This window comes from Tamandua tetradactyla, chromosome 4 (genome assembly GCF_023851605.1).
Source record: "Tamandua tetradactyla isolate mTamTet1 chromosome 4, mTamTet1.pri, whole genome shotgun sequence".
Taxonomy (NCBI): Eukaryota; Metazoa; Chordata; class Mammalia; order Pilosa; family Myrmecophagidae; genus Tamandua; species Tamandua tetradactyla.
Window position 1 is genome coordinate 184,454,089 of NC_135330.1, and position 1,153,433 is coordinate 185,607,521.

The following is a 1,153,433-nucleotide window of genomic DNA, read 5'->3' on the forward strand; positions in this document are numbered from 1 at the left end:
AGTCTCAGGCCCCATTCTAGCTGAACCAGAATCTCCACCTGCCGAGAGCCCCAGCTGGTTTGTGAGCACCGTCCAGGTGGACAGGTGCTGCTCTCAGCAAGGCCCCTGCTGCTTGCATGGAGTCGCCCTCACTGGCCATCTGGAGATGTTCATTTCTGCCCATGGTAACTGAAAGAAATACTAGCTGTATCAGGTTATAGGCTTCCGTTCTTCCTACTCTTCAAATTCTCTGTACTGGAGTCCAGTCTTAGTTGTGTTTTTGCCGTTTGTGTTGTAAATGAGTCTTCAAAGTAAGGTGCCTCAAAACTATCCACTGGGGTCTGGGAAGAAGACAGACTTCGAATTTACACTTATTTATAACATCTTAAACATTTTTTTTAATGAAGTATAAAATACTATTGGTATAATCATGTATCTGTATAATTTATAAATAAACTTCCACATTGATAGTGTTGGCTCAGAATTGTTTTTTATTGGTGGGTGGGGCTAAGCAATACAAAATGTTTTGGTACTATGTCTCATGTTAGCATAGTTGTCCAATAAATTAATTCAGTTAACCTTTCAAAAAATATATATTTTTTTGTCTTTCCTCAATACTTTGTTTTTAATTGTATTCCTCTTTTTTTATAGGCTTTTGTGCTGGGCTTCTACCACCTGCTTGGGTTATAGATTTTCCTAAGCCAGTCAGTGGTATGTAGCTTTGTATATACTTCTGTTTGCAGTAGCATTCAACTTGAGGCTTGCAGGAGATTTAGAAGAACATCCAAAACTCACGCAATTATTGTTTGGGCAGGAAGGCCATTGTTTGAGTAGGAAGTACGCTGTATTCAGTGAGAGCAAGTTTGTTTGCTTGGACAAATGTCCTCATTTCAGTTTTTTCTAAACTGAAGTAGAGTCACAGGCTCACCTTCTTGAAGATTGTAGAAGAGACTTGGGGTCTAATGCTTGAACTTGGCAAAAGGGAAAAACCAGTATTTAAAACTATATTTGATTTTTAACAGTCTACCAAATTGATGATATCCTTGATATCTTATGTCCTGGAACTATAGATGGCTGTACTGTCAGTACAAGTGAATGTTAATGACGGTCCTCATGCCTTTTTCTTTAGTCATTTCCCTGCCTTGTAACAGAAGCTTTTTAAAAACTGCTTTTTAAAAAAAGGAGGTATGTATTTTTAGTTTTTGCCCCATATATGGAAAGGCAGACTTTCGTGTAGAGTAAGAGTAACTTTAATGTTTTAGTTTTTACATTTTAGGAATTGCGTTCTTAAAAGCAAGAATTCAGAGTGTACATTTATCATAAGCCATATTTTATGTCTATACATTAATACCTTTTGTATTACTATGGGTAAGGGTTGATATCGAAGAATAGAAAAAAATACATATAGCAAGAAAAGTGACTTCTGTACAGAGATGGATCATTTAAGTGTTCTTTTAGTTGGAGAGTTGCTACCTTAGGTTATCATCTTAACCTAACATTATTTTTTTGCTACAATTCTATCTAAAAAAAAAAACCTAAAAACAATAAAGATTTAATCAACAGTCAATACTAACTATAGGCACTTTCCACCTAGATGCTTCTGTGGGGTTAGCAAGTGACTTCAATGTTGGCATTTTAAAATGTTTTAAGGAAAAACAAAAAAGTTTTTTAAAAAAAAGCAAAAACAAAAATGTTTTAAAGATAGCTTGGTAAAGAACTGGCAGGCAGATGAAACCCCACCAAAAAGGCAAGCTTTGTAAGTAAGCCTGCAGGTGTGAGCTGTGTTCTCGAGTCTGCCGGAATTCTACTATACGCATTCATGCTGTTTACTTCTGAATTTTAAGTTTGAACTCCACTTTTCCTTCATATGGGTCATGGGGATTGTTGAAGGTAACATATTCTGCAAGGATTTTGCACACGATGACAACTTCTGTATTCTTGGGGATATTGAGAAATTTTGCTGCAACCAAAGGGTTGCTATAGTGGGGCTGAAATGGAAGTACAAAAAGATTAGATGTTTTAAAAATCTCTTGATATAGAAGAAAAAAAAATAAAGGAAGGAATATCAGTATTTAGATAGGAGCAGAGAATCTGGCAAAGAGGCATTTGTATGTATGTTCTACCTCTGAGTAAGACCTATAATGATCACAAAACTTTCAGTTTGTCTTATTTAATGTAATAGATTGGCACTAGGTCTGATACATTCCCTAGAATCACTAGAGTGAAAATGTTTCTCCATTTAGAAACAGAATTGGTCTGGAGAGGACAATCACAATGACAAACTTCATATCGTATTGAAAATGAACTTAAAAGTAAAGAAAAAAAAAACAACACATGGGGAGGAAATAGTTTTAAATAGATACACAGTTGACCGCAGGGATTCAAGAGAATCTCAGAAAGTACAAGAATTGGATTTTATGTTTATTTACTTCAGAAGAGGGATGTTTTCAGGTAGGTAGGAGAATGTGGATTTGGGAAACACCCAGATCATTAAATGATGAGGCCTTACACTAACCTTTGTTTCATTTTTATAGATAAGGATGTTTGCCACTTTATTTTTGCTAAGCATTGCTAAATTTGCAATGATTAATTAGCTACTGTCAGGGGAAAGGAAAACAAACATACCTGAGCTTTGTTCCCATAGTAAGGGAAGTAGTGTAGACTGAAGGTGCCATTGGGTGGGTAGTATTCGACCTCCAGGGCTTGGACATCTCTGTGGTCCTTATCCTAAGGGAGAAGAAACCACGAATTAAAAGCTGGTGTGTGTATGTGCACTGTGTGGTTTATCATACAAAGGCTCCATTGTAAACTCGGTTTAATTTTTATCATCAGTACTGAGATCCCATTAGGAACACAGTTTTTTAGTGTTCAAAACATCTGGGTAACTTATCAGAATTTTTTAACATTTTGGAGCCTTAATGTAGGTTTATAAAGCTGAGGTTTTTTTTGCTTTTCCACATACACATGGAAATAAAAGCCAGTGACACTGGTATGTGCTTGTTTGCCAAAACTGGGTCATATGTGATTTTCTGGAAGTATAGACATGTTTCCATGAAATTTGTCTTTTTTCATTATTGAATTAGCAAGTTGTTCACTATAGCTTAAGCTTTAAAAAGAATAGATCAAGGATTCTTTTGTAAAGTCTCCTAAAGCCTCACGTCAGTTCACATATGTGTAGTCAAATAGCCAAAAAAAAAGAAAGAAAAGAGAAACAAAAACTCAAACCCCTGCAACCCACAGAGAAAATAGAGGGTTTAAAATGTCCTTAAAAACTGGTTTTGAAAAAAAAAAACGAATTAACCTGAGATTAGTGCCAACTCTTTGCTGTCCATGTGCCATATACTACTTCACACATGTATCTGCCAGTCACCAGAGCGTATTTTTTAAAATAAGCAAATAAGAAAACTTTGTAGAAGTATCTTGGTTTTTCCATATTGCCACCAAACATTTTGAAATGTCTTAGTAATATACTATTGCAGATACTTTTTGAAGCAAAACAATAACGAAACGCATTATTTTCTTCTTATAAGGTTTTTAATCCCTTGTGATAAAACTATTTTAAATGATGGTTCATGTTTTTTTCAACTGATTTACTAGAAAGCTATTCCCTTAAATTTTATAGCATAACTCTAAACTGTATCAACACTCCTCTTTTCCTGAAACGGCCCTCTTGTCCACGACAGGGCTAAATCTCCAACTCACAGACACAAGAACTGGGCAAGAAAAGATCATACTCGCCAGGAATGTGCAGTCCACCCTGGGAGCAGTACCGTTGCTGGGGAGAAATCTGACGATCTAGAAGGGAAAAGCATATATATTCAGAGACATGCTGAGACTGGACCACATCTTGCCATTGTGGAAATGTGTTCAGTTGTCCCTCCCCGTCTGTGTGAATAGAAAAGAAAGCTCCAGCTTCCCTCCCCAGTGGCCCCAAGAGCTCTGCTTTCCAATTAGGCCATGGGGGCATCACCGTTGGCCTGGTCAGTGGTTCTTTTCCTAAAAATCCCTCATAACTTGTCGTTTGGAACCAATCCAAGCCCTGCAGTGGTGCACTTTGCCCAGCATAACAAGGGCTCAGGTCCTTGCCCTGCTGGCTCAGTTAGTGGGTGGCTGAGCTAGAAGAGAAAGCCTGGGTCCCATCAGTCACAGCACAGTCCCACCCGCCACTGCACAGTTCTCTCTGCTGGGCTCTCTAGGCCCCTGAGATGTATCCAAGTCCAGCACAGCGCCTGGCCCGTACTGGGGCCCAGCACATGTCTTCCCTTTCTCTTCTCAGCTTAGCTCAAGCTTATAGGCAGCTCCTTATGCAAACATTTTCTTGCCAATCTGGCCAACTTACCCCCTTCCAAGCACGCCTTGTGCTTTTTCCAAACCCAAGCCTGAAATGCCAGCCTCTCATTTCTGCCTTTCAAAGGTGCTGACAGCCAGACCAGTTCAGTAACTGCGTCTCCCATAAATCTCCCCTGAATTTTTCCAGCCCCAGGCTTCCCCTCCTGTGAGGTTTTGGGGCTCTAATGAGGGCTCCGTGGGGCACACACACTCCTGCCAGGGAGTCCGCATTCAGTGCTGATGAAGCCCTAGCTCGAAGCAAGGCCACTTGACATCTGCCCGTGGACACAGGCATGGTTTCCTCTCAGCTTTTTAAAATGGAAATTACCTCGTGCTGGTACAGATCCTTGCAACTTGTTGGTAACATCCGCTCTCCCCAGTGCACACCTGCAGTCGGTTTTTGTGGAGCCTGCCCCGCAGCCTCGGCCTGGGCTGTTCCTGCCTTCCTGCAGGTGTTGGCTTAAATGCTAAAGGTGACAGGTATGTAACCTATGGCCAGGTTAGTGCTACCTTTTGGTCCTTCCTGTTATTTGGTCGATGCTAAATCTGTCTCCTGGCCCTGGGAGAAAGTCTGGCCTGGATGCTGCTAAGGCCCCAGCACCTCCTCCAGTGCCTCACTTGGCAGTGGAGAGATCGGTGTGCTTAGCATAAATGCCACCCTGTGCTAGCCGGCTCCCCCATCCTCTCCCGGCCTAATGCCACGATTGTATGTCCCACATGCCGCCCAGTCTTCTGTGTAGCTTTTGTGCACGTAGTTTCCCCGTTTAGACCTGAAGGATGGCATCCTACCCAACAAAAAACAGATGCCAGGTATTGCGTCCTGCCTAACAGAATACAGATGCCAGGTATTGCTAACTAAATAATTGTGTCTAAGTAAATGGCTTTAAATTTGCATATAAGAGACAATAAACTCATGAGCCAAATGAGAGGAATACCTGCTGAACCAGTGTACACGGAAGAAGTTAAGGGCACAGGCAGTCTCGGGTTCACATCCCAACTCTGCTATTTCGCAGGACCCCTGGACTGGGTAATGCTTGCTCCCTGCCCATGGGTTTTTACGTGAGACAATCAAGTTTCAGGACCCCATTGTTTGAATGACTGCTTCAAAAAGGAGAGTTTTCCACCTGCAATCTCTCATCTTGGAACACTGGATACTCACCCTATTCATTTTAATAATAAAGCATGGTTTTCCGTCTTCAAATCCAAAATTAGGATCTGGCAGTCCCGAGCAGTTTTGCAGCATATCCGCCGTGAACTTGCAGGAGAACTTGGTGTGGTTTGGAGCCTGAAAACTTTCCTGGAAGAAGTATTTCTCAGAAGTGCAGTTTATGTTGGCCTCTTGGGCTGCTGGAGAATAAGCTGCCCAGATGACAAACACACGGGTGAGTGAACTGGTAGGTCCACTCCTGCATTCCTGCCTGCTCTCTTTTGCTGCACTCACTGGCCAGTAGTGAGTTGGTCACCCAGAAAGTGGTTCGTAGAAAGTGCTGAATTGGCCTCTAGCCTCTGAGTGAAATTTTCTTTAGAAAATGCAGAACTTAAAACTAGGAAACCATTGTTTGTTTTTTTACACCTTACCCGTCAGGAACTCATGAAGGGTATGTGTCAGGTCTGTCCAGGTTCTGTTGTCCGAAACATTGTAGAAAATCTCCAGGCCCTTTTCCCCATAAACATCTGGTCTTAGGGTCACTCCTAGAAAAAGAGAATGTCATACTTTTTATTTAGTTTCTCCAAATGTTCCCTCCTGCCCATGAAGTTAGGGCTGGTTGAACATAGAACTAACTAACTGTCCCAACTTTACAGACCTTAGCTCAAGGTTTGGGATGGTTTGAGTGAAAGTTATATACGAATTGTAGGCTGAAGCTGGCACCCAAGCCTTCTAAAGCTCTGCAGGATTTGAGGAAGGAAGCCCCATGTGCAAGGAAACCTACAAGCCCAGCTTTCTCTCTTGGTTCATTTAGAGAATTGAGTTGAACCTGACAGCAGCAGGGTGAGAAAAGGTCATGTCCTGGTGAGGGGTTAAAGGCCCCTGAGGACTCACTGACTTGGACTAGAAGTCTGGGTGACTCTATGGGGATCCTGCCCCCTGGCCAGAGAGAGCTGGGGGTTTCTGCTGACCCTGGAGAAGAGTCGCTAACAGGAAGTCATGTTAGGAATTTTATTCACACGAGCATGGTGTGCTTGTTATCTCTGACCCGCTCATCCACAGGAGATGTCTAGATTCCACCTTGAACTTGCACAGCTCCCAGGTTAGCAATTCTGAAAATGTGCCTCACCACAAGCAGCCTTCTGCTGCAAGGCAAGACCTTCTGTGCTCTGCCTGAGTAAGCAGTCACTTCAGCCATGCTTGCACTTTTGGTTGCTGCTGTTAAAGGTGATGAGTAATCCAGAATCTGAAATCAAGTTTCTAAATGAAATTGCATTCTTTTAAATGCACATTAAAAAAAAATCTTCACTGGTTTTGTTAAGTACAAAGGCAACCTAAACAACACGTTAATTGTACAGTCGAAATGCAGAAGTATAGGAAGTTAAAAACTAAAGTCATCTCTCTTTCCCAGTCTCAATAGTTTAGTGTGCATCCTTCGAAACATTTTTTTGTCTCTAGGAATACAGAGACATAGAAATTGTGTATCCTCTATGTATAATTTTTTTTAACTTAAAAAGGACTGAACTTTCTATATCACAGTTTCCTTTTTTCATTTTCCAATGCCAGTTGTCATTTCATCTCAATTTATGCCATTCTTTCCGCTGGTTGCTGAGCATTTTGTTATGCAAATAGCCCACACTTTATTTAACCAATCCCATATTGATGAGAATGACTTTTAAAATGTTTAAGCCAGGGTTTTAACTTTTCTCTCACATTTGTTATGATTTCTTAGCTCTGTCCTGAAATGCCTCTTCCACTCCTAGCCTCCAGAGCACGAACTTGACTTAGGCCACGTCCTTCTACCAGGAATTCTGTTCATTATATTTTTATTTTGGCGTTCATGTTTTTAATTTCCAGGACCCTTCTTTTCTTTCACTGCTTCCTTTTCATAGCCTGTTCTTGTTTTATGGATGCAGCATCTTCTCCGATTCCTCTGAGGATGCTAATTAAAATGTGTTTAAATTCTCAAGTGTTCTCTGATTTATCTCTGCTTTATTCAGAGTCAGTTTTGCTCTTTCTTCTTGATTCTTCTCTTTCTTGCTACCCATTTTCCCCAGTTATCTGGGGATCCTTAGCCATGAGGCTATATTTCTGAACAAAGAATTTGATTGATGTGGAAGAGGTAGATAGCATGAGCGTCCCCTGTGGTTGTGTAGATTAGTTTCTCCAAAGGCTTCTCACTTGAATAGAAAGAAGGTCTCTTGTGGGCTCTGGGTAAGTGGAAAGAGGCTGGGCACTGCCACATTGGCCAAAATAAGAAAGGCTTTAATCTGAGGACAGAGTACCTTAGCATATTGTGTTTTTGCTCAGACTTTCCCTTTTTTTACCCTCTCAGTTTTAAAGTTTTCTCTGCCCATCCCCCCAGTCCTTTAGTTCTGGTGGAGGTCTGCAGCCCGTCCAAAATCCTATTTCTCTTGCAGGCCCCAACTGTCACTGGGCTGTTACCTGAACAGTGAAAGCTGTTTTGCATCCTTGGGGATGGGGATGTTGGCAGTGGCTTGCAGGTGGCCACAAGCCCCTCTGCACCTGTGAACCAAGCCTGGACCTTTTCTGAGCTCCCATGAGATGCTCAGCTTTTACCAGGGGTATTTTGGGTAGCAGTTTTCTCTGCCCTTGGTTTTCCTCTTTCTTTCTTTTGTTTTTCTCTGTTTCTACTTGCTGTTGTCTTCTAAACTTTTCTCAGCCTTTCTGTCCTGTATGGTATCATTATTAATTATTCCTGGTAGTTTCAGTGCTATCTTATGGGAGTAGTATGTGCTCAGTCACATCTTGAATCTTTGGTTCAATTTAACTTGCCTCTGGCTCCTTTGTCCTGTGTATGGCACTTAAAGAAAATGTAATATTCTGGCTTCAGTTTATTATTCGGAAAGTAATATACTACCACGGAAGCGAAACATTCAATACTGAAGGACATTAAATGGAAAGCAAAAGCTCTTTCTCTTCCTCCTCTAAATCCTCATTCCTAACCTCCCAGGCCTACTCTTTCTTGCATATCCTTCCAGAAATTTTCTATGTGCATATATCAGGATATAAAGTAAGTGAATATAAATCTTGTTTTTGTCTCTATAACAAAAACTTTAATAGTTAAAACTGAAGCCAAAGTCAGACCTTTTAATTTGGGGTCTGTTTCATCATTGAAAGAATGGAGCCACCATCTCAGCCCCGGGGATGCTTTTCAAAGCCACTGTCCGGGGTCTTGGCAGAGAGGAGCACAGAGGTCGCTTTTCCTGCAACTGTCCCCTTGACCAGCGCAAACCTGTGAGCCGGGCAAGGGCCCTCTGCTCTGGGCTCATTTCCTGGGAATGGATTTTATATTTTGAATGAGTATATTCAGAATGGTCTTGGGATTCTAGTTTCCAGGCATAATTTGTTTCCCTTGAGACTAGGCTAAACAGTTCAACTCTAGTGTTTACCTGGTGACTTTAATTGATCTTGATAGTCTGGTGTGTATGGGTCGATTGTCCACATAAGCGTGTAAATGCACAGGGCGAAGAGGCCTGTCATGACCACGTAGAAAGCCACATAGTAGAGGCTGATCCACACTGTGGAGAAAACACAGGATTAGAGGCAGCTCACTTTTTTTTTTTTTGTAAAATACACAAATATAAAATTCACCATATTAATCACTTTAAATTGTACAGTTCACTTGTATTTAGCAAACTCACAATGTTGTGCAACCATCACTATTATCTATTCCAGAAAATATTTATCACCCTAGGAAGAAACCCATATCCACTAAGCAATCACCCCTGTTGCCCTTCTTCCCCCAGGCCCTGGCAACCACTAATCCGCTTTCTGACTATGTGGATTTGCCTATTGCATTTCAGATAGATGGAATCATACAATATGTGGCTTTTTTTGTGTGTCTGGCTTCTTTCATTCTGGACAACATTTAATCCAGCACAACATGGTTGTATAACAACAACTAGTACTAATTGAGCACCTACTAAGAGTCAGACATATTCCATGCATGATCCCAATGTAATTAACCCTCTGAGGTAGGAGTTACTGTTATTCCCATTTTACAGAAAAAGCAACAGAGGTCAGAGAGGTTGGATTCCCTGCCTAAAGTCACAACTAGTAGGTGGCAGAGCTGGTCTATGAGCACAGAGCTCTTTTTAAAAGGCAGCTTCTTTGTGGAGCTTCCTTGTTTTCTTCTTTGCACCTTCCGACCTAAAAGAAAAATGACCCCACACATCGTGGGTGGTCCTAGAAATACCTCAAGGGTTCTATACCATAGACATCGATGGAGTATCATTGCTCCTGGCCAGTGGGCCAACTGCATCCTCTGTTTTCTAGGAGAGAAAAGGAATAACAGTGATGGGCCAATTTAAAAAATTGGATACAATGGGGAGGCTCCTAAACAGCCTTGGGACACATGGCCAACCTTGCTTCTAAGAAGAGAAATAGGGACCCTTAAAACTTAATGGTCTTCCCAGCATCATATGTTTTCCCCAGGTCTGCTGACTTTGCGGATACGTGTGAAGGCTCCATCTTGCTTGTTTCTAGGGCACTTTTCTCCCTTAATAATCAGGAGCTCATGGAAATAACTGTTTCCTTTTTGTAGTGAGTGATTCCTGGAGATAGCTGGATATTTCTCTTTACTTTTAAAAATTAACTTGTATTGATCAAAGCAGATGTTTTTGAGGAACAAAATACCAAGAAGAGCATGCTTTGGTGTGTGTTAAGCCTGTGGTCTTTCTGGAAAAGTTATTTTCTTTCTTCATGAGATGGTTGTAGATTCTTTTTAGTGACTCATTTTCCAGTGACCCCAAACATAATTAAAGGACATGAGCCAAATCCCTGAGTACAAAAGGAGGGCTGGGGGAGGCAGGCAGTGTGGCCTGAGGGAGTGACTAATGATCTGAAAAACCATGTTAATGGATGTTGTATTGTTTCTATTGACCTTCCCTAACTTGGAAAAGTTTAGCATGTCTCTGAACCTTGGTTTTCTTCTCTGTGAAGTCAGTGCCAAATGCTGACCCGTCTCAAAAGTTGTGAACTTAAATAATTTATTACGAGATGAATGTAAATCATCTTGCCGTAGAAATGCTGAGTGGCAACATCTCACATCCTCTGCCTTTCTTCCCATCATCTGGGAATCTGTGTTGTAGATATTTGTACTAGCTTGCTTTGTCCAGGCATGTGTTTATTTATAAGTAGAATATTATGTTCCTTTACAAAGTCATTTATGAACTCCCTTCAGTTTTGTGTTTCCAAGCTTGCAGGGATGAGAGGCCAGCAAGCAGAGGAATTCTGTTCTCAGGAACTTGACTGGCCAGGCACACTCCCACCCTAGGGCCTTTGCACTTGCTCCTTTGGCCTGGAATGCTCCTTCCCCAGGTATCAGCAGGTTCACTCCCTCGCCTCCTGCAGTCTCTGCTCAGTGGTCCCCAGTTGCAGCTGGGCCTTTCCAGCTTTAGTTTCCACCCCTTAGCACTTGTCACCATCTAGCATCCCTTTTATTTAAATTAACCTGTCTCTCTCCCCCAATTAGAATGCAACCTCTGTGAAGGCAGGGATTTTTGTGTTTTGTTCACAGCTTCATCCTTAATATCTAACAGTGCCTGGCACATAGGAGGTACTTGGTAGTTGTAGAAGGAAAGAATGAACTCAAGTGTTGTCTGCTCATGATAAAGCAGGGAGGGTGCAGAGCAGCTGTTCCCAAGGTTGTAAAAATAGTGACAGCCGAACTTTATCCATTGCTGCATGCTAGGTGCTTCATGTGGACCATCCCATTTGGTCCTCACAACCCTACGAGGTAGGCCCATCACCTCCATTTCACGGAGGAGGAAACCAGGGTTAAAAGGCTAAGGTTAAGACTTGCCCAAAGAGGAGCCACGGTTTCCACCCAGGCCATTTGACACCATGGCTCCCTGAGCACAGCACACTTCAGCTAACCGGGTTTCCTGCTGGTTTCCACATGCTGAGTGCCCACAGGGTATGCTGGGTGTGCTTTAGTTAGCATGTAAAAAGAAGTTGTGGGGGCGGGCCGCGGTGGCTCAGCGGGCAAGAGTGCTTGCCTGCCATGCCGGAGGACCCCGGTTCGATTCCCGGCCCCAGCCCATGTAAAAAACAAACAAACAAACAAAATATAATAAAATAAGAAAATGTTTAAAAGATGTTTCCCTTTCTTCCTCCCTTCCTTCCTTCCATCCTTCCTTCCTTCTCTGTCTTTCAAAAAAAAAAAAAAAGAAGTTGTGAAAAGAAGTGAGGATCAGTGTCAGTGTGGCAGCACTGCCTTCACCAGGAGGGCTTCTAAAGCAGAATGCCTGCGCTCTCCGTCCTGGCTTGGCAGCAGGTGTGACTTTAGCAAGTTACTTAACACCTTTGTGCCTCAGTTTCCCCATCTGAAAAACGGGGGTGATACTAGTTCCTAACTCATGGGCTTATTAGGAGGATTAAACGAGCTATCACAGGTAAAAGACTTTAGAACATGAGCTGGCACTTAGTAAGCACATGTGTGCATTAGCTGTTAGAATTATAACTATCAGTTCCAAAAAATCTCAAATCATATGAAAGTTTAGATGGCAAGATCCAAAATAGTAAGGACCTTAACAATAATTAACAGCGTGGTTTTCAGAGCACCACCACATTCCATTTAGTAAAAGCAAACAAACAAAAAAAGTCCCATTACTACCTTTTGAAGAAGAATAACTTCTCCTTTTGCTTTTATTATTTTATTTGAATGTTTTTCCCCCCTTGGCTCCTGAGTTCTCCTCCTCTCACCCTCAGACACTGAGGCCACATCTACAGGCTGGGCGGTGAAAGGGCTCCAGCGTGCCCTGAAGACAGATCTGCCCTTGTGGCGTTGCAGCCCATGGAGGCCAAACGTGGGGGTCTTAGAAGGTTGTGGCTGTGGCTCCTCAGCCAGAACTGCTCACAAGACCAGGCTCCTGAGGGAAGGGCAGGGGGCTGAGGGACCACCACTCAGATACCTTCTCCACTGTCTCTTACCAAGCTGACCCACCCAGCCCAGGAACCTGCTTGTCCTCTGGATTTCCCTTGGGCTCTCCTGCCCCAGTGTCTTTGCACAGGGGGCTCTCTTGGTCCAAGAATGTCCTCTTGTCCCCAGTCTCCTCCCTCTACCCATAGGAATGGAGTCTCTCCTTGGACCCCTGGGCTCGGTGCCCTTTACCCCAGCAAGTTTTACTGGTCATATTACCACTGACCCCTCACACGGGTCATTTCTCCATGAATTTTTCATTTCTCTTGCAGTATTATGATATTTTAAATTGCATTAGTTATCTAGGTGTATGCTTTATATCCATTACTCGATTATGTAGCCCTCAGAAATGGACCATATAAGCTCCATTATATCTCCTTTAGCACAAACATTTTTTGCTTTTCCCATAATAGATGTTCAATAAATTGTTCCTTTCTTGAAATCAGTTGAATACCTTGAATACCACAAGGTATTCTTCAAATGGCAGCAAACTCTGATATCAGCATCATTTTATGGAAGATCTGGCATCCTTCACAAAAGGATGCCTCTTTCCCTCCTTCCTGCCTCATTCCCTTCAAACTGGGCAGAGAGGGATGGAGACCAGGGGCAGCCCTGCTCCACCTGTACCATGCACACAACCCCTGAGCTCTTGTAAACGCCAAGTCTGCTTCTGAAGGGCTGAGTGGGCCTGAGAACCTGCATTTTGCAGGTTGCCCAGGAGATGCTGATGCTCTGGAACTACACTTTGAGCAGCAATGAAATGAGGCAATGAGAACCAAAGGTAGCTCTGTGCCAGGTAACCTGGCACTTCCCAGCTAAGAGTAGCAGAAATTACCTTCTTCCTACTTTTTCAGACTGGAGGATTTTGTCTTAGAAACACACTCCTAAAACCAATTGTGATAAATGTCAAATCTTATTGTTAGTCTTGGGACGGACATGTAAGAGGGATTGACTTTTGTTTGTGTGTGTGCAAAAGGGTTGAGGTGGAGACTCATGGGTACTTTCCATTCTTTGAAGATTTGCCTTGTAGGAGGGTTTCTTGAAATTTGTTGGTCAGCACCATAAATAAATAGATTTCCACCCATGCACAGTAGCATATTAAAAGCCATTCCTTTGACTGGATTCCCAATTGCTGTCCATTCTCACAGAATCTTCCATCAGACAGGTCTTCACATTTGCTTTTAACCAAGGAGAGAAGGGAACTGGATGACATCACATCTCTTTGTGCAATGATGAGGGAGTAGGGCAACTCCTGCCTGTCAGCACTAATTCCAGGAGATTTTTGGAGTATACCCTTGAAAGAAAGGGATCTCATAACCAAATAAGTTTGGAAATTTGCAGACAATGTCTTCCAGTACACAGTTGCATGATAAGCACTCAGAGAAGTCTAGTCTAACAGTCATGTTTAACAACTCCTTTAATGCATGAATCCACGTGTCCCAAATATATTCGACCAAAGAACCATGACTGCTCCTTTGAAATTTCTTTTTAAAATTGTTATTAGTTTTAGGGACATGAGTTTAGAAAAGGCTGAAAGTTGGGGGACAGAGGTTAATCCTCAGAAGATTCCCACTTGCAGATATCATAGAATCAGAGACTATTAGAGAAGACATTGACCTTTAGGACCATCTAATGAAGACCCTCATTTTTTCCATTAAGGGTCATGAAGTCCACGTGGGAAAGTGTCTTGCCTGAAGTCACACAGATAATAGGTGTCAGAGTCTTGGTGCTGGTGTGCACATGCCCAGTCTCCAAACTTAGTCCTCTCCCTCCTGCTCTCCTTTGGCACAGCCATCATGGGACTCAGTCTTACCCTTTGCTTCCCTTCTAACCATCACATTCCCCACTCACCCCTACCCTTGGCCTAGAGCTCACTTCAACCACATGGTGTCGTGGCCCTCACCAGCACAGCCGTCAGTACGTACCCCATCTAGACAGAGTCCGTCCCAGCATCTGCCCCGTGTCCGGGTTCCAGCAGTAGTGCTGGAATTCTTCCATCCTCTGGCTGCAGGTCTTTTTTTCTTGTAAAGCTGCCATTATCCCTAATTTTGAAAGCCTTTCCTCTTCTGAAGAATTGAAGAGTCTATATAGTCCTCAGATTGAGAAAATAAAATCCCTTTGTTTGGTTCTTATAGTCTCCTTCTTTAGAGGTCAAAGGAATTGTGGGTAATCAGATTCAAAGGAAAGTATCCAGAAGTGTTATCACCCAGACCTTGGCTATCACCCTTTCTACTCGTGAGTGATTGTGTGTGGCCTCCAGTGAGCACTGGAAGGTTCTTTTGCTATCGGGTGCCATTCCACTCTCTCTCCTGGGGCTGATCTGGGCTGGTGGCCACACATTTCTTACCACTCCCCTGCTTTTTGAGGTGCCCTTGGCTGGTAACTTTGTTCTCATAACGACTAAAGAGAAATACTTTCTTTGACTGACATGTACAGCCTCTCTCTAAGTTCTGCCCATTCTCTTTTCCTACAAGGGTAAAATACAAAGCACAGTTCAGGACTAGAATAACCCAAATTTGAATCCTTGCTGTACCACTTACTGGTGTTTGACTCTTGAGCTAGCTCTTCACCTGAGACTACTAACCTTAACCTCAGTCTTCACCTGTAACACCTACCACACAGAGTTGTTGATGGGATTAAATGAGAGAATGTTTATAATATAAATGGGTCTCATAGTTGTCATTCTTATTATTTTTCACTCACTGGAAAGAATAATTTCTGACTGCTGGTAGAGCTCAAATGCCGCTGATACAAAGTCAAAGTGTGAAGACAGGTGCAGGCACAAGTAAATATTTAAACTTTGTGTGAATGAGAACCAGATAATGTTATTCTAAAAGGAGAGAGTGCAGAGTGTTCTCAGAGGGTCTTTCTTCATCTCCTATCCCTCTCTTTTTTTAAAAATATTTTTATTAAGAAATCTTTGCACACATGCAGTCCATACATGGTGGGCAATCAGTGGCTCACAATATCATCACATAGTTGTGTATTTATCACTGTAATCATTTTTAGAATATTTGCACCACTCCAGAAAAAGAAATAAAAAGAAAAAGGAAAAAAACTCATATATCCCGTGCCCCTTACCCCTCCCTCTCATTGACCACTAGTATTTCCATCTATCCAATTTATTTTCTCCCTTTCCCCCCAAATTATTTATTATTTTTTATCCATATTTTTAAACTTATCTGTCCATACCCTGGATAAAAATCTCCTATCTCTCTGGATGTTCATTTTCACTGAGGAGAATAATGTCATTTTAGATTTGTTGTTGGGAGGAGAGAGAGTTGGGGGTCCTTTTAGGGCTTAATTATTTTTGAGGAGAATTTCACAGGCTTAAAATCTAGAGGTACTTCTCAAAATCTAACGTGCACACAAATCACCTGAGGATATTGTGAAAACAAAAACAAAATAACAACAGATTCTATTCAGTAGGAATGGGTAGGGTCTGCGACTGTTTCCAACAAGCTCCTGAGGCTAATTGTTGGAAGATTCCAAGGGTCTAGTCCAGGGTCTCTCCACCTTGGCAGCACACTGGAGTCACTTGGGAGCATTAAAAAATCCTGATGCTCAGCACAACCCCCACTCCCACCCCAGAGTTCTGATTTCCTTCATCTTCAGTTTGGCCTGGTCATCAGGACATTTAAACGCTCCCCCAGATGATTTTAATGTGCAGCCAAGTTTAAGAATGTGGCTATAGAAATTTTGTTTTGCCTCAGTGGCTTTTAGCTCTTTATGAATATGCAAATCAAAACCCGGTCTCAAAACATTGCTATTGTACACGAAGATTAAGAACTTTCATTTATTGTCACACATGGACGTTTCCTCTGAGGGACCCATTTAGCCAAATTCTTTTGAAGATTTCTATGGGAAGCAGATAAAAACGGAAAATCTTGTAGCCGTTGTTCTGCTTTATTTTCTTTAGGATAATTTGTTTTTTGGGGGGGTCAGTAAAATGAGCATCTTAAAATTTAAATGGAGTTGCATCATTTTAGCTTGGACTCTCATAATCTTTTTTTTTCCTTTTGGTGGATGGTCCAGGAATCAAACCTGGGTCTCCCGCATGGAAGGCGAGCATTCTACCACTGAGCCACCTGTGCACCCTCGTGATTTCTTAATAGAGGAATCCTACCCACTTTTCCTTGCCAGTTGTTCCATCTACAATTTCATGATTTTAACAATAATTCTCACACAGGGTGTGAGGCTAGATCACAGAATGCAAGCAGTCTGAAGATACATTTGTGTGGCAACCACTCTCTGAAGAATAGATGCATTACTTTGGTTCTTAAACTATAGAGATGCTGTCAAAATGAGCAAAATATGAATTCTCTCTGAATGTCTTTGAACTTAGTCTTTCCCAGTTAGTCTCTGAATTTGCAGGAGAATGCACGTATGTGTTGAACTGTACATCTGTAATCAAAATGACCTTTTATAGGCAGGTGCTTGTAGGGAGGAGAGATAGGGAGAGTGACATTGTTAGAGGACATTTCTCCCAAAGCGTGCTCAGAAAAAGTAAGACTAGATGCTTCATAAAAATGGGTTTCCAACAATGTGGGGAACCCGTACTTCTACCTCCACATGGCAGCGACAAGGCAGCTCTTTGCCTTCCCACCTACGTGGTGTCACAGGAAGCCTGGTGGGGACCCAGGACTTTCAGCATTGTCCAGCGGTAACAAGGCTCCCTCACAGTGGAGAACGTGGGGAGCCAGAACTCCCAGTCCTCCCCAGCAGCAGTGAGGAGCTCCCTGCCTTGTGCATCAAGGGTGTCAAATATGGAACCTGGACTTTTTCCTCTACCTGGCAGCAGCAGGGCAGTGCTCCCTATACCCCTGGCAGAGTGGTGTCAAGGAAAACCAACTAAACAGAAGGTTTAAATAAGATCTTGTGTCTCACATAATAACATGAAGATGCACAAGTGTCAGTAAAAAGTCACTCAAGAAACAAGATCTCAAACTGAACAACCACAAAAAAGACAATAAGTATGAACACAGAGAATGAGAGAGATGTTAAAATTATCTGGCAAAGATTTTAAAGCAGCCATGGCAAAAAGGCTTCAACAAGCAATTATGAAGATGCTTGAAAATAAACAAACCAGAAAGCCTCAGTAAAGAAATGAAAAGTCTCAGCAGAGAAATTGGAGATATGAAAAAGAACAAACTGGAAATGTTAGAGCTGAAAAATAAAATTATCAAAATTAAAAGCTTAATGAATGGACACAGCAGCAGAATGAAGAACTATCAAAACTCAGTAAAAAGCAAATGATCCAGTTAGGACATGAGCAAAAAAACATGAAGAGACATTTTACCAGAGAGAATATTCCAATGGCAAAGAAGCACATGAGAAGATGTTCATCTCATTAGGCATTTAATGCAAATGAAAACCATGAAATATAACTACACGCCTATCAGAATGGCTGAAATAAAAAATAGAATACCACGTGATGATATTGTGAGCCGTTGATTGTATGTTAGACAATCTCAAGGAGTCTACCAAAAAGCTCTTCCAGCTAAGTGTATTCAGCAAGGTCACAGGGAAGCACCTAAAAATCAATTGCATTTCTCTATATTTGTGTAAACATTTGTCAGTAAAAAAGTATTTAAAAAAATAGAACACCAAATGCTAGCGATGACGTGAAGAAACTGGATTACTCATACATTGTTGGTAGGAACATAAAATGCAACAACCCCTCTGGAAGTCAGTTTGACAGTTTCTTAAAAAACTAGACATGCAGCTGTCATATATGACCAGGAGTTGCACACCTGGGCGTTTATCCCAGAGAAATGAAGACTTATGTTCATATAAAAACCTGTACATGAATGCTCAAAGCAGCCTTATTTGTAATATCAAGAAGTAGAAAATGTTCTATAGGGTGCGTGGTTAAACAGACTGCCATACATCCACACGTTAGCACACTACTACAATAAAAATGCAACAACTTGGATAAAGCACCAGAGAATTACACTGAAGGGGAAAAAAGCCAATCCCAAAAGGTTACATGCTGTAGATTCATTGCATTTATTTTAACATTATGGATATGGAGAACAGATTTAGTGGTTGCCAGGAATTAAAGAGGGGAGGGGACCAGGGAGGGGGAAGTGGGCCTGGCTGTAAAAGAGCAGCAAAAGGGGCCCCTGAGGTCGTGGTCCATGTCAATGTCTTGGCAGTGACACTGTCCGACTGGTTTGCAAGATGTTCTCGTTGGAGTAGCGAGGTAGTGGGTACACGGACTCTCTCCCAACCATCTTACAATTGCATAAACCCACAATTATCTCAAAATAAAAAACTTAATGAAAAAAAAGGTGGGGGATTCCAGAGTCAAATAAGTTGGGAAACACTGCATACTTTACTTCTCTTAGAGAACCATGTTCATTCTCGAATCTCTGAATAAGTCCTGCAATAAAGAAACATGGTTAAATTTTCTTCAGTCTAATGTTTCCCACGCCATTTAAGCGAGGAACAGCCCCCTTCCCCAGGGTAAATCTTCATGTTAATCCAGGAATTTGGGTTCCTTAGATCCTTGCTACACACAGCACCATCCTGGGCCAGCTGCATCCATGTCACCCGTGAACTTGTTCGAAATACAGAATGTTGGTCCCTACCCCAGAGCCACTGAAGCAGGATCTTCATTTTAACAAGATCTCCAGGTGGATTCATCTGCATGTTCAAGTTTGAGAAATATTGACTTGGAACATATTTTGGGAATCACTGGTGTAGGGTGACATTTTCCAAAGCACCGGGAAAACCACCGTCCCGTTCCAAACCTAATGGGGCCGACAGGAAGTTTCCTAGGGAAAACTGAATCTCAGAGTGATTGGCCCAAGGTCACCTGCTCTCAGGTAGCAAGGCTGGGACAAGCATAGGTCTCCTGGGGGAATAATGTAACAATATCAGCTTCAAATATTTACTCACTCAATCCACCTGCCTTAAACCTCCTTTGTTAGGAGTGGGGTCATGACCTCTCAGCACAGCACGTTCTCGTTTACATTTTTCCAATTGTGATAGAGGATCCCACCTGTCTTCCCTTGCTCCCCCCCACCCTTAAGGAATCCCGTTGTCCTCCTGGTTCCTCCTTTCCTATGACTGATTTGAGGTGGGGCTGGGCTAGACGGCCTCCTGAGCCCTTCCAGCTCAGGCATCCTTTGTTTCTGAGACTCACCACTACCTCCTCTCTTTAAGCTGTATTAGATCCTCTATTCACTTCCTCATCATTCATCCACAAGCTACTGCGCACCCATTATGTACTAGGTGCTGCGGACACAGTGGCAACAGGACAGACGTGGTCTTGCCCTCGGGCCCCTGGCATTCTGTTCTGTGGCAGCGTCCCCAGCTTTGTCCCCAGCTCTTCATTCCTTCAGACACACCTGCTATCTCTGCACAGGGTCTCAGACCCTTGCTAGAGGCCCCCACGTCCCCTGCCTCTCCGACCAAATCTCATCTGAACATTTCTCCTGGCAATTCTGCCCCGCCAGCAATGAGAAGAGGAAAAATGCTGACATGAGAAGAAGAAAAACGAGGCTGAGCGGGATTCCTCAGCCAGTACCTGCGCCCACTACAGGACTTTTTAATCTGCAGATCAGTTCAAGGAAACACGTGGTCAACCACACTGCTCTCTTGGCTAATTTAAAATCAGGTGTCAGGTCGAGAGGAATCTCAGCCCTCCTACACTGGTAGGAAGTAGAACCTAGCTGGGTCGGCGCTTTCACCCCAGGACATAGGCAGCAGCTTTTCATCGTCCATTTTTTCTCTCTCATTAAATTCTTGCTATCAGGTTGTTTTCTTCTCATGCGCGTCCTTCTTTTTTTTGTTTTAAGGATAAGAATGAAGTACAGCCTGGGGGGAAAAAAAAAACAGCAGCCATCTTTAGCGACTTAAGCTTTGTCCCTGGGGCCTCCCTCCTCCCCTTCACATTTGGGCTGTGTCTTAGGGCCTCTCTGCAGACCTCAAGTTTCTGGAAAGACCTTGTAGCCCCGCGTCCTTCCAGCCAGGAGACAGGCAGAGGCGTCCCACCCCACCCCCGTTTGTTTCAGAGGGTCGAACCCAAGAGCAACTCAGAAGGAATGTGCGGCTCGGAATTCCTCAGCGCGGGGCGCGCAGGGAGCACGGGGCGCGCAGGGAGCACGGGCGTTGATTGCAGAGAAAAGACATGGGGCCGGAGGAAAGAGCGCGGAGTTGAATTATCGGTCTAATCCGTTTAGGAGGTGGCTTAGGGGGATTGTCTTTGTCCGGCGCTGGCCGGTCACCTCTAACTCGGCTCCCCGCCGTCACAGCCCGGGGGCCCGGGCTTAGCCAGCCGCGGCGTCGGGCCCTGGGGCTGCGGACACTCGCCAGCGGCTCCTCCAGGCTGCGCCGCGCCGCCGGGACGCCTGCCCTGTCCCCACGAGGGCAGCAAGGGCGCAGCAGGCCAAGGGCGGCGACGGGTCAGTCCCCACCTGAAGGCGCGCTCTAGGGCCCGGCGCCGGCCGGGGCTTCTCATGCCTGAGGCGGACGCGGGACGCCGCCAGGATGGATTTTGGGTCCTTGGAGACCGTGGTGGCCAATTCTGCCTTCATCGCGGCGCGCTGCAGTTTCGACGGGAGCAGCGCGCAGGCCCCCCGGGACAGGAAGTACCTGGCCAAGCTCAGGCTGCCCCCCCTCTCCAAGTGCGAGGCCCTCCGCGGGGGCCTCAGCCTCGAGTTTGAAAGTGTGTGCTGCGAGCAGCCCATCGGCAAGCGGCTCTTCCAGCAGTTCCTAAAGACGGAGGAGAGGCACGAGCCGGCCTTGGAGCTCTGGAAGGACATCGAGGACTACGACACGACAGATGATGACCTCCGGCTGCAGAAGGCCCAGGCCATCCTGGCCAAGTACTTGGACCCCCAGGCCAAACTGTTCTGCCGCTTTCTGGATGAGGCAATGACGGCCAAGGTCAAGGAGGGGCACGCGGCCGTGCAGGACGGGCTCTTCCAGCCCCTCCTCGACGCCACCCTGGCGCACCTGAGCCAAGCCCCTTTCCAGGGGTACCTGGGCAGTCTGTACTTCCAGCGGTTCCTCCAGTGGAAGTGGCTGGAGGCCCAGCCCCTGGGGGAGGACTGGTTTCTTGACTTCAGGATTCTGGGGAAAGGGGGATTTGGGGAGGTGTCAGTCTGCCAGATGAAGGCCACTGGCAAGTTGTATGCCTGTAAAAAACTGAATAAGAAGAGGCTGAAGAAAAGGAAGGGGTACCAAGTAAGCAGCCGTGGTAGTTCACAGCAAGTGCAAAGTAAATGGCTTTTAGATTCCCGGGGCAGGGCAGGGTGGGGCTGGGAAGTGTCAGCATTTAGATTAGAGCCTAGAGGACGAATCTGTGTCCCGTGTCTCCAAACAGGGCCCCCTTAGCTGGCTTTCATGCCCGAGGTAGAAGGCAACCTTGCCTTGGAAAGGATGGTAACCTTGCCCTTTGAACATCCAAACCCTCTTCAGTTGTGCAATCGTTGGCTAGACTTCTAGTCCATCAGTGTTTACTCATATACCACGTTTAAATATCACACATCAAAATTAGTCCCTTTAAACATTTTTTTTTTTTGGTGGCATTGCAGCCTGCTGTTTTCCAGCCACAATGTGGGGCAAGGAGGATGCAAAGTGTATGACCTCTAAATTCCCTCCCAGGTCTGTGATTCAACTTGCCCAGCTGCTTTTAATAACTAACCTTGGGCTTGGAACATGGACAGGGGATTTGCAGATTTCTCTGTTCAGAAACCGATCTTAGCATTTTTAAAATTTATTATGATGATGATTATTATGTTTTGGTGTGGCTGATGTTCTGCATTTGATCGTCTTTGTTTTTACCAACACCACTGAAATACAATAGCAAGTTTAGGAGAAACAGTGTCTTATAGGGAAAGGTTACTTAGGGGATTGGTGTTCCAGATGCTCTATCCTGGCTTTCTGAAAGACTCTCCCTAAAGCTCTAGCTTATAAGGTGATGGAGAATGCACAAGAAATTGTGGCAGGATTTGGGTCAATCAAATATCACTTTGATTGACATGTTTACAGAGGCAGAGCCCCTCCCTAACACAGGGGTGAGGATTTTTGCTTTTGTTTTTGTTTTTCCTGAATGCACAGGGAATGGGAGTATAGGGAAGGCACATTCAGGTTGTCCTAAGTTTTATCCTCTTTTCCTAACTGGCGTCAGAATGTCCATTTAGGGCAGGATCAGGGAAAGCTGATTAAAATGCCTTAGGTCGGCATCTCCTGAAGTAGCCTCCCCAGCTGCACTTTCTGCTCCATAAGCTTCTCTTTCCCTTTTGAGTTGCACGGCACAGACAGTGTTGAGGGCAGACAAGGTGTTTAGGGTTAAACAGCAGCCACCCCAAGCATCCGCCAGCTAGGGGTCGTCTTGACAGTAGGCTAGGCACACCTGTGATTTAGGCCCATTAGCTAAAGGTTAAAGGTCAGATGCCTGTGGCAACCAGTTGAATGAAGGTATCCAGACAAATCTACAGCGCTCTCACTGTGGGGCTTGGAGTGGAAGTAATTATCCCTCCTACTTATTTAACTGTAATTTTAATCCCCTGAGTTCAGTATCGTTGTTGAACACAAAGTACTTCCATTGAATTCTAGGTGGAAAGGAGCCTCCTTCAACATGAAGAATTCCTTCTGCAAAAAGGAATCTGCTTTCTTTTTCTAAACCCAGCTTTTAAGAACAGTGAAACAGGATGAGGTATCAAAATAGAGATAAAAAACTAAATGGAGATGTGAGGTGGTTTGGAAGGGCACTGTACAATTGTTCTCCAACTCCACAGATCCCTGAACAGGAGGAAAGGAGCAGAGATTGCAGCAAGACAAGGTGGTTAGACATAAGGAAGAACTGTAAGGGAAAGCAGATACATTTAGAGACATTTAGAGCTGCCAGGGGAGGAGGTGGGATCTTAATAGGATATTTTTAAAAACTGCTATATTTGAGCATTGCCTTGCCTGGAAACTGATTCAGAAGACCTGGGGAAGTCTTCTGCTCATTCATGAATTTCGCATGTCAGGTTTTCTGTCTGTGAAAAAGAAAGTGACACTGTTTATCAGTTATTTGCAAAGTATTTAAAAAAAAATCTCCAGCCATGTTTCTATTTTGTTGTGCTTGCTACTCAGTAGGCAGCACTGCAGAGCACATGGCCTAAAGGAGGCTTTCTTGTCTTGTGGAACTTGACCTTTTATGGGGATGGCAATTTTCCCCCTAAACCTGGATACTTACTCAACATCTTGCTTTTCAGGGTGCCATGGTAGAAAAGAAGATTCTAGCGAAACTCCATAGCAGGTTTATAGTCTCTCTGGCCTATGCGTTTGAAACCAAAACTGACCTGTGTCTGGTGATGACCCTCATGAATGGAGGCGACATAAGGTAAATGGAACCTTCCCCAGAAGGGGGAGGGTGTCCTGGCTGTCACCTGGGATGGAGTGAGCCCCACAGGCCAAGCTTGGTAAGAGGATCTCTGGGGCCCGGCCAGGCCTGCTGCCCACTCAGGCAGAGCTTGCGCCGTTCAGGATGTGCCATCGGAGGGGCCCCAGGCCTGAATAAAATCTCTTCTCTATGCCCTCTGGCCGATAGCTGAGTCAGGGTGTCCTCCGTCCCTTCTTAATTATAGGTACTTCTGGGGGAAGTAAGCCTAAAAAGTATTAAAAAGAACATCCCTGTGAATCAAGATGTCATTTGCTTTCCTAAGCGAGGGTTTGTTTTGATGCTGAGGGACGTGAGGATGAGCGGTTTCCACAACAGGAGTGGATGGCGCTCCATACGTGACCATGCTAACCCATGGCTAACCAGTGCGTGCCATTTGCACCGGTGAATAAGGCGGGTGGAGGTGGGAAGTCTCAAGAGCCGTTGAAGGCTTTCCATTGGGAGGAATGGTCAAGGAAGACTAACTGCATTGACTTCCCTATCTTGTGAAGACCCACTCTTAGGGGATGGTATCAGAGCCAGAACTATACTGTGGCCAACTGAGGGAACCACGGTTTCCCCATCACTGGCGGAGAGAATGCAGCTGTGTCCCAGCATTTTGCCCTGTAGCCCGGGAGGAGAAATCAGATCATTAGTGCTCAGAGACAGGAATAGGGGCTCTGGATTCTTTGGGAGATTTGAATCATGTTAAAACCCTAATTGGGTTTAAGCTCTACCACCTGAATCGTTAGTTTTGGGGAGAAGGGAAGGAAAACCCACCACTTACTAGCTGAGCAAGTTAACCTCTCTTTGCCTCAGTTTCCTGGCCTATAAAATGGGCATAAACAATAGTACCTAAATTCAAAGGTTGTTGTGAAGCTCAAAAGTTAACCCACGTTAAATACTTAGAGGAGCGCCTGGCACATATGAGTGCAACCGAAAATGAGCTGCTGCTCTCGTTGTTACTGTTTGGCACATCTGTTCTCTAGCTTTGGCCCATTTTACAGATAAGGAATCTGAGGTTTAGATTAAGTAACCCTTCCAAGGTCACATGGGTAAAGAGGAAGCGTGTTCTAGGAAGTACAAATAAAATGCCTTGAAGAGAGTTGATGATGATACTTTAAAGCCATTTATATTGTTATTCAAGCTGCCTTGTGTTTAGCCTGATTTGAAGGGTTACATTCTGGTTTCTTTGAGTCCTGTCTGCCTCTGCGCTCCCTGGTTGTTTATCTAGTCTAAAGTAAGTTATTTCATTTTATTTGTTGAGTTTTGTCTTTAGGTAAAATAGATGAGTGGTAGAAATGAGGTAAAATGCATTATAGGGGAGGAAAGAGACTGGGGTGGAAAATCCTCCACTACCCAACTTGATTTTTAAGGCTGGATGAAATGGCTGAGACGTTAAACAGACTTTATAGAAACTATTTATATTTTTGAAATAACTCAGGCTGCTTATGCAAACTTCTTTTGCCTTCTTCTGCCCCGTATTCATTCAGCCTGCAAGAGGGAAACTGTTTTTGTTCCTGTTTTCCAGCATCCGCAGGAAAGGAAAGCAAGGGGAGAGGAGATGAACTTTGAATCATCCCCTTTCTCTTCTTTAACAGTCTGTTTGTTTGTGAGGATGTTAGAAACACCAGCTAAGACGGGGATTTTGGTACTGCCTCCAGTTTCTTCTTTTGACACGATGCCGAGGCTAAAAGCCTCTGAATGACTAGACAACTAGACTAATTTCCCAGGCACCCGGACTCTCTCCTGAAACATAAATAGGCTTCTGAAGCCCTCACTCTGGTTTTCAGTGATTTTACTTTCTGTTACAACTGCGGACCCACTGCTGGCCGTTGTGCCCAGAAAAGTGCCCATCTCTCCCACAGTGATCTGCTCCCCCCACCCCTCCCCCAGGTATCACATCTACAACGTCAACGAGGAGAACCCCGGGTTCGAGGAGCCGCGTGCCGTCTTCTACACGGCCCAGCTCATCAGTGGGCTGGAGCATCTCCATCAGAAAAGGATTGTCTACCGGGACCTCAAGCCCGAGAATGCCCTCCTGGACAGTGAAGGTGAGGGGCGGCCTCCCTCGACTCAGGGGGCCCCCACCTGACCTTGCAGGAGAGTGTGGGGTTCTCTCAGTCAGTCCAGCCATGCTGCTGTCTCCCAGCCTGTCTCCCAGGCCTGCACAGTTACCTTCAAGAGAAGTGAAAAGATTTTGATAAATTTTTGCCATAGCTTAAAAAGGTACCGAGACCCATCCTAAATTTGATGTATTGTCCATTCGTCCAATCGGAAACAGAACAGGAACTGGCAGAACTTTTGGAAGGACATTCCAGTTTTGAAGGGGCTTTGGTGAAATCTGGTGCATCATTAGGCACCTGGGTTATAGCAAGTGACTCTAGAGATGTTTGTCCTTCAGAGAACTCTTGAAAAGAGTTCATCTCTTATGGCCAAAGCCTCGTGGTATCACTTTTTTTCTTTCTGACTTCTTTGTGAAGTCAAGTTGGAATTCTTATCAGAAAATAAATGGAGGGATTTAGAGATCTAAAACAGTTTTTTAAAAAAATTTTTTATTAATTAAAAAAAATTACAAGAAACAAACATTCCCAACACATACACTCAGCAATTCACAATATCATCACATAGTTACATATTCATCATCATGATCATTTCTCAGAACATTAGCATCAATTCAGAAAAAGAAATAAAAAGACAACAGAAAAATATAACAAACAGAAAAAAAAAAATTTTACAGACCATACCCCTTACTGATCCCTTTCATTGATCACTAGCATTTCAAACTAAATCTATTTTAACATTTGTTCCCCCATTATTTATTTTTATTCCATATGTTCCTCATCTGTTGAGAGGAACAGATAAAAGGAGCATCAAACACAAGGTTTTCACAATCACACAGTCACATTGTGAAAGCTATATCATTATACAGTCATCAAGAAACATGGCTACTGGAACACAGCTCTACATTTTCAGGCAGTTCCCTCCAGCCTCTCCATTACATCTTGGATAACAAGGTGATATCTACTTAATGCGTCAGAATAACCTCCAGGATAACCTCTCGACTCTGTTTGAAATCTCACAGCCATTGATACTTTGTCTCATTTCACTCTTCCCCCTTTTGGTCCAGAAGGTTTTCTCAATCCCTTGATGCTGGGTCTCAGCTCATTCTAGAGTTTTTCTCAATCTCTTGATGCTGAATCTCAGCTCATTCTGGGATTTCTGTCCCACACTGCCAGGAAGATCCACACCCCTGGTAGTCATGTCCCACATAGACAGGGGGAGGGTGGTGAGTCTGCGTGCTGTGTTGGCTGGAGAGAGAGGCCACATCTGAGCAACAAAAGAGGTTCTCTTGGGGGTGACTCTTAGGCTTAATTTTAAGTAGGCTTGACCTATCCCCTGTGGGGTTAAGTTTCATATGAACAAACCCCAAGACTGGGGGCTCAGCCTATAGCTTTGGTTGTCCACACTACTTGTGAGAATATCAAGAATTCAACTTGGGGAAGTTGATATTTCCCCCATTCTCACCATTCCCCAAAGGGGACTTTGCTAATACTTTTCCACTCACTGATCAAATCACTCTGGGATTCATCAGGGCATCACCTGGACAAACCAACAAAATCTCATGTCCTATACAAAGTTCAATGTAGTTAAGGTGTTCAATCAACTATCTACATAAGTTATATTAGGAGATGCACTAGTCAAAGTATAGATTTGTACCAAATAGTTTTTGCTTTAGTCTCACACATTAGTTGAAATTTTAAAATATTAAGTACCATCTATTTTCAGCACCCTGCAGTAATGACATTCTTTTGTTCTTCCTCATGCAAAAACATTTTTTAAATTTGTACATTTAGTCACTAGCATTATACACTATAGGCATTCCTAGATTACACCATCTCAATCTTTATCGTCTATCTTTCTTTGTGATTTCATTTATGCCCCAGCCCTCCTCCCTCTATCATTCTCATATGCAGCTTCATTCAGTGTTTTAACATAATTGTATTACAGTTAGGTAATATTGTGCTGTCCATTTCTGAGTTTTTATATTCAGTCCTGTTGCACAATCTGTATCCCTTCAGCTCCAATTACCCAAAATCTTACCCTATTTCTATCTCCTGATGGTCTCTGTTACCAAGGAAATATTCCAAGTTTATTCACTAATGTCAGTTCATATCAGTGAGACCATACAGTATTTGTCCTTTTGTTTCTGGCTAATCATACTCAGCATAATGTCCTTAAGGTCCATTCATGTTGTTACATACTTCATAACTTTATTCTGTCTTACAGCTGCATAATATTCCATCTTACGTAAATGTCACAGTTTGTTTAGCCAACTGTCTGTTGATTGGCATTTTGGCTGTTTCCATCTCTTGGTAATTGTTAATAATGCTGCTATAAACATTGGTGTGTAAATGTCCATTTGTGTCCTTGGCCTTGTGTCCTTTGAGTAGAGACAGCATATAGATGGGTCCTGTTTTTTAATCCATTCTGCCAGACTATGTCTTTTGATTGGAGAGTTTAATCCATTAACATTCAGTGTTATTACTGCATGGGTAGTACTTTCTTCTACTATTTTGCCTTCTGGATTTTATATGTCATGTCTAATTTTCCTTCTTTTTACCTTTACTCATAGTCTTCTTTTCTGCACTCTTCTCCACACCTCTCTCTTCTGTCTTCGTATCTGTCTCTAGTGTTCCCTTTAGTATTTCTTGCAGAGCTGGTCTCTTGGTCACAAATTCTCTCAGTGATTTTTTGTCTGAAAATGTTTTAATTTCTCCCTCATTTTTGAAGCACAATTTTGCTGGATATAGAATTCTTGGTTGGCAGTTTTTCTCTTTTAATAATTTAAATATATTATCCCACTGTCTTCTCGCCTCCATGGTTTCTGCTGAGAGATCTGTGCATAGCCTTATTGGGCTTCCCTTGTATGTGATGGATTGCTTTTCTCTTGCTGCTTTCAAGATTCTCTCTTTCTCTTTGACCTCTGACATTCTGATTATTAAATGTCTTAGAGTATGTCTATTTGGATCTATTCTCTTTGGGGTACGCTGCACTTCTTGGATCTGTAATTTTAAGTCTTTCATAAGAGTTGGGAAATTTTCAGTGATAATTTCCTCCATTAGTTTTTCTCCTCCTTTTCCCTTCTCTTCTCCTTTGGGGACACCCACAACACGTATATTCATGCGCTTCATATTGTCTTTCAATTCCCTGAGTCCCTGCTCATATTTTTCCATTTTTTTTCGTATAGTTTCTGTTTCTTGTCAGATTTCAGATGTTCCGTCCTCCAGTTCAGAAATCCTGTGTTCTCCCTCTTGAAATCTACCGTTGTGGGTTTCCATTGTTTTTTTCATCTCTTCTACTGTGTCTTTCATTCCCATAAGTTCTGTGATTTGTTTTTTCAGACTTTCAGTTTCTTCTTTTTGTTCTTTCCTTGCCTTCTTTATATCCTCCCTCAATTCATTGATTTGGTTTTTGATGAGGTTTTCCATGTCTGTTCGTATATTCTGAATTAATTGTTTCAGCTCCTGTATGTCATTTGAATTGTTGGTTTGTTCCTTTGACTGGGCCATATCTTCGATTTTCCTAGTGTGATTTGTTATTTTTTGCTGGCGTCTAGGCATTTAATTATCTTAATTAGTTTATTCTGGAGATTGCTTTCACTTCTTTTATCTAAGGTTTTCTTGCTGGATGAATTTGTTATCTATCTGTTCTTTGACATTCCGTTCAGCTTTATCTGGACCTTTAGCTTAAGTTTTGTTTAACAGAGGAGAATTTTTCAGTTCTTGTTTTCTTGTTTCTTGCCCTGCTTGTGTGGTGCCTTCCCCCCACACACACTTAGGAGGGTCTACTTAGATATTATAGACCCCAGCCAGATTTTCCAAGACCAAACTGGCCTCCTATCAGGAGAAAAGAGTCACCTGCATCGGTTTTCCCTGAGGGTGAGACCCAGCAGGTTGAAAGACTTTCCTGTGAAGTCTCTGGACTCTGTTTTTCTTATCCTGCCCAGTATGTGGCGCTTGTCTGACTGCAGGTCCCACTGCATAAGATGATGCGGTACCTTTAACTTTGGTAGACTCTCCCTGCTGGGGGCATGGTGGAGACAGAGGAGAGGTTGTAGGCTGGTTTTAATGGCTTCAAATTACCAAGCCCTGGTGTCTGAATTCCTTGATGGAGGAATTCCACCTGGGTGGGGCTTCACCCCTCCCCTGGGGAAGGCACAAGCTCCAGATAAGCCCCCAAAAGAGCTCACTTCTGCCTATGCCTGAGGCAGTTGCAGCCTGAAAAGTCCTGCCACTGTATCTAGAGGCAGTCAAGCCTTTGTAGATACACAGCCACAAAAACCTCTGTTTCCTTCTTTTTTTTTTCCCCCTTTTTCTGTCAGTCCTGCCCCCTTGGTGCCGGGGCAAAAATGAGCAACCTCCACTTTGATCAAGTTCACCTAAGCTGGGGGCCTATTTTCAGTAGTCAGAATTTGTTAATTAGTTCCACAATTGACGTTTGATTGTGCCCAGTCCCTGCTGCTGGTAAAGTCCTTTCCTTTCCCCTCTGGGAAGTGGCCTGTGGGGGAGGGGCACTGACCGCTGCAGCTTTGGGAACTCACAGTTCTGGGGGGTGCTCGGAGCCAGTCCAGCTGGTCCAGACTGGGGTACGCTGTGTGTCCGGTCACTATCGTGGCTCCGGGAGCTGTTCTGTACTGTTTCTGGTTATTTAGTAGTTGTTCTGGAGGATGAACTAAAATGTGCACGTTGTTAAGCTGCCATCTTGACCTGGAAGTCTCTAAAACAGTTTTTAATTCCACCACCCCTCATCCTTTATATCGCTATGTCAAATAAATACATGGGCATTCACAAAAGCTTTTGCTGCCTAGCTTGGGAAAGAGAAGGCAGATGTGGAAACTGGATTTTGGATTGATAAAGTCTTGAATTCCAGTTGCAGGTGCTGCTGGCAAGCGGCCCTCCACCCCCTCCACCCTCCCTGAGCCCCTCTGACATCTGGCGGGGGTGGGGCAGGTGGCAGGAGTGGTTTTCATCCAGCACCTGGGTTGGGATGACCTCGCTGTCCCTGTGGTCCCCACGTGTGTGCAGAGGGTGGCGCTGGGCACCTGCCAGGCTCTGCGCGCACCAGACTCTTTTGTCCTGCAGAGCCGTGTGTGAACTCAGCCAATATTTGCTTTTCAGGCAATATCCGAATTTCTGACCTTGGGCTGGCTGTGGAACTGAAGGACGAGCAGACCAAGACCAAGGGCTATGCAGGGACCCCAGGTAAGGACCTGGGGATAGGTGGGCAGAGGGTGAGGGGAGGTGCTTCTTTCGCTGCCCTGAGAAGACTCAGCAGGCCAACCTCGCTCCAGGAGAAGGGGCAGGAGGCAGGGACCCCTTGGGTTCTCCATGGCCTGGGAGTGGGGAAGGGAGCATGGTGAGGGCAGGTCAGGCAGCAGGGTCAGGCTGAGGGGGGTGCATGGATACGTGTTGTAGAGAAGTGAAAAAATACTGAAAAATCAGGGGGATTCACTAATTGGCTTCACATCTGTATATACTGCCAGCTGTCCCAAGAATTTGTCATTTTTTTGCAGAAAGTTTCCCCTCCCCCACCTTATTGTTGGTCTTGCCGCACAGTGGCCTCAATAAGAGCTTTTTCCTTTTGGTGTCTTGATGGGCCACACTCTCCCGGAGTGGCCACAAAATAGGACCCCGAGATGGGGCTCTCCCAGGGCATTAGCATCGTGAGTTTATCCGGAGCGCTGTGACCGTGGGGGGCCTGGGACTCTGTGGACCTCTCCAAATGGACTGTGTCCTAGAGCTGGAGCTGTTGTTAGGCACTTGTTCAAAGTCTTCACGCTTTACTCACTTTATTAAAACCTACCTGAGAGCCCAGTGTACGGTCAGACTATACCCAAGCCAGGATCAGCGCAGCCAAGGCCTTTGCTGTCTAAGAAAGGTCTGGGGCAGTGTGGTGCAGGCAAGGATGGAGGCCCGGAAGAGGCAGGGGTTGCTCGGATGCAGGCAGCAGAGGCCGAGTAGACCCGTGTGTGTGCACAGTGTCCCCTGCCGCTTCTGCCTGACCATCCCATCTTCTTCATCTTCTCTCATCCGACCTTTCAGGCAGGAAGGGAGCAGCCCAGTGTAGAGCAGACAGTAGCGAGTTAAAAGTCCGTAAAGCTGGATATATATTCCAGGCCCATCCCTTATTAGCTGTGTGACCTCGGCTGCTGTACTTTACCTCTCTGAGCCCTCAGTTCTTCAACTGCAAAATGGAGATAATATTTACCATACAAAGCTTCACTGTGAGAATTAAATCCTGTGGTGTTGTCAAAATCACCTGGCACATAGGAGGTACACGATAAATTTTCATTCTTCTTTTTTCTTTCTTCCACATTCTTGATAGTTCAATGTTTTCAGGCTTATTTCTGATAATGTTTCTAAGAAACACCTTTTTTCCCCCCTTGGTTTGTTTTGACCTTGGAGAGGAAGCAGTTACCTGAGACGAAAGTGCTTGAACAGAGTGGTGATTCACAGCTTGTTTCATATCATCGAATCCTCCAAATTTCCCTGCTTTAAATACTTTTTGTGTTGGTACCTGTCATCACAGCAGGTTCGTCCTCACCAGTGGCATTAATAAGGAGAAAGGTTTTACCTGGAAGAAGGACGAGAACTAGTCTTTCCATGAGGAAAGCAATTCTGGCAAGAGACTTTCTACGTTGCCGCATCTGTGACTGTGCAGTTTGTCTGGGAGCAGAATTCAGTAGGCATTTGATGGCCCTCGTCTCCTTTTAGGCATTCCCAGTTATGGTCTGAAAAGGTCTTGTTGGAAGGCAGTGTGTCTGGGAAATGGTTCTACAGCATAGCAAAGCCTGGGAACCAATGTTTCCTTTTCATGTAAGAACAGAAAGTGCCATTCTGTATCTGTGGCTAGAATGGACTGGTGACTCTATTCGCTGTCTTCTGCATTACTTGAGTTTTTATAACTCTCAACCAAAATCCGTGAGTTTCTACCCAGGGCATTTTTTTTCTCCCTCAAAGCTCTTTATTGTGAAAACACAACTCATATGTTTCAGCCTGATTCAGGTCATCCGGAGAAAACTACAAGGAACTGCTTGACCCCAAAATATGTCCAGATTTCCCACCTCAAGTCAGGTTTCGATGTAGTCATGCTTATTTAACTTCAAGTAGGTAAACTAACAAGCTGTCAAGAGCATTCATTGTTTGCACGTATTAGGGTCAATTGGCCACCAGGGGGCACCATTGTCATTGCTATGGACAGAGTCACTGTTTTCTCACTCATCACTAGAATGGACGTAAAACTTCCCCCCAGGACATTTCTCTGTTAGCAGGGATGTGTGGTACATGCAGGAATCACCCATTGTATTTGCTATTACGCTCAAGATAGGAACCTACAACAGTTAAATAATAGATGCAGGCATCAGAATGCATGTTAAAAGGCTGGGGTATCAAGCAAATTCAAAAGGGCTAAAAAAAAATTCAGGTGGATTCCCTTCTGGATGTAGTTCCCAGCCCTGTGCACATGATAGAAATGTGGTCAGGAACTCCACAAAGAGCTGTATCCTTCAGCCCTCACAGGTAGTTTCCTTGCCAATTAGTCGCTAGTGCAGGAATCAATTGGACAGATACACTTCTGCTAGTCCTGTGCTAGCCCAGTGGGGAATGAAAAAGAAGTATGCCACAGTCTCTACCCTCAGAGGCTTTTCAGCCAAGTGGGGGTGGGGGCAGAATTTAGATATATTCGTGGCTGTGTTTTCCAAGGTTCTACGGAATTTGATTTTCCTTTGGGGAAAAATGATTTCCATGGTCAAGTCAATTTGGCAAATTTTGCACAATGCATTTTTTTTCTTGCAACGTTATTGTGTACCTTAGCATATTAAAGGAACAGAAAGGACCTAAAACGAAGAGACAAAATTGCCTTTGCTTAACTTAGAAAGTCTAAACTTATCTGATCACAGAAGCCACCTTCTGTGCCCCACCCCATAACACCTATTTTTAGTCCCAGGGAATTAGGAGTCATTGACCATATTTAATAGTAAAATATAAACTGGGCCTTCTGTCTTTTCCATGCATTGGATTGAGGCCTTTACACTGGTGGCAATTAGGATCTGGGAAACCTGGAGGTTTATTCTTGGGAGCACAGCACATTGCCCCGACTCCAGATATTTGTTCTGGAACTGGCATAGGGGCAAGCTGGAGAAATGGTGGGCATCTGAACTTCTCTGAAAGTCTTACTCAGCTGGAAACAGGTATTTGACAGGGTCTTTACTTGATTTGCTGGAAATGCCCTCTTCTATCTGGAGGGTGGAGGCAATAAAGCCCAGTGGTTAAAAGTAGACTCTTATGAGGATGAAACTGATAAAATATTTGATGTATCAAAACATGATGGTGTATTAGAGAATTCAGGGGACTTGGGGTTGAACTGGTGATAGAAAGTACATAGAAAACGAAGAAAATGGGAAAAAAGACAATTGATATAATCTAGGAAAACCAATAATATGTAGAAAGGAAATAGTAATTGAGGTTTATTTTTCATTCAGCTGGAAGTATTGTTGAGTTGAATGCTGACCAACCAGAATGATGTCCTGGGAGAGTGGAAGAGGTCATTCAACAGATAAAGCCCCAAATGGAAACGTTCAAAAGTAGCAATATAAGGATGTTATTTAGATATAGACATAATTCCAAAATGATCAGCTGAAAGAATTTTGAAAAATGGGAATGAGGTGGAGGAGAAGGAGTCAGGGCATTGCTGTTTTTTAGATACAATCTTGTTAGAACTATCCAGTTCTTTATGTGCATGAATTACTTTGCCAATAGTAAAAACTAAGTGATTAAAAGACAATTAGGTGGATTAGCAAAGGGTTTAAATGTCATACCCAAAGGATAATGTAATGGTTGTAAACTCAGATACCGATGCTGTAATGTCTAGATTTGAATCCCTCTCTGAATCCCTATCTGTTACCTTGAACAATTTACTTAAGCTCACTAAGCCTCTATTTTCCTATCTGGAAATGGGAAGAATAATAGCACTTACTTTTCAGTGCTGTGAAAATTAAATAAGATAAAATTGTACCTCTACCTGGATAATAGGCACTGAGTACATGCCAACTATAATAAGTATTATATAAGGGTCTAACAAATGGACCTCTGTCAACCTAGAACAAGGTCTCAAGGTGAGTGCCTCAGTGTCCTGACCTCGGCAAGTGTTTGTAAAACTGCAGCCCCAAAGTGTGGCACCTGGGACATTTCCCTAACTCTTTGTATCTTTGGTATGTGTTGGCTTAAGTTTGTATTTCTATGGATATTTCAGGAGTAAAGGGGGTCAAGAATCAATTTGTAGGGTCTCTTTGGTCATAGACCAAACGTACCTACTATACCCCATAAGTCACATTGTCACTTGAGAGGCAAGGAAGGACAGGGCCTCTTCTGCTTGGTCATAGTGGGATGTTTCCATCATCTCTGAGTTTGAGGAACCAGAGAGGGGAAATGAGCATTTATACCAAATGTGTAAATCAGTGATTCTCAACAGTGGGAGATTTTGCCTCTGAGGGGACTTTTGGCAATGTCTGGAGACATATTGGTTGTCACCACTCAGGCTGTAGGAGAGGGTTGCTGCTGGCATCTGCTGCTGGGTAGAGGCCAGGGGTGCTGCTAAACCTCTTACAGTGCACAGGATGGCCTCCAGGACTAAGAATTGTCCAGCCTACAGTGCCAATAGTGCTGAGGCTAAGAAGCCCAGGTGCAGGGTACATCAGAGCATCACTTCTATGGTTACAAGCCTGGGATAAGTGCTCAGTGCAAGTGCAGCTGGGCTCTGAATTGAGGTTGTGCTTGTCTTTGTGCCTTGACAGGTTTCATGGCCCCTGAGCTATTGCGGAGTGAAGAGTATGACTTTTCAGTGGACTACTTTGCTTTGGGGGTCACGTTGTATGAGATGATTGCAGCCAGAGGACCCTTTCGAGCTCGAGGAGAAAAGGTAGGAGATGTTCCCCCCAGCAGAAATATTATAGCTGTTGTGGTGTTGACTCTTCTCTATGGGGGGCAAAGGTAGTGATAGGGGTCAATTACTGAGGCAGACCTGGATGTTAGGAGTTGTTTTGTGGGAGCATGCTAAGGGCACAGACTCAAATTCAGGGGTCTCACTTCACAGTGTTGTTCTCTCTCAATGGGATGATTTCCCGAGGTCCAGCTATGGCTAGTGCCCATGACTGCCAGGGAGCCTGTGAAAAGGGGCTGCAGGATGGTTCCAAAGACTGGCAAGGAGAATTGTTGAGGAGTTCAGCAGGCCTGCTGCAGGAGCAGAAGTGTTCCCATCTGAGAAGATACTACCACTCAACCTTGAGCTGTAGTCTTAGCATAGGCCCTTCCTGGGCATATGGAGAGTAGACCTGATGACCTCATCTCATTGTAGCTCCTGGACACTAAGGAGGATTTCACAGTCCAGGATTCCTCAATCATCTCAAACTCTCATCCATTAGCAAGGTGTCAGCTTCCTCTGGTGCCTAGGCCACTGCTGTCTGGGAGAACATGTGTGTGTTGGTTTGCCTCCTTTGGATGGATTTATTTTGATTCATTTTAGATGAACACGCTCTCTTTTCCCAAGATATTAAAAATCCTACTGTGGTAAAATATGCCACATCCCCAGGGACAGCACTTTTTCTGACAAAATTGTCAGATGCCTTTTTGAATGTTGAGAATTGAACATTTAATGTGGTGTGTCCCTCACCCTCTGGTTACACACCCTCTCCTTGTTTCTTTCGCTATTCAGTCTTCTCCTGAGCATCTTGTTGGGAGCACTTTCCTGTTCTCTATGCTAACAGATCCACAAGTAAAGATAGTATTTAGAGATGCTTAATCAACTATTCAAAATGAATAGTGCAAAGCTGGCTTCTACTTTGATCAAATGTTGACCTAGAGAGCTCAAGAGTATTACTGCTTATTGTTTGAATGAGGGAGTGACTGCCAACCAGAAGGAGCAGGCCACTGTCTCCTTCACTCCTCATCAGCCTGATGTAAAAGACACTCACACAATTGTCTTTAGATGCAGCCACAGTTCTTGCTTAAACCAACCACTTTCTCAACTTTGTTTGGATGTCTTACCAATCATTTTCTTCTCTCTGGATCTACAGTCTGTTTCCATCCCTTTCAAGCTTCTGCACTTGTCCTCCCCTAAAAAATTTTTGGAAAAAATTGAATTTCAACCTTCTGACAACCGAAGAGTCCAGATGATTCAAACATATCTATAGTCACTGTGTCTCCACAACTCTACCTTGAACTCTAATAGTCAATTCTCTTTCCCAACCTTGAAATAAACAATGCTTCAGCCACACCATCCCCTGATGCTTATGATATCAAGACTCTTTTGAACTATTCAACTTATTATACCCCAAACCATCAAGGGATATTGTCACTGTTGTCATCATAAGTAAACCCTTTCTCCAAGTTTTGCCTAGTTCCTGCTTTGTATGGGGAAGACTTCATGGCTGAGGGGAGATGCTCTGGGCTTTGATGGAAGGGTTGGAGCAGGGCAGGTGGAAAGAAGAGGGAGGAAAATCCTAAGGTGGGGTCGCTATCTCTGATCCTGGAACAGAGACCTTGACACTCTGTTGGATTGCTACCGAGGTTGATTCTCGTCCTTATGAGTCTCTTTCCTTTGTTGTCAGGGAAGGCAGTTCACAAAAAAACATGTACTTATTTGAGGTAACATTGGACCCAGTCTGTAGCCTTCTGCCCCAGGAATATTTGTTGAATCAGCATCTCAGGCCCAGTGACTGAAAGACTCTTATTTCCTCTACTGCCGGGTAGTGATGCCCAGGAGAGAGCCTGCCTCCAGAGCTGGATCTTTGTCTGTCCTTTTCCTCTTGGCATTTGGAAGCAGAGGTGGCAGCATCTCCTGTGGTGTTGTCCTTTACAACTGCCATCACCACTGCTCGGAGCAGTGAAACCTCAGTTTTGGAGAGGGACCTCCCAAGTTTGCACGCGTGATCTCTCCTGCTGTGCAGGGAATGCTCTACTGCAGTACTGGCAGGGGGTTAACCAGCTTGGTGTGATTCTAGCTGGGCCTCTTGTCCTCTGAAGGAGCCAGAAAAGAACTCAAATACCAAGACTTTAGGCAGGATTATTGCCAAAGCAGATCCTGGTCTTATCTTCCAGCAACTCAAGAACAAACAAACAACAACAAAACACAGCATGTAATCTTATAACAGAAGATTCCATCTCATGAGGCTGCCGGAGCTCATGTCAGTGTTGGCCCTGACTCCACAGCCCCAACCAAAATCCCAGGTTATCTGTCTATAAAGTGAAGAAGATGAACTTTTATGAGATGCCTTTCCAGGAACTCGATCAAAAAGTACCATAATAAACAAACTGTGCTACATCCACTCAGCAATAAAAAAAATGAACTATTAATATATACAATACCATGGGTAAATCTCAAACCCATTAGGCTGAATGAAAGAAGTCAGATATAAAAGAATAAGTGTCTGATTCTGTGTACATGAAATTTAGGAAAATCAAAGCTAATCTATAGTAACAGAAAATACATCAGTGCTTGCCTAAGGTAGGGCTGGGGTGGGGATATTGACTACAGAGGGCACAGGAGAACTTTTGGGGAGATGGAAATGTCTATAGTTTGACTGTGGTTACAGGCATGATATATCAATACTCTTCAAACTTTACATTTAAAATGGGTGTTTTTATGGTGTGCAAACTATACCTCAATAAAGTTGCTTAAAAATAAGGCAGTGTATTTTGTCAACCCTCAACCAAAACCATTCCTGTCAACCCTAAAGAACACCTAGGGCTCTGTCTGAGATTCTACAAAACTTTCATGCACTATGATTAGTTTTCAGAAACCTACAACCTTCAGATAGGTTCCTAGGCTGGATAAGTCCTGAAACCCAGAGGGGCTAGCCTCTCCAGAACATCAACTAGTTCCATTCCTGTATCCCATATTAATGACAGTCCTTTCCAACATGAAAAAGTTAGAATGGACATAGCCCCAAAACCCTAAAGATTGGGAGAAGACCCAAAGGAGGAGGAGCTGTAACAGAGAAGATAGGATATAACAAATGAGTATGACTGCTGAATTATTGTATTGATATTTCTCTTACACTCCAGTGTCTTGGAGCAGCTAAAAGAAAAAACCAAAATTGTGAAACTGAAACCCATACCAGACTTTGATATCTATTCTATAACTAGTTGTTACAATGTACTTTGAAATTTATTGCTTTTCTGTATACATTATATTTCACATTAAAAAATGTTTAATAATTAAAAAAATAAGGCACCCTGAAGTCACCCTTCAGTTTCTATCCAGTTCGACATGAATAAAGATGAGAAGAACTCTGCATTAGCTAGGGTCTCTAAAGTTAACTTTTTAATTTCTTCTCATACTTTTCTTCTGAAGTGGATTTGTAACAGTCATGTAAATGTACTGACAAGTCAACCAGAGTTCCTTAGAAATATACTTCACTTCAATTTTAGCACCTGAAAATTTCACCTTAAGAATTCCATCCGTTTGACATGAGTTGTTGAGCCCTTAAGAATGCTAGTATCCCATATGCTCCTATACTTGGGGGAACACACACCAAAGTATTATGTCACTTATACCCCAGTGTGAATGAATTTCAGACATTTTTCTGAGATGGGTTTTGTATGAGAAGAACTAACCAAGAGGAGTGTTTTAATTCCTTGGCTGCTCAAGCAAATACCATGCAATGGGGTTGCTTAAACAATGGAAATTGATTAGCCCGAGGTTTTAAGGCTAGAGAAAGCCCAGATCAAGGCCTCATGAAGGCAATGCTTTCTTCCCAAAGACTGGTGTTCTGGGGCTGGCTGCTGGCCTTGGTCTTTGGCTCCTCTGTCACATACCAATGCATGTGGCAACCTCTCCTGGCATCTCTGTTCTCTTCTGGGTTCTGTTGAACTCCGTGTTTCAAATGGCTTGCTCTCTCTCTGAATTTTATTATTCTTATCGAAGATTCCAGTAACGGGATTAAGTCCATCCTGATTTATTGGGCTGTGCTTTAACTGAAGTAACCTCATCAAAAGTTCCCTTACAATAGGTTCACACCCACAGGAATGAATTAAGTTCAAGAACATCTTTTTCTGTGGAATATAGCCCCAAACCACCACAAGGAGTCACTGATTGGTACTGGTATCATCTTGACTTGCTCTGCTGGTTTGAAAAGGTTATGTACCCCAAATGTACCCCAAGCCATGTTCTTTTTTTTTTTTTTAAACTCTATCAAATTTTAATGATGAAATAGTGCAAATTTTACATAAAGTCTCTCAGAAAATAGAAGAGGAAGGAACAAATTCCATTCTGTTAATGTATCCAGATTAACAGTGATAAAATATGATAGATACATTGCAAGAAAAAAAGGATTTACAGAAAATTATCCTTGTGTATATAGACACAAAGGTCCTTAACAAAATATTGGCATATAAATATAGGATATAAATAAATGAGTTGGTAGGATTTATTCCAGGAAGGTAAGATTGGTTTAACATTAAAATAATCAAGCATGTAAAAATTATATTCCTTTTATAGTAAAGGGAAATTATGTACGTAAGCATATCAATATGTGTTAAAAATGAATTTACATATTATAGCACTCATTGTGAAAAAAAATCTGTAAACTAGGAATAGAAAGGAAATTCCTCAGTCTGAAAAATGGTATCCTTGAAAATCTACAGTTAGCACTTCCTTAATGGTCAAATATTGAACATTTTCCCTCTAAGATGAAGACTAAGGCAGAGATGTCAATTCTCACCCCTCTATTCATTGTTTTACTAGAAGTCCTAACTAGTGCAATGAGAGGACAAAGAAATAAAAGCCATAAATGATTGGAAAGGTAGAAGTAAACTTTATTTTCAGATGATATAATGTTTTATTTTGAAGATCCTAAGAAATCTAACCCACAAATGCTAAAACAAGTAAGTGAATTTAGCAAGGTTGCATGGCACAAGATCAATATATAATAATCAATTATATTGCTGTATTTGAGTGGCAAACATCTGGAAAATAAAATTTAAAAATCATTTCCATTTATAATAGCATCAAAAGGCATAAAATAATTAGGAATAAATTTAACAGGGTATATCTATATCTTTTTTTTTATTTTATTAACAGAAAAAAAAAAAAAGAAATTAACCCAACTTTTAGAAATCATACCATTCTACATATGCAATCAGTAATTCTTAACATCATCACATAGATGCATGATCATCGTTTCTTAGTACATTTGCATCAGTTTAGAGGAACTAGCAACACAACAGAAAAAGATATAGAATGTTAATACAGAGAAAATAAATAAAAGTAGTAATAATAGTAAAAAAAAAACAAAAAAAACCCTATAGCTCAGATGCAGCTTCATTCAGTGTTTTAACATGATTACTTTACAATTAGGTATTATTGTGCTGTCCATTTTTGAGTTTTTGTATCTAGTCCTGTTGCACAGTCTGTATCCCTTCAGCTCCAATTACCCATTATCTTACCCTGTTTCTAACTCCTGCTGGACTCTGTTACCAATGACATATTCCAAGTTTATTCTCGAATGTCCGTTCACATCAGTGGGACCATACAGTATTTGTCCTTTAGTTTTTGGCTGGACTCACTCAGCATAATATTCTCTAGGTCCATCCATGTTATTACATGCTTCAAAAGTTTATCTTGTCTTAAAGCTGCATAATATTCCATCATATGTATATACCACAGTTTGTTTAGCCATTCTTCTGTTGATGGACACTTTGGCTGTTTCCATCTCTTTGCAATTGTAAATAACGCTGCTATAAACATTGGTGTGCCAAGCCATGCTCTTTTAATCCAATCTTGTGGGTGCAGACCTGTTGTTGGGTGAGGCCTTTTGATTAGGTTGTTTCTATGGAGATGTGACCTCACCCATTCAAGGTGGGTCTTAACCCACTTACTGGAGTCCTTTAAGAGAGAGACTCTTTGGAGAAGTCACAGATGCTTGGAGACAGAATATGCCCTGGGAGATGCTAAGGGATGAAATCTACAGTTCACCCCAGAGAAGCTAAGAAGGGGCCCACAGGTGCTTAGAGTGAGAGATGCCCTGGCGACAGTAAAAGAAGACCTGCAGGATACAGAGAGAAAGCCATGGAATCAGGAGCAGAACACAACGAATCAGGAGCAAGGACCAGTAGGTCCAACCATGTGCTTTCCCAGCTGACGAGGTGCTCCATATGCCCGCGGCCTTTCTCTGAGTCCAGGTCTCATCTTGTTCGTGCCATAATTCAGACATTTTCATGGCCTTAGAACTCTTTAGGAGCAGCTAGAAGGAAAAATCTGAAATGGTGGAATGGTAGCCCATGACATACTCTGGGATCTGTTCAGTAACTACTTGTTGTAGTGTGCTTTGAAAATTATTAATTTTTTTCTTTCTTTGCTTTGTATGTATGTTATATTTTACAATAAAGAAAAGTGTTTCTTAAGAAAACGAACTGTAAAGTTTGTAGCCTGATAAACCCCATTTGTAAAAGCCAATCCATATCTGGCAGTTTGCATTCCGACACCTTTAGCAAACTGAAACACTTGCTTTCTAAGTTTGCTTTTGACCAACTCTAATAATATTAGTAGGTTTGGCAAAGGTCTAACTGGATGTGGTACATCCCCTCGCGTGCAGGTAGAGAACAAGGAGCTCAAGCAGAGGGTCCTTTCAGAGGTGGTGAAGTACCCAGAGAAGTTCAGCAAGGCCAGCAAGGAGTTCTGTGAGGCGCTGCTTGAGAAAGACCCGGAGAAGCGTCTTGGATTCAGAAATGGCACTTGTGATGTGCTCCGCACCAACCCTCTCTTTAAGGACATTAATTGGAGACAGCTTGAGGCTGGTACTGTAACAGGGTTTTTGATTTGGGGCCAGGGCCGACAGGAGGGTATGTCTCATGCTTTAACTCATAGCTTGACCCATCCAGTCAGCTTCTTTCTAAAGTTTACAGTTGATGTTCTTTCCTAAAGCTATCCTTCTGCCCCCCAAATAATTCCTTCTACCCCTGACAATTCCCTGTCTACCCTCACCCCCAACCCCCAGAATATGCTCCATGATTGGGCATTGTCTAATTGATCGGACCTCCTGGGAAAATCTACAAGTGGCCTATAAAGGTTGACAAGTCTTCAGGTATGATGGAATATGTAGGATAAATGCTGGTTCATTTTGTAACCAGCATTTATGCGTACCTACTGTTTTACATTTACATACCCTTGATTTAAAGCACCCATAATCCAAAGTGAAAGCAGGATTTCTCAAATGGTTTGCTTGGAAGAAATTTATTCATTCCACCATTATTTGTCATCAAGTTTCATGTCCAAGAAACTTTGTGTGTGTATGTATCTTCATTGTGTGTGTATGTATCTGAGAGAGGGAAGTATAGGACGTAGCCACATCTTCTAGGAATTTACAGTCAAGTAGAAAAGTTAGGACATGTGTATCCTAACTTTATATGTATATCACTACAATAAATTATAAGGCAGGAGCTATGTAGTGACAAAGCAATGAAACTTAGATGCTCTTATAGGAGAATTTACTTTTATATGAAATGGTTATAGCAGAATTCTAACCAGAGGTAGATTCTCAGCCAATTTGAAGGTGGGGTTGGTTTTGCCAGGGAGACCTTCCTGCAGGAAGAGGTCCCAGCCTAGCAAAGTGGGGATGTGGGCAGCATGCTCAAGTGTGTGAATAGAGGGTTCACCAGAGTGGGAAAGCAGATAGTAGAGTGAGTTTAAGAAAGCCTTGGCTACCCAGAAAGAAGTTTGAACTACTGAAGAATTTTGAGTGGGAAAGTGTTAAGATCAAAGCGGTGTTTGAGAAAGAATAGTCTGGTGGCCACAGGAATATGGTTTTAAACAGGGAGAGGCTGGAGTCCAGGAAATTAGTCTTGAGGATGCTCCTCTAGGCTATCTGCACACTGATGCGGGGCTAAATTAGGACAGCATCAGTGTGGACTGATAGGAGGAGGCGAGTGTGCAAGAGGCATTGGAAGAATCAACACCAAATTGGTGACTGGTTGGATGTGGAGGGTCGGGGGTTGTAGGAAAGAGTCCTCAATGACTCACATTCTGTATCTGGTAACTAGAAGAATTGTGGTTGCTTAGCATATTAAAAAGAAAACCTGGCTTTGGAAAGAAAGGTGATAAGTTCAGTTTTGAGCATGTTGGGTTTGGGGTGTTAGACCTCCAGATGAAGTGCCCATCTGGAAGGCAGGCATGAGTGCTCTGGGTTTTGGGTAGACTGGCGTGAGGTTCTCATTTTCCAAGTGAAAGGAGTGTGAAGGGAAAGAGCAGTGGGACAAGCAGGAGGAGAGGGATAAGGATGTACTGTCCTTTCTGATGAGTCTTTGTGTGCAGAGACAAGTGCCAAAATTCTTTCAAAATCATCTTTCAAATTAGACTTGAAGAATCTCCAGATTAATTCAACCAGTATTTAAGCCCCTACTATGTGCTTTGTGGGGGTTACCAAGGAACCTCAGATTGAGTCCCTGCCCTCAAGGAGCCTGCAATGCTTTTAGGTACGCCTTGTTGTCTTTATTAGCCACCAGTTCCCTTCCCCAAATAAGAGTAGCAAGAAGATCTCTGAGCTACAGGGAAAAAGAATACTTTGGTTAAATGGCTGTTTCTTTTTACATTATACGTTGTCTCACCTCTTCTGTTTTCTCTCTTCTAACAGGGATGCTGATACCTCCCTTTATCCCGGACTCCAGAACTGTCTATGCAAAGAATATTCAGGACGTGGGTGCCTTTTCCACGGTCAAAGGTGTGGTCCTTGACAAAACAGATACAGAATTCTTTCAGGAATTTGCAACCGGCAACTGTCCCATCCCCTGGCAGGAAGAAATGATTGAGACAGGCGTTTTTGGGGAGCTGAATGTGTGGCGCTCTGATGGGCAGATGCCCGACGACATGAAGGGGGTCGCTGTGGCCGAGCCAACCTCCTCCTCCAAATCAGGGATGTGTCTCATTTCCTAGGGGAGGCTCCTGAGCTCTTCAGGCATTCTCTGAGGGAAGCCAACTGGGAGACGAGGAGAGAGTCGATGGAGAGGACAAAAGGAAATTACGGAGACTTCGGTGTGGGCCTGAGTTCATCAGTTGAAGGTCTAAAATGCCTTTGTGACTTCAGCCATTGATTCAGTCAGCTAATGAACACATAGTCTTCGCCTGTCCCAAGTCACCTCTGTGTGGCCAAGTTTCCTCACTAGCACAATGAAGAGAAATTAGGTGTGTGTGGAGAACAGCTAGATTCCCCTCCCACCAGGAGCCACGAGCTTCCAACATGTAAACAGTCTACTTCTCTCACACCCGTATCACTCCAAAGAGACATAAGAAGGGTTCTCCGGATGGAATAACCAAAGGACCCTTGCCAGTCAAGCAGTTTTAGTCAAAGAAGAATGGTTTAATCAGAAGAGGTTGATGCTCAGTTTGGATTTTCAAGCACCTCAGCTGTTCATTTCCTGGAGCCCGAATCCTTCGTGGGATTTGTTCGGAGGTTGGCAGACTCTGGCCTGCAGGCTCAGGGACACTTTGAGCACTGAGCCCGGTTGTCCCCTTTGCCCCCAGCTCCTGCCTCCCTGGCTGTCTGGCCGCTCCGGCGGGTCAGTGCTGGCCACCACCTACGTGGCGGGGACTTTGCTGTGGGGTGGTGCTGGGCACAGAGCTGAGGAATCTCAGACGGGGTCATCTTGCCTCCAGCTAGCTGCCCACGTTGAGATGCACGGACACCCCACATGGGGGCAGAGAGCAAAACCGAGGGCAACAGCTCCGCCCTGCCCTGCCCGCCCTCTCTGGTGGCCCCCCTCATCCACACCAGGCCTCCAGCTGCTGACAACTGGGTGCAAAGTGTGCCCATTATCCAGGAAGGCCCATCCTGGGCAAACCAGGCCGGGAGCGCCAGGAGTGTCCTGGCACAGAAAAAAGTTTGCCCACTTCTGGGGTGGCTGATCTCTGCCCCCCACCACCGAGCAGGCTGGTCTTACCTCACATATGTTTGCTGACTGATGGCCAGGAACGGTTTCTCACTGCAGTCCCCTATATACTCCCAGCAGCAGTAGTGCTAAAGATTTAAAACCCTAACCTAGGTGAGAACTCTGTCATCCTTAGTCTGTCTTACTTGATAAACCCCCGTGAGCCACCTTAATCCACATCTGGCATTTCCAATGACACTTCTAACCTCAAACGTCCCCCAAGTGCTTTATGCATTTTAACTTGAAGAGCTTTTTGTGCAACTGCCTCCAGAAAACATTCATTCCTAAATTGAGGTTTGGTGGCATTGGCTTGGGTTTCCTGGCTCAGCAAAGCAGCTCCAAACCCGAGGAGAGTGAAGGTAATTTAAGGAGGCTGGGACTCTTTTCCAGAAGAAGGTCTCAGACCTTTTCTTAGGGGAGAACTTTCTTTTGAGTTCTCAGCAACTTATATCCAAGTGGGGGAAGGAGCCTTGAGCAGTATCACATCCTGGTAAAGGGAGAGGAGAAGACAGGACATCCCAGGAGCTTCAGCGGGGTCCTGGCGTAGTAACAAGTCCTCTCTTCTTTTTGGTGAAAGGGACCATGACGATATCAACTGGCAGTGCAGTTGTCTGATTGATTGTTGCTGGCCACATGGGAGGCTCCCACCCCAGCACAGTCACCGCATCATCCACTCCCCCTTCACCCATGAGGAGAAAAGAAAATTCTAGCAATCAACAATTTTGAAGGATTTCTGACTCTGGCATAGATGGGGGATCAGCTCCCTACTGTTTGATCGTAAGGCTTCTGAAGGAGAGATTACCCATTCCCTTAAGAAGTTGTTGCTTGGTACAAGCAGTTATTAGGCATATCTGTTTTAATCTAAACCCAAAGTCAGCTAGTTTTTATGGAGACATTGAAATATTTTCCCTAGCGTTACCTTATGTACATGAAGACTTGACTAGGGAAAAAACCCTTGGGCTGCTGAAATAAACCTTACCAGAATTATCTTTCTATTTTGACTGTGTTTGTCTGATATTGTAGCTCATGGAATGCTAGTTCTGGAAGGGACTTGGGGAGGTGTCCAGTGGGTGGTGAGGTACCTGGAATGCTTACAGCAAATTCTGCTAAGAGAAGGTAATCTCAATTTAAATATTTTTTCATATCGAAATGTCTTTATTTTAGGCTCAAATATTTTCACAGATGTGGTCTTTGGGGCTTTTACAAGGCAAATTTCATTAAATAAGTTGCCTCCAAGATTCTTTTGAATGTTTCCCGTCATTACCTGTGATCAGAAGGACTTAGCTGTCCTTAGCGGCTGATACCTGAGAACACTTTGATTTATCTTCATGTTGTCATTGAAAGGAAAGTATTAGTAGTTTCATTGCGTCTTGAAAGGGTTAGAAGAGCCAGGTTATGGCTGGCTGTATTTCAGATTTAGTTGTGTGTTGGAGTGAGAATTCTATTCACTGCCCATACATCTCATACACTACTAGTTGAGACCACTCCTGGGACATGGTTATTGGAACACACACACACACACACACACACACACACACACACACACACACACACACACACACACAAAGAGGGGATAGAGAGAGATACAGAGAGAGAAGGAAAAAAATGTTTAATTTTTTTTGTTAGAGAACTTGTGGGTTTAGAGAACAATTATATGTAAATAACAGGGTTTCCATATACCTTTTTAACACCTTGCATTGGTGTGGGACATTTGTTAGGATTGATGAAAACACATTTTTGTAATTGTACTATTAGCTTTAGTCTGTGGTTTAGTGTAAGGTTTACTGTTTGTGTACTGCAGTCCGATGGATTAAAAAAAATTTAATACAACTTAACATTCTAAGGAAATACTTTAACCAGTACTGTAAAGAAAATACAAATAGCCCTCAGAAATGCTTGACTTCACTGTTAATGGATGATAAGAAATTAAAACTGCATTGCAATACCATCTTTCACTATTAGATTGACAGCAATCCAAAAGTTTGGTGATAACGTGGGGAAAACAGGGCTCTAATATTGCTGGTGGGAGTGTAAATCTGTACAGCCCTGTAGAGAATAATTTGACAGTATCTATAAATATTGCAAACGCACATATGCTTGGCTCAGGAATTACATTCTTGGAATCTATTTTGTAAATACATTTGCACGCTATGAAATGATGTATGTATAGGTTTATATACTTAAGCATTATTTCTAATAGCGACTGATAGGAAACAAATGAAATGTTTATCAATAAGGGACAATTAAAGAACATGATGCAGCTATATAATGGGACACTGCAGAGCTGTCAAAAATGACAAAGTTATTTCTTGATATGGTGGAAGATCTGTTGTGAAGAAGAGCGTAACAGTATGTATAGAATGCTTCCATTTGTGTAAAATGCAAAAGGAAAATACAGATGAGTGTTTGCTTATATACACCTGAAATATCTCTGGAAAGATATTCAAGAAACAAAAAAACAACTAGTTGTCTATGAGGAAGGAACCTGGGTGAATGGGGTGGGAGGGAGAGTTTTCCTTGTTTACATTTTCTTTTTTATTTGGAAATGTGCATGAATTATCTATCCAAAATATTGCATAAAGTGAAACAATAGCCCACAAAGTGGATATGTGGATGTGGAGAATATGGGATGGTTCAGGCTGAATTGACCTGAGGTGGGATATAAGGTGACGTTTCTCAGCTGGGAGAGAACCCACGGAGTGTGGGTGCAGGAGGTTTGGGTGGAGGTTATGGTTCAAATAAAAGCGCAGATGTACGTGAGTAAGCCTATCTGTGGAAGAGGCATGTATTAAAACAGAGGACACGCCTGGAAAACAATAGGCCAGTGGATTTATTGAATGCTTACATATGGCCAACATTGAGCCAAACATTTATATCCATTAGCTAGTTCTCATTTCCTCTTTTCATTGACTTTATGAGGTAGGGTCAACATTTGCTGCTCTTTATAAGTGAAGAAACATGCCTGTGGCCCAGAGCTAGGAAACAGCAGAGACTGGTCTGACTCCAGGTCTCTGTAACTATGACAGCATGGACAGTAGATCTGAGAAGGGCTTTGCTGGTTTAAACAATGAGATAAAACTCTGTCCTAGAGTCAGTAGAGAGACCCCCACAGGTTTGGGGGCTGGAGATCAACATGATCCATCTCTCCCGTTCATCTCAGCTGGGACAGACCTAAGACCAGCCCACGATGAGAGACCCTAGTGGCTGATGAGCACTACGCTGTCTGCAGGACACATTGCTGTGTCCCCTTCCTACCCTTCCCACTTTGTTTCCTAGAATGCTACACACTGAATATGTCATGATTACAAGTTTTACTTCACTGCATTCTGGTGCAGGAGCGCTCCGAGGCCTGATTTTTATCAATCCATTTCATTTGCTCTGGGTTCCTCCTGGCCCTGGGCAGGTGGGAAATCCAATCCCAGTCCCTAATGGGGGTAAAGAGTTAGGAAAAGGTGGACTTACACAGCCCACAGCTTATTGGTGGCAGTCTGGTGGCAGTCTGGCCCTTATCCACACTGGCCACCATGAACTCATACACTGCCCAGGGCCCCACAGTTGCTTAAAGTGGGTGCCCCCTGCTTTCCCATTGAGTTTCACCAACAAGAACCAGACACAATACAGATGCTTGATTAAATTTGAATTTCAGATAATAATACTTATTCATTGTTTATCTGAAATTCAAATTTAACTGGAGGTCTGTCTGTATTTTTATTTGCTAATTCTGGCAACCCTAATTTAGGGAGTTTGAAGATTATAAATTTAACTTATAAATGAGTAATTATTCCATTGAACAAGCAGATCTGTTAGGATATAACCACAAAAGCAACTTTATTTTTGTCTTCAACCTTCACTTTCAGTAGTCTTTACTTGTTCCTTGATCAAAGTCAAGCAGGTGCCATGATTTTTGTGCTCACACATAGGTAATCAAAAGTTGATACTCACTTTATTTTTTATATTTAAAAACTTTTAAAACAATGTACACATCACATAGAGAAAACAAGTCATGGATATATAGGGCAGTCAATTATCACGAAGTCACCACGTACATACCCAGAGGCAGCCATGCGTTTGTCTACACTTTAAGAAAAACCTAGTCTCAAATCAGTAACTTAAAATGTCCAGTCTCTGTAATAATCACACTCAAACCAGGAGTCACTTTAACTCCTCTCTCCTTTTCCATCCAGCTATGGGATACTTAATTCCTTTTTTTCTTTTTTTACTTTTTATTGTATATAACATATGATTTCCCATTTTAACCATTTCAATCCAGTGGCACTGAGATGCTGTGCCACCATTATGACCATCCATTACCAAAATCACTGCCATCCATAACCCCAAATGGAAATTCTGGTATCGCCAAGCACCCCATTCCTCTCTGTGATACTTAATTCTTTTCTCTTCATGCAAGAACTTATTTATATTTGTAGTGTTAACCGGTGGGATACATGAGTCTATACAACCCCTCTCAGTCTTGTTCACCTTCAATAGGGTAATATAACTTATAGACCCACTAGTGTATTGCCTTCAGTTCTATCTATTCCCTTATAATTAAGTTCAACCTCATTAGCTAATCATTCACCCATCCCTAGTTTCTATGTATCTCTAGCTCCCCTATATTCTGTATTATAAGCCTCTGGTTTTACCTTTATACTGGTCATAAAAGTGGAATCATACAGTATCTATCCTTTCGTGGCTGGCTTATTTCTCTCAACATTATGTCCTCAAGGCTCATCCATCTTGTCATGTGCTTCAGGATGTCATTTTGTCTTACTGCTGCATAATCTTCTATGTTATGTATATACCACAATTTGGGGATACTTAATTCTTATTGTCACTTTCCCCCATTACTTATTTTTATTCCGTATGTTTACTCTTCTGTTGATAAGGCAGATAAAAGGAGCATCAGACACAAGGTTTTCACAATCACACAGTCACATTGTGAAAGCTATATCATTATACAATCATCTTCAAGAAACATGGCTACTGGAACACAGCTCTACATTTTCAGGCAATTCCCTCCAGCCTCTCCATTACATCTTGACTAACAAGGTGATATCTATTTAATGCATAAGAATAACCTCCAGGATAATCTCTTGACTCTATTTGGAATCTCTCAGCTACTGACACTCTATTTTGTCTCATTTTGCTCTTCCTCCTTTTGGTCAAGAAGGTTTTTCTCAATCCCTTGATACTGAGTCTCACCTCATTCTAGGATTTCTGTCCCACATTGCCAGGTAGGTCCACACCCCTGGGAGTCATGTCCCACGTAGACAGGGGGAAGGAGGTGAGTTTGCTTGTTGTGTTGGCTGGAGAGAGGGGCCACATCTGAGCAGCAAAAGATGTTCTCTTGGGGGTGACTCTTAGGCCTAAATTTTAAGTAGGCTTGACCTATCCTTTGTGGGGTTAAGTTTCATGTGAACAAACCCCAAGATTGGGGACTCAGCCTTTTGCTTTGGTTATCCCCACTGCTTGTGAGAGTATCAAGAATTCTCCACTTGGGGGAGTTGAATTTTTCCCCTTCCTCACTATTCCCCAAAGGGGACTTTGCAAATACTTTTTTATTCACTGTTCAAATCACTCTGGGGTTTATTGGGGCATCACTCTGGACAAACCTACCAAATCTTATGCCCTACTTAAGATTCCATGTACTTATGGTGTTCAATTAAGTTGTCCATATAAGTTATATTAGGAACTGCACTAGTCAAATTATAAATTTTGTACCAAATAAACATTTTTTGCTTTAGTCTCACACATAAGTTGAAATTTTAAAATACTAATTACCATCTATTTTCAGCACCCTGCAGTAATGACATTCCTTTGTTCTTCCTCATGCAAAAACATTTTAAATATTTGTACATTTAGTCACTATCATTATACACTCTAGGTGTTCCTAGATTATACCATCTCAGTCTTTATCATCTATCTTTCTTTCTGATTTCGTTGGTGCCCCCAGCCCTCCTCCCTCTATCATTCTCGCATTCATCTTCATTCAGTGTGCTAACATAATTGTATTACAGTTAGGTAGTACTGTGCGGTCCATTTCTGAGTTGTTACAATCAGTTCTGTTGTACAATCTGTATCCCTTCAGCTCCAATTACCCAATATCTTACCCTATTTTTATCTACTGATGGTCTCTGTTACCAATGAAATTCTCCAAGGTTATTCACTAATGTCGGTTCATATGAGTGAGACCATACAGTATTTGTCCTTTTGTTTTAGGCTAATCTCACTCAACCTAATATCCTTAAGGTCCACCCATGTTATTACATACTTCATAACTCTATTCTGTCTTATAGCTGCATAATATTCCATTGTTTGTATATACCACAGCTTGTTTAGCCACTCGTCTGTTGATGGACATTTTGGCTGTTTCCATGTCTTCACAATTGTGAATAATGCTGCTATAAATAGTGGTGTGCAGATGTCTGTTTGTGTCCTTGCCCTCATGTCCTCTGAGTAGACACCTAGCAATGGTATTGCCGGGTCATATGGCAATTCTATACTTACCTTCCTGAGGAATCACCAAACTGCCTTTCACAGTGGTTGTACCATTTGACATTCCCACCAACAGTGGATAAGTGTTCCTCTTTCTCCACATACTCTCCAGCACTTGTCATTTTCTATTTTATTGATAATGGCCATTCTGGTGGGTGTGAGATGATATCTTATTGTGGTTTTGACTTGCATTTCTCTAACCGCCAGGGAAGTTGAGCATCTTTCATGTGGCTTTTGGCCATTTGTAGTTCCTCTTCCTAGAAGTGTCTGTTCAAGTCTTTTTTTGCCCATTTTGTAATTGAGTTGTCTGTCTTTTTGTGGTTGAGTTGAACAATCTGTTTACATATTCTGGATACTAGACCTTTATCTGATATCTCCTTTCCAAATATTGTCTCCCATTGTGTAGGTTGTCTTTTTACTTTCTTACTAAGTTTTCTGATGCACAAAAGTGTTTAATTTTGAGGAGTTTCCATTTATTTTTTTCTTTCTTCAATGCTTGTGCTTTGGGTGTAAGGTCTAGGAAAACGCCTCCTATTATAAGATTTATAAGATATTTCCCTACATTTTCTTCTAACAGTTTTATGCTCTTAGATCTAATGTTTAGGTCTTTGATGAATTTTGAGTTAAGTTTTGTATAGGGTGTGAGATATGGATCCTCTTTCATCCTTTTGCATATGGATATCCAGTTCTCTAGGCACCATTTATTGAAGAGACTGTTCTGTCCCAGGTGAGTTGGTTTGACTGCCTTATCAAATATCAATTGTCCATAGATGAGAGGGTCCATATCTGAACATGCTATTCAATTCCATTGGTCAGTATATCTATCTTTATGACAGTACCATGCTGTCTTGACCACTGTAGCTTCATAATATGCCTTAAAGTCAGGTAGCGTGGGATCTCCGACTTCATTTTTCTTTCTCAGGATACTTTTAGCTACTCAGGGCACCCTGCCCTTCCAGATAAATTTGGTTATTAGTTTTTCTATTTCTGAAAAGTAAGTTGTTGTGATTTTAATTGGTATTGCATTGAATCTGTAAGTCAATTTAGGTAGAATTGACATCTTAACTATATTTAGTCTTCCAATCCATGAGCATGGTATGCCCTTCCATTTATTTGGTCTTCTGTGATTTCTTTTAACAATTTCTTGTAGTTTTCTTTGCATAGGTCTTTTGTCTCTTTAGTTAAATTTATTCTTAAGTATTTCATTCTTTTGGTTGCAATTGTAAATGGATTTTTTCCCTTGATTTCCCCCTCAGATTGTTCATTACTAGTGTATAGAACCACTACAGATCTTTGAGTGTTGATCTTGTAACCTGCCACTTTGCTGTACTCATTTATTAGCTGTAGTAGTTTTGCTGTGGATTTTTCAGGGTTTTTGACATATAGTATCATATCATCTGCAAACAGTGAGAGTTTTACTTCTTCCTTTCTAATTTTGATGCCTTGTATTTCTTTTTCTTGTCTAATTGCTCTGGCTAGAACTTCCAATACAATGTTGAATAAAAGTGGTGATAGTGGACATCCTTGTCTTATTCCTGATCTTAGGGGGAAAGTTTTCAGTTTTTCCCCATTGAAGATGATATTAGCTGTTGTTTTTTCATATATTCCCTTTATCATTTTGAGGAAGTTCCCTTCTATTCCTATCCTTTGAATTGTTTTCAACAGGAAAGGATGTTGAATTTTGTCAAATGCCTTTTCTGCATCAATGAAGATGATCATGTGGTTTTTCTGCTTTCATTTGTTGATATAGTGTATTACATTAATTGATTTTCTTATGTTGAACCATCCTTGCATACCTGGGATGAATCTTACTTGGTCATGGTGTATCATTCTTTTAATGTGCTGCTGGATTCGATTTGCTAGAATTTGGTTGAGGATTTTTGCATATTCATTATAGAGATTGGTCTGTAGTTTTCTTTTTTGGTAATATCTTTGTCTGGCTTTGGTATGAACTTTTTGGTTTTTAATAACTGCAATTTTTAATCAAGGAGAAAAGTAAAAATAAAAGTTAAGATGGACAGGTGGACTCTCTGGATTGTGATATGAATTCCAAATTGCATTTTTCATTCAAAATTATGTATGTATATGTGTGTGCACACACACACACAAACACATAGAGCCACATAGTGGGTCCTCCCACATTGATTGGACAGAAGGAGCCAGGTCTCCCATCGCAGGGATGGGAGGAGGCCTGGAGAATGGCCCAGGCACCCAAATGGGTCCCAGTTTGCTAATCCAAGGGCCTGACCAAGGCTAGCCTGAGGGAAGAGGCTGGTGTGGCCATGGGATTGTTCACATAGGAGTTTTGGGGTCCAACCTGATGACTTAAATGTGGATTACCAGCACAGCACTTCTTATTTTATCAGGTTATTCATTATATTACCATAGCCAGCTGATGTTTCCGCTTTGTTTCTTGCCTGCAGTATTTTTAGATTTTCAAAATATCGGATTATCTTTAGATGAGCTTAACAAAAATGAATCTTAGAAAGGTGGTGCTTCATCTCTGGTGGTTGTCAACCCCATGTCACTTTATATTGGTAGAGGCCACCCTGCTGTGAACGTTTAAACATATAAGTGAGCCGCAATTGAAAATAAAGCATACAGATCACAGATGTTATGACTGAAGAACAGTTGTCAAAGGGAAACCCCAATTTGAAAACATGAAATTAAAAATAAATGCAGGAAAAAAAATTAATAAATGCGGGATACACCCTTAGGTACTGTCCAGAAAGTTTAAAATGAAGTAAGAAGCCTTGATTTGATTCTGTAAGAAATCAAACCTCAATTTCCTAATAACAATAAGAAAATATCTTTCCAAAGCCAATTTTTCTATTTCCAAGATAAAAGGACTGAGGAGATCTGTGTTAACAAAGGCCAGTGAGTGATGCTGGGCACAGAGTAAAATTGCCCGGTCAGCCTGTTTAGGGGTGGTGGTGACCTCATTGTCTTAAAACCTCGTCCCTGTCACTGTGGTTCCAGGGACGCACGGAAGGGCCAGCAGGTCAACTTTCCCTGGCACGTCAATATTTAATATGCTGAGCAGAATGGTCAAGCCAGATCTCGTTTCCTGTCTTTCTCTCCTTCCAACAAGGCAATATTAATTGGCCAGAGCAGGAGACATCTGACAAGGCTGGGGTTGCCAATTTAAAACAGTTTAAAACCAGGAGTGGTGTTCTTGATCTCGGGAGCGGCTGGCTTACAGAAGGCTTATTTTGGGTTTCACATTTGACAGTGTGATCAAAAAGAACCTTGAAATGTGAGATATCTGGGTCATAATGTACCCTCTGCCTGAGTTCACTGGAGAGCTCAGGAAGCTTATGGTTAGTTACACAGGCCTACTAACAAAGCTCTGAAAATGTTTTTAATTATTAAAAATGTGTGTATCGGTGCCTGCACACGCAAAAAAAAAAAAAAGCATATGTAGCTGAGGACATTTCCTGTCTCTTCCCCATTTCCTTATCTTCCCCACACCCACATACAAAGACAGGCAGAGTGACACCATCCATTTCCTTAATTGCCCTGTTTTACATTATTTATTCCCCTGTACTTCACTCACCTTCTTTACATTTCATGGGTTATTTGATTACAGGATAGGAGTCATGTTTTACTGGCTGCACTCCACTCGTCTTTGAGAGCTGATAGCCAGACTTTGTACAAATCCATACACATTTCACGATGATTCTGATGCCTGTGTAGATGACCAAGAAACCATGGGCCTATACTGAACAGGAGGAGCCAAACTGTGGATGTGGGTGACAGAAGTGGCTCCCTTCCCAATTTTTGTTGTTGTTTTAATCAGTATCTTTAAAGAGTTGGTAGAGCCCATATCTTTGTTTTCAGAACTTTGGTGAAAAATATCTGCTCAAACAAGTCAGGATTCCCATCATTTCAGACTGATGTGAAGGGTCATTCAACAAGTTTCATGCCAATGGGCAAAGTAAAAAAATGGAGCCTTAAAGGAACAGTAGGGACATGATACCTTGACCTGGCAAATAGTAGGTGCTAAATAAAAGTTTATTGAATTAAATTTATTAAGTAGCCCCTCAACAAACATTTCTTGACTGCCTACCAGGATCTATACTTCTTTCTGCAAAAGACAAAATTCCCTATCCTCAATTAATTTGTTTTAGCAAAAGAAGTGAATGTGTGTTGTGATGATCCCTGACTATTATTTCTTCACATCTTGTTTTTTTTTTTTTTTTTCCACATGGGCAGGCACCAGGATCGAACCTGGGTCCTCTGGCATCGCAGGCAAGCATTCCTGCCTGCTGAGCCACCGTGGCCCGCCCACACATCTTGGTTTTATCCCAAAAGGCAAATCTTTTAATTATTAGAATGCCCAAAGGATATCCGGAACATTGGTGAGGCAGGGAATATCTCCTTTCCCATCATTAGCTGCCTAGCCTGTATCACCCATGGCTGGATTCAGTCAGGAGAGGATTTCCCTCTTCAGTGGTAAAAAAAACAAGGGCTAAATGGGTGCCTGATCATATATTTCTTATACCAACCCAACCATAGTTTAAGGTACTAAATATAAAATTCTTCCCCTTCCTTTGTTCAGGTAGGTAGTCTGTGAAATTTGTGGCTTTGAAAAGAGGGGCCTGTAGCAGGGTTAGCAGGCAGAAATTTCTGGCGAGTCTTTCTATCTTTTGTTTCTCCAAAGCCTACACCCACAGGAGAACTGAGAAGTAGTAAAAGGAAGGAAGAATAGGATTCATAGGCATGGACAAAATGTTTCTAAAAACCATGTAGGGCTCTGCCAAAATCAGAGAGAGCTTCCCTTGGACTGGGGAGAAGAGAGAAAGAGGAAGAGAAAGAGAAAAAGAGACATCTGTCCGTGCCTGGACCAGAATGAACTGCAGCCCAACTTCCCAGCCATGCTGCTGCTGAAGCAACACCCAAGGAAGTCTGGCAAAGTGGGGCCCCTTGGTAGTGGACTGGAGGTAGTCACCCCAAAGGTTCCCACACTCAAGCTGTGGCAAGGAAAAAGCAGTGGGACACTGGTTACAAAAGACCACATGAGCTTGGGTGACGGACATCACATGGTAATCAGGGTGGACCAGTGACTGGTGATCAGATGTGTCCCCCTTGCCCCACCCCCACCCTCACCTGACACCAGGACATAGCATTGCCTGGACCCAGGGACTATGCAGCTGTGCTGGTTTGAATCTGTTATGTACCCCAGAAAAGCCTATTTTTTTAAAATAACTTTTTTGTTGTATGGTATAACATACATATAAAGAAAATAAATTTTAAAAAAATAGTTTTTTAAGCACTCTTCAACAAGTAGTTACAGGACAGATCCCAGAGTTTGTCTTGGGCTACTATACAATCCTCTCAGATTTTTCCTTCTAGCTGCTCCAGAACATAGGATGTTAGCCCTCATGTTCTTTTAATCCAATCATGTGGGGGCAGACCTGTTGTTGGGTGGGACCTTTTGATTAGGTTGTTTCCATAGATAAATGACCCCCTCCTCCCAATTCAAGGTGGGTCTTAATCTGCTTGCCAGAGTCCTTGAAGGGAGAGACATTTTGGAGGCAGTTCAGAGCTGAGAGAAGCTAAGAGAAAACGAAAAGGCCTACGGAGACATTTTGGGGAGCAGGACCAGCAGATATGCTCATGTGCCTTCCCATGTGACAGAGGAACCCCGGACGCCAGCAGCCTTTCCTCCAAGGAGGTATCCTCTTGTTGGTGCCTTAATTTGGACATTTTCATGGCCTCGGAATTATAAGTTGTAACTTAGTAAATCCCCTTTGTAAAAGCCAGTCTATTTCTGTTATATTGCATCCCGGCAACTTTAGCAAACCGAACCAGTAACAAACTCAGGTGTGTGTATATGTGTTATGTGTGGGAGGGAGGTATGAGTGTAACCCATAAGAATGACAGAGGTTTTCTGTTACCGACAGACTAGAAAATCAGTCAGAAAGTAGTGTGTTAAAAGTAATAAAGGTAACCATCAAGCACCCCTGAGCCAGTGACTGGGGCACTCCCCCTCCCGTTAGTGCTGCTGGGGTGTACAGGTCCAGCAGTTTTCCCAACAACTCTGGGAAAAATTGATTATGTTCTGTCTGGACCTCGTGATAGGAGTCATCTATGGCAGGGTGGCCAGGGTGGACACCGGGAGACTGTGGGGAGCTTATTATCATAGTCCAGACTCATGGGACTCGAGGGCCTCCTGCTTTCCCACCTCCATCCCTTAGTTCTGCTGAGGTGTCTCTATGAAATTCTTTCTCCACTCAGCTCTATCCTTCAAGGCTCAATACAAATACTATTTTCTCCGTGAACCCATGTCTGGCCCCCGGGCTAGAAGTAATTTATTCCTCTGCTTCTCTCCTTAGCTCCTTTTCTGTACTTCCCTTAAAATAGTGCTTCTCAATCTTGGTTGCTCATTGAACCAGTGAGGGAGCTTGAAAAATATGGGTCTACCTCCAGAGGTTCTGATATTAGTGCTCTGGGCTGGGGCCTGGGCATGGGGATGTTTGAAAGCTCCGCCTGCCCTACAGGTGATTCTAATGAAGGCAGCATTGAGAAACATGGGGTCCAAGGGCTGCTTGATCAGCTAGTGCCTGGTCTTGGCTAGGGCTGAGGCCATGTCTGTTGGGTTCACTGTTAATTCTCCAGGACCAGAACTGCCTATCATCACTGCTTGATTTATAATTGTATGGCTCTCTTATTCCTCTTTTAACTGTAAGATTCTTAAAGAGCAGGTCTCCATGTTTGATTCCTTTTGCAGCTTTCCTAGTATCTTACACATAGAGGAAATGCAATGACTATATGTTGATTTCATGATGGAAAGATTAACTTAGATATCTGTAGTCAGGTGCATTACATGCTTTCCCATTCAGAAGACATAGTTATGTTTTGAAATCAGACCGACTGGTCTATATCTTGTTTCTGCCATTGCCCAGCTATTTGACTTTGGAAAACTATTTAAATTCTCTATGCCTCAGTTTCTTCATCTGTAAAATGGGTATAACATTGCAAGAATTAAGTAAGGCAGTGTGTGAAAGTGGGTGTCACAGTGGAAGGCATATATAGGTACTCAGTTAATATTGGTCCAACCCCACCCCCTACCCATATGATACCATCTAAAGGCCTGAATCCAGCTTGACTCTGACACTGTCTGTTGTAAGGAACTTTTAGGATCAATGGAACACAACGGAGAGTTCAGAAACAAACCTTCATAACTATTGCCAATTGATTTTTCTTTTTGTGTGTGTGTATGGGCTGGGAATTGAACCCCTGCCACCCACATGGCAGGTAAACATTCTACCACTGAACCACCCAAGCACACGGCAAATTGATTTTTCACAAGTGTCAAGTCCACTCGATGAAGGAAAAAAAAACCTTTCCCAGTCTTTGCAGATTGACCTGTGCAATCTTATCTATAAAATGAGTTTAGAGAACAGCTTGAGGCCAAAGTACAGGGACCACAGCTGATATCTTCTGCATATGCATCTTGACTTGGCTTGGATCGGGATGTCCCCTCTTCCTTAGGAAACAGTTTCCTCCTGGTCTCTGCACTGTGTGTCCTACAGCCAGCAATCTTTGCCCCAAGCAGTTGCTTGACTGCTCTCCGCTGATTCTGTAGGAGAGCTCTGTGGACTGCCTTCTACATGCAGGGCAAGTTCTGGGACAGAGTATGTGACCAGTGTCCTGGTCACCACCAGACAGACTGGCCCAGGTGCCATGCCCCTGGTGTATGTATAAGGGTTACTCTGCACTGGGAACGTGGGTCAGCTCTGCACAGGTGAGGGGTTGGGGAACGGCCAGCCAGGGAGCCATAGCTTTTACTGCTTTTAAATAGCCTTTCTCTTGATTTCACCATCATCCTGTTTCTGAAGTCCTTTCACTATTTTCTGGCTTTGAGAAAAATGTTTTTGCCAGTTCTTGAGGGTTGTTCAAAGTTTCTGTGGGGGATGGAGCCCTGAAGCAGCTCACCCTACCATTTTGAAGAGCCTCTCCCCCACATATTGCATTTTGCTTATATGCCTAGAACAGTTCCCCTATCCTTCATACAGTTTATTTGTTGAAGTAATTATGTACATTGTCCTAGATAATGCATGTGTATGTCCTATACATTTGTTTTGAGGACATCTGAGGGGCCTTGATACATTTTCCGGGGGTCAACGAGGACAAAACTACTTTAGTAGTAATTCTCAGATGTTATTTTGCCCTTTTCACTGTGTTGACATTTGCACTGATGGTGAAAAAGAAATGATGGTTAACACAAATCCAAGCAGTGACACCAAACTCTAGTAGTTGTCATTGTGTTCTTCACTGCCAGCCCCTCACAGTGAAAAAAACCAAACAGCTAGCTTTACAGAAGGATGTCCTTGAAGCAGTAAAACTCCTTGACTTTATTAAACCTTAATCCTTGAGAACACATCTTGATAACATTCTTTAGGATGAAATGAGAGTTATGCATAAAGGACACTTCTATTTCATCTCCTGAAAGGGATGCCTTCAGCAGCTTTCTGTCCTTGACACCAATCATGTCCCAAGCAGGTTGTCAAGACAATCCACTGAGGCGCATGAAAAAAAATGTTGGAACTTCTCTTTAAATTTACATTCATCTTTGTTTGTATATTAAAATATACGTATTTGCATTAAAATAATGTAAAAATTATAAATAAGTATATAGAGAAGCAAAGCAGTTTGGAGACCACCAGCCTAGATGAAAACATTGCCATCTAAACCACGTAAGATAACTAGGGTTCCTAGTTAACTCCTAGTTACCTCTATATGAGGTTGGTGGCATAGGAAAATCGGAGCCTGGTACTCGGAGATGGTATTTGTTCTACTAGTACTAGCACAGCACTGGGGCTCAGTAAATCACATATGAAGGTAATAAAGGCTGTATGTATGAGTATTACACACTCAATAATTGTTTGTTGAATGTCAACACTGATATAGGAAAATTGTTCCATTTCCTTTTCTCTCCACTATAATAATTTAACCCATAATGCATGCAGTTTGCTGTTGTTTGGAAGCTTTAGAAGATTTGGAAGATGTAAACATCATATTTGCTTCCTCAAATATTAAAAGGATAAAATCGGATATTCTGAGTTTGGATCTTTTTATTTTAAAAGTAAATTCTGACTTGGGCGGGCCACGGTGGCTGAGCAGGCAGAGTTCCTGCCTGCCAAGCCAGAGACCTGGGTTCGATTCCCGATGCCTGCCTATGCAAAAAAAAAAAGTAAATTCTGACTTGTGTCAAGTCCTTTACCTGGAACGGTCAGGGAGGTAGAGTGTTAGTTTAGCGGTATTTTGATATCACTAAAAGCAACTCTTCCAGTGTTTTACGTCTGGCTCTGCCCAGGGATTCCCGGGTCATCTGTACTTAAGTGTAAGACTCTGAGATGTGGCCTTCAGGGACCCCCATTCATGGTTACTGTTACTTGTAGTACATCACTTACGTTTTGTTTATTTTTTTTCAAGCTAGACAAGTTTTCTTTAGCTGCTATTCAACCTTGGAGGTTTTGTTATTGAGGTCTGGTGCTGCTTATAATTGGGGTGACCACATAGTTTATCATTCAACTGGGAAGATTTTGAGAGTGAGGGGGCACGATTAATGAAACTTAGCTGGCATTTAGTCTGGGGCAAACTGGGATGCATGGTCAGGCTGGTTCCAATGCACTCTGTGTTTCCATTCAGTTAGTAAACGTTTTTTTAGAAATTTTATTGTAAGGCCAATGTCTGTATTTGACACTAGGGAAACAAAGGTGAATAAAACATGGTCCCTTTTCCAAAATTCTCTCTTGGTTTAGCGAAGGTCACAGGCAGGTTAAGCTTTGAAAACAGGCTGAGGAGCTGGGTCCCAAGTTTGGATTCCGGAAATGGGCTAATTGTTTTTTGTGTTTTTTTTGCAATACTTTTTATTTTTTTTCTCTCTCGTAGCCTTTTTTTTAAATTAAAAGTCTTCATTTATTCAGAAATACTAAAATAGTATTTTAGAGTTGATAAAAGAAACAGGTTTACTTTCAAGAAGCTTGTTTTTCCTTTTCAGTTCCTGCAGAAAATGACCTTTGCTTGAGATAAGAAGTTTAGAAAGGATTTAGTACATTTCTGAAGGCAGAGCCATACATCTTCAGGAAGCAAGAACACTGAACAGTAAATATAAAGTAAATGACAAGTACCTATGTTAACATTTTTATCATAATTTTTTAAATCTACTGTGTTTTATGGAAAGGTTTTATTTTTGTGTGTAAAGCCTGTTAGCAAGGTTAGCTTCCCCTTCTGTAGTACTATTTTTAATTTTGAATATAGTCACTATTGAATACTGCTTATCCGACAGATTACATTTAAAAATTTACACTTAGGGTTTTTTCCTATCACTAAGCCACTACTATTACACAAAGGAGTACGCTGCAGTGTAAAATTTAGCAGCACAAATTCTTAAAGGTCTTAGCTGTGCTGCCCAGTAAGATAGCTATTAGCTACAGGTACCTGCTGAGAGCTTGAAGCACGGCTAGTCTTAACTAAAATGTGTTTAAAAAAATACACACTTAGCATGAAAAGAAATATGTAAAATGTCTCATTAATTCCTCTGTTGATCACATGTTGAAATGATAATATTCTGAATATCTTGAATTAAGTATATTATTAAAATTAATTTCACCCACTTTAATTTTTTTTTTAATATGTAGGATTGCTAGATAAAATACAGGACACCCAGTTACATTTGAATTTCAGATGTCTCTGAACGGGGCATACTTAACCTCAAAATGTCTTGGTTGCTTATTGAAGTTCAAATGTAGCTGGGTGTCCTATATTTTTATTTGCTTAATCTGGCAACTCTATTTTTTTTTTTTTTACTTTTAAAAATATTTTTATTAATAAAACAACATGCAAACACATAAACATTCTTAACTTACAAACATTCCATACACGGTATACAATCAGTGGCTCACAATATCATCACATAGTTGTGTATTCATCACCATGATAAATTTGTTTAACATTTGCATCACTTCAGAAAGAGAAAGAAAAAAGAAAAAACTCATACATATCATACATCTTACCTCTCCCTCTCATTGACCACTAGTATTTCCATCAACCCAATTTATTTTAACCTTTCTTCCCCCTATTATTTGTTTACTTTTTATCCATGTTTTTACTCATCTGTCCATACTCTAGTTAAAAGGAGCATTAGACACAGGGTTTTCACAATCTCACAGTCACATCGCAAAAGCTATATCATTATACAATCATCTTCAAGAAACATGGCTACTGGAACACAGCTCTACAGTTCAGGTACTTCCCTCTAGCCTCTCCATTACACCATAAACTCAAAAGGGGATATCTATATATTGCATAAGAATAACCTCTAGGATAACCTCTCGACCCTGTTTGAACTCTTTCAACCTTGTTTGAAATCTCTCAACCACTGAAACTCCTCGTAGCCTTTTTGTGATATGGAATTCTCTCTGGAGACCACTTTCTAGGTATCCTTTCCCAAGTAACCTTTCACTGTCTAATGCCATCTCTCTAGGGCCGATGGCCAGAAAGAAGCATTTGACATTCTGGTCCTTCATGGGACCCTAGGGAGAGAGTGTTTGTGCCTAGAAAAGTAAAGAACATCTCTGTGTGGTTGTGTGTGTGTGTGTGTGTGTGTGTACCTCCTCCTCCCGGATGCAGAGGGAACCCGGCCTTCACGGATAAGCAGTGATTTGTAGCCTTTGTACCAGGGCCTCACCTCAGCCCCAAGATGGCAGATGAGAGAACTGCATGAGGTCTCTGGGTCTAGACGTGAAATTTCCTCGAGCAACGTTTCTACAGTTTGTGCTGGACTCATTCTGTGGAGATGGTCTTCTGTGTTCCACGGGGAGTGTTTTTTCTTCAGTGGGGAGCCCTCTGTCCCCAGCCTTCAAGGGGGAGGGTTTCGGGGAGTCGCATCCCGGGTGGAAGCGCAGGCAGCACCTTGTAGTTACACGCAGGGAGCCAGGCCCCGCTTGTAAATCCTGGCCGTGCAACTCCCACTCACTATTTCCATCTTTGTCAGAACACAGTGTAAAAAAGTTTTTATGTGGCCTAGCCTTTCTTTTGTTTTTTCTATTCTCTGGGAAGTCATTGCTTTTCAGCTGATTTACCAGCGTTTTCTGGTTCTGTTGGCTAGGAACCAGGTTCTCTTCAAGTGGTCTTTTCTCTAGTGAATTTTTTTAGCTTTATTGAGATATGACCCACGTACCTTACAAATCACCCATTTGAAGTGTTCTGCAGTGATTTAAGACTGCTATTGAGTCAAAGGACTCAGTAAAGGAATTTCTCATGCATGCTCCTGGTGAAAACAGCAAATATTTCACCCGAGTCTGAAAGCAAAGAATTCCTAAGACATAACAAGGATTTCAGTTACCCAGTTAGGATCAGTTAGCCGAAAACTGTTAGGGTTCTCTAGGGAAACAGAACCAAACAGGAGATACCTGTAAATAAGAGATTTTATAAAAGCATCTCGTGCAACTGCAGGGCTGCACAAGTCCAAATTCCGTGGGACAGGCTGTGAGCTGGCAACGCCAATGAAAGTTTTTGATGAATTCCCCAGGAGAGGCTGGCTGGCTGGCGTAGAGATGAAAGTTCTCTCTAGAACTGCTGAAGTCTTAACTTCTTTTAAAGCCTTCAGCTGATTGGATTAAGTGTCTCTCATTGCTGAAGACGTTCCTTAGTTGATTGTAGACGTAATCAGTCATAGATGCAATTAACTTACTGATGATTTAAGTCCATGAAATGTCCTTGCAGTAATGTTTAGGTCCGTGCTTGCCTGATCAGACAGCTGGGCAACATCACCTGGCCAAGCTGACACGTGAACCCAACCATCATATTTAGTGATAATGAACCATAGGATCTCTTCTTAGAGAGCTTATTTGGGGGACATTTTTATTCTGCTTTCTATGAAGTTAGTGTCAGTGGTGAAGTTACATGATCTGTCAATCTCAGATACTGAGTGAACTCAGCCACCCCTTCCTAAAGGACTGGCGTCACGTTTCCCAAACAGGTGAACTGATGCCTGAAAGTGGTGCTCACAGTGTGTTTTTGATCTTTGATCTTGTAGGAGCCTGATGGTGGCCAGTTTTGCCAGGCACCTGAGCAGCGCCATCCTGGGTGCCTCCCCACACATACGCATGTGGAGGGCAGGTGGGGCCCGAGACAGGCATCTTTGGCATTTCAGCTCGAAGTATTTTTTCAGTAGCTACAGCATACGCCTCCTGAGCATGCCAAGTGCCGAGGAGAGGCGGAGGGTGGGGCTTCAGAAGCTGATAAATAGCCACAGGTGTGTGACGGAAGCCTACATCTGGGGTTCCAAGAAACGTTGCCATGCTATGCGACGTTGTTTTCCTCTTTCTCTATTTCCAGTAAATATGTCATTAAAAAATGACCTTTTTTTCTTATTACAGATGAATATTCAAATGATTATCCCTCATAGAATATTTAGAAAATTCAAACAAAAATGTTATTTTTTTTCCTCTCTGAGGTTTTGGGATTTCATTGTTTTTTTTTGGCAGCCCTTTGATAGCAGCTCTTATTTTCTCTCTGGGTGCCTTTAAAGGAAGTATCTTGATTACATGATGATCTTTCTGGCTGGCTTGGGTCTCTTCTTTTCTACCTTATCCCTCATTAGCTACTGCTCAGGGAGGCTTTAACAGTTCCCATTCCAAGAAGTTATCCCAATCAGGGCAGTAGTGGTTTTCAGACTGTGGGTCTCGACTCATCAGTGGCTCCTGAGAGCAATGTATGGGTTCTCACTGGCATTAAACAGAGCTAAACAAGAATAGAACAGAAAATATCAAAGTTCAATGTGCATAGGGACGCTAAGCATTGATTTCTGAAACTTTGTCTCACTGGTGTGCGTGTTTGTGCGTGTGTGTGCGCGTGCACTTCCTCGTGCCCTAGCTCCTGATGTAAAATGTACTTATTGTGGGTTGCTGTCAAGTTTGAAGAATCACTGCAGTCCCTGTTTCTCGCCTCAGCACCTCCTCTTTCCCCATTCTGGATCTCATGCACCCCTTACCTACTCTTTCTGTCCTTGCCTCACCCTGTCTCCCATTCATCTGCTTTCCCTCACGCTAGCCAAACCTTGGCCAAGCATCCACATCTCATAACTGCTCTGTAAGTGGGCTTCTGGGAAGGCTCGCCTTACAAATGCTTGTATTTTAAGTTGACTGGAACTTTGGAATAAGATTACACATAAAAATAAGGTCGCATGCAGTTGGTTCTCGGTGGTTGGCTGCTCAGGAGAGGTGACCAAAATTTAAAGAAAATTCTTCATGTGCAGGTGAGTGCATTACGGCAATACTCATCAATCTCCACTGGACCTCTATGCTACCACGTTAACGGCACCAGAAGATTGCTAAGGGGGATCCAAATATCAGCTTTGGGGAACTGAGTCCCCTGAAACTAAATGTAAAATGCTGTGTGGGTACACGTGCATTTTCTGGAGGATGGGTCAAGCTTTTATCATATTCTCAGAGTGTCTGTCATCCCCCAAAGCTTCAGAGCCTCTGGCCTATATGATGAGTGTTTAGAAGAGGCTGAAATTCAGCGGCTTGCCCCTGGCAGCCCCAGGGACTGTCAAAGCATTGTTTTCTTAGGGTAACAGGCTCTGTGGCAGGAGGGGAGAAGGCTGCACGGGAAGCTTTCTGACCCTCCACTGGGCCATCAGCCTCCTGAGAGAGCTCAGAAAGTGAGGGGGACTGTAATACATCTTCTCTTATGGATTTGGGGGAGGGCCTCTCCACCCTTTAGATATGCCAGACAGGCTTTGCCAAATGAGTTAATGTGAGAGTGGTCCTGTGAACAACAAAGGACTTTCTTAAGCATTTTGTTTTTCTTTTATGCTTTCTGAATTTTGTTGCCATATCAGCCTTGTTTATGCAAAAAATTAATAATAATCCATTTGAACCTGGAAACATTCTTAGGTTGTAATATTAAGTGAAAAATGCAGGATAAAAATTGTGCATGCCTTATCATTTCATAATGAGGAGGAAGGGTTTAGGATTTACATCAGAAAGTGATAATGATAATTCTAAACATACATTCTAATTGTACTTTCCACCCTCTCCTCAGGCAAATTGAAACAGAAGACATGTCATTGTTTTTGCACCTTTCAATGTAATTTCCTGCTTTAGCACCCGCCTAGGTGCAGATGACCCAAATCTTGGGATGAGAAGCCAAAGAATCTAAAATGCTCTATTTGTTCTCATCTCTTCCAGCTGCTCTTACTGAGTTTCCCATGACTCCACAAGAAGGAAAATTATCCTAATTTGGAGGTTCTTGAGTCATCAGGAGTAGTTTAACCAAATATTAATGCCCAAACAGCTGTAAAATATCAGCAAACTGAGAAGAAAAGGGATAATATCTTTTATTATCACTTATTCAGCCTTCAACATTTCCCCTAGAAGAGGGTCCCTACTCAACAGAGTGAGCCTGGGGCAAATTATACTTTCCAACAATAATCACAGCACCTTTCTATTATTCATTAAGAGGAAACGTCTTTTTCCTCATCCCCTTGAATTTTATGGTGTAACTTCTGGGGCTGGAGTCCACCTGGCTCTCTCTCTCACCTGACACTCGCCCTGGCAACCCAACTGTCATGTTCTGAGGATGCCCAGGTCGCACTGAGAGGTAATGTAGGTGTCCCCACAATTGGCCCCTGCTGAGGTATCAGCCAACAGCCTCCAGCTGGGGAGCGATCATGCCTTCAGGTGGTTCAACCCTCGGTCTCTGAGTCATGCCATCTAAATGCTGAGTGGAGCTGAGATGGTATATCCAGGCCAGGCTTTGTCCAAATTCAAATTCACAAGCAGAAATAATTAAGCCACTCAATTAAGATAATTCATCACACAGTCATAGTAACTGGTACAATCCCTAAGGACCTGTCTACTGTAAAAATCTACAATTCCCTGTCTTCCTAACTCCTCCCAAGCCCAAATGTATTTCCTGGATGCCTCTGTAACAAGAGCCATGTGGGTCTTTCTTGGACACTACCCTACACTCTCCCCTATTAAATCACACTTGGCTTGGCTCCAGTTTCCTGGAGCTTTGCGTGGGGCTAGATGTAACAAACTCATCTGATCTTCCACCTGGGGCCAGAGGAAGCTCCTTGTCCTTCCAAACCCAGCTTAAGTGTCCCCTCCTTCATGGAGCCTTCTCAAATTTTGCAGGCAACAGTAGGCAGCCCCTCATCTTGTTCTCTCTGCCTTTGTTCATTGAGTCACCTTGAAACTTTTCTGTTTATGTGTCTGCTGTCCTCACCAGAGTCCGAGCTCCCCTAGGCTCCAAGGCAATGAGCACATCTTGTCAGCTTTGAAGCCCCAACAAGTACCTGTTCAGAGCATCATTAGTGCCGCAGATTGGGAGGGTGGAGCCTTCTCCATCCTACCCTCACCCTTGGAACCAGTCACTTTTGCTCCCCTATGTTTGCAGCACTCTCGTTTGACATTGCTGAAAGGATTTAGATATCTCAGAGCCAAGGAGAGTTAAGGCAAGGGAGAGGAAACCAGTAGGAGAGCACATATGGTATCTAGGAACGTGACCAGAGGGCGGGAGGCCAGGCCAGAGGGAAGACGTTTACGTGCTGCCTGGTGGTCATGGGTGATTGAGGGGTGCGTTATTGTGTGCTGGGGGTGGTGGTGCTGGTTCAACATGGGACAAGGTATTTAGCTGCTTCCCAGAGTTTCGGGTCTGGAGAAAGAGGGTGGGACGTGGGCTCAGTTAGTGAGTGTTTGCCTGATACTTAGCCGTAAGAAGTTCGGAATTAGCTGTAATTCCAATCAGACCTTTCAAATTTTCCCATGGGAGCTATTTCTCTCCTCTTTGAAAAAGGTACTTCCTGAGACTCTGTATCAGGGTTCTCTAGAGAAACCGGATACATATGTGTATGTGTATCTGTTTATTTATTTATAAAGAGAATTATTTAAGCAACTGGTTCATGTGATTGTGGGGGCTGGCATGCTCACAGACCAGGTCACAGGCTGGAAATTCCAGTTAGCGTGATGTTGACATCTTCAGTCTGAATTCCTCGGACTGGAAACCCAGGAAGGAGTGGAGGGTGGAGGCTGTGGCAGAACCCCTTCTGATCCCTGGAACCCTCGGTTCTCTCCCATAAGGCATTCAACTGACCGGATGAGGCCCACCCACACTGCTGAGGGTCACCCTTTCCTTACAGCCAGCTGGTTGTAGATGCCCATCTAGAAACACCTCCACATGACCACTAGGCCAGTCTTTGACCAAATGACTGGACACTCTGACCTGGCCAAGTTGACACATGAAAATGGCCATCATCAGCTGGTCATTTAGTTCCCCCAGAGGAGGCTGGGAGGGTACAGAGGTCAAAGGGTGGGCCACAGCTCCCAACATGTAGAGCCACAGGAGGGCCCTTTCCCCCTCTGTTTTTGGTCCCTTTTTCTCCTTTATTTAAAAAAATGTAACAACTTGTAAACAGTTGGTGAATCTGGGTAGAAATTATACAGGAGTTCCTCGCACTATTCTTGCAACTTTTGTTTAAGCTTGAAATTAGGTCAAAATAAAAATTACAAAAAATTTAATAAATTATTTTAAACATTCACAAAGTATAGAAAAGTAATATAGTATCCCTGTGCTCACCATCTTGTCTTAATAAAGCTTGACATTTCATCATATCTTCAAGTCTTTCACCTTTTTTTAGATCACATACTTTTATCTTTTGTCTCCTTTATTGCAATTTTAATGAGATAGACTCACACACCATGTGATCCATCCAAAGTGTACAATCAGTGGCTCACAGAATCATCACATAGTTGTGTGTTCATCACCACAATCTTTTTTTTGTGATGATATTATGTGTTTTTTCTTTTTTTAAACTTTTTTTATTAATTAAAAAAATTAACAAACAAAACATTTAGATATCATTCCATTCTACATATACAATCAGTAATTCTTAATATCATCACATAGTTGCATATTCATCATTTCTTAATACATTTGGATCGATTTACAAAAAGAAATAAAAAGAGAACAGAAAAAGAAATAAAATGATAATAGATAAAAAAAAAAGACTATACATACCATACCCCTTACCCCTCGCTTTCATTTACCACTAGCATTTCAAACTGAATTTATTTTAACATTTGTTCCCCTATTATTTATTTTTATTCCATATGTTCTACCCTTCTGTTGATATAGTAGCTAAAAGGAGCATCAGACGTAAGGTTTTCACATTCACAGAGTCTCATTGTGAAAGCTATATCATTGTTCAATCATCATCAAGAAACATGGCTACTGGAACACAGCACTACATTTTCAGGCAATTCCCTCCAGCCTCTCCACTACATCTTGAACAACAAGGTGATATCTACTTAATGCATAAGAATAACCTCCAGGATAACCTCTGGACTCTGTTTGGAATCTCACAGCCATTGACACTTTGTCTCATTTTACTCTTCCCCCTTTTGGTGGAGAAGTTTCTCTCAATCCCTTGATGTTAATTCTCAGCTCATTCTAGGGTTTTCCTCAGTCCCTTGACCACAATCCATTTTTGAACATTCTTTGAACTTTTTAAAGGAATAAGATTTTACAAATAGAGTTGAAGCCCTCGATATGTAATTCCCAAACCTATTTTTCATTGACCCCATCAGGAACCACTGTCTTGGCTTTGGTGCTTATTATCTTTGGCATGTTTTACATGATATTTATGTATCTATGCACAATATGATGTATGACTACATCTCACCATTTCCACTGTCCTGTCTCAGTCCAAACCACTGTCATCTCTCACCTCGATCATAGCAATGACCTCCTAATGGGTGTCTCAGCTTCTACCTGGATACCCTTCAACCTACTCTCTAATGATCCCTCTAAAACAGGACTCTCAATGCCTCCCAGTATCACTTACAGTAAAAGCCAGAGGCCTTACTATTGACGCATAAGACCCTACAACTAGTTCCCTTGAACCTTTCAGACCTCATCTTTGCTCTAGGTATGTTGGCCTCCTTGCCACTCTTCTAGGTTAGGTCTGCTCTGCCTCAGGACCTTTGCATAAATCCTTTATCTCCCAGACATCTGAATGGTTAACTATTTCACTGCCTTAAATTTTGGCTTAAATGTCACCTTCTTAATTAGGCCTACTTTGACTGCTTGTAATTGGAGCCCAATCCCTCTCCCACACTATACTCTCAATTTTATACTCACCTTTCTCTTTTTCACATAGCACATATCACCTATGAGATATGCAGTATAACATGCTATGTATTTCTTTTATTATATTTATTGTTTATTGTCTATCCTCCCCACTAGAATATTAGCTCCACATCTTTGCTTTGTTCATTGATGCATCCTAAATACATAGAACAATGTCTAGCATATTTGTTGAAAGGATGAATGAATTAATAATAATATTAACTGAATGCTTTAAAACTTTATACAAATAAACTTTATAAAGTTTTACAAAACTTTTATGTATCATGCTCGTTGTAGTGCTATGAGCTTGCATTTTTGCTCCACGTTGTTTCTGAGATTTATTGACATTGATCCACATAGCTCTCCTTCATTTCAACTGCCAGGTAGTATTCCACTGCATACACCAATTTATTCATCCCTTTCCCTGGTGTTGGGTATGTAGGATGCACCTGTTGTTATGCCATTTCATACAGTACTGACAAGGAGTTTTAAGCAATTAGCTCATACCCAGAGATTTTAATTCAATTTGCTTGGGGTGGGCTCAGGATAGCAGTTTTATTTTTTAAAGATCCCCAAGTAATTCTAAAGGGCAGTTAGGATTTAAAAGCACTGCTCTTGGGCATATACTTAAAGAGGGAATTGCTGGCTTATGGTTACACACCTTCAATTTCCCTAAATATTGCTCTCTAAAGTGTTTCACCATGTCTAATCCTACAGCAGTGAATGCAGGTTCCTGCTTCTCCACATCCCTATTCAATATCAGGCTCTGTCCTACTTGTAAAGTTTTGTCCATAGGATGGGGGTAAAATGGCATTTCCTTATTTCACTGCCTTCTCCTCATTACCAGGGAGGCTGGACATCTTTTTGTGTTTATTGGTCATTTAGGTGTCCTTGTTTGTAAAGTGTCTGTTGATGTTCTTAACTCAAAAAAAATTTTTTTTATTTGGATTATAACCTTTTTAAAAAACTTTCTTTTTCTGCTGCTATTCAAGGTGTACCTGTCAGGTAACCTGTTTCCTTCCGGTCCTTTCCCTCGGCAGGTTTTACTCAGAAAGACTTCAACGCTCTGAATGTGAAGGTGAGTGTGTGGGAAGCCTCAGAAGAGTGACAATAAGTCACATGGTGCTGCCGCGCCTGGGTTGCAGAGTGCATTCGTTCTCCGTTCGTTCATTCCTACATTCCTTCCTTCCACCATTCATTCACTCCACATAGTCCGAGTTTCAAAACTAGGGGCCATTCTCTGAAAACAGGAGGAGGCTTGTCACCCGCTGGCGAGAAGGCAAACCCACCACAACCACCTCGGCAGTACCGGGGTCTCGGCTGATGGCTCTGACCCGGGCGGTGGGTGCGCAACAGAAACCGAGAAGGACTTTCGGCAATTAACGCCTTGGGCCTCTCTTCCTCCTCTGGGAGTGCTCCTTCTTACGTTCCTTCCCTGGACACTCTAATTCCGAAGAACCAGGCGGGGAGCGGGGAGCGGGGGGCGGGGGGCGGGGAGCCAGGAGCCGGGGGCGGGGAGCCGGGAGCCGGGGGCGGGGGGCGGGGGTGGAGAGCCGGGCGGCGGGGAGGGGAGGGGAGGGGCGGGGCGGGGGTGGAGAGCCGGGTGGGGGTGGAGAGCCGGGCGGCGGGGCGGGGCGAGCCGGGCGGCGGGGCGGGGCGGGGCGAGCAGGGCGGCTCTGCGGGAAGCTGCTCCTCGGGACCGCTACTCGGCGCCCTGGGACGCGTGGGTGGCGGCGCGGGCCGGGTCTGTGCTCCGGACAACGCGGAGGATGCAGCCGCCTGCGCTGGGCGGCCCGGGGCCCCTGGCTCTGCTGGAGGCCGCAGGTAACGCGGACAGCCGCGCTCGGAGCGGCGCGGGGCAGGTGGGGGTACCACGGGGCCGCGAGGGCCGGAGAAGTTTTGCTGAGAACTTCTGGGGCTAAACGACCGCGTCCTTCCCGTCTCGTTTGAGCTTTGGCGTCGGGGCACTTGCACTGGTACCGATAGTCCGTTCACATCCCCATTTCTCTCTCTCGTCCTCTTCTCTCTGTACGTCTCTGACTTTGTGTCTGTCTCTCCCTGTGTCCCTTTCCCGACTATCTTTTATGACTAAGAATAGCCTTAAGAATTTGGCAACCCGACTGCCCCGCTTTTCCATCTCTTCTAACCCTATTTCCGTCCCAGAAAATGTATTAGGAAAAGTCAATTTCGACTAGTTAGGTAACTTCCTGCGCGAAAGACAAAAGCGCATTCTTCTCCCCATAAATTCACGGAATCTGTATTTAACTTCCCGAATCAAACCCGACGCAGCCAGCCGTGCGACGGGAAGGCAGGACACCTGCGCTCAGAAGTTCGGGCGCTGGGGTTTGGTCCAAGGTGGAGTTTTCAGGGCGGGATAATATCGGTCTGTTTTCCTGAAGGAGAGAGCAGGGGAGGTTTTCCCCACCCCTGTCTGTAATTAGAGAAGTTGTGGGTTTACGAGAAAACCATGCATAAAATATCGGGCTACCATATCAAAGGAGATTTTGAAGACAAAAAAAAGGTTCCACGGTAAGTGATGCTTTGCCAACTGGAATGAGAAATGGGATCATTTGGCTAGTGAGAGAGAGAGAGAGAAAGAGCTCTGTTGCTCGCTTGGAAAATGACCAGATCTAAAACTACTGGTTAAGCTCAGAACCTTGTCTGGAGTCGCTTTGGAATCTCTAAAAAGACAGATTGTGTAAAGTTGTCTTATTAAATAATGATCAAGATATCTGGCTTCTTCCTGAAAGAACCAGTACTCCACTCCTCATTATCTAAATCAAAATGCTGTGTGGCTAAATTTAATTTACATGTGCCTTCATACGCCAGGAAATGGATTATCTTATTAGCATCAGCTATGATGTTAGGATGCATTGGTGGTTTAAAAAAATAGTATTTTGATTTAGCTTTTTCTTCTGCAAGGATTTAAGCTAAAAAAAATACTAAAAATTATTACAAATACAAAACAATGTTGCTGGGAGTAGGGTTAGGGGTAGGTACTACTTGACACTTGTCTGTCTTCTCTACTTGGGCTTATGTTGCTTGTAGAATCAGAAAAAAATAGATACCCATGTGTGTTAGTTAGATTCAGTTGTCAACTTGGCCAGGTGATCATACCTAGTTCTGTTGCTGCTGACACAAGCCAATGGTAGGTGAACCTCATCTGTTGCTAATTACATCTGCAGTCGGCTAAGAGGCTATCTGCTGCAGTGAGTGATGTTTGACTTAATTGGTTGGTACTTAAATGAGAGAACGCAATATAGCACAGCCTAGCAGCTCAGCATTCCTCATCTCAGCACTAGCAGCTCAGCCCAGGCCTTTGGAGATGCAGAAAGAAGTCATCCGGGGGAAGGTTGTTGGAATCCAGGGCCTGGAGAGAAGACCAGCAGAGACCGTCCTGTGCCTTCCACGTAAGAAAGAACCTCAGTGGAAAGTTAGCTGCCTTTCCTCTGAAGAACCAACAAAATAAATCCCCTTTTATTAAAAGCCAATCCATCTCTAGTGTGTTGCATTCCGGCAGCTAGCAAACTAGAACACCATGGCTGAGGGGGCACACAGTTCTAACTCAGGATATTTTCCCTGGGACTCGTCTTGGTGACTGTTTTTGCACAGCTGATGATTAAATGAGCTCTGTCTGGGGTGCTACTAGGGGAGAGAGCCTGACTGGGAAGCCTTCCAAGCTGTGCCACCCCATAGATGTTATCTTTGTGAACATCTTCCCTTCCAGGCTCTGCTGAGCCCAGGGAGTGGCTCTAAGGGGATAGTGACAAAATCTGCTCTGTCCCTCCAATTCTTTCAGATATGATCAGATTTTCACAGGAGCTGTGGTTTAGCTTCTCCGGCCAAGGCTAGGGGTGGTGGGGGAGAGGGGAGGGAAAGGCAGAGAGGAGGCAGGAGGCAGGGGTAGGAGAACTGGAGGGGCTAACAAGGGAGTGAGTGACAAGGTGACAGTCTGAGCACAGGTAAGATGCACCTGGGGATAGATTAAAGGAGGAAGAATGGTGAGCAAGACAGCTGGAATGTAGCTTGTTCATTCAGCCTCTCACCTCAGAAGTCCTTCCCTCAACTCCCAGTTGGAGAACCACTAGTTAAGAATAGGTGCTATGCCATCTTAAAATTACCACTACCCATGAGACCTAATAGGCCTGTGGTTCATAAAAACATACGTAGAGCTTTCACATATACTCTATCACTGGATTCTCTGAATAGTCCCAATGGGTAAATAAAGCAGGTGGTTATTAGCCACTTAAAAGGTTGGGTAATTGAGGTTTATTCATTTATAGTCATTCAGTACCAGGATATATGGGGATCCAGCAGAGAACAAGACAGCCATAGCACTTGATCTCATAGACTTCTCCTGCTGGGCTCAGAGAGGTTAAATGAGTATCCCAAGATCACACAGCAGATTTGGGCAAATCATATGGTTTGGGTGCCGTCTATACAGCAGTTACCATAGTTCCATTTCTAGTGGTAGATGTGTAGCCAACAGTCTCGACAGGGTCTTAAGAAGGTTCAATTTAGTTATCAATCTCCAATGTGTAATCACCTTTCTCTCCAAAACTTGATTTAAAAATGCATATGCCTTATAGTAATTATGAAGATATCAACCTTTCTCTTGAGTTTATTTTTCTGCCGTATCCTATATTGATTAGAAAAACATTTAAGATTGAGATTCTTTTGTTATCTTTATTGTACCTGGAGTCAAAGTATAATTTGTGTCATTGGAATGGGATTAATCAGAACTATTTATATGGGATTCTCCAGCATTCCATATAAATTATGGTGGCTGTTTCTCTGAACTATAAGAAAATGCTGACAAAAAGGTAGCTCATAGTTTTTGCTCTTTATCATTTGGCAGTTTGGAAGGAAAAGAAACACTCAGGAAAGAAAGGTAAAATGGCAAAGTTATATTGAAAATGGCTCAAAGAAGGATTTGCATTATTCTAAAGGAAATGTCTCCTTAAATTTTTGTTCAGTGATTAAGAAGTTGGAATGTTATGACCTGGTTTGACGTGGACGGACAAATGCTGATAGCCTAGTGGTTTTTTGGTTTTTTTTTTTTTTTTGGTTGGGGGAAGCTTTTATAAAGGGAAATTATTTAATTACAAATTTACAATTCTTTGGAGGAAAGGCAGCTGACTTTCCTCTGGCTTTCTCTGTTGCATGGGAAGGCACATGGTGCCATCTGCTGGCCTTCCTTCCTGGCTTCTGGATTGAAATGGTTTTTCCTGGGGTGATTCCTTTCTCCATCTCCAAACATCTGGGTCTATGTTGGCTCTGAGCTCTGAGATGAGTTGTGCTGAGCCCTTTTCTGACCTCTCTCTTTTAAGCATCCATCTAATAAAATTAAACATTACTTATTGTGGAAGGCACTCCCCTTAGATGACCACAGATGTAAGCAGCCATAGATGAATTTGACGTGCTGATGATTTACGTGCACAGCAACAGAACAACTGGGCATCATCTCCTGACCAAGTTGACACCCGAACCTAACTATGACAGTATACACTGCTTGTCAACTTGGCAACTATACATATCACCTTAAACCATACTTAATCACTAAATAGAAAACAGTAACACATATATATATGTATTTGCCTAACAGTGCTCATCTTTCCTGCATACAATACACTAAACCATTCCAGATACAAAATACACTCATTTCATCACAATATTACAAAAACCTTAAACCATTTCATTAACAATACAAATGCAATATCAACTCGAAAACAGTACACAATCTCATCAAAGTCAGTTACAGGCATGGTCTCTCCCAAAGCAAAATTCTCCTCTGTCTCTGGATCTGTGAACTTAAAGCAAGTTATCTGTCTCTAATATATAAAGAAGGAATAGTCATAAGATAAATGATCCCATTGCCATAGGGAGAAATTGGAAGGAAAACAATTCCAAAAACCTGCAGGGCAAACTCCATTAGATTTCAAAGTCTGAGAGTCACTATCCTTGGGGCTTTAGAATGTGGCAGTCCCACACTTTCCAAACACTGGGATGAGGGTTGCAACATTGGGGAAACCACCTTTTTCACTGCCTCATTCTTTTCAGGCATCTGAGTGACACCAGATTCTCTGCTATTTCCAGGGCACATGCTCAACCCCTTCAGAACAATGGGGTGGCAGCCATAGCCTAGTAGTTTTGATCCCATGATGTACTGTCATTCACCATGCAAACTTTCCTAAAGGGCTAAACCAAAATGGAGCTGTGAGCTTTAAGAACCAGAATATAGTCAAAGTTGAAGGTTCTGCCATGCAGATGTGCACAAGAGGCTAAGACAAATCCCACAGGGGGTACTTAACTAGAATTAGTTAAATTGAATTTTAATGGGGTCCAGGTGGAGGTCAGGTGCAACACAATGGGAAACTGAGGCTGTAATGCATGGGAAAAAAATAGTTTGTTACTCATAGCTCCCAGAGTGAGAGAAAGAGGGATGCCAAGAGGGGTGGAAAGGAAGCTGATCACCTCTGGGGAGATGGGGGTGGGTCTCAATCAGTTCTGAGGAACACACAGCAGAGTGTCTGTTTGGGTTTGGGGCTCTATTTTCCTCTAGACACTTGTGATGGTTAGGCTCAATGTCAGCTTGGCCAGGTAATGGGGCCACTTGTTTGATCGAGCAAGAGGACAGCTCTTCCTGGGGAATTTGCCAAAACTCTTCATCAGTTTTCCCAACTTGCAGCCTGCCTATGCAATTTAGACCCGTGCATCTCCATAACTGCGTGAGACAATTTTTTTTATTAATTAAAAAAAAAAAATCAACAACAAAAAAACAATAAGATATCATTCCATTCTACATATATAATCAGTAATTCTTAATATCATCACATAGTTGCATATTCGTGATTTCTTAGAACATTTGCATCGATTTAGAAAAAGAAGTAAAAAGACAACAGAAAAAGAAATAAAACGATAACAGAGAAAAAAAAGTTATACATACCATACCCCTTACCCCTCGCTTTCATTTACCACTAGCATTTCAAACTAAATTTATTTTAACATTTATTCCCCCATTATCTATTTTTATTCCATATATTCTATTCTTTTGTTGATATGGTAGATAAAAGGAGCATCAGACACAAGGTTTTCACATTCACAGAGTCTCATTGTGAAAGCTTCATCATTGTTCAATCATCATCATCAAGAAACATGGCTACTGGAACACAGCTCTACATTTTCAGGCAGTTCCCTGCAGCCTCTCCACTACATCTTGAACAACAAGGTGATATCTACTTAACGCGTAAGAATAACCTCCAGGATAACCTGTCGACTCTGTTTGGAATCTCTCAGCCATTGACAGTCTGCCTGAGACAATTTTTAAAAATCTCATAATATTTACAGATCTCTGTCAGTTTGGTTTCCCTAGATAACCCTGACTTATATAGTACTGCTATAAATGGTTCACCTCCAACAATTCTTATGTATTTGTAATTAATGCTACTAGAGAACAACAATTAAAATAGCAATTTTAAAAAATCAGGTAAAGCTATATTTACTTATCTTGTATGTAGTAAAGAATTTGTGGTGATTCTGAGAAGTTTTTCCAAAGCTTATAAAGGACTCTGTAGGCTTATCTTCTCCTGTTTTGTAAGTTTAAATTTCACTTCAAAACTTTTTACTTTTTCTTTAAAAATATTTTTGTCTAGAAATCCCCTTTGTAGAAATTTATTCTAAAGAACTAGAGATGAGAGAAAGATTTATATACAAAGATATTCGTCATAATGTTCCTTTTTTGTGTATGCTGTGGGTCACATTTCATTCTATTTCCATGTGAGTATCCCCTTATTTGTTGAATTTTTCTTTTTTTTGGTTTGGTTTTTCATTTGTTTGTTTTTGCTTGTTTGTTTGGGAACTACATGGGCTGGGAATCGAACTCAGGTCTCCCACATGGCAGGCAAGAATTCTACCACTGAACTACCCTCGCACCCCCCATATTGCTTTTAATAATAATAAAACATTAGAAACAACCCAAATATATAACATTAGAGGTAGGTTAAATGGCACATCAATTTGGTGGAATATCCTATTGCCAATAAGAGCTATATTTAGAAAAATACTTAAGTTGGGCATTTCTTGTATTAAGTGAAAAGAAAAACAGATTATAAAATTTTGGTCCCAATTTAAAGAAAAAATACTTTAAAAAGGACACAAATGCAGAAAAAAGACCGTAAGATTTTATATCTACTTGTTGATTCTAGAGATGATTCCTAGGAATTTTGTGTAGTTTTGAAGTTCTCAAAAAACATCTAGTGCTTTTATGAGCAAAAAAAAAAACTATACATTTTTATTAAAACTTAGTCTTGGTTTTCCTTGTGAAATCATCATTCTCACTTTCATAATATTTTCCAGTCCCACTTAGGGCTGCTTTTTAGTTTATGGATATAATGAGAGATGCGGGGAAGGGGAAATTCCTGAGGTAACTGAAAAGGTTAGAAGTGGGAAAGTAGAAAGAAAGTGAGAGTGAGAGGAAAGAAATGAGAATATAAAGGTGGTGAAACAGTCAGTGTTGGAACTGGAAGGGCTGGTGGTAGGCTGCGTTATGCACCCCCACAGAAGGCATGCTCTTAATCTGCGTGCTGATTATTTGGAAATACAGCCTTTTGAAGCTGTTGTTACTTGACGTGTAGCCACCTGACTCGGGGAGGGGTGGTCCTAATCCATGTCACTGGACCCTTATAAAGAGAAGATACTGGAAGCCGGAAGTCAGAGAAAGCCGCAGAGGAGCCAGAAGTCGAAGGAAAGAAGAGCAGCCCCTGAAGAGAGCCATGGGACGGAGGCAGAGATGCGGGCTGAGGAACCCCAAGGATTGTGCCAAGCCGGCACCAAAATACCACAGACTTTGGGGAGGAAGTATGGCCTGGCTGGCACCTTGATTTGGTCTTCCAAACTTTCAACCAATAAATACTTGTTGTTTAAGCTGACCCATTGTAAGGTATTTGTCATAGCATTCTGGCAAACTAAGACAAGGCCTGAGTGTTGTCTGGTTTACAGTTGGCAGATACATAGCGTAGGTGCCTGAGCTCCTTACCCCCACACCCAGGATGGGGTCGTTATCATAAGGCAATCAGGGCACTTCTCAGATACCCTGGACACAACTCAACTTGAGTGAAACATCTTTGCCATAGACAAGACAGATGCCAGATATGTGAAGCGATTTGCCTTTGGTCACACAGTAAGTGGAGCCATCTTGCTGTCTTCTTAACAACAGCCATCCAGCAGCCTGGGCCCTGTCGGTTTAGTTTTGGACAGTGCACTGTGGACAGAGTGCCCAGGATGGATGTGGGTTGAGGGGGCAGCGGTGGCTCGTGTGTCACTGAGCATATAGATGTGGAGTGTTTCTCTGATAGTGTGCTGAGAATTGCAGAATTTGTACCTTTGCATGATACAGAAAATGGCCCAGCCATGGTTAGAGTAACCTTTTTGACCCTTTTTCCATCAGCTCGTCCACTGAGACCTCCATTTATTCATTCATTAATTTATTCATGTACTATTTATTTAGCATAACCTCTGTAGAGCTACTGTGGTAGAACTTGGAGCAGCCAAGGCAGCTGAGGCAATCTCCTTTCTCCCAGAGTGAGGTTTAAAGAAGATAATATGTTCCACCTGCCTGGCAATGGTGGGTGCTTAAGGAGGCTCTAAGCACGATTGATTTTTATTGTTTAAAGATGATTATTTCTAGGAAGCAAGGGCCATTGATGGGGTCAGGAAGCCTTTGCCTTAGACAGGTAATTTTGTTGCAGGTGTTTATTGTATCATCTGGCTGGGTCCTGGTTCGCCCAACTCCCGGTTGAGGGAAGGCCATGCCAGTTATCTGTTGCTTGCATGACTGAAGCTACAGGCCAGGTGCCCATCCTCCTAGGAATGAGACTTTCAGAAAAGTTTTTTTCCAAGCCGTTCTTGTAATTCTCTGGTTGACTGTCAACACAGCAGCCAGAGTGCTGCAGACATCAGAAAAAGAGGAAATCAGAGCATGCCACTGCTCTGCTCAAAATCCTGCAGTAGCTCCCATCTCACTCAGGGCAAAGCCAAGGTCCTTGCAGTGGCCCGACCTCATCAAACTCCCACTCAGTCTGCTGCTGTCACACGACCTCCCTGCTGATCCTCAAGCACACCAGTTCCACGGTCTGTACTCTCCACCCCCATTGTCTCCCTGACTGCTTATTTAACATTGCAGCTCCTTCCCTCTGTTTTCTCTATTCTCTGCCCCTGCTTTATTTTTCTCCATTGAAATTAGCACTTTCTAACATCCTATATGATTTACTTATCTCATTTGTCTGTCTCTTTGGACTAGAATGTGGGCTCCTTAAGGGCAGGATTCTTGTCTGCTTTGTTGACTGCAGTGTCTTTGGTATCTGGCACACCATCTGGTACATAGCATAAGCTCAATAACTATCTTTCAGTCAAAGAATGATGAATATAGAGAATTATTTTAGATAGTGTGGTCATAAAAGGTGACATTTAAGTGAAGACTTAATGATGAGGAGAAGCTAACCATGTGAAAAATGGGGGTGGGGTACAGGTAAGAGAATCAGGCAGAATAAAGTACATGTGCAAAGGCCCTGAGGTAGGAAATCAACCAGGCTTTGGAGGGAGACAGGCTAGGGGAGCAGAAAACAGAAGGAACTCTGGACTTGGATAACCTAGATTTAAATCCCAAATGCTCCACTTCTGAGGCTGGAGAGGTTGGGCCAGAACTTGCAGAGTCTGGTAGATAATTTCAGGTTTGGGGGGTCGGGGGGGTGGGCACCACCTGCAGAGGTGGGGGCCCTCCTCATGCCACTATCCCAAGGACATGGGAGCTGAAGGCAGCATCTGGGCCCAAGGTTGAAGGGAAAGCTTGCTTACCTTCAACTCGTTGGTTGGGAACTAATGGTTTATTATGTTATTGCATAAGTTGATCTAGTCTCCTCCAAGGTCAAGGGAATAAGGTAGTCTAGGATGAGATTTTCAGGAAAAAAAATGTCTTGGTGAGGGTTTGTAGAATGGTGCTGTGCTGAGGGGCTCTGATGAGAGTCTCAGAAGGGAGTTGGCAAAGGGAAAGCAGTGGGCCTCGTGGAGGTCTTCCATTTGGTCTCTGGAGTGAAATGTTCAGTCCAGAGAGATAACGCCTCGCTAGGTCAGCTGAATAAGACCTGAATGGTTCTTTCAGATTTATGAACTTATAGTTGTGCATAATTTATTAATTTATAATCTTGTGTAATTCATTTCTGAGTATTAAACAACCTTTTCCTTGATAACCTTGACTTGCCATTAAGCTTTGCTGACATTATTGCAAAAGTGTAAGTCTTCATATTGGACTCTTTTAGAGTGTGAAAAAAATGTCTGAATGCTTACAATTCAGTTAATGACCTAAACTAGGGGTTGTAATCAAATATGTAGGTTGCTTCCCCTATTAAACACATGCATACACATATACACAATATAGATTTTTAAAACTTTGTACTAGGAAAATGCAACCATTTTTTTCCCCCTCTGTTATTATTTTGGAGTCATACAGAAATCAAGAGGATTTAGCTACCAAACATCAAAACAAAGTAAAACAGCCTTAGTAGGTTCAGTGTTGAGTTTCTCTCTTCTTGTTCTCTCTCTTCCTTCTACTAACTGTCTCTGTCTCAGTTTGTGTGATTGTTGTTACAATCAGGTAGGAGTAGATATATCTGAGAGTAAATGATTACTTGTAAAATCACAAATAAAAGATGTCTCTGTCTTCCCCATGAGACACAAATGGGAAGGAAGATCAAAGAGAAATCCAGAAATAAGGCTTGAGGAAGGAATATGCAGGTGATGGAAAGGTTTGCATGTTTCCTTGTTTGCTTTCTTGAGTTCTAGAACAGTTAGAATTAGGTTTGGCTGCAAATACTAGAAAATCCAAAATTGTGGTTTATGTTCAAGGAATTTTATTCTGTCATGTAGTAAAAGTTTGGAGGTAGATGCCCCAAGATTGGTATGACACAGTATGAAGTGGTTGCAGATCCAGGTTCCTTTTGTTTTCTGTTCTGCCATTCTTAATATGTTTCTTCCATTCTCAAGCTTCCCTCATGGTCCAAAATGGTTGCTGAAGCTCCCGCCTTTATATTTACATTCCAGGTAGCAGGAAAGATGAAAGAGAGAAAGGCAAAAGAGACAGGCTCCTTTAGACATTTCCTGTAAGTCCCACCCCACATCCTTTACTTACATGGTATTTTCCCAGGGCTTAATCATGCAGCTACACACAGCTGCAAAAGAGGCTGGAAAATAGAATCTTTCAACTGGCAAATTTCCACATCCTATAAAATAGGGGATTTTTTAAGAAAAAGGAGAGGAAATTCAAGTAAGCAATGGCAGTCTGTGCCACACTTTTATTGCTTGCTTTCTAGCCTCCCATTCCATTCACTCATTCATTCATTGACTCATTCAGAGTTGAGTGTGGTACTGGAGATATGAAGATAAATAAGACTCTGTCCTGGCCCTCAGGTAGCAAATAGCTTGGTGTGGAAATAGGCACATAAACTGACAATGATGAAACAGCATGGCATCCTGTGATAGAGCTCTAATTGGGAAATCACTGGAGAAGAAGAAGTATGTATTTCTTGGGTGTTAGGAATCCCTAGCTCAGGCTAGTCCAGGTAACTGGTAAGCTGTCACTTGAGCGCAAAGCTCTTCCTTTTAGTCTGTAGTGTGAGGAAGGTTCCTGGGGTATGTGGATTTCCTAAGGACCCAGGCATGCTTGGCTGGGTCTGGGACGAAGAGATACCAGCTGGAAGGAACCCAGGAAGAACAGACGCTTAAAAAGAAGGAAAGCTGGGAGCTGTCTCTACCTTGTAACCATAACTGCTCCCTGGGAGGCACTTGTAGCCTCTTGTTTCCTCACTGAAGGTGAACAGATTTGGCTGTACCCAAGAACAGCTCAAGAACCAGTGAACCAGTATAGCTCAAGCAGTTGAGAAGGATCCTGAGTTCTGGTCAAAAGACAGAGCATCCCTTTGACGTCCTTGCATGGGCAGCACCTGAGCTGCTCCCCTACAGTGGAATTGAAACACCCTGATGTTTCACCAGACATTTGATTTTGCTTCAGCTGATTATGTGCTTGCCAAATGAATTTCAAATGATAAAATTATTTCCAAAACAAGATACTGGATTCTTGGCTGATATTGTGTAATTAAAAGAATTACAACTTTATGCTAATTCCAGTTCTAATGCCATCATTTAAAATTCTACTTAAAAGCTGAGACTGCTAATTCCATAATCTGGTTTATTGAGTGGGATACTGTACAATAGACTGGTAAGAAACTTGGGTTTTGGATGAGGCTGATACTGGACTTAATTCTTAACATTTCCTCTGCAAATGGGAATAATAACATCACTATAGGACTGGGAGGGGAGAGAGTTAAAGAGGCCATATATATGAAGTGCTCAGAGTAGAGTCTGGAAGATAGGTGCTCAATAAATAGTCAGTTGTACTTAGTGCCTTTGGGTTGTAAGAATGACAGCCTGGCTCACTGCCTTCAAGAAACTTTCAATCTGGGGGGAGGCAGAGGGAGGGTGATACACATCAATACACAAACAATTACTTGTATTATAGGTGAGTCATTCATCTCACAGGCATTAATTGAGGACCTACTATGCGCCAGACACCATGTTAGGCCTGAAGATACAGTGGGAAACAGGACAGATCCACTCTCTGCCCTCATGGAGCTTATGGTCTGGGGAGGACAAATATCCAGTAGGTAAATCCACTAGCATCTGAAGAGTGACAGAAGCCAGCGGCTGGACCTGGCACCCTTTCCCAATGACCTGGCACCCTTCCCCCACGAGAGCGAGTTCATGCTGAAACCTAATGGAAGAAAGGAAGGTTGGGACGAGCGGTTCCAGTAAAGGCATTAGCAAGGCCCTGTTGCTAGTAAAAGCCTGGGCCTCTCAGAGAACTGGCAGGCGGCTGGGAATGCAGAGCCAGAGCGTGGCGCCTGGCGAGCCCAGGAGTGGGCAGGGCTCACAGCATGAAGGGGATTGAAACTGGTTTTTGTTCTTTATCCTAAATACAATGGGAAACTCTCCATCACCAAAAACCCAACCAAGCAACCACAGCAACTGATTTTCTAGTTCGCATCAAAGGGAGCAGGACGCTCCACTTCTTGTAACTATCGATCCCTTTTTACAGGAGGAAACTAAATGGAACTAATCATTGTGACCAGGAAAATGCCATGAGCTGATTGGCTCAGGCGCAGGCTGCGTTTCATCCCTGAGCCAATCGCTGTAGAGAAGGGTTTGATGTTGAGTGACGGGTCTCCAGGACCCCTGGAGCTTGCATGGGCAAGGGACTGCTTCAGGGCTGATGGTCTACTGAGTATAAACTATTAAAATATGTCTGCACTAGTTGATGTTTAGCACCTTTCCCCACAACCCCATGCCCCGGGATCCCCCCCAAATGACCCTCCTCCCCATGATTCCACCACCAAAGGCTGGGCAGGGCACGCATGGCCCTGCGGCCGCCCTGTGGCATGTATCATGGTTTGGTGGCACCGCTGCTGTGCTGGTTGTTAAACATTGTGGATACGCTGCTTGGATCATCTCACACCGTCTGCGTGGGTACTACAGAGTGGGAGAGGGACGGCTCCTCAAAGGAAAATCTGGAGGCATTTAGGAAGAGGGAAGAGAGACTGGAAGTTGGAGGGGGAGACAACAAATGGCCCTGGTGGAAACCAGTGAAGGCCTTAGAAGCCCCTTCTGGTTACAGTGTGGAGGGGACTGGAGGGGGCGGGGTCAGGTGAAAGGAGGCAACAGGGTTTTTTTTTTAAATTTAAAAAATTTTTTTAAAAAAATATGAAAAAAACACAAACATTCTTAACATGTGATCGTATGTTCTACATATATAATCAGTAATTCACAGTATCATCATATAGTTACATATTCATCCTCATGATCACTTCTTAGAACATTTGCATCAATTCAGAAAAAGAAATAAAAAGACAACAGAAAAAGAAATAAACCAAAAACAAAAAAAAATTATACATAATACCCCTTACCACTCCCTTTCATTGATCACTAGCATTTCAATCTAAATTTACTTTACCATTTGTTCCCCTATTATTTATTTTTATTCCATATGTTTTACTCATCTGTTGACAAGGTAGATAAAAGCATCAGACACAAGGTTTTCACAATCACACAGTCACATTGTGAAAGCTGTATCATTATACAATCATCATCAAGAAACATGGCTACTGGAACACAGCTCTACATTTTCAGGCAGTTCCCTCCAGCCTCTCCATTACGCATTAAGTAGATATCACTAACAAGGTGATATCTACTTAATGTGTAAGAATAATCTCCAGGATAACCTCTCCACTCTGTTTGGAATCTCTCAGCTATTGACACTTTGTTTCATTTCACTCTTCCCCCTTTTGGTCGAGAAGGTTTTCTCAATCCCTTGATTCTGAGTCTCAGTTCTTTCTAGGATTTCTGTCTTACATTGCCAGGAAGGTCCACACCCTTGGGAGTTATGTCCCACGTAGAAAAGGGGGGGGGGTGAGTTTGCTTGTTGTGTTGGCTGGAGAGAGAGGCCACATCTGAGCAACAAAAGAGGTTCTCTTGGGGGTGACTCTTAGGCCTAAATTTTAAGTAGACTTGACCTATCCTTTGTGGGGTTAAGTTTCATATGAACAAACCCCAAGACTGGAGGCTCAGCCTATAGCTTTGATTGTCCACACTGCTTGTGAGAATATCAAGAATTCAACTTGGGGAGGTTGAATATTCCCCCATTCTCACCATTTCCTGAAGGGGACTTTGGAAATGCTTTTCCACTCACCGATCAGATCACTCTGGGATTCATCAGGGCATCACTCTGGACATACCAACAAAATCTCAATTCCTACCCAAGGTTCCATGTACTTATGGTGTTCGACCAAGCTATCTACATAAGTTATATTAGGAAATGCACTAATCAAAATATAAATTTTGTACCAAATAAACATTTTTTGCTTTAGTCTCACACATAAGTTGAAATTTTAAAATATTAATTACCATCTATTTTCAGCACCCTGCAGTAATGACGTTCCTTTGTTCTTCCTCATGCAAAAACATTTTTAGAATTTGTACATTAGTCACTATTATTATACACTCTAGGCATTCCTAGATTATACCATCTCAATCTTTATCATCTTTCTTTCTGATTTCATTTGTGCCTCCAGCCCTCCTCCCTCTGTCATTCTCACATGCAGCGTTATTTAGTGTTTTAACATAATTGTATTACAGTTAGGTAGTATTGTGCTGTCCATTTCTGAGTTTTTATATTCAGTCTTGTTGCACAATCTGTATCCCTTCAGCTCCAATTACCCAATATCTCACCCTATTTCTATCTCCTGATGGCCTCTGTTACCAAGAAAATATTCCAAGTTTATTCACTAATGTCAGTTCATATCAGTGAGACCATACAGTATTTGTCCTTTTGTTTTTGGCTAATCTCACTCAGCATAATGTCCTTAAGGTCCATCCATACTGTTACATACTTCATAACTTTATTCTGTCTTACAGCTGCATAAAATTCCATCATGTGTATATACAACAGTTTGTTTAGCCACTCGTCTGTTGATGGACATTTTCTGTTTCCATGTCTTCGCAATTGTAAATAACGCTGCTATAAACATTGGTGTGCAAATGTCCGTTTGTGTCCTTGCCCTCATGTCCTCTGAGTAGATACCTAGCAATGGTATTGCCGGGTCATATGGCAATTCTATACTTACCTTTCTGAGGAACCACCAAACTGCCTTCCACAGTGGTTGTACCATTTGACATTCCCACCAACAGTGGATAAGCATGCCTCTTTCTCCAGCACTTGTCGTTTTCTGTTTTATTGATAATGGCCATTCTGTTGGGTATGATATCTCATTGTGGTTTTGATTTGCATTTCTCTATAATGGCCAGGGAAGTTGAGCATCTCTTCATGTGCCTTTTGGCCATTTTTATTTCCTCTTCTGAAAAGTGTCTGTTCAAGTCTTTTGCCCATTTTGTAATTGGATTGGCTGTCTTTTTGTTGTTGAGTTGAACAATCTCTTTATAAATTCTGAATACTAGACCTTTATCTGATATGTCATTTTCAAATATTGTTTCCCGTTGTGTAGGCTGTCTTTTTACTTTCCTAATGAAGTTCTTTGATGTGCGAAACTGTTTAATTTTGAGGAGTTCCCATTTATTTATTTCTTTCTTCAGTGCTCTTGTTTTGGGTGTAAGGTCTATAAATCTGCCTCCAAGTATAAGATTTATAAGATATTTCCCTATATTTTCTTCTAAAAGTTTTATGGTTTTAGATCTAATGTTTAGGTCTTTGATCCATTTTGAGTTGTTTTGTATAGGGTGTGAGATATCGTCCTCTTTCATTCTTTTGCATATGGATATCCAGTTCTCTAGGCACCATTTATTGAAGAGACTGTTCTGTCCCAGGTGAGTTGGTTTGACTGCCTTATCAAAGATCAAATGTCCATAGATGAGAGGGTCTGTATCTGAACACTCTATTCGATTCCATTGTTCAGTATATCTATCTTTATGCCAGTACCATGCTGTTTTGATCACTGTAGCTTGTAGTACACCTTAAAGTTAGGTAGCGTGAGATCTCCGACTTCATTTTTCTTTCTCAGGATGCTTTTAGCTACTCGGGGTTCCCTGCCCTTCCAGATAAATTTGCTTATTAGTTTTTCTATTTCTGAAAAGTAAGTTGTTGCAATTTTAATTGGTATTGCATTGAATCTGTAAATCAATTTAGGTAGAATTGACATCTTAACTATATTTAGTCTTCCAATCCATGAACACGATATGCCCTTCTATCTATTTAGGTCTTCTATGATTTCTTTTAACAATTTCTTGTAGTTTTCTTTGCATAGGTCTTTTGTCTCTTTAGTTAAATTTATTCTTAAATATTTTATTCTTTTGGTTGCAATTGTAAATGGATTTTTTCCCTTGATTTCCCCCTCAGATTGTTCATTACTAGTGTATAGAAACACTACAGATTTTTGAGTGTTGATCTTGTAACCTGCCACTTTGCTGTACTCATTTATTAGCTGTAGTACTTTTGCTGTGGATTTTTCAGGGTTTTTGACATATAGTATCATATCGTCTGCAAACAGTGAGAGTTTTACTTCTTCCTTTGTAATTTTGATGCCTTGTATTTCTTTTTCTTGTCTAATTGCTCTGGCTAGAACTTCCAACACAATGTTGAATAACAGTGATGATAGTGGACATCCTTGTCTTGTTCCTGATCTTAGGGGGAAAGTTTTCAGTTTTTCCCCGTTGAGGATGATGTGAGTTGTGAGATTTTCATATATTCCCTTTATCATTTTGAGGAAGTTCCCTTCTATTCCTATCCTTTGAAGTGTTTTCAACAGGAAAGGATGTTGATTTTGTCAAATGCCTTTTCTGCATCAAGATGATCAATTTTTTTGAAGAGTTTGAGCAGGATTGGTACTAATTCTTTCTGGAATGTTTGGTAGAATTCACATGTGAAGCCATCTGGTCCTGGACTTTTCTTTGTAGGGAGCTTCTTAATGACTGATTCGATTTGTTTACTTGTGATTGGTTTGTTGAGGTCATCTATTCCTTCTCGAGTCAAAGTTGGTTGTTCATGCCTTTCTAGAAAGTTGTCCATTTCATCCACATTGTTGTATTTATTAACATAAAGTTGTTCATAGTATCCTGTCATTATTTCCTTTATTTCTGTGGGGTCATTGGTTATGGAGGTGACAGGTTTTGATCAGGGGAGTGGGACGTTGGCACTTGGCTGAGGGGTTGGCACTGCAGGTGGAGACAAACAGATAGACTTGAGTGTTGTTTAGGAGATAAAGTTTAAGAAGTTGGCAGTTAGTTTTATATAGCAGGGATAACTCCCCAGTTTCTGCTTTGAGAACCTCTGTGAATGAGTTGGTCTGGGAAGGTCTTTCAGAAGCTGTGACATTTAAGGTGAGGGTTTGAGGATAAGACAGTTTCTTCAGAGAAGAAGTATATCCCAGGCTCGTGAGAATCAAATGAGCAAAGGGAGAGAGGCATTCAAGCCCTTGCCATGTTTGGAAAGAAAAAAACATTAATATTAACTATGTATGTGACATTTGCTGAAACAGCCACCTCAGGGCCTGTGTTGTCTTTTTAATTGATTTCATGTTTGGTCTCCTCACAGAACAGTTTGCACAAAGAAAGAAGACTTCCCTTTGGTTTGCAGTCTCTCTGCTGGTGGTGTCCGTCTTCATACTGATCACAGGGCTCGCCGCAACGACCAGAACGGACAACGTGACCGTGGGAGGCTATTACCCGGGAATCATTGTGAGTGTGGCTGAACGGTTTAGGATCCATGGGGTCTGCTGTGGGGTGCTGGGGTGACATGTGCCACTCCACAGAGTTGGAGCTCTAAGGCATGGAAACTTGTATTGGCATTTGTGGTAGGCAGCATGGTGGCTCCCCAAAGACATCCGTATCCTAACCTGTGGAATCTGTGACCATGCTGTGCTACATGTCAAAGGGGAATTGAGGTTGCAGCTGTTCATCAGCGGACACAAAATAGGAAGATTATCCAGGTGGGCCCAGTGTAGTCCCAAAGGTCCTTAAAAGTGGAAGATGGAAGTAGAAGTCAAGTGATAGGTGAGAAGATATTAAGATGGAGGTAAAGAGCCATGAGCCACTGAAAATAAAGACATAGTTTCTCCCCGAGAGCCCACAGAAGGAAGGGGGCCCTGCCCATGGCTTGATTTTAGCCCCAAGGAACCTGTGTCAGACTTGTGAACTCCAGAAAGTTAAGATAATACATTTATGTTGTTTTAAGCCACTAAATTTATGGTAATTTGTCACAACAGTTAGAGAAAACTAATTCAATTTTTTTTGTTGTTTCTAAAAGTAGAGGAAACACTTTAAGCAATACTCCCATCTGAATTCTGGGGAAGGAGAGGCAGTGGGTACATGTTATACTTTATGTGGACTGATCAGGAAAGTGGATTTATCAACTGAGTTATTGTTGCTTTAACCAGACTAATCCTTAGAAAATCAACAAGCAAAAGTTTCCTCCCATGAAACCACAGATTAAAGGTTGTTCATAGTAGGATCACTTGGGAACAACTAGAAAGTGACAGAGTTGACATCGTTCTACTACCAAATATCAACTTTTGGACAACAGCACTATGTGGTAAAATTGATGACTGTCTAATCAGATGGGACAAGAAGTAGGTCCCCCTAATTAAGAATTATCAAGAATATTTTTTAAAGCAGGAATTCATATTCACCATTATTGTCAATAAAATTTGCCCCAAAGCATTGTGTTCAAGGGTCCTCTGTGGAAATGCTTTTCTGTTACTTTGTTGCTTTTGAAATGGACCAGAACTTTGAGTTGCTGTATCAGAGTGTTAAATCTAGATTTTTTTTAAAAACGAGGTTTATTTCATCACATCACTCTCACTAAAATTATTATCAGATCACTGATAATGTTGATAACATTTTTAGCAAGGAAGAAAAGGCTTTTAAAACTCTTAATATTTAAGAGTATTTGACAAATATTTTTCATTTTTATATTATCCTTTGTTTTTCTATTTTGTCTATGCTTTATAAATGTACATTATCTACCTGCATGAAACTGATGGATATACATATATAAATAGTGTCCTGTGCTGAAAAAAATTTTATCAGAAAAATTGCATGAACCTGATGAAATTTTGGAGACCCTGCCTTATAAAAGGAAGATTTCGGTCATATTTCCAGGGAGAATGGGAACTTCAGAGGGTTTGGAGTTTTCCCTAGCAATTTTGAGGATCCATCATCCCAAATTTCTCACAATACATCAAGATCGATACTGAATAGTAGTTTTTTTATTGGTTCCTTAAGTGTCAATTATTTAAGACTTTCCACCTTAAACTTACAATCAAAACATAAATGAGTATTGCAGAAGCTATGCTCTGTAAATAATACATTTCCCAGGCAGTGAATTAAAACTCTCTGACCAGAGTGAAATTAGCTTTAACCTAGATAGTTGTGAAAATAAGCCAAAAGTGGACAAATAAAATTAACTTAACAAAAATGTAGTTGAAAATAACTTCGTTGGAAGTTACCAGGGGCTGGGGTGGGGGTAGAGAATGGGGAGTTAATTCTTAATTGGTGCAGAGTTTCTGTTTGGGAAGATGGAAAAGTTTTGGTAATGTATACTGGAGATGGTAACACACTATGAATGCAATTAACGCCACTAAATTATATATCTGAATGTGGTTAAAAGGAGAAAATTTAGATGGTATATTTGTTGCTAGAACAAAGATTCAAAATAAAACATAAAAAACAACCATAGAATTGTACAATACAAACAATGAACTCTAATGTAAACCGTGGACTACAGTTAATAGTACAATTATAATAATTTTCCCTCATCAGTTGTAACAAAGGTGTCACATTAATGCAAAATGTTAAAAACGGTGGCAGGTATCTGGGAACTCTGTATTTTCTGCATGATCTTTCTGTAAATCTATGACTTCTCTAGAAAAAAGAAAAACACAACCTTTGTGGAAATCCTATATCCCACTGTTCTCGTTTGCTAGCTGCCAGAGTGCAATATACCAGAAACAGAATGGCTTTTAAAAAGTGGAGTTTAATAAGTTGCAAATTAACAGTTTTTAGGCCATGGAAATGTCCCAATTAAAGCAAATCTATAGAAATGTCCAATCTAAGGCATCCAGGGAAAGATACCTTGATTCAAGAAGGCTGATGAAGTTCAGGGTTTCTCTCTCAAGTGGGAAGGCATACGGCAAACACAGCCAGGGTTATTCTCTCAGCTGGAAAGGCACATGGCAAGCACGGTGTCATCTGCTAGCTTTCTCTCCTGGCTTCCTGTTTCATGAAGCTCCCCAGGAGGCATTTTCCTTCTTCATCTCCAGAGGTCGCTGGCTGGTGGGCTCTGCTTCTCGTGGCTGCATCATTCTGCTCTGTCAGAATCTCTAAATTTCTCCAAAGTGTTTCCTCTTTTATAAGATTCCAGTAAACTAATCAAGACCCACCCAAATGGGTGGAGACACATCTTCACCTAATGCAGCTTAACAACCACTTTTGATTGAGTCACATCTCCAGGGAGATGATCTAATTACAGATTCACACATAGAGTAGTGAATAGGGATTAGAAGAAACGGCTGCCTTTACGAAATGGGATCAGGATTAAAACATGGCTTTTCTAGGGTTCATACATCATTTCAAACCAGCACACCCACTTAGAGATTTATAGAAATGAATTTATTTTAGAAGGAAAGTGGGGCTAGGAAGTCAACAGGAAGCACCTCAGCATTTTAGAAAAATTCACCCAACTTAGGTTTTTAAAAATTTTGTTTTATTATTATTATTTTTTTGCATGGGCAGGCACTGGGAATCGAACCTGGGTCTCCAATATGACAGGTGAAAACTCTGCCTGCTGAGCCACCGTGGCCCACCCATTATTTTAATTTTTGTAACATATATATAACCTAAAATTTCCCTCTTTAACCACATTCAAATGTATATTTCAGGGTGTTAATTTACACTCACAGTATTGTGCAACTATCTCCTTCATCCATTATGACACCTTTTCCATCACCCTCAACAGAAAATCTGAACCTATTAAGCTCTAACTCCCCCCTTCCCAAGCCCTCCCCAGCCCCTGGTAACCTGTATTCAAGTTTCTGACTCTATGAAAAAATATACCCAATTTTAAATCCAAAAATCAAAACTTTATAATTCCATTTTAATATATTTATGTTGGAATTTTGGTATTTTTGAGCTATGGAGTTGAAGTGTGATATTTTTAAGTTCCATGTATGCAAACTTTCATGTTTTCTTCTTCCTTGAGAATTCTTAAATCATTGGAGAAAACCATGTATGCCTACTTGCATATCACTGTTGATATAATTAAGATAAAGACATAAGTATGGACATAAATATGCACACTTTAGTGCATTAAATTGGATGCTATGTCCTTAGAAACTTCAAAACTACCAAGTCAGGATGTCCCGGGCAGAGTGTCTATGTCTGGCACACAAGCCATTCCTTTATAAGTTTGGCAGTTACTTACCTGCCATGCAAGCATGACACACACTGTGGATTTTGTGGGTCTAACTCAAGAGGTTTCAGTTTAGTAGCTCTACACTGTCTGGGAGAAGGATCTCCTCTGGCTACCTGGAAAGGTGCTTTCAGTGGGGCCATTGCTGAAAAACGATGTTCTTAGGACTAAGGGGAAATAATTTTAAAAAATTCTTCTACCAAACAGGAGTGATAGAATTACACGTGCCTGAGCTAGCTGGGAAACAGGGTGGGGGAATTCTATGTTCAGGCCCTCAGACTCTTATTTTTAAGATAAGTACATCCACATGTATAGTTTCTTCAACGCACCAGCAGTCATTTTCTCCTTGCAGAGGCCAAGAGCCAAGGCTGGCACATGGAATAAGAGGATTCTTCAAAACAGCCTTCTCATTTGACTCTGTCCTCTCAGTCCAGGAATGTCCCACCTCTTTTTTCTTATCCTTTTTCCAGCTTTGCCTGGACTTTTATGCCCACATCAAACAGCTCCATACACTCCCAGAGCCTTCTGCCTTTCCTCTCCTTTGCTGAGATTTCCATTTCTGCTTGCTTACCTGGGTTCAAAGCAACAGTTAAGTATGTCTCTAATCAGGTGTTAACTGGTGTCAGTGATTATTGTGTAACTCTTTTGAAATCCACGTGCATTATGGTTTCCTACTCTCTTACCTAAAGGAATAATTCTGATGTTGGGGCTTCAGACGGGTCCAGTAGAAGACAATTTAAGTGCATCTGTCATCTCACAACCAGATGCAAAGAAGATGGGTGATATAAACTCTGAGTTACCCTGAAGCTGTTGTCCCCTGGGCCCATAATACTTGACTTTCTCTAAGAGTTGAACTGATCTATTTGTGAAAAATATTTGAATTCAGAAGGAAAGATGTATCATGCTTCAGCAGCTCCTTTGAACTCTCTCCACTTGCTCAACTTTAAATGAATACTAGAACCCCATCCAAAGATGGATGCACCTATCTGCCATTAGGTGGTTGAATTTTCATATGGTGGGAATGGCTGACTTTAGCCATTTGATCTAATGTTTTATAAAGGGTGACACAGTCGTGTGCATGATTTACTGTTGAATGTCAGTATTAAGTTACTAGACATGCTAACCTGGAGTATTTTCTCCTTTTTTGTTTTTTGTTTGGTCTTAGCTGGGCTTCGGATCTTTCTTGGGAATTATCGGCATCAACCTCGTGGAGAACAGAAGGCAAATGGTACGAAAATATACGGTCTCTTCCCAACGTGGATGAGTGGGGAGTGTAGCTCTTCGACAGAGGATGTTCCAGCTACAGCTGAATGCTTCTAGGAAAGGCCCCCCACACTCCAGCTGCTGACAGAACCAGTCCTTGTGGTTCCCCAGGCCATGCAGTAGAGCTCTGTGGGTGCCATTCACAACCGAGTTTAAGTGAAAATAACCCATGTAATTGTGTAGGGTACATCTGTACAACATCACAAATGCCACATGGTGATCCTAACAGCCAAGGATGAGGCATGGGAAAAAAAGAACAGGGAGTGGGATAGGTTTGGGGTGGGACTTGGCAGATTAAATGAAAGCTTGGTATATAAAGTTCAGGTAGAAAATGTGAATTAGCACATCCCTTTTTTTTTTTAAATAATTTTTTATTAATTAAAAAAAATTACAAGAAAGAAACACAAACATCCTTAATATGTGCTCATTCCGTTCTACATATATAATCAGTAATTCACAATATCATCACAGTTGCATATTCATCATCATGATAATTTCTTAGAACATTTGCATCAATTCAGAAAAAGAAATAGAAAGACAACATAAAAATAAAAGAAAAACAGAAAAAGAAAAAATGAATTTTACATATCATACCCCTTACCGCTCCCTTTCATTGATTACTAGCATTTCAAACTGAATTTATTTTAACATTTTCCCCAATTATTTATTTTTATTCCATATGTTCTACTCGTCGGTTGACAAGGTAGATAAAAGGAGCATCAGACACAAGGTTTTCACAATCACACAGTCACATTGTGAAAGCTTTATCATTATACAATCATCATCAAGAATCATGGCTACTGGAACACAGCTCTACATTTTCAGGCAGTTCCCTCCAGCCTCTCCATTACATCTTGGATAGCAAGGTGATATCTACTTAATGTGTCAGAATAACCTCCAGGATAACCTCTCGACTCTGTTTGGAATCTCTCAGCCATTGACACTTAGTCTCATTTCACTCTTCCCCCTTTTGGTCGAGAAGGTTTTCTCAATCCCTTGATGCTGGGTCTCAGCTCATTCTAGAGTTTTTCTCAATCCCTTGATGCTGAGTCTCAGCTTATTCTAGGATTTCTGCCCCACATTGCCAGGAAGGTCCACACCCCTGGGAGTCATGTCCCATGTAGACAGGGGAGAGTGGTGAGTTTGCTTGTTGTATTGGCTGAAGACAGAGGCTACATCTGAGCAACAAAAGAGGTTCTCTTGGGGGTGACTCTTAGGCCTAATTTTAAGTAGACTTGACCTATCCTTTGTGGGGTTAAGTTTCATGTGAACAAACCCCAATACTGGGGGCTCAGCCTATAGCTTTGGTTGTCCTCACTGCTTGTGAGAATATCAATAATTCAACTTGGGAAGGTTGAATTTTCCCCCATTCTCACCATTCCCTGAAGGGGACTTTGCAAATACTTTTCTGCTCACTGATGAAATCACTCTTGGATTCATTGGGGCATCTCTCTGGACAAACCAATAAAATCTAATGTCCTACCCAAGGCTCCATGTACTTGTGTTGTTCAACCTACTATCTACATAAGTTATATTAGGAAATGCACTAGTCAAATATAAATTTTGTACCAAATAGACATTTTTTGATTTAGTCTCACATGTAAGTTGAAATTTTAAAATATTAACTACCATCTATTTTCAGCACCCTGCAGTAATGACATTCCTTTGTTCTCCCTCATGCACAAACATTTTTAAAATTTGTACATTTAGTCATTATCATTATACACTCTAGGCATTCCTAGATTATACCATCTCAATCTTTATTGTCTATCTTTCTTTGTGATTTCATTTATGCACCCAGCCCTCCTCCCTCTATCATCTCACATTCAGCTTCATTCAGTGTTTTAACATAATTGTATTACAGTTAGGTAGTGTTGTGCTGTCCATTTCTGAGTTTTATTCAGTCCTGTTGCACAGTCTGTATCCCTTCAGCTCCAATTACCCAATATCTTACCCTATTTCTATGTCCTGATGGTCTCTTTTACCAACGAAATAGCCCAAGTTTATTCACTAATGTCAGTTCATATCAGTGAGACCATATAGTATTTGTCCTTTAGTTTTTGGCTAGTCTCACTCAGCATAATGTTCTCTAGGTCCATCCATGTTGTTACATACTTCATAACTTTATTCTGTTTTACAGCTGCATAGTATTCCATTGTATGTATATGCCACAGTTTGTATGGCCACCTGTCCATTGATGGTCATTTTGGCTGTTTTCATCTCTTGGTAATTGTAAATAATGCTGCTATAAACATTGGTGTGCAAATGTCCGTTTGTGTCCTTGCTCTCATGTCCTTTGAGTAGAGACAGCATATAGATGGGGCTTGTTTTTTAATCTGTTCTACCAGTCTATGTCTTTTGATTGGGGAGTTTAATCCATTAACATTTAGTGTTATTACTGCATGGGTAGTACTTTCTTCTACCATTTTGCCTTTTGGATTTTATCTGTCATATCTAGTTTTACTTCTTTTTACCTTTACTCATAGTCTTCCTTTCTATACTCTTCTCCACACCTCTCTCTTCTGTCTTTTCGTATCGGTCACTAGTGCTCCCTTTAGTATTTCTTGCAGATCTGGTGGTCTCTTGGTCATGAATTCTCTCAGTGATTTTTTGTCTGAAAATGTTTTAATTTCTCCCTCATTTTTTTTTTTATTAACGGAAAAAAAGAAATTAACCCAACATTTAGAAATCATACCATTCTACATATGCAATCAGTAATTCTTAACATCATCACATAGATGCATGATCATCGTTTCTTAGTACATTTGCATCGGTTTAGAAGAACTAGCAACACAACAGAAAAAGATATAGAATGTTAATATAGAGAAAAGAAATAAAAGTAATAATAATAGTAAAACAAAAAAAAACCTATAACTCTGATGCAGCTTCATTCAGTGTTTTAACATGATTACTTTACAATTAGGTATTATTGTGCTGTCCATTTTTGAGTTTTTGTATCTAGTCCTGTTGCACAGTCTGTATCCCTTCAGCTCCAATTACCCATTATCTTACCCTGTTTCTAACTCCTGCTGGTCTCTGTTACTAATGACATATTCCAAGTTTATTCTCGAATGTCGGTTCACATCAGTGGGACCATACAGTATTTGTCCTTTAGCTTTTGGCTGGATTCACTCAGCATAATGTTCTCTAGGTCCATCCATGTTACTACATGCTTCATAAGTTTATCCTGTCTTAAAGCTGCATAATATTCCATGGTATGTATATACCACAGTTTGTTTAGCCATTCTTCTGTTGATGGACATTTTGGCTGTTTCCGTCTCTTTGCAATTGTAAATAACGCTGCTATAAACATTGGTGTGCAAATGTCCGTTTGTGTCTTTGCCCTTAAGTCTTTTGAGTAGATACCCAGCAATGGTATTGCTGGGTGGTATGGCAATTCTATATTCAGCTTTTTGAGGAACCGCCAAACTGCCTTCCACAGTGGTTGCACCATTTGACATTCCCACCAACAGTGGATAAGTGTGCCTCTTTCACCGCATCCTCTCCACAACTTGTCATTTTCTGTTTTGTTGATAATGGCCATTCTGGTGGGTGTGAGATGATATCTCATTGTGGTTTTGATTTGCATTTCTCTAATGGCCAGGGACATTGAGCATCTCTTCATGTGCCTTTTGGCCATTTGTATTTCCTCTTCTGGTAGGTGTCTGTTCAAGTCTTTTTCCCATTTTGTAATTGGGTTGGCTGTCTTTTTGTTGTTGAGTTGAACAATCTCTTTATAAATTCTGGATACTAGACCTTTGTCTGATATGTCATTTCCAAATATTGTCTCCCATTGTGTAGGCTGTCTTTCTACTTTCTTGATGAAGTTCTTTGATGCACAAAAGTGTTTAATTTTGAGGAGCTCCCATTTATTTATTTCCTTCTTCAGTGTTCTTGCTTTAGGTTTAAGGTCCATGAAACCGCCTCCAATTGTAAGTTTCATAAGATATCTCCCTACATTTTCCTCTAACTGTTTTATGGTCTTAGACCTAATGTTTAGATCTTTGATCCATTTTGAGTTAACTTTTGTATAAGGTGTGAGATATGGGTCTTCTTTCATTCTTTTGCATATGAATATCCAGTTCTCTAGGCACCATTTATTGAAGAGACTGTTCTGTCCCAGGTGAGTTGGCTTGACTGCCTTATCAAAGATCAAATGTCCATAGATGAGAAGGTCTATATCTGAGCACTCTATTCTATTCCATTGGTCGATATATCTATCTTTATGCCAATACCATGCTGTTTTGACCACTGTGGCTTCATAATATGCCTTAAAGTCAGGCAGTGCAAGACCTCCAGCTTCGTTTTTTTTCCTCAAGATGTTTTTAGCAATTTGGGGCACCCTGCCCTTCCAGATAAATTTGCTTATTGATTTTTCTATTTCTGAAAAATAAGTTGTTGGGATTTTGATTGGTATTGCATTGAATCTGTAAATCAATTTAGGTAGGATTGACATCTTAACTATATTTAGTCTTCCAATCCATGAACACGGTATGCCCTTCCATCTATTTAGGTCTTCTGTGATTTCTTTTAGCAGTTTTTTTGTAGTTTTCTTTGTATAGGTTTTTGGTCTCTTTAGTTAAATTTATTCCTAGGTATTTTATTCTTTTAGTTGCAATTGTAAATGGGATTCGTTTCTTGATTTCCCCCTCAGCTTGTTCATTATTAGTGTATAGAAATGCTACAGATTTTTGAATGTTGATCTTGTAACCTGCTACCTTGCTGTACTCATTTATTAGCTCTAGTAATTTTGTTGTGGATTTTTCCGGGTTTTCGACATATAGTATCATATCATCTGCGAACAGTGATAGTTTTACTTCTTCCTTTCCAATTTTGATGCCTTGTATTTCTTTTTCTTGTCTAATTGCTCTGGCTAGAACCTCCAACACAATGTTGAATAATAGTGGTGATAGTGGACATCCTTGTCTTGTTCCTGATCTTAGGGGGAAAGTTTTCAATTTTTCTCCATTGAGGATGACACTAGCTGTGGGTTTTTCATATATTCCCTCTATCATTTTAAGGAAGTTCCCTTGTATTCCTATCTTTTGAAGTGTTTTCAAGAGGAAAGGATGTTGAATCTTGTCAAATGCCTTCTCTACATCAATTGAGATGATCATGTGATTTTTCTGCTTTGATTTGTTGATATGGTGTATTACATTAATTGATTTTCTTATGTTGAACCATCCTTGCATACCTGGGATGAATCCTACTTGGTCATGATGTATAATTCTTTTAATGTGTTGTTGGATACGATTTGCTAGAATTTTATTGAGGATTTTTGCATCTCTATTCATTAGAGAGATTGGTCTGTAGTTTTCTTTTTTTGTAATATCTTTGCCTGGTTTTGGTATGAGGGTGATGTTGGCTTCATAGAATGAATTAGGTAGTTTTCCCTCCACTTCAATTTTTTTGAAGAGTTTGAGGAGAGTTGGTACTAATTCTTTCTGGAATGTTTGATAGAATTCACATGTGAAGCCATCTGGTCCTGGACTTTTCTTTTTAGGAAACTTTTGAATGACTAATTCAATTTCTTTACTTGTGATTGGTTTGTTGAGGTCATCTATTTCTTCTTGAGTCAAAGTTGGTTGTTCATGTCTTTCCAGGAACCCGTCCATTTCATCTAAATTGTTGTATTTATCAGTGTAAAGTTGTTCATAGTATCCTGTTATTACCTCCTTTATTTCTGTGAGGTCAGTAGTTATTTCTCCTCTTCCATTTCTGATCTTATTTATTTGCATCCTCTCTCTTCTTCTTTTTGTCAATCTTGCTAAAGGCCCATACATCTTATTGATTTTCTCATAGAACCAACTTCTGGTCTTATTGATTTTCTCTATTGTTTTCATGTTTTCAATTTCATTTATTTCTGCTCTAATCTTTGTTATTTCTTTGCTTTTGCTTGCTTTGGGGTTAGTTTGCTGTTCTTTCTCCAGTTCTTCCACGTGGACAGTTAACTCCTGCATTTTTGCCTTTTCTTCTTTTCTGATATAGGTATTTAGGGCAATAAATTTCCTTCTTAGCACTGCCTTTGCTGCGTCCCATAAGTTTTGATATGTTGCGTTTTCATTTTCATTCGCCTCGAGGTATTTACTAATTTCTCTTCCAATTTCTTCTTTGACCCACTTGTTGTTTAAGAGTGTGTTGTTGAGCCTCCACATATTTGTGAATTTTCTGGCACTCGGCCTATTATTGATTTCCAACTTCATTCCTTTATGATCCGAGAAAGTGTTGTGTATGATTTCAATCTGTTTAAATTTGTTAAGAGTTGCTTTGTGACCCAGCATATGGTCTATCTTTGAGAATGATCCATGAGCACTTGAGAAAAAGGTGTATCCTGCTGTTGTGGGATTTAATGTCCTATAAATGTCTGTTAAGTCTAGTTCATTTATAGTAATATTCAGATTCTCTATTTCTTTATTGATCCTCTGTCTAGATGTTCTGTCCATTGATGAGAGTGGTGAATTGAAGTCTCCAACTATTATGGTATATGTGTCTATTTCCCTTTTCAGTGTTTGCAGTGTATTCCTCACGTATTTTGGGGCATTCTGGTTCAGTGCATAAATATTTATGATTGTTATGTCTTCTTGTTTAATTGTTCCTTTTATTAGTATATAGTGTCCTTCTTTGTCTCTTTTAACTGTTTTACATTTGAAGTCTAATTTGTTGGATATTAGTATAGCCACTCCTGTTCTTTTCTGGTTGTTATTTGCATGAAATATCTTTTCCCAACCTTTCACTTTCAACCTATGTTTATCTTTGGGTCTAAGATGTGTTTCCTGTGGACAGCATATAGAAGGATCCTGTTTTTTAATCCATTCTGCCAGTCTATGTCTTTTGATTGGGGAATACAGTCCATTAACATTTAGTGTTATTACTGTTTGGATAATATTTTCCTCTACCATTTTGCCTTTTGTATTATATATATCATATCTGACTATCTTTCTTTCTACACTCTTCTCCATACCTCTCTCTTCTGTCTTTTCGGTTCTGACTCTAGTGCTCCCTTTAGTATTTCTTGCAGAGCTGGTCTCTTGGTCACAAATTCTCTCAGTGACTTTTTGTCTGAGAATGTTTTAATTTCTCCCTCATTTTTGAAGGACAATTTTGCTGGATATAGGAGTCTTGGCTGGCAGTTTTTCTCTTTTAGTAATTTAAATATATCATCCCACTGTCTTCTAGCTTCCATGGTTTCTGCTGAGAAATCTACACATAGTCTTATTGGGTTTCCCTTGTATGTGATGGATTGTTTTTCTCTTGCTGCTTTCAAGATCCTCTCTTTCTCTTTGACCTCTGACATTCTAACTAGTAAGTGTCTTGGAGAACGCCTATTTGTGTCTAATCTCTTTGGGGTGCGCTGCACTTCTTGGATCTGTAATTTTAGGTCTTTCATAAGAGTTGGGAAATTTCCAGTGATAATTTCTTCCATTAGTTTTTCTCCTCCTTTTCCCTTCTCTTCTCCTTCTGGGACACCCACAACACGTATATTTGTGCGGTTCATATTGTCCTTGAGTTCCCTGATACCCTGTTCAAATTTTTCATTCTTTTCCCGATAGCTTCTCTTTCTTTTTGGAATTCAGATGTTCCATCCTCCAAATCACTAATTCTGTCTTCTGTCTCTTTAAATCTATCATTGTAGGTATCCATTGTTTTTTCTATCTTTTCTACTTTGTCCTTCACTTCTATAAGTTCTGTGATTTGTTTTTTCAGTTTTTCTATTTCTTCTTTTTGTTCAGCCCATGTCTTCTTCATGTCCTCCCTCAATTTATCGATTTCATTTTTGAAGAGGTTTCCCATTTCTGTTCATATATTCAGCATTAGTTGTTTCAGCTCCTGTATCTCATTTGAACTGTTGGTTTGTTCCTTTGACTGGGCCATATTTTCAATTTTCTGAGCATGATCCATTATCTTCTGCTGGCGTCTGGGCATTTAGTCAGATTTCCCTGGGTGTTGGACCCAACAGGTTGAAAGATTTTCTTTGAAATCTCTAGGTTCTGTTTTTCTTAACCTGCCCAGTAGGTGGGACTCATGGCACACGTTTGTCTGCGGGTTCCACCAGTAAAAGGTGCTGTGGGTCCTTTAACTTTGGATAACTCTCGCCATGGGGGAGGTTCGCCAGCCGAAGCGGCTTGGAATAGGGCCAGCTGGCCCGGGGGTCCGAACGCGGGGAGGGTCGCTGGCTGCCGCAGCCCGGGAGAGCGCCCGACCGAATTTCTTAGTCGGCCCGGGGCGCCAAGCATGGCGGGAGGGCGCTAGCCGCTGCAGCCCGGGAGAGTGCACCGTTCCCAGCCGGACCGGGGAGTCACGTGTTTGGAAGGGACCCCCCCCGGTCACCGTTTTCCGCGGCCTGGGGATTTCCGACCCAACTCTCAGTTGGTCCAGGGTGTCTCGCGTGGTCGGGGTGCCACCCACCGCGGCCCGAGGGCACTGCCTGCCCAATTCTACCAGCTGGCCTGGGAAGGAGGAAGGGAGGGACTCTGGCTGCTTGCCATCCCGCCTGGGAAAGCCCGCGCCCCCCGGTGATCTCACCGGAGCTGGTTCTCCCAGACAGTCAGCCGTTCCAGGATGGGGTATGCCATCCCTTTGATCTCCGTCGTGGCTCCGGGAGCTGCTCTGTATCGTCTCCACTCCCCCAGTAGCTGTTCTGGAGGAGGAAAGGTGAGGGTGGCAAGGCTGTCGAGGCCTGTGGCGGAGGAGCCGGTGAAGGCGGAAGAGGGCACGGAGGGCCGGAGCAGGAGGAGAAAGGGAAGGATAAGATGGCGGATGGAACGCCGCCGAAGCAGAAGGGGAAAGGGAAGGGCAAGGTGGCGGCAGGAGCGCCGCCGGAGCAGAAGGGGGAAGAGCAGGGCTGGATGGCAGCGGGAGCGCCACCGGAGCAGAAGGGGGAAGAGGAGGGCTGGATGGCGGCGGAAGTGCCGCCGGCGGAGAAAGAGCTCTCCCTCATTTTTGAAGGACAATTTTGCTGGATATAGAATTCTTGGTTGGCAGTTTTTCTCTTTTAATAATTTAAATATATCATCCCACTGTCTTCTTGCTGCCATAGTTTCTGCTGAGAAATCTGTGCATAGTCTTATCGGGTTCCCCTTGTATGTGATGAATTCCTTTTCTCTTGCTGCTTTCAAGAGTGTCTCTTTCTCTTTGACCTCTGACATTCTGATTAGTAAATGTCTTGGAGTACGTCTATTTGGGTCTGTTCTCTTTGGGGTATGCTGCATTTCTTGAATCTGTAATTTTAAGTCCTTCATAAGAGTTGGGAAATTTTCAGTGATAATTTCCTCCATTAGTTTTTCTCCTCCTTTTCTCTTCTCCTTCTTGGACACCCACAACACATATATTCGTGTGCTTCATATTGTCTTTCAGTTCCCTGAGTCCCTGCTCATATTTTTCCGTTTTTTCCCTGTTTTCTTTTTCTTGCTGGATTTCAGGTGTTCCATCCTCCAGTTCAGAAACCCTATGTTCTGCCTCTCAATATCTACCATTGTAGGTTTCCATTGTTTTTTTCATCTCTTTTACTGTGTCTTTCATTCCCATAAGTTCTGTGATTTCTTTTTTCAGACTTTTGATTTCTTCTTTTTGTTCATTCCTTGCCTTCTTTATATCCTCCCTCAATTCATTGATTTGGTTTTTCATGAGGTTTTCCATGTCTGTTCGTATATTCTGAATTAAATGTTTCAGCTCCTGTATGTCATTTGAATTGTTGGTTTGTTCCTTTGACTGGGCCATATCTTCAGTTTTCCTAGTGTGATTTGTTATTTTTTGCTGGCATCTAGGCATTTAATTACCTTAATTAGTTTATTCTGGAGATTGCTTTCACTTCTTTTACTTAGGGTTTTCTTGCTGGATGAATTTGTTGTCTATCTGTTCTTTGACATTCAATTCACCTTTTCCTGGACCTCTAGCTTAAGCTTTGTTTAACCTGAGGGAATTTTTCAGTTCTTGTTTTCTTGTTTCTTGCCCTTTTGTATGGTGCCTTTCCCCCCACACACACACACTTAGGAGGGTGTACGTAGGTATTATAGACCCCAGCCAGATTTTCCCAGACCAAACTGGCCTCCTATCAGGAGGAAAGAGTCACCTGCATCGGTTTTCCCTGAGGGTGAGACCCAGCAGATTGAAAGACTTTCCTGTGAAATCTCTGGACTCTGTTTTTCTTAACCTGCCCAGTATGTGATGCTTGTCTGCCTGCAGGTGCCACCAGCATAAGATGATGCGGTACCTTTAACTTTGGCTGGGGGTGTGGTGGAGACAGAGGAGAGGTTGTAGGCTGGTTTTAATGGCTTCAAATTACCAAGCCCTGGTGTCTGAATTCCTTGATGGAGGGATTCCACCTGGGTGGGGCTTCACCCCTCCCCTGGGGAAGGCACAGGTTCCAGACAAGCCGTCAGATGAGTTTGTTTCAGCCTATGCCTGGGGCAGTTGCAGCCTGAGAAGTCCTGCTGCTGTATCCAAAGGCAGTCAACCCTTTGTAGAAACACAGCCACAAAAACCTCCATTTACTTCTTCTTTTTCTTTCTTTTTCAGTCAGCCCTGCCCCCTTATCACTGAGGCAAAAACGAGCGACCTCTGCTTTGACCAGGTTCACCTAAGCTGGGGGCCTATTTTTAGTAGTCAGAATTTGTTAATTAATTCCACAATTGGCATTTGGTTGGGCTCAGCCCCTGCTGCTGGTAAAGTCTTTTTCCTTTCCCCTCTGGGAAGCAGCCTGTGGGGGAGGGGCGCCGGCCACCACAGCTTGGGGAACTCACGGTCCTGGGAGGGTTCACAGCCGGTCCACCTGGTCCAGAGTGGGTTACGCTGTGTGTCCGGTCACTGACATGGCCCCAGGAGCTGTTCTGTACTGTGTCTGGTTATTTAGCAGTTGTTCTGGAGGACGAACTAAAATGTGCACATTGTTAAGCCGCCATCTTGGCCCGGAACAGCATATCCCTTTTTTGATAAAAGTGACAACATAGGAGGGAGCTCATGATTTACATAGTCTGGAGGCAGCCTCTATGGAAGGGTAGGCTCTCTGTGAATATTTATTATAGGGATCAGTTTAAAACACCTGCTGTCTTTATTCATCGCTTCAACTTGGAATCTGTTTTATGAATGCACTGGTTTTGGTAATTAGAGCCTTTTAAACATTCTTATATGCCCTACTCACTTGTATGATATTTAAGCATCTTCAGTGGGAAAAAAAATCTCATTCTGTGTTTATACACATTAACATTTAACTCCCATGGAGAGATAATTAGGCGACTTAAAGTTTCACTAAGATTTGAAGGATTGAGAAAAAGATGGTCTTGGCTCTCTACTGCCTGGGGAGAAACTAGAAACCTGTTGTCGAGGGTATTTTAGCATTTAATCCCACTTAACTTTCCAACTACATCTCCTGCTCTGCCTCCACTCTTCTCCTGTGCTCCCCACCCACTTTTGCTTCCCACTTTCCTCCAGCATGTTGGCATCTGTGCCCATGTGCTGTCTTTGGCTGTGACCAGCCTGTCCCTTTCTCTGTTTGGCAAACTCCTGGAAGACAGAATTGAGATGCCACCGTTTTTAGGAAGACAGAATTTAGTTGCCTGTCATTGCCTGCCAGGCTCAGCAGTTGTGCCTCCCGGTGTGGCGTTTGGCCACACGTCAGCTGATGCTCTTGTCACACTGGGTGTTGTCACCACGCAGATCCCCCAGTGTGAGACGGAGCCCTGGCCCTCAGCTTCCACAGCTGAGGGGCTTTGATGCCTCGGTTCTGTGGGGGTGGAGGGGGTGGAGGGGTTGCTGGCTTCCTGGAAGAGCTGTGTGCAGCCCTGCGTACAGGGCCATTCTTGGCATCTTTTGGCCTATAGATTGAGCCTCTCCTGATCCACTTCCCACATGAAAAAGAAGCAGCAGTTGGGATGTGAAACTGGGTCAATGGCTGTGTGCTGGACTGGAGGGCAGCGAAGCAGATTTATGGGTGGTTTGGACCTAATTGGGTCCTTGGAGGCATTGGATAGGAAGGATGACAGTCTAGAAGCAACAGCAGATGTCAGAGCAGCATGGGGTCCAGCTCTCATGCCAGCATCCCTGGAGCCCCGATCAGGTGGGTCCACCTGGGTTCCTCAGACCACAGCTCTCTGACTGGGGTTGTTTGGGATGCCGAAACAGTCTCATTTCTGCTTTTTCAGGGAAAAGCATTCTTTCAGGCTAACTTGGCGTGATAAACATATATTTCACATGTAACATCTCATTGGATATTTATGGTAGCCCAAACTTGGATCCACCATTTAATAGTTTTATGATCTTGAACCTCGATTTCTTCATTTGGAGGCTCATTGGGAGGATTTGAGTTAATGCATTTGGAATATCTTGCTGGGCACATGAAAGGTGTTGGAAAATAGTAGCCGTTGTTATATACTGTATCTAAACACATAAATTTATCAGCACATACAAAGTGTTTCAAAAAGGAGACAGAGAGGGTGCAAGGGTAGTTCAGTGGTAGAATTCTTGCCTGCCATGCGGGAGACCCAGGTTCGATTCCTGGCCCATGCACTTCCCAAATAAACAAGCAAAAACCCAACCAAACAAACAAGAATTCAACAAATGGTGCTGGCAATAAAGGGATACTCACATGGAAAAGGAATGAAATGCAACCCCCACTGTGCAGCATACAAAAAAAAAGATACAATGCTGAGAAGTTGCCAGCTAAAAATGATTTTATTTCAAGTGCATCCAGATATACATGATGGTTTCTTTTTTATTGATTTGTTTTTCTTTTGATTTTTTTACTATGGAAAATTTTGAACTTTTGCAGAAGTAGAAGGAATAGTATGATGAACCCCTGTGTATTCATCACCCAACTTTATCAGTTATCAGCTCATGGGCAATCTTGTTTCATCTCTCATCCATTTCTTCCCTTCTTATATTATTATTATTAGAATTGTTACAGTAAATATAGTTGCTGTCTCTTTCATTAAATCAGTCCTGGGTGTAAAATATGTAGTATAAGACATTCAAATTATATACCCGCCACAAATTGATAGTAGTTAAATGTTTAACTACTGGGAAGAGAGGGGCTGTTATCCTGGAAAGAGCCCTAATCTGACTCAAGGGGCACAAACTCTAATCCTTCTTCCACCACTTTTTTCCCCCTGTGGTGCTGGCACTACATGCAGTGGGGGTGATTTAATGAAAATAAAACTGTAATGCATGAAAAAATTTATAGTATATGTTCAGATTTCAGGATCTCATCACTGGTTTCTCAGTGTATTCAGCATAACACAGCAACTTGTGTTACTGTGGCCTAGAGACCCTCATCTGACCCCAGCTGCTTTTCCCATCCTACCCACGGCTACTCTGCCTCATTGCCCTCTACTCACCCTTCCTAACTTATCTCTCATGGCACTCATGATTATTAGCTTATCTTTTTAAGTGCTACAATAGAAGTCCCTTGAAAAATTTTATCTGTTTTTGTCACTGCTAGAACAGTGTCTAATATATTCCAGATGTTTATTAACTGCATATATGCAAAGTAAACAGGTGAATTGATTAATGAATCTGTCATTTGTTCACTCAAAATAAAAAATAGTTCCTTGAAAACATTTTTATTATCCATCACTTATAGAATCCCAAAGCAGCAGATGTTGCTTATGAGATAAGCATGGGTGTTTGTACAGAAATTTAATGAGTTAATATTTGGCACTCTAAAAATGCATTTTGAGGATAAGCAACTGACATTAACTTTATTCTTACATAAGCCCTTTATTCAGTTTTTTTTTCCTTGACTTTTTTTTTAAAATTTTTTTTATTAATCAAAAAAAAGAAAAGAAATTAACACAACATTTAGAAATCATTCCATTCTACACATGCACTCAGTAATTCTTAGTATCATCACATAGATGTATGATCATCATTTCTTAGTACATTTGCATCGATTTAGGAAAAGAACTAGCACAACAGCAGAAAAAGATATAGAATGTTAATATAGAGAAGATAATTAAAATAATAATACTAATAAAAAAATATATATATAAAAAGGAAAAAAAACAAAAGCAAAAGATATAAACAAACAAACAAACAAAAAACTATATTTCAGGTGCAGCTTCATTCAGTGTTCCAACATAGTTACATTACACTTAGGTATTATTGTGCTGTCCATTTTTGAGTTTTTGTGCCTAGTCCTGTTGCACAGTCTGTATCCCTTCAGCTCCAATCACCCATTATCTTACCCTGTTTCTAACTCCTGCTGGACTCTGTTACCAATGACCTATTCCAAGTTTATTCTCAAATGTTGGTTCACATCATTGGGACCATACAGTATTTGTCCTTTAGTTTTTGGCTAGACTCACTGAGCATAATGTTCTCTAGGTCCATCCATGTTATTACATGCTTCATAAGTTTAGTCTGTCTTGAAGCTGCATAATATTCCATCGTAGGTATATGCCACAGTTTGTTTAGCCACTCGTCTGTTGATGGACATTTTGGCTGTTTCCATCTCTTTGCAATTGTAGATAATGCTGCTATAAACACTGGTGTGCAAATGTCCATCTGTGTCTTTGCCCTTAAGTCCTTTGAGTAGATACCTAGCAGTGGTATTGCTGGGTCGTAATCCATTCTGCTAGTCTATGTCTTTTGATTGGGAAATTCAGTCCATTAACTTTTAGTGTTATTACTATTTGGATAATATTTTCCTCTACCATTTTGGCTTTTGTATTATATATATCATATCTGATTTTCCTTCTTTCTACACTTTACTCCATACCTCTCTCTTCTGTCTTTTCGTATCTGACTCTAGTGCTCCCTTTAGTATTTCTTGCAGAGCTGGTCTCTTGGTCACAAATTCTCTCAGTGACTTTTTGTCTATAAATGTTTTAATTTCTCCTTCATTTTTGAAGGACAATTTTGCTGGATATAGAAGTCTTGGTTGGCAGTTTTTCTCTTTTAGTAATTTAAATATATCATCCCACTGTCTTCTAGCTTCCATGGTTTCTGCTGAGAAATCTACACATAGTCTTATTGGGTTTCCCTTGTATGTGACAGATTGTTTTTCTCTTGCTGCTTTCAAGATCCTCTCTTTCTCTTTGACCTCTGACATTCTAACTAGTAAGTGTCTTGGAGAACGCCTATTTGGGTCTATTCTCTTTGGGGTGCGCCACACTTCTTGGATCTGTAAATTTAGGTCTTTCATAAGAGCTGGGAAATTTTCAGTGATAATTTCTTCCATTAGTTTTTCTCCTCCTTTTCCCTTCTCTTCTCCTTCTGGGACACCCACAACACGTATATTTGTGCGCTTCATATTGTCATTCAGTACCCTGATCCCCTGCTCAAGTTTTTCCATTCTTTTCCCTATAGTTTCTGTTTCTTTTTGGAATTCAGATGTTCCATCCTCCATTTCACTAATTGTAGCTTCTGTCTCTTTAGATCTACCATTGTAGGTATCCATTGTTTTTTCCATTTTTTCTTCTTTGTCCTTCACTCCCATAAGTTCTGTGATTTGTTTTTTCAGATTTTCTATTTCTTCTTTTTGTTCAGCCCATGTCTTCTTCATGTCCTCCCTCAATTTATTGATTTGGTTTTTGAAGAGTTTTTCCATTTCTGTTCGTATATTCAGCATTAGTTGTCTCAGCTCCTGTATCTCATTTGAACTATTGGTTTGTTCCTTTGACTGGGCCATATCTTCAATTTTCCAAGTGTCATCCATTATTTTCTGCTGGTGTCTGGGCATTTGATCAGATTTCCCTGGGTGTGGGACCCAGCTTGTTGAAAGGTTTTTCTGTGAAATCTCTGGGCTCTGTTTTTCTTTTCCTGCCCAGTAGGTGGCACTCGTGGCGCTCATCTGTCTGCGGGTCCCACCAGTAAAAGATGCTGTGGCTCCTTTAAATTGCCAATCCGAATCTTGCAGTCGGCCCGGGGAAACCGCGCGTGGAGGGGGGGGTCGCCGGCCGCCGTGGCTTGGGGAAGTGCCAGTCCAAATTGCCCAGCTGGCCCGAGACGCCAAGCGTGGCGGGAGGGCCCCACTATCCAACTTTCCCGGTCAGACCGGGAGCCACGTGCATGGAGGGGACCCCAGTCGCCAGCCGCCCCAGCCGGGAAAACGCGCGCCCCTCGGGTATCTCACCGCAGCGGATTCTCCCTGCCCATTCAGCCGTTCCAGAATGGGGTACGCTGTCTTTTTGGTCTCTGTCGTGGCTCCGGGAGCTGTTTCGTATTGTTTCTGTTTCTTTAGTTGCTGTTCTGGAGGAGGAACTAAGACCCGCGCGTCTTACTAAGCCGCCATCTTCTCTCTTCCCTTTATTCAGTTTTGATTTTAGGGCTTCACATTATCTTCCAGACAGAAATAGGACATAGTGGATAGGACATGTGCATAGAATTCTCTATTCCTTAAGTTCCCAAGTGATCTGAAATACCTTTAAACAGATTTATATTGTGATTGGTTTTTGCTTTTTTGTATTTAGTATGAAGAATAGGGCCTGGAATGAAGTAGGTGATGCTTATGAGCTCATTTGAATGAAAATACATAATATATGTTTGTTCACTTTTATCAAATTCACAAATTGTTTAAGCAGAGTACCTGTTTTTTTTTTCCAGTGCCAAATCCAGTTGGTAAGTCCTGAAAAGTCAGAATCTAAATTTCACCCTCCCAGTAAAATTGACTAACACTGATGATATGCATTTCCCTAGCAACTAATGATGTTGAGCAACTTTTCATGTGTTCATTGGCTATTTGTATGTCTTTTTGTGAGAAATGTCTATTCAAGTTCTTTGCCCATTTTCCCATTGGGTTATTTATCTTGTCATTGCATTATTGTCATTGTATTATGAAATGCAGTGATATATGGTTTGCAATGATTTACTCCCATTCTGTAGTTTGTCTTCCACTTTCCTGATAATTTCCTTTGTACAGAAGTTTTTAACTTTGATGGAATCAAATTTATCTTTTGATTGCTTTAATTGTATGCACTTTTAGTGACTTATCTAAGAATCCATTGCTGAATCCCAGGTCATGAAGTTTTGCTCCTTTGTTATCATCTAGAAGTTTTATTTTCTCATAGTATTTTGAGGCAAATACTGGGTGTGTCCTTTTGTCTGGAAATATTTCACTGTTCATTGTAAGAGATAGAATATTAAAAGTGAATCTAATCATTGGAAGTGGTTTTTCCATTATCTCTGCCCTTTTATATTAGTCTTCACTGACATCCAAAGAATGCCTAACACTGAGTCAGCTTTGGACATTTTTTCCATTGATAAATGAGTTCTCACTTGATTTTACCCAAAGAGACATAAGAACCATTGATTTCACTAATAGCTCTATAATTTGGCATGGTCCCACAAGATCAGGGATGGAAAAGTTAAGGATTTAAAATATATTGTTTACTGATTTTTTTTTCCTTCAAAAGAAATCTTGTCCAGTCTAGCTGAAATTGAAGTTGGAGTAGGGGCCCTGAATCTACTTCCTTATATATACACACACACCCTACAGTGGAATCTTAGTGGAACATAGTTTAAAATCCACTGACCTAGAAGAACCAATAGGACCAATAAGAATCAATTTATAGGCTTCAAAAGATTTCCAAAGGAAATTAGGCTGTCAGGCCTTTGTCTAGCTGGTCTAAAGGTAACCTGTTTTTTGTTTTTCTGTTCCATTGAGGGTTCTGAGAAGGAGGGGTTTGGGTTGTCTTTCTCCCCACCCCTCCCCCTTAATTTCTGCTTATGGTCATCATGTCATGGGAATTTGATCAGTCTTCTTGGGGAAGTCCAGTCCTGAACTGACTGTCTTCTGCAGAGGCTAAGATGGTCTTTGCCGTCCCCAGGACTGAGTTGGATGGGGACCTGAAACAGAAGAGGAAGACTTTAGGTTCAGGACAGGGTAGAGATGGCATCTTATTCTGAGAGCGTAGGAGCAAAGGACCATTGAATCTAAAGGTCATCAGTAAGGAATCTTGCCAACTTCCAGGTTAAAAATCAGACTTGAAACATAAGGTGGACACAGCAAGGAGGCTGCGCAGGTGGGTGGCTAGACCTCATGGCCTGCTTTGTTTCCCAAGATTTGCTTTCCCTCCTAGGTCTTGCTAATTATTGAAGTCCTGGAGGGCAGGAGAGAGAGGGCAAAGGTCCTCTATTCACACACCAACTTCATCAAAGGCTAGGGAATGGCAAAAGGAACATGAACAGAGAGGAACATATAGACGTAGGTGATGCCACCCACATGGGACAGCCAGTTCATCATCAGGAAGTGGTCTCCTACTGGTCTCTCTTGCCCAGGCCTGGGTCTGTGTCTTCACGGCTGAGGCTTTGGTTTCCCTAAAGCCCAGCATGCCTTTAAGAACTTCGCTGTTCCTATATGTCTCAGCCAAAGAGTGAAGTCCAGAGGAAGACAGGTGGAGTTTGTGCTCCAACCAGCCCAAGGCCAGTCCTCTTTTGTGAAACACCACCTCTTCCTGCCTGATGGACACCACAAATGTGGTGTAGACCTGTGGGGACGGGTAAGGGTATTTCTGTGAGAGCAATCGCCCCCTCGTCCCTGGCCTCAACAGGACGATCAGACCAGAGTTTACAAGATGTGCACCAAAACATAGTAGCATCAGGAGGAGGCTGTTTCCAGGAGGCTGTAAAGGTTGAACCCTCTTTACAGCCTCTTTACCAGGGGGTCTTCTAGCCTCTGCAGGAATATCTCCAGTGACAGGTGAGGTGGGGACATATTGTGGAGTAAAGTAACTGATGCATTTTCCATGCTCTGTTTTTATTTCACCCTTCCATCATGCAAAGCATTCGGCCATGTTGGGGATGGGGTGGGGAGGCGGGAGCGTGCATCACAGTAGAAGCTGTGGAGGACAGATAATGCCAGATGCCCATTCTCCTTCCCCTCTTCCTGCACGTTGGCTCCAAGAAGCTACCTCTAAACCCTCCAGAAGTCAGTTTAAGAGAAGAGGGCAGGGGCAGCTGGGGGGAGTGGAAGGAGGGCAAATGAAGTGACTTAGGAAACCTAAAATTGCACACCTTTTCTGGGATCAGATAGACTGGGGCTTCGTGACAGAAATGAAGTTTAGTTATAGGAATATAAAGCTCCAGTTTCTAAAAGACCTCAGTTTGAGACCTATAAAAATTTGTACCTGTTACTTGGGAAATCGACTAAACAGCTCTGATAATTTAAAAAATCTTTATTCTGCTGGGTGAACCTGCATTTTATAGCTCTACCAAATGGCAGTGTGTCCGAGCCCCCAAAGGCTGAGTGTAATTTTCTAGAGGTACAACTATGGGCAGGTTAATTAACCCCGAGGTACTATTCTCCATTTCATGAGATTATGGTGGGGTTTAGGCTGGCTAGCAGGTCCCTCATGCAAACCTACACACTTCTCTATATGGACGCGCTGCTGCTGGGATTCCAATCCCAGCTTTCCTTCTACTCTTTGAGGCAATTCCCAACAGCAGATGGGCAGCCATTCCAGAGATGTAGGCCTGGGTTGTGAAAACAGAAAAAAGTATCAGTTGCACTAAACTGATGCTTCCCAACATAGCGTGCTACGCACCCATGTGCCAGAATATTGGTTTGCTTGACCCACTATAGATGTCATGGGATACAGATGTGCTGGCTCACGACAGACGTGCTGATACCAGCATGCCAGGATATTGATCTCCTCAGCCCAGCTGTGAACAGGCAACCTATCCTTACCCCTTCCCTCCTTTGACTGTGAACCTCTATGGTGGGATGCTTCTCGCAGGGCCTCTGACCCAATAATCTGGTGTTGACAGATTGGTGAGCATGAGAAAGTTCTTCCTCATGCTGAACCTGCCTGGCCATTCCCCCATCTGTAACTTTCACTTACTAGTCCTAGTTGTGCATTGATTAGATGGATTTTTGTCAATGTGGGGAGAATTTATATAGAACCACAAATACTTCTGGATTTCTGCTTCCTGCAGCTACTTGGCTACACATCTGTTCTGTCTGAAACAAATACCTGGAAGTTTTATTTTTGCTGCTCTGTAAGCCATGTCCCCATGATACCCATTTGGAAAATCTAATCTGTGGTCTAGATGGATCCAAATATGTTCATGTTTAGAAAGTACCTGGGGGTTTCCTGATGGAAAACTACAACCTGATTTGTTTTTGCTGCCACTGCACAGAGAATGATGTAACCAGAGCCTAACTGTCTAGTAAAAAAAGCAGGTTATCTTTCATAGAAAAATGAAATGATTGATTCCATCTCAATAACTGCCACCAACAATAACAAAGTCAGTCATCGCTATTGCTTAAATGGCACTTGGTTCCTCCTGAGCTTTTTTCCATGTCTGGGTTAATTATCATCCATCCATTTATTTTTTTCAATAACTATTTAACATGCTCATGCTATTTGCAAAGTACTGTTAGGCACTTGGAGGAGGGGTGGATACAGAAAAATCACATGGGAATTCTGATCACCCAGGTGGCTTCTGTTCTGGTACAGGAGTGTAGACATGTGCTTGAACAACCAGAAAACATGCTGGTCAGTGAGTCCTGCCCTGAGAGAGACGGGATAAAAGGGTGTCAGGAAGGACAAGGAGAGACCTCATGTCTGATGCTGTCAGGATGTGAAGGTGGAGAAGGGGCCCCAGGAGTCGATTCCAAGCTGGGATGAGAAGGTGGATGCTCCTGGTGAATAAATGAGAATGCGAGAACCAACAGAAACTGGGCCAATGGAAGGTTGGTGTGGAGTTTATTCACAGGCTTAATTTAGAGCCTTCTGTAGTTGCTGTAGTATCCAGGGTGGTTTCTATTTGCAATCGCTGTAAATATTGTCAGTCTTCACATATCATGGAAAATGATTTAGATTGTATCTTTTAGATAATTGATGGGTTCATGCTATATGTATTCCAATTAAATCAAACATTGTTCCTTGCAGCAGGCCCGCCACCTAGCCGAATGCAGATGTGATGAGCAGCAGATGAGGTTCACATGCCATTGGCTCATGTCCACAGCAACAGAACTAGGTGCCTTCACCTGGCCAAGTTGACAACTGAATCTGACTACCACAAGGATTATGACCCACCTTGAATGAAGTGGGTCACATCTCAAGTTAAGATCCTATTTACCAAAAGACCCTATTTACAATGGGTCCACACGCATGGGAATGGATTAGCTTTAAGAACATGCTTTTCTGGGGGTACAGATAGCTTAAACCACCATGACTGTGAAAAATACATCTTGAACAAGAGTTAATGCCTGAGGAAGAAAAGTAGGAAATGTGACATCAGGTCCAATGAGAGTACAGATGCCTTTCCTAAGAGATAGCTTTCACGACTGGTTCTGGTAATACGTTTCTGACTTGTCAAATTTTCCACTTCCAACCCAAATATATCCAAAGAAAGAATTGGAGGAGATAATTTCCAAGGTCTTTGCCAATACTGTCATTTGGACTTTTGGTGTTTTAGCACCTGAAAGATTCTCAGGCAATGTCATGTGTACAAATCAGAATAGCCCTGAATTTTACTCTTTTAGGGGTAGTGGAAAGAAGGACAGAAAGGTAGAGCCAGTTGACAGTTGATGGGGACAGTTCAAATGATGGGGACAGTTGGTCCAAAACAAAATTAAACCGTGTTTATAAAATCTAGTTGATTGAGTATAGTCCCTGCAGTTTTTAAGACCTCATGAATGTTGTATGCTTTTCTGTGAAGTTTTGAATGAAACCAGATGGAGGCTAAATATGAGTTTCAGCCATCTAGGATGGTTTGCAGGCCCACAGTTGGATTGGAGTTGGTCCCCTGGCCACAGGACATGGAGTATAAATTTCATTGAGGACTTCTGGAGTTATATTAAGGTGAACACACCGTGGGCCAGCAGGTCCCTAATGGAGGCTCTGGTTTACCCATGTGTGATGAGAGACATAACAGGGTTTCAGTGAGTTGTCACTTATCCCACTTCTGGAAGTAAATTCGGCATTTAGCAAGTGCTTGTGACTGCTTACCCTTGACCAGAAACTGAGCTGGACAGGTGAGCACACACCCATCCAGGTGCTCCGGCTCTTGGCCATGAGGATGATCTCTTAAGATTAGCCAAAGAAGCTATTCTTGGTCCTGGTGAACCAGGTGGCAAAACCCCTGAGTGGTTCAAATGGATTAGATGTCCCTGAGAACAGTGAGGGCTGCTGATATTTTAAAACTTTTTTCAAATGATAGTACTGTGATAGCTTCCTCAGCATGTCAGAAGTGGTCCCAGGGGGTGAGTTGGACTTGGCCAGGATGGGGGAAAGTGGATCTGGAAGAAGGAATGGCATGATCAAAGGGCCATTCATATTTGTGAGCAGGAGGAGCTATCTGCTGCTGAAAGAGATTAAGGATCCCCAGGTGTTTCTTTGCCTTTTCTTTCAGTTTATAATTAAAAAACAGACAAACCGAAGTATTTAAGTTAGTGCATCTTTGGACTCCCCAGAGCCTAGCACAGTGCCTGGAACATAGTAGGTGCCCAGGAAATATTTATTGGAGGAATAAGTTGTTCCTTCTAGTGCTTTTGTGTTTAGCAAGTCTTTCTCCCTCCCTGACATCATGTGGCTTTTGGCAAAGGCTTGGGTAGGAGAAAGAAGCTGCAATCTGAACTCCTGAAATTATAGCTGTGGCCTCTCTGCTTAAGACTGTTTCTCCCCTAAAACTGCCCAGTAATCCCTGAGCCTGCAAGCCTGAAGTCAGGAGTTCTGGGTCTGAAACCCACTTCCCCACTTATGGAACTTGGCTGGGAAAGTCAGTAACTAATCTCTGCTCAGGTCTCTCCTCTGTGAAATAGAGATAATAATAATTATGTCATAATTGTTAGGATTAAATGAGATGTTCAGCGTGAAAGGACTTTGGAAACGTTAAGATGGTTTTATTTTTCTTCAAGTCTTTTTCCTATTGGCCTCTTTGTCTGGGAATTCTGCCCCAAAGAAAATTCTGGATGCACTTAAGGAAATAGCTTGCAAGTTGTGTCCTAGGCAATGATCGGTCCTCCTCTGGACAGGGTTGGTTGAGGGACCCTATGTTAAATAAAAGAAGCATTTCAGCACGGACAATGGAGATGTAACTGGTGTTCTCTCGGCCTATGCTAAAATGAGGATGGTACATGACTGAAACATAAGAGAAGAATGAACCATGGGGCTTTGTTTATCATCTTTGAAGGATATGAACTCAGTGAGAGAAAAGAACATCCATCTACAAATTGCAGGAAGGTACAAAAGAAGGCTCCAGAGCTAGAACACGGACAGCTCAATTAGATGCAGAGTTTTTATTGCCTCTGGAAAAGTAGAGGTGCCTGGTACTCCTAATCTAAAAAATTGCCTTCTGAATTTTTAATATGTTTTAATCTATTTTTTAATAACAGCAATACAAAGGTAGAAAAGTTCCCCTATGTATAATTTCTACAAACTATTTTTGCTTTACTGTTTTCACAGTAATCATTTTACTACATACTAGTTTCATTGAGGGAAAGAAACCATACAGATTATCATTTCCCCTATTGAAATAAAGGAAATGTTTGTACCTTTGGCCGCCTGTCCATAGCACCAATGACTTTTAAAAAAATATGTATTTTTATTGAGAAATCTTCACACACCTACAGCCCATACATGGTGTACAGTCAATGATGGATACACATAGTTGTATATTCATCACCATGCTTATGTTTTTGAACATTTGCATCATTCCAGAAAAAGAAATTAAAAGAGTAAAGAAAAATTCATACATACCATACCCCTTACCCCTCCCTCTCATTGACCACTAGTATTTCCATCTATCTAATTTATTTTACCCTTTGTCTCTGCTATTATTTATTTGTTTATTTATCCATATTTTAGCCCTAATATCATTTAGCTATTCTAATGACAGCAGCAGCTTACCATCCTGCGAGTACATTATATGCATTTTCCTTCACATCTCCTTGCCTTTTCTCCTGCTATTCTCTGTTGGGAATGTCCTTTTTTTTCCAATTTCTACTTGGAGAAATTCTATGTAATTTTCTAGGACCAGCTCAATGCCTTCCTTCATTCTTAGACGAAAACAGTCCTTCCTTTTTTTGGACACCCAGAGCTCTTTAATTATCCTTTATAGCTGTCATCACCCTAGAAGGTGAGTTCTTCAAGGGTGGGGGCCTCATCTGAGGTGGCTTGTACCCCAGAATTCTGATGAGTATGAACTCTTATGAATGGCGCCTTTGGAAGAGGTTACTTCGGTTGAAGTTGTGGTCTAATTGAGGCAGGATGAACCTTCATTCCGTTATTGAAGGCCTTATAGGGAAGGCCACAGAGAGATAGAAAGCCAGAAGAACCAGCCAGAAGCTGAACGGGAACCCAGAGAGAAGGAAGAAGCCAGGAAAGGCTGCCACATGAGAGAAAAGCCAAGGACCCAGGATCGCTGGCACCCAGCCCCAGAATGCTGCCATCTTTTGTAAGAAAGCATTGCTTTGACAATGCCTGGATTTTGGACTTCTCCTGGCCTCAAAATTGTGTACCAATAAATTCCCATTGTTAAAGCCATCTGGAAGGACAGTATTTTGCTTCAGCAGCCAGGAAACTAAAGCCCCGTCTTATCTGACTTTATTCCCCACGCAGAAAACAGTACCTGCCATGTGTTGGAGGCTCAATAATTATTTGCTCCACAGATCCAGAGCAGTTATGCAGAGTAGTAGATTTCAAAACTACTATGGCATCATGTAAGTCTGATTTCAAATAATATTTTTGTTCAAATCAAAGCTTAAACAGAAGCATACATAGTTTGCTGCACAGCTCCTCTCTGGTAATTCCTCCAATTCTTATTTAGTCATTTCATCACAAAATGTCAGAAATGTCAGACCATGGGAAGGGGAAAGGGGCAGGGATATTTATGTGTTTTGTTCATATCTGTTTTACTAGCACCGAGAACCATTCATATATTATAGAAGTCACTCAAGAGACATTTATTAAATGAACAAATAAGGCACTTAGCTCAACACCTCCTTTACAGATGGGGAAATTAAGGACTAAAAAGGCTGTCACTGACCAGCACTTTCGGAGATTCCCCAAAGAAGGACTCAGGGTGACAGCTCTGATTTGCTATGCCCTGGATAGAGTTTGAAAGTGACAGTTGAGGGTTAGCATTTGGAGGTGGAGGAGGCTGCAAGGGACAGGGCTCCATTTTAAAGGTAAGCATGTGAGAGAATTTAACCCTGGTTCCCTCCACCCCTTTGAATAACCAATCTGACCACCAGTTAGTGTTTGGGGAGCATCTGTACTGATGTCTCCTTCTCTTGTCTTAGCTAGCCACTGGGAGTTTAGTGTCTAAACTGAAACTCAAATTCAACGGCATCAAATCAGTCAACATTTTATACTAACTCGCTATGCATTGTTCAGACCTGCCTCCTCTCACAAACCTAAAATATGCGTGTGTTTTAGAAGTATATGTATTTTGTGACTGAGATCTTATAAAATCTTCTCTGTTATGCTGTGACCCAAGAGTTGCTTTAGAAGAAATAAATAGGCCAAAATGTTAAAGAAGAGTGTTTTTGGCTTTTTTTCTGTAATTCAAGAAAGGACAGTGTCAATTTTAGGATTTGTAAATTCATAACCTGGTTGAAGAAGGTAAGACGGACATGGAAGAGAGTTTGAGAACAGGTCTGTGGGAAATAACATCCTGTAGTTGGTTTACCTCAAGGGACTTGATCTGCATACTTTAAACAGCAGGTCCCGCTGCATTATTCATTTGTATTTAATACAAGCATTCTAACTTTATCATTTGTTACTTGCCATGGGCACAATTAGGAAACCATTGATTTACAGATTTTCCTTTGCTGAAAGAGTTTTTTAAAGCCCATATTAATGGCGAGGATGTTAAGTAGTCTTTTCAGAGAAGTTTCCCTATTTTTTTTTTTTTGGAAAGGGCCTTTGCAATAGAAGTAGGTGAGAGTTCAGGGACAGTTTTTTTAATGCAATTTTTGTTGAGGTATAGTCACACATAATATAACCCATCCAAAGTTTAAATCAGTAGCTCACGGTATCATCACATAGTTGTGCATTCATCACCACTATCAATTTTAGAACATTCTCCTTTTGCCAAAAAATAAAAAATAGAAATATGAAAGAAAACCCGAAACATCCTATACCCTTTATGCCCCCTTATCAGTGTGGCACATTTTCTATTGTTGATTAAATAATATTAAGATATTGCTGTCAGCTATAGCCCATAATTTATAATAGGTACGTTTTTCTCTATATACCCCTCTATTATTAACTTCTTGTAAGAGTGTCATACATTTGTTCTAGTTCATGAAAGAACATTTGTACATTTGTGCTGTTAATAACTGTCATCATCCGCAACGATACAGTCTCATGTTTTGACCTCTAGCTTTCCTTCTGGTGACATACATGACCTAAACTTCCCCTTTCCACCACACTCACCCACAATTCGGTACTATTGATTATATTGACAATAATATGCTGCCATCACCTCTGTCCATTTCCAAACATTTAAGTTCACCCTAGTTAAACATTCTGCACATAATAAGCAATAGCTCCCCATTCTCTAGCTTCATTCCACATTTTACAGCTATGAGTTTATATGTTATAATTAGTTCATATTAGTGAGTATTTGTCCTTTTGTGTCTGGCTTGTTTCATGCAGCATAATGTCCTCAAGGTTCATCCATGTTGTTGCATGCTTCAGGACTTCATTCCTTCTTACTGCTGAATAATATTCCATAGTATATGTATACGACATTTTGTTTATCCATTCATCTGTTGATGGATACTCGAATGTTTCCATCTTTTGGCAATTGTGAATAATGCTGCTGTGAATACTGGTGTAAAAATGTCTGTTTGAGTCCCTGCTTTCAGATCTTCTGGGCATGTCCCTAGTAGCAGGATTGCCGGGTCATAAGGCACAACTCAATACCTAGCTTTCTGAGAAACCCCCTCAGAAAGCTGCCCTGCACAGTGGCTGTCCCATTTTACATTCCTGCCAGCGGTGAATAAGTGTTCCCATTTCTCCATAGCGTTTCCAACACTTGCAGTTTCCTGTTTGTTTAATAGGGGCTGTTCTAATTGGAGTGAGATGGTATCTCGTGGTTTTGATTTGCATTTGCCTAATGAAAATGAGCTACTGAAGCTGAGCATCTTCTCATGTGCTTTTAAGCCATTAGCATTTCCTCTTTGGAAAAATGTCTATTTCTGTCTTTTACCCATTTATTAATTGGATTGTTTGTCTTTTTATTGCTGAGGTGCAGGATATCTTTATATATATATATATACTAGATATCAAATCCTTATTAGAGATGTAGTTTCCAAATATTCTCTCCCATTGCATCAGCTCCCTTTTTACTCTTTTGACAAAGTCCTCTGAATCCCAGAAGTAATCAACTTTGAGAAGGTCCTATTTATCCTGTTGTTGTTTGTTGCTTGTGCTTTGACGGGTTTTGAGGAGACCCCTTGGCAAGTTTGTGACGTGAGGTTTGGAAGGGGGAGAAGGAAGGAACAGATGAATGTCACCTGCTCACGTCCCTGGTGGCTTGTTTCTCCTTTTCCTCCCATCACTGCGAGTGGGGCCTGCTGGAAACAGGCCTTGCCCTGAGAACCCAATTTGACACTTTTTGGAGTCTTCAGAAATGTACCAATTTGGCAGCTGCATAAATTGTAAATAATGGGTTAACATGCAGCTCAGCTGCAACCTTGGTGCAGGAAAAGTCAAGAGGAATATTTTTATCTTGTCGGTGAGAAGATGCCCTTAATATTCTAAAAGTAAAGGTGAGTGGTTGATAAATGTATATATATATTCACCTAATTGGTTCCTCTGATGAGCAAAATGTTCTTGATTTTTCTATTGTAAGTCATCAATAAGTTGACCATATGTGAAACAGGAAAGGGAGCTCAAGGTCAAGGTTCTTATAAACACTCTCCAGACTCAGATATGCAGTTTTGTAAGTCTCTGATGCTTGTAATTGGGTACTCTGGTTTGAGAAGGTTGGGATTTATTGGATTCAGGCTTTTTCCATGTCAGTGCTGTTCAGACAGGATATTGACTCTGCAGACCTCTTCCTCTGCTAGCAGAGAAGAAGTCTAATTGTCATGGGATTTTTAACTGAGCAGTAAACTAAAAATATAAAATCCATTGAGTTGGAAATCCAGCAGCTTACAAAATAGAAAAGTCACAGTTTTCAGGTGATGTTTCTGAGTGCCCATCCACTTTGTCCAGCATGGTGCTGATTGGAGGTTACAAAGGGAGAATGTGGTACTCCCATCCTGGAGAAGCCATGGGGGTGGAGACCTCTTAGGATATAGGGTAGAATCCAGCATTTTATTGGGATGGCTTGTTAATTTTTCATTCATTCATTTGAGTGAATGAACTAACTCAGGTACTTGTGATTTAACATAGTGTATGTTCAGCGCTTTCCCCCTCTAGCATGAGTAGATGCTCTAAACAGTAATTATCTCTATTGCTATTTCTCTGTATCTACTGTGTGCCAGACTCTGGTTATACAGAAATGAATACTATATGGCTCCAGGTCTGTCAGAAACCTACAGTTTAGTGGGAGGGACAATCCTGGAAGCAAATAAATGATTAGATCTATGTCTTTGTGGTTGTTATATTCTTAGGATTCTTAAGATCTTCATATGCTGTCTTACTAATGCCATGCCATTGGATCCCATTTTATAATGGTGCTGTCCTGCATTCAGCCACCTCTCTCAGGGGTTCCTAAAGTGGCTTTTGTCTGAATCACACTGAGTGTTCGCTGAAAATGCAGATGCCAGGGTCCACCAGAACCTCCAAGGGTGAGGCTCCAGATTTTGGGTTGGCGATTTTTATGCCACCTACCAATACTGTGTCTATGCACCATGGTTTTCTGAGACTCCTGTGGCAGGAGGAAGGCAACAAGAGCTTTCATGCCTTGAATCCCTCTGTGCCACTTTGAAAGTATTATGTACCCTAGAAAAACCCCATGTTTTAATCCTGATCCAATCTTGTGGGCAACTGTTTCTTTTAATCCTGATTCAATATTGTAAGTTGGGCACTTTTGATTAGATTATCTTCCTGAAGATGTGACGTGCCCAATAGTGGGTGTGAACTTTTGATTAGATGGAGATGTGACTCTACCTATTCAAGGTGGGTATTGATTAGTTTACTGGAGTCCTTTAAAAGAGGAAACATTTTGGAGAGATTCTGACAGAGCTGACAGAGAGCCAACAGAAACTTCAGAGCAGACAGAAAGAGCAAAGACACAGGTGTTTGGAGATGCTTAGCGCCCAGTAGACATTGCCACGTGCTTTCCCATGAGATGTTAAGCAACCCAGAACCTGGAGAGAGTCAAGGGAAGCCAAGAAATGAAAGCCAGTCCCAAAGAAGCAAAGTGGGGAATGCCCACATGGACAGAGACGGAAAGCAATGCCCAGGAGCAAAGGCCTAGCAAATGCCAGCCACAGAACTGCCCAGCTGACAGAGGTGTTCCTGACCCATTGGCCTTTCTTGAGTGAAGCTAACCTCTTATTGGTGCTTTAATTTGGATACTTTCACTTCCTTAGAACTGTAAACGTGTAACTTAATAAATTCACCTTTTAAAAAGCCATTCCATTTTTGGTATATCACAACCCTGCAGCTTGCAAACTAATATACCCTCCTTCTCCAAAGAATGTTCCAAAGGCTTTGGGGAAATGGAAAGGATATAAATCAACATATGTAAATCAATAGCCTTCACACACACAAACAAAAATGAGTTAAAGGACATGATGGTAGAGAAAGTCCAGTTTACCATTACAACAAAGATGATTAAATATTAGGGATAAGCTTTAGAATATGCAAACTATGAGGAAAACTTTAAAAATACCCTGAAAAACACAAAAGTAGACTTAGACAAATGGAAAGACATCCTTTACTCTTAGATAGTAGACTCAACCTCATAAAGATGGCTGTCCACTCCAAGTAAATTTGCATTTAACACAATCCCAATTACAAGGACACATTTTGTTTTACGAAGTTAGACAAGCTGATACTCAAATTCATATGGAAAAACATGCAAGAATAACCAGGAAAACACTTAGAAAATTGAAGGGATTAGCCCTACCACATATTAAAACACTATAAAAACTTCTAAAATTAAAAACTGTGGCACTAGAGCATAAATAGACAAATAAGCCATTAGAACAAGAACTTCAGAAATAGAACCCAAGAACATATGGAAATTTAATATGTAAGTATGGTGTCTTAGATCACAGGGGCAAAGATAAACTTTTCAATAAATGGTGTTGGGATAACTGGGTAGCCATTTGGAAAAAAGATAAAATTAGATCCATACCTTATGCCATAGACAAATGGATCAGAAAGTATGCAGCACATTCTGTGGGCACAGCTGTGAGAAAACAGGAACTCTCATGTATTGTTGGTGGGAATACCGACTTAGAGCAATTCTTTTCGAGATGAATTTTGTTATAACGAAACTAAATGTGTACTTATCACTTGACTCAGAACCCCAATTCTAGGCAGCTACCCTGAAAATACACATCCACCAGTTCAAAATGCCATAAATAGGCTTGGTCACTGCAGCATTTTTTGTAATAGCAAAATATGGAAAACAACCTAAGTGTCCATGCAATTAAGAATGGGTGAACAAACTGGCACATTCACACAATGAAGTACTATGTAATTGTATGAAATACACAATTAAGAAAAAAAAGAGCAAAATGAGAGAAAGAAAAGGAAACATAGGAAAGATAAATGAGAAGTTATTGAGATTGGTTATCTATAGGGAGTAGGAGGGAATGGGTGGAAAGGATGGGAGAATGGGATGGGGTAGAAGGGATGGGAAAAAAAATGCTTCTCTGGGTATTGACTCTTTTGAATAGTAAAGTACCCAACTTTTAGATCCATGTTTAAAAAATAAATAAAATGAACATGAAGGAAGGTGGCGGATAGGAGAGCTGAGCTAACTTCTCCACCATGGAGTACCTATAGAAAAGGCAGAAAATGACCAGGATGGCAGTTCCAGGGTACATGCGACCAGAGAGGGACTTCTACATTATATAGGGAAGACACGGATAAGAAAGTGGAGACATTATGAAAGGAGGGTGGGTTTATTTAATTGTCACTGTCTTTGTGGCTGGCTGCCATGCACTCAGCACTCACACAGTCCCATCTCTTCAACCAACTGGGGAGTCTTCTCTCAGCCCTGCAGCCAGGAGCCCCTATATGTGACTTTGGGAATCAACAGACTTATTCTAGCCACACACAAAGACCTTGCTGCGGGGTGCAGTGCCTACCCCCCAGCCCCGGGGCAGGCTGCTGTGCGTGCCTGGTTTGGGGGAATACTGAGAGGCCCTCCCTTCATGAGCAGAGGGGACACAGAGCAGAATGGAGCCGACCAGGCAGTTAGCAGGTAAGAGAGACACTCTATGTTCCGCTGCCTTTATCCTTTCTCCACGAAGCCTGCGGCACTCATGGCGTGCATGGGTGGAGAGTCGGGGACAAGGGAGAGAGCCACACGGAAGAACCAGGAGCCTTCCTGTCCACCCAGTGGCAGGGGGTACACAGCAGGCGGGGATTTTGTGGCCCACCAACGAGCAGACCACTGAGAGCTGGGAAGGTGAAATTCTCCACACCACAGCCTGAGGTTTTCTGCTCGGAAGCCTGGGAATCACCAGACCTATCTTGCCCACAAGTGGATCCTCTGCCTACATGCAGAGCACCCACCCCTGGCCCTGGGGCTGGGGGTCTCCAGCACTCTCGGAGACCTGCTCCATTGACTGGAATTTCACCTAGATTGGACCCTGCCCAGCTGGTTGCCACAGTAAGGGAAGAGAGGGCTTGAGGGAAGGGGGTGCCTGCGAGTGCCATCTGCTGGAAAATGAGGAAAGTGCACCCTGGCAAATTGCTGTTCTGCCAGATCTGCTACAGTTGTCCCAATTCTTGCATCTCCCACAGGAGGCCTTGGCCTTGCTCAGACTGGAAATTCCTGACAAACCAAGAGCCAAAGGAGACCTTTAACACAAACCCAAGCAACTATAAAATCGTAGGTGAGTGAGGGAAATAAACTTTCAAAAAAATTTTATCATGATAATCAAATGTGAAGAAATCAACAGAAAATCACAAGCACATGAAGATGCAAGAAGATATGGCCAAACCAAAGGACCAAATTAAAAAGCCAGAGGAGACACAGAATTTGGAACTAATCAAAGAAGTACATTCAAATCTCCAAAATAATTTCAATTTCAATGGATGGGCCAAAGACATAAAGGATGTCAAGAGACACTAGAAGAATATAAAAAAGAATTTGAAAAAGTAACTAGAAGAGCAGCAGATCTTATGGAAATGAAGGGTACTATAGATCAAATTTAAAATGTGCTAGAGACACACAAAGGCAGATTTGAAGAAGCAGAAGAAGGAACGGGAGGACAGGGCAATTGAATGCAAATGCATGAAAGGATAAATGGCAAAAAAGATGGAAAAATTTGAATTGGAGCTCAAATTGGATCTCAGGGAAATGATGGAAACACAAAGCAAACAAGTATAAGAATCACTGGTTTCACAAAAGAAGAGTAAAGGGGTAGGAAGGATACTTGAGATAATTGGGGAGGATGGACTTCCCAACCATTATAAAAGACATAAATAAGCAAATAAAAGAAGCCCAATAAACTCCAAATAGAATAAATCCAAATAGATCTACTCCAAGACATATATGCTGATGAGGAGGAGAAAGTACTGAAAGCAGCAAGAGAATAATGAATCACCACATGCGGGGGAAGCCACATAAGGCTAAGTACTGACTACTCAATGGGCACCATGGAGGTGAGAAGGCAGTGGTATGACGTATTTAAGATTCTGAAAGAGAAAAATTGTCAACCAAAATTCTTTATCCATGAAATAATTCTTTGTCCTTCAAAAGTGAGGGAGAGATTAAAATCTTCACAGACTAATGCTGAGAGAATATGTTGATGAGACCTTCCCAGTAAGAAATGCTAAAAGGAGTTCGGTCAGCTGAATTAAAAAAAAATGGGAGAAAGAGGCCTAGAGGAGGGTACAGAATTGAAGAGTATTAGTAGGGGTAATCTAAAGGATAAAAAGAAAGAGAGGGAAAATATAGCTCTGACAAACAAAAATGCAAGGATAGGATGGTTGGTTCAAGTACTGCCTTTACAGTAATAACTTTGAATATTAATGGGCTAAATTTACCAATTAAAAGATAAAGATGGGCAGAATGAATTAAAACGTATGATCCATCTATATGCTATTACAAAAGAGTCATCTTAAACACAAGTATACAAATGGATGGTGAAAGGATGGAAAACATATTCCATGCAAGCTGTAACTGAAAGTAAGCAGGAGTAACTATACTAATATTAGACAAAATAGACAAGGAAGGATTCTATATGTTAATAAAAGGAACAATTCACCAAGAAGAAATAACAATCATAAATGTTTATGCACCCAATCAACAGGAGCGCCAACGTTCATGAGGCAATATTGGCAAAACTGAAGGGACCAATAGACATTTCTACAATAATGGTTGGAGATGTCAATACACCACTCTCTTCTCTATATAGAACAAACAGACAGAAGGTCAACAAGAAAGTAGACATCCTAGACAATGTGCTAAATGAACCTAGCATATATATATATATATAGACATATATAGATCACTGCATCCCAAAACATCAAGATATACATTTTTCTCTAGTGCTCATGGAATGTTCTCCAGGATAGATCATATGCTGGGGCGCAAAACAGGTCTCAAGAAATTTAAAAAGATTGAAATTATTCAAATCAGTTTCTGTGACCATAATGGAATGAAGCAGAAATCAGTAACCACCAAAGAAATGGAAATTTCACAAATAAATGGAGGTTAAACAATCAGTGGATCAAAGAAGAAATTGCAAGAGAAATAGGTAAATATCTGGAGACAAATGAAACCAAAAATATAACATAGCAAAACCTAAGAGATGCAGCAAATGTGATGCTGAGAGGGAAATTGATAGCTTGAAATGCATATATTAAAAGGGAGAAAAGAGCTAAAACCAAAGATCTAACTGAACAACTGAAGAAGGTAGATAGAGAACAGCAAACTAACACTAAAGCAAATAGAAGAAAACAAAACAAAGATTAAAGCAGAGTTAAGTGAATTGGAGAACAACAACAACAACAACAACAAAAAACCCAGTAAACTCAATAAAAACAAAAGTTGCTTATTTGAGAAGATGAACAAGATTGACAAATTCTTAGCTAGACTGACAAGGTCAAAAAGGGAAGATGCAAATAAAAGAAATCATAAACAAGAAGGGGATCATTACTATGGATCCAAAAGAAATTTAAAAATCCTTAAGAGGATACCATGAACAACTGTATGCTAAGTAGACAACTTAGAGGAAATGGACAATTTCTAGAAACACATGAACATCCTACACTGACTTGAGAAGAAGACCTCACAAACCAATCACAAATAAAGAGATTCAGTCAGTCATAAAAGACCATCTACAAAGAGAAGACCAGGCCAGATAGCTTACAAGGGAATTTTACCAAATTCTGACTCAAACTCTCCAAATAATTGAGAAACACTACTTAACTCGTTTTATGATACTAGCATCACCCCAATATCAGAACCTGGTAAAGATCCTACAAGAAAGGAAAATTATAGGCCAATCTCCCTAATGAACTAGATGCAAAAAAATCTCAACAAAGTACTTGCAAATCAAATCCAAAGGCACAATGAAGAATTACGCCACAACCAAGGGGTTCATTCCAGGCATGCAAGAGTGGTTCAACATAGGAAAATCAAATTTAATACAACAGTAACAAATTGAAAGGGAAAAATCACATGATCATCTTGATTGATGCTCAAAAAGCATTTGACAAAATTCAGCATTCTTTTCTGATAAATACACATCAAAGTAGGAATAGATGGAAACTTCTCAATATGATAAAGGGCATATATGAAAAATACACAGCCAGCATCATATTCAACAGCGTGAGACTGAAAAACTTCTTCCCAAGATCAGAAATGAGACAAGGATGCCCACTGGCAACACTGTGTGCTAGATGTTCTAACTACAGCAATTAGGCAAGAAAAAAAAATTAAAGGCATCACATTGGAAATTAAGTAGTAAAACATCATTATTCATAGATGATATGATCCTATATTGGGAAAATCCTGAGAAATCCATGCAAAAGAATTGAGCTAAGAACCAATTCAGTAAAGTGGCAGGATAATATTAGTGAAAATCATTATGTTTCTGTACACTAGTATGACCTAACTGGGGGGCAATTAGGAAAAAATTCCATTCACAAAAGCTACTAAAAGAATCAAGTCTAGGAATAAATTTAATCAAGGATTTAAAGGACCTGTACCAGAAAACTAAAAACATTGCTAAAAGAAATTAAAGACCTAACTAGGTGGAAAGACAATATATTTATGAATAGGGTAATGATGTCAATTTACCAATTGATCTATAGATTCAATGCAATACCAATCAAAATTCAACCTATTTGACCTGGAAAAATGATTACAAATTTATGGGAAGGGAAAGAGGCCTCAAATTTGAAAAATCCTAAAAAGAACAATGAAGTGGAAATTACACTTTCTGACTTTAAAGCTTATATAAAGTCTAGGGGCCAAATTAACAAGGTATTGTCACAAAAACAGACAATTGATTAAAATAGAATCAAATTGAGAATTCAGAAATAGATCCCCAGATCTATCAATGATTTTGACAAGACCCCCAAATCTACTGAATTGGAACAATTGTCTTTTCATAAATGGGGTGTGAGAACGGGATATCCATAGCTAAAGGAATGAAAGGGACCCCAACTCACTATACAAAAATGAATCAGAGTTGTTTAAAAACCTAAATATAAGAGCCAGTACCATAAAACTCTCAGAGGAAAATATAGGGAAACATCTTTAAGACCAAGTCATGGAGATAACTTCTTAGACCTTACAACCAAAACAAGCAATGAAAGAAAAATAGGTAAATGGGAATTTCAAATTCAAATGCTTCTGTGCCCCAAAGGACCTTTTCAGAAGTGAAGAGGCAGCCAACTCAATGGGAGAATATTTGGAAACCATACATCTGATAAGGGCTTATATATATCTAGTATAATAAGGAGACCTAAACTATCAAAAAGGACAAACAACCTAATTATAAATGGGCAAATGATATGAATACATTTTTCAAAGAGGAAATGCAAATGACTAAACAGCACATGAAAGATGTTCTCTTCATTAACTATTAGGGAAATACAAAAAATACACAAGGATATTAATACCTGTAGGGATGATGCTATTAACAAACAGAAATATAAGTGGTGGAGAGGATGCGGAGAAATTGAAACATATCCACTGCTGGTGGGTATAAATGGTACAGCTGCTGTGGAAGACAGTTTGGTGATTTCTCAGAAAACTAAATATCAAGTTGCCCTATGACCTGGTAATTCTGCTACTCGGCATATACCTGAAGATGTGAAAGCGTCACACGAACACACATTTGCACACCAATGTTATAACATCACTGTTCATAATTGCTAAAAGGTGGTGAAAGGTTTAGGAGGCGAAAGGGTGAGAAAGAAGGAAGGTAGACCGGGAAATTTAAAGTGGGCGGGTTTATTTCTGCGCTCCCAGGCAGAGCTCACCCAACCCAAGATGGAGAGAGGTGAGTCCACGCGCAGGCTTTGGCAGGGGCAGCTTTTAAGGATGGAGATCAGGTGACATCTGGAAGGGGCGGTTCATCAGTTCTGGAAGTCATGTTGGGAGGGGCGAGACAGCCTCCGCAGCTCAAGTTGCAGTGCCCTTCCCTGTTCCCCCCACCTAACAGATGGAAAAAATCTCAGTGTCCATCAACAGATAAATGGATAAACAAAATGTGGCATAAACATATGATGAACTATTATGCAGCAGCAAGAAGGAATAAGGTCCTGAAGCATACAACAACGTGGATGAAACTTGAAGGCATAATTCTGAGTGAAATAATCCAGACACAAAAGGACAGGCGTTGTATAATTTCACTAATATGAACCACCTAGAAAATGTCAACTCAGAGCCTTAAAATGTAGAATATAGGCGACCCAGAGATAGTCAGAAGCTAGAGAAGGAGGAGCAGTTACCTAATACCTATGGACTAGTTAGTGAGGTTGAACTTAAATGTATGGGAATGGATAGTGATTTTGATAGTATAGTAGTGGGCTTATAGGTAATAGTACTGTATTGAAGGTGAATATGATTGAAAGGGGTTGTTCAAAGTCATGCATCCCACCAATTAGCACTACAAATATAAATAGCTTCTTACATGAACTACATCAAAGGTATGACACTTGTATCAAAAGTTAATGATGGAGGGAGTGGTATATGAGAAAAACTACCTGTTGCATGCTATGGACTATGTTTAACAAGAATACCTCACTAGCACCTTAATAATACTATGGGTAAATAATTTGGGGGCAGGGACAAGAGTTATGGGATGTTTGGGGTTTTCTCTTTGGTGTGGGTGTGTCTGTTACTTTTCTTTTTGGAGTGATGAAAATTGTCTAAAATTGAGAGTGATGATTGTACAACTAAGAGAGGATACTATGAGTCATTGTTTATTTTGGATAGATACATGCTATGTGAATGTATCTCTACAGAATCTGCAGATTCAAAATAAATAACTAAACAGAAAGATTCAAGTTCTCGAGAAAATGTGGAGAGAGAGGAAGATGGTTCAGAGTTGGTAGGGTAGCAGAATGGGGCAGCCCCTCCAGAGGGTAATGTCTCATCTACAGGAGGCTAAATAAATTGTCATATGATTAGGCAATCCCGTTCCTAGGAATATACTCAGAAGAAGCAGGGACTCAAATAGGTATTTTCACACTGATGTTTATGGCTGTGTTATTCAAGATACCCAATGGATGGAAGTGACCGAAGAGGACATTGACTGAGAAGCAGAAGGGTGAACTGTGGTGTAGACATACAATGGACTATTGTACAACCACAGAAAGAAATAAAGTCATGAGGCATGCAACAAGATGAGCAAAACTTGAGGACATTATGTTGAGCAAAATAAACCAGAAACAAAAGGACGAGTATTGTATGGTCTCTATTAGAAAATACTTATAAGACAATTAGAGCCTAGATTATAAGCTTTTACAGCAGTCACGTTTATTCCTGAGTTTTAAGTGTTATATCTAAATTCTGAGATGCTGTGCTCTATGTGCACAACCTGGCAATTCCCTGGAACTTTGGGTAACTGGGTGAAAGCTAAGACTCAGAGTTAGAGTTCTGCAACTCTAAAAGTCAGCATTATGCCATGTAGTAACTATTAAAGAACCTAGAAAAGACATCAGACTTCTAATTCAAGGTAAAAATGAAGCTGATCTGGTTGGACTAAGGCAATTCAGAATACAGGGTAAAGGATGATATTGTCTGTGTTTTAGAATGTCACCTTCTGTGTGAGACCAAACATCTCTGTGTCTAAAACCTAAATTTTCTGTGGCACACAGTTTAACTTATCTGGCCAGGCCAGTTCATCTAAACAACCTAAACACATGGAGCCTAGAAAAAGCAATGAGATTTTGTGATTCTGTATAAATTACTGTAATATCCTGATATATTCCAGAATATGTTGGGCAGATAAAGAGAAAGTATTGGCAAAGTCCTCTGAGGCAGTGGAGAAAAAGTATAGAACTATTAAACTTCCCCACCTAGGAACTTCCTGAAATTCTCTCAAGCATTAGGGACTCCAAAGTTAAATTCGCCAAACCCTCGATCTTGAAGCTTGTTCTTATGAAATTTATCTCGATAACGGGGAAGATAAGCCTATCTAAAATTATGCCTAAGAGTCACCTCCAGAGAACCTCTTTTGTTACTCAGATGTGGTCTTTCTCTTTCCAAGCCCAACTCTACCAGGAAAATCATTGCCCTCCCTACGGCGTTAGACTTAAATTACAGCAGTATGAGTCTCCTTGGCAATGTGGGACATGGCTCTCTTCCCAGGGATGAGCCTGGCCCTGTCATTGTGGGATCAAAAATACTTTCCTGAACAAAAGGGGAAAATAAATAACAAAATAAGGTATCAGTGGCTAACAGATTTCAAATAGAGTTGAAAGGCTCTTCTGGAGGTTACTCTTATGCAAGCTTCAGGTAGATATTGCAAATTACCACAGTATGCCAAGCTTCAACCAACAGTATTCCTGAAAATCCTAAAGAATATCCAGGGCTCTGTCTAAGACTGTATGAAAGTTTCACTCTCTAAGTTTATTTTTCAGAAACTTAAAGCATCCAAATTGTTCCTATGCAAGATAAGCCCTAAAATCCAGAGATATCAGTTTCTCCAAGAGCATCAACTGGTTGCCTTCCCCTGTCACATAATGTTGAAACCCTTTTACAACATGAAGTTGTCGTTGCCAAATATCCCCAAAGATTGGAAGAAGGATCAAATTAGAGGGAGAATTTGTAACAGAGAAGGTAGGATTTAATAAATGACTGGGACTACTGAATCAGTATACTGATAATTCTTATTAATCTCTAGTGTATTAGAGCAGCTAGAAGGAAATACCTGAAATTGTGGAAATATAACACTTACTATACTTAGAAATTTGCTTTACAACTACTTGTTAAACTGTACTTTGAAGTGTATCGGTTTTCTGCATTTATGTTATATTTCACAAGAAAAAAATTCTAAAAAAAGAACGAGGAGGGGACAATATGGAATATAGAAATCAGTGATCCTAACCACATTAGAAATGCATAACAACCACATTGAAAGAGTTGGGGAAAGAACAAACCTAAGTAACTTGGAAAACAGCGTTTTGACTATATATTCGAAGGCTAAAGACAGAGCTGCACACAAATATCGGACTCTGCTTAGCAGGGGTTTTAATTTTTTTTTTTCTCACAAGGTATGGGTTCCTGATTCCAAAATTACTTTATAAGTATTTTAACACCAAGTGAATAAATATATTGTGGATAATGAGTGCCAGGTTTCTTACTGTTGGAAAAAGGAATTTAAAATAAGGAATTCTTGGTATGGTTTTTGTAAGTTTATTTGGTCCGAAATTATTTTAAAAGAAAATTAAAAAAAAACAACAAAATGGCCAATAAATATAAGAAAAGATGCTCAACCTAAATAGTAATCAAGGAAATGAAAACTAAAATAACAATAAGACTTTTATTTTCTGCCCATCAGATTGACAAAATTTAAGATTAATAATATCAAATGTTCAGGATATAAGGAAATAGGTACTGTACTACTGTTTACTACTGTTTTACTACTGAGTAAAAACTGATAAAGCCTTAATATAAGGCAATGCAGCATTTGCTCTCACAGTTTTAAAGTGCAAAGAGCCTAAGTATGCCCTGTATAAAAATACTGGGTTCACGCACGCTCTAGTCTATCCTATAGACATGTTCCTGCATAAAGCCCAAATATTCTTATAAAAGGGACATCTCCAGGGTCTTTGTGGCAGAATTTTTAACAGCAGTAAATTGAAAAACAATTTAAATACCCATCGTAGGGGACTAGTTAAATAATTGATGATAAGCTATTCTGTGGTTAACTATTCTAGATGTCCTAAAATGGACTGAGCTAAGTTGAGCACCAAGTGAGAAAACAGGTTGTATACCAGTGTATAAAATATGGTCCCATTACTGAAAAAAATACTTGTAAGTAAGCACAGAATTGTGTGTGTTAAATGTATACAAATATAATTGTAAGCAAACCGCTATCAGTGGTTACTTTTGGGAAGGAAAGTGTGAGAAGGGGTGAGAGTGGGTTTAAAAATTACTGCTTTGTTGTTTGTCTCACATTCAGAATGTATTCATTTCTATCTTGTGAAATAAAAACAACAAAAATATTCTTTGTTGGCCTGTGGTTGGATCTGTCCTGGGCTTATAAGTCATTGAAGACAAAAGCTGGGGGCGAAGAAGTGAAAATGCTATAAAAGGAAACTCTAATATCAAATTGGGACTTTGGATTGGTTGGTATTTGCAAAAGGTTTTTGCTAAAAAAAAATGTAAGAACCTACAGCTGTCCTCTTGTCTTCTTTTAGCTGGTGGCAGCAGTCATAATCATCAGCTTTGGCATGGTGGCGGCACTCTGTTGTGCCATAGCGGATGGCCTGTTCACTGCTCAGCATATAGTGAGTACTGGCTTTTCATCCATTTTACCAGCTTAATTTTGTTCACGATTTCTTTCCTGGGTTTAAAAAAAAATACATTAAAAAAATGTCAATTTGTAGAACTCAGTTGAGAGATCTTCATGCTTCCTCTCTCTACTTGTGTTTGCCAACCATCATCTTTCCTTCTTCCACTATTCCCTGAACATACGCACACTCAGTACACACCCAGCACCATCACAGCCATCAGAATCAGGCCTCTTCAACTTCTTGGGCCCTTTGGAGAGATCCTTAATCCTTTCTCTTCTGGTCCAGAAATTCCACACACAATCGGATAACTGTCCTATGTTTTCTTTAAACCTGATGAAACAAAATGCTTGACTGACCTTGACTTTCCAAGTGTCTGTAGTTCGAAGGTGCCTCTCTTAGAAGACTATAATGTCATTTTCTAGTTTGATTTTGTATCCTGTAAAGGTACATTTACATTTATTTTATTTAGTGATGTTAAAACTAGAACACTGAAATAAAAGATTCTATCAATAGTTATTTAAATGAGCGCTAAACTGAAAGACACACAGTTTGAAAATCAGGGCCCTCACATAACTACAGTATAGAACACTATTTAAAAATGTTGTAGAAAAGAGGTTGGAAGTGAAAGAAACATTGCATCAGTCATAAAAATATTAAATGACATTAAAATCATTAGTCAAGACAACCAATAAAGGCAAAATTTTAAATTCATTGTCAAATTATGTGTGATTTTTTTCTATGTTTATAAAAGCTTTGTTATAATGTCAGGAAATGGTTCTTCCTGTTTCTACTTAAACTTTCAAACTAGGCAAATGAAAGAGTATTTGAGTATTTTATTAGTTGAACCTTCTTTAAACGCATTTCACATGATCAGAATGGCATACAGCGAAAGTATTATATGTATATTTATTCATGTGTATAAACACTTAAGTATCCTGGTTGGACTTCTCAGCTCGTTTTCTTTAGACATAGGATGGTCCTGATTACAGTGCACCCTTATTTTTGGTGTTGGTCTATCAAATGTTACCTTCAACCTTAAAACTCGGGGGCAGGGCGGGCAACAGTGGCTCAGTGGCAGAACTCTCGCCTGCCGTGCCAGAGACCTGAGTTCGATTCCTGGTGCCTGCCTATGCGAGAAAAAAAAAGTCAGAGGCAATGAACCAAATTAGACTTTGACATTGACTTTGTTTAAAAATTGGAGGCTACAGATATTACACATACCTCATCTGAAAACTATGCTTGCTGACGAGTATCTACTATAAGAGAATGTGACTCTCATTCATTGCTGAAGGTATTTTCTCAGTCTCCTGTTAGAACACACTGGGTTCAATGAATTTTTTATTATGTTTTCTAAGAATCACTAATCAACATTTTATAAAGAAATAATTATACAGCAACTCCAAGAAAGAGAAATAAAAAGAAAAACCTCATTTATCCCATACCCCTTACCCCTTCCTCTCATTGGCCACTAGCTAGTATCGCAATCTACCCAATTTTTTTACCCCTTATACCCCACTATTATTTATTTATTTATTGTCCTTATTTTTTTTTTAACTCATCTGTTCATACCCTGGATAAAGGGGATGTCAGCTACAAGGTTTTCGCAGTCACATGGTCACACTGTAAAAGCTATAAAATTATACAATCATCTTCAAAAATCAAGGCTACTGGAATACAGTTTAACAGTTTCAGGTATTTACTTCTAGCTATTCTAATACACTAAAAACTGAAAAGGGATATCTATATAGTGCATAAGAATAACCTCCAGAATGACCTCCCAAGTCTTAGAAATCTCTCAGTCACTGAAACTTTTTTTTGTTGTTTCATTTTTCTTACCCCTTTTGGTCAAGAAGTCTTTCTCCATCCCACAATACCAGGGCCAGGCTCATCCCTGGTGAGCATGTCCCACATTGCCAGGGAAATTTACACCCCTAAAAGTCATATTCCACATTGGGGTGAGGGCAGTGACACTTGCTCGGTTGGCTTTGAGAGGGAGGCCACATCTGAGCAACAAAAGAGGTTCTCTGGGGCATGATTCTTAGGCATAATTATCAGTAGGCTCAGCTTTTCCTTTGCAAGAATGTTGGTTGTTCCCAGTGTTGGCGAGAATATAAGGAATTCTCCAGGTGAGGAAGTTTAATCCTCCTTTCTCCCTTTGCAAAGGAGACTTTGCAAATACATTTTTATTCTCTTCCAAATTACTCTGGAATGAATTGGGACATCACACTTACCTATACAAACTGACAAGATCTCACTCCCTATTCAAGTTTCCATGTAATTATGGTGTTCAAATAAACCAATCATACAAGTTAAATTAGATAGGGTGCTACCAGAAATATAAATTATGCACCAAAAAAATCATCTCTTACTTTGGTTTCACACAGAAGTTGAAGTTTTAAAATATAGAACATTTCACCCTTTACCCTGTATTCCGACTTACCTTAGTCCTATCCATAGGACTAAGCTACCCATAGCTTTATTCATATCTCTAGTTGAAGTCTGATCACTTTTTCAACTTTTTAAACAGTTTCTATATGGGGTAATGCTAACTTTCATAGCTTCAGAGCTCTAACTCTGAATCTCAGGTGTCACACAAATACTCGAAGTTCCTGGGATTAACCAGGTTATACACAAATAACTCAGCATCTCAGAATTTAGAAATGAGACTTACAACTCGGAATAGATGTGACTGCTGTAAGAGCTTGCAATTTAGGAACCTTTACCTATCTGTGCTCTTGATTTCAATTTTCCAAGTTTGTATATTATAGTTAGTCCATATGAGTGTATGAGTGTGAGGCAAGATATTTGTCTTTTTATTTCTGACTTATTTCCTTCAACATACTGTCCTCAAAATTCATTCACCTTGTTGCATGTATCATGACTTTATTCCTTTTTGTAGCCACTCATTAGTCCATTGTATGTATACACCATAGTCCTCCCTTCCATTCCTCAGTTGATGTACCTTTAAGGCCATGCTCTTTTAATCCATTCTTTTGGCTGCAGACCTGCTGTGAGTGGACCTTTTGGTCAGGTTATTTCGATTTAGATGTGACTCACCCCATTCAAGGTGCATCTTAGTCCTTTTACTGGAGTCCTTTGTGAGAGGATAAAGGATAGAAAAGGCTGAGAGAGCTTAGAGAGAAGAAGACTCTAGAGTTGCTGAGAGAGAAAGCCACTGAAGCCAGAAGCTGAAATCAGTGGAACCCAGAGAGAAGGATCAGCAGACACCAGCCATGCACCTTCCCATGTGATAGCAGTGTTCCAGATGCTGGTGGCCATTCTTCAGAGAAGATATTGCCCTGTTGATGCTTTCATTAGGACATTTTCATGGGCTAAGAACTGTACATTTGTAAGCTACTAAATCCCCACTGGAAAAGCCAACCCACTTCTGATATATTGCATTCTGGTAGTTTTAGCAAACTGAAACAGATTTTGGTATCAAGAGTGGGGTGCTGCGGTTTGCAGATACCCCCCAAAAATGCTGGAATGGCTCTATAAATAGGTAAGGAGAAGATTTGGAAGAATTGTGAGGTGCTTGTTAGAAAAGGTCTAGATTATTTTGAAGAGACTGTTGGTAGAAATTTGGATGCCAAAGGTACTTCCAATGAAGCCTGAGACAAAAATGATGAATGTATTATTGCCAACTGGAAGAAAGGTGATTCTTATTTTAAAATGGCAGAGAATTTGGAAAAATCGAGTCCTGTTGTAGGATTGAAGGAAGAATTTAAAAGTAATGAGTTTGGATACTTAGCTGAAAAGATTTCCAAACCAAATGTGGAAAATGCAGCCTGGCTTTTCCTTGCTACTTATAGTAAAATGTGAGAGGAAAGGAATATGCTGAGAACTGAAGTCTTGAGTATACAGAAATCAGAAATTGATAGATAGCTTGGAAAATTCCGAGCTTTCAGAAAATGAGTCCTCAGAGATTACTGCCCCATGTGAGGACTTAAACCAAACCTGGAGCCAGTCACCCATTTAGTACAAGTCAGAATCGGAGAGGCAGCTATTCGGAAAGGATTTGTAGCAAGTCCTGTTGCCTGATAGCTGGGACCCTGTGTGCTACATGTGAAACGAGATTTTTTGTGAGATCTGTATGAACAGAATCACTACCAGCATGGATGAAAAGGGTCAGAGAGAAGGGAAAAATGACTTCAAAGGTAGAACCATGGAGCCTAGGGTCTGGGGTGAAGAAACCTTGGGTCGGGAAAGTGGACCCACCTATGCATGTGGAAAAGTGAGTTTGCCCTGGGAGGCCCCATTGTTCAGGAAGACTGTTACCATCTGAAGGCTCTCAGATGCCTGAGGGATTGAGATGGGCTTGACTGCCCCTTTGTTCAGGAAGAGGGCCCCCTCCCCAGGGTTCAGAGAAGGTGAGGCACATTCTCTGGGAATTGGGGAGACTCTGGCTGCCACTCCACTGTGCTGTGGGGTGAAGCCTGTGTCCTGGAGCTGGTAGAGTTCTGCTGCCACTCCAGTGCTTGAGGAGGGTGGGGCTGAGAACACGGCCATCTTCCTAATGTTTAGAGATCCTGGAGCCCTCAACCCCGTGTTTGGAGAGAACACAGCTCAGCACAAGCCCTTGGAAAGGGTGGACTGCTGCTCTATCAAACCCCGAGGATAAAGCATCATTCAATAGATGACTTTCAGACCTAGAAATCTAATGAAGTGTACCCTGCAGGTTTTCAGAACTGTTTGTTTCCATTTGGGTCTGATGACCCCTGTTTTCTTTCTAATTTCTCCCTATGGAAATGGGAATGTTTTTCCTATGATTGTCCCTCCTTTGTGTAGTAGAAGCAGATAACTTGTTTCTCAGAGATTAGTTTCACAGGTTCACAGCCAGAGGAGGATTCTGCCTTAGGGCAGACCATGCCTGTAACTGATTTTTAATAAGACTTTGTATTTAATATTGTTACTGAAATGGTTTAAGGCTTGTTAAATATTATGATGGAATGAATGTATTTTGTATATGGAAAGATGTCTTTTGGGGGTCCAGAGGGTGGAATGTGCTAGTTTGAAATTATTGTGTACCCCAGAAAAGGCCATGTTCTTTTAATACATTTTTTGGCTGCAGACCTGTTGTGGGTAGGACTTTTTGGTTAGGTTATTTCCATTTGAGACATGACCCACCCCATTCAAGGCGGGTTTTAGTCCTTTTACTGGAGTCCTTTATGAGAGGATAAAGGACAAAAAAGACTGGGAGAACTTGGAGAGAAAAAGCTTCTGGAGTTGCTGAGAGAGGAAGCCACTGAAAGCAATGGAACCCAGAGATAATCAGCAGACACTATTAATGTGCCTTCTTATGTGACAAAGGTGTCCCAGATGCCAGGAGCCTTTCTTCAGAGAAGATATTATCCTGTTGATGCCTTAATTTGAACATTTTCATGGTCTTAGAACTATATATTTGTAAGCTACTAAATATCCACTGTAAAAGCCAACTCATTTCTGGTATAGTGCATTCTGGCAGCTTTAGCAAACCGAAACACTGCCCTGAAGCATTATCTCTTTTAGCCACTTTTATCTTGGTTATGAAAACCAAGCAATGCAATCAGATGCACCCAGGTTTGTGGATGAATACAAAGAGGAGTAGCAGCAGTTTTGTGTTTTTTCCCCATCCTAAATTGTCTTGCATCCCTCCAGTTCATCCTATATCTACATTGCCACCAGAATGACTTTTTATAACACATCTAACCTGACGGCCACTCTGATTTTAAATTATTTGGCAACTTGCACTTGCTTTTAGGATAACAGCCAACTTCCTCTGTAGGCAACACGAGGTCTTTCATAACCTGGAATATTTTTCACTTGTCCCATTATCTCCACATTATCCTTTCTGTAGCCATTTTGACCTATCTACAGTTCCCAATAAATTTCTTACATATTCATTCTTCCTTGAATTCAAGTTGTTCTTTGTGTAGAATGCCAGATCACCCCTACACAGTAAGCCTCACTCTCTATCCCTCAGCCCCAACCAAATATCTTTTTTCCTCACATTCATTTGCTTGAATAAGGCCTACTTATCCAAACCTCAGACACAATTCCACTGCTCCTCTTAAAGCACTTTCTTCTTTCTTTTTTCTTTTTTTTTCAGTTTCACAAACACTTCCCCTTCTCCTCTTCTGTCCCCCATATCCCTGGTCAAATAGTCATTCTATGTTTAACTTTTTGAGGAACCACCAAACTGTTTTCCACAGAGTCTACACCATCTTGCATTTGTGCCAACAATGTAATTGAGTTCTTAATTCTTTAACACTTGTAATTTTCCATTTTTAAAACCACCTTTGTCAATGTGAAATAGTATGTCATTGTGGTTTTAATTTGCATTTCCCTAATGGCTAATGATGTTGAACATCTTTTCTTCTGTTAATTGGCCATTTCTATATCTTCTCTGGAGAAATATCTATTAAGTTTGTCATAGTTTGAAACCATATATACCCCAGAAAAACATGTTCTTAAATCTGTTCCATTCCTGTGGGTGTGAATTGTAGTAAGCCCTTTTGATGAGGTTATTTCAGTAAGGGTGTGACCTACTTCATCAGGATGGCTCTTAATCCTATTACTGAAGTCTTTTATAGATAGAATGAAATTGAGACAGAGAGAGAGAAAGCCATAGGAAGCAAGAAAATGAAATGGAACCTGGAAGAGAATGAAGAGACCAGGAGGTGCCAGCATGTGCATTGCCAGTTGACAGAATAATCAAGAATCACTGGCAATCAGACCCAGAATGCCACAGTCTTTGGGTCAAAAGCAACACCTTAATAATGCCTTGATTTGGACATTTTCCTGGCCTCAGAATGTGAGCAAATAAATTTCCATTGTTTAACTTGACCCACTACATGGTATTTGCTTCAGCAGCCTAAAAAATGGAAATGCATCCTTTGACCATTTTTTAAATTAGGTGTTTTCTTTTTGTTGTTTGTTGCATTGTAAAATTTCTTTATATATTCTGGATATTAACCCTTATTCAATATATGGTTTGCAACTATTTTCTCTCATTCTGTAGGTGGTGTTTTCACTTTCTTAATAGTTTCTTTCAATGTGCCAAAGTTTTAAATTTTGATGAAATCAAATTTATCTATTGTTTCTTTTGTTGCTCTTTCTTTTGGTGTCGTATCTAAGAACCAATTGCCAAATCCCAGGTCAGAAAGATTTCCTCCCTATATTATGTTCTAAGAGTTTTATGGTTTTGGCTCTTATATTTAGTTGCTTGGCTGATTCGAGTTTATTTTCATATATGGTATGAGATAGGAGTCTAACTTCATTCTTCTGCATGTAGATATCCTGTTTTCCTGGCACCACTGCATTTTCTTAGAATTCTTGTTAAAACTCAATTGGCCATTGATGTGTGGTCTATTTCTGGACTTTTCATTTTTGTTCCACAATCCATTTGTCTATGTTTGTGCCAGTACCACACTCTTTTGATTACTGTCACTTTGTAATATAGTTTGATTTGAGAGGTTTGGATGCTCCAACCCTGTTCTTTTTCAAGATTGTTTTGGCTCATCAGGGCCCCTTATAAATTTGAGGATTGGCTTTTCTATTTCTGCAAACAGTGCTGGAATTTTAATAGGGATTGCATTTAATTTTTATATTGCTTTAGATAATATTTACATATTAAAATTATTATCTCTTCCAACCCATAAACGTGGGATGTCTGGATATTTATTTAGGTTTTCTTTTTTATTTCTCTCAGCAATATTTTGTAGTTTTCAGTACATAAATCTTTGATAGGCTTTGTTAATTTTTTCCTACATATTTTATTCTTTTAGATGCTATTGTAAATTGAGTTTTCTTAATATCATCTTTGGATTGTTCATTGCTAGTGTGTAGGTACACAATTTTTTGTGTGTGTTGAGCTTTTACCCTGCCACCTTGCTGAATTCATTTATTAGTGCTAATGGTTCTCTTATGGATCCCTTTTTATATCCAGTGTAAGATCACATAATCTGGAAATAGATATGGCTTTAATTCTCCCTTTCCAATTTGGATGGCTTTTATTTCTTTTTCTCACCAAATTTCTCTGGCAAGAAATTCTATTACATTATTGAACAGCAGTGGTGAAATAAGGCATTCTTGTCTCATTTCTGATCTTAGGGGAAAGATTTAAGTATTTCATCACTGAATATTATTGTAGCTGTGTCTTTTTCATAAGTGACTTTTATGATGTTGAGAAAATCTCTTTTCTATTCCTGCTTTTGTAAAGTATCTTCAAGAACGGGTGTTGGATTTTGTCAAATTCCTTTCTACATCTATTGAGATAATCATGTAGTTATTCTCCTTCATTCTATTTATGTAGTGTATTACATTGACTTTTGTGTTGAGCCATCCTGGACTGAATCCCAGTTGGACATGGTATATAATCATTTTATTTGCCTTTGGATTTTGTTTACTAGAATATTGGTGAGAATTTTTTGCATATATATTCAGAAAGAAAATTGGCCTATAATTTTCATTTCTTGAGATGTCTTTATCACACTTTGGTATCTGATTAATTGTGGCCTCATAGAATGAATTAGAAGGTGTTCCTTCCTCTTAGAAGGGTTTGAGAAGGACTGTGATTAAGTCTTCCTTAAATGTTTGGTAGAAATCACTGATGAAGCCATCTGGTCATTGACTTTTCTTTGGTGGAAGTTTTTTTTTATTATTGTTTCAATCTCTGTATCTGTTATAGGTTTACTGATGTTTTCTATTTCTTCTTGAGTCAATTTCAGTAATTGATGTATTTCTAGGAATTTTTCCATGTCTAGATTATCTAGTGTGCTGGCATTCAATAGTTCATAATATATAATATTCTCATATATAGTCCACAATATTCTCATATTATCTATCTCTGTAAGATCAGTAGTGAAATTAACATTTTCCCTTATGATGTTATTTGCATTATTCTCTTTTTCTTCAACAGTCTAGCTAAAAGTTTGTCAATTTTATTTTTTCAAAGGGCCAACTTTTTTGTTTAATAGGTTGTCTCAATTGCTTTTCTAATCTCTAATTCATTTGTATCTGCTCTAATCTTATTTTTTTCTTCTACTAACTTTGGCTTTACTTTGTTCTTTTTTTTCCAGTTCCTCAAATGTACAGTTAGGTTACTAATTTGGGGGAAGAGGATTTTTATGTACTTTTCTGTCCCCAGTGAGTAGCCAAGGTCCAGAGACCATGGCAGTCTGTTAAGAGAGTGGAGGATGTGTGCTGGTAGCCCCCTGCCTGGTGAAAGCAATTTGCTGGTCAATACTGTAATTTATCAGTCTCTTACTCCCTCTCTTCCCTGGATGCTGTATTGTGCTCTTCTGGCCTCTAGAGTTTCAAAACTTGTTTCAGATAGTTCCTACCTGTTCAATAGTTGTTTTGGTGGAAGAACTGAGTCCTCGAGTTCCCTACTCTGCCATCTTCCCATAATTTCCTCATTCTTCATTTTTAATTTAGGCATTCATAGCTATATATTTCCCTCTGAGCACTGATTCTGCTGCATTCCATTAGTTTTGGTATGTTGTGTCCCTGTTTTCATTTGTCTCTAAGTCTCTTCTGACTTCCCTTATAATTTCTCCATTAGTCCATTTGTCATTTAAGAGTATGCTGTTTAATTTCCACATATTTGTAAAATTTCCAGTTTTTCTTTTTTCTTGATTTATGGCTTCATTCTGTTGTACCCAGAGAGGTTACCTTTTATGATTTCAATGTTTTAAAATTTATGATCTATCATAGAGAATGATCCACGTGTACTTGAAAAGAATGTGTATTCTGCTGTTATTGGGCGATGTGTTCTGTATGTGTGTTGGATGGTTTATAGTGCTCTTCTTGTTTTCTCTTTCCTTATTGGTCTTTTGTTTAGATGTTCTATCCAGTATTGGAAACGGTGAATTGAAATCTCCAACTATTATCATTGAACTGTCTATTTCTTTCTTCAATTCTGTCAATGTTTGCTTCATATATTTTGGGGCTGTGCTATTAGGTGCATATATGTTTATTCTTTATTTTTTTTGTATGTTGTATGGCAGGGTCACATTTCATTATCTTACCATGTGAGTATCCTATTATTGCCAGAGCATTTGTTGAATTTTGTTTGTTTGTTTTTGGGGAAGTGCATGTACTGGGAATCAAACCCAGGTCTCCTGCATGGCAGGCAAGAATTCTACCACTGGATGAACTAGCTTTGCATTCATCATATATGTTTATAATTGTTAAATCTTCTTGTTGAGTTGACTTTTTAATCAATATAAAAATCCTTCTTTTCTCTTGGAACAGTTTTTGACTTAACATCTATTTTGTCTGATATTAATATAGTTATTCCTTCTCTCTTTTTAGTACTATTTGCATGAAATATATTTTTCCATCCTTTTACTTTCAACCTATTTGTATATGTGGATCTAAGATGGGTTTCTTGAAAACAGCATATGGTTCAGTCTTTATCCATTCTACCAGTCTTCACCTTTTGATTGGAGAGTTTAATCCATTTACATTTAAGTTACCTTAACTGAAACAACTTTTTTCCCTCTTCTATTTTTTTGAGAAGTTTGAGCAGGATTGGTATTCATTCATTTTGGAATGATTGGTAGAATTCCCCTCCCCTGCATTCCACTGACCCTTGTAGGAGCCTATGTTACTTAAATCCTGGGCCCCTCCACCTTCCTCATTCTCCCTTCTCTGTCTCCAGGCCTTTGATCTAATAAAACTGTCCTTTCAAGCATTCTTGGCTGGCTGACTATTTGTGTTTATGCTTCATTATATGAAGAACTTCCACATAATATATATGCTTTGTTCTAGGCTTGTGTTATTTATTTTTGGAAAGATAATTAAACTATGTGTTCCTGACTTTACTTGTTCTGTTGTTAGAACAGAAAGCATATCCTTTAGTCCAAATCTGATTTCCCATCTCTTAAATTAATGAAATCAGTATGTTGCTTTGATATTGGACTGTCACAAACTGTCCTTGAATCAATTTCCTCAAAAATTTATCTATCAAATACTTATTGAGAGTCTCATATGTGCTAGGAGTGGGAGGTTCAAAGATGAATAAAATATGGTCCTTTACTTGCTTTCCAGTTCTCAAATCATGGCAGTTGGATGACTATTCAAAAGGTCTTTTAAAAAAGGAAGCTTCCATTTCTGCCTTCAGAACCCTGTTTTCTGAGTAACCACCCTAGAAACAGACATTTATTGTGGTATGGTATTAAGCACATTGAAGTTGAGGTCGGAAGGTAGGGATTTGAATCTCCTGCTGTGTGATCTTGATCAAGTTAGTTACTCCAATAAATCTCCATTTCCTTATATTAAAAAGTAGTTATGCTGCCCTCACAGAGCTACTGCAAGGAAAAACAAAGTAGCACACATGAAGTCCCCAGTGTAGGACTTGGCTCAGCATCTATAAGTGATAGTTCAGTAATAATGATAATGTAACTCTAAATGGCATGTCTGTGGCCACCAGACAAATCTATTTCTTTCTCTTTTAATGGAGATGGAGAACAGCTAGTGAATATAATTTTTATGAGAGTTGTTAAAATAGAATCGTTATTAATATTATCCCTTTCCCCACCAATTGAAAAGAGGCAGTTCCCAATACACAGGAAAACAATTTTGAAATAACTTAATTCCTCAGGTTTTTTCCTTTCCTTTGCAGCCATGGGAACAGTCATAGCAAAATAAGGGGGAAGGAGGAAGTATTGGAAAATCTGTGGGTTCAGAAATCTGTAGCTTAAGAAGCTGCATCTCAGGGGAAAACCCCTTTCTTTAACAACAAAAATTACTTCCTCCTAACATATCAGCTGCCTCAGCTCTTAAATAGCATAGGGAGTGGAGGTTAGGGAGGGTGTTTTTTTTTAACTTTTTTTATTGTATAGTATAACATATATTCAAAGCAAAGAAATAAAAAAGCAATAGTTTTCAAAATACTCTTCAACTAGTAGTTACAGGACAGATCCCAGAGTTTATCATGGGTTACCATATGATCCTTCTAGCTGCTCCAGAATATAGGAGGCTAGAGGGCTTAAATATTTTTTTTATCTTCACCATTGACTTTTTTTCCTTCTTTTTTTTTGTGAAAAATAACATACAAAAAAGCTATAAATTTCAAAGCACAGCATCGCAATTAGTTGTAGAACATATTTCAGAGTTTGACCTGGGTTACGGTTTCACAATTTTAGACTTTTACTTCTAGCTGCTCTAAAATATTGGAGACTAAAAGAGATATCAGTTTAATGATTCAGCATTCATATTTTTGATCTTTCCATTAATCTCTTTAGGGATGTTTGGGCTATGGCAATTCTAAATTTTTGATATTGGAAGCTTCTGTCACTAATATGAGGTAGGGAAATGGAACTATCTGATGTTCTGGAGAGGCTGGGCTAGGTTTCAAGACTTATCTGGACTAGGGATCCATCTGGAGGTTATAGGTTTCTGGAAAGTTACTCTAGTGCATGAAACCCTTGATTAGGCAGGTTTTTAAAAGTTCTTATTATTTGCGGGCGTAGTGGTTTTGAAGTGTGACACCTGGGGGTAGAGGATGGCGGTTCTGCTCAGGACCCACAGGTAATAGAACTGGGAGGGGGACATGGGAAAAGAGGAGGAAGGGAACCCCAAGGAATTTTCACCTGGTTTGAAAATCTCGCTTATGAAGCTTACATACTAACATTGAGATGTGCCAGAATAAACAATTTATGTCAAGTGGTGGTAAGTGATGAAAGAAAAAGTAGGATAGAGAGACAGAGTAAAGGAAAGAAGGCTTTTACCTGGGTGATCAGGGAAGCTTTCTGAGAAGGTAACACTGCGCAGAGACCCGCATGGAATGAGGACATAAGCCATTATGATCCCTGAAGCAAGGGTGGCCTGGCACAAAGAATGCTCAAGCTATATGGTGGTCACTGAGGAGGTAATAGGCAGACCTTTATTCCAGAAGAGAAGAGAATAAATCTGTTTCCATAGATCTTTGCTGAATGGTTGATTGCTTTTTGCCAATTAAACAAGACAACTTTCTCCTAGAGGATTTTAGAGTGTGTTTTATGGAGAAGTTCAGAGTCCTCCTAAATATGTACCTTTTCAAAAAAACATTTTCTTTTCCTTATGAAAATGCAACAATTAAAATATTGGAGAAGGAAATGTGATATGGCCTGCTACGCCATTAACAGGCCTTTCCCTGCTGATTTCTAATGGGGTTTCCCTTGAATTCTGAACACACGCACCCTACTAATCCAGCCAAAAGGATGATTGATTGGTTTTTAGAAGCAATCACCACATCTTGAGACCCAATGTGCTTAAATAATCAAGACCTGTCAGTCAACATCAAGCCATGATATACCTTTTCATGCAAGGCAAGTAAAAAATCAAATTTAATAAGCAATTGAGACTATAATTGTGGCAAGAAGTAAAGCAAATCATGGATCTGAATAAGAAAATAACTCAGTATCACTTCCCTACACAAAACTTCAAAATCATGCCTGTGTACAAGAATTTAGGTGTTTAAAGAAAATGGAAATTTGAGTGAATATTTCTGACATAGATAATACTATAATTAATAATGCCTTTTGTTGAATTATCTCCGTATGATAAAATTTTAGGTGTGAGAATCCATCATCCAAAATAAAAAAAACTTTACTCTTTATCACATTGCTCCTTTGCTTTCCTAAAGATTTATAATCTATTTACCAAGCCAAGTACTGCCATATAGTCCTCTCAAACCTTTTCATGATGCAGCAGACATTGAAAATGATAATATTTGACTTGGGGAGAATATAGAAAAGATGGTTGTGTCTAGAGGCACTGGTCCAGGGTAGTTTTAGCTATTATGTCTGGGACAATTACATATCTTTACTCTCCCAGCGGGCACAACTGTCAGAAAGTCCTGGTGAAATGGACTGAAAAGCACAGATATTTGAGTCAAAGAAACCTGGATTTAAATTCTGTGTTTGGGCCACTTGCTTAACCTCTTAACTCAATTTCCTTGGATAATCCTTACCTTGACTTGGGATTGAGGATTAAATAAAATAATGTATGTTTTAGGGTCTGTATATACCAGAGAAACCACTTTTAAGGGGATTTTAATAAGTTACAAGTTTACAGTTCTAGTGCTGAGAGAATGTCCAAACTAAGGTACCAACAAGGAGTTACCTTCACTCAAGATGCTGTCTGGAATACCTCTGTCGGCTGGGAAGGCATGTGGCTGGCGTCTGCTGGTTCCTTGCTCCTGGGCTCTGTTGCTTTAAGCCTCTGTTTCCTGTGGAGGACCCTCACTTGGCTTCTGTGGGCCTTCACTTAGCTCCTCCAGATACAACTTGAGTTCTGGCTTGCTTAGCCTCTAATGGGAAGGCACATGGCGACATCTGCTGGGGCCTGCATCTCCAAATGTCTGGGTCTCATGTTAGCTCTGCCAGCTCTGAAGCAACTGTTCTCTCCAAGTGTCTGCATCAGTTCTGATGATTCTTCAAAATATTTCCACTTTTAAAGGACTCCAGTAAACTAATCAGGACCCACCTCGAATGGGCAAAGTCACAAAAGGTCTAATCAAAAGGTCATATCCACAATTGAGTGTGTTACATCTCCTTGGAGAGAATCTAATAAAAAGTTTCTTCCTACAGTATTGAATCAGGATGTAAAGAAATAGCTGCCCTCACAATATTGGATCAGGATTAAAACACGGCTTTTCTGGGGTACATAATAGCTTCAAACCAACACAGAGTCCATCAAATCAAGCAATGCCTCTGCTTTCTGGGCTAGTCCACATTATATTCTTTTAATTGTAAAAAAAATGCGGACATTTCAGAAAAACGATAGATTCTAAGCAGAGTGATTTTAGCCATGTGTTTGATGGTGGGTGTCTTTGACCATGCCTAGTGACCTTGGAGGATGGCGGTGGGTGTGCCAACACTTTTTACGTCTCTCAAGTTGGTCAGACAAGGAGAAGGTGCTAAAGGGAAAAGGCTGGGGCAAGGTTTTGACCCCAGTGACATTCAGTTTCCTATTATGCCCCTGGTGAAATCCCAGTGCAACTTTCTGTGGCTACATCTGAGACACAAATGGTAGATTTCCCCAATGCCACAAAGAAAACCACCAGCTGCCCAAGAGGCCTAATGACTTTAAGGACCTGCAAGTGTCATCCATCTTCTCTGAGTGCAGATTCGCAGCCTATCTTAGAAGGAAAGGGCAGATCAGTCTCATCTCTGAGAGATGAGATTCCACATGACACGGCCAGGGGGTAACAGGCTTGATTAGGGCATTTTTTTCCCTGAAGATTCCCAACATGTATGATGTATAACACTTGCTAAGAGCTCAAAAAATGATAATTTGTTTGAACCAGTTCACCACTAACATCAAAGCATTGAGTGTTTTCATATTTCTTCTTTTTATTTTTATTTATTTATTTATTTTAACATGGGCAGGTACCGGGAATCAAATCCGGGTCTCTGGCACGGCAGGCTAGAATTCTGCCACTGAGCCCCCATCGCACTGCCCCATGATTTTTATTTTTATTCTTAAGCTTCTTAGGCCTTAAAAAATGTTGGTACCTATTGCTAACATCATGCTAATTTGGGTAAAGTGTATATGGATATGCTTATAGAATTCTTGTATCTTTTCTCTAAAGTTTGAAGTTATTTCCATACAGAAGGTTTAAAAAGTGCTATGGATTTTTACAAATTGCTTGTGGCCAAAAACAGTAAAGGGCCAAGGAGCTGTCAAATAGTCAATTTTTATTTTCCCAAGTCAGAAAATTTGAAATGACAGCTTGCAGCTGTTATGAGCTGCCCTCACCCACCTTGGTTAGGCAAAGACTAACATCCCACTAAGAAATGATTATCTATAGATTTCTAGCATTCAGGAGATAAAATCTAAGGCCTGTTTTTGGTGCACATGTATTTTTTCTCTTTCTTTATTGCTTAGAAAATCAGCTTTCAGCTCTCTTCCTGTGGCATGTGGTCATTGTCCCTAGGACTGGCTCCGCATATGGTAAGGAAGGGATGAAAGGAGATAGAGAAGCACTGACCGAGTTACAAGGTTGAAAACATGCAAACCTAACGGGCTCTCCAGGGAGTGGGCTACTGCTTAACAATCATAAACGTAATCAACTGAATGTCATCTTCTTCAAACTTGTAGCTGAGATCAGATACCTTTTCCGTTTCCGTAGAGATTTCACAAATATTAGCTCCTTGAGGACACCCTTTTTAGATATCCATTTCCTTTTTTTTCACCCAAGGAAACAGAGGGTCACGTTAAATCGCTTGCCCATGGTTACTGACTGGTAAAGGCATTCTTAGGAATGACTTTCAAGCACGGTCCCAGAGCTATGCTGCTTCAAATGAAGAAATAAACCAGGAAGGGTCTCTTTCCCAGGCAGTAAGGAATTGCAAACAAACAAAACATTTAATTAGTTATCTTCAATGACCTGCATCTGTTTCATTTGCTTTTATGCTCAGCTCAGTGAATCAACCCTCTTCTTAAATGTTGATAAGGAGGATTTTAGATGAATATTAATGGACTAATAGTTCTTTTAAAGCAAGTAACACTCAATCTTTCAAACAAATGCAAACAAAAGGTGCAGCTGGCAAAATAAATTAGTTCAGAGAGTGAGAGTGAACTAAATCTCATTCGTGACAAGATCTTTTGAAATTGTATTTACTTTTCATTTGAGAGTGGGGCTGTGGGAAACTGCTTATATGAATACCACTGATCTATTCAGAAGGAGTAAAGGAAAGTTCAGTTATCAGAGGTGATTGTGAAATCAAGTGAATATGAAAAATATATTGTATTTTAGTCTTCAGGGCATCCTGAAGACACAGTGACATTATACAGAACTTATTTCCTGCTTCCTATTGCCAAGATACATTTTTTTCGGAACTAAGAATGCCTGGATTTTCCTCTACAAGACACATGTACTCTGGTTAATTCACAGCAAAGGCTCTAGGAGTTCCTTGTTCTACAGTCCCGTCTCCTTCCTATTTGACCACTGTAATTATATGAACTTAGTAAATGAGTTCGGTTTTTAAACATTTCTTAAAAATAGAGACTATTTGTTATTAACTCTCTTAAATCAGCTCCCTTACAGTTTCTGCTTGTTTTCCTACATGCCAAACTAAAATGTAATAATTTTTAGGTGTTAGCTTCTTCTTCCCCCAAACTCTTCATTGTGTATACACAAGTGTACACACACACACACACACACACATGCACTTTTGTCAAAGACCTTAGTGAAAAGTTATTCACTTGGCTGCTTGGTGACTGGTTATCTGAAGACCTACAAACAACCAACTTCTGACTTAGCTACTTGGAGGCAAAGTGGTCACAGGGCTCAAACTGAAGAGCAGGTGAAATCTCCAGTTCATTAGGTTTGTAGTCCAGGGCACATCCCCAAGCTCCAAAACTCTGTCTCTAAGAGAAGATAACACTGTATGTTTGTGGGGGATTAAATGAGCCTGAAGGCAGAAAAGTGAGAATTTTGATTTGTACTTAAGCAGTCCTCAGTACACCATTAAGGTGACTACCCAAAGGTGACGTCTAGGTTGGCTACCTAGACAGTGTTTTATTGAGTCCAGATGGCACTGACTATGAGATGAATTGCAATTTTATGTACCGTTGAGGAAGGGAATAAAGATGAATTGTCTTTTTAAGATACGAACAATTGAGAGACAAAGTTCAGAGACATTAAAATGTGGGAGTAGTGTGTATTTTAGATGGAATATACTATACCAGAATACATTTCTCCTTAAAAACAATATACCTGGTGCAGATGTCCTCAGCACACCCCTATGTAGCTCAACATGAATGTCAACCCGAGGGCAGACTGGGAGACCCTCAGAGGTTGGGAGGGGGGGCTGACACATTCATCTTCATGTCCCTAGAACCCACTGTAGTGCTCAACCCACAGTTGGGGCCCAATAAATGTTTATGAAGACCTAATCCATTGATTCTCAAAGGACTGTGTGTGCACCTATGACCACCAGGAAATGTTCACTCTTATTCAGGTTAAATTAGCCACTAGGTTTCAATATTTATTTGAACTGCTTTCACCCTTTGTATCTTCTCTTCCTTCTCTATGTAACTAAGCTCTTTTATGCCTGAAAGTGGCGGCAGGGGTTGTGTTGGGCTCTGGGAGGCAGTTCTGTGAACCGTAACATGAGCTTTTGCCTGCTGACTCTTCAGTCCCAATTCCTTCTTCCTGGTCATACATCAAGGCCCTGTTCAGGGAAGCGTCATCACCTTTTCTGAGAACAAATGCCCTCCTTCCCCACTATCTTTTGCTTATTTGCTGCCTTGACGTTTTTGTCCATCTATATGTCTTTTCTCTCCTATTTGATTGGAAGTTTTTCAAGGCAGAGCCCATATTTTCTAATTTTTTTGTACTCTTTAGCCCAAGATATGTAGTAGGTTTCAAAGAGTGGAGGTTAGATTGAATTGTAATGCGTATCAGGTTGTCAGTTAGAAGATATGGGCACTGGAGCTCCACTCTACCGCTTACCATTTCTATGACTTCCAGAACTTACCTACTTTCTCTGAGCTTCAGTTTTCTCAGCTTGAAAATGAGAGACGGGACAGGATCCATGGTTGGTTTTCTGTTGTGCTTCCATATAGTCTGAGGGAAGACTTGGCTCTGAACTATGCAGAGAGGGTAGAACCTACAGGAAGGACAGAGTCCCTCCACTTCCCTCAGCAGCCAGAGTAGCTCTTCTTCCATTTAATTTTTATTTTGGGTTTCTGCCTAATATTTTATTTGAAGAAAAGATCCTGTGTTTAACAAAATTTGAAAACCATTAGACTAGATGATCTCGGAGGTCCCTTCCAGCTCAGGTAAGTTAACCTGCCTCCCAGAAGCAATTCTGGCAAGCTCCTGGTTTCTTAATATCTTGTTGCCCTAGAGTGCTGCTGGATGTTTCCAGAAAAGGCTGCTCTGGGTCTTTCCAAGTCAGTGGCTGTTTCAGGAATGCATCTGCTGATGCACTGGTTTGGGGTGGGCAGCCCAAGTCAGTCTTTGTAGGTATATTTATCAAATGTTTGCCCTTTTTTGAAAAAGCAATGTATTTTTAAATTTGTTTTTTATTGTGGTGATATATATGCACCATAAAATTTGACATTTTAATCATTTGTATATGTACAATTCAGTGGCATTGATTACATTTACAGTATTGTGCTACTATCACTGCCATCCATTAACAAATTTTTTCATCACCCCAAACAGAAACTCATACCCATTAAGTAATAATGTTCCATTTCCCCTCCCCACAGGAGTAATCTACTTTCTGCCTTTATGAATTTACTTATTCTAGATATTTCCTATATGTGGAATCATACAATATTTGTCCTTTTGTCTAACTGATTTCACTCAGCATAATATTTTTGAGGGTCATCCATGTTGTTGCATGTATCAGGACTTCCTCTTTATGGCTGAATAATTTTCACTGTATGCATATATTGCATTTTGTTCATCCATTCATCCATAGATGGACACTCAGGATGTTTACTCCTTTTGGCTACTATGAATAATGCTGCTGTGAACACTGATATACAAGTACGTGTTTGAGTCCCTGCTTTCGGTACTTTGGGGTATATACCTAGGAGTGAAACTGCTGGATCATTTGGTAATTCACATTTACCTCGAGGTCCCGCCAAACTGTTTTCCACAGCAGTAGCACCATTTTACGTTCTCACCGACAAAGCACAAGTGTTCCAGTTCTCCACATTTTTGCCACACTTATTTTCTGTTTGTTTTTTAATAATAGCCAAGTGGGTATGATTTTAAGCAATACTTCTATCAAAAGCAAAGTAAGTTATCTTTTAGAGTCTTGTCAACCATCTCAATATATTGATTGATGCCAAAGGAAGAAAGCTCTAATTGTGCAAGTTCAGACAAGGGCAAGCCATGTAGGGAAGCTGTGAATGTGTGTGTGAGAGAGAGAATGCAGGCAGGCAAGGAAGGAGGCAGCACCCCTGATAGCATACTCAAAGGTGTCTAGCTAAATACCTTTTTTTCTGGGTAGGGCAAAAAGAGCTGATGGTATACTGCAAAGGATGAAAACTGCGAAGGTTGTGTCTTCCTGAGAAAGGGAGTGTCTTCCTTGGGTTGATTCGTGGTAGGCAGTCAGAGGTTGAAGTCCCTACCCCACTGCAAGTCTAAATACCACTACTCCCAACTGGTCTGTGCAGTCACTTTTATCCAGTAATTATTTTCCTCTCAGCTCCAAGAAATTAACTTTAACACCAATTATGTTTTCCAAGTAGAAAAATATCTTCCATCTAGTACTCCAAGAGTAAAAATGATATGTTGTGTTTATCCCTCAGCTCATATCTTGTTCCATCGACCAACAGGATTTGTTGAAGCGAGTCATCCTTGGCAGGCACGGTAGAAATACCATTAGGTATAATTCCAGGTTCCCATGCTCCAAATATGCCAGATACCTTATGAGCTATAATGTCAGCTCCCAGGTAATCAAAATCATAACTGGCAAGGAGATTTACGAGCTGAATTAGCCCACCTGTCCATTTTCCACCCAGCTGGACATTCAGTCAGAGTTCCTGGCCACAATGCCCAGATTTATGGGGCTTACAGTTCATTGCAGGATAAATAGAAAATAATGAGACTGGTGCCACTTAGCCAAGCCTTCCGTTCTAAATTAGGGTGGACTCTCCTCTGGGGGGGCAGTTTTGTGGTCACCCAACAGAGTTTTTCATTTGATGGCTATTTTTAGAGTCTTTTCAATGGCTCAATACACTATAACCCTTTGTACAATGCTGACTTTCAGAGGGCAAGGTGTTCTCTTGCCTATTGGTATGTCGTTCATTCATTCATTCATTCATTCTTTCCACAATCACTTATTCAAGTCCTAGCTTTTGCCAAGCCCCTCCTAGTCCCTGGGGATATAATAGGCCAAGGGCAGCAAACTTTTTCTCTAAAGGGGCAGATAGTAAATATTTTAGGCTGTGCAGGTATTTTGGGCTCTGTCACAATACTCAATTCTGCACTGTAGTGCAAAAGCCACCATAGACCATATGTCAGTGAGTGAGCGTGGTTGTATTCCAATGAAACTTTATTTACAAAAGCAGGCAGCCCTAGTTTGCTGACTCCTGCAATAGACAAAGTTTCAGCTGTGCTTTACCTGGCCTTGTAGTATAATTGAATACGTTGATTGTCTTAGCGTTAATTTACAAGGTACTGTTAATAAACAGAAATCATTTTAAATATTCCTCTTGAGCATCGATATGGCTACTTCAAAAAGAAGTATTATTCTTTTCCTAGGCCCAAATGACATTGTCTGGGCTTGCTTAAGCCCCAGAGTAGATTAGGGCTCTATCCCCAGTGTAGGAAGGACAATTTCATCATAAATTTGAAAACTAAGTTTATGCAGTTTAGCTAAGACTGAATTGAGTTTCAGTTTTTATGTATTTCAAGCTAATTAGAATGATTTCATCCTGATTGGATAGTAAAGACTAGACAGGAAATGAAACTGAATCACCAGTGTTAGGGAAAAGATTCATTTAGGAATTCAGTTGGAATGCAGAAGCATTATTGGGGGAAAATTACCCGTGAAAGGAAAAGGGAAAGAGCATTATTGGGTATGTTTTAGCTTGTCAGTGCTGCCGGAATGCGATATACCAGAAATGGAATGGCTTTTTAAAAAAGGAATTTATTAAGTTGCAAGTGTACAGTTCTAAGGCTATAAAATATCCCAACAAAGGTATCTAGGAAAGATACCTTGATTCAAGAAAGGCTGATGGGTCCAGAATATCTCTGTCAACTGGGAAGGCATGTGGCTGCCAGCTGCTGGGGTCTTTGGCTTCTTGTTTAAACAGCTCCCCTGGGAGCATTTTACTTTTTCATCTCCAAAGGTCTCTGGCTGTGTGGGCTCTAAAGCTTTTTCCAAAATGGTTTCTCTTAAAGAACTCCAGTAAGCAACCCACCTTGAATGGGTAGTCACATCTCCATGAAAACCATCTAAACAACAGGTCCTACCCAAAATTGTATGAGTCACATCTCCATGGAAATGTGATCCCACCCAGAATAACCCCACCCAAAAAGATCCCACCCAGAAATACTGAATGAGGACCAACGACCATGGCTTTTCTGGGGTACACGACAGTTTCAAACCAGCACAGGTAGGGTAGGGAGATCTGTCAGAGCATAGTACAGACTTGACAAAGTCTCTGCCAGTTCAAAGCAAAGAGTTCTAGAGCAGAGTGGCCATTGGAACCCCTTATTGGGTGGAAATGGCCAGGCCCTTGACTGCAACCTTGTCCTGTCATTGGTTGGGGATGCCCAAGAGGGATGTCCCCTCCTACCCCTACCTTGGTCAATCATTGGCCAGGGACCACTCTGAGAAGAGCATGACCTTGACTTGTGAGCTGGGACAGACCTTGAAGAAGCTAAGAGCTACGGCCTTTCAGCTAACCATACCCTGCAGGAGGGCAACAAGTCCTTTCCTGGAGGGGGATCACAGTGGTAAATCTCTGTTTTTGTCAGTTCATCAGTTGTGGAATGCAAATCAATTTCTCCATATATGTTTGGAGTGTAGCTCCTCCAGGGATCTGGGAGACCTCTCTTCCTGAGTTTTATAAACTCTCTCAGGGTAAGAACTATGTCTTACCTTGATATCCTTGTATTTTAGCACTGTATCTACTCCATGAATATTTGGGATAGTGGATGGACATTTGGATTAGGTACATGGATGGATAGATGGTTGAGTGGTGGGATGAATGGATGCATAGATAAATGAATGGATGGTTGGGTGGTCAGAAGGATGACTGGTTGGATGGGCGAATGCTTTTTGCCACCTTTCTTATAGGAAAGAATGTTTTACTTTTAGGAAAGATGGCAAGGCATACGTGAAGTAGAATTATAGGAGCATTCCTCAAAAGATCAGGCAACCGTTTTCCTTCTCCCCCATGTTGACTGACAGGAAAGAGTGGTGTTAGCCCAGCCAGTGGGGGCAGGGTGACCACCCCCTTATATGTTCTATTTACCTGCCTTCCGGGCGGCACGAAACCAGATGCTCTGGAGTGAGCAGTGGTATTTCCTGCTTTGTATACTCAGACTGGCATTGGTCTAGTCTGCTTTTGGTGTGTAGTCTTCTGCCTGTAGGCAGACTTCTAATGTAAGCAGTTCTAAAATTGCCTCTAACCACTCTTAATTTGAAGATAAAATTATTTCTTTACATCTGTGTCTGTTTATCTCTAGGAACCAAGACCTCTCAGCACTGGAAGGTGCCAATTTTATTCAAGTGGGATAGGCTACCTAAATGATGTCTTCCAGACAGAGGTAAACAGAACCATTGTTCAATTTGCTTGGTTTTTACTCTGCTAATTTTGTGCATCTGACAAATTTTTGTATCACTAGTCAAAATCTCAATGTTTTAAATCGAATAGTTCTTCCTATCATCTCTTCGCTCTCTGCAAAGTTGAGAAATTTATAGCTCACACTTAATTTTTGAACTGGTGTTGACATTTTGATATATTGTATTTTCTTCTGGAGTTATAGTTGCTCACATCCCTTCTTTGATACATAACAGTCTCCTGCAATTCATTCGTTCAGTTCAGTGTGGCTTTTTCCATTTGCATTTTTTACTGATTGTGCTGGTTGAAAGTATGTACATACCCTAGAAAAGCCAAGTTTTAATCGTAATCCCATTTTGTAAAGGCAGCCATTTCTTCTAATCCCTGTTCATTATTGTATGTTTTAAATTGTAATTAAATCATCTCCCTGGAGATGTGATTTAATCAAGAGTGGTTGTTAAACTGGATTAGGTAGAGGTGTGTCTCCAACTCATTTGGGTGGGACTTGATTAGTTTCTGAAGTCCTATAAAAGAGGAAACATTTTGGAGAATGAGAGATTCAGAGAGAGCAGAGAATGCTGCAGCACCACAAAGAAAAGAGTCCATCAGCCAGCGCTTTGTGGATAAAGAAGGAAAACGCCTCCCAGGCAGCTTCATCAAACAGGAAGCCAGGAGAGAAAGTTAGCCGATAACGCCGTGTTCACCATGTGCCTTTCCAGATGAGAGAGAGAAATCCTAACTGTGTGACCGTGTGCCTTTTCACTTGAGAGAGAAACCCTGAACTTCACTGGCCTTCTTGAACCAAGGTGTCTTTCCCTGAATGACTTTGATTGGACATTTCTATAGACTTGATTTAATTGGGACATTTTCTTGGCCTTAGAACTGTAAACTAGCAATTTATTAAATTTCCCTTTTTAAAAGCCATTCCGTTTCTGTTATATTGCATTCTGGCAGCTAGCAAGCTAGAACACTGACAATTATTGAAATAAAAAGCTAAGGTGATACATTTACATTGGCTGAGAAATTCATGGACTTTTCCTGGGCCAAGGACATCTGCACAGTGGTTTTATTTTCTATTTCTAGCTACATGACAATGCCAGGGACAGTAAAGTGCACAGTGACAAACCAACCTCAGATGCTGCCTGGCTGTCACAATGCTAGCTTTGTGTAGATTTATCAGTTTAAATAAGCACAGGCTTTGCAAACACACCTTGAGTATAAATGGAAGAGAAGGATGAACGTTGCCCTAAGAATGCTTGCCATTCTTGTGTTCTCATTGGAACTTGTCCTTGGGTAGGGGGGAATTGGGGAAGCTTGACCTTGTGTCTTCATCAATAAACTTTCATTTACACAAAATAAAGTTTGTGGTATGTACTTGGTTCCCAAAAGAGGGAATGGTTAAAAAAAAGCTAAAAAGCAAATATACCATGAGAATGGAAAGCCAGATGCCCTGCATCAGTTTATTTTGATTTCTCCATGAACTGCAGGAAGGATTTCAAACTCTTTGGCACATTTTAGAGAAGAGATGTTCTGTATGCTGTATTTGAGAAATTATTAGAGTGGGGTAGTGAGTGTCCACTGCAGCCCCAGCCTCAGGGCCTCTTGGCCAGGCCTCTATTCCCACTGGCCTGGCAGACTTCCTGCTGTCCTGCTCCAAGGAAGATGGCAGATTGCTTCTCCACAGACAGGTCCCTTGGATTCTTGGCCTTTCACCTGTCCCTGTGTTGTCCTTCCCTTCAAGTTATCTCACTCAGTCAAGACTTCCAACAAGCCTGGCTGGAAGGAATCCTGGGGGACACAATGTATTCAGAAGAAGGAGTCACTAGTAAAGTCTCATGACACCCAGTCACCCAGACCAGGCTCTCCAGGTCCTTCCCTTGATTTGTCTCTAGCTCAGCTGTCATTGACCATCTAAACTCTGCATGTGTAGTGCTTTTATCCCCAACCTTTTGATGGCTCCATTCCCAGTGCATATATTCAATACTATTAAGCTCCTACGAGTTACCGAGAAATAAGTGATGGCTCCTTTTCCACATGGGCAGTGTCCAGCTTTCTGCCACTCATAGCTGTCTGTTCTTTCCCTCTCCTATTCCAACCCTTTCCACAGCTCTACCCATTTCTCTGTGCTTGTGGCATATTTCTCAGAATCCAGAGGTGAAGTTCCATTGACCTACAAGACATTTCCTTTTACACATTTCATAAAACCACCAATCCAATCTATACAAAACGGAATATATCTATACTTCCGGGCAGGTGCAAGAGCTACACTGTTTTCACACACCTCCCCTTCTGGTCATCCCACCCCCTATGGGATATGTTAGACGCACACATGCAAGCAATTATGTGCATGCTTGTATGTCTAAGAAGTTCACCACTTGCTTAACAGTTCAGACAGGTTACTCTTCTTTCCTTCAATTAAAAATATATTTGGGGGAACTTCCAGGAAGGTGGCAGAGTAGGATAGGCAGAGCCTACCTCTCTACTGTGGAGTAACTGGAGAAAAGACAGAAAATGACCTGGACAGTGGTTCTAGGGCATGAGTGACCAGGGAGGGACTTCTATATTATTCTAAGGAGAATCTGGATGAAAAAGCAGAGAAAATACCACTGAGAGGAGGGGGTGAGTTTATTCGGTCATGACCACACCCGAGGCAGGCTGCTACATGCTGGCCAGAGCAGGTGCTGAGGGAGCAGCGTGCTCCTGCACTCCCAACTCTGCAGCCAGCTGGGGAGGTTCTGCCTCTCAGCTCCACAGCTGGGAGCTCCACACAGGAAACCAGGAGCCAGCAGACTTGGTTTACCCACACACAGTGACCTTGCTATGGTGCTGAGTGCCTACCCCCACCCCTGAGGCAGGCTGCTGCAGGGCCCTGAATTTGAGGGAGAGGAAGGGTCTTCCCTCAGGAGGAGGAGCGACACAGAGTAGAGCTGACTTGACAGATGGCCAGCAAAATTGGGTCCCACTACCTCTGTCCTTTATTCACGGAGGCCTGTAGTGCTCACAGCGTGCATGGTTGGAGAGGTGAGGATGAGGGAGGGAGCCACACTGCAGTTCCAGGCACTCCCAGGCACTCCCAGGCTGGCTAGGAGTGGGGGCAGTTTAAACTCTTAGTCTCACAACCCAAGATCATTCCACATGGAACCTGGGGGGAATCACCAGACTCATCATGCCCACATGCAGATTCTCTGATGAGTTGCACACTGCCTGCACCCCACCCCTGGGGCTGATGGCTTTCAGTGCATGCCAAGACCTGTAGCCTTGACTGAATTTTCATCTAGTCTGGATCCTGTCCAGCTGGCTGCTGCAGTCAGGGAGAAGGGCACCTGAGGGAAAGAGGTGACCCAACAGCGCTGTCTGTAGGGAAGACAGGGAAAGTGCACTCTGGCAAACTGCCTTTCTGCTCAGCCTTTAACAGATCTTCCATTAGAGTTGCACCTCCCACATGAGGTCCCAGCCTTGATTTGGCTGGAAATTACAGACAAACCGACTGCCAAAGAAGATGTTCAATGCAAACCCAAGCAACTACAAAATCTTAGATGAGCAAGGGAAATCAACATTCAAAATAACCCTATAAAGATAATCAAATGCCTATAAATCAACAAAAAATCAGTAAGCATATGAATATGCAACAAAATATGCCAAGCCAATTGATCAAATGAGGAGACAAAGAATTTGGAACAAGTAATCAAAGATGTTCATACAAATATCCTAAGAAATTTGATGGATTGGCTAAAGACTTGAAGGATATCAAGAAGACGCTAGAAGAATTTGAAAGAATAAACAGAAAAATAACAGATCTTATGGAAATGAAAGATACTGTAAATCAAATTAAAAAACGTATGAGAGGGGGGTGCAAGTGTAGTTCAGTGGTAGAATTCTTGCCTGCCATTTGCAAGACCCAGGTTCGATTCCCAGTCCATGTACTTCCCAAACAAACAAGCAAGCAAGCAAACACAAAATCAAACAAACAAATTCAATAAATGGTGCTGCAATACGGGGATACTCACATGGAAAAAGAATGAAATGTGACCCCCACTATACAGCATACCAAAAAAAAAATGTATTAGAGAAACACAACAGAAGATTTGAAGAGGCAGAAGAAAGAATTATTGAACTAGAGGACAGGGCAACTGAATTTGAATGTACAAAAGAATAATTGGTGAAAAGATGGAGAATTTTGAATTGGATGTCAGAGAAATGATGGAAAACAGAGCACACAAATATAAGAATCATTGGTATAATAGAAGAAGAATAAAGGGCTAGGAAAATTATATGAGGAGACAATTGGGGAAAACTTCCCAAACATTATGAAATACATAAATATGAAAGTTAAAGAAGCCCAAAGAACTCCAAATACAATATATCCAAATAGACCCACTCCAAGACACTTACTAACAGACTGTCAAATGCTGAAAGAAGGAGAAAGTCCTGAAAGCAGGAAGAAAAAAGTGATTCAGCACATATAAGGGAAACTACATAAGACTAAGTTCTGATTACTCAGTGGGCACCATGGAGGTGAGAAGGTGGTGGTATGACATAGTTAAGATTCTGAAAGAAAAAATTGTCAGCCAAGAATTCTTGATCCAGTAAAGTTGTCCTTTAAAAATGAGGGAGAGATTAAAATTTTCATAGACAAACAAATGCTGAGATAATTTGTTAACTAGAGAACTGCCCTGCAAAAAATGCTAAAGGGAGTTCTGTCAGCTGAAAAAAGCAAAACAGGAGAAAGAGGTCTAGAGGAGGCCACAGAGTTGAAGAGTATTTCGTAAGGGAAACTTAAAGGATAAAAAGAGATAAAAAGAAAAAAATAGATCTGACAAATAAAAACCAAAGGATAAAATGGTAGACTCAAGAGCTGCCTTTACAGTAATAACTTTGAATGTTAACAGATTAAACTCCTCAATTAAAAGATACATATTGGCAGAATGGTAAAAAATAAATAAATGATCCATCTATATGCTGTTTACAAAAGACTCATATTAGACCCTATTGAAAGTGAAAGTATGGAAAAAAAAATTCCATGCAAGCTGTAACCAAAAGAAATCAGTAGTAACTATACTAATACTAGACAAAATCGACTTTAAATGCAAAGATATAAGAGACAAGAAAGGACACTACATATTAATAAAAGGGACAATTCACCAAGAAGAAATAACAATCATAAATGTTTATGTACCCAATCAAGGAGCCCCAAAGTACATGAGGCAAACTTTGCAAAACTGAATGGAGCAATAGATGCAGCTGCAATAATAGTGGGAGATTTCAATACTCCATCCTTTTCTATAGATAGAACAATCTATAGATAGGACCAATAAAGAAATAGAGAACCTAAACACTGTGATAAATTAATTCAACCAAACAGACATATATAGATCATTACACCCCCAAATCACCAGGATATGCATTCTTTTCTAGTACTTATGGAATATTCTCCAGGATAGATCATATGCTGGGGGCACAGAACAGGTCTTAATAAATTTAAAAAGATTAAAATTATTCAAAGTACTTTCTCTGACACAATGGAATGAAATTGGAAATCAATAACCACCAAAGAACCAGAACTTTCTCAAATAATCAGTGGGTCAAAAAGAAATTGCAAGAGAAACCAGTAAATATCTGGAAATGAATGAAAATGAGAATATAACGTCAAAATTTATTGCCCCAAATGTCTGTATTAAAAAAGAAGAAAGAGCAAAAACCAAGGACTTAACTGTTCATATGGAGGAACTAGAGAAAGAACAGTGAACTAACCCCAAAGCAAGTAGAAGAAGAAAAATAACAAAGATTAAAGCAAAAATAAATGAATTGGAGAACAAGAAAGCAATATAGCTAATCAATAAAATCAAAAGTTGGTTCTTTGAGAAAATCAATAAAATCAATGGACCCTTAACTAGGCTGATAAAGAAAAAGAGAGGATGAAAATAAAATCAGAAATGAGAGGGGGGTTCATTACCACGGACCCTGAAAAAATAGAAAAAAAATTAAAAAGTGTACACCAACAAAATAGACAACTTAGATGAAATGGGCAATTTCCTAGAAAAACATGACAACCTATATTGACTCGATAAGAAATAGAAGATCTCAACAAACCAACCTCAAGTAAAGATATTCAATCTGTCATCAAAAACCTTCCTTTAAAGAAAAGTCCAGGGCCAGATGGCTTCACAGGGGAATTTAACCAAACATACCGAAAAGAACTAACACCATTCCTGCTCAAACTCTTCCAAAAAATTGAAGAAAAAGAAACACTGCTTAACTCATTTTATGAAGCTAACATCACTCAAATACCAAAACTGGTTAAAGATGCTGCAAGAAAGGAAAACTCCAGATCAATCTATTATTATTATTGCTATACTAGTAATAATCTAACTGAGAAGATAATTAAGAAAAAAATTGAATTCACAATAACAAGTAAAAGAATCAAGTATCTAGTAATAAACTTAACCAATAATGTAAAGGATCTGTACACACAAAGCTATACAACATTGCTAAAAGAAATCAAAGAAGACCTAAATAAGTGGAAAGACATTCCATGTTCATGGATAGGAAAGCTAAATGTCATTATGATGTCAGTTCTACCCAAATTGATCTACAGATTCAATGCAATAACAATCAAAATTTCAACAACCTACTTTGCAGACTTGGAAAAGCTAGTTATCAAATATGTTTGGTTGGAACGGGGCCTCACACAGCAAAAACATTCCAAAAAGAAAGAATGAAATGGGAGGTTTAACACTTCCTGACTTGAAAGCTTATTATGAAGCCACAGTGGTCAAAATAGGATGGTACTGGCACAATGATAGACATATTGATTAATGGAATCCAAAGTGAGAATTCAGAAAGATTCTCAGATTCATGATCAATTGATTTTTGACAAGGCCTCCAAATCCATTGAATTTGGACAGAATAATCTCTTCAATGAATGGAACTGGGAGAACTGTATATCCATATCCAAAGGAATGAAAGAAGACCCCTACTTCATCCCCTAAAAAATTAACCCAAAGTGGATTAAAGACTTAGTATAAGAGCCAGTACCATAAAACTCCTAGGAGAAAATATAGGGAAACATCTTCGAGACCTAGTGATACGAAGTAGCTTCTGAGACCTTATGTCCAAAGCAGAAGCAATGAAATAAAAAATAGATACATGGAAACTCCTCACGGTTGAAGATTTCTGTGCTTCAAAGGATTTTGTCAAAAAAGTGAAGAGGCAGCCAACTCAGTGGAAGAAATTATTTGGAAACCATATGGGTTTGATATCCAGTATATATAAGGAAACCTAGCAACTCAATAACAGAAGGGCAATCAACCTAACTATAAAATGGGCAAATGATATGAGTAGACATTTTTTCAAAGAAGAAATATAAATGGCTTAAAAGCACATGAGAAGATGCTCATCTTCATTAGCTATTAGGGAAATGAAAATCAAAACACAATAAAATATCTCATATCTTTAAGAATGGCTGCTATTAAACAATAGCAGGAAACAATAGCAGTTAAACAAACAGGAAACTTCAAATGTTGGAGAGGATGTGGAGAAAATGGATACTTACTCACTCATGGTGGGAATGTAAAATGGTATAGCCACTATGGAAGACAGTTTGTTGATTCCTCAAATAACTAAATATTGAGTTGCCCTACGATCCTACAATTCCACTACTTGGTATAAACCCAGAAAATCTGAAAGCAGTGACATGAACAGACATTTGCACACCAATATTCATCACAGTATTATTGACAATTGGCAAAAGATGGAAACAATCCAAGTGTCCATCAACAGATGAATGGATTAACAAAATACACACAATGGAATATTATGCAGCAGTAAGAAGTAGTGTATTAGAACAGCCAGAAGGAAATACCTGAAATTATGGAACTGTAACCCATACTATACCTTGAAATTTTCTCTGTAGCTGCTTGTTAAACTATACTTTGAAACGTATCCATTTTTCTTTATATATGTTATATTTCACAATTAAAAAATGATTTTTTAAAAAACAAACAAAAAAGTATCACCTCATTATGCAACATAGTCCGAAGACTGGGGTTCCAGCTCTACAACTTTCTGTGAGACTTTAAGCAGGTCACCTGTAACAAAACTTTCTGTATGACTTTGAGCCTAGGGCTCAGCTTCCTTGTTTAGGAGATGAAGGGTTTGATCTGTTAACTTTTAGCTCTAACATTCTCTAGATCTGATCTTTTGACTTCTTGATTACTGGTTTTTTGATTGCTGGACTTAGAACTATGATGTTGCCTTCAATTCTTCTTTCTTTGTTATCCCATTATCTACCAGTGACCATATTCTGTCACTCCTACAATTCTTTGTCTGTGACATCTGTCCCATTCAATTCTTCCTTTCCAAGTTACTTTCACCCATGGACTGTTTTCATAGCTTCCCAACTGGTCTCTGTCTCTGGACTCCACCTCTTCCAGCCCACTTTGCTTACCGTTTCCAGATTAATCTTTCTGTCACACTTCCATTAGGTCACACACTTCAAAGGCTCAAACACTTCAAAGGCTCCCCATTGCCAATTGGGGTAGTTTTCAGACTTGAACTACAGAACCCTTGATAAAAGGCCACATGCAAAGCAGATAAAAGCAGAACGTCTTCAGCAGCCGCAGAGGAGCCAGAGACCTCCCAGAAACTGCCCCCCAGACCCAATGATGACCTCCGACGACGTCTCTGTGAATGTTCTAGAGTTCTGGGTGGCACTGCTCCTTAACCTGGAAACCAAAGTACTCTACCTATCAGTGGGACATTCTGAGATGTTCTCTGTGCTGAGAATTGGGAGACCTGGGTGCAAATCCCCACTCTTCACTCAGTACCCATGAAGCCCTGGGAAGCTCACTGTCCTCATTTCTAAAGTAGGGCTGATGATATCTGCCCTGCTTACTTCACACATAAAATGAAACAGCTGTCTGCTTGGTCAAATCAAAGTTGCCTGACAGCTGCCCCCTGTGTCTTGTCAGGACGGTTTTTGCCTGGGTAGCACAGTGTCCTGAATGCTGTCCCTCTTATTGTCCAATAACTGTTGCTGCTGGGCTCCCCTCTGCTTAGCTGAGCCTGGTTCTTTTGTGGCTGCATGAGCTCCTCCTGGAAGGGATGTGCTCTGAGTTTCCCATCTGCCCCACCCTGGAATCAGGAGAGAGAAAGGGCCAGGAAACAAAGATTCAGGAGAATGAGAGGTACCTGAGCCAAGGAATGTTCTCCAGTCCTGAGGAGAGCCTGGAATTTCTTACACCTGTGGCAGAGGCAGCCCTGCCCAACTCTGGGGATGAGGCACTGGGCACGCCGTGGGAAAGTGCCTTGGAGAGAACTGAAAAGGACCCTTATTTGCAGGTCACCTGTCACTCCTCAAATGGCAAGTGTCAGCTGAAGGTGACGAGCAATACCTGTTACTGCTGTGAGCTGTACAACTGTGACAAGTGAGCTGGGTGCTGTGTGAGTGGGAGGGGGTGTGAGACTGTCACTAATCAGGCCTGTGACCCCTCTACACTCAAAGACTGTACTTGCATTGGACAACTCTCCACCAAACTGTTCTTGAAAATTACTTCTTGTTCCATGTTATCGTTGAGTTGGACTGTCCCAATTTAGCCGATGGGGCAGTCACACTCCTCCATGTGCCAGGCAGGAAGATGGGGTGGGGTGAAGTAGGAAAGTCACTGACATTTATTAGGTGCATTCTATGCATCAGGCAGTCCTTCCCCTTCCCTGCCATATCTGCATCATCTCATTTAATCCTCCAATAGTTATGTGAGGAAAAACATTGATTCCATTTCATATATGAGAAAACTGAGACTCAGAACGATTGAGTAATCCACCTGAGATGACCTATCTAGTTTGTGTTTAAAGGCATGTACTCCTGGGTCCTTCCAACTTTGGCTCCCAGCTTTTTGTTGCTCTGTCACACTGCCTAGATAGAATTCCCAGGGTGGCAAGCCAGCATGCTCCCATCCATGTTCCACTTGCTCCATAGACACCTCCGCACCTCTGTCCTCACCCAGACTCTGCTGACTCTGCCAGGGTGACTGTGGCAAACCCCTGCATTAAATTGTGCCCCCCTCAGAGCTAGGATGCTGTAATATCTAAACTAGTAATTCCTGACCCTTTCCATCTCATGGCACGCATTGAAAATGACAGTATATGTAGTAGTTAGGTTCAGGTGTCAACTTGGCCAGGTGATGGTGCCCAATTGTTTTGTTGCTGTGGACTTAAATCATAGCATGTGAAATTCATCTGTGGCTGATTACATCTGTGGTGGGCTAAGGGGATTGCCTTCCACAATGAATGATATTAATTTAATTAGATCGAGGCTTAACAGAGAGAGGTCAGAAGAGAGCTCAGCAGCTCAGACCCAGACTTTTGGAGATGCAGAAAGGAATTCCCCTGGGGGAAGCTGTTTGAACCCAGAAGCCAGGACAGCAGATGTCCCCAGGTGCCTTCCCATGTGACAGAGAACCTCAGGTGAAAGGTGGCTGCCTTTCCTCTGAAGAACTGCAAATTCATAGCTAAATCAATCCCCTTTATAAAAGCCAGTCCATTTCTGGTGTATTGCATTCTGGCAGTATTATTAGCAAGCTAAAATAATATAGTATATGTGTTTGGCTTGATGGCATGAACGAATGTATTGGCAGAGTTACATTCCTGGCCTGCCGGATTTGCAGACTGGAATTCCTAATCTGCTTCAGGTGTTAGTGATGTGCTGCAGCCAGGAGGTGACATGGCCAGCCATTCACAGGCTCCAGCCTCTCCTCCTGGTCTGCTTCTTGTGACTGTATGATCCTATCGGGAAGGCAGACACCAGCCCCTCCTGGACATTTCACCAAGAGCAGAGAAAGGGACCACAGGTTATTCTTTGTACTGCCAAAGACCACATTGATTTTCATCAAACTTCTCTGGGGAGATCTCAGTGCTGTGCTGAATTCACTGCTGGGATTGAGCCATTTACCCACCAGAGATGCAGGGAGATGGTGCCACCTGGAGAGGCGCGTTGAATGTGCCTTGTGTGGGGGCTGTTGGAGCCCCCTTCTGTGATCTGACAGTGTTGTGACTGTAAGACTGGGGAGCTATTGATTTTCCAGTCGAAGCCATTAATTAGTACTGCAAAAGCCGTATGAAAAAAAGTGCAGTGGTTTTTGCCATCTTAGGAAGATGCAGGCACATTTCAAAAGACTGCTGCCTTACTGACGAGCTTCCTTCAATTTCTAAAGGGAGTTTAATTGTAAAGTTGTTGTGGAACTTGCCAAGAGTAAACTGCAAGTTCAGGCAAAGCCAACGTGTCAGGAAGTGGGAGTATCAGTTTAGGCCCACCTGCCTCCCTGTGGCTTCGGGAGCTTTGGAACTGTCATTCAGTTTAAATGGTGCATGTTTCCCATACTGGGTTCCTTGAACACTCACTTCTTCAGGTGTTTTATGAAGAAGCACGTTCATTTAACAAGACTGGGAAATGCTACTTACAAAAAAAAAAAGAAAATGTTTTTCCTTTTTGGAGATTTGCAAGACTCAGAAGCAGCACATTGAAGGCCAGAGGAGCTTGGTGGTAAAGAGACCCTCCAACCCCAGGCTTGCCTAACCTATTTGATCACGTAACTGCTTTTATTAACACCTGGTCTGAGGGCCCAGAATTGATGTTCCCTGGAACCTAACTTGGGAAACATTTATTTGGGGACCTGTTTTCAGAAAACCCTGGTTAAATTTCACATTACAGGGAGAAGAAGGGCACTGGGTCTCTTTAGGACACTCGAGCTGTTCGATCAGAATTCATTCAGAATTTTAGAGATGGATGGTGCCTTAGAAGCAGTCTAGTCCAACCCTCTCCCTGGACACGAAATTTCTTATAATTTCCCTGCTGCACAGTCTGCTTAAAACCCTCTGGAGCCAGAGAACTCCCTACCTCCTGAGCAGTCCCTTCCAACTTTGGATGGCATTGCTGGAAACTTCTTCCTTCACTGCTGAAGAATCCCTGAAACATCAGCCCCACATCACTCCTTCTGACACTTGAAGAAAGCAATCGCATCTTCCCACAACTTACCCATGCTTCCATTATCTTCTTTTCTCTTTTGGTCTTCATATAACCAAAAGGTTATAATTCCTTCACCCTTTTATTTGGTCTCCCATTAAATAGATCTCAGCTGGTCTTTATTCTCTTTACCTTATGGTAGTCAGAACGAAGCACAATATACTACAGTGGTCTAACCAGCAGAAAGAGAACCAGTCATCTTCTAGGCATATACCTCTACTAATGCAACATAAGACACAATTGACGTGTTTTGGAGGCTGCACCTCCTTGCAGACTCATAATACCTTTACTGTTCCCTAAGCTACCTGAGCTGTTTTTGGTCCTACCCCAGCAAGCTCCCTCCTCTCCCTTTCCAGGCTAATGCCATTGGCATTTTTTATATAAAAAATACCTTTATTCCTGATGGAGTCATTTTTTTCTAGAACAAACCATTGCTCCCACCTCATGATTGTTTCTTCTGCCAGCTTCCTCTGGATGTACAGAGCCACCCTTTCCAGAAGCCATCCTTCGTGCCCTGGGCCTTTGTCTGTTCTTAGCTAACTGCATTTTCTCTGAAAGTGGAAAGGACAGTTGTATGTTTCCAGGCTTCTGGCATCTCTCCTGCTTGTCCCAGCTTGTCACAGGCAGTGGGGAAACGTGTCACTTTATGATTTCTTGTTCCTGACGGCAGCTGGCTTTATCTGGGCATGGGTCCTGCCCCTGCTAAGGTGTTCGCATCCCCTCAACTCCCTCACTTTGCCCTTTTGAGCTTTCTCATCTGCAACTCTAGAAGTCAAATTTAATCCCCCAGCTTGCACTAACTGGTGGATGCAGTGTAGTACGCAGAGGAAAAGGCCAGGTGGCAAACTTTAGGTGCGAGAACAGCTCTAAAAGAAGGTGGCTTTCTTGAGTGATTGACCACAAACAATTCACAGCTCTCCTCCCTGCTTCCTCAGTACCACTGTTCATGTGGATTGCACCATTACACACATAGCTATGATTGGCGCCATCCAACAGTAGTCTATAAGCTTCAGGAAGGCAGAAGCTGTGCCATCACAGTCACCACTATGTACCCAGTGCCTGGCAGGTGGTAGGCACTCAGAAGGCATTTCACTGAGATGACTGGCTCTACAAATTCAAGATAAAAATGTCTTTTCAATTTTGTATTAATAGCTTGAACACCTACATATTAAATCAGCAGGAAACAGGATGTTTGCTTCTTAGGGACCCCTCCTCCTGAATTGTTGAAAACTCTGGGAGCTTTACTTTACCTCCACCCTCTACCCCCTGGACAGAGGTGTGTTCTATTCTATTTCCAAACCCAAACCAGAGGAGAAGTATGCGTGTGTATCACCAGCCACTGCTGCAGGCTGTCTTTCCCATCCTCCCCATGCAAGGTCCATTGCCATGATGCCTTGCTGGCCTAGGGTCTTGCTCAGCCCATCACGCCTTTTGAGGGAGGACAGTTCTCCTGAAAGGACTGGGGGTGGCCCACACTTGGGCTCCCTCTAGAGTTCACACTCTCAGGCCCAGCCATTGTTCCCTGCCAGGATGTCAGGGTTGAGATGAGCTTCAGACCTCAGCTTTCATACCCTGCTTGCTCCAAGGACTCAGCTCTGAAGTCACTTTCCTCAAGGTCATTTAATGTCAAGGACCTTATTGCCCTTTACTGTCATGGGACCTGCTGTGGGCCAGTTCCCCTGACTTACAGAAGGAGTAGGGATGGGTGTTGGGATGCAATTCCTTCCTTCTCAGAGGTCCTGGGCACTGACTTGCAAGAGATCACTTGCTGCCAGTGATCTCCGGGGTGCATCCACACCTTGCTCATCCATGCCCCAGATTTGCAGAACTAAGAGGGCCAGTTTGTAGGACAAACATCTGCAGATCTCTGGATCCAGAGAAACTGGTCCCTGCAACAAAATTTTGTGTCATTTCAACTCATCAGCCCCCTCTTGGTCACATGATATGGTTATCTAATCACAACTTAAAAAAAAACGAAAGGATTATGATATTGCCATATGCAGCACAGAGCTCTCTCCAAGCTACTATGAATTTGTTGGAGTGAGCAGCTGTCAGGATGTGATCCGCCTCTACCAGCTGCTGTGGTCCTCGACAGCATTCAACATCCTCGGCTTGTTCCTGGGCATCATCACAGCAGCTGTGCTGGGGACCTTCAAGGAGGACATGGTGAGTTTATACTTCTTCTGAGTACTAAGTCATCAGAACACTGTCATTTCTAGTATACGTGACAGTGGACAAGGGGCATTGAGGCTCACCTTCTCTGTAAGGTGGGCAAGGCAAGTCTTATTATCTCCATTTTATGAATGAGGAAATTGAGGCTTATAAGTACTATTAGGAATCTATTAGTATGATAGCTCGCATTTGCTGATTATCTACTATGGAAGCGGGAGAATTTTATAAGTATTAACTGAATGAGTCCTCTCATTTACCCTGAGTTAGGTACTGTATTATCACCATTTGAGATACTGAAGTCCAGTTATAAAGAGGGAGAACCAGTACTTAAGGCAGACCTTGACACCAAATCTACTGGTCTTTCATTTCCTCTGTTTCCTAACCTCGACTGTGTATTAAAATCACTTGTGGATATGGAATAAAAATAAATAATAGGGGTAACAAATGTTAAATTTAGTTTGAAATGCTAGTGATCAATGAAAGGGAGTGGTAAGGGGTATGGTATGTATAACCTTTTCTTCTGTTTTCATTTTATTTCTTTTTCTGAATAGATGCAAATGTTCCAAGAAATGATCATGATGATGAATATGCAACTATGTGATGATATTGTGAATTACTGATTATATAGTAGAACGGAATGATCAAAATAGGAATATTTGTGTTTGTTTGGTGTTTTTTGGCATATAAGAAATAAAATTTAAAAATTATTTTAAAAATGTTTATTCTTTAACTATATATACAATCTAACATTTGCCACCTCCACCCCCCCTTTTTTTAAGGTGCATGGTCTGGGAATTGAACCCAGTTCTCCTGCATGGAAGGCCAGCATTCTTCCACTGAACCATCTGACGTTTCCCCTTTTAACCACATTAGATATATATTTCAGTGCTGCTAACTCTGTTCATAATGTTTGGCTACCATCACCACCATCCATTACCAAAACATTTCCATCATTCCAAACAGGAATATATTTTAAGCCTTTAATATTTTTATTATTAACTCCATGTTAAATGATAATATTTTGGATATATTGGGTTAAATTAAATATATTATTAAGATTTAAAAAAGAAATCACTGTGGAGTTATACCAACCAACCAACAACCTGAAGTTTCCAACGTAGTAGATCTGCCCGTGAGCTCGGAACCTCTATCGGGGAGTGATTCTGATACACAGCCAGAGTCTACAGTCACGGGATTCATGCCTTTCTAAGAGCAAGTTTGACTTAAATATTTTTTCTTGAGTTAAAATAAGTGCAAGGAATAGATTTAAATGTATATCTTACTCAGTTTTTTGAAACTAAATAACAAATGTGGTTCAAAACGTTCTAACATTTTAACAGTATTTAGTTAAGTGAAGATAAGTACTTAGAAGGTAATGAAACATGAATTTCAGTTTTTGAAATTGTCACATATGATTTACAGCTTCTAAGAGAGTTTGGTTTAAAGTGTTTAGTGAGTGAAGATAAGTGCATAAAAGTGAGTGAAGCATACATTTCACTCAATTTTCCAAACTAAGGCCTGTGAGTCACATCTTTCTAAGAGAAAGTTTCATTGACACAGTGTTTAGTTAATAAAGATAAGTGATACAAGTGGGTGAACTATGCATTTCAATCTCATTTGGGAACTAAATATCATACATGATTTACAGCTTTCTAAGTAAAAAAAACTCATTAAAAGTCCCTTTAAAATGAAGATAACTGCAGGAATGTGATTGTCACTTTGTTTCTCTCAAATTTCAGACTATGTACATATGTTATTTACAAGTCTAAGAATGTTTCATTTAAATGTTTTATTGGTGAAAAAACCACATATAAATGCAATACACATGCATTTAACTCCGTTTTCAAAACTAACATTTATGATTTTCAGTTCTAGGAGAATGTTTCATTTAAACAGTGTTGTATAGGTGGGAAAATGTGCTTAGCAATGAGTGTATCATGCTTTTAATTCAGGTTTTAAAATTTATATATTTACATATTTAGAAATAATTTTCCCTTCAATAGAAATTCAGTAAGAAATATATTTTAGTAGAATAGTGCTTGCACAGAGAGAGAAATCTCAATGTGACACTGCTGTTGTAATTTAAGGGGGAAAACTAAGCTATGCTGAAAAGAAAGGACTTTAAACTTTTATTACAGGAGAGGGTTCTAGGCAAGGAAAGTTCTCCAAATCCAAAATACCATTTCCCTCAGTGCTATAAATATATCCATCATTTCTTACCACCCCATATGGTAATGACCTTGTAGGATAGATAGGGTGGAGAGAAACGCTTATTTCTTGGAAATGAGATGTTAGCTATGTGGTATAGCAGTATTTCCCTGTCACAGTTTTCTGGGAACTGGGAAATGTTAACACTGATAAAAATAATGGAAACAATAACTCTTGCCAAAAATATTACCTATTTACAGCTTCTGTAGGAGAGTGTCATTTGAATTGGGATGGTTGAAGTAAAGTTCATATAAGTAGTGAAAATATGCATTTAAAGTGTTTTTTAAAGCCAAGTAATATTTGTATAGCTTTCAATGAAAATTTTTCTTTAACCCTCTTCTATAGGGAAGAAAATGGCATATTAGTTTGTGAAAATTGTGTTTAATTCTGTTTTCAAAACTACCATATGTGATTTACAGAATTCTAGGGGAATGATTCATTTAAAACGTTTTGTATAAGTGAAGAAAAAGGCATAGAAATGAATAAAACATGTGTTTAACTCAGTTTCTCAAACCAAGGAACATATGTGATTTAAAGATTCCTAGGAGACACCTGATAAGCTATTATACTAAATTATATATATTATAACTAACATCATTGATCATGTTGGGTATTTACTAAGAATTTTAATGTTTTGCATTAAAAGATTGTGAAGACCATGATTGTATTATGATTGCTTCAGTTTCCACATCTCCTTATATACAATTCTCTCTCATCTGAACTATGTAATATTTTATCTATATCATTCATTTCAATTAAGGGATGCGTTGTAAGAACTCTTGAATTATTTGTTATATTGTTTTTTAATTTCACTCTATAGTTCCCATTAAATGTTTGTTGAATTAATGAAAAAAGAAAAGATTCCTAGATGAATCTTCACATGTTCATTTTAAAAGTGTAGCGTAGACAAAAAGAAAAAATAAAGTGTAGCATAGGTGATGAATAGTCTGTAAAAGCAAGCAAAACCTAGGCAGTGAACATGTTGCAGCCTCCATTTTCAAAACTTAGTGATATATGTGTTTTCTGCTTTCTAGGTGGAAATTCCACCCAACAGTCACGTGTAGGTGAAGATAAGTGAGTAAATGTGAGTGAAATGTTTAACACAATTTTCAAACTTAGTTATCTATGTGATTCACAGAATTCTAGAATGTTTCATTTAAATAGCATTGTATAGATGAAGAGATAAGTGAAGCAGATGTTTAACTCAGTTTTTGAAACCACATATGTGATATCAACTTTTTATACAGTTTTTTCTTTTTTCATTTAAACAGTGAGTGATGGAAGTAGAGAGAAGTCAAGGAAACATGCATTTCACTCAGTTTTCCAAAGTAACATTTATGATTTTCAGCTTTTAAGAGAAAGCTTAAATTAACAGACTTCTGTGAGTATTGAAAAGAGTAAAGAAGTGAGTGAAACATGCACTGAATTCAGATTTCAAAGTTAATTAATTTATGTGATTTCAAAACCTAGTAGCAAATGTGATTTACAGCTTTCTATTAGACTGTTTCATATGATTAGCCTTGTACAGGGAAGATAAACTCCTGGAAATCAAAAAGGAAACATAAAATGCTTTTCAAAGAGAATTTTCAGAAAAAATGTAAAATGAATATGTGTTAAAGAGTTTATCTTACATAAATGATATGAGGAAACTGGGTAGTTATTATAACAAGTTCAAAGAAAAATAAAAAGTTCATAAATTAATAGTGAGTAGGGGAATGTTGAGATGCACTGCAAATTAGTATAAACATTTTTTTCACGGGGGATTTTGGGAATTGAATCATACCCTCAAAAAAAGGCATGTTCAGGTCCCAACCCCTGATCCTGTGGATGTGGGCCTATCGTAAATAGAAAATTTATCTATTTATTTATTTCGTGGCTATGTCATTCTGCTCTGCTCTCTCTGAATCTCTTTCATTCTCCAAAATGTTTCCTCTTTTATAGGACTCCAGAAACTTATCAAGACCCACCCAAATGGGTGGAGACGTGTCATCACCTAATCCAAATCCAGTTTAACAACCACCCTTGATTAAATCACAACTCCAGGGAGATGAGCTGATTACAGTTTCAAACATACAGTTTTGAATAGGGATTATTCTGCCTTTATGAAATTGGATTTATATTAAAACATGGCTTTTCTAGGGTCCATGCAACCTTTCAAACCAGTGCATTCTGTTATTCCATTGTGGTTTGGAAAAGATATTAAATGTTTCATCCTGCTGCCTTTTTTTTTTTTATTAATTAAAAAAAATTAACTAACACAACATTTAGAAATCATTCCATTCTACATATGCAATCAGTAATTCTTAATATCATCACATAGGTGTATGGTCATCATTTCTTAGTACATATGCATCGATTTAGAGAAAGAAATAGCAAGACAACAGAAAAAGAAATAAAATGATAATATAGAGAGAAAATAAAAATAAAAATAAAAAGTACAAAAATATATAGGAAAAAAAAAAACTATAGCTCAGATGCAGCTTCATTCAGCGTTCCAACATAATTACATTACAATTAGGCAGTATTGTGCTGACCATTTTTTTTTAAGAAATCATACCATTCTACATATGCAATCAGTAATTCTTAACATCATCACATAGATGTATGATCATCGTTTCTTAGTACATTTGCATCGGTTTAGAAGAACTAGCAATATAACCGAAAAAGATATAGAGTGTTAATATAGAGAAAAAAATATAAAAGTAATAATAGTAAGAACAAAACAAAACAAAAGAAAAACCTATAGCTCGGATGCAGCTTCATTCAGTGTTTTAACATGATTACTTTACAATTAGGTATTATTGTGCTGTCCATTTTTGAGTTTTTGTATCTAGTCCTATTGCACAGTCTGTATCCCATCAGCTCCAATTACCCATTATCTTACCCTGTTTCTAACTCCTGCTGAACTCTGTTACCAATGACATATTCCAAGTTTATTCTCGAGTGTCGATTCACATCATTGGGACCATACAGTATTTGTCTTTTAGTTTTTGGCTAGACTCACTCAGCATAATGTTCTCTAGGTCCATCCATGTTATTACATGCTTCATAAGTTTATCCTGCCTTAAAGCTGCATAATATTCCATCGTATGTATATACCACAGTTTGTTTAGCCACTCGTCTGTTGATGGACATTTTGGCTGTTTCCATCTCTTTGCAATTGTAAATAACGCTGCTATAAACGTTGGTGTGCAAATGTCCGTTTGAGTTTTTGCCCTTAATTCCTTTGAGTCCTGCTGCCTTTTTACCTCAATGTTTTCTGATAAGAAATGGAAACTTAATCTTATTGGGAATTCCTTGTACAAAAACACATCACTTTACTCTTGCAACTTTCAGAAGTCTCTTCTTGTCCTTGACATTCCACAGTTTCACTAATTTACCCTGTTTTAGTTTCATTGGTCCTCTTGAATGTGCATATCCATGTCTTTCATTAAATTCAGGGAGTTTTCTGCCATTATTTCTTTGACTATTTCTTCCATGCCTTTCTTTCTCTGTTCTCCTCTGGGGCTCCCATAATGCATATATTGGTATGCTTGACGATGTCCCACAGGTCTCTTAGGTTCTTTTCATGTTTTCTTTCTGATCCTCAGCCTGAATCACTTCAGTCGTCTTTGAGTTTACCGTTTCTTTCTTCTTCTAGCTCCAATCTGCTGTTTAAACCCTCTAAGGAAATTTTTATTTCAGTTATTGTGCTCTTCAACTCCTGTATTTCTGTTTAGTTCCTTTTTAAAATTTCTGTCTTTTATTGAGATTCTCATGTTGTTCATTCATCATTTTCCTGATATGCCTTAGTTCTTTCCCTGTGTTTGCCCTTATCTCTTTGAGCATATTGAAGAACATTTTTTGAAAAATGTCTTTGTCTGGTATGTCCAAAGTCTGGTCTTCTTCACTAAGGATTTCTGAAATTTATGTTTTTCTTTAGATGTGCCATAATTTCATGTGTGTCTTGTTATCTTTTGTTGGGATTGTATATTTAAATATTTTAATGTGTTAACTCGGATTTAATCCCTGAGCTATGTGTTCCTTAAATTGATATGACAGAGATTTCTTTGAGTGCTGAGTACTAACAAAACCAACAAATATAAAAGACACCTTTCACATTCTTTGAAAATTACCTCTGCATTAACTGATGCCCTCCTTCAGAGTTTAGCCCTTTTGTCATGACCAGCTCAAGGCAAAAATACAGAGTCCTCTCCATCTTTTCTGAATCTGGGTTCTTTCCTTGGCTTGTGACCATGACCTTAAAAATTCTGTTTACAGGACTCTGAATGCTTCCTCTACTCCCTATGAAGTAAACTCTACCCACCCCACCCCAGGCTGCTTTAATTGTTTCTTGCACTGCTTTAGCTATCTGCAAGCTGCTTCTGCCTGCAGGGCAGGTTCTGGAAGGGTAAGCCGGAGATGAGTGTCCTGGTTCTGTCCTTCAGAATGCTACTTGATCAACCGCTACCAGTAAGCATGCACCCCAATATGTGCATAGGGGTTCCTCTACTCTCCACTGAACAGAGCCAGGGAGCCACATTGGCAGCACAGGCATGGTGTGAATGCAATACATTGTCTGGAGACACATTTTCAAAAACTGTGTTTAACATAGTTGAGATCTTATTACCAATACAGACAATCAACAGTAGTATAATTTCTGTCAAACAAAGTGTTTTGCTCTCCATGGTGCATGAAATACACTTTCCCCTGGCAAACACTGTAAAACTGGGTTTAACAGAGTTGGTTTATTGTACGTTCACTACAGTGACATGTCTGTCAACCATTGTATTCAGCACTATGTGCTACAAGAATATATTCTCTGGTGAGAATTTAGAAAACCTGCTTAACCAAGCTAAGTTAAGAAGTACTCACAACTGTTTTATTTCTATTAAACACTGTTAATCACTACGTTGTTCATGTAACACTCTCTCTAGTGACAAATATTGAACAAATGTGTTTAAGAGAGGTCACTGAGAATAAGTCACTGAAGTGTTCGCTTTCAAACACTGTTTAACGCTCTGAATGCATATACTATTCTCTCTAGTTACAAAATTTAACAACTGTGTTTTAAAAAGGTCATCATAGGAATGATGCATGATAGTGTAATCTCTGTCAAACAAGGTGTTTAGCATTCTGTAAAGCATGTAATTTACTCTCAACCTACAAAGGTTGAAGGAAAGGTTTTCACAGAGCTAGTTACAAAAATAATTCAAAATGTTATTATCTCCATCAAACACTGTTCAGCACCATGTGGTTCATGTAATATGCTCTCTAGAGGAAAATTTAGATCAACTGTTTATCAGAGGTATATGTGAGAATTAATCATTAGGTATTGTCTTAAATTCCTGGGCTGTTGTGACAATATTACACCGTGGGTTGGCTTAATCAACAGTAGTTTATTGGCTCATGGTTTCAGAGGCTAGAAGGCTTGTTGCTCTCAGGGTCTGCCATGTTCTGGCTGGCCAGCAATCCTTGAGTTCCTTGGCTTTCCCATCACATGGTGATGTCCTCCCCTTTTTCTTCCAGGGCCCAAGGACTTCTGGCCTCTGACTCCTCTCCATGGCCTCTCTCCTTCTGTGTCCAATTTCCTTTGCTTATGAGGACTCTAGTCGTATTGGATTAAGCCCCACCTCCACCCCTTGTTAAGTTTGAACACACCTTCACTAGTAACATCTTAAAAATTCCAATTTGCAAATGGGTTCACACCCACAGGACCAGGATTGAGACCTAAACATGCCTGTTGTAGGGGACATGATTCAATATGTTTAACAAATGTAGTTGCGAGAAAGACTCACCCCAGTATTACCTTAAACGCTGCAGTCAACAGTGCGTGTAATACACGCTCCAGAGAGGAATGTTGAAATGGTTTTGTTAACAGAAATATTACAGGTGTGATTTGCTATGATGCCTTCTCTGTCAAAGACGGCATTTAGCACCATGTAATACACTCTTTGGTGGCAAATGCCAAATGACAGGGGTTTTCCAGAACTATTGGCAAGAACGCCTCTCAATAGTATTGGCTCAGTGTGGCATTACATTCAGCCCTATGAGTGCAGGTAATACAGTGAGTTACAAATGTTGAACAATTCTGTTTAACAGAGGTTATTTCCAGTATGGCTTTCGCTAATGCTCTCTCTATTTCAAACATTGTTTGGAAATTAGCACTATGTGCATGGAATACACTCTTTAATGGCTAATGTTCAAAACTGTGTTTAACATACGTGGTTGGGACAATGATTCACAGTAGTGTAATCTCCATCAAGTCATTTTTTATCACTCTGGGGTACATGTTATATACTAGAAAGGGACAAAGTTTGAACAACTTTTTTTAACAAACTTAGATGCAAAAATGATTCGCAGAGTATTATATCATCCAAACACTGTATTATGTTTGCTGCATGTGATACCCTCTAGAGACAGCTTTTGGGAAGTTTTTTTTTTAACAGAGCAAGTTGCAAGTGTGAGTCACTATAACGTTCTCTTTCTCAAACACTGTGTTCAGCATTGTGTTGTTTGTATGACACATTCTTCAATGACGAAGTCTGAACTGTGTTAATAAAGTTGGCTACAAAAATAACTCACAGTAGCATTATCTAAGTCACACTGCCTTCAGCAATGTGGGGTGCATGTAAAACTCTCTCGTGACAATTGTTGAACTTTGTTTACTATAGGTAGTTGCTAGAATGGCTCATAATTGTGGAATAGCCTTTGAGCAGTGGGTTTAGCAATCTGGGGTGCACACCATGTACTCTCTACGCACAAATTTTGAAGGACAGTGTTTTACAGTGTAAGTTGTGAAAACTACTCAAAATAGTGTTTTCTCTGCTTACCACAGTGTTTCATGTTCTGTGGGGCATTTAACACACTCTCTGTTGACAAAATTTTAACTTTGTTTCTAGAAGCTAGTTGTGAGAATGACTAACTACCGTTTTATCTCAGTCCCAACTGTATTGAGCATTTGGCACTTAGGTAGTCATGTTCTCTGGTAAAAACTGGTGTTTATCTGTATTTAACAGAGCTGGGCTCTGAAATGATTCAGGAGACTGTTTTGTGGTTAATACTGGATGGTGCACTGTCTATTGAATTCTACTGGGGAAAAAATGGGTCTGAGAGGCCAAGATTCTGTTTGACCCATTTGTAGTGTTACATCTGACAAACATTGTGTTTTGTACTTTGTGATGCATGAAATACACTGTCCAGTGATGAATGAAGAAAAACTCTTCTGAGTTGTTTAATAATCATGGTTGTGTTATCTCTGCCAAACACTCCATTTAAACTGTGCATGTTATACACTCCATCGTGATAAATTTTGAGCAATTCTGTCTAACAGAACCAGTTACGAGTATGATCCACTGCAATGATATCAAAGCACAACACACTGTGCTTTGCACTGTGTGATGCACATAACATAGTCTCTAGTAGCAAATCTTGCACAACTGTTTAACAGAGCTACTTTCTAGTTTAAAACCCTATAAGGTTGTCTCTGCAAAGCACTGTGTATTCTGTGATTCAGGTAATATACTCTCAAGTGACAAATTCTGAACAATTGTGTTTAAGAGAAATAGGTGTGAGAATGACTCATTATAGTATTATATCAGTCATTGTTTTGTACTATGTGTTGCATGTAATAAACTCTTTAGTTACATATTTTGAAAAACTGTTGAACAGACATGGATGGAAGAATGACTCACTATAGTGTTAGCTCTGTGCCTAGCTCTGTATGCTGTTTGTGCAATATGTTCTATTATGACAAAGTGACCCAGCTGCATTTAACAGAGATGGTTTCTAGAATGTTTCACGATATTGTTTTCATGTATTCTGATGTGTGTACAATACATCCACTAGTGACAGTGTTCTAGTTTGCTAGCTGGCAGAATGCAAAATACCAGAAACAGAATAGCATTTAAAAAGGGGAATTTAATAAGTTATTAGTTTACAGTTCTAAGGCTGAGTAAATGTCCCAATTAAAACAAGTCTGTAGAAATGTCCAATCAAAGGCATCCAGGAAAAGATACCTTGGTTCAAGAAGGCTGATGAAGTCCAGGGTTTTTCTCTCAAGTGGAAGGGCACATGGTAAACACAGCCAGAGTTTCTCTCTCATCTGGAAAGGCACGTGGCGAACACAGCATCATCTGCTAGCTTCTTCTCCAGGCTTCCTGTTTCATGAAGCTCCTTGGGAGGCATTTTCCTTCTTCATCTCCAAAGGTCACCGACTGGTGGACTCTGCTTCATGTGGTTATGTCATGCTGTTCTGCTCTTTCTGAATCTCCCATTCTCCAAAACGTTTCCTCTTTTATAGGACTCCAATAAACCAATCAAGACCCACCCAAATGGGTGGAGACATGTCATCACCTAATCCAGTTTAACTACCACTCTTGACTAAATTACATCATCCAAGGAGATGATCTGATTGCAGTTTCAAACATACAGTATTGAATAGGGATTTTTTACTTTTATGAAATGGGATTTTGATTAAAACATGGCTTTTCTAGGGGGCATATATCCTTTCACACCAGCACAGACAGATATTGAAAAACTTCAACAGAGTTAATTTATAGTATGATTCACTACAGTGTTCCGCAAACATTGTTGTGGATTGAATCATGTCCCCCACAAAAGGCACCTTCAGGTCCCAACCCCTGGTCCTGTGGGTGTGAACCTATTTGTAAAGAAGTTATTAGTTAAGGTGTGCCCCAAAGGAATGACGGTTGGACTTCATCTATTATAGCCGAAATCATTATAAGCAAAAGAAATGGACACAGAAAGAAAAACCATAGGGAACAGCCAGAAGTCAGATGTCAACTGAATCCAGAAGAGAAAGGAGAAGACACCACCACATGCATTGCCACATGACAGAAAAGCAAAGGACCAAGGGTCTCCAGCAGCCATCCCTGAATGCCAGACTTCAGGAAGAAAGCATTACCTTGCTGACACCTCAATTTTGATTTCCCCTAGCCTCAAAATCATGAACCAATGAATTTCCATTGTTTGAGACAATGCATTGATGGTATTTTTAACAGCCAAGAAACTAAACAAGCATTGTGCTTAACATTCAATGCTACATATAATAAACACTCTGGTGACAAATATACACCTGTGTAAAACAGAGCTGTTTCTAGAATAATTCAAGATATTGTCACCAAGTCAAGGACTCTCTGCTGGTTTGAAATTATGTATGTACCCTAGAAAAGCCATGTTTCAATTCTAATCCCATTTTGTAAAGGCAGCTGTTTCTTCTAATCCCTATTCAGTACTGTATGTTTGAAACTGCAATTAGATCATCTCCTTGGAGATGTGATTTAATCAAGAGTGGCTGTTAAACTGGATTAAGTGGAGGTGTGTCTCCACCCATTTGGGTGGGTCTTGATTAATTTACTGGAATCCTATAAAAGAGGAAACATTTTGGAGAAAGAGAGATTGAGAGAGAGCAGAGAATCCTGCAGCACCACAAAGCAGAGAGTCTACCAGTCAGCACTTTGGAGATGAAGAAGGAAAACGCCGCCTGGGGAGCTTCATGAAACACAAAGCCAGGAGAGAAAGCTAGCAGATGACACTGTGTTCACCATGTGCCCTTCCAGCTGAGAGAGAAACTCTAACTGTGTTTGCCATGTGCCTTCTCACTTGAGAGAGAAACCCTGAACTTCATCGGTCTTCTTGAACCAAGGTATCCTTCCCTGGATGCTTTTGATTGGACATTTCTATAGATTTGTTTTAATAGGAACATTTTCTCAGCCTTAGAACTGTATATTAGCAATTTATTAAAGTCCCCTTTTTAAAAGCCATTCTGTTTCTGGTATATCGCATTCCAGCAGACACCAAACTAGAACAGACTCTGTTCAGTGCTGTGTGGTACATGGGACACACTCTCGAGTGACAAATGTTCAAAAACTGTGGTTAACGCATCTAGTTGGGAGAACAAACACAATGTTGTAATCTCTGCCATACAATTGGTTTAGCACCTCTTGGTGAATGTATTAAATTCTTTAGTAAAAAATATTGAAACTCTGGGTTTAACAGAACTAGTTTATATGATGACTCACTGTCATGTTATCTCTGTTAAAGTGTTTAGTAATCTAAAATACATGATATACACTCACTATTGGACATGTGGAAAAACTGTACTTAACCTACCTAGCTTCAGAAGGGTTCAGTATAGTGTTATCTCTGTCAACCACTAAGTTAGCGCTATGCAGTGCATGTAATACTTTTCAGTGACAGATTTGGAAAATGCTGTTTAACTGTGATAGTTCTGTGAACAATTAATAATGTTATCTGCGTCACACACTGCTCATTACTCTACAGTTCATGTTGTACACACCTCCGTGACAACAGATGAAAACCGTGTTTAACAGAGCATGTTTGATTCACTCTAGCGTTCTCTCTGTGACACACTATTGGGGTAGATTACATCATGTCCCCCACAAAGACATGTTCCTGTGCTAATCCCCAGTCCTATAGGTGTGAAGTCATTTGTAAATAGGGTCCTGTATGTGTAAGGGGAAGCAAAGGACATTTGGAAATGGAAGTGCAAGCCACAGGGGGAGAGCAAACTCACAGATCACCATGTGATGGAGGCAGAAATAGATTTCCCAGCCAGCCACCGCCAGCATGCTAAAGGTTTTGGAGAAATCATGGTCTTTTGATACCTTGATTTTGAATTTCTTGCCTCCAAAATTCTGAGATGATAAATACCTGTTGTTTAAGCTGAACAGTCTATGGTATTTGTCATAGAATTCCCAGCAAACAAAGACAGTTGTGTTCATCACTGTGCAGAGTGTTTAGACATTCTCTAGTTACAAATGTTGAAAAATTGGGTTTTATATAGCTGGATATTAGAACAATTAAAATCAACAAGTGGCTCGTACAGCGAGTCGTTTTCACAGCTAGCTCTGTTAAACCCAGGATTTCGGCGGCATAGAGCACTACACACACAGGTCACGTGAGTCGTATCTCATAACAACCTCTGTTAACAGTTGTTCACAATTTGTCACTAGAGATCATATTTCCTGAGTCACACGGTAATAAATATAGTGTGACACAGATAAAACTGTAGTGAGCCGTTCTCACAGCTCTCTATTCCGTATGTATCAAATGGAATATTTGACAGAAATAGCACAATAGTAAGTTTTTCTCACAAGCACTATAAAGGACAGCCTGTCGTTTAATAGAATGTTTATTACTTGCAGCCCATGCTGCTAGACGGTTTGTGACAGAGATAATACTAGAATGAGTCATTCTTGCAGCTCTCTGTTAAGTGCAGATGTTCAAAATTTGTCACTGTAGTATAAATTCCATGTGCCCCTGAGTGCTAGACAAGGTTTATCAGCAATAACAGCAGTGACTCATCTCACAATTATCACTGTTAAATACTGCTTTACAACATTTGTCACTAGAAATTCAATTACCCACAATACAATGGGAAACACATGTTTTGACAGAGAAAACCCTGTATTGAACCATACTGGAAACAGCTCTGTTAAGCACAGTTTTCAACATTCGTAACTGAGAGTGTATTACATGTACCACCTGGTGTTAAACTCTGTGTCTGATAGAGACAATGCTATAGAGTCTTTCTAGCAACTAGCTCTGATAAAAACACTCTTTCAACAAGTTATCACTAGAGAGTGTATGTATGCACCACAGTTTTAAACAGAGATAACACTATAGAAGGTCATTCTCAAAACCATCTCTGTTAAACTTTGCCACTTAATATTTGTCCCTAGAGGTATATTAAATATATATCCCCATGCTAAATACAATGTTTGGCTGAAGTAATCCTATATTAATTCATTCTAGAAACTAACTCAGTTAAAGTTAATCGAAATTTGTCACTACAGGGTTGGACCACACAATGCCATTACTGGAAACTGATAGGGCTAAAATCTAGGGAATCATTCTAATAAGCTAGGTCTGATAAATGGAATTTCATCTTTGTCACTTAGAGTGTCAAGTGTACCAGAGCATGCTAAACACAGTCTTTGACAGAGGTAACACTAAAAGGTCTCAAACTGGAAACTGGCATTGTAAAATAGTCTTCCTAATTTCTAACTAGAGAGTGCAGCAAATGTAGCACATAGGGCTAAGTAAGTAATTGACAGAGAGAACACTGTGTGAGTCACTCTCACAAATACTTCTGATAAGACCGCTCCTTCAACATTTGTCACTAGAGAGTTATTACATTGAACATAGTGAGTAATTCACAAAACTAGCTCTGCAGAATATAGTTAAAATTTTGTGACAGGAGTGTATATTAAATGTTCAACAAATTGCTACACAAACTGTTTGAGTTAACACTATAGTGTGTGAGTTTTCCAAATAACTCTGTAAAACACAGGGTTTAATCACTCGGTACAAGAAAATGTGTGCATGTACTGCAGACTGCTAAACAGTGCTTTACAGAGATTAAACTATAGTACATTATATTGGCTATGTGCTAGGATGAACACAGTTGCTTAAAATTTTTCAATAGAGAATGCATTACATGCACCACCCAAGGCTAAACATAGTGTTTGACAGTGATTACTCTATGATGAGTGATTTCAGAAGCCAACTCTGTTAAACACACATGTTCAACATTTGCATTAGATTATTACATGCACTGCAAAGTGGTTGACAGAGTTAACGATATATTGAGTAATTCTCAAAACCATCTCTGTTAAGTACTTTTTTCAAAATTTGTCACTAAAGAATTCATTTTATGTCCCACACACCACTAATCACATTCTTTGACGGAGATAATGACATAATGACTTTTTCTAGCAACTAGTTCTGTAAATCAATGCCTTTCAACTGTTGTCAGTACAGGTTATAGTCCCTGCACCATGTATTACTAAACACAATGTTTGACAGAGATTGCACTACAGTGAGTCATTCTAGAAACTAGTTCGTTTCAACAGAATTATTCAGAATTTGTCACTAGAGAGTATGTTACTGTGGAAACCAAAACCATAATTTGGTTTGGGTCCACAGAATCTCTGAACCCGCAGCTGCCTGTGTAACCAAAGGACCCAGTTAATCTTTAAGCTTGCCTCCCTCTGCAGGAAAGAATATACAAATGGTTCTTTGAACAAACACCAGAACCCTTGGTAGTTAGGTGTTATTTTTTACCCGCTATGCCTTTTTGGAAAAATATGTTGTTATCACACACTCCTTTGAATTTCCTCAGTTAACCTATAACCCCTTCTGTGCATAGAATGTGCAGTAAAAATGCCACCCCACATCTCATGAGACTCCTTCTAAGTGTATGATCTTATACGCAATGGCATGCCTTTGTCTTGGGCCCCTATATCTGGCCCTTATGATTTCCACCTAATTGCAGAGCACATCTGGCGATCCTCTGAGTGGCCACCCTTGGAGCTTCTGTCCCTAGCTTGACTAAGTTCTCAATAAACTTAATGACTTAGTCTGTACTTGGTGTTTTTGTTGGCCTCACAGCTTGAACCTCTGTACCTGTGCACCCAGGTCAGAACATCTGGTGAGCCAGCCAGGAAACTGAGGAAATTCCCTCCACTGTTATCATGAGTTGTGAGAAAAGGAGCCCACCAGGGTTGGGGTGGGGGATCCCAGGGTGGGCGGCATCATCTATGTGGGGAAACTTAGCAATATTTTTTGATGAATGGAAGCCACCACAAGAGTATGGGATGTCCTACCATTAACAGCAAGGGAGGTAAAGCAGCCGTGCTTCCATCCATTGACCCAACAGAACAACAGGTGCATATTACTACATGAGGTTTTTTTTTTTTTGTATGCTGTATGGCAAGGTCACATTTCATTATTTTTCCATGTGAATATCCCATTATTACAGCACCATTTGTTGAATTGTTTTGTTTGTTTGTTTGTTTTGCTTATTTGTTTTTTGGGAAGTGCATGGACCAGAAACTACATGAGATTTTACTACATCAAAACTGAGAGAGCTAGTTATTCAATACAGGCAAAAAACTAAGGAATTATTGACCAATTGTCTTCCCCACCTATAGGATGAAGGTGCCGAAGGCATTTTGCTTTCTAGGCATGAAATGAGTAAATTAGCCTTTTTGATTATCCATCCCTCTCTCTGACAATGGCTGTATGCTGTCTCTAACCAATCTGAGGTAAAAAAAAAAATCATTGTTAAATTGGATTATTGAACAGTGCAAGTGGCTTGGCCTAATAAAGGAGATTTACCCCCAAGTAAAGCCTCATTGGAGCTCTGTTGATGAATTACAAGCTTTATTAAGAGGGTTAGGTATGAAGCATGCTAGCTATATGGCTGAATTTAATGGGCCAGATAACACCACTTTTACCATGGGAATAAAGGATACCATGCTAAACAATGCTCCTAACCAACAATATGCCTAATTGGTACCTATTTTGAGTATATATATTTGACAACTCATGCCCCAAGGTGTCCTAGTCTTGGCTGACCTAGATGAATCAGAAGTAATGTGAAAGAGATCTGGAATAAAGACTGTAGAATGTGTTCCTAAGTATGATGGCCCAAATAGGGTATCTAGATGACAAATGTAGACTGATCTAGTTAGTGGCAGCCAGTACTAACATAGTACTGGCTAACATATCAGTAGCCAATCCAATTCAATCATAGTCCAATTATGGAGTAAGTTTCTACAGTGAAGCATTTTACCAAGCTGCCAGGTGTCCCATGATTCACAGAACAAAAAGAGCAGTAAATGAAAACTCAAGGATAGGCTGAGCCCTCCCTACCTCCCTTAGAAACTTGGGAAGCTCTTTCCCACTGCTATAGCATAAAGGCCAAGATCCCCTGAAAAACATGAGATCCATTTGGGATCTAGGGTTTAGAGGCCTCATGTAGAGCTAACAATTTTTTTGTCTGCTTCCAATCAGCATAGGGCATTAGCCTTAGTAGATATGGGAGCAGAATGTACTTTAATATATGGAAAAACTCCACAACAGAGCGAAGTTACGTTAACCATGTCTGGTTATGGAGGGCAAAGCATCAAAGCTAAACAGCAACCTCTACTGATGCAAATTGGAAGACTACCTCTAAATTATATACTGTATCTAACTAACTATCTATCTATCTCCTATTCCAGAGTACATCATAGGAACAGACAGCCTACAAAATATAACCTTACAAAAAAGAGTAGGAAAATTTAGACTAAGGTGTAGAGTGGTAAAAACAGTAATAAAGGGACATGCTAGATGTTCCCCTGTGAAAGTTACCTTCCCTCAAAGAATAGTCACACTAAACAATACCAGCTTTCTGGAAGGCATATGGAAATCTCTGGCATCATTGCAGAACTAGCCCAGGTTGGTATTATCATCCCTATGTATAGCCCATTTAACATCCCAGTATGGCCTGTAAAGAAACGACGGAACTTGAAGAATGACAGTAGACTATTGCAAACTAAACAGGGTAACACTCCTTGCCACCCCCACCCCAATATTCATAGCTGTTCCTAATATTGCAAGTTTATTAGAGGAAATGTGTTAAAATATGTCACTACCATTTTGTACTTGGTTTTGCTAACACTTTTTTCAGCATTCTTTTAGTCCTTTGAGCTAACCTACTTTTGCCTTCATGTGGGAAGGAAGACAACAGACATTCACCATCCTGCCTCAAGGATACGTTCATAGTTCTTACAATATGCTGTGGGCTAGTGGCCCAAGACCTGCAAACATGGAAGAAAGCAGATACTGTTGTCCTTTTTCACCGTATATATAATATTCTGTTAACTAGTAATTCTTTTGCTATTTTAGGACCAGCTGCTGAAGTTCTAGTCTCTCAAGTGGAAGAAAGGGGATGGACAGTCAATCAGGACAAAATAGAAGGGCCTGGCTGTTCTGTCAAATTCTTGGATGTTGTGTTGTCAGGTAAGAAAAAAATCATTCATACTGCCATTATTGATAAAGTACATAATTTTCCTTTTCCCCATACCTCTAAACAATTTTTAGGCTTCTTAGGGCTTCTAGGTTGCTGGTGGCCTTTTATTCCCCATTTGGCTCAAATCTTAAAACTGAAGGTTGACCCAGATGTGCCTTGTGAATTGGATGTGGCCAGCACTGACACCATATATGGGTGGGGTTTGTGGCAAAGGTTGTCAGCTAAAAGAGTTCCAATTTGATTTTGATTGCAGATATGGAAGGAGATGGAATTAAGATATAGCCCCTTAGAAAAGGAACTGTGTACAGCGTACAATGCTCTCCTTTAATATAAGGATTAACTTTGAAAAATCCAGTGATCTTACAACCAGCAATCCCTATTGAGGGGTGGGTCCATGACAATTAAGACCCCCTGGTCAGGGAGCATGCAATTAAATACTCTAATCATGTGGAAAGATTATCTGCAACAAAGGAGTACCTTCAACAATAGCCTACTCAGTAATGAATGCATAGCATTTTAGGTCCTATCTCCTACGTGGAACTAGAGTGACCTTCCATATAAGCTGATATTCTGGATAGCAACATAGCAGTTCCTGTTATAGAAGGACAAGGAGCCAACCCTTCAGATCCCCTGGTATATGGATGGATCTGCTTATGGACAACCGACAAGGTGGACTTCAGTTAGTTTCCAAAGTAGCACCAACACAGTATGGTGGGAAATGGGAGAAGGTCACAATAGCCTATGGGCAGAACTCAGGGCTGTGTAGATGGTAATTGTGCACGAGCCAGGTGATGATATTACCATATGCACTGATAGTTTGGCAGTATACCATAAGCTTACAGTATGGATGCACCATACAAGAACAATGGAATTTAATAGGCCACACATTGGGGAAGGGAGATGTGGGAGGAAATATGAGCTACATCCCAAAGGCACAGAGTGACTGCCTTCCATGTTGCTGTGCATTCTTCCCAAACTCCCCCAGGGAACACTGAAGTTTATCAACTAGCAAAAAATATATAACATGAGACCAGATGTCACTGAAGTAGCTACTTTGCTACATCAGAAAACAGTGCATCAGGGATACCACATGTTATGGCACTTAGCCCAGCAATTTCATTTGCCAGTCACCAGACAGCAGTTACAGGACACAGTCAAGCTGTGCCCCTCCTGCTCCCGACAGAGGCCAAGGGGTCTTCCCCATCAACTTGGGTGCGTAGGAAGAGCCCAAATACAAGTTACTTGTGGTGGTGGCGACTAAACTACACCTTTGCTGTCTGAAGGTGCAAAGTATGCCTTAACTGCAGTAGATACTGCAACTGGTCTGTTGGTAGCATTTCCAGTGGGAAAAGCTGGTCAACAAGCTACTATAAGAAGTTTGGAAAAACTGCCTTCTTTGCAGTGCCCTCTAGAAGAGAGGAATTCTATTACCCTTACATATAAATTTAAGATTGGCTTTTCCATTTCTGCAAAGAAGATTGTTGGAATTTTGATTGGCTTGCATTGAATCTATAAAATGCTTTGGGTAGAATTAGCATCTTAATAATATTTAGTCTTACAATCCATAAACACATAGTGTCCTTCCTTGTAGTTTTCTGTGTACAAAACATTGCTAAAAGAAATAAAAGAAGTCAAATAAATGGAAGGACACTCTGTGTCATGGATTGTGTATATAAGTCTTTTACATCCTTGGGTAGATATATTCCTAGATATTTGAGTCTTTTAGTTACTATTGTTTATGGAATTTTTCCTTTATTCCTTCTACCAATTATTCATTGCTTGTATGTAGAAACACTACTGATTTGGGGGTGTTGGTCTTGTACCCCACCATTTTGCTGAATTCATTAGCTCTAGGAGATTTCTTGGGAATTTTTCAGGATTTTATACACATATATGTATAAAAACTTTCACTATTATATATATATAATATATATATTATATAGGAGAACATCATCTGCAAATAGTGAAAGTTTTACTTCTTTTCTATTTTGGATGTCTTTTATTACTTTTTCTTGCCTAATTGCTTTGGCAAGACCTTTGGATACAATGTAGAATTAACAGTGATGACAGTGGGCATCCTCATCTTGTTCCTGATCTTAGAGGGAAAGCTTTCAGTCTTTCACCATTAAGTAGGATGTTAGCAGTGGGCTTTTCATATATGCCCATTATCATATTGAAGAAGTTTCCTTCTTTTCCTAGATTTCTAAGTGTTTTATCAAGAAGAGGTGCTAGATTTAGTCAAATGCCTTTCCTGCATCAGTTGAGATATCATGTGTTTTTTTTCTCTTCATTCTGTTAATGTGGTATATTACACTAATTGATTTCCTTTTGTTGAACAAACCATGCATACCAAGGATAATGCTACTTGATCATAGTGTATAATTCCTTTAATATGTTGTTGGATTTGGTTTGCTAGTATTTTGTTGAGGATGTTTGCATTTATGTTCATGAGATGTTGGTCTGTAGTTTTATTCCTTGGGGTATCTTTATCTGGTTTTGTTTGAGGGTGATGTTGTACTCATTGAGTGTTTCCTCCTCTTCAATTTTTTGTAAGAGCTTGAGCAAAATTGGAGTGAAGTCTTCTCAGATTGTTTCATAGAACTCCCCTGTGAATCCTTCTGGTCCTGAGATTTTCTTTGTTGGGAGGCTTTCTACTACTAATTCAATATCTACTAGTTATTAGTTCATTGAGATCTATTTTTTCTTGAGACATTGAAGGTAGTTAGTGTGTCTAATGGATTTTCCCTGCAGGTTTTAGAAACTGCTTGGGTCTGGTGACCCCTGTGTTCCTTCTAGTTTCTCCTTATGGAAATGGGGGTATTTATCCTATGACTGTCCATCCTTTGTATGTTGGCAGCAAATAACTTCCTCTGAGTTTTACAGGTCCAGAGCCAGAGAAGAGTTTTGCCTTCAGACAGACCATGCCTGTAGCTGACTGAGATTTTGTACTGTTTCTGACTTTGTATTGCATTTGTATTGTTACTGAAATGGTTTAAGGCTTTCTGACATTGTGATGGAATTAATGTATTTTGTATATGGGAAAACATGTCTTTTTTTTAGGGTCCAGAGGGTAGAATGTGCCAGTTTTGAAAAGATTTATGTACCCTAGAAAAGCCATGTTTTAATCCTGATCCAATCTTGTAGGAGCAACCATTTCTTTTAATCCATATTCAGTACTATAGGTTGGAAGCTTGATTAGATTATCTTCACAGAGCTGTGACTTGCCCAATTGTGGGTTGTGCTGCTTTGAAAGGATGTATGCCCCCTAGAAAAGCCATGTTTTAATCTAAATCTCATTTCATAAGGCAGAATAATCCCTATTCAATATTGTATGTTTGAAACTGTAATCAGATCAGATGTGATTTAATCAAGTGTGGTTGTTAAGCTGGATTAGGTGACTATATGTCTCCACCCATTTGGGTGGGTCTTGATAAGTTTCTGGAGTCCTATAAAACAGGAAACATTTGGGAGAATAGGAGATTCAGAGAGAGCATAGAATGCCGCAGCTTGATGAAGCAGAGTCCACGAGCCAGCAACCTTTGGAGATGAAGAAGGAAAATGCCTCCTGGGGAGCTTCAGGAAACCGGAAGCCAGGAGAAGACACTAGCAGATGATACCGTGTTTGCCATGTGCCCTTCTAGATGAGAGAGGAACCCTGACCATGTTCACCATATGCCTTTCCAGATGACAGTGGAATTGTGACTGTGTTCACCATGTGCCTTCTCACTTGAGAGACCCTGAACTTCATTGGCCTTCTTGAACCAAGCTATCTTTCCCTGGATGCCTTTGATGGGACATTTCTATAGATTTGCTTTAATTGGGACATTTTCTCAGCCTTAGAACTGTATACTAGCAACTCATTAAATTCCCCTTTTTAAAAGCCATTCTGTTTCTGGTATATTGCATTCCAGCAGCTAGCAAACTAGAACATGGGTATTAACCTTGGATTAGAGGGAGATGTGACCCCACTCATTCCAGGTGGGTCTTGATTAGTTTACTGAAATCCTTTAAAAGAGGAAGCATTTTGGAGAAAGCTTCAGAATGACAACAGCCACGAGGAGAGCCCACACAGCCAGAGACCTTTGGAGATGCAGGAGAAAAGTGCCCCTGGGGGAGCTTCATGAAACAAGAAACCTGGAGAGAAAACTCGCAGACATTGCCATGTTCTCCATGTGCCTTTCCAGTTGAGAGAGAAACCCTGAACTTCATCAGCCTTTCCTGAGTGAAGGTAATCTCTTATTGGTGCCTTAATTTGGACATTTAAAAAAATTTGTTTATTAATTAAAAAAATAAAGAAACAAAATAAAACAACATACATAATCAGTAATTCACAATATCATCACTTAGTTGCATATTCATCATTTCTTAGAACATATGCATCGATTTAGAAAAAGAAAAAGATAACAGAAAAAGAAATAAAATGATAACAGAGAAAAAAAAGTTATACATACCATACCCCTTACCCCTCGCTGTCATTGATCACTAGCATTTAAACTAAATTTATTTTAGCATTTGTTCCCCCTATTATTTATTTTTATTCCATATGTTCTACTCCTTTGTTGACAAGGCAGATAAAAGGAGCATCAGACACAAGGTTTTCACAATCACAGAGTCACATTATGACAGCTGTATCATCATTCAATCATCCTCAAGAAACATGGCTATTGGAACACAGCTCTACATTTTCAGGCAGTTCCCTCCAGCCTCTCCATTACATCTTTTTGTTTCATTGTTTTTTTTAACTTTTTTTATTAATTAAAAAAAATTAACAAACAAAACATTAAGATATCATTCCATTCTACATATACAATCAGTAATTCTTAATATCATCACATAGTTGCATATATTCCATTACATCTTAAATAACAAGATGATATCTACTTGATGCATAAGAGTAACCTCCAGGATAACCTCTCGACTCTGTTTGGAATCTCTCAGCCATTGACACTTTGTCTCATTTCCCTCTTCCCCCTTTTGGTTGAGAAGGTTTTCTCAATCCCTTGATGCTAAGTCTCAGCTCATTCTAGGGTTTTTCTCAATCCCTTGATGCTGAGTCTCAGCTCATTCCAAGATCTCTGTCCCATGTTGCCAGGAAGGTTCACACTCCTGGGAATCATGTCCCACGTAGAGAAGGGTAGGGTGGTGAGACTGCTCGTTGTGTTGGCTGGAGAGAGAGGCCACATCTGAGCAACAAAAGAGGCTCTCTTGGGGGTGACTCTTAGAACTAAATTTTAAGTAGACTTGACCTATCCTTTGTGGGGTTCAGTTTCATATGAACAAACCCCAAGACTGGGGGCTCAGCCTATAGCTTTGGTTGTCCACACTGCTTGTGAGAATACCAATAATTCAACTTGGGGAAGTTGAATTTTGCCCCATTCTCACCATTCCCTGAAGGGGGCTTTGCAGATACTTTTCCACTCACTGATCGAATCACTCTGGGATTCATCGGGGCATCACTCTGGACAAACCAACAAAATCTCATGTCCTACCTGAGATTCCAAGTACTTATGGCGTTCAATCAAACTATCTACATAAGTTATATTAGGAAATGCACTAGTCAAAATATAAATTTTGTAACAAACATTTTTTTGCTTTAGTCTCACACAGAAGGTGACATTTTTAAATATTAATTACCATCTATTTCAGTACCCTGCAATAATGACATTCCTTTGTTCTTCCTCATGCAAAAACATTTTTAAAAATGTACCTTGTACGTTTCACTATTATTATACACTCTAGGCATGCCTAGATTATACCATCTCAATTTTTAACATCTATCTTTCTTTCTGATTTCATTTATGTCCCCAGCCCTCCTCCCTCTATCATTCTCACATGCAGCTTCAGTCAGTGTTTTAACATAATTATATTACAGTTAGGTAGTATTGTGCTGTCCATTTCTGAGTTTTTGTATCCAGTCCTGTTGCACAGTCTGTATCCCTTCAGCTCCAATTACCCAATATCTTACCCTATTTCTATCTCCTGATGGTCTCTGTTACCAATGACATATTCCAAGTTTATTCACAAATGTCAGTTCATATCAGTGAGACCATACAGTATTTGTCCTTTGTTTTTGGCTAGTCTCACTCAGCATAATGTTCTCAAGGTCCATCCATGTTGTTACATACTTCATAAGTTTATTCTGTCTTAAAGTTGCATAATATTCAATCATATGTATATACCACAGTTTGTTTAGCCACTCGTCTGTTGATGGACATTTTGGCTATTTCCATCTCCTGCAGTTGTAAATACTGCTGCTATAAACATTGGTGTGCAAATGTCCGTTTGTGTCTTTGCCCTTATGTCCTCTGAGTAGATACCTAGCAATGGTATTGCTGGGTCATATGGCAATTCTATATTCAGCTTTTTGAGGAACTGCCAAACTGCCTTCCACAGTGGTTGCACCATTTGACGTTCCCACCACCAGTGAATAAGTGTGCCTCTTTCTCTACATCCTGTCCAGTACTTGTCATTTTCTGTTTTGTTGATAATGGCCATTCTGTTGGGTGTGAGATGATATCTCATTGTGGTTTTGATTTGCATTTCTCTAATGGCCAGGGATGTTGAACATCTCTTCATGTGCCTTTTGGCCATTTGTATTTCCTCTTCTGAGAAGTGTCTGTTCAAGTCTTTTTCCCATTTTGTAATTGGATTGGCTGTCTTTTTGTTGTTGAGTTGGACAATCTCTTTATAAATTCTGGATACTAGACCTTTATCTGATATGTCGTTTCCAAATATTGTCTCCCATTGTGTAGGCTGTCTTTTTGCTTTCTTGATGAAGTTCTTTGATGCACAAAAGTGTTTAATTTTGAGGAGTTCCCATTTATTTATTTATTTATTTCTTCAGTGCTCTTGCTTTAGGTGTAAGGTCTATAAAACCACTTCCAATGAGAAGATTTATAAGATATTTCCCTACATTTTCCTCTAACTTTTTTATGGTCTTAGACCTGATGTTTAGATCTTTGATCCATTTTGAGTTAACTTTTTTATAGGGTGTAAGATACAGGTCCTCTTTCATTCTTTTGCATATGGATATCCAGTTCTCAAGGCACCATTTATTGAAGAGACTGTTCTGTCTCAGGTGAGTTGGCTTGACTGCCTTATCAAAGATCAAATGTCCATAGATGAGAGGGTCTATATCTGAACACTCTATTCAGTTCCATTGGTCAATTTATCTATCTTGATGCCAGTACCATGCTGTTTTGACCACTGTGGCTTCATAATATGCCTTAAAGTCAGGGGTGTGAGACCTCCAGCTTCGTTTTTTTCCCTCAAGATACTTTTAGCAATTCAGGGCACCCTGCCTTTCCAGATAAATTTGCTTATTGGTTTTTCTGTTTCTGAAAAATAAGTTGTTGGAATTTTGATTGGAATTGCATTGAATCTGTAAATCAATTTAGGTAGAATTGGCATCTTAACTATATTTAGTCTTCCAATCCATGAACACGGTATGCCCTTCCATCTATTTAGGTCTTCTGTGATTTCTTTTAACGGTTTCTTGTAGTTTTCTTTGTATAGGTCTTTTGTCTCTTTAGTTAAATTTATTCCTAAGTATTTTATTCTTTTAGTTGCAATTGTAAATGGGATTCATTTCTTGATTTCCCCCTCAGATTGTTCATTACTAGTGTATAGAAATGCTACAGATTTTTGAATGTTGATCTTGTAACCTGCCACTTTGCTGTACTTGTTTATTAGCTCTAGTAGTTTTGCTGTGGATTCTTCAGGGTTTTCGACATATAGTATCATATCATCTGCAAACAGTGATAGTTTTACTTCTTCCTTTCCAATTTTGATGCCTTGTATTTCTTTTTCTTGTCTAATTGCTTTGGCTAGAACCTCCAACACAATGTTGAATAACAGTGATGATAGTGGACATCCTTGTCTTGTTCCTGATCTTAGGTAGAAAGTTTTCAGTTTTTCCCCATTGAGGACGATATTAGCTATGGGTTTTTCATATATTCCCTTTATCATTTTAAGGAAATTCCCTTGTATTCCTATCCTTTGAAGTGTTTTCAACAGGAAAGGATGTTGAATCTTGTCGAATGCCTTCTCTGCATCAATTGAGATGATCATGTGATTTTTCTGCTTTGATTTGTTGATATGGTGTATTACATTAATTGATTTTCTTATGTTGAACCATCCTTGCATACCTGGGATGAATCCTACTTGGTCATGATGTATAATTCTTTTAATGTGTTGTTGGGTTCGATTTGCTAGGATTTTGTTGAGGATTTTTGCATCTATATTCATTAGAGAGATTGGTCTGTAGTTTTCTTTTTTTTTGTAATATCTTTGCCTGGTTTTGGTATGAGGGTGATGTTGGCTTCATAGAATGAATTACGTAGCTTTCCCTCCACTTCAATTTTTTTGAAGAGTTTGAGCAGGACTGGTACTAATTCTTTCTGGAATGTTTGGTAGAATTCACATGTGAAGCCATCTGGTCCTGGACTTTTCTTTTTGGGAAGCTTTTGAATGACTGATTCAATTTCTTTACATGTGATTGGTTTGTTGAGGTCATCTATTTCATCTTGAGTCAAAGTTGGTTGTTCATGCCTTTCTAGGAACTTGTCCATTTCATCTACATTGTTGTATTTATTGGCATAAAGTTGTTCATAGTATCCTGTATTACCTCCTTTATTTCTGTGGGGTCAGTGGTTATGTCTCCTCTTCCATTTCTGATCTTATTTATTTGTGTCCTCTCTCTTCTTCTTTTTGTCAATTTTGCTAAGGGCCCATCAATCTTATTGATTTTCTCATAGAACCAACTTCTGGTTTTATTGATTTTCTCAATTGTTTTCATGTTCTCAATTTCATATTTCTGCTCTAATCTTTGTTATTTCTTTCTTTTTGCTTGCTTTGGGGTTAGTTTGCTGTTCTTTCTCCAGTTCTTCCAAGTGGACAGTTAATTCCTATATTTTTGCTCTTTCTTCTTTTTTGATATAGGCATTTAGGGCAATAAATTTTCCTCTTAGCACTGCCTTTGCTGCATCCCATTAAGTTTTGATATGTTGTGTTTTCATTTTCATTTGCCTCGAGATATTTACTGATTTCTCTTGTAATTTCTTCCTTGACCCACTGGTTGTCTAAGAGTGTGTTGTTGAGCCTCCACATATTTGTGAATTTTCTGGCACTCTGCCTATTATTGATTTCCAACTTCATTCCCTTATGATCTGAGAAAGTGTTTTGTATGATTTCTATCTTTTTAAATTTTTTGAGACTTGCTTTGTGACCCAGCATATGATCTATCTTTGCGAATGATCCATGAGCACTTGAGAAAAAGGTGTATCCTGCTGTTGTGGGGTGTAATGTCCTATAAATGTCTGTTAAGCCTAGCTCATTTATTGTGATATTCAGATTCTCTGTTTCTTTATTGATCCTCTGTCTAGATGTTCTGTCCATTGATGAGAGTGAGGAATTGAAATTTCCAACTATTATGGTAGATGTGTCTATTTCCCTTTTCAGTGTTTGCAGTGTTTGCCCATGTATTTTGGGGCATTCTGGTTTGGTGCATAAATATTTATGATTGTTATGTCTTCATGTTGAATTGTTCCTTTTATTAGTACATAGTATCCTTCTTTGTCTCTTTTAACTGTTTTACATTTGAAGTCTAATTTGTTGGATATTAGTATAGCTACTCCTGCTGTGGTTGTTATTTGCATGAAATATCTTTTCCCAACTGTGTTAGTTAGATTCAGTTGTCAACTTGGCCAGGTGAGCATACCTAGTTCTGTTGCTGCGGACACAAGCCAATGGTACGTGAACTTCATCTGTTGCTAGTTACATTTGCAGTCAGTTAGAAGGTATGTCTGCTGCAATGAGTGATGTTTGACTTAATTGGCTGGTGCTTAAATGAAAGAACGCAATGTAGCACAGCCTAAGCAGCTAGGCATTCCTCATCTCAGCACTTGCAGCTCAGTCCAGGTCTTTGGAGATGCAGAAAGAAATCACCCCAGGGGAAGTTGTTGGAACCCAGGGGCCTGGAGAGAAGACCAGCAGAGACCATCCTGTGCCTTACACATAAGAAAGAACCTCAGTGGAAAGTTAGCTGCCTTTCTTCTGAAGAACCAACAAAATAAATTCCCTTTTATTGAAAGCCAATCCGTCTCTGGTGTGTTGCATTCCAGCAGCTAGCAAACCAGAACACCAACCTTTCACTTTTAACCTATGTTTATCTTTGGGTCTAAGATGTGTTTCCTGTAGACAACATATAGAATGATCCTGTTTTTTAATCCATTCTGCCAGTCTATGTCTCTTGATTGGGGAATTCAGTCCATTAACATTTAGTGTTATTACTGTTTGGGTAGTACTTTCCTCTACCATTTTGTCTTTTGTATTTTATATGTCATATCTAATTTTCCTTCTTTCTGCACTGTTCTCCACACCTCTCTCTTCTGTCTTTTTGTATCTGTCTCTAGTGCTCCCTTTAGTATTTCTTGCAGAGCTGGTCTCTTGGTCACAAATTCTCTCAGTGATTTTTTGTCTGAAAATGTTTTAATTTCTCCCTCATTTTTGAAGGACAGTTTTGCTGGGTATAGAATTCTTGGTTGGCAGTTTTTCTCTTTTAGTAATTTAAATATATCATCCCACTGTCTTCTCACCTCAATGGTTTCTGCTGAGAAATCTACACATAGTCTTATTGGTTTTCCCTTGTATGTGATGGATTGCTTTTCTCTTGCTGCTTTCAAGATCCTCTCTTTCTCTTTGACCTCTGACATTCTGACTAGTAAGTGTCTTGGAGAACATCTATTTGGATCTGTTCTCTTTGGGGTACGCTGCACTTCTTGGATCTGTAATTTCAGGTCTTTCATAAGAGTTGGGAAATTTTCAGTGATAATTTCTTCCATTAGTTTTTTTTCCTCCTTTTCCCTTCTCTTCTCCTTCAGGGACACCCACAACACGTATATTTGTGCACTTCATATTATCATTCAGTTCCCTCAGTCCCTGCTCATATTTTTCCATTTTTTTCCCTATAGTTTCTGTATCTTGTCGGATTTCAGGTGTTCCATCCTCCAGTTCACTAATCCTAACCTCTGTCTCTTGAAATCTACCATTATAAGTTTCCACTGTTTTTTTTTCATCTCTTCTACTGTACCTTTCATTCCCATAAGTTCCGTGATTTGTTTTTTCAGACTTTCCATTTCTTCTTTTTGTTCATTCTTTGCCTTCTTCATATGCTCCCTCAATTCATTGATTTGTTTTTTTGATGAGGTTTTCCATGTGTGTTCGTACATTCTCAATTAGTTGTTTCAGCTCTTGTATCTCATTTGAACTATTGGTTTGTTCCTTTGACTGGGCCATATCTTCAATTTTCCTGGTGTGATTTGTTATTTTTTGCTGGGGTCTAGACATTTAATTACCTTGATTAGTTTATTCTGGAGATTGCTTTCACTTCTCTTACCTAGGATTTTCTTGCTGAATGAATTTGTTGTCTATCTGTTCTTTGACCTTCAGTTCAGCTTTTTCCAGACCTCTAGCTTAGGTTTTGTTTAACAGAGCATAATTTTTCAGTTCTTGTTTTCTTGTTTCTTGCCCTGCTTGTATGGTGCCTTTTCCCTCCCCACCCTTAGGAGGGTCTACGTAGGTATTATAGACTCCAGTCGGGTTTTCTCGGACTAAACTGGCCTCCTATCAGGGGGAAGGAGTCACCTGCATCAGTTTTCCCTGAGGGTGAGACCCAGAAAGTTAAAAGACTTTCCTGTGATGTCTCTGGGCTCTGTTTTTCTTATCCTGCCCAGTATGTGGCGTGTCTGCCTGTGGGTCACACCAGCAAAAGATGTTGCAGCACTTTTAACTTTGCAAGACTCTCCCTGCTGGGGGCGTGGCGGAGATGGAGGAGAGGTTGTAGGCTGGTTTTAATGGCTTCAAATTGCCAAGCCCTGGGGTCTGAATTCCTTGAGAGAGGGATTCCACCTGAGTTGGGCTTCACCCCTCCCCTGGGGAAGGCACAGATGGGAGACAGCCCTGAAAGCAGCCCGTTTCTGCCTATGCCTGGGGCAGTTGCAGCCTGAGAAGTCCCACCGCTGAATCCAGAAGCTGCCAAGTCTCTGTAGAAACACAGCCACTAAAACCTCTGTTTCCTCCCCCTTTCCTCTTTTTCCGTGAGCCCAATGAGCGAACTCCGCTTGACCAGGTTTAGAGTCTCTTTCCTTTCCCTCTGGGAAGCTGCCTGTGGGGGAGGGGTGCCAGGTGCCAGCCACCACAGCTTCGGGAACTCACGGTTTTGGGGAGGCTTACAGCCGGTCCAGCTGGTCCAGACTGGGGTACGCTGTGTGTCTGGTCACTGACGTGGCTCCAAGAGCTGTTCTGTACTGTTTCTGGTATTTAGTAGTTGTTCTGGAGGACGAACTAAAATGTGCACATTGCTAAGCCGCCATCTTGACTCCTTCCTATTCTGACATTTTTATAGATTTGCTTTAATTGGGACATTTTCATGGCCTTAGACCTGTAAAGTAACAAATTAATATATTCCCCCTTTTAAAAGTCATTCCATTTCAGGTATATTACATTCCAGCAGCTAGCAAACTAAAACAGTGTGTTTCTAAGAATTTGTCCATTTCATTTAGGTTGCCTAATTTCTTGTCATGTAGTTGTTCATGAGATCCTCTTATGATCTGTTTTATTTCATGGGGTCAGTGGTAATGTTCCCCTTTTCATTTCTGATTTTGGTTATTTTAATCCTTTTTTTTTTTCTTTGTCAGTCTAGCTAAAGATTTGTCAATTTGATTGATCTTTTAAGAATCGACTTTTGCTTTTGTTCATTATATATGTGTTGTTTTTTGTTTTCTATGTCATTTAGCTCGGTTCTAGTCTTTTGTTATTTCTTTCTTCTGCTCACTTTGGGTTAATTGTCTCTCCTTTCTCTAGTTCCTGCCCTGATGGGACTTACATTCTTGTGAGGGTAGGAGTAGACTTACAACAAAGAAATAAAAATGTCACGTAGTGGTAAGTGCTGTGAAGACTGATAAAATGGGGGGGGGGGGGGAAGTGGGGGGACAGATGACAACAACGATGACATGGATTGACAGGATGGGGAGAGTATTTTATTTTATAAAGGTGGTCCTGGAAGGCCTTGCAAGTGGGTGAGATCAGAAAGCAATTTACTGGTCTTTACCATAATTTATCTACCTCTTCCTCCTGTTCTTTCCTGGACACTATACAGTGTTCTCCTGGTTTCTGGAGCTTCAAAACAGTTGTCTCAAACAGTTCCTGCCTGTTCAATAGTTGTGTTTTGTTTTTTTTAATTATTATTATTTTTTAACATTTTTGTTGTGAAATATAATATATGTACAAAAAAGCAATAAATTTTAAAGTTCTTTGATACAAGTAGTTATAGAACAGATTTCAAAAATTGTTATGGGTTACAGTTCCACAATTTCAGGTTTTTCCTTCTAGCTACTCCAAAATACTGGAGACTAAAAGAAATAGCAGTATAATGATTCAGCAGTCATGCTCATTTGTTAAATCCTAACTTCTCTGTTATAAGTCTTACTTCTCCTTTGAGCCTTCTCCCAATGTTTAGTGGTACTTGGGCTATGCCCATTCTAACCTTTTCAGGTTGAAAATGGCTATTGACATTATGGGTAGGGGGATGGAACTAGATGATATTCTTGGACATGCTGGCCCCCCCGGGTTTCAGGACTTATCTGGCCTAGGAATCATCTGGAGGTTGACAGTTTTTGGAAAGTAATCTTAGTACATGAAACTTTTGTAGAATCTCAGATAGAGCCCTAGGCATCCTTTAGGCTTAATAGGAATGGTGTTGGTTGGGGTTTGGCAAACCATGGCAATTAGCAATATTTAGCTGAAGCTTGCATAAGAGTAGCCACCAGAATGATTTTTTAGCTCTGTTTATACCCTCTTAGCCACTGATACCTTGGTTTTATACATTCCTTTTCCCCCTTTTTGTCAGGAGGGCATTGTCAATCCCACGGTGCCAGGGCCAGGATGATCCCAGGGACTCATGTTCCATATTACCAAGGAGACCTTCACCACTGTATGTCATGTCCCATGTTTGCAGAGTTGGGCCGAGAGAGAGAGAGGTTGTATAAATGAGTTATCTATAAAAATTGAGTTAAATTATGTGCTTTACCCTACATTCTGATTTACCTTAGTCCTGACCAGATTGGCTTCATTCTTATCTCTAACTGAAGCCTGATCTCTTTTTTGGTGTCTTTAACAGTTGTTGTACGTATCAGTTCTGACTTTCTGAGCTGCAGAACTTGAACTCTGAATCTTAGGTGTCACACAGGTACTCAATGTTCCAGGGAAATACCAGGTTATACACATATAGCACAGCATCTCAAAATCTGGAAATAATATTTACAGGTCTGGACTAAATGTGACTGATATAAGAGCTTACAATCTAGATCCCAGTTTTCTTACAGGTATTTTCTAAAAGAGACCATGCAATATTTGTTCTCTTGTTTCTGGCTCATTTTGTACCATATAATGTCCCCCAAGGTTCATTCACCTCATTATATGCCTCAAAACTTCATTGGTTTCTGCTGTCACACAATATTCCATCATATGTACACCCCACAGTTCGCCATTCTACTTCTCGGTCAATGTTTCCATCAGCCATCTCCATCCATCGGACATCATGGATAATGTCCAAAGTAAACAATCCATGTCTCATATTATCCTCCCTTAGTTGTACAATCATAAACACTCAATTTTAGACCATTTTCATTGCTCCAAATAGAAAAATAATAGATAAACCCATCCTCACCAAATAGAAAATACAAAACTTCCCCTTAACTCTTGTCCCTCCCCAATTTATTTACCTCTGGTATTGCTATGGTACTGTTGATATCTTCCTGATAAATATAGGGCATAGCATGCAATAATAGTTTTTCCCCTATGCCACTCTGTTATTGACTCTTTGTACAAGATTCATACCTTTGAAGTAGTTCCTGCAAGAACTTATTTGTATTTGTAGTGTTGATTGGCAGGATACATGGCTCTATACAACCTCTTTCAATCACGTTTACCTTCAATATGACAATATTACTTATAAACCCATGAAAGAACTGCCTTCGTTTCTATCCATTCCCTTACATTTAAGTTCAACCTCATTAGTTAACCATTTACCCATCCTAGCTTCTGTGTATCTCTTGGTCCATATGCTGCTTTGAAAGGATTTATGTACCTTAGAAAAGCCATGTTTTAATCTTGATCCATCTTGTAGAGACAGCCGTTTCTTTAAATTCCTATTCAGTACTGTAGGTTGGAAACATGATTAGATTATCTTCACAGGGATGTCATATTCTCAACTATGGGTATTAGCTTTGATTAGAGGGAAATATGACTCCACTCATTCCAGGTGGGTCTTGATTAGTTTTGGAATCCTTTAAAAGAGGGAACCATTTTGGAAAAAGAGAGCTGCCGGAAAGCCACGAGAACTATCAGAGCCCATGCAGCCAGAGACCTTTGGAGATGAAGAAGGAAAACGTCCCAGGGGGAGCTTCATGAAACAAAAAGCCTGGAGAGAAAGCTGGTAGACTTTGCCATGTTTACCATATGGCTTTCCAATTGAGAGAGACCCTGAATGTCATCGGCCTTCTTGAACCGAGGTATCTTTCCCTGTATGCCTTAGCTTGGACATTTCTATAGCCTTGCTTTAATTGGGACATTTTCACAGCCTTAGAACTGTGAACTTGTAACTTTTAAAATTCCCCTTTTAAAATGTCATTCCATTTCTGGTGTATCGCATTCCAGTAGCTAGCAAACTAGAATAGTCCCCTATATTCTACATTATAAGCCTCTGATTTTACCTTTAGCAAAGTCATAATAGCAAAATCACACAGTATCTTGCCTTCTGTGCCTGGCTTTTTTCACTCAGCATTATGTCTTCAAGGTTCATGCATGTTGTCATGTGTTTCAGGACCTCATTTCATTTTACTACTGCATAATATTCCATCATATGCTTACACCACATTGTGTTTATCCGCTTCTCTGTTGATAGGCACTTGGATTGTTTCCATCTTTTGGCAACTGTGAATAATGCTGCAATAAACATCGATGTGCAAATGTGTGTTTGTGTCATTTTCGGCTCTTCTGGATATATACTAAATAGTTGTATCATCGAGTCATAGGGAAACTCAATATTTAGTTTTCTAAGGAATTGCCAAACTGTCTTCCAAAGTGGCTGCACCATTATACATTCTCATTAGCAGTGAATAAGTGTTCCAGTTTCTCCACATCCTCTCCAACATTTGAAGTTTACTGTTTGTTTAATACAGCCGTTCTTATAGATTTGAGGTGCTGTCTCTTTGTAGTCTTATTATCCATTTCCCTTATAGCTAATGAAGATGAGCTTCATGTGCTTTTTGGACATTTGTACTGGCTGTTTGGAAAAATGTCTGTTCATATCTTTAGGCCATTTTATAATTGGGTTGTTTGTTATTTTTTTGTTTTAGTATTATTTCTTAATGCATACAGGATATCAAATCTTTATCTGATTTGTAGTTTCCAAATATTTTCTCCCATTGAGTTCGTTGCCACTTCACCTTTTGACATAGTCAGAAAGCTTCTTGTTGCCCATGGTATCCCTGAGGTCCAATTCCACTTTTCCCCTCTTTTTGCCATTTGTTCTTTGTGCATTCATTCATTCAGGTCAATTGTCCTGTCCTTTATTTCACTTATTCTTTCTTCTGCCTTTTAAGATATGCTGCTGTGTGTCTCTAGTATATTTTTAATTTGGTAAACAGTAACTTTCACTTCCGTGAGATCTGCTATTTTATATTTATTCTTTCAAGTTCTTTATGCTCTTCTTATGTCTTCTTAATATCCATTATGTCACTAGCCAACCAATTTATTTAGGATATTTGTCTAAATACCCCTGTTAGTTGTTCCAGATTCTGTGTCTCCTCCAGTGTTCAACTTTGGTCATTTGACTGGGCCATATCTAGTCTCATCTTTGTATGCTTTGTGATTTATTTTTTTTTTGGCTTCAAGGCATTTAATCATCTTCTTAGGATTATTTTGAAAGTTGATTTCCTTTGCTTGTCTAAGGTTTTGTGTTTGCTTGAATTTGCATTGAAGGTCTCCTTTTACACTCTGTCAGTAATTCCCCAGTAAACCTAGGCCCAGACCTCATGCAGGGAATGTACCTCTTTAAAAGCTAGACAGAGTTTGCCATACTGCACTTTCTACTTCTTCGCAGCAGATGGAGCCCTTGGGCCACCTCTTCCTCTCAGGACTGCTCCTCCAAGACTGTGGTAGTTGGCTGAACTGAATAGAGACCCAGTGCAATTCCAGCCAGATCCGTTGGTCCCAGTGTGCACTGAAAGCCTCTTTTCTGTAGCTGGTCACATGGTTGTAATTCATATTTATCACTACCTTCTTTCACTTCCCATTCCATTTCCCTTTACCCTTAGCAAGCACCTCAGCTGGCCATGGTTCTTTGCCTGGTAGGGTGACCCACACCTTCATTTCTGAAGCTGGTAGTCCTGCCTGGATTGGGCTGTTGCCAGTTTCCATTGACTTTAATCACAGAGCATAGTAGTACTAAGAGACGCCCTAGGGGATCTCCTGTATTCCAGGAAAACTCTTCTTTATTTCTGTTGTGTAGTTGCAGTCCTGTTTCCCCTTAATAGTCATGGTCAGTCACCCCATCCAATAAAGTTATCCCCTTCTTTGCTTGTTGATCCAGGACCTGAGTAGCCCAAGTGGCCAGGTGGCAGTCTTAGCCTCTAGTTCAATGGAATCATTGTGTATCTCCTGGTGGAAGTGTTCCTCCTTCTGGAACAAAGACCTGTAGACCAGAAGAGTTCAAAGTTGCAGGGACAGGAAGCAGAAATATTCCTAGTGGATCACTAGGAGTAACAGTGTGTGGTGCCACTCCCATTTCTACCCCTTGATTCTTGGATTTGTGAATCCTGGTGTGCCAGTTTGAAACTGTCATGTACTCCAGAAAAGCCACATTCTTTAATCTTCATTCAGTATTTCTGGGTGGGATATTTTGTATTGCTTCCATGGAGATGTGTCTCCACCCATTCAAGGTGGGATTGTTTACTGAAACCCTTTAAGAAGGAGCCATTTTGGAAAAAGACAGAACCCACATAGTCATAGATCTTTGGAGATGCAGAAGGAAAATGCCTCTGGGGAAGCTTTATGAAATGAGAAGAGAACGCTAGCAGACGTTGCCATGTGCCTTCCCAGCTGAGAGAGGTGCTAGAAGCCAGAGACCCCCGCGGATGCCAGACACATGCCTTTCCAGCTGACAGAGGTATTCCAGATGGCATCAACCTTTCTTGAGTGAAGGTAACCTCTTGTTGGTGCCTTAATTTGGACATTTTCATGGACTTAGAACTGTAAACTTGCAACTTAATAAATTCCCTTTTTAAAAGCCATTCTGTTACTGGTACATTTTTGTGCTGGTTTGAAAGGATGTACATCCCCTAGAAAAGCCATGTTTTAATCTAAATCCCATTTCATAAAGGCAGAATAACCCCTAATCAATACTGTATGTTTGAAACTGTAATCAGATCATCTCCCTGGAGATGTGATTTAATCAAGAGTGGTTGTTAAACTGGATTAGGTGACGGACGACATGTCTCCATCCATTGGGGTGGGTCTTGATAAGTTTTTGGAGTCCTATAAAAGAGGAAACATTTTGGAGAATAAAAGATTCAGAGAGAGCAGAGAATGCTGCAGCACCACAAAGCAGAGAGTGCATGAGCCAGCGACCTTTGGAGATGAAGAAGGAAAGCGCCTCCTAGGGAGCTTCATGGAACCGGAAGCCAAGAGAGAAAGCTAGCAGATGATGCTGTGTTCGCCATGTGCCCTTCCAGCTGAGAGAGAAGCCCTGACTGTGTTCACCATGTGCCTTCTCACTTGAGAAACCCTGAACTTCATCGGCCTTCTTGAATCAAGGTATTTTCCTTTGCTGAGTTTACTCTCTGATGTGCATTCACATGGGACACAAATATCTTCATGTTTTTTGCCCACTCAGAAAGATCTATCCACATAGACCACACCTATGTCACCAATCTTCCAATCATGCTCCTTCCAAGTCCCTAACCATCCAGCCAACCATTAGCAACAGCCCATGAGTCAGTATACAAACGCACCTCCTGACAGTTCTCCTTCAAAGAAAAAGGAACAACCAGGTTACTGCTCTAAGTTATGCCCACCAGAAGGATTTCCCTTCACCACTGTCCTTCAGTGACATCCCAGAAAGAGGCTGCAGTGCTGTAGCTGTTCACTTTTGGGTAGTGCCTGCACATCATGCAGAACTATCTGTAAAACAGGTCCAAGTTTTCTCTTCCTCAGTCAACAGACTGTAAAGAACTCCTGAGAGGTCATAGCTCCTCTCTCTAAGCCAATTCAGCAACTGAACTCACTGCCCTCTACACACACACACACACACTCACTCACTCACACTCTCTCTCTCTCTCTCTCTCTCTCTCTCTCTCTCTCTCCCTCCCTCCCTCCCTCCCTCCCTCTCTCTCTCTCTCTCTCTCTCCCTCTCTCCCAGGGTTGTAAATCTCCCTGGAAATGTAGGGCAGGACTCCTGGGATGAGCTGGGATCCAGCATCATGGGATTGAGAAAACCTTCTTGACCAAAAGTGGGAAGAGAGAAATGAGACAAAATAAAGTTTCAGTGGCTGAGAAGTTTCAAACAGAGTTCAGAGGTTATCATTGAGGTTATTCTTATTCATTATATAGATATCCTTTTTTAGTTTATGGTATGTTGGAGTGGCTAGAGAGAAGTACCTGAAACTATTGAACTGTGGTCCAGTAGCCTTGATTCTTGAAGATGATGGTATAGCTATATAGCTTTTACAGTGTGACCATGTAATTGTGAAAACCTTATGGCTGATGCTCCCTTTATCCAGAGTATGGGCAGATGAATTAAAAAATAAGGATCTAAATAAATAAATAATAGGGGGATAAAGGATAAAAACTTGGGTAGATTGAAATACTAATGGTCAGTGAGAGGGAAGGGTAAGAGGTATGGGATGTATGAGTTTTTTCTTTTTCCCTTTCATTTCTTTTTCTGGAGTGATGCAAATATTCTAAAAATGATTATGGTGATGAATACACAACTGTGTGATGATATTGTGAGCCATTGATTGTATACTGTGGATGGACTGTATATTTGTGAAGATTTCTCAATAAAAAAAAATATATTTTTTTAAAGTGGCCTTAGCTCTGGGCTGGGAAAGAGAAGGTAACATGACAGGAGTGTGGGCCATGAGCATTTGGGCCACTTGCTCATGTAACTTACTTGTGCCTTCAGGACTTGCTCAAATCCTATCTCTAATATACCATTTTCGTCTTATGATGGAGTGCTGCTGTGCATACACGACTTTATGGCTTGGTAGGTCAGACAACAGCCAGCTCATAATGAGCAACTCGGGTCTCATAGCTTCGTGGCCCATAGTTAAGCATTCAGTTTCTACTAAGCCACAAAATAGGCCAAAAGTTGTTTCTCGAAAGGAGAGTGGTTATCTTCAGAGGACAGCAAGGCCTTACTCCAAAGTCCTAAGGGCCCGCATTGTAATTCTCCTATAGGAACCTGCCAAAGGCTCCAGACAGCATCTCTATTTGCCACTGACACTTCCAGCTTCATTAGATCTGCTGGAACCCAAGCGGTAGAGCAGGTTGTACAGCATCCTGGACCTGACACAGAGCCTCCTCTTGTTCATCCCCCACTCGTAACTAGCAGCTTTTCTGATCACTCAATAAATGGGCCAGAATAGCACACCCAAATGGAGAATATGTTGTCTCCAAATTCCAAAGAGACCAGCTAGGTGTTGTGCCTCTTTTTTTGTTTAAGGAGGGGCCAGATGTAACAGCTTATCTTTCACCTTAGAAGGGATATCTTCACATGCTCACCACTGGACACCGAGAAATTTCACTGAGGTTGAAGGTCCCTGTATTTTTATCTCTTATCCTCTGACATGCAAATATCTTACCAATAAGTCTATCATATTTCTACTTCGTGCTCACTAGGTTAAATCAATATGATATGAACAATATAATGAACCAGTGTGATGTCTTGGTTGAGAGAGAAATGATCAAGTTCCCTGTGGACAAGATTATGACATAGGGCTGGAGAGTTGATATACCTCTGAGGTAGGACAGTGAAGGTATATTGCTGGACTTGCCAGCTAACAGAGATGTTCTGGACCCAAGTCTTTCTTGAGTCAAGGTATCTGTGCCAGTTTGAATCTGTGGTAGACCCCAGAAAAGCCATGTCCTTTAATCCTCATTCAACATTGCTGGGTGGGAGCATTTTGATTGTTCCCATGGAGATGTAACCCACCCAATTGTGGGTGGAAACTTTTGATTAGATTATTTCCATGGAGATGTGTCTCTACTCATTGAAGGTGGAGTTGCTTACTGGAATCCTTTAAAAGAGGAAACATTTTGGAGTCCCTTTTTTTAGAGCCACAAGAACGCCGGCAGATGCTACCATGTTCGCCATGTACCCTTCCCGCTGAGAGAGAAACATTGAATGTCATCAGCTGTCTTGAACCAAGGTATCTTTCCCTGGATGCCTTAAATTGGACATTTCTATAGACGTGTTTTAATTGGGACATTTTCTCAGCCTTAGAACTTAGTACTTATAACTTATTAAATTACAAAAACTTAGTACTTGTAACTTATTAAATTCCCCTTTTGAAAAGCCATTCCATTTCTGGTATATTGCATTCTGGCAGCTAGCAAACTAGAACAGTATCTTTCTCTGGATGCCTTAGTGTGGATATTTTCATGGCCTTAGAACTTTAAACCTGTAACATAATAAATTCCCTTTTTAAAAGCCATTCCATTTCTAGTATATTGCATCAACAAACTGAAACACCTCATTTCAGTAATATTCAAAGTCTCTACTCCTATATATCTTGTATATTGTTTCAAATTACTTCCCTATGCATTGTATGCCCATTAACATAGATTTTAAGTATTTTTTTTTACACATTTACCTTCTAGATCATATGGGGACAGGGCAGTTACAAACCATTAGTATAATAATACAGGATTTTATATTTACCTATGTAGTTACCTTTACCATTTCTTTTAAGTTCGTTTTATAACTTTGAGTTACTATCTGATGTTGTTTTATTTCAGCCTGAAAGGACTCCCTTTAATTTTTCTTATAGGACAGATCTGCTGGTAACAAACTCTTTCAGGTTTGGTTATCTGTGAATGCCTTCATTTCCTTTTAATTTTTGAAAGCTATTTTTGCTGGACATAGAATTCCAGAATGATAGTTTTTTTCCTTTCAGAACTAAATATGTCATTTCTCTGTGTTCTGGCCTCCATGGTTTCTGATGAGAATCTCGCTGTTAATCTTATTGGGGATCCATTGTATGTGTTAGGTTGCTTCTCTTGCTGCTTTCAAAATCCCCTCTTTGTTTTGGATTTTGACAAGCTTTCTATAATGTGTCCCAGTGAAGTGCTTTTAGAGTCTATCCTGCATGGAGCTTGTTGAGCTTCCTGGATGTATATAATAATGTCTTTCACCAGATTTAAAAATTTTTCAGCCATTATTTTCAAATACTTTTTTTGCACCAACCCCCACCCCCATCCTCCCTGAACTCCAATGCTGTATGTTTTGGTGCACTTGAAGGTGTCCCACAGGTAATTCAGGCTCTGTTCATATTTCTTCATTACTTTTTCTTTCTTGTCCTCACACTGGATAAGTTCAATTGTCTTGTCCTCAAGTTCACTGATCTTTCTTCTGCCTGTTCTTATCTACTGTTGAATCCATCTAATGAGTTTTTTCACTTCAATTAATGTACTTTACAGCTCCAAAATTTCTGTTGGTTCCTTTTATAATTTCCATCTGTTCTAGTTTACTAGCTTCTGGAATGCAATATACCAGAAACAGAATGGCTTCTTAAAAGGGGAATTTAATAAGTTACTAGTTTACAGTTCTAAGGCCGAGAAAATGTCCCAATTACAGCAAGCCTATAGAAATTTCCAATCAAAGGCATCCAAAGAAAGAGACCTTGGTTCAAGAAGACTGATGAAGTTCAGGGTTTCCCTCTCAAGTGAGAAGGCACATGGTGAACAGTCACAGTTTCTCTCTCATCTGGAAGGGCACATGGCAGACATGGCATCATCTGCTAGGTTCTTCTCCTGGTTTCCTGTTTCATGAAGCTCCCTGGGAAACATTTTCCTTCTTCATCTCCAAAGGTTGCTGGCTGGCAGACTCTCTGCTTCTCGTGGCTATGTCATTCTCTGCTCTCTCTGAATCTCCTTCTTTCTCCAAATGTTTCCTCTTTTATAGGACTCCAGAAACTAATCAAGACCCACCCAAATAGGTGGAGACACACCCCTACCTAATCCAGTTTAACAACCACTCTTTATTAAATCACATCTCCAGGAAGATGATCTAATTACAGTTTCAAACATACAATACTGAATAGGGATTAGAAGAAATGGCTGCCTTTAGGAAATGGGATTTAGATTAAAATATGGCTTTTCTAGGGGATATGCATCCTTTTGAACTAGCACATCCCACCTTCTGGACCCTAAAAAAGACGTTTTCCCCATATACAAAAAACATTAATTCCATCACAATATCAGAAAACTTTGAAGCATTTCAGTAACAATCAAATGCAATACAAGGTTAAAACTAATACAGAGTCTCATCAGAGTTAGGTACAAGCATGGTCTGTGCTCAGGCAAATGCTCCTCTGTCTCTGGACCTTTGAAAACTCATAGAAAGTTATTTGTTGCCAACATACAGAGGAGGAACAGTCATGGGATACATATATGCATTTCCATAGGGAGGAAAGAGCAAAGGGGTCACTGGACCCATACATTTTCGAAAATTTTTGAAAAGGGCAAAGTCCATTAGATTTCAAAGTCTGAGAATCATTTATTTTGGGGCTTCTGAAAGCGACAGTTCCACCCTTTCCAAGGGCCTACACAGAGGCCTGCCTCTCTCTGAATGCAACCTTAGGAGACATTGGGCAGACCACCTTTATCTTGGCTCCACTCTCTCCAAGCATCAGGGCTGCACCCGGGCTCTGCCATCTCCAGGGCACATGCTCAACCCCACCATGTAGTGGCAGCCAGTGAAGCACATTCCCATGTAGTGGGAATGTGCTTCAATCTCTCCAAGGCCTGAGGTGACATGACTCTTCCACTGCAATAAGGTGGAAGGTCCATCCTCTGCCTTTGGGGCAAATTCACCCTCTCCATGGGCTTGGGTGGGTCCGCTCTCCTGACCTGAGGCTTCTTGACTTCAGACCTCAGCCTCCATGATTTTGCCTCTGAAGTTATTTTTCCTCCAATGTATCCCTTCTCTGAAACCCCCAGTCCAGACTGGCAGCAGTTGTGTTTATACAGGTCCCACAGCACTCTCGCTGGCTTTCTAGCCTTGGATCATGCCCATCAGACATAAGGAGTTTCCACAAATCCTTCCTGGATAACTCCATGTCCAATCCTGGCTTCCTCTGAAATGGTTGAGTAATTCCACATTTGGTCAAGTCCTCATGTGGAGCATTGTTCTCTGGGGTCTCCCTTCCCAGAAGCCCAGAATTCTTCAGAACATCAACTTCTGGTTTCTTTGTACCTAAGAGTTCAGTTCTTAGCGTATCTCTTTCCTGTTGCATTTCACTGTAAGCTGTGAGGAGAAACCAGGCTGCACGTTCCACATTTAATTTGGAGATCTCTTCTGCTAAATATCCAAGTTCATGGCTTTTAAGATCAGCCTTCCAGCCAAAGCCACTAGTCAATTTTGCCAGATTATCGTCTATTTTAAAACAAGGATCACCTTCCTTCCAGTCTGCAATAGCACATGCCTCATTTCTGTCTAAAGCCTGGTCAGAGGTATTTTTAGAGTCCACATTTCTACCAACTATCTCTTTAAAGGGTTCTAGGCCTTCTCTGTCAAGTTCCTCACAACTCCTCCAAAATCTTCCCCTTATCCATTTAAAAAGCCATTCCAACTTGTTTGGTATTTGCAAACTACAGCAGCACCCCACTCCTGATACCAAAGTCTGTTCTGGTTTGCTAGCTGCCGAACTGCAACACACCAGAGATGGATTGGCTTTTAATAAAAGGGGATTTGTTTCATTAATTCTGCAAAGGGAAAGCAGTTAACTTTCAACTGAGGTTCTTTCTTACGTGAGAAGGCAGAGGGTGATCTCTGCTGGCCTTCTCTCCAGGCCTCTGGGTTCCAACACCATCTATTTATTTTTGTTCATAAAATATTTCATTTTCTTTATGTTATTTGTATATGGATTACCTCAGCACATTGGATACATTTAAGACAATTTACAGTCTTTTACTAATTATTCCAATAGATGAGTTACCTCAGAAATGGTTTCTGGCAAATTCTATTTTCCCTATAAATGAGCCATACTTTCCTGTTTCTTTGTTGTGCTTTGTAGCTTTTTATTGAACACTGGACATTCTGAATATTACCTTATGTTAGCTGGAAATCTAGTTCTCCCACTCCTCTGGACAACATGTAGATTAAACATGTCTCACAGAATAGTGGAAAATATGGACCATACACTTCTAAACACAGCATTTCACAGATAAACCTCAGCTCCTGCAAAAATGCTCTTCATTCAATAAAGCAAAGACTTCAAACATTACTAACAGAATAAGTAGCATGAATCATGCAATTCTAAACCACGTATTTCACAGATATGGCTTTTTTAGTTCAGGCTCCCCCTGGACCCTCCTTCCAGTGAGTGCATCTGCACCAAAACACTCCATCCCTCATTTTGAATGTTGACTCTACTTTAGTCCTCCTACTCAGTTGAGTACAAACTCCACCTGGGCCATCCTCCCCATCCCAGGTGAGTACAGGCTCTCTCTGGTTCTCTTACTGGGAGTACAGGCTTCACCTGGAATCTCTTCCCTGTGAGTTCAGGCTCTACCTGGACCTTTTTCCCTTAAGCTTGGGTCTCTTCTCTCTGGTGAGTTCAGGATCCACTGGACTCTCTTTCTGCTTGAGTGGAGGCTCCACCTGGATATACCTCTCCCAGCTAAGTCAGTGAAGACTCAATCTTGCCCTTATCCCCATTTTCAGTGAGTACACCTCAGCTTGGACCCTCTCTCTCCCTAATGGAGAAGCTTCCACCTTGGACCTCATCCCTTTCCTGTGAGTGGCCATACTCCCCATTGCCAGTGAATGCAGGCACACTCTGGGCCTCTCTCCCAATGAGTGCAGACTACACTTGAGCCCTCATCCCTATGAGTATGTGTTCCACATGGGCCCTCTTTTCTATGAATGCAGTCTCCAACTGTGCCCTTCCCACTGTGACTTCTACCTGCATTTGAAGCTCCAGATGGACCTCCTCCCAATGTGTGTAAACTTTACCTGGGCCCACCTCCCCATTGAGTGAGACTTCTTTTCAATCAGTATAGTAGGCCTGCCCCGCTGTGAATACCAGCTGCATCTAGGGTCTATGCTCCTCACCATCAGGTTCAGACTCCACTTGATCACCCTTCCCTATTAGTGGGTTCTCCACTGGGAAAATCTATCCCTTCCAGGTGAGTACAGGCTCTGCTACCCTTTGTACCTGTGAGTGCAACCCCATATGGGCCCTCCTCCCCATCTATGCAGGCTCCATCTGGACCTGCCTTCCAGTAAATGCAGGCTCCCTTTGGTTCCTTCACTCAATGACTGCAAGCTCCTGTTGAGTACTCCACCCCAACCAGGTGAATGTGGCCTGATTTGGACCCCACTTCCAGTGATTGCAGGCTGACCTGGCCCCTCCTCCTTCTCCCTGCCAGTTGCTACCTCTCCCATCTCTGATAACTTCAACCTCCACCTGGTCCCCCTTCCCCATTAGTGGTAATCCCATATGGCCCATTTCCCCTTTTCATAAATGCAGGCTCCATTTGAGCTCTCCTAACTGTGAGTACAGGTCCACCTGGGCCCTCCTTTCCTGAGTGCAGTCTCCAATTGCACCTACTCCCTGGGAATGCAGATTCTACCTTGGTCCTCCTTCCCATGAATGCAGACTCCATTTTGACCCTCCTCACAGTGAGTTCAGGCTCCACCATGGCCCTCCTACCTGGATGAGTGCAGGCTCCACCGGGGCTCTTAGTCTGGTGAGTACAGGTTCCATTTGGGCCTCCTACTCCTGAATGAATGTTTCTTCCACCTTTACTCTCCTGCAAGTAAGTGAATGTTCAAACTGGGCTCTCTTCCCTATTCCTTGTTCAGGCTGTACCTGGGCCCCTCTCCCCATTCCTAGTGAGTTCAGGGAGTGCAGGTTCCACATGCTAACTCATCCCTAGGTGGGAAGGCACCACCTGGGCCATTCTCCCTGTTCACAACGGACCCCATCTCCCAGTGATTGCAGGCTCCTCCTAGACTCACTTCCACCTCCCAGGTGAGTGTAATCTCCAAACGGGCCCACTGCCCTTTACTTATAGGCCCTCTGGGCACTTTTCGCAATAAGTTCAAGGTTCAATCTAAGTTCCCTACCCTGTCAAAGCAGACTGCCTAAGCCCTTCTCCCAGGAGAGCTGTTTCACCTGGCTTTCCTCCCTCTGAGTGCAGTCTTCTCCTGGGCCTTTGATCCCTAGTGATCACAGGATCCACCTTGGCCTTTGTCCCATGTGTGCAAGCTTCCCCTGGGTGATCCTCCCATTGAGCACAGGCTCCACTAAAGCTTTCCCACTTATGAGTGCAGCCTCCACCTGGGCCCTTCCTCTTGTGCGAGTAGGCAGCACCTGGCCAATCTCCTCAGGGAGTGCTGCCTCCAACCATACCCTATTCTCCTGCCTATCATGATGTAAGTTCAAGATTTATGTGGCCATTTCCCCTCTGTGCTGATTCCACCTAAGCCTTACTTTTCAAGAGTGCAAATTCTACCAGGGCCATCCTTCCTATGTGTGAAGGCCTCGCTTGGACCCTCATCACCAGGTGACTAGGCTCTACCTGGGCCCTCCTCCCACCTGGGCGTCCAATTCCATCTGAACCCTTCACCCCATGTCAGGCTCCACCTGGGCCCTCTACCTCATGGGTGTTGGCTCCATCTGGGCCCTTCATCTCATGAGTGTTGGCTCCATCTGGGCCCTTCACCTCATGAGTGTTGGTTCCATCTGGGTGATCTCACACCACAGTGGATGCAGGGGGAGGAGAGAAAATGGGTGTGGCCAAGGTGGCACCCCATCTTGGACAACTTCCTTACCATCTGTGACCTGCACAACCCTGACTAGTATTTGGCTGTTTGGTGCAGTGTGTGTGCCTTGTCCATGTCCCAGGAACATCAGCCTGCAGAGGGCAGGAGCCCCGCAAGAACACAGCTCCACTTAATTTGGGTGTTTCATGGGGAGGGAGGTGAGGGCAACAGAGATGCTTCCAGCAGCAGATTTCCAGAAGTGAACTCAGTGTGTTGTGGAGGTAAGAACCTACAGGTCACCAAGGCTGCTTTGTCTGTGGGAACTGCCTTCCCCACCCAGACACAGCCAGGCTGATGTGCTCACTCCCAGCTTTCCTGGTGGGAAGAGGAGGTAACCTAAGGAGTGGCGTGTGGACTTGGTTTTTACGACGTGTTCTCATCAGTAACCCCTAAACTTCTGTCAAGCTGTGGACTTTTGCTTGTGCTGATTTCTACCTTGAATCCTTTGGGGTAAAGGAAAATAAATTTTAGGCAGGGTGAGAACATTAAAGTGTACTCCCATGGCTGTGTCTGCCTCATCAACTCTCCTGTTCAATGCACCAGCTGTCCCGGTCAGTGCCCACTGACAGGTTTCCTTGGGTCACCTGGTTACAGAAGAGAGAACTTAGCAGCTGCCACAGCACTGAGCTTCCCCGCCCCCATCTGTCATCACTCCTAATCCCAGGCAGTCACTATTGGGGAAACCCCAGAGGGCCATGACCCCTTCATGGTTCATACTGGACATGTAGACAACAGAGAGGCTGGGTGATCTCCACCAGAGCCCAGCCCCAAAACAGGGCCACCAACCCCAGAGCAAACACTGAGCAGCACCCCAGCCTGAGCTCCAGCACATGCCCCTCTCTCCCTCAGCCTAACCCTTGCTTGGGTACTTCTCTGCTCCTGGCAGGCCCTTCCTCCCTCCACCCCACCACTCCAGCACCCTGTGATCATATTCCTGATCACTTCCTCTTTGGATCCTCGTGGCATTTTGTCTCTACTGTTGGATTCTTCCTTTGGTCCTTATAGTGAAGTCATTGGCACCACATTTTATCTTCCCTTCTAGAATGTAGGTTCCTGAAAGGCAGAATGTGTCTCACCCATCTTGCGGTCTTACAAAGAGACACGTGCCATTCAGCACACTGCTTTACACACCCAGGGTATTAAGGGACCACAAATATTTCATGGATTTCATTGCCCATTGGTCCCAGTTGCTACAACCAGAGTTCATACAACTGTCAGGGAAGCTGCACCAGCACACGTGAAACTGAACAAAAGACAATACAGAATACCAATGTTCATCACACCATTATTCACAATTGCAAAAGGTGGAAGCAACCTAAGTGTCCATCAACAGAAAAATGGGTAAACAAAATGTGGTCTATATGATGGAATATTATTCAGCTAGAAAAAGGAATGATGTTCTGATACATACTACAAAACGGATGAGTCTTGAAGACATCGTGTTAAATGAAACAGCCAGTCACAAAAAAGACAAATATTGTATAAGTCCACCTATTTGATATATTTAGACTAAGCAAATTCATGCAGACAGGTAGTGGAAAACAGGTTACCAGAGGTAGGTGTGTGTGTGTGTGTGTGTGTGATTGTTTGATGGGTGTTGAGTTTCTGTTTAAGGAGATGAAAATGTTTTGATAATGGATGGTGGCAATGGTTGCACAAATTGGGAAATGTACTTGATACCACTGAAATGTACACCTGAAAGTGGTTAAAATGGGAAAATTTGTTGGGTTTATATTACTACAATACAAAGTTACAAAAAAAAAAAAAAGCAGTACGACATCAAATGCTACCTGGTGTCCAGACAAGAATGAAGACAAGAATGGACAAAGTTGCTTAGGGTGAGGGGTCTGCATGCTGGGGGCCGGATTCCTTAAGGAAACCAGAAGTGGGGCTGTGAGACCTGATCCAAGCCTTCAAGGGTGGGTAAAATTTAGATAGCTGGAAAGGGGCAGGGGGAAGGCAGAACACATCAGGCTAGTTAGGTGGCTGGAAAAAGAGAAAGGGGTGAGATAGAAAAAGGGAGAGCTAGAGAATGAGAGAGGACAAATACAAGGTATTGATCGGCAAAAAAGGAATTAGGGTGGAGCCAATTTAGGAAAAGAAAACCACAAAAGGAAAAAAGAGGTGGAAAGAGGGTCCTGATGCGTTAGGCACTCTGTCCCTCCCCCTCACCCCAGGTGGCACTTGAGCCCTGCCTTGTTGCACAGGTGAAACGCTTTGACCTGCTGCCAGGCCAGGCATTGCCAAGGCTACCAGCCCAAACAACAAAGCTGCGTCCAGCCTCTGCCAGTCACCAGTGTTGAGTCAGTGACTTGGCCTAGCTACAGGATCAAGCCACAACTGGACTGTCTTGTCCATTCAATTCAGTATTTGTAGGCCCCCCAGGGAACTGTGCTCCACATCAGGAACCCCCAGCATCTGAGGTGAATATTGATTCAGGCCTGGAGGAGCAGGCAGCTTTCCCTTCCCTGTTGCCAGTCAAGCCTGTCCTGGGACCTGTCCATGGTCTGCTCTTCCTAAAATACTCCAGGAGGGAACACTCTGGGCCCAAACTTCTCCTTGCCTGAGTCATCTGAGGATTCTACAGTTCAGAACTCCAGGCCACCGAGGGAGAGGTACGAGGTGCTACTAGGGGGCCAAGTGCCCAGACCAGGTCCCCTCTGGTGGATGTGTAGTGAGAGGAGGCGGCTTGTGGACCTCCAGCTGGTGTTTGCTTGTCTTGCTGATAGAACTTCTTGAAAATGTTCATCATTGTTCTTTACGGAGGTGAGTGACCCTGTCCCTCTTAGTAGCAACTAATTCCCGGGCCAATGTCAGAAGGAAGACCACTCCAGGTCAGAAAAAAATAAAAGCCACCTACAAGTCTGTCTACTCCTTGCCCCCTTTACCTCTAAACTGCTCTTCATTTATTCAAACTGTTTCTTAGTCTCCTCTGGATTGACACTGCTGATCCAGTAATGACCTAGAAATCCCATCCCCCGCACCGCCATCAATACTCCAGTAGCCCAGATTGCATGGCTGTGGCCATTGCGCTGGGTGATGCAGGATTCCAGGCAGACTCAGGCCCAGAAGTGAGCTGGGAGCAAGAGTGGCCTGACCCTGCCTGGATCCTCATCATGTTTCTGTGGGAAGAGTCCATCCCATGAGGTCTCAGAATTGGCCTAGAAAGAGCCCATATGCTAACCCACACACAGGAGGGAAAGCTGCTCTTGTCAGGGAGGGCCGTAAGCAAACCCATCAGAGCAGTCAGAAGCTTGGGAACTGTGACATCTAACCCTGTGTTTCATAGATGGGGACTCAGAATGGGGAGTGGTTTGTCCAGACTTCCATAACTGCTCCATGCTGGGTCCAGGCTAGACCCCAGCTCCTGGCTCATTACCCAGTGATGGAGACCAAAGGGGTCTGGCCCTGCTAGGCTGCCCTCTGGGTCCTCTGACCTTCTCTGGGTCAGCCAATTCCTCTGCTTTCTAGTAGGCCTTCCTGCCCACCTCACCTTCTGACTTTCTGTGCCCTTGAACCCTCCCTGATCTGTGCCCTCCAGCAGTTGGACCTTCTGAGGCTGGGGTTCCTGGACTCTTCTCCCCAGCCTAGCCCTGGCTTGGTCCAGGCAGAGGTCCCAATGCTGTCTATGGCTGCTCTCCTTGGCCTTTTGGAGTCAGAGGAGCTGATGTTGGAGAATCCCTGGACCAAGTCCCCCAGCTCTGAGTGGTTGGACAGTCAGGGTCCAGTGCTAAACCCTGAGCCTCTGTCTCAGTCTGCCAGGGCTGCTATAATAAATACCACAGATTAGTTGACTTATTCGACAGGAATTCATATTGTCTCACAGTTTTAAAGACTAGAAGTCCAAAAGTAAGGTGTTGGCAGGATTGAACTTTCTCTGGTTGTGGCTCACCAGTGAGCCATAATTCAGTCTCGGCCTCCATCACATGCCTGTCTGTCTCCCAGTCTTTCTTCTCAACTCATGTGTCCAAATTTCCTCTGCTTATATGAACTGTGGTAATACCGGATAAAGTCCACCCTGATTTGGTTTGGCCTTACTTAACATCGTTAAAGGTCCTATTTACAAATGGATTCACATCCACAGGACTGGGGGTTAAGACTTGAATATGTCTTTGAGGGGGACATGACAATCCGTGACAGCCTCTCCCTCCTGCAGTCCAGGAGAAGGCTCTCTTCAACCCTTACTGCAGAGTGGAGGCGCTACTGGAAAGTGTCAGGCGCCGCTGTGGCTGCAGGCCAGGAGGTAAGTGGGGTCTGCTCCCACAGGTTTGCCTTCCTATCCTCTATATCAAGGCCCCTGGACAGAGTAACCCCAGAGGAGTTGGGTGGACCAAGGCTGAGCAAGAAAATTTGGGCTCTGACTAAAGAGAAAGAGCCCAAGGTCCAGCTATGGAGAAGATGTAGTTTCCTTATCAACACCCTATCTCTTTATACCTACCAAGCATAAGCCAAGCCTGCCCAGCTCAAAGGAGGGCCTCTCTTCTAGAAGAATCTCAGAGTCTGGATGCATTTGGATAGGACCCAGCACTGGGTAACCCTGAAGATCTGCCAAAGTACCCCATGACGGCTGCTCAGTTATGTGGACATTCAAGTCCCAGGTCCCTCCAGGTTTGTTTTCCTTGTCCCTAACACTCTTCTTCTGTTGGCCACAGAGAAGATGGAGCTGGCTGACCAGAACGGCCTAGTACAGAGCCTGACCCAGCACCCTGGGATCTATGCCTCTGAGCTGCTGCACCCCAGAGAGACCTACATCCCCCTCATCATGCCCCGTAGGTGCCACCCCAGAATCATCCCTACCTAGCCAGGGGAATGGGTTTGGGGACGTATCCTGGGTCATCCTTAAATCCCCAGGGCCAGGACCAGAAACAGGGTCAGAGGAGATCTCTCCCATCCCCTTGCCCCTGGGAGGGCCCACACCCACTTGCTGAGACAGGTGAGCTGCTATCCCATCCTGGTCCATGTGGGAGAGAATGCCCACCCACCCTGGGATAAGGTAGCCTCAAAGGCTCATCGGTGTCTCTCAATCACTGAGCCACTGGCCCTGATTACACACATTTCTAAGACCCTAAACTCCCTGGGACAGTCCTCAGCTATAGTCCTGTCCTAGAAAATTGTTCATTAAGAATGAGCCAGAGGCTAAATGAGTGAATGATGGCCTTTGTCCCAACAGAACTTGAATGTCCCTCAAAGCAGATGTTCATGCCCCTAGTGAAGGCTGATGGAGCTATTGACCATAAATCCCTGGGTAAGTTAAAATCCTGAGCATTCCAGGTAGTTGGATAAACAAGTGAAAAGAAGCTGTGATTCCTCAACCTAGAGAAGAGATGGATATGTGGGTAGTTATGGCTATGCCCAGGCCTCAGATGTTAGCGGGAAGGTTTCATTTCTTCAGTAAGGGGGATTTCCTGATGGTGGTGGCTGTAAATCTTGGGGGAAGGGGTTGAAATGTTGAAGCCCTTCTAGATTACAGAGGACTCCTCATTTCCCTGGGATGGTGAGGGGCAGCCTGACCACAAATGCACAGAGCTTGTTGGGAAGCCTTTGTTTCCCTGCAAGTATGATATTAGGGGGGACTCTCCTGTCTCCTGGACAACTCCCCTGTCAATATCGTTCTGGAGATGATTAATCCTGGGTCTGTAAAAAATAATTCTCACACTATAACACTGGAGCACATTGTGACGCCTGTGAGGTAAGTTCAGGACCCCAAGTAGCCTTCCAGGGAGGCAGTCCCTCCCTATGGGATCTCCTCTCCTGTGGGATCCAGCTGTGTGCACACATGGCCTTGTGCAGAGGAAAGAGGGGGCAGAGGCCCGGGAGGAGGAGAAACTCCAGAGGATGGAGAGGCACATGAAGCAAGCGAGTAATTCAAGCTGCTGAGCAGGTTTGCTGTTGAGCTGTTGAGAAGTGGGAGCCTCAGAAGAGATGGACAAAATGACCTAGAAGAGTGACTGAGGGAAGTAACTGCAGGCCTCTCTAGGAGGGTCTATGAATGGGAAACTCATGGTGAAAGAGCACCAAGAACAAAGGCCCCAAGGCAGGAAACTTGGTGGTCCAAAGGAACTGCTCAAGGCAAGTGGACCTGAAACCCCTGAAGCCAAGAGTAGCATGACACCAGAGGAGGTCAGCAGAGCCAGGGGTCCCCAAGCTCAGTGTGCATGAGGACCACCCAGGGATCATGGTAAATGCAGATGGTGGTCCGATCAGGCTGAGCCTGAGCACCTGGCTGTCTCATAAGCAAACAGAGGATGCACGTGTTACTCTGGACCAAGGTGACCAGCCTGGGTAAGGAAATTGGATTTTTTATTAAGGACAGTAAGATGCTATTGAAGGTTTTATCCAGGAGAATAACATCCTCTGGCCATACAACACATTTGGAAGGGTCAGGGGGATCATGAACTCTATTTATAGCTGAATTTCAGCTACTTATTAGAAATTCAACCCCAATATTGCTCATATGGATCTGGGGCACAGGTGACAGCAGAGCTGGTGTGCGAGAACCTGGAAGGAGTCCTGCCCATCCTTGAATGCACCCAACCTGCAGCAGTGAGCTGTTTCCACTCCCTGCTAGGGAGAACTTTCTAAATGCCAAGGCCTGGGCCCAAAGCTCCAAGTACAGTATCTCACTGAATTCCCATGAGCCTCTTATCTGTCAGGCGGCACCATTTCCATTTCCAGGTGAGGGAACTGAGGGTAGAGCAGCAGTGAGCTGCTCAGTCTGCATCAGGCCCATAGTCAAAGCTGGGTCTTAACCACCAGGGTGCAGAGACACCCAAAAGGACCCTCTCGCAAATATGCCTTTAGAGGCAACGTGTGCTTTGTAATAAATACCTCAGCACCTGCCAAAGCACAGAAAATACCAAAATGCCAAGTGTTAATAATAAAATAAAATACTAAAATAAAACATCGATTTAAAAAAACAATTAAATTTCTAGTAAAGTACCACATAAAAGAGAGACCATGTTATTCGTGGTATCTTTGACCTGCCTGAGTCATCGGTTTCTACCTGTGTCCCTCAGAAACCCGGGGCTTACCCTGTGGCCAAGTCCCAAGGGTCTACAAGAAGCTGAGTTTGCACTCGCTTCTTAAGTATAAATTTTTTTGACTATTTCTAAAACTAAAAGCTAAGAAACACATTCAAAGATAGAATAGCCAACATAGTAATGCATTGGTGATCACCAGTTTTAACTGCAACTGCCAGGTTAGCGTGTTTTTAGGTAGACCCCAAAACAAATCTCCTGCCATCTGTGTTTAATTTCAGAAGTATGCTAAAACTGCAAAGTAAAATTTTTTTTTTAATTTTTGGAATTTATAACAATCTACATCGATCTAGTTTTTTTTTTTTAATAATGTGCTAAAAAATAAATAACTGGGATAATGGGGTGAATACGTGTCAGCAGACTTCATACGTCTCCCAATTAAGAATTTTTTGTCAAAGAGCCACATTCTTCTCGTTGACTACTTTATTTTAATGACTGTAAACCTGTAAAATAGATTTATACTATTAGAATATGACCTTTTTTCTATTTCACATATTGTGTTTTCTTATAAGATTTTGTTTGAAAATAAGATTCCTCCCTTGGAAAGAAGAGAAGAGAGAGACTCTGTGCCTCTGGCTTCTGGTGGCTAAGCAGAATCTGTCCAGGTCTAATGTACGAGGCTCTGGGCTCTGCTCTGTGGAATAAACCCTGTCCTTTTCCTTCCCACGGAAGCCCTGTGTTTCTGCCCAATTTGTGGAGGCAGCGTCCTGGGTAAGAGGCCCCAGCGTTTCCGTGTTCAGAGGCGCCCCAGCCACAACAGGAGGCCAAGTCAACACAACTCAGCAGGGCCCAGGCCCTGCCCAGGCCCCAGCCTGCATTCCTTCCTCCCAGGGGTGTTGACAGTAACGTGAGCAGTGAGGCCCCTGCATTGTCTCTGACCAGCCCAGGACAGCCAACGCCCAGGTCAGACCCCTGGACTAAGCCCCATGACTGCACTGGGAATTAATCGCAATTGCAATGTCTACTCAATAGTAAAGACTTGGTAAAAAGGAGCTTCTGTCATTCCATTTCCTCTTCTGAAAAATCGGAATGTCTCATAGTGTTGTTTTGAAGATTAAATGAATAAGGGTATACCAGGGCCTTGGGAGAGTTTTGACACCTGGTAAGTGCTTCACAGTGTTCGCTATTAAAACATTATTTTATTATTATAATTATGTAGTTCAGGTTGAGATGGGGTTGGCTGCTCAGAATATCAGCTTCCTGTTCACTTCTGTAGGACAGTTTGAAACATTTGATCCCCAGCTCACCTAAGAGAGCTCACCTTTAGATTAAGGGTCCAGGTGGCCCCACCTACCTCACCACTCCCGTGAAGATAAGAAAGTCACGTTTGGTCTTTATTAAATGTGTCAAGTATATTGCTGAGCCATGTTATGTATCCCTGACATGTTTCTAAGCATGAAGTGCTACAGGAAATCAGGCTTCCAGATTCCTTGCAGCCAGGGCTGGTAGCCACTCACTCTTTAAACCTAGGACTCTCAACTTTTCTCAGCCTAGTATCCAGGGCTTCAAATTGGGATGAAGTCAAAGGCCAGGCTTTCCAGAAGCAGACTTTGGGGGTTTGAAGTGAGACGTGAGGTGTTTAGTGGGGATCAGCAACCGTGCAAGGAAGGGAGAAACCAGGACTGGGCAGAGGGAGAAGTCAAGCGGCTATTCCAGCATAACGGGAGCCTGGGAGTGAATTTCACAGCAGAATGTCCCATACCCCTCCTGGCGCAGCTGCCCAGGGATGATGGGGGACTTGGACAGACCAGGCAGGCCCCACAGCTCAGCCCTGTAGGGGCTCCCCACAGCCGGGCAGCATCCTTCGTAGTGTGTCCACTGCAGACATGCACACCTCTGGTGGTGCATCTGTGGGTCCGCTGCAGACATGCACACCTCTGGTGGTGCATCTGTGGGTCCACTGTAGACATGCACGCCTCTGGGGGTGCATCTGTGGGTCCGCTGCAGACATGCACGCCTCTGGGGGTGCATCTGTGGGTCCGCTGCAGACATGCACGCCTCTGGTGGTGCATCTGTGGGTCCACTGTAGACATGCACGCCTCTGGGGGTGCATCTGTGGGTCCGCTGCAGACATGCACGCCTCTGGGGGTACGTCTGTGAGTCCACTGTAGACATACACACCTCTGGGCTCATGGAGACCCTTTTGGAGTAACCAGGCACAGAGAGTTCTTAGGGATCCAATACCCGGGGCATCCCCGCTTCCAGTAGTCTGTCCTGCACCAGACACACCTGAGGACACAGCTGCAGGCTGGTGTTCTGTAGGCTTGTCTTCCCCTCACCCCTTTCCCCCACTTTAGGGGAGAGGGGACACCCCTCACCATCCCTAAATATGTTCTATAATAATTTTAATGATGCAACAATCCAGAAGAAACTTTTTAACACTTATAGTCTTATAGTCACTGAAAAAAAAAATTTCAATTTGAATATATATATATTTTTTTCCTCAAAGAAATCAGATTGATTAGTAGAAAGACTTTCGGACATAAAAATGCATCTCATTAGGATAAAATTCTGCATGAAAAATAGAGAAGAAATATGATTTCAGGGAATAAAAGGAACCATGTAAAATTTCTGATTGTTAAAGAAAAACAAAAAAGGAGCTAGATAATGGCAAGCACCAGATCTCTATGCATTTTTTTTCTCTTTGATGGCTACATTTAAAAGAGAGAGACTCCAGCTTAATTTTAAAGTGTTGATTTTACAAGATACCTGCATTCATTTCCTAAGGCTGCCAGAACAAAGTACGATGGCCTGGGTAGTTTAGAGAGAACAGAAAGTTATTTTCTTACAGTTCTGGAAGCCAAAAGTACAAAATGAAGGAATCAGCAGGGTCATCTGCCCCAGAGGCTCTAAGGAAGAACCCGCCCTTGCCTTGTCCAACTTCTGTTGGCTCCAGACATTCCTTAGCTTGGAGAGGCATCACATGGCCTCAGTTTCCTCTGCGTCTCTCTGAGTTTCTAAATCTCCCTGTCCTTATAAGGACACTGATTATTGGATTTAGGACTCAGCCTAAATCCAGAATTATTTCATCCCAAGACCCTACTTCCTAGGTTGCCCACATTCACAGATGTCAGGAGTTAGGATTTGAACAGATCTTTTTGGGGATATAATTCGACCCAGTCCAATACCATAAGTTATATCCATTGCAACTATTTAAACCTAAAATTTACAAAGTTTAGAGGTCACTTAAATAGGTAACAGGGTGCATCATTAGGGGCTGCAGATTGACAAAGGCCTAGAAAAAGTACTTTAGATTAAGGGTCCAGGTGCTCTGCTCTACTCCCCAGTCCTGCTTCTCGGTCCTCAACAAGGCTGGCCCCAAGAGCTGGAACCCAAGAACCCAAACCAGAGTGGGCTCCATGAGCTGAAGCCTCGGCCAGCCAAAGGGACAGGATGCTTTTTGTCCAGAGGAAACATAGTGAAAGTGCCTGCAGCAAAGTGAATTGAATGGGGTCCCACTGAAAAAGGGAAAATTCTTCTAATCACACCTGGAGATTGCAAATATCTCAATTAGCTTGAGTCTATTGTCCATCCACAAACTGAACAAAATATCCCCTTGCCTTCCAACTTGTCCTGTGAATGGATTTTAATGTACATTTACTAGGGGGAATAAGAAGAATGCTGACTTTGTTTGCCTGAGCTCCGATCCCTCCTATAAGAGGGCAGGGGATTAAGGGTATTTGTACACTTATTTGCAGAAGCCCATTTTGTGAAGCTATAAACTCAAGAAGAGGGAAAAGATGTTTTTCTCTGAATAGAACATGGAAGCGTTTGGTTTCTTAGCCTTTCCTAACCCCAGCTCCCAACTTTCTTCTACAGTTAAATTGGTGATTCCCAGACACCCTCAGAGCCCAAGGACAAGGCAGAAATCTGGGAAGACCAAGAAAAAGCCTCAAGGACCAGAAGGTGCCTTAAGATTGGGATTCCTCCTGCAATATCCCTTCCTGTGTAGCTACCTCTTATTCACACTAAGCTGTCTTTGCTTCTGTGCAGATCACCTGAGTTCCTCCAGAGAGTGAAAGGACTAGAAGGAAGCCAGCTCCATGCTTAGGGGTGCCGATAACGAAAATGACACAGTTGTGCAAAAGCATTTTTTTCAGTTGACAGCAGTGCATTTACACAATATGAAAACACATGCAAATATATTCACAGTCCAAAACATGCATGAATACAATCAAACCTTCGTTATCTATCTGCAGATTGCCAACTTATTATAAAACATTTTTAACTTGGAAAAATTTACTCAAATTTTATTGTACATTATTCTCCACCTAAACTTCTTTACACAAAAAATTCCTTAATTTCAAAATGTTAATAATTTGTATCTTATTATAGTCTTCAGTTTCTTTTCAGTGTCCATGCATATATATTAAATATTGTCATCAATTTGTGCATATCTTGTGTTCTGGTTTTTTCCCTGTTATAACATTTTATCTGTAATAACCTTTCTCCAAATGAGATTAGTAGAATGTTAGTTTTCACTTTGATTTTTTTATTCTATGTAGTATTTGGTTTTCATGATGTGTGAGCACCACTCTCCTATCATTTTCTATTGGATTTTTCTAGAGTTTTATTTGTGGATAGTGCTACTAGAAATACCTTTAAAAAGATTAGATATTTCTTGTCTATTATTTCATTGTAATATATTTTTCCAAAGTGGCATTGTTAGGCCAAAAGGTTTGAGTTGTATTTTTGCTTTACCTACGTTATCAGGATGCTTTCCAAGATTATTGTGCCTGATAATGTCTGATCCTTGAACCTAGAGTGGACCCCACCCTAAGACAGAACATGATGCTCCGAACATGCCATTGTCCACAAACAGCCTCAGCCTGCTGGGCCCCTCCCCTCTGCAACTACCTCTAGACCCCTCTCCTGACCCTCAGAATGAGCTTGGCTTATTTGGATTTTAGGTGTGTGTGTATATATCTTCTAGACCTCGTTCTTTGATGCGATAAGGCAAATAAAATTGAGAAAGTGTCTATCACATGGTTCATACTCACAAACCCTACAAGGAATAATTCTTACCTTCATTTCTGATGGTGGAAACACTGAAACTTGTGGAGATGGTGACAACAACGACACTGACAAGAGGGAAGAGAAGTAGTGATGTCCTGGCATTGGAGGCGGTGTCTTTAACCACAGAGGCAGAGTGACACGTGTTTCCAAATTACAAGTTGCTGGTGCCCGCATTTACTTGCCGTGGCCCTTAAGTTTACGCCCTGCCAGCCAACTTGAGGCCTCAAGAAATCTAATAAATTAGTTTGCTAAAATTAGTACCCTCATGACTAAGTGACTTCATAAGCTGAATTCCACTGACAACATATTTCAAGTAACAAATATGAGCTATAGCACAAAGATGTGATTTGTTCTAAACTTTCTTCAAGCACATGTTGAAACATATTTTTGCTTAAATATATTATAGAATATGATTTATTTTTGAGTCCTTAGTTTCTCTTGATTTCTGGTATAAAGCAATGAGACTAATTCACTATATATCAAAACAAATCCTAATAGTATGCTAGTTTCAAATGTTCATGTGCTTTTTTAAAGCAAAGCCCATATGCTAAAGCATAGTTATAAAAGCATCGGTTGTCATATCATGCCATTGGTATTGCATTGCACAAAATAATTAATGTTGTGCTTACTTTATTCATTAAAGTGATAATGGTTATCTGGTTTGTACCTATTTCCAGTTGAATAATTTCCAGTCAACTGTATATTTTGTTGTAAGCATTACGTTGACTGATAAGATAGGATAACTGACCTGCCTTTTGTATGTGCTCTGACATAGTCACTGGAAATAATCGGCATTTTCTGAGGGTCAAAAACCATGTGTTTGCTTTGCATTTACCATTTTCCCTTTTACCTGCCAATTAAAGATATGTGTTGGATAAAATGCAAAAAAAAAAAAAAAGGGGGGGGGAAGTATGTGAAAGGTGATGTTCTGAGCTGCCCTCTGGAATCTCTCTGAAAGCAGGGGCTGACCTAAATTGTCTGTGAGTTTCTGAAAATGCTTTTGAAAAATTTTTTATTTTTAAGCTAGCTGAAAACATCATTATCAGGTACCTGTAAAAGAGTATATGAGTCTTTACTCTTCTATATTGACCTAAGTTTTAAAGCTAGAGTTCAGGGATGTTTACAGCATAAAGGCTACTAACGAAAGCAGCCACTGTGGCCGTCCCCTGAGCCCCCGTCGCCACGACCCTTTATGAAGGGCCACGGATGCTATGCTGCAGCCGCTCTGCAAGCTCTTCTTGAAAACCTTAACATATATGGAGAATCTGTGGAGGAAATAAAGACCTTCTGGAAAAAGCAAGCAGCTTCAGGGTGGCCAGGGGATGAAAATGCCCAGACAGAGGTGGCCTGCCTCGGAAAACTATCTCAGAAATGGTGACCTAAACAATTCTGAATCTTTTTTCATATTAACATCCAAACTCCTTATTTTAGAATAAGGCGAATATGGGATCTGCTGAGGGTTAGGAACCTGGAAGAGAAGACAGAGGTCTGGAGACGCAGGGTCCAGTGACGCCCCATCACAGGCCGGGCTTGCAGCAGCTCTAGAGGGCAGGACCTTCAACAACCGAAACAAAGACTGCTCTGTCCAGGGGCAGCCCACGGCACAGGCCACAAAGCACCAGTGTTTTAAAAGAAAAAAAAATCTTCCTCTTCATTCGGAGGAGTTGGACACAGCAGGAAGAGAATTCCCATCATCCCTGGAGCCCCCCAGAGGGTAAATGACGGAGGGGTTCACCCATCCACGACCACAGAGCTCTAGCCCTGCTTGAAGAGCTAATGGCTCCGTATGCCCGCAGGCACTGCCCCGGCCCTGCATTTCGCCGCTCTGTGGGCACTGCCCCGGCTTTGGACTTGGCCGCTCGGCGGGCACTGCCCCGGCTTTGGACTTGGCCACTCTGTGGGCACTGCCCTGGCTTTGGACTTGGCCGCTCGGCGGGCACTGCCCCGGCCCTGCATTTCGCCGCTCTGTGGGCACTGCCCTGGCTTTGGACTTGGCCGCTCGGCGGGCACTGCCCCGGCCCTGCGCTTCGCCGCTCTGTGGGCACTGCCCCGTCTTTGGACTTCGCCACTCTGCAGGCGCTGCCCGGCTCCGCACTTTACAGCTCCTTTATGGGGGAAGCTGAAGAAGTGAAACCCTGAGCATGTCTGACATCAAATGCCCAGATGGAGAGCATCAGTGGCAGGAGAGGGTGGGGATGCAGTGGCAAACAAGAGGAAGGAACAAACCAGGAACTCTGCTCGCTCTCTCCCTTTCAATCACATTCTCCCTCTGACAGCTCGAGAGAAGTTGGCATCTGTCTGCCAAGTTTGTTCTGGGCCAGGGACAAGTGTGAACTCATCTTTCAGAGCTGCTGCCCATTATAACCAAAGTCTAGCAAGGACATTGGCTTCTCCCCTATTTAGCCTCATTCTGGAGCCAAAGGCTTCTTTCTAGTTGAAAGGCAATATAACACGCCGCTTAGGGCAGGGCTTGGCCCAGTAGTACAGGCAGTGCAGGCAGCTGCTAAGAGCGCAGGCTCATTATAGGATAACCTGAGGGCGTTGGGTTGAGTGAAAGAAGTCAGACACAAAAGGACAGATATTGTATGATTCCACTTATATGAAATGTCTAAGCTAATTCATTCAGAGAGAAAGATTACAGGGTGCCAGGGGCCGGGTCGGGGCGAGGAGGGCAGGCGCAGAAGTAAGGGTGAAGTTATTGCTTAGGGTGATGAAATTTGATGACAAAAGCAACACAACTTTGTGAATTTAATTAATATCCCAGAATTGTATACTTGAAAATGGTTAAAATGGGAAATTTTATGCTGTACATAAAATCACAATAAAAGTAAATCTCAGGCTTTAGAGCCAGACTTCTGGAATGCAAGTCCCAGCTCTGCCCCTTGTTGGCTATGTGACCTTGGGCTAGTTACTTAACTTCCCCGGACTCCAGTTTTCTTGTCTATAAGACATGGAGAGTGACCGGAACTACCTCAGAGGCTTAGAGTCATCAGTGTAAAGACTTTAGAACAGAACTTGGCACATGGAAAGTGCTTGGCATGCTTATAATACAGAATGTAGGGGACTTAGAGATACAGAGAAACTAGAGATGGGTGAACTGTTAGCTAATGAGGTTGAACTCCAATGTAAGGGAATAGATAGGAGTGAAGGTGGTTCTCTATTGGGTCTAGAAATAATATTACCATATTGAAGATGAACAAGATTGAAAGGAGTAGTATAGACTACGTGTCCCACTGATTAACACTAGAAATATAAATTAGTTCTTGTGAGAACAACTTCAAAAGTATGATTCGTGTACAAAAAGTATTTAAGTCCGGGGTTCAGGGGAAAAACTGCTGTTGCATGCTTTGAGCTGTGTTCAAAAGGAAACCATCAGCACTACCACAGCAACAGCAGAGGTAAATAATGGGGGGAGAGACAAGTGTTAAGAAGAGGTTTAGATTTCCTATTTGGCAAGGGTGTGTTTGTTGGTTTTCTTCCCTTGGGAACAATGAAATTATCTAAAATTGAGGGTGTTGATGGACTGTAGACTATGGACTTGAGGCCTCTACATGATCCCTGATGAATGCAGGTGGCTGAAGGATGCACTGATGGAGAAGTAGATTGGCGAACGACAATGTATACTTATAAATGAATGTTGTGCTGCTACAAAAAAGGAACAAAGTCGTGAGGCAAGCAGCAATGTGAATGAACGTGGAGGACATTTGGTGAGGTAAAATAAGCCAGAAACAAAAGAACAACAATGGTATGGTCTCCTTTAGAAAATACTTACAAGAAAATAGGGGCCTAGATTGTAAGCTTTTATAGCAGACACATTTAGTCCAGAGTAGTAATTATTATTTCTGGATTTTGAGAGGTTATTTATCTATATATATATATGGTTATATATCTGTATTTAGAGATAAGAATGAAGCTGATCACGTTGGGGTTAAAGTAATCCAGAACACAGGGGTAAAGAAGACAATATCTATGTTTTAGAACCACAAATACTCTTTGAGACCAAAGGAAGAAAGGTTTATTTGGTCTGGAACCAAAATTTTCTGTAGCATATAATCTAACTCAACCTATCTGTAGAGCTCATTTAAACAATTGAAACACAGGGAGCCCAGAATAAGAAAGAGGTCCTTTACTCCTGTATAGCTTAATGTAATGCCTGAATACATCCTAGAGTATATTAACCAGATAATCAAAAAGTATTGGCAAAGTCCCTTGAGGGATGAGAGAAAAAATACGAAACTATTAAACTTCATCATCAGGAAATCCCCTGATACTGTGTCAACTTTAGGGACACCCACATCAATAGGCCATGCCCTTGATCTTCAGGCTTGTTCTTGTGAAGCTTACGTAGGCAGCAGAGAAGCTTAGCCTACCTATGGGTATGCCTAAGAGATACTTCTGGAGGACCTCTGTTGTTGCTCAGATGTGGCCTCAGTGTCTCTAAGCTCAATTCTGCAAGTGAAATCATTGCCCTCCCCCATATGTGGGGCATGACATCCAGGGGTGAAAGTCTCCCTGGCAACGTGGGATAGCACCCCCAGGGATGAATCTGGCCCTGGCACCATGGAATCAACTATTCCATCCTGACCAAAAGGGGGGAAAGAAGTACAACTAATAAAGTATCAGTGGCAGAGAGAGTTCAAATAAGAGTCGAGAGGCTACTTTGGAGGTTGCTCTTAACAAGCTTCAGTTAGACGTTGCTACCTATCATAACCTGCCAACCCCCAACCAGGACCATTCCAGCCAATCTTAAAGAATACCTAGGGCAATATATAAGATTCCACAAAGTTTCCATGCACTAGAGTAACTTTCCAGAAACCTACGACTTTCAGGTGGGTCCCTGGACCAGATAAGTCCTGAAACCTAGCCCAGCCTCTCCAGAACATCAGAACATCTCCCTACCCCATATTAGTTACAGACCCTTCCAATATAAAAAGTTAGAATGGCCATAGCCCAAACAATACCAAAGAGAGGTATGGAAAGATCAAAGGTGATGATGGAGTTATATAGAGAAGATAGGATTTAACAAATGAATATGAATGCTGAATCATTAAATTGATATCTCTTTTAGTCTCCAGTATCTTAGAGCAGCCAGAAGTAGAAACCTAAAACTGTGGAACTGTAACCCTATGTCAAACTCTGAAATATATTCTACAACTAATTGTGGTGCTGTGCTTTGAAACTCATTGCTTTTTTTTGTATATATGTTATTTTTTCACAAAAGAGAAAGAAAAAAGTCAATTGTGGTGATTAAAAAAAATATTTAAGCCTTCCAGCCTCCTATATTCTGGAGCACCTAGAAGGAAAAATCTGAGATGATAGTATGGTAGCCCATGTCAAACTCTGGGATCTATTCTTTAACTACTTTTTGAAGAGTCTTTGAAAACTATTGGGCGGGCCACGGTGGCTCAGCAGGCAAGAACGCTTGCCTGCCATGCCAGAGGACCCGGGTTCGTTTCCCGGTGCCTGCCCATGTTAAAAAAAAAAAAAAGAAAAGAAAACTATTGCCTTTCCTTTCTTTGCTTTATATATATGTTATACTATACAATACAAAAGTTAAAAAAAAAAAAAAGGAAAGAAAGTGCTTGGCAGATGTTAACTACTATTGTTTTGCTTGGCCTGTAATAACAACTGCATTTGATGGGCATTTTTGCTAGAACCCACCATGTAGAAGGTATTCTTCTAAACACTGTGCCTGTTGACCTTGAGGCAAACAGGAATGGAGTAACTACAGCAGTCAGCAGCTTCCAGCAAATGTTATTAAAGATGAAAAAATGTACAGATGATGGACTGTGGAAACAAGGGGAGGAAGAGTGCAAGAGGGGTCCAGAAAACCTCTGTAGATAAGGCAGATTTTAAGCCAGGTCTTGAAGTCGGGGTTCCAGCTATAGTGACAATAGGAGTTGGAAGCAAGGCAGGCAGAGGGGACAGCAAAAGCTGGGGGCCAGGAATGGGGAGGTGTTCAGGGAATAGCAGTGCTGAGATGAACCACAGAGCCAGTGTGCACAGAGGGAAGGAGGGATAGCAAGAGGATTAAGGCTCCGTGCATAGATGAGACTCACTAATGCACTTGAACTTCACCCTGCAAGCAATGAGAGCAAAGTCAGGGGATGGAGCAGACTAGGCAGACCTTCCAACAGACAGAAAAGTTCAGGCTCTTCAGTCTGAACCTCATGGACTATGACAGCAGACATGGAAAGAAGGAAAGTGATGGGACGTGCTTTAAATTACACTCAGCAGCACTTAGAACAGTTGGCTCCAAGAGGCAGTGGAAAGGGGAAGCAAAGATGATTCTGTGGTGTAAACCTGGGCCATCGGGCAGACAGTGATGTCAGCACCCTACCAGAGGCACCAGGGAGACAGTCGGGTTTGAAATAACAGTGCCAAGGTCACCATGGAATCTGTGAGCTGGTAACAGTGATGAGATAACCCCCAGCTGATCCTGTGGGACTAGAACTCAGGAAAGGGGGCAGGGACAGGTGTGGATTTGGAGGTCATTGCTTAGAGGCGATAGGGTGTGGGGAAGAAGCTGTGACCCTTGGGCAATCATTATTAATGTATTTCAAAGGGAGAGTCGAGCCAGTTTCTGCTGCAGTGCCTGGGGAAGTGGACGGGAGGTGCAGATGCAGAGATGAATGCAAAGATGCCTCTTTCCCTTGTTTGTTGGGGAGGATAGGCAAGACTGCAGGATGAAGGATATGTGGGCATATCTATCTGCTGAACTGAACATCTACAAAGAAAGTAAGAGTGAAGATTTGAAAGAGAAGGAGGGAAGGATGAATGAATGGAGTGAGATACTGGAGATAGGAATGAAAGGGGTCAATGCCAGGAAATATGACTTAGGGAAAGGGATGTCCTATAAGAGAAAAGGGCACAGGGCAGTTAGGGAAAATAAAAGAGAATTAGAGAAGAGCAAAGTTGGGAGGCCTCCTTGATCTTCTTAGTCGAGAGAGTTTCGAGGTGCCAAGGCAGGGTGAAGAGGTCAAAGGACCTTGTAGTCCCCTTCAACCTAGTCCTCAGCCCCTCTGGGAGCCTCCCCTCCCTCTCACGCCACCCTGGCTTCCTCTGCTTCTCTGGCAAAAAATAGCATGTCAATAACAACCAGGTTTCCAAAGTTTAAGGTAAAGAAGCCCAAGGCAAGACTGGACCTCCCTTTTTCAAATTCACAAGGAGAGGAATTCTGAATAAGCAGCTTCAGGTAGGTGCGCACAGTGAGACCATCAGCTGTCTGAGAAGAGGCACACAGGAAGACCAGCGCATTTGGAACCACTTCTGGAAGCACATGGATGTGAGAAAGGGGCAGTTCCCAGGAAAGAGAAAGTACTGGAAGAGAGTCCCACCAACAGTCACCAGCATCTCAGACCCTGAAGGTCAAGTAATCCTCCCCTGAGAGCTCACCTGACGAACTGCTCTCCAAGCTCCCTGCCAGTCTCATATGGCTGCTTCTATTCATTGATCAATTCATGCAACTCACACTGACCGGGCTCTTCTGGGGTCCAGGTATTAGGTTAGGTGTCAGATGAGTAAGATCAGAACCGGGTCCCGGACCCCAGAGCCCACAGCTATTGGGAGCACTGATTGTCAATCACACAGAGGAGAGGAAAACACTGCCTCTACTACGAAAGAAAGGTCCATGATGCGGGCGGCAGGCATGAGGAAGGAGGCAGACCTGAAAGGGTGGGGAAAGGGGGCCGGAAAAGCACCTGAGTCAGAATCCCAGGGCTCAACTGGAGTGTAGCCTGGGGTGGAGCCAGGCAGTCTGGTGGGGACTGAGGAGCGCTGTGGGGAAGGGAGCATGTTCAGGGACCTAGGAGAATGCCCCTATGCCTGGAGAACAGAATATGAGGCAGCACAGAATGCAGGCTGGAGCTGGCGAGGCGGAGGAGGCCAGCTGTACAGGGGCTCGTCAGCCACTTTGAGAATTTCCGACTTGATCCTCAGAGCAGTGGAAGCCAGTGCGGGGAGCTTTGGGATTTGCTGGGGCTTGCAGTGGGGAAGGGGAAAATGGCATGACCGGATTTCTGTTTCTGAAAAGATCACTCTGGCTTCACGGGAATAAATCATTTATGGTCTCTTGGTATCTCCCATTGTCCTTTCTTTCTTAAATTGATAAACATGCCTGAGAAAGAATAAAAAGCTTTGGATTATTTGGTTTCATAGCACTTATACCAACAGTCATACTCTGTAATTTATTGTTTATTTTATTTTCTGCCTTCTCCCATTAGAAAACAAGTTCCATGGTTTTTCTTTGTGAACTGTGTCATTCCCAACACTTTGGACATTGCCTGGAATTTAGTATTTGACAAATATGTGAAAGGAGGAGGAGGGGGGAGGGGGAAGAGGATGGGAAGGGAGGGGGAAGGGGGAGGGGCCATTTTTTGTACCTCTGGCAGCACAGCATGTAACACCTGACAGTGGGTGTTAGAAGCTCTAAACAGATTCGGTGGGATGCAGGAGATAGAGTAAAAAGACAGGACCTTGAGTCCAAGAAGTTGAATCTGAGATCAGTTTTGCTGCTCTGCTCCTGGGGTGAAACCTCTGGCAAATTATTTAATATCTGTCCCTCCTGGGTTTTTGCAAAGGCTGATGAGTGTTCAGAAGCACTGTGTAAACTAAGCATGATGCAAACGCTTTGTTGGCCCTCCATGAGTCAGAGGAAGGCAGGACCAGGTGGCTTCTAAAGAAATAGATCCTTAAGGAAGTCATCAACCATCCATTGCAACATCAGGGAGAGGAGGGAAACGGCCTGGACTACACGGGCAGTATTCCCTGCGGGTGCCTGCAACCCTCTCATCCCCCGGCCCTCACCTAAACCCTGGTAGGGTCCAGAAGGCAGATCTGTTGGTGTCAGACAATGTTTGTAATCTGAATTTTCAGGCTACTTTAGAGGGCTGGGTAGCAGCACATTTGAATGGGGAAACAGCAAAACCCTGGAAAGAAACTCAGAGCAAGGACTTTGCAGTCCAATGTGATTTCAAATTTGGTTTCTCCTTGTCCTTGGAATGTACCTATTTAAAACACACACACACACACACACACATAAAAATACTTCTGAGGGGCAAAGGCTTTCTTTCCCAGCTCCCTTGTGCTTTTGATTTGATGTGCACAGGTGAGAAGAGGGTAGGTGAGGGAGCAGTGGAAGGCTGAGGTCCGCAGGTCAAGTGGAACAAGTTAAATCAACTACACACTTGGGACTCAATCCTACATCTACCAAATAACTCCTTCCCCAACCCCTCAGCACCCCACTGCAAGGTTCCAGCACGGACGATCTAATGAAAGAATAGAGCATAGGATTTGAAGTCAGAATACTCGAATTCAGATTCCTGGTTCTTCCACTCCTCTGCCTGTCTTTGTAACCCCCTAACCTATACGAACCCTCAGTTTCTCCTTGGTGAAATGGAGATGAGAATACCCACCTCACTAGGCTGTTGAAAGTTTAACTATAAGAACAGCTGGCAGATCATGAGTACTAAATAAGCTTGGCAAGCAGCAGCTTTTAATTTTAAATAAACAGCCAGCAGGCTTTTATCAATTCCTAGGCAATGTCGTGATGTAGAAGAGGAGCAGTTCCCATATCTGGCTGAAGTGGATTCTTTTCCTTCAAAAAAGATACTAAAAGAAGAAAAAAATAGCCATCCCCAGACCCCTCCCAATTATTTTGCTGTAAGCCTGCAATTACTTCTCCCTACCACCAGATGGCACTCATATGTGACTAAAACCCTGAATATGGTTACAGGCGACTTATGGTGCAAAGCTGTAAAACACAGGTGGAGACAGCAAAGTACCAAGCAGTGAAGAGCAGCGGCCATCTGTATCGGTCTGATCTCTCTGCTTAGGGAGCTCATAGCCTAACTCAGGACACCAAAATAGGCATCAAACCATGGGGCGGGGGTGGGGGGGAGCGGGGGGAGGGGACGTGTTAAAGCTCCAGGACACTAACCAAATGAGAGTCCAAAGAAGGACAAGGGCGGTGAGAAGGCTTCCTTTTTCCGGTGGAGCTTGGATCAGACCTTCCAGAATGTGAAGTACAGAGGGAGGCAGAGAAAGATAGTAAATAAACATCTGCGATGGGCAGGAAGCAAAGGACGTGGGACACAAGTTGGGACAAGGGCTACAGAAGGGCTCTTGAACAAAAGTCAAAGGAGATCAGATGATATATCAGAAAGGGTTCCCACTGAATTCCTACTCAAGGAAGGAACAGAGGAAAACCACATTGTGAGAGAACTAGCCCCAGACCTGAACCAATAGCCTTTGGGCTCCCAGTCTGGTTTGTGGGAAAAGAGAGTGTGTTGATCTCCTTTCAGACAAACTTCTAGATGGAAATTTCCTGTCATGCAGATTCCGTGCAAGGGTTAAAAGGGTAGGCGTAAGGGGAGGTATGTCTAGGGGGAGAGTGTAAAAGATGAAGATGAGAGAAGGGAAAGCGGGTGCAGGGAATCAGTGATGAGGGCTGAGATGGAGGGAGGAAGGGAAACACACATCCTTACTCCCACCACCATGCATTTCGCTTGTACATAGAAGGTGGGTGGCAGAGATGGCTAGAGATCACCATCAAAGATTGGTGTTCTCCTAAGGCTGGGAAGCTTCTACTGCAGTAAGAATTGCATTTCCCAGTCCCCTTGCCCGGTGAGTGAGTTTTGACCACTGAGAGTGGGCAGATGGGATGGACACCACTTCCAGGGCCAGCCCATGACCCCCTTTTCGGGGAGCCTCCCTGCTCGCTCTTCCTCCTGTGCGGGCGGGATGTTGACATGCAGGGTGAGGCCACATAGCAGAGTCTCCCTCAGCCTGGTCCGGGAAAAACTGTGAGAGAGTCCCCACCTCCCATCCTTCGCCTCCCCCCACCAGACTTGATGTGATACACTTTTAGCATGTTCACCACTGAAACATTGGGGTTTATCCAGCACAGCAACTAGCTATACCTTCAGTAATGCAAGTTTTTGACAAATCTGTTGAATTGCTGTGAATTTAACTGTTATAAGTTTTTAGAAGGTAACTAGAAAGAGAGACTGAGGCATCAGTGCTTCTGAGAGCTCCTCAGCTTGCGTATTCCGATGAGGGGTGAACTGGAAAGCTCCAGGATCTTGCCTTTCCTAAGTCCCCACTACCACCACGGAGATTTCCAGGGCTGGACTTGGTCTCTTCAAACAATGTGGTGTTTCTTATAATTTTCTTGATGTCTGGTCTCCAAGACATTTTACAAGACCTGGATCAGAGAAATCGTGTGGGGCAGGACGTTCCATTGAAACCATTTACACGGCAAAGGCAATCACTTCTTAGATACTCCTTAACCTCTCGTTCTAACGAGAGAAGAAAAGCCATTCCAGGAATTCTGACCCAGAATTGAGCGTGAAAAGTGACTGTTCCAGAGGACACTCTCATCAACAAGAAGATTCCTGAAAAAAATAACAGAAAGATGCAGGGAACAACTTTGTACCCCTTTTCACACACACAAAAAAGGTCAAGGTTTCATAAGCCTGGAAGTTCCAAAAATGGTCCAGATTAGTGAGAAGTCAGAAAACCATCTCCGGCCTTTTAAAGAGAAAATTATCCAAGGTCCTTCTTTTAGCCCTTCCTAACCATGCCTCCTTCTGTGCAGTTATTCACCAAAAAACCCCAACAGTGTACAGCATTATTGTGGGCTGCCACCAAGAGTAAATACACGTTAAGTTCTCAGGGGGAAAGAAAAGCATTCTAGCTATGTAGAAGTAGAGAGATAATCAGGTGTGGAAATGATAAAGAGTTTATAAACACCAAGAAGCAGTCCAAAGGAAATTAGTAGCAGGCCCAGTGAAAATCAGGAAATTTGGCTAATGGCACCGAGCACAACTCTGGTACAAAACTAGCTCTTAGTGAATCTCAGTTCCCTACCTGTCACCTTTCTATCTTGTTTAGTTTCATGACAGTTTTCAGGTTTGGGTTTGTGAAGTGAAAGAAACAGAACATGATCCAGCAGAAATTTATTCTCCTAAAACTTGAGAAGAATCACAGAACACTAGAGCTTGAAGATACCTTAGAGCATATCTAATTAAGTCATTCATTTTAGAGTGAGAAGCCAAGCCCCAAGGGAGGAGGTGCCTTCCCGAGCTTATACAGTCCATTAGTGAGAGACAGGGAGAGCCTAAAAGTCAGCTGACTGGACATCCCATTGCAATGAGGGACAGGACATGGTGAATGCGAAGCCAAAGATACAGTGCACAGAAGTGAAACACTGCTAGATGTTCATTCTTCCTTCTCACTTAACTTCTCTGGCCCTCAGCTTCCCACCTATAAAAATGGGTGCGGGACTCTTCTCAACATGAAAAAGTCAGAACAGGCATTGTCTAAAGATCCCTATAGATTGGAAGACGATCAAGGAGAAGGAGAGAAACTAGGATTTCACAAATGGGTATGACCACTGAATTACTATATTAATATTCCTTCTAGCCCCCAGTGTTTGGGAACAGCTAGAATTAAAAATCTGAGATGGTGAAATGGTAGCGCATGACAAACTCTGAGCTCTGTTCTGTAACTATTTGTTGAAGTATGCTTTGAAAATTATTGCTTTTTTATTTCATTGCTTTGTATATGTAGGTTATATTTTACAATAAAAATGTTTTTAAAAAAATGGTTAACCAACTATTCCAAGAAAAAAATGGGTATGGGAAGCTGGGAAGATCAGTGAGATGAAGAATCCCTGGTCCAGGGTTGGCACTCGTTACATAGTGGCTGCTATGAAAAGGAGGAGAACATGAAAAGGAAGGAAGTGGGTGCAGGCATTACAAAGCTAGAGAAACTGAGCAATTAAATGGTATTGCAACCTGTTTATACAGCTCTAGAGCAATTCCCAAGTGATTTCGCCCCAGCTTTATGTGAATGGTTCCATCTACTGCCCAAGTGAAGCTACTGGGCCACTCGAGAGGGAAGAATGGCTTTGTCCATCATGATTGTTCTGTCTGTTTCCCTTCCTATTGAAATGGAAACGTAAAATTCAAGATTCTTTTGCAAAATACAAAGAGAAACAAGTCAGTTCTTTCAAGGTTTCCACACCTTTGTAAGCTTCTTTGGTAGGAGCAGGGCCCGTGCCTTTTCCATTATCAGCAGAGCATGACTCAACTGTCCTCTGGGCCTCTCCACCCACCACAGGGCCTGTCCTGAGTCATGTCTCCTGCATCCGTGATTGAGGTCCTTTGTACAGAGCCTGTTCTGTAAAATGAGGAAAGATTTAAAAGACAGAGACAATGTCCCCTTTCTCAGGAACACTGCTTAAAAACCACCCCTGCAAACACTCTGGCTTCTGGCTTCCTGGAGTCATTTCCTCTAGGCGTTGCCGCTGTTTCCTACTCTGCCGGACTCTTGTTTCATGTCTCCTTCCTTGTTTCATCAATCTAACAAGCATGTACGGCCCAGGTGTATGTTGAGCATGGAAGTGCATGGATGAATACCCAAGCCCGGCCCTGCAATGCTCACAGGCCTTTTGCTCTTAGATTCAGATTTTAGCAAAAATGTGTTGAGTGGCTATAATGGGGCAGTTTTTGTACTAGGCATTCCCCTTTGAGTCCTCAAAATCACCCCAACGTAAGGTGTTAGTATCCCCACTTTACAGCAAAGAAAACTGAGAGTTGGGCAGGCTGGCACCCCAGCATGGGATTTGGGCCCAAGGCTTATAAACTCAAAGCCCATGGCCTCCTCATGTTCTCACACTTACTCACCTGTGGTGAGAAATAAAACAGCAGAGTCAGAAAATTGGACTCTGAAAGTGAGGAGTTGGTGAGCTTAGAAATGCTTTTATCCCGGTTCCTTGTCTCAAGCGGAAGCGGATAATGGTAATAATAGCTACTGTTTATAGGTATTAGTGACTATGTGCCTGGCACTATACTAGCACTTTCTATGTGGAATCTCATTTAATCCTTACCATGGTCATGAGAGGCAAGTATCATTGCCTCAGTTTTTTTTTTTTCATTTTTTAAAAATTTATTTATTAATTAAAAAAATTTAACAAACGAAATAAAATATTAACATACATGATCAGTAATTCACAATATCATCACTTAGTTGCATATTCATCATTTCTTAGAACATTTGCATCAATTCAGAAAAAGAAATAAAAAGACAATAGAAAAAGAAATAAAACAAAAACAGAGAGGACTTCCAGAGAAGATGGCGGCTTAGTAAGACGCGCGGGTCTTAGTTCCTCCTCCAGAACAGCAACTAAAGAAACAGAAACAATACGAAACAGCTCCTGGAGCCACGACAGAGACCAAAAAGACAGCGTACCCCATTCTGGAACGGCTGAACGGGCAGGGAGAATCCGCTGCGGTGAGATACCCGAGGGGTGCGTGTTTTCCCGGCCGGGGCGGCTGGCGACTGGGGTCCCCTCCACGCATGTGGCTCCCCGGTCGGACTGGGAACGTTGGATAGCGGGGCCCTCCAGCCACACTTGGCGTCTCGGGCTACCTGGGCAATTTGGACCGGCACTACCCCAAGCCGCGGTGGCCGGTGACCCCCCTCCACGCGCGGTTTCCCGGGCTGACTGCGAGATTCGGATTGGCAAGTTAAAGGAGCCACAGCATCTTTTACTGGTGGGACCCGCAGACAGACAAGTGCCACGAGCGCCACCTACTGGGCAGGAAAAGAAAAACAGAGCCCAGAGATTTCACAGAAAAACCTTTCAACCAGCCGGGTCCCACACCCAGGGAAATCTGATCAAATGCCCAGACACCAGCAGAAAATAATGGATGACGCTCGGAAAATTGAAGATATGGCCCAGTCAAAGGAACAAACCAATAGTTCAAATGAGATACAGGAGCTGAGACAACTAATGCTGAATATACAAACAGAAATGGAAAACCTCTTCAAAAACCAAATCAATAAATTGAGGGAGGACATGAAGAAGACATGGGCTGAACAAAAAGAAGAAATAGAAAATCTGAAAAAACAAATCACAGAACTTATGGGAGTGAAGGACAAAGAAGAAAAAATGGAAAAAAACAATGGATACCTACAATGGTAGATCTAAAGAGACAGAAGCTACAATTACTGAAATGGAGGATGGAACATCTGAATTCCAAAAAGAAACAGAAACTATAGGGAAAAGAATGGAAAAACTTGAGCAGGGGATCAGGGAACTGAATGACAATATGAAGTGCACAAATATACGTGTTGTGGGTGTCCCAGAAGGAGAAGAGAAGGGAAAAGGAGGAGAAAAACTAATGGAAGAAATTATCACTGAAAATTTCCCAACTCTTATGAAAGACCTAAATTTACAGATCCAAGAAGTGCGGTGCACCCCAAAGAGAATAGACCCAAATAGGCATTCTCCAAGACACTTACTAGTTAGAATGTCAGAGGTCAAAGAGAAAGAGAGGATCTTGAAAGCAGCAAGAGAAAAACAATCTGTCACATACAAGGGAAACCCAATAAGACTATGTGTAGATTTCTCAGCAGAAACCATGGAAGCTAGAAGACAGTGGGATGATATATTTAAATTACTAAAAGAGAAAAACTGCCAACCAAGACTTCTATATCCAGCAAAATTGTCCTTCAAAAATGAAGGAGAAATTAAAACATTTATAGACAAAAAGTCACTGAGAGAATTTGTGACCAAGAGACCAGCTCTGCAAGAAATACTAAAGGGAGCACTAGAGTCAGATACGAAAAGACAGAAGAGAGAGGTATGGAGTAAAGTGTAGAAAGAAGGAAAATCAGATATGATATATATAATACAAAAGCCAAAATGGTAGAGGAAAATATTATCCAAACAGTAATAACACTAAAAGTTAATGGGCTGAATTTCCCAATCAAAAGACATAGACTGGCAGAATGGATTACAACCCAGCAATACCACTGCTAGGTATCTACTCAAAGGACTTAAGGGCAAAGACACAAACGGACATTTGCACACCAGTGTTTATAGCAGCATTATCTACAATTGCAAAGAGATGGAAACAGCCAAAATGTCCATCAACAGACGAGTGGCTAAACAAACTATGGTGTATACCTACGATGGAATATTATGCAGCTTTAAGACAGATTAAACTTATGAAGCATGTAATAACATGGATGGACCTAGAGAACATTATGCTGAGTGAGACTAGCCAAAAACTAAAGGACAAATACTGTATGGTCCCACTGATGTGAACCGACATTCGAGAATCAGCTTGGAATATATCATTGGTAACAGAGACCAGCAGGAGTTAGAAACAGGGTAAGATAATGGGTAATTGGAGCTGAAGGGATACAGACTGTGCAACAGGACTAGATACAAAAACTCAAAAATGGACAGCACAATAATACCTAAGTGTAATGCAACTATGTTGGAACACTGAATGAAGCTGCACCTGAAATATAGTTTTTTGTTTGTTTGTTTGTTTGTTTGTATCTTTTGTTTTTGTTTTTTTCTTTTTCCTTTTCTTATATATATATATATTTTTATTAGTATTATTATTTTAATTCTCTTCTCTATATTAACATTCTATATCTTTTTCTGCTGTTTTGCTAGTTCTTTTCCTAAATTGATGCAAATGTACTAAGAAATGATGATCATACATCTATGTGATGATACTAAGATTACTGAGTGCATGTGTAGAATGGAATGATTTCTAAATGTTGTGTTAATTTCTTTTCTTTTTTTTGATTAATAAAAAAAAAAAACAGAAAAAAAAAGATTAGGGCAGGCCATGCTTGCCTGCCATGCCAGAGGACCCAGGTTTGATTCCCGGTGCCTGCCAATGTTAAAAAAAAAAAAAAAAAAGATTATATCTACCATACCCCTTACCCCTCGCTTTCATTGATCACTAGCATTTCAAACTAAATTTATTTTAACATTTGTTCCCCCTATTATTTATTTTTATTCCATATGTTCTCCTTGTTTGTTGACAAGGTAGATAAAAGGAGTCAGACACAAGGTTTTCACAATCACACAGTCACATTGTGAAAGCCTTATCATTATTCAATCATCCTCAAGAAACATGGCTACTGGAACACAGCTCTACGTTTTCAGGCAGTTTCCTCCAGCCTTTCCATTACATCTTGAATAACAAGGTGATATCTACTTAATGTATAAGAGTAACCTCCAGGATAACCTCTCAACTCTGTTTGGAATCTCTCAGCCATTGACACTTTGTCTCATTTCCCTCTTCCCCCTTTTGGTCCAGAAGGTTTTCTCAATCCCTTGATGCTCAGTTTCAGCTCATTCTAGGGTTTTTCTCAATCCCTTGATGCTGAGTCTCAGCTCTTTCTAGGATTTCTGTCCCACATTGCCAGGAAGGTCCACACCCCTGGGAGTCCTGTCCCATGTAGACGGGGGGAGGGTGGTGAGACTGCTCGTTGTGTTGGCTGGAGAGAGAGGCCACATCTGAGCAACAAAAGAGGCTCTCTTGGGGATGACTTTATGACTAAATTTTAAGTAGACTTGACCTATCCTTTGTGGGGTTAAGTTTCATATGCACAAACCCCAAGACTGGAGGCTCAGCCTATAGCTTTGGTTGTCCACACTGCTTGTGAGAATATCAAGAATTCAACTTGGGGAAGTTGAATTTCTCCCCATTCTCACCATTCCCCGAAGGGGGCTTTGCAAATACTTTTCCACTCACTGAATCACTCTGGGATTCATCAGTCATTGCCCCAGTTTTATGTCTGGGAAGACTGAAGTTCAGGAAATAACTAGCTCAAGTTCTCAAAGGTAGATTAATGACAGAGCCAGGACTGAAATGTGCCTGTAGATGATGCTGACACGCTGAGCTACTACCATATACTGTTCCCTCTGCAGGAAAAGCAGCAGCCAAGTGGAGGTCATCCTCGGCCTTCCAAATAATTTCTGTGTCTGGGCATCCAGACATAACTATAACTAAATGGAAACATATATATGTTTAGTTCTCTCTCTTTCTCTCTCTGTCTCTCTCTCTCTCTCTATCTATCTATACATAATAAAGAGATCAAAACTACACAAGGGCCACTAGAAGCATGGAAACTAAAGTGAAAAAGTCTATCATACTGTCTAAAGTTATTTCTGAAAGAGAAAAAAGATAAGGAAAAATTCAAAGAGATCGTAGCTGAGAATTTTCAAAAATCTTCAGATTCAAGAAGCAAATTGTACATTTGCACAAGCGTATACCAAATCTTTATTACTGGGAGAATGGATTTCCTCTTTGCCACATTCACTGTGTTTCTATTAGGACTGGAAACACAGCTGCTGGGGATTTTTACGATGAGTACCCCACCCCCAATCTGTACTTTGGAGAAAGTGTAATTTTTCACTCAAGCTTTTGTTATAATGAAATTAAACCGAGTACAATTTCCTGCAGATTGTGCAGGTAGTCACAATTCTTTGTCATCATTATGCCATTTCTCCCAAAGGACAAGGGCAGTTCTCACATTCAAAATTCTTCATATTTGCACCTGTACCCCCCACCTCCACAGTTTTTTTTTTAACTATCCTCTGCCCCTTCCCCCCCACAAAAAACCTTGCCAATTTCAGAACAGCTATTTGGTTAAAAGTAATATATATTCATATTTCTGGGGTAAACTATTTGAAAGTTATACTCAAATTTACCATAGTTATTATCTCATAGGAACATGGATATTTGAAATTTGTAAATGATGTAGAGAGGATTTTTGTACAATCACTCAGCCAGTGCAGAAGATTCTTTTGAACTCTTTGAAAGATCCTAAACACAGGTCATCCAGCAGTAGAGGCTTTATTAGCCTCTCTAACATTTTCACATATCAAACATGCCCCTATTGTATGGCAGTGGAAAATATTGTATTTAAAATCAGAAGTTTAATGGAATGAATCAAAGAAATACGCTTCACCTACAGGGCTCTTATTTTATGTGTCCTGTTCCAGTATCATAACGTTTGCTCATTCAACATAAGAAACAAGCATACATGTGAATTTGTAATCTTCCTCTTCCTCAAAATAGCCTTTCTAGAGTTCTTAAATCATGTTTAAATTACTATGCATAAATGTTCTTCCTTTTACAATCCAAAGATCTCAGTAGGAAAGTATTTTTTTCTGAAATGAATTCACAAATTGATGAGTTCACTTTCATATGCGAAGTACTTGATAGCATTTTGGCACACAAATCTTTTGAGGTGCACATATTGTTAACAATCCCTCTTTTGCATCATTAATTAAGGCATGTTTAATAGAGGCTTCTGGTCTATAAAAGACTATCTAATGGCTCCCTCGCCTGAGTGTTCGGTGTCCACCAGGCACCGTCCCAAACACATTCCTGTGAAGTGAGTATTGTTTGGACCTATTTGATGGTGGAGGTGGGTAAGGTTGTGAAATTGTGGCCCGCACAGCTGGTAGGGCCAGAATTCCAGCCTGCGCTCTTAACTAATACTCCTCTGGTCTCTTAAATGAAATACAGCAGAGCAGGTGTAGTTACCTGGTCTACATCTGAATTATTTAAGGCTGGAAAGAACAGATAGAAGGGCATTCGAGAGCCTTTCCCATTCTGCTGTAAGCTAGTGGATTTGGTTGAAACGATACCATATGCATAAGATAGCTCGCGATTTCTGTCTAATAAAGAATGGAATCTCAGTCCTCACCAGAGTGGACTCTTGGGCACTTTCCCCACACACTCAAGTTATGCACAAGTCTAGAAGGTGGTGGAGCCTTGGGGGACTGTCTGCATTACAGCCTGCAGGAAGAAAATCCTGACAATAGGAGATCGCTATTGCCTAAGCAGAGCCTAAAGACAGGTAAGCCAGAAAGTCACTGCACGCCCCATGGGAAAATCCACCATGTTTCTTATTGTTGTTCACGCCACAAAGCTAATTACACAGTTATCAGACTTACTTAAAGGTTCAGCAGCCCAGTATTTCTACACAACCTCCTCCCCTGCAGGAGGCATTGCATAGCAATCTGAAACAACTCAGGTACCTGGACAGACCACACCATAAATTAGTTTTTTATTCACTATTCCTAGGTTTGATGTTATTTTTACAAAAAAAAAAAATTAAGACTAGAGCAATGCACAAAAGTGTAGTTTCTGCTGAGGAGCCAAGTGGGTGAAAACTAGGGTGGGAAAACAGTGTTGGTAAATGATTTTTCTGGAGTACCTATGCAAATGTTTCATCTCCTGAGACCTGAAGAGAGGTGGAACGGGGAAGTAATATGCAAATGTCACCTAGAGGTGAGGTGCAGAAAGAGCCCTGACAGTTGGAACAGGGAGGAGGGAGCTCGGAGAATGCCTCTGTGGTTAGTGCTTCCGTGTGTACCTGGAGGCCGTGATGGGAGTGCCCACGGAAGGCATATCTCTGTGGTTGGCATGGACGCTCCCTGTGCCTCAAAGAGTAATTATTATTAAAGCACCTTGTATTAAGTTTTGCAGTCACCACTTGGTAGTTTTGAACTAAATCGGCTTAGTAGAGCATGCTACTAAATGCAGAAAACTGTTCCATTGCAAACCCATAGATTACCTACCCACTCTCTTTGCAAATCAGGGAACTAGGCAGGGGCCTGTCAAAGGCTGGAGAACAGCGGGACTGAAGTTCAAGTGGGAACTCAGTGAGATGTCAACTGGCCCACAACCTTTACCTGAGTACAACCCCTCACCCCTACGGCACAGAGGACGCCCCAACAACTTAAAGTACATCAGTGTCATTCACCAGCTGAAGGAAGGCTCACCATTGGCTCTGACGTTCAATGAATGCCCCGTGCCCAAGTCTGAGGAGCTCTTCTTTCTTTTTTTGTCTCTCTGCAGCACATCTCTTATCTTGTGTGGCTCAGCCCTTATCTCCTCTAATCTGTGAGCTGCATGCCTGAGCAATATCTGCCGCACCAGTCTAACAATTATTATTCCTCCCAAGAAATCCATCAGGCCTTTGCACAACTCTAATCCCTAGACTTTACTTCAGCCTCTGTCCAGTTGCCCTCCCATTCTTAGAGTGAATAAACAGAGCTGACTTCCTCCTAGGACACTCCCTGTGTGCCTAAAACACCAACAACTGTTCCCACTTCACTCAAGGCCATCGTTACTCCCATTTCCCCATCTTTTCTCTGCCTACATATGTTCCTGGTCCTCCAGCTCAATCAAGGAGAGACAGTGGCTTATTCGGATACAACTTTCCACCAGTGCTTGTCCTTGTGCCCACTAGCTTGGTTTCTATTTACTCAAAACTAAAACACAAAGCATTTTAAAGTATTCTTTCATAATCTATTCCAGACTTACTCAGAGGATGAGTGTTTTCCAGAATCTAGCCTTTCCTCTCTTTTTTTATCCAATGGTTTTATTTTTTATGTTCAGGAAAAAAAAAGAATCAGATTTTCATAACTCTATGTAATAGGGCACAAAGAAGTACGTACTGATGTAATTGGTACTAAGTGACATAAATTTAATAAAATCACTAGTATATAATGTATTCAATTACCTTCATATAGTTTTCTGTTTTAATTTATCTTTATATGGTGGTAACATATATATACCATAAAATTTGCCAATTTAACCATTTTAAAAATATTCAATTCAGTGACATTAACAATGTTTATGATGTGATGCTACCTTCATCACCATCCATTACCAAAACGTTCTCATCACTGAAACGGATGTACCCTTTAGGTGGTCACTCCCTATTAGCCCCGCCTACCTGCTAATCTCTAATCTACTGTCTGAATAAATTTGTATAGTACTATGCCTACTTATTCCATAAAAAATGCACTGAGCCACCACAGGGTTTAAGATGCTCTGCTAAGAACTGAAGAAGGTACAATAAGCATTCTATCCCTCAAATAACTTGCAGATTAGTTCTTTTGGCCTTGAAGGAGACTGACTTACTGTTTTCAATAAATTCACGCTTAAAATGAATGGTTGTGTTCTAGTTTGCTAGCTGCCGGAATGCAATATACCAGAAATGGAACAACTTTTAACAAGGGGAACTTAATAAGTTGCTAGTTTACAGTTCTAAGGCTGAGAAAATGTCCCAATTACAACAAGTCTATAGAAATGTCCAATCAAAGGTAACCAGGTAAAGATACCTTGGTTCAAGAAGGCCGATGAAGTTCAGGGTTTCTCTCTCAAGTGAGAAGGTATATAGCGAACACAGTCAGGGCTTCTCTCTTGGCTGGAAGGGCACATGGCAAACATGGCATCATCTGCCAGCTTCCACTCCTGGCTTCCGGTTTCATGAAGCTCTCTGGGAGGCGTTTTCCCTCTTCATCTCCAAAGGTTGCTGGCTCGTGGACTCTGCATCTCATGGCTACATCGTTCTGCTCTCTCTGAATCTCTTATTCTTCAAAATATTTCCTGTTTTATAGGACTCCAATAAACCAATCAAGACTGACCCAAATGGGTGGAGACATGTCATCCCTTAATCCAGTTTACAACCACTCTTGTCTAAATCACATCATCCAGGGAGATGATCTGATTACAGTTTCAAACATACAGTATTGAATAGAGATTATTCTACCTTTATGAAATGGGGTTTATGTCAAAACATGGCTTTTCTTAGGGGGCATACTTCCTTTCAAACCAGCACAGGTTGAATGTGTTACCCACCCAGGGCCATTTGTTTTTTTTATAACTTTTTATTGAATAGTACAACATATACACAAAGCAAAGAAATAAAAAAGCAATAGTTTTCAAAAAACAACAACAACAACAACAACAAAGCAATAGTTTTTTTCAAAGCACTCTTCAATAAGCAGTTACAGGGCAGATCCCAGAGTTTGTCATGGGCTACCATATCATCCTCTCAGATTTTTCCTTCTAACTGCTCCAATATATAGGAGGCTAGAAGGCTTAAATACTTTTTTATCATCACAATTGACTTTTTTCCCTCCTTTTTTTGTGAAAAATAACATATATACAAAAAAGCTATAATTTTCAAAGCACAGCACCACAATTAGTTGTAGAACAGATTTCAGAGTTTGACATGGGTTACAATTCCACAAATTTAGGTTTTTACTTCTAGCTGCTCTAAGATGCTGGAGACTAAAAGAGATATGAATTTAACAATTCAGCATTCATATTCATTTGTTAAATCTTATCTTCTCTGCATAATTCCACCATCACCTTTGATCTTTCCATCCCTCTCTTTAGAGGTGTTTGGGCTATGGCCATTCTAAATTTTTCATATTGGAAGCTCTATCATTAATATGCAGTAGGAAGATGGAACCAACTGATGTTCTGGAGAGGCTGGGCTAGGCTTCAGGCCAGGCTAGGTTTCAGGACTTACCTGAACCAGGGACCCATCTGGAGAGTGTAGGTTTCTGGAAAGTTACTCTAGTGCATGGAACCCTTGTGGAATCTTATATATTGCCCTAGGTGTTCTTTAGGATTGGCTGGAATGTTCCTGGATGGGGGTTGTAGGTTATGATAGGTAGCAAGGTCTACCTGAAACTTGTGTAAGAGCAACCTCCAAAGTAGCCTCTCGACTCTATTTGAACTCTCACTGCCACTGATACTTTATTAGTTACACTTCTTTTCCCCCTTTTGGTCAGGATGAAATTGTTGATCCCATGGTGCCAGGTCTGGATTCATCACTGAGAGTCCTCTCCCACATTGCCAGGGAGACTTTCACCCCTGGATGTCATGTCCCACGTAGAGGAGAGGGCAGTGATTTCACTTGCAGAGTTGGGCTTAGAGAGAGTAAGGTCACATACCATTTGTTTTTTTAAAAAGACTTTTTAAGATATGATTGGCTTGAAATTATAGAGCTGTGTTCTAGAATCCTTGTTTCTTGAAGATGATTGTATAATAATATAGCTTCTACAGTGTGACTGTGTGATTATGAAAACCTTGTGTCTGATGCTCCTTTTAGCTAGGTATGGGCAGATGACTTAAAAAAATATGAATAAAAAATAAACAAATAATAGGGGGCACAAATGTTAAAATAAATTGGGTAGAATGAAATACTAGTGGTCAATGAGAGGAGGGATGAGGGGTGTGGTATGTATGAGTTTTTTCTTTTTTTCTTTTTATCTCTTTTTCTAGAGGGATGCAAATCTTCAAATAAATTATCATGGTGCTGAAAACACAACTATGTGAGCCATTGATTGTAAACCATGTATAGAATGTTGGTATGTTAAGAAAGTTTTTATGTTGTTTTACCAATAAATGTATTTTTAAAAAAAGATGTGATTGGCAAAGGGCTTTAAAAGTTTCCAACGAAAATCCTGGAAAATATGAATAAAACAAGCAGAAGCACCAACGGAAGGCAGTCAAGCTGGAAATTCTATAAAGTACCAGATCTTTATAAGTCATATTATGAAGTTTAAAAAAAGTGATCATTCTAATGAGATCAGCCAAGAAATCAGGGAAAAAAAGGTAAATTATACAGAAGACTATTTGAAATACGGCTTTAAAACAGTATCCTTAATGATGAATCGCACCCTAAATATTGCCTTAATAGATTAGCTAGTAAATACATGAAGATATCATCACTATTTCAAATTACAAGTTATTTTCTATTTATCTTTAACTTCTTTTTTTGTGTTAATAACATGCTTCATATTAGTACATACGCATAATTAATTAATTAACTGATGTACAGATATTGGGGTTCTGTGTATAAACATCATTTACTGATAATGTGAGATCAAAAGAAATTTGGAGACACGGGTTTAGTCCATAGGGTAAGCAAACTATCTGCGCTTTAAAATGGAAATGATAATCTCCCTTACATTTCCCTGTACCCCTGCACCATAAAGTTTCTGCCTGCATCAAAGTGAATAAAAACAGCTTTTCAAAGGAACCAGTTTTTTTTTTTTTTTTTTTAATTTTTTTTTTATTTTTTAAAGAGAGAGGGAGGAAGGGAAGGAAAGACAGAGAGAAGGAAGGAAGGAAGAAAGGGAAACATCTTTAAACATTTTTCTTGTTTTTTATTATATTTTGTTTGTTTGTTTGTTTTTTACATGGGCTGGGGCCGGGAATCGAACCGGGGTCCTCCGGCATGGCAGGCAAGCACTCTTGCCCGCTGAGCCACCGCGGCCCGCCCCAGGAACCAGTTTTAAACTGTGGAAAGCACAACTGCGTGCTAGCCTCTCTTTTGACTTATATTTAAATAACCTGATAGAGCCATTAGGTGTGTTGGTTCCATGCCTACTTAGCCCAGCCTCCTTTTCTGTGCAAACCAGAAACAGACTTAATAAGTCACTGAATCTACTGGCTAGTCATTAAAAAGAGCCTGACATTCAGTGAGCTAAAACAGAAAGCCAAGTGCTCAGCAGACCAGCTTCCAAGTTTAAATGGACAAAACTAAATAACTCCATTTCATGGGTCAACAACTTTAAATGACTTGTAGGTTCTTTACAGCTAAATTATCCATCAAGACACTAAACAAAATCAGATCTACCTCAGAGGCCAGGCTTTGATATGATGATGGTTGAGGGGTACGCTGGTAACCTTTGCCCTTAATTTCAAAATATCAAATGCTAAAATTTGCTTCTCTTTAGCGCACAACTCAAGGGTCAGGATCAAATACTTAACTACAAGCTTTGAGAGTGTCTGAGCCCTTCACAAGAAGAGCTGGCCCTCCCCACAGGTGCTCTGACTGGATTTACATATAAATCAGGCCCCTGATTTATAAAACAGAATGCCCAGTGGTGAGGCTTGCAATCTGGATTCCAAAGCGCATGAACATTACAACAGAAGATAACAGCATTTTAGACTCTTTGCACAAATGTTGAAAAATAAGAGGTGTAAATTGGTAGCCAAGGAATCCTTTCTACCATCCTTCTATAAGTCTTCTTAATATTGTGTAACAAGCAATAATACCAAGAGGACCAGAGTTCACAGAACATACTCTGGTGAACCTGACTCCCGACCAAATCGTTCCCGTCTTTGACCTGGACAATAAGGACCAGGTAATCTGATGAGTTTTCATTCTCTTGTGACTTCTACACGCTTCAAGATGTATGTATTTGCAATTCTCAAGCAATAATTCATCTGAAGCGCCTAGTGAATGTCTCTATTCTTCCAGATGTTTATTAAGGTGTTCCCTAGGTGCAAAACTAATGCATGCTTATTATAAAAACATTATAAGAAAATATAGGAGAAAATAGATGCACCATAATTTTACAACATTTTGCTCTATCTATTTTGAACCTTTTTTCTATGATAAGTGTGCATTTTGTTTGTTTAAAAATTAGGATTTTGTGCTGCAACAATGGGATACACACATGGAAAATTAATGAAATGTGACCCTCACCACACAGCATACAAAAAAAAAATTAGGAATTTGTATAAAACTTGTAGGCTTTTTTCTTATTCAACTGAACATTAACATTGAATAGTTTCCCATGACAACTAAATATATTTTCAAAACATGATTTTCACTGGCTGCATAATATTCTGAACTCTGGATGCAATGTCACTATTGTTAGACATTTAATTTGTTTTTTTATCTTAACTATTGTAAATTACAGTGTAAACAGGATAATTTTTTTTTAAGTCTGATTCACGTTACCAAATTACAGAAAATTTTGCCCATCTACTCAGACCAGCAGTGCATCAGAATACCTGTCTCATCAACACACTGAATAATACAGTGTTTGTCTTTACCAGTTTAATAGATCAAAAAATTAGGATCTCATTTTAGTTTGCATGAATTTGATTCCAAATTAAATTGTACATTTTTAAATGTTAATTTTCAATTTTTATTTCTTCCATGGATTATTCTTATGCTCTTTGCTTCTTCCTATAATGAAGTGATTATATTTATTTCTTTGATTTGAAACAGTTCTTTAGTAGTAACTTAATACTTTATTTTTCCATATTGTGCATATATTTTACTTTAATATACTATTTGATTTAGAAGTTTTGAAATTTTTACAGTCAAATCTAATGATTTTTTCTTTTGTCGTTTCTTCCATTGCTTATATATCTTTTCCTATCCCAAGACTAACTATATGTCTGTATTAGTTTGTTAAGTTGCAGGAATGCAACATATCAGAAATGGAACTGCTTTTAAAAAGGGAATTTAATAGTTAGAAGTTTACAATTCTAAGGCCATGGAAATGTGGACGTTAAGTCACCAATAAGAGGTTTTCTTCACTCAGAAAAGACTGATACCATCTGGAACACCTTTATCAGCTGGGAAGGCACATGTCTGGCATCTGCTGATCCTTGTTCCTGGTTCCATTGCTTCCAGCTTCTGATTCCAGTGGTTTCCTCTCTAAGTGCCTTCACAGTATAATTGGGACACAACTCTGGGTTCTGGCTGGCTTAGCATCTCATAAGAAGGCACATGATGATGTCTGCTGAGCTCTGTCTGTGTCTAGATATCTGCTTGCTCTGTCAGCACTCCAAGCATCTTCAAGCATCCCTGTCTCAGCTCTGAAGCAACTGTTCTCCAAGCATCTGCGTCTGAAATTTCTCCAAAATGTTTTCCCTTTTAAAGGATTCTAGTAAACTAATCAAAACCCACCTTGAATGAGTGGAATCACATCTCTATATAATCAGAAGGTCACACCCACAATTGGGTGTGTCCATCTCCATGGAGTTAATCTGATTAAAAGTTTCCACCCTACAATACTGAATCAAGATTAAACGAAATGGATGCCCCCACAAGATTGGATCAGTATTTAAACATGGCATTTCTTGGGTACATAAAAGTTTCAAACCCCCACAATGTCTCTTTTTTATTTTTCTATGTCTGTGTATGGCATGAAGTAGGAATCTAATTTCATTTTTTACATATAACATCATTGCTCCATTAATTTGTAATGCCTCCTCTATTTTCTAAACCCAGGTAAACATGAGTTTGTTTTCTGTTCCATGATTTTATCTTATCTATTCCATTTGTTTATCTAGAGTCAATACCACTGTGTTTTCGTTACTATAATGATAATTTTCTTTAGTTCAGTCCTTCCTCTTAATCTTCTTTCAGAAATATCTTGGCTGTTCTTGGATGTTTTACTTTTCCATGTGAATTTAGGAAAAAATTGTGAAGTTCTGTCAAAAGTTTTGCTGGAATTTTTACTAGAATTGCATTTCTTCTAGAATTTAGAGATCCATCTATAATTTCTTTCTATTTGGTATTAACCTCTAATCCATGAAACCAGGTCTGTTTATTTATGTGGACCTCTCATATCTTTTAATGATATTTTATAATTTATTCCATAAAGTTCTTATACATTTTTATTCATTTTAACTTGATGTATCCTATTGTTTGTTACCACTATCCTTTCCTGCTATATTTTCCACTTGGGAATTGCATAACTGTCATTACTTTTTTTTTGCATGGCCAGGCACCGGGAATTGAACCCGGGTCTCTGGCATGACAGACAAGAACTCTGCCTGCTGAGCCACCATGACTCGTCATTACTTTTTTTTTAATCAATTGTATTAAAGTATAATTTTAATCTAATAAAATGCCCACATTTAAAATGTACAGTTAGATAAGTTTTGACAAGTGTATATATCCACATAGCCAATGCCACAAAAGACAACTGAATATTTCTATCACCCCAAATGGTTTCCTTGTATCCCCTCCCAATTTCCATCCTTGAGTCCCAAGCACCACATTTCCAATGATATGCTTTATATCCCTAGAGATTAGACTTGTATTTCCTAGAATTTATACAAATGGAATCCAGCAGCATATACCTCTTTGTATCTAATTCCTTTGTTCAGCATAATATTTTGGGGATTCATCCAAATTCTTGCATGTTATCAGCAATTCATTCCTTTTTATATTGTATCCACTTCATGGATATACCATAAATTTTTTTATCCATTTGACTGATGAGGAACATTTGGGGTGTCTCTAGTTTGGGGATATTTTTAATAAATACGCCCTGCACATACAAGTCCTTGTGCGGATATACATTTTCATTTCTCTTGGCTAACCACCCAGGAGCAGAACTGCCAGGGCCTATGGTAAGAATATGTTTAACTATACAAAAACTGCCCAGATGTCTTCCAAAATGATTGTACTATTTTAAACTCCCACGTTTGGCAATTCGAATCTTTGGCAACTTGGTAATTTGAATTTTTCAGGGAATTCATTCACTGTGTTTAAAATTTCAAAATTAGTAGGATCAACTTGTTTGTGATACTCTCTTATTATCCTTTTAACATCTCCAGGATCCGAGGAACCCGTCAGGGGCTGGAAGACGGAGGAGCGCTGGCGTCGCAGGCCGAGGACAAAGCACCAGCGGCGTGGGGGGCGGAGCAGGCGGCCCTGAGGGACAGGGTGCCAAGGATGGTCCGGCACCGCGGTAACCCTGTTGGCCCGGATGGCCAGGATGGCCGCGGTGGCTCTGCTGGACAGGGCGGCCCCGGCCATGCCAGAATATCCCTGGCGACTCCGAAGGCCAGGTTGGCCCCAGCAGCCGTGTCAGCCCCTGTGGCGCGAGCGGTGGAGAGAGCAGTGGGCACTGCAGCCCGCGGTGCCCGGGCCAGGTGGAGACGCAGCCGCGGTGGCTGGGGAACCAGGAGGTCGGGGACCAGGAGGCTGACCTCTGACGTTCACCCTCATGGGACATTTCCAAAACCCAGTGGACACGGAGATGGCCCGCCGGTCCCTGATCTCCGATGTCCGATGCAAAGGCATGTGTTCCGCCAGGAGCGCACGGGGACTGGCAGCATCCTGGCTGTGAGATGCACTCCTGAAGACTTGGGAATCTCTGAATGTCCTTTGAATTCCTTCCTCATCCACCTCTCCCTGGTGGTACGGAGCAGTCGGTGCACTGGGGACCCTTTTCAGCGGAGCTTGGCCCGGGAGGAATGAGCTGAGGCTAATCTTGTGTCCCTCCCTAGGCAGTGCTCCCTTCCCTGGGAGGAGGGGGTGGTAACTGGAGTTAAGGGCGCTTTATTCTTGGGGCCTAATGTGCACTTGGGGCAGCTTGTTTAGTTTGAGACCTAAACATTTGTTACTGCAGAAAATAAAGATGAGGCGCCAAAAAAAAAAAATAAAATAAAATTTGTGGGATACATTTGTTAATGTTATTCTCTTATCCTTCTGACATCTCTCGGATCATTGTGAGGTCTTCTCTTTCATTCCTGATATTGGAAATCTGTGTTTTCTCTCTTTTTAAATCCATCTAGCTAAACGGTTATCCATTTTTATTTTTATTGATTTAAAAAAACCCAACTTTATATTTTGCTAATTTTCTGTATCATGTATCTGTTTTCTATTTCATTGATTTCTAATCCTACCTTTATTACTGCCTTCCTTCTACCCACATTGGATTTAATTTTCTTTCCTCTTCTAGCATTTTAAGTAGGAAGTGTAATTGATTTTAGACCCTATTCTCTTTTCTAATACAAACATTTAAAGCTATAAATTTCCCTCTATTACTTTCTATTGCATCCCACAAATGTCATTTTCATGTTTATTCTGTTCAAAATATTTTCTGATTTTCCTTGTGATTTCTTCTTTACTTAGTGGTGTATTGCTTAATTTCAAAATATTTGGGAATTTTCCAAATATCTGTCAATTACAGAATTTATAAGTGATCTACCAAACAACACCTATTAGTTGTTATAGTTTGTAATTAGATTCTCTTGGATTCTCCTTCTAGACAATGTTTTTCATTTGACAATACAAAATTGTATATTAGCTAGAACCTCTAATGTAATGCTAAATTCTACAAATGATAAGTATATCGTATCCCTGATATTGATGAAAATCTAAGATTTCACTATTCAGTATGATGTTTGCTATATATTGAGGCAATAATTGTTAATAGGTTAAAGAGTATTTTCCATTAGCAAAAATTGAATATTTGAGTGCATTTATTTTCTGCATCTACTGATACAACATTATGATTATTTTCTCTTATATTTTACTAATATGATGAATTACATTGAAGATTTTCTGACATTATATAATCCTTGCATTCCTGGAACAAATCCTTTTGCTGCCTTCTATTACCTTGCATTTAATCATTTAGATGGGCCAGAATGGAAAGGAAAGCAAGTCCATTCTGGCCCATCTAAATGATTACCAAGGTTGGAATCCAGATCGAGCTAGGCCTGGGGAGAAGGGCAGGTGACTGGCCAAGCTTCCTTCCCTTCAGCTACTCGCCAAGGACAAGGCTTTGACCCTTCAAAGCAGGCAGGGTCCTTGGCCCAATCATAACTTCTGTTATCAGTTTGTGAGTATCCTTCCAGAACCATGATGCATTTACCCACAAATTTGTGTGTTTATTCATATGTCTCTACAGGAATATATATTCCTGTAGAGACATAAGAATTGTTGGTAGAATTGTAGAGACAATAGTATTGTTGGTGTGTACCTGCTTTATATCACTGCTATTAGTCTTTGATGGTTTTACTAAGCAATGTCTTGGATCTCTTCCCATGTGAGTACAACGTAGATCCAATAAAACCTTAGTAACTGCTGCATGGTATGGTATTGCCATCATTTATTTTCCTTTCCCTTATTGATGGGCATTTAGGTTGCTGTCAATTTTTCACTATCACATTACAATAGAAATCTTTTAGCGTAAAGTTTAAAGATATTAAGTGGCAAATTGGGATTCTCTACAATGTGTCCTCCATCTGTCTCTGAAGTCGCAGTGACAAAACCTTCCCCAGATACTAAGTTCCAGCCAAACTGATCTAATGTGATTTTCTGGCTTCATGAACTTTTTCATGTCAATCCTTTTACTCTGAAGACCTTCTTCTCTCTCCATCTTTCTAAATGTGCCCTATCTCATATCCCCGGCGTTCTGTGAAGACTGCCCCTTCCACGATCTCCTAGCCTATAATGAACTCTCTTTCTCTAAATAGCTATCAGTGTCTGTACCGCTCGGTCTGTATTCGTACACCATCATGTATTACAATATTTCAGTAGATGATTCATCTTGATGTCTGCAAATAGAAGACAACTACTATAGAACTTAAGTCAGAGAAATTTTCTTGCCTTTAAACCGAACTCCTTAGCTCTATCTTCTTTCTTCTCCAGACATCCCTTCCTCCAAATCCAAATGACTGTGTCCCCATTTCTCCTCTGCTCACAGCCTTCTGAGGAAGAGGATGTCATCCTCAAGAGCCTCCTCCTGGGTGACATTACCAGCCTCCTTAGATTAAGTCATCGCAGTGATGAGAGTGACTGACAAGGTGATTCCTGATTTAAACGTACAAGACTCCTTCCCTTTTCCATTCCTACTAGAGCCCCTGTCCCCATCACCCATGAGTCTGTGTTGGTCAGGAAAAGCTGGGCCACATGGTAATCAGTGCTAAAGTCTTAGTGGCCCAACACAACCAAAGATTTTCTCACCCATACCACGCTTGGATGTGGGTTAGAATGGTCTGCTCAGTGGCAACTTCTCCTCCTCTCACACATTTGTCTTTCCTGAGCTCTTCACTTGGAACCACACAGATGAAAGGAGAGAGAGTGGGAGACTCATTCCTCTTCATGACTGCCTCCAACCAGAAGGGACCCAAAGCACACACATAGCCCAGTAGTCACCATTTGTCACATACGAAAAGTTTGACTAGGTCACTCTGTCTAAAATTCTACCAATGACCAAGGCATTTGGCTTAATGAATTCATGGTTGAAAATCGCAGATGCTCTGAGAAACCTACGTAGTGAATGTACGTCCTCTTTCTCTCGCCCTCTGTGAATTAATACAGCTGTTTTCCTCACAACCTCTCAGTGAGGTCAGTGAGAAAACCGACAATGTTGGGATAAAATAAGCAGATGCCTTGGGAGCATGGTCACTTTAGAAGTGGGCAAGCCTGGGCAAGGTGCCAACTACTGAGAGGGGTTCAGAGTGACAGAAAGAGAGAGGACACCCAAGAAGAGCAGTAAGATGGAAGCAGCAGGAAGCACCCATGTCCACACTGAACTTCAGGGAAAAACTAGGATCCCCCTCCTAGTTTTCTCTCCCTCCCACCTCTCCCCGCTGCTGCTGGAGCCCAGAGTTCAGGCCAACACCTGCAACTAAACATAACTCCCTTTCAGAGACATGGCAGAGCTAACGATATATATCAGCATTGTTTTAACTATTTTCTGATTATAGAGGATCATATATATAACAATGCAATGTAGCATAGCCTGGGAATCCAAAGACCAATTTGAACTGTTTCTTTGGAAAAAAAAAATTCCGAGTTTCAAACACCTGGCTTACATTTTATTAACTAAGATTTGTTGCCTTTTTTCCTATTTGACAAGCATAGGAAAACTTTCACTTAGCACACACTGCTAACTACTAACCAAATTCTCTGAGTTCATTTCCCAGCCTCCCTTGCTGTCAGATGTGGCCATGTGACCAAATCTGAGACGATGGAATGCGAATAAAAGTTATGAGTGCCACATAGAAACCTCCCACACATGCACCTCACTGTAACTTTCCTCTTCCAGCCGGCTGGAAAGAAGTCTTTAGAGACCAACCTCACATTCAAGATGGAAGCAGAGAGAGAGAGAGAGAGAGAGTGAGTGTGTATGAACAAATTTGTTAAAATTATGAAAAAGAGAAAAAGGATGGAAGCACCTGTGTCAGCCTGGGTCTTGCAATGGCTTTGTCACAGAAGCCCCGTGCCAATCTGTCCATCCACCCAGTAATGCTAAGTCAGAAAAGGTAATCTCCTGGACATTTGGAGTGTATGCCTTTCTAAAGTTAACCTACACTATTAATATAGCTAAGGAGTTCCTAGATTTCTCTAATAACCTGCAAACTGTCTGCAGCCGGACCTTGCATACCTGGTAGCCCCACAACAAACATTTGCTGTTTGATCAATGAATCGACTGACACGTGTTTACAATAAAATGATTCCAAGAGGATCCCTTCCTTTCTACTTACATAAATGCTTAGATATTAGAATGTGATTAGAGTCAAGACCTTGTCTTCAAGAGCCCCACTGCCAGCCTAGTTTTCAAGCATTTAGGGGACTATGTAACTTTCTATTTGTATATTTCTTTAGTTGTAAAACAAGACAAAAATCTCTCAAAGCACAGTAAGGAGTAACAGAGAAACAGTTTAATACATGTTTTACTGATAGGGAGTGTCAGAAGAATGTTATTTCATCACATCTCGATTCTAACCAGTAATTTTTGGCAGAAGTTTTGGTACATGAAGCACACACAGATGTACAGATCTATTAGATATGATTTCTCTGCAGGTCTCAAGTATGTAGTAAGGTGGCTTTTAAAACACATGCAATAAGCAAATGCCCACCACAAATAATGAAAAAGAAAAGATAAGGTGAAACTAGAAGAATGAGAAGGAAAAGTAAGAAAATATAAGGAAAACATAAAAATATAAAAAAGAAAATGCTTGAACTGTTTAAAAAAATAGAAATAAATATATATTAAAGAAACAGTGAAAATATGAGACCATAAAAATTGAAGTTAAAGATCCAGGTAAAACACACATGGTTTGTCCAGCATCCCCATTGCCACTAACTAGATGAGGCTGGATGGAGTCTGATTTAGATCAGCCAAGGGTTGGCCCTTCAGTGATTGCTGGGCCTAATGAGCTTCCTAAGACCTTTCACCCCATTTCTCCTCAATGAAATACCTCAGTGTGGAATTATGCTAACTATTCTGGAATTGCCTCTTCTAACCAGTTTGACAGCTTGCCGAGGTCAGAAGATGCAGTTAAATGGAACCAGGAGGTGATCCAAGGTCATTGCTCCTTGGATGGTGCACTTTGTGCATCTTCCAGGGGAGGGGGCCTTCTGGTCCTAGGCTCATTGGTGAAGCCATCCCTCCAAGCTGCTAGTTAAACCCTGACTTTGGCCATGTTGGACCGGGTGAGAGCCCCAACCACCATGTCACTGGTTGTCACTCACCATTCCACCCCAGCTTCCGCACACCAGGAGGGCGCGTGTCAGTGTCTACATCACCATTACCCTGGACTATCTCTGAAGAGATTTACCATCTGCCGTGAGAGAAAACCCTCTCCTTGACAACACAAGCTTCAGCATGGGCAGAGTCCACAGTCACCCAAATGATTTTTATAAATAGCTTCAACTTTTTCCTTTCTTCTCCCCTGGCCCCAGAGAGTTCCTGGAGTTATTCCAGTGTAGCAAAGGGAATAGATTTTCACTGCCTCTCCACTCTCTGCCCCTATCATAAAATGAACACTAGTAACCTAAAAGGAAGAAAAGGAGGAGAAATCAAGGACTGAACAATAGATACGCTGGGTAATCATTCCTGATGATCCAAATCCAGTATGTAAAGCTCTTCATGGAATGTAAAGCATTTCTTTTTTTAAAAAATATTTTTATTGATAGAACAACATACAAACACATGAACATTCTTAACATACAAACATTTCATACATGGTGTACAATCAGTGGTTCCCAATGTCATCACATAGTTGTGTATTCATCACCATGATCATTTTTTGAACATTTGCATCATTCCAGAAAAAAAAAAGAAAAAAGAAAAAACTCATACATACCATAGCCCCCTTCTTATTGACCACTAATATTTCCATCTACCCAATTTATTTTAACCTTTGTTCCATATTATTTATTTTTTATCCATAATTTTTACTCATCTGTCCATACTCTAGATAAAAGGAGCATCAGACACAATATTTTCATAATCACACAGTCACATTGTAAAAGCCATATCATTATATATCATGTTCAAGAAACAAGGCTACTGGAACACAACTCCACAGTTTCAGGTACTTCCCTCCAGCCACTCCAATACACCATAAGTCAAAAAGGGGATATTATATAACGCATAAGAATAACCTCCAGGATAACATTTCGACTCTGTTTGAAATCTCTCAGCCACTGACACTATTTTTTCTCATTTCTCTCTTCTCCCTTTTGGTCAAGAAGGTTTTCTCAATCCCATGATGCCAGGTCCTGGCTCATCCCGGGATTTCTTTCCCATGTAGCCAAGGAGATTTACACCCCTGGGAGTCATGTCCCATGAGTTCACTTGCCGTGTCAGCTAAAAGAGAGCGGCCACATCTGAGCAACAAAAGAGGTTCTCTGGGCCTAATTTTAAGTAGGCTTAGACTATTCTTTGCAGGTATAAGTTTCATAGGGGCAAACCCCAAGATTGAGGGCTCAGCCTATTGATTTGGTTGTTTGCTTGCTAGACTATCACAAGTTCTCCAAATGGGGACGTTGAACATTTCCCCTTTTCTCCCCTCCCCCCAAGGGGACTTTGCAAATACTTCTTTATTCACTGTCCCCGCAAAGCATTTCTTGTTGCGACCCTCACAACAATCTTACAAACTAGACAAAGTGGGTATTATTCTATAAGGAAACTGAGGTAGGTCCCATTGGTACTAACTGATAGAATAACCCTGATGTACTGGGTTGAATAGTACTCCCCTCTCCAAATTCAAATCAACCCAGAATTGCAGAATGTGACCTTATTTGGAAATAGTCTTGGCTGTAGTTAAGGAAAGGTCATTTTGGATTAGGGCATGGACCTTAACAACTATTGTCCTTATAAGAAGGGAGAAATTCAGTCACAGAGACACAGACATCCAGAGAGAATGCCATGTGAAGACAGAGGCAGAGATTGGAATGAAGCACCTCCAAGCCAAGGAATGCCAAGAATTGTCAAGAGTTGCTGCTCACCACCAGAAGCCAGAAGACAAGCATGGAAAAGATTCTTCCACAGAGCCCTGGAAGGGAAGAGAGCATGGTCCTACCAATACCTTGATTCAGACTTCTAGCCTCCAGAACCATAAGACGATACAGTTCTGTTGTTTTATGGCACCTAGTTGGGGTACTTTGTTATAGCAGCCCTAGGTCATGAAACCACCAGGTGTTTTGGTTTCTTAGCCAGTGTTCTTTTTGCTATATTAAACAACTTTTTAGGGAAATATGTCCAAATCCAGAAAACTGTTTTCTCAAATTGAATTGTATCAAGGTGCCTATTGACAGAGTGATTCCTAGGGTCTTAACCTCTGCCTAAAATCAAGCCATTTACACAAAGTCCAGGCCATAAGAAGTCCCCATTTTTATTTTTCCTTCTGTTTTCTCATTGCTTGTTGTCTGGGAGAGAGAGATCTCCATCAGACAGTTCTTGGGTATCTGGGGATTAGCTGAAATAGGATGAGGTGCAGTAGCAAAATGAAATGGTAGAAGTAAGTAGCCAAAATAAGTGTGTATTGGTTGCATAGACCTGCTATAACAAATCACCACAGACCGGATTACTTAAAACAACAGAAATTTATCCTCTCACAGTTCTGGAGGGTAGAAGTCTGAAATTAAGGCCATGCCTCCTCCTAAGACTCTGAGGAAGAACAATTACTTGCCTCTTCCAGTTTCTAATGGGTCCTGGAAATCCTTAACATTCTTCGGCTAGAGGCAGCAAAATTGCAAGCTCTGCCTCTGTCTTTACACAGCTCTCTTCCCTGCATTTCCATCTCTATGTCCAAGCTCCCTCTTCATTTCAGGATACTGGTCATATTGGATTAGGCCCCACCCTAATCTAGAATGACCTCATCTTCTCTTGACTACACCTGCAAAGACCCTTTTTCACAGGTTCAGGAACTTAAAAATCTTTTGAGAGACACGTTCAATCCACTACAGAGTGTAAATGGATTAAATACTCCTATGAAGAACTAAAACTATCAGTTTGTATGTGTGTTTTAATCCACCTATTACTTAAAAGAGGCAAACTTTAAAAGAAACTGAAATAGAAAGACAAAATAAATTTATGGAAAGAGATAAGTCAGACCAGTGCTAACCCAAAGAAAGTTTGTGTTACAACAGTAATATCAGAAACATAAAAGGCGAAAATTTTATATTTTTATCATTATATAGGAATACTGTACTGTCGCTGAAGATTGAAAATACACATGAACCAGGAAAAGGACAACAGAGAAAACTCAAAGAAAAAGGAAGAAAATTATATTGATTACAGCAAAAACTAGTGAAATAAAAAATATGAAAACAATAGAGACAATCAATCAAGCTAAAACTGTTTTTTCACAAAGGCTATTAAAATAGACAAGTTCCTCACATGATTAATAAGGCAAAAGAAAACGAGTTTAAAAAAAGAAAAGATTAGAATAAAAATGTTTACATATTCAGCAGAGTTTTTTAAATAAGAGAAAACAACTTTCATGAAATAAATTTGGAATCTTCAATAAAGTAGAAAAATTCCTTGTAAAATACAAAGTTTCAAAATTGACCAAAGAATGAATACAAAGAACAGAAAAGAATAGATTCAGCCCTCAAAAATATCCCACCTAACAGAGGAGTAAAACATATAGATTAAAAATAAGTAGATAATGGGGGAACAAATGTTAAAATTAAAAAATATATATATTGGGTAGATGGGAATACTAGCCATCAATGAGAGGGAGGGGTAAGGGGTATGGTACGTATGAGTTTTTTTCTTTTTTCTTTTTATTTCTTTTTCGGGAATGATGCAAATGTTCAAAAAAATGATCATGGGTGATGATATTATGAGCCATTGATTGTGTACACCATGTACAGAATGTTTGCATGTTAAGAACATACGTGCTTATCTAAAACTTAAATCCATATAAAGCAATAAAGTATAATGAAAAAGTTGGCTCCCTGGGGAAGCAACTTCTGAATCTTTGGAATTTCCTGTGTTAGGAGTATCTCTTGTTCTTCATGGCAGGCCCAGGCCCAAACCTGGTAGTTCATGTGCTAAGGAGAAGACTGGGAGTTGGCCAGCCACACCTGCAGTCTTGGGGTGGGAGCTAGTTCCATCAGAAAAAAAAACCATGTGATTAAATGATTGGGGCTTTGATCCTCTGGGAGAGGAAGGGAGCTGCAAATTGAGTTCAACCACATGGACAGTGATTCATCAATCATGTCTATGTAATGATACCCCATATAAGCTCAGGGCGTTCAAAGCTCAGAAGAGCTTCCATGACTGAGAAAATGCATTTTGACTCCACATGAAGAGGACACGAAGCTTGCATTTCATACTCTTCCAGATCTCACTCTTATGTATCTCTTAACTATAATTGTAAGTTCTATGAAGTCTTCTGAGTTCTGTGAATCCTTCTAGAGAATTATTGAAGCTGAGGGGGTTGTGGGAACCCCCAAGTTTGTAGCCAGTGAGTGAGAAGTGTGGGTGGCTTAGGCCTCCAAACTCAACATCTGGTGCCTGAGGATTGCCCTTAACCAGTGGGGTCTAATCTAAAGTCAGAATTGAATTGATTGAGTTACTGCAGTGTTTGCATTTGGGTTCGGGAGCTGTGGAAGGTAAGAGACTTTTTGATAACCTGCACAATTGATATTAGAGAGTTGGATTTGCTGGAATGACTCTGAATCACTGAAACATGGTTTGGGAAGAGAAATGATAAAAGGGCCAGGGATGAGGATCTATGATTTCTGAATGGCTATCTAGTCATCCATGGTATGAAGTGGCAGCCACATCACCAATTACTAAAAGTAAAAGTTGCCAGTGGAATTTAGAAATATCGGTAGATCAACTCCTGAGGACTTAGCTCACTGGATACATAAGAAAAAGCAAATTAAAAGCAAGCAGGTGGTGGGCCAGCTGATGGTAACCAGGCTGAGAGGTGATGTGCACAGAGGGCTGAAGATGAATGCCAGAGAACTTGGATCTCAGCTAAAAGATAGTATTCCAGTTACGGAATTTTCAGCAAGTGACCCTTTGAAAGCCAAGATCTTTTTCACGGAAGGATTTCCTTCCGTGAAAAATGAACTTTCATGCAGTCATCCTCTTGAATTATCAGAAAAGAATTTCCGGCTCAACCAGGATCAAATGAATTTTTCCACACTGAGAAATATCCAAGGTCTGTTTCCTCTACTAAAATTACAGATGGAATTCAAGGTAGTACAGCAGGCTCAGCAGCTTCCATTTCTTCAGAGCTCAAACTTTTCATTGGCTATTTTAAGGGTTAATGATAAGACTACTGGATTTGAAGATATTCTTAATGATCCATCACAAAATGAAGTAATGGGAGAACAACACTTGATGGTTGAATATAAACTTGTTTTACTGTAATACAATTGTGTGTTAGTGAAAATAGTGACTACACCTTGTTTATAGTTGTCTTTCTACCTTTACACAATATTAAAAGTACTGACACATGAGAATTTTTGCCTAAATATTATCAGTGATCATGTGAAATTATTTGCTTATTTGGTTTATGGCCATGTAATAACTGAAAACACTAAAAAGAGATGTCTTTAAAGCTAGTTTATATTAATGTAGTGGCCTTCTACATCTTTAAAAAAATCATTGCTGAATATTATAAATCTGCCTACAGGTTCTGATTAAATCCATGTTCTAGGTATTCCATAAATTTAATTTTGAATGATCATTACAATGTTTGAATGTGTAGCCTGAATTATAATAGCATCTTTCAGAATAAATATTTGTAATTGATTTCACTGGCAACTTCAAATTAAGAACAAAATAAAATGTTTATACTTTAACCTATTTCAGTATCAACCATTTATACTCATGAGAACATTTGCTCTATTGCTACTGTTTTAAATTACAACCATTTGATTCTTTCAAGTTGAAAATTATAAACCCACAGGTTTTAATTTTCATCTTCTCTTTAAAGTGACAAAAGTAAAGTTACCAACAGAAGTATATTAAACTCTGGTTCTTATAGATTTGATATTTATTGATATTTAATATGTAACCAAGTAATATTGTTTAAAAAAAAAGTAAATAGCATCTTTCCTTGTTCTTGTTTTACATATCACAAGATGCATAAGTTAAAAAATGTATGTTTAAAAATTTTTTAAATGTTAAAAATCCTTCAAAAGAAAAGAAAATATACAAAAAAAAGAATATACGTGCTTGTACGTTGTTAATACATTTTTTTAATTAAATTAAATTTTTAAAAATCCCACCTAAAAAATGACACCAGGGAATAAATAAATAGGGTGGGACAGACAAATCTACCACGCAGAAGAATTCCATATAGTTTATGTAAATACTTCATGCTCAGAGAGGAAGCATAAATTGCAACTCCATATGTGTTGACTGTGCATGGGGACTTTCTCTCAAAAAGTAGAAGCTGGATAGGTGGAGAAAAGAGGGACCTCATAGTGGGAAAACTTACAAACACTACCTCAGCCAAGTGATCAGGCTGCCATCAACAGTGATAAGTCATGTTGATAATATATACCCTTGATAGGATGTGATAATGACACTCTACCTCTGTGGTCTTCCTGCCCAAAATGCCTTACCCCAGTCTAGTCCTGAGAAAAACATCCCACAAAACACCTGATCAGTAATCCTTAAAACTACCGAGGTCATCAAAAACAACAAAAATCTGAAAACCATGTCACAACCAAGGGAAGCCTATAGAGACAGGACAATGAAATGTAATGTGGTCTCCTTAATGAGATACTGGAACAGAAATAGGGCTTCAGGGAAAAACTAAGGAAATTGGAATAAACCATGGACTTTAATTAATAATAATGCATCATTTGATTCATTAACTTAAGCAAATGTAACATATTAATGTAATATGTTAATGGGGAAACTGGTGGGGAGGGGTGCTATTTGGGAACACTGTAGTGTACTATCTTCTCAATTTCTCTGTAAATCTAAACTGTTCTAAAATACAGTCAATTAAAAAGAAAAAAAACACCAACACAATCGCCTCATATAGATGCAGACAAATAATTAAAATTCAAAAATTGTTCATTATTAGTTAGTAGGTCCTCAATAACTACTTATTGAATACATAAATAATTTTCAAAGTCCCTGTTAAATGTGGAATAAAAGAGAATTTCCTTAGCCTGATAAAGGGTATCTACCAAAAATATCAAACTTAATTGTGAAACATTAGAAGTATTTCATTTGAAGTAGGAGTGAGACAAGTATACAATATAGGTTCACTTTCACCTACATTGTACATTATACTGCAGGCTTACTCAATGCAACAAAGAAAAATTAGTAAAAGATATTAAGTGGAAAAAAATCATTACCTGCGAATGACAGAGTTTATCAGTCAAATCAAAGAGAATCCACAAACTGTTAGAATGAATATGAGCGTTCAGGAAGATTGCTGGATACAAGGTCAACGTGCAAAAATTAATAGGAATACAAAGGAGAATACAAGATAATTCCACTTTATAAAGTTTTGCTTCTTTGGAAAATATTGAAGCCCCTTTCAGAAATGCTAACATTTGTTCATTTTGCATGTCAGGTACAGAACTGTTATGTAATCCCTCCTGTTCTTTTCTAAAATTCTTAAGCTTAAAAACAATAAATTCAGTGTAGGCACTGCAACAACACAAGTCTTCCCTGCCTCGGCCAAAAATGCTGGCGGCTTGAAGACAATAGAAGGGGTGAGTAAGTGACTACAGTAACAGATGGATCCATCACTCCCCAAACCCCGTGCACAAACCCCTCTATACCACATAGCCCCAACACCGGGGATAGGCAGACTGAACCCCAATTTGCCGATATTGACTTACAATATTTCATTTGAAGTAGGAGTGAGACAAGTATACAATAAAGGTTCACTCTCACCTACATTGTACATTATACTGCAGGTTTACTCAATGCAACAAAGAAAAATTAGTAAAAGACATTAAGTGGAAAAAAATCATTACCTGCAAATGACAGAGTTTATCAGTCAAATCAAAGAGAATCCACAAACTATTAGAATGAATATGAGCGTTCAGGAAGATTGCTGGATACAAGGTCACCTGGAAAGATAGACTTTGAAATAGAAATTAAATGTGACGCTCAAAGACAAAAGTTCCATTTCTACAATCGAAGGTTTGTGGTCTGAGTCTTACCCCCCAGCGCCTGAATGTATAGGTGCCCAGCAGATTCTCATGGTCATGACCCTGAACCTGGGTCACAGATACCACAGCTTGGTTGATCTCCACTGCTGGAGAGTAAATATAGGAGCTGTGGCCTCTTGAAACAACCTTCCTCACCCAGCTGTTAGGGTGACTACTTCTAAGAATGAGGTAGAGGACTTTCAGTTTTACTTTATACAGTGCTGCATTATTTTTGTAATAAAATTGTTTTCAAATTCTACAAAAGATACTCTGTCCTTCGTGGTTCCTCGCCCCCCAAAGCTGGGGTTTATATGAGGAAATGGAAACTTGAACACAATTCATGTATTTTATGCATCTGGCCTTGAAGTTATAATTTTCCAACATATACTAGAATCCACATTGACAACAGACTTTGCAAGTATGCAGATGAGAAGTCTGTTTTAAGGATATGATGAGCTCATGAGGAATTTACAAAGTTTAACTCTAAGTGAATATATTTGAGGAGCTTTCTGTTCCACCTCACACCCAGGAGTTATCCAGTTTGAGAACAATTATACCTCTGACCTTGAGGAATGAACTTAGAATCTCATTACTTACAAACTCATTTTCCATGGAAGGAATTTTCCAAGACCTTCTAGACTATCTGTATGGCTCCAGAGTTGACTGACTGACTTTCACAGGTCTCCAAAAAAAAGAACGTTACCCCAGGCCTCTGTGGACATGCGCTGTGTTCCACTTTACCCTGTCTTCTTTTTGCCATCTTCCATCCTGTCAAGTACTGGGACTGAGAGTGCTGAAATTCCTGTGCCATTACTACATTAGATTGGAATTTGAGTTTACTCAGCTATATTTGCCAGTTTACCTAGCAACTATCTGGGAATCCCTTTTACCCATCTCTTCCTGGAACATGGCTCATCAAGTCTCACAATTTTGGCTTCCTGTTGTCTGCCCTCAGCTCCAGCTCACCCAATACCAGAGCTTTGTCCACAAGCAGCCATAAGATTGATTTTTAAAGAGCTTGTGCTGTTCTTTTAGTATGGAGAAGGGAGAGGGTTGGGTACATAATTCTCTAGCCATTTCAAAGGAAGGATTCTTGCTTCTCTCAGCTTCTTGTACAACTTTCTGTGTGACTTCAAGGAAAGTACAGCAAACTCTCCCTTCCCTTTTGCCCAGAGTCAGAAAAAGGAAATACAAACTACATAGCAGAAATGACTCCATGCTGGGGACCTGAGTCTGGTCCTTTCATTATCACTGGCTTTGCTCACTGCTATTGCTAAAACCACTTATTCCCTCTCTATTCCTACCCATCTTGTTAGCAATTGTATCAGTCAGAGTTCATCCAGAGAAACAGAATCAATAGGACAAATATAAAGGGAGATTTATTGAAAAGGATTGGCTAGGCAATTAGATGGAAATTTCTCCTTCAGTTCTCCCTTGAATCAGGCTACCCAGATTATTGAGGACAATCTCCCTTAAAGTCAGCTGATACGGCTTTAATGACATGTTCAAAATACTTCACAGCAACACCTACATGAGTGACTGAATCACTAGGGACTGCAGCCTAGCCAAGCGGATGCAAACTGATCATCACAGCAAAGTGTGTCCCTGCCAAGCTGCAGGTGTATGAAATGATTAGCCACAATCCCTTGCGACATACAACGCTCCCAACTTTACATACAACACTCCCACTTCACATACTTGGGAGGTATTAAACTTGTTTTCTTTTAGAAACTTGAGCAACTTGACAACCCAATGAGTGGTAAATTCTGAACTACTACCCTCATTCAAATTCTCTATTTGTTACTACGCATACATATAATTCCATATAGTTGTGATCAATGTACAAAACTTATTTTCTGCTGTTTTCACCTAACTTTCATTTTGGCATGTCCTTGTATCAATATTTTCTACATATTTGTTACTTTTTCAAATTAATTCATAGCATGCTCTTATGCGAAGATGTGGCAGTTATAACTCATGGCCCATTTTTGTTTGTTGGTTGGTTGGTTGGTTTTTACTTTTTGGCCATTTGAGAATTACCAAATGTTTGCCATTTAAAAAAGACTATTGTGAATATATTTGTGCACATAACTTTTTAAGCTTTTGAGTCACTTTCTTGAAGTATAATCAATCCTAAATGTGGGATTACTGGACCAAAAGGCATGAACAACTTCATTGCATTCCAGGGAACAATTCCATACACAACTGAATTGCTTTACAGAAGGATTGGGCCAATTCACAATATACCCCAAATATATATGAATACTTGTCATCCTAAAGCCCTCACATGATTGGGGAATGGCTCTTTTTGCAAACTTTATTTAATAAGCATATATTGATCTAATATAATTTATGTCTTCATAATTTATATCTTCACTTAAGTCTTCATAATTTATGACTTAGACTCTGCTTATGCTATATATTCATTGTTGTTAAATGCCATTTCTTAGTCTTCAGAAAGTATCTTTTCCCAAATAATGTATCATTTTTCCCTCCTATGTGAACCCAGCACCATTTAGTGCCTTCTTAACTATTCATACTATGTCTGCAGCTAGATCATAAGCCACTTAAATTAAAAAACATTCTTGTCATGTTAAAATTAAAAATATATATATCGGGTAGATGGAAATACTAATGGTCAGTGAGAGGGAGGGGTAAGGGGTGTGGTATGTAGAATTGATTTTTGTCTTCTTTTTTCTTTTTCTGGAGTGATGCAAATGTTCTAAGAAATGATCATGGTGATAAATATACAACTATGTGATGACATTGTGAGCCATTGATTGTACACCACGTATGGAATGTTTGTATGTTAAAAATGTATATGCTTGTACATTGTTTTATCAATAAAAATTTTTTAGAAAATGTAATGAGTGGGGGTGGGGTGCAAGGTAGTTCAGTGGTAGAATTCTCACCTGCCATGAGGGAGACCCAAGTTTGACTCCTGGTCCATGCACCTCCCAAAAAGCAAACAAACAAGCAAAAACAAACAAAAATTCAACAAAAATGGTGCTGCAATAACAGGCTAGTCACACGGAAAAATAATGAAATATGACCCTACCACACAGCATACAATAAAAATGTAAAAAAAGAAAAAACAAAAAACATTCTTGTCACTCCTTCATTTCCTCCAAAGTGTCAGGAACATTGTAGACATTGCATTTATACCTGCTTTGCTGAGTAAATGGGCAGATCTGAGATAAAGAATTTTGCCTCAGCTGCCCTCCTACATGTAGTAGCCAGATCTCTGGAAGAGTTACTGAAGCTTGGAGGATACTCTCTAGGTTACAGGAAGCAGATTGGGTCTGTGAATAAGTTTTCAGGCTTGGAGAAAAAGCAAGCATCTTCATAATTTATGACTTAGACTCTGCTTATGCTATATATTCATTGTTGTTAATCATACTTGATACTAATTCACCTCTTCCTTCAGATTTAACCTGACCTCATAAAAAGCCAAGCCTAATTCCCAAGTCAGAAAAGTCAGTGCTCTTCTAGAGCAGTTCTTCTGTTCCAGAAAATGCCAGCTCAGAGAGATGTTAGTAGGGTCCTAGAACTAACAGCATATTAATTCTCCAAGGAGCCGAAATATAAAACATCATCGAAATGCATTTGCCCTTGTGACCATGTTGCAGGACTAAGATTCCATAGCACACATTTTTGGCAATCACTAATACTATAAATAGAATCCCTTAGTCCCCCAAGGAATACCTTTCTGTGTTTCCTTCTTTTCATGCATTAATAAGCCTAGCTGAATAATCTGATTCCTTGGGGCTGAGACCCAAGAGGCAAATACCTGGGTCTTTCAGGTTCCCAGATTCCCAAATGTAGGTGATCCTGTGAGACACCAACTCAACATCTATGCTGGGAACTACCCTGCAATTCACAAGATAGAGTTTCTTTTATTTATTTTGTAGAAACTGTTTGTATCTTGCTTTTGGGAACAAAGTTGATAGCCAGTGTGAGTTCTACCAAAAATCAGTGGGACTCTGAGTTCCTGGGAAAACTAAGAACTTCAAATCACTTCATTGGAGAACTTCAAATCACTTCATTGGAGGCTTACAAATAATTAAAATTCAGGACCTTGTCTCAGTGCTTCTCTCACAGAGAGTTCAATGTTCTTGTGTTCCCCAGGCATCCCAAATGTGATAAAATTGCTTCAGAGCAAACCACAAGGAAATCTGGTTCTGAAAATCTTCTCCATATAAATCACAACCTAAAAGGCAATCAGCCTGACAGGTACCCTATAGGTTGCAGATGAATGAGGGAAAACTGACGTTTACATTTGACTTCTTTTCTTTGTACTAAAAGTTCTCTTTGGAACTTAGCTTAAGAAAGCTTATTTGGAATTTTTAAATATAATATAGATATTTCATTCTAAAAGAATTCATAAATAACCAAAGAAAAATCTTAACTTTTAAAAAATATTTCTTTGATCCTGGTATGCAAAAATATATTGAATTTTGTATTTTACCTTACTTCTGGCATCATCATAAACTTCAGTTATTAGTTCTAATAGTGTGAATTCTTTTGAATATTTTTGGGTTTTTTTGCAGATACTCTAGATGAGTTGGGACATTCCCTACATGCCTCGTTTTGTTAAGAGGTTTTTTTCTGGGTTTTTTTTTTTTTCCTTTTCATTTTCTGTCTTCTTTATCAAGCATGGATATTGACACTTTCCCTGCATCTATTAAGATAACATTTGAATTTTCTTAGGAAAGTGAACCATTACAAAGTTATATAGTGAATACATTCCTAAAATACACATTTTTCAATAAAGTTTATCTTACTGTACAGTATTTATTGTTATATGAATGTTGCTACACCAACTTTATCTGGATAGTATTTGCCATAAGTTTTTTTCCTCTCTTTACTTTCAGCCCTTGCCTACAATCATACTTTAGGTCTGTCAGTTAACATAGTGTATATATTTTTTGTATTTGCTTTTAAGCCAATTTATTGTCTTTGTTTTATAATTGGTGACAGCTTATTTACATGTGACAATATTATTTTCTTATATTTAAACACTGAGTCTAAATCTATTTCCCTTGTGGTTTTTGGATGGCAAAGCTTCTGGGCCTTGAATTCCTGAGAATGGTTTATTGAATGACAGTCTGTTTGGATAAAAATTCTATATTTACCATTTTCTTGTGATCATAATTAAATTTGTCCACTATTGATATATTTTGTCTTTATCATTTCCTAATAAGACAAACTTAAGCAAGCTCTCAGATGCAATGGTGACACATTGCCTAATATGTGGATACTTTTAATCCTTGCTTATTACAGACATTATTTTCTTAAGAACAATATTTGCAAAGATACTTAATTATTTTTAATTTCAGATACCTCTTGCCACATTATTTTCTTATAATTAAACACTGAGTCTAAACCTATTTTCTTTGTGGTTTTTGGATGGCAAAGCTCTGGGCCTTGAATTCCTGAGAATGGTTTACTGAGTGACTGTCTGTTTGGATAAAAATTCTATTTTCAAGAAAAAAAAAAAGAAGAAGAAGAATACATAATTAACCAAAGAGACATGCAGGGTGAGGTCTGGGAGGAGTTCAATGCAGGCTCTTCTGTCCTCTCCATGTGCAGACAGAACAAATTCACCCTCCCAGCAGGGCGATATAGCTTCTCAATCATAGAAACTCATCCGAGTATCAACTGTCCAGATTTTATATGAGGTTTCATCACGTAGGCATACTTTAAGAAACCATGTCATTGTGGATGAATCCATTCTCCATTCTCTGTTCTCTCCGTGGAAATCAGGGAGGTCTTGGCTCAAAGTCCCAACCCAATAATCCCATGATTGTCCATTCCGATGTGGCTTTCCCATGCCCTAAGAATCCTGATGTGGGCAGCTCCACCCTGTCATGGCCCCAGCATATGAACTATCAGGTGAAGTCTGTGGCCCCAATAAATGACAACAGACACTCCTATAAGGAAAATTCCAAGGATGTAGTGAATTTTGTAGCAGCTGAAAAGGTGCCTAAGGAGTAAAATGAAGTAATTTGAATGAAGACTAGCTTTTTCATTTCTGAAGGTCACACTTTTCATGACTTGCTCTCTGGCAGACCCCATTTCTTTAATCAGGCGAGGTTAAGTCCCTTGGAAAGATGGAAATTCCAGGACACAGCCCAGAGGGTGGTTCCTCTACTTTAACCCAACCGAAACTAGTCTGAATAATGACGTGCCTTCTCAGTTGTGTAGGGAGATAAAGAAGGTGAAGAAAGAAGCCTTTAAGTTGCCAGACAAGGGCTAATAATCTTTTGTTGGCATTTATGAGAAAAGGTGACTGTTGGTTAGAGACCTGAATAGCCTGTAATTGGCTATACTAATAGAATTTTCCTGTTACTTATGCACCACAGGATTAATGCCATTCTACCAGCAGAACTACCTCTTACAAAGATAGCACAAGACAAAATAATCAATCATAATGGAATGGAAACCAATTTAGAAACCTTGAATGTGTTGCACTGAGTTGGAAAAAGCGCGTAACTGAATCACAGGTGTTTTGATTCTATGCCAGGAGCTCAGAAAACTGGAAACTGGCAATATTGATGCAAGCTGTGTGTCAACCCTCAGTGGTTCTAGGGATGCCCAGGAGGTGTCTCGCAGGTGCTCAGAATCAAGTCCCACCTGCATCCAAGCAACACTAGCATGGCCTTTTCCTGACCTGGGTACCTCAAGCCCCATGGGAAACTACCTCCATGTCCACCAGACTCCAGGGTATGACTCCAGTTCCTGCAAGATCCTGCTGAACACATCCATCTTTCACAAGACCCAGAACCTGAGGGTCCCAGTGTGGACAGAATCTGTGACACAGACTTCTGAGTTTTACTTCAATCATCTCTTACTGGGGGCCGGAGATGAGTCCAGGAGCTGGGGCCACAAGACAAAGAATGACAACACCTGGACTTTCCTTCCTATAACTAAGATTTTGAACTAGACCAACCTTTTCAGACCTGGTACTTCAGAACCTCAACTCCCATTCACCTCATAGTGCAACTTTCCAGAAGAATTGGCAAGCAGTTGCCAACCCCACACCCCTCCAATATGCTCCCTAAAAGCACAATTGCTTATTTTTAAACTTATTTTTATTTCTTCGTTTTGTATACAAAATGCCTCAGGTCTCCTGTCTAGTTTTTAGCTCATCCGTGGGCTGTGCAGTCTGATCTTGGGCATCTTTCTGGATCAGAGTGATTAACCAGCCAGCAAGGCCACAGTATGAACTAGACCAAGGTTGCAAACTGTGTTCCTCCAAGGAGACTCCTCTATGCAACCTCCAAGCTAGGCTTCTTTTTCATCTAACTTACCCCCATCCCCCCCCCCCCCCCACACACACACACACACAGCTAACTAGAGGAGACCAAACATGTCTGAATCCTAGTGGCGGACACAACTTAGGCTCAAGCTGGAACTTCTGCCATGCTGGCAATGTGTTCCTCTGTCCTTATGTAAAACCCATGCTTCCAGTCCATTGCTTCTTTGTGTTGATTGTGTCAGAGTTTATCATTATTGTTTCTTTTCTTTTATTAGTGTCTTTTAATTTTTATTGGTTTGTTTGGGGGTTGGCTTTTAATCAACCTGTCCTTTGCTCAGTCAGAAATGAAGCACATGACCACGTAGGCTGTGGGTTTTCCATAAATTCTTGGTGTGTTCGAGGACGAGTGACAATACCAAGCACCAGAATATGCTCCCTCTGCTGGTCACCTCTAGGAATGGAAAACTAGTTTTGAGACCACGTTGAATTCCCACTGCCGTGTTCTCCAATCCAAGAAGGTGACCTCTGCAAGAATTTTCTAACTGAGAAGATATTTGATTAAAAAAGACTCTTACTGCCACACTTATTCAAATTGACCATCTTGGACAAATCCGACTCATGTGGGCTTCTGGGAGGGACGCACATCACCAAAGTTAAAATCCAAATTAGTTTCTATTTCAGTGTTTGGTCTAGGAATGAGCAAATTAGTGGAGCCTGTTTGGGTTCCCCACCTGTTCCCACATGAGCAGCAGGGGAGTAAGCCCCAAGGCACCTAGAGGAAGTAGGGTTATCAGGTTAGCAAATACAGGGCACCCAGGTACATTTGCATTTCAGGTAAACAATATATAATTTTTTAGTATAAGTATGTCCCATGCAATGCTCGAGGCATACGAAAAACTATTGCTTGTTTATCTGAAATGCAACTTTAAGTGGGTGCCCAGTGTTTAATCTGGCAACCCTAAGAGGGAAGAAAGGAGAGAACCAGGATGAGGAGAAAGGTCAATCACAGAGTCTAAGAAGCTTGGATGAAAGGAGCTAAAATATACCGGGATCTAGAAGCTGGAGGCCAGGGAGCCATTACTCCTGAGCAGGTAACCAGCCCCACCAGACTACAATAAGCTTTCCATGCTGGGTGCTAAGTGCAGAAGCTCAAGACAAGGAAGAATTTTGGGAGGATGTTTAAGCCACCCTCTGGAGTCTCCTGGGGCTGCTTTAAACCTCACCATATTGTCTTTTAATGCAGCCTCTTTTTCTCTTTTTAATTATGGTAACATATACATAACATAACATTTGCCCTTTTAACCCCTTTCAAGCATACAATTTAATAGTGTTAATTATAGTAACAATGTTGGACTGCCATCAACCCCATCCATTACCAAAATTTATTCCTGATCATAAACAGAAACTCTACCCATTAAGCAATAGCTACATTTCCCCCCACCCCCACCACAGACCCTGGCAAGCTCTACTCTACTCTCTGTCTCTCTGTTTTTGCTATTATAGATATTTCATATAAGTGGTATCATAAAATATTTGTCCTTTTTTGTCTAGCTTATTTTGCTCAACACGTCTTCAAGGTTCATCCATGTTGTTGCATGTACCAAAACTTCATTCCTTTTTATGGCTAAATTTTATTCCATTGTATGGATATACCACACTTTATCCATTCATCTGTGATGGACACTTGGGTTGCTTCCACCTTTCAGCTCTTGTGAATAAGGCTGCTATAACATTGGCGTACACATATCTGTTTGAGTCCCTGCTTTTCATTCTTTAGGATATAAACCTAAGATTGTTAGACAAATTCTTTTTAATGAAGACACTTTAAAGAACCCTAGAAAAATGCTTTAGTGTCTTATCATCTTAAAAGTCTTCAAGTTTAAATTGCGGCAGTAGGGAGCACCTCTATGCAATTTTAATTGTTCACTTTATATAGCTAGAGACAATCAGATCCCTGCCCTGTCACATCAGTAAACTAAATGCAGCTTCTTCTGCCTCTCTTCACCCCTCCTCTTTCCCAGCCTGTGAGCATGCTGGTTGCCTATTAACTAAAACGGTTCAGGTCTCAGTAGCCAGTGGCTTCTTTCTTACGGACACATAGGCAGCCTATGAATGTCTCCACTGCTTCCTTCGACCTGGACCACAGGGAAGCTTTCCTGTCACTAATCTGGGCCTTTACCATTTCCAGCATCCCCAGCCACTTAGATCCACTTTACAGAGCAGGTCTGGTATGCTGCCTCACCTGCGTGAATTGCAGGTGAAACTTCAGAACCTCAACTCCCCACCCACCTCATAGTGCCACTTCCCAGAAGAACTGGAAGTCAAACAGCTGCCAAGCAGACCCCCCTCCCAGATGCTACCTGAAAGCACAGTTGCTCATTTCTTTTACTTTTTATTTCTTCATTTTGTATGCAAAATGCCTCAGGTCTCTTGTCTAGTTTTTAGCTCATCCCTGGGCTGTGGCGGAGTCTGATTTTGTGCACCTTTCTGGATCAGAGTGATTAACCAGCCAGCAAGGCCACAGTATGAACGAGACCAGGGTTGCAGACTGAGCACCTCCTCTTTTTCTGAACCATCCAATTTGTTTATAGAGCGAATCTTCATTATTTTGAAGTGGAGCCGAGATGTTGGGTTATCAAAGGCAGCTATTTAAAGTACATCGAGAAAGGAAAAAAAAACCCACCAAGATAAGGAAGCAATTACGACCTATGCCTGGCTAATACGGGGCCTAATGAGACCTCTCATAAGGGACAGATCAGACACGAAAATCGGGGCGGGGTGGGGAACAGCTCTATTAACACTGGAAAAGGAGCCAAAATATCACTCTATTTTTTTCAAACTAATTTCCGTCATCATTTATGAGTGACCGCACACCATTGTAGCTATTACATTGAAGCCAAGCTTTATGGATGAGGCCACCCATAGCTGCCATTAAATTCTTTCAATTCACAGCTCTCTACTCCCTCACAGTTCATACAGCAGTTCAGTTCAGCCTGCAAATAGTGAATAAATATGCATTTATTGGGGGTATGGGGAGGCAAGCAATCAGCATAAACTTCTCTAACCTAGATACAGCGACTGTCACTGGACCTTTTACTGGTTTCACGTCAAAGACTCCTGATGGAACAAATACATGATGTCTGAAATAGCTGCTTGGAGACTAGCCATGCTCAGGGCAGCTGGGATTGCTAAAGCCCCTGTGGTGACAGCTGCAAGCCCCCTGATTGCAATGTGCTCACTATCAGTCACCCAGGAAAGGAATCAGCGGAGTCTCATGATGACAGCTGCAAACCAGCAATCTCAGAGACAGGAGGGCTCTCGGTTCTTGGCTACAGAACCTCTAGCCTCAAAACATTCCTTCCACCATGCTGCTCTCTTCTTAGCAGCTTCCCAAGGCATAAAAGATAAAGTACAAGCTCCCTACTCTTGAAGCCCTGCCCTGTCGCATCTTGTCTGGCAATCTTACCTGCCACTGCTCCCTGAGAAAAGGCATCTGGGCCAACTCTTCCCGAAATGCCCTATTCATGCCCACTCCCACCCTTGAGTCTGTGCAGGCACCATTCCCCTCCTCCCTCCTCTCTCCCCCTTCCTGCACGCAGCCCCCAGCACACACCTCCCTCCCCTTGTCTGGGTGTCTGTAGGCGATCTAACCTTGAGGATCTACCTAGACTTAACCTCTTCAAGAAACACCTTGCCCTGGCCACCACCACACTCTTTATTTCAGTCCACAGAGCTCATTCCTTCCTCTGCTCGCCAACCCTCACGAACCACTGGCTCAGCACTGGACCATCTACTGGCTTGCGACATCTCTGGGGGTGTTGTGTCTTACCTCCTCCCACGGGAAGAACTTGGCGTGGTACTACACACCTTTTTAAGAAGCCTCCAAAAATTATTCCATAATAAATATTGGAGTGTCTGCTTTTTGCCCCGTCACCCTGGAGAATGTAGCAGCTGGTGACAGAGGAACATCATCTCCCTCAGAAGTGGCAAATTTCTGCAGAGCATTATGTTTGTGAACAGTATCCTTTATGTCACCCACTTCCATTACAAAGATGGGCATGATTTTCATGGGGAAAATCTGCTTTCGCCTAAGATTAAGAAAAAAAAAAAAAAAAAACCTGCAGAATATACTAAATTTTTTTCAATCACCCATTAAGATGAAAACGGTAATTTTCTGAAAAAACATCTTATCAACCAAAATAAGTCACATGGAATAAACACTATAGAAATCTAAAGTATTCCAGCAATTGCAACATTTTATGGAGCTAGAGCCACAAAGAGAAGAAAACATGTCCTGTAGGTTGACCCCTAAGGCCTCTGTCTGATCCCCTGGAAGGCGCTGATTAACTTCTAGAAGCAACCATGGCTCTGCTCTTCTTTTATGGTCTTCAACAGCCCTAGGGAGACCCAGCATAGCAGAAGTACTAATTTCTGAAAAGGAGGTTTGCTTCCTGCAGGATGTTAATATGCCAATATTGGGATTTCCTATAAACAAAGAAATTAGGACACAGTACAGAATTGTACCTGGTTGCAGTTTGTTTTTGTTTTTGCTTTTTAATTCTAATTCCAACGAGGGGAGGCTTTTAGTCAGTAGAGAAACTTCTGGCCTAGTCATAGATGGTGAGAGGCAAGGACACAGGTGTGAGGGGAGGCCTCCTGGGCAGGGACTGTCAGGTGTGCACAGGAAGGGAATTCAGAAAGGAGGAGGAGGGCAGGCAGGAGAGGCCAGGCTGATCCACATGTGAAGCAGGAAGTAGCTCTTCCTCTTCCCATTATCACCTTGATTCTCTTCCCTGTACTTGGAAAAAAAATATTTTTGATTTATTTTTAGAGCAGTTGCAGGTTTACAGAAAAACTACACAGAGGTTACAGTTCCCAGATGCTCCCCACCTCCCCCCGCCAGTTCTCCCTGTTATTAGCATTTTGCATTAGTGTGGTACATTTGTTACAAGTGGCAAACTAATATAATTATAGTAATAGTATTAATTAAAGTCCATAGTTTACGTTAAGGTTCACTTTTTTGCATTGTAAAGTTCTATGATTTTGTTTTTTTAATTTTACATTTTTATTGCAGTAACATATATACAACATACAATATTCCACTTTGACCACTTTCAAATATACAATTCAGAGGTGTACATTGTACATTCACAATGTTGTGCTATCACACCATCCATTACCAACACCTTTCCATCACCCCAGACCGAAACTCTGTACCAGTTAAACATTAACCCTACATTCCTAAACCCCATTCTCGCCCCTGGTGACCTATAATCTACCTTCAGTCTGAATTTGCATATTCTGATATTTCATTTATGTTAGATCATATAATATTTGTCCTTTTGTGTCTGGTTTATTTCATTCACCGTGATGTCTTCAAGGTTCATCCATGTTGTAACATGTATCAGAACAGCATACTTTCTATGGCTGAATAATATTCCATTTCCATTGTACGTTTACATTGTACATTGTTTATCCATTCACCTTTGATGGACAGCTCGGTTGCTTCCTCCTTTGGGCTACTGTGAATAATGCTGCTATGAGACTGATGGGAAAATATCTGTTCAAGTCCCTGATTTCAATTCTTTTGGGTATATACCTAGAAGTGGAATTGCTCGGTCATATGGTAGTTCTAGAGTTTATTTTCTGAGGAACCACCAACTGTTTTCCGCAGTGGTCACACCACTTTATATTTCTACCAACAATGCATGAGGATTTCTGTTTCTCCATGTCCTTACCAATGTTTGTTATTTTCTGTTTCTTTAATAACAGCCATTCTAGGGAGTGATGAAGTCATATCTCATTGTGGTTTTTATTTGCACTTCCTTAATGGCTAATGATGTTGAGCATCTTTTCATGTGCTTATTGGCCATTTGTATATCTTTTTGGATAAATGTTTATTCAAGTCCTTTGCCCAGTTTTTAGTTAGGTTATTTGTCATTCTATCATAGGAATTCTTTATGTATTCTGGATGTTAAATCCTTATCAGAAATATGATAAATTTTTCCCATTCTGTAGGTTGTACATCCTCAAATTCACACCTCACAAATCAACTGACAGACATTCCTTTACCCTGGACCCCACTGTGTGGGGTTGGGGTAGGGGAACATTTCAAGGCACGCTGTGTAATCAACACACAAAAGGCTCTAACTCAACCATTTTTCTGCCTCTCTCCCCACCTCTCTTGGAGGGTGCCAACAAATAGAAAAAACATATAAATAACAAATTCTGAGTAACCCAAATCTTGCCATCACCCCCAAGAGACTCTCCCTCCTTTAAATTCTTAAAACACTTACAGCTTATACCATTTAGCACTAAATTATTTTCTCTCTGGTTGTTTACTATTAATTTTTTGCCCCTATTCATGTGTCACTTCCTATAGGGTAAAGCATGGCATAATTTTAGCACCACTTCTCACCATCACCCCATGTCTAATACTTTCCCAATACATTTAAAGTATCAATAAACTAAAACTAATCTAGAAATAACTACGAGTCATGTCAACCTGTTCCAAATATGTAATATTTGTCAATCAGATCTTGGAAGAGACCCTTGACATGAAGAGGCTTCTTCTGAAAGACAAGAAAATTCAACCTCCAGCAGAAATTGCTCTTAGAGTACATGGACAGAGGCCCAGGTTTTTGGGTCAACCCAAGAAAGGTCACTCGAACTGGGTGGAATTCAGGGCCCACTGCCCAAAACAGTGTGGGTGAAAGTCCCAGGGCCAAAAAGAGTTGAGTAGGTGGTTCGAGGGGAATCCATTGGATGGTTCAATGAAGTGAGTACTGCTCCAAGTGCCTGCATCCCAGATACCTGATGACCAGGGGGAGTCAGAGAGATTCCACTGTCCATTCCTCAGGCATAATGAGGTATCCAGTCACTAGGGCAGGATGCTCACAGCAGCAAAAGTGGGTCCCCTTGGCTGGATGTCAACATTCCTGGGACATCTAATGGCATCAGAGGCCACCTGATGGGCCACAGCAGGCCCAGGTTGAGATGAAGCCCTGGCAGAAGCCCAGAAAGGCCTTTAAGAACCTGACAATGCAAACTCTTCTGTCCAGTTTGGTAGTAACACTTTTCCTAACTTGATTCCAGCAGGAAAAAGTAGCTATCTTCTCCAAGGGGGCTTTATAACTTACTAATTTTTAAACTGCCATCAACTCTCCCTTAGCCCACTCTTCTCCCATCTCTCACTCTCCTATCCCTCCAACCAAGTCAATATGAATCCTTTTTCTGCTCTTAGGACAGTTTGGACTTGAGTTCAGGGACATCTCACTGGTCATCCTGCTTCTCTATCCCATATTTGCCCCAAAAATTGCAGCAGGGTCTTGAATGGGTGGTGGTGAACAGCAGACACCTGGGCATACAAAGCCCCTTCTCTTGGATCCCCAGCAGACACTGAAACATCACTTTCATAAAAATGTCACAATTCCTTACGCTTATCTATTAATCTTTCCTTTGAAGTACATTGCAGAAGGAGAAGAAGAGAGGAAGGGCACAACACAGATCTCTCCAGAAATCCACTCTTGCTTGATTTTAGACTAGAATCTCCCCTCCAGCTCTAAAGTATCTGGATGTGTGCATATAAACCAAATGGTTCCTCCTCCACAGTGGAAGGACAACAGAACTCAAATTCTGCCCTCTCTGGAAGGTATAGGAGAGTAGAAAGATCTGCGTGTGTAGCATTTGTGGGAGGCAGAGCCTCCAACCCAGGCCGGGGTTTGTAGTGGTGTCAACCCAGCTCAACCAACCGATTCATCTCTGCTCTCCTGGCTGCCTACGCTCCACCAGAAACCCGTGTGCCATAGCCTCCCATCTCTCCACCCCATTCCCTCCCTCCAAAATTATTTCAGAGCTCCAAATTCTCATCTGGATCCTGCACAGCAAATCCAGCTACTCTTCATTCTCTCAGCTACTCCCAATTCCCCTCTGGGGCCCAAGTTTGCCTACTGAAATCCACTCTACAACAACAAATTCGTCTTTTATTGCCAGGACCCCTTTTTAGAGGTCAATTGCTATTCGGAATTCCCCCCTCTGGCTATATGTTTTATAAATCCCTTTATTTGGTAAGCAGATTGATTTCTACAAAGAAAAGCAAGTGCAGATTTTCACATGATCTTGAGCAAGGGTGTGAGTCTGCGAAGAAGCCTTGATCAGACGCTGAGGCCAACCCCTGCGTCTCACACGGATGGTCCTGCAGTCTCCAGGAGGGATCCCAGGCGGGACACCAAAATGGGACCTAAAATGGGAGGCCTGAAGGGGGCCCCAGGAGAACCCTGCACAGGCCCCAGACTGGAAGGCCAGAAAGGACACCATTAGGAGACCCCCAGAGGACTCCAGGAGACCCCAAGCACCGGGGACACTCTACTCGGGCTCCACTCACCCGGCTCCTCGATCTGAGGGTCTCTGCGCACCAGCAGCAGCGTCTCGGCTCCCCCGACTACTGGGCTCCGAGATCCCCTGAGCAGGGCTGCGTGCGCGCAGGTTTTCCGGGCGGGGCCCGTCCACCTGCGCAGACAGGTGAGCGTGGGAGGGGCCGGCGCGTATAAAGGGCGCGAGAGCACAGCCTCCCGACAGCGGGTTGCAGGATGTCGTCCGCAGCGGGCTCACGCAGCACCTGACCTCCTGCCGCCGTGGTCGCCCGAGGATCCCAGCCGAGTCCCGCGCCAACCTCGCCAGCGGCATGGGCAAGGTGCGTGCGCCCCGCGGCCACTGGGCAGGAAGCTTGGGCTGGGGCGCCGGGACTGCGCGCGTCGGTCGGGCCCGGGTGGGAGCTGGGGAGAGGCCAGGAGAAATTCTCTTTGCAGTGGAGGGTTGGACGGCTGTCTGTTTGTCTGAGCGCCCTCTGAGCCTCATCACGGGTTATCTCCCTGGACACAGAGGCACCTATTGTTCAGACCCCTGAGTCTCTCGGGTAAAGAGTGAAATCCAGATGTCCAAGGAAGGGCTGTAGGGGCCCTAGACCCGCTCTGGGAAGCTTGGATTCCAGGACCGTGCTGGAGGTTAAGGAGGGGGGCTGGTGGGGTAAATGGATGGAATGTGGCCTGAGAAAAGTTAGTCCGTGGATGGAACGAGGCCTGAGAAAAGTCAGTCTGTAAGCTCACTTTGACCCCATCATTAATGAGGTTCATAAGCCCAGTGGGCATCCCCCAACCCAAGAAAGGGGGCACACACCTGGTGTGTCCTGTGAGGGGCAGGTTGTAGGGAAACCCTACAGCTCTTTGGCTGGATTCAGTCTAGCGTTGCCGCACCCCAGAAAGGGGCTGCCCTGAGAAGAGGACCAACCTCTCCTTTTAAATAGGAGATGAAATGGGAGAAAAGAAAGGAGCTGGAGGGTTGTTTGAAGGTGAGGAAAGAAACCCTCTGCTCCCCACTCTCCTCTCCACACCCAGGGAATGAAAAGGGGGATGGGTGGAGGGTGGGGTGGAGGGTTTAGGTCCCAGTCAGAGTGTGTCCCTACCCCGCAGACGCTTCACCCTTGCAGGAGGCTCAGCACACATCAGAGGCTCCATCCTGGGCCAGTATTGCACTTTGCTTCTCTTTCAGAAAACACCAAAAATCTATTCTGTGGAACTCAGTGGAACTAAAGACATAGAGAAGAAAGACCAGGGGGATGGCAAGGAGAAGTACAGGGGCCTAAAGAGCAATGGCTTGGAATGCAAAAAGAATCACCAGAAAGAGGAACTGAAGAAAGAAGTTGATCTGGTCAGTAGCCTTCCACCAAATAAGTCCCCCTCTTCCTGAGAACCTGTCTGCCCCAAATAATCTGCCTCTTGAAAAAGAAATTAGAAGTTCAAGGATTTGTTTCCTTGTTTTAAAAAAAAAAAAAGCGTGATAATATCTGCCCAGACCCTTTGTGGATCCCTGCATTCTGCAGGGAGACACTCCCAAGTAGGACTGGGAGGGGGGATGGAAGGGGGAAGGGGGGAGGTCTCTAGCTCCAGGTACCAAAGGCTTAGGTGGACCTCTCTCTCCCTCCTGGCTCCTTAAATGAGATATAAATAAGCACTTGCCAGTTTTTCATGGATGAAGTGAAACTGTTTGAGCCTGCCAAGGAGGAAAACCAAAGCCGCTAGACCTTGCCAGGTATTTGGGTATAGAAGGTCCCCTGAGAAGAATCGTTTCAGGGGTAATGATACCGCCCTGAGATTCAGACAGCTTTAGACATACCACAAGTCTGTACCTGGGAGCTTCACTGAAGCTCCACCATCTTCACGTAAAATGGGAAATAAGCAATTTGCAGGGGTATGCATGGAATAGGAGATAAGAGCGAAAGCATTTGGTATTTAAAATGCTTTCTGGGTGTATATAATATTGTTATTAAGAGCTGGCTGCCAAGGAAAGGAGCTGCCTGAGAGTGAACTGAAATGTAATCAATTTTATCTCAGGAATGGCAAGGGGGAAATTTCTATATGAGCTTGAGATTTTGTTAGATTGTCCCTATCGTCCATGAAGGTTTAAGGGCCTATGGGCCAGAGAGCCAATTGCTAAATGTTCAGGAATTCAGCAAGCTGACTGACATTGCATTATTAGCTTAAAATCTGGCTAAGGTGGGAAATCAGCAAATGCTACAAATTAGGTCTTTTCTTCTTTTTTTCTGAAGAGCTTGGTAAGCATTTATCAGTATACCGCTGGGCATTCATTGTTATATATTCTGACACAAGTCTGAAATTGAAGTGATCCGAATTCAAATCTGGGTTTGACTTAAATTTCAATTTCCCCTTTGTTAAAAAAAAGAATTCAAAACAGTACATACCTCTTAGGATTGTTAAGAGGTTAAAACAGGAAAAAGACTCAGCACAGTACCAGACACATAGTGGTTGCTTGATAAATAGTAATTATCATTCCCTATGTATCTCTAGCATTTAAGACTGAAGACCTAGCTGTTCTTCCTTGAATTTGCTACTTACAAATTAATATATATCCATTTTCTCAGTACAATTAGAATGTCCTTCTTTGAGCATTTCGTGAAGACATGTATTATAGAAAAACAAGTTCCATGCCCAGAAAGGAACAGCTTTCTTTCCATCTTTTTTCCTAGCCTCCTTGCATGAGTCCTTTAATTTGAGACAGGGTACATGGGTGCTTTGGTATCTGAGCTCTCCAGCCCTTAGAAATGTGATGATAACTAAAATATTCCTGGCTTCTGAATAAACATCGGCAGATTTGTAATGACCCGAACCTGAGTGTCAAGTGACTGCCCTGTGCAATTCCAGTGCTGGCCAGCAAAGTGTGCCCCAGGCACGTGTTCTCATCCCCGAAGCACAGGAGAAAGGAAGGAGAGAGACCCCATTCCACGATATTGACACCTTCCATAAAGTGTGAGGTCCTGCCACAACAGCTGCAGCTGTAAGCATCCGTTGTTCACATCTGCTCGGAAGTCGGCACACTGCTGTGCTTTGTGCAGGCTGTTTACCCATGGACTGAAGGGAGTAGGTAGGGCTGTGCCTACTACTGTTCCTTAATCCTCTGAATCCTCAGCAATGTCACCATCGATTGATACTAGCTGAATGAATGAATGAATGAATGAGCAAAGCACAATCGGCCTGAGGAAAGGGCTAAGGTAACAGTTGGATTTTGCTGGAAGGCTTAATGCAACATGAGACTTTTTTTATTCATATACTTAAGAAGAGATGGTGCTGGGACCAATCCCAGTATAAACCTTTCTTTCAGATAATCAGGGATTAAAGAATCATCCAAAAGGATAATTAAGAATAAACAAACTTTGTCTTTTCTGACTGCTGGCTTTTCTAGGTGGAGTGAGGAAGACTTAACCTCAGTTTTCTGCTATAGGAAGCAGCTTCTGGTCCTTTAGCCCAGTGGTTCTCAACAGGAAAGGGGTGTGTGTGATTTGTACACACACACAGGACATATGGCAATATTTAAAAACAGTTCAGTTGTTATAACTCAGGGAAGCCCTGTTGGCATCAAGGGGGTTGAAGCCAGGATGCTGTTTAACATTGTACAATACACAGGACAGACCCTCTCAACAAAGAATTATAAGGCCCAAAATGAAAATGGTACCGAAATTGAGAAACTTTGTTTTAGTCAAATGATTCCATGGTAGAATTAGCAAGTGTGGGTCACACTGATATTTATTTAGCAGATTTTTAGTTCTAACCATTGAACAACCTCATTTCTTGAATAGGGAAAGGCGTGTGTCCCTGTGCCAGGTATTCCCATCAGGGCTGCAAGGGTAAGGAGTTGTCCGAACATGCAATCGTAGTAATTGCTCAAAGCAAGTCATCAAGTAAAATGCAGTGGATTTGATTTGGTATTACCCATTACCCTCGACTAATCCCAGAATAGGTCTGAATCAAACATCCAGAGGGCCAGTACCTGCAAGACAGGCCTCTTAGGACTTGTGTGCAGTAGTGACCAACTATGAGATGAGAGGCACTGCTTTGTCAATAAAAGCTAACAACAGGTACTAGGCTGTAAACGGCAAACTAAGTCTGAACTCCTTGGGCATGGCCAGGAAACCACCTAGCCCAAGAGTTAGGAAAAGACTCTTGCAGCAGTGCCTCCATCCATGGCTGCCACAGTCAATTGCCACAATGGAATTTTCTCATTCCTTCCCGTTTTTCTCATCATCGGTGTCACTCCAAGTTTTTGTGTGTTGGTTAAATCTCAGGGTTGGAGTTTTCTAGAAGTATTTAATCCACTCTTTTCTTCCTTTCATATCTTTCAGGATGACCATAAACTCAACAATAAGGAATTGGAAAATAAATATGGTACAGATATTGTTACGGTAAGTCACCAGGGAACCAGGTGTCAGAAGAGAAGTTTTCTGACTATACACAGGGAAAGGTTGTGGGCCTGGGGGTTGGAACAGTAGATGTCACCTTTAGGATAAGTGACCTGTAGCAGCAACTTAGAGAACACTATACTTCCCATGCCTGGACCATGACAGAAGGGCTGGTTTGCCCACAGAGCTTGTATGTCTGAACCATGGCCCCATAAAACCCTTTTTCTGTGCTGTATGCTTGGCCATAAACAATTCTTTTGACTGGAATTGGATAATTGCCCTGGCAACTAGCTTCTGTATTTTAAATCTTCATTAGCAAAAATAGTCCTATCTCAGAATAATTCTCTAAGAAATTTAAATTCCTTAGCAGAGCATAGTATAGTGGTTAAGAACTTGGGCTCTGGAGTCAGGGTGCTGAGGCTGAATCCTGGGGCTACCATTTACTAGCTGGTGACTTTGGGCAGGTTATTTAACCTCATTGTGACTCAATTTCCACATCTGTAAAATGAGAATAATAGTACCTTCCTCAAAGAATTATTTTGCAGAATAAATGAGTGAATACATGGGGAGAATGTAAAAATGATGCCTGGCTGATATTAGGATTAAATAGTCTTTAAAAGCGGGGAGGGAATGGGTCAAGCATCCACTCCTCTCAGGACCGCCTTTAGACTGGCACCTTGAAGCCTAAGCACAGCTTGCAGAGATGTCAAGTCCAACCCCTGAGGGAAAAGGAATGTCTTACTCATATTTGGTTTTGTTTGGCTTTCTCAGGGCCTCTCCAGTGCCAGAGCTGCAGAGCTGCTGGCTCGGGATGGTGACAACTCGCTGAGCCCTCCCAAGGAAACACCCGAGATCATCAAGTTCCTCAAGCAGATGGTGGGGGGATTCTCCATCCTTCTGTGGATAGGAGCCGTCCTGTGCTGGATCGCATATGGGATTCAGTACTCCAACGATAAGTCCTCATCCCTAGACAATGTAAGGCCATGTTGTTGGTTTTACTATACTGTTTTGCTAAATTAGTAGTAGTGGAGAAGAGAAGCATAAAATAAGGCTGTAGTGGGCAGAGCCCTGAACTACAATCAGGTGGCTACCACTGATCACTTCATAGGTTTTAGAAAAAGTAATCAATTTTCCATCTGTAAAATAGACATCATATCCGGCTTTCTCATGTCTCAGAAGCAGTATAAGAATGAACTGCTTTTTTTTTCAAGTGAGAAAGCACTGTGCGTTCCTAAGGTGGGGGAAAAAAATCTAGATCCATATGAAGTGTTTTTGGATTTTTCTCCTCAAAGCTAACTCTCTCACCTTAACATGAAGAGCATCTATGCCTGCCAAGAACTAGGTGCAAAAACTGCACCAAATTGACCGATATTGTGCTAAGAGAAAGAACCCAGGTGCAAAAGACCATTCATATGATTCCATTTACATGAAATTCCAGAAAAGGCAAATTTATAGAGACAAAGTAGATGAGCTGGGGGCTGGGAAGGGGGTGTAGGGTGTCTGCAGACAGGGACAAGGGATCTTTTGGGGGGTGATGGAAATGTTGTAAAACGAGATTGTCATGATTATTGCATAAATCTATAAATTTACTATAAGTAATTCAATTGTACACTTAAAATGGGTACATTTAATATATAAATTATACCACGACACAATATGCATCTCACCATTCCCTGGAGAGTGATCTCACCCTAGCATCTGGCTCATTCCTAATATTTGTTTTACTGATTGGTTCCTCTCTTTATCACTCAGGTGTATCTGGGATCTGTGCTTGCCCTGGTTGTTATTTTAACTGGGTGCTTTGCTTATTACCAGGAGGCAAAAAGCACCAACATCATGGCTAGCTTCAGTAAAATGATTCCAAAGGTGAGTAGCCCCATCGTCCCTCTTCCTGTATCTGCAGTCCTCTTGTACAGAGTCTGTGCTCTAGCCCTGGCTCCATCATTTGCTGGCTGAGAAATCTTGGATAAACTACCTAATCTTTCTGAATCCTGGTGTCCTCACAGAGTCTTAAGATGATCAAAGTAAGACATAGAAAAATGTTTTGATGGCAGTAAAGAAGAAGAGAAACTTTAGTTGCTGCAAAACATCTGCTACTGCTCTTAAGCCTTTGTGAGCCATTCTGACTGCTTCATTAATCCAGATGATTTAGGGAGTAAACTGTAGCAGCTGAGGATTGTTCACTGGCAGCAAGGGGTCAACCTCTAATTTTTTGCTAATGACCCATTCTTTTGCCCCCATTCTTGGGTTTTAGTATATGGTGCCCCAAAATGATACCAGCATGGGAGACCCAGTGCTCTCATCATCATATAGAACTGTCTGCTGGGTATTCCTGTAAGGAGTTCCTGCACTACTGTCAACAGAGAGCAGAGAAAACATGTTGCCCCCCCAACCCCATAAAGTGCCAGTTGAAAGGAGAAATTGTGGATGGGAAAAGGATTATTTCTTCCATGCTAAGAAGATAGAGATCCACCTCATTAAAGTTTCACTTTTGCAAGGTTATTAAACCCTTTGGTTTAACCTTCAGTACTCTTCCTAGATATTATAAACAGATTTGGCAGAGGTATAGACAAAGAGGGGTATTAGGATTATTTCAGGAGTGAGGCATCCATCACAGTTTTCTTTCCTAGCAAGCTCTTGTCATCCGAGATGCAGAGAAGAAAATAATCCCTGCAGAGCAGCTGGTGGTGGGGGACATAGTAGAGATTAAAGGAGGAGACCAGATTCCTGCAGACATCAGACTGCTGTCTACTCAGGGATGTAGGGTGAGTATCATGGGGCACCCCTAAAGTTCATCCTTGTAACTTGGCATTCTTGATGTCCTGACTTTAGAGAACTGAGGCAGGAAGCAAAGCACCTAGTTTTTTTGTGTGTGTTTTTTTTTTTTTTTAAAGATATAGAACGTTAATATAGAGGAAAAAAATAAAAGTAATAATAATAGTAAAAAAAAAAAACAAAAAAAAACCCCTATAGTTCAGATGCAGCTTCATTCAGTGTTTTAACATGATTACTTTACAAAGCACCTAGTTTTGAACTTTTTTCAAAATACCTTCCAGGTAGACAATTCATCCCTCACTGGGGAATCTGAACCCCAGTCCCGCTCCTGTGACTTTACTCATGAAAATCCCCTGGAAACAAAGAATATTGCCTTCTATTCTACAACCTGTTTAGAAGGTAAGTCTAGCTGCCTCCTCCCCCCAGCTCCTGTCACTTTTTCTTCTTAAGCCTATGTTGCTGTCTCCTTATCTCTTCTTACAAAGCTCTTCCCAGGGGAAAAAAAAAGAAAAAAACAAACATGAAATTGAAGAGCCAGAGATCTGGTGTCTGGTCTTTGTTATGTCATATACTGGTTTAAGCCACCAAAGAGAAGGCTGTAAAGCAAGTTGTGTTCCTCCATAGCTACGGGCCCCTGGAATAAAATGTCTCCCTTCCCCATAGGCACAGCAACTGGCATGGTCATCAACACAGGGGACCGCACCATCATTGGACAGATTGCATCACTGGCTTCAGGAGTTGGAAATGAGAAGACTCCCATTGCCATTGAGATCGAGCACTTTGTTCATATTGTGGCAGGAGTGGCCGTCTCTATCGGCATCCTTTTCTTCATCATTGCAGTGTCCATGAAGTACCATGTACTGGACTCCATAATCTTCTTCATTGGCATCATTGTGGCCAATGTGCCTGAGGGCCTCTTGGCTACAGTCACTGTGAGTCCCTGCTGTTAGGTAACCAACAACTCTTCCTATCCCCTGACATTGTAATTCATAATATCTATGCTATTTAAGCCCCAACCAACAAACAATAATGCCACCTCTGTCTTTAAAAGGAAACTCCTTCCCCTTAAGGGACAAAAAATAGAACATTCTGGATAGATTGTTTCTTATAGGGACAAAAGAAACTGTGATATTTTAAATATTAGAATGCATTGTCCTTAAACATTTTATATTTTCATTTTCAGTTTTATCTGTAATTCCTGTATTCCCTTGTCCCTTAAGATCCAGTAGGATCAACTCAAACCATCATTGATTGATTATTTTCAGGCACTTACTGCCTTTTCTACCTTTCCTGGCAATTCCTACAATTTAGGCACTCATACATAGTCTTCACCTGTGCCTTATGTCACTTCCCTCTCTCAGGATCAAAACAACAAAATTCTTGCATTTTCTTCAAAGCAATCATCCCTTTCCTGACCTCACCCCCAAATTCAGTTTTGATAACAATCCACCTAGTTGAATCCTGCAACCAAAGCCAACCTTCTCCCCAGACTCTGCTGTGGAGGCCCTGTGGGTGGGGGCAGGAGAGTCATATTTCCAGGTCTATGTAGAGATGTCCTACATATTCACTGATCTAAGTAATGATCACAAAGACAGAGAGGAGAGTTTCTTTCTTGAACTCCAGTTCTCTTCTGACACCAGAAGACTGTTATCTAAAGAAATTGAAGCCAACAGAACTTTTGAGATCTGGAGCTTTAAAATATGGAGTTCTTAAAATGAAATACAAAGGTGCATGGGTGATTCAGTAGTAGAATTCTCACCTGCCATGCCGGAGACTCAGGTTCAATTTCCAGTCCATGCACACCACTGCCCCACCACCCCACACCGCAAAAAAAGAAATACAAATACTGCTTGATTCCTCAAAGCAATAAACAAGTCCTTTGGGATAATCTCCATGGCATATACCAGTTAAAATCTGTCTTATACATTTATCCTTAAGGATAACATAGGAGCTGTGTGGCCAAAGCTCTCCTCGTAATTATTCATAAGGACAGCCCATAGCAACCTTACCTCTTTTTGCTGCCTGTGGGTCCATCAGGATCATTTTCTTCAAGGGATGAAGGGATAAAAACGTGTTCCATGTTAAAATAAAATAAAACAAAAAGTATTGTGGCATATAAGGCTTATAAACCACTACATCTATAACTATACCTCTCTCCTAAAAGTAGTCCTGCTGCCTCCTAAAATTCAATCACAGCTACACCTAGATACTTACATGCTTTTCCCCTTCTCCTGTCCAGGTGGCTCTGTCCCTGACAGCAAAACGGATGGCCAAGAAGAACTGCCTGGTGAAGAACCTGGAGGCCGTAGAGACCCTTGGCTCCACCTCTATCATCTGCTCTGATAAAACCGGGACTCTGACTCAGAACAGGATGACCGTGGCTCACCTGTGGTTTGATAATCAGATCTTCATGGCGGACACAAGTGAAGAACATTCAAGTGAGTCTTCCGGAACTTCCTTACAATCCAAAGTGTTTGGACCAAGCATGGTAGTATTACTCAGAAGTCTTTGAGAATCACTGGACAGTGAACTACTTGATGGCATTCAGCGCCCACAGTGACTGCTCCCTTTTCTTTGTTTTCCAGACCAAATGTTTGACCAAAGCTCCGGAACCTGGGCCTCCTTATCCAGGATAATAACACTGTGTAACAGAGCTGAGTTCAAGCCAGGACAGGAAAATGTTCCCATCATGAAGGTAAAGCCTCTGCCTAACTTGAACTTAAATCACAGCCAGTATGAAGTCACTTTCTCTCTTCTGATTTGGTGCTTGATTTAATCTCTCCAACTAGCTTTGAGAAATCACATTTTTAAAAGTTCTCAGAATGTTTACTTTAGGTAATCTCAAAATCTATCTCATACCAGAAAATGAATGTGTCTTTAAGTTACTTGCCTTCCCTAATTTCTTTACCAGCTAAGTAGATACCATCAAAGTTGCTTTATTATATAAATGCCATTCACTGAAGTTTAAAATATAATTGAATGGACATAAAGGGATTAATATTAGGGCATAGTCCTCTTGACTCACATATGGTGAGTAGGGCACCAAAGGGTCTTGGTATATTGGACTAAATGATAAGCTTTTTCCCATCTCCCTGTCTTTCCCCATTCCACTCTTTCTCTCCCTCCCTTCTCCCTTCCTCTTTCCTCCTCACCTACCAACACCCCTTACCATGAGTCACTGACCCTCTGGTCTCAAACTTTTCTATTTGCAACTGTTTCCTTCGCTAGGTCTTCCTCTTTCTTATATTTTACATGTGTTTGTTTTTCTTTCTCTATCAGACAACTCATTAATTCTCATTTTGGCCAACCACTTCTCTGTTCATATTCTCAGATCTTTTTCTTCATTTCTAATTTCTCACGCAAAACCCAACCTGGACCTCCAACTAACTGTGAGTCCTGCTATGGTCATCAAGTTGTAAGTCCTGCTATGATCATTAACTCTTGACAAATTACCTTCCATCTGGGCCCAACCTGGTTCCAAACCAATAAATATCCCATTCCAACTGTTTTATTTCCAATGTATAACCATACTACTTTTTTTCATTCAGACCAAAACTTTTGGAAGTCATCTTTAACTGCTTCCTTTTCTTATGTCTAGTGACTCACCAAATCCTATCATTCTTACTTCAGAATATATCTAATTTTACATTTATATTATCATCAGTGCCTTCTATCTAAATAACTGTAACAGCTTCTTACTTGGCCCCCATGATTCCAGTTTATCCCTCCTCCAGTCCTTCACACAAGCCACAAAATTTCCTTAAATACTGCTTTTATCTTTGCCTACCTTTGCTCAGAAGTTTTCAGGGTTTTCCTGCTGCTTCTCATGCTTCTTGAGTCAAGACCTTGGCATACCCATCATGATCTTCCATAATCTTACCTATCCCCCATGTCCATCCTCTCTTCCAGCACTCCCTAGAGACTTCCATTCTTCCACCTTCACACAAGGCATTCTGATTCTGTAAGGCTTTCTTCTGGCTCCTCTATAACCCACCCATTTTTCCAAATCTAGTCCAATAGCTATTTCCTTCATGAAACCTTCCAGTCCTCACTGAGCTCCAATTGCTTTGAGCTTCTGCTTTGCTATGCCATCAGCAGGTGGCAGCATCTAGTTTGCACTCTAATGATTGTCTTGAATCATTTACAAATTGCCTTGTAATCATTTTGTCTCTCCAGCTAGATTGTAAGCTTAGTCAGAAGACATGTTGATTCATTGAAAACAATCACATAAGAACCTGAAATATTTGTTTATTTCTTTTGATTCCCAGAGAGTTGTAGTTGGAGATGCCTCAGAAACAGCTCTTTTGAAATTCTCAGAGGTCATTTTGGGAGATGTGATGGAAATTAGAAAAAGAAACCGCAAAGTAGCTGAAATACCTTTTAACTCTACCAACAAATTTCAGGTGCGTTTTTCTTCACACCTGGCCTTCTTTGTTATCACTAGAATATGTCTCTACCTGCAAATAGCCTTTGTATTTAAAAAATAATAATACTTGACATCAAAATAATTCTTGGGGCCTGAGCCTGTTAAACCCAGATGAAGTTTACCTCGCTGGCCTCCTTCTTTTCCCTGAAAAAGGGAACGGAAAAAAAGAGGTGAATATCTTGTCAGAGCCAACTGCTCCTATGAATGACCCACCTATATTACAAATATATATCCTTACCACCTCCACCAGCTTCTTATATTGGGAAAATATTGTGCTGGGTTTCCATTGCCTAATAAAATGCTGATGATGATCTTGACTTTAAAGTAACCTTTGCACAGGTTGAAGGCAAAGTCATATCTAGAAGGATAAATAAAAGCGAGGTGCTGTGGGGACAGGGAAAATGTATTTGCTTAGTGTCATGTATTTAAAATACATTATCTCATTTAATCCTCACAACAACAAGCCTATGAGATAGGACTAATTAATCCACATCTATAAAATGAGGAAACAGACTCTCAGAAAATACTGACTTGACCAGAATCCCACAGCAACTAAGTGACACAACCAAATTTCAAAATAAGTCTGTTTGCAAATTCCTTGCTTTTTCCATACCACAGAAATAGAACAATTTGGTTTCAGTCCATGCAGGTAAGCCTGGCCCTTTGTGAAAACAAGTCAGTCATCTCTCAGATGAGTAGTCACATAGCTTTCTACTCCATCCCATGTGCAGTTGATGGAAACCTCCTTTCTATCCATTTTTCAGGATTTAAGTGGCCATATAAATTGTCTAGTTGTCTCCGCTCATTCCAGGGATGGCTGACAATCAAACGTCTCTATCTTCCTCATGTTTTAGGAGAAAGGGCAATTATAGCATAAAGTATTGCTGTAGATAGGATTTCCCATATGGTGCAAAGCTGAGAGTAGGGGCTTTGCACAACTATAAAGCATATAAATGGAATAATCATGTTTATTTAGAATTTTTGGTGATTGCTTACCCATCTTTGAATGGAATTTAGGATTGAAATAGAACTGTTTGCTTTGTTCTTTGTGGATAATGAGCCAATAAAGAAGCATATTTAGCCAAATAGACAACTAACAAATCTATTACTGAAATATTAAAGTCAGGAAATAAGATTTCTTGTTCAAAACATAAAAAGTCAAAATAGAATTACCAGGGTGGGCCACGGTGGCTCAGCAGGCGGAGTTCTCACCTGCCATGCCGGAGAACCAGGTTCAATTCCTGGTGCCTGCCCATGATAAAAAATGAATAAATAAAAATAGAATGACCAGTCCTAAAATAATAAAAGTAATAATGGATGTTATGTGCTAAGCATTCTACATGTATTATATCATTCAATTCTCATAACAACTCTATGAGGTTGGTACTATTATTCTGCCCTTGTGGATGAGAAAGTAGAAGTAAGAGCATTATCACACAGCTAGTAAGGGGCAGAGCCAGGATTCAAATCCATGCACTCTGTGCTTTAAGGTCTATGTTAGATGATCTTCCAATCAGGAAAAAAATTCAGAATACTGCCAAGGCTTTATCTTACTACAGGAAAAATATTCCTGGTCATATGATAATGAAAAAACAAGTAGTTTCCATGAGGTCTCATGTATAAAAAGTTGGGGGAGAAAGTGGCTTCGCAGCATTGGGTCTAGAAAGAAGAAAAGATCCCCACAGGGACTCCTGCTAAAGAGGTCAAAGACACTTTTAGGAAACTATTTGGGCCACCTGAAGTCTCTGTAAATGAGCAAAGCTCAACCTAAAACAGAGTTCTAGATATCATGCGTTATAAATTATCTGAATTATAGTCAACTGATGGCAAGGTAGTGGAAAGTCCTTGTCTTATTCACTAAGAACAGTAATTCCACAAACTGAGATGGATCCAGGGATGGTGGTGGGAGGGGGGCAATGCGAAACTCAAATTGGAAATTAGGGTAATGTGATAAGCTTTATATAAAGATGAGTTCAATTAAAAATATTTCCTTTGTACCCAACATGCTTAAGGGCAATGACTCTGTAGCCTGAAAGCCTAGGTTCAAATCCCAACTCAGTTACCTACCTACTACTTGTCTTAAACAAGTCATTTAACCTCCCTGTGCCTCAGTTTCCTCACTTGTTAATGGGGACAATACTGCTTTAGAATTGCTTTGAGAATGAAGGGAGTTCATGTGCAAAGCACTTGGAACAATGCCTGGCACACAGAACATACTATCAAAGTGTTTACTGCTATTGATCATGCTTTTTTATTTAAAAATGCCCTGTCTTTTAAGAAATGGTGATAATAGATAGGAGGGTTTTTTTTTATATTGTTGGTTAGTTGGTTGGGTGTCTTTATTTGGTCATTTATTTCACTGGTAACTCTATGTTGTCCCTCTACCATGATTTTTTTAAATTTTACTCATCTTTGATATCCAAAACTCCAAGAATTATTGATTTAGAGTCAACTGACAGGTCCAAAATGGTAGAATTTTTCTTTGTAATTTACTCATTCCCTCCCAAAATACCCCAGCTTCCTCAAGTTCTTATTGAGTGCTTAGAAGAATACCTGGCATAAAATAAGGGCTATCTATGGATTGGCCATTTTATTGTTGTACAAAGAGTATTCATATAAAAATTGTCTAACTGTCCTCCAGGAAGATTGTACATGAGAGTATCCACTTCCCCACACCTCTATCAATTTCATCTCAAATAAGTACTGAGTTGAAAAGGTATAGGGAATTCCTTGCTGGCCCCATGCCCACCTGAGCTCAGGATAGCTTGGGCCTGAAAGACTACTTCTCACAAAAGGGAGGTAGAGAGAGGAGGTGAGACATGAAGGCACAGCCCCTACAATGCTCATGAGCACCCCAGGAAATCATGTTCAAGGCACAAGATTTTATGGCTGATAGAGATATCTGGCCATTGGTACCTTCTGTAAAGCAGCCAGTCTTTGTTTGAAAGGCAAGCTCCACTGACGTTGGATTCAAACTCAGGGGGCCTCTCTAGGCTGAGACCAAGTCTAAACCTCTGCATATTAGTTGGCCACAAAATACAATAACTACATAGAACTGCCTGGGCATGCCATGATGCCTCCCCCTTGACATGTCAAGGACAAGTAGCCCAACAAGAGTATGAGATGTTTTACACATTTCCATCATGTTAATAATTAAAGGATGTATATATTTACGGCCCTTAGTAGTAAGAATGATATCAGCATTAGAGAACTTGCTGGGTTTAACATGTTCAATGCATCCCCTCTTCCCAGCTCTCCATACACGAGACTGATGACGCCAGTGACAAGCGCTTCCTCCTGGTGATGAAGGGGGCCCCTGAGAGAGTCTTAGAGAAGTGCAGAACCATCATGATCAATGGCCAGGAGCAGCCTCTGGACAAGAACACAGCAGATGCCTTCCACACAGCATACATGGAGCTGGGAGGCCTCGGGGAGCGTGTTCTGGGTGAGCTCTGCAATAGCACTCTTGCCCACCTCCTGATAGAAACACCATATGACATGGGCATCTTTCAAAAGTTTATGTTGCATAGGGGTGCTGTGAATATCCACATGAATAACATAAAGGAGAATATGATCATCAGGATGATAAATATGAAAGACAATGCTCTATGGCAGCACAGAGAAAGGTGGGGTCACTTCCAAATAAGGAAAATAAGGAAAGATTATATGAAAGGAGTTATACTTTCAACTGGGGCTTGAATGACAGGTAATATTGTAAGGGAGGTAGAGGAAAGTATCCCAGATAGAGAGAGCAATATAAGCCAAAACACAAAGGTAAGAATGGATAGGGTTTCTGCAGGCACTGTTGAGTATGCCAGCCAGTGTTGAGAGCCATAAGGTATATCCGGTGGCATAGTCATGGGAAAGAGGGCTAGAGAGATAGATTGGGGTCATGATATGGAGTTCCTTTAATATGGGGTGAGAAATCAGAGTTTCACGTTAGAGTAGGGTGAGCTGATCAGAGCTCTGGTGGGTTGTTTGTTTGGGTTTTTTTTTTGGGGGGGGGGTAGGGGCAGGAAAAGAATTTAATGCTTGGCAGCAACATGTAAGATGAGCTAACACAGAAAAGGCATGGGTCCAAGTAGGTAGCTGTCCTCATTTAGGTGAAAGGGGATGGGAATTGATTGACAGCTATGAAATATGAAAGGGGGACTCCAAGAGTTTTCATAGAGACAGAATTAGTGAGACTTAGGAATTAATTAGAGGAGAAAAAAAAAAGGTAAAAGATTAAGTTTCCAATTTAGTAACTAGAAAAATAGTAATACCAGTAACAGGGACAGGGGAAATAAGAGTTTGAAGGAAACCACACTAGCAGGGGCCTATTGACAGTAATTTAAGGTGATAGGGATAATATGTTCCATTCTGAGAATCATGGGTGGACAAAATGGCACCAGTTTAGAACCACAGAGTAATGAATTCAAGGTAACAGAAGTTCATGCTTGATATTAAGGCTCATTAAGCCTCATGAAAGTTATTGCCAATAGAGATGTTAGAATTTATGGAATGTATGTTTCAAAAGGATATTAAAGTTAGTGAAGTGGACAAAATATATAAATGAGATTATAATGCTTTAAGAATGCCTTAAATAACTCACAAGACTGGGTAATCACCTTTCCACCACAGGATTGATACCCATCTGACTGTAGTAGCTCTAGGAACCTCATGATTGACCTCTCTTGACCTTTCAGTATTTTACTGAAATATATAAAGCCATGCTGAGAATAAATCTGATGTAAAAACTGATGAGACAGTTACAAGATCTTGGCAGTCTTACCAGACACAGCGATCCCTTATACTTCAACTTGTGAGAGGCTGATGACTTCTGTGAAATAAATGTTTCTACCCCATTTCTGATAGCTTTTATCTCCCACCTATCTTGATTAAAGACTGGACTTCATACCATTCCTTTGATACCCCCAAAGTCCTTTTTCAACTTTCTGCAGTAGCTTGTGCTGTTCTTTCTGCCTTTTCACCTCCAACCCTTCCTTTTTCCCCTAGAAAAAATATACTCTCTCAAGATTCAGCTGAAATGTTACCTCCTTGGAGAAGTCTTTCTGACCCTCGAAGGTAGATGAAGAGTAGATATTACTTTATCTTTCTGTTCCTCTACTAAACTAGGACATCTTCAGAAGTAGGGGCTGTCCACTCTTGGTCTTTATATGTTCAGAGCCTAACATAGAACCTAATGGGCACACAATAAATTATTTTTGGATGAAATGTCTTTTCTAAAAAAATGCATTATGAAATTGAAGGACTTAATTCCAATACACTCTAATATATTGGTAAAATAGTAAAGAACTGTGAGTACATTAAAATGTTCACCTTTTCTTTGATTATTTCTTATTCTAGTTTCATTGATTCTCAAATTCATGTCATTTCAGGTTTCTGTCATCTCTACCTGCCAGCAGATGAGTTTCCAGAAACCTACTCATTTGACATAGACACTATGAACTTTCCCACCTCCAACTTCTGCTTTGTGGGGCTCTTGTCAATGATTGATCCCCCTCGGTCCACTGTGCCTGATGCAGTTACCAAATGTCGGAGTGCTGGGATAAAGGTTGGCATCATTTTCCTGGCACAAGAAGTCCTCCATTTAAGTTATATCCCTCCCTAAACACTTATCATAGGAGATAGTCAGTTATTTAGGTCTCTCTAAGTAAATATCATAATCTCTTTCTTTTTTCTCTACTTTCATTCTAAGATTGCAGTGATTGTTTTATAAAATCAAGATTGTGTCTATGTATAATAAACCACAATAGAAACTGCAGTGAGAACACTTCCTGTGTTATGGAGTGGCTATATCATGACCTAGACCATGATAGACAATAAAAGGCTTCATTACTTATTCTAGAGGTCCAGTATCTATAATCCATTCATCTTTTGATATTTAAGCCAAAATATAAATTCCATTTCCATCTTACTATCAGGACTGTTGAAGCAATGAGGAATTACCCCATAATAGATCTCATAAAGGGCCTAATAATCAGTCCTTTCACAAATAAAGTAATATCAAGGGGAAAGGGCTTACTCTAACATCAGAGGAGGAAATGGAAGAAAGCAGCAAGTAGGTACAAGGGTAGATCCACTGGGATCACTGTGTCATTGAGTGAAACAGTTTGGCCTTAGATTACAAACCATCCATAGGGCAAACCACAATAATCACTAGCCATATTCTACCAGGTCATAGTAGAGTAGGCAATGTTGAATGTTCCTACTTTAGCTGGGCTGCTTCCTCGTTGTCCATATGTATTTTCTCATTGTCTGTGCTCTAGGTCATTATGATTACAGGTGATCATCCCATCACAGCCAAAGCTATTGCCAAGAGTGTCGGTATCATTTCAGCCAACAGTGAGACAGTGGAAGACATTGCAAAACGCCTCAACATTGCTCTGGAGCAAGTTAACAAATGGTAAGCACAGAACCAATGTAGCAGAAGCTGAAATCCTCCTGCACTGCCCTGTCAGCTTTCAAGAGCTGTACTATTTGGAGCAAATCGCCTTTTTTTTTTTTTTGCCTAATACCCTCTCAGGATAGTGCAAGTCTAGTTTGATCAATAGTTCACACTTTGATTCATTCACTCAAAACTTTTGAGTAATATATGCCAGGCACCATATTGACACTCAAGAAAAATGTCCCTTTATATATTCATTGTCTGAAATTTCAAAATTCACTGTGGTAGATCTGAATACTTATATGCCAGATTTAGTGAGACAAACTGAAACAAAGGGTTTATATGAAATTTACCTGCCACTGATCCAGTTGCATCATCAATAATAGATTTCTTACATTTCCTAGTGAGCATCTTGGGTTTATCTATTCAGAAGGAATAGCTACGTAAATGTCTTCTTCATAGCTTTTTTATTTGGTCCTGAATAGAATAGGAGCTACCTAAGGAAAGACTTGGTTTTTCCTTGATTCTCCTAATTCTTTACAGCTTGTATTTAGCACCATGAGGAAAAGGCAGGCCTAAAAAACTCAAAACTTATAAAATGTATAGAATGAGGCATGTAACATTTTGTAGTTTCTTCTTGTTATATGATACCAGGAAATGGCCTAACTTGGGGGACATTTATTTACTGTCTTGGAATGGAGACCAAATTGTTCCCAGTACTTAAAACTACTATTATCTCACAAAATCATCAGGAGACAAGGAAATTTAGTTCAAATGAAGTCAAATGATTTGAAATCCAAATGATTTCAACTCAGGTACTGCCGAGAACATTGTTTCAGCTTAAAATTTGTTCTTTGACCTCCTTGGTTTCTTCTGACCCTTCCAGGGATGCTAAAGCTGCTGTGGTAACTGGCATGGAGTTGAAGGACATGAGCCCAGAACAGCTGGATGAACTTATAGCCAATCACTCAGAAATTGTCTTTGCCCGGACATCTCCCCAGCAGAAGCTAATTATTGTGGAGAGTTGTCAGAGACAGGTGAGTGGATGTGGCCAAGGGGCTCAGGTCAGTGATAATCATGCAGAGAAATATCTGAACGTGGATCTGTATCTCAGACCAGGGCGTGGTATCTCGTAAAATCTCATTTAGAATAAGCAAATGATACTGACAGAAAGTATATTAGAAGTTACGGAGTAAACCAGAATACGGGGTAAAGCTATGATATGATCTACGTTTTAAAACTTCAACTTCTGTGTGAGACCATAGGGAGAGATGTTTATTTGGTACAAAATGTATATTTTTGGTATCACAATATCTAACTTGTATGGTCGGTTTATTCAAATGCCATAATAACATGGAATCTTGAACAGGGAGTAAGATCTTATTGGTTTGTACAGGTTAGTGTGATGCCCAGATACATCCCAGAGTAATTTGGACAGAGAATAAAAAAGTATTTACAAAATCCCCTCAGGGGACCAGGGAAAAAGGAGGAAATATTAAACTTCCCCATCTGGGGAATTCCTGATATTCTCTCAAGCATTGGGGACAACCAAGTTAATAGGCCAAGCCCTCAATCTTGGGGCTTACCCCTATGAAGCTTATTCCTGAAAAGGAGAAGCTAAGCCTACTGATAATTATGCCTAAGAGTCACCCCCAGAGAACCTCTCTTGTTGTTCATATGTGGACTCTCTCTCTAAGCCAATTCAGCAGGTGAACCTATTGCCTTCCCTCCTCTGCATGGGACGTGACTCCCAGGGGTGTAAATGTACCTGGCAACATGGCATGACTCCTGGGGATGAGCCAGGACCTGGAATCAAGGGATTGAGAAAGCCTTCTAGATCAAAAAGGGGAAGAGAGAGATAAGATAAAATAAAGCCTCAGTGGCTGAGAGATTTCAGTTGAGAGGTTATCCTGGAGGTCTTATGCATTACATAGATATCCCTTTTTAGTTTATGGTGTATTGGAATGGCTAGAGGGAAGTACCTGAAACTGTTGAATTGCATTCCACTAGCCTTGACTCTTGAATACGTTTGTATAACTATATAGCTTACAGTGTGACTGTGTGATTGTGAAAACCTTGTGGCTAACGCTTCCTTTATCCAGGCTATGGACAGATGAGTAAAAAATAAGGATAAATGGATGAATGAATAAATAAATAATAGGGAGGGCAATAAGGGGTAAAAAAAAAATGGGTAGATTGCAATACCAGTAGTCAATGAGAGGGAGGGGTAAGGAATGTGGGATGTATGGATTTTTCTTTTTCTCTTTATTTCTTTTTCTGGAGTGATACGTATGTTCTAAAAATTATCATGGTGATGATACACAACTATATGATGATATTATGAGCCATTGATTGTATACTTTGAATGGACTATGTATGGTGCGTGAAGATATCTCAATAAAAATATTTAAAAAATAGTTATCGGGGACTGGGAGAGTTATTGCTTAATACAGGATTTCTGTTTGGGTGATGAGAAAAGTTCTAGTGGTGGATGGAATGTGATTAATATGACTGAAGTGTACTTAAAAATGATTAAGATGGGAAATTTTGTGTTATGTTTATGTTAAAATAAAATTCTTTCTAAACTTGAAAAAAATAAACCTACAAAAATCCCCATTCACTTTTACTTATCACATGCATTAGTTTTTATTATTTGAACACATCTTATTTGGAGGTCATTATTCTGGCTTCTGTGATTTCTTGTCTTTATGATAAGTCTCCCCAAATGGGTCCTTCATTTCAGCTCAGTAGTCCTCCTCGCCTCCAGAAGACATTGAGACCATGTTGTTCTTGCAAATCCATAATCCCTAGACCTGCTCATTTACATCTTCTCATCTTGTTCCCCACAGGATGCAGTTGTTGCTGTGACAGGGGATGGTGTGAATGACTCCCCAGCCCTAAAGAAGGCAGACATTGGAATTGCCATGGGGATAGCAGGTTCTGATGCAGCCAAAAATGCTGCTGACATGGTCCTACTGGATGACAACTTTGCATCTATAGTCACAGGGGTAGAGGAAGGTAAACAAGGACTCAGGTGGCTTTACTGAGGGTGGTGGGCACCTCAGGGACTTGAGGCAAGTCCTATAAGGGGAAATATCTTTACCTAGGCCGTCTGATCTTTGACAACCTAAAGAAGACTATTGCTTACACTCTGACGAAGAACATTGCTGAGCTTTGCCCCTTTTTGATCTACATTACCGTTGGGCTCCCCCTGCCCATTGGCACCATTACCATCCTGTTCATTGACTTGGGCACAGACATAGTAAGTAGCATGAAAGGGCACAAGGGTCTGAGAAATACCCTAGTGATGTGGACGTCAGGGTTATCACCTTCAAGAGCCAGGACTGAACTAAATCCTTGTTTCTCAGACTTGGGTGCTACAGAGGAGCCTGAATCTCTGCATTTCTAATGAGCTCTAAGGTTGTGCCCCATTCCACTGGTCCCCTGACCACAAGTCTAAGTAAAGAATGAGAAAAATCTGTCAAAGTAAACCACTGCACCCCATGCTAAGATTTGACGACGCTGCTTCCCCTTATGGCATGGTGACCCAGTGGCATATCAAAGGAGGGGTGAAGGGTGATGAGAGAAATCCACTCCAGGAAGGAAAAAGTGGTTTATAACTAGCCATGTTCACAACTGTCAGCATGTGGCCATGAGAAAAGAAAGATTGATTTTTTTGAAATTCTATACAGACAATGCATACCCTTTTATTGTCTGTACAATGGATGGACCAGTCCCATATAACCCCAAACCCTTGCTGTGCCACTGCTGTTACCATCATTATTTTTTATTCCAAGGTTTTATCTTTTCTTTCTTTTTAACATTCCATTCCATGATTTGAAAAAAAATTTCAGCTAAGTGATAATCTCAAAATATTCCAGAGCTCTTGGCTCCCCACTACCATGATATTTTGAGTTCTTGAGTTCCCCCATCATCTAGAACATATACATTAAAAAAAAAAGTGAAGTTCAGAGTCTTGACTTATTTTACAGGATTATTTTTCTTTGTTCTGGAATTCAGAAGGATCGATAGAAATGCCATATTTTTGTTAATTGATTAATAAATTCTAGCTCTACAAACAGTTAAATAGTGAGGTCACATTCAAATATTACATGTGTAATCCTAGCATATGTAGAGCTTCAGAACGTCTAGGCTCTAAAATCAACCAATCTCTGACAAAAATTAAAAGGAGCAAGGTGGCATGGTAGCTGTGGCATTGAGTCTCCTCTTTCTGGACACATAATATTATACTTGCCTCTCACCTTTAAGTTACATATAGTCATGTGACTTTCTATGACCAGTAACAGTGTTACCATCATTATTGATAGAGCTTGGTATCTTGGAATTGAGATTCACAGTCTCTCTCCTCTCTCTAGATTCCCTCCATCGCCTTGGCTTATGAGAAAGCTGAAAGTGACATTATGAACAGGAAGCCTCGCCACAAGAAGAAGGACAGGCTGGTGAACAAGCCATTGGCCCTGTACTCTTACCTGCACATTGGTATGATAAGGGCATTTCTGGCTTGTCACATAAGAGAGGGTCCACCCAGAGAATGCATTTCAGTTGGAGTCACACTCAGAGGCTGTGTTATTTCTTGTGGGGCTGGGATTGGGAGGAGGAGAAACTGAAAGGAGAGTGAAGGTAAGGCAGTTCTCCAAAGTCATTACAGACCTCGATCCTGATCTCTTTATTCTTTTAGGCCTCATGCAATCCCTGGGAGCTTTTGTTGTTTATTTTGCCATTTATGCCCAAGAGGGGTTTACACCCAACAGTCTCATCAACCTCAGGGTAGAATGGGAGAAGGACAGCATAAATGACTTGGAAGACAACTATGGACAAGAATGGGTAAGGGAGGCTACCCTGACCATCCTATACCATTGGTTCTCTCCTCTCATCACTGTCCTGCCGCACTGATCTCTGAACTTATGAACAAAGAAGGTAAAATTTTTCTCAGTTAATAAGGATTAGTTACACTGATTGGCCTTTGCCAGAGCCCAGCCTTCTCTCTCAAATTAAATCCCAAGTGCTAAACTTTTTAATAATAGTTTGACAATTGGTCTGAAAGAGTGATCAAAACAATACCCTCACAATTGGGCCAAATAAATTAAATCAACATTCTTTCCCTACTCCCTGGTTGAAGGGGACACAAGGAGGTGATCTGCCATCAGTCTTGGTAAATTAGGGAAAGGGAAGAAAACTTTACAAAACCGGATTGAAATCTCCCAAAAGTTTTCTCTCCTTGGTCTTATGCTCTCCTTCTCTGCTCATTGACAGACAAGATACCAGAGGAAGTACCTAGAATGGACAGGTTACACAGCCTTCTTTACTGGCATTATGATCCAGCAACTAGCAGATCTGCTCATCAGGAAAACCCGGAGGAATTCCATCTTCCAGCAGGGTCTTTTCAGGTATTAATTGTGATCTCATGGTTTAGCCCCTGGGCCTGAAATGCCAGGGATTAAAAATGGAGGGAGGCTCACATATGAATTAACTATAATACACAAGTCAGAGAATTGAAGCCAAGAGCATGGGTTATCAGGTTGGGCCTATTGTAAATGTTCCTGGATTGTAAGCTCTTACAGCAGTCACATTTATTTAGGAGTTGTAACTGATATTTCCAAATTCTGAGATCCTGAGCTATTTGTGCATAACCTGGTCATTCCCTGAAACTTCAGGTATTTATGCAATACCTGAGACTCAGATTTAGAACACTGAAGCTAAGAAAGTTAGCATTATCCCATTCAGCAACTATTTAAAAAGCTAAAAAAGTGATCAGACTTCATCTAGAAATATGAATGAAGCTGATCAGGATAGGACTAAGGTAAATCAGAATACTGGTTAAAGGATGATATGGCCCATATTTTCAAACTTTGTATGAGACCAAAGGGAGAGATATTTATTTGGTGCAAAAGTTATATTTTGGGTAGCACATTATCTGATTTAACTGGTATGGTCAGTTTACTTGAACAACATAATTACATGGAATCTTGAATAGGGCATGGGATCTTGTTGATTTTTACAGGTTAGTGTGATGCCCCAAAATACCCCAGACTAATTTGGACAGAGAAAAAGTATTTGCAAAGTCTTATTGGGGGACTGGGGAGAAAGGAGGAAATATTCAACTTCCCTCTCTAGAGAATTTCTGAAATTCTCTCAAGCAGTGGGGACAATAAATTCAATAGACTGAGCCCTCAAACTTGGGGTGTGATCTTAGGAAGCGTATTCCCACAAAGGAGAAGCTAAGCCTACTGATAATTATGCCTAAGAGTTACTCCTAGAGAACCTCTTTTGTTGCTCAGATGTGGCCTTTCTCCCTAAGCCAATCTGGCAGGTGAACTCACTACCCTTCCCCCTACATGGGACATGACTCCCAGGGTGTTACCCTCCCAGGCAATGTGGGACCTGACTCCCGGGGATGAGCCAGGACCCAGAGTTATGAGAATGAAAAAGCCTTCTAGACCAAAAATTGATAGAAAAAAAATGAGACAAAATAAATTCTCAGTGGCTGAGAGATTTCAAACAGAGTCAAGTTATTCTTACACATTATATAGATATCCCTTTTTAGTTTATGGTGTATTACAGTGGCTGGAGGGAAGTACCTGAAACAGTTGAACTGTGTTCCAATAGCCTTAATTCATGAGGAAGACAGTGTGATTGTGTGGTTGTAAAAACTTTGTGTCTGATGCTCCTTTTATCCAGGGTATGGACAGATGAGTAAAAAAAAAAAGAATAATAAATAAATAAATAATAGGGGGAGATAAAGGGTAAAAATAGGCAGACTGAAATACTACCCAATGGATCAATGAGAGGGAAGGGTTAGGGATATGGAATGTATGAGTTCTTTTTTTTTTTAATTTATTTTTTGGAGTATGCAAATGTTCTAAAAATGATCATGGTGAAGAATATACAACTATGTTGTGGCATTGTGAGCCATTGATTGTATAATGTGGTTGGATTGTATGTGCTTGGATATTTCTCAATAAAAATATTTTTAAAAAAAAGTAGAGGGAGGGAGTGGCCTGTTGGTCAAAAGGCCTAAAACTATGGTCATACCTGTAATGTAGGCACTGACTCTGCTGGATGGTGTCCCTCTCATGGGTGGCATCCATACTACCATGTGAATTCAGAATGTTTACTTTTGTGTGTCTTGCAGAAATAAAGTCATCTGGGTAGGGCTTGTCTCACAGATTATCATAGCATTAATCCTCTCCTATGGCCTTGGAAGTGTCACAGCCCTGAATTTCACTATGCTTCGGTGAGTTCTTATAACAGTGGGTAGGAAAAAAAACAGTCCCCACTCTAAGCGATCATAACTGTAACGTTGGGATTTCATGGTTTCTTCCCACCCCTCCCCACCCACCGAGACTTTCTAAAGAGATAAAAATAAGTAAGTTCTATATGAGTTAGAGGATTTGACCTGCCAGTTTTCCCAAGAAGAAGTGGATTTTCCAAACTCCATTATCCCTTCTTTATTCTCATCCAGTAGGTCACTTCAAAGGTAAAGGTTGCTTCCAAGAGTCACACGCCAGGTTAAATAAAAAGCTTTTCAGTTTTACGTTGTGTGACCCAGTGAAGTGGTAGTTGTTTCCGGTAAGGCAGGGAAAACTACAAGCAGCTCTCTGCCTCATGGTTGGGGGGTTGGGCATTTCCTTCAGATGCATTGGGACTCACCTTCTTCCCTTCTACTTCCAGGCCTCAGTATTGGTTTGTGGCTGTGCCATATGCCATTCTGATTTGGGTGTATGATGAGATACGAAAACTTTTCATCAGACTCTACCCTGGAAGTAAGTAGTAACGTGACTTTCAAGGCTTTGTTTATCTACTTCAACAGACTCTCCATTTCTAATTGATTTTTCTAACTCTACAGGCTGGTGGGATAAGAACATGTATTATTAAGACTGTATTTTCCAAGTCTCCCAACTGCACGTTAAGAATATCTTCATGTTCTGGCCACTTGCTGGAAGATCTTTCATGCATCCGGAACATCAATGAAATTAATACATGAGAAAGAAAAAAACTGTATGAAAGATACTCAGTTGTTTTGTACTGTAAAGCTGAAATTCAGCTTTATATGTATATGGTTTTTATCTCTTTCCCCATCTTGTTTTAAGATATGTAAATTTCAAAGTAATGGAATAAGGAAGAAAGACATGTTTATATGTACATAAATTTCAAATTTCAGTGCCCTGAGTAACCAGATATCTACAGGGGTCTCCTTGTTCCTTAAGCTCTAGATACAATTGCTCAAACCTCTATTCTACACCTGCTGAAGGTCTAATGTCCTCCACAAAATTTCTGTGAAATCTAGAGGAACTTATATTTTAATGGTCACGTTGCTCAAAAAAGGCTAAACCAGCTGAAGGTTTGCAGGAGATGGAGGTGGTGGTAAGTTTACATCATAGTAACATGGACACCTATTCTGACTCCAAGAAATCCTTCTTAAAGGTCTTACCACCACCCCCCAACTCACCCCATCTCTTTCCATCTCACCAGTCCTTCTATGCTCTACCTCCTCCCCTCTAGCTTCCTCTCCTCCCTCTTAGACTTCCCTCTGCCCTTCCCACGAAACCTCCGATTTGGCTTTCTCTTACGCCACGCAAACTGAGCTTCTAGCCCATTTTGCATATCCTGGCTCAACTGATACAACCAGGATTCAACCTCAGTAGAAATCCATTGTAGTATTAAATAGTATTATTTATTTCTTGTAAAACAGTTGCAAAGCATTCTAATTTTAAATCAGTCATGTTAGGTTTATTCATGTGTGACATCCAGCCATATTGACAGGCTCAGAGAGGCCTCATTTTTAAAGTAAAATATGTTTTATAAAACCAGGTCTAATTGTGATTGTTTTAAATTGAGTTTTTCTAGAATGCAGACTGTTGGACAAACACACACACACAAAATGAAAACAGAGTTCAATGTTTTGACCTCATTCTGTCATTTTACTTATCTGTCACCAATATTCCTGCCTTACACCCTGTGCCTTCTGAAGCACCTACATCTGTAGTCAGGATTCCAATGGGAAGGATACATCCTCAAACACCATACTATCTGGAAAGTAATTTTCACAGCCTTTCCACCAATTGCATGCCCAATACAAATCTGCTCTGATAGAACCTTAAAATTATTTGAAACTTTTGATACAAACTAGTACATCACTCTGTCTCCATCATGGTCATTAAGATAAGGATAGGCTGCTCCTGCTGGCTCTAGATTGAGATCTCTGGGACAAGAAAGGGAGGTGTTGTACCATAATTCTCTCTCAGTTTTTCAGGAGTCAATTTAGGAACATGAAACAGGGAAGGGGCTACTATGTATAGCCATTCATAAATATAATGTGTGCACTTAAATGAAAATGTTGCTGTCCTCAGGGATTTTCAATGGCAATTATCACTGGTTTCTGCCTCCATCCCTAAATCTTATCTAAGACATGGGGATGGGTGGTTCTTTGCAATAAGCCATTTTCCAGAACACAGAAGTGGGAGGATTTCTTAATCTCTATTGTTTTTCCAAAAACATAGAACTTGGGTAAAATTTAACATTGTCAATAATAAGTAGGGGGTAGGAGCATGTCCGGAAAGTCTTTTTTGAGGAGGTGAGTGATAAGGACCTACCACTGTAAATACCAGAAAGAAGAGAATTTCAGGAAGAGGGTACAGCATGTGCAATAACTCTAAAAGAGGGAAGATTTGTCATGGCAGGAACATGGCTGGTTCATTGGGTAGCTGGAGAATTAGGCAAGAATTTGATCACATAGGGCTTCAAGGACCATGTTAAGGAGGCTGGATTGCATTATAAATATAATGTCAAGCTATTGAAGCTGATTAATGAAAACAGCCTGATCCCATTTACATTTTAAGATTACTTTGGCTTCTGTGTAGAGAATAGGAGGGCCAGGCAAGAATAGAAATAAGGCGGCCAACTAGTAGACAAGGACAGTTATGACTTAGACCAGGGTGGTGACAATGGGTTGGAGACCAACCTATGAAGTGCTAGTGTGCCGTCGGAGAGCTCCAGTCGGTCAGGCCGGCTGGCACACCGGGTGGGGTTGGGGAGCGAGCTCGCGGAAATTAACCTGGGTAAGCCGAAGCCGGCGTCTTTCCCCTGCCGGCGGTCGCGAAGAAGTCGTCACTCAGGCCAGATGCGGGTTTTAAGCCTTTATTGTTACACTCCGGGATGGGTCACCCGGGAACCCGAAGAGTGGGACCTCTGGGGTATGAAGACCCCGGGGCTCTATCGACGACCCGGGGCTGGGCGAGCAACAGGTTTAAGTATACTCGGAGGAGGGGTGGAACTAAGGGTCTACACGTCACACTGAGGCAGCCAATCATGCAAGGTAGTAGGCAGTTGCTAGGCAGAAGGGTATGTTTCGGGGATAGGGAAGTATAGAGAATAACAGGAAGGCCTGTTGTTTTGTGGTGGGCTATGGAAATGGGCGGTCTACGACAAGAGGGGGAAGGGGGGAACAGTGAGCTAGGTTACAGATATGGGGGGCAGAGAGTGAACCTAGAGAGGGAGAGAAACATTAAAAACTTTTAAGTTTGGCTAGGCTCCAGTCCCTGAGAAATATGCCACACTAGTGTCAGTGTGGATGTGCACACACCTTCAACTGGATAAGCATACTCCCATGGAGGAATTTTTTAAGGCTACTGATGGATGATTTATCAATAGGTTACCTATAGATGATCCAAGGCATATATATGTGCAAATCAATCAGTTCATTTAAAAAGGCCCGACTTAGTCAAATTATTATCATGATGGGGGGGAAAAGAAGATACTGAGGCAAATATCTTCTTGCAACTAGGCTTTTTTTTTTTTTGGATGTTGTATGGCAGGGTCCCATTTCATTATTTTTCCATGTGAGCATCCTGTTATTGCAGCAGCATTTGTTGAATTTTTGTTTGTTTTTTTCTTTCTTTTGTTTACTTGCATGTTTATTTTCAGGAAATGCATGGGCTGGATATTGAACTGGGGTCTCCCGCATAGCAGGCGAGAATTCTACCCCTTGTACCCCTTGCCACTAGACTTTTTTTTTTTTTTTTTTTTTGGATGGGCAGGCTCTGGGGATCGAACCCAGGTCTCCAGCTCAGTAGGCAAGAATTCTTGCCACAGAGCCACCATTGTACCACCCGCCACTAGGCTTTTAAAAGAGTGTAAGATAAATGTTCAAATTCACGTAAATTGCCCAGTTGCACAGATTGCATTCCCACCAGCTGTGTACGAGAAAATTCTCCTTGCCTGTCATGGTCTGAATATATTTGATAGATCCCTGGAAAGTTGCTTCTGACTCTGTATTTACAAGGAATCTAAGGTCCCCACATTCATTTATTCTGCTATCATCATTCCACAAATGGAACAATGCTCACAACAACCCCATGAATTGGTGGCATCAACCTTGCTTTACAAAGAAAGAAACGAGACTTACAAGTTTAAGAGATTTGCCTCGCACTGCTGATTTACTCTGCTATACTAAGAGGTTCAATTTAAGAATCTGTCAAGTGGTTGGGAAGAATTGGTGCTTCAATGGAAAAACCACCCATTGTCCAGTGCTCATTTTTCAGGTAGTTCAATGCTATTTTATAATTCTTTAAGTTAACTGATAGCAATGCAAAATATTTGTCTATAGGTATACAAATGAATTCTGTCCCCTGGAGGACAAAGCTCCATCTAGGAAAAGTCAATTTTGCATCCATTTGCACAATTATTCAACAATCCTTCATTCTATATAAATGTATTTCTTTGTCCTCTTTGAATTGGTTATGACATCTGCCTCTTTTCCTCATGATTTTTATAAAACCTAATGTCTGTTCATTTTACATCTGTATGAGATGTGGTTTACCTTTTTTAGAATATTATCCTCTAACAATAGAAAGAGAGGAAGAAAATCATCCTTCACTCTCTCCCGGGGTTCTATTAGTACTTATCAGGGGGAAGAATCCCATGGTTAGATTTCTACCCCTCACGTTGGCCTGTATGGAGCTGCTTTGCCAAATCCAGCCTGCTAAATGTCCAAAGCCAGCCCCTACTAGGGAACCCTGGGCCCCAGCTCCAGTGCCTGTCTTCCATTCTGTAATTGTGCTCTGTCCATGCTGTTATTTCTACTTCAGACCAGTTCTCTGGGTAAGTTCCTTCCCCCTGTCCCCACTCTCAGAACTACCCCTCCCCTCCCTCTCTCCCAATGCCAGGATTTTTATCTTCTTGATCCAGAGGTTCTAAGATAAAGTTTAATGGAAATTTAAAGTAAAGGCTTGATTGATTTTAAAGGGATAGAAGTTTCTCTGTACAGCCTGGTTGTGAAAATAAATTGAGATAACTTTGGAGAAAAGCATTGCCTAAGCCAAAAATACCAGAACTTATTAGAGTCGTTTTTTTTTACATTTTATGTTTACAATATGGAATTTCATTCCCCGTCTTTTATTCTTTCAACAATTTAAGACCTGTTATGTATCATGCTAAATGATGGGAGAAATTCTAAGATTAATAAGTGCAACCCCTACCTGGAGGGGAACTGATAACAGGGAAGATAAGATGTATTTACAAGTAAACGACCACTAAAGAACAGAATGTGGGCTGGAGTGGTACAGATCAATCCAGGCCCGGCAAGGAAGGCTCCACAGAGGACAAAGCAGGAGACTTAGCCTTGAAGGAGGCAGGTTTCAATAGGAAGAGGGGAGGGGAGGGCATCGCAGGTACAAGGAAAGAAAAGGGCAAAGATCCAGAGATGAGTATAGCTGGTTACAGAGGTGTCCTGGTAAACAGTAATCTGGTTAGGGTGGATGGGAAAGCCCTGATTTGTGCCATTTGTTGATTTCTGTTGAGTGAGATTCTGCCTGAGGCTGGTCTCAAGCTACCAATGGGAAATCATTGTAGGGAGGGGATGTGCAGAACTGGCTCTCAGGACCAGCCTACCATACGGTTGTACCTCGGGGCTCAGTGTCAGTCTATCGGGGCTCAGTGTCAGTCTGTCAAACCCCCTAGAAATGGAAATAAAATTGCCTGTAGAAGTGAAACTCCAGTCAACAAAGTAAGAGTCATAGCTGAAATAAGTAGAAAGTCACCTTAAATAAGAGATTTTGTCTAACAGAGAGGGACTGGTCAACCACAGAGACAAGGAGAGAGGCCTGAGACCAAGCTTGCACATCCAAGGGGAGGAAGTAGGTGCATCAGTCCAGCTCCTTCCTACATCTGGTAGGTCTAGTCCTCATGCAGGGATGTGCATGTCAGGGTCACAGGCTGCTTGCTCTAATTCCATATTCACCTATCAACTTCCTCACTTCCAACTCAGCCAGGGAAAGAAGGCCTGGCTAGATAATATAAAGACCTCGTACCTTTACATTTCTTTTTCTAATATTTTTAAATTGTGAAATATAACATATACCAAAAAATGAAGTAATGATTTTCTAAGTACATTTTAGCAAGTAATTACAGAACAGATTTCAAAATTTGATATGGGTTATCATTTTACATTTTTTTTCCTTCTAGCTTCTCCAAAACACTAAAAGCTAAAAGAAATATTAATGTAGTGATTCAGCAATCATGCTCATTTGTTAAATCCTATCTTCTCTGATGCAGCTCCTCCTTCTCCTTTGATCCTTCTCCCAATTATAATAGTCTTTGGGCTATGCCAATTCTAACATGTTCATGCTGAAAAGGGGTGTCAATAATATAGGATAGGGGGATGGTATTAGTTGATATTCTTGGAAAGGCTGGTCCCTCTGGGTTTCAGGACTTATCTCACCTAGGAATTCTCTGGAGGTTATGGGTTTCTGGAAAGTAAAGTTAGCGCATGAAACTTTTGTAGAGTCTCAGCTAAAGTCCTAGATGTTCTTTAGGGTTAACAGGAATGATGTCTGTTGGAATATGGCAAACCGTGGTAATTAACAATATCTAGCTGAAGCTTTCATAGAAGTAGCCTCCAGAATATCCTCTTGACTCCATTTGAAATCTCTCAGCCACTGATGCCTTATTTTGTTACATTTCTTTTCCCCCTGTTAGTCTAGAAGGCATTGATGATCCCTCGTGCCAGGGCCAGGATCAACTCTGGGAGTCATGCCCCACATTGTCAGGGAGATTTCACCCCTGAATGTCATGTCCCACATAGTGGGGAGGGTAATAATTTTCCTTGCAAAGCTGGGCTTAGAGAGAGAGAGAGAGAGGCCACATCTGTACAACCAAAAACGTTTCCTGGAAGCAACTCTTAGGCATAATTGTAAGTAGGCTTAGCTTCTCTGCTATAGAAATAAGTTTTGTAAAGACAAACCTCAAAATCACAGGCTTGGCCTATTTTCTTGGGAATCTCTAATGTTTAAGAGAGTCCCAGGGGGTTCCCAGATGGAAAAATTTAATATTTCCATATTTTTTCTCCAGTCCCTCATGGGACTCTACCAATACATTTGGATGTGTCTGGGTATTACATTGAGCTACACAGAATTACAAGGCCTAATTCCCATTCTGGTGCCCTCATATTTCATAATGTAAGTTAATAAGTTGGCATCTAATCTATACACTTCACCCTCTTGTGACTCTTATAGAATAACCTCTATGAAGCTGAACAACTCCTTACTGTAGATTCAAGAGTTCAGTCCCCAGATTGCTCAGGATGAATTCAACAGGGTAGTTAGTCAGCTGGATCTTCCCTCACAAAACCCTGGTCTTCCCCTTTAAATTCCAGGGTGGGAAAGCAGAGCTAGTCCAAGAATGCAGTGTGTGTAGGAAAGAAATATAAAATGAGCTGGGCTGGAGCCAGACCACAAAGCCCTGGAGCTACTGGTGCAAGAGGCACCAAGATTTCAGGAAGAGTTATTGAAGGGTTTTGAGCTGAGGGTGGGGGGGGGGATAAAATGATCTCACCTGGACATCATGGGAAAATTTAATTTATCCAAAAGCATTACAGCAGACAAATAAAGGAGCCTAAAGCCAGAAAGGCTTAACTCTATCAGTGTTTCTCACACTGGCGGTACATAAATATCAACTGGGAAGACTTAAAAAATCGCAATGCTCAGGTCCCAACCAGACATGTTAAAAAGCACATCTAAAGGTGAGTGTGGGCATTAGTATTTTTAAACACTCCCCAGGGGATGTGGCCTCCTTCCTCACTCTCCCTCCTTGAGGACTAACTAAACAGACAGATAAGCCAAAAAAGAAAAATGGTAACAAGCATCCAAGAGCAGACAGGTTCACAAGGCCCAGCATTGCCAGCTCCCTAGAACACAGGGACAGGCCTACACAGGAGATGTCAGCTCAGATGTATAATCCCTTTGAGCTGTTCAGTGATGACAGAATGAGGGAGGATCAGTGAGAAAAGGAGACTGACAGTGTTTAACTTTACCCATCCCTGTGTTTCTGGAAAAGAGTGAAGGTTAAGAAATCCTCCCATCCTTTTGTGTCTTGGAAAATGGTTTACTGCAAAAACAACCATTCCCCATATGACTTTAACAAGACTCGCAGATGCCCATCCCCCTTGTTTACCTATGACTAGAACAGACACACTCTCTAAATTCCCATTCAATTAGCTGAACTGCTTGTCCCCACTCATCAATCAGAGCCAAATATCTGTTAATCAAACTTTGCCCAAGACTGTCTCCCTCATGTAACAGCATGAATGAACCATGAAGACATCATGTTGAGTGAAATAAGCCAGACACAAAAGGACAAATATTATATAAGCTCACTTATATGAAACACTTAGAACATATAAATTCGTAAAGTCATAAATTGGTCTACAGGTTACCAGGTGCAGGGATAGGGGTGGGGAATAGGAAGTTTCTGCTCAGGGTGAAGGAAAAGCCTTGGTGACGGATGGCGGTGATGGTAGCACCGCATTGTGAATATAAGTAACACCACTGAATTGTATTCTTGAAAGTGGTTTAAATTGGAAATTTTATGTTGTATGTCTGTTACTCAACAAAAATTTAAAAGAAAAAGATTCTCTTCTTTTCCCCAAGACCCTGAGCCAGCATGCAGGCACTCTTTAATGGCCCCTCTCGGAGAAGAGGCTGGCCACAGCACAAAATATTTTCAGATCTTCTATCAACCTTAAGATGGAAATATCTCACCTCATTTCCATACATCCAGTTCTTTCCTCTGTATAAAACAAGAGCTTCTTTTTGCCTAATTTAAGATGTTTGTTGATCTTATGGGCAGCACGTTTTCCTTATTGCAATAGTTCCATCCCTCTATTGCAACAGCCCTTTTCCCCCATAGCTATAATGCTTTTGAATAAATCTCTCCCTTCAAAGTTCAGACTTGCTCTTTGACACTGAATTTTCCCAAAAGCCTGAATACCTGGCAGGATGAGGATGGTCCTGCCATCAACAAGACACAAATGGGGATATCCTATATGTGGAGAGAATTGCAAGAAGGGAAAACTTCAGCCATTGGCATAGAAACCAGTGATGTGGTCAAGATGGGCTTTAACCACAGCCTCTATAGGCTCCAATCCTGGCTCCACCATTAGCTAGGTTTGTTACCAAGCAAGTAGCTAACCTCTCTGTGTTTCCATTTCCTTTGGAAAATGGGGATATAAAGTTCCTACCTCTCAGGATTTTTGTGATGATTCAATAAATTTATGTGTATAAAATGCTTAGAATAGTTCACAGCACCCAGTATCAGCTCAAAATTTGTTAACTATTGTTTTGGTTTGCTAAAGCTGTCAAAATGCAATATACCAGAAATGGAATGACTTCCACAGAGAATTTGTTACAAGTTTACGGGTTCCAAAGCCAGAAAAATGTTCAAACTTAGGGCATCCAGGAAAATATATCTTGACTCAAGAAAAGCCAAGGTCTGTCATATGGGAAGGCACATGGCTGGCATCTGCTGATCCTTGTTCCTGGTTCCATTGCTTCTAGTTTCTGATGCCAGTGGTTTCCTCTCTAAGCAGCTGTGGGCCTTAACTTACTTTCTCCAGGATACAACTCTGGGTTCTGGCTTGCTTAGCATCCCACTTAGCACATAGTGATGTTTGCTGGGCTCTGCCCATGTCTAGGTATCTGTTCTCTCTGTCAATACTCCAAGCATCTCCAAACATCCCTGTCTCTGTCATCATGGAAGCAACTGTTTCCCATGTGACTGCCTCTAAGGTTTCTCCAAAATGTTTCCCCTTTTAAAGGATTCTAGTAAACTAAGATCCACCTTGAATGGGTAGAGTTACAGTTCCACCAAATCAAAAGGTTTTACCCTACAATTGGGTGTGTCACATCTCCAAGGAAGTAATCTAACCAAAAGGCCACACCCATAACTGTGTGTGTCACATCTCCATGGTAACAATCTGATCAACATTTCTCACCCTAAACAATAGGTCTGGTCCTACAAGATTAGATCAGAATTAAAACATGGCTTTTCTGGGGTACATAATAGATTCAAACCAGTGCATTCTGGTTTGAAAAGATATTTTAAAAAGATGTTTTAAAAAATATATTTTCCTATACAAAATACATTGACTCCATTACAAAATCACACGACTTAAAACATTTCAGAAACAATACAAATACAATACAAAGTCAAAACCAGTACAATTTTTTTATCCTTTCCTCTGACCATGAATATTTTGGAAACTGGTCTGTTTCTGAACTTGGTTGAAATTTCATAGGGTACTAAAACAATATTCCTTGTGTGTGTGTGTGTGTGTGTTGGGAAAAAAGGGAGTCCTGAGAATAAGCTCATGTTTTGCAGAATGTAAAACTATTATTTTTTTAGTAGGTTGTCTCTTGTCATAAAAGTGACACTTCTTCGGGAAAGACATTAATGTTTAAAAGCTGAAAATTTAAGGTAAGGTATAGTTTGTTTCAGGAAACACTGTTTAGAGACTGTTGACTTAATGAACATAGTATCCAGTATGGCCCTGGGAACTTCCAAACAAATTCATGTTTTGACTGAAAAAACCAAAAACAGTACAAAATCTCATCAAAGTCAGCTATAGGTATGGTCTGTTCTAAAGCAAAAAATTCACCTCTGGCTCTGAACCTGTGAAACTCAGAACAAGTTATCTTCTGCCAATATATAAAGGAGGGACAATCATAGAAGAAATGGTTCCATTGCCATAAGGAGAAATCAAAAGGTAAACAAGGGTCCTGGACCCAAACAGTTCCAAAAACCTGCAGGGCAAACTTCTTAGATTTCAAAGTCTGGGAATCATTTACCCTTAGGGCTTTAGAAAGCAGTAATCTCATACTTTCCAAGGGCCTATGCAGCAGCCTTGCTCTCTCTCCAAATGATGGGGTGAATTGCAACACTGGGTTTCATGGGGCGGGGGGGGGGCACCTTTTTCTCGGCTCAACCCTCTCCATACATCAGTGCAGCAACCAGGATCTCTGCTATCTCCAGAACACATGCTTAAGCCCTCCAGAACAATGGGGCAGCAGCCAGGCTCCCCCCATCCCTGCTTTATTCATTCCACCCTCTCTAAGGCCTGAGACTGCACAACTCTTCCTAAGCAACAAAGCAGAAGGCCCACACTCTGCTTCTGGGGCAAATTCACCCTTTCCATGTATATGGGTGGGTGCAATCTTGTGGCCCAAGATTTCCTGGCTCTAGACTTTTGCTTCCATTGTTCTGCCTCTGAAGTAATTTTTCCTTCAATTTGTCCCTTTTATGTCCCTTTTAGTTCAGACTGGCAGTGGTTCCCTTTACACAAATCCCAGAACACTCTAGTTGGTTTTCTATGTAGTATGCAGGGATCATAACCATCAGACAATAAGGCTTTCCACAAATCCTTTCTGGATAATTCTATCTCCAATCCTGGCCCTTTCTGGATAATTCTATCTCTAATCCTGGTTTTTCCTGAAATGGCTGACTGGTTCCATGTTTGTTAAATCCTCAAATGGGGTCCTATTTCCTGAAGTCTAACTTTCTGGAGGCCCAGGATTTTCCAGACCACCAATTCCTGTTTTCTCAAGAGTTCAGTTCTCAGCTTATCTCTTTCCTGTCACATTTCACTGTAAGGAGAAACCAGGCTGCACTACACATTTAATTTGGAAATCTCGTCTGCTAAATAGCCATGTTCATGGCTTTTAAAATCTGCTTTCCATCCCAAACTAGTAGGGTTTTTTGCTAAAATTTTGTGGCAAAATTTTGTAGTCAATTTTGCTAAAATTTCTGCCACTTTAAAACAAGGATCACCTTCCTTCCTGTTTGCAATAATACCCACATCATTTCTGTCTAAGTCCTTATCAGAAATATCTTTAGAGTCTACATTTCTACCAACAATCTCTTCAAAGCATTCTAGCTCCTCCCAACTCTTCCAGAACCTTCTCCTTATGCATTTAAAAAGTTATTGCAATATGTTTGATATTTGCAAACTGCAGTAGCCCACTTCTCTGGTACCAAAATCTGAATTAGGTTGTTACGGTGACAGAATACAATATACCAGAAATGGCACAGCTTTCAAAAAGGGAATCCAATAAGTTACAAGTTTACAGTTATAAGGCTATAAAAATGTCCAAATTAAGGCATCCATGGAAAGATACCTTAATTCAAGAAAAGCTGATGGATTGGGAACACTTTTGTCTGCTAGCAAGGCACATGGCTGGCATCTGCCGGGAGCTTTGGCTTCTTGTTTCAAACAGCTTCTGATGCCAGCATTTTCCTCTCTAAGCATCTCTGGGCCTTCACTCACAACTCTAGGACAAAACTGTGGGTTCAGGCTTGCTTAGCATCTCATGGGAATGCACATGCCAACATATGCTGGGCTCCGCCCACGTCTAGGTATCTTTTTTCTCTGTGGGCAATCCAAGCATCTCCAAACATCCATGTCTCTGAAGTAACTGTTCTCCAAGCATCTGCATCTGCTCTGAGCTTTCTCCAAAATATTTCCCATTTTAAAGGACTCTGGTAAAAAAATAAAGACTCATGTTGAATGGGTGGGAAAACATCTCCATTTAATCAAAAGATCATACTCAGAATTGGGTGTGTCACATCTCCATAGAGAAAATATAATCAAAAGTTTCCACCCTATGGTTTTAAATCAGGATTAAAAGAAATGGCTTCCCCCACAAGATTGGATCAGGATTAAAACATTGCTCCTCTGGTGTACATAATAGATTCAAACCAGCACACTACCAAACTGATTTTGTGAAGTTAACATCACTCTGATACCAAAACCAGATGAAGATACTACAAGAAAGGAAAACTACAGGCCAATCTCCCTAATAAATACAGAAGCAAATATTCTGTACAAAATACTTGCAAATCAAATCCAAAGACACATTAAAATAATTGTATGCCATGACCAAGCGGGGTTTATTCAAGACATGCAAGGGTGGTTCAACATAAGTCAATCAATGTAATACAACACATTAACAAATTGAAAGAGGAAAATCACATGATCATCTCAATTGATGCTGTAAGCACATTTGACAAAATTCAGCATCCTTTTCTGATAAAATACTTCAAAAGATAGGAATCAAAGGAAACTTCCTCAATATGATAAAGGGCATATATGAGAAACCCACAGCCATCATTATACTCAATGGTGAGAGACTGACAGCCTTCCCGCTAAGACTGGGAATGAGACAAGTATGCCCCCGTCACTATTATTATTCAGCACTGTGGGTCTAGCTAGAGCACTTAGGCAAGAAGAAGAAATAAAAGACTTCCAAATCAGAAAGAAAGTAATTAAACTTTCATTATTTGCAGATGATATGATCCTATTTGCCAGTTTGAGGCTGTTATGTACCCCAGAAAGGCCCTGTTCTTTTTCTAATCCAGTCTTGTGGGGGGCAGACCTATTGCTTAGGGTAGAAAGTGTGATTGATTGTTTCATGGAGATGTGACATGCCCTACTGTGGATTAGATGGAGATGTAACTCTGCCCATTCAGGCTGAGTCTTAAATTAGTTTACTGCAGTCTTTAAGAGAGCTCATGGACAGGGAAAGAGCTCAGGGTCAAAAGAAACATTTGGAGATGTTTGGAGTACTGACAGAGAGACCAGATGTCTGTACAAGAACGTTTGGAGATGCAGAGCCCAGCAGATGCCAGTCATGTGCCTTCCCATGTGACAGCCACCAGCTTTTCTTGAGTCAAGCTATCTCTCTGGATGCCTTAGTTTGGACATTTTTATGGCCTTAGAACTATAAACTAGTAACTTAGTAAATTCCCTTTTTTAAAAAATAAATTCCCTTTTTAAAAGCAGTTCCATTTCTGTTATATTGTGTTTTAGTTTGTTAGCTGCCAGAATGCAATATACCAGAAATGGAATGGCTTTTCAAAAGGGGAATTTAATAAGTTGCTCGTTTACAGTTCTAAGGCTGAGAAAATGTCCCAGTTAAAACAAGTCTATAGAAATGTCTAAACAAAGGCATCCAGGAAAAGATACCTTGGTTCAAGAAGGCCGATGAAGTTCAGGGTTTCTCTCTCAAGTGAGAAGGCACATGGTGAACACAGTCAGGGCTTCTCTCTCGGCTGGACAGGCACATAGCGAATACGGTGTCATCTGCTAGCTTGGTCTCCTGGCTTCCTGTTTCATGAAACTCCCCGGGAGGCGTTTTCCTTCTTCATCTCCAAAGGTCACTGGCTGGTGGACTCTCTGCTTCATGGTGCTGCAGCATTCTCTGCTCTCTCTCTGAGTCTCTCATTCTCCAAAATGTTTCCTCTTTTATAGGACTTCAGAAACTAATCAAGACCCACTCAAATGGGTGGAGACATGTCGTCACCTAATCCAGTTTAACAACCATTCTTAACTAAATCACATCAACCAGGGAGATGATCTCATTACAGTTTCAAACATACAGTATTGAATAGAGATTATTCTACCTTTAAGAAACAGGATTTATATCAAAACATGGCTTTTCTTAGGGGTCATATATCCTTTCAAACCAGCACATATTGCATTCCAGCAGCATTAGCATACAAAAACTCCTGTATTTGGAAAATCCTATGAAATTTATGACAAAGCTACTTGAGCTAATAAATTCAGCAAAGTGGCAGGATACAAGATTAATGTGCAAAATCAGTAATGTTTCTATACACTAGTAATGACCTAACTGGGGAGACAATTAAGAAAAAATCCTTCACAACAGCAACTAAAACAATCAAGTATCTAGGAGTAAACTTAACCAAGAGTGTAAAGGGCCTCTACACAGAAAATTACTAAACTTCACTAAAAGAAATCAAAGACCAAAATGGTGGAAAGCTATTCCATGTTCATGGCTAGGAATGCTAAATGTTATTAAAATGTCAATTCTACCCAAATTGATCTACAGAGTCAATGCAATACCAATAAAATTCCAACAATCTATTTTTCAGACGTGGTAAATCTAGTGAGCAAATTTATTGGGGAGGGAAATGGACCTCAAATTGCCAAAAATATCCTAAAAAAGAAAAGTGAAGAGGGAGGACTCACATTTTCTGACTTTAAATTTTATTACAAAGCCATAATGTTCAAAACAGCATGATACTGACACAAAAATAGAAATATTGACCAATGGAATTGAATTGAGATTTTGCAAATAGACCCCCAGATCTATGGTCAATTGATCCTTGTCAAGCCCCCTAAATCCACTTAACTAGGACAGAATAGTCTTTTCAATAAATAGGGCTGGGAGAACTGGATATCCATACTCAAAGGAATGAATGAAGACCCCTATCTCACATCTTATACAAAAATTCTCTCAAAGTGGATCAAAGGCCTAAACAGAAGAGATAGTACCATAAAACTCCAAGAAGAAAATATAGGAAAACATCTTCAAGATCTAGTAATAAGAGATAGCTTCTTAGACCTTAGACCCAAAGCACAAGCAACAAAAGAGAAAATAGATAAATGGGAACTCCTCAGAATCAAATGTTTCTGGGTCTCAAAGGACATTGTCAAAAAGGTGACAAGACAGCCAACTTAATGGGAAAAAATTTAGAAGCTATATATCTGACAAGGGTTTCATATACAGTATATATAAATAAATCATATAATTCAACAACAAAAGAACAAACAACCCAATTATAAAATGGGCAAAAGACATGAATAGACATTTTACCAAAGATGAAATACAAATGGCTAAAAAGCACATGAAAAGATGTTCATCTTTATTAGCTGCAAGGGAAATGCAAATCAAAACCACAATGAGATTTCATCTCACACCTCTAAGAATAGCTGCCATTAAATAAACAAGAAACTACAAATGTTGGAGAGGATGTAGAGAAATAGGAACACTTATTCACTGCTGGTGGGAATGTATAATGGTACAGCTGCTATGAAAGACAATTTGGCATTTCCTCAGAAAACTAAATAACAAGTTGCCCTATGACCCAGCAATACCACTACTCAGTATATACCAGAAGAGCTGAAAGCAGTGACACAAACAGATATTTGCAACTGGTGTGCATAGCAGCATTATTCACAATTGCCAAAATGGAAACAATTCAAGTATCCATCAACAGATGAGATATATATATATATAGTGTGTGTGTATATATGTGTATATATATGTATGTATGTATATATATACGATGGAATATTATGTAGCAATAAGAAGAAATGAGGTCCTGAAGCATATGACAATATGGATATACCTTGAGGACATAAGGCTGAATGTAACATGCCAGGCACAATAGGATACTGTATGATTTCACTAGTATGAACCCCTGATAAAATGTACACTCAGAATCTTAAGATACAAAACATGGAGACCTAGAGAGACAGAAGCTAGGGAAGGGGGAGCAGTTATCTGATACATACAGACGTGTTAATGAGCTTGAACTTAAATGTATGGAAATGAATAGAGGTGATGGTAGTTCATTAGTGGGATTACAAGTCATAGCGTCATATTGAAGGTAAATATGATTGGAAGGGGCTTTTTAAAGCCATGTATCTCACCAATTAGCACTACAAGTATAAATAAGTTCTTGCATAAACTATTTCAAAGATATGACATTTGTGCAAAGAATTAATAGAGAGGTACATGGGGAAAATAACCTATTGCATGCTATGGGCTATTTTTAACAGGAACACCTCATTAGCACCACAATACTAGGGGTAAATAGTTGGGCGGGGGGATAAGAGTTAAGGCATGTTTTGGATTTTCTCTTTGGGATGGGTGTGTCTATCTGCTAATTTTCTCCTTAGAGAAATGAAAAATTGTCTAAAACTGGGAGTGATGATTGTACAACTAAGTGAAGACACTTTAAGACCATTTTGGTTAGAATATATGCTATGTGAATATATCACGACAAAATCTGCAGATTCTAAAGAAATAAACAAAAAACTCTAAAAATTGGAATCATTATACTTCACAAATGCTTCAACTGTAGATATAATCTGTTGACCATATAAAAAAAAATGTACAAAAGTGGCAGGATGAATTTACTGGTCTGAACCCTTTCCCCACTCTCAGACCACCACAGTTTATGCATCTCACAGTGGTAGCAGCTTCTTCCACGGTTTTTGACAACAAATTCACACCACACTAGTGGCTTAACAACCTGCACATCTTCAAGCACAGAGAATTGAGGACACACCAAAACATGGTAGCACTTCAGCCATCTGTGTGTATGTATTAAAAGCTGTTCCCTCCAGCCAAAGTTATCCACAGTGGAACCTTTGGCAATCTGTTTACACTCAGCCTGGACCCTAATTGCTGGTACACTTAAAAAAATATTGGGATATATGTGTAAACTGACCCCATCTGGCTCTGAGTAGGACAGACACAATGATGGTAGGGAGGGGTGTCAGGAATATCACAACCCAGAGGTTACAGAGGCAAAGAAGCTGTGTAAAGAGGGGGAAGTAGATGTCGAACACTAAATGGCAGTATCAATTCAAGGATGATAGCTGGAGTGAAGAAGAGTTTAGAGCTAAGGAATAGAACTAAGTGTTTTGCAACTGCCAGGAAATTAAAAAACTGCATAAAAACAAAGAGAACAGCCTAGGATTCTCAGAGGAAAGAAAATCCTGTCCTCCAGGGGAAATAGTTACATATGAGGTAATCTTGAAAGTTACTGTGCACACCCAGGGCAAGATGCAGGCTGAGAAAGACCTGAGAAAAGCCAAACTGTTAGCCATAAGCTATTTTAAAGGCTCAGTATAAATGAGGCCAAGCATTGACACACAGCCAATCTACAACAAAACATTATGGAAGAGGGAAAAACTAACTTCCAGAGTTAACACATCAAAATAATCAAACGCCCAGACATCAAGAAAAGATCATAAATCATATAAAGAAACAGGAAGAGATGGCTCATTTAAGGGAGCAAATTAAAACAACAGATGAAGTACAGACATGGAGAAACTAATAAAAGGCATTCAGTGAAATCTCCTAGATAAGTTTAATGAGCTAAAGGAAAACATGGACATGGAGTTAAAGGGTATCAAAGAGATAACACGTGGGAAAAAAAGAAGAATTAGAAAGCTTAGAAATGGACATAATATATGGGGATAAAATACACAACAATAGAGATTAAAAACACTCTAGAGGTGTTCAACATCCGATTTGAACAGGCAGAAGAAAGAATCAGCGCACTACAATCAAAATCATATAATCTGAAGATCAGATAGAGAAAAGAATGAAAAGAAGTGAACAGAACAAGGGCTTTGTGGGACAACATAAATCATATCAACATACTCATTATGGGAGTCAGAGAAGGAGAAGAGAAAGAAAAAGAGTAGAAAGAATATTTGAAGAAATAATGCCCCAAAACTTTCCAAATCTGATGAAAGACATGCAATATACACATCCAAGAATTACAATGAACTCCAAACAGAATATACCCAAATAGAACCACTTCAAGATACTTCATAGTCAAAATATCGAATCCCAAAGACAGGAAAATTCTGAAGGCAGCAACAAAGATGTTATTTGTCACATATAAGGGATTCTCAATAAGATTAACTGCTGATTTTTCATCTGTAACCATGGATGCAAGAAGGCAGTGGTATGACATGTATATTTATCTAATACATACTCTTCTCAAGTGCACATGGATAATTCTCCAGGAGAGACCACATGTTAGGTCACAAAACAAGTCTCAATACATTTTAAAATATTAAAATTATTATACAAATTATCTTCTTGGACCACAATGGAATGAAGCTAAAAATCAATAACAGAAGGAAAACTGGAAAATTCACAAATATATGAAATTTAAATGACACACTCTTTTTAAAATTTATTTATTAATTAAAAAATTAAGAAACAAAATAAAACATCAACATACATAATCAGTAATTCACAATATCATCACTTAGTTGCATATTCATCATTTCTTAGGACATTTGCATTAATTCAGAAAAAAATAAAAAGACAATAAAAAAAGAAATAAAATGAACACAGGAAAGAAAATAAAAAGATCATACCTATCATACCCCTTACCCCTCGCTTTCATTGATCACTAGCATTTAAACTAAATTTATTTTAGCATTTGTTCCCCCTATTATTTATTTTTATTCCATATGTTCTACTCCTTTGTTGACAAGGTAGATAAAAGGAGCATCAGACACAAGGTTTTCACAATGACACAGTCACATTGTGAAAGCTGTATCATCATTCAATCATCCTCAAGAAACATGGCTACTGGAACACAGCTCTACATTTTCAGGCAGTTCTCTCCAGCCTCTCCATTACATCTTGAATAACAAGATGATATCTACTTGTTGCATAAGAATAACCTCCAGGACAACCTCTCGACTCTGTTTGGAATCTCTCAGCCATTGACACTTTGTCTCATTTCCCTCTTCCCCCTTTTCGTTGAAAAGGTTTTCTCAATCCCTTGATGCTAAGTCTCAGCTCATTCTAGGGTTTTTCTCAATCCCTTGATGCTGAGTCTCAGCTCATTCCAAGATCTCTGTCCCACATTGCCAGGAAGGTCCACACCCCTGGGAGTCATGTCCCACATAGAGAGAGGTAGGGTAGTGACACTGTTCGTTGTGTTGGCTAGAGAGAGAGGCCACATCTGAGCAAGAAAAGAGGCTCTCTTGAGGGTGACTCTTAGGCCTAAATTTTAAGTAGACTTGACCTATCCTTTGTGGGGTTAAGTTTCATATGAACAAACCTCAAGACTGGGGGCTCAGCCTATAGCTTTGATTGTCCACACTGCTTGTGAGAATATCAAGAATTCAACTTGGGGAAGTTGAATTTCTCCCCATTCTCACCATTCCCTGAGGGGGGCTTTGCAGATACTTTTCCACTCACTGATCAAATCACTCTGGGATTCATCAGGGCATCACTCTGGACAAACCAGCAAAATCTCATGTCCTACCTGAGATTCCAAGTACTTACGGCATTCAATCAAACTATCTACATAAGTTATATTAGGAAATGCACTAGTCAAAATATAAATTTTGTAACAAATAAACATTTTTTTGCTTTAGTCTCACACATAAAGTGACATTTTACAATATTAATTACCATCTATTTTCAGCACCCTGCAATAATGACATTCCTTTGTAAATAACACACTCTTAAACAGTCAATGGGTCAAAGAAAAAAATCACAAGGAAATTTAGGAAACATCTTGTGACAAATGCAAATGAAAACAACACATTGAAATTTGTGGGATACAGTGATGGCAGCATTCAGAGGGAATATTATAGCAATAAATGCCTATATTTTAAAAAGGAAAAAGACTTCAGATCAGTAACCTATCTTCACACCTAAAAAAAACTAAGAGAACAAAATAAACCTAAAGTAGAAGAAAAGACATAATAAGGATTAGAGCAAAGATGAATGAAACAGAGAATTGAAAAATAACCAAATCAATGAAACCAAAAGTTATTTTTTGAAATAATTAATAAATTTGACAAACTTTTAGCAACAATGACAAAGAAAAAAAGATACTACACAGATAACTAAAATTCATAATGAAAGGGGGACATTACAGTGATCCCACTGAAATTAAAAGAATTATAAGAGAATTGTATACTAACAAAATAGATAATCTAGAGGTAATGGACATATTACTAGAAACACACAATTTACTTGAATTGATAAAAATAAAATGATAGCTCTTAACAGACAAATAAAAAGTAAAAAGATTGAATCAGTAATCAAAAACTTCCCAACACCTACAACTCAACAATAAAAATCAAAAATTTAATTTAAAAATGGGCAAAAGACTTGAAAAGGTATTTTTTCAAAGAGGAAATACAAATGTCAAAAAAGCACATAAAAAGATGCTCAATATCACTAGTTATTAAAGAAATGCCAATCTAACTGACAATGAGGTAACTTTTCCCACCTACTAGTATGACCACTATCAGTCAATCAATCAATCAATCAATAAACAAAACTTCAAGTGTTGGAAGAGGATGTGGAGAAATAGGAACATTTATTCACTGCTAGGCACCAGAGTAAAATGGTATAGTGACTGTGGAAGACAGTTTGGCAGTTCCTCAGGAAGTTAAGTATAGAATTGCTGTATGATCTGGCCATCCCACTATTGGGCATATAGTCAGAAAAACTGAAAGCAGGATGTTTCAGTTTGCTAAAGCTTCCAGAATGCAAACTACTAAAAATGGATTGGCTTCTAAAAAATGGGGATTTATTAAGGTACAAGTTACAATTCTAAGGCTGTGAAAATGTCCAAATTAAGACACCAACAAGAGGATACCTTCTTATAGGAAAGGCAGCATCCAGTTTTCTCTATCACATGGGAAAGCACATGGTGATGCCTGCTGGCCCTCCTGGGTTGGTTCCAAAATGGCTCTCTCAGGTCTTGTGGGGTTTTCTGGCTTCTGCTGGGGGGGCTTTCCTTCTGCATTTCCAAACCTTTGTGTTGAGGCATCTGCTCTCTGTATTGGCTTTGAGCTCTTTCTCTCTCTCTCTGTGAGCTCCTTTAAGGACTCCAATAAACTAATTAAGACTCACCTTAAATGGGAAGTGACACAATTCTATGGAATAATCTAATCAAAAGGTCATGCCCACAATTAGGTAGATTGTATTACCATGGAAATACCCTAATCAAAAGATCTCTCCCTACAATGGGTCTACTCCCACAAGATTGGATTAGGATTTTAAAAACATGGCATGTCTCTGGCACATAACAGTTTCAAACCAGCACACAAGGACATGAATAGACATTTGCACACAAATGTTTACAGCAGCATTATTCACAACTGCCAAAAGATGGAAACAATCCAAGTGTTCATCAATTGAAGAATGGATAAACAAAAGCTGGTATATACATATGATGGAAAATTTATTCAACTGTAAGAAGAGATGAAGTCTTGATGCATACAACATGGATGAACCTTAAGGACATTATGTTGAGTGAAATAAGCCAGTCACAGAGGACAAATATTATATGATTTCACTAACATGAACTAATTATAATAAGCAAACTCATGGAGTTAATACCTAGACTATAGGTTACCAGAAGATGAAATGAGGGTTGAGAATGGAGAGCTGATGCTTATTTTGTGCAGAATTTTTATTGAGGTGGATTGTAAATGTTTGGAAATGAATAATGGTGATAGTAACACCTTATTGTGAGTATAATTAACAGCATGAATTGTGGGAAAAGAGGAAGTTTGAAAGGGGAAGTTTAGGGTCATGTACGTTTAACGTTTTTCCATGAACTAGAACCAAATGTATATCACTATTACAAGGTGTTAGTAACAGGGTGGTATATGTGGAAAAAAATACACTTAATGCACACTATGGACTATCGCTAACAGTAATATTTCAATATTCTCTCATCATTTGTAACAGAAGTACCACATCCAAGCTAAATGTCAATAATAGGGGTGTAAAAGGAGTATGGGATTTCTCTTTTAGGAGCAATGAAAATGCTATAAAACTGATTGTAGTGATAAATGCACAGCTCTGTTTGGATTGTGTGGTGTGTGAATAAAACTACATTAAAAAGGGAGGGGGAAGGGAGAGACAGAGAATATTCCAGGCAAGTGGAAGAGTGAGTTAGAGGCCCAAGACTAAGATGAGGCAGGCATGTCTAAAGAAGAGAAAGAAGCCCAGTGTCTTGAGTTTATGTGTGAAGAGAAGAATACTGCAAGAAAAATATTATAAAGGAGGCTTTGTAAGCCTGAGCAAGCAATTTGGATTTTATTCTAAGTAGAAGGGAAAGCTATTGGGCTGATTCATTTAATTTTATAAAATAAAAAAAAAAAAGGAGGCGGGGCCAAGATGGCAGCTTAGTAAGATACACGCATCTTAGTTCCTCCTCCAGAGCAACTACTAGGTGAACAGAAACAGTGCAGAACAGCTCCCGGGGGCACGGCAGGGAATGGACACACAGCGTACCCCAGTCTGGACTGGCTAGACTGACTGCGAGACTCTGCTGCAGTGAGATCCCCGAGCGGCGCGCGATTCCCTGAACAGCGGCAGCTGGCAGCTGGAGCACCTCCCTCCCTCCTTCCCGGGCCGGCTGAGAGTCTCGGAGAGGCAAGTTTCCGAAGCCGCGGCAGCCAGCGCCCCTCTTTTGTGGGCGGCTTCCTGGACCAGCTACGAGTCTCGGATCAGAGGGCTACCCAAGCCGCGGTGGCCGGCAACCGGCACCCCTCCCCCGTGGGCGGCTTCCTGGTCCAGTGGCAAGTTCCCCAGGCCACGGCAGCCGGCAACTGGCACCCCTCCAGGGAGAGGAGGGAATTTCCGACAGTGGCAGGGACTGGGTCCAACCAAACACCAATAGGGGCATTAATAATAGGAGCCACAGGGTCCCCTCAAGCCGCGGCGGCTGATGTCCCCACCACACGCGGCCCCCCGGACCAACTGAGAGAATTGGATCAGAAATCCCCAGGCTGCGTAGAACAGTGACCGGGGGAATCCCTTCCAAACACGTGAGACAAACGTGTGCCACGAGCACCACCTACTGGGCAGGATAAGAAAAACAGAACCCAGAGATTTCACAGAAAAATCTTACAACCTGTTGGGTCCGACACCCAGGGAAATCTGACTAAATGCCCAGATGCCAGCAGAAGATAACGGTCCACACTCAGAAGATTAAGAATATGGCCCAGTCAAAAAACAAACCAATAGTTGAGATACAGGAGCTGAGACAACTAATGCTGAATATACAAACAGAAATGGAAAACCTCTTCAAAAACGAAATCGATAAATTGAGGGAGGACATGAAGAAGACATGCGCTGAACAAAAAGAAGAAATAGAAAAACTGAAAAAACAAATCACAGAACTTATGGAAGTGAAGGATAAAGTAGAAAAGATGGAAAAAACAATGGATACCTACAATGATAGATTTAAAGAGACAGAAGATAGAATTTGTGATTTGGAGGATGGAATATCTGAATTCCAAAAAGAAACAGAAACTATCAGGAAAAGAATGGAAAATTTTGAACAGGGTATCAGGGAACTCAAGGACAATATGAGCCGCACAAATATATGTGTTGTGGGTGTCCCAGAAGGAGAAGAGAAGGGAAAAGGAGGAGAAAAACTAATGGAAGAAATTATCACTGAATATTTCCCAACTCTTATGAAAGACCTAAAATTACAGATCCAAGAAGTGCAGCGCACCCCAAAGAGATTAGACCCAAATAGGCGTTCTCCAAGACACTTACTAGTTAGAATGTCAGAGGTCAAAGAGAAAGAGAGGATCTTGAAAGCAGCAAGAGAAAAACAATCCATCACATACAAGGGAAACCCAATAAGACTATGTGTATATTTCTCAGCAGAAACCATGGAGGCTAGAAGACAGTGGGATGATATATTTAAATTACAAAAAGAGAAAAACTGCCAACCAAGACTCCTATATCCAGCAAAACTGTCCTTCAAAAATGAGGGAGAAATTAAAACATTCTCAGACAAAAAGTCACTGAGAGAATTTGTGACTAAGAGACCAGCTCTGCAAGAAATATTAAAGGGAGCACTAGAGTTAGATACGAAAAGACAGAAGAGAGAGGTATGGAGAAGAGTGTAGAAAGAAGGAAAATCATATATGATATATATAATACAAAAGGCAAAATGGTAGAGGAAAATATTATCCAAACAGTAATAACACTAAATGTTAACGGACTGAATTCCCCAATCAAAAGACATAGACTGGCAGAATGGATTAAAAAACAGGATCCTTCTATATGCTGTCTACAGGAAACACATCTTAGACCCAAAGATAAACATAGGTTGAAAGTGAAAGGTTGGGAGAAGATATTTCATGCAAATAACAACCAGAAAAGAGCAGGAGTAGCTATACTAATATCCAACAAATTAGACTTCAAATGTAAAACATTTAAAAGAGACAAAGAAGGACACTATCTACTAATAAAAGGAACAATTCAACAAGAAGACATAACAATCATACATATTTATGCACCGAACCAGAATGCCCCAAAATATGTGAGGAATACACTGCAATTACTGAAAAGGGAAATAGACACATATACCATAATAGCTGGAGACTTCAATTCCCCACTCTCATCAATGGACAGAACATCTAGACAGAGGATCAATAAAGAAATAGAGAATTTGAATATTACAATAAGTGAGCTAGACTTAACAGACATTTATAGGACATTACATCCCACAACAGCAGGATACACCTTTTTCTCAAGTGCTCATGGATTATTCTCAAAGATAGACCATATGCTGGGTCACAAATTTAAAAAGATTGAAATCATATACAACACTTTCTCAGATCATAAAGGAAAGAAGTTGGAAATTAATAATAGGCGGAGTGCCAGATTCACAAATACATGGAGGCTCAACAACACACTCCTAAACAACGAGTGGGTTAAAGAAGAAATTACAAGAGAAATTAGTAAATATCTCGAGGCGAATGAAAATGAAAACACAACATATCAAAACCTATGGGACGCAGCAAAGGCAGTGCTAAGAGGGAAATTTATTGCCCTAAATGCCTATATCAGAAAAGAAGAAAAGGCAAAAATGCAGGAAATAACTGTCCACTTGGAAGAACTGGAGAAAGAACAGCAAACTAATCCCAAAGCAAGCAAAAGGAAAGAAATAACAAAGATTAGAGCAGAAATAAATGAAATTGAAAACAATAGAGAAAATCAATAAGACCAGAAGTTGGTTCTATGAGAAAATCAATAAAATTGATGGGCCCTTAGCAAGATTGACAAAAAGAAGAAGAGAGAGGATGCAAATAAATAAGATCAGAAATGGAAGAGGAGACATAACTACTGACCTCACAGAAATAAAGGAGGTAATAACAGGATACTATGAACAACTTTATGCTAATAAATACAACAATTGAGATGAAATGGACGGGTTCCTGGAAAGACATGAACAACCAACTTTGACTCAAGAAGACATAGATGACCTCAACAAACCAATCACAAGTAAAGAAATTGAATTAGTCATTCAAAAGCTTCCTAAAAAGAAAAGTCCAGGACCAGATGGCTTCACATGTGAATTCTATCAAACATTCCAGAAAGAATTAGTACCAACTCTCCTCAAACTCTTCAAAAAAATCGAAGTGGAGGGAAAACTACCTAATTCATCCTATGAAGCCAACATCACCCTCATACCAAAACCAGGCAAAGATATTACAAAAAAAGAAAACTACAGGCCAATCTCTCTAATGAATATAGATGCAAAAATGCTCAATAAAATTCTAGCAAATCATATCCAACAACACATTAAAAGAATTATACATCATGACCAAGTAAGATTCATCCCAGGTATGCAAAGATGGTTCAACATAAGAAAATCAATTAATGTAACACACCATATCAACAAATCAAAGCAGAAAAATCACATGATCATCTCAATTGATGCAGAGAAGGCATTTGACAAGATTCAACATCCTTTCCTGTTGAAAACACTTCAAAAGATAGGAATACAAGGGAACTTCCTTAAAATGATAGAGGGAATATATGAAAACCCACAGCTAATATCATCCTCAATGGGGAAAAATTGAAAACTTTCCCCCTAAGATCAGGAACAAGACAAGGATGTCCACTATTACCACTATTATTCAACATTGTGTTAGAAGTTCTAGCCAAAGCAATTAGACAAGAAAAAGAAATACAAGGCATCAAAATTGGAAAGGAAGAAGTAAAACTATCACTGTTTGCAGACGATATGATACTATACGTCGAAAATCCGGAAAAATCCACAACAAAACTACTAGAGCTAATAAATGAGTACAGCAAAGTAGCAGGCTACAAGATCAACATTCAAAAATCTGTAGCTTTTCTATACACTAGTAATGAACAAGCTGAGGGGGAAATCAAGAAACGAATCCCATTTACAATCGCAACTAAAAGAATAAAATACCTAGGAATAAATTTAACCAAAGAGACAAAAAACCTATATAAAGAAAACTACAAAAAACTGCTAAAAGAAATCACAGAAGACCTAAATAGATGGAAGGGCATACCGTGTTCATGGATTGGAAGACTAAATATAATTAAGATGTCAATCCTACCTAAACTGATCTACAGATTCAATGCAATACCAATCAAAACCCCAACAACTTATTTTTCAGAATTAGAAAAACAAATAAGCAAATTTATCTGGAAGGGCAGGGTGCCCCGAATTGCTAAAAACATCTTGAGGGAAAAAAACGAAGCCACAGTGGTCAAAACAGCATGGTATTGGCATAAAGATAGATATATCGACCAATGGAATCGAATAGAGTGCCCAGATATAGACCCTCTCATCTATGGACATTTGATCTTTGATAAGGCAGTCAAGCCAACTCACCTGGGACAGAACAGTCTCTTCAATAAATGGTGCCTAGAGAACTGGATATCCATATGTAAAAGAATGAAAGAAGACCCGCATCTCACACCTTATACAAAAGTTAACTCAAAATGGATCAAAGATCTAAACATTAGGTCTAAGACCATAAAACAGTTAGAGGAAAATGTAGGGAGATATCTTATGAATCTTACAACTGGAGGTGGTTTTATGGACCTTAAACCTAAAGCAAGAGCACTGAAGAAAGAAATAAATAAATGGGAGCTCCTCAAAATTAAACACTTTTGTGCATCAAAGAACTTCATCAAGAAAGTAGAAAGACAGCCTACGCAATGGGAGATAATATTTGGAAATGACATATCAGATAAAGGTCTAGTATCCAGAATTCATAAAGAGATTGTTCAACTCAACAACAAAAAGACAGCCAACCCAATTACAAAATGGGAAAAAGACTTGAACAGACACCTACCAGAAGAGGAAATACAAATGGCCAAAAGGCACATGAAGAAATGCTCAATGTCCATGGCCATTAGAGAAATGCAAATCAAAACCACAATGAGATATCATCTCACACCCACCAGAATGGCCATTATCAACAAAACAGAAAATGACAAGTGCTGGAGAGGATGCGGAGAAAGAGGCACACTTATCCACTGTTGGTGGGAATGTCAAAGGGTGCAACCACTGTGGAAGGCAGTTTGGCGGTTCCTCAAAAAGCTGAATATAGAATTGCCATACGACCCAGCAATACCATTGCTAGGTATCTACTCAAAGGACTTAAGGGCAAAGACACAAACGGACATTTGCACACCAGTGTTTATAGCAGCGTTATTTACAATTGCAAAGAGATGGAAACAGCCAAAATGTCCATCAACAGAAGAATGGCTAAATAAACTGTGGTATATACGTACGATGGAATATTATGCAGCTTTAAGACAAGATAAACTTATGAGGCATGTAATAACATGGATGGACCTAGAGAATATTATGCTGAGTGAGTCTAGCCAAAAACTAAAGGACAAATACTGTATGGTCCCACTGATGTGAACCGACATTCGAGAATAAACTTGAAATATGTCATTGGTAACAGAGTCCAGCAGGAGGTAGAAACAGGGTAAGATAATGGGTAATTGGAGCGGAAGGGATATAGACTGTGCAACAGGACTAGATACAAAAACTCAAAAATGGACAGCACAATAATACCTAATTGTAAAGTAATCATGTTAAAACACTGAATGAAGCTGCATCAGAGTTATAGGGTTTTTTTTTGTTTTACTATTATTATTACTTTTATTTCTTTTCTCTATATTAACATTCTATATCTTTTTCTGTTGTGTTGCTAGTTCTTCTAAACCGATGCAAATGTACTAAGAAACGATGATCATGCATCTATGTGATGATGTTAAGAATTACCGATTGCATATGTAGAATGGTATGATTTCTAAATGTTGGGTTAATTTCTTTTTTTCCGTTAATTAATAAAGAAAAAAAAATCAAAATGTAAAAAACAAAACAAAACAAAAAAAAAAAAAAAAACAATAAGACTTCCCAACAAATAAAAGCCCAGGAACAGGCTTCACTGGTGAATTCTACCAAACATTCAAAGAAGAATTAACACCAATCCTTCTCAAACTTTTTCAAAAAATGAAGAGGAGAGAACTCCTCCTACCCATGTTATAAAGCCAACATTACCTGAATACCAAAGCCAGATAAGGCATTACAAGAAAAAAAACTACAGATTAATTTCCCTTATGAACACAGATGCAAAAATCCTCAATAAAATACAACCAAAGGAGGGCCACGGTGACTCAGCAGGCAAGAATGCTCGACTGCCATGCCAGAGGACCCAGGTTCGATTCCCAGTTAAAAAAAAAAAAAAAAAGATACAACCAAATAATATCCAACAGCATACTAAAAAAAATTATATGCTACAACAAGTGGGATTTACCCCAGGAATGCAATAGTGGTTCAACATACAAAAATCATTCAATATAACACACCATATTAACAGAACAAAGCGGTGGGGGGACATAATCAAATGCAGAAAAGGCTTTTGACAAACCAGCACCCTTTCATGATAAAAACACTTAGAAATCTAAAATTAGAATATATTTTCCTCAACACTAAAAAAGGCATACGTGGGAAAGAGTGAAATGTCACCCCCAGCATACCAAAAAAAAAATTTTTTTAAAGGCATGTTGTAGTTTTCCAGGCTGCTTAAAGAAGATACCATGAAATAGGTGAGTTTAAACAAGGGGAACTTTTATTAGCTTACATTTTGAGACCAAAAAAAAATATTCAAATCAAGGCATAATCAAGGCGATGCTTTCTTCCCAAAGGACAGCTGCTGGTGATCCTTGACTCGTCTGTCTCATGGCAAGGCACATGGCGGCCCCTGCTGGTCTATCCCTCTTTTCCAGGTTTCACTGATTGCAGCTTCTTGCTTCCATGGCTTTCTCCCGTTCTCTCAGTAGGGCATTCCATTTATAAAAGACTCCAATAAGAGGATTAAGAACCATCCTGAACGAGGTGGGTTGCATCTTAACTAAAGTAGTCTCGTCTAGAGGTCCTGCCTGTGAGACTGCTGCCTTTCTTCCTGTTTTGCACCCGTGTGTGCTGCTCTACTGTCATTTGGTCGGCGGTATTTGTTAGTCCTTCTGTTTGCTCGCTGTTTGCTGAAATATGGAATACCAAAACTCCGGGCAAATATAACCCATCTGGGACGAGCCGAGAACATCTCTGCTCTGCTTACCACAGATCTGAAGGAGGCAGGATAGAGACAGGGCGTGAGGAGGAGGAGTGTGGGATTTTGTCTAGGGTGAGAATTTGATACTGACTTGACTTCTGTTCGCAGAAAATGAGCGTTCACTTGTTTCACCATCTTTGCTCTTTTTGAGGGAACTATACTCTGTAGCAGTAACCATGCTAAATCACATCCTTACCGTAAATCCCCAGGGGAAAAAATTCCTAAATTGTCCCGTGCACAATGTACACAAAAATTAAAGACCCTTGCATGTACAAAAACGTGTTTCTAATGACGTAAATGTGAGACCATTATGCAGACTTTGGTGCAAATTATTGCCAGATCGATATCTGCAAGCCTTTGTGAATCAAGTTCAAAACAATTCCGCACACATCACCACATCCCCCAAAATATAAGAATGCAGCCGCAATCCCTAGGGGTGTCGGGTATCCTCAATCACAAAAATCAGTCATTTTACTGGTCCCTCCCACTTGCCTCCTAGAACTCTGGTGGAAGTGGCGCTCGCAGCAGTCGTTTTTTTCCTTATTGCATGTATTCTTTACCCAATCATACAAGAAATACTCATTGAGCGCCTCTGGTGTGCCCTGCACTGTTCTAGACTTTGGAAATAGTGAGATAAATAGACGAAATTCCCTTTCCCCATTTTAGTGTGTGGGGAGAAAGAAGAAAAGGCAAATTAAAAATTTTAAACCTATTATTAAAAATGTATAGTATGTCAGAACTAACAAGGAAGGACTTTAAAATGGGGCCGGGGCGGGGAGAGTAGGGGAAAAGGTTGCAATTTGATATGTGAATCTAATCTGACATTTTTAAAAAAAATACAAGTTAGTCTACAACCTCCAGATGGGTCCCTGGACCAGCTAAGTCCTAGAGGGCCCAGCTTCTCCAGAGCATCAACTAGTTTCACCTCCCTACCCCATATTACTGACAGCCCCTCCCAATATGAAAAAGTTACAATGGCCATAGCCCAAATACCCCTGAAGAGTGGGATAGAAAGATCAAAGGTGATGGTGGAGTTATACAGAGAAGGTAGGGTTTAACAAACAAGTATGTTTGCTGAATGATTAAAATAGTTATTTTAGTCTCCAATATCTTGGAGCAGCTAGAAGTAGAAACCTAAAATTGTGGACGTGTAACCCATACCAAACTCTGAAATCTGTTTACAACTAATTGTTGTGCTGTGCTTTGAAATTTATTGCTTTTTTTGTTTATATGTTATTTTTCACAAAAAAGGAAAAAAAAGTCTATTGTGATGATTAAAAAAAATATTTATTCCTTCTAGCCTCCTATGTTCTGAAGCAGCTAGAAGGAAAAATCTGAGATGATGGTATGGTAGCCCATGACAAACTCTGGGATCTGCCCTGTAGCTACTTGCTGAAGAGTGCTTTGAAAACTTTTTTCTTTGTATATATGTTATATTATACAAAAATAAAATTAAACAAATTTTTTTAAATGCAAATTAATTCTTTTGTTTCTGTTTCTTCAGTATGAAGCCTAGACAATAATTATTTGGTGAAAATTTAAGATGTATAATTATAAACTATATAAACTAACATTTTACCATGAATTTTAAATTGGGGAATCATAAAATCATTACCTAACAAGGAAACTCGGGAAATCATTTGGACTTACCTTTATATAGCTAACTGCCTAAGCATTCAGTATAGCTGACGTATATATTTTTTAATGTTATTCTTCTTGTATAGATAACCAATTTTACAGTGTAATAAAAACAAAGTAATGAAAAGAATGAAATTAAATGAATCATTTCTATTATTTTATTCTTATATATTGTTTCTTTTGTATTATTCATTTCTATTATTGAGGATTAAAACCAAGATGGGATTTTAAGCATCATCTAATCTGACAGTTCACAACCTTATCTTACCACACCATCTTTTAAATAACAAATATTGTCATACTGCCCTCTGTTATCCTAAAATGAAAAATATACTTAATATAACCTACCTACACACATACATGATTTTTTTTTTTTTTTCGCATAGGCAGGCACTGGGAATTGAACCTGGATCTCTGGCATGGGAGGAGAAAATTCTGCCTCCTGAGTCACCGTGGCCCGCCCACATACATGATTTTAAGTCAAAATAGTGTCCTATTCATAATTAAAAAAGTACAAAGAAAGTAATTTATAATAAAATAGTTCATATTTCAATATACATATAGTCATGCTCAGGCATGACAATGTTAGAAAATGCAATGAAATCATCATTTGCTTGCATTTATAAATAAAGTCCCTGTGAAGGTGACAGCTACAAATACTAACTGGCACAGGTGTGGTGTTTGCCCACCTCTGATGGACACTGGTCTTTTTTCACTGTTCACAGTAGATGCATTCTTCAAATGTTCATTGTGTATTATACCCATGTTTAAAAAACCAAAAAACTTGGTGTTCATATGTAAAATAAAGATTTTTTTGAAAATATGTTTTAAGTTAAGATAATTTTAAACAGGTTTTGCATCTAGAGCAGGACTTTTAAAAGTCATGAGGGGGGTGGTGCAATGGTGGCTCAGTGGCAGAATTCTCACCTGCCATGCCAGAGACCCAGGTTTGATTCCTGGAGACTGCCCATGCCAAAAATAAAAAATAAAGAAAAAAAAGAAGAAAGTCAGGAGAGATGTTAAACTCTTCATTGTGAGGAATGGTCCCACGCCTTGTGCCAAGTCTAGCATACCTGACTTGTGCAGTAGTAGTGCCTCCCCAAGTATCCAACACTAGAGGGCACTACCACACCTATGGAGAATCAGTCATTGATGGAGACCTAGGAGTGAGGAAATATTTTCTAGGTTACCAACCACTACCAACTATTTAGTGACTCTGTCACCACCCTCTCAAGCCAGTGCTTCTTTTATTATATTATCAATTCCTCATGTATATGTATAAATATGTGTGTGCACAGTTTCACACAGACTTGTCCATGTAACATTTAATTCTCATATAATTTTAAGTGCTAATCAACATTAAATTCTGTAACCTAGCTTGCCTAATGATTCCTCAGTGTGGAACATATCATCTATTTACTTTGTACATATTTTTTACCTCCTCCTCAATGTTAGGCATTATGCTAGGTGCCAGTGGTATAGTAATACAGTGATCATAAAGCACTGTCCTTGTTCTCACAGAGCATAGTGCTTAGTGGAGGAGGCAGATTGAATCATCAGAAGTATAAATAAATACAAATACATAAACATAAATATAATTTCTTATGACTGGGGATGAATACTATAGGAAGTATTTACAAGACGCTTTGAGATGGTATGAGAGGGGAACTAATTTAGATTGGTGGGGATGAGGAGGGTAGTCAGGGAAGATCTTTACCAGCTTAACAGTGGAAAATCTGCAGGCACCTGAAGTGGAAAAAAACCTTTCCAGAGAGCTAGTGTGAACTACAGTGAGGAAGGAGAGAAATAGCATAAGTGAACTTGAAGGAAACAGAGGGCCAGATCATCCAGGGCTTTATAGGCTATGGTAAGAAAGGTAGATCTTATTCCATGGAAAAAAGAAAGCCTTTGGAGGAGAGAAGCATCATCTGATTTACATTTTTAAAAGATCATGCCACTGAATGTCCTTTAATGGAGAAATTATTAATTTCATTGTGGTACTTCCATTCTATAGAATATTACAGAGCTGAGAAAGAGAGAAAGAACCATTTACTAGCCTGGAAGAATATCCATAATATGTTATCATGTAAGAATAAAAACTTAAATTGCAGCATAATATATTCCATTTTGTAGAAACAAAAAAGAACTAATTCAAAATAAACAACTACATTTCTGTATAGAACAGAGAAAATAATGGAAGGACACATATACATGAAATATTTAGTGTGATTAGTTGTGGGGATTGCAACTGGAAAAGAGTACAGGGAGGATATAATTTTTTCTTTCTCAATCACTATATTGATTTATTATTATGTGTATGAATTGTTTTTGTACACTTTAAAAAACAGACCAGGGTGGGCCACGGGGCTCAGCAGGTAGGAATGCTTGCCTGCGATGCCAGAGGACCAGGGTTCGATTCCCGGTGCCTGCCCATGTAAAAAAAAAAACAGACCACTCTGGCTATTGTGTGGAGAATGTATTGGAGGAAGGCAAGAACGAAAAAGGAGAAACTAATTAAGAGAATATTTCAGTCATCCGGATGGTGTCTTAGACTGTGGTGGCACTGAAGATAGAGAAGAGGTGTATGAATTTGATATTTTTAAGACTGAAACAATAAGACTTGGGGATGAATTAGATATGGAGGCGCTCTCGTAAGTGATTCTCAGATTTTCCAGTTTAAATAGTCTTATAGATGGTGGTGCCTTTCGTAAGCGAATGGTGAATCTTGAAATAGCAACTGTGGAGAGTGGAAGATCAACTTCATCAGAAAAACAGTGGCATTTCAAGAAAATTGAGACTAGTGAATTTAAAATCATTGTGATTATATTTAAAAAAAAGATCCTACTTGGGTCCATACCCACATGAATAAGAACAAGTCTTTCTGGGGTACATAAAGCTTTAAACACTACAGGGCATTTATAAAAAAACCACAGCAAACCTTACACTCAATGATGAAAGACTGAAAGCCTGAAGTCAGGTACAGGACAAGATACTTGCTTGCAACACTGCTATTCAACATTTTACTGAAAATCCTTGCCAAAACAGTTATGGAAAAAATAAATTAATTAAAGGTATCTCTTTGAAAAAGGAAGAGGTAAATGATCTCTATTCCCAGGTGACATAATCCTCCATATAGAAAATCCCAAAGAATCCACAAGAAAAATACTAGAACTGATCAACAAATTCAGCAAAGTTGCAGGTTACAGGATTAACACACAAAAATCAATTATGTTTCTATACACCATCTTTGAAATGGAAATTTGAAAAGAAAACAGTCCATTCACAATAGCTCCTGAAAGAATAGAATACTTAAGAATAAATTTAAATTACAGTGGTGAAGAGCTTCTACACTGAAAACTACAAAAAAAAAAAATTGCTGAAAGAAAGAAAAGAAGACATAAATAAATGGCAAGACATCCTGTGTTCATGGATAAGACTTATTATTAAGATGCCAAGATTACCCAAAGCTATCTAAAAATTCAACACAATACCAATAAAAATCCTAGCAACCTTACTGCAGAATGCAAAATCTGATCCTCAAGAAGAACAAAGGAATGTCCGTATGGCAAGGTGTTGAAAATAGATGGTCATTCATATTTTAAAGCTTCAACTTCTATGTGAGACTAAAGGGAAAAAACTTTATTTAGTGCAAAATTTATATTCTGACTAATCCATTTCCTAATTTAACTTGCATGGTCAGTTTAATTGAACACTTGCATAGGGCATGAGATTTGGTTGGTTTGTCCAGGTTATGTGATGCCCTGATAAATTCCAGAGTGATTTGAACAGCGAAAACACAGAAGTATTTGCAAAGTCGCCTTGGGGGAATGGGGAGAAAGGGGGGGGGGGGAATTCAACTTCCCCATTTGGAGAATTCCTGATATTCTCACAAGCAGTGGGGACAAACAAATCAATAGGCCAAGCTGTCAATCTTGGGGTTCACCCCTGTGAAACTTATCCCTGCAAAGGATAGGCTAAGCCTACTTAAAATTAGGCCTAAGAGTCACCCCCAGAGAACCTCTTTTGCTGCTCAGATGTGGCCTCTCTCTCTCTAAGCTGACACGGCAGCGAACTCATTGCACTCCCTCCTGTACATGGGACATGACTTGCAGGGGTGTAAACCTCCCTGGCAATGTGTAACAGAAATCTTGGGATGAGCTGGGATTTGGCATCAAGGGATTGAGAAAATTGTCTCGACCAAAAGGGGGAAGAGAGAAATGAGACCAAAAAAAGCATCAGTGGCTGAGAGATTTCAAACAGAATAGAGAAGTTACCCTGGAGGTTATTCTTACACCTTATATAGATATCCCTTTTTAGTTTATGGTATATTAGAGTAACTAGAGAGAAGTACCTGAAACTGTAGTGCTGTGTTCCAGTAGCCATGTTTCTTGAATATGATTGTATAATGATGGAACTTTTGCAATGTGACTGTGTGATTGTGAGAATCTTCTGTCTGATGCTCCTTTTATCTATGATATGGACAGTTGAGTAAAAAATATGGATAAAAATAAACAAATAATGGGGGAACAAAGGTTAAAATAAATTGAGTAGATTGAAATACTAGTGATCAGTGAGAGGGAGGGGTAAGGGGCTTGACATATAGAAGTTTCTTCTTTTTTCCTTTTTATTTCTTTTGCTGGAGAGATGTAAATATTCAAAAAAATGATCATGGTGATGAATACACCTCTAGGTGATGATATTGTTGTGCACCATGTATAGAATATTTGTATGTCAAGAATGTTTGTATGTTTGCTTGTTGTTTACAATAAAAATATTTTTTAGAAAGCCGATTTCATCATGATGATGAATATGCAACTATGTGATGATATTGTGAATTATTGATTATATATGTAGAACGGAATGATCAAAATAAGAATGTTTGCATTTGTTTGGTGTTTTTGCGGTATTTAAAAAATAAATAAATAAAATAGATAAATAAATAAAGCCAATCTCAAATTCATATGGAATTGCAAAGGACTCCAAATAGCTAATAATATTACAAAGGAAGAACAAAGTTGGAGATCTCACACTTTCCAAGTTTTAAACTTACTACAAAGCGACAGTAAGCCAAACAATGTGATACTGGCATAAAGATCATAGACCAATGGAGTAGAATTGGCAGTTAATAGAAATAAACCCTCAAATTTATAGCCAAATGTTTATTTTAGGGCTGGGGTGGGGTGGGTCTGGCTTTACTCTTTAGTCTTCATCATATTGTGGGACTCTCAGACAGAAAAGGGACTTACGTTATATGGGAGGTTTGGGACTCAGGTCAACTCTTACTGCTCCCGTTTCCAGCTTTCTACTGGGTTGGCAGAGGAGCACATTTCCCCTTGGCACTAATCTGTGGATTTCCCTAACCATTGGGCCCCGGGGAAGAACCCAAGGCCATGACCTCCAAACACAGCACATAAAGGGAAGGTTCCAGATATAAGATATAGGAGTCAGAGCTGGAAAGCAGGACTTCCTAGCAGGAGGACAGGCAGAGGGCTGCAGGAGGTGGGTTGGCCCTGGGGAGTAGACAGCTTGGCCAGGCTTCCTGGAGACCTACAAGTTCCACAAAAAGGGTCCCACTTCCAGCAGATTCCCTAATGGCACTGATGAAATGTAACGTGGGTGGGGGAGGCACCAATTAGGTGGTGTAGAGACTCACCCACACATAACTCAGCTGGTAGACCTGGCACAGAGCTTGGCATAGAAAAGGTATTCTATAAATATTAGTTGAATGAATAAATGAAGCAAAGGAGTGTGAGGGGCAGAGGTGAGGTCCTGGGGACCCTCGGCCCAGCTTGTTGCATTCAGAATATAGCCATTTCAAAAGTGTAAAAATCCTTTCCCTCCTCCCTTCAATTTCCGGGCCCAGGAAAGGGGGAGGGAAGGGTGTCCCAAGCCCAACCCCTCCCCTTCTCTGAAAAACCCATACATACATGTATATATTTATATGGCACCACATGGGGGTCCTACCTATGCCCCCACACTTATAGCTGGGGCCATAAGCCCCAGGACCTGGTCATACTTGCTTAAGGCAAATGTGAGGGGTTGGGGCTTGGGTGGTAGTGGGGAACAGTCCTCAGCCGTCAGCCCTGGTGGAGCTGGACTCTGAGGTCTTGAAGGAAACACCCCTGCTCCCTTCATATGGTAACAGACCATCTCCCCTCTTCTTCCTCCCAGGCAGTGATAAAAGAGAGGGGTAGGAAGGGAGACAGGTCCTCCCTGACCAGCATAGATTGCAGTTAGCTGTGAGCCGGTCTAGGCAGGAGCTGACAAGGATCATGCCCACAGTTCTGGGAAAGCTGGGCAGGGAGGAGGGGGCTCTATATAGGGCACATTGTACCCACCATTCCCAGCCTGGGGGCACAAGACATGGAGCAGCGAGAAAGCTTCCCCCTACAAAGCAGATCCTGAAGGGGCCAAGGAGGCCCAATTTGCAGCAGAGATAGCCAACTGATTTTTGACAAGGGCGCCAAGTACACTAAATGAAGAAAGAAAGTCTCTTCAACAAATGGTGTTGGGAAAACAAACGTACATCATACCTCACATCATTCAGTAGTTTCTATTTCAGGAGATGAAAAAGGATGAATAATAGCTGCCAGTTATGGTGGAACAATATTGTGAACATAATTAATACTATTGAACTGTGCACATGAATGTGGTTAAAAGGGAAATTTTGTGCTTTATATCAGTTACTGCAATAAAGAGTTAAAAGAAAATGCTAGCAAGCCAAATCCAACAGCATATTAAAAGGATTATGTATCATAACCAAATGGGATTTATCTCAGAAATGCAAAGGTGGTTCAACATAAGAAAATCAGTCAATGTAACATACCACATTAATAGAATGTGGGGGAGGGGGAACACATGCTCATCTCAATTGATGCAGAAAAGACATTTGACAAAAATCCTGCACCATTTCTTGATAAAATCACTTAGAAAACTAGGGATAGAAGAAAAATTTCATCAACATGATAAAGGGCATATATGGAAAACCCACAGCTAACATCAGATTTGTGAAAGACTGAAAGCTTTCCCTCTAAAATCAGGAACCAAATAAGAATGCCCATTGTCACCACTGTTATTCAACATTATATTGGAAGTTCTAGCCAGAACAATTGGGTAAGAAAAAGAAATAAAAGGCGTCTAATTTGGAAAGGAAGAAGTAAAATTTTCCCTATTTGCAGATGACATGGTCCTATTGTGATGGTTTGAAGCTGTTATGTACCCCAGAAAAAATAGCATTCTTAAAACTAACCCATTCCTCTAAGTGTAAACCTATTCTGGTTGTGGACCCATTGTAAGTAGGATCTTTTGGTGGGTAGGATTTTAATTTAAGTTGAGATATGATCCACTTCATTCAAATTGGATCTCAGTGCTTGTGCCGGTTTGAAAGGGTGATGTACCCTAGAAAAGCCATGTTTGAATTCTGATCCATCTCATGGAAGCAACCGTTTCTTATAATCCCTATTCAGCGCTATAGGTTGGAAACTTGATTAGATTACCTCCACAGTGATGTGCCTCCGCCCATTCCAGGTGGGTCTTGATTACTTTACTGGAATCCTTTAAAAGAGGAGGCATTTCAGAGAAAGCTTCAGAACGATGAGATCTGAAAGAATGATGAAAACCATGAAAGCCCACACAGATGTTATTGAACATCTGTTTACATATCACTGGGAGTTAGAATAGCATAAGGGAAGACACTTTATAATTATCATTACATGTGTGGACCCTGGAGTCATATTACTTGGGTTTTGTCAAAGTCCACCAGCCAAGGTCTACCAGGAACATACCTGTAGTCAAGCAAAATTGTTTATTTAACTTACTGCTTCAAGACAGAGAACACACCAAGAAAAGCATGGAGTTCTTAGTAAGAGAGATTTGGGAAGGGGCTATTATAGGATTTGGCTCGTGCTAGGTGATTCTGAGAGTCTAGGGAAACAAGAGCCAGTTTTGGATTGGGTGCCATAGGAAGAGGGCAATTTGGTGGGTATCTTGGTAATTTTTATCTGGTGGCATGACTACAGAGTGGTCTTGTTTCCATCCAGTTACAACCCAGTCACATAGTGGACTTGTCTGAGTGTTATTTATAGTCCATGAAAATTGTTATGTTCAGCAGGGAACATTATAGCCTGGCTGTCAACAGCCACAGTTGTTTCTTCTTTAGTTTGAATTAATGCTGTCCACTTATTACCTGTGAAGGCTTGAACAAATTACTTTATCTCTCTGTGCTCCAGTTTCCTCATTTGTAAAATGTCAATAATAATACTATCTTCCCTAATAGGATTGTTGTGAGAATTCAAGGAGTTAATACGCTTAGTATATCATGCATAACAAGCATTTGTTAAGGCTTAGCTATTATTATCTACATCATTCTTATTATGATCATTATCACAACTGTCCATTAGCTTAGGGGTTACTTTTCTGAAGGAAAATGCTTCCAAGCAGGCACGATCACTTGTGTGTGCATATGCACACACACACAGAGCAGAGGCAGTATTTTTTCAATTTGGCTCTCTCAGAAGGTGTTAAGAAGGCAATGCTGTTCTAGACATGTAATAATAAAATCCTAAAGCAGCCTTGATAAGAAAGTTACATTACAGAATGCTAGGGAGGCCTTTCTGGCCCCTTAAATCCTCCAACCACCTTTGCAAGGTGTCAGTTTTTCCAAATTAAACATCATTTGAGCCTGACAAGGACAATGAGTACCAATACAACTCACTGTGGACTGTTAATCAACTAAAAACATCCTACGGTCAAGGGTGATCATACAATTTACCACCTAAATTCGTACATTTTTGAAAATGAAATCAATCACTATTAATAATTACGCTGGTACAAGCCCTTGACCGTGAGGCTTGCTCTTATGAAACTTATTTTTGTAGCAAGAGAAGCTTAGCCTACCTATAATTATGCCTAAGAATTACTTCCAAAGAACCTCTTTTATTGCTCAGATGTGGCCTCTCTCTCTCTAAGCCCAACTCTGCAAGGTAAATCATTACCCTCCCCACTATGTGAGACATGACATCCAGGAGTGTAAGTCTCCCTGGCAATGTGGGACATGACTCCCAGGGATGCGCTTGGCCCTGACTGTGAGATCGACAAAGATTTGCTGACTGAAAGGGGGAAAAGAAGTGTAACAAAATAAGGTATCAGTGGCTAAGAGAGTTCAAATAGAGTCAAGAGGCTATTCTGGAGGCTACTCTTATGCAAACTTTAGCTAGATAGTGTTAATTGCCAAGATTTGCCAAACCCCAACCAACATCACTCCTGTTAACCTTAAAGAACATCCAGTGCTCTATCTGAAACCCTACAAAAGTTGCACGCACTAAGTTTACTTTTCAGATACCTAAAACCTTCAGATGGTTCCTAGGCCAGATAAGTCCTGAAATCCAGAGGCACCAGTCTCTCCAAGAACATCAACTAGTTCATCCCATGCTGTTGATACCCCTTTTCAAAATGAGAAAAGTTAGAATGGGCATGTTTTGGTTTGCTAAAGCTATCAGAATGCAACATATGGCTTTTAAAAAGGGAATTTATTTAACTTATAAGTTACAGTTCTAAGGATATAAACGTTTCCGAACTAAGGCATCTAGAGAAAGATACCTTGATTCAAGAAAGACTGATGGATCCAGAATACCTCTGTCGGCTGGGAAGGCATGTGACTGGGATCTGCTGGGGTCTTTGGTTTCTGGTTTCAAGAAGCTTCCTGCTCTGTATCTCCAAATGTCTGGGTCTCATGTTGGTTCTGTTGGTTCTGAAGCATTCTGCAAAATGGTTCCCTCTTTAAGGACTATAGTAAGCAACCCACTTTGAATGCGTTGACACACATCTCATGGAAACCACCTAATTAAAAGGTCCCACCAACAATTGGATGGGTTACTTCTCCTTGGAAACAACTTTATAAAAAACATCCCAACCCCTCATCATCCCCCAAAAAACCCCAGATCCCACACTGCAATATTAAATCAGGATTAAAGAACAAGACTTTTCTGGGCTACACAACAGTTTCAAATCAGAACAGTGCATAGCCCAAATATCCCTAAAGATTGGGATAAGGACCAAAGAAGAAGTAAGAGTTATAACACAGAAGTTAGGATTAAACAAATAAGTATGACTACTGAATCATTATATTGATATTTCTTCTTAGTCTCCAATGTCTTGAAAAACCTGAAACTGTGGAACTGTACCCCGTATTAAACTTTGAAATCTGTTCTATAATTAATTGTTAAAATGTACTTTGAAATTTATGATTTTTTGTATAGATATTATATTTCAAATAAAAGTGTTTAAAAATATTTTGTCACATTTGCTGTACCTCTCTATCTATCTATCCATCTATCTAGTTAGCTAGCTAGTTAGTTAGATATCTTTCTGTCTATCTACCTATCATCTATCTATCAATTTTCTGAACACTTGAGTGTAGATTGTTTATGTCATGCCCCTTGAATACTTAATAATACCATATACATTTCTTGAGAATGAGGATATTTATAACCTTAAGTGCAGTTATCAAGTTCAAGAAACTTAACCTTGCTATAAAGTTCACAATTTATAATCTAGTTTTTTCATAGTCCCAATAACATCCCTTTGAGCCTTTTCTCCTCCCTTGTTAGATCACATCCAGGATCATGAACTGCTTTTAATTGTCATTGTCTCTTCAGCTGCTTTTTTTTTTATTGTGGGACTATACACAGGTATATCTCAGAGATGTTGCGGGTTTTGATTTCAAACCACTGCAATAAAGTGGATATTGCAAATAAACGAATAATATAATTAAAAAAAAAGAGTCAGACTCTTTATTACATGGTACATGTTTGAGTCAAGTCAGCTCAGTAGGAAAAAAAGGTCATAAAGAAACAGTGAAGAAAATTAACACAGTTATAGAGCCCTACAATGTGCTGAGAATTGTGGTAGGCACTAATTATAGTGCATTTTTTTGTGTGTGTATTATGTGCAGACACTTTTCTATGTAGTTTTATATATGTTAATTACATATGTCACTTTAATCCTCCTAAGAGATGGGTACCATTGTCATCCCATTTTACAGATGGGACAGCCAAGACCAGAGGTAAAGTTGCCTGGGAACACGTAGTCAGCTTCAAGCAACAAAGCCAAGAATCAAACCCAAACAGTCTGACTCCAAAATCCATGCTCTTAGTCACAAAGTTATATAAATGAAGAATGAGTCAATGCCTGTGAAATCCAAAGATATCTGTTCCAGTCTCTTCTACTTAAAGATTTCACACTCTTCAAGAATACTTTTGACGATGGTTTTTATGTATTAACATTAAAAATAAAACCTCAAAAGAATTTGAATGGTCTTACAACTTTTTTTGAGAATTCAATTTTGTTTTACATCAGTGGAAATTAAATGAAGAAACAAGTTTACTACGACATTTCCATCTTGTGGGAAGGAAACCACGAATCTGAAAGTTAGCTCTGGGTCACAAAGCGATGAAATCAGGCCTCTCCGTGATTCCTTCTGACTTCAACCTCTGTAATTTCAAGTTGAACCAAAGAAAAACAGAAACTCTGCTACCCATTGCCATTAATGGGTAATTTCAGAGTTAGATAAATTGTGGTTTAATCATTTTCTAAGACTCAGAGGTATAATTTGAATGCTAAATGCAGTCCAGCCACACTATAGGAAACAAATTTCAGTGAGAAGTCTGCTGCAGTTTCCATGACGCTATTCATCTCTGCAAGTATATGCTATTCCTGACCACAATCCCAGATTCTTTCCACTCATTAACATCTCCAGGAACAGGGAAGGCCAAAAGTCACTGTTCTGGTTTGCTAGCTGCCGGAATGCAATATACCAGAAACAGAATGGCTTTTAAAAAGGGGAATTTAAAAAGTTGCTAGTTTACAGTTCTAAGGCCAAGAAAATGTCTCAATTAAAACAAGTCTATAGAAATGTCCAATCAAAGGTATCCATTCAGGGAAAGATACCTTGGTTCAAGAAGGCCGATGAAGTTCAGGGTTTCTCTCTCAAGTGAGAAGGCACATGGCAAACACAGTGAGGGCTTCTCTCTCAGCTGTAAGGGCCCATGGTGAACATGGCATCATCTGCTAGCTTTCTCTCCTGGCTTCCAGTTTCATGAAGTTCCCTGGGAGGCGTTGTCCTTCATCTCCAAAGGTCGCTGGCTCATGGACCCTCTGCTTCGTGGTGCTGCAGCATTCTCCGCTGTCTATGAATCTCTCATTCTCCAAAATGTTTCCTCTTTTAGGACTTCAAAAACTAATCAAGACCCATCCAAATGGGAAGAGACATGTCTCTACCTAATCCAGCTTAACCACCACTCTTGATTAAATCACGTCTCTGGAGAGATGATCTAATTACAGTTTCAAACATACAACACTGAATAGGGATTAGAAGAAACAACTGCCTTTACAAAATGAGATTATGATTGAAACATGGTTTTTCTAGGGTACATACATCATTTCAAACCAGCACAGTCACTTAAGCAAAAAAGTTAATGCCTTTGTTCATAGTTGGCTCTTTACAAAGCCCTTCTATATGTGATCCTTATAAGAAACCTGAAAAATGATCTGGGTATTTTATGGATGAGGAGAATGAATCTCAATGGACTTACTTGCCTAAAGTAATACTGATATCAGTGACAGAATTGAGTTTATTTGACTCCTGGTTTTGGGTCCTTTCATGTCCCCAGTGAACATTTCACTCAATATTCTTCGAAGATGAAGAGACTAAATTAGAAACTCTGAGTAGATTGAGAGTCACTGAAATCCCATCAATGTTTGTATATTCACTGAATGCTTCAAATACCAGGCACGTGGGAGCATTCTGTATGCATTAATGATCTCATTGAACTGAGAAACTCTGTCAGGTAGGTACTGTCATTATCCTCCTTTTGCAGAACAGGAAATAGAGGCTCAGAGAGGCAACATAACTTGCTCCACGGTCACACTGCTTCATAAGTGTCCAGAGAGTCGTGTTTGTCTAGCCCTAGACCTTTCTTCTATACTACATTGGCTTTGTGGCATATATGTCTGTCTCTCTTCTCATCTCCTCAATAAGCAATATCATGGGGAGGAGAGTCCACAAACTATGTCTTCTTATCCTGGAGCTAAAAGACAAAACAGAAATTCTTCTACCCGTTGCCTCCCCTGCTTTCCACAGCATAAACAATAGAAAAAGCAATTGGATCATGTCATCCTCCTTCTTAATAAATTCCAAAGATCCTGGCATGGCTCTACATGATCTGGCCTTTGTCCAGCACCCCTTCATTCCACACCACTATCTTCCTCACTCACTCACTTCAAGACCCCACCATTCAATGGAAAGAGTGTGTCAACATTGTATTGTAAGGAGAGCATATAAGGTGTTATATAAAATGCACTCTGCTTTAAAAAGCAAAGGTAACTCACATAAAAGAAAGAACAGCAGAAAAGAGAGAATAACTGAGCGCTACAATGGATGGTGCAGATATGAGAAGAGTGTTTAGTACTGGGGGAACTTACCCCCTAGGATCAGTGCTGATGGGAAAGATTTGAAAGAGGCATTGGGGATTTGAGAGCAGCTTTATGTAAAAGGATAATGGTATAATATCATATTTAATTTTCACTAAAATGAGATAGGCTAGTAAATATAGGAACGAATGTATTGGTTCCCAGAAAATTTCTGTCAATTTAGATGTGAGTTTTATTTGTCTTTTAAAATGAAAGATGAGGGGGTAGAGGAAAATAAAAAAAACTTCTGAGAGGGAAAAGAAGCCTAAGAATTAAATTTGCATTGTGAGAATAGTGATTATTTTGTAACTTGAGCTGCTGTGGCCCCTCTCTGTCACTACCACTCCATAATTCTCAAATCCTCCTTTACCACAGTGAGTTTAAATATTCCTTCACTTATTTCATCTTCTCCCTGCAGCAGTAATAAAAACTTATGCTGTCTATGCTAGAATCATAACCAGGTTTCATCTACTGAATTTAATGGTATATTTGATTAGAATATGAAGGTAAAGTTTGAAAGAGCAATCAAATGCCACCATGCAGCACTGGGTTACCAGAAAATACACTCTGCTTCCCAAACTTTGCACTGAAATGTTTTTATTTATTGAAAATGTTGGAGAAAAGAGGTGAGAAGACTTTCTGCTATGAGAAAATGGAAGGTCAGGGTTGGGAAAGGTGAAGGGGAGAGAGCTGCAGGAGTGAGCCTTCCCTGTCCCTCTTGCCAGGTGCCTTGTGAGCAGCTCTTGAACAAATACCAGGAGGCCAAGAGAGCCAGCATTTGCGATCAGTGACTGTTGTGGAATCATTCCATGGCAAGTCTGAAGCAGCAGGCTGTATTAAAAGTCAACCACAAATATAATTCCCTTTCTCTGTCTCACTAAAAACATGGGTGCAGAGCTCGGCCGTAAGGCCTATTTTTTACTCTCTCCCTTTGAGACTTACTAATCACAATAACATACCTCAATGCAAACAAATAAAATAACTAGAAACATAGTTGTTATTTCTTCTTCAATGTCTACATCTTCACGTTTAAAGAAACAAACAAGCAAAAATACTTGTCAAAGATAGCAGTGGATTTATGCTCCTGGAATGGAAGGAACCAGAGAAATGTATGTGAACCATTGAGTTAGAAGATAAAACCTGAACTACACAAGGCAATATTTGTCTAAGTGTGGTACTAAGAACAATTACATCCATCACCAGAACAAAGGGTACATTCCTATGTGTCATTCCAGAGGTTCTGAATTAGAACCTCTAGGGCTTGGGCCTGGGATTCTGCCTTTCCCTAGCATCTCCTAGGGAAATTCTTAAACACCCCAAGTCTGAAAACTCTGAGAACCTGTAGTTAAGCTCTGCTGGCTAAGTTTATTCTAGCGGTATCTTGAACTCTGCTATCTATTGCCCACATCTAGGTCAGTTAGGAGGGGAACAATTTGTCCTAACCTTTGACAAATGCAGTGAGAAAATTCTCCCAGTTAATGAATTGAGAAAGATACAAGTTAGAACTGGAGTGCTACGGCATTGAAAAGAGCGTGAGCAACACCATGGGCGGATGTCAACAACTGCTGCTCTGCAGAGGTACATTTCCTCAGACTCTGCAGGTTGCCTCTCCTTTAGGATCTCAGAGCTCTCCTTGGCACTTTTGCTAAAAAAAGGGACAGTACAGTCCCTACTCTGTCCTCTAATTCTTCATAAATGCAAGGTTGAAGTTTGCTGATCCTTACAAAAGACCCCACAACCTAGCCTCAAACAGTAATGCCATCTATCCATTTATTCAGTATTTCATGTTCATGTAGTTCTTCTCTATTATAATCCATAAAGTAGAGATGCCTGGAATTGAACGTGGAAATCTGTGTAGTAAAGTGCAGGTGCATGATGTGGAAATTTGTAGACCATGATTCTAGCTCTACCCCAAGAAAGTCAGAGTGGTTCTGAGCCTCGGCTTCCTTATTCTAACTGAAGAATCTGGCAATTTCTAAGGGTCCCTTCCTCTTCCGTTGCCCCATAATCTCTAAGAAAGCAGCCAGAGTTACTTACTGAAAGTGCTGGGTATTCTGGCTCCTCCAGAATACATATGGAAGACACCATGTTACCTTTTCACTGCACACTTCTGATAGCAGTGTTTAAGGACAGATAGTCTGGAAGCAAAGTTGCAACTGACCTCCAAAAACTAACAAGAAACCAAACTGCAAATGTTGTTTTGTGTGGGTCTGGTGCCATCTGCTGCATGTTGACACTAATCATGCTGTTAGTGCATTCCCTGTACTGTCATCTTGTGGTTACACTACAAAATCTTTAATGAGCACACTGTGTATGTTGCAATTATCACCTGATACTTTTAGCAAGTCTAGAAGAAAAACTGTAAACCTATGGCTTTATTAAAATAAAAACAGAATTAAAGCTAAAATTGACTTGGTTCTGATTTCAAAAGCATAATAAAATAGCACTGTGGGGCGGGCCGCGGTGGCTCAGCGGGCAAAGTGCTTGCCTGCTATGCCGGAGGACCTCGGTTCGATTCCCGGCCCCAGCCCATGTAACAAAAACGGAGAAACAAAATACAATAAAACAAGAAAATGTTTAAAAGATGTTTCCCTTTCTTCCTCCTTTCCTTCCTTCTATCCTTCCTTCCTTCTCTCTGTCTTTCCTTTAAAAAAAAAAAAAAAAAAAATAGCACTGTGGAACATATCTATGTACAATACCTCATTTTACTGTACTTCACAGATAATTGTTTTTCACAAATAAAAGGTCTGTGGCAAACTGCATGGAGCAAGTCTGTTGGTGCCATTTTTCCAATAGCCTGTATTCACTTTCTGTCTCTGTGTCACATTTTGGTGATTCTTGAAATATTTCAAACTTTCTCATTATTATATATATTATTGTGATCTGTGGTTTTTGATGCTATTATTGTAATTGCTTTTTGAGGAGTCATGAACTGCACCCATAGAAAAGGGCAAACTTAATTCAAAACTGTTATGAGTTTTACGGACTGCTCTACTGACTGGATCTTCCCCCATTTCTCTCCCTGTCCTAGGGCCTCCATATTCCCTGATACAGAACAATGAAATCAGTCCAATTAACAATCCTACAATGGTCTCTAAGTGTTCAAGTGAAAGGTGCCTTTAAGTTGAAGCCAATGTTCATTGACCATTCCAAAAATAGTAGGGCCCATAAGAATTACTCTAAATCTATTCTGCCTGTGTGATATAAATGAAACAATGGAGCCTGGATGACCGCACATCTCTTTATAAAATGTTTTATTGAATTTTTGGGGCCCACTGCTGAGACCTACTGCTCAGGAAAAAAAAAAAGATTCCTTTCAAAATATGACTGCTTATTGACAATGTTCCTGGTCACCGAAGAGCTCTCATGGAGATGTACAATGAGATTAATGCTGTTTTAATGGCTGCATGGAAACACATTCATTCTGCAGCCCATGGATCAAGGAGTCATTCTGACTTCAATATCTTATTATTTATGAAGTACATTTAATAAGGCTATAGCTGCCATAGATAGTGATTCCTCTGATGGATCTGGGCAGTCATTGAAAACGTTTTAGAAAGGATTCACCATTCCAGATGCTAATTAAAAATATTTGAGGGGCGGTGCAATGGTGGCTCAGTGGCAAAATTCTCGCCTGCCATGCCACAGACCTGGGTTCAATTTCTGGAGCCTGCCCACGTAAAAAAAAAAATGTGATGCATGAGAGCAGGCCAAAATATCAACATTAACAGGAGTTTGAAAGAAGTTGATTCCAGTCCTCATGGATGACTTTGAGGGGTTCAAGACTTCAGTGGAGGAAGTCCTGCAGATGTAGTGGAAATAGGAAAAGAACTAGAATTAGAAGTGGAACCTGAAATGCTGCAATCTCATGATAAAACAGATGATGAGCTACTTCCTATGGATGAGAAAAAAAAATGGTTTCTTGACATGGAAATGTACTTCTGGGGAAGATGCAGTGAACACTGCTAAAATGACAACAAAAGACTTAGAATATTACATAAACTTAGTTGATAAAGCAGTGGCAGAGTTTGAGAGAATTGACTCAATTATGAAAGGAGTTCTACTGTGGGTAAAATACTATCAAACAGCATAGCACGTTACAGAGAAATCTTACGTGAAAGGAAGAATCGATCAATGTGGCAAACATCATTCTTGTGTCATGTTAAGAAATTGCCACTGCCACCCCAAGCTTCGGCAACCACAACCAGATCAGTCAGCAGCCATTAACATGGAGGGAAGCTCCTCTGCCAGCAAAAAGATTATGGCTCACATGATGGTTAGCATTTTTTAGCAATTAAGTATTTTAAATTAAGGCATGTAGTTTTTTAGACATAATATTATTGCACATTTAACATACCACAGTATAGTGTAAACATAATTTTTATATGCACTGGAAATCAAAAAGTCTGTGTGATTTGATTTGTTGCAATATTCACTTTATTGCAGTGGACAGTATAGTGTAAACATAACTTTTATATGCATCAGAAATCAAAAAGTCTGTATGATTTGATTTACTGCAATATTCACTTTATTGCAGCAGTCTGGAACCAAACCTGCAGCATCTCCAAGGTATGCCTGTATGTTCTGAGATGGTACTACATCGATATGTGTAACAGACACATAAAGGGTAAATCAAGGCTCATGATCCTGCCCATCCAAATCATTAGGCTTTTATGCTTCCATCCCACCCCACTTTTCCTACTCCTACACAAAATACCACCACTTACAAAGCTAAATTTTAAAGGAGGGTAGGTAATGAAGTTTGTGGAAAATAACAAACAATATATATACTTATCTTAGGGAAAGATTTCTTAAACAACACATAAACTCAAAAATCTTAATGAAAATATTAATAAATCAACAATATTAAAATAAAATGCCTTTGACCAATAAAGATACCATAAAGAAAGAAAAAGAAAAAAATCACACTCTGGAAGAGAATATCTACACTGGAATCTAGAATAAATATTACCTACAAATCAATGGGAAAGAGACAAAGAGTCTAAAAGAAAAATAAGAATATAAAAACCAATGGCAAATAAACAGTCTTACCAGTCACCAGGAGAATGCAAACCAAAGCCACAAAGAGCTCATGGTACATCCACTGAATTAGCAAAAATTAAAACAGTTGGTAAACCAAGCAGTTGCAAAGAAGGCTGGTAGGAATGAAATTCGGTCCAACCACTTTAGAAAGTGATGGCAACGCGTGGTAAAGCAGAAGTTGCACATGTCTTCAGCTGAATAATTCTATCACTAGGTATATATTCTAAAGAAATAATTCATAAGTTTCTTAGTTCACCTACCCCTTAAAAGAATTTTTGAAAGTTATACACCTAAATGAAAAAAGCCAGTCACAAGAGACCACATACTATATGATTCCATTAATATGAAATACCCAGAAACATAAAGTAGACTGATGGCTGCCTAGGGCTGACAGTGTTGGGAGAGAATGGAGAATGACAGTTAATGAATATGGATTTTCTTTTTGGAGTGATGAAAGTGTTCTAAAACTGACAGTAATAATGGTTGCAGAACTCTGTGAATATACTAAATGTCACTGAATTGTACACTTTAAATAGGTGATTTATAAGTATGAGAATTATATCCTAATAAAATTGTTTTAAAAAAGAAGCTATGCATTTCCTTGTACATTTTTGAGTTCACATGCAAAACCTTTTTTTTTTTTTTTTTTTTACATGGGCAGGCACTGGGAATTGAACCCGGGTCCTCTGGCATGGCAGGCAAGCATTCTTGCCTGCTGAGCCACCGTGGCCCACCCCACATGCAAAATTTTTTACTACAAGTATATATGAGTTTATTTTTGCTATTAGAGGTAGAAAATATAAAATGAAATAAAAAGAGGATTCACTGTAACTTGAATAAATATCTCATGCCATGACTTGGTATTTTCAATTTTTATTAAATAATGCACACTGATTTGCAAACAAAACCCACAATTTTTATCTATGGGTTTTACACAATGAACATATGCTGGAAGTTTAATATAATCAATTTCCTAATTCTCAACTCCCTATATAATCTTTCCTATTATCAATTTGCCTTAGAAGATACAATCTAAATATCCATCAACAAAAGAATAAAAAAATTGGGATACATTTATGAAATGGAATGCTATACAATGATTAATATGACTGATCTAGACCTGCAGATATCAGCACAGAAATATAAAAAAATATGATATTATGTGAAAATCAAGTTACACAAAATATATTTATATAAAGTTCAACATGCAATATAATACTGTATAACATCTAGGGGAATGATAAACACAAAGTTAAGGGTAGTGGTTACTTTGGGAAAGAAGGGAGAGATATGAGAATAGGAATTGTACATATCAGATTTGCTTCAGATTAATTGAAAAAGTGGGAGATGGGATGAATGGGTTTTTTATATATTGTTCCCTATATTTTCTTTATGCCTTAAATATTAACATTTTTAAATGAAGTCCTTCCCTTAGTTTCTTTTTTACTAAAATACAACTCTCTTGAGGATAAGGACAATATTTAATTCATCTTCGCAGCCCTAGTGTCTGAAATACATATCTGTTGAGAAAAAAAATGAACAAAATATAATTTAAAAGCAATGGACAAGCAGACAAATTTTCCCTTTAGTTCTGCTACCAACCTGCTGTGTGGCTTTGTGAAAATCACTTCAGCTGAGATTCAGATTCCTTCTCTATAAAATGAATAGATAACCTCTATGTAGATTTTTAAACCCCCTCTAGTTCTAAAAGTTACAATTTCTCCATAATTCTATTAACTTCATTCAAGGACTTAAGTGATGAACTTAACAGTACTTTCAAACAATTATTTCCAACCTTAATCACTCCCTAACCAGATATCAAGCCATTAGCAACTTATAACTTATTTCTCCCCCACAAATCTCCAAACCCAAATAAAAATTCACTATAATATTCATTAGACAATTTTCCCCAATTTTAAGACACCGCCACCAGAAAGGACAAACTTATACTCAAGACCGTTTCTATTATGTGTTAACATTGGCTTGGTTCCACAATGGGCTTGTAACAGAAACTATGGGATGGGTAGAATGGACATAGGTTAAGGAATCTGTACTTTTTCCTGAAGGCGATTGTATAAAGACTGTCAAGCAGGGGCGAGCCTTTGAAAAGGATATTTCTGCTTCTATTTCAAAGAAAATGTAGTGACAAAGAGAAAATGAGGACTATGTACAGTCTTTTATTCTTAGCAGAAGGCATCCTTACCAGGCTCTTCCTCACCATTTACACCTGCCACAGTGTTGCCAAATACCATTCATCCCTTGGTCACGAAACTAAACCCACACTCAACTGCTTAAAGGTAAAGTTCAAATTCCTTAGCCCAACATCCAAAACTTTCCAAAATCTGGCCTCGAAACAGCTCACTTTAAATAAACTAATATCCTAGCCAAATGGTTTATAAATTAAATTCTGAAGAGGTCACAGCATCTTTCCAACTGTGTTCCTTTGCTTATGCCGCTGTTTTTTTTGGAACACCTCCTTTTCTGTTTACGCCTATAAATCCTACTTTGGTTTTAGGGTCTACTGAAAACCCTATATCCTCTAGAAAAGCTTTTCATACCCAGCAGCGCCCCGCACAGTGCCTTGAATATCCTTAGGCTCAACAATTTTTTAATAACGATGACCACCCCTTAGTTTGAAATTAATTGATTTCCCTATAAGTTTCTCCTGATAGGCTTCTCGCTACTATTAGTCAACCCCCGGGAAAGCCAGCGCTCACAGAAAGATATTGGCCTTGATACGTGAGAGGGAAGGGTCTGCTTCAGTATAAAGGATTGTTCGCTATTTGTGATATCACTTATGACCTACGTGATAACACGCGAAATTAGAATCTTGGTCGATTACGTGCGCCTCAGCTGGTTACGCTGACTTGAAAAGTAAGTGGGCCTCCGCTCCACCACAGCCTCTAGAAAAAGACACCAGAATGAGACCAGAACCGCCGGCGATTCCACGACGCTCACGCGGGAAGACGACGGGCTCGGGGGGCGGGCTTTAGTCGCTTTGCCCGCTGATTGGCTCTGAGGAGCCGCTCCCCTGCGCTGATTGGTCCCTGCCGAGAGAGAGACACTGTGCGGCACGCTGTATACCTGCTCCCCGCGCCCACAGACCGGCGCCATGGCGGCTGCGGGCACCTCGACGACGCAGTTCGCGTTGTCTTCCAGTCCGCTGATGGGAGGAAAGAGTCAGCCCGGGTGTGCTTCTGAGAAACTGTGCACCCGATGTGGGAAAGGCGTGTCCAGAGCCTCAGGTGAGGAGACCCGAAGCGTCCGCCCCGCGCAGAGGCCCGGAGTGAAAGGCTGGGAGACCGACTTGAAATCGGAGCTGCGAGGTGCAGTGAGCGGATGGGTGTGAAAGGGCTTGTAGTGCAGTGAGGGGGCAAACCGTAGGCGTGAAAAGCCCCCACATGACATTAGGGGGGCGGGGGGAGGCCGTCGTGGAGGGGCTCCTCCTAGGTTGGCCCTAGGGCGCCTTCCTTCTCCCAGCCGTTAGCGCAGAGTCGCAAGTCCGCTGTACCCTGCAGCCTGTGGGGTTTGACCCGCGCGGCCCCGCCCAGCAAAGTCCGCAGGTCTCCCAGTTCATGATAGAGTAGGCGTAGAAATTTAGTCAGTTGTCTTGTGCTCAGTAAGTCATGAAACTGATTTTCTTGTGTAGTTTTTGCTAGTGGGAGTAACATGTACGCCACGTGAAATGTTCCTGAATTAATAAACATATTAGGATGTCCTGGTTTGTTTTGTTTTTAGCTTTATTGTAATAACAAATACATAACACACTCTTCAACCATTTTTAAGTGTACAAATCATTGGCATTAATTACATTCAACAATGTTTGCCTACCATCACCACTATCCATTATCAAAACTTTTTCATCAGCCCAAGCAGAAGCTCTGTGCCGATTAAGCAGAAAATCCCCGTTTTCCCCTCTCCCCAACCTCGGGTAACCTCTAATTTACTTTGTCTGTATGAATTCATCTATTACTGATATTTCATATGAATGGAATCATACAGTATTTGTCTTTTTGTGCCTGGTTTGTTTTACTAAACATTTTCAATGTTTTGTTTTGGCAGTTTTACTCAGTTTGGTTTAAAGTACTGTTTAGAAAACTATCCATTCATTTTGTGAATTTGGTCTTTTTTCTACATTAAGGGGAAAAAAATACACCCCTCTCCTTTTGATCGAGTATGCTCAAGTGAAGACAGGTTCAAGTTATTTTAATGTAATTTAAAGTGCCTTAGAGTGCTGTTTCTGCCGATGTGTTGAGTTTCAGCTGCTGGAGCTGCTGAAGAGCTTTATTACTGCCTGGTATGGTGTAACCGTTTGAAGTGTTTTGTCCTTTCAGTGTTGTATCAACTACTGCCGTTACATACAAAATCTCCATTGTTTGAATGAAATTAATATTTCAAAATAAAATTTTAAAACACACCTTTTAAAATCAATGATTCTTCCAGACATTTGTATACAATGCTTAGAAATAATCAATTGGAAAGGTATGTATACATATAGAATTGTGAAAGTGCTTTGTAAGCTGTAATGCAGGAAATATTATTTTGAATTTGCAATATTGAAAATTAAACCATTAAAACAATTGGTTTCTAAAATTTTAAAAAAGGTAAACAAAAAAATGGTTTTTTTGAAGCCTTATATTTGGAATTTAAATAGAGCTTTACAATTTAGCTTGGTTGTAAGCAAGTTTCAGATGTATCAGTTGGCTGAAAAAAAATTTTAAGCTTTTTAAAATCAAAGTCATGATAATTCAGCAAGAACTCTTTTTTTAACTGGTAAGAGATGATCCATTTTATCAAGTTCTTTTTCCCCATAGTAGTTTTCATGTAAAAAAAGTCTTTTACAACCTTTTGAAGTTATTTAACAAAAACAAATATGCGTTTTATGATTGAACTACAAATTTTACATAAATTTTGGTTATCTTGGCCAAGATTATGGTATTTTCTTTTTAAATGCTAAATTTGTGAAAATGATCTTTATGTGGGTCATATGTGTGTGCACACACACATCTAACAATAGTAACATCTGGCCTCTTTCCTGTAAGAGAAGGCCTTGCCAACTTCTTAATTCTTTAAAAGAGTGGGATCTTGCCAGTATCTTGTATTAGCCCTCCCTGCCTCATTCACAGGATTTTAAACCTAGTCAATAGAACACTAGATCAAATGAAATATGTCTAAGGTAATATATGTCAAAGCACTTTGTATGATTATAAGATATAGCAAATTCAAAGCATTATAGATATTAAATAACAATCGAATTAATACAAGCAACATTACACTGTCCTGCCTGGTTTTTCTTCCTCCTGACCTGTACAGCTTCTGAATTCTGTTTAATAACTCATCCATTTCTGACTGAACTAGCTATATTTTCTTATAAATAGAACCTCCTTTGAATGTCCTCTCTGGTTAATACTGTCCATTCAATGTTAATTAGCTATGGAATTTAAACTATGAAATGTTTAATTCACAATTAAATTTCATTAACAGGTCACCACCATGAACTTCAATGTGGGCATGCTTTTTGTGAGTTGTGCTTATTAATAACTGAAGAACATAGCACAGTTACATGCCCTGATTGTGAGGTAAGTTTTATCACTTATTATACTAAATGCATTACAGTTTAGTGTTAAAGGTAAAAAATATTAGAAAAGTAAAATAATCTTCCAATTAGAAACTAAAAACTTGAATTTTTGCTGCTGAGTCCTTAAGCAAAGAAGCTTCAGAAAATATAAAGCCTTTCCCTTCTATTTTATAATTGTTCAAAGTTCTCGAGGAAAAAAAAAGTTAAAGCTAGATATTTATCAACCTAAATATTTTGACTTTTTGGAGACCTCTTTGGAAAATTACAAACTAAAAATGAACCCTTCTCTTTGTAGACCTTTTTTCCATTCCTCATTACATTATGAATTCTGCTTTTAATAATTATTTGAATAATTTTTTCCAAGTCTGTCCTCCTTTTCTTTGCCAATACCATACATGCAAATATTGAACCATCCTCCCCTACTTCAACCTTAGTATATCATCAGTTCAGTATATCATCAAATATCATACAATTCATGGTAGTGATGCCATGGTATAAAAATAGAGAAGGAAAATAGTGGCTAAAGTTAATGCATACTATCAGAAACACTAGAAATGATAACATTTCACTAGGACTGAAATCTATCAACTTATAGATAAGAACACCTTAAGGATTTAAAATAAAATTTATTCAGAGCATCCTTTGCATTTACTGTAAATACTACTATCGCTCAATTTATATGATATATTCTTGGGAAGTTATATTAATCTATAAGATCTTAAACCTACATTTGAGATCTCGGATGATGAGATTTTGTATCCTTTATTTTCTGTGGTGATATGGCAAACAGTTGATATAGAGGCAAAGACCTAAAATGAGCTCCTAGTTCTGATACCCTAATCTTGAGTTTCCTCATTTGCAAGATGGAAATAATACCTGCTTTGCCTTATCTCATAGGACTAAGAATCAAATCTGAATTATTGAAAAGTTCTCTATAAGCTACAATGAGACTATTAGAAGATTCTTAATAGTCTAGCCTTGATTATTTATTTAGGTATGGATTAACTGGTTTGCAAATTAAAACATAATAAATATACATAATTTGTAATTTGCAAAAGTTATAATAAAAACATTTATATTTCCTTTATTGTGTGAAATACATATGCACTTTCCTTTTGCTACATGGAATTCCTCAGGTGTGGCTGGCCACATAGTAAAAAGAAAGGAAAGCCTAGCTCTTGTGTTATCATGGTAGATTTTCTGACCGATTCATCTTGTTTTGGGTGAAGAATGCCTAAAAAAGAAAGACTAGGCAGCTGGAACTGCCTCTGCCTATCCATGTCTGTCTGCCTCTTATGGTCAACAAACATACAAGTGGTTTTTTTTGACATTAACTTTTTTACCTTTTTTTTTGGAAAATGATTTCAGGTTTCATGGTCTTAAACCATTACACTTGTTTTTCAAATTTTAGATAATAGCGATGTTTCTAGTATGGTTACAAATATTGGTTGGTCATGATAAATCTATTTTGTATCATTTTGTCTAGTTTTGTTCTAACCCTTACTTTGGAAGATATCTCTGTCTTGTCACTTTCCCTACCACAACCATTACCCAAAGTGGGTAATGGACAAATGACTATATTCATGTTCTTTAAATGCACTAGAGCTGCTCCCTAAAAGGATTACTTTGAGAAACCTCACTGAGATTGCTACTGCTCTTTTATTGGTTGTTTTTTTTTTTTTTTTTTTTTTTAGCTTTTTTATTATATAGTATAACATACACAAAGCAAAGAAATAAAAAAGCAATAGTTTTCAAAGCACTCTTCAAAAAGTGGTTACAGGGTATTTCCCAGAGTTTGTCATGTGCTACCATACAATTCTCTCGTATTTTTCCTTCTAGCTGCTCCAGAATATAGGAGGCTAGAGGGCTTAAATACTTTTCATCACAATCGACTTTTTTTCCTTCTTTTTTTTGGAAACAATAACATATATACAAAAAAAGCTATAAATTTCAAAGCCCAGACAATTAGTTATAGAACAATTTCAAACTCTGACTTGGGTTACAGTTTCACAATTTTAGGTTTTTACTTCTAGCTGCTCTAAAATTCTGGAGACTGAAAGATATCAATTTAATGATTCAGCATTCCTATTCATTTGTTAAGTCCTATCTTCTATGTGTAATTCCACCATTATCTTTGATCTTTCCATACCTATCATTGGGGTTGTTTGGGCTGTGGCAAGTCTAAATTTTTGATACTGGAAGGGTCTGTCACTAATATGGAGTAGGGAAATGGAACTCTCTGATGTTCTGGAGAGGCTAGACTAGATTTCATGACTTAACTGGACCAGGGAACCATCTGGAGGTTGTAGGTTTCTGGAAAGTTACTCTAGTGCTTGGAACCCTTGTGGAATCTTATAGTTGCCATGGGTGTTCTTTAGGATTGGCTGGAATGGTCCTGATGGGGGGTTGGCAGGTTATGATAGGTAGCAATCTACCTGAAGCTTACATAAGAGCAACCTCCAGGGTAGCCTCTCGACTCTATTTGAACTCTCTCTGCCACTGATGCTTTATTAATTATACTTCTTTTACCCCATTTGGTCAGGATGTAATTGTTGATCCCATGGTGCCAGGTCTGGATTCATCCCTTAGAGTCCTCTCCTACGTCACCAGGGAGACTTTCACCCCTGGATGTGACGTTAACTTTTTTTTTTTTAAAGGTTTTTTTTTTATTATTAATTAACGGAAAAAAAGAAATTAACCCAACATTTAGAAATCATACCATTCTACATATGCAATCAGTAATTCTTAACATCATCACATAGATGCATGATCATCGTTTCTTAGTACATTTGCATCGGTTTAGAAGAACTAGCAACACAACAGAAAAAGATATAGAATGTTTGACATTAACTTTTGACATTAACTTTTTTGCCTGTCCCATGTAGGGAGGGGGGCAATGATTTCACTTGCAGAGTTGGGCTTAAAGAGACTGAGGCCACATGTGAGCAACAACAGAGGTCCTCCAGAAGTATCTCTTAGGCATGCCTATAGGTAGTCTAAGCTTTTAATGCTACCTATATAAGCTTCACAAGAGTAAGCCTCATGATGGATGGCAGGACCTATTGATTTGAGTGTCCCTAAAGTTTGACACAGTGTCAGGGGATTCCCAGATGGTAAGATTTAATAGTTCCATAGTCTTTCTCCCACCCTCAGGGGACTTTGCCAATACTTTTTGATTATCTGGTTAATATACTCTAGGATGTTTCCAGGCATTTCAATAATCTATACAGGATTAAAGGACCTCTTATTCTGTGCTCCCTGTGTTTCAGTTGTTCAAATGAGCTATACAGATAGGTTGAATTAGATTATGCACTACAGAAAATTTCAGTTGCAGATCAAACAAACCTTTCTTCCTTTGGTCTCAAAGAGTATGTGTGGTTCTAAACTATAGACACTGTCTTCCTTACCCCTATGTTCTGAATACTTTAACCCTAACCTGTTTGGCTTCATTCTTATCTCTAAATATCAGGTTATATATATAAAACAGCCTCTCAAAATCCAGAAATAATAATCACCATTCCAGATTTAATGTGTCTTCTCTAAAAGCTTACAATCTAGGCCCCTGTTTTCTTATAAGCATTTTCTAAAGGTGACCATACAATGTTGTTTTTTTGTTTCTGGCTTATTTTGTCTCTCCAAATGTACCATATGTTCATTCACATCATTGCATCCCTCACTACTGTTCCTTTTTGTAGCAGCACAGCCTTCGTTCATAAGTATACACCATCGTTTGCCATTCTGCTTCTCCATCAGTGCATCCTTCAGCCACCTGCATTCATCAGACATCATGTAGAGGGCCGAAAGTCCACAGTCCATCAACATTCTCAGTTTTAGATAATTTCATTCCCAAGAGACAGAAAACCAATTAACACACCCTCACCAAACAGGAGATCTAAACCTCCTCTTAACTCTTGTTCTTCCCCCCATTATTTACCTCTGCTCTTGCTGTAGTAGTTCTGATGGGTTCTTTTTTTTTTTTTTTTAACGTGGGCAGACACTGGAAATCGAACCTGGGTCCTCTGGTATGGCAGGCGAGCATTCTTGCCTGCTGAGCCACCGTGGCCCACCCTGGGTTCCTTTTAAACATAGCATGCAATAGCAGTTTTCCCCCTGTACCCTGGACTTAAACACTCTTTATACAAGAATCATATCTGTTCTAGTTTGCTATCTGCCAAATTGCAATATACCAGAAGCAGAATGGCTTTTAAAAAGGGCAATTTAATAAGTTGCTAGTTTACAGTTCTAAGGCCAAGAAAACGTCCCAATTAAAACAAGTCTATAGAAATGTCCAATCTAAGGCATCCCAGGAAAGATACCTTGGTTCAAGAAGGCAAATAAAGTTCAGAGTTTCTCTCTCAAGTGGAAGGGTACATGGTGAACACAGCATCATCTGCTAGTTTCTTCTCCTGGCTTCCTGTTTCATAAAGCTCCCTGGGAGGCATTTTTCTTCTTCATCTCCAAAGGATGCTGGCTGGTGGACTCTGCTTCTCGTGTCTATGTTGTTTTGCTCCTCTCTCTCTGAATCTCTTATTCTCCAAAGTGTTTCCTCTTTTATAGGACTCCAGAAATTTATCAAGACCCACCCAAATGGGTGGAGATATGGCGTCACCTAATCCAGTTTAACAACCACTCCTGATTAAATCATATCTCCAGGAAGATGATCTGAATTTTCAAAAATACAGTATTGAATAGGGATTATTCTGCCTTTATGAAGTGGGGTATTTAGATTAAAACATGGCTTTTCTAGGTGACACATCCTTTCAAACCACAGTATCTTTGAAGTAATTCTTACAAGAACGCATTTGTATTTCTAGTGTGAGTCAGAAGGACATGTAGGTCTGCACAACCCCTTTCAATCTTGTTCATCTTTTTTATTAGTTTTTAATGTTTAGATTTTATTTGGAATAAGATATACAAAGAATGGAAGAATCTGGTCCAACTTAGTGAAAAGTCTCAATTTATGGAATTCTTAAGGAATATGGTTTATTACTTTTAAATGCTGAATACGCTCTTAAAAAAAGATATATCCACATAGACTTAAATTTATAACTTAACATTGTAAGCCTAAGTAATGCTGTTTATTTCAAACTTAAGCCTAAAATGATTCCATTCAAGATTAATTGAATCCTTTTGTTCTTGTTTCTGAGTTTGTGTGAATGTGAACTCACCAGCCAATTTTATCTTTCATGATTGTATGTTTTTGATTTTATCTTTCATGATTTTCTCTGCTTTTGATTGATATCCTGTTTAGTTAATAAAAACTATTCTATAAATTTGTGCTTCAGGATGGCAGAATTTCTTCCAGGATATGTCTTTTCGAGGGTACGTAATTCAAACCCACTACATGAGTCAAAGGGGATAAACTAGGAATAAAGGAATTAAGGTTTTGACTCAAAGTATCTTGCCAGGGGAAGGGGTATGGTTAAAAATAGTTGGTCTGAGCAGGCCACAGTGGCTCAGCAGGCAAGGACGCTTGTCTGCCATGTCAGAGGACCCGGGTTCGATTCCCGGTGCCTGCCCATGTTAAAAAAAAATAGTTGGTCCTATGTAATTTGTTAAAAGTAACACTTTTTCCCTAATTAAATCAGTAATAAATGGTTAACTTTGATATATACTTAAAACCTTAAAAGAATGCCCTAATCCCTTCCAAAGATACATTTTCTACAAAATTGGGAGACTGTAATTCAGTAGTCTGCTTTTTTTCTTTTAGCAACATTAATCTATTTTCATAAATCTCCTGGATTACTTTTTTTTTTTTTACATTTTTTTTTGGTGAAATATGTATACATAAAAGCAATAAATTTCAAAGTGTGTTATAACAAGTAGTTATAGAATGGATTTCAAAGTTGGGTATAGGATACAGTTCCACAATTTCAGGTTTTTCCTTCCATCTGCTCCAAAACACTGGAGGCTAAGAGAAATGTCAGTATAGTTATTCGGCAGTCATGGTCATTTGTTAGATTCTCTCTTCTCTGTTATAACTCCTCCTCCTCCTTTGATCATTTTCCCAATCTTTAGGGGTATTTGGGCTATACCTATTCTAACTTTTTCATGTTGGAAAGTGCTGTCGATGTTATGGGATAGGAGGATGGAACTAACTTATGTTCTTGGAGATGCTGACCCCTCTGTGTTTCAGGACTTGCTTGGCCTAGGAACCATCTGGATGTTGTAGGTGTCTGAAAAGTAATCTTAATGTGTGAAACTTTTGTAGAATCTCAGATAGAGCCCTAGGTGTTCTTTAGAATTAACAGGAATGGTGTGGGTTGGGATTTGGCAAACCATTGTGTTTTAGTTTATAAGCTGTCAGAATATATACCAGAAACAGAATGGCTTTTTAAAGAGGAAATTTAATAAGTTACAGGTTTACAGTTCTGAGGTCATAAAAATGTCCAAATTCAGGCAACTGGGGAAAGATACCTTAGTTCAAGAATGCTGAGGTTATTTGGGGTTTCTCTCAGCACATGGCAAAATCTGCTAGCTTTCTCTCCAGGAATCTTCAGCAACTTCCCCAGGGGCGTTTTCTTCATCCCCAGTGGTCTCTGGCTGTGTGGGCTCTGTTGGCTCTAAAACTTTTTCCAAAATGCGAAGGGCTCCAGCCAGCAACCTCACTTTGAATGGGTGGAGACACATCTCCATGGAAACCATCTAATTAAAAGTTACCACCCACAATTGGGTGGGCCACCTCTCCATAGAAACAATAAAAAAGCTCCCCCCCAGCAATATTGAATGAGGATTAAAGAATTTGGCTTTTTGGGGGTATTAACAGATTCAGACCAGCACACATGGCAATTAGCGATATCTAGCTGAAGCTTGCTGAAGAGTAAGCCTCCAGAATAGCCTCTTGATTCTATTTGAACTTTCTTTCCCCCCTTTTGATCAGGAAGGCATTGTCGATCCCACAGTGCCAGGGCCAAGCTCATCCCTGGGAGTCGTGTCCTATGTTTCCGGGGAAATTTTCACCCCTTGATGTCATGTCCCAAATAGGGGAGAGGGTAGTGATTTTCCTTGCAGAGTTGAGCTTAGAGAGAGGCCACATCTGAGCAACAAAAGGGGTTTTTTGAATGTGACACTTAGGCATTACTATAGGTAGGCTTAGCTTCTCCACTATAGAAATGTTTCATAAGAGCAAGCTTCAAGATCAAGGGCTTAGCCTATTGACTTGGAAGTCCCTAATGTTTGAGAGAGTATCAGGGATTTCCCCATTAGGAAAGTTTAATAGTTCTATATTTTTTCTCCAGTCCCTCAAGGGACTTTGCCAATATTTTAAAATTATCTGACCAACATACCCTAGGATGTATCCTGGACTACTATTTTTTTTTTCTACTCTTAGTCCTGTAACATATATACAACCTAAAATTTACCCTTTTAGTCACATTCAAGTATATGATTCAGTGCTGTTAATTATGTTTACTATCTTCTCCTTCCATCATCATCATCCATTGTCAAAACTTTTCCATCACCCCAAAAAGAAACTCCATACAATTTAATCCTTAATTCCCCCTTCTCTACCTCACCTTGGGTCCTGGTAACCCATACTTTAGTTTTTGACTCTGAATTTTCTTTTGTCAGTGAAATCATACAGTATTTATCCTTTTGAGTCTGGCTTCAAGATTTTGATAACATCCTGCATTACACTTAATGACTGCATAAAAGTCTAATTTAAAAAGAAGTACTTTACTGCTCATTGGAGGGGCCAAGATGGCGGCTTAGTAATGTGCATGTTTTAGTTCGTCCTCCAGAACAACTCCTAAATAACCAGAAACAGTACAGAACAGCTCCCGGAGCCACGATAGTGACCGGACACACAGCGTACTCCAGTCTGGACCAGCTGGACCAGCTACAAGTCTCCAGAACAGTGAGGTCACCAAGCCGCGGCGCCCGGCGCCCCTCCCCCACAGGCGGCTTCCTGGAGGGAAAGGAAAGAGACTCTAACAGTAGCAGGGACTGAGTCCAACCAAACACCAATTGTGGCGTTAATAAACAAATTCTGACTACTAAAAATAGGCCCCCACCTCAGGCGAAACTGGTCAAGGTGGAGGTCGCCTGTTGGACTAACCGAAAAAGAGAAAAGGGGACGAAACAGAGGCTTTCGTACCTGTTTCCACGGAGGCTTGGCTGCCTTTGGATTCAGCGGCAGGATTACACAGGCTGCAACTGTCCCAGGCATACACAGAAACAGGCTGCTTTCAGGGCTGTCTCCCACCTGGGCCTTCCCCAGGGGAGGGGTGAAGCCCAACTTAGGTGGAATCCCTCTCTCAAGGAATTCAGACCCCAGGGCTTGGCAATTCGAAGCCATTAAAACCAGCCTACAACCTTTCCTCTGTCCCCAGCAGGGAGAGCCTTCCAAAGTTAAAGGAGCCACAACATCTTTTGCTGGTGGCACCTGCAGACAGACAAGTGCCACATACTGGGCAGTATAAGAAAAACAGAGCCCAGAGACTTCACAGGAAAGTCTTTCAACTTGCTGGGTCTCACCCTCAGGGAAAACTGACGCAGGTGACTCCTTCCCCCCGAAAGGAGGCCAGTTTAGTCCGGGAAAACCTGGCTGGAGTCTTAATACCTATGTAGACCCTCCTAAGGGTGGAGAGGGGAAAAGGAACCTTACAAGCAGGACAAGAAACAAGAAAACAAGAACTGAAAAATTACCCTCTGTTAAACAAAACTTAAGCTAGAGGCCCAGAAAAAGCTGAACTGGAGGTCAAAGAACAGATAGACAACAAACTCATCTAGCAAGAAAATCCTAGGTAAGAGAAGTGAAAGCAATCTCCAGAATAAACTAATTAAGGTAATTAAATGTCCAGACGCCGGCAAAAAATAACAAATCACACCAGGAAAATTGAAGATATGGCCCAGTCAAAGTAACAAACCAATAGTTCAAATGAGATACAGGAGCTGAAACAACTAATTCTGAATATACGAACAGAAATGGAAAACCTCATCAAAAACCAAATCAATGAATTGAGGGAGGACATGAAGAAGGCAAGGAATGAACAAAAAGAAGAAATGGAAAGTCTGAAAAAACAAATCACAGAACTTATGGGAATGAAAGATACAGTAGAAAAGATGAAAAAAACAATGGAAACCTACAATGGTAGATTTCAAGAGACAGGTTAGAATCAGTGAACTGGAGGATAGAACATCTGAAATCCAAAAAGAAACAGAAACTATAGGGAAAAGAATGGAAAAATAGGAGCAGGGGCTCAGGGAATTGAATGATAATATGAACTGCACAAATATACTTGTTGTGGGTGTCCCAGAAGGAGAAGACAAGGGAAAGGAGGAGAAAAATTAATGGAAGAGATTATTACAGAAAATTTCCCAACTCTTATGAAAGACCTAAAATTACAGATCCAAGAAGTGCAGCGCACCCCAAAGAGAATAGATCCAAATAGACGTTCTCCAAGACACTTCCTAGTCAGAATGTCAGAGGTCAAAGAGAAAGAGAGGATCTTGAAAGCAGCAAGAGAAAAGTAATCCATCACATACAAGGGAAACTCAATAAGACTATGTGTATATTTCTCAGCAGAAACCATGGAGGAAAGAAGACAGTGGAATGATATATTTAAATTACTAAAAGAGAAAAACTGCTGACCAAGAATTCTACACCCAGCAAAATTGTCCTTCAAAAATGAGGGAGAAATTAAAACATTTTCAGACAAAAAGTCACTGAGAGAATTTGTGACCAAGAGACCAGCTCTGCAAGAAATACTAAAGGGAGCACTGGAGACAGATACGAAAAGACAGAAGAGAGAGGTGTGGAGAAGAGTGTAGGAAGAAGGAAAATTAGATATGATATATAAAATACAAAAGGAAAAATGGTAGAGGAAAGTGCTACCCAAACAGTAATAACACTAAATGTTAATGGACTGAACTCCCCAATCAAAAGACATAGACTGGCAGAATGGATTAAAAAACAGGATCCTTCTATATGCTGTCTACAGGGAACATATCTTGGACCCAAAGATAAACATAGGTTGAAAGTGAAAGGTTGGGAGAAGATATTTCATGCAAATAACAACCAGAAAAGAGCAGGAATAGCTATACTAATATCCAACAAATTAAACTTCAAATGTAAAACAGTTAAAAGAGACACAGAAGGATACTATCTACTAATAAAAGGAACAATTCAACAAGAAGACATAACAATCATAAATATTTATGCACCGAACCAGAATGCCCCCAAATACGTGAGGCATACACTGCAAATACTGAAAAGGGAAATAGACACATATACCATAATAGTTGGAGACTTCAATTCTCCACCCTCATCAATGGACAAAACATCTAGACAGAGGATCAATAAAGAAACAGAGAATTTGAATATTACAATAAATGAGCTAGACTTAACAGACATTTATAGGACATTACACCCCACAACAGCAGGATACACCTTTTTCTCAAGTGCTCATGGATCATTCTCAAAGATAGACCATATGCTGGGTCACAAAGCAAGTCTCAACAAATTTAAAAAGATTGAAATCATACACAACACTTTCTCAGATCATAAAGGAATGAAGTTGGAAATCAATTATAGGCAGAGTGCCAGAAAATTCACAAATACGTGGAGGCTCAACAACACACTCTTAAACAACCAGTGGGTCAAGGAAGAAATTACAAGAGAAATCAGTAAATATCTCGAGGTGAATGAAAATGAAAACACATATATCAAAACTTATGGGATACAGCAAAGGCAGTGCTAAGAGGAAAATTTATTGCCCTAGATGCCTATATCAAAAAAGAAGAAAGGGCAAAAATTCGGGAATTAACTGTCCACTTGGAAGAACTGGAGAAAGAACAGCAAACTAAACCCAAAGCAAGCAAAAGGAAAGAAATAACAAAGATTAGAGCAGAAATAAATGAAATTGAGAACATGAAAAACAGTAGAGAAAATCAATAAGACCAGAAGTTGGTTCTATGAGGAAATCAATAAGATTGATGCGCCCTTAGCAAGGTTGACAAAAAGAAGAAGAGAGAGGACGCAAATAAATAAGATCAGAAATGGAAGAGGAGACATAACCACTGACCCCACAGAAATAAAGGAGGTAATAACGTGATACTATGAACAACTTTATGCTAATAAATACAACAATGTAGATGAAATGGACAAGTTCCTAGAAAGGCATGAACAACCAACTTTGACTCTAGAAGAGGTAGATGACCTCAACAAACCAATCACAAGTAAAGAAATTGAATCAGTCATTAAAAAGCTTCTAAAAAGAAAAGTCTAGGACCAGATGGCTTCACATGTGAATTCTAGCAAACATTCCAGAAAGAATTAGTACCAGTCCTGCTCAAACTCTTCAAAAAAATCGAAGTGGAGGGAAAGCTACCTAATTCATTCTATGAAGCCAACATCACCCTCATACCAAAACCAGGCAAAGATATTACAAAAAAAGAAAACTGCAGACCAATCTCTCTAATGAATATAGATGCAAAAATCCTCAACAAAATTCTAGCAAATCCAATCCAGCAACTCATTAAAAGAATTATACATCATGACCAAGTAGGATTCATCCCAGGTATGCAAGGATGGTTCAACATAAGAAAATCAATTAATGTAATACACCATATCAACAAATCAAAGCAGAAAAATCACATGATCATCTCAATTGATGCAGAGAAGACATTTGACAAGATTCAACATCCTTTCCTGTTGAAAACACTTCAAAAGATAGGAATACAAGGGAACTTCTTTAAAATGATAAAGGGAATATATGAAAAACCCACAGCTAGTATCATCCTCAATGGGGAAAAATTGAAAACTTTCCCCCTAAGATCAGGAACAAGACAAGGATGTCCACTATCACCACTGTTATTCAACATCGTGTTGGAAGTTCTAGCCAGAGCAATTAGGCAAGAAAAAGAAATACAAGGCATCAAAATTGGAAAGGAAGAAGTAAAACTATCACTGTTTGCAGATGATATGATACTATACGTCGAAAACCCTGAAAAATCCACAGCAAAACTACTAGAGCTAATAAACGAGTACAGCAAAGTGGCAGGTTATGAGATCAACATTCAAAAATCTGTAGTGTTTCTATACACTAGCAATGAACAAGCTGAGGGGGAAATCAAGAAACGAATTCCATTTACAATTGCAACTAAAAGAATAAAATACTTAGGAATAAATTTAACTAAAGAGACAAAAGACCTATACAAAGAAAACTACAAGAAACTGTTAAAAGAAATCACAGAAGATCTAAATAGATGGAAGGGCATACCATGTTCATGGATTGAAAGACTAAATATAGTTAAGATGTTAATTCTACCTAAATTGATTTACAGATTCAACACAATACCAATCAAAATCCCAACAACTTACTTTTCAGAAATAGAAAAACCAATAAGCGAATTTATCTGGAAGGGCAAGGTGCCCCGAATTGCTAAAAGTATCTTGAGGAAAAAAAACGAAGCTGGAGGTCTCACGCTGCCTGACTTTAAGGCATATTATCAAGCCACAGTAGTCAAAACAGCATGGTACTGGCATAAAGATAGATATACTGACCAATGGAATGAAATAGCATGTTCAGATATAGACCCTCTCATCTATGGACATTTGATCTTTGATAAGGCAGTCAAGCCAACTCATTTGGGACAGAACAGTCTCTTCAGTAAATGGTGCCTAGAGAACTGGATATCTATATGCAAAAGAATGAAAGAGGACCCGTATCTCACACCCTATACAAAAGTTAACTCAAAATGGATCAAAGATCTAAACATTAGGTCTAAGACCATAAAACAGAGGAAAATGTAGGGAGATATCTTATAAATCTTATAATTTGAGGCGGTTTTATGGACCTTACACCTAAAGCAAGAGCACTGAAGAAATAAATAAATAAATGGGAGCTCCTCAAAATTAAACACTTTTGTGCATCAAAGAACTTCATCAAGAAATTAAAAAGACAGCCTACACCATGGGAGACAATATTTGGAAACGACATATCAGATAAAGGTCTAGTATCCAGAATTTATAAAGAGATTGTTAAACTCAACAACAAAAAGACAGCCAACCCAATTACAAAATGGGAAAAAGACTTGAACAGACACTTCTCAGAAGAGGAAATACAAATGGCCAAAAGGCACATGAAGAGATGCTCAATGTCCCTGGCCATTAGAGAAATGCAAATCAAAACCACAATGAGATGTCATCTCACACCCACCAGAATGGCCATTATCAACAAAACAGAAAATGACAAGTGCTGGAGAGGATGTGGAGAAAGAGGCACACTTATCCACTGTTGGTGGGAATGTCAAATGGTGCAACCACAGTGGAAGGGAGTTTGGTGGTTCCTCAAAAAGCTGAATATAAAATTGCCATATGACCCAGCAATACCATTGCTAGGTATCTACTCAGAGGATGTAAAGGCAAAGACACAAATGGACATTTGCACACCAATGTTTATAGCAGCATTATTTACAATTGCAAGGAGATGGAAACAGCCAAAATGTCCATCAGCAGACTAGTGGCTAAACAAACTGTGGTATATACATACGATGGAATATTATGCAGCTCTAAGACAGAATAAACTTATGAAGTATGTAACAACTTGGATGGACCTAGAGAACATTATGCTGAGTGAGACTAGCCAAAAACTAAAGGACAAATACTGTATGGTCTCACTGATATGAACTGACATTAGTGAATAAACTTGGAATATGTCGTTGGTAACAGAGACCATCAGGAGATAGAAATAGGGCAAGATATTGGATAATTGGAGCTGAAGGGATACAGACTGTGCAACAGGACTGGATACAAAAACTCAGAAATGAACAGCACAATACTACCTAACTGTAATGTAATTATGTTAAAACACTGAATGAAGCTGCATGTGAGAATGATAGAGGGAGGAGGGATGGGGACATAAATGAAATCAGAAAGATAGATGTTAAAGATCGAGATGGTATAATCTAGGAATGCCTAGAGTGTATAATAATAGTGAAATGTACAATGTACAAATTTTAAAAATGTTTTGGCATGAGGAAGAACAAAAGAATGTCATTACTGCAGGGTGCTGAAAATAGATGATAATTAATACTTTAAAATGTCACCTTATGTGTGAGACTAAAGCAAAAAATGTTACAAAATTTAGATTTTGACTAGAGCATTTCCTAATATAACTCATGTAGATGGTTTGATTGAATGTCATAAGTACTTGGAATCTCAGGTAGCACATGAGATTTTGTTGGTTTGTCCAGAGTGATCCCTCGATGAATCCCAGAGTGATTTGATCAGTGACTGGAAAAGTATTTGCAAGCCCCCTTCGGGGAATGGTGAGAGGCAGGGAGAAATTCAACTTCCCCAAGTTGAATTCTTGATATTCTCACAAGCAGTGTGGACAACCAAAGCTATAGGCTGAGCCCCCAGTCTTGGGGTTTGTTCACATGAAACTTAACCCCACAAAGGATATAAGTCAAGTCTACTTAAAATTTAGGCCTAAGAGTCACCCCCAAGAGAGCCTCTGTTGTTGCTCAGATGTGGCCTCTCTCTCCAGCCAATATGATGAGCAGTCTCACCACCCTCCCCCTCTTTGCGTGGGACATGACTCCCAGGGGTGTGGACCTTCCTGGCAACAGTGGGACAAAGATCCTGGAATGAGCTGAGATTCAGCATCAAAGGGACTGAGAAAAACCCTAGAATGAGCTGAGAATTAACATCAAGGGATTGAGAGAACCTTCTCGACCAAAAGGGGGAAGAGTAAAATGAGACAAAGTGTCAATGGCTGAGAGATTCCAAACAGAGTGGAGAGGTTTTCTGGACGTTATTCTTACGCATTAAGTAGATATCACCTTGTTCAAGATGTAGTGGAGAGGCTGGAGGGAATTGCCTGAAAATGTAGAGCTATGTTCCAGTAGCCATGTTTCTTGATGATGATTGAACAATGATATAGCTTTCACAATGAGACTCTGTGAATGTGAAAACCTTATGTCTGATGCTCCTTTTAGCTACTATATCAACAGAAGAGTAGAACATATGGAATAAAAATAAATAATAGGGGGAACAAATGTTAAAATATATTCAGTTTGAAATAGTGGTAAATGAAAGCGAGGGGTAAGGGGTATGGTACGTATAGTTTTTTTTTTCTTTATTATTTTATTTCTTTTTCTGTTGTCTTTTTATTTCTTTTTCTAAATCGATGCAAATGTACTAAGAAATGATGAATATGCAACTATGTGATGATATTAAGAATTACTGATTGTATATGTAGAATGGAATGATATTTAAATGTTTTGTTTGTTAATTTTTTTAATTAAAAAAGTTAAAAAAAAAAGAAGTACTATAATTTTCTTAATCACTCCTTTACTGATAACATTTAAGTAGTTTTAAAATTTTTTCACTATATCTTCACATAATTTGTCAAACCCACCCACCTCTCAAAAAATTTATCAGCTGAAATTTCCAGCTCTAAAACAAATCTGTTTGGATTTGTCATATATATATATGACAAATATATATATATTTATTTATTTAATTTTGAGCAATTTTATAGGCAAAGATAAATTTTTCATTGTTTTAAACTGTAATTCCCTGACTAGTGACATTTCTTGTTTAATTTTTAATTTGTCTTCTTCAGAATCTTCAACAGATCTTTTCATAACTTTTGCATATTTTCCTCTTGAATTATTTGTCCTTTGCCTCACTTGCAAGAGTTCTTCATGTGATAACCATATTAATTCTCTGTCTTGTGTACTGTGAATATTTTCTCCAAATTCTGTCACTTTTGATTTTGTTTATTTGTCTATTCAGAAATGTGTGGGTTTTTTTTTTTTTTTTTTTTGGTATGCTGTATGTTGGGGGTCACATTTCATTCTTTTTCTACGTGACTATCCTATTATAGCAGCACCAAGAAATGTTTCTTAGTCATCTCTCCCGTTCTTTGTGCCTTCTAGGTTTTCTTTTTGATTAGGAAGACCTTCCCCTCTCAGAATTATTAATGTATAAAAGTTCCTTTTTTTCCAATACTTTTAACATTTTTTTTAAAAAAGATATGTATTTAATCCTTCTGTAATTTATATGATTTTATGTGGATGTGTAACTTTATTCTTTAGAACAGTCAGCTGACTTTCCCACACCATTTGTTGAATCCTTTCTCCAATTAATTGGAATGCTACTTATATTCTATATTAAGATTTTACGTATCTTTGAGTCTGTTTCAAGGCTCTGTTCTACTAATTTATTGTGCCGGTGCTGTAGCATTTTAATTCCAGTAGCTTTATTATCTGGTGGAATAAGTCTCTACTGAATGGTATTTAAACCTTTTGTAATTGGTGCACAATACATTTTTCTCAATGAACTTCAGAATTGTAATAATCCTATATTATATGGAGTGACATTTTAGGATATTAAATCTTCCTCTCCTTGAACCTGTCATGATTCTCCATTTATTCGGTTCTTGTTTTAGGTCTTCTAATACATTCTTTTTGTTTCCTTAACTTGGAACTTACAATTTTCTTGATAAATTTGCTCCTGAATATTTTAAACTGTGGGTGTATCTTAAGATATCATTGTAGAAAATTTTACAGTAAATTTATAAAGTATTGTTGCAAGCATTTCATTTAGAAATGCTTTCATTTAGAAACTAAAGTGTTTTAGTTAATTTAATGTCCTTTTTAATTAATAGTTTCCAAATTACTAATTTCTTCCAAAAATTAAAATAAGGTAAGGGCATCATATAAAAACAATTTTCTCTTTGGTTATGGAGTATCTTTGAAGTTATCATCTGTATCTATGAATGGGCACACTTACATAGTTGTTTGGATTCTGGATAAACAGAATTGATTGAATGACTTTCTTTGTGCTAAGGTTGTTACAATTATGAATACAAGACAAGGAAGATACTACCCAGTAGAGGAATGTGTTAAAGGAGATTCTTTTGTGGAAAAACTGCAGCCTAAAAAGTAAGTTCTCTGTGCACTTAGTTTAGTATGAAAGTTCAGTTTATGTCTGAAAAAAAATTTTAGATTTAATGGCAAAATGTCATTCTGTCTGTGTTTACAACCCATCATTTATAAAGAGCTATTAAAGTTCATAATTTGATTTAGCCATCTTCTAAAGAGCAGTGTTAGTTTGCCCTTATTTAACGTGAAAAAGTAAAGAATGCTAGGATTACCACACCAAGATGAGAAAATCTAAGAATACATAATTAACAAAAGTTAATGTTGCCAGGATGAGAGGATGGTAGAGAAAAAGATAATTTATTTCTCTGCTGATTATTAAGAGTGGCACAAAAACAGTATAGTAGAAGACTTGGGGAAAAGGTGAGGTAGGAGTATTATAAAAGAAATGGTAATAACTTTGGGATTGTCTTATTCTTTTTCCATTCTTTTATGAGACTTTGCAATGTATGTACTAATAAATGCTTTTTTTGGATGAGTAGTGCAGATTTTTTTAAACACACCTCAGCTAGAGACAAGCACTTACTTTACCTTTTTTGTGTATGTCTCCCTCTGCCGGTTTATAGGCCTCTTTAAAACCGTTGACCGCATTTAGTTCTTCTGTATATTCCCAGTGCTGCTTGCAGAGTAAAGAGGCAAACTTTGACTTTGCAACTTTTTACAGTTAAAGAACCCTCTTATTAATGCCTTGTCAATTTACTGGAGTGCTACTCAGATGTAAATTTTATTTATATGTAACTTTTAGCTTTATAAAGCATATTTAATATGGTGGTAGACCATGTAGGATATAATATATAGGATATATAGGATATATATATAATATATAGGATATATATATAATATATAGGATATATATAGGATACCCTTAAGGAACAATCTCATTTGAAATGTAGCATTTTCTTAATGGTGCCAAGTGTATATAAATCACTCAGTTCTTCATATCCCATACATTTTTACCTCCTGCAGATTCTGGCATCTGCAATATCACCCATATCCATAACCTAATTATCTGATTCTCTTTTGCCTGCCTGCTTATCATGTGCAGTCTCTTCCCTGCTCTGTGATTTCTTATTGCCTATCCAAAGTTCTTTAGGCTAGAATTCTTGGCTTTTCATGTTACTTCTGCAGTTTCTGTGTCTGATCTTAAATGAGTGTTTAGACAGAAACCAAAAGAATAGTTCTAGTTTATTCTTTGGGTAGTGAAACCACATAGCTAAAGTCTGACAGGTGGTTATCAACAGAGCCAGAACTAGAAAAGCAGATTACACGATACCAACACTTTTCTCAATAACTCTCTGTGAATTTCACCAGTTACTTCCTCCATGAGCACTGTGTAAGGTGACTTAAATAAATCTTTAGGAATCCTTCTGACTCAGTGTAATCAGTGACCTCAGGTCTTATCCCCATGGAATAGGCCTTGCTATTAAATTTTGGGGTCCCAAATGTGAACATCTACAGAAGTCAAGCAGAAGACTTACTGGGTGAGAAAGATTGAGTTTAAACAATGGGTTGTGCAAATTATGGCAGACTCAAGAGGGCTCACCCCCTAACCACTTAGGCTATGTGCTAAGGCCAACCCAGTGTTGCAAAGATCCTTCTTTTTTTCCCTTAGGAAACTAATGATATGTAATTGTATGTGAAAGTTCTTGACTTTAAAAACACCATACACTTTAAAATTAACCCTTGAAAATAATATATTTCCTTACTTATTATCTTTACTCTTTTCAAAGAAAAATTTAAACATGATAGTTTCTTTCCTGAATATAATAGGCTTATGAAAAACTTATTTATTCAGCACACGAAGTACTTACTGAGTGCTAGCCACTGTATAAAGATTAAAAAGGCAAAAACTCTGTCCTCTATAGACAGTGGAAATGCGACTTACTTTTTATTTTACAATTAACTTCTTTTTAATTCACATACCATACAGTCATCCAATTTTTACAGTCAGTGGGTCACAGTATCATCATATAGTTGTACATTTGTTATCACAGTTGATTTTTGAATTTTCATTACTTGAAAAAAATAAAAATAAGAATAGAAGTAAAAAATAATACCCCGAACACCCATATCTCCCACCCCATTATTTATTTATTTATTTATTTTTTCTTATTTTACTTACTCATTTTTCCATACGCTGAATATAGGTAATATCAGTCACAAGATTTTCACAATCGTATGGTCATACCTTAAAGCTCTATAGTTAGTCTATCATCTTCAAGTATCAAGGTATTGGATTACAATTTAACAGTTTCAGGTTAGAGGTTTCCCTCTAGATACTCCAATACACCAAAACCTGAAAAGGGATGTCTATATATGCATAAGAATAAACTCCAAAATGTCCTAGACTCCATTTGAAATCTCTCAGCCACTGAAACTTTTTATTTCATTTCTCTTCCCTCCTTTGATCAAGAGATCTTTCTTGATTCCATGATGCCAGTGCCAGGCTCATCCCCAGGAGTCATGTCCCATATTTCCAGGGAGATTTACATCCCTGGGAGCATTGTCCCACGTAGTGGGGAGGGCATTGATCTCACCTGCAGAGTTGGTTTAGAGAGAGAAAAGCCACATCTGAGCAACAAAAGGGGCTCTCTGGGGGTGACTTTTAGGCATAATTCTAAGTAGGCTTAGCTTCTCCTTTGCAGGAATAAGTTTCATAAGGGAAAGCACCAAGGTCAAGGATCTGGCCTATTAAATTGGCAGTTCCTAATGATTGCAAGAATATCACGTCTTCCCCGGGTGGGGAAGTTTAATATTTCCGTCTTTTTCCCTATTACCTCGAGGGTATTTTGCAAATATTTTTAGTCTTCTGCCCAGTTTACTCTGTATCAGGGCATCACACCAAACTATGCATACCAACAGGATCTCACTCCCTATATTTTGCAATAACTTTTGCTTAGTTAAATTCATTGCCATTTAAGAGAAGTTAAATTCATTTAAGTCTTTAATGTAGTTAAATCCACTGTCCTTACTTGAATCTCTTGTTTTTGTAAGTTTTCCAGGCTCCAGTAAGTACACTTCTTGTAATAACAAGCATTTGTGTGTATAAGTACTTATTTTGATTGGTGAGCTTTAGACATTTTAGTGATTATCAGCACCTCTACCAAAGATTATTAGGCAAGGAAAGGTGATTAAGAAATTAAAACATAAAAATATATACTTCAAGCTATTTTTATTTACAAATTAAGCTATCTTTTAGGGATTTACTAAGAATGTGAATTCTCGAAATGTTTTATATGAAAGCATTTTTACTCATGGTTTATCTCTCCTAACTTATCATAGATAATTGAGAATCCATTGTACTCTTCTTATAAGTCATCATATGAATAATTTTTGATAGAGAGTAGAAAACAGAGTAGAAGGTTATAATGACAGTGTTGGTATTTAAAATAATGTATTTGACATTTTTTTAGGATAAAGAATTACTCTCAGGATTTTAAAAAGACTGCTGATCAGCTAACTATTGGTTTAGAAAATTCAACCTTCATCCGCAGAACTGTTTTGAACCCATCGGCTGTAATGGCGGTATGAGAAAAATTCATGAAATAAGATGAAGCCAAACACTTTGACTTTGTCTCTGGTAACCTTTTCCCAAGGTTCCTAGAATTATAGATTCTCTTGTAAGCTTAAAGGTAATGGAGTTAAATCCACTGTTCTTACTTGAATCTCTTGTTGTTTTTAAACTCCACTTAAACAGTTCTCTTTTTTCCCAAGGCTGTACCCATTCTACTTTGATCAACTGTGTTAGGAAGTTATTGATGTTTTCCAGTAGCTATTCTTTCCAAAGCTACTTGTGGAATCCAGGTTCTGTGAAACATACATAAAGTATGAGTTTCTAAATTCTCAGGGTGGTTTTCCAGTTTTGTTAACGAAGACAAAAAGACCAAACTGCGTTTGTTGTTGCTTGATTGAAGTTTCCCTGTTACTAATCCTGATACATTTTAATAATATATACTTTTAAGTTGAGATTAGAAATAAAACAAATTTCATAATGCATTTGAATGAAGAATATGTCTTATTGTTTGTTAAAGAAGTCATTAGTGGCTGGGGAGGAGAGTAAGCACTTAATCTTGCTAGCCTTTGTTTCAAGTTTTAATCTTAACATTGCCAAATTAAAATATTTGTATGTGTAGAAGTAACTTTTATTGCCATGATAAATTGTTCAAGATATTTTTAAGTTAAAAAATGGCTATAGGGCAGTAAGTGTTGTATAATTCCATTTTTAAAGAAGAGATCTTTTTTTAAAAAAAATCTGGAATGCTATAATCAAATCTCTAAAATATTAATAGTTTTAATCTCTGATTAAGCAGGATTTTTTGTTTTTGTTGCTTGCTTTCAGTTTCTGTAGTGGGTCTCTATCTCTTTTGTGACCAAAATGGTAGCTTGACATTTTTGAAGCTGTAATATAATGTACCTAAGTATCTATTTTTATATTTGTGTTTGGTTTCCCCATCTGTCTTAGGAGACTAAAACTGCAGAAGAAATTGATGAAGCATTGAAGATAGCAGGTCATAATTTTGAACTGTTAAGTATTGCTGTAAAAGTAAGCATTTTGAATGATTAAATTCTATCATAAAAATACTTTTTTAGAATGAAAGAAGGCATATTGTTTTTAAAGGTATATATTTAGATATGTTATCACTGAGGTTAGCGCTTAGCACAGGGTTAAGATGGTCTGATAGTGATAGAGAAACATACAAAAGAATGGGAAACTCTTCTTGTGGCCTGCAGAGATTGGTTTTGTACCATCTCTGCTCTAACAACCTAATAAAATTGGAGCTCTATTAAGGAACCATGATTTCCAGTTGATGTGAGATGAATCTTGTTTCAGAAGCATTGCAGATCATCTTTCCAACATCTGCTTATTATGTTGCTGTATCCCTTTACCCCCAGAGAGTCTTTTTTAAAATATTTATTTTTATTTAACTGTCTTCACATACATTCAGTCCATCCAAAGTATAGAATCCTTGGCTTCACCAATATCATCACATAGTTGTGTATTCATGACTATGATCTTTTTAGAACATTTGTGTCCCTCCAGAATAAGAAATAAAAAGAAAAAATTCATATATCCCATATCCTTTACCCCTCCCTCTCATTGACCACTAGTATTTTAGTCTACCCAATTTTTTTTTACCCCTTATCCCCCCCATTATTTATTTATTTGTTTTGTACATCTGTCCATACCCTGGATAAAAGGAGCATCAGACACAAGGTTTTCACAAGCACACAGTCACATTTTAAGAGTTATATAGTTATACAGTCATCTATAAGGATCAAGGATACTGCAATACAATTCATCAGTTTCAAATACTTCCCTCTAGGCCCTCCAATACACTGTAAACTATAAAAAGGGATACCTATGTAATGCATAAGAATAACTTCCAGGATAACCTCTTGACTCTGTTTGAAATCTCTCAGCCTCTGAAACTCTATTTTTTCCTCACTTCTCTTTTTCCCCTTTTCACCACCCCCAGAGAGTTTTGTTCTCTTTTCTCTTCATCCCTCCCCCAAAAATGAGATTCACTCATTTGGTGACAAAGACTGAGTTCATAAGCACCTATCAACAACAAATATACAATCAAGGAGGCCAGAAGATTATAACTGGTTATGTTATGGCTGCTTTTTTGCATGAAAGGACGGGACAATTTTCAAATGGCTAAAGCTGACTATTAAAAGCCCAGGTTTCTCAGAAGAATAAGAAATATGTATATAAAAGTAACAAGATAGAAAAGTCACAAAAGAAAAAAAATATTGAGTTGAAAGGGGGAGAAAAGAATGTCACCTGTGATGAGAAGCAATTAGAAGTAGCAGATACAGTGGAGAAAAGCAAGTCAATTATAAACTGACAAGAAAAAAATCTGATTTGAGAAGGGCTAATGAAGCAGACAAAACTATTTAGACCTGTACTGTCTAATACAGTAACTTTTAGCCACATGTGGCTATGTAAATTTAAATTAATTAAAATTAGTAAAATTTAAAATTTAGTTCCTTAGTTGTACTAGCTATATTTCAAGAACTCCATAGTTCAACATGTTTTTCAAGAACTCCATAGTTCAACATGTTTAGTGGCTGCCAAATTGGACAGTGCAAAGAACAGTTCTGTCATTGCAGAAAGTTCTGTCGTTCAGCACTGGCTTAGCCCTAGTATCTTCCAAGAGCATAAATGTGTTAGTAGGTAAAAGACATCAGATCTGTTGTTAAGCAATGGTAAAGCTTGTGCTGAGGAGGCTTTGTTGGTGTATTTTATTTTACCTGCTGGTAAGAAAAGGATGATAAAGTATGGGTATTAATAGGAAAATCAGTTTTTATATAGTCTCCTGTTTGTTTTGAATCTGAAAGTGTAGTTCATTATTTTGCTTGTGTCTTGAATATTTAAAATAATTTTGAGAAAATCATTGTCTGATATTTACATTTATAAAAATGTTGCCTTCTCTGGAAAATAATTTGTCAGTATAGAACAAATTCTCTTCAAAAAAACATTTCACTACTTCTTGAAATGAGATTTGTTTTTATTTCATGTTTATGAAAAACGCTGCAAATAAGAGAAAACAATGCATGCAAACTGACAAAATATGCCTCATCCATTGCAATAGAGATGTTAGACCTCTTCAGTGTTATTTATGATCTCTTTTTGAGGTGAAACAATGATAGCAGTTAAGTTTTTTTTTTCTTTCTGGAGGGCCACAGTGGCTCAGCAGGCAAGAATGCTTGCCTGCCATGCCAGAGGACCCAGGTTCGATTCCTGGTGCCTGCCCACGTAAAAAAAAAAAAAGAGAGAGTTTTTTTCTGGAGGACAAAATAACATTATGAGAAAGCCACATTAGCAATTGTGATTGATTTTTCTGAAAGGCAATCATGTTATATTGTACAGAAAAATCTCTGCAGACATCAGAAAGTACCCCAATAACTGAGTCCTGGTATTTTCACTGAATCTCATACACAAAAAAAAAGAAGCAGATTGTCTTCGGTTCTTAAATCTAATTAAAATACAACTTCTCTTTAAAATGCAAAGAAGTATATAGAATAGTTAACATTGAATTCAATTATGTTTTCTAAGTTTTTTTATTTAAAGAGTCCTTCCAGAAGGAATTTCATGTATCCAAAATGACTTGTTACTTCTAATGATAAAAGGTGATAGGACAGATTTAGTAATCTTACTAGTGGATTTTTAGGCTTTTTTGGTCAGGTTATCAGTACATACTACCAGCAAAATGTGGTCATGCTGACAAGTACCAGAATTTAAAATTGAACCTTGTAACTCATTCCACTTATCATCTAATCTCTAATATTATTTTGAAATGTCAAAAAAATAACCTTTTATATCAGAATTATATTGAGCAGTACAAATTCTACAAATTATTGTCTTGGTATTTTGTTTTTCTCAGAAGCTTGAACACATACAGAATCAAACAAAAGAGAAGACAGAAAATCTTATAGAGATTCTTGAGAAACAATTTGATCAACTTTTTACTTCTCTTGATTCCAGGTAATAAAAATATAGACTCAGTGAAACAAGTTTTTTAACACTAGCTTATCTTATTTCTTAGTTTAGATTAAAGTAAGGAGTAACTTTTTAACAGGTCCAGAAGGTGATGGGTGGTCCTACAGGCTGATTTTATAAGTTCAAAATGAAAAACAATTATTTTTTCATTTTGGCTATTTGCCTTCTAGTCCCAAATCTGACTGTTAAAGTAAACAAGCTACTTACTTAAAGCAGTTAGCAGAGAAAAATATTTCAAACCCTGAATCCCTTTTGTGAAATTCACAACTTAGGAAAATGGAAACGTGCTGCTCATAGGCATCAGAGCAGAAACCTTATCTAATAGTCACCACTTAACAAATAGTACTTTACAGTTATACCTCTCTCACTTTTTAAAAAGCTCCTTCATATGATTTATTTATTTATGTATATTTTTTGAGATATCTTTACATGTCATGCAGTCTATCCAAAGTTTATAATCAGTGGTTTACAATATCAACACATAGTTGTGTATTCACCACCTTGATCATTTTTAGAACATGTGCATCACTCCAGAAAAAGAAATAAAAAGACAAAAAAACCATACATCCCATACCCCTTAGTCCTCCCTCTCATTGACCTGGTATTTCAATCTATCCAATTTTTTTATCTCTTATTTCTCCCAGTATTTATTTGTCATATGATTTAAAAAATTTTTCCCAACTTTTCATTACCCAAATTTTTAAACAGAAAAGTTGAAAAAACTGTACAGTGAACCCCCAAATACCCATCACCTAGATTCTACATTTAACAACATTGTGCCATGTTTGATTTTTCTCATATCTGTTTTTCTATTTATCCATCTATCATCTAGTAAGCCATCTTATTTTTTGGATGCATTTTGAAGTAATATTGGTATACTTTACGCCTACAATACTGCAGATATTGATATACTTAACTCCTAAATACTTCATGATGCATAGCATTAACTAGACTGAGTTTAGTTTTTTTTTAATTTTAATATTTGTATTGTAGAAACTTAAACATTCTTGACACACAAACATTCTATACATGGTATACAATCAGTAGCTTACAATAATCATCACATAGTTTTGTATTCATCATGATCATTTTTTTGAACATTTGCATCTCTCTAACAAAAGAAATAACAAAGAGAAAATTCACATATGCCATATTCCTTAACCCTTCCTCTCATTAACCCTAGTATTTCAATCTACTCAATTTATTTTAACCTTTGTTCCCCTTATTATTTGTTATTTTTTATTCATATTTTTTGTTCATCTGTCCATACCCTAGATAAAAGGAGCATCAGACACAAAATTTTCACAGTCACACAGTCACATTGTAAAAGCTATGTCATTATACAGTCATCTTCAAGAAATAAGGCTCTCCCCTCTCTACTGTGACTCCCGGGGTATAAAGTACCCTGTCAACATGACATAAATACTAGAATGAGCTGTGATTTAGCATCAAGGGATTGAGAAAACCTTCTTGACTGAAAGGGAAAAGAGAGAAATGAGACAAAATTAAGTGTCAGTGGCTGAGAGATTTCAAACAGAGTCAAGAGGATATCCTGGAGGTTATTCTTACGCATTATATAGATATCCCCTTTTTAGTCTAAGATATATTAGAGAGGCTAGAGGGAAGTGCCTGAAACTCTAGAGCTGTGTTCCAGTAGCCATGTTTCTTGAAGATGATTGTATAATGATACAGCTTTGCAGTGTGACTGTGTGATTGTGAAAACCTTGTTCTGATGCGCCTTTTATTTATGGTATGGACAGATGAGTAAAAAATATGGATTAAAAATAAGTAATTGGGGGAACAAATGTTAAAATAAATTGGGTAGAGGGAAATACTAGTGATCAATGAGAGAAAGAAATAAGGTATATGGTATGTATGAGTTTCTTTTTTCTTTTTCTTTCTTTTTCTGGAGTGATGCAAATGTTCTAAGAAATTATCATGGTGATGAATATACAACTATGTGATGATATTCTGAGCCATTAATTGCACACCAAGAAGCAAGGCTACTGGAACACAGCTCTAGAGTTTTAGTTATTTCCCTCTAGCCACTCCAATACACCATTAACTAAAAAAGGGGTATCCATATAATGCGTAAGAATAACCTTCAGGATAACCTCTCAACTCTGTTTGAAATCTCTCAGCCACTGAAACATTATATTGTCTCATTTCTCACTTACTCATTTTGGTCAAGAAGGTTTTCTCAATTCTTTGATGACAGGTCTTGGCTCATCCTGGGATTTCTGTGCCATGTTGCCCGGGAGGTTTATACCCATGGGAGTCATGTCCCATATGGACCGGGAGGGTAGTAAATTCACTTGCCATGTTGGCTAAAAGAGAGAGAGAGGCCACATCTGAGCAGCAAAAGAGGTTCTCTGGAGGTGACTCTTAAGCCTAATTTTAAATAGGCTTAGCCTGTCCTTTGTAGGGATAAGTTTCTTAGGGGCGAACCCCAAGATTGAGGGCTCAGCCTATTGATTTGGTTGTCCCCACTGCTCATGAGAATATCAGAAATTCTCCAAATGGAGAAACTGAATATTTCTGCCTTTCTCCCCATTCCCCCAAGGGGCCTTTGCAAGTACTTTATTCACTGTCCAAATTGCTCTGGGATTTATTGGGGCATCATACTAACCTGGACAAACCAACAAAATCTCAAGACCTATTTTACTTATGATGTTCAGTTAAACTGACCATACAAATTCAGTTAGGAAATGGACTCCCAAACTATAATTTTTGCACCAAATAAACATCTCTCCCTTTAGTCTCACACAGAAGTTGAAGTTTTAAAATATGGATGATATCATCCCTTACCCAATCTTCTGATATACCTTTGTCTTCTCCAGATCAGGTTCATTCATATCTCTGGTTCACTGTCTCATCACTTTTTCAACTTTTTAAACAGTTCCTGTATGGGGTGTTGCTGACTTTGATAGCATCAGAACTCTTAACTCTGAGTCTCAGGTGTCCTGGATCTATTTCATTTGGGATTTGTTGTACTTCTTGGATCAGTAATTTTATATCTTTCATAAGAGGTGGGAAATTTTCAGTGATAACTTCTTCCATTAGTCTTTCTCCTCTTCCCTTCTGTTCTCTTTCTGAGACACCCACAACACATTTATTTGTGTGCTTCAAGTTGTCATTCCGTTCCCTGAGACCCTACTCATTTTTCCATTCTTTTCCCTATATTTTATATCAATGTGTCAAATTTCAGATGTCCAATTCTGCAGTTTACTAATCCTTTCTTCTACCTCTTCAAATCTATCTTTCTAGGTTTCCATTGTTTTTTTTTTTTCATTTCTTCTACTGTGTCTTTCATTCCCATAAGTTCTGCGATTTGTTTTTTCAGACTTTCGTTTTCTTCTTTTGCTCACCCAGGGCCTTCTTTATATCCTTCAACTCATTGATTTTTTTTTTTTTTTTTTTTTGATGAAATTTTCCATGACTGTCTGAACATCCTGAGTTAGTCGTTTCAACTCCTATATCTCATTTCAATTGCTGGTTTGTTCCTTTGACTGGGCCATATCTTCAATTTTCGTAGTATCTCGTTTTTTTTTTTTTTGCTGGTGGCTAGGCATTTGATTTCCTTAATTACTTTATCCTGGAGATTGTTTTCATGCTTTTACCTAGGATTTTCTTGCTGGATGGCTTTGTTCTCTACCTGTTCTTTGATGTTCAGTTCAACTTATTCTAGACCTCTAGCATAGGTTCTGTTTAACTGATGAGAATTTTTCAGTTCTTTATCTATAGTTCTTGCCCTGCCTATATGGAGCCTTTTTTTTGTGGATGGTCTGTCTACTCAGGTATTATCATTCCCGGTCAGATTTTCCCAGATTGGACAGGCCTCCTTTCAGGAGGAAATAGTTGCCTGCATCAGTTTTCCCTGAGGATGAGACCCAGCAGGTTGACAGACTTTCCTACGAAGCCTCTAGACTTTATGTTTTTCGTATCCTACCCAGTATGTGGTGCTTGTCTGCCTGTGGCTTCCCACCAGCTTAAAGTGATGTGGTACCTTTAACTTTAGCAGACACTCCCCTCTGGGGGGCCTAGTTGAGACAGAGATGAGGTTGTAGGTTGGCTTTAATTGCTTCATTTCTCCAGTCCCTGGGGACTGAATTCTTGAGAGAGGAATTCCACTTGAGCTGGGCACCACCTTTCCCTTGGGGAAAGTACAGCTTTTACGGAATTAATTCCTTTCACCTGCCTGATATCTTTGTCTCTCAGACAAGCTTAATTCTGTCTTTGCTTGAGAAGTTTGGAGCCTGAGAAGCCTGGCAGTTCTATCTAAAGGGCTGTTAAGTAGTAAAAGCAAAGCAAAACACCCCAGGCAAACTGTGTTGACAATAAAGCAGCGTTGATTTGCGAAAAAAAAAAAACAAACAAAGCAAAAAAAAAAAAAAAAATCTTTTTCCACAGGACCCTGTTCTTCAGGTTTGTTAATCAAGAGCTTAAGTTGGTTTGCTGTTCTCTGTATCTCCAGGCTTACTGTGCCACCTTTTTTTAGTATTTTGTGCTGTCTGACTCAAAAAGCCACTGTTTTTTGTTTTTTGTTTTTTGTTTTTTTTTCTGTCAGCCCTGCCCCCTCTCTGCCAGGGCAGAAAACGCTTAGTACCGTTAGTTCTTATTACAGGTTTATCTGAGGTGGGGTCCTATTTTCAGTAGTCAGAATTTGTTCATTAATTCCGCAGTTGGAGCTTGGCTGAGCTCAGCCTTTGCTGCTAGTAAAGTCTGTTTCCTTTCCCCTGGGGGAACCAGCCTGCCATGCCCATGGGGTAGGAACACCAGCCTCTGGGGCTTGGGGGTCTTAGTTCTGCATGAGGTCTCAGCCAGTCCAGCTTGTCCAGATGGATGTATGCTGTATGTCCAGTCACTGATGTGGCCCCAGCAGTTGTTCTGTACTGTTCTGACTATTTACTAACTGCTCTGGAGGGCGAACTAAATTCCACACCTCACTGAGGCACCATTTTGCCTCCTGTCTCCTGAATGGAATTTTGATAACCAAAAGTAACCAGAAAATTTTGGAATCCACCCAAGTTATCATTAAGGGCTAGGAAAGATACTGACTACAGCATGGTTAAAGGCAATGACCATAGACAAATAAAATGTCTTGGAGGAAATACTTAGAGTTTATGATGCCACCTGTTCCTTCCTTAGGAGGAGATATCCCCTCCATGTTTACCTTTAGTCATTATATCTCAATTAGCACTATAGAAGATGTTGTAACTGGTACCCTGCTAGCAGTGTGCCAGCTGAGCCCCTGATCCAGGTTTGACAGTCTCAAAAATAGAGAAATTTAGAGACAAAAGGGCCAGTAGGAATAAGTAGTAAAGTTTATTAAAAGGAGAAGTTGATCAAAGAAAGAGAGTACACATTAAAAAAGGTTAACACAGACGTACTCAAGGGAGAGACAAGCACTGAATGGATTGGGCTAGCTAACTTGTTTGGTAGGAAAGTTTGGTAGCAGGATTCCATAATAAACTTTGAATACTAGGTGTATTCTTTGTTCTAGGAGAAGATAACTAGCAGAATTTATGGTTTGTTGTCACATACCTAAAATTTGTCTTTGGATAAATGGTTAACAGTCTTTATAGCATATGATTTTTTTTTTTTTTTTTTAATGTGGGCAGGCACCAGGAATCAAACCTGGGTCTCCAGCATGGCAGGCGAGAACTCTGCCTGCTGAGCCACTGTGGCCCACCCTATATCATATGATTTTTAATATAGTAGTCTCACGAGGGAGGTAAAGGAGGTATTTGCTCCATTTTATAGTTCAGGAAGCAAGCTCATGAAAGCAGTATCTAGAGTTATGGTACTTGTCCATTTGACTCTTAGATCAGTGCTTTTTTTTTTTTTAAACCTTATTAGGAGAGTACTTTATTCTTCCATTTTGATGTTATCTCACATTTGGTCTTTTTTTAAAATTATAACATTAAATAAATGTTATGTATATAAGCTAAGTCATGTATATGAGCTTTTAGGAATCATACTAGAACTTAACTGTAGCCCCTAACAAAATTCCTTTGACAGATTATAAATACAGCTACTGAAAGGTTTGATTATGCTTTACAGAGCCTTTGTCACATTTTTGTTGCTATTCTGTATTGGTAAATACCTATTTTTAGGGCAGATTTGCTTTGGGGAAAATAACATTTTCCTGTAAACGACATTTACAACCAAGTTGGATGAAGAAATGATTGAATAAATTAGGCACTGCAGTTTTGGTACAAATTTTTTTAATTGCCATAATTAGGTCATTCCACCTTAGTTACAGAAAAGATGCAAATAATGAAGGAATAACTATATTGCTTTCCTAAGTAATTACTTTGAAGATCTGTAGTTAATTGGATGTGTAAGTTCTGATATGGTGATTGTCTATTTTTAAATCTCATTTTATATTCATGTAGTATGTATGTGTTGATGGGAATTTTTAAATATTCAGGTATATCTTTGCTAGAAGTGAATACTGGTAAGTCTTTGTGAGGGCACATGTGACTGCAGGACAGACAACCAGGATTTCTCTTGCTGTTATATGGAATGATCTAATGTCCATTTTATCTCTGTAATTCTGTGACAGCTTGAATTGTAACATCATAACTGTGTCCTCCTATGAGGTTTACTTTTTCCTCTGATTATGCATACATAGTTTTCACCTGTAATGGATCAGTTCAGGTGCCTTCCTTAACCATATTATGTGTCTTTTAAGTTCAGCTAGTGCAATTACCTTTTCAGATACTGTTCAGTTACTCTAAACTCAGTTTGGTATAAATGTTTATGAAATATTGTAAAATAATTTTGGGGTCTTGAATGAAGGAAAAAGAAATTGTGTGAAGAAATCGTAAGAAATACAGATGACTATTTATCAAATGTAATAATGGCTAAAAGCTACATTGAAGAGAAAAAAAATGATTTGGATGCAGCTATGAAGATAGCAAGAGAGTTGAAATCAGCACCTTCTCTGAGGACATATTGTGATCTAAATCAGGTAATTTTAGTAGTTCATAATGTGAATCATTTCTTTGGTATTTCATTTCACGTGCTTTGGAATATGATATTTAGACTAAACACAGAAGAATTTTTTCTTCAAATTATCCTAACTTTTAGCAGCAATTTAGAATTCTTAGGTTTTTGAATTCTAAAGCAAACATGACATTTGTTTAGGCTTTTATTATTATTATTTACCACTGAGGGAAATGATGTAATAAGGTCTTTATAATGCATAATCTGAAAGCAAGTAGGATGGCATTCAGTCAAAAATTAATCTTCTAGGACACCTGAATAAAAATGAGGGTAAGAGTAACAGATTAATGAGACTATTTTCTTGTCATAAACAACTTAGATATGGCTGTCAGCTCAAGTTAAGAATTTCATTCAACTACGGATTATATATGTATAACGGAATGAACATATGTTAAGAATATTTGTGTTTCTTCTAATATTTTTTCTTAAATTAATAAAAAATAAAAAGATTAAAAAAAATTTCATTCAAGATTCCATTCAGTTTTTTCTGTTCCCCTCTCACAATGTTCAAGTCAAGAGGCAGTATACTTCAGCTTTTCTTGTCATCTAATTATGTGCAGAGGGGGCAGGGTTGGGTGAAATTGAAGGATGTTTCTTATCAGATAGTTTGGCAACACAGGATTAGCCTGGAACACAGGGTTAGCCTGGATACTCTCTTGCTGATTTCTGCCTTGCTCCCTAAGTGTATGAGTCCTGCTTTATTCACATTTGACTCCTCAGGGTCCTATTTCCTATACATAGTAAAATGTTTGGACTGAACTGAAAAATAGAAACCATTGATTTACCTTTCTCTGAGGTCTGCAACTTTAAATGAATGGAGAGTTTGCTACTTCCTTACATGGTCAGGCCTCCCTCAAACTGCATTTTTAAAAACAATAATGGTCATTTCGTATACATTGTACGTGAGGCACTAGGAGTTGAAAAAGTGATAGCTTTGGCGTTTATTCTATTAACCTAGTTAGGAAGACGGCAAAAAAAGAGAAATATTTGAAGATAGCAGAGGCAGTACAAAATAATAGAATGGTTCTTTGATCATGCCAATGATCAATATTAGCCAATGTCTAATTATTATCTGTTAATTTATATCTATAAAAGATTTTAATCTTTAGGGAAATAAAATCGTACCTTAAGCACATTTGCATCCCTTCCTTTTGGTGCCTAAAATCAGGGCCTTGAACGTAGTAAAATACCTAAAGGTTATAGTTTTCTTTGTAAAAACTTTCCTTCAAGGAAATCCACATGAATGACACTTTTCTTTTGATTTTAGATTATCCGGACTTTGAAGTTAACATTTGAGAGTGAATTGTCAGAAGTTAGCTCTCTAAAACTAAGAAGTTTTCCTAGGTAAGGAAAGCTTGTAAATTTAGGAGTACGTAACAGTTAAGTATAAAAATGTATTAAAGCCTAAATTTCTTCATATGGCAAGCAATTATAAATTAAAGATCTGAATCACAAATATTTCCCAAGTTCAGCCATATTCAAGTAAGCATAATTTATGTTAAATTAAAAAGTTATTTTATTTTTTCTTTTTGAGTTATTTTCATATTGGCAATTCATTTTATTTAGATAAAGTAATAAACTTTTATCTGAATGTTTATATGCTAATGCTTAATTTTAGGTTGAATATGAATTGCAGTGAGATCATCTGTACATTCAACAATGTGGGGAAGATTGAATTTGAGGATTCAACAACGTATGTATTTGTAAGAATGTCAACATGATTGATAAAATAGTGTCTGCCAAGGGCCTGTGTTATCTAAGAGACCGAAAAATTTATATTTAGTGTGATGTGGTTCACAAATTGAAAAAATAGTTTTAAGAGCAAGATAGTATAAATTAGGTAAATTCTGCATATAATATTTAAGAATTGAAAGACTTAGGAATCAGTATTTGGTGACATATGTCAGTTGTCTTTGAGACTCAGAAAGCAAGTGTTGAAAACTGATCGTGTTCTAGGCACAAGCATCCTAGTTACTGAAGTGTATATTAGAAAAAGTACAACAATTAGAGGTAGACAGACATGCAAAAAATAAAGTGCGCAATTGCTGTGACAATAGTATATGCAAAATTTAATAGGAATACAGCAACAGAATGTGGTCAGTTCTTTCTGGAAATTCTTGGGTGGGGGTGAGGGAGGGATTTAGGAAAGGCTTCGAAGAGATTTTGTTTTCCTTCATACTTGAAAATGAGTAGCAATTTGAAAGGTGGAAAGGGGGAGATAGGCATTTTAGCAAAAAGAAATTTATGGGTAGTGCAATAGCATGCTACATTGAAGGAAAGATATGATTCCATATAGCAGAAGATACATAGAGACTAAAGACTTTGTAGGAGTTCTGCAATGGAGTTTGAACTTTCTAGACCCATAAAATAGCTACTAGTTACATGTGGCTATTTAAATTAATTAATTAAAATTAAAAATGCAGTTCCAAGTACATTTAACCACATGTGATTACCAAATTGGACAGGACAGCACATTTCCTTCATGGCAGGATAGCTGTATTGGTCAACACTGTTCTAGACAATGGAAAACCACTAAAAGGTTTTAATCATGAAAATAAAGAGAATTAGATTGTGTTTTTAAAAGATAACTCTGGTAACCATTTAGAGGATACTTTGGGGGAATTTAAACCTGGAGGCTGAAGGGTTGGTTAGGGTATTATAGCAATAGTCTTAACAAATGGTGAGAACCCAAACTTTGGTAGTAACACTAGAGAAGGACTGGGAAGAGATAACCACAAATGCTGAATAGTAAAAATTGATAAAGCTTGGTAATGGATTGGGTACGAAGAATGAGGAAAAAGGAAGTAACTTTATTGACTACAGGTCTGGTATTGGTGGTTAAGTTGATGGATCTTGGTGGTATTTACCACATGTGAATACAGTGTTGAGTTCCTTATGTTCATCAGTTATGTGGACAGAAGTGTACAGAAAGCAGTTGGCTGTATGTGCTGAAAGATAAGAGGACTTGGACTTGATATCTGAGTTTAGAAATAGTCAGGATATAAATGTTGTAGAAGCCTCCAAAAAGACAGTAAGTTCATTCACTTGTAGGTGGTATATCTTCTGGAGGAAATTATCTCCCAAGAAACAGCACATTCATTACCTTCATGTCATAATCAACCTTACCCATAGTCTTGCAAGCTCACAAGCACACATGAGCAGGTCCTTGCTCAGCAGGGAAACGGATATCAGCCAGCTAGTTAATGGGCCAGTGTAACTGCCACAGGAGCTAGAATATTTATGTTGGCATTCTCTTACAGTAAACATACATGAGAAGCTGAATTATTAGAAGATTATTTTGTTTGCAGTCTTGTTTGAAATAAAAGAAATTAGATGAGTCAAATGGCTTAATAGCATTAGGCCTAGATAACTTACTCCAGACCTTAGTACCCCAGGGAAGACCTTGCTAGAGGGCTGAAGTACTAGTCCATTGACTGAAGTCATCTACCCCCAGTCAGTGCTTAATGACCACTGCCCCACATGTGCCTCTGTGATTTGACTTGTGTTTCCACAGATGATCAGCAAACTTTGCAATCAATACATTCTTTTAGATATTTTCATTGCTTGAATATGGTTCCTATAAAATATTTTAAGACTAATAGCTATTCTATCTCTTTAATAGTTTGTATTGATTTTTTTCTGTTTATTTTGAATCTGCAAATTTTGTTGATATGTATATTCACATAGCATATATTCTGTCCAGCGTAAGCAGTATCTCAGTTATGCATCATAACTATATTGATTTTAAATTTAACTCTGAGAGCATTTTTTCCTTATTTTTAGGGGAAGTATCATTGTAAACCTACCTTTACTGATTACAAGTGATAATTAAACTGTGGGTTTTCCCAGGTAAAGCAAGTATTGAAGTAGATCAAAGACCACACTCTGGGAAATATTAAAATTTAATGCAGGGAAAGTCTAACCTGCAAAAAAAAAAGGAAGAAAGAAAGAAACTGAGAAGGGAACAGAGGGTTGAAAGAAGGAAAATAGGATAGAGTGGTATTCATTCTGGAAGTCAAAGGAGAGGTTGACAGCTTTAAATATCTCAATAATATTAAAAAGAGATGCTATGAAAAGAGACATTTGGATTGCAGGGTGTTTACGATTGTTTGTCTCTCAGGTGCCTGGACCTTTTTCAATGTTCATTACTTTTCCTTGTGTTAAATATGACTAAACAAATCATTGCAGAACAGTATCATTGCTAAATCCAGTTGCCTTTAGTGATTCTTATTTCTAAAATAAGATGCAATAAAACACAAGCTTTATGAGTCTTAGTCTCAGTTCTTTGATAGAATTTCTGTACTTATAGATTTGATAGCCTAAGTCTGTCTGACTGTATGGAGAAGAAAGAAAAATATGGAGTAGAGTGAATAAATAACAGCGTGAATAATCCTACCTAAAGGATTCTTCAAATTAATGGTGTTTAATCAGCCTAGATTAAAGTTGTAATGATTTGCTCAGGGTTGTGCCCTTGATTGTTTCCTACATTTTTTTTTAAACCACTGATTTAAAAGAATGAATAATATAATTTAAACATAATTTGAAAGGAAGTACCTAGACCATATCAAAATGACTAGTTTTGAAAAGCTACATTTTTTCAGGATTAGATCACAGAAAAGACTATATGAAGGTACTTCTTCAGCTTCTCATTGATTATACCTCTTATTGATTTTTTTTTTTAGAAAAGTTGTAGGTTTTCATAAATATGTGTAACAGAGTTCCTGTATATTACTGTATTATTAGCATCTTGCATTAATGTGGTACATTTATTAGGGTTCGTGTTGTACAGTCCATGCTTTTTTTTTAAATTTTTATTCTAGTAGCATATGTACAACCTAAGATTTCCCCATTTTAACCACTTTAAAATATATAATCTAGGGCTATTAATTATTTTGACAATGTTGTGCTATCATCACCACCATCCATGACCAAAACAATTCTATCAGTGCAGATTTAAGTGTTAACTGCCCATTCCTTATGCCCATCTGGCCCTTAGTTACCTGTATTGTAGTTTCTTACTCTGAGTTTATTGCTCTAATTATTTCATATCAATGAGATCATGCAATATTTGTCCTTTTGCCCCTGCTTTCAGTGTTTTAGGCTAGAAATCCCACCTAATAGTGGGATTGCTGGTTTATATGCTGATTCTATACTTAATTTTCTGTGAACTGCCAAACTGTCTTCCAGTCTGTACTGGAAGTTTCTCTAAAATGTCTCCCCTTTAAAGGACTCTAGTAAACTAATCAAGGCCCACCTTGACTGAGCAGTGTTACATCTCCATTTACTCAAAAGGGCCACACCCACATTTGGATGTGCTGCATCTCCATGGAAATAATCTAAGCAGAAGTTCACACCACAATTGAGTGGGTCAGTCTCCATGGAAACAATCTAACCAAAGGTTTCCATCCTATACTATTGAGTCAGGATTAAAGGACATGGATTTTCTAGAATAAATAACAGTTTTAAACCAACACAAATTCCTTATCAGATAAGTGGTTTCCAAATAGTTTTTCCCATTGTTTAAGTTGTCTTTTTACTTACATGATAAAGTTCTTTGCACAGAAGTTTTAATTTTAATGAGACCGCCTTTACTTTTTCTTTTGTTGCTTGTGCTTTGTGTGTAAAGGCTAAAGAAACCACTGCCTAACAAGATTCTAAAGAGGCTTTGCTGTGTTTTCTCCTAGGAGTTTTATAGTCCTGCTTCTTATACTTAGGCCTTTAATCCATTTTTAGTTGATTTTTTATATGGTGGGAGGTAGGGAACCACTTTCGTTCTTTTGCATATTGCCATCCATTTCTTCCAGCATCATTTTGTTGAAGAGGCTATTCTTTCCCAGTTGAGTGGACTTGAACCCATATCAAAAATCAGTCAGACATAAATGTGAGGATTGAATTCTGAGTTCTCAAATCAGTTCCACAGTTTTGATTACTATGGCTTTGTAATCAATTTTAAGGTTAGAAAGTGTGAGTCCTCCAGCTTCATTCTTTTTTAAGATGTTATTAGCTATTTAGGTCCCCTTATCTTTCATCAACAAAACCAAAAGTTGGTTCTTTGAAAATCAGTAAAACTGAAAAACCTTTAACAGGACTGGCAAAAAGAGAGGATACAAATAACTAAAATCAGAAGTGAAAAGTAGGAAGCTTACTACTGATCCCACAGAAATAAGGACTAAAAGAGAATACCATGAACTACTATACACCGACAAATTAGATAACGTAGACGAAATGGACAAATTCTAGAAACACCAAACTACATACACTAGCTTAAGAAAAAATAGAAGATCTCAGCATGCCAATAACAAGTAAAAAAAATTAAATCAAGAATCAAAAATCTCCCAACAAAGAAAGCCCAGGACCCAGATGTTTTCACAGGGGAAATTTTACGAAACATTCCAAAAGAACTAACACCAGTCCTGCTGAAACTCTTTAAAAAATTGAAAAGGAAGGAACATTTCCTAATTTGTATTCTGTGAGATCAACATCACCCTAATCCAAAGCCAGATAAATATACTACAAGAAAAGAAAAATTAGAAACCAATAATCATTATGAATATAGACACAGAAATGCTCAACAAAATGCTAACAGACTGAATCAACAGCACATGAAAAGACTTACACACCTTGATCAAGTGGGGTTTATCCCAACTATACAAGGGTGGTTCGACATAAAATCAGTTAATAACCATATTAACAGAATGAAGGGAAAAAAACACATGCTTTTAATTGATGCTGAAAAGGCACTTGAAAAAATTCAGCACCCTTCTTGATAAAAATGCTTACAAAACTAGGAAGGAAATTAACTCAACATAATAAAAGTGTGTATGAAAAACCCACAGATAACATCATACTTAATGGTTAAAGACAGAGTTTTCCGTTTAAGACCAGGAACAAAAGAAAGATGTTCACCATCATCACTGTTATTCAGCGTTTTATTGGCTGTTTTAGCTAAAGCAATTAGGCAAATAAAAGACATCCAAACTGAAAAAGAAGAAGTTAAACTTTCCCTGCTTATATATGACATAATCTTATATGCAAAAAAAATCTGAAAAATTCAAAGTTACCTGAACTAATAAATGAATTTAGCAAAGTGGCAGGGGGCAAGATCAACATTCAAAAATCAGTAGTGTTTCTATACACTAGTCATGAGCAACCTGAATAGGAAATCAAGAATTTCCATTTACAGTAGCAGCTAAAAGAACCACATATCTAGGAATAAATGTAACCAATATGTAGAGGACTTGTGCACCGAAACTGCAAAACATTCCTAAAAGAGATTAAAGAAGACCTAAATAAATGGAAGGACTTCCCATGTTCATGGATTGGAAGACTAAATGTTGTCAAGATGTCAATACTAACAAAATGATTTACAGATTCAGTTCAATTCCAATAAAAGTTCCAACAACCTTTTTAGCAGAAATGGAAAAGCCAGTCACTTTATTGATTTTTTAAAATCCCTGGACTTCCTTGAAACTGAAAATGGAAAGAGGTTCTTTTTGGAGGGTAGAAATTTTTAAAATTAGATTGTGGTAATGCTTGCATAACCCTGTAAATACAGTAAAAGCACCAATAAAAGGTAGAACGCCTAGATGGCCTTTTCCTTTTGTGTCTTATTATTAACAGTAATGTGGAAAATAAATGGGTCAAAGGTGTATATAAAAATTTGTGAATTGATTTAAAGTAGTCATTTGAAAAATCCTAAATATGCCTCTGTATTTTTTTAACAGATTTTATCCCCAAGAAAATGAAATTGGGCAGAATGTTCAAAAGAAGTATAATAATAAAGCAGAATTTCCTTGCCATGATGCATACCTGTCACTAGAAAAGAAAAAGTTTGACATATCTGCCCAACTTAATGAAGCACCACCAGTTTCTTTGCAATGTGAAACCAGTGATGTGCATTTAAAAGCAAAAAATTTCCAGTCACAGAAAGAAGTTGTTTTAACAGCTTCCCCTAAAACCATGTCTGCTCTACCTCAAATGGGATCTAGCCCTGATGTGATAATTGAAGAAATTATTGAAGAAAATGTGGAAGGTAAGTGAAAACATAAAAGTAGGAAATAAGGGGAAAAAAACTAGTCTAATTAACATCTTTTTGTCTCTTTACTTAATAGAAACATATTGCTGGTGTAATCATACCTCATAATAATAAACTTGTGGTTGATTCCAGGCCTTTTTACATTCTCCAAAGTTATGATAACTTTTTTAATGTAGTAGCAACCTAATCTTTGGATTGTAAGTTCAATATTTGGTTTATTTAGGATCTTTGACCTTTGAGTGTTCCACATATAAAATTGATGTAAAATATCTAGAAAGAAATGAGACAGATGATTGTGGAAGCAGTTTCATTACTTTGTCTTTAAATTTAAGAACAACTCTTAAATATTTGTTCTGTGATTTAATTTGTTACAAAACGAACTATCATGAATGTCATTTATTTTGTAACATTTAAATTCGGTATGATTGTTTTAATTAGATTTCCTATGCTAGTATTTTCCCATTAACACGGAAGTGAAATAGGACTGAAGGTAGTTTATACTCCAGTCTTCTTGAGAACCATTTTCAAGATTTGGTTTTTTATTGCTCTCCCACCTTCTTGCCTGCTTCATTGGTTGATTCTGAAAAATGTTATTTTGAATGCAAACAAAACAAAAAACATTCTTTCACTCATTTCCACTTTGTTATCACTGTTATCTTGGGGCATTTCAAGGTGTCTTATGTTTCACGTACAACTTCTTAAACAATAGTATGCCATTATCTGCTTTAACAAAATTAGTGCATTTGCCTATACTTCTTATTTTGATGAAGCATTTTTCACAGATTATCTTGTGGAGACACCTAGATATCTAAAAAAGCCTCCTCAGAAAACATCATGTATTCCTTTTGGATCAAAAGCAGGTATGTTAACAACAGTCTAAGCTTGATGTAATAGAGTTTGCTATGTGTATAATAACTCTCAACTAGTATGAGGCAGTGAGTTAAATTTTATTGCTAACTAAAATTTCTTTTTTAATTTTAAAATTTCAACTTTTTTGGCAAAAATATTTCTGAAATTTACACCACTTCACTCAGTTGTCTCCCTGATTATACATATTTGTCTTTTTATACCATCCTCAATATGGATATTATTATTTTTAATTTTTAGTGGTCTAGTAGGTTAAAATGATCTGTTCAATTTCTGTCATCTGTCTGTGCTAGTTGTGTCCAGTTTCATTCCTCTAGTCTTTGTTTCTTAAACGTTTTTATCAGGTAATATGTCTACCTACCAGAACATTGTTCTGTTTTTGCATTTTCTTTCTGAGCATTATACTTTGGAAATATTTTTGTAGCAGTATAGACACTTGCTAAAGTGTCTCCTATATATTGAAATTGTCTCATTCTCTTTATTGTCTTTTATCTCTGCTCAACCCCACCTGCACCAAAACATCTAAGATCTGCTCAATACCTTGAATTTGCCTACTTTTCCACAATTCTCTGACCTCCTTTATAAGACTTGGAGTTTAGCATGTTTATAGCCAATTATTGTTTCTATTTAGTGTAGTGTGGATTAAACAAGCTTTTTTGTGTGCCATACTATAAACCTAATCGTTTTCAATGGGATTCTAAGTTTCCAAATATGTTCATAAACTCCAAAGTTTTGTTTTACAGTGGAGTTATAGCATATACAGCAGGTACTTTAAAATACTTTAGAATCTAACTACCACATGAACTGCAATTCCATTTCTGTAACATAAAGTGAAATAAAGTATCTTCAGTTCAGGCAGCTAAAGAAAAATTCATTGTTGAAAGTAATCTTTTTTTTTTTTTAATCAATCTGTTTGGACTTATTCATGAAGCCTAAGTATTTTAGGGTTTGCAATACCACAAGACTCATTATGTTTACAGGATATTGTATTTGTTCAGCCTTTGTAAATTATTTTCTAATTCATGGCTTATTTTTGTGGTTTAAATGATGGATCTTATTTTGGTTCTGCAGAGCTAGTTTTTGTAAGCCATGTGATACACCCATGTCGCTTCTATGTTCGGAAGTATTCACAAAGAAAAGATGCAACAGTATTGGAAAAGAAGGTGAATCAATATTGCAACAAGGGTTTGCCCCTAAGTCCTTCAGATATTTTGGAACTAGGTAATAAAATGTTATTCCCAAGTTAAAATATGAAGTTTATCTAAATACTGTGTATGTTTTACCAACATATGTATGTTAAGAATAGTGCTGAACACTTAAGTAAGATTCAAGAGGTCTGTGGCATACATTTCCTAATGCCTCAAGAGGAATAATTAGTCAACTTAATGTGTGTTTTAACTCTGAGAGTGTGTGTAATTTGCCATGCTTTAAACTTTTGTTACAAGTATTTTCCATACAATACTGTTGACCAAATTTGATTCTAGTCCATAATAAGATGAAGCTATGCTCTAATTTATTAATAGAGCATTTTTCTCATTCTGACAGCAATCAACTAATATAATAATACCTAATAGCATTATGTTTAGCCTTTTATACTATATATTCATCTTATACCTATCTTCTTATAGATAGATACTCTTCAAAAATGTGATTAATTCTCAGCTCATCTATATAGCTGTATCAGAATATTATTTGGGTATTAAGTAACTTCAAACATATAAAATACTTAGTACATTGTTAAGCATTTAAGTTCAGATCTTTTTCTTGCTTGCTCTACTTTTTTCCTGGTTATTAATTTGTAATCCATCTGGCCCTTCCATAAGACCTTCTGCTGCTGCATCCTAAGTTCATCTTCACTTTCTCTGAATTCCACTGTATACTAATTTTGACATTTTACATGAATACCTTTCATTATTTCTTCATCCTTACTTTAAGAAGGCAGTTGTTTTCTCCTTTATGCTATCAAAATATATTACAAAGAATGTGTGTATGGCACAGAGATAAATAGTCTTTATTGTGATGAGTTCAGTGTATTATAGTAATTTATTTGCCTGTCTCTTCTTTCTTAAGCTTTTTAATGACAGGATATTCACATTCATCTTTGTTAATATAGATCATGAAACATGGGTCCTCAGTAAGTGACTGCTGACTTGGTATACTTTGTGTTTTTATCTCCCTCTAAGTTTCTGTGTAACAGAAACAATCATTATATACTACTTTATATCCTCATCACAGTACTTGACACAGTACTATATATAAATAAATAAATTATGACTTCTTTAGTGGTAGGACTAATGTACATGTTGTAAATTAGAGCTTGTTAGGCATTTTTCTCTATTATAAACATTGATAATGGCTTGTCTCTCTCATTGTTTAGGTTCGAGAATATTTGTCAACAGTATTGAAAATGGATTGTGGTGTCGGGGAACTATCACTGAATTAATTCCAATAGAAAGTAAAAATACTAGAAAACCTTGTAGTCCAACTAAATACTCAGTCTGTGAAGTTGCACTAATACAAATATTTATGGTAGATTTTGGAAATTCTGAAATCCTGATTATTCCAGGGTATGATATTTTATAACTTTTATGTGTTACTGGCCTACTTAGAAACAATTGTAGCTGAAATATTGAAGAATAAAGAAAACTGAGAAGAAATAAAGAGGGATAATTTATAATTCTTCAGTTCGAGGCATATACTTTTTATTATTTTTCTCTGTATTTGTCTTACTAAACTAGTAAAATATTATCCTTTATTAGTGTGGATATAGGGAGTTTGGAAAAGGAACTTTTTTCATGTACTTCAAACTTAATTACTCTTCTTTTGCTTCAAAGCAGAGAATAATGCACAAATGCAGTTATTTTATTTTAAATAGTGTTACAGTTAGATGCAGGATGATTGAGTTTAATTTTTTATCAGATTTTTTTAATGTTATTAATACAAGTTAAATTGGCATAGTGTCTAATTCACTCTAGGTATTCCAAAATGTCTCCCTCCATCTTCTCAGAGAATGAAATAGGCTGTTTTATATTTGTAGCTTTATAAAATAAGTAGTTTTATATTTGGGGGTCATCATCCCTTTTAAGTTTAAACTGAATAGATATGGGAAAGACAGTTCAGATATAGGTAGCTGAGATTATTCTTTTAATTTTTTATTGTAATAACATATATCATAAAATTTCCATTTTTGAGTGAGATATAATATTGTGAATAAAAACAGTGCCTTGTGCTTACAGAAGCTAGATTAAGTCTATAGTAAGGAAGTATGAATTAGAGTATAACTTCCTAAAGATTTAATTTCAGGAGAAGATCCTTAGAAATGTGTACCTTTAATGGGAAAGCAAGTTCAGATTTAAAGCATTATTTTGAATAAATAATACTTGAATTGCTCCTAGAGTTGCTGATGTCCCTGTGAGACGAGAACACATTGCCAAGCAGCATATAGTAGTAAATGATTTATGTCTGATTCTAAGAAAACCTGAATCATATATAGAAGGGCTATTGAAAGACATGCAACCATTAGCACAGCTGTGCTCATTGAAAGACATTGTTCCACAGAATTCAGTAAGTACAACTTAAATTATTTCTTCTTTGGAGGATAAAGATTCCAGTTTTAGCTGTGTATTGTCAGTTAGATTGTTCAAGTCACCATTTCACTTGGTAGATATATTTTACCTAATATTCTTATTTCAACAATAAAAAGGAAGTGAAGTTTACCTTCAAAAATTGGAAATATTTTTAATGGGAAATTGAGTTGAAAAAACAAATTTGAGCATAATTGATAGAATTTCAAAGTAAACCATTTAAATTTAGAGTTAAATAAATAGAGAGAGAAATTTAAAATATGGTGTTGTATGTGTGCCTGTACATTTCTTCCCTATTTCTCTGCCACTTTGGTCATTATTCTATTTATGGCCCACATTGCATTCTTCCTCATCTTCTCTGTGTACATTGGTTCCCAAACAAAGTTGAAAATTCCTGGGGACAGTAATTGTGTATAAGAATATACATGACAAACAGTAATATTATTACAAAGCCTAGGTAATAGGGAGTCTGTGTCTCTGTTCTTCATTGTATTAACAGCACTTAGCAAATCAGATGGCATATAGTGGACATTTGACAGATAATTGGAAGAATGGATAAAAATTAGAAGGTGACACAGAAATGTTAGCAGTGGTATTTTCCTCAAGAGGGTGAGATTATGGTTTGGGGATTTTTTTATTTTCTATTTTATATATTTTTTGCATTTTCTATACAGGAAGGTTTTACTGTTTAATCATAAAAATATTAGAAAGTTATTTTATTTTTTGTGTTTAAGAAATGCTTAATTTTGACCTTTGAAATTTACTTTGTATGCATACTTAAAGGCTCAGAAGTTTTTCTTTAAAATTATTTTTTAATTGGGCGAATGTTTTTCCTTGTTACAGTAGCATGTACTTCATATATTTCTAGTAATGGAAGCTAGATAAACCAGTGATGACTTCATTACATGGTTTCCAATATACTTTCAAAATTACCTTTTGAAGTTTCATCCTTTAAATGCAAAATTCATGTGCAATACTTGATTCTTTTATTTTAAAGTCTTTATCATCTTCATATTAATACTCTAAAGTGAAACTCAATTCTAAAGGGAAACTGCTTTATAAAGGATATATTAATAAAACCAAAGTATGATCTACAAATTGTGCATGCATAAAGACTGGCCTTGGGTTTGTGGCCCCAGCTGTTCTTTTTATTATTATTATTAATTTTGTTGTAAACCTTAGCAAGCAAACATACAAACATTCTATACATGGTGTACAATCAGTGGCTCACAATATCATCACATGGTTGTGTATTCATCACCATGATCATTTTTTTGAACATTTGCATCTCTCCAGCAAAAGAAATAAAAAAGAAAAACCTCATACATGCCATACTCCTCCCTCTCATTGACCACGAGTATTTCAATCTACTCAATATATTTTAGCCTTTGTTCCCCCTATTATTTATCTTTTTATCCATATTTTTTACTCATCTGTCCATACTTTAGATAAAGGGAGCATCAGACACAAGGTTTTCACAATCTCACAGTCACATTGTAAAAGCTATATCATTATACAGTCATCTTCAAGAAATATGGCTGCTGGAACACAGCTCTACAGTTTCAGGTACTTTCCTCTAGCCACTCTAATACACCATAAACTGAAAAGGGATATCTGTATAATATGTAAGAATAATCTTCAGGATAACCTCTCTACTCTGTTTGAAAGCTCTCAGCCACTGATGCTTTATTTTACTTCATTTTTCTCTTCCCCTTTTTGGTCAAGATGATTTTCTCAATCCCTTGATGCCAAGTCCTAGCTCATCCCAGGATTTCTGTCCCAGATTGCCAGGGAGGTTTACACCCATGGGAGTCATGTCCCACATAGAGGGGGAGGACAGTGAGTTCACATGCCTTTATGGCTTAGAGAGAGGCCACATCTGAGCAACAAAAGAGGTTCTCTGGGGGTGACTCTTGGGCCTAATTTTAAGTAGGTTTAGCCTAACATTTGCAGGGATAAGTTTCATAGGAGCGAGCTCCAAAATTGAGGGCTCAACCTATTGATTCGGTTGTCCCCACTGCTTGCGAGAGTATCAGGAATTCTCCAAATGGGGAAGTTGAATGTTTCCCCATTCCTCCCCATCCCCCCAAGGGGACTTTGCAAATACTTCTTAATTCACTTTTCAGATCACTCTGGGATTTATCAGGACACCACACTAACCTGGACAAACCAACAAGATCTCACGCCCTATTTGAGGTTCCATATACCTATGGTTCAGTTAAACTGACCATGCAAGTTAAATTAGGAAATGCACTAGTCAAAATATAAGTTTTGCACCAAATAAACATTTTTCCCTTTAGTCTCACACAGAAGTTGAAGTTTTAAAATATGGATGACCATCTGTTTTCAGTAACCTGCAATAGTGACAGTCCTTTGTTCTTCCTCATGCAAAAACATTTTTTAATTTGTATATTTAATCACCATCATTATATACTCTAGGAATTCCTAAATTATCCCATCTCAGTCTTTATTGTCTTTATTTCCTTCTGATTTCATACGTGCCCCCAGCCCTTCTCCCTCTATCATTTTCACATTCACCAGCTATTTTCGTAATGTCTGTGTGCCTTTGCTCAAATTTTAGACCCTGGTTGGTATAAAGCTAAATCCAGAGCATTGTGACAGTAGAGATAAAGACAATTACTAAACTACTTTTGAATTTTAACTTTTTTCAATAGAATGAAGGCTGGGGAGAGGAAGCTAAAGTGGAATTTTTGAAAATGGTCAATAACAAGGCTGTTTTAATGAAAGTTTTTAGAGAAGAAGATGGTGTGCTTATTGTAGATCTGCAGAAACCACCAGCAAATAAAATAAGCAGTGATATGCCTGTGTCTCTTAGAGATGCATTAGTGTTTTTGGAACTAGCAAGGTAGGTAATGTATTAAAACTTAAGTATACTTTGTAATCATAGCTATAAATTAGGGCAGCAGATTTAAAGAACTAGTTTAGCAGTTCTTGACTTAAATTTCTAGCATCTGGAATGAGTTCATGATCAACATTCTATATTTAATGTATGAATCTGGAATAAATAATATTCTCCATTCCCCTCTGCTCCCCCAGCCCCCTCCCCTCCTTATATCTCATGACTAAGTAGTGCAATTAATTGGCTTGTTTGAGATAATAGAAGACCCAGATTGTGTCCTGGAAAATTACGTGACTCCAGAAATGACCCAAGTAGGTTCTGTTCTAGAAAAATAAAAAATAAAAAATAAACATATTTGAAGCTATAAAGACTTTCTGGGATAACCTCATCTGCTGCCATAGACCATGCCTATCAAATTGAACCAAAAGAGTAGAAGCAGTTTTGAATCTGAGTATGACATATAGGCTCAGCTTTAAAATATTCTAACACAAATTTGAAGATTAATTCTTGAATTTTGACACAAGACATCTTAGTACTAAGAAACATTATGAGTTAAAAGAATGAAATTGAAAAGGGGGTGTTTTGGGTAGATTTTTGAGTAGATAAATCAGTATGTGTACAAGTCCTTTCTTCAGTTCAAGTTGCTGAGAAAAGAGAGACTTGAAGAAAATTGCTCTTGCTTATACTATGATTATGCTTTTAATTAGATTTAGGTCACAATCACCAAGAAATCACTGTGAAAAAAGTATGACTTTACTCTATCATCCACCTATTATGCCTAAACAAATGACAGATGTATCAGTTATGGTTTGTCATATAAATAGTCCTGCTGATTTCTATCTTCAGTTGGTAAGTACATAGTGTTCCTCTTGAGACGAAGTAATCTTTTAAATCTCAAGTAGAAATGTATAATGGAAATGAGGGCCAAGTATGAATTTTAGAGCAAGCAAACTACTCTCAATTTCCCATATATCTATTTCTTAATAGATGAAACTTTAAGCAAGAAATTCGCATCATTCATGGTAAATCAAAAAAAACTCTGTATCCATGCAAGTTAGTGAAATAAGGAGGGAACGAACAATGAAGGATAGCTAACATATACATGTTTTTCTTACTAAGGAAAATATTTCAAATAAGATGTTTTGTTTTGCTACCTTTTGAAATTTAAAGAATAAGAAAACACATAGAACTGGAAAATCAAAATATAAAGATAAAGCCAGTTTTCCAATCATGTACTTATGAGAATTTACTGATTATTATTATGTATTTTTCTGAATTTGAGAACCAAAATATTGCATTTCAAATTTTGGATGTGTTTAGATAGCTAATAACCATAAAGTAATAATCATTAATCCTTATTGACCTCTCTATCTGGGTCAGGTTTTTATATGAATTAACTCATTCTAATGTCTTCTATGCTTTAAATGAATTAGCTAATTAATCTTCACAACAATCCTATGAGAAGATACTTTTATCTCCATTTAGATGTGAGACTCTAACCACAGGGATTATTATTTACCCAAGGTCACATAGTTAAGAAGTGTGAATAGAGCAATGTAGCTTCAGAGCCTGTAGCCTTAACCACTACACCACAACTATAAGCAGTTGTTGAAGTCTGCTTATTTGTCATCCTTGTTAGGACTTGTGTATATTTATTCTGTTTAGTTTTTAGATATTTACTTGGGCTAAACTGTTAACTGTTAATGGAGGAATATGAATAATAGTAACTCGGAAATAAAAGTTTAGAAAGTTAAAAAGTAAAGGACTCTCTTCAGCAGTTTAAATGAAGTAACAATAAAAGACAAGATTCAGAAAAATTCTACTTCCATTTTGCTCACGAAATCTCATTTTTCACCATTTGGTATGGCTTTTTAAATATTTTTAATCTTTAGAATTGTTATTTAGAGAGAGAGTCTAGCATTTATACTATCTTTTTTAGGAACTTTTTTTTTTTCATTTTTCATGGACAGGCACCAGGAATTGAACCTGGGTCTCTGGCATGGCAGGCGAGAACTCTGCCACTGAGCACTGTGGCCCGCCCAGGAACTATATTTTAAGATGACAGAATAGCCCCATTTATTAAGGGAAAGCACTATTTTACACAAGACCGTAGTCATTTCACAACCCTACTGAAATACTGTTATATCAGAGTTGTCAATTTACTTTAAAACCATTAGACGGATGGTTGATGGGAAATTGGATATTCATACAATGCCAAAGTAGTACCACACAAATTACCTGATGGGCACAAGGGAAAAAAACATAGCTATACATGGGAAAGATAGAATCATCACCTGAATCTAGGGGTAAATCTTAGTATATTAATAGTAACTCAGTAAGTGTTTTCCATTCTGATATGTTGTGGCCTGAAGTATACAAAACCACCTATGATGTCTTCTAGCCAAAATTGTGTCCTGGAACCATCAAACCTTTGCGTATAACTTTCAGGTGGTAAGAAATAGAGACTAGACTGTATTCCACAGAATATTAAACCAAATGACAGCATAAAAACATAACCACATAAATCTAGAAAGTGGGCCATTCTGCAGAAAAATAACTGGTCTCTTCAACATGATAAGATCATAAGAAAGGAGGACTATGCTAGATTAAAAAAGACTTTTGGAGATAACAGATGCAGTGTATCCAGTGTTTCCTTGGATTGGTTATTGGTTTGGGTCAGTTAGAGAAATCTAAATATGATCTGGAAGTACTAGTAAAGAATATTTACTGAAATAGAGAAAGTAAAAATTAATAGAAAAAAATTAATGGTATAGTCTCATTATGGTATAAACAAAAGTGGTATTGGTATGTGTATATGTGTTAAAAAATTGAGTGTGTACTAAGGTATTATTTGGTGATCTCTGTAATGGGAATGTTATTTTGTTTTTAGTTTTTGTTATGTCTGTACATTTTAATTTTTTCTATTTCTGTAATGTCATTTTAAAAATTACACAACACGCAATTGATAGATTTATGTCTAATTCCAGTTCTAATGTTTCATGATTTAAATACAGTGCCAATAGAACATGCAGCATTTAACTTTTTAAGTTTTTATAAAGCTACAGTTCTTTATTCTTTTATTTCTTAGATGGAGAGCTTGGATTTTTTATTTCTATTAAAGGCAGTTGAGGAATTCTATAAAAGTGAAAATGGAGAAAATCTGGAAATCCTCTGTCCAGTTCAAGAACAAGCCTGTGTAGCTAAATTTGAAGATGGAGTTTGGTACCGAGCAAAAGTGATTGGTAGGAAAGTATACCCTTTTTCAACAGGGAAATGTAATGCTTAAAAACTAAAATAATTTACCTTGGTATAAATTAAATCTTGGAAGTGGTATTATTTGATCTTACCATTTTGTTCTGTTATTAAAAAGCTAGAGATTGTATTGGCAGCTGAAATTTGGGGTTCCTAGAATTTTTGTGACTTGACTAGGACTAACTTATTAGTAGTAAACCATTGGGAATCTAGTTGGAAAAATAATAGCTAATACAAAGCAGCAAAAGGTAATCATCAAAAAATTCGTGACCTCTAGGTTCATACTGACTTTTCATATCTGCCCCATGCTGTTTTGTTGTGAAGTTGCATACTGAAGGTACAATCTTTTGTATCACTTCAGCTTTCCTTCTGACTTAATATATTCAGCTTTTTTGGGGAATTATTTACCAAACTCTCAGCTTTCTCTGTACTTTTTCTTCGTTTTACTTAAATTTACTTAATTATACTAAGTATAATTAATTAAGTAATTTAATTCTGCTTAAAATAATAATGGAGTCAGGGAAAGAAAAGTGAGACTGAAGACAGATTTATGAAAATCGTACTACTAACAACCAATAAAGAAAACTTTATTTCCCTGGCATTGGCTAAGAGAAAAGAATTCAGTGTGGGTAATCCATGAATGTCCAAATCTGCTATGTCAAGCCTTTGAAGTATAAGGTTTTAGATATACCTTAGACAATTTACCCCATTATGTTGTTGTCCTGTGTACTTTCTAGTTTGTAGATATGTACTTTTTAAATAAAATAGGTGAAGTTAAATTTTTTTTAGTTTACTTTGACCCTGTTAATTTTTTTTCATTAAAGTAATCTAAGATCTTTATTAAGTTATTCTTAATATATAACCAATTCTGTACCTTGTGCAAAACTATTTAGTCTTCCTCCCTGAATTCTTCTACCCATTATTTGTCATCATTGATCTTAATTCTGTTAGTGGATGGCTAAATATTCTTCATGGTGGATCTTGTGAAGATACCACTTTCTGTTTTGGTAAAAATCCTATGTAGTAAACAAAGGCAATTTTACATGATTCTAAAGATTTTGCAGTTGCTTTTCAAATTAGGATTATTGACTTTAAAACTTTGTCCATTGGATGGAAAATAAGACCTCTGAAATATTTGAGTAGTAATGTTTGGAGAAGTTGCGGTTTCCATGGTAGCTTTAGGGATGCTAGTAGAAAAAGAAATGCATGACCCACCCTATCTTGCTATATCTTCCATGTCCTTTTAAACTCCACCTTGAAGATAATACTTGATTTAAAAAAAGTTTTGGTAGTTGCAGGTTTACAGAAAAATCTTGCAAAAAGTACAGTTTCCATATACCTACCTCGCCAACATACAGTTTTCCCTGTTATTAACGTTTTACATTAGTGTGGTACCTTTCTAACAATTGGAACATTAAGAGCATTTTTCTTATAATATATCTACCTCATTTAAAAGTTAAATGGTTGTAGATGACTTACACAGAGATGAATTTGTGACGTCACAGCATGAAGACCTGTGCAAACCCATTCTTCAGTGAAACTGGTGACAATTATATAAAAACAACCATTTAAAGCCTCTGGAAATAGCACTCAAAGGCAAACATCAAATGAAGGAACTGCCATTCAAGAAATCAATAATAGTTCAGAAAGAAAGGCTTGTCGTTGGTATTTGAATCGAAATGGCCCCCTGCCTCTCTCCTCCCAGATCATTGAGAGGAGACTTCACTCCAGAGAGCTCCAGCTAGAACATAGGGCTCCCTCTAAGGACATTAGGCTCCCTCTCTCCTAGTTCCTAGTTGAGGGCTTTCTTCCTGGAGGAATAGGAGATCAGGTTTCTTATCTTGCCCCAGCTGCCCGTTGCTGAGGCTAAATCCTGGTAGTGTTGATTGAGAGAGGGCTCCCTTCTACCAAGCCTCCTTTCTTGAAACAGAGGTACTAACTTGGACTCTGCACTGCCGAGAATACTGAGGTCCCAATTCCCTTGTCCCATCTCATGAGGCAGTGATTCCATACTAGGTGAGGCAAGCTGAGAGGGCCTCAGGCTACTACCTTCCCTCCATCTTGTGCTTAACCACCCAGAGTAGGGGTGTCACTCAGCAAGAAGCTTGTCATTGTCCCCACCTCCTGCTCTAGAACCCTGACTGAGAGATTTTGCCTTGGTTGGAAAGCAGACCATACATAGCTTCAAATCTCATCTCAAAGAAACTGACTTCATTTGCAACAGAGCTTGGAGAAGTAAAGGTTGTGATGAAGGAAATTGGGAGGAGATCCCTGGATCTACTGAAGATAACACCCTAGAATGTAGGCCACCTAGTTTGTAAGAGAGAACCAGGGAATAAGACAGTTAGCAGGAGCTCTCTTTCTTGGATCAGAACAAATATCAAACAGTGACTTCAGAAAGAATTCCATCTAGGAAGCCAATTTGATTAGATTAGTTCTAAGAGTGTACCCCAGGACATTGTTATAAACAATAAAGCAGTCAACCAGCCATTAGTGTAGTATAACAGCTGGGAGTGATGCAAGTTGGGGGTGGGGGTGCAGAATAAAAGTGTCATCCCAGGGGCACTGTAGCCATACCCAAAGCTATACCTCCCTGAGGGCAGCAACCCACAGATTTAACACTATGAGGAGAGATACATTCATTAAACAAGAAAATAACAATAACAGGCTCTGGAGGGGAGAGTTGACCAATAGCCAGAGTTGCTACAACATATCTAGACTGCTGTTTCCAGCAAACAGTTACAAAGACATGCAAAGAACCGGGAGTATGTAACTAATACAACAACAACAAGAAAAAAAGGGGGGGGGGGGGCACTAGAAACTGCCGGTGATTGCAATCAGATGTCATTTAATGAGAAAAGATTTCAAAGCAACCCTTACAAATATATTTGCAGATCTAAAGGAAAGCTTGATTAAAGAAGTAAAGGAAGGTATGACAATGTCACATCAAATAAGGAAAAATTTTTAAAGAACCAAAGAGAAGTCCTCAAGTTGATGAGTATAACAAATAAAAATTCACTAGAAGATCTCAACAGTAGATTTTAATGGCAGGGTGAAGCATCAGTGAACTTAAATATAGCTCAATAGAAAATAAGACCAAGAACAGAGAAAAAGGAATGAAGAAAATGAACAGAGCCTTGGAGAAATGTGGGACACCATCAAGCACACCAACATATTCACAGTGGTGGTAGTAGCAGGAGAGGAGAAAGTAGAAAAAATATTCAAGGAAATAATGGCTAACAGACTTATAACACGTGTATGTTCCATTCCACTCCTCAAATACTTCCGACTGCTTCTTCTAAGTAATACGTAGTTTTCAATTGATAGTTTAGATATTAGCTATTGACTTTTTACTTAACAGTTTTAGATCTCTTTTAGCTCTTTTTGTCCTCTTCTCCCTCCTTTATAGTTGTATCACAATTTTTAGGTAAATTCATGTTATATATAAATTTTTACTACAAGCCATAAAGTTTACTTTGTTTCATTTTATTTTGAGTTAATCATTGCCTCAAGTTTTCACTTGCTTCATTTTCTTTTAATTCATGGCCACATTTTCCTAAGTTCAAAACAATTTTCCACATGATTAGACTTTTCAGAATCTAACTGTACTGCTTGCCCTCTAGGCTTACTATACATTAGTTATTCTGAAATTTATTTCACTTGGTAATACACTTTCTTCTCTTGTGTTGGTCCCTTGTTTCCTGGACCCCATGTTTACCTCTTTTGTTTACTCCTTTATTTTATCAGAGCCTTCTTCCAGTAGTTACCTCAGAGAGAAAATATGGGAAGTAAATTTTGAGACTATCCATGTCACTTGACTTTATCCTCATACTTGAATGACAGTTTGGGTAAAGAATGTTCTTTTAGTTCTATCCCTCATCTGTTTGTTTGTAACTATAAAAGAGTATCTCCATTCAAAGACTTGAAGTATAAGAACCTAATGACATGGTAAAGTTGAGAATGTCTTTCTGGTATGAGGAATCCAGAAAAGTAGGAAATTGTTCTGCTAACTTCTGATCTTATACCCATCAGTAACATGTCTTCTCAGTTATCAAAAAGATCCATTCCATAGGTCCTAAGATATTTGAAATCTTCAGTACCAGTGCTGTTTGGTCTGCTTTGTCTTTTTCTAAGAAACAACTTGGAGTTATATATTCATATTAGTCTTTAAATATGAAAATAAAGGCAACATGATCAGTAGTATAGTATGCTTAGAAAAGCTAATGTCAACTATATATTTTAAGTATTGTCAAAAGGATCTGTGTGATAGGTCTTTAAGCTTCCATGTGGTTCATCCTTTCAGAGGCTTCTTTGATATCCTTTAAGTTATATAGACTATATTGACATAAAGGTCCTTCTTTGCTTGATTTTTTTGTAATATCTCCAAAAATAACATTTTAAAAAATTCAACAGTAAGACATTATTATATGAATGAATCCTTAGTTTGATTTTTTTTATTGCATCTTTTACCTTGTTTGAAGACCTGTGTTGATTAACAGTAAACATTTATTAAGTGCTTACCTTGTAGTGCCAGGTGTTTTTGCAAACTATTTTGAAGAGATGGATCCTCAAAAAAAAAAAAAATCGCTGAATTCTGTTGGTATGCTGATTTTACAAATGAAGTAAGAAGAGAAAGTAACTGTTCAGAGTACTGAACCTTAGTGATGTTAATTAGTTTGCTTAGGGTCATCTAGCATTTAAGTGATTGAGCTAGGGTTCTAAGTCAGTCATTCAGACTCCAAGCCTAATTCTAAAGTTTTAAGATATACCCTCTACTATTTGATAGGTATTTAAGTTTGGGTATATTAAAATGGTTAGTTTTTCCTTCTACTACATTTGAACAACTCTGCTTTATGGATGATTTTTTGAGACTCACATATTAGAAATACTTTCTGTATTTTAAAAATTATTGAGTGTGTATTTAACATAAATGCATTCTAATTTAGTTGATTATAGTTCAGTCTAAATTTTGCTAAATAATGCCATATTTCCTTTCCAAATTTGTGATTTCTAATTTCATAATTTTTTAAGGATTGCCTGGGCATCGGAAAGTTGAAGTTAAATATGTTGACTTTGGCAACACTGCAAAAATAACACTTAAAGAGATGCGTAAAATAAAGGATGAGTTTCTGAATCCTCCAGAAAAGGTAATTTATTTTAGTATGAATTATAGGGTTAGAATATCAGCACAAAAATGGAAGTATTTTCAGAAGTCATTTGCACTCTAGCAATGTTCTGTTAAATAGCAATGTTTGTCTGTAAATAGTTTTTGACACACAGAATATAGGTAAGTATTGCTAGTTACTATTTTAAAAAATAATATGTATATATTAGCAAATAAACATTAATTATAAACATTTTTAAAATATATAGATTTTGTCTTTAAAAGTACGTTTTGCTATGCAGCTTTTAGTATATCATTTTAAGATAGCTATATAATGTGGTAAGAGTTTCATGTTACCACGATATATTGTGTGAAAAAAGCTCCTCTCAGAAGTATTTTTTGTGTAGGATTCCAATAGAAAGATAAAGAAGGGGCTTATTTTTTTTATTTATATGCTCCTATATTATTTGAATTATTAAACATTTTTCATTTTCAAAAATAGCTGAAATATTGTAGGAAAAAGACTTGAAAATACAGATGAACAAAAAGAGGAGAACCAATTACTGTTTAGTGTTTTTAGAATGTGTATTTCTAATACTTACATGTCTGCATCTTATATATTTTTAACAATTATAGGGTGTACCTATAATTACATATTATCAGACATAGTAGAACTATATATAGTTCTGTATATATTATTGGATATAACTAAATAATTATATATTATAGGATATAATAGAACAATATATAATTCTATAACCTGCTTTTCTTCTTTAGCAATGTAAAAGAAATATCTAATTATTTTGATGAATGTATGTTATTCTATTTATATGAATATCCTGTAATTTATCCAAATATGTTCTAATATTTGCATTTATAAAGTACTGTGATGGACACCTTTGCACAATTATTTGATGTTTTCTAAATATATTTTAAATTCAAACACATAATTTAGTTTTGTACAGATTTGCATAATGTATTACTTTAATCCTAAAATATTAGAAATTAAGTTTACTTTCTTAACGGTGTAATTTGTTTAACACAGGCAATTAAATGTAAGCTGGCCTATATTGAACCATGTGAAAGGACAACGCAGTGGTCCAAAAAAGCTAAAGAAAAATTTGAAGAAAGGACTCGGGATAAATTTATGACATGTTCAGTCATTAGTAAGCTATTTCCATTTTTATTTGTTATGTGATCACTCATGATTTTAGATAATAACATTGCTATAACATTCCTAAGATCTTAGAATAAATGTAATATGCTGTCTGTAATAATAGTGACAGAGAACATTTATTGAAAATTATGTACAGTGAAATCATATCTAGAGTCTAAAGTGACAAAAATTACCATTAAAGATCAAAGCCACTCTGAACATGTAAAGCTCAAAAGCCGGGAATTAGCTTATTTTATTTCCGTTTGCATTTTTGCTAGGGTTCTATTCCTGACCTTGGTACAGTAAATGCTAAGATTTAATTTGCTAGAAAATGAGGGATACAGGATATGTCTTTTAAATGATTTTTGTTTGTTGTTGGTTGCATTAGACTTAAGTGAATTCAACTGTAGACTCTCAGCATATTTGGAAAAAAAATTACTCATTTTTTAACAGTTTGAGCCTAAACATATACTGACCACTGACTTGCAATTTTGTGATCCAACAAGGTCAGAAAATTGAAAGTTTAATAGCAAAGCCTAATATGAATTGACATGAAGTTATGTACAGTCTTTATCTCCTCTAGAGTGGATGTTCATACATTCTACTGCAGAATACTAATATTTATTTGTGGGGTAATACCCATGACTCCACTGGGAGTATTAAAAATGTGTGATACATGTACTATGTGGATGTTCTCAATCTGAAGAATTCTGATTTCTGAAATATGTCTGGCACAAAGGGTTTTGTTTGGGTGACTGGAAAATCTATGTTTTTATCTGGTATTTAGCTAAATACTGTTCCAAAACTTTAACAAACATTGGGTGCTTTGGGCTTAATAAGTACTAGTGTGAGATACATAAAACCAGGCTTACTTAGCATTGATATATGGGACTTTCACGGCTAACTTGTACTATATCTATTTTTTATTTTTATCACACTACCTTTAAATGAACCCAACCATTGTAAGATTATTAGCCTGATATTTAATGAGGAAACTGGACCTTAGAGAACTGCTCAAGGTCATATAAACTAAAAATGATGTTATATCTGTGATAATTTATTCATTTTGTTGGTACGAGAACTTGCTCTAGGAAATATTTTGTTAAGGAAGAATATGATTATAGAAGTTGCACAGTGTGGACAACCAAAGCTGTAGGCTGAGCCCCCAGTCTTGGGGTTTGGTTTGTCCATATGAAACTTAACCCCACAAAGGATAGGTCAAGTCTACTTAAAATCTAGGCCTAAGAGTCACCCCCAAGAGAGCCTCTTTTGTTGCTCAGATGTGGCCTCTCTCTCCAGCCAACACGACGAGCAGTCTCACCACCCTCTCCCTCTCTGCATGGGACATGACTCCCAGGGGTGTGGACCTTTCTGGCAACGTGAGACAGAGATCCTGGAATGAGCTGAGACTCAGCATCAAGGAATTGAGAAAAACCCTAGAATGAGCTGAGAATTAACATCAAGGGATTGAGAGAACCTTCTCGACCAAAAGGGGGAAGAGTGAAATGAGACTAAGTGTCAATGGCTGAGAGATTCCAAACAGAGTCGAGAGGTTATCCTGGAGGTTATTCTTACTCGTTAAATAGATATCACCTTGTTGTTCAAGATGTACTGGAGAGGCTGGAGGGAACTGCCTGAAAATGTAGAGCTGTGTTCCAGTAGCCATGTTTCTTGATGATGAGTGAACAATGATATAGCTTTCACAATGTGACTCTGTGATTGTGAAAACTTTGTGTCTGATGCTCCTTTTATCTACCATATCAACAGACGAGTGGAACATATGGAATAAAAATAGATAATGGGGGAACAAATGTTAAAATAAATTTAGTTTGAAATGCTAGTGATAAATGAAAGCAAGGGGTAAGGGGTATGGTACGTATAATCTTTTTTTTTTTCCGTTATCATTTTATTTCTTTTTCTGTTGTCTTTTTATTTCTTTTTCTAAATTGATGCAAATGTTCTAAGAAATGATGACTATGCAACTATGTGATGATATTAAGAATTACTGATTATATATGTAGAATGGAATGATATGTTAATATTTTTGTTAATTTTTAAATTAATAAATAAAAAAAGAATAAATACAGTAATAAATGAAAAATTTTAACGGAAAAAAAAGTTGCATCCCTAGTTTTTAGAATTTTTATGTCTGGCTCCTCTGAAGTGAACAATAAATTAAGAGCACCTTAGTTCTTGAACAGCCTTCAAAAAGCCATTTTAAAGAATTTAACCTGTATAGTTCTGCTTCCCAACTTTCCTTTAGGTTTTTTTTGCTTTTGTGGGTTTTTTTTTTTAGTTCCCAACTTGAATATCCTCCCAAGACAACCCATCAAGACATGACTCGCTGGTTTCTTTTTTTTTTTGATTCCCCCTTTTCATTTCTCACTTAATTATTTGTTATGTCAAAAACATCCCTAAGCATACCATAATTATTAATCTGCATAGAAGGCTCTTCCCAACCAAAAGTATCTCCCTATTAATCTGCATACTGGTGGGTTTGGGAGTTCAAGAAATCTATAATAAAGTGGACTATTGCAGGTGAGATTGAGAGCCTCCCTTTAATATAGACTTGTCACATTATGAAGCAAGAGACATTGAAATTTTGATTAGGAGGAGAACAGGGACCATGGTTAAGGTCTGAACATATGGAAGTTGACCCTCATGGAATAAACAACTTTATGCATGGCAAGTATGAAACCAGAACCTGAGAGATGGAGAGTAGGACTATTAGAGTTCATGGAACCTCAGCATTGCTTAACCTTTTGTTTCTTTGAATAATTTACTTTGTCTGTTGAAAACTAGTCAATGATTTTTTCGTCCTGTCATCTTGAGTGGATGTTGCCTTGGACTCTGACCAGATGAAGGCTTTTTCAGCATTAGGTGAACTACATCTCCCTTTTTCTCTGATATGGACTTGTTCTGGAGAACAGCCAGTGTATGTTCAGTGCAGCCCCTCTTAGTTCCTGGTCAGGGTTATTTCAACTGCATTTGGTAATGATCTACCTATGGCCTCAGATGAAGTGTTTTGGGGAGACTGTTGTTGTGTAACCTCGGTATATCAAGGATTTCATGAGTTTCGCTACCATACCGACTGTAACATCAGGACAAAGGTTCTCCCAGGGGACCGTTGTCTTTTTACATCTGAAATCATCTTTATGTCAAAATTTTTAGATCTTGAAGCTTCAATACCTGTGTCCTGTTCTGTCCCCAGCCATCCTGCTTCTGTAAAAAAATAATCAAAGTTAATGATACAGATGCACAGAGTGGCCCCCTCCAAAGATCAGGAATAACAAATCTATGCATGGGAGAAACACCAACAGGATACCTAAGAGTGACTGTCTTTCTGGGCCGTTGCACTCCTTTGCAAATCCGTTGCACATCTGTCTCCACCTGAGTATTTGGAAGCTGATGTAAATTCCTGGAGCTTTGACTGTAGGAAAGTGACACACTGGATGTGTTATTCGAAGCTGGCATAATGCCTAAAGATCCCATTTGTTAGCTTGCATTTTAAAAGTGTTTTACATGCCTTGGTTTTAATGGAATGGCCTTTGTTTTATGCTCCCTAAGTAAGAAGTGTACACCTCTGTTTTCAACTTCATAAGAAGTTGTAATAGAACGTGTTTTCTCTTTAAAAATTATTTTTCAACTCTTGAAGAAAAGGTTTCTAATATATATTTTTATGTTTGGATGATATATCATATTACTGCTGGTAATAGTTATCTTTTTATATAGTATCACCCTTCTGACCAGCCATCATCACTGTTGTTTAGAAGGCGTGGGCAGATACTGATCTTGGGGCATATTTTTGAGGTGTTTCCTAAATAAATTCCTTTGTTGTTTATTCAGGTACTTATTGAGCAAGTTCTCTGTATTATGTACTGTAAATAAGTAAATAGACAGATGTACCTCTGCCTGCAACTAACTCCCAGTTTAGTTTTGTAATAGATCTCATAAACAAGTAATCAGTTTGTTTCTGAAAGAAATTAACAATCAAGTGGTTTGTCCTGAAATGTAGAGGGATGGAAAAAATTCCAGTTAACTGACTGTTCTAGATTGAGTTTTTGTTGTTTGGAAGTTATGATAAAAGCTGTAAATCTTCTCATATAATCACTGGCTTGAATTAACTTTCATTCACTTCTCTTGTCCTCCTGAAACTTGATTGAAGCTCATAAAACAATGTAAAAACATGACAGAACGTTTCTTAAGTGACTATATATTTAAGTATTTTTTCAGAATCTAAAAGCTTTTCAAACTTTTTTTGTTCATAATAGAACAAATAGCACAATAACCTACAATGGCTTTTTTTTCATTTGCATATGCTTTAGATAACAATGGAAATTTTTTTATAGCAACAAAATGCTACTTTTACTCCTAGAGAGAGGATGCCATATTATTCAGCAAGAGACTGCATGTATGCAAAATGAAAAAAATTAAGTTTCCAAATTAAAAAAAAAAATTACCTGTTAGTATATTTGCAGCATATTTATTTCTTTTCCTAAACTAGTCTTCATGGTTTTACAGAAATTCTGGAAGATAATGTGCTCTTAGTTGAGCTTTTTGATTCTCTTGGGGCTCCTGGAATGACTCCTACTAGTATTAATGACCAACTAGTCAAAGAGGGCCTAGCATCTTATGAAGCAGGGTAAGTAGACTTGTAAGCTTTCATTTTTATTTCATACACCAACATTTTACTACTATCTACTGCAAATACTTAGTTTTGTTTTTATTTTACTTTTTGTTTGGGTTTTTTAAAACTCTGCCGAATTATTAGTTTATTTCTTTTTTGAACTATTGAATAGAAGTAAAAGAAAATTCCTTAAACCATCCTCTCTTAGGGTACTTCCCTAGGCCATCTTTTCTGTACTGTCTGATCACCCTAGGCATTCTCATCTATGTCATGGCTTTAGCTGTTACACTGCACACACACCAAATTTATATATGCATATATATAAAATGTAAAATTTACGTTATGAGTTCCTATCATTTTTCCTCAGCTCTAAGCCTGTAACATGTCTACTTGAATGAACTTGAATTTTCTTCCCCTTAATAAGCTGTTCTTCCTTTTATATTTATTTCAGTAAATGACATCAGTAATCCACCCTAGCGCTTATGCCAGAAAATCTGAAAGTCCTCTGAAATGCCTTCTTCCTTGCATTTTTAAAATGTCTTACATGCCTTGGTTTTAATGGAATGGCCTTTGTTTTATGCTCCCTAAGTATGCGCCCTCTTATTTGGTCAATGTGCTAGTTTGCTAGCTGCCAGAATGCAATATACCAGAAACAAAATGGCTTTTAAAAAGGGGAATTTAATAAGTTACTAGTTTACGGTTCTAAGGCTGAGAAAATATCCCAGTTAAAACAAGTCTATAGAAATGTCCAATTTAAAGCATCCAGGGAAAGATACCTTGGTTCAAGAAGTCTGATGACGTTCAGCATTTCTCAGCTGGAAGGGCACATGGCAAACATGGCAGTGCCTGCTGGCTTTCTCATGACTCTACCAAAAAGGGACTCTGTCCAAAATGTTTCCTCTTTTAAAGGATTCCAGTAAGCAACTCCACCTTCAGTGGGTGGTAACACATCTCCATGGAAATCATCTAATCAAAAGTTACTACCCACAATTGGGTAGGTCACATCTTCATAGAAACAATCAAAATGCTCCTACCCAGCAATAGTGAATGAGGATTAAAGGGCATGACTTTTCTGGAGTCCACCACAGATTCAAACCAGCATAGTCAGTCACTAAGTTTAGGTATTCTCCCTACCTAAATATTCTTAAAATTAGGCTGGTTTTTTTCCTACCTTTTTTGTCCTACATAAATTATCACATGTTGTTTATGGAATAAGAAATTCATTGGGACTTAATCACATGTTCTGAAATTGGCTTCTGGGGCCCAGAGATAAGGATGAAGAGATATTGAGTACTCCACATTTTAAGTTGCAGCCAAACATCTTATCTAGAGCTTGAGTTGGTCAGATCTGCTCTGCTACCCTGACCATACAAGCCTTTCCTTCCCCCACCTCCAGATTGGGGGTATGGGGGTGTGGTGCAGTCATCTGCTTAATATGAAGGGCAGTGGCATTTCTCTTCTATGCGGAAGAAAGGAAGGAAGTAAGGGGTGCCCTAAGAGAATTATTCAAAGGTTAAAGGGAAACTGGCATATCATTCTCCATTGAATATCTGCTTAGGCCATAGACTTGGGAATTTTCCCTGTTCCTGGGTCAGGAACTATAGAGGGAAAATAATTGGAGTTACTATTCTAGTGAAGAACAGAGAAAGATAGTGGTTCCTGGAAATTGAGAGTGCTTATAAGATAAGGACACACTGGCATCTTATTTCTAGGTTGAATGGCTGCTTAGGTACCCCCTTGTCCGTATTTGAAAAAAGAATTGGGAAGAGAAATAGCAGGGTAGAGTGTAAGTATAATAGTAGAGTATTCTGCATTCCTGTTTAGAGAAATACTCATTTTCCTGGATTCCGGTGGGTATTTTGGAACATTCCGGGCTTGAGCCATAGGGCTAATACCCACCCAGCATGGGCCAGTGGTTGCAGCATCCCCAATTATAAGAGGATAAGATGGTGGAAGAGAATAGGAGGGTTGGAAGTGAAGACAAAGCAATTCTTCTACAAATAGGGTCTTATGCAGTAGGTGGTCCCCAAGGGGTCCTCTGAACAACTCAAAAATCCCACACATACTGCCTGGATAGTAAGTACACAAAATGTCTGTCAGTATAAGCCAAAGAGGCAGGGATCTCTAGCAGGGATTGCAAACACATGCTCAGAGTGTAGCCCTTCTTCCTCTCCCTGGCCTACAACTTGGGAAAAGTTAGAGCCAGTGCTGTAGAATACCTGTTTTTTCCCACTATAAATCCTGATGGGAGGAATGGAAATATATGAGAGTAAACATGTAGACTACATTGTACTGAGTTTTCTTGTTTTAAAAAGTCAGGTTTATTGCCTTATATTCATTAAAAATCCACCCTTTTAAGGTATGCTTTTGACATCATATGGCAAATAAATATGTCAAACATATTTGACAAACCTGTGGAGTAGTGTAACTGTCATCACAGCCTAGATATAGAATATTTCCCTTGTGCCTCTCAAACAATTCCCACATGCCCCATTGCAGTCAGTTCCTTTCCTCCACACCTAAACACTACAACCACTGATCGAACTTCTTCCCTATAGTTTTACTTTTCTGCAACAGAATGGAATCATTCTGTATTTTGCCTTCTGCCTCTGGCTTCTTTGATTCAGCATAATGCTTGTGAGATTCTTCCATGTTGATGTATCCATCAGTGGTTTGTTTCTTTTTATTGCTGACTAGTATTCCATTGAATTTTTTTTGTATGTTCACCAGTTGTGGTCATTTGGGTTATTTCTACTTTGGGCCCATTTCATGATTAAAGCTGCTGTAAACATTTGCATACAGGTCTTTGGGTATACATATATTTGTGTGCTCTCTTATGGGTAAATACATAGGACTTGCATGGCTGGGTTGTAAGATAAGTGTATGTTTGATTTCTTAAGAAATGTTTTACAATTGACTCTACTATTTTGCATTCCCACAAGCAATGTGTGAAGTTGAATTGAGATCATACCATATTTACCCTTTTGTGTCTGGCTTAAGTTACTGAAGGTTCATTCATGTTGTAGCATGTATCAGAACTTCTTTCTTTTTTACAGTTGAATGGTTTAGCATTGTATGTGTATACCACCTTTAATATCCAGTCATCTATTGATAGACACTTGGGTTGTTTTCACCATTTGGCACTTGTGAATAATGCCACTATTTATATATGAAAATATCTCTTAGAGCTCCTGCTTTCCATTCTTTTAGGTATATACCTAGAAATGGGATTCTTGGGTGATATGGTAGTTTTGTTTCATTTTCTGAGAAACAACCAAATTGCTCTCCATAAGGTTGCATCATTTTACATTCCCACCAAAAATAAATGAGTATTCCTATTTCTCCAGTCCTCTCAATCACTTATTTTCTGATTTTACAATAATAGCCATTCTTGTGGGTGAGAAATGGTATCTCACTGCAATTTTGATTTGCATTTCCATAGTGGCTGATGATGTTAAGCATCTTTTCATGTGGTTATTATTGGCCATTTGTATGTCTTTTTTTGGAGGAATGTGTATTCACATTTTTTGATCATTTTTTAATAGGGTGATTTGTGTTTTGTTGTTGTGTCTTTGTTGTTTTGTTGTTGAGTGTGACCATTTTCTAACTGGGTTCTTTGTCTTTTTGTTTCTTTATATCCTCTGGATAGTAAACCTTCATTGGATATGTGGTCTACACATATCCTCCATTCAGGAGGTTTTCTTTTTACTGTATTGATGAAGTCTTTTTTATGCCCAAACATTTTTAGTTTTGATGAAGTCCCATTTATCTAGCTTTCCTTTTGTTGCTCATACTTTTAATTTAAAGTCTAAGAAAAACCATTGTATAACAGAAGGTCCTCAAGATGCTTCCCTAAGTTTTCTTCTAGGAGTTTGATAGCCCTGGTTCTTTCATTTAGGCCTTTGATCCATTTTTAGTTCATTTTTATATATGATATGAGATACAGGCCTATCTTCGTTTTTTTTCATATGGGCATCTTGTTTTCCTAGCATCATTTGTGAGACTATTGTTTCCCCACTAAGTGGACTTAGCACCCTTGTCAAAACAACACTTTCCTGACCAAAAGTTGGAAAATGAAGTGTAGTAAAATAAGGCATCAGTGGCCAAGAGAGATCAAAGAGAGTTAAGAGGTTATTCTGGAGACTTCTGCAGTTTCATGATTTGCTAAACCCCAACCAACATCACTCCTGTTAACTCTTAAGAACACCTAGGGCTCAAACTGAGACTCTTCTAGGTCAGATAAATCCTGAAACCTGAAAGGATCAGCCTTTTCAAGATTATCAACTAATCACAGCCCCTTATCATTCAGTGTCGACACCCATTCTCAACATGAAAAAGTTAGAAGGGGCATTGCCTAAAGATCCCTATAGAGTGGGGAGAAGGAGGAGTTATAACAGAGAAAATAGGATTTAACAGATGAGTATGACTGCTGAATCACTATATTGATATTTCTTCTAGCCTCCAGTGTTTTGGAGCAGCTAGAAGGAAAAATCTGTAATACTGGAATGGTAATGCGTAACAGACTCTGAAATCTTTTCTGTAACTATTTGTTGAAATATATTTTGAAAATGTTGTTTTTTCTTTCTGTATATTATATTTCACAATAAAAAACATTTAAAAAAATCAATAGACGGTAGATGTGAGGGTTTGCTGCTGACCTCTCAATTTTATTCCATTGGTCTATATGTCTGTCCTTGTCCCACTGTAGATTACTGTAGATTACTGTAGATTTATAATGAGTTTTAAAATCAAGAAGTGTGAGTCTTCCAACATTGTTCTTTTTTTCCCTCAAGATGTTTTTGCTGTTCTGGGCCCCATAAACTTCCATGTTATTTGATGATTGCCTTTTTCCATTTCTGCAAAGAATGCTGTTGGAATTTTTATTGAAATTGTGTTGAATTTATAAATAGCTTTGGGTAGAATTCACATCTTAACAATAATTAGTCTTCCAATCCTTGAACATGGAATGTCCTTCCATTTATTTAGGTCACCTTTGATTTCTTTCAGGAGTGTTTTGTGGTTTTTGTAAAAGTCCTTTACATCCTAGGTTAAATTTATCCCTAGACTTTTATTCTTTTAGTTGTTGTAAATGAAATTTTTTCTTGATTTCCTCTTCAGATTGTTCATTACTAGTATATAGAAGCACCACTGATTTTTGTGTGTTGATAGTCTACCCCACTACTTTACTGAGATTGTTTGTTAGCTCTGGGAGCTTTGTTGTGGATTTTTCAGGATTTAATGTATATAGGATTAAACTGTTTGCAAATAGGGAAAATTTTATTTCTTTCATTCCAATTTAGATGGCATTTATTCATCTCACCTAATTGCTCTAGCTAGAACTTCCAGTAAGTACAATGTAGAACAATGGTGGTAACAGTAGATATCCTTGTCTTGTTCCTGATCTTAGAGGAAAAGTTTTCAGTCTTACACCATTAAGTATGATGTTAGCTGTGGGTTTTTCATATATGTCCTTTATTACGTTGAGTCAATTTCCTTCCATTCCTAGTTTTCTAAGTGTTTTCATCAAGAAGGGGTGATGAATTTTGTTAAATGCCTTTCCTGAGTTAATTGAGATACTTTTGTGGTTTTCTCGCCCTTCATTCTGTTAATGTGGTGTATTACACTAATTGATTTTTTTATGTTGAACCACACTTGCGTAATTGGGATAAACCCCACTTGATCATGGAGTGCAAGTCTTTTGATGTGTTGATTTGGTTTACTAGTATTTTGTTGAGGATTTTCACATCTATATTCACAAGAAATATTGGTATCTAGTTTTCCTTTCTTGTGGTATCTATGTCTTGCTTTGTTTGAGAGTAACGTTGGCCTTGAGGAATGAACTGGGGACCTTTCTCTCGTTTTGCAGGGGTTTGAGCAAGATAAGTGTTAATTCTTCCTGGAATGTCAGGTAAAATTCTCCTGTGAAGCCATCTCGTCTTGACTTGCCTTTGTTGGGAGGTTTTTGATTACTAATTCAATCTCTTGACTAGTTATTGGTTTGTTGAGATCTTCTATGTCTTCTAGAATCAGTATAGGAAGTTTGTGTGTTTCCAGGAATTTGTCCGTTTCATCTGTGTTATTTACTTTGTTGGCATACAGTTGTCTAGTGCCCTTTTCAGTGGGTAATAATGTCCTCATTTTCATTTCTCATTTTGGTCATTTGTGAGTCTATCTAAAGGTTTGTCAATTTCATTGATCTTTTCAAAGAACCAACTTTTGGTTTTGTTGATACTCTCTGTTACTGTTAATTCTCTGTTTCATTTTCTTCTCTCTAATCTTTATTTCCTTCCTTCTGAGTTTCATTTGCTCTTCTTTTTCTTGCTTTTCCAGTTTTGAGGTTAGGTTTCTGATTTGAAATCTTTCTTCTTTTTTAATGTAAGAAGTAGAGCCATAAATGTCCCTCTCAGCACTACCTTCACTACATCTCATAGGTCTTGGTATGTTATATTTTCATTTTCATTCCCCTCAAGATATTTCCCAATCTCCCTTGTGATTTTCTCTTTAACCCATTTGTTGTTTAAGAATACATTGTTTATTTTCCACATATTTGTGAATTTTACACTTTTTCCTCTGTTATTGATTCTAGCTTCATTCCATTGTGATTAGAGAAGACAAATTGTATGATTTCAGTATTTTTTTAATTTATTAAGACTTGTTTTGTGACCTAACATTTGTTCTGTCCTGAAGAATGATCCACGTGCACTCACGAATTCTGTTGTTGAGTGAAGGGTTCTATGTATGTTAGGTATAGTTGGTTTAAGAGTGTCATTCAAGTCTTATATTTCCTTATTGATCTGTCTAGATGTTTATGATGATTTGATCATGTTCTATTTTTTTCTGAGTGATTCCATTTATATACAATGTCCAGTATAGGAAAATCCACTGAGTCAGAAAGATTAATTGTTGATGGGTTGGGGAAGGGGAAATTGGGAGGTATAGAACTTCTTTTGGAGGGACTGTAAACTCTGTGAATGTACTAAAAACCATTGAATATGCATTCTCAAATCATTGAAATGATGAATTCTTATGTGGATTTTTACACAGTAAAAAATAAAATATCTACATCCGAATTGTCAAATAATGTTAGTTATCGGTATCTGAAATAAAAGGACAAAGCTGAATTTATTGCTTCCTATAGTAAGGAGAAACTTTATTGGACAGGCACAGTCTCTTAGAGCAGAGCAGATGCTGATGTTTTTTATTACATTCTTTTTAAATGCAATTTTATTGAGATATATTCACATACCATATAATCTTCCAAAGTGTAAAATCACTTGTTCATAATATCATCATATAGTTATACATTCATCACCACAATCAATTTTTGAGTATTTTAATTACTCAAAAAAAAATACCTAGAATATCCCATACCCCTTATCCCCCTCCATTATTAATTTATTTTTTGTCTTTTTTTTCTATACACTGGATAAAGGGATGTCATTCACAAGGTTTTCATAGTCACACAATCACACTGTAAAAGCTCTGTAGTTATACACTCATCTTCGACAATCAAGGCTACTGGATCACAGTTCAGCAATTTTAGGCATTTCCCTCTAGCTGTTGCAATACATTAAAAACTAAAAGGGGATATTTATATTATGGATAAGAATAACTTCCAGAATGACCTCTTGACTCCATTTGAAATCTCTCAGCCATTGAAACTTTGTTTTTGTTTCATTTCTCTAAACCCCTTTTGGTCAAAAAGCCTTTGTCAATCCCATGATGCCAGGGTTAGGCTCATCCCTGGGAGTCATATCCCACATTGTCAAGGAGATTTACATCCCTGGGAATCATGTTTCACACTGAGGGGAAGGCAGTGAGTTTACCTGCCGAATTGGCTTACAGAGATAGGCCACATCTGAACAACAAAAGAGGTTCTCAAGGAGTGACTCTTAGTCATAATCATAAGTAGACTTAACTTCTCCTTTACAGGTGTAAGTTTCATGAGGGCATGCCCCAAAATCGAGGGCTTGGCCTATTAAATTGGTAGTCCCCAGTGCTTGCAAGAATATCAATAATTCCCAAGTGGGGAAGTTTAATATTTCCACATTTTTCCCTAGTCCCTCAGGGGGACTTTGCAAACATTACATTTTCTGGGATGTATCAGAGTGTCACACTAACCTGTACAAACTAACAAGATCTCACTCCTTATTCAAAGCTCCCTGTAATTATGGTCTTCAAAAAAACTGACCACGCAAGTTCACTTAGATAGTGTGCTACAGAAAATATAAATTTTGCACCAAATAAACATCTCTTCCTAGATTATGTTCTTTTAATACATTCCTACGGATTAAACTTACTGTAAACTTATTGTGGGTGGAACCCTTTAATTAAGTTATTTCGGTTGCGTAGTGACCCACCTCATTCAAGGTGGGTATTAATCCTTTTATTGGAGGATAAAGGACACACAGAAAACAGAAACACAAAGAGAAGTTCACAGGAGAAAACAAACAACAGAGGAGCTGAGAAAGAACATACAGAAAACAGAAGAAGCCACTGAAGCAGCAAGTTGAAAACAGTGAAACCTGGGAGAGAAGGAGCACACTGGCCATGTGCCTTCCTATGTGACAGAGGGGTATTGAATGCTGGTAGCCTGTTTTCAGAGTCCAGGTATTGTCCTGATGATGCCTTGAGTTAGACATTTTCATGGCCTAAGAACAGTAAATAGTAAGCTAATGAATCCCCATTGTAAAAGCCAACCCATTTCTGGTATATTGCATTTTGTCAGATTTAGCAAGCCAAAACAATGTTATTTCCATTAATGAAAGTGGCATGCTAAAATTCCTACTGTTAATGTTGAGCCATCAATTTCTCCCTTCAGATCTGCCAGTATTTGCTTCAAATAGCTCTGCTGTTACATGCATATATATTTATCATTGTTACCTACTTCTTATGGAATTGACCACTGTATTGGTATATAGTGATCATCTTTGTCCCTCATAACTGTTTTTTACTTAAAATCCATTTTATCAGATATTAGTATATCTACCCCAGCTCTCTTTTGGTTTTTACATGCATGGCATATTTTTCTTATCCTTTCACTTGCTACCTACTTATGTCTTTGAATTTAAGGTGAGTCTCTTGCTGACAGCATTCAGTAAGGTCATGCTTTTTTACCATTCTGCCAGTCTCTCTGCCATTTGACTGGAGAGTTTTATTCATTTATATTTTAAGTCACTAGTGATAACATAGGACTTTCTTCTGCCATTTTGCTATTTAGTCATTGTAAGTCTTATAAAATTCTGCTGTTAATGCCTACTTTCATATTTATTTGATTTGTTGTAAATTGAGTACTCAATTTTGTAAATTGAGTACCATAATTGAGTTGCAGACCTCATACAAAGGTCAGGGAGCCTTTGCATTTGTGTGAGTTTGGCAATTGGTTTCATTTACAAAGGAAATAGAACAGATAGTGAAGTCTGAAAAACAGGAATAGCAAATTCTACAGGGAAGTGGTGATGAAGCTTAAAATTAAATCGTACTAAATCCAAACTAAGCATATCTTCAACTCAGTTTCCCCTTAACCAGATCTCAAAATGCTTGACTAGTACTCAAGGCAAGGACAAATATGACAGAGGTAAAATGGGACTACAGACAGTAGTCTTACCCAATTGCAATTAAGGATAATTTAACTTTTTGCAAATTCTACAACAACACATTGTTTGGGCACATTTCAGGAGATCTATGTGATTGTGGAGTCTTGAATATTAAACTCAGTTAGTTTCACAATAAATCCACCTTTGGTCCTCTGTTAATCCCAATTTATCTCCTTGCTCTCCCAACCCTTAATTTCTGTTATCCTACTAATCCAAGTAAGCCCAGTGTTTTCACTGTACCTAGCCCATCCTCAAAGCAACATTTGAGGTTCTCTTGTAAGTACTTTCCGTGATGAGAAGACAAGAAATAACAAATACCACAACCTAGACTCTATTAAATTCAACTGTATTATACACAGTGCCTACCATCCTTTATAAAATAAAAAAATGTCACCCAAATAATTTGGCCCTTGCCTACCTCAATCTCATGCTGTCTCTGTTTATTGAGTTAAAGCCACAAGATGTCTTTTGGTTCCTGGAATGCCTAGATATCTACTACTGCTCCTTTTTAAATCTCAGCTGAAATGTCACTTAATCAGAGAAGCTTTGCCTAACTCCTAGACTAAATTAGATTTTGTTGGCCTGTGCCCTAGTTCTTTTCCTTCCTCTTGTCCATAATTATAACTTATTATTTGTGTAATTATGTAAGTCTCTTAGTCTCACCCCATGAGGACAAAAACGCAGTCTGTTTTGTTTACTGACATATCTCTTGTGTCTCCTAATACAAGCCCAGTAAATATTAGTTGAAGGAAGGATATGATTGTATGGATCTAGAGTACAGGAAAAAAAATGTGGTTAGGTGATAGAGATGGGAGTTAGCAGCATTTACATGATTATGAGGCCAGGAAAATGAATAAAATCATACCTCTCATCCTTTATGTCAGTCTCTCTTGATGAATATGCAGCCATGAGGATTATAATTTATGGAAAAAGAAGAGAGGTCTGAAAAGTGGTAGAGAGAGGGGCATGTGATTGAAGAAAAACCAGGAACCAAAGAAAGACATTTTAAGAAGGAAAAAAATAGTCCTGATAAATAAGTTAACTAAGGACTGAAAACTGTCTTGGATTTAGCAACAAAAATTGTTAGTGACGTTGTGTGATAGTAGGGTTCAGTTGTCAATTTGGCCAGGTGATGGTGCCCAGTTCTCAGGTCAGGCAAGAAGTGGCCTGTTAAACTGCAAGAATATTTTTTGTCTGGTTAGTAAACTAGAAGGCTGTTTTAGTAAATCATTATTCAATTGATTGCATCTGTGACTGATTACATCTGGAATCAACTAAGGGTGTGTGTTCCATAAATGAGATAATCCAGGGAGTTGGATTTGATCCAATCCATTGAAGACTTTTAAGGGAAAGGAGAGAGTTTTTCACTGCTTCTTCAGCCAGCAAGCCCCGTCTGTGGAGTTCCTTGAGACCCTTCATCGAAGTTGCCAGCCTCGCAGCCTGCCCTCTGGATTTTGGATTCTTTGCTTCTCGACAGTTGCATCAGACATTTTTATAAATCTCATATTTACACATATCTCCTGTTGGTTCTTGTGTCTGTTTGAAGCTGTTATGTACTCAAAAAAGTCATTTTTTTTCCTGATCCAGTCTTTTGGGTATAGCCATGTTTCTTTTAATCCTGATTGAGTAACTATAGGTTGAAACCCTTTGATTGTATTACTTCCATGGAGCTGGGACACACCCAAGTGTGAGTGTGGCTTTTTGATTAGATGAAGATGTGACTCCACCCATTTGAAGTGGGTCTTGATTGGCTTACTAGAGTACTTTAAAGGGGAAAACATTTTGAAGAAAGCTCAGATTCATATGCTTGGAAAACAGTTGGCTTCGGACCCAATAGAGATGCAGACATTTGGAGATGCTTAGAGTGTCTACAGAGAGAACAGACATCTAGACACAGACATTTGGAGATGCAGAGCCCAGCAGACGTCACCATGTGATTTCACATGAGATGCTAAGCAAGCCAGAATCTAGAGTTGTGTTCCAGAGGAGTTAAATGAAGGTCCACAGATTCTTAGAGAGGAAACCACTGACATTAGAAGCTGAAAGCAATGGAACCAGGAACCAAGGACAAGCAGATACCAGCCACATGTCTTCCCATGTAATAGACGTTGGCCTCTCTTGAGTCAGGGTGTCTTTATCCGGATGCCTTAGTTTGGACATTTTTATGGCTTTAGAACTGTAAACTTGTAACTAATACATTCCTTTTTTAAAAGCCATTCCATATGTGGTATATTGCATTCCAGCAGCTTTAGCAAACCAAAACAGTTCTGTTTCTTTAGAGAACCTTGACTAATACATTTTGATTAGCTGAATGTCAGCTAATTATAAAAAGAAGTTTTTCCCTTTACCTTATAGAAATAACACCTGGTGATTATCTGTGATTAGAGTTTAATCTGATTTATGAACATTGTAAACTTTAGTAACTTTGCTTTTTAATAGCAATTGTTTTCCACTTTTATTCTCATTAGAAAAATACTGATGGTTTTAGCCAAGGAGAAATATTCAGGTTATCAAATAAACTCTAAATAATTCTTCTGTCCCTTTGTGAGTGCATAATATCAATCAGAAGAGGTGAATTTGTGAGCATGCTTTGGTCTTTTAAATTGTGCTTTTGAAATAGAAATCTTAACTTTCAACGTAGCTTTCTTATTTCCTTTTTGTGCTTGCTTTGGTTTTGGTTAAGAACTCTTTTTTTTTTAAATGACTAAAATTGCTAAAGTAATTAATATCAAAACCAGGAAGTATTAAATCTAAATCATAGATCAAACTTGTTTATCTCTACTTCTAAACAAATGTATATACAATTATTTTGCCAACCTTTCTTTTTGCTAATGGATTTTGTTATTTTTCAGATATACCCTCAGAGATAATTCCAAAAAGCATATTGAAGTATGGGATCCCTCTCCAGCAGAAATTATTTTAAATGAAGTAAACAACTTAAATCCTGTGTCTGCAAAATCTCTACCTAATGAAAATTTCCAATCACTTTATAATAAGGAACTGCCTGTGCATATCTGTAATGTAATCTCTCCTGAGAAGATTTATGTTCAGTGGTTATTAACAGAAAACTTGCTTAATAGGTATAACATATAAGGAAAACATATTGCATGTGGTTTTGTCCTTTTTCTATATTTTTTCAAAGATTCAGAAGTCTTAAATGTAGAATTTAAAAGTAGCAAAATTTTTTAAGCTAAATAATGTTAAAGTTTTTAAAAGTATCTTTATTGGTTGTTTTTGCTGAACTACAATTCATTCATTCCACAAATACTTATTGAACACCTGCAGTGTGACTACCAGTATTAGGGAAATAGTGGTAAAAACTTAGATTAGTGTTTCCTCTTGTGTAACTTAACTTCTCTTAGAGGGAAAAACATTAAACAAAAAAATATTTAGTGTGGCACATAATATTAAGTACAATAGAGAAAAAAATATTTGAGGAGGAAGACAATTTTAGGATGGTCAAGGAAGACCTCACTGGGACAGTGACGTTTGAAATGGGTCTTTAAGAAACAGAGGGTATCTGGGGCAAGTTCATCTCAGGCAGAGGTAACAACCAGTACAAAGACCCTGAGGTGGAAGTATGCTTGTTCTATTCAAGGAAGAATCAGATGTTCAGTTTGGCTGGAGTGGAATGAGCAAGACAGAACAGTAGAAGAAGTACCATGTTATGATATAAGAAAAGATTTAGAAAGTTCAATATTTTTTATCTTTGTATAGTTTAGAAGAAAAGATGGTAGCTGCTTATGAAAGCTCAAAATGGGAACCTGTTAAATGGGAGAATGAAATGCACTGTGCTGTTAAGATCCCTGATAAAAATCAGTGGCGAAGAGGCCAGATCATCAGAATGATTACAGACACATTGGTAGAGGTAAATGCAGAGTTAAACTTATAATTCAAAATGTGAATGAATTTTGTATTTTTTTTCCTGGAATTGTTTAATCCCAAACTTTATTATGCTTTTCAGTTTGCAATAAAAACAGTTTTGAGGTATTATCTTTCATAGACTTAAAGTTACTGTTTTCATAGGTATTGCTGTATGATGTCGGTGTTGAACTAGTGGTGAATATTAACTGTCTAAGAGAACTTCAAGAAAATCTAAAGACAATGGGAAGATTATCTTTGGAATGCTCTCTTGTTGATATAAGGTAGTTTTTAGCTGAATAAATTAATCTCATTATTGAATATGATCACTTTAAGTATTTTTCTTTTTTGCATAGGCTCTTATTTCAATTTTTGTTAATATGTTCTTAAGTTTTCATAAAATCTAGTTCATTTACAATTTTAAAAATAGATAAAGATAAAAATTTGAAGTGTATGTATTTTAATGGTATTAAGGAAATAAAAATACTCACTTGAGAATTAACTGCTGAATGTAAAATAACATGGAGGAACAAAAACAGCAGATAGAAATAAAATGGACTGTTTCACAAGCTTAGATTGCATGGAAAACTGAGATTACCCAAAAATGTGAATTAGAATTCTGGGAAAATAGCATGGCATAGTTTTGTTTTTTTGTTTTTTGTTTTTTTTTTTTTGCATGGCCAGGTATCGGGAATCCAACCTGGATTTCCGGCATGGCAGGCGAGAATTCTGCCACTGTGCCACCATTGTACTGCCTATGGCATAGTTTTTGAGTCTACTGGAATCCCACCATAAAATAGCAACCTGTATAGCAAACCAAAAACTATACAGTCAACATCTAAAACAAGAGTGGAGAACAAGATAGCCACTCAAGAGTCCTCAAATTTGAGCAGGTAGGGCACACCATGAGCCAGGACCCTTATTGTATCAGCATTTGTGTGGGAGAATATGGAGAGATGCCAATTGAATGTCTGTATAAGAATTGGTAACAGTATTTCATGAAATCTGCAGGCCAGTCTGAGAACAGCTGCAAAAACTGAGAGGGTGGGTAATGCAGGATGCAATTCATAATTGAATGCAAGGGGTCTGTAAGGTGCCACAGTTTCACAGTACTGTAGCCTTCTTACCCATATAAACTCTCGAAAGTAAACTAAAGCTCCCTTTGGTGACCCCACATTGAAGAGAAAGTCCTAGAAATAGTGTCTAATTTGAACAAGACAGAAGTGGGGCAAAGGAAAGACAAGATCCTGATGAAAGTAGAGGAGGAAGTACAACTCAAGAACAAAGAGACAAACAACCCAGTCAATTAAAAACTGGACAAAAAACTTGATCCATATTTCTTCAAAGAAAATATACACAAGACCAATGGGCACATGAAAAGATGCTCAGTATCATTAGCAATAAGGGAATGTAAATCAAAACCACAATGAGATGTCATTCCATGTCCACTAGGGTAGCTGTTATTTAAAAAAATATGTGTTTTATTTAACATTAAAAAATGGTAAATAACAAGTGTTGATGTGGAGAAATTGGAACCATTCTGTCTTACTGGTGGGAATGAAAGAGTTTGAAGCCCTGTAGACAACAGTTTGGTGTCCCTCAAAAAGTTAAACAGAGAATTGCCATATAACCTTGCAATTCTACTTCTTGGTATACACCCCAAATAATTGAAAGCAGGACGTTGAGCAGATATTTGTAAACTAATGTTCACAACAGCGTTACTCACAATAGCCACACTCTGGAAGCAACCCAAGGTCTGTCAACAGATGAATGGAAAAACAAAATATGGCATATCCGTACAATGGAATACTGTTCAGCTATAAAAAGCAATGAAGTTTTGATACATGCTACAGCACAGATGAAACTTGAAATCATTATGCTAAGCGAAATAAGCCAGACACAAAGGGTCAAATGTTATATAATTCCATGTATGTGAAATATCTGGAATAAACAAGTTCACAGAGGCAGAAAGTAGTTTAGGGTTGGGTAGAGAAGAATGGGCAGTTACTGCTTAATGAGTATAAAGTTACTGTTTGTGATGAAAAAGCTTTGGTGATGGGTGGTAGTGATAATGCATTTAGGTACGTAATTGTGCTTAATGCCATTGAATTGTATGCTTAAAAATGGTGCAAACGACAAATTTTATGTATGTTACTACAGGTTTTTTTTTAGAAAATGGAGGAGGTAAAGGTGTATGGGTGGTTCAGTGAGAAAAGGCTTTTCTGCCATGCAGGAGACCTGGGTTCAATTCCAGGCCCAAGCATTCCACCCCCCACCAAAAAAAAAAAAAAGAAAAGAAAAAAGTAGAGGAGGGGAGCATAGGAGCGAGATTTCAAAGTGTGAGGTCGTATTTTCTCTCACTTCGGGAAAACGACAAAAAAGAGTCCAGAGTCATTAAGCCAGAAAAGTAATCATGATCTTCTTTTCCTTAAAGCACAGGAAAATTTATTTTATTTTAAAAAAATAGGAAAAGAAAGGATTGTGTCCAACCCATGCCAATTTATTTTTACTGAAAAGAGAATGAGGAGCCAAATAATACTCCTAGAAGCAAAGGAAATCTACTGAGATAGACATGTCCACAAAACAAACTGTAATCTAGCATTTCAAGATGAACTGAAAATCTTTAAATGATATTAGCTATGAAAGAAAAACAGGAAACAAAATCAGAAAAACTCAGAAATAAGATTAGAGAGAAAGGATGATTTGTAAAGAGAACTCTGTAAAAAATTATCCATGAAAGAAAATCATTTCAGAAATGTAGAATAAACTAGAAAGAACAGAAACAAACACAATGACTTATGCCTTAAAAGAATAGAAGAAATGAGAGGTTTTTAAATTTTCCGTGAACATAAGTCCAAAGGATTCAAAAGAAAAGATATGTATATAAAATGCACAAAGAGGAAAACTGTATTGACTAATACCATGTGTCAACTTGGCTAGGTTATGGTGCTCAGTTTGGTCAAGCAAGCCCTAGCCTGATTGTTACTGTGAGAGTATTTCATGGGTGGATTTAAATCATTAGTTGATTGCAGCTGATTATACCTTATAGTCACCAAAGACATTTGCCTTCAGCAATGAGACGAGTCTCCTCTTCCAGTCATTTTAAGGTCTGAAAATGAGAACTGAGGACTTCAGCACCCAGAAAGAAGAGTTTCTATCTCTACTTCAGTCAGCTAACTTCTCCTGGACAGCATCAATGTCATCAGCTTCCAACCTGCAGGCTGCCGTATGGAGTTTGGACTTGCCAATTCCTATGATAAATCTCTTAGTATTTAAACATCTCCTGTTGGTTCTGTTTCTCTGAAGAACCCTGACTTAATGCAAAAACTAAAGCAACAGAACTAAACATAAAGCTGCAATCCAAGAAAGTGTTCCTAAAATAAAGACTATTCAGAACCATATATTGAAAGAACACATTGTTTTCATAAGTGAATAAATTCAGAATGGCCAGCACCAAGAGACAGTTTAGTGAAATTATCAACTTGGAAAATTGCATTGTCAAAAATAATGCTTTAGCTAGAAGATATTGGAATAATGTATTTTAAATACTCAGCTGTGAATTTTGTAGGCAGACAAACTGGCCTTCAAGTATAAAGAGAAACACAAACTGATGTTATCACACATGGTCTCAGGGTATATTGTTCCTAAGAACCCTTCTCGAGTCCATTGGAGAACCAGGTTCAGACAAGCAAAATGACATGAGAGATTTTGATCTAAAGACTGGTGGTGAGCTTTACATTTATTTTACCTATAGAACTTAGCCTAAATGATCATCAGGGAAGCAGTATAGTAAGCAATGGATGCTCTGACATAGTAAAATTTCCGAAAATGAAGAAGAGTGAGTATATGTTAAAATTAAGTTTGCCATTTTTCTTATTGGCTATAAATAAGAGTAAAAGAGAGTACTTCGAAATAGATGCTGAGGGAAGGAGAGGGGCAAATAAGAGGTTACTAACTATAGTGATTTAACTTTGAAACTATGCTAATATTTCATATTTGAAAATAGGAAAGTGAAATTAAATCTAACTGTATATCTAGTGGTGGCCTAGCCTCTCAGAGAGGAACTTTTTCAAGTGACTTTGAAACACATTAAGTTGGTGGTTCTAAGCGTATTGTTTGTTTTCTTAAATTAAAAAAAAAAATGTACTTGGAAAAAAAAAACAGGAGGTTGACTAATCATCCTTCCAAGACTATATCCTAAGGACAAAAGAATGCCTGGGGGGAGAAAAACAAGCTCTTTTTAGTAATCCCAAACTTGATAGTAGTATTGGTATTGTTATTCTGAAGCTGTTGTGTGCATATTGTGGGATAAATCAAAATAGTAATTAGGTACGTTTCATTAAGAACTGATAAAGATCTAAAAGATTTAAGATTGATGTCATTTAAAAGCCTTGTAGTCTTAATTTTGAATTGGCTGTATCAATACAAACTCATGAGGTATTTTAATCTTATAATATATGTATATATATATTTTTTGCTTAACCAGACTAACTCCATAGCATTGACCTCTGCTGGTATATGAATTGTGGTCTCCAAATACCATTTCCCATTAAAATAAGTTAGTGTTCTGTGGGGAAATGTGTGATTCCAGGTCTTGAAGAAATAGACAATATGCTTATAGAATATCTTGCCATAGAAAAAGTATGAAAGGTATGAAAAATTATTGAGATCATGACAGAAGTACTCAGTAGCCAACCCAAATACACTTCCACTACCAAAAATGAGACAATTTAAGCATCTACAAGGATGATAATTATAATGGATTAAAACATTTGATATTTAAATCTATGAATTCATAGTGACATAAAAAAAAATCTCATTGATCACCTTTAGAGGACTCTACATATCTATTTCATTATTCTGAAGACTGGTAAATAAGGGAAACAAGCATTTGTTTTGCTTTTCCTGTACAATATGTATTTTCAGGATAATCAAATAGGTGATAAGGGAAAGTTGTTCTTTATAGAAGTATTCCAACTAACAAAAGAAGAATGATATTAGAATACCACCATTTTATAACCCTTGTTAAAGTAAGGGATCTTGACAATGATTGTCAGTGGCTAACAAGAAGACAGAGACCCAGGCATTGTATACCTTCTGAGGGAAGCACAGAGCACCATCTATGAAGTAGTATTACTGAAAAAGAGACATGCAAACCCAAATCTGATTAAGACACTTTACCTAACTATGAATTAAAGGGAAGTTCAAGGGACAGAGGAGCATGTTAAACACCATGGGGATGCATTCAGCTAAATCCAAATCATAGCAAACTGCAGAACAAATGACTCAGTGTCTTCAACAGAAAATTTCTAGGGAAAGAGTTGACAGGAATTCAAAATACATATCAACCATTCTGATGGATAGATTCCAGGTCTTGAAGCTTGCTTACCAATTTAAACATATTTAAAACAGAAAAATACGAACACAATATTTGATATTAAGGAATTATTAGATTATTTAGATATGATAGTACTTTGGTTATATTTATTTTTTAAAGATTCAAAGTTGTCTTTTGGCAGTGCAAGCTAAAATGTTTAGAGTTGAAACGATGTAGTAATCAGATTTGCTTCAGAGTAATCAGGGAGGGGGAGTGTAGTGGGAATATAGATGAAATTTGGTCATGTATTGATAATAGAAGCTGGGTAATGGAGATAACAGATTTATGTTGATTCAACTTATATATATATATATGTTTCAATTTTCCATAATAACTTTTAAAGGTGAATTCATTGGATTTTTAAGATCTTCAGATAATCTTAAAATATTAAGAAAAATATGTAAACAAAATGTAGCTTAAAGGAATATAGGTGCTTTAGTTTCTAAGGGCTCACTTTCATTGATAAATACATGACAATAAAGCTATCGCATCTTTGAAACGAGAACCATAGAGTCTTAAAATTGAAATCCAAACAGCTTAGAGTCATCACAATAGTAATTTTATATTAGCCCTAATAGATGGGCATTTTAAGACCTGCCTGAAAACTCATAGTGCTATGAAACATACTTCTAAAGAGAGCTTGTTTCTTTGTCAGTTTTGATTGCTAATATTCCCTTATATAGCATTAAAATTATATTCTCCATATCTTACACATATCTTAATTTTGTCTCTTGTCTGTTCCAACCATCAAATATTGAAAGGTAGCTATTGTGTTCCACAAAAACATTATTATCCCAGTCTTCCTTCTCTAGATGTTTTCTGATTTAAGTTAGGAAAAATATTTCAGGTATACTTTGAGCGAGTGTTACAAAACTATAAATATGTGATTCTGTTGAGTTATAATTTGTTTGCACTATTTAAATTTATATTGTGCGGGGGGGGGGTGAATCGGGTTGGATTAGATTTCTTAGGTAGTTTCATTGAACTCACATTGAGCTTGTGAATATTAGGGCACTAGTTAGAAGCCTGGTGGTCAGAGCAGTCACTCTGTTAGCATTTCAGTTTTACTAAAGGATGATTCCAAAAAAGATCCCAAGTACTCAGGGTCTACCGAATTCTTCACTGAACCAGAATTATCAGACCCTACTCCAAAGCAGAAGGTATTATTAACTGAAACAGAGATCAGATTCTATAGACAGAAACCCACCCACTGACCTGGAGGAGCATGACATGCTTTGATGTCCTTAAGGTATTGTACTTGGATGGGTGTCCATGGAGATGGAACTTCCCCCTCTTCACCCAAATCTACTATAAAGCTGTGTCTCTTAATACTTAAATAATTGACTTTTCCACCAAAATGTAGAGTTTTACACTTATTTCTGTCAAATTTCTAATTGGTTTTGAAATCAGATTGGTTTTGAAATTGGATATTGATTTTGTATTCAGCGTGTAGGCTGTCCTTTGTAATGTTTGTGTATTCTATAAATGTGAAAGCATACATCTATATCAAAGGTGGCAGTTTACAGTTTGTGGGTCAAATTCAGCTAACATGTACCATGTATTTGACCTACAGAATGTTTTTAAATGTTGGATTGTTTTCAACATTAAAACATAGATTTCACGTAAAAATCTGAATTTCTGGCTTCTGTAGACAAAAATCAAAATATGTAGTCACTGAAGCAGCAGTGTTGCCAAAAATTAATTTTCCTTCCTTCCAAAGGTGCAAAACAGTCCTTAACCATTGCCAAATAAATCTTAGCTACTGTTTACCATGGATTACTAGATATAATTTTACATGTGGGAAAAAGCTTTGTCATTATTCTATCTGCAACCATAATGAAGACAATTTTCTAATGCTTTTATATGTTACCCACATTATACAGAGTTATACAGGACAGCTTCAGTCTTTGGATGGTCCCAAATTTGCTTCCTAACTTGAAGCAAATCTAACTAATTGCTTCTTATCTCGCAAAAAATTAAACATATTGAATAGACATTTCTTCGAAGAAGATATACAAATGGCCAGTAAAGACATGAAAAAAAATGTTCATTAGCCATTAGGAAAATTCAGATTAAAACCTTAGTGAGATACCACTTAATATCCACAAGGACGGCTCTTATTTAAAAAACAGAAAATAAGTGCTGGAGAAGTTTCAGAGAAACTAGTGCATTATTGGCAGAAATGCAAAATGGTGCAACTACTGTGGAAAGCAAATGGTAGATCCTCAAAAAGTTAAATAATTACTATTTGACCCAACAATCCCACTTTTAGCTACTTACCCAAAAAAGTGAAAACAGGGTTGCTAACAGGTACTTGTGCACCATTGTTTGTAGCAGTATTATAATAGGCAAAAGCTGGAACAACCCAAGTGTTAATCAACAAATGAATGGATAAATGTGGTACATAGACCCAATGGAATATTATTCACAACAAGAAAAAATGAAGTTCTACAACATGCTGCAGCATGGAAGAAACTTGAAAACATTATGCCCAGTGAAATAAGCAAGAACATAGAAGGGCAAATCCTGTATAATACCTAGACGATTAGAAATAGCAAATTCGCAGAGAGAGAAAGCAGATTGGAGGTTACCAGGAGAGGGGTATGAGAGTAAGGGAGAATATGTGTTTGTAAAAAGAAAGTCTAAGACTGCTTAGAACATATTTTTGCCAAAAATCAAGTAAGTCGAGGAAATGCAGGGCATAGCAGAACATGTTTAAAGTATTGCGGTTAAGTAATTGACAAAATCTAGGAAATGAGAAACTCTACAGAACAAACAATTTCTTCAACAAATAATTGCTATACAGAGAAGAAAAAACTGAGGGAGTCTGAACCTAAAGAAGAAACTTAAAAGACCTATCACCCAAATGCAAGTTTTGGACTATGTTTGAATCTTAATTTGAACAAATAAACTTAAAAAAAATAATAATGAGAGTCGAAATTTAAACACTGACTAGATAGATAATGATAGGCATCAGTTTTTTAGGTGTGTAAATGTTAAGGCTTTTGTCTTTTAAAAGATCCTTGTCTTTTAGAGGTATGTGCTGAAATATTTATGAGTACAAAGATAAGAGCTCTGGGATTTGCCTCAGTGTTAGGAGAAGATGGTGGAAGGAGTAGGGGTATATAGGTGTAATCGTAGATGAGATAAGATTGGTCCTGAAGAGGTAATTGTCAAAGGTGGATGATGGATTTGTTATAATGGTCCTTCCACTTTATATATGTTGAAACATTCTTTTGTTAAAAGATGAAAATATATGGAGAACATCTTACCATGTCATTAAATATGTTTCTACAACATAAAGTTTTTAATGTAGCATTCTGTTGTATAGACATTTCATAATTTGTCAATACAGTTTTCCAATGTCAGACTTCTGTTTCCTCTTTTTTTTTTCTATTAAAGAGATATAAATTGTAAATTTCTATATACAACTCTACTTGTTTCTTCAGAATAGATCCCTAGAAATGAAACTGCTGGGGCCAAAGGCAGGCATGTATTTAAGGCTTTGATTCCATGTTGCCAAAATGTCCTCCATCAGTAACAGCGTTGTCTCTCTCTTCTTTGATACCATCACAACCTTGGGTCCCTTCCTGTATTTACCCAAATAGATGTGGAGGACTTAAATTCCAGGCTACAGACCTTATCTTACTGGAGGCCAGTCCCAGTAAGACTCCTGAGAGTCTGCTGAAACTGTGCTTTTCACCTCCCCAAGAAAATTATATGCACACAGAACACAGGTGTATAGAGATATGTGTGTGTGTGTATATATATATATATATAGAGAGAGAGAGAGAGAGAGAGAGATGTATAAGTTTGTATATATAGGTTTTTCAGGCATGGGTACAAATAGCTTTATTGAGAATCTATTTCTTAATCAAGTTAAAAGATCCCTAAGACTTTTTCAGTATTATTATTAAAACTTTAATGAATATGTAGGTGATTTTTAACAGATAAGCCACACTAGTTTATGTATCCTGATAGCTTTCTTGAATGGGAAGTTGGAGAGGTGACCAAAACTTGATTGAAGGAGCTTTATTGTGAGGCTTTGAGCTAGCGGACTGATGCTTAAGATGGCAACAGCCTTGGTCAGGGGAAGGGATACAGCTCCTGTAGGATGGTTAGCAGGGATAGGGAAAAGGAGGTGGATTTTCATTGTCTAGTTTGGGAGTGAGAACTTGGCAGGCTAAGACGGGAGTTATAGCAAGCTTGTACCCACTGGAGCTGTAACTACCAGAGGGGGGAGGTTGGATAAGGAGAGCTATCGTAAGAATGCAGCCACCGGAGGGTGGATGCAAGGAAAATCATGAGACTGCCTCCTGAGTGGGAGCAGATTTGGTTTTACAAGGGGCCTCGTGGAAGTTATAGATGGGAGGTTTGGCCTAACACAGCCTATGTTTATCTTAGCCTTAAGGATCTCATGAGAAAACTAGTATGTTACACAATAACAACTACCATTTAATGAGTGCTTAGTACAGCAAAGTTCAACATGCTTTACTTGTGTTAGTTTAATTCTTACAACGACATTGTTATGATAACTGTTATTATATCCATATTACAATTGAGGAAACTTGACATAGAAAAATTTAGTACCTTGCCCAAAGTTAGCCACAAAGCTGACATTGGTTTGACTTATAAGCTTTGAAAACTGATTTTTTTTTTCATTTTAAAACAGTTGTATTCACACATGGTGCAATCCAACGTAAGTAGATAGAAATGCCTTAACCACCATAATCTATATGAAGACATTCCCTTTTCTTCCACAAAGAATCCATACCCTTCCCCCATACCTGCTTCTTGTTGACATTTAGTTTTGGTGTAATGCCTTTATTACATTCAGTGGAAGCATATTACACTGTTACTGTTGACTATAGATCCTAGCTTGCATTGGTTGTACTTTTTTCTGTATGCCATCCCATTTTCAACAGCTTGCAGTATTGACATGCAATTGTTCTCCCTCATGCAAAAACATTTTTATATTTGTACATTTACTTAATCACCATCGTTGTCTAGGCATTCATAAGTTATACCATCTCAGGCTTTATCCTCTGTTTTTCCTTCTGGTTTCATACGTGTCCCCAGCCCTTCTCCTCTAACCATACCTACACTCAGCTTCATGAAAACAGATATATTTTTTTAATGAGCTTAGAATAAGGATACCTTGTTCTTAGTGACCCCTCTCTATCCTCACTGCTCATATTCTGTTAAATCTTAATAGCTTCCATAATTCATTTGTGCATAGAATATTTCTCGAATCTTGTAGGCAACTGTCCCATTGCCTATGAATACTGATACTGGCTATGTGACCATATCTATAAATTATTTGTGTCCTGGAATGGAAATCTCAGACCTACATACTACATTCATCCTATCCTGGTTTTCCTTTCCACATTAAAGTCAGTTAATTAAAATAACTAAGCAAGATTCTTTCAGTCCCTTAATTGCATCTAATTTTTTAGAGATTGTGTTCCTGTGTGCACCTTAAATTTTATCTTGAATTGAAATGGAATCCAGTCATTTTAAGAGCCTAATAATAATAGAAGGTAAACTTCAATACTCTTCAACCAGGTTGCCTTAAAGTCATTATTTCAGTTATTCTTCACAACAAACCTTTGAGCAATAGATATTATTTATAGATAAGGAAATTGAATCTTCAAGTAATTATTACCCAAGGACATGAATTTACTAACTGTTGAGCTAAGATTATAAACAAGGTCTGAATCCAGAATTAGAGCTCTGTTCTGCCATTCTCACAAATCCTTTTCCTAATTTTTTTTTAATGTTATAAATGTTCAGAAGTAAATCTATAATATGCCATGGGAAAATCCCATGTTACACTGATCTTTATATACCATTGTATTATTAAAGCATACCTAATTCTAGGAGTTATTAACAGTTTAAGCTTTCATTCATAAGAATAATTAGTATAGATTTGATATTTAGAAGCATCCAAAGACATTTAGTTTCACCTCTGCAAACTAAGCTGATAATGAATTTGGATATTTTTCATTTCATTGATATGTGAATAAATATTGAGTGCTTTTTATTATGTATATTAAAAGTAAAATTTCTATAAATTGTTGGAGCTGATTTTCATGGATAGCAATTAAATAACATCTGAGTTCCAGAAAAAACTTCCAAATTTGTTTGGGGAGTAGCATTGTTTACAAAGGAAGTGTTCTCTTTTCTTTCATTAAATATTTTTTGGTGTGCCTTCTATGTGCCAGGCACTATGCTAGGCATTAGGGATATAATAATGGATATAACAATGTATTATCCCTGCTCTGTCAGGTTCATTGTCTAGTTCACACAGAAGAAACTTAATAACTAAAGGAGTACTGAAAATATAACTACTTGTTAGGAAGTCTTCAATGTAGATGCAGAAGAAATATATGTAAATAAATTAACATCTCATATGTGCCATAAACAGAATAGAGGGATGAACAAATTGATATGAAAGCAGTAAGGGAATTGTGAAAATAATATGAAGCCATGTATAAATTGATTTCTCACCACATATTTAATTGGCTCAAATATGCATATATTTAGATGTCCAAAGGTATTTGTTAGAAAACAATGTGTCATTTTTTTTTTTTAGACCAACTGGTGGGAGTGACAAGTGGACAGCAACAGCTTGTGACTGCCTTTCATTGTATCTAACTGGAGCTGTAGCAACTGTAATCTTACAGGTGTGTAGTGCAATTAACCGTTACAATTGATATGTATTGAATATTTCATTTATGTTTTAATCAGTTCCATTTATTTTTCTTGTTGAGAAAATAGAAAATTATCTGGATTTTTTGCAATATCTTATCTCAAGGTATAATGGCTTTTGATAATAGATGTACCATAAATGATTATATAAATGAATAAAGAACATTTCTAATGTATTATTCTTGAGTTGATAGCTTGAATATTAAAAAACGTGTTGCTTCTGTTGTCTTGCTATTTCTTTTTCTAAATCGATGCAAATGTACTAAGAAATGATGATCATACATCTATGTGATGATATTAAGAATTACTGATTGCATATGTAGAATGGAATGATTTCTAAATGTTGTGTTAGTTAATTTTTTTAATTAATACAAAAAAACATGTGTTGCTACCATAATACAAATTTTTAAAAATAATGTGTGTATTCTAGAGTGCATTTCTCTATTCTTTTGGTATCTGATATTCTTTTGATAATGATATTTTTATATTCTTTTGTTATTCTTTTACAACAGTTAGGCTTCTAGTGAAATCACATTAAACTGTCATAAAGAGATGTGGGTAGTGGTAGTATGAATATGAATTTGACAAGAGCACTTAAAAATATACATTTCAAATATTATTTGCCTGCTTTACTCTTTTCTAATTTAAATACATTTTATTGCAATAATGAGTAGCATTTTTTATATAACTCATTTACCCATGTTACTTTTTTCTTCTATGTATGGCTCTCCATTTTTATAATGTCTTCCATATGAAGTAGAAAATGCACTTTTTGTATTTTTCTTTTGCTTTTTGCAGGGAATAAAGGCATAGTTTATAACATATTTTGCATTCTATAATTTGGGAAGAATTGGGGGCTAGAAAAACTTGTGTTTTTTTTCATTCTGGTTTCTTTGGTGAGTTTCAGCTTGGTAATAAGGTCTTCACAAAACAACTATCTGTCCTTATTGAATTTCTTCTGTGCTCTTTTCTTCTCTCTGATATATTCAAGCATTAAAATATTTTTTGTTTTGGCTGCAAAATTCTTTTCTTAGAGAAATGTAGGTGGAATGCCTATGAAAAGTGTATTATTTATAAGAAGATTTCATTTCTGTGTCTCATGCTTAACTTTGCTCTTAAATCACTCCAGGAAAATAGTACAACATGGCCATTGCCTGTGAAAATTTTCTGCAGAGATGAGAAAGGAGAGCGTGTTGATGTTTCTAAATACTTGATTAAAAAGGGTTTGGCTTTGAAAGAAAGAAGGAGGTATAGACTTTAATTTTTTGTTATCTTGGTATGAGTTTGTGATGGAGAATCTTACTTTCCTGTTTAAATCTTCATTTCTGTCTGTGTGCTTTCAAACCTGAGTTGTAACTTGTTTGCTCTAAAAGATGATTTATAAGCTAACTCACAGGCACCAGTTCAGAAAAAAATTCCTTCAGAATTTCTCATTTCTTTTTTCAGGCCCATCAGCTCTTGTATACTTAAAAACGTACTAACATATTTGCTTTTATCCTTTCCCCTTTCCTTTGATATTTTCCGTTGAAACCAAAGGAAAAGAGAATTATATGGTGGATAGGAGATCTGAGTCTTTTGACATCCTTTGCTTAGAAGGAAATGTGTAAGTTTTATATTGAGAATTCTAGTAGGTATATGCCAAAATGAATTGATAAAAAACAGATGTGAGTATGAAAAAAAGTAATTGGACAATATTTACATTTGAAGATCCTTATAGATACTAAAGTTTTGGGTTTAAGTACCTTTGGCCCAAGGTGAGAGGGATGAGGATACTGCCGTAGCCCTAACTGTTTTATCTCTCCTTCTAAATGTGGAAGTATATTGTATTTGGAAACACATATCCCACATAGCCACTTTATGTCACCCCTGACCCTTCTCCTTAGATGTGCTGCTTTAAATGATATCTTACCTTATTTGAAACAGGACCCTAGGCCTGCAGAATTGGAAAGGGAATGAAAAATTAGAAATCAAATAGACCAGGAGTTGGTTAAGTATAGTAAATGCTGGCTCAGTTGCCTAAGGATTGACATATGGTTAAGCTCTGCATCTTTAATCCTATATATATATAGGATTAAAGATGCAGAACTTAACCATATATATATGGTTATATATATATATATATATATATATATATACCTTTTGAGGTTCATTGACTTTAGACTAAAGCAATTCCTTTACAAAAGAAGTAAAGTGAGAAATGGTAGGAAAGTTAATGCTTCTGACATTATCTGCCACCAGTTGTGATGTTCCTTAATGCTTTCATAGCACTAAAAGTACTTGCTCTCTTAAGGCAAATACAGGGAGTAGGGAGTGGAGTTAGTTGAGGAGTGATGTTGCTATTTTATTAATGTTGATTTCATTTTAAAGGAAAAATACAGGAAATTAGAAGAAACAAAAATCTATAATTCTGCTAAAACACAATGTTAATATCTCCTTCTAGGGTTTGTTTTTCTTTTAACTTAAGCATACCTTTTCCTTTTTTTTTAATTGAACGGGAATAATACCAAAATTTTTTAAATTTTTTCAGTGAATACCTAATATATAAATAACATTTTTAAAGGACTCATTTTCTTTCTTTCTTTTTATGTTGAAATGGTTTTAAATTTACAGGACAGTTGCAAAAACAATATAAAACCAATATAGAAAACTCCAATATATCCCCCCACCCAGATACCAACTTTTATCCCAGATCTACCAACTTTTAACACTTTGCTGCATTTGCCAAATCATTCTTTTTCTCTATTTATATATCTATATCTGTTTTCTAAACATTTCAGAGTATGTTGGATACTTCATCTTTCTTGAACACTTACTACCTGAATGCACATTTTCTAAGAACAAGGATATTCTCTTGTGTAAACACCTTAAGGAAAGTTATCAAGTTCAAGAAATTTAGTAATGATATAAAGATTATAATATATATTCCAATTTTTTCTTATGCCCCAATAATGTCCTTTTTGGCCTTTTCTCCATTTTTTTCCCTCATTAACAGCCCAAAGGAGCCACTTTTTTTTTAATTGTGAAAATAATATATATACAAAAAAGCAATAAATTTCAAAGTACATTGTAACAAGTAGTTATAGAACAGATTTCAGAGTTTGGTATGAGTTATATAGTTCACAATTTTAGGTTTTAGTTCTAGCTTCTCCAAGATACTGGAGACTAAAAGAAATAAATGAGTCATACTCATTTATTAAATCCTATGTTTCTGTTATAACTCCATCTTCTTCTTGATCTTTCTCCCAATCTGTAGGGGAGAATTTGGACTATGCCCATTCGAACTTTTTCATGTTGGAAAGGAATGGGGGGTGGAACCAGTTGATGTTCTGGAGAGGCTGGCCCATCCTGGTTTCAGGACTTCCCTGGCCTAGAAACCCATCCGGAGGTTGAAGGTTTCTGTAAAGTAATCATAGTGCATGGAACTTTTGTAGAATCTCAGATAGGGTCCTAGGTGTTTTTTTAGAGTTGGCAGAAATGGTTTTGATTGTGGTTTGGCAAACCATGGTGGATAGCAGTATCTAGCTGAAGCATGCATAAGAGTAGCCTCCAGAGTAACCTCTATTGATATTGGAACTCTCTTGGCCACTGACACCTTATTTTGTTACACTTCTTTTCCCCCGTTTGGTCAGGCAGTCATTGTCAATTCCCTGATGCCAGGGCTAGGCTCATCCCTGGGATTCACATCCCACGTTGCCAGGGAGATTTTCACCCCTGTCATATCCCATGTAGAGGGGGTGGGTAATGATTTCACTTGAGAATTGGGCTTAGAGAGAGAGAGGCCACATCTGAGCCACAAAAGAGGGTCTCTGGGGCCGCGGTGGCTCAGCGGGCAAAGTGCTTGCCTGCTATGCCGGAGGACCTCGGTTCGATTCCCGGCCCCAGCCCATGTAACAAACAAACAAAATACAATAAAACAAGAAAATGTTTAAAGATGTTTCCCTTTCTTCCTCCCTTCCTTCCTTCCATCCTTCCTTCCTTCTCTCTGTCTTTCCTTCCCTTCCTCTCTCTTAAAAAAAAAAAAAAAAAAAAAGAGGGTCTCTGGAAGTAATTCCTAGGCATAACTGTAGGTAGGCATAAATAACCTTCAAGATTAAGAGTTTAGCTTATTGACTTGGGAGTCCCAAGTATCAGGGGTTTTCTAACAGTAGAGCTTATTAGTTCCAAAATTTTTCTCCTGTCCCACAAGGGACTTTGCCAAAACTTTTAACTATCTGCTCAGCATACTCTGGGATGTATCTGGGCATTACATTAAGCTATACAGAATTACAAGCCTGCATTCCCATTCTGGGCTCCATGTGTTTATGTTGTATAAATCATCTAACCAGACAGTTTTTTGAGTTAGATTATCTGCTACAGAAAATTTAGGTTTTAGACGAAATAAATCTCTCTTCCTTTGGCCTGATGAGGTAGGTGAAGTTTTAAAATATAGACACTCTCCTCCCTACCCCTGTTCTCTGATTTACCTTAGTCCCATCAGGATCAGCTTCGTTCTTATCTCTAATTGAAGCTTGATCTCTTTTTCAGTTTCTGTAATGGTTGTTGTATGTGGCAGTGCTGACTTTCAGAGCTGCAGAATTCCAACTCTAAGTCTTAGATGTCATATAGACATCCAAAGTTCCAAGGAAATGCAAGATTATATATATATGGGACTCTTTATCTTTGCATTATTTTATGAATGTCAGTAACTTGCCGCAGGTATGTGTTTATCTATGGACTAAATTAGAATCAGCTTGAAGTTGATGTATTTTGTTATTAGCACTTGGGTTGAACATATTATGAGACTTTAAGAGTAAATGGCATGCATATAGTAAGTAATAATTTAAAGCATTTAAGTGAAGTTATATTGCTTTTTCCTCCTCTATGTCATTTATAATTTAAAACTACTCATTATAATTTAAATTATGCTCATTTTCATGTAATAATTTAGACTAGAATATTCTACACTAGAATAAACATTTTCTTTAAATTTCAGTTATATTTGAAGGAGTCTTTGTATATTGTTTTCCTCAGAATAATGTACTTGCTCATGTTTAGATATGTTCTTTCTTGCATATTACAGAATTAATAAATTAGATAACAGCGATTCCTCCGAGAAGTCTCTCAAAATCCCCCTGGAACAAGAAAGTTCAGTAGTTAATAAGTATATTAAAATTAACTTTGACCTTGACAAAAAAGCTGCTGATATTATCACAGAACACAAAGTATCTGAATTTAAGGAGAAAATTCTAGAACCAAGAATGCCTGGATGCTATAAACCACCAGCTATTCCTGACATGAAAGTATTTGAGGCAACAGTCAGCTGCATTGGTGATGATGGAACTATATTCGTAGTACCTAAATTATCAGGTAAGATCTTTTATGCTGTGTAGGATTAGCCAGGAAAAGTACTAGCTAGGAGCTCCATTCTTTAGTAAGATAGTCAGTACCTTAGGCAAGTATTTAACCTCTTTGAAACTCAGTACCACAAGATGATTGTGAGGGTTAAATGAAATAACACATGCAGAGTGCTTTTCACAATGCCTGGCACATAAAGATCATTTATTGAGCTTTTGTATTATCGTATGTGTTATAATTATGTGAGAATTATACCTCTTGGTATAAGAAGAGAGGAATTTAGAGTTTCCATTTCCAGGATTATGATAGATTAAATATCATGAACAACCCTCCAAAATGTAAATGCTAAAATATATATATGTTCCTTAATATATATGAATATACATTATTTTTAACTTAAATTTTACTGAATTGACATAATAGTAAAGAATATACTAAGTCCCAAAACAAAAATGAAACCAGGAATATTAGGAGGTAAGCAAGTACCAAAGAAGTCTTTCACCTTAATGATTGCTTCAGAACCATAGAATCTTGAACGTCCTCTTTGATAACTGCATCAAGTATAAGAAAAAGGAAGTAGAACCCACGGCCCACTTAAAGTGGGAAGTTTTATAGGAAGTTTTATAGCCCTCACATGAAGATGGAGTCCCAAAGGATTACTCTCTCAGCATAGTATTAAGGACCAATGTGCTAATCACATTAAAAATGGCTAAAAGTAGATACCTAAACTAACTTTTAAAAAGTTATTGTAAAAGGATGGTGTGATGGTGGCTCAGTGGCAGAATTCTTGCCTGCCATGCCAGAGACCCAGGTTCAATTCCTGATGCCTATCCATTCAAAAAAAAAGAAAAACTTATTGTAAAAAATATTTACCAATATTTGTATTTCCTTGATTATTTATGAGGTTCAGTATTTTTTCTTACATTCCGGCCATTTGTAATCTCATCTTTATGGAATGTCTCTCCATGTCTTTTGCTTATTTTTCATTAGGCTGTTGTTTTCTGATTCATAATTTTTGGTATATCCAAGGTGCTTATCTTTTCTTGGTTTTAAATGTCGTCAATATCTTCTCTCAGTTTCTAATCTGTCTTTTTGAGGTTTCTGATTAAGCTGAAGATCTTAATCTTACTGTGATTTTATCTGTCCTCTCCTTTGGTTTTGGTCTTTGGTAGGATATTTTGTGTTGTTTTGTTTTGTTTGGCATCTCATTAGAAATTTTTCTTAACTCTGTGATCAGAAATTTACTCCACTCTATGATTTTATGAAAATGTTTTTTTGTCCCTCCCCACAATTATTTACCCCTGGTATTGCTGTGATACTGTTATATCTTCCTGTTAACTATAACCATAACATGTGATAGTAGTTTTCCTCCTATACCCCTTGTGCTAGTTTGAAATAGTTAGGTACCCCGGAAAACCTTGTTCTTCTAATCCTGATTCAATATTGTAGAGTAGGACCTTCTGATTAGGTTGTTTCCATGGAGATGTGACATAAACACTTGTGGGTATGACTTCTGATAGGATTGCTTTCATGGAGTTGTGATGCCACAATTGGGTCTGATCTTTTAATTAGATGGGGATGTGACACCACCCATTCAAGTGGGTCTTGATTAGTTTACAATAATCCTTAAAAGAGCCTATACAGGGAAACATTTATGACAAAGCTTAGATGCAGACATTTGGAAGTTCAAAAGCGCCAAGAGATGCCAGGAGCTGAGAGAGACTACTGAAGCTAGACAGGAACAAGATCCCAGCAGACGTCGCCTTGTGCCTTTCATGAGGTGATAAGCTAAGAGATGAAATCCAGAATTTTGTCCTGGAGCAGCTAATTCAGGACCCACAGACACGTAGAGAGAAAACCACTGGAATTAGAAGTTGGAAGCCATGCAACTGGGAACAAGGACTAGTGGACACCAGGCACATGGCTTCCCATGTGACAGATGCTGGCCTTTCTTCTGAGCCAAGGTATCTTTCTCTGGATGTCTTAGTTGGAAATTTTTAAAGCTTTAGAACTGTAAATTTATAACTTAATAAATCCCCTTTATAAAAGCCAATCTGTTTCTGGTCATTTGTATTCCATTTGCAAGCTAAAATACCCTGCTGTTATTGACTCTTTGTACAAGATTCATACCTTTGAAGTAGTCCATACAAAAATTTATTTGTATTTGTAGTGTTAATCAGTGAGATACATGGCTCTGTACAACCTCTTTCAATCATATTCACATATGGAAATATTACTTATAAACCCACTAATGAACAATCATCACCTCTATCCATTCCCGTACATTTAAGTTAAAACTCATTAGGTAACCATTTCACCCATATCTAGCTTCTGTGTATATCTACTTCCTCTATAATATTCTACATTATATGCCTCTGAATTTACCTTTACCAGGATCACATTAGTGAAATCATACAGTATCTATCCTTAGGTGTCTGTCTTATTTCACTTAGCATTATGTCATCAAGGTTCATACATATTGTTATATTCATAAGGACCTCATTTCGTCTTACTGCTGCATAATATTCCATTGTATGTATATGCCATATTTTGTTTATTCACTTGTCTGTTGATGGGCACTTGGATTGTTTCCATCTTTTGGCCATTGTGAATAATGCCATAATGAACATTGGTGTGCAAAAGTCTGTCTGTGTCACAGCTTTCAGCTCTTCTGGGTATATACTGAGTAGTGGTATTGCTGGGTCATAAGGCAGCTCGATATTTAGTATATTTAGGAAACGCCAAACTGTCTTCTGTAGCAGCTGTACTATTATACATTCCCACCAGCACTGATCAGTATTCTGATTTCTCTGTATTCTCTCCAACATTTGTAGTTTCCTGTTTGTTTAATAGGAGCCATTCTTATAGGTGTGAGGTGATACCTCATTTTAGTCTTGATTTGTATTTCCCTTATATTTAATGAAGATGAGCATCTCTTCATTTTTAGCCATTTGTGTTTGCTTGCCAGAAAAATATCTGTTCATATCTTTATAATTGGGTTGTTCTTTTGTTTTTGGGTTGTATGATTACTTTTGGTATATAGGGTATCAAACCTTTATCCGATATGTGGTTTCCAAATAATTTCTCCCATTGAGTTGACTGCGTCTTCACTTTTTTGGTGAAGTTCCTTGAGGTGCAGAAGCATTTGATTTTGAGAAGTTCCCATTTTTCTATTTTTTCTTTCTTTGCCTGTGTTTTGGGTGTAAAGTTTAAGAAGTTATAGGCTGTTACTGGGTCTTAAAGATGTTTTCCTCTAGGAGTTTATGGTACTGGCTCTTATATTTAGGTCTTTGATCCACTTTGAGTTCATTTTTGTATAGGGAGTAAGGTAGAAGTCCTCTTTCATTTTTTTGGCTATTGATATCTAGTTCTCCCATGCTCAAGTATTGAAAAGACTATTCTGTCCAAGTTCAGTGGATTTGAGGGCCTTGTTGAAGATTGGTTGACTATAGGTTTGGTGGTATACCTCCACACTCTTGCTTCAGTTCTATTGGTCAATACTTCTTTGTGCCAGTGCCATCTGTTTTGACCACTGTAGACTTTATAATAAGTTTTCAAGTCAGGAGGTATTAGTTCTCCCACTTTGCTTTCTTTTTTTAGATATATCTATTCTAGGTCTATTTCCCTTCCAAATAAATTTGATAACTAACTTTTCCAAGTCTTCAAAGTAGGTTGTTGGAATTTTGATTGCTGTTGCATTGAATTTGTAGATTAGTTTGGGTAGAATTGACATCTTAACCTTCCTATCCATGAGCACAGAATATCTTTCCACCTATTTAGATCTTCTTTGATTTCTTTTAGCAATGTTTTGTAGCATTCTGAATACAGGTCCTTTACATCCCTGGTTAAGTTTATTCCTAGATACTTGGTTCTTTTAGTTGCTATTTTGAATAGAATTTTTTCCTTGTCTCCTTATTTAGGCATTTACTTGTGTACAGAAACATTACTGATTTTTGTACGTTAATCTTGCATGCTGCCAGTTTCCTGAATTTGCTTATTAGCTCAAGTAGCTTTGCTGTAGATTTCTCAGGAAATCTTCAGTTTGCTCCCTTCAGTTTTGCCAATGTTTACCTCATGTACTTTGGAGCTCCTTGATTGGGAGCATAAACATTTATGATTGTTAATTTTTCTTGGTGAATTGTCCCTTTTATTAATATGCAGTGTCCTTCCTTGTCGTTTATGTCATCTTTATATATAAAGTCTATTTTGTCTGATATTAATATAGTTACTCCTGCTTTCTTTTGATTACAGCTTGCATGGAAAATCTTTTTCCATCCCTTCACTTTCAACGAGTTGGTAACTTTGGGTCTAAGATGAGTCTCTTGTAAGCAGCTGTGCTGGTTTGAAAAGGTTTATGTACCCTAGAAAAGCCATGTTTTGATTCTAATCAACCTCGTGGGAGCAACAGTTTCTTTGAATCCCTATTCAGTACTCTATCTTGGAAACTTTAACTATCTTATCTCCATGGAGATGTGACTCAATCAAGTGTAGATATTAAACTTGTTTAGGTGGAGACTTGTGCCCACCCATTCTAAGAGAGTCTTGATTAGTTTTACTGGAATCCCTTATGTCATGGTTAGGGACAGGTGTCAACTTGGCCAAGTTGTGGTACCTGTTTATCTGATTGGGCAAGCGCTGGCCTGTCTGTTGCAATGAGGACATTTCATAGAATTAGGTCATGATCACGTCAGCTACATCCACAGCTGATTCCATTTGTAATCAGCCAAAGGGGAGTATCTTCTGCAATTAGTGATGCTAAATGTAATCATGGGAAGCCTTTTAAGGAGGACTCAGAGGAGACAGGTTCCATTCCTGCTTTGGCTGGTGAGCCTCTCCTGTGGAGTTCATCCAGGCCATCCATCGGAGTCATCGGCTTCGCAGCCTGCCCTGTGGATTTTGGACTCTGTGTTCCTACGGTCACGTGAGACACTTTCATAAATTTTATATTTGCAAGTGTTCCCTGTTGATTCTGTTTCTCTAGAGAACCCTAACTAATACACCTTAAAAGGCGAAGCACTTTGAAAAAAGAAGCTAGAGAACAAGAGAGAAAGCCATGAGATTGAGAGAATAGAGAACACTGCAGAACCACGAAGTAGAGAGTTCAATTTGACAACGACAGGAGAACGAGGAGATCCTGAGAGAACAGAGAACACTGCAGAACCACAAGCTGAGAATCCACCAGCCAGCAACTTTTGAGTCAGCAACTTTTGGAGGTGAAGAAGAAAAACGCCTCCTGGGGAGCTTCATGAAACAAGAAGCCGGAAAGCAGATGTTGCTGGCCATCCTTCCAGCCGAGAGTGAAACCCTGAACATCATTGGCCTTCTTGAACCTAGGTATCTTTCTCTGGATGCCTTAGATTGGACATTGTATACACTTGGTTTAATTGGGACATCTTCATGGCCGTAGAACTGTAAACTAGCAACTTATTAAGTTCCCCTTTTTAAAAGCCATTCCATTTCTGGTATATTACATTCCAGCAGTTAGCAAACTAGAAGAGCAGCATATAGATGGGTCATTGTTTTTAATCCATTCTGCTAATCTGTTGCTTTTAATTGATGAGTTTAGTCTGTTAATATTCCAAGTTATTACTATAAAAGCATTTCTTGAACCTACCATCTCATCCTTTGGATTTTATTTGTCAAATCTTTTCTTTCTCTCTCTTTTTAGCCTTTAGGTTATCCTTATTGATAATCTTCAATTCTGTGCCTTCCTCCAAAACTACTTTTCCTGTCATTTTTTTCAGCCAACAGAACTCCTTTTAGTATTTTTTGCAGGGCTGGTCTCAAATTCTCTCAGCCTTTGTCTGCCTGTGAAAATTTTAATCTCTCCCTCACTTTTGAAAGCCAACTTAGCTGGATAAAGAATTCTTGGCAAAAAGTATTTCTTGCCTGCCATGCCCCGAGGACCTGGGTTCGATTCCCGGTGCCTGCCCATGTAAAAAAAAAAAAAAAAAAGTATTTCTTTTCCAGGGTCTTAAATATATCATACTACGGCCTTCTCACCTCCCTGGTGCCTGTTGAATAGTCTGAACTCAGTCTTAAGTGGTTGCCCTTGTATATGCTAAATCACTTTTCTCTTGCTGCTTTCAGGATTTTCTGCTTCTCTTCAGCATTTGACAGTCTGATTAGTACGAGTCTTGGAGTAGGCTTGTTTGTATTCTATTTGGGGTTCATTGGGTTCTTTGATTTCCATATTCATGTCTTTTATAAGAGCTGGGAAGTTTTCCCCCATTGTCTTCAGCTAATCTTCCTAGCCCTCTTCTCTTCTTCTCCTGGGGTGCCAGTGATTCTTACATTTGCATGCTTCCTATTGTCCATCATTTTCCTGAGATCCAATTCCAATTTTTCCATCTTTCTTGTGATTTTTTTTCTTGTGTGCCCTCATATTCAATTGCCCTGTCCTCAAGCTTGCTTATTCTTTCTTCTACCTCTTCAAATCTGCTGTTATGTGTCTCTAGTATATTTTTAATTTGGTTTATAGTATCTTCCATTTCTGTGAGATCTATTTTTCTATATTTTCTTTCGCATTTTTCTTTATGATCTCCTAGTATCCTCTTGATATCCTTTATGTCATTAACGAATCCACTGAATTTATTTAGGAGAGTTGTATGAACTTCTTTGATTAGTATTCCAGAGTCTATGGCTCCTCCATAGTTTTAATTTGGTCATTTGGATGGGCCGTATCTGTGTGCATCTTCATGTACTTTGTAATTTTCTTTTGCCTTCAGGGCATGTGATTAATCTAATAAGGTTATTTTGAACAATACCCTTCACTCAACTAAGGTTTTGTATTTATTTGGGTTTGCGTTAAAGGTCTCCTTTTGTACTAGATTTGTCAGTTATTCACAGCCAAACCGAGGGCTGTACCTCATTCAGGAAATGCGACTCCACATGTTAAAATCTTTTAAATCTAGGCAGATAGGCAGTTTGCAAGACTGTACTTTCTGCTTCTTCCTAGCAGATGGCAGTCTTGAGCTACCTTTTCCCCTCAGGCCTGCTTCTCTTCAAAGCAGTTGAGCTGAATGGAGACTTGGTGCAATTCCAGCCAGGGCCTCTGCTCTCTGTGCACGCTGATAGCTGCTGCTCTAGTGAGTAGTGTGTGCCTCAGCAGAACCTCCACTTGTGAGCCCAATGAGTCTGAGGTCTCAGGACCTCCGTGGGGAAGGGAGTGCTACTGGGACCCTGCATCCCCTGCCTCTTCCAGAAGGAGAGTCCCTCAGTCTCTGCCAAAAAAACAGGTGCCCACAGCAGCCTGTCTCAGGTCAGAAGCAGACACAAGTCTGCTAGCTTCCGGGTTCCACATAGCAACTCTTGGCTGCAGAACTGCAAGGGAAGATTTCCGAAGCTAGCTGTAGGGGTTAGGGGGTGGGGGTGGGATAGGCTGGAATATAGGGGCACGCCACTATTTCGAGACCCGCACTTTCCTGTGCCCCATCGCTTGTCCTCCAGTGGGGTCATATCTGAGCACACTCACCCCTTCCCTCCATCCCAATTTTTCCACTTTTTCATTCAAGACCTCCCTATACAGTGAAGAACACTTTGGTTACTCATATCCTGGAACTGCGGTCCCGGTCATTGGTCGTTTTTCTGACCTTTCTGTCATTGTTCCACAGACTAGGATGAACTCAGATTATCCTAATCCACTGTCTTCCCAGAAGTCACTGTATTAAAATGTTTTCACTTTTGTTTTTTACATTGTCTTTCATGCATCTTGGAATTTATTTTGGAGTAGATATGAGGAAGAGCTCCAGTTTCACTTTTTTAAATATATTTAACCAATTGTCACAGCTGATTTACTTAATACTCCACATTTTCCCCGCTGACCTGCAATGACACTTTTGTCAAAAACTGTTTCAACCCATGTATACATTGTTTCTGATCTCTGTATTATTTTATTGCTGTTTGTATATCCCTGCACCAATACCAGTATTGTTCTTAGTGTAGCTTACATTATTTTGTAATATGTATACAGTTTATTTATTCTATATTCCATGAAACTTAAAATCTGTTGGGGCATCTCCTTACCTTATTCTTCTTTAGGAAAAACTTGGCTCTTCAGTTCTTGTGCTGTCTTCACCATGTACTTTTTCTGTGTGTAACACTGGGTGCAAAGTGTTGCAAGATTAAAAAAAAAAAAAAAAACAGGCAAATTTAGGTTAGACATCAGGAAGGAATTTTAAAATAATATCCTGAACCCCACTGGCTTTGGAGATATAGACAAGAAAAAATTAAAAGGTACTGTACCTTTTTAGAATTAAAAACTTTAGGAAAGGCTAGGGAAAGAACTCATAAAAAGATAGCCATATTTAAGATAAAGGAGTCCAGCTTGGCTAGAAGAAGTTACGCAGTTTAAGGAGAATAATGAAGTTTGGATGTGATCAGATAGTTGATAAAACATTTTAAGTCATTCAGTGTTTTAGTATGATGGCATATGAGGGCTGCCATCGTGATTCTTTTCCCTCCTTCCCCATGGTTTAAATGTTTTTGTAACTCTGTGAGCCTTGAGATCCTTGAGAATGTAAAAATCCTAGAACCCCACTTTTTTTTGCACACCACAGAGCAGCAGTGATACCTGTGGTTGATAGAACTTAGACCTAGAAATTCCATTATGGGATACCTCATGTTCCTTATTTTTACTGAGAACTAGCTCCACTGTCCAAACATCCTAAGTGCTCTCCCACTGTGGAAGAGGAGCAATATAGGGCTTGTTTTTAAAGCCTTAGAACAACTCTCAGATCAATATTAGCCGAAACTAATATAAGGGTGGAAGTGGTTCCCACCCTTTGTACAAATCTGCATTTGTACAATTCTGGAAGCTCTCTAAGAGAAAGGATACAAAAGTTTAATTAGAAGGAAGAAAGAAATCACAACAAATTACTGGAGATTCAAATTCCTTTAAATATCAGATCCTTTCTGAGATCCTCTTAAGGCTTCTGTAGAAATGCTTCCTAACTACAACCTGCATCCATCCAGAATATAACTCACAGCACCTCTTATACTCACAGGACTTAAACTTCATTAGCTGCTTAGCAAACCCTTGTGTCGATAAGGGCATGGTAACTAGGAATTGCTGAGGTTCTTATCTCAGTTTATTTGATCTCCTAAATACTATTTTTTAATTTGAAAAGCAAAGCAAATCTGCAATTGGCTATTCTGGAAGAAGTGAACAATCTTGAGAACTCTAGCAATAATGCTTAATCCAGAAGCTTTGCTTGATGTGTGTAAATAATCATAGCTGAAATTCATTGGCTATTATGTGCCAGACAATGTGCTAGGCGCTTTACATTTAATCCTCACTACAAAACTGATAATACCAGTAGGTATTATTATGTCCAATTTACCAAAGACTAAACTCAAGCTTGTGGAAGTAAAGGAGCTCCCCAAGATCATACAAAGTGGTAAAACTGGGGTGGGAACTGACTCCAGAGCTTGTCTTCTATAGTACCAATTTTGGGTATATATATTTACTGTGTAAATAATGGGCCAAGGAAGCAGTAAATAGCAAAATTAGAATTTTAATTTTATATCACCAGCATTATGCTATGTCTAAGCATCAAGTAATATGTAACTTCTGTTGTATTTTGTTTAGATGTGCTGCCAAACTAACATCTTAAATTGGTAATTCTTTTATATTAGGTTGTCTGATATGTTTTTAGAGTTTTTTTATGTTTGCACTCTCAAAATAGTGCTTACAATTGTAATAAAAAATCGGAACAATTATTTAGATGCTGCTAGTCAATAATAGGTTTTGAAACAAATAGAAGCTACTGACTTAAATTAGATATTTGTTAAACCTCTGATGTGGGGACTAATTTTTAATTCCTTGCAATATTATCTAAGTTATGAAGGTATTAAAGATTGGTGATACTTCATATTGAAAATTAAAAGGGAAGTTTTCCTAAATGCTTTATATTTTTAATAATTTCTTCAGAATTCGAGCTAATAAAAATGATGAATGAAATTCAAAGTAATTTAAAATGCCTTGGCCTTTTGGAACCTTATTTCTGGAAAAAAGGAGAAGCCTGTGCAGTAAGAGGGTCAGATACTATGTGGTATCGAGGCAAGGTAATAGAAGTTGTTGGTGGCTCTATCAGGGTGAGTCTGATACTTTTTTTTACTTTAAATTTTACTGCAGAGATTTTCTCAATAGCTCATCAAAACCACCTCTTCTCCCAAAACAACATAAATATAATAGGTCCATCAATTGGAAGGCAGAGAAGTATTAACTTCAAGTAGTTCATTTTAATTATGAACTAGTATTGCCATTTCTAGAAACATTGATGATGGTGTATCAATACACCACTATCCATGAGTAACATATAAACTTGAAGGATCTTGGCAATTACATATCTTGTTGGCCGAGTAGAAATACTTTTATGAAATGTTTTGAGAAATAATACCAAAAATTTTATAAGGCTTGAAAATATAGTTTAACAAAATGTAATGTGAAATGTAAACACCAAAGTTGACAAAAATCTTTTGACTTTCTTACAAATGGTATCCTTATAATTCCACATCTTACAGAGCATGAAGAATTTTTCCAGGAAAAATAAAAACATTGAGGATTTTGCTTTCTTCATGTGTCAGAGTCACTTCCCAAACCTGGTCTACTGTCATCTGGCCCATCACCTGCCTTGTCCTAGTCTTTCATAGATGATCCCATCATGAAATCTTCACATAGGCTAGTAGATTAATGGCTGGACCACTTACTTGTAATCAGCAGTCCTATTTGATATAGGGTTTAAAATAAAACAACTTTTTAGTGAGTTTAATATCTCCTCAGTAAATTTGTTTAATCCCCAGCTAATCCTTTCAGGAAAAGGGCTGATTTCAAGAATACTGAGATATTCATTCAAAATCTTTAGAAATACCTGCATATTTTGAAAATTGCATATTAAAATATAGATGAAATTACCTCCATTTAAATGTATTCACTATGTAAAACAATAACATTGATAAAGTACTTTATCAGATACTCAGCCCTTGGAAATTTTAGTTTTAGTAACAGAAAAGTTAAGGAGAAAAGTCTTGTTTCTCCTTGGACAGGAGTTTATTTCCTATCTGGTGATGATACCTAACAATTATATAGCACTTGAGGTTTTTAACTTCCTTTCACATATGTGCATTCATATTTTATAATTTGTTTACAGCCATCATAAATGAAGATTATTATTCCCATTTTACTAAGAAAATTGAGATTTAGATTCAGTGATCTGCCCGAGGTACCCAGTTTGTGAGTGGTGATGCTAGAGTTCATATCCAAACATCTCATTCCCTATTTTCTGATACTAAGTCTTGTGCTTTTTTCTGTTGAACTACAAACTAATAGAAGTGAAATGATTTCACGATTTCTAATTTTGGGTAAGTACTTAGGCATCAGGATACTTACAGATGTATGTGTTTATATGCAGATGGGTCAGTTTTCATATACATTTGGATTGTTCAGATAACCTAGACCCTTTTCTTTTTTAATAAAAGAGTAAATTGAAATCAAATTTTCATCAAATTATCTTGTTATAAACGTTACATAAGTGGAGTCCAAAATTGTGCATTTTAACACATTTTAAATAACTGATATTTTAATCATTGTGTTTTACTTTTCTTGTGATTATTTTTAAATTTCAAACTAACTCACAGTAAGTTTTTCATTCCTTTAACCTGGTATCTTTCAAGTTTGTCCTATGACACACATTAAGAAATAAATTTTATATTATCACATATATATAGCTGAAACAGACATTTCATGAAACTTACCCTAACCACCTGTCATGATATACTCATATTGTTTATTCAGTACTAATTCATTTTTTAAATGCTGATTGCCAAGCCAACCCAATTAAGTTGAGATGCATTAATTTCATTAAGTTGAAGCAAAAAAAAAACTGTTATCCTTTATTCCTAAAACATTTATAAATTGAACAAAATTAAATTTCAAAAGCATTCCAAAAAAAAGTATTGAGGAATTATAACTCTATAAAACATAGTAAAAAAAAAAAAAAGCTTTGATTTATATAGATATGTGGAAGGAAACCTTTTGATACACCATGAGATGAGGGAGTACAGTGTTGCTTTTCTTCTGGAGATTTTTTTAAATCCAAATTTAAGTATCTTTCCAGCATGACTTTTTTTTTTTTATAGCAGGGAGTTCCTTCTGTCCCTTAGCTTTTACTAATAATTTTTAATTATAAATTTTATTGGCATGTTTCAGGTACAATATTTAGATCACGGATTCACTGAAAAGATTCCACAGTGTCATCTTTACCCTATTTTGCTATATCCTGATACACCCCAGTTTTGTATTCCCTGTCAGCTCTGTAATACCATACCTGTAAGTAAACATTAATTTCATTAAATAGATTTTTTTGAATAATTTTTTTAGACATTAGAATGTAAAAATAAAGTCCCTTTCAGTTACAACAAAAATGATAAAATACCTAAAATTAAGTTTAATCAGGCAGATATAGGACGTGTATGAAGAAGACTACAAAATTATACCAGAATGTGTGTGTGGGGGGGTATTTTTTTTGCATGGGCAGGCACCGGGAATTGAACCTGTGTCTCTGGCATGGCAGGCAAGAATTCTGCCACTGAGCCACCTTCGCACTGCCCCCAGAATATATTTTAAAATCTGAATCAAGAGACATAATATGTTCATAGATTGGAAGCTATAAACTCAAAAACTTTTGGTTATTCTTTCAAATGAAATTACACAAATTTGAAGATAGAAATCAGATATTTTATCAGGAGTGATATATTAGTTATCTCTTGCTTCATAACAAATTACCCCAAACTAGAGGTCTAGAACAGCAATAATATTATCTCATGCAGTTTCTGTGACTCAGGAATTTGAAGTGCCTTAGCTGGGAGCTCGTGTCTCAGGGTCTGACATTTGTAGTTAAGATGTTGGCCAGAACTATAGTCACCACATCAGGCAGCTTGCCCACTTGACTTTTGGTGGGAAGCATACCTTCCTCAGTGACTTTTGGCAGGAGATCTTAGTTTCTTGCCAGGCAAAACTCTTAACACATAAAAACATAACAATAATTTCTCCTTAATAAATACATATTGATGGCATTGTACAAGCATTCTGTTGGCAAATTTGGTCTCTTTTAGGGTTTTAAATGTGATGTTTTGATTCTAATGTAGTTTATATTTTTAAAGCATAAAATGTTTTATGTATCATAGGGAAAAAACTAAATTACTAGTTTCTTAAGATTATTTTTAACATATGCTGATATGCTCTAAAAACTGCTTGTATAATTGGCACTACTGCCTAGTATTATCTGTTTGTAGCAACTTACATGTTTCTTGATTTGCTTCCTGCACTGTCTTATTTTGTGAAAGAGTAAAATAATTTGAATTTATTAATCCCAATTAGGTTGGGAATATCTGGCAACCAGATGCAATAGAACTCCTTCAGGAACTACTGTCAAAGAGAGAGGTGGAAATTCACATCATGGTAATTTGTATTTAAAATATATGTAGTTGGTTTATATTATTTTCTGTACTGTGTTATAACTAACATGATTTGAGGGATTTTTCTTTAATGATAAGAAATGTTATATGCCATCCTTGTATGAATGTAAATTATCCATTAATATTTTAGGAGGAGTTACCACTTTTGTAATCCTAGGTAAACAATCCTAGGACTTCTTTGAACAAGTTCCTGAGAAATTTTCTAAGCATTAAAGCCAGTAATTTAAAGATTCTTTACTAAGCATTTCACTTTTTGATGCAGTGAACAGTATCAAAGAATTGGAGGTATTTATAAACATGTGGTGGTTTTCAGGATGATAGTGTGGATGTAGTGCTATGTTAGAGGCAAATGGTTCAAAGAGAGTCTATTATAATTCCTGTCCTCAAAAGCCATATCTAGTTAGTGATACAGGACATAAACCTAAAACCTTAACACAACAGAGAAACTTGTGAGAGCCAAGTTCCTAAAAATAGTGAGTGCAATAGAAATTTAGAGATGAGAATTGAGGTGGCCCTTAAAGAAAGGATAGTGTTTGGGTGATTACATGATATATGAATATATAATATATATCAGTAATAAATAAATAAACAAATAAAAATAAACCTAAGAAAAAAAAAGAAAGGATGATGACATTCTCCCAGTCAAAATGAAATGTACAAAGACATAGAGAGATAGAAATGAACATAGCACATTTTCAAAAAATAGTATAACTGGATAGAATAATAGAGATTTAAGTAGTAGTGATGAATAGGATTAAAGAGAGAGGATCATTCAGTGGGGCACCATTGAACTTTCTGAGCGTGAGATAATAAGATTAACCTGCAGCTATTTTTGATGATTCAAGTATAAAGATGCATAAACTGTAAGGAAAGTATTTATGTATTAAGGATGTGATGATAGGGTAATAAAGACTTGAAAAGAGCCACTTAAGAAATTGGAAAAGCTTTATTACTACTTATATTCGTACAAAGAGCCCCTCTCTAATTACTCAGTATCTTCCTTGGAAGGTCACTGAAGTTGAGATGGGATTTTTTTAGTTCTCTTTAATAGCTCTTTTTGCTGCTTTAGTTTCACATAAGAGAGCAAGTTGAAGTTCAGCAGAGGCTGTTCTGTTTCTCAGATAAGCATACATGCTCCAGAGCCCTTAGTGATAATACCAAACCTTCCCCAGATTTGCTCCTCTGATCTTATGTACAAATAAGAAATCCTGACTGATCACCCAGTATATGTTAGGCTGTGTTCCAGGCCTGGAGATTTTAGCAGTGAACCAATTGGTCAGAGATTCCTGCCTTCATGGAACTTAAGTTTCAGTGTGAGAAACAGACACTAAAACAAAAACATAATATAAAGTATATTGAGATAAGTGCTAAAATAAATAAAGCAGGAAAGACAGATAGGGAGAGATTGGCAGAGGAGGTGTTTCAGTTTTAAATATTAGAATCATGGAAGACATTTGAGTACAAATTTTAGATGGCGAGAAGACAGACCATGCAGATATCTGGGAGAAAGTGCCAAGGGCTTCAAGTTAGGAACTCCCAGCAGGTTCAAGGAGTGGTGGCGGGGCTGGCATCGTGGCCAGAGCAGGGAGACTGGGGAAGAGATGGGGATAAGGAGATTTACAAGAACTTGATCCAGGGAGCCGTGTCATCTGATTTACATTAGAATATTTTCAGTCTGCTGCATTGGTAAAAGACTAGACAGTACCAAAAAAAATAGACGAGAGATGTTAGAAGAGAAATAAAATAATTCAGTAAAAAGATGAGTTTGGACCAAGGTGGTACCAGTGAAAGTGGTCACCTTATCACTTATGTATGTGTTCAGTATCTAATAATTGTAAACAGATTTTTACTAAGAGTTTTAAAACCATTATCCTGACTCTTGCTTTTATGTTGTTATTTCTTCTAATACCTGCCTTTTTTTTTTTTAACTGAACTTTACTACTTCAACTCTGAGCATACTTTACTTTCTCCTTCTAATACTCTATACTTTATAGACATGAACCAAAGTAGTAGAATTACTACCTATTACCTGTCAAAATACCAAGAAGACAGGTTTATGGATTGAGTTACTAGTCAAACTGCTTGGTAATATTGTGAGGTTCAGAAGCCTAATTTCATATTTACTGGGTATAAAATTTTAGTAATCAAATAGACTTTATTTTTATAATTAGTCTCTTTTATTGAATTTAAATAGGAATTACCTGAAAATCCATGGGGAAAATTATCTGTTCATCTTTATTTTGATGGAATGTCACTTTCTTATTTTATGGCACACCATAAATATTGTACTTTTGAACATTCTGAGGAGGTATTGAAAGAAGTAAGTGAACTATTTTTCTATAGAAATCTAAACCACAGAAAAAATAATTTTGGATTTAAATGTCACTATAAAATGATACTAACTTGGTATTGCATCTGAAGTTTTAAATCTTATTCTTTATATCTGAGAGTCTAGAGAACTTGTAAATTCTTTGCTGAGAAAGCAGTACACTGTATCTTGCTTTGTAAATGCCCTGCAGACTCTTTTTGCATTAAAATTCAATTAATGTTTCTGTGTTTTACAAATCTAGTCAGAAGTCCATCATGTTGTCTGTTGTTGTTTGAATATAGGGATGTATATTATAAAATCCCTATAGAATTCATTGCCAGAAAAGGTCTCTCTCTCCAGATGAAGTGTTTTTCCTTTTACTTGATGAAAGAGCCATATAACATTTCTCCCTTTTTTGCCTTCTCATAGGAACTCAAAGCCAGATTTTAAGCTTAGCTTCAATAAATAGCCCATTCCAGTTGCATGGTGCTTCTATTTTTAATATTTTCAAAAGCATAATTAGCCTATTAAAGATATGATTTTACACTGCAAGCTGCCATAAATCTTTTATAGAAACAGGATATGCATCATAAATAATATCATTAACATTTTATATGGAAAGATACTTTTCTCTCTAAAGTTACAATTCTCTTGCTAGCTTTTTAAAATAGTCATTTTAGTGATAGTACACGGCCAAACATTGTGTTCTGTTCAATATAGAAAACTATTTTCTTCTTTCATATAGATACTGTGGTATCACATTATATGTGTAATCATCATTACCAGCTTTTTCTTTTAAGCAGAGGAGTATGTGTATGTGTTTGTGTAAAAGCTGCTCCATCTATTAAATTGGTTTTATAAAGATTTTTAGTCCCTCTTTTCCAGTTGTTCTTTTCAATGTGAACATTTTAAAGGGAACAGTCAAGAGCTCTCACTCTCTACTTGCCATTGGGATGTCTTTAGTATACTTTAGAGAATTCTCATTTTCAAAATATTAAAATTGCTCAGAACATTATATTTTTCTGTAGTTAACCTGAAGTAACTAAATGGTTTTACCAAAGACATTCAGTTGTTTTTGTTTGTTTGTTTTTAACATGGGCAGGCACCGGAAATCGAACCCGGGTCCTCGGGCATGGCAGGCAAGCACTCTTACCTGCTGAGCCACCATGGCCCACCTGAAGACATTCAGTTTTTATCGGATGAAATATGAAAGTGCTTTAAAACAATATTATATAAAAGTAATTTTATTAATTAATATTGCTATATTATTTCAGAAACCAACAGATAATAAAAAGTATGAGGAAGAAATATGGGAGATAAAATTTGAGGTAAGTTTCATCCAAATATTTTGAAAATTTTAGACACATCATAATTACAGAGGATCTGAACAAAGATCAAAGATTAAGAGGTATTTTTTTTAATATAACAGCTTTATTGAGATATAATTTGCATTCCACAAAATTCACCTTCTTAAACTGTACAATTCATTGGTTTTTAGTATATTCAAGGAATTGTGAAACTATCACCACTATTTAATTCCAAAATGTTTTTATCACCCCCAAAAAGAACCCCCAAACCCATTAGCAGTCACTATACATCTCCCCCTCCCCCAGCCTTGGAAAACCACTAATCTACTTTCTGTCTCTGTGTATTTGCTTGTTCTGGGCATTTCATATGAATAGAATTATACAATATGTGACCCTTTGTGACTGACTTTTCTTTTGTTGTTAACATGGACAGGCACCGGGAATCGAACCCAGGTGTCCATCATGGCAGGCGAGAAGTCTGCCTGCTGAGCCCCCGTGGCCCACCATGACTGACTTTTTTAACTTAGCAAGATGTTTTCAAGGTCTATTCTTGTTATAACATGTATCAGTAATTCATTCCTTTTAATAATGGTTGACTAATATTCCATTGTATGTATATACTATGTTTTATTTATCCCTTCATCAGTTAATAAACATTTGAGTTGTTTCCACATTTGGGTTATTTAAATAATGCTGATATGAACATTAGTGTATGTTTTTCTATAGACATATCTTTTCATTTCTCTTGAATATGTTAACCTAGAAGTGGAATTACTGAATCATATGATAATCATGTTTAGCATTCTGAGAACTACCAGACTTATCCAAAGCAACTACATCATTTTACATTCTCACATTCTCACTAGAAATGTACAAGGGTTTTTTTTTTTTTTTTTCGGCATGGGCAGGCTCCGGGAATTGAACCCAGGTCTCCAGCATAGGCGAGAATTCTGCCACTGAGCCATCATTGCACCCCCCAAGCTTTATTTTTGAATGCCTCCTTTTGACATGGATTGTATCTGGACCAGTTTAAGTCCTAGCTCTTATTGGTTCATATGAAATAATGTTATCTTCACTTATTTGTATATTATATATAAATTAGAAAGTGAAAAAATGTGACTAACACTATGAAATAAAAAAAAGATATTGCTGTTTGCAGGAAAATGTTCACCCACATTTTTATATGTATTTGCTTTTAACTACTGCTAATTGCCTTGATCCTTTTGAGAATCACATAACTTTGTGCTGTTCCTTATGATTTTAAAGGGCTCATGAAAGAGTACAACCTTTTGATTTTAATGTAATTCTTTTTTGGGGTAATTCATTTATTATTTTAGTTTTTACTATAAAATAAATGCTTATTCTAAAAATAAATGAAACACTCAAATGTGTAAATGAAAAATTTAAATGTTCCCTATTCTGTACGTCAAATACTCCAGACCCACTCAGCAACAGCAATCACTGTTAACTGTTCTGTTCTGGTTTGCTAGCTGCCGGAATGCAGTATACCAGAAACAGAATGCCTTTTAAAAGGGGGAATTTAATAAGTTGCTAGTTTATAGTTCTAAGGGTGAGAAAATTCTCAATTAAAACAAGTCTATAGAAATGTCCAACTTAAGGCATCCAGGGCATTCAAGAAGGCCAATGAAGTTCAATGTTTCGCTCTCAGCTAGAAGGGCACATGGCAAACATGGTGGCATCTGCTGGCTTTCTCATGGCTCTACAAAAGGGAGTCTCTCCAAAATGTTTCTTCTTTTAAAGGATTCATAAGCAACTCCACCTTCAGTGGGTGGAGACACATCTCCATGGGAACAATCAAAATGCTCCCACCCAGCAATATTGAATGAGGATTAAAGGACATGGCTTTTCTGGGGTCCACCACAGATCCAAACCAGCACATTCCACCCTTTGGACCCCCAAAAGACATGCTTTTTCAAAATGCAAAATAAATTCGTTGCATAAGAATATCAGAAAGCCTTAAACCATTTCAGTAACAATACAAATAAAATACAATAGAAACAGTATAAAAATCTCATCAAGTCAATCACAGGCATGGTCTATCCTGAGGCAAAATTCTCTTCTGGCTCTGGACCTGTAAAACTCAGAACATAGAAAAGAGGAACGTTCATAGGATATATATACCCATTTGAAGGAACACAGGGGTCATTGGACCCATACAGTTTCGAAAACCCACAGGGCAAAGTCCATTAGATTTCAAGGTCTGAGGGTTTTTATCTTCGGGGCTTTAGAAAGTAGCAGTCCCACCCTTTCCAAGGGCCTAAGCAGTAGCTTGCCTCTCTCTGAATGCAACCTTGGGGGACATTGGGGAGACCACCTTTTTCTTGGCTCCACCCTCTCCAAGCATTGGTGCTGCACCTGGGCTCTCTGCCATCTCCAGGGCACATGCTCAGCCCCTCCATGTGGTGGCAGATAGGCTCTCCCCAAACCCCAAGAAATGTGCTTCACCCTCTCCAAGGCCTGAGGTGGCATGACTCTTCCACTGCAACAAGGTGGAAGGCCCATCCTCTGCCTTCGGGGCAAACTCACCCTCTCTCACATGCTTGGGTGGGTCTGCTCTCCTGGCCTGAGGCTTCTTGACTCCTGACCCCAGCCTCAATGGTTTTACCTCTGAAGTTATCTTTCCTCCAATATGTCTCTTCTCTGTCCCTCTCAGTCCCTACTGGCAGTTGTTCTCTTTGTACAGATCCTACGACACTCTTGTTGACTTTCTATGCAGTTCCCTTGGATCATGCCTATCAGACATAAGGAGTTTCCACACACTTCCTGGATAACTCCATGTCCAATCCTGGCTTTCTCTGAAATGGCTGACTGGTTTCACATTTGGCCAAGACCTCATGTGGAGCACTATTCTCTGGGGTCTCCCTTCCTGGAGACCCAGAATTTTCCAAGACTTTTCAATTTCTGGTTTCTTTGTATCCAAGAGTTCAGGTCTCAGCTTATCTCTTTCATGTCACGTTTCACTATAAGCTGTGAGGAGAAACCAGTCTGCACGTTTGACATTTAATTTGGAGATCGCTTCTGCTAAATATCCAAGTTCATGGCTTTTAAAATCTGCCTTCCAGCCAAAGCCACTAGTCAATTTTGCCAGATTATCTGCTTTTTTAAGACAAGGATCACCTTCCTTCCAGTCTACAATAGCACATGCCTCCTATCTGTCTAGAGCCTGGTCAGAAGTACCTTTAGAGTCCACGTTTCTACCAACAGTCTCTTCAAAGCATTCTAGGCCTTCTCTATCAGGCTTCTCACAACTCCTCCAGATTCTTCCCCTTACCCATTTAAAAAGCCATTCCAACACGTTTGGTATCTGCAAATTGAAGCAGCACACCACTCCTCAGGTACCCAAATCTATTCTAGGTTGCTAGCTACCAGAATGCAATATACCAGAAATGGAATGCCTTTTAAAGGGGGAATTTAATAAGTTGCTAGTTTATAGTTCTAAGGCTGAGAAAATGTCTCAGTTAAAACAAGTCTATAGAAATGTCCAATTTAAGGCATCCAGGGAAAGATACCTTGGTTCAAGAAGGCCAATGAAGTTCAGTGTTTCACTCTCAGCTGGAAGGGCACATGGCAAACGTGGCGGCGTCTGCTGGCTTTCTCATGGCTCTACAAAAGGGAGTCTCTCCAAAATGTTTCTTCTTTTAAAGGATTCATAAGCAACTCCACCTTCAATGGGTGGTGACACACCTCCATGGAAATCTTCTAATAAAAGTTAACACCCACAATTGGGTGGGTCATATCTCCATGGGAACAATCAAAATGCTCCCACCCAGCAATATTGAATGAGGATTAAAGGACATGGCTTTTCTGGGGTCCACCCCAGATTCAAACCAGCACATACTTACTAACCATTCTAACCAAATATTTTTTGTGTGAATGTAAATATAATACATAAATATTCATGCATTTTTTTTTTTGCACAAAATCTTTTTTTTTTAATTGGGGGACAAGAGAATACTATAGGTTTTCTGTTTGGTCATCATATTTTGGTCTTACTACAACAAAATCATTTTGTGGTATTCAGTAGCTAAGAGAATATGCTTTTTGCTAAGAAATTAAATTGGCACCATGATGAATTTTCATAATGTGATGGATTTTGTGATTATTACTCTAAAATTTGAATTTATTTCTGGTGTTTTAGGAATTACTTTTGTCTGAAACAGAGACTCCTATTTTACCACCATATTTGTCTTCTCCTCTACCTCCCCCAGAAGAACTGTATGCTGTTCAAGTTAAGCACATTGTCTCACCTAATGAAGTATGTAATCTAAATGATTAGTTGGTAGTTATAACAAGCAATCTTGGTCTTAAACTCTAGGATTGACTCTTCAATTCTCCATCTCCTGCTTTTTAAATAATTGAAAATTAGTGACTTCTAGTTTACCCCACCCTATAATTTCCTTTTCAGGAATTTGTATGTAATGAGGCATGTGTTGTTTATCAGGTGTTTCTCTAGCATCTCCTGTGTTGTGTTGCTTTATTCATTGTTATGTGTATATCACATATTTAGATTTTAATTCTGGAACTGTTCCTACCTGTGACATCTTAAACATCTCATTCCCCCTCCCTCTCCCTGCAGTGAACCCTAGATGCTCTTTACTCTACCCTGTATTTTTCCATACCACTTTTCACCTTCTAAAAAAGTATGCCACTCCTATTTATTAGTTTGTCTGCTTCCCCCTGGTAGACTGTAACCATTCCCCAATTTCTCCTCCATTGTAACCTCTAATCTACTTTCTGTCTGTATTATACTTTTTCTAGACTTCACGTAAGTGAAATCATACACTTTTTGTGTGTTTGTCTGGCTTATTTCACTTAGCAAAATGTTTTCAAGGTTCATCCATGTTGTGGTGTATCTCAGAACTTCAGTTCTTTAATGACTGAATAATATTCCATCATATGGCTATATAACATTTTGTTTATGCATTCATCTATTGATGAAATGACAGGGATTTTTGTGTTTTTTAACTGATACACTCCCAGAACCTGGAATAGCACCTGATATATATAGTAGGCACTTGTTCTAGTTTGCTAGCTGCTGGAATGTGATATACCAGAAACAGAATGGCTTTTAAAAAGGGGAATTTAATAATTTGCTAGTTTACAGTTCTAAGGCCAAGAAAATGTCCAATTAAAACAAGTCTATAGAAATGTCCAATCAAAGGTATCAGGGAAAGATACCTTGGTTTAAGAAGGCTGATGATGTTCAGGGTTTCCCTCTCATCTGAAAAGGCAAATGGCAAACACACTCACAGTTTCTGTTTCTCCTGGAAGGGAGCACATGGCAAGCACGGCATCATCTGCTACTCTCTCTCCTGGCTTCCTGTTTCATGAAGCTTCCTGGGAGGCGTTTTACTTCTTCATCTCCAAAGGTCACTGGCTTGTGAGCTCTCTGCTTCTCGTGGCTATGTCATTCTGCTCTGCTCTCTTTGAATCTCCTTTCTCCAAAATGTTTCCTCTTTTATAGGACTCCAGAGACTTATCAAGACCCATCCAAATGGGTGGAGACATGTTGTCACCTAATCCAGTTTAGCAACCACTCTTGATTTAATCATATCTCCAGGGAGATTATCTAATTACATACAATTGAATAGGGATTATTCTACCTTTACTAAATGGGATTTTGATTAAAACATGGCTTTTCTAGGGGACATACATCCTTTCAAACCAGCACAGCACTCAATAAATATTGAGTGAATAAATGAATGCACTAAAGGAAATTCAGTTATGTCTTTGATTAACAACAACAACAAAAAGATATTGCAAATTAAATATTCCAGGAGTGCCCTTAGTCATTTTACAAAGTAAATCATTCTCTTGTAGGCAAGGGAAGGATTTGCTCTACAGTTTTATCAAAAGGTATAGGAGTGTATGTTGATGGTTGATTTTTATAATGATTTTTGGATTATTTATTGCTGCATAACATATTACCCCAACTTAGCAGTTTAAAACAACAAGCATGAGGGCTAAGAAAATGATGGTAGTTTAATTTATTCTAGCACTGAACTTGTAATAAAGATGCATGTTGCATTCAAGATGTTGATAGGGTCCACTTCCCGGAAGACTCACTTACCTGGCTATTGGCTGGAGGTCTTAGTTCCTTACTGTATGGGCCTTTCCATATACAGCATGAGCTGTATATGTCTGTGAGAGCAAGTAGTTTGAAAGAGAGCACCATTAAGACAGAAGCCACAATCTTTTATAATCTAATCTCAGCAGTGACATACCATTACTTCTGGCATATTCTTTTAGTTACAAAGATAAACTCTGGTATAATGTGGGAGGGAACTATACATAGATGTAAATATCAGGAGGCAAAGATCATTGGGAGTCATCATCTAAGGCTTTGTACTTAATTTTGTCCAGATAAACGCATTTTAGAAATTATAGAACTTGAACATTTTTTCTCTTCCCTCCCCCACACTTAGGTGTATATTTGCCTGGACACTGTAGAAAATTTCAATCATTTTAACCAGCATAGTGACACAGATGACAGTGGAGTCAGCTGGGAATCTGAATCTGAGAGCCTAGATGAAGCATTACGAAGGTTTAATAAAAATGCAGAGACATTTCTTCCACTCACAGATTTTAGAACAGGTATGCTTATTTATTTATTTATCATTTGGTTTTTGAGTGAAATGGGGTTTTTAATAATATTTTGTTTTGTTTTGTTTTGTTGGGCTGGTAAGGTTAGATTAGTTCTATATTGACTGAAATTTTATCATTCATTTTTATTGTGAAAAAATCATATATATATATATGTATATATATATATATAAAAGCAATAACAAAGTATATCACAACAATTAGTTGTAGAACAGATTTCAGAATTTGGTATGGGTTACAATCCACAATTTTAAGTTTTTACTTCTAGCTCCTCCAAGACACTGGAGGTTAAAATAAATATCAATATAATATAATGATTCAGCAATCATACTCATTTGTTAAATCCTATCTTCTCTATTGTAACTCCACCTTCTCCTTTGATCTTTCTCCTAATCTTTAGAAGTATTTGGGTTATGCCCATTCTAAATTTTTCATGTTGGAAAAGGCTGTTGATAATATGGGATAGGGGGATGGAACTAGTTGAAGTTCTGTAGATGGCCTCTCTGGGTTTCAGGACTTATCTGCTTAGGAACCCATCTGGAGGCTGTAGGTTTCTGGAAAGTAATCTTGGTACATGGAACCTTTGTGGAATCTCAGATAACACCCTAGGTGTTCTTTAGGGTTGATGGGAATAATTTTGGTAGTAGTTTGGCAAACCATGATAAGTAGCAGTGTCTGGCTGAAGCTTGCATAAGGGGCCTCCAGAGGAGCCTCTTGACTGTGTCTGAACTTTCTCAGCCACTGATTATTTGTTATACTTCTTTTCCCCCTTTTGGTCAGGATGGCAATCTTGATCCCATGGCACCAGGGCCCAGCTCATCTCTGGGAGTCATATTCCATGTTGCCAGGGAGACTTTCACCCCTGGATGTCATGTCCCCCATAGAGGGGAAGTTAAGGATTTCATTTGCAGAGTTGGGCTTAGAGATTCAGAGCCTACTCTGAGCAACAAAAGAGGTCCTCTGGAAGTAACGTTTAGGCATAACTGTAGGTAGGCATAAATAAGCTTCACATGAGCAAGCCTCAAGATCAAGGGCTTGGCCTGTTGACTTGGGAGTCCCTAATGTTTGAGACAGTATCAGAGGTTTCCCTGATAGTAAAGCTTAATAGTTCCATAATTTTTCTCCCATCCCACAAGGGACCTTGCCAAAACTTTTTAATTATCTGCTCAACATACCCTGGGATGTATCCCAGCAATTAAGCAATGCAGAATTATAGGCTGCATTCCCATTCTCGGCTTCATGTGTTTGGGTTGTGTAAGTGATCTAACCAGACAATTGAGTTAGATTATGTGCTGTAGAAAATTTAGGTTCTGGACAAAATAGGCCTCTCTTCTTTTGGTCTCATAGAGTAGGTGAAGTTCTAAAATACAGACACCATCTTCCCTACTCCTGTATTCTGATTTACCTTAGTCCTGACCTGATCGGCTTCATTCTTATCTTTAATTGAAGCCTGATCATTTTTTCAGTATATTTAACAGTTGTTGTATGTGGTAGTGCTGACCTTCAGAACTGCAGAATTTCTACTCTTGAGTTTTAGGTGCCACACAGGTACCCAAAGTTCCAAGGAAATACCAGTTACACACATATATAGCACATCCTCTCAAAATTTAGAAATAACAATTATCACTCCAGACTAAATGTGACTGCTATTAAGAGTTTACAGTCTAGGCTCCAGTTTTTTTATAAGTATTTTCTAATTGGGACCAGACAATATTGACTCTTTTGTGTCTGGTTTATTTTGCATTCTGTAATGCCCCATAGGTTCATTCACAGTGTTGCATACCTCACAACTTTGTTCCTTTATGTAGCAGCACAATATTTGATCATATGTATACACCAAAGTCCACCATTCTACTTCTCAGTCAGTATATCCTTCAGCCACCTCCATCCATTGGACAATATTTATAATGTCCAAAGTCAATAGTCTATCAACACTCTTAACTTTAGACAATTTTCTTTGCTCCCAAGAAAAAAATAACTGATAAACTCACCATCACCAAATAGAAAAAACCCAAACCTCCCCTTAACTCTTGCCCCTCCCTCCCCCCTCATTATTTACCCCTGGTATTGCTGTGGTACTGTTGATGTGTTCCTGTTAAACATAGCTCATGGCATGCAATAGTAGTTTCCACCCTATAACCTGACATTATAAACTCTTTTTATAAGATTCATACCTTTGAAGTGGTTCATGCAAGAACTTATGTAATTTTGTAGTGTTACTCAGTGGGATATACATGGCTCTATACAATCCCTTTCAATCATGTTCACCCTCAGTATGGCAATATTACTCATAGATCCACTAATGAACTTCCTTCACATCTATCCACTCCCTTACATTTAAGTTCAATGTCTTTCGCTAACTGTTCACCCATCTCTGGCATCTGTGTATCTCTTGGTCCCCTATATTCTGTTTTATAAGCCTGAGTTTACCTTTACCATGGTCATAAAAGTGAAATCATACAGTCTCTATCCTTTTTTGTCTGTCTTATTTCACTCAGCATTATGTCCTCAAGATTCATCCATCTTGTCATGTGCTTCAGGATATCATTTCATCTTCCTGCTGCATAACATTCCATCAAATGTATATACCACATTTTGTTTATCCGTATGTCTATTGATGGCACTTGGCTTGTTTCCATCTTTTGGCAATTGTGTATAATGCTGCTCTGAACACTGGTGTACAAATATCTGTGCTGCTGCTTTCAGCTCTTCTAGGTTTATACCGAGGATTGGTACTGCCAGGTCATGGGGCAATTCGATATTTAGTTTTCTAAGGAACTGCCAGATGAAGCACCTGTACCATTATACACTCCCAACAACAGTGCATAAGTGTCCCAATTTCTCCACATCATCCTCAACATATGTAGTTTCCTTTTTTAAATAACCGCCAGTCTTGTAAGTGTGAAGTGGTATCACATTGTGGTCTTGATTTGCATTTCCCTTGTAGCTAATGAAAATGAGCGTGTCTTCATGTGCTTTTTAGCCATCTATATTTACTCTTCAGAAAAATACCTATTCTTCTCTTTAGTCTATTTTATAATTTGGTTGTTCGTTCTTTCGTTTTTGAGTTGTATGATTTCTTTATGTTATCATACTCAATTTCACATACTTGATCTCTGAATCCTCAAGACACCTTATAGATGATAACTTTCCAATTTTATACATAAGGAAAGTGAAGAGAACCATTTTCCATAAAATCAGGCTGTGTTGGAAAGTTGACTGCATAAAAATGGTTTTCTAAGCTTGAAGCTTTAGCACAAGCTCAAATTTTGAGAGTTGTCATTCAGCCCTTAATGGTAGTCCTTTTAATTATGAGCCACCTGAGCTGATCATTTTAGTGGTGGTCCAGGGGACTCAGATGATGTCTTACCTTTCAAGGTAGGTCAATTCCTGGCATCTTTTCTCTTTCCAATCCGTTCTGCCCATCTTTATTGCCTGTGTGTGGTTATCCTATGTAAAAAATACATCTAGTTAGTGGTGTTGGCAGTACATGAATATAAAGGGTGGTTTCTATTCATTTTTATTAATGTCATTTTATTTATTCTTGGTATTTTATACATTCCAAAGAATACTTTAGCAAAGAGGAAACAAATATCAGCTTAATATCTTATCTGATTTTACTCAATGAGATTTTGTGTGGTTGTAGACTACTTTGGAATGATAAATAACACTTGCTCTTCCCTTTGCCTGGAATAATTTTCCCCCAGACTGCCTTATGGTAGTTTAGGTCTCTGCTCAATGATTCCTATACTGAGTCTTCCCTGAACTCCCTATATCAACTAAAACCTCCTTCGCTATCCTATCCTGCATTATTTTCATCCCTCCTACTCTTTAAAATGGTGTTGTGTGTAGGGACTCTTTTTACTCTTGTGTCACCAGCAATTAGAAGGGCACCTGGCACAAGTAATGCTCATAAATATTTGTTAAATGAGTGAAAGAATGAATTCATTATGATTGTGTGTTTCTATGTGTGTGTGTTTGTATAAACTCATAGTCTGGAAGAAACGATTCCTTCCTTGTTTGTGTTCTTTTCTCAAGGGAAGTCACACAGTCAATAGTCTGCATAATGTGACCATTCGTAGAGCCATATATTTGTTATTTGTACATTTTTCTTTAGCTATTTTATACTTCAGTAAAGTTTTTTAAAAAGATTTACATATGCATAAATACAAGTTGATTCATAGGTGAGTGGTTATTAAGTCTAAACCTTTGAATAAGGGATGTATATTGATGGAGTTGTTTTTTTTTTTGGGTTAAATGATGACAGCTAGGTTTGTCTTTTTTTAAGTTCTGTTTTGAAGAGATCAAACTCCTGGAAATGGTAAAATTGGGAAGGAAGAGTGATTTAGTCAATTATATACTATACAGATAAGATTTTCCACTGTTCTACTGATGACTTCTATTTACCGATTAAACTAGTTTTTAACTAATAAAAACCATTTGATATTTATTATACACCAAGAATGGAATGATGACGTGGTAAGAATGTTCATGTTTGTATGTAGTTATGTTTTAAAAAAATTTTTTTTAATCATTTAAACTAAAACTGTTTATACCATGGATTCATATAGTTTTTAAATGCCACTTGCCCACTACCACGCTTATTCATGGAAACTATATTGAAGAGAATGTGATGACATAAGCAAAGAGAGAGGTGGAAGTAGAGTAGGTTAGGAAACTGAGGTATATTCCATCTACTCTGAAATCTAAAAGTGTATGAGAAGGAGGGAAATACATACTCTACTATATTTTCCACAACTCTACTCCATTCTAGCATTCATTAGCATACTTTTTTTTTTCTGAGCACTTAACTTGTGCCAGGTACTGTGTTATGGGTACAAACTGCAGTCCTGTAGTCAAGAGACAAGTGGCTTAACAGAAGAGACATGTAAACCAAGTGGAGTATGAAAATAAAAGCTAATATTAAAGGTGTTTGCATAATGTCATAGGATACAGGGGATGCAGTGATTAGTTAGGAGTCATCAGGGTTCTGAAATAAAAGTTTATCATGAAGAGAAGGGCTCAAGAAGAACATTCTAGAAAGGGGAGACAGCTGTGGCTAAAGTAGAATTATTAAAGTTTAAAGTAATTCAGGTATCACATTGAGGATATCTGGTAGGAGTCCGTGGGAAGTAGATTGTGAAGGACCCTATAAATTGCAGGGCTAAGGACATCATATTGCAGGTGGTTAAGAAGCTTTTAAAGAAGGGAGCACTTAAATTTTTTATTTAGTTACTTCTGGTGGTCTTAGAGGGAATGGCAGGAACAGCAGAAACCATTGTATTATCCTTTGCAAAAGATAATGACCTAGGGTGGTGCAACAGTGGCTCAGCAGGCAGAGTTCTTACCTGCCATGCCAGAGACCCAGGTTTAATTCCTGGTGCCTGCCCAAGCAAAAAATAAAAAAAATGTCGTAAACTAAAAGAGATTTTAGGAGATTTTAAGAGTTGGAAACAGTGGAAGGATGATATTAGTTATGGAAAGTAGAAGAAATAGGAATTCTTTGAATGACAGAAGTACTGCCCTTCAAAGTTTAATTATTAGGAATTAATAAAAGCAATGTTTATAAAATTATAAATGCAGGAAAAAGAATTGAAGCCAGCATATGGCCAACTGTTAAGTGTTTAATTCCAGATGATAGGCATGTGGTTATTTTCTTCTTTGTTCTTTTCTGTATTAAAAATGCTTTTGTTAAGAAAATAAAAGGTAATCTTACGATTTTCCTCTTATCTGTCTTCCAGAAATGCCTTGCCTTGCAGAATATGATGATGGCTTATGGTATAGAGCAAAGATTGTTTCCATTAAAGAATTTAATCCTCTAGCTGTCCTGGTACAGTTTGTTGATTATGGATCAACTGAAAAGCTGACAACTAACAGGTTTTTAAAAAGTCGTTTTAGTTGAAATAGGAGGATTCTTAGTTTTTTTGTTTTCTTTTTTTTCTAATTCTTTATTGGGAAAGTTTTCCCTCTTTTTTTAAAAGAAAAAAAGGCTATTGTAAAGCTGTTTATGTTAGTAAGTTTTAAATTCTAGAAGAGAATCTTTTATTAAGAAATAATTCATGTCATAAAACCATACTTTTAAATAAGTGTGCAGTTCTTATAAAGAACTTATAAAGCTGTGCAACCATTACCATGGTTTAATTTCAGAATATTTTCATCACCCGAAGAAGAAACTCCATACCCATTAGGAGTCATTCCCATTCTTCCCTTTCCCCACCCCCTCCCTTAGAAAACCACTTCTTTATTTTCTGTTGCCTGGATTTGCATATTCTAGTTCATATAAATGGAATCATATGATCAAGCTTTTTTAACTTAGCAAAATGTGTTTAGGGTTCATTTATGTTGTAACATGTATCGGTATTTCATTCCGTTTTATCCATTCATCAGTTGTGGGATATTTGAATTGTTCGCACATTTTGGGCATTTTGAATACTGTTGCTCTGAAAATTTGTTTAGAAGTTTTTGTGTGGGCATATTTTCTGTTCTCTTGGGTATACCATGGACTAGAATAGTTGAATCAAATGCTGACTCAAGTTTAACATTTTGAAGAATGCTAAACTGTTTTCCAAAGTAGCTAAAACATTTTACATTCTTTCCAGTAGTGTACAAGGTTTCCAGTTTCTCCACATCTTTGACAACACATTTTCCATTTTGTTAATATAGCCATTCTAGTGGGTGTTAAGTGGTTATCTCAGTGTGGTTTTGATTTGTTTCCCTCTTGACTAGGTATGTTCAAGTCTTTTATATATGCTTACTGGTCATTTGTGTATCTCCTCTGGAGAGCTGTCTACTCAGAGCTTCTGGCATTTTTTAATTGGGTTGTTTGCCTTTTTTATGGTTGATTTCTAAGGGTTCTTTATATATCCTGGATACAAGTTCTTTTTCAAATATATTATTTGCAGATATTTTCTTCCACTCTGTAGGCGATCTTCTCACTTTTCTGATAAATATCCTTTGAAGCACAAAAGCTTAATTTTGATGAAATCCAATTAACTACATTTTCCCTTTGTTGCTTGTGCTTTTGGTGTCAGATCTAAGAATCTGTTGCCAAATACAAGGTCTTAAAGATTTACTCCCATGTTTTCTTCTAAGATTTTTATGGTCTTAACTTTTATATTTAGGTCATTGATCCATTTTAAGTTAATTTTTGTAAATTGCGTGAGGTAAGGATACAGTTTCATTACTTTGCACGTGTATATCCTGTTTCCCTAGTACCATTTGTTGAATTATCCTTTGTCAAAATTCAAGACTATAGATGTAAAAGATTTATTTCTAGACACTCAGTTGTATTCCATTGGTCTATACGTCTGTCCTTTTGCTGGTACCATAGTTTCGTGATTATTGTACCTTCATAGTAAGTTCTGAAATTGGGAAGCCTGAATCCTCCAACTTTGTCCTTCTTTTTCAAGATTGTTTTGGCTGTTTTGGGTCCCTTACATTTCCATATGAATTTTAGAATTTGCTTCTCCAATTCTGTAAAAAAAAAAAAAAAAAAAAGCAGCTGAAGTTTTATAGGGATTGCATTGAATCTTTAGACCAGTCTGTGGAGTTCTGTCATCTTAACAATATTATATTCTAATCCATGAAAATGGGATTTCTTTCCATTTATTTAGGTCTTCCTTAATTTTCATTAGTTTTACAGTTTTCACTATACAAGTAGTACACACTTCTTTTGTTAAAATTTTTCCAAATTATTTTTGTAGCATTTAAATGGAACTGATTTCATTTTAACTGTGACAATCTGAATATCTTATTTTTGTGTGTGTGTGTGTGACAGACTGCGTCAAATTCCTCTTCACCTTATGCAATATCCAGCCCGAGCCATAAAAGTTCTCTTGGCAGGATTTAAACCTCCTTTAAGAGATTCAGGAAAGACAAGAATACCATATAGTCCAAAATGGAGCATGGAAGCCTTGTGGGCTATGATAGACTGTCTTCAGGGAAAACAGCTTTATGCTTCTTCTGTGGTAAATATCTGTATTAATTAGCCAAAAATACTTTTTAAAGCTATTTCTAGGATCCCTATTAACAGCTAGAAAAATATAGTAAAGCAGATAATACTGTATACACTATGGCATCAGTATTAAGACTTGTTAAAATGCCTTCATTTATTTTTAACCAACTTTTTATTAGCCTTATGGTGATAGAAAATGATACAACTGATGAAATGAAGAAGATAAAAATGATCAAGATGAGCATACTATAATCAAAGAATTTATAAGCCAATGAGGGAAATAAATATGTAAATAACCAATATGAGGTAGAATGAAATAAGTACTATAATAAAGATATAGGCAACTTTCCAGGGAAGGAGGGCAAGGAATGATAATCTTGATATGGAGAGATCAGGAAATGGCTTTTGAGCTAATTCTTATCATGCACTCCAGTATTTACTAAATAAGTGAGTAAGACAGGTAAGTGGCATTTTATCTACATCTTGAAAAATGAGCAGAAAAGACCAAAGAGGGAATTCTGGTCAAAGCCACAGAAAGGCATCAATTATACTAATCTCATAATTGTACAGATTATGAATCATTCAATGTAGAACTTGTATCAACAGATTCAAATAAAAAACTCCAGATTGTTTTGACTAGAAGTATGCTTTCTTCTTTAAAGAGGCTTAGCATGTTACAAAGGTGTGGCCCACAGACAAAATCTGGCCTGCAACCATATGTGTACTATCTTAAAATTAGAAACTTTTACCAAGAAAGGCTGTTTTTCTGGCTTCTGATTAAAAATTATAGGAGCCCGGGCGGGCCGCGGTGGCTCAGCGGGCAAAGTGCTTGCCTGCTATGCCGGAGGACCTCGGTTCGATTCCCGGCCCCAGCCCATGTAACAAAAACGGAGAAACAAAATACAATAAAACAAGAAAATGTTTCCCTTTCTTCCTCCCTTCCTTCCTTCTATCCTTCCTTCCTTCTCTCTGTCTTTCCTTTAAAAAAAAAAAAAAAAAAAAAAAAATTATAGGAGCCCTAGGTCATTCTCAAATGTCCATCAGTTGGAGTGGTGTAGCAACACCCCCTTCAGGTGGGGAAGTTACTCTTCACTTCCCATAATCCTCCCCAAAGTATCTTCCACTCACCTGTTGACCCCTTTTTGATACCTGCCTGGTCCCTGAAAGGGACATGATTTGGGGATTCCTGACATATTGTGACAAGAATGAGCTCATATAAAAACAAGAACTTACTAGAAAGTGCTTTTTGAAAATACCAGTACATATTTTGCTCTGTGTGCAGAGTGCAGGGTAAAGAGCTTATGCAGGATTTTTCTCAAGAAAAAAATGAGGCATGTAACTAGGTGAATGAACCTTAAGGACAGTATGTTGAATGAAATATCAGAAACAAAAAGACAAATATTATCATGCCTCACTCATATGGACTAACTATAATATAAAACTCAGATAACTGAAATCAAGAGTATGGGTTATCAGGTTGTGGCCTATTGTAAAAGTTCCTAGATTTATAAGCTCTTACAGCATCCACATATATTTAGGAGTTGCAACTGATATTTCAAAATTTTGAAATACTGAGCTATTTGTATATAACCTGGCCATTCCTTGAAACTTCGGTCATTTATGTGACACCTGAGACACAGAATTAGTGCACTGAAGCTATTCAAGTCAGCATTACCCCATTTAGCAACTGTTTAAAAAGCTGAAAAAGGGATCAGACTGATCTGGATAGGACTAAGGTAAATCAGAATCCTGGGTAAAGGATGATATGACCCATATTTTCAACTTCAATCTCTGTTCAAGACCAAGGGAGAGATGTTTATTTGGTACAAAATTTATGTTTTGGGTAGTACATTATCTAATCTAACTTGTATGCTCCATTTACTTAAACTGTTCATTGTATTATGTGGAAACTTTAACAGAGAGTGAGATCTTGTTGGTTTGTATAGGTTAATGTGATGCTCTGATATATCCCAGAGCAATTTGGGCAGAGAATAAAAATGTATTTGCAGAATCCTTGGGGAACTGGGGAGAAAGGAGGAAATTTCAGCTTCTCCATGTGGGGATGACCTTTATTCAACCAATTCAGTAGGCTGAGCCCTCAATCTTGGGGCTCCCCTGATGAAGCTTATCCCTGCAAAGGAGAAGCTAAGCCTACTGATAATTATGCATAAGAGTCACTCCCAGAGAACCTCTTTTTGCTCAGATATGGCCTGTCTAAGCTAACTTGGCATGTGAACTCACTGCACTCCCCCCTACACAGGACATGACTCCCAAGGGTATAAATCTCTCTGGCAACATAGGACAGACTCCCAGGATCAGCTGGGACCTGGTATCATGGAATTGAGAAAGCCTTCTTGACCAAAAGGGGGAAGAGAAGTGAAACAAAATAAAGTTTCAGTGGCTGAGAGATTGTAAACACAGTCAAGAGGTTATCCTGGAGGTTATTCTTATGCATTATATAGATATCCCTTTTTAGTTTATGGTATATTGAAGTAGCTAGAAGGAAATATCTGTTCCAGTAGCCTTAATACTTGAAGTTCTTTGACTGTATAACCATATAGCTTTTACAGTGTGACCATGTAATTATGAAAACCTGTCTGATGCTACTTTTTATCCAGAGTATGGACAGACTGAGTAAACAATATAGATAAAAAGTAAATAATGGCATAAAATAAATTAGGTAGGTTGAAATACAAGTAGATAGTGACAGGAAGGGGTAAAGGGGTTATGGGATGAATGAATTTTTTTTTTTTTTTCCTAGAGTGATACAAATATCCTAAAAATGATATTGGTGAAGAATATACAATTGTGATGATACTGTGAGCCACCAATTGTATATGATGGGACTGTACATGTATAGATATTTAAAAATAAAAATATTTTAAAATAAGTTATAAAGGGTAAAAATAGGGTAGACTGAAATACTGTTGGCCAAAGAGAGGGAAGGGTAAAGGGTATGGGATATACGTTGTTTTTTTTCTTTTTCTGGAGTGATACAAATATTCTAAAAATGATCATGGTGAAGAATATACAATGATGTGATAAAATCATGAGCCACCGACTGTATAATATGGGTAGATTGTATGTGTGTGATTTCACAGTAAAAATATTTTTTCAAAAAAGCCAATGAAAACACAGGGCAAGTGTTCTTATAGAAATGTATTTATTCATATCTTTGAATAATCAAAATGTGGTCATTTATGCATAGAGATATAATGCTTTATATGTTGAATGTAAATGAATCTTAACAGATTGCAGTGTTAAGCCTTTTGGTTCAGTCTAAGTAAACCTTGGGGGTGGGAGATGGGGGTCAGAGAACGTATCTATACAGAGCAGAAGAATGGAAGGATGTAATTTAGCAGGAAGCCACCACAGATGCCTTTCAGAAGTACAAAGTATAAATTATAAACATACCTGGAGAATGCCTTTTTCTTTCCGTGTGAATGGCCAGATGTAGGAGGGAAAAGGCAGCAAAGACATTACTGTGTTTTCTTGAAAGCAGTATCTTTTAATTTTAGGCTCAGGCACCAGAACAAATAGTGACATTATATGAAGATGAACAGTATCCAGTTCATATGTCATTAATAGAAATGGGGCTTGCAGACAGAGATGAATGATGTAAGTATATTAAAATTCTTTTAAAACCAGCATGAGGCACATGACCAATATAGCAGAGATTAATGCTAAATTGCCCAAAAGAGCATTGGGTTTTCTGTGATTTTGCAAAGGAACGACAACTAAGCTCAACAGGAAGCTCCTTTGCAGTTTTCTTCTTCATGGTCCTTCTCACCTATTGAGCACCACTGTCAGAGGTCCCATAACTATAGAGTGCCGGGAATGGCTATCATGGTAGCAGAGAGGTAGGGGGTTAAGCAGAAGGAGAGAGTGGGCTAACATAAATAATTTAATCACATAAATATACAGTATACACAGCATTACTGAACAACCAGCCTCCTGAAAACATATTAAAGCACTTGTAATTCTTTCTTATTCCATGTGCTTCAACAACTAGATTTGAATATTAACACTAAGCAAAGGTTTAAAGTAATACAGATTTTGTTTTTCAGGTATATTGTATACAGTACAGAGCATCTATAGCAACCCAGAAGAAAGTTTTGTTATATTTAGATCATTTTAGGCTTATTTTTTTTGACTTCTGCAAAATAGTGCAGTTTTTTCCTTATATGTTAAACTATTAGGAATTGTTTGAAAAAAATCTGAAAACATAGTTTAATAAATACTTGCTCTCAAACATTTTCTTGTTTTATTTTACTACAATTTGAAAATGAAATATTTGAGGCACATGAAAAAAAATCTTAGTTCATTTTATACCTGTACATCCAGCTTAAGAAATAAGACATCAGTAAAGTTTTAAAGGCCCCTGTATACCTCTCCCCTCTTCCCAAACACTTTCCTCCCTCTCCTACAAAGGTGGCCACCTTGTGAATTTGGTGTTTATCATTCTGGTTACAAGGCTTTATAACGATATACAAATATATCCACAAGCATTGCTCTATATATTTTTAAAGATCTGTGGTATCACAATTATCTTTTATTCTCTCACTATTAACACCGTTATCCATGTTGATATATTTATTTAATTCACTTTCACTGCATATACCATAATTTATTCATTGTTATTTAGGTTGTTTGCATTTTTTCCCTCATATATATGCTTCTATAGGATGCCTTGTATATATGTGAGAGTTTTTCTAGTATGTATACAATCGTGGACTTTTCTGGGAAATAGGGTATACATAAATTGTTTTCCAAAAAGTGGTTTTGCCAGTTTACACTGCCAATAGTAGGCTGAGTTTCTTACCAACATTTGGGGTTAATAGACCATTATTTGCCAATATATGATACTGGGATAAAAAGAGACCTCATTTTAATATGAATTCACTGGTTTAGTATAGTTAGTGGCTAGGCATTTTTTGTATTTGTAGGAATTCTTTTGTTTTCTGGATTTTAATCCTTTGTCAGATATACATGTTGAAGATATCTTCCAATCTGTGGCTTGTCTTCCTTTTTTTTGTAATATGTTTTGATGAACAGAAACTTTTCATTCATTTATCAGTCTTTAAGGCTGTGCTTTGTGTGTCTTGTTTTAAAATACCATCTTGAGGTAAACATTTAACTCACTTTCTTCTGCAAGTTTTATTTTTATTTAGTTCTTAAATCACCTGGAATTGATAAATTTTTTTAACTGAAAGTCACAGTCAATACTTTTTGTCATAGTGCACTGTGAAAGGTAAAGTGTATCGAGACCAATCTGTAATTATTAAATAACACACATGTAGGTGACTTCTTTTTATTACAATTAAAAAGCCTTTGTAGTAGAGCATACGTTTTAATTTTGGTACCAACTGAACAGAGTAATATTTTGGCCACAGAAGAATTCACTTAATCCTCAAGTATACTTCCTGTGCAAATCCATGTTCTATAAGTACCTCTTTATTATTAAAAAAAAAACTACTTGATACAGTTTATGACAGGTTAGAATGCTTTCCTTAGTCATGAGTTTAACTGTAGAAAAACAGGGTAGGTTAATTATAAATAAAAACTACATAGTTAAAGACTATGTGCTTTTCAAAGAATTTTAAAATGAAGACGGTATGGAGTTTAAACTTTCATTTTAGAACCCAAACATAATCTTTTCCATTTATACACACACAGAGTATGTATATATCTATAAATTAAACAACCCACAATAAATATACATTTTTTAACAAAAGAAAATCAAGTTAGTGTTATTTCATGATTAGTCACACAAGGACCATTACAATTTTGTATCCATTAGAACATTACCATCCTTATCTTTAACTCTTACTCGACCGGATATGTATTTTGTTTCTTGATGGCCATTTGCATATACAGTTTTGACAGTACCATCTGGATATTCCCGTCTCTTGAACTGGGCAGTATGTAGTTCTCTTTGGCCATTATTAAACTCTATGATTTTGTTGCCATCACTGTAAATTTAAAGTAGATATTAATTTCTTAAAATATGTGAGATATATAACAGGAAAATGATTTACAAGTAACTTGATTCTCGTTATTTTTTTTCCTGGAGACATCCCTTTGTACTTTCCCTCCTTTGTAAATAATTTTCACATTAATAGTTCTAATCAGGAGATTAGCACTTTCATCTGCCCGTGAAAAGCTTATTTTAGAAACATAACAATGGGGCTAATGAGTAAAAATCACCACTTCTGAATAGAGAGGTACAAATATTAGGTTTGAGTGATTTTTTTCTATTTTGATATTTCTCAAAAGTTCTATGAATATAATGGTCTGTGCCATAGATGTGTAATCTCAATAGCCATTCTAAGGGCGCGACCTTATAAAATGAGGTTCCCTGCACCAGCAATGCCAATGTCATTTGAGAACTTCTGAGAAATGCAAATTATTAGGATAGGGCCCAACAATCTGCCATTAACTGACTCCTTCAGGAGATTGTTATGCATACTTTTTTTTGTATGCTGTATGGCCGGGTCACATTCCATTATTTTTCCATTCGAGTATCCTGTTAAACAAGCAAGCCACCATCTGTTGAATTTTGTTTGTTTTGTTTGCTTGTTTTCTGGGAAGTGCATGGATGGGAACTGAATCCAAGTCTCCTGCATGGCAGGAAAGAATTCTACCACTGAACTACCCTTGCACCCCCTTATGCACACGATTTTAAGTAAATCTGAATGTCAAAATAATCCTTCAGTGAATTAATAGCTGCGATTTGCTCGAGTATAGATGAAAAAGAAACCAGCCATGAGTTAACTGTTGAAACTAGATAGATATTTTCTCTATTTTTTATTATAGAAAATCTGAAACATAAGAGTTAAAAAAAACAAAAAAAAATTTGAAAAGTTTCTTAAATCACTCAAACAGCAAACACATAAGTTTTTCTTCTAATTTTAGAACAAATAGCTATTTGGTTAGCACCACATAAAGCACTCATATTAAAAGAAAAACACTATCATGACCAATGAAATTTCTACATTATTTAATGTTATTACTTTGCCAAGTTTATATAATAGAATTCAGTTAAGTTAAATGCATCTATGACATCATAGTTTTACTCAAGTTAATGAGTGCTTCATTGTCATACCTTAGGAAAGGAGGATGAAAACTGAAAATAGCAATTTTATTGGTTTAGCAATCCTTAACCATGATTTTAATTAAAATGGTGGGGATAAGAAGCTATTAAGTGACTTGAAGTCTCCACTGTTAGGAAATTAACAGTAAGAAGGATAAAGAAAGACCACAAGCACTTTTCAGGCTAAGACAGGGAAACCCAGAAATTGAAAATAAAGTCAAGAAAAGAGATGAGTCTAATACACTGCTATCATTGTTTGGTCATTCTTACAAACTGGCAGGGCATCCTCATTTTGTCTTATGCACTGTTTTCAAATTTCACCAAACTTATTTCTAAACAAATACTTAACATTCTCCTTTCCTGGAATGCTCTATAGACCCCTTTGAGTCTCTAGCTTAAAGACTATCTATCATATGTAAAATATTTATAAAGAATATACATACTTCAAACTAGTTCTAACCTTCAGAATGAGAATTTCCTCATCTGCCCTTTAAGTATCTTTCTTCATTTCACATATGTCACTGAAATTTTGAATGACAAATGTATAACAGAATGTTTTAGATTTTTAAAAATCAAACTGATAGTAAAAGCTGAATCATGAAAACTGGAAAATCTAGAAACAGATATAACAGATAGCATACCGTTGTACTCTGACAATTGTACCATCTGGGAAAATGCTTTCTTCTTGTCCATCAGCAAATAAGTTTTTAATAGTCTGATCAGGAAATGTGATTTCTTTTCTTCCATCAGGAAAATGTTTTTCTGTTTAAAAAAGTTTACTATAAATGCTATATTTTGTAAAGAAAGAGAAGAATTCACTAAGTAGAGGGTAGAGTAAGGTTTTACCTGTTTGTCCACTTGAGAAATGTAAAACTTCTAGTCCTTCTGGATATGTAGTATGAGTGGTCTGGGCAGCTGCATAGTAGTAGATCTGTAAAGACAAAAAAGTCAATATGCCTCTTCTTGAGAGATTTTTAAGCTGTGTAGGAAGCATCCCTCTGGAAACATACCACTCTCTCATCTGGCATGACCTGCTTCACATCACCATTAAAGAAAGTGACGGTGATGGTCTTCCTGTCTGCGCTCACTTCTTTCCGAGTTCCATTTGGAAATAATATAAGATGGCACCCATTCTTAAAAACTTTTTCTACCTAAAGAAAACAACATTATCAATATGTGAGATTTCCTCCTGCGTCCATGTGACAAAAATATCCCTATTCTCTTCCTACTTGTGTAATTTGAAATTTTTCAGAAAAGTAAAATATTCTCTTAAAAAGAGAATATAACAAACTCACACTAATTACCTTCAAGTGTCAATACATTATTCTTACATCACCTGTTTCCCCCAAGCAACCTCACTTCACCTAAAAATAACTCTGATGGAAGGATCCTTTAACATAACCCAAGCATTATTAAGCAATTCCTTGATCATACAACCATCTATATTAATTCCCCTAAATTCTCAAAAAATGGCTTTTTGCAATCAATTTATTTCAGGTTCAAGACAAGGACAATATACAACACTTAGTTGATATTTCTCTCAAATCTCAGTCTTACCTTTAACAGTTCTTCTACCTGCCCCACCCCTTTTTAATGCCAAGAGTTTAAGGAAGTGGATGATTGGACCTATAGGATTTCTCACATGGGAAAGAAGTCAGAATGTAGCTGACTTCTTTCCCATGGTGCCATTTAACATGTTCTGATATTCCCTGTATTTGTTAGTAGTATGATCTAAATAAAGGGTTGATTAAATTCACACTGAATTATTTAACAAAAAATACTATATAGGGCAGGCCATAGTGGCTCAGCAGGCAGAGTTCTCACCTGCCATGCTGAAGACCCGGGTTTGATTCCGGGTGCCTGCCCATGCCAAAAAAAAAAAAAAAAAAATTTATAGGTGCTGCTGTGCACTTCTTATTCCAACACATTAAGAGGTACAGTGTATGGTTGTCCTATTGTTAGTTGGTCTGGGTCACATCAGTTTGATTTATCTATCAGGAAGTCCCCATTAAACTTTCTAATTGTTTTAGTAATCACTGGATGGCTTGCTTAGATCTTTATTTCATTATGGTTTATAAACTGAAGATTTTCTAATTCTCTCATCCCTTTTCCATTTATTAACTGGAATTCTGAAAGAAGAAAAAAAAATGTTCCTCATCAATTATCTGTTACATTTTGTACAAAAAAAGGTTTAACTGCTTCCTTATGACTATTGTTCTTTGTCCCTTATTCATTCCTCAACGTAAGCAGTGAACTTTGACCTGTAATTTCAATTAAAATGAATCAAATTAGATATGTGAAAAATAAAGTTTCTACAAAACTTGAGGAAAAAATTCACATATCACCTCCCCTTTAAGAAACCCTGTTCTGGCCCCTTCCCTTTTCATTTCACGCTTCTACTTAGCTAGGCAGATTTCCCATTCAAAAAACACTCCTAGGCATAAGAATGTGCAGGCTGGAGATGGAAAGACAGGGATCAGACCCAGAATTAATGTAAGAAAGGCTTCAGGAAGGTAAAGGCCTAGAATGAATGGAGGCTTTTAAAAATATTTAAAAATTACTTGTAGAAAAAAATTAGGCCTCACCTAGAGATATTTGGCCTTTGCCCCTGCTCCTGGAAAGTACATTCTAAACCTCTGGAATTTCCAGTGTGACAGGAATGTCTTTGCTTTCATGTGCTCCTCCAGTTTATGCTAATGAGGTGACTCATGATTGGCCCTTTGGGCCATGTGATATTAGCCTGAGGGTGTGAGCAGGCAGCTAGGGATTGAGTTCAACCAGGTGAGCAATTAATCACAGCTTCTTAATGAAGTCCCAATACCAAGAAAAATTCTGGACACCAAAGCTTGGGTGAGCTCCCCTGGTTACCAATACTCAGTGTGTACTGCCACACCTTGATCCCGGGAGGGTGCCACAAACCTGAGAACAACAGAAGCTTTGTGTTTGGAAACCTCCCAAACTGCCCTATACGTTTTTCCCTTCAGCTGATTTTTTGGATTTTTTTCCTTGTAATACGCATGACTATGAATATCGCAGCTTTCATTGAGTTTTCTGAGTTGTTCTAGCAAATTATTGAACCTGGGGATGGTTTTGGGCAACCCCTGAACTTGCAGCTGGGGTCAGAAGGAAGGGTAGTCTTGTGTGGCCTCTTCCCTCTAACTCTGAAGTTGGGCCCTCACTCCTTGCCTTTGGGGTCAGAATTCTTAGGTTGGCTTCACAGTCTGGAGGACTGTGACCTTAACCTTACAGTTTGGCTAACTCCAGGTAATTACAAAAGGCTTTCTAGCTAGGTTTGGAGCAACAGCAAGACAAAGGGATGGTATTTCTTCTTGCGCTGAATCTCTAAAGGAGAACTGGGAACTACATATATATTGTATACTGTGCATTTTTAGAGGACTCCAAATGTTCAAGCCTAACTCATGCCCCAAGGTACGGAAAAATAGAAAGTTCTCAAACCACCATTTACAATTTTAAAAATCAATTATTTTATAATGTGTTTCAATTTTATTTTAGCCCATGCTTTTTTAGAAATAGTATTAATTATAAAGATGTATTTTTTAACCTTTCCATCAGGATGACTGATTTCTCCTTGAATTTCTTCTTTTTCTTCCTCTTTTTTATATTCAGGATCTGGGAAGTGCATTGCTTCAAGTGGCTCTCTGGGTGAGGTAGCCTATGAAGACAAGACCTCTCTTATCTGTCCTGCAGGACATTTAATAAAATTTGATGCAGCTAAAACATTTTCAAAAGCCAGATTCTAACATTATACAATTCTATGTGTCTTTGGTGTTATATACAAAACATTTACAATGTTAAATAAAAAGCTTCCTTTACAAATGGTTTAGAAATTTAAGTTAACTAAGTAATCAATTTCAAGCCTGAGTAAATATACTTTTGATTACAGAAAAATAGAAAGAGATTTACTTGTCCCTTATCTGAATCGCCTAAATCACGAGGAGGTACAGCCTTGTGTCTTCGAGATGGACTATCTGTTAGAATATAATCATCAGAGTTAGTTTTAATATTTAATTCAGAAATTTTAATTTATAGTTATGGTCAAACATTTCCTTAGTTCAATCCTTTTGAGAACTGTTGTCCTTTATTATTTAAGCAGTTTTTCATTATATAAATTTAAATATTTATTCAGGTACTTATCTAAGTCCTGGGGTGACCAAAAAAGACAAAGATAATCCTATTCTCAGAGACTTTACAATCTAGAGGGAAGAGACTGGTGCTCAAATAGCCTAACAGACGGAGCCAAATTTATTTTGGAATCACAAGGACTTATTAGGAACTGGGTGTGAGAGTAAGAGTAAATGAGGCATCCAAGAACACACGTGTGTAGTATTTGGCTTGACTAAATAACAGGATATTTAATTAAAGCAAAAGTACCCTAATGGCTAAGTACCCTAAGCTTGAGATCACGAGCAACATGCCAACCATGCAATTTATTAACAATATATACATTATCAAATTAAGCACACACATATAAAAACAACAAGCTGAGGTGAATTCTTAAAAATCTATTTGTTCTGTTACCTTCTATTATATGCTAAGGGATCATATTGTCAGCACTCCCAGCACTGGAGGCCAAGATAAGGAGTTTCTTTTCTAAATTCAAGTTCAACCACTATAGGGTTCAAGTAAGTGTCAGGGTCTGACTTAGATGTTAAAAAGTATATTGGGCCAGGAAGATGGAAAAATAGGATAGAGTGAATCCACCCCTGCTCCAAGAAACAACTAGAGAAGTGACAGAAAAATGGCCAACGTAGCAGTTCCAAGGTACAAAAGAGGGACTTCTACATAGGGAGAGCCTGGCTGAAAAGGTGGAGAAATTACGATTGAGAACACAGGGTAACTTTACACAGTAGTGACAGCACCTGCGGCAGGACGAAACAATGCCAAAAGACCAAAATGCTTTCCCACTGCCACCTCCATATCAGCTTGAGATCTTCCCCTCAGTTCCACAGTGGGGAGCTCCTTTGGGGAAGCTGGAAGCCAGCAGTGCTGTATACCTACTCACTGAGACCTTGCTGCTGGTGCATGGTACCTACCCCCACCCCTGAGAGACAGGGCCACAGAGCTGAGATGAGCTGACAATGGTCAGTGAAAGAGACTCCCGAGTCCCACTGTTTCTATCCTTTCTCCACAAAGGTCTGGAATGCTCATAGCATGCACAAGCAGAGAAGTGGAGGTGGTGGGGTGTCAGGTAACTCTGCCTGGCACTCGGCTGGCTGTGGGCAGGGGTAATTGAAATACTTAGTCACACACAGCCCCACTGTACCCACAAGTGGATTCTCCACCCATGCCCAAGCCCCAAGTTGTAGATTTCAACATTCTCGGAGACCTTGATTGCATTTTCACCTGGCTGTGTCCTGGCCCAGCTGGTTGACTTAATCAAGGAAAGTGAGGCCTGAGGGGCAGAGGTGGTCCAAGAATGCCATCTGCTGGGAAAACACAGAAAGTGCAGTCTGGCAAACTGCCTTTCTGCTTACCTTTTGACATATCTTCAATTAGAGTTGCAGCTGCCGTATGAGGTCCTAGCCTTGGTTTGGTGGGGAATTACTGACAAACCAAGTGAAAAGGAGACCTTCAACGCAAACCCTAGAAACTATAAAATCTTACACAAGTGAGGGAAATCAACTTTCAAAATAACCTTATCAAATCCTGCCCAAACTCTTCCAAAAAACTGAGGAAGAAGGAATGCTACCTAACTCATTTTATGAAGCTAACATCACTCTAATACCAAAACCAGATAAAAATGTTACAAGAAAGGAAAACTACAAGCCAATCATTCTAGTGAACATAGATGCAAAAATTCTCAACAAAATACTAGCAAATCGAATTCAATAACCCATTAAAAGAATTATATATCACAACCAAAAGTAGTTACACCAGGAATGCGATGGTGGGTAAACACAAGAAAATAATAATTAATGTGATACAGCACATTAATAAATCGAAAGGGAAAAATCTTATCAACTGATGCTGAAAAAGCATTTGACAAAACTCAGCATCCTTTACTAATAAAAGCACTTCAAAAGTTAGGAATTAAAGAAAACTTCCTCAATATCATAAAGGACATACATGAAAAACCCATATGAAGCATCATACTTAACGGTGAGAGACTGAAAGCATTCCCCCAAGATCAGGAACAAGACAAGGATGCCCATTGTCACCACTATTATTCAACACTGTACTAGAAGTCCTAGCTAGAGTGATTAGGCAGGAAAAAGAGATAAAAGGCATCCAAATAGGAAGAAGTAAAACATTCATTATTTGCAGACGACTTGATCCTATTACAGGAAAAGCCCTGAGAAATCTACAATAAAGATACTTGAGCAAATAAACAAATTCAGCAAATTTGCAGGATATAAGATTAATATACAAAAATCAGTAATGTTTCTATACGCAGGTAATCAACTAATTGAGGAGACAATTAAGGAAAAAGTTCCATTCAAAATAGCAACCAAGTATCTAAGAATAAGCTTAATTAGGGACATCAAGGACTTAAACTTTACACCCAAAGCATAAGCATCAAAAGAAACAAAGCAATAAATAGGGAACTCCTTAAAATCAAAAGCTTCTGTGACTCAAAGGACTTTGTCAAAAAGATGAAGCAGCAGCCAACTCAAAGGGAGAAAATATTTGGAAACTATTTATTGATCAAGGTTTGATATCCTGTGTACATGAAGAAATTGTACATACAACTCGACATCAAAAGAACTGTGGGGGGTCAGGAGCAATAAATCAGGCAATAAATCAGGCCCTAGCAAGAAGAAGGTATCCGGAGTCACAAGATCCAGGGCAGAAAGTTCCCAAGAGTTAAAAAGAACAATAATCATTGTTAAGAAACAAAAAGAATGGGATGTATTGTGCAAGAGCAAATGGCATTTCTCTGCTTCTGTAGATAAAATTGCTTGCTTACAGCTGCAAACCAAGATGTGGCTCAAAAAGATAATGTCCTTTTTCCTGCTTCTGTGGATACGCTTGTGGTTTTTACCTTTATAAGACCCCCTTGAGAACTCCTCGGGACTGCTCTCTGATTCCTCTTTCTTGAGTTTCTGAGGCAGTCGCCGGCGGCTAATAAAGACTCCTAATTGGCTTGCAAATTGCTTTGACTTGTGTGGTCTCTCTTCTGGTGCGCCCCACAACAGAACAACCAACCCAGTTATAAAATGGGTAAAGAATATGACCAGACATTTTTCCAAAGAGCAAATACAAATGACTAAAAAGCACATGAAGAGACTTCATCTTCATTAGCTATAAGGGAAATGCAAATCAAGGCTACAATGAGATACCACCTCACACCTATAAGAATGGCTGCTATTAAATAAGAAACTACAAATGCTAGAGAGGATATGGAGAAACTGGAACACTTACTCATTCCTGGTGGAAATGTATAATGATACAGCCACTGTGGAAGACAGTCTGGCAGTTCCCCAGAAAACTAAATATCAATTTGCCCGACGACCCAGCAATATCAATACTTGGTATATACCCAGAAAAGCTGAAAGCAATGATGTAAACAGACATTTTCACACCAATGTTCATAACAGCATTATTCACAATGGCCAAAAGATGGAAACAATTGAAGCTAGAGATGGGGAAGGGTTACCCAATGACATTGAAACTTAAATGTTAGGGAATGGATAGAAGAGATGGTAGCTAATTAGTAGAGATATAAGTAACACTGCCATATTGAAGGTGAATATGATTGGAAGGGTATATATAATAGTGTCACATATCTCACTAATTAATTCTACAATTATAAGTTCTCACAAGAACTCCTTCAAAAGTGTAATCTTGTACAAAGAGTCAATAATAAAAGGATAAAGAGAGAAAACTAATATTGTATGCTGTGGCCTACAGTTAACAGGAAGACAGCAACAGTACCAAAGAAATATCAGGAGTAAATAATTGGGGGACTCCCTCCCAATTATAGGGACAAGAAATTAGGGGAGGTTTGGGTTTGATATTTAGTGAAGCGATGTTTACCAGATGTCCCTTTGGACCAATGAAAACTATCTAAAATTGAAAGTGCTGCTGATTGTACAACCAAGTGAGGACACTGTAAGACATGGTTTGTTAATTTTGGTCATTATCCATGATAATAAATGGACTGAGGGGGCCTAAGGGTACAATGAGTGAGAAGCTGAAAGGTGAACTGAGATATACATGATTGAATACTGTGTGGCTATGAAAAGCAATGATGTCTTGAGGCACACAATGAACTGAATGAACTTTGGGGACAATGTGTTGTGCAAAATAAGCCAGAAACAAAAGAACAAATCTGCTACGATCTCTTTAAGAAAAAAATTGAAGCCTAGACTATAAGCTCTTAAAACAGCCATACTTAGTCTGAAAGTGTATTTCTAGATTCTGTGACATCACTAAATGTGTAAAAGCTGGTATTCCCTTGGAACTTAGAGAACTTCTGTGACACCTAAGATACAGCTGGAGCTCTGCAGCTCTGAAAGGCAGCATTGCTACATACAATAATAGTTAAACAAAAAAGAGATCAGGCTTCAATGAGAGAGAAAAACAAAATCAATCTGGCTGGGACTAAGGGAGTTAAGAATACAGGGCAAAAGATGATGGTATATGTATGTACTCTAGAGGGTCACTCACTGTATGAGACCAAAGGCAGAAAAGTTTATTGTGTCTAGAACCTAAATCTTCGGTAATGATCTAAATCAACCTATCTGGATTACTCATTTAAACAACTCAAGCACATGGAGACCAGAAGAGGAATGAGGACTTGTAATTTTGTAGAGCTCAATATAATACCAGAAAACATCTCAGACTACGTATGCCTGAAAAGTCTTGGTAGAGTTCCTTGAGGAACTGGAGAAAATATATGAAAGTTTTAAAGTTTCCCAACTGGGAAACCCTTGATGCTCTTTCAAACATTAGGGACTCCCAAGAAAGTAGACCAAACCCTTGATTTGGAAGCTTGCCCAAAATCAAATATGGAAATATGAAACTTATTTCCATGGTAGAGAAGCTAAGACTACCTATAATTATCCCTAAATGCTCTTCCAGGAAACCTCTTTAGTTGTTCAGATGTGGCCCCTCTCTCTCTAAGCCCAACTCCGCAAGGAAAATTATTAACCTCCCCTCTACATGACATTCAGGAGTGAAAGCCTCCTTGACAATGTGGGACATGCTCCCAGGGATGAGGCTGGTCCTGGCACCATGGGATTGATAATGCCTTCTGGACCAAAAGGGGGAAAAGAAATGTAACAAAACAAGATATCAGAGGCTAAGAGACTTCACATAGAGCCTAGAGATTATTCTGGAAGCTGCTCTTAAGCTTCAGCTAGATATTGCTAATTGCCATGGTTTGTCAAACCCCAACCAACATCATGCCTATTACCCTTAAGAACACCTAGGGCTCTAACTTACACTTTAAAAAACGTTCATGTACTAAGTTTACTTTCCTGAACCCCCTTTACCTCCAGAAGGTTCCTAAACTAGATAACCCTGAAACCTGAAAGGGCTAGTCTTTCTAACAATATCAACTAATTCCATCCTCCACACCCCTTTTCAACATGAAAAAATTAGGAAGGCCATAGCCCAAAGATCCTTACAGAGTGGGAGAAGGATCAAAGGACGAAAAGGAGTTATAAGAGAAAAGTTAGGATTTAACAAATGAGTATGACTGCTGAATCACTATGCTGCTATTTCTTTTAGTCTCCAGTGTTTTGGAGCCACTAGAAGGAAAAAGATGAAATGGTTTACCATTCCAAACTATGAAATCTGTTCTACAGCTGCTTATTAGAATGCATGTTAAAAGATACTGCTTTTTCTTTTTTTCTACATGTTATATTTCACAATTTAAAAATGTTAGGAAAATAACCTCATCAAGATAATTAAATACTTCGAAGTCAACAGAAAATCACAAAAGCCATAAAGGTGCAAGAAAACATGGCCCAGCCAAATGACAAAATGAAAACAGCAGAGACACAGGATTTTAAATAATCAAATATATTCCTAAAAAATCTCCTAAATAAGTTCAATGAATTGGCTAAAGAAAAAGGATATCAAGAAGACACTAGAAGGGCATAAAGAAGAATTTGAATGAATACATTTAAAAAATAGCATATCTTATGGAAATAAAATACTATAGGTCAAATTAAAGATATACTAGAAACACACAATAGCAGATTTGAAGAGGCAGAAGAAACAATAAGCAATCTCTAGAGGACAGGGCAACTGAATCCAAATGTGCAAAAAACAAATAGTGAAAAAGCTGGAAAAAATTGAATTAGATCACAGGGAAATTAGGGACAACATGAAGCATACTAATATAAGAATCATCGGTATCCCTGAAGGAGAATAGAAAAGGGTGAGGAAGGTTATTTGAGGAGATAATTGGGGAAAACTTCCCATTCCTTATAAAAGACACAAATATGCAGATCAAGCCCAATGAACTCCAAATAGAATAAATCTAAATAGACCCAATCCAAGACAAGACACATCCTAACCAAACTGTCAAATGCTGAAGAGAAGCAGAAAGGCCTGAAAGCAACAAGAGAAAAGTGATTCACCACATCCAAGGGAAGCCACAGAACACTAAGTCCAGTCTACTCACAGGCACCATGGAGGCAAGAAGGCAGGGATATGATATATTTAAGATTTTAAACAGAAAAATTTCTAGCCAAGAATTCTTTATCCAGCAAAACTGTCCTTCAGAAGTGAGGGAGAGATTAAAATTTTCACAGGCAAACAAATGTTGAGATAATTTGTTTATAGGAGACCAGCCCAACAAGAAATACTAAAGACGAAGGCCCTCCCATGGACTTTACACCCAGGACTTCCTGGAAGAATGCGGCTTAGTAAGACGCGCGGATCTTAGTTTCTTCTCCAGGACACCTACTAGGGGAGTAGAAACGATACAGAAAGCGCCCAAAGCCACAACAGAGATAAAAAAGACAGCGTACCCCATCCTGGAACGGCTGGCTGGCTGAGAGAAGCAGCTCGGGTGAGATCGCCGAGGCGCGCGGGCCTTACCGGGCGGGGTGGCAAGCGGCTGGAGTTACTCCCTTCCCCCTTCCCGGGCCGTCTGGGAGAACTGGAGAGGTGGTCCCCTGAAACCAAGGCGACTGGTGCCCACACCACGCGCAGCCCCCGGACCAACTGAGAGAATTGGATCGGAAACCCCCAGGCCGCGGAGAACGGTGACCCCGTGACTCCCGGGGAACGTGCACTCTCTCGGGCAGGCCGCTGCCGCTGGCGCCCTCCCGCCACGCTTGTTGCCCAGGGCCGACTAGGAAATTCGGACGGGCTCTTTCCCTGGCTGCGGCGACCAGCAACCCTCCCTGCGTTCGGACACCCTCCCTGCGTTCGGACCCCGGGCTGGCTCAAGCCGCTTCGGCTAGCGAACCCCCAGGACAGCGAGAGTTTTCCAAAGTTTAAGGTCCCACAGCACCTTTTACTGGTGGGACCCGCAGACAAACGTGTGCCACGAGCGCCATCTACTGGGCAGGATAAGAAAAACAGAACCCAGAGATTTCACAGAAAAATATTACAACCTTGCTGGGTCCAACACCAAGAGAAATCTGAATAAATGCCCAGATGCCAGCAGCAGAAGATAACTGTCCACGCTCAAAAGATTGAGAATATGGCTCAGTCAAAGGAACAAACCAATAGCTCAAATGAGACACAAGAGCTGAGACAACTAATGCTGAATATACGAACAGAAATGGAAAACCTCTTCAAAAATGAAATTGATAAATTGAGGGAGGACATGAAGAGGACATGGGCTGAACATAAAGAAGAAATAGAAAAACTGAAAAAACAAATCGCAGAACTTATGGAAGTGAAGGATAAAGTAGCAAACATAGAAAAAATAATGGATAGCTACAATGATAGATTTAAAGAGACAGAAGATAGAATTAGTGATTTGGAGGATGGAACATCTGAATTCCAAAAAGAAACAGAAACTATAGGGAAAAGAATGGAAAAATTTGAACAGGGTATCAGGGAACTCAAGGACAATATGAACCGCACAAATATACGTGTTGCGGGTGTCCCAGAAGGAGAAGAGAAGGGAAAAGGAGGAGAAAAACTAATGGAAGAAATTATCACTGAAAATTTCCCAACTCTTATGAAAGACCTAAAATTACAGATCCAAGAAGTGCAGCGCACCCCAAAGAGATTAGACCCAAATAGGCGTTCTCCAAGACACTTACTAGTTAGAATGTCAGAGGTCAAAGAGAAAGAGAAGATCTTGAAAGCAGCAAGAGAAAAACAATCCATTACATACAAGGGAAACCCAATAAGACTATGTGTAGATTTCTCAGCAGAAACCATGGAAGCTAGAAGACAGTGGGATGATATATTTAAAATACTAAAAGAGAAAAACTGCCAACCAAGACTCCTATATCGAGCAAAATTATCCTTCAAAAATGAGGGAGAAATTAAAACATTCTCAGACAAAAAGTCACTGAAAGAATTTGTGACCAAGAGACCAGCTCTGCAAGAAATACTAAAGGGAGCACTAGAGTCAGATACAAAAAGGCAGAAGAGAGAGATATGGAAAAGAGTGTAGAAAGAAGGAAAATCAGATATGATATATATAATACAAAAGGCAAAATGTTAGAGGAAAATATTATCCAAACAGTAATAACACTAAATGTCAATGGACTGAATTCCCCAATCAAAAGACATAGATTGGCAGAATGGATTAAAAAACAGGATCCTTCTATATGCTGTCTACAGGAAACACATCTTAGACCCAAAGATAAACATAGGTTGAAAGTGAAAGGTTGGGAAAAGATATTTCATGCAAATAACAACCAGAAAAGAGCAGGAGTAGCTATACCAATATCCAACAAATTAGACTTCAAATGTAAAACAGTTAAAAGAGACAAAGAAGGACACTATATACTAATAAAAGGAACAATTAAACAAGAAGACATAACAATCATAAATATTTACGCACCGAATCAGAATGCCCCAAAATACGTGAGGAATACACTGCAAACACTGAAAAGGGAAATAGACTCATATACCATAATAGTTGGAGACTTCAACTCACCACTCTCATCAAGGGACAGAACATCTAGACAGAGGATCAACAAAGAAATAGAGAATCTGAATATTACTATAAATGAACTAGACTTAATAGACATTTATAGGACATTACATCCCACAACAGCAGGATACACCTTTTTCTCAAGTGCTCATGGATCATTCTCAAAGATAGACCATATGCTGGGTCACAAAGCAAGTCTTAACAAATTTAAAAAGATTGAAATCTTACACAACACTTTCTCGGACCATAAAGGAATGATGTTGGAAATCAATAATAGGCAGAGTGCCAGAAAATTCACAAATACGTGGAGGCTCAACAACACACTCCTAAACAACGACTGGGTCAAAGAAGAAATTGCAAGAGAAATTAGCAAATACCTCGAGGCAAATGAAAATGAAAACACAACATATCAAAACTTATGGGATGCAGCAAAGGCAGTGCTAAGAGGGAAATTTATTGCTCTAAATGCCTATATCAGAAAAGAAGAAAAGGCAAAAATTCAGGAATTAACTATCCATTTGGAAGAACTGGAGAAAGAACAGCAAGCTAACCCCAAAGCAAGCAAAAGGAAAGAAATAACAAAGATTAGAGCACAAATAAATGAAACTGAAAACGTGAAAACAATAGAGAAAATCAATAAGGCCAGAAGTTGGTTCTATGAGAAAATCAATAAGATTGATGGGCCCTTAGCAAGATTGACAAAAAGAAGAAGAGAGAGGATGCAAATAAATAAGATCAGAAATGGAAGAGGAGACATAACTACTGACCTCACAGAAATAAAGGAGGTAATAACAGGATACTATGAACAACTTTACGCTAATAAATACAACAATTTAGAGGAAATGGACGGGTTCCTGGAAAGACATGAACAACCAACTTTGACTCAAGAAGACATAGATGACCTCAACAAACCAATCACAAGTAAAGAAATTGAATTAGTCATTCAAAAGCTTCCTAAAAAGAAAAGTCCAGGACCAGATGGCTTCACATGTGAATTCTACCAAACGTTCCAGAAAGAATTAGTACCAATTCTCTTCAAACTCTTCAAAAAAATCGAAGTGGAGGGAAAACTACCTAATTCATTCTATGAAGCCAACATCACCCTCATACCAAAACCAGGCAAAGATATTACAAAAAAAGAAAACTACAGACCAATCTCTCTAATGAATACAGATGCAAAAATCCTCAATAAAATTCTAGCAAATCGTATCCAACAACACATTAAAAGAATTATACATCATGACCAAGTAGGATTCATCCCAGGTATGCAAGGATGGTTCAACATAAGAAAATCAATTAATGTAATACACCATATCAACAAATCAAAGCAGAAAAATCACATGATCATCTCAATTGATGCAGAGAAGGCATTCGACAAGATTCAACATCCTTTCCTGTTGAAAACACTTCAAAAGATAGGAATACAAGGGAACTTCCTTAAAATGATAGAGGGAATATATGAAAAACCCACAGCTAATATCATCCTCAATGGGGAAAAATTGAAAACTTTCCCCCTAAGATCAGGAACAAGACAAGGATGTCCACTATCACCACTATTATTCAACATTGTGTTGGAGGTTCTAGCCAGAGCAATTAGACAAGAAAAAGAAATACAAGGCATCAAAATTGGAAAGGAAGAAGTAAAACTATCACTGTTTGCAGACGATATGATACTATACGTCGAAAACCCGGAAAAATCCACAACAAAACTACTAGAGCTAATAAATGAGTACAGCAAAGTAGCAGGTTACAAGATCAACATTCAAAAATCTGTAGCATTTCTATACACTAGTAATGAACAAGCTGAGGGGGAAATCAAGAAACGAATCCCATTTACAATTGCAACTAAAAGAATAAAATACCTAGGAATAAATTTAACTAAAGAGACAAAAAACCTATATAAAGAAAACTACAAAAAACTGCTAAAAGAAATCACAGAAGACCTAAATAGATGGAAGGGCATACCGTGTTCATGGATTGGAAGACTAAATATAGTTAAGATGTCAATCCTACCTAAATTGATTTACAGATTCAATGCAATACCAATCAAAATCCCAACAACTTATTTTTCAGAAATAGAAAAACCAATAAGCAAATTTATCTGGAAGGGCAGGGTGCCCCGAATTGCTAAAAACATCTTGAGGAAAAACAACGAAGCTGGAGGTCTCGCGCTGCCTGACTTTAAGGCATATTATGAAGCCACAGTGGTCAAAACAGCATGGTATTGGCATAAAGATAGATATATCGACCAATGGAATTGAATAGAGTGCTCAGATATACACCCTCTCATCTATGGACATTTGATCTTTGATAAGGCAGTCAAGCCAACTCACCTGGGACAGAGCAGTCTCTTCAATAAATGGTGCCTAGAGAACTGGATATCCATATGCAAAAGAATGAAAGAAGACCCATGTCTCACACCCTATACAAAAGTTAACTCAAAATGGATCAAAGATCTAAACATTAGGTCTAAGACCATAAAACAGTTAGAGGAAAATGTTGGGAGATATCTTATGGATCTTACAACTGGAGGTGGTTTTATGGACCTTAAACCTAAAGCAAGAGCACTGAAGAAGGAAATAAATAAATGGGAACTCCTCAAAATGAAACACTTTTGTGCATCAAAGAACTTCATCAAGAAAGTAGAAAGACAGCCTTCACAATGGGAGACAAAAATATTTGGAAATGATATATCAGATAAAGGTCTAGTATCCAGAATTTATAAAGAGATTGTTCATCTCAACAACAAAAAGACAGCCAACCCAATTACAAAATGGGAAAAAGACTTGAACAGACACCTCTCAGAAGAGGAAATACGGATGGCCAAGAGGCACATGAAGAGATGCTCAATGTCCCTGGCCATTAGAGAAATGCAAATCAAAACCACAATGAGATATCATCTCACACCCACCAGAATGGCCATTATCAACAAAACAGAAAATGACAAGTGCTGGAGAGGATGCGGAGAAAGAGGCACACTTATCCACTGTTGGTGGGAATGTCAAAGGGTGCAACCACTGTGGAAGGCAGTTTGGCGGTTCCTCAAAAAGCTGAATATAGAATTGCCATACGACCCAGCAATACCATTGCTAGGTATCTACTCAAAGGACTTAAGGGCAAAGACACAAACGGACATTTGCACACCAATGTTTATAGCAGCATTATTTACAATTGCAAAGAGATGGAAACAGCCAAAATCTCCATCAACAGAAGAGTGGCTAAACAAACTGTGGTATATACATACGATGGAATATTATGCAGCTTTAAGACAAGATAAACTTATGAACCATGTAATAACATGGATGGACCTAGAGAATATTATGCTGAGTGAATCCAGCCAAAAACTAAAGGACAAATACTGTATGGTCCCACTGATGTGAACGGACATTCGAGAATAAACTTGAAATATGTCATTGGTAACAGAGTTCAGCAGGAATTAGAAACAGGGTAAGACAATGGGTAATTGAAGCTGAAGGGATACAGACTGTGCAACAGGACTAGATACAAAAACTCAAAATGGACAGCACAATAATACCTAATTGTAAAGTAATCATGTTAAAACACTGAATGAAGCTGCATCTGAGCTATAGGTTTTTGTTTTGTTTTGTTTTGTTTTGTTTTGATTTTACTATTATTACTTTTATTTTTTTCTCTATATTAACATTCTATATCTTTTTCGGTTATGTTGCTAGTTCTTCTAAACCAATGCAAATGTACTAAGAAATGATGATCATGCATCTATGTGATGATGTTAAGAATTAATGATTGCATGTGTAGAATGGTATGATCTCTAAATGTTGGGTTAATTTCTTTTTTCCGTTAATTAAAAAAAAAGAGAAGGGATAATTGGAGATGAAGGGATACAGACTGTACAACGGGACTGGATATAAAAACTCAGAAATGGACAGCACAATACTACCCAATTGTAATGCAATTATGTTAAAACACTGAATGAAGCTGCATGTGAGGTATAGGTTTTTTGTTTTTGTTTTTTTTGTTTTTTTTCTTTCTATTATTGTTTTAATTCTTATTCTGTTGTCTTTTTATTTCTTTTTCTAAATCGATGCAAATGTACTAAGAAATGATGAATATGCAACTATGTGATGTTATTAAGAATTACTGATTGTACATGTAGATTGGAATGATTTCTAATTGTTTTGTTAATTCTTTTTTTAATTAATAAAAAAAAAAGAAATACTAAAGACTAAAATAAAATAAAATAAATACTAAAATAAAAGACAAGGAAAGAGAGGTTTGGAGGAGGGCACAGAATTGAAGAGTACCTGTAAGGGTAAAATAAAGCTAAAAAGAGAGAGGGGGGAAACTATATAGATTTGTCAAAAATTAAAGGATAAGAGTAGATTCAAGAAATGCCTTTAAAGTAATAGCTCTGTTAACAGACTAAACTCAACAATTAAAAGATAAAGATTAGGAGAATGGATTAAAAACAAAAACCCGACTATATGCTATTTACAAGAAACTCATCTTAGACCCAAAGACACAAACAGATTCAAAGTGAAAGGATGGAAAAAGCAATTATAACCAAAAAGAAAGCAGGAGTAGCTATATTAATACCAGACAAAATAGACTTTAAATGTAAAGATGTCATAAGAGACAGGAAAGGCACTACATATTAATAAAAGGGACAATTCAAGAAGAAATAATCTTAAATGTTTACACTACCAATCAAGGAGCTCCAAAGTACATGAGGCAAACATTGTCAAACTGAAGGAGTGATGACATTTTAACAAAAATAGTGGAAGACCTCAATACATGACTCTCTTCTATAGACAGAACAACCTGATAGAGAATCAGTAAGGAAACAGAACCTAAAAACTGGGATAAATGAATTAGACCTAACAGATATATCTATCTATCCATCCATCCATCAATCTATATTGTTATACCCCAAAACACCAGGATATACATTCTTCTCTAGTGCTGATGGGAGGATCATATGCTGGGACACAAAACAGGTCTTAATAAATTTTACAAGATTGAAATTATTCATGGCATTTTCTCTGACCATAATGGAAGGAAACTAGAAATCAATAACCACCCAAGAACCAGAACTTTCACAACTATATGGAGATTAAATAATATACTCTTAAACAAGTAGTGGTTAAAAAAAAATTTGCATGAGATATAGGTAATTATCTGGAGATGAATGAAAATGAGAACACAACATATCAGATGTGGCAAAGGCAGTGCTGGGGGCGGAATTTATTGCCCTAAATGCCTATCTTAAAAAAGAAGAGCAAAAATCAAGGACATAACTGCTCACCTGGAGGAACTAGAGAAAGAACAGCAAAATAATCACAAAGCAAACAGAAGAAGGGAAATAACCATGATTAAAGCAGATATAAGTGAACTGGAAACAACAACAAAAAACAATAGAATCCATAAAACAAAAAGTTGACTCCTTGAGAAAAATCAAAATCAATGGACCCTTAGCTAGGCTGACAAAGCTAAAAAGAAGATACAAATAAAATCAGAAATGAGAGGGGAGGGTCCATAATATGGACACTGAAGAAATAAAAAAAACATAGTAGAATACTATGAACAACTATATGTAGACAACTTAGATGATGAAATGGACAAATTCCTAGAAACATATAAACAACCTACACTGACTCAAGAAGAAATAGAAGACCTCAACAAACTAATTACAAGTAAAGAGTTTCAATCAGTCACCAAAAATCTTCCTACAAAGAAAAGCCTAGGGCCAGTTGGTTTCACAGGGGAATTTTGCTAAACATTCCAAAAACAATAAACATCATTCCTGTTCAAACTCTTGAAAGAAACTGAGGAAAAAGGAATAATACCTAACTCATTTTAAGACGGTAATATCACTGTAATACCAAAACCAGATAAAGATAGTACAAGAAAGGAAAAATACATGCTTATTATAGATGCAAAAATTCTCAACAAAACACTAGCAAATCAAATCTAATGACACACTAAAAGAATTATACACAGCAACTAAGTGAGGTTTATTCTGGGCATGCAAGTGTGGTTCACCACAGGAAAATCAATGTAATACAATATATTGACAGCTGAAAGGAAAAAACCGTATCATCATGCTGACTAACACTGACAAAGCTTATTCAACAAAATTCATCCTTTTCTGACTATAACACTTCAAAAAGGTAGGAATCTAAGTAAACTCCCTCAATATGATAAAGGCCATATATGAAAAACCCACAGCCAGCATCATACTCAACGGAGAGAGACTTCCTCCAAGACTGGGACCAAGACAAGGATGCCTACCATAACCACTATTATTCAGCATTGTGCTAGAAGTTCTAGCTAGAGCAGTCAGGTTAAGAAAAAGAAATAAAAGGCATTCACATAGGAAAGGAGGTAATAAACACTCATTATTTGCAGATGACATGATCTTATACTTGGAAAATTCCAAGAAATCTGTCTGACAAAGCTATGTGACCTAATAAACAAATTCAGCAAAGTGGTAGGATACAAGATTAATGTGCAAAAATCAGTAATGTTTCTGTGCTGGTTTGAAACTGTTATGTGCCCCAGAAAAGCCATGTGCTTCTAATCCAGTCTTATGGGTACAGACCTATTGTTGGAGGGACCTTTGGACTAGGTTATTTCCATGGAGATATGACCCTGCCCATTCAAGGCAGGTCTTAATCCTTTTACTGGAGCTCTGTATGAAGAGAATAAAAAGAAAACATTAAAAAGAACTCAGGGTGACAGAGTGAGCAGACAGATGAAACCAGGACACAGATTCCAGGAGAGCTAATGCTGAGAGCTGAGGTCCGGAGATGCAGAAGGAGCTGAGAAAGCTGTATGAACCCAGAAACCAGGAGATAAAAACACCAGATATCATCATGTGCCTTCCCATGTGTCAAAGAAACCCCAGACACACCAGCCTTTACTCAAAGTCAAGGTATCTTTCTCAGGATGCCTTAATTACAGCCTTAGAACTGTAAATTTGCAAACTAATGAATCCCCTTTGTAAAAGCCAATTTATTCTGGTATATTGCATTCTAGCAGCATTAGCAAACTGAAACAGTTTCTACAGGGATAAAAGGACCTGTACAAAAGAAAGCTACAAAACACTACTAAAAGAAATCAAAGAAGATCTAAATAATTGGAAAGATATTCCGTGTTCACAGATAAAAGGCTAAATATTATTAAAATGTCAGTTCTACCCAAATTGATCTACAGATTCAATATAATTCCAACAACCTACATTAAAGACTTGGAAAAGCTAGTTGTGTAGTTTGCTAGCTGCTGGACTGCAATATACCAGAACTAGAATAGCTTTTAAAAAGGGAAATTTAGTAAATTACAAGTATACAGTTCTAAGGAAGTGAAAATGTGCAAATTAAGGCATCCAGGGAAAGATACCTTGGTGCAAGAAGGCCGATAATGTTCAGGGTTTCTCTCTCTGCTGGAAAGGCACATGGCAACATCTGCTAGCTTTCTCACTTCATTTCATAAGACTTCGCCAGGGGCATTTTCTTTCTTCATCCCCGACGTTCTCTGGCTGTGTGGGCTCTGTTGGCTCTGGTGGAGCTAAAGCTTTTTCCAAAATGATTCCCTCTTAAAGGCCCCCAGTAAGCAACTGTGCTGGTTTGAAAGGATGTATGTACCCTAGAAAAGCCATGTTTTAATCCTAATCCCATTTTATAACGGCAGCCATTTCTTCTAATCCCTATTCAGTATTATATGTCTGAAACTGTAATTAGATCACCCCCCTAGGGTGTGATTTAATCAAGAGTGGTTGTTAAGCTGGATTAGGTTGAGGCATGTCTCCACCCACTTGGGTGGGTCTTGATTAGTTTCCTGGAGTCCTATAAAAGAGGAAACATTTTAGAGAAAGCTGTAGATTCAGAGAGAGCACAGAATGCTGCAGCACCATGAAGCAGAGAATCCATCAGCCAGTGCTTTGGAAATGAAAAAGGAAAATGCCTCCCAGAAAGCCTCATGAAACAGGAAGCCAGGAGAGAAAGCTAGCAGATGATGCCGTGTTCACCAAGTGTCTTTCCAGATGGGAGAGAAACTCTGAACTTTATCGGCCTTCTTGAATCAAGGTATCTTTCCCTGGATGCCTTAGATTGGACATTTCTATAGACTTGTTTTAATTGGAACATCTTCTCAGCCTTAGAACTGTAAACTAGCAACTTATTAAATTCCCCTTTAAAAGCCATTCCATTTCTGGTATATTGCATTCTGGCAGCTAGCAAATTACAACAGCAACCCTACCTTGAATGGGGAGAGATACATCTCCATGGAAACTATCTAATCAAAAGTTGCCACCCACAGTTAGGTGGGTCACATCTCCATAAGAACAATCAGAAAGGTCCCACCCATCAATACTGAATGAGGATTAAAGGACATGGCTTTCCTGGCGTACATAATAGTTTCAAACCAGCATATTCCACCCTTTGGACCCCCAAAAGACATGTTCATTCCAAATGCAAAATATATTCATTTCATAACAATATCAGAAAGTCTTAAGTCATTGTAGTAAAAATACCAATACAATACACAGAAACTGTACAAAATCTCATCAAAGTCCACTATAGGCATAGTCTGTCCTAAGGCAAAACTCTCCTCTGACTCTGGACCTATAAAACTCATAACAAGTTATCTGCTGCCAATATACAAAGGAAGAACAGTTGTAGGATACATATTCCCACTTCCATAGGGAGAAATTGGAAGGAACAAAGGGGTCACTAGACCCCAAACAGTTCTGGAAACCTGCAGGGTAAAGGCCATTAGATTTCAAAGTGTGAGAGTCATTTATCCTCAGAGCTTTAGAAAATGGCAGTCCCCCCTTTCCAAGGGCCTATGCAGCAGTCTGACTCTGTCCAAAGTCCTCTCTCCTTGCCCGAGGTTTCTTTACTTCAGACCTTAGCTTCCATGGTTCTGCCTTTGAAGCAATTTTTCCTTCAATTTCTCCATTTTCTGTCCCTTTTAGTCCAGACTGGCAGTGGTTCCATTTATATAGATCCCGCAACACTCTTGTTGGTTTTCTATGCAGTATGCTGGGATCATGTCCATCAGACAAAAGGAGTTTCCACAAATCTTTCCTAGATAACTCCATCTCCAATTCTGGCTTTTCTGAAATGGGTGACTGGTTCGATGTTTGGTTAAATCCCCATGTGGGGCACTATTCTCTGGGGTCTCCTTTAGGAAGCCCAGAATTTTCCATCCCATCAATTTCTGGTTTCTTTGTACCCAAGAGTTCAATTTTCAATTTAACGCTTTCCTGCTGCATCTTGTTATAAGCTGCAAGGAAAATTCAGGCTGCATTTTCCACATTTAATTTGGAAATTTCTTTTGCTAAATATCCAAGTTTGTGGCTTTTAAAATCCGCCTTCCATCTAAAACCAGTGGTCAATTTTGCCAGATTCTTTGCCACTGTAAGACAAGGATTGCCTTCCTTCCGGTTTGCAATACATGCAAACTGCATCATTCTAAGGCCTTCTCAGAGGTATCTTTAGAGCCCACATTTCTACCAACAGTCTCTTCAAAGCATTCTAGGCTTTCTCTATCAAGCTCCTCACAACTCCTCCAGAACCTTCCTCTTATCCATTTAAAAAGATATTCCAACATGTTTGGTATTTGGAAACCACAGTGGCACCCCACTTCTCTGGTAGCAAAATCTGTGTTAGTTTGCTAGCTGCCTGAATGTGATATACCAGAACTGGAAGAGCCTTTAAAAAGGGGAATTTAATAAATTACAAATTTACAGTTCTAAGGAAATGAAAATACAAATTAAGGCACCAACAAGAGGTTATCATCACTCAAGAAAGACCATGAAAATGTCCAAATTAAGGCATCCAGGGAACAATACCTTGGTGCAAGAAGGCCGATGATGTTCAGGCTTTCTCTCTCAGCTGGAAAGGCACATGGCAACATCTGCTAGCTTTCTGACCTCATTTCATAAGACTTTCCCAGGAGCATTTTCTTTCTTCATCTCTGACATTATCTGGCTGTGTGGACTCTGCTGGCTCTAAAGCTTTTTCCAAAATGGTTCCCTCTTAAAGGATTCCAGTAAGCCCAACTTGAATGGGTGGAGACACATCTCCATGGAAACCATCTAATCAAAAGTTGTCACCCACAATTATGTAGGTCACATCTCCATGAAAACAATCAGAAAGATCCCACTCAGCAATACTGAATGAGAATTATAGGACATGGTTATTCTGGGGTACATAATATCTTCAAACTCGTACACTAGTTATCAAATGTTATTTGGAAGGGAAAGGGGCCCTGAATAGACAAAAACATAACAAAAAACAGAATGAAGTGGAAGGCCTTACACTTCCTGGTTATAAAGCTTATTATAAAGCCACAGTGGTCAACATAGCATGGTACTGCCATAAAGATAAACATATATACATATATATATATTTTTATTTTTATTAATAAAACCAATCAACATACAACACGAACATTCTTAACTTATGAACACTACATACTTGGTGTGTAATCAATGGCGCACGATATCATCAAATAGTTGTATATTCATCACCATGATCCTTTCTCAAAACATTTACATCACTCCAGAAAAAGAAATTAAAAGAAAAAACTCATACACACCATACCCCTTACCCCTCCCTCTCACTGACCACTAGTATTTCCCTCTACCCAATTTATTTTAACATTTGTTCCCCCCATTATTTTTTAATCCATATTTTTTACTCATCTGTCCATACTGTAGCTAAAAGGAGCATCAGAACAAGGTTTTTGCAATCACACAGTCACTTTTCAAAAGTTATAAAAGAGAGAAATATTGATCAATGGAATCAAATTGAGAATTTAGAAGGAGACCCCCAGATCTGGGTCAGAATAGTCTTTTCAACAAATGGGGCAGGGAGCACTAGATATCCATAGCCAAAGGAATGAAAGAGGACCCCACCCTTCACACCTTGACCAAAAATTAATTCAAAGTGGATCAAAGACCTAAATATAAAATCCACTACCATAAAACTTCTAGAAGAAAATATAGTGAAACATCTTCAAGACCTAGTAACAGTACATAGCTTCTTCAATTTTACACTAAAGCACAAGCAACAATAGAAAAAACAGATAAATGAGAACACCTCAAAATCAGATGCTTTTTGCCTTGAAGAGTTTTGTCAAAAAAATGAAGAGACAGCCAACTCAATGGGAGAACATATTTGGAAACCGTATAACTGATAAGGGTTTGAAACCCACTATATATATAGAAATCATACAAGGCAACAACAAAAAACAAACAATCCAATTATAAAATGGGCAAAAGATATGAACAGACATTTTTCTGAGGAAGAAATGCAAATGGCTGAAAAGTACATGAGAAGATGTTCACCTTCATTAGCTATTAGGGAAATGCAAATCAAAACCCAATGAGATATCAGCTCACACCTGCAACAATGGCTTCCATTAAACAAACAGGAAACTACAAATGTTAAAGAGAATGTAGAGAAATGGGAACACTTATTCACTGTTGGTGGGAATGTATAATGCTACAGCGGTGGAAGACAATTTGGCGGTTCTTCAGAAAACTAAGTATCAAGTTGCCCTATAACCCAGGAATACCAATACTCAGTATATACCCAGAAGAGCTAAAAGCAGTGACATAAACAGACATTTGTGCACCAATGTTCACAGAGGGATTATTCACAACTGCCAAAAGATGGAAACAATCCAAGTGCCTATCAACAGGTAAATGGATAAACAAAATGTGGTATGTACATGAGATGGAATATATGCAGCTGTAAGAGGGAATGAGGTCTTGAAACAAATGACAACATGGATCAACCCTGAGGACATAATGCTGAGCAAAATAAGACTGACAGAAAAGGAAAGACACCGTATGATTTCATTAATCTGAAGCCCCTGGAAAATGTAAACTCAGAGTCTTAAAATGTAGAAGATAGGAAACATAAAGATTAGACAGGAACTAAAGAAGTCGGGAAGGGTACCTAGCATGTACAGACTAATGAGACTGAACTTAAAAGCATAGGATTGGATAGAGGTGATGGTAGTTCATTAGTGGGTTTATAAGTAATAGTGCCATATTGAAGGTGAGTATGTTTGGAAGGGGTTGTTTAGAGCCATGTACCTTATCAGTTAGCATGATAAATAATAAATAAGTTCTTGCATGAACCACTTCAAAGGTATGACACTTGTACAAAGAGTTAACAATATAGGGGTATGTGGGAAAAACTACTTATTGCATGCTATGGTCTACATTTAAAAGGAATACATAACTAGTACCACAACAATACTAGGAGTAAATAATTGGGGTGAGACAAGAATTGAGGGGTGTTTCAGATTTCTCTCTTTGGTGTGGGTGTGCCTAATTTTTTTTCCCTTGGAACAATGAAAATTGTCCAAAATTGACAGTGATGATGATCATACAACTAAGTGAGGATACTGTGAAACATCAATTATTTTAGATAGAATACATGCTATATGAACATATCTCCACAAAATCTGAACATTTAAAATGAATGAACAGAAATATTCAAGTGCCATAGAAATGTGGAGAGAGAGGTATACCCACTATTCAATGTTAGTAGAGTAGCACCATGGGGTAGCTGCTCTGGAAGATAATGCAATGCATCCACAGGAGGCTAAATATATGGTCACCATAGGATTAGGCAACCCTGTTACTGGGAAAAATACTCAAAAGAACTGAAAGCAGGGATTCGAATAAACTTTTCCACACTAATGTTTATGGTTACATAATACATGACACCCCATGGATGGAGATGGCTGAACAGTGTATTGACTGAGAGGCAGAAGGGTGAACTGTGGTGTAGACATATGATGGAATATTGTGTGGCTACTTAAAAGAATGAAATCATGAGGCATGCAACAAGGTGAATGAACAATGAGGACATTATGTTGAATAAAATAAGCCAGAAACAAAAGGACCAATATTGTATGGTCTCTTTTAGAAAATGCTCATAAGAAAATTGGAGCCTAGACTGTAAGCCCTTACAGCAGTCACATTTATTCCTGAGCTTTAAGTGTTATTTTAAAATTCTGAGACGTGTTCTATGTGTATAACCAGGTATTTCCCTGAAACTTTGGGTATCTAAGTCTCAGCTCGAGTTCTGCAGCTCTGAAAGTCAGGATTCCAACATACAGCAACTGTTAAAGAAGCCAAAACAGAGATACCAATACCAGACTTCAATTAGAGATAGAATGAATCTGATCTGGTCAGGATACAGGTGTCGGAATACAAGGGTATGCTGGTTTGAAAGTTTTATGTACCCGAGAAAAGCCATGTTTTCTTTCCTGATCCAATCTTGTGGGGGCAGTCATTTCTTTTAATCCTCATTCGATACTGAAGGGTAGAAACCCTTTTGATTAGATTCTCTCCACAGAGATATGGCACGCCCAGTTGTGGGTGTGATCTTTTGATTAGATGGAGTTGTGACTCCACCCATTCCACGTGGGCCTTGATTATTATACTGGAGTCCTTTAGAAGACATTTTGGTGAGAGCTCAGAGCTGAGCTGATTCAGATACTTAGAGAACAGTTGCTTCACAGCTGACACAGCCAACATGAAATTCCAACATTTGGATGCAGAGTCCAGCAGATGTTGCCCTGTGCCTTCCCATAAGATTCTAAGCAAGCCAGAATCCAGAGTTGTGTCCCAGAGGAGCTAAGTGAAGACCCACAGTTGCCAAGTGAGGAACCCCCTCAGGAAAAGAGTCTGAAAACAATGGAGCCCAGGAGAAAGGGACCAGCAGATGCCAGCCACATGCCTTCCCAGCTGACAGCAGCATTCTGGATGGCAACAGACTTTCTTGAATGAAGGTAACCCCTTGTTGGTGCCTTAGTTTGGTCATTTTCTTGACACTAGAATTGTAAACTTGTAACTTATTAAATTCCCTTTTTGAAAGCCATTTGATTTCAGGTATACTGCATTCCAGCAACTTCACAAACACATACAGTATTAAGGATGATAATGCCTGTATTTTAAACCTTTACCTACTCTATGAGACCAAAGGAAGAGAGGTCTGTAATGCTCAAAACTGAAATTTTCTGTATTTAGGTTTTGTAGATTGTGTAGCACATAATCTAACTTAACCTATCTGGCCAGATCAATTAAACAACCCAAATACATGGAGCCTAGAATTGGGAACGAAGTTTTGCAATTCTGTATAGCTTAAGTGTAATACCCGGATACATTCCAAAATATGTTGGGCAGATAATTAAAAAGTACTGGCAAAGTACACTGAGGGACTGGAGAAAAAATATGGAATATTAAACTTCCCACCTGGGAAATCCCTGATATTTTCAGTGCTGGTTTGAAGCTGTTATACACCCCAGAAAAGCCATATTCTTTATCCTAAACCAATCTTGTGAAGGCAGGCCTATTGTTTGAGTGGGATCCTTCTGATTAAGATGCTCCCACGGAGCTATGACCCACCCAATTGTGGGTGGTGGGACCTTTTGATTAGGTAGTTTCCATGGAGATGTGTCTCCACTCATTCAAGCTGGGTCTTAATCTGCTTACTGGAGTCCTTTAAGAAGGAACCATTTTAGAAAAAGCTTCAGAGCCAACACAGAAACATTTGTATATGCAGAAATAAAACACCCCTGTGGAAGCTGTTTGAAACCAGAAGCCAAAGGACCAGCAGGTGCCAGCCACATGCCATCCCAGCTGACAGATGTTCCAAACACCACTGGCCTTTCTTGAGTCAAGGTATTTTTTCTGGATGCTTTGGTTTGGACATTTTATTGCTTTAGAACTGTAAACTTATAAAAAAAAAAAAAAAAAGGAAGCCATTTCTGGTATATTGCATTTCCAGCAGCATTAACAAACTGAAACACTCTGACATTAAGGACTCCCAAGATAATAGGTCAAGCCCTTGAGCTTGAGGCTTACTCTTATGAAACTTATTCTTGTAACGGAGAAGCTAAGCTTACATATAATTATGTCTAAGAATTATTTCCAGAGAACATCTTTTGTTGCTCAGATGTAGTCCTCCTCTCTCTAAGCCCAGCTCTGCAAAGAAAATCATTATCCTCCTCACTACGAAGGACATGATATCCAGAGATGTAAGTCTCCCTAGCAATGTGGGTCATGACTCCCAGAGATAAGCGTGGTCCTGGCACTGTGGGATCAACAATGCCTACCTGACCAAAAGGGGTAAAAGAAATGTAACAAGGTGGGCCATGGTGGCTCAGCAGGCAGAGTTCTCACCTGCCATGCCAGAGACCTAGGTTCAATTCCCGGTGCCTGCCCATGTTAAAAAAAAAAAAAGAATTAAAACAAAATAAGGAATCAGTGGCTGAGAGACTTTATAAATAGTTGAGAGGCTATCCTGGATATTACTTTTATGCAAGCTTCAGCTAGATATTGGTAATTGCCATGGTATATCAAGCACCAATCTCAAATTTTATATATTTAAAAAAAATTAATTCCTGACCATTCAAAAGCAAGAGTAAAAATTTTAGGAGGAAATAAATGAGGGTATCTTTATGACTTTGGAATGGGGAAAGAATCAGGACAAGAGACACTACTCATAAAGGGAAAAACTGAACTTTATATTAAAATAAGAATTTTAGTGTATCAAAAGATTCTTTCAAGACAAGTCATAGGATGGGAGAAGATATTTGCATACATGTAACTTTTTTTTGAAGAGATTTTAATTTCAAAAAGGAAGTGTTCATAATAACCATTTTTTTATTAGAGAAGCTGAAGGTTTACAAAAAATTCATGCATTAAAAATAGGGTTTCCATATACTACCCTATTATTAATAGCTTGCATTGCATAACAAATTGATACTTTTGTTACGACTGATGAAAGTACATTTTTATAATTGTATCACTAACTATGGTTTACATTAGGGTTTACCATTCGTACTCTATTGTCATGTGGATTTAAAAAAACTATTTTATCCTAGAATCAAGGTTCATCCGTGTTGTTATATGTGTCAGAAATGCATTCCTTTTTACAGCTGAATAATATGCTATTGTGGGTTTCTATCACATTTTGCTTATCCATTCATCAGCTGATGGATACTTGGGTTGCTTCCATCTTTTGCCAATTGTAAACAATGCTGCTATGAAAATTGGCATGAAAATATCTGTTCAAGTTCCTGCTTTTAACTGTTTAGAGTATATACTTAGGAGAGGGAGTGTCAGGTCATATGGTAATTCTAAACTTAACTTTCTGAGGAACTGCCAAACTATTTTTCCCAGTGGCTGCATAACTTTACATTCTCATCAGCAATGAATGAGTGTTCTATTTCTCCACATCCTTCCCAACACTTGTAATTTTCCATTTTTTTAAAAAATAGTAGACGTTTTACTCAGCGTGAAATGATATCTCATTGTGGTTTTGATTTGCATTTCCCTTTTGGCTAATGACATTGAGCATCTTCACATATGCATTATGGCCAATTGTGTATTTTCTTTGGAGAAATGTCTACTTAAGTTTTTTGCCCATTTTAAAATTAGGTCATTTGTCATTTTTGTTGTTGAGTTGAAGGATTTATTTATATATTCTGGATATTATACCTTTGATGGATATGTAGTTTCCAAATATTTTCTCCCAATAAAATTTTGTCCTTTTACATTCATGCTAAAATCCTATGATGTTTTAATTTTGATGAAGTAGAATTGGTACTATAATTTCTTCTATAACCCCTTGGTTATATAAAACTAAATTAAACAATGGTTTAATTTCCACACATTTGTGAATTTTCCATTTCTCCCTCTTTTATTAATTTCTAGTTTCATTCCACTGTGGTCAGGGAAGCTACATGGTATGATTTCAATATTTTGTAATTTACTGAGACTAGTTTTGTGACTTAAGATATGGTCTATCCTGGGAAATTAGGTCATTTGTCATTTGTACACTAGAGAACAATGTATTGCTGTTGGATGAGGTGTTCTCTATATGTTTTTTAGGTCTAGTTGGTTCAGCATATCATTCACATTTTCTGTTTCCCTATTGGTCTTCTGTCTAGATATTCTATCAATTATTGGAAGTGGTGTTTTAAAGTCTCCTATTAATGTAGAACCATCTATTACTCCCATCAAATCTGTTATTATTTGCTTCATATATTTTATATATATATAACATATATATATATATATATATATATTTTGTTTTTTTTTTTTTTTTTTTTTTTTTTGCATGGACAGGCACTGGGAATCGAACCCAGGTCTCTGGCATGGCAGAACTCTGCCACTGTGCTACCATGGCCTGCCCTCTTCATATATTTTTAAAATATTTTTATTGAGAAATATACTACACATACAATCCAACCATATTACACAATCAGTGGCTCATAATATCATCACATAATTGTGTATTCTTCACCATGATCATTTTTAGAACATCTGCATCACTCCAAAGAAAGAAGAAAAAAACCCTCATACATCACATATTACTTATCCCTCCACTCTTACTGACCCACGGTATATCAAGCTACCCAATTTTTACCCTTTTTGGGTTTATTTATAAATAAATATTATTTATTTTTATCCTTATTTTTGTTTTTTTTACTCATCTGTCCATACCCTGGATAAAAGGAACATCAGACACAAGGTTTTCACAATCACAGTCACATTGTAAAAGCTATATGACTATACAGTCATCTTCAAGATTTAAGGCTACTGGAACACAGTTCAACAGTTTCAGGTACTTCGCTCTACCCACTCCAATACACCATTAACTAAAAAGGGATATCTATATAATGTGTAAGAATAACCTCTAGGATAACCTCTCAACCCTGTTTGAAATCTCTCAGCCACTGGGACTTTACTTTGTCTCACTTCTCTCCTCCCCTTTTTGGTCACAAAGGCTTTCTCATTCCCATGATGTCAGGCCCTGGCTCATCCCTGGGAGTCAGGTCTGATGAAGCCAGGGAGATTCACACCCCTGGGAATCGTGTCCCATATAGGGAGGTGGGCAGTGAGTTCACCTGTCGAGTTGGTTTAGCGACAGAGGCCACTTCTTCTGTTCTAAGTAACAAAAGAGGTTCTCTGGGGTTGACTATTAGGTATAATTAACAGTAGGCTTAGCTTCTCTTTGCAGGAATAAGTTTCATCGGTTCAAACTCCAAGATTGAGGGCTCAGCCTAATGAATTGGTTGTCCCCAATGCTCATAATAACACAGTAATTCTCCAGAAGGAGAAGTTGAAATTTCGTCCTTTTTCCCCAGTCTCCCAAGGGGAGTTTGCAAATATTTTTTTATTCTCTACCCAAATTTCTCTGGGATATATCAGGGCATCACACCAACCTATACAAACCAGCAAGATCTCATGCTCTATTCCAGATTCCATGTAATTACAGTGTTCAAATTAAGTGACCATACCACTTAAAATAGATTATGTGCTACCCAAAACATAAATTTTATGCCAAATAAACATCTCTCCCTTTGATCTTGCACAGAGGTTGAAGTTTGAAATATGGGGCATATCATCCTTTATCCAGTATTCTGTTTTACATTAGCCATATCCAGATCTGCTTCATATCTCTAGATGAAGTCTAATAAGTTTTTCAGCTTTTTAAACAGTTGCTGAATGGGGTAATGCTGACTTTTATAGCTTCAGTGCTCTATGAGTCTTAAGTGGCATATAATTATCCAAAGTTTCAGGGAATAAGCAGGTTTATACAAACAGCTCGGTATCTCAGAATTTAGAAGTATTAGTTAAACTCCTAAATATATGTGACTGCTGTAAGAGCTTACAATCTAGGAACCTTTACAATATGTCCCAACCTGATAACCCATGCTCTTGACTTCAATTCTCTGAGTTGTATATTATGGTTAACCTGTATGAGTGAAGCATGATAATATTTGTCCTTGTTTCTGATATTTCATTCAAATACTATCCATAAGGCTCATTCACCTAGTTATATGCCTCACATGCAATTCTTAAAGGCCTATTTCAGGAAGGGGGGTAATGAGACACCCTCTTGACAAATCAATAAAGAACAAGACCAGAATAGGTGTGTATAGGCTTTTCTCAAAAGAGGAAATCTAAATAGCTAATAAACATAAATAAAGGCAATCAACATAGTAGTAAATGCAAATCAAAGCTAAAATGAGATACCATTACACCCTTACCAGACAGACAAGAATTCAAGTCCAACGATATCAAATATCAGCAAGATAAAGAGTAAAGCAAAACCTTACATGGCTGGTGAGAGAATAAAATCATTCTCTGGAATGATTTGCTGGAAAATACTGTCACAAAATCTATTAGTGTTAAAGATATTCACAGCAATTACCCAGTAATTCACTCCTAGGTATATGACCCAGAGAAAACAATGTCTATACACCAGAAGTGTACAAGAATGTTCACAGCATCATTGTTTAACTCCCAAAACTAAAAAAAAAAAACTACTAACAGAAGAATATTAAATTGTAATATATTCATAAATGGAGTACTACATTGCAGTGAAAATTGCTGAGCTAGAGCAGCACTCATCAACATACCAATCTCAAAAACAATATTTAGTGAAAGACAAAAGGATACATACAGTAAGTTCACAAAAAGTAAACCTAGTATTTTTTTTAATGGATGCATCTATAAGAGTTTAAATAATAAAGCAAAGCAATATAAATATGACCATGGAGGGGACAACTCTGAGCTGTTGGTAATCTATTTATCTAAGTGGTGGTTACTCAAGTATTTGCTTTATTATTGTTTACTTAACTTATTTCATGAAAATATATTTTTTAATTCCAGTAGTTATGAAAAAAAAAGTTCAGAGAAAAAACAGTATATTTATGACCAGAGGGCTGAGAAAGATCTCTTAGTCATGAACAGCCAAAAACTATAAAGTAAAAAATTAGTAATTCATATTAAAATGTAAAACATGAACGTAAAAAACACAAAACTAAAATCTAAACCTAGTTTGCGAGAAAATATTGGCAGTGCTTTTAATAGACAAAGGATCATTATCCAGAATAGATAATTAACTTCAGTAAGAAGAAACATGCACACATGCTCCAAAATTTTAGATGGGCCAAGAACATGAACAGGTAATTCATAAAAGAAGACTACAGAGACACTAAATATAAAAAAGATGCTCACACAATGTTCTAGTTTACAAGCTGCCAAAATGCGATACACCAGAAATGAACAGCTTTTAAAAAGGGAATTTATTAAGTTGCAAGTTTATATATTCTAAGGCCATGAAAATGTCCAAATTAAACCAAGCTATAGCAACGTTCCATCTAAGGCATCCAGGAAAAGATACCTTGGTTCAATGACATTCAGGGTTTCTCTCCCAACTGGAAAGGCACATGGCGAACATGGCGACATTTGCTAGCTTTCTCTCCAAGCTTCTTGTTTTATGAAGCTCCTCCTGGGGTGTTTTTCTTTATCTCCAACCGTCTCTGGCTGCATGGGCTCTCATGACTCTTTCCAAAATGGTTCCTTCTTAACGGGCTTCAGTAAGCAAGCCCACCTTGAATGGATGGAGACCCATCTCCATGGAAACCATCTAATCAAAAGTTACCACCCACAACTAGGTGGATTGCATCTCCATGGAAATAATCAAAAAGCTCCCACCACCCAGCAACTTTGGATAAGGATGAAAGAACTCGGCTTTTCTGGGGTCCACAACAGATTCAAACTGGCAAACAAAACCATATCAGTAACTGAGGAAATATATATTAAAATTACACTGACCCACCCCTGCACACCCATTTGATTGGCCAAAATTTTAATGACCAACCACACCAAATATTGGCAAGTACAAAGAGCACATTCTGCTGACTGTAATAAAGTGATACAACCACTTGGCAGAGCAAAGGCAAAATCTCCTGCAAGTACACAAACTGGCATCCTACTCTAGCTATGTATTGTAGAGAAACGCACATGATCAAAGACATGTTTGACAGCCCTGTTTATTATCGTGAAAAACTGGGAAAAACCCAAACGTTCATCAACAGGAACATTATTAAACTGTGACATACAATGGAATCTAGATAGCTGTTAAACTGAATAAATTAGCATTTACCAGTATTAATGTAAGTCTTACAACATTGAAAAAAAGCAAATTCTAGAGGGATAAAATACAGTATGAAACAATACTCTACTGATTTATGGACACAATGTGGTAAAAGAATAAAAAGTATGGAATGCTACACAGTAGAAATTAACTGGAAGAGAGTATAATACGCAGGGAGCTTCAATTATATTGACAGGGTTATATTTCTTAAGTTGGATGTAAATTTTCTAGTCTTTATATTCCTCAAATATTTACTCAGAATAAATCAGGAGCAACCTCTTACCTTGTGTAGGCAAATAATTTTTCTTGTATTTTTCTACCTGGGTTCCTGAAGAAATCTGACGATTCTGAAATCGAACTGATGGGTTCTGTAGAAGGAGAGGTAACTTTGAATATAAAATAAGTGTTAGTCTACATATTAGTGCAATGAATGAAATTTTAAAGCACTTAGCTAATGATGAGAATGTTTTAAGTTCATTTATTCATGTTGTTTTCATTTATCACTATTAAATACCTACTAAAATTTCTAATCCTATCATAGGCCAAAAAAAAAAAAGTTATTTTGTAGGAATGAACTGTGTTATGTGTGTGTGTGTGTGTATATATATATATATATATATATATATATATTCCTTTCGAAGAATATTCATTAGGATATACTTAGGATATAACAGGCAATATTCTAATACTGACAATAGATTAACCAAAGTATAGGCCCAGGACTTCCGTTGACCAGGCCTCAATAGAATGCATGGGCAAACATCAGACAAACCCCCTTGAACTGTAACCTCCTCTTGAACATTTCCTTTGTGTTCTTGCTCTAACAAAGTCTAAATGGACCCTAGCTTTCCCCTGAGAATAAGCTTACCATGGCATCCTTCTCAAATGATTTCTCTTTGTTCTCCATCACCAATTCCAAACAAATTTCTTTCCCTCTAGACTATATCTTCCTCTGCTCCAACTTTGCATCTCATGTATTCATACTCACTCATCATTTACCCTTCCTTTTGCCATAACCTCCACCCTCCTTTATCATTACAAATGTTTACATATTGGCTTGCTCTTCATTCTCTCCCTTCTCTATTACTGTCATTATTTCTGCTACTAGATGGTAATTCTCAGTTTCTTGACTTACTCTTCCCCTAATGATTTTGTACTCTATCCCACCTCGGCTCTACACCCAGTGGGCACACTCTAGACTTTGTCATTATCAGTAAATGTAATGTCACAGAAATACCAACTTTAAAGCATTCCACTGATTAGTCTACTCCCTTCAAAGAGTCAATGCCATTAAATAAAACACTAAGGTATTTATGAATGAGATGTCATGATTTCTGCAATTAATGGTTTAGCAGAAAGCATATCCAAATATGGCAGAATGTTAACAGCGGTCGAATCAAGGTGGTGGGTATGCAGGTATCCATTGTACTATTTTTTTCAACTTTTCTCTATTTTGGGGAGCTTTCAGAATAAAATATTTTGGGGAAGGTGAGATTCCCAATTTCTGCCTACCATATTCTATCTTTCTATTCCATCCTCTAATACCCTAATTCCAGTAACACTTCACAACCTCAGGGTCTTAGAGTTCATTCATCCAGATATTTTCTGTATGCCTAAAACCCTTGAATCCTTATGCCCTTCTTAGCAGTTTAAATTCATGGTTCATTGCAGTCCTCTTGTTGTATGTTGTCAATTTCTATGCGCCTCTCTCATTCTGGTTTTCACCTGGATTTGCACATCTCTGCTAAAATATAACTGCCACTTCTGGGCCTACACCCAAAAGGTGAACAAGAAAAAAACAATACAAACAATTCTCATTTTATATTTATAATCTCCATCCTCAAGTAGGCTCCAATGCAGCCAAGAATCAGATTTCATTTCCCCAGACTATCTGCTTTTTCACTCTCTTGGACAGCTGTTTCACACCTCCCATTCCTCAAACTCCTGCCAACTCCCTCTCCATCCTTATTCTCAGCTAATGATAGCTTCCTAGGTCACTGGAAAGTTAAAGCAATTCTCAAAACTGCTTTAATTTCCCAAAAGCTATTACAGCAACTGAATCTATTTTTATGTTCTAGCTTCTATTACTAGGGATTAAGTGTCCACATTCTTCACTAAAGCCAAATCCTACCTTTATTCACTAGATCCCAACCCCCTCACTCAAGGATGTTGTTTCTACAAATTCTCCACTTTCTCCTGCATCAATATTTTTCTCTCTACTGAATCAAGCCTGTCAATACATAAACAACTGTTAATCTTCCCATCCTAAAAATAAAATACTTCCCCTTTCAGTCACTCCCCCATTTACTGCAAAACAACTCCAACTAGCTGTTATACTCTGTAATTTCTCCTCCTTCAGTCTTAAGCCCAGTTCTATCAAGCTATCATCTTCAACAGTTCAAAGAAATGGATCTTATCAAGGTCATAAAGGATGTCTGCCTGAATCCAATGGCCAGTTTTCAGTCTTCATCTTACTTAGCAGCACTTGATACTGCTTGCTGATACCTTACCTCCTTGGTATATTTTCTTTACTCAGTATTTAGGACCACATACTTGTCTAATTTTTTTTCAGATCTCTCTGGCTGCTTCTTCTGCACTCTCTTTACTGGTTCCTCCTCGTCTCCCCATCTTCTAATTGACTCATAACCATATCTCTTCACCATCCACACTCAGAGTCTTGGTGATCTCTCAGGCCTATGCTTTACTACCTATTCTTATGGCCCCCCAGTGTTTATCTCCATGCTGAACTTTTCTTGATATTTGCACAACTACCTGGCTGACTTATTTATACTTGATGACTGCTAGGCATTTCAAACCTGCCTCTTTCAAACCTTAGCTCTTAATATCCACAACCCCTAAAAACATGCTCTCTTCTTATGGTCTCTTATGAAAAATGGAAACTCCATTAGGCCAAAACCTAAACTGAACTTGGAAGCTCTCCTGGGCTCCTTTTCCGTTGTTACCCCCATATCATCCGGTCCAACATACCCTGTCCACTTTCAACACCTCCACTGCTGCTACCCTGGCCTAGGCCAGTATCATCTTTGGTCTGAATTTTTGCAATAGTCCCCTAACTGCTGTTCTTAGTTCTGTCCATATCATCTGTGCTGGTTTAGGACTGTTGAGACCCCAGAAAACCCATGTTCTTTAATCCTCAGTCAATATTATTGGATAGGGTCTTTTTGACTAAGTTATTTCCATAGAGATATGACCCACCCAATCATGGGTGGGAACTTTTATTTGGGTAGTTTCCATGAAGATATGTCTTCACCCATTCAAGGTGGGTCACTTACTAAAGTCTTTAAGAGGGAACCATTTTGGAAAAAGCTTTAGCACCAAAACAGAGAGAGATGTCTAAAGATGCAGAATAAAAGCCTCAGGGAAAGCCGTTTGAAGAAGCCGGGAGAGAAAGCTAGGAGACATTGCCATGTGCTGTCCCAGTTGACACAGAAACCCCAAACATCATTGGCCCTTTCTTAAGTCAAGATATCTTTCTCTGGATGCCTTAGACTGGACATTTTTATGGCCTTAGAACTATAAACTTGCAACATAACAAATCCCCTTTATAAAATCCATTCCATTAGGCGGGCCACGGTGGCTCAGCAGGTAAGAATGCTTGCCTGCCATGCCCGAGGACCCGGGTTCGATTCCCGTGTGCCTGCCCATGTAAGAAAAAAAAAAAGAATATTTAAACAGGGTAAGATAATGGGTAATTGGAGCCAAAGGGATACAGACTGTGCAACAGGACTAGATACAAAAACTCAAAAATGGACAGCACAATAATACCTAATTGTAAAGTAATCATGTTAAAACACTGAATGAAGCTGCATCTGAGCTATAGGGTTTTTTTTTTGTTTTGTTTTTTGTTTTTGTCTGTCTGGTTGTTTGTCTTTTTTTTTTTTTTTTTACTATTATTATTACTTTTATTTTTTTCTCTATATTAACATTCCATATCTTTTTCTGTTGTGTTGCTAGTTCCTCTAAACCGATGCAAATGTACTAAGAAACGATGATCATGCATCTATGTGATGATGTTAAGAATTACTGATTGCATATGTAGAATGGTATGATTTCTAAATGTTGGGTTAATTTCTTTTTTTCCGTTAATTAATAAAAAAAAAAATCCATTCCATTTCTGGTATATTGTACTCTGGCAGCTTTAACAAACCAACACATTTCCTTTAAGTCTAGTCGCAAGTCTATTAACAGATATCAGGTGAAGTTACTGAAATAAAGGATTAGACCACTCCTTTCTTCACAGACTTCCAATGGCTCCTATCTTGCTCAAAGTGCTTGCAGTCATCTATTAAGGCCCAACATGATCTGCACACTTGCACCCTCTATTACATCTCTGATTTCATCTCCTACAGTCTTCTCCACTTACTCTGCTCCAGCTAGATCAGCCTCCTTGTTCTTCCTCAGACACAGGAGATAGACTGCTGCCTCCCAGACTTCCTATCTGGTATTTCCTTTTCACACAGATATCAACACACCTTACTTGCTCGCTTATTTCCAGGCATTATTCAAATACCACATCAACAGGGCCTCCCTAGCCATCTTCTCTAACACTGTAACATCCCTCACCCCAACAGTTACTCCCTACCTTGTCTTTTTCTCCTTAGCTCTTGTCACTATCTCACACACCAAATATTTTATTTATCCACCTTATTTATAGTGCTACTCCACCACTAGATTACCAGTTTCATTAGAACAAGGAATTTTGTCTGTTGTTCACTGCTGTATGTCCAGTGCCTAAAATGTACCTGGTACATAGTAACTTGTTTCTATAGATAAATGAAAGACTCTTTTTGACTCTGAAGGATCAATCTGCATGTGGATCTCTGCAAAGACTTCACAAGATCTGTTTTAATTGAGATTATTTGCCTACTGTGGTGTACCTCCTTTATAAGAATTATAAAAATGAATTTTAATTGAAGAGCCACAGGGAAATGTCTGAAATTGTCGAACTGCAACCCATACTATACTTTGAAATTTGCTCTATAACTACTTATTAAATTGAAATTTGTCATGTTTTTGTATGTGTTACATTTCACAATAAGAAATGTTATTAAAAATGTACCGAGAATAAAATGACATTATACTTGCAAAGAAAAAAAAAAAAGAATTTTAAAACTACCTGTATAGCAGTGCTCAAAATATTATAATATCCTGTCCCCGACCTGACAAAACCTAATTGCCTTCTAAACTTACCATGGATTCATCTTTTTTCACAATAGTGATGTGCTGATCAGCCTTTATGCTGCTTTCAAAAGCTTCTGCTTTCTTCCAGGCATCCAGTCGAAATCTTTCCATCATTTTTATTTCTTCCCGGAGGTCCGTGTTCTCTTTGACTAACATTTCTATCTGGCTTCTAAGACGGCTGTGTGTGCTTAACCATTTTGCTTCCTTTCTTTTCAAATCTTCCTGTAAATCTGCTATCTGCTGTTTTAAAGCCTCCAAAAAAGGGGGGGGGGGTATTATTAAAATTTTTTAAAATGTGATATAAGAACAGAGACATGTCAATGAAATAGAAGAGCTAGTCCCCCCAAAAATATCTTCAGAATTTTATATGATAAAGGAAGCATTATAGACAGGAGAAAAGGTTTAGTCAACAAATGAAAAGTAAAATCGGATTTTTCCGAAGGGAGCAGAGGACCAACTTAGAGCCTCACCTTATACCATATTACAAAATTAATTCCACAAGTCAGGAAAGATAAGGCAGACACTACTTCAAGAGCTCATGATTGTAATACAGCCATTAGGTAATAAAGGGCTAAACTAAGATGTTAACTGAAAAAGAACAGGATAAATGAAGGACCAGTGAAGAAAAATTAACGGAAATAACTAAAAGAAGAGTTAGGAAAAGGGAAGAATATGCTGGTTTGAAAGTACTGTGTACCCCAGAAAAGCCATGTCCTTTAATCCTGATTCCATATTGTGGGTGGAGACCTTTGATTACATTGTTTCCATAGAGAGTGACCCACTCCATTGTGGGCATGGCCCTTTGATTAGATTACTCCATGTAGATGTAATGTGCCCAATTACAGGCAGCCCTTTATATTTGATGGAGATGTGACTCCACACATTCATGGTGAGTCTTGATTAGTTTACTGGAGTCTTTTAAAGGGGGAGATATTTTGGAAAAAAACAGTTGCCTGAGAGTTGACACAGACAGAGACATTTGGAGATGCAGAAAGTAAACACTCCAGGGGAAGCTGTTTGAAACCAGGAGCCAAAGGAAAAGCAGACACAAGCCACATGCCTTCCCAGATTGGCTTTTCTTGAGCCAAAGTTCTCTGGATGCCTTAGTTTGGACTTTTTTATGACCTTATAACTGTAAACCTGTAACTTAATAAATTACCTTTATAAAACCCAACCCATTTCTGGTATATTGTGTTTCTGCAGTACATACTAAAACAGCAGTAACAAACTAAAACAGATGCCTAAGTCAAAACTAGCTTAAGGGCAAAGACACAAACGGACATTTGCACACCAGTGTTTATAGCAGCGTTATTTACAATTGCAAAGAGATGGAAACAGCCAAAATGTCCATCAACAGAAGAGTGGCTAAACAAACTGTCTTATATACATACGATGGAATATTATGCAGCTTTAAGACAGGATAAACTTATGAAGCATGTAATAACATGGATGGACCTAGAGAACATTATGCTGAGTGAGTCTAGCCAAAAACTAAAGGACAAATACTGTATGGTCCCACTGATGTGAACCGACATTCGAGAATAAACTTGGAATATGTCATTGGTAACAGAGTCCAGCAGGAGTTAGAAACAGGGTAAGATAATGGGTAATTGGAGCTGAAGGGATACAGACTGTGCAACAGGACTAGATACAAAAATTCAAAAATGGACAGCAAAATAATACCTAATTGTAAAGTAATCATGTTAAAACACTGAATGAAGCTGCATCTGAGCTATAGGTTTTTTTTTTTTTACTATTATTATTACTTTTATTTTTTTCTCTATATTAACATTCTATATCTTTTTCTGTTGTGTTGCTAGTTCTTCTAAACCGATGCAAATGTACTAAGAAACGATGATCATGCATCTATGTGATGATGTTAAGAATTACTGATTGCATATGTAGAATGGTATGATTTCTAAATGTAGGGTTAATTTCTTTTTTTCCGTTAATTAATAAAAAAAAGAAAAAAGGAAAATCAAAAAAAAAAAAAAAAAAAAAGAGGAAACATTTTGGAGAATGAGAGATTCTGAGAGCAGAAAGTCATAGCCACAAAAAGCAGAGAGTCTATCAGCCAGTGGCCTTTGGAGAGGAAGAAGGAAAACGCCTCCCAGAGAGCTTCATGAAATAAGAAGCCAAGAGAGAAAGCTAGTAGATGATGCCATGCTCACCATGTGTCCTTCCAGCTGAGGGACAAGCCATGACTGTGTTCATCATGTTTCTCTCTCACTTGAGTGAGAGAAACCCTGAATTTCATCGGCCTTCTTGAACCAAGGTATCTTTCCCTGGATGCCTTTGATTGGACATATCTATAGATTTGTTTTAATTGGGACATTTTCTTGGCCTTAGAACTGTAAATTAGAAACTTATCAAATTCCCCTTTTTAAAAGCCATTCCGTTTCTGGTATATTGCATTCTGGCAGCTGGCAAACTAGAACAGTGGGGACCTTATTTGAAAGAGGGTCATTGCAGATGGAATTAGTTAAAATGGGACCAAACTGGATTAGGGTGGGCCCTAACCCAGTATGACTTTTGTCCTTATAAGAGGGAAATTTGGAGACAGATGAGGCAGTGGAACGCCATGTGAAGATGGAGGCAGGGACTAAAGTGCTATAGCTGTTAGGGAATGCCAAGGATTGCTAACAAATACCAGAAGCTAGGAAGAGCCAAGGAAGGATTCTCCCCTACAGGTTTCAACACCTTGATTTCAGCCTTCTAGCCTCAGAATTATGAGACAATAAATTTCTATTGTTTTAAGCCACCCACTTAATATGACAGCCCTAAGACACTAAGACATATACCTTCTCCACTTTTCTCAGACCTTGGAATCTTCTCCCTTTCTCCTCCGCATCAGACATCTCACCTGCATCTTGAACCTTCTTCTACTGCGTTATTTCCATGAGCATTCAGACATGCTGTAGTGTCTCCTATCTTAAAAACAAACTAACCCTCCTTGGACCTTCAAAATCCACTCCATTCACTACTGACTTATCTCTTTCTAACCATTCTCAGCCTTACTTCTTGAGTTGCAATATCCAGTCACTATTTCATCTAGCATTTACCACTCAACTGAGCGCAATCAGCCTTCAACACCTTTAATTTCCTCAAAAGAGCTCCTGTTAAATCAACTGTGATCTTCATATTGCTAAATACAGCAAAGTGACTTTAAGTCAACTTACTTGGCCTCTCCACAGCATTCAACATGATGGTCTACTTCCTCCCTCTTGGCACATTTTCTTCCCTTAGTTCCCAATACTTTCACTTTCTTAGTTTTGTGTCAATATCTCTGACGATTAAAAACAATCATTAAGACCCCTTGACTTGGGTTGTCCTTGCCAGTCCCATTTGTGCTCAGTATCCTGTACCTACACCCTGCAAGCAATGATGCCATGAGTCTGACTTCCAATTCCAACATATGAATGGGTTGCAGTGTTACAATTGCTGCTGGAACAGGTGCAATTGGTTATCAAGCTTACAAAAGATTTTATGTTAAATGTCATTGCAACAGAGCTGTGGTAAACCTTCACATCCAGAAAATGGAAAAACCAACCTCATGGCCTGTGGGTTATTATAGTCTTGTAAGGAATCATTTATTTAAATTAAAAATAATTACGTGAGAATATAGTTACATGTTGAAGGTAATAAACTATTCTCAAAAAAAAAAAAAAAAAAACTAGCTGCCCTGACAACAGGCTCTATTTGGAATCTGTGAGAAGAAAGAGGCTTTAAAAAAATGAGTTGGTTCACACAGACTAAATGACTGTAAGCGAAGAAACCACTGGAAATGTCTAGAAGCAATCTAAACTGTACAAACAGAAATCAAGATTGATGTCAGGGCTGAGGAGAGACTAGTCACCTACATCGGAGAAGCCAGTGAAATTATGGGGAGTGACAGAGCTAAGGGAGTGTAGACAGAGCAAGAAAGTATTTTCCACCACCTCAAGGCCATTCTGATATCCGACTAATAGCAGTGAGAGGCCTACATCACCTAATTAATACCTAATGTAAAACTTGACATCCACTTTTCATTTAAGTGCCTTCACAAGCAGCAGAGTAGATTATATTCTCACCAGGTTGTACGTAGGTGGCAGAGAAGAAAGACAGGCTCACAGGCCTCTTTTGTAGACAACTGAATTTTTAATTTTTATATTTTAAATTAATTTGAATTTAAACAGCCACACTACTTAGTGGTTACATTACTGAATAGAACACATTATTTCAAAGGCAACACTTTGCTCTGGGGTCAAGAAGGAGGGCCAGCCTTCTGTTGCAGCACCAGGCTAGACGGTACTTATAGTGGTTACATTCAGGTATCAACAAGGCCAGGTGATGGTACCCAGTTGTTCTGTTGCTGTGGACTTAAATCTCAGCATGTGAAATTCATCTACAGCTGATTACTAAAGGGAATGCCTTCTGCAATGAGTGACATTTAATTAATTAGCTGGAGGCTTAAAGCAGAGAGGTCAACTTTGGACATTATACATGATTCCCAATGAATGGAGGTGGCTGAAGAATGCACTGACTGAGAAATAGAATGGCGAACAGTGGTATATACATATGATCAAATATTATGCTGTTACAAAACAGGAAAGAAGTTGTGAGGCATGCAACATGTGAATGAACCAAAGGGAGATTTAGTGAGGCAAAATAAGCCAGAAACAAAGGAGCAAATATTGTATGGTCTAATTTAGAAAATACTTGTGAGAAAACAGGGACCTAGATTGTAAGCTCTTATACCAGTCACATTAAGTCTGGCAGCTGTGTTATATACATATAATCTGGTATTTAGAGATAAGAATGAAGCCAATCAGGTCGGGATTAAGGTAATTCAGAAAACAGGGGTAAGGATGACACTGTCTGTATTTTAGAACCTCATCTACTTTTTGAGGACAAAGGAAGAAAGGTTTATTTTGCCCAGAACCTAAATTTTCTGTAGCACATAATCTAACTAAACCTGTTCAGATAGATCATTTAAACAATCTGAACACAGGGAGCCCAGAATAAGAATGTGGGCCTAATTCTGTACAGCTTAACATAATGCCTGGATACATCCTAGAGTATCTTAAGCAGATAATAAAAAGTATTGGCAAAGTCTGTTAAACTTTACCCAGATACCCAAACATTGGGGATACCTTGATATCCTTGATCATGAGGCTTGCTCTTGTGAAGCTTATGTATATAGTAGAGAAGCTTAGCCTACCTATATGTATGCCTAAGAGTCACCTCCAGAGGACCTCTTTTGTTGCTCAGATGTGGCCTTGCTCTAAGTCCAACTCTGCAAGTGAAACCATTGCACTCCCCACATGGGACATCACATCCAAGGATGAAAGTCTCCCTGGCAGCATGGGAGATGACCCTCAGGGATGCATCTGTTCCTGGCACCGTGGGATCAATGATGCCATCCTGACAAAAGAGGGAAACCAAGTATAACAACATATCTGTGGCTAAGAGAGTTCAAAGAGTCTAGAGGCTACTCTGGAGGTCACTCTTACGCATGCCTCAGTTACACATTGCTATCTATCATGACTTGCCAGACCCCAACCAAAACCATTCCTGCCAATCCTAAAGAATACCTAGTTTTCTAGTTTGCTAGCTGCCAGAATGCAATATACTAGAGACAGGATGGCCTTTAAAAAAAGGGGAATTCAATAAGTCGCTAGTTTACAGTTCTAAGGCCAAGAAAATGTTCCAATGAAAACAAATCTATAGAAATGTCCAATCAAAGGCATCCATCCTTGGTTCAAGAAGGTCAATGAAGTTCACAGTTTCTTTCTCAAGTGGAAGGGCACATGGCGAACACAGTCAGAGTTTCTCTCTCATCTGGAAGGGCACATGGCAAACACGGCGTCATCTGCTAGCTTTCTCTCCTGGCTTCTAGTTTCATGAAGCTCCCCGGGAGGCGTTTTTCTTCTTCATCTCCAAAGGTCACTGGCTCATGGACTCTCTGCTTTGTGGTACTGCTCTGTCTGAATCTCCTATTCTCCAAAAATGTTTCCTCTTTTATAGGACTCCAGTATACCAATCAAGACCCACCCAAATGGGTGGAGACATGTCATCACCTAATCCAGTTTAACAACCACTTTTGACTAAATCACATCATCCAGGGAGATGATCTGATTACAGTTGCAAACATACAGTATTGAATAGGGATTACTCTACCTTTATGAAATGGGATTTTGATTAAAACATGGCTTTTCTAGGGGGCATACATCCATTCAAACCAGCACACCTGGTGCATTATATAAGATTCTACAAAGTTTCCTTGCACTAGGCTAACTTTCCAAAACATACAGCATCCAAAAGGGTCTCTAGACCAGATAAGTCCTGAAATGCAGAGAGGCCAGCCCTTCCAGGACATCAACTAGTTCCATCCCCCATCCCATATTACAGACAGCCCCTTCCAATATGAAAGAGTTAGCCCAAATACCCCTAAGGAGTGGGAGAAAGATCAAAGGTGATGGTGGAGTTATACAGAAGACTGGGTTTAAAAATGAGTATAAGTGCTGAATCTTTTAGCCTCTAGTACCTTAGAGCAACTAGAAATAAAAACCTAAAATTGTGGAACTGTAACCCATTCCAAACTCTGAAATCTGTTCTACAACTAATTGTTGCAATATACATTGAAATTTATTGTTTTTATGTATATACGTGTTTAAAGAGAAGGTGGAATATAACAGAGAAGACAGAATTTAACAAATGAATATGAATGCTGAATCACTATATTGATTTTTTTTTGGTCTCTAGTGTCTTCGAGCAGCTAGAAGGAAAAATCGTGGAACTGTAACCCATACCCAACTTTAAAATCTGTTCTATAACTACTTGTTAAAATGTACTTGGAAATGTATTACTTTTTTGTATATATGTTATATTTCACAATCAAAATTTTTTTTTAAGTACTGAGGAAGTCCCTTGAGGGATGGGGGAAAAAAAATGGAACTATTAAACTTTACCACCAAGGAAACCCTGATGCTGTGTCAAACATTAGGGACACACAAATCAAAAAGCCAAGCCCTTGATCTTGAGGCGTGCTCTTGTGAAGCTTATGTATGTAGTGGAGAAGCTTAGCCTACCTATAGGTATGCCTAAGAGTCACCTCCAGAGGACCTCTTTGGCTGCTCAGATGTGGCCTCACTCTCTCTAAGTCCAGCTCTGTAAGTGAAATCATTGCCCTCCCCTCTATGTGGGACATGACATCCAGGGGTGAAAGTCTTCCTGGTGGTGTGAAAGTCTTCCAGGGATGAGCCTGGCCCTGGCACCATGGGATCAACAAGGCCATCCTGACCAAAATGGGGAAAAGAAGTGTACCAAATAAGGTAATGGTGGCTAAGAAAGTTCAAACAGAGTCAAGAGGCTACTCTATAGGTCGTTCTTATGCAAGCTTCAATTAGACGTTGCTACCTATCACACTTTGCCAAACCCCAACCAAAACCATTCCTGCCAATCCTAAAGAACATCTACGGAATTATATAAGATTCTACAAAGGTTACATGTACTAGGGTAACTTTCCAGAAACCTACAAACTCCAGATGGGTCCCTGGACCAGATAAGTACTGAAATGCAGAGGGGGCCAGCCTCTCCAGAACATCAACTATTGTTGCAATGTGCTTTGAAATTTATTGCCTTTTAAAAAATATGTTCTAGTTTGCCAGCTGCCAGGATGCAATATATCAGAAATGGAGTGGCAGGCGGGCCACGGTGGCTCAGCAGGTAAGAGTGCTTGCCTGCCATGCCCGAGGACCCGGGTTCGATTCCCGGTGCCTGCCCATGTAAAAAAAAGAAAAAAGAAATGGAGTGGCTTTTAAAAAGGGGAATTTAATAAGTTGCTAGTTTACAGTTCTAAGGCCAAGAAAATTCCCAATTAAAACAAGTATATAGAAATGTCCAATCAAAGGCATCCAGAGAAAGATACCTTGGTTCAAGAAGGCCGATGAAGTTCAGGGTTTCTCTCTCATCTGGAAGGGCACATGGTGAACACAGTCACAGTTTCTCTCAGCTAGAAGGGTATATGGCAAGCACAACGTCATCTGCTAGCCTTCTATCCTGGCTTCCTGCTTCATAACGGGAGGCATTTTCCTTCTTCATCTCCAAAGGTCAATGGCTTGTGTGTTCTCTGCTTCTCATGGCTATGCTGTTCTTCTCTGCTTTCCCTGAATCTCTCATTCTCCAAAATGTTTCCTCTTTTATAGGACTTTAGAAACCAATCAAGACCCACCCAAATGGGTGGAGACATGCCTCTATCTAATCCAGCTTAACAAACACCCTTGATTAAATCACATATCCAGGGAGATGATCTAATTACAGTGTCAAACAAACAATACTGAATAGGGATTAGAAGAAACGCTGCCTTTACAAAATGGGATTAGGATTAAAACACGGCTTTTCTAGGGTACATACATCATTTCAAACCAGCACAGTATATATGTCATTTTTCGCCAAAAAAAAGGCAATTGTGATAATAAACGCAGAACTATATGATGATATTGTGCAAAAAAAAAGGTAATTGTGATGATAAATGCAGAACTACATGACGATACTGTGAACCACTGATTGTACACTTTGAATGATTACACAGTATGTGAATATATATCAATAAAAATGATTTAAAAATAGGAACATATGTATTTGGTTATATAGACATAAAATTTCTCTAGAAACATAACAAGACACTGTTAACTGTGGTTTCCTATACAAAAGTGAATTAGGTGGCTAGGGCAAGGATGAGAGGGAGAGATTTCACTGTACATCATTTCCTTGTGAATAGGTACATATTACTTATTGAAATAAAATGTTCTTAGATTTTCAAAGGCTAATATGTTAGATTTAATAAACTGAGCATTCATCAAATATAATGGTACATGTTTCTCTCCACAAAAATAAATGAATAGAATTAAAAACCCTAAACAACATCATATATATGTTGATGAGATTACTCATGGATAAGCATCTTACATGAGAAAAGAAGAAGGCGAAGATGGAACTCAAGCACATTAATATTTAAAATACGGAAAGCAGATGAGTTTGCATTTTATGCTGTAAGCAATGGATAGCAATTTAACTTTTTTTTTTTGCTAAGCTTAAGTTTGAATTTTGATAAAGTCCAATGTACCAGTTTTTTCTTTTATAGTTTGTTTTTTGTGGCTTGTGTTCGAAATCTTGGTATATACCAACATTATGTATATATATATTTTTTTTCTACAAGTTTTATGTTTTAGCTAGAAACGCATTCATTCTTTTTTAATTACTAAAATTCACAGATTGTGTCCATGTCTAATTCTGAAATAAACAGGACTGATAATCTGGCTGACTGGTTAGGAGTTTTAGAATTAAATACCAAGTTTGTATTAAAATTATTATTAAATGAACAGGATTAATAGTATTTGATGTGCAGTGGTCAAAAAGACCAACACAACATTTCAGTTCCTGGCCTGTTAATTTAGCCATATCATTTTCAAAGTCTGTCATAGATTTCAGTAAGCCTTTAGTAAGAAAAGAATTATATATTTAACTCTTCAAAAGTCAGACTACAAAAGATATTCCTGATGCAACATCTCAGAAATGTTATTATTGAGCAAATGAATGATTAATGGGACTGATACTCAAATTTTCTATGACCCTCAAATCATTCTATTCAGATTTTTATAAGACTGTCACCATTAATAACATCTGAGTGTAATATACAGAACTGGTATACCTGGATTTCTTCACGCTCTTTTTTATCTGGAAAAGCTCTTGCAGCTGTAGTATATTTTTCAAAAACTTTGCGTTCTCTTTGTAGTTTCCGCATTTCCTCCTTTTTGAACTCTTCTATTCGAGCCAATTCTTTTGCTTTCTGTTGCTCAAAATCTGCAATTTCTTTCCTAAAATGGCCAAATATGTTATCAACTAGGGGGACCATTACAACAGTGAGGAACATGTTATAGCAAAATGGGACACTGGAGACACCTGGAATCAAAGAGTGACAAGTCTTGGTGAATCGTTCTCTAATACATAAAATTGAAAAACCAACCAAGTCATTCGACAAGCGTTCAGTGAACACATACTGAAAGAGGCACGACACCTGATACTATGAAAACAACAAGAGTATTTACCTCCATGAAGGGTCTTACATGCTTATGGAAGAGACAGGCTATAAACAAGATAAGTAAGTATAAAAACTATTAGAAATGTTAACGAAAAAAATTAGGCAAAGATGGAGGCTAGGAAAAAATCCAGAGCAGGAGGCTGAAATGTTTGCTGTGGCCACCTGCTGAAATAACATTTAAAGAAAGTCCTCAAGGAAGTGAGAGAACAAGCCATGAGGCTACCTGGACAAAGTACACGCTCAGCAGAGGAACACCAAGTGGAGAAGGATCTAAGTTTTCACTTAGATCCTTTACCACTGTTTGTCTATAAGCATGTATTTCCAATATATATGAGCAGAAAAAGGTATTTCCTTTATATTTACTCTTTGGGATTTGATTTTTAAACACACCTCACTCAGAATACATATAAAACAACTGAATTTCTTTTTAAATAGTTTGATACTGGTCTACAATAGTTAATATGGAATTTCTGGAACCAGATGTGTTTTAGAATTCATAATTGAGATTTTAGAAAAGAAATTCAGGAGTGGTGTCTCAGAAGATGGCAGAGTAAAGAGCCCCAGGAATTGGTCCTTCCACCAAACAACTACTGGCTGGCAAGAACAGTCAGAATCAACTACCTTGGAACCCAACATCCTAGCTGCACTGTTGTGGCATCCAGGAAAACACATGATGAAAAAAAAAGCTGGTAAATATCAGTGAATGTTGGTGTTTTAAATAGCAGCTACTGCTCCCCACCCCAGCCCCACAGCAGGCAGCTGTTAGGAAAGCAGCCCTTGTTTCTTGTGCATCTTGCTGGTACCAGGGGTGGGCAATAAAGACCTGTTCCTCCAAAGCACATGGTTCAATATTTTGATCAGACTTGTGGTTGACTGAGGGACCAGCACAGAGGCTGTACACTGTTTCATACCCCTTGGACCAAACAAACTTCTCAGCTGAGTCTATAGAAATAATTTAAAGAGAGAACAATTTTTTATTTCTTTTCTTATTTGATCCAGGCATTTAAGAAAATACTGAGGTCACTGGCAGACCAAAGAAATAACAGAACGGAAGCTTTGGTGACCACACACAAAAAGGAATATAGTATTAGCAAAAATAGCTTGGAAAAGTCACTAAACAAACATGACTGCAGTCTTCAATAAGCAATAACAGGAATCTGAAGAGGATAGAGAATCTGATTCCAGAGTTACCTCAGACTATTCAAAATGTCCAGTTCAACAAACATTATAAAGCATACAAAGAAAAGGAAAGAATGGTCCTGTTCTAGTTTGCTAGCTGTCAGAATGCAACACACCAGAGATGGATTGATTTTTTAATAAAAGGGGATTTATTTCATTAGTTCTTCAGAGAAAAGGCAGTTAACTTTCACCTGAGGTTCTTTCTTACATGGGAAGGCACAGGACAGCCTCTGTTGGCCTTCTCTCCAGGCCTCTGGGCTCCAACAACTTTCCCCAGGGTGATTCCTTTCTGCATCTCCAAAGGCCTGGGCTGAGCTGCGAGTGCTGAGATGAGGTATGCTGAGCTGCTTGGGCTGTGCAGACATTGTTCTCTCATTTAAGCACCAGCCAATTAAGTCAAACGTCATTCACTGCAGCAGGCACGCCTCCTAGCCGACTGCAGATGTAATTAGCAACAGATGAGGTTCATGTACCATTGGCTCATGTCCGCAGCAACAAAACTAGGCACCTTCACCTGGCCAAGTTGACAACTGAATCTAACTACCACAGGTCCATTCACAGGAAAATAGAAATTATTCATGACCAAACCCAAACATCAGACTTAACAGTCAAACAGTTCAACTGTTTTATTTATATATGATCAAAGAAAAGGAAACCATGGACTCAAAAAACTAAAGTAAATCAGGAGAACCAATGTAGAATGTCAATAAAGAAATAGAAATATAAAAAGGGACTAAACAGAAATTCTACGGCTGAAAAACACAATGGCTGAAATGAAAATTTCTTTAAAAGGGTTGAACAGCACATATGAGCACAGAGAAAAGATAATCGGTGAACTTGAAGAGAGAGCAACTGAAACCTGAGGAGATGGAAGAAAAAAGAATGAAATGAACACTGCCTAGAAACCTGTGGGACACACCATCAAGCATACAAAAGTACACATAAAGGGAATCTCAGAAGGAGAAAAGGGGCAGGGAAAAAACATTCAAAGAAACAATGGTCAAAAACTTTCTAAGTTTGATAAAAGACATGAATTCACACAGCACAGCAGGGGGGCTCAACAAACTGAAAGCAGGATAAACTCAAATCCACACAAAGACATGTTATGGTCTACTTCAGTAGACAAAGTCAGAGACTCTACTTTGGAAAGTGCAAAAGAAAACTGATTCGTCAGTACAAGAGATCCTTAGTAACAGCCAATTTAAAATTACAGATTCAAGGAGTGCAGCGTACCAAAACAGAACAGATCCAAATAGACGTACTCCAAGACACTTACTAATCAGAATGTAAGATGTCAAGAGAAAAAGAGAATCTTGAAAGCAGCAAGAGGAAATCAATCCATCACATAAAAGGGAAGCCCAATAAGACTATGTGTAGATTTCTCAGCAGAAACCGTAGAGGTGGGAAGACAGTGGGATGATATATTTAAATTACTTAAAAGAGAAAAACTGCCAACCAAGAATTCTATATCCAGCAAAATAGTCCTTCAAAAATGAGGGTGAAATTAAAACATTTTCAGGCAAAAAATCACCGAGAGAATTTGTGACCAACATATCAGCTGTGAAGAAATACTAAAGGGGGCACTAGAGACAGATATAAAAAGACAGGAGAGAGAGGTGCGGAGAGGAGTGTAGAAATGAAGACTATCAAATAAAGGTAAAAAGAAGAAAAATTAGATATATAAAATCCAAAAGGCAAAACAGCAGAAAAAAGTACTGCCCGTACAGTAATAACACTAAATGTTAATGGATTAAACTCCCCAATCAAAAGACATAGACTGGCAGAATGGATTAAAACACACGACCCATTTATATGCTGTCTATAGGAAACACTGCTTAGACCCAAGGATAAACACAGATTGAAAGTGAATGGTCGGGAAAACATATTTCATGCAAATAACAATCAGAAAAGAGTAGGAGTAGCTATATTAATATCCAACAAACTAGACTCCAAATGCAAAACAGTTAAAAGAGACAAAAAAGGACATTATGTATTAATAAAAGGTATAACTCAACAAGAAGACATAACAATCATAAATATTTATGCACCGAGCCAGAATGCTCCAAAATACCTGAGGGAAACACTGAAAACACTGAGAAGAGAAATAGACACATCTACATAATAGTTGGGGACTTTAAATCCCCACTCTTATCAATGGACAGAACATCTAGACAGAGGATCAATAAAGAAAGAGAGAATTTGAATATTACAATAAACGAACTTGATTTAACAGACATTTATAGAACATTACACCCCACAACAGCAGGATACACCTTTTTCTCAAGTGCTCATGGATCATTCTCAAGGATAGACCATATGCTGGATCGCAAAGTAAGTCTCAATAAATTTAAAAAGATTGAAATCATACAAAACACTTTCTCAGTTCATAAAGGAATGAAGTTGGAAATCAATAACAGGCAGAGTGCCAGAAAATTCACAAATATATGGAGGCTCAACAACACACTCTTAAATAACCAGTGAGTCAAGGAAGAAATTATAAGATAAATCAGCAAATATCTTGAGGCAAATGAAAATGAAAACACAATATATCAAAATTTATGGGATGCAGCAAAGGCAGTGCTAAGAGGGAAATTTATTGCCCTAAAATGCCTATATCAAAAAAGAAGAAATAGCAAAAATCAAGGAATTAACTGTCCACTTGAAAGAAGTAAAGAACAGCAAACTAACCCCAAAGCAAGCAAAAGGAAAGAAATAATGAAGATTAGAACAGAAATAAATGAAATAAATGAAATTTAGAACATGAAAACAATCAAGAAACTCAAAACCAGAAGTTGATTCTATGAGAAAATCAATAAGATTTATGGACCCTTAGTGAGACTGACAAAAAGAAGAGAGAGGATGCAAATAAATAAGATCAGAAATGGAAGAGGAGATATAACCACTGACCTCACAAAACTAAAGGAAGTAATGAGAGGATACGATGAACAACTTTATACAAATAAACTAGACAACTTAGATGAAATGGACAACTTCCTAGAAAGGCATGAACAACCAACACTGACTCGAGAAGAAATAGATGACCTCAACAAACCAACCACAAGTAAAGAAACTGAATCAGTCATTAAGAAGCTTCCCAAAAAGAAAAGTCCAGGACTAGACAACTTCATATCTAAATACTACTAAACATTCAAGAATTACTACCAATCCTGCTCAAACTCTTCAAAAAAATTAGAGGAGGGAAAGCTACTAACTCATTCTATGAAGCCAACATCACCCTCATACCAAAGCCAGATAATGATATTACAAAAAAAGAAAACTACACACCAATCTCTCTAATGAATATAGATGCAAAATCCTCAACAAAATCCTTGCAAATCTATTCCAGCACCACATTAAGAATGATACACCATGACCAAGGAGGATTCATCCCAGGTGTGCAACGTTGGTTCAACATAAGAAAATCAATTAATGTAATATACCAAATCAAAGCAGAAAAACCACATGATCATCTCGATTGATGCAGAAAAGGCATTTGACAAAATTCAATATCTTTTCCTGTTAAAAACACTTCAAAGCATAGGAATAGAAGGGAACTTCCTCAACACGATAAAGGGAATATATGAAAAGCCAACAGATATCATCCTCAATGGAGAAAAACTGAAAACTTTACCCCTAAGATCAGGAACAAGACAAGGATGTCCACCATCATCACTGTTATTCAACACTGTGTTGGAAATTCTAGCCAGAGCAATTAGACAAGAAAAAGAAATACAAGGCATCAAAATTGGAAAGGAAGAAGTAAAACTCTCACTGTTTGCAGTGAGATACTGTATGTCAAAAACCCCGAAAAATCCACAGCAAAACTACTAGAGCTAATAAATGAGTACAGCAAAGTGGCACGTTACAAGATCAACCCTCAAAAATCTGCAGTGTTTCTATACACTAGTAATGAACAATCTGAGGGGGAAATCAAGAAAAAAATTCCATTCACATTTGCAACCAAAATAATAAAATATTTAGGAATAATTTTAAAGAGACAAAAAACCTATACAAAGAAAACTACAAGAAATTGTTAAAAGAAATCACAGAAGAACTAAATAGATGGAAGGGCATACCATGTTCATGGATTGGAAGACTACATATAGTTAAGATACCTAAACTGATTCACAGATTCAATGCAATACCAATTAAAATCCCACAAACTTACTTTTCAGAAATAGAAAAACCAATAAACAAATTTATTTGCAAAGGCAGGGTAACCTGAATAGCTAAAAGTATCCTGAGAAAAAAAATGAAGTTGGAGGGCTCACATTACCTGACTTTAAGGCGTATTATTAAGCTATAGTGGTCAAAACAGCATGGTACTGTCATAAAGATAGATACACTGACCAATGGAACCGAATAGGGTGTTCAGATGTAGACCCTCTCATATATGGACAATTGATCTTTGATAAGGCAGTCAAACCAACTCACCTGGGACAGAACAGTCTCTTCAATAAATGGTGCCTAGAGAACTGGATATCCATATGCAAAAGAATGAAAGAGGACCCATATCTCACACCCTATACAAAAATTAACTCAAAATGGATCAAAGACCTAACCATTAGATCTAAGACCATAACACTGTTAGAAGAAAACGTGGGGAAATATCTTATAAATCTTATAATAGGAGGTGGTTTCCTAGACCTTACCCCCAAAGCAAGAGCACTGAAGAAAGAAAGAAAGAAATGGGAACTCCTCAAAATTAATCACTTTTGTGCATCAAAGAACTTCGTCAAGAAAGTAAAAGGACAGCCTACACAATGGGAGACAATATTTGGAAATGATATATCAGATAAAGGTCTAGTATCCAGAAGATTTAAAGTGATTGTTCAACTCAACAACAAAAAGACAGCCAACCCAATTACAAAATGGGCAAAAGACTTGAAAAGATACTTCTCAGAAGAGGAAATACGAATGGCCAAAAGGCACATAAAAAGATGCTCAATTCTCTGGCTATCAGAGAAATGCAAATCAAAACCACAATGAGATATCTCACACCTATGAAAATGGCCATTATCAATAAAACAGAAAATGGCAAGTGCTGGAGAGGATATGGAGAAAGAGGCACACTTACCCACTGTTGGTGGGAATATCAAATAGTACAACAGCTGTGGAAGGCAGTTTGGCAGTTCCTCAGGAAGGTAAGTATAGAACTCTCATATGACCCAGCAGTACCACTGCTAGGTATATACTCAGAGGACATGAGGGCAGGGACACAAACGGACATGTGCACACCAATGTTTATAGCAGCATTATTTACAATTGTGAAGAGATGGAAACAGCCAAAATGTCTATCAACTGACGAGTGGCTAAACAAGCTGTGGTATATATATACGATGGAATATTATGCAGCTGTAAGACAGAATAAAGTTATGAAGAATGTAACAACATGGATGGACCTTGAGAACATTATGTTGAGATTAGACAGAAACAAAAGGACAAATATTATATGGTCTCAATGATATGAACTACCATTAATAAATGAAGTTGGAGAATTTCAGTTAAGCAGAGAGGTCATCAGGAGATAGAAATAGGGTAGATATTGTGTAATTGGAACTGAAGGGATGCAGACTGTGCAATGGGACTGATTGTAAAAATTCAGAAATGGATAGCACAATATTACCTAACTGTAATACAATAATGTTAGAACATGGAATGAAGCTGAATGTGAGAATGATAGAGGGAGGACGCCTGGGGGCACAAATGAAATCAGAAGAAAAGATAGACAATAAAGACTGAGATGGTATAATCTAGGAATGCCTAGAGTGTATAATGAGAGTGACTAAATGTTCAAATTTTAAAAATATTTTTACATGAAGAACAAAGGAATGTCATTACTGCAGGGTTCCGAAAATAGATGGTAATTAATATTTTAAAACTAACTTATGTGTTAGACTAAAGCAAAAAATGTTCATTTGGTACAAAATTTATGTTTTGACTAGTGCATTTCCTAATATAACTTATGTGGACAGCTTAACTGAACACCATAAGTACATGGAACCTTGAGTAGGACATGAGATCTTGTTGGTTGGTCCAGAGTGATGCCCCAATAAATCCCAGAGTGATTTGAACAGTGAATAAAAAAGTATTTTCAAAGTGCCTTCGGGGAATGGTGAGACTGGGGGAAAATTCAACTTGCCCAAGTTGAATTCTTGATATGCTCACAAGCAGTGTGGACAACCAAAGCTATAGGCTGAGCCCCCAATCTTGGGGTTGTTCATATGAAACTTAACCCCACAAAGGAGAGGTCAAGCCTACTTAAAATGAGGCCTAAGAGTCACCCCCAAGAGAACCTCTTTTGGTGCTCAGATGTGGCCTGTCTCTCCAGCCAACACAACAAGCAAACTCACCACCCTCCCCCTGTCTACATGGGACATGACTCCCAGGGGTGTGGACCTTCCTGGCAACGTGGGACAGGAATCCTGGAATGAGCTGAGACTCAACATCAAGGGAGTGAGAAAAACCATTGAATGAGCTGAGACTCAGCATCAAGGGATTGAGAAAACCTTCTTGACCAAAAGGAGGAAGAGTGAAATGAGACAAAATGTCAATGGCTGAGAGATTCTAGAGTCCAGAGGTTATCCTAGAGGTTATTCTTACGCATTAAGTAGATATCACCTTGTTATTCAAGATGTAATGAAGAGGCTGGAGGGAATTGCCTGAAAATGTAGAGCTGTGTTCCTGTAACCATGTTTCTTGAAGATGATTGTATAATGATACAGCATTCACAATGTGACTGTGTGATTGTGAAAACCTTGTGTCTGATGCTCCTTTTATCTACCTTGTCAAAAGACGAGTAGAACATATGGAGTTAAAATAAATAATAGGGGGAACAAATGTTAAAATAAATTTAGTTTCAAATGCTAGTGATCAATGAAACGGAGGTGTAAGGGGTATGGTATGTATAATTTTTTTTTCTGTTTTCATTTTATTTCTTTTTCTGAATAGATGCAAATGTTCCAAGAAATGATCATGATGATGAATATGCAACTACGTGATGATATTGTGAATTATTGATTATATATGTAGAATGGAATGATCAAAATAGGAATATTTGCATTTATCTGGTATTTTTTTTTGTATTAAAAAAAATAAAATTAAAATAGAAATTACAAAAACAGAATACCACTCTGCACTTCAGGGTCCCCACCTGCAAACTAATGATCAAAATAAGAATGTTTGCATTTGTTTGGTGTTCTTTGGTATTTAAAAAAATAAAATAAATAATAATAAGGGGAACAAATGTTAAAAGAAATTTTGATAAAGAAAAAAGTAGAATGTTCATATTGTTCATATTGCATGTGGTGTGAGATAAGAGCCCAACTTTCATTCTTTGGCACCATTTGTTAAAGAGACTATCATTTTCCCATTGAGTGATTTTGGTGCCCTTGTTGAAAATCAGTTGGCTGTAGATATTTGGGTTTATTTTAGATTCTCAGTTCTATCCTGTGTTAATTTGTAAGCTGCCAGTATGCGATATACCAGAACTGGAACAGCTTTTATGAAGGGGAATTTAATAAGTTATAAGCTTACAGTTCTAAAGAAGTGAAAGTGTCCAAACAAGACATCATCAAGAGGTTACCTTCACTCAAGAAAGGCCAATGGGTCAGGAACACCTCTGTCAGCTGGGTAGTCAAGTCATATGGCTGGCTTCTGCTGGTCCCTTGCTCTTGGGCTCTGATGCCTTCAGCCTCTGTTGCTGTCAGGATTCCTCACTTTGCTTCTTCAGAGCTGGCTTTAGTCTCTTGACTTCCCTTGGTTCTCTTCAGGTTCTGACTTTCTTAACATCTCATGGAAATGTCTGCTGGGCTCCAAGCATCTCCAAACATCTGCTTCTTGTTCTCTGTCTCTCAGCTCTGCTCTGAAGTTTCTGTTGACTCTGAGGCTTCTGTCATTTCTGTCAGCTCAGTCATTTCTGACTCTCCAAAATGTTTCTTCTTTTAAGGGATTCCAGTAAACTTATCAAGGCCCACCTGACATGGATGGAGTCATATCTCTATGTAATCAAAAGTCAATACCCACAATTGGGTGTGTCATATCTTTATGGAGATAATATAATCAAGTTTCCAACCTACAATGCTGAGTAGGGATTAAAAGAAACAACTGTTCCCACAAGATTGGAAGAGGATTAAAGCATGGCTTTCCTGGGGTACATAATACTTGCAAACCAGCATATATCCTTACGCCAGTGCCGCACTATTTTGATTACTATGCCTTTGCAGTAAGTCTTGAAATTAGGAAATGTGTTTTTCAAGATTTTTTTCTTTTCCATTGTTTTCTATATTTGGAGCACTTTGCAATTATATATAAATTTGAGTGTGACTTTTCTATTTCTGGAAAAAAGGCCACTGGAATTTTGGTAGAAATTGCACTGAATCTGTGGATCCTATTGGGGAATATTGTCATCTTTGCAATATTAAGTCTTCCAATCCAGGAGCATGGTATTCTTATTATTTATTTAAATATTTGATTTCTTTCAACAGTGTTTTGTAGGATTCAGTGTACAAGACTTCTACTACCTTGATTAAATATCTTTGATTGTATACTTTAAAGTGTTGGCTGTATGCAAAATGAATGTCACTGTAATTTTAAAAAAAATTAAAGAAACACAGTGTACTCTATAAATTTTATAGCAACCCCAACAAGGACCTTGTTTTAGTATTTCTACTACAAAATATAACACAACACATAGTAAGTAAAATGAAAAACAAAAAAGGCTATTAATAGCTACATGCAAGTTCAGTTCAAGTTAGGTTTTGCTACTCAGTGAAATCAGGTCAGGTCATGACTCAGGAGTGGAAAATCACATTTGCCTTATTGCTAGCCAAGATAGCACTGAGATTCATAGTTCCAAACTGTTCAAAATTCCATTTATGATCTAACTAATAAGGGTATTTCCCTCTTTAAGATATCTTTGACCACATTGGTTTACTTTATTTAAAAATTTTTAAAGAACAATTCATGTGGTATAGATTTCACCTTCTGTTCATTTACATTTCTTGGAATTTTTTTCCTCACTTAAAGACAGCAGCAAACTTACCTGAATTTTTCTAAGGCACTTTCTCGTTCAATGCGAAGTTTAGCTAAAGATGTATTCTCAGCTTTGAATTTTTCTATTTCTGTTTCCAGTTCAAAAATTTTCTCTCTCAAAACCTGGGATCGAGCACTGTCACCTATAGAATAGGCCAGAAATACCAAATGTCACAAAAGGCCTTGCAGCAGCAAAAACACTAGCTATTAACACCAAGATCCTAAAACAAGGTAAACATCTATGTCATTAATGCTAGAAACCATGCTTCAAATAATAAAAAGGAAAAAAAATTATATTGGCCTAACTTTCCAGAGGAAAGCAATCTAAATTAAGAAAGTTATCGTATCTCAAAAGAGTATCCATTTGACAGTGAATTAACATTATAAAAAGAACTCATTCAAATCATTTTTTAAAAGACCAATACATACAAGCGTCTTAAGACCATGAATAAATAGTACACAAAAGTTCTAAAGAGCCAACCAACACCAAAAAGAAAAGTTTACCCCTAACTACTAATCAAAGAAATGCAAATTAAGATTTTTTAAATCATCAAGTTCACAGTTTCTAAAAGTAAAACAGCCAATACTTCTATCCTTCAATTGAAACAAGCAATTTATCCATCAGAACTTCTCTTTTGCAAAACAAATCCAATAACTATCACAAGACTAAATTACACGTAACTCTTCTTTGGCCCAGTTATTCTATTTATAAAATTCTAGTTAAAGAATGAGTTTGCAAAATCATACAAATATTTTTGCGCAAAATATGATTTGCACATTATTTCTAATAGTGAAAAACCAATTAAAGTATTTAACTTATGGAAATTATTAAATATTTTTATGTTACATTCATATAATGAAGTGTTCTGCAACCATTTCTAAGTACACATAAGTTTTAATGACGTGGGCAACACATATAATATACTTCATAAAAAGGAAATGATGAGTTCTATGTCTCTACCATTATAAAATACACAGGAAAAATGACTACAAGTGGTGAACTCACCGCCCTCACCCCTACATGGGACATGACTCCCAGGAGTGTAAATCTCCCTGGCAATATGGGACCTGACTCCTGGGAATGAGCCAGGACCTGGCATCATGGGATTGAGAAAGACTTCTTGACCAAAACAAGGAAGAGAAAAATGAGACAAAATAAACTTTCAGTAGCTGAGAGATTTCAAATGGAGTTGAGAAGTTATACTACAGGTTATTCTTATGCATTATACAGATGTCCCTTTTTAGTTTATGGTGTATTGGAGTGGCTGAAGGGAAATACCAGAAACTATTGAAGTGTGTTCCAGTAGCCTTGATTCTTTTGTTTATTTGTTTAGGTTCTTAAATTTTTTTTGACAAACCAAAACAACATACAAACACGAACATTCTTAGATCATAGATGAATACACAACTATGCGATGACATTGTGAGCGACTGGTTGTACACCACTATTTTTTTTTAAATATATGATCACATTTACATGAAATATGTAGAATAGGCAAATTTATAGATACAGAAAGTAGACTAGAAGTTACCAGGGTCGAAGGGAGGGGAAAATAGGGAATTACTGCTTAATGAATAAAGAATTTCTGTTTGGGGTGATGAAGAAGTGCTGTAAAATAACACTGATAATGGTAGCAAAACATTGTGAATGAATTTAATGCCAATGGATCGTATACTTAAAAATGGTTAAGATGGTAACTTTTATGTATAGTATTTTGCCACAATGAAAAAAAATTTTTAAAGGAATGAGATAGATTTACGTGTGTTAGAACAATCTTCAAAATTTACCAGAAGCAAGGTGTGGCATAGTATTTAAAAAGCACACTTTTATCTGTGTAGAAACAAGGAAAGAGGGAGATTTTACACATGCTCACATATGCTTTTATATGCATGGAATAGTTTTAGAATACATAAATAAAAAGGTAATGGTGGTGCCTCTAGGAAGGGGGACTAGACACCATGATGTAGTGAAGAAAAGAAGCTTAGTAGTTTGCTATATTCCTTCTTGGTCATATTTGATGCATGAAGTGGTAAAAAAAATGTGATTTAAAAAAGATTAATTTTTTAAAAGTTTGCACATACAGAGATCCACCCTGGAGGAACATAAACTATAAATTGGGTACTCCCTAGTGTAAAAGAAACTTAAATGTTACCTCTCTTTACAATAAAGTAATGCATTTTAAAGCCCTGGGAATGTTAAGACACAGGGTTATGTATGAAAAATCTAAAAGCATAATTCATCTGAATCCTTTATAATTAGTGATTATTACATTATTTAGACCCACAAAATAAACAAAATTTTTTTAATTTTTAAAAATCACCAACTAATTTGACTTCTACTGAACAACTAGAAAGATCAGGATTTTAACCATCTCTCCAAGAGTGTACTGACAAAATAAGAGCTAAATTTAGAACATTCTGATACATATTTTATAATGCTCTGACTTACCAGGTTGTTGGTCGTGACTTATGTGTAGATTGGGTTCATTTTCCAAGTGTGAATCTGATTTTGGTTTTGGTCTCAAAGAAGGGAAGAATTTCATCATCAGATCTGATGGAGGAGGAGGACTCACGCTCCTACTGGATTTGCTCGAGTCTTCTCCCTTCTTGACTGGTGCAACCTTCCTTCTTACTGTTTTTTCCAGCATATGTATTTCACTACTAGGGTAGCTTGTCTGGGGACTCCCATAAACTGCTTCATTCCCAAGAATTACATCATGTTTACATGAATTCTCCTCAAGGTCAGTCCAAGTTCTTTCATCATCAAAGTCAATTTTATTCATACTTGTAGATGAGGCCCTTCTTGAGCACTCAGGAACTTTATTTGTCTTGCTTTCTATTACCAAAGACTCATCACTACTATAATCTTTATCAGACAAATCTAGATCAACATCCCCCCTTTTATCTTCTTCTTGAGTTCTAGTGTTCTTGAAAGGTCCCTTACCATCACAAATTTGTGGACTATCTTCTCTGCTGCTGAAATATCTTTCTTTATCTTCAATTGATGGCTTTATGGTAACATCAAGCTGTTCCTCAGAGTCTGTGCTACTATCACTGTTCATAATACCGTCATCATCACTCACATTTCCTCTAGTTTGGTTTTCCAAAATGTTCATTTGAAACACTTTCCTACTGATTTTACAAGATTGTTCCCTCAATTCAACAGGGGAGGATACTGAAACAAGCTTTTTGGGTGTGACCTCACATTCACTCTTATTTTCCTGTTCGATACTATCTGGATTTTCATTCTGGTTACACTGACTAACAGGATCTACTGTATTTGTCTTCTCCTGCAAAGTTTTAACAGGGGTAGAAGACATCCGGTGACCTTTGCAAATCTGTTGATCCCTTTCTAAGATTTTCAGCACAAATGAAGAATTACTGGAAAATGATATTTCATCAGCAGCTTTTTCTAAAAACAAAAATTCATCTAACTCCAAATTTTCCTTTTCCTTTTCTCGTTCCCAATTTTCTAATTTTTTCTGAAGAGAAACATCAAGAGAAGATTCTACATCTTTCACTGTCTCACCTATCAGGTTCTTAGAAACCATGCCTGTCAAAAGAGGAAGTTTTTCTTTACCTGGTGTCTTATTCCAGACTTTGCAACCAGTATCACAAGATTTCATACTATCTACTAGTACACTTTCTTTACTATTAAATTCAACTTTTTTTTCTACTTTGATTTGATCTCTAAATTGTCCATCACATTTCTTCCCTGTTTGTATTTTCAATCCTGATGGAGAGAGGCTTTTTCTATTATTACTCTTAAGCACTTTTGACTTTTGACCAAGTGTGGCAGAACCACTCTTGGTTCTAGTTTTGCTATTCTTTTTAACAGTAGGGTTTTCTGTATACAGTTCTTTATTTATAAGAGCAGTTTTCCGCTGCAATTGTTGTCTATCTACTTTAAACACAGGCTGGTCCTCTAAAATGCTCTGATCAGTGACTAGCTTATTTTCTTTCCCTTTCTGACACTTAGATTTAGCATTAGTAAATCTAGCTAACCCTTCTCCCCGTTTTAAGAATGGCTGTTTTGGTTTTGGTTTGATTAACAATGATCCTTCTGCTTCCTAAAATAAAAGAACAATACGTGGATTAATTCTGATATATCCAAGTAATCTCAAAGTTATTTTTAAAGCAAATTATAAATTAATCTCTAAAGTCTTGGAATAATTTAATAGAAATAGTTGAAACACTAACCCTTAGCTGTTTTTGCTTCATTTCTTGTTCCTCCAACAGAATTTGTTCTTCTAAGTAGTCTTCAAATGTCTGCTTCCTTTCTCTAATAGCAGCTTTAATAGGCCTATCATAAAAGTAGAGAAAAAAAGTTATTTAAAATGCAAATCATAATCTGGTAAATACTTTACAGTCTTTGTTCCCAATATTGATATCCCTGACTCCAGTGAGAACTAACCTTTTTAAAAGTCAAGGACACCCTTTGAGAATCTAGTGAAAGCTACAATCCTCTTCCACTCCCCAAAAACACCAAACTACACAACATGATTTAGGAGTGTCAAAGAAGCCCTCTGAAGTCCATCTGTTGACTGTAGGTTAGCTTGGAATAACATATTCATTACGTATCTTTTAAATATATTTCAGAATAGCATTTTTTCAACTGAGAAAGAAAAATCCTCAACAACTTAAGTAGAGCAACCATCTGGAGAATCATATTGCCCATACCATAACACACATTAAAATATTTCAAACATATAAGAAAATAAACTTAAAATAGTTCATCTTTGCCATGAAATTTTTTAATTTTATGACCTGACTAATTATGCAATTATAATTTATAAGTGATATAAGTGATACCAAGTATGAGAGTCCACATTCATTTTCCTCATCTCCAAAATAGGACTTATCTAATTATTTGAGAGAAGATTCATTTTATCCAGGTGTTTTTCTTAGGTGAAAGAACTTCTTCCAATACAACGTCAAATTTTAGCTTCTATCACCCTACCTCCTACCTTCTTTCTGTTGCCCACAGTATGTAATAGGTTATATTTTCAGCCTTATACTTGAAAGCATATTCAAACGAAAACTATGGATTTTTCAAACAAAGAAAATGCTCAATATACAGACTGGCTATTATATTGACCTATCACATTTTTTATCCCCCACCCCCATGGATGATACCTTTCTTCAATATTAACCATTTCTGAGGAATCATCAATTTTTTTTAAGTTCATATCATTGCCTTCCTGAATCTGTTCCATCATTTTCTCCCAACATAAAATGCCTTCTCCTAGAATAAAAATTAGGGACATTTTAGTTCAAAATGAACAGATTAAAATCTTTAAACTTGAGAAGTTTATAAATTTTAAAAAGTAATGTATGCAAAATATTTTAGAACTCTCAAGGATTTACATAACATGATAAAGAAAAATTAGAACTCCCCAACTAAGATATTTATATTCATCAAAATGTTAATACTATAAAAAAAGTGGTTTTTCTAGATTAAAACAACTACAGAGTTAACAATCAAATGCAATGCATGAATTTAACTGGCTCCTGGTTTTAAAAAAAACAGCAACAAAAGACATTTGAGGTAGAATAGGAGAAATTTCAAAATGGAGACTGGATATAAAAAGAATTGTTATTAACCTTATTAAGTCTAATAATGATATTGTGGTCACATACAGGACTGCCCCAATTTTTACTTGATACGTGTTGAAATGTTTAGGAATGAAGTAACATGTCTGTAAATTACTTTCAGTAAAATGGTTCCTTAAATTATATGCATATAGATATAAATAGAGATATAGATATAGGAATAAATAGATACACACATACAAATGCAGACAAAGTAAATATGGCAAGCTTTGAACCTAGGTTGTAATCATTGCAGTAGTCTTTCAACTTTTCCAGATTTTGAAATTTTTCAAAATAAAAGGTCAGGGGAGTGTACTGTTTAAAAAAGAAGAAAAGGATGTTTGATCTTTCCATACTAACAAATTAACTATAAATTAGGAATAAAGCATTATGCACAATGGGATCCAATTCTAAGTAATACATACAGACATCTTTTGTTGTATTATTTGTACACTTTTATAATTTAAATTACTCAAAAGAACACACTCATGTCCTACCATAAAGAACACTGAATACTGATATATTATTTGAGAAAAGCATAATCATTAAATTTATGGTTATGAAGATTACAGAATATACAATAAGCGTTTTCCATGTTGATTGGGAAAAGAACTCATTATCATACAATACTCCTTGATTACAACAATGTTAAAAAAAAAGAAAAGCAAGGGAGGAGCCTGGAATAGACTAATACAACAAAAAAAGAAAAGGAAAAAAGGGAGACTAGAAGAAAATACACCAAAATGCCAAGAGACTTCATTTTTGTAAACCATCAAACTCCAAGTGTCAGTCACATGCTAGGAGGTGTTAGGTACCAAAATATAGAGGCACAGTGGAAAAGCAAATCATATGTCTGCTAATAACACCTACCACCCTATTTCTCACACTTCATATTCTCTATCATGCCTCCCCTCACCACCACACATGTTAAAGCATCTTCAAACTATTTCTAAGCTTCAAAGAAAAATGATACATGCAGAACTCACCTCTTTTTGGAGACTCCATGCTATACGCAAGGTTTTAAGTCAGTGAAGTCACCAACTTACTTCCTGCTCAGGGTCAGTGCTGTGCAACACGCAGAGCCTTACAACGAAAGCCATGACAGACAAGGAAGAAGTGCAGAAAGGAATTCTCCTGTCTTAGGACAACTTGGCCACACTGTTAGTCGAGTACAGAATAGACAAATACAAGTAACTTACCTGTAGGATGGTCATGATTTTCTTCTTTCAAATCATTTTTTTTCACAAATGCTTCTTGATAATGTGCCTCATAAAACAAATTGGGAGAACCACCACTTTTTGACGTTAAGACAAAAGCTTGATTAGTAGTTCTACAGAGATTACTTTGTTCATCAGGTAACACATTAGAAGTAAGCATTTTCTCTTGGGTTTGATTCTGGTAGGTATATGATGGTAAGAAGGTCTTGGTTTTATCTACAATGGATGAATCACCTGGAGATTTGTATTTTTGTCTCTGATCATCAGGCAGTAGAGCTGAACCTTGCAATTAAGAAAAATAAGCAAAGCTTATGACTTCCTACAGTATTTTCTCTTCTGCCTAGTAATGCCCCCCACCCCACAAATTTTCTCTAAAGGAAAGCAGTATCATGCATTTTTTTAAAACCTCCTTATTAGGAAACTGGTTAACCAAAACCTGAAATTTTAAAGTCCAAAGTGAATGTACCATATTTTAGTTAGGAGCATATTTATGTCATAATTCACATGTAGACCAAACTGCAGCACCTCCTTATCCAAGGGGCATGTTCACAGCTCATCAAAGGGGAAGCAGCCCTGTATCTGTGCAACCAACAGTTAAAAAGGGAGTATCAAGGCAGAAGTTGCAAATGAACTGACTTCTTCCCTAAAGACCAAGAATTGTTCTTGGGTGGTAGAATTACAGGTGACTTCTTTTCTGTATTTTTTAATATCCTGCATTATACTTTGTTTGCTTTGGATAAACAGAGGAAAGACCCTCTAGACTGATGTCCATTGCTGCGATACACTTCGTAGGGGGTAGGGGGTATATAACCCATCCCGACTGCCATACCGCCCCCCTGAAATCTTGCTACTATTCTCCCACATGATCTCATCTAAATTTGAAAGTTAAGACACAATGACAAGTGTTTTATGAAATAGTCTCTGCTATATATCACTTATAAACCATCCACCTCTGCCCAGCCCAGAAATTCAACTACAGCACTAGATAGGGACCCACTGAAAGTTAAGTTTAATCTCTCTTCCTTCAGAGCAATACCCTACCTCCTCAATATTTTGACAACTGTTCATCCGAGTTCAGCCTAAACACATCTTTGAGCAATACCCTAAAGAAGCAGTTATCAAAGTACAATGCATAGATCCCCAGAGGTCCTTTCAAGGTGTCACAAGGGCAAAATTATTTTCACAATAATATTAAGATAGAATTTGCCTTTTTCACTGCACTGACATTTGCACTGATGGCACAAAAGCAGTGTATGGAACTGTTAACGCCTTCACTAGTCAGGACAGCAGCACTCATTCTCCACTGCCATGCATGTGCAGTTAACAAAACAATGCAGTTCACTGAAGACTGTCCTTGATAAAGTAGCAAAAATTACTCATTTTATTAAATCTCAACCCTTGAGAACATCTTTTTAATATTCTATGGAATAAAGTTTCTGCTGTATACCAAAACATAGTTGTTTTAAGGAAAAGAACTTGTGCAATCGTTTGAGTTGTACGCTCAACCAGCTATTCTTTTTCAAGGAACACCATTTTTATTGAAAAGAATGAATGACAAATGATTAATAATTTAAACCTGGGTATTTGGCAATCAGTGTCTCAAAAATAAAACAAGTGAGCCAGTTTGTTCAAGGAAAACAACTGATAGTATTTTTGCCAATGACAAAATTGAGCTTTCAAGTAAAAATTAGAACTTTGGAAAACTTATATCCACCACCCTGAGCTGGACAGCTTTATAAAACTTCAAGACTTTACTGATGAGATTGGTGGTAATATTAATGAATATAATTTTTTTACTTTGTATAATGAAATACATCAACATTTGAAGACCTACGTAACTTAGTGAACCAATATTTTCAAAATGACCAGTATTACCAAATTGTGCATGATGGAAGATCCATTCTGAATGCTGAGCTGTTTCAATATATTTTAATGTAAAGTTCTTTAATATGGTTTCAGATTCCATACTGTGATTAACTGGTAAGAAATGATCACTAGTTGAGTTCTGGTGCAATATAAAAGAATGCCAACAATTATCTGAAAAAGTTATTAAAATGCTCTCTTTTCCCAGTTACATACCCATGCAAGGGTGGATTTTTTCCAGTCTTCAACCAAACAACTTATCTAAATAGACTGAATACAGAAGTAGATACGAGATTTAGTTGAGTTTGTTTAAGCCAGACGTTAAAAAGATTTTAAAAAATATTAAAACAATGCCATTTTTCTCATTTGTATGTTTTAGAAAATAGTTTTAAATTAAAAATGTTATTTATGATAATATGTAATTGGCTGATTTATTTTAAATAAATTAATTTTTATGTTTGTCAATTTTAATTCCTAACACATTAAATATTGATAGAAATAGCCCACATCACAAAGCTCTTTGGGATCCTCAATAATGTAAGTGTTAAAAGGAGTCCAGGAATGTTTGTATGTTAAGAATGTTTGTGTTGTTTTATCAATAAAAATATTTTTAAAAAAAAGGACTGCAGGGACCAAAAAGTTTGAAAACCAAGCCCTAAAGCAAACTGTTCCACAACTAATTGGGGCTAGCTCCTATATTAATAACTTTGAAATCTGCCTCTGCCATAGTGCTATTTCTATTTTTAAAAGCATCACAAGCTGTGATTTAAGTGATCTTATTCTTATTAAACAATCTATAAGGAAACCCTGAACCATTCAAATACTTCAAGACACACATCACATGTTCTGTACCTTCTCCAAAGCAAATATCCAAATGCCCTAACCCATTCTTTATTTACTGCAATTTCTCACCACCACTTCCTGCCCCCAACCCAGTCATAATGTACACTCATTTGCCAATGTCTTTTCTTCTTTTGTATTCTCTATGCCTCACACAATCTCTGAACAGGACAGATATTTCCTGAATCAATAATGTGTCTCTTAAAAGGGAAAGCCAAGAAGCAAACACATTACTCCAGCCAATGTTTTCAAACTGTGGGACATAAACTGTTAGTAATGCCGTCACCAGATGCAACAGGTCATAGTCAGCATTTTAAACAACGACATAAAAAAAGAATAATTTTTTATTTTTTTCTCTATATTATCATTTTATTTCTTTTTCTGTTGTCTTGCTATTTCTTTTTCTAAATCGATGCAAATGTACTAAGAAATGATGATCATACATCTGTGATGATATTAAGAATTACTGATTGCATATGTAGAATGGAATGATTTCAAAATGTTGTGTTAGTTAAATTGTTTTAATTAATAAAAAAAGAATTCACAATTCTTAAAAAAAAAATAAACAAATAAATAAAACTGAAAATGTCCTTACTACATGCCAGGCACACTAATAAAGACTGATTTATGAAATTTCTTTGTCATTATGAGTCATGATTTTAAATGTTTTTGTTACTATGGAGTGTAATAAAAAAATTTTCAGTCACTGCTCCAGATCAGGTTTCAACAGTTTTTTCCCTGAATAATATTAAATGATCTAGCATGTGATATAAGAATACTGTCATTTATTACCACAGACAATATTTTTGGTACAGTTCTTCAGCTGAGCAGAGTGGCTTTTTCACATATTTACCTTTATGATCCCGAGAGGTTTTTCATTCCTCTGGCAGGGGTTGTACCCCAATAGCCCTAGGTCAGATTTCGCTTCTAGATATTTTACTCCGCTGGCCTTTTTTTTTAATAAAGGTGAATGCCTTTAAACACAGCACACAGCTCCAGAACATCACACCCCCCACGTCCTAATCATATTATAACATCAACATTATTTCATAAACTTACCTGCCTGGCCCTGAAAGAAATTGGCATCTGTAACACACAATCGAAGAACGGTAGAAATAATCTGTCAACCAATGTAAGAAACGTAAATAACTGTCTATCATTGTACTAACTGAACACGTCCTACATATACAAATACCTGCGAAGGCATGTTGCCCAGACACCAGAGTGAGCAGCTTTTCTTGTTCTCTCATGAGTCTCTGCAGTTGCTCTAACTGTTGTCTTTTCAGCGCTTCTTGCTTCTTCTGTTGTACTTCTTTCAGCTTATTAAACATAAAATTAACTTTATTAACTTTAGATTTCTTCATGGACTCTTGCTACTTACATTTATCTTAATTCCTTCCATAGCCCTTCTCATATCTTTCCTATCAAAGAGTTTCAAAGAAGGATCCCTAAGTAACTAAATCACAAAACTCTAAAAATCAACTTTTCATGAAAGATACCCTATCAATTTTCTCAACTAGGAAACAGAAACAGCCATATAAATTATTTACAGTTTTTACCAATCAATGTAGCAATATATTTATGTCATATATTTAAAATGTTTCACTTTCTCACATTAGACAAAAGGCATTTGGTACTCTGAGGATTTCAGAGTGCCAGGGGGAAGAAACAAGAGGTCCCGGAACAGACAACTTTACTACATAAATAGAAAACTGCAGTAACACAAATACATGTATTAAGCCAAATCCTGTTGTACCTGCTCAAGTTTTTTAAAAAGTGGGTCTTTATAAGCTGTTTCTTTGAATTCACTTGCAAGATCTGGGATAAAATCATTTTTGCTATCTTGCTGGTGTCTAGGATCATCCAGGCGTGCCACCATTTGTGGTTCCTTTTTAATTAAAGGAAAGACCACATGTGCTTCAGATTTATCTGACTGTAGTTTGTGAGGGCTGTTAGACTCCAACTTATGTTCTTCATGAAGTGAATCTTCTTCACTTATAAAGCTGAAGCTATTTGTAAAATTAGTGACTTTAACAGGAAAGCTGGCAGAAATATTCACAGCTGCTTGATTTTCTCCTTCTGCTTCCAAAATAGGAAATTCACGATTTAATATGACTCCAGCACGAGAAGGATTGGTCATCCACTGGGTTAAGAAATTCTGTCCACTGTTCAACTCTGAAGAGGTTGGCATCAGGAACATTTTAGTCCAATGACACTATTAGAATTCTGTAAAAGCTAGAAGAGCTATTGATTTCCAATACCTATAGACAGAAGACAGTCAACAAAAAGTATCAGTTAAAGCTATTAGATGTCTTATCCAAAACTAGCCCAAATCTCAATCCCAAACAAAAATTTACTGAATGTTTCATATAATGTCTTATATGAAAGACTAACTAATAAACCAATAGGGTATTAAACTACATTTAAAAAAAAATCTTAAATATCCAAATTGAATGGATCAACTAGCCTGAGATCCCTTTTGAGGCAATCATTCAGTTACTGATGATTTTATGCAGGTGCTAGATCATTTGATTCAAAATTATAGAAACTAGAATACCCTGTAGGTTATTCAATTACGAAAAAAAAGAAAAAAAAATCTATTGTCAAAATCAGCTGTGACCCCCACAAACATTCTCATGCTTCTGTCCCTAAACTGGCATTGCCTCTTTGCCAACAGGGGAGCCTGTGTTCTCCCTGGTTTCAGAATAAGTCACATACACCCCTCCATGGCTTTACCTGGCACTGTTTCCCTCTTTCCCTTACTCCCTCTTCTCCCTGCTACCTTCTCTCCCGGGAAGTCCCCTCATCTGTATTCCTGAAAGTCTTCTGACATCACTGTTTTAGCATTTTTCTTATCATTAGCAGTATTTTGCTTTTATGTTCATACCCTTCTAAGTTGTGATTTCCTAAAGATACCTATATATTCACCATTGCCTGGCATCATGCCCGGCAAGCAGGAGGAATTTGACAAATATTTGCTGAAACCAAGTTAAAATTAAATCAGAATACTGAGGTTATCTTGAATACAAACTCAGTATTATAAAACATTACTTGTTCTCATTCAATGTTCAACAATAGAAATTATATTGAGCATACAATAACAGAGTAGCACAGCTACCCTGTATGAATTATGATACTTTAAAATCACCAAATTCCTTGAAGTTCTGATACATGTGAACAACATAGATGAATCCTGAAGACATCATGTTGAGTGAAATAAGCTAGACACAAAAGGACAAGAATTGGGCGGGCCACGGTGGCTCAACAGGCAAGAATGCTTGCCTGCCATGCCAGAGGACCCGGGGGGGTTCGATTCCCGGTGCCTGCCCATGTTAAAAAAAAAAAAAAAAAAAAAAGACAAGAATCGTATGATCTCATTGATATGAAATAATTAGAATATGCAAATGCACAGAATTAGAAACTAAAATACAAGTTACCAGGAGCTGACGTAGGGACAGAGAATGGGTAATTAATGCTTAATTGGCACAGAATTTGTTTTAGTGATGAAAAAGTTTTGGAAATGGATTATCATGTGGTAGTATAACATTATGAATATAAGTAACATTAATGAATAATATATTTGAATGCAGTAAAGGGAAATTTTAGACTGTTACATTACTAGAATAAAAATTTAAAAAACAAACAGGAATGTACAACACAAACAGTGAACTCTAATGTAAATACTGGATTGTAATTATTAGTATAACTATAATAATACTGTTTTATAAATTATAATGAAGGTACTATACTAATGTAAACTATCAATAACAGGGAAAACTGTGCATGTGAGGAGAGGTATATGGAAACTGTATTTTCTGCATGATTGTTCTGTAAACCTACAACTTTTCTAATGAAATTAAAATTTAAAAAAATTCCTAATGTAATTTTTTCATTATGCAATATATACACCAAAATTGGACATCAAAATGGAGAAGATGCATCCTTCCCCCTTTGTATGACTGTGACCTGACTCAACTAACATTTACCGCATTCTTATACCATGCTAGATACTGTCCTAGGCCCTGGGTATAAAGCAGTTAATAAATCAGAATCCAGGCAGTGGGGAAAATACATAAACAAAATTAAGTAATTTATAGGATATGTTATATAGCAAAGAGTGCTAAGAAAGTAAAGGTCATGTTGGGGGAGGGAGAGAGTAGACAGGAAGGTCTGTTTGGATATAGGGTGGCCAGAGAAGACTCACTGAAAGGTAAAATTAAAAGACGTGGAGGAGATGAAGGAGCAAACTGTGCAGATAACATAGGAAGAATAAGACCCAACCATGCCAGACTTCCTAACCTCCACTGTAGAAATCAAGGGGTACACACCTGCCCTCCCCACCCATACCCCATCTCTCCAGAAACCTACCAGTTCTCACAATTCACCACCAATACCTATCTTAAATTCTCCAAGATTAATCCAATTACAGGTTTAAGCCTATTTATGTCAGTCACCATAAGAAGCCCCATATTCCCAAATCACCCTTGGCACCTTTTATACTCCTATCCCCACGTAATCTATACATGCCTTATTCCGTGTCCATCTCATAAACCTCCCCAATCCCAAAACATTCAACATCCACCAACAGTAAAGCCCTTTGTCATACTTAATCTCTTCCCTGGGCATTCCCTTCACATTCCTGAGAACGCTTCTTCCTAGGAAGCTCATACAGAGTTAGACTGCTTGGCTGTAAGGTAATGTGTTCACTTACTTCTTCTCCTCTGCTTCTACACTATTGCCCCTTCCCCTACCATAAAAAAAAATACCCAATTCTGACTCTATTATGTCCAGACTATATAACCTACTACCCCTCATTTATTGTCTAGGCAGCCTCCAGAAGTCACTGGGATCCTCGTTAGTTCCTTAAAAATGTCTGGCGGAGCAACTGGAGGAAAGGACTTGTCTTAAACTGAAATGGACAAGAATGGGGATGAAACAGGTTTGGGGAGTGAGTAATCAAGAGTTGTATTTAGAACGTGTGAGGATACCTATCAGACATCCAAGAGGAGATGTTGTGTAGACAGCTGGATGCACAAGAATGGAATTCATGGAAAAGGTCAAGGCTGTGAAGCATAAACTTTGGTATTCTCAGCAAATAGACGGTATTTAAAGCCTTGACACTGGATGATTACACTACGAGATTGAGGCCAGACAAGAAAGAGAATAGGTAAAAACTGTAGTGTCCTTGAAGCCAAGTGAATAGCATTTCAAAGAAGAAACAGGGATTAGCTGTGTTAAATGCTGTTAATCGACGGACATCGGAGGAGGGCTGACAAGTGACTTCAATTTCACACAGCAGAAGTCACAATGACTTCAATACGAGTTTGGTGGACAAAGGCTTAAATGGAGGGAATGCATGAAAGAATAAGGAATTGGAGACGATGATAACACTTCCAGAAGTTCTGCTATAAAGGGGAGGAAATATTTGGGGCAGTAGCTGCACAGAAAAATAAAGTGATGAGGGATTCTTCTAAGATAGGAGAAATAATAACATAGCTGTAAACTGTTAAGAAGGGAGAGAAAGGAGCACTGCTACAGCCATATCCTTGAGGAGACCAGGGCCAAAGCGCCGGACAGGAAGGCCCAGCCGAGAGGCAGGCCGCTTAGGTCTTAACCCGACACGGCCATCGCCTCGGCGTCCCCGGGCCGGGGCACCCCGTCCGCCCCCCGGGGTCTGCCGGCCGCGGACGCCTCACTCCCCGCATCGAAGCAGCCCCGAAGGGACCGTGCACCGACCTTCCCGTACCCGTCGGCCCTCTAACTGCTAGGGCGGCCGACCGAAAGGGCTCCTCCTTCCCGCCCGCCGACCATTTACCGCTGGGCTTCCCCTCGGCTCCCGCTCGCGCTCCCGCTACTCGAATCACTACGAAGCTCCGCCGCCTCCCGCCGCACTTACGAACCAGCCGCCTCTGCCGCCTCCTCCGGCGGGAGCCCGACCCCCGCCCCGCCCCGCCCCGAGGCCGCCTGGGACGTGTAGTTCACAGCGGCCCGCTGCCGCTGGGGCGCACGGGCCATCGGAAACACGCACACCACAACTCCCGACGATGCGCCGGAGGCGGTCGTTACCGGGGCGCGGCGACGCGGCGCCCGGGCGAGTCGGTTCTACCGGGGACTTCCGTGTGGCCCCGCGCGGAGGCAGCCGGCGCTGCCTGTCAGGGTTGCGCTTACGCAGGGCATGTGTCTGCTTCTTCCCCGCAAGGCAGGGAGCGTAGAGACTCAGACTCACAACCTGGATACAAAGTAGTTTTTAGAGGCGGTTTTTGATTGCGTACCTTCTCTTTTGGTATTACTTTTTGTTGTGTTTGTCTTTGTTTTCCTCTTTGGCTGGATGTGACTTAGTAAAGAAAAGAAAAAGGACAATCTGCCACTGTTTTATAAGGCGAAGATAACAATGCCAGAATTCACTCCAAATATAGTCATCTTTTCTCGAGTAGCTAGCAGGTGGTTTGGCGGCGTGTACCCATTGGATATAAATACCGAGCCCGGAAAGCGGAGAATTCAAGAAATGTGTTTGGTGGATGCAGACACAACCTTTAATCTAGGAAGTTACAGCACTGCAAGTTTGGCATAGCGTACATAGCTGGCCTTCGTGTATGTTTAAACAACAGTAATCCAGATGAAATGTTTGAAGAAATCAGATAAAGTTGCCGTTTATAACAACCGCCAAAATAGCTGAAGTAAACTACCAATGGTTAAAGGTAATTAAAAAAATTTTTTTTCATAGAAATTGGCCCCACCCCCCAAAAATTACTTTCTGTTTAAAAAACAGTTCTGCTTCCCTCTATCAGGGTTTGGGTTTTGCTTTTCCTTTTTTTTAAAAAAAATTTCATTATGCATGGAGGACTCTAGAGGCTGCACTTCCAAGAATCACACAGCTATTTAAGACACCAGACAAGGACTAGAATGTCAACTTAGGATTCAAATATTTCGTCTTCATTTAAGATAGGCAATTGACTTGAAAGCCTGCCCCCACCCTAAAGTCTCATCATTTTTCTAACATGTTGTGTATCTGAGGCACTCACATTATCCTCTACATATGTGCCTATATTATATTCCTATATTTTTATTCAAATACACTGTGTAGTACCACTGCTCACATGGCTTGCTGACTGAATAAATAGAATGGGCCTTTACTATATTCATGTCTTATCCTGCTATTAAAGTTAGGTTCTAATCTGTAAATTTTCCTCTATAGTCCACATAATTCTCACAACTGCCCACTAAACTTGATGGGTCCTCTAAATCCATTACAGGGCAGAAGGAGTGGAGAGGAAGAACTTCCAACCTCTGTTCTGCCAGATAATGAAAGGCTTAACTTCATTAGCTACTCCTATCCTTAATGCATCTTTAAATATTGCTGTAGAGAAAGGTTAGACTAAGAACTCCCATGCAGGGGTTATAGCCACAAATTACCCATTCTGATACAATCCTTTGTGCCATCATAGGAGTCAGGAGGGCACTATAATGTAGTAAGAGCCCATGCTTTGGAGTCAGGAAGGTGTGGGATCAAATGCAAATCTGACAAATTACAAAGAGGTCTACAATCTTGAGCACTCAACCTCTTTGAAACTCACAGTCTTCTCATCTGCAAAATGAGGATTATAATAATAATAATACCTACCTCATGGTTGTAAAGAACTTTATATTAAAAGAAAGTATACTAAAAACTTAGCACATCAAAATAGCAACTAAAAGAATTAAATGAACTTAACTAGGGACGTAAAGAATTTGTACACAGCAAACTACGTAACATTGCTAAAAGTAATCAAAGGAGATCTAAATAGGTGGAAAGATGTTCCCTGCTTGTGGATAGGAAGCCAAAATATAGTTAAGATGTCAATTCTCCCCAAGTTGATCTACAGATTCAACACAGTACCAATCAAAATTCCAAAAACGTACTTTGAAGATTTGGAAAAGCTAACTACCAAATTCATCTAGAAGGGAAAGAGACCCTGAATAGCTAAAAGCATCCTAAAAAAGAACGAAGTGGGAGGATTGACACTCCCTGACATTAAAACCTATTATTAAGCCATAGTGGTCAAAACAGCATGGTACTCGCACAAAGACAGAAACCTTGACCAATGGAATCGAATCAAGAGTGCAGAAATAGACCACTAAATCTATGGTCAACTGATTTTTGACAAAGCCCCCAAATCCTCTGAACTGGGACAATGTAGTCTTTTCAATAATTGGGTATGGAAGAACTGGATATCAATAGCCAAGAGAATGAAAGAAGACCCCTATCTTACACCCTACACAAAAATTAACTCAAAGTGAATCAAACACCTAAATATAAGAACTAGCACCATAAAGCTTCTAGAAGAAAATGTAGGGAAACATCTTCAAGACCTAGTAATAGGAGGTAACTTCCTAAACTTTACACCCAAAGCACAAGCAACAAAAGAAAAATAGATAAATGGGAACTCCTCAAAATCAAATGCTTCTGCACCTCAAAAGACTTTGTCAAAAAGATGAAGAGGCAACCAACTCAATGGGAGAAAATATTTGGAAATCACATATCAGACAAAGGTTTGATTTCCTGTATATAGAAAGAAGTCATACAACTTCACAACAAAAGAACAAACAATCCAATTATACAGTGGGCTAAAGATATGAAAAGGCATTTTTCTGAAGAGCAAATACACATGGCTCAAAAGCACATGAAGAGATGCCCATTTTCTCTGACTGTAAGGGAAATGCAGATCAAGACTACAATGAGATACCACCTCATACCTATAAGAATGGCTGCTATTAAACAAACAGGAAACTATAAATGTTGGAGAGGATGCAGAGAAACTGGGACACTTAGGCACTGCTGGTGGAAATGTATAATGGTGCAGCCACTATGGAAGACTGTTTGGCTGTTCCTTAGGAAACTAAATATCGAGTTGCCCTATGACCCAGCAATAGTGTTACTTGGTACATACCCAGAAGAGCTGAAAGCAATGACACAGACAGACATTTGCACACCGATGTTCATTGGAGCATTATTCACAATCACAAAAGATGGAACAAACCAAATGCCCATCAACAACAAGTGGATCAACAAAATGTGGTGTATACATACAATGGAATATTATGCAGCAGTAAGACAAAATGATGTCCTGAAGCACATGACAAGATGGATGAGCATTGAGGACATAATACTGAGTGAAATTAGCCAGACACAAAAGGCTATGTACTGTATGATTCTACTTTTATGACCAGCATAAAGGTATAATCAGAGGCTTATAATGCAGAATATAGGGGACTTAGAGATACATAGAAGCTAGAGATGGGTGAACTGTTAGCTAATTGGAGGTTGAACTCCAATGTAAGGGAATAGATAGGAGTGAAGGTGATTCTCTAGTGAGTCTAGAAGTAATATTATTATATTGAAGATGAACAAGATTGAAAGGGGTTGTATAGACCTATGTGTCCCACTGACACTAGAAATATGAATGAGTTCTCATACGAATTACTTCAAAGATATGATTCTTGTATAAAGCGTGTTTAAGTCCAGGGTACAGGTGGGAAACCACTTCTGCATGCTATGAGCTATGTTCAGAAGGAAACCATCAGCACTACCACAGCAACAGCAGAGGTAAATAATGGCGTGAGGGACAAGAGTTAAGAGGAGGTTTAGATTTCCTAATTGGCGAGGGTGTGTTTATTGGTTTTCTGTCTCTTGGGAACAATGAAATCATCTAAAATTGAGAATGTTGATGGACTGTGGATTTTGGGCCCTCTACATGATGCCCAATGAATGCAGGTGGCTGAAGGATGCACTGACGAAGAAGTAGATTGGAAAAGATGGTGTATATTTATGAACAAATGTTGTGCTGCTACAAAGAGGAACAATGTTGTGAAGCATACAACGATGTGAATGAACATGTGGAATATTTGGTGAGACCAAATAAGCCAGAAACAAAAAAACAACAGTGGTATGGTCACCTTTAGAAAATGCTTATAAGAAAACAGAGGACTAGATTGTAAGCTTTTAGAGCAGACACATTAAGTCCGGAGTAGTGATTATTATTTCTGGATTTTGAGAGGCTGTTATATATATATAACCTGATATTTAGAGATAAGAACGAAGCTGCACAGGTTGGCGTTAAAGTAATTCAGAACATAGGGGTAAGAGGAAGATAGTGTCTATAGAACCACACATACTCTTTGAGACCAATGGAAGAAAGGTTTATTTGATCTGCAACTGAAATTTTCTGTAGTGCATAAGCTAATTCAACCTATCTGTATAGCTCATTTGAACAACTGAAACACAGGAAGCACAGAATAAGAAAGAGGTCCTTTAATCCTGTATAGATTATTGAAAAATCCGAGAGTATATTAAGCAAATCATCAAAAAGTATTGGCAAAGAGCCCTGAGGGAGGGGAGAAAGACTATGAAACGATTAAACCTTACCATCAGAGAATTCCCTGATACTGTGTCAAACTTTAGGGACACCTAAATCAATAGGCCATGCCCTCGATCATGAGGCTTACTCTTATGAAGCTTATGCAGGTAGCAGAGAAGCTTAGACTACCTATAGGCATGCCTAAGAATTACTTCTGGAGGACCTCTATTGTTGCTCAGATGTGGCCTCAGTCTCTCTAACCCCAACTCTGCAAGTCAAATCTTTGCCCTCCCTATGTGGGACATGACATCCAGAGGTCAAAGTCTCCCTGGCAACGTGGAGAGGACTCCCGGGACGAATCCAGACCTGGCACCATGGGATCAACAATTCCAACCTGACCAAAAGGGGGAAATGAACTGTAATTAATAAAGTATCAGTGGCAGAGAGAGTTCAGATAAGAGTCAAGAGGCTACTCTGGAGGTTGCTCTTATGGAAGCTTCAGGTAGACCTTACTACCTATCATAACCTGCCAACCCCCAACTAGGACCTTTCCAGCCAATCCTAAAGAACACCTAGGGCAACATATAAGATTCCACAAGGGTTCCAGGCACTAGAGTAATTTGCCAGAAACCTACAACCTCCAGATGGGTCCCTGGTTCAGATAAGTCCTGAAATCTAGCCCAGCCTCTCTAGAACATCAGATGGTTCCATCTCCCTACCTCATATTAGTGACAGACTCTTCCAATATCAAAAATTTAGAACTGCCATAGCCCAAACAACCGCAATGAGAGGTATGGAAACATCAAAGGTGATAGTGGAATTATACATAGAAGACAGGATTTAACAAATAAATATGAATGCTGAATCATTAAATTGATATCTCCTTTAGTCTCCAGTATTTTAGAGCAGCTAGAAGTAAAAACCTAAAATTGTGAAATTATAACCCATGTCAAAGTCTGAAATATGTTCTACAACTAATTGTGGTGCTGTGCTTTGAAATTTATAGCTTTTATATATATATGCTATTGTTCACAAAAAAAAAAAAAAGAAGGGAAAAAAGTCTATTGTGATGATAAAAAGGTATTTAAGCCCTTTAGCCTCCTATATTCTGGAGCAACTAGAAGGAAAAATATTAGATAATGGTATGGTTGCCCATGACAAACTCTGGGACCTGTCCTGTAACCACTTGTTGAAGAGTGCTTTGAGAACTATTGCTATTTTCTTTCTCTGCTTTGTGTATATATTATACCATACAATTAAAAAAATCATAAAAAAAAAACAGCACCATACCTATCACCAAAAAAATTCAATGAATAGGTATTTTCATCTTTAGCATGATTTAAGACAGCTCAGGTTGTTTGCCAAAATCCAGTTTTACAGGCCATGTCAAATGGTTTTGCAAGCTACAAAATAACACTTGTTATTCCCAAATTATTTGGGAATAATTATTGTTTTAACATTGTTAATCTGGGTATGGAAAATGTTTCTAGAGTTGAGAATTTTTCCTTGCTGAGCTGGTGGTAGCACTGACGGCTCTATCAAGACAAAACAGACGTGCAGACATGGCTGAGAGGTGGTTCCCAAGCCCGTGTCATCCAGGCTAGGAAGAGTGACTCCAGTAAAATGGGGCACCCACTGAGAGATGAAATACACGGCCTCCTGGTAAACAGCAAAGAAGCCACAGCCTGCCTCCCTTGTGAGTAAGAATGAGGAAGAGTTCCTCACCAAGACCCCAAAACCTCAGAACTTATAAATTTTGCATTGGTAAAGAAGTTTTTAACAATATTTAAAGCCAAAAGCCATATTCTTTGAAAAAGCCTTGGTATTTAGTATAGAAAGCTTTTGCTCATACACTGGGCTTGCAAGAAAAGATCTTTGAAACCTAAGAATCCACCCAACAAAGGGATGATGACCTCTGCTACATTCTAGAATAATTGATCAGTTATGTTGAAGTGAAAATAAGGAGAATTCTGGCCTCAATCTTTGCTGCGATCACAGCAGAGCAGTACTATGACAGTTGTCCTCCTATCTTTTTACTTCTTCAAGAAAACTGAAATGTTTATGTAAATGTTTGATAATGGTACTTCAAGCATTCTATTGGTTTCTGTCACACATTTTTTTAAGCCACAGATTTAATTCCTCAAATACAAAAGTTATCAGTGATTTGCACATCCTAAATATACATTAACTGCAAGGGGCCGTGTTTATCCAAAAAGTTCTCACATTTGTTCCACTGCACATTCCTTAAAATATTTTTAAGTGTCTCCTATGTGTCAGGCATTTGTCACCTATTTTCTCTAAGCCAATTCTTCTTGTGTGTGGCAAAATACATGTAACATGAATTTCACCATTTTAACCTTTTTTTTTTTATTTTTTACTCTGACCAAAAATATATAACATAAAATTTGCCATTAACTATTTTTAAGTGTGCAATTCAGTGGCAGTAAGTACATTTCAAGGTGTAACCATCACCACCATCCATTTTCATCAACCCAAATAGAAACTCCATACCCATTAAGCAATGGTGCATCCCCCTACTTCCTGGTCCCAGCCCCTAGAAACTCTAATCCACTTTCTGTATCTATAAATTTGTTTATGATAGATATTTTATATAAATAGAATCATCTAATATCTGTCCTTTGTGTCTGGCTTGTTTTCAGTTGGCATAATATTTTCTACGTTCATCCATGTTATAGAATATATCAGAACTCCATCAATTTTTATAACTGAATAACATTCCATTGTATGTATATCCTACATTTTTTCATCCATTCATTTGTTGATAGACATTTGGGTTATTTCTACATTTTACCTATTGTGAATAAAATAATGCTCTTATGAACATGGGTGTAAAATATCTTTCAGTCCCTGTTTTCAATTCTTTTGTGTATACACCTAGGAATGGAAGTGCGAGGACATATATAATTCTGTTTAACTTTTTGAGAAACCACTGAAGTGTTTTAGACAGCATCAGCACCACTGTAAATTCCCACCAACAGTGCTCAAAGGTTCCAGCTTCTCCACATCCTCCACAATACATTCTATTTTTGTTTTTTCTCCTAACAGCCAACCTAGTGCTGTAAGTGGTAACTCAATGTGAGTTTGACTTGCATTTCACTAGTGATGTTAAATATTTTTCATGTGTTTGTTGGCCATCTGTACATCTTTTTTTGAAGAAATGTAAGTACTTTACTGTTTTTTTAAAATTATGTTGCTTATCTTTTCATTGTTGAGTTCAAGAGTTCTTTTCATATTCTGGATAGTATACTAGTATCAGGTAAATGATTTGCAACTATATTCTCCCATTCTGGAGGTCATCTTTTCATTTTCTTGATAGTATCCTTTGGTGTAGAAAGTCACAAAAGTTTACTCCCACATTTTCTTCTAAGAGTTTATACTTTTAGCTATTTCAATTAGGTCTTTGAATCATTTTGAGTTAAATTTTGTATAAGGTGTGAGGTAGAAGTCCAACTTCACTCTTAAGCATATGGATATCCAATTACCCACCACCACTTGTGAAAAGACTATTCTTTCCCCATCTAGTCTTAGCACCTTTGTCAAAAATTAATTGATCATATTCTGGAGGCTACTGTTACGCAAGCTTCAGCTAGATATTGCTAACTGCCATGGTTTTCCAAACTCCAACCAACATCATTTCTGTAAATCCTAAAGAACACCCAGGGCTCTATCTGAGTTCCTACAAAAGTTTCACACACTAAGTCTACTTTTCAGAAATCTAAAGCCTTCAGATGGTTCCTAGGCCAGATGAGTCCTGAAACCCAGAGGTACCAGTCTCTCCAAGAAAATCAATCAGTTCCATCCCCCATCCCATGAAAAATACACATTTTCAACATAAAAAAAAGTTAAAATGGACATACCCCAAATATCCCTAAAAATTGAGAGAAGAATCAAAGGAGAAGGGAGAATTATAACAGAGAAGTTAGGATTTAACAAATGAGTAGGACTACAAATCATTATATTGATATTTCTTTTTAGTCTGCAGTGTCTTGGAGCAGCTAGAAGGAAAAACCTGAAATTGTGGAAATGTAACCAAACACAGTTGATATCATATTCAATGGTGATGAAACCATACCAAACGTTGAAATCTGTCCTATAACTACTTGTTAAAATGAACTTTGAAGGTTATTGCTTTTTTGCATATATTTCGTATTTCACAATAAAAAAATGCTTTTAAAAAACCAATTGAGCATAGATATATGGGTTTATTTTGGACTCTAAATTCACTTCTGTTGCTCCTTATGCCAGTACTGCACCATTATGATTATTGTACTTTTGTAGTAAAATTTCAAATTGGGAAGCTATGATCCTCCAAAATTATTCCTTGTTTTTAATGTTGTTTTGGTTATTCTAGTTCCATTGAAATTTAGGATCAATTTTTCCATTCCTGCAAATAAAAGGCCATTGTACTTTTGGTCTGAGATCACATTGAATCTGTTGGGAAATATTGACATCTCAACATTATTGTCTTCCAGTCCATGAACACAAGATGTTTTTCCATTTATTTAAATTTTCTTGAATTTCTTTCAGTAATATTTTGTCATCCATAGGTACTTTATTCATTTGGATGCTATTGCAAATGGAATTGTTTTCTTAATTTCCTTTTGGATTGTTCATAATTAATTTATAGAAATAACTGATTTATTTTTTATGTATTTATTTTTTGCATGGGTAGGCACTGGGAATCGAACCCAGGTCTCCGCATGGCAGGCGAGACCTCTGCCACTGTGCCACCATTGCCCACCCAGATTTTTGTTTACTGATCTTGTACCTTGCGACTTTCTGAATTTATTAGCTGTAATAGTTCTTCTGTGGACTCTTCAGGATTTTCTGCATATAAAATGATGTTATCCGTGTGTTCTAGTTTGCTAGCTGCTGGAGTGCAACACACCAGAGACGGATTGGCTTTTAATAAAAGGGGATTTATTTCATTAGTTCTTCAGAGGAAAGGCAGTTAACTTTCATCTTAGGTTCTTTCTTACCTGGGAAGACACAGGACGATCTCTGCTGGCCTTCTCTCCAGGCCTCTGGGTTCCAACAACTTTCCCTAGGGTGATTCCTTTCTGCATCTCTAAAGGCCTGGGCTGAGCTGCGAGTGCTGAGATGAGGTATGCTGAGCTGCTTGGGCTGTGCTACACTCCACTCTCTCATTTAAGCACCAGCCAATTAGGTCAAACTTCATTCATTGCAGTGGGCAGCCTCCTAACTGACTGCACATTTAATCAGCAACACATGAGGTTCACGTACCATTGGCTCATGGCCACAGCAAGAGAACTAGGTGCCTTCACCTGGCCAAATTGACAACTGAATTAACTACCACACCATGAATATAGATAGTTTTACTTTTTCCTTTCCAAACTGGACAGCTTTTATTTCTTTTACTTGACTGGTTGCTTCTTTCCAGTACAATGTTGAATAAAAGTGGTGAAAACAAGCCTCCTTTTCTTGTTCCTGCTCTAAGGGAGAAAGCTTCTGTCAGTCTTTCACCATTGAGTATGATGTCAACTGTGTTTTCATCATATAGGGCCTTTATCATATTGATAAAATGTCCTTCTATTCCTAGTCAGTTGGGAGTCTTTATCATAAAAGTATTTTGGACTTATCAAAGATATTTTATTTATCAATTGAGATAATGATTTTTTTCCTTTACTCTATAAATCTGGTTTATTATATTCATTGATTTTGATATGTTGAAAACCCCTGCATCCCCACTTGGTCATGGTATATAATTTTTTTAATATGCTGTGAAATTCAGTTTGCTTGTTTTGCTAATGATTTTTGTCCATAAGGAATATTGACCTGTAATTATCTTTTCTAGTAATGTCTTTGTCTGGCTTTCGTATCAGGGTTTGTTTGTAATGCTGGCCTCACAGAATGAGTTGGGAAGTGTCCCCTCCTCTTCTATTTTTTTTGGAAGTGTTTGAGAAGGGTTGGTGTTAACTCTTATTTGAATGTTTGTTAGAATACCGCAGTGTAGAATCTCCTCCTGAGCTTTCCTTTGTTGAGATGTTTTTGATTCTTGATTTTATCTCTTTCCTTGTTTTAGGTCTATTCAGATTTTCTATTTCTTCCACAGTTAATTGTGGTAGCTGGTGTGTTTCTAGGAATATGTCCATTTAATATAAGTTATCTACTTTGTTGGTGAAAACTTATTCATGGTATTCTCTAATATCCTTTTATAGGGTCGTTAGTAATAGCCCAGTTTCATTTCTGATTTTAGTTATTTGTGTCTTCTCTCTTTTTCTTAGTCTAATTAATGGTTTGTCAGTCTTGCTAATTTTTTCAAACAATTAACTTTTGCTTCTATTGATTCTATTGTTAGTCCAGTCTCTATTTTACTTCTCTCTAATACAGTTTTATTATTTCTTTCCTTCTGGTGGCTTTGGGTTTAGGTTTTGTTTTTTGTGATTTTTTTTTTTTGTATGCTGTATTTGGGATCACATTTCATTATTTTTCTATGTGAGTATCCCATTAGTGCAGCACCAATTGTTGAATTTTTGTTTGTTTGTTTTGCTTGTTTGGTTTTTGGGAAGTGCATGAACTGGAAATAGAACATGGGTCTCCCACATCGCAGGACAGAATTCTACCACTGAACTACCCTTGAACACCCCCCCACCTTGGGTTTAGTTTTCTCTTGTTTTTCTAGTTTTTTAGTTTTCTTCTATAACTTGAGATCTTAGTTCTTTGAGTGCAGTCATTTAGAGCTACAAATGCCCCTCTGAGCACTGCTTTCACTGCATCCCATAAGTTTGCAAATGTTGGGCTATTCTTTTCATTCTTATCAAAGTATTTCCTAATTTCTCTAGTGATTTCATCTTTTTTCCATAAGTTCAGAAAGTGTTAATTTCTACATACTTCCAAACAAGTTTCCCTTCTGTTACTGATTTCTAGTTACATTCATTGTAGTCAGAGAAGATAAAAGATTTAAAACATTTCCATCTGCTAAAATTTATTAAGAATTGTTTTCTGGCCGAACATATGTTCTATCCTGGAGCATGTTCCATGAGTACCTAGAATAATCTGTCTTCTGCTGTTGTTGGGTGGAATATTACAGATAGTCCGTAGGTCTAGTTGCTATATAGTGTTGTTCAAGTCCTCTATTTCCTTATTGATCTTCTGTTTACTTAATCAATTGAAAGTGGGGTATTGAAGTCTCTAAATATTATTGTAAAATTATTTCTCCTCCCATTTCTATTCATTTTTTGCTTCATATATTGTGAGACTCTGTTGTTAGGTGTGTATAGTTTATAATCCCCTTGATGGTTTTACTCTTTTATCAACACATAATATGCCCTTTATGTCTTGTAACAATTTTTTAAATTTCTATTTTGGAAACATATATAGAAAACAAAATTTCCACATCACCAGTTTATATTGGTCTTTGCCAAGATTTTGTGCTTGACGTTTTCTATTCTCATTTTATTCAGTACCTGCGGAATCCGATTTTTTTCCCACAACTTTACCTCCAATCAATGAATCACAGATCTGTGCCCCAGCTCCCACCTCTCTAGAATCGCAGGTATTACTTCCACTACCTACAGCCACAACCGCAAACTTCAAATGCAGGGAGCCCTACACTAAGTCCGTTATCTTACCCTCCCATTTCTCCATCCGAAAATTGGTTCTTCTCCGCCTTCAGGAATTTCCCTCATTTCTCAGTTCATTGGCAGTCACACACCCACCTGTTCCAACTTCCAAATTTGGAGTTGCTCTTCTTGGCCAAATCCTGCCTGAAAAAGGAAACTGAAAATTTTTCTATACCTGCGGTCTGATTGTGAAAATGAAACCACCCGCCCAGCGCCCGGCTCCCAGTGCCGCCCACGGCCGTCTGCACTGGAGAAGCCCGGCCCTAGGCCCGGAGTCCGGCTCGGCCTCTGGAGGCGGGAGCCGAACGGTTCCGCTCGCGTTTGCCCCCGCCCAGCCCAGCCGGGTCCGCCCAGCCCGACCGCTCCCGACGTCCCAGGAGACTGGGGGCGCCAGGAGCGGGGACCAGCTGGAATTGGGCAGGTCATGGGAGCACCCTGAATAGGGGAACGCCAGAGCTGCGAACTCCCGGGAGCGCGTGCGGACCCTCTGCCAGGTGCGTGGGCGCCGGGGTGGCCGGGGTCCGGGTTGGGGTTGGCGGGAGGTGCCTCTGCCGGGAGAAGCGCGTCTACGCAGCCTTCGGAAACCATCTCCCTGCGCTGCGCTGTGCTGTGGGCGACATCGACGTCTTCTTTACGGCGCTCGGCCCTTTGCGCCTAAGGGGCCTGCTGGCTCCCGTGACCGGCGCGATGGCACAGCCGGGCTGTACAGAGACATCGAGAAAGTTCACTGCGTCGCGGAAACCTGACCCCTGTAGGGCGCGGGACCCTCCTCGCGCAGAGAACAGGGGTCCTTCGCCCAAGGAGGGGCGGTGGGGGTGGGGGATGGGCGCAGGGTGCAGTCACCTTGGCCGTAGTCCATCCTTACTCGCGAAAATGAAAGTTACATTTCAAAGGAAATGTGTGCCAGAGTACAAGTTTTTACGATATTTAATCAGGAAATGTAATCTAAACTAGTCATGAGTAACTGGGCAAACAATAACAGGGACGTTCTAGTGCTTGCTGAAATCCGAACTCAAATGCCTTTAAATCACTTAGTAGTTCCTGTGGAAACGCACTATGACTCATCCGCGCAGTGAACCCGGCCGAAAGTTCAAGCTCAGGCCCTTTGCAGGTGGTGCTGGGATCAAGGAAACGTTCCCTTTGAAAACTCACGGTGCGGTGCCTTGGACGTGGTCGTGCGCTCAGGGCCAGGGTGGGCCGTGGTGGTGGGAGTGTTACCAAAGTGATACCTTTGCTTTTTAGGGGTTCAGCAGGCCATTTAGGAGGTGAGGGAGAGATGCCCTTTGAGTCCAAAGATGCATATTGTGTCAGAAGGCTTTTCTGTAAGTCTCGGCTTTATTAAATGCCTCCTGTATACCAAAAGTGGGCTAGATTTTAGGATTATAAAGATGAAGGATGCCTGGCCCCTCACATGGGACCCGCCCTTCTGCAGAAACTGATAATGGGGAAAGGACAAAGAGCCAGTGATTGGAGAATGGTGTACGACAGGACACGATAGCCTTGAGCGCTGGAGCTAGTGGGGCAGGGCTGCTAAATCAGAGCAGTCAGGGAAAGCTTTCTGGGCCGGAGGCTCTTGAGCTGAACCTTTAACAGGGTAAAGCCTAGGGCTGTCCGAGAGGAAAAATGCCCATTCTAAGACAGGGAGCTCATGAGGCAGTAAGCCTCTTGCTCCCAACTGCACCAGAAGCACCAACTGTTTATAAGATAGAGTAGCGAGGGATTTTTGAGGGGGGTGGTGAGTTTCTCAGAGGCTGGGACCATGCCCTATTGTCTTGTGTCCCTAGAATAGGGCCTGACCCATGGAAGACTCAGGAAGGGGCCTACTGTAGTGACCTGTGCAGGTTGGCTGTAGAGCCTGACCAGGGCCTTGCCTGGTGTCCATGCATATCTTTATATATTTAACAGGTACTCAGTGAAAGCATAAATGACCTTTGGCTGCTGTATAGAGAATGGTTTGAAAGGAGGAAGCCACCCGTGGCCACGTGACAAGAAGGTAGTAAACTAGTCCAGTTGATGCCCTGCCTGAGCCCAAACCTGATCCAGGCACTGGCTGAAGGAAAAGGGGAGTTTTGAGAGATGAAGATAGAATCTATAGCGTGACAGAAGTCAAGACTGGACTTGAGAGTTTACAAAACTCAGTGCCTCAGTTTCTCTACTTCCTACATAGCCTCAGGTGCTGAGAACATGCCAAAGATTTATGTTCAAAATGTTTGTACGCTTTGATTCAGTAATTCCACCTTTGGCCATCCATTCTAAGAAAACAATGGCAGGTTTGGTCAAAATGTGTATATAAACAATTCCCCCAAAGTGAGTTTTTAATAGTGAACAACTTAATTAAACCAATATCTGATGACTCGGGAGGAGTTAAATAAACCAAAAGCTTATTTATGTAGCTATCAAAAATATTTTCGAAGACTATTTAGTGGCGTGGGAAAATGCTCGATAAAAGCCAAAGAGAAACCAGGTATAAAACTGAATGTGCAATGTTAATCAATATTTATATTTTATAAAATAATTAATAAAATAGAATGATATAGGAAAGAATAATACTGGAAATATACCGAAATATCAACACTGGCGCTATCTCTGGATACAGAGAATGTGGGAACGTTTTTTGTAAGCAACACTAGTGAGGTATAATTTACATACCATTAAATGTGCTCATTTTAATTCCATATACAATGATTTTTAGTAAGTGTACCAAGTAGTACATCATCACCACAACCAGTTTAGAATATATTTCCATCACTGTGAGTGCTTTTTTTTTTTCTTCTTAGTCATTAACTGTTATGTTTGGGGAGGAAGCTATGTTAAGAGAGACTAATATATAGCAATTTCCTAGTGTATTAGGAAATTTAAGCAAAACAGAAAAGTAATACAATTTAATAAGAATAAAAATTGTTCAAACTCTTTGACTCAGTACTTCTAAGAATTGTTTTTTTGTAATTATTCATTTTTATTTATATATATTATATATTTATATACCATGTTGTCATCCAAAGTGTATAATCAGTGGTCATATCACCATATAGCTGTGCATTTATCATCATAATCAAGTTTTTTTTCTTTTCTGTGAAAAATAACATATATATAGAAAGGAAATAAATTTCAAAGCACAGCACCACAGTTAGTTGGAGAACAGATTTCAGAGTTTGGTATAGGTCACACTTCCACAAATATAGGTTCTTCTTGCTGCTTTCAGATACTGGAGACTAAAAGAAATATCAATATCATGATACAGAAAAATACTCATTTGCTAAACCCTACCTTCTCTGTATAATTCCAACATTACTTTGGTCTTTCCCCTGTTTTTTTTTATTTTTTATTTTTTTAATTTTTTTATTAATTAACGGAAAAAAAGAAATTAACCCAACATTTAGAAATCATACTATTCTACATATGCATTCAGTAATTCTTCACATCATCACATAGATGCATGATCATCGTTTCTTAGTACATTTGCATCGGTTTAGAAGAACTAGCAACACAACAGAAAAAGATATAGAATGTTAATATACAGAAAAAAAATAAAAGTAATAATAACAGTAAAAAAAAACAAAAAAACAAAACAAAAACCTATAGCTCAGATGCAGCTTCATTCAGTGTTTTAACATGATTACTTTACAATTAGGTATTATTGTGCTGTCCATTTTTGAATTTTTGTATCTAGTCCTGTTGCACAGTCTGTATCCCTTCAGCTCCAATTACCCATTATCTTAACCTGTTTCTAACTCCTGCTGGACTCTGTTACCAATGACATATTCCAAGTTTATTCTCGAATGTCGGTTCACATCAGTGGGACCATACAGTATTTGTCCTTTAGTTTTTGGCTTGACTCACTCAGCATAATGTTCTCTAGGTCCATCCATGTTATTACATGCTTCATAAGTTTATTCTGTCTTAAAGCTGCATAATATTCCATCATATGTATATACTACAGTTTGTTTAGCCACTCGTCTGTTGATGGACATTTTGGCTGTTTCCATCTCTTTGCAATTGTAAATAATGCTGCTATAAACATTGGTGTGCAAATGTCCGTTTGTGTCTTTGCCCTTAAGTCCTTTGAGTAGATACCTAGCAATGGTATTGCTGGGTCATATGGCAATTCTATATTCAGCTTTTTGAGGAACCGCCAAACTGCCTTCCACAGTGGTTGCACCATTTGACATTCCCACCAACAGTGGATAAGTGTGCCTCTTTCTCCGCATCCTCTCCAGCACTTGTCATTTTCTGTTTTGTTGATAATGGCCATTCTGGTGGGTGTGAGTTGATATCTCATTGTGGTTTTGATTTGCATTTCTCTAATGGCCAGGGACATTGATCATCTCTTCATGTGCCTTTTGGCCATTTCTATTTCCTCTTCTGAGAAGTGTCTGTTCAAGTCTTTTTCCCATTTTGTAATTGGGTTGGCTGTCTTTTTGTTGTTGAGATGAACAATCTCTTTATAAATTCTGGATACTAGACCTTTATCTGGTATGCCGTTTCCAAATATTGTCTCCCATTGTGTAGGCTGTCTTTATACTTTCTTGATGAAGTTCTTTGATGCACAAAAGTGTTTAATTTTGAGGAGCTCCCATTTATTTATTTCCTTCTTCAGTGCTCTTGCTTTAGGTTTAAGGTCCATAAAACCGCCTCCAATTGTAAGTTTCATAAGATATCTCCCTACATTTTCCTCTAACTGTTTTATGGTCTTAGACCTAATGTTTAGATCTTTGATCCATTTTGAGTTAACTTTTGTATAGGGTGTGAGATACGGGTCTTCTTTCATTCTTTTGCATATGGATATCCAGTTCTCTAGGCACCATTTATTGAAGAGACTGTTCTGTCCCAGGTGAGTTGGCTTGACTGCCTTTTCAAAGATCAAATGTCCATAGATGAGAGGGTGTATATCTGAGCACTCTATTCGATTCCATTGGTCGATATATCTATCTTTATGGCAATACCATGCTGTTTTGACCACTGTGGCATCATAATATGCCTTAAAGTCAGGCAGCGCGAGACCTCCAGCTTCGTTTTGTTTTTGTTTTTTTTTTATTAATTAAAAAAAAAATTAACAAAACATTTAGAAATCATTCCATTCTACATGTACAATCAGTAATTCTTATTCTCATCACATAGTTGCATATTCATCATTTCTTAGTACATTTGCATCGATTTAGAAAAAGAAATAAAAAGACAACAAAATAAGAATTAAAACGATAATAGAGAGAAAAAAAAACCTATACCTCACATGCAGCTTCATTCAATGTTTTAACATAATTGCATTACAATTAGGTAGTATTGTGCTCTCCAATTCTGAGTTTTTATATCCAGTCCTGTTGCACAGTCTGTATCCCTTCAGCTCCAATTATCCCTTCTCTTTTTTTTTTTTTTAATTAGCGGAAAAAAAGAAATTAACCCAACATTTAGAAATCATACCATTCTACATATGCAATCAGTAATTCTTAACATCATCACATAGATGCATGATCATCGTTTCTTAGTACATTTGCATCGGTTTAGAAGAACTACCAACACAACCGAAAAAGATATAGAATGTTAATATAGAGAAAAAAATAAAAGTAATAATAGTAAAAACAAAACAAAACAAAGCAAAAACCTATAGCTCAGATGCAGCTTCATTCAGTGTTTTAACATGATTACTTTACAATTAGGTATTATTGTGCTGTCCATTTTTGAGTTTTTGTATCTAGTCCTGTTGCACAGTCTGTATCCCTTCAGCTCCAATTGCCCATTATCTTACCCTGTTTCTAACTCCTGCTGAGCTCTGTTACCAATGACATATTCCAAATTTATTCTCGAATGTCCGTTCACATCAGTGGGACCATACAGTATTTGTCCTTTAGTTTTTGGCTAGACTCACTCAGCATAATGTTCTCTAGGTCCATCCATGTTATTACATGCTTCATAAGTTTATCCTGTCTTAAAGCTGCATAATATTCCATCGTATGTATATACCACAGTTTGTTTAGCCACTCTTCTGTTGATGGAGATTTTGGCTGTTTCCATCTCTTTGCAATTGTAAATAACGCTGCTATAAACATTGGTGTGCAAATGTCCGTTTGTGTCTTTGCCCTTAAGTCCTTTGAGTAGATTCCCAGCAATGGTATTGCTGGGTCGTATGGCAATTCTATATTCAGCTTTTTGAGGAACCGCCAAACTGCCTTCCACAGTGGTTGCACCATTTGACATTCCCACCAACAGTGGATAAGTGTGCCTCTTTCTCCGCATCCTCTCCAGCACTTGTCATTTTCTGTTTTGTTGATAATGGCCATTCTGGTGGGTGTGAGATGATATCTCATTGTGGTTTTGATTTGCATTTCTCTAATGGCCAGGGACATTGATCATCTCTTCATGTGCCTTTTGGCCATTTCTATTTCCTCTTCTGAGAAGTGTCTGTTCAAGTCTTTTTCCCATTTTGTAATTGGGTTGGCTGTCTTTTTGTTGTTGAGATGAACAATCTCTTTATAAATTCTGGATACTAGACCTTTATCTGGTATGCCGTTTCCAAATATTGTCTCCCATTGTGTAGGCTGTCTTTATACTTTCTTGATGAAGTTCTTTGATGCACAAAAGTGTTTAATTGTGAGGAGCTCCCATTTATTTATTTCCTTCTTCAGTGCTCTTGCTTTAGGTTTAAGGTCCATAAAACCGCCTCCAATTGTAAGTTTCATAAGATATCTCCCAACATTTTGCTCTAACTGTTTTATGGTCTTAGACCTAATGTTTAGATCTTTGATCCATTTTGAGTTAACTTTTGTATAGGGTGTGAGATACGGGTCTTCTTTCATTCTTTTGCATATGGATATCCAGTTCTCTAGGCACCATTTATTGAAGAGACTGTTCTGTCCCAGGTGAGTTGGCTTGACTGCCTTATCAAAGATCAAGGTCCATAGATGAGAGGGTGTATATCTGAGCACTCTATTCGATTCCATTGGTCGATATATCTATCTTTATGCCAATACCATGCTGTTTTGACCACTGTGGCTTCATAATATGCCTTAAAGTCAGGCAGCGCGAGACCTCCAGCTTCGTTTTTTTTTTTTCAAGATGTTTTTAGCAATTCGGGGCACCCTGCCCTTCCAGATAAATTTGCTTATTGGTTTTTCTATTTCTGAAAAATAAGTTGTTGGGATTTTGATTGGTATTGCATTGAATCTGGAAATCAATTTAGGTAGGATTGACATCTTAACTATATTTAGTCTTCCAATCCATGAACACGGTATGCCCTTCCATCTATTTAGGTCTTCTGTGATTTCTTTTAACAGTTTTTTGTGGTTTTCTTTATATAGCTTTTTTGTCTCTTTAGTTAAATTTATTCCTAGGTATTTTATTCTTTTAGATGCAGTTGTAAATGGGATTCGTTTCTTGATTTCCCCCTCAGCTTGTTCATTACTAGTGTATAGAAATGCTACAGATTTTTGAATGTTGATCTTGTAACCTGCTACTTTGCTGTACTCATTTATTAGCTCTAGTAATTTTGTTGTGGATTTTTCCGGGTTTTCGGCGTATAGTATCATATCGTCGGCAAACAGTGATAGTTTTACTTCTTCCTTTCCAATTTTGATGCCTTGTATTTCTTTTTCTTGTCTAATTGCTCTGGCTAGAACCTCCAACACAATGTTGAATAATAGTGGTGATAATGGACATCCTTGTCTTGTGCCTGATCTTAGGGGGTAAGTTTTCAATTTTTCCCCATTGAGGATGATATTAGCTGTGGGTTTTTTCATATATTCCCTCTATCATTTTAAGGAAGTTCCCTTGTATTCCTATCTTTTGAAGTGTTTTCAGCAGGAAAGGATGTTGAATCTTGTCAAATGCCTTCTCTGCGTCAATTGAGATGATCATGTGATTTTTCTGCTTTGATTTGTTGATATGGTGTATTACATTAATTGATTTTCTTATGTTGAACCATCCTTGCATACCTGAGATGAATCCTACTTGGTCATGATGTATAATTCTTTTAATGTGTTGTTGGATACGATTTGCTAGAATTTTATTGAGGATTTTTGCATCTATATTCATTAGAGAGATTGGTCTGTAGTTCTCTTTTTTTGTAATATCTTTGCCTGGTTTTGGTATGAGGGTGATGTTGGCTTCATAGAATGAATTCGGTAGCTTTCCCTCCACTTCGATTTTTTTGAAGAGTTTGAGGAGAGTTGGTACTAATTCTTTCTGGAATGTTTGATAGAATTCACATGTGAAGCCGTCTGGTCCTGGACTTTTCTTTTTAGAAAGCTTTTGAATGACTAATTCAATTTCTTTACTTGTGATTGGTTTGTTGAGGTCATCTATTTCTTCTTGAGTCAAAGTTGGTGTTCATGTCTTTCCAGGAACCTGTCCATTTCATTTAAATTGTTGTATTTATTAGAGTAAAGTTGTTCATGGTATCCTGTTATTACCTCCTTTATTTCCGTGAGGTCAGTAGTTAGGTCTCCTCTTCCATTTCTGATCTTATTTATTTGCATCCTCTCTCTTCTTCTTTTTGCCAGTCTTGCTAAGGGCCTATCAATCTTATTGATTTTCTCATAAAACCAACTTCTGGTCTTATTGATTTTCTCTATTGTTTTCATGTTTTCAATTTCATTTATTTCTGCTCTAATCTTTGTTATTTCTTTCCTTTTGCTTGCTTTGAGATTAGTTTGCTGTTCTTTCTCCAGTTCTTCCAAGTGGACAGTTAATTCCTGCATTTTTGCCTTTTCTTCTTTTCTGATATAGGCATTTAGGGCAATAAATTTTCCTCTTAGCACTACCTTTGCTGCGTCCCATAAGTTTTGATATGTTGTGTTTTCATTTTCATTCGCCTCGAGGTATTTACTAATTTCTCTTGCAATTTCTTCTTTGACCCACTCGTTGTTTAAGAGTGTGTTGTTGAGCCTCCATATATTTGTGAATTTTCTGCACTCCGCCTATTATTGATTTTCAACTTCATTCCTTTATGATCCGAGAAAGTGTTGTGTATGATTTCAATCTTTTTAAATTTGTTAAGACTTGCTTTGTGACCCAGCATATGGTCTATCTTTGAGAATGATCCATGAGCACTTGAGAAAAAGGTGTATCCTGCTGTTGTGGGATGTAATGTCCTATAAATGTCTGTTAAGTCAAGCTCATTTATAGTAATATTCAGATTCTCTATTTCTTTATTGATCCTCTGTCTAGATGTTCTGTCCATTGATGAGAGTGGTGAATTGAAGTCTCCAACTATTATGGTATATGTGTCTATTTCCCTTTTCAGTGTTTGCAGTGTATTCCTCACGTATTTTGGGGCATTCTGGTTCGGTGCGTAAATATTTATGATTGTTATGTCTTCTTGCTTAATTGTTCCTTTTAATAGTATATAGTGTCCTTCTTTGTCTCTTTTAACTGTTTTACATTTGAAGTCTAATTTGTTGGATATTAGTATAGCCACTCCTGCTCTTTTCTGGTTGTTATTTGCATGAAATATCTTTTTCCAACCTTTCACTTTCAACCTATGTTTATCTTTGGGTCTAAGATGTGTTTCCTGTAGACAGCATATAGAAGGATCCTGTTTTTTAATCCATTCTGCCAGTCTATGTCTTTTGATTGGGGAATTCATTCCATTAACATTTAGTGTTATTACTGTTTGGATAATATTTTCCTCTACCATTTTGCCTTTTGTATTATGTACATCATATCTGATTTTCCTTCTTTCTACACTCTTCTCCATACCTCTCTATTCTGTGTTTTCGTATCTGACTCTAGTGCTCCCTTTAGTATTTCTTGCAGAGCTGGTCTCTTGTTCACAAATTCTCTCAGTGACTTTTTGTCTGAGAATGTTTTAATTTCTCCCTCATTTTTGAAGGACAATTTTGCTGGATATAGGAGTCTTGGTTGGCAGTTTTTCTCTTTTAGTAATTTAAATATATCATCCCACTGTCTTCTAGCTTCCATGGTTTCTGCTGAGAAATCTACACATAGTCTTATTGGGTTTCCCTTGTATGTGATGGGTTGTTTTTCTCTTGCTGCTTTCAAGATCCGCTCTTTCTCTTTGACCTCTGACATTCTAATTAGTAAGTGTCTTGGAGAACGCCTATTTGGGTCTATTCTCTTTGGGGTGCGCTGCACTTCTTGGATCTGTAATTTTAGGTCTTTCATAAGAGTTGGGAAATTTTCAGTGATAATTTCTTCCATTAGTTTTTCTCCTCCTTTCCCCTTCTCTTCTCCTTCTGGGACACCCACAACACGTATATTTGTGCACTTCAAATTGTCCTTCAGTTCCCTGATCTCCTGTTCAAATTTTTCCATTCTTTTCTCTATAGTTTCTGTTTCTTTCTGGAATTCAGATGTTCCATCCTCCAAATCACTAATTCTATCTTCTCTCTCTTTAAATCTATCATTGTAGGTATCCATTGTTTTTTCCATCTTTTCTACTTTATCCTTCATTTCCATAAGTTCTGTGATTTGTTTTTTCAGTTTTTCTATTTCTTCTTTTTGTTCAGCCCATGTCTTCTTCATGTCCTCCCTCAATTTATCGATTTGGTTTTTGAAGAGGTTTTCCATTTCTGTTCGCATTAGTTGTCTCAGCTCCTGTATCTCATTTGAACTATTGGTTTGTTCCTTTGACTGGGCCATATTTTCAATTTTCTGAGCGTGATCCGTTATCTTCTGCTGGCGTCTGGGCATTTAGTCAGATTTCCCTGGGTGTTGGACCCAACAGGTTGAAAGATTTTTCTGTGTAATGTCTGGGTTCTGTTTTTCTTATTCTGCCAAGTAGGTGACACTCGTGGCACTCGTTTGTCTGCGGGTCCCACCAGTAAAAGGTGCTGTGGGTCCTTTAACTTTGGAAAACTCTCGCCGTGGGGGAGGTTCGCCAACTGAAGCGGCTTGGAAGAGTGCCATCCGGCCTGGGGATCCGAATGCGGGGAGTGTCGCCAGCTGCCGCAGCCCGGGTGAGCACCTGTCCGAATCTCCTAGCCGGCCCGGGAGAGTGCACTGTTCCCAGCCGAACCGGGGAGTCACGTGTTTGGAAGGGACCCCGGTCACCGTTCGCCGCGGCCTGGGGATCTCCGATCCAATTCTCCCAGTTGGTCCGGGGGGCCGCACGTGGTGGGGACGCTAGCCGCCGCGGCTTGAGGGGACCGCCTGTCCAATTCTCCCAGCTGGCCCGGGAAGGGGGAAGGGAGGGACTCCGGCTGCTTGCAGCTCCAGCCCGGGGAAGCCCGCGCCCCTCGGCGTTCTCACCGGAGTGGGTTCTCTCAGCCAGCCAGCCATTCCAGAATGGGGTACGCTGTCTTCTTGATCTCTGTTGTGGCCCCGGGAGCTGTTCTGTATCGTTTCTACTCCCCAAGTAGCTGTTCTGGAGGAGGAACTAAGACCCGGCGTCTTACTATACCGCCATCTTCTCCGTCCCCTGTTTTTTAGAGGTATTTGGGCTATGCCCATTCTAACTTTTTCACTTGGAAGGGGCTGTTGATAATTTGGAATTTCAATTTTGATAAAATGGATAATATATTACATTACAAATAGACTAGATAAAAGCCTAGAAGCAAAAAACAAAACAAAATGCTAACATGGCCCCTAAGTTTTCAGTATATCTTGCTGTTGTTATGTAGTTCTGTATTTTCCACATTTTCTTCAGTGAGCATGAACTACTTTTCCATTAGAAAACCTTTTTTTAAAAGGTCCGGGGACTAAAAACATACCTAGAAGATCCAGAGCTGCCACCCTTACTTCAGCCTCATCCATTATAGCCTGGCTTGTGATATACTGGGAGACTCTCCTTAAAATTGTTAAGGACTCATTAAAGAGTTTTGATTTTTTTTTTTAATTGTTGAGTAACTGTTAGATAGTAAAAGCAAGATTGAATAATCTAAACTGTATGATGTAATATATATCTGGGTATCCATCATTAGTATCACTCCCATCCACAAGCAGATGCTCATTTATGAATCAATCACTTTGAATGTTAAAGGCAATAAATATCGAATTACTAAATGTGAATTTAAGGAAAGGCAGAATTAAATCATGAGATTTTAGTTTAACAAGACCTCAAGGGAAAGAAAAAAATTGTGAACACTAAATTTGTTCATTCATTGGACAGATCCTACTGGGTACTAGATGGGGGTATTCAGGTGTAGGTGGGGTGGGGGAACGGGGTCCAGGGAGGAGGAGTGGCATGTGGGAAGGCCCAGAAGGAGCAAGTGTGGGGTTTTGATGGACCTGAAGGTAAACTGTTAGGGGCCAGGGCAGAGTGGAAGAGAGGGGCAACGTGGGTTGGAGAGGGAGGCCAGGCCTTGAATGGTGATTCGGACTTTATATTGTATTGGAAATGTAATTTCAAAAAAAGATCCCTCATGCTGCAGTCTGGAAGAGAGCTGGGAAGCAGAGAATGAACAGAAACAGGGAGACAGATCAGGGTATATCGTTCAGGTTCAGGTGAGCCTACCAGGGCTGTGCAGACCATGATGGCAAACATGAATAGGTTACATTGCATTCAGGAATACTAGTGACAGGAGATGCTGAGAACTAAAGGGTTAAGGGAGGGAGAAATCAGGGCTGGGACCGAGGTTTGTGCCATGAGAGTGTAATTGGACAGTGGCAGACATTTTCTAAAGGGGCACAGGGAAAGGCCCAGAATGGGGACAGGGCGATGGGAGGTGCCTGTGAGACTAGAGGTAGGTCCCAGGAAAGTAGTGGGCATTTGTCCTGCCTGGGTCAGGACCCAGACAGGTTAGAGTTGTCAGTGCAGAGATGGCCTCCAAAGCTTTGGTAATGTATGCTGTGACTTAAGCCAAGGGGTTGGAGTGCAGACTCCAATCTTGAAGAAGTTAAACATTTAGAGAGCAGGTAGAAAGAGGAGGGGTCAAGGAATCCTACATATGTTCTGATAAACACTAACGTGAAGGGATTTGTGCCTGTCTTTATTTTCTAGGACTATTATAACAAATGCGACAAACCAGTTGGCTTAAACAACGTGATTTATTTTTCTGGCAGTTTTGGGGACTAGAAGTCTAAGATCAAGGGGTCAGCAGGTCCATGCTTCCTTTGAAGTCTGTAGCATTCTGGTGATGGCTTGCCAGCCATCCGTTATTTGATCTCTGCCTGCATCACATGGCTACCTGCCTCCTTTTGTCTCCTCCATATCCAATTTCCTCTGGTTATCAGAACTCCAGTGATATCAGATGAGGCCCACCCTCGTTCAGTTTGGCTTCACCTTAACCAATAACATCTCCAAGGGTCCTATTTACAAATGGGTTCCCATCCTCAAGACTGGGGATTAGGACTTGAACATGTCTTTTGTGGGGGTCGTGATTTGGTCCAGAGCAGTGCCAAAGAAGGTTGGGAACCGCTGCATACTCTGGGGACACTTAACGCTGCTCCCCACAGCAACAAAGCCATAAAGGACACTTGTTGACCTTTGTTTAACAAGCACTAGATGAAGGGGCCACCATTCAAGTAACATGAACTTACTTTGGGAAACACTGTTAGAGATGACGTTTGTAAAACTTGACAAATAGCTATTGGGAATTAAACCCAGTAATTTACCATTTATTAGTATATTGTTAAATTCACTTTAAATTTTTTTCAATTTAAAATAAGCTTATTTTTTTAGAAGTAATTCTCCATGTGAGAATGTGTGATACAGTCAAACAAATTAACTTCTAGTGCATTCTTATATACCTATCAAAACCTAATTTGTTTTGTTACTATCTCCAAGATGGCTTTAAAAAAAGCTATATACCTAGTGAAACAGCCTCTTTGAATTTATAGGAGATTTATACATAAAAATTCGTGGTTTCACAATCACATAATCTTAACTTTTAACTTGGAAATACTGTAAATGTTTTTATATTCTTCAGCCACACACTTGATCTGTAATCAGTATTTGTTTTCATCATGATATATAAGCATCTACAAGAGAGTTTTGGTGTTATATCATCCATAAAAGCTAGAAATGATTCTAAAACCAATGCACACATTGTAAGCCAGAATATATAATGTTCAGTTTTTGTGGTTATCATATGATTGTTATCCTTTTTTTAAAAAATCATGTCTAATTTTCTCAGAGTTTGCATGGAGAACAATGCTAAATTCACTGTCATTTAGATTTACTGAAAAGAAAGTCCTTAAAAGCTGTGGTTTGATTTTTTTTTTTCTACAGGATGACTGTGGGAATCTTTGCAAATTGTACCTTCTGTTTGAAACTCAAGTACTTACCTCGTGACCAGAAGAAAAAACTACAGACTGACATTAAGGAAAACGGTGGCAAATTTTCCTTTTCACTAAATCCTCAGGTATCCGCAAATTTCATTAGAACTTATAATCAACATCATGCATTAAGGGAGCATAAGGTACTGGTTGTAAGAGTGTGCAGAGAAACTCTTCAGCAGGAGAATGTCCATGAAGGCAAGATAAATTGTGACACCAGCAGCAGGGAAGAAACCAGGCCAAGGAGAGGCAGGCAGGAGGAGACTGTCTGTTTTAGTTTGCTGTCAAACAATCCTAGATGCCTGTGAATCTGATATTATTGGAGTCCAGCTGAAAATGCAAATAGAAATAATGTTAGGCCAGCCAAATCTATTTTCCGAAAGGAAAAGAGCCACAGTGCACAGTATTTGCAAAAAGAAAGTTGTAGCCCATCAACTATATAAATCAACCCTGAGTGACACACAAAAGTGATACCCTTCATGGGGGATAGGAAGAAAAATATGCAGTGTAAACCGACCTTTTTGTCTTGTTTGTTTAAAGGCCGAAGAAAGTTGGCCTCCTTTTCTTGAAATTAACTACAGGCCTGACAGTTGATAGAATTTCACGGCTGGATGAAATCTTGAAAATAGTCAAAGCCAACCTCCCTTTTTTTAACCACCCCATTGCAGGAAGTAATAAATGAAGCCCAAAGGGGCTGTGGATGTGGGACCTGGTTCTCTGGTTCTCCCCTCAACTGATCAGCCAACTCAGCAGTCTGTCCTTCCTGAGAACCCACACCTTGGGGCTCAGCATGGACGAGCCTTGTTAGTTCTGTGAACCAAATTCAACTCCAGCTCGACAGTGGGTATTTCTCTTGAAGTTTAGTGGTTTGTCTATGTATATCAGAAATGGAATGTCCTCATAACTGATGTATTTCCCTCCCTTACCTGTTCTTACCATTGCAAGGATGGGTGAATAATTCATGTGTGTTACACCTTCTCAGTTTATCTTCTGGAAGGAGCATGCCAACATGGTCTCTGATTTTTAGAAACTCTCACATACTGTGAGTGCAACCTTGTTGGAGTTTTGTCAGTGTATATAAACATTTGAAAGGAGGAATATGAAAACTAGCTACTATAAGGATGGAGACGCTCTATGGGTAAGGATGAGGGATGATGTCCAAGATGAATTGTGAGTGAAAGAGCAAGGACAGAAGAGTATATACAGTGTGTTGCAATTTGTAGTTAAAATCCGAAAGTGCTCTGTATTTATGTGTGTTTGCCTATGCATAGAAAATATACCAGGAAAAGGAACTTTGGAAGAGAAACTGGGAACTGGAGTGGGGGAGATGTTAACATATTACTATTATTCTATTTTTTAGAAATTCTATACTGTGCGTATACTGTTAAAAAATAAATTAATGCAATGACTAATTATCAAATTAAAATAAAACAAAAAATAATGAATACCTTTGAATCTCCCATTCCATTCCTAAGAAAAGTAAGGGAGTAACAAATGCAGAAAGATGTATATGTGATAATACCTAACACCTGGGGTTACTTAATAAATTATGGTACACCTATACTCTTTTTTTTTTCCCCTCTGGGCAGGCACCAGGAATCAAACTTGGGTCTTCAATTTGGCAAGTGAGAACTCTGCCTGGCCCGCGCCCACCATGGCCCGCCCCCAATACCCATATTCTTTAAACTTTTTTTTTTAACTCTTATGTAGCTAGAAATAAGACTATTTACAAAAGTTTTAGAAATCTGAGAATTATTACCACAGATCACCTGCAAACAAGACTTTGTAAGGTGAAAGTTACAGATGCAAATAATTTGAGTTTTGTTTCTACTAATGCATAATGGATTGATTCTTTTTTTTCTTAGTGCACACATGTAATCTTAGACAATGTTGATGTTCTGAGTGAGTATCAGCTGAAATGCATCCAAAACAAACATATCCATATTGCAAATCCAGATTTTATATGGGAATCTATCAAAGAAAAGAAACTTTTGGATGTCAAGAATTATGTTCCTAATAAATCAGTGGACATCATGCCACCACCTGGCCAAAAAGCAAGCAGTGCAGGTAAGTATTTATTTCATATTATGCACTTAATATAGCAGAGGTGCTATAATGAACATTTTGGTTTGCTGAAGATATTACAGACAAGGGATTGTCCAAAAATGCTACAAGATTATTTAGACTTTGTTACCTCAGAAAATGGACAGCAAAAATAATGAAAAACAGAAGACTACCTAAGTAATAGAGATACAGCCCATTCTCATTATTTGTGGTAGTCAATGTTCTATAAAATTGCCGCAAACACTGAATTAATGAATATTGAACCACTGTTCCTATGGGAAATACAGGGTTAGGGTTCTGTGAGCCTCTGGTAACATTTTCATCAACCAGTCAATTGCATAACCTTGTTTTAGGTGTGTTTCTATTTAAAAACACCTCAGTTAATATATATTGTTGATTCATTAACGTTGAACTCATGGCCAACAGTTCTATAAATAATGCCTGATTCAAATTTATCTAATACACCTATTTTCTTTGTAAGGCACATCACAGCCTTCTTGTATTTTGGAGCACTAGACAGCACTTCAGCACTATGCCTCAGGGACTATTTTAAACAGTGAAATCACCAACAAAAAGCACAAAAATGCAAAAAACAAGACATCTTTCATACTGGGAAAAGGACACTTGTTAGTAGCCTGCATGCTAAAACAAGAAGGCAAAGTGTAGCCTCGTTTGCCCTCTGCTAGGACTGTACACATAGGGTGACACAAATTTTTCACCACTCTGCCCATGCCCATGAACAAACACAAAAGCACCACAAGTATTGTATTGGTCTGGGGGTTAGAAATAAATTTTAGCAAGTAGGCAAATTCACAAACACAGAATCTGGATAATGAAAATGACTAGATTTCTCAACATTCAGTCTAGTGTGTTCAGATTTGAAATGACTACAAAGACATTGACAATCTCAGAAAGTTGATGTGTATTTTTAGCTGGGAGGGGGAAAGCTTTTTCTGTTAAAAAATTATTACCCGAACTGGAGTTGCAAGGGTAGGTCAGTGGTAAATTCTCACCTGCCATGCAGGGGACTCAGGTTTGATTCCCAATCCATGCACATCCCGAAAATCAAACAGCAAGCAAAACAGACATACAACAATTCAGCAAATGGTGCTGTAGTAACAGGATACTCACGTGGAAAAATAATGAAATGTGACCACGCCATATAGCATATGAAAAAAAAATTATCACCGGAAGTTAATGACTATGGGAATTTTATGACCCATATTTTGCTAGAGAAGTTGTTTCAGAAGAACCCAGATTTTATTTTGAAATCTGTCCAAGAAGAAAGGAAAGCCTTTTGGACATAGAGAAACGTATTCCTAGTAAGTCAGATTATAAGTCAAGCCATTCTGATCAATATTAATTTATATGTATATACTTGATATCAATATTAATTTGTAATAGGTATTATTATAATAAACATACCAGATGGCAAAGCTCTTTAGACAGCTATTGTCCAGAAATGCAACTAGTGTCATCAGACTTTCTTATTCTCTCAGAGGATGGTACCAAAGGAGAAATGAGCAAGATAAAGATTCTTTCCACATTGTAAACAGATTTTTCAACATCCAGAATAATGCAGTCAGGTTCAGAACTGCTACATATACATTGATGAACTTTGAAATTGTGATGGTATAATTAAAGCTAGGAAAAAATTATTACATTAAAAGTTATTCCTATACCATAATATGATAGTGTTGGGATTCCTCTGTAAGACAAATACAAAGCAGAAATTGTTCAGCCTCACCTGGGAGGTTTAAATTTCCCTCCTCTAAACTAAAACTTTCCCATTACCTTTATTTGTGGCATGAAAATCCTGGTGCTACAGTATATTTTGTCGTAACCATGTGTGACAGAATTTTCAGGAAAAATAAGTCATTAAAAAATTTTATGCTATTCTCTATACCTCACCCCTTCCTCCTAGGAACCAAGCCCCTCTGCCGTCTCCCTTTCACACACCTTCGTATCCAAGCCCATGGATACATCCCCATTCCTGGCACCTCCCTATCCCAGACCTCTTCCTGGCCTGGCTCCACCTCCTCCCCTATATTCCTAGTGCCCCCCAACCCCCAAGAAACAAAAAAGGAGAGCAGGATATGGAAGTATCCTGGATGCGCTTCTGGATCCTCTTACTTGGCTCTCCAGGTCACCCAACCATGAGAGCTGAGTGTATTTTTTTGGAAATTTTACAAAGGATTTGATTCAGGTAATTCATGAATATATGAAAGAATACCTCCCATTCCCATTCAGTGCATTCAATCTGGTTGATATTCTTCTGCCTGATAATTGTTCGTCCTGATCCTGATTTTTCTGGAATTCTTTGGAAGCCTATCATTATTTCTGCTACTAGGAAATTGCTTTGTTTGCTTTTTTCATTTGGAGCTCTGTCCTTGCTATGAAGTTTCAAGTCAGTTTACAGCAAATTTTGTTGAAGACAATGAATTGCATGGAGGAAAACACCAAACTTCTAGAGAAAATATCCAACTGGGAACAGAAGATCACTGAATCAAAGAAATTAATACAAGACATAAAGAGGCATAATAATATTCTATCTCACAAAATAAATAAACTTAACGATAACATCAAGATCCTTGAAGGGAGGAATGAAATGCTGGGTGACTTCCTTGAGCATACACAAGCTGCCCTGCAGAATGAGAAACTTCAGAATCTAAACAATCATGACAGAAGAAAAAAAAATCACAGCAAACTTGAAATTCTTTAGTTCTGTACCTGCCTCAGATATATCCCAGGTCAAAATTCATGAAGCTGGACTCATTGAAGCAAAAGCTAAGTCAGAAAATGAAAGAGTATGAAAGACCAAGAAGGAGTGGTTAATGTGGGGAAACTGAACACTTTGAGCTCCAGGAACAAGTCGATGTCTTAGAAAACATGCAGAAATTTTTGAAAGGAGCTCCTGTTTAAAAAAGATAATAATATTGTGCTTTACTGGATGCATTTCCCTGTTGAATTGGATCTCGAAAAATGTGTCTCAGGACAAACACGCAGGCATGAATAGAAAACTGACAGGTAAACTATGGTGGCTTGGAGCTCTGTACCCCAGCAAAACTTAAGCCATTCCTGTAGTTGTGAACCCATTTTGAATTGGGCCTTTTGATGAGGTTACTTCAATTAAGGAGTGACCCAACTGAAGCAGGATGGACCTTTTTTTTTTTTTTTTCACATGGGCAGGTACCGGGAATTGAACCCAGGTCTTTGGCATGGCAGGCGAGAACTCTGCTTGCTAAGCCACCATGGCCCGCCCAGGATGGACCTTTTTTAAAAAAATATTTTCATTGCGATATCTTCACACACCATACAGACCATCCAAAGTATACAATCAGTGGCTCTCAATGGCATCATATGGTTGTGTATTCATCACCATGATCATTTTTAGAACATTTGTATCACTCCAGAAAAAGAAAGAAAGGAAAAAAAACTCATGCATCCCATACCCTTTACCCCTCCCTCTCACTGATCATTAATATTGCAATCTTATCCAATTTTTTTACCCTTTATCCCCCACCATTATTTATTTATTTATTGTCCTTAGTTTTGTGGGGTTTGTTTTTTTTTGTTTTTTTTTTGTATGACGGGGTCACATTTCATTCTTTTTCCATGTGAGTATTCTGTTATTACAGCATCATTTGTTGAATTTTTTATTTGTTTGGGTTTTTTTTTTGTTTGCTTGTTTGTTTTTTGGGGGGGAAGTGCATGGGCCATGATCCAACCCAGGTCTCCTGCATAGCAGGCGAGAATTCTACCACTGAGCTACCCTCGCACCCCCTGTCCTTAGTTTTTTACTGATCTGTGCATATCCTTAATAAAGGGAACATCAGCCACAAGGTTTTCATAATCACACACATTGTAAAAGTCATAGAGTTATACAGTCATCTTTAAGAATCAAGGCTACTAGAATACAGTTCAACAGTTCCCAAGTATTTCATTCTAGCCGTTCCAATCCACCAAAAACCAAAAAGGAATATCCACACAATGCAGAAGAACCTCCAAGATGATCTCTCAACACTGAAATCTCTTAGCCACTGAAGCTTTATTTTGTTTCATTTCTCTCTTCCCCCTTTTGGTCAAGAAGGCTTTCCTTCCAAGTGGAGGTTCTGACCCCCAAAAGCTTGGAAGGAGATGAGGATCTAGAATTAGAACTTTGACCTGAAGCTTTCTCAGAATAAGGGATCTGATAGGTAAAGGGCAAACAATTGGCTATTCTTGACTCTCAGAGGATGAAAGTTTTGAATATGTGTGTGCACGCGTGTGTGTAAAAACTACTCAGGGTAGGCTCCATATATGCAAGTTTGTCTACGTTGCCTCCAAGATAGCTTACGACTTTTATCAGATAATCCAAATCCCAGCTTGAGCAACAGTCAAGAATGAGAGTTGGTAGAAAGTAGAATTATAGTTCTCATACTTTAAAGGCTACGCTGTCCCTTTTCTTGAATCTTGTGCGTGAAATAGGAGTCAGGGGAAAAAAACAGAAGAACTAAGTTTCCTCCAATACCACCCCACCTTTTTTTTTTAATAACATAATAACTTGGTTGTGCCAGATGCTCTGCCAAAAGGCTACGCCCCAAACCCAGTGGGCTGCCAGCTGGATAGAGGGCACCTCAGTTTCCATGGCTCATTCACATCTGAGTCCTTTGGCTGTATTGCCCAGCATGGGGAGTAAGAAGGGCTAATTATTGCCAATTGTGGCTCTGTTCTGTTATATCTTCTAATGTGAAAAATTAACTGCTGAGAACTGGACTAACAACAACATACAACCATTTACTGCACACTTGCTTGGAAACCCCAGAAAAGCCTACCCTGAGTAGTTTTTACACACATGCGTGCACACATATATTAAAAACTTTCATCCTCTGAGAGTCAAGAATAGCCAATCAGCGACGTGTTGGAAAACAAAGGCTTACCTTCTCAGCTATGAGAGGAGGCTCCAGGGAGTCATAATAGGATTTTGTATAATGAGTTCCATTTTTGCCTCTTGACCTCCTCTGCTTTCCCAGCAGAAGCAAGGTGAGAATAGGAAAGCCAGAACATTGATTGCGCACTTGTTATATGTCAAGTACTGCCCTAGGAACTTAACATTAATTATTTTATTGATCCTCAAAATAGACCTGTAAGGTCATAATTCTGATTTTGAAGAAACTGAGACTCAGTGAAATTACATGTAATCCCAAAGTCCCATGGTTTATTAAGTGGTGGAGTCAGCATTTACATTCAGTTTTGACTGCAAATGTGAGACTTTCTCCACCACAAGCAGAAATCTTGCTGGTTCTAAGCAAACATTACTCAAGAATAGTGGTCTCTCCCCGCCTCTTTCTCCGCCGGCCTGCCGCGCGGCGCCCACGCCCCGCAGCAGCCGACCTGCCCGCCCCCCTTCTCCCCCCTCTTTCCCCTCCTGCTCCGGCGGCTCTCCAATCACCACGGTGCCCTCTTCCCCCGCCTTCACCGGCTCCTCCGCTACCAGCCTCGACAGCCTTGCCGCCCTCACCTTTCCTCCTCCAGAGCAGCTACTGGGGGAGTGGGGATAATACAGAGCAGCTCCCGGAGCCATGAGGGAGATCAAAGAGACGGCGTACCCCATCCTGGAACGGCTGACTATCTGGGAGAACCAGCTCCGGTGAGATCACCAAGGGGCACGGGCTTTCCTGGGTGGGACGGCAAGCGACCGGAGTCCCTCCCTTCCACGTTCCCAGGCCAGCTGGTAGAATTGGACAGGCGGTCCCCTTAGGCTGCGGCGGCTGGTGCCCCCACCACGCGAGGCCCCCCGGACCAACTGAGATAGTTGGGTCGGAAATCCCCAGACTGCAGAGAACAGTGACCGGGGGATCCCTTCCAAACACGTGACTCCCCCGTCCGGCTGGGAACAGTGCACTCTCCCGGGCTGCGACAGCTGGCGCCCTCCCACCACGCTTGGTGCCCCGGGCCGACAGGCTAATTCGGCCGGACGCTCTCCCGTGCTGCGGCAGCCGGCAACCCTCCCCGCATTCGGAACCCCAGGCCGGCTGGCATTCTTCCAAGCCACTTCGGCTGCCGAACCTCCCCTACGGCGAGAATTTTCCAGAGTTAAAGGACCCACAGCAACTTTAACTGGTGGAACCCGTACACAAACGTGTGCCACAAGTGCCACCTACTGGGCAGGATAACAAAAACAGAACCCAGAGATTGCACAGAAAAATCTTTCAACCTGTGGGGTCGAACACCCAGGGAAATCTGACTAAATGCTCAGACGCCAGCAGAAGATAACGGATCACGCTCAGAAAATTGAACATATGGCCCAGTCAAAGGAACAAACCAATAGTTCAAATGAGATACAGGAGCTGAAACAACTAATGCTGAATATACGAACAGAAATGGAAAACCTCTTCAAAAACGAAATCGATAAATTGAGGGAGGACATGAAGAAGACATGGGCTGAACATAAAGAAGAAATAGAAAAACTGAAAAAACAAATCACAGAACTTATGGAAGTGAAAGATAAAGTAGAAAAGATGGAAAAAAACAATGGATACCTACAATGACAGATTTAAAGAGACAGAAGATAGAATTAGTGATTTGGAGGATGAAACATCTGAATTCCAAAAAGAAACAGAAACTATCCAGAAAAGAATGGAAAAATTTGAACAAGGTATCAGGGAACTCAAGGACAATGTGAACCGTACAAATATACGTGTAGTGGGTGTCCCAGAAGGAGAAGAGAAGGGAAAAGGAGGAGAAAAACTAATGGAAGAAATTATCACTGAAAATTTCCCAACTCTTATGAAAGACCTAAAATTACAGATCCAAGAAGTGCAGCGCACCCCAAAGAGATTAGACACAAATAGGCGTTCCCCAAGACACTTACTAGTTAGAATGTCAGAGGTCAAAGAGAAAGAGAGGATCTTGAAAGCAGCAAGAGAAAAACAATCTGTCACATACAAGGGAAACCCAATAAGACTATGTGTAGATTTCTCAGCAGAAACCATGGAAGCTAGAAGACAGTGGGATGATATATTTAAGTTACTAAAAGAGAAAAACTGCCAGCCAAGACTCCTATATCCAGCAAAATTATCCTTCAAAAATGAGGGAGAAATTAAAACATTCTCAGACAAAAAGTCACTGAAAGAATTTGTGACCAAGAGACCAGCTCTGCAAGAAATACGAAAGGAAGCACTAGAGTCAGATACAAAAAGACAGAAGAGAGAGGCATGGAGAAGAGTGTAGAAAGAAGGAAAGTCAGATATGATATATATAATACAAAAGGCAAAATGGTAGAGGAAAATATTATCCAAACAGTAATAACTCTAAATGTTAATGGACTGAATTCCCCAATCAAAAGACATAGACTGGCAGAATGGATTAAAAAACAGGATCCTTCTATATGCTGTCTACAGGAAACACATCTTAGACCAAAGATAAATATAGGTTGAAAGTGAAAGGTTGGGAAAAGATATTTCATGCAAATAACAACCAGAAAAGAGCAGGAGTGGCTATACTAATATCCAACAAATTAGACTTCAAATGTAAAACAGTTAAAAGAGACAAAGAAGGACACTATATACTATTAAAAGGAACAATTAAGCAAGAAGACATAACAATCATAAATATTTACGCACCGAACCAGAATGCCCCAAAATACGTGAGGAATACACTGCAAACACTGAAAAGGGAAATAGACACATATACCATAATAGTTGGAGACTTCAATTCACCACTCTCATCAATGGACAGAACATCTAGACAGAGGATCAATAAAGAAATAGAGAACCTGAATATTACTATCAATGAGCTAGACTTAACAGACATTTATAGGACATTACATCCCACAACAGCAGGATACACCTTTTTTTCAAGTGCTCATGGATCATTCTCAAAGATAGACCATATGCTGGGTCACAAAGCAAGTCTTAACAAATTTAAAAAGATTGAAATCATACACAACACTTTCTCGGATCATAAAGGAATGAAGTTGGAAATCAATAATAGGCGGAGTGCCAGAAAATTCATAAATACATGGAGGCTCAACAACACACTCTTAAACAACAAGTGGGTCAAAGAAGAAATTGCAAGAGAAATTAGTAAATACCTAGAGGCAAATGAAAATGAAGACACAACATATCAAAACTTATGGGACGCAGCAAAGGCAGTGCTAAGAGGGAAATTTATTGCCCTAAATGCCTTTATCAGAAAAGAAGAAAAGGCAAAAATGCAGGAATTAACTGTCCACTTGGAAGAACTGGAGAAAGAACAGCAAACTAATCCCAAAGCAAGCAAAAGGAAAGAAATAACAAAGATTAGAGCAGAAATAAATGAAATTGAAAACATGAAAACAATAGAGAAAATCAGTAAGACCAGAAGTTGGTTCTATGAGAAAATCAACAAGATTGATGGGCCCTTAGCAAGATTGACAAAAAGAAGAAGAGAGAGGATGCAAATAAATAAGATCAGAAATGGAAGAGGAGACATAACTACTGACCTCACAGAAATAAAGGAGGTAATAACAGGATACTATGAACAACTTTATGCTAATAAATACAACAATTTAGATGAAATGGACAGGTTCCTGGAAAGACATGAACAACCAACTTTGACTCAAGAAGAAATAGACGACCTCAACAAACCAATCACAAGTAAAGAGATTGAATTAGTTATTCAAAAGCTCCCTAAAAAGAAAAGTCCAGGACCAGACGGCTTCACATGTGAATTCTATCAAACATTCCAGAAAGAATTAGTACCTACTCTCCTCAAACTCTTCAACATAATCGAAGTGGAGGGAAAACTACCTAATCCATTCTATGAAGCCAACATCACCCTCATACCAAAACCAGGCAAAGATATTACAAAAAAAGAAAACTACAGACCAATCTCTCTAATGAATACAGATGCAAAAATCCTCAATAAAATTCTAGCAAATCGTATCCAACAACACATTAAAAGAATTATACATCATGACCAAGTAGGATTCATCCCAGGTATGCAAGGATGGTTCAACATAAGAAAATCAATTAATGTAATACACCATATCAACAAATCAAAGCAGAAAAATCACATGATCATCTCAATTGATGCAGAGAAGGCATTTGACAAGATTCAACATCCTTTCCTGCTGAAAACACTTCAAAAGATAGGAATACAAGGGAACTTCCTTAAAATGATAGTGGGAATATATGAAAAACCCACAGCTAATATCATCCTCAATGGGGAAAAATTGAAAACTTTCCCCCTAAGATCAGGAACAAGACAAGGATGTCCACTATCACCACTATTATTCAACATTGTGTTGGAAGTTCTAGCCAGAGCAATTAGGCAAGAAAAAGAAATACAAGGCATCAAAATTGGAAAGGAAGAAGTAAAACTATCACTGTTTGCAGACGATATGATACTATACGTAGAAAACCCAGAAAAATCCACAACAAAACTACTAGAGCTAATAAATGAGTACAGCAAAGTAGCAGGCTACAAGATCAACATTCAAAAATCTGTAGCTTTTCTATACACTAGTAATGAACAAGCTGAGGTGGAAATCAAGAAACGAATACCATTTACAATCGCAACTAAAAGAATAAAATACCTAGGAATAAATTTAACTAAAGAGACAAAAAACCTATATAAAGAAAACTACAAAAAATGCTAAAAGAAATCACAGAAGACCTAAATAGATGGAAGGGCATACTGTGTTCATGGATTGGAAGACTAAATATAATTAAGATGTCAATCCTACCTAAACTCATCTACAGATTCAATGCAATACCAATCAAAATCCCAACAACTTATTTTTCAGAATTAGAAAAACCAATAAGCAAATTTATCTGGAAGGGCAGGTTGCCCCGAATTGCTAAAAACATCTTGAGGAAAAAAAACGAAGCTCGAGGTCTAGCGATGCCGGACTTTAAGGCATATTATGAAGCCACAGTGGTCAAAACAGCATGGTATTGGCATAAAGATAGATATATCGACCAATGGAATCGAATAGAGTGCTCAGATATAGACCCTCTCACCTGTGGACATTTGATCTTTGATAAGGCAGTCAAGCCAACTCACCTGGGACAGAACAGTCTCTTCAATAAATGGTGCCTAGAGAACTGGATATCCATAAGTAAAAGAATGAAAGAAGACCCGTATCTCACACCTTATACAAAAATTAACTCAAAATGGATCAAAGATCTAAACATTAGGTCTAAGACCATAAAACAGTTAGAGGAAAATGTAGGGAGATATCTTACGAATCTTACAACTGGAGGCGGTTTTATGGACCTTAAACCTAAAGCAAGAGCACTGAAGAAAGAAATAAATAAATGGGAGCTCCTCAAAATTAAACACTTTTGTGCATCAAAGAACTTCATCAAGAAAGTAGAAAGACAGCCTACACAATGGGAGACTATAAATTTCCAAGCACTGCACCACATTTTCAGTATTTGGAAATGACATATCAGATAAAGGTCTAGTATCCAGAATTTATAAAGAGATTGTTCAACTCAACAACAAAAAGACAGCCAACCCAATTACAAAATGGGAAAAAGACTTGAACAGACACCTACCAGAAGAAGAAATACGGATGGCCAAGAGGCACATGAAGAGATGCTCAATGTCCCTGGCCATTAGAGAAATGCAAATCAAAACCACAATGAGATATCATCTCTCACCCACCAGAATGGCCATTATCAACAAAACAGAAAATGACAAGTGCCGGAGAGGATGCAGAGAAAGAGGCACACTTATCCACTGTTGGTGGGAATGTCAAATGGTGCAACCACTGTGGAAGGCAGTTTGGCGGTTCCTCAAAAAGCTGAATATAGAATTGCCATATGACCCAGCAATACCATTGCTAGGTATCTACTCAAAGGACTTAAGGGCAAAGACACAAACGGACATTTGCACACCAATGTTTATAGCAGCGTTATTTACAATTGCAAAGAGATGGAAACAGCCAAAATGTCCATCAACAGACGAGTGGCTAAACAAACTGTGGTATATACATACGATGGAATATTATGCAGCTTTAAGACAAGATAAACTTATGAACCATGTAATAACATGGATGGACCTAGAGAATATTATGCTGAGTGAATCCAGCCAAAAACTAAAGGACAAATACTGTATGGTCCCACTGATGTGAACGGACATTCGAGAATAAACTTGAAATATGTCATTGGTAACAGAGTTCAGCAGGAGTTAGAAACAGGGTAAGACAATGGGTTATTGAAGCTGAAGGGATACAGACTGTGCAACAGGACTAGATACAAAAACTCAAAAATGGACAGCACAATAATACCTAATTGTAAAGTAATCATGTTAAAACACTGAATGAAGCTGCATCTGAGCTATAGGTTTTTTTTTTGTTTTTGTTTGCTTGTTGGTTTGTTTGTTGTTGTTGTTTTTTACTATTATTACTACTTTTATTTCTTTTCTTTATATTAACATTTTATATCTTTTTCTGTTGTGTTGCTAGTTCCTCTAAACCGATGCAAATGTACTAAGAAACAATGATCATGCATCTATGTGATGATGTTAAGAATTACTGAGTGCATATGTAGAACGGTATGATTTCTAAATGTTGTGTTAATTTCTTTTTTTTTTTTTTCTTTCCGTTAATAAAAAATAAAAATAAAAAAAAAAAGAATAGTAGTCTCACAAGTTTTCTGACCATATAACCCCAACAGTAAATAGCTTTGAGCCTCACCTCCAAATGCCTGTATTTATGTCTTCATAAATTAGATGCATTGGCTCATATCTATTAGCATTGATTGATAATATATTGCCTCAGGGCACTAATAATCATTAATAACTGTGATGAAAATATGTATTTAATATAGTCCAGAGAATTTAGAATTATTTTTAGCCAAATCTTGTCACATAGAATGAAATCATTATTGTTTTAACCTCAGTCAATGGCTTACAAATAATTTGTTCCAGGGATACAAGATGTAATCTGACTTTCCTCTTGCTGTCTTCTTGGGTCTGAATTATGCTTATCATTGTCAATCCAGTTTCATTTCAGGAAATATTACAAGCCTCTTGTCCATTTTGTGAGTGTCATTTGTCTAAAACTGGATAATCTGGTCTATAATCATTGTGAATATAAGCGTTAAATCATAAGATGCTGAAAGTGAGATGAAAAACAAGGAGACCTCTCCTCCCCTCCACTGCATGATGCCCACTTTTCTCACCCATTGCTTTGCATAAATGCAAATGACCCAGGGAAGCCTGTCAGAGGGCACTGGGGGTGGAGTGGGGTTCACCTGTATATTCAATGTTAGTCAGCAAAATGTACTTCATGTTTTAAATTAAAAACAAATGTGCATAGAAAAAAAAGGCTTTCTTAATCTTATAATGCCGGGTCCCAGCTCGTCCCTGGGGGTCATGTCCCACATTGCCAGGAAGATTTACACCCATGGGAATCATGTCACCTGTGTGAGTTGGCTTAGAGAAAGGCCACAACTGAGCAATAAAAGAGGTTTTCTGGGAATGATTTTTAGGCTTAATTACAGTAGGCTCAGCTTCTCCTTTGCCGGAATAAGTTTCATAGGGGTGAACCCCAAGATCGAAGTCTCAGCCTATTAAATTGGTTGTTCCCACTGCTTGTGAGAATTTTAGGAATTCCCCAGGTGGGGATGTTTTATATTTCCTCCTTTCTCCCCAGTCCCTCAAGGGTACTTTGCAAATACTTTTTTATTCTCTGCCACAATTACTCTGAGATGTTTAAGGGCATCACATTAACCTTTGCAAACCAACAAGATCTCACTCCCTATTCAAGATTCCATGTAATTATGGTGTTCAAGTAAACTGACCATACAGGTTACATTAAATAGTGTACTACAAAAAATATCAGTTTTGCACCAAATAAGCATCTCTTCCTTTGGTCTCACACAGAAGTTGAAGTTTTAAAAATATAGACCATATCACAGGATGGACCTTAATCCTATTTACTGAAGACCTTATAGGGAAGGCCACAGAGAGAGAAAGCCAGAGGAAACATCCAGAAGCTGAAAATCAGCAGAACCCAGAAGAGAAAGGGGAAGCTTGGAGAGGCTGCCAAATGCCTTGCAATATGACAGGTAAGCCAAGGACCAAGGACCACAGGCAGCTAACTCCAAAATGCCAGCCTTTGGGGAGAAGGCATTGCCTTGATGATGCCTTGATTTTGGATTTCTCCTAGCCTCAAAACCATGACCCAATAAATTCCCATTGTTTAACCCAACCCACTGCATGGTACTTGTTTTGGCAGCTAGGAAACCAAAACATGCCCTACACAGGAAGATGAACATTCAACCACATAGATGTTAGATGACTCCTGGGCAAAAACTGCCATATCAGCAGTTAAGGATGATATAAAACAATTAAAATTTCAGCTGAGAGTCTTGATGTCAACTAAATCTAACCTGTGAGAATATAAAGAGAAATTGGAAGATGATTGCTCCTTACTGAGATCTGTGAAAGCTGCAAGAGAAGTGAAATATAAAATCTTAAGGCTGAAAGTAAATTCTTGACAAAATCTATGAGCAGAGGAGGATGGCTGCAGAAGAAAAGCTGGAACTGAAAGTGCAAGAGTGGCAGGAAAGCCAGATATGGCTGTCAACTGCAGAAGAAAAAAGCAAATATGGCTGTAGAGGAAATCAGGAACAAGTGAAGGACTGAGGAAATGGAACAACACTGCAGCAAGCAGAAAGCTTTCATCACCACCATCCATTACTACAACTTTGTGTCATCACCCCAAACAGAAACTGTGTACCCACTAAGGAGTAACTCCCCATTCCCTACCTCCCACCAGACCCTGGTAACCTTTAATTTATCTTCTAGCTATGAATTTACCTATCCTGGATATTTCACATAAGTGGAATCATACAATATTTGTCTTTTTGTGTGTGTGTCTGGTTTATTTCACTCAATATGATGTTTTCAAGGTTCATCCATATGTTGGTAGCATTTACCAGAATGCCATTTTTGGGGGGTGGAGGGTGGGGGAGAGGAGGTGCATGGCCTGGGAATCGAACCCAGTCTCCAGCATAGAAGTCAAATATGCTATACCAGAATGCCGTTCTTTGTCTGCAGCTGGTTAATATTCCGTCATGTGTTTATTGCACATTTTGTTTGAAACAAGTGTTTTGTTTGTTTGAATTTTAGATTTGGAAACAGATGATCTCTCCCTGGACAATTCAACAGAGAAGGAAAACACTGTGGATCTCACTAAGTAAAATAATCTATTTCCAGTCAGTAAGAGTCTGTGTAGAATTGGCCAAATAGTCTGTAAACCTCAAGCACAGTGTTAAAATACTATTTATATGTATTTACTTTTTGTAATATTTTGATTTATTTTTCCTTACCTCTTTACAAAGTTTATAAAGAGGTATTTAAGAGTTTATTTAAGTCTTTTTACTTCAACTACTAGAGTATTTCTATCTTCTCGGTATTATATAAGATTGAAGATAATTTTAAATTAATTGATTTTAAAAAAGAAAAATTACTGGAGATGAGATTTAGGAGGCCGTCTCACTTTGTTACCATGCTGAATAGCCTTTAGGAAAGGCATTTAATTACTCTTTACCTAATAGTCAAAAAAATGGAAATGATAACAACCTTCCTCAAAGAGGCTATGCAAGTCTAAACTTCTGTGTGGTTTCTTAAAGCATACCAAAACCCTGCCATATTAAGTATGCATCACATTTGGTTACTTAAAAAGAAGAAAGTACAAAATAAAACGTACAAATTATGAAAAGTCTGGCCCCTTTATTTGAAAGGGGCATTGACTGTAATCCGGGGAGATGTGGTGCCTTGTCTGTAGTGACTCAGCTTCCAGGAGTCGGGCCTGGAAGAGAATATGGTGTCTGCATCTTTGTGGTGCTTTCCCCAGCACACTGGCCTCTTTCCTTTATGTCTCTTGCTTCTGTGGCTCACATCCCTTCCTTCCAACGCACATTTCCCAGTATTTGTAGTCGGAACTCGAGAGTTACATAGATTGGGAGTCAATCATTTCATATGATCTTTTAACCATTTTTAGGATACCTAAGAGAAGGCATTAGGTAAAGACTTATGCATTCTGTACAAAATTAGGAGATCTACAAGAAAAATTTCATAAAAACTGTTTGCTGTAAAAATCTATTTTAATATTAAAAATTTAATGTGCAAATGTGCAAATTTCAGGGTTTATGAAGAGAATGCTGAAATTTCTCATTTTCCTCATGATTTTGAAGTTGCAAAGTATAACACATTGGAAAAAGTAAGTGCCTGGTTTCTATTTGGGAAAAAATAAACTGTTTTAATGTCTTCTGACCATCTTTCCTGTTCGATAATTTTCTCATTGTTTTGAAAAATTGTACATATCCTGAATAAATATTCTGTAACCTCTAAGAGTTGAAGTTAATAGTCAATAAAAGCTTTATGTTTTAAATTAAATGCTTAATTTTTAGTGTTTTCATTATCCAAGTGATGCATGCTCATGATAAAATTTTTAACAACAGAGAATATTAATATAACGTTAAAAATAAGTCCTCCTTGTTGTTCTTAAGTTTCTTGTATTTTAAGAAGTAGATTTGACACCACGTATTTATGTCGTGATAAATCTCCAATCCTTTTGCGTTTGCAAATTAAAAAAAAAAATTTCTTCACTGACAATACTGCACTAATCTGAATCAATACTAGCATTCCAAACAAAGCTCCATTTATATTTTGTAGATATTTTCATAAAATGTAATTTGAAAATAACATTTCTCTCTTGGTAAAGGAAATAAGATAAATGGTACAGTTTAATCATATGTAGATGTATTGTGAGGAAAAATACCAAAATGTTAATAGTGATTAAATCTTTTGCAGTCAGACTGCAGGTGGTTTTTGTTTTCCCATTTATACTCTTCTGTATTTTTCTAAATTACATCTCCAAATGAACACATATGGCTTTTATAGTGAATGCTTTAAAATGGGGTGCATGGTTTATGGTGTAACTGATGGAGTTTATATTTTTGTAGATGAGGGCAGAGGGAGGAGAGGATATTGTGGTGGTAGAACTACAGTGTTCCCGGGAGCCCCAGGACCGTTCTTTCCTCATCACTACAAACTTCCTCCTGGCCAATGACACCAAGGTAACTATCTTTATATCGATCCCATGTGTTTATCCACCTTAATCATAATTAGTTTCCTTAAAATTGATTAGTGACTAGACACAAAAGAGCATATATTTTATGATTCCACATATATGAAACATCTGGAATTAGCAAGTTCATAGAGGCAGAAAGTAGATTAGAATCCTGATACCACTACATGGGTGAACCTTAAAAACATCATGTTGAATGAAATAAATCAGACACAAAGGAAGAGATATTGTGCGATTCCACTTATAGGAAGCAGCTGGAATATATGCAAACACATAGAGACAGAAAATATATTTATAACTATATTATAAATATAAGTTACCAGGGGCAGTTGGCAGAGGGAATATGGGTTAATGCATAAAATGTGAGGGGTATAAGTTTGGGCTGATGGAAAATCTCTGGTAGTGAATGGTGGTGAGGGTAATACAACGTTGTCAGTGTGATTAATCCCACTGAATATCATTCTCAGTCAATTAATCATTGAATACCATTCAGTCATGATATTTGATTAATCATTGAATATCATGACTGAATGGTATTCAATGATTAATTGACTGAGATGGCAAAGTTGATATTGTATGTATTTGTCCACAATTGGAAAAATGAGCTAAAGAGACAATGACAATTAAATACAACACATAATCCTGAACTGGATCTAATAATGAAGGAGAAAAGGCCCTAAAGAACTTATTGGAATATAAACTTTATGTTTAGACCTATAAGCTAATGGAAATGTACATGGAAATATTATGTGTTCAAGGAGCATGACGCATAATACAACATACACTGAAATGTTTAGAAAACTGATAGAATGATAGATAGAAAGATGGAGAAGAGACCGAATGAAATAGCAAATGTGGCAAAATGTTAAAATAAGTGGATCTGGGTACCTGGGGGAGGAGGTATATGTTGGTATATGTTTTTTAAGAAAAAGTCATAGAATAAACCAATTTACATTATGATAATATACATATAAAATTTTGAAAAGACAAGGAAAAATAGAATTAGAGGTTATACAGGGATGAGGGGCAGGGAAAAGGGAAGTTATTGCTTAATGGATGCAGTTACTGTTTGATGTGATGAAAAGATTTAGATGATGTTGATGGAAGCACAGTGTTGTGAAGGAAATTATAGCACTGAATGGTACATTTTAAATTGTTAAAATGGGGATTTCTGTATTATATATATTTTACCACAATAAAAATTAAAGAAAAACAACCAAATGAACTACTACTAGACAGCTTGAGTGGATCTCCAGGGCATTGTGCTGAATGAGAAATGCCAATCTCAAAAGGCCACATACTTTCTAGTTCCATTTATACAACATTATCGAAATGACAAAATTACAGAGATGGAGTTAGGGATGGTGGGTGGAGGGGAGAGTGTGATTATAAAGGGGAAGCAGGGGAGATCTTTGTGTTGATGGAATAGCTCAGTATCTTGATTGCCATGGCATTTACACAAATCTGCGCTTGTTGCAAAATGGTATAGAATTACACACACACATACACACAAACACGCACACACACAGACACAGTTGGTTAATGAACAAGCCAGTCTGTCAACCTTTTTCTTACCTGGTAAGTAGTTCTGGGAAGAGGAATTGTGCCCTCTTTTGAAGTGCTAGAGGTGAAGTAGACAGGTGAGAAGAGACAAGCACAGGATCCCTCCACGGGAAGTCAGTCACGGGCGTGGAGGACATATGGTGTGCCTCTCTTCTTCCAAATCACTGATGAAATATTTTCCTAATCCATACATCTCTAGAACCAATTTGTTTAACGGACTTTATTAAGCATCTGTTATGTACCAAACAATCTCTTAAGAGACCCAAAGATAAAAAAAAAAAATACATGGCGCCCTGACATTCAGAATTCACCATCTGTTAAGGGAACAAAAATGATAATTCAATCCCTGGTGAGACATATGATACTGCAATTTATGTCAAGTGTTGTGCACTCACGGGGAACAAGACCTGGGAAAGTAAAGGAAGGCTTTGCAGAGGGCGGTGAGCTTTGAGCTACATCAATGTCAAGTCAAAGCACAATTCCAATCTAAAGTAATAAGGAAACAAAAATAAACTGATAGGGCGGGCCGCGGTGGCTCAGCGGGCAAGAGTGCTTGCCTGCCATGCCGGAGGACCCCGGTTCGATTCCCGGCCCCAGCCCATGTAAAAAACAAACAAACAAACAAAATATAATAAAACAAGAAAATGTTTAAAGATGTTTCCCTTTCTTCCTCCCTTCCTTCTTTCCATCCTTCCTTCCTTCTCTCTGTCTTTCCTTCCCTTCCTCCCTCTCTCTTTAAAAAAAAAAAAATAAATAAATAAATAAACTGATAGTAATATAGGCCATTGCTATAGCAATGCAGATATTTGTAAGAACTTTCTACTTGATGTTTTGAGAACATTCACAGTTTTGACAGCTGATCAAATGGTAGCTAAAATAGTTTTTAATATTTAGAATTTAAGAACTTTGCTATCCAAATATTTAGATTTTTTTCTTATTGCCTTAACTTTAAATTGGTTTATAAAACTTACTGCACAGGGCGGGCCGCGGTGGCTCAGCGGGCAAAGTGCTTGCCTGCCGTGCCGGAGGACCTCGGTTCGATTCCCGGCCCCAGCCCATGTAAAAAACAAACAAACAAAATACAATAAAACAAGAAAATGTTTAAAGATGTTTCCCTTTCTTCCTCCCTTCCTTCCTTCCATCCTTCCTTCCTTCTCTCTGTCTTTCCTTCCCTTCCTCCCTCTCTCTTTAAAAAAAAAAAAAAAAAACTTACTGCACAAACACAGGCTTTACAATGATTATATGGATACTGTATTTAAATATGGCTATGGTTAAGCTAACTTAGATATCCATTTTTGGTGGTTCTAAGTGTATTATTTATTTTCTTAAATTAAAAATATGTAAATAAAATAATAATAAATTGAGATATGTTGATTTTCACATTTTTCTTTAAACACATCTGTATAATCGCATCATTTTAATCAACATATTACTTTTTTTTTTTTTTGCATGAGCAAGCACCAGGAACATGTATAACTTTTGACTGTTAGAAGTTAAGGACAGAATTCACCAGCAAAAGTAAATAAATAAAGTAAAATAAATTGAGTCAGTGCCTAAAGTTCAAATAAAAAGTTGCAACACCCAATAGGGTGTCTTCTGAACTAGACTTTCAGAGTCACAAATCTACCATGGGCTTCCGTGGTACTGGAAAGAAACAGGCTAAGAAGCAGCAGGTGCAGGTGGCACCAGGTGTGGGGAGGTCCTCACAGCAGTTCCCAGAGGCCCAGAACCATTCACCCCAGATGTCAGCTCAGGGGCCAGGGAAGGAGACTCACATCATGTGGTACAGGATGCCCACTGGCTTAGAAACCCTACCCACAGGCACCAGTATCTTTGGTAACATTGGTCCAGCTTCCAGAGGCCTTCAAGGACGTTCCCTTTCACAAGAGTCAAGGCTCTTATAAGGGGAAGCCCAAGCCGAGACCTCCTCCAGGTATTTGCTGTCCATGCCTAGAACTCCCAGTCCAGATGCACTTTTCCAATTAGAGGTCACTATTATCTGAACAGGTTTGTTTAAAACCACAGCTGGCATCCCATCTTTATCAAGTTTCCACGGAAGAGAGCTAGCAAGTTAATCCAAGAAAGAGAAACTTTTTTGTTAATGTTTTACCCAAAAATATATAGTATATTTTGTGAAGCATTAGGTTGTTTGGGTAAAAAGTACATATTAAATCAAATTTAAAATCATGAAAGTACAGTATCTATTTTTTTCTTCATTTAAAAAGCAAACTATATGTCATATATATTTTACCACACTCAAGTTTTTTTAATTTAATGGATGAATGTTTCTGGATGGAGATTTTGTACTTCTGTCCCTTTTCCAGGATTTTTGCAGAAGATAGGTATATTATTTATTTATTTATTTATTTATTAATTAACGGAAAAAAGAAATTAACCCAACATTTAGAAATCATATCATTCTGCATATGCAATCAGTAATTCTTAACATCATCACATAGATGCATGATCATCGTTTCTTAGTACATTTGCATCGGTTTAGAAGAACTAGCAACACAACAGACAAAGATATAGAATGTTAATATAGAGAAAAAAAATAAAAGTAATAATAATAGTAAAAAAAAAAAACCTATAGCTCAGATGCAGCTTCATTCAGTGTTTTAACATGATTACTTTACAATTAGGTATAATTGTGCTGTCCATTTTTGAGTTTTTGGTATATTATTTTTTAAGTTAGAAAATTTTTGACACATAGGTTTGTCCAAAATTCTGCTTTCTATCTCATCCCACCAACTTCAAATTCCTCCTGCATTCCCTTACTTGATAAATGGCACCATGCCTTTGAAAAAAAAAGGGATGGGGGGTGGGGAGAAAGGAATAAAGGAAGAAAGGGAGGGAAGGAGGAAGGAAAGGAGAAGTACCTGAGCACCTTGCTGGGTGGACGTCCTTCTTGAGCAAGCCCGAGGCCAGGACGGAGTAGAGAGCGAGTTGGGGAGTCTGGTTTGTGCAGGGGGAGCCTATGCACCTCGATGGAAACACCAGCCATGAGAGCCATTCTGCCTAAAGAGGTTTTCTAGCTTTGCTTCCTCCGTTATTAAACCATTCTGATGGGAACCTTTCAAAATTACATCAAGTGCTACCTCTTAAGTGGAGTGAAGTGAACATGGTGGACTTCTTCCCGCCGAGTTTCGGAGGCATCCTTTGGTCGCCGTCTTGCGAGGTCAGTTTATCCGGCACCGGGAGCACTGCATGCCCGGGGTGCTTGGTGACACCCCAAGGTGCCCAGCTGCGGCAGGCTCTCCTGCATTCCCAGGGGTTAACGTTAGGGTAACTGGTCCCTGCTACAAGGGCAGCAATTTCCACAAACAACAGAAAACGCTACATGTAGGGGCAGGAATGAGGGAGGAACCTGAGGCTGGAAGGACCATCCCTGGTGCCTTCACTTGTCCTGTGTCCTTGTGGCACCCCACCCTCCCGTGCCTCCCGCCACCATTTCTCTTCCCCTGTGTGCCTGTCACTCAGACCTCCTTTTTGAAGTCTTTTTCTTTTCTTCTCCCCCCATCTTCCTTTTACTCATTTCTAAAAAGCTAGAAGAACGGACTTCAAGCATATTAGAATGGTATGTAAAGTGTTCTAGTTTGCTAGCTGCCAGAATGCAATATACCAGGAACAGAATGGCTTTTTAAAAGGGGAATTTAATGAATTGCTAGTTTACAGTTCTAAGGCTGAGAAAATGTCCCAATTAAAACAAGTCTATAGAAATGTCCAGTCTAAGGCATCCATCCAGGGAAAGATACCTTGGTTCAAGAAGGCCAATGAAGTTCAGGGTTTCTCTCTCAAGTGAAACGGCACGTGGCGAACACAGTCAGGGCCTCTCTCTCAGCTGGAAGGGCACATGGTGAATACGGTGTCGTCTGTTGAGCTTTCTCTCCTGGCTTCCTGTTTCATGAAGCTCCCTGGGAGGCGTTTTCCTTCTTCATCTCCAAAGCGCTGGCTGATGGACTCTCTGCTTTGTGGTGCTGCAGCATTCTCTGTTCTCGCCGAATCTCCCATTCTCCAAAATGTTTCCTCTTTTATAGGACTCCAATAAACCAATCAAGACCCACCCAAATGGGTGGAGACATGTCATCATCTAATCCAGTTTAACAACCACTCTTGACTAAATCACATCATCAGGGAGATGATCTGATTACAGTTTCAAATGTACAGTAATGAATAGGAATTATTCTACCTTTATAAAATGGGATTTGATTAAAATATGGCTTTTCTAGGAGGCATACTTCCTTTCAAACCAACACATAAAGTAAGAATGTGCAAGCTCAGAGCTGAGTGACTCTCCAGGGAATTCAATGTCTTTTTCCTGCCTATTGTGTCCCCTTCCAGGTTTTAGACTGTTTTGTGAAGAATTAAATAATTTCCTGGAAAACTGGTTTCTAAACTCCTTCCTGGCAGGGACCTGGTGGCTTATTCCTGTTCTTTATTCTCTCATGGTACATAGTAGGTGGTCAATAAAGATTAATACATTAATAATGATTCATATCCTAACATTTCAATCTGTACTCTCGTTCACAGACTAGAAAACAGTTTCTTGGACAGAAAACCTCTGCAGATGCGTGTGAATACTATGAACATTGCATTAAAGAGCTGATGAAACAAGGATTTCAACTTAGAGAAAATTTTACACCCGAAGCAACCCAATTAGCATCTGAAAAATTGCAGGCAGTAAGATTGATTCATATATGTTTGTTCTTGTGACATACTAGTTTTGTGTTAGTGATTTAATGTTTTTAATAGAAAGTGTTTCCTTTATTACAAATTAAAAACTGGTAAGAGAGTAGGAGCTAACAGAAAGGAAGAGTGAACTTCGCCCACGGAAATGTGGAAACTGAATGGGGAGTGAATTTAGGAGAAGCCACAAAAGGGTCATTAAATCCTCACTGCTTTCATGAGATTTAATGATAATCTAGGCCAGGCATCAGGGATTCTTAGCTGTGCATGCATAAATAAAGGACAAAAGGAAAGATAACATGAGAAAGAGAGAGAAGGGGAGGGAATAAGAGAAGAGTGGCTGGAGATGAGGAGAGAAAAAGAGGGAGACCTAGAGTCTTAGCAGTTGTGTGGCTGAGATGGCTCTCTCCTAGGCTGTTAATTCTTTCTTCTTACACCGTGATTCGTCTCTTCCTATTGCTTTAAAATGTGCTCGCTCGTGATAACTTCTTGTGTGTGTTTCTTTGCTGTTTTGTTGTGGCAGTTGCTTTTGGAGGAGGTAATAAATTCAAGTTCTCTGACCCAAGAGGTGAGTGATTTGGTGGAGATGATCTGGGGAGAAGCTCTCGGCCATCTGGAGAACACACTTCTCAATCCAGTGAACAGAATTAGTCTTAATGACGTAAGTCAAGTGAGCCACTGAAACACAACCTCTCATAAAATGAGTTTGTTTTCCTGGTATTAGATTAACGAATAACACATGTTTTAATGCTAGTCAAATTTCTTGATTTTATTAGTATTCCTGACTCATTGTTGACTGTTTTTCCTCTTACCCTGGAGAAAAGGGAACCTGGAATGTACTAAGGATAAGATACGCTCCCAGGAAAGCTGTACGTTCCTTTCTGTAAAATGCTCAGACCCAAGAATTGATGAAGGTAGATTTTTCGGTATTGTTTTGTTAGGAGGCCTGGTCCTCTATCCAGGTCAAGAGGTTTGAAGATACCTGAGAGACATGGATGGCCTCAGTCATCCATTAGATGCCCAGACTTTAAGGCAGGTATGCCTCTAATCCATCAGAAAATGCTCTTCTTAACCATATAAAATTGCAATTAAAAGAGCAAATGAAAGAGAATATCCCCAATGGTACATTTTAAGCAAGCTGCATCGTCACATTAAAATAATATAGACAGTTTTCCTGTATGGCATTAAACTAATTTATTTCAGGGAGAGAAAGATTTCCTGGGGTGAAGTCCCTAAAGTACAATATAATGAGAAACTTGTTCTGAGGGTTTTTTTTCCGGTTTGATTCTGACATCTTTATAAATTTCTTATGTGAAAAGCAAGTCTCCTGCTGTTGCTTTAGTATTCCTCTCTCTGTAAGTATATATATAGTATATGTACATATATTTATGGCTGTATAAGGATTTGGATCTTCTAGTTAAGCTGAGCCCAGTAGTGATATCCTCATAGATCATCCTCACGATTGCATCCCCAATAAATATCAGTGCATGTTTATGGCAGTTGTCCTGTAGAAAACTGATTATTGCAACATGTTTAGCAGTTTAAATGTTTTTATATGTGCTCCTTTATGTTTTCTCTGATTATCAAGATTTAATTTTAATAATTATATTTGCCCTTATCTTTAAAGGTGAGCAAAGCAGAGGGTATTCTCCTCCTAGTAAAGTCTGCTCTAAAAAATGGAGAAACAGCAGAACAATTGCAAAAGATGATGGCTGAATTCTACAGATTAATTCCTCACAAAGGTGTAGCAACTGAAGAAGTTAGCCTAAGACTAATATCTAAGAAAGAGGACCTCTGCCAGGTAAATATATGCAAATGTATAATTCAATTTAAAACTATTTGGTTACTCTTTAAAAATCTGACAAGATCGTACTAAATCACAAAATATGTGTGTACATTTGTGCACAAAAAATGAATGACTGCACCAGAATGTTTTGTGTCTGTAAGGAAATTCTCTAAACATGACATGTTGGCATAGCAGTACAAATGCAGTCATTTGTTTAGAGTTGCTACCTTGTAAAATCATTTTCCAGATAATGAAATGGCAAGATTCTTTCTGCCAAAGAAACAGAAAACCACAACTGACTGGCTTAAACAATGAGTACAGATGTTCTCCTATATAATAAATCCAGATGCAGAGTGACTGCTGGTTCAGTTCAGGCAGGGACTCAGTGTCACCATCACAATCCCAGCTTCTGTAGAACTGTAGAGCTGTGCTCCAGTGGCCACGTTTCTTGAAGATGATTGGATAATGATTAGCTTTCGCATGTGGCTGTGTGATTGTGAAAACCTTGTGTCTCATGCTCCTTTTATCTACAGTATGGACAGATGAGTAAAAAATATGAATAAAAAATAAATAATAGGGGAGCAAAGGTTAAAATAGATTGAAATACTATGGTCAGTGAAAGGGAGTGGTAAGGGGTATGACGTATGAGTTTTTTCTTTTTACTTTGTTTTGCTGGAGAGATGCAAATGTTCAAAAAAATGATGATGGTGATGAATTCACAACTATGTGATGATATTGTGAACCATTGATTGTAACCATGTCGAGAATATTTGTATGTCAAGAATGTATGTTTGTGTTTGTTGTTTATAATAAAAATATTTAAAAATAAAAAAAAGATCCCAGCTTCTCACCATCTCCATGTTCTTCCATTAAAGGGCAGGCATCACTCTTGGCCTGTCCCCTACCTCATTATCTTCATATGGCTGCAGTAGTTCATAGCGTCACATCTTGCAATATTCCTTCTTGTGTCTCCTAAAGGAAGCCCCCAAGCAGACTCTTACTTCCTTGTTTAGAATTGATACTGGCAAAGAAATGGAATTACCCTGACTGGCTCAGGAATGCACCATTTTCCCCTGGGAGATGTGGAAACAGGATCACAGCTCAGTTAGCAGAGACGGAAGGTGGAAAGAGATGCTGGATTAGGCAGCCACAGTGTCCACTACTGTCTCCAAAGTGGCTGAAGTTGCTCTCTGCATCTGATTGCCTCATCTGTGTCTGAGAGGGTTGTCACAAGATCAGTGGTCCTTAACTGAGATTTCAAAGGAGTTTGCAGATACAAAGTTTGGGGTGTTTGGAGAAAATCATAGCTTTTGATGGGTTCCCAGAAATGTCTGTAATCCAAAAAAACCCAATAAATCAATAAAGCAGATGTACCAGTAAATAAGATGATAAAGACCCCTTCCAAATTAAAAGTTGCATAATTGTTTAACTGTATAGCGATTCCGGTGTCACCATTTGCCTGACGCCCAACACAATGGTCAGTCACTGGTCTTGTGGGTATTGTGGTGCCCATTCAAATACTTTTTGTTTGTTTTAAATTTTAAGCTTTTTATTTTGAAATTCTTAAAAACTCATAGGGCAGTTATAAAAATAATACAGACCCTATACAGAGAACTGCAGGCCCTATCCCCCCAGATTCCCAGAGCAGCCAATTTCAACATTTTGTCCCATTGCCATGTCAGTCTGTCTCTCCATCAATCTATCCACCCATCTTTCTATCCATTTGTCTATTTATCAATTGGTTTTCTGAACACTTCAGGGTAAGTTGTATGCATCATGCTCCTTGAACATTTAAACTGCCATGTATATTTCCTAAGAACAAGTATATTCATTTATGTATCTACCTAAAGTGCAGTTATCAAGTTCAAGAAATTTAACATTGATATAAAGCTTACATTCTATTTTCCAATTTTTTTCTTGTGTCCCAATAATGTCCTTTTGAGCCTTTTCTCCTCCCTTTTTAGATCCTGTCCCAGGATGATGTGTTGCCTTTAATTGTTATTGTTCTAGTTTCTCTTTTTTTATTGTGAGAACATGTATACAATACAAACGTTTCCATCTCCCCCCCTGCCAGGCATACAATTCAGAGGGATTAATCATATTCACACAGTTACAGTACCCTCACACCCTTCTAACACTTTCTCATCTCCCTAGTCAGAAACCCTACACCCATATGCATTAATTCCCCATTCCCCCTGCCTCCTGCCCCTGGCAATCAATACTCTAATTTCTGTCTCTGTGAGTTGCATATTTTCCAATACTTTCTTTGTAGTTACTATGAGACTTAAATTTAGCATTCTTTATCTATAACCATCTTGTTTGCTTTAAATACCAACTTAACTTCAATGGTAAAAAAAATATGTTCCTATACCACCCCGTCCTCCCACCTTTATGTAGTTCTTGTTGCAGATTATATATTTATGTATTATGAATCCAAAGTCACTGATTTATCATTACATTTTATGCATTTGCCTTTTAGATCCTATAGAAGATAGAAAGTGTATTTGCAAACCAAGAATATGGTAGTACAGGCATTTATGTTTACTTTTTTGTTACCCTAACTGAAAATCTGTATTTCTTTGTTCAGCTTCCATCTATTGTCTATTGTACAACATGCAGAACTCTCTTTGGTATCTCTTATAGGGCTGATCCAGTGGTGATAAAGTCCCATAGCATTTGTTTATCTGGGAATGTCTTAATCTGTCCTTCAGCTTTGTATTTTGTTTTGTTTGTTTGTTTTCATTTTTAATTTATTTTTTCTCTCCAGTTTTGAAGGACAGTTTTGCTGCATATAGAATTCTTGTAAAGTGTTTTCAGCACTTGACGTGGGTCTTCCCACTGCCTTCCTTCCTCTCTGATTCCTGAAGAGAAACAGACTCAGTCTCATTGAAGCTCCCTAATACGTGACATGTTGCTTCTCTCCTGCAGCTTTCAGAATTCTCTCTTTATCAGTGGCATTTGACAATATGATTGTAATATGCTGTGGCATGTGTCAATATGGGTTTTTCCTGTTTGGAGTTCAGTGAGCGTCTTGGGTGTGTATATTCATGTCTTTCATTAAATTTGGGAAGTTTTCAGCCATCATTTCTTTTTCTCTTTCCTCTTTTTTCTCTTTCTTTTCCTTCTACAACTCCCATGATGTATATATTGGTATGTTTGGTTGTGTCCCACAGGTTCCTCAGTCTCTGTTCACTTTTCTCCCTGCTTTACTCTTTCTGTTCCTCAGACTGTATGATTTCAGTTGTTTTATCTTTGCTAATTCTTTCTTCTGCCAGCTCCAATCTATTGAACCTCTATATGGAGTTTTTAGTTTCTGTCACTGTGGTCTTCAGCTCTGTTTGGTTTCTTTCCACAATATCGATATTCTCTTTGTGGTCATGTATCATTTTTCTGATTTTCTTTAGTTCTTTGTCCATGTTTTGTTGTTGTTGTTGTTGCTGTTGTTTTTATTTGTTGTTCTTTGAGCATATTTGGGACCATTTTTAAAAAGTCTTATTCTGATATATCCCAAATCTGGTTCTCCTCACTGATTCTTTCTAATGTTTTAATCTTCTCCTTTGTCTAGTCTATCACATTTTGTTTCTTCATATATTTTCTCATCTTCTGATGAAACTCAGACATTTTGATATTTTAGTGTGTATGCCTGAGGGTGGCCCTGCTCCTTCCAGACCTGGGGCCAGGGAGCCACACTGGGAGCATGTGCTGGCTCTGTGCCAAACCAGTAAGGGAACAGGGGAAGGGCCAGCCAGGGCACTAGGAGATTCTGTCACTTTTAAGTGGTCTTTTTTCTTGATTCAGCCTTCTTACTGAGGTCCTTTAACTGTTTCCTGGAGCTTTGAGAATGATGTTTCTGCCAGTTCTTGCTGGTTGTGCAAAGCTTTTCTCTGGGGCAGTGCCCTGAAGCATCTCATTCTACCATCTTCATCAGGGTGGGGACCTAAATGCAGATGTAATTTTTGATAGCTATTGTCTGATTCCCTCACTTGTACATCTTTGCCCTCCCACTCTCGATAAATGGGAATTCCTGTTTCCTGTAGTCTTGCCAACAGTATATTTGTCAAACTTTTTTGCTTTTGTCAATCTTATGAATGAGAAATGGTTTCTCAGTGTGATAAGGTTGAACATAATTCCAAATATGTGAGAGACATCTGAGTTTTCTTTTTATTGAACTGTTTGTTCATGTCCCTTGCTTGATTTTCTTTTGGATTTTGATATTTTTCTTTATGAGTTTTAGGAGCTTTTACTAAGATAGGGATCTTCATCTGATATGACTTGTAAATATTTTCCCCAGTTTATTTGACTTTTTACTTTGCTTATGGTGAGTCTTTGTGTTGTAGTTGGTTGGCTTTACTTGTTTCTACCATGAAGAGGTTTTTTACTTCTATGTAGTAAATACACTGATCTTTACAGTGAGTAACAAAGTATATGCAAAGTCCCCTTGGGGGAATGGCGAGGAAGGGGGAAAATTCAACTTCCCCAGGTGGAGAATTCTTGATATTCTCACAAACAGTGGGGACAACCAAAGCAATATGCTGAGTCCCCAGTCTTGGGGTTTGTTCATATGAAACTTAACCCTGCGAAGGATAGATCAAGCCTACTTAAAATTAGGCCTAAGAGTCACCCCCCCAAAAAGAACCTCTTTTGTTGCTCAGATGTGGCCTCTCTCTCCAGCCAACACAACACGCAAACTCACTGCCCTCCCCTTGTCTACATGGGACATGACTCCCAGGGGTGTGGACCTTCCTGGCAACATGGGACAGAAATCCTAGAATGAGCTGAGACTCAGCATCAAGGGATTGAGAAAACCTTCTCGACCAAAAGGGAGAAGAGTGAAATGAGAAAAAATAAAGTGTCAATGGCTAAGAGATTCCAAACAGAGTTGAGAGGTTATCCTGGAGGTTATTCTTATGCATTAAATAAATACTACCTTGTTAGTCAAGATGTAATGGAGAGGCTGGAGGGAATTGCCTGAAAATGTAGAGCTGTGTTCTAGTAACCATATTTCTTGATGATGATTGTATAATGATATAGCTTTCACAATGTGGCTGTGTGATTGTGAAAACCTTGTGTCTGATGCTTCTTTTATCTACCCTATCAACAGACAAGTAAAACATATGAAATAAAAATAAATAATAGGGAGAACAAATGTTAAATTTAGTAGATTGAAATGCTGGTGGTCAACGAAAGGGAGGGGTAAGGTGTATGGTATGTATGAATTTTTTTCTGTTGTCTTTTTATTTCTTTTTCTGAATTGATGCAAATGTTCTAAGAAATGATCATGATGATGAATATACAACTATGTGATGATATTGTGAATTGCTGATTATATATGTAGAATGGAATGATCATATGTTAAGAATGTTTTGTTATACTTTTTACAAAAATTAAGTAAAAAAAATGCAAAAAATAATACACTGATCTTTGATTTTAAAGCTAATGGATTTTGAGTTAGAGTGGGAAAAGCTCTCCTTACTCCACAGTCATAACAATGTGTGGAGCTTTCAACTTGGGAACAGAAAGGCTGGTACTCTCCTTCAATGTCTCTTTAGTCTCTACTATGTTTCAACCCCAAATCCATAGAATAAGTGTAATTAAGACCATCCAAGCTCCAATACTTAAAAATATATTATGATATGCATGGTTTCCCCTTCAAAAAAAGGATTTGCATCTTTTTCATCTTTCAGTCTTTCAAACCTAATACAATGCCTGGCATACAGAATATGAAGAATGAATTTTTTTGTTATACAGAACTGGGCTTAAAGTCTAATGATCTGAGTTCCAGATTAGTCTTCTTCCCTTCCTAACCAAGGGTTCTTGAGCAACTGATAAAACTTTTCAAATACTCACTTTCCTCATCTGTACAATAAAGATAATAAGACCTACCTTATTATCAGTGTCATGGTGAGGGTGAAATGAAATTAAAGCACTTGATTATTTTTTAAAAAGCACTTCATTAGTATTGATGTGCTTTATTAATATATAACAATATTATTATTATATCGTGGAATCACCGAGGCAACTGTTAACTTGAGTGTGGCACTAATGGTACAGGGAGATATTGATCCAAAGCTTTATTATTCCAAACTTTTGAGAAAGTGTAAATGTAATATTAATTTTGATATGTGGTGATTCTAACTTATATGTATCATTTCCATCCACAGCTAATAAGAGACATGGTTAATGTCTGTGAAACTAATTTGTCCAAACCCAATCCACCATCTCTTGCCAAATACCGAGCTTTAAGATGCAAAATTGAGCATGTTGAACAGAACACTGAAGAATTTTTTAGTGTTAAAGAGCAGATATTGCAAAATAATCACAGGTAAGCATGAAGGAAATAGCTTAAGACATATTTTTAGGTAATGCCGTTTCAGATTCTGTTAAAGAGCTGGGTCATCATAATTACTTAGATAAGGTACTCTTCAATAGCAAGATTCATTATGTTGTGATGACAAATTACTTTCTTCTGTGTTTATAACAGGGCCTGGGGCAGTACTCAATGCTTGAAAATACCCCCTATTATTCCACTCTTCAAGTTTATCCTATCTTGCTGAGAATTAAATTAAATTTTAAAAATGAAAGGATGTTTGAGCTTTTATACTGAAGGTTATCACTAGGAAAAATCCACTTAAAAATTTTTAATTGCAAAAATATGTGTGTAGCATCTTCTAAAAGAAAATATGAAAACGTGAGGTTGAATCCTGGAAAATATGCCATGAAAATGTGGCATCTCTAAATGCCAACTCCATCTATTTCCTCATGAGCTGTGCTTATCTGCCTTCTTGTGCTCATCTGCATTCTACAGCACCTGGCAGCAAAGATAACGTCAAACATCAATAGGTCAGCTGCTCAGATAAGCCCTCCATAGTTGTTAGTACCTCTCTGCAGAGTGACCTTGGCCCATAGTCTGAACTCAGCTTCACAATTCAGAAACTAATTCTGTTGATTATTCTAGAGGGTGGAACAGACTTTCATTGATTTAATCTTTCATTCTATTCCTGAAGTCTTTCTCCTGGGCAGTTGTGGCATCTCTGGTTTAACCTTCATTACCCTCTCATACTCCTTAGAACCAACAGTGGTTTACTGGAGTCAGCTTGGATCAGCTTTGCAAGAAACAAATGTCAAATTTTTAGGAACTTTGAAAACTGCTTGTTAAACCATTGAAATCCACTATGGTGGGAGTATGTACATCATGGAATTCAACAAATGCTACAAATCAGGACTGTGTGTGGGTTTTATTGTTGTCATGATTGTTATTGTTTTGAAAGCTTGTCTTCTAGTACCTCACTAGAACCACACCCAGCCATTCCTCCTTGGTGGTCAGACCCACATCTGTCTAAAATTATGTCCTGCCTTTGTTGGTCAATCATCCTCAGAACCCATTCTCACAGACCTTTTCCAGATTTTGCTTTTATATATTATCAAGTTCTTTTGATATCTCCTTACCTCCCCCCAGGTATCTGCTGGGATCTAGTACTAAAGGACCAGTGACAATGAAGGTAGAAATCGGAAGGAGAATAAATGGATTTCACCAGGGAGTTGGAGGGAAGGCAGAGCTATATCTTCAAGCCCTGAGGGAGAGGACCTGTAGTTCAGAAACTCTCTAATGTAACTTAAGCAAGCCCTTGGAGATCTCACCCACCACCCAAGTATTAAAGTAGTCATATCAGAAAAGTGGGTCTCTCCCTGGGGAACATCCTATGCTGTGAAAAATTAAGTTGTTTTCTATTTCATTTCACTAATACTGATTTTCTTTCATTAAAAATTATTCATGTTCTTTGCTGAAAATTAAGGAATACATAAACATATGAAGATAAAAGTTAAAAATAGGGTGGGCGATGGTAGCTCAGTGGCAGAGTTCTCACCTGCCATGCCGGAGACTTGGGTTCGATTCCTGGTGTGTGCCCATGTAAAAAAAGTTAAAAATAACCCAAAATCTCACCATCCGGGGATAATCCAGAGTTAACATAATCGTTGCTGTTGTTTTGGTCTAGAACACATCACAAATTGAATTTTTTATTCCTCCCCTCTCCTAATGGTGTGCTGGTAGACAGCTCTTTGAAATAAAAGTCCTGATTTGTAATGTTTGCTGATTTCTGTGGTGTAAATGCTCCTACTGTAGCTAATTTCAAGCTGCCTATGTGTTAGCCTTGAACAGGGACTTGGGACAAGCACGATCGGCTCTTGTAACCCTTCCTTACTCCACAGTTCTTTCCCTCAGTGGTTATCTCTCCACCCCATCTTTTCCATGCTTCCTCATCTTAGTTACTGCATGGTTGTCCACCCAGTACCCAAGACTGATGCTCCCCATCCTCAACCCTACATCATCAAGTCTGTTGATTCTGCATCCAAAATCTCTGTTACTGTTGGCTTCTTTCAATTTATACTGCTGCTGTCTTGAATCCAGACCTCGGTTATCTCAACAACTCCTGCAATAACATCCTTTATTTTGTTTGCCCTTTATTAGAGAAGTGGGTTTACAGAGCAATCATGCCTGAAATACAGGATTTCCATATACCACTCTATTAACGTTTGGTACAATTGAAACATTTGTTACAACTGATGAAAGTACATTTTCATAGTTTCACCATTAACTGTAGTCCATGGCTTAACTCAAAATTCACTATTTGTGTAGTGCAATTCCTTGGATTTTTTTAAAAAAAATTTTTCTGTTGCCATATATATAACCTAATATTTCCCCTTTTAACTACATTCAGTTATATGTTTCAGTGCTGTTACTTATGATTCATAAAGTTGAGCTACCATCACCACCATCCACTAGGAAAACGTTTCCACTGTTCCAGCTAGGAGACCTATACATTTTAAGTCTTAACTTCCCATTCCTTATCCCCACTCCATCCCCTGATAACTGATATTCTAGATTTTGACTCCATGAAACTTCCTTTTCCAATGGTCTTTTCCACCCCTACCCATCCAATTCATTTCCCCATAGCAGCAAGTAAGGTCTTAAGATATAAGTTGTGTCATGCCATATTCCAATAAATGTCCCCTCCAAGAACAAGCCTTCTTTCACTACCCTCACTGAACCTGGTTGTTTCCTGATAGCACTTTAAATAAGGTGTTTGTTAATTTCTTAACTTTTGTCTCTCTCATTAGAATGTAAGTTCCATGAAGCCAAAGATCATGCTATCTTATTTCTAATGCCTGGTAGAATACCTCACACAGGGAATGTTTGTTAAATGAAAGAATGAATGAACAGATGAACCTACACAATATTTTTCCATTTATGTATATTATTGTTATATTTATGTATATATTGCTATGTATATATATTAATTCTGCATATTATATTTAGACAAAATTAATGTTTTTCTGTGATCTTTATTTCATGACCTTTATTTTTGTTTGTTTTGTTGTTGTGGTTGACCTATGTTTTTTAAGAATGTGGTTTTTAATGGCTATATACTATATCCAAGGCATACCATGTTGCCATTTAGTTAATCTGTTCCTTAATAGTGATCATTTGAGTCATTTTGAGTTTTCTGTTGCTAAAAATGATTTTTTTTTCTCTTTCTTCTAAATCTGTAATCTTGAGGGTTTTCTGCTAATTTTTCCAGGAAAAGTCCAGTGGACATCTTACAGATATTTAGAGTTGGCAAAGTGAATGAAGCCACAGAGTTTTTAAGCAAACTAGGCAACGTGAAATCCCTTTTGCACGGATCTTCTGTACGAAACATTGTAGGAATCCTAACCCGGTAAGAGATGGCTATCTTTATTTTCATCTCTGTGGAAAAAAATAATTCTTTCAATATTATGTATTGGGAATAAATGGAGAAAAAAAAAGTTGAACGCTTAGCTTGTTCCTCATACTTAAATAAACTCTAGATGGAACTAAGGTTTATGTATTATAAATGAAACCATAAAAGTACTCAATGAAAAATGGTAGAGAATTTTTTAAATCATCTTCGAGTAGGATGGGCCTTTCTAAGTAGGACCAAAACTCAAAAGCCATTTTACAAAATTAATCCAATGTCATAAAACAAACTGCAAACAATTGGTGTTAAATAATGAAAAGCAGAGGTTCTCCCTTTACCCACCTTTCCAGAGATGACATGGTTCAGTTTGATTGCAGAGAGTTCTTTGAAGTCCACCTAAGTTCTTGAGTAAGGAGAAATGTAGTCAGCATTAGGCCAAAGCACTGTTCTACTGAGCACAGAGGGCCTTGGCCTGAAGTAGGCAGAATCCAGAGGCGGGACAAAAATGACCAGCAACCCACAGCTGGTCAACTTGGTGATGTGAAACCCAACCATAGCTTCTTACATTTTAATAGTACTTTCTCTGTGGGATTACTTTGAAATGCATTTTTTCCTTTTCATTTCACGCTTTTAAAATAGCACCTGTCAAAAACACAAACAAATAAATAAATAAAAGGAAAAAATAGCACCTGTCTTTGCTGGAATTATGAAGCTGTAATAACAGTATTCTATTTTCTAGTAAGTCATTATAATGCCCTTTTCTTTTCAGAGGGTTGCTTTTACCCAAAGTAGCTGAAGATCATGGTGTGAGTAGAACAGATATTGGAAATCTTGGGAATGGGATATATTTCAGTGATTCACTCAGGTTAGTATGTTTTATCCTTAATCATATTACTCACACCCGTCTCCAAAGAACTGGTTACGTGTTTTCTGTTTTTGTTTCTGTGCAAGTTTTTTACCCAAGAAACAGAACATTGAAAGCAACCAGTTTTCTCGGTAAATTGTTGAAGCACAAAAGCACAACTCCTGTGGTGAACATTCGGGAAAATTACATTTAAATTCCTTGCCTATTAGAAATTACTTTAAATTTAAATGAAGTACTACTCACCAATTAAGAGATACTGGCAGAATTGATGTTTTTAAAAATTAGCCAACTATATGCCATCTATGAGAGACTGACTCATTTTAGATCCAAAGATACAATTCATTGAAAGTTAAAGGGTGAAAAAAATATTCCATGCAAATAATAATTTAAAAAGAGCTGGGGTGGCTATACTAATATCAGCAAAATAGATTCGAAGTCATAAATTGTTACAAGAGACCAAAAACGTCTTTATATATTGAAAAAGAGCCACTTTATCAAGTAAATATAGCAGTTATAAACATATGAACATCAAATAAACAACAGAACCCCCAAAATATGAAGGAAACATTGACAGAATTGAAGGGAGAAATAGACAGTTTCATAATAATAATTGGAGACTTCAATACCCCACTTTCAATAATGGATAAAATAACTAGAGAGAAGCTGTGCTGGTTTGAAAGGAAGTATGCCCCCTAAGAAAAGCCATGTTTTAATATAAATCCCATTTCATAAAGGTAGAATAATCTCTATTCAATACTGTATATTTGAAACTGTAATGAGATCATCTCCCTGGTTGATGTGATTTAGTTAAGAATGGTTGTTAAACTGGATTAGGGGATGACATGTCTCCACCCATTTGAGTGGGTCTTGATTACTTTCTGAAGTCCTATAAAAGAGGAAACATTTTGGAGAATGAGAGATTCAGAGAGAGCAGAATGACATAGCCATGAGAAGCAGAGTCCACCAGCCAGTGACCTTTGGAGATGAAGGAAAATGCCTCCCGGGGAGCTTCATGAAACCGGAAGCCAGGATAGAAAGCTAGCTGATGACACTGTATTCGCCATGTGCCCTTCCAGCCGAGAGAGAAGCCCTGACTGTGTTCGCCATGTGCTATCTCACTTGAGAGAGAAACCCTGAACTTCATTGGCCTTCTTGAACCAAGGTATTTTTCCCTGGATGCCTTTGATTGGTCATTTCTATAGACTTGTTTTTAATTGGGACATTTTCTCGGCCTTAGAACTGTAAACTAGCAACTCATTAAATTCCCCTTGTTAAAAGCTGTTCCATTTCTGGTATATTGCATTCCGGCAGCTAGCAAACTAAAACAGAAGCTCTATAGCAAGAAACACTTGAACAGCACTTGAAGCCAACTAGACCTAACAGACATATATGGAACACTCTAACAACAAAAGTATGCATTCTTCTTGAGGACACATTGAGCATTTTTTAGTATAGATCACGTTAGGCTACAAAATAAGTCTAAATAAATATTAAAATATTGAAGTCATGCAAAGTATCTTCTCTGATCACAATGGATGAAATTAGAAATCAGTTGCAGAAGTAAACTGGAAAATCCATTATTGGGGGATTGAATCATGTCCCCCACAAAAGGTATGTTAAAATGCTGTGTTACTTGCCTTCCATGTGGGAGACCTGGGTTCAATTCCTGGACCATGCATCCACCCGGAAAAAAAAATGCTATATTAATTGAGAGTGACTCTTGCCTCTCTGAATATGAACCCATTTGTAAATAGGGATTTCAAGATATTATTAACTAAATTGTGCCCAAACACAATGAAGGTGGACCTTAATCCAGTATGGCTGAAATAATTATAAGCAAAGGAAATTGGATACAGAAGAAGCCACAGGGAATATCTAGAAGCTAGAAGTCAGCAGAATCCAGAAGAGAAAGGAGAAGATGCCGATAGTTCTGCATTGCTATGTAAAGAAAAGCCAAGGCCAACATAACAAGCAAACTCACCAGCCTCCCCCTGTCTACATGGGACATGACTCCCAGGGGTGTGGACCTTTCTGGCAACGTGGGACAGAAATCCTAGAATGAGCTAAGACACAGCATCAAGGAATTGGGAAAACCCCTAGAAGGAACTGAGACTCAGCATCAGGGGGTCGAGAAAACCTTCTCGACCAAAAGGGAGAAGAGTGAAATGAGACAAAATAAAGTGTCAGTGGCTGAGAGATTCCAGACAGAGTCGAGAGGTTTTCCTGGAGATTATTCTTATGCTTTAAATAGATATCATCTTGTTAGTCAAGATGTAGTAGAGAGGCTGGAGGGAACTGCTTGAAAATGTGGATCTGTGTTCCAGTAGCCATGTTTCTTGAAGATAATTGTATAATGATATAGCTTTCACAGTTTGACTGTGTGATTGTGAAAATGTTGTGTCTGATGCTCCTTTTATCTACCTTATCAACAGACGAGTAAAACATATGAAGTAAAGATGAATAATAGGGGGAACAAATGTTAAAATGAATTTAGAGTGAGATGCTAGTGATCGGTGAGGGGGAGGGACGGGGGGTATGGTATGTATGAACTTTTTTCTGTTTTCTTTTTATTTCTTTTTCTGAATAGATGCAAATTACCAAGAAATGATCATGATGATGAATATGCAACTATGTGATGATATTGTGAATTACTAGTTATACATGTAGAACGGAATGATAAAAAAAAAGAAAAGCCAAGGGCCAAGGATCACCCTTGTACCCCCCATTCTAACTTTTTTCATGTTGAAAAGGGGTATCAACAATATGGGATAGTAGGATGGAACTGGCTGATGTTCTTGGAGATACTGGCACATCTGGGTTTCAGGATTTATCTGGTCTCAAAAACATCTCAAAGTTTTACGTTTCTGAAGAATAAACTTAGTGCATGCAACTTTTGGAGGATCTCAGATAGAGACCTGGGTTTGTTCTTTAGGGTTCAAAGGAGCGATGTTGGTTGGGGTTTGGCAAACCATAGCAATTAGCAATATCTAGCTGAGGCTTGGCTAAGTATAACCTCCAAAATAGCTTCTCAACTCTATTTGAAATCTCTTAGCCACTGATATGTTATTTTGTTACACTTCTTTTCCCCATTTTGGTCAGGAAGGCCTTGTCAGTCCTACGGTGCCAGGACCAGGCTCATCACTGGGAGTCATGTACCACATTGCCAAATAGACTTACACCCCTGGATGTCCCACATAATGGGGAAGGCAATGACTTTATTTGCAGAGTTGGGCTTACAGAAAGAGAGAGGCCACATCTGAGAAACAAAAGAGGTTCTCTGGAAGTAACTCTTAAGCATAGTTACAGGTAGACTTAGCTTCTGCATTGCAGAAATAAGTTTCATAAGGGCTAGCCTCAAGATCAAGGGCTTGGCCTATTAACTTCTGAGTCCCTAATGTTTGAGAAAGTATCAGGGATTTCCCAGGTGGAAAAGTTTAATAGTTCCATATTTTTTTCTCAGTCCTTTAAGGGACTTTTCCTAAACTTTTTAATTATCTGCCAACATCTCTGGAATGTATCTGGGTATTACATTAAGCTATACAGAATTACAAGCCTTCGTTCCCATACTGGGCTCCATGTGTTTGCATTGTTTAAATGAACTATCCGGACAGGTTGACTTAAATTGTGTGCTATAGAAAATTTAGTTTTTGACAAAATAAACCTCTCTTCCTTTGGTGTCATATAATAGGTGAAGTTCTAAAATATAGACACTGTTATCCTTTACGCTGTATTCTGATTTATCTTAGTCTCAACCAGATCAGCTTAGTTCTTATCTTGAATTAGAGCCTGATCTCTTTTTTGGTCTCTTTAACAGTTCTATGTAGCAATGCTGACTTTCAGGGCTGCGAAACTCCAACTCTGAGAGTTAGGTGTTACACAGGTACCCAAAAATCGCAGGGAAATACCAGGTTATACTCATTAAGCAATACAATCTTAAACCACAAATGAATCAAATAAGAAATCACAAGGGAAATTAGGAGGAATGAAAACAAAAACACAGTGTGCTAAGGCTTATGGGATGCAACAAAAACAGTGTTCAGCGGGAAATCCATAGCTGTAAATGCCTCCATTAAGAAGTAGAAAGAGCCCAAAGCAATAACCTAATGGGTATTACATTAAGCTATACAGAATTACAAGCCTTCGTTCCCATACTGGGCTAGAAAGGAGCTAGAAAAGGAAGACCAAACTAAACACACCACTAGTAGAAGGAACGAAATAACAAAGATTTGAGTGTAGATGAGTGAAATAGGGTAGGAAAATAATAGGATCAATGAAACCAGAAGTTGGTTCTTTTAAAAGATCAATAAAATTGACAAAACCTGTAGCTAAACTGAAAAATAAAAAAGATGCAAATAACAAAATAAAAAATGAAAGTGGAGAGCTGACCATCAACCTTAGAGAAAAAGAATTATAAGGAGTATTATGGACTATTGCACACCAACAAATTAAACAATCTAGATGAAATAGGCAAATTCCTGGAAACACAAAATTACCAAAACATACTCAAGAAGAAATAGAAAATCCAAATAGATGTTTTACAAGTAAAGAAGTTGAATCAGTACTCAAAAAACTGGGGGTGGGATGGGAAGGATTTAAGCATGTTCGTATATAACATGTTATGGGGAAGATGTGTTAAAATCGTTGCTTCCAAAGTTGTGTCTGAGCATGTCACTCCTGATAGCAAGAAACGCTTTATACTGCGGATTCCAGAGAAGGTTCAAACAAAGCCTCTCATTTGGGTGCCATTTGAAATAATATTTTTCTATTTGGATTCAGTGACTTCCTGAGAATTCAAAGCCTGCGTTTCCCTTTAATTTGGTATTTAATGTGCCTTCTGAGCTTTTCTAGTTTTTCCTAATTAATGAGGTATTTTTTTTCCTTCTCTTTCAACATCCTGATGTTCATTATAACCAAATGTATGTATTTTAGTATCTAATAAAGATTTTTGGGTAATAAGTCGAATTATATGTCCCTGGGAGCAAAGTATTTCGAGCACTGCCTGACATAATATAAGGGTTAAATCGTGTTAGTTAAATAAATACTCTAAGTAAGTTAATTAATAAAGTTCTAAACTGAATCTTCAGAGAAGTTTCAATAACTGTAAAAAGTGAAATGCTCTCCAGAAAAGTCCTATATACATGTAATAAAATGTTATATACGGTAGACTGTAATTGACATCTAATTATAAGTTATAAATATGAACATGTTTCCTCTCCCATGCAGCACAAGTATAAAGTACTCACACCCAGGAGAGACAGAGGGCACTAGGCTCTTGGTCATTTGTGATGTAGCCCTCGGGAAGTGTATAGACTTACAGAAAAAGGATTTTTCACTGACTGGAGCACCACCTGGTTATGACAGTGTGCATGGAGTTTCAGAAAAAGCAGATGTCATCACGGACTTTGAGGTATTTACAGCAAAGGCAAACAGTTTCCTGAATTCCCAAAGAACAGCCTCATTTTTTTTTTGCTTCTCTTTTTTAATAACTATGCTTAAATTTAAATAAATATTGAAGATCTACTGTCTGAATTCAATCTCTTCTAAATCTGCAAACATAAAGCTGTGCTTTTAGGAGGACATCATCAGCCAATAAAGGTTTATTTTACAACCTAATAATTTCTGTCTATCCTAGGACGATGAATTTGTTGTATATAAAACTAATCAGATTAAAATGAAATATATTGTTAAATTTTGCATTCCTGGAGATCCAATAAAGGACTTTCATCCTGGTGGTAATACTGAATTAGAGGAAGACAGACCTGCATTTTCAAATATTTCAGAGGTTGCAGGTAATATCCTTTTCTTGAATGTGGTTTTATGTGACAATTTTTTAGAACTCAAAATATTTTCAGTGGGCTTTATATTCATGTTTAGTAACTATATCTAGGACACCATACCTAAATATTTCATTTTCTTTTTTTAGTTTGTACAAATTAAAACCAGGATGCTTAAGAGAGGTGAAGTGACCTCAAAATTTCATGATACTTCATTAAGACTCCAAAGTTTTACTTATCCTTGTCAGAAGAGCCAATCCTAAAACTCACAGAACTATTTTAAGATGTCAGAGTACAAAAAGTAAAATGAGTTGGTAGACTAGAAAGAAGACCCAGTTTTAGAATCCAGAAGCTTGGGTGTGATTGTAAACCCTGGCACTTATGAGGCTCTGTAATTTTGGAAAAACTGCATAATCTTTCTGAGCTTCAGCTTCTTTCGTGAGGTGATGTAGCAAGATCTACTTCACGGTGTTGCTGTCAGAACTGAATGGGATAAGGGAGGGTAGTCCATTAATTACAATGTGTGGTTTATATGTCATTTGTAGTACAAATATAGGAGAGGACAATAGCTTCTCAAAAAATGCAAAAAGCCAACCTATTTTAATATTAATAGGGAATTAAAACAATTATAAAAACGTATTTACCTTTTAACTGAGATAAAATTATTTTATGTCAGACATGTATAAGTTCATGTATGTTCAAGAAGATGACTCCAAATTTTTCTCAGGAGTCACTAAATAAAATGTCTGGCAAGGCAGAATGTATTTCTACATCTAACTATGTCTGTTTTTTTGTACCATATAGTATGGTACTTGAATGTTTCTCAATATACTCTTATTAGGAGTTTGATTTAGTCCTTGGATTGAAAGTCTATGTAGTTTCTTGTTGTTCCAAAAATGGTTTTGTGGCAAAATAAATAATAGTGACTGTCTAATCCAGATTTCAAGCCAGAAATACAGATATCTAGGTTCATGCTTAAGCTACATTTACTTAACACTTTTTGTATAATTGTATATGTGTGTTTAAATCTTTCAAGTAATAGCAAAAAGTATAGTTATGCTTTTTGAGAAGACTCCCCAAAGTCTCTAAATTAAAAAGGCAGAAGTGTCTTTTGAAAACGTTTCTTCTGTTTTTTCTCATGATCTGATATTTGAGTTCATTTTTCAGAATTTATCATTGAAAATCATAAAATGCTGTTTGTCCATTTGTCCTAAAATATAACATATAAAGGAAAGGAGAATGCATAGAAATAAAAAACCAAGCAAACCATGCAGGGATTTTTTAAAAGTGAATGTTAATACTTTTAATATGTAGATTACCAGCTGCCAGACAGCAAATCTTTTGGCAACATCAAAGCTGGCCTACAGGATACCACCGGGAATTCAGTGCCTCTTGAGGATGTTCACATTAAAGGGAGAATAATAGACTTTGTAGCCCAGGTATGTTGTTTGTGATGATAATAAACTAAATGGACATAAATCATACATGTGAATTTTAATTTTTTAAAAAACTTCTTATTCTAGTATAATATATGCCACCTAACATTTCCCCTTTTAACTACATTCAGATATATAATCCAGTGCTGTTAATTACATCCACAGTGTTTGTGATGTGCCATCACCACCATCCATTACCAAAACATTTCCATAATTCCACATAGGAACTCTGTACATTTTCAGCCTTAACTCCCTATACCCTATCCCCACCTCAGCCCCTCATAACCTATATCCTAGATTCTGACTCTGTAAGTAAAGAATATTGTTGTAGTTACATGAACTAATCAAGATATATACTTTTCTAAAATTCATTTATTGAACAATTCATTGAGCACCTACTTTATGCCAGGCACTTTTCTAGGCTTCTGAGCATACATCAATGAACAAGATATAAACTCTGCCCTCCTAGAGCGTATGTTCTATTGGGAAATAGGCTATAAGCATGAAAAATAAGTAAATATATCATATGTTTGTTCATAAGAGGTCTTAAGAAGAAAAATCAAACCTGAAAAAGGATAGAAAGTATATAGGAGGAAGTGACATTAGTAGGGTGGCCAAAGAAGGTGTCACTGAAGATGTCATCTGAGTACAAACCTGAAGGAGGTGGGGGCTCATCCATGTGAATATCTGGTGATATCTGGGGATGCTTGTTCTAGACAGAGGAAACAGCAGTGCAAAGGCCCTGAGATGGAAGTGAGCTGATGTGGTTGAGGGACATAAGGGGCCCCTGTGGCTGGAGGAAAAAGAGTATCAGGATTGGATCACAGAAGTGGTGGTGGGATGCAGCTGATGTAAGGTCATAGGACTATAGCTTAACTCTTAGAGCAGTGGAAGGCTTAAGCAGATTTTTGGCAGGGGAGTGATATCTTCAGGGGGATCACTCTGACTACCATGTTGAGAAGAGTCTGAAGAGAACCTATTAGGAGGCATCTTAGGTCCACTTCCTTGGAACGCAGTCTCTGGATGGCAGAGGTTGCTGTTTCTGGCAGGAGGTTTGTTTCTCTCGGGAGCAACACTGGAAGGGGGTGAGGAAGGCAATACCTGGCAGTGGGGAAGGTGAAACAGCACAGACACAGTGGAATCTTCAGACAAGCTTAGAGGTGGCTCTGAAGCTGGGATGGCCCTGCAGAGATGCTCTGAGCTGAGGCTAGGGGGCCTGGCATTGTATCCCCTCAAAGAGCAGTCACTGGATGTGGGCTGCCCTTGGGGAGGGGTTATGACTATGAGGAATTCCTCTTTGGCCAAGGGCATTTCCTGGAGAGGGTCAGAGCAGCTTCAGGTGTGGGAAACTGTTTGAGTCATTTGATCAAGGAAGATAGTGACTGGGAGCAGTGTTCCTACTGGCCAATGAGGTGTCCGTTTGGAGATTAAGCCTCAAGGAGGGTGCTGGAATGCTGATTTGGAGAGATAAATTATTTATTTCGACAGGGGGCCCACAAAAAATTTGTCTAGTGCCCCACACGCTAGGGGAAGCCCAGCTTAGAATAAATTTAGTTATGGACACATTTTGGAATAGGTCAGGGATTATTGGTGATAAATGAAAATGTTGCCTTATTATTGCAACATTTTAAAAATTTTATTGTTTATTACACATGGGGGTTTGTTTGTTTTAATTTTCAAATGTTTAAAGACTCCTACCTTTTCTTGAGCAAGGGAGTGAAGTATGAAATTGTTCTTTTAGGAAGATTAACAATAGAGACAGCAAGATAGATTGGAGTGGGAAAGGCTTGATTCAGGAGTCATCTAAGAAGGAAGAGATGAGGTGTAGAGTAGAAAAGCACCTGGAGGAGTGGCAGAGAGAGGTTAAAGCCAAAGAGGCATTTCCAAGGAGAAAATACCAAGACACAAGACACAGTTTGGATAGATGGACTATTCTGAAATAGTATCTCAGCATGTATTATATTAAGGAGATATTAAGGTCAACACAAATGGGGCTGTTTTTGCTGGCCAGCTTAGCAGCAGTTACATTGCTTCTGCTAAGTGTTTGTAATACTTCAATGATTCATGTTCCAGTTGGGCATGAATGAGCTCCCTAAATTTCAGTCCAAGTATGTATTATCATGAGACATAGACTCTACATTGCAATTGTATTTGAGGGATGTGATAAAAAATTCAAGGATTTTAAAACTAATACACATAATAGTTGTCATTAATATTTGCTCCTATAAATGTTGTTCCGTATTGCTTCATAAAGTATATGTTTTTGTTTTCCTTCTTTAGGTCATTGTTTTTCAGACATATACAAATCAGAGTTATGTACCCATTGAAGCAAAATATATCTTTCCTTTGGATGAAAAGGCAGCTGTGTGTGGTTTTGAAGCTTTCATCAATGGAAAGCATATAGTAGGAGAGGTAAGGGGAGAACTTTCATTGTGACTGCACTTTGATTTCAAAGTTAGTTTCCCACTCACCCAAATCTTTATTACCTGAACCTTTTCATGAAACAAAAATACTTTTGAAGAACCATTCACTTATATAATTAGTCTCCACTCAAACATCCCTTTCTGATTGGCTGGTTTCTCTTTCTGTCTGTCCAGTCATTTTTAGTCAGCACCTCACTAATTCTTTGCCTCTGCACTTCAAGAAAGAGTGATTTCAATATCAGAAGTATAAGAGATCCATGTTGAAAAATCAGTGAAGCCCTTACATATTTTTGCAAAACCAGTCCTCCACACCCTTCAATAAAAGTCAAACTGAAATAAAGATTATTGCAATTTTTTAAGAAAAATTGTACCAAAAGAAATAACAGTTGATTCACTCTTTATTTATACTGAGAATTAGCCCACAGTTGCAATTATAACCCACGTTTTATTAAATTTAAGATAAGCTTAATTTATTATTTCTTGTTCAAGATAAAGTCCCAGTCAAACGTTTTCCCCCTTTATCTTTTGGTCCCAATTCAAAGAGACTTCTCTTTCATTGGTCTTTCTAGTTTTTATCGAACAAATACCTTTTGATGGTCACTTTATATGTTCCCTTAGTGTTCCATTTTTGCTTGGGTTTTAATAAGGATTAATGAAGTTTTCCTTATTAAGTCTGAAGTCATGATTTGGATTATGAAAATTAATCTTTTCCAGATTAAAGAAAAGGAAGAAGCCCATCGAGAATACCGGGAAGCCATCCGTCAAGGCCATGGAGCTTACTTGATGGATCAGGATGTGCCTGTATGACTTGCAGTTAATCCGTTAGCCTAGCATGCTTACTGAAACAGGGAAAACCAAGTTGGAAAACGATTCGAGTGTACAGTTCATACCAGATGTCAAGACAGTTTACAGTATTGGGGGCCCTGGAGTTTCATTTGCTTTTAGGAAAAAGAAGTCAAGCCAGTCAGACCATTTATCTGTCTTGTCTAAATAAGGGAGGAAATAGTGTAATTATTATCACACTGCTATGAAGAGCTGTTTCTTTAACGGGGAACTGAGTTTACCAAAAATGACAAGAAAAAGAAGACATTTGAGTTACATAATTTTCACCCTCTGATGAAAGAATGCGATATAGTTAGAGGATAAGCTTTCCTGGAACTAAGCTCAGAAATATACCCATTTTTAATCAAATTATAACCCAGGAGGATATTTCTGCTGATTACTGAGATAGGTCCAGGTTCTTTGCTTTGGGACTATTAGCTTTTATTTATAGCACATGTATTAGCTTTGATATATAACATATTATGTGAGAATCTGGAAGAAGGAACAATTATATCCACCAGATTGTTTCCCTTAACTGTAAGATGCTTAAATGTGCCTTTGGCTGGTACTAGATTGCACCCAGTCAGTTTCTTTCCAGTATCTCTAGTACAGATGTTTTAGCTGTTGTTAAAGATGGGTCCATAAGCTCCAGGTATCACCTCAGAGAATGGGACATTGCCACAGTATCATGAAAATTTAATACTTAGCATGGGTGTGTATAATATTTATGATTAGTATAGATTTAAGGGATCATTTATTATTTTTGAAATTGAAGCTATCCATTGGCAGGGTGGGAATAAGCAATGAGTTGACAATTATTGATCCGTTAATAGTGCCACCCCTGAATGAAGTACACATTTAAAAGCCTGGGGTTCACTTGAGAGATTGACACTTATTGGTATAAAGTTATAGTCATGAATGAGTTGCTCTAGAAGTTTTCTTCCATGATGCTAACATATCTCCCTAGCAATATGATCCAACAGGAAACAGCCTCCACAAATGCGGTTGCCTATAGGTAAAGTCTGGTCAGAGCCATTGCTAATCCAAGCCTTTGGGTCTCCCAGAATGTATTTTGCTATTTGGTGCCTATAATGATAATGTAATTATCAGAAGACAGAAACTGGCTTAGTTATCCAAGGGATTGAGGTGAATGTTATAGAGAGACATTAAGGGTACAGACTAATATCTCAGAACTGTGGAGGAAGTCGGGAGAAGTATGTCTTGTTGTGAAGGGCCCTTGTACCGGCCGTGCTGTCTGCAGCCCCTCACTGCAGTGCCCTTGTTCTTTGCACACTGATTGCCACAGTCCTTTCTTCACCATTCTTTGCTCCATTCTCAGCACCAACTATTTCACTCCTTTGTCATTCTCCTTAAACTGGCAACCCTATCTCTATTACCATTATTATCAATGTGACCCCTCTTGTTATTTCAAATGAAAACAATTATAAATCATTAATTCCTTCAGCTTTCCTCCTCCCCAACTTAAAAATGGTATCTTCTGTTTCCTCATTCCTTTCTTCCCTTCTAATTTCTAATGCTAATCCCTGCTTCTGTACTCTTTACCCTGTCTTGGATGATTTTTTCCTAGTCCTTGCTCCATCAGCCATTTTCTTTCATCTGTATATCCAGTCTATCTAGCTTAAAAAGGAGAGCAAACCCTGTCTTTCTTTATTCCTGCTTCTCCTCTCAACCGAACATCTCATTTTCTCTTTCCCTTCAGTAAAAGACTTAACTATTTTCTTACTTGCCATTTACTTCTCAATGTACTGCAAAGACTCCTCCACCCCCACCCCAGGCCATTGAAATGCTCCACTGCAATTTCCTGTGATCTCCAAAATGCCAAAACAACAGCTGCTCCATGTCATTCTAGATGACCCCTCTGCAGTTTTGAAACGGTTGACTACTCCTTTCTTCAATTCAACAATTAAACCAGTATTATTAGTACCTATGCCAGATGCCAGTGGTTTAAAAATAACATAATCCCACATGGCGTCCACAGTCTAGTATGGAAAGCAAACTCAACAAGTATGAGGTATGTGGAATACTAGAGGCATGTATTTAATGTAATAATGGCACAGCAAGGCAATGGATTTGTCGGCTTTGATGGGTCAGGGGAGCCTTCCCCGGGACAACAACACTTGATAAATAGGAATTCTTCAGGTAAACTAAGAAGTAAGATCACTGGACACAAATGGAACACAAATGGAATTCATAAGCTGTAAATGACCTGAAACAGCCCAGGTCTTTGGGAAAATGTAAATATTTTGGCCTGGCTGGTACGCCATGGGTAAAACTTGTCTTTCAGGTGCTATGAAAAGGCTGGATGGAGTAGCCTGAGGGACAACATGGGCCAGGGAGACTAGCTAGATGACTACTGTGGGAATCTAGGAAAGTGGTATAGGAGGCCTGAAGAAAGGGAGTGACAGTGGTAAGAGACAGGATGTAGCAGATGTGAAAGATGCTACGAGGTAGAATGTACAACTGGTTAAAGATTGGGGGATATGTTTCGCTGTGAGGAAGGAGTCTAGAATGATGCTTGAGCAGTATTGGCTTAGGTAACCAAAGGCTTTCACTAAGCTTCAGTTTGAGAGGAGCAGATTCTGTGTGGGAGTGGAGGTAATGGGCTGGAAGGAGATAAGTGCTGTGAGGAATTGGTGGGATATTGTGGACAAGTGTCCCTGGGGCAGCTGGCTGTATGATCAGGAGCTCAAGAAAGAGGTCTAAACTGGAGAGGACATCTGGTATTTACCGTGGGAGACTCTGCATTGGCATGGTGACACATCGGGCATGATCCAAGGATGCTGCCCTGCCAAATTTTGGATAGTGGAAAGGAAAGCAGAAAAGCATCTGAGTTGCTATAGCTAGGGAAAGTTCCCTAACAATATTATTGCTTCTTTAAGGATAATTTAATTTTTTTCTCTAAGATTCCTTGGGTTAAGGCATAATAAAGAATCCTTGTGTAATTTACTAGAATCAAATTTTTACTAGTTTGCTTTTGGTATGTACATAAATTAATCATTTAATATATTGTAAAGTCAGGTTAAAATGAACAGGATGGGATATTCATTAAAATAAATACTTAAATATAAAATATAGAAAAATAAGATATAATTTATTAAGCACTATGTCTAAAACTGATCTCAGTATCTGCCCCTCCAAATTGCTTCTTCCTCCTGTACTTCTTGGCTAGCAGTGGTTTTACCATTTACCCAGAGATCTGGGAGTCATTCTTCGTTTCTTCCTTTGTCTGTCCTCCAGGTCCCGTATCCAGTTAGTCATCTGTTAAATATTCCTACTAAATATCTGTGGAGTCTGCCCCATGTCACCACCTGTCTGTAGCCATTAGTCTAAGGTAGTAGCTGTCAGCTTTTCCCCTGACTCACTACTGGGGCATGGAAGGCCCATGAAGACTCAGCCCTGCCTAAGGTTCAATCTCATCTCACACCATTTTCTTCCTCCCACTTCATACTCCAAAAAGCCTGACAACGATTTGTATTTCCCCAAAACACAATGCCATTTGCTGTCTCTGCCCTTTGTTCCTCTCGTAGGAATGCTCTAATTCCATTTGTTTACTTAGTTTTTTTTTAGCATCATTTTTAAAGTCAGGCTAAGATGTGCCAGCTGTGGTCAGTACTCACAGTCAGTGCAGATGGGAAGCCATTGGTGTGGGAGAGCACAGGTGACGCTCGCACAAAGGCGCCTCTCCCTCCTCCCAGAGATTTCCAGTGCTCCCCACAACTGGTGAATGCACCGGCAACCTTTGTCTTGTAGGTTCTGTTACCATTTTCTGAGGAGGAATTGTGGGATTGTAATTCAAGTAGTTTATGTGATAGGAATGATTAACTAGCATAGAATGGATGTGCTTTTAAGTTGCAAGCTAAGTAATAATGTTTGTTTCAGGACGTCTTTACTGTAAGTGTTGGAAACTTACCCCCTCAAGCTAAGGTTCTTATCAAAATTACCTACATCACTGAGCTCAGCATGGAGGGTCCTGTTGCTGTCTTCTTCGTGCCGGCCACAGTGGCGCCCTGGCAACGGGACAAAGTCCTGAATGAGAGCATCCAGGTTAGTAGGCGTTCCCTGGGATCGACGTGTAAGGAGGAAAAAAGTATCTAAAATAGTCTAATCTTTACGGCATGTACTGTTTGTAAAATGAACAGAGATAACAACTGGTTATCTTTCTAGAGTTCTTACTACTGATATATTTATAAAAAGGTGTGTGAATATATGTGTATTTTCTATATTATATGGATATATTTTACATATATATCCGTATGTATGTATGTATACACGTACATACATACATATATAGTTGAAAATCTTTGTCAAAGTGGTCATAAATTATCCCCCATATCAGTTGTATTTTAGAAGTGAGTGTGTTTCTGTATGTTCATCAACTGAAACCAGCTGAATTGCTGTGGTTGTGAGTTGGGATCCTGCTTAGATTACATTCAGCTTATTGTGAAACTTAATAAATTCTTACATATATATATATTTTTTCTTTTAACAGGATACAGTAGAGAAGATATGTATAAGGGAAATAGGAAAAAAGCAGAGGTTAGTATCTAAAATATAAAATCTGTCAACTAATTATTCAGTAGACATTACCATCATGATTTAAATTTTCACTTAAAATTATTTGAAAAAGCATGAAGTAGAAATTACACTTAGACAGTGTTCTCTTCATTGTTGTAGCTTCGCCTTGAGTCTGTCTATTGAGATGCCATACGTGATTGGGTTCATTTCTAGTGATACACATAAACTGAAACAAAAGGTTAGTAAATCTTTTAACTTCAAAACTCTTATTTAAAAATTAATTTTATTTTATCAAAGCCATACATGCATGTGGTTTAAAAGGTCAACTAATACTAACAGCAGCTTCTAAAAAGAAGCAAGTCCTGCTTTGCCCCTGCCTGTCCCCCTGACCAGCCCCCAGAGAGAGTGAACCACTGCAGAATATTTTATGTTTCTTCTGATATTTTATTCTATAGTTTTAAATGAAGGTTTTACTATCTCTTGATTTCAACTGTTTCACAAATTATCTTTTTTTCTTTATTCTTTTTTAAATTTTATTAATTAAAAAAATTATAAGAAACAAGCATTCCCAACACATACACTCAGCAATTCACAATATCATCACATAGTTGCATATTCATCATCATGATCATTTCCCAGAACATTAGCATCAATTCAGAAAAAGAAATAAGAAGATAACAGAAAAATATAACAAACAGAAAAAAAAATTTTACAGGCCATACCCCTTGCTGATCCCTTTCATTGATCACTAGCATTTCAAACTAAATCTATTTTAACATTTATTCCCCCTATTATTTATTTTTATTCCATATGTTCCTCTCATCTGTTGACAAGGTAGATAAAAGGAGCATCAGACACAGGGTTTTCACAATCACACAGTCACATTGTGAAAGCTGTATCATTATACAATCATCATCAAGAAACATGGCTACTGGAACACAGCTCTACATTTTCAGGCAGTTCCCTTCAGCCTCTCCATTACATCTTGGATAACAAGGTGATATCTGCTTAATGCATAAGAATAACCTCCAGGATAACCTCTCAACTCTGTTTGGAATCTCTCAGCCATTGACACTTTGTCTCATTTCACTCTTCCCCCTTTTGGTCGAGAAGGTTTTCTCAATCCCTTGAAGCTGGGTCTCAGCTCATTCTAGAATTTTTCTCATTCCCTTGATGCTGAATCTCAGCTCATTCTGGGATTTCTATCCCACGCTGCCAGGAAGATCCACACCCCTGGTAGTCATGTCCCACATAGACAGGGGGAGGGTGGTGAGTCTGCTTGCTGTGTTGGCTGGAGAGAGAGGCTACATCTGAGCAACAAAAGAGGTTCCTTGGGGGTGACTCTTAGGCTTAATTTTAAGTAGGCTTGACCTATCCCCTGTGGGGTTAAGTTTCATATGAACAAACCCCAAGACTGGGGGCTCAGCCTATAGCTTTGGTTGTCCACACTGCTTGTGAGAATATCAAGAATTCAACTTGGGGAAGTTGAGTTTCCCCCGTTCTCGTCATTCCCTAAAGGGGGCTTTGCAAATACTTTTCCACTCACTGATCAAATCACTCTGGGATTCATCAGGGCATCACCTGGACAAACCAACAAAATCTCATGTCCTATACAAAGTTCCATGTACTTAAGGTGTTCAATCAACTATCTACATAAGTTATATTAGGAGATGCACTAGTCAAAGTATAGATTTGTACCAAATGAACATTTTTTGCTTTAGTCTCACACATTAGTTGAAATTTTTAAATATTAAGTACCATCTATTTTCAGCACACTGCAGTAATGACATTCTTTTGTTCTTCCTCATGCAAAAACATTTTTTAAATTTGTACATTTAGTCACTATCATTATATACTCTAGGCATTCCTAGATTACACCATCTCAATCTTTATCATCTATCTTTCTTTGTGATTTCATTTATCCCCCAGCCCTCCTCCCTCTATCATTCTCATATGCAGCTTCATTGAGTGTTTTAACATAATTGTATTACAGTTAGGTAATATTGTGCTGTCCTTTTCTGAGTTTTTATATTCAGTCCTGTTGCACAATCTGTATCCCTTTAGCTCCAATTACCCAATATCTCGCCCTATTTCTATCTCCTGATGGTCTCTGTTACCAAGGAAATATTCCAAGTTTATCCACTAATGTCAGTTCATATCAGTGAGACCATACAGTATTTGTCCTTTTGTTTCTGGCTAATCATACTCAGCATAATGTCCTTAAGGTCCATTCATGTTGTTACATACTTCATAACTTTATTCTGTCTTACAGCTGCATAATATTCCATCTTATGTAAATGTCACAGTTTGTTTAGTCAACTGTTTGTTGATGGACATTTTGGCTGTTTCCATCTCTTGGTAATTGTAAATAATGCTGCTATAAACATTGGTGTGCAAATGTCCGTTTGTGTCTTTGTCCTCATGTCCTTTGAGTAGAGACAGCATATAGATGGGTCCTGTTTTTTAATCCATTCTGCCAGACTATGTCTTTTGATTGGAGAGTTTAACCATTAACATTCAGTATTATTACTGCATGGGTAGTACTTTCTTCTACTATTTTGCCTTTTAGATTTTATATGTCATATCTAATTTTCCTTCTTTTTACCTTTACTCATAGTCTTTCTTTCTACACTCTTCTCCACACCTCTCTCTTCTGTCTTCGTATCTGTCTCTAGTATTCCCTTAAGTATTTCTTGTAGAGCTGGTCTCTTGGTCACAAATTCTCTCAGTGATTTTTTGTCTGAAAATGTTTTAATTTCTCTCACATTTTTGAAGGACAATTTTGCTGGATATAGAATTCTTGGTTGGCAGTTTTTCTCTTTTAATAATTTAAATTTATTATCCCACTGTCTTCTCGTCTCCATGGTTTCTGCTGAGAGAGCTGCACATAGTCTTATTGGGCTTCCCCTGTATGTGATGGATTGCTTTTCTCTTGCTTCTTTCAAGATCCTCTCTTTCTCTTTGACCTCTGACATTCTGATTATTAAATGTCTTGGAGTATGTCTATTTGGATCTATTCTCTTTGGGGTACGCTGCACTTCTTGGATCTGTCATTTTAAGTCTTTCATAAGAGTTAGGAAATTTTCAGTGATAATTTCCTCTATTAGTTTTTCTCCCCCTTTTCCCTTCTCTTCTCCTTCTGGGACACCCACAACACATATATTCATGCGCTTCATATTGTCTTTCAATTCCCTGAGTCCCTGCTCATATTTTTCCATTTTTTTCCCTATAGTTTCTGTTTCTTGTCGGATTTCAGATGTTCCATCCTGCAGTTCAGAACTCCTATGTTCTGTCTCTCGAAATCTACCATTGTAGGTTTCCATTGTTTTTTTTATCTCTTCTACTGTGTCTTTCATTCCCATAAGTTCTGTGATTTGTTTTTTCAGACTTTCAGTTTCTTCTTTTTGTTCTTTCCTTGCCCTTCTTTATATCCTCCCTCAATTCATTGATTTGGTTTTTGATGAAGTTTTCCATGTCTGTTCATACATTCTGAATTAATTGTTTCAGCTCCTGTATGTCATTTGAATTGTTGGTTTGTTCCTTTGACTGGGCCATATCTTCAATTTTCCTAGTGGATTTATTATTTTTTGCTGGCGTCTAGGCATTTAATTACCTTAATTAGTTTATTCTGGAAATTGCTTTCACTTCTTTTATCTAGGGTTTTCTTGCTGGATGAGTTTGTTGTCTATCTGTTCTTTGACATTCCGTTCAGCTTTATCTGGACCTTTAGCTTAAGTTTTGTTTAACATAGGAGAATTTTTCAGTTCTTGTTTTCTTGTTTCTTGCCCTGCTTGTGTGGTGCCTTTCCCCCACACACACTTAGGAGGGTCTACTTAGATATTATAGACCCCAGCCAGATTTTCCCAGACCAAACTGGCCTCCTATCAGGAGGAAAGAGTCACCTGCGTCGGTTTTCCCTGAGGGTGAGACTCAGCAGGTTGAAAGACTTTCTTGTGAAGTCTCTGGACTCTGTTTTTCTTATCCTGCCCAGTATGTGGCGCTTGTCTGACTGCAGGTCCCACCAGCATAAGATGATGCAGTACCTTTAACTTTGGCAGACTCTCCCTGCTGGGGGCATGGTGGAGACAGAGGAGAGGTTGTAGGCTGGTTTTAATGGCTTCAAATTACCAAACCCTGGTGTCTGAATTCCTTGATGGAGGGATTCCACCTGGGTGGGGCTTCACCCCTCCCCTGGGGAAGGCACAAGCTCCAGATAGGCCCCCAAAAGAGCTCACTTCTGCCTATACCTGGGGCAGTTGCAGCCTGAAAAGTCCTGCTGCTATATCCAAAGGCAGTCAAGCCTTTGTAGAAACACAGCCACAAAAATCTCTGTTTCCTTCTTTTTTTTCCCCCTTTTTCTGTCAGTCCTGCCCCCTTGGCGCCGGGGCAAAAATGAACAACCTCCGCTTTGATCAGGTTCACCTAAGCTGGGGGCCTATTTTTAGTAGTCAGAATTTGTTAATTAGTTCCACAATTGGTGTTTGATTGTACCCAGTCCCTGCTGCTGGTAAAGTCCTTTCCTTTCCCCTCTGGGAAGCGGCCTGTGGGGGAGGGGCGCTGGCCTCCACAGCTTTGGGAACTCACGGTTCTGGGGGGTGCTTGCAGCCAGTCCAGCTGGTCCAGACTGGGGTGCGCTGTGTGTCCGGTCACTATCGTGGCTCCAGGAACTGTTCTGTACTGTTTCTGGTTATTTAGTAGTTGTTCTCCACAAATTATCTTTTGACTTCCTAGTATAATGGATGAGAATTTAGCTCTCTTACCCCCTCCATTCGCTTCACTTCCCCCCTTTTCTCTACCCTTTTTTCCAAAACAATTTTATCACAATTTTTGGTTAAATCAATAGTCAGTGTTTCAATTATTACAACCATGAGAATGCTGTTTACCATTGAGCTAAGAAATGTATTCTGTTTACATTTTCTTTTCCTATATCTTTAATTCCCAGAGGGGAAGAGGAATGTTACCTTTTTTGTTTGCTTAGTTTTCTAGGAATCTGTCCCTATTTCTTTTCATATTCTAAAACCTTGGTAAAAATCCCTCCCGTAATTAGGTGTTAAAGTTGCTGGAGTGAAATATATCAGAAATGAAACAGCTTTTAAAAGGGGAATTTATCAAGTTGCGAATTTACAGTTCTAAGGCTATAAAAATGTCTAGATTAAGGCATCCAGGAAAAGATAATTTAATTCAAGGAAGGCCAGTGTGTCTGGAACACCTCTGTCAACTGCAAAGGCACATGGCGACTTGCTAGTATGTCGTCCTTACTAGTCCTTATTCCTGGTCCAGTTGCTTCCAGCTTCTGATGCCCATGGTTTCTTCTCTAAGTGTCTGTGGGAATTCATTTAGCTGTTCCTGGACAAAACTCTGGATTTCATCTCAGCTAAGCATCTGCCTGGGCAGGAGATTTTTTTCTCTTCAGGTTCTGGCTATTTCCAGGAGTTCTTGCTAAGCACCCAGTCTATTTTCTGTCTCAGTCGCCAAACATCTACATTGATTGTGCTCAGCTCTGAGGTTTCTCCAAAATCTTTCCCCTTTTAAAGACTCTGGTAAAATAATCAAGACCCACCTTGAATAGGTGACGGCACATCTCCATCTAATCAAAAGGTCACACCCACAGCTGGGCATGTCACAGCTCTGTGGAGATAATCTAATAAAAAATACCATCCTACAGTGTTGAATCAGGATTAAAAGAAATGGTTGCCTCCTACAAGATTGGATCAGGATTAAAACATGGCTTTTCTGGGACACCTAATAGATTCAAACTGGCACACTTCCCAATACTATTCTTCACACTGTTGAATCTTTCACATAATCCATTTCTGCTTTTTTTCCTCTGTAGGACTCCTCCCTTTCACCTTTCTGCTCCAGCCTGGCCTGGACACTGCATGGCTGGCTAACCCAGCCTCCATCTGTGTTCTTTGTTGGGTTTATGTGTATATGTGTGTGTTTAACCCTTCCTTTTGTTTTAGTCCCTCAAATTAGCAGAGCACAATTTCCATTAACTTCCCGAGTAACAGTCCCCAGGAGCTGGGGAGGGCGAGTAAGGACCTCACGTTTCAGGTGTAGCCCATCACCAATTCCCCTTTTCGCAGCCCTCTACTCCATTCTGCCCTGAATTCCTGAATGAGTCTGCATCCTATTTGACTGAAATTCTTTAAGTTATGAATCTCCCATTTCTTTTAGTGAGAGAAGAGTGGATAAATCGTTCTAGTTGCTTGGCTATTAAGGTAGGGATGAGACTGAGGGGTCTGACAGCCTAGTACATAGTCTATTAACCAGTACCTCTGTTTTCTACAGTACCAGTGCCTCCAGTTTGTGAGACTTCCCAAGTGGCTGCAAGGCTATTAAGCCATTGCTTGTAGCTATCCCTTCTACAGGTGCTCAGGTGGTAATTCCCTTCACTTTTGCCAAGTTAATCACCATGCCTCCATCATCAACTTTCCATCCTCCTAAATTCCATTGACGTCTCTCATCTGCCATTGTCTTTTTCCCTGTTCTCGATATTGTTATGGATTTATACCTTTTTTATTGCTTTCCTTTTATTATAGGGAGGTTTAAATTTTTCTAGGGAGTGGAGATAAACATGTGGTTATTCCATCCCCCACCAAAAGCCCTCAGTATCAGTTAGCTTTTGCTGTATAATAAACAAGCACAAAACTTCGTGGCTTAAAACAATAAGCATTTATTATTTCTCACAGTTCTTTGGATTGGCTGGTCTGGACCAGGTTGACTGGTACAGGATCGTCTGGGATAGCCTCACTTGCTCTTGGCCTGGTGTCAGTTGGGGTGATGGCCATATGCCTCTCATCATCCAGCAGGTTAGCTCAGGTTCATTCATAGAGTGGTGGAAGAACTCCCAGTAGCAACAAGAGAGGACAAACCCTATTACACAAGCATACTTTCCAAGCTTCTGCCTTTGTTCTAGTTTGCTCGCTGCTGGAATACAATATACCAGAAACAGAATGGCTTTTAAAGAGGGGAATTTAATAAATTGCTAGTTTATAGTTCTAAGGCCAAGAAAATGTCCCAGTTAAAACAAGTCTATAGAAATGTCCAGTCTGAGGCATCCTGGGAAATACACCTTGATTCAAGAAGGATGACGAAGTTCAGGGTTTCTCTCTCTTGGCTGGAAGGACACATGGTGAACAGTCAGGATTTCTTGCTCATCTGGAAAGGCACATGGCGAACACGGTGTCATCTACTAGCTTTCTCTCCTGGCTTCCTGTTTCATGAAGTTCCCCAGGAGGCATTTTCCTTCTTCATCTCCAAAGGTTGCTGGCTGGTAGACTCTCTTCTTGTGGCTATATCATTCTGTGTTCTCAGAATCTCCTGGCTTTCTCTCTTGTCGTTCTCTTTTATAAGATTCCAGTAAACTAATCAAGACCCTCCCAAATGGGTAGAGACTCTCCTAATCCAGTTTAACAACCACTCTTGATTGAGTCACATCTCCAGGGAGATGATCTAATTACAGTTTCAAATATACAGTACTGAATAGGGATTAGGAAAAATGGCTGCCTTTACAAAATGGAATTAGGATTAAAACATGGCTTTTCTAGGGTACACACATCGTTTCAAACCAGCGCAGCCTCTATCACATTATCTAATGGCCAAAGCAAGTCACGTGGCCAACTCCACATTCGAGAGGTGGAAAAGAACTGCAAAGTCACATTGCAAAGGGGTTTCAGACTGGGATAGGAGAAATTTGTGGCCATTGTGCAATCTACCATGTTGTCTTTATTATATTATAGTTTATCATCTATATTTTCAGTTACTCCAAATTTATGAAAATAAAATTAAAAAAAATTTATTGTAGTGACATATATACAACAGAAAATTTCCCATTTTAACCACTTTCATATGTAAAATTCAGCGATATTAATTACAATCACAATATTGCACTCCCATGTACCCATTAAGCAATGATTCCCTATTGCCTCTGGCCCCTGGTAACTTAATCTACTTTCTAGCCTTATGAATTTGCTTATTATAGATATTTCATATATGTGGAATCATATCATATTTGTCCTTTTACGTCTGGCTTATTCATTTAGCATAATGTTTTCAAGGTTCTTCATTCTATCGCATTTATCAAAACTTCATTCTTTTTAAGGCTGAATAGTATTCTAGTTGTATACATCACAGTTTGTTTATCCATTCATCTGTTGATGGGTATCTAGGTGGTTTCCATCTTTCAGCTATTGTGAATAGTGATATGAACTGTTGTGAACATTGGAGTTCAAGTATTTTTGTGTGTCCCTGTTCTATTCTTTTGAGTATATACCTGGAAATGGAATTGCTGAATAAAAATATAATTTACAAGTAGAGTATAGGTGTAACATTTATATTTAATTTTCTAGTTTACATTCTAGGCTTTCTGCTATATTCAGATAAGTCTAGTATTCAGATCTGTATCTTCAAGTTAGCATTGGAGACTACCTCAAGTTGAGTCTTTCTTCCTAAGTTTTGTTGTGTAAGTCAAAAGTCAAACAGTCTTTCAGGAGAGTAACTGATGGGGTAACACTTCTAAAATTACATTTCATAATTTTGTATTTTATGACTACATTGTGATTGTTAAGGTGATTATGCAAAAAATTAGTGTTTTCAACTTTGATGAGTAAGTGCAAATTGATAAGATAATATTCTACCTTTTACTTTACTGTTACTGATGTTGATTTGTTTGTTTACTTTGTAGCGCACAGACTGCAAAGCTGTAATTAGCACTGTAGAAGGTAGTTCCATAGACAGCAGTGGATTTTCTCTCCATATAAGTTTGTCTGATGCATATCTCCCACGAATGTGGGTTGAAAAACATCCAGATAAAGAAAGCGAGGTATGGTGTTTCTTATTTAGAAGTTGCAGTCACTATTAACAAACTATTTTAGAATAAATAGGTTATTTAAATTTGGAGTTATTGATGGTCGTGAAAAACTAGAATAACAAAATGAACTCTCATCACCCCAAGATTCCACAACTAAAATATTTATGCTGTCAAGCAAAACAAACCTCTGAGGTTTTAAACCAAACACACATGTGGTATAGTTCTCTATAGGGATCACAATTGTCACCTTAATCCCCGTGAGAAAGAAAACCTGCCATCAGGCATTAATATATTCGTGGGTCTGTGTACTTTTTTGTAGTTTTTAAATATAGAAACTGTAAAAACAAAAATTTGTTCATAGCTAAAGACCGTTTTGTGTGGCAGTGGAGAAAGATCTCTTCTTAAGTTAAAATATAAACTGATACATGATACAAGTCGTACTTTAAGTATTGGTTGCTTAATAAAATAAATTGTACGAGTAACGGACCCTGCCACTGCAGAGGTGATGGCGGGTGCAGAGCTGCCTGGCTGGGCAGCGAGGATGGATCACGCGGGACTGGGGCGCGCAGAGCCAGAGGCAGGCCGTGGCCCCTGGCGAGGTCTCCTCCTCCACACGGGGGCTCAGCAGAGGGGAGGGACAGGTGGGCCGGGTAGCAGGGCTGGGCAGGAGACGGACAGGCCTGGTCATAGCGTGGTTATATGCGGCGCAGCGTGGGCAGCTTAGAGGAAGAGAGCTTTGCTCTGTCATGGTTAGGGACAGGTGTCAACTTGGCCAAGTTGTGGTACCTGTTCATCTGATTGGGCAAGCGCTGGCCTGTCTGTTGCAATGAGGACATTTCATAGGATTAGGTCATGATCACGTCAGCTACATCCACAGCTGATTCCATTTGTAATCAGCCAAAGGGGAGTGTCTTCTGCAATTAGTGATGCTAAATGCAATCATGGGAAGCCTTTTAAGAAGGACTCAGAGGAGACGGGTTCCATTCCTGCTTTGGCTGGTGAGCCTCTCCTGTGGAGTTCATCCAGGCCATCCATTGGAGTCATCGGCTTCGCAGCCTGCACTGTGGATTTTGGACTCTGCATTCCTACGGTCACGTGAGACACTTTCATAAATTTTATATTTGCAAGTGTTCCCTGTTGATTCTGTTTCTCTAGAGAACCCTAACTAATACATCTTGGTACCAGGAGTGGTTCTTAAGGAAAAGAATCTTAAAAATGGGTTTTTATGAATGGTTTTCTACTCTGACTGGGCTCAGAGACACTAAGGACTCTGATTCCCGTAATCAGAATGACACTCCCAATCCATGGACTGAGTTGGCAAAGGAGATAGTCAAAATATCATCATTCGATTCTCCTAATGCTTCGCTTGTACGAAGCCAGACTCTGGGGGATAATGTTTTTGACACCTTTACAGAGTTTTGTAGAAATAAAAGTTATAGAGATGTTGGTTGGTTGTTGTTAGATACACTGTCTACATTAAAGGGTGAAAGGGATGGGCTTAAGGCTTCAAACAAGAAGCTTAAGTGCCATCTGAAAGATGTAGAGGTTTCTATGAGTATCCTGAAGGAAAATTTTATTTCCTGTAGCCGTAGACTTGAGATCTGTGAAAATCAGACTCAGAATCTTATTGTTAGAGTAGCAACTTTACAACGTAAACTGAAATCTCAGTCTTGCATGGTGTCTGCTGTTAAAGTGAGGGCATTGATTGGAAAGAAGTGGGACCCTGAAAAATGGGATGGTGACATATGGATTGATAATGATGTTGGGGGTGAGGTTGAAACCCTAGACCATGCTGAGCCTTCTTTAGATAACCCTGTAATAGTCTGCCCTGAGGACATAGCCGCCCCACCTCCAGCCTGCCTTGAGGAATTGGCCACCCAACCTCCTCCTGAAGGGATTAGCCCTAGAGTTATTAATCCTGTTTCACCAGGTGAAACTGCAAATGAAAGCCCTGAAGCAAATGGCTTGGAAGATATTTCTAATTCTTTTCATGACCCACCCCCACCACCCCTCATTTCTTCTAGACCTATAACTAGACTAAAGTCCCAACAGGCCCCTAAAGGTGAGGTACAAAGTATCACACATGAGGAGGTACGTTATACTCCAAAAGAACTGTGTGAGTTTTCCAATTTATATAGACAGAAATCAGGGGAATATGTGTGGCAATGGATTTTAAGAGTGTGGGATAATGGTGGGAGGAATATAAGGCTGAATCAGGCTGAATTTATTGATATGGGCCCACTAAGCAGAGATTCTGCATTCAATGTTATAGCTCGAGCAGTTAGAAAAGGTGTTAACAGCTTGTTTGGGTGGTTGGTTGAAACATGGATCAAAAGGTGGCCAACATTACCTGAGGTTGAAATGCCAGAACTGTCCTGGTAAAATGTAGATGAGGGGATCCAGAGGCTTAGAGAGATTGGGATGTTAGAGTGGATTTATCATGCAAAGCCTGCTCTTAAACCCCAGGAATGTCCAGAGGATGCACCTTTTACCAGAACAGTGAGAAATAAGTTTGTGAGACTAGCACCATCATCCCTCAAGAGCTCTGTGGTTGCACTTCTCTGTAGGTCAGATATTACTGTAGGAACTGCTGTCACTGAGCTGGAATCCTTAAACACAATGGGGATGACAGGATCCCGAGTTGGCAGAAGCCAGGTGGCAGCACTTAATCACCAAAGACAGGGTAGACGCGGCTATTATAATAGACAACAAACTCAAAGGAGGCATCAAAATTATATGACACGCAGAGATTTGTGGCATTGGCTAGTAAATCATGGGGTGCCTAGAAATACAGTAGAAGGGCAGTCTACTAAGTTCTTGTTGGAGCTGTATAAACAAAAGAGTTCTAGGTCAAGGGAACAGAAGTGTAACCTGAATTACAAAAACACAGAGTCACGGCCCCTTAATCAATTTCCAGACTTGAAACAGTTTACAGACCCTGAGCCCCTTGAATGAAGGGGAGGCCAGGTCCCTATGGGGGAGAAACCTGTTACACTACCACAAATTTATACTGTTAACCTTCCTCTAAGTCTTCCCCAAGGAGACCGACGGCCTTTTACCAGGGTAACTGTGCATTGGGGAAAAGGAAATGATCAGATATTTCGGGGATTATTAGACACTGGTTCAGAAGTGACATTAATTCCAGGGGACCCAAAACGTCACTCTGGACCACCAGTCAGAGTGGGGGCTTATGGAGGCCAGGTGATCAATGGAGTTTTAGCTCAGGTCCGTCTCACAGTGGGTCCAGTGGGCTCCCGGACCCATCCTGTAGTTATTTCCCCAGTTCCGGAATGTATAATTGGCATAGACATACTGAGCAACTGGCAGAATCCCCACGTTGGTTCTCTAACTCGTGCAGTGAGGGCTATTATGGTGGGAAAGGCCAAGTGGAAGCCACTAGAACTGCCCCTACCAAGCAAAATAGTAAATCAGAAACAATACTGGATTCCTGGGTGGGATTGCAGAGATTACTGCCACTCTTAAGGACTTGAAAGATGCAGGGGTGGTGATTCCCACCACATCCCCGTTCAACTCTCCTATTTGGCCTGTGCAGAAAACAGATGGGTCTTGGAAAATGACAGTGGATTATCGTAAACTCAACCAGGTGGTAACTCCAATTGCAGCTGCTGTTCCAGATGTAGTATCATTGCTTGAGCAAATCAATACATCCCCTGGTACCTGGTATACAGCTATTGATCTGGCAAATGCTTTTTTCTCAATAGCTATTAGTAAGGACCACCAGAAACAGTTTGCTTTCAGCTGGCAAGGTCAGCAATATACTTTCACTGTCCTACCTCAGGGGTATATCAACTCTCCAGCCCTATGTCATAATCTTGTTTGCAGAGACCTTGATCGTTTCTCCCTCCCACAAGACATCACACTGGTCCATTATATTGATGATATCATGTTGATTGGACCTAGTGAGCAAGAAGTAGCAACTACTCTAGATTTACTGGTAAGGCATTTGCGTGTCAGAGGATGGGAGATAAATCCAACAAAAATACAGGGGCCTTCCACCTCAGTAAAATTTCTAGGTGTCCAGTGGTGTGGGGCATGTCGAGATATCCCTTCTAAGGTGAAGGATAAATTGCTGCATCTGGCCCCTCCCACAACCAAAAAAGAGGCACAACGCCTAGTTGGTCTTTTGGATTTTGGCGACAACATATTCCTCATTTGGGTGTGCTACTCCGGCCCATTTATCGTGTGACCAGAAAAGCTGCTAATTTTGAGTGGGGACCTGAACAAGAGGAGGCTCTGCGACTGGTCCAGGCTGCTGTGCAAGCTGCTCTGCCACTTGGACCATATGATCCAGCAGATCCAATGGTGCTGGAAGTGTCAGTGGCAAATAGAGATGCTGTCTGGAGCCTTTGGCAGGCCCCTATTGGAGAATCACAATGCAGACCCTTAGGATTTTGGAGCAAAGCCTTACCATCTGCTGCAGATAACTACTCTCCTTTTGAGAAACAGCTTTTGGCCTGCTACTGGACCTTAGTAGAGACTGAACGCTTAACCATGGGCCACCAAGTTACCATGAGATCTGAGTTGCCTATCATGAGTTGGGTGTTGTCTGACCCACCAAGCCATAAAGTTGGACGTGCACAGCAGCACTCTATTGTAAAGTGGAAATGGTATATACGAGATAGAGCCAGAGCAGGTCCTGAAGGCACAAGTAAGTTACATGAAGAAGTGGCACAAATGCCCATGGTTTCCACTCCTGCTGCCACATACCTTCTCTTTCCCAGACCAGAGCTATGGCCTCTTCGGGAGTTCCTTACAGTGAATTGACTGAGGAAGAGAAAACTCGGGCCTGGTTTACAGATGGTTCAGCACGATATGCAGGTACCACCCGAAAGTGGACAGCTGCAGCATTACAACCCCTTTCTGGGGTGTCCTTGAAGGACAGTGGTGAGGGGAAATCCTCCCAGTGGGCAGAACTTCAAGCAGTGCACCTGGTTGTTCATTTTGCTTGGAAGGAAAACTGGCCAGAGGTGCGTTTGTATACTGACTCATGGGCTGTTGCTAATGGTTTGGCTGGATGGTCAGGGACTTGGAAAGACCATAATTGGAAAATTGGTGACAAAGAGGTCTGGGGAAGAAGTATGTGGATAGACCTTTCTGAGTGGGCTAAAAACATGAAGATATTTGTGTCCCATGTGAATGCACACCAGAGGGTGACTTCAGCAGAGGAAGATTTTAATAATCAAGTGGATAAGATGACCCGTTCTATGGATACCAGTCAGCCTGTTTCCCCAGCAACTCCTGTTATTGCCCAATGGGCTCATGAACAAAGTGGTCATGGTGGTAGGGATGGAGGTTATGCATGGGCTCAGCAACATGGACTTCCACTCACCAAGGCTGACCTGGCTACAGCCACTGCTGAATGCCCAATCTGCCAGCAGCAGAAACCCACACTCAGCCCCCGACATGGCACCATTCCCCGAGGTGACCAGCCAGCTACATGGTGGCAGGTTGATTACATTGGACCACTCCCTTCATGGAAGGGGCAGTGATTTGTTCTAACTGGAATAGACACATACTCTGGATATGGGTTTGCTTTCCCTGCACACAATGCTTCTGCCAAAACTACTATCCGTGGGCTTACAGAATGCCTTATCCATCATCATGGTATTCCACATAGCATTGCTTCGGATCAAGGAACACACTTCACAGCAAATGAAGTGCGGGAATGGGCACATGCTCATGGAATTCTCTGGTCTTACTATGTTCCCCATCATCCAGAAGCAGCTGGATTGATAGAACGATGGAATGGCCTTTTGAAAACTCAATTACGGTGCCAACTAGGTGGCAAAAACTTGAAAGGCTTGGGTAATGTTCTCCAGGAAGCTGTGTATGCTCTGAATCAGCGTCCGCTGTATGGTGCTATTTCTCCCATAGCCAGGATCCATGGGTCCAGGAATCAAGGGGTGGAAATGGGTGTGGTGCCACTCACTATTACTCCTAGTGATCCACTAGGAAAATTTTTGCTTCCTGTCCCTGCTACCCTGAGTTCTGCTGGTCTACAGGTTTTAGTTCGAAAGCGGGGTGTGCTTTCTCCAGGAGAAACAACAGTGATACCACTGAACTGAAAGTTAAGATTGCCACCTGGCCACTTTGGGCTACTTATGCCTCTGGATCAACACACCAAGAAGGGGATTACATTATTGTCTGGGGTAATTGACCCTGACTATCAGAAGGAAGTAGGACTGCAACTACATAATGGAGGGAAAGAAGAGTTTTCTTGGAATATAGGAGATTCCCTGGGGCGTCTATTAGTACTACCATGCCCTGTGATTAAAATCAATGAAAAACTGCAACAGCACAATCCAGGCAGGACCACTAATGGCTCTGAGACTTCAGGAATGAAGGTTTGGGTCACCCCACCAGGCAAAGAACCACGGCCAGCTGAAGTGCTTGCTGAGGGGAAAGGGAACATGGAATGGGTAGTGGAAGAAGGTAGTGATAAGATATGAACTTCGACCACGTGATCAGTTACATAAACGAGGACTGTAATGCTCTTTTGTTTGTGTTATACTATTTAAATTGTAAGATATCAAGTTTAAGAGTGAATGTTGCCCAAGGATTTGCACGCTATTCTGGAGAGATTTAATGTGTTTCCAGTTATATGCAGGACAGTTGAGTATTGTCAGGTAAAAGAAAAAATGTGTGCTTATTTGTTTTCATTTGGAAATTAAGTATGGTCTAAGGTGATATATATACATATATATATATATAGGTGCCAAGTTGACAAGGGGTGGACTGTCATGGTTAGGGACAGGTGTCAACTTGGCCAAGTTGTGGTACCTGTTCATCTGATTGGGCAAGCGCTGGCCTGTCTGTTGCAGTGAGGACATTTCATAGGATTAGGTCATGATCACGTCAGCTACATCCACAGCTGATTCCATTTGTAATCAGCCAAAGGGGAGTGTCTTCTGCAATTAGTGATGCTAAATGCAATCATGGGAAGCCTTTTAAGGAGGACTCAGAGGAGACAGGTTCCATTCCTGCTTTGGCTGGTGAGCCTCTCCTGTGGAGTTCATCCAGGCCATCCATTGGAGTCATCGACTTCGCAGCCTGCCCTGTGGATTTTGGACTCTGCTCTCCTACGGTCACGTGAGACACTTTCATAAATTTTATATTTGCAAGTGTTCCCTGTTGATTCTGTTTCTCTAGAGAACCCTAACTAATACAGCTCTGTCCCTCTCTTTCGCCTCTGATGCAAAGTTGATGCTGGAGTTGGATATTTAGAGGATAATATCATGGATGATGAGTTCCAGTCTTTACAGAGAAATTTCATGCACTAGTACGACCAGGAGCGTAAAGACTTGGAAGAGAATAAACTCACCTTTACTCTCATTTTTAACAAACATATCTCCTTGGTAGAAAAGCATGTTGGGAAACAGCTGCTGGAGAGATTCCTGGATTTAACATAGCGGCTTTCATATCATCTTCAAATGCCACAGTGGGGCATGGTATTTTAAGGATGTAGAAATTGATGGGCCCTTTTAGTAAAGAAAAGAAAAACATTTTAATTTATCTTTCTATAAATGTGGGTTTTCATATATTGCATATGCTTTAAATGAAATATTGTATGTATATGATAAATATGTGTGGTGGGTTTATGTGTCTCCCTTCTTTGAAACTTATGGGCTTTTTTTTTCCAACCATTACCATGGCAATTGGCACATACCTATCAGAGTTAGAAATCCCTGCAGCAGTATCTTGCCTAAGCAGGGGTGGATCCTTGCTAGTTCCTAGGGGAGCATTCTTTATTTAATATCCCAATTACATCTTTAATTTTTGTCAACTATTTACAAAGATCGTGGTGTTAGGTTTTTAGATTAAAATTTTGTGGTCTCAACACAATGTAGTACAAGTCTAAACAACATGTTACTCCTGTTTAAAGTGATAAGAGGCAGCAATAATGAGCCTTTTTTCTTTTTTTTCTACTTTTAGGCTTGCATGCTTGTGTTTCAGCCAGATTTCAGTGTCACCCTCCCTGAAATAGCTGAGAACAGTGAAGTGATCATTTGTCTTGATTGCTCCAATTCTATGGAGGGTGCAGCATTTGTGCAAGCCAAGCAAATTGCCTTATATGCCCTGTCCCTGATGGATAAGAAGCAAAAAGTAAACATCATCAAATTTGGCACAGGTGAGTACTCTGTAGCTCTAGCCCAAAGATGCTTCGTCTCTGACATGAACACACTCAGGTGTAGACTCCGTGAGTGTTGGTAGACCAGAAGGTCTGTAGAGTGAGTGTAGCATAGTATAAGGTTTAAGAACAGGAGCTCTGGAGCCACATTTTCTAGGCCCAAATTGCAACTCTACCACTTAACTAACTATATGTGGCACCGTGGGCAAGTTACTTGAACTTTTTGTGCCTTTTTTTCATCTGTAAAATGAAGTAACAGTCCCTACCCCATATGTTTATTGCAATAATTGAGTTAATGTGTATAAAGTACTTTAAACAGTACCTGTGATGTGTGAAGAGCTACCTAAATATTACCATTATCATTTCTACTAGTGGGACCAAATATAAAACCTTTGATTTATTATTAATATTACTATTAACTGAACCAAAAGCAAGTATGAGGATCTTAAATATAAGAACAGAACATTTGAAATCAATACTGTCCCAGAAAGTCTATAAGGAATAGTCTCAGGAAACATGAAGTCATTACAATTAAGAGAAAGATGATCTCATCCTCCTGGCAGGGCCTCAGTGACATCACAGCCAGGAGAGGAAGGTACTCTAGGGATGAGAGAAGGAACACAGGATGGAATGCAGGGACACCCCATGTCCTACTAATTCTGGTATTCTGTGCCACTCAGCAGGTCTGTCCAACTTCATGACTGAGTGGGTGTCTACGTGCTGATGGCAGGGAGAAGTCAAATGAGCTAGGGGGAGAGCAGGTGCAGAGTACACATATGGAGAATGTGCCCTTTTTCAGTGGCCACACTGCCTGTGCTATTTGGGCACGCCTACACCTACTTTGCATAAGAGACAGGTTCTAGAACTGAGGTCTACACATTTAATTTAACTCATAACTTTTTTCTGTCTAGCAGACAAAATGTTCTTAGTAAAACCTCTTGTCACTTATTCTTTCATGAGGTAAAAACCTTCTTGAGCAAGCTTCCAGGCTTCATACATATAAACTTTGAAGTTACAAGGGCAAATTTCAGATTGCCAATTCACCAAATTCATCCTGGGTTTACACAATATCCTAGCATCAAATGGAAGAACTATTCCATTTGATGCTAGCTTTTGATCTAAACTTGCTTTTAACCTTTCAAAGTAGAATTAACCAGACAGCAAGGGTGTAGGGGAAGTCATTTTTCAACATGTATCATGTAAATTCAAATTTTAAGGTTCCTTTTGTAGAATAAAAGGCTCTTCTCTGTTGACAAGGTTATTTCTGAGTTGCAAAAATTATCTACCCCCCTCTTCATGTTTTCGGTCCTTCCTGTATTCCTCCATTCAATCTTGGCTGCCAGATCAGACGGACAAAAATACTCAAGGATGTTTTTTCTTGCATCTATAGTGGAAATTTTAGGAGAGACTCAACATTTGCATGGCAAAGTGTATATTCAAATGCACTAGAATTTGTAATTGAAAGGAATACTGTAGTGGGTTTTGTATATGTTCAAATGATCAAACATAGTTAGTTTTCTAAAAAATAAAATGTTCTTCAAGAAAACAGTGGTGATATAAGGTAGCATTATCATTTGTTAATAATCAATACAGTGACTATCTCATCGCAACAACTCATGCCCATCTTATCACACAGGTTACCAGGAATTATTTTCCTATCCTAAGTACATCATAAGCAATGACATGCCTACAGAGTTCATTATGGTGAGTAACAGCCTTCCTTGTCTCCTGAGTTTTTACTACGAAGTTTCCATGTTCCTGCCCAGAACATGCTTCCTGGGAGGCCATCTTCAGAACAGCACTTGTTCTTCTGTTTTCATGTGTGGTTGGGCTCTTTCTGTTCATTAATACAAATGATATTAATTCACTAAAGGAAAAGTGGAAATTAAAAAGGTAGAAAAAAGTATAGTCCCATACCCCATCACCTAAATGCAACCACCATTCACAGTTTGGGAATGTTTCCCTCTATCTTTTTCTCTTCCTTTTAAGATGGAGCAAGCTGAGAATCAGTCACCACCTCAGATTAGTTGGTAAACTCAGTAGTGCTTATTATATGATATTCCTTCTCTTAAACAGTATATATGTAGTAGTTCTTTGAAGATTGTAAAGAGGTAAATAAGGGCAAAGTGATAATATTATAGTTACCATATGACATGAAAGTAAACTAAAAGGGCATAAGTAGAGTTGTTCCACATATGTATAATAAGAAAAATGATCTTTTCATCAACAGTATTTCTAAACCAGCATTAGAAGACATGTGATTTAGTAAATGATTTCTGTTAATGGTGAACGTACTCAAAAAGGAGTAAATAATCTTTCGCTTTCTTTCCCTCCAGTCTGCTACACCTACCATGGGAAATACTGACTTCTGGAAAACACTCCGCTATTTAAATTTGCTATCCCCTTCTCAGGGGTTACGAAACATTCTCCTCATATCTGATGGGCATGTCCAGAATGAGAGCCTCACCCTCCAGCTTGTGAGCAGAAGTGTTCAGCACACCAGACTGTTCAGCTGTGGGGTCGGGTAAGTGTCAGAGATTTAGTCAAGTGGGGAAACCAGGGATAAAGATGACAGCCTGCAGGTGGCTACTTGTTGTTGAGCTGCACGACACCTTTGCAGGTTTTGAGGTTGGTACTGTTATATGGAAGCTGTGTAGCACAGAGGTGAAGAGCAAGGACCTAGAGGCCAGACTGCCTGGGTTCCAAAACCTGAGTCAACCACTTACTAGCCGTGAAGTTGGGCAGGTGCATAACCTCTCTTCCGTTAAATGGTGATAGTAATAGAAATACCTGCCCCCTAGGGTTGTTGTGTGGATCAAGTGAGCTAGTATATGGAATGCGTAGCACAGAGCTGGCATATGGTGAATACCAAGTAAATGTTAGATATTATTATTGTGCATCAAACTCCCGATTTCCAACTTGTCTTAAGAAACCTGGACATACACCCCTGCATTGCCTTTTTCGACAGCAGTTCAGGGGAAGCAGTACTGACCAGTGTGACGTAGTCCTGGTCCAGTTTGCTTGGCTTATTGCCTCACCCTCCTCACTGCTGTGAGCATTTGAATTGTCGAAACTGATACCGATCAGAATTAGTGGGTTCTCTACCCAGTTCACTAAAGTGACCAGTTTCTGAGCCCCTCGGATTTCAAAGAGACAATTTGCTCCTAGGCACAAAAAGAGGCAGCTGACCTACTGGCCTGAATCTGTCTCCTCGAGCTGCAGTAACTCTGACAGATTTATAGTATCAAAAGATGGGCATATTTTAGGATAATGAGCACAATGGCTCAAGATGGCAAGGCTAGCTAGCAAGATAGTTTTGGAATTGGGGTAGGTTAGTTCTGGGCTGACTCAGGGTCCTTCATTAATAAATATTAGGGGCTGTTGAAATATAGAATAAGGGAGTATAGGTGGGCATCATTACAATGTTTTCACAATCACAACATAAAGGCTACTAGTAATATACTCATAAAAAATCAAGATAGCTGGATTACAGTTCAGTAATTTCAGGTAATTTCCTCTGGCTATTCTAATACTCTAGAAAGTAAAGAGAAATATCTATATAATGAATCAGTAATCTTAAATTTTTTTTTTTTTTTTTTTGCGTGGGCAGGCACTTAATTATTTTTTAAATCCTAACTTTCAGCTACAAACCCTATAAAGGGAATCTTTCTATACGGAACGCCTTTTCTTTGTTGGAATTAAGCCCTTCCACAATAAAGTTTGCTTTTTCTGGTTGCATTGAGGTTCTTGTGCAATTATAAAGAAACTATTGAACAAAAGACTTATGTCTGCATAGAGCGTGCTCATCTGTGCTTACCCCAGATTTGCTCTGAGTGCTTCCTGCACCAGCTCCCTTTCTAGTAAATGAGTCCAAGTTCCTCTGTTGTGTTCTGAGGCACTGCACCACAGCCTGGCTCATCCCTCCTGCGCCCTCCCCTTGGCACTACTTGGGATGGAGATGAGGGTCCTATGGGAATGACAGGGCAGCTCTACCATCCTGGGTTGAAAGGCCTCCTCTCAGTGCCCTTGACCGACTCTAGGCTCCTGTGCCCAGGGAGCTGGGCCCCTCGGAGGTTCCCTGCTGTCTGCCCCAAGGGCCCTTTCTCCTCTTCCTTCCCCTTCTCCTCATTACAGCTCCAAATCCTTTTCTCAGTCATCCAAGGCGATGGGGCATTACAGACCAAGTAAAATAACTCCGGCTTCATGTGGGGTCCACCAGGAATCTTTAATGATAGGGCTTTCCCTGTGAGCTTGTGGGTCCTGGTCCTGCACAGGAATCATTCTTTCCCTTTCACTAGCTTGAGCTGGTGCTTTAGTAAATCCTTCCTAGCCTCCCTTACTCCACCAGCAACCCCCATTCCAGGCTGCATGCTGCACACGAGGTATCTGCCTCAACTCCAGAGAGCCAAGTCCCTGCTGGTGATCAAGGCTCAGGTCCCTTAGCCAATCGATGGCTGACTGCGTCCTTATTCCCCAAGTGCATATCATGTGAAGGACACTGCACTGGCTGCTTTCATTCTAGCCAGGTGGACAGACAGCCAACAGGTAATGGAGTACATCAAAAGGTAACTCAGAAAATAGCAAGGTGTTGTGACGGAGGGTGAGCGGGGTGGGTGGGACAGGGTCCATTAGGACTGGGCCTCAGTCAGCCTCCCCTAAGAGGATTTGTGCTGGTTAGCAAGGTCCAGCCTGAGGGTGCTGTAATTGTCATTGATTTTCTGCCAGGTTTTTATGATCTTTCTAAATGTTGCTGCCTTGCTTTACACGTGCATGTCTGCATTTACAAATTAGCTCTTCAGGAGTGGAGAGTGCTCTTTCTACCTCCTTCCTATTAGAATAACTTGTCCTCTGTGGCCACACGGTGGAAGCACAAAAGACTCTAACCACAGTGGCACAGCATTGTGAATGCAGCAACACTACTGAATGGTATACTTGAAACTGGTAAAAATGGGAGATTTTCTTGATCTATGTATGTCACCACCACTAAGCCTTTTTTTTTTTTTTGAAAAGTGACAGACCTGCCCTCAGAATCCAAAAAAAAAGATAAAGCCAGTGCCCTCAATTCCTACGACTACAAGAAAATGAATTCTGCCAACAATAACAACAACAAAAAAGGCATTCTAACCAACCTGACTAGCCGACTATATCTATAAAATGCAAATAAACCCTGTCTTGAGTGTTTTCAAATCACTGCCAGTTAATTTTGAGGAGTATAGACAAATCTTTATCAATAGCCTAAAAAAAATTTCAGAAATAACTTTCTTAAACTCTCTTCCTAAAAAATGTCATTCCTAATATGTCATTCTTTAATATTTCAGAAGGAAATCCTCTAAAATAGTTGAGGAATTATTATCGAAAATTAATAGGACCCTTGTCATTTAAACAAAAGATTTTCTTTGCTTGAGCTAGATTTGATGTAGCATATATTAAAATACAGACTTTATTAGCTGAATTTGCCAGTTCTTAGCCTTTGGGATAGGGTCACTTTGGCATTCATTGGAAGTAGGTTAATGTCTTTATCAGCATTCTGATCCCTTTTGGGGGTATTTCAGTCATTCACTCCCTCCTTAGATAAATCCAGTCAAAGATTTCTTCTATTTTCTAGTACTTTTATCATCAGAGATAAATATGTCCTTTGATATGTAGTAACTTTAATTACCCTAACATTCAGATGTTTCACACTGTCATACATTTTCTCTCTCTAACCTTAGACACAGAAGAATAAATTTGTCTTCATGTCATATCGCCTTTGTTGGGTGTTTTTTTTTTAAAGATTTTTTTCATTATGTAACATATTTATCCCCTGTTGAGCTTTGAGCTTTGTCAACTTTGTTAACATACACTTTTTTTTTTCCTAAAACGTGAAATTCCATTAGTTCTACAGCAAATCGTCACATCTTAAGGACTTTATCCCAGTGTGGTGCTGGAGTATTTGAATATTTTAAATCAAAATCCAAACATAGTTGGAAAAAACAGGTACGTTTTTTAAACATCTTATCTCCATTCTTGTGTTTATATTTAGAAACATTATCTTCTTACATGTTTAATTAAGTAGCTTATGTGTTTTCATTAATGAAATGGAAAACCTACCAAAGGTCTGTGCACCTGCTCTTTGTTACCCTTCCTTTTGTTCCTAGCAGAAACACAGTAAACACTTAATTCATTCTCCTAGCTAATAATTTGGTTTACAGTTTATGAAGTGTCATGCACTGATTCTAAAAAGTATTATACATGTTTTGCTAGATTTAATTTTTGTAATTTACCTAGAGTTGCATATTGGCTAGTGAAATAATTGTATTCACTTTATAAATTTAAATTATGTAATAGTGCTATTTTTTTTAAATTCCATTTGCAATGTTTTTTGAAAAGTATTCTGTAGCAGGAAAGGAAAAAAAACAAAGAACTACAAAATCCGAACAAATAGAATACAAAATGTATTTTAAATAGTGTTATATCACAAGAATTCTATTTTCTGAATGCAAAAATGGAAAGAGAAATAAATCATTTTTTATAAATAGATAAAGGATCAAATGACTCGATCCCGATCTCCGAGTTGCCACTCTGTCTCCGTCAAATGGCAGCAACTAAGTACAAACTACCCCAGGCCCATGCAGGCCCCCTCCCAGGTGAGGTCCTTGTTCCACGATGACCGGCTCCTTGTCTTCGGATTCATTCCTCACTGTACACAGGTAGGAACAACACAGGTTGTTTTACTTTGGGAAGAGTAATGTGTTGTGCTAATAATTTTTTTCTCTTTCTTTTTCTTCTTCCTCTCCCTCCTTCTCCTCCAAATCCCATAGTTTATTGACAGATTTTCTCCTTCTGAAAAGAAAGATGGTGGTTCTCCAAGGGTGCCTGAGAGCTTCTTAGTTTCCATTTCAAAGGGGAGAGGAAATCACTGGTAAACTAACCCAGATACCCTAGAGTAGAAATGCTAATAAGGAATTACTTTGTCCTATTTCAGGCAACTCTCTGTGCATTAATTCAAGAGAAAGAATTTTGTACAATGGTGTCAACTACTGAACTTCAGAAGACAACTGGAACTGTAAGAGTCAAAACTTAAAATAGGAATCCATTGTTCCAAAGTCATAACTTTATATATTAATATATAGCCTTTGATGCACTTACTTCCTTTGTCATTGTTTTTCTGTGTTGAAGTTTCAGTCTGCAATATGGAGTCTGTTATCTCTAAAAATGAGGATGCTGTTCCTCAGTTTCTAACATACAGGTTCTTCACCTGTTCTTGAGTCTGTGTCCATAGCTGGTCTTCAATAAGTGTAACTTACTGCATTTTATGGATGAAAATTTTTCTAGTCTAGCAAAATTCTCAAAGATGGCCATGACTCAATAGAAGTTAAGTGCCACTGGGCCATTTCTGTGTGTGTGTGTGTGTGTGTGTGTGTGTGTGTTTAAGTATTAAATAGAACAGTACTGGATGAAGAGCAAGACGTAAAATGTTGAGGATGTGTTCGGTTTTTCCATTTTTTTTATTAAAATTAAATTAATCACTGCCAAAAAGTTTGCAGTATTTGCAAACTGACTCCACTATAGTTTGGCTTTGAAAATTCTTAATCTATATATACTGTGGATTTAGTGTGATATTAATAGGAGTATTTATATACCGATATCAACCATTTCCCAGACATTGCTGAAGCTTTGTTTTAGAAAATACAGCTTATTTTTTGGCACTGAATCAATCATTATTGACTTATTATTTGCCGGTGGTTTATGTATGGAACCTAAGGGACTTGCTATATTGCTTTAAAAATTTAATCTAAGGGGGTAATATTTTTATTATAAACAATGAACTGATATACCAACATTCTTGACATATGAACATTCTTGGCATGGTTACAATCAATGGCGCACAATATCATCGCATGGTTGTGTATTCATCAACATGATCATTTTTTTGAACATTTGCATCTCTCCAGAAAAAAAAAGAAAAAAAGAGAAACTCATATATGCCATACGCCTTACCACTCCTTTCATTGACCAATAGTACTTAACCTTTGTTCCCTCTATTATATGTTTATTTTTTTATTCATATTTTTTACTCATCGGTCCATACCGTAGATAAAAGTAACATCAGACATGAGGTTTTCACAATCACACGATCACATTGCGAAAGCTATATCATTATACAATCATCTTCAAGAAACATGGCTGCTGGAACACAGTTCTACATTTTCATGCACTTCCCTCTAGCCACTCTAATACACCATAAACTAAAAAGGGCATATCTATATAATATGTAAGAATAACCTCCAGGATAACCTCTCGACTCTGTTTGGAATCTCTCAGCCATTAACACTTTATTTTGTCTCATTTCTCTCTTCCCCCTTTCGGTCAAGAAGGTTTTCTCAATCCCTTGATGCTGAGTCCCAGCTCATTCTAGGATTTCTGTCCCTTATTGCCAGGGAAGTTTATACCCTGGGGAGTCATGCCCCATATAGAGGTGGGGACGGCAGTGAGTTTGCTTGCTGTGTTAGCTGAGAGAGAGAGAGAGGCCACATCTGAGAAACCAAAGAGGTTCTCTGGGGGTGACTCTGCCAAATATCATCATTTGAGAGAAAATTCCTTTAGTGCAGTGTTTGCTGTTCTTGCCCCTCCGAGTGGATGACATGTTAACATCAGGCATTACAGGAGTAAGCTTGCTCTTTCCACAGTAGTAAAATGGCTTTAAAATTTTGAAATAAATTGAATTGGGAAAATGGTCTTTTATAGAAAAGACAAAACTATAGGAACAGAAAACAGATAAGTTGCCAAAGGCTGGAGGCTGGGGAGAGAGTTTTGACTGCAGAGGGGTACAAGGGAACATTTTAGGGTGAAGGACTTGTTCTGTATCTGCATTTCATTCATCACACAATTGTATGTGTATTAATCAAGGCTCTCTAGGGAAATAGGAGATATCGGTAAATATTATAAGATTTTATAAAAGTGTCTCACACAACTATGGGGAGGCACGAGTCCACATTCCGTAGGGCAGGCTGCAAGCTGGCATCTCTGAAGAAGGTTTTCAGTGAGTTCCCCAGGAGAAGTTGGCTGGCTGAAGTAGAGATGAAAGTTCTCTCTACTGATTGCCGAAGTCTCCACTTCTCCTTTTAAAGCCTTTTTAACTGATTGGGTTAAATATCTTTCATTGCTGAAGGTACTCCCCTTAGTTGATTGTGGATGGAATCAGCCATAGATGCAACCAATTCCCTTATGGTTTAATGCCCACACAGTAACAGAGTTAGGCCAGTGCTTCTTTGACCAAACAACTGGTCACCATTACCTGGCCAATTTGACACATGAGCCTAACCATCAAGTATGTGTCTATTAAAACTCATCAAACAGTACACTTAAAAAGAAGAATTTTACTGTACATAAATTGTACCTCAGATCATAAACAGGTGTGTTAGGTGAGTCTTTCCTTGGAAGCCATTTGACTCTTCTTTCCCTTGTTTCTTATACCCAGATGATTCACAAGCTGACAGCACAAGCTTTCATCAGGGACTATGAAGATGGCATTCTCCATGAAAATGAAACTAACCATGAGGTTTGTTCTTTTCATAATTTAGACCAATATGCATTGTTCTCCATTATTAAGTTGATTTATCCCCGAAAATGGAAAGTTGGGATAGCTGGATGGAGAAGATGACCGTGGGTGTCGAGGAGGATTCATGGTTTTCTGTGACACCCTATCTGGGGTGTGGGGAGCTCAGTTAATGTTTGCTGAATGAATTAACTAAAGAAAGAATGTCAGTGGTTGCTGAGAATTCCGTGCTCATTTCGTCCATCAGAAGAGGCCAGGGAGAGGAAAGAACATTTACCAAGTGCCTGTAATTGACAATATTTCATTCCTATAGCAGCCCTGTGTTGTCGGTGTTTGTATTCCTACTTTACAGATGAAGAGACTCAGGCACAGAAGGGGCTTGCAACCTGCTTAAGGACACTCAGTGGTGCTGGAGCCCATCTTGTGCATCCTCACTGTGCTGAGGAGGCTGCATTGGAGGGTCCCTCTCAGCCCACCCATTCAACTCCCCACTCATCTCTCATAGGCTGTGATGTCTTTGTTTTTGTTTTTCTAACTTTTATTGCGGTAACATATATACATAATAAAAGTTCTCATTTTAATCACTTTGTATATGCATCAGTGAAATTAGCATATTCACAATGATGTGCTACCATCACCACCCTCTATTAACAGAACTTTTTAAAAATATGTTTTTATTGAAAAAACAACATACAAACATTCCATACATGGCATACATTCAGTGGCTCACAATATCATCACGTAGTTGTGTATTCATCACCATGATCATTTGTTTGAACATTTGCATCACTCCAGAAAAAGAAATAAAGAAGAAAAAAGAAAAAACTCATTCATACCATACCCCTCACCCTTCCCTCTCATTGCCTTTGTTCCCCCTATTTTTTATCCATATTTTTTACTCATCTGTCCATACCATAGATAAAAGGAGCATCAGACACAAGGTTTTCACAATCACACAGTCACATTGTAAAAGCTATATCATTATACAATCATCTTCAAGAAACAGGGCTACTGGAAAACAGCTGTATAGTACCAAAACTTTTTCAACACCCAAAACAGAAACTCTGTGTCTGTTAAGCAGTAACCTGCTTTTCCCCCTGCCCCAGTCCCTGGTAACCTCTAATCTACTTTCTGTATCCATGAATTATGCAAATTCATATAAGTAAGCTCATACAACTCTTGTCATTTTGTGTCTGGCCTATTTCACTCAACATGATGTTTTCGAGGGTCATCCGTTTGTAGTCTAATGTATCAGAACTTCATTCCTGTTTATGGTTGAATAGTGTTCCATTGTATAGCTAGACCACATTTTGTTTACCCATTATGCTGTTGATGGACTCCTGAGCTCTTTCCACCTTTTGGCAATTGTGAATAATGCTGCTGTGAACATTGGCGTGCAAGCATCTGTTCAAGTCCCTGCTTTCAATTCTTTGATTGTGGATTATGGTATTAAATAAGGTAGGGGGCACTAGTATTTGATGCCATCCCAAAATGAGGCACCAGTGTTCCATTCATGGGGCCTGGATACCCTGCAGACCATCAGCCAGAGATGAACTGCCTCATGCTTTTTTACTGAGCTCCCTGGTGCCCTTAGGTTTGCAGCCTTGGTGTCCATCTTTCTGAAGGTCCCTTATATCTGGGAGGTACCACAGCCCTGCACTGACTAATCGTGAACAGGCCCCTTCATCACACCACAAGCCTTGGGTTCCTCACCTCTAAGGTTGGAATCAGAGTGTCTACCCACAGACTATCTGTAAAAGAATGAGAAAGCTTACAGTATCTGAAAGTTCTTTGTAAACTACAAAGAGCTTGGTAAATTTAAATTATTTTTCCTATGACTTAGCTAGTCAGTTGATTCCATTTTGCAGGAAACACCAAGTTTCCTTGCAACCTACTTAAGCTATTTAGATACGATCACTGAGTCAATATTTAGTTTAAAACACTGATTATAAATTTATTTACTAGCATAACATAAAGCTTTTTAAATTATCTAATACTTTTTAAATTGGCCATACATGGCTAGATAATAAAAATTAAACTGGGCATGATTTCATTTGTTTTATTCTTTCTTAGATGAAGAAGCAAATCTTGAAGTCTCTGATTATTAAGATCAGTAAAGAAAACTCTCTCATAACACAATTTACAAGCTTTGTGGCTATCGAGAAAAGGGTATGTATTGTTGTTAATTCATGGTTAAATTATTGTATTTATTTCTGCACAATAATCTGCTCTGATTATTAATCTGCTCTGCACAGGAAGAAAAATGAGTCTCAAGTAGAGGATTTTTCACATTTGTGTGTTATAGCATAGTTGAGGGCACATGAGTTTTAGTGTCAGTCTGATTAAGCCTTAATTTTAAGTAAAAGAAATACAGCCTAGATTAAGCCATTTCTCATGACTGTTCTTGGGGCTTTAACTGTAGAATAACATTTAAAATGACAATTTTCAAAGAACTGGTGTTTTTTATAATGTTTCAAAGTATAGTGTTAAAGAGCCCTAGATTTATTTAATAGATATATTTTTGTCAAGTTCATACCAATATCCCTGATTATTTCCATTATAGACTGTACATTTCATTATAAGGGGGAAGAAAAAACTTTGAGTAGATCTTTGAAAAACAGAAGTGGCCAGACCAGGGTCAGCCTTGCTGAGCATTATAAAACTGTAAACAAATAATTATGCATAATAGGAATTTCAATCCTGCCAAAAAGATTCATTTTAATACACCACCCCAGCTCTAGGATATTTTCATCCAGGTAGAAATTTCTGAAAAGTACCAATTCTTTGACTCCACACTTAAAATCCCCAGAACTCTGCTTCCCCTATCCTGTGATCTTAGAATTTTGAACAGGATTGGTACTGACCTACTTGTCTAGCAACTACTTGTCCTGGCTGTTCTCAGAGATGGTATCCTGTTCACTGAGTGATGGCTGTGTTCTGTTGTAGCAGGACGAAACATGTAACTCCTGCAAAGCCATGCATTGACAATGACCCTGCCTCCCCATCACTTTTCCAGTGGTTCAGATAGGACTTAAACATGCTAAAGGAGAAGTCAGACTGGTTGGTGGCTCTCACCAGTCCAGTTCACAGATGTATTTTATTTATTTTGACAGTGTTTTCAGAAACTGTTTAGTTATTCACATTTATAGGAGATTGTTCCCAGAGACTCAGATTTCTTAATTCTCTTGAAAAATACTATGACCTGATTCTACTGCATCCCATTATCACGTGGCAGAAGTGAGTAGCAGCTCCCTTTCCAACTGCATAAAAGTTGTGTTGGATTATACAACTTTTAACACCACTAAGAGCTTATAGAACAGTAGTTGGACCACCCCAGAAGGAAGCTGGTGGTATTTGCACTGGAAGCTGTTCCTCTTTCCATTCAAGCTTGCAATGCCAGCCCAATGAGGCCAGTCCGATGAGATCAGCAGCTCCTTTTCCACTCTGTGACTCAGGCTCACAGTGGTTCCAGAAGACAAGCAGCATTTTCACTAACACGTCTCAGAGAAATCCAGTGCTTTGTTGGATATCTTCTTTCTTCAGTTATCTGCAGTTCAAATAAAGTCCCAAGTAAAGGATTCTTCACTTTTTTACAATATAGATGTAGTACAATTGATTAAGAGCAAGGGCATTGAAGTCAGACAGACCTGTACTTGAATCTTAGGTAAACCAATTACTAGCTTTGTGCAAGTCACGTAGTCTCAATTTTCTCCTTTGTAAAACAGAGCTAAAAACAGTGTCCAATTCCATGACTTGTGAGAAGTAGGGATAAAGGGCATATCAGAAGATCCATCCACCAAGCCAGGGCTCCTATTCACAAAAGGCTGCGGTGTTTGAACATATTATGATCTCTCGAGCTGAGTGATCTATGTTGTTATTTTTGCATTATAACGATTAGTTATCTACATGTGTATTTTTAAACATATACTACAATTTTGTCATTTCTCATCTTTTATTAATCCAAGATCCTCAAAAAGTAGAGGAGACCTGGGCTTCCCTTACCCCTAAGAGGCCCATTTTCCTTCGTAAGGTTGAGAAGAAAATCCACGTGAGGGACTTAGCACACCATACCTGGCACCCAGGAAGTTCTCAGCAAGTAGGAAAGTCACCCTGCTAAATGTATCTATATCCTCAGACTCTATCTCACTCATGACCTGGGACACATGATCCAGTCTTACATACAAACGTATTTCAACTGAACGCTCTATAAGGCTTTACATAGTAATGTATAGTTATCATTTAAGTTAATAACGCCTGTTTTGATTAACTCAATTGTGATTCAATATAGGATGGTAATGAGTCACCTTTTCCTAATAATCCAAACATTCTGAAACTTATTGCCCAAGAAGATGTGGATTTTCTGCCATATATGAGTTGGCAGGAGGAGAAACCAGATGCCAGCATGGCACAGGTAGGTGCTAATTACCCAGTAAGGTGATACTGTGTTTTCATATTTTCTTGATGTGAGGGGAACGCTTTGCCAAAATAGCACCCTATTACTTGTATATACAGAAACTGTTGTTGCTTTAATGATGAAAAGTATTTGCATATTTATAAAAATGTTATTGCATTACTGAGAAAACCACTATGATATATACATTTTAATTTATATTCTCAGTGTAGCTACAAAATATAATGAGACCACTGGTCATGGTCAAGCTGTAATGTTGGAAGTTAAAATTGTGACTCTAGGTTACATCGTAAGTTTGTCATGAAATTAGTGATTAAAGTCCCATATAATAATCTAAACTTAGCATCAGTATTTCTTAAAGTTTATAATGCCTTACACTGTGAGATTCAAGCCAGAAATATAGTAGAAGTTGAGAAATGTGATTTAAATGAAAATTGGAAAGCAAAGGAACAAAATAGTGCTAATATGACTCTTGGGTTAGAGGTAAAATTTCCAAAATTTTTTAATTTAGAGTCTAAGGAAAAAAATATATGGAGAGGACTTTTAAGAAAATAAAATGCATTTTAAGAAAATTAAATACTCATTTTCCTTAAACTAAATAAAATTGCCATGTTAGTTAAGAATATAAAAACACATTACATATCATTTGCTTTACTCATAAAATCAGATTTAGTATGTTTTGAGGTGGTATTTTAGTTTCCTAGGCTGCTGAAGTATTTACCATGAAATGGGTTGGGTTAAACAATGGGAATTTTATTCTCTCTTGGTTTTGAGGCCAGGAAAATGTCCAAATCGGGGCATCATCAAGACGATGCGGACGCTTTCTTCCTGAAGCCTGTGACGCTCTGGGACTGGCTGCTGGCAGTCCTTTGTTCCTGTCACGTGGCGAGACACATAGTGGTTTCCTCTTTCTCTACCAGGTTCCCTCTCAGCTTCTTGGTACCTGTGGCTTTCTCTCACTCTGTCTGAATTTCATCCTCTTATAAAGGACTTCGTTAATAGGATTAAGACCTATCCTAACTGAGGTTGGTTATACCTTAACTGAAATAGCCTCATCAAAAGGCTAATTCTACCTAGAATGAGTTCGTATCCACAGAATGGATTAAGTTTTAGTACATGTTTTTTCTGGGGTACATACAGCTCCAAACCACCACGATGGTAAATTAAAAAAAAAAAAAAAGTTTCATCAACCCTTTACTCAGGCATTTTGTTTTGTTTTGTTTAATCGTTATTGCCTTTTAAAAAAGGGGAAAGATAACCTTAGGAAATCATGTTTCCATGCATTTTCTGGACTCCCTTCCTTAGTCTTATCCTACCCACTGGATAGCAGAGAAGTCATGGCTGCCAGATGACAATTGCTGTAAAGGGCTGGAGAGTGTGCATGGCACAGCCAGGCAGCTCAAGTAGTGCTTGGAATGAGTCCAGGCATAAAGGAACCAAAACTACATCGAGAGGCTAGCAGCAAAGAGATCTTTGAATGGTGTTTCAAAAAACCGAAAGAAATATAGACATGCAATAAATTAAATCCAAAGACAATGATGAACTGGGAAAAAATATTTGCAACTGAGATAGATTGATTTTCTTTGCATATTATGAACAAATTCTTAAGGAAAAAACTAGGATAATCCAATAGAAAAACAGGCAAAGGATTTGATCATTCCCAAGGAAATCATGTCTTTTAATATATGAAAATATGCTCAACCTCATTGTGGCTAAAAGACGAGCAAATTGAAATGCAATGAAATTCCATTTCTTTTTTTTCTGTCAGATTGGCAGAGATTTAAAAGGGAAGGTAAGTGAAAGACAGTGAAAGAGTGGTTAAGAACACAGGTGCTGTGACCAGAAAGCTGGGGTTTAAAACCTAGCTATGACCTTCAACCCTCCACTTCAGGGCTCTATGCTCAAAAAACAAATGTGATAATAATAAAACCTACCTAAGGGGGTCATTGTGAAGAGTAAATGCATTAATACCTGTAGCCCCTTGGAACATGTTTGCTTCTTGATAGTTATTCAGTAAATGGTAGCTATCGTTAGCAATAGCAGGGGCGACGGGAGAGTAAGTCAGTACTGTCTCTCAAAGGGCAACCTGGCAATGTCTCTGCAGCTATGAAAGGAATGAACTGGGTATGGGGGGGTCAAGGGAGAGATGAGAGTTAGTGCTTAATGGGTACAGAGTTTTGGTTGAGAGTGATGAGAAGTTTGGGTAATAGATGGTAGTTATGGTAGCACAGCACTGTGAATGTACTTAATGCCACTGAATTTAATTTTAAAAAATAAATTTAAAAAAGAATGAGGAGGCCCATAGTACTCTTATTAGAAGATACCAAAGATTTATTAAGCAAAAAAAGCAAGGTGAAAATAGAGGTTACAGGAACTGTGGGGAGGGGTGAAGGGGAGTTGTTGCTTAAAGGTTAAAGGGATTCTGTTTGGAGTGATGGAAGAGTTTTTGTAATAGAAGATGGTGATAGTAGCACAACATTGTGAAATAATTAATGCCACTGAATTGTACATTTGGAAATGGTTAAAAGGGTAAATCTGATGTTATATATATGTTACCTCAATAAGAAAATAAAAACATATGAATAACATACTACTATTTAGGTTAAAACAAAAATGAAAGGATATAAATTTGCCTGTTGAGTTATGTCCTTTATTTAAAAATTTCTATATGGATAGACTCCCTAGAGGAATACATTAGAAACTGGGAACAGTGGTTGTCTCCCAGAGGGGCATGGGATGGCCAGGAAGTTTTGAGGGATGCTTGATTTTTCACTATGTATCCTTTCATATGTTTTGAATTTTGTACCATGTGCATGATACTCAACAAATAAACAAACTTTGCAAAAACGTAAGTAAAGAGTTTGGGAAAGTCAAGTTAGAATGAGAGGTGTATGGTGCTCATGGTGGTACGTTTAGCCCGTACCCAGGGTGGCCCGGCAGACTTCACCAAAGACAGGTGCTGTGTTGTGGCATCGTGGAGACTGCAGGTGTCCGTGTGAGTCTCCCAGGGCTGCCTGGGAGCACCTAATAGGGATTGACAAAGGAAGGAAATGGTCATGGCTGAGGGAGCTGGCTGGTGCCAGGTTTGAAAAAACAACAATTCTGATGTATAACTCACCCATTCTGGCTTTGCCCAACTCACGTGAGCGTGAGGAATCTCAGTTTTCTTGTTTGTTAAATAAGACCCTCCTTGGTGTTCTCTTTCCTGCTGTGACCCACACAGGCTCGGAGTCCTCTCGGGTAGAATTCCAAGTACACTGACCTTAAATCCACTCCCTTCCGTCCCACTCATGGAAATGTATTCAAAATAAATGAGAGACAGATTTTACAAAAATACTTCTCATCTAATTTTTCTGCAAATTATTTGAAAAATTCAATATTTAACTGCCGTTAGTAGCAAATTGAGTGCCATGACCCATCATACAGGCGTGCCATAACACTGAGGTTCCTTCCAGCACACTGTGTCAGTGTTTCCCTGTCTTGAGAGACTGCATTGTTCCTTAGTAGAAGATGATAGTGTAGGCATATTGATAAACAAAACTACAGACTGTGAACTTGAAAGGAAGGATGAAGAAAATGAGTACGGTTTTTGGTAAATAGAGGAAGCATGCTGCTGAAATGGGGCGTATTTTTTTGAGGGGGTGCATGGTCCGGGAATCAAACCCGGGTCTCTCCTGCATGAAAGGTGGGAATTCTAACCACTGAACTATCCATGCACCCCTGAAATAGGGCATATTTTTATTTATTTAATAAAATTCTTTCTTTATGGTTCAAAACCCAAACAGTATGAAAGAGGAGACAGTAAAAACTTGCCAAGTTAGCCACATGGTTCCCCTCCTCGGAGACAACCATTATTATTAATTCCTTGTATTATCTTTCCAGAGATAGCTTATACATATCTGAGCTGAATGTGCATTTTTCCCACTTGTACACACACATTGATATACTATGCACTTCTTTATTTATGGCAGAATAGCATTATATTATTTCAACATACTAGAATTTTATCTAATCAAGCCCCATATCTATGGAAATGTGATTTGTTTCCTGTCTATTATAAACAGGGCTACAATGAATAACCTTGTACATTTATTATGTCCCCTGAGTTGACTACATTTAAAGGATATATTTCTAAAGTTAAACTTAAAAGGTCAGAGGGTACGTGCACATTGAATTTTAAACCACTGTTTTAGTTTGCTAAAGCTGCTGAAATGCAAAATGCCATGAAATGGGTTGTCTTTTAACAATGGGGATTTATTAGTTTGTAATCATACGGTTCTGAAACTATAAAAATGTCCAAATCAAGACATCATCAAGATGATACCTGTATTTTCTGTCATTTGGCAAGACACATGGCAACCTCTCCTGGTCTCTCTTCTCTCTTCTGGATTTCATTTCTTCTAACTTCTGGCCTCATTGGCTTTCTCTCTGTTTCTGTGGCTTCCTCTTTCAACTTCTGTGGCCTTTTTTCTGAGTCCTTCTCTCTTCCATCCTCTTACAAAGGACTCAAGTAAGAGGATTAAGACCACCTGGGGCACCCCTCAACTAAAATAACCTAATCAAAAGGTTTACCCACAGCACATTTATACCCACAAGAATGAATTAGCTCTAAGAACATGATTCTGAGGTTCATAAAGCCTCCAGACCATCACAATATCTCAGGGCATTCTGCTTATGACCATAATGGAGCAACATCATGCATTTAGGGATTCAATTTATGTTTTGGCCTTAGACAACTAAAAAAATGTGACAAGAAATACTTGACTGAACAAAATATATGAAACAATGGTTTCAAATATAGGACAACAGATAGTACAGGACAGTGAACTCTGAGAGAAGCAAAACAAATGAGATGAGCCCTAGGATTGCTCTCTAGCTTACTGCCTGGAAGAAGTTTCCAAGTTATAGTCTAAGGAAGGTGAACCCAAATAGAGCCTGGCAGTATCTCTGAGTTATATATACAAGGTTTTGATCAGAGAGGCCAATATGTCTAGGATTACCAGGACAAAATACTGGAGAAGAGAAGGCTGTACAGCCAAGAATGCTCCAGAGAGCTGCAGAGGGTCTTTCCAATTTTCAGCTGAGTGCTGATCAGTACATGTGTGTATGGAAACTCCTTGATGTCAGAGAAAGAACTAGAAAGGAGCAAATGGAACAATTCTGGGTAGTAAGCATTTTAGTTTTCTATTGCTGCTATAACAAATACTACAAATTAGCAGCTTAAAATAACACAATTTTATTTTTTCACAATTCTGTAGGCCAGAATTCCACTGGGCTCAGTTGGTTTCTCAAGGCTGAAGTCAAGTTGTTGGTGGAGTTGCATTCCTTTTTGAAGGTTCTAGGGATGAATCCACCTCCATGCTCATTTAGGTTGATAGCAGAATTCAGTTCCTTGCAGTTATAGGACTATGATCCTGTTTCCTTGCTGGCTGTCAGGTGGTGGTTATTCTCAGCTTCTAAACCCTTTTCCTCCATCTTCAAAGCCAGCAGTGGCAGTTCAAGTCCTTCTCATTCTTTGATTCCTAACTTCCCCTTTTATCTATTCTCTCTTCTGTTTCTTCTACCACATCCCTCTGTCTTCCTCTTTTGCACTTAAGGGGTTAATTACATTGGGCCTACATGGATTAATCCAGGACACTCTTCCAATCTTAAATCAATTAATTAGTAACCTTAATTCCATCTGTCAAGTCCTGCTGCTGCAGTACCTTGAGTGGTGTTTGACTTAATAAATGGACAGAAATTCCACCTTTAAAATTATGCCTATCATAGGAAGGAATAAAAATAAGATCAGAAATAGAAAACAGAGAAGGTTGATTAAATTAATAGCCTCTAGCGCAGCAGGTCAAGAGAAAATACAAATTACCAATTAAAAGGGGGCATCCGTACAGATCCTACAAATGTTATAAGGATAATTGTGTCGGTCTGAATCTGTGGTGGACCCCAGAAAAGCCATGCCCTTTGATCCTCATTCATTTTTGCTAGATGGGAGCATTTTGATTGTTTCCATGAAGATGTGACCCACCCAACTGTGGGTGGTAACTTTTGATTAGATGGTTTCCATGGAGGTGTGTCTCCACCCACTGAAGGTGGAGTTGCTTGCTGGAATCCTTTAAAAGAGGAAACATTTTGGAGAGATTCCCTTTTTGGTAGAGCCATGAGAAAGCCAGCAGACACTGCCACGTTCGCCATGTGTCCTTCCAGCTGAGAGAGAAACATTGAACGTTGTTGGCCTTCTTGAACCAAGGTATCTTTCCCCAGTGCCTCAAATTGGACATGTCTATAGACCTGTTTTAATTGGGACATTTTCTCGGCCTTAGAACTGTATACTAGCAACTTATTAAATTCCCCCTTTTAAAAGCCATTCTGTTTCTGATATATTGCATTCTGGCAGCTAGCAAACTAGAACAATAATAAAGAAATATTATGAACAACTTTATGCCAGTATTTGACAACTTAGGTGAAAAAGAAAAATTCCTTGAAAAACACAAACTACCAAAACTCACTGTAGAAAAATAGAAAATCTGAATGCCCATATATTTCTTAAAGAAACTGAATTTGTAATTAAAACCCTTGTGAAAAAGGAAAATTCCAGGCTCAGAAGTCTTCACCAGTTAATTCTACCAAATATTTAAGGAAGAAGAAAATACCAGTTTTAGAAACTCTTCCACAAAATAGAAGAGAAGAGAGATGCCAGAGAGAGGCTGGCATTACCCTGATACCAAAACTAGAAAGTCTTCCCAGTAGAGATTGACATACTGATTTCTAAAATTTGCATATAAATTTAAGGATCTTGATTAGCCAAAATTTTGGAAAGGAAGGAAAGAATTGGAGGGCTTACACTATCTGATTTCAAGTCTTATAAAGCTATATTAATTGGGAGAACATGGTATTGGCATAAATATATATGCTGTATTTTTCCCAGTTCATCATTGTATTTGGATTAAATTTATTTTATATCTAGATCTCTTTCACTTTTTTGAAACACCATTCAAAGACCTCTTTGCTGCTAGCCTCTCGATGTAGTCTTGGTTCCTTATGCCTGGGCTCATTCCAAGCATACTTGAGGTGCCTGGCTGTGCCTTGCATACTTTCCAATGGGACAGAATGTAGAAACTAGAAATTTATCCACACATTTAAGGTCAACTGATTTTCTACAAAGGTGTCAAGGCAATTCAGTGGACAAAAAAAAATATTTTCAACAAAACGTTCTAGAACACTAGGATAATTATGTACAAAAAAACCATTGAACTTCACCTGTAATTCCTACCACACAAAAAGATTGACTCAAAATTTGTCAAAGACTTGAATGAAAGAACTGAAACTATAGAACATCTAGAAGAAAATCAGTGAACTTGGGTTTGGCAGATATTTCTTAAAGTAGGATACAAAAATTCACAAACTTTAAAAGAAAAATATCAGTGAGTTATACTTCATTAATATAAAAAAATTTGTTCTTCAGAAGACACTTAAGAAAATGAAATGATAAGCCACAGACTGGGAGAAATTATTTGTGAAACTGATTTCTGACAAAGACTTATTTAAAATACATAAAGTGATCTTTTTTTAAAATTTATTGATTGATTAAAAAAATTAACAAACCAAATAAAACATCAACATACATAATCAGTAATTCACAATATCATCACTTAGTTGCATATTCATCATTTCTTAGAACATTTGCATTAATTCAGAAAAAGAAATAAAAAAGACAATAGAAAAAGAAATAAAACGAACACAGAAAAGAAAAAAAGATTATACCTACCATACCCCTTACCCCTCGCTTTCACTGATCACTAGCATTTCAAACTAAATTTATTTTAGCATTTGTTCCCCCTATTATTTAGTTTTGTTCCGTATGTTCTACTTGTTTGTTGACAAGGTAGATAAAAGGAGCATCAGACACAAGGTTTTCACAATCACACAGTCACATTGTGAAAGCTATATCATTATTCAATCATCCTCAAGAAATATGGCTACTGGAACACAGCTCTCCATTTTCAGGCAGTTCCCTCCAGCCTCTCCATTACATCTTGAATAACAAGTTGATATCTACTTAATCTGTAAGAATAACCTCCAGGATAACCTCTCGACTCTGTTTGGAATCTCTCAGCCATTGACACTTGGTCTCATTTCACTCTTCTCCCTTTTGGTCGAGAAGGTTTTCTCAATCTCTTGATGCTAAGTCTCAGCTTATTTTAGGTTTTTTCTCAATCCCTTGATGCTGAGTCTCCCCTCAGTCTAGGATCTCTGTTGCATGTTGCCAGGAAGGTCCATACCCCTGGTAGTCATGTCCCACGTAGACAGGGAAAGGGTGGTGAGACTGCTTGTTGTGTTGGCTGGAGAGAGAGGCCACATGTGAGCAACAAAAGAGGCTCTCTTGGGGGTGACTCTTAGGACTAAATTTTAAGTAGACTTGACCTGTCCTTTGTGGGGTTAAGTTTCATATGAACAAACCCCAAGACTGGGAGCTCAGCCTATAGCTTTGGTTGTCCACATTGCTTGTGAGAATATCAAGAATTCAACTTGGGGAAGTTGAATTTCTCCCCATTCTCACCATTCCCCGAAGGGGGCTTTGCAAATACTTTTCCACTCAGTGATCGAATCACTCTGGGATTCATCAGGTCATCACTCTGGACAAACCAACAACATCTCATGTCCTACCTGAGATTCCAAGTACTTACGGTGTTCAATCAAACTATCTACATAAGTTATATTAGGAAATGCACTAGTCAAAATATAAATTTTGTAACAAATAAACATTTTTTGCTTTAGTCTCACACATAAGGTGACATTTTAAAATATTAATTACCATCTATTTTCAGCACCCTGCAATGATGACATTCCTTTGTTCTTCCTCATGCAAAAACATTTTTAAAATTTTTACATTTAGTCACTATTATTATACAGTCTAGGCATTCCTAGATTATACCATCTCAATCTTTAACATCTATCTTTCTTTCTGATTTCATTTATGTCCCCAGCCCTGCTGCCTCTATCATTCTCACATGCAGCTTCATTCAGTGTTTTAACAGAATTCTATTACAGTTAGGTAGTATTGTGCTGTCCATTTCTGAGTTTTTGTATTCAGTCCTGTTGCGCAGTCTGTATCCCTTCAGCTCCATAAAATATATAATCTTACAACTCAATAGTAAGAAAACAAACAATCCAATAAAATGATCAGCCAAAGATTTGAACAGATAACTTGGAAAATACAGATGGCAAAGAAGCATATGAAAAGATGTTCAACATCTGTAGTAATTAGGGAAATACAGAGTTGAACCACAGTGAGATTACTCTACAAACCCATTAGGAGGGCTAAAATTAAAGTGACTAACCTAACCAAATAAGGATATCGAGCAGTTGTAACTCTCATGCACTGCTGATGGGAATGTTACATGGTACACTCACTTTAAAAAACTTTTTGGCAGTTTCTTAAAAGTTAAATATACACACCTACCCACAACCCAAGCATTCCATTCCTGAGAGTTTACTAAAAGAAATTAAGGTTTATGTTCACACAAAGACTTGTGTGTGTGTTCATAGCAGCTTTATTTGTGATAGACAAAGCTACCCAAATATCCATCAGTAGGTGAATGAACATTCATGACATCCATCAGTAGGTGAATGGCTAATAATAGCCATACAATGGAATACTATTCATTCCTAAAAAGGAATGAATTATTGATACATGCAATAGCAAAGAATCTTTGGAAAATTATGCTAAGTAACAGAAGCCAAACAATGAAGAAAAATACTATATTATTCCATTTATATTTCTAGGAAATGCAAAACAAAATAATATATAGCATCAGAAAGCAAATCAGTGGTTTCCTGGGATGCATATGGGGAGGGGTGAGAGATGAACTACAAAAGGACACAAGGAATATTTTGAAATTGATGGTTGTATTCATTCTCTCAATTACGCTGATGGTTTCATGGATGTATAAGTAGGTTGGAATTCATCAAATTATGCACTTTAAATATATGCAGTTTATTGTACATCAATTATATCTAAATTAAGCTGTTGTAAATTTGTTAATAGTTCTAACCAAATTGCCCTTTTTATATATAGGTAACATCAATTCACACTCTCATCAACAGTATACAAGAGAGGCTCTTAACTCTATAACCTCTTTAACTCATTGTGTTATTCAGACTTTTTTACCTTTGCTGATTTGATAGGTGAAACATGTATTTGTAAGATTTTCATTTTCATTTATTTCTTTATTAATGAAGAGGAGAATGTTTTCATATTCTTAAGGGTACCACGTATCTTCTTTTCTGAGAATTATCTATTCATGTCTTTTGCATTTTTTATTGGGCTGTAGTAACTTTCTTCTTTATTTTAGGGAAATTATGTGCTAGGAAATTAGCCCTTCATGATATGAGTTGCAAAAAATTTGTCAGTTTTTCATTTGGGTTTTAATGTTGTTTTATTACATTTTTGCCTTGCATATTTTAGAGCAGTCTAATTTAATAACAGTTTGGGTTTCTTGTTTTTGTCATGCTTAGAAATGCCTTTCCTATTCAAAAATTATATTTTTAAAATTTTTTATTTCTTTTAATAGTTTTATGGTTTTGTGTTTACTTTTAGATTTTTCATCCAATTGGATTTATCCTGCTATAAGATAAAAAGTACGCAATCTATTTTATTATTTTCTAGTTGGCTCTCCACTTTTCCATTTATTGAATTTTTTTTCCTCCCATTGTTTTGAAATACAGTGGGTATCATCTACTAAATTCCCTATGTGTTGAGGTCTATTGCTGAACCATCTACTCTGTCCCATTGATTGTTGGTTTTAATTATTATAGTTTTATAAAAAAATCTGATAGGTCTTGTGCATCACTATTGCTCTTCTTTGCAATGTGCTTGTCTAATTCCAGAAAAGATAATTTTTGAACTAGGTAAGCATTATTTTGAAAATATTATTTCTAAATTTGTGTTATGTCATATGACCTGCAATGTTAATTAGTTAAATGAATATGCTTGAAATTTGACTGAGTTAAGAAAGGGCTACTCCTTTCTTTAACAGCTCACATACTTTGGTATAATTAGGGGCTAATTATTTACAAAAGTATTAATCTAACTCCCAAGGACTTGTCATCCATTTTAAACGTTTATATGCAACTTTTATGAAACTTTTTATATGAAACTTTTTAAAATTTATATGCAATTTTGAAAGGGACACTCTTTCAAATCATAGTACTAACATAAGCATTCATTCCTATTTTACATATTGTTCATAATCTTGTGTAAAGGTATATTCATTTAGTTACTTTAAAACTTTTAAAATATCTTTTCCATTTTCTCATTTTTATATTTCTGTAAAGTGGTATAAAATAACTTATTTCAAATTATTAACTTATTTTGACTAATTTACTCTTGTAGTGCTGCTAATGGTAAAATCTTGAGCAAGTCTCTTGCTTAGTGACTTGCAAGTGAAGGGTGCTTAGAATTCTGTAGATTGTGGGCCACGGTGGCTCAGCAGGCAGAGTTCTCACCTGCCATTCTGGAGACCCAGTTCAATTCCCGGTGCCTGCCCATGCAAAAATAAATAAATAAATAAATTCTGTAGATTGTAAGAACAAACAAAAAGAGATTATGATCTTTAAGTACCCGATGTATTTATTGCTGATATTTTCTCCAGATCTCAGATTCAATACGTATAAAATAAGGGAGTTGTACTGAAATGAACTTAAAGGTCTCTCTGACTTTACTTGCAATGTCCCTGCCCGTGTTGATGATTTATTCTTGGGGCTTATCCTCTAGGATAAACGATTGCTTGACAACCACGTAGTCTTAAGTATGTTTGTTTGATTATTGGTTTTATTCTTCTGCATTTCTCCTTACATTATAATTTTCTTTTTTGGGCAGTCTGTTTCAGCATCCTCTGAATGGAGTGAGGAATTGCAGCACAAATTTATGGCTAAAAAAAAATCGAAATCATATAAGATGGGAGTTTCTGAAGATTTCAAAGAGGTTAAGTTAGATTTGCAACTACCAGTACAACCTTCCACATTCACTAATGGATATGGAAGTGTGGGAGCGCCATTGCATGTAAATCAGATGGATTCATTTAGAAAAACAGGAATTAAAGAACTACAGAGTAAATCCTTTTCACCACAAGAGAGTATTTCCAGACAGTCTTCTTTTCCTTTTTCTGCTGCAGCCCTTGGTGCACCCTCCCTAACTTCCCCCCAGGTTGATTCTGATTCTCTCTCTCCTTTCCACTTACCTCCTCAGGGCACTCTTTTTGGTTCTCTTGCTAGTTCCAAGCAGTTTGGTCCATCTAAATATGATCAAGACCTTGGGACTGGATTACCCCTTAAAGTGGATTCTCTTCCCACTCTCTCTTCCCAGAGCCCATTTGCTGGAGCCTTTGCTGCTTTTGCTCCTTTAACTACCTCATTTGGTGCCAAGCAGTCTAAAACAGCTGAGATTCATCTAGAAGATAACATCAGCCCCAGTTATGCTCCTTTACATGCGTTGCACTCTCTTCCCAATCTCGTCTCCCCGGGTGGATCCCTCCCTGGTTCTGCTTCTTTAGCTGCCTCACTTGCCCCCAGACAGTCTAAACTTTGTCTGAAAGGAAAAGTCAGCAGCTGTGCTGATTCCCACGCATCTCATCCTGTTCTGTTCTCCCAGAGTCCACCTATTGAATCCCTCCCTAGTTCTGCTTCTTTAACTGCTCCCTTTGGCTCCAGACTATCTGAAATTTGTCTAGAAGGAAAGGTCAGCAGTTGTGCTCGTTCCTGCGTGTTGGACTTTCCTCCCAGACGAATTCCTACACTTCTTCCTGCCAAGGGTTTTGGCTCTGCCCATCCTTCTGCTGACTTCAGAGCATTTTGTTTTCAAAAGTCCCCTGTTTCTTTAAGCACCAGTCACAAGCCCCCAATAGCTTTACCTACGCTTGCTCACGATGACCCAGGAGAGTCTTCTCCATCAAGTATTTCTCTAAGAAATGAACGATTGGATTCTCTCCACTATGATATTTGTATTGCCTCCACTCATGAAAGCGTTTCTGAAATGGAAAGTGATAACAAAGGACCAGTACTTCGGGCAAGTTGTATTTTAAAAAGGAAGATGCTGAAAGCTGATGCAACAAGAAACAACTTTACCTCAAGCTTTCAGGCAAAAAAAGATGAAGATAACACAGTCTGCAAACAAAGCTGGATGAAATTTGTGCCTTGGACTGAACTCTTCAGTCTACAAACCGAGGTCATAGTTTTAATTGTCTTTAAGTTGGTAGTTATTTAGCTTCATAGTTTATAGCAGTTTTACTGGTCGGGATCTGTTTATCACCAGACCACGGTGAGGCAGGGACTTGTGCCAAAATGTAAAAACACAATGCTTCCTTCATTGAGAAACTCTTGTACCAAAAAAAAAAAAAGTCAGCCAAACTAAACAGTGTGCTCGATGATGTATTTGACTGGTGTCTGTCTATTAACTGTTAGACTAGAATGTCATACTAGTGAATGTTAATATTCCTTGACTGAAAATTAATATCCCTGCACAGGTCATGGAATTAACACCTCAAAATGTAATCTCAATCTGTAATTATTTGCGTTGATATAAAATAGTTTAGTAAAGTGGAAAGGCAACTTGATTTAGTAAAAGATGAGTTTGAGTCACCTTCCTTCCACTTTAGGATTTTAAGCTAGTTCAATAACTTTCCTGGATTAACTCATCCATGTACTGGGGATAATAGTGTCTACCTCAAAGAGTGATTTTTAGGTTTAGACAAGAGAGTAAGAGCTGCCCAGCTTTCTTTACGGTAGGCTTTAGGTTTAGACAAGAGAGTAAGAGCTGCCCAGCTTTCTTTACGGTAGGCAATGTAACATGAAATCGGATAGGAAGCAGTACAGACAGTCAAGAGTGTGGACCCAGAGTCAGACTGTCAAGGTTTAAATCCTGGCTCTGCTGCTTATTAGTTGTGTGACTTTGGACAAGTTACTTAATCTTTCTGTGCCCCGGTGTCGTCATCTACAAAGTGGGTATAATAAGAGGCCCTACACAAAAAAGTTACTGCAAAAATCAGAGCACCTGGTACCAGTTCAAGTTGTGTTGACACATATTATTACTATTATATCTTTAATTGTTGTCTTAGATACTTTAACCTGTGCACCTGCCTAAGGCTGCATCCTCCTTTCTGCTCCCTATCCTAGTTCCCCTAGGACCTCTAGTCTATCTACTTCAAGGTTAGAATCCCTATGTTCAGGCTTCCCACACTTTCATAAGCTTGTGATAAAGACAAGCCTTTAAAGCAGTGACTCTTAGTGGGGTCTGGATGGGGAGTGGTGGAAATGGGATGTGTCAGTGTAGTTTAAAGAGCACATTCAATGTTATAATTTTATATTTCTTAAAAATGTCATTTTCAAGTTTTAGACTACCAAAGGGCAAAATTTTTATGTTGAACAAAAGGAATCATTATATTTAAGAAGCACTGGTTCAAAACGGTTAGAACAAAACAAAAGTGTAGTATCATTTTTAAATTCTTCATTCCAGCATTTTTTTAAAAAGCCACTACTTAACATGCAGTATAGTGTTTGCGAGATTCAAAACAATACTGTGTCACTAGTCTATGAAGAACTTTGATTCTATAGTAATAGAAGTTTTAGAAATGCTTTAATTAACTGAATTGAAATAAGTGAAAACATTTTATTTATTATGTGAGGCGATTCCAATAATGTGACTTAAATTTGCTTTATATTTTATTTATTTTTTTATTTTTACTTTCATAGGATGGCTTCTGGAAACTTACATCAGAACTGGGATTTATATTAAACCTTAATACAAAATTTTTAAATATCTTTCTTGAAGAAAAAGGCATTCGATCTCTAGGTAAGTAACTGTCTTTCCAGTGTGCATTGAATGGAATGCTAATAATTGTTATAAATTAATTTGTAAATTATTGTACTAATGTAACAATTCTATAGGTTATGTGTAAATGGAGTTATATTTGATAACCAACAAAAGAGATGGGGGATTCGTTTCTAGTCATATCTTTACCACTAATGAAGGTATTACCTGTACCAATTTTTCCATATAAGTAATTTTAACTACTCTCAAAAACAACCCACCAAATCTCAGTGGCTTAACTCAATAAAAGGTTATTTTTTTCTTCACATAACAAATAGTGATCAACAGGGAAATTCTACTCTGTGCAAAATTTAGAAACCCCACACTTATTCCATATTGTGCCTCTACCATATTCAACATATGACTTTAAAATTACCATGGTGACATATTATCAACAGCCCCTTCCAGTATGAAAAAGTTAGAATACTGCTAAAGAGTGGGAGAAAGATCAAAGGTGATGGTGGTTTTATACAGAGAAGGTAGGGTTAATAAACGAGTATGAATGCTGGATCATTATATTATTCTTCTAGTCTCCAGTATCTTAGAGCAGCTATAAGTAAAATCCTAAAATGGTAAAACTGTAACCCATACTAAACTCTGAAATCTGTTTGTAGCAATGTTCTTTGAAATTTATTGCTTTTTAGTGTGTATGTTATTTTTCACAAGGAAGAAAAATATTTCTTCTAGCTTCCAATGTTTTGGAGCAGCTAGAAGGAAAAATCTGAAATAGTGGAATGATAACCCATAACAAACTCTAAAATTTGTTCTGTATCTACTTATTGAAGTGTACTTTGAAAAAAATCATACCCACAAATAAATATAAATTCTAGTTACGAATGCTATATTATATATATATATAAAAAAAGAGTAAGATGACTGAGTCACAAGGTGTTCACATATGTATATTTATTTGGTCTCCAAATGGCTCCCCAAAGTCGGGAATATCTCACTGATAATTTGACATTTGAGTAGAGATCTGAAAGAGGTGGAAGATGAGAGAATATACAGTGGAAAAACATTCCAGGTAGATGAAAAAGTTGGTGCAAAGACCCTGAGGCAACGGCATTCCTCACAAGTTCCAGGTGGAGAAAACGTGGCTGGAAGAAAGTAGGAAGGTGAGGGCATAGGGTTACTCCTGGGTCTGATAATGTTTGAACTTCTGTGCCTCTACGTGGAATTAGAAGCCATTGGATAGTTTTAAGCAGTGGAGAAGCACAATTTAATTTAGGTTTTCAAATGAACATTCTGGCTGCTATATGAAAATAAACCCAGGGTAAGAGAGTAGAAGCAAAATATATATATATATATTACCATGGTGGAAAAAAAAAAAGGAAGAAGAAGAAAAAAATATTACTCTGACATCATCCACCAGGAAAACAGGAAGAAAAGAGAAAATGTGGCAACAACTAGTCACTTAGCCACAACCCAGATACAAAAGAGCTGGAAAATGCAGCTTAGCTTTGTGCACAGGAAGAGAAAACAGATTTGATGGGTACTTTAGTTTGCCAGAGCTTGTCTTAGAATGTTAAAGACTTAAATTATTCAGGTATGGTAAAGTCAGGTACAGAGACAAGGAGGGGAGAGATTTTGAAACAGGTTAGATTTATTGGTTACAATTTCAGGAGGAGTACACAGTACAGGTACAGGACCATTGAGGGTACAACCAGATGCAGGGCAACCACAAGAGGGGAGTGAGAGAAACAAAAAAGCTGTGGGCTGCAGCCTTTATTGGAGTCGAGGGTGGGGTATTAGCAGTTGGGCAGTCAAGCATCTGATCAGTGGCTGTTTGAGTTTAGCACACTCACGTAACTGGACAGGAACCTTAGGACACTGGGGAGAGGGGGAGTTAGGGTACCTTATCTCAGGAAAACAGCTAGAAAGTGAGCCCTGAAAGTTGGGCTGATGTGGTGGCAAAACATCAAAATGGTGTTTTGAACTTGAGAATAGTCGAGCTGCTGTGACAAAGTACACCAGACTAGTTGGCTTAAATAACAGGAATTTATTGTCTCCTAGCTTTAGAGACTTGAAGTCCAGAATCAGGCTGTTGGCAGGATCATGCTTTCTCTGAAATCTGTAGTGTTCTGATGATGGCTTACCAGCATTCCATAGTTCAGTCTCTGCAGTTGTCACATGGCCATCTTTTCCCCCATCTGTCTCCTCTTGACTGTTTAAATTTCCTCTGTCTAATATGTACTTCTTTATACAATTATAATAACTGTATAATAACAGTTATAAACTATGGACAAAATATTAAATAAAATAAATAATCATATTAAGTCCTGAAGAGCAACCATAAGTAGAGAGAAACTCCAGGGGTCAAATCCTTGAAAGAAGGGAAGCAATCTAGGCGAACTCCACATTTATCCAGGTGCTCATGCAAGGACACATCTTGTTTTGTGAGGAGAAACCCTCATAATGGGATGAGGACATGGGGACCAGAGTTCTAGGCTGCCAGAGTGACTGGAAATTGAAGATGGAACTCCTAGAAAGAAAGGAGCCACAGAGTGGGGTTCTCTGAAATCTGCATACAAATTCCCTCAGTTTCTTAGCTCACCCCTAACCTATACGTGCAAAGACAAGAATTAAAGGATTATAGACAAAAGCATCATAGGAGAAGCTAAAGAGCTTGAAGGCATCATATTGAGTGAAATAAGCCAGACACAAAAGGACAAATATATGATTTCTTTTATATGAAATACTTGGAATAAGCAAATTCCAAGACACAGAAAGCATATTAGTGGCTACCCAAGGATAGGAAGAGATGGGGAATGGGGAGTTACTGTTATTTTATGAGTTTTGGTTTCAGATGATGAAAATAATCTGGAGATAGATTGTGGTAAAAATTATACAGTGTTTTAGTTAGGGTTCTCTGGAGAAATAGAATCAACAGGGAACACTCGCAAATATAAAATTTATGAAAGTGTCTCACGTGACTGTGGGAATGCAGAGTCCAAAATCCACAGGGCAGGCTGTGACGCCAATGAGACGACTCCGATGGAGGGTCTAGATGAACTTCGCGGGAGAGGCTCACCAGCCAAAACAGGAAGAGCCTGTCTCTTCTGAATCCTCCTTAAAAGGCTTCCAGTGATCAAATTAAGCATACTCATTGCAGAAAATACTCCCCTTTGGTTGATTACAAATGGAATCAGCTGTGGATGTAGCTGACATGATCATGATTTAATTCTATGAAATATCATCATTGCAACAGACAGGCCAGCACTTGCCCAACCAGACAGACAGGTACCACTGCTTGGCCAAGTTGACACAGGAACCTGACCATGACACAGTGTTATCAATGTAATTGTCAAATAATTTTCCACTTAAAATAGCTAATGATTTTTATGTTATATATATTTTACCACAACTGAAAATAAATAACTTTAAAAACTATTTTTAAAAAGCAAAGTATAGGGTGGGCCACGTTGGCTCAGCAGGCAGTTATCACCTGCCATGCTGGAGACCTGGGTTCGATTCCCAGTCCTGCCCATGCCAAAAAAAAAAAAAAAAAGCAAAGTATATATCATGGAAATGTAAATCCCAAAATAAGAGTAGGGGAAGGAAATTGGATTAGAGGTACTATACAAGGGAGGAGCTTCAACATTCAAACTCGTTTCTTTTAAAGAAGCAATGGAAATTTGAAACAGATATGGGAAAATGTTAAGAGCTAACAAGCTTGGCAGTGGATATATATATATATGTATTGATATTCATCGTGTTATGGTCTCTACTTTTTGGTATCCTTACAAATATTTAATAATAAAAAAAGTACATTAAGTGATTAGTTTATGGTGATGCAAACAATGCTGCCTATCAAGCATCTTTCAAGGAAATAAAAATTATATTCCTGGGAAACTCAGAGCACTCATTGTAGCTCTAATGATAATTAAGACAGATTTGGAAAGTTTGAATAAAACTAGTTTCAGTAGTTCAAAACTAATCTTTTATATAAAGTGATTTTAAATATGTGATGCATTATTTCAAAAAAATAGACTCATGTTAATTTCTAGGTTCAATATACCTAAGCATTCATTTTCAGTTTTGGAATTGCATAATAAAAATATCTTCATTTTGGATAAATAGCTCTAGTTACCCAGAGGTACTGTTCACTAGAGATAATTTGATACAGTGGTATAATCAGCCATATCTGTGATTTATCTATTGTATATTTAAAATGTACTTTTCTGAGCTATTAGTAGAAGCGAAGGATCTGAATTTCTGCTGTCATACTTCATGGCCACTTGGTTATTGAAGATGATAGGAAAGGGAGCTCTGGAGATAGTTCTATTTCTTAACAACCGTCAAGATAATATGATAGGCACATGCTCTAATTTTCCTCATTTTTTTTTTACTTAAATAGCAGGACCTTGAAGAATATTATTTAGAGTTTTATGTCTGCTAATGTATTATGTTTTAATAGTATTCTAATTATTTAATAGAACTTTTATAAATGGGTAGTTTGAGATGCAGAGTTTCCAACAGACATAAAGGAGTTTTTTTTATTTTTCATTTTAGGTCTAAAAGGAAGGGAACGGCTCCTTTGCCTGATTGCCACATTGTTGGTTCTACAGTTTATTCGCACCAGGTTGGAACGAGAGGGAATAGTATTCAAATCACTGATGAAATTAGATGACACTTCCAATTCCAGGTGACTTCAACTATAGTGTTAAGCAACTCAGTTATATTTCCAATCATTTCTTAAATAAATCTTCTGTTTTAGTTTCTGACTGCTGAACCAAATACCATGCAAAGGATTGGCTCAAATAACAGAACTATATTGGCTCACAGTTTTGAGGCTAGGAGAAGTCCAAACTTAAGGTGTCATCAAGGCAATGCATTCTCCCAGAAATTTGTGGTGTTCTGGGGCTGGCTACTGGTGATCCTTGGTTCTTCCTTGGCTTTTTTGTCACATGGCAATGCATATGGTGGTCCCTTCTGGCTTCTCCGTTCTGTTGACATTAAGCTTCTGGCTGTTCCCTCTGTCTTTCTCTCTGTCTGTGACCTTCCCTATAAGGCCTTCAATAATAGAATTAATATCATCATGATTCAGCTGGGCCAAACCTTAACTGAAGTAACTTCATCAAAAGGTCCTCTTGATAAGAGTTCACACTTACAGGAATGATTTAAGTTTAAGAACATGTTTTTTTTCTGGGGTACACAGCTCCAAACCACCACACTTTCCAAGAAACTACATGGAATTATTTACATGTGTATACTGCTTTATTAAGTACAAAAACAAATTTTTCACAACATCTTGACCACAATCTTCTGCTGTAGGCAGGGCAGACACAGTGGTTGTGTGTTTTGGGCTGCATAGGATCCAGGGGCTCAGAGAGTTGAAGTGTAGCTTATATTTGAGCCCAAATCTTTTGGGTCCTGGTTTAGGACTCTTCTCACCATAGTATGTTCATCTTGTGTGCTTCAGGGAATCCACCATATGATTGTTGGAACCAGGCCTGCTCCCAACCATCTTGTCCCAAAGGTGTGGGACAAGAATATAAAGAGGGAGACAGGGGATGGGAAGTTAGTACCTGATGGGTAAGAGGTGTTTGTTTGGAGTGCTGGGAAAGGTCTGGGAATGGGTGATGGTGAGGGCAGTGCAACATGTGAATGTGATTAATCCCACTGATGGTATGCTTGGGAGTAGTTGGGATGGAAAAGTTTATGTTAAATAAATGTTTCCACAATTTAAAAAAAAGAGCGACTAAAGAGACAATAACAATTAAATGCAATACATGATCCTAGACTGGAGCTAATAATTGAAGAGAAAATGCTCAAAAGGACATTATTGGGACATATGAAAAAACTGGAGTATAGAATTTCTTGAACTTGATATTTGTACTTAAGCTTGTTACATAAGGTAATATCCTTGTTCTCAGGAACTGTACAGAGAAGTATTATGTGTCGAAGAGAACTATGCATGAAGCCTCCTCTCAAATGCTTAGAAAACAGATAAATAGATGATAATGATAGATGAAAGATATTAATAGATATAGATACTTGTTGGATAGATTGATAGATGTTAGGGCAAATGTGGCAAAATGTTAAAATTGGTAGATATAGGTATGGGAGGTTGTATGGGGTTTGTATGATTTTTTGCAACTGTCCTATAATCTGAAACTATTTCAAAATTAAAAGTTTAAGAAAAAAAATGCAAAGGGAAATCCTCAGACCATACATCTAAGTTATTTAAAAGTAACAAACTTAAATAAAATATATTCTAATCTCCTACCTTTACAAGTACAACTTCATAGCATCCAGGGAATTTTGAATTCTGTTACTCCTTGGACTTTCATGCAAAATGTAGCAGTATGGAGAATGTGAGCCCCTGGTCCTCGTTCTTGACTGACCCCTAGGACCACACAAGGCTTTGAGTGCACAAGTGAATATCTCATTTCACCCATTAAAACTCTATCCATAACCATGCAAACGACAGCTTCTTGGCCACTCTGTGTACCTAGTGATATGGCAACATGGCTCAGATTCAGGAGGCCAAACCCAAGGAGGACCCTGGGAATGGATTCAGGGGCATTTGGTGAACAGATGCTGGGTCTCCAGGGTCTAAAAAGAAGGGTATGGGCTCTGATTGAGCACATCCTCTTGTTCTTGTGGACTCCTCAAGAGGGGCATGGCCAGAGGAGGGCCAGAGCACTCCTCCCACAGACATATATGTATATATTTTTTGTATGTACACACACACATACTTTTGTAATTTGCTTATTTTTTTAAAAAGGCGAGATAAAGGAAAAACTAATAAAAAGATCATTACCTGTAGAGGTAGGGTTAAGATAGGGTAGTGTGGACAAGGATGGAAGCTAAGCTTCTCCTAACATACCTTGTTTTTTTTGGAACCATATAAATATATTACATAATATAGAATCCATAATATAATATAAAATATATTACATAATTATAATAATAAATAAAATAAAATAAAATTCAGTAGTAAAACAAGTAATCCCTAAAAATGGAAAGCAAAATGAAACAAATAAATCTGTGGGTCAGGTTGGTGACATAACCACACAAAGAGGAATTAGTTCATGTGACTCTAATTTGACTATACCTCCCTAGTGGGATATAGCCTAAGGAGAAAAAGAATAACAAAGAGATGTTTAAGTTAATAATACTTTTCATTTTTTTATTTTGGAACATATATATGTATTTATGAACTAAGATTTTTCATGTAAAAGTTAAGCAAAACCCTTTGAATCCTAAACTTGAATTGGAAAGATCACATAATAGGAACATATTAAATTATACCATGTAAATACAATCAGCAATGTCCAGAATGTAGGGAAATAAGTGGCAAGAGAAAAACAGGGGGAGGGTGGAGCCTACAGAGTGAAAGACACATCAACCAAAGGCAATGTGCACACCTTGTCTAGATCTTAATTTGAACAAAACCCCCTGTATTTAAAAGTAAGAGTCAATTGGTGGAAATTAAACATTACTCGGATATTTTGTGACACTTAAAAATTATTGATAATTATTTTTATGTTTTTTATAAGCCCTTATCCCTTAGAGAGACACTCTGACATATTTCCAGATGAAATGAAAGTAATAAAAACACCTATTTTTACTCTTTCACAAAGACTAAATTCTCTGTTCCCAGCAGCATTAAACATAGAATACATACCCAGAAAATTCTTAATTGGGCATTGTCATGGTTAGGGACAGGTGTCAACTTGGCCAAGTTGTGGTACCTTTTCATCTGATTGGGCAAGCGCTGGCCTGTCTGTTGCAATGAGGACATTTCATAGGATTAGGTCATGATCACGTCAGCTACATCCACAGCTGATTCCATTTGTAATCAGCCAAAGGGGAGTGTCTTCTGCAATTAGTGATGCTAAATGCAATCATGGGAAGCCTTTTAAGGAGGACTCAGAGGAGACAGGTTCCATTCCTGCTTTGGCTGGTGAGCCTCTCCTGTGGAGTTCATCCAGGCCATCCATTGGAGTCATCGGCTTCGCAGCCTGCCCTGTGGATTTTGGACTCTGCATTCCTACGGTCACGTGAGACACTTTCATAAATTTTATATTTGCAAGTGTTCCCTGTTGATTCTGTTTCTCTAGAGAACCCTAACTAACACAGGCATTTTACTATATATAAATTATGCCTCTGTTTTAAAAAGCAACTCTTTCTCATTAGTTTGCCAAAATAACTGCTTGAGAAGGATCAAAGTTTATTAAATTGATATCAACTTAAATACTTTGAGCAATCAGTGGATGGGACTGAAAAATTAGTATTTGATCTGATAGACAAAATGAAAGAGTTATTGGTTCCATTCAGAGCTTTCCAACTCTGATAACCTTTGAACAAGTATCATAAAAATTTTTACATTCCAGTATCATACAGTATTAAAACAAAATTTGAAAAAATAATGAAATATATTCAAACACATTGCTCTTACGAAATTACTATTATTGGGAGAGCAAAATGATTTCCCTGCCCTTTTAATAAATAAAAGAAAAATAAATATTTTTCACTTCCTCTTTATTGTGTATTTTAAACTTTTAATTTTTTTTCATGATCTAGTTCATAACATTAAAGCAGTGGCACATGTGTATAATTTATTTATATGGGAGTATTCTAGTTTGCTAGCTGCCGGAATGCAATATACCAGAAATGGAATGCCTTTTAAAAGGGGGAATTTAATAAGTTGCTAGTTTACAGTTCTAAGGCCAAGAAAATGTCCCAGTTACACAAGGCTATAGAAATGTCCAATCAAAGGCATCCAGGGAAAGATACCTTGGTTCAAAAATGCCGATGAAGTTCAGGGCTTCACTCTCAGCTGAGAAGGCACATGGCAAACACGGCATCATCTTCTAGCTTTCTTTCCTGGCTTCCTGTTTCATGAAGCTCCCCGGGAGGTGTTTTTCTTCATCTCCAAAGGTCGCTGGCTGTGAACTCTCTGCTTCGTGGTGCTGCAGCATTCTCTGCTCTCTCCCAATCTCCTTCATTCTCCAAAATGTTTCCTCTTTTATAGGATTCCAGAAACTTATCAAGACCCACCCAAATGGGTGGAGACATGTTGTCACCTAATCCAGTTTAACAACCACTCTTGATTAAATCACATCTCCAGGGAGATGATCTGATTACAGTTTCAAACATACAGTATTGAATAGGAATTATTCTGCCTTTATGAAATGGGATTTAGATTAAAACATGGCTTTTCTAGGGGACATACATCCTTTCAAACCAGTACAGGGAGGGTATAAACAAACTTTTCTCACTAATGGGATGGTCAAACACAAGTTTAGAGCTTAACTAGATTAAAGGAAGGACAGTTGAATTAGTGAGAATATTTAAAATTAGGTTTTTTCGGTTCAGTAGTTAGTAACTAAAAGAAGATTAATAAGATCTCATACCTGTTATTATTGAGGAAACTGAGGTTTCCAGAGTTGAATGAAACGTGTACAATGTCACACAGCCAGTATTGGCAGAATCAGGATTTGCACCTAGCATTTAACCACTACATTATACTGATGGCTCTTGCTCAATTCTCAAGGGGAAAGAAAATCAGGAAGATGGAGAGAATTTTCAAAATATTAAGTTTTCTCCAATAGAATTTTCTTTAAAACTTTGGTGTATGTTACCTTTTTTTTTTTTTTTGCTAGCTATTTATAGCACATGACAAAACAAATGAGGAAGTAGCAAATTATAACACTCTAGAATATTCAATAGCATATTGTGGACACAGTCAAAGTTTTGTTCTTATGTTGTACCCATTTTACTAGGAAGTTTTTTTTTATTTACATGATAAAATTAAATATATGCTAGTTTCATGGATTACTCTCAGTTATTCTGGAACTAACTAGTCGAATTGAGAATTCCTGGTACAGTGGGAAGGAGAGGGAAATGGAAGTCTAGTTTGTAAAATACTTCAGTTCATGCTTGAAAATGGATAGAATTTAAATTGAGAAGGGTGGGAAGGGTATGACAATAAATAAATAGAAGCAAGAATGCTGAGTTGTCCTGGAGTGAGCAACGAAGCCTGTGAAACAGTGGGTGCCAGGAAGTTAAGCGTCAAAGCAGTTTTCTGGTGTCTTAATTTTTGACAGAATCATTTTGTCTGATAATGTGCTGATTTAGTACTGCATTATATTTCGTTTGTAATTGTATTTGAAATTTATGAGAATGTTTACTTTTTTAAATCTAGGAATATTCCCTGGGCTTCTGAGAAAGTGAAGAAAGCCAGTGAATGGGTAAGAAGAATTGAAGGACAATATCCATCCGTCTGCCAGCGGTTTGAACTGGGCAAGGACTGGGATTCTGCCACTAAGCAGCTATTGGGAATTCAACCCATAAATATCACTTCTCCTCTTCACAGAGTTCCTAATTACCATGAAGGCTGAATCAAATGAAATTGTGCTTTAAACTTTTCTTCATGCTTTTACATATAAAATAATCAAATACTGACTTTAATGAAACTTAACTGTGATTTTATTTTGATGAATGAACCAGCAATAATAAAAGGCAAGTAACAATATTATAGAACTTTTGTGTTTGAATGTTTTAAGGTGCTGAGAGACAATCTGGATGGTCCTGGAAGTTCATTTCCTTCTCTTTCAGGAATCCAGCAGATATCTGGCCTAGTTGCACTGAGCAAGCTGGGAAGTGACAAGGCCTTTGGCTGATGTCGGCATCCCTGGCACACAAGCTTTTTCCTAGAGCCTTGTGTATCCAGAACACTGCCCTCGGTATTCACCATTCCCTATGTAGTTTCTGGGTCTTGTTACTTAGAGGAACAAATATTCCCTAAACCCTCTTAAGCTAACCCATCAGAAATGTGGCAGTGTGGAAGCAGGGCTCGCTCTTTTGGGGTGCTCTCACTTGCCATGTCCAGTTGCTGGAACCTAGGCCACAGGATAACCTGTTCCCTGGCCTATGCCATGGAATAATTGGACTCCAAGGAGAAGGTGCAGGCGCTGGTACTTCTCTGCTTGTAGGTTTCTTCCCCCATAAGTCCTATGTTTTTAACTGCACTATGTGGTGCTGTAGTGCGTGTCCATGACCACTTCACATGAAATAAGGTTGATATTTAATTTTACTTATAATTCATAAGAAAGTGTAATTTGGCAAGTTTTAAGTAGTAGATTATTAGAATTGAAATCCATAATAACATATTGGATTAGAAAATACGTACATGTTTTTACTTTTAAATAATTTTAGATTTGCAGAAGAATTTCAAAAATAAGAGAATTCACATATATCCTATACCTAGCTTCCCTTAGTGTTAACAACTTACATAACCATAGTATATTTATCAAAATCAGGAAGCTGACATTGATGCAAACTTTTTACTTAGTCCCAGAGGTCTGGGTGGCAAGGAACTGAGAGGCCAGCAAGCACGTAAGTAGGACATTTCCCAGTGGAGCCATAACATGACTGCAGTTTCGAGAGATCCAGAGTGTGTGGACCCAGCCAAGTCATGCCCAGATTCCTGACTGATAGAAACTAGGAGATTATAGTTTATTATCGGGGATAATTTGTTACGTAGCAATAGATAGTGAATACAGCTATCTACGTCCATGGCTATGCCCTGGACCTTGTAATTAAATATGCTGTTCCAACTCTAATCAATTCAGAGGAGCCAAGAAGGCGGCTTAGTGAGGTGTGGAATTTAGTTTGTCCTCCAGAGCAGCTAGTAAATAGCCAGGAACAATACAGAACAACTGCTGGGGCCACATCAGTGACCGGACACACAGCATACACCAGTCTGGACAAGCTGGACTGGCCGTGAGCCCACCCAGAACCATGATTCCCCCAAGCCTCAGCAGCTGCACCCCTCCCCCATTGGCTGCTTCCCAAAGGGGAAAGAAAAGGGACTTTAGTAGCAGCAAGGGCTGAGCTCTACCAAGCTCCAATTTGTGGAATTAATTAACAAATTCTGGTAAAAATAGGTCCCCAGCTCAGCTAAACCTCGAGTAAAAGCTGAGGTTGCTGTTTTTTGTCCTGCAGATTGGGGGTAGGGCTGACGGAAAAACAAAACAAAACAAAAAACAGAATTTTTTTGGCTCGGACAGCACAAAATACTTGAAAGGGTCTGGGCCCTGAAGGAAAAGAGGGGGCACATAGGACCTGGAGATACACAGAGTCACGTACCAACTTAAACTCTTCATTGGCAAACCCGAGGGACCGGGTTCCTGCTCTGAAAAGGAATTTTTTTTCCTTCTCTTTTTTGTAGCAGTGTTTCTGCAGCTTCATTGCCCTTTGGATACAACTGCAAGTCTTCTCAGGCAGAATTAAGCTTATTTGAGTGTTTGTCTGGAGCCTGTGCCTTCCCCAGGAGAGGGGTAGGGCCCAGCTTAGGTGGAATCCCTCCCTCAAAGAACTCAGACCCCAGGGTCTGGAAAACTGAAGTGATGAAAGCCAGTCTACAACCTCTCCTCAGTCTCGACTACACCCCCAGCAGGGAGAGTCTGCTGAAGTTAAAGACAGTGCATCACTTTATGCTGGTGGAACCCATAGGCAGACAAGTGCCACACACTGGGCAGGATAGGAAAAACACAGTCTAGAGACTTCATAGGAAAGCCTTCCAACCTGCTGGAACTTGCCCTCAGGGAAAACTGAATTAGGTGACTTTTCTCCTGAGAGGAGGCCAGTTTGGTCAGGAAAAATCTGACTGGGATCTATAATACCTAAGTAGACCCTCCTAAGGGGAGGAGGGGGGGAAAGCACCATACAGGCAGGGCAAGAAATAAGAAAACAACTGAAAAATTCTGAAATGTTAAAACCTAAACTAGAAGTCTAGAATAAGCTGAACTGAATGTCAAAGAACAGATAGACAATGAAGTCATCCAGCAAGAAAATCCTAGGTAAAAAAAAAAGTGAAAGCAAATCTCCAGAATAAACTGATAAAGGAAATTAAATTCCTAGAAAAATTGAAGATATGGCCCAGTCAAAGGAACAAACCAACAATTCAAATGAGATGCAGGAGTTGAAACAATTAATTCAGAATATTCAAACAGACATGGAAAACCTCACCAAAAATCAATCAATGAATTGAGGGATGATATAAAGAATGAACAAACAAAAAGAAGAAATTGAACTCTGAAAAAACAAATCACAGAACTTATGGGAATGAAAGGCGCAGTAGAAGAGATGAAAAAAACAATGGAAACCTACAATGTTAGATTTCAAGAGGCAAAAGATAGGATTAGTGATCTGGGAGATAGGACATCTGAAATCCAACAAGCAAAAGAAAACAGAGGGAAAAGATGGAAAAACTGAGCAGGAACTCAGGGAACTGAATGACAACATAAAGCACATGAATACACATATGATGGGTGTCCCAGAAGGAGAAGAGAAGGGAAAAGGAGGATAAAAACTAATGGAGGAAATTATCACTGAAAATTTCCCAACTCTTATGAAAGACTTAAAATTACAGATCCAAGAAGTGCAGCATACCCCAAAGAGAATAGATCCAAACAGATGTACTCCAAGTGTCCAAGACACTTACTAATCAGAATGCCAGATGCCAAAGAGAAAGAGAGAATTTTGAAAGTAGCAAGAGAAAAGCAATCCATCACATGCAAGGGAAGCCCAATAAGACTATGCATAGATTTCTCAGCAGAAACCATGGAGGTGAGAAAACAGTGGCATGATGTATTTAAGATACTAAAAGAAAACACTATCAACCATGAATTCTATATCCAGCAAAATTGTCCTTCAAAAATGAGGGGGAAGACTTCGGGAGAAGATGGTGGCTTAGTAAGACGCGTGGGTCTTAGTTCCTCCTCCAGAACAGCAACTAAAGAAACAGAAACAATATGAAACAGCTCCCGGAGCCACGACAGAGACCAAAAAGACAGCGTACCCCATTCTGGAATGGCTGAACGGGCAGGGAGAATCCGCTGCGGTGAGATACCCAAGGGGCACGCGTTTTCCCGGCTGGGGCGGCTGGCAACTGGGGTCCCCTCCATGCACATAGCTCCCCGGTCTGACTGGGAACATTGGATAGTGGGGCCCTCCCGCCACGCTTGGCGTCTCGGGCCAGCTGGGCAATTTGGACCAGCACTCCCCCAAGCCACGGCGGCCGGCGACCCCCCCTCCACGCGCGGTTTCCCGGGCCCACTGCGAGATTCGGATTGGCAAGTTAAAGGAGCCACAGCATCTTTTACTGGTGGGACCTGCAGACAGACGAGCGCCACGGGTGCCACGTACTGGGCAGGAAAAGAAAAACAGAGCCCAGAGATTTCACAGAAAAACCTTTCAACCAGCCGGGTCCCACACCCAGGGAAATCTGATCAAATGCCCAGACACCAGCAGAAAATAATGGATGACGCTCGGAAAATTGAAGATATGGCCCAGTCAAAGGAACAAACCAATAGTTCAAATGAGATACAGGAGCTGAGACAATAATGCTGAATATATGAACAGAAATGGAAAAACTCTTCAAAAACCAAATCAATAAATTGAGGGAGGACATGAAGAAGACATGGGCTGAACAAAAAGAAGAAATAGAAAATCTGAAAAAACAAATCACAGAACTTATGGGAGTGAAGGACAAAGAAGAAAAAATGGAAAAAACAATGGATACCTACAATGGTAGATCTAAAGAGACAGAAGCTACAATTAGTGAACTGGAGGATGGAACATATGAATTCCAAAAAGAAACAGAAACTATAGGGAAAAGAATGGAAAAACTTGAGCAGGGATTCAGGGAACTGAATGACAATATGAAGCGCACAAATATACGTGTTGTGGGTGTCCCAGAAGGAGAAGAGAAGGGAAAAGGAGGAGAAAAACTAATGGAAGAAATTATCACTGAAAATTTCCCAACTCTTATGAAAGACCTAAATTTACAGATCCAAGAGTGCAGCGCACCCCAAAGAGAATAGACCCAAATAGGTGTTCTCCAAGACACTTACTAGTTAGAATGTCAGAGGTCAAAGAGAAAGAGAGGATCTTGAAAGCAGCAAGAGAAAAACAATCTGTCACATACAAGGGAAACCCAATAAGACTATGTGTAGATTTCTCAGCAGAAACCATGGAAGCTAGAAGACAGTGGGATGATATATTTAAATTACTAAATAGAAAAACTGCCAACCAAGACTTCTATATCCAGCAAAATTATCCTTCAAAAATGAGGGAGAAATTAAAACATTCTCAGACAAAAAGTCACTGAGAGAATTTGTGACCAAGAGACCAGCTCTGCAAGAAATACTAAAGGGAGCACTAGAGTCAGATACAAAAAGACAGAAGAGAGAGGTATGGAGAAGAGTGTAGAAAGAAGGAAAGTCAGATATGATATATATAATACAAAAGGCAAAATGGTAGAGGAAAGTATTACCCAAACAGTAATAACACTACATGTTAAGGGACTGAATTCCCCAATCAAAAGACATAGACTGGCAGAATGGATTATGACCCAGCAATACCACTGCTAGGTATCTACTCAAAGGACTTAAGGGCAAAGACACAGACGGACATTTGCACACCAGTGTTTATAGCAGCATTATCTACAATTGCAAAGAGATGGAAACAGCCAAAATGTCCATCAACAGACGAGTGGCTAAACAAACTGTGGTGTACCTATGATGGAATATTATGCAGCTTTAAGACAGACTAAACTTATGAAGCATGTAATAACGTGGATGGACCTAGAGAACATTATGCTGAGTGAGTCTAGCCAAAAACTAAAGGACAAATACTGTATGGTCCCACTGATGTGAACCGACATTTGAGAATCAGCTTGGAATATATCATTGGTAACAGAGACCAGCAGGAGTGAGAAACAGGGTAAGATAATGGGTAATTGGAGCTGAAGGGATACAGACTGTGCAACAGGACTAGATACAAAAACTCAAAAATGGACAGCACAATAATACCTAAGTGTAATGTAACTAAGTTGGAACACTGAATGAAGCTGCACCTGAAATATAGTTTTTTGTTTTTTTGTTTGTTTGTTTGTATCTTTTGTTTTTGTTTTTTCTTTTTCCTTTTTATATATATATATTTTTATTAGTATTATTATTTTAATTCTCTTCTCTATATTAACATTCTATATCTTTTTCTGCTGTTTTGCTAGTTCTTTTCCTAAATCGATGCAAATGTACTAAGAAATGATGATCATACATCTATGTGATGATACTAAGAATTACTGAGTGCATGTGTAGAATGGAATGATTTCTAAATGTTGTGTTAATTTCTTTTCTTTTTTTTGATTAATAAAAAAAATTTTTTTTTAAAATGAGGGGGAAATTAAACATTTTTAGACAAAAAATCACAGTTTGTGACCAAGAAATACTCTGCAAGAAATACTAAAGGGAGCACTAGAGACAGATAGGAAAAGACAGGAGAGAGATATGGAGAAGAGTGTAAAAATGAAGACTACCAGTAAATGTAAAAAGAAAGAAAAGTTAGATATGACATACAAAATCCAAAAGACAAAATGGCAGCAGAAATTACTGCCCTTGCAATAATAACACTAAATGTTAATGGATTAAACTCCCCAATCAAAAGCATAGACTGGCAGAATGGATTAAAAGCAGAACCCATCTATATGCTATCTATCTACAGGAGACAAATTTTAGACCCAAAGATAAACATTGGTTGAAAGTGAAAGGTTGGGAAAAGATATTTCATGCAAACAACAATCAGAAAAGATCAGGAGTAGCTATACTTATGTCCAATAAATTAGACTTCAAATGTAAAACAATTAAAAGAAACAAAGAAGGACACAATGTATTAATAAAAGGAATAATTCAACAAGAAGATATAACAATCATAAATATGCGCCGAGCCAGAGTGCTAAAAAATACATAAGGCAAACACTGAAAAGAGAAATAGACACATCTATCATAATAGTTGGAGACTTCAATTCCCCGCTCTTATCAATGGATAGAACATCTAGACAGAGGATCAATAAAGAAACAGAGAAGTTGAATAATACAATAAACAAACTAGACTTAACAGACATTTATAGAACATTACATCCCACAACAACAGGATACACCTTTTTTTCAAGTGCTCATGGATCATTCTCAAGGATAGACCATATGCTGGGTCACAAAGCAAATCTCAATAAATTTTAAAAGATTGAAGTCATACAAAAAACTTTCTCAGATCATAAAGGAATGAAGTTGGAAATCAATAATAGAGGGCCAGAAAATCCACAAATATGGAGGCTCAACAACACACTCTTAAACAGAAGTGGGTCAAGGAAGAAGTTACAAAAGAAACCAGTAAATATCTCAAAGCAAATGAACATGAAAACACAGCATATCAAAACTTATGGGATGCAGCAAAGGCAGTGCTAAAAGGGAAGTTTATTGCCCTAAGTGCCTATATCAAAAAAGAACAAAAATTGAGGAATTAACTGTTCACTTGGAAGAACAAGAGAAAGAACAGCAAATTAACCCCAAAGCAAGCAAAAGGAAAGAAATAACAAAGATTAGAGCATAAATAAATGAATTTGAGAACATGAAAACAATCGAGAAAATCAACAAAACCAGAAGTTGGTTCTATGAGAAAATCAGTAAGACTTTTGGAACCTTAGCGAGGCACAAGAAGAAGAGAGCAGATGCAAATAAATAAAATCAGAAATGGAAGAGGAGGTATAACAACTGACCCCACAGAAATAAAGGAGGTAAAGAGAGGATACTATGAACCACTTTATGTCTAATAAACTAGACAACTTAGATGAAATTCCTTGAAAGGCATGAACAACCAACATTGACTCAATGAGAAATAGACGAACTCAACAAATCGCAAGTAAATAAATTGAATTAGTCATTAGGAAGCTCCCAGAAAAGAAAAGTCCAGGACCGGATGGCTTTGAATGTGAATTCTACCAAACATTCAAGAAAGAATTAGTACCAACCCTACTCAAACTCTCCAAAACAACTGAAGAGGAGGGAAAGCTACCTAACTCATTCTATGAAGCCAACATCACCCTCATACCAAAGCCAGACAAAGATACTACAAAAAAAGAAAATTGCAGACCAATCTCTCTAATGAATATAGATGCAAAAATCCTCAACAAAATTCTTGCAAATCGAATTCAACAGCACATTAAAAGAAGTATACACCATGACCAAGTAGGATTCATTCCAGATATGCAAGGATTGTTCAACATAAGAAAGTCAATTAATGTAATACACCATATCAACAAATCAAAGCAGAAAACCACATGATCATCTCGATTGATGCAGAAAAGGCATTTGACAAAATTCAACATCCTTTCTTGATGAAAACACTTCAAAGGATAGAAATAGAAGGGAACTTCCTCAATATGATAAACGGAATATATGAAAGGCTACAGCTAACATCATCCTCAAACTTTCCCCCTAAGATCAGAAACATAAGGATGTCCACTATCACCATTTTTATTCAACATTATGTTGGAAGTTCTAGCCAGAGCAATCAGACAAGAAAAAGAAATAGAAGGCATCAAAATTGGAAAGGAAGAAGTAAAACTCTCACTGTTTACAGATGATATGATACTATATGTCAAAAACCCTGAAAAATCCACAGCAAAACTACCAGAGCTAATAAATGAGTACAGTGAAGTGGCAGGTTACAAGATCAACATTCAAAAATCTGTAGTGTTTCTATACACTAGTAATGAACAAGTGTATAAATTTCTGAGGGAGAAATCAAGAAAAAAATTCCATTTACAATTGCAACCAAAAGAATAAAATATTTAGGAATAAATTTAAGGATACAAAAGTCTTGTACAAAGAAAAATATGAGAAATTACTAAAGAAATCACAGAAGATCTAAATAAATGGAAGGGCATGCCATGTTCATCAACTGGAAGACTAAATATAGTTAAGATGTAAATTCTACCCAAATTGATTTATAGATTCAATGCAATACCAATTGAAATCCCAAAAAACTTACTTTGCAGAACCAAATTTGTCTGGAAGGGCAGGGTGCCCCAAATAGTTAAAAAATATCCTGAGAAAGAAAAATGAAGTTGGAGGCCTCACATTACCTGACTTTAAGGCATATTATGAAGCTACAATGGTCAAAACAGCATGGTACTGGCATAAAGATAGATATACTGACCAATGGATCAAATAGAGTGTTCAGATATAGACCCTCTCATCTATGGACAATTGATCTTTGATAAGGCAGTCAAGCCAACTCACCTGGGACAGAACAGTCTCTTCAATAAATGGTGCTTGGAGAACTGGATATCCATATGCAAAAAAATGAAACAGGATCCATATCTCACACCTATACAAAAATTAACTCAAAGTGGATCAAAGACCTAAACATTAGATGTAAGACCATAAAATGTTTAGAAGAAAATGTAGGGAAATATCTTATAAATCTTATAATAGGAGGTGGTTTCCTAGATCTTACACCCAAAGCACGAGCATTGAAGAAAGAAATAGATAAATGGAAACTCCTCAAAATCAAATACTTCTTTGCATCAAAGAACTTTGTCAAGAAAATAAAAAGACAGCATACACAATGGGAGAAAATTTTTGGAAATGATATATCAGATATGGGTCTAGTATCCAGAATATATAAAGAGATTGTTCAACTCAACAACAAAAAGACAAACAACCCAATTACAAAATGGGCAAAACACATGAACAGACACTTCTCAGAAGAGGAAATACAACTGGCCAAAAGGCGCATGAAAAGAGGCTGAACTTTCCTTGCTATTAGGGAAATGCAAATCAAAACTATAATGAGAGATCTCACACCCACCAGAATGGCCATTATCAATAAAACAGAAATGACAAGTGCTGGAGAGGATGTGGAGAAAGAGGCACACTTATCCACGGTTGGTAGGGATGTCAAATGGTACAACTGCTGTGGAAGACAGTTTGGCGGTTCCTCAGGAAGCTAAATATAGAATTACCATATGATCCGGCAATACCATTGTAGGTATCTACTCAGAGGACATGAGGGCAAGGACACAAATGGACATTTGCACACCACTATTTATAGCAGTATTATTTACAATTGCCAAGAGATGGAAGCAACCCAAATCTCCATCAACAGAAGAGTGGCTAAACAAGCTGTGGCATATACATATGATGGAATATTATGCAGCTGTAAGACAGAAAATAGTCATGAAGTATGTAACAACATGGATGGGCCTTGAAGACATTATGCTGAGTGAAATTAGCCAGAAACAAAAGGACAAATACTGTGTGGTCTCACTGATATGAACTAACATTAATTAATGAAGTTGGAGCATTTCAGTTAAGAACAGAGACTATCAGGAGATAGAAATAGGGTAGATATTATGTAAATGAAGCTGGAGGGATACAGATTGTGCAACAGGATTGATTCTAAAAATTCAGAAATGGATAGCACAATGCTACCTAACTGTAATACAATAATGTTAGTACACTAAATGAAGCTGAATATGAGAATGATAGAGGGAGAAGGGTTGGGGGCACAAATGAAATCAGAAGGAAAGATAGAAGAGAAAGACTGAGATGGTATATTCTAGGAATGCCTGGAGTGTACAAGGATAGTGACTAAATGTGCAAATTAAAAAATGTTTATATATGAGGAAGAACAAAGGAATGTCAATATTGCAGGATGTTGAAAATATATGGTAATTCATATTTTAAAATATTAACTTATGTGTGAGACTAAAGCAAAAAATGTTTATTTGGTACAAAATTTATATTTTGAATAGTGCATCTCCTAATATAATTTATATGGACAGTTTAATTGAACACCATAAGTACATGGAACCTTGAGTAGGGCATGAGATTTTGTAGGTTTGCCCAGAGTGATTTGAACAGTGAATAAAAAGGTATTTGCAAAATCACCTTGGGGAAATGGTGAGAAAGAGGGAAAATTCAACTTCCCCATATGAAGAAGGCCTGATATTCTCTCAAGCAGTGAGGACAACAAAATCAATAGGCTGAACCCTCAACCTTGGGGTTTGCTCATAGGAAACATATCCCCCAAAGGATAGACTAAGCCTATTTAAATTAGGCCTAAGAGTCACCCCCAGCGAACCTCTTTTTCCTCAGATGTGGCCTACCTCTCAGCCAACATGGCAAGCAGGCTCACTGCCCTTCCCCTCTCTGTGTGGGACATGACTTCCAGTGGCATAAACCTCCCTGGCAGCATGGGACAGAAATCCAAAAACAAGCTAGGACTCAGCATCGAGGGATTGAGAAAACCTTCTAGGCTAAAAGGGAAAGAGAGGAATGAGATAAAATAAAGTGTCAGTGGCTGAGAGTTTCAAATACAGTTGAGAGGTTATCATGGTGGTTATTCTTACGTATTATATGGATAACCCGTTTTCAGTTTAAGGTGTATTCAAGAGGCTAGAGGGAAATGCCTGAAACTGTAGAGCTGTGTTCCAGTAGTCATGTTTCTTGAAGATGATTGTATAATGACATAGCTTTCAGAAGTGACTGTGTGATTGTGAAAACCTTGTTCTGATGCTCCTTTTATCTATGGTATGGACAGATGAGTAAAAAATATGGATTAAAGGTAAATAAATAATAGGGGGAACAAATGTTAAAATAAATTGGGTATAGGGAAATAGTAGTCAATGAGAGGTAGCGGTGAGGGGTATGGTATGTATGAGTTTTTTTCTTTTTCTGGAATGATGTAAATGTTCAGAGAAATGATCATGGTGATGAATATACAACTATGTGATAATATTGTAAGCCATTGATTGCATACCAAGTATGGAATGTTCCTATGTTTAGAATGTTTGTATTTTATGTTGATTGATTTTATTAATAAAATTTTTTAAAAAAATCAATTCATTAGTCTCACTGTGGTCACAACCAATATCCTTCCATCTCAATCTTAATCACTTCTCAAACAGTTCTCCAGTCTTGTTGGAAATTTTAGCCCAACTTTGTCCTCTTAGCCCCTCTCATTTGCACTTCCTGTTTTCTTTATCTTACATTCCACAGTCAGTCACTTCATCACTACCATTAGACATCTTATTTCTCTTGCACCTCTGTCTTTACTTCCCATTTGCCTGTCAAAATCTCAGCTCTGTTTAATCTACCTGTTCATTTTACTCCATGTCCACAGTCAGGCTAAACAAATGCTGTTAAGAAATAGGCAGATCGGTGATACCTGGCTTGATAGTCACTAACTTCAAGTGGGTTCTCAAAACTGCCTGCCAATCTGAAATTTCCCAAGTCAGTTCTCACTTTCAACCTCTACAGTAGTTATTACACATTTGTCACTCTCATTCTGTCTGTAAGTCTCAGTGTTTGGTTTGCTAAAGCTGCCAAAATGCAAAAACACCAAAAGTGTGTTGGCTTTTACAATAGGGTTTTATTAGGTTACCAATTTACAGTATTAAGGCCATTAAAATGGCATCCAAATTAAGGCATCGAGAGAGATAACTTCTTTGAGGAAAGGCTGCTGACATGCGGGATTCCTCTGTAGGGTGACATCTGCTGATTCTTCTTCCTGCTTCTGGTTTCAATGTCTGTCTCCAAATGTCTCTAAGCATTTCTCTAAGCTTCTCTGGGGCAAGCTCTGGATTTCATCTCTTAGCTTCTCTGAGCTTTTACTGTCTTTGATCCTCTCACAAATGACTCCAGTAAAGGATTAAGACCCACTGGAATCAGGTGGGTCACATCTCCATGGAAACAACTTAAGCAAAAGGTCCCACTCACAATAGGTCTGCACCCACAAGGATGGATTAAAAGAACAGGCTTTTCTGAGGGTACAAAACAGATTCAAACCAGCACACTCAACCTCCCTTCTCTCTTTCAGCAGATGATCTTATTTCCTTTACCTTAGGGGTGGTGAGGACACCCTTAACCTCCAGACACAAGAGTGCAAACTGCTTGTGCCAACCCTGTGCTTTCCCATCCTCCATTACAATGGTAGAGACAGGCCTCCACTTAGCCTTTCACTTGTGCTTCATGTCTTACCCATCTTTTGATCACTCAGGAAGTCAGTTTCTATTTCACATTAACCCTTCCATTCATCCTCAACTTCCTTCTTTATACTAGCTACTTTCCGTCAACATTTAGGTAAGTCCCGGCTTTCTTATCTGAAAAAACAAAAACAAAAAAAGTCTTCCTCAACCATCTTTCCTTTAACTGCCAATACATTTCTTTCCTAACTTCTACAAAAAGTCTCCAGATTGGCTTATTTTTCTGTCTCACTCCTCAGTCTGCTCCATCGTCACAATTCCATCTGTCCCTAGCACTATTCCAAACTCTCATTCATCCAATGAACATTTTTGCATAGCTTCTAGTGGCTTTCTATATTGTTAATCACTCATTTTTAAAAAAGTTTTATTAAAGTTTAAAAAACACAAAGAAGAGTGTACATAGTATGAGTATGCAGACTGATGGCTTTTCACAGATGGAATGCATGCAACTGGCAACTAGGCCAACAAATTCTACACACCTGGAGGCCCACTCATGCTTCCTTCTAATCACCACTCCACCTCCCAAGTTTACTTTTGCCTAGTTTTGTACTTGATATTAGTGAAATCATACAGTATATACCCTTGTATCTGGCATCTTTGACTTAACATTATTTTTCTGACATTCAACCATATTCTTTTGTTGTAGATGACTCATATCAAATGCAGTGTGATATTCCATTGTGCCACAATTTATTTATCTATCCTATTTTTATGGCCATTTTCAGTTGGGACTACTGGGAATAGTGCAATCAACACTCTAGTCCAGAAAATGTATATGTCTTTTTTTTTAATTTATTTATTAATTAAAAAAAATTAAGAACAAACAAACAAAAACGTTAACATATAATTCCATTCTACATATATATTCAGTAATTCTCAATATCATCACACAGTTGCATATTCATCATTTCTTAGAACATTTGCATCAATTCAGAAAAAGAAAACGAGCACAGGAAAGAAAAAAAAATTATACCTACCATACCCCTTATCCCTCGCTTTCCTTGATCACTAGCATTTCAAACTAAATTTATTTTAGCATTTGTTCCCCCTATTATTTATTTTTACTCCATATGTTCTACTCATTTGTTGACAAGGTAGATAAAAGGAGCATCAGACACAAGGTTTTCACAATCACACAGTCACAATGTGACAGCTATATCATTATTCAATCATCCTCAAGAAACATGGCTACTGGAACACAGCTCTCCATTTTCAGGCAGTTCCCTCCAGCCTCTCCATTACATCTTGAATAACAAGATGTTATCTACTTAATCTGTAAGAATAACCTCCAGGATAACCTCTCGACTCTGTTTGGAATCTCTCAGCCATTGACACTTGGTCTCATTTCACTCTTCCCCCTTTTGGTTGAGAAGATCTTCTCAATCCCTTGCTGCTAAGTCTCAGCTCATTCTAGGGTTTTTCTCAATCTCTTGATGCTGAGTCTCAGCTCATTCTAGGATTTCTGTCCCACATTGCCAGGAAGATCCACACCCCTGGGAATCATGTCCCACGTAGACAGGGAAAGGGTGGTGAGATTGCTTGTTGTGTTGGCTGGAGAAAGAGGCCACCTCTGAGCAACAAAAGAGGCTCTCTTTGGGGTGACTTTTAGGCCTAAATTTTAAGTAGACTTGACCTATCCTTTGTGGGGTTAAGTTTCATATGAACAAACCCCAAGACTGGGAGCTCAGCCTATAGCTTTGGTTGTGCACACTGCTTGTAAGAATATCAAGAATTCAACTTGGGGAAGTTGCATTTCTTCCCGTTCTCACCATTTCCCGAAGGGGGCTTTGCAAATACTTTTCCACTCACTGATCGAATCACTCTGGGCTTCATCAGAGCATCACTCTGGACAAACCAACAAAATCGCATGTCCTACCTGAGATTCCAAGTACTTATGGTGTTCAAGCAAACTGTCTACATAAGTTATATTAGGAAATGCACTAGTCAAAATATATATTTTGTAACAAATAAACATTTTTTGCTTTAGTCTCACACATAAGGTGACATTTTAAAATATTAATTACCGTCTATAGAAAATGTATATTTTCTATACATTTCTATAGAATCTATATCTTTCGATGCACACATTTATATACATGACTGCATCCTTCTTGGTGTCTGCTTATTTTCTTGTTGTCAGTTTAGTCACTCCTTCTTAAGTTCCTTTGTAGGTCTTTCCTTCTCTACCATTTCCTAAATTATAGTAGGCCTCATTTCCTAAATTCTTTTCTAACCCTATATTCATTTCATTGGTATCCTCATTCCTTCATGGCTTTAATTATCATTTATAGGTTAACTGCTTTCCAGTCAACACCTCAAGCCCAGATCTCACTTCTGAGCTCCTCTTGACTCATTTTGGCCCTTTGTTGCTTCTTAGGTGCAGAAAGTGGGCTTGTGATCATCTCTTCCAAAACTGCTTTACCACAGTGTTCCCTGTCTAATGAAAGAGCATCATAATACACCCATCTAGAATCCCATAAGTTTTCTAGAAACTTGGAAATTACCCTTAACTCCTTCTCTTGCCATATCAAGTTGTTATCCAAGAACTATTGATTCTCCTTTATAAATAGCTATGACGTCTAACCACTTCTCACTACTTTTAAACAACATCATTCTATTTCATCTGAATTATTGTAAAGGCCCCTAATTGTCTTCCTGCTTTATTCTTATCCTTCAATCTAATCTCCATAATGTAGGTAGAATGAGTCTTCTAAAATGCATATGTGTTCAACATGACACAGGGCATACAGGAAAAACCTACAGCTAACATCATACGCAATGGTCAAAGACTGAAAGCTTTCCCCCTAAGGTCAGGAACAAAACAAGGATACTCCCTTACACCACTGCAATTCAACATTATACTGAAAGTTCTAGCCAGAGTAATTAGACATGAAAAAGAAACAAAAGGCACCCAAGTTAGAAAGGAAGAAGTAAAACTCCTCATTCACAGATGCCATGACTCTCTATGTAGAAAATACCAAGGAATCCACAAGAAAACTACCAGAGCTAATAAACAAAGTTGTGTGGTACAAGATCAAAACTCAAAAGCCACTCGTGTTTCTATACACCAGCAATTAACAACCTAAAAAGGAAATTTTAAAAATTATATTTATAGTAGCATTTAAAATATCTAGGAATAATTTAACCAGCGATATAAAAGACTTGTCCACTGAAAACTACAAAATGTTGCTGATATTAAACACTTAAATAAATGGAAAAGTATCCCATGTTCATGGATTGGAAGACTTAATATTTTTAAGATGTCAATACTACCCAAATCTGCCTAAAGATTCAACACAATCCTGATCAAAATTCTAGAAGATTTATTTTTGCAGAAATGGAAAAAGCAATCATCAAATTCATACTTGGGAAGGGTCTCCAAACAGCCAGAAACATCTTGAAAAAGAACAAAGTTGGAGAGCTCAGGCTTCCCAATTTTAAAACCTAACTAAGCTATAGTTATCAAACTTGGTGGTACTGGCAGTTCAGATATATTGACCAAATGGAATAGAATTGAGCGTTCAGAAATAGACTTAATCATCTATGGCCCAGTGATTTTTGACAAGGCAACTAGTTTCATTCAATGGAGAAAGAATAGCCTCTTCAACAAACGGTGCTGGGAAAACTGGATATTCATATGCAAAAGAATGAAATTTCCCCCATCTCACATTGTACATAAATATTAATCCAAAATGGAACAATGACCTAAACATGAGTTAAAATCATAAAATTCTTAGAAGAAAACATAGGGAAGTACATTCAGGCTCTTACATTAGTCAATGGATTGTACACCAAAAGCACAGCAACAAAAGAAAAATTAGATAAATGGGATATCATCACAGGACATTATCAACGTTCATAGCAGCATTATTCACAATTGCTGAAAGGTAGGAGAAACCCAGATGTCCATCAACAAAACATATAATGCAATATTATCCCACCATTTGTCAAAAGGAATGAAGTTCTGATGCATGCTACAACATGGATGAATCTTGAAGACTTCATGCTGAGTGAAATAAGCCAGACACAAAAGGATAATGTATGATCTCACTTATATGAAATAAGCACAATATGCAAACTCTTACAGTCAGAAACTGGAATACAAAAACTAGAATACCAGGGGCCAGGTGGGTGTTGGGAATGGGAAGTTAATGTTTAATTGGTACAGAGTTTCCACTTGGAGTGATAAAAAAGTGTTAGCAACAGATGATGGTGATAGAGGCACAACTTTATGAATGTAATAAATACCACTGAATTGAGTATCTGAAAGTGAATAAAATGGGAAATTTCAGGTTAATATAAGTTACCAGAAAAAATAACACATAGAATTGTATGACACAAAGAGTGAACCCCAATGTAAACTATGTGCTATAGTTAATATATAATTGTAATAATAATGTTTCATCAATTGTAATAAAGGTACTATTCTAATGTAAAATGTTAATAGGGAAAACTGTATGTGTGAGAGGGGGCTATATGGGACCACTGTATTTCCTGCATGATTTTATGTAAACATTCAACTGCTCAAATAATAATGATGATAAAAATAATAATAATGACATTATCAAGAAAGTGAAAAGAAAGTCTAAAGAATGAGAGAAAATATTTGGAAACTATGTATCTGATAAAAGTTTAATATCCAGAATCTATAAAGAACTCCTACAAGACAAAAAAATCCGACTATGAATGGACAACGGACTTGAATAGACATTTCTCCAAAGATACACAAATGGCCAGTAAGCACTTGAAAAGATGTTCAGCATCATTAGCTATTAGGGAAATGCAAATCAAAACCACAATAAGATACCAGTTCTCATCCACTAGAATGGCTATTTAAAAAAACAACAATAGAAAATAGTGAGTGTTAAGAAGGAGAAATAGGAAGCTTTGTGCATTACTAGTGGGTAAGCAAAATGGCAAAGCCACTGTGAAAAAGTTTGGCAGTTCCTCAGAAAGTTAAATATAAAATTACCATATGATTTGGCAATCCCATTTCTAAGCATATATACAAACAAACTGGAAGCAGGAACTCAAACAGATACCTGCACACTGATGTTCATAGCAGCATTAATCACAATATTCAAAAGATGGAAACAACTCAAGTGTCCATCAACAAATGAACGGGTAAACAAAATGCAGCATAGACATACAGAGAATACTATTCAGCCATAAAAAGGAATGACATTCTGATACATGCCACTCAACCTTGAAGACATTATGTTGCACAAAATAAGTCAGACTTCAAAGAACAAATAACGTATGATTTCATTTATATGAAATACCTAGAATAAGCAAATTCATGAAAATAGAAAGTTAACAGAAGCAAGGTTATAGTAAAGGGAAATGAAATGGTTTTCCTTATTGGTACAGAGTTTCTGTTTGGGATGATGGAAAAGTTTTGATAATGTATAGTAGTGATGATCCCTCAATATTGTGAATGTAATTAATACTACTAAATTAATTTAAACTGATTTAGCAGAATAAAAAGTTGAAAACTAAGTACCTGTAGAAAGGAATGGCAAAAAGGGGCAAGTCAATTCCTGCAACAGAATTGGCTCAAAAACTGGAGGTACTGGGTACCTTTTAAGATTAATTAAGGTAGGGTTAAAAACCTGAAGATTAGTTCAAAGTATGTATAAGAAGTAATTAACTCCCTCACTCCCTATCCATTCTCCTGATAAACATGCAGAGGATGGTAGTTTATGCTCTGTAGAAATTGAACCAGAGAGCATAGGCATCAGAGATATGGCCCAATGGAAGCAACAGGGCTAGTGCATCTTGAATACAGGGACCAAGTGAAAGCATATGGAAAACAGACCACAAGAACGCTTTCTCTTTTCAGCCCTAAGAAATATTGGCAACAAGGATTACATTCCCAGATGAAAGATTAAAGGATTCCTCTTTGAAAAATTGGCAGAGTGAAAACCCCTTTGAATATTTACCTTTGAAAGTCCCCCAACAAAAAAATCTGCTGGCCACCCACTCACCATATGGTACAGACCACAGCTGACACAACCCACTCAGCTCATTTCCCCTGAGCTTCCTGGTAGTTCTTCCTTCCTCTTCTAATGCCTCACTTAAATATGAACTCATAGCCAATAATTACAAAGTTTTGATTGAAGCATCCTTTGTGCAAGACAGAAACCAAAACTAAGAAAAAAAATAATTAAAAGGAAATGGAGACCATGGAAGTACCAGCACTTGCTGTGCAAACTGATATCCAATGACTGTCACTTCTGCCTGAGTCTAGAAGACCAACTGCTGAGCTGCCTCCTGCAGGACACAATTGCCCGAGTGCACAGGACTTTCATGCAGCCACCTGCTCCATCAGCTTTGCAGTGAGATACCTCAATGCCTACACTGGAATAGCTACTTCAATGCTAAAAGGAATTTTCCCAGCTTGTATGGTCAGTTCTTCCCTTCATCACGTACTTGGAAAACAAAGGACACCATTATGTTTGTTTTTTTCCAACACCTTGCATGTGGGTGTACAATTAGACATGTCAGAAGTTCCTGATTCAGTACAACAGGAGACAGCTGTTGATATTGTGGCAGAACTGCATTGATGAAGGAGAGCGGAAAGCTATCCAGAAATTTGTCACAAGAAGCTCTTTGCTTAAGGAGGAGTCAGGTCAGGAGAAGCTGCCAGATAGTGATGATGAGGAAGCTGCTGCAGTGATGGAGGAAACCTCTGCTTATCACCTGACCTGTACTAGGAGAAGGTAAAGCTTCTCAGAATGCTGCTCTCTGAACACAGCAGCAAGCTGCACTATGCACAAATATGCAGGTCACTTGTTGAAATAGGGTTTCTAGAAATCAGAAGCATCTTCTACAACTCACCAAACTAGATAATTGCCAAACATAGGACAATTTACCAATTTGAAATGGAGTACTTATTCAGCCTTTGCCCTGGCTGACCAGACTTCTCTGGTTAAGTGGTTCTGTAGGTTTTGAACTTCCTGGAGTTGTAGACATCTTTGTATATAATTGCCTGGCTGAGAGTAGGTTTGACTTCCATAGCATTTAGTATGCTTGGATTATGGGGTTCATGTTTGGCTAAGTCTCTTTCCCCCTCTATCATAGGCTTTAGTTAGAAGACTGACTCCCAATTTGTACTAGATGAATTCTTATTGGTTAGTCTTCACCTGGAAGTCTTATACACTGTAGCCTCCAAAATGGGTCCCTAAGCAAACCAAATTATTTTGGGGTAGAAGTATTAGTGAGACAAAGTAATCAAATGTGGCACAGAACTATAGCCAGTCTCAAAACAGACCTACAGGACCTTAAAAATACCAAATTCCTTGGCAATACTTAATCAGGTGACTTGACAAAAAAAGAGGAGAATTTTGTGCTTCCTTGTGAGATAAACTGGCCTCACCTGACCTCATTACTGAAAAGTGAAGTAGCAGCCACCAACTTCTGATATAGTTTTCTGCAATTCTCATTGCTCTAGATCACCTTTCACCTGAAGACAGATGTGATCACTGTACTCAATGTACAAGAATTGGGAGGGGCAAGAGACTTCTGATCAGGTTTCCTTTGCTACTTGCTAATGACAGTTCTAGGATGTTTTTCTGCAAAATAAAATGGGTGTCACTGGAAAAAAAAAGACAGGAAATAGAGACAGTATAAGAAGAAAACTTTGAAAGACTATCAATATCAGTAGAGGATATAAACAGCTATACATAATAAAGAAAGTTATTGCATGAAACATAATAAGAAGTTATTCCATAAAACTAAAACAGAGAGCCATAAAAGGATCAACCAGTGCAAGAGGCTCTTAGAAATTAAAGTTACAATGACCTAAAAAAAAAAAGTCAGTAAAAAAGGTTGGAAGATAAAATTAAAGAATTTTCTCAAAGGTGAGAACAAAAAGATAGAGAAAATAAAATAAAATGATAGGATTACCTGAGTGGCCAAACATATAAGGAGAGTTAAAAAAAAAAAATGGGGAGAAAATTACCACAGATATAACACAAGAATATTTTCCATGATAGAAGAATGAGTTTCCAAATTGAAGGGCCCTGTAGATGGCTTAGAACAATGGAAAAAAAAACACCAAAGAATGTCACTGGGAAATTTCAGACAGAGATAAAGAGAAAATCCTGTGGAGAATCCGAATTACATCAGTACTGGAAACTAGAATAATAATGGGACTATGCCTTCAAAATTCTAAGGAATAAATTATATACAATCTAGAATTCTGTATCCAGTCAAAATATCTTAAATGTAAATATAAAACAAAGACATTTTTAGATATAAAATGTTGTGGGACACACCGAAAGAGAGACCACACAATTCAAAACTGCAAGCCAATTTGGAGTCTTTATTAGCCAGCCGGCGACTGCCTCAGAAACCTCCAAGAAGGAAGATTCAGAGAGCAGCCCCCAGAGGTTTTCAAGGTGTGCTTATAAAGGCTAAAATCATGTTGTGGTTTTGCAGTTGCTAAAAGATCATAGAAGCAGAAGAATGCCGTTAGCTGTTGCCAAAACACATACCGTTCCCTCAGTTTCCTAACATTGGTTATTGTTTAACTCTTGGGGACATTCCGCCCCAATGTTGTGGGAACTTTCCCTGCTTGGACCTGATTGATTGCTCCTGCTTGGGCCTGATTGATTACTCCTGGCCCTCCACAAAAAAAATCTCAGAAAACTAGACTCCCATGCTTCCTTTCTAAGGAAGCTCCTAGAACAACAGTTCTTCTCAACTGAATGCATTTTTTTTCCCTCCTAAGGGTCAAATTTGGCAATATCTGGAGACTTTTTTATCACAACTGGTGGGGATGAATGCTAACTGCCATCCAGTGAGTGGGTACAGCCAGGGAAGCTGCTAAATATCCATATTACACAGGACAGCCCCCTACAACAGGGAATTATCTGGCCTAAAATGCCAAGTGCCAAGTTTGAAAACCCTGTACTAGAAGACTGGTGCCACAAGATGGAGTAAACCAAGAAAATGAAATGAAATCCAAGAAACAAGGGATCCAACAGGAGAGGCAAAAGAAATTCCCAGGATTAATACATGATAAATTAAGGGCACTGACCAACACCATATTGATCCTGTTGTTGCCTTCTCAGGCTTGGGTCTTGATAGCTTCCACTTTAGCATGGTATGGTTCTTCCCAACTCTAATGTCCCTAAAGCGTAGGCTATTTATGTGCCTGCTGTCGTTTGTCAGAGGCAGCATGGAAATCACGTTGTGAGATTTTTGACAGCTTTAACCTGGGAGCTAGTTGAGGAACAAATCTCATATATTCTCAAAGCAAAGCAAAGTGGTAAAATGAGACTGAGAGTCTCCTATGTAGAAAATTTGGTCCTGATTAGAGCCTGAGTTAAATAAAAAAAAATAACTTAAGGACTAGACTATTTGTTGATTCCACCCCTGAACTCTTGCATTTCAGTCTCCCAGGCAGGAGGGCAGATTGGGAAATGCTACTCTGAATGCCAGGCCAGTCTAGGAGTATTCCAACTTCAGAAATTATGAGTGGCTTGTTCAGAGAATAATCAAGTTTTCTGATAACTCTAAACTGGTTCCTGCCTCCAATCTGCATCCAGGACTGGTGTCATCATCAGATTCATGTGTCAACTTGGCCAAGTGGTGGTACCTGTTTGTCTGGCTGGGCAAGTGCTGGCCAGTCTTGTTTCTATGAGGACATTTCATAGAATTAAATCATGATCATGTCAGCTGCATCCACAGCTGATTTCATTTGTAATTAGCCAAGGGGAGGGTCTTCTGCAATGAGTGATGCTTAATCTAATCACTGGAAGCCTTTTAAGGAGGATTCAGAAGAGACAGGCTCTCTTCCGCTTCAGCCGGTGAGCTTCTCCTGTGGAGTTCGTCCAGACCCTCCATCAGAACTGTCAGCTTCACAGCCTTCCCTACAGATTTTAGACTGTATGTTCCCATGGTTACATGAGACACTTTTATGAATTTTATATTTATGAATATTTCCTGTTGATTCTGTTTCTCTAGAGACCCCTAACTAATACAACTTGGTATCAGGAGTGGTTCTTAAGAAACAGAATCTTAAAAATGGGTTTTTATGAATGGTTTTCTAAACTGACTGGACTCAAAGGCCCTAAGGGCTCTGATTCCCATAATCAGAATGACACTCCCAATCCACGCAGTGAGCTGGCAAAAGAGATAGTCAAAATATCACCATTCAATTCTTCCAATGCTTCTGTTGTATGAAGCCAGGCTGTGGGGGTTAATGTTTTTGACACCTTTACAGAGTTTTGTGGAAATAGGAGGTATAGAGATGTTGGCTGGTTGTTGTTATATACACTGAATACATTAATGAGTGAAAGGGATGGGCTTAAGGCTTCAAACAAGAAGCTTAAGTGCCGTCTGACAGATGTAGAAGTTTCTATGAGTGTCTGAAGGAAAATCTTATTTCCTGTAGCCGTAGACTTGAGATCTCTGAAAATCAGACTCAGAATCTTATTGTTAGAGTAGCAACTTTACAATGTAAACTGAAATCTCAGTCTTGCATGGTGTCTGCTGTTAAACTGATTTGAAAGGAGTGGAACCCTGAAAAATGGGATAGCGACATATGGATTGATAATGATGTCGGGGGTGAGGTTGAAACCCTAGGTCATGCTGACTGTTCCCTAGATAACCCTTTAATAGTCTGCCCTGAGGACATAGCCATCCCACCACCAGCCTGCCTTGAGGAGTTGGCCACCCAACCTCCACCTGAAGGGATTTGCCCTAGAGTGATTAATCCTGTTTCACCAGTTGAAACTGGAAACGTATGCCCTGAAGCAAATGGCTTGGAAGATATTTCTAATTCTTTTCATGATCCAACCCCACCACCCCTCATTTCTTCCAGACCTATAACTAATGTCCCAATAGACCCCTAAAGGTGAAATACAAAATATCACACATGAAGAGGTATGTTATAAAAATTCCAAAAGAACTGTGTGAGTTTTCCAATTTATATAGACAGAAATCTGGGGAATATGTGTGGCAATGGATTTTAAGGGTGTGGGATAATGGTGGGAGGAATATAAGGCTGGATCAGGCTGAATTTATTGATAAGGGCTCACTAAGCAGAGATTCTGCATTCAGTGTTATAGCTCGAGGGGTTAGAAAAGGCAATTAACAATTTGTTTGGATGGTTGGTTGAAACATGGATCAAAAGGTGGCTGACATTACCTGAGGTCGAACTGCCAGAACTGCCCTGGTATAGTGTAGATGAGGAGATCCAGAGGCTTAGAGAGACTGGAATATTAGAGTAGTTTTATCACACAAAGCCTGCTTTTATGCCCAGGATTGTCAAGAGGATGCTCCTTTTACCAGAACAGTGGGAAATAAATTTGTGAGATCAGCGCCATCATCCCTGAAGAGCTCTGTAGTTGCATTTTGTAGGTCAGATGTTACCGTGGGAACTTTCTGCACAGACCATATAGGAGAGTTGAATGGGGATGTGGTGGGAATCACCACCCCTGCATCCTTCAAGTACTGAGTTGGAACCTTAAACACAATGGGGATGACCGGATCCTGAGTTGGCAGAAGTCAGGTTGCAGCACTTAATCGCCAAAGACATGGTGGACGTGGCTATTATACTAGACAGCAAACCAAAGCAGGAGTCAAAATAATCTGACTCACAAAGATTTGTGGCATTGGCTAGTAAATCCTGGGGTACCTAGAAATACAATAGATGGGCAGTCTACTAAATTCTTGTTTGAGCTGCATAAACAAAAGGGTTCTAGGTCAAGTGAACAGAAGTCTACCCTGAATTACAAAAACACAGATTCACAGCCCCTTAATCAATATCCAGACTTGAGACAGTTTACAGACCCAGAGCCCCTTGAATGAAGGGGAGGCCAGGTCCTTTTGGGGGAGAACCCTGTTACACAGCCACAAATTTATACTGTTAATCTTTCTCCAAGATTTCCCCAAGGAGACCGACGGCCTTTTACCAGGGTAATTGTGCATTACGGAAAAGGAAATGATCAGATATTTTGGGGATTATTAGACACTGGTTCAGAAATGACATTAATTCCATGGGACCCAAATGTCACTTTGGTCTACCAGTCAGAGTGGGGGCTTATGGAGGCCAGGTGATCAATGGAGTTTTAGCTCAGGTCCATCTCACAGTGGGCCCAGTGGGCCCCTGGACCCATTCTGTAGTTATTTCCCCAGTTCCAGAATGTATAATTGGAATATACACACTGAGCAACTGGCAGAATCCCCACATTGGCTCTCTAACTCATACAATGAGGGTTATTATGGTGGGAAAGACCAAGTAGAAGCCACTAGAACTGCCCCTGCTTAGCAAAATAGTAAATCAGAAGCAATACTGGATTCCTGGGTGGGATTGCAGAGATTACTGCTACTCTTAAGGACTTGAAGGATGCAGGGGTGGTGATTCCCACCACATCCCCATTCAACTCTCCTATATGGTCTGTGCAGAAAACAGATGGGTCTTGGAGGATGACAGTAGATTATCGTAAACTCAACCAGGTCTTAACTCCAATTATAGCTGCTGTTCCGGATATGGCGCTATTCCTTGAGAAAATCAATACATCCCCTGGTACCTGGTATGCAGCTATTGATCTGGCAAATGCTTTTTTTCTCAATAGCTGTTAGTAGTGACCACCAGAAACAGTTTGCTTTTAGCTGGCAAGGTCAGCAATATACTTTCACTGTCCAACCTCATGGGTATATCAACTCTCCAGCCCTATGTCATAATCTTGTCTGCAGGGACCTTGATCGTTTCTCCCTCCCACAAGACATCACACTGATCCATTATATTGATGATATCATGTTGATTGGACCTAGTGAGCAAGAAATAGCAACTACTCTAGACTTACTGGTAAGGCATTTGCATGTCAGAGAATGGGAGATAGATTCAACAAAAATACAGGGGACTTCCAACTCAGTGAAATTTCTAGGTATCCAGTGACGTGGGACATGTTGAGATATCCCTTGTAAGGTGAAGGATAAGTTGCTGCATCTGGCCCCTCCTATGACCAAAAAAGAGGCACAACATCTAGTTGGCCTCTTCGGATTTGGGTGACAACATATTTCTCATTTGGGTGTGCTACTCTGGCCCATTGATCGAGTGACCACAAAAGCTGCTAATTTTGAGTGGGAACCTGAACAAGAGGAGGCTCTGCGACAGGTCCAGGCTGCTGTACAAGCTGCTTTGCCATTTGGACCATATGATCCAGCAGCTCCAATGGTGCCGAAAGTGTCAGTGGCAAATAGAGATGCTGTTTGGAGCCTTTGGCAGACCCTTAGGATTTTGGAGCAAAGCTTTACCATCTGCTGCAGATAACTACTTTCCCTTTGAGAAACAGCTTTTGGCCTGCTACTGGGCCTTGATAACTGAACGCTTAACCTTGGGCCACCTAGTTACCATGAGACCTGGGCTGCCCATCATGAGCTGGGTGTTGTCTGATCCACTAAGCCATAAAGTTGAGCATGAACAGTAGCACTCAGAAAATGGAAATGGTATATATGAGATAGGGCCATAGCAGGTTCTGAAGGCACAAGTAAGTTACATGAGAAAGCGGCCCAAATTCCCATGGTTTCCAGTCCTGCCACATTACCTTCTCTTTCCCAGACCAGAGCTATGGCCTCTTGGGAGTTCCTTACAGTACATCGACTGAGGAAGAGAAAACTATGGCCTGGTTTACAGATGGTTCAGCACAATATGCAGGTACCACCTGAAAGTGGACAGCTGCAGCACTACAACCCCTTTCTTGGGTATCCTTGAAGGACAGTGGTGAGGGGAAATCCTCCCAGTGGGCAGAACTTCAAGCAGTGCACCTACTTATTTGTTTTGCTTGAAAGAAGAACTGGCCAGAAGTGCATTTGTATATTGACTCATAGACTGTTGCTAACAGTTTGGCTGGATGGTCACGGCCTTGGAAAGAACATAATTGGAAAATTGGTAACACAGAGGTCTTGGGAAGAGGTATGTGGATAGACCTTTCTGAGTGGACTCAAAACATGAACATATTTGTGTCCCATGTGAATGTGCACCAGAGGGTGTCTTCAGCAGAGGAAAGTTTTAACAATCAAGTGGATAAGATCACCCATTCTGTGGATACCAGTTAGCCTCTTTTCCCAGCAACTCCTATCATTACCCAACAGGTTGATGAATAAAGTGGTCATGGTGGTAGGGATGGTGGTTATGCATAGGCTCAGCAACATGGACTTCCACTCACCAAGGATGAAAGGGCTATAGCCAGTGCTGAGTGCCCAACTTGCCAGCAGCAGAGGCCTACACTCAGCCCCTAATATGGCACCATTCCCAGAGGTGACCAGATGGCTACATGGTGGCCCGTTAATCACATTGGACCACTCCCTTTATGGAAGGGGCAGGGATTTGTTCTAACTAGAATAGACACATACTCTGGGTATGGGTTTGCTTTCCCTGCAAGCAATGCTTCTGCCAAAACTACTATCCATGGGCTTACAGAATGCCTTATCCATTGTCATGGTATTCCACACAGCACTGCTTCTGATGAAGGAACACACTTCACAGCAAATGAAGTGCAGGAATGGGCACCTGCGCGTGGAATTCTCTGGTCTTACCATGTTCCCCATCATCCAGAAGCAGCTGGATTGATAGAACGGTGGAATAGCCTTTTGAAAACTCAATAATGGTGCCAACTAGGTGGCAATACCTTGAAGGGCTTGGGTAATGTTCTCCAGGAAGCTGTGCATGCCCTGAATCAGTGTCCACTGTATGGTGCTTTTTGCCCCATGGCCAGGATCCACGGGTCCAGGAACCAAGGCATGGAAATGGAAGTGGCACCACTCACTATTACCCCTAGTAATACACTAGGAAAACTTTTGCTTCCTGACCCTCTCTAGAGGGCTTGTCCCTTCTACTCCGCCAGGTCAATCTCTTCCTTCCTCTTCTCTGCGGCACCCGACCCCCGCCCCCGAGAATATTTACTCCCCTTAGGGACTCTTTTCCCACTCCTCCCTCACTCCAACTCCCAGATAAACCCTTCCCGGAGGACGGCCCGTCTCCCATCAGTCACCCCCTCCCACTCCCCAGGCAACTCCGAAGCCTTCCCGAGGCTCTTGCGAGTCGCAGCAGCCCTTCCCGCTCCCCTGGCGATCCCAGTACCGCCCGCCTCCCTTCGGGCGCTGTCAGAGACCTGTAAAAACAGCTTCGGAATACTCTAGGCGCCGCTAAAAAAAAAGCCCCTCCAACTTCCGGCGTTCCACGACGGCGTAGACACTCCGGTGCGTCCGCTTCAGCGGTGATTGGTTACTGCTGCGTGCCAGTCTGGAACCTCGGGCTTCGCCATTGGCGAAAGCTACGCACAGCCACGTCCCCTCGCCAAGGCGGAGGAGTGCGGAGCCGGATCGCGGTGAACCTTTCAGGGTGGATGTCTCAGGCGGTTTTTCCCTGGCGTTTTAAGTGCTCCCGTGATGGCGACGGCTCCAGTCGCAGAGGGGGTGAGTGTTCCTGCTGTTCCTGTGTCAGGGATCGTCGGCAGTGGCGGGTCTCCTGAAGTTGAAGCCGGAGGAGTCGGAGTAGCGGGTGAAGAGAAGGGCGCAGCCATGACGGGAGCGGAGGTCTTCGGAGACAGCGAGGAAGACGGAGAGGATGTATTCGAGGTGGAGAAGATCTTGGACATGAAGACCGAGGGGGTAAGTGCACGGCCTGTAGAGCGGGGCTCGCAGTCCCATCCCGCTCCGTAGGCTGAAGTGGCGCAAGCGGCCCGGCTGGGCTATGGAGAAGGGGGTGCGCGGTAGGATGCTGAGGCCGTGGGGGAGGGGGGTGTCTCTGTACTTCAAAGACATCTTGAGAGCTCTGTGGACGGTTGTAGGGAGGGAAGAAGCACAATTTTCCCGGAATTCGGAAAAGCTGAAAGAATATTAGCATGTATAACATAAGTAGGGAAAATGAACATTACGGTCCGAGTTAAACCGGAAGTATAGAAATCACTAGGGAAATGAAATGGCATTCCTAAGTGGATTCTTTGACGTGTATGTGAAGGTATGTTTCAGGAAAATTTAAAGTAATATTTTGGCGTAAGAGGTGAAGCATTTTGGAATGAGTGCAGACAATTGTTGAAGAATTTATGCCATCAATATTTGGATATGATTGGGTCCACGTTTATATTCTGGAAAGGGGTGAAAGGGACATAATGCTTCTCTTCATAGCCCATTGTCCACACCATCGTCACAGTTTTTTTTTCCAAAATCATAATAAAGTCTCAGGATTGCAATTTCCAGGAATTCCCCTTTGCCCTCAGAATAAAATCCCACTCTCTTGTGTGGGGTTTAAACGTCTTCAGAATCTAACGAATAGTATAGCTCTCTCCCCCATGCGTTATATAATTCTAGTCATAAACCAATACTTGTAATACTTTGTCACACCATGTCTTGACGCTCTTCTGCTGACCTCACTATTCTCTTCCATTCTTCTGGGGATGTTAGTCAGTATTCGTGGTTGCAGAGTCAATTTCTCTGTGAAAACCTTTTTTTTTTTTTTTTAATTTTGCTAAAATGAAACCCAACTTAAAAGTTTTAACCACTGGGGGTGATATTTTTACTCTGGTAACATATATACAACTTAAAGTTTTCCCTTTTCAGTTATACAACTCAGTGGTATTAGTTACATTCTTAGTGTTGTGTCACCATTACCAAAGCATTTTAACCGTTAAGTGTACAGGTCAGTGACATTATTTGCGTTCATAATGCTGTATAATTATCACCACTATTTCCTGCACATTTTCATCCTCCCAAGCAGAAACTTTTGTACCCATTAAGCAATAATTACTCTGCCCCCCCCCGAACCTTTGTTCTACCTTCTGACTCTATGAATTTGTCTGTTTTAGAAACCTCTTATAAGTGAATCATATATGTCGTTTTGAGCCTAGCTTATTTCACTCAACATGTCTTAAAGAGTCATTCACGTTGTATCATGTATCAGAACTTCATCCCTTTTACCACCAAATAATATTCCATTGTGTATATGAATATATTTTATTGATCCATTCGTTTGTGGATGGACATGTAGGTTATTATCACCTACTGGCTATTATAAATAATGCTGCTGTGAACTTTGGCATGGAAGTGTCTGTTTGAATGCCTGTTTTCAGTATATACCTAGGAGTGAAATTGCTGGATCTCATGGTAATTCTGTGTTTAACTTCCTGAGGAATAGGGCTACACCATTTTACGTTTCCAAAAACAGTGCACAGGAGTGCAAATATTTATCAGAAAAATGGTTATCAGATATATGGTTAACAGTTATTTTCTCCTATTCTGTATATTGTCTTCACTTTCTTAATAATGTCCTTTGATTGTCCCACAGAAGTTTTTAATTGATGAAATCCAGTTTATCTGTTTCTTCTTTTGTTTCTGCTTTTGATATAGATTCTAAAAATCCATTGCCTAATACAAAGTCCTGAAGATATTTCCCCTACATTTTCTTTTAAGAATTTAATACTTTTAGTTCTTTTATTTGTTATGTTCCATTTGAGTTAAATTTTTGTATGAAGTGCGAGGAGAGGGTATAGTTTAATTGTTTTGCGTGTGGACATCCAGTTTTCGCAATACAATTTGTTGGAAAGGCTGTTCTTTCCTCATTGTAAATTTTGAAATCAGGCAGTGTAAGTCCTCTAAGTTTGATCTTCACTTTTAAAGATTGTTTTTGACTATTTGGGGCCCCCTTGCAATTCCATATGAATTTGAAAATTGTTTTCTCCATTTCTGCTGAATGAGTGGACAAAAAATTTAACACAAGGTCGATGACAAATGCAAAATAACAGACAATAAAAAAGATTATGTTATGGAGACCACTGTAAGGTTCTTCCGTCACTGTTCTAGTTTGCTAGCTGCTGGAATGCAATATACCAGAAATGGAATGGCTTTTAAAAAGGGGGAATTTAATGAGTTGCTAGTTTACAGTTCTAAGGTCGATAAAATGTCCCAATTAGAAATGTCCAATCAAAGGCATCCAGGGAAAGGAAAGATACCTTGGTTCAAGAAGGCCGATGGAGTTCAGGGTTTCTCTCTCAAGTGAGAAGGCACATGGCGAACACAGTCAGGGCTTCTCTCTCTCAGCTGGAAGGGCACATGGCGAATACAGCATCATCTGCTAGCTTACTCTCCTGGCTTCTGGTTTCATGAAGCTCCCCGGGAGACGTTTTCCTTCTTCATCTCCAATGGACTCTCCACTTCGTGGTGCTGCAGCGTTCTCTGCTCTCTCTGAATCTCTCATTCTCCTCTTTTATAGGACTTCAGAAACTAATCAAGACCCACTCAAGTGGGTGGAGACATGTCATCCCCTAATCCAGTTTAACAACCACTCTTGACTAAATCACATCATCCAGGGAGATAATCTCATTACAGTTTCAAACATACAGTATTGAATAGAGATTATTCTACCTTTATGAAATGGGATTTATATTAAAACATGGCTTTTCTTAGGGGGCATACTTCCTTTCAAACCAGCACATTCCACCCTCTGGCCCCTAAAAAAGACATGTTTTTCCCATATACAAAATACATTAACGTCATAACACTATCAGAAGCTTTAAACCTTTCAGTAGCAATACAATGAAGTACAAAATTAGAGACAGTGTAAAATCTCATCAAGTCAGTTACAGGCATGGTCTGTCCTAAGGCAAAATTCTTTCCATTTGCTCTGGACCTTTGAAAACTCACAAGTTATTTGCTATCAACATAGAAAGGAGGAACATTCATAAGATATGTATATACAGTTACATAGGGAGGAAGGAACACAGGGGTCACCGGACCCATACGGTTTCGAAAACCTACAGGGCAAAGTCCATTAGATTTCAAAATCTGAGAATCATTTATCCTCAGGGCTTTAGAAAGTGGCAGTCCCACCCTTTTCAAATGCCTGCGCCTGCCTCTCTCTGAATGCAACCTTGGGGGATATTGGGGAGACCACCCTTCTCTAGGCTCCACCCTCTCCAAGCATCGGGGCCGCACCCAGGCTCTCTGCCATCTCTGGGGCACATGCTCAACCCCTCCATGTGGTGGCAGCCAGGCTCCCCACAAACCCGAAGGAATGTGCTTCACCCTCTCCAAGGTCTGAGATGGCATGACCCTTCCACTACAACCAGGTGGAAGGCCCATCCTCTGCCTTTGGGGCAAACTCAACCTCTCCACGGGCTTGGGTGGGTTCACTCTCCTGGCCGGAGGCTTCTTGACTTCAGACCTCAGCCTCCATGGTTTTGCCTCTGAAGTTATTTTTCCTCCAATGTGTCCCTTCTCTGAACCCTTTGGTCCAGACTGGCAGCAGCTCTGTTTATACAGGTCCCACAGCACTTTCGTTGGCTTTCTATGCAGTAGCCTTGCATCATGCCCATCAGACATAAGGAGTTTCCACAAATCTTTCCTGGATAACTCCATGTCCAATCCTGACTTTCACTGAAATGGCTGGCTAGTTCCACATTTGGTTAAATTCTCACACAGGGCTCTATTCTCTGGGGTCTCCCTTTCTGTAGGTCCAGAATTTTCTGGGACCTCAATTTCTGGTATCTTTTTATTCAAGAGTTCAGTTTTCAGCTTATCTCTCTCCTGTCGCATTTCACTATAAGCTGTGAGGAGAAACCAGGCTGCACTTTCGACATTTAATTTGGAGATCTCTTCTGCTAAATATCCAAGTTCATGGCTTTTAAAATCTGTCTTCCAGCCAATACCATTAGTCAACTTTGCCAGATTATCTGCCATTTTAAAACAAGGATCACCTTCCTTCCAGTTTGCAGTAACATGTGCCTCATTTCTGTCTAAGGCCTCATCAGAGGTATCTTTAGAGTCTACATTTCTACCAACAGTCTTTCCAAAGCATTCTAGGCCTTCTCTATCAAGCTTCTCACAACTCTTCCAGAATCTTCCCCTTATTCAATTAAAAAGCTGTTCCAACATGTTTGGTATTTGCAAACTGCAGCAGCAGCACCCCACTCTCCTTTAGTTTTTGGCTAGACTCACTCAGCATAATGTTCTTTAAGTCCATCCATGTTATTACATGCTTCATAAGTTTATTCTGTCTTAAAGCTGCATAATATTCCATCGTATGTATATACCACAGTTTGTTTAGCCACTCATCTGTTGATGGACATTTTGGCTGTTTCCATCTCTTTGCAATTGTAGATAACGCTGCTATAAACATTGGTGTGCAAATGTCCGTTTGTGTCTTTGCCCTTAAGTCCTTTGAGTAGATACCTAGCAATGATATTGCTGGGTCGTATGGCAATTCTATATTCAGTTTTTTGAGGAACCGCCAAACTGCCTTCCACAGTGGTTGCACCATTTGACATTCCCACCAACAGTGGATAAGTGTGCCTCTTTGTCCGCATCCTCTCCTGCACTTGTCATTTTCTATTTTGTTGATAATGGCCATTCTGGTGGGTGTGAGATGATATCTCATTGTGGTTTTGATTTGCATTTCTCTAATGGCCAGGGACATTGAGCATCTCTTCATGTGCCTTTTGGCCATTTGTATTTCCTCTTCTGAGAGGTGTCTGTTCAAGTCTTTTTCCCATTTTGTAATTGGGTTGGCTGTTTTTGTTGTTGAGTTGAACAATCTCTTTATGAATTCTGGATACTAAACCTTTATCTGATATGTCGTTACCAAATATTGTCTCCCATTGTGTAAGCTGTCTTTCTACTTTCTTGATGAAGTTCTTTGATGCACAAAAGTGTTTAATTTTGAGGAGCTCCCATTTATTTATTTATTTCTTCAGTGCTCTTGCTTTAGGTTTAAGGTCCTAAAACCGCCTCCAATTGTAAGTTTCATAAGATATCTCCCTACATTTTCCTCTAAGTGTTTTATGGTCTTAGACCTAATGTTTAGATCTTTGATCCATTTTGAGTTAACTTTTGTATAGGGTGTGAGATACGGGTCTTCTTTCATTCTTTTGCATATGGATATCCAGTTCTCTAGGCACCATTTATTGAAGAGACTGTTCTGTCCCAGGTGACTTGGCTTGACTGCCTTATCAAAGATCAAATGTCCATAAATGAGAGGGTCTATATCTGAGCACTCTATTCTATTCCATTGGTTGATATATCTATCTTTATGCCAATACCATGCTGTTTTGACCACTGTGGCTTCATAATATGCCTTAAAGTCCGGCAGCGTGTGACCTCCAGCTTCGTTTTTTTTCCTCAAGATACTTTTAGCAATTCGGGGCACCCTGCCCTTCCAGATAAATTTGCTTATTGGTTTTTCTTTTTCTGAAAAATAAGTTGTTGGGATTTTGATTGGTGTTGCGTTGAATCTGGAAATCAATTTAGGTAGGATTGACATCTTAACTATATTTAGTCTTCCAATCCATGAACACGGTGTACCCGTCCATCTGTTTAGGTCTTCTGTGATTTCTTTTAGCAGTTTTTTGTAGTTTTCTTTTTATAGGTTTTTTGTCTCTTTAGTTAAATTTATTCCTAGGTATTTTATTCTTTTAGGTGCAATTGTAAATGGGATTAGTTTCTTGATTTCCCCCTCAGCTTGTTCATTGCTGGTGTATAGAAATGCTACAGATTTTTGAATGTTGATCTTGTAACCTGCTACTTTGCTGTACTCATTTTTTAGCTCTAGTAGTTTTGTTGTGGATTTTTCCAGGTTTTCGACGTATAGTATCGTATCGTCTGCAAACAGTGATAGTTTTACTTCTTCCTTTCCAATTTTGATGCCTTGTATTTCTTTTTCTTGTCTAATTGCTCTGGCTAGAACCTCCAACACGATGTTGAATAATAGTGGTGATAGTGGATATCTTTGTCTTGTTCCTGATCTTAGGGGGAAAGTTTTCAATTTTTCCCCATTGAGGATGATATTAGCTGTGGGTTTTTCATTTATTCCCTCTATCATTTTAAGGAAGTTCCCTTGTATTCCTATCTTTTGAAGTGTTTTCTACAGGAAAGGATGTTGAATCTGTCAAATGCCTTCTCTGCATCAATTGAGATGATCATGTGATTTTTTTGCTTTGATTTGTTGATGTGGTGTATTACATTAATTGATTTTCTTATGTTGAACCATCCTTGCATACCTGGGATGAATCCTACTTGGTCATGATATATAATTCTTTTAATGTGTTGTTGGATTCGATTTGCTAGAATTTTGTTGAGGATTTTTGCATCTATATTCATTTGAGAGATTGGTCTGTAGTTTTCTTTTTTTGTAATATCTTTGCCTGGTTTTGGTATGAGGATGATGTTGGCTTTATAGAATGAATTAGGTAGCTTTCCCTCCACTTTGATTTTTTTGAAGAGTTTGAGGAGAGTTGGTACTAATTCTTTCTGTAATGTTTGGTAGAATTCACATGTGAAGCCGTCTGGTCCTGGAGTTTTCTTTTTAGGAAGCTTTTGAATGACTGATTCAATTTCTTTACTTGTGATTGGTTTGTTGAGGTCATCTGTTTCTTCTTGAGTCAAAGTTGGTTGTTCATGCCTTTCCAGGAACCCATCCATTTCATCTCAATTGTTGTATTTATTAGCATAAAGTTGTTCATAGTATCCTGTTATTGCCTCCTTTAATTCTGTGAGGTCAGTGGTTATGTCTCCTCTTCCATTTCTGATCTTAATTTGTGTATTCTCTCTTTTTCTTTTTGTCAGTCTTGCTAAGGGCCCATCAATCTTATTGATTCTCTCATAGAACCTACTTCTGGTCTTATTGATTTTCTCTATTGTTTTCATGTTTTCATTTTCATTTATTTCTGCTCTAATCGTTGTTATTTCTTTCCTTTTGCTTGCTTTGGGATTAGTTTGCTGTTCTTTCTCCAGTTCTTCCAAGTGGACAGTTAATTCCTGCATTTTTGCCTTTTCTTTTTTTCTGATATAGGGATTTAGGGCAATAAATTTCCCTCTTAGCCCTGCCTTTGCTGCGTTCCATAGGTTTTGATATGTTGTGTTTTTGTTTTATTCGCCTCGAGGTATTTACTAATTTCTCTTGCAATTTCTTCCTTCACCCACTTGTTGTTTAAGAGTGTGTTGTTGAGCCTCCATGTATTTGTAAATTTTCTGGCACTCTGCCTATTATTGATTTCCAACTTCATTCCTTTATGATCCGAGAAAGTGTTGTGTATGATTTCCATCTTTTTAAATTTGTTAAGACTTGCTTTGTGACCCAGCATATGGTCTATCTTTGAGAATGATCCATGAGAACTTGAGAAAAAGGTGTATCCTGCTGTTGTGGGATGTAGTGTCCTATAAATGTCTGTTAAGTGTAGCTCATTTATAGTAATATTCAAATTCTCTATTTCTTTATTGATCCTCTGTCTAGATGTTCTGTCCATTGATGAGAGTGGGGAATTGAAGTCTCCAACTATTATGGTATATGCGTCTATTTCCCTTTTCAGTGTTTGCAGTGTATTCCTCACGTATTTTGGGGCATTCTGGTTCGGTGCGTAAATATTTATGATTGTTATGTCTTCTTGTTTAATTGTTCCTTTTATTAGTAGATAGTGTCCTTCTTTGTCTCCCTTAACTGTTTTACATTTGAAGTCTTATTTGTGGATATTAGTATAGCTACTCCTGCTTTTTTCTGGTTGTTATTTGCATGAAATATCTTTTCCCAACCTTTCACTTTCAACCTATGTTTATCTTTGTGTCTAAGATGTGTTTCCTGTAGACAGCATATAGAAGGATCCTGTTTTTTAATCCATTCTGCCAGTCTATGTCTTTTGATTGGGGAATTCAGTCCCTTAACATGTAGTGTTATTACTGTTTGGGTAATACTTTCCTCTACCATTTTGCCTTTTGTATTATATATATCATATCTGACTTTCCTTCTTTCTACAGTCTTCTCCATACCTCTCTCTTCTGTCTTTTTGTATCTGACTCTAGTGCTCCCTTTAGTATTTCTTGCAGAGCTGGTCTCTTGGTCACAAATTCTCTCAGTGACTTTTTGTCTGAGAATGTTTTAATTTCTCCCTCATTTTTGAAGGATAATTTTGCTGGATATAGGAGTCTTGGTTGGCAGTTTTTCCCCTTTAGTAATTTAAATATATCATCCCACTGTCTTCTAGCTTCCATGGTTTCTGCTGAGAAATCTACACATAGTCTTATTGGGTTTCCCTTGTATGTGATGGATTGTTTTTCTCTTGCTGCTTTCAAGATCCTCTCTTTCTCTTTGACCTCTGACATTCTAACTAGTAAGTGTCTTGGAGAATGCCTATTTGGGTCTATTCTCTTTGGGGTGCACTGCACTTCTTGGATCTGTAATTTTAGGTCTTTCATAAGAGTTGGGAAATTTTCAGTGATAATTTCTTCCATTGGTTTTTCTCCTCCTTTTCCCTTCTCTTCTCCTTCTGGGACACCCACAACACGTATATTTGTGCGGTTCATATTGTCCTTGAGTTCCCTGATCCCCTGTTCAAATTTTTCCGTTCTTTTCCCTATAGTTTCTGTTTCTTTTTGGAATTCATATGTTCCGTCCTCCAATTCACTAATTCTAGCTTCTGTCTCTTTAAATCTACCATTGTAGGTATCCATTGCTTTTTCTATCTTTTCTACTTTGTCCTTCAATCCCATAAGTTCTGTGATTTGTTTTTTCACACTTTCTATTTCTTCTTTTTGTTCAGTTCATGTATTCTTCATGTCCTCCCTCAATTTATTGATTTGCTTTTTGAAGAGGTTTTCCATTTCTGTTCGTGTATTCAGCATTAGTTGTCTCAGCTCCTGTATCTCATTTGAAGTATTGGTTTGTTCCTTTGACTTGGCCATATCTTCAGTTTTCCTAGCGTGATCCGTTATTTTCTGCTGGCGTCTGGGCATTTAGTCAGATTTCCCTGGGTGTGGGACCCAGCAGGTTGAAAGATTTTCCTGTGAAATCTCTGGGCTCTGTTTTTCTTATCCTGCCCGGTATTTGTCGCTCGTGGCGCTCGTCTGTCTGCGGTTCCCACCAGTAAAAGATGCTGTGGCTCCTTTAACTTTGGAAAACTCTCGCTGTGGGGGAGGGTCACCAGCTGAAGCGGCTTGGGGGAGTTCCAATTCAAATCTCCCAGCCACCCGGGAATCCGCGCGTGGAGTGGGGCACCGACCACCGCTGCCAAGGGGACCGCCTGTCCAATTCTCCCAGCGGCCCGGGAAGGAGGGAGGGAGGGACTCTGGCCGCCGGCCGCCAGCCGCCCCGGCCCGGGGAAGTACGCGCCCCTCGGGTATCTCACCGCAGCGGATTCTCCCTGCCGGTTCAGCCGTTCTAGAATGGGGTACGCTGTCTTTTTGGTCTCTGTCGTGGCTCCGGGAGCTGTTCTGTACTGTTTCTGTTTTTTAGTAGCTGTTCTGGAGGAGGAACTAAGACCCGCGCGTCTTACTAAGCCGCCATCTTCTCCGGAAGTCTGTGTAATTACTTTTTGAAGAGTGCTTTGAAAACAATTGCTTTTTTCTTTCTTTGCTTTGTATATATGTTATACAGTGAAAAAAAGTTTAAAAAATAAACTTAATTTTAGAGTAACTTTAGATTTACAGAAAAGTTTTGCAAAGATAGAACCAGAGTCCCCACATCCTCTCACCCCATTTCCCCTATTGTTAACATCTTAGATTACCACATATAACATTAGTCACAGCTAAAGAATTAACACTGATATATAAGTATTTTTTTTTTTTAATTTTTATTGATAAAACCCAATTATATACAAACACGAACATTCTTAACATATGAACTTTCCATGTTTGGTGTGCAATCAGTGGCTCACGATATCATCACATAGTTGTATATTCATCACAATGATCATTTCTTAGAACATTTGCATCATTCCAGAAAAAGAAAAGAAAAAAGGAGAAGCTCATAATGTACCATACCCCTTACCCCTCCCTCTCATTGACCACTAGTACTTCCCTATACCCAATTTATTTTAACATTTGTTCCCCCAATTGTTTATTTATTTTTAATCCATATTTTTTACTCATCTGTCCATCGTGTAGATAAAAGGAATATCAGACACCAGGCTTTCACAATCACACAGTCACATTGTGAAAGCTATATCATTATACAATCATCTTCAAGAAATATGGCTACTGGAACACAGCTCTACAGTTTCAGGCACTTCCCTGTAGCCTCTCTAATACACCTTAAACTAAAAGGGATATCTATATAATGCATGAAGATAACCTTTTAACTCTTTGAAATCTCTCAGCCACTGACGCTTTGTTTTGTCTCATTTCTCTCTTCCCCCTTTCGGTCAAGAAGGTTTTCTCAGTCCCTTGATGATGAGTTGCAGCTCATTTTAGGATTTCTGTCCTACATTGCCAGGGAGCTTTATACCCCTGAGAGTCATGTCCCATGTAGAGAGGAGGAGAACAGTGAGTTTGCTTGGTATGTTGGCTGAGAGGCCACATCTGAGCAACAAAAGAGGTTGTCTGGGGGGTGACTCTTAGACCTTATTTTAAGTAGGCTTAGCCTATCCTTTGTGGGGAAAAGTTTCATATGAACAAACCCCAAGATTGAGGGCTCAGCCTATTAATTTTGTTGTCTTCACTGCTTGTGAGAATATCAGGCCTTTTCCAAATGGGGAAGTTGAATTTTCCCCCTTTCTCATCATTCCCCCAAGGGGACTTTGCAAGTACTTTTTTATTCACTGTTGGGGGGGGGGCATCGATTTATTGGGGGCATCACTCTGGACAAACCTACAAAATCTCATGCCCTATTCAAGGTTCCTTATTGTATATTAACTATACTCTAGTTTTTGGATTTCACTAGTTATTCTCTAGTGTTCTTTTTCTATTCTAAAATTTCATCTCGGATACCACATCTCATTTAATTGCCATATTTCCTTAGCCTCCTGAGGTCTGTAATTTTCTCAAACTTTTCTTGGTGTTTTGTTTTTATACTTTTTATTGTAGTAACAAATACACAATTCAGTAGTAGTGATTACATTCCCAGTATTGTGCTACCATCATCAAAATCCATTACCCAAACTTTTTCATCACCTAAAACAAAAACTCTATAGCCATTAAGCAATAATTTTCTCTTCCCCTTCCCAGTTCTCACCCCCTGGCTCCTGGTAACCTATACTCTACCATGTGTCTCTCTGAAATTTTTCTAGGTATTTCCTGTAATGAGATTATAGAATATTTGGTTTTTTGTGTCTGTCTTATTTCACTTTAACATGATGTCTTCAGGGTCTCATAATGAATATAAACCACATTTTGTTTATCCGTTTTATGTGTTGTTGTATACTTGGGTGGTTCCACTTTTTGGCCATTGTTTATATTGCTATAAACTTTGGTTACAAATCTCTATTCGAGTGCCTACTTTCAGTTTTTCTGTGTATATACCTAGAAGTAGATTTGCTGAGTCATATAGTAATTCTATTTTCAAATTTATGAGAAACTGCCAAATTGATTTCCATAGTGGCTATCCCATTTTACAATTAGGTTTCCTTTACCTCCACATCAAGGTTAGCCATCCTAGTGGTTGTGAAATGGTGTCTCCTGCAGTTTCAGTTTGTATTTCTTTGACAACTAATGATTGATGTTGAGTATCTTTTCCTATGCTTATTGGCCATTTGTATATCTTCTTTGGAGAAATGTCTATTCAGGTCCTCTATATTTAAATTGCGTTATTTGTTCTTTTGTTGTTGAGATGTAGCAGTTCTTTATCCTGCACGTTAAATATCTATCATATATATGAATAGCAGTAATTTTCTCCTCTTCTATATCTTGTCTTTTCACTTTCTTTCTTTTTTTTTTTTGTTATTAATTAACGGGAAAAAAAGAAATTAACACTTTCTTGATACTGTCTTTTTTTTTTTTTGCATGGGCAGGCGTGGGGAATTGAACCCCGGTCTCTGGCATAGCAGGTTAGAATTCTGCCACTGAGCCACTGTTGCACCATCCCTTGGTAGTATCTTTTAACATATAAAAAAGCTTTAAATTTTGATGAGATTCATTATATCTGTCTTTTCTCTTGTGAACATGCTTTTTGTATCGTATCTAAAAAACCACTACCAAATAGAGGGTTATGAAGGTTCTCCCGTATGTTTTCTTCTGAGAGTTTTATGGCTCCTAAAAGCCATTGATTGATCTAGAGTTAATTTTTGTGTATGTGCTGAAATAGATGTCCAGCTTCATTCTTTTGCAAGTGGAGATCAGTTTTCCCAGCGTCATTTGTTGAAAAGACTCATCTTTCCCAATTAAGGAACTTGGCACCTTTTAAAAAAATCAGTTGGCCATAGATGAGTAGATTTATTTCTTAATTCTCATTCTATTCCATTGTTCTATATGTCTGTCTTTATGATAGTACAACACTGTTTTCAGTTTTTGATTTCTGCTGGCTTTGTAGTAACTTTTAAAATATGAAAGTGTGAGACCTGCAAATTTGTTCATCTTTTGCGTTATTGATTTGGCTGTTTGGGGTCCCTTGCAGTTAATCTGAATTTGAGGATAAGCTTTCAATTTCTACGAAAGAAGCTGCTGGAATTTTGATAGGTATTCCACTGAATCTGTAGATCTCTTTGGGTAGAATTGACATCTTAATAATGTTAAGTCTTACTTTCCATGAACACAGGATGTCTTGCCATTTATTTAGATCTTCTCTAACTTCTTTTAACAGTCTTTAGTTTTCAGTGTACAAGTCCTTTACCTCCTTAAATTTATTTAAATTTAAGGTTAAATTTATTCCTGGCTAGTTTATTCTTTTAGGAGCTATTGTGAATGGGTTTTTTTTTTATTCCATTTCAGATTATTCTTTCCTGATATATGGAAACAAACTGACTTTTTGTGTTATTCTTGTACCTGTAACTTTTTACTAATTCTTTTTTAATCAACAGAAAAATTTGCCAGAATTATATAGAATCTTCCATGTAGCTTCATCCAGTTACCCAGTTGTTAATAATTTATCCTAATTTGGTTTATTGTTTTCTCTGACCTATTTGAGAATAAAAAAAGTGTTTTTTAAAAGCCTTATTGAATAATTAACAATTTACCACTGTATTTGCATGCATGAAAAATTAGTGTGACCCATAAACAAGGATCTTTGCTCCTGTGACCTCTTTTGATAAAATTAGCATGTTCCTGTACTTTGGCTTAAAGATATAACTCCTTATATTGTGTTTGTACAAAGACCAACAATACTGCCTTATTTTAGGTAATATTAAATACTATTGCCTGAGCTTTATCTCTTCTTTTCTCTTCATTTATTCAGGCTTCTTTAGCAACTATGCAGTCTCACCTTTGTTTAGTTTCATATAAACTCTCATAAAATGGTATTTAACAGTAATTTTCTTTTTGCAAACTATTTTGTTAAAAAAAAAAAAAAACTACAGCTACTTTTACAATTGATAGTCATTCGTCCCCACTCAGTTATGTAGCTGAGCCATAAAGCTATATTGATGTAGAACTCTTAGTTATTACTGAACAATGTTAAATTTTTGGATTCTCTTTAAAAGGTAGGAGTTTAAGACTCCTCTTAAACTCATTTTTTACAAAGTAATGAATGAGTGATAGGACCTATTTTACTCTGATATTGTAAAGATTCAGTGACCTAATAAATGCAGAGATGAGAGCATGTGACATTTCGGAGAACTTAGTATAAATGTAATTCTTCTTTTGATTTGTTTTCAACCATTTAAAACTGTAAAACCATTCTCAACTCATAGGATGAGCCAAGAACAGGGGTCAGGCCCCACTGTAGTTTGCTGAACTTCAGTATGGAGATGGGCTCTTGTATCTGGTAGGAATGTAAATTGCATTATCTTTTGTGGATAGCATTTTGTCAGTGTGTTTGAAGACTCTTTAAACAACTATATTCTTTGACCATAATGATCTCATTTTTTGGGAATTGTAACAATGTGAACAGAGGTACAAAAAGAATAGTATAGCTTTATTTATTAAAACAAAAAATTGGAAACAATTTAATCAAAAGTCAGCAAAGAAACAGTTGTTAAAATTTTTATATAACATTTATATAAAATTTTACTATATAAAATTATATAGTAAAATAATTTTCAGTCACTAAAATTCATGCTTTTGAAAGATATTTAGACAAGAAGTACTTGCTTTATGTGAAAAAGCAATATAGAAAATTGCAGTTTGATCCCACTATTTTAATAAACTTTTTTGTGTGTAGTGTGGATTGTCTAGGAATCGAACCTGGGTCTTCCACATGGAAGGCAGACATTCTAACCACTGAACTACCCGTGTACCCTCATTAATCCCACTTTTTAAAAGATATATATTTATAAATGTAATAAGAAAAGGAAATAGATTAAGTTGTTGTCCGTATTTCTGAGTGACATTTATTTGGTTCCTTCTATTATTTACTAGTTTGAAGAACTGCATTGCTGCTACAATCTGAAAAACTCTTTGGTTTATAGAAACTAGGTCAGTGACACTTTTTTTTCTTAAATCACTTGTTCCAGGATAAGAATATATTTTAAATGATATAATATTAATTTCCATTTAGAAGCAGTTTTCAAGTTCCTTCATATATTCCCAGTCATAATGTATTTTTAGAAATTTTTAATCACGTCAGCAACATCCTTTATTTTGCCTGTTTTTAATTTATACAACAGGGCAAAGTCCTTTACAAAGTTCGATGGAAAGGGTATACATCAGATGATGACACCTGGGAGCCTGAGGTTCACCTTGAGGACTGTAAAGAAGTTCTGCTTGAATTTAGGAAGAAAGTTGCAGATAACAAAGCTAAGCCAGTCAAGAAGGATGTTCAGGTATGTTTTGTCTAATATTCTGTCTGATTTTTCTGCTAGTTGAAGTAAAACAAACAATTCTTGTGTCACATTATAAAGTTATAAACTTTTATCCAGTTAAGATCATTTACAGGCAGATTATCCAGATTCTTTGTTTTACTCATCCTTCCCCACTTCAATTTTTAGCCATTTTATTGCCTTTAGGAGCTCTCCCTGATAGTAGCCAAACATAAAAAGATTGAAGGAACTCAGGTTAAGTCACATACTATATATTATCAGTAGTTTGGAAAAAGATTTGATATGGACTAGAATGGGATATTGTTAAAACTAATGTGCGAATTTGGTTTAGAGATTTTTTTCTGCGGATTTATGTATTGTTTTTACCTTGATTTTCTTATTCAGTGAATAATTGAATTAGCTTGTAAATCTTGGAAGAATTTTCCATGGAAATTTTACATTTGTAGCTTCTTTTATAGTTTATAAATAAGTTGAACCAACTTGTACTTGCTTTTCCTTTTAGTTTTTTTTCTCTTTTCATTAGAGGAAGTATAGAAGTCTATATTTTAAAGACTAAACATTGACCCACTCTCTCTCTCTAACATGAATTTTAACCGCTAACCATTTTGACCTTTGCCTTTCTTTTTTTCTTTTATTAGTTTTTTAGTGCAGTTTTATTGAGATATATTATATATTCATATACCATATATTCAACCAAATTGTACAGTGTTTCACAGTATCATCAGATAGCTGTGCATTCATCATCACAATACATTTTTGAACATTTTCAGTACTCCAAAAAAATTTAAATAAGAATAAAAATAAAAATAAAAGTAAAAAAAGAACACCCAAAACGTTTCATATCCCTCTCTCCTCGTATTATTTATTTTTTGTCTTTTTTTTCTTACTCATTAGTCCATACGCTGGATAAAGGGAGTACAGTCACAAGATTTTCACACCTTAAAATCTCTATAGTTAGTCAGTCATCTTCAAGAATCAAAGCTATTGGAGATTACAGTTCAACAGTTTCAGGTATTTCCCTGTACTCTAGTATACCAAAAACTAAAAAGGGATATCTATATAATGCATTAGAATACCTCCAGAATGACCTCTCTACTCTATTTGAAATCTCTCAGCTACTAAAACTATTTTCTTTCATTTCTAGTCCCCCTTTTTGTGAAGAAGTCCTTCTCAGTCCCACGATGCCAGGACCAGGCTTATTCCCAGAAGTCATGTACCACATGGCCAGGGAAACTTATACCCCTGAGAGTCTTGTCCCACACGGTAGGAAAGGCAGTGAGTTCACCTGTGGAGTTGGCTTAGAGACCCTTTGTCTTTCTTTTAAAACATGCTTTTATTAATAAATATTTCATACAGCAAATGAATATGGTTTAAAAAATAAAAACCCTGAATATTCTGCAAAGAAATAGTTTTGCCTTTCAATGTTTTTTTTTTTCCTCATGGGCAGGCTCTGGGAATTGAGCCCCAGTCACCAGCTCAGCAGGTGGGAATTCTTGACATTGAGCCGCCATTGGCACTACCCTTAATTTTTTTTATTGAGAAAATACATACACACATTGAATACAAATTCACACACATACATTCTATACATGGTGTACAATCAGTGGCTCACAATATCATCACATAGTTTTGTATTCATCACCATGATCACTCTTTAGAACACTTGGATCACTCCAGAAAAAGAAATAAGAAAAAAGGAAAAGCTCACACATACCATACACTTTACCCCTCCCTCTCATTGACCACTAGTATTTCCATCTACCCAATTTATTTTACCCTTTGTCCCCCCTATTATTTATTTATTTTTATCCATATTCTTTGCTCATCTTTCCATACCCTGGATATAAGGAACATCAGACACAGGGTTTTCACAGTCACACAGTCACATTGCAAACATTATATCTTTATACAATCATCTTCAAGAATCTAGGCTACTGGAACACAGTTCAACAATTTCAGGTACTTCCCTCTAACCACTCCAATATACCAGAAACTTAAAAAGGGATATCTATATAATGCATAAGAATACCCTCCAGGATAAGCTCTCAATTCTGTGTGCAATCTCTCAGCCATTGAAACTTTATTTTTTCTCATTTCTCTCTCCCCTGTATTGGTCAAGAAGTCTTTCTTAATCTCTTAATGCCAGGTTATGGCCCATGTCAGGCTTTTTATCCCATGCTACCAGGAAGAGTCACACCCCTGGGAGTCATGTCCCACGCGAGAGGGAGAGCAATGAGTTACCTGCTGAGTTGGCCCAGAGAGAAAGGTCCAATCTGAGCAACAAAAGAGGTTCTCTGGGGGTGACTCCCAGGTCTAATTTTAAGTAGGCTTAACCTAACCTTTGCAGAAGTAAGTTTTATAGGGGCAAACCCAAAGATCGAGGTTTTGGCCTATTGGTATGGTTGTCCCCACTGTTTGCGAGAGGATCAGAAATTCTCCAAATGGTGAAGTTGAATATTTCCTCATTTCTCCCCCATTCCCCTAAGGAGACTTTGCAAATGCTCCTTTATTCACTGCCCAAATTGCTCTGGGATTTATTGGGGCATCACACTAACCTGGGACAAACCAACAAAATCTCACTCCCTTCAAAATTCCATGTACTTACAGTGTTCAACTGAATTGACCATAAAAGTTAAATTAGGAAATGCACTACCCAAAATATAAATTTTGCACAAATAAACGTCTTTCCCTTTAGTCTCACTGAAGTTGAGGTTTCAAAATATGGACAATATCGTCCTTTACCCTATATTCTGATTTTCCTTAGTGCTGTCCAGATCAGTTTCATTTGTATCTCTACTTGATGTGTGATCACTTTCATCTTTTTAAACAGTTCCTGTATGGGGTACTGCTGACTTTGATAGCTTCAGAACTCTAACTCTGAGTCTCAGGTAACATATAAATACCCAAAATTTCTGGTATTAACATATAGATACCCAAAATTTCTTGTTATATACAAACAGCTCAGTATCTCAGAATTTAGAATTAACGGTTAAACCTCATGAATATATGTGGCTGCTGTAAAAGCTTACAATCTAGAATCTTTACAGTAAGCCCCAACCCGATAACCCATGCTCTCGGCTTTAGTTCACCGAATTTTTGTATTATAATTAGTCCATATGATTGAGGCATGATATTTCTCTTTTTGTTCCTGACATTTTGTTCAAAGTACAGCGCTTAAGGTTCATTCAGCTAGTTGCATACCTCACAACTTCATTCCTTCCTGTGGCCACTCAGGAGTCCATTGTATGTATATGTATACACCATAGTTCCCCCTTCCATCACTCAGTCCTTATACCCTTAGGCCACTTCCATTCTTTGTGGATTGGGAACACTGTAGCCAGAAACACCAATGTCCATTGGTGTCTCTACACTCAGTTCCTCCAGGTATATACTGAGCAACAGGGTTTCAGGAACATATGGCAAACCTACCCCTAGCCTCCTGTTGAACCACTACACTGCCCTCCTAGGGGCTGCACCTCTCATTTTCCTACCCATGATGAGTAAGAACATCTCTTCCACATTTTCTCCAGCACTTGTTTGTCTCTGTTCATTTTTAAAGTTTTATTCACACATCATACAAGGCAGCCTAAGTGTATAGATATGCCTTTACCACCATACTCTATCTGAAGATATTTCCTTTTCTTCCACTAAGAATCCATACCCTTTTCCCAATCGCCTGGCCTGTTGATGTTCAGTTTTGGCAAAATGCCTTTTTTACATTCGGTAGAAGCATATTACAGTGTTACTGTTGACTGTAGACCCTAGCTTACATTGATTATAGTTTTCCCCATACACCATCTATTTTCAGCACCCTGCAATATTGACATTCAGTTGTTCTCCCTCATGCAAAAACATTTTATCGCTATTGTACACTCTAGGCATTCCTAAATTTTACTGTCTCAGTCTTTATCCTCTGTTTCCTTTTGATTTTATACATGCCCCCAACCCTTCTCTTTCTGTCTTACTCACATTTAGTTTCATTCAGTGTACTTATATTATTGTACTACAATCAGGTAGTATTGTCATATCCATTTCTGAATTTTTACAGTAAGTCCTCTTGCACAATCTGTATTCCTTCAGCACCAATTGCCCAATCTCTGCCCTCTTTCTGTCTCCTGATAACCTGTATTCTTAACTTTTAATTCTCCAAGTTCACTCGATGTTTTTAATTTTAAGATATTTTTTTTTCTCCGTTTAAGGACATCGTTTTTGAAGCACGTTTTTTTTTGTTTTTGTTTTGTTTTTGGTGGGGGGGAGGCGAGGTGCATGGTACAGGAATTGAACCCAGGTCTCCCACATGAAATGCAGGCATTCTAACCACTAAACTACCCATGCACCCGTTTTATGAACATTTTTATTGTGAAATATAACATATACAGAAAAGTGATAAATTTCAGAGTACAGTTTAAAGTAGTTATAGAGCAAATTTCAAATATTGTATGGGTCACAGTTCCACAATTTCAGGTGTTTCCTCTCCTGGCTTTTCTAATACACTAGAAATTAAAAAGAAATATCTGTATAAAGATAATCCTTTATTAAATCCTAACTTTTCTGTTACAAGTCCTTCTCATTTGATTATTCTCTCTATTTTCAGGGATATTTGGGCTGTACCCTTTCTACCTTCTTCATGTTGGAAAGATGTGTCAGCATTATGGGATAGGGGAATGCAACTGGTTGATGTTCTGGGAGAGACTGGTACCTCTGAATTTCAAGGCTTATTTGACTTAGGAACAATCTGGAAGTTTTCAATTTCTGAAAAATAAACTTAATAAGTAAAACTTTTATAGAGTCTTAGATAGAGCCCTGGGTTTCTGTAGGATTTTCAGGAATACTGTTGGTTAGGGCTTGGCATACTATGGCAGTTTGTATTATCTGAATGAAGCTTGCATAAGAGTAACCTCCAGAATGACGTGTTGACTCTATTTGAAGTCTCTTAGCCACTGAAACCTTATTTTGTTACATTTTTCCCCCTGTTGGTCAAGAAAGCATGACCTACATTGCCAGGGAGACTTAAGTCCCTAAAAGTTATGTCCCATGAAAGGGAGAGGGTAGTGGGTTTATTTGCAGAGTTTGGCTTAGAGAGAAGCCACATCAGAGCAACAAAGTTCTCTGGGGATGCCTCTTAGGCGAGTTTGTAAGTAGGCTTAGCTTACAATTACAGAAATAAGTTTCATAAGAGCTGATCTCAAGAGCGAGGGCTTGGCTTATTATATTCCCAGTGCCTGAGAGTATATTGGGAATTTCCCAGGTGGGGAAATTTAACAGTTGTCCAGTCTCTGAAGGGACTTTGCAAATACTTTTTTATTGTCAGAATCATCAGCTCTCATTCCCTATCTAGGTTCCATGCATTTAGATTGTTTAAATAAACTGGCCAAAAAGGTTAAGTTAGATAGTGTGCTACAGAAATTTTAGATTTTGGGCAAAATAAACATTTCTTCCTTTGGTCTCACACAGAAGTTGAAGTTTTAAAATACAGATAATATCATTCCTTTACCCTGTATTCCAATTTACCTTGGTCCCAACCAGATTAGCTTCATTCACATCTCTGTTTCAAGTCTTGATCTCTTTTTTCATCTTCTTTGACAATTGCTTTATGGAGTAGTAATGACTGAAACACTTTTTTATGGTTGGTTGTTAAAGGTGTAGCTATAAACTAGTAATATCAAATGGTTACCTAAATACCATCAGATGAAAGAGACATTAAAGCCAATTATTAGCAATATCTTGCCGTTTTTTTTTCTATTCGCTGTTCCCCCTCCCTTTTATTATAGGAGTATTTTAAAGATAATTCTGCATGTCATATCACTCCATCTTGAAATAATTTATTAGAAAAAAGGAGGAATTTTTAAACACAACCACTATACCATTATGAACCCCCTCTCAAAATTAGCACTTATTTCTTAATATCTTCTGCTATGTAATAATATGTTCGGTTTCTCCCAGTCATCTCAAAAAAAAAAGTCTTTTTTATTGATTTGGTGGAATTGTGATCTAAAAAGTTCTAGACATTGCTTAACATTGGTAAGTCCCTGAGATCTCTATTAATCTATAATAGCTTCTCCCCCTACCTTTCCATACATTATCCCATGTTATTTAGGTGATAAAGAAACTAGGTCATTTTTCTGTAAAATTTACCATATTCTGGCTTTGCCCGAGTGCATGGTATCTTTTAACATGGTCTTCTATCCCCCATATCTCTATTACCTGGTAGCTAGATGTAGAAGCTTGATTAGCTACACCTTTAACAGCCAACAAAAAAAAAGTGTTTCAAGTCAGTATATAACCTTTCACGTAAAGATTTCAGAAGCCACTGATACCTAGACCCATATTTTTTCATTAGAGACTGAAAACTGGTGATTTTCCAATCTGATATTCCTTCGCCTTTATTAGCACATTGTGGTCATGCCCCTGAAACTAGTAGAAATCCACAGGATTTGGTGACCAGTCTGATATGGAGGGAATGCTGGAGTCAAAAGATGATGGGTTTTCGATAAATCTCAGAGTGATTTGAACAGTGAATAAAAAAGAATTTGCAAAGTCCCCTTCTGGGAATGGTGAGAAAGGGGGAAAATTCAACTTCCCCAAGTTGAATTCTTCATATTCTGACAAGCAGTGCAGACAAACAAAGCTATAGGCTGAGCCCCCAATCTTGGGGTTTGTTCATATGAAACTTAACTCCACAAAGGATAGGTCAAGCCTACTTAAAATTAAGCCTAAGAGTCACCCCCAAGAGAACCTCTTTTGTTGCTCAGATGTGGCCTCTCTCTCCAGCCAACACAAGCAAACTCACCACCCTCCCCCTGTCTACGTGAAACATGACTCTCAGGGGTGTGGACCTTCCTGGCAACATGGGACAGAAATCCTAGAATGAGCTGAGACTCAGCATCAAGGGATTGAGAAAAGCTTCTCAGGGGGAAGAGTGAAATGAGACAAAACAAAGTATCAATGGTTGAGAGATTCCAAACAGTCTAGAGTTTATCCTGGAGGTTGTTCTTACGCATTAAACAGATCTCACCTTGTTAGTCAAGATGTAATGGAAAGGCTCGAGGGAACTGCCTGAAACTGTAGAGCTGTGTTCCAGTAGCTCTGTTTCTTGAAGATGATTGTATAATGATAGAGCTTTCACAATGTGACTGTGTGATTGTGAAAACCTTGTGTCTGATGCTCCTTTTATCTACCTTATCAACAGACGAGTAAAACAATGGAATAAAAATAAATAAATAATAGGGGGAACAAATGTTAAAATAAATTTAGATTGAAATACTAGTGAAAAGGAGGGGTAAGGGGTATGGTATGTACGAATTTTTTTCTGTTTTCTTTTTCTGAATAGATGCAAATGTTCCAAGAAATTAACATGATGATGAATATGCAACTATGTGATGATATTGTGAATTACTGATTATATAAGTAGAACAGAATGATCAAAAGTTAAGAATGTTTGCATGTTTGGTGTTTTTTGGTATTTTAAAAAAATAAAAATTAATAAAAAAAGATGATGGGTTTTGAAAATTCAGTAAATGTTAGTATTTTTAAGAAATGTGTTAGATTTCAGTTACTTATTTACCATTCATGTGAAGGTTCTCAGTTTCCAGTTGGTAATATGCATTTGAGTTGTAGAGAAACAGTTGACCTGGAAATGTAGGTTTGGAAATTAATGGAGTATGTAGGATAGTTTCTTATTACTGTTTTTCAAGTGATAATCTGATAATCTGATTGTAGGTATTTTGTAAAACGTGAGTTTTATAACTCTTGTATCAAAAATTTTTGGTAGTAATTTTATTTATATGCTTAGATTGTTTCATCTTCCTCTTTTTTCCCTCCCTTTTCCCTTTCCCAGGGCTGACAATTTAAGTACAAATAGGACACTCATCACCAGCCATTAGCAAGCAGTATCATTTTGAAGAGCATAGAAGCCAGTTGTAAACTTTCTTGGACTGTAGGAAAAGTGAGAAAGTAGAAATAATACATAATCTTTTGTAGAAATTGCTTAAAGCTTTAGGGTAAGATGATAGAAGCATTTGAGAGTAAATTGTAAACCTTAACCTTGAATTGGTAAACATGTCTCATAACAACAAAGACATTCCTCCTACATTATCATACTCAGGAAAATTTAACATGGCCATCTAACTATCATGGAAATTCGGTTCAGATTGCTACATCTGTTCCAATGTGAACAATAAACTTACTTGGTAAAGTTCAGAAATTATTTGCAATTCTTTTTCTCCTTAGGATGTATTCACTGATGTTGGTTTTTTCCCCTCTGAGGGTGTTTTTATATTCAGAAGTTGCTTAGAATAATTCTTCTTTTTCCTTCTTCATTGTGATTATGTTTTCAACTAGATAGGTTCATTTGTTTGTATCAGTTTTTAGGGTTTTCTCCCATCCACGTTGATAGAATTTTAGTTTTTGAGTATATGAAATACTAACAGTTTAAAAACTAAAACTAGAAATTAAGTAATACCCATTTTCTGTCTACTTTCCTCCCTTCCTTCACATCTTATTTGAAGTACTGTTGTTTTTACTCCCAATTAGTAACTATAAGGCAGTCAGCAAGCTTATGCTTTTAATATTTTCTCACTGTTCTGTTGCTGTTATTTTGATAGGTGCACAGTTTATTGACAGAACGTTCAGCCATTACATGCCTCACTCTTTCTCTTAAAGCCATCATTTAGTCTTAGTTCTAGAAATATATACATATTTGCTTTCCACCAGTCCTTCTATTGATGTCTTTCCAGTCATTTTTGGCTAGCTTTAGTATGGGGAATGTATCTTACAGTGAAAGAACGTACTAAAGCTTATTCTTTAATAGACTGGTTCTCAGAGTGTGGACACTGGGCCAGGAGCATTAGTAACTGGGAGGCTAATGCAGACTTTGACCCCACCATAGACCTACCAAATTAGAAATTCCTGGTGTGTGGCCCAACTAATAAAGTGTGCTCCTGCATTCTAAAGTTTTAGAACCAGTGCTACAGTAGAAGTGCTCAAGAGAACTCTATTCCCTCAGTGTTTATATTTCATAACACTTGTTGGCAGCCTTTATATTTGAAAGCCAGTTTGACTGCATATAAATTCCTTGACTTTATAAATTCCAAGAAAATGTGACATCTGGCATAAAACATCTGATAAACAATCTGAGTTTCTTTCTCAGATTTGACCTTTTTCTATGATGCCTCAGTGTTTTGTAGTTTTGATTTTTTCCCTCTACCACGTTTGTAATCATGTCTTTCTGGCTTGCTTTTAGATACTTGCTCTGTGTTCCTTATCATGCTTTTCCTATAACAGCAAAAGAGTCTCTCCTAATCATTTTTGTCTATTTAGTTTCACATTAACTTACTTTTTTTGTTATGTTTTTGTAATTTTTACCATATTACAATTTACCATTTTCTTGTGGTGTTTTTGGAAAATACAAAGTTCAAATTATCTGCAACCCATAGTAGACTGTTTTTGTTCACTTCTAACTTTAGTTCGGGACCCTCAACAACACAGACATTTTCTGTCTGTGTTTATCTGCTTTATTATTATTATTATGAAACCAAAACAACATACAAACAGGGACAGTTTTAACATATAAACATTCCATGCATGGTATACAATCAGTGCTTCACAATATCACCACGTAGTAGTATGTTCATCACCATGATCATTTTTTAGAACATTTGCATCACTCCAGAAAAAGAAATAAGAAAAAACTCATACATACCATACCCCTTACCCCTCCCTCTCATTGACCACTAATATTTCCATCTACTCAATATATTTTAACCTTTGTTCCCCCTATATTTTTCTATACCCCTTACCACTCCCTTTCATTGTTCACTAGTATTTCAGTCTACTCAATTTATTTTAACATTTGTTCCCCTATTCTTTATTTTTAACCTATATTTTTTTACTCATCTGTCAGTATTATCTGCCTTTTTTTAATTGACAGTCATTACCACCACCACCAAGACCTATTTGCTAAATCAGAAATATAAATATTATGCAACTTCACATTTGTTAAGTAATTTTAAGGAGTTGAGAAAACATTTCTACCAGATTTTATTAGTATCACTTTTCAAAACCTTTAATTATGTTGATATAAACATTTTTATCTTTTTTGTATTTTATAGAGACTATGCTTAAATAATGACATATTTGAGGCAAACTCGGATAGTGACCGGCAAAGTGAGACAAAAGAAGATACTTCCCCCCCAAAAAAAAAGAAAAAATTAAGACACAGAGAGGAGAAAAGTCCAGATGATCTGAAAAAGAAAAAAACAAAGGTTGGGAAACTAAAAGATAAATCCAAACCAGACCAAGAGAACTCTGAAAGCTTAGTTATTGACTTACGGACAAAGAAAAGAATTTTGGAAGCCAAAGAAGAATTAAAGGAATCAAAAAAATCCAAAAAAGATGATATAAAAGAAACTAAGGAATTAAAAAAAGTTAAAAAGGGTGAAAGTAGAGATTTAAAAACCAAAATAAGAGAAGATTCCAAAGAAAACAGAAAAACAAAAAAAGAGAAATGCATTGAATCTCAGTTGGAATCTGAATCAAATGTAGTTAATGATTCCCTTTCTCAAGATGATGACAATGAAGGTTTACATACGGACAACAGAGAAGAGAAACAAAAGATTAAAAATGCAAAAGATAAAACAGGTCTAGATGTATTTCAAGATACTGCATTTGATAAACAGCTGGATAGCAGTATAAGTGCTGATGAAGATGCTGATGCCAAAGCAAAGAGGAAAAAAAAGAAACCACGCAAGACTGAAGAACACAAAGAGAGCAAAAAGCTAGAAAACAAGAACATTTTATTAGAGAAGAGAAACATACATAAAAAGCAAAAGATTCAAGACAAAGGCAAAAGTAACACAGAGTTGGATAAACTGATGCCCGCATCTACCCAAACACAAAAGAGTTCAAAATTGAGTGGTGAGGAGAGGAGCCTCAGGTCCACTGATTCAACTGGGGAGGTAAGCCACTGAGGCACAGAAGGGTGGGGTAAGTGGATTAAAGAAAGACACACTGCACATTTTATAGAATACAGAAATATTTAAATCACAGCAGTGCCCTGAGTGCTTAAGAAGTTTCATGAGTACGTAAGGAAGAGGAAACGGCAAAACAAAGTATGAGAATAGTCTCTATCAGCAGGGAGTTATTTCATACTACAGCTAGATCTAAACAGTTACGAATGCTAAAAATTATTCAGTTTATCCCTTGGTCTTTGACTTTTTCTTTTAGACTAAAGATGACTAGAAAAATGAGAGCTAAATTGTGAATAGAAGTTAAGGTTTCTATTTTAGAGGTACTCAGATGATGTGTGGGTTTGTATAGTAAGACTTGTAGCTTTATTAGCTTTTCACATCCTTCATATTATATTATCCCCATTATTTTAAGAATACGCCAAATTTTATTTAAATAGCATAACAGAGTATGTTAGATCCAGTAAGCCCTTTCTTATAAAAATAAGGGTTTGTCTCTTTATTATATTATTATTTGGCTTTCAAAATTGAAATATTTTCCAAATTTTGAAGAGTATTTACATATGCAGTATTCATCAAAGGCCATATAAATAAGATCATTTCCTTTTCATGCATTAGATCCCATCTTGGAAGTTTATCTTAAGAAAATCACTTAAAGAGAGGGAAAAGCCATGTCTACATAGATACTTATGGCAGTGTTATCTTCAGTAGTGAAAAAATGGTAACAGCCTTACTACCTAACCATGAGGGAAATGGTTAAGAAAGTGGTAGTGTATTAACTAGGGGACTGTTACATAGCCATGGAAATTTTAATTATAAATTCAAAGTAGCAAAAATGGGAAAGTTTATAAAATGTTTCACTGGAGAAGAAAACTGCACACACACTATGAACACAGCCATGTAATAAATCCTTACAAATTAATAAAGAAAAAATAATTTTAAAAAACAACAAAATTATTTATGCAGAACAACCAGAATTAAAAGAGGGGATATGGTAAAAATAAAAAGTCATGCTTTGTTAGTAGGATTATAGGTAAATTTTTTTTTTTTTAAGTGTGTGAGAAAACTGGTGTTGGAGTTTTAATTTGACATTTTGTAATTCAGGTGGTTGAAGGATAATCTTGATTGATGGCATCAGTGACTGTTTTTACATACTATGGTACAGGACCCCTGATGATTAAATCTTTGATCCACAAAGAAACAATTTATGTGGATCAAAGATTTAATTATCAAGGGTCCTGTACCATAGTATGTAAAAGCAGTCATTGATGCCATGAACCTTTGTTTTCTAGTTTTGAAATGTACAATATTAGCTCTTTCATTCATTTTGTTTTGGGTCACATTATGTCTCTTTCAGGAGAAGGAGATCAAAAAAAATGAACCCAAAGATAAATACCAGAAAAAGCATGATTCTGACAAGGAAGAAAAAGGCAAAAATGAGCCAAAAGGATTAAAGAGTGAGTACAAATGCTAGCATCTTACCATTTAACATTATCATCTATTATACAGAGAATTAATTTACCGTGAAGACAGTCTCTTTTTTCTAAACTGCAATATCATGGAACTGAAAGCTTTCGTTTACAGGGGAATTTAGAGCCTTAGGCTACTTCTGAGTAACTAGTTACTTTAGTTTATTATATAACAATTTCTGTTAAGTTTCTTTAATTCATATTTTCCTTCTCTTCACCTTGTTCTTTCTCTTATTGAGTATGATGATGATGAAGGTTAGTATTGCAGGGAGAGGAAATTACTTATAGCAGAAAAGTACATCTGTCTTTGATAATGGATGCCAAACAAGACAGACTTTTGTTTAATCCATTTGTTGCATTTAACTCTGTGTGATTTGTGTAAATATGATACTATTTTGGAGCACTTCAACAAGATGTACTATAATTGAGAGTCCATAACACGCACAATGCTAGAAACAAAATACCTTATTTTAAAAATGTCTGAAGAATCTGTAGCTGATAAATATTTTAGTTATTGTACCAAAAGTACGTGGAGCACATGCTTTCATGAGAAGTAGAAATTCTAAGAAATGGATACTTTTCCCAAGGTTTTCTCCCAAAAGCTGTATGCTAAAGTAATATAGTAAAAGTTGATTTTGGTTCTAAGCCTAAGCTGAAACTTAGTAGCAGGGAGAGGTTAATGGTCATTGGGGCTAGGAAGGAGTAATTGTTTGTACATGAATCATGTGTAAAGTGGCTGTAATTTAGAAGGCTGTTTTTGTTCAAAGTAATAAAAAAATTTAAGCACCTGTTTGTTCCTCATAGAGTAATTGGAGATGCAAAGTATTGTATTTTGGAAAGGGTTCATTACCTTTTTTTCCTCCTCATATCTTGTATGTCAATTTCAGGTACATTTTTACTGTGAAAGTGGTCTTAAACTCTTTTTTGTCCTGTTCATATTTATTGGGAGTCCTGTTTTCAATCCTCCTGCTAACACATCTATCTGCTGTGTACCCAGAATTTGTATGAGTTCTTCCTAGTTTTGTTTTGTTCTACTCTTTTATTATTTCTTATCTCAGATCTTGTGCTTTGCCAGTTTTCTTTTTGCTTTTGTTTTTAGTTAAATGCTGGATGGATTTTCGTACACATAGGTACAGTTTTATCATTGGTCAGTGTTCTGACACCCTTCAGCTTCTGCCCACTCACCAACAGAAACCATTTTTGTATAAACTACCTTTAAGATACAGTTGTAGAACAGTTTGATATCTTTAATGGTAGGAAGAATATTGATAGAACTCTGATCATTCTGAGGATCACTATCTTCAAATATTCTTTTGTCAAACTGGAAGTGAGTAGTTGAGGACAACTGGTTAGCAGCCATTCAATTTGGACAGCCTTACTAAATATTAAGCAGCCAGTAGAAAAACCAAGTGAAACTACTCCATGGCTTTGATAGTAAATCTGCTCATGATTTATAACCAAGACAGATTTTAGTGAATATTAAAGAAGTGAATATTTCTTAAACACTAACCCAGATTTGCTTTTGATTACAACAGAATTTGTAACTCGTATTTCCCATCAATTTTATATTTGCATTAGCATTAAAGGAAGTCAGAAATGCATTTGATTTATTTAAATTAACTCCAGAAGAAAAAAATGATTTTTCTGAGAATAACCGGAAAAGGGAAGAAATACCACTGGATTATAAAATCACAGAAGATCACAAAACCAAGGAAAACAAGCAGTTACTTAAAGAAAGGAGAAATACAAGAGATGAAACTGATACCTGGGCATATATAGCTGCAGAAGGTGATCAGGAAGTACTTGACAATGTGTGTCAAACAGATGAGACTTCTGGTGAGTATGCTTGTCATTGTTTAGAAAAATGTTTTCAGGGTGGTGGATTTTATTTATTTACTTTACTTTTATCTCCCACTGTAATTCTGATTTCAAGATCTTAAAATAATAGATTTAATTTGGATCTCCTGGAAAAATAACTTTATATTGAAGCCTGCGTTCATTCTGTAATTTCTAAATTGATCAAATATTTTCTTTTCCTTATAATATGCTCAGCACTGCTAAAAATTATAAATATTTCTGATTTTCTGCCTTACCTACTCTTGCAAAAAACCATGGTTCATGTATCTTATTAGGTTTCTTTCAAAAATTAGCAAATATAGACACACAATATTTTGCCCTTTTAACATTGCAATAATTAAGACTTGTTAAATACAATTATGTTTTTAAATACTGCCCTGAGAACATTGAAATTGGCTGAGAAGGAGAGGAAGGCTTTCTGTAGAATACATTATAAAACACCTTTGGTGAGCAGTCATTTAAAAAGTGTCCATATATGTATTTATAACCATGAAAAATAAATGAGATTAATCTGATAAAACTTGTTGTCATTTGCAAATCTTGAGAAAAGAATGTATGAGAACTTTTAAAATATTTCAGAATTTATGACAGGCTAGATAATCTGACAGAGAGTCTCTTACTACAAAAACAACTATACCCTGGATACCCAGATAAAATGACTTTTGATGCATGCTGACCTTTCAGGAAATTGAAGCAATTTCCAGGACCAGTGAGTAAGATGGAAAAAGTAAGTTGCCCAAAGGGCAAATGGCAAATAGTAGCATTGCTCTTGGAAGCCAGACAATAAAAAATAGATACAGTAGGAAGCATCAACAAAGCTAGAAGTTGGCTGAAACTTCAAGCACAGTTGGCCGAAAAGAAGAAAAGAAAAAAAAAAAAGAATATTTCAAATGAAGAAAGATGTAACTACATGGAATAGGTCAAAATGATAAAGAACTTCTGTGAGCAATTTCTTATCAATAGATTTGAAAATGAAATGAAATGGACAAATTCCTACAAAAATTTAACTTAGCAAAATGGACCCAAGAAGAAATAGAAAGCCAGAATAGTCTTATTAAAGAACGTGAATTAGTAATTTTAAGTAGCCTCACACAGTTAACAACAGGCCTGATTTTTTTTTATGCAAAGACTGTCAAACTTAACAAACTATTCCTATAAAATAGATAAAGAACGTTAATTCATTCAGTGAGATCATTATATTCTCAATACTAGAAAAAAACAGAAACTGTACATGAAAGGAAAATAACAGGACAGGCTTACTTGTGAACTCAGATGAAGAAATCCCCAATAAAACATTAGCAGATTGAATCTAAGCACTTGTTAAAAAGCCAATCTTATGGTCAAGTTGGGTTTTCTTTAGAAATGCAGTAATTAAAGCAGAAATTGTTTCTATACATGTAGAAAAAGCATTCTTGATTGAAGGAAAAAAAAGAAAGAAAACAAAATAATCTAGCAAACTATGAACTTTTCAGCCTGATAAAAAAGCATTATCAAAAACCTCAGCACATACCTTTTGTGATGGTGAAACATTAGAAACATTTCTTTTAAGTCAGGAAAAATGAGAGCATGCCTTTTGTGATCATCACTTTTCTTCAACTTTTTTACTGAGGTCTAGCTGGCAAAGTGAGACAGAAAAATTAAAGGAAGCAGAAAGGGCAGTCTTTGTCAGGTGGTATGATGTATGCAGAAAACCCATAGGGATCTACAAATAAATTATTAAACATAAAAGTTTTGCAAGGTGACTGGAAATCAGATCATATACAAAAATCAGTTACATTTCTATATACCAATCACAAAAATTAGTAAGTGTAATTTTTAAAAGATAATTTATAATAGCAAAAACATGAAAAATTGCTAGGGATATTGGTTATAAAAGACAAGGCCTTTATGGAGAAGATTATAAAAAATTCTTGAATGCATGTATATATCTATACATGTATCACACTATTTCTCTTAATAGAAACACAGTATAAATTTTCCATTTCTCTTCAAATTGATCTGTAGAGTCACTGCAGTGCTAACCAAAATCCCAATATAAACTGTTAAAATAAATTTAGTTGATTGAAATGCTAGTGATCAGTGAAAGGGTGGGGTAAGAGGTATGGTATGTATGAATTTTTTTCTATTTTTACTTCTTTTTCTGAATTGATGCAAAGGTTCTAAGAAATGATCATGATGATGAATATACAACTATGTGATGATATTGTGAATTATTGATTATATAACAAGAATGGAATGATCATTAAAAAAAAAATCCCAGTATAGTTTTTCATGGAATTTTTTATGTATTGATTATAGAATTTACATGGAAGATTAAAGAAAAGCCAAAGCCAGTCCTTGAAGGTTGGAGGTCTTACCCTAAAACTTCCCCAACAGTAGTTAGAACTTTTTATATATAACTGTGGCAGTCATTACAATATTTAATTAGCATAGGGATGTTAGATTATTATAATAGAATGGAGACCTCCGTCAGACTCATGCAAATGAGGTATGCAAATTTGATTTATGACAGGGATGGCATTGAAAATCAGCTGAGATATTTGATAAAAGAATGATTGGTTCTTGTTTTAGTTTACAAAAGCTGCTGGAATGCAATATACATGAAATGGAATGGCTTTTTAAAAGGAGAATTTATTAAGTTGCAAGTTTATAGTTCTAAGGCCATGAAAATGTCCAAATTAAGGTAAAGCTATAAAAAAGAACAAACTAAGGCATCCTGGTAAAGATACCTTGGGTCAAGAATGCTGATGACGTTTGGGGTTTCTCTCTCAGCTGGAAAGATACATGGTGACATATGCTAGCTTTCTTAACCAGGCTTCCCCCAACAACTTCCCATTGGTGTCTTCCTTATGCATCTCCAAAGGTCCCTGGCCATGTAGGCTCTGCTGGTTCTGGTGGCTCTAAAGCTTTTTCCAAAATGGTTTCCTCTTAAAAGGCTCCAGTAAGCAACTGCATCTTGAATGGGTGGAGAGACATCTCCATGGAAACCATCTAATCAAAAATTACCACCCACAATTGGGTGGGCCATACATCTTCATGGAAACAATAAAAAAGACCCCACCCAGCAATATTGAATGAGAATTAAAGGACATGGCTTTTCTGGGTACATAAACACTTCACACTAGCACAGTTATCCATGTGGAAAAAAACTGAAACTACACCCCTACTGCTAACTATAGATGGAAATTAAATCCTGATGAATTAAGAAAGTAGATATATATGTATTTTTAATGTTTTTTGTTATATATAAAAAAAGCAATAATTTTCAAAGTACACTCCAACAAGCAGCTACAGAAGAGATTTCATATTTCGGTATGAGTTACCATTCCATAGTTTCAGATTTTTCCTTCTAGCTGCTCCAAAACACTGGAAACTAAAAGAAATACCAATATAGTGATTCAGCAGTCATACTCATTTGTTAAATCTTCTCTGTTATAACTCCTCCTCCTCCTTTGATCCTTCTCCCACTCTATAAGGATCTTTGGGCTATGCCCTTTCTAACGTTTTCATGTTGAAAAGGGGTGTTGATAATATAGGATAGGGGAATGGAATTAGTTGATGTTCTTAAAGAGGGTGGCCCCCCTGGGTTTCAGGGATTTTCTAGCCTAGGAACCCTCTGGGGGTAATAGGTTTCAGGAAAGTAAACTTAGCGCATAAAACTTTTATAGAGTCTCAGTTAGAACCCTAGGTGTTCTTTAGGGTTAATAGGCATGATCTTGGTTGGAGTTTGGCAAACCATGGTAATCAGCAACATCTAGCTGAAGTTTGCATAAGAGTAGCCCCCAGAATAGCCTCCCAACTCCACACAAACTCTCTCAACCACTAATATTTCTCTTGCCACCTTCCTCTTCCTCCCGTACCCCACCCTACTCCCACTTCAACTTTGGTCCAGAAGTCACCGTTGCTCCTACAGTTCCAGGACCATGCTCATGCCCAGGAGCCATGCCCTGTGCTGCCAAGGAGACTCCCACCTCTGAATACCATGTCCCCTGCAGGGGGTTGGACAGTGACTTCCCCCACAAAGTTGGTCCTAGAGAGAGGGAGAGGCCACATCCAAGCAACCAAAGAGCCTTCTCTGAAGCAATTCTCAGGCATAATTATAGGTAGTTTTAGCTTCTCCACTACAGAAATAAGCTTCATGAGGGCAAGCTTCAAAATCAAGGACTTGGCCCTTTTTCTTTGAGAGGGCACCAGGTGTTTCCCAAATGGGAAAGTTTAATAGTTCCATATTTTCTTTCCAGTCCCTCAAGGGATTCTACCAATACATTTTAACTATCAACCCACAATAGTCTGAATGTCTTCGTGTATTACATTAAACTATACAGAATTACAAGGCCTCATTCCTGTTCTGGTCTCCATTTGTCTGGCTTGTTTAATGAGCTATCTAGACAAATTGATTTTAGATTGTGTGTTACAGAAAATTTATGATCTAGACTCAGTTCTCTGCCTTTGGTCTCATAGAGTAGGAAAACTCTAGAGTATGTACACTATCACCTTTTGCCCTGTATTCTCATTTGCCTTAATCCCAACCAGATCAGCTTTTTATTTTTTTTATTTCTAATTGAAGCCTGATCTCTTTGGTTACTGTAACTTATATTTAGCAGTATTGACTGTCAGAGCTGCAGAGCTCAAGCTCTGAATTTTAGGTGTCACAGAGGTACTCAAAGTTCCAGGGAAATACCAGCTTATATACATATAGCTCTGTGTCTCAGAATCTAGAAATACATTTTTGAACGAAGTCTGGCTGCTATAAGCTTGCAATCAAAAAAGCAAATGGCCAATTCTGGGAAGATGGCAGAATAGGATAGGTAAGTTCACCTCTCCCTGCTCCAAGTAATAGCGAGAGAAGGGACAGGAAGGTGACTGGAATGGTAATTCCAGGGTGTAAGTGACCTGGGAGAGTCTTCTACACCACATAGGGAGACCCTGGTTGCAAAAGCTGAAGAACTGAGATGCAAGAACCAGAGAACATCCAGCTTTTGCAAACTGCCTAATGCACACCTTTCCAAATGTAAGCTGGAGTCCACAGGAGTGCAGGGACAGGGAGATGAGGACAAGAAAGTAAGACAAGCCACGTTCCTTGAACACACTATAATCATGCGAACCTCCCCCGTCCCGAGACCCATGACTGACCCCACACCCCATGCCTCTGAACCCCGTCACCCGACCCCCACCACGCTCCAAGCACCCCTACAGTGCATCCTCTCCCCTAGTGCATGCATGCCTGCCTGCCCCACCCCAACCCACCTCTCCCATGCAAGTGCAGTATCACCCCACCCCTCCTGAGACCCACCCACCTGTGCCTAGCCCCTTGATCACCACCTCCCCACCCCTGCCCCCTGTATGCAGCTGCCAGCACATCAAGCTGCTGGCACTTAACCTTCATACCCAGGGTACACCTATCCCAGCCCATACAGTTGTGTAACCCGACCCTGCCCCTCCTTGAGCTTTCACATGTGTACATCAGTTTACAGCCCTCCTTGGATCTGCCATGTGTGCACCCCTGTCATGCCTCCAGCTCTGGGGAAGCACTGAACTGCGCATCTGGGCCACACCCATTCCTTCCCCACACAGGCGTAACCCTGGCCCGCTGCTCCTAGAGCAGTGCATGCCATGGCCCCACCACCCCCAGACCCATGCACCCACACAGCCACATCCTCCTTGCTGCTGGGCGCCCACAGATTCATGCACCTATTCCTTGATCCCTAAACCCCAACCCTCTGGCTCACATTTGTGCACCCTTTCCCCACCCCTTGGGACAAACGTCCTGCTTCCACACCTGGCAGGTGCTTTTATGCGCAGCTGTGCTACATAGCCCCCACTCTGCACTAATGTGTTCATCTGTACCTGCACACCTGTGCTAGGGCCCTGCCCACCCAAAATCACTGCCCCTGACCCATGTCCTGCAACCCTTGTGACCTATACCCTTCCTCTGTACACACCCACACCCACATCCTGGGCCCTCTTGACTGTTCCCCTGCGCAAGGATACACTGTGCCCTGCACTCTCTGTGCCACCTGTACTACACCCTGATACCCACGACCCCCACACTCCACGCGCCCACTCATGTCTGCCTGCACATTAGTCCCTGTGAATCTGCACAACCCACCCTATCTGCCTCCTGCCATACCCTACCTCTATGTCCCCCATACTGCACCCTGCTCCTGTGCTACAAGGCCTCCCTGTAGTGTAACAATAAGGTATCAGTGGCTGAGAGCGTTCAAATAGAGAGGCTACTCTGGAGGTGACTTTTATGCAAGCTTCAGTTAGATAGTGCTGCCTACCATAATTTGCTAACCCCCAACCAAAACCATTCCTGCAACACCTAGGGCAATAGATAAGATTCTACAACGGTTCCGTGCACTAGGTTAACGTTCCAAAAACCTACAACCTCTAGATAGGTCCCTGGACAAGATAATTCCTGAAACCTAGAGGGGCCAGCCTCTAGAACATCAGCTAGTTCCCCCACCCCATATTATTGACAGCTCCTTCCAACGTGAAAAAGAAAGGGCATAGCCCTAAGAGTGGGAGAACAATCAAAGGTGATGGTGGAGTTATACAGAGAAGGTAAGATTTAACAAATGGGTATGATTGCTAAATCATTATATTGATATTTCTTTTAGTCTCCAGTATCTTAGAGCAGCTAGAAATAAAAATCTAAAATTGTGGAATATAATCCATATCAAACTCTGAAATCAGTTCTACAAGTAATTGTTATAATGAGCTTTGAATTTTTTTTTATTTTTCACGAAAAAAAATAAATTGATTGTGATGATAAAAAAATATACATTCCTTCCAGCTCCCAGCCTCCAACATTCTGGAGCAGCTGGAAGGAAAAATCTGAGATGCTTGAATGGTAGTCAATGACAAACTCTCAGTTCTATCCTGTAAGTTTCTGGCTTTTTTTTTTCTCCCTTGGCAGCTTTATTTAATTGTGGTTTTTTTTTTTAATCATTACAATCAAAGTAAATTCTCTTCATCAAAAGTTAAAGAAGGTGAGACAAAAGATTAGAAACAAAAAAATATATATATATATAAGTAATTTCTGTAAATCATCACATAAAGAAAAATAACTCAGATTGTGAAAATTTGTATTAAAAAGGGCTGAAGATGATGTGTGTCAATAGAATCTCTTAAATGCTCTGCTAGATGTGTAGATTTTTGTCTTCTTAGCTTTTTATTTTGAAATAACTTAAAATACAGGAAAGTTCAAAGAACTATACAAAAGTAATACATAGAACTTCAGTATACCCCCTCACACATTATGTAGATTTACCAACTTTTAGTATTTCACAACATTTATTATATCATTCTTTCTCTTGTCTTTTATTTAAACATATGAGAGTTGGTTGCATATATTATGCTCCTCTAACACTTAACCCTTCCAGGTACGTTTCCTGAGAATAAGGACACTGACCACCTAATAATAGCTATCAAGTTCAAGAAATTTAACATTTATATAAATTTAACAAAGTCCATATTCCAATTTTTTCAGTTGTCCCTATAATGTCCTCTTTTTTCCCCTCTGGGTTGGAAGATCATTTAATTTTTATTTTAGTAACATGTATGAAACCTAAAATTTTCCCTTTTAACACATTCAGATACGTAGTTCAGTTGTGTTAATTACATTCACAACTAGAAGTGCACTACTTTGTAAAGATGAACATTGATACACTTTTCCAACCCAATCATTCTGTTACTAAGTCAAAATACTCTAGGTGAAGAGTATTTTGAACCTTTTATGAAAACCAGGAGAAACATAAATTAATGTTATAGCTCAAAATCTAGAAATGTCCATTGATAGGAAAAGAGAAAATAGTTACACATGATGGCATATCAACAACAGGAAAATAAATGAACTATAGCAGGAGATATTAACGTGGATGAAACTTAGAATCATAATGTTGAATAGGAAAAGAAAGTCCCAGAAGACTACCTACAGTATGGTGCAATTTTTTTTAAGCTCAGAAATAAGCAAAACTGACTTCATATTGTTTAAGGATATATGTAGTTATGGCAAAAAAAAAAAATGAAATGACAGACTTAAATTTAGGATGTGAGTGACTGCTGTGGATAGATGGTGAGGGATTGGGTTGAAGCATGCATTGGAATGGTTCTAGTGTTAAGGTTAGTTGAGGTCACAGATGACCATTTTATTATTTTACTTCTTTACTTACATTCTTTAGTGTATATCTAATTTTTTATTAAAAATTAAAAAATAAAACTATTAGGTACCTAGGCAAGATCAACTTGGGTAAGTATATAGAATTTGGTACCAGTGTACTTCATTAGCAACAAAAGTTCAAGTTGAGCACAACCCTTTCTGGCAGTTCTAATAGCTCTGTATATGTTCTCTGTGTTATGTATAATAATTCTGTAAATTAGATGGTATTATTTCAATTTATACGAGCCTTCAACTGTCTTGCTTCTAAAATCTTGCCGTGACAGGGAGACTTGGTGCCCCTTTGTAGTGCTGGCATGGTGGGAGAGTTCTCTTGTGGAGCCAGATATCTCTGTGTGCAAATCTCATCTGCCATTTACTACTGTGTCCTACAGATCATATAACTCATGAGTCCTCTCTTTTCTCATCTGTGATATGTACATCTTTATAGGCCATTTGCATGTGAATTAAAGGAATTAATTCATATAAAATAATGTGCATTCCTTAATGTTAACTACCTTTACTTTTACCACTGTTGATATTCAGAAATCAAGGGACAGGAAGTTTATATGTGACTTACTCAAAGCCACACAGCTAATATGGAGCCAGGATGTGTAGTTTCAAGGCTATACTGTATCTGTGATCTAATGTTCTCCAAGTTAGCAGTGAGCAATGTTTAGTTGAGTGCTTTGGAAGGTATCCTTTCATTTATATGCATGTCTTTTGCAAACTTCATTTCTGTGGGAAGATTACCTGCTTAACAATCTGTGTAGGTTAAAGAATTTGGTTTTAGGTGAAAATACATTAATTCTTACCACCAAATATTTTTGCTTCCATTTTTTAAAACAGCATATGGTCATTTTTAAATAATCCCAAAAGATCTGCACTTCAGTCTTGTGTATTGCACCGTACATCCCTGGTATTAATGAGCCCATGGATCTGACAGATGTGGGAGCGAAGTAGCACTTGCTTTGTGGTGTGATTGGTAAGGGAGCCCAGGGTACTCAGGGAACAAGGAGAACAGGGGTCTCACCTGGCAGGAAGGCTTCTAGGAGAAGCTTGAGTTGAGTCTGAAAGTATTGGTAGGAAGTGAGTTTTATTTTTAGACAGATGATTACACATTTAGAATGACTTCACCTACCTGAATGGTTGGTAGCAATGTATGCCAAAGAAAGTAGTAAGTCAAGAATTGCTTGAGATTCCTCTTGCTGAATCTCTGTGATTTCTCTCTTCCTTGAACTTATTGTAAGTCTTGTATTTAAAATTCTTATTTCATTCTTTTACAGTTATAGGTTACCTTTTTGTCTTTATGCCTTTGAAACACTGTGACCTTTAAATGTGGGTAGTTTGTGCTACCTCCCAAAGAAAATCTGGAATTTTGTCAACTATAGAAAAGACTTGGTTAATTTATCTTTGACCTTTTTTATTGTATAGTATAACATATATACAAAGCAAAGAAATAAAAAAGCAGTAGTTTTCAAAGCACTCTTCACAAAGTGATTACAGGATAGATCCCAGAGTTTGTCATGAGCTGCCATATGATCCTCTCATATTTTTCCTTGTAGCTGCTCCAGAATATAGGAGGCTAGAGGGCTTAAATACTTTTTTATCATCACAATAGACTTTTTTCCCCTTCTTTCTTTGTGAACAATAACATATATACAAAAAAGCTATATATTTCAAAGCACAGCACCACAACTAGTTGGAGAAATATTTCAGATTTTGACATGGGTTAGAACTTCACAATTTTAGGTTTTTACTTCTAGCTGCTCTAAAATACTGGAGACTAAAAGAGATATCAATTTAATGATTTAGCATTCATATTCATAAGTCATATCTTCTATGTATAATTCCACCATCACCTTTGATCTTTCCATCCCTCTCTTTGAGGTTGTTAGGGCTATGGCAGTTCTAAATTTTTGATATTAGAAGGTCTGTCACTAATATGGGGTAGGGAGATGGAACTATCTGATGTTCTGGAGAGGCTGAGCTAGGTTTCAGGCTTATCTGGACCAGGGGCCCATCTGGAGGTTGTAGGTTTCTGGCAAATTACTGTAGTGCCTGGAACCCTTGTTGAATCTTATATATTGCTGTAGGTGTTCTTTGAGATCGGCTGGAATGGTCGTGGTTGGGGGTTGGCAGGTTATGATAGGTAGCAAGGTCTGCCTGAAGCTTGTGTAAAAGCAACCTCCAGAGTAGCCTCTCAATTCTATGTGAATTCTCTCTGCCACTGATGCTTTATTACTTACACTTCTTTTCCCCCTTTTGTTCAGGTTGGAATTGTTGATCGCCATGGCTGGATTTATCCCTGGGAGTCATCTCCCAAGTCACCAGGGAGATTTTTACCCCAGGGTGTCATGTCACACATAAAGGGGAGGGCAATGATTTCACTTGCAGAGTTGGGCCTAGAGAGACCGAGGCCACGTCTGAGCAACAACAGAGGTCCTCCAGAAGTAACTCTTAGGCAAGCCTATAGGTAGTCTAAGCTCTCTGCTCCCTGCATAAGCTTCACAAGAGTAAGCCTCATGATCGAGGAGGACATAGCATATTGATTGGGTATCCCTGAGGTTTAACACAGATTCAGGGGATTCCCTTATGGTAAGGGTTAATAGTTCCATAGTCTTTCTCCCCTCTCAAGACTAAGTTATTTAATATCCCATGTTAAAAGTGTTAATAGGGTTTTGGTTTAGATACCACAAATATAATAAAACCGGGTCCAGGAAAATGGGTCTAAGGAAGCTCCTCTGTGTTTCAGATGGCAAACAACAGATCTTGAGCTTAGGGATGGACTTGCAGTTGGAGTGGATGAAACTGGAAGATTTCCAAAAGCATCTTGAGGGGGAACATGAGAGTTTGTCTACAGCAGATGCAATTCCAAATAGTGAGTAGCCCTAGAGTTAGCTAGGAATCCGTTTCAAGGATCTAGAGAATATAAAACTTCATTTATTTTTTCTTTCATTTTAGATTTATTGAGGGATGCTGTGAAAAATGGAGATTATATTACTGTAAAGGTTGCACTAAATTCAAATGAAGACTATAACCTGGACCAAGAGGTAATGTGTCTTAGAAAAAGCTCATCGCAGGCCGTTTAAAGAATTTAATTTGATTTCTCTTTCCTTCTGTTTTTATTTTAATTATAATAGTAATGCATAGTTATTTTATAAAATTCAAACACTGTAGAAATATAGAATGGAGAAAAATAGTCTCTGTAATTCCAACCCCAAAAATGACTATTTGGTTTTACCTTTGATTTTATATGTTGTATACATCCCTGCCAGTTTGAGATGTGTAAAGTAATATCTTGTTTTAGTTTGACCATTTGTGTTTCTTTGGTTGTTGCCTATTTGTAGAAATTGCTCATGTTTCTAGTGTTGCTGGGGAGTTTTCATGCTGATTTTAAAGAGCTTTCCTACTAGCATATGGAAGCATATTAGTCCTTTCTTCCTAGGTTTCAGTTTTTTGTTTTTGAGTCTTTCATTGCGTAGAGATTTTTATTTTTAGGTAGTAATAACTGTCATTCTTTTTCTTTATGGCTTTGGAAAAACATTTTTATTTGCTGTTACTCCTGGTTTAGTTGCAGTTTTAGTTTGTTTTTAGATTTAATCCTTTGTTCTTACAATTCTAAGAAAATATTGTTAAGATTTTGATTAAAATAGTATGAAATATATAGATTAATTGAACAGTGAATAAAAAAGTATTTGTAAAGTCCCCTTTGGGAAATGGTGAGAAAGGGGGAAAATTCACCTTCCCCATGTTGAATTCTTGATATTCTGACAAGCAGTACAGACAACCAGAGCTATCAATCTTGGGGTTTATTCATATGAAATTTAACCCCACAAAGGATAGGTCAGGCCTACTTAAAATTATGCCTAAGAGTCACCCGCAAGAGAACCTCTTTTGTTGCTCAGATGTGGCCTCTCTCTCCAGCCAACACAACAAGCAAACTCACCACCCTCCCCCTGTCTATGTGGGACATGACTCCCAGGAGTGTGGACCTCCCTGGCAACATGGAGCAGAAATCCTAGAATGAGCTGAGACTCAGCTTCAAGGGAATGAGAAAAACCCTAGAATGAGCTGAGACTCAGCATCAAGGGATTGAGAAAAATCTTCTTGACCAAAAGGGGAAGAGTGAAATGAGAAAAAGTGTCAATGGCTGAGAGATTCCAGACAGAGTCGAGAGGTTATCCTGGAGGTTATTCTTACACATTGAGTAGATATCACCTTGTTATTCAAGATGTAGTGGAGAGCAGAGAAGGCATTTGACAAGATTCAACATCCTTTCCTGTTGAAAACACTTCAAAGGATAGGAATACAAGCGAACTTCCTTAAAATGATAGAGGGAATATATGAAAAACCCACAGCTAATATCATCCTCGATGGGGAAAAATTGAAAACTTTCCCCCTAAAATCAGGAACAAGACAAGGATGTCCACTATCACCACTGTTATTCAACATCATATTGGAAGTTCCAGCCAGAGCAATTAGGCAAGGAAAAGAAATACAAGGCATCAAAATTGGAAAGGAAGAAGTAAAACTATCACTGTTTTCAGATGATATGATACTATACATCGAAATCCCTGAAAAATCCACAGCAAAACTCCTAGAGCTAATAAACGAGTACAGCAAAGTAGCAGGTTACAAGATCAACATTCGAAAATCTGTAGTGTTTCTATACACTAGCAATGAACAAGCTGAGGGGGAAATCAAGAAACGAATTCCATTTACAATTGCAACTAAAAGAATAAAATACTTAGGCATAAATTTAACTAAAGAGAAAAAAGACCTATACAAAGAAAACTACAAGAAACTATTAAAAGACATCACAGAAGACCTAAATAGATGGAAGGGCATACCGTGTTCATGGATTGTAAGACTAAATATAGTTAAGATGTGAATTCTACCTAAATTGATTTACAGATTCAACGCAATACCAATCAAAATCCCAACAACTTACTTTTCAGAAATAGAAAAACCAATAAGCAAATTTATCTGGAAGGGCAGGGTGCCCCGAATTGCTAAAAGTATCTTGAGGAAAAAAAACGAAGATGGAACTCTCATGCTGCCTGACTTTAAGGCATATTATGAAGCCACAGTGGTCAAAACAGCATGGTACTGGCATAAAGATAGATATACTGACCAATGGAATTGAATAGCGTGTTCAGATATAGACCCTCTCATCTGTGGACATTTGATCTTTGATAAGGCAGTCAAGCCAACTCACCTGGGACAGAACAGTCTCTTCAATAAATGGTGCCTAGAGAACTGGATATCTATATGCAAAAGAATGAAAGAGTACCCGTATCTCACATCCTATACAAAAGTTAACTCAAAACGGATCAAAGATCTAAACATTAGGTTTAAGACCATAAAACAGTTAGAGGAAAATGTAGGGAGATATCTTATAAATCTTATAATTGGAGGCGGTTTTATGGACCTTTCACCTAAAGCAAGAGCACTGAAGAAAGAAAGAAAGAAATGGGAGCTCCTCAAAATTAAACACTTGTGCATCAAAGAACTTCATCAAGAAAGTAGAAAGACAGCCTACACAATGGGAGACAAAATTTGGAAACGACATACCAGATAAAGGTCTAGTATCCAGAATTTATAAAGAGATTGTTCAACTCAACAACAAAAAGACAGCCAACCCAATTACAAAATGGGAAAAAGACTTGAACAGACACCTCTCAGAAGAGGAAATACAAATGGCCAAAAGGCACATGAAGAGATGCTCAATGTCCCTGGCCATTAGAGAAATGCAAATCAAAACCACAATGAGATATCATCTCAGACCCACCAGAATGGCCATTATCAACAAAACAGAAAATGACAAGTGCTGGAGAGGATGCAGAGAAAGAGGCACACTTATCCACTGTTGGTGGGAATGTCAAATGGTGCAACCACTGTGGAAGGCAGTTTGGCGGTTCCTCAAAAAACTGAATATAGAATTGCCATACGACCCAGCAATACCATTGCTAGGTATCTACTCAAAGGACTTAAGGGCAAAGACACAAACGGACATTTGCACACCAATGTTTATAGCAGCATTATTTACAATTGCAAGGAGATGGAAACAGCCAAAATGTCCATCAACAGACGAGTGGCTAAACAAACTGTGGTATATACATACGATGGAATATTATGCAGCTCTAAGACAGAATAAACTTATGAAGTATGTAACAACATGGATGGACCTTGAGAACATTATGCTGAGTGAGACTAGCCAAAAACTAAAGGACAAATACTGTATAGTCTCACTGATATGAACCGACATTAGTGAATAAACTTGGAATATGTCGTTGGTAACAGAGACCATCAGGAGATAGAAATAGGGTAAGATATTGAGTAATTGGAGCTGAAGGGATACAGACTGTGCACAGGACTGGATATAAAAACTCAGATATGGACAGCACAGTACTACCTAACTGTAATATAATTATGTTAAAACACTGAATGAAGCTGCATGTGAGAATGATAGAGGGAGGAGTGATGGGGACATAAACGAAATCAGAAAGAAAGATAGATGTTAAAGATCGAGATGGTATAATCTAGGAATGCCTAGAGTGTATAATAATAGTGAAATGTACAATGTACAAATTTTAAAAATGTTTTGTCATGAGGAAGAACAAAGGAATGTCATTACTGCAGGGTGCTGAAAATAGATGATAATTAATACTTTAAAATGTCACCTTATATGTGAGATTAAAGCAAAAAATGTTTGTTACAAAATTTATATTTTGACTAGAGCATTTCCTAATATAACTCATGTAGATAGTTTGATTGAATGTCATAAGTACTTGGAATCTCAGGTAGGACATGAGATTTTGTTGGTTTGTCCAGAGTGATCCCCCAATGAATCCCAGAATGATTTGATCAGTGAGTGGAAAAGTATTTGTAAGCTCCCTTGGGGAAATGGTGAGAGTGGGGAGAAATTCAACTTCCCCAAGTTGAATTCTTGATATTCTCACAAGCAGTGTGGACAACCAAAGCTATAGGCTGAGCCCCCAGTCTTGGGGTTTGTTCATATGAAACTTAACCCCACAAAGGATAGGTCAAGTCTACTTAAAATCTAGGCCTAAGAGTCACCCCCACAAGAGCCTCTTTTGTTGCTCAGATGTGGTCTCTCTCTCCAGCCAACATGACGAGCAGTCTCCCCACCCTCCCCCTGTCTGCATGGGACGTGACTCCCAGGGGTGTGGACCTTCCTGGCAACGTGGGACAAAGATCCTGGAATGAGCTGAGACTCAGCATCAAAGGACTGAGAAAAACCCTAGAATGAGCTGAGAATTAACATCAAGGGATTGAGAGAACCTTCTCGACCAAAAGGGGGAAGAGTAAAATGAGACAAAGTGTCAGTGGCTGAGAGATTCCAAACAGAGTCAAGAGGTTATCCTGGAGGTTATTCTTATGCATTAAGTAGATATCACCTTGTTGTTCAAGATGTAGTGGAGAGGCTGGAGGGAATTGCCTGAAAATGTAGTGCTGTGTTCCAGTAGCCATGTTTCTTGATGATGATTGAACAATGATATAGCTTTCACAGTGAGACTCTGTGAATGTGAAAACCTTGTGTCTGATGCTCCTTTTAGCTACTATATCAACAGAAGAGTAGAACATATGGAATAAAAATAAATAATAGGGCGAACAAATGTTAAAATAAATTCAGTTTGAAATAGTGGTAAATGAAAGCTAGGAGTAAGGGGTATGGTACGTATAGTTTTTTTTTTCTCTATCATTTTATTTCTTTTTCTGTTGTCTTTTTATTTCTTTTTCTAAGTCGATGCAAATGTACTAAGAAATGATGAATGTGCAACTATGTGATGATATTAGGAATTACTGATTGTATATGTAGAATGGAATGATACTTAAATGTTTTGTTTGTTAATTTTTTTTAATTAATAAAAAAAAGTTTAAAAAAAAGATGTAATGGAGAGGCTGGAGGGAACTGCCGGAAGATATAGAGCTGTGTTCTAGTAACCATGTTTCTTGAGGATGATTGAATAATGATATAGCTTTCACAATGTGACTGTGTGATTGTGAAAACCTTGTGTCTGGAGCTCCTTTTATCTACCTTATCAACAGACGAGTAAAACATATGGAACAAAAATGAATAATAGGGGAAACGAATGTTAAAATAAATTTAGTTTGAAATGCTAGTGATCAATGAAAAGGAAGGATAAGGGGTATGGTATGTATAATTTTTTTTTCTGTTTTCATTTTATTTCTTTTTCTGTTGTCTTTTTATTTCTTTTTCTGAATTGATGCAAATGTTTTAAGAAATGATCATGATGATGACTACGCAACTATGTGATGATATTATGAATTACTGATTATATGTGTAGGATGGAATGATCACATGTTAAGAATGTGTTTGTCATATATTTTTTTTAAATTTAAAACTTACTAAAAAAAATTTTGAGTCCATCATCTAGAAACACGGTAACCTGCATTTATGCCCTTAAGCAAAGTTTAATATGTTTCATTTCTTCATGTAGGTCTAGCACATTTTAGATTTACTTCTGTAAAATCTATAATTTTTTACCTTACCATTACACTTAGGGTCTTTGCTCCCCCACATTTTACTTCCTAACTGGTTATTACTTTTCTGTGATAAAGCTATTAATTTCTAATTAATTTCTGAGTTTATGTATGGGTGTGTCATATCACCTTACTAAAATCTCTTATTCTGAACATTTTTAAGTTGCTTGCCTTGGATTTTCCCTAGAGAGTTTAATCAGTGTGCTTAAAATAACTATTTTGTTTCTTTTTTTGATATTATTTTTCTGATCTTGTGAAATTGGTGGCATTTTGAAATAATAGTGGTGATACAGATAATACTATTATACTCTTCTGACTTGAAACATTTTTCCCTTTAGATTCATTGTTTTATGTTATTTGTTGTGTTCTTTCTTCCTTGCAAATTGCCTTTATGTTTCTATGTTTTCTTTTTTAGCTTCTTAAGTTTTTATCAGGGATGGATGTTTGATTTTCTCACATACTTTTTTCCTTCTACTTTGATGCTCATTGTTCTAGTTTGCTAACTGGTGGAATGCAATATACCAGAAATGGAATGGCTTTTTTTTTTTTATTAATTAATGGGAAAAAAAAGAAATTAAACCAACATTTAGAAATCATACCATTCTACATATGCAATCAGTAATTCTTAACATCATCACATAGATGCATGATCATCGTTTCTTAGTACATTTGCATCGGTTTAGAGGAACTAGCAACACAACAGAAAAAGATATAGAATGTTAATGTAGAGAAAAGAAATAAAAGTAATAATAATAGTAAAAAAAAAAAACCTATAGCTCAGATGCAGCTTCATTATGTGTTTTAACATGATTACTTTACACTTAGGTATTACTGTGCTGTCCATTTTTGAGTTTTTGTATCTAGTCCTGTTGCACAGTCTGTATCCCTTCAGCTCCAATTACCCATTATCTTACCCTGTTTCTAACTCCTGCTGGACTCTGTTACCAATGACATATTCCAAGTTTATTCTAGAATGTCCGTTCACATCAGTGGGACCATACAGTATTTGTCCTTTAGTTTTTGGCTGGACTCACTCAGCATAATGTTCTCTAGGTCCATCCACGTTATTACATGTTTCATAAGTTTATCCTGTCTTAAAGCAGCATAATATTCCATCGTATGTATATAAGACAGTTTGTTTAGCCACTCATCTGTTGATGGACATTTTGGCTGTTTCCATCTCTTTGCAATTGTAAATAACGCTGCTATAAACACTGGTGTGCAAATGTCCGTGTGTCTTTGCCCTTAAGTCCTTTGAGTAGATACCTAGCAATGGTATTGCTGGGTCGTATGGCAATTCTATATTCAGCTTTTTGAGGAAACGCCAAACTGCCTTCCACAGTGGTTGCACCATTTGACATTCCCACCAACAGTGGATAAGTGTGCCTCTTTCTCCACATCCTCTCCAGCACTTGTCATTTTCTGTTTTGTTGATAATGGCCATTCTGGTGGGTGTGAGATGATATCTCATTGTGGTTTTGATTTACATTTCTCTAATGGCCAGGGACATTGAGCATCTCTTCATGTGCCTCTTGGCCATCCATATTTCCTCTTCTGGTAGGTGTTTGTTCCAGTCTTTTTCCCATTTTGTAATTGGATTGGCTGTCTTTTTGTTGTTGAGTTGAACAATCTCTTTATAAATTCTGGATACTAGACCTTTATCTGATATGTCATTTCCAAATATTGTCTCCCATTGTGTAGGCTGTCTTTCTACTTTCTTGATGAAGTTCTTTGATGCACAAAAGTGTTTAATTTTGAGGAGCTCCCATTTATTTATTTCCTTCTTCAGTGCTCTTGCTTTAGGTTTAAGGTCCATAAAACCGCATCCAATTGTAAGTTTCATAAGATATCTCCCTACATTTTCCTCTAACTGTTTTATGGTCTTAGACCTAATGTTTAGATCTTTGATCCATTTTGAGTTAACTTTTGTATAAGGTGTGAGATATGGGTCTTCTTTCATTCTTTTGCATATGGATATCCAGTTCTCTAGGCACCATTTATTGAAGAGACTGTTCTGTCCCAGGTGACTTGGCTTGACTGCCTTATCAAAGATCAAATGTCCATAGATGAGAGGGTCTATATCTGAGCACTCTGTTCGATTCCAGTTGTCGATATATCTATCTTTATGCCAATACCATGCTGTTTTGACCACTGTGACTTCATAATATGCCTTAACGTCCGGCAGCCGAGACCTCCAGCTTCGTTTTTTTCCTCAAAATGTTTTTAGCAATTCGGGGCACCCTGCTCTTCCAGATACATCTGCTTATTGGTTTTTCTATTTCTGAAAAATAAGTTGTTGGGGTTTTGATTGGTATTGCATTGAATCTGTAGATCAATTTAGGTAGGATTGACATCTTAACTATATTTAGTCTTCCAATCCATGACACGGTATGCCCTTCCATCTATTTAGGTCTTCTGGGATTTCTTTTAGCAGTTTTTTGTAGTTTTCTTTATATAGGTTTTTTGTCTCTTTAGTTAAATTTATTCCTAGGTATTTTATTCTTTTAGTTGCGATTGTAAATGGGATTCGTTTCTTGATTTCCCCCTCAGCTTGTTCACTACTAGTGTATAGAAATGCTACAGATTTTTGAATGTTGATCTTGTAACCTGCTACTTTGCTGTACTCATTTATTAGCTCTAGTAGTTTTGTTGTGGATTTTTCCGGGTTTTCGACGTATAGTATCATATCGTCTGCAAACAGTGATAGTTTTACTTCTTCCTTTCCAATTTTGATGCCTTGTATTTCTTGTTCTTGTCTAATTGCTCTGGCTAGAACCTCCAACACAATGTTGAATAATAGTGGTGATAATGGACATCCTTGTCTTGTTCCTGATTTTAGGGGGAAAGTTTTCAATTTTTCCCCATTGAGGATGATATTAGCTGTGGATTTTTCATATATTCCCTCTATCATTTTAAGGAAGTTCCCTTGTATTCCTATCCTTTGAAGTGTTTTCAACAGGAAAGGATGTTGAATCTTGTCAAATGCCTTCTCTGAATCAATTGAGATGATCATGTGACTTTTCTGCTTTGATTTGTTGATATGGTGTATTACATTAATTGATTTTCTTATGTTGAACCATCCTTGCATACCTGGGATGAATCCTACTTGGTCATGATGTATAATTCTTTTAATGTGTTGTTGGATACGATTTGCTAGAATTTTATTGAGGATTTTTACATATATGTTCGTTAGAGAGATTGGTCTGTAGTTTTCTTTTTTTGTAATATCTTTGCCTGGTTTTGGTATGAGGGTGATGTTGGCTTCATAGAATGAATTAGGTAGTTTTCCCTCCACTTCGATTATTTTGAAGAGTTTGAGGAGAGTTGGTACTAATTCTTTCTGGAATGTTTGGTAGAATTCACATGTGAAGCCGTCTGGTCCTGGACTTTTCTTTTTAGGAAGCTTTTGAATGACTTATTCAATTTCTTTACTTGTGATTGCTTTGTTGAGGTCATCTATGTCTTCTTGAGTCAAAGTTGGTTGTTCATGTCTTTCCAGGAACCCGTCCATCTCATCTAAATTGTTGTATTTATTAGCGTAAAGTTGTTCATAGTATCCTGTTATTACCTCCTTTATTTCTGTGAGGTCAGTAGTTGTGTCTCCTCTTCCATTTCTGATCTTATTTATTTGCGTCCTCTCTCTTCTTCTTTTTGTCAGTCTTGCTAAGGGCCCATCAATCTTATTGAGTTTCTCATAGAACCAACTTCTGGTCTTATTGATTTTCTCTATTGTTTTCATGTTTTCAATTTCATTTATTTCTGCTCTAATCTTTGTTATTTCTTTCCTTTTGCTTGTTTTGGGATTAGTTTGCTGTTCTTTCTCCAGGTCTTCCAAGTGGACAGTTAATTCCTGAATTTTTGCCTTTTCTTCTTTTCTGATATAGGCATTTAGGGCAATAAATTTCCCTCTTAGCACTGCCTTTGCTGCGTCCCATAAGTTTTGATATGTTGTGTTTTCATTTTCATTCGCCTCGAGGTATTTACTAATTTCTCTTGCAATTTCTTCTTTGACCCACTTGTTGTTTAAGAGTGTGTTGTTGAGCCTCCATGTATTTGTGAATTTTCTGGCACTCCGCCTATTATTGATTTCTACCTTCTTTCCTTTATGATCCCAGAAAGTGTTGTGTATGATTTCAATCTTTTTAAATTTGTTAAGACTTGCTTTGTGACCCATCATATGGTCTATCTTTGAGAATGATCCATGAGCACTTGAGAAAAAGGTGTATCCTACTGTTGTGGGATGTAATGTCCTATAAATGTCTGTTAAGTCTAGCTCATTTATAGTAATATTCAGATTTTCTATTTCTTTATTGATCCTCTGTCTAGATGTTCTGTCCATTGATGAGAGTGGTGAATTGAAGTCTCCAACTATTATGGTATATTTGTCTATTTCCCTTTTCAGTGTTTGCAGTGTATTCCTCACGTATTTTGGGGCATTCTGGTTCAGTGCGTAAATATTTATGATTGTTATGTCTTCTTGTTTAATTGTTCCTTTTATTAGTAGGTAGTGTCCTTCTTTGTCTCTTTTAACTGTTTTACATTTGAAGTCTAATTTGTAGGATATTAGTATAGCCACTCCTGCTCTTTTCTGGTTGTTATTTGCATGAAATATCTTTTCCCAACCTTTCACTTTCAACCTATGTTTATCTTTGGGTCTAAGATGTGTTTCCTGTAGACAGCATATAGAAGGATCCTGTTTTTTAATCCATTCTGCCAGTCTATGTCTTTTTATTGGGGAATTCAGTCCCTTAACATGTAGTGTTATTACTGTTTGGATATTATTTTCCTCTACCAGTTTTCCTTTTGTATTATATATATCATATCTGACTTTCCTTCTTTCTACACTCTTCTCCATACCTCTCTCTTCTGTCTTTTTGTATCTGACTCTAGTGCTCCCTTTAGTATTTCTTGCAGAGCTGGTCTCTTGGTCACAAATTCTCTCAGTGACTTTTTGTCTGAGAATGTTTTAATTTCTCCCTCATTTTTGAAGGATAATTTTGCTGTATATAGGAATCTTGGTTGGCAGTTTTTCTCTTTTAGTAATTTAAATATATCATCCCACTGTCTTCTAGCTTCCATGGTTTCTGCTGAGATATCTACACATAGTCTTATTGGGTTTCCCTTGTATGTGATGGATTGTTTTTCTCTTGCTGCTTTCAAGATCCTCTCTTTCTCTTCGACCTCTGACATTCTAACTAGTAAGTGTCTTGGAGAACGCCTATTTGGATCTAATCTCTTTGGGGTGCGCTGCACTTCTTGGGTCTGTAATTTTAGGTCTTTCATAAGAGTTGGGAAATTTTCAGTGATAATTTCTTCCATTAGTTTTTCTCCTCCTTTTCCCTTCTCTTCACCTCTGGGACACCCACAACACGTATATTTGTGCGGTTCATATTGTCCTTGAGTTCCCTGATACCGTGTTCAAATTTTTCCATTATTTTCCCGATAGTTTCTGTTTCTTTTTGGAATTCAGATGTTCCATCCTCCAAATCACTAATTCTATCTTCTGTCTCTTTAAGTCTATCATTGTATGTATCCATTGTTTTTTCCATCTTTTCTGCTTTATCCTTCACATCCATAAGCTCTCTGATTTGTTTTTTCAGTTTTTCTATTTCTTCTTTTTGTTCAGCCCACGTCTTCTTCATGTCATGCCTCAATTTATCGATTTCGTTTTTGAAGACGTTTTCCATTTCTGTTCGTATATTCAGCATTAGTTGTTTCAGCTCCTGTATCTCATTTGAACTATTGGTTTGTTCCTTTGACTGGGCCATATTTTCAATTTTCTGAGCGTGATCCGTTATCTTCTGCTGGCATCTGGGCATTTAGTCAGATTTCCCTGGGTGTTGGACCGAACAGGTTGAAAGATTTTTCTGTGAAATCTCTGGGTTCTGTTTTTCTTATCCTGCCCAGTAGTAGGTGGCGCTCGTGGCACACGTTTGTCTGCTGGTTCCACCAGTAAAAGGTGCTGTGTGTCCTTTAACTTTGGAAAACTCTTGCTGTGGGGGAGGTTCGCCAGCCGAAGCGGCTTGGAAGAGTGCCAGCTGGCCCGGGGGTCTGAACGCGGGGAGGGTCGCCGGCCGCAGCAGCCCTGGAGAGCACCCAACCGAATTTCCTAGTTGGCCCGGGGTGCCAAGCGTGGCAGGAGGGCGCCAGCCACCGCGGCCCGGGAGAGTGCACTGTTCCCAGCCGAACCGGGGAGTCACGTGTTTGGAAGGGACCCTCCCGGTCACCGTTCTCTGCAGTCTGGGAATTTCCGACCCAACTCTCTCAGTTGTTCTGGGGGGCCGCCTGCCGAATTCAGCCAGCTGGCCTGGGAAGGAGGAAGGGAGGGACTCCGGCCGCTTGCCCTCCCGCCCGCGCCCCTCAGCAATCTCACCGGAGCTGGTTCTCCCAGACAGTCAGCCATTCCAGGATGGGGTACGCCATCCCTTAGTTCTCCGTCGTGGCTCCGGGAGCTGCTTGTATCGTCTCCACTCCCCCAGTAGCTGTTCTGGAGGAGGAAAGGTGAGGGTGGCAAGGCTGTCTAGAATGGCTTTTTAAAAGCGGGAATTTATTAAGTTGCTAGTTTACAGTTCTAAAGTCGAGAAAATGTCCCAATTAAAAGAAGTCTATAGAAATGTCCAATCAAAGGCATCCAGGGAAAGATACCTTGGTTTAAGAAAGCCGATGAAGTTCAGGGTTTCTCTCTCAAATGAGAAGGCACATGGCGAACACAGTCAGGGTTTCTCTCTTGTCTGAAAGGGTGCAAGGCAAATACAGTGTCATCTGCTAGCTTTCTCTCCTGGCTTCCTGTTTCATGAAACTCCCCAGGAGGCGTTTTCCTTCTTCATCTCCAAAGGTCGCTGGCTGGTAGACTCTCTGCTTCTCGTGGCTATGTCATAGTGTGCTCTCTCAGAATCTCCTGCTTTCTACAAAATGTTTCCTCTTTTATAGGACTCCAGAAACTAATCAAAACCCCCCCAAATGGGTGGAGACATGCCTCCATCTAATCAAGCTTAACAACCACTCTTGATTAAATCACATCTCTGGGGAGATGATCTAATTACAGTTTAAGGCATAAAGTGCTGAATACAGATTAGAAGAAACGGCTGCCTTTACAAAATGGGATTAAGATTAAAACATAGCTTTTCTAGGGTACACATCATTTCAAACCAGTACACTCATGTAATTTCCACAGTAGCTTCAGGGAACTTTCTTAAAACTGGAAAAAGTTTTTACCATTTACATGTTTTGTAATAATGTGCTTTACAGATGAGAAGCGTGATTATATGATCATATTTCAATTTTAGTAAAAGGATCTTCTTAAGTCTCTCTAAAGGGCACTTCCAAAATTAATTTCTCTTTTATTTGTGATGTAGTAACCACAGCTGAGCTTTCAGATTATAACCAAATTAACTTATACTACTGGAATTTGGTTTTATCAAATGGTACCATCAACTAGTATCTAGAACTATATTAGTTAAAAATAACCTTTTAAGATTTTTTGTCAATTTTAGGTAATATTTTTCTCTATTCAAAGCATTTCTCTATTTGTCCTGGCCTTTTAGGATCTAATCATATCAATATCTTTTTTATCCTTAGAGAAATCAGTCCCACTTCTGAATTTTATTTCTGTAGGCTGTCACTTGTCTAGTCCAGATAGCATTTTAGCTTGTCATCAAGAAAAATGGATTTATGTGATTTCTAGTTGTCATTTCTAGCCTTATATGTTTGGATCAACTTGAATGAATATAACAAATATATGAGTGTTCTAGTTTGAAAGCTACCAGAATATACCAGAACTCAAATGTCTTTTACAAAGGGGAATTTTAATAAGTTACAAGTTTATGGTTCTAAGACCATGAAAATATCCAAATTAAGGCACCAACAAGAGGTTACCTTCACTCTCTCAGGTGGGAGGCCACATGGCAATGTCTGCTAGCTTTCTCTTCTGGCTTCTTGTTTTATGAAGCTCCCCTGGGGTTGTTTTCCTTCTTCCTCTCCAAAGGTCCCTGGCTGTGTGGTCTTTGTTAGTTCTGATGGCTCGGAAGCTTTTTCCAAAGTGTTTCCCTCTTAAAGGCTTCCAGTAAATAACTCCACCTTGAATGGGTGGAGACATATCTCCATGGAAACTACCTAATCAAAGGTACCACCCATGATTGGGTTCATCACATCTCCATGGAAACAAAGATCCCATCAAAGAAAATTGAATGAGGATTAAAGTAAATGACTTTTCTAGGGTACATAATGCTTCAAACCAGTACAATGAGTTTTACCTGTTTTAATTAGAACGTAAAGGATACTTTTGGACGTAAAATGTCAGGTAAATTACATGCCTTTGCCATTTATATAGCATGAAGATTCACTGTTCATTTTACATCATGCAAATTGTGTTTATATATATACACACATTTAAAGCTTAATAGTTTCTGAATGTTTAGAGGGAGATATTAATGAAAAAGTAAACTGCTAAAATGAATGTATTTGGTAATTTCACATTGAAGCAAGCATCCTAGGTGAAAAAGCTTAGTTCTAAAATTCTTCTCATTGAACATTAACATTTTTTTTTTCATTAACAACAACAACGAAAAATCAAGGATTCAAGCGGGATGACTCTAGTGATGCTTGCTGCAGCAGGGGGACAAGATGACTTGCTTAGGCTCCTGATCAGAAAAGGAGCAAAGGTTAATGGCAGACAGAAGAATGGAACTACTGCGCTGATTCATGCAGCTGAGAAGGTAACGTTTAACAGGCATCAATTTTTGTAGCAATGATGGGAATTCCTGCAAGCAGGCTAAAAAAGAATGTGATACTGTAGTGAAATATAAGGAAGGAGGTCTTACAATCACATGACTTTATAATTTCATCTTTCAGTGATAGTACTGTGTAATCGAATTTTCAAAACATGGTCAATATAGTTGAAGACTCTCTATGCAGAGTCTTTTATGTTGCACACAGTCGTGATACTTGAAATTGCTGGGAAAAATGATGTCTGACTACATTTTTGTGCCTAATAGGTCAGGGGAGAAGGGACAGAGTTCCCTGCAGCATCAGGTTCTCACAAGTAATTACACATTGAAGCATCCTAGGTGTTCAGTAAAGAAATTGGAATATGTTCAGCAGCCTGCTTGGGATAGACTCTCTTGTACTTTTCTTGAAGACTTAAAAATTTCAAAACATTTAAGAATGTCTTAAAGAATTTTTGGAATTGAATTTGTCTCTTTTTTTGCACTAGAACTTTTTAACTACAGTGGCTATTCTTTTGGAAGCGGGAGCTTTTGTCAATGTCCAGCAGAGCAATGGTGAGACTGCTTTAATGAAGGTAAATACTTCACATGGAATCATCCATTCCTTCAGTTTCAGCAGATGCTGGTAGAGAACAAGGGAGTCCCTAGACTCAGGCAACTCACATGCAAGTGGGAAAAAGAGATCATAAACAGGCAATGAGAGCTTATTGGTATTATCAATAACATGATAAGAATAAGCCCCGGTTTCTGGGGAGTGCATAAGCATGATGCCGTGTTCACTGTGTTATGGGAAGATTTATGGTAGTTATGGGAGATGGCTAAAGCAGTTTCTCGATGGGGATGAAATGTGTAAGAGGAGGCTAGGATAGGAAGGACTGATGTCCTCACATGCATAAGACCTGGGATGAGAGAGAGCATGGGGCAGTTTCATCATTATATTGTTGCATTCATCTCCTTAACTATACTTCACATGGAGTTTTTCATATATATATTTTTTTCTATTAAAAAAAGTATAATTTATTTTTTGTAAATTTTTTCATATACATACATTTTTAAATCAGGAAAACATCCTTTTCCATGGTTTTTGTCCTAATTTTTAGTTCAGAAAAGATGACAAGATATGGGGGAATATCTGCAACATAAATGGCAAACATTTAGTGTCATTAACATATAAACAGTTCTTAAAAACCTTTAAGGAAAAGACAAACACTATAATAGGAAAATGGGCAAAAGAAATGAACAGGCAATTCAAAAAGGAAAAGTTTACTAATGACTAATAAGCAGGTTTTAAAGGTTTAATTTCTTTAGTAATGAAATAGACACAAATTAAAACAATGAGGCATCTCTTTTTTTACCTATTAATAAATGGAAACTTTTTTCAAATATAGTAGTTATGGCCAGCCCTCTCATGCTGATGATGGGAACGTATAGTGACCTCAGGTTTCTGGAAGGCATTCATTCATTCTTCCACTCTATAAATATTTATGAATTCCTATCAAGAAGGCTTTAAATATACAAAGGTATAAAGATTATTCAGTGATAATCCATGTGCCATACCCTGGGTAAAAAAATGCTATTACAGTTGAAGCCCTTTCCATATATTTTTGAATTGTGGCTTGTGGGTTTATTTTGTGGGGAAGTGGTTGGTTGGGTTCCTCCTCCCATCTCCTCACCCCCCAACGTACAATACCCTTCCCTGGTTGCAGTTTTGTCTTTGCCTCTGCTTAGATCGCAGCCCAGTCCCAATTCTCATATGTGGGCAGTTCTAGATTCTCAGCCCAGGGTGCTGTTAGGATGTGGCAGATCCAAACACTGAGCTTGATTTAGTTTCCTGTGTTAAAGCACTGTCTTCTTGCTCCTCCCTAGGCAAGAAACTTTATGTTAAGTTGTTGACCTAAACAGGTTATTTGCCTGCAATAACTTTTGTCAACTTTTTTAGACAAATAAATAGATGTAGTTTCAAGAAGTGAACCTGGCTGTATTATCTGTTACTGTGAGAACCTGGATTGCCTGACCCATCTGCCTTCTTCCACATTTGGGTTTGAAGCCTTGCTATTACTTTGTGTTTTTGTTTCATTTTGGTTCGTGGAAATGGGTTGTTTTGTTCAAATGCCTAGCTTTGAATTTTTATTTTCCTTTATGTATTTCTGTTGTTGCCATATGTTCTAGTTAGTAAGCTAGATGTAATATACTAGAAATGGAACGTTTAAAAAGGAATTAATTTTAAAAGGGGGGGGGAATTTATTAAAGTTGCAAGTTCACAGTTTTAAGGCTGTGAAAATATCCAGATTAAGGCAAGGCTATGAAAATGTCCAGTCTAAGGCATCCAGGTAAAAACACCTCAGTTCATGAAGGCCGAAGATGTTCAGGGTTTTTCTCTCAGCTGGAAAGCCATGTGGCGAGATCTGTTAGCTTCTCTTCAGTGGCTTCCCTGGAGCTCTGTCCATTCTGTCAGCTTTGTCGGTTCTGGTGGCTGTCATGGCTCTCAAGCTCTTTCCAAAATGGTTCCATCTTAAAGGGCTCCAGTAAGGAACCCCACCTTGAATGGGTGGAGACACATCTCAATGGAAACTAATCAAAAATTGCCACCCACAATTAGGTGGGTCATGTACATCTCCATGGAAACAATCAAAAGGCTCCCACCCAGCAATACTGAATGAGGATTAAAGGATATGGCTTTTCTGTGCTACACATCAGATTCAGAGCAGCATACCATGTATTTAAAACAGAGATGGTGCCTCAGCATGAATTTAAAACATCTTATTGAGAACAACAGATAATTGGATAAGTCTGGAGCATAAAGGGTGCATAAAGAGGGGTGCACAGAAACCTCTATGTCAGGCTCAGGATTAGGACTCTATCAGTAGTAGGAGCCATTGAAAGGTAAGCTGGAGAATAACTTAAATTGTATTAAAAGCTAATTTTTAACATCCTGATTCATATAGCACAAAATGCATAGGCAGTTTGCAGACCTGTCAGAGGGTTCTTAAAATTAAGTGAAATAATAGTGAAGTGGTTCGATTAACCAGAATTTTAAGTAAGAATTCACAGAACATAGTGATTAAAGGTGATGCCTGGTGATCCTATTTCCTAAGTGAAGGAACACAGGCTGTGTAAATGTTGAGGGAAAGATGGGGTATTGAGCTTTGAACATATGAATTTGAGCTGGGAATATTCAGATGATTGATTTCACAGGTGAACTTTTAGCTCCAGAGAGATTTAGTATGGAATCATCAATATAGGAGAAATGGATTATAGCTGTAGTTTGAGAATGAGGTTCCCAGGGGGAGTAGGAAAAGAAAAAAAGGCCCAAGATGGAAGGAGACTGGTAGAAAAGGCCAGAGAAGCAGGGGGAAAGTGTGAAGCACTTTTATCAGTATCAGGAGTACAAATGTGCTTGCTTTTGACCTAGCAGTCTCACCACTTAATACTTAATCTCCAAAAATATCGGTAGATGTGCATGTAGATATAAGGACCAGTTTGTGGTACTGAAAAAAGTTGAGGTTTAAGTTTTTCTCAGTAGGGAAATGGTTAATTGTTCTCCATGCCATGGACATAACATCTTAAAAAGAAATGTGTTGACACTGTTTCATAGATAAGAGTTAACTATGATACATTCCTAAAGCAACAAGCAAGTTACCAACCTGCATAAATAGAAGTGCCATTGTTTTGATCCCTGAGGAGTGGGATTGAGGATTTGGGGGGGTGGGGGGAGGGCTTCCATTTTTTATATGCCTCTGTATTTAAAAAAAAAAAATTACAAGGTAATTAGAGTTGCATTTGTAATTTAAAGGATTAGTAACCTTTAAGGTAGCTAAGTCTAAAGAGATATTAAAGGACATAGCAAGAGATATATAGTAGCCAGTTTTAGGTATGGAATTAAGAGACCTGGTGCTGTAAGTTTTGCTCTGGTTTTTAAATTAAGCTGGGAATGTCCTAAGTCTGAAGCTTTCAGTGCACGAAGCGTGAGGAGTCAAATCTTTCATTCAGATATTAAAGTTTTTTGGAGACTGCTTAGAGAATGGACATAGACTAACTTAGTTACAGGCTGTTACCCGTCTGCAAGGAGCTTGCACTAAAAAAAGATAGCACTGAGCACACTGTCCAGTTCAGCTGACTTTTTGGTAACAGTTAACTATGGGTATAGTCAGGAAGCTCCATATTGCGCTGAGAGCCAGCACTTAATAAGGTTACCTGGATTGATGGACACATAGCTTGTGCAAGAGATCCCTCCCCGTCTCCCCCACTGGCCTTATACCTTACATTGAATTTCATCTTCACAGTACTGAGATTTAAGTACAGTAATACCTTTTAAAAAAATAGTAATAATAATAAAACAGTAAGAGATTTACCCAAAGTCACATGGCTGGTAAGTGACAGAGACAAGAACAGAACATAGAACCTAAGTCATTTTCTTTTAAACGTTTATTGTGAAATATAATATACATACAAAGCAAAGAAAGAAAAAGCAATTTTCAAAATGCACTTAAGTAGCTAAATTTCACAGTTTGTTATAAGTTACCATTCCACTATTCAGGTTTTTACTTCTAGCAGCTCCAAAACACTGGAGAATAGAAAAAATATCAATAGTGATTTCAAGCAGTCATACGTGTTTGTTAAATCTTTTCCCAGTCTGTAGGGATCTTTAAGCAAATCTGAATCTATGCTTAAATAGCCCCCCATAAAAGCAACTGCTAGGAAAATTTTGAAATTGTTTTATAATGCTAAGAGATGCTTTAGAGATTCCCAGTAGAAACCATCTAATAGTGAGGACAGCAGCTTTCACCACTCCCTGTATCTCTGCTACCATGCTGCTTATGTGGACACCATGTATGGGTGAGTGTACCTCCCCACCCAGGGGACAAATGAGCTAAATGTAGCACATGGTCCCTGGACGGGTCACTGAGTAAACAAAGCATACCACTCTAATGTATATGAAGATTCACGGTTTCTAAAATTTATCTAAGAAATGTAATAGAGGACAAGGGTTTGACTTGTGAGCATTTTCCGGCTGAGGCCTGGCCCAGATGTCCTCACCCCTTCTCCAGGGCTCTACTCCCTTTCTTGACATTTGTGTGGAGAAAGGAATAGACATTGACTTGTGCCTGTAAAATTTTAATTATTACTCTTTCTTCCTGATTTAGGCCTGTAAAAGAGGAAATTCAGACATTGTACGACTCGTCATTGAATGTGGAGCTGATTGTAATATTTTGTCAAAGCACCAGAATAGTGCACTGCATTTTGCCAAGCAGTGTAACAATGTGTTGGTATATGATTTGCTTAAGAATCATTTAGAAACGTAAGTATGAAGTGATTGTTAAAGTATAATGTATTTGGGCACATCTGCTCAGAAAAAACTTGTCGTATACAAGTCTTCATGGATTTATATTTTATTGCAGTATAAATTCATACTTCATAACACAAGTAATTTACTGTTTTTCTCCTGTCTTTTAAGAATTCTTTTGGCAACCTGTAACAAACTCCACAAACAGTAGCTACCAAAAGCAGTGTGTTTCTTTTTCCACATAGAAGGAAGTCCTTGGGCAGCCTCAGGCTGAGGTAGCCACTTACCTGTTCCTGACCCACTATATTTAGGATATCACTTTGATCTTTATGTTTTCAAAGTGGTTACACCAAAAGGCAAGTGGCTAGCATGACTGTGCACCTTCCCAGCCCTTGGAAGCTTCCCTTCTGTGTCCATCCTGTTACACATGGTGCCATTTGTGTCTAATCTTTATTCACGAGTTAGTAACTACAAGTAGCGAGCAGGTAGGTGACAAACCATCTGGCTTTGCCTGGAACTGAGTTCCTGGTAGTCAGGACTGTCTTACACTACTAAAACCAAAATGTTCCACACAAACCAAATGAGTCGGTTATCCCAATTTCATCATTCATTCATTCAACAAATAGGTATTGAGTGCCATCTATGTGCCAGGCCTGAAAACATGATTCAGTTGTGGCTTTTCATACTCCTGGAGTTCCTGTGAGAGGAGATAGAGAACTAGACAGTTTTATAGTGTGCCAAATGCTGGGGGCTAAGAACTAAAAAGAAATGACAAGGGAGCAAGATGAGGGCTGGGCTGCAGTTTTTATAAGAAGTCGGATCAGAGAGGCCTCACTGGTATCAGCAGTATAATAAACTTATGGCTCATGGTTCTTTTCTACATTAATATTGACAACTTTTACTAACTCATGTTAAAGACTTTCAAGAGTAGCAGAACAGACGATAAAGGAGTACTTTGAAGAGCGTCTTACGCTGCTAGAACCAGTTTTTCCAATAGCTTGTCATCGTCTCTGTGAGGGACCAGATTTTTCAACAGATTTCAATTACAACCCCCCACAGAACATACCAGAAGGTAAGCCTGTCAGAACCATTTCCTTGAACAAAATCTTAAGAATATTCCATTAAGTATAATGATTAAGATAGTTATCAAGAAACCCCGAAAGCCACTAACTACCCAGGTGATTTTGAGGCAGTTCATAAAGCACTTTGTCAGCACTCACTAAAAATCAGGTGACAGTGAGGAAAAGATAGTACTAATGGATGTTAGGTGAATGTGTTGCCCCATAGTAAAGCTTTTGGGGCAAGAGAAGGCAGCTTCAGTTTTGCTTCCAAGCCTGTGCTTAACAATGGCTTTTTCAGGCAAGACCATGGCCACTTCTGGGACACATGCTACAGATACCAAGTGGAGATAAATAACACTCACTGCCTCTGCCCGAAGAAAGAAAGCTGGACTCAGCTTTTGTTTTGTTAGTAAGAGTCCCCACCCTCCAGCTGGCTCATAGCAATGCCAGATAGGGAGGCAAGCCTGGGATGGGCTGTTTATTTAATGTGTGCATATACAATTCCATGTGTTTTATCTACTGTGCCTGGACAGATTTGTTGGAGTTGCACATGTCCAGAAATGGTATTCACTTGCAGTCTCACCACACGAAGATGCCTTGCCATCCTCAAATTTTACTATTCTGTTGCTCAGAGCAGGGTCCTGCAGACCAGCGACATTAGTAGCATCTGAGCATTTGTCAGAAATATAGATTCTTAGGTGCCAACCCCAGACCTACTAAATCACGGTCAATTCCTTAGAAGATGCCCGAGTGATTTGTAAATATTAAAGCTTAAGAAACACTGATCTTGACCATTTGAGGGGGGTTGGCTCTTGAAAACTGCAAGTCTTGTTTAAAACAGTTTGGCTGAAGAAAAACTCATCATAAAACAACTCTTAGCTTTTATTAAGTAAATATATATAATTCACTAATTTGTTGGTAAAATCTACCAGTGAAACATCTCCCTTAGAGCTAACGCATTTTGGTTGCTAGAAATATACATACAACCTTAATGAAGAGACTTACTAATAGGATCTCAGTGCTGACTCACAGTTTGTGTCTGGACTTCTGTCCTGTCTAGACCAGTATTACTCAGCCTTTCAGCTTCTTATAGGCTGTGTCCCAACTGAGTATTTCACAGTAGAGCTGAGACTGTCCTTATAGAGGCGAAATGTATGGAAGATGGAAAATTACTTGATCCTGCACCCAAAGATAACGACTGTAGAAATACCCATGGACGTTTATGTACTCAGCAGCAACTTGTGTAAAAAGAAAAAAACTTTAGTGTAGAAAAGCATATTTAAGTGAGTTGGGTGTCACCCAGGCCTCTTTTAGGCAACCCGTTTTATTTAATGTTCCTCCCTCCAAGTTATTAACTAGGGACACACTGGCCCTGGGTGACTGTTTCTTTGTAATGAAACTTTTTTTTGTTTGCATCTCCCTCATTCAGGCTCTGGCATTCTGCTGTTCATTTTTCATGCAAACTTTCTGGGTAAAGAAGTTATTGCCCGGCTCTGTGGACCTTGCAGTGTACAAGCTGTAGTTTTAAATGACAAATTTCAACTTCCTGTTTTTCTGGTAAGATTTTCTATAGTAGTTTAGTGCTGAAAAACTAAATTATTCTAATTAAAAAGCATAGTGATTTATTGTGACTTCATAAAAATTCCTGTGTTTTGATAGAATACAGTAGTTAAAATTCAGTAACACTTGTTGGGAATGGTGAAAAAACTATAAAGTTATCCTAAATCTTATGTCTCAAATTATGCTTACCATGTCTTAGAACCAACATTATTCTGAATATAAATTCCTATAGAAAAAGACTGCCAAATATTCAAAGAAAAGTTGGAAAATCCAAATAACAAGAAAAGTTTATTCTTTCAGCACTAAATACAATCACTTTATTAACATTGCTTGTACTTATGCTTAGTCTTAGTGTATTATTTTAACTCATTAAACATTTTGATTTTTAAAAATTCATGTTAAAAATATATGATCAAATTATATATAAATATATGATGATCAAATCTGCCATATTTACAGTTCTTTCCTTATACTGAAGTACCCATGAATATTTTTAATACTCATGATGCATTCTAAACCCAAGATTTATCTGGGTATTCAGTAGTTTTTCTAGATAAATCATGCTTGTAATTTGCATATTTTTAATAAATTGAGAAAAAGATAAAATCATAGCATTTTAAAAACTTCAGTTGTGTAACTTATAAATTTTGTGCTTAAAGGTTTCTGGTCTCTAATAAAATAAGGTCATAGACTTTAATGGTTTCAAAATGTAGAGGTTTCTCTGAAGAAATACTGACTTTGTCTATTTCTACCCTAGGATAGTCATTTTGTTTATTCCTTCAGTCCTGTTGCAGGCCTCAATAAACTTTTTATGAGATTGACAGAAGCACCCTCTGCTAAGGTGAAAATTCTTTTCTTATACTTAGTATATACTCAAGTACTCAGCTAGCTACACTAAGAAGAATGTTGTGTTCCTTGGTCTTTGTGGAGAGAAGTGTATATCCAGAGACATGCACTCCCTAGAGTAGCAAAGCAGTGTATGAATCAAGACTTTGTCTAATGAAATATATCAACAGACAAATGTTAAGAATGAGAATCCACTTCTAGAAAAGTTCTGTAGGAGACTTTGGTATTTTTAATAGCCATCACATTAGGTCATTCAGCTAACCTTCCCTTGTAAAAATCTCCCTTGTAAAAGTCTATCTAATAATATAAAATAGCCTAAGATCAAATTGTAAGCACTTGGAATTTCTTTACTATTAACATACTGAACCAGTAGAAACAACACTAAGTTTAAATGTTGCCAAGTAGGATAAACAAGTCTTGGTTATGTTTTTTTTGTTCTCCTTCCAGAAAAGGGGAGCTCTTTACTTCTGTACTGATACATGTTTTTAATTTTTTCTCTCTCTAGGTTAAGTTGCTAATAGGTGCATACAGAGTACAGCTGCAGTGACCAAACAGGATTGTGATGGAGCTATTTTCAGAGCAATTTCTAAATACTCTCTTGGAAGCAGCTTGAAATTCTTCTGGCACATCTAACACGTTTATATGGAAAGATTCCTTTGCAAAAACCTCTTGCAGTCTAAGGCCTGTCATTGTCATACAATATAAAATGGGACAGGGTTGTTCTGATATAAAATATAGATGGACATTCTTGTGCCCGGACTCTGAGATCTCAATGTTTTGGTGCCCAGACTGCACAATTCAGTTTTTCCACAATGTGGAGTGGTATGTACAAGGATTATTTAAGAAGATTAAAGAAAACCTTTAGCTACATTGTAGTTTTCTACTAGCCCTGGCAAATTTCTGTGCAAAAAAAAAGGAAAAAGAAAAAAATCAAGTGTAAAGATTTCATTTGCTAACAGCAAGGGGAGCATGTTGCATTTAAGTTACCAAGTACCAAATAAAGTTAAGTGTAGACTTGCTACTCCCGAATAAGACTTTTAACTTGGTAGGCACAAGGCAAGAGAAGGAGATAATCATGATCTATTTCTAATATACCCCTGCAACAGATCCTGAGCAAAAAAAAATTGTTTATCCTTTGAAAAGCTTTTGCAGAGAACATAATAAACCAGAGCATTCAGAGCACTAATATTAATTGTAAACATTTATCTGTTTCTGGAATTCATTAAGTAATTTTGAAAAGCCAGGTCCTTTGCCCCTACTTTCAAAAACTGGAAAGGCTTAGCCATACCTTGCTATCCTGGTTACTAATTCACTTCCATGTTACAGTGTTGCTCTGTTTAATTTACTGCTCACAAGTATATAACTCCTATGTTATTTTGAGAAATAATTTGCAAATACCAATCTGTCAAGCTCAGTTTAAAATATGGAAAAGTTTACAATTTTAGTTCCCAATTAATTTATAATTGGATTAAATTCATATCCCCAAACTGCCTTTTCCTACATTTACTCAATGGTGATCTTTTTTCTTCTCATTGTATCTGGAGTCTCAGGACTTCAAAACAAGGTGGATATGTAAAAATACAGCTTTCTATATAGATGGCAATTGGGATTGGGCTTTTTCAACTAATGGTATCATGTTCAAGTACTGAAACTATTCACTGCTTTCTAGGGGAAAAAAAAAAACAGATAGTACTCCTGGTCAATTACACATAAAATTTGTGTTATCTTAGAATTATCCCCAGAATAGGAATAGCCTTACAGGAACATCCTAAAATACAAGCATTATTAGTAACACAATAAGGAGATAAGAGTTATAAACCAAGAGGAGAGCCTATCTATTTGTTTAGGAATTTAGTATTGAGAAATAAAAATGCTATGAAATCAAGTATGAGACTACAGGAAGGAAAGGTGAACAAAAAGGCTTATTTGCAAAAGTGAAAAAAAATGTGCCAAGTTTGTCTGACTGAAGCAGGGTCATGGAAAGAAAAATATGAAAATACATGACAGCTTTACATAAAGGTGTCTAAATCTCAGCTTTTATCATTTGTGCCAGGTGTGCTGGTAATTTACACAATTAGGTACCTACCAGGAAAACAATGCATAGCCATGTTGCTTTAAACTTCTTTAAAGGCAGGTCCTCAAATGAGTTGTGAAAACTAAATGCTGGGGTGCGCAGGTAGTTCAGTGGTAGAATGCCCGCCTTCCATTCGGGAGACCCAGGTTTGATTCCCGGACCCTGCAACCCCCCTAAAATAAATAAATACTGAAAGTTCTGTTTTTTCTTAAGGAAGAAGAGGATTCGAATCAATTCTGTCACACATTGCAGATAACTATATAACTTTGGCATTTATGTAAACTATTATAGAAAGTATGGGCAGTGATTTCGTTGGGAAACAAAGCAACTGTCAACCAACACCTCATGGTTTATATACATTAACTTCAGTGAGACCTTAGTACTTCAGTTCAAGACCAAAGAAATCTCTTTGTATAGCTACAAACAAATGTACAATATAGAAATAAAACTGAGGAATGTAACACAGGACAAGGACAAGCTCTTGACTGAGCAGACAATCAAATCACAGCCATTCAAGATCACTAAAAAACAATTACCACAAATCTGTTTCTTCAGCTTTAATTTTTAAAAAGACATTTCTCTGCCATGATAGAGACCCGGGTTCAATTCCCAGAGCCTGCCCATGACAAAAACAAAAAAATAGGACATTTCTCTGCTGTTAACTCTTTTTCAATATATAGTGAGGCAACAACTATATTTACATATTTGGTTGTTCAGTTGCTGTAATGCATTGTAACACTCAACACTGGTTTACTCTAATGAATGTAACATCTTCAATACCTAATACAAAAGAGGGATTCAACAAATGTCATACAATTACAAATGCATACAAGGGTAGTTTGGTTTCAGTACAGGAATACAAAATTGTTCTAAGAAGTCACTCACATCCTGATTCACAAATTTGTACCATTTGCCATGAGCTCAGGTACTGCTTTTTGTTAAAATATATATATATATATATATATATATATATATATATATATTTTTACTTTTTATTTTTCAGGATTAAATAACCCCCCAAATTATTTTACAGTTATAAAACTTTATTGATCTCAAATCTAAGTAAATACAGATGGAGCACCACTAATGGAATCCATACGGCTTTACTTACTGAACTTGGAAGGCAATTATGTTCTGTGCTAATAATGCAGATGCTATTTGACTTCTTTCTCCAAAAACACTGTCATGATATCGTAACCCTATGGCGAATAAAATACAACAAAATCAGGAAATAGTCATTTGTTCATCTTGCAAGATGGGAAACCCCATCAGCTTAATTTGGAATAGGAAAATTATTTTTCTATCAGAACAATTTATATTTGCCTTTGCTCATGTATCCCCTTATTTGTTCTCCTTGAGTCAAAACTCATACTGTGATAGAACAATGGCAAATTTCTATAATGAATTTGTTTCCTTACCTAAGTCCTAAAGGACTTTCCCAAAATTGAGAACTGAAAAGAGAGAATAAAAATCCCTCTAATGGTTATCAGTAACAGAAAGTTGAACAGGGTGTTGTTAATCTGATTTTGTGGGCTCCAGCCATAATACCTTCCAACATTAACCAGCAAGACTACCACTGTGCCAAGGGGTAGGCAACATACATTTTTTTAAAACAGGGAAAATAGGAATATAAATTCACACAATTCCAGGAATCTTAACCACACAAAATGCGCCTGAGGCATATTTTAAAATGTAAAGTGTTTTGATTACTCATATAACCATAATAAATTCACAAATGAAATCTTTGCTTTCTGGATTGTCTCTCCTGTATCACTGAAAGCATTTCTTCCACAAAATGATTCAACAGAAAAATAGTTCTTTATTAGCAAACAGGAATTAATTTCACAGTATATTTTTCTATAGAGAAAATTGCTGGGCTAGAATCACTGAGCAGCAGACCTGAAAGATATTACATGACAGAATTAGTGTATCTGACGTATAAAATCAAATTTCATTTTCTTCTCTACATGTATTTAAGGTAGTTATTTTATTATTGAGCTGATGAGAGTTCAATGAGCTAGTAACATAAAGCAGTGACTTCTCAGTACAATCTCTAGACCTGAGTAGCATAAGCCATCACCTTCAAAATACACAATTCTTAGGCCCCGCCCCAGGTCTCTCAAGTCAGATTTGGGGTGAAGGTCAGTAAAGTATTTTAATAAGCCGTTTTAAAAAAATTGGAATATTGGTTTATTTCAACCACTACTTTACTTAAAGGACAGGCTAAAAAGATAATTGACATTTTTCGTTATTAAGGTTTTGAGGAAACTGCTATAGAAATGGCAGCTTCTTACCTCTTCATAATAAAAAACAGGTTCATTGTCACTTTTACTAAAACTAAATATGTTTTCAGGTTTTATTTTTTAATTAAAATTTTCTTTATTGGAATGAATGTTTTATTTCACTGACTTGAAAATAAAATCCACAGTGAAAAGCAGAAATTGGAAATAGTTTTCTCACTTCGTAAAAAAAAATGTAAAATGCCAAAATTGCAATATAAATTCACTTGAGAAGCTTATAGTAGGTTTCTTTCTCTGTGTACCTCCCTTTGTCTTTGATGGCCACATAATGCCACAGCTTTGGGTTTTTTTCCCTACCCATAATTTTGAGATGTTTTCAAATCTTATTTGCAGGACATAAATATAAAGCAGTTTGCAACGATAACCCCAACAGAATATCCAATAACCATCAAGGAATGCTCTAATAATTCTCTAGGTCAGTGGTTCTCTAGTAGTTTCCAGAATCATCTTGAGGGCTTCAGAAAAAAAAAAAACATTGTTGGGCGCATCCTTCAGAGAAGCCTGAGACACATTAAGAGATGGCTATTAATCTCCCAAGTCCTGGGCCAGGTACCACAATATCAGTGTTCTAGAAACTGAGTAATAGTATTCAAAAACAACCAATATATTTGTGTTACATGGGGTGGGTGTTAGACTTTCAAATGGTGGAATTTTTCCTTAAAGGTACAGTATATGTCAGTGCTTCTCAACGTACCAACAAATCCCTCGGGATCTTGTTAAAATGCAGATTCTCATTCAGTAGATCTGTTATGTCCTGAGATTCCATTTCAAAGAAGCTCCAGGTGATGCTGATGATCCTCGTCCCTGGCATCACACTTTTAGTACCAAGAGTACAAAACAATTGTTTATCATCACCACTTTAGATAGTTAGAAAGTTTAGACTTAAAATAACACTTTGTGGATTTATTAGGATGACAGTAACACCATCAAAATCTTGATAGAGATCACATAAAGATGCCGAGTGTAAATGTTCACATGGTTGCCTGACATAATACAAGATTTTAGAAAAATTGCGGCTTCTAAAAAAGGGGAAAGAAGCAAGGGGGAGATGGAGCAGGTAACCTAGCATAGGTGTGATTTTATGAGACTATATCATCATTTTTATTCAAATGGCCCGTAAGACTAAACTTTAAGGTTTGAGATTACTTGAAATTTTACAAGGAATGTTGTTTTCTCTATAAATAAGACCTGCTTAAAATGTCATTTCTAATTCCAAATTTACTAAAAACAAATATACATAGCATTAACATGGAGAAAAGAGAATGGCACTATGGAGCTATAAAAACTTCCAAACATGCTTGGAAGCAACAACAGTGATACTGGGGTCTCAGTTATAAGGCAGATAGAGCCCAAATGGTTTCAAATTCAGCTTCTAACTAGTCCATTAACCCAAAACACTGTGGCATTCCATATGCTCATTATACTCGAATAAAGATTAAAATAAAAAATGGTTAAAACTAAGACAGGAATATTCCATGAGCCATTCAAAATTAATGAACACAGAAGAACTAACCTGTAAAGAAATATGATTCCAACATTCCTAGTCTTTAAACTCTTCTGAATTACACCAGAAACCACATCTCAGGTACCTTCATCCGTGTTCTCTTTTATTAGCCTAGGAATAAAGTATCATATTTAGTATTTTAAAAACCGAATGCAAAATTGTTAACGTTTCTTTTTCTCAACCTTTGTCAGAAATGCTGACAGCAACCAAGCTAAAAAGATGCCATAAATAAAGGATTTTCCCTTTGTTTCAAAAATGCCCCAAATTTCTTCAAAGAACATGAACTGATGGAAAATTCAGCCAAGTTTTATCTTCTGGTATTAGAATCAACACCATAAAATCATTGACACTAAAACGCTTTTCAATATGCTAATGATTTCAAATTTTTCTCTTGAGAGTCTGCTTTGCTTAAATGCTTTCCTTTTCATTTCCTTAGGTTCCCTTTGTCTAGACTGTTGGTCCTTAACATACAAGAGCTATAGACTTTATAATCCAAATCCTACAAAGGATCCTGATTTCCTGCTGTATCCACTAGATTTTATATTATCTTGTATTAATACTGTAAAGCATATGTACCTGTTGGTTGTGCCTCATCAGAACAAAAACTCTCCTACCCTAGTTAACACTTTGGATAAATGTTCTCCAGAAAGGAAACCAGTGGCCAAGATTTCCCTCAGGGAGCAGGTTTCTGTTTTCTATCTTTACAAAACGTTTATTTGATAATATGAAATAGCACAGTAATATACAATCACAATTTAGGACTACTAACAAAAACATACAGATAACTCTTAGAGGTACATGACCTAGAAGGATCATCACCAGCATAGATCAGTGTCGTTTTCAAAACCTGTTTGGGACCATTCACCTATTTGAGAACTTAAATGAAGATATTTCCTGCAAAAACATATTAGTATATATATATATATACTACATACATACATATATATGTATATGTACATGTAAACAAAATTCCATATATAATTCATAGGGATTCTTAAGTCCTCTAACGCACCTCAGTTATCCAACAAGATCCAAAGTCCCAATTTAAAAACTTTAAATATCTTTTTTAAAAAAGGAATCACATAAATTAACAAACACTGTTTTTAGATTTCTATCCACCAGATATTCTACTACACATGATATTTGTTTAGCATGTTTCTGAATTCATCAGGCTATCAAGAATAAATGAAACCATGAACTAAACTGGACAACCGAATTGTCTGACCCTTCTTAGTAAAATTTTTAAGTAACTTAATAACTTTCAAAAAGAATAATTTAATTTACAAAGCATTAACTTTACTGAAAGTTAAACAGGTATTATCCAGAATTTAGCCATTTACTATATACCAATAGTCTTGAAAAGGTTGGCTTATTTTAATAATTGTATTCAACATTCTTAAACAATCACTAGAGATCAATTTAAAGAAGCAATCTTACAAGTAAATAAACAGATTTACTTGGCACCTAAGATTATAATCAACCCTAATAAAATAATTGCCAAGTAGACCCACAAAGTCAGAAGGGTTTATCATTTTATGATCTTAAACAGTGGTTATGTCCAAAGTAAAACTGCCATATAATGGAAACAAAATTCAATAATTCCATTAAAACAAAAGATCTTCAAATGATTTCTTGCAGCCTAATTGTACAAAGACGGTATGAAACTAGTTTGGACACAAGTGATCTGTCATTAATTATTTTAGAGTAAAACCAGGTCAGTAAGAACCACACGCACATTAATGTTTGATTTTATCCCTGCCATGCCAACATTGTCATGACTGAAAAAAAGGCTCCTCTAACCATACCCAAAGGCCATTCAGGTGGTCAGAATGGAAACCACTACTACTACATAAAGGTTTTCTGATGACATTACTTAAAAAATACAAATGATACAATATCCTTAAAGGGAACAGTTAACTATGCAACAAAAACAAAGTAATAATGTACCTAACATTCTCCTGACCTTGGAATGAGTGAAGATTCCCTTTTTCATAGAGTAAACAAACCTACTATGAGTCATATATTACATATAATCTGTATTATGTAAAAACTTATAAATAACATTAAGTACATCATAAGAAAGGAATGTATGTATTCTCTTCATCCTCCCTGGGGTAATGACCCATCTGCAAATGCCTCGAGGGGGAGGGGAAGTGATGAAGTTATAGCTATTTTGTTTGACTGAAACTGGACGTCCTACTTTATGTTATTCCCAGAAAGGGGGCAGACACTCAAGGTTCACACTCTTCTACTGGTCACTGCTGCTGTCAGTCATCAGATAGAGTTCATTTCCCTCAAGAGAGTTTGAATAAACCCATGTCAGAGCTGCACCGCAGCTCCTTAAGTATAGAAATGGGAAGATAAAAGAAAAAGTATTTTGTGTGGAATATAGAAAACATACAATCCAATGAGAGCAGGGGTTGAGCAATTTTATGTAAATTTTTAATAAAATTACAATATACAAATTTTATTTTATAAATTTCAAGAAATAAGATTTTAATAATGACTCATTTTAAAAATGCCTTGCTAAAGTCCCCTTGGAATGGTGAGAAAGGGGGAAAATTCAACTTCCCCAAATGGAGAATTCTTGATATTCTCACAAGCATACCAAAGCAATAGGCTGAGGACCTAATCTTGGGGTTTGTTCATATGAAACTTAATCCTGCAAAGGATAGGTCAAGCCTATTTAAAATTAGGCCTAAGAGCCACCCCCAAGATAATCTCTTTTGTTGCTCATATGTGGCCTCCCTCTCCAGTCAACGAAACAAGCAAATTCACTGTCCTCCCCAGTCTACGTGGGATATGACTCCCAGGGGTGTGGACCTTCCTGGCAACGTGGGACAGGAATCCTAGAATGAGCTAGTACTCAGCATCAAGGGTTTGAGAAAACCTTCTCAACTAAAAGGAGGAAGAGTGAAATGAGACAAAATAAAGTGTCAGTGGCTGAGAAATTCCAAACAGAGTAGAGAGGTCATCCTAGAGGCTATTCTTACGCATTAAATAGATATCACCTAGTTAGTCAAGATGTAATGGAGGCTGGAGGGGAACTGCCTGAAAACGTAGAGCTGTGTTCCAGTAGCCATGTTTCGATTGTATAATGATAGAGCTTTCACAATGTAACTATGTGATTGTGAAAACCTTGTGTCTGATGCTCCTTTTATCTACCTTATCAACAGATGACTAAAACATACGGAATAAAAATAAATAGGGGGAACAAATGTTAAAAAAAATTTAGTAGACTGAAATACTAGTGATCAACAAAAGGGAGGGGTAAGGGGTATGGTATGTATGAATTTTTTTCTGTCTTTTTTTTTTTGAATTGATGCGAATGTTCTAAGAAATGATAATGATGATGAATATGCAACTACATGATGATACTGTGAATTACTGATTATATATGTAGAACGGAATGATCATAAGAATGTTTGTGTTTGTTATATATTTTTAAAAAATCACAACAACAAAAGGTCATTGTTGGGCGGGCCGCGGTGGCTCAGCGGGCAAAGTGCTTGCCTGCTATGCCGGAGGACCTCGGTTCGATTCCCGGCCCCAGCCCATGTAACAAAAAACGGAGAAACAGAATACAATAAAACAAGAAAATGTTTAAAAGATGTTTCCCTTTCTTCCTCTCTTCCTTCCTTCTATCCTTCCTTCCTTCTCTCTGTCTTTCCTTTAAAAAAAAAAAAAAAAAAAAAAAAAGGTCATTGTTGAATAATATGCCCACTATTTCACAGCAGGGGATATTTTTCAAGAAACAAGTTCTGAAGTATGCAAGGGGTAGGAGTCGGGGATGTAGGGTATTTGCCATGTTATCAAACACTACCCTACCACAACAGTGTTCACAACTGAATTTGATCATCTGCCTTTGTGACAAGGGCACAAACCACAATACTGGCTGCTAAAGTAATAAGTAAACCAATACCATTGCAGGCAGTTCTCAGCACAGAAAAAAACAAGCAGTACAGTCTTCACTGAGGTGTTTTATTCTACTATTATTTATTATACTCCCTTGAAGTAAAAAAGAACACACATTTCGGAAAAAAAGAATGGGAGGATAGGATACGATATATCAGAAAACTAAAGTTGTAAAATTCAAAGGAAATAATTTCCCAGGAAGGTTGAAAAAATGCCCATAAAAGCAGCAAACTTATTATATACTCAATAAAAATATCCACAAGGTCATCCTGCTTTGTGAATATAATTTCAACTCATGAAAAATGATATTTCATACTAGAATACAATTTCGGTTAACTGAACAATTAAGCAGACAATGTTATTACACAGACATTAATAAAATTTTCTTTGAACATGTTTAATTTTTCATATGATCCTTTTACAATGAAAATTAACAATAGAAGAAAAACACTAAAAAGGCTTTGTTTGGGACGGCCACCCAAATTTGCATGCCAGATACCATAATAAAAGTTTTTTAAGAAATAATTTTCATAAGGACTCCCCATTTAATAAGACATGCTATTGATCTTGAAACTTATGCCTGCAAAGGAGTAGCTAGATCTACTTATAATTATGCTTAAGAGTCAAGTCAGGGACTTCCGGAGAAGACGGCGGCTTAGTAAGACGCGCGGATCTTAGTTCCTCCTCCAGAACAGCTACTAGGGGAGTAGAAACGATACAGAACAGCTTCCGGAGCCATGACAGGGATCAAAAAGACAGCGTACCCCATCCTGGAATGGCTGACTGGCTGAGAGAACCCGCTCCAGTGAGATCGCCGAGGGGCGCGGGCTTCCCCGGGCGGGGCGGCAAGCAGCCGGAGTCCCTCCCTTCCTCCTTCCCGGGCCACCTGAGAGAATTGGACAGGCGGTCCCCTCAAGCCGTGGCGGCTGGCACCCTCCCCCCCCCCCCGCGCAGTCCCCTGGACCAACTGGGAGAATTGGATCGGAGATCCCCAGGCCGCGGAGAACGGTGACCGCGGTCCCTTCCAAACAGGTGACTTCCCAGTCCGGCTGGTAACGGTGCACTCTCCCGGGCCACGGCGGCTGGCTGGTGCCCTCCCGCCACCCTTGGCACCCCAGGCCGACTAGGAGATTCGGACGGGAGCTCTCCCAGGCTGCAGCAGCCGGCGACCCTCCCCACGTTCGGATCCCCGGGCCAGCTGGCACTCTTCCAAGACGCTTCGGCTGGTGAACCTTCCCCAGGGTGAGAGTTTTCCAAAGTTAAAGGACCCACAGCACCTTTTACTGGTGGGACCCACAGACAAACATGTGCCACGAGCGCCACCTACTGGGCAGGAAAAGAAAAACAGAACCCAGAGATTTCACAGAAAAATCTTTCAACCTGTTCGGTCCAACACCCAGGGAAATCTGACTAAATGCCCAGATGCCAGCAGAAGATAACGGATCACGCTCAGAAAATTGAAAATATGGCCCCATCAAAAGAACAAACCAATAGTTCAAATGAGATACAGGAACTGAGACAACCAATGCTGAATATACGAACAGAAATGGAAAACCTCTTCAAAAACGAAATCGATAAATTGAGGGAAGACATGAAGAAGACGTGGGCTGAACAAAAAGAAGAAATAGAAAAACTGAAAAAAACAGAACTTATGGAAGTGAAGGATAAAGTAGAAAAGATGGAAAAAACAATGGATACATACAATGATAGATTTAAAGAGACAGAAGATAGAATTAGTGATTTGGAGGATGGAACATCTGAATTCCAAAAAGAAACAGAAACTATAGGGAAAAGAATGGAAAAATTTGAACAGGGGATCAGGAAACTGAAGGACAATTTGAACCGCACAAATATATGTGTTGTGGGTGTCCCAGAAGGAGAAGAGAAGGGGAAAGGAGGAGAAAAACCAATGGAAGAAATTATCACTGAAAATTTCCCAACTCTTATGAAAGACCTAAAATTACAGATCCAAGAAGTGCAGCGCACCGCAAAGAGATTAGACCTAAATAGGCATTCTCCAAGACACTTACTAGTTAGAATGTCAGAGGTCAAAGAGAAAGAGAGGATCTTGAAAGCAGCAAGAGAAAAACAATCCATCACATACAAGGGAAACCCAATAAGACTATGTGTAGATTTCTCAGCAGAAACCATGGAAGCTAGAAGACAGTGGGATGATATATTTAAATTACTAAAAGAGAAAAACTGCCAACCAAGATTCCTATATACAGCAAAACTGTCCTTCAAAAATGAGGGAGAAATTAAAACATTCTCAGACAAAAAGTCACTGAGAGAATTTGTGACCAAGAGACCAGCTCTGCAAGAAATACTAAAGGGAGCACTAGAGTCAGATACAAAAAGACAGAAGAGAGAGGTATGGAGAAGAGTGTAGAAAGAAGGAAAGTCAGATATGATATATATAATACAAAAGGAAAAATGGTAGAGGAAAATATTATTCAAACAGTAATAACACTAAATGTTAATGGTCTGCATTCCCAAATCAAAAGACATAGACTGGCAGAATGGATTAAAAAACAGGATCCTTCTATATGCTGTCTACAGGAAACACATCTTAGACCCAAAGATAAACATAGGTTGAAAGTGAAAGGCTGGGAAAAGATATTTCATACAAATAACAATCAGAAAAGAGCAGGAGTAGCTATACTAATATCCAACAAATTAGACTTCAAATGTAAAACAGTTAAAAGAGGCAAAGAAGGACACTATCTACTAATAAAAGGAACAATTAAACAAGAAGACATAACAATCATAAATATTTATGCACCGAGCCAGAATGCCCCAAAATACGTGAGGAATACACTGCAAACACTGAAAAGGGAAATAGATGCATATACCATAATAGTTGGAGACTTCAATTCACTCACTGAATTGAGATGGAGACTCTCATCAATGGACAGAACATCTAGACAGAGGATCAATAAAAAAATAGAGAATCTGAATATTACTATAAATGAGCTAGACTTAACAGACATTTATAGGACATTACATCCCACAACAGCAGGATACACCTTTTTCTCAAGTGCTCATGGATCATTCTCAAAGATAGACCATATGCTGGGTCACAAAGCAAGTCTTAACAAATTTAAAAAGATTGAAATCATACACAACACTTTCTCGGATCATAAAGGAAAGAAGGTAGAAATCAATAATAGGCGGAGTGCCAGAAAATTCACAAATACGTGGAGGCTCAACAACACACTCTTAAACAACAAGTGGGTCAAAGAAGAAATTGCAAGAGAAATTAGTAAATACCTTGAGGCGAATGAAAATGAAAACACAACATATCAAAACTTATGGGACGCAGCAAAGGCAGTGCTAAGAGGGAAATTTATTGCCCTAAATGCCTATATCAGAAAAGAAGAAAAGGCAAAAATTCAGGAATTAACTGTCCACTTGGAAGACCTGGAGAAAGAACAGCAAACTAATCCCAAAACAAGCAAAAGGAAAGAAATAACAAAGATTAGAGCAGAAATAAATGAAATTGAAAACATGAAAACAATAGAGAAAATCAATAAGACCAGAAGTTGGTTCTATGAGAAACTCAATAAGATTGATGGGCCCTTAGCAAGACTGACAAAAAGAAGAAGAGAGAGGACGCAAATAAATAAGATCAGAAATGGAAGAGGAGACACAACTACTGACCTCACAGAAATAAAGGAGGTAATAACAGGATACTATGAACAACTTTACGCTAATAAATACAACAATTTAGATGAGATGGACGGGTTCCTGGAAAGACATGAACAACCAACTTTGACTCAAGAAGACATAGATGACCTCAACAAAGCAATCACAAGTAAAGAAATTGAATAAGTCATTCAAAAGCTTCCTAAAAAGAAAAGTCCAGGACCAGACGGCTTCACATGTGAATTCTACCAAACATTCCAGAAAGAATTAGTACCAACTCTCCTCAAACTCTTCAAAATAATCGAAGTGGAGGGAAAACTACCTAATTCATTCTATGAAGCCAACATCACCCTCATACCAAAACCAGGCAAAGATATTACAAAAAAAGAAAACTACAGACCAATCTCTCTAACGAACATATATGTAAAAATCCTCAATAAAATTCTAGCAAATCGTATCCAACAACACATTAAAAGAATTATACATCATGATCAAGTAGGATTCATCCCAGGTATGCAAGGATGGTTCAACATAAGAAATCAATTAATGTAATACACCATACCATATCAACAAATCAAAGCAGAAAAATCACATTATCATCTCAATTGATGCAGAGAAGGCATCTGACAAGATTCAACATCCTTTCCTGTTGAAAACACTTCAAAAGATAGGAATATAAGGGAACTTCCTTAAAATGATAGAGGGAATATATGAAAAACGCACAGCTAATATCATCCTCAATGGGGAAAAATTGAAAACTTTCCCCCTAAGATCAGGAACAAGACAAGGATGTCCACTATCACCACTATTATTCAACATTGTGTTGGAGGTTCTAGCCAGAGCAATTAGACAAGAACAAGAAATACAAGGCATCAAAATTGGAAAGGAAGAAGTAAAACTATCACTGTTTGCAGACGATATGATACTATACGTCGAAAACCTGGAAAAATCCACAACAAAACTACTAGAGCTAATAAATGAGTACAGCAAAGTAGCAGGTTACAGATCAACATTCAAAAATCTGTAGCATTTCTATACACTAGTAGTGAACAAGCTGAGGGGGAAATCAAGAAACGAATCCCATTTACAATCGCAACTAAAAGAATAAAATACCTAGGAATAAATTTAACTAAAGAGACAAAAAACCTATATAAAGAAAACTACAAAAAACTGCTAAAAGAAATCCCAGAAGACCTAAATAGATGGAAGGGCATACCGTGTTCATGGATTGGAAGACTAAATATAGTTAAGATGTCAATCCTACCTAAATTGATCTACAGATTCAATGCAATACCAATCAAAACCCCAACAACTTATTTTTCAGAAATAGAAAAACCAATAAGCAAATGTATCTGGAAGGGCAGAGTGCCCCGAATTGCTAAAAACATCTTGAGGAAAAAAAACGAAACTGGAGGTCTCGCGCTGCCTGACTTTAAGGCATATTATGAAGCCACAGTGGTCAAAACAGCATGGTATTGGCATAATGATAGATATATCAACCAATGGAATCGAATAGAGTGCTCAGATATAGACTCTCTCATCTATGGACATTTGATCTTTGATAAGGCAGTCAAGCTACCTCACCTGGGACAGAACAGTCTGTTCAATAAATGGTGCCTAGAGAACTGGATATCCATATGCAAAAGAATGAAAGAAGACCCGTATCTCACACCCTATACAAAAGTTAACTCAAAATGGATCAAAGATCTAAACATTAGGTCTAAGACCATAAAACAGTTAGAGGAAAATGTAGGGAGATATCTTATGAAACTTACAATTGGATGCGGTTTTATGGACCTTAAACCTAAAGCAAGAGCACTGAAGAAGGAAATAAATAAATGGGAGCTCCTCAAAATTAAACACTTTTGTGCATCAAAGAACTTCATCAAGAAAGTAGAAAGACAGCCTACACAAGGGGAAACAATATTTGGAAATGACATATCAGATAAAGGTCTAGTATCCAGAATTCATAAAGAGATTGTTCAACTCAACAACAAAAAGACAGCCAATCCAATTACAAAATGGGAAAAAGACTGGAACAAACACCTACCAGAAGAGGAAATATGGATGGCCAAGAGGCACATGAAGAGATGCTCAATGTCCCTGGCCATTAGAGAAATGCAAATTAAAACCACAATGAGATATCATCTCACACCCACCAGAATGGCCATTATCAACAAAACAGAAAATGACAAGTGCTGGAGAGGATGTGGAGAAAGAGGCACACTTATCCACTGTTGGTGGGAATGTCAAATGGTGCAACCACTGTGGAAGGCAGTTTGGCGGTTCCTCAAAAAGCTGAATATAGAATTGCCATATGACCCAGCAATACCATTGCTGGGTATCTACTCAAATGACTTAAGGGCAAAGACACAAATGGACATTTGCACACCAATGTTTATAGCAGTGTTATTTACAATTGCAAAGAGATGGAAACAGCCAAATTGTCCATCAACAGACGAGTGGGTAAACAAACTGTGGTATATACATACGATAGAATATTATGCAGCTTTAAGACAGAATAAACTTATGAAGCATGTAATAACATGGATGGACCTAGAGAACATTATGCTGAGTGAGTCTAGCCAAAAACTAAAGGACAAATACTGTATGGTCCCACTGATATGAACTGACATTTGAGAATAAACTTGGAATATTTCATTGGTAACAGAGTCCAGCAGGAGTTAGATACAGGGTAAGATAATGGGTGATTGCAGCTGAAGGGATACAGACTATGCAACAGGACTAGATACAAAAACTCAAAAATGGACAGCACAATAATACCTAATTGTAAAGTAATCATGTTAAAACACTGAATGAAACTGCATCTGAGCTATAGGGGGTTTTTTTGTCTATCTGTTCGTCTTTTTTTTTTTTTACTATTATTATTTTTATTTTTTTCTCTATATTAACATTCTATATCTTTTTCTGTTGTTTTGCTAGCTCTTCTAAATCGATGCAAATGTACTAAGAAATGATGATCATGCATCTATGTGATGATATTAAGAATTACTGATTGCATATGTAGAATGGAATGATTTCTAAATGTTGGGTTAATTTGTTTTTTTTCTTTCTTTAATTAATTAAAAAAAAAAAAGTCAAGTCAGATAATTTATACGGACAGTTTAATTGAACACCATTTAAGTGCATGGAACCTCGAGTAGGGCATGAAATTTTGTAGGTTTGTCCAGAGTAATGCCCCGATAAATTCCAGAGTGATTTAAACAGTGAATAAAAAATATTTGCAAAGTCCTCTTGGGGGAATGGTGAGAGAGGGAACATTCAACGTCCCCATCTGGAGAAGGCCTGATATTCTCACAAGCAGTGAGGACAACAAAATCAATAGGCCAAACCCTCAGTCTTGGGGTTTGTTTATATGAAACTTATTCCCACAAAGTATAAACTAAGACTACTTAAAATTAGGCCTAAATTTATTTCCCCGTGCTTTGCTATGCAAAAAAAAACTTATGCCTAGCTAGAGGCAGCCCCAGAGAACCTCTTTTGTTGGCTCAGATATGGCCTATCTCTCAGCCAACAAGGCAAGCAAACTCACTGTCCTACCTCTCTCTATGTGGGACATGACTCCCAGGGGTGTTAATCTCCTTGGCAATGTGGGACAGAAATCCTAGAATGAGCTGGGACTCATCATCAAGGGTTTGAGAAAACCTTCTTGACTGAAAGGGGCAAGAGAGAGATGAGACAAAATAAAGTGTCAGTGGCTGAGAGATTACAAATAGAGTTGAGAGGTTATCCTGGAGGTTATTCTTACGCATTATATAGATAACACCCTTTTTAGTTTAAAGTGTATTAGTGAGACTAGAGGGAAGTACTTGAAACTGCAGAGCTGTGTTCCAGTAGCCATGTTTCCTGAAGATGACTATGCAACGATATAGCTTTCACAATGTGACTGTGTGATTGTGAACCTTGTGTCTGATACTCCTTTTATCTATAGTATGGACAGATGAGTAAAAAATATGGATTAAAAATAAATAATAGGGAGAATACATATTAAAATAAATTTGGTAGAGGGAAATACTAGTGGTCATTGGGAGGGAGGGGTAAGGGGTATGGTATGTAGTTTTTTTTTTTTTAATTTCTTTTTCTAGAGTGAGGTAAATGTTCTGAGAAATGATCATGGTGATGAATATACAACTATGTGATGATACTGTGAGCCAATGATTGCACACCAAGTATGGAATGTTCATACGTTGAGAATGTTCATGTTGAAAGTTGATTTTTAAAACCAAAGTCAAGTCAGCCCTAGAGGATCAACAATGCATTCCTAACCAAAAAGGCGAAAAGAAACAAGATTATCAGAGGCTAAGAGAGTTCAAATATAGCGGAGAGGCTATTTACACAAGCTTCAGTTAGATATTGCTATTTACCATGATTTGCCAAATCCCCAAGGAAACCACTCCTGTTGACCCTAAAGAACATCTGGGGCTCTATCAGAGAGTCTACAAAAGTTTAATACACTATTATTACATTCCAGAAACCTACAATCTCTAGATGGGTTTCGAGGCCAGAGAAGTCCTGAGATCCAGAGGGGCCAGTCTCTCCAGAACATCAGCTGTTCCAAGGCCCTTACCCCACATTATCGACACCTCTTTCCAACATGAAAAAGTTAGAATAGGCATAACCCAAATATCCCAAAAGAGTGGGAGAAGGATCAAAGGAGGAGTTTAATTATATATATATATATATATATATATATATATATGTTTTATTTCACCCCCAGAGAACCTCTTTTGTTGCCCAGATGTGGCCTTTCTAAGCCAACTCTGCAAAATAAACCCACTACACTCCTCCCTGCATAGGACATGACTTCAGGGGTCTAAGTCTCCCTAGTAACATGGAACATGATTTCCACAGATAAGCCTTGCCCTGGCATCATGGGATTAAGAAAGCCTTTTTGAACAAAAGGGGTGGGGGTGGGGACAACAAAATGAAGTTTTTAATGGCTAAGAGATTTCCAATAGAGCCAAGAGGTCATTCAGAGGTTATTCTCATGCATACTTTTTAGTTTCTAGAGTACTAGAATAGCTAGAAGGAAAGGCCTGAAACTGCTGACCTACAGTCGCCTTGATTCTTGATAATTCTATGACTATATAACTTTTATGGTTGACCAGGTCATTGTGACGGACACTCCCTTTATCCAGTGTATGGGCAGATGAATAATTAAATAAAGACAAAAATAAATTATTAATAGGGGGGTAAGGGGTATGGGATGTTTGGGTATTATTTTTTATTTGTATTTTTTGGAGTAAGAAAAATGTTCTTAAATTATAGTGGTGGATGCACAACTATATGTTGATACTGTGAGCCATCTACTGTATACTTTGGATGGATTATATGAATGTATCCCAATAAAATCACATAAAAAAAAGAAAAATAATTTCCATTAACCTCAGCTGATATTTAGCAAACAGCAAAAATCCATGAGAACAATTTCAGATATCCAACAGGTTTTTCAAAATTAAATAATACATTCTGAATTGATGCAAATGTTCTAAGAAATGATCATGATGATGAATATGCAACTATGTGATGATATTGTGAATTACTGATTATATATGTAGAACAGAATGAGCATATATTAAGGATGGTTGCATTTCTTTCTTGTAATTTGTTTTAATTAATAAAAAATTATTTAAAAAATGAAATAATACAACCCCTACTTAAATTCATTTTATAATACAGGTTACACATAGAACAGTTGAGTTTTACATCAAATGGTGATGAAACCATACAGCAATTATGTAAAAAAGGAAAATGCAAAAGTACTTCACAAAAACAGGTATCTGAATGGTGAAAAAAGTATCTGCAAAGGTACAAAACATCACCAGTCTTCAAGGAAATACAAATTTAAAACCACAACATACCTACACTACTCAACAGAATGGCTAAAATTAACAAGACTGACGATGCCATGTGTGGACAGGATACAGAACAACAGAAAACTTACACATTGCTCATGGGAGTATAAAATAGCAGAAAGTTGTGATGTGCTTTGAAATTTACTGCTTTTTTGTAAATATGTTATCTTTCATACACACAAAAAAGTCGACTGTGATGATAAATGCACAGCTATGTGATATTATGAAGCACTGTATACTTTGGATGATTACATGGTATGTGAATATATATCAATAAAAAATTAATAATTAAAAAAAAAAGGACAAATGCCTTGGAAAATTGACAGTTTCTAACAAACACACCTACCTTGTGATCAGCAATTCCATTCCTAACTATTTTCCCATGAGATTAATGTATAAATGCCTGTTACCGCAAGTTAATTCATAATAGCACCAAACAGGAAACTGTCTAGGATTTATCAATACAAAACTAACCAAACAAAATGTGGTATATTCATATTACACTATACTTCCCAGCAATACAAGAGAACAGACTACTGATATATGGGACACAGATGAATTTCAAAAACATTATGCTCAGTAAAAGAAACCAGAGGTAAAAGGATATATATTATAAGATTTCATTTATATAAAGTTCAAAACGGGCAAAACTAATTTATAGTAGTCAAATCACAATAGTTGGTCACTTGTAATGTAGACTGGATTGAGTAGAAATGAGCTCATGAAATGATTTCAAGTTCATGAAAACTGAGGCTGTCAAAGCAAACAAAACTCGCAAATTCTGAATAACTGAAAGGCCAGTCCAAATTAAAGAGAGCAGAATTTTAAGCTTTTTTTTTTAATTAAAGAAACAAGGAAATTATTTAAGTTCATACAGCAACTCAAAATTAAGAAATAAATTACTAAAATGAGGGTACGGCCAAATAAATAGGCAAGAGTCACTTATAAGTATTAAAAATAATATTGATTTGGGAGAAAACTGGGAAAATTTGAATATATACTAGTATTAGGTGGTATCAGGAGACGATTAATTTTCTTAGGTGTGATGATATTGTGGTTATATAAAAGACTATCAATTATTTCCAGAGATACCTGCTGACATATTTAGGCATGAAATACTATGATGTTACAAATTATTTTGAAATAGTTCAGAAAAAGAAAGCAAATATGGCTGACAGTTATGTTAAAACTTCTATGTAGATTATATGATACAGCTTTCGCAACGTAACTGTGTATATTGTGAAAACCTTGTGTCTGATGCTTCTTTTATCTACCTTATAAGTAAAACATATGGATTAAAAATAAATAGGGGGAACAAATTTCAAAATAAATTTAGTAGATCGAAATGCTAGTGATCAATGAATGGGAGGGGTAAGGGGTATGGCGTGTATGAATTTTTTTTCTGTTTTCTTTTTGTTTTTCTGAATTAATGTAAATGTTTTAAGAAATGATCATGATGAATATACAACTATGTGATGAAACAAAGAATGTTCATATTGCATGTTGATTGGTTTTATTAATAAAAAATTTTAAAAAACCACTTCTATCTGGGGCATAATGTTCACTGAACTAGTATTTAAACGTTTCTGTGAATTTAATCTTTTTTTCACAGTAAAAAGTTGGAAAAAATAACATTAAAAAGCTACAAAAACATTAAGAGAAAAATTTAAACATTACAACTAGAACACCAAGATTTTTTTCAGAAAAATAATTCAGCTACTTACACGTGCACTGAATTTTTTTCTCCAAGGGTTAGAAGGTAAAACGTTGTAGTTTTCAAAGTTCAACAAACTTTCACAGAATTTAATAAAATACATTGATGGTTTTGTCAAACATTCAATTAATGATTTGTAAGAAAAATAATTAACTCAGTTTCAAAAGCCCAAGATTCGGAAAAAAGTTAAAATCTAGAGAAAACGTTAAATTGAGTCTTCATAAAACATGTAATTAGTGTGCTATATTTCCAAGAGAACTGTAATAAGGCAAACAGTAATTTGAGTGTGAAATGCACCACTGAAAATTTTCAACCTTCATTTTCTTACCAAATTAATTACAAAGGTATTTCAAGAACAAAAAATCCTACATTATTGTCTTGTAATCACATCTCAAGCTTACACATACACACACACAATCAGTCAAGAAAATAGAGCCTTGGTTATTGCAACCAGGTCTTTAAAGAGTTAGACTACATTGGTAAACTGCATATTTAATTCCAGGTAACAGATTTATTAATATGAACTTAACTAAAAAGCTGGCCTCTCCATTATATCCTTTAAAAGTTCAATATGTCAAGTAAATACTTGCCACAAAAATCTTACAGTTACTTAATGCATTACCCATATTCACATATAATGAAAATGCAATGAAAAAAGGAATTACCAAATGATATTCAAGTTTTTTAAATCCCATTTTATTTCTCTCCCTATATTTAAAAATACTTAAGAATTGCACTTCACTATGATTTATTTTGAAGGAAACATGTAAGTCAACTTATTAGGAACAATACACATTCATTATGCAGTATATATTATCAGAATGTTGTATTGGAAAGAAATTATTCAACCATCAAATCAGTACAAACTATACTAAATGACTAAAGTAAGTCTTTGCAGAGGCAAGACAAATCAACATTGGCTGAGAACCTCTTTCATTTAGTGTCCCCTCCTCACTGGATTACACTATTTCTAAATTAGAAGTGTATGTTAACTATATTTATATGAAAATACACTGAGATGGTGGAATCTTTTAATGTTTTGTCCTAAACACAAAGTCTCAACACATCATAAATAGTAAGTATATTCTACTGGGAAGTCTAAATGTAGACAAAGAGGTCAAAAAAAAAAAAAAGTCACATATTAAAAATGTACAAATTCTCCTGTTTATTGGTTATCAGCAGAGAAATTGAGACAGTACAAACCAGACTGATCAGGATGATAAAGCAAAAAGGAATGAGAAACACTAAAATATAGCCATAAATCTCACTTCTCAACTTTTTCCTGCTTCTATATAATTTGTAAATAACACCTACGTCCATCAGAAAGAGCTCCCAAAACATGCAGTGTCTCCTTAGAGCCCGACGGGCCCTCATACCTCCACTTTCCAAGACAGAATATCTAAGTGGTGTATCAATCATGTAATCACTTTATTAGAATATGTATGCTAATTTCCCATTTCCAGTCATACTGAGGGCTTATTAACGAAAACACCCCTATAATTTTGTATTGATCATACTCTTGTGGCATAAGGAAATTCATTTTCATGCTGCTCATAACTCCAGATTAACTTTGGACACATTGCCAGTTCACTGATTGAACAAAAATTTAGTAAGCAGCTGTGTGAGTGTCCCTATGTCTTAATGAATTCACAATAGAATCCCTTAATATCTCAGAGTCTGAGAATTGTATGTTAAAATAATCTCATTTTAAAATTTAACTGAAAATCTTCACATGCTAATGCATAATCACTACTGTAACAGAACAAGAAAGAAGACAGGTTCTAAGATAGAGACCCCATAAAAACTCTGGATCAAAGACGTTATCAAAATAGGGGGGCACATTCCTACTGAGTCCCGGGAAATGAGGTTGAACTAAATCTGGAATTCTGACCATTCTGAACTGTTTACACTTTGTGATTTACTTACAACAAATGACTGAAACAGAGGAAATTTAAAATGATCTTAAGGTAAAAACTAAGACCAGAGTATCTCTCAATTATTCATTTCCCCAGAGGTCATTTCCAGTCACACAATCCAGTGAGTTGCATAGACAACCTCACTTTACCAGTCTTGGAGGGCATTTTTTCTGAACCTTTCATCAATATTACACACATCCTTTTTTACCACAAATGCTCTACATACATTTTCTATAAACTGATCTACCAAAAAAAAAAAAAGGAATCTCTGAGGACCAAGCTGCCAGAATCTCTTGCCACTAATTGGTCTTACTGGTGTACCTGCTTTTAATCTGGTGCTCTTCCAGTCAATTCTCTAGGAGTAATCAAATTCTTTCTTTCTTAATACAAACTACATCACATCACTAGCTAGCACAAAGCATTCCAAAGACTTTCCATCTCACGGGAAAAAAAGTATTTATATGGTGTATGCTGAACTCTCAAGAGAACAATTCCTCCACTGAGGGGGAAAAAATGGTTGGGTGACACAAAATAATCACACTTGTTTATAAATATATAAAGCCACAGATATGCATGTAGCACAATAAACAGGAATTTTAGTGTTAACATTTCATGATGGGGGATGTCAGTTTGACAAGACAAAAATGTTGAAAAGTCTTGGAGAGAGGGCAATGAAAACAAGGTTCAGGGGCCTTGTTCCCAAAACTCCAGTCACAATGAATGTTTTCTCTTCCTTTAAATAGTAATGCCCTTAAGCTTAGAATTGGTTCATCTTTGACTCCTGCAACTTTACAAGCATCCCTCCTTTTGATCATTCTTGTCAGCACAAACATCTCCTGAGAGAATCTTTTCTGACCATCCTGGCCAAAAAGGACACCCACTGCTCCCCTCCCCAATACATATTCCCTGCTGCATCCCCAGTACCTTGTACTGATGTAGCATGTGCTCAGTCCATATTTTTAATAAATGTAATAATGACAAGATGTAACATTTATTCTTTAGCCATACCTTGGAAAGATACAACAATACAGTTAAGATGAATATTTAAGTATGAGATGGAACAGAATCCTGACCAAAGAAATGTGTTTTCAAGTAGTAAACTACACTCATTTGAGTCCTTGGCTATATATAGGATACACATGTTTAAAGTTAATATTTTAGAGGACTTTAAATTTTGAATTAACAAAAACTGCTATGATGTCTTCATAGCTACATAATAATTCACTGACTAACAAAGAACAATTCTTTGATAATGAACATTAAGATGTATTTGCATTTTTTATTTCTAGGTAGAACTTATATAATAGAATTATAAACACCAAAGACAGGAATTCTTTGGAATAACGATTTTGTGGTCATCCTATTCTTGGCATTTAATGAATGCAATTTAAAAATAAGATATAATAGCCATTATCATTCCTAGAGAACGCTAGACAATGGTAAAATTTTTTAAATGGAAGAGGTAAGAAATCAAGTCTAATGTCCTCTTATAACAAAAAAGAATAAACTAAATCAACTCAGTCTAATAACCCACCAGAAAGCAAACTGTTCATCGTATCATTTTCAAAACCTCCGATATTCTATTCCCTTAAAGACGTAAGTACCATTTATTAAATAAAACTGGCATCTACTTAATCCAATATTTAAATCACAAGACCCCAGGTCTCTAACTTCTAGAACTCTCATTAGCCAACTTTAGACAAAGCTCAGTCATATAATTTCCAGTCCTAAACTTTTACTACCATCTGTAACAATCCCATCTGATCAGTTATGGACTCTGTGTGTTTGGTTGGGGACTGACTGCAGGAAATAAAGTTGAAATTTCATTGTCTATAATTAGGAAGCCAACAAATGTTCAATCTCAATTAATACAAAAAGTAGGGTCAATTAAAAAAATCCAAGTTTTCGCCAGTCAAATATAAAAATTTTTGGCAACACTGAGTAAAAGAGAAAACAAGTATTCTCAAAGATTTTAGGTGAGAGGGTCATTTGGTGACGACTTCATGGGATTTAAGAGCTAATTTTGAGTAAGTAATTCAAGTAGTAGAATCTGAATTCTATAATTACACTCACATATGTGATAAATACCACATATCCAAGAAAATATTACAGCGAGGTAACAGTGAAGGACTGGACAGAAAAATAACTTGGCACATATATATAAATGACCTAAGACAAGTTACAAAAGAACGAGAAACCTCATCAAGAACACATTCCCGGGAATGCAAGGGTAGTTCAGTGGTAGAATTCTCCACGTGGGAGACCCAGTTTTGATTTTTGGCCCATGCACTTTCCAACCAAACAAAAATTCAACAAATGGTGCTGCAATAAGGGGATACTTACATGGAAGAATGAAACGTGAGCCCCTCCATAGAGCGCACACACACACAAACACACACAAAAAAAATTCCCAAACAGAATGTCTTTGGGAAATAAGCAAACATGTAGCGTGTGCTTCCATTTCCTTACATAGTAAGTATACATATAAGCCTGTGAATGCCCTCAACTATTTATTGGAAGGAACCATTTATAATAATGGTGGCCCCTGAATAGGGAAACTAGGTGGGGAGCATAGAGAAATTTACTTTTCACTATTTCTGACTTTATATTTCAATTTTTATGTACTGAGGACATATTATTCAAAACTACATTGATGCACCAAAATATGTATTTAGTTTATGTATAATAATTTATGCATAAACAGTACTTGAAACTTTGGCTGCTTTTTATTAGGTTTTAATGCTTCCTAAAGTACAATGGTATACTAAGGGTTATTTCTATATCTCAAAGGTGAATTTAAATAATGGCTATAATATGGGCCTTTTTTGAGTAACTTTTGGTGAATTTGAGGATTAAGAGATAATAGGAGATTCGGTACCTGCCCATATTAAAAAAAAAAGATAATAGGGCTAGCTCACTTCTGGCAAACCCCCTCATTCTGGTCACTGGCAACTCAAATGAATGACCACTTTTAGTGTGCTTGTTTCTTTAACTACCGAATGCAGTTGCAGTACTCCATGAAGCTGTAAGGATTTATTTATTCCAGTAGGAGATTCCAGTTCATCAAATCCTGTAGGTCTCTCCCTAAATAGTTCCACCTACGGAAGCTTAGAGGATGCCTCAGTCACCATTACAAAAATTTTGCACTGGTGTACTACATCTCATACATTCATTCAACAATTGTTGCTTACATCACTGATGAAACTCAAAATCGGCCAGTATCTTCTCCCTAAGCAGCAAGATTTCATATGCTCAACACCCTTACTAGATGTCCCAAGGGCTGAAAATTATCCTAACCTTGACCCTTAACTCTTTTCTTAGAATTTAGTGGCACCAAAGTAACCTGCCATTTGAGTTACAAGCCTATCATCACCTTCTTTCTTCCGTGTCACCTCCTCATACACCCAATAGATCACCAAGTCCTATTTCATTATTATTGATTTCAATACTTCCTCTACAACCCTGCTAACCTTAATTGCTCTCATTGCATACATTCCCCAAATGTGTACTTCCCACAATCACAAGTTATCTGAATTTTAAATGTAGCTCCCATCATTCCCTTGTCAAGAAACTTTTAGTGGTTCCTTATCATGGAATAAGATCCCTGACTTTTTCACTTTTTTTGTTCCTACTGGCTTAGTGTACAATATTTTAGGAGTTCTAAGCCTTTGTGGATAGTGGACCCTCTCTGACAGTACCTGCTCCATAAAATAAAAGCACCACTCATCTTCAAGATACCTGGGCACTTCTGCCTTCCAAAAATCACTGGACAAACTGATGTACATAATCCTTTCCCTTTCATTTTGAATAGTCCTCTAATCCTACCTTGAAACAAAGCACATTCTCCCTTTCACTTTCTGTACAAATCCTTACCACATATTTTATTTGGTATTCATTCCTTTTCTCCAAACTCCCCATGACACTTTAAACAGGATTTCATGTGCAGTATTTCGTTAGCCATGCATGTGTATATTCAGCTCTGCCACAGAACTGTATGAGTAACAGGTGGTTTTTAAAAATGGGTAGTGCAACACTAGGTAAACCACATGTCAACTGATGGGTTGTTCTAACAAGCCCATCACAACAAAACTCGTTCTTAATTCCAAGATTCCTAAAGATCGGAATCTGGGCTTTCTTGTTGATCTTTTGTTTGCCTCTTAACTTGTGCAAATACAACAAAAGCCACAATTAAAAGACCTTTAACATGCTCCCGCCCCCATATGATATTTACCATTCTGTTACTGCTGTTGAAAACTTTTGGCTTTATATTACACTGAATGCACTGTTGTGTTTCGTTTAACTCCAACCACCTCTGGAAGTTGCTGGAAGACAGGAGCACCTTGTATCCACCCTGAGGTCAGTAGCCTTAGTCTTTAATGTAGCAAATACTTTCTTAATTGGGCTGGCATCCCTAGTCCAGAATATTTACAATATGACACCTGAATTTCTGCTAAGTAAAATCAATCTAGGGTATGTCCAAATATTAATACGGATACATAACCTCTTTAAGTCCTTGTACATAAAAACACGGTGGTCAGTTTTTTTGTTTGTTTGTTTTTTTTTAACATGGGCAGGCACTGGGAATCGAACCTGGGTCCTCTGGCATGGCAGGTAAGCATTCTTGCCTGCTGAGCCCCGGTGGCCCCGGTGGTCAGTTTTTGACAAAAACACAAATTTCCAAGGGTCTTATGATGGCAACATCTATGTTAGCATTCTAATACCTTAGTTACTTTCAAGTATGTGAAAAAAACAAAACACACAACCTTGTACACATCACCTTTGCAATTCATATGGTATGGAAAGGAATAATAACTTTATTAAAGGATAAACATGAAAAACATTATAGTTAACTGTCACATTAGTTGTTAAGTGTTCATTTAATGATAATTCAATAAAAAGCACATCCAATCCAGAAGATCAGTAAAGAATTCCCCCAAGAGGTATGGCTTGCTCCATCAGTCTAAGAAACCAGTTCTGGACTGGAGCAGAAAAAGAAAGACCTCCAGGAAGAAATCTGGGGAGACCATAGGAGTTAAATAAAGAGATGACGATGGACAGAATGAAAATTTAAGGAAATGACCAAGATAGTGAATGATAGGAAAAAAATATGAAAAATGTATACAAAATAGTTGTGACAATGAACCAGCAGCTTTATTTTAAGCCAGTTATCTTTCCACACACTATTAAGTAATAGAACCATGGTTCTACTGATTGTTTTAATTTATATTTGACATATTAATTATACAGAAAAATTACTGTTTTAGCTAGCTTGCCTTGATTCCTTTCTTCCTTGCTCCAAAAAAAAGTTAGAAGATTGATACTACTGTAATATAATTAATAAAAATATACCATAAGGTAACAGGAAGTAAAAAAACATATTTTTGGAATATCACATTACAGATTTATCTCCCAATTTTTCATCAACTCTGAGTTCAAGGAGTGAAGAAAGAGTAAAATGTGAAACTTATTTGCAGAGGTCCCCAGGATTGGTGGCGTTTACATTCTTTTTAACTCCCACTTACTAATTTGCATAATTGTAAAAAAATAGGATGCTTATGAGAATATACCTACTATATTTAACAAATGAAAAACAAAAATCAAAATGAAGGAACTGAGTAATGTCCTACCACAAAGCCAAAAAAAAAAAGTTAATCTAACCTCTCAAAAACATTTATAATACCAAAATCCTTTGTGGTAGTTGATTTTTAAAATCCCCACAACCCATTCAATTGAAAAAGTAAAATACATTAATTCAAAGATCAGAAAAGAAATTGACAAGGAAGCAAGCAATTGGAAAAACATATGGGGTAGAAGGGAAGCCCTATGACCTTAAGATTTCAATAGTGATTCTCAAAGGATTTTAACAGTGGAATTAGTGATCCTTCATTAGGGAACTACTGATCACAAGGATTAAATTAGAAACAAGTTTTGAGGGAATAACATTACTTCAAACTATGAATGCTTTTCCGCCTCCTAACATTTGTGAAGGATAGTTTTTCAACCTCTTACAGCATAATACCCAATTTATTTAAAACATACCAGGGAAGGCGTTTCCTTCATAATGCCATATACTTTAATTATTTCTCCTAGACACATTAAACTCGCATTTTAAGGCTCAATTACTAGAAGAAATTACATAATTAAACCTTCACTGGCTGAGAAGTGTATGAATAATAAAGTTTATATGACGAATCACATCCATAAGTTCAAGTTGCTGTATTATTACTAGTAGAATCTTCTTAATACTTTCTGATGAGATGCTTCTAGCAGACAATCTGTTCCACCTTTGTTGCTTCTAATCTTCTTCAATGTGCGAAAGTAAGAGTAAGATGCAACAAGAAAAGAAATAATGCAAACTTTTAAAACCAGCAGCCTACACTGGTCACTAAATAGGAACCAGATTTTGGACATTTCAGGTAGGCTTTTAAACTTAACTTTCCGGTCCTCTGGTCTTCGTAAGGCTTGACATTCCACCCACACCAATCACCACTGTATTTGGTATAGCAAAAGTATAGAGCATACATTGTGATTTTATTTTTTAAAATTTACTCCAATTGTTAAAAATTTGTTTTCCACCTCACCAACCTCACCCACTCTCCAAGTCTCAGAGAGCAAGTTGTTGTCTAGACTCCCATTCAAACATTAATTACTCCTACATTTTCAGTCTCTCTGAAGTGATGATAGTGCCTTGGGAAATAAGTATTAGTCCACTAGGTAAAAGGATGGCTTTCTAGTTTGAAGAATATGAAAAGTCATCTATAGGTACTCAAGAAAAATTGTTCAAAGTCCAACGAATTATCCCATCATCTTCCTGTAAATGTAACTCACATTTACATCCTGTAAATGTACCTCACATCACACCACCCCTGAACCCCAAATGCTTAACTTTGCTGTCTATTAATAAGATCATTATCACATCATTCAAATTAAAACCCCCTAGAATCATTTTCTACCTTACTTTCTCCTGCCAACATATTCATCATACTTAAATTCACTCAACTTCTGAATTACTTTATGTCTGGAATCTGAACAATCCTCATCTCCAACACCACAGAAGATCCTTTTAAATATCATGAGGGGAAATCAATGATCAATGTGTAGATGCTCTGCTTTCTAGAAAATATTTCTGATCTAGTCACTCCTGAACTTAAAATAATTGCCGATTCCTAATCACCTAAAGGCCAATTACAATCTTATGCAAACTTAACTTTGCTTTTCTCATCTCTACTCTCTACCCATCTTACCTCCTTCCCCAAGAAGGCTATTAAATTACCTGCTCAAGTGACATCCTCACTGTCATTTGCACCCCTTTTGACCACACCACATCCCAAAACTCTCTGTATCTAGACTGCAGGCTCTTAAAGCAGTCTAAACATATATTTATGAGTTTTAACTGTCATTTAAAAAAATAATTTTTTTTAAGTCCTCTGTACTCTCTCCCACCAAGAACCACCTACCAGCTGACAAGTACCTACTCACCTTCAAGATCTGTTTAAAGACTGCCATCTTAGTGAAGTCTTACCAGTTTCCTCAAAATAAATGTTTTTAACAGGTTTTCATATAACTTTTCATTTCCTTTACTATGAATACCAGGGTCAAAGAATTTGCATAACGCTTTATATACACCCACTGCACTTCAAATTCCAAGGCAGGGACTATATTTTATTCATTTTTGTATATCATCAGGGAACACTGCAGGTCCAACAGATTGCCATTTATTAAGTAAACAACCACATAATAAGGGCCTGCAACAGTCTATTCTAGTAACAGAGAATAAACCATGAAATTAAAAGATCCCAACTATTTTAGAGCATATAATCTGGGTAGAGTTAATTGAACAAATACATAAACGAGGTAACTTCACGCAGACATTAAGACAAAAAATTTTAATACTATTTTGTTTTCTTTTCTTCATACTGGGTCTTTGCATTCAATGTTTATTTTACAAATCTGATAATAAATTTTCTTCAAAAATGCTTAACTGTATTCAAATTGTGTAAAAACAAAGACAAAAACATAGACTAACAATCTAAATATTCTAATAACACTAAAATACAATAAATTTAAAAGTTCAGTTCCTCAGTTTTTAAAGGGCTCAGTAGCCGCATGCGACTCATGGCCAACACACTGGACAGGGCAATTTCAGACGGTAGACTCACTCACTGCATTCACTAACATCCTAACTCAGGCAGCAGACTAAACTAAATGGGGTTTTGCCTTTACCTCACTACACAGGTACTTTCCAGTGTCCTTGCTGTCATCTTCTCTATCCTCATAACTACCACAACATATGTTGCCTCTATTTGTTCATCCAGGGTCTAGATACACAAGTGCCATGGGAAGAGAGGATTGCTCTATTTTGTACTTAGCTCTGTGCCAGTGATCTCCAGTTACAATGCAAGAAACTATTAATATAGCAACTGTAGAAAATCAATATTTAACAAGGACATTTTAAATGCTACTAAATTGTTTAGTATGTGCATTTATGCCATATTTGTATGTCCTATAAAAAAGAATGAAAATTGTTAAAAGGCTTAGTTATTGTCCCTATTGTTAACATGCTGCCAAAACAATTCAAATTATGAGGATTTTATACTTCTTCCATTAACAGATCTAAAAGTTTATAATATGAACCATTATACCTTAGTTTACCTTACCTCTAATTCCTGTAGCACAAACAGCAGGACAAATTAAGCTTACTCTTCCTAAAAGTAAAATCACATTATCCTGCAAGGCAGAAATTAAGAACTTGGATGTATGTTTTCTATACTGTACTTTCAATTCCCAAATTTGAGGAATGTCATTTTCCAAACACTCCCAATCTTTTTTTTTTCTGCTTGGTGTGTATGTTATTAGCTTTTTTTAAATGTGACAGCTCTGGGTAAAAGTCCATGCATAACAGTTAAGAAACAAAAAACCAGGAGGACTTGTTAATTTTACCAATTAATTACCATGCCTAAATCCAAATAACAGTAACAGCGCAAGCATAATCTAAAACTTTTATTGTTTTCAAGGGTAACAATGGGATGAGGAAGGGAAAAATATCAAATTTTAAATCAGAAGATTTGAGTAATTTATAAGAAACATGAGAAACACAAGGCAATTTTAAGAATACAGTAATTTTTTTCACATTCAGGGGCCTAAAAAAAAAGTTAGGCACTGACAACTTTTGTAGACAAACTTCTCATTTTAGTGTCCAAATATTGTCAGAGAGAGTTAAAATAATCTTTTCTTCACTAGTTAGTAATAAATTATTGAACAGGAAGAACTACTGTCTCAATAAGTCTATCCATGCAAAAAAAAAAAATTCTAAGATGGGGGATGAAAGAAAGATTTATTCTCATAATCTTGCAGGACAATTTCTCACTTGCAAAATACGTTATTAAGTCACTTTGTGGTAAAAGTTTCCAAAAACAAAGAATTTGCTTAATGATTGCTTAATGATGACTTCCCTGACCATAGCGAAGTAAACTCTTCCTAAGCCAACACATCTTTAGTTCACAAAAACCATGAAAACTCTTGGTCAAAGTGGATGTCTTCGGAAAATCGTGAAGGCTATCTAAGCTCTATGTTATGGTACTCTCTGGGAAACAGGGATAGAGATGACACCAAGTAGCATCTGTATTACAATTAGAAAACACGTCCCCAAGCCTCAGTATTTCCTACATGCAGAAATGCTTATTTACATATAACAAAGTTGATGTCACGGAATTACCTTCTGAGATTATTTAAAAGGCTCCAAATTGAGTGATTCTTTCTTTGCATTAATATAGTCAAGACTCAGGGGGAGAAACAACTGCCAATGTAACACTATATGTTTTCATTACAGACCAATTTAGCTTTCAAAAGGTACTGTGTAATTTTCAATAGACATATATACGAACGTACTACTTATATATGTAGCACAAATCTTGGTAATGAATCATAAAGGTAGGCTTGAAATTTTTATCAAAAAATTACTTTCTAAAATGACTAACAAATAAAGAGGCCACAAAGTAAACGAAATTATACTGTCAATAAATATACTCATGGTCTGAAAAAAATACATTTCTCAAATCTTTATCTTCAATCTAGGACAGCAAAAGAGAAACTCACAAAAAAGGTTGGCTGCCTTTTTAATCCACAAAATGGTGTCCATCTCTTTGTACTTGCAAAGATTGTTTTAAGAAAAAAAACAAAACAAGGCAGTTCACTACATTCATTGATCACACACATCAACACATTCAAACATATGGACACAAACTCAGATTAACTGTCTCATTTCTCACTGGAATGGATAACTGTGTCTAGATTAAGTTAAAAATCTTACTTTACAAAAATTTCAAAATGTGCTATTTCCTCTTTGCTTGAATTAACTAGGTTTGGGAACACAGCAAAACACCAATCCATAAAAGCATAATAAATACTGTTATGCATGATGTGTTGCTAAACTAGCTACTACAGGTACCCTAATAAAAACTGGCTGTCACTTTTTATGGCTTCTGCAGTGCTTGTCAACTGGAAATAGCTGGAAATGTTTCTGGGTGTCTTCAATTGTCTAAAAGATTAGCCAGGGGGAATCCTAAACATCCAACAATGTACCAGGACAGTTATCTACAACAAAAAGGACCTCAAAGCGAAAAATGCTACTGTGCCTCTTTTTACTTTTAAAGTAGAGGTTGCTCAAAGTATGGTCACCAGACATCAACATCACCTTGAAAAGCTGTTATACTGGCAAGTTCTGCAAACATCTACCACCCCTCCCCCTACAAAAGAAGTTAAAACTCTGGCAACGGAGCACCAGCATCCTCTCACATGCTTAAGTATGATTCTCATACTTTAGAGGGATTATTTAGAGGGATGTCCATATCTGCTGTCTTTTAATTTAGGGCAGGAATTGGGGTTTTCCAATACTGTATCTCAGTCCTAGGAAATTGGCCCAGTACACAATCAATCCACCAGCACACAATATAAAATAAATAAATGGATATACTTAAAATCTCAGTGACATGGCTCTCATTTCATGCTTAATTTGCTAACCTGGGTACTCCTAAGTTATCGTGAAGTTAAAATATTCTAACCAACTCAAAAAACGGAAATTAACCACTGAGCAAGTTAAAGTGACTACTGCCTCCAAAACCAAAAAGTTCAGAAATAGTTCCTTCATGGAGAACCACTATATGTGAGACTGTTTACTTTTTCCCATTATATAAAAAAAAACATCAGAAAACATCTATACATCTTAGACATTTGATGCTGATCTACACTTTCTAATAACCTGCAAATACCAAGAAAATTAATAAATGACAATTATGCTGACAAAATGTACAACGAGATGTTTCCTATTTTCACGAGGTAATATGAATAAGTTGCAGAAAACCAATTATTTAAACAAGGACATAAAACAAAATTGTACATTTTATCACCTCAGGGATTTCTCATACTGTCCATTTACAGCTATGTCCTCTTCCTGGCTCCTGTGCCTTCCCCCTGCCAACAACTCAGTAGTTCTCCATTCCTATAATTTTATCACTTCAAGCATGTTCTACAAATAAAGGCACATAAAAGGAGCTTTTTGAGACTATCTTCTCTTGGCATTAAGCTTTGGGGATTCACCCAAGTTGTCACGTGTATCAACAGTTCATTTCTTTTATTCCATGATATGGAGTTACCACCATTTAATCATTTATATCGAAGGACACCTTTTCAATCTTTGGCTATTACAAATAAAGCTGCTAGTAACATTTGTGCACAACTTTCTGTGAGACCATTTCTTTACCCAATATCAGTATCAAAATCCTGGTTTTATTACTGTGCAACAGTAGTTTTGCAAGATGTTACCATTGAGGGAAACCAGGTAAAGGATATTTGGGATTTTTCTGTATTACTTCTTACAACTGTATGTGAATCTACAATGATTTCAAAACACAAGTTTGAATTAAAATATATCTAAATTATTTTTAAATGATTCTTAGATGTTTGCAAAGACTCATTTGACTAGCAGACTATATTGCCTCATCATTTCAATGCTTTATTTACTTTTCACAAGATAGTGGGCCATGTCATACATTTTGATTTCTGAAACAAAATATACTTTCTTAAAAACAAAACTGTAACTCATAGGCTGAACAGGTAGGGTTATATTCAAAGAGTTCTTTTAAAACCCCAAAACATACACAAAATCTCATCACAATCACAAAATCCCAGTTGGCTGACAAACATATAAAACTAATTTTGCATCAAAGAAACTAGAACACAGGGGAACCAGTCTTGGAGGCCCACTGAGAGGTAAAACAATGAACATTACAGAATACTGAGGCTACTCTAAGTGTTGACAAAAGCTCACCTGGATATAATTTCTATCTTTTATTTCATTTTACTGAGATATACCTATGTAAATTGAAATGTGCAACTGCCTCTGTAATGACAATTAGAGCCAAAAGCATCTTAGATATAAGCATAAATTCACGTCTTCGATACTATCACCACTAACATAGCCATTTAAGAAACACAAGGTGCAGTCAGTTACCTTACCATCAATGCAATGCTGGACCCTTGTATACCAGATGAAGAATAATTCAATGAATATCTAAAGCATTATTTCTTATTGCTTAATTTTACTTCTTTGAAAACAAAAAAGAAAAAAACATGTGTTACCAACTAAGCATACTTCTATTTAATTTTAATTTTAGATGAAAGTACCAATTATAAAATTTGGATAGCTACATGCCATGAGACAGAACTGAAATTTACATGAGTTAAAGTAGAATATTATCCCTTTAATTGGAATGGAAAAAAATGCTGATTCTGGAAAAATTTTTCTAAAGTACGATCAACTAAATACATCATGATGCATGGGGGGGAGGATGGTAGTGATCATGATTTAAGCCAAAAAATAATGTACTTGAAAAACATTATTACATGTGTACACAGAGTCTCTGGTTACATTAATTTAAGAAATGCAGTCTCCATCAGAAAAACAACAGGCTTTTATTACTGCAAAGAAAAACAAAGTATCATAAAATAAAGACCATAACTGCTAATCTCACCAGGCAAATAAAAATAGAATCATATAATAAGTTTCACCCAAGAGGAACTCTTAAGAGATATTTATAATCAAAACATGGTTTTAGAGAAAAAGCCAAGTGATCAATATCCTCCAGATAACCCCCAAATACCCCCAGAGTTCTTACAAGATTTGAACTTCAATCATTAACGTTATTCCAGGTCTTCCACCAGGAAAAAAAAAAACATAATATAAACAAACTAAAATGGCTTCAATATTAAAAAATACCCCACTGGATACTGCTGGAAAGTTTTACTTTTGTAAAACAGGAAACCACTCTTGACTATACTATATTGATTTGCTTTGCATGAAATAAACCCACATGTAACAGGACTTTTTTACTGGATATTAGGAAATTGTTAATATTCTTCAGTATGAAACTGACAATGCTATTTTAGGAAATGAATGTTTAAAAACTAATAGGTGAAGTAGCAAGAACCCTGTTAACTTTCAAGTGGTCTGTCCTCCTCCCCTTCCTCCTATGGGGAAAAAAAAATCCCCATCTATAAATATCTATTTAACTAAGAAGTAAATACAGGAAAATATTAACAACTGTTAAACTCAGGAAATAGGAATATGAATGTTCACCCTTATTCTTTCAGTGCTCTCACAACAAATTTTGAAAATAAGTCTGTCTTTCTAAATCACTGCTATCCTCTCAAAATGTCAGGATTATACCTTAATACATTATTAGATGTTATAAAAAGAAAATGCAGGGCGGTGCACTGGTACCTTAGTGGCAGAATTCTTGCCTATTGTGCTGGAGACCCGGGTTTGATTCCCGGAGTCTGCCCATGCCAAAAAAATAAAAAATACATAAAATAAAATGTAAATGCCACCCTAGTCCCAGAGAAATTCCTCTATTCTAGCAAAATGGACAGTTCCATTTATTTTTAACTAGGCTCATCTGACAAATTTCAAACCTCTAAATGGTTTTACCATTCATTAACAGTCTTTCACAAAACTTAATTCCTTTCAATCACATATACTGTCAGTTTCTTACCTATAATCTAAAACTGTAATTACTAACCTAACTCCCATATATTAATTAATAACTCCTATCATTCACACTAATATAGTTGTTATTATAGATTTTAAATATAAACACTAAGTTACAGGAACATTCCACAAATATCTGAATAAAATGCAAAGTATAGTTTCAATTACAGTGTATGAGAAACAAAAGCAAATATTTCTGTTGCTGACATTGGTAAAACTCATTTCTATAAAACTATAAAACTGCAACTCCAGCTAAAATAGATGTTTCTTCCTAATACTGATATTTTAAGGTCAAAAATAAATATTTACTCCTTTCCACAAATATTAAATTCTGATTTTAGATAGGAAATCCAATTAACTTGAGAAACATAAAAAACTGAGCTTAAGAAACACAAATGAACCAAAAGTTCTTCAAAAACTTCATCTGTCAAGAAAATTAATGCATTTATTTTCCAAATAAACAAAAACAGCAGGAATATTCTGACAAAATACACAGCTAGAATAAAACAAGAAAATGTATGTTTCTTTATTTTATGCATGTTAATTACAAATGGTATATGAAAATTACTGCAGACTTTCCGTTTGCTACTTAAAATCATAACAAAAGTAAACACAGTATTGTGATATTATAATACTAAAACTGTTTTATATCAGCTTTTTAGGGAAAAATGATATCATATATAACAATTCACACTTATTTAGAAAAACTAATACTGAATTTCTTCTTTGTTTTTGTTACCTATTTTACGGAAATGACATTCAAAAATCTACCCTGGAATACTAATTCACCAAAAACCCCGCCCCCACCCCCACCCCCAAAAAGACTGAACTATCCACGACGTTTTTTAAAACCATACAAAAACACTAAAAAATGAGTAACTAGGAGTTCACAGATGTTCCACGTGACTGTCACTCAGAAGCTGACTGTCCCAGGATAAACTTGTTAAGTACTGGAACATGACTTTTCTTGATGCAGGGGAAAAGCTGTGCAGAACACTATTCTTGGAGCCAGAGTTGAGCCCGGACACTAGGATGTTCAGGAGATTAACACATCTCTTTGTGCACTGGCTTTCAAATATTCTTGAATGAATCATACAGAATTTCACAAACTTGAGCCAAAAGTAGCTTGGCATTAACATCAAAAGATCAGATTTTTGGTAAACTTATTTTAGTTTTGAAATGAAATACAATACTAAAAATTATTATATGAATAAAATATAGATGATGAGAAATGGTAGATTTAAGTGCAAAAGATATCACTAAAAACCACAAACTCCCCACATGTCAACTAGGACCACAAATAAATCTGATATTCAGTCCTCTTACACTTATGGAAAAACGTGATGAAAATTGCTTTGACAATATTTTACAATCTCAAAAAATAACAAAAGGCCCAAAACAAAAGTCTGTGAATACTGAACATTTTAGAAAATAAGTTCATCCACACTGTTGCATAAAAAAAACATACAACATGAAATAGTATGCAAGGAAATTTAATAAGAAATTTTTAAAACAAATTAAAAAACTGATCTCAAGTATGTTTTACAACCAACTCCTTTTATGTAAGATTCTAAATAATTAATTTAGAATATACCTAACATATTTATCCCAAAATATGCCTTCCGGCAAAATCAGAAATCATGCAAAAGTAGGAGGCACTATTTAAACTGGTGATTTAAAAATGGCATATTATTCTTCAGAAAAATGCTAAGCGAGATTTTCGTGGTCTAAGTTATACATAAATATATATATGACTCCTTATAATTAATTTTAAATAAGCATGTAACATACAAATTTTTAAATACAGCTTTGACTTTGTTTTAGAATAAACATTACAATGTGAAAAATTTGTTTTTCTGTAGTACTGAAAACCAAAATTCACAACTGTATTTGATTGTAGAGGGATCTAATGAGATTCCAAAAAAAACTAGCCATTTGTCAAGGTTGATTGTTTGCTCTTTAAAATCACCATCTGAATTGTAGTTCCTGGAGACAAATACTCCCATAGCCTGTCACACAAACTCACACTATGTTACTGGAAAGATTTATTGAACTATGGGAAAATATTTAAAACACTGCAAAGCCAAGCTATCTTTCATACTTATAGAAAGCAACATTCTCAAAAATGCCCAATTTACCATGAAACATACAGCAAAGAGTAACTTAACACCCAAGCCAACAGTCCTGTCTGATTTTGAAAGAAATTTAACAATAAATATACACTTACTCAGTGTTTTAAAGGGTAATATCTAGATATGGACACCAAATAAATCATGGCAGATTACATTAAAACCAGACAAAACTTTAAAAGCAGAAGAGATTTACCTTCAAACAAGTTTTTTCAGGGCTCAAAAGATTTATTTGAAAAAAAAAATCAGCACAGGACAAAGATACCCTTAATATGCCTTCTCAAAATACGTGAATACTCAGACTCTATATGAAATGTAGACAGCAACTGTGATTTCACAGAACATTAATGGCTTATGCAAATGTAAACTCCCTTTCCTCCCCCACCCCAAAATTTACCCACTCTATCTACCCACCCTGACATTATTTATCTAAGTTTCTATCTTTAGGGCTACTTGCACAAAAAGCAGGAAATCATGTTCAGCTTGAAATGGCTGAGATTAGTCAAAGCAAAGTATTTTACTATTACAGCAAAGTTTTGTAAAACCAGAGAATACCACTAAATAACATTTTAAATTACTCAAAATTATTTCTTTATTGAGATTAAGTGACTACATAGATTTCACAGTACTATCATATTTAGCTAACGTCACATATACATTTTAACATTCACAATGATGAACATCATCATCACCATTCTAAGCTACAAAGCTTATGAAGAAAAATACAAAAACCCAAATTTTACAAAAGAAAAGATTTAAAGTCTACATACATTAACAATAAAACCATTTCTTCAGGTAACAGATAAAAGTGTAAAGGCATACCACTGAATTTTTTTTTTTCTAAACAGCCAGGAATGAAAGAATGTTTAATATCTACGACGCTTATTAGGGCCTTCAAAGTTGCCCCCTTGGCTTCCTCTACCAAAACCACCAGGACCACCACTCACAGGACCTACACCACTCATTGGTGCTTGAGGGGTTTCAGAACCTGTTCTACTACCCATAGGTGATCCCATCTGAGATGGTGGTCCTTGAGGAAATCTATCATTGTGCTATTATAGCAGATAATAAATATGAAGTCCATTTGGAACACGCCAAATGTAAGTGACAAGAAAAATTGGCAAAATCCCAAGTGGTGTTGTCATGAAGTTCAGCAGAAAGTCCAGCAGAATCAGGATCACACATAGAAGGAAGAAAGGAGCAATTTAATTAGTTACTATGCTTAAAAAAAAAAAAAGAATGAAAGAAATTTAAAAAGCATCTGAAGAAGTACAAATTGCTAATGCATTGCCCCCAATTTCAGGAAAAAAAAAACACAACTGGTTTTAATGAAGTAAGTGAATGCCATCTACATACTAATCAGTATAATATGGTTCCCAACCTGGGGTGGGGGGTGGGGCAGTTTATTTTGCATATAACTATGCTGCATAAGAACAAGCAATTACTTTAAAATTCGAGATATAAAATTGGAGTGCAGCAACACATTCTCTTTTAAAAAGTAAACTTGCCTCACCTCGATTAACATTCTAAATATTCTAACACCAATGCATTTAAGACACAAAGTACTACGATAAACACACACAAAAAGAACTACAATAGAGAAAGTTTTGAGTTGTTTTCCCTTAAAAGAATATTATTGGGAAAACTGTTAAGCTTAAAAAAAACAGTATTTATTAACATACATTAAGCATGTTCACAATTAATATCTGAATCATAATATTTTGAGAAACTTCACAATAATAACTACGCTGAAATATTCATCTCAAATACTGAATAAAGCTCCCTAACAGCAATAAAATGGCAGGGCTAAAAGATCGGGGGTGATATTTAAATAAAATTTACACTATTGAGGAAGAGGTATAAAACCAAGCATTTCTACTGAGAATTACATGCTACTGGAAAACATAACGAAAGGAATACAATTTTTACTAGCTTTCAGTCATTTTACTTATAAAGTAAAGCCTCCAGTGAAGGAAACAAATCGATAGTTCACCAGCTGTATTATGAGCAACTATTAATAGTAAATATTATAGCACTACTATTCTATCTCCCTATACAAACTACAATTTTTTAAAAAGTTGATAATTTTTCAAAATTCTTAAAACATTGCATTTGAAGTAAATAAACTAAAAAATGATAAACAGTGTATTCATCAATTCTAAGATGCAAATTTTTCACATTTAACATCTCAGAAATCAGAATGGAATTATAACTGATGGAGAGTTTAGTTTAATTGGCAGTGCATGTCCTTTCTCAGCAAGCACTGGCACTGTAAGATTTGATATGGTAGATCCAAGTTTAGTTTTGGATCTAAACAGCCTTTACAAAATATCCTTTACAAAACATACTCAAGCAATTTCTGTTTCTAAATGTTATTTGGGACCATTAACAAAAAGCAAATGAGAACATGTAAAACCTCTTTTAAATAGTGATACACTTTAAGGGAAATGATAAAAGTTATTCAGTTGTGCTATGGATATACAACTATAATAATAACTACAAACAAAAACACTTGTTTTTATAAAAATTTAACCCACACAAAGATATCTTCACACTCTCAAAACAAGACACAAAACTGGCTACTTTAAATTTATTAACAATTATTATCAGTAATTCTGTAATATAAGAATGCAGTGATATAAGATTAGAATATTAAAAACTTTCATGTAAAGTATTTTATGGATCAAATATATTCTCTGAAATAACCTATGACAAGTGTCTATCTTATGAAAAGCATTAACTAAAAACTTGTTTTCATACACTGGGATTTACCCCCAACAAAGGTAAGCAATTCATACAGGAAAGTATACAATTATAAAATATTTGACTGCTACAGTGTTGGTAAATGGCAAGTACACATAAAACCATTAAAAATAACTATATTTAACCAATTATTTGCTATATACATCATTATAGAAACATGCCACAGACTATCATCCTGCTGTTTGGGTAATAACCTCTCATAAATCAATATATAGCTTCATAAAATTACATACATTTATTCTTCACTGGATGTTCATTATTATGCCAAAACAAAAGATGCCAAGTTATGTTAAGTGTGAAGTTATCTTTGTGGCGGAGTGTTTATTATTGAATATAATCAAAATAATGTTTATGATACATTACCACTGCTCCATTATCTGGCATCATTGGAGTTCCCATATTTGCAGCTCCTTCTGGTCCCATGGCAGGACCAGGACCCATAGGTGGGCCAGGTATACTTCCTCTGTTGTTCATATTCATACCCATCATTGGAGGAGGACCTTGGTTACCAGCAGGTGCTGGGCTAAACGCATCTATGCAAAACAATCTATACTTAGAGCTGTCCTATCTTAGTTCAGAAAACATAAAAAATTTAACAATACTTAAGAAATCTATACTGAAAGACTATTATCAAGACCATTCGCTTTTCTGAGAATATTCAATTATCTATACTCTGCAACAAAGCACTGCCCACATTATAGGCAAAACGCACATGAAACAAATGAAGCAAATATCAGTTATTTTTAGGAAATTTGATACTTTTAAAGTTTGAAAGTTTTAAACATCAATAATACTGCTATAGTCTGTTTTTCAACCAAAAGCTCCATAAAATGGTGACTTCTACCAGTTTAAATTACAGCAAAGGATTAGCAGTAAGAAAATTTTAGTCATGGCTAAAAATGTTCATTAGCATATGAACTGAGTTAAGCTGAAGGAGGGGAGAGACCATTTCTGCACTAAATATATTTAATTTAACTAAATTCACAATTTATAATTACTGAAAATCCCCCCAAATTATATGTTACAGTCTTATAATATGATATAGAAATACACTAAACAAACAAAGTGAAATGCCATCATTATGAAACTTTTAAAAAGTCACTCCAACCAAATACAGGTAAAATACTAACTTTTTTTTTGTCATAACATTGTGGAAATGGAGACAATCAGATGTACTTAAAATATTTTCATCAAACTATCATGAATTGCAATAGAGTCTGAGCTGTAATACCACATAAATGTTGTTTATATATACCATTTATGGACATTTTTTTTTTCGTTATCTAAAAGCTCATAATGTTTATTATTAAAACCTCACATGAAGTCTGACTCCAACTTAGGGGTTTCTTCTATTTATTACATTTTATTATGTAAATCAATTTTCTAAGACTCAGAAACTCAGAACTCAATTCCTCATAAACATACCACAAAAGGAGTTTTCCCTCAAATCCATGTTCTACCCCAATACCTCATCCAATATGCCTATATGCCAGAATCTAAAGAGAAACTGAGTAGTCCAGCCTCCTTACCAATTCCTGTACTCTCTTCTACTCAGGAACCTACCCACTTCATGGGAAGGAGTTATCGCCCTAATTCCAAAATATTCTTGTTGTTAAATCTCTACTTTAACTCTCCAAGAACAATTTCATTCCCTCACTATAGCTATAAATAATAATTTTTAAATAAATTTCCACATTTATTTAAAATGACAGTGTGGGAAATCGTATCTATGAGGAATCTTTCCTGAAATTTCTCTAAAAAGAAACAACAGAATAAGGATCAGTTCTTATTCCACTCTCCTTTCAAGGGAAAGTTACATCTAATCTGTAAAACTATGATATTAAACAAAATCAAAAATGTTTCCAACTATCGGTACTTGATATAGACTGTTATTTTCAATATTTAATTCTTCCATCACATAACTATAATAACTACACTAAATTTAAAGATGTAAGATTGTTGGTATTATCAAGACCCCTGAAAAAGAAGTTTCACAATCCATATTTCACTCAGTATATGCACTGGTAATAAAACCAGGAAATCTACTACCGCATTCCAACAGTACAGAGCTTGATGGGATATGACAGTTTGTCTACGCAACAGCAATATTCAATTGGATGATAATGTCTAGTAAACAATTATGATAAAAAATTGCTGAAAAATAGGAAGGGAAAAGAGGAGAAAATTAAATGGATTAGACTGTAGGTGCAATAAGTAAGTGCTAAAATGCAAATGTGGTTCTCTAATAATTAGAATGTCATAAAAATTTCTCTTGGATTCCTAAATAAATAAGGAGTCTAAAGGCATATTCTCATGTTTCTTCTGATAACACCGCATATAAACCAAACCCTGAAGACAATTTCAAATTGGTCTGATGTCAAAGACAATCTAATATATGGACTAAACTATAAACCATACCAGAGAATACTCTGAGAAAGATAAATATACTGGAATACTGGTGTATTATTATATGCTCAACTATGCTACATAATACAGAACCTTTTCATATATTCACTGTTCATGTATGCATGTACTAAATCCACAGTCAAGTTCCTTATGTGTGAGGTCTATGTTTCATGCACCTTTTGCATACCAGAAATGCTTAATCACTAATATAAGAAAAGTAGAAAAGTGACCAAATAAACAGAAGTAAATGGTTCTAGGCTATCTGACTGGTAATAACAATGACAATAACAAGAGATGTAGAAACAAGGGGAGAAAAACTAATAATGGAAATATGGCCATTCCACAAACTACTTGCCTTAGGATTTTTATACACTGTATATTCTAAAAACATACTGGCTCCTGCCTACATGGGAGTATATGCTATGCCTATTGGACTGATAACGGTAATTTAATTTTTAAGATATCGTATATTTAGGTTATATAAATATTTCATTCACCTTAAAAGCTTCTGTGGGGCAATTAAATGTGAAATGAACATAAAAAAATTTTAAAACATTGTCCAATTTTTAATGTATAATACTTCATTTTTAATACTACCAATGATACATTTATCCCACACTTATTTTCCCTACAATGATACTGTTTCCTTGACAACCTGATTATACAAGTCAATGAATACAAAAGCTAATGGACAAACTTTCTTTAAAAAAAAATTTACCTCTACTCTAAAGCATTAGTCTAAAAATGAAAGACAGATCTCATTTTCTTGATATGTCACAGATGTCTCCAAACAGTGCCTTTTTATGCAAAATAATTTACTCAAGGAAAAAAGTCAAATCTTCAGTAAAATGAATAAAAATAACTTCAAAGTTGCACAAAAGGCTAGCTTAAAATAGAAATTTATTAAAAGTTCTCAAAAAGTTTAAAAACACCAGAACTCAGAAATTACCAAATATCAAGATAAAAAATAAAACGTAAAAGCATGAAAACTGATAGTAAAAATGCAATGACTTAACTGTATTATTATGCAATGACTGAGCTAGTTGAAAGCCGAATCAAAATCAATTTCATTAAACCTATTAAAACATAATTTTTTTCACCTTCGAACAGACAAAATGAAAATTTTCTTGCTAAGCCTACATATTTAATATGGTTATGTTTTACTTCAATTTAATAAATGTAAGAGATTTCAACTTTATAAGGGTTGGTATCTTAGTCTGTAACTGATACGTAGATAACCACAAACAACATGTACAATCCTCCAAAGAATTACAAGTAAGTTATAGAAGTCTTTTGCTTCAAATCCCTACCTCCCATGTTTATTGCTCCACGGGGACCCATATCACCCATTCTCATTTCCTGTTCTCTCTGTAAGTAAACATAGTTGTCACAGTCAACCTATTGATCTTATGCCTTTACATTCCCATCTAAAATCAAAAAGAAAAGAGTAAATTGGGACATCACTTGCCATTAACAGTTTTTTCAATTTCTAACATCATTTACTAGTAAAAAGGCTGAAATGAAACTTCAGTCTCCCAGGCTTAATATACAAGTGCTTAGTGCACACAGTTTGGATTACAAGATTAGATTCCCGATTATCTCATTGCACAGAATCTCATAATATTTTTTTATTTCAATTTGAATTCCAATAGATCAAAATGACTTGGCTATATTTCAAACAAACAAAAAATCTAGTAGTAATAACCAACAGAGCCAATTATTTCCCAGGTCACTGAAGTCTTAAAATAGAAATGAATGTTAACATTTTTACATTCAAAAGTATCCAAACATATGGTACAAGCTGCTTTGGGAACTGAGCTAAAATAGTTATAAGCAATTAGCATCATCTAAATACTATAATTCAACCACTCAATCTTTACAATTCACCCAGGGCCCATGGGTTACACCAGAGAAATCTCAACAGCACACAACAACTAGTGAAGTCTCAATACAAGAACTGCTTTCCTTTGAGCTCAGGATTTACTAGAAACCATAAATAAAAGTGTTACACAGTTCTCAAACAATATGCTCTATGACACAAAAGGTCACAGAAATAATCCAAAACATTTCAATATAGAAACTGTTTCCTAAAAACTCATTTAAGATTAGTTATACAGAATTAACTTCAATAAAATCTCCAGGTGAAATCACTCAACACTAAAATTCCAATTTCCACTTTTATGTGATCACCTTTTGTAATCTTGGACACAACTGTGTTAAATGCAGCATTCAATAAACACATTCTAAATGAGATGAAAGCAATCAAGTTTCAATCTAAGGAAAGCATAATTATTTTACTTTTCAAAAGCCATTTCATTACTGTCTAATTGTTTATTAAAATGTCCATTTAATACACAATATTGACGAAAAGCACCTAAAAAGCTGGAAATAAAATTCTACAATGGAAACAAACGTTAAGCACCAAATCAACTGCCCATCTACCCTTTAACCCTACTATATTACATAGTGAACATATGGAGTACTGCTTTAAAAGAGAAATATGCCAATCACGTTAACCATCTAATCTTAAAAGGGTATCTTTAGACCTTAGAAGACTATTTAAATGAAACTAATGTACAATAAAAACATCACATTTAATTAACATCATGAACTGCAGAAATGGTTCATTACATTAAGAAAATTTAAATGTGAAATTTCTCAAAGCTATTTTTAAATATCCTAAATACAATTTGTCTCATCTTATAAAACTTTTGACTATTAATGTATACTATTTGTGACCTGTGAAAAACCTAGACTAAAAGTAAAATTGCTAACTGATCAAGAATTATATGAAATAAATTCACAAAAATGCCACACTAATGCAAAATGTTAATAGGGAAAACTGTGTACCTCAGGGAGGTATCTATACTTATTATATGATTTAAATATAAATCTAAACTGCTTTAAGAAAAAAATTGGGAATTACGCGAAAAAAAATTTTATAATCACACTTATGACTACTTCCAGCAAATGAAACCAAGCTGTCATTTCCTCATCTGGAACTTACTAATAAAGCAAAGATTATCTGAACATGCCCAAAGTCTCCAAGGTATTATTTAGAGTAGATACTTGTTATGAATCTGGCAGCACTCCAGCATGACAGAGTAAAATACACGGATTTTGTAATCATGACTTTCAGGGGAGAAATGCTTAGTCTATATGTTTACTTCTGGATTTAATTTTACATTGAAAGGTTTAGAATACAATATAATCACTAAATTTCGCTGACTGAGTCTTTCATCTCCAAATACAGCTTTATATACTTAAAAAAAAAAAGCTAAATAGATACATATGATTCATTAGTACAAAGGTAGAAGAAAAAAACTGTAACTTTGTTACAGACTCTTTACTAAAAAACAGAAATACTTTTATTATTCTTAAATTCACTTTCTTCCTTAACAGAATTTGGTGGGCAATTTAATAAACTACTGAAAGGGACTTTGGTTTTAAAGTGAATCAGCCAAACTCAACTATCCTATATTCCATTTCTGACGCTATTAAAAACTGGTTCCAATTCTAAGACATCTTTCTACAGATAGAATGTCTTATAATATTCTGTGAGTGGATATATTATTTATACTGATACACTCATTAACTTTGTAAGTTAAAACACATTTCACTATATATGCACACACACTCACTCAATTTACTTTATAATGTTGACATTTCCTTAAAGAATAATACCCAATACTATTTCATATAGCCTTGTAAGTAAAAAGAGATAATATAATATCACAGATCATTTTGTAAACTATTTAAGAAGCAAAAACAGCTTTCAGCATCCTAGTCTTGTTTTCCAGTTGCTATTACATTCTAGTAAGTCCATGACAATATACATATAGGAAAATGCCAGAGAGGCAGAGTATTTCTCATTACAACCTGACATGAAATAACAAGAGAAATTAGAAAGGAGGATATACACTGTAACTATATGCCCACTCAAAAAGCAATACATAAAAAAAAATGGAAGAACATCTTGGATTAGTTGTTCCAAAAAAAAAAGCAATACATAAACAAGGTTCCACCTCTCCTATAAATTACTTTTATTGTATTTTAAATTACTACAGGAACGAGAGACTTTATAATACAAATGGTAGTGATTTACTCTTTAGCAAAAAATTAAAAATTGTGGTTTAAATTTAAATTTGCGTATAATTGGAATCTCAAGACTGCAATGCAATAAAATGAGGAAGCTATAATGAAAACTGTTTTATATTATTAATTCAGTTAATGTTCTAGCAACCATATGAGGAAGGTCTACTGTTACCCCCATTTTAAAAATGACGAAACAGAAGAACAGAGCTGTCAAATAACTTACTCACGGCCATACATATAATATACATGGTTGAACTAGCCTGAAAAATTATGCCAAAACAGTTATAAAATTTCCATCTTCACAAGGTACTTTCATTCTTTAAGAATTCCAACTGTCAAACACAAAAGGGCAAGATTTTTAAGTTTACAGCTCTTAACAAAGTGTGCTTTTCCATTAGAACAATGATATATAGCTATCCCTGAAATGCTGTCATTTAAGTTTACTTAAATCCACAGATTACAAAAAAAAGTTAGCAAAGCATGACTGATTTCCAGAACCATTTATGTAAGTCAGCATTACAACAGCGGTCCTCAAAGTATGGTCCACAGGACACAAAACACAAAGTCAAAATGACTTCATGCCTTAACACTAAGACATATTTTAAAATCTAAAGCCTTTTTGCCTTTCACTGAATTGGTCTTCACATGGATCATGCAAAAGCCACAGTGGGCAGAACTCATGGTATTTAAGGACAAATCAAAGCACTCCAATTTTTTACAAGAATCCACTGCATTCTTCACAACCATATACTTGTAGTTTAAGAAAAATTTCAATTATGAGTATCACTAATAAGAAGTAAAAATTACTTATTTTATTTCATCTGTATCCTTAGGTACATGTATTTTAATACTGTATGCAACAAAACAAGATGAATGCAAAGAAAGCATTTATGTTGAATTCTGAAGAAGGATGGTTATTTCAAGAAAAAAAGCAATTGTGTGTGCAGATTGAAAGCCATTTTTTTCATGAAACAAGATTTTTGTTTTAGCAGCATCAGACAAACTACTACTATTCAGATGTGTGTATCTGGTAGACATTTCCTAGTGAGGTCAGTGATGATATTAGCCAATATAATTCCTTTTAATTTCATATAAAATAAAATTCATCATTATTTGGAAGATCTGCTGAAATCAACATATCAATAATTTTCAAATGAGTAATACATATTAAAGTATGCATGAGTAAAAAGATCAACCCAAAGTTCATGAAAGACCAAGTGATTTTAATACAAAAGAATATCTTTAAGAAACTAGCTTTTGTCAAGTTTTACTGTATTATCAAAGAATCTCCAAATTATCCGAGTTATGAAAATACTCCTTCCTCTAATTCCGTATCTTTGTGAATACAAAAACCAGCTTTAACCAAAGAGCCTTTAGCAATAAACTGAAAGCAAAAGCAAATGTGAAGCCCATTTTGTTTTTACAGCAAAACATTAATTTAAAAAATAAAATAATGCCATTTCTCCTACTATATTAAAATATTAAAGAGTCTCACAAAAATAATGCCACTTTTCCCATCACATTACTCTTTCTTTGAAATTTCCATTTTATTTTCTAATAAGGTAAATACTGATAGAAACTAAACCGAAGTCCTTTGTGGTCCTCAATCTTTAGTAATGGAAAGGTATGTGGAACACCAAAATTTTGAGAACCGCTGTTTTAAGTGCTTATCGATATTTTTTCACAAAAATATAGAATATAAAATTTGTACTAATCGAAAATTAACTTAACCAGCTATTTCTCAAAGTATGCTAAACATGCCAATATAGGTACTTGACACTGTATTAGGTAGAACATGTATTTTATCCCTTAATATATAATACTTAGGTTATAACCTGTGATTTTATGGATATTCTGATTTTCTTAGGCAACCTAATTTAAAGGAACTACATGGTACTCAGAAAGGATAAAGATAAAGTGCAATACACATGCTTACACAAATGCCTGCGAGACACTGAACTAAATACTGCCTTACCATAATATCAAATATAACAACAGTGCAGTTCATGGTAACGTGTTTATCTAACACTTTGATCAATCTGAATGCCAGTTTGAATGAATGCAAGTCTTAATGGCCAAAATCAATTTTCTTCAACTGAAGAGATCTCTCTTAAAAATGTCTAGGGGATTACCACTTGCTATTTAGGTTTCATTTTCTAATATAAAAAATGTTAAAAATACTTATAAAAAAGTACCAATATATTTGAATCCACTACTAGAAAAGTAATTGTAGAGGTATGTGCAGTAGGCTCTGTCAAGTAACAAAATTCATTCTTTTTACCATTAAATTTTTCTAAAAAAGACAGATTACTTTCACATTTCAATAAATTACATTCAGCATTTAAAAATATTTTAAAGTTAACAAACTACATTCTTTTATCTTTTGCTTCACTAGAGAAGCTGACATAAACAATAGTAAGATTATTAAAACAGCTAGTCAATCTTTCCTGGGAGAAATTAAGTAAAAACTGTTAATATCCAGAGACATCAGCAAACAAACAAGATAATTTTAAGTAAAGTGTGAAACAAAACTCAATTAAATGAACTATTAAGCAAATAGATATACAGAAAAAAGTCTCCAGAGATTAGGTCTCTTTGCCCAGAAATTATTCATAACTCTTAAGATTCTGAAGCGTATAATTAGTGAAGTGATCTTTTTTTAATAAAAGTAAATAACATAACTTGTAGAGCAATGTTCATAACTATTTTTCACAATAGCTAAAAGGTAGAAGCAATCTAAGTGCCCATCACTGACAGATGAATTGAGAGATAAAATGTGGTACATACATACATGTATGTATTATTCAGCTATAAAAGAGAATGGACATGCTATAAAATTAAGGAACCTTGAAGACAGCCAAGTTGAAAGAAATAAGTCACAAGCAAAGGCACAGACAGAAAATTCTATGATTCTATTATATGAAATAGCTACAATATGCAAACTCAAAGACAGAAACTCAGATAAAAGTTACCAGGCGCAGCGGAAAGTGGGAAAAGAGTGAGCAACCAAAATGACAATAACTATACATGATCCTGAACTGGATCTAATAATGGAATTTAAAAACTCAAGCATTATTGGGATATAAGAAAAAGTGGAATAAACTGTAGACTTTATTATCAATGTTAAATGTCTTGAATGAGGTAACTATACTTAAGGTGGTTATGTAAGTGAATATTTTTCTTAAAAAATAATGTGAGGGCAGTGCAGGGGTCACTCGGTGGTAGAGTTATCACTGCCAGGAGGGAGACCCACGTTTGATTCTTGGAGCCTGCACATGCCAAAAATAGGGGGGGAAAGAAATGAAACTATTATATGTTCAAAGAGCATGATATATACACCCCACTCCCAAATGTTTATGAAACACATAAACAGACACACAAATAAAGGGATTATTGAAAAGAATGATAAGGTGAATGTAGCAACATGTTAAAATTGATGGATCTGGGCATCTGGAGAGGGCGGTATGTTTGGGTTTGCCATATGGGCTTTATATTATTTTTTTGCAACTGTCATTTAAGTTTGGAATTATTTCAAAATAAAAAGTCGAGAGGAAAAAAATGAAATATTAAGTTGAAAAGGAAAAAAAATATGTTCCCACTGGCACAATGCAAATTAACAGCATGTAAAACCTTCCAAACTAACCAAACAAGAATGCTTGGAGGGCTTAATATTTTTAATTTGAGCAACTGAAGTTTCCAACATTATATCAATCTCTACTTTAAGACATACTCTTGTTACATATAATCTAGGCTTCATATTTCTCAATCTGAGTACACACATTCCAAAATATTGGATTCCATGAATACTGGGGAAATGCTACTCCATTTTAAATTTGAAGCGGAACTTCAAAATGTTTCACTTTCCTCTCCAGAACATCAGATAGCTCTATCTCCCTATCCCGTATCAGTGACAAACCCTTCCAATATCAAAAATTGAGAATTGCCATAGCCCAAAGAACACCAGAGACGTATGGAAAGATCAAAGGTGATGGTGGAATTATACATAGAAGATATGACTTAACAAATGAATATGAATGCTGAGTCATTAAAATGATATCCCTTTTAGTCTCCAGTATTTTAGAGCAGCTAGAAGTAAAAACCTAAAATTGTGAAACCACAACTCATGTCTAAGTTTGAAATATGTTCTACAACTAATTGTGGTGCTATGCTTTGAAATTTATAGCTTTTTTGTATATATGTCACTGTTCACAAAAAAAGAAGGAAAAAAGTTGATCGTGATGATAAAGTATTAAGCCCTCTAGCCTCCTATATTCTGGAGCAGCTAGAAGGGAAAATATGAGAGGACTGTATGGTAGCCTATGACAAATTCTGGGATCTATCCTGTAACCACTTTTCTTTTTTTTTTTTTTACATGGGCAGGTACTGGGAATCAAATCTGGGTCTCCGGCATGGCAGGCGAGAACTCTGCCACTGAGCCATCGTGGTTTTTGAAACCACTTTCTGAAAAGTGCTTTGAAAACGACTGCTTTCTTATTTCTTTGCTTTGTACATACGTTATTCTATACAATCAAAAAATTTTTTTAAAGTTTCATTTTGAATAATCAATCATCTTAATTTATATTGTAGTTTTTAGTCATGAAATGATAAATACCTGTCACTTGATAAATGTCAAATCAGAAATAGATGCAACAACAAAGAAGGGGACTTATTCTTAGCTGTGTTCATTAACCTACAGTAATATATTCATTTAACAGAATTCACCAACAATTTTTTTGTTGTTGTGTTTTCTCTTTTTGCGTGGGCAGGCACCGGGAATCAACCCCTGGCTCTCTGGAATGGCAGAACAATGTTTTTTGTTTTTTTTTTTAAGCATGGGTAGGCATGGGAATCAAACCCAGCAAACCCAGGTCCTCTGGCATAGCAGACAAGCATTCTTGCCTGCTGAGCCACCGTGGCCCGCCCAGAACAATATATTTTTAAAGCTTGATTCAGATAACATAGTAATTCACCATCAAAATGAACTAAATATGAGGTAAAATTATTAAATTATTTTTAATATTTTAGAAGGCTTTCTAAAAATGAAGAGGGATTAAATGGAATCACATATAATCCCAGCATGTATAGACACAGACTAGGGAGGAGTTAAAATTAATTTTTAGGCAAGAATTGTATTCTTCATCCATATACCTAAGGACATTTCCAAAATTATTAAAGATTACCATGGCCAACTCTCTTTGTAGAGGTAATTTTAAAAACTAATATTGATTAGGAATATTTTAATTGTTCTATCAATTTATTTTATCCAGAGTTCCTAATGATATTAGCTTTTAGACAAACCTAATAATAATAGTATTTTATCAAAGTTTATGGCTAGTTTATAATTCTTTATCCATAACTTCTTATGCAGTACATTTTTTCCCTGAGCTCAAAACTACCATCACTGATTAGCCAGGTAAACATATAATAATAAGATGAAACAAACAAATCAACAACAACAACAACAAAACCCACAAATATAAAGTGCAGGAGAGGCAAGTCCCATTGGTCCCATCAACAGAAGAAAGCAGTGAAAGAATCAAACAGGCATATAAGGTTCGAAGTGTGAAGAATGAGGTATGGACTTTACAAAAGAGAATGTTCCTTTCTGTTTTGATACTAGACATTAAACAAATTATCTTAATAGTTTTCCAGAAGCTTTAAATTTTGGTAAATATTTTCCTAAGTAGTTAACATAAAGCAACAGATTAAGCACAGTTATTTTTTAAATAGTTAGGCAGTACTTAGATGAAATTCAAAAAGTTACTTAAAATTTACAATTACAAGATAAACTACCATAAAGAGCATATCAACTGTTTAAAAGCAAGACTCAAAGAAAGCAATATAATGTATCAAATCAAGAAATCGTATCGTAGGAGAGAAAGTGGAATGTTAAGATACCATATTCTCTATACAAGCCCCTATCCCAATCTTTCAAGAATTCTATTTATAATATTCTTCAAATTTCCTGGAATTGGATTTTATTTAAATTTTGAAGTATGGAAGCAAGCTGCAAGGCAGGCATTTCTTAAAATTACCTTACAAGCTATCTTTGTTGAATTAACTTGGTGTTTCAATGTATTCTTATTTGTAGACAACCATTATTCTTTATAATGAAACATGAGATTAATACATTCTGAAGAACAAAAAAAAAAGTTATCTTGTGAAAAATATGGTCAAATTACAACCAGAAAAGCCAGGATTTGAGATGTGGTACACAATAAAGTAGAGAGTATAAGACAAAGAAGCCTACTCACTCATATGCTTTGAGTTATTTAAAAGTTTTCAAAGCCTTTGAAAATTTGTAGTGTAATTTAAAAAACATTTCATCAGCAGAGCATGTTTAGAGAGTCAAGTTCCTCCCTGTTATCAACAAGTAAATATAAGATATAGATACGGATGCTAATATTTATCTAGTGGCATGGAATTCTGACTTTTCAGGTGATATCACAGAGATCTATACCTACAAAGAAAAAACTAGATAGACTTTAAAAGTTCTTTTTACAAAATTAACAAAACTGTTGCAAGGTGGCTCTAAAAACACTAAATAAGCCACAAAGCATAAGTAACAAATTAAACATCCATGTCTTCCTATGTGATTCCATATATTTCCTAAGGAAATTATAATTATATTTATTATTTCAAAATATTTAATAACTGAATTAAACAAAAATCATATTAATATTACATATATTAGTTATTTCAAAAAACATTTTTACTTTAGTTGACTACTTCTAATGCCAATTTCCCCTTCCCTAACCCCTCAAAATACGTAAAATATGTAAACATTAGATAAAAGTCTTACCATTCTGAACCAGAAATTATTAGAACTTATCACTTTAAATAAAAGTACATCAAGAATGATAAAGCAATATTAGTTTAAAAAACAAAAATTAAAGAACACCCAAAATAATAGTTTTACAACACTACTGAGACTACGCAATGATGTTCTTGATACTCTCCAGTAGGGAACTATTTATTTTAAACAGTCAGAACTTTTTAGCTGCAATTCTTAATATGCTTTGTATAGATACCCTATACCTACAATTTCTAAAATCCTCAAAGATAAGACCCTGTGCTTGATTCACCTCTGTATCCTCTATGATCCTCAGAACTATATTTTGAACACAGGAAACAGTGGGCAAATGTTTCTTATTAAATGGAAATCTCCAAGTCTTCCTGCAAGTTTAACAACCTGAAGGGATACTGAAGTAGGATCCGCATATTTTGTGCTGAAAACCAAGCACAAAAAATTATTTGACTATTGTTAAAAACTTACCCTTCACTATGTGATTCCATTAGGAAGTCTATAAAAATACATAAAAAATTGTACCTTAATGCCACCTTTTTCTATATTAGTAAACGTTCAATATCTGAGATATTAATGTTCAATAAATCCCAAGGTATGGGGGCACATAACATTGAAATCCATATGATTAAGCTGCACTAGGATTTGAAAAACAAGACATCAAACAATTTTTCTCTCAGCTTACATGTAAATAACTACAATATGACAAATATAGTAGCTATAAGTAACTATCAAGTACTAAGGAAATAAAAATAAATTCTATAAAATTCCTAACCTCAAAAAAATTCAAAGAGCTCAATTAGTGGACAAAAGAGTCAAAAAATAATTTAGAAGGCAATGTGATGAGTAATTTTAAAAAATATTTAAAATGATACAGGATCACAAATGAGGTGAAGAGTCAAAGGTACATATGAGCTGAGTCTGCATATATATTTCTTAGGAGGAAAAAGAGAGGTGGAAATGTTTTTGGATTATGGACCACTCTAAAACGAATAGAAGCTAAGATAAAACAATAGAGTTGTGTAATACGGCACAGATAAAGCTAAGTATAATAAATTGTTGTCTGTTAAAGTGTGTACAGGGTATAAGACCCAGCAAAATCATTTCCTGGTGGACTTATTCAGAGAAGACTTTTAAACAAAAGGAATGGCTACTTATAATCATAATGCATAATTAGAGTGACCAAACATTCCAGTTTGCCCAAAACAGTCCCAAATTACACCTGCTGTAAAAAAAGCTTAAAGAGTGCCCACATTCATTTGTCCCAGTTTGCAAAATAAATTATAAGATTTCTTTACATATGAATAGGCTATTAAAACTATTAAACAATTCCTTTGAGAAGTGATCAAAGAATTCAAAAGCTGGTTAAAATTGACACATACCTTCAGCCTAAATTCCCCCAAAAGGTCAAAATCCTAAGGATCATTTTCAAGAACATGTGTAACTATTATGCATATATATCTTTTTATCATTTGACCACAAAAATCTAAGCCAAATTCTAATTATGTATCATCCCGGGTATTCAGAATAGACCTTGGCTTACTGTACACAATTATTTCAGTGTATAAATAAAAACATATGTACAACCAAAAACTGGTAATGATTAGAGCAATGTGAGTGCGACCACCACAATGTACATTGTCATCCTTTTCTCTTTTTTCTTTTTTTCTTTTCTCTATCACACCAAAAGCATTGAGATAAAGTCACCAACAACAGTTAGGGGCCGGGCCATCAAGAGGTCACACCTAAATCTGACACCATATACTCTAGCAAATAATTCTTCAGTTATTTCCATACAATGATGAGGAGGCCATAAAAAGTCCCTTTTAAAATACGTCCTTTCTTTGCATGCTTCAGGTGTTCAGACTTGCCCAAATTAATCTCCTCTTGCACCAGAATATAATCACTTGTTACAAATAAATTGTGGAAAAAGCGGGATGGCCATGTAGAAACTACAAAATGGCAACTATTTCTTCAAAAGTTGACAAGTCATTTCAGAAAATAAATTTATACCTACTTATAACTAGATAAAAACAGATGATTTCTCTCTGCCAGCACCAATTAAATAATTGGTGCTGGCAGATAATATTGTTGATAATATAAACAACAACCATGAAGAAAGCAGGAAAAGAGACTGACATAAAAAAAGAGGTTGGTTAAATAGGACAAATTTGACAATACTGAGCAAGAGGTAACATCAGAAAGAACAATGCCTCCATTGACTATTACTAAAAAGAAATGAAAACTCCACGGTATCCGCTGTGGACAGCGATGCTTTATCAGTTCTTCCCATAATATTAGTTCTGATTTATAACCATGACTACCAATGAACCATCTGGACACTAATCTGGATTCCACAGGAACCTTGGTTCTAGGATATGAAGTGCTCTGCTCTGTGAGCCTTCTAAAAACACTGGAAAAGAACATATAAATTAATAAATTTGCAATATAATTCACAAACTCTTCATGAGTTTCGTTAACATGAGCAAACCACTTTTAATATATTCCTAACTTTCGGACTGGTTCTAGATCAGGGGTCGGCAAACTTCTGTGAAAAGGCCAGATAGTAAATATTTTAGGCATTTGAAGGCAATACGTCCTCAATACAGTCTCATACAATTTTGCGACAACTATTCAACTCAGTTGCTCTAATCCAAAAGTAATCATAAATAATACATAAACAAGTACCCAGTGTTTCAATAAGACTAATGCAAAAACAGGTGGTAGGCGGATTTGGCCTGGCCTGCCATAGTCTACCTGTCGACCCCTGGTCTAGATGAAAATACTTTAATTTTGAGATTGAAATTAATGCATCATTTGAAATAGTTCATCCCTTTTCATCTACTGTCTGAAAGCCCAATTTAAGATTTCCACAATAAAATTCCACAGGACACTACTCACATAGAATATCAAGTAATATTTACATTGCATCCTATATTAATCTTGTCCCCATATTGTACAACACGGCCTTTTCTACACTAAAGTCCTCAGGCCACATAAAAAATTTAATTACCCTTTTCTTTTCCATTTCAAAGTATTATAACCCATGGTTTTCAAGTCTTATTAACGAACAAAATAATCTGTGGGGCTTTTAAAAATGCAGATCCCATAAGCCCAACTCACATTTACTGAATAAAAAACTTTGATAGAATATATCTCACATATTTCTCTTTTTTAAGCTCCACAAATGTGCAGCACTGAAAACTACTGAATTTAATCAAAAGATATGCTCAATGGACAACTTGCGTCGGAATCTAATGGGATCACAAAACAAATGAATCAACTTGTAGATGTAAGACTTGGCAATCTACATACTCTAATATGCTACATTGTTTTTAGTACATTTAGTTCACTATTATACAAACACAATAAGTTATAATGACAGACAAAGCAATACAACTGTTGTTGTATTATCTGTTGCCTTAGCACAAAATATATATTAATTTTCAAGTTTATTATGCACCTGTGTCCAGATATTGAGGGCCATTCCCACCTATACAAATGGGACTAAAAAGTCTTCAACAGCAAGTCATGTATATATTTAGTTTAATGTATAATATTTAAGACAGAAGTAAAGCACTAGAGTTTCTTTACTGAAAAGCAAGTATTTTCATATTCGATGTACCAGAAAATGAAACTGCCTAGGTTTTAAAATTAAGTAGTATCCAATAAACACTGCCTCAATTTTCCTTTACAAAATATCTCATAACTACACCGAAAACGATAGAAGCTAATGGAAGACTGATGCTCATATATTTTAAAGACATTAAGATTTTCTCAACATAGAAACATTTGCTCCAAGAAACTGCATCAATAAAATTATTTGGATTATAATCTAACCTCAAGTCAATCCCAAAATTGTCTCTGGAAATGAAAATTGGCACACTGCCATATACCCAATTATTTAAACCACTTTTTTTTTTTTTAAATTTACATGGGCAGGCACCGGGAATCGAACCCGGGTCCTCTGGCATGGCAGGCAAGCATTCTTGCCTGCTGAGCCACTATGGCCCGCCCTATTTAAACTACTTTATCTACAATAAATGGAGCAACCTAAAAAAAAAAAAAATCGAAAGACACTCTTATAAAATTCTCATTGTTCCCAGAATAGCTTCTTGTAATCTATCCAATAGCAGAAACTTTCAACCTACTAACTACTGTCTAGAAAACGGTCAAATACACTCCACACTAATGTTAAGACCAAACCTAAATACAATTAAGACAGTAAAAAAACGCATTGTACAGCTAGTCAAAAATAATGACGTTCTTCAAGAGAGAAAAATAGGCTTACTCTATAATCACAATAACCATTATTAAAGAGAAAACTTCCTCTAAAGAGAAATAAGGAAAACAATTTTAAAAAAATAACAATGAAGTGTTCACTTATACCCTTGTATTCATATATATGACAAAAAATTACAATCAAGTTGAAGGCTAACAAAGAAAAATATAACCAAACATGTGCCTTTCCTCATTACATTAAAAAATGTTTATGTTACAAGACACAAAATATTTAAATTAATAATTATCTTATTCTTCAACATACTCTTACTTCCATTGGGATATTTCAATTAGTAATATTTGAAAGAATGGGAGCTAGCGTCTTATAACTGCCCTAGTCTTGAATTAGTACCCGGACAAGCTTAACACTTACCATTTGGTTCCTACCTTTATAATGAACAGTGAAATATGAGAAAGCACATAAGAGGGCCTAATTTCAAAGCTTTTAAAGACAAAAACAAATGTTAAAATTATTTAAAAATTTTTCCCAAATACAGTTTTCCAAGTAAATGAACAGCAACCAACATAACTGCCTCATTATTTTTCCTACAAGCTGTCATGATCTGTAAAGAGCTTTTATTAGTATTTCATTTAGCACTTCATTAGTTTATATTAACAAGAAGCTTTAAGAAGCTAGGAACAAAATAAAACTGACACCAAAATGATGAAAAATTTTTGTATTCATATTTCTAATCTTTGCAAACATGTAAAAATAGAAAACTATACTTTCCTTTAAATAATTTCAATTCCCATTATAACTCACTTACATTCTATCTTAAATATGGATGTCATTCAGAAAATTTAAAGCATAATAACTTTGTGATCTAACATAACTACCAGTTAAAAAATCACGAAAACCTAGGATTCAACAAACTTTTTCTATAATAGTTCAGAGAGTAAATCTTTTAAGTTTTATAAGTCACAAATGATTTCTAATATATATTTTTCATCAACCCTTTAACAATATAAATACCCTTCTTAACTCTGTGGCAAGACAGTACAAAAACAAGCTGGGGGTCCTTGACTATAGTTTACAGTTCCCTGCTCTAGCCAAATTAATCTATTATGATGTTTCAAATAGACAACACATAACGTTAAGTAACAACATGAAAACTAATTATTTTGTTATTTAAATATACAACTACCTAAAATTTTTTTAAGAACATAATCTTAGGGAACAATAAGTGATCACTTTTTGAAATGACAAACCCAATGTAAATATTTTAAAATATCTAATTCAATCTATTCTCAAAGTTCATTGGATTTTGGTAAAATTTTATTTACCACTAAAATAAAATTTAAATACAGAGTTTTTTTTTAATTAAAATAAGTTGGGTTAATTCGATTTCTAAACTGTAGTAATGTCTCCACACATGATTTTTAGAAAGGACAAATAAAATTAAGACTATCTGTCCTTAATTATAAAGACATTAATTGCCACTAAACATAAAGAAACAATGGTTTAATTTTTTTAATATTGTGACATTTTCAAAGAATTTATAAGGCCAATATAATCAAGCAGAACAGTTAGAATACATTCTACTGAATCATTTCTTGACAGATGCCAAAATGATTGTGAATGCGTATGACATTGTTACAAATATTAGAAATTCACTCTAAGAATGTAAACTTCATGCCGACAACTATAAAGAGAGTTAATTCCATTTATTTTAATATAAGCAATTATTTACAAGAAGAAATTTTCAGGTAAATTTAAAAACAAGGTAGAATTTGCTAATTCTCAATGGAAAGAAAGTTTCCAAAAAAAGTCATGTGATTAAAGACAAAAACACCAGTTAACTATTTTTTTAAATATGGGTCTGCAATTTTTTTAATTTATGCTTTTTTCTGTAATACCAGAATAAATTATCCTCATGTTGATAATTTCAACAGATTTATGTTCAAATGTAAAAAAAATTTAAAAATTAAGTTAAAGACATGTCACCAAACTAGTGCTGTGTATACAAAGAGTAAACAAGAACTGCGAAATTATGCCAGAAATTACTCAATATGATGCTTTAAAAACTTACTCAACAAAAGTGTTTACAATTTAAAAATCAATTAAGACTGTAATATGACTTAGAAATGAGTTTTTAAATTGAATTTAAATGATGTAATTTTTCATACAAAGGATTATTTAATTAATGGAAGCTAAGAGACAACTTTGCTGTAATTATGCAAGTCAGAATTTTACTATGTATGTAAAATACTGTGTACATATTTTTTAATTTAAAAATTTTTTTAATTTTCTAGGCACAGAAGAGCCAGGACAGTGAAGATCAGGAGATAAGGCCCCAAGGACATGAACTAATACTTGTAGCCTCCAAAAACCAAAGCATCAATCCCTCTATCCCATATTATCAGCAACCCTTTCTGACATGAAAAATTTAGAATGGGCATAGCCCAAATACCTCTATTGATTGGGAGGAAGACCAAAAGAGAAGGTGGAGTTATAAATGAGAAGACAGGATTTAATAAATGAGTATGATTGCTAAATCATTATATTGACTTTAGTCTCCACTTCTGGCAATGAAAGGAAAAATCTAAAATCATAGAATTATAACCCAAACCAAACTCTGAAATCTGTTCTATAACTAACTGTTGTGGTGTGCTTTGAAATTTGTTACTTTTTTGTATATATGTCATTTTTCACAATGAAAAGGGGGGAGAGCCCCCTTTTGATTGTGAATTAATTTTAAGTAAAACTTAAAAATTACAGATTTTTAAGTAAATTTTTATTAAGTTTTACTACTTAAAAATCGCAGTTCTTGAACAGCTATAGAAAAAAATATTCTTCAGAATAATGAGCTGTTAGGCTGGCATCCTCACAAGATGAAAACAATATGAACATATTTGAAGTATTCTTATTTGGCCCAACACCTGGCTCCCCACAAAACAACAAAATCAGATCAAGCCTTTAGATCTAACTCCAGTTTATGGGAAATTCAGGGATAAAGGAACGTTAAACATTATTGAAGGGATGTAATCAGCAAAATCTAAAATCTGGACTACTATATATAGGGACTCTGTTTCTTAAAAAAAAAAAAAGTATGAAAACAATTATTAGGAAAAAAACAATTATTAGTTATATCAGTCAATTTAAAGAAACTGATTGTAAAAAACAAAAAGCATGGGGCGGTGCAATGGTAGCTCAGTAGCAGAATTCTTGTCTGCCATGCCAGTGACCCAGGTTCAATTCCAAGCCTGCCCATGCGGAAAAAAAAGCATTAAAAAAATGAGCAGATCTGGAATTTGACTAGTTAATATTAAAGAGCTGACATAATTTAAGATATGATAAAGGAGTATAAAAGAGTCCTCATCTTGTAGAGGTACATGCTGAAATATTTATGAGTGAAATTATATGATTTCAGGAACTCAAAATATTCAGGAGAGGAAGCAGAGACATTATCAATGCAAAAGATCAGTCATGTGTTGGTAACTCTTATGGGTTGGGTGGTGAACATATTACTACACTACTTTTGAATATGTCTGAAACCTTCCAAAGTAAGACTTTGTGATAGCAGTTAAACAATAAAATCCATCAAGTAGAGATGATCATGGCTTCTAATTTAATAGTGTACGCACATTTTAAAAAAAAGGAAAATATAACATCCATTTCATAAATCATGATTATCATCTCAAGATACTAATTTTAATTTACTACCTAAAAGAGGTTAAGACAGCCAATCATTTAAAATAAACATGACAAATTCACAACAATTAGAAAACATAATAGCACTATATAAACCAAGATTTGAAGAATTCTGAGTATTCATCTTACACTGAAAGATAAAATGATTTTAATTAGGTAGTATTTTACTTACATTTTCCATATAGTTTGGCTTAAAGCCCTCTTGCTGTCGCCTAAGTTCTTCCTGTTCTCTGTGTCTTATCATTTCTTCTTCACGACGACGATGCTCTTCTTCATGTCTGAAAGATTTTTAATAAAAATTCCTGTTGTAAAATGTGTAAGCCATAAATTTACTTATACAAATTAAATTATGACAAATGAGTTAACAATGATTGGCCATGGGTTTCCAGATGCACCTGCATTCTATTTTGCTCCAAGTCTTTTTAATAAATCAAATAAACCAAAGAAATAAAGTAATTTAACATAGAGTAAACTAAAAAAGGAAAAAAGTAATTTAACATATAACTAAGGCACAATTACATGTTTATAACCATTACATGTTTATAACCAAGGAACAGAGTACAATCCCTAATATTTACCATATACTGTAAAGAGATAGAAGACTCACTGGTGTGGGAGAATTCTTAAGACATTTAGACCCCATCCCAAGGTAAGACACCACAAAGAACCACACTACCAAGACAAAACTTGTAATATGCACAGAGGCAGCCTTAACTTCTCCCTATCCCCATTTAATCAATGGAGGAAATACCCTGGGGAGCAGTTATCAGCCCTACCTGTTTTTGTAACAAGTTTTATAGGACAACCATGTACTTATTCTCTAGCCACATTCCTGCTAGAGTTGCTGAGACAGAGACCATATAGCTTACAGAGCCGAAAATGTATACGACCTATCCCTTTTCCAAAGCTTGCTGACCCCTGTCCTAGAAATACATTTGAACATGAGAAAGTAAAACTTAGAAATCAGTAATGGTTTTATAATATGATTAATATAACTTACATAACTATAAAATTATAATAAACCAATGGAATCACATAACAGTGGCCATGGGTTTCTAGATGCACCTACATTCTTCTATTTTGCTCCAAGTCTTTTTAATAAATCAAATAAACCAAAGAAATAACGTAATTTAACTTAGGGTAAACTAAAAAAGGAAAAAAGTAACTTAACATATAACCATATGCCCTCCATCCAAAGAAAGAAGTAAAAGTACTAAAAGTGAAGGTTACATAAAGCTAACACCCCCTCATTATGCTGCTGCTGCTGCTGTACAACACACCTTCCAAACACACAGACACGAAGTAAAATACATAACAGTGACTAACAGGACCTTATCAGACCACACATGAATAACAAGACAAAATTCCTAAAAGATTTTCCAGGATAATCTTAATTACTTTGAGATTTTTTTCATTTACTCTCCAAAATACATCTCTGCTATAATCCTAAAACAAAAACGAAACAAAAAAAAACTTCAAGCAAACTGCTTAATGCACTCACAAACTTTAGTGCTAAAAAAATACCTTCACACTCATACACTACAGAAAAGGTATATAGGGAAAAGGAAAAAAAGATTGCTTAAAAACTCTAGGGCCACATGTGTTCTGATATTCAGGGTTTTTTCCTTCTATTTTAAGAAAGGTCAATGTACTAATATTGTTTATATCATCCATCCCTGGAATCAGAGGCAGTAGTCCAGAATCAAGCAGGTTAATACTTCTGTACTAAAATAAACATTCGCAGCAAGCAGAAAAAATATATGCTTTACATGAGCATAGCGTAAGTTCTGGTTAGGCTTTGCTATCAAACAGGCACAGGTCACATCCTGACATTAAATGATACATGCAAAAACTTGGTTTTAAAAGTTTTGGTTTTCCCAAATGTACATAAAGTATTACAGATACATGCAACCAGACTGGGGTTCACTTTCTAACACAAAATATAATTTTTAACGTGCAAACCCATTTCCAATAAACTAAATAGAACAGTCTGCTTTTAAAAAGCATTTGTGTGAGCATAGAAGGACCTTGAAAACATTTATATAGTACTGGGAGGAATTTGGGGAACAACAACAGTACTGATCTTTTAGGTAAATTAAGATAAACTTTTTATGATGTTTCTCCCAGTAGGTTTACAAGTCAGAAGAGAAAAAATATACACAGCAAATAGGTAAAAGTCATTAAACATCAACTGTGTCCTTTCATTCCTGTCTATAAATTCGAAAATTCCTATTTTATTTTGAACCTGTGATTATACCTCACTGAAAATTCCACAACCTTAATGTACAGAGAGTATAAAGGACCATTTCCCTGTATTTCTCAAGTTGCTTTAATGATCATGTTTATATTTATATTTAATGTTTTTCAGACCAGGTTATATTCTTACTTCCCAGGTTACATTCATAAATGCAACTAATTAACATACTTTTATTATATCTAGTTCGAAACTATTAAGATTTTAATTTTATAATTTCTTTTAAGTAGAAGACAATGATTTTCAGATTTCAAACATTTCTATAGGACTCTGAGAAAGTATAGGCTCCAATCACTGTGCCAATGAGGACTTAAGGATAAAAATACCCTTCTATTTTGTTCCTGTTCTGCACTATACCTCCTACGTCTATCACAGAGCCCAGAGGAACAAGTGGTAGCTACAATTTGAATCGAGTTATCTAACTGCTTCTGTTAATCTTTCCACCACCCCATAGCATGTAAAGAACTAAGTGACCCATGAAAAACTAAATAATTTCTTTGTAATATTGAAAGGAAACCTGAAACTTGTGCACTCCAAATAAACTGCTTAACCTCTCTCAAAACACTACTTTTCTAAGCCAGTTTTTTTCTTCTTACAAACTAAGTTTTTGTTGTGTTTTGTTTTTAAAAGGCAGAGGTCCAACTATTTGGCTTTTTAGCAGTTAAAGCTGTCTTAAGAGGCAGCTGTTTCAGCCACACACATATCTTCTGTTTAACTGCTATAGTGTCTGCTTTATCTTGCAAAACCTACGGGATATATTTGACTATTCTTAAAATAAGCTTGCAGACATATTTTTTTCCTTTTTTCCATAAATACATAAATAAAAACCACTCAATTTAAGTTCTTCACATTTTAAAATAAGATTCCTATAATAAATTTCAAAAATAACTCTATAGCCACAAGGCAGAGTAAAGTTGTAATGGATTTATCAGTGCCATGCATTTGCTAAAATTTAACCAAGCATAAAGGTTATCCATCAAATTATCATCTCACTATTGAGATATGTTTCTTAGAATCTCAGTCATCAGCATTTAAATGGATGCCCTTACATATTAAGATTACATAATAAAAAAATCATGTAATGAAAACTTATGATGTACACAGAATACTCATCACATCAAGCAATGATCAAGGCTATTAGATTAAGAAACCATAAAAAATCCCCATAAACACTCTATACTACATGCACATCACATTCTTTAATAATTTGATCATTCTAAACTAATGTGTGCTTCCTCCCTGTATTTCTCTAAGTTCCACTACACCAGTGCTTATGTTTTCTGTTCCCCCATAGTATCCAACAAAGAATGTTGTCATTCTTTCAACTTACTTTTCTGTTTCTTGTCTTTCGTGAGCTTGTCACTTATGAAGACCACTAATTATTTTGTAAAATGTCCTTCAATTTACATTTGTCTAAGTAATAGTAATAAAAATAAAACAATTTTTTTAAAAATTCTGTTTGACTTTTTCTGCTGACTGGAATAAGGTTTGCATTTTTGGCCAGAATACCAAAGAAATGACATTATGTCCTTCTCACAGAATCTTATCAAGGGGTTCCTGTTATCATCACTCTTATTATGGGTGAATGATACGTTATTACCTTAACCAAGGTTATCTGCTGGGTTTCTCCACTTTAAATTCTATAGTATAAAGTCAAACACTAATATTTTTCACTTTGTTACTGAAAATCTACCTTTGGTCATTGAGAATTCCTTCAGGTTTGCATCCAGTGTTTCTTTAATATGCCCCATCCTTTACTGAGCACTATCATACTTTCTGGCACATTCTGAATTTTCCCTGCCACAGGTCCAGAATTAATCACTTCTTCAAAGAGCTCCAAATTCCTTAAAGTGGAGAATGGAGTTCAAAAACCAAGATCTACATGCTAGGTGTCCTCACAGCTATCGGGGTGCCACCATTTCAAGGCAATCTCGGTGGACAGGACTATGCAAAATATGCATGTATACTAACCCACACATATGTAAACATGGATATTTCTGCATCTATCTATCTGTGTATATTAAATACCATTGAGTTCACGATGATAGCTCCAGTTCCAATACAATGTATTCATTTGCAATTTCAGACTTTTCTTTCCTTCCTCCTTCCACAATGAGAAACTTGGATCTCATTAAGTGTAATGAGATTTCACGATTTATTTTTTGAGTATGTGAAGAATAGAATATATTTTTTTAAAGCCCAGCCGTCAAGTATCTAAAAGGAGACCCATGTTCCATTACCGGTGCCTGCCCATGTGGAAAAAAAAAAAAGCTATAAAAGGAGAAAGCTAGATTCAGATAGGGTTTTAGGATGGGGAGACAAAAGTCCCTTACTTTGCAAAAGTGGAAAATTTGAACACACTTATATAAAAAGGAAAGAAGCTTGTTAAAATATACTTTGAAATTTATTGCTCTTTTGAATATACATTATATTTCGCTATTAAAAAGTCTCAGAGGGGTGGTACAACAGTGGCTCAATGGCAGAATTCTTGCCTGCCATGCTGGAGACCCAGGTTCAACTCCTGGAGCTTACCCAAGCCTTAAAAAAAAAAAAGCAAGCAGCAAAACAGCTGAAGAAAGATCTCTGAAATAGACAGCTGATGTGGAGAACTGTGTGCAGCAAAGGTTCCCAAACTGTTCTAGTTTGCTAGCTGCCGGAATGCAACACACCAGAGACGGATTGGCTTTTAATAAAAGGGGATTTATTTTGTTGGTTCTTCAGAGGAAAGGCAGCTAACTTTCCACTGAGGTTCTTTCTTACGTGGAAGGCACAGGATGGTCTCTGTTGGTCTTCTCTCCAGGCCCTTGGGTTCCAACAACTTTTCCCGGGGTGACTTCTTTCTCCATCTCCAAAGGCCTGGACTGAGCTGCTAGTGCTGAGATGAGGAATGCCAAGCTGCTTAGCTGTGCTACGTTGCGATCTCTCATTTAAGCACCAGCCAATTAAGTCAAACATCACTCATTGCAGCAGACATGCCTCCTAGCACTGCAGATATAATTAGCAACAGATGTGGTTCACGTACCATTGGCTTATGTCAGCAGCAACCAGACTGGGTATGCTCACCTGGCCAAGGTGACAACTGAATCTAACTAACACATGTCCACCCCTTGACAACTTGGCAACTTCAAGCATCACCTTACACAGATGTAAAAAATTCTCTTGCTGCAGACCTGTGAATCTCAAAACAAGTCCAGTGCCAATAAGCAAAGGAGGATATTCACAGGATACAGATTTTCATTTCCATAGGGAGAAATTGGAAGAAACACAGATGTAAAACCTGCAGGGCAAGCGCCGTGGGATTTCAGAGTTTGAAAGTCATTCATTCTTTGGCTATAGAAAGTGGCAGTCCCACCCCTTCCAAGGGCCTATACAGTGGCCGGCCTCTTTCCAAATCAACCTCGGGGAACATCGAGGAGACCACCTCTGGGCTCCACTCTCTCCAGGCATCAGGGCCACCCCTGGGCTCTCTGCCATTTCTGGGGCACACGCTCAACCCCTCCACATGGTGGCAGGCAGGCTCTCCCAGTCCCCAAAGGAGCGTGCTATGCCTTTTCCACGGCCCGAGGCTGCACAACTCTTCTACTACAATGAGAGGGGAGACTCATCCTCGCCCTTCAGGGTAAACTCACCCTCTCCATATATATGGGTGGGTCCACTCTCCTGGCCAAGGGTTCTTGGCTTCAGACCCGAGCTTCCATGGTTCTTACTCTGCAAACTCCAATTTTTCCCTTTTGTGTCCTCCTTTGCCAAGATGGGCAGTGGTTCCATTTACACCAACAGTCTCCTCAAACCCTCCAGGACTTCTCCATCAATCTCTTGACAGTTCCTCCAAAGTCTTCCCCTTAGCCATCCAAAACCCAGTTCCAACAGATCTGGCACTTGCAAACCACAGCAGCACCCCACTCTCCGGTACTAACTCTGTTCTAGTTTGCTAGCTGCCGGAATGCAACACACCAGAGACGGATTGGCTTTTAATAAAAGGGGATTTATTTTGTTGGTTCTTCAGAGGAAAGGCAGTTAACTTTCCACTGAGGTTCTTTCTTACGTGGAAGGCACAGGATGGTCTCTGCTGGTCTTCTCTCCAGGCCCTTGGGTTCCAACAACTTATGGTACATGAGAACATTATGGTACATGAGAACACCTGAAAGGCTTATTAAACCATAAGATGGCTGGGCCTCCTCCTTAGAGGTTCTCAGTCAGTTCCATTTCTAATAACTAACAACGTCCCGTGAGACCACTAACGCTGCTGGCCCAAGGACTAAACACTGACAACAATGACCGGGGTAGAGAAAATCAGAGTAATTCCAAAACACATATATATGTATGTGTATATATTCATAAGCACACATTTGATGGCATCACATGCAAAGACAAAATTGGAAAAACACCAAAATTCTGAATACCACCTACATCCAGAGACTGAGAAGACATTTCACAGGAATTCAGTTTATTTTCTTCTTTATAACTTCCCATGACCACCTAACTTTTTACCATGAGCACTTATTACTCAACAGTCACCCCCAAGAGAACCTCTTTTGTTACTCAGATGTGGCCTCTCCAGCCAATACAAGCAAATTCACTGCCCTCCCCCTGTCTACGTGGGACATGACTCCTGGAGTGTGGACCTTCCTGGCAACATGGGACAGAAATCCTAGAATGAGGTGAGACTTAGCATCAAGAGATTGAGAAAAACTTCTCGACCAAAAGGGGGAAGAGTGAAATGAGGCAAAATTAAGTGTCAATGGTTGAGAGATTCCAAACAGAGCTGAGAGGTTATCCTGGGGTTATTCTTACGCATTAAATAGATATCACCTTGTTATTCAAGATGTAATGGAGAGCCTGGAGGGAACTGCCTGAAAATGTAGAGCTGTGTTCCAGTAGCCATGTTTCTTGATGATGATTGTATAATGATATAGCTTTCACAATGTGACTGTGATTGTGAAAACCTTGTGTCCGATGCTCTTTTATTTACTTTATCAACAGACAAGTAAAACATATGGAATAAAAATAAATAATAGGGGGAACAAATGTTAAAATAAATTTAGACTGAAATGCTAGTGATCAATGAATGAAAAGGAGGGGAAAGAGGTATGGTATGTACGGATTTTTTTCTGTTGTCTTTTTATTTCTTTATCTGAATTGATGCAAATGTTCTAAGAAATGCTCATGATGATGAATATGCAACTATGTGATGACGTTGTGAATTACTGATTATATATGTAGAACGGAATGATTATAAGTTAAGAATGTTTGCATTTGTTGTTATATTTTTAAAAAAATTTTTAAATTAGTAAGAAAAAATACAACACTTTCAAAAACAAAACTTTTAGGTTTACTTCCTCTACTATAGCCTTGTTCTTAAGATTTTCTGAGATATTATAACTTCTAAAACTCTGAAGAGTAGTATTTATCCATTATACCTCACTATTAAGGAATAAGGAAAGCTGTCAAGCTTTTGTTAATACATGCTGGATCATCCACTCTTCCCAAATTCCTCACCAAACTAAATGATTTTCAATTCCATCACAGATGTCTATTATATACCGAGATTTTAAATGGCCATTCCAGTTTTAACATGGATTCAATTCCCAGAAATCTTTTCTAAACAAATAATCAGAAACATAACTCATGAAAATAAAGACTAAGCACAATTCAAACATACTGAGCTCTGAGAAAATGGAACAGAAAATTACAGCACATTCTTACAATAAAATAACCACAATAATACTTAAGTGCCTTATGTAATTTCAAAACCTATGCAAAATGCCTTTAAACAGCTAAAAAAATCTTAAGAATAACAAATAATTTTGACCTTACGTATGATTAAAAATGGGCAAGTAACTTTATTTTTTTAATTTTCCAACTTGGTCATATGGGCAACAGGGAGTTTTAGTAATAATACACACAATTAAAAATATGTGCATACATTTATGTTACAATGATATTCATTTACCTCAGTTGTATTTGTTTGCGCTTTTGCAGTTCTTGATTTCTGAGTTCTTCTAGGCGTCTGAGTTCTTCTTGACGCCGCATAAGATCTATAAAATATTGATTGTACATTGCACATTAATGTTTTCAGCTTTCCTTTCTGTATTTTTACAGCAATAAGCACAGAGATCCTCTATTGCTGATAATATATTCAGTAACTTATTCACATTCATATATTCAACTCCTCTTTTAGTCTACTAACCATTTTATTATACAAGACTGAATTAAATAACTATCCTTGCTGGGCCTATTTCTTCATGTGTATAAAAAGAAAAATAAAATCCATCCATACGTTATGGAATTAAAACAGGTGGCAACTGTTTTAGCAGAGGGTCGAAAGCATACTAAAAACATTATAAAACAGCTCATTTTCATTTATATTTACTGAAACAAATTACAATCTTTTTCAGCAGCACAAGTGCAAATTCCAAAAAGATTCCTTGGGAGTAACCACCATAACGCACCCAAGAAACAGACCAGATAGCCAGTAGGAACAATGAGATAGAAAACGTTACATAAAGCCCAAAGAACATGTCTCTCAAGATAATTAGGATGAGATTTCTCCTGCATTAAGGCAATCTCTTATGAAGGAGGACATCAAGAAGATAATTCTTTATACAGAGAAGGTAAGGTTTAGCAAACAACTATGACGGCTGAATTCTTAAACTGATTATTTCTTTTAGTATCTTAGAACAGCTAGAAGTAAAAACCTAAAATGGTGGAACCCACACTGAACTCTGAAATCTGTTCTACAACTAACTATGGCACTGTGCTTCCAATTTATTGCTTTTTTGTATACATGTTATTGTTCATACACACAAAAAAAGTCAATTGTGATAACAGAAAGTATTTATTCTTTCCACCCTCCAATGTTCTGGATCAGCTAGAAGGAAAAATCTGAGATGATGGTATGACAGCCCACGACAAACTCTGGCATCTGTCCTGTAACTACTTGTTCAAGAGTGCTTTGAAAACCTGCTTTTTTCTTTCTTTGCTTTGTATATATGGTATAATTTTTTATAACTTTTTAATTAAAAAAAGATAATTCTTGAAAGAGGAAGATACAGTGAACAAGGCCATTTTAAACAAGAAAAGCACTCCTATTAATCACAAATCCCTACCTTATTATCTAGAACAGGGAGACCCATAGTAGGACAAGACAATGAAAATCAGATTTCTTTTGTATATCTGAGAAATACTGTATAAATTTTGCAAATTTTCCAACTCCTATAAATTATGGTCTATACTACCTTACAAAAATGAGGGCACATGTATAGATTTAAAAAATCATAAACAAATCAGTAAAATACTTTCAATGGCACAATAACTTGTTTTTCTTTTCCTTTTCTAATATTATATTATTTGAAATTTCTAAAATGAATGTATATTGTCTCAATGTATGTCTACTAATAAGTAAGTAATGTCTCTTACAGATGACATAAATACTATCAGCAATAGTCACCCCATTCTTTGTATCAGTACTTTTTGGTTACTTTGCCACAATCAGTTCTTTGAAGCATCATAATCGCACAAAGTAAATATTAATGCCCACCATTATTTTATAAATTGAAACAGAACGATGGTTAAAACGGAAATTTTCACACTTTATATGTATTTTATTGTACTAAAAGGGCTTAAAAAGAAAAAGTATTAACTTACATAAATATCAGAGAAAAAATATTCAAGTAGACGAGGAATTTGTTAGAGTCATACACCTATTGGGAATACACAGCACAGCCAAATCTGACCTTTTTCCTAAGCTCTTTTCAAAATGCCAGTATCTCAAAGCTAATTGATCAGATTCATCTGGGAAATTTCCACCAAAACAAAAAAAATTGGGGGATTCTAAGCAGAAAAGTTTGTTTTTGGAGCAAGTCTCACATGATTTCTGATAATGAATCCATAAGAAAATCCCTCATAATCTTAAAAAACATTAAACAGATGACTTAGGTGATGCTGAAGTTTCCTACCATTAGTTCTCAATTTTGAATACTCACTAGAATTACTTACATGCCTTTTAAACCTTAAGTGAACTGAAATACAAGACTTTCTTGTGACATGGAATAAGCATCAATATTTTTTTAAGCCCCCTAGATGACTCCTTTATAAAACCAATGTTGACAATTGGTTTTATAATCAATTATCATGTAATTACTTTAGCTCTAGGCAATAAAAATTGACAAATGTTTAACTATACTCACAAAGAACAAGAGAGAAGAAGCAAATTACTAAAATCAGAAAAGTAAGGAGGGACATTACTACTGACCCAACAGATATAAAAAAAGACTTTATAAGAGAATAGCATGAACACCAACAAATTAGATAACCTTGATGAAATGGACAAATTGCCAAAAACATACAAACTACCTACACTAACTCAAGAAGAATCAGAAGATCAAAACACCAATATTAAGCAAAGAGATTGAATCAATAATCAAATTCCTGCCAACAAATGAGAAAGCCTTCTTGATCAAAAGGGGGAAGAGAGAAATGAGACTAAATAGAGTCTCAGTGGCTGAGAGATTTCAAACAGAGTTGAGGTTATCTTGGAGTTTATTCTTACACATTATATAGACGTCCCTTTGCAGTTACTGGTGTATTGGAGTGGCTAGAAGTACCTGAAACTGGTGAACTATGTTTCAGTTGTCCTGATTCTTGAAGACTGTATATCTATACAGCTTTTGCAATATGACTGTGTGATTGTGAAAACCTCGTGGCTGATCCTCCTTTTATAGAAGGTTCTGGACAGATGAGTGAAAAAAATAATAAAAAATAAATAAATAATAGGGGGAGATAAAGGGTAAAACTTGGGTAGATTGAAATACTGTGGGTCAATGAGAGGGAAGAGTAATAGTGTATGTGATGTTCCAGTTATTTTTTTTCTTTTTCTGGAGTGACGCAAATGTTCATGATCATAGTAAAGAATAAATTACGTGCAGAAAAAAGACACTACATGATATTATAGGTCACTGATTGTATAATATGGTAAGACATGTAATCATAATAAAATATATATAAAATAAAAATAAAATAGATATATAAATCAATAAAAATATATATAAAAAATCTTCCCAACAAGGAAAAGCTCTGGACCAGAAGATGGCCTTACTAGTGAATTCTACTAATTAGCCAAAATATTAATGCTAATCTTATTGAAACTATTCCAAAAAACTGAAGACAGAACACTTTCCAACTCATTATGAGGCCAGCATCTCCCTAACACCAAACCCAGATTAAATGTCACAAAAAAAATGACAAACCCATAACCCTCATGAATACAGATGCAAAATTCCTCCACAAAAAAACAGCAAACCTATCTGACAGCACATTATAAAAATTATACACTATGATTAAGTGGGATTTACCCCACATATACACTAGCAGTTCAACACAGCAAGATACATATACCCACTGTCACCACTGCCATTCAGCACTAAACTGGAAGTTCTTGTCAGAGCAATTAATCAAGAAAAAGAAACAAAGGGCAGCCAAACATTAAAAGAAATAAAACTCTCCCTATTTGCAGATGACATGACCTTATACATAGAGAATAATGACAACTCCACAACGAAGCTTCCAGAGCTAATAAGCAAATTCAGCAAAGTCACAGGATACAAGATAAATATGCAAACAGCAGTTCTGTTTCTAGACACTAGTAGTGAACAATCCAAAAAAGAAATCAAGAAAAAAAATTCTCTTTACCATAGCATCTAAAAGAATCAAATATCTAGAAATAAATTTAAAAGAAGATGTAAAAGGCTCGTACATGAAAAACTACAAAACAATGCTGAAAGAAATTAAGGAATACCTAAATAAACTAAGACATCCCATCTTCATGGATTGGAAGACTAAATATTGTTAAAATGTCAATTCTACAAAAAACAAAATAAAAACAAGGCAATTTCCATCAAAATTCCAACCTGCTCTGCAGAAACGGAAAAGTCAATCACTAAATTCATATGTAAGGGGGAGTGCTCCCAAGCAGCCAAAACCCTCCTGAAAAAGAACAAAGTTAGAGGACCCAGTCCTGATTTTAGAACTAGTACAAAGCTATAGTATTCCACACAGCACAGTATTGACACAGGGACAAACATATAAACCAATGGAATAAAACTGAGGGTTCAGAAATAAACCCTCATGCTTTGGCCCAATTATCTTTCACAAGTGTTTCAAGCCTCTTCAACAATGGTGCTAGGAAAACAGGATATCCACATGTAAATGAAAGAAGAGGGACCTCCTACCTCACACCATATAAAGAAATTAACTCAAAATGGATCAACAGACTAAATTTAAGAACTAAAACTATAAAACCTAAGGAAACATCTTCAGGACTTTGTGTTAGGCAACAGTTTCTTAAATTACACCAAAAGCATGAGCAACAACAGGAAAAATAAATGTGACTTCATCAAAATTTAAAGCTTTTATTTATCAAAGAACTTTATCAAGAAAGTCAAAAGAGAACCAACAGAATGGGAGAAAATATTTGGAAACAAATACTTACTATTCAAAATATATTAAAACAAAAATGTTGCAATTCAACAACAAGAAGTCAAAATTTTTAAATGGGGGTAGGACTCAAATACACATTTCTCCAAAAACGATATACAAATGGCCAGGAAATACATGAAAAGACGTCCAGTGTAAGTCATCAGTAAAATGGAAATCAAAACCAAGAAATAACAACTTAACACCTACAAAAAAAAAATGGCTCCTGTTAAAATAACAAAATAGTAAGTAAGCATTGGAGAGGACAGGTCCTCTCATACATTGTTGGTGGGAATGTAAAATGGTAGCCAGTCTGGAAAACAGTTTGACAATTCCTCAGAAAGTACAGAATTGGCATATGACTTGGCAATCCCACTTTCAGGTATATACATAAATGAAAACAGGAATTCTAATATATTTGCACACTAATGATCAAAGCAGCATTACTCCTATTTTTGCCAAAAAATTGAACCAACACACGTGCCCATCAACAGATGAATGAACAAACAAAATGTGAGTATTTGTGTGCAGTGGAGTATTGTGCAGCCATGAAAAGGAACAAAGTTCTGATTTACACAACAAGATGTATGAGCCCTAAAGACATGGTGTTGAATGAAATAAGTCAGACATAAAAGGACAAATACTGTATGATTTCACTGATATGAAATAAACTGAATATGCAGATTCATAAAAACTACAATACAGGTTTACCAGGGCCAGGAGGGGGACAGGAATGGGTAATTATTGTTTGATTTGCATGCAGTTTCTGTTTGGGGTGATGAAAGTTTTGGCAATGCATGGTGGGGATGGCAGCACAACTTCGTGAATGTTATTAACACTACTAAATTGTATACATGAAAAAGGGGATGAAATGGCTGTATGTAACTTTCCACCAAAAAAGGAAAAAAAAAAAAAAAAACCACAACTTTACAGCACAAAGAGTACCAATGGAAACAGCAGGCTAAAGATAGTAGCATAATTGTAACACCGTTTCATCAATTTCAAAAGTACCACATAACAGAAAATGATATATGGGAAGTCTGCATATTCTGTATGATTTTTCTGTAAACCTACAACTGCTCTTAAAACACAAATTATAGGGGGTACAAGGGTAGTTCAGTGGTAGGATTCTTGCCATGCAGGAGACCTGTGCTCAATTTTCAGCGCATGCAATTCCAAAACAAACAAACAAAAAACCAAAGAAAAACAAAAGAATTTCAACAAATGGTGCTACAGTAAGGGGATACTTACATGGAAAAAGAATAAAACGTGACACCCGTCATACACATACAAAGAAAAAAATTTTTTAATTAAAAATAAATTTTAGCTATTCATCAGAAAAACATGTAACCATTAAGAAACAATGAGGCAGATCTATATATACGGGTGTTTAGAAAGTAAAAATGATGCAAAATAAAGTATTAAAATATACAGGTTTTTGTTATAAAAATATGCCTATACAGATCTACTGACAAATGCAAGGCTTTCTACATGAAAAAATTTTAAAAGAACCTTTTAACCTACACAAGAAATAGTGATTTCTAGAAGACAGCAGAAGGTGGGGGCAGGAAGACTTTTTTCTGAATTGTTCTGTGGTATTTATTTCCATGACACAGTAACAAGAGAACCACAGAACTGAGGTGACCTATAGTCACTCCCCAACCTGAATACATTGTTAGAAATGTTGGACGAAATATCAAACTGAAATACAAAACAGAGTTGCAAAGGGGAAAAAAAATGTTTAAGTCTAACTTGGAAGTGAGTAGAATCCACTGATCAAATTTTATTTTCTAAAAGGGGTTATAAACTAACACAAACAAAACATAGCAAAATGAAAGCTCATGGGAAAGAAATAACTTTGCAAAATAACTCTGCTTCAAATGTCACAATGCCTTCCATGAGGAAAACATTTTTAAGAATTCTATAGGGTCTAAAGAAATATTATTGTCATCAGTAAATCCTTACTAACTAGGATAGTGTGTTCTATAACATCACTTGCTGAAATAACGTCTGTTATACTACATGTTTCTCAGTAGCGGTAACAGAAATCTTCAGCCCAGATGCTTTCACATCTTATTGATGTCACAGCCCAACTGTGGCAGGGGCTGGGGAAAAAAGCATCAAGTAGGGCTTAAGGGCTTTCAAGTAGAGAGATAATTACTTGTATTGGAAGTGTAAGGCAACTATGGAGTGTAGGAAGCTGAATTTTCCTCGTATCATGTATAACCCAAGTGCAGAATCACTGAAGCTTTAAGATCTCTCTTCCAGTTCTAAGAGTCAACCAACAAGTAGTCATTTTTTACTTTAAATAACAATTTTCAAATTTTCTGCAAGATTAGAGACTTGATTTATCTTCAAACATACTATGTGATATGAACGAGGAGAATTTTGTTAGAGAATAAGTAAACGTAAAGAACTATCAGGTTTGAGGTGAAAATGAAATCAGAAATGTCTGACTGGTTTCTATTATCGGTTGGGGGTGGGGTTTGTTTTAACTAATTTGACATCAGCACAGTTAGTCAGTGACTTAGTGTAGCTGGCTCACTGCACATGTAATGAATGAAGAGGGTATGGTGGTTGGGTGCGGTGAGGTGACAGATGTCTTCCTAAAGGAAACGTGAGAATCTTCTAAAGAGATTTAGCAATGACTGATCATAAATTTTTCATTCTTTAAAGTAACTGGCTCTGGTAGGCAGAATGGTTTACAGCAGGGCAAGATGAAGCAACAGAAAAGTCCAGTATAAAGACTATTACAGAATACCCAAAAATATTCCAGAGTATGCTGAGCAGATAATTTAAAAGTATTGACAAAGTCCTTTGAAGGACTACAGGAAAAACTTTCCCACCTGGGAAATTCCTGATACTCTCTCCAACATTAGGGACTCCTAACTTAATAGGCCAAGGCCCTGATCTCTGAGAGCTCTTAGAAATCTCTATTTGTAATGGAGAAGCTAAGCATACCTATAATAATGCCCAATAGTTACTTCCAGGGAACCTCTTTTGTAAGCCCAATTCTGCAAGTAAAATCATTACCCTCCTCCTTACGTGGACACTGGTGTGCAGGAATTTAAGTTTCCCTGGGACATGACTCCCAGAGATGAGCCTGGCCCTGGCATCCTGGGATCGACAATGCCTACTTGATCGAAAGGAGGGAAAAGAAATTTTAACAGAATAAGGTTTCAGTGGCTAAGAGATTTCACATAGAGTTAAGAGGCTATTCTGGAGGCTACTCTCATGTAAGCTTCAGCTAAATATTGCTAATTGACATGGCATGCCAAGCCCCAAACAACAGTATTCCTGTAAAGCCTAACGAATACCCAAGGCTCTATCTGAGACTCTAAAACAGTTTCACTCATTAAGTTTATTTTTCAGAAGCCTATAACCTCTAGACAGTTCCTAACTGGTTAAGCCCTGAAACCAAGAGTTACCAGTCTCTCCAAGAGCATCAACCAGTTGCATTCCCCTGCCGCATGATGTTGATACACATTTTCAACATGAAGCAGTTAGAAAGGCCATTGCCCAAATCTCTCTCAAGAGTGAGAGAAAGATCAAAAGAGAGAGAGCTATATCAAAGAAGATAGGATTTAACAAATAAGTATGACCACTGAATCATACTGATATTTCTTTTTAGTCTCAAATGTCAAAAGAGCAGCTAGAAGGAAACACCTGAAATGGTGGCACAGTAACCCATTATACTTTGAAATCTGTTCTAAACCTACTTATTAAAATGTATTTTGAAATTTATTGCTTTGTTGTGTATATGTTATATTTCACAATAAAAAGTTAAAAAAAAAAAAGGCCCATGTGGGAGATGGGTTCGATTCCTGGTCCATGCTTTCCCCTACTCCCAGCCCCCAAAAACTCAACAGTGTTGCAATAACAGGATAGTCACATGGAAAAAGAATGAAATGTGACTTCCATAATACAGCATACCAAAAAAAAAAAAAGGGCTCCTGCAGAAACCCAGACAAGCAACTGTAGTGCCTTAACCTCCATTGGCAGCCAAGGGTATAGATAAGGATTTGCTGAAATACACAAAACAAACAACCCTTAAGAACAAAATAGAAAGCAATCAGATGTTTACTTTAACAAATATGAAACTATTACATATAGAGGAAAAGATAAGTGACACAGTGATCAAGAATTAAAGAACATAATGGGTAATTGGAGCTGAAGGGATACAGACTGTGCAACAGGACTAGATACAAAAACTCAAAAATGGACAGCACAATAATACATAATTTTAATGTAATTATGTTAAAACACTGAATGAAGCTGCATCTGAGCTACAGTTTTGTTTGTTTGTTTGTGTCTTTTGTTTTTTTTCTTTTTCCTTTTCTTTTATTATTATATTATTTTTATTTTTTCTCTATATTAACATTCTATATCTTTTTCTGTTGTTTTGCTAGTTCTTTTCCTAAATCGATGCAAATGTACTAAGAAATGATGATCATGCATCTATGTGATGATGTTAAGAATTACTGATTGCATATGTAGAATGGAATGATTTCTAAATGTTGTGTTTCTTTTTTTTTCTTTAATTAATAAAAAAAAAAAGAATTAAAGAATAGATACAAGAAGGGAGAGATAGAAACAAAGATAAATGGGCATCAAGAGAAACCTAGAGTGAAGAAGTGAACTTCTGAGACATATTTATGCTGCTCATCATGTTAAGTATTTGACCAGCATATATATGAGAGCAAATTCAATGCCAAGTGGCTAAAATTTTCTTGCCAGTAAAAATTTACTCCTCCTAAAGCCCCATATCCACCTGAACACATGAATCCTTTTCATCTCCACCAAAGACTGTAATTTTTCTCATGTAGTAACAATCCCTATTCTTCTCTTCAAACAAAATTTTGATGTGTGACTTTATGCCATATGTACCTACCAAGCATTACCCACTGTGCTTCTCTCATTCTTTTTATCATTTTAACTATAGTAACATATATACAGCATAGCTTTCTATTTTAACCACTTTCAAGTATGCAATTCAGAGGTATTAATTACATTTTTGCTTCTCTTTCTGCCAGGACCATCATATATTTGCTACTGGCAAAAGTTACCATCCTTGAATACCTCCAACAATACTAAAAGGCAGGTAAAGCTTATTCCTAAATGATACCTATGTTTTGGGGTTTGATTACATTAAAATGTATTTATTATATTAGAATAATCTCACTAAATAAAGGGCTTTTTTCTTCCTGACATGTTGAGTTTCAGACCTGTATATGAATTCCTAAATGGCAAGTTAAATATTAATACTTACCAGTGGGTCATACAAATGAGCCTCAGGAAATATAAAAACAATAACATATATATGAAAACCAATTTTTACCTTGCCTCATTAGCATTAATTGATGTTCATGCCTAGCTGCTTCCATTTCTGCCTCTAGTTTCTCTTTGGCTTCTCTGATGTTTCTATCAACCTGCTCCCGCTGCTGCTTTTCCATTTCATCAAGAGCCTTCCATCGAGATGCATACTCAAATTCAAATGTCCCAGGTTGAGCAAAACGTGGAGGCTGTTCTCTTTCCCTAAATTAACATTTAAAAACAAAAATTTTTTAAACATTAAATAGAGAACAGTAAAAAAAAAAAAATGACAGCATCAACTACCATTTATTTACAACGGTCAAAGAACAGTGACAAGTATTTTACATATACTATCTCACTGGGCAATATTGTCAGGTAAGCTTTACAGGCCTGAGTATGAGAAGTTGCCCAAAGATACCTAACTAATAAGTAACAAAATCAGGACTCAATCTAGGCACTCTAATACTACAACCTACATTCTCATAATTTTTTTCCAGTAAGTCCTTCCTGATTTGCACTCAAGTGACAATTTTTCAAAGGATGTACGAATCAAATGTGTCCTAGACAGTCAACTATCTGGAGTCAAAATATTTCCCCTAAGGATGGCAATAAAAAGTAGCTAGCATTTATTTAATGTTAGGTGCTAGGTCAAAAAAATAAACTCCTAAAAATGGACCTGAAATTCTTTCATTAATCTTGGTTACTACTGCTTTATTTAAAAATGCACTGATAAGAATAAAATCACGATCACACGGGTAAAAGTACAGATACTTTGCAATTTTAACTTTTATTTTGGGTTGGAAGGAGAATGGCCACAGGTGGGACAAATTTTGGAACCAGGAACAAGGTAGAAACAAGATACAGCTTAAAAGGTCTATAAAGGTAGATGAGAAAAAAACAGTCACAATCGCAGTATTCTAAAAGTAGAAAACATATTGGATTTTTTTTTTCTTTTTAAACCACTATTGCCTGAGAAGAAAGAAATAAGGGGATCTAGCGACAACTAATTTTTCTGGAAAGACTGTTTATAAGGCAAGAACTTCTAGATCAAAGATAAACTATACTGATAAATATGAAAAATCTTTCATTTTCTTCCGAAGAAACACCACTGAAACAATATGGGTTTTTGAAGTTAGAGCAGAATTTGAATCTTGCTCTTCAGCTTTGTGAACACTTCCTTATAGCATAATTCCTTAGACAGAACTAGATCTTCAAAGTTTGCTGGGATAATTAAACATTATATGAACAAACATTATCTGTAAATTTCACTTCTTATAACATACAAGTAACACTCTTGTAAATCCAGTCCTCTATTTTTAAATCTAAAAAGTTTGAATTTCGCAATGTTCAGTTATGACCAGAAAAAAAAGATTAAGAAATTGTATAACTCTTTAAAAAATGACACGGCAAAAGAAAGTAAAGTTTATAAATTACAACAAATTACTATCAATCCTTCTTTCCTGGTATACTTTCTTCCCTTCTTTCCAAGACACACTCTCCTGGTTATGATCCCTAACTCCAAATGACTGTTTCCGGTCAGTTTTTGCTGATTCTTTCTGATCTTACCAAACATAGCTCTATACTGCAGTACTGCAGGGTCCAGTTCTTTGGCCAAATTTTCTTTACTAACTATATGTTGGTAACTCTAGCTCAAAGAGCTCCTGATTCAAACTGACCCTTCCACTTGGTTATCAAATAGCCATCTCAAGTTTTGAAGTCAAAACTGAGTTCCCAGGCAGGCCACGGCGGCTTAGCAGTCAGAGTTCTCGCCTGCCACGTCAGTGGCATGGGTTTGATTCCTGGTGCCTACCCAGGAAGAAAAAATAAAATAAAATAACCCTGAATTCCCAATTCCAAACATCCATGGGATACTCCAAATCAGTAACTAGCAATTTTCACTTATTTACAGCCAACAACTTTGCTGTCATCCTTTCAACATTCTCTTACATCCATCCTCAAATCCCTCATAATCCGGACTCCATTTTCAAACAATGTCTAAAACATGAATACTTTTCACTGCCTCCAGTGACTATTCTATGTCCCTTTACAATCTACTATTTTTGTTGTTGTTGTTGTTTTTAGTATTTTTACTGAGAAATGTACATACATACATTACGTGGTATACAATCGATGGCTCACAATATCATCAAATAGCTGTGTATTCACCACCATCATCATTCTTTTAGAATATCTGCATTACTCCAGGAAAATAAAAAGGGAGAAAAACCTTATTATACATACCATATTCCTTTAGCCTCCCTCTCATGGACCACTCGTGTCCATCTACTCAATTTATTTTACCCTTTGTCCCTCACTATTAATTTATTTATTCTTATCCATACTTTTGTTTTTCTCATCTGCTCATACCCTGGATAAAAGGAGCAAGAGACACAAGGTTTTCACAATCCTACAGTCACATTGTACAAGTTCTATCTTATCTTTATAAAATTGTCTTCAAGAATCAAGGCTACTGACCTTTCATAACCTGCCAAATCCCAACCAGGACCATTCCAGCCAATCCTAAGAACATCTAGGGGAATATTTAAGATTCCACAAGGGCTCCGCGTATTAGAGTAACTTTCCAGAAACCTACAACCTCCATATGGGTCTCTGAACCAGGTAAGTCTCGAAACATAGAGGGCTTGGCCTCTCTAGAACATCAGATAGTTCCATATCTCTACCCCATATTAGTGACAGACCCTTCCAACATGAGAAAGTTAGAAGGGCCATAGCCCAAATACCCCTACAGAGAGGAATAGAAAGATTAAAGGTGATGGTGGAATTATGCAGAGAAGAAAAGATTTAACAAATGAATATGATTGCTGAATTATTAAATTGATACCTCTTTTAGTCTCCAGTATCTTAAGAGTAGCTAGAAATAAAAATCTAAATTTGTGTAATTGTAACCCATGTCAAACCCTGAAATATGTTCAGCAACTAATTGTGATGCTGTGTTTTGAAATTTATTGTTTTGTAGATACATTATTTTTCAAAAAAAAGAAAGAAAAAAGTCAATTGTGGTGATAAAAAAAATATTTTAGCCTCCTAAATTCTGGAGCAGCTAGAAGGAAAAATCTGAGAAGATCATATGGTAGCCCATGACGAACTCTGGGGTCTGTCCTCTAACTGCTGAGGAGTGCTTTTTTAAAATTCTTTACTTTGTATATATGTTATACTATACAATAAAAGTTTAAAAAAAAAAGAAATCAAGGCTACTGGAACACAGCTCAAAAGCTTGAGGTGCTTCCCTCCAGCCTCTCCATTACAACACAAACTAAAAAGGGATACTCTATAACACACAAGAATAGCCTCCAAGATAACCTCTCAACTCTGAAATCTCTAAGCCACCGCAACTTCATTTTGTTTAATTTCTCTCCTCCCCCTTTCGGTCAAGAAGGCTTTCTCAATCATTGATGCTGGGTCCTGGTTCATAACAGGAGTTCTGTCCCACGTTGCCAGGGTGATTTATATCCCTAGAAGTCACGTCCCACGTAGGAGAGAGGGCAGAAGTTCATCTGTTGAGTTGTCTTATAGAGAGAAGCCACATGTGAGCAACAGAAGAGGTTCTCTGGGTGTGATTCTTAGACCTAATTTTAAGTAGGCTTAGCTTCTCCTTTGCAGCAATAAGTTTCACAGGGGCAAAACCCCAAAATCAAGGGTTTGGCCTACTGACTTTGCTGTCCCCACTGTTTATGAGACTATCAGAAATTCTCCAATGGGGAAGCTGAATATTTCCTCCTTTCTCCCTAATTCTCAAGGTCTTGCAAATACTTCTTCATTCAGTGACAAAATTATTCTGGGATATACCAGGGCATCACGTTAACTTGGACACATCAACAAGATCTCACACTCTAGTCAAAGATTTCATGTACTTAAGGTATTCAACTAAACTGGCCATACAAGTTAAATAAGGAAAAGTACTACCCAAAATATAAATTTTGCACCAAATAAACATTTCTTCCTTTGGTGTCACACATAAGTTGAAGTTATAAAATATGGACAATATCATCCTTTACCATGTGTTCTGATTTACCTTAGTACTATCCAAATCAGTTTCATTCATATTCTACTTGTAGTCTGGTCACTTTCTCAACTTCTTAAGTTCCTGTATGGGATACTGCTGACTTTCATAGCTTCAGAGCTCTAATGAGTCTCAGGTGTCATATAAATACCTGAAGTTTCTGGGAATGACCAGGTTATAAACAAACAATTCAGAACCTCAGAATTCAGAAACAACAGTTACAACTTCTAAATATATATATATTCACATATATATATATATATACACAGTTTGATTTAGTTACATTGTTAGAATAAATCCTGTAGCTGATACTACAGATGCTGTAAGTTTAATATGTGAGGGCATGGTTATTTGAAGGCTGATATGGGTGGGATGTTGTTAGTAATTAGAAATCCTCCGAGCATGCTTCCTATAGCTAGGCATTTGATTGGGTTGAGTAGATACGGGTTGTTTTCATTGATGATAATGGTTGTTTGAAATCAAGGTTGGTTTAGTAGACAGAAAAAGATAATTCGTGTGCTATATACAGCTGTAAGGGACATAGCGATTAGGGTAATTAGAAGTACTCAGGTGTTTGTGTAAAGAGGTGTTTGCTGATTCAATGATAATGAATTTGGAGTAAAATCCTGTTAGGAAAGGCATACCTGTGAGTGCAAGACTTCCAATGATAAGGGACCAGGTTGTCAGTGGTAATGCACTGAATAATTCACCTATTTTTCTGTCTTGTTCATTGTTTAGGTTGTGGATGATAGAGCCCGAGCATAGGAATAGTATAGCTTTGAAGAACATGTGTGTGCAAATGTGAAGGAAAGCTAAATATGGTTGGCTGAGTCCAATTGTTAGTATTATTAGTCCTAGTTGACTGGATGTTGAAAATGCTACAATTTTTTTGATGTCGTTTTGTGTTAAAGCACATATAGCGGTAAACAGCGTAGTAATAGCTCCTGAGCATAATGTAAGTTTAAGTACACGTTGATTATTTTGGAGTAATGGATGAAATCGCACTAAGAGGAAAACTCTGGCTACTACTATAGTTGAGTGAAGGAGGGCTGATACTGGAGTTGGTCCTTCTATTGCAGATGGGAGCCAGGAATGTAGACCCAACTGAGCTGAATTTTCCTATGGTTGCTAGTAAGAGTACTATCAGTGGTATGGAGCTCTTGTCTATGTTAAGCATAAAGATTTATTGTAGGTCTCAGGAGTTAGAGTAAAGTATGAATCATGCCAGTGCTATAATAAATCCAATGTCTCTGATTCGGTTATACAGGACTGCCTGCAGGGCTGCTGTGTTGGCATTGGCTTGTCCATACCATCATCCAATTAATAAAAATGACATGATGCCCACTTCTACTCAGTCAATGAATAGTTGAAATAGGTGTTGGAGGTTACTAGAATAATTATTATAATAAGGAATAGTAGGAGATATTTTAAAAAATTGGTGAATGTATGGGTCTGAATGTGTGTATCATATAGAGAACTCTATAACTGACCATGTTACAAATAATGCTACTGGGACAAACACTAGGGAAAAGTTGTCCTTTTTAAAGCTCATCCAGAGTTTTATAGTTCATACTGTGACTCAGTTTGAAATGATAATTTCTTGGTTTGAAAGAATGAATATAGCAGTTGGGATTATGCTAGTCATAAAAGCATATATAAATGATGTTTTTACATAGTAGGGAAATATTGTTACTTGTTAGTATTGATGTTATGATGGGAAGGATCAGGATTATGATAGTGGTTATGGTGAATAAGATAAATAAATTTATTACTTTTATTTGGAGTTGCACCAATTTTTTGATTCCTAAGACCAATCAATGGATTACTTCTAGCCTATAAAAGTAAGAAAGTCATTTTTTTTACAAATGGGTACAGGAGTTAGCAGTTCTTGCATTATCTTTCTTGGGGAACAAGAATTTTTATGTTCTATTTCAAGATTCACAATCTAGTGTTTTATGTAAACTATATCTGCTATAGGATAAACCAAGAATTAGTTTTGGTTGAATTGATAGCAGGGTTAGCAGCATAAGGTGTATTAATATTAGGCTGCTTTCTCGTGTAAAAGCTGGCTTAATTATATGGGCATGGGTTGTTGGCTTTCCTTGTTATGATTAGTCTGTATAGTGAGTATAGAGCCATAATGACTACATTTAGTCCCATTAGTAGCATTGTGAAATTTGACCATGCAAATGATGGGATTATTACGAACAGTTCCCCAATTAAATTGATAAATGGTGGAAGCGCTAGGTTTGTTAGGCTTGCTAGAAGCCATCATGAGGCTATTAGCGGGAGAATGGTTTAAAGGCCTCGTGCTAGGATTATATTGCAGCTATGGATTCGTTCATAATTTGTATTAGCTAGGCAGAATAATATGGAAAAGGTTAATCCATGGGCAACCATTAACGCAAATGCCCCTATAAAACTTAGTGGTGTTTGGATTATAATAGCTATAATGACCAAAGCTATGTGACTAACTGATGAGTAAGCAATTAGGAACTTTAAGTCTGTTTGGTGCAAGCAGATTGAGCTTGTTATAATTATTCCTCATAAGGACAACAAGATGAATGGGTAAGCTACATGTTCCGTAACTGGATCCAGCATTACAGTGATGCGTACTATCCCGAAGCCACCAAGTTTTAATAAAATAGCTGCTAAAACCACAGATCCTGCGACTGGCACTTCAACGTGGGCTTTACGAAATCATAGGTGGAGGCCATAAAGTGGTATTTTTACTATGAAAGCTATAATGCACACTAATCATAGAAAGTGAGAGGCTCAATGGCTAGGGAGTAATTGGGCTCAGTATTTTATGACTAAGATGTTTAGTGAGCCTAGCAGAGTATAAAACAGGAAATAAATGTTGCGTTCAGTCATTCTGCCTGGTTCCCTCATCGGGTATTGATAATCAAGGTTGGGATTAAGGTTGCTTCGAATAGGATATAAAATAAAAGTAGTTCTGTGGCTGTAAAAGTTATAATTAGTAGTATTTGGAATGTAATGAGTATTGAGGTATATAGTTTTTTTCCGGGCAAGTGTTTCTTTGGAGAGGTGAGCCTACAATCTAGGACCATTCACAAAAGGCCCCAACCTGATAACCCTTATTCTTGACTTCAGTTTACCAAGTTCTAATATTATAGTTAGTCCATATAACTGAGGCATGATATTTTCTCTTTTTGTTCCTGACATTTGATTCAACATACATTCCTTAAGTTTCATACACCTAGTTGCATGCCTCACAACTTCATCCCTTCTTGGGACTACTCAGTAGTCCATGTATGTGTACACCGTAGTCCCCCTCTCGATTCCTCAGTCGTTATACTTAGGCTACCTCCATCCATCGTGGATCATAAACACTGCTGACACAAACACCAGTGTGTACATGCCTATTCCAGATGCCAAACTCAATTACTCCAGGCGTATACTAAGCAACGGGGTTTCAGAATGATATGGCAAACCCACACCAAGCCTCCTGTGGAACCATCACACTGCCCTCTAAGGGGCTGCTCCTATCAGTTTCCCTACCAACAGTGAACAGGTCCATCTCTTTCTCCATATTTCCTCTAGCACTAGTTACCTTGTTCATATTTAAACAGTTTATTCATGCATCATAAAATCCAACTTAAGTGTAGAGACAAGTCTTAGCCACCATAATCTATATGAAGACATTTCCTTTTCTTCCACAATAACCCATACCATACTCCACGCCCTCTTACTGTTTACATTTAGTTTTAGCATAATGCCTTTGTAAAATTCAGTGGAAGCATATTACAATGTTACTGCTGACAACAGACCCAGTTTGCATTGATTGTACTTTTTTCTTCTGGTTTCAAATGTGCCCCCAGACCTTCTCCCTCAATCATACTCAAATTCAGCTTCATTCACTGTATTATTGTGCTACAATCAGGTAGTACTGTGTAATCCATTTCTAAAATTTTACAATCAGTCCTGTTGTGAAATCTGTACTCCTTCTGTAGCAACTGCCTGATCTCTACCATATTTCTATGTCCTGATAATCTGTATTAACTTCAATTCTCAAAGGTCCTCATGGATATTAATTTATACTAGTGAGACCATACAGTATTTGTCCTTGTGTTTCTGGGTAATTTCACTCAACATAATATCCTCATGGTTCATCTACATTCTTATTTGCTTCATGACCACGATGTATTACACCTGCATAATATCCCATCCTATGTAGATACCACAGGTTGTTTAGACAATCTGTTGAAGGACATTTGGGCTGTTTCCATCTCTTGCCAATCAAAAATAATGCTACTATAAACACTGGTGAGCATTTGCCCGTTGGTCCCCTTGCCCTCAGGTGCTCTGAATATTCATCTGGTAATGGGATTGCTGGGTCATATAGCAATTCTATACTTGGCTTCCTCAGGAACAATCAAATTGCCTTCCAGAGTGGTTGCACCATTTTACATTCCACCAACAGTGGGTAAGTGTGCGTCTTTCTCCACATACTCTTTACCACTTGTAGTTTTCTGGTTTATTACTTTTTTTTATCATGGCCATTCTAGTGGATGTGAGATGATATCTCATTGTGGTTTTGATATGGATTTCTCTAAAAACCAGTGAAGATGAGGATCTTCTCATGTGCCATTTACACATTTGTATTTCCTCTTCTGAGAAGTGTCTGTTCATGTCTTTTGGCCATTTTTTAATTGGGTTGTCTTTTTGTTTTTGAGTTGAAGAAACTCTTTGTATATTTTAGATACTAAACCCTTAGCTGACATGTGGTTTCCAAATATTGTCTCCCATTATGCAGGCTGCCTCCTTACTTTCTGGACAAAGTTCTGTGATGCACAAAAGTGTTTAATTTTGACCAGTTCCCATTTATCGCTATCTTTTTTCAATGCCCATGCTTTGGGTGTAAGATCTAGGAAACTGCCTCCTATTACAAGCTTTATTAAGATATTTTCCCACATTTCCTTTTAAACGTTTATGGTCTTAGATTCAATGTTTAGGTCTTTGATCTATTTTGAGTTCATTTTTATTAGGGTATGGGATACGGATCCTCTTTCATACTTCTGCATATGGCTATCCAGTTCTCCAAGCACCATTCACTGAAGAGACTGCTCTGTCCCAGGTGAATGGGGTTTGACCACCTTTTCGAAGATCAACTGTCCACATGAAATCTTGAATAGGAAGTGAGATTTTGTTGGTTTGTCAAGGTTAGTGTTATGCCCAGATATATCCCAGGGTGATCTGGGCAATGAATAAAAAAGTATTTGCTAAATCCCCTTAGGGGGCTGGGGGAAAAGGAGGAAATACTCAACTTCCCCATTTGGAGAATTTCTGATATCCTCGCAACTAGAGGGTACAGCCAAATCAATAGGCCGAGCCCTCAACTGTGGGGTTTATCCCTGTGAAACTTTTTGCTGCAAATGATAAGCAAAGCCTACTTAAGATTAGGCCTAAGAGTCACTCCCTTTTGTTGCTTAGATGTGGCCTCTCTCTCTAAGCCATGGCAGCAAGTGAACTCACCTCACCACCCTCCCTGTTTACATGGGACATGACCCCAGGGGTATAAACATAAATTCCGGAATGAGTAGGGACCTGGCATCAAAAGACTGAAAAAATCTTCGTGACTAAATGGGGGAAGAGAAAAATGAGAAAAAATAAAGTGTCAGTGGCTGAAAAATTTCAAAGAGTCAAGAGGTTATCCTAGCACATTATATATAGTTTTATAGTTTATGGTACATTGGAGTGCCTAGAGGGAAGTACCTGAAACTATAGGGCTGTGTTCCAGCAGCCTTGTTTCCTGAAGATGACTGTGTAATGATATAGCTTTTACAATGTGACTGTGTGACTGTGAAAACCTTGTGTCTGATGCTCCTTTTATCTATGGTATGGACAAAGAAGGAAGAGAGAAATGAGACAAAATAAAGTTGCAGTGGCTCAGAGAATTCAAGCAGTCATGAGGTTATCCTGGAGGTTATTCTTATACATTATATAGGTATTTTTTTGGTTTATGGTGTATTGGAATAGATGGAGAGGAGTACCTCAAACTGTTGAGCAATCTTGTTGAACTATCTTGAAGGTGACTGTATAAAGAATTAATGTTTACAATGTGACTGTGTGATTGTGAAACCTTGCTCTGATGTTCCTTTTATCCAGGATATGTACAGATGAGTAAAAATATGGATAAAAAATAAATAACAGGTGGGAACAAAGAGTAAAATAAATTGGATAGATGGGAAAACAAGAGGTCAATGAGAGAGAAGGGTAAAGTATACATTATGTATGACTTTTTCTTTTTCTTTTTTATTTCTCTTTCTGGAGTGATGCAAAGGTTCAAAAAAATGATGATGGTGGTGAATACAAAACTATGTGATGATATTATGAGCCACTGATTGATTGTACACCATATATGAAATGTGTGTGAAGATTTCTCAATAAAAATGTTAAAAAGAAAAGGATTAACTGTCCACAGATAACACTCTATTCAATTCCATTTATGAGTTTATCTATCTTTATGCCAGTAGTACCATGCTGTTTTGACCACGGCAGCATTAAAGTTGAGTAATGTGACACCTCCCATTTCATTTTTCTTTCTCAAGATATTTAGAACTATTCAGGGAACACTTACCTTCCAAATGAATTTGGTTACTGGTTTTTCTATTTCAGTAAAGTAAGTTGTTGAGATTTTCAACGGTATTACATTTAAACTATAATCCAATTCGGGTGCAATTGACATCTTAACTATATTTAGTCTTCCAGTCCATGAGCACAGTATGCCCTTCCATTTATTCAGGTCTTCCATGATTTATTTTAGGAATTTCTTGCAGTTTTCTGTGTATTGGCCTTTTATAACATTAAATTTACTCCTAAACATGTGATTCATTTGGTTGCTATTGTAAATACAATTTTTCATCTTGATTTTCTCTATCAGACTGCTCATTTTAGTGTATAAAAATACTACTGAGTTTCGGGTGTTGATCTTGTACCCTGCCACTTCACTGTACTCATGTATTAGCTCTAGTAGCTTTGCTGAAGATTTTTCAGGACTTTCACAGTATCAGGTCCTCTGCAAACAGTGACAGTTTTACTTCTTCTTTTGCACTCCAGATGGGTTTTACTTCCTTGTCTTCTCTAATTGCTCTGGCTAGAACTTACAGCAGACTGTTGAATAACAATGGTGACTGCATTCTTATCTTGTTCCTGTTTGGAGAGGGAAAGCTTTCAGTCTTTCCCCACTAAGAATGATGTCAGCCTTGGGTTTTTCATATATGCATTTAATCATGTTCAGGAAATTTCCTTCTATTCCCATTCTCTGAAGTGTTTTCATCAAAAAATGGCATTGAATTTTGTCATATATCTTTTCTGCATCAGTCGAACTAATTATATGATTTTTCTGCTTTGATTCCTTGATATGGTGCATTACATTAATTGATTTTATGTTGAATCATCCTTGCATACCCGGAATAAATCACACTTGATCATGGTATATAATTCTAATGTGCTGCTGGATTCAATTTGCAAGAATTTTGTTGAGGACTTTTGCATCTATATTCATTAGAGAGATTGTTCCGTAATTTTCTTTTCTTGTAGTATCTTTGTCTGGCTTTGGTATGAGGGTGATGTTGGCTTCATATAATGAGTTAAGTAGCAGTCACGTCTCTTCATTTTTTTTTGGAGACTTTAAGCAGGATTGGTACCAATTCTTTCTTGAATGCTTGGTAGAATTCACATGTGAAGCCATCTGGACCTGAACTTTTCTTTTTTGGGGGAGCTTCCTGATGACTGATTCAATCTCTTCACTTGTGATTGGTTTGCTGAAGCGATCTACTTCTTCTCCAGTCAATGTCAGTTGTTCACCCCTTTCTAGGAAGTTGTCCATTTCATCTATGTTGTCTTCTTTTTAGTATACAGATGCTCACAGTATCCACTCATTACTTCCTTTATTTCTGGAAGGACCGTGGCTATGTCTTCTCTTCCATTTCTGATTCTATTTATTTGCATCCTCTTTCTCTTTTCTTCGGGGAGGGGGGGGTGTTTGAAAGGATGTATGTACCCTAGAAAAGCCATGTTTTAATCCTAATCCCATTTTGTAAAGGCAGCCACTTCTTCCAGTACCTATTCAGTATTACATGCTTGAAAGTATAATTAGATTATCTCCCTGGAGATGTGATTTAATCAAGAGTGGTTGTTGAGCTGGGTTAGCTGGAGGCGTGTCTCCACCCATTTGGGTGGGTCTTGATTTGTTTCTGAAGTCCTATAAAAGAGGAGACATTTTGGAGAATAAGAGATTTAGAGAGAGCAAAGAAGAACGACACAGCCACAAGAAGCAGAGAGCCCACAAGCCAGCAATTTTTGGAGATGAAGAAGGAAAATGCCTCCCAGGGAGCTTCATGAAACAGGAAGCCAGGAAAGAAAGCTAGCAGATGATGCCTTGCCCACCACATGCCTTTCCACTTGAGAGAAACCCTGAACTACATTAGCCTTCTTGAATCAAGGTATCTTTCCCTGGATGCCTTAGATTGGACATTATTTCTCATAATTGGGACATCTTCTCAGCCTTAAAACTGTAAAATAGTAACCTGTTAAATTCTCCTTTCAAAAGCCATTCCATTTCTGGTATACTACATTCCGGCAGTTAGCAAACTAGAACAGGGGGTGTCATCGATTTTATTAATTTTATCAAAGAACTAATTTTAGTTTTGATTATCTCAATTGCTTCCATGTTTTCAATTTCATTTATTTATGCTCTAAGTTACTTCTTTTCTTTTGTTTGCTTTGGGTTTAGTTTGCTGTTCTTTCTCAAGTTCCTCCAAGTGAACTGTTAGTTCCTTGATTTTTGCTCTGTCTTCTTTTTCAATATAGGCATGTAAGGCAATAAATTTCCCTCTTAACACTGCTTTTGCTGAATACCATAAATTTTGATATGCTATGTTTTTACATTTGCCTCAAGATATTTATTGGCTTCTCTTGTAATTTCTTCCTTGATCCACTGGATATTTAAAAGCGTGTTGTTTAAAATTTATATTTTGAGTGGTGCATTTCCTAATATAACTTACATTAACAGTTTACCTGAACACCATAGTACATGGAAACTTGAGTAGGGCATGAGATTTTATAGGTTTGTCCAGAGTGATGCCCCAATAAATCCCAGAGTGATTTAAACAGTGAATAAAAAAGTATTCGAAAAGTCCCTGTTATACTTTGCTACTAGGAACGGAATGGCTTTTGAAAAGGAGAATTTAATAAGTTGCTAGTTTATAGTTCTAAGGCCAAGAAAACGTCCCAATTAAAACAAGTCTATGGAAATGTCCAATCAAAGTCATCCAGAGAAAGATACCTTGGCTCAAGAAAGCCGATGACATTCAGGGTTTCTCTTTCAAGTGAGAAGGCACATGGCGAACATAGTCAGGGTTTCTCTCTCAGCTGGAAGGGCACATGGCGAACATGGCATCACCTGCTAGCTTTCTGTTCAATGAAACTACCCAGGAGGCATTTTCTTCCTTCATCTCCAAAGTTCGCTGGCTGGTAGATTCTGCTTCTCATGGCTATGTCATTCTCCAAACTGCTTCCTCTTTTATAGGACTCCAGTAAACCAATCAAGACCCACCCAAATGGGTGGAGACACATCTCCCCTAATCCAACTTAACAAACCACTCTTGATTGGGTTACATCTCCAGGGACATGATCTAATTACAGATTCAAACATACAGTATTGAATAGTGATTATTCTGCCTTTACGAAAGGATTTAAATTAAAATATGGCTTATCTAGGATCAATCCATCCTTTCAAACCAGCACTGTCCCCTTGCGGGAATTGTGAGGAAGAGGGAAAATTCAACTTCCCCAAGTGGAGAATTCTTGATATTCTCACAAACAGTGGGGACAACCAAAGCAATAGGCTGAGCCCCCAATCTTGAGATTGGTTCATATGAAACTTAACCCCACAAAGGACAGGTCAAGCCTACTTAAAATCAGGCCTAAGAATCACCCCCCAGATAATCTCTTTTGTTGCTCTGATAGGGCCTCTTTCTCTCAGCCAACAGGACAAGCAAACTCACCACCCTTCCCCTCTCTACATGGGACATGACTCCCAGGGGTGTAAACCTTCCTGGCAATGTGGGACAGAAATCCCAGAATGAGGTGGGACTCAGCATCAAGGGATTGAGAAATCCTTCTCGACCAAAAGGGGGAAGAGTGAAACAAGACAAAATAAAGTGTCAGTGGCTGAGAGATTCCAAACAGAGTCAAGAGGTTATCCTGGAGGTTATTCTTACATAATAAATAGATATCACCTCTTCAGTTAAGGTGTAATGAATGGAGATGCTGGAGGGAAGTGTCTGAAAGTGCAGAGCTGTGTTCTGCTAGCCATGTTTCTTGAAGATGACTGTATAACGATATAGCTTTCACAATGTGACTGTGTGATGGTGAAAATCTTATGTCTAATGTTCCTTTTATCTACCTTATCGACAGACAAATAAAACATATAGATTAAAAATAAATAATAGGTAAAAAAAATATTAAAATAAGTTTAGCAGACTGAAATGCTAGTGATCAATGAAAGGGAGGTGTAAGGGGTATGGTATGCATGAAATTTTTTGCTTTCTTTTTATTTCTTTTTCTGAATTGATGCAAATGTTCTAAGAAATGATCATGATAATGAATATACAACTATGTGATGATACTGTGAATTATTGATTATATAATAAGAATGGAATAATTATATCATAAGAATGTTTATATGTGGATATGTTTCATAAATTAAAAAAATTCAAAACAAACAAAAAATTGTGTTTGGTGTCTATATATTTGAATATTCTGCCCTTCTGCCTGTTCTTAATTTCCAACTTCGTTCCATTATGATTCAAGAAAGTGTTTTGTATGATTTTAATGTTTTCAAATTTACTGAGACTTGCTTTGTGACCCAGCAAATGGTCTATCCTTGAGAATGATCCATAAGCACTTCAGAAAAATTATACCAGCACAACCCTGCTATTGTGGAGTATAATGTTCTGTAAATGTCTTTTTTATTTTATTTTATTATTTTTTTTAACTGTAAATGTCTTTTAAGTCTAGTTCATTTATCATATTATTCAGATTCTGTTTCTTTATTGATCCTCTGTCTAGATGTTCTGTCCATTGATGAGAGCAAGGAATTGAAGTCTCCAACTATTACAGTAGAAGTATGTATTTCTCCCTTCAGTATTATCAGTGTTTGCCTCATGTACTTTGGAACACTGGCTCGTACATATTTATGATTGTAATGGCTTCTTGCTGAATTGTTCATTTTATTAATACATGTGGGGGCCCAGGTCAGGTTTTTTCATGAAGCAGGCAAAGCCACATCAGAATAACCTTGAATGTGCTGCCCTTTGGTCTCCTGTGTGATGAGGTCTGGCCTGGACTGCACCTCATCTAATTCAGCCTTACTGTGGGAAAGTTCTGCCTCTGCAGTTTCAAGCAGGCTAATTAACAGTCTTTCTGTTCTCAAGAAAACTCTGTATCCCTATTCATTACGTCAAGCACATTCTCATGTATTGCACTGCCTTATCTAGATTTCTGTTGTTAAACAGTATAAAATAAACTTGTGCTGGCTTCTTGTGGTCATTGTGTTCAGTCAGGCAATGAACCACCCCATCACTGGCCTTCTTGAATCAAGGTATCTTTTCCTGGACGCCTTAGATTGGACATTTCTATAGACTTGTTTTAACTGGGACATTTTCTCAGCCTTAGAACTATAAACTAGCAACTAACTAAATTCCCCCTTTTAAAAGCCATTCTGTTTCTGGTATACTGTATTCTGGCAGCTAGCAAACTAGAACACTTGGGGAAGAGATACACTTTAGAGAATTACCTCCTTTCACCAGACTAATTAAGTCTCTTGACATGCTTAATTTTCCCTTGCCTGGAGCAGTGCTGGAGCCTGCCAGTGCTTTCAGCTAAAGAGCTGTTAAAAAGCAGGAAAAAAGAAAAAAAAAAAAAAGCCTTTTCAGAGCTGGACCCCTGCTCCTTGGGTTTGTCAATCAAGAACTTAAGTTGGTTCATAGCTTTCTGTATCTCCAGGCTCTATGTGCCTCCTTTTGCAGTATTTTGCGCTGTCCAACTCAAAAATCCTGTTTTTTTTTTTTTCCTTCTGTCAGCCCTGCCCCATCTCTGCCTGTGCAAAATCTCCTAATACCTTTAGTGCTTATTCCAGGTTTATCTGTGCTGGGGGCCTATTTTCAGTAATCAGAATTTTTAATTAATTCCGCAATTGGCACTTGGTGGAGCTATGCCCTTGCTGCTCCTATAATCTGTTTCCTTTCTCCTCGGGGAAACAGCCTGCAGTGCCCGTGGGGGAGGGGCCTGGCCTCCAGTTCTGCGTGGGGTCTCAAGCTGTTCCACCTGGTGCAAACTGGTGTATACTGTGTGTCCAGTCACTGATATTCACACATCAGTTGTTTTGTACTCCTGTCTATTTTCTAGCTGCTCTGGAGGACTAACTAAATTCCATACCTCACTAAGCCGCCATCTTGGCCCCTACAATCTACTGTTAACAGGCAGACGATCCTATTAAAATTTAAGATTAAGCCACTACTCTGTGCTTTCTGTTCTCATACCGAACAAAGATCAGCTCAATGGCCTAAGAAGCCCCAAAACATGGATTTCATACAGTTCTATGTCTGTACTCATCATCCCTGCCTTTACCCATTCTGCTCCAGCTACACTGGCCTCTTTAGTGTTTCTACATGTCAGTCATATTCCTAACACAGGCCAAAAATTACTAGTCCTCCTGCTGGGACCACTGTGCTCTACTCCATCCCCAATTCTGATGTTTCCCTGTCTAACTTCCTCTACTCAAAGTTTTTTCACTCTAATACCTTCTCACGCAGGCCTTCCCTGATCACCTATATAAAACAGCCACACTTGCCTGTTACTTTTCTTCATGCGTTTATCTATTTTATCATTTATCCTCACCTACCCCAACCACCACAAATTTTTTTTCTATCTTTTTCACTGATATATCTCCAGTGCCTGGCACATAGTAAACACTCATATTTGTCACGAAAATCAACTACAAGGAAAACCATTCATTTGCATTAAAATCAAAGAACACTGTCAAATTGGGAAGAGGTAAATACTAGTGGTCAATGAGAGGGAGGGGTAATGGGTATGGCATGTATGAGTTTTTCCTTTTTTCTTTTTCTGGAGTGATGCAAATGTTCTAAGAAATGATCCTGGTGATGAATATACAACTGTGATGATACTGTAAGCCACTGACTGCACACCAAGTATGGAATCTACATATGTTAAGAATGTTCAAGTCTGTATGTTGTTTGGTTTTATCAATAAAAATTTTTAAAAAATCAAAGCATGTTACTTGAAATAACAAGCATAAAATACCACTGTGAAAACAAAGAAATCATATAATCACACCCATTTTTTTCATGATGAATAAAATAAATACTCTTATGCATACATCAAGTATTATAAAATGGTATAATCCTTCTGGAGCAAAACATTCATAATTTGCCAGCAAATATTAACAACTTCATGCAAAATAAGCCAGAAACAAAAGAGCAATATACTGTATGGTCTCATTTAGAAAATACCTGTAAAAAAATTGGGGCCTAGATTGTAAGCTGTTATAGCAGTCACAATTAGCCTGGAGCTGTAGCTGATATTTCTGGACTTTGAGAGGCTGTGCTACATATGTATAACCTGGTATTTCCCTGGAACTTTGGGTACCTGTGTGGCACTCTGAGGCTCAGAGTAAGAGTTCTGCAGTTCTGAGGGTCAGCTCTGTCACATACAACAAAGGTTAGAAAAATTGGAGAAGAAATCACACTTTAATTGGAGATGGGAGCAAAGTCAATCGGTACTAAGGGGGGGTCAGAGTGCAGGGGGTAAGGAGAACATTGTCTCTATTTTGGAACTTTACTTACCCTATGAGACCAAAGGAAGAAAGATTTACTTTGTCCAAAACCTAAATTTTCTGTAGCACATAATCTAATTCAACCGACTTTGATAGATCATTTAAACAACCTAAACACAGGGAACCCAAAATGGGAACGAGGGGTTGTAATTCAGTATGGCTTAATGTGAACGCCCAGGTATATCCCAGAGTAGGCTGAGCAGATCATTTTAAAGTGTTGGTTAATCCCTTGAGGGATGGGAGGAAAAAAGTATGCAACTATTAAACTTCACCACCAGGGAAACCCTGATGCTGTCTCAAACGTTAGGGACTCCTAAGCCAATAGGCCAAGCCCTTCATCTTGAGGCTTGCACTTGTGAAGCTTTATTTATGTAGTGGAAAAGTTAAATCCATCTATAGTTATGCCTAAGCCTTACTTCTAGAGGGCCTCTTTTGTTGCTCAGATGTGGCCCTCCTCTCTCTTTAAGCCCAACTCTGCAGGTAAAATCATTCTCCTTCCCATACCACCCACCATGGGACATGACATCCAGGTATCATATCTCCCTAACAACATCAGATATGACTACCAGGGATGAGCCTGGCCCTGGTACTGTGGGATCAACAATGCCTTCTTGATCAAAAGGGAGAAAAAAAAAAAAAAAGCGGTAACAAGGTTATCAGTGGCTAAGAGAATTCAAATAGTCAAGAGGCTACTCTGGAGGTATCTCTTATGCAAGCTTTAGTTAGATAAATATTGCTGTTTATCATGGTTTGCCAAACCACAAAACCATTCCTGCCAATCCTAAAGAACATCTAGAGTTAATCTCAGACTCTACCAAGGTTCCATACACTATGATTACTTTCCAGAAACCTACAACCTGCAGATGGGTTCCTAGGCCAAATAAGTCCTGAAACCCAGAGGAGCTGGCCTCTCCTGACTATCAACTAATTTCATCCACCTATCCCATATTATCAACAGCCCTTTCCAACATGAAAAAATTAGAATGGGCATAAGATTGGGAGAAAGATCAAAGGAAAAAGGTGGAGTTATAACAGAGATTTAACACATGAAAATGACTGCTGAATCATTATATTGATATTTCATTGTATTGATATTAGTTTCTAGTAGCTTGGAGCAAGTAGAAGGAAAAAGCTAAAATTGCGGAAGTGTAACAACCTACACAAAACTCTGAAATCTGTTCTAAAACTAACTGTTGTGGTGTGCTTTAAATTTTATTGCTTTTTTGTATATATCTTATTTTTCACAATAAATAAAGGGAAAAACTATTAATCAACTTTAATATGTATATGCCTTGATCTAAGTAAGCACTTATATCCTGCTTTAGTTTCATAGTACATTTTACTTCTTAATATGTGTTTTTAATGTTTTGATTCAGTTGTTTCTTGTACATCTCTACCACCTGAAACGTTAGGCATAGTGAGAGCAGTTCAAAGCTGGAGTGCCAGTACCCAGAACAATCCCTGGCACAAGGCATACAAATATTTGTTGAGCTCATGACTTTTATTCTTTAATATAGTTTTATTTTTAATAATAAACAAGTGACTGGTTAAAAGAAAATACCATGTATTCATGCAGGTAATAAACGTAAAAATAAATCATATTAAGTGAAAAAAGCAACTGGTAAAAGAATATACAGCATTTTAAAAAACTCTTTTTTTTATCTCTAAGGAGTTCATACCTTTGCAGGGTTACCATGGTTATTTAATTACGGCCTCCCATTTCATCCACCAAGACCTCAACTCATAATGCACCTGAAGCATACTAATAAGTATTTCCATTATACCCAGATTTCCTCATTTCTATAACATAAATATTACTGACAGTCTCCTCTCCTACCCACCCACCCCTACACCCCAATTATAAAAGTATTTCTCTAAATAAAATATATTTACCCATATACAATAAAACAACTAGCATTCCACAGAGTAGGCCACTCTATTAACCAGATTACATGACTAAACAGAACATCCTATAACCCAACAATTCTTGATAATAAATGTGATATAATACCTTCGGTAGCATGTATCTAAAATACCTCTATAATAAACCTTACTTGTGATATTGCTGAGTTTTCTGCATTAGCTTCTCTGGCAAACCATCTTCATCATCAAACTGCTCCATAGGCTCCACAATGACTGGACGAGGTGTCCTGGACAGGTATAAAAGCATTAATAAGAATTAACGCGAGTGCCTAGAACCAATTCCTAACAATTTTTTATAATTCCAATAGATACCCAGAAAAATGTCTGAGGCATCATATACACTCATAAAATTAGTTAATAAGCATATATGGAGCCAGGCATAGATAGATAACAAGATGAGTAACTAAATGCTTGTTTTTAGAGCATAGTCTCTTCAAGATATCAGAAACGCAAACTGACAATTAGCAACCAGCATAACCACCTCGTACGATAAAGAGAATGAATATCTAATTCATATTGTATGTATATGGTCCTCCTCATTTCCATGTTCAACTGCCTCAAAAAAAAAAAAAAAAAAAAAAAAACCCACCTCTGCTCTTGTGTGTTTACCTGATTTATTCAGAAGTATTTCTTTAAAAATCTGAAGGTCTAAAACGAGATCTAAAACACGTCAGCCAAGCAAACCAAGAGGGAAGCCAGAAAACATCAACAGAGTCAAGGAGGAAGTTGGTAGGTGGGGTAGACAAGAAAAGTGCCTGACACGACTAGAAACGCACTTTCTTTACAATTTCCTAAGTGCAAATGGGTGGGGAAAAAAGAGAAATACGTAAAGTAGGTGATATACATTAAAATTTTCCTCAATAAATTCTTTTTTATACTACCTTAAGAATATATGCTTCAGACAGAAAAAAAGTCTGTCAACTTCTGAGGTACTAAAAGGTGAAGAGTCCAAATCTTCTCTTTACAAATAAAAATGCTGAGATTAACAGAGACTTCAAAGATTGTAAAATTACTCCTGGATTATTGGAGAGACATTCCTGAGAAAAAGAGAATTAGAAGCAGGTTTGTAAAATCCTGACCTGACAGGAGAGAATGAAATAGGAACTTCAGATAAATTCAGTGGGAACCCAATAGAAGGAGGACTTGGGCCTCAATTTACAGGGCAAGACCTCACATCTAACCTCTAACAAAAAGAGCATAATAAAAAACAAGTAAATGCAACCCAACAAGGTGGTATGAGAAAGGAGTTGAGAGTCCCTGAGCTTGACCAACCCAAGAGACCATGTGGTCGTTCAGATGCAAAGGGGCTCAAGAGTCAAAACGAAGATGCACTGTATGGACCACTCACCCAAAGGAAGCCAACCATAGCAGGATCTGATCAGGATAGTAACTGGACAGATATAAAAAGCTACCTTTTAGCAAAGTCCAGCAAAAAGAAACAAGCACATCCTTCTCAATACTACCAGTATCTCCTCTTCCAATCAGAGCAAAATCAGAAAAGGAGACTCAAGAGGGAAAATTTATTAAGCAGATCATTTGTCACTCAGAACAAGACAGAATTACATGGAACTGGTAAGATTAACTTTATGGTGCCAAAGGAAATGGTGAACAAAATGAGAGAAAACTAAAACGACAACTCTATGATTTCATATGGGCCACTAGACACTTGTGTACATTTCTCAAGGGGGTTGCTGGAATGCTGGAATGATAGTCTTCTGAGAGGGTACTTAAGCCATGTATACAAATTTACACTGCTTATCACCTTGTTCGTGCAATTCTGAATCTAAAAGAGATTTGAACAAGGAAGTAAAGATAGTCACAACCATGTCACATTATAGTACACAAAAAGACTCAGGAATATGCCCTTGTGAACCACATGGGATGCTTTAAGGGACTGGGTCTTGTCCTACCTTGTTTATTGGGACATGCACTAAAAAGTAAACATTTATGGCTTCACTGTAACTACCACTCCCTAGAGAAGTTCCCTTTGTCCATTTTCTTACCCATGTTGTTTATTCCACTTTAACCATTAGATGCTAACAAAAACTTTAAAAACCTAACAAATTCTGTTAACTATACATACACTTAACTAAATGTATTCTTTTTACAAATGTAGGTAAACATTACATAGGAAAAAAAGACTGAAAGGAAACAAATTTGAGTGTTTCAGATTTAACATTATTGAATGCTATCTGAAATAGCAGATTTGTAAGGTTTTGTTTTTCTCTCCACTTTGCCGCCAAATAAGTCATTAGTTTTGTTCCAAAAATGGTTAAATGTTTCACTGTTGAAAAAAATTAAATACAGTAAGTTTTATAAAGAAAGGAAATCCCCTGAAATCCTATTACTTGGAGAAGAGCCCTAAGCATATTTCCATAAGCATCTATTCTGACTTTCCTTTCTGCTAGATACCCATAATTTTACAAAAAATGAATCATCTGTATGAGCTTCTTTCAGATATTATGTCACACAATATAAAATGGCACCATTCCAAATGTAGACATATGTATCATAATTCTTTTAACCATACCAACTATTGTACATTATCGTTTCCTATTTTCTGTAATGACACACATGATTAACATATTTGTTACTAATCTTTGCTCACTTTTCAAGTATTGCTTTAGACGGAGAAGTGCAGGAACTGCTTTGTATCCAGTTCTATAGTCGCAGCCTCAAGCCCATTTTTGGGGGGTCCTCTTCTACATTTTCTATGGTCACACTTTAGACCCCAAACAGCCTAAACAGTGTGGCAGATCAACAAAGAAGATTTTCAGACAGCCTGGAAAGATGTTGGAGATAAACTTGCAGCAGTTGTTTTCTAGGCCACGTAGTGTGAGCCTTGCAAAACGATCAAGACTTTCTTCCATTCCCTCTATGAAAAATCTAACAGATTTCGTGTTTCTTGAAGTACAGGTGGATGACTGTCAAGATGTTGCAGCAGAGTGTAAAATCAAATGTATGCCAACATTTCAGGTTTACAAAATGGGACAAAAGATGGTTAAATTTTCTGGCACTAATAAAGAAGTCTGAAGCTGCCATTAATGAATTAACCTAATCATGTTATCTGAGAAACATACCAGCCTTCAGCTGTTTAAGACTTGCAACTTTTATTTACAAAAAAAAAAAAAAGAAAGATCATGTATGAAGACTATATTCCCAAATGCCATCTGATTATAAATGATAGTATTATTTCTACCCTCCTTAAAAATATATATCTATATACAGTACTAAAACCATGGTTGAAAGGCACAATATTTTGCCCATGCAATAAAAAAGCTGTGTATTTTTAAAATTTTAGTCTTTTTTAGTATAATTGAGAGTATTTGAAGAGTAATTTATAAAATAATTTCAGGGTGGCAAAATAAGCAAATGTCTTATGATAGAAGAAAATTATAACTCCAACCAAAACCATTCCTGTTAACCGTAAAGAATACCTAGGGCTCTAGCTGAGATTCTAAAACAATTTCATGCACTAAGATTTCTTTCAGAAACCTACAACCTCCAGATATGTTCCTAAGCCAGGTAAGTCCTGAAACCCAAAGGGGCCAGTCTCTCCAAGAATATCGACTAGTTCCATCCTCCTATCCCATCTTATCACCAGACATCCCTCTGCAACATGAAAAGTTAGAATGAACATAGACCAAATACCCATCAAAGACTAGCAGAAGGATCAAAGGAGAAAGAGGAGTTATAATACAGAAAACAGAATTTAACAAATGAGTATGACTACTGAATCATTATACCGATATTTCTTTAGTCTTCTGTGTCTTGGAGCAGCTAGAAAGAAAAACCTAAAATTGTGAAACAGAGTGACCCATACCAAATCTGAAATCTGTTCTATAGCTACTTGTTACAATGTACTTTGAAATTTATTACTTTTTTGTATATAACTTTCACAAAAAAATGTTTAATAATAAAAAATAAAAAAGTAAATAAGATCACTAGAATCTGATGTTATCTTAGATTTATAAAATGATGCAGTAGTAATTTTAAAGGGAAAAATGAGCTTCTATTTTTTTTAAAGTAAATTTTCTTATCCTCTGTAAGACCTCTAAAGAAAGACTATCATAAATCTTTATCAATCCGCACAAATAATAGGAGTGCTAAAAAAAAATGGATATCTAATATCAATCCATACAAATAAATAGGAGTGCTCAAAAAAAGAAACTAAAATTGAATTAAAATAAAATAATGGTATATATACCAAGGGTTAAGTTAGCTCTTCTAGAAAAATGAGCAATTTATACTTTCGCCACAAGCAGTTTTATCTATACATACAGATGACAGCCCCTTATGTTTCCAATATGACATGTCAAAGGAAGTACTACAAAGTTGTTTTTATTAAACCTATGTTTCTCTTCTGAATCTTAGTCACCCATTTTAGCTGAAAGATATGATAAAGCAAGCAAAATGCTGAAAAAAATCAGCCCTTGTGAAAAATTATCAGTGTAACAACAGACTGTGTGCAGAATAGAGTTAAAACAGGTCTAAGACTACTATTCCATCACCCTAATGATAAAGTGGTTCACTGTGCCTAAAATGTTTGTACAAATAATGTAGTCTGTCAAATATTTGCTTTTCCTTCTGCAAGTTTGAATTTTTACAAATGGCATATATCCAAACTGACTGAACCAGGAACTCAAAGAGAATCTTGTACACCAACATTCACTGCAACATTATCTACAAAAGGGAAAAGGTGTAATGGAGAGGCTGGAGGGAATTGCCTGAAAATGCAGAGCTGCGTCCAGTAGCCATGCTTCTTGATGATGATTGTATAATGACATAGCTTTCACAATGTGACTGTGTGATTGTGAAAACCTGTGTCTGATGCTCCTTTTATCTCCCGTGTCAACAGACGAGTAGAACATATGGAATAAAAATAAATAACAGGGGGGACAAATGTTAAAATAAATTTAGTTTGACATGCTAGTGATCAATGAAAGGGAGGGGTAAGGGGTATGGTATGTATAATTTACTTTTTCTGTTTTCATTTTATTTCTTTTTCTACTGCCTTTTTATTTTTTTCTGAATTGATGCAAATGTTCTAAGACATGATCATGATGATGGATATGCAACTATGTGATACTGTGAATTACTGATTATATATGTAGAATGGAATGATCATATACTAAGAATGTTTGTGCTTCTTTCTTGTCATATGTTTAAAAATTTAAAAATAAATTTAAAAAATTTTAAATGAAGGGAAAAGCTAGACATAAGCATCCATCAACAGACGAATAGGAACACCATTCCACCATAAGAGGGAATAACATGAATCTTGGAAAAATACTGAGTGAAATTAGCAACACATAAGGACAAGTACTACAGGCTTCACTTATATGAGAAATATAGAAATATCAAATTCACAGGTACAGAACGTAGATTAAAGGTTATCAGAGGGTGGGAGAAGGGAAAGAAGTTGTTTGGTGGATTACAGAGTGTTTGTAAAATAAAAAATAGAAATATTGTGTACAATTTTTAACGATGGAAAACATTCACACCAAAGTAGTAAAGAAAAACTATATAAAAAGAGAATGCTAACTAATAGGGAGAAATTCCTGGTATGTAAAAATCATTAAATCCCAAAATTAATACAATAGGTAGTGATGTGTAAAGAGGAAGGACCATAAAGCTAAAACAAGTAACATAAGAAATCCTCTAAAACCTAAGAAACAAACCCAAAAGGACATTCTGGAAAACAACATTCCTGTACAGTTCATTTTTCAAGAACTTTACAGACTTTTTAAAAGGAAATTAATCACAGGAAAACTAAATTCAATGAGTGACTCAAACACTAGGCAATGGGAAAAATTTAAATATGGACTGTATATTAGATAACCATATTAAATGTTAAATGCATGCAATGTGATGATTATATTGTGGTTTTATAAGAGAATTTTTTAGGAGATACATGTTAAGTTTTATATTCAGGGGTGAAATATGCAGCTAACTCTCAAATGCCTTAGCAAAAATATATACGTATGTGTATGTATGTATGTTTAGGGAAAAAACTGGCAAAATGCTAACAATCAGAGGATAAAGTTAGAGGGTATATGGGTATTTCAAGTACCACTTGGACTACTTTGCTAGTAGATATGAACTTTTCCCAAATAAAACATTATTTTCCAAGATTCCGTTCAAGAGTCGAATTGATAAATAAGCTGTATCACATCCGTACAATGGAGTATTATTATTCAGCAATAAAAAGATATGAGCTTCCAGGAAAAGACACGGAGAAAAAAAGAGGCCTTATATATACACTGTAAAGTAAAAGAAAGCTGTCTGAAAAGGCTATATATTGTACAACTCCATCGATAAGACATAGTGGAAAAGGCAAAACTATAAAGACAGTAAAAATATCAGTAGTTTCCATGGACTAGGTGGTGGTAGTGGTGTGAATGAACAGGTGGAGTACAAGGCATTTCGTGAGCAGTGAAACTATATGATACTGTGATAGTGGTTACACAACACTATGCAGTTATCAAAACGCACAGAGGGCACTGCAAGGGTTGTTCTGTGGTAGAATTCTCACTTGAAATGCTCGAGACCCTGGTTCAAATACCAGAGCCTATACATTTAAAAAAAAAAGCTCTTTGTCCGCCGGTACGGCGCGCAGCGCCCACGCCCCGCAGCAGCCGGCCCGCCCGCCCTCCTCTCCCCTCTTTGTTCTCTTCCCCCTCCTGCTCCGGCGGCTCTCCAACCACCACCGTGCCCTCTTTCGCCTTCACCGGCTCCTCCACCACCAGCCTCGACAGCCTTGCCACCCTCACCTTTCCTCCTCCAAAACAGTTACTGGGGGAGTGGAGACAATACAGAGCAGCTCCCGGAGCCACGACGGAGATCAAAGGGACGGCGTACCCCATCCTGGAACGGCTGACTGTCTGGGAGAACCAGCTCCAGTGAGATCACCGAGGGGCGCGGGCTTTCCTGGGCGGGACGTCAAGCGGCCGGAGTCCCTCCCTTCCTCCTTCCCAGGCCAGCTGGCAGAATTGGGCAGGCGGTCCACTTGCGCCATGGCGGCTGGCGCCCCACCACGCGAAGCCCCCAGACCAACTGAGAGAGTTGGGTCGGAAATCCCCAGACTGCGGAGAACGGTGACCGGGGGGTCCCTTCCAAACACGTGACACCCCGGTCCGGCTGGGAACAGTCCACTCTCCCGGGCTGCGACAGCTGGCGCCCTCCCGCCACGCTTGGCGCCCCGGGCCAACTAGGAAATTCGGTCGGGCGCTCTCCCGTGCTGCGGCGGCCGGTGACCCTCCCTGCGTTCGGACCCCCGGCTGGCACTCTTCCAAACCGCTTCGGCTGCCGAACCTCCCCTACGGCAAGAGTTTTCCAGAGTTAAAGGACCCACAGCAACTTTCACTGGTGGAACCCGTAGACAAATGTGTGCCACGAGCGCCACCTACGGGGCAGGATAAGAAAACAGAACCCAGAGTTTTCACAGAAAAATCTTTCAACCTGTGGGGTCAAACACCTAGGGAAATCTGACTAAATGCCCAGACGCCAGCAGAAGATAACAGATCACGCTCAGAAAATTGAAAATATGGCCCACTCAAAGAAACAAACCAATAGTTCAAATGAGATACAGGAGCTGAAACAACTAACGCTGAACTTACGAACAGAAATGGAAAATCTCTTCAAAAACGAAATCGATAAATTGAGGGAGGACATGAAGAAGACATGGGCTGATCAAAAGAAGAAATAGAAAAACTGAAAAAACAAATCACAGAGCTTATGGAAGAGAAGGATAAAGTAGAAAAGATGGGAAAAAAATGGGTAACTACAATGATAGATTTAAAGAGACAGAAGATAGAATTAGTGATTTGGAGGATGGAACATCTGAATTCCAAAAAGAAACAGAACTATCCGGAAAAGAATGGAAAAATTTGAACAGGGTATTAGGGAACTCAAGCACAATATGAACCGCACAAATATACGTGTTGTGGGTGTCCCAGAAGGAGAAGAGAAGGGAAAAGGAGGAGAAAAACTAATGGAAGAAATTATCACTGAAAATTTCCCAACTCTTATGAAAGACCTAAAATTACAGATCCAAGAAATGCAGCACACCCCAAAGAGATTAGACCAAAATAGGCATTCCCCAAGACACTTATTAGTTAGAATGTCAGAGGTCAAAGAGAAAGAGAGGATCTTGAAAGCAGCGAGAGAGAAGCAATCCATCACATACAAGGGAAACCCAATAAGACTATGTGTAGATTTCTCAGCAGAAACCATGGAAGCTAGAAGACAGTGGGATGATATATTTAAGTTACTAAAAGAGAAAAACTGCCAACCAAGACTCCTATATCCAGCAAAATTGTCCTTCAACAATGAGGGAGAAATTAAAACATTCTCAGACAAAAAGTCACTGAGAGAATTTGTGACCAAGAGACCAGCTCTGCAAGAAATACTAAAGGGAGCATTAGAGTCAGATACAAAAAGACAGACGAGAGAGATATGGAGAAGAGTGTAGAAAGAAGGAAAGTCAGATATGATATATATAATACAAAAGACAAAATGGCAGAGGAAAATATTATCCAAACAGTAATAACTCTAAATGTTACTGGACTGAATTCCCCAATCAAAAGACATAGACTGGCAGAATGGATTAAAAAACAGGATCCTTCTATATGCTGTCTACAGGAAACGCATCTTAGACCCAAAGATAAATATAGGTTGAAAGTGAGAGGCTGGGAAAAGATATTTCATGCAAATAACAACCAGAAAAGAGCAGGAGTGGCTATACTAATATCCAACAAATTAGACTTCAAATGTAAAACAGTTAAAAGAGACAAAGAAGGACACTATATACTAATAAAAGGAACAATTAAACAAGAAGACATAACAATCATAAATATTTATGCACCAAACCAGAATGCCCCAAAATACGTGAGGAATACACTGCAAACACTGAAAAGGGAAATAGACACATATACCATAATAGTTGGAGACTTCAATTCACCACTCTCATCAATGGACAGAACATCTAGACAGAGGATCAATAAAGAAATAGAGAATCTGAATATTACTATAAATGAGCTAGACTTAACAGACATCTATAGGACATTACATCCCACAACAGCAGGATACACCTTTTTTTCAAGTGCTCATGGATCATTCTCAAAGATAGACCATATGCTGGGTCACAAAGCAAGTCTTAACAAATTTAAAAAGATTGAAATCATACACAACACTTTCTCGGATCATAAAGGAATGAAGTTGGAAATCAATAATAGGCGGAGTGCCAGAAAATCCACAAATACATGGAGGCTCAACAACACACTCTTAAACAACAAGTAGGTCAAAGAAGACATTGCAAGAGAAATTAGTAAATACTAGAGGCGAATGAAAATGAAAACACAACATATCAAAACTTATGGGACGCAGCAAAGGCAGTGCTAAGAGGGAAATTTATTGCCCTAAATGCCTTTATCAGAAAAGAAGAAAAGGCAAAAATGCAGGAATTAACTGTCCACTTGGAAGAACTGGAGAAAGAACAGCAAACTAATCCCATGCAAGCAAAAGGAAAGAAATAACAAAGATTAGAGCAGAAATAAATGAAATTGAAAACATGAAAACAATAGAGAAAATCAATAAGAGCAGAAGCTGGTTCTATGAGAAACTCAATAAGATTGATGAGCCCTTAGCAAGATTGACAAAAAGAAGAAGAGAGAGGATGCAAATAAATAAGATCAGAATTGGAAGAGGAGACATAACTACTGACCTCACAGAAATAAAGGAGGTAATAACAGGATACTATGAACAACTTTACGCTAATAAATACAACAATTTAGATGAAATGGACGAGTTCCTGGAAAGACAGGAACAACCAACTTTGACTCAAGAAGAAACAGATGACCTCAACAAACCAATCACAAGTAAAGAGATTGAATTAGTCATTCAAAAGCTCCCTAAAAAGAAAAGTCCAGGACCAGACGGCTTCACATGTGAATTCTATCAAACATTCCAGAAGGAATTAGTACCAACTCTCCTCAAACTCTTCAAAATAATCGAAGTGGAGGGAAAACTACCTAATTCATTCTATGAAGCCAACATCACCCTCATACCAAAACCAGGCAAAGATATTACAAAAAAAGAAAACTACAGACCAATCTCTCTAATGAATATAGATGCAAAAATCCTCAACAAAATTCTAGCAAATCAAATCCAACAACACATTAAAAGAATTAAACATCATGACCAAGTAGGATTCATCCCAGGTATACAAGGATGGTTCAACATAAGAAAATCAATTAATGTAATACACCACATCAACAAATCAAAGCAGAAAAATCACATGATCATCTCAATTGATGCAGAGAAGGCATTTCACAAGATTCAACATCCTTTCCTGTTGAAAACACTTCAAAAGATAGGAATACAAGGGAACTTCCCTAAAATGACAGAGGGAATATATGAAAAACCCACAGCTAATATCATCCTCAATGGGGAAAAATTGAAAACTTTCCCCCTAAGATCAGGAACAAGACAAGGATGTCCACTATCACCACTATTATTCAACATTGTGTTGGAGGTTCTAGCCAAAGCAATTAGACAAGAAAAAGAAATACAAGGCATCAAAATTGGAAAGGAAGAAGTAAAACTATCACTGTTTGCAGACGATATGATACTATACGTCGAAAATCCGGAAAAATCCACAACAAAACTACTAGAGCTAATAAATGAGTACAGCAAAGTAGCAGGCTACAAGATCAACATTCAAAAATCTGTAGCTTTTCTATACACTAGTAATGAACAAGCTGAGGGGGAAATCAAGAAACGAATCCCATTTACAATCGCAACTAAAAGAATAAAATACCTAGGAATAAATTTAACCAAAGAGACAAAAAAATCTATATAAAGAAAACTACAAAAAACTGCTAAAAGAAATCCCAGAAGACCTAAATAGATGGAAGGGCATACCGTGTTCATGGATTGGAAGACTAAATATAATTAAGATGCCAATCCTACCTAAACTGATCTACAGATTCAATGCAATACCAATCAAAATCCCAACAACTTATTTTTCAGAATTAGAAAAACCAATAAGCAAATTTATCTGGAAGGGCAGGGTGCCCCGAATTGCTAAAAACATCTTGAGGATAAAAAACGAAGCTGGAGGTCTCGCGATGCCGGACTTTAAGGCATATTATGAAGCCACAGTGGTCAAAACAGCATGGTATTGGCATAAAGACAGATATATCGACCAATGGAATCGAATAGAGTGCTCAGATATAGACCCTCTCATCTATGGACATTTGATCTTTGATAAGGCAGTCCAGCCAACTCACCTGGGACAGAACAGTCTCTTCAATAAATGGTGCCTAGAGAACTGGATGTCCATATGTAAAAGAATGAAAGAAGACCCGTATCTCACACCCTATACAAAAGTTAACTCAAAATGGATCAAAGATCTAAACATTAGGTCTAAGACCATAAAACACTTAGAGGAAAATATCTTATGAATCTTACAACTGGAGGCGGTTTTATGGACCTTAAACCTCAAGCAAGAGCACTGAAGAAAGAAAGAAAGAAATGGGAGCTCCTCAAAATTAAACACTTTTGTGCATCAAAGAACTTCATCAAGAAAGTAGAAAGACAGCCTACACAATGGGAGATAATATTTGGAAATGACATATCAGATAAAGGTCTAGTATCCAGAATTCATAAAGAGATTGTTCAACTCAACAACAAAAAGACAGCCAACCCAATTACAAAATGGGAAAAAGACTTGAACAGACACCTACCAGAAGAGGAAATACGGATGGCCAAGAGGCACATGAAGAGATGCTCAATGTCCCTGACCATTAGAGAAATGCAAATCAAAACCACAATGAGATATCATCTCACACCCACCAGAATGGCCATTATCAACAAAACAGAAAATGACAAGTGCTGGAGAGGATGCAGAGAAAGAGGCACACTTATCCACTGTTGGTGGGAATGTCAAATGGTGCAACCACTGTGGAAGGCAGTTTGGCAGTTCCTCAAAAAGCTGAATATAGATTGCCATACGACCCAGCAATACCATTGCTAGGTATCTACTCAAAGGACTTAAGGGCAAAGACACAAACGGACATTTGCACACCAATGTTTATAGCAGCGTTATTTACAATTGCAAAGAGATGGAAACAGCCAAAATGTCCATCAACAGAAGAATGGCTAAACAAACTGTGGTATATATATACAATGGAACATTATGCAGCTTTAAGACAGGATAAACTTATGAAGCATGTAATAACATGGATGGACCTAGAGAATATTATGCTGAGTGAGTCCAGCCAAAAACTAAAGGACAAATACTGTATGGTCTCACTGATGTGAACGGACATTCGAGAATAAACTTGAAATATGTCATTGGTAACAGAGTCCAGCAGGAGTTAGAAACAGGGTAAGATAATGGGTAATTGGAGCGGAAGGGATACAGACTGTGCAACAGGACTAGATACAAAAACTTAAAAATGGACAGCACAATAATACCTAATTGTAAAGTAATCATGTTAAAACACTGAATGAAGCTGCATCTGAGCTATAGGGTTTTTTTGTTGTTGTTTTTTTCTATCATTACTTTTATTTCTTTCCTCTATATTAACATTTTATATCTTTTTCTGTTGTGTTGCTAGTTCCTCTAAACCAATGCAAATGTACTAAGAAACGATGATCATGCATCTAAGTGATGATGTTAAGAATTACTGAGTGCATATGTAGAATGGTATGATTTCTAAATGTTGTGTTAATTTCTTTTTTTTTCTTTCCGTTAATAAAAAAAAAAAAAGAAAGAAACACAGAACTCATCTGCATACCAATGTTTATAGCACCATTATTCAAAACTGCCAAAAGGTGGGAGTCACCCAAATGTCCATCAAGAGATGAATGAATAAACAAAATGTCATATATACATTACTCAGCTGTAAAAATGATGTTCTGACCTCGCTATTAACAAAGGTGAACCCTGAAGACATTATATTGAATGAAATAAACCAGACACCAAAGGCTAAATATTGTATGATCTCACTTTTATGAAATAATTACAATATGCAAATCATAGTCTGAAACTAGACTACAGGCTATAGGTGCCCATTAACCCTTAATTTGGTTTAGTGCTTTCGTTTGGAGTGATGGAAAAGTTTTGATAATGGATGGTGTCCACAGTAGCTCAACACTGTGCATATAATTAACACCTGAATTGTAAACTTGAAAGTGGTTAAAGATGGGAAATTTTAAGTTGTAAGTATGTTACCACAATATATTTTTTTTTAAAAAGCTACAGATGGAACTATACGACACAAAGAGTAAACTTTAATGTAAACTATGGGCTTGGTTAATGGTATACCTGTCATAATACTGGTTCATCAAATCTAACAAAGGTACCACAGAAATGCTAATGTTACTAATGTGGAAAACTGGACAGGGTGGAGGGGAATATAGGAACTCTGTATTTTCCCATTTTTCTTTTCTATAAACTAACAATTGCTCTAATTTAAAGGAAAAAATTGAACTTTTCAACACAAAGATCGAACCCTAACGTACCTATACACTTCAGTTACTGTGATTAACTGTACAGATATAAAAAAGTTCTTTCATGAATTAGAACAAATGTAAGAATTGTTACAAAGAGTTAACAATAGAAAGGTATATGGAAAGAAATGTTTCTTTTGCAAACTATGGACTATAGTTAACAAAAACATCGTAATATTCTTTCATCAACAGAAACATATGTACCATAACAACACTATGGGTCAACAATGGGGGGAGAGGGTATGGGATGTTTTGGGTTTTTCTGTTTTCTTTCTACTTCTTTTTCTGGAGTAATGAGATTGTTCTAAAATTGATCATCGTGATGAGAGTACAACTATGTGATGATATGGTAAGCCACTTACTGCATACTTTGGATGGTATGTATGGTGTGTAAATATACCTCAATAAAACTCCATTTTAAAAAAAGAAAAAATAGAATTTTACAACACAAAGAGTAAACCCTAATGTAAGCTATATATTTTAATTCTAATGATGCATCAATACTGGTATCAATTGTATCAAATGTATCACAATTGTATGATGTTAATACAGTGTGGGAGACGTATATGGGAACTCTGTACTCTGCAATTTTTCTGTAAACTTAAAACAGCTCTAAAAAAAATTTATTTCAAATTCAGTATTCCTAATGCATATTCTCTTTAACTAACGACCCATTATGGAAATATACTAATCAGTATAAGATTAACACTAAAACCAATCTGAAAACTGTACAATGGCCAAGAGGCTAACGGTTTTCATCAGCAAGGTCCATTACAAGACATACATTCACTTGACAGACATATACGTATTATTTTGTATTAAAGTATACCATTTACAGAAATACCAAAGAACAAATTTCTTTTTCTACCTACAATAAAAACAAGACATATTTTTCTGCTTCTATGGAAGCAACTTCACAGGCTATCAGTAGGATGAGAACATACCACTATATCTTCATTTAATTTAACCTGGAACAAAATTTAAAAAAAAAAGCTAGAGATCATTTAACTGGTGTGAGCTTCTGTCATTATGCATACACTCAATTCCTATGTAGCTCCAAAGTGTATTTCTAATGCACTAGGTATGAGTCTAATTGTATAAGGCTGTGAACATACCATTATTAGATGAAAGTAAATATTTAATTTTCCTTTTCCCATTTTTCTGCCTCGTTTATAATTTTAAAATAATATTCAAATATCATTTATATATACTCTTCTATAATTCTATTCATTGTATGCACTGGCCAAAGATGTTTACCAAACCATATATAGCATATGGCATTTTATAATAACTTTAAGTTAGGTTAAAGAGAAACTTTGATTACACAATATGCTTGAATTCAGAACCTAAACTTCTATGATAAAACAGCATTCCTGTAATTCACCTGTATCAGTAATTCAGACATCTGAGTGTCAGTCAACCAATAAATATCTGATTGCCTGATAACGTACCAGGCATCCTAATATGGTATGAGGATACAAGGACCAAGGAAACAGATACAGTCCCTAATGTTTTATAAGAGAAAACATTGTGTCAGTAAATAACACTTTTAAGAGCTAGGAAGAAAAACTAGGATGCTGTCAGAGAGAGTAACAGAGGGAGAATGCTTTAAATATATGGCAGTTAGAGAACTCCTCTCCATGAGGTAACATTTCAGACCAACTATGCAGCTATGAAAAGAACAGGGATAACATTTGGAGAATTCCAGATATTCTCGCAAGCAGTGGGGACAACCAAATCAACAGGCCAAACCATTAATCTTGGGGTTTGTTCATATGAAACTTATGCCCACAAAGGATAGGCTAAGCCCACTTAAAATCAGGCCTAACAGTCACCCCAAGAGAACCTCTTTTGTAGCCCAAATGTGGCCTTCCTCTCAGCCAACATGGCAAGCAAACTCATTGCCCTACCCCCCCTCTATGTGGGACATGACTCCCAGGGGTGTAAATCTCCCTGGTAAAGTGGGAAAGAAATCCTAGAATGAGCTGGAACTCAGCATCAATGGTTGAGAAAACCTTCTCGACTAAAAGGAGGGAAGAGAGAAATGAGACAAAATAAAGTGTCAGCGACTGAGCGATTTCAAATAGAGTCTGGAGGTTATTCTTACGCATTATACAGGTATCTCTTTTTTAGTTTAAGAGGTATTAGAGGCTAGAGGGAAGTGCATGAAACTGTAGTGCTGTGTTCTAGCAGCCACATTTCTTGAAGATGATCATATAATGATACAGCTTTCACACAGTGACTGCGTGATTGTGAAAACCTTGTTCTGATGCTCCCTTTATCTATGGTATGGACAAATGAGTAAAAAATATGGATAAAAATAAGTAAATAATGGGGAAACAAATGTTCAAATAAATTGGGCAGAGGGAAATACTAGTGGTCAATGAGAGGGAGGGGCAAGGGGTATAGTATATATGAGATTTTTCTTTTTATTTCTTTTTCTGGAGTGATATACATGTTCTGAGAAATGGTCATGGTGATGAATATACAATAATGTGATGATATTGTGAACCACTGATTACACACCAAGTATGGAATATTCATACGTTATGAATGTTCATGTTGAAAGTTGACTGGTTTTATTAATAAAAATCAAAAAAATAAAAGAACAGGATAAGAGCATACTGACTTCCCTAAGGAAGGTATAACAAGCAACAAAATTTCTGAGCCAGTGAAGTCTACTAACATAATAAACCATTCCACCTGTAGCACAACATAAATAGCAAGGGATGTCTGCTTTCTGCCACGGACAACACTGATTTCACTGAAATCTTTCCTTCCAATGTCATCATGTCAGAGTCTCCTAAAGATCCTAAACAGCTGCAGAAGCTCTTCATTGGAGAGTTAAAGTCTGAGGAGCCATTCTGAGCAACGGGGAACACTCATAGACTGTGGTAATGAGAGATCAAACACCAAGCACTCCAGAGGCTTTGGGTTTGTCACTTACACCACTGTGGTGAAAGTGGATGCAGCCATGAATGCAAGGCCACATAAGATGGATGGGAGAGTTATATAACCAAAGAGGGTTGTCTCAAGAGAAGACTCACAAAGACCAGATGCCTATCTAACTGTGAAAAAGATCTTTACTGGTGGCATTCAAGAAGACACTGACGAGCATAAGTGCGTCTTCTAGGGGAGGTTATTTTGAGCAGAATGTGAAAACTGAAATCATGACTGACCAAGTGGCAAGTAAAGAGGCTTTGCTTTTGTAACCTTTGACGACCATGACTCTACAAATAAAACTGTTATTGAGAAATACCATATATGAATGACCTTAACTGTAAAGTATGGAAAGCCTGGTGCTTCATCCAGCCAAAGAGGTCAAAGAGGTTCTGGAAACTTCAGTACTGGCTTTGGTGGGAATGACAACTTTGGTTGTGAAGAAAACGTCAATGTTGTGATGGCTTTGGCGGCAGATGACATGGTGGTAGATATGGTGGTAATGAGGATGGCTATATGGATAAGGTAATGACGGATGCAATTTTGAAAGTGTCAGAAACTACAATGATTTTGGCAATTACAACAATCGATCTTCAAATTTCAGAAGAGAGGAAACTTAGGAGGCAGAAGCTCTGACCCTTATGGTGGTGGAGGTCAATACTTTGCTAAACCACAAAACCGAGGTGGCTATGATGGTTCCAGCAGCAGCAGTAGCTATGGCAGTAGGTTTTAATTACTTCCAGGAAACAAAGCTTAGCTGGAGAGGAGAGGCAGAGAAGTGACGGGGAAGCTATAAGTTACAACAGAGGTAGCAGGGTCTAGCTGCTACAAAGAAGACATGTTTTAGACAATACTCGTGTATATGGGGAAAAAAAAACACAAGGACTGTATTTGTAACTAATTGTTATTTTTGTTCCTGCTCTATGGAAAATGTAAAGCATTCCACCAAAGGGTTTTACTGTTGTTGGTTTTTTTTGCACCCATGCTGTTGACTGTTGAATGTTAATAGTCTGATCACTACACTGAACAAATTTTTTTTTTTTTTTTAATGTGCTGTTTAAAGTTAGCCTACACTGAAGCCTGATAAACTGACCTAACAGTGTGAAGTTAGACCTCCTTCAGGGTGATGCCAGGTTCCATTCAAAATTCATTTACAAATCTTAGAAGACTGCCTGTGGGTAGAGAAGCCCTTCATCTTCAGAAACCTTGGTGTAGCTGAACTGACAGTTACAATGTTGTAACCTGGAGCTCATCTACCAAGTAAACTTAGAGAATTTCCTTCGGTTATGAAATTGGTTTTCAGCACATCCTATGCAATATATTTAAATTCAATAATGGTACCAGATAAAATAACAGATGGGAAATGAAGCTTTTGTATAATTCATTATCATGTATAATCATAAATAATGTGATATTCTCTTGAAAAAATAAAATAAAAATAAATAGCAAGGAATCTGGCATTAGACTAATCACCATTTTTCAGCTAGACAAACTGAAGCAAATTCCTTAAGATCTCTAGGTCCATTTTCTCATCTGAAATAATGGCCCAAAAGACCATGATTAGGAAATATCTGTGACACAATGAAATGTTCACCATCTTTTCCAGTCCTTTAAAATTGTTTTTAAATTATTCTAAAAGCTATCTATGAGAAATGGATAAATATTCACCAATGCCTAGTTACAATTTTTTAAAACACCAAGGTAACAAAAGCTTGCATTGGGGAAAAAAAAAAATCAATCACAAGCTTTGTCCATTGCTTTCATTTCTTCATTCATTAAGCAAATTAACTAGAGGTTTACTAAATAACCAGGAATTACTGGAGTACAAGTGATGGGATTACATTTTCGAATAAGTCAAAGTCCCTGCCTCAAGAAGACACAGCTGCAAAAAGGAACAAAATATTAATATATACTGCATGAAATCTCATAAACGTTATGCTAAGCAAAATAAACCAGATGCAAGAGTACATGCTATGCGATTTCCTTTACATGAAATACTAGAAAACAAAACTAATCTATCAGACAGAAAGCAGATGAAGAGTTGCCTAAGGCAGTGGTAAGGGCTAGGAAATAACTGAAAAAGGGTTCAAGGAAACTCCTATGGGACAGAAATATCCACTATCTTGACTGTGGTGGGGTTTACATAAGTAAATACATTTGTCAAAATTCTTGGATATATTTTAACATATGTAAATTATACTTCAATAAAGCTGATTAAAATTTCCTAAAGGCCCACTTTATTTATATAAAAAACTTTGCTTTGCAGAGAAGAGGTACTCAATAAGTGAAAAGACAATCCTGAGATTCAACTATGAATCAATAAAATGAAATGTGAGCAACATATGACTCCTGACTCCTAGACAACACATAAATTGCTTTAGTTAATATTTACTGCCTTATCAACACCTACTTACCATAAGCCAAGAACCAGAAGAGCTGCAAAGAAATCCAGAACAGAAAAAAGCCCATTTGCAATTTGATACAGGAGAAGAAGTTTAAAACTTACGTTGTTAACAAGAATGCCCCATCACCACATCTTTCCAGAGCCTTTCGTGCAGGAGGTTTTGCAGCAAATTCTACAAAACCTTTTCCCGTGGCTCTACCACGATCGTCCACAACCACAACGGCTTTCTCTACTGGACCAAACTGAGAAAACGCTTGCTCTAGAAGCTCATTGGAAACAACTGGAGAAAGGTTCTTCACAGTTAAAGCTGCTCCATGTGTAGCAAAGCGAATTCGGAGAGGTCTGCTCTTCAAAATGGTGCCATCAAGCTCTGCTTTTGCAATTTCAGCCAGTGTTCTGGATTCCTTTTTAGGAGAAAGCAAAATCATTTTTTCAAATTGATAGTACTATAAAAAATTTATAATAGTGGCTTGCTTCTAGGCAGAACTGGGTAGCTTTACAAAATGGCTACAAAGGTCACTTTTGTTATGTCTTTCAAATTTGTTATCACATGTATTTTATTAACTATTCAAAAATAATTAATTTCAAATCTTTTAAATAGAAAGTCCCAATCTCACTGTCCTGTTAAAAGGTATCACTTGTTCAACCCCCCTGTTAAAAGGTATTAGTTAAGATTTACTGCTTTTAAAGTCCCCTCAGGGGACTGGGAGAAAGATTAAAGTTCCCCATCTGAGGAATTCCTCCTATTCTCCCAAGCATTGGGGAATAACCAATTTAATAGGCCAAGCCCTTGATCTCTTTTTTTGTATTCTGTATGGCGGAGTCACATTTCATTATTTTTCCATGTGAGTATCCAGTTATTACAGCACCATTTGCTGACTGTTTGTTTGTTTTGCTTATTTTTGGGAAGTGTATGGGCTGGCAATCAAACCCAGGTCTCCTGCATGGCAGGCAAGAATTCTACCACTGAACTACGGGCCCTTGATCTTGGTGCTTGGCCTGATGAAACTTACTCCTGCAAAGGAGAAGCTAAGCCTACTTGTAATTATGCCTAAGAGTCACCTGCCAGCCAACCTCTTGTTGCTCACATCTGGCCTCTCTAAGAAAACTTGGCAGGTGAACTCACTATGTGGGACAAGACTCCCAGCGGTGTAAATCTCCCTGGCAACATGGGACGTGACTCCTGGGGATGAGGTGGACCTGGTATCATGGACTTGAGAAAGTCTTCTTGACCAAAAGGGGAAAGAGACATGAGACAAAATAAAAAGTTCATAGCGGTTTAGAGATTTCAAACAGAGTTGAGAGGTTATTCTGGAGGTTATTCTTATGCATTATATACATATCCCCTTTTATAGTGTAATGGAGTGGCTAGAGAGAAGTACTTAAACTACTGAATTGTATTCCAGTAGCCTTGACTCTTGAAGACAATTATATAGTTACACATCTTTTACAATGTGACTATGATTGTGAAAATCTTGTGGCCGATGTACCCTTTATTAGTATGGACAGACGAATTAAAAAATAAATAAATAATGGGGAGGATAAGGAGTAAATTAGGTAGACAGAAATACTAGTGATCAATGAAAGGAAGGGGTAAGAGGTATGGGATATATGAGTTTTTCTCTTCTTTCTTGGAGTGATGCAAATGTTCTAAAATTGATCATGGTGATGAATACACAACTATGCGATGATACTGTGAGAAACTGTATACTTTGGATGGACTATATGTGTGTGAAGATTTCTCAATAAAAATATTTTTAAAAAAGATTTACTGCTTATAAACAAACTGCTAGGTATTAAAGGCTCAAAGTACTATCTTCTAAAACCTCCTACAAAAAATTTTTAAACTCCTATATCAAAAGAGTTAATTACTTTTAGAAATTACACTCCAGTTGTGAGAAACTACTATTGAAAACAAATTGATTTCCTATATCCTCCATGATTTTCATATTTGTTTTAACAAACCTTTCAACTCCCATTGCCAGACAAATCCCCTCTCCATTGCTCCTTTTCATTTCCAGAATTTCCATTTCTCTTTTATATTATCTGTAATCCCTAAAGAATGAGAGAAGGATCAGAGGAGGAGGAGTTAGAGAAGACAGGATTTAACAAATAAATATGACTGTTGAATCATTATATTGATATTTCTTTTAGCCTCTAGTGTTTTGGAGCAGTTAGAAGGAAAAACGTGAAAATGTGGAACTGTAGCCCACACCAAACTTTGAAATCTGTTCTATAACTATCTGTTAAAATGTACTTTGAAATGTATTGCTTTTTTGTATATATTTCACAATAAAAAATATTTAAAAAAAAAAGGAAATATAGCAAGACCTAATTATAGAATCTTAGTGGTTGGTATTATGGACATTCATTTCGGAGTTTGAAATTTTCCATAATAAAATTTGGAGGTAAGAGAACAAAGGGAATCCAAAGAGAATCCTAAAGAACTAAAGCATGTTTTACTGTTCTGGAGGCACTTGTTCACATTTAGGTAGTATTTACAATGTCACATTACTTTTTTATTTTTTCAAAGGAAGAAAGAAATCTCAATTTTTATGTTAAATCATCTCATTTTTTTACTGTCTGGCAACCAGTTCAGTTTTTAATGCAGTTTGGGTCAAATAAAATGTTTACGCTAGGAAAACAAGATGCTGACAGAAATTTTCACTACCATACATCTTTTTTCAAAATGGTTCTAAATCAGGGTTTCTCAATGTTGTCACTATTAACATTATGGGCCAGAAAATTGTTGTGGGGGACTGTCCTGTGCATTTTAAGAAGTTTAGCAGCATCCCTGGCCTCTACTCACTAAATGCCAGCAGAGCACTCCACAGCTCCGACAACTAAAAATATCTCCCGACACTGCCATATTAAAAAAAAAAAAATCAATATAATGATTCAGCAGTCATACCCATTTGTTAAATCCTCTAGATACTGCCCCAGGAGAGCAAAAGAGCATGCTCCAAAGCATGTGAACTTTTTCCTTACTATTTACTAGTAGCTTATAACTCCTTACCGCAAGGGTACTAAATAAAAAGTACAAGAAAATCTGCTGATGCAAATTAAAAGTAAGTTTTCAAGTCAATCAATCAATAGAAAGTTAAATAACATGCAATATATCCATACAGTGAAATACAACATGGTCTTAAAAAGAATTTAATATGCAAAAAAAAAAAAATAAGGGTGGGCCATGATGGCTCAGCAGGAAGAGTTCTCGCCTGCCATGTGGAAGACCTGGGTTCGATTCCCAGTGCCTGCCCATGCAAAAATAAATAAATAAATAAAAGAATCTAAAGACATGAAAAGATGTCAAAGATATATGAAAAGTTAAATCATCCTACACTGTATAATATGATTTGAAATTTGTGGAGAAATAATGCATAGGGTAACAGTGATCACGTTTAGGGTCATGTACAGTATTGGGGGAAGGAGAACTCTTCATAAAGTAATAAATGTAATTAAGAACACTTTTCAGAAATAACAGATGACTTGAAATTATATACTGGGCTTCCCACTAAGCACATTCTGCAAATCTTCTACATTCTGTCAACATTTCCTAAGAAGCATGAATTATCTCATAATTAAAAAATGAGGTAGCGGGAATATGAGAGGTCTGTGTCCTCAAAGACTAAATATAATTCAGCTGATCTTCTGAACCAACTGGCCTTCTATTTACAAACATTGAAGCTACAGGACAGAAACCACACTTACGAAGCACTACTCCAGAAACATGGTTTACTAAAGCGAAGAACAAACTGACTTCAGGTTAACTAATACCAATTTCAGGTATATTCACTTTACATTTAACTTTAAAATGCACTGTAACTCTTCAATTAACTTATCTAAATTGTTAGCAACCAGTCAAAACCCCAAAACTTTCAGCTTTAGATCGAAAATTCCACAAAATAATGTCTTCATAATATACAGTCTATTTCATCCTTAAGGAACTAATTTTGCCATATGGATTAGCACCCTAGATGGAACCATCACCTAATTCTTTTTGGACGCATAAACATACTAGCAGTGCTGATCCTACACCATCTCAAAAATGTTCTCACATCTAGTGGACTTAAATGTTCTCACATCTAGTGGACTTATACAGAGAAGGTAGGGTTTAACAAACGAGTATGATCTGCTGAATCATTATACTGAAATTTCTTTTAGTCTCCAGTATCTTAAGAGCAGCTAGAAGCAAAAATCTAAAATTGTAGAATTATAACTCTTGACCAAACCCTGATTATCTGTTCAACTAATTGTTGCAATGTATTTTGAAATTTATTGTTTTGTATATATGTTATTTTTCACAAAAAAGAAAAAAAATCGTGATGATAAAAAAATAAAACTGAAAAAAGTAAGCAGCAGATAAATGATGATACTGTGAACCACTGACTGTACATTTTGGATTACATGGTATGTGAATACATAATACATATATCAATAAAAATAATTTTAAAAAAAGATCAAAGAAGGTGGAATTATAAAAGAGAAGATAGAATTTAACAAATGAGTACGACTCCTGAATCATTACATTGATATTTCTTTTAGTCTCCAGAGTCTTGGAGCAGTCAGAAGGAAAAACCTAAAACTATGGAACTGTAACTCATACCAAACTCTGAAATCTGTTCTGTAACTAATTGTCATGGTGTGCTTTAAAATTTATTGCTTTTTTGTATATGTTATTTTCCACAATCAAAAAAAAAATTTTCTCACTTCAAGTAACCAGTAAACTAGAAAATTTAAAGATTAACTACTGAACAAGTAAAAAGTATTTCTAGAAACAGAAAGCAAATCAAATTACACCACTTTCTATTCTAAAGCTGTTATACCACCACTTCACACCATACTCAGTATAACAACACTTAATTCAGATCGAGTATATACTACATGATTTTTCTAAGTACAAAAAAAATACAAAATAGTTCAGAAACATTTACAGCTTTTAAATACTACCTGTTACTGAAGAGAGTAACTACTGTAATCTATACTCAAAATTTCTGAAGTAAATTCTAATTTCTCACTGACAAAAACTTTCAACATTCTTAAGCAAAACTTAAGAGGTAATAGGCTTGGGGGACCACTTCTGAAAGGAGAAGATAACACAGCCCTTCTCACCTCTCAGTTCATAATCCCTGATTTTAAAAGGGTGGGTGGTGGGGGCAAGAAAACTGATAATCAGAATTAAGTCTCTTTTATAACTGTTCACACAGAGGCATGCCATCTAACACAGTAGCCACTAGTAAATCAAAATAAATGAAATTTAAAATTCAGTTCCTCAGTCACACTAGCTACATTTCAAGTAGTCAACAGTCACATATGGCTAGGGGCACAGATACTTGCACCTTATCAGCACAAATTAATATACAGCATTTTCACAGATGCAAAAAAGCTCGTACTGCATTTTTTCTGTTGTCTTTTTATTTCTTTTTCTGAATTGATGCAAATGTTTTAAGAAATGATCATGATGATGAATATGCAACTATGTGATGATATTAATTACTGCTTTATATATGTAGAATGGAATGATCATAAGAATGTTTCTGTTTGTCGTATTTTAAAAAAATTAAAAATTAATAAAAAAAGAAGATACCTGCAAAGGTTATTAAAAAAAAAAAAGGAAAGTAGGTTTCAGCAATAAAATATCTCAAGCAACTTTTGTTAGAAATTTCCAAAGGGGTTTTGTGTAACATTTTCAACATCCTTAGCCTCTGACACCACCTTGATCTATTCTGAAGTTGCATTCCAGAGAAAGAATAGTGGTGGAGCTGCATTTCCCTTTTTGTTTTGAAAACCTTAAATTTATAATATCATCACATAGTTGCATATTCATCATCATGATCATTTCTTAAAACATTTGCATCAATTCAGAAAAAGAAATAAAAAGATCACAGAAAAAATTCATACATACCATACCCCTTACCCCTCCCTTTCATTGATCACTAGCATTTCAATCTAAATTTACTTTAACATTTGTTCCCCCTATTACTTATTTTTATTTCATATGTTTTACTCATCTATTTATAAGGTATGTAAAAGGAGTATCAGACACAAGGTTTTCACAATCACACAGTCACACTGTGAAAGCTATATCATCATACAAACATCTTCAAGAAACATGGCTACTGGAATACAGCTCTACATTTTCAAGCAGTCCCCTCCAGCCTCTCCATTACATCTTGACTAACAAGGTGATATCTATTTAATGCATAAGAATAACCTCCAGGATAACCTCTCAACTCTGGAATCTCTCAGCCACCGACACTTAATTTTGTCTCATTTCACTCTTCCCCCTTTTGATTGATGCTGAGTCTCAGCTCATTCCAGGATTTCTGTCCCACATTGCCAGGAAGGTCCACAACCCTGGGAGTCATGCCCCGCGTAGATAGGGGGAGGGTGGTGAGTTTGCTTGTTGTGTTGGCTGGAGAGAGAGGCCACATCTGAGCAACAAAAGAGGCTCTCTTGGGGGTGACTCTTAGGCCTAATTTTAAGTAGGCCTGACCTATCCTTTGTGTGGTTAAGTTTCACATGAATAAACCCTAAGATTGGGGGCTCAGCCTACTGCTTTGGTTGTCTCCATTGCTTGCAAGAATATCAAGAACCAACTTGGGGAAGTTGAATTTTTCCCCTTTCTCACCATTCCCTGAAGGGGACTTTGCAAATACTTTTTTACTCACTGTTCAAATCATTCTGGGATTTATCAGGGCATCACTCTGGACAAACCAACAAAATCTCATGCCCTTCTCAAGGTTCCATGTACTTATAGTGTTCAATTTAACTCTCCAAATAAGTTATATTACAAAATTTTTGCAGGTATCTTGCAAATGACTATAAGTAAACGTATTAACAACTTTATGTTCAAAATGCACTGATTTGTTTTACTTGAACTTTAAGGAAATTTGCATATCTCACAATCATTAATCCTCTAAGATTTACCCTTCTCTTGAAACCATTGAGATGTTTAAATATTTTCCTTAAAAAAATACCATGTTATTTAATTACAATCAACTTTCTCTAAACATTAAAATTTCGCATTGTCCACTTATGGAAACAATCCGGTTTTTAAAGTCCTAGTTCCAATAAGAAGCTTCCACAAACTACAAAGAACACCAGATTCGAGAGTCCAATAATGGGTTAAAAAAAAAAAAACTTGTGTAGAAAGGTCCCCAAAAGATACTTTGTAAAAAAAATCAACATCTAAATATGAATTACCATAATGCTGCCTATCTGACACTGATGGCATTCACTACAAAGAACACAAGAAACCCTAATAAAGTAGTTATTTTGTCCAATTCAGTGTAAACCCTCACTGTTCAATTTTTTTAATTCAAATGAGGCACAATTTTGGCCTAACTTACCGGTAAACTTCAAGTTTCGATTAAAATGGGATAGTAGCATACAATATGCTACTATTAGAATATTCGACTACCATGTAAAGTAGTATATATTTCATCCCTTCCCCTCCCCCAACAACGTGGAAACCTCCAGAACGCTGGGGGGGGTGGGACGAACCACATTAAATACACATAATTCAACACCATCCCATTATCGCAAATTGAATAGCGCTGAACTACTGGAGTAAAGTTTAGGCGATTGGGCAGACTAAGGTAAACAGCGGACTGCTCTGAAATAATAACGTGACTTACTGTCAAAAATGCAGACAGGGCTGATTGAAAACCAAAATGATTTGGTTTATTTTTTAAGAAACAGATCTGCCTATTGGGTCTTCATGCCCAGTGAAATTTCTGGTAAGACCAACTTCCTTTTCCCAAATCATATCCAACTTTCTTCCTTGGAAGAATTCTCCCCCCAACGGCCGCCCACTCCCATTACTTCGACCCCTTTGGTGACCCGAGGGCAAAGTGAACGTCAGTAATTCTGACGATTTGAACACGGCTGAACATTTGGTGCGTGAAACAGGCGGCAGACTACACGGCAAAACCCCGGAAAAACGCAAAGTGAAAACGCTGGAGTCGGGACAGCTGCGGAGCGTCAGAAAACTTGGGACCCCCCTAAGAATGTGCAAGGAAACAGGACAAAAAAGAGCCCGGCGGTTTTACAGGCTATGGAAAGACGCAGTTTGCAGGGGTGGCAAAGCCAGGCGGCAGCGCGGACTGCTGCTGGGAGGCCTCCCTCCCGCCCGGTCGACGGTGACCTTTTGTTTCCTCCCGGGCCCGCTCCCGGCTGCACAGACTCACCAGGCGGATGAAGCCGAAGCCGCGGTCGCGATTGATGAAGACTTCGCTGGGCTCGCCGTAGCGCTCGAAGAGCCGCTTGAAGTCCTCTTCGGTGATGTCCGTGGGCAGGTTCCCCACGAAGAGGCGGCAGCGCTGCGTATACGTCTTCTCGCCCGGCTTGAGGAAGCTTTTGATGTCGATGGTGAAACCCGCATCCTCCTCGGGGTGGTCCTCCGGCGGTGCGGCGGGGGGCGGCGCCTGCTCCCCCGCCATGGCCAGAGCCAGGGCCGCCGCGGCCGCAGGGTCGCTCTCGCCAGCTGCCGACTCGAGCGCGCGGAGGCGGGCTGGATTTTTCTCGATGCGCACTTGCTTCAGGTTTCCTCTCAACATCATCGTAAGGCGTCCGCTTCGATGCGGAAGATCAGTATGCCTATATATATCTGTAGAGATGCGATAAGGAAGGAGAAAGTCGGAAAGGCGAGGTGTCCTGAGCTGCACGGTTCTTTCTCGGGCTCTCACCGCAGCGGCCGGATACTCAAAATGGCGCCGTCTTGGCTGGGGTTAGTTGAAAAGACGCCGAGCGCAAGCTCCGCCCCTCCGCAAACGCCCGGGCCGACCCGTGGCCAGGACCGACGCGCCTGCGCATTTTGAATAAGCCAGTGGCTAGCACATGCTTGCGGATGTTTTCGCTTCTAGGGTATTTCGTGGGTCAGAAGAAATGCGGTTTCCGTTCTTCCGAGGTGTCAAGACAATATTGGTTGTATTTATGGGGAAAAATTATGTGATGTGTGCGGCAGTGTGTGAAAATACAGTCGTTTCGGAGAGATCCTTACCTTTTAAACATCTACTTCAATTTTCAAAGACTCCGGGAAAATGAAAATCTGTGAATTTTTTGCAAAGCATTGAATAACAAGATATTTTCCAGTAACATAAAGGAAAAACATCTTTATTTCTATCCGTTTCGGGAGCAAGGTTTTTATTATATTTCCTAATGAGACAATTCAATTTTATAAAATACTTGTGCTGTCCATTATTCACAAAGTCAACAAACTTTGTAAAGGGCCAGATCCAAATATTTTAGGCTTTGTGGACTATAAGGTGTCTATCACAACTGCTCAGTTCCGCCCAGTGCCGCTTCTGGCATTGAGTAAATCCTCAATGAGTGTTGAAAAACAATGTACTCACAGTCACTCAGTTTAGCAGTTTCACTTAAAATAAAATGTATGCTTACAACAGCACATCATTTCCAGTCATTTGTCCCAGTGAAAGGAAAACTTGAATACACATAAAACACTTGTATGCAAATGGTATAAGGACATCAAAACTGTAAACAAGCCGAACATCCTTCAACTAAAAAATTCATGCAGTGGAATACAACCCAGCAATAAAAAGAATAAACTACTGATACAAACAACATTGACTGAAAAGGCTACATACTATATATTTGACATGCTGGAAAAGGTAAAACCATAGAGACAATGCAGATCAGCTGTTGCAGGAGCTGGGAGAAGATAAGGACCAGGAGGAAATAAGGACTGCAGCAGTCACAATCTTGACCTCCTTTTATATTTATAGCCACAAATATCAGGTGGGACCTCAGTACCCAGTTATTTTCCTTTTCCAGCTTCCTGAACAATTAACTCACTCCATTTTCTCTCTCCTCAGACCAATACTCCTCCCCTGCCTCACTCACAAATAGTATTACCTTTTGTTTATTTCACTGTAAAAAAGACACATCAGAGTAAAACTCTAGCACTACCAAATCTAGCAACTTAATTCCACCTGTAGCCATATACTCTGCCTTCTCTGTTGTTACAAAGAGTAAACTGATATGCTCCACTCAAAGGTCATCCCAGTCACATGTATGCAGGATTCTAATCATCTTCCTGAATGGACAGTTTCTTGATCTGTACTGGATTCTCACCTGTAAAACATACTACCCACCTATGTTTCATATGAAAGAGAAAGGAAGGGAGGGAGAAAAGGACATCTGAAAAAAAAGGAAGGGAGGAAGGAAGGAAAGAAAGGAGGGAGGGAGGGAGAGTGGGAGAGAAAAGAGAAGAGACCCTCACTAAACTGAGGTTGTGATAGTTTAGCTGCTATTTGCTTTCCTCATAGAGAAAGAGAGAAATATATATATATATATATGCATATAAACTAACAAAAGAGCCTTCCATACTTTCTCTCTCCCCTTCCTCATCATTCCTTTTCTCCTTAAACTGCACTAACCAGACATTCATCCCGACCATTCCATTTCTGAAACCATTTTGGTCAGAGTGCACAACAGTCTCCACTTTGTCAGATCTGGTTAATCCCAGACCTTGATCTATTCAAACTTTCAGCAGCATTTCACACTGTAGATCTGTACCTCTGTTTCCACATCTATAAAATGGAGATAACACCCATCTCACAGTTATTGTGCATGTCAAATTAATTAATGTAAAGCCCTTGGAAAATTTTGACACTGTAAATATTAGTAGTATAATCATCGATCTCACCCTTCCTCCCTTCTTGTAACACATTTCTGTCTTCATTTATATCATACTTTCTTGGCATTCTTTATGCCCCTCTGGCCACTCCTTAGTCTTGAGGTACTCCTCAGGATTCTTCACATCAGTATGTTGGAGAAACACAAGACTCAGGTCTCCTCTCTACTCTAGCTAAACTCATTTCCTAGGTCAGGCCTTCCACACCAGGATGTCTCAGATGGGGTACAATAAGTTTTCTAAGTTTGGCATGTTGAACAGAATAATTATCTGTTGTGGGGTAATGTTCAGCAGTGGTTTTCATCTTCACCCACTAAATGCCAATAGTTCACCCCACACCCTTGAGTTGTGACAACCCAAAATGTACCAGTCATTATTCTAAGTGCTTTATGCTTAACTCATTAATCTTCATAATAATATATATATATTTTTGTTTAAAGCCATTGGAGGTTTGCAAAAATATCATTAAAAAAATATAGCGGTCTTTTATACTGCCACTCCCATGGCTTTCCCTGTTAGGAACATTTTACATTAGTGTGGTACATTTGTTACAATTGATGAATCAATATTATTATAATTATATTATTATCTATAGTCCATGATTTAATTTAGGGTTCATTTTTTGTTTTGTACAGTTCTATGTTTGTTTTTATTGTGGTAACATATATACAATGTATTTCACATTTTAACCATTTTCAAGTATACAATTCAGTGACATTAATAAAATTCACAATGTTGTGATACCATCAACACCATCCATTACCAAAACTTTTCTGTCAACTGAAATAGAAACTCTGTACCAACTAAGGGTTAACTACCCATACCCCACCTCCATTCCTACCTGTATCATAGTGTCTGACACTATGATTTTGCATATGTTAATTATTTCATATATGTGAAATCATACAGTATTTTTCTTTTTCTTTCTGTCTTATTTGACACAACATAATGTCCTCAAGGTTCATCCGTGTTATAGCATTTATCAGAATTCCATTCCTTTTTGTAGCTGAATAATATTCCATTCTTTGCATATACCACATTTTCTTTATCCATTCTTCTTTTGGTAGGCATTTGTGTTGCTTCTACCTTTTGGCAATTGTGAATAATGTTGCTGTGACATCCATGTGCAGATATCTGTTTGAGTCCCTGCTTTCAAGTCTTTGGTGTATATACCTAGAAGTAGGATTAGCAAGCCATGTCATAATTCTATACATAACTTATGAGGAACCACCAAATTGTTTTCCACAGTGAAGCTGTTGCTTCCCACAGGATCTTGACAAGATATGCTGAAAAAATCCTCCTGCTACAAACCATCAAGAAATGCAGCATACATTACAAGAAAACATAATTTAAAATGTAGAGCAAAACTCTCAAAGGAGCACTGTAAAAGTGAAGAAGACATTATAAACTGTCTTCTGAATTTTTGTAACTATACCATGCATTATAACTATGGCACTGCTGTTAATAGGGCTTGCTGTTCTAATTGATCATTCTTTTCAGATCAAGGAAGTACCAAAATTTTCTTGCAGTGCTTATGGTACCTGGCAACATACAATAAAATACTCTCTGAAGGAATGTACCAAATTCCTCCAAAGTTTAAGATCTGGCTTCTCATAATTGAAGATCAACAATCAATGTATAAGGTTTTCTTTTTTATTTCCTTTGCTGGAGTGATGCAAATGTTAAAAAAACTGATCAACTAAAGAGACAAAAGATCTATACAAAGAAAACTACAAAAAACTGTTAAAAGAAATCACAGAAGACCTAAATAGATGGAAGAGCATACCATGTTCATGGATTGGAAGACTAAATATAGTTAAGATGTCAATTCTACCTAAATTGATTTACAGATTCAATGCAATACCAATCAAAATCCCAACAACTTACTTTTCAGAAATAGAAAAACCAATAAGCAAATTTATCTGGAAGGGCAGGGTGCCCCGAATTGTTAAAAGTATCTTGAGGGAAAAAAATGAAGCTGGAGGACTCACGCTGCCGGACTTTAAGGCATATTATGAAGCCACAGTGATCAAAACAGCATGGTACTGGCATCAAGATAGACATATTGACCAATGGAATTTAATAGAGTGCTCAGATATAGACCCTCTCATATATGGACATTTGATCTTTGACAAAGCAGTCAATCCAACTCATTTGGGACAGAACAGTCTCTTCAATAAGTGGCGCCTAGAGAACTGGATATCCACATGCAAAAGAATGAAAGAGGACCCATATCTCACACCCTATACAAAAGTTAACTCAAAATGGATCAAAGATCTAAACATTAGGTCTAAGACCATAAAACAGTTAGAGGAAAATGTAGGGAGATATCTTATAAATCTTATAATTGGAGGCGGTTTTATGGACCTTACACCTAAAGCAAGAGCACTGAAGAAAGAAATAAATAAATGGGAGCTCCTCAAAATTAAACACTTTTGTGCATCAAAGAACTTCATCAAGAAAGTAAAAAGACAGCCTACACAATGGGAGACAATATTTGGAAATGACATATCAGATAAAGGTCTAGTATCCAGAATTTATAAAGAGATTGTTCAACTCAACAACAGAAAGACAGCCAATCCAATTACAAAATGGTAAAAAGACTTGAACAGACACTTCTCAGAAGAGGAAATACAAATGGCCAAAAGGCACATGAAGAGATGCTCAATGTCCCTGGCCATTAGAGAAATGCAAATCAAAACCACAATGAGATATCATCTCACACCCACCAGAATGGCCATTATCAACAAAACAGAAAATGACAAGTGCTGGAGAGGATGTGGAGAAAGAGGCACACTTATTCACTGTTAGTGGAAATGTCAAATGGTGCAAACACTGTGGAAGGCAGTTTGGCGGTTCCTCAAAAAGCTGAATATAGAATTACCATATGACCCAGCAATACCATTGCTAGGTATCTACTCAGAGGACTTATGGGCAAAGACACAAACGGACATTTGCACACCAATGTTTATAGCAGCATTATTTACAATTGCAAGGAGATGGAAACAGCCAAAATGTCCATCAACAGACGAGTGGCTAAACAAACTGTGGTATATACATACGATGGAATATTATGCAGCTCTAAGACAGAATAAACTCATGAAGTATGTAACAACATGGATGGACCTTGAGAACATTATGCTGAGTGAGACTAGCCAAAATCTAAAGGACAAATACTGTATGGTCTCACTGATATGAACGGACATTCGTAAATAAACTTGGAATATGTTGTTGGTAACAGAGACCATCAGGAGATAGAAATAGGGTAAGATATTGGGTAATCGGAGCTGAAGGGATACAGACTGTGCAGCAGGACTGGATACAAAAACTCAGAAATGGACAGCACAATACTACCTAACTGTAATGTAATTATGTTAAAACACTGACTGAAGCTGCATGTGAGAATGATAGAGGGAGGAGGGATGGGGACACAAATGAAATCAGAAAGAAAGATAGATGTTAAAGATCAAGATGGTATAATCTAGGAATGCCTAGAGTGTATAATAATAGTGAAATGTACAATGTACACATTTTAAAAATGTTTTTGCATGAAAAAGAACAAAGGAATGTCATTATTGCAGGGTGCTGAAAATAGATGATAATTAATACTTTAAAATGTCAACTTATGTGTGAGACTAAAGCAAAAAATGTTTATCACAAAATTTATATTTTGACTAGAGCATTTCCTAATATAACTCATGTAGATAGTTTGATTGAATGTCATAAGTACTTGGAATCTCAGGTAGGACATGAGATTTTGTTGGTTTGTCCAGAGTGATGCCCCGATGAATCCCAGAGTGATTTGATCTGTGACTGGAAAAGTATTTGCAAGCCCCCTTTGGGGAATGGTGAGAGCAGGGAGAAATTCAACTTCCCCAAGTTGAATTCTTGATATTCTCAAAAGCAGTGTGGAGAACCAAAGCTATAGGCTGAACCTCCAGTCTTGGGGTTTGTTCATATGAAACTTAACCCCACAAAGGATAGGTCAAGTCTACTTAGAATTTAGGCCTAAGAGCCACCCCCAAGAGAGCCTCTTTTGTTGCTCAGATGTGGCCTCTCTCTCCAGCCAACATGACGAGCAGTCTCACCACCCTCCCCCTCTCTGCATGGGACATTACTCCCAGGGGTGTGGACCTTCCTGGCAACGTGGGACAGAGAGCCTGGAATGAGCTGAAACTCAGCATCAAGGGACTGAGAAAAACCCTAGAATGAGCTGAGAATTAACATCAAGGGATTGAGAGAAACTTCTCGACCAAAGGAGGAAGAGTGAAATGAGACTAAGTGTCAATGGCTGAGTGATTCCAAACAGAGTTGAGAGGTTATCCTGGAGGTTATTCTTATGCATTAAGTAGGTATCTTATGCATTAACAAGATATCTTGTTGCTCAAGATGTAGCGGAGAGGCTGGAGGGAACTGCCTGAAAATGTAGAGCTGTGTTCCAGTAGCCATGTTTCTTGATGATGATTGAACAATGATATAGCTTTCACAATGAGACTCTGTGAATGTGAAAACCTTGTGTCTGATGCTCCTTTTAGCTACTATATTAACAGAAGAGTAGAACATATGGAATAAAAATAAATAATAGGGGAACAAATGTTAAAATAAATTTAGTTTGAAATGCTAGTGGTAAATGAAAGCGAGGGGTAAGGGGTATGGTATGCATAATCTTTTTTTCTCTATTATTGTTTTATCTCTTTTTCTGTTGTCTTTTTATTTCTTTTTCTAAATCGATGCAAATGTTCTAAGAAATGATGAATATGCAACTATGTGATGATATTAAGAATTACTGATTGTATATGTAAAGAATGGAATGATGTCTTAATGTTTTGTTTGTTAATTTTTTTAATTAATAAAAAAGTTTTAAAAAATGATCATGGTGATGAATACACAACTATGCAATGATATCGTGAGCCATTGATTGTACACTATGTATGGAATGTTTATATATTAAGTTTTTACAATAAAAATGTTAAAATCAGAAAAAAAAGATGAACAATAAAAAATTATACAATATAGACCAGAGTCAAAAACCTCCCCTGGAGGTAGGAGACCAAGATGGTGGCTTAGTGAGGTGGAATTTAGTTCATCTTCCAGAGCAGCTAGTAAATAGTCAGGAACAGTACAGAACAACTGCGAGGGCCACATCAGTGATCGTATACACAGCATACACTAGACTGGATAAGCTGGACTGGCTGCGAGCCCACCCAGAACCGTGAGTCCCCCAAGCTGCAGAGTCAACACCTCTCTCCCACAGGCTGCTTCCCAGAGGGGAAAGGAAAGAGACTTTACCAGTAGTAGGGGCTGAGTGCAACCCCTGCTCCAATTATGGAATTCATTAACAAATTCTGACTGCTAAAAAAAAAAGCCCCTAACTCAGCTGAACCTCAAGTAAAAGCTGAGGTTGTCCCGGTGCAGAGGGGATGGGGGAGGTGGGGCGGGGGGTGGGGCAAACAACAGAGGTTTTTTTGGATCGGACAACACAAAATATTTGAAAGGGTCTGGACCCCTGCCACCCTCCCCCCCAAATAAAGAAGGGGCACATAAGATGTGGAGATACATCATACCAATATAAGTTTTAAATTGAGTAACAAACCCAAGGAACTGGGGTCCTACTCTGAAAAGGAATTTTTTTTTGTTTGTTTCTACCACTTAAAACTGCTTTCAGGCTCCAACTGCCCCAGGCAAGGGCGGAATTAAGCTTATCTGAGAGACAAAGAAGCTGGTCAGGGTAAAGGACATAATTCCCTGGAGACTCTCCCTTCCCCAGGAGAGAGGTGGAGCCCAGCTCAATTCCTGAATTCCTCCCTCAAGGAATTCAGACCCCAGGGTCTGGAAAACTGAAGTGATTAAAGCCAAGCATACAACCTCTCCTCTGTCTCAGCCATGCCCCTAGCAGGGAGAGTCTGCTGAAGTTAAACATACCATATCACCTTATGCTGGTGGGACCCATAGGCAGACAAACACCATATACTGGGCAGGATAGGAAAAACACAGAGTCTAGAGGCTTCATAGGAAAGTCTGTCAACCTGCTGGGTCTCACCCTCGGGGAAAACTGATGCAGTCAACTCTTTCCTACTGAGAGGAGGCCAGTCTGGTCTGGGAAAATCTGACCTAAGGGAAAAAAAGTGTATCATACAGGCAGGGCAAGAAACAAGAAAACAAGAACTGAAAAATTCTGATCTGTTAACAAAACAAAACCTATGGTAGAGGTCTAGAATAAGCTGAACTGAATGTCAAAGAACAGATAGAAAACAAAGCCATCCAGCAAGAAAATCCTAGGTAAAAGAATGAAAACAACCTCCAGAATAAACTGAGGAAATTAAATGCCTAAACACCAGCAAAAAAATAATAAATCATACTAGGAAAACTGAAGATATGGCCCAGTCAAAGGAACAAACCAACAATTCAAATGAGATACATGAGTTGAAACAATTAATTCAGGATGTTCGAACAGACATGGAAAACCTCATCAAAAAAAATCAAATCAATGAACTGAGGGAAGATATAAAGAAGGCAAGGAATGAACAAAAAGAAGAAATCAAAAGTCTGAAAAAGCAAATCACGGAACTTATGGGAACAAAAGGCAGAGATGAAAAAAATGAAAACCTACAATGTTAGATTTCAAGAGGCAGAAGATAGGATTAGTGAACTACAGGATGGGACATCTGAAATCTGACAAGCAAAAGAAAATATAGGGAAAATAATGGAAATGTATGAGCAGGGACTCAGGGAACTGAATGGCAATATGAAGCACATGAATATACATGTTGTGGGTGTCCCAGAAGAAGAAGAGATGGGAAAAGGAGGAGAAAGACTAATAGAGGAAATTATCACTGAAAATTTTCCAACTCTTGTGAAAGGCTTAAAATTACAGATCCAAGAAGTGCAGCATACCCCAAACAGAATAGATCCAAGTAGATACACTCCAAGACACTTACTAATCAGAATGTCAGATGTCAAAGAAAAAGAGAAAATTTGAAAACAAAAGAAAAGCAATCCATCACATACAAGGGGATCCCAATAAGACTATACTTATATTTCTCAGCAGAAACATGGAAGTGAGAACACAGTAGTATATATATTTAAGATCTAAAAGAGAAAAACTGCCAACCAAGAATTCTATATCCAGCAAAACTGTCCTTCAAAAATGACGGTGAGGGTGGTTCGATGTTGGTTCAACAGTAGAATTCTCACCTACCATGCTGGAGATCTGGGTTCAATTCCTGGTGCCTACCCATACCAAAAAAAAAAGGGTGGGGGTGGGGGGATGGGGAATTAAAACATTTTCAGACAGAAAAATCACCAAGAGAATTTGTGACCAAGAGAACAGCTCTGCATGAAATCCTAAAGGAAACACTAGAGACAGATAGGAAAAGACACAAGAGAGAGGTGTGGAGAAGAGTGTAGAAATGAAGATATTGGGTGGGCCACAGTGGCTCAGCAGGCAAGAAGGCTTGCCTTCCATGCCAGAGGACCCGGGTTTGATTTCCGGTGCCTGCCCATGTTAAAAAAAAAAACAAGAAATGAAGATATTAATAAAGGTAAAAAGGGGGAAATTAGATATGACATATAAAATCCAAAAGGCAAAAATCATAGAAAAAAGTACTGCCCTTACAATAATACCACTACATGTTAATGGATTAAACTCCCCAATCAAAAGACATAGACTGACAGAATGGATTAAAAAATAAGACCCATCTATTTGCTATCTACAGGAGATGCATTTCAGACCCAAGGACAAACACAGGTTGAAAGTGAAAGGCTGAGAAAAGATATTTCATGCAAACAACAATCAGAAAAGAGGAGTAGGTATACTAATATCCAATAAATTAGACTTCAAATGCAAATTAATTAAAAGAGACAAAGAAGGACACTATGTATTAACAAAAGGAACAATTCAATAAGAAGATATAACAATCATAAATACTTATGCACTGAGCCAGAGTGCGCCAAAATGCATGAGGCAAACATTGAAAACACTGAAAAGAGAAATAGACATATCTACCATAATAGTTGGAGACTTCAATTCCCCACTCTCATCAATGGACAGAACATCTAGACAGAGGATCAATAAAGAAACAGAGAACTTGAATAATACAATAAATGAACTAGACTTAAAAGACATTTATAGAACATTACACCCCACAATAGCAGGCTACACCTTTTTCTCAAGTGCTCATGGATCATTCTCAAGGATACACCATATGCTGGGTCACAAAGCAAGTCTCAATAAATTTAAAGACCTTGAAATCATACAAAACACTTTCTCATATAAAGAAATAAAGTTGGAAATCAATAATAGGCACAGTGCCAGAAAATTCACAAATATATGAAGGCTCAACAAAACACTCTTAAAAAACTAGTGGGTCAAGGAAGAAATCGCAAGAGAAATTAGTAAATATCTTGAGGCAAATGAAAATGAAAACACAACATATCAAAATTTATGGGCTGCAGCAAAGGCAGTGCTGAGGGAAATTTATTGCACTAAATGCCTATATCAAAAAAGAAGAAAGAGCAAAAATTGAGGAATTAACTGTTCACTTGGAAGAATTAGAGAAAGAACAACAAACTAACCCCAAAGCAAGCAAAAGAAAAGAAAGAATGAAGATTAGAGGAGAAATAAATGAAACTGAGAACATGAAAACAATTGAAAAAATCAACAAAACCAGAAGCTGGTTCTATGAGAAAATCAATAAGATTAATGGACCCTTAGCGAGGTTGACAAAAAGAAGACGAAAGAGGATGTAAATAAATAAAATCAGAAATGGAAGAGGAGACATAACCACTAACCCCACAGAAATAAAGGAGGTAATGAGAGGATACAATGAACAACTTTATGCTAATAAACTACACAACACAGATGAAATGGACAACTTTCTAGAAAGTCATGAACAACCAACATTGACTCGAGAAGAAGTAGATAACCTCAACAAACCAATCACAAGTAAAGAAATTGAATCAGTCATTAAGAAACTCTCAAAAAAGAAAAGTCCAGGACCAGATTGCTTCACATGTGAACTCTACCAAACATACAAGAAAGAATAAGTACCAATCCTGCTCAAACTCTTCAAAAAAATTGAAGAGGAGGGAAGGCTTCCTGACTCATTCTATGAAGCCAACATCACCCAATGGCAAGAAAGGGGGAAAATTCAACTTCCCCATGTAGAGAATTCCTGATAGTCTCACAAGCAGTGGAGACAACCAAAGCAATAGGCCAAGCCCTCAGTCTTGGGGTTTGTTCATATGAAACTTACCCTCGCAAAGGATAGGCTAAGCCTACTTAACATTAGGCCTTAGAGTCACCCCCAAAGAACCTCTTTTCTTGCTCACATGTGTGGCCTATCTCTCTCTCACCCATCATGGCAAGCAATCTTACTGCCCTCCCCCTCTCTATGTGGGATATGCCTCCCAGGGGTGTAAACTCCCTGGAAAAGTGGGACAGAAATTCTAGAATGAGCTGGGACTCAGCATCAAGGGACTGAGAAAACCTTCTTGACTGAAAGGTGGAAAAGAGAAATGAGACAAAGTAAAGTGTCAGTGGCTGAGAGATTTCAAACAGTCAAGAGGTTATCATGGAGGTTATTCTTACACATTATATACATATCACCTTTGTAATTTAAGGTATATTAGAGAGGATAGAGGGAAGTGCCTGAAACAGTAGAGCTGTGTTCTAGTAGCGTGTTTTTTTTTAAGATGATTGTATAATGATGTAGCTTTCGCACAGTGACTGTGTGATTGTGAAAACCTTGTTCTGACGCTCCTTTTATCTATGGTATGGACAGATGAGTAAAAAATATGGATTAAAAATAAATAAATAATAGGGGGAACAAAGGTTGAAATATATTGGATAGATGGAAATACTAGTGGTCAATGAGAGGGAGGTGTAAGAAGTACGGTATGCGACATTCGAGAATAAACTTGGAATATGCCATTGGTAACAGAGTCCAGCAGGAGTTAGAAACAGGGTAAGATAATGGGTAATTGGAGCTGAAGGGATACAGACTGTGCAACAGGACTAGATACAAAAACTCAAAAATGGACAGCACAATAATACCTAATTGTAAAGTAATCATGTTAAAACACTGAATGAAGCTGCATCTGAGCTATAGGTTTTTTTTTTTTTGTCTGTCTGTTTGTTTGTTTGTCTTTTTTTTCTTTTTCCTTTTCTTTTTTTTACTATTATTATTATTTTTATTTTTTTCTCTATATCAACATTCTATATCTTTTTCTGTTGTTTTGCTAGTTCTTTTCCTAAATCGATGCAAATGTACTAAGAAATGATTATAATGGATCTGTGTGATGATGTCAAGAATTACTGATTGCATATGTAGAATGGAATGATTTCTAAATGTTGTGTTAATTTCTTTTTTTCTTTAATTAATAAAAAAAAGGAAGTACGGTATGTATGAGTTTTGTCTTTTATCTTTTTCTTTCTTTTCTTGGAGTGATGCAAATGTTCTAAGAAATGATCATGGTGATGAATATACAACAATAAAAAAATTTTTTTAAGTTACATCTCCACAACTACTAGATTGACTATAATTTAAAAAAATAATAATTAAAAAAAGGGAGAAGGGAACCTCTTCTTTATAAGAAAATTCCAACTAATAAATGTGGAATGAATTATGGGAATAGGAAACAATCATCTGGCAAACATCACAGATAATTGTTGATGGTAAGAATCATCAATAAATGCCAATATAAAAGGATGAACCTATAGATCAAAACATGATATTTGCACTCACAAAGTATCTCCCCATAAGATACATGATAATTATAAAGGGAAATTATGAAGGTGTCAGAATACACCTTAACCAAATAGTCATAGTTAACATGACCAGTAATGCCCAAGATGACATTATATGCCTCCTGATATGCACCAAGAAGAACACTACATTCTTTTGTAATAGTCTGGTCAAAGATGAATGATCTGAATTTTTTTATTGTGAAAAATAACATATATACAAAAAAGCAATAAATTTCAAAGCACACTCATAACAAAGCACACTATATAACAATTAGTTATAGAACAGATATAATTAGTTAGAGAACAGATTTCAGAGTTTGGTATGGGTTACAGTTCCACAATTTTAGGTTTTTCCTTCTAGCTGCTCCAAGACACTGAATACTAATATCAATATAATGATTCAGCAGTCATACTCATTTGTTAAATTCTATCTTCTCTGTCATAACTCTAGTTTCTCCTTTGATCTTTCTCCGAGTCTTTAGGGGCATTTGGGCTATGCCTATTCTAAATTTTTCATATTGGAAAGGGCTTTCAATATTAAGGGATAGGGCGATGGAACTAGTTGATATTCTGAGGCTAAACCCTTTGGGTTGCAGGACTTAATCTGGCCTAGGAACCCATCTGGATATTGGAGGTTTCTAGAAAGAAATCATACTGCATGGAACCTTTGAAGAATTTCAGATAAAACCGTAGGTGTTCTTTAGGATTGGCAGGAATGGTTTTAGTTGGGGTTTGACAAACCATGATAAACAGCAATATCTAGTTGAAGTTTGCATAAGAGTGGCCTCCAGAGCCTGTATACTCTATTGGTGTCTCAGTCACTGAAAACTAATTTGCTACAATTCTCCCCGTTTTGGTCAGGAAGGCATCATTGATCCCAGGTGCCAGAGACAGGCTCATCCCTGGAGTCATAGCCCATGTTGCCAGGGCATAACATGATTAAATTCTAATCATAAGGAAACATCATACAAACACATCAGTACAATTAGATGTGTCAAAATTGTAAAGACAAAAAAAGACTAAGAAAATATTCCATAATAAAAGAGACTAAAAAAGACATGATAATGGCAAACTGTATAACAACTTTAGAGACACTAATGTTAATAAGTTCTGATAACCCACTACCATTGGACTAGCCCGTCTGTGCTACATTTTTAAAAGTTGCTTTAAGCACTGAATGAAGCTGAATGTGAGAATCATGCTGGGGGCACAAATGAAATCAGAAAGAAAGATAGACGATAAAGACTGAGATGGTATAATCTAGGAATGGCTAGAGTATATAATGATAGTTACTAAATATGCAAATTTAAAAAACATTTTTGCATAAGGAAGAACAAAGCAATGTCAATACTTCAGGGTGCTCAAAATAGATGGCAATTAATATTTTAAAATTTCAACTTATGTGTGAGACTAAAGCAAAAAATGTTTATTTGGTACAAAATTTATATTTTGACTAGTGCATTTCCTAATATAACTTATGTAGATAGCTTAATTGAACACCGTAAGTACATAGAACCTTGAGTAGGACATGAGATTTTGTTGGTTTGTTCAGAGTGATACCCTGATAAATCCCAGAATGATTTGAACAGTGAATAAAAAAGTATTTGCAAAGTCCCCTTAGGGGAATGGTGAGAAAGGGGGAAAATTCAACTTTCCCAAGTTGAATTCTTGTTATTCTCAAAAGCAATGTGGACAATCAAAGCTATAGGCTGAGCCCCCAATCTTGGCATTTGTTCATATGAAACTTAACCCCACAAAGAATAGGTCAAGCCTACTTAAAATTAAGCCTAAGAGTCACCCCCAAGAGAACCTCTTTTGTTGCTCAGATGTGGCCTCTCTCTCTCCAGCCAACACAACAAGCAGTCTCACCACCCTTCCCCTGTCTAAACGGGGCATGACTCCCAGGGGTGTGCACCTTCCTGGCAATGTGGGACAGAAATCCTGGAATGAGCTGAGACTCAGCATCAAGGGATTGAGAAAAACTTCTCGACAAAAGGGGGAAGAGTGAAATGAGACAAAATTAAGTTCTGAGAGATTTAATGGCTGAGAGATTTCAAACAGAGTCAAGAGGTTATCCTGGAGGTTATTCTTACACATTAAATAGATATCACCTTGTTAGCCAAGATGTAGTGGAGAGGCTGGAGGGGACTGCCTGAAAATGTAGAGCTGTGTTCCAGTAGCCATGTTTCTTGAAGATGATTATATAATGATATAGCTTTCACGATGTGACTGTGTGATTGTGAAAACATTGTGTCTGATGCTCCTTGTATCTACCTTATCAACTGATGAGTAAAACATATGGAACAAATATGTTAAAATAAATTTAGAGTGAAATGTTGGTGACCGGTGAGGGGGAGGGATGGAGAGTATGGTATGTGTGAATTTTTTTCTGTTTTCTTTTTATTTCTTTTTCTGAATAGATGCAAATGTTCTAAGAAATTATCATGATGATAATATGCAACTATGTGATGATATTGTGAATTACTGATTATATATGTAGAATGGAATGATCAAAAGTTAAAAAAAAAAAAGTCGCTTTAAGGGCAGAGATCCCTTGGAGGAGTGCAGGTGCAAAATGGTGGAGTAGGAGGTTTTACAAATCACTCCCTCCACTAGAAAAGCAAAGCTCTGGAAAAAGAGACTGGAGTTATCTAGGTAGTAACCATGGAACAAGAATGGACATTTAGAACAACTATAGAAGTGCCAGAGGAAATGAGAAGCTACCAAAAGTTGTTTTTGTAAGTGATAGCATGAAACTATGACAGGTCCCATTGCTCAATCCCAAGGCAGCAGCAGGGGAAAAGGCAGTGGTTGTGGTAACATGGCCTGGATTCCAGGACCACCCAGCCCAGGCCAGGTCTGGCAGAAGAAACCACCTCCTCTAAATATTGGGTTGAGGATTAAGGTCATTCTGGGGAATTCCTCAGACACCAATAGGAAAGCTGGCCTCAGTTACCCCTTCTGGGCAGCAGGGCTTTAAGCTGACCATGAGCATCCATCTGGCCATAAAGAGCTTTGCACCTTCTTTGGCTGTTTGTTTTATTTTTTTTCCTTCTCAATGAGAGCATTTTTCATTTTGGCAAATCCCTGAGGACACAGTATAAATTCTGACCTTGGTTTCATCCCTCTCTGCAGCAGCAGCTTCTGACCTCGCACCAGCATCTAAAGATTTAAGATTCAGTGCACATTTTCACTGGTTGGGTTTCTTCTGTCTCTTTCTTGTGTTGTTTGGTTTGGCAGAACCCTGAGGCCCAGCACAGATATGCACCTTGGTTTCTCTCAGAAACAGCATCTTCTGTCCTTAAACCAACATCTACAGAGACATAAAGAGCCAGTGCACCTCTTCTCCTCTCTGTCTCTCTCCCTGTTGGTTTTTTCTTTCTCTCTTTTATATTTTGATGTCTGCTGGGTTCCTGAGGGATGAACATGTACAATGGCTTTGGTTTCAGCTTTAAAAAGCTGTAGCTTCTCACTTCCCAACAGTACATAAAAAGAGACTTAAAGAAGCAAAATATTTTAATATTTTTTATATTTTTTGTGGGGGTGTTTTGTCTATTGGTATTTTTTCTTATCTCTCTCTCTCTTTCTATCCTTCTGTGCCAGTTTGAAGCTATTATGTACCCCAGAGAAGCCATGTCCTCTAAACCTCATTCAATACTCCTAGGATTTTGATTGTTTCATGGAGATGTGACCCACTCAAATGTGGTTGGTAAACTTTGATTAGATGGTTTCCATAGAGATGTGTCTCCACCCATTCAAGTTGGGGTTGCTTATTGGAGTCTTTTAAGAGGGAATCATTTTGGAAAAAGCTTTAGAGCCACCAGAACCAACATAGCCTACAGAGCCAGAGACCTTTGGAGTAGAAGGAAACGCTCCAGGGGAAGCCTTATGAAATGAGGAGAAAAGCTACCAGACATTCCCCATGTGTCCTCCCAGGCATGAGAGAAACCTGAACTTCATCAGCCCTTTCTTTGGAATTAAGGTTATCTTTCCCTTGATGCCTTAATTTCGACACTTCCATGGCCTTAAAACTGTAAACTTGCAACTAATTAAAGTCCCCTTTTTAAAAGCTGTTCCAGTTCTGGTATATCACATTCCAGCAGCTTGCAAACTTACACACCTTCCTCTTTTCTTCTTTTTGTTCTTAGTCTGGAGGACTGAAAAGTGGGAGAACAAGATAAGCAGAATGACCACAACACACTCAGAATGTCCAGTTCTCAACAGAAAATTACAAAATATACGAGGAGACAGGAAAATGTGCTGCAGTAACAGGGGAAAAATTTATGGAAAATATTCCAAAAGAAGTGTCATCTATAGAATTACTAATCAAGATTTTAGAACAACTCCTATAAATAGCAAAAATGAACTAGAGGACAATACAAAGAACTAAGGGAAATCAGGAAAACAATATATGAACAAAATGAGAATTTTCATAATGACATAGATATTATAAAGAAGAACCAAATGGAAATTCTGGAACTCAGAAGTATAAAACCTGAAGTGAAAAACTGAATAGAGTGGATCAAGAGTTGAATGGAGGAGGCAAAAGAAAGAAGCAATGAACTCAAAGAGAAATAATGTAAAAGGTCCAGGTTAAGGAGCAGAAAGAAAAAAGAAAGAAAAAATGAACAGAGTTTGAGGAATCTGTGGGACACCACCTATACACATAATGGAAGACTTGAAAGGAGAACAGAGAGATAAAGGACCAGAAAACAAAATAATTTAAGAAATAATGGCAGAAAACATCACAAATTTGATAACAGATCTTAATGTACAAATCTAAAGTGCTCAATGAACACCAAGCAAGATCTTGAAATCAACAGATATAGAAATCAAACTGATCTACTATGAGTCACATTATGATCAAATTGACCAATGTGATGGACAAAGACAGATTCTTAAAAATAGCAAGAGAGAAGTGATGTGTCACATATAAGGAATCTTTGATAAGATTAACATCCAGTTTCTCCAGAAAAACCATGGAGGCCAGAAGGTAGTGGGAGGACATTTCTAAAGTGTTAAAGGAAAATAACTGTTACCTGTGAATAACATGCCTGAAAATCATCTTCAAAAATGTCAGATTCTAATTTGAGGTCAGGTTGGAATCAACACAAACTGAACTGTAATTGATTTAGTATGCTAATGTAATCCCTATAATAACCATAAAAAAACTTTTTAAAAAATCTATACAAAAGGAAAGGAAAAGTCAACACCTCTTCCAACATGAAAAAGATATAGAGGGCAGAGCCCAAATGGCCGTAAAGATGGAAAAAAGTATCAACGGAGAAGGAAGAGTTATTACAGAGAAAATAGTATTTAACAAATGAGTATGACTGTTGAATCATTATATTGATTTTCTTTTAGTCTCCAGTGTCTTGGAGCAGCTAGAAGGAAAAACCTGAAATTGATGTGGAACTGTAACCCATACCAAACTCTGAAATCTGTTTTATAACTACTTGTTACAATGTATTTTGAAATTTATTGCTTTTTTGTATATATGTTATGTTTCTTAATAAAAACTGTCCTTAAAAAAGGAAGGGATGTGTGATTCAAAATGGCACATTATTTGAAGGGTCATCTAAACAAAAATGAAGATAGTAATGGAGGAAAGGAGGAAAAAGAAACAATTGGCAAATTGGCAGAAGTAAATCTTGTACTTAATTTCCCTCAGTATAAATGGATACCAACTCCCCTCAGTAGGGAAAGAACAGTCTCTTAACAATGGTTTTGGGAGAATTAGGTAAATACATATAAAAGAATGACCCACCTCACACCATATGCAAAAATTAACGGATCAAATACCTAAATATAAGATTTAAAGCAATAAAGCTCGAGGAAGAAACGAAAGGGAAACATCTTTAGGACCTTGTGCTAGGCAGTGTTTTCTTAGACTTCATACTGAAAGCATGAACAAAAACAAAAAATGGAACCCTTATAAGTGATATCACACAATTTTTGTTCTTACATGTCTTCCTTGTTTTACTGACCATAATACTTTCAATGTTCTTCCGTGTTGCAGCATGCATTATTATCTATAAGTACAATATCACTTATAAAAGACAACCAGAAATAGCAAATTCTCAGAAGACAAAGCAGATGAAATGTTAAGAGGGTGTATTAATTAGGGTTCTCTAGAGAAACAGAGCTAACAGGAGATATCTGTAAATATGAGATTTATAAAAATGTCTCACACAACAGTGGGAATGGAAGAATCCAAAATCCATAGGGCAGGCTGTGAAGCTGGCTGCTCCAATGAAGGGTCTGGAGGGATTCCACAGGAAAGGCTCATTGGCTGAAGAAGCAGTGAAAAAGTCTCTCTTCTTAAAAGCCTTCAAATGATTGAATTATTTTGTTGGTGGGAGACACACCTTTGTTAACTGCAGATGTAATCAGCCACAGAGGCAATCAATTGCCTGATGATTAAATACACCAGCGTTCTGGTTTATCAACCAGCCACAAAATATCCTTGCAGCAATGGTCAGGCCAGTGCTTGCTTGACCAGACAACTGGGCATAAACACTTGGCCAGGTTGACACTAGAACCTAACCATCACAGTCCACCCCTTGTTGACTTGGCAGCTATACACATCAACTTGAAACACACTTAATTTCCAAATAGAACATAATAACATACATATGTTTTGCCTAAACATACTCAATTGCCCTGTGTACAACCAGGAATGCACTACATCTCTCCAGAATAGGCTGCAAGTCCTTACATAACATTCACTCTTAAACTTCATATCCTATAGCTTATATACTATGATGTGAACAATAAAACATGTCATAGGAGATGAGGAAAATGAGATATTTGCTTATGTACAAATGCAAATATACTCATAAAAAAACAGGGAGAAAATATTCATACAATCACAGTCTTCCTTTCCTATAATGGGTCATGAGGTCATAGTTCATATTTATCACTACTTTCTTCAACTACCCATTCCATGTTTTCTTTACCCTCTGCAAGCATTTTAGCTGGCCGTGGTTCTTTGCCAGGTGGGTGACCCAAAGTTTCATTCCTGAAGTTTCTGGGCCATTGGTAGTCCTGCCTGGCTTGGGTTGTTGCAGTTTTCAATTGATTTTAATCACAGGGAGTGATAATACTAAGAAACACCTTAGGGGATATCCTGTATTCTAGGAAAACTCTTTACTTCTATTGTGTAGTTGCAGCTCTATTTCCCATTTGTTCTAGTTTGCTAGCTGCTGGAATGCAATATACCAGAAACAGAATGGCCTTTAAAAGGGAGAATTTAATGAGTTGATGGTTTACAGTTCTAAGGCCGAGAAAATGCCCCAATTAAAACAAGTCTATAGAAATGTCCGATCTAAGGCATCCAGGGAAAGATACCTTGGTTCAAGAAGGCCGATGAACTTCAGGGTTTCTCTCTCAAGTGGAATGGCACATGGCAAACACAGTCAGGGCTTCTCTCTTGGCTGGAAGGGCATATGGCAAATACAGCATCATCTTCTAGCTTTCTCTCCTGGCTTCTGGTTTCATGAAGCTCCCCAGGAGGCATCTTCCTTCTTCATCTCCAAAGGTCGCTGGCTGGTGGACTCTCTGTTTGGTAGTGTTGCAGCATTCTCTGCTATCTCCGAATCTCTCATTCTCCAAAATATTTCCTTTTATAGGACTCCAATAAACCAATCAAGATCCACCCAAATGGGTGGAGACATGTCGTCCCTTAGTCCAGTTTAACAACCATTCTTGACTAAATCACATCATCCAGGGTGATGATCTGATTACAGTTTCAAACATGTATTGAATAGAGATTATTCTACCTTTATGAAATGGAATTTATATTAAAACATGGCTTTTCTTAGGGGGCATACCTCCTTTCGAAACAGCACACCATTGATAGTCAGGATCAATCACCCCAAACAGAATAGTAATTCCCTTTCATGTCTGTTGATTCACTGGCAGGAGAACCACAAAGTGGCCAGGTGGCAGGTTTAACTTCTAGTTCAATGGAATCGCTGTTTGTGTCTCCTAGTAGAAGCACCCCTCCTTTTGGGTCTAAGACCTATACACTAGCAGAGCTTAAAGTTTCAGGGACAGGAAGCAAAAAGTTTCCTAGTGGATCACTAGGGGTGATAGTGACTCATGAACTCCCATTTCTACCCCTTGATTCCTGAACCCATGAATCCCAGCTATGGGAGAAACAGCACCATACAGTGGATGCTGATTCAGAGAATAGACAGCCTCCTGGAGAACACTGCTCCAGCCCTGCACATTATTATCTTCTAATTGGCACCGTAATTTGGTCTTCAAAAGGCCATTCCACCATTCTATCAATGCAGCTCCTCTGGATGATGGTGAACATGGTAAAGTCAGAGAATTCCATGAGTATGTGCCCATTCCCGCACTTCATTTACTATGAAGGGGGTTCCTTGATCAAAATGACGCTATGTGGAATGCTATGACAGTGGATAAAGCATTCTGTAAGTCCACAGATGGTAGTTTTTGCAGAAGCATTGGGTGCAGAGAAGGCAAACCCATATCCAGAGTACGTGTCTATTCCAACTAGAACAAATCACTGCCCCTTCCATGATGGAAGTGGTCCAGTGTAATCAACCTGCCACCAGGTAGCAGGCTGATCACCTCAGGAGATGGTACCATATCAGGAACTGAGTGTAGGTCCTGATGCTGGCAGACTGGGCATTCAGCAGTGGGCATAACCACTTTGGCCTTGGTGAGTTGAAGTCCATAGTGCTGAGCCCATGCAAAACCTCCATCCCTACCACCACACCCACTGTGGTAGACTCAGTTGTGAACTTGGCCAGCTGAAGGTACCTAGTTCTGTTACTGTGGACATGAGCCAATGGTACATGAACCTCATCTGTTGCTGATTACATCTGCAGTTGGCTAGGAGGTGTGCCTGTTGCAATGAACGATGTTTGACTTAACTGGCTGGCGCTTAAATGAGAGAGCGCAACACAGCTCAGCAAACCTCATCTCAGCACTCACAGCTCAGCCCAGGGCTTTGGAGATGCAGAAAGGAATCACCCCAGGGAAAGTTGTTGGAACCTAGAGGCCTGGAGAGAAGGCCAGCAGAGATCACCCTGTGCCTTCCCACATAAGAATGAACCTCAGTTGAAAGTTTGCTGCCTTTCTTCTGAAGAACTAATGAAATAAATCCCCTTTTATTAAAAGCCAATCCATCTCTGGTGTGTTGCATTCCAGCAGCTAGCAAACTAGAACACCCACTTTGTTCATGAGCCCTTTGGGCAATGGCAGGAGTGGCTGAGGAAAGAGGATGACTTATATTCACAGGATGGGTCATCTTATCCACTTATTTAAACCTTCTTATCCTGAAGTTACCCTCTGGTGAGCATTCACATGGGACACAAATATCTCCACATTCTTTGCCCACTTAGAAGTCTATCCATGTATTTCTTCCCCAGACTTCTTTTCACCAATTTTTCAATCATGTTCCTTCCAAGTCCCTGACCATCCAGCCAAATCATTAGCAGTGGACCATGAGTCACTATACAAACACACCTCTGGCCAGTTCTCCTTCCAAGCAAAATGAACATCCATGTGCATTGCTCAAAGTTCTGCCCACTGGAAGGATTTCCTCTCACCACTGTCCTTTAAGGACAACCCAGAATAGGGTTGTAGTGCTGCAGCTATCCAATTCTGGGTGATACCTAGATATTGTGAAGAACCATCTGTATACCAGGTCTGAGTTTTCTCTTCCTCAGTCAACTGACTGTAAGGAACTCCCCAAAAGGTCATAGCTCTGGTCTGGGAAAGAGAAGGTAATGTAGCAGGAGAGGGTACCGTGTGCACTTGGGCCACTTTCTCATGTAACTTACTTGTACCTTCAGGACCTGCTCTTGGTCCTATCTTGTATATACCATTTTAATTTTATGATGCAATGCTGTTGTGCATACCCAACTTTATGGATTGGTCGGTCAGACAACACCCAGCTCATGATAGGCAACTCAGGTCTCATGGTAACTTGGTGATCCATGCTTAAGTGTTCAGTCTCTACTAAAGCCCAGGAGTAGGCTAATAGCTGTTTTTCAAAAAGAGAGTAGTTTTCTGCAGAGGATACTAAGGCTTTGCTCTAAAATGCTATGGGTCTGCTTTGTGATTCTCCTATAGGGGTGTGGTAGTTAGATTCAGGTGTCGACTTGGCCAGGTGAAGGTGCCTAGTTCTTTTACTGCGCACAAGAGCCAGTGGCATGTGAACCTCATCTGTTGCTGATTATATCTGCAGTCGGCTAGGAGGCGTGCCTGCTGCAATGAATGATGTTTGATTTAATTGGCTGAACGCTTAAATGAGAGAGCTCAAGGTAGCACAGCCCAAGCAGCTCAGCATACCTCATCTCAGCACTCACAGCTCAGTTCAGGCCTTTGGAGATGCAGAAAGGAATCACCCTGGGGAAAGTTGTTGGAACCCAGAGGCCTGGAGAGAAGGCCAGCAGAGATCACCCTTGCCTTCCCACATAAGAAAGACCCTCAGTTGAAAGTTAGCTGCCTTTCCTCTGAAGAACTATACATTTTAGCTAAATAAATCTCCTTTTATTAAAAGCCAATCCATTACTGATGTGTTGCATTCTGGTAGCTTTGGTAGACTAGAACAAGGGGTCTGTCAAAGGATCCAGACAGCATCCCTATTTGCCACTTACACTTCCGGCACCATTGAATCTTCTGGATCATATGGCCTAAGTGGCAGAGCAGCTTGCGCAGCAGACTGGAATTGTTGCACAGCCTCCTCTTGTTCTGGTCCCCACTCAAAACTAGCAGCTTTTCTGGACACTCAATAAATGGGCTGGAGTAGAACATGCAAATGAGGAATAAGTTTCTCCAAAATTGAAAGACACTAACTAGGCATTGTGCCTCTTTTTTGTTCGTAAGAGGGGCCAGATGCAACAGTTTATCCTTCACCTTAGAAGGGAAATCTCAACATACTCCACAGCATTGGACACCTAAAAATTTCACTGAGGTGAAAGACCCATGTATTTTTATTGAATTTATCTCCCATCCCCTGACATGCAAATGTCTTACCAATAAGTCTAGAGTAGTTGCTACTTCTTGCTCACTAGGTCCAATCAGCATGATATCATCAACATAATGGACCAGTGTGATATCTTGTGGGTGGGAGAAATGATCCAGGTCCCTGAGAGCAAGATTGTGACACAGGGCTGGAGAGTTGATAAACCACTGATGCAGGAGAGTGAAGGCCATACTACTGACCTTGTCAGCTGAATGTAAACTGTTTCTGGTGGTCCTTACTGACAGCTATTGAGAAAAAAGCATCTGTCATATCAATAGCTGCATATCAGGTAACATGTTGATTTGCTCAAGCAATGATACCACATCTGGAACAGCAGTTGCAACTGAACTGGTCAAGTTTAGGATAATGCACTGTCATCCTCCAAGACCCGTCTGTTTCTACACAGGCCAAGTAAGAGAGTTGAATGGGGATGTGGTGGGAATCACCACCCCTGCATCCTTCACATCTTTAGGAGAGGCACTAATCTGTGCAGTCCCTCCAGGAATCCAATATTGCTTCTGAGTCACTATTCTGCTAGGTAGGGGAAGTTCTATGGCTTCCACTTGGCCTTTCCTACCATAATAGACCTCATTCTGTGAGTCAGAGAATGAGTGTGGGGATTCTGCCTGTTGTTGAGTATGTTGATTCCAATTATGCATTCTGGAGCTGGGAAAATGACCAGAGAGTGAGTCTGGGGACCCACAGGACCCACTGTGAGATAGACCTGAGATAAAACTCCGTTGATCACCTGACCTTCATTAGCCCCTACTCTGACTGATGGACTAGAGTGACATCTTGGGTCTCCTGGAATTAGTGTCACTTCTAATCCAGTGCCTAAGAATCCATGAAATAGCTGATCATTTCCTTTTCCCAGTGCACAGTCACCCTGGTAAGAGGTTGAAGGTCCCCTTGGGGAAGGCTGGGAGGAATGTTAAACAGTGTAAATTCTGAGCAGCATAAAAGGGTCCTTCCTCAAGAGTACCCACCTGTCATGGATCATTCTCAAAGATAGACCATATGCTGGGTCACAAAGCAAGTCTTAACAAATTTTAAAAGATTGAAATCATACACAACACTTTCTCGGATCATAAAGGAATGAAGTTGGAAATCAATAATAGGCAGAGTGCCAGAAAATTCACAAATACATGGAGGCTCAACAACACACTCTTAAACAACGAGTGGGTCAAGGAAGAAATTGCAAGAGAAATTAGTAAATATCTCGAGGCGAATGAAAACGATAACACAACATATCAAACCCTATGGGACACAACAAAGGCAGTGCTAAGAGAAATTTATTGTCCTAAATGCCTACATGAGAAAAGAACAAAGAGTAAAAATGCAGGAATTAACTGTCCACTTGGAAGAACTGGAGAAAGAACAGCAAACTAACCCCAAAGCAAGCAAAAGGAAAGAAATAACAAAGATTAGAGCAGAAATAAATGAAATTGAAAACTTGAAAACAATAGAGAAAATCAATAAGACCAGAAGTTGGTTCTATGAGAAAATCAACAAGATTGATGGGCCCTTAGCAAGATTGACAAAAAGAAGAAGAGAGAGGACGCAAATAAATAAGATCAGAAATGGAAGAGGAGACACAACTACTGACCTCACAGAAATAAAGGAGGTAATAACAGGATACTATGAACAACTTTATGCTAACAAATACAACAATTTAGATGAAATGGATGGGTTCCTGGAAAGGCATGAACAACCAACTTTGACTCAAGAAGAAATAGATGACCTCAACAAACCAATCACAAGTAAAGAAATTGAATCAGTCATTCAAAAGCTTCCTAAAAAGAAAAGTCCAGGACCAGATGGCTTCACATGTGAATTCTACCAAACATTCCAGAAAGAATTAGTACCAACTCTCCTCAAACTCTTCAAAAAAATCGAAGTGGAGGGAAAGCTACCTAATTCATTCTATGAAGCCAACATCACCCTCATACCAAAACCAGGCAAAGATATTACAAAAAAAGAAAACTACAGACCAATCTCTCTAATGAATATAGATGCAAAAATCCTCAGCAAAATTCTAGCAAATCAAATCCAACAACACATTAAAAGAATTATACATCATGACCAAGTAGGATTCATCCCAGGTATGCAAGGATGGTTCAACATAAGAAAATCAATTAATGTAATGTAATGTAAAGCAGAAAAATCACATGATCATCTCAATTGATGCAGAGAAGGCATTTGACAAGATTCAACATCCTTTACTGTTGAAAACACTTCAAAAGATAGGAATATAAGGGAACTTCCTTAAAATGATAGAGGGAATATATGAAAAACCCACAGCTAATATCATCCTCAATGGGAAAAAATTGAAAACTTTCCCCCTAAGATCAGGAACAAGACAAGGATGTCCATTATCACCACTATTATTCAACATCGTGTTGGAGGTTCTAGCCAGAGCAATTAGACAAGAAAAAGAAATACAAGGCATCAAAATTGGAAAGGAAGAAGTAAAACTATCACTGTTTGCAGACAATATGATACTATATGTCGAAAACCCGGAAAAATCCACAACAAAACTACTAGAGCTAATAAATGAGTACAGCAAAGTAGCAGGTTACAAGATCAACATTCAAAAATCTGTAGCATTTCTATACACTAGTAATGAACAAGCTGAGGGGGAAATCAAGAAACGAATCCCATTTACAATTGCAACTAAAAGAATAAAATACCTACGAATAAAATTAAGTAAAGAGACAAAAAACCTATAAAAAGAAAACTACAAAAAACTGCTAAAAGAAATCACAGAAGACCTAAATAGATGGAAGGGCATACCGTGTTCATGGATTGGAAGACTAAATATAGTTAAGATGTCAATCCTACCTAAATTGATTTACAGATTCAATGCAATACCAATCAAAATCCCAACAACTTATTTTTCAGAAAAAGAAAAACCAATAAGCAAATTTATCTGGAAGGGCAGGGTGCCCCGAATTGCTAAAAGTATCTTGAGGGAAAAAAATGAAGCTGGAGGTCTCACGCTGCCAGACTTTAAGGCATATTATGAAGCCACAGTGGTCAAAACAGCATGGTATTGGCATAAATATAGATATATCGACCAATGGAATCGAATAGAGTGCTCAGATATAGACCCTCTCATATATGGATATTTGATCTTTGATAAGGCAGTTAAACCAACTCACCTGGGACAGAACAGTCTCTTCAATAAATGGTGCCTAGAGAACTGGATATCCATATACAAAAGAATGAAAGAGGACCCGTATCTCACACCCTATACAAAAGTTAACTCAAAATGGATCAAAGATCTAAACATTAGGTCTAAGACCATAAAACAGTTAGAGGAAAATGTAGGGAGATATCTTATGAAACTTACAATTGGAGGTGATTTTATGGACCTTAAACCTAAAGCAAGAGCACTGAAGAAATAAATAAATAAATGGGAGCTCCTCAAAATTAAACACTTTTGTGCATCAAAGAACTTCATCAAGAAAGTAGAAAGACAGCTTACACAATGGGAGACAATATTTGGTAATGACATATCAGATAAAGGTCTAGTATCCAGAATTTATAAAGAGATTGTTCAACTCAACAACAAAAAGACAGCCAATCTAATTACAAAATGGGAAAAAGACTTGAACAGACACTTCTCAGAAGAGGAAATACAAATGGCCAAAAGGCACATGAAGAGATGCTCAATGTCCCTGGCCATTAGAGAAATGCAAATCAAAACCACAATGAGATATCATCTCACACCCACCAGAATGGCCATTATCAACAAAACAGAAAATGACAAGTGCTGGAGAGGATGTGGAGAAAGAGGCACACTTATCCACAGTTGGTGGGAATGTCAAATGGTGAAACCACTGTGGAAGGCAGTTTGGCGGTTCCTCAAAAAACTGAATATAGAATTGCCATACGACCCAGCAATACCATTGCTAGGTATCTACTCAAAGGACTTAAGGGCAAAGACACAAATGGACATTTGCACACCAATGTTTATAGCAGCATTATTTACAATTGCAAAGAGATGGAAACAGCCAAAATGTCCATCAACAGATGAGTGGCTAAACAAACTGTGGTATATACATACGATGGAATATTATGCAGCTTTAAGACAGAATAAACTTATGAAGCATGTAATAACATGGATGGACCTAGAGAACATTATGCTGAGTGAGTCTAGCCAAAAACTAAAGGACAAATACTGTATGGTCCCACTGATGTGAACCAACATTCGAGAATAAACTTGGAATATGTCATTGGTAACAGAGACCAGCAGGAGTTAGAAACAGGGTAAGATAATGGGTAATTGGAGCTGAAGGGATACGGACTGTGCAACAGGACTAGATACAAAAACTCAAAAATGGACAGCACAATACTACCTAATTGTAATGTAATTTTGTTAAAACACTGAATGAAGCTGCATCTGAGCTATAGTTTTTTTTTTGTTTGTTTGTGTGTGTGTGTGTTTTTATATATATATATTTTTTTATTATTATAATTTTTTCTCTATATTATCATTCTATATCTTTTTCTGTTGTTTTGCTAGTTCTTTTCCTAAATCGATCCAAATGTACTAAGAAATGATGATCATACATCTATGTGATGATATTAAGAATTACTGATTGCATATGTAGAATGGAATGATTTCTAAATGTTGTGTTAATTTTTTTAATTAATTTTTTTTAAAAATAAATAAATAATAGGGGGAACAAATGTTAAAAATAAATTTAGTTTAAAATGCTAGTGGTAAATGAAAGCGAGGGGTAAGGTGTATGGCATGTATAATCTTTTTTTTTTCTGTTATCATTTTATTTCTTTTTCTGTTGTCTTTTTTATTTTTTTCTAAATTGATGCAAATGTTCTAGAAATAGTTAATATGCAACTATGTGATGATATTAAGAATTACTGATTGTATATGTAGAATGGAATGATATCTTAATGTTTTGTCTGTTAATTTTTTTTTAATTAATAAAAAATTTTAAAAACAAAGAGTACCCACCTGTCCCCTCATTCAAGGAGCTCTGGGTCTGTAAACTGTTTCAAGTCTGGGAATTAAGGGGCCATGTCTTTCTCTTCTTGTAATTCAAATTAGACCTCTGTTCACTTGATCTAGAATTCTGCTTATACTGCTCAAACAAGAATTTAGTAGACTGCCCATCTATTTTACTTCTAGGTGTCCCATGATCTACTAGCCAATATCACAAGTCTCTGTGAGTCAAATTATTTTGACTGCTATCCATTATGTTGGTCATGCCCCCCTTATCTATGATGATTAATTATCACCACATGGCTTCTGCCAACTCAGGATCTGATCATCCCCATTCTGTTTAAGGATTCCAGCTCAATAACAGCAGTTTCCATGTAATGTCTGACATACCTAGTAGGGTGATTACAGAGCTCTTCAGAAATGGAGCTAGTTTCATGAATTTATTTCTCAAGGTTTTGGTGTAAGATGCGTCTTCTGGACATTCTTGGGGTATGTGAGTAGGTTTTCCATGATAAATCTGTACTCTAATATTCCAATCTCTTAAGCCTCTGGATTCCCTCATCTACATTCAGTTCTGACATTTCAACTTCAGGTAATGTTGGCCACCTTTTGATCCATTTTTTCAGCCAACCATCTGAACAAACCGTTAACACTCTTTCTAACCCCCTTGAGCTACAACATTGAATGCAGAATCTCTCTTTAGCAGGCCCATTTCAATAAATTCAGTTTGATCCAACTTTATATTCCTTCCACCATTATTCCTCATAGTTAATATCCATTCCCACACATAGTCCCCTGATTTCTGTCTATATAGATTGGAAGACTCATGCAGTTCTTTTGGAGCATAGTGTATCTCTTCATGGGTCACACTTTGTAGATCACCTTTTGGGGCCTGTTAGGACTTTAGTGTAATTTTATAGGTCTCAAGGAAAAGAGGGTTGGTGGCAGTGGGTCATGAAAAGATATTGAAGTGTCTTTCAAGCCAATTACCTCAGCACATTCCATTGCAGTTTCATCTGTTGAAACAGGATTAGTCACTTCAGAATAGGAGTGAGGAATGTTTCCCCAGCGGAGGTTACAGGGTTAGCAGGTACTGAAGTGGTAATTTTGTTAGGTGGAGATTGGATGGCGGATTCCTCTGGGGAGACTGGAGGCCAGGAAGCTGTTTCCTCAGGGCAGTACATTACAGATCTATCTAGCAAGGGTTCAGCAGATTCCAGGGATTCCTCTTCCCTTTGTTATCATTATCAAGCCATATATCACTATCCCACATTTCAGGATCCTATTCTTTTCCAATCAAAGCCCTTGACCCTGCAAGGTTGAGATTTTAGTTTACATTGTAAATCTGCTATTCTAACAATGAAGCTTTGTATCTGGTTTTCAGACATCTCAAGTCTGCTGTTCTAGTTTGCTAGCTGCCAGAATGCAATATACCACAACAGAGTGGCTTTTAAAAAGGGGAATTTAATAAGTTGATAGTTTACAGTTCTAAGGCTGAGAAAATGTCCCAATTAAAGCAAGTCTATAGAAATGTTCAATTTAAGGCATCCAGGGAAAGATATCTTGGTTCAAGAAGGCCAATGACGTTCAGGGCTTCTTTCTCAAGTGGAAGGCACATGGCAAACACAGTCATAGTTTCTCTCTTATCTGGAAAGGCACATGGTGAACACAGCGTCATCTGCTAGCTTCTTCTCCTGGCTTCCTGTTTCATGAAGCTCCCCAGGAGGCATTTTCCTTCTTCATCTCCAAAGGTCACTGGCAATTGGACTTCTGCTTCTTGTAGCTATGTCATTCTGCTCTGCTCTCTCTGAATCTCCCATCCTCCAAAATGTTTCCTCTTTTATAGGACTTCAGAAACTAACCAAGACCCACCCAAATGGGTAAAGACATGTTGTCAACTAATCCAGTTTAACAGCCATTCTTGATTAAATCACATCTCCAGGGAGATGATCTGACTACAGTTTCAAACATACAGTATTGAATAGGGATTATTCTGCCTTTACAAAATGGGATTTTTTATTAAAACATGGCTTTTCTAGGGTCCATACATCCTTTCAAACCAGCACATCTGCCACCACAGGAAATAAGATTTTCTTTCAGGGCACACATGGAAACTTTTACATCATTTATACAGTGCTTTAAGGTGTGAATTTGAAGCCTTCAGCTCATCCCTTTCCCTAATAACTGTGTTCAGCATATTTAACAATCAACAGACAAAATCATTATAACTCTTTTTTTTGTTTTTTTTTTTTCACATGGTCAGGCACCAGGAATTGAGCCCAGGTCTCCAGCATGGCAGGCAAGAACTCTGCCTGCTAAGCCACCATGGCCTGACCTACAACTCTTAATTCTACAAAAGTTCATAAAGGTGTCAAAAAACATTACCACCCAGAGCCTTACCTCGTATAAGTGTATGATTAGCAGAATCTAATGGTGATATTTCCAGTATCTCTTTTGCCAACTCACCCCATGGACTCAGGGCCATTTTGATTGTGGGGAACAGAGTCATTAGTACTCTGAGTCTAGTCAGAGTAGAAAACTAATTGTAAAACCCATTTTAAGATTCTGTTCTCAAGAACCACTCCCACTACCAAGCTGTGTTAGTCAACATTCTCTAGAGAAACAGAACCAACAGGAGATACCTGTATTCATGGGATTTATAAAGTTGTCTCACATAACTTTGGGAATGGAGGAGTCCAAAATCTGTAGGGCAGGTTGTGTAGCTGGTAGCTCCAATGAAGGGGCTGGACAAACGCCACAGGAGAGGCTTGTTGTCTAAAGAAGCAGTGAAAAAGTCTGTCTTAAAAGCCTTCAACTGATTAAATTATCTCCATTGTGAGAGACATGCCTTGGTTGATTACAGATGTAATCAGCCACAGACCAGACAACTGGGAAAAATTGCTTGGTTAGGTTGACACCAGAATCTACCCATCACACTCTCCAACTCATATCAAAGACAAAAAAAGTATTTTTCATATTAATACTAATTAAGCATTAATAAAGATGTCACACTGAATATCACATTTAGATCATTTATAAATTTTTAGATCATTTGTAGAGGTATTAAAATAAGCTTAACCGTATTGTCAACCCATGGGCAGCTGAAACATTTCAACATGAGGACATTAAGGAAACTGCCTGTTACTTTAGGATTAATGGAGGGTCTCAATCATCAAATGTTTCAATAATAGTTATTTTATGACTTTGCTTGATGATCTGGATGTATTTGATCATCTTTAGTATAAAAGCTCCTTTTATTTTTTGCATGTACAGAAAATTTTTCCAGATGAGATTTAAGCACAGAAAGAATTGCAATTGTTAGTAAATATGTGGGACAATTTTCAAAATCACTTATTGAAATGTAACTAAAATATAACTATTTACCTGTGAAAATACCAAACACATATATTTGGAATAAATGATACTTCCTAGTACTGGCAAGAGTGCAGTCAAACATGCACAATGCTGGAGGGAGCAGAAATTTTAATATCTTAAAATTAATTTTGTATTTCTGATTGCTAATAGTGAAAACTCGCTGAAGAAAGCTGGAAAACAAAGAACTGAGATAAAATCCATACTACCTTTATCCCACTAACAAGGGAGCAGTGAGTCACATCTCCACAGAAACAATATAAAGATACCACCCAACCGGTGTGGTAACTACTTATTTGAAGAGTGCTTTGAAAACTTTTCTTTTTTTCTTTCTTTGCTTTGTATATGTGTTATATTATACAATAAAAAAAGTTACAAATCAAAATCCAAAAAAAAAAAAAAAAAAAAACGGTACCACCAAGCAATATTGAATGAGGATTAAAGAACATGTCTTTTCTGGGGTACACAACAGATTCACACCAGCATAGATAGTTTCCATGGAAATGCGCCTCCACCCATTAATGGTGGGGTTGCTTATAGGAGCCCTTTAAAAGGGAACCATGTTGGTAAAACCTTTAGAACCAACAGAGCTGAGAGCCACACAGGCAGAGATCTTTGGAGGTACAGAAGGAGAACAACCTCAGGGAATCCTTATGAAATGAGAAGCCAGGAGAGAAACCTAGTAGAAGTCACTATGTACATTTCTACCTGACAGAGGGGTTCTGGACCCATGAGACTTTCTTCCTTTTTTTAAAACTTTTTAAATTAAAAAAATATTACAAGAAAGAAACACAAGCATTCTTAATATGATCATTCCGTTCTACATATATAGCCAGTAATTCACAATATCATCACACAGTTGCATATTCAACATCATGATCATTTCTTAGAACATTTGCATCAATTCAGAAAAAGAAATAAAAAGACAACAGAAAAATTAAATGAAAACAGAAAAAGAAATTATACATACCATACCCCTTACCCCTCCCTTTCATTTATCACTAGCATTTCGAACTAAATTTACTTTAACATTTGTTCCCCCTATTATTTATTTTTATTCCATATGTTTTACTCATCTATTGATAAGGTAGATAAAAGAGCATCAGACACAAGGTTTTCAAAATCACACAGTCACATTGTGAAAGCTATATCATTAGACAATCATCTTCAAGAAACATGGCTACTGGAACACAGCTCTACATTTTCAGGCAGTTCCCTCAGCCTCTCCACTACATCTTGAATAACAAGGTGCTATCTATTTAATGCATAAGAATAACCTCCAGGATAACCTCTTGACTCTGTTTGGAATCTCTCAGCAATTGACACTTAACTTTGTCTCATTTCACTCTTTCCCCTTTTGGTCAAGGTTTTCTCAATCTCTTGATGCTGAGTCTCAGCTCATTCCAGGATTTCTGTCCCACATTGCCAGGAAGGTCCACACCCCTGGGAGTCATGCCCCACGTAGACAGGGGGAGGGTGGTGTGTTTGCTTGTTGTGTTGGCTAGAGAGAGAGATCACAGCTGAGCAACAAAAGAGGTTCTCCTGGGGGTGATCTTAGGTCTAATTTTAAGTAGACTTGAGCTATCTTTCGTGGGGTTAAATTTCATATGACCAAACCCCAAGACTGGGGTCTCAGCCAATAGCTTTGGTTGTCCACACTGCTTGTGAGAATATCAAGAATTCAACTTGGGGAGGTTGCATTTTCCCCCATTCTCACCATTCCTTGAAAGGGACTTTGCAAATACTTTTCCACTCACTGATCAAATCACTCTGGGATTCATCATGGCATCACTCTGGACAAACCAACAAAATCTCATGTCCTACCTGAGATTACAAATACTTATGGTGTCCAATCGAACTACCTACATAAGTTATATTAGGAAATGCACTAGTCAAAATATAAATTTTGTACCAAATAAACATTTTTTTTGCTTTAGTCTCACACATAAGTTGAAATTTTAAAATATTAATTACCATCTATTTTCAGCACCCTGCAGTATAATGACATTCCTTTGTTCTTCCTCATGCCAAAACATTTTTTAAATTTGTACATTTAGTCACTATCATTATACACTCTAGGCATTCCTAGATTATACATCTAAATCTTTATCGTCTATCTTTCTTTCTGATTTCATTTGTGCCTCCAGCCCTCCTCCCTCTATCATTCTCACATTCAGCTTCATTCAGTGTTTAATATAATTGTATTAGAGTTAGGTAGCATTGTGCTGTCCATTTACGAGTTTTTATATTCAGTCCTGTTGCACAATCTGTATCCCTTCACCTCCAATTACCCAATATCTTACCCTATTTCTATCTCCTGATGGTCTCTGTTACCAACGAAAGTCTCCAAGTTTATTCACTAATGTCAGTTCATATCAGTGAGACCATACAGTATTTGTCCTTTTTTGGCTAATCTCACGCAGCATAATGTCCTTAAGGTCTATCCATGTTGTTACATACTTCATAACTTTATTCTGTCTTACAGCTGCATAATATTCCATTGTATGTATATACCACAGTTTGTTTTGCCACCCGTCTGTTGGTGGACATTTTGGCTGTTTCCATCTCTTGGTAATTGTAAATAATGCTTCTATGAACATTGTTGTGCAAATGTCCATTTGTGTCCTTGCCTTCATGTCCTTTGTGTAGAGACAGCTTATATATGGGTCTTGTTTTTTAATCCATTCTGCCAGTCTATGTCTTTTGATTGGGGAGTTTAACCCATTGACATTTAGTGTTATTACTGTACTGGTAGTACATTCTTCTACCATTTTGCCTTTTGGATTTTATATGCCATATCTAATTTTCCTTCTTTTTACCTTTACTCATAGTCTTCCTTTTTACACTCTTCACACCTCTCTCTTCTGTCTTTTCATATCTGTCTCTAATGCTCCCTTTAGTATTTCTTGCAGAGCTGGTCTCTTGGTCACAAATTCTCTCAGTGATTTTTTTTTTTTGGTCTGAAAATGTTTTAATTTCTCCCTCATTGTTGAAGGACAATCTTGCTGGATATAGAATTCTTGGTTGGCAGTTTTTCTCTTTTAATAACTTAAATATATCATTCCACTGTCTTCTCACCTCCATGGTTTCTGCTGAGAAATCTATACATAGTCTTATTGGGTTTCCCTTGTATGTGATGGATTGCTTTTCTCTTGCTGCTTTCAAGATTCTCTCTTTCTCTTTGACCTCTGACATTCTGATTAGTAAATGTCTTGGAGTATGTGTATTTGGATCTATTCTCTTTGGGGTACACTGCACTTCTTGGATCTGTAATTTTGAGTCTTTCATAGGAGTTGGGAAATTTTCAGTGATAATTTCCTCCATTGGTTTTTCTCCTCCTTTTCCTTTCTCTTCTCCTTCTAGGACACCCACAACATATATATTCATGCGCTTCATATTGTCCTTCAATTTCCAGAGTCCCTGCTCATATTTTTCCATTTTTTTCCCATATATTTTTTTCTTGTAGGATTTCAGATATTCTGTACTCGAGTTCACTAATCCTATCTTCTGCCTCTCGAAATCTACCATTGTAGGTTTCCATTGTTTTTTTCATCTCTTCTACTGTGCCTTTCATTTCCATAAGTTCTGTGATTTGTTTTCAGACTCTCCATTTCTTCTTTTTGTTCATTCCTTGCCTTCTTTATATCCTCCCTCAATTCATTGATTTGGCTTATGATCAGGTTTTCCATGTCTGTTCATATATTCTGAATTAATTGTTTTGGCTCCTGTATCTCATTTGAATTGTTGGTTTGTTCCTTTGACTGGGCCATATCTTCAATTTTCCTGGTGTGATTTGTTATTTTTTGCTGGTGTCTAGGCATTTAATTATCTTAATTAGTTTATTCTGGAGATTGCTTTCACTTCTTTTATCTAGGGTTTTCTTGCTGGATGAATTTGTTGTCTATCTGTTCTTTGACATTCAGTTCAGCTTTATCTGGACCTCTAGCTTAGGTTTTGTTCAACAAAGGAGAATTTTTCAGTTCTTGTTTTCTTGTTTCTTGCCCTGCTTGTAGGGTGCCTTTTCCCCCCACACTTTGGAAGGTCTACTTAAGTATTATAGACCCTAGCTGGATTTTTCCAGACCAAACTGGCCTCCTATCAGGAGGGAAGAGTCACCTGTGTCGGTTTTCCCTGAGGGTGAGACACAGCAGGTGTAAGACTTTCCTGTGAAGTCTCTGGGCTCTGTTTTTCTTGTCCTACCCAGTATGTGGCACTTGTCTGCCTTCAGGTCCCACCAGCATAAGATGATGTGGTACCTTTAACTTTGGCAGGTTCTCTTTGCTGGGGGCATGCTGGATACAGAGGAGAGGTTGTAGGCTGGTTTTAATGGCTAGAAATTACCAAGCCCTGGTGTCTGAGTTCCTTAAGGGAGGGATTCCACCTCAGTTGGGCTTCACCCCTCCCCTGGGGAAGGCACAGGCTCCAGAGAAGCCCTCAAATGAGCTTATTTCTGCCTATGCCTGGGGCAGTTGCAGCCTGAGAAGTCCTCCCGCTATATCCAAAGGCAGTCAAGCCTTTGAAGAAACACAGCCACAAAAACCTCTGTTTCCCTTTTTTTTTTTTTTTTTTTTTTCTATTTCTGTCAGTCCTGCCCTCTTGGCACTGGGTAAAAATGAATGACCTTTGCTTTGACCAGGTTCACCTGAGCTGGGGGCCTATTTTTAGTAGTCAGAATTTGTTAATTAATCCACAATTGGCGTTTGGTTTGGCTCAGCCTACTGCTGGTAAAGTCTCTTTCCTTTCCCCTCTGGGAAGCAGCTTGTGGGGGAGGTTGCTGGCCATCGCAGCTTGGGGAACTCACGGTTGTGGGGGGGCTCACAGCAGGTCCAGACTGGGGTACGCTGTGTTTCCAGTCACTGATGTGGCCCCAAGAGCTGCTCTGTACTGTTTCTGGTTATTTAGTAGTTGTTCTGGAGGACAAACTAAAACATGCACATTGCTAAGCCGCCATTTGGCCCCCACACTTCTTCATCCCATTCTGATCAGAGAAAGTGCTTTGAATAATTTCAGTGTTTTTAAATTTATGAAGACCTGTTTTGTGCCCCAGCATATGATCTATCCTGGAGAATGTTGCATGAGCACTAGAGAAGAATGTATATCCTTGTGCTTTGGGGTACAATAACCCTTATAGGTCTGTTAGGTCTAATTCATTGATCAATTACTTTAACTTCTCTATTTCCTTGTAGATCTTTTGTCTGATTGTTGTATCTGTAGAGCAGACTGGTATATTGGAGTCTCTTACCACTATTGTTGAAACATCTATTGCTCCCTTCAGTTTAGCTAATGTCTGTCTCATGGAATAATGGAGTGCCTTGATTGGGAGCATAAAAATTTTTGACTGTTATATCTTTTTAAAGATTTGACCATTTAATTAGTACATAGTGTCCTTCTTTGTCTCTTATGATGTCTTTACATTTAAAGTCTATTTTGTCTGATATCAGTATAGCTACTCCTGCTTTTTTTTTGTTACAACTTGCATGGAGATCTTTTTCTGCCCTTTCACTTTCAATTTATTTGTATCTTTGTGTCTAAGATGAGTCTCTTGTAAGCAGCATATAGCTGGATTTATGTTTTTTAATCCACTCTGCCAAATCTGTATCTTTTAATTAGTAAATTTATTCTGTTAACATTCAAAGTTATTTCTGAAAAGGCTTTTCTTGATTCCACCATCTTATCTTTTTTATTTTGTCAGATCTATATATTCTTTCCCCTCTTTCTCTTTGTATTATTTAAATTACCCTTAGTTGACTCTTCAATTCTGTGCCCTTCTCCAGATGTCCCTCTCCTATTTTTTTCAGAAGGCAGAACTCCTTTAAGTATTTCTTGTAGGGCTGGTCTCTTGTTGACAAATTCTTTCAGGACTTCTTTTTCTGTGAAAACTTTAATCTCTCCCTCAGTTTTGAAGGACAATTTGGCTGGGTACAGAATTCTTGGCTGGAAGTCTTTCTCTCCGGGATCTTGAATATGTCATATCACTGCCTTCTTAACTCCATTGTGCTAGTTGAGTAGTCTGAATGCAGTCTTATTTGGTTTCCCTTGCATATAGTAGATTGTTTTTCTCTTGCCACTTTCAGGATTTTCTGCTTCTCTTCAACATTTGACAGACAGATTAGTATGTGCCTTGGGGAAGGCCTATTTGGATTTATTCTGTTTGGAATTCCTTGAGCTTCTTTGACTTGTATATTTATGTCCTTTATATGGGTTGGGAAGTTTCCCCCACTATATCCTCAACTACGCTTCCTAGCCCTTTACTCCTAACTTCTTCTTCTGAGATACTAATGACTCTTATATTTGTGTGCTTTGTTTTGTATCTCATTTCCCTGAGATCCAATTCTATTTTTTCAATCTTTTTTGCCATTTGCAGTTTTGAGTCTTTGAAGTCAGTTATCTTGTCCTCTATATCACTTATCCTTTCTTCTGCCTCTTCAGATCTGGTGTTGTGTGCCTTTAGCATGTTTTTTACTTGGTCAACAGTCTTTAATCTCTGTGATATCTGCTATTTTTCCACTCTTTCAAATTCCTCTTTATGCTCTTCTTCTGTCTTCTTGCTCTCCTTTATGTCATTTGCTCCCACTTACTTTATTAAGTAGAGTTTTATAAACATCTTTGATTAGTTGTTACAATGTCTGTGTCTCCTGTGGTATTTTAATTTGGTCATTAGGCAGGGTTATATCTGTCTACATTGTGATACACTTAATGACCTGCTGCTGCCTTCATCGCATATAAATATTTTGATTGATTTACTTTGGGAATTGATTTCTTTCAGTAGTCTAAGACCTTGTGTTTGTGGGATGGTTGTACAGCAGGGAGCAGGGTATGGGGTGGGGCACAAAGTGTGGTGATTTGTTTCAGGGCAGGTATAGGCTCAGGTTGGGGATGTGACACTGATGCTTGTGAACATGGGTGCCCAGGAGCCAGGGAAGATGTAGCACCTGTAAGAAGTAAGATGCAGAATTACATACTAAACAATACAATACAATAATACTGTTATTTATAATTACCCAAATAGTTAACTTTACTGCAGATCTTTATTTCTTATGCCGCTTTGAACCACTCTGTAGTGTCCTTTCCTTTCAGTCTTAAAAAGTCCCTTTAACATTGCTTGGAGGGCAGCTCTAGTGGTGATGAGTTTCCTCAACTTTGAGGCTTCTATGCTACCTATATAAACTTCACAAGAGTAAGCCTCATGATCAAGGGCAGGGCCTATTGATTTGGGTATCCCTAAAGTTTGACACAATATCAGGGGATTCGCTGATGGTAAGGTTTAATAGTTCCATAGTCTTTCTCCCCTCCCTCAGGGGTTGCCTGCATGGATTTTGATGAGAAATTGGCACTCAATCTTGTTGGGACTCCCTTGTATGAAGCATTTTACTCTTCTCTTGTAGCTTTCAGAACTCTCCTTGTCCTTTGCATTTGATAGTTAATCAATATATAACGGGGTGCATTTTTCTTCATGTTTATTCTGTTTGGGGTTCTCTGAGCTTCTTGGATGTGCTTATACACATCTTTTGTTAAGTTTAGGAAGTTTTCTGTCATCATTTATTTGACTGTTCCTTGTGTCCATTTCTCTCTTTTTTCTCCTCCTGGGACTCCCATAATGTATATATTGGTGTACTTTATGGTGTTTCATAGCTCTATTAGTCTATTTTCACTTTGAATATTTTTTTCTTTCTGCTCCTCAGCTTGATTCATTTCACATGTCTTGTCTTCAGATTCACCAATTCTTTCTTCTGCCAGCTCCAATCTTCTCTTGAAACTCTCCTGGGCATTCTTGATTTCAATTATTGTAGTCTTCAACTCCAGTAGGCTGTTTGGTTCTTTTTTAAAATTTCTATCTCTTTACTTAGACTCTTGTGTTGCTCATTCATTGTTTTCCTGATATATTTTAGTTCTTTCTCTGTACTTAGCTTCATCCCCTTGAGAATGTTTAAAATAATTTAAAAAAATTTTTTTGAAGATAATTTTTTAAAGGTTTTCTTCAGTATATCCATATTTTTGCCTTCTTCATTGGTATTTTCCATATTTTTATACTCTTCCTTTGGATGGGCTATCATTTTCTGTTTCTTTGTCTTGTACTCTTTTATTACACACTGGACATTTTAATATTTTAAAATGTTACCTCTGGGAATTACTCCCAGGGATGTCTGTTTCTTGGTTTTATAATCAGCTGGTGATAAAACAGATCTTCTTGAGCTTCACCCCTCCTGTTAGTAAGATATGTCCAAGGCAAATGCTGTGTGCATGGTTTTCTCTGCCTTTCTCGGCCTCTTTCTTGTCCTGGGATTTTCCTTATTAGCTGTTTTGAAGTTCCTCTGTTTACAGGAATTTGGTTGTCCAATCTGTTTGCCAGCAGACAGACCTCCTTCTACGAAGTATTTGAAGCCAGCAGGCCTTGTTAGGTCTTTTATTTTAATTTTTTAAATGCTTTTTTTAAAATTGTACAATATATGTACAAAACAAAGAAAGAAAAAGTAATAATTTTCAAAGCACACTGCAAAAAGTAGTTACAGAACAGATCCCATAGTTTGTCATGAGCTACCATTTCTACCATTCCATCATCTCAGATTTTTCCTTCTAGCTGCTCCAAATCACTGGAGGCTAGAAAGAATATTACTATAGTGATTCAGCAGTCACAAATTGGATTTGTTAAATCCTATTTTCTCCATTATACGTTCTCCTTCTCCTTTTCTCCTTTTTCCAATCTATAGGGATCTTTGGGGAATACCTGTTCTGACATTTTCACATTAAGAAGGGGTGTTCACACTAAAGGAAAGGGGGATGTAAGGCAATGGTTTTCCTTACAGAGGTGGGCTTAGGGAGAGAGAGGCCACAACTGAGCAAAAAAGTGGCTCCCTGGAAAAAACTCTTAGGCCTCATTATGGGTAGTCTGAGCTTCTCCCCTACAGAAATAAGTTTTATAAGAGCAAGCCTCAAAATCTAGACTTGGCACTCCTGGTACTGCTTGTGTGCTCATATGCTATGTACCTGGAACCTCTGAGAAGAGTGAGTCCCTCTCACTGAGTCAAGGAGACTCCAGCTCTTGCCATGGCCAATGAAAAGCTCATGGAAGGAGTCAAGACAGATGATCATATTAATTTGAAGGTGGTGGGACAGGATGGTTCTGTTGTGCAGTTTAAGATTAGGAGGCATACACCACTTAGTAAGCTAATGAAAGCCTATTGTGAACAACAGGGTTTGTCAATGAGGCAGATCAGATTCCAATTTGATGGGCAGCAAAACAATGAAACAGACACACCCGCACAGTTGGAACTGGAGGATGAAGATACAACTGATGTGTTCTAGCAGCAGACAGGAGGTGTCTGTTAAAAAGGGAGCCTGCTACTTTACTCTAGAACTCTGTTCCTACACACCAAGAATACATTTTCAATTAGAAAAACCACAATTTGTTTCCACCACATCCTGACTACTACAGTATAATTTTCTCTATTCTTTCATTTTACCCTTCCCTGTTCTTTATTGTACATAAAGTAACTGGTGTATGTGCACAAGCATTTTGCTTTTTTTTTTTTTTTTTTTTTACTAAATGACTAAAGGTATGTTGCAATTGACATCAAATGAAGATGAGATGGGGGAAAATACTGGTTCTTTGAAAATACCCCCTTTCTTCTTTAGTGCATGCTCATTCAACTCTTATCTTTATATTCTAGTAAGTTATTTTGCTCTCACTGTTTGACAAAAACCAACAACATAAAAAAATCCTTTCATACCTTGTTTGATTGGAGAATTTTAATCTTTTTCATTTCTCATTGTGAAACCAAGGACAATTTTATAACTTTTTTGTACGTAGGGCAAGGGCAATCTGTCTTTAAGTAGGAATAAATTACTCTAAAAGGAATGAATCCGACATAGTTTTCCCTTCAAGTCAAGTGTCTTGCTGTTCAAACAAAATTCTTGTTTAAAATGAAAAAAAAAAAAAAAAGTCCACCCTTGGCCTATTTTCTTGGGAGACAACCATGTTTGATAGGGTACCTGGGGGTTCCCAGATGGGAGACTGTACTGGTTTGAAATGATGTATGTCCCCTAGAAAAGCTATGTTTTGCTTTTTCTTTAATTTAAAAATTTTTTTTAAATACCAAAAAACACAAAACAAATGCAAACATTTGTAACTTTTGATCATTCTTTTCAACATATATAATCAGTAATTCACAATATCATCACATAGTTGCATATTCATCATCATGATCATTTTTTGGAACATTTGCATCTATCCAGAAAAAGAAATAAAAAGAAAACAGAAAAAAATTCATACATATCATAACCCCCACCCCTCCTCCTCACTGGTCACCAGCATTTCACTCTGAATTGCTTTTAATATTCGTTCCCCCTATTATTCATCTTTATTTCATATGGTTTACTCATCTGTTGACAAGGTAGATAAAAGGAGCATCAGACACAAGGTTTTCACAATCACCCAGTCACATTGTAAAAGCTATATCATTATACAATCATCTTCAAGAAACATGGCTACTGGAACACAGCTCTACATTTTCAGGCAGTTCCCTCCAGCCTTTCCACTACATCTTGATTAACAAGGTGCTATCTATTTAATGCGTAAGAATAACCTCCAGGATAACCGCTGGACTCTGTTTGGAATCTCTCAGCCATTGACACTTTATTTTGTCTCATTTTACTCTTCCCCCTTTTGGTCAATAAGTTTTCTCAATCCGTTAATGCTGAGTCTCAGCTCATTCCAGGATTTCTGTCCCATGTTGCCTGGAAGTTCCACACCCCTGGGAGTCATGTCCCACGTAGACAGAGGGAGGCTGGTGAGTTTGGAAAAGCCATGTTTTAATCTAAATCTCATTTCATCAAGGCAGAAAATCCTTCTTCAATACTGTATGTTTGAAATTGTAATCAGATCATCTCCCTGGAGATGTGATTTAATCAAGAGTGGTTGTTAAACTGAATTAGGTGATGACATGTCTCCACCCATTTGGGTGGGTCTTGATAAGTTTCTGGAGTTCTCTAAGAGAGGAAACATTTTGGAGAATGGAAGAGATTCAGAGAGAGCAGAGCAGAACAGCATAGCCACAAGAAGTTGTTATCTTTGGAGATGAAGAAGGAAAATGCCTCCTGGGGAGCTTCATGAAACAGGAAGCCAGGAGAAGAAGCTAGCAGATGATGTCATGTTCACCGTGTGCCCCTCCAGATGAGAGAGGAACCCTGACTGTGTTCACCATCTGCCTTTCCAGATGAGAGAGAAATCCTGACTGTGTTCAACATGTGCCTTTTCAGATGAGACAGAAACTCTGAACTTCATTGGTCTTCTTGAATCAAGATATCTTTCCCTGGATGCCTTAGATTGGACTTTTCTATAGACTTGTTTTAATTGGAACATCTTCTCAGCCTTGCAACTGAAAACTAGCAACTTATTAAATTCCCCATTTTTTTAAACCCCAGAGTTAATTTTATTTTAAAATAATAAAATGTACAGTGTGCAACAAAAGATGATAAGACAAAGAAACAAGAAATGATGATCCATCCAAAGGAAGAGGATAAAAACCCAAAAACATCAACATAGACCCGGCTGTATACATACTGGACAAAGATTTTTTTTCCAGTGCTTTTTTTTATTAATTAAAAAAAAATTAACAACAAACAAAACATTAAGATATCATTCCATTCTACATATATAATCAGTAATTCTTAATATCATCACATAGTTGCATATTCATCATTTCTTAGAATATTTGCATCAATTTAGAAAAAGAAATAAAAGGACAACAGAAAAAGAAATAAAATAACAGAGAAAAAAAAGATTATACATACCATACCCCTTACCCTTCGCTTTCATTTACCACTAGCATTTCAAACTAAATTTATTTTAACATTTGTTTCCCCTATTATTTATGTTTATTCCATATGTTCTACTCTTCTGTTGATATGGTAGATAAAAGGAGCATCGGACACAAGGTTTTCACATTCACTGAGTCACATTGTGAAAGCTATATCATTGTTCAATCATCATCAAGAAACATGGCTACTGGAACACAGCTCTACATTTTCAGGCAGTTCCCTGTAGCCTCTCCACTACATCTTGAACAACAAGGTGATATCTACTTAATGTGTAAGAATAACCTCCAGGATAACCTCTCAAAAATTCCCCTTTTTAAAAAGTCATTCCGTTTCTGGTATATTGCATTCCAGCAGCTGGCAAACTAGAACAGAGACTTTAATAGTTCCATATATATATATATATATTTCGCTCTTCCTTTCATTTAAACTTTTTACTTATTTTTATCTCGCCTTATTCAACTGACTACAGCCTCAAGAAATGTTGAATAGAAGTGGTAATAGTGAACATCTTTGTCTTGTTCCTGAACTCAAGAAGAAAAGCATCATTTCATTATTAAGAATGATGTTAGTGTAAGCAGCAGCATACACCTTTTTCTCAAGTGCTCATGTATCATTCTCAAGGATAAGCCATATGCTGGCTCACAAAGCAAGTCTCAATAAATTTAAAAAGATTGAAATTATACAAAACACTCTTTCAGATCATAAAGGAATGAAGTTGGAAATCAGTAATAGGCAGAGTGCCAGAAAATACACAAATATGTGGAGGCTCAACACCACACTCTTAAACAACCAGTGGGTCAAGGAAGAAATTACAAGAGAAATCAGTAAATATCTCAAGGCAAATGAAAATGAAAACACAACATATCAAAACTCGTGGGATGCAGCAAGGCAGTACTAAGAGGGAAATAAATTGCCGTAAATGCCTATATCAAAAAAGAAAGGGCAAAAATTGAGGAATTAACTGTCCACTTGGAAGAATTAGAGAAAAAACAGCAAAATAACCCCACAGTAAGCAAAAGGAAAGAAATAATAAAGATCAGAGCAGAAATAAATGAAATTTAGAACATGAAAACAATTGAGAAAACAAAAAAAGCCAGAAGCTGGTTCTATGAGAAAATCAATAAGATTGATGGACCCTTAGCATCAATCAATTTATTTTAAGAAAAAGAAGAGAGAGGATGCAAATAAATAAGATCAGAAATGGAACAGGAGCCATAACCACTCACCCCACAGAAATCAAGGAAGTAATGATAGGATACTATGAATAACTTTATGCTAATAAATACAACAATGTAGATGAAATGGACAACTTTCAAGAAAGGCATGAACAACCAACTTTGACTCGAGAAGAAATAGACTACCTCAACAAACCAATCACAAGTAAAGAAATTGAATCAGTCATTAAGAAGCTCTCAAAACCAAAACTACGGGCTAATCTTTCTAATGAATACAGATGTAAAAATCCTCAACAAAATTCTAGCAAATCAAATCCAACAACACGTTAAAAGAATTATACGTCATGACCAAGTAGGATTCATTCCAGGTATGCAAGGATGGTTCAACATAAAAAGTCAATTAATGTAATACACCATATCAACAAATCAAAGCAGAAAAATCACATGATCATCTCAATTGATGCAGAAAAGGCATTTGATAAAATTCAACATCCTTTCCTGTTGAAAACACTTCAAAGGATAGGAATAGAAGGGAACTTCCCCAAAATGATAAAGGGAATAATGAAAAACCCACAGCTAACATCATCCTCAACAAGGAAGAACTGAAAACTTTCCCCCTAAGATCAGGAACAAGACAAGGATGTTCACTATCACCACTGTTATTCAACATTGTGTTGGACATTCTAGCCAGAGCAATTAGACAAGAAAAAGAAATATAAGGCAGCAAAATTGGAAAAGAAGAAGTAAAATTCTAACTGTTTGCAGATGATATGATACTATATGTCGAAAACCCCGAAATATCCACAGCAAAACTATTAGAGGTAATAAATGAGTACAGCAAAGTGGCAGGGTACAAGAACAACACTCAAAAATGTGTAGTGTTTCTATACACTAGTAATTAACAATCTGAGAGGGAAATCAAGAAAAGAATTCCATTTACAATTTTAACCAAAAGAATAAAATATTTAGGAATACATTTAACTAAAGAGACAAAAGACCTATACAAAGAAAACTACAAGAAATTGGTAAAAGAAATCACAGAAGACCTAAATAGATGGAAGGGCATACTGTGTTCATGGATTGGAAGACTACATATAGTTAAGATGTCAGTTCTACCTAAATCGATTTACAGATTCAATGCAATACCAATTAAAATCCCAAAAACTTACTTTTCAGAGATAGAAAAACCAATAAGCAAATTTAGCTGGAAGGGGAGGGTACCCCGAAGAGTTAAAAGTATCCTGAGGAAAAAAAATGAAGTCAGAGGTCTCATGCTACCTGACTTTAAGGCATATTATGAAGCTACAGTGATCAAAACAGCATGGCACTGGCATCAAGATAGATATATTGACCAATGGAATCGAATAGAGTGTTCAGATATAGACCCTCTCATCTATGGACAATTGATCTTTGATAAGGCAGTCAAGCCAACTCACCTGGGACAGAACAGTCTCTTCAATAAATGGTGCCTAGAGAACTGGATATCCACATGCAAAAGAATGAAAGAGGACCCATATCTCACACCCTATACAAAAGTTAACTCAAAATGGATCAAAGACCTAAACATTAGATCTAGGACCATAAAACCATTAGAAGAAAATGCAGGGAAATATCTTATAAATCTTATAAGGGGGTTTTCTAGACCTTACACTCAAAGCAAGAGAATTGAATAAATAAATAAATAAATGGGAACTCCTCAAATTCAAACACTTTTGAACCTCCAAGAACTTCATCAAGAAAGTAAAAAAGACAGTCTACCCAATGGGAGACAATATTTGGAAATGGCAAATAAGATAAAGGTCTAGTATCCAAAATTTATAAAGAGATTGTTCAATTCAACAACAACAAGACAGACAACCCAATTACAAAATGGGCAAAGGACTTCAACAGACACTTCTCAGAAGAGGAAATACAAATGGCCCAAAGGCACATGAAGAGATGCTCAACTTACCTGGCTATTAGAGAATGCAAATCAAAACCACAATGAGATATCATCTCACACCCACAAGAATGGCCATTATCAATAAAACAGAAAATGACAAGTGCTGGAGAGGATGTGGAGAAAGAGGCACACTTATCCACTGTTGGTGGGAATGTCAAATGGTATAAGTGCTGTGGAAGGTAGTTTGGTGGTTCCTCAAAAAGGTAAATAATAGAATTGTCATATGACCTGTCAATACCATTGCTAGGTATCTACTCAGAGGACACGAGGGCAAGGACACAAATGGATATTTTCACATCAATGTTTATAGCAGCATTATTTACAATTGCAAAGAGATGGAATCAAAATGTACATCAACAGAAGAGTGGCTAAATAAACTGTGGTATATACGTATGATGGAATATTATGCAGCTGTAAGACAGAATAAAGTTATGGAGTGTATAGCAACATGGATGGACCTTAAGGACATTATGCTGACTGAGATTAGCCAGAAACAAAAGAATAAATACTGTATGGTCTCACTGATATGAACTGACATTAGTGAATAAACTTGGAGACTTTTGTTGGTAACAGAGACCATCAGGAGATAGAAATAGGGTAAGATATTGGGTAATTGGAGGTGAAGGCATACAGATTGTGCAACTGGACTGAATGTAAAAACTCGGAAATGGACAGCACAATACTACCTAACTGTAATACAATTATGTTAAAACACTGAGTGAAGCTGAATATGAGAATGATAGAGGGAGGAGGGCTGGAGGCATACATGAAATCAGAAGGAAAGATGATAAAGATTGAGATGGTATAATCTAGGAATGCCTAGAGTGTATAATGATAGTGACTAAATGTACAAATTTTAAAAATGTTTTTGCATGAGGAAAAACAAAGGAATGTCATTACTGCAGGGTGCTGAAAATAGATGGCAATTAATATTTTAAAATTTCAACTTATGTGTAAGGCTAAAGCAAAAAATGTTTATTTGGTACCAAATTTATATTTTGAGTAGTCCATGTCCTAATATAACTTATGTGGACAGCTTAATTGAACACCATAAGTACAAGGAACTGTGAGTAGGACATGAGATTTTGTTGGTTTGTCCAGAGTGATGCCCCGATAAATCCCAGAGTGATTTGAAAGGTGAATTAAAAAGTATTTGCAAAGTATCCTTTGGGGAATGGTGAGAATGGGGGAAAATTCAACTTCCTAGGTTGATCTTGATATTCTCACAAGCAATGTGGACAATCAAACTAAAGGCTGAGCCCCCAGGTTTGGGGCTTGTTCATATGAAACTTTACCCCAAAAGGATAGGTCAAGCCTACTTAAAATTAGGCCTAAGAGTAACCTGCAAAAGAACCTCTTTTGTTGCTCAGATGTGGCCTCTCTCTCCAGCCAATACAGCAAGCAAACTCACCACCCTCCACCTGTCTATGTGGGACATTACTCCCAGGAGTGTGGACCTTCCTGGCAATGTGGGATAGAAATCCTGGAATGAGCTGAGACTCAGCATCAAGGGATTGAGAAAACTTCTCGACCAAAAGGGGGAAGAGTGAAAGGCAACAAAATTAAGTTTCAATGGCTGAGAGATTCCAAACAGAGTTGAGAGGTTATCCTGGAGTTTATTCTTACACATTAAATAGATATCACCTTGTTAGTCAAGATGTAGTGGAGAGGAGTGATTCCCAGCTTCTGGGCCAAGATGGCAGCTTAACAATGTGCACATTTTAGTTCGTCCTCCAGAACAACTACTGAATAACCAGAAACAGTACAGAATAGCTCCTGGGGCCACGTCAGTGACCAGAAACACAGTATACCCAAGTCTGGACCAGCTGGACCGGCTGTGAGCCACCCCCAGAACCAGGAGTTCCCCAAGCTAGCATGGCTGGTGCCCCTCCCCCACAGGCTGCTTCCCAGAGTGGAAAGGAAAGAGACTTTACCACAGCAGGAGCTGAACCCAACTAAATGCCAATTGTGTAATTAATTAACAAATTCTGACTACTGAAAAAGGGCTCCCACCTCAGGTAAATCTGGTCAAAGCAAAGGTCACACATTGTTGCCAGGGCTACAATGGAGAAATTAAAAAAAAAGGAAACAGAGGTTGTTGTGGCTGTGTTTCTACAAAGGCTTGACTGCATTTGGATATAGCGGGAGGACTTCTCAGGCTGCAACTGCCTCAGGCATAGGCAGAAATAAGCTCATTTGAGGGCTTCTCTGGAGCCTGTGCCTTCCCCAGGGGAGGGGTGAAGCCCAACTGAGGTGGAATCCCTCCCTCAAGGAATTCAGACACCAGAGGGTGGTAATTTCTAGCCATTAAAACCAGCCTACAACCTCTCCTCTGTCTCCAGCACGCCCCCAGCAGAGAGAATCTGCCAAAGTTAAAGGTACCACATCATCTTATGCTGGTGGGACCTGAAGGCAGACAAGAGCCACGTACTGGGTAGGACAAGAAAAACAGAGCCCAGAGACTTCACAGGAAAGTCTTACACCTGCTGTGTCTCACCCTCAGGGAAAACCAACACAGGTGACTCTTCCCTCCTGATAGGAGGCCAGTTTGGTCTGGAAAAATCCAGCTAGGGTCTATAATACTTAAGTAGACCTTCCAAAGTGTGGGGGGAAAAGGCACCCTACAAGCAGGGCAAGAAACAAGAAAACAAGAACTGAAAAATTCTCCTTTGTTGAACAAAACCTAAGCTAGAGGTCCAGATAAAGCTGAACTGAATGTCAAAGAACAGATAGACAACAAATTCATCCAGCAAGAAAACCCTAGATAAAAGAAGTGAAAGCAATCTCCAGAATAAACTAATTAAGATAATTAAATGCCTAGACACCAGCAAAAAATAACAAATCACACCAGGAAAATTGAAGATATGGCCCAGTCAAAGGAACAAACCAACAATTCAAATGAGATACAGGAGCCAAAACAATTAATTCAAAATATATGAACAGACATGGAAAACTTCATCAAAAACCAAATCAATGAATTGAAAGAATATATAAAGAAGGCAAGGAATTAACAAAAAGAAGAAATCGAAAGCCTGAAAAAACAAATCGCAGAACTTATGGGAATTAAAGGCACAGTAGAGATGAAAAAACAATGGAAACTTTCAATGATAGCTTTGAAGAGGCAGAACATAGGATTAGTGAACTGGAGGACGAACATCTGAAATCTAACAAGAAAAAGAAAATATAAGGAAAAAAACGGAAAAATATGAACATGGTCTCAGGGAATTGAAGGAAAATATGAAGTGCACAACTATACATATTGTGGGTCTCCCAGAAGGAGAAGAGAAGGGAAAAGAAGGAGAAAAACTAATGGAGGAAATTATCACTGAAAATTTCCCAACTCTTATGAAAGAAATAAATTACAGATCCAAGAAGTGCAGCGTATCCCAAAGAGAATAGATCCAAATACACATACTCCAAGACATTTACTAATCAGAATTTCAGAGATCAAAGAGAAAGAGAGGATCTTGAAAGCAGCAAGAGAAAAGCAATCCATCACATACAAGGGAAGCCCAATAAGAGTATGCATATATTTCTCAGAAGAAACCATGGAGGCGAGAAGACAGTGGTATGATATATTTAAGTTATTAAAAGAGAAAAACTGCCAACCAAGAATTCTATATCCAGCAAGATTGTCCTTCAACAATGAGGGAGAAATTAAAACATTTTCAGACAAAAAAAAAAAAAATCACTGAGAGAATTTGTGACCAAGAGACCAGCTCTGTAAGAAATTCTAGAGGGAGCACTAGAGACAGATATGACAAGACAGAAGACAGAGGTGTGGAGAAGAGTGTAGAAAGGAAGACTATGAGTAAAGGTAAAAAGAAGGAAAATTAGATATGGCATATAAAATCCAGAAGGCAAAACAGTAGAAGAAAGTACGACCCATGCAGTAATAACACTAAATGTTAATGGATTAAACTCCCGAATCAAAAGACATAGACTGGCAGAATGGATTAAAAAACAGGACCCATCTATATACTGTCTCTACTCAAAGGACATGAGGTCAAGGACACAAATGGACATTTGCAAACCAATGTTTACAGAAGCATTATTTACAATTACCAAGAGATGGAAACAGCCAAAATGTCCACCAACAGACGGGTGGCAAAACAAACTGTAGTATATACATACAATGGAAAATTATGCAGCTGTAAGACAGAATAAAGTTATGAAGTATGTAACAACATGGATTGACCTTAAGGACATTATGCTGCGTTACATTAGCCAAAAACAGAAGGGCAAATACTGTATGGTCTCACTGATATGAACTGACATTAGTGAATAAACTTGGAGACTTTCGTTGGTAACAGAGACCATCAGAAGATAGAAATAGGGTAAGATATTGGGTAATTGGAGGTGAAGGGATACAGATTGTGCAACAGGACTGAATATAAAAACTCATAAATGGACAGCACAATACTACCTAACTGTAATACAATTATGTTAAAACACTGAATGAAGCTGAATATGAGAATGATAGAGGGAGGAGGGCTGGAGGCATAAATGAAATCAGAAGGAAAGATGATAAAGATTGAGATGGTATAATCTAGGAATGCCTAGAGTGTATGATAGTGACTAAATGTACAAATTTAAAAAATATTTTTGCATGAGGAAGATCAAAGGAATGTCTTTACTGCAGGGTGCTGAAAATTGATGATAATTAATATTTTAAAATTTCAACTTATGTGTAAGGCTAAAGCAAAAAATGTTTATTTGGTACAAAATTTATATTTTGACTAGTCCATGTCCTAATATAACTTATGTAGATAGTTGGTTGAACAATGTAAGTACACGGAACCTTGAGTAGGACATGAGATTTGGTTGGTTTGTTCAGAGTGATGTCCTGATGAATCCCAGAGTGATTTGATCAGTAAGTGAAAAAGTATTTGCAAAGTCTCCTTCGGGGAATGGTGAGAATGGGGGAAAATTCAATCCCCCCAAGTTGAATCCTTGATATTCTCACAAGCAGTGTGGCAACCAAATCTATAGGCTGAGCCCCCAGTCTTGGGGTTTGTTCATATGAAACTTAACCCAACAATGGATAGGTCAAGCCTACTCAAAATTAGGCCTAAGAGTTACCCCCAAGAGAGTGTCTTTTGTTGCTCAGATGTGGCCTCTCTCTCCAGACAACACCGTAAGCAAATTCACCACCCTCCCCTTGTCTACATTGGACATGACTCCCAGGAGTGTGGATCTTCCTGGCAACATGGGACAGATATACTAGAATAAGTGGAGACTCTGCATGAAGGGATTGAGAAAAACTGTAGAATGAGCTGAGACTCAGCATCAAGGGATTGAGAAAATCTTTTTGACCAAAAGGGGAAGAGTGAAAGGAGACAAAATGTCAATGGCTGAGAGATTCCAAACAGAGTGAAGAGGCTATCCTGGAGGTTATTCTTATGCATTTAAGTAGATACCGCCACCTTATTATTCAAGATGTAATGGAGAGTCTTTACATTAGGTGTTCCAGTAGCCATGTTTATTGATGATTGTATAATGATACAGCTTTCACAATGTGACTGTGTGATTGTGAAAACCTTGTATCTGATGCTCCTTATATCTACCTTGTCAACAGACAAGTAGAACATATGGAACAAAAATAAATAATAGGGGGAACTAATGTTAAAATAAATTTGGTTTGAAATGCTAGTGATCAATGAAAGGGAGGGGTAAGGGGTATGGTTTGTATAAAAATTTTTTTTGTTTTCATTTTATTTCTTTTTCTGTTGTCCTTTCTTTTTCTGAATTGATGCAAATGTTCTCAGAAATGATCATGATGATGAATATGCAAACTATGTGATATTGTGAATTACTGATTATATATGTAGAATGGAATGATTATATATAAAGAATGTTTGTGTTTCTTTGTTGTCATATTTTTTAAAATTTAAAACTAATTAAAAAATTTAAAAAAACTATTAAAAAAAAAAAGATGTAGTGGAGAGGCTGGAGGGAACGGCCTGAAAATGTAGAGCTGTGTTCCAGTAGCCATGTTTCTTGATGATGATTGTATAATGATACAGCTTTCACAATGTGACTGTGTGATTGTGAAAACCTTGTATCTGATGCTCCTTTTATCTACCTTGTCAACAGACAAGTAGAATATATGGAATAAAAATAAATAATAGGGGGAACAAATGTTAAATAAATTTGGTTTGAAATGCTAGTGATAAATGAAAGGGAGGGGTAAGGGGTATGGTATGTATACAATTGTTTTTGTTTTCATTTTATTTCTTTTTCTGAATAAATGCAAATGTTCCAAAAAATGATCATGATGATGAATATGCAACTATGTGATGATATTGTGAATTACTGATTATATATGTAGAAAAGAATGATCAAAATAGGAATGTTTGCATTTGTTTGATGTTTTTTGGTATTTAAAAAAATACCAAATTAAAAAAATTTTAAATTTTAAAAATTAAAATAAAAGAATGATGTTAGTGTAGGTTTTTTGTACTTTTTCCTTATAAGGTTTCCCTGTATTCTTAGTTTGCTGGGTTGTTGTGTGTATTTATGTGTATCTGTGTGTGAATGGTTGTCAAATTTTATCAAATGATTTTGAAATATTAAGCCAATCTTTTATTCCTGAAATAAGTAATGGTGTACCATATTTACTATTTATCACTGCAATGAATTGCTAATATATTGGTTTGAATTTTTTTAGTATGTTCTCTTGAGAGTGGCCTATAATTTTCCTTTCTTGTATTGTTCTTGTCAGGTTTTATTAAGGATATTACTGGCATTAAAAAAAAAAGAAGTTAGGAAGTGCTCCCTTCTCTCTATTCTCTGAGAGTTTATGCACAAGACTGGCATTTTTCTTTCATTGACTATTTGGTAGATTTCATGAGAGAAGTCAGCTGGGTCTGCAGTACTCTTTGTGAAAAAGTTTGTAATTTCAGTCAATTTCTTCAATAGAGACAGACCTATGATGAATTTCTATTTCTTGTTGGGTTAGATTTGACAAGTGATGTTTTTCAAGGGATTTGTCAATTAAATCAAATTTAATCAATTTCTTTGACCTAAGTTGTTTATAATATACTCTTACGCTTTTGATATTCTTAGGACCTCTAATGATGTCCTTTCTTAACATTTCTGATATGGACCATCTGAATTCTTTTTCCCTTGTAGGGGTTTATCAATTTATTAATCTTTTAACACATGATATATTATGAAATTTAGTCTTTTGGTTTAGCACTTTATTGTCCAGACATTTTATTTATTCTTAATTCTTCTTAAATAATTTAGAGAGAATGAGGAGGAAAGTTAAGGCTCAGAGAGATTGTGGCCTACCAATCTCTTCCAAAAATATGAAACAGCATAATGAGTATAATGCAGTTGTCAGAAACAGAAAGCTATTGCTTTTTTTTTCCCGAAAGTTAGTCTTTTTTTTTTTTTTTTTAACATCGGCAGGCACTGGGAATCGAACTCAGGTCCTCTGGCCCGGCAGGCAAGCATTCTTTTTTTATTTTTTATTATTATTTACTTATTTATTTATATTAATTAAAAAAATTAACTAACACAACATTTAGAAATCATTCCATTCTACATATGCAATCAGTAATTCTTAATATCATCACATAAATGTATGATCATCATTTCTTAGTACATTTGCATCGATTTAGAAAAAGAAATAGCAAGACAACAGAAAAAGAAATAAAATGATAATATAGAGAAAAAATAAAAATAAAAAATAAATATAAAAAAAAACTAAAGCTCAGATGCAGCTTCATTCAGTGTTTTAACATAATTACATTAAAATTAGGTAGTATTGTGCTGTCCTTTTTTTTTTTAAGGGAAAAAAAAGATATTAACCCAACATTTAGAAATCATACCATTCTACATAGGCAATCAGTAATTCTTAACATCATCACATAGATGCATGATCATCGTTTCTTAGTACATTTGCATCGGTTTAGAAGAACTAGCAACACAACAGAAAAAGATATAAAATGTTAATATAGAGAAAAAAAATAAAAGTAATAATAATAGTAAAAAAAAAACCTATAGCTCAGATGCAGGTTCATTCAGTGTTTTAACATGATTACTTTACATTTAGGTATTATTGTGTTGTCCATTTTTGAGTTTTTGTATCTAGTCCTGTTGCACAGTCTGTATCCCTTCAGCTCCAATTACCCATTATCTTACCCTGTTTCTAACTCCTGCTGGTCTCTGTTACCAATGACATATTCCAAGTTTATTCTCGAATGTCGGTTCACATCAGTGGGACCATACAGTATTTGTCCTTTAGTTTTTGGCTAGACTCACTCAGCATAATGTTCTCTAGGTCCATCCACGTTATTACATGCTTCATAAGTTTATCCTGTCTTAAAGCTGCATAATGTTCCATCGTATGTATATACCACAGTTTGTTTAGCCACTCTTCTGTTGATGGACATTTTGGCTGTTTCCATCTCTATGCAATTGTAAATAACGCTGCTACAAACATTGGTGTGCAAATGTTCGTTTGTGTCTTTGCCCTTAAGTCCTTTGAGTAGATGCCCAGCAATGGTATTGCTGGGTCGTATGGCAATTCTATATTCAGCTTTTTGAGGAACCGCCAAACTGCCTTCCACAATGGTTGCACCATTTGACATTTCCACCAACAGTGGATAAGTGTGCATCTTTCTCCACATCCTCTCCAGCACTTGTCATTTTCTGTTTTGTTCATAATGGCCATTCTGGTGGGTGTGAGATGATATCTCATTGTGGTTTTCATTTGAATTTCTCTAATGGCCAGGGACATTGAGCATCACTTCAAGTGCCCTTTGGCCATTTGTATTTCCTCTTCTGAGAAGTGTCTGTTCAAGTCTTTTTCCCATTTTGTAATTGGGTTGTCTGTTTTTGTTGTTGAGTTGAACAATCTCTTTATAAATTCTGGATACTAGACCTTTATCTGATATGTCATTACCAAATATTGTCTCCCATTGTGTAAGCTGTCTTTCTACTTTCTTGATGAAGTTCTTTGATGCACAAAAGTGTTTAATTTTGAGGAGCTCCCATTTATTTATTTATTTCTTCAGTGCTCTTGCTTTAGGTTTAAGGTCCTAAAACCACCTCCAATTTTAAGTTTCATAAGATATCTCCCTACATTTTCCTCTAACTGTTTTATGGTCTTAGACCTAATGTTTAGATCTTTGATCCATTTTGAGTTAACTTTTGTATAGGGTGTGAGATATGGGTCCTCCTTCATTCTTTTGCATATGGATATCCAGTTCTCTAGGCACCATTTATTGAAGAGACTGTTCTGTCCCAGGTGAGTTGGCTTGACTGCCTTATCAAAGATCAAATGTCCATAGATGAGAGGGTCTATATCTGAGCACTCTATTCGATTCCATTGGTCGATATATCTATCTTTATGCCAATCCCATGCTGTTTTGACCACTGTGGCTTCATAATATGCCTTAAAGTCTGGCAGCATGTGACCTCCAGCTTCGTTTTTTTTCCTCAAGATACTTTTAGCAATTCGGGGCACCCTGCCCTTCCAGATAAATTTGCTTATTGGTTTTTCTTTTTCTGAAAAATAAGTTGTTGGGATTTTGATTGGTGTTGCGTTGAATCTGGAAATCAATTTAGGTAGAATTGACATCTTAACTATATTTAGTCTTCCAATCCATGAACATGGTATGCCCGTCCATCTGTTTAGGTCTTCTGTGATTTCTTTTAGCAGTTTTTTGTAGTTTTCTTTATATAGGTTTTTTGTCTCTTTAGTTAAATTTATTCCTAGGTATTTTATTCTTTCAGGTGCAATTGTAAATGGGATTCGTTTCTTGATTTCCCCCTCAGCTTGTTCATTGCTGGTGTATAGAAATGCTACAGATTTTTGAATGTTGATCTTGTAACCTGCTACTTTGCTGTACTCATTTATTAGCTCTAGTAGTTTTGTTGTGGATTTTTCCGGGTTTTCGACGTATAGTATCATATCGTCTGCAAACAGGGATAGTTTTACTTCTTCCTTTCCAATTTTGATGCCTTGTATTTCTTTTTCTTGTCTAATTGCTCTGGCTAGAACTTCCAACACGATGTTGAATAATAGTGCTGATAATGGACATCCTTGTCTTGTTCCTGATCTTAGGGGGAAAGTTTTCAATTTTTCCCCATTGAAGATGATATTAGCTGTGGGTTTTTCATTTATTCCCTCTATCATTTTAAGGAAGTTCCCTTGTATTCCTATCCTTCGAAGTGTTTTCAACAGTAAAGGATGTTGAATCTTGTCAAATGCCTTCTCTGCATCAATTGAGATGATCATGTGATTTTTCTGCTTTGATTTGTTGATATGGTGTATTACATTAATTGATTTTCTTATGTTGAACCATCCTTGCATACCTGGGATGAATTCTACTTGGTCATGATGTATAATTCTTTTAATGTGTTGTTGGATTTGATTTGCTAGAATTTTGTTGAGGATTTTTGCATCTATATTCATTAGAGAGATTGGTCTGTAGTTTTCTTTTTTTGTAATATCTTTGCCTGGTTTTGGTATGAGGGTGATGTTGGCTTCATAGAATGAATTAGGTAGCTTTCCCTCCACTTCAATTTTTTTGAAGAGTTTGAGGAGAGTTGGTACTAATTCTTTCTGGAATGTTTGATAGAATTCACATGTGAAGCCGTCTGGTCCTGGACTTTTCTTTTTAGGAAGCTTTTGAATGACTGATTCAATTTCTTTACTTGTGATTGGTTTGTTGAGGTCATCTATGTCTTCTTGAGTCAAAGTTGGTTGTTCATGTCTTTCCAGGAATCCGTCCATTTCATCTAAATTGTTGTATTTATTAGCGTAAAGTTGTTCATAGTATCCTGTTATTACCTCCTTTATTTCTGTGAGGTCAGTAGTTATGTCTCCTCTTCCATTTCTGATCTTATTTATTTGCATCCTCTCTCTTTTTCTTTTTGTCAGTCTTGCTAAGGGCCCATCAATCTTATTGATTTTCTCATAGAACCAACTTCTGGTCTTATTGATTTTCTCTATTGTTTTCAATTTCATTTATTTCTGCTCTAATCTTTGTTATTTCTTTCCTTTTGCTTGCTTTGGGATCAGTTTGCTGTTCTTTCTCCTGTTCTTCCAAGTGGACTGTTAATTCCTGCATTTTTGCCTTTTCTTCTTTTCTGATATAGGCATTTAGGGCAATAAATTTCCCTTTTAGCACTGCGTTTGCTGCGTCCCATAAGTTTTGATATGTTGTGATTTCATTTTCATTCGCCTCGAGGTATTTACTAATTTCTCTTGCAATTTCTTCTTTGACCAACTCGTTGTTTAAGAGTGTGTTGTTGAGCCTCCACGTATTTGTGAATTTTCTGGCACTCCGCCTATTATTGATTTCCAACTTCATTCCTTTATGATCCGAGAAAGTGTTGTGTATGATTTCAATCTTTTTAAATTTGTTAAGACTTGCTTTGTGGCCCAGAATATGGTCTATCTTTGAGAATGATCCAGGAGCACTTGAGAAAAAGTTGTATCCTGCTGTTGTGGGATGTAGTGTCCTATAAATGTCTGTTAAGTCTAGTTCATTTATAGTAATATTCAGATTCTCTATTTCTTTATTGATCTTCTGTCTAGATGTTCTGTCCATTGATGAGAGTGGTGAATTGAAGTCTCCAACTATTATGGTAGATGTGTCTATTTCCGTTTTCAGTGTTTGCAGTGTATTCCTTACGTATTTTGCGGCATTCTGGTTCGGTGCGTAAATATTTATGATTGTTATGTCTTCTTGTTTAATTGTTCCTTTTATTAATAGATAGTGTCCTTCTTTGTCTCCCTTAACTGTTTTACATTTGAAGTCTAATTTGTTGGATATTAGTATAGCCACTCCTGCTCTTTTCTGGTTGTTATTTGCATGAAATATCTTCTCCCAACCTTTCACTTTCAACCTATGTTTATCCTTGGGTCTAAGATGTGTTTCCTGTAGACAGCATATGGAAGGATCCTGTTTTTAAATCCATTCTGCCATTCTATGTCTTTTGATTGGGTAATTCAGTCCATTAACATTTAGTGTTATTACTGTTTGGATAATATTTTCCTCTAACATTTTACCTTTTGTATTATATATATCATATCTGATTTTCCTTCTTTCTACACTCTTCTCCATACCTCTCTCTTCTGTCTTTTCATGTCTGACCATAGTGCTCCCTTTAGTATTTGTTGCAGAGCTGGTCTCTTGGTCACAAATTCTCTCAGTGACTTTTTGTCTGAGAATGTTTTAATTTCTACCTCATTTTTGAAGGACAATTTTGCTGGATATAGGAGTCTTGGTTGGCAGTTTTTCTCTTTTAGTAATTTAAATATATCATCCCACTGTCTTCTAGCTTCCATGGTTTCTGCTGAGAAATCTACACATAGTCTTAATGGGTTTCCCTTGTATGTGACAGATTGTTTTTCTCTTGCTGCTTTCAAGATCCTCTCTTTCTCTTTGACCTCTGAAATTCTAACTAGTAAGTGTCTTGGAGAACGCCTATTTGGGTCTAATCTCTTTTGGGTGCGCTGCACTTCTTGGATCTGTAATTTTAGGTCTTTCATAAGAGTTGGGAAATTTTCAGTGATAATTTCTTCCATTAGTTTTTCTCCTCCTTTTCCCTTCTCTTCTCCTTCTGGGACACCCACAACACGTATATTTGTGCGGTTCATATTGTGCTTGAGTTCCCTGATACCCTGTTCAAATTTTTCCATTCTTTTCCCGATAGTTTCTGTTTCTTTTTGGAATTCAGATGTTCCATCCTCCAAGTCACTAATTCTATCTTCTGTCTCTTTAAATCTATCATTGTAGGTATCCATTGTTTTTTCCATCTTTTCTACTTTATCCTTCACTTCCATAAGTTCTGTGATTTGTTTTTTCAGTTTTTCTATTTCTTCTTTTTGTTCAGTCCATGTCTTCTTCATGTCCTCCCTCAATTTATCGATTTCGTTTTTGAAGAAGTTTTCCATTTCTGTTCGTATATTCAGCATTAGTTGTCTCAGCTCCTGTATCTCATTTGAACTATTGGTTTGTTCCTTTGACTGGGCCATATTTTCAATTTTCTGAGCGTGATCCGTTATCTTTTGCTGACGTCTGGGCATTTAGTCAGATTTCCCTGGGTGCTGGACCCAACAGGTTGAAAGATTTTTCTGTGAAATCTCTGGGTTCTGTTTTTCTTATCCTGCCCAGTAGGTGGCGCTCGTTGCACACGTTTGTCTGCGGGTCCCACCAGTAAAAGGTGCTGTGGGTCCTTTAACTTTGGAAAACTCTCGCCGTGGGGGAGGTTCGCCAACTGAAGCGGCTTGGAAGGGTACCAGCCGGTCCGGGGGTCCGAACGCAGGTGGGTCCCCGGCCGCCGTAACCCGTGAGAGTGCCCGTCCGAATTTCCTAGTCGGCCTGGGGCACCAAGCATGGGGGGAGGGCGCCTGCTGCTGCGGCCCGGGAGAGTGCACCGTTACCAGCTGATCCGGGGAGTCACATGTTTGGAAGGGACCCGCCCCGTCACCGTTCTCCATGGCCTCGGGATTTCCGATCCAATTCTCTCAGTTGGTCCGAGGGGCCGCGCGTGGTGGGGGCGCCAGCTGCCGTTGTTTGAGGGGACCGCCTGCCCAATTCTGCCAGCTGGCCCGGGAAGGAGGAAGGGAGGGACTCCAGCCGCTTGCCGCCCCGCCCGGGGAAACCCGCGCCCCTCGGCGATCTCACCGGAGCGGGTTCTCTCAGCCAGTCAGACATTCCAGGATGGGGTACGCTGTTTTTTGATCTCTGTCATGGCTCTGGGAGCTGTTCTGTATCGTTTCTACTCCCCTAGTAGCTGTTCTGGAGGAGGAACTAAGATCCGCGCCTCCTACTAAGCCGCCATCTTCTCCGTAAGTCCTAGGCAAGCATTCTTAACTGCTGAGCCACTGTGGCCCGAAAGTTAGTATTTTTAACTATGAATGTGATACATTAGTCTCATTTCCCAGTTGTTAGGATTTCCTTGCTTTATTTATCTGTAGAAGCAGATTGGGTTAATTTGGTTCTTCACTGCCAACATGAGTTCCAAGAACTCAGTCCCCAATGATCTACTCTCCACATTTAAAGCTACTCCTATGCTTAAAAGAAAAATTACTGTTGCATTTTAAAACCTTCCTTGTCCTCAATATTATTTACACTATCTCCCAGACCTAATGTCTCACTGCCTCAAAAACAGGCTTGACTTGGATCAGATTTTTTATTTAGCTCTAAATACTAATATCTTTAATTTCAGCCTAACATGGTCACACCTTATATTTCACTAGTAGAGAGTACTATTCCACTTCTAAAATGATGTCTTTGTCTATAACCTCTTTCTTTAGTATCTGCCACTGACAATTCCACCTGCCTGTAGTTATCTTATGTTGCAGCAAGGAGTTGGAGTTTTAAGCTAAAAGCAATGCTTTGCAAAAACTGTGAAAGACTGATGTGACCTAAAAAGTATATAGTGCTATTTTTTGTATTGACTGAGCTCTCAATTCAATTGTTCCTTCCCTTTTACATTCTGCATTACAAATTGTAGCTTGTACATATATAAAGTGGCTATTATTAACTCTGACCGGTTCACAGCAGAGTAAGGGAGGGTGCCGGATTTCACAGGAGGAAAATGAGTCAATGCCAACATTTTAAAGATTGTAGCTTTGAAAATCAGGACATTCATGGAAAATTTTTCACATATCCTCTGTGAAATGAGAAGACTGATATTCTGTTACTGAATATTAATTTACATCAATTTCAAATTTAAAAATTGCCCTAAGGATTGTTATTCTGAGATTATCCTTCTTAATTTTTTTATACTAAACTGTGCTCTTTTTTCTAATTCATTTTTTCAGGGAAACTTAAAAGTTAGAAACAAACTATGCATAATACAGATCACTCCTGACAAATCCTGCAGTTGGGGAGGCAAGGAATGGTAAAGGACTTTCACTACTTTTCTTCCTTCTTTCATTTTTTTCCTATCTTAAAGTGAGCAGAAATTAATTTTACAATGTAAAAAAATTACAAGAGGGAATTAAAAACTAAACTATTCTCCTAAAGATGTTGTCACTGTCAGGTTCATGTGTCAATTTGGCCAGGTGGTGGTACCTGTTTCTCTGGTTGGGCAAATGCTGGCCTGTTTTTTGTTATGAGGACATTTCATTGAATTAAATCATGATCACATCAGCTACATTCACAGCTGATTTCATTTGTAATCAGCCAAGGGGGGTGTCTTCTTTAATGAGTGATGCTTAATCTAATCACTGAAAGCCTTTAAAGGAGACAGACTCTCTCCCTGCTTTGGCTGGAGAGCCTCTCCTGTGGAGTTTGTCCAGACTCCTCATTGGAGTAGTCAGCTTCACAGCCTACCCTGCAGATATTGGACTCTATGTTCCCACAGTTACGTGAGACACTTTTATAAATTTTATATTTACGAATATTTCCTATTGATTCCATTTTTCTAGAGAACCCTAACTAATAGAGATGTACTTGTTATATTCAGAATTTAGCTCATTTACCACCGAACAAACCAAAATGTTGGGAGGAATTTATGATGAACCCATGTAAACCCAGAACCTACATTTTTTTTTTGACTATTTTACATTTAACTTCTTACTACAAGTAGAATTTTACATGTAATGCTTTGTAGGTATGCAATATTGTTGAAGAAATAAATGAATTTAAGATTATCTATTTTTACTTCCTCAATAGATAAATGTTTTTAAAAATTATCACAAGCAGCCACTGTTTTGACTTCATTATTCTGTTCAGATAGCCAATGAAACTAATACATTTATTCAACAAATCTGGCATTAAATTGACTAGTAAGCCGTAATGAAATAATAAGTAAACTGATCATTTGTAAACAAACTTCAGAATCTGTTATATTTTCCAGAGTATCATTGTAGGACTCTGAAAGTAAACTGGATTTTTTGAAACATCCCAGAGCCTTATTCAGATCCAAGTTTGAAATACTAAGTAATCTAGTTGTCAAGAAACAAAAGGTTATGAGTTACTGAGAATGACTTTCCTGGGTATTCTGAAAATAATTTTTTGTCTTAGCATCACAAACAATCTGAAAACATTCCTATTGTCAGTCCCAGCAATAAGGCATCTTGTGCTGCTCTAGTGATTGCTCATACACTATCTTGTTTTATAGGAAGAGTGTTGAAATAAGTCCTAGTATAAATAAGAATTTAATTTATAACACAATTGGCTTCAGAAAGCAGAAACCGGAAGGCAGGGCAAGATGGCGGCATAGTGAGGTGTGGAATTTAGTTCATCCTCCAGAGTAGCTAGTAAATAGCCAGGAATAGTACAGAACAACTGGGAACATCAGTGACTGGACACACAGCATACATCAGTCTGGACCATGTGGAACAGCTGAGATTCCACCTAGAACTTTGATAGAACTGGAAGATGATGGAAAGTCATGGAGACCTTTGAAGGTGGGCAATAACTGCAGGGTGAGGCAAGTGAGGTACTCACCTTGGATGTAAAATGCAAGGTGGTACCAAAAAATTCAGTAATCAAAAAATTACTGAATAAAAAAATTCAGTAATTAAGATAATACTTTAATGAAATATTTGAAAAAATCAAAACAAATGCCCTTAATCCTATATAGCCTAATGTAATGCCTGGATACATCCTAGAATATATTAAGCAGATAATCAAAAAGTATTGGCAAAGTCCCTTGAGGGATGGGAGAAAAAATATGGAAATATTAAACTTTACCATCAGGAAATCCTCTGATACTGTGCCAAACTTAAGAGACACCCAAATCTGACCATGCCTTTGATCTTGAAGCTTACTCTGGTGAAGCTTATGTAGGTAGTGGATAGACTACCTATAGGTATGCGAGTTACTTCTGGAGGGCCTCTTTTGTTGCCCAGATGTGGCCTCACTCTCTCTAAGCCCAACTCTGCAAGTGAAATTATTGCCCTCCCCTCTACGTGGGACACGACATCCAGGGGTGAAAGTCTCCCTGGCGATATGGGAGAGGACTCTCAGGGATGAATTGGGCCCTGGCATCATGGGATCAACAATTCCATCCTGACCAAAAGGGGGAAAAGAAAATTAAGTATCAGTGGCAGAGAGAGTTCAAATAGAATTGAGAGGCTACTCTGGAGGTTGCTCTTATGCAAGCTTCAGTTAGACATTACTACCTATCACAACCTGCCAAACTCCAACCATGACCATTCCAGCCAATGCTAAAGAACACCTAGGGCAATATATAAGATTGCACAAGGGCTCCATGCACTTGTGTAACTTTCCAGAAACCTACAACCTCCAGATTGGACCTTGGACCAAATAAGTCCTGAAACCTAGAGGGCCCAGCCTCTCCAGAACATCAGATAGTTCCATCTTCCTACCCCATATTAGTGACAGACCCTTCCAACATGAAAAAGAATGGCCATAGCCCAAACATCCCTAAAGAGAGGGATAGAAAAATCAAAGATGATGATGGAATTATACTGAGAAGACAGGATTTAACAAATGAGTATGATTGCTGAATCATTAATCTGGTATCTTTTAGTCTCCAGTATCTTAGAGCAGGTAGATGTAAAAACCTAATTGTAACCCATATTAAACTCTGAAATATGTTCTACAACTAATTGTGGTGCTGTGCTTTGAAATTTATTGCATTTTTGTATACATATTATTTTTTCACAAAAAAAGAAGAAAAAATTTTCAGTAAAGAGAGAACCCAACAGGGCCATACTGAGCCATATCGGAGCATGAGGCAAAAGGAAAATGCACATCCTTGACTTTGTATGTCTTTTTACATCCGGCTCCAGCACTGCCCCAGGCAAGGGCGCAATTAAGCTTGTATGAGAGACAAAGTAAATAATCAGATGAAAGGAGTTAATTCCCTAAAGGGCGTATGTTCCCCAAGAGTAAGGTGGGGTTCAGCTCAAGTGGAATCCCTCCTTAAAGGAATTTAGGCCTGAGGGACTGGAAAACTGAAACAAAGTCATCACACTACCTCACTTCTGTCTCAAAAAAAAAAGGTTCCATATAGATAGTGCACGAAACAGAAAAACAAGAATTAAAAAATTCTGATCAGTTAACAGAACCTATGCTTGACGTCAAGAATAATTTGAACTGAATGTCAAAGAACAGATAGAGAACAAAGCCATTCAGAAAGCCCTAGGTAAAGAGTGAAAACAACCTCCAGAATAAACTAATTAAGGAAATCAAATGTCTAGACACCAGTAGAAAATAACAAGTCATACTAGGAAAATCGAAGTTATGGCCCACTCAAAGGAACAAACCAACATGTCAAATGAGACACAAGAGTTGAAACAACTAATTTTGGATATTCAAACAGACATGGAAAACCTCATCAAAAATGAAATCAACAAGGTGAGGGAGGATATAAAGAAGACACTGGGCAAACAAAAAGAACTCGAAAATTTGAAAAACAAATCACAGAATTTATGTGAATGAAAGGCACAACAGAAGAGATGAATAAAAACAATGGAAACTTATAATATATTTGAAGAGGCAGAAAAAAGGCCTTCTTCTTTCAGAGGACTGGAAATCTGAAATCCAATACACACAAGAAAAAAATAGGGAAAAGAATTTAAAAATATAAGCTGGTCTCAAGGAATTGAATGACAACTTGAAATGCATGAATATACATGTTGTAGGTGTCCCAGAAGGAGAAGAGAAAGGAAAAAGAGGAGAAAGACTAATGGAGGAAATAATCACTGAAAACTTCCCATCTCTCATAAAAGACAAAATTATAGATCCAAGCGTACCGCATCCCAAACAGAATAGATCCAAATAGACATACTCCAAGATACTTACTAATCAGATTGTCAAATGTCAAAGAAAGCAGAAACAAAAGGGAGAATTATTAAATATAAGTAGTGCTGGGGACACTGACTGACCAACTAAAACACATCAGATCCTTGATTTTAATAATGTTTCTCAAATTTCAAGCATGTAGTTTCTTTTCAAATGAAAAACGAAACCCCACAAAACTTAAGGTTAATATATTTTTATTTTAACATTTCTTATATTTTCTCAACATAAAAAGAGGTATACACTCTTCAAGCTTACATTTCTCACACAAAAGATAAAATATTTACAAATTAAATTAAAACAAAAATAGAAAACCAGTAAAATTCAAATAAGTCAACTTAATTTTGCAACAAATGGTGTAGTTTTTGCTCAAATAAAAGAATGTTTTGTTGAAAAGAAATAAGTTACAAATATTTGGTTTAATAGCAAAAGCTGTAGTTTCAAAACCTCTTCTGTACTTAAATTGCTTCTGAATTTTTTTTTAGCTTTCATAACAAGAACACTTTTTCACCTAAGTTAACTGGTTCAAACTGGTATTGATAAATTCAAGCCTTTTCTTCTCTCTTTCAGTGTAATCATCACACAAAATTACCAAACCTGTCAAATGTCCTCAAATGTCAATTTTAAAGGTATAAAGTGATAACATTAAGAACAGATGAATTCTTGATAGAATTTTTGAAATCTGCATTAATGACTACTGAATACAATAAGTTTAAGAATTTGGAACAGAAACATTCTTTATTTATTTATTATTATACTTATTGCTAATGAATTATTGCAAGTTACTCCATATAAGAATAGCTTCACAACACAAATGATACTGAATGTTAAGGTACAGGTCTTTTTTGAGTAAATGGAATACATTGTCATGTCAAAACCAAGTCAGGTATATTATGTGTATAGTAACAGCACACCATTGCTTTCCTCATCTTCATCTAATCTATGTTCTGCACCTTCAATAGTTTTGTTTTTTTCCAAATCAGATTTTAATTTTGAATACTTAACACTATTGTTGATGTGTATTTCACTTTCTTCATGTTTACTAAGAATATGTGATAAATGCTGCCAATCTTTGCACCCATTTTCATTCTTCAGTTGATTTTTCCCTTCCCCAAAGAGTCTGCAATATAGACAAAACACAGAATCTTTTGAGATTGAATAAAGTAACCAGGATCTAGTAGTTTTTTCACCATTTGGAAGAATTCGTGTATAATAAGTTTCTGAAAACTTCCTCCCTGTATTATCTTTTGGAAAGTTAAAATTTCTTACTTGAGGTGGATCATTTTCAACAAGAGTGTCCCGTTGTTTAATACTCAAAATTCGGGGCCATGTACCTGGATCTGCAGAAAGCACAATTGGTGTAACAGAGTCTTCTGATATTTTCTCTTCCAGTTGCTCTTGAAATTTATCACCTATGGCTGACATGTAGAAAGGACATAAATTCACACCCTGTTTGATCAGTGCTGGATGTGTGCTACATTCTGCTGAAAACTGTAGCTCTGAAGTCTCTTTTTCTGGCATTCCATCTACTTTTTCTGAAAATGTATTCAATGGTCCATATACTTTTCTTTCATTTTCTTTTCTAACAGCATTCCTTTCTCTGTTTTCTGATCCTAATTTTCTTGATTTTGTTTCCATTATCTGGGGAGACATAGGATAGTTTACAATTTTTTACAGAATTATAAACATTTTAAAAATTAATGATATACAAATGATCAATAAGGACAAGAAAAGATGCTCAGCATCAAGCCCTCAAAGAAATGTAAAGCAAAACCACGATTACCATACCATTTCAGATCCCTAGGATGGATTTAATAAAAAACACAGTTAAGTATTTGGGAAGATGTGGAAAAACTGGAACTTTACTACAGTGCTGGGGAATGTGAAGTGATACAGCACTTTAGGAAAGTGTCTTGCAGTTCCTCAAAGTTACATGTAGAGTTATCACATGACCCAGAAATTCCACTTTTAGAGAAATGAAAATATTTACACAAAAGCATGTATACAAATGTTCATAGCGGCAGTATTCATAATAGCTCAAAAGTAGAAACAACTCAAAAGTTCACCAACTGTTGAAGAAATAAAAATGCTATATATATCCATAAACAGAATATTATTGGGCAATAAAAACTAATGAAGTACCAATATACACACAGCATGATGACCACTGAAAACGTTTTAAGTAAAAGAAACCAGAAGTCACAAAATATCACATATTTTCTGACTGCATTTATATGAAATGCCCAGGTCAGACAAATCTATAAAAGCAAAAAGTAAGTTAGGGGTTATCTAGAATTTGGGGATTTCAGGGGTTCAGAGGTTGGTGAAATGGTGGTTGAGGGCTAACAGGATGAGGTTTCATTTTGGGCCGAAGAAAATGTTCTAAAACGGACTGTGAAGACACTGAACAACACTAAAAACCACCGAGCTGAATAATTTAGGATCATTATATACAGATAAAGAAATCTCTAATTCAGTTATATGTAATATTTCATCACACATTAATAGTTATATTAGTTAACAATAAATAGTTATTAAATTTGCTTGTCATAAAGTACTTGGAGACTTAATGTGAAAATTGAGCAACAGTATTTAGTACACTTTATACCAAGTGGCTTTTCTTTTTGGTTTTAACTTGAAGATTTTTATCAATCAGAACATCAGCTTAAAAAGTCAGTTCGTTGGTCAGAAGCACAGATAATTTTTAGACATTGTTAGGGCAATGCTGTAAATTCAAAGCATAATCCTATACACCAAATTAGAGCAAACCACCACATGTCAGAAATCAAACTATTTTGATTTTGTTTTTGGAACATTTTAAGGTTATCTATTGAATATTTTCATAATAAATATACATTACATTTTTCTTGGAATCAATAAAAATTTTTTGTTTTTATAATAAAAACAGACAATTCAAAATAACAAAGTTGTATGCACTGTGAATAAGAAGATCCTGCAATATCTTTGTACACAGCACAATTTGAACTCAAATACAACAGCCTTGGAGGGATAAATATTCTCTTAAGAGAATAAAAGTCTTATCTGGTTTAATGCTAAAAGAAATATGGCAACGGTAAAGTAAAAAAGCAGAAAGGTAACATGGTCAAATTCATATTTTAGAAAGACCACTAATTGTACTATGGATTCCCAACTGTAGAGAAGCAAGATCAGCAGCAGGGAGACCAGTCAAGGAACTGGTAGTAACCCTGGCAAGCAATGATGGTAGCTATGTCTAGGATTATAACAGTAGAGATAGGAATACAATTGAGAGATGTGTAGGAGTAGTATCTGGATGAGTTGGTAATTGAGTGGGGATTAATGAATTAGGAGTAAAGAATAATCTTAAGTTTCTATCTAGGCAGCTGAATGACGCTTACTAATACAGGAAACAAAGAAAGAAAACAATTCTAGCAGTTCAGATTTAGACATGAGTGTGAGATATTTGTGGGGCATTCAAACAGAGATTATAGATATGTTGGCCTGAAACTGATGAGAATGTAATATATAGATATGACATACATATTTGATGAAATATCCAAAAAACCAAGATTTATAGTGTTATTTTTTATATAACCAAAACCAAGCGTTAGTCTTATCTCTTTCCTTCCGTAGTTTCTTGGTAATGAATAGATGGTCGAGCTGTTACACTCTTCAGTGCATGGGCTACTTTCCAACTGTATAACCTTGGGCAAGTTACTTAACCTCCTAAACTTGTTTTCTCAATAAAATGAAGATACTAATTGCACCTGCTCAGATGATTAACTGAGAAAAAAACACATAAAACTGCAGGTACCAAGCACCTTGGTAAGTTTACTAAATACACACATGCACACACTCATTTTTATTTGATAATTACTGAATATGGCCTAAGAGCAAAGACAATTCCATATGTCTTTCCTCATGCCACTGAGGGACTCTCCCCAGAGATATCTATCCGAAATTCTTAAAAAATGAAGTCAGGAATGCAAGGGCAGTTCAGGGGTAGAATTCTCGCCTGCCACGTGGGAGACCAGGGTTTGATTCCTGGCCTGTATACTTCCCCATCCCCCCCACCAAAGTCCAACAAACGATGTGGCACTAATAGCCAGTCACATGGAAAAAGAATGAAATGTGAACCCCACCATACAGCACATAAACACACACACAAAAACAAACAAACAAACCTAAGTTTAATACTTGAGTGACAGAAAGAATTTTTACTGATGACTTGGAGGAAAACTGGACCCCCCCCAAAAAAGACAGGCAAGGTAGCACTAATCTAAAGCCTCCAAAAAACAATGGAAAAAAAACACTGGAAAGAAATGTAATCAGATAAGCACACTATATTTTATGAACTCTTTCCAGGTACAGTGCTTATAAATTCCTGTTTGCCTGGGACAATCCTGTTTTGTATACAAACCTCTTGTTCTGACAATTATTAAAACAACCTCATTTCATTCTCAGAAGTGTTCTGGTTAGATGATTAAGATCTCCTATGTATAATGCTAGTTATTCTGGAGATCAGTACGTTGAACAGATCCTGCCCTCACAGAATTTACATGGTTTATTAGAGGAGAGAAGGCATGTGTGTAATTATGTATTCAGAGGCAATGCTGCATGCTAATTAAGGATTCAGATATGGGATATCAGCTAGATTTCTAGCTATGTGTTTTGGGGGTAAAATACTTTCTTTGAATTTCAATATACTTAGCACTTTTTAAAAAGTTTTTATTAAATCAAAGTTAAATATACATTTATTAGAATCCAATATTACAAAACCTTAACTATTTAATCAAGGTTAGTTAAAAGAAATAGCATGTCCCCCAGGACTGCCACCCATTCACCCTTTCCCAGAAGTTAACTACTTTCAACTCATTTAGCAGATTCTTTTGGTCCGAATTTCAAAGTAACGTGTTTGTATTGCTATTTACTAACTTATCTTCCTAGGTTTAGGCCTTGTCAACTGACTTCTCAATCAGAAGAACAGAAATTTAGCTCTCCTACCTCTTACCACATATGTTCATCAAACCAGCTATTTATGCTTCGGTTTTATAGAATTCCTTAACATTAGCTCTACTGACATTCTGAGCCAGATACTTCTCTATTATGGGGAGTTGCCCTATGCATTAAAGAATCTTTAGTAGAATCCCTGGCTTCTACCCATTAGATGCCAGTAGCATGCCCCCAATTGTGACCATCAAACATGTCACAAGGTCGTACATATAAATTAATAGCAACCATGATTTTTTTCCCACTGGATTTGATAAGTAATTAATTACCCCCCACGTCTACATTTATCAGTTGTCAACGACTACCAGTAATTCCAGCCTCAATTCTTAAACTAGCAATCTAAATATCCTCTCAGATAAACACTGACATCAGGATGTTAACCATTTTGCCTTACAGAAGACTCCTGACCTGCTCCAACCAGAACTAGTTTGATCTCTAGAGATCTACATTTACCGACATACTGGGGATTCCTATCACCTTTCTCCTATGTTGGACCTTTGGTTTCTTGGTGCCTATGTACTCATATTTCTTGCTGGACTTCTACTTTTTTGTGAATATTTTACAGTAGCTTCTTTAAAAAATGTGCATAGAAAAGAAATACATTTTTTAAGACCCTGCATCCCTGTAATAGCCTATTTGAGGATAGAGCTACGTATAAAATTCTAGGTTGAAAAAATCCTTCAGAAGTCTAAGAGAAAAGCGTCACTGTCTCCTATCCAATATTGTTACTGAGAAGTCTGAAGATATTCTAAATTCTGATTCTTTACATAGTTCCCTCTGGAAGGCAAGAGTATTTTGAAATTTCACAAACACGTCTTGGTTTTTCTTAATGCATTTTGCTGAGTATTGAATGATTCCTTTTGATCTGGGATCCTGATTTTCTCTTTTTTTGTTCATTTTCTAGAACTCTTATTATTTAGACTTTGTATCCTAAGGACTTGTACCCTAGTGTTCTTTGCATATTTCCCCCTATACAATCTATTTGTTATATTTAAATTTATTATTATTTACTTCTCTGCTACTGTGTTTTTTATTTCTGAGAATTTTTAGTGGTCTGAAACTTTTTTTTGAGCATTGTGGTCCTGTTTCAAAGAAGCAGTAGATTCTTACTTCTCTAAAGATATTAATTAATCACAATTTCTTAGAAATTTCCTCCTCATATAGCTCTTTTTTTCTTCCAAGTTGCTTTTTCCATTTGAATGCTTTGGTCTCTTTTAAAACAAAACAGAGCAAAGCATTCCTCAAATATCTGGTAATCCTTGGGTTTCTACACATTTGAGAGTGAACAACTAAAAAACATTGACTGGAAGCCCTTTATGAGACTTCAGCATCCCTGAAGGGTAAATTGTGCTTATTTTATCACTGATTTCAGAGAGGAGTTTGAGAGAATTTTGCTTTTCTCCACTTTCATCTTTATTCTTTCTTTATTTCTTGGCATTTGTGTCTCCCAGTATACAAGCATTATTCATACACCAGGAAGAAAAGCTTCTCTGGAAAAATGAATGGCTTATTAAATTTTTAGAGTAAAACCAATTCAGAGTTGATCATGTACTCTGTCTTCTAATTTTCTCCCCACCTGTCAAAAAGCGGCAAGCAGTGAGCTTCACCTATGAATACTAGCTGACTTAAATCTCTGCTGCATATATATTTAGCATCACAGTGAATAGATCTTTTGCAACTTTAAAATGGGGTTCACGTTTCCATCTTTGGGATTTACAATCTTCAAATGTTCTATTGTGATCACTCCCAAAAGAAAGCTATTTCATCAGAATTAATAATCTGATCCAGGGTGTAGCATTTTCTAATACATTTTTGGTTAAAATGTGGAGGTTTCCTAGATAGTCTAATATTGTGAAAACCATCACAGTTCTTCAATCTACAAAATCAGCCACATACAGCAAGATTTTCAGTTTCTTTTCTTAAGTTGTTCATATATCGCTAAGGTCTTATTGTGTGAAGGTCTGCCAATGATCATTTCAAAAGACTAACATGTGGGGAAAAAAACCAAACATTTATAAAATTTTAATATATATGGAAACATCATTCCTGTATCTGCTAATTGTTTATAAGCTACTGTGCATTACTGTGAGATATGTGTGAAAAAATGAACAGACCTTCTTTTTAGAGATCATAGTGGCAGGCAAGACAGTTATTCAAGAAATTCTGGATATATGGCTGCTGCCAATTCTGACTATAAATATTTCCCCATTTTTACCTCTTTCACTGGTGCTCACTTAGCAGTAATACATTTATAATAAATGTGCAAGCCTATGTTTTTCAAAGGATAAACATAATTGTTTATTTTTAAGGGCATAAAGCACAATGCCTTTAACTTAACAAAAACTCATGATCTAAGTCTATAACTAAATCATTACTAATTAAGACTTAGCACAGTTGTTTATTAAGCAAACTAAAAAAAAAATCACTTGGTTACTTGCATCACATACTACTTTTTTTGAAAATACAACCTATATGGTCTCTTTTTTGGGGTGGTGGTGGTGGTGCATGGGCTGAGAATTAAATCCAGGTCTCCTGTACGGGCAGGCAAGCATTCTATCACTGAATATAAGGTCTTTTTCACAATATTTTTACCTGTTTATTGTACTCTTTATAAGCTACCTCTCAGAGATTTTTAATTAGGTACAAAGTATGTAAAGAAAACAATACAGTTAATATACATGATTATTTTTTTAAAATAAGTTACAGTCAACTATGAGTAACTATGGGTTCTTATGATCAATATAAGCCCAGTACTTCAGATTATTTTTTCTTAAAATCTAACCATTTAAATCCTTATACAATAAAACGGTAGGGGTGGAGCACATAAGAGTATTCCTGCTGGTGCAACATTTACTATCCATCCTGAATGTATTTTTGGGTATGGAATGTCATAGGACCAAAGAGCATTTATTTCCATACAACAAAAAAATGTTTAGGCACCATTTGTTAAAGACCTTGCTTTTCCCATCCAACTGACTTGTTCTAAAATCAACCGACCCATATACATGTGGTTCTATTTATGTCTATTTCATTGGTTCTATTTATATCTATTCCATTGACTTATTTATCTATATTTATATGTCAATACCACGCTGTCTTTCTTTTTTGCTTTTGCTTTTTTGCATGCGTGCATTGCTGATCACATTTCATTCTTTTCCATGTGAATATTCTATTTTTGCAGCACCATTTGGGAAAGTTTTTGTTTGTTTGTCTGTTTTGGAGTGCAGGGGCTGGAAATGGAACCCAGACCCCCATATGGCAGGGAAGAATTCTACCACTGAACTACCTGTCACCTCCCACACTGTCCTAATTATTGTAGCTTTATAATAAGCCTTGAAATCAGGTAGCTGTAAATTTCTTAACCTAAACCTCATACCATATACAAAATTAATTAGAAATAGATTATAGAACTAAACACAAGAGCTAAAGAAAATATCTTCATAACTTTGGTAGGCAAAGATTTCTTAGACAGGACACACCAAAAAAATGGGCCAAAAATGTGAACAGACATTTCACAAAAGAAGATAATGAAGTGTTCAAAATGGAACATTAGTTATTAGAGATATATAAATTAAAATTACAAGGAGATAATCATTTCATGCCCTCTAGAATGGCTTAAATCAATAAAATTGACAATATCAAATTTCAGTGAGAATGTGGAATAGAACCATCAAATTGTTGGTAGGAGCACAAAATGCTACTCTTTAGAGTTTGTCAGTTCTTATAAAGTTAAACATATATCTACCCTCTGACCTAGGAACTGTACTTCTGTGTCTTTACTGGAAAGAAACGAAAAACAGATATATAGTACAAGAATATTTAATAGCTGTTCTAGTTTGCTAGCTGCCAGAATGTAATATACCAGAAACAGAATGGCTTTTAAAAAGGGGAATTTAATAAGTTGCTAGTTTACAGTTCTTAGGCTGAGAAAATGTCCCAATTAAAACAAGTCTATAGAAATGTCCAATCTAAGGCATCCAGGAAAAGATACCTTGGTTCAAGAAGGCCGATAATGCTCAGGTTTCTCTATCAAGTGAGAAGGCACATGGTGAACACAGGGACAGTTTCTCTCTTGGCTGGAAGGGCACACGGCAAGCATAGCATCATCTGCTAGCTTTCTCTCCTGGCTTCCTGTTTCATAAAGCTCCCTGGGAGGCACCTTCCTTCTTCATCTCCAAAGTGCTGGCTAGTAGACTCTCTGCTTTGTGGTGCTGCAGCATTCTCTGCTCTCTCTGAATCTCTTGGCTTTCTCTCTTGTCACTCTCTTTTACAGGTTTTCAGTAAACTAATCAAGACCCACCCAAATGGGGGAGACATGCCCCCACCTAACTCAGCTCAACTAACTTGATTAAATCACATCTCCAGATGATCTAATTACAGTTTCAAACATACAATACTGAAGAAACAGCTACCTTTACGAAATGGGATTAGGAGTAAAACATGGCTTTTCTAGGGTACATACATCATTTCAAACCAGCCCAACAGCTTTCTTCCTAATAGTAAGAAACTGCTAACAGCCCATGACAAACCCGGGGATCTGTCCTGTCAACTACTTGTTGTAGAGTGCTTTGAAAACTACTGCTTTTTTTCTTTCTTTGCTTTGTATATATGTTATATTATACAATAAAAAAGTTAAAAAAAAAATCCATTTATAGATAAATGGATAAAGAAACTGTGGTCTATTCATACAGTAGAGTACTACTCAGCCCAGAAAAAGGAAGGAGTAGGAATCTAAAATACACATGTTGGGGCGGGCCACGGTGGCTCAGCAGGCAGAGTTCTTGCCTGCCATGCTGGAAACCTGGTTCAATTCCAAGTGCCTGCCCATGCGATTAAAAACAAAACAAAACAAAATTCAGAAAAAAACATGAAAGAAGCCAGACACAAGAGTACAAACTCTATAATTGCCTTTACATAAAGTTCAAGAACAGACAAAACTAATCTATGATAATAGATATCAGAAGGTCAGAATGTAATAGCTTGCATACAGAGGTGGTAGAAAGGTTGTGGTGCTGGGGACTCACAGGAAAATGGCATGAAGGAACTAAATAAGGTTGGGAATGTTCTATATCTTGTTTTACCAAGCGGTTACATGTGGTTTTAATAGTGTGAAAACACAAACTGTAGATTTGTACATTTTATTGTATACAAATTACACTTCAAAAAAGTTCATGATAAAAAAAACTTCTTGCATAAGCACCTTCTAGCCAGTTTCCTCAAAAAGCACCAAGTCTATAAAAGATATTCAAACCCAATTTAATACATTAAACTATTTCTAAAATTCTAACTCCATCACCCTAAGAAAAGAAATAAGAAAAAATACTCTGCCGAAACTTTTACAAAAAGTAAACATTTACAAACAAGCTTACTTGATATAGCTTAATACTTTACTAATACTAGTTTATTTGATATAGTTCAATACTCATTATGAGTATATTTCAATATTCACTTGAAAAGAGACAAGCTCAATGATAAAGTGATAAAAATGGGACTAAATCAGATTTTAAGATAAATCTGGTTAATGTAACTTAACAAGATGAAGCTACTGTAGACTTTTAAAGCCATTACAAAGAATTACGGGAGGGCAGACCATGGTGGCTCAGAAGGCAGAGTTCTCACCTGCTATGCCAGAGACCCAGATTCAATTCCTGGTGCCTGCCCATTTGAAAAAAAAAAAAGAATTACTGGAGAACTTTCAGGAAGATGGTGGGTGCTCATCCTCAACAGCTATTACAGAAGTGCAAATCAAAACCACAATGAGATACCATTTCACACCTGCCAGAATGGCCACTGTTAAACAAATAGAAAACAAAGTTTGGAGAGGATGTGGAGATATAAGAATACTTATTCAGTGTTTGTGGGAATGTAAAATGGTGTATCTGCTGTGGAATACAGTCAGGTAAGATCCTCAGGAAGGAGGAGGGGACAAGATGGCAGATTAGCAATGTGCACGTTTTAGTTCGTCCTCTAGAACAACTACTAAATAACCAGAAACAGTACTGAACAGCTCCTGGAGCCACGTCAGTGACCGAACACACAGCGTACCCCAGTTGGGACCAGGTGGACCGGCTGCAAGCCTCCCCAAAACTGTAAGTTCCCCAAGCTGCGGTGTCTGGCACCCGGCGCCCCTTCCCCACAGGCAGCTTCCCAGAGGGAAAGAAAAGAGACTCTAAACCTGGTCAAGGCAGAGGTCGAACATTGGGCTCACGGAAAAAGAGGAAAGGGGAGGAAACGGAGGCTTTAGTGGCTGTGTCTCTACGGAGACTTGGCAGCCTCTGGATTCAGCAGGCAGCAACTGCCCCAGGCATAGGCAGAAACGGACTGCTTTCAGGGCTGTCTCCCACCTGTGCCTTCCAGGAGAGGGGTGAAGCCCAACTAAGGTGGAATCCCTCCATCAAGGACTCAGACCCCAGGGCTTGGCAATTTGAAGCCATTAAAACCAGTCTACAACCTCTCCTCCGTCTCCACCATGCCCCCAGCAGGGAGAGTCTTCCAAAGTTAAAAGTGCTGCAACATCTTTTGCTGGTGCGACCCGCAGGCAGACGTGCCACATACTGGGCAGGATAAGAAAAACAGAGCCCAGAGACTTCACAGGAAAGTCTTTTAACCTGCTGGGTCTCACCCTCAGGGAAAACTGACGCAGGTGACTCCTTGCCCCTGATAGGAGGCCAGTTTAGTCCGGGAAAACCCGGCTCGAGTCTATAATACCTACGTAGACCCTCCTAAGGGTGGGGAGGGAAAAGGCACCATACAAGCAGGGCAAGAAACAAGAAGACAAGAACTGAAAAATTCTCCTCTGTTAAACAAAACCTAAGCTAGAGGTCCAGAAAAAGCTGAACTGAAGGTCAAAGAAAAGATAGACAACAAATTCATCTAGCAAGAAAACCCTAGGTAAGAGAAGTGAAAGCAATCACCAGAATAAATTAATTAAGGTAATTAAATGTCTAAACGCCAATAAAAATAACAAATCACACCAGGAAAACTGAAGATATGGCCCAGTCAAAGGAACAAACCAATAGCTCAAACGAGATAGAAGAGCTGAAACAACTAATTCAGAATATATGAACAGACATGGAAAACCTCATCAAAAACCAAATCAATGAATTGAGGGAGGATATGAAGAAGGCAAGGAACAAACAAAAAGAAGAAATGGAAAGTCTGAAAAACAAATCACGGAACTTATGGGGATGAAAGATACAGTAGAAGAGATGAAAAAAACAATGGAAACCTACAATGGTAGATTTCAAGAGACAAAGGTTAGGATTAGTGAACTGGAGGACGGAACATCTGAAATTCGACAAGATATAGAAACTATAGGGAAAAAAATGGAAAAATATGAACAAGGACTCAGGGAACTGAATGATAATATGAAGTGCACAAATATATGTGTTGTGGGGATCCCAGAAAGAGAAGAGAAGGGAAAAGGAGGAGAAAAACTAATGGAAGAAATTATCACTGAAACTTTCCCAACTCTTATGAAAGACCTATAATTACAGATCCAAGAAGTGCAGTGTACCCCAAAGAGAATAGATCCAAATAGACATTCTCCAAGACACTTACTAGTCAGAATGTCAGAGGTCAAAAAGAAAGAGAAGATCTTGAAAGCAGCAAGAGAAAAGCAATCCATCACATACAAGGAAAACCCAATAAGACTATGTGTAGATTTCTTAGCAGAAACCATGGAGGTGAGAAGACAGTGGGAAGATATATTTAAATTACTAAAAGAGAAAAACTGCCAACCAAGAATCCTATATCAAGCAAAACTGTCCTTCAAAAATGAGGGAGAAATGAAAACATTTTCAGACAAAAAAATCACTGAGAGAATTTGTGACCAAGAGACCAGCTCTGCAAGAAATACTAAAGGGAGCACTAGAGTCAGATACGAAAAGACAGAAGAGAGAGGTGTGGAGAAGAGTGTAGAAAGAAGGAAAATTACATATGACATACAAAATACAAAAGGCAAAATGGTAGAGGAAAGTACTACCCAAACAGTAATAACACTAAATGTTAATGGATTGAACTCCCCAATCAAAAGACATAGACTGGCAGAATGGATTAAAAAACAGGACCCATCTATATGCTGTCTACAGGAAACATATCTTAGACCTAAAGATAAACATAGGCTGAAAATGAAAGGTTGGGAAAAGATATTTCATGCAAATAACAACCAGAAAAGAGCAGGAGTAGCTATACTAATATCCAACAAATTAGACTTCAAATGTAAAACAGTTAAAAGAGACAAAGAAGGATACTATGTACTAATAAAAGGGACAATTCAACATGAAAACATAACAATCATAAATATTTATGCACCGAACCAGAATGCCCCAAAATACACGAGACAAGCACTGCAAACACTGAAAAGGGAAATAGACACATCTACCATAATAGTTGGAGACTTCAATTCCCCACTCTCATCAATGGACAGAACATCTAGACAGAGGATCAATAAAGAAACAGAGAATTTGAATATTACAATAAATGAGCTAGACTTAACAGACATTTATAGGGCATTACACCCCCACAACAGCAGGACACACCTTTTTCTCAAGTGCTCATGGATCATTCACAAAGATAGACCATATGCTATCTTTGCAAAGCAAGTCTCAACAAATTTAAAAAGACTGAAATCATACAAAACACTTTCTCAGATCATAAGGGAATGAAGTCGGAAATCAATAACAGGCAAAGTGCCAGAAAATTCACAAATATGTGGAGGCTCAACAACACACTCTTAAACAGCAGTGAGTCAAGGGAGAAATTACAAAAGAAATCAGTAAATATCTCGAGGCAAATGAAAATGAAAACACAACATACCAAAACTTATGGGATGCAGCAAAGGCAGTGCTAAGAGGGAAATTTATTGCCCTAAATGCCTATATCAAAAAAGAAGAAAGGGCAAAAATACAGGAATTAACTGTCCACTTGGAAGAACTGGAGAAAGAATAGCAAACTAATCCCAAAGCAAGCAAAAGGAAAGAAATAACAAAGATTAGAGTAGAAATAAATGAAATTGAGAACATGAAAACAATTGAGAAAATCAATAAAACCAGAAGTTGGTTCTATGAGAAAATCAATAAGATTGATGGGCCCTTAGCAAGACTGACAAAAAGAAGAGAGAGGATGCAAATAAATAAGATCAGAAATGGAAGAGACATAACCACTGACCCCACAGAAATAAAGGAGGTAATAATAGGATACGATGAACAACTTTATGCAAATAAATACAACAATGTAGATGAAATGGACAACTTCCTAGAAAGGCATGAACAACCAACTTTGACTCAAGAAGAAATAGATGACCTCAACAAACCAATCACAAGTAAAGAAATTGAATCAGTCATTCAAAAGCTTCCTAAAAAGAAAAGTCCAGGACCAGACGGCTTCACATGTGAATTCTATCAAACATTCCAGAAAGAATTAGTACCAACTCTCCTCAAACTCTTCAAAAAAATTGAAGTGGAGGGAAAGCTACCTAATTCATTATATGAAGCCAACATCACCCTCATACCAAAACCAGGCAAAGATATTACAAAAAAAGAAAACTACAGACCAATCTCTCTAATGAATATAGATGCAAAAATCCTCAACAAAATTCTAGCAAATCAAATCCAACAACACATTAAAAGAATTATACATCATGACCAAGTAGAATTCATCCCAGGTATGCAAGGATGGTTCAACATAAGAAAATCAATTAATGTAATACACCATATCAACAAATCAAAGCAGAAAATCACATGATCATCTCAATTGATGCAGAAGAGGCATCTGATAAAATTCAAAATCCTTTCCTGTTGAAAACACTTCAAAGGATAGGAATACAAGGGAATTTCCTTAAAATGATAAAGGGAATATATGAAAAACCCACAGCTAATATCGTCCTCAATGGGGAAAAACTGAAAACTTTCCCCCTAAGATCAGGAACAAGACAAAGATGTTCACTATCACCACTGTTCTTCAACATTGTGTTGGAAGTTCTAGCCAGAGCAATTAGACAAGAAAAAGAAATACAAGGCATCAAAATTGGAAATGAAGAAGTAAAACTCTCACTGTTTGCAGATGATATGATACTATATGTTGAAAACCCTGAAGAATCCACAGTAAAACTACTAGAGCTAATAAACGAGTACAGCAAAGTGGCAGGTTACAAGATCAACATTCAAAAATCTGTAGTGTTTCTATACACTAGTAATGAACAATCTGAGGGGGAAATCAAGAAACAAATTCCATTTACAATTGCAACTAAAAGAATAAAATACCTAGGAATAAATTTAACCAAAGAGACAAAAGACCTATACAAAGAAAACTACAAAAAACTGTTAAAGAAATCACAGAAGACCTAAATAGATGGAAGGGCATACCGTGTTCATGGACTGGAAGACTAAATATAGTTAAGATGTCAATTCTACCTAAATTGATTTACAGATTCAACGCAATACCAATCAAAATCCCAACAACTTACTTTTCAGAAATAGAAAAACCAATAAGCAAATTTATCTGGAAGGGCAGGGTGCCCCGAATTGCTAAAAGTATCTTGAGGAAAAAAAATGAAGCTGGAGGTCTCATGTTGCCTGACTTTAAGGCATATTATGAAGCCACAGTGGTCAAAACAGCATGGTACTGGCATCAAGATAGATATATTGACCAATGGAATCGAATAGAGTGTTCAGATATAGACCCTCTCATCTATGGACATTTGATCTTTGATAAGGCAGTCAAGTCAACTCACCTGGGACAGAACAGTCCCTTCAATAAATGGTGCCTAGAGAACTGGATATCCATATGCAAAAGAATGAAAGAGGACCCATATCTCACACCCTATACAAAAGTTAACTCAAAATGGATCAAAGATCTAAACATTAGGTCTAAGACCATAAAACAGAGGAAAATGTAGGGAAATATCTTATAAATCTTATAATTGGAGGTGGTTTTATAGACCTTACACCTAAAGCAAGAGCACTGAAGAAAGAAAGAAATAAATGGGAGCTCCTCAAAATTAAACACTTTTGTGCATCAAAGAACTTCATCAAGAAAGTAGAAAGACAGCCTACACAATGGGAGACAATATTTGGAAACGACATATCAGATAAAGGTCTAGTATCCAGAATTTATAAAGAGATTGTTCAACTAAACAACAAAAAGACAGCCAATCCAATTACAAAATGGGAAAAAGACTTGAACAGACACTTCTCAGAAGAGGAAATACAAATGTCCAAAGGCACATGAAGAGATGGTCTACGTCCCTGGCCATGAGAGAAATGCAAATCAAAACTACAATTGAGATATCATCTCACACCCACCAGAATGGCCATTATCAATAAAACAGAAAATGACAAATGCTGGAGAGGATGTGGAGAAAGAGGCACACTTATTCACTTCACTCTTGGTGGGAATGTCAAATGGTGCAACCACTGTGGAAGGCAGTTTGGTGGTTTGTCAAAAAGCTTAATAATAGAATTGCCATATGACCTGGCAATACCATTGCTAGGTATCTACTCCGAGGACATAAGGGCAAAGACACAAACGGACATTTGGACACCAGTGTTTATAGCAGCATTATTTACAACTGCAAGGAGATGGAAACAGCCAAAATGTCCATCAACAGACGAGTGTCTAAACAAACTGTGGTATATAGATCCTCAGGAAGCTAAGTGTAGAACTTCCATAGGATCCAGTAATCCCACTAATAGGTATATATTCAAGAGAACTGAAAGCAGGGACATGAACAGACATTTGTACTCCAATGTTTATCGCAGCATTATTCACAATTGCCAAAAGACGGAAAAAACCCAAGTGTCCATAGAATGATGAATGCATAAACAAAATGTGGACCCATAGTTAACAGTAATATTTTAACATTCTTCCATCAACTGTAACAAAAGCACCACACCAATATTAAATGTCAATAATAGGAGGGTATAAGGGGCTTGGTGTTTTTCTTTTTGGAGCAATTAAAATGTTCTAAAATTGATTGAGTGGGCAGGCCACAGTGGCTTGGCAGGTAGGAATGCTTGCCTGTGATGCCAGAGGACCCGGGTTCGATTCCCGGTGCCTACCCATATAAACAAATAAATAAATAAATAAATAAATAAATAAATAAATAAATAAAATTGATTGTGGTGATGAAAGAGCAATGCTGTGATTATACTGACAGCCATTCATTGTACACCTTGGTTGGTCTCTATGGTGTATGAATAAAACTGCTTTTAAAAAATAAAATAAATAAAAAATAAACCTAAATTCTATGAAACAAAAACATGGGTTCATTGTACTATTATTCTTCATAGATTATATAGCCTATATTGTGTAAAAAATTTTTTGTATTACTCAGTTAATAAAAGCATCTTCAAAGGGAAAAACAATTCATACTTCAAAAAACAATAAGGCAAATGGTTACCCTGTGGTGATCACAAATATATACCTATATGATGAATTAAAAAAAAAAAAAAGAAAAAGAATTACCTGTTTATATTCACTAACACAATCTTGGCAGCAAAATCTTTTCTGTTGACCTTCAATCAGGACATTGCTTCCAGCACTTTTACTAGGCATGTATTCGCCACACTGTTCACAGCAATTCATTATTAGACCATTGGCCACTCTGTACTTATTAAAGCAATCATTACTGCACAGTTTATGAGTTATATTATTAACGCTGACTTCATGACGTATCTAAAAGAAAAATCAGAATTTGTTAAATAAAATAAATGAACCATATCAGCATAGCAGGTAATGGGATAAGCAGTTTCTTTAACAGAAACAAAGAACCCTTAATAATTTCTCATTGGAAAGAAGATTAAAAAGCACATTTTGTTATGCTTTCATTTTTTTCCTTGGATTTTTTAAAAAAATAATTCTTTGATTTTACTTCAGATGAAAAATAAAATTTGTAAAACGAAAAGTAATAAACTCAGTAATGACTACCCTAGAGACATTTAAGAATGACCGAAAAATGAACTGGTTTAGATGATTTTGATATGACCTCTTAAAAGACTGGAAATTCTTAGACAAAATTAGAAGACTATTTTAAAATTCATTGCCCTAGAAAATCTGTGGAAGAGGTTAGGGCAATCTATACTATTCATATTCAGAACAGTGTCTATGTATGGACAAGGAAGGTATTCCTCCTTTTGCTCGGCTCCATGATAACTGAGAATAAAAGCTTGTCCTCAATTTGATTTGCATGGCTCTGTCATAACAAAGACAGCACGGACCATATTAAGCAAGGACTGCCTGTATGCCTATTTCTTTTTCTTTCAGCAACTAGAAAGATTGCAATACCATTTAAGTAATGTGAAGTTACTGACATATATTCACCCCTTATGTTCACATTGAACAATTCATTGCTTCTGTCATGTAAATGTAAGTGACCTTACTTTTTTTTTGTTTTTGGCATGGGCAGGCTCTGGGAATCAAACCTGGGTCTCTGGCATGGAAGGCAAGAAGCCTACCACTGAGCCAGCTGCACCGTCAGACCTTACATTTTTATTTAGCATTTCTAGTAAGAACAAAACTCTTGCTTTGTTTATGAATATACCCCAATACCATAGAAACCAATGCACTTTCCATACTATGCAAGTAGGATATTGGTTTATAAGATCATTTTAACATATCCTTATATTCTCAAACTTCATGGTGGAGCCATCCTAAGTACATTGAGAACGTGCATTATGTGTTCTATGTGCAATATCCTAGTTATTATCTAGGATTGTTATCCTAGATAATAACTTATATAAGGTATAAAAATCCAGACCTCTGTTAGCTTATTACAGATTGTACATCTTGATTTATTCATAAGTCCTTTCCTAGGATTCTGTCTGTCTTCATAGGGAGACGAACCAGATGCACTACAAAATTCTGGGAAGGATTTGCTTGAATCCATTTGAGCAACAACAGTAGTATTCTTGGTAGGGGTATCTCTGAAATAGAAGGGATATAAACACAACTTATGTTCATCCCATTTTATTAAAAGTCAAATAGATGAACAATAACCGACGTTTCATTTTCTCATGATTTAATCCCAGGAATGAAGTATAATTTTTGGATGTAGTAAAATTTACTTCTTCCTTCATTGCCACAAGTTTCTAAATAATATAGAAATAGAAGAGTGAGTGGCAAAAATCTTTTATTTAGCACAAGAACCTTGCCACACTCTAGTCTGAGATTTTTAGAAGCATTCAAAAATGCTGGTAGCAACTTGGGAGAACTAAGATAGAGGTGGGTGAGGGGACACAAAAGCAGTGACAGGGAGAGGGTCAATTTATATCCAAACCTATTTCATTTTCTTGCCAAGAGGTAAATACAGTACAAATGAGCCCACAGCTTTGACATACTCTAGAATAACTCAAGTTCAGTAAAGACACACCCACAACTCTACCCATGAATCTATCCACTTCAAATACATTCAGAACATTAATTTATACTGCTGGGATTCACCCACATGGAGCCATGTTAAAAGCAAATCTTACTTTTTACACATTACGTTGCGTTTCTTTGGAGTACGCTTATGAGAGAAGGAAGAAAGGCAGGTGGTAGAACAAAAGAGCTGAGCTGATTCTTTTCGTTGATAAGCTGTCTGTCCCTTCTGCAAAGGTTTTTTGCAGTTTGCACAAGTAATTTTTACTGGTTTAGTAGATTGCTGTTGGATAGAAGGCTGGAAAATGTGTTTAGGAAGTGAGGCCACTGGTGATAATGAATCCACCCTTTGCTGTTTCTGATTACGGGGAAATGATGCTGACTGGGAGATCCAAGAATCTTAAAGATAAAACACACAAGTAAGTCATGGAACAAATCAAAATACACACCAGAAAAATAAACTTTCATCTTGCACAAGTTTAAGAGGCTAGCGAGGCAACACTATAAGCACAGTGGTTAAGGCCAGGAAGCCTTGCTGCACAATCCCAGAGGAACCACCCACCTTATACTGCAAGTGAATGGTGTTCCAGCGTTCCAACAATGAAAACAGTGGTCCCTGGAACTGTACAATGCAATAGCAATCAGCTCTTAGAAGTCAGACTTTTCAGGGTTCAAATTCTGTTTCCTGAGCTTACTAGATTTTACAAGTACATTAAGCTCTGTGGTTTGGTTTTCTCATCTATATAGTAAGGAAAATTACCTAATTCATCAGGACAGTATGAGGAATAAATGATATAATGCATATAGTAAAACATTATGCCTGGTACACAGGACACGCTAAAAAAATATTAGCTATTTGTTTCTCCCTAAGAGGGAAGCATTAAGTCATTTACAGAACAAAGCTAGGAATACGCAAACACACACATACCTACATTCGAAGCTAGGCTATCAAGAACCCTCAAAGAATGTGATATATTTGTAGTTTAAATAAGATATCCATTTTCATGACAGCTTTCTCCCCAACATTTTATTATGAAAGTTTCCAAGTACCCAGAAATTTAAAGAACGTTTCCCCCAAACATGTCACTGTGCAAATACTTTAAACATAATATTTTAATACAAAGTTTTCTAATATTATTTCTCAGTCTTTTAAAGTTTATTTCATAGGCATTAATACAGGTGGTGGTTTATTTAGGAAAAGCTCAGTTTTAATAACATAGCAAAGGGCGCTCTCTATCATAATCATTCTTAATGTCAAAACAGCTTGTGATTATATATGACAGTGCTTTTCCAACTTATGTACATAAATCACTTGGGAATCTTGTTTAATAGAGATTCTAAATCAGCAGGTCTCAAGAAGAGACTGAGATAGTGCATTTCCAACCAACTCACAGGTGATGTTGAAGCTTTGAGAAATGAGGTCCTAAAGTTCAGAATTATCATTACTCTCTTCAAAAAGTTTTTTTTAATTAACAAGAGGCCTGTTTCCCTCTACCTGTACTGACCTACAGTCTGATAAACAATACCATAAACACTATCACAGCAAGCCTCTAAACAATACCACCACCACTACAAACCCTATCTTAATTTCCAAATTCTCAACTACTGCTTCTAATCTTTGTTGTGTTTTCAGATACTTTTACCTCATAGACAAAAACAAAACAAGGAAGAAAAGGAATCCTTCTACTGCATAGGATGATACACTGGTGAACCTAGAGCATATATCTCCCCCCAAATTCATTATCACACGATACTCAAGGGAAGAAGTTTCTTTACTGCCAATTTTCCTGGTTCTGAACCATTCCATTAGCCTAATGGTTTATAAAGCCTGAAGATCAATTTACTAATTTGATTTTTAATATTATTTTCACTTTAGGTTTGGCACATACATAATTAAGAAAAAGGTTTCCTATGTCAACACTGCAACTATTAAATTTCTTCTATTTTATTTCATCAAACCATTATTTTATTTTTGGCATTAAGTATATCCAAATTAAACCTAGAGAATACATTTTAATTGAATTCTTCCATGTCTAATCCCCAGAATACATTTTAGGACCAGAAGGCACCTAATAGATTATTTTGTCCAAGTCCCTCCTATATATAAGGGTAAGTAAGCCTGGATGTTGGATGCAAGACCTAGAAGTTAGGCAACTGTCCCAAAGTCCCTTAATTCTAAAGCCGGTATTTTAACTTCCGAATGTTCTTCATTTCTGCATCTTCAACCTTCAATCTGAAATCTTATGCCAGCAGTGTTGGTCTGCTGGTAAAAAGTTCTCTCAGTGTCTTAGTGTTCTGTTTTTAAACTTAAAAATGATATATACATATAAAGTTTATAAATCTTAAGTGCAAGGATGAATGAAAGTTTTTACAATGAATGTACTTGCATGACCATCACCCAGATAAACATACGGAATAATGCTAATATCACAGAAGTCTTCCTTATGGGCTCTTCCCAGCAAATAATCCATTTCCATCCAACAAGCCACTTCTACTCTGACTTCAATCACCAGAATTTAGTTTTGTCTTATTTTGAATTTCATATACACAAAATCTATATACACAAAATCTTGTCTTGTGTATACAGACAAGATGTTGAGTTACAGACAAGATGATGAGTTAAAGAAATGAGACACAAAAGAGTACATACTAGATTTTGTGTATATGAAATTCAAAATAAGACAAAACTAAATTCTGGTGATTGAAGTCAGAGTAGAAGTGGCTTGTTGGATAGAAATGGATTATTTGCTGGGAAGAGCCCATAAGGAAGACTTCTGTGATATTAGCATTGTTCCGTATGTTTATCTGGGTGATGGTCATGCAAGTACATTCATTGTAAAAACTTTCATTCATCCTTGCACTTAAGATTTATAAACTTTATATGTATATATCATATTGCATACAGCAGGAATTCATTTTTTTCGCCATTATTTTTTTAAATTTTTTTATTAATTAAAAAAAAAAATTACAAGAAGCACAAACATTCCCAACACATACACTCAGCAATTCACAATATCATCACATAGTTCCATATTCATCATCATGAACCATTGAGTATTTTATTAGATATCTACCACTGTCTATTCTAGTGCTGAGGACTTCTGGATTATTTCTAATTTCTGACTATCGTGAGTAAACATGTAATGACTTCTGTACATATCTTTTAATGATTTAAGTATTTATCCTACTTGGGATTCATAAAGGCTCTTGAATTTGTAGGTTAATGTTTTTTTCTCCATTTTAGAAAAATCTCAATTACACCTCTTCTGTTCCATTTTCTCTCTTGCTCCTCCTTCCTGAGACAATTACCTGTCCCTTACTCCCTTACACCAAGTTTCACAGGTTTCTTCATTCTTTTCTGTGTTTTCATTTTGGCTATGCTTCAGCCTGGGTAAGCTTCTGACATATCTTCCAGTTTACTCATACTCTTTACAGCTGTTTACTATCTACAGTTAAATTTTGGTTTCTTAAAATCTGTCTGATAACCCTGTTTTCTGGATCCCTTGTGGGTTTATTTCTACTTTTTCCTCTTGATTATCTATCATACGTCCTTGACTCTTCATGTCCCTGAGTAGATTTTATTGAATTATTTGTATGTGGAAAACAGCGACAAAGTATGAGGCTCTGGATGATCTCATTTCAATCAATTCAAAGTTGTTTCTTTTCTTTTCTTTTTTTTTTTAACATGGGCAGGCACCGGGAATCGAACCCGGGTTCTCAGGCATGGCAGGCAAGCACTCTTAACTGCTGAGCCACCGTGGCCCACCCCAAAGTTGTTTCTTAATCAGCACCTCTTTGTGGGCCTGTGAGTCTGTAGAAAGCTGTGCTTACCTTCTCATCCTATCTCAGCAACTTTTTTTCTGGAAACAAAACAGTATCTGTTGGGGGAAAAGCAGCCTCGACTTGGATTATTTCTTAGGAGCTCCTTTTCTCAGATCTTAGAACTATAATTTTTTTCACTGTATTTATAGCTCTTTGATCTCCTCTCAGCAGATATTTAATATGTTATCCTAATTTTTCTAATTATTATCAGAAGGACAAGTGGAAATTACCTAGTTTACTCATAGCAGAACCCTTTAGAACCAATATCATGAGCAGAAATGTTTACAATGCAAAAAAACACAACATTGATACAAGTGCAATTTCTAACTTCAGGTAATTTCTGTGAGGAAGATTTTATTATTTATGTAAAGGTATGTGATTAGTGGGGTTCTTTCATTGAAAATGGCCTACTGTAAAGGTTCATGATAGGGTTAAATGTTTAAGTTTTGTGTGTCCTTTAGTTTTGTGTGGCCACAATTTTATATGATGAAATTTGAACTAATAAGTCTGAGATTTAAATATAACTCAAATCCAGAAATCACTATGTTGCTCTATTTCCTTTTTACCCTGTACTGGAAAATCTTCAATTTATAGAAATGGAAAGTACACAATAACTAAAAGAAGACATTCTTGGGAAGATATGACTCCAAAGAATATCTATCATAACAAAATATTACTGCCACCACTTTATTCTAAAAGTTTTACAGCAAGCAAAAGCAAAAACTTTAGGTTAATACTAGAAATAGACATCTTTTACTATGCTACATTCAAGTTACAAAACTAGTGAAAAATGGCAAAAATGCTAACAACAAAAGATGGCCCTCATTCAACACGGTGGATGGAGACTCTTCACAGCTCCTGCTCCCACAGAAGCTCTGAAAAACCATCAAGAACTGGTATATATATTTCTCAAAACTCTGTTAAATAGTTAAAGGACTATAATAACAGAGTGAGTGCCACATCAAAAAACTCACTGCTGAAAAGTACTAGGATCTCACAGTGCTCTGCCTGGCCCTTCCTTGATGGCCCCTAAGAAGAACCAGGATGCATTCTTAGTGTGAAACCGTGGTCCCACATTAGGAGGGAGTAGAGCAACCCTTATGAATACATTGGTTGCATATATAACAGGCTTAATATGTCTGTTACAATGAGGCCCGAGGGACTCATTGTACCAGAACTTGCCTTGAGTGTAGAATGCTGTAGCTGCCTGTGGTGTGGGATAATACTCCTAACCCCACAGAGAGTCACAATATGGAGAAAAAACTCTTCTGCTGGGAAGAAAATACAAAACTTATTGATGGAAAATTTTGCATTAAACATCAAAAAGCATTAAAATACGCTGATATTTTGGCTTAGTAATCCTACTTCTAGAAACTTTTCTTAAGAAAATAAGGCAAGTATGCCAAACTTTTATACAGTAATATTCATGAGAAACCTATCTGTAAATGGCAAAGAGTAGAAACTACTCCCAAATAACCAACTATTGAACATAAACCCCAGTGTCCACCAATAGATGAATGGATAAATAAAAAGATTAATTTCACTTTTTTTTTTTTACATAAAATACCTAGAATTAACAAATTCATAGACAGTAGGTTAAAGATTACCAAGGTATAGGGGATGAAGGTAATAGGAGTCTTTTGCTTAACAGGCATACAGTTTATATTTGAGGTGATGAATATGTTTAGGTAATGGATGCTGGTGATGGTAGCACAATAGCATAAAAGTAATTAATGCCATTGAACTATACATTTAAAAAAATGGTTGGCAAAATGTACATGTATATACATTTATTACTAACATTATGTATATGTTACCACAATTTTTAAAAAAAGCAGCAGTCAGGAGAGGCTGATGCCTGACTCTAAGTCCTAGTCCTTCAGGTCACCCACTGCTCTGAAAACCTGAACTGATTAATTATACCAACAAGAAATCTTTTTTTTTTTTTTTAAATTTTTTTATTAATCAAAAAAAAGAAAAGAAATTAACACAACATTTAGAAATCATTCCATTCTACACATGCACTCAGTAATTCTTAGTATCATCACATAGATGTATGATCATCATTTCTTAGTACATTTGCATCGATTTAGGAAAAGAACTAGCAAAACAGCAGAAAAAGATATAGAATGTTAATATAGAGAAGAGAATTAAAATAATAATACTAATAAAAAATATATATATATAAAAAGGAAAAAGAAAAAAAACAAAAACAAAAGATACAAGCACACAAACAAACAAACAAAAAAACATATTTCAGGTGCAGCTTCATTCAGTGTTCCAACCTAGTTACATTACACTTAGGTATTATTGTGCTGTCCATTTTTGAGTTTTTGTATCTAGTCCTGTTGCACAGTCTATATCCCTTCAGCTCCAATTACCCATTATCTTACCCTGTTTCTAACTCCTGCTGGTCTCTGTTACCAATGATATATTCCAAGCTGATTCTCGAATGTCGGCTCACATCAGTGGGACCATACAGTATTTGTCCTTTAGTTTTTGGCTAGACTCACTCAGCATAATGTTCTCTAGGTCCATCCATGTTATTACATGCTTCATAAGTTTAGTCTGTCTTAAAGGTGCATAATATTCCATTGTAGGTATACGCCACAGTTTGTTTAGCCACTCATCTGTTGATGGACATTTTGGCTGTTTCCATCTGTTTGCAATTGTAGATAATGCTGCTATAAACACTGGTGTGCAAATGTCCGTCTGTGTCTTTGCCCTTAAGTCCTTTGAGTAGATACCTAGCAGTGGTATTGCTGGGTTGTAATCCATTCTGCCATTCTATGTCTTTTGATAGGGAAATTCAGTCCATTAACTTTTAGTGTTATTACTGTTTGGATAATATTTTCCTCTACCATTTTGGCTTTTGTATTATATATATCATACCTGATTTTCCTTCTTTCTACACTTTACTCCATACCTCTCTCTTCTGTCTTTTTGTATCTGACTCTAGTGCTCCCTTTAGTATTTCTTGCAGAGCTGGTCTCTTGGTCACAAATTCTCTCAGTGACTTTTTATCTATAAATGTTTTAATTTCTCCTTCATTTTTGAAGGACAATTTTGCTGGATATAGGAGTCTTGGTTGGCAGTTTTTCTCTTTTAGTAATTTAAATATATCATCCCACTGTCTTCTAGCTTCCATGGTTTCTGCTGAGAAATCTACACATAGTCTTATTGGGTTTCCCTTGTATGTGACAGATTGTTTTTCTCTTGCTGCTTTCAAGATCCTCTCTTTCTCTTTGACCTCTGACATTCTAACTAGTAAATGTCTTGGAGAACGCCTATTTGGGTCTATTCTCTTTGGGGTGCGCTGCACTTCTTGGATCTGTATATTTAGGTCTTTCATAAGAGTTGGGAAATTTTCAGTGATAATTTCTTCCATTAGTTTTTCTCCAACAAGAAATCTTAGATCACTTTTCCAAATATAAATTATTCATGCATCACCTTCCTAATATGCTTACACAGTACCTTACATATGTTTCACCACAAAAATTGTCTTTAAATTGACTCTTTTTATATAAATACACTGATTTAAAAAATATTTCAAGTAAAAAATCAGAATTATTTACTTTAGTGAAAAACAGATACAATAAAAGTAACATAATGTTATTTTACATAAAGGACAATCATATTTGATGTGAATGAGCAAGAAACTTATCAATGAAATGTCAAATACTGCCCCGAGGTTGAGAACACTCCTGGGAGTCACATCCCATGTAGGAGGGAGGGCAGTAAGTTCATCTTCTGGGTTGGCTTAGAGAAACAGGCCACATCTGAGCAACAAAAGGTTCTTTGGGGGTGACTCTTAGGCCTAATATTAAGTAGGCTTAGCCTATTCTTTGTAGGACTAAGTTTCATAGGGTGAACCCCAAGATCAAGAGATTGGCCTATTGATTTGGTTGTCCCACTGCTTAGAGGAATATCAGAAATTCTTCAAATGGAAGTTGAATATTTTCTCCTTTCTTCCCAGTCCCTCAAGGAGACTTTGCAAAGACTTCTTTATAGTGATTAAGTTCTTAAATTGTAATTCATTTCAGCTTTACTCCAAAATTCTAATTTTGTAAGATAACTAAAAGCACTAAAATGATCAAAAATCAATACCTATCCTCCCCTCCTTTCCAAATCCCCACACTAAGTTATGAAAAAAAATCACAAAAAGAATCACTAGAGTTTTTAAATACAGTTCTTTTATTTAGAGGAAAGTGTCCCAATTCTTAAAAACAAAAGCAAATAATAAAATGGAGATTTAAAAACTATAATCAGTACAATTATAAAAACGTTCTTTTATCAATTGTTAACAAATATACCCATTAATGTAAGGTGTTAACAATAGGGTGGTACATGGGAACTGTGTATTTACTTTGTGACTTTTCTGTACTACAATTTATTTAATAAAAAATAACTTTAAAACTAAAATCAGAAAAGTTATATAATTACAACTTAAATAAAATCTGATTATTATATAAAATTACTTTATTCCTTCAATTCCCTATCCATCTTCTAGTTCTACAATTTTTATATTAAAATAAAGATATTACTTAATAAGAAATTCAATGGTGTTATTAGTATGGGTGTTTCCAATCAAATACTTTAGATATAAATCACACTGTGTAAAATAAATTCCTGAACACTCAGAGAGCAAATACACTGCACAGTTTTATTAAGTGAAATATTCTTAGAACGAAAGTCAAGAGAAATAAAATATTTTACAGAAACAATGTAAACAAAACAGATAAAAGAAGAAACAGGTGGAAACTTCCGGGGAAGATGGAAGCTCTAGGACTCACTCCTCCTCCAAAACAGCTAGTGGACAGGCAGAACTGCCTAAAACAAATGTTTGGCTCCAGAGGCCAGGGAAGCACTGTACAGCATCCAGGGAAGAGTGTAATGAAGAGGCACAGCAGCTGCCGGTGCCCATATCCTAGTCTTGAGGCAGGTCTCCACAGGGTCTGGTCCCTGGCTGGCTTCTGCTAATGGAGAGGGACATGGAAGTCTTCTTTCCCAAGAACAGGGAGGTGCATGGCCAAGCAGTCTTCACGGCTTGTGAGAATTTGGATCACTGGGTACCAGCTGTAAGCTGCTACTCCAGGCCACCCCAGACAGGGACAGCCATGGTGACTGTTGTAACACCAATTACACAGGGGCAGAAGAAGTGGTGGTTTAAAGACAGAATGTCTCCTTAAGTCTGCGGGCAACAGTTTGCTGAAGAGCACCATCTGCTGGACAGGCCAGGAAAGCACAGCTTTGGGGAGACATTAAAAAGACTTTTGGCATCTTTCCTGACCCCCTTCCCAGGGCTTTTTGGAGTTGGTCTATGCCCTCTTCATGGGTGCCTGGCCCTGTTTTGGCTGGGAAATACTGATCTGCCAAAGTTTTCTTCAGGGGGACCCTACTTCTAGAATTTGCCCTCCCGGCAAAGTAGTTACAGGTAAGGAAAGGAATGTAAAAGGAACTACAGAGGTAAAACAAAAACAAACAGATCAAGATTCCCAGAGAGGAAAGGAAGCTTTCTCTTAGGGGTGAAACAATGGCATAAATAGTGCAATCTTAAAAACTGTACCACCTATCTAGGACAAGAATGAGATGAAGAGCTGAAAAAATCTGATTATTTAAACAGGAAATTATAAAGGTCTAGAATAAGTTAAACTAAGAGCCAAAAAAGAGACTTAACACAAAGCCAATCAACAATAAAACTCTAGGCAAGAGAAACTGACCTTCAGAGTAAATTAATCAAGATAACTGATGCTTAGACCTCCACAAAATATTACAAGTCATACTATAAAAGAGTAAGATATAGCTCAGTTAAAGGAACAAATTAAAACTTTGGATGAAATACAGACTTTGAAACAATTAATCAAAATGTTCAAACAAATCTCCTAACAAGTCAAGGAAATGAGGGAAAATATGGCTAAAGAAATAAAGGATATTAAAAAGACAGTGGGTAAGTATAAAGAAGAATTTGAAAGTAGAAAAAGAAATACAACAGAAATTATGATAATGAAAGGCACAATAGAAGTGATATATACATTAGAGGCATACAACAGATTTGAACAGTCAAAAGAAAGACTCAGTGAAAAAGAAAACTTATAGACAGAAGACAATCAAAATCTTACAGACAGAAGAACAGACAGAGAAAAGAATGGGAAAACTTGAGAAGGGTCTCAGGGATTTCAATGACAGCATGAAATGCACAAACATACATGTCATGGGGGTCCTAGAAGGAGAAGAAAAGGGAAGGACAGAAAGAATATTTGAGGAAATAATATCCAAAAATATCCAACTCTTAGGAAAGACATAAACATATACATGCCCAAGGAGTGCAATAAATTCCCAACAGAATAAATCCTAATAGATTATTCCAGGACACATATTTATCAGAATGTCAAATGTCAAATATAAAGAATCGTGAAAGCTGCAAATAAAAGGTAATTTGTCACATACAAGGGAATCACAATAAGACTAAAAATCCCAATTTCTCTTCAGAAACCATGGAGGTGAGAGGGCAGTAGTATGATACATTTAAGACACTCAAAGAGAGAAACTACCAGCCAACAATTTTTTATCCAGCCAAACTATCCTTCAAAAATGAGGGAGGATTTAGGGCTCCTTCAGCAGTAAGCATACTAAAATTGGAATGATAAAGCAATCAGCATGGCCCCTGCACAAGGATGACACAAATTCATGAAACATTCCTTATTTTATAGCGGGAAAACTGCTATTGCATGTATGGGTTATGCTTAACAGGAAAACATCAAAAGTACCACAGTAACACCTAGGGAAAATAATGGGGGGAGGGACAAGAGTTAAGAGGAGATTTAGATTTCCTGTTTGGTGAGGGTGCGTATTGGTTCTCTTTCTCTTGGTAACAATTAAATTATCTAAAATTGAGAGTACAGATGGACTTCTGACTTTGGATATTCTATACATGCTACCCAATGAATGGAGGTCGCTGAAGGATGCACTGAAGAAGTAGACTGGTAAACGATGGCGTACATTTATGATCAAATATTGTGCTACTACAAAAAGGAATGAAGTTGTGAGGCATGCAACATTGTGAATGAACCTATGGGACATTTGGTGAGGCAAAAAAGGCCAGAAACAAAAAAAGCAATTATTGTATGATCTCATGTAGAAAATACTTATAAGAAAACAAGGGTCTAGATTGTAAGCTCTTATAGCAATCATATTTAGTCTGGAGCAGTAATTGTTATTTCAGGATTTTGAGAGGCTGTTTTATATATGTATAACCTAGTATTCAGAGATAAGAATGAAGCCGATCAGGTTGGGATTATAGGAGTAAGGAATTCAGAATATAGGAGTAAGGAAGACCTGGTTTATATTTTAGAACCTCATCTACTCTTTGAGACCAAAGGAAGAAAGTTTTATTTTGTTTAGAACCTAAATTTTTATAGCACATAATCGAATACAACCTGTCTGGATAGATCATTTAAACAATCCAAACACAGGGAGCCCAGAATAAGAACGACGGCCTTTAATCCTGTATAGTTTAATGTAATGCCTCGATACATTCCAGAGTATATTAAGCAGATAATAAAAAAATGTTGGCTAAGTCTCATGAGGGATGGGAGAAAAAATATGGAACTATTAAACTTTGTCACCGGGGAAACCCGATACTATATCAAATATTAGGGACACCTAAATCAATCGGCCAAGCCAGTGACTATGAGGCTTGCTGCTGTGAAGTTTATGTATGAGGAGAGAAGCTTAGACTACCTATAGGTGTGGCTAAAAGCTACTTTCGGAGGACCTCTTTTGTTGCCCAGATGTGGCCTCACTCTAAGTCCAACTCTGCAAGTGAAATTATTGTCCTCCCCCAAGTGGGACAAGATATCCAAGGTTGAAAGTCTCCCTAGCTGCATGGGAGATGACTCCAAGGAATGAGTCTGGCCCTGGTACCATGGGATCAACAATGCCATTCTGATCAAAAAGGGAAAAAGAAGTGTAACAAATAAGGTATCAGGGGCTAAGAGATTTTAAATAGAGTTGAGAGGCAACTTTGGAGGTCACTCTTACACATGCTTCAGTTAGACATTGCTGCCTACCATAACTTGCCAACCCCCAACCAAAACCATTCCAGCCAATCCTAAAGAACACCTAGGGCAATATTTAAGATTCTACAAAGGTTCCATGTACTAGGGTAACTTTCCAGAAACCTACAACATCCAGATAGGTCCCTGGACCAGATAAGTCCTGAAATTACAGAGGGGCCAGCCTCTCTGGAACATCTACAAGTACCATCCCTCTATCCGTTATTATTGACAGCGCCTTCCAAAATGAGAAAGTAATAATGGGCATAGCCCAAATACCCCTCAAGAGTGGGAGAAAGATCAAAGGTGATAGTGAAGTTATACAGAGAAGGTAGGGTTTAACAAATGAGTATGTCTGCAGAATCATTATAATGATATTTCTTTTAGTCTCCAGTATCTTAGGGTAGCTAGAAGTAAAAACCTAAATTTGTGGAATTGTAACCCATACCAAACTGCGAAATCTGTTCTACAACTAACTGTTGAGATGTACTCTGAAATTTATTGCTTTTTTGTATATGTTATTTTTCACAAAAAGAAAAAAGATATTTCTTCTAACCTCCAGCATTTTGGAGCAATCAGAAGTAAAAATCTAAAACAGTGGAATGTCAACTCACAAACTGTGAAATCTGTTCTGTAACTACTCATTGAAGTGTACTTTGAAAAACATCTCCTTTTCTTTCTTTTCTTTTCTGCATATGTTATATTTAACAATAAAATCATTTTAAAAAAGGAAAAAAAATTTTAATTACAAAAAAAAAAGGGAGAGAGTTTAAAATATTCACAGATAAACAGAAAAAAAGAGAGTTTGTTAACAAGAGACCTGCCCTACAAAAAAAGTACTCTAGGGAGTTCTTGCAGGCTGACAGGAAATGACAAGAGAGAGAAGTAAACAGAGTGTAAAAATGAAGACTTATCAGTAAGGGTAACAAAGATTAAAAAGAGACAGAAATAAAATATGATATATAAAAACCAAAGGGTAAAATGGTTGAAGTATGTACTGCCTTTATAGAATTAACACTGAATATTAATGGATTAAACTCTCCAATCAAATGACAGATTGGCAGAATGGATTAAAAAGTATGATCTGACTATATGTTGTCTACAAGAGACTTAGATTATAATCAAAGACACAAAAAGGTTGAATGTAAAAGACTGCAAAACAATATTCCACACAAACAGAGCTGGGTGTCTATACTAATATTAGAAAAATTAAGATTTTAAGTGCCAAACTATTATGAGAGATAAAGAAGGAATCTGCATATTAATAAAAGGGTAATTCACCAAGCAGAAATAACACTCATAAATATTTATGCCCCCCACAATGGTCTCAAAGTACTTGGCAAACACTGGCAAAAATGAAGGGAGAGGGACGCCCTGGGGACCCCTGCAGGGATGGGAGTGAAGGCCAGGCCCCCAGACAGGCTACCAATGCAGCACCCTGCACCCCCATGCCCAACCTGCTGGACGTGGCTCCAATGCATTGAGGCACCCCAGGAGGCATGCACGGGGCCACAGGGCTGCCTCGCACACTGCTCAGCCTTATCTCTTCATTCTGTCTTTCCGTGGCTTTTCTAGAATGCTCACTAAGGAAATGACTTGACCTAGGATTTGCTGCAAAACCATCCACTTGATAGTGGGGGGCATTGAGGGGAGGGATGAAACAGTGTTGCTGTTGGTAAGCCAGGGTCCTCAGGGTCAGTTACATGCTTCTCCTGACACGTTGTGGGGAGGGGGTAGCAGAAAAGGCTCACAGAGCCGCTCACAGACCCGCCTGCTTCCTACTGCTCGGGTGGGAGACTTAGGGAGGCAGGCGCCCATCCTTCTGCCTCTCCTGGCTCCCCGTGGGCATGTGCTGTCGCCTAGGACTGGGGCTCCTCGTTGCCCCTCGCCCCATCCCCGATGATGGGATGACAGGGCTGGTACAGACAGGGCAGCCATGCACCCTGCTAAGAGCCGCAAATGGGTACACTAGTGCCACACAAAAGCAAGATATGAAGTTCTATTATATTTCTATATAGGAGCAACAATCAGAAATTTTAACTTAAAAAAAAAAACACTTCGTTTATAAGAACCATAAAGAATATGAAATTCAATAAAGAATATGACAGATTTTACAAAAGACACGTAAGTCCTGAATGCTAAAGACTATAAACACACTGAGAAAAACTAAACGAAAGACACACAATTCACAGAGGGTGGCTTGACACTGAATGCAGCATCCCTTGGTCGGCTCACAGGTCCTACGCCCATCAACCCACAGGCTCTTCTCGAGAGACTGACAAGTTGAGCCTAATATTTACATGGAAATACCAAGGTCCTAGAATAAGCAAACAAACTCTAAGAAAGGAGAGCATTAGAAAACTTCTACTGCCTGATATCAAGACATATTACAAAGCTACACTAGTCAGAAGAGGGCGGCATGGGAACCAAAACAGACAAATGGGTCACAAAACAGAAAAGTCCATTCAGAGACCACACAAGTAACCTGAGCCTTCAACAAAGGTGCCCAGCAAGTCAGAGGAGGAAGGATAATCTCTCAGCAAAAGGCCCTGTAACACTTGGATAAGCACATATGCAAAAAGAAAAGAAAAATCTTGACCTCCCCCCACCCCACACCAGACAACAAACACAGACCATGACATAAAATAGATCAGAAGCGTAAATCTAAGAGATAAACTACTAGCAAACAACCCGAAGGGAAAAATGGGCAAGAGATTTGAGTAGATACCTCACCAAAGACACAGATGGCAAATAACCTTTGAAAAGATGCTCAGTGTCATAGTCACTCACGAAATGCAAAGTAAAAAGACTGAGCACCCCAAATGCCTGGCACAACCAGACCCCAGGCACAGCCAGCAAGAAGGTAAAACATGGCCATGCACTTGGGAAAATGGCTCAACAGATTCTTCACCAACCCGGAAGACAACAGATGAGTAGAGAAGTAAACCCTAGTACATTCGTCCAACAGAGTGCACAACTCTCCAAATATGTATGCTGAGCCCAAAGAAGCCAGACAAAAAAAGATACCTTATTTCATGATCACATATAATTCTAGAAAAGGTTATATAATCTATAATGAGAGAAAGCAGATTGGTAGTAGCCTGGGGCCAGGAGAGAAGGAATACAAAGGGGGATGAAGAAGCTTCCAGAACATGTTCATTACTTCAATTGTGATGTGATGAGGGCTTCACAGATGGATTTATCGGCCAAAATATAACACTTTAAATGCACACGGCTTATATCAATTATACTTCAAAAAAAAGAACAAAGGGAGAAATATGTAAATATCTCTACAATACTAGTTTTGTGGAGACTTCAATATCCACTTTCACCAATTGGGAGGCCATCTAGACAGAAGATCAATAAGAAAAAAAAATGTGAATAATGTGACAAAAGAACCAGACCTAATACACATTTACTGAATATTACATCCCAAAACATCAAGATATACATACTTCTCAAGTGCTAACAGGTCATTCTCCAGGATAGACCACATGTAGGGTCACAAAACAAGTCTCAATAAATTAAAATTGATTTAAATTACATAAAGCACTTTTTAGGACTATAATGGAATGCAGCTGGAAATCACTAACAGGCAGAAAACTGGTTAATTCATATATATATGGAAGTTAACATACTTTAAACAATCATTGGGTCAAAGAAGAAATTACAAGAAAATCAGTAAATATCTAGAAAGCAGACACTAGAAATGAGAAAAAGAATAAGCAAACCAATTCTAAAAAAAAAAGGCAGAAGGAAAGAAATAAAGACTAGAGCAGAAATAAATGAACTTGTGAATAAAAAAAAAAAAACAAGAGAGAGAATTAACAAAACCAAAAGTCAGTTCTTTGAGAAGATCAAAAAAATGAACAAACCCTTAAGTAGACTGACAAAGAAAGTAAAGATAAAAATAAAGTCAGAAATGAGAGGGGGACGTTACTATTGATCCCTCAGAAATAGAAAGGATCATAAGAGGATACTATGAACAATGATATGCCAACAAATTAGACAACTTAGATGAAATGGACAGATTCCTAGAAACACACGAACAGCCTATACTGACTCTAGAAAAAAAAAAAAAAGAAGACCAGTCATTGCAAGAAGAATTAATACCAATCCTGCTCAAACTCTTCCAAAAAATTGAAGAGGGGGGAAACTACCTAATTCATTCTATGAAGCCAACATTATACCCTAAAAGCAAAGACTAATAAAGATACTTCAAGAAAATAATAATTGTACAGGTAATTAAAATGCTAATGAATATGGATACAAAAATCCTCAACAAAATACTTGCAAATTGAATCCAAAAGCACATTAAAAGAATTATATACTATGACCAAGAGGGTTTTATCCCAGGTATGAAACAGTGGTTCAACAAAAGAAAAAGTAACGTAATATGCCACATTAAAAAAATTGAAGGGTAAAAATCACATGATCATATCAATTAACACAGAAAAGGCATTTAACAAAATCTAGCATCCTTTTTTGATGAAAACAGTTCAAAAGATAGGAATATAAGGAAACGTCCTCAACATGAAAAATGGTTTATATGAAAAACCTACAGCTAACATTGTACTCAAGTTCTGGAAGAAGGCAAGGATGCCCACTGTCACCCCTATTATTCAACACTGTGCTACAAATTCTAGGTACAGCAATAAAGCAAGAAACAGAAATAAAAGGCATCCAAACGGAAAAGAAGTAAAATGCTCAATATCTGCAGATGATGTGGTCCTCTGTTAAGAAAGTCCCCAAAAATCTACAATAAAACAGCTAGAGCTAATAAATAACTTTAGCAAAATGGTGGGATAAAAGATCAACACACAAAAATCTGCAGTGTTTCTATACCCCAGTAATGAACAACTTAAGGAAGAAAGCTAGAAAAAAACTCTATTTACAATAGCAACTAAAAGAATCAAATATCTAGGAATAAATTTAATCAAGGATGTTAAGGACCCATATTCAGAAAACTATAAATCATTGCTAAAAGAAATCTTTTTCTAAAAGATTTGATCTGATTTCTAAAGAAATCAAAGAAAACTTAAATGGAAGGACATTGTGTGTTCATGGACAGGAAGATTAAATATCATTAAGATATCAATTCTAACTGAAGTGACTTACAGAATCAATACAATTCTGATGAAAATTACAACAGCTTATTTTGCAGGAATGGAAAGGCCAACTATGAAATTTATTTGAAAGGGCAAGGTGCCCTAAAGGCCAAAAACATCTTAAAAAAGAAGAAAAGGTGGATGACTCACACTTCCTGACTTTAAAGCTTAGTGAAAAACTACAGTGGTCAAAACAGCATGCTACTGGCTTAAAGATAAATACACTGATTAATGGTTTCAAACTGAAAGTTCAGAAATAGACCCTCAGATCTATGGTCAAATGATATCTGACAAAGCTGCCAAGTCCACTCAACTAAGTCAGAACAGTGTCTTTATCAAGTGGTGCTAAGAGAACCATTTTCAAGAGAATGAGAGCGGACCGCCATCCCACTCCTCATACAAAAACAACTCAAAACATATTAAAAACCTAAATATAAGAATAAGGATCATAAAACTCCTAGAAGAATGGAGAAGCATCTTCAAGAACTTGTGGTAGGCAATGGTTTTTAGACTTTACACCCAAAGCACAAGCAATGAAAAAAAAAAAAAGATAAATGGGATCTTCCCAAAGTGTTTCAAAGGACTTTGTCAAGAAAGTAAAGACAACCTACTCGATGGAAGAAAATATTTGGAAACCACATATCTGATAAGGGTTTAATAGCCAGAATACATAAAGAAATCCCACAACTCAACAGTAAAAAGACAAATCCACTGAAAAAAATGGGCAAAAGATTTGAGCAGGCATTTTTCCAATGAAGAAATAGAAATGGCTAAAAAGCATATGTAAGATGCTCAACATCACCAGCTATTAGGAAAATACAAATAAAAACCACAATAAAATAGTTATATAGCCACTATTAAAAAAAAAAACAGAAAACTACAAATATTGGAGAGGACATGGAGAAATAGAACACTCATTTACTGTTGGTGGGAATATAATATGGTACAGCCGCTATGAAAGACAGTTTGACAATTTCTCAGGAAGCTAAGTATAAAACTGCCATGTGATCCAGCAATACGACCACTCGTATATACCCAGAAGAGCTGAAAGCAATGACACAAACAGACATTGGCCAACCAATGTTCATAGCGGCATTATTCACAATTCCCAAAATATGGAAGCAACCTGTGTCTATCAACTAAAGGGTGGATGAACAAAATGTAGAATATACATATAATAAAATATTAATCAACTCTAAGAAGGAATGAATCTTGATGCATGAGGACAATACGTTGAATGAAATAAGTCAGACACAAAATGACAAATGTATGATCTCACTGATATGAACTAATCATAATAAGCAAACTCATACAGTTAGAATTTAGAAAATACATTTACCAGGGGCTAGAATGGGGATAGGGAATAGGCAGCTGATGCTTAATTTGTGCAGAATTTCTACTAAGGTCGATTATAAATATTTCAAAATGTATACTGCTGATGGTAGCACATTATGACAAGTATAATTAACAGCACTGAATTATGTTTGTGAACGTGGTTGAAAGGAGAAGTTTTGGGTCATGTTTATTACTAGAAGGAAAGTTAAATGAAACATGGGACTGTTTAATAATACAGTGGATGATTAAGGTTGTTAATTGCACCTATATAAGAGTTCTTTAATGAATGTACAACACTATTACTACAAGCTGTTAATAATAGAGTGCTATATGGAAAAAATAGACCTAATGTAAACTAATGGATTACAGTTAACAGCAATATTTTAATATTCTTTAGTCAACTGTAACAAAGATACCATACTAATACAAAATGTTAATAGAGAAGTATATGGTATCACTATTTTTTATATGTAAACCTACAGCTTACATAATCTTAAAAATAGTAATCAAAAAAACATAGTAAGTGAAAGAAACCATACAGAAACATTACATATTATTTTACTTCATTTATATAAAATGTAAATATAAATAAATTTATAGAGATAATTAATTACTGGCTATGAAGGGCTGGGAAGGATATAGGGATTGAGAGGTGATTGCTAAGGGGTGAAAAACTGATTGTGGTGATGAATACACAACTCTGTGATTATACTAAAAGCCACTGACTGTACATTTTGGATGGACTGTTTGGTACGTGAATATATCTCAATAAAGCTGCTTTAAAAAAAAAACTGCCAAAAGTTTATTTACTTGGAGTATAATGAAAATACTTAATGTTACTTACTGCTTACCAGGATTATGTTGAGTTGCAAATCCTCCATTCTGAAATACATCTCCTGCCACATTCATTCTACCAGGATTAAAAGGTCCTACTCCAGTCTTGGTCTGTGAAGTTAAAGACGGGTGTACGTTTGTATATTAACACCAAAATTAACTTGACTGAAGTCCTTTAGCGACATCTCCCAAGTTGGAATTCTACAGTGATGTTATATGTGTAATCATTAAGTTCGTATCTCGCCCAGCATTCAGAGCTTATACCTGTTTCTAAGGTTGTAACATTAGTAATATGAATTTCAGAGTCAACTGTGCAGTGATAACACTACTACCCATTCCTTCATTTACCTTACTTCTTGAAAGACTGGAAGTGGAGAAATCCAAATCTTTGGTTCTGATTTTAGTTCCAGGAAGTCCCCATTCATTAAAACTGGAAAAATTAGTCTCCTTCCTTTGATTAGTTTCTATGTCTTCTTCATCATCAATGACAATTGTCTCGCTTTTATTTCCCTTCTCAGAAATGAAATCCCTTGAAGAAGGAAGAATTACAGAATAATTTCCCTGCAGCTTTGTATTTTTTGATGACGTAAATTTAACATTTCTTTGCTCAGCAACCACTGGTGCAGAAATTGAAGGAGGTTGTATAGATTCAATAAATACAACATCATCATCATCGTCATCTTCCACTGAAGAGTTTCTAGATCTATTAACTAAAGGACTAGTTGGATTACCAAATGTATTCCCTACATTCATGAGACTAGGTGCCATAGTTGTACTCTCTAATAAAAGAGGATTCTGTTCAGTTGATTCTAATCCTCCTACTGAACATGTATCCATGTCAAAGATCTGTCAAAACAGAGAAAAGAAAAAAAAGTATGATTATTTTACCGCAATGAAATAACATGAAAGTAGTTCTTACATTCTTTTCTTTATATGCTTCTTATCTGACTAGTAGGGAGCAACTGACATTCATTTTGTTTTTCTCTTCCATTCATCATTTAATGTTAACTAAAAATATATATATACTTTTTCAGTGTGATGGAAGTTAATTATCCAATTTTTGTAATTCCTTAGAAAAATCTACTCAATTTCATGTAATCTCAATTTAATCTACTCATCATTGACAATGAAAACACACATAAGTTTTCCTTTGAATTAGAAAGTAATAAAATAATCACATCAAGACCAAAAACTCATGGTCCAAATATATCCACTAAATTCCATACACTTAAATCTATTAAAGCAAATATAATGTCGTCCAATCACTATCTTCCCAATGTCTAGGTTATTTTTCAAATTCTGATTCCAACATAATCATGTGAAGCTCAAGCCCTCTTATGTCAAACATTATGCTACAGGCTCTTTAGGTAAAGTTCTCAGAATAGCCCCATGACGTCAGTATAATTTGAACCATTTTAAGATCCAGAAACTGAGGCCTGGAGAAGATAACTAAATTGTTCTAGATTAGCCCAGGTAAGATACATACTCAGGGTTCTAATTCTACGCTCCACATTTTTAACCGCACTATTCGACAAACATTTCTGTGTACCTACCATGCACTGGGTATGAAAAAGAAAGGATCCATCAGAGAGACAATAGCTGAAGAATTCAAAGAAATGAAAAACTGATGGAGCAAGACTTTTGAGCAGATGAGAAAATATGTATGGGAGACTGAAACTGATCACGTTTAAGGACAAAGGGAAGAAGAGATAAAGTAAGGAATACTGGAATGTAGGCAAGCACAAAGAAATGATGGATAAGGTAGTTTATATGTGCTAGCCACAATGCTTAGAAAAGCAGAAACTAAAAGAGTGAAGGGAATGGGAACTGTATAAGCTTTGTATGATTAAAACTCACTCAATAAGGTAGTTGCCATTCCATTTTAAATATCTCACTGAAATATGCAGAATTAAAAAAATGCTTCAATTGCAAATTGTAGGTTTAGAGAAAAATCATGCAGAAAATTCAGAGTTCTCACATAACCCCTCTATTACTAACACCTTGCATTAGTGTAGTACACCTGCTACAAACTGATAAAACAATATTATAATTATACTATCACTATAGTCCTTGGTTTACCTTAAGGTACCCTATTTATGTCGTACGGTCCTACGGTGTTTTAATTTTTATTCTAGTAAACATATATACAATCTAAAATTTCCCCTTTTGTAAGTAAGATATTTATTCTAAATTTTCTTGACTAATTTCAATAGATAAAATTTTTCTAATGCAGTAATAGGTAATGCTTCTTCTTAGAATGTGTTATGCTGTTAAATATATTAACTAAGTGAGGTAGGAACTATTACTTTTCCTACTTAATCAATTTTCTAAGACGCAAAAGATAAATAACCTTCCAAGTTTCCACTGCTGGAAAGAGCAGAGTCAGGATTCAAATCTAAGAAATCCTAACTCTTGAACCTATTCTGTAGACATAAAATACATGCAATTAATATGGAAAACAATAAAGAAAGAAATCACTTATATGTTACTGAATCAATTCATTAAAATAAGGTCAACATTCAAATAAGGATGCTTCAAAGATAAAGACATAATAAACCTAAAGAACAGTTAAAAGAACATTTACAAAAGAAACACCAAAAGGATAACCCTCGTTCATCATGCAGTATCCTCACTATGATGTTCATTTTCGAAGAAAAGAAGCAATAATCTGGCCTAAACATACAGAATTATGAAATATAAAGGTTGTTCATATATAAGTTCTCTCTGTTCTTTCTATATTTGAATAAACCTAAAGCAGAAAAGAACAATTACTGGAAAAGAGCTATAAATGACTCTACAGTACCCCCTAGTGGATGCTAGATTCCACTTTCATCTTCTCCAAAGCAAGCACAGAATAGAAAAGGAATTCTTTACCCTCCCTCAATTCGCTGTGGTTATCTACCCCTAAAAAGGAATAAGTATTTGCTGTTTTTAAATACAAGATTATAAAGTAAGTTAAACCACTACTGTAAAGATATTGCATATATAATTTAACCTTTAAGCATTTCCTAAATTCCATAAATTGAAGGCCATGTAAAAGTGTCAACCATTTCTACAATATAGTCCAAAAGCAGAAAAGTGACCGTATAGTCAATTAATGTAAGGCATTAGACAAATTACTTCCCCTCAATTGAGTTTAGTTTTCTAAATCACAAACTGTAAAGGGGAATAATATATGATTCTGAGATTTTTACTGAGATAAGAGGAAATGCAAGTCCCTAGCACACTACACTGGGACCATATTAAACAGCACCAAAAATAAATAAAATAAAATAAAAATAATAATAATAGTAACAATAATTAATTAAAAAAAAAAAGTAAATCCTTTTCCCATAGGAAACTTTTTAGGGAAATACTTTGCCCATACCCTAGAATTAAAAACATTTATCCAATTAAATTTAAACATTTACCTAATATTCTTGTGGCCTCTTACTCACCTTAGGCCTTATTATAACTACTACTCAGTATTTGATTGATTTTTTTGATACAATGAAACTAACATTAAAAAATTATACATCAGTATAAAAATCTATGGAAAACCTGCACACAAAGGTCAATACAAAATTAGATTACCAGGAAGATGGCCAAACAGAGTAGCTTGAGATTAGCCCCACTACATGGAAAAGTTAGAGAAAGGACAAGAGGGCGAGTGAGGCTGCGAACTGGGAGTGTGGCTGACCTGGAAGAGCCTTCTGCACCAGATGGGTTACATAGGCCTAGGAACTGAGAGACAGAGAGCAGGGGCCTAGCACAGAGCCCGCAGGAGTACACAGACAGGAGCTGGGGACTAGGAAGTAAGCCAGGCCACATTCCTTGGGCGCACTATCCTCATCAATGTAGCCCCTTGACTGGCGACTCACCCTACACCCCACACACCCGAACCATATCACTCACTCCCATTCCCCGTGCTCCAGGCATCCCCATCCCAACAGCTCCCAGTGCATGCACCTGCCCCCCATCCCCACCCAAAGTGCAGCCCAACCCATAGCTCTCCTGAACCCCTCCCAAACAATACCTTCCCCTTTCTGTTCACTACAGGCTCTTGCCAGCACATAAAGGCCACGGACACTAACCTCCATACCTAGGCTATCCCTGCCCCCGTGCCCATGGTGTTGCACAGTCTCACCCCACCCCCCTGAGCTCTGCACATCAGTTTATAGCACTCCTAAGACCACACATGTGCACAGGCCCCCTTCATGTCGTTTAGCTCTGGGAAGCACATTTTACAGCAGTCCTAGAACCGGTCCTCAGCCACACTTTTCAGCTCTGAGAAAGTGCTCACCAGGGTCAAATCTGCCCCCAATTCACGAACACATAATTGCACCCTGCTGCCACAGCTCTATGCATGTGCACAAAAGGCCCCGTGCCTTAGCCTAGCGCACACCAGGGTTATGCTCCACAGACTGGTGCACCCGCACAGCTACATCCTCTCTGGCTGCTGGGCACCCACGTTCACAAGCATCAGTGTAACATCCCTAACCTGCACCTATACCTGCCCTGAAACAAATCACTGCACTGAGTGCCCCACCCTGTGCCCTGCTCCTTGCATACAACCATTGCCAAACAAAAGGCCTTAGACTACTAAAAGAAATCAATTCCCAAAGTAAATCAATCAAGATATTTACATGGCACGAAGACAGCAGAAGATCACTAAGCATATAATAATGTAGACAGATATAGCCCCGCCTAATGACCAAGCAAAAACACCAGAGGAGACAAAGATGTTGGAACACCTCATCAAAGATGTTCATACAACTCTAGTTAATAAAATAAGTGGGATAGCAAATGACATAAAGGAGATCAAGAAGCAGAAGAGCAAAAAGAGGAATGTGAAAGAATAAATAGAAAAATAGCAGATATCACAGAGATTAAAGACTCTGTTGACCAAATAAAAAACATACTACAGAGTAGGCCACGGTGACTCAGCAAGCAGCAAGCAGAGTTCTCAACTACCATGCCAGAGACCCAGGTTCAATTCTCGGTGCCTGCCCATGCAAAAACAAAACAAAACATACTAGAGGCACACAACACCAGATTTGAGGAGACAGAAGAAAGAATACATGATATAGAGGACAGGATACCTGACTTCAAAGACTCAAAACAGTAAATGGCAAAAAAGATGGAAAAACTGAACTGGATCTCAGGAAAATGATAGATAAAACAAAGCACACAAATATAAGAATCACGATGTCCCAGAAGGAGAAGAGAGTAGTAAAGGGCTAGGAAGAGTAACTGAAGATATAATCCGGGTAAACCTCCCAACTCTCATAAAGGACATAAATATACAAGTCAAAGAAGCGCAAAGAACTCTAAACAGAATAACTCCAAATAGGCCCCCCAAAGCACATACTAATCAGTCTGTCAAATGTTGAAGAGAAGCAGAAAATCCTGAAAGCGGCAAGAGAAAAACAATCTACTAAATACAAGGGAAACCAAATTAGACTGAGTTCAGACTACTCAACTAGCAATCTGGAGGCGAGAAGGCAGTCGTATGATATATTCAAGATTCCAAAAGAGAAAGACTTTCAGCCAAAGATTCTGTACCCAGCCAAATTATCGTTCAAAACTGAGGGAGATATTAAAGTTTTCACAGACAAAGAATCTGTCAACAAGAGACCGGCCCTACAAGAAATACTTAAAGGAGTTCTGCCTGCTGAAAAAAATAGACAGGAGAGGGAGGTCTGGAGGAGGGCACAGAATTGAAGAGTACCACTAAGGATAATTTAAAGAATACAAAGAGAAAGAGGGAAAAGAATATATAGATCTGACAAATAAAATAAAAAAGATAAGATGGTGGAATTAAGAAACACCTTTTCAGAAATAACTGTGAATATTAATGGAATAAATTTACCAATTAAAAGATACAGATTGGCAGAACGGATTAAGAAACAAAATCCAGCTATATTCTGCTTACAAGAGACTCATCTTAGACACAGGAATACAAATAGATTGAAAGTGAAAGGATGGAAAAAGATTTTCCAGGCAAGTTAAAACCAAAAGAAAGCAGGGGTAGCTATACTAATATTGGACAAAAGACTTTAAATGTAAAGATGTCATAAGAGACAAAGAAGGACACTATATACTAATTAAAGGGTCAATTCACCAAGAAGATACAACAATCATAAATGTTTATGCTCCTAATCAAGGAGCTCCAAAGTACAATAGACAGACAATGGAAAAAGGAGCAATAGATGTTTCAATAATAATAGTAGGAGGCTTCAATACACCACTCGCCTCTATGGACAGAACAACCAGACAGCAGATCATCAAGGAAATAGAGAAGTTAAATAACTTGATAAATGAATTAGTCCTAACAGACATATGTAGGTTATTACACTCCAAAGCACAAGGATATACATTCTTCTCTAGTGCTCATGGAACATTCTCCAGGATAAATCATATGCTGGGGCACAAAACACGACTTTATAAATTTAAAAACACTGAAATTCAAAGCTCTTTCTCTCATCACAATGGGATGAAGGTGGATCTCAACCACCAAAAACCTCAAACATTCACAAATATATGGAGATTAAATAACTGGGACAAAATAGTCTTTTCAATAATTGGGCAAAAAGAATGAAAGAGGACCCCTATGTTATACCCTACACAAAAATGGACTCAAAGTGGATCAAACACCTTCATAGAAGAACTAGCACCATAAAGCTTCTAGAAGAAAATGTAGAGAAACATCTTCAAGACCTAGTAAGAGCAGGTAACTTCCTATACTTTACACCCAAAGCACAAGCAACAAAAGAAAAATAGATAAATGGGAACTCCTCAAAATCAAATGCTTCTGCACTTCAAAAGACTATCAAAAACGTGAAGAGGCACCAACTCAATGGGAGAAAATATTTGGAAATCACCTACCAGACAAAGGTTTGATTTCCCGCACATACAAAGAAATTATACAATGCACAACAAAAGACCAAACAACCCAATTATAAATGGGCTAAAAATATGAATAGGCATTTGTTGAAAAGCAAATACAGATGGCTCAAAAGCACATGAAGAGATGCACATTTTCTCTGGCTATAAAGGAAATGCAGATCAAGACTACAATTAGGTACCACCTCACACCTATATGAATGGTTACTATTAAATAGGAAACTATAAAAGTTGGAGGATGTGGAGAAACTGGGACACTTATGCACTGCTGATGGGAATGTATAATGGTGCAGCCACTATGGAAGACTGTTTGGCTGTTCCTTAGGAAACTAAATATTGAGTTGCCCAATAATAGGACTACTTGGTATGTACACAGAACGACACAAACCGACATTTGCACACCAATGTTCATAGCGGCATTATTCACAATTGCAAAAGGATAGATACCATATGATTCCACTTTTATGACCAGCATAAAGGTATAATCAGAGACTTATAATACAGAATATAGGGGACTTAGAGATACATAGAAGCTAAAGATGGGTGAACTGTTAGCTAATGAGGTTGAACTCCAATGTAAGGGAATAGATAGGAGTGAAGGTGATTCTCTGGTGGGCCTAGAAGTAATATTACCATATTGAAGATGAACAAGATTGAAGGGGTTGTATAGACCTACGTGTCCCACTGACTCACACTTGAAATTCGAATTAGTTCTTACAAGAATTATTTCAAAGACAGCATCAAGGGATTCAGAAAATCTTCTCTACCAAAAGGGGGAAGAACGAAATGAGACAAAATAAAGTCTCAGTGGCTGAGAGATTCCAAAAAGAGTCGAGAGGTTATCCTGGATGTTATTCTTACACATAAAATAGATATCACCTTGTTATTCAAGTTGTAATGTAATGGAGGGAACTGCCTGAAAATGTGGAGCTGTGCTCTGGTGGCCATGTTTCTTGAAGATAATTCTATGATGATATGGCTATCGCAGTGTGATGTGTGGTTGTGAGAGCCTTGTGTCTGATGCTCCTTTTGTCTACCTTATCAATGGAGTCCCCATTTATCTATTTTTTCTTTTGTTGCTTAAGCTTTGGGTGTAAAGTTTAGGAAGATACTTCCTCTTACTAGGTCTTATTTTAAAGATATGATTCTTGTACAAAGCGTGTTTAAGTCCAGGGCACAGGAGGAAAACTGGTATTGCACACTATGAGCTATGTTCAAAAGGAAACCATCAGTACTACCACTGCAATAGCAGAGGTAAATAATGTAGGAGAGAGACAAGAGTTAGATTTCCTATTTGGTGAGGGTGTATTTATTGGTTTTCATTCTCTCAGGAACATTGAAATCATCTATAATCGAGAATGCTGATGGACTGTGGGCCCTCTACATGATGCCTGGTGAATGCAGGTGGCTGAAGGATGCACTGACAGAGAGGGAGATTGGCGAACAATGGTGTTCATACTTATGAACGAAGGTGGTGCTGCTACAAAAAGGAACAGAGTCATGAGGCATGCAATGATGTGAATGAACATGTGGGACATTTGGTGAGACAAAATAAACCAGAAACAAAAGAACAGGAATAGTATGGTCACCTTTAGAAAACGCTTATAAGAAAACAGGGGCCAAGAATGTAAGCTTTAACAGCAGACACATTAAGTCCAGAGTGGTGATTATTATTTCTGGATTTTGAGAGGCTGTTTTATATATATAACCTGATATTTAGAGATAAGAACGAAACCAAACAGGTTGGGGTTAAAGTAATTCAGAACATAGGGGTAAGGAAGACCGTGCCTATGTTTTAGAACCATACTCTTTGAGACCAATGGAAGAAAGGTTTCTTTGGTCTGGAATGGAAATTTTCTGTATGCATAATCTAATTCAACCTATTTGTATAGCTCATTTGAGCATTTGAAACACAGGGAGCCCAGAAAAAGAAAGAGGTCCTTTAATTCTGTAAAGATTATTGTAATGCCTGGATACATCCTACAGTATATTAAGCAGATAATCAAAAAGTATTGGGAAAGTCCCCTGAGGGATGGGAGAAAAGAATATGGAACTATTAAACCTTACCATTAGGGAATCCCCTGATACTATGTCAAACTTTAGAGACACCCAAATCAATAGGCCATGCCCTTGATCATGAGGCTTACTCTTGTGAAGCTTATGTAGATAGTGGAGAAGATTAGGCTACTGAAAGGCATGCCTAAGAGTTACTTCTGGAGGACCTTTTTTGTTCCTCAGATGTGGCCTTGGTCTCTCTAAACCCAACTCTGCAAGTGAAATCATTGCTCTCCCCAATACATGGGACATGACATCCAGGGGTGAAAGTTTCCCTGGCGACATGGGAGAGGACTCCCAAGGATGAATCCAGCCGTGGTACCATGGAATGAACAATTCCATCCTTACCAAAAGGAGGAAAAGAAGTGTAACTAATGAAGTATCAGTGGCAGAGAGAGTTCATAGAGTAGAGAGGCTACTCTGGAGATTGCTCTTATGCAAGTTTCAGTTAGACCTTGCTACATATCATAACCTGCCAACCCCCAACCAGGACCATTCCAGCTAATGCTAAAGAACACCTAGGGCAATGTATAAGATTCCACAAGGGTTCTGTGTAACCAGAGTAACTTTCCACAAGTCTACAACCTCCAGATGGGTCTCTGCTCCAGATAAGTCCTAAAGCCTAGCCCAGCCTCTCTAGAACATCAGATAGTTCCATCTCCCTACCCCATATTAGTGATAGACCCCTCCAATATGAAGACGTTAGAATGGCCATAACCCAAACACCCCTAAAGAGAGGGATGGAATGATCAGAGGTGATAGTGGAGTTATATAGAGAAGATAGGATTTAACAAATGAATATGCATGGTGAATCATTAAATTGATATCTCTTAGTCTCCAGTATTTTAGAGCAGCTAGAACTAAAAACCTAAAATTGTGAAATTGTAACCCATGTTAAACTGAAATGCTCTACAACTAATTGTGATGCTGTGCTTTGAAATTTATAGCTTTTTTTGTATATGCTATTTTTCACAAAAAAAAAGAAGGAAAAAAAGTCAATTGTGATGATAAAAAAATTCTTAAGCCCCGTAGGCTCCTTTATTCTGGAGCAGCTAGCAGGAAAAATATGAGAGGATCGTATGGTAGCTCGTGACAAACTCTGGGATCTGTCCTATAACTACTTGTTGAAGAGTGCTTTGAAAACTATTGTTTTTTAATTTCTTTGCTTTGTATATATATTATACTATACAATAAAAAAAGTTTTTAAAAAAGTTAGGCTGAAACCCAAACAAGATTCTTAAAAGGCAAACTATCTCTAGTTAATCAGTGATAATGATAAGAGCTAACACTAAAACTATGATATAAATAAGGGTATTTTGCCTTATTACATTGCCATTCTGGTAGACTACTTTCAGTAATATCTCATAATGTTTTTTAAAATGCTTGTTAAAACATACAAAAATTTTTGCTGAATTCTTTGAAGTTATAACTGAATATCCTTAATTTTTCCTGAAATCATCTGAAATTTAAAAATTTCTTGAATAATTTAGTAACCACTCAATATTTAATCAGATTTATGTATAATTAAGTAGAACTCACATATTCTATTATAAAGAACCAGTTGAAAAGGAGTTGTTAAAATAGAAATATGGAGGAATAAATGATGACAAGTTTAGCCCATGACAAAAAGGAAAAATTAACAGCTTATGAAAACTTTCAAATATCAACACACCAAGAATTTAAAAATATTTAGTATTTCAAGGCTCCTTTTTTTGCATATACTTATAAGCTCATCTGTGACATCTAAATTTTATAAAAGATAATTTGGATTATGCTACATAAAACTTGTTAATCACTAGTTTTAAAAAGTCCTTAATACAGGAATAAGGGATAGCTCTTTATCGACACAAAAATATTTATATTTATATAAACATAATCCCCGCCCCAAAGCCAGTTTCATGGGGAAATACTACAAATATTCCTATTTAAAATCAGAAACAAAATAATGATGTATCAAATCTCTAGCGGTACTAGCATTTATAATGAGACAGGAGAAAAAAATCAATTTAAATATTGATTAGGAGTAGAATCATTACAGTGCCTGGGTATAAAATTACAGTCTAGAAATCGATAGCCAGGTAGCAATTATGATGGTGGATTGATCACACACAACTAACTTCACTCACTCTTAAATCCCATTGAAACAATAGTAAAGTTTTAAGAAAAAGTCATAAACCTACAGGAAAGAACAAGCACATAAAAGCATCAAAATTCTAGAAGCTGATAAACTTCCCCACTTGGGGAAGACCTGATATTCTCACAAGCACTGGGGACTACCAACTTAACAGGCCTTCAAGGCCTTGATTTTGGGGTTTGCCCTTATAAAACTTACTCCTGCCAAGGAGCAGCCAAGCCTACTTGTAATTATGCCTAAGAGTCACCCGGAAAACCTCTTTTGTTGCTCAGATGTGACCTCTTCTCTAAACCACCTCTACAGGTAAACTCACCGCCCTCCCCACTACATGGGACATGACTCCCACGGGTGTAAATCTCTCTGACAATGTGGGACATGATACCAGGGGATGGGCCTGGTCCTGGCATTATGGAATTGAGAAAGACTTCTTCATCAAAAGGGGGAAGAGAAATGAAACAAAATAAAGTTTCAGTGGCTGAGAGATTCCAAATAGAGTTGAGAAGTCATTCTGGAGGTTATTCTTTGGCAGTATACAGATAGTAACTTTCAATTTTTGTTGTATTAAAGCAGCTAGAGGGAAATGCCTGAAACTGCTGAACTGTAATCCAGTAGCCTTCATTCTTGAGGATGACCATATTAAACGTAGCTTTTATGGTATGACTGTGTGACTGTGAAAACCTTGTGACTGACATTCCCTTTATCCAGTGTATGGACAGATGAGTAAGAAAATAAAGACAAATGTGAATAAATAATAGGGGTGATAGAGGTTATGGGATGTTGTGGGTTTTAAAATTTTTATTCTTATGCTTATTGTTTATGGAATAATGAAAAATGTTCAAAAATTTATTGTGATGATGAATGCACAAATACTGATGACATCATGAACCACTGTTTTTTTGGATGACATGATACATAGCTACATAAAATTGCTTTAAAAAAAAAAAGTAAGGTAACAAAAGAGCTTGGTTTCAGGGACAGGAGATTATGGGGCGATTACCAAGACCCACAACTCCTAGTCCATCTGCAGTGAAACACCAGGTTTTTTATTTTCCATCAGTCAAGCACCAATAGTCTTGTAAAATACAATAAAAATGAATGACTAGAAAACAAAATTTAAAACTTTCATACCAAAAGAAATTTTTTTTAGAAGCTGAAAAGCAAATTAAAAAGGGATTAACTAATTCAGCAGATCTGAGGAATCCAAACTGTAAACCTGGAGAAACATCTTGATTTAAACTGCAGATTCTTCAAAAGGCTCAGGAGCCTGCAAAATTAGGTATCCTTGGAACCAGGGATGGGTGGCTAAAATAAGAAGGTTGAGAGATTTAGATCCCTTTGCATTGATGGTGATGAGCCTTTCTCCACCCAGGCACAAATCTCGACTTTAAGTCTTTGGAGAAAATGAAATATTCTTTGCCTTGGGCTCACTAAGCACAAGTTAATCCTTCCAATATCTTGCAAACTAAATGGCCTATCTCCCACCTCATTCGCAGAGAGAGTGCTGGCAGCCAGACCTCTATCTTCCAGGCAACTCTCCTCTGTGGAAGTAGGAACCAGCAAAATGAAAAGATCCAAACAAAGTCTCCCCCATCAGTTGGCCAAAAGCTCATTCTGCTGCCAAACTTCAAACCGAAAGCCCCACTCACTCTTCTGGTATTTCTAGTCCAATTCTTAATCATGGATAGACCAATCAAGGATTATCAAAATACCAAGGAAAGCCTCTAACATGAAAAGCAGACAAAAGAAAAAAAAGGCAACAGATTATGCAAGAGAAAGAAAACTTAAAATGAAAAACCACAAAACTATCATTGGTATTCCAGATGGGTAAGCGATGAACATGGAAATTCAAAGATTAGTAGCACTAGAGTGTTCAGAGACATGGCTGGGGAAATCACGAAATAGAGCACAAAATTAAAGAGGGTAAAAATTGCAGCGAAGATTTAAAATACAAGCCATTTTTATGTTGGAGGCTATCTGTTCAGCGGTTTCTCTAGTTACACACAAAATGTTTTCACTATAAAATTGAATTAACATAAACAACTGCTTTATGTCAATAAAAATATTAATACTAAATAATAATAATTAAAAAACTATAGCCAACATTAACTATATGGGGGTACGTGTCCCATAACTTATGAGTTTGGCTCTGGAGACAGCTGCCACTCAAGCAAATAGCTCTTTCCTTTCAAAATAACAGAAAGCAAATTCTACCGGAGAACATCGTACTATTACGGTAGGGTATTAAGTAGAAAAGTGAGATAAAAAGACTCACAACGGGGATATTTTCCTCCTTAACTTCTGCCAAAGTTTCACCACATCGGGCTGAACCTGATTCCTCGTCCTAAAAAGAGAGGGAAAGGATTTGGTTACCACCAACCTGGAGGCAGCAGCAACTCCTAACCACGAGAGGGAAGAGGCAAAGGGATGAGGTCAAGGAGTTTGGGCGCTCTACCACCCTCCCTCACCCCAAAGGAAAAAAACAATTTAAAAAGTCAAAGAAAAAACTGTAGGGACCGCAACAAGTCGACAAAGCAAAATCTGTTTCTTCAAAACACACAATTGGAGACTGGAGTGCACCAAGCCTGTTCCTGGGGAAGGGAGGAAGGAGGGCAAACGGAGCTTCGACGCCAGGAAAGGACTTCTACTGCTTCCCAAATTTGCCCACTTAGCGTCAGTCCCGTCTATTTGGGGCTAAGGGGCGGTTCAATTACTGCACCGCCAGTATCTCCGTATTTGCCCCTCACAGTGGCCGAGACCCCGAGGTTTGGCGCCCTCCTCCCCCAGTCGGCGACTGGCTCCAGGTCCGCCATTAGAAACTCTCCTAAACAAGATTTTATGAGTGAAAGCCGCTCAGCGCCAGGAAGACAGACAAGGATAGCTCGGCAGAAAAAGACTGCCATTCGCACCCCGAAATACTTGAAGACCTCAGACCTGGGGCAAGCACCACGGAGAACACAAGCAGAGCACGGGCGCCCCTCCCCCGCCAAGACAGAAACGAAAATACCTCAGCGAACCCCACCGGACCACCACCCCCGGGTTCCCGGACCAACCTCGATCTCGAGGCCCCGGGAGCCGCACGGAAGTTTGCCGAACCAGGACCGAGTCCGACTGCCCGAGACCGTGAGCTGCCGGCAGCCCGCAACAATCCAGGGTGCTGGGGGGCTCGAACTTACCCAACCGCCCCCCAACCGCCTCCGTCTCTCCGGGCCGCCGGCAGGTACTGGCGGGAATGAGCCCCACCGGTTCCTGACTACTGTTCGGTGAGGCGACCCTCCCCTCCTCCGGCCCACCCCCTCGGTTACAGGGACAAACCCGTACCGCGCAGTCCTAGTTCTCCGCTACAGAAGACGCAGCAGCAGCAGCAACAGCAGCAGCAGCAGCGGCGGCTCGGTTGAACCTAGGCCACGCCTGCAAGCCCCCATTGGCCAGCACGAGGTGGGGGAAGGCCCGGCCGCCTCCCGGAAGCCCATTGGACGGCTTTGCCTTCCTTCAGGACTCCCTCGATTGAGTGGTCCAACGCGGTGCCCGTCAGGAGCAGGCCACACCCCCAGGTTCCCCATTCTCCTCCCCTCATAACCTTCCCCTTGGCCCGTCCCCGCCCCGCCCCGCCCCGCCCCCGTTCGTACCCCAGTGCCCTGTGCTGGAGTTTAGCTGCCCGCGGCAGTGACCACGACTCGGCCTCGGAGACCCAGGAGGTTTCCCGGACTGCGGCCGGACCGAGGCTGGACTAGGCCCCCTGGCCACGCAGCACCCGCAAGTACCTGCCCCACAAGAGACGGCTTCGAAGCCGAAACGCCCTTCTGTTTCCTTGAGGGCCAAGACCGGGAAGGGGCAGAGCGAAACATCGTGGGATGTTGGGGCCGAGGGCGGGCGAGGGTGTGTACCGAAAGTTCTAGAAGATATGCGGACCTTTCTACCGGCCTCGGCCCGTGGGGAGTCATCCCCCGCGCGCATCGCATAACAGTAAACGACCCCCTCCATTTTGTGGAGATTTCTGTGGGAACTGGGGGCCAATTCAGAGCCACACCCGGAGAGGTTGGGGGTGGTCCCAGTCAGCCTCGCTGAGGCTGTCGGTCGGCCGAGGGAGCACCTTGCTCCCCGTGGCAACTCTGGTCCGTGGGGGGCGTTGCGACGTCGGGATACCCCGACGCAGCTCCTCCTCCATCGGCCAAGATGGAGGAAGCTGCGGGCTCCCTGTACTAGGTCCACTTTTGAAAGGCCGGTGCTGACGCCGGCGTCGTCTCTGCGCCGCATTTTCCCTCCGCAGCGTCTGCGGGTCCGCGCAGCACCCTACTACGACTCTGGTCCTCAAAGGGAACGGAAAATTCACAACCGTTCGCCCCATTGCTTCGTCCCGCGGGAATGTGTGGACACGGTGCGCCTCCAGGGTCGCGGAGCGCGCGAAACACACGCGGGTGGGTGGGTGGGGTGGGGTCCTTTTTTTTTTTTATCGGCTACACCTATGTCCTCGCCGGACAAAATGGTGCAGCAAAATTTCCAATTTCCCAGGTAAAGAACCAAGTGAGGCTTCCGCCCTCTCGTCCTAGCGTTTGTTAGAGGGATTACAACCGATGGCTTAGAAATTTAACCATATAAAGCCTGGAAATACAGAGAGTATGATTTGTTTTTATTTTTACGGCTTGAACCCATTTCATTATTTCTTCTAGGGGTGCGGTGAAGGCGCAGGTTTGTTAAATGAAAATCAAGCACATACCGTCTGAGACAGTACATCATAGATGCGTTTTCATGGATTGATGAAAATGCTAATTTAGTACATACATTTTGTTGCGATTTTGCACAACCCTTTTGCACTGTTCGTTGTTGATGACGAGAAAAACATTGACCATATCGGGTAATGCTGTTGAACATACATGTTGTATCAGTAAACCGTTTATTATGTGTGCTTGTCTGTGGTTTCAGACTTTATGGTCTGTTAATTTGGCAATTTCTGGAATACCCAAAATCACCGACTCTTTTAAAAAAATGTTTATTAATAAACAACATACGACCCAAGCATTCTTAACATACAAACATTATACATGGTGTACAGTCAATGGCTGACGATATCATCATATAGTAATATATTCATCACCATGATTATTTTTTAGAACATTTGCATCACTCCAGAAAAAAGAAAAAACTCATACCGTTTATCCCTCCCTCTCATTGAGCACTAGTATTTCCATCTACCCAATATATTTTAACCTTTGTTCCCACTATTTTTTTTCTATACCCCTTGCCATTCCCTTTCATTGATCACTAGTATATCAATCTACTCAATTTGTTTTAACATTTGTTCCCCCTATTTATTTTTAATGCATTTTTTTTTACTCATCTGTACATGCCGTAGATAAAAGACACATCAGACACAAGGTTTTCACAATCACATAGTCGTATTGTGAAAGCTCTATCATTATACATTCGACTTCAAGAAGCATCGCTACTGAACACAGCTTTACATTTTCAGGGATTTCCCTCTATCCTCTCTAATACATCTTAAACTAAAAAGGGAATTTGTATATAATGTGTAAGAATAACCTCTAGGATAAGCTCTTGACTCTGAAATCTTTCAACTACTGATGCTCTATTTTGTCTCATTTCTCTCTTCCCCTTTTCAGTGGAGGTTGAATCCCTTCATGCTAAGTCCCAGCTCCCACATTGCCAGGGAGGTTTACACCTCTGGTAGTCATGTCCCACATAGAGAGGGGCAGGGCAGTGAGTTTGCTTGCAGTGTTGGTTGAGAGAGAGATAGGCCACATCTGAGCAACAAAAGAGTTTCTCTGGGTGTAACTCTTAGGCCTAATTTTAAATAGGATTAGCCTATTCTTTGTGGGGATAAGTTTCACATGAACAAATCCCAAGATTCAGGGCTTAGCCTATTATTTGGTTGACCCCACTGCTTGCGAGAATATCAGAAATTCTCCAAATGGGAAAGTTGAATTATCCCCCTTTCTCACCATTCCCCCAGGGGGCTTTGCAAACACTTCTTTATTTGCTGTTCATATCATTCTGGGATTTATTGGGGCATCACACTGGACAAACCTAGAAAATCTCATGCCCTATTCAAGATTCCATGTACTTATGGTATTCAATTAACCTGTCCATATAAGTTATATTATCAAATGCAAAACTGGTCAAAATATAGATTTTGTGCCAAATAAGCATTTTTTGCTTTAGTCTCACATAGAAGTTGAAGTTTTAAAATATGATAGACCATCTATTTTCAGTATCCTTCAATATTGACATTTCTTTGTTCTTCCTCATGCGAAAACATTTTTTTTAATTTGTACATTTAGTCACTATGTTTGTATACTCTAGGCATTCTTAGAATATACCATCTCAGTCTTTAACGTCTGTCTTTCCTAAGTGCTCCCAGGCCTCCTCCCTCTACCCTTCTCACATTCAGCTTCATTCAGTGTACTTACATTATTATGCTACAGTTATGTAGTATTGTGCTATCCATTTCTGAATTTTTACAATCAGTTCAGTTGCACAATCTGTATCTCTTCAGCTCCAATTACCCAATATCTGCCCTACTTCTATCTCCTGATGACCTCTGTTCTTAACTGAAATTCTTCAAGTTCATTCGTTAATGTTAATTCGTATCAGTGAGACCATACAGTATTTGTCCTTTTGTTTCTGGCTGCTCTCACTCAGCATAATGTCCTCAAGGTCCATCCACATTGTTACATGCTTCATGACTTTGTTCTGTCTAACAGCTGTGGGATATTCTATTGTATGTATATACCATAGCTTGTTTAGCCTCTCTGTTGGTGGACATTTGGGCTGTTTCTGTCTCTTGGAAATTGTAAATAATGCTGCTATAAACATTGGTGTGCAAATGTCCGCTTGCAAAATTACTGGCTTTTAATAAACAGAGATGTGGGCTTGCAAATTAAAGTCAACTCAGTAATAATAAACATGAAGTTTTTAATAAACCTAATCATCCATGCAGAGTTTTCAGGTCACTGAAACTCTGTAAATACCAATGTGAGAACCCTAATAAGAGACAACACTTACAAAACAATCTAGTAGATAATGAAGATTCATTAAAATATTATGAATAGAAATAAATGTATAACTATAATAATTTTTGATAATTGAGAAAAATTTTGCATCCAGCATAAACAACAGTATAATTGATTTTTTAATGCTGTTATGAACATTGATGTGCAAATGTCCATTTGTGTCTTTGCCCTCATGTCCTCTTAGTAGATACCTAGCAATGGTATTGCCGGGTCATATGGCAATTCTATACTTAGCTTCCTGAAGAACCGTCAGACTGCCTTCCACAGCGGTTGTACCATTTGACATTCCCACCAACAGTGGATAAGTGTGCCTCTTTCTCTGCATCCTCTCCGGGGGATGTTGTTTTCTATTCTGTTGATAATGGCCATTCTGGTGGGTGTGAGATGATAATTGATTTTTAAAAAATCAAATGTGGGGCGGGCCGCGGTGGCTCAGCGGGCAAGAGTGCTTGCCTGCCGTGCCGGAGGACCCCGGTTCGATTCCCGGCCCCAGCCCATGTAAAAAACAAACAAACAAACAAAATATAATAAAACAAGAAAATGTTTAAAAATGTTTCCCTTTCTTCCTCCCTTCCTTCCTTCCATCCTTCCTTCCTTCTCTGTCTTTCCTTCCCTTCCTCCCTCTCTCTTTAAAAAAAAAAAAAAAAAAAAAAATCAAATGTGTTGGGGTGCAGGGGTGGTTCAGTAGTAAAATGCTCTCCTTCCATTCAGGAGACCCATGCTCAATTCCCGGACCATGGCACCAAAAAAAAAAAAAAGAAAAAGTATGTTTTTTTTAATTTTAAATTTGCAATAATCATGCTTTCAAATTTCAACAAAATTAAAATCCACTGTAAGTCTTTGTATACTATATAGTACTGTATTTCAGGGACATTCCTCATGTCACAAATATATATATTTATATATATATATAAATAAACTTTAAAAAATGTGAACTATACATATATACAGAAAAGCAATAAGTTTCCAAGTACATTTTGACAAGTACTTGTAGGACAGATTTTGTTTTTTTCTTCTAGCTGTTCCAAGACACTGGAGACCAAAAGAAAAATCAAAGTATTGATTCAGCAGTCATACATATTTGTTAAATTCTACCTTCTTTGTTATACGCTGCCTCTTTTTGTGTGTGTGGAAAATAACATATACAAAAAAAGCAACAAATTTCAAAGTACATTGCAACAATTAGTTGTAGACCAATTCAAAGTTTGGTATGGGTTACAATTCCACAATTTTAGGTTTTATTTCTAGTTGAAATATCAGTATAATGATTCAGGTTAACTCATTTGTTAAACCTGACCATCTCTGTATAACTCCACCATACCTTTGATCTTGCTCCCACACTTAAGGGGTATTTGGGATATGGCCATTCTAACTTTTTCATGTTGGAAGGGCTGTTGATAATATGGCATAAGGGGATGGAACTATTTGATGTTCTGGAAAGTCTGGACCCTTTGCATTTTAGGACTTATCTGGTTCAGGAACCCATCTGGAGGTTGTAAGTTTCTTGAAATTACTTAGTTCTTGGAACCTTTGTAGAATCTTATATAATGTCCTAGGTATTCTTTAGGTATGGCAGAAATGGTTTTGGTTGGGGTTTGGCAAGTTATGATAATAGCAGTGTCTTTAATTGAGTCGTGTGTAAGAGTGACATCCAAAGTAGCCTCTCAACTCTATTTGAACTCTCTCAGCCACTGGTACCTTATTTATAGTTACACTTCTTTCCCCCCTTTTGGTGAGGATGGCATTACCAGTGTATTTTTTTAAGTTCTCAATTATAGATTGGAAAGAATCAAATTAACCAAATGCATTGCCAACATCTTAATGCAAAATAAAGCCATCGCAGGTCTGTTAAAGCATGTGTGAGTGCGACAGCCAGAGACCCATTGAATTTATAGAGAAAAGTTCTACAGACATAATTAAAAGAAAGTTCTGTTGGAGACTTAAATGTTAGTCTCAATAACCAAATGTCCTATATTTTCAGAATCATATCTTCCTCACAGTTCCCTAGCATTGTGTCTAATTAAAAATTAAGAATTGATAATATTTATTTTCCCTGTTAATGGCAAGAGTACCAGGTCCATTTGCCAGTTAAAGCTCACCTTTATATATTGCCATGATTTCAGGGAGTGTAGAAAATTTAGAACAAAGACACCTTCATTGATGACCATACTTTAATAAAAGTGATACCATAAAATTCATTTTCCAATTTAATTTTCTTTATTAGAGGTAGACTTAATGGTATCTATACTGACCACAATAGGAAAGCAAAGAGATAATATGATGTATCTGAGTTGGATTGAGTTTTTCAGTACAGAAGTCTTCCATTCAAATTCTTGTTTGATCCTCTACCAATCCCAAATCCTTGACAATCTCTTACTCCCTGTGCTGGTTTGAAAGGATATATGGACCCTAGAAAAGCCATGTTTTAATCAAAATCCCATTTCGTAAAGGCAGAATAATCCCTATTCAATACTGTATGTAATTAGATCATCTCCCTGGAGATATAACCAAATCAAGAGTAGTTGTTAAATTGGATTAGGTGATGACATGTCTTCACCCTTTTGGGTGGGTCTTGATTAGTTTCTGAAGTCCTATAAAAGAGGAAACATTTTGGAGAAAGGAGATTCAGAGATTGCAAAGCAGAACAACATAGCCACGAGAAGCAGAGTCTGCCAGCCAGCGACCTTTGGAGATGAAGAAGGAAAATGCCTCCTGGGGAGCTTCATGAAACAGGAAGCCAGGAGAAGAAGCTAGCAGATGACGCCATGCTTGCCATGTGCCCTTCCAGATGAGAGAGGAACCCTGACCATGTTCAACATGTGCCTTTCCAGATAAGAGAGAAACTCTGTGTTCGCCATGTGCCCTTCCACTTGAGAGAGTAACCTTGAACTTCACCAGCCTTCTCGAATCAAGGTATCTTTCCCTGGATGCCTTAGATTGGACATTTCTATAGACTTGCTTTAACTGGGACATTTTCTCGGCCTTAGAACTGTAAAGTAGCAACTTGTTAAATTCCCCCTTTTAAATAAATAATAGGGGGAACAAATGTTAAAATAAATTTAGTTTGAAATGCTAGTGATCAATGAAAGGGAGGGTTAAGGGGTATGGTATGTCTAATTTTTTTTTCTGTTTTGTTTTCTTTCTTTTTCTGAATAGATGCAAATGTTCCAAGAAATGATCATGATGATGAATATGCAACTATGTGATGATGTTGTGAATTCCTGATGATATATGTAGAATGGAATGATCAAAAGAGGAATGTTTGCATTTGTTACGTATTTTTTGGTATTTAAAAAAATTAAATTAAATTAAAATTTAAAAAAAAACATTAGAAAAAAAAAACAAATTCCCCCTTTTAAAACCCATTCTGTTTCTGGTATATTGCATTCCAGCAGCTGGCAAATTAGAACATTCCCTCTTAGTTTCATTTCTTCTTTTGTAATTTAATGTACAAGGATGTTGTAAGGTACAGATAAAAACAACTTCTGTGAACATGTTAAATAACAACAAAGCAATATTAATTATTATGGATCCTTTGATAATTAAGAGCTTGCCATTAATGGAAAGGAAGAGTAACACTGAATGAGAATACCCATTCTGGAGCCATAGTGCCTCATTTAGCATCTAAACATTATCAGGTGGCTGTGTAATGAAAGGCAGGTTACTGAAACTCTATCAGCTTCAGTTTCATCATCTTTCAAAAGTAGAGAATAATAGCATCACCCTAAAGGGATTTTTTTGAGGATTAAATGAATTATCCCACACACTACACATAGAATTGTACTTGGCACAAATGAGGGCCTTTAATCCTATACAGCTTAATGTAATGCCTGGATAAATCACAGAATATATTAAGCAGATAATCAAAATATTGGTGAAGTTCCTTGAGGGATGGGAGAAAAAATATGGAACTATGAAACTTTACCACCGGGGAAACCCCTGATACTGTGTCAAACATTAGGGACACCCAAATCAATAGGCCTTGATCTTGAGGCTTGCTCTTGTGAAGCTTATGTATATAGTAGAAAAGCTTAGCCTACCTGTAGGTGTGTCTAAGAGTCACATCCATACAACCTTTTTTCTTGCTCAGATGTGGCCTCACACTCTCTAAGCCCAACTCTGCAAGTGATATCATTGCCCTCCCCGCCTCCATGGGACATGACATCCAGGGGTGAAAGTCTCCCTGGCAGTGTGGGAGATAATTCCTAGGGATGAGTCTGGCCCTGGCACTATGGGATCAACAATGTCATTCTGACCAAAAAGAGGAAAAGATGTATAACAAATAAGGTATCAGTGTCTGAGAGAGTTCAAATAAAGTCGAGTGGCTACTCTGGTGGTCACTGTTATGCAAACTTCAGTTAAACATTGCTACCCATTGTAACTTGCCAAATCCAAAAATAAACATTCCAGCCAATCCTATAGAACACCTAGGGCAATATTTAAGATTCTACAAAGCTTTCCTACACTAGGATAACTTTCCAGAAACCTGCAACCTTCAAATGAGTCCCAGAACATCAGCTAGTTCCATCTCCCTATTTCTTCTTATTGACAGCCCTTCCAACATGGAAAAGTTAGAATGGGCATAGCCCAAATATCCCGAAAGGGTGGGATAGTGATGGTGGGGTTATACAGAGAAGGTAAGGTTTAAGAAATGAGCATGATTTCTGAATCATATCGATTATTTCTTTTAGTCTTCAGTACCTTAGAGCAGCTAGAAATAAAAACCTAAAATTGTGGCATTGTAACCCATACCAAACTCTGAAATCTGTTCTACAACTAAATGTTGCACTGTGTGTTGAAAATTATTGCTTTTTGGGGTATATATGTTATTTTTCACACAAAAAAAGTGATGATAAAAGATATATATATATTCCTTCTAGCCTCCAGTGTTCTGGACCAGCTAGAAGGAGATATCTGAGATGATGGTATGGTAGCCTATGGCAAACTCTGGGATCTGTCCTGTAACTACTTGTTGAATAGTACTTTGAAAACTATTGCTTTTTTCTTTCTTTGCTTTGTATATATATTATTTTATGCAGTTAAAAAAACAAACAAACTGCTGAAGTGCCTTAGCTGTGCCTTATCATAAAACCGTGAATAGTTTTGAGGAACAAATAAATGATCAACGTTTTTGGGGAAAAAAAAGAGAATTGCACCTAGCACATAGTAGGAATTCAATAAATTTTAGTTCTTATTTTTATTCCCAACTGAATCAATAGTACTTCAAGAAAAAATATTTGTTATAGTGATACTCTGATGAAAAAAAAATATTTGTAAAAATAGCACTTTCTTACTATCATAAAAATAAAATATTAAATACTTGGAAGCAACACAAAATATTGCTTGGAGGAAATGTACTGGGAAACAAAATTTATTTATTTTGGGGAAGTAGATTAGTATAACATTCTGAAATCAGCATTCAAGTATTAAAAAAAGATGCACAGATAAAAAATGTTGGTGGGGTGGGGCTAGAGAGAAGAGATCCTGGGAATTAAAGCTTAAATTTTATTTTAAAAAGCATCTAGCCAATAAAAATGAAAATAAATTCCTGAAAGAAGGAATAGAGATTTTTAAAAAATTTTAAGATGGCTGATTGCTATATAAAAATAAAGCTCTAGAAATGTTAGTCTGATTTTAGTAAACCTTTGTGGTTTGTTAACAAAGAATAAGTTTGGTTCCATGTATAACATTAAAAATACAATGCATAGAAAACAAGACCAAAAAAAGAAAAAATATGCATAATATATATAAATTAAATATGTATATATACATATAATATGTGGGTTTATATGTATTATATATATACTTATTTTAATATATGTTTTTCTGTGTGTGTGTGTATATATAATTAGAGTGATACTATGGAGACAAGTCCCGGTCCTGGTATTTGAAGACTGACTGAATTGTGAGGTTTTGCAGTATTCTCATAATTCTTAGTCATTCTTTAAGCATATTGTCTCAAATTATTTCAAACAGTATATTCTAGAGCTACACAATCCAATGCAGTGACCACTGAACACATAAGCTGTTCTTCTTTAAATTTCTCTTTTAATTAAAATTAAATAAAATTTAAAATTCGTTTCCATAATCACACTGGCCATATTTCAAGTACTCAATGATCATGTCTTCTATATTGGACAGCACAGATACAGAACATTTCTATGATCACAGAAAGTTCCACTGTAAAATGATATATTAGCCCTCAAGCATAGGGAAATTGAAAACAGATGTATAATGGTAGATAAAATGTGTATGAATATTAAAAATGAATTAAAATATATGATTTATAGACTTGTACATAGTATATTTAACCTTCTAGATGCATCATTTTAGCATGTTTTCATGTAACAAGTTATCTTCTATAATGATCACTAAATGAAACAAATATATTTAATGTCTGAATAAAAATTTTACACCTTGCAGCTTGCACTCTGTTCACTATTTGAAATTCTAAAAACAGATTAAAATTCCAGGTAGTCATATACAAGGACAGGATTAAGGTGTCTCACGTTCTGCTTCTTCATTTTACAATGAATGTACTATCATTTATTTCTGATATGTTGTTTAAACAAAAGAATGTATAGTACCACAAAAGTTGGAGAACTGAACTATACCTGAAGCTAGCTATAATAGCGTAACTATTATGAACTTTCAAAATGAAGATGTATAACTGAATTCATGTGTACTAGTGGAAGCTTTCAAATTAACTGATATGTAAATTGCAGTGTTCATTTAATGATAAGCAATAAAGCCATGGTAATTTGATGCTTACAAGGTTGTTATTAAGGTCAATAATAACTGCAGTACTTGTTCAGAATGTAGACTAACAATATATTTTAGAAGTATGTTGTCACTAACTTGTTTAAAATTGCCCGTACATAGTGATAATAAAAAGCATACCAAAAGCCACAGCAAATGACTGGGACAGCAGCCAGGGCACAAGTGACCTGAGAGGATCTTCTACACTGTATAGGGAGGTTTTGGATGAAAAAGTGGAGAAATTGGGATGGAGTGAACAGGTTGAGTATGTTTGGTTGTGACTCCGCTGGGGACAAGAAATAGTGCCCAGGAAAGGGCCTGCACCTGCAGCTAACTTGGGAAACCAGCCCTGTCATGGGACCTTCACATGGGGAACCCAGAAGCCAGCAAACTTATTGTCCTGTGCATAGAGACCATCCAGCTAGTGCACAGAGCCTACTACTACCCTTTCAATATGGAGGTCTGGAACTCTTAAGGAGTGCATTGACAGAGAGACAGGCACGAGGAAGCAAGCCATGCCAGTCCCTGCACGCCTGGGTCCCTACATCCCATGCTATGCTCCCATGCTCTGCACCATTGTACCCCCATGACCCATACCCTGGGCCCTCTTGTACCATAACTCTCATGCTCCCAGAACCCTTGTGGCCCACCCAGTGCCCCTGCACCCCATTCCCTCATGCTGTACCCCATGCTCCCAAACCTGTGGCCCCACACTGTACCCTGCTCTGTGCCACTCTGTCCCACTTCATGCCATGCTATGCCCCTGTGCCACACCACACACCCTTATGCCATGTCCTGTGCCCTGTGTCTGCATGCCATACCCCACGACCCCTTGTGCCTAAGCAGGCAGTTGAAATATCCAGTCCCAGAGCCCAAGATCATTCCAAGCAGGAGCCTGAGAGCCACCAGAACTATCAGTTCCATAAGTAGAATCACTGCTGAGGTGTGCAATGCCCACCCCTCAGCTTTGGGGTTGGTGTCTTTCAGCGTGCACCAGGACTAGCAGACCTGGTTGGAATTGAACTGGGTAACCGTCCAGCTCAGGTCAGGGGAGATAGGCCTGAGTGAAAGAGGAGTCCTAAGTACTCTGTTTGCTGGGAAGAAACACAAAGTGCAATTTGGAAAGCTCCTTATCTAGCTTTCAATCAATCCCCAAGTAAAAGTACGTCCTCTGATGGGGTCTGGGCCCTGGTTTGGTGGGAATTACTGACAAATCAAGTGCAAAAGGAGAACTTCAAGGCAAACCAAAGCAAATGCAAAACCTTAGATGACCGAGAGAAATCAACTTTCAAAACTAATCCTATCAAGATAATCAAATGCCTCAAAGCCAACAGAAAATCACAAAGCACATAAAGATGGAGGCAGATATGGTCCAGCCAAATAACAAAATTAAAGCACCAAAGGAGAGGCAGAATTTGGAACAACTAATCAAAGATGTTCATACAAATCTCCTAAGTAAATTCAATGGATTGACTGATGACATACAGTATATCAAGAAGACACTAGAAGAGCATAAAGAAGAATTTGAAAGAATAAATAGAAAACTTGGGATATTGCACAGAGATAAAAGATACTGCAAACCAAATTCAAAATATACTAGAGATGCACAACAGCAGACTTGAAGAAGAAGAAAGAATAAGCAAACTAGAGGACAGGACAAATGAATTTGAACACATAAAAGAACAAATAGCAAAAAGATGGGAAAATTTGAATTTGATCTCAGGGAAATTGTGGACAACATGAAGCACACAAATATAAGAATCATCAGTGTCCCAGAAAGGAAAGAGAAGAGTAAAAGGCTAGGAAAATTAGTTGAGGAGATAATGTGTGAAAACTTCACAACTCCCAATATTTCCCAAATATATTAGTTTGGTAAGCTGCCGGAAAGCAACATACCAGAAATTGAAGGGCTTTTAAAAAGGAAATTCAGTAAGTTACAAGTTTACAGTTCTAAGGCCATAAATATGTCCTAACTAAGGCATCCAGAGAAAGATACCTTGGCTCAAAAAGGGTGATCTCAGAAGGCACGTTGCTGGTGTCTGCTGGTCCTTGTTCCTGGTTTTATTGCTTCCAACTTCTAATGCCAGTAGTTTCCTTTCTAAGTATCTGTGGGCATTTGCTTAAGTGCTCTGGGACAAAACTCTGGGTTTTATCTCATAGCTTAACATCTGCCAGGGCCAAAAAACAATACTTCTATTCAGGTTCTGGCTATTTCTGTAGTCATTGCTTAGCACCCAGGCTATTTCTGTTCTGATCGTCAGATGCCTACTTAGCTTTCTTTTGGCTCTCACCTTTCTTCAAAATGATTCCTCTTTTAAAGAACTCCAGTAAACTAATTATGACCCACCTGGAGTGGGTGCGTGCACACCCACAATTGGGCATGTCACATCTCCATGGAGATAATATAATCAAAAGTTTCCTTTAAAAGAGGAAACTGACACAGATGCAGATGCTTGGAGAACAGCTGCCTGAAGATTGACAGAGACATGGAGTGTTGACAGAGAGAGATGCCTAGACACGGGCAGAGCCCATCAGATATCACCACATGCCTTCCTGTGAGATACTAAGCAAGCCAAAACCCAGAATTTTGTCCCAGAGGAGCTACAGTTGCTTAAAGAGGAAACCACTGACATCAGAAGCTGGAAGCAATGAAACTGGGTAAAAAGGATCAGCAGTTGCCAGCCACTTGCCTTCCCAGCTGACAGAGGTGTTCTGGATGGCATCTGCTTTTCCTGAGTGAAGGTAACTTCATGTTGCTACCTTAATTTGGACATTTTAACACCCTTGGAACTAGGCTTGTTAATTTAAGAACTTGTATCTTATTAAATTTATTTTATAAAAGTCAACCCGACTTCCAGGAAGATGGCTGAATAGAGTAGCTTGAAATCAACCCTGCTCCATAGAAAAGTTGGAGAACGGACAGGAGGGCAACTGAGGTGGTGATTCAGGAGGGTGGCTGACCTGTGAGAGCCTTCTAGAGCACATAGGGCAGCCCTAGATGCAGAGGCTGAGGAACTGAGAGGCAGAAACCTGGAGCCTGGCATGGAGGTGCAGAGCCCGTGGGAGTGCACAGACAGGAGCTGGGGACTAGGAAGTAGCCAGGCCACGTCCCTTGGGCAAACTACCCTCACCAGATCAGCCCTGTAACCAGCGACTCACCCCACACCCCACACACCCAAACCTCATCACCATTCCCCATGCCCCAGGCACCCACACCCCACCAGCCCCCAGTGCATGTAACTGCTCCCCACTCCCACCCCAAGTGCAGCCCAATCCACCTCTCCTGAAACCCTCCCGAGCATTACCACCCCCTCCCTGTTCCCTGCAGGCTGTTGCCAGTGCATAAAGGCTACGGGCACTAACCTCCATACCCAGGCTACCACTGCCCCCTGCACATAGTGTCACATAACCTAACACCCCACCCCACCCCCAAGCTCTGCGCATCATTTTATGGCACTCCTAGACCCACACAGGCTCACAGGCTTGGGAGCCTCAGTTTACAGCAATCCTAGAACTGTGCATGTGCATGGCCCTCAACCACACTTCCGAACTCTGAGAAAGTGCTGACCTGCACAGCCAGGTCATGTATGCCCCCAGTCCACAAGGGCATAACACTGACCTGCTGCCACAGCTCTATGCATGTGTGCAAAGGGCCTGTATCTTAGACCGGCACACACCAGGGTTATGCCACCCAGACTGTTGCAACCACCCAACTACACCCTTCCTGGCTGCTGGGTGCCCGTGTTCACAAGCATCAGCTTAACATCCCCAACTGTGCCTATACCTTCCCTGAAACAAATCACCACACTGAGTGCACCACCCCATACCCTGCTCCCTGCTGTACATCCCACAAACACAAGGTCTTAGACTACTGAACGAAATCAACTCGCAAAGTAAATCAACCAAGGTATTTACATTCCACAAAGATAGCAGAAAATCACTAAGCATATCACAATGCAGAAAGATATAGCCCTGCCTAATAACCAAATTAAAACACCAGAGGAGATACAGATGTTGAGACACCTAATCAAAGATATTCATACAACTCTACTTAATAAAATACGTGGGATGGCAGATGACATAAAGGAGATCAAGAAGACAGTAGAAGAGCATAAAAAGGAATTTGAAAGAATAAATAGAAAAATAGCAGATATCACAGAGATAAAAGACTGTTGACCAATAAAAAACATACTGGAGGCACACAACACCAGATTTGAAGAGCTAGAAGAAAGAATAAGTTATATAAAGGACAGGATAACTGACTTCAGAGACACAAAACAGCAAATAAAAAAAAAATTGAATTGGATTTCAGGGAAATTATAGACAAAACACAGCATGCAAATATAAGACTCATTGGTGTCCCAGCAGGAGAACAGAGGAGTAAAGGGCTAGGAAGAGTAGTAGAGGATATAATGGGGGAAAACTTCCCAACCCTTATAAAGGACATAAATATACAAGTCAAAGAAGCCCGATGAACTCCGAGAATAAATCAAATAGGCCTTCCTCAAGACACATGCTAATCAGTCTGTCAAATGTTGAAGAGAAACAGAAAATCCTAAAAGCAGCAAGAGAAAACAACCTACTACATACAAGGGAAACCAAATATGAGTTCAGACTACCCAAATAGCACAATGGAGGTGAGAAGGCAGTGGTATGATGTATTCAAGATCCTGAAAGATAAAAACTTCCAACCAAGAATTCTGTACCCACCCAAATTGTCCTTCAAAACTGAGGGGGAGATTAAAGTTTCACAGACAAAGAAGTCCTGAAAGAATTTGTCAACAAGAGAATGGACCTACAAGAAACACTATGAGGAGTTCTGCTGGCTGAAAGAAAAAAAAATACAGGAGAGGGAGGTCTGGAGGAGGAAACAGAATTGAAGAGTATCACTAAAGATAATTCAAAGAGGGAAAAAAATGTATAGATCCGACAAATAAAGTAAAAAGGGTAAGGGAGGCTATGGTGTCTCAGCAGACAGAGTTCTTGCCGGCCATGCCGGAGACCTGGGTTCGAGTCCCAGTTCCTCCATAGACAAAAATAAATAAATAGATATATATAAAAATAAAATGATGGAATCAAGAAACATCTTTTCAGTAATAACTTTGAATGTTAATGGAATAAATTTACCAATTAAAAGATTCAGATTGGCAGAATGGATTAAGAAACATAATCCAGCTATATGCTGCTTACAAGAGACACATCTTAGATACAGGATACAAATAGATTGAAAGTGAAAGGATGGAAAAAGATTTTCCATGCAAGTTGTAACCAAAAGAAAGCAGAAGTTGCTGTAGTAATATCAGACAAAATAGACTTTAAATGTAAAGACATCATAAGAGACAAAGAAGAGCACTTTATACTAATTAAAGGGTCAATTCACCAAAAAGATAATAACAATCATAAATGTTTATGCTCCCAATCAAGGAGCTCCAAAGTACATGAGACAGACATTGACAAAACTGAAGGGAGCAATAGATATTTTGACAATAATAGTAGGAGACTTCAATACACCAGTCTCCTCTACAGATACAACAATCAGACAAAAGATCAACAAGGAAATAGAGAAGTTAGAGAAATTGATCAATGAATTAGACCTAACAGGCCTATAAATAGGTTATTGCACCCCAAAGCACAAGGATATACATTCTTCTCTAGTGCTCATAGAACATTCTCCAGGATAGATATATGCTGGGGCACAAAGCAGGTCTTTATAAATTTAAAAACATTGAAATGATTCAAAACACTTTCTCTGATCACAATGGGATGAAGCCGGATCTCAATGACCACCAAAGAAGAGAACATTCACAAATATATGGAGATTAAATAACACACTCGTAAACAACCAGTGGGTCAAAGAAGAAACTGCTGGAGAAATCAGTAGCTATCTGGAGGTGAATGAAAATGAGAATAAAACTTATCAGAACTTATGGGATGCAGCAAAGGCTGTGCTGAGACAGACATTTATTCCCTACATGCCTATATTAAACAGCAAGAAAGCAAAAATTGAGGACTTAACAGCGCACCTGGAGGAACATGAGAAAGAATAGCAAACTAACCCCAAAGCAAATAGCAGAAAAGAAATAACAAAGATTAAAGCAGAAATAAATGAATGGGAGAACAAAAGAACAATAGAAAGAATAACACCAAAAGTTGGTTCTTTGAGAAAATCAATAAAATTGATAGGCCACTAGCAAGACTGACAAAGAAGAAAAGAGAGGACGCAAATACACAAAATCAGAAATGAGAATGGGTGCATTACCACAGACCCTGAAGAAATAAAGATCATAAGAAGATACTACGAACAACTAAATGCTGACAAACTAGACAACTTAGATGAAGTGGACAAATTCCTGGAGACACACAAACAAGCTACACTGACTCAGGAAGAAATAGAAAATCTCAGCAAACCAATCACAAGTAAAGAGATTCAATCAGTCATCAAAAATCTTCCTATGAAGATAAGCCCAGGGCCAGATGGCTTCACAGGGGAATTTTATCAAACATTCCAGAAAGATCTAACACCAATCCTCCTCAAACTTTTCCAAAAAATTGAGGAAAAATAAACTTAACCTAACTCATTTTATGAAGTTAATATCATTTTAATACCAAAACCAGGTAAAGATGCTATACGAAAGGAAATCTACAGGCCACTCTCCCTAGTGAACATAGTTGCAAAATTTCTCAATAAAATATTAGCAAATTGAATCCAACATCACATTAAAAGAACTATACACCATAAACAAGTGGAGTTTATCCCAGGAATGCGTGGATGTTCAACACAAGAAAATCAATTAATATAATACAGCACATTAACAGATCAAAAGGGAAAAATCGTATGATCATCTTGACTGATGCTGAAAAAGCATTTGACAAAATACAGCATCCTTTTCTGTTAAAAAAAAAAAACACTCCAAAAGATAGGAATCAAAGGCAACTACCTCAATATGATAAAGGGAATATGAACAACTGATAGCCAGCATCATACTCAATGGAGAGAGACTGAAAGCTTTCCCCCTAAGATTGGGAAAGAGACAAGGATGCCCACTGTCACCACTATTATTCAACACTGTGCTAGAAGTTGTAGCTAGAGCAATCAGGACAGAGAAAAGGCATCCAAATTGGAAAGGAAGAAGTAAAACTCTCATTATTTGCAGATGATTTTTTTTGGCTTTTATAAAGGAGATTTATTAAGTTACAAGTTTACAGTTCTAAGAACATGAATATATCCAAATTAAGGAATCAAAAAGAGGATACAATCACTTAAGAAAGGCTGATTTCGTCAGGGGGTTCTCTATCACATGGAAAAGCACATGGCGACATCTGCTGAACTTCTCTCCTAGCTTCTGGTCTTAAATATCTCTCTCAGCCCGTTTCCAGTGGCTTTCACTCTAAGCATCTGTGTTTCTTTACTTAGCTTTCATCTCTTAGTTTAGCATTTCCAAACATCTGTGTCTTAGTTTCATCTCTTTGCTCTCTTGTCCACTCTTGTAAGGACTCAAGTAAACTAATTAAGGCCCACCTTGCTATGAAAACAACCTAATTGAAAGGTACCACCCACAATTGGGTGGGCTACAAATCCATGGAAACCACCAAATCTAAAGGTCCCACCCAACAATAGGTCTGCCCCAAAAGACTGGATTAAAAGAACATGGCTTTTCTGGGGTATGTAATAGTTTCAAACCAGCACGGTTAACACATATAAAAAGCACTTCATGGTGTTAGCACCATGCTAAAGTCTCAATAAATGCTGTTACTATTTAGTCTTTTTTACCTTTATATTCTCAGTGGTAACAGAGTTCACAATATTAATATATGATCAAACAAGTAAAAGAAACTTCTGTTTGATTTTCTAAGTCTAATATCCCAATGATGAGATGCTCTTAATTGAATATACTGGTTCTGATTAAACACTAGATTTTGGCATACAACAGGGCCACATGCAGTATGATTTCTGAAAAGCCTAATTAAAATTGGTTGCAGGTAGAGGGAAGTGCATGTCAGTGTAGTGAAGAAAGAAAGAATCCATTGGATAAGCTCATCAGGAGATTCAGCTTCAATATTCTGCTTTGAATAGATAATCCTCCAAAATGAGAGACCTGCTCTATGGCACAGGCCCTCTAGTTTCTGTTGAAGCTGAGTATAGTTGCCATCTCATTATCACTCAATTTAAAGTCGAAAAACTGAAAGTTCTCAGCAATGCATTGAGGTGTCACAGACTTGGGGATCATGACCACATTCCTCTGGATATGGAATCGGATAAAAACCTGGGCTGTGGTTTTTCTGTGCTTTGCCGCAATCTCCTTAATCTTGGGATCCTCCAGCAGTGAAGGTTCCCCTGGTTTGGCCCAAGGTCTATCTGGAGAACCCAGGGGGCTGTAGGCAGTGACTACAATGCCCTTGGAGTGGCAGTACTGGATCTGTTTCTCCTGCGTGAGGTATGGGTGACACTCAATCTGGTTAGCCACTGGTTTATGTTTCAGTCCAGGTTTGTTCAGAATTCTTTCGATCTGTAAGTGGTTGAAGTTAGAGATCCCAATGGCTTTCACTAGCCCCTCATCCACCAGCTCTTTCATTACCTCCCAGGCATCCAAGAATGTTGTTTTACTGGGAAGAATATTGCCTTTATCATCTTTAGGGAACCAGTCCTCCCAGGCTGTAATCCCTGTGGAAAGTGAATAAGATAGAGGTCCAGATAGTCCAGTTTCAGATCCTTGAGGGTCTTCTGGAAGGCTTCCCTCACAAGCGGTCTCTCAAAGAAGGTGCACCATAACTTACTAATGGTGAGGAGATCTTCCCGCTTAACAACCTTCTCTTGGATCTTCTCTTGGATGGCTTCGCCAACTTCATCCTCATTAAGGTAGACATAGGCACAGTCGATGTGGCGATATCCTACATCAATTGCTGTATTCACAGCTTCTTTGACTTTGCCTGGAGACTTCCATGTGCCGAGTCCCACAACGGGCATCTTGGCTTTGGTACTGAGTTCCACGAAGGTGGCCATGGTTGGTGCAGAAACGGTTCTGGGCTATTTGCAGATGATTTGATACTATACTAGGAAGATCCTGAGAAATCTACAGCAAAGGTACTTGAGCTAATAAATTCAGCAAGGTGGGGAGATATAAAATTAATGTGCAAAAATCAGTAACATTCCTATATATGAACAATGGCCTATCTGAGGAGTCAGTTAAGGAAAAAATTCCATTCAAAATAGCAACTAAAAGAATCAAATTCTTAGGAATGAACTTAACTAGGGATGTAAAGGACTTGTACACAGAAAACTACATACCATTGCTAAAAGAAATCAAAGGAGATCTAAATAAGTGGAAAGATATTCCCTGCTCATGGATAGAAAGGCTAAATATAGTTAAGATGTCAATTCTCCCCAAATTGATCTACAGATTCAATATAATACCAATCAAAATTCCAACAACCTACTTTGAAGATTTGGAAAAGCTAACTTCCAGTTTGTCTGGAAGAGAAAGAGATCCCAAATAGGTAAAAGGATCCTGAAAAAGAATGAAGTGGGAGGATTAATACACCCTGACTTTAAAACCTATTATAAAGCCACAGCAGTCAAAAAAGCATGGTACTGGCACAAAGACAGAAGCATTGACCATTGGAATTGAATCAAGAGTGCAGAAATAGACCACCAAATCTATGGTCAACTGATTTTTGACAAGGCTCTCAAATCATTTGAACTGGAACAAAATAGTCTTTTCAATAATTGGGCATGGAAGAACTGGATATCAATTGCAAAAAGAATGAAAGAGACCCCTATCTTATACCCTACACAAAAATGGACTCAAAGTGGATCAAACACCTAAATAGCACCATAAAGCTTCTAGAAGAAACTGTAGGGAAACATCTTCAAGACCTAGTAACAGGAGGTAACTTCCTAAACTTTACACCCAAAGCATAAGCAACAAAAGAAAAAATAGATAAATGGGAACTCCTTAAAATCAAATGCTTCTGCACTTCAAAAGACTTTGTCAAAAAGGTGAAGAGGCACCAACTCAATGGGAGAAAATATTTGGAAATCACATATCGGACAAAGGTTTGATTTCCTGTATGTATAAAGAAATCATAGAACTCAACAACGAAATAACAAACAACCCAATTATAAAATGGTCTAAAGATATGAATAGGCATTTTTCTGAAAAGCAAATACAGATGGCTCAAAAGTGCATGAAGAGATGCTCATTTTCATTGACTATATGGGAAATAAAGATCAAGACTACAATGAGATACCACTTCACACCTATAAGAATGGCTGCTATTAAATAAACAGAAAACTATAAATGTTGTAGAGGATGTGGAGAAACTGGGACACTTATGCACTGCTGGTGGGAATGTATAATGGTGCAGCCACTATGGAAGACTGGTTGTTCCTTAGGAAACTAAATATCAAGTTGCCCTATGACCCAGCAGTAGCACTACTTGGTATATAACCAGAAAAGCTGAAAACAATGACACAGACATTTGCACACCGATGTTCATAGGAACGTTATTCACAATTACCAAAATATGGAAACAAACCAAATGCCCATCAACAGACGAGTGGATCAACAAAATATGGTATATACATATGATGGAATATTACACAGCAGTAAGATAAAATGATGTTCTAAAGCACATGACAAGGTTGATGAGCCTTGAGGACATAATGCTGAGTGAAATTAACCAGACACTAAAGGATAGATGCTATATGATTCTACTTTTATGACCAGCATAAACTTATAATTAGAGGCTTATAATACAGAATATAGGGGACTTAGAGGTACATGGGAACTAGAGATAGGTGAACCGTTAGTTAATGAGGTTGAACTCCAATGTAAGAGAATAGATAGGCATGAAGGTGGTTCTCTAGTGGTTCTATAAGTAATATTACCATATTGAAGATGAACAAGATTGAAAGGGGTTGAATAAACCTATGTGTTCCATTGATTAAAACTAGAAATATGAATTAGTTCTTGCAAGGATTACTTCAAAGATATGATTCTTATACAAAGAGTGTTTAAGTGCAGTGTACAGGGGAAAAACTGCTACTGATTCTATGGGTTATGTTGAAAAGGAAACCATCAGCACTACCACAGCAACAGCAGAGGTAAATAATGGGGGGAGGGACAAGAGTTAAGAGAAGGTTTAGATTTCCCATTTGGCGAGGGTGTGTCTATTGGTTTTCTTTCTCTTGGGAACAATGAAATTATCTAAAGTTGTGAATGTTGATGGACTTGGGACCCTCTATATGATGTCCGATGAATGCAGGCGGCTGAAGGATGCACTGATGGAGAGGTAGATTGGCAAACGATGGTGTATACTTATGAATGAAGGTGGTGCTGCTACAAAAAGGAAAAAAGTCAGTGAGGCATGCAGTAATGTGAATGAAGATGTGGGACATCTGGTGAAACAAAATAAGCCAGAAACAAAAGAACAGGAATAGTATGGTCACCTTTAGAAAATGCTTATAAGAAAACAGGGGCCTAGACTGTAAGCTTTTAGAGCAGACACATTAAGTCCAGAGTGGTGATTATTATTTCTGGATTTTGAGAGGCTGTTTTATATATATATATAAGTTGATGAAATTTGAATTAGTTCTTTCAAGAATTATTTCAAAGACAGCATCAAGGGATTCAGAAAATCTTCTCTACCAAAAGGGGGAAGAACGAAATGAGACAAAATAAAGTCTCAGTGGCTGAGAGATTCCAAAAAGAGTCGAGAGGTTATCCTGGATGTTATTCTTACACATAAAATAGATATCACCTTGTTATTCAAGTTGTAATGTAATGGAGGGAACTGCCTGAAAATGTGGAGCTGTGCTCTGGTGGCCATGTTTCTTGAAGATAATTCTATGATGATATGGCTATCGCAGTGTGATGTGTGGTTGTGAGAGCCTTGTGTCTGATGCTCCTTTTGTCTACCTTATCAATGGAGTCCCCATTTATCTATTTTTTCTTTTGTTGCTTAAGCTTTGGGTGTAAAGTTTAGGAAGATACTTCCTCTTACTAGGTGTCATGGTTAGGGACAGGTGTCAACTTGGCCAAGTTATGGTACCTGTTCATCTGATTGGGCAAGCGCTGGCCTGTCTGTTGCAATGAGGACATTTCATAGGATTAGGTCATGATCACGTCAGCTACATCCACAGCTGATTCCATGTGTAATCAGCCAAAGGGGAGTGTTTTCTGCAATTAGTGATGCTAAATCCAATCATGGGACGCCTTTTAAGGAGGACTCAGAGGAGACAGGTTGCATTCCTGCTTTGGCTGGTGAGCCTCTCCTGTGGAGTTCATCCAGGCCATCCATTGGAGTCATCGGCTTCGCAGCCTGCCCTGTGGATTTTGGACTCTGCGTTTCTACGGTCACGTGAGACACTTTCATAAATTTTATATTTGCAAGTGTTCCCTGTTGATTCTGTTTCTCTAGAGAACCCTAACTAATACATCTTGGTACCAGGAGTGGTTCTTAAGGAACAGAATCTTAAAAATGGGTTTTTATGAATGGTTTTCTACTCTGACTGGGCTCAGAGACACTAAGGACTCTGATTCCCATAATCAGAATGACACTCCCAATCCTTGGACTGAGTTGGCAAAGGAGATAGTCAAAATATCATCATTCGATTCTCCTAATGCTTCGCTTGTACGAAGCCAGACTCTGGGGGATAATGTTTTTGACACCTTTACAGAGTTTTGTAGAAATAAGAGTTATAGAGATGTTGGTTGGTTGTTGTTAGATACACTGTCTACATTAAAGGGTGAAAGGGATGGGCTTAAGGCTTCAAACAAGAAGCTTAAGTGCCGTCTGAAAGATGTAGAGGTTTCTATGAGTATCCTGAAGGAAAATTTTATTTCCTGTAGCCGTAGCCTTGAGATCTCTGAAAATCAGACTCAGAATCTTATTGTTAGAGTAGCAACTTTACAACGTAAACTGAAATCTCAGTCTTGCATGGTGTCTGCTGTTAAAGTGAGGGCATTGATTGGAAAGAAGTGGGATCCTGAAAAATGGGATGGTGACATATGGATTGATAATGATGTTGGGGGTGAGGTTGAAACCCTAGACCATGCTGAGCCTTCTTTAGATAACCCTGTAATAGTCTGCCCTGAGGACATAGCTGCCCCACCTCCAGCCTGCCTTGAGGAATTGGCCACCCAACCTCCTCCTGAAGGGATTAGCCCTAGAGTTATTAATCCTGTTTCACCAGATGAAACTGCAAATGAAAGCCCTGAAGCAAATGGCTTGGAAGATATTTCTAATTCTTTTCATGACCCACCCCCACCACCCCTCATTTCTTCTAGACCTATAACTAGACTAAAGTCCCAACAGGCCCCTAAAGGTGAGGTACAAAGTATCACACATGAGGAGGTACGTTATACTCCAAAAGAACTGTGTGAGTTTTCCAATTTATATAGACAGAAATCAGGGGAATATGTGTGGCAATGGATTTTAAGAGTGTGGGATAATGGTGGGAGGAATATAAGGCTGGGTCAGGCTGAATTTATTGATATGGGCCCACTAAGCAGAGATTCTGCATTCAATGTTATAGCTCGAGCAGTTAGAAAAGGTGTTAACAGCTTGTTTGGGTGGTTGGTTGAAACATGGATCAAAAGGTGGCCAACATTACCTGAGGTTGAAATGCCAGAACTGCCCTGGTATAATGTAGATGAGGGGATCCAGAGGCTTAGAGAGATTGGAATGTTAGAGTGGATTTATCATGCAAAGCCTGCTCTTAAACCCCAGGAATGTCCAGAAGATGCACCTTTTACCAGAACAGTGAGAAATAAGTTTGTGAGACTAGCACCATCATCCCTCAAGAGCTCTGTGGTTGCACTTCTCTGTAGGTCAGATATTACTGTAGGAACTGCTGTCACTGAGCTGGAATCCTTAAACACAATGGGGATGACAGGATCCCGAGTTGGCAGAAGCCAGGTGGCAGCACTTAATCACCAAAGACAGGGTAGACGCGGGTATTATAATAGACAACAAACTCAAAGGAGGCATCAAAATTATATGACACGCAGAGATTTGTGGCATTGGCTAGTAAATCATGGGGTGCCTAGAAATACAATAGAAGGGCAGTCTACTAAATTCTTGTTGGAGCTGTATAAACAAAAGAGTTCTAGGTCAAGGGAACAGAAGTCTAACCTGAATTACAAAAACACAGAGTCACGGCCCCTTAATCAATTTCCAGACTTGAAACAGTTTACAGACCCTGAGCCCCTTGAATGAAGGGGAGGCCAGGTCCCTATGGGGGAGAAACCTGTTACACTGCCACAAATTTATACTGTTAACCTTCCTCTAAGTCTTCCCCAAGGAGACCGACGGCCTTTTACCAGGGTAACTGTGCATTGGGGAAAAGGAAATGATCAGATATTTCAGGGATTATTAGACACTGGTTCAGAAGTGACATTAATTCCAGGGGACCCAAAACGTCACTCTGGACCACCAGTCAGAGTGGGGGCTTATGGAGGCCAGGTGATCAATGGAGTTTTAGCTCAGGTCCGTCTCACAGTGGGTCCAGTGGGCCCCCGGACCCATCCTGTAGTTATTTCCCCAGTTCCGGAATGTATAATTGGCATAGACATACTGAGCAACTGGCAGAATCCCCACGTTGGTTCTCTAACTCGTGCAGTGAGGGCTATTATGGTGGGAAAGACCAAGTGGAAGCCACTAGAACTGCCCCTACCAAGCAAAATAGTAAATCAAAAGCAATATCGTATTCCTGGAGGGATTGCAGAGATTACTGCCACTCTTAAGGACTTGAAAGATGCAGGGGTGGTGATTCCCACCACATCCCCATTCAACTCTCCTATTTGGCCTGTGCAGAAAACAGATGGGTCTTGGAGAATGACAGTGGATTATCGTAAACTCAACCAGGTGGTAACTCCAATTGCGGCTGCTGTTCCAGATGTAGTATCATTGCTTGAGCAAATCAATACAGCCCCTGGTACCTGGTATGCAGCTATTGATCTGGCAAATGCTTTTTTCTTGATAGCTATTAGTAAGGACCACCAGAAACAGTTTGCTTTCAGCTGGCAAGGTCAGCAATATACTTTCACTGTCCTACCTCAGGGGTATATCAACTCTCCAGCCCTATGTCATAATCTTGTTCGCAGAGACCTTGATCGTTTCTGCCTCCCACAAGACATCACACTGGTCCATTATATTGATGATATCATGTTGATTGGACCTAGTGAGCAAGAAGTAGCAACTACTCTAGATTTACTGGTAAGGCATTTGCGTGTCAGAGGATGGGAGATAAATCCAACAAAAATACAGGGGCCTTCCACCTCAGTAAAATTTCTAGGTGTCCAGTGGTGTGGGGCATGTCGAGATATCCCTTCTAAGGTGAAGGATAAATTGCTCCATCTGGCCCCTCCCACAACCAAAAAAGAGGCACAACGCCTAGTTGGTCTTTTTGGATTTTGGCGACAACATATTCCTCATTTGGGTGTGCTACTCCGGCCCATTTATCGTGTGACCAGAAAAGCTGCTAATTTTGAGTGGGGACCTGAACAAGAGGAGGCTCTGCGACAGGTCCAGGCTGCTGTGCAAGCTGCTCTGCCACTTGGGCCATATGATCCAGCAGATCCAATGGTGCTGGAAGTGTCAGTGGCAAATAGAGATGCTGTCTGGAACCTTTGGCAGGCCCCAATAGGAGAATCACAACGCAGACCCTTAGGATTTTGGAGCAAAGCCTTACCATCTGCTGCAGATAACTACTCTCCTTTTGAGAAACAGCTTTTGGCCTGCTACTGGGCCTTAGTAGAGACTGAACGCTTAACCATGGGCCACCAAGTTACCATGAGACCTGAGTTGCCTATCATGAGTTGGGTGTTGTCTGACCCACCAAGCCACAAAGTTGGGCGTGCACAGCAGCACTCTATTGTAAAGTGGAAATGGTATATATGAGATAGAGCCAGAGCAGGTCCTGAAGGCACAAGTAAGTTACATGAAGAAGTGGCACAGATGCCCATGGTTTCCACTCCTGCTGCCACATTACCTTCTCTTTCCCAGACCAGAGCTATGGCCTCTTGGGGAGTTCCTTACAGTGAATTGACTGAGGAAGAGAAAACTCGGGCCTGGTTTACAGATGGTTCAGCACGATATGCAGGTACCACCCAAAAGTGGACAGCTGCAGCATTACAACCCCTTTCTGGGGTGTCCTTGAAGGACAGTGGTGAGGGGAAATTCTTCCAGTGGGCAGAACTTCGAGCAGTGCACCTGGTTGTTCATTTTGCTTGGAAGGAAAACTGGCCAGAGGTGCGTTTGTATACTGACTCATGGGCTGTTGCTAATGGTTTGGCTGGATGGTCAGGGACTTGGAAAGACCATAATTGGAAAATTGGTGACAAAGAGGTCTGGGGAAGAAGTAAGTGGATAGACCTTTCTGAGTGGGCTAAAAACATGAAGATATTTGTGTCCCATGTGAATGCACACCAGAGGGTGACTTCAGCAGAGGAAGATTTTAATAATCAAGTGGATAAGATGACCCGTTCTATGGATACCAGTCAGCCTGTTTCCCCAGCAACTCCTGTTATTGCCCAATGGGCTCATGAACAAAGTGGTCATGGTGGTAGGGATGGAGGTTATGCATGGGCTCAGCAACATGGACTTCCACTCACCAAGGCTGACCTGGCTACAGCCACTGCTGAGTGCCCAATCTGCCAGCAGCAGAGGCCCACACTCAGCCCCCGATATGGCACCATTCCCCGAGGTGACCAGCCAGCTACATGGTGGCAGGTTGATTACATTGGACCACTCCCTTCATGGAAGGGGCAGCGATTTGTTCTAACTGGAATAGACACATACTCTGGATATGGGTTTCCTTCCCCTGCACGCAATGCTTCTGCCAAAACTACTATCCGTGGGCTTACAGAATGCCTTATCCATTGTCATGGTATTCCACATAGCATTGCTTCGGATCAAGGAACACACTTCACAGCAAATGAAGTGCGGGAATGGGCACATGCTCATGGAATTCTCTGGTCTTACCATGTTCCCCATCATCCAGAAGCAGCTGGATTGATAGAACGGTGGAATGGCCTTTTGAAAACTCAATTAAGGTGCCAACTAGGTGGCAAAAACTTGAAAGTCTGGGGTAATGTTCTCCAGGAAGCTGTGTATGCTCTGAATCAGCGTCTGCTGTATGGTGCTGTTTCTCCCATAGCCAGGATCCATGGGTCCAGGAACCAAGGGGTGGAAATGGGTGTGGTGCCACTCACTGTTACTCCTAGTGATCCACTAGGAAAATTTTTGCTTCCTGTCCCTGCTACCCTGAGTTCTGCTGGTCTACAGGTTTTAGTTCGAAAGTGGGGTGTGCTTTCTCCAGGAGAAACAACAGTGATACCACTGAACTGGAAGTTAAGATTGCCACCTGGCCACTTTGGGCTACTTATGCCTCTGGATCAACACACCAAGAAGGGGATTACATTATTGTCTGGGGTAATTGACCCTGACTATCAGAAGGAAGTAGGACTGCAACTACATAATGGAGGTAAAGAAGAGTTTTCTTGGAATATAGGAGATCCCCTGGGGCGTCTATTAGTACTACCATGCCCTGTGATCAAAATCAATGGAAAACTGCAACAACACAATCCAGGCAGGACCACTAATGGCTCTGAGACTTCAGGAATGAAGGTTTGGGTCACCCCACCAGGCAAAGAACCACGGCCAGCTGAAGTGCTTGCTGAGGGGAAAGGGAACATGGAATGGGTAGTGGAAGAAGGTAGTGATAAATATGAACTTCGACCACGTGATAAGTTACAGAAACGAGGACTGTAATGCTGTTTTGTTTGTGTTATACTATTTAAGTTGTAAGATATCAAGTTTAAGAATGAATGCTGCCCAAGGATTTGCATGCTATTCTGGAGAGATTTAATGTGTTTCCAGTTATATGCAGGACAGTTGAGTATTGTCAGGTAAAAGAAAATATGTGTGCTTATTTGTTTTCATTTGGAAATTAAGTATGGTCTAAGGTGATATATATATATATATATATATAGGTGCCAAGTTGACAAGGGGTGGACTGTCATGGTTAGGGACAGGTGTCAACTTGGCCAAGTTATGGTACCTGTTCATCTGATTGGGCAAGCGCTGGCCTGTCTGTTGCAATGAGGACATTTCATAGGATTAGGTCATGATCACGTCAGCTACATCCACAGCTGATTCCATTTGTCATCAGCCAAAGGGGAGTGTCTTCTGCAATTAGTGATGCTAAATGCAATCATGGGAAGCCTTTTAAGGAGGACTCAGAGGAGACAGGTTGCATTCCTGCTTTGGCTGGTGAGCCTCTCCTGTGGAGTTCATCCAGGCCATCCATTGGAGTCATCGGCTTTGCAGCCTGCCCTGTGGATTTTGGACTCTGCGTTTCTACGGTCACGTGAGACACTTTCATAAATTTTATATTTGCAAGTGTTCCCTGTTGATTCTGTTTCTCTAGAGAACCCTAACTAATACACTAGGTCTTATTTTAAAGATATGATTCTTGTAGAAAGCATGTTTAAGTCCAGGGCACAGGAGGAAAACTGGTATTGCACACTATGAGGTATGTTCAAAAGGAAACCATCAGTACTACCACTGCAATAGCAGAGGTGAATAATGTAGGAGAGAGACAAGAGTTAGATTTCCTATTTGGTGAGGGTGTATTTATTGGTTTTCATTCTCTCGGGAACATTGAAATCATCTATAATCGAGAATGCTGATGGACTGTGGGCCCTCTACATGATGCCTGGTGAATGCAGGTGGCTGAAGGATGCACTGACAGAGAGGGAGATTGGCGAACAATGGTGTTCATACTTATGAACGAAGGTGGTGCTGCTACAAAAAGGAACAGAGTCATGAGGCATGCAATGATGTGAATGAACATGTGGGACATTTGGTGAGACAAAATAAACCAGAAACAAAAGAACAGGAATAGTATGGTCACCTTTAGAAAACGCTTATAAGAAAACAGGGGCCAAGAATGTAAGCTTTAACAGCAGACACATTAAGTCCAGAGTGGTGATTATTATTTCTGGATTTTGAGAGGCTGTTTTATATATATAACCTGATATTTAGAGATAAGAACGAAACCAAACAGGTTGGGGTTAAAGTAATTCAGAATATAGGGATAAGGAAGACAATGTTAATATTTTAGAACCACACATACTCTTTGAAATCAATGGAAGAAAGGTTTCTTTGGTCTAGATCGGAAATTTTCTGTAGTGCATAATCTAATTCAACCTATCTGTATAGCTCATTTGAGCATTTGAAACACAGGGAGCCCAGAATAAGAAAGAGGTCCTTTAATCCTGTATAGATTATTGTAATGCCTGGATACATCCTAGAGTATATTAAGCAGGTAATCAAAACTATTGGGAAAGTCCCCTGAGGGATGGGAGAAAGAATATAGAACTATTACACCTTACCATCAGGGAAACCCCTGATACTATGTCAAACTTTAGAGACACCCAAATCAATAGGCCATGCCCTCAATCATGAGGCTTACTCTTGTGAAGCTTATGCAGGTAGCAGAGAGGCTTAGGCTACCTATAGGCATGTCTAAAAGTCACTTCTGGAGGGCTTCTTTTGTTGCTCAGATGTGGCCTCAGTCTCCCTCAGCCCAACTCTGCAAGTGAAATCATTGCCCTCCCCACTATGTGGGACATGACATCCAGGGGTGAAAGTCTCTATGGTGACGTAGGAGAGGGATGAATCCAGCTGTGGCACCATGGGATCAACAATTTCATTCTTACCAAAAGGGGGGAAAGAAGTGTAAGTAATAAAATATCAGTGGCAGAGAGAGTTCATAGAGTCGAGAGGTTACTCTGGAGGTTGCTCTTACGCAAACTTCAGTTAGATCTTGCTATGCATCATAACCTGCCAACCCTCAACCAGGACATTCCAGCAAATTCTAAAGAACACCTTTAGAAAAGGGCAATATATAAGATTCCACAAGGGTCCCATGCACTTGAGTAACTTTCCAGAAACCTACAACCTCCATATGGTTTCCTTGTCCAGAAAAGTCTTGAAGCCTAGCCTAGCCTCTCCAGAACATCAGATAATTCCATCTCCCTACCCCATATTAGTGACAGACCCAGAAACATTTAGAATGGCCATAGCCCAAACACCCCTAAAGAGAGGTATGGAAAGATCAAAGGTGATGTGGAGTTATACAGAGAAGATAGGATTTAACAAATGAATATGAATGCTGAGTCATTAAATTGATATCTCTTAGAGTGTCCAGTATTTTAGAGCAGGTAGAAATATAAACCTAAAATTGTGAAATTGTAACCCATTTCAAACTGAAATATGTTCTACAACTAATTGTGGTGCTGTACTTTGAAATTTATAGCTTCTTTGTATATGTGTTATTTTTCACAAAAAGAAAGAAGGAAAAAATGTCGATTGTGATGAAAAAAAAATAAAAAATTTCTATCCTCCTATATTCCGGATGTAGCATCTAGAAGAAAAAATTCTGAGAGAATCATATGGTAGCCCATGGCAACTTCTGGGATCTGTCCTGTAACTACTTGTTGAAGAGTGCTTTGAAAACTATCGCTTTTTCATTTCTTGATTTGTGTATATGTTGTATTATACAATAAAAAAAAGTAAAAAAAAAAAAAAGTCAACCAATTTCTGGTTATTGCATTCCAGCAGCTTAACAAACTAAAACATATATATAACCTGGTATCTTCCTGGAACTTTTGCTACCTGTGTGACACCTAAGACTCAGAGTTGGAATTTTGCAGCTCTGAAAGTCAGCATTGCCACTTACATAAAAACTTTAAATCCCAATTCCCTATCCCTGACCCTGGTAACCTATATTCTAGTTTCTGACTCTATGAATTATTTGATTCTATTTATTTCATATCGGTGAGCTCACCCAATATATGTCCTTTTGTGACTGGCTTATTTCATTCAACATGATGTCTTTAAGTTTTATCCATGTTGTACCACATATCATAATTTCATTCCTTTTCACAGTGGCATAATAGATATCAACCACATTTTGCTTATCCATTCATCTATTGATGCACACTTGGTGTGCCAGTTTGAAAATATTATGTACCCCAGAAAAGTCATGTTTTAATCCTGACCCAATCTTGTGGGAGCAGCCGTTTCTTTTCATCCTAATTCAGTATTGTAAGTTGGAGCCTTTTAGTTAATTTAGCGCCACAGAGATATGACACACCTAATTGTGTTTGACCTTTGATTAGATGGAGGTGTGACTCCACCCATTCCAGGTGGGTATTGATTAGCTTACTGGAATCCTTTAAAAGAGGAAATATTTTGTAGAAATCACAGAACAGACAGAAACTTCAGAGCAGAACTGACAGGCACAGAACAGAGACATGGATGTTTGGAGACGCTTGGAGCCTGGCAGATGTTTCTATGAGATGTTAAGCATGCCAGAAACTGTAGGAAGTGAAGGGAAGTCGAAGATGAAAGCTAGCCCCAGAGAAGCAATGTGACAAGTTCCCACAGGAACAGAGGCTGAAAGCAATGGACCCCAGGAGCAACGGACCAGCAGATACCAGCTGACAGAAGTGAAGGTAACCTCTTGTTGCTACCTTAATTTGAACACTTTCACTTCCTTGAAACAGTTAACCCATAACTTATTAAATTCTCCTTTTTAAAAACTGTTCCTGTTCTGGTATATCACATTCTGGCAGCTTCCAAATTAACACACTTGGGTTGCTTGGAAATTTAACTAATGCCGCTAAGAGCATCAGTGTGAAAAAATCTGTTCAAGTTCCTGCATTCAATTTTTTTTTTAGTATATTCCTAGAACTAGGATTCCTGTACCATATGATAATTATATGGTCAACTATCTGAGGAACCACCGAATTTTTTCCCACAGTGTTGACATGATTTTAATTCCCACCAATAATGAACAAGTGCTCCTATTTGTCCACATCCTCGCCAACACTTATTTTTCATTTTTTAATATTAGCCATTCTAGTGGGTGTGAAATGGTATCTCATAATGGTTTTGATTTGTATTTCCCTAATTGCTAATGATTTTGACTGTCTTTTCATGTGCTTGTTAACCATTTAAGTATGTTCTTTGGTGAAATTTCTATTCAATACTTTTGCCTATTTTTATTGGGTTGTTTATATATTTGTTATAAAGTTGTAGGATTTATTGAGAAATTCTGGGTATTAGACTCTTATCAGATATGTGGTTTGTCTATGCTTTTTTAAAGCATTTTTTTAAATATAATATATATGCAAAAAAGCAATACATGTCAAAGTACATTGTATCAAGTAGTTTTAGAACAGATTTCAGAGTTTGATACAGGTCACTGTCCCACAATTGTAGGCTTTTCCTTCTACCTACTCCAAGACACTGGAGACTAAAAGAAATATCAATATAATGATTTAGCAATCGTACTCATTTCTCAAATCTTATCTTCTCTGTTATAATTCCTCCTTCTCTCATCTTTAGGGATATTTGTCCCAGGTCCATTCAAACTTTTTCATGTTGGAAAGGGGCAGCAACAATATCGGATAGGTTGATAAATCTAGTTGATGTTCTTGGATAGGCTGGCTCCTCTGAGTTTCAGGAAGTATCTGGCCCAGGAACCATCTGGAGGTTGTAGGTTTCTGGAAAGTAATCTTTTTTTTTTAAATTTTATTTTTTTAAATACCAAAAAAAAGAAACACCAAACAAACACAGACATTCCTATTTTGATCATTCCATTCTACATATATAATCAAGAATTCACAATATCATCACATAGTTGCATATTCATCATCATGATCATTTCTTGGAACATTTGCATCTATTCAGAAAAAGAAATAAAACAAAAATAGAAAAAAAATTATACATACCATATCCCTTACCCCTCCCTTTCATTGATCACTGACATTTGTGAATAAACTTGGAATATTTCGTTGGTAACAGAGACCATCAGGAAATAGAAATAGGTTAAGATATTGAGTAATTGGAGCTGAAGGGATGCAGATTGTACAACAGGACTGAATGTAAAAACTCAGAAATGGACAGCTCAGTACTACCTAACTGTAATACAATTATGTTAAAACACTGAATGAAGCTGAATGTGAGAATTTCAAACTAAATTTATTTTAACATTTTTTCCCCTGATTATTTTTATTCCATATGTTCTACTCATCTGTTGACAAGGTAGATAAAAGGAGCATCAGACACAAGATTTTCACAATCACACAGTCACATTGTGAAAGCTATATCATTATACTATCATCTTCAAGAAGCATGGCTACTGAAACACAGTTCTACATTTTCAGGCAGTTCCCTCCAGCCTCTCCATTACATCTTAAATAACAAGGTAATATCTACTTAATGCGTAAGAATAACCTCCAGGATAACCTCTTGACTCTGTTTGGAATCTCTCAGCCACTAACACTTTGTCTCATTTCACTCTTCCCGCTTTTGGTCGAGAAGGTTTTCTCAATCCCTTGATGCTGAGTCTCAGCTCATTCTAGGATTTCTGTCCCACATTGCCAGGAAGGTCCACACCCCTGGGAGTCATGTCCCACGTAGACAGGGGGAGGGTGGTGAGCTTGCTTGTTGTGTTGGCTGGAGAGAGAGGCCACATTTGAGCAACAAAAGAGGTTCTCTTGGGGGTGACTCTTAGGCCTAATTTTAAGTAGGCTTGATCTGTCCTTTGTTGGGTTAAGTTTCATTTGAAAAAACACCAAGACTGGGGGCTCAGCCTATAGCTTTGGTTGTCCACACTGCTTGTGAGAATATCAAGAATTCAACGTGGGGAAGTTGAATTTTCCCCCACTCTCACCATTCCCCAAACTGGACTTTGCAAATACTTTTTTATTCACTGTTCAAATCACTCTGGGATTTATCAGGGCATCACTCTGGACAAACTAACAAAATCTCATGTCCTACTCAAGGTTCCTTGTACTTATGATGTTCAATTAAGCTGTCCACATAAGTTATATTAGGAAATGCACTAGTCAAAATATAAATTTTGTACCAAATAAACATTTTTTGCTTTAGTCTCACACATAAGTTGAAATTTTTAAATTTAATTACCATCTATTTTCAGCACCCAGCAGTAATGACATTCCTTTGTTCTCATGCAAAAACATTTTAAAAATTTGTACATTTAGTCACTATCATTATACACTCTAGGCATTCCTAGATTATACCATCTCAGTCTTTATCGTCTATCTTTCTTACTGATTTCGTTTGTGCTCCCTTCCCTCCTCATTCTATCATTCTCACATTCAGCTTCATTCAGTGTTTTAATGAATTGTATTACAGTTAGGTAGTATTGTGCTGTCCATTTCTAAGTTTTTACATTCAGTCTTGTTGCACAGTCTATATCCCTTCAACTCCAATTACCCAATATCTTACCCTATTTCTATCTCCTGATGGTCTCTGTTATCAATTAAATTCTCCAAGTTTATTCACTAATGTCAGTTCATATCAGTGAGACCATACAGTATTTGTCCTTTTGTTTCTGGGTAATCTCACTCAGCATAAGATCCATACATGTTGTTACATACTTCATAACTTTATTCTGTCTTACAGCTGCATAATATTTCATCATATGTGTATACCACAGTTTGTTTAGCCACTCGTCCTGTTGATGGACATTTTGGCTGTTTCTGTCTCTTCACAATTGTAAATAATGCTACTATAAACATTGGTGTGCAAATGTCTGTTTGTGTCCTTGCCCTCGTGTCCTCTGAGTAGATACCTAGCAATGGTATTGCCGGGTCATATGGCAAGTCTATATTTAGCTTTTTAAGGAAACGCCAAACTGTCTTACACAGCAGTTGTACTATTTGACATTCCCACCAATAGTGGGTAAGTGTGCCACTTTCTTCATATCCTCCCCAGCACTTGTCATTTTCTGTTTTATTGATAACAGCCATTCTGGTGGGTGTGAGATGATATCTCATTGTGGTTTTGATGTGTTTCTTTAATAACCAGGGAAGATGAGCATCTCTTTATGTGCCTTTTGGCCATTTGTATTTCCTCTTCTAAGAAGTGTCTGTTCAAGTCTTGTGCCCATTTTGTTATTGGGTTAGCTGTCTTTTTGTTGTTGAGCTGAACGATCTCTTTATAAATTCTGGATACTAGACCTTTATCTGATATGTCGTTTCCAAATATTGTCTCCCATTGGGTAGGCTGTCTTTTTACTTTCTTGATGAAGTTCTCAGAGACACAAAAGTGTTTAATTTTGAGGAGTTCCCATTTATTTATTTATTTATCTGATATGTCATTTCCAAATATTGTCTCCTATTGGGTAGACTGTCTTTTTACTTTCTTGATGAAGTTCTTGGAGGCGCAAAGGTGTTTAATTTGAGGAGTTCCCATTTCTTTCTTTCTTTCTTTCTTCAGTGCTCTTGCTTTCGGTGTAAGGTCTAAAAAACCCCCTCCAGTTATAAGATTTATAAGATATTTCCCTACATTTTCTTCTAATGATTTTATGGTCCTAGATCTAATGTTTAGGTCTTTGATCCATTTTGAGTTAACTTTTGTATAGGGTATGAGATATGGGTCCTCTTTCATTCTTTTGCATATGGATATCCAGTTCTCTAGGCACCATTTATTGAAGAGACTGTTCTGTCCCAGGTGAGTTGGATTGACTGCCTTATCAAAGATCAATTGTCCATAGATGAGAGGGTCTATATCTGAACATTCTATTCGATTCCATTGGTCAATATGTCTATCTTTATGCCAGTACCATGGTGTTTTGATCACTGTAGCTTCATAATAGGCCTTAAAGTCAGGTAGCATGAGACCTCTGACTTCATTTTTTTCCTCAGGATACTTTTAGCTATTCGGGGCACCCTGCCCCTCCAGATAAATTTGGTTATTGGTTATCCTATTTCAGAAAAGTAAGGTTTTTGGATTTTAATTGGTATTGCATTGAATCTGTAAAGTAATTTAGGTAGAACTGACATCTTAACTATATTTAGTCTTCCAATCCATGAACATGGTATGCCCTTCCATCTATTTAGGTCTTCTGTGATTTCTTTTACCAATTTCTTGTAGTTTTCTTTGTATAGGTCTTTTGCCTCTTTAGTTAAATGTATTCCTAAATATTTTATTCTTTTGGTTGCAATTGTAAATGGAATTCTTTTCTTGATTTCCCCCTCCAATTGTTCATTGCTAGTGTATAGAATCACTATAGATTTTTGACTGTTGATCTTGTAACCTCCACTTTGCTGTACTCGTTTATTAGCTCTAGTAGTTTTGCTGTGGATTTTTCAGGGTTTTTGACATATAGTATCATATCATCTGCAAACAGTAAGAGTTTTACTTCTTCCTTTTCAATTTTGTTGCCTTGTATTTCTTTCTCTTGTCTAATTGCTCTGGCTTGAACTTCCAACACAATGTTGAATAACAGTGGTGATAGTGGACATCCTTGTCTTGTTCCTGATCTTAGGGGGAAAGTTTTCAGTTTTTCCCCATTGAGGATGATGTTATCTCTGGGTTTTTCATATATTCCTGTGCTGGTTTGAAAGGTGCCCCCTAAGGAAAGCCATGTTTAATATATATCCCATTTCATAAAGGTAGAATAATCCCTATTCAAAACTGTATATTTGAAATTGTAAATGAGATCATCTCCCTGGTTGATGTGATTTAGTCAAGAGTGGTTGTTAAACTGGATTAGGGGATGACATGTCTCCACCCATTTGAGTGGGTCTTGATTAGTTTCTGAAGTCCTATAAAAGAGAATAAGAGATTCAGAGAGAGTAGAGAAGGCTGCAGCACCACGAAGCAGAGAGTCCACCAGCCAGTGACCTTTGGAGATGAAGAAGGAAAACGCCTCCCGGGGAGCTTCATGAAATAGGAAGTCAGGAGACAAAGCTAGCAGATGATGCCGTATTCACCATGTGCCCTTCCAGCCAAGAGAGAAGCCTTACTGTGTTCGCCATGTGCCGTCTCACTTGAGAGAGAAACCCTGAACTTCATCGGCCTTCTTGAACCAAGGTATCTTTCCCTGGATGCCTTTGATTGGAAATTTCTATCGACTTGTTTTAATTGGGACATTTTCTTGGCCTTAGAACTGTAAACTTGCAACTCATTAAATTTTTCCTTTTAAAAGCCATTCCATTTCTGGTATATTGCATTCCAGCAGCTAGCAAACTAGAACAATTCTCTTTATCATTTTGAGGAAGTTCCCTTCTATTCCTATCCTTTGAAGTGTTTTCAACAAGAAAGGATGTTGAATTTTGTCAGATGCCTTCTCTGCATCAATCGAGATAATCATGTGATTTTTCTGCTTTGATTTATTGATATGGTGTATTACACTAATTGATTTTCTTGTGTTGAACCATCCTTGCATACCTGGAATGAATCCTACTTGATCATGATGTATAATTCTTTTAACATGTTGCTGGATTTGATTTGCTAGAATTTTGTTGAGGATTTTTGCATCTATATTCCTTAGAAAGATTAGTCTGTAGTTTTGTTTTTTTGTAATATCTTTGTCTGGCTTTGGTATGAGGGTGATATAGAATGAGTTAGGCAGCTTTCCCTCCTCTTTGATTTTTTTGAAGAATTTGAGCAGGATTGGTACTAATTCTTCTGGAATGCTTGGTAGAATTCACACGTGAAGCCATCTGTTCCTGGACTTTTCTCTTTTGAGAGCTTCTTAAAGACTGATTCAATTTCTTTACTTGTGACTGGTTTGTTGAGGTCGTCTATTTCTTCTCGAGTCAAAGTTGATTGTTCATGCCTTTCTAGAAAGTTGTCCATTTCATCTACATTTTTGTATTTATTAGCATAAAGTTGTTCATAGTATCCTGTTATTACTTCCTTTATTTCTGTGGGTCATTGGTTATGTCTCCTCTTCCATTTCTGATCTTATTTATTTGCATCCTCTCTCTTCTTCCATTTGTCAATCTTGCTAAGGGTCCATCAATCTTATTGATTTTCTCATAGAACCAGCTTCTGGTTTTATTGATTGTCTCAATTGTTTTCATATTCTCAATTTCATTAGTTTCTGCTCTAATCTTTGTTATTTCTTTCCTTTTGCTTGCTTTAGGATTAGTTTGCTGTTCTTTCTCTAGTGCTTCCAAGTGGACAGTTAATTCCTGAATTTTTGCCCTGTCTTCTTTTTTGATATAGGCATTTAGGGAAATAAATTTCCCTCTTATCACTGCCTTTGCTGCATCCCATAAGTTTTGGTATGTTGTGTTTTCATTTTTATTTGCCTCGAGATATTTACTGATTTCTCTTGTAATTTCTTCCTTGACCCACTGGTTGTTTAAGAGTGTGTTGTTGAGCCTCCACATATTTGTGAATTTTATGGCACTCTGCTTATTATTGATAGCCAACTTCATTCCTTTATGATCTGAGAAAGTGTGTTGTATTATTTAAATCTTTTTAAATTTGTTGAGACTTGCTTTGTGACCCATCATATGGTCTATCTTTGATAATGATCCATGAGCATTTGGGGGTATCCTGCTGTTGTAGGGTGTAATGTCCTATAAATGTCTGTTAAGTGTAGCTCATTTATTGTAATATTCAAATTCTCTGTTTCTTTATTGATCCTCTGTCTAGATGTTCTGTCCATTGATGAGAATGAGGAATTGAAGCCTCCAACTCTTATGGTAGATGTGTCTATTTCTCTTTTCAGTGTTTTCAGTGTTTGGCACATGTATTTTGGAGCATTCTGGTTTGGTGCATAAATATTTATGATTTTTATGTCTTCATGCTGAATTATTCCTTTTATTAGTGCATAGTATCCTTCTTTGTCTCTTTTAACTGTTTTACATTTGAAGTCTAATTTGTTGGATATTGGTATAGCTACTCCTGCTCTTTTCTTGTTGTTATTTGCATGAAATATCTTTTCCTAACCTTTCACTTTCAACCTATGTTTATCTTTGTGTCTAAGATGTGTTTTCTGTAGACAGCATATAGATGATCCTGTCTTTTAATCCATTCTCCCAGTCTATATCTTTTGATTGAGGAGTTCAATCCATTAACATTTAGTGTTATTACTGTACAGGTAGTACTTTCTTCTACCATTTTGCCTTTTGGATTTTATATGTCATATCTAACTTTCCTTCTTTGTACCCTCTTCTCCACACCTCTTTCTTTTGTGTTTTCATATTTGTCTCTAGTGTTCCCTTTAGTATTTCTTGCAGAGCTGGTCTCTTGGTCACAAATTCTCTCAGTGATTTTTTGTCTAAAAATGTTTTAATTTCTCCCTCATTTTTTTTTTTTTTTTTTTAGAAGGAAGGAAGGATAGAAGGAAGGAAGGAAGGAAGAAAGGGAAACATTTTTAAACATTTTCTTGTTTTTATTGTATTCTGTTTCTCCGTTTTTGTTACATGGGCTGGGGCCGGGAATCGAACCGAGGTCCTCCGGCATAGCAGGCAAGCACTTTGCCCGCTGAGCCACCGCGGCCCGCCCTCCCTCATTTTTGAAGGACAATTTTGTTGGGTATAGAATTCTTGGTTGGTAGTTTTTCTCTTTTAGTAATTTAAATATATCTTCCCACTGTCTTCTTGCCTCCATGGTTCCTGCTGAGAAATCTACACGTAGTCTTATTGGGTTTCCCTTGTATGTGATGGATTGCTTTTCTCTTGCTGCTTTCAAGATCCTCTCTTTCTCTTTGACCTCTGACATTCTGATTAGTAAGTGCCTTGGAGTACATCTATTTGGATCTATTCTCTTTGGGGTACACTGCACTTCTTTGATCTGTAATTTTAAGTCTTTCATAACAGTTGGGAAATTTTCAGTGATGATATCCTCCATTAGTTTTTCTCCTCCTTTTCCCTTCTCTTCTCCTTCTGGGACACCCACAACATGTATATTTGTGCGCCTCATATTATCATTCAATTCCCTGAGTCCTTACTCATGTTTTTCCATTTTTTCCCTATAGTTTCTATTTCTTGTCGGATTTCAGATGTTCCATCCTCCAGTTCACTAATCCTATCCTCTGCCTCTCGAAATCTACCATTGTAGGTTTCCATTTTTTTTTCATCTCTTCTACTGTGTCTTTCATTTCCATAAGTTCTGTGATTTGTTTTTCCAGATTTCCATTTCTTCTTTTTGTTCATTCCTTGCCTTCATATCCTCCCTCAATTCATTGATTTTGTTTTTGATGAGGTTTTCCATGTCTGTTCATATATTCTGAATTAATTGTTTCAGCTCCTGTACCTCATTTGAATTGTTGGCTTGTTCCTTTGACAGGGCCATATCTTCAATTTTCCTGGTGTGATTTGTTATTTTTTGCTAGCATCTAGGCATTTAATTACCTTAATTAATCTGGAGATTACTTTCACTTTTTTTACCTGGGGTTTTCTTGCTGGATATATTTGTTGTCTATCTGTTCTTTGACATTCAATTCAGCTTTTTCTTGGTCTCTAGCTTAGGTTTTGTTTAACAGAGGAGAGTTTTTCAGTTCTTGTTTTCTTTGTTCTTGCCCTGCTTGTATGGTGCCTTCTTTCCCCCACCCTTAGGAGGGTCTTCGTAGGTATTATAGACCCCAGCTGGGTTTTCCCAGACTAAACTGGCCTCTTATTAGGGGAAGGAGTCACCTGCATCAGTTTTCCCTGAGGGTGAGACCCAGCAGGTTAAAAGACTTTCCTGTGAAGTCTCTGGGCTATTTTTTCTTATCCTGCCCAGTATGTGGAGCTTGTCTACCTGCCAGTCCCACCAGAATGAGATGATGCAGCATCTTCATATTTGGAAGACTCTCCTTGCTGGGGGCATGGTGGAGACAGAGGAGAGGTTGTAGGCTGGTTTTAATGGCTTCAAATTACCAAGCCCTGGGGTCTGAATTTCTTGAGGGAGGGATTCCACCTGAGTTGGGCTTCACCCCTCCCCTGGGAAAGGCACAGGCTGGAGACAAGCCCTGAAAGGAGTTTGTTTCTGTCTATGCCTGGGGCAGTTGCAGCCTGAGAGGTACTGCCACTTAATCCAGAGGCAGTCAAGCCTTTGTAGAAACACAGCCACAAAAACTTCTGTTTGTTTTCTTTTTTCTTTTTCTGTTAGCCCAATGAGCGACCTCCGCTTTGACCAGGTTCACCTGATCTGGGGGCCTATTTTTAATAGTCAGAATTTGTTAATTAGTGCCACAATTGGTGTTTGGTTGGACTCAGCCCCTGCTGCTGTTTAAGTCTCTTTCCTTTCCCCACTGGGAAGCAGCCTGTTAGGGAGGGGCACCGGCTGCCATGGCTTGGGGAACTCACGGTTCTGGGAAGGTTCGCAGCCGGTACAGCTGGTCCAGACTGAAGTACACTGTGTGTCTGGTCACTGACATGGCTCCAGGAGCTGTTCTGTACTGTTTCTGATTATTTAGCAGTTATTCTGGAGGACGAACTAAAATGTGCACATTGCTAAGCTGCCACCTTGACCACACCCCCTCTCTCTGTGGATTTTGGCAACAACATATTCCTCATTTGTGTGTGCTATTCTGGACCATTTATTAAGTGACCAGAAAAGCATTCAATTTTCAGTGGGGACCTGAAAAAAAGGAGGCTCTGTAACAGGTCTAGGCTGCTGTACAAGCTATTCTGCTTCTACTTGAACCATATGATCCAGCACCTCTTTATTTGTCACTTACAAAGCTAGACGTGTAAGTGACAAATAGAGATGCTCTTTGGAGACTTTGGCAAGCTTCTATAGGTGAACCACAACACAGACCCTTAGAATTTTAGATCAAAGCCTTGCCATCTGCTACAGATAACTAATCTCCTTTTGAGGAACAGCTTTTGGCCTGCTACTGGGCCTTAGTAGAAACTAAGCACTTAACCATGGGCCACCAAGTTACCATGAGTCCTGAGTTGCCTATCATGAATTGGGTCTTGTCTGAGCCACCAAGCCATAAAGTTGGGTGTTCAAAGCAGCACTCCATCAAAGCAGGTCATGAAGGCACAAGCAAGTTACATGAGGAAGTGGTCTAAATGGCCATGGTCTCCACTTCTGCCACATTACCTTCACTTTCACAGACCAGAGCTATGGCATCTTGGGGGAGTTCTTTACAGTGAATTGACTGAGGAAGAGAAAACATGGACCTATTTTACAGATGGCTCAACATGATATGCAGACACCACTTGAAAGTGGACAGCTGCAGCACTACAACCACATTCTGGGATGTCCCTGAAGGACAGTGGTGAGGGGAACTTGTGGGAAGAACTTCAAGCAGTGCGCTTGATTGTTCATTTTGCTTGTAAGGAGAACTGGCCAGAGGTGCATTTGTATACTGACTCATGGGCTGTTGCTAATGGTTTGGCTGAATGGGCAGGGACTTGGAAAGACCATAATTGGAAAATTGGTGACAAAGAGGTCTGGGGAAGAGGTATGGGGATAAATCTTTCTGTTTGGACTAAAAACATGAAGATATTTGTGTCCCATGTGAGTGTACATGGAGGGTGACTTCAGCAGAGGAAGGTTGTATTAGGGTTCTCTAGAGAAACAGAATCAACAGGGAACTCTCGCAAATATAAAATATATAAAAGTGTCTCATGTGAGCATGGAACATAGAGTCCAAAATCCACAGAGCAGGCTGTGAAGCTGACAATTCCAATGGAGGGTCTGGATGAACTCCACAGGAGAGGCTCGCCAGCCAAAGCAGGAAGAGAGCCTGTCATTCTGAATCCTCCTTAAAAGGCTTCTAGTGATTAGATTGAGCATCACTCATTGCAGAAGACACTCTCCTTGGCTGACCACAAATGGAATCAGCTGTGGATGCAGCTGACGTGATCATGATTTTATTCTATGAAATGTTCTCATTGCAGCAGACCGGCCAGTGCTTGCCCAACGAGACAAACTGGTACTACCACTTGGCCAAGTTGACACATGAACCTGACCATGACAAAGGTTTAATCAATCAAGTGGATACAATAATCCAATCTGTGGATACCAGTCAACTTCTTTTGCCAGCAACTCCTGTCATTGCCCAATGGTCATGGTGGTAGGGATGGCGGTTGTGCATGGGCTCAGCAACATGGACTTCCACTCACCAAGGCTGACCTGGCTACAGCCACTGATGAGTATCCAATCAGCCAGCAGCAGAAACTCACACTCAGCCCCCAATATGGCACCATTCCTCAAGGTGACCAACTAGCTACATGGTGGCAGGTTGATTACATTGGATCACTCTCTTCACAGAAGTGGCAGTGATTTATTCTAACTGGAATAGACATACTCTGGATATGAGTTTGCTTTTCGTGCATGCAATGCTTCTGCCAAAACTAACAACCATGGACTTACAGAATGCCTTATCCATCATCATAGCATTCCACACAGCATTGCTTTTGATCAAGGAACACACTTCACAGTAAATGAAGTGTGGGAATGGGCACATACTTATGGAATTCTCTGGTCTTACCATCTTCCCCATCACCCAGAGGCAGCTGGATTGATAGAATGCTGGAATGGCCTTTTGAAAACTCAATTGTGGTGCCAACTAGGTGGCAATCCCTTGCAGGGCTGGGGTAATGTTCTCCAGGAAACTGTGCATGCTCTGAATCAGTGTCCATTGTGTGGTGCTGTTTTTCCCATAGTCGGGATCCATGGATCCAAGAACCAAGGGGTGGAAATGGGAGTGGCACCACTCATTATTACTCATAGTGATCCACTAGGAAAATTTTTGCTTCTTGTCCCTGCGACTTTGAGCTCTGTTGTATTATAGGTTTTAGTTCCAAAAGAGGGAGTGCTTTCACCAGGAGAAACAACAATGATTCCATTGAACTGGAATCTAAGACTGCCACCTGGTCACTTTGGGCTACTGATGCCCCTGGATCAACAAACCAAGGAGGGGATTACTTTACTGACTGGGGTGATTGACCCTGACTATCAGAGGGAAATTGAACTGCAACTACACAATGGAGGTAAAGAAGAGTTTTCCTAGAATATAGGAAATCCCCTAAGGTGTCTTTTAGTACTACCATGCCCTGTTATTAAAATCAATGGAAATCTCAAACAACCCAATCCAGGCAAGACTACCAATGGTTTTGAAACTTTAAGAATGAAGGTTTGGGTCACCCTACCAGGCAAAGAACCACAGCCAGCTGAAGTGCTTGCTGAGGGTAAAGGAAACATGGAATGGGTAGTAGAAGAAGGTAGTGATAAATATGAACTATGACTACGTGATCAGTTACATAAATGAGGACTGTAATGCTGTTTTGTTCATATTACAGTATTTAAATTGTAAAATATCAGGCTTAAGAATGAATATTACCCAAGGACTTGCACCCTATTCTGGGTAGATTTAATGCATTTCCGGTTGTATGGAGGACAGTTGAATATTGTTAGGTGAGGAAACAAATGTGTCTGTTTTCTATTTTGAGACTGAGTATGCTTTAAGGTGATGTGTATAGCTGCCAAATTGACAAGGGGTGGACTTGCATGGTTCATCTGTCAATTTGTCCAGGTGGTGGTGCTTGTTTGTCTGTTGAGGCAAGTGGTGGCTTGACTGTTGCTATGAGAACATTTCATGAACTTTAATCATGATTATGTCAGCTACATCCACAGCTGATTGCATTTGTAATCACCTAAGGGGGGTGTCTTCTGCCATGAGTGATGCTTAATCTAAATCCTTAAAGGATTTTAAGGAGGATTCAGAAGAGAGTCTTCTTCCTGCATCAGTTGATGAGCTTTTGCTGTGGATTTTGATGTGGACCTTCATTGGCGTTACCAGCTTGTGGCCTTCCCTACAAACTTTGGACTCTATGTTCCCTTGGTTACATGAAAAACTTTTATAAATTTTATATATATAGATATTTCCTGCTGATTCTGTTTCTCTGGAGAACCCTAACTAATACCATGTGTATGTACCACATTTACTTTATCCATTCATTGGTTGATAGACACTTGGGTTCCTTCCACTTTTTGGCAAATCTGAATAATGCTGTTATGGATACCAGTGTGCAAATATCTTTTCTATCTTTTCAAGTCCCTGCTTTCAATTCTTTGAGGTATATATCTAATAGTGGGGTTGTCAGATCATATCGTAGTTTTATACTTGACTTTCTGCAGAACAACCAAACTGTCTTCCATAGAATCTGCACTATATTACATTGCCACCAGTGATGAATGAGTGTTTATTTCTCTGCATATTATCCAACAAGTTATTTTATTTTTTAAAAATAATACCAGCCATTCTAATAGGTAGAAAATGCTATCTCATTGTAGTTTTGATTTGCATTTCCCTGTTGGCTAATGATGTTGAACATCTTTTCATGTGTTTTCTAGGTACTTGCATATCTTCTTTGGAGAGATGATGTATTAGTCAGGGTTCTCTAGAGAAACAGAGCCAACAAAAGATAGCTGTAAATATGGGACTTATAAAGGAATCTCACACAATAGTGAGATTTTGGAATGGAAGAGCCCAAAATCTGTAGGGGAGGCCATGAAACTGGCAGCTCCAATGAAGGGTTTGGACAAAAGCCACAGGGGAGGCTTGCCCGCTAAAGAAGCAGTGAAAAAGTCTCTTTTCTTTAATTGTCTTCAGCTGATTGATATATCTCATTTGCCAGAGACATACCCTTAGTTGATGACAGATGTAATCAGCCACAGCTGTAATTAACTAGTCAGTTAATTTATTTAATGAATTAGCCTTCTGGTTTATCAGCCAGTTATGAAATATCCTTTCAGCAATGGTCATATCAGTGCTTGCCTGATCAGACAGTTTGGCACATCACCAAATTGACACCAAAACCTAATCATCACAGTCCGCTCCTTGTCAACTTGGCAGCTATACACATCACCTTGAAACATGCTTAATTTCCAAATACAACACGATAACAGATATGTTTGCCCTAACAATGTTCAATGGTCCTGCATGCAACTGGAAATGTAGTACATCTCTCCAGAATAGGATACACATCCTTATGTAATATTCACTCTTAAATTTCATATCCTATAACTTAAATACTATAATATAAATAATAAAACTTGAGTCGTATGATAAGAAAATAAGGTATTTGCTTTAGGTACAAATACAAAACAGGGAGGAAATATTCATTCCATCAGTCCTTGTTTCTGTAATTGGCCATGTGGTTGTAGTTCATATTTATCACTACCCTATTCTACTACCCATTCCACGTTTTCTTTACTCTCAGCAAGCACTTCAGCTGGCCGTCGTTCTTTGCCAGGTGGGGTGACCCAAACCTTCATTCCTGAAGTTTCTGGGCCATTGGTAACCTGCCTGGATTGGGTTGTTACAGTTTTTCATTGCCTTAATCACAGTGCATGGTAGTACTAAGAAATGCCCTAGGGGATCTCCTGTATTCCACAGAAACTCTTCTTTACCTCTATTGTGTAGTTGCAGTCCTGTTTACCCTTGATAGTCAAGATCAACTACCCCAGACAGCACAGCAGTCCCCTTCCATGCCTGTAGATTCAGTAGCATAAGAAGCCCAAAGTGGCCAGGTGTCAGTTTTAACTTCCAGTTCAATGGAATAATTGTTGTGTCACCTGTTAAGAACACACCTCCTTTTGGAACTAAGACCTATAGTCCAGCAGAGCTTAAGGTTTCAGGGACAGGAAGCCAAATTTTTTTTCTAGTGGGGCACTGGGTAATAGTGAGTGGTGCCACTCCCATGTCCACCCCTTGATTTCTCAATATGTGAACCCTGGCTGTGGGAGAAGCAGCACCATAGAGTGGATGCTGATTCAGAGCATACATAGCCTCCTGGAGAACATTGCCCCAGCCCTGCAAGGCATTGCCACCTAGTTGACACTGTAATTGGGTCTTCAAAATCCATTCCACAGTTCTATCAGACCAGCTGCCTCTGGATGATGGGGAACATGGTAAGACCAGAGAATTCCATGAGCATGTGCCTATTCATGCACTTCATTGGCTATAAAGAGTTTCCTTGATCAAAAGCAATCCTGTGTGGAATTCCTTGATGGTGGATAAGGCATCCCATACGCCTGCAGGTGGTAGTTTTTACAGAAGGATTGTGTGCAGGGAAGGAAAACCCATATCCAGAGTATGTGTCTATTCCAGTTAGAATAAATTGCTCCCCCTTCCATGCTGGAAGTGGTACAATGTAGTCAACCTGCCACCAGGTAGCAGGATAATCAGCTCAGGGAATGGTGCCATATCAGGGACTGAATGTAGCCATATAGGCCTTGGTGAGTGGAAGTCTATGGTGCTGAGCCCATGCATAATCTCCATCCCTACTACCATGCCTGCTTTGTTCATGAACCCATTGGGAAATGGCAGGAGTGGCTGGGGAAAGACAATGATTTGTATCCACAGAATGGGTCATCTTATCCACTTGATTATTAAAACCTTCCTCTGCTGAAGTCACCTTCTGGTGAGCATTCACATTGGACATAAATACTTTCATATTTCTTGCCCACTCAGAAAGGTTTATCCACATACCTCTTCCCCAGACTTCTTTGTCACCAATTTTCCTATCACATACCTTCTAAGTCTCTGACCATCCAACCAAACCATTAGTGACAATCCATGAGTCAGAATACAAAGGCACCTCTGGCCAGTTCTCCTTCAAGCAATATGAACATCTAGGTGTACTCCTTGAATTTCCATTAACTTTGAGGATTTCCCGTCACCACTGTCCCTTAAGGACATCCCAGAAAGAGGTATAGTGCTACAACTGTCCACCTCTGGATAATACCTACATGTTCTAATTTGCTAGCTGCCGGAATGCAATATACCAGAAACAGAATGACTTTTAAAAAGAGGAATTTAATGAGTTGCTAGTTTACAGTTCTAAGGCCGACAAAATGACCCAATTAAAGCAAGTCTATAAAAATGTCCAATCTAAGGCATCCAGAGAAAGATACCTTAGTTCAAGAAGGCCGATGAAGTTCAGGGTTTCTGTCTAGTGAGAAGGCACATGGCGAACACAGTCATGGTTTCTCTCTCATCTGGAAAGGCAGATGGTGAACACGGTCAGGGTTCCTCTCTCATCTGGAAGGGCACATGGTGGACACAGCATCATCTGCTAGCTTTCTCTTCTGGCTTCCTGTTTCATGAAGCTCCCTGGGAGGCATTTTCTTTCTTCATCTCCAGAGGTCGCTGGCTGGTGAACTCTGCTTCTCGTGGCTATGTCATTCTTCTCTGCTCTGTCTGAATCTCCTTCATTCTCCAAAATATTTCTGCTTTTATAGGATTTCAGCAGTTTATCAAAACCCACCCAAATAGGTGGAGACATATTGTCACCTAATCCAGCTTAACAACCACTCTTGATTAAATCACATGTCCAGGGAGATGATCTGATTACAGTTTCAAACATACAGTATTGAATAGGGATTATTCTTCCTTTACGAAGTGGGGTTTTGATAAAACATGACTTTTCTGGGGGGCATACATCCTTTTAAACCAGCACACTGCATATCATGAAGAACTATTTGTAAACCAGGCCCAAGTTTTCTCTTCCTCAGTCAACTGACTGTAAGGAACTCCCCAGGAGGCCATAGCTCTGGTCTGGGAAAGAGAAAGTAATATGCCCTTAGGACCTACTTGAGCCCTATCTCTAATGTACCCTTTCCATTTTATGCTGGAATGCTGCTGTTCATGCCCAACTTTATGGATTGGTAAGTCAGACAACACCCAGCTCATGATAGGCAACTCGGGTCTCCTGGTAAGTTTGTAGCCCATGGTTAAGCATTCAATCTCTACTAAAACCCCATAGCAGGCTAAAAGCTGTTTTTCAAAAAAGAGATTGGTCATCTGCAGAAGATGGTAAGACCTTGCTCCAAAATCCTAAGGGCCTGCATTATGATTTTCCTATAGGGGCCTGCCAAAGACCCCAGAAAGCATCCCTATTTGCCAATGACATTTCCAGCACCATTGGATTTACTGGATCATATGGCCCAAGTGTCAGAGCAGCTTGCACAGCAACCTGGACTGGTTGCAAAGCCTCCTTTTGTTCTGGTCCCCACTCAAAACTAGCAGCTTTTCTGGTCATGCTGTAAATGGGCCAGAGTAGGACACCAAATTAAGAATATGTTGTCACCAAAATCCAAACACACCAGCTAGGCATTGTGCCTCTTTTTGGTCATAGGAGGAGCCAGATGCAATAGCTTATCCTTCACCTTAGAAGGGTTATCTCCACATGTCCCACACCACTGGCCACCTAGAAATTGCATTGAGATGGAAGACCCCTATATTTTTATTGGATTTATCTCCCATCCCCTGACCCACAAATCCCTTAGCAGTAAGTCTAGAGTGGTTGCTACTTCTTGCTCAATAGGTCTAACCAACATGATATCATGAGTATAATGGACCAGTGTGACATCTTGTGGAGGGGAGAAATGATCAAGATCCCTGGGAACAACATTGTGATATAGGGTTAGAGAGCTGATTTACCCCTGAGACAGTACAGTGAAGATATACTGCTGAGCTTGCCAGCTGAATGCAAACTGTTTTTGGTGGTTCTTATTGACAGCTATCAAGAAAAAAGCATTTGCCAGATCAATAGCTGCATACCAGGTTCCAGGCAATGTGTTAAATTGCTCAAGCAATGATAACACATCTAGAAGAGCAAAAGCAATTGGAGTCACCACCTGGTTAAGTTTACAATAATCCACTCTCATCCTCCAAGACCCATCTGTTTTCTGCACAGGCCAAATGGGAGAATTGAATGGGGATTTGTGGGAAATCACAAATTTCCCACAAAGGGTGCACCCTTCAAGTCCTTAAGAGTTGCAGTAATCTCTGCAATCCCTCTAGGAATATGGTATTGCTTCTGATTCACTATTGGTTCTGGTGGCTTCTACTTGGCCTATCCTACTATAATAGCCCTCACTCCATGAGTCAAAGAACCAACATGGGGATTCTGCCAGTTGCTGAGTATGTTGATTCCAATTATGCATTCTGGAACTGGGAAAATGACCACAGGATAGTTCCAGGGAAGCACAACCCACTGTGGAATGTACTTGCATTAATATTCCATCAATCACCTGACCTCCATAAGCTCCTACTCTGACTGGTGGACTCAAATGACGTTTTGGGTTTCCTGGAATTATTATCACTTCTGAGCCAGTGTCTAATAATCCCTGAAATATCTTTTCATTTTCTTTTCCCCAATGCACAGTCACCATGGTAAAAGGCTGTAGGTCTGCTTGGGAAAGGCTATGAGGAAGGTTCATAGTACAAATTTTAGGTAATGTTAAATGGTCCTTCCCCAATGGTACCCAGTCCTCCCTCATTCAAGGGGCCCTGGATCTGTAAACTCTCTCAGGTTTGGGAATTGATTAAGGGGTCATGACTCTCTATTTTTGTAATTCAAGTTAGACTTCTGTTCACTTGACCTAGAATTCTTCTGCTTGTACAGCTCAAACAAGAATTTAATAGACTTCCCATCTCTTTCACTTCCAGGGACCCCATGATCTACTAGCCAATGCCACAAATCTCAGATTTGTGAGTCAGATTATTTTGTCTGCTGTTTTGAGTCTGCTGTCCACTATGATGGCCACACCCAGCTTGTCCATGGTGATTAACTGTTGCCACATGGCTTCTGCCAACTCAGGATCCAATCATCCCCATTGTGTTTAAGAATTCCAGTTCATGTAATATAATTATGTTAAAATACTGAATGAAGCTGCATGTGAGAATGATAGAAGGAGGAGGGCTGGGGACATTTTGAAATCAGAAAGAAAGATAGATGTTAAAGATTGAGATGGTATAATCTAGGAATGCCTAGAGTGTATAATAACAGTGAAATGTACAAGGTACAATTTTAAAAATGTTTTTGCATGAGGAAGAACAAAGGAATGTCATTATTGCAGGGTACTGAAAATAGATGGTAATTACTATTTTAAAATGTCACCTTCTCTGTGAGACTAAAGCAAAAAATGTTTATTTGTTACAAAATTAATATTCTGACTAGTGCATTTCCTAATGTAACTTATGTAGATAGTTGGATTGAATACCATAAGTACTTGGAATTTCAGGTAGGGCATGAGAATTTGTTGGTTTGTCCAGAGTGATGCCCCGATGAATCCCAGAGTGATTCAATCAGTGAGTGGAAAAGTATCTGCAAAGCCCCCTTCAGGGAATGGTGAGAACGGGGAGAAATTCAACTTCCCCAAGTTGAATTCTTGATATTCTCACAAGCAGTGTGGACAACCAAAGCTATAGGCTGAGCCCCCAGTCTTGGGGTTTGTTCATATGAAACTTAATCTCTCAAAGGATAGGTCAAGTCTACTTAAAATTTAGGCCTAAGAGTCACCCCCAAGAAAGCCTCTTTTGTTGCTTAGATGTGGCCCCTCTGTCCAGCCAACACAACGAGCAGTCTCACCACCCTACCCCTCTCTACATGGGACATGACTCCCAGGGGTGTGGACCTTCCTGGCAACGTGGGACAGAGATCTTGGAATGAGTGGAGACTCAGCATCAAGGGATTGAGAAAACCTTCTTGACCAAAAGGGGGAAGAGGGAAATGAGACAAAGTGTCAATGGCTGAGAGATTCCAAACAGAGTTGAGAGGTTATCCTGGAGGTTATTCTTATGCATCAAGTAGATATCATCTTGTTATTCAAGATGTAATGGAGAGGCTGGAGGGAACTGCCTGAAAATGTAGAGCTGTGTTCCAGTAGCCATGTTTCTTGATGATGATTGTGTAATGATATAGCTTTCACAATGTGACTGTGTGATTGTGAAAACCTTGTGTCTGATGCTCCTTTTATCTACCTTGTCAACAGATGAGTAGAATATATGGAATAAAAATAAATAATAGGGGGAACAAATGTTAAAATAAATTTAGTTTGAAATGCTAGTGATCAATGAAAGTGAGGGGTAAGGAGTATGGTATGTAAATTTTTTTTTCTGTTGTCTTTTTATGTATTTTTCTGAATTGATGCAAATGTCTGGGAAATGATCATGATGATGAATATGCAACTATGTGATGATATTGTGAATTGCTGAGTGTATGTGTTGGGAATGTTTGTGCTTCTTGTAATTTTTTTTTAATTAATAAAAAATTTTAAAAAAAGAAAGAAAAGAATTCCAGTTCAATGACAGCAGTTCCCACAGTAATATCTGACCTACAGAGAAGGGTGACTACAGAGTTCTTCAGGGATGATTGAGCTAGTCTCACAAATTTATTTCTCAAAGTTCTGGAGAAAGGTGTGTCCTCTGCACATTACTGGGGAGTGTGAGCAGCTCTTCCATGATAAATCCACTCTAACATTCTAATCTCTCTAAGCCTCTGGATCCCCTCATCTACATTATACCAGGGTAGTTCTGACATTTTGCCCTCAGGCAATATTGGCCACCTTTTGATCCATGTTTCAGCCATCCATCCAAACAAACTTTAATGCCTTTCTAACCCCTTGAACTACAATACTGAATGCAGAATCTCTGCTTAGTGGGCCCACATCAATAAATTCAGCTTGATCCAACTTTATATTCCTTCCACCATCATCCCACACCCTTAATATCCATTCCAACATGTAGTTCCCTGATTTCTGTCTATATGGATTGGAAAACTCATGCAGTTCTTTTGGAGCATAGTATACCTCTTTGTGAGTCATACTTTTTACCTCACATTATGGGACCTATTAGGAGTTTAGTCTAGTTATAAGTCTTGAAGAAAAGAGGGGTGGTAGGGGTGAATCATTAAAGAAATAGAAGTGCCTTTCAAATCAATTACCTAAGGACATTCCATTGCAGTTTCATCTGGTGAAAAGGATTAGTTTCTCCAGATAGAGGAGTGAGGTCTTTTTCCCCAGGGGAAGTGTTGCAGGTTTAACAGGCACTCAAGGTTAATCTCTTCAGGTGGAGGGTGGTTGATAGGCTCATCTGGGCAGACTGGAGTTTGGGAAGCTTTTTCCTTACGGAAGTCAAATATAGAGCTATCTAGCAAAGGCTCAGCAGATTCCAGGGATTCCATCTTCCCATTGCCATCATTATCAAATCATATGTCATCATCTAAAGTTTCAGGATCCCATTCATTTCCAATCAAAGCCCTCACTTTAACAGCAGACACCCTGCAAGGTTGAAATTTTAGTTTATGTTGCAAATCTCCTACTTGCACAATGAGGCTCTGTGTCTGGTTTTCAGGCAGTGAAGCTAGCAGCTCTGATGAAGGCTCTGGATGAACTCTACAGGAGAGGCTTACTGGTTGAAGAAGCAGTGAAAAAGTATCTCTTCTTTTTTAATAGTCTTCAATTGATTGGATTAATTCATTTGCGGGAGACATGCCTTAGTTGATCCCAGACGTAATCATTCACAGCTGTAATCAACTGACTGATGATTTAATAAATCAGGCTTCTGATTTATCAACCAGCCATGAAATATCCTTGCAGCAATGACCAGGCCAGTGCTTGTCTACCAGATACCTGGGCACATCACCTGGCAAAGCTGACACTATAACCTAACCATTACAGATGTCTAGTCAAATCTTTTGCCCATTTTAATTAATTAATTATTTTAAAACATTTTTTATTTTAAAATATAGTATATATACAAAAAACAACAACTTCCAAAGTACCTACTAATAAGTAGTTATAAAACTACAGTGTTTGGTATGGTTTACTGTTCTGAAATTTTAGTTTTTTTCTCCTAGCTCTTTCAAGACACTGGAGATTAAAGGAAATATCAATGTAATGATTCAGCAGTTATATGCATTTATTAAATCCTATCTTTTCTGTTATAATGCCTCCTTCTCCTTTGATCCTGTGCTGGTTTAAAAGGAAGTATGCCCCCTAGAAAAGCCATGTTTTAATCAAAATCCCATTTTATAAAGGTAGAATAATCCCTATTCAATACTGTATGTTTGAAACTGTAATCAGATCATCTCCCTGGATGATGTGATTTAGTCAAGGGTGGTTGTTAAACTGGATTAGGTGACAACATGTCTCCACCCATTTGGGTGGGTCTTGATTTGTTTATTAGAGTTCTATAAAAGAGGAAACATTTTGGAGAATGGGAGATTCAGAAAGAGCAGCACCAAAATGCAGAGAGCCCACGAGCCAGCGACCTTTGGAGATGAAGATGGAAACGTCTCCTGGGGAGCTTCATGAAACAGGAAGCCAGAAGAGAAAGTAGCAGATGATGCCTTGCTCACCATGTGCCCTTCCAGCTGAAAGAGAAACTGTGACTGTGTTCATCATGTGCCTTTCCAGATGAGAGAGAAACCCTGAATATCATTGGCCTTCTTAAACCGAGGTATCTTTCCCTGGATGCCTTAGATTGGACATTTCTGTAGACTTGTTTTAATTGGACATTTTCTCGGCCTTAGAACTGTAAACTAGCAACTCATTAAATTCTCCTTTTTAAAAAGCCATTCTGTTTCTGGTATATTGTATTCCAGCAGCTAGCAAACTAGAACAGATTCTTCTCCCAATCTGTAGGGGTATTTTGGCTATGACCATTCTAACATTTTCACCTTGGAAAGGAGTGCCAAGAATGTGGCATAGGGATGTGGAAATAGTTGATGTTCTTGGAGAGGCTGGCCTGTCTCTGGATTTCAAGACTTATCTAGCCTACGAACCTATCTGGAGGTTGTAGGTTTCTGGAATGTAATCTTAGTACACGAAATTTTGGTAGAATCTCAAATATAGCCCTGGGTGTTCTTTAGGGTTAACAGGAATGGTTTTGGTTGAGGTTTGGAATACCATGGTAATTAGCAATATGTAGCTAAAACTTGCATAAGAGTAGCCCCCAGAATATCCTCTTGATTCTATTTGGCCTCTCTTAGCCACTAATATTTTGTTATATTTCTTTTTCCCCTTTTGGTCAGAAAGTCTTGTCAATCCCATGCTACCAGGGCTTTAACCTATTTTTAAATTGGATTGTTTGTCGTCTTAAGTTGAAGGATTTCTTTCTGTATTGTGTACACTAATCCTTTATCAGATATGTGTATGCTGGTTTGAAAGTGTTGTGTACCACAGAAAAGTCATGTCCTTTAATCCTGACTCAATATTGTAGGTTGGAAACCTTTGATTAAATTGTTTCCATGGAGATTGGTGCACTCAATTGTGGCTGTGACTTTTGTTTAGATTGCTTCTATGGAAATGTGACACCCAATTATGAGTGAGGCGTTTTGATTAGCTGGAGATGTGACTCCACCCATTCAAGGGGGGCCTTAATTAGTTTACGGGAGACCTTTAAAAAGGGAGACATTTTGGAGAAAACACAGTTACTTCAGAACCAACTGAGTTGCCAACTGTTGAAGATGCTTGGAGTGCTGACAGGGAGAACAGATGCCTAGATATGGATGTTTGGAGATTTAGAGCCCAGCAGATGTCATCATGTGTCTTCCTGTGAGATGCTAAGCAAGCTGGAACCCAGAGTTGTGTCCTGCAGGAGCTAAGTGAAGGCCCACAAATGCTTAGAGAAGAAACCACTGGCATAAGAATCTGGAAGCAACAGAATCTGGAATAAGGACCAGAAGATACCAGCCATGTGCCTTCCCATGTGACAGACATCAGTCTTTTTGAGCAAGGGTGTCTTTTGCTGCATTTCTTAAATTGGACATTTTTATGGCCTTAGAACTGTAAACTTGAAACTTAATAAATTTTCTTCTTAAAAGCCAACACATTTCTGGTATATTGCATTCCAGCAGCATTCAGCAAACCAATATTTGTGGATTCCAAATATTTTCTCCCATTTAGTAGGCTGCCTTCTCACCTTTTTGACAAAGTCCTTTGAAGCACAAAGTACTCAATTTTGAAGAGGTCCCATTTATCTATTTTTTGTTTTGTGTTGTGCTTTGGGTATAAAGTTTAAGAAATCATTGCCTAAGCCCCATGGAGGGACTGTGGAGAAAGGAGGAAATATTAAACTTCACCACCTGATATTCTCCTTTGATTTTTCTCCCAATTTTTCTTAAACATTTTTTATTGTATAATAAAACATATATAAAAGGCAAAGAAAGAAAAAAGCAATAATTTTCAAAGCACACTTCAATGAGTAGTTACAGAACAGATCCCAGAGTTTGTCATGGGCTACCATTCCATCATTTCAAATTGTTCCTTCTAGCTGCTCCAAAACACTGGAGCCTAGAAAGAATATTAATATAGTGATTAAGCAACTATACTCATTGTCAAATCCCATTTCCTCTGTTATATACCTCCACCTTTTTTGGGGGGGTATACTTTCTTATAGTACATGACAAAGTAGGGCTCTCAGCCCTTCTCCTTCTTCAGAGGTCTGGGATGGAAACTGTGGAGGATGAATGAATCTCCATACTGGGGGATCAAGTGGGGCCAGGATTCCCCAGCAGCTGACAGTCTCTCTTCCTCTCATGCTGTTGCTGGGGCTAGTTGTCCAGGGGCTCTTACTCCTTGGATGCCATGTAGACCATAATGCCCACCACCCTGTTGCTGTATCCAGATTCATTGTCTTAACAAAGTGGTCATTGAGGGTACTGTCAGCTCCAGCATAAAAAGTGGAAGAGTGGGTGTCACTGTTGAAGTCACAGGAGACAACTGGTCTTCAGTATAGCCCAGGATGCACTTTAGGGGGCCCTCTGATGCTTGCTTAACCATCTTCTTGATGTCATTGTACTTGGCTGCTTTCTCTAGCCGGCAGGTCAGATCCATGATAGACACATTGGGGGTGGGAATGTGGAAGGCGATGTCAGTGAGCTTTCCATTCAGCTCCGGGATGACCTTGCCCACCACCTTGGCAGTACTGGTAATTGCAGGGATGATATTCTGGGCAGCCCCACAGCCATCATGCCACATTTTCCCAGAGGGGAGACCCACAGTGTTCTGGGTGGTAATGATAGTGTGGACAGCAGTCATGAATCCCTCCATGATGCCAAAGTTGTTATGGATGACCTTGGCCAAGGGGGCCAGGCAGTTGGTGGTGCAGAGAGCATTGCTGATGATCTTGAGGGAGTTGTCATACTTCTCATGGTTCACGCCCATCACAAACATGGGGCCATCAGCCAAAGGGGCAGAGATGATCACTGTTTTGGCACCACCCTTCAAGTGAGCACCAGCCTTCTCCATGGTTGTGAAAACACCAGTGAACTCCACAACATATTCAGCACCAGCATCACCCCATTTGATGTTGGTGGATCTGTGGGAAATGTAACCCATACCAAACGTTAAAATTGGTTCTATAACTACTTGTTAAAATGTACTTGAAAGTTTATTGATTTTTTTGTATATATGTTATATTTCACACACACACAAAAAAACAAAATTAAAAAAGAAAAGGAAAGGAAAAAGAAATCCAGGGCTTGGCTTATTTTCTTGGGTGTTCCCAATGATTGAGAGGGTACCCATGGTTTCCCAGGTAGAAAATTTAATAGTTCCATATTGTTTTAGTTTGCTAAAGCTGCCAGAATGCAACACACCAGAGATGGATCAGCTTTTATTAAAATTATACAAATTTATAGTTCTTCAGAGGAAAGGCAGCTGACTTTCCTCTGGCTTTTTCTGTCACATGGGAAGACAAACTGTGACATCTGCTTGCCTTCTCTTCTGGCTTCTGTGTTTCAACAGCTTTCTCTGGGGTGATTCCTTTCTGCATCTCCATCTGGGCTGAGCTATGAGTGCTGAGCTGAGGTAGGCAAAGCTACTGAGCTCTCTCCTGATCTCTCTTTTAAGCCTCCAGCTAATTAAATTAAACCTTACTCATTGTAGAAGACACTTCTCTTTGCTGACTACAAATGTAATCAACCATAGATGAATTTCACATATTGGTGATTTAAGTCCACAGAAACAAACTGACACCTGAACCTATCACACATACGCAGATATTTTTCCCCTTCAGATCCTCAAGGGACTCTACCAATATTTTTAAATTATCAGCCCACCATAGCCTGAGTATCCTGGTACTACACCAAACCATAGAGAATTATAAGGCCTCATTCCCATTCTGGACTCCAGGACTCCAGGCTGTCTAAATGAGCTATTCAGAGAGGCTGATTCAGACTAAGAGTTACAGAAAATTTAGGTTCTAGACATAATAACCCTCTCTGCCTTTGATCTCATATAGCAGCTGAAGGTCTAGAGTACATATACCATCATCTTTTATGCTGTATTCTAATTTACCTTGGACCCAGCCAGATTGCCTTCATTGTAAACTCTAATTGTGGCCTGATCTCTTTCTTAGTTACTTCAACTGTTATTATATATATCCTGGGCATTTTTAATTTCAGTTTTTGTAGTCTTCAATACAAGTAGTTCTATTTCATTTGTTTTTTAAATTTCTATCTCTTTACTTAGACTCTCATATTGTTCATTCATTGGGTTTTCCTGATATCCTTTAGTTCTTTCTTTGTGCTTTCCTTCATCAACTTGAACATTTCTAAGATCATTTTTTTAAAGGTTTTGATATGTCCACATGCTCATCTCCTTCATTGGTATTTTCTGGATTTTTATCCTATTTCTTTGGATGGATTATCATTTCCTGTTTCTTTGTTTGTCATGTACTCTTGCATACTGTACATTTTAATATTTTGAAACATTAATCTAGGATTTATTCCCTGGGATGGCTGTTTTGGTTTTGTAACCAGCTGGTGATAAGACAGACATTATCTGAAAAATCTGCCCAAAGTGAATGTAGTATGTAGGATTTTCCCTGTCTTTCTGGGCCTCTGTCCTGAGCTTTTGCTTGTTAGCTGTTTTGGAGTTCCCTATTTACAAGAATTTATCTCTTTTGTTTCCCAGGAGATAGACTTCCCTCTCCTGGGTGTTTGATGCTGGCCAGTCTATGTCCTAGACTGTTGGCCTCTGTATTTTTTTATACCCTAGTTCTAGTTTGCTAGCTGCCAGAATGCATTATACCAGAAACAGAATGACTTTTAAAAAGGGGAATTTAATAAGTTGATAGTTTACAGTTCTAAGGCTGAGAAAATGTCCCAATTAAAACAAGTCTATAGAAATGTCCAATCAAAGGCATCCAGGGAAAGATGCCTTGGTTCAACAAGGCTGATGAAGTTCAGGGTTTCTCTCTCAAGTGAGAAGACACATAGCAAAAACAGTCAGTTTCTCTCTTTTTTCTTGAAAGGCACATGGTGAACATGGTCAGGGTTCCTCTCTCATCTGGAAGGGCACATGGTGGACACAGAATCATCTGCTAGCTTCTTCTCCTGGCTTCCGGTTCCATGAAGCTCCCAGGAGGCATTCTCCTTCTTCATCTCCAAAGGTTGCTGGCTCATGGATTCTCTGCTTTATGGTGCTGCAGCATTCTCTGTTCTCTCTGAATCTCCCATTCTCCAAAATGTTTCTTCTTTTATAGGACTCCAGAAACTTCAAAAGACCTACCCAAATGGGTGGAGACATGTCATCACCTAATCCAGTTTAACAACCACTCTTGATTAAATCACACCTCCAGGGAGATGATCTGATTACAGTTTCAAACATACAATACTGAATAGGGATTAGAAGAAGCAGCTGCCTTTACAAAATGGGATTAGGATTAAAAATTGACTTTTCTAGGGTCCATACATCATTTCAAACCAGCACGTACTCCTTTCATTGTCTCAAACTGCTTTTGCCTGGAGGGCAAATTCTATGAGGAAAGGCACACAATGGAGGTCTTAACCAAGTCACTCTCTCCCAGCCAAAACAGGGCCAGGGACCCATGATGAGGGCACCAACAGGCTCTAAAGTAACCTGGGGAGAGGCTTATCAAGACTGCTAAGAGCTTCTCCAATGGCTTCCCAAAGTTGAGCTTTCCCGGCCTGCCCAACAAATGCAGCCTTTTATCCTGACATAGCCCTGTGTCTTTAAAGCTCCACCACCTCTGCTCCTATCTAGGGAGTGTTGAAACAATGGCGGCCACCTTTGTCAGGACAGGTTGAAATAATAGCTGCCTCAGAGCCAGGACCCACGGATCTAAATTTGCTATTTAGCAGCCATGACAAGTGATTGGCTGTGCCCACCCCTTGTCTTGCAAAGATGATTTTTATGTCCCTTTCTGTCACCAGCAGCTAGCCAGGGACTGGATCCCAAAGCAGCCTGCTGCAAGAGGGGGGCATGGGCACTGGTAGCCTCTGCAAGGAGGGAGAAATTTACTGTTCTTTACCATAATTTATCAGCATCTTCCTCCCACTCTTTTTTTTAAAAATATTTTTATTGACAAGTCTTCACACATATACAATTCATACATGATCTACAATCAATGGCTCACAATATTATCACATAGTAGTGTATTCATTGCCATGATAATTTTTAGAACATTTGCATCACTCCAGAAAGATAAATAAAAACATAAACACCTCTCTCTCATTGACACTAGTATTTCCATCTACCTAATTTATTTTACCTTTTGCCCCCCCCATTATTTATTTATTTATTTTATCCTTATTTTTTTACTCATCTGCCCAGAACCTGGATAAAACGGGCATCAGACATAAGGTTTTCACAGTCACCCTGTCACATTGTGAAAGTTATATCTTTATACAATCATCTTCAAGAATCAAGCCTACTGGAACACAGCTCAGCAGTTTCAAGAACTTTCCTCTAGCCATTCCAAAACATTATAAACTAAAAATGGATATCTATATAATGCATAAGAATAAGCTCAGTGATAACCTCTCAACTCTGTTTGAAATCTCTCAGTCACTGAAAGTTTATTTTGTCTCATTTCTCTCTTCCTTTTGGTCTGAACTTTTGGTCAAGAAGGTTTTCTCAAGGCCTCATGAGATTGAGGCTCATCAGAGGAATTTTGTCCCACGTTGCCAGGGAGATTTACACCACTGGAAGTCATGACCCACGTTCTTCCTCCAGCTCTCGCCTGAGTGCTATGCAGTGTTCTTCTGCCTATGGAATTCCTGCCTGTTTATTCATTGTTTTGGTTAAAGGACTAAGTTCTGGATCTCCCTACTCAGCCACTCTTCCCTGCAAGTCCTGCCAAGACTCACTTCTTTTTTTCCTCCCAAGAATCAGTTCTTAAAGATAAATGTACAGAATCATTTAATTCATTAAACCAACTTGTAAACATGAAATAGATTGCTTAGTCCATGAAATTACCCTTTATCCTCTTAGAGACATTTTTTATAAGCTCTCTCTCTTTTTTTAGCTCTTGATATTCTTGCTTTTTTGTCCTATTTTCTAATACTATTTTCTTATCCTCATATTATTTTATATTATAAAATCATACTATTATTTTTACATTATTTGTTTGAATGCGTTACAAATTCTCTAGTATTGGGATTTAACTAGAATAAATTAGAGGTGTTATAGGAGATAGTTGTCACAAAACAATCACTTATTCAATTTTCTAATGTGACTTTTTGCAGGGATTTTATAGTATAATGTGTATCTATCAACAAATTATTTCTGCTCTGGTCTTCTAACTCATTGTTCCCTAGAATATTTATTTAGAATTCAAAGTAACATTTAAATATAAATGTGATAACATGTCCATTCTCCAGAAATTTTATTTTTAATTAGTATATTTAAGTTTAATAAATTTAAGAATAATTATAAAATCACAGGAAGTAATTTTTTTAACTTGTTGCAGATATAGTTCCCATAAATTATGAGAACTAATCATTTTATATAAATGTAATTATACAATATGTGACATTTTGATATTGGCCCTTAAGATCCATCCAAGTTATGTGTATCAGTAGTTTGTTACTTTCTATTGCTGAATAGTATTTCATGGTTCAATAGTTTAACAGTTCCCCTATTGAGGGATATTTTGGTTGTTTCTAGTTTTAGATTGTTATAAATAAAGCTGTTACAAATCACCATCATATACAGGCTTTTGTGGGATATATGCCCAGAAGTGCAGTTATTAGGCTGTGGTAAGTGGATGTTTATTTTTTAAGAAATTGCCAAACTATTTTCCAAAGTGGCCATACCATTTTATTTTCCTATCAGCAATGTATGAGAGTTTGAATTCTCTACATCCTCACAAGTTTTTGGTGTTGTCACCATTTTTTTATTTTAGCTGTTCTAATAGATGGATAGTGATATCTAATTTTGGTCTTAATTTGCATTAACTTGATGAGTAGTGGTGTCGAACATCTTTTCATATGTTATTTGCCATCCATGTATTCTCTATGATGAAATGTCTACATGTCATTTCCTCATTTTCTATTTGGATTTTTTTTTTTTTCGCATGGGTTAGCACCAGGAATCGAACCCAGGTCTCCATGGATTCTTTTTATGTTAGGAATTATTCATAACATATAAATTAATCCCATCTAAAGCCCATTAGTTTTGGAGCTAATGCAAGTAGTTCTGTTTCCTGATTAAACATTGTTCCATGAAAACCTTTCTGGATATTTTACTATTATTTGGGTAATGTTTTTTTTAACTACTATACCAGATATCATTCATACCCCATCCCTCCACCATATGTACTCCTAGTACTTCACTCTGTTCTTTGAGTGTCTATATGGGCTACGGTAATGGGATTCTCTTTCTTCCTGCTTCTGGGGTTTGACCAAATGGGAGCACCAAAAGAAACTGAGAAGAGGAAGGAGAAAGGGTTCAGGGCATTTATTTCCATGGCTTCCTCCCAGTAGGGCTGCCTCAGGTGGTTTGCTTTAAGCGTCCACTTTTTTTGTCCCCTGTTGTTTAGTTATATGCTCATCAAGTGTCAGATGTGTTTATTTCTAAGCCTGTTTATTCTAGTGGTGCTTGTTATGTAAATTGACAACACAAAAATGTGAAAAGAGAGTTGTTTCTATGAAAACAAGTTGAATGCTGTGTAAAGTTGAGTTGCCAAGACAATTGCTATCAAATTAATTGTGGGAAAGAAAATGGAAAACCATCTGGAAACAATTGAAAAATTTAGGACTCTACTCAGATTATTTAGCAAATGTCTTTAAATTTTTGTTCTATTTCAATAAAAGAAAATTTGGAAGGGGATAGTATCGGAAAGATAAGCAAGAAAGACAGTAGGAATCTCTAATTAGAGGACCTCCTTCCATACTCATAGAAAATGTCTGAACTTGATATTAACAGGTTGGCAAATAGAGCTACACGCATGCATTTTAAGTTAGAATAAAATATCTAAGGATTATATGTGTCATGTATTTGTGATCTCTCAGTTAATCCTTTATAGGTGCTAATCCTCTAAAACAGACAAGGATAAAATATTTCTATAACAGACAGATAGTAAATATTTTAGGCTTGTGGGTATTTATATATATATATATATATACATTTATATTTTTTTAACAGCCCTTTTAAAAATATAAAACCCATACTTACTTGAAGGTCTTACAGAAACAAATCTCTGATTGGGTTTGGCCTGTGAGTAGTAATTTGCCGTGCCCTGGTTTAGAAAAATATTGATGGTTTTCCTTCAATGTAGAGTACATAGGCATAGTTTGCCTGACTCAATTCAGAATAGGGTACAGGAAAGAAAAAGAGGGGAAAGGAGGTAAGAAAGAGAAGAGAGAAAAGAGGGAGAGCATAGAAAAGAGGGATTGTGGGGCAGAATGAAAGGAAGAGGAGTAAGGGGAAGGACTGAGGGAGGAAGTGGTAAAAGGAAGGTAGGAAAGTGGAGAGAAAGGGAAGAAAGGAGAGAATGTGAAAGGGAAGGTGAGAACTGGGAAGGTTCCCACAGCAAAAACACTGTCAGTGCTTGTGAGAGATGCTCTTATGTTAGATTTATTTTTTAAGTGCATGAGGCAAGGTGAAATAGTGAACAAGAATGCGAAGTTAGTTAACCAGTACTACACAGATTGAGAGAAAGAGGGGCAGCCCCTAGCCACATTATGCTATGGAATGCTTGCAATGTGACTAGTCTGAATTGAGATGTGCTGAAGAGAAAAATTCACAGCAGATTTCAATGACTTGGTAAAAAAAAAAAAAAAAAAGTAAAAGGTTGTATTGATAAGTGTTTATACTGGTTATATGTTAAGGGATTATATTTTTTTATATAAGTTAAATAAAATACATTATTAAAGTTAATTTCACCATACCTTTTTTAATGTAGTTACTAAAAAATTTTTAATTACATATGTGCTCACATTATATTTCTATTTTGATAGCATTGGTTTTAATTGGATGGAGAGAATGAGCCAAAAAAGAATAAGTGGGTTCTTCTTGACAATGGGCAGGTGTTGAGGGACTTACCATTTCCCATGGCCATGGACTCTTTTAATGATGTCCTACATAATAAAAGTTTAACCAAAAGTCAGATTTTATCAAAATTAATACCGTCTGTTTTTCAAACATAATGGCAGTCAAATTTTAAAAAATGCTGAAAAATAATTCCAAATTTTCTAAGAACAACTAAGGGGCATCTCTAATGTTGGAACCTAAGAACAAATGATTTTGTGCAGAATCCTTTGCAAAGGCTCTGCCACTAGAGGTCCATGTTGGTGGTGATGCAATCCTGTGGAAATAAAGTCAATGTGTAAAGCTTTATTCCAGGGGAGATAATACCTTTAATCATGACTTAACTTTTGACATAATGCTTCACAGTTTACTAAGAATTTTCACCACTTCTCATGTTCTAACCTCCAGAGGACAGAATCCATCCCCAGAGGTTTAATTATCAAGAAGTGGATTTCATTTCAAGTTAAGAAGAGCACTCTAAACTTCAGACTTGTCCTAAATTGGAGTTATTCCCTTAAGAAATCTTTCTCCTCCTCTTAAGCGTTCCAGATCATTGTTCAGGATAATATATGGAGAGTTAAGGTAAAATATTTAAAATTCCTTTAAATTACATTAAATCAAATCAAATTCAGTTCAATTATATTTCCAAGAATATCAGGAACCTAAAATCAGATAAGATGTTCCAGAAAATAATTTAGAAGATCCAGAGAATGTACAGCAATATGCTTCCTTTCTCCTTTTCTTTTTCAGGGTGAAAGTAACCCCCACCCCTCCCATGACATGATAGATGCTTAACTGAAAAACAAATTCAGGCAATAAAGGAAAGGGTAGCTATGAAAACAGAAAACACCACTCCCCTGAGATAATTATCCTTAAGATGTTGGCAAGCATATTTGCACGTGCACACACACACAATACTACAGCACTGGAATAAGCAGCCTTCCCTTTAAATTAACAATGTTTCATGGAGATCTTTCCATGTCAAGGGATAAATGTACATATTAAATATCATAGAAAAAGAATCTCATTCATAACAAAACAACATGAACAGGAAATACTCAACGTGAAATGTCATGATGTATTTGGAAAAAAGAGGAGAAAGTAATATGCTAAAATTACTGAGTAGAGCTAAAATAAAACATAGCTTTAATATCAAATGCAGGTGAGGATTCAAAGAACTACATCTCTCATACATTGCTGATGGGAATGTAAAATGGTATGAGCACTATGGAAAATAGGTTATCAGTTGCATAAAAAAACAGACATACAGTTACCATACTACTCAGCCCTTTCTGGACACTTATTCCAGAAAAATGAAAACTTATGTCTGCCCCAAAAATATGCATATAGATGTCCATAGCAGCTTTATTTGTGTTAGACAAAAATTGATGTCCTTTAATAGGTTAACTGTGGTATGTCCATGCCATGGAATACTATGCAGCAATAGAATGAAAAAAAAAAAACCTATTGATATATGCAAAGCAAATCAACAAAACTCTCCTAAGAAACTAAGAGAATATTGAAATAAATGTAGATATACACCTGGTTCTTGTCTAGGAAATGACAACATATTAAAGATCCATTTATTTACTCATGCATTCATCCATTTGGTAAGTCTTCATTGACTCATGTCTTAGGTGCTATGCTGGAACTATCCCAGAAAATAAAATGGATCTGGTATCTGCCCTTAAGGAACTTTGTTAGGATGCCTTAACTTATAAGTTCCTAAGCCTATTGAATTATATACTAAATAATGGTTTATAGAATATAAATTGTAGAATTTTATAAAATATAAATTATACTACAATAAAGCTATTAAAAGTAATTTATCCTCACATACCCTAGAATGACTATTATTTAAAAAAAAAAGAAAATATTTGTGGGTGAGGGTGTAGAGACATAGGAATTCTGCCATATTGTTGGTGGAAATGTGAAATAGTGTATTTGCTGTGGGAAATATTTGGTGGTTTAAAAATCAAACATAGAACTACCATCTGACCCAGCAATCCACTTCTGGGTATACCCTAAATAATTGAAGCAGAGACTTCAACAGAAATGTATACACCAATGTATGTAACAGCATTATTCACCATAGACAAAAGGTTGGATAACAGCATAATTCACTATAGCCATCAGCAGCTGAATGAGTTAATAAAATGTAATATATTCATAAAATGATATATTATTCAGCCTTAAAAAGAATGAAGTCTTGATACATAGGATAACATGGATGAACCTTGATGACATCATGTTGAGTGAAATGTCATATACAAAGAGACAGATATTATATGATTCCACTTACATGAAATAGACTATGCAAATGAACAGAGACCTAAAGTAGAGCACAGGTTACCAGGAGGGGATGGAGAGAGGGGATTGAGGAGTTAACGGGCAATTGGGGTAGAGTTTCCACTTGGGATGATGTGAAAGTACTGGTAATGGATTATGCTGAAGGTAGCAAAACATTGTTAATGTGATTAATCCCACTGAATTGTGTACATTGGAGTGGTTGAGAAGGGTGAGTTTATGTTGTTTATGTATTACTCCAATTAAAAAGAGAGAGAGAGAAAGTAAAGAAACAATGACAATTAAATGCAATACATGATCTTGAACTTGATCTAATAATGGAGAAAAGGGCATTTTTGGGACATGGGAAAAACTGGAATATAGACTAAAAGCTTTATATCAGTGTCAAAGTTCTCAAACTTGTTAGTATCTTTTTCTTAGGAAATGTACATGGAACTATCATATGTTCCAGAAGCATGATGTATGCATCTGATGTATGTACTATCGGATGTTTATAAAATTGATAGGTAAATAGATGGGCAGACAGACGGATATATATATATATGTAGAGAGAGAGAGATGTTTAGACAGAATAATACAGTAAATGTGGCAAAATGTTAAAATTCATGGATCTGTGGATCTGGATGGGGAGTGCATGTTGGAGTTCTCAGTATAAGTTTTTGTATATTTTAATGCAATTTTATTGAGATATATTCACACACCATACAAACCATCCAATGCATACTATCACTGGCTCACAGTACCATCACTTAGTTGTGTATACCCAAGATCAATTTTAGAACATTTTCTTTACTCTAGAAAATAAATAATGAGTAATAGAAAATAAATAAAAACCCAAATCTTTCTAACCCCTTATCCCCCCTATTATTCACCCATGGTGTGTGTGTGATACTTTTGTTACTGTTGGTGAAAGAATATTAAATATTATCATTATGTATAGTCCATAGTTTGTAATAGGTACATTTTTCCCACGTACTTTTCTATTAATAACTCCTTGTAATCATGTCATACATTTGTTCTAATTCATAAAATAATTTTTAAAATATTTGTTCAGTTAACTGCAGAAACTGTCCACCACAAGATTCACTGTGTTATACATTTCCATGTTTAACTTCTAACTTTCCTTCTGTTAATTTACTTGCTTTAGTTTGGTAATACTGCCAGAATGCAATATACAATAAATGGGTGGGCTTTTATAAAGGTGATTTATTAAGTTACATGTTGACAGTTCTAAGGCCTTAAAAATGTCCAAACTAAGGCATCTAGATAAAGATACATTGATTTCAAAGAAAGGGCTGGATGGTGTCTGGGTTTCCTCTGACACATGGGAAGGTATGTGGCTGGCATCTGCTGGTCTTGTCCGTGGTCCCATTATTCCCAGCTTCTGATTCTAGTGCCTTCCTCTTTAAGTATCTGTGGGCCTTCACTTAGCTTCTCTGGGGAAAAACTGAGGGTTCTGGCTTGCTTAGCATCTCATGGGAAAGCACTGGGTGGTGTCTGCTGGACTCTTCTAGGCATCTACTTTCTCTATCGGCACTCCAAGCATATGCAATTGCCTGTGCCTGTTCACACCAAAGCAACTCCAAACTATTTCCTCTTTTAAAGATTCCAGTAAATTAATCAAGCTCCCCTGGATTGGGCAGAGTCATATCTCCATCTAATTAAAAGACCACAACCACAATTGGGCATGTGACATCTCCACGGAAGTAATCTAATCGAAAGGTTACACCCTACAATATTGAATCAAGATTAAAGAACATGCTTCCCCACCCCACACACAAGTATGGATTAGGATAGAAAGAACATGGCTTTTCTGGGGTATATAACAGTTTCAAACCAACATAATACATAACTCTAAACTTTCCTTTTCCACCACATTCATACACAATATTTAGTACTGTTAATCATTCTCACAATAACATGCTACCACCATCTCTATCCATTTGCAAACATTCAAGTTCAACTTAATTAAACATTCTGCATATAGTAAGCAATTGCTTTCCATTCTTTAGCCTTATTCTATATCCTGGTAACCTATATCCTATATTTTATGTCTATGAGTTTGCCTATTATAATTAGTTCATATAAGTGAGATTGTACAATATTTGTCACTTTGTTTCTGACTTATTTCATGTAACATAATGTCCTGAGGGTTCATCCTTGTTGTCATGTGCTTCGGGATTTCCTTTCTTCTTACTGCTGAATAATATTCTGTTGTACGTAGATATCACATTTGTTTATCCATTCATCTATTGATGAACACTGGGATTTTTCACCTTTTGGCAATTGTGAATAACTTGGCTATGAACATCAGTGTGCAAATCTGTTTGCATTCTTGCTATCAGATCTTCTGGGTATATCTTGGATAGTGAGATTGCTGGGTCATAAGATAACTGTATACTTAGCTTTTTGAGGAATTGCCTAACTGTCTTCCACAGTGGCTGTACCACTTTACATTCCCACCAGCAGTAAACAAGAGTTCCAATTTTCCACCTGTTCTACAACACTTGTAGTTTACTGTTTAACAAATAGTGACAATTCTATTAGGTGTGAGATGATATCTCATTGTGATTTTGATTTGCATTTCCCTAATAGTTAGCAAAGCTGAGCATCTCTTTATATGCTTTTTAGTCATCTGTATTTTCTCTTTGGAAGAAATGTCTGCTCATGGTGTTTACCCATTTTTAAATTGGGTTGTTTTTTTTATTGTTGAGCTGTAGGTTTCCTTCTCATAAATGTCAAACCCTTATGAGATAAGTGGCTTCCAAATATTTTATCCCATTGAGTCAGTTACCTGTTCACCCTTTGACAAAGACATTTGAAGCACTGAAGTATTCGATTTTGAGGAGTTCCCATTTCTATTGTTCCTTTAATTGCTTGTGTTTTGGGTGTAAAGTCTAAGAAACTACCACCTATCACTAGAATTTGAAGATGTTTCCTTAAATTTTTTTCTAGGAGTTTTATGGTACTGGTTCTTATCTAATCTTTGGTCCATTTTAAGTTACTTTTTGTATAGGGTGTGGGATAAGGATCTTCTTTTGGTAATGGATATCCAATTCTCCAACAACATTTATTGAACAAACCGTTCTATTCCAGTTGAGTGGACTTAGGAGATTTCTCAAAAATCAATTGACCATGTTGGTGGAACTTTGGAGTGATCCAGAATAGCCACTCTGATCTTTGTTGATAAGGAACATAGAGAACCAGACACCTGTGGCCCCTAAGGATGGGCTGAAGTTGGGGTCTTGACCATTGGTCAAAGCCTTTGATGGGAGATCTCAGATTTCAACACTGCATGTTGGCAAAGTATCTGATACTCCACCAATTTTACTGGAGCTTCCAGAAAGGCTTTGGAAGCTGTCAACAAAGCTACAGAAAAGACTAATGGACCCTTCAAACAAAAACAATCAACCTTTTCTGACAAAAAGATGACTGAGAAAACTGTTAAACCAATAAGCTCTGTTCCTGCCTCAGATGACATCTAGAAATAGGAAAATTTTTTTTCCCTTCAATCCTCTAGATTTTGAGTTTTGACCTGCCAGAAGAGCACTGAACTGCACACCTCCCTTTGAATGGAGTACCTCCCATGATCCTCAATGAGGAGAGAGAAATTGAAAAGCTGTTAGAGCTGGGTTCTTCCTCTCCTTTGAAGATGCCCTCTCTGATGTGAGCATCTACTCTTTTGTAGTCCCTTTCAAACATTTTATCAATCATGGATGTTGAATTGCCACCTGTTTGCTATGACTTAGATATTTGAATTTCTTAGTGCCTTATGGTTTATGTATGTTTTTGTATCAATGAAGCAATTCTTTAGTAATCTTTCCCTAATATTAAAAAAACAATTGACCATAGATCTGAAGATTCTGAGCTCTCAATTACATTCCATTGATTGATATGTCTATCTTTATGCCAATACTATGATATTTTGACCTGTGGCCTTATGATATGTTTTAAATTCAGGAAGCATAATACCAGATCCTGGTTCATCCTGGGAGTCCTATTCCATGTTTCCAGGGAGATTTACACCCTGGGAGTCATGTCTCACATAGGGTGGAGGGCAGTGAGTTCACCTGCCAAGTTTGCTTAGAGCGAAAGACCACATCTGAGCAACAAAAGAGGTTCTTTGGGGGTGACTCAGGCATAATTATAAGTAGGATTAACTTCTCATTTGCAGAAGTAAGTTTCAAAGGGGCAAACCCCAAGATTGAGAGCTGCGCCTTTTGATTTGGTTGTCCCCACTGCTTGCAAGAATATCAGGAATTCTACAAATAGGAAAGCTGAATATTTCCTCCTTTCTTCCCAGGACTCCAAGGCAACTTTGCAAATACTTTTTTATTAACTGCCCAGGACAAAGCAACAAGATCTCATGCCCTATTCAGGAATCCATGTTCTCCTTAGAGTCAGAGTTAGGGCTCTGAACCTATGAAAGTCAACATTACCACATACAGGAACTGTTTAAAAAGTTGAAAAAGGAATCAGACTTCAAGTAGATATATGAATGAAGCTGATCTGGATAGGACTAAGGTAAATCAGAATATAAGGTAAAGGATGATATTGTCCATATTTTAAAACTTCAACTTCTGTGTGAGACCAAAGGGAGAGATGCTTATTTGGCACAACATTTAAATTCTGGGTAGTGCATTTCCTACTTTAACTTGTAAGGTCAATTTAGTTGAACATCATAAGTACATGAAATCTTGAATAGGGCATGAGACAGTTTGTCCTGGTTGGTGTGATGCCCCAATATATCCCAGAGTAATTTGGTCAGAGAATAAAGAAGTATTTGCAAAGTCCCCTTGGGGAACAGGGGAGAAAGGAGGATACATTCAACTTTCCCGTTTGGAGAACTTCTGATATTCTCGCAAGCAGTAGGGATAACCAACTCAATAGGCTGAACCCTCAATTTCGGAGTTTGCCCCTATGAAGCTCATTCCTGCAAAATGAGAAGTTAATCCTTTATGCCTAAAGAGTCACCCCCAGAGAACCTCTTTTGTTGCTCAGATGTGGGGTACCTCTAAAGAACCTCTTTTGTTGCTCAGATGTGGGCTTTCTCTCTAAAACAACTCAGCAGATGAACTCACTGTCCACCCTCCTACATGGAACATGACTCCCAGGGGTACAAATCTCCTTGGCAACATGAGGCAGAAATCCCAGGATGAGCCAGGACCTGGCATCATGGGGGTTGAGAAAGCCTTCTTGACCAAAAGGGGGAAGAGAGCAATGAGACAAAATAAAGTTTCAGTGGCTGAGAGATTTCAAACAGAATTAAAAGTTTATCCTGGAGGTTATTTTTATGCATTATCTAGATATCCCTTTTTAGTTTATGGTGTATTAGAGTAACTGGAGGGAAGTACCTGAAACTGCTGAGCTGTGTTCCAGTAACCTTGATCCTTGAAGACAATTGTATAAAGATATAACTTTTACAACGTGACTAAGTGATTGTGAAAACTTTGTGTCTGATGCTTTTTTTATCCAGGGTATGCACAGATGAGTAAAAAATATGGAGAAAAAATTAAATAAATAATGGGGGGGATAAGAGTGAAATAAATTGGGTAGATGGAAATACTAATGGTCAATGTGAGGGAGAGGTAAGGGGTATGGTATGTATAGGTTTTTTCTTTTTATTTATTTCCCTGGAATGATGCAAATGTTCTAAAAAATGATCATGGTGATGAATACACAACTATGTGATTATGTTGTGAGCCATTGATTGTACACCATGTATGGAATGTCTGCGTGTGAAGATTTCTCAGAAAAAAATCTTTAAAAAAAGAAGACGCCATGTACTTATGGAAACACCATTGATTTTTGCATGTTGTTTTTGTACCCCGTCACTTTGCTGAACCCATGTATGAGGTTAAGTAGCTTTATTACCTTTTTTTCAGGATTTTCTAAATATAGAATTATGTCATCTGCAGATAGTGACAGTTTTACTTCTTCTTTTCCACTCTGGATGCCCTTTATTTCTTTTTCTTGCCTAACTGCTCTAGTTAGAACTTCTTGCACAATGTTGAATGATAGTGATAATTGTGTGCATTCTTGTCTTGTTCTCGATCTTAGAGGGAAAGTGTTCAGTCTTTCACCATTGAGCATGGTGTTAGCTGTGGGGTTTTACATATGCTTTTTATCATGTGGTAGGAGTTTCCTTCAATTCCTACCTTTTGAATTATTTATATCATGAAAGGATGCTGAATTTTATTAAATGCCTTTTCTGTATCAAAGGATGCTGAATTTTATTAAATGCCTTTTCTGTATCAATCAATATGATTATGTAGTTTTTCTCTTTTGATTTGTTAATAATGTAGTGAATTACATTATTTGATTTTCCTATGTTGAACCACTCTTGCATACCTGAAATAAAACCCATTTGGTCCTGGTGTACAATTATTTTAATATGCTGTTGGATTCTATCTGAAAATATTTTGTTGAGGATTTCTGCATTTATATTTATTAGAGAGATTGGTCTGAAGATTTCTTTCCTAGTAGTACCTTCATCTGGCTTTGATATTAAACGAATGTTGGTTTCATAGAATGAGTTAGGTAGTCTTCTCTTCATTTTTTTTTGAACACTTTGAGCATGATTGGTATGAATTCTTCTTGGAATACTGGGCAAAATACACCTGTGAAGCCATTCAGTCCTGGGCTTTTCTTTGTTGGTAAGTTTTTTCATGATTGATTCAGTTTCTTTACCTCTTTATGTGTAATTGGTTTGTTGTTTCTTTTGTTTCTTCTTGAGTCATTTTGTAGGTTGTTTATGTGTTTCTAGGAAGTTGTTTATCTAAATTATCTAGTTTGGTGGCATACAGTTATACACAGTGAACTCTTATAATTTTTTTTTTATTTCTTAGGTGTCAGTGGCAATGCCTCCTGAAAATCCTGTTTGTTTGTTTTTTTGTGGGCCTTTTATTATTTTTTTTAATTTACTTATTAATTTAAAAAATTTAACAAATGAACTGAAACATTAACATGTGATCATTCCGTTCTATATATACAATCAGTAATTCACAATATCATCACTTAGTTGCATATTCATCATTTCTTAGAACATTTGCATCAGTTCAGAAAAAGAAATAAAAAGACAACAGAAAAAGAAATAAAACAAAAACAGAAAAAAAAAAGATTATACATACCATATCCCTTACCCCTTGCTTTCTTTGATCACTAGCATTTCAAACTAAAAAATCCTATTTTTTATTTAACTTATTTGTGGCTTCTCTCTTTTTATCTTTGTCAGTCTAGCTAAGAGTTTATAAATTTTATTGATTTTCTCAAAGAACCACCTTTTTGTTTTATTCTATTGTTTTTTTTTAATTCTCCATTTCATTCTTTCTGCCATAATCTTTGTTATTTCTTTCCTTCTGCTTGCTTAGGGATTAGTATGCTGTTCTTTCTCCAACTTCTTCAGAAGTTCAGTTAGGTCATTGGTTTTAGATCTTTTTTACTTTTTAATGTTGCATTTAGAGCTGTCAATTTCCCTCTGAGCACTTCATTCACTGTATCCTGTAAGTTTTGATATGTTGTATTTTCATTTTCATTCATCTCAAGATATTTACTGATTTTTGACCCATTAATTCCTTGAAGTATGTTTTTAATATTAAATTTAAATAGTACTTGTTATGTTTGAGCAGTCAGCAAAGCATAAAGAAAAAATCTTCAGTGAATGTTTACACAATGTGAAAATAGGCTTTAAATATGTAGTGGAGGAGGGGGCTAAATTCACAGTTAGCAAAGATAAAAAATCTTTGTTATAAATCACATAAAGCATATAAAAATATTTCTCTGAATGCATAGATTAAGATTTTAAACTCACCTACCAGCAACTGCACAGTATTAACCCGCTGCCATTTTCAGGAGTCAGTTAACAACAGAGGCCTTTTTTTTTTCACTCGCATCTAGGCATTTAATTTCCTAATTAGTTTATTCTGGGGATTGTTTTCACTTTTTTTACCTAGGATTTTCTTGTTGGATAACTTTGTTGTCTATCTGTTCTTTGACATTCAGTTCGGCTTATTCTAGATCTCTAGCTTAGGTTTTGTTTAACAGATCAGAAATTTTCAGTTCTTGTTTTTTTGCTTCTTGCCCTGCCTGTGTGGTGCCTCTTTTTTCCCCCCCTTAGGAGGATCTACTTAGGTATTATAGACCCTAAGTCAGATTTTTCTAGACCAAACTGGCTTCCTCTCAGGAGGAAAGAGTCACCTGCCTCAGTTTTCCCTGTGGGTGAGACACAGTAGGTTGAAAGATTTTCCATATGAAGCCTCTGGACTCGATGTTTTTCCTGCCTGGTATGTGGCGCTTATCTGCCTGCGGGTCCCAAAGCATAAGGTGATATGCTACCTTCAACTTCAGCAGACTCTCCCTGCTGGAGGCGTGGTTAAGACAGAGGAGAGGTTGTAGACTGGCTTTAATCATTTCACTTTTCCAGAACTTGGGGTCTGAATTCCTTGAGGGAGGGATTCCACCTGAGCTGGGCCCAACCCTTTCCTGGGGAAGGCATAGGCTCCAGACAAACTCTGAAACAAGCTGAATTCTGCCCATGGCTGGGACAATTGGAACCTAAGAAGCCCTGCAGGGTTCTGGGTGGGCTTGCAGCTGGTCCAGCTTGTCCAGACTGGGGTATGCTGTGTGTCTGGTCACTAATGTGCCCCGAGAAGTTTTTCTGTACTGTTCCTGGCTATTTACTAGCTGCCCTGGAGGATGAACTAAATCCCACACCTCACTAAGCTACCATCTTGGCTCAGAACCACAACAGAGGCATTTTAATGGAGGAGAGAGATCAGTGGAAGACAGAACCACATCTGGCCCACCTCTCACCTGAAACACTAAAACCTTGCTTGCCTTCTTCCAAGCCTGGGCAATATCCTGGTTGGATATGGCTTCTCCTCTGTAGGCCAGCTCTCAGTCAGATGCCTACATTCTTGCTGAGAATGCTTCACTAATCTGGGTGGCTGGGAGGATTTCAGTCCTGGTAATTTAAATGTGAATCAATGCTGAGCTTATTTCCTCAAGGATAGAATCAGATTTGGGGGGCAAGATGGCAGCTCAGTGAGGTGTGGTATTTAGCTTGTCCTCCAGAGCCACTAGTAAATAACAACTGCTGGGGGGACATCAGTGACTAGACACACAGCTACGCCAATCTGGACAATGTAATGGCTGAGACCTACATACAGAACTGTAAGTCACCCAAGCCACGGAGGCCAGCACCCCTTCCCCATGGGCACAGCAGGCTGGTTCCTTGAGGGGAAAGGAAACAGACTTTACTAGGAGCAAGGGCTTAGCTCAACCAAGTTCCAATTGCTGAATTAATTAACAAATTCTGTCTGCCTAAAATAGGCCCCCAGCACAGATAAACCTGGAATAAGCACTAAAGGTATTAGGAGTTTTTGCCTGGGCAGAAAGGGGGTGGGGCTGATGAAAAAAATAAAAACAACAACAATAACAAAAATGGAGGCTTTTTGAGTTGAATGGCACAAAATATTGGAAAAGAGCTGGACCACAAGAAAAAGGGGCACATAGACCCTGGAGATACATAGAGGCATGAACCAACTTAACCTCTTGATTGACAAATCTGAGGAGCAGGAATCCAGCTCTGAAAAACCTCTGTTTTTATTTTTTTCTACTCCCTAACAACTCATTAGATAGAACTAGAAGCACTCTCAGGCTCTAGCCCTGCCCCAGGCAAGAGTGGAATTAGGCATATCTGAGAGACAAAGTAACTAGTCAGATGAAAGGAAGTAATTCCCTAAAGGGTGTATCTTCCCCCAAGAGAAAAGTGGGTCCCTGCTCAAATGGAATCCCTCATTCAAGGAATTCAGGCACCAGGGACTGGAAAACTGAAGCAATTAAAGCCATCCTACAAAGTCACCTCTGTTTTTACCACACCCCTGGCAGGGAGAGACTGCTAAAGTTAAAGGCACCACAACACTTTAGCCCGGTGGGAAGCTATGGGTAGACAAGTGCCATATGCTTGGCAGGATAGGAAAAGCACAGAGGCTTTCTAGAGGCTTCATAAGAAACTCTGTCAATGTGCTGGGTCTTGCCTTCAGGAAAAACTGATGCTGGCTACTCTTTCCTCATGTGTTGTGGGCCTGTCTGGTCAGGGAAAACCTGACTGAAGTCTATAATAATCTGAGGAGACACTCCTCAGAAAAAGAATCCTCCATATAGGCAAGGCAAGAAACAGAAAAACAAGAACTGAAAAATTCTGATCAGTTAAACAGAACCTATGCTAGAAGTCTAGAATAAGTTGAACTGAATGTCAAAGAACAGATAGAAAACAAAGCCATCCAAGAAAATCCTGAGAGTGAAAACAACCTCCATAATAAAGTAATTAAGGAAATCAAATGCTAGATGCCAGCAAAAAATAACAAGCCATACTAGGAAAGTCAAAGATATGGCACAAAGGAACAAACCAACACTTCAAATGAGATACAGGAGCTGAAAAAACTAAATTGGGATGTTTGAACAGGCATGGAAAATCTCATCAGAGATCAAATCAATGAGTTAAGGGAGGATATTAAGAAGACAATAGGCAAACAAAAAGAAAAACTCGAAAGTTCGAAAAAAACAAATCACAGAACTTATGGGAATGAAAGGCACAATAGAAGAGATGAAAAAAATAAACAATGGAAACCTACAACAATAGAGTTGATGAGGTAGAAGAAAGGATTAGTGAACCAGAGGACTGGACACTTAATATCTGACACACAAAAGAAAATATAGGGAAAAGAATGGAAAATTTGAGCAGGGTCTCAGAGAATTGAATGACATCATGAAGTGCATGAATATACATGTTGTGGGTGTTTCAGAAGGAGAAGAGAGGGAAAAAGGAGAAAGACTAATGGAGGAGATTATGACTGGAAATTTCACGTTATTATGAATGATATAAAATTACAGATCCAAGAAGTGCAGCATATCTCAAACTGAATCTATCCAAATAGTCATACTCCAAGACACTTACAAATGAGATTGTCAAGTGTCAAAGAGAAAGAGAATATTTTGAAAGGAGCAAGAAAAAAGCAACCCATCACATACAAGGGAAACTCAATAAGACTATATGTGGATTTCTCAGCAGAAACCAAGAAGGCAAGAAGGCAGTGGTATGATATATTTAAGATTCTAAAAGAGAAAAACTACCAACCAAGAACGCTATATCCAGCAAAATTGTCCTTCAAAAATGATGGGGGAAAAAATAATGGGATATTTAAATATTTTCAGATAAGCAATTACTGAGAGAATTTGTGACCAAGAAACCAGATCTGCAAAAGATACTAAAGGGAGCACTACAGGCAGATAGGAAAAGACAGGAGAGAGAGGTCTGGAGAAGAGTGTAGAAATGAAGACTATCAGTAAAGGCGAAAAGAGAAAAAAAATTTAATATAACGTGTAAAATCCAAAAGAAAAATGTTAGAAGAAAATATTGTCTTTGCAGTAATAATATTAAATGTTAATGGTTTAAACCCCTCAATCAAAAGACATAGACTGGCAGAATTGGTTAAAAAACAGAACTCATCTATATATTGTCTTCAGGAGACTCATTTTAGACCCAAGGGCAAAAATAGGTTAAAAGTGAAAGGTTGGGAAAAGATATTTCATGCAAACAATAAACAGAAAAGAGCAGCAGTAGCTATACTAATATCTGACAAATTAGACTTAAAATATAAAACAATTAAAAGAGACAAAGAAAGATACTATGTATTAATAAAAGGAACAATTTAACAAGAAGATATAAATCATAAATATTTATGCACTGAGCCAGAGTACTCCAAAGTACATGAGGCAGGCACTGATGGCACTGAAGAGAGAAATAAGCACTTCTACCATAATAGTTGGAGACTTCAATTCCCTCCTCTCATCAATGGATAGAACATTTAGAGGATCAGTAAAGAAACAGATAATTTAAATGATACAATAAATGAGCTAGACTTAACAGGCATTTATAGAACATTACACCCCACAACAGCAGGATATACATTTTTCTCAAGTGCTCATGGATCACTCACAGGGATAAGCCATATGCTGGGCATATGGTGTATGCATACAATCAACTACTGAGTGGCTACGAGAAGGAATAAAGTTGTGAGGCATGCAACTCAGTGATTGAAAATTAAAGATAGTATGTTGAATGAAATGTCAGAAACAAAAAGACAAATATTATTATGCCTCACTCATATGGACTAACTATAATATACAAACTTGGAGAATTGAAGTCAAGAACATGGGTTATCAGGTTGGGGCCTATTGTAAAGGGTCCTAGTAGTACAGCAGTCACATCTATTCCGGAGTTGTAACTGTTATTTCTAAATTCTGAGATACTGATCTGTTTGTGTATAACCTGATCATTCTCTGAAACTTCGGGTATTTATGTGTCACCTGAGGCTCAGAGTTAGAGCTCTGAGGTTATGAAAGTCAGCATTACCCTACACAGCAACTGTTTAAAAAGTTGAAAAAGTATCAGACTTCGACTAGGAATATGAATTGTGATGGTTAGATTCTGGTACCAACAGGCAAGTACTGGACTGACCATTGCTGCAAGTATATTTCCTGGCTGTTTGATAAACCAGAAGGCTGGTGTATTAAACCATCAGTCAGTTGATTGCATCTGTGGCTGATTACACCTGTAATCAACTAAGGTGAGTCTGCACAACAAGATAATCTAATCACTTGAAGGCTTTTAAGGAGGAAGAGAGACTCTTTCATTGCTTTCTCAGTCAGTGAGCCTCTCCTGTGGAGTTCATCCAGACTCTTCATCAGAGCCACCAGCTTCACAGCCTGCCCTATGGATTCTGGACTCTTCCATTCCCACAGTTGCATGAGACACCTTTATAAATCTAATATTTACAGAGCTCTCCTGTTGGTTCTGTTTTTCTAGAAAATTTTGATTAACACATGAATGAAGCTTATCTGGATAGGACTAAAGTAAATCAGAATATAGGGTAAAGGATGGTATGGCCCATAATTTAAAACTTCAACTTCTATGTGAGACCAAAGGAAGAGATATTTATTAGGTGCAAAATTTATATTTTGGGTAGCACATTACCTAATTTAACTTGTATGGTCAGTTTATTCAAATACCATAATTACATGGAATCTTGAATAGGGTGTGAGATCTTGTTGGTTTGTACAGGTTAGTGTGATGCCCCAATACATCCCAGAGTAATTTTGGCAGAGAATAAAAAAGTATTTGCAAGTCACCTTGGGGACTAGGGAGAAAGGAGGAAATATTAAACTTCTCCATCTGGGGAATTCCTGATATTCTCACATGTGTCTCCTCAGAGCAGCCTTTCTTGAGTCAAGAAAAGTGGGGGTGGGGGTAAGGTGGGAGGAATGAGGAGGGGTATGGGATTCTTTGCCAAAGAAATGGAAATGTCCTCATATAGATTGTGGTGGTGAAGGCATGGCTATGTAATTATGCAAAGAACCACTGATTTTTTTACTTAGGTTGGACTGTATGATGTGTGAATAAAACTACTTAAAAATGAACAGAGATAAACTACTTAAAAATGAACAGAGATAAACAAGTACTAGAGAAAATGCAGAGAGAGAGAGATGTACCTATTCACTGTCAGTGGAGAAACTGAGAGGTGCAGCCCCTTAGAGGGCAGTGTAGTGGTTCTACAGGAGGCTAGTGTTGGGGTTTCCATGTGATCCTGAAACCCTGTTGCTCAGTATATACCTGGAGAAACTGAGTGTGAGGATATGAATGGACATTTGCCCACAGGTGGTTTTTTTTTTTTAATTTTTTATTGTATAATGTAACATGTATACAAAGCAAAGAAAGAAAAAAGCAGTAGTTTTCAAAGCACTCTTCAACAAGTAGTTACAGGACAGATCCCAGAGTTTGTCATGGCTAGAAGGAATAGAAATTCTTTTATCATCACGGTTGACTTTTTTTTCTTTTTTATGAAAAATAACATATATACAAAAAAGCAATAAATTTCAAAGTACCTTGCCACATTAGTTGTAGAACAGATTTCAAAGTTCAGTTGTAATTATGGGTACAGTTCCACAATTTTAGATTTTTACTTCTAGATGCTCTAAGGTACCAGAGACTAAAAGAAATATCAATTTAATGATTCAGCAATCATATTCATTTGTTAAACCCTACCTTCTCTGTATAACTCCACCATCATCTTTGATTTTTCTCCCATTCTTTAGTGTTGTTTGGGCTATGGCCATTCTAACTTTTTCATATTGGAAGGGGCTGTCAATAATATAGGGTAGGGAGATGGAACTAGCTGATGTTCTGGAGAGGCTGAGCCCTCTGCATTTCAGGACTTATCTGGTCCAGGGACCCATCTGGAGGTTGTAGATTTCTGGAAAGTTACTCTAGTGCATGGAACCTTTGTAAAATCTTATATACTGTTGTAGCTGTTCTTTAGGATTGGCTGGAATGGTTTTGGTTGGGGTTTGGCAAGTTATGATAGGTAGCAGTGTACACTGGTATTTATGAATGCAGTGTTCTTGATCCACAATTGATGGGGGTGGCCTAAAGATACAACTGAGGAATGGAAGGGTGAGTTGTGATGTTTACATACAATGGACTACTGAGCAGCTTCAAGAAGGAATGCAACTAGGTGTATGAACCTTAAGGGCTGAATGTTGAATGAAATGTCCAGAAGAAAAAGACAAAATATTACCATGCCTCAATTATATGGATTAACTACAATATAAAGAGTGAACTGAAGTTGAGAACATGGGTTAGCAGGTTGGGGCCTATTGTGAAGTGCCTTAGATTGTAAGCTCTTGCACTATCACATATATTCAGGAGGTGTAACTGTTATTTCTAAATTCTGAGATATGGAGCTGTTTGTATATAACTTGGTCATTCCCAGAAACTTCAGGTATTTATGTGACACCTGAGACTCAGAGGTAGAGCTCTGAAGCTATAAAAGTCAGTATTACCCCATTCATGAACTGTTTAAAAAGTTGAAAAAGGGATCAGACTTTAGCTAGACATGAATGAAGCTGATCTAGATAGACGAATGTAAATCATAATACAGGGTAAAGGATGAGATCATCCATATTTTAAAACTCCAACTTCTGTGTGAGACCAAAAGTTTATTGTGTACAAAATTTATATTTTGGGTAGTGCCTTTCCTAATTTAACTTGTAAGTTCAATTTAGTTGAACACCATAAGTGCATGGAATCTTGAATAGGGCATGAGATCTTGTTGGTTTGTCCAGGGTAGTGTGACGCCCTGATGTATCCTAGAGTAATATGGACAGTGAATATAGAAGTATTTGTAAAGTACCCTTGGGGGACAGGGGAGAAATGTGGAAATATACAACTTCCCATTTGGAGAATTTCTGAAATTCTTGCAAACGGTAGGGACAGCCAAATAAATAGGCTGAGCCTGGTGTTCACTGCTATGAAACTTATTCCTGCAAAGGATAGGCTAAACCTACTTAAAATTAGGCTTAAGAGTCATTCCCAGAAAGCCTCTTTTGTTGCTCAGATGTGACCTCTCTCTCTAAGTCAACTTTGAGGTGAACTCACTGCCCTGCCCCCTACCTGGGACATGATTCCTAGGGGTATAAATCTCCCTGGCAATGTGGGACAGAACTCCTGGGAAGAGCCAGGACCTGGCATCAAGGGACTGAGAAAGCCTTATTAACCAAAAGGGGGGAAGAAATAAATGAGACAAAATAGATTTTCAGTGGATGAGAGATTTCAAGCAGAGTGAGAGGTTATCCTGGAGGCTATTCTTATGCATTATATAGGTATCCCTTTTTTAGTTTATTGTGTATTGGAGTGGCTGGAGGGAAGTACCTGAGACTGTTGAGCTGTGTTCCTGTAGCCTTGATTCTTGAGGATGATTGTATAAAGATATAACTTTTACAATGTGACTCTGTGATTGTGAAAGCCTTGTGTCTAATGCTCCTTTTATCCAGAGTAGAGACAGATGAGTAAAAAAATATGGGTTAAAAAATAGATAAGTAAAGGGCGGATGGGGAGCAAGGGTAGTTCAGTGGTAGAATTCTTACCTGCCATGTGGGAGGCTCAGGTTCGATTCCAGGCCCATGCTCTTCCCAAAAAACAAACAAATAAACAAAACAAACAAACAAACAAACAAAAGTTCAAGAAGCAGTGCTGCAATAACAGGATATTCAGTGGAAAAAGAATGAAATGTGACCACCACCATATGGCATACAAAAAAATAATAGGGGGGAAAAAGGGTAAAATAAATTTGGTAGATGGAAATACTAGTGGCCAATCTAGTAAGAGGGAGGAGTAAGGGGTAAGATATATATGAGTTTTTTCTTTTTCTTTTATTTCTTTTTCTGGAGTGATGCAAATACTCAAAAAATATTTTTAAAAATGATCATGGTGATGAATACACAACTATGTTATGTCATTGTGAGTCATTGTATATGATGTATGGAATGTATGTGCATGAATATTTATCAATAAAAATATATTTAAAAAAAGAATAGAATCAGCCTTAATTGTAATTGTAAACAGTAAAGTGTTAATTGTTTTCAAAACAAAGACCCAAAAAGAGGTTAGTTTATCTAGATAAACTGGCTTCTGATTGGTTGAAACACAAGAAAGATTTCATCCTTAAAACACTAGAGAAAGGAGTACTAAGTAACCTTCACTCTGCTATGTAAACTTTCTGTGCAAGCATGAGTAAGTTACCATCAGTAATTGGTAGAATACAGTTGAGTCAGTAAATAGAGTAACTCCATGAAGCTGGCCTTGAAAAACACATCTACTTCTTCTCAACATGTCTTTTCAACATTTAGACAGCAGCAGGAGGCCATTATCTTAGCAGAACATCTTCTTCCATTGACATCTTCTGCACATTCTCACTCAATTGTAGTACCACAATAAAACTAAGTTAACACAGAAGTTAAGTTTCTTTGGAAACCATGGGATCTAGTGGGGCAAAAGCTTCTTAAAATAGTAGGGATGCTCTCCCACAGCTGGCTTCAAACCCCTGCTCTCCTGTTTATTTAGGTGTGCTAGTTCTTATTTCTAAAGTTAAGCTGTTTGTTTCAAAAAGAGAATGGCTTTTCTTTTAACATTAATGACACTGAAGAAGAGGAAAACAGTCCTTAATGCATTCTTCTAAAAAAATTATGCCATGCTCAAGAGTTTAATCAGAGTTTGTTTGCTTTATAGTGTGTTTTTTAACCTCCATATATTTGTGTATTTTCCAGCCCTCTATATGTTATTGATTTCCAACTTCATTCCATTTTGATCAGAGAAAGTGTTTTGTATCATTTCAATATTTTAAAATTTATTAAGACCTGTTTTGTGCCCCAGATGTGGTCTATCCTGGAAAATATTCCATGATCACTTGAGGAGAATGTATATCATCTGCTGTTTTGAGGTACAATATTCTATAAATGTATGTTAGGTCTAGTCCATTTATCACATTATTTACATTCTCTGTTTCTTATTGTTCCTCTGTTTAGATAATCTATCTATTGGAGAGAGTGGTGTGTTCAAATTTCCTATTATTATGGTAGAGTCATCTATTTCTCCCTTCAGTTTTGCCAGTGTTTGCCTTTATGTTTTTTGGGGCAACTTGATTGCCCCAACTTGATTAGAAGCATAAATACTTGTGATTATTATTTCTTCTTGATGAATTGCCTCTTGTATTAATATATAGTGTCCTTCTTTATTTCTTATAATATTTTGGCATTTGAAGTCTAATTTGTCTAGAATTAGTATAGCTACCCCAGCATTTTTTTCATTACTGCTTGAATGGAATATCTTTTTTCCATCCTTTTACTTTCAACCTATTTGTATCTTTGGGTCTAAAATGTGTCTCTTATAAACAGCATATGGATGGATCATATTTTTTAATCCATTTTGCCAATCTGTGTCTTTTTTTTTTTTCTTTTTTTTTTCTTTATTTATTTTTTTTATTTTTTTATTAATCAAAAAAAGAAAAGAAATTAACACAACATTTAGAAATCATTCCATTCTACAAATGCACTCAGTAATTCTTAGTATCATCACATAGATGTATGATCATCATTTCTTAGTACATTTGCATCGATTTAGGAAAAGAACTAGCAAAACAGCAGAAAAAAATATAGAATGTTAATATAGAGAAGAGAATTAAAATAATAATACTAATAATATATATATATATATATATATATATAAAGGAAAAAGAAAAAAACAAAAACAAAAGATACAAACACACAAACAAACAAACAAAAAACCATATTTCAGGTGCAGCTTCATTCAGTGTTCCAACATAGTTACATTACACTTAGGTATTATTGTGCTGTCCATTTTTTAGTTTTTGTATCTAGTCCTGTTGCACAGTCTGTATCCCTTCAGCTCCAATTACCCATTATCTTACCCTGTTTCTAACTCCTGCTGGTCTCTGTTACCAATGATATATTCCAAGCTGATTCTCAAATGTCGGTTCACATCAGTGGGACCTTACAGTATTTGTCCTTTAGTTTTGGGCTAGACTCACTCAGCATAATGTTCTCTAGGTCCATCCATGTTATTACATGCTTCATAAGTTTAGTCTGTCTTAAAGCTGCATAATATTCCATCGTAGGTATACGCCACAGTTTGTTTAGCCACTCGTCTGTTGATGAACATTTTGGCTGTTTCCATCTCTTTGCAATTGTAGATAATGCTGCTATAAACGCTGGTGTGCAAATGTCCGTCTGTGTCTTTGCCCTTAAGTCCCTTGAGTAGATACTTAGCAGTGGTATTGCTGGGTCGTAATCCATTCTGCCATTCTATGTCTTTTGATTGGGAAATTCAGTTCATTAACTTTTAGTATTATTACTGTTTGGATAATATTTTCCTCTACCATTTTGGCTTTTGTATTATATATATCATATCTGATTTTCCTTCTTTCTACACTTTACTCCATACCTCTCTCTTCTGTCTTTTCGTATCTGACTCTAGTGCTCCCTTTAGTATTTCTTGCAGAGCTGGTCTCTTGGTCACAAATTCTCTCAGTGACTTTTTGTCTATAAATGTTTTAATTTCTCCTTCATTTTTGAAGGACAATTTTGCTGGATATAGGAGTCTTGGTTGGCAGTTTTTCTCTTTTAGTAATTTAAATATATCATCCCACTGTCTTCTAGCTTCCATGGTTTCTGCTGAGAAATCTACACATAGTCTTATTGGGTTTCCCTTGTATGTGACAGATTGTTTTTCTCTTGCTGCTTTCAAGATCCTCTCTTTCTCTTTGACCTCTGACATTCTAACTAGTAAGTGTCTTGGAGAACGCCTATTTGGGTCTATTCTCTTTGGGGTGCGCTGCACTTCTTGGATCTGTATATTTAGGTCTTTCATAAGAGTTGGGAAATTTTCAGTGATAATTTCTTCCATTAGTTTTTCTCCTCCTTTTCCCTTCTCTTCTCCTTCTGGGACACCCACAACACGTATATTTGTGCGCTTCATATTGTCATTCAGTTCCCTGATCCCCTGCTCAAGTTTTTCCATTCTTTTCCCTATAGTTTCTGTTTCTTTTTGGAATTCAGATGTTCCATCCTCCAGTTCACTAATTGTAGCTTCTGCCTCTTTAGATCTACCATTGTAGGTATCCATTGTTTTTTCCATTTTTTCTTCTTTGTCCTTCACTCCCATAAGTTCTGTGATTTGTTTTTTCAGATTTTCTATTTCTTCTTTTTGTTCAGCCCATGTCTTCTTCATGTCCTCCCTCAATTTATTGATTTGGTTTTTGAAGAATTTTTCCATTTCTGTTCGTATATTCAGCATTAGTTGTCTCAGCTCCTGTATCTCATTTGAACTATTGGTTTGTTCCTTTGACTGGGCCATATCTTCAATTTTCCGAGCGTCATCCATTATTTTCTGCTGGTGTCTGGGCATTTGATCAGATTTCCCTGGGTGTGTTACGCAGCTGGTTGAAAGCTTTTTCTGTGAAATCTCTGGGCTCTGTTTTTCTTTTCCTGCCCAGTAGGTGGCGCTCGTGGCGCTCGTCTGTCTGCACCGCAGTTGGCCCGGGAAACCGCGCGTGGAGGTGGGGGTCGCTGGCCGCCGCGGCTTGGGAGAGTGCCGGTCCTAATTGCCCAGCTGGCCCGAAACGCCAAGCGTGACGGGAGGGCCCCGCTATCCAACGTTCCCAGTCAGGCCGGTGAGCCACGTGCGTGGAGGGGACCCCAGTCGCCAGCCGCCCCGGCCGGGAAAACGCGCGCCCCTCGGGTAGCTCACCGCAGCAGATTCTCCCTGCCCGTTCAGCTGTTCCAGAATGGGGTACGCTGTCTTTTTGGTCTCTGTCGTGACTCCGGGAGCTGTTTAGTATTGTTTCTGTTTCTTTAGTTGCTTTTCTGGAGGAGGAACTAAGACCCGCGCGTCTTACTAAGCCGCCATCTTCTCCGGAAGTCCAATCTGTGTCTTTTAATTGAGGACTTTATCCATTAATATCAAAAGTTTTTACTCTAAAGGCAGTTTCTTACTTCAACCATCTTATCCTTTGGCTTTTTTATTTTGTCAGATCTATATTTTCTCTGTCTCTTTTTATCATTTGCTACCTTTATTTTTTAATTGAATATTTTCAATTGAAAATTGAATATTTTGTATTCAATACTTGCATTGTTTCTGTAGTGCAATTATAACAATATTTATATTTAATTTTTATTACAAATATTTGTCAAGTTTCGAGAAACATTTTTTCCAGCTCTCCTGCACATGCACCCAGAACACACTACAAAAATCTTATTGATAATACAGTAAGGGCAAACATTATTCATGTAAACATCTTTCAGTAATTTCCCATAATTAAAAAAATCATAGAATCGTAGATATTGAATAAGGCTCATAGATTTAGTTCAAATTGCAAAAGAGACCAATAATTTACCTTTATTAATACTCTTCAGTTTTGTACCATCTACACCTGTCTCTCTTATCTTTTCTTTTCAGCCAGTAGAACTCCTCTTAGCAGTTCTTATAGGGCTGGTCTCTTATTAGTGAACTCTCTCATCTTCTGCTTATCTGTGAATGTTAAAAATGCTCCCTCATTTTTGCAGGACAGCTTTGCTGGATTAAGAATTCTTGGCTCAAAATTTTTATCCTTCAGTATCTTAAATATATCATACCGCTGCCTTCTCATCTCCATGGTGTCTGATGAATATTCAGCACTTAATCTTATGAGGTTGCCCTTGTATGTGGTGAACACTTTACTCTTGCTGCTTTCAGAATTTTCTGCTTTTCTTCAGTATTTGAAATCTGATTTATGTATCTTAGAGTGGGTCTATTCAGAGTTACTCAGTTTGGAGTACAATGGGCTTCATAGATTTGGACACTTTTATAAGGGTTGGGAAGTTTTCAGCCATTATTTCTTCAAATATTCTTCCTGGCTCTTTTCCCTTCTCATCTTCTTCTGGGACATCTATGATGCACATGTTTTTACAGTATGTGTTGTCAGTCATTTCCCTGAGACTCTACACAAAATTTTCCATTTTTTCTCCATTTGTTCTTTTGTCTGTTTGAATTCAGTTGCTGTCTTCTAGCTCAATGATTCTTTCTCCCACTTCTTCAAATCTGCTGTTATGTGTCTGCAGTATATTTTACATTTCAGCTACAGTGACTTTTACTTCCATAGTTAGTTATTTTTCTATGAATTCTTTCAAATTGTTCGCTATATACTTCTTAGTGTCTTCTTACTATCCTTTATCACTTTATACACATTTTCCTTCATTTATTTGAATTGATTCAGGGGATTTGTTTGAAAATCTTTGATTGACTGTTCCAGACTTTTTGTCCCCTCTGACTCGTTGTTTTGTTCCTTTGACTGGGCCATTTCTTCTTTAGTTTTAATGTGCCTTGTGAGATTTTACTGATATCTGGTTATCTGAATATCTTGATGGCTCTATTTTGAAGGTAAGTTTCTCTCTTTTTTCTAGAATTTAGTTGTTGCCTGGGTTTGTATTAGGACACTGCTTTGAAAGTTGAGTCATCAGTATTTCTCAACTAAAACAGGGCCTTGTACCCATGCGTGGGGTGTAGACCAGCTCTGATGGGCCTGGGATAGGCTCTGGAGAGGCTCTGAAAGACTTGCAGTTTTCCAGTATATTCTCCAGCCTGCCCAGCAGATGGCACTCTTTGGTTACTTAAATGTCCTCAGAAGCTGTTTACCTCCTGGAGACCCACAACATCTGACTGGGTGGGGCTGAAACTGTGGGGTTCCTGTGCTCTCACTTCATCAGCCATCATATGATTCATTATGGGGCTGTGGCCCCCTCTGTACTTGCGGCAGAGGACTCCCACAGCTGCTACAGGCTGCAGCCATCCTCCAGGCAAAGATTGGGTTAACCCATTGATGTTTCCTTCCAACGGTGAGGGATGGTCCACAGGATATACTGCTGGAATTGCAGTTCCTGTCCAAGTTTTCTCAGTCTCCTCATCCCTCATTGACCTGAGCCTTGAAATGTCCTTCTCTGTCCTCTGGGTCCACAAACAGTTGATTCAAACAGTTTCTACCTAGTTACTTGCTGCTTTGGGGGAAGATTTTGTGGTTCCCTCCCTAACCCTCTATTTGAAAACACTTCCTTGCTACCCTTTGGTATGCTGCCCTCCCCAGTGGCTTGAGACCTGTCATGGAGCCTTGTGGGCTTGGGTCTCTGTGTCCTAATACAAGTGGGGATGTGTCTCATGGCTTTGAAAAATGTTATAATCTTTATCCCTGGTGGGAGGTGGGAAGGATCCTGGCTGCTGCCTCTGGGCACTTCCTAAGCTGCATGAGACTGAGTAAGGGAGTGCAGGGGGAGAGGACTGGTCAGTCTGGGATGGAAGTTTCCTACCTGATATATTTCTCTTTCTTTGATTCAGTGTTTGTGGGATCCTTCTCCAGTTTTTACCTTCCCCCAGAGTTCTGAACAAATGAAAATTGTCCTTTTTTTCACTGGATCTCTGGAGAGAGGCTTTATGTAGCTGTTTTACATTGCCATTGTAATGTCACTCTGGTTTTGTATTATTTTTGCAACTGTCCTGTAAGTTTGAAACTACTTCAAACTAAAAGTTAAAAAATAATAATTTATAAGTTCTTTGCAATCCCAACCACAGTCCTTCAAGATGGGCATTTTGAGGATAATTTTAGTTATCACTTTCCTTTTCGTAAGGCTTTTAACCCCAATTAAATTAGTAATTTATTTTTTAGATTAATAAAAACCAATTAAATTATTAATTCTAATAATAGGACAAAATAATTAGGTAAATAAAATGCAATATATTAATTTGAAATAAAAACCGCAGTGCAAGTAAAAATTAGATATGTAACACCTATGAGTAGAAACTTTATTAAAATGGTGACAGTCAGTAGGATTTTATTAGCTTACAGTTTGAGTCCAGGTAAATGTCCAAATCGAGGTGAAGCTTTCTCTCCAAAGACCTGTAAGTCCCATACCATCTGCTATCTCCCCCTTCTTGTCCAGATTTCATAGATGTCAGCTTCTGCTTCCATGGTTCTCTCTCTCTCTCGCTCTTCATTCTGTTTATTAAGGCCTCCAAAAATAGGATTAGGATCCATTCTGAATGAGGTGTGTCATGTCTTAATTGAAGTACCCTCATCAAAAGTTCATACTTACAATGGGTTCACAGACATAGGAATGGATTAACTTTAAGAACATGCTTTTCTGGGGTATACACAGCTTTAAACCACCAGGGTAGGTATATCTGCACAGTAGATGTAAGATGAGTCTATAGGGCTGATCTATATGCATATGCAAATTTCACACATGATGATGGTGACATTTCAGAATAGTGAGGAACAGATTGATTTTTCAGTGAATGATAGAACTTTCTGAGCATTTAATTGAAAGAGCTGCATCCCTACCTACCTCTATTGATAAACCAAAATTAATTCAAAATGGATCAGAAATTTTAAGTAAAAATGAAAATTTGTTAGTATATTTAATAGGTAATTTTATTTTTGCAATCCTATGTTGGAGAGGGTTTTTACAAGTACACACAAAATTAGAATTCATAAAAAAAAGACTGATTGGTTTGAGAAAACTATCAATTAAAAAATCACAGGAAAAATCTCACACTTGGAATAAATAATACAAATGTAAAACAAATGAGTCACATAGCATTTTTTTTTTTCTTTTTTTTTTTGAGGAAGGAAGGGAAGGAAAGACAGAGAGAAGGAAGGAAGGATGGAAGGAAGGAAGGGAGGAAGAAAGGGAAACATTTTCTTGTTTTATTATATTTTGTTTGTTTGTTTGTTTTTTACATGGGCTGGGGCCGGGAATCGAACCGAGGTCCTCCGGCATGGCAGGCAAGCACTCTTGCCCGCTGAGCCACCGCGGCCCGCCCAGCATTTTTTAATACTGTAATTAAAGAGCTGCTATAATCTATAGGAAAAATGGGAAACAATACAAAAATAGACAAAAGTCATATATAGGCAATATTATAAAAAGTAATGTCCCAAAAGTGTGAAAAATTGCTTCATGTTACTCAAAGTTTTCAATCTATCAAATTGGCATTGATTCATATGGTTGATTCCCTTCCTCTATAGTGAAGGAGAATTCAACAATAACCTTCAAAATCCAGTAGTTCAGTTCAGTGCTGAAAATTTACTCTAAATTAATAGCTCTGCTATTACTATTTTTTTTAAATATGTGCTTAAATTTGTTTATTGTAGCTTTGCTTATTATAACAAAATTGGAAGACAGCTAATACCCATCAATATGTACTTGTTAAATATATTGGGGTGTGTACATACATGAATACTATATTCCTGTTCATTCATTCCACAAATATTTTTACATTTTTTTTTTTGCATGCTGTATGGTGGGGGTCACATTTCATTCTATTTATATGTGAGTATCCCATTATTGCAGCACCATTTGTTGAATTTTTGTTTGTTAGTTGTTCTTGTTGGTTTGTTTGTTTGCTTTTTGGGAAGTACATGGGCCAGAATCAAACCTGGGTCTCCCACATGGCAGATGAGAATTCTACCACTCAACTAACCTCACACACACACCCCCCCCATTTCACAAATATTTTTAAGTACCTACTATGTTCTAGGTCCTTGAGGTATATTGCTATTTAAAACAGGCAAAAAAATCTTTACCTTTGCTAGGTTTACATTCTAGGTATTTTAAAAAAAGATGGTATAGATCCTGGTCCTACTGTGAAAAGATTTCCAATATATGCTATTAAAGTAGAATGTAATGTCGATTTATTCCTAAGTACTTAATTGATATTATTAAATCTCAGAATTTAGAAATAACAGTTACAACTCTGGAACAGATGTGACTGCTGTAAAAGCTTACAATCTAGGAACCTTCACGATAGACCTTCACCTGATAACCTATGCTCTTGAATTCAATTCTCAGAGTTTGCACATTATAGTTAGAACATATTACTGAGGTGTTCTAATATTTGTCCTTTCATTTCTGGCTTATTTCATTCAGCATATTGTCCTCAAGTTTAATTGATATTTTTTAAATGCTTTGTGAATAGTGTGGGCATATGTGTATATGTTTATATATACATAATTTCCTTACTATTTGTGTAGTGTAAATTAATGCAATTGATTTTTTATATTGACCTTATATCCAACATTTTTGCTGAAATCACTTACTAATTCTAAAAGTTTGTGGATTAAAAGGAATTTTTGATACACCCAATCATATCAAGTGTCAATAATGTTTTATTTTTTCCTTTTATTTTTTTTCTGTCCTCATCACACAAGCTAGTATCTCCACCAACAATGAATAGAAATGGTGATAGCAGTTGTCTTTGTCTTGTTCCCATACACAGAGTGAAACCTTGTTTTTTCATAAATGATGTGTTCTCAGTAAAACTTCTGTAGATGCAATTTTTACAGTTAAGGAAATTAATTACCCCTGAGGTAGGACAGTGAAAGTATATTGCTGACCTTGTAGCTGAAAGCAGATCATTTCTGGTGGTCCTTACTACAGCTATTGAGAAAAACAGCATTGGCCAGATCAATAGCTGCATACCAGGTACCAGGGGATGTATTGATTTGCTCAAGCAATGATACCACATCCAGAACAGCAGCTGCAATTGCAATTACCACCTGGTTGAGTTTATGATAATCCACTGTCATCCTCCAAGACCTGTCTGTTTTCTGTACATACCAAATAGGAGAGTTGAATGGGGATGTGGTGGGAATCACCACCCCTGCATCCTTTGAGTTCTTACAAGTGGCAGTAATCTCTGCAATCCCTCCAGGAATCTGGTATTGCTTCTGATATACTATTTTGCTAGGTAGGGGTAGTTCTAGTGGCTTCCACTTGGCATTTCCTACCATAATAGCCCTCACTCCATGAGTGAAAAAGCCAATGTGGGGATTCTGCCGGTTGTTCAGTATGTCTATTCCAATTGTGCATTCTGGGACTAGAGAAATAACGACAGAATGGGTCTGGGGACACACTGTGAGATGGACCTGAGCTAAAATTCCATCTATCACCTGATCTCCATAAGCCCACACTCTGACTGGTGGACCAGAGTGATGTTTTGGGTCCCCTGGAATTAATTTCACTTCTGAACCAGTGTCTAATAATCCCCCAAATATCTGATCATTTCCCCTTCCCCAATGCACAGTTACCTGGTAAAAGGCTGTCAGTCTCCTTGGGAAAGGCTTGGAGGAAGATTAACAGTATAAATTCGTGGTAATGTAACAGGGTCCTCCCCCAAAGGAACCTGGCCTTCCCCTCATTCAAGGAGCTCTGGGTCTTTAAACTGTCTCATGTCTGGAAATTGATTAAGGGGCCATGACTCTCTGTTTTTGTAATTTAAGTTAGACTTCTGTTCACTTGACCTAGAACACTTTTGCTTATATAGCTCAAACAAGAATTTAGTAGACTGCCCATCTATTGTACTTCTAGGTACCCCATGATTTACCTGCCAACACCACAAGTCTCTGTGAGTCAGATTATTTTGACTCCTGCTTTGAGTCTGCTGTCCATTATGATAGCCATGTCCACCTTGCCTTTGGCGATTAAATGCTGTCATCTGTCTTCTGTCAACTCAGGATTCAATCATCCCTACTGTGTTTAAGGATTCCAGCTCAGTGACAGCAGTTCCCATAGTAATATCTGACCTACAGAGAAGGGCAACTACAGAGCTCTTCAGGGATGATGGAGCTAGTCTCACAAATTTATTTCTCACAGTTCTGGTGAAAGTTGCATCCTCTGGACATTCCTGGGGTGTATGAGCAGGGTTTCCATGATAAATATACTCTAATGTTTCCATCTCTCTAAGCCTTTGGATCCCCTCATTTACATTATACCAGGGCAGTTCTGCCATTTCAACCTCAGGTAATGTTGGCCACATTTTGATTCATGTTTCAGCCATCCATCCAAATAAACTGCTAATGCCTTTTCTAACTCCTTGAGGTGTAACACTGAATGCAGAATCTCTGCTTAGTGGGCCCATATCAATAAATTCAGCCTGATCCAGTTTTATATTCCTCCCACCATTATTCTACACCCTTAAAATCCATTGCCACACATATTCCTATTATTTCTGTCTATACAAATTGGAAAACTCATGCGGTTCTTTCGGAGTATAACGTGCCTCCTCATGGGTGACACTTTGTACCTCATCTTTTGGAGCCTGTTGGGACTTTAGTTATAGGTCTGGAAGAAATGAGGGGCATTGGGGGTGGGTCATAAAAAGAATTAGAAGTATCTTCCAAGCCATTTGCTTCATGGCATCCATTTACAGTTTCATCCGGTGAAACATGATTAATCACCCTAGGGCTAATCCCTTCAGATGGAGGCTGCGTGGCCAACTCCTCAGGGCAGAATATTACAGGGTTACCTAGAAAAGACTCAGCATGACCTAGGGTTTCAACCTCTCCACTGACATCATTAGCAATCCTTATGTTGCCATCCCATTTTTTCAGGTTCCCACTCCTTTCCAATCAGTGCCATCACTTTAACATTAGACACCATGCAAGATTGAGATTTCAGTTTATGTTCCAAAGTTGCTACTCTGACAATGAGATTCTGAGTCTGATTTCCTGAGATCTCAAGCCTATGCCTACAGGAAATAAGATTTTCCTTCAGGGTACTCATAGAAATATTTACAGCTGTCTTATGGTGCATAAACTTCTCATTTGAAACCTTCAGCTCATCCCTTTCTCTCATGAATGTATACAGCACATCTAACAACAACCAGCTAACATCTCTATACCTCCTCTTTCCACAAAACTCTGTAAACATGTCAAAAACATTATCCTCCAGAGTCTGGCTTCATACAAGCAAAGCATTAGAAGACTCCAATGGTGATATTTTTACCAACTCGCCCATGGATTGGCAGTGTCATTCTGATTATGGGAAACAGATTCCTTAGTGCCTTTGAGTCCAGTCAGAGTAGAAAACCAATCATAAAATCCCATTTTTAAGATTCTGCTTCTTAAGATCCACTCCCAGTACCAACCTATATTACCTAGGATTCTCTAGAGAAACAGAATCAGCAGGAGATATCTGTAGATATAAAATTTATAAAAGTGTCTCACATAACTGTGGGAATGTAAGGATCCAAGTTCTGTAGGGCAGGCCACAAGCTGGTAAGTATGATGAAGTTCCTCAGTAAACTCTCAGGAGAGGCTGGCTGGACAACTGTGGAGATGGAAGAGTCCAAATCTTTAGGGCAGGCTGTGAAGCTGGTGCCAACAAAGGGTCTGGATGAACTCCACAGGGGAGGCCCACCAGTGGAAGCAGGAAGAAAAACTGATTCTTCTGAATCCTCCTTAAAAGCCTTTCTCTGAGTAGTTCAAGCATCACTCATTGTAGAAGACACACTCCTTAGCTGATTACAAACACAATCAGCTGTGGATACAGCTGACATAATCAAGATTTAAGTCCATGAAATGTCTTCATAGCATCAAACAAGCCAGCACTTACCTGACCAGATGACCAGGCACCATCACCTGGCCAAGTTGACACATGAACCTGACCATGACACTAGTTATTAAAGATTTTAAAAAATTTAGAATGGGAATTGTCTTAGTTTGCTAGTGCTGCTATGACAAATACCACCCTATGGGTTGGCTTAAATAATAAGCATTTATTGCCTCAAAGTTTGTAGCCTAGAAGTCCCAAATCAAGATGATGGCAAAGCTGTCTCCCACAGTTGATCGTGCTTAGGTGGTGACAGTCCTCTGTCACATGGCTATCTGTTTGATTTTCTCCTCTTGCAGCTTTCTCTTTCAGCATTCTAGCTTTTCTGAATGTATCTGAATCTCCTCTTTTTATTAGGCCTCTAGACCCACCTTGATTCAATTTGACCACAACTTAACTAGTAACCACATGTTTAAAAGGCCTTATTTACAGGTAGGTTCACACCAATAGGAATGCAAATTTAAGAACTTGTCTTTTCTGGTGTGTGTGATTTGATACCCAACAGGATTATAACATGGCTACTTATGCCATCTCCCATTTTTTATTTAATCAGATTCAAGAGAGGTTTGTAAATTTTGTTAATCTTGTCGAAGAACAACTTTTGACTTTGCTGATCCTCTCAAATATATACTACTCCCCATTAAATTATATTTGTAAATTTTAATTTTCATTCTGTTTGCTGTTCTTTATTAACAATTTTATAAGACAGATGCCCAGGTAATTAATTTTCAGGTTTTCTCTTCTTTTTTTATATATGCATTTAAGGTGATAAATTTTCCTCTTTGCTTTCAATGCATTGCCCAATGTATAGGCATTCTAATTATTATCCAGCTCAAAATTTTTTCTAAATTTGTGGTGTTGTTTGGCTCACAGTTTATACAACAGTGCATTTTTTAAAGCTTTATTAAACTTGATGTCGTTGATCTTTTTTATGGTTATCTTTTTTTGTCTTGTTTAAAAAATACTTCTATTCCTCAATGTCAGAAAGATATTCTCCAAATTTTCTTAAAAGTTTTCAGTTAGATTCTTAATCCACATAGAACTGATGTTGGTTCATATTGGGAACTAATTCTGATCATTATTGTATTTGGTTAAACAAATGCCTTGGTACCAATTTAAAATAGATATTCCTTTCCTCCTTGATCTGCAGTATCATCTCTGCCAATATCACATTTCCAAATAAAGGTGGGTTTGTTTCTGAGCTCTTTCTTCTATTTTGTTGGTCAGTTTGTCAATCTTTGAGCTGGTACCATGCTACTTTAGTCATTATAACTTAAAAATGAGGTTAAAAATGGCTAGGCATCTCCCTTGTCTTATTCTTTTTCTTCAAGACTATCTTGAGTAATCTTGGTTCTAGCTTTTCCATTAGAAATATTAGAATCATTTTGTCAGGTTAAAAAATCTCGGTTTTTAAGTTTTTTTTTAAAAATGGAATGTATGGATGAATTTGAATGGAACTGACACAAACTTCTTTAATAAAATGAGTCTTCCTATTGATGAACATGATATATCCATTTTTAAAGGTTTCTTTTAATATCTTTTAAAAATACGGTTTAATTTTCTGCATATCAGTCTTAAATATCTTTTGTTAGACTTAACCCTAAGCAATTCAGATCTTTTATAGCAATTGTAAATAGTATGTATTAAAAATTATGTCTAATCCAGGGATGAAAGTCTTTCTGGAGGTGTGGGAGATGACCTCCAGGGATGAGCCTAGCCCTGGTATTATGGGATCAACAATGTCTTCCTGATCAAAAAGAGGAAAAGAAGTATAATGAATAAGGTATAAGTGGCTGAGAGAGTTCAAATAGAGTTGAGAGGCTACATGTAGGTCACTCTTATGCATGCTTCAGTTAGACATTGCTACAATTATAACTTGCCAACCCCCAATTAAAACCATCCTGCCAATCCTAAAGAATATGTAGGGCATTATAGAAGATTCTGCAAAGGTTCTGTGCACTAGGGTAACTCTCAAAACCTACAACCTCCAGATGGGTCCCTGGACCAGATAAATCCTGAAATGCATAAGGGCCAGCCTTTCCAGAACATCAACTAGTTCCATTCCCCATCCCATATTATCAACAGCCTCTTATAACATGAAAAAGTTAGAATGGGCATAACCCAAGTACCCCTAAAAAGTGGGAGAAAGATGAAAGGTGATGGTGGAGTTATACAGAGAAGGTAAGGTTTAATAAATGAGTGCTGAACCATTGTACTGATATTTTGTTAGTCTTCAGTACCTTAGAGCAGCTAGAAATAAAACCTAAAATTATGGAATTGTAACCCATACCAAACTCTGAAGTCTATTCTACAGCTAATTATTGCAATGTACTTTGAAGTTTATTGCTTTTATGTATGTATGTTATTTAAAGGGAAGGAGGAAGGCGGGCCATGGTGTCTCAACAGGCAGAGTTCTCGCCTGCTATGCTGGAGACCTGGGTTTGCTTCCTGATGCCTGCCCATGCAAAAAAAAAAAAAAAGAGAGAGAGAGAGAGAGAGAGAGAGAGAGAGAGAGAGAGAGAGAAGGAGGAGTATAACAGAGAAGACAGGATTTAACAAATTAGTATGACTGCTGAGTCATTATATTGATATTTCTATTGGTCTCCAGTGTCTTGGAGCAGTTAGAAGAAAAAACGAAAAATCATGGACCTGTAACCCATACTATACTTTAAAATCTTTCACATAGGGTGGGCCACAGTGGCTCAGCAGGCAGGAAGGCTTGCCTGCAATGCCAGAGAACCCGGGTTCAATTCCTGGTGCCTGCCCATGTTAAAAAAAATAATTAAAAAAAAGTTTTTCATATAACTACTTGTTAAAATATACTTGGAACTTTATTGCTTATTTGCATTTATGTTGTATTTCATAATAAAAAATGTTTTAAAAATTATGTCTAGAAGGTCGTTCTCAGAAATTCCAAGTATTTATATGACATCTGAGACTCAGAGTTAGAGCTTTGAAGCTATGAAAGTCAGCACCACCTAATACGGGAACTGTTTAAAAAGTTCAAAAAGGGCTACTTAAAATTAGGCCTAAGAGTCACCCCCAGGGAACCTCTTTTGTTCTTCAGATATGGCCTCTCTCTCTCTCAGCTGACATGGCAAGCGAACTCATTGTCTTCCACTCCTCTATGTGGGACATGACTCCCAAGTGTGTAAACCTCCCTGGCAATGTGGGACAGAAATCCTACAATGAGCTGGGACTTGGCATCAAGGGATTGAGAAAAATCTTCTTGACCAAAAGGGAGAAGAAAGAAATGAGACAAAATAAAGTGCCAGTGGCTAAGAGATTTCAAACAGAGTCGAGAGGTTATCTGGAGGCTATTCTTACACATTATATAGCTATCCCCTTTTTAGTTCATGGTGTATTAAAGTGGCTAGAGGGAAGTACCTGAAACTGTAGACCTGTGTTCCAGTAGTCATGTTTCTTGAATTTGATTGTATAATGATATAGTTTTTGCAATGTGACTGTGTGATTGTGACGACCTTGTGTCTGATGCTCCTTTTATTTATGGTATGGACAGATAAGTAAAAATATGGATAAGAAATAAGCAAATAATAGGAGGAACAAAGGTTAAAGTTAATTGAATAGATTGAAATACTAGTGATCAGTGAGAGAGAGGATAAGGGGTGTGGCGTATATGAGTTTTTTTCTTTTTTCTTTCTTTTGCTGGAGAGATGCAAATGCTCAAAAAAAAAATGATCATGGTGATGAATACAAAACTATCTGATGATATCCTGAGTCATTGATTGTAATCATGTCAAGAATGTTTGTATGTGAAGAATGTTTGTATGTTTGTTTGTAGTTCATAATAAAAAATTAAAAATTAAAAAAAAGTTGAGATAAATTAAAATTAAAATATAAATAAATTAAAAATAAATAAATTAAAATTAAAATTAAAATAAAATTAAAATTAAAAAAAAGAGATATGAAGAAAGCAGATCTAGTTAGGACTAAGGATGATATGCACATATTCCAAAACTTCAACATTTGTGTGAGACCAAAGGGAGAGATGTTTATTTGCTGCAAAATTTGTATTTGGGGTAGCACATTTCTGACTTTAACATGTATGGTCAGTTTAGTTGAACACCATAAGTATGTGGACTCTTGAATAGGGAGTGAAATTTTTTGGTTTCTACAGGTTAATGTAATGCCTCAATATATCCCAGAGTAATTTGGACAGTGAATATAGAAGTATTTGCAAAGTTCCCTTGGGGAACTGGGAGAAAGGAGGAAATATCCAACTTCCCCATTTGGAGAATTTCTGATATTCTTGAAAGCAGTGGGGACAACCAAATCAATAGGACAAGCCCTTGATCTTGGGGTTCACCCCTATGAAACTTGTTCCTGCAAAGGATAGGCTAAGTAAAATTAGGCCCAAGAGTCATCCCCAGAAAACCTCTTTTGTTGCTCAGATGTGGCATCTCTCTCTAAGTCAATGCAGCAGGTGAACTCACTACCCTTTTCCCCTACATGGGATATGACTCCCAAGGGTATAAATCTCCCTGGCAAAGTGGGACAGAACTCCCAGGATGAACCAGGACTCAGCATCATGGGAATAAGAAAGCCTTCTTGACAAAAAGGGAGAAAACAGAACTGAGAGAAAATAAAATTTCAGTGGCTGAGAGATTTCAAACAGAACCAAAGGGTATCCTGGAGGTTATTCTTATGTATTATATATATATATATATATATATATATCCCTTTTTAGTTTATGGTTTATTGGAGTGGCTGGAGGAAAGTACCTGAAACTTCTGAGCTGTGTTCCAGGAACAATGATTTTTGGCTTTTGGTTTTTCTTTTTTGGGTGCATGGTCTGGGAATTGGACCCAGGTTTTCTGCATGGCAGGTGGGCATTCTACCACGGAAGCACCCATGCATCAAAACCTTTCTTAACTTTTTCTTCTTTCATCCCTTAATATTTGTTAAAGTTTTCTATTGCTAAGTGAAAATACACCACAAAACTTAGTGGCAACATTAAGTGCATGAATATACATGATGTAGGTGTACAAGAAGGAGAAGAGAAGGGAAAAGGAGGAGAAAAACTAATGGAAGAAATTATCACTGAAAATTTCCCAACTCTTATGAAAGACTTAAAATTACAGATCCAAGAAGTGTAGCATACCCCAAAGAGAATAGATCCAAATAGATGTTCTCCAAGACACTTACTAATCAGAATGTCAGATGTCAAAGAGAAAGAGAAAATCTTGAAAGCAGCAAGAGAAAAGCAATCCATGACATACAAGGAAAACCCAATAAGACTATGTGTAGATTTCTCAGCAGAAACCATGGAGGTGAGTAGACAGTGGGATGATATTTAAGTTACTAAAAGAGAAAAACTGCCAATGAAGAATTCTATATCTAACAAAATTGTCCTTCAAAAAATGAGGGGGAAATTAAAACATTTTCAGGCAAAACATCACTGACAGAATTTGTGACCAAGAGACCAGCTCTGCAAAGTCATTATACTTCTTTTGTAAATTTCCTGTTTATATCCTACGCTTCTTTTTTCTATTTTTTCTTATTGATTTGTAAATGCTCTTTACATATCCTTTTAGTATACTTATTGTACTTTAATATGTTAAAATTACTTTCTCTGTATTTATTATTTCTCTTAAAGGACATTTCTCATCCCCATCAGCCCAACTAAAGTAAATTTTTAGTTTCAGGTACCAAACAGTCTCCCATTTATTTGCTTCTTTTTTATCGTGCCAAGCCAGGATCCCATCATCAGTTCAGCACCACTGTGGTGCTCAAGCATGTTTATTAAGCTGTTGCATGAGTGACTACAGGGGAGAGAAAGGAAACTTAAAACAGGAAAGTATATGAAGGGAGTCTGGCTATAACATTTGCAAACCATCATGATTTCCTGGACAACTTCAAATAATCCTAGATATGAACGTTATTTTTCATCCTTTTCCATCTAATCATACTTTTTTATATATCCAGAAAAAATATTTAGTTAGACTTTAATAATTTTAGAAAAATAAAAACGATAAAAATCCAAAAAAAAAAAGAAACCAGCTCTGCAAGAAATACTAAAGGGAACACTAGAGACAGATAGGAAAAAACAGGAGAGAGAGGTGTGGAGAAGAATATAGAAATGAAGACTATCAGTAAAGGTAAAAAGAAGAAAAATTAGACATGACATATAAAAGCCAAAATGAAAAATGGTAGAAGAAAGTACTGCCCATACAGTAATAACACTAAATGTTAATGGATTAAACTCCCCAATCAAAAGACATAGACTTGCAGAATGGATTAAAAAACAGGATCCATCTATATGCTGTCTGCAAGAAATGCATCATAGACCCAAGAATAAACATAGGTTGAAAGTGAAAGGTTGGGAAAAGATAATTTCATGCAAGTAGCAATCATAAAAGAGCAGGAGTAGCTATACTAATATCCAACAAATTAGACTTCAAATGTAAAACAGTTAAAAGAGACAAAGAAGGACACATGTATTCACAAAAGGAACAATTCAATAAGAAGGCTTAACAATCATAAATATTTATGCAGTGAGCCAATGCTCCAATATGCATGAGGAAAACACTGAAAAGAGAAATAGACACACCTACCATAATAGTTGGAGGCTTCAATTTCCCACTCTCATCAGTGGACAGGATATCTAGACAGAGGATCAATAAGTAAACAGGAAATTTGAATAATACAATAAATGAGCTAGACTTAACAGACATTTTTAGAACATTACAGCCCACAACAGCAGGATACACCTTTTTCTCAAATGCTCATGGATCATTCTCAAGGATAGACCATATACTGAGTCACAAAGGAAATCTCAATAAATTTAAAGAGCTTGAAATCATACAAAACACTTTCTCAGATCTTAAAGGAATGAAGATGGAAATCAGTAATAGGCAGAGCAACAGAAAATTCACAAATATATGAAGGCTCAACAGTACACTCTTAAACAACCAGTGGATCAAGGAAGAAATTGCAAGAGAAATCAGTAAATATCTCGAGGCAAATGAAAATGGAAATACAACATAACAAAATTTATGGGATGAGGCAAAGGCAGTGCTCAGTGGGAAATTTATTGCCCTAAATGCTTATATCAAAAAAGAAGAAAGAGCAGAAATTGAGGAATTAACTGTCGACTTGGAAGAATTAGAGAAAGAACAGCAAACTATCCCCAAAGCAAGCAAAAGGAAAGAAATAACAAAGATTAGAGCATAAATAAATGAAATTGAGAATATGAAAACAATTGAGAAAGTCAACAAAACCAGAAGGTTCTATGAGAAAATCAATAATATTGATGGACCCTTAGCAAGGTTGTCAAAAAGAAGAGAGGATGCAAATAAATAAAATCAGAAATGGAAGAAATGTATTAGTAGGGTTCTCTAGAGAAACAGAATCAACAGGGAACACTCGCAAATATAAATTTATAAACGTGTCTCACGTGACAGCGGGAATGCAGAGCCCAAAATCTGCAAGGCAGGCTCTGAAGCCAACGATTCCAATGGAGGGTCTGGATGAACTCCACAGGAGAGGCTCGCCAACCGAAGCAGGAAGAGAGACTGTTTCTTCTGAATCCTCCTTAAAAGGCTTCCAGTGATTAGATTAAACATCACTCATTGTAGAAGACAATCCCCTTTGCTGATTACAAATGGAATCAGCTGTGGATGCAGATGACATGGTCATGATTTAATTCTATGAAATGTCCTCATTGCAACAGACAAGCCAGCACTTGCCCAACCAGAGAAACAGGTACCACCACTTGGCCAAGTTGACATATGAACCTGACCATGACAGAGACATAACCACTGACCCTGCAGAAATAAAGGAGGTAATGAGAGGATACTATGAACAACTTTATGGTAATAAACTAGACAATGTAGATGAAATGGTCAACTTCCTAGGAAAGCATGAACAACCAACATTGATTTGAGAAGAAATAGACGACCTCAACAAATGAATCAAAGTAAAGAAATTGAATTAGTCATTAAGAAGCTCCCCAAAAAGAAAAGTCCAGGACCAGATAGCTTCACATGTGAATTCTACCAAACAGTCAAGAAAGAAATAGTACCAATCCTGCTTAAACTCTTGAAAAAAATTGATGAGGAGGGAAGGCTACCTAGCTCATTCTATGAAGCCAACATCACCCTCATACCAAAGCCAGACAAAGATATTTCAAGAAAAGAAAACAGACTAATCTCTCTAATGAATATAAATGCAAAAATCCT

At 38.1% G+C, this 1,153,433-nt stretch overlaps 10 protein-coding genes, 3 long non-coding RNA genes and 7 pseudogenes across 39 annotated transcripts; 13 read left to right on the top strand and 7 right to left on the bottom strand.

Moving 5' to 3' along the window:
• Positions 1–1,693: 1,693 nt before the first annotated feature.
• On the bottom strand, positions 1,694–14,438 carry ATP4B (ATPase H+/K+ transporting subunit beta). Its single transcript, XM_077155863.1, has 7 exons — positions 14,327–14,438; positions 8,869–8,997; positions 5,887–6,000; positions 5,468–5,667; positions 3,718–3,774; positions 2,605–2,706; positions 1,694–1,967 (listed from the first exon to the last, which is right to left on the bottom strand). The coding sequence occupies exons 1-7, from the start codon at positions 14,436–14,438 to the stop codon at positions 1,806–1,808; spliced, it is 876 nt and encodes a 291-aa protein (XP_077011978.1). The 3' UTR covers positions 1,694–1,805.
• Positions 14,439–20,897: 6,459 nt separating this feature from the next.
• Positions 20,898–44,763, top strand: GRK1 (G protein-coupled receptor kinase 1). The gene is made up of 7 exons (XM_077155864.1): positions 20,898–21,596; positions 23,615–23,742; positions 25,675–25,832; positions 30,960–31,043; positions 35,633–35,757; positions 42,431–42,632; positions 44,465–44,763. The coding sequence occupies exons 1-7, from the start codon at positions 20,898–20,900 to the stop codon at positions 44,761–44,763; spliced, it is 1,695 nt and encodes a 564-aa protein (XP_077011979.1).
• Positions 44,764–45,518: 755 nt separating this feature from the next.
• On the top strand, positions 45,519–174,123 carry TMEM255B (transmembrane protein 255B). Its single transcript, XM_077156935.1, has 10 exons — positions 45,519–45,630; positions 72,440–72,477; positions 72,650–72,740; positions 73,086–73,223; positions 90,544–90,686; positions 95,582–95,644; positions 136,590–136,679; positions 159,823–159,903; positions 169,257–169,342; positions 173,940–174,123. The coding sequence occupies exons 1-10, from the start codon at positions 45,519–45,521 to the stop codon at positions 174,121–174,123; spliced, it is 1,026 nt and encodes a 341-aa protein (XP_077013050.1).
• A 49,970-nt stretch (positions 174,124–224,093) lies between these two features.
• On the top strand, positions 224,094–231,639 carry LOC143679580 (uncharacterized). Of its 2 annotated transcripts, XR_013173853.1 has the most exons (5): positions 224,094–224,493; positions 224,903–225,019; positions 225,421–225,495; positions 231,107–231,193; positions 231,281–231,639. It is a non-coding gene; the product is annotated as an uncharacterized LOC143679580 (long non-coding RNA). The 2 variants fall into 2 exon arrangements; XR_013173852.1 differs by having other exon boundaries at positions 224,094–225,019.
• Positions 231,640–271,694: 40,055 nt separating this feature from the next.
• Positions 271,695–272,137, top strand: LOC143679583 (proteasome maturation protein pseudogene; annotated as a pseudogene).
• Positions 272,138–290,729: 18,592 nt separating this feature from the next.
• ATP12A (ATPase H+/K+ transporting non-gastric alpha2 subunit) lies at positions 290,730–317,300 on the top strand. Its single transcript, XM_077155865.1, has 23 exons — positions 290,730–290,829; positions 291,684–291,842; positions 294,829–294,888; positions 295,657–295,860; positions 296,638–296,751; positions 297,516–297,650; positions 297,942–298,059; positions 298,324–298,592; positions 299,900–300,098; positions 300,246–300,355; positions 301,929–302,063; positions 305,339–305,531; positions 307,468–307,643; positions 308,359–308,495; positions 309,364–309,514; positions 311,327–311,495; positions 311,585–311,739; positions 312,854–312,977; positions 313,177–313,322; positions 313,752–313,885; positions 315,631–315,732; positions 316,170–316,261; positions 316,345–317,300. The coding sequence occupies exons 1-23, from the start codon at positions 290,821–290,823 to the stop codon at positions 316,371–316,373; spliced, it is 3,120 nt and encodes a 1,039-aa protein (XP_077011980.1). The 5' UTR covers positions 290,730–290,820; the 3' UTR covers positions 316,374–317,300.
• A 49,177-nt stretch (positions 317,301–366,477) lies between these two features.
• Positions 366,478–368,707, bottom strand: LOC143681604 (uncharacterized). The gene is made up of 3 exons (XR_013174747.1): positions 368,649–368,707; positions 367,534–367,584; positions 366,478–367,451 (listed from the first exon to the last, which is right to left on the bottom strand). It is a non-coding gene; the product is annotated as an uncharacterized LOC143681604 (long non-coding RNA).
• A 62-nt stretch (positions 368,708–368,769) lies between these two features.
• On the top strand, positions 368,770–505,887 carry RNF17 (ring finger protein 17). Of its 2 annotated transcripts, none has more exons than XM_077158768.1 (37): positions 368,770–369,176; positions 371,416–371,510; positions 388,311–388,405; positions 391,816–391,927; positions 392,865–392,945; positions 395,791–395,891; positions 402,711–402,882; positions 404,185–404,261; positions 404,536–404,610; positions 410,642–410,949; positions 411,735–411,812; positions 412,891–413,040; positions 414,197–414,386; positions 415,215–415,383; positions 418,079–418,269; positions 418,971–419,112; positions 421,352–421,505; positions 426,547–426,662; positions 427,665–427,785; positions 432,297–432,417; positions 444,851–445,078; positions 445,716–445,866; positions 446,025–446,143; positions 457,832–457,922; positions 459,077–459,195; positions 463,007–463,293; positions 473,213–473,376; positions 475,490–475,609; positions 476,660–476,740; positions 478,952–479,077; positions 480,340–480,393; positions 484,532–484,648; positions 486,819–486,987; positions 492,738–492,873; positions 494,774–494,963; positions 498,469–498,568; positions 505,671–505,887. In XM_077158768.1, exons 1-36 carry the CDS (start codon positions 369,044–369,046, stop codon positions 498,565–498,567), a joined length of 4,932 nt encoding a protein of 1,643 aa, XP_077014883.1. In that variant the 5' UTR covers positions 368,770–369,043; the 3' UTR covers position 498,568; positions 505,671–505,887. The 2 variants fall into 2 exon arrangements, with proteins under 2 accessions (XP_077014883.1, XP_077014884.1); XM_077158769.1 differs by lacking the exon at positions 505,671–505,887 and adding an exon at positions 499,018–499,211.
• Positions 486,311–576,978, bottom strand: CPAP (centrosome assembly and centriole elongation protein). 7 transcript variants are annotated; one of them, XR_013174746.1, is made up of 19 exons: positions 576,871–576,978; positions 572,812–573,316; positions 572,251–572,374; positions 568,335–568,634; positions 566,680–566,788; positions 565,744–565,846; positions 563,993–565,613; positions 561,554–561,686; positions 550,942–551,107; positions 541,260–541,502; positions 536,332–536,416; positions 505,968–506,032; positions 505,606–505,716; positions 503,054–503,194; positions 502,890–502,974; positions 502,685–502,805; positions 500,759–500,922; positions 490,367–490,446; positions 486,311–486,534 (listed from the first exon to the last, which is right to left on the bottom strand). XR_013174746.1 is itself a non-coding variant. In XM_077158770.1 (19 exons), the coding sequence occupies exons 2-19, from the start codon at positions 573,253–573,255 to the stop codon at positions 490,442–490,444; spliced, it is 4,146 nt and encodes a 1,381-aa protein (XP_077014885.1). In that variant the 5' UTR covers positions 573,256–573,316; positions 576,871–576,978; the 3' UTR covers positions 490,164–490,441. The 7 variants fall into 7 exon arrangements, 6 of the variants coding, with proteins under 6 accessions (XP_077014885.1, XP_077014888.1, XP_077014886.1 ...); XM_077158770.1 differs by lacking the exon at positions 486,311–486,534 and adding an exon at positions 494,344–494,469 and having other exon boundaries at positions 490,164–490,446; XM_077158773.1 differs by lacking the exon at positions 486,311–486,534 and having other exon boundaries at positions 490,164–490,446.
• Positions 576,979–577,207: 229 nt separating this feature from the next.
• Positions 577,208–711,161, top strand: PARP4 (poly(ADP-ribose) polymerase family member 4). Of its 2 annotated transcripts, none has more exons than XM_077158767.1 (34): positions 577,208–577,753; positions 603,116–603,248; positions 605,028–605,229; positions 619,336–619,402; positions 620,353–620,428; positions 621,174–621,287; positions 627,392–627,541; positions 628,071–628,208; positions 629,175–629,348; positions 635,495–635,655; positions 638,912–639,049; positions 639,819–639,914; positions 645,138–645,321; positions 645,547–645,703; positions 647,003–647,127; positions 649,405–649,536; positions 650,262–650,348; positions 654,270–654,434; positions 654,880–654,926; positions 655,065–655,143; positions 663,592–663,729; positions 671,671–671,866; positions 673,503–673,570; positions 674,203–674,390; positions 677,743–677,842; positions 678,385–678,555; positions 678,831–678,911; positions 681,327–681,407; positions 683,478–683,573; positions 685,693–685,815; positions 697,691–699,034; positions 700,558–700,657; positions 705,188–705,320; positions 710,832–711,161. In XM_077158767.1, the coding sequence occupies exons 2-34, from the start codon at positions 603,117–603,119 to the stop codon at positions 711,025–711,027; spliced, it is 5,439 nt and encodes a 1,812-aa protein (XP_077014882.1). In that variant the 5' UTR covers positions 577,208–577,753; position 603,116; the 3' UTR covers positions 711,028–711,161. The 2 variants fall into 2 exon arrangements, with proteins under 2 accessions (XP_077014882.1, XP_077014881.1); XM_077158766.1 differs by lacking the exon at positions 577,208–577,753 and adding an exon at positions 589,256–589,487.
• A 17,875-nt stretch (positions 711,162–729,036) lies between these two features.
• On the top strand, positions 729,037–738,912 carry LOC143680588 (ribonuclease P/MRP protein subunit POP5-like; annotated as a pseudogene).
• MPHOSPH8 (M-phase phosphoprotein 8) lies at positions 738,799–803,463 on the top strand. The gene is made up of 14 exons (XM_077158776.1): positions 738,799–739,145; positions 753,986–754,141; positions 764,248–765,093; positions 766,460–766,559; positions 768,150–768,407; positions 779,345–779,470; positions 779,554–779,642; positions 793,695–793,835; positions 794,333–794,419; positions 798,989–799,143; positions 800,046–800,200; positions 801,619–801,746; positions 802,507–802,590; positions 803,101–803,463. The coding sequence occupies exons 1-14, from the start codon at positions 738,924–738,926 to the stop codon at positions 803,140–803,142; spliced, it is 2,589 nt and encodes an 862-aa protein (XP_077014891.1). The 5' UTR covers positions 738,799–738,923; the 3' UTR covers positions 803,143–803,463.
• PSPC1 (paraspeckle component 1) lies at positions 803,335–931,182 on the bottom strand. Of its 5 annotated transcripts, none has more exons than XR_013174749.1 (11): positions 930,638–931,182; positions 922,548–922,849; positions 903,715–903,810; positions 883,780–883,976; positions 873,922–874,006; positions 865,887–865,992; positions 848,192–848,249; positions 844,839–845,008; positions 808,483–808,584; positions 807,664–807,784; positions 803,335–805,868 (listed from the first exon to the last, which is right to left on the bottom strand). XR_013174749.1 is itself a non-coding variant. In XM_077158777.1 (9 exons), exons 1-9 carry the CDS (start codon positions 931,007–931,009, stop codon positions 842,579–842,581), a joined length of 1,572 nt encoding a protein of 523 aa, XP_077014892.1. In that variant the 5' UTR covers positions 931,010–931,182; the 3' UTR covers positions 840,381–842,578. The 5 variants fall into 5 exon arrangements, 1 of the variants encoding a protein (XP_077014892.1); XR_013174750.1 differs by having other exon boundaries at positions 803,335–806,568; XR_013174751.1 differs by having other exon boundaries at positions 803,335–804,842; positions 805,781–807,784.
• Positions 931,183–972,240: 41,058 nt separating this feature from the next.
• On the top strand, positions 972,241–972,498 carry LOC143679584 (small ubiquitin-related modifier 2 pseudogene; annotated as a pseudogene).
• A 24,571-nt stretch (positions 972,499–997,069) lies between these two features.
• Positions 997,070–1,050,826, bottom strand: LOC143681607 (zinc finger MYM-type protein 5-like). 14 transcript variants are annotated; one of them, XM_077158778.1, is made up of 8 exons: positions 1,050,362–1,050,826; positions 1,048,725–1,048,793; positions 1,035,727–1,036,224; positions 1,035,396–1,035,489; positions 1,016,339–1,016,624; positions 1,015,624–1,015,789; positions 1,014,333–1,014,542; positions 997,071–998,519 (listed from the first exon to the last, which is right to left on the bottom strand). In XM_077158778.1, the coding sequence occupies exons 1-8, from the start codon at positions 1,050,704–1,050,706 to the stop codon at positions 997,770–997,772; spliced, it is 2,418 nt and encodes an 805-aa protein (XP_077014893.1). In that variant the 5' UTR covers positions 1,050,707–1,050,826; the 3' UTR covers positions 997,071–997,769. The 14 variants fall into 14 exon arrangements, with proteins under 14 accessions (XP_077014898.1, XP_077014900.1, XP_077014893.1 ...); XM_077158779.1 differs by having other exon boundaries at positions 1,050,214–1,050,469; XM_077158782.1 differs by lacking the exon at positions 1,050,362–1,050,826 and adding an exon at positions 1,050,079–1,050,328.
• On the top strand, positions 1,026,657–1,026,754 carry LOC143681918 (U6 spliceosomal RNA; annotated as a pseudogene).
• LOC143681609 (uncharacterized) lies at positions 1,049,480–1,053,889 on the top strand. The gene is made up of 3 exons (XR_013174752.1): positions 1,049,480–1,050,003; positions 1,050,720–1,050,827; positions 1,050,962–1,053,889. It is a non-coding gene; the product is annotated as an uncharacterized LOC143681609 (long non-coding RNA).
• Positions 1,053,890–1,068,356: 14,467 nt separating this feature from the next.
• Positions 1,068,357–1,069,249, bottom strand: LOC143681610 (aldo-keto reductase family 1 member B10 pseudogene; annotated as a pseudogene).
• A 37,034-nt stretch (positions 1,069,250–1,106,283) lies between these two features.
• On the bottom strand, positions 1,106,284–1,107,159 carry LOC143680589 (glyceraldehyde-3-phosphate dehydrogenase pseudogene; annotated as a pseudogene).
• A 10,570-nt stretch (positions 1,107,160–1,117,729) lies between these two features.
• Positions 1,117,730–1,120,075, top strand: LOC143680590 (securin pseudogene; annotated as a pseudogene).
• Positions 1,120,076–1,153,433: the final 33,358 nt, after the last annotated feature.

Coding starts and splice junctions, on each gene's coding strand:
- PSPC1 (XM_077158777.1), bottom strand. CDS start 931,009: ATGATGTTGAGAGGAAACCTGAAGCAAGTGCGCATCGAGAAAAATCCA. Junction 903,811..922,547: donor GGGGCATTCTTGTTAACAAC/GTAAGTTTTAAA, acceptor ATACCTGTCCAG/GACACCTCGTCCAGTCATTG. Junction 848,250..865,886: donor AGCCAAACTATATGGAAAAT/GTAAGTAAAATA, acceptor GTTTACTTACAG/AGAGAACAGGAAATGAGAAT.
- GRK1 (XM_077155864.1), top strand. CDS start 20,898: ATGGATTTTGGGTCCTTGGAGACCGTGGTGGCCAATTCTGCCTTCATC. Junction 23,743..25,674: donor ATGAATGGAGGCGACATAAG/GTAAATGGAACC, acceptor CCCCTCCCCCAG/GTATCACATCTACAACGTCA. Junction 35,758..42,430: donor TTCGAGCTCGAGGAGAAAAG/GTAGGAGATGTT, acceptor CCTCGCGTGCAG/GTAGAGAACAAGGAGCTCAA.
- CPAP (XM_077158770.1), bottom strand. CDS start 573,255: ATGTTCCTGATGCCAACCTCTTCAGAGTTGAACAGTGGACAGAATTTC. Junction 551,108..561,553: donor AGTGCCTTAGAAAAATTCAG/GTAAGTTTGCTG, acceptor TGGCCATTTTAG/GAAAGAAATTGCAGATTTTG. Junction 506,033..536,331: donor AAATTATTTGCCTACACAAG/GTAAGAGGTTGC, acceptor ATATTCTAACAG/ATAGTCCATCTCGAAGACAC.
- RNF17 (XM_077158768.1), top strand. CDS start 369,044: ATGGCGGCTGCGGGCACCTCGACGACGCAGTTCGCGTTGTCTTCCAGT. Junction 395,892..402,710: donor TTTACTTCTCTTGATTCCAG/GTAATAAAAATA, acceptor TCTTGAATGAAG/GAAAAAGAAATTGTGTGAAG. Junction 426,663..427,664: donor TTCTGAATCCTCCAGAAAAG/GTAATTTATTTT, acceptor TGTTTAACACAG/GCAATTAAATGTAAGCTGGC.
- ATP12A (XM_077155865.1), top strand. Junction 294,889..295,656: donor ATGGTACAGATATTGTTACG/GTAAGTCACCAG, acceptor TGGCTTTCTCAG/GGCCTCTCCAGTGCCAGAGC. Junction 311,740..312,853: donor TTGACTTGGGCACAGACATA/GTAAGTAGCATG, acceptor TCCTCTCTCTAG/ATTCCCTCCATCGCCTTGGC.
- MPHOSPH8 (XM_077158776.1), top strand. CDS start 738,924: ATGGCGACGGCTCCAGTCGCAGAGGGGGTGAGTGTTCCTGCTGTTCCT. Junction 768,408..779,344: donor TCAAACAGATGAGACTTCTG/GTGAGTATGCTT, acceptor TCTGTGTTTCAG/ATGGCAAACAACAGATCTTG. Junction 800,201..801,618: donor CCCACAGAACATACCAGAAG/GTAAGCCTGTCA, acceptor TCCCTCATTCAG/GCTCTGGCATTCTGCTGTTC.
- LOC143681607 (XM_077158778.1), bottom strand. CDS start 1,050,706: ATGCGGCGCAGAGACGACGCCGGCGTCAGCACCGGCCTTTCAAAAGTG. Junction 1,035,490..1,035,726: donor CCAGTCTTTCAAGAAGTAAG/GTAAATGAAGGA, acceptor TTAACTTCACAG/ACCAAGACTGGAGTAGGACC. Junction 998,520..1,014,332: donor GTGTTAGTGAATATAAACAG/GTAATTCTTTTT, acceptor ATGTCTCCCCAG/ATAATGGAAACAAAATCAAG.
- TMEM255B (XM_077156935.1), top strand. CDS start 45,519: ATGGGGGCAGAGAGCAAAACCGAGGGCAACAGCTCCGCCCTGCCCTGC. Junction 73,224..90,543: donor GGCTCTGCTGGAGGCCGCAG/GTAACGCGGACA, acceptor GTCTCCTCACAG/AACAGTTTGCACAAAGAAAG. Junction 169,343..173,939: donor GAGCTGTACAACTGTGACAA/GTGAGCTGGGTG, acceptor TGCCATATGCAG/CACAGAGCTCTCTCCAAGCT.
- PARP4 (XM_077158767.1), top strand. CDS start 603,117: ATGACTGTGGGAATCTTTGCAAATTGTACCTTCTGTTTGAAACTCAAG. Junction 621,288..627,391: donor TCCTGGCCAATGACACCAAG/GTAACTATCTTT, acceptor TCTCGTTCACAG/ACTAGAAAACAGTTTCTTGG. Junction 683,574..685,692: donor TTGTGGCTATCGAGAAAAGG/GTATGTATTGTT, acceptor GATTCAATATAG/GATGGTAATGAGTCACCTTT.
- ATP4B (XM_077155863.1), bottom strand. CDS start 14,438: ATGGCAGCTTTACAAGAAAAAAAGACCTGCAGCCAGAGGATGGAAGAA. Junction 3,775..5,467: donor TTATTATTAAAATGAATAGG/GTGAGTATCCAG, acceptor TTTCCCTTCTAG/ATCGTCAGATTTCTCCCCAG. Junction 2,707..3,717: donor GGGTGGACTGCACATTCCTG/GCGAGTATGATC, acceptor CTTCTCCCTTAG/GATAAGGACCACAGAGATGT.